Consider the following 1031700-nt stretch of genomic DNA (forward strand, 5'->3'; position numbering starts at 1 on the left):
TTCAGAAGGGCGTGGTGGTGTTGTTTTGGGGTCCCTTTTTTGTTGTGTTTTGTTTTGTTTGTAGCTCCACTGTCTGCTCTTGTCCTCGATAACTGCAGGCTTGGGCATTACTTGCTTCTTGATTACAACTGGGGCTGCTCTCTCCAGCCATGAACCCTCAGAAGCAGACACTGAACCTGCCTCGGTGTGAACTTTCCCTCTAAAGCATGTCCCTGGAACAACAAGTTCCTGCCGGCAAACTAGTAACTCTTGAACATCGAAGAATAAAATCACAATTATTTTTCATTATATGTGACCGATTAAACGAGCTCAGCCGGCGGCCGGCACACACAACTCGCTGTGAGGCGCTAGATCCGCCCGTAACAAAAATGGCGGCGAGGGCCTTGTCCGGCTTGCGAGCCCGCCCTCACACAAGATGTCCGCCCTGGCGTCTCCGGTGGTGGAGCCTCGCTCCCGCCGTTCTCTTCCCTGTGTACCGCGGCGCGCCCCTGCCTCCTCGGAAAACAGGACTCTCTGGCCCCTCTGTCTCGGTGGTGGGCGGCGGAAGGTCCGCCTCCGCCTCTCCCTCCTGTGCGTTCTCTATGGCCGCCTCCAATGGTAGGCCTGGCCCTGCCCAGCCCTGATCAGCTGATGGTGGCAATGTCTGTTGACAGGAGCCGCCTCGGCTGCGGGACTGGGCGTAAGGGCCGGCGCCGCGGGGAGGGGGCCCGAGGCCAGCAGGGCGGGCGGAGGCGGCCGCGGGGAGTTGGGGGCGCGGCACCCCCTCCCCTCCCCTCCCTTCGCCGCCCCTCTCCGCCGGGGGAGCGGGACCCGTCGAGGGCGGAGGACGGAAAGTTGGGGAGAGAAGTGAGCGGAGGAGGGGGAGGCAGGCCGCCCCATCCCGCTCCCCCTCAGGCGGGGAGAGGCTCTGTAGGGTGGGGGCGAAGGGAAGGGGGTGGGCTGGCTGCGGGGGGCCGAGTGGCCTAGGGGGAGGGCTTTCCATCTCCACACAAAAGGAAACGGGCAGGGTAGGGGCCGGGAGAGCCCCCTGGGCTGTGAGAGGCTGCGGGGCGGTGGCACGCAGGGCTTGGCCCTCGCCCTCGGGAAAGGGTAGGGGGCTGCAGTCACGGCTGTCGGCCCCGAGCGAACCCTTTCCTTCCCCGGGTGCTGTGTAATGGTGGGGTTTGGGTTCGCTTTGTTTGCTTTTGTCAGATGTGAATCCAAATGGAGCACTCGGAAGGAGGCGAGCAGAGCCAGCAGCAGCAGCCCTGGGGGAAGCTGATCCGGCTGGGTACTGATGAGGCTGAGCCGCACGTCCTGCTGCTGAAAAGAGAATGGACAATTGGTCGGAAGAAAGGTGGGACAGGGACACGCTGCGCCGGCGTAGGGCGCGGTGTTCGGGGACAGCAGCCATACCCTCTCATGGCCTTTCAAACGTCGGAAGGGGGTGGCTTAGACTAGTTGGGTTTGGTGCTTTCAACTGGCTGGATGTGCTCGGCAGGTGGTCCCTTTTTCGTAATTTACCTTCTGGCTGTTTGTGAAGAGGAAGTTTCTCGCTGACCTTTTCTTACCAGCTCGTGACATGTGCACGTTTAAAAGTGAATATACGTTTTAGGTTTTCTGTGACTGTACAAATGAGAAAAAACGATTGTTGGTTCAGAAGAGTTTCTGTGTATCAGACCTATCTATGTTTTCTTTTCGTTTCTGTGGTTGAAATAAGTTGGAACTGCAATGCAAAATATTGTACTTCACAGGAAAGAAAACACCCGCATAAAAGCCCTTAATTCTTCTGGCCACGTAAAGATTGCCAGCAATTACTGAAAGTTTCTCTGAGAGTGCACTTGAAAGCTTTATTCCCAGAGTCTAGGGCTTTTATAACTTGCCTTTATTTTGAAGGATTCCCTGCTTACTGTATTTAAAACAGTCATTACAGTGTTTTAAATTTTTTTTCTCACTTTGCCCTGGCAGCACTAATTTTCAGTTTCTTCTTCATCAGTTCAGGCTATTTGACTGACCAGTCACATTCTGTAAACAGTCTTGAACAAACACTGTAGCTAGATGCTATAGTTTTTTAAGGAATTCAGATAATGTATTGCAGGAAAAATGTTTTGCCTGTGTACATTTTAGTAATATACATTTGGATTGCTTATCACTGCCTAAGATGTAGGTAGTTGCTTCAAACTGAGATCTAGTTAAGGATTATCTTGCAGGGAAAGAGGAAAAAAAAAAGGGAATTCTTGCATATTGCATCACTTCCATAACTGTTTCCTAATGGATTAATAAAATAAGCACCCAAGCTTTGGGTATTTTCTAAGTGTTATTTAGAAAATCTAATGTTAGAAAAATTCTAAGTGGTATTTAGAAAATCTTGTGGAGCACTTGTGGATGTTTGTTTAGAGCATTTTGTCTTGCCTGTTCCCATGTAAAAGTCTGACTGTGGGATTGAATGGAAATGTTGTCATGCTCCTGAGAAAAATGTAGTCCACTTACTTTCAGTGGGCTTATTAGCGTCAGAAGTTGTGTGGGAACAGTTAACCCTGTTAGCTGTGGATTGTTCCTTGAATATTAGAAGTAGACTAGTGATAAGCTGCCAGCAGTGTGCATAGTAGCTACTACTTTCCTTCTGGATGTGTTGTTCTTGCAGTGTACCCACAGTGTGAGTAGGTGGAAGTGAATCACGTTGGTTAATTATAACTTCTGTGTAAGCAAGTACATTCAGTCACTTGGGAGGGATGAGTAGGGCACCTTGACCACTGCCATGAAAATTCACTGTTAAAGTGAAGTAAAAATACTAGATTTGCTCAGAGTCCTGGGGTTATAGGTAGGGAGGTTTCTACCATGTCAACATTGCCTTTACACTTCTAGATTTTTAATCTCCCTTCAGCTTCATTAATGTACTATTGCTGTCAACAGAGATGAGGAAAATCTTCCTATTTAAAAACAAAAGAAAAATATTTAAGCATAGAACACTGATGCTGTTAATAACTAGTTCTTCGTTCCCTCTACTTCCCTCCCATACACCAGAACCATGCAGAATTTAAACCCAGTGAGAGTGTTTCAGTGATCTGGGTAAAGAGCTGGGTGATCTGTGATGTATGCCTCTAGAATTTAGATTGGACACTTGAAATATGCGTGAATGTATCTCTGTACCACCCTAGAACAGAGTAATTGTGATGTGATTTCCATCTTTAAAGCCTAGCATTAAGAGGAAAAAAGGCAGCTAAACCATCTTGAAATGGTTGGAATAAGCTTGTATGAGCACAGGGGGCTATGTCTCCACTGCTATTATATATCACATACTAGACTTTGTTGCTGCTTATATGCCAGTAGAAGTTTTGAACTATTGCAGATGTACAAGTCAGTTTGTGGTGCATTTATAGCTATGTAGAATGCTGATCTGTCTGTGTAATGTGTATTTTTAAGCACACTGGAAAATCTGCTTTCTTTTTAAGGTTGTGACTTATCTTTCCCTGGCAACAAGTTGGTGTCTGGAGATCACTGTAAAATCATAGTGGATGAAGAATCTGGTCAAGTGTCATTGGAAGATACAAGGTTCGTTCTTCTGTGAGCTTCTACTTTTATCTTCTTTTTAGTCTGCAAAGTAAAATCTTGTGTGTTGCTCAAGGCATCAATAGTAAATGCTTCTTTCTTTTGTTTCTTCCCCCTCCCTTTACATTGAAGTTTGGGGTAGCTTTTGGCTCTTCCTAAATATTTTTTTTCCCCTACAAAGGAATTCATAGCCTACTGGTTGATGTAATAGTTCTGTAGCACGTTTCTTTAGACTTGTGAAAAAAGCAATGCCAGCATTCTTAAAAGCCACAAGCATGAGTGTGCCTCATTTAGGACACTTCTGTAGGGAAGAAAATACTTAGTGATGATCTCAAAGCATAAAAAGATGTGAAGTCAAAAATTGGTACTTGTTATACTACTTTCTGGTATTCAAAGTATCCATAGTGTATATAGGATAAGTACTGTGGTAGTCTAGCAGTTGTGATGGGCATGTCAAATGGGGATTAGAGCCTGTTCAATCTAAAATACATTTCCTAGATTTCACTTTTGTTTAACCAGAATGATTCTTGTCTGTGTGTTTCTGTTGTGTTAGGGCTGTGACAACTTAAGCCCTCAATATAGAAAGACATAAGCACATACTTCACTGGAACTACTGTTAAAAGGCTAAGCTCATTTAGTGGAACTACCTTTAGTATATAAAGTTAATTACCTACTTCTTCACATACTGATGGCCAATGAACTTGCTGTAGTGGTGGAGGCTATTTGCTGTAGAGTTCTAAGGCTACTATGGGAGTACAAATAGCACTGCAGGGGTTGTGAGTGGTTACCAGTGGGTTTTGGCTGGTTTTCTAGTTTCTTTTATAAAATCTGAGATAGGAATTTGAATGGCAGGGTATTTCATAGGAGGAGATTGTAACCCTCTTCAGATTTTCATCTGCTTCATTTTTGACAGAATGTTTTGTCTAAGATTGCCAAAAGCTGCTGGTTTATTAACATTTCAAGAACTCTGTGACATTTTAAAGTGCTTCTTTAAACCACATTCATTTTCTGCCAGGTTATTGCAGTCAGTAAAGAAACAAATAATACTTTTTTTTGCCAGCTCCCCTCACTTTTCATGTCTGCAAGGCATTTTACCCAAAGATGAAGATGACACTTCAAAGTATATTGAAATACATACATAAAGAGGAAATTTCATGTTGTTTTGAAGGGTCTCATGCTGAATCCCTGTTCCAACATACCAGCATGCAATTAATTATATTGTTCTGGTAACTCAGGGTTAGCAGCAAATACCTGCTGAGCTTTTGACAAGAATCCCTCCAAGAAGATCCTGAAAAACCTTTGAACTGTCTGACTGAATGGGATGCTCATTTTGGGGGGGCACTGGCAGCTTATATGAGCTTAAGATCACACTTTTGTTTCAGCAGAATTTTTGCACTTCTGCTCTTTTTCTGTCTCTTGATCAGTTAGTAGCTGTGATTTTTCAAATGTGTCCTTTTTAGGATGAGGAAATTCCAGATATTTACATTTCTTCTTCTTTTTCTGCATGACAAAAAAATATTTCCTCAAGTAAAACAGAACATACAGAATTATTCAGGTTGGAAGAGACCTCAGGAAGTCAGTTCAAACTCTGTCAAAGATGGGCCACCCAAAGATGGGTTGTGGACTAGGTTGTTTAGTCTTTCTCTAGTCAGGTCTTGAAAACCTCCAAGTACAAGGATCTGTAGCCTTTCAGGGCCTTCATTCCAGACCTTAATTCTCTTCATGGTGATTTAGATTTACTACTTTTCCCTTTGCATCCATTTGAATCTTCCTTGTTTTGTTTTACGACCTTTGTCACCTCAGTAAAGAACCTGCTTCTGCCTTCTCGGTAACTTCCTCATAAGTACTGGAAGGCTGCTGTTAGAACCCCTGCTCACCAGGCCTTCTCCTAAGCAAAGCAAGTTCAATTCCCTTAGCCCTTTAGCTCACAGCTCTTGTGCTCCAGTCCATTTTGGTGGCTATCTGCTGGACTTGCTCAAGTTTATCAAGACCTTCCTTTTAAGAAATTACCCAAAACCTAGATGTATTATTTTAGAAGTAGACTATTGAGTTCCAAGTAGAGGGAATAATAACCACTTCACCTGAGTTGCTGATTGCACCCCTGGTAAGAGAGGCAAGCATGCTGTAGGCCTTCACCACTGCCAGGGCATGCTGCTGACTGAAGCCTAGGCATAAGTCCAAAGTCTATGATCTTATGCTTAGTCATAAGATCCACCAAGAACCCTTTCTGGTTGATCTCTAGCTTGTACTGTTGCAGGCCCTGCAGGTCCCAAATGCAGGACTTTAGGCTTGTCCTTGCTGAACGTCAGGACATTCCTACCAGCCCATTCCTCTATCCTGCCTAAGTGCCTCTGATCTCATTCACTAGTTTGATGAGGGTTGTGGACAGAGAAAATAACCAGGATGGGTCTCTGAAGAGATCCCTGAAGGGCTTATATTCCCAGAAATTGTGGAATAGAATGCTGCATTTTAGGGAAAAATACCAGGCCTAGCTAGGATATCTAGGAATTGTCATCCTCTGATGTTATCCCAACTTTCAAGATGTTTCAAGGAACAAATTGGGCAATGTTTGCCTCTCATGGCATTCTCAGAGCATAGCTATAACAGTGAGCCTGAGAAATCATCCCTCGTTTTGGTTGCATGTGGCTGGTAGAATTAGACTAATGTCCTGATAATACAAGCTACAGAAGATGTTTTTCCTACACACACACACCCCTCCCCTGAGGCAGAATATGCAGCCAGCAGAAAACTAGCAAAGCCTAATGACAGTTAATTTTCTATATGACACATTCCTGCAAAGGTGGGGCTTGTTATAATGGTAGTGTAAGAGAAAAGCTGCACCTATGGAGTGCTACTAATTAGCTGCTTATGCATATTAGACTTCTGTGTGTCTAGTAAGAAGGAATAAGGTTCTTTGTGTGCTGCTTGCCTGTGGGCTGGTATGAAGTGTGGCTAGCATTTGCTGAATCAAGAGCCTGAACAGGTTGATATGACTACTTGCAGAAGGCTGTTGGCTCTTCTGGGTCTTCCAATATTTATGCCAAATATCAGATGAGCTCCAAAACATCGAGCTGGCTGAAAGAAGATGATTTTGGAATGTTTGAATTGGCAGTACAGATGCCCAGAGTCCCAGAAACATACTGCAATGTCAGCTTTTTCTTCTCCAAAGTGGAAAATAGTTTGGAAACATTGCTGTGGTCAAGTTCAGATTTTTCTGGTGAAGAGGAATGCATTGAGGGAGGCAGCTAGTGTAGGACAGTCAAACTGAGTGGACTTTGTTTCTGTGTGTAGTTAAACTAAAGGATATCATTAAATGTATGTAGAGAGCCCTCTCTGTGGTTTTTTTATCTTCCTGATAGCATAATGAGTTCTTGGATCTGCTTTGGAAACAATTACCATAAATTTTTCAGGTGGAAAAATGTGTAGAAAGCTGTTGAGTTAATAGAGGTTTGCACGTAAGAAAAGCCAAGAGTTAGCAAATAGTACAATAAAATATTCACAGACTCACCCTCTTTGGGGATATGTTTCTGCTTTGTTTTCCAAACCAAGCACTGGTTGCTTTAGACTGCTTGAAAGACAAGAAATTATACAAGCTGACCTAACACAGTTGGGAGCCAGTTGGCTTGCCCTAAGTGAAAGCAATTGTAAGAGTCTCCATTTTAAAAAAGGAGTTTTAAACACAGCTGAGGTAACTTTTTTTAGAGACTTCATCTCATTTTCTTCTAGGATTTTTTATTTCATAGTAAGGATTATAAGTATTAAGTGATATCTTGGACCATAAAACTCTTTACACGAGGTTGATACTTGTGACAGGCAAACAGATGCCTCTCTGTGGGTAAATAGGAGGCTGATCTTCAGGTGGTGTTGGTGTCCTTTCTGCTACTAAATTTTCCTCACCCAACCAGTCAGAAAGACTTCTGTGAATTTTAAAAGGATGAAGAATGACAAAAAGGATCCTATAGCTCACTAAAATTCAAAACTCACTTCAATTTGACGTGTTCAGGGTAATATGTATTCAAGTAACAGATAACTACTCAAGCTATTAATCCAGAACCTTTACCATGAAATACATTCTTGTCCTGAATGGGTGCTTGTAATTACTCAAAAGTAGCAGACTGGCATTTATCTCAGAAGGATACCACAGTATCTTGCAACATGTATCTTGTTCACCTTCAAAAGCAAGCCTGGTGTGAGTGAAATGTAGCTGTTCCTATCAGTTCTGCATAATGGGTGGGCTTGGGAAGTGGGGGTTAAAATGCATGGGTTTACTTCTTACTGTTTCTTTGACAATTAAAGGAGGTGCAAGTTTTGCTTCTATGTAACCTCTTTAGTATCACTAGCATCAGTGTTAAAAATGAGAACAGTTTTTAACAGACTGCCTGAAATCCCTTTTTTTTTCCCTCTTAACTGCTAAACTTTCTTTTACTGATGTCTTTTTTTCTGCTGATTCCTTGGTGCTTGTGTCTTTCAGCCTAGTCAACATCTGAAGTAAAAAGACAAGTTTAAAATAGGTTCCTTGCTGAAGATTCTTCCATAGACCTAATATCAGTGTGACCCAAAGATTTTGTTTCTTTCTTGGTGCTTTAAGTAGCATTTTAATTTTTTGGTATCCCATTATTTATATTGAATTAGTTGATTTAACCATGTAGATAGTGAAAGCAGCTGCAGAGATAAGAGCAAGAACTGATACCTTGACAAAGACTTGTATAGTCATTCACAAGGACTCACTTTTCCTTTTGACTTGTTAGTTTAATTCTTCAACTTTCTGTCCGAAAAGGCCAGCAGTATGAAGTCCTAGCTTTCTCTCTCTGTTCATGTTACTAAATGAAAAGATTGCCTTTTAAAAGAGAAATCATGGGAAGAAGGGAAGTTGCTTCTTTCTGAATAACTGCCCATGTGCCCTAGTAACTGGTTTGAGGCAGGCTGCCAGTTCCTGGGCACAAGTGGTGGTCTCCAGGAGGTGGCAGCAGAGGTTGGTTGTTATTTCAGGTAGGAGTTTGTTCAACCGAGTGGAGAAAAAAGCAGATTTTCTCTTCCTTTATGTTTGATGCTAACTGCTGCGATTTTGAATGGCAGAAGTCTGAAACTGTAGATTGCTGCAGCCCTGAAAGAGGCTTATTGCAACTGAGCTGGAATTATTCTGTACTTAAATGACTTGACTTGGTTATAAAACACTAATAGCTTGTGTATAAAACATCGCTTCCATTAATCAGCAATGCTCTGCATTTTCATCTTCCCCAGTTGAATTTCTTCCATGAGTTTTGGAGTTCTTACTAACTTCTTGCTTTTGAGTTGCAAACAATCTAAGCAACCTTGAAATTTAGGTTTTTCCCTATTTGAAGCAAGAGGGGGTTGGGGGGGAAATAATGCTGCATGGCTTCTTGGCTATACAGGAAAAGTTCTTTTGTTGTAGAATGTCTTAGGAGATTCATAGTATCAGTCAGGGTTGGAAGGGACCACAAGGATCATCTAGTTCCAACCCCCCTGCCATGGGCAGGGACACCTCACACTAGACCAGGCTGGCCAGAGCCTCATCCAGCCTGGTCTTAAACACCTCCAGGGATGCGTCCTCAACCACCTCCCTGGACAACCCATTCCAGGGCTTCACCACTCTCATAGTGAAGAACTTCCTCCTTATGTCCAGCCTGAATCTCCCCACCTCCAGCTTCATTCCATTCCCCCTAGTCCTGTCACTACCTGATATCCTAAGTAGTCCCTCCCCAGCTTTCTTGTAGGCCCCCTTCAGATACTGGAAGGCCACAATTAAGTCACCTCGGAGCCCTTCTGTTCTCCAGACTGAACAGCCCCAACTCCTTCAGTCTGTCCTCATAGGAGAGGTGCTCCAGCCCTCTGGTCATCCTCATGGCCCTTCTCTGGACACCTTCCAGCACATCCATATCCCTCTTGTAATAGGGGCTCCAGAACTGGACACAGTACTCCAGGTGGAGTCTCGCCAGAGCTGAGCAGAGGGGGAGAATCACCTCCCTTGACCTGCTGGCCACACTTCTCTTGCTGCTGCCCAGGATCTGATTGGCTTTCCGGGCTGCAAGTGCACACTGAGAGCTCATGTTGAGCTTCTCATCCACCAGCACCCCCAGGTTTCTCTCCTCAGGGCTCCTTTCCAGACAGTCACTGCCCAGCCTGTATTTGTGCCTGGGATTGCCTCAACCCAGATGCAGGACCCTGCACTTGGTCTTGTTGAACCTCATGAGGTTGTCTTGTGCCAATTCCCAGTGGTAACAGGAAAACATAAGCTGGGACTTTTTTAATAGAACTGCCATTGTTCTTTCCCGCTTTATATTCGAAGGATGAAGATTATTGTACAGAAACAATCATTTAATTATTTTGAGACATTGGCCAAATGTTAGGGGTCTTTGTCTGTCAGCTACAATCTATTTACCAGTAGCTACAAATGAGCTTTACAGTCCTAGTAACTCTGTGCATTTGTCTTTGGGAGACATTTTTGGGACCTTTCTTTTTCCTTCTAATCCTGGTTTACTTTTTTTCTGAGCCAGTGGCTTGTGTTTTCCCTTCCTCCTTGTATGTACTTATATGAAAACAATTATGCCATTTATGCCAAGTTATCTTTCCTTTCTCTTTCCAGTACAAATGGAACAGTAATTAACAAACTGAAAGTAGTTAAGAAGCAGACATACCCTTTACAGACGGGGGATGTGATCTATGTTGTTTACAGAAAAAATGAGCCAGAGAACAGTAAGTAAATCATTCTTTGTTTTGTTGAGTCATGAGAGAAAACAAGTATCAGGACAACTGAATTAGAATGATTCAATTTTAAGACAATTTACTAATGTTTAAAGACAAGTCTCTATAGAAGAGGTCATGGATGTGCCAGTTTTCAGAGACAAGTCTGAGCAACTGTCTGAAACTGAGATGTGCCTAGAAGTAGTTTTGGAAGAAATAAAGCGCAGAATGGTAGTTAATGAGGTCCTTATCACAGGCCCAATGCTTCCTTTGGAACTCAAATTGCTGGGGTAGTTAGTGTTTATATATCACCTTAAAACAATTTTGGCACCAGCAGAAAAGGCTTCAAAATCTTTTTGGTTTGCTTTAGTTTTCAGTTTTAAAAAGGGAAGAGGCAAAACAGAAGCAGAGGTGGGGAAAGCCCTACAGTAAAAGTGGAATTAGTAAACCTGGAAGAATATTTGTGTGGTCTTAAAGAAGAAGCATGCCTCACCTATAATTATTTTCAGGGTGATGTAATTGAAATAACACAATTAGTGGGGGATTTTTGTTTTTTTTGGTCAGAAAAGAAAGCTAATGGGGATCCTTCCTCAAAGGTTTTTAAGTAAGCCTAGCTGATGCTGGGCAGGAGGTAATGTTCTTTCATATGTTAACTGAGTAGAAGTCAGGGACCAAGGTGTAGGTGTAAATGCTCAGGGATTGCAATGGAATGGGATTAATAAAAGACTTGATTAATCATCTGTGCTGTATCTGTCTTAAAGATGTTAATAAGTGATTTGGGAAATGATAACTATGGAGGCAGCAAAATTTTCATGTCATACCTTTTCAGTTCATACCATTTCATTGCAGTGATACAGGATCATTAAATCCAACGCTGACTGAAAGGATTTACAGAAGGAATTTAATTGCTTGTTACTATGAAATAACAGATGGGTTTCAACTTTGATAAAGGTGGGGAGAGAGAGGGAATGGGCAAGCTCTGTTTTTACATGTGTATTATTATGCCCCAGCTGACTGCTCTGTCCTTTAGCTTGCCATTCTGCTTTTAAGTGTGGAGGGAGTAGTATTTAAATTTTAGTAGAAAGCAGTGGCTTTCTGGGAAAGGCTTTAGATGAAAGAGGCATTTTAAATGTTGATTCTCATCTGCTGTATGTTCTTAGCTCTGAGGTGGAACTTTTAAGGCAAACAGACAGACTTTGTATGGTCGTGAGCTCCCCTGTTGTTGTGAAGCTAATTGCATGTACTGGGAAATGGGAGGGTGTAGTATTAGGTACCCTTTACAGCCTGATACTTAATATAAACCACAAAACTGCGTTTAGCATTTATTTTGTATAATAACAGACATATGAACTGTTTATCAAAAGTATTCTAGATGCATACTCACTACTGCAATTCTTCATAAAGCTGCTGTTAATTTCCATGCTGACACGAGACAGGTTTGTGCTGTCTGATGTAAATGTTACAGGAAGCAGGCATAAGCTGTATCAGACATCTTTATGGCTCATTTATCTCACAAATCCTTTCTAAGGTGGCACTCTTGCAGTTTGTGCTACTTGGAAGAATTCACACAGATTTTCCAGGTACTTTGTAGTGAACCAAACTGCTGATTTTCGTTTGGGTTAACAAATACTGGAATTACCAAGCCTCCAGTTTTGCTTTTACAGCTTCTCCATCTTCAAAGGCAGAGAGAGAATTTAGATTTGATATGTGTATTTGGCTGTTCTGAATAGTTCTGAAGGAAGACAGCCCATCAACTTCTGGTCAGAAAAAGTACTGCTATAAACCAACAGTATCTTATTTTCTTCTAGGTGGCTGGAGGGAGTAAAAAAAACCCATGAAGTTAAGGGAATCTTTGGAACTGTATTAGGTTGAAGTAAGATGGAGAAGAAAGAGGATATTATCCAGATGGTCTTATTAAAAGATACTAAATTAGTTTGGGGATGAAAGTTATGGCATGTTTAATCTGTTTTTGAGAGTTCATGCATCTCAAAAAGAATGGAAATAAAATTCATTGAAGAAGTTCAGCAGTGAGCACAGAAAAAGTAACTTCTTCAAAGAGCTTTCATTTGAGTATCAGTGAAAAACAGTTTGCTCTGACACAGACCAGATTTTAGGTTTAAGAAAAGATTAAGCCTCTGGTTCCATGGCTGACACATCACATAAAAACTGCTCTGCCTGGTTTCCTGGGAAGAGCTCTTGCTGTGCTGTTCCTAATTGCCTTCTAAGTAGAAATATTAACACTGTACTGTGGAGGTGACTCCTCATTTGCCTCTTCCATTGTCAGGCACTTTGGGGAAGCAGCCACTCATGAACTGAAGTTGTTTATGTGAGGTTAAGATTAGTGAATATGTGTCTAGAGTTTCTGATTAGTATTTTTAAATCTCTTTCAGATGTTGCTTATCTTTATGAATCCTTAAACACGAAACATGAGGCAACTCAAGAACCAGTAGGTAAGGAAGGAATTCAAGATCTGTGAAGAGGAGCTGAGCTCCACTTATTGGCATAACCCTCTTGAATTTGATTCCTTGAAACTTTGAAGCCATGATGTGGTGACTGTCATGGATCTTTTTCTTCCCTCTTCCTCCTTTCCAAATGTAGAAGTTAATGTAGAAAACCAATGCCATGTGACCAAAGATACCTCAAGTACCAGAAGAAGTAATGATGAGACACAAATTACCTCATCACTGTCAGCTACTCAGTCTTGCTATGAGGAACCACAGCCATCTACTTCTACATCTAACCTCTTTAATGCTGCTTCTACCTCTCTTACTGAGTCTGCATCTGTTCAGCAGGATAATCCTTCTACATCTGGTAAGAATTGTGTCAAGTATTTAAAATTTGATATCCCGTCAACAGTTATTCCACTTTTGAATTTGTATAGATTAATCTCTTACCCCTATCTGGGTCTTTAGCATTTGCTTTATAAAGTCCTAGTGAAAACACCAGGTGGATATGTGCATTTTAACTTTATGAATAGGCAGGGTAAATCCTGGCAGATGAGTGAAGACAGTTGTGAGAGTTTCTCAGAGGGGCAGAAAATGCACATAAATCCCAAACCAATCTTTGCAGAGCACTTTTGTAGTGGAGCATTGGTGAAAACATAGCAAATCTCTGTGGTTCATGTAACAAAGCAAGATATGAGTGCTCATGCAGTCACTCCAAGAAACTGCTGCCATTCACCAGCCCCCATTCCCTTGCTCTAAGGCCAAATACCCCTCATGGATCTCTAGTCTAGTGTCTTGCATTATACTGATAAATGTAATACTCCAATGCTGTCTAACTCTTAAAATAGAACTGGGGCAAGAACAGCTCTGTATAAAGTGACATTTGTCAACAGTTCATGGGGACTTGTAAACATGCTCCTGAGAAAACAAAGCTTTGCCCTGTGCTGTGAGCCTGACCTGTTATTCATGATCAATATTGCATAAGCCCTTTGCCTGGTATCTTTGCCAGGAAGACCTGGTGTGGATAATAGTCCTATGAATAAATACCATTTAAAGTGGAATGGGGATTTGAAGTAGGTTTACACAAGTAATAGCTCATTTATCCCCCAGGTCTTCCAATTAGTCAGATTGGCTCAGAATACATTAAGTACAGTTATACAAACATTGCTTTTTTTGCTCCACCTTTTTCTGTTCAGGTGTTCGGATTCCCCTGTGTGCATCATCAGTGTCAAAGTAACTTTTGTTTTCACATGTCCCATATCTGTATGGGGACATGTGAATATGTATGTTCATATTTCTGGTTTAATTTTGCAGGATCACAACCCTCAGTTTTCACTCCTGTGCCTGCTTTCCCCGTCTCAGAATCTGTGGGTCTGAGTGCGCTGCATGGTGAACGTGAAAAGCTGGATATGGACACTGAAACTTCTGCAATCACTTCAGAAATCACTGACAAAGAAAATACAGAATCTGATTCTCAAGGGACAGGGGAGGAGGAAGGTTTGGAACCTGCCAAGAAGAAAATGAAAGGAGGCTAGTATACTACAGTGTTGTTCTCTGTATTGCTGAAAGTTAATGTAAAAAACTGAAAAATGGACAGGAGTTTAATTTTGTAATTCATAGGAGTGCAGTGGGATTAACAGAAACATAAGGATCTGCACTTATTTTTCTTTATTAATATGAAATACATGCAAAATACACACATCACACCTAGAGGGTCTTCAAAGGTTGTGTAATTAGGCAATAGGTAACACTTTTCCTCCTCACAATGTTATTTTATGGTTTACTATTGTGTGAAATTAGAAAAGCAAAACTAACCCCCCTCTCTCCCCCATTCCACCCTCCACAACTGAGTCATCAGTCCTTCAGTTTTCTTGCTTCTTATTGGCTTACTGTCCAGTGAAAATGATGCGTTCAGTAGCAGCAAGCAAGGAGCTTTAATGGAACCACTGCCAGTGAGCAGTGAATCAGTCTGTATCTTTCAGCTCTTTTTTTAAAAACACTTCAAAACCTATATCCTGTGGAATCTTCTGCCTTTGTAGATGAAGATGCTTGTCCAAATCTTTCACCAGCAGCTCCAAGTGAATGTATAATTAAAATTGGCTCTGAAGATGCAAAAACATCGAATGTGAAACCAGATAAGATGGAGGAAACATTAACTTGCATTATCTGCCAAGAACTGCTGCATGATTGTGTAAGGTATGTAGGACTGACAAAGGGCTGTGATCCTGTCAGAATGATGTAAGGAGTTCAGTGGCAACTGTTTGAGGCCAGGATATTTAGGGTTTTCATAAGCCCATCTGAGTCTCCTTCCTTTTCCCCCAGTCTACAAAGTCAAGTCAATGCTAAGCAGTGTTTTTTGAGTGTTATGAACCTGTCTGAAAAATGAAAGATGTACATTTATAACTGCATTTCTCTCATTATTTTCATGTTTGTGTTTTCCAGCCTGCAGCCTTGTATGCATACTTTTTGTGCTGCCTGCTACTCAGGATGGATGGAAAGATCTTCTCTATGTCCAACTTGTCGTTGTCCAGTAGAACGTATTTGTAAAAATCACATATTGAACAACTTGGTCGAAGCTTATCTGATTCAGCACCCAGGCAAGTTGTGCAGCCTGTAGAATAGAATCTGCTCAGTATTTCCCACGTTACAGAATTATTGAGGCTGGAATAGACCTCTCAGATCATCTGTACCAGCCTATGACCTAATGCCACCACATCAACCAGACCACATCACTAAGTGCCACATCCAACCTTTCCTTAGGCACCTTCAGAGACTGTGATTCCACCACCTCCCTGGGCAGTTCATTCCAGTGTCTGATTACCCTTTCCTTAGCTGCATAACTGATGTGTGCACAAACTCTTGTCTCTTAAATTCCTATGCATGTTTCATTACTCTGTTGATTTCTCTGACATGGCTGGAGGAAAACAAGTGCGTTTAATGTGTCGTCGTAACTTGCAGGAATACTTTAAATACTGAGTGAGAAATGAAAGCTTATTTAAAACCATAATTGGATATGCTAAAAATTCTTCATTTCATTTTGCTACTTAATCATGAGAAGGGCTCAGTTTTATCAGTTATGTCATACTGACTGATTAGGCCACCTAAACTCGGATACTTCTGAAAAATGTACTTTAATGGGGATTGGATTTAAGCTTTGCTTTCAAGAGGCCATGATCAAAGTTAAGTTGCCTGATAACGTCCCTGTTAACAAGAGAAGGTAATTTGACTGTGATCATCTAGAACTCTGTTATCCAGAAATAAGTTTTATGGAAACACAAACACAGGGCTAAGGGATGTGAGTTGTTCTTTTCTCTTGAAATTTGAATTTGCTTCTCGTGTCAGATAAATGTCGTAATGAAGATGACGTCCGCAGCATGGATGCTAGAAACAAAATTACTCAAGACATGTTGCAGCCTAAGGTGCGCAGATCTTTCTCAGATGAGGAAGGAAGTTCTGAAGACTTACTAGAGTTGTCAGATGTAGATAGTGAATCTTCAGATATCAGGTATGTCTAAGTTTTGTGCTGAATTGGATTCACTTCTGTTTGAATGCACAACCCCACAAACGGTGCTAGTTTCACAAGCTGTTACTGCTGACTGGTTTTCCATGACTGCCAGAAGAAATCTTGGGTTTTGTTTTCAGGTAAGTTCATTCTAGTGACCATCCTACTGAACCTTGAGCAGACAATAAAAGGGAAAAAAATTTAAATTAGAATTTCCTAGAACTCCAGCAAGATTCAGTTTATGAGCAACAGTCCTACCCTGAAATGTGTGACAGCTTCATGCAAGATGTGTTAAATTACCTTTTCCTGTTACAAATTGGCTGCTGCTGCTTCAGAGAAAACATTTTTCTGGTATCATCTTAGAGGAGATAAAACAGTCTGTGACCCCATGAGTGCAGCTGCAATGAGTGTATTTGGAATGCTGCTTTCACCAGATGTATGCTACTGAAAGCAGCTGATGCTTGGCCTAGGGATTCCCAGGCACCAAAACGTCTCCTCTGTTTTTCTACAGCAAACATTTTTTACTGTAGGTCTAGAGTGGAACAGAAGAACTCTTCATGTAAATAATTACTCCAGCTTTGTTCCTATCTTGTTCATCTTACTTTCAACCACTCTACCTTTTTTGGCTTTTTGATTGTGGATGGTTTTTTTTTCCCACTGCTTCGAGAATGCTACAAAATGCAGTGTTCCTGTTTGGTACAATTACAGCAGCTTCACAGCTGTGAGGTGCTAACTTCCATATGTTACTGGATAAAGAACTACCAAATTTAAACTTTGAAAGTTTAGATCAACCCTGTTTAGCATAGAGATACAAGTTTATTTGCATTTGTTGGGTTGGATTTCTTGTGACCTGATTTTTTTATCCTTTCAGCCAACCATATATAGTGTGCAGACAGTGCCCAGGGTATCGAAGACACTCTGTTCCAACTCTGCCTGGCACAGGCCAAGAGACAGAAGCAGGGGGAATGCAAGCACTGGGAGATGCACCATCTACATCTGCCAACTTCCCTGCAGGTCAGCGTGGTGAATTCTTCTCACTAGTGTGATACTAAAACACTACAACTCACACAGCTGTTGGGAACTAAGCAAACGCTCAGCACTGTGAGTGTAGCACCACTTCACATAGGTGTCTTTACAAACACTGTGAGGTTTGAAAGTTTGGAAGTGTAAATGCCATTTTTCTGCCTTTTTAGGATCTCCATAAAAATTACATTGCTTGCTTGTTACTTAGGGTTTCATGTTGCTAATATTCCTGATCCAGATTGGAAATGTGTAGATTGTTCAGTCTTATAACTTTATTCTTTCTTTCTGTTTTTAATTCATTTAGCTGTCCAGGAATATGTGTGTCCTGCTCAAGGAAGTCATGTAATATGCACCTGCTGCTTTCAGCCAATGCCTGACCGAAGAGCAGAGCGTGAACAGAATCCTCATGTTGCTCCTCAGCAATGTGTGTGCATTTTTTTTAATGTATTTATTTAATCCTAGCTACAGAACTGAATATCTCATTATTTTTAGTTAAACTGAAGTATACTTTGAAGAGCCTTCATCATTTCAGTATTCTTTATCTGGGCTCTTGTAGTGACAGCAGGAAGGAATCTTCCTTTATAAAACTTGTTATTCCTCTAGAATGTACTTTCTCTTTTAAAGTAGTACTTTTAACCAAGTTTATCAGGGCTCTCTTGTTACTGATTGATAAGAACAATAACTGTTGAGTTTTGCTGTGTTCAGGTCCTTACAGGTGCTTTCTTTATTATTTTACAGGTACAGTTTGTCTGCAACCCTTCTGTCACTTGTACTGGGGCTGCACTCGGATGGCATGCTTTGGCTGTTTGGCACCATTCTGTGGTACTGCAGAATAATCTGTTTCTTATGAGCCTGCTCAGTTTACAATAATGTCTGTCTGTCTTTAGGTAACTTAAGAAATGAAATAGATGAGTTTTCAGCACAGTCATGCTAAAGGAAACAAATGCTGTGCCTTTGCATGACGAACAAAAAAACTCAAGTGGTATGTGTCTTAACTTTGAGAAGATTTAACATCTTGTCTTCATACCACATTGGGCTTGAAAACTATACCTGTTGAGCACAAGGTTTTTCCATATAAAAAGTATTATGGTATTATGGTATATTCCAGCCTAGTAAGGGAATCTTACTGGACAAAAAATAACAGCTTCAACTGGAAAAAGCTCCATTTAGATTAGATGTTAGGAAGAAGCTCTTCCTGTGAGGGGTGGTGAGGCACTTGAACAGGTTGCCCAGAGAAGTTGTGGAAGCTCTAAGCTTGGCAGTGTTCAAGGCCAGGTTGGATCAGGCCCTGAACAACCTGATCTAGTAGGAGATGTCCCTACCAATGGCAGGGGGTTTGGAATTAGCAGATCTTCAAGGTTCCTTCTAACCCAAACCATTGTGTGATGCTATGATTAGAAAAGGTCATTGCCCTCTTAAACATGCAGCCCTCTGAAACTCAAGGGTTTAGACACTTTTTTAAAAAACCCATTAGAACAGTTGAAATGAGTTGGCTGCAGTTTGATGCTAATGAAATATGCTTTAATAGCACTGTTAATTTTGTGCAGATCACTAGGAGTGCTTGTGGGCTAAAGGTGGAATTGTAAAAGCTCAACATCTTGGTTTTGATTACTACTGGACATTATATATCACCTGGTTTAGCAGATCTAGAGAGGTTCTCTTCCCCTTCTACTCTGTCATGGTGAGACCACACCTGGAATACTGTCCCTCTGGCAGTGGGGTTAGACTCGGTGATCTCTGGAGGTCCCTTCCTACCCCTAACATTCTGTGTTTCTGTGATTCCTTTGGGTGTTCCATAAGTCAGTAGACATTATTTCTGGATACAAGAACCTTCAGAAATGTGACGGCCATCGGATTGGAGGAAGAGACACTGACTCTTTTTCTTCTTCTTCTTTTTCTTCTGATTAGAAATAAATCTTGGTGATAAGTGTTTAGATGGAGTCCTAAATAACAACCACTACGAGTCAGATATCCTGAAGGTAGGTTTAAAAATCATTGTGGATATGTGTGTATAATAATAAATGTACAAGGTTTAAGACTTACTCCTTTGTGAAACGACAGTGATGGGCTGCCTGACGGTTACGGTGGCAGCACTGACTCACTAAAAGGCAAATTTAATGAGCCCTAAACATTCAACTGGACCAAAGTTACAACTCTGTCTAGACTGGAAGCATTTTGTGGTGATAATCTGGGTCTTTCAGTCTCTCTGTAAGAGAGTATTGTATTATAGACATGTTTTCTATTTAGCATCAGCTCTTCCTGTACCACCCAAATTAACAACAAGGAAACAACCACGTTTGTGCAATCCCAGTGTTTAATTTCTCCCCTGTGTATGTCTGACAGGTCCCAAAAAGGCCAAAATTCTAGACATAACTTTGAATTTGAGGTTAAATGACTGACAGACACACTGTAGCATCAGATATGTTTGATTGTTAGATCACAAAAGAATTCTACTTGTGTGAAGCAGTTAGGAAATCTGGTGTCTAAAGTGTAACAGAGAAAATACTAATGAAGAGGAGGAAAAAATCTAAAAATGTGCTAGGAAAAGAAGGCTTATTAAATGTTTGGTTTTTCTTTTTCCCAGACAAGTTACATTTCATACTAGGTTGCATAGAAAATATTTTGCCTGTACCACAACTGAGTTATCTAAATTTAGTAAACTGGATTAAGTCTTAATTTAAGGTAAATGAGTGACTGCATTGAAACTATTTGGATTCCTTTTGACATGAGTGGGGATCTTCTTTGGGGAGAAAATGAAAGATACTGAGTGGAAGGTTTTGTTGGTGATCTGAAAGTATCATGCTAATTAAGTTACAGATACTGAGGTTTTACTTGTAATCAGCATTAATCCATTTTGAAAACCTGATCAGATCTAGATTTGGAAATATTGAGGGGGTAAATGGTTTGGTCACTCTTTAATGTTGGAGGCTTTTCTAATTTAAGCCCTTAAATTTCTCTTTACAGGATTACCTGGCATCCAGGGGTTTGACATGGAAAAATATGTTAAATGAAAGTCTCTTAGCTCTTCAAAGAGGTGTTTTTATGTTGTCAGGTATGTGTTAGACTCATTTTTTTGGTTACACTTACAACTCAGCACTATTATCAAGAGGTTTGAAGTTCTGTGTGCATAGCCAGTGCCATCACAAGAGTTTTGTTGAATTTGATTTCTCAAGCCTCACACTGACATGATGTACAAACTGGTTTCCTCCCCAGATTACAGAGTCACTGGGAACACGGTGCTTTGCTACTGTTGTGGCCTTCGCAGCTTTCGAGAACTTGCCTACCAGTACAGGCAGAATATTCCTGTTGCTGAATTGCCAGGTGAGGATTGCTTTGCACAGAGGGAGAAAAGTCATTTAAAGAGTTAAAGTCAGCTTTTTTCCTTGCATCCTTGGAATTTTAGCACCTTCCTTTAGCCCAGGGCTAATATCTTAATGCTGATTGCGTTATCTGTCAGCTGCTAAGCTTGCATATAATTACTGTCAGACTCCCTAACAGAAGCTTTTTCTTTCTGTGTGATTTCTCATCTGCAGAATAAATATCTGCATAGTGAAAAGAGGAATTCAGTAAAATCCAGAATATAGTCAACAGGAACTAGTTGCTATAATTTCATTTATTTTCCCATTGAAATATATAAAATGATGCTCCTCCTGAACAATTTCACATTTTACTAACTCTCAGCTAGGAACAAGAATGTTTTCAAAAATTAATTCTAAATCTGTTTACAGTTACAGTTTTAGTATCAAATAGCATGCAAGCAACTGTGCCTCCCTCAGCCCTAAATCTGTTGGGAACAGAAGCTCTTCCAACAGTCTTCTTTTAAATGTTACTTTTTTTTCCACTTAGTTCCTGTTGTTAGCAACAGCTTCCCTGCTTTTAACTGTTGAGAACTCTGCTTCTGCTGCTGTGCCTAGTGAGAGGCAGCCAGTCTTGCCTTCCTTCTCCTTGGTATGAGTTTGAATTTCAGTGTAGTGGCCTGCTGGACAGCTGAGTTACAATGTATGTAAAAGTGGAGGAAAACCAACAAACTACTCAAGTGTAACCCTTTAATTCTGTATGGAAATGCACCTAGACATATGCCCAGTTTTGTAAAGCCCACCTTTGTTAAACTGAATGGTAAAATGTCACTTGACAGCCCCTAGAACCAAATCCTTTCATGGTTTAAGTCTGTATGAGCCTAATGTTCAGGATGAATTTTTGTCCTTCACTGAGCGCTTGCTTTGTTTCTAGAAAGGTGCTATAGCTTGCTGTCATTTTCTTGCCAGTTATGTCTTGTTTCTCTACAAAGCCTGCTCTGAGTAACCATCAGTAGCATCTCCTTATTTAATACCTTTGGTAGTAAATGCAGCTTTTTATTTGCTCTTATTGTAGTGACTGTCACATCACGTCCTGATTGCTACTGGGGACGCAACTGCCGGACTCAGGTCAAAGCACATCATGCCATGTAAGTTAGTTTGGGAGGAGTTTTGGGGGTTGGTTTCTTCTTAAAAAAAACCCACCACCAACAAAAAAGCACGACCTTTGAAGTGTCAGAAATTGCATGAGTAACACTGCTGCAGTGTAGGCAAAGTTGGGTGAGCTTTGAGGGTTTTTGGGGTCCTTTTTCTTTATAACACAACTCTGTGCCCGTCAGAAGGACGGCACTGGCACTGGTAAGTTGATGTAACCCACTGCTGACACTTCTTAAGTCTTGTCCACCCACAGCTCCCCCTTCATTCCTGTTCTCCCACTGAAGCAGCATCTCATTTTCTCATGTCTGGGTGCTTCTTAAAAACTGTCTGTGCAGTAATTATCCCTGGGCAATTTCCATTTGAAACTATGAGAGACTCTTCTAGTGAAGTGCAGCAGACTTTGAAGGGATAAGTCGATGGGAGTAATTTACAACGAGAGAAGTTTGGAACACGTAACATTAGGAACCCGGTGTGGCTTGGCAGCTCCCGGGTTTGGGGATGTTTTGAGGTCTTATGCCTCAGACCCAAGCAATCTGGCATACAGTGAAAATGAAATACTGAGCCTGAAAAGAGATTAACCCTCTAGCTCTCAAGTGTATTTATACAGCTAGGGGACGTGGACTCCTGGTATCTGGTCATTCCTGAGAAATAGCCAGCCAAAAATAAATCAAGGTCCTTGATTAATGAAATTCAAGGCCACTTATAAGCAATACAAATTCTTATAAACAGAGGTATGTGTGGTAAGAAAAATATTGAAGACTCACATGACAAAACACAAATTATTTACATCAGAGTGAACTGGTTCCAAGGCAGGTAGAAAAATCCTTCTTGGTTTATGAATAGCACTCAGTGCAATTGCAGATAGAGGAGCTGTTACCCCCTTATTGTGAAACTGCTTTAATGAACAGTAGAGGCTGCAGTGTCTTCCTAATGCTGCCATCAACATACACTTGGCATCATTTGTTTAATATTTCAGGTAGCATAGGTTGAAAGTAACCGGTCTGTACAGCTCAGGCAAGCAGATGATAAGGAAGACTTGTAAAATATTCATTCCCAATCTCTTAGAAATTCAGAGGATTTTACCAAATCACTTTCAAAAACCATCTGGGATTTAAGTTGCAGGTGCAATTCAAAGCACCCTGACTTCACAGTGTAGGACTGACTGTGTTCCCAGAGAAATTTTCGGGTTGCTGTGTTAGAGACTTAACGCACTATCCAAGTACTCATCATTTGTCTTTGGTTGTGTCATGGTGCATAGTTCCATCTAGAACAGAAATGACTCAGGGTTTTTTCCTCTTTTTTCCTTGTTTTCTTCTTTTTCTTTTTTTTTTTTTTTTTAAAGCATGAGCTGTGCCTAGACCTTTACTGGCTGCTGCTCTTAGTTCCTAAAATCCCTAAGACCAAACAACCCTGCCATGCCATTCATAGATGTATGGTTAAGTTTGGGTTTGGTTCTCTTATGGAGCTAAACTTTTGCAAAGTATTTTGGTTATGTAAGCAAGGTTTCCTTCTAATCTTTGATCTAATTCAGCAACAGGGAGAAAATTTATGGTCTTCTTGCATCATCTCTTCCACATGTATCTATTTATTCACACTTAACACCTGAGTTTCAGTTCTGGATCAGGGACTGGACAAGCTAAGTAAGAGAAAACAAAGAATGAGTAGTTGGATGTTGTTGAGACTTGGCAAGAACTGCTTTGTACAAAATTGTGTTGTCTATTTAATTCCCAAAGGAAATAATACAGTAGCATGAGAAAAACTTCTTTTTCTTCCCAGAAGCTGATTCTAAACCAGTGCAAGAACATGTTTATGTTGAAATATATTATTAGACTGGTTAATTTTTGTTCTTAGTGGCTTGTGTAATGCTGTCTACTAAAAATTACTTATGTCTCACAGGGCAAAATTAATTGCCGATTCCTGTTTTAATTGCCTTCTGGGTTTGAAGTATGCAGAAGTACAGAGGAATGCTTTTAATAACTGGTTTTCTGTATGCATAATAAAATTAACAAGGATTAGGAGGGAGAGATGTTGAAAATCCTGTTACAGGTAACATGGTGGTAGAGTACCATCCAAGCAGGTTCTGGAAAAAAAAAGATATCTTAGCCTGTAAATGTTTTGCTTTAAACTGTTCAACACTGAAAACATCCTGTGAAAAATGCTGATTCTTTTGTTGCCTAACTTCTGAGAGCTCTCTTACATTTTAACTCTTTGTTCTTTTTTCTTTCTCAGGAAATTCAATCACATTTGTGAACAAACACGATTCAAGAACTGAATACTTGTAGTCTGTAGAGATGGGACAGATACCTGTTACACTGCTTGTACAGTTCTAAGTTTTCAGGGGAATCTTCTCAGTTCCCTCCCATAGCAGGGAATCAATAACTTTTGCATCAGGTAATCTGGTGTGAACTTTTTAATTAGTGGGATTTTACAGCTGTGCATCAATAAGGTAGATTTTTATTCTTCTTTTTTTTTTTTTTTTTGTTCCAAGAAAGTCCAGCAAACATTGCATTCCATCCTCATGACTACAGTGTTCCTGTATCACTTCAGTCAAGAACACAAAAAGAAATCAAACACACACACACACAAACCAGCCATATCTTGGGAAGACCTAAGAATAAGGAGTGTATTTGCACTACTTGTGAAGAAACTTAAGAAAAATCCTTAGACTTAAAATAGAAATGTTTTGTTTAAAAGTGTCTGATAGATGTTTCAAGAGCCATTAATATTTAAGAAGGAAGTTGTCAGTGTATATTTGTAACTTCAGGCTGGTAGTCTGATGTTTTGTTGCTATCCCATTGCATTTGGGCTAGAAATCATGTTAATATCCACTTCAGATGAAAGCTCCATCCGTTGAGCAGCTCTTTCAACTTAAAGCTTCTGCCATCTGTGCAGTGTTAAGAGTGGAAGTAGTAGAGTTTCTTTTCTTAGTTGAGTGGTATTGATGTTTTTATTCACATGAAATGACAAGAAAGAATTGCACAAGAATTTGAAAAATCACATTTAAAGTTGGGGTAATACTTGAAGCAGAACAGACTTCTGCTAATGTTACTTCTGTAGTGTTTTATATCAGAAGACCAAACAGTGCTTTGGATGTAGAGCAGCCAGTAGGACACACTGGTTTAGTTTTTTTATTCCTTTTGGGTTTGTTTTGTTGTGGGGTTGGGTGTGGGGGTTTTTTTTTGGGGGGGGGGAGGTTGGGGTTGTTTGGTTTGGTTTTGGTTTTTTTGATGCTGTGTGCTAAATAGGTACCTCTGCCATGCAGCTGTTCTCCAGCATGCATACACTGGTGAAAAATGTAGAAAAAGCTGTAATTTAAACCAGAATACAGCAGCTTTACTGGAAGGAGCAATCTTAAAAAAATGATTGTTTGGACAAGTTGTAGCAATATGGAGGCATTTCTGGATAGGGGGGTAGGGATGGGGAGGGTTAGTTTGGAGATGAGGAAAAATTTCCCCTGATGAAGGGGAACACTGGTGTCACTGATAGGGAAAAACGGGGGGGTTATTTTCATGCCTTCTGCAGAGCTCATTCAGGAAGAGTCCCAAGTATCATTTAAAAAACCCAATAAAATGAAATGCCAAGTCAAGCCACCCACCCACTCCCACCAAACTTGCACGATCATAATCTGGTAGCTGGTGCTGACAAACCTCGAGCGGGACCCCTTGTTTTGTTCTGTAAATCGAGAAGGAGAAGGTGGCATCCAAAGTTACCTCTGTAGCTTCCATGTTGTTTTTAAGTATGCCTTATTTTCTGAGCAGGATTTACACTTTGCTGTTCAAAAGTTGTAACACACAATGTCTTGTGAGCTGTTAATGGAGCACAAACGATGCAGCACGCGGCGGCTGCTGGCGTCAAGGAACGAAGCAGCCGTTTCCAGTAACGCACATCTTCCTCTGGATGCTGATCAGAATGATGCTTTTCTGTTGAGATCTTTTTACTTCTGAAAATAGCTGGTGCAAGGATGGGTCTGTTCACCGTGCCCATATGCTATTAAAACTACACTTTGGTGTGGACTCTTCTTCCTTATCTCTGGGCATTTTTCTCCTGTGAGTAGGATTGAAATTGGATCTGGAATAATACTTGAAAACTTCTTTTTAACAACAACAGTGTGTTTCTGTCTTTTAGTATTATTATTAACAATGTCCTGTTGCTTCTGTATTTGTATTTTATGTTTAGGTTTTTGTTTGGGGTTTGTGTTTGTTTTTTTTTTAATGGTTATTGTATCTTCTCAGGACAACCATTCCCAGCTGTTTTTGATCTTGTTTTCATCTCTGGCTGTGCATGTAGCAAATTGAATGCAGTTGTGGAGATCAAGCATTTGCACATTATATGCAGAAATGTGCTTTGCATTCTCATTCGCCACTTCCCACACCCCAGATGGGCTTTCAGCTTAGACTTGTCACTGTGTTAGTGTTCAAGCCTCTTGTGCTGAATCTTTTTTTTTTTTTGTTGGTCAAGAATAACATATCTGCAGTCTTATGTACAACCTCGCCTGCACTTACTCAAGTTATGTTTGTGGAGGGATGTATTATGTGGCTTTAAGAGGAGGAGGGGAAAGAAAATGGGCCAAAACCACCCCAAACAACAAAACTCATGTACTTAACATCTAAACTACCTGTGCAGTAGAGGTTCTTTGAATTCCTTTTATAAAGCACTCTTCCTTTTCCCTGTTACAGATAATTAATCTGCCTTTCTATGCATATAGGGTTGTGGTAGTGCAATGGAATGAAGGGATCTTTTTTTCTGTGTCATTTATATTGTACCAGGAAGAGATGAGAAATTAACTTGCTGATGGGGAGGGTGAATAAATCCTGATCTTTATATGCTCTTAAGTAAGTAAGAGTATCTGTCATGGGTATTACATACTCTCTACATTAGACCCTTTTAAATATATGGTTACCAGGTGATAGTTAATGTGATAAATGTATGAACTATGCTTGGTGGTGTTTAAATACTGTAAAGGTGCAGCATATTTTTAACATGTCTAAAGCACACCCCCACCTCCTTTATAAGAGATATTTGGAAGTTAAGCATGAAATGTGGTAGAATAGATGTTGTGAAAACCAAGGTGATTATGATAGGGTTTGACATAGTGGTGAACAAGGTCTGTAGTCTCTCTTTTTGAGGAAGTTTCTTTTATAAAGAAGGTGGAGAGTAGTTCTTCCAGCTCTCTTTTGTGGTTTATTTTTTTCCTGAACTAAGAAGTTATTAATTAAAAAAAGAAGAAAAAAAAATCACTGCAGCTGTCTGTTTCTGTTTCTTCTGTGGCATATTCTCTCACCATAGAAATGAAGAGGATGCTCAGGGAGGTTGTGTTCAAGGTCAGGTTGGATGAGAGCTTGAGCTGCTTGGTCTAGTGGGAGGTGTCCCTGCCCATGGCAGGGGGGTTGGAGCTGGATGATCTTTAAGTTGCCTTCCACACTTGGAGATCAATCATCAGCTTGTTCACTCTGCAAACAAACTGCATCCATTTTGTATCAGTTTCTAGTCTTCTGCAGAACTGTGTAGTGCAGATGGCTTAGCCTACAGCAAGAGCTTAGGGAAATAAAATGATTCAAGTAAAAGGAGTTAGGCATTTGAGAAGAGAATGCTCAATTCTAAATTATGCTCTGAAAATCCTGGTTTCTTGTGGTCTCTTAAAAATTTCTGCTGGAAGGGGGCCTTATTTTATACAGTCTGCCCTCTAAAAATAAACCAGCAGTCACTGTTGCTGGAAGCTAGGAAAAGGACCTCTTGATTTTCTTAAAAAAAGAATGTGTGGGGTATTTGCATTTTTTCCACCTATTTTATCTAACATTCTTTCTGCATGATGTTGGGGAGCTGAAATACCACTTACACAATTCCAGGGAATAACTTCTGAAGAAAACTAATTATACTATTTCCCACAGCAATGCTTAATATGCAAAGATTGCTTCTAAATCTGCTTTTCAGGTCATCCTTCTTTTCTTCACACTTCACCATTTTGACTTTCAATGAGGTAATTTCACCCTTAAGCTCATTAGTTTCCATAGGAAATGAATTATAAAAAATGCTAAGTCTGCCATAGGAAGTTTAACATCAAAGACATTTCTAGACAGACCATGAATATATGTTGAAGCTATATTTGGTCTCTGTTGGGTATTCTTTTCAGTGCTGCCGAGTTTCAGTTGCTTGCTTTCCTTAGGTAAGTGTTGGCTTAGGATTTATCTCCCCCCCCACCCCCACCTTGCAATTCAATTTAATCTTTAATTGTTTAGAATAAAATCTAGTAACTGAACAGACTGTTTGAGTCAAATGTGCTTTGTTATGGCTCAATGGGGAAAAAAACCCCAAACAGCTATGAGTAGGATGCTTTGTAGCCAAATGCTCTTAAAGAAAAGTTGGATTTCTGAAAGGAAACCTCAGTTCATCTTTCTGCTAAGAAGTTATAAATGGATTCTTCTTGCTGAATGCTACTCTGAATGCTCCCAAGTTTGGATGCATTAGCTGCATGTTAAATTTGATTGTTTTCCCACGGAGCCTCTATTCTCAACCCCTTTAACTACCTGGCAGTAAGAAACTTCGTGCACAGGATTCCTGTCAGCTTGCATGGCTTCAGGCTTTTATTTTGAATCTGTTTCAACAATGAGAAAGTAGGGAATGCCTACGTATCTTTGTCTTATTCAATCTGCCCAACACACTGGCTGAAGGAATTACCTAATATATTCCAGAATAATTACTTTGTTTTTTATGAACAATGTTCAAATCCAGCTTCACTGAAAAGAGTAATTCTACTTCTTAGCTCCATAATATTTTTAGACTTCTTTTTTTTTCCCCTATGCAATTGTGATTGAAATAATTTTCCTCCTCTTCAACAAGTGTTTAGCATCTTTATGTCATTTGCTGCTTAGTTACAGTATGCAAAACAGCCCAGTTTAAAGGGACTGCATTACCACAAAGGTAACGCTGAAGCCTGAGCCCATGCACAGGTTTTTCTGACATTAAAAAGTGGCAGTGTAACTCTCAGAAGTAATAGAGCTATTAGGACAAAATAAATGCCATAAGTAATGCTATTTAAAACCTAATCCTAGTCAATATTTACAGCTGAGAGTATTAGAGCATTCTATTCCTCCTGGAGCTTTCAGAATTTCTGAAGTTTTGTGCTAGGACTTTGAAGAGGATGGGTGGAAGCTGTGTCCCTGTGAGAGGTGGGGAAAAGAAAGAGGAGCATTTCAAAACAGTTCTTTTAGCTGTAAGAGGAAGAAAATATTTTCTAAGTTCTTTTGAAGGTACAAAATGGAACACAAATACCTCTTTAGCAGTTAATTTTAGTGATCTGCCTGGAAAAAAAATAAAAGGCACTTCAAAAGGCAAGTCAGGAAATTAAGATGAAGGCTCCCATATGTTGTACTTCTGGCTCTTCAGGACTGGCAGAGAACAAGGGGATGTTCACACACCAGTTAGGTGTCAGGCTTCAGTATATTAGAGATTTATAGAGTCGTTTGGGTTGGAAGGGAACTTAAAGATCATCCAGTTCTAAACCCCTGCTATGGGCAGGGACACCTTCCACTAGATCAGGTTGCTCAGAGGCCTCGTTCAATCTGTCCTATGCTTTCAGCCACGGGGCATCCACAACCTCCCTGGCTAACTTGTTCCAGTGTCTCTTCCCCTCTCACTGTGAAGAATTTCTTCCTACTCTACAGTCTGTATCTCCCCTATCTGAGGGTCTCAAGTTACCAAGGTTTTTTTGGCCACACCTCATGGGGTCTGCAGCTATCACACCTTCTCAGCGGGGAACTGAGATGGAGACTTCAGACCCCTGAAAATGTAGTGGTTCAAAGACATCACCTTCAAGTAGTGTGGTACATGAGCCCCAGCTCTTGAGAAGAAGCAGCCCTGCTCACTATCACTGTCCAAGAGGAGACCCTCTCTCAACTTGCAGATGTGTCTAGTCTGTGCTCAATGCAGGACACCTGATTCAGGGTCTGTATGATTGCCGGCTCTGGCAGCTCATGGCCAGTGGTGGAAGAGGTGCAGTGTCAAGTGAAGCAACACCTGAAAGGAGATCCATACCCCACAGAAACCAGCCTTTGGCAGCAATCTTCACAGGGTTAGACAAGTCTGTTCTGGGCTACAAAGACAGGTAGTAAAGGAAGTCAGTGCAAACAGGGTCTAATCCTCCTGATTGAGTGATGCAGCAACTTTTAATGCAATTCTCATTCCAGCAGCTGCTAGGGAGATTGCTGTACTGCTGTACACCACCCACTTTCTGGTGCTCTACGGCACTGCCCATGCAACTTCGTGCTTCAGCAAAACCAAAGAAGTGTCATTAAGTTGTAGAAAATGAATAGTTAGACACACTTTTATTGGAAAAGCCACTTTTTTTCCAGCCCTTCAAGTGTGGCTATTGGCAACCACTGAACACAAGAACTTTTCAAAAGTAGATTTTAGTATTTCAGTCTTTAGAGATGTAATAACAGAACATTGACTCTGAGTTACAATGTATATGAATTTAATGCAGTGGAAGTTGTTATGGGAGTATTGAAGACTTAAGTAATAAATTTTCTTAAATATATTAACTCTTCCCTTTGAATCATGTAGCATTAATTAAAAAAAAAACCAAACAAACTAAAAACAAAACAAAAACCTCCAAACAAACAAAAAAAAAACCACACCACCCAACAAACAAACCAAAACAGCAACAAAAAGAACCCTAACTTGGAGCCAGACCTCTCTGCTTCAGAATTGTTCAGCAGAGCCCAGTAATGACAAATGCAGAGACTTGTTTGCTGTTCATGTTTGAGTCAACTGCTAAAGGGCATAGATGGTTTTGCTTCCACTGCTACCAGACACAAGGCTTCTCTGTCTCTGCAGACACAAACACACACGCATGAAATATAAGGCAAAACCTATAATCTTGTATTACATATCTCAGGCATTAATAGGTGGGAAATGGAAGCTGTAATAGCAGTGTGAAATCATAAGTTAAATATTTCAGGAGTTGGACTTAAATGCCTTCACATAGAAGGATTAAGAGAACTCCATGTATGCTGTAGCTAGGGTAGGGGAAGGAAGACTTGTATGGGAGGTCTCTCTCTGACACCTGCTTTATGACATTCTAGTGTTTTAAAACAATGTGCTGTGTCAGCTGCAAAATACAGCTTCACAGGGAGTTTCTTTCATGCAAGAAAGTAAAAAATTATTCGAAGTTGTGGGCTGCTGAGTCTCTTGCAGACAGGGAAATACCACCAGGAGGCAATTAAAATACTGATCTGGGGTTATTAAACACAATAGGGCTAGCAGGCTTCCCTTTGGTTCAGTGCTCCGTTGAATGCCCTGGATCTGTAATCAGGGAGGCACAGCCACTTAGCAGCTCATTTCTAAAGAAAGTGAGCACTGAAGGTTTGCTCCACTTCATTTTGTCTTGTAAGCCTTGCCTGCTAAAGGAAGGGAAATGGTTCTCCAGTCAGTGTGCGTTACCAGCAATAAATAGCTGGTGGATATAGGATCAGAGCAGCTGCAAATAGCCAAGTATTGGATGCTGAAGACTATTCTTAGTATTTCAGTATTTTGTACACATGTTCCTGTTGCCATGAGGAGTCATTTAAAAATGTAGTGGACTGAGGTGTGCTAAGCCTATGTAGATCTAACAAAGACAAAGCTACATCAGACTGTCATAGAACCAGGATCCAGCATTGGTTTGCTGGGCTTGTCTGTGCACTTAAAAAACTTAGGATATGAGATAATCATGATCTTTAATGCTAGAGATGCTAATGGTTGGTAAAGTTGGTGCTAGAGTGCAGAAGTTATGAAATGCTTAAAAAGAAGCTTACAGAACTGTATGCAAACATGCACGATTGAATTCTTACCCTTGGCGTGGCAAGGCTTGGATTGTACAGGCATAGCTATAAACAGAGTTTCTCTCATAGCTCTCAACAGAAAGACTCAAGTGATACCACACTGGTAAGAGGACTGATTTACACTTCAGACATAAACCACAAGGTAACCGTCTCAGATGACCTCCAATTCTTTAGCCAGGAAAGGTTTTCTGCAGTCTGAGGGACCTTTTCAGAGTCTGTTGTCTTGTATAAACCACATCAAAATTTCATGCAGAGGAATAGAGATGACACTAGTGAGCACAAATGAAGATGGCATTTATGCTGTGCTGTGCATCTTCATAGGGTGGAAAGCAAAGACTGCTTGTAACACAGTTTTGTCCATCTGTGGCTGCCACACTCAGCTGCTTGGCACAGCTTCCACTCTGATCACATCCCTGATGCCTCTGTTGGCATCACTGCACTGAAGCTTGGCATGGTGTAGAAGCAGCTAGGGAATCACAGTTCTGTGAGGTCTCAGTAGTGTTAGCATCTACAACTGAGGAGCTCTGCTGGTCCCTGGAAGAGTTAGAGGCCTTCATATGACCCATGTATAAAGCAGGGGATTTTGCCCAGAGGGGAATATTTGACATGAAATCAGCAGAACTGTTCCCCTCAACAGTCAGAACCAATGGCTGTTTATCTGGCACAGCTGGAGCATACATAGCATTTTGCTCTGGCAGATGATCTCCACAGTGACTAAGATGTTCTGCTAGGACCAGAGGCTGCTGATCATCCCCTTCTTCAGAAATAACAAAAACTGGCTTGTTTTTATCTGCTTCTGCCATAAGCTCCTTTGTTTTTGACCCATTGACCAAGTTGATTTTCAGTGGGTTGGAGCTCTCTAGAAGGTTTTTGGGGCTTTGGCTGTTAACTGGAGATGCTGCTCCTAGATGTCTTGACGGATCCAAGGACCTCACATGTTTGTTGTCAGGGGAACAGGCTGAAAATCCAAAATAAGGATTCCCAAACCTGGATTTCTTCAAGTTGCAGGAGCTTAGCTTCCGCTGCCTTTGCGCAGACAGAGTGAGGGGGTATGAGGCATTACTGACAGATGAATCAGAGTAAACTGTCTTGGATGCTCCTTCTATCTCAGTGGCTGAGATAACTTTTCTGGTTGGGACACCCTGGGATCTTGCAGCTGTAGGAAAACCCTGCACAAAGTAGTAATAATAATAATAATAATAATAATAATAATAATAATAATAATAATAATAATAATAATAATAATAATAATAAATGCCATGAAAAGCTGCTATACTGGGAAAATTTGATCCTAGGGGAACTAAAAGTTAAAATTCCTGGGTTTGTTAGACGTAAGATGCATTATTCTTTAGCAAAAATCTATGTTACTACTTTAAAAAGGAAGGAACATCCTCAATTAGCTTTGCAACAAGCCATTGGTCTGGTGATTACCAACAGTGAGACCCAGATAACCCTCACACACCTACAGTGCAATAGTAATACATCAAGTACAAATAAATGTAAGGAATAACTGGGGGAAAAAAAGGTACATGGCAGAACATTCAGTGATAAAGGAGTCTGAAGGCATTTTCTATGGCTTTTGTGGGCTGGGAATCATTTCTAAACCAGGTGCTAACTGCTGGGAATGACAGCTTGTTAGCACTTCAGGAGAGCCTGAATAAATTATAAGGTAATTAGGCAAAAGAGTTTCCCAAACATGAAGCAAGGTGGCCTGAAGCTGTACTTCGGGTTGGGGAGGCAAAGCAGTAGGCCAAGGGGAAAGGGCATCCCATCAACGAGCAGCTGGGGCTACTGGGGCACAGGCACTAACCATGTCCTCCCCTCCTTGCAAGACTTACACTGTTGTCAACCAGCTTTGTGAAGGGACTGTTAGTGGTCCAGCTACACCATTTTTTCTGCAGCTGTGGGATTGGAGCCAGGAAGTCGTGGAATGTGCGGGCACTCCATGTGCGTTGTCTGGGGCAGTGACTTTCCAGCTGGACATTCCCCTTCTCCACAGCATCTGCTCCTGCAGCCATGTGATTAGAAGTCAGCCAGTCAGACACAGAGGCTGGGCTTGTGACACTTCTTTTGAGGTTTTTGTCCTGAAAAGAGTAAATACAGATTGTTTCCAGCATCTTTCATCAAAAGGCTTTTAAAACACTTTAAAAAGACACTTGTTGGTGCAAGTGACTCGTTTCTTTAGTGGTTCCCTTCTCAGGACACGACACAGGAAGGCAAATTCTTGTTGCTCTTTCAGCATGCTGCCTGAAGTTCACTGTGTTCCCTGGACAAAAGGTTCACCTTGCTTCCCAGTTTATGTGTTAAACCTAATTCTTCTGCTCTGCTGGGCTCTTGGAAGGCTCCAGATGTGTCTGTCTGAGGAAATAAAACTTTAAAGTGGAGGGAGCCTGCTGAAGGAGAGCCAGAAGCAGGCAACAAGAGAATCAGAAGTCTCAAAAATGCACAGTTCAGGAGGGAAGACTGAAGTAAGTTGTGCTCTTTATCCTGTGTTAGGGAAGAATCAAGCACATAAAAAGAATTAAAAACAAAGAGAAAAGGCATAATCTGTTCTGATTATCTGTGGTTAACAGAACAAGAAGCACAAGACCCAGACTGAAGCCAAGGAGATTTTAATTCCACAGAAGAAATGCATTCCAGGTGGGAATTGAGTGTTAGCAGTAGAACAAGACGTTCAGACAGGTACAAAATTGGCATCATCAGATGGTGAGACTATCTCTGTGTATAAGCAGAGTTGATCTGACAGGGGAATGAACTACAAATGGCTTCTGAAAATCCCTTATTTATGTGTTCTGATCTTGCATTTTAAAATCACACTTTTTGTCCTTAATACTGATGTGGGTTTAGAGCCAGAAAAGTTAAAGACTGTCCTGTGACTCTCCTTTCCTCCTTACTAATGCTTCACCTGCTATTTATATAAGCCTCCTATTCCACAACTCTATATGTATTTTTAATTTTCAGCTGTGTGAGTATGGTTGTCATGAAAAGAATGCAAAATCCACATTCCCAAAGCGGGACTGAAATAAATCCTGCAGTGTCCTGGATTTAAAAGTCTCGAGAAACCAGAAACTTGTCATTTGTTATTTCTGAGAAACTGAATCTCTCAACTTTCTGCAAATCAAAGAAACTATTTAGTGAAAATGTCATGCTGGAAATGTATGGGCAGAGAGGCAAGAAATTAGCTGCTACAGCAGAAAAAAAAAGAAGATCTCAGTAGGAAGCTGGGAGAGGCTCCAGGCTCTGGCTAAGTTTGTTTCAGTATTAAGCTCTTAGTCTCAGATTTGATTAAAGTAACAATCTTTATTTAGAAATATATAAGCTAGCTGCCTTGCCCTCAGAAGCCTCTTCAGGCTGCCTTAGAATTTATTACACTAATATTATTTTAAGTACCTCCAAACTGGTGTAAAAACTAACCACTGGCTTTGAGCTAGGCAGGCTGGAGGTAACTATGAGGATGAATAATGTGGGGTTCAGATTTTTTTAAAACATGTGGGAAAGAGGAAGGAAGACAAATTTCCCTCCTCTCTAGGAGCTGTATTTGTGTGTGACTGCCACCAGGTGAAGCTCTCTCCACTGGAAAGAGTGTCCACAGGGTGTTCAAAGGTGTGCCAGTTTTGCCCTTGTTCCACAGAGGGTAAAATGTTTGGGCAAAGGCAGGCACCAGGGCTGTTCTCTACCTTTCCTCTCCCTGTTGGTCAGTGTGACTGAATGCAGGAAAAGCTCAGCATGCCTGAAAATCCTGACCACTCTGGCCTCCTGGCTAATTTCCTAATCAAGTGCAGGGAGGCAGAAAGATGTTGCTTTGTGAATTGTGACAGAGCTATTACACAGGCTGTCCTGAGGCATGTGAGTTTCTTGCACTGATTGTTTCTCTTCTTGTGGGGAAAAAAAGGAGAGGGCACTGAAGAGGAGAGACCTGAGCTGGGAGAGGCTTTGGTACAGACTTCTAGAGGATATGCTCCGTCAGGCACTACACTCAGAGCTGAAGAGGTGGCAGCCAGACCTGAGACTTCTGAACTCATCACCCTTTGGGTTTAAGGCAGACTTCTGCACTTGCTTTTCTCCAAGATGGGAAGGTAGTGGCTCGAGGGACCACAGACCACATCATTTGATAGCAGCTCAACTTGAGGGTTAGGAAACTGCCTGGCTCGGTCACTCCCTTTCTTACAAAGTGGAAGGATAAGGAGACATATATGACAAGTGGTGTCCAAGAAGGACACCCCACGGCTTGCTAAGATAACACAAAGCACTTTTACCTGTATCCTGTAGGTGGTAAAGCTCAGCCCACTGGCCCCAGGTCCAGCAGAAATAATGAACACTTCATCGCTCCCGGTCTCGGTTGTCACTGCAGATATGGAGGAGGGCACATCTGGGTCAGTGTCCTGAGGAGACCGTTCTGTGCTGCCTCCACAGGAAGGGACTGACAATAAAAGAAAATCAAAGACTGCTTGCAAGAGGCCAAAACATCTGTTCCAAACTCCTTCATGACAAACCCTCCTCCCTTTCTCCCCAGACAGTCCAGAGCAGGCTTCAGCTCTCTGTTGCACCAGCCAGAACAAAATCCAAGCCAACAGTTTGCTCTTCTGAAACTGCAGACTTTTAAAAAATAAAACAAAAGAGGAGAGGAGGAACACCCTTGGGTCTTCTTTCTAACAGAGACCGAAACTGAATCCCTTATACTAAAGAAAGAAGGTTGTGCCTGCAGATCAGAAACTGGCAGACTTGCTCAACCCATTGTATATTTGTGTTGACTCATCTCTGTTAATGTTGGGAGCTGTGCTTTTTGCTTAAGCCCTAGTGATGCTGCTCCTGCAGGCAGCCTTACTCTCCAGGGACTGCCACAGGTGCATGCATGTGTTCTCCTGGCTTCATCAGCTGTATGATCCAGGCCAGGAGACCTGTGGCCACAAACTCTTTGATAACTTTTCCAAAGAAGGAAGTGGGAGACTGCCATGGGTTGGAGCACAGAATTAGCTTTTTAGCAAGATATCCCTTGTGAGAGCTGTGTGTACTGGTGGATGGTTCAGTGGGAAACAAATGGTGTAGCAACACAGCAGCTCCCTGTTGGCCTTTGCCAACCAAAAAGGGCTCTGATATTTCATGTGTTTAGCTCAGAATTGCAGCAAGTTCAGCTGCAAGTTCAGTCTCTGGTTCTCAAACACACTGTGAAGTCCATGTCATCTCAAGCAGTCTCAGCCATGAAGCTGTTCAGAAAAGTTAGCTCCAGGAGTCAGATTTGTGCAAACCTGGTGCCAGCATCATAAACCCCATCCTTTCTAGACAAGGCTAGGCACAGGGCAGGTGAAACTCGTCCACAATTTATAGCTCTTTTAAGCTGTTTGTAGCAGGGCAGGTGAAACTTGTCCACAATTTATGGATCTTTGTAAGTTGTTTGTAGCAGCCTGAACCCAAGGCATTTGCTCTGCTAACCCAGTGTCTCTGCAGAGCCATGTGCTATAACAGCTTTCCTTGGCAGCGTCCTGGAGCTGTGCTTGTGTGTCCTCCTTGCCAGGGGAGTTACCCTACCAGCATAGCGGGAGAGCAGCAAGGAACACTTCCCCCAACAAAGACTCTCTGCTGTGAAGTGGTTCTCCAGCTGTGCAGGGGTGAGACAATGAGGAGGACTGCAAGGAGGAAACGATCTGATTAACTGCCCGGGGTCGGTAGGGTGCCCTGACCTGCTGCGGCCGCTGCCCCAGGCTTACCCGCCTGCCCCCGGCTGACAGAATGGTTGTTGTTTTCATTCTCCCGGCTTGGCACCACAAGCTGCAGCTCATTGATATCGACGGCAGAGTTCTGGATCCCGTTCTACAACTCAGAACACGCCCCAGTAAACATCGTCAGATAAACAGTTCAACAGCCAATATGAAAGAGAGAAACAGAAATCTCTGAAGCCATCAGCACTAACCTCCTGGTCACTGCGTGCGTTGGATGAGCTCCTTTTGGGGCACGTTCTCTGCCTGAAAAGGAGAGACAGCAACAACAACAAGAAGCCCACGAGTGCATTAAAGACTCACAGAAGGGAAGGTGGTAGCTCTGCTTGTCCTGCAAGGGGAACCCAGCAGGTTGGAGCTCTTCTGCCTACAGGAGCATCCAAAATCCTTGGCAAAACTTAGGGTAATAAAGCCAGGGGAGAAAATCATATTCTTGGTGGAATAATGGAAAGTCAACTGGAAAAGGACCTGTCTTCTTCCCATCATCAGTACACAATCAGGAACAGAGTTCAGACCTCTACCAAGTCCCACCAGGCTCCCTTTGCCAGCTGCTGTTTTGCATTACTAACTAAAGAGTGGAACCAAACCCCTGCCTTTGGTCTGGGCAGTGACATCTTAGCCTCTTAGAATATTCCATAGCCAACTTTGTATGCTGGCTCAGATTTAGCAAGCAGAGAGCATCAGATGCTGTTCATTTGTAAGAACATTTTATGAGAAGCCAGCAGTATGGCAAATGATCCCTGGGCAAACATGCCTCTTGGCTGAAGGGAGGCAAAAGCCTGTTCTTAATCATTTTTGCACATTTTCACTAAAACTGAGATTCTGAACCAAATGGTGTTACTGAATTTTGGATGGAGAAGAAATCAGGATGCCACAAAGAAAGGCTGATGGTAATGAACATGATAGCAGAAGCAAGTGTGGTTGGACTTTGTGCACAGCACATCTCCATGGGACTGTGCAGACAACAGGTGAGCATTAAGGCACTGACCAGATGAGATGTGGCCCATGTTGATGTTTTCCCTACAACCTGTGCTCTTGGCAGATATTTTTCCTCCTCTTGTTGGAGGGGTGGTTTGCTTTGAAGCATTTAATCTCCTCTGTGCAAGTTTTTATTTGGTAGTGGTGTGTTGAAGCCAAGATTTCCATGTTTTCAGTCACCATTTCTTTACTGTTTCCTTTTAAGAATGGGGGCTCAGAGGCCAGCTGAGGAGGCTGGCTGGGAGCCAGTGTGGGCTCCATCCAGGGCATGGTGGGTTTCACTCCTTCACCATATCATTGGATCGCTTTAAAAATGCTCCTTGACTGACAAGAGAATTGAGGGAGACAAAACCCCGTGGCGTGCCCCAGTGCTATTGCTAGAGAATACACAGAAGACTACAGAAAAAGGGAGAGGGAGCTGGCACTTGAGAATTTAATCCAGAAGAGGTTCAGATGATTGTCAGGGCTAAAGCAGGGAAGGCTGGCTCTTCCTTAGACTCAGAAAGGGGGAGCAGGGAAAGGCTTCCAAGTGGGACTGGTGTTGCCTTATCAAGCAAGAACAAACAAAGCAGGAAATACACACACCAGAAGCTCTACTGGGCACCAGAAGCATTTCAGCAGGAGTGACCTGACAAAACATGCTCCAAAATAATGAATCAGTGTGGTGGTCAAGGCATTCACATGGATGCTGGGAGAGCTATACACAGTTCCCTGTGTTCTCCACATTGCATTCTGTTTTAAAAATCTCTTCCTCCCCTGCCACCTCTTTCCTGACAAAGCCCATGACAAAAATTTAACCAAATCTGATATATTCCTATGAAATATTCATTTCAAATAACTGGTATGTTACAGGCAAATTTGTTAAAATATCCCCACCCAGGGATTAAAGAGCACAAAGGAAATGTTCTCCTCTAAGAAAAAACCAACTCCTTCCACACTGAGCATCAGGCATTTGCATTCCCCACTGCTAGTCATCTATCTGGATGGTCTCACTTTTGGGGGTTGTTATTTCAACTTTTAACATGACTTAAAATGTTTGAGTTCTCAAGAACACAAATAAAAATGTGTTCTTCAGATCCTTGTATCCAGCTGTCCCATTTACAAGGCATTCATATTCTCTGGGACAAAGCTGAAAAGAGGAAATAGGCATTTTGAAAGCCTCAGCAACTGGCAGCTGTGATAAAGTATGGAAAGACAGAGCAAGTTCTGCATTAAGACATTTAAATACCTCCCATCCATTTGGCTCCTGTTCTTGCCATTCTTTGTAACTGTTCCTCTCTACAATATTCAGTAGACACCAAAACTACCCTGAACTCCATGCTGCAGTTTGGTACATGAACCAAAGGGACAGTAAGGGGCACATGACAAGGATGTTTTCTGTGCAAGTGTGGTAGTATAAAGGGGAATGAGAGAAGGAAGAAGCCTGCTCTTCCCAAAGTTTAAATAAGGATTAAAAAGTGATAACAGCATAAAATGCCCCCAGTTTTCTTTTTTTCCTTCCCTTCTCATGCTTTGGGTATTGAGTGTCTGAATTTGACTCACTGTTAAAAAGCAACAATTTTGGTGGAAACTTGAGATTCCCTCTCCCCCCCGGCCTTGTATTCTGAGCTGCTGCCACACTGCCTAGAGTGATGTGCTCGTTTGCAGGACTGGGGTATCTTACTCTTTCTTTAGCTCATTCCCAGCTGGACTACATCTGTGGCACACTGCAGCATCCTGCCACCAAGGAGACCAGTGGTTTAGATCAGAGAGCTCATGGATATAAAACAGCCAAGGTGCTGGCTCCATAATTTTGTAATTTCCATCATTCGAAAGAAGTTGCAGCTATTTTATTTTGGTTTTAAAGGTACTTCAGACTTCTCAGGTAAACCAAAAAGACTTAAATATGTTGGGAATTTTGTGAAAATTGTCCTGTACTCCCCAGCAGGCAGCTCCAGCTCAGTCTAGCTGTCTTGGGTCTTTAAACTTAGCCCAGTGTGTAGAGGACCAGAATTGGAGGATGTGGCTACAAGAGGCCTAGCATGAAGATGGTCTGGATTTAGCCCAGAAGCAATGATTTTCTAGGAGGGCATTATATGACAAAGGAGAAGTTTCACAGGTGATGGGCAGGCTGCAGGCAGTGACTGGCAGGGCAGCTTGCATGGAGAGATAGGCATGTAGGGGGGTTGTAAAATGCAGTTGCAATCCATGCGTTGCAACCATTGAGCAAAAGTCTGACTGCATTGGACAGGATTAAACTTAAATAAGGAGGACATGTCTGTTGTTCTTGGGGCTTGGGAAAGAAGATAAAAAATACCCCATTACTAGAGCCAGGCCCCATGGCCAAAAGTAATTAGAATTATTGGCCAACTAACAACTGAAGCTTTCATTCCCTCCCCAAACAGCAAACAAAAGCAGCAGTGTGGCAGAGACTTGGAGTTTCCCCAGAGAGCTTTGCCCTGGCTGAATGCAATGAGCCCAAGCAGACACTGCTGATGACTTGGTGCATTGGAGTGGCAGTAGATTCCAAGCCCATACCAGGCCATTTCTATCCCTGGCAAGGCAGAGCCTGCTACTTTTAGCTGAGCAAGAGAAGCAGATAGAAATTGAAGGAAAAAAAACAACCACAAAAACAAAACAAAACAAAACAAACAACAAAAAAACCCACAGCTAAACCTGGTACTAGTGGAATGAGTAAAGGATGAGGAGAAAAGAAAGTGGAAGGCAAGCTCACAATGCTAAGAGTTTGATGGTTACCATTAGTGTCCTTCACAATGGCAGGCTCCAGCCAGGATGAGTATTGCCATGCCTCTGACAGCTGGTACCATTTCTAAGCATGCTGTGTTGTTAGAGTATCTTCCTCTCTGCCCTCACACCACCTCTTGCCAGCCTGCTATTTTCTGCAGTGAAGACAGCCTGTGGTTTATACACACTTAACACCTGATTTCAAGCCTCTGTTTAGGTCAAGAAGTGTAAAGTAGAACTTGGTGGACTCAAACTAAAACTTTAGATTTGCTTAATGGCCTCTGCAGCCTTATTCTAAGCTGCATTCCCATGGCTGGGAAGCGTAGGCAAGTTCCAACCAGCGTCAGTGCTTCTGGGGCCAGAGACCAATATCCTTGAAGCAGTTAGCCCAGTAAACATGGAAAATAAAAGACTCTTCCAGTGTGATATAAGCAAGGTACTTGGCACAGGTCACAGCATTGCTTCCACATGTGTCAGATCTCACTTAAATGCTTGAAGTCTGAGAAGACACAAAATATTGTAATCTAAGCCTCCCTGGAATAGCATGCAGGGAACATAGGCAGCTAGGCTGGCAAATGGCCTTTCAAGAGGCTGAAGGATGAGGGGTAGGCTCTCTTTATATATCATCAATAACTGACTGAGGCATAGCTTCCTTTAAAAAAAAAAAACAAAAGAGTCATAGAACAATGAAAAAGCATAAAGGGTCATGTTAAAAGTGAGTCTAGTCCTGGTCCTGTGCTGTAAGACCCCTGGTAGAATGTGTTCACAGTCACCAGAACATTTGTGTAGGGGAGGGGGAAAATGTGTTTGGATTTTTTTTTTCCTGTATGCCAGCAAGAGCAGAATATTACTTTATTTAGTAAACATCTGACAAGCAAAAAAAGCCAAACTGTGCATGTGAGCAGCACAGCCTGACTTTCTCAACAGGCCACACAGAGTAAACTTCAGCCAGCTGGTGTACTTTTTGGGTTGAGTATTACTCACGGATAGTAACAGTGAAATTAAATAGGGGTAATGGAGCAAGAACACTCGACTCAACACGTGCACCAGCCCAGACTGCTGCCATGGTGTAGGGAGCATGTTCCTGTCTCTTTTGAAGATTGGCAAGGCTATAAAAACAAAGTATTTGGTATCTGGAAGACATTTTCCACCAGACGTTTTCCTTTAGAGCCTGCAAAAATTTGTGGTCTAAATTAGCATTCTGCAAGGGCTTTAGAAAGGAAAAAGTTTAGTTAGATGTTACACATGCAAGTTTAACTCTTGAAACTAGGAAAAGCTCAGGCCTTGAAAGCAGGAATTTCCATATGCAGCAGATTATATTTAAGTTTTGCCACCTTGCCCCCCGTTCTCTCATAACCAGTATGCTGGCCTATATTTTGTATTTATTCAGCAACAGCTAGAAATGCAGCTCCCAAAAGGAAAAGGAAAACAAAGTTCCTCTATCAAACCAACCTCACTGACTAGGAGAGGCTGGGCAGTCAAGAGGTGTTTTGGGTTTGAGGAGGCACGATAGATAAAGCAGGAGATGGAGCAGGAGTGAAGCTAGACCAGTTGCAGGCAGCCACTGGGAAGGGAATGCTGTTCCTAACAGCCAGTCAGCAGAGTGGAGCCCTGCAAAGGACAGTATGTATTTCAGTGTACCTGCTGTTTTCACTGAATTCAAACCATTTGAGAAATACTGTTTGTTTTGACAAAAACCTGGGGAGCTTGAGCTCTGTTTTGGATGTGTTGGAAAGAAAAAAATAAATATATAAATGAATCACTGTTTCTACAGAAATGTTTTCACTAGGGAGTTAGACAGAAAAGTGCCAACATATACTGGAGGTAAAGAAGCTTTGTCCTGATAGATAGAGAGGGAAAAGAAATCTATAAAATAAAAGCAATAAACTGGAGAGAGATGCTTTTGTCACTGTCTGAGTTGAGCTGTTTAAACTAGTCAGCAGCAGGACCTGGAAAACAGCAACTCAGCCTGACCATCAGTCAACTCACTTGGTCACATCATTTTGGATGACATTTCAGGACAATCACAGGTACTGCAGCATGGCTCTCAGCTCTTCCCTAGCAGTCAAAGGGATGTGCAGATGGATGCTTAATGCATGAAGTGCAGCAGAATTAAAATGTCTGCAGTCTCTTGGATAAAACATAATGCCTTTGTTAGTATTTCCTTTTCTGCAGAGCATTAGTGATGGTTAGAGTCAAACTGTGTCACTGCTGAGTAAAGATGCAGTGGCTGTCAGCTCAGTCTGCTTGGGAGACTGGGGGAAGAATGATCTTTCTGCTCTGAGTTTGTCTGCTTTGGCCACTTAGTATCCCAAAACCAGAGTTCAGAGGCACAGCTATCATTGAAACAAAATAATGCCTGAGAAAATTCTCACCCTTCAGATATTTCTCAGGCTCAGATATGCATCACCTTACCTGCAAGCTATGCAGAGGGCAGAGAGCAAAACAAAGCCAAAGAAGATGATCCCTGTTATAATTGCCAGCATCATCAGGTTTGCCTTTCTCTCCTGCCTCAGAGCATCTACAGTGCCAGGTTCAGTGATGTTCTTGTATTCAAAGAGCATTGCAAAGCCTCGGCCCCGGTCTGTGGTGGTGATCAGTTCCATGATAACTTCAACCATTTCCAGAGATGAACCAAAGACCATGGTCTTGTTTAAAGGTGAATTTGGTCCACAGAAGCGAGAGGAAAATGTGATGAGATCAGAAACATATAGTACATCATGGGGACAGATGTCCACTGCTGGCTGTGGGCTGGAGATTTCCATGGGCACTACTGTTGTCGGAAGAGTCCAGCTCTCTACTGTAACTTCACCTCTCTCACTAGCAGCTAGGTGGGCAAGCAAGACTTTCCCTTTCAAATCTTCCTTTGTTTCCAGGCCGCTGGTATTTTGCATCCGCATTGTAGCACTACCAGCCACAGGGAATGGCAGTTCCTCTGGTTGAGTCTTGGTAATTGCTTTGGGTTCCTTCACCTGTTTTGACTGATTTTCTTCAGATGCTTGTTTGGCTTCGTCTTTTTTTGAGGCAGTTCCTGGGAATTCAACCAGGTGACTAGCAAGGTCCTTTGACTGATCTCCTGTGCTGCTCACATTCTGAGCCACCTTCGACACCCAGGTCTGGAGAGAAGGTTTGGTAGCATGGAGAGTGAAGTCCAGGTTTTCCCCAGGTGAAGGCATGTCCTTATTTCCTGTCTTAGTAGGGGTTGAAAAGCCATCCCAGGGGGCTGGAGTTTCACCAGAGCTCTCAAAAATGTCAAAGTCAAAAATTTCCAAGATAAGGTGGGTTCTCATGGGAATGAAAAATTGCCAGACGCAGTGTGTCCCTGGGTAGTAGTTGTTGGGAAACCCTGGTGATAAAATCAGGCCTCTTTCTGTTGATTCCACCACTGCACCACAGGAATAATACACCTGGGAAAGAAAGCAAATAAGCTTACACCTTGCCAGAGGTGCCATACAGGATGAAGTCTGTTTGACCTGTTGAAGGTCCTACTCTCTTCTTTCCCTCAGGGACTGGTATAAAACAGCCTCAAGAAAGGGAAATTTGTTAAGCAAATTTTCTACTTTCCCATTTGGATCATTAGTCTAATATGTCTGATATGGAAAGCCACTCTTGGAGTGTATGGAAGGGTACACTGAATGGTCAAGCTCCACAGAAATACAGCCTGGATGAGTAATTAAACACAATTCTCACTCTCTAGCACAGATCACAGTAATATCCATTTCTGAGCTTGGGTACCACATAACTTTTTGACAGCCCAAATGTGTTGTGTTAAACAGCTGATGGTGTGACAAAAGTCTTAGGAAGCTAAAGAAAAACTGTGTTACCACAGCATCTTGATCTCTGTGTTATTTTCTTGACAAAACCCCCATTTTTTTTTATATAAAGTAAAAAAAAAAATAAAAATCCAACCCTTGCATTGATGATTATCCATGATTCATCCACCCAACTCATCTTATGTTTCAAAGGCATTCAGCATTCTTGACTTCAGTAGGCAGTAAAATCTAGGTGGTTTTGATTGTGTAAGTTGTCTCTTCGAATGCAAAGCCTCTCAAAATAGTGCTAGCAGATACCATCTCTCACTAGTAAACTAGCAACCAACATGCATTTTACATAACACAGCCCCATGAGGAATCTGCTATTTCTTCTTTCTCCATAAACAGCCTTCAGACTCCAAAGAGGAAGGAAGTCCATAAATGGTGGCACTAACAACCACGCTGCTGCTTCTCCGAAGGTACAGAAGGCTGCTTCCATGCATCATATTTACAACTACCTCTCCTAAAGGCACTCTCTGAGCCTTTTTCCAAGAATATTCCGTACATTTGGAGAGCTCAGAGATGTGTCTGTGCCTGGGGCAATTTGTTTTTTTAAAAGGGGGAAAAAACAATTTTGTTGTAACCTGAGAAGTACTTGGGTTACAAGCCCTGCCTAGGAGCATGGGTTTACAGGCATTAATTGGAAGAGAAAGGGAATGCTTTGAGTTTGGTGGGAGTTTTTATTGGAAATTATTAGTTGTCTTGGTCTGTTATCTATTTAAACACCAAGAAAGCTTGGCAGTAGAACAAACAAAGCTTATGAAGTCCATATAAAGCCACAGAGATCAAAATAGTCCAGATTTTAGGGTTTTTTCTTAGTCCCTTCTCTTGGCTCATATTGAAATGGAAAGGGGGGCGGGGGGAGAAGAAATGCCAAATGTTAAAAGCCCTTAAATACAAGCAAAACAAAGCCAGACCTGTTCTTCAAGGCATGAAGACTGCTTCCAGCAGGTGCTGAGTGATTTCTGGGTAGATGGCAGGATGGCAATAGAAAAGGACCGAAAGAGCAACATAGGTGGAAATTGTATTCTGAACTTGAAATCCAATCCTTGACTTTTAAGTGTCATTTAAATCAAAGCTTATCATAGAATCATAGAATCAATAAGGTTGGAAGAGACCTCAAAGCTCATCAAGTCCAACCTGTCACCCAAGACCTCATGACTACTAGACCATGGCTCCAAGTGCCACATCTAATCCCCTCTTGAACACCTCCAGGGATGGGGACTCCACCAGCTCCCTGGGCAGCACATTCCAGTGGCAAATTACTCTCTCTTATGTTAATAATAGTGGAATGAACTACAGGCTCCTCACTTAAGGCACCTGGGCTGAACAGTGGCTTGAAATCTCAAGTGGAAAAGGAACCACAATCATGTGTCAAAGATGTATCATTCTGACAAATGCCTTAGGAGTCCCACAGCATGTAATACCAAAAGAAATAAAGATTAAATTACTGATCTTTTTTCTGTGGGAGGCAAAATTTGGGGGTTTAGTCTGAATTAGCTAATTCGTGGTAAAAATGCAGAAGGGGAAAGAGCATAATGTCATGTCCGGTGAAGAAGTGACAGATCCTACCGTTTACATCTATTTGATAATCCATAGCTGAATTACAGGTATATTTATTGTCACTTGGATTTTACTGAAAGCTAGCTGGTTTGCAGTGAATATGCTTGCCTGCCCTCAGAAAGATTGCTCCTGCTGTTGGAAGAAAGAGAGAGGACTTTTCTGTGTCCTTTCTCACATTCCATTCCTCTGCTCCAGAATATCAGTATAGATTTGCCTTGGTCCCACACTGGTCTTTAGAGGTCACTTTTAAATGAGGTGTTTGCATAGGAAGACACAGCAAATGATGCCTGGCTTTTTAATTGAAATATGCACCCAGATTTGGAGCCAGAATGCGGACCAGAGCTGCTGAAGGATGGTACTCCTGGATGTGGGAGGATTACAGATTGGCCCAAACCTCCTTAAATTAGCAATGATTGAGGGCTGAGATTTTATTCTGGGGGATATGTGAACTGATCTAGTTGTCTTTTTTCAGACACTGAGAAGGCGCTTGGAGGCGTTCACAGCCCCACCTCTACTACAAGAAGCCTTTGTTAACACCCAAAAGCAGCATCCATCAGCTCACTGGATCTTGTGGGACTGATCACCGAAGTGCTGAATGGGTGAGTGCATGCCCCCATATATCCCCCACTCTCAGGAGGGGCTCCCTTTCCTGCCTTCTTTTCAACTTGAATCTGTCATCATTTCAAGAGAAATATCTTTTAGAGTCTGAACATCCAAAACGTCTGATTCAAACACAAATGCCTCTTGTTCTCCTGCAAGATGTAGTTCTGGCCAGCTGCAATACCTAGCTGAATCCCAACAGGTACCCAGTGTGTATGACCCAGCAATGAGCATTTGCAGCCCAGAAGGCCAAAAGCATCCTAAGCTGCATCAAAAGCAGCATGGACAGCAGGCTGAGAGAGGTGTTCCTGCCACTTTACTCTGCTGTGGTGAGATCTCACCTGGAGCACTGAATCCAGCTCTGGAGACCTCAACACAGGACAGACACGGAGCTGATGGAGAGGGTCCAGAGGAGGGACACAAAAATGATCAGTGTCTGGAACACCTCTGCTACAAGGACAGGCTGTGGGAGCTGGGGTTGTTCAGCCTGGAGAAGGCTCCAGGGAGGCTTACTAGCAGTCTTCCAGTACCTGAAGGGGACTACAAGAAAGCGGCAGAGGGACTATTTGCAAAGGCCTGCAGTGATAGGACAACGGGGCAATGGTTTGAAATTAAAGAAGATTTAGACTGGATGTAAGGAACAAGTTCTGCACCATGAGGGTGGTGCAGCAGTGGCATAGGTTGCCCACAGAGGTAGTTGAGGCCCCATCCCTGGAGATACTCAAGGTGAGGCTTGGCAAGGCTCTGAGCAACCTGATCTAGTGGATGTCCCTGCTGACTGCAGGAGTGTTGAACCAGTATCACAGTATCGCCAAGGTTGGAAGAGACCTCGAGGATCATCGAGTCCAACCTGTCACCACAGACCTCATGACTAGACCATGGCACTAAGTGCCACGTCCAATCTCCTCTTGAAGACCTCGAGGCATGGTGACTCCACCACCTCCCCGGGCAGCCCATTCCAATGGTGAATGACTCTCTCAGTGAAGAACTTTCTCCTCACCTCGAGCCTAAACTTCTCCTGGCACAGCTTGAGACTGTGTCCCCTTGTTCTGGTGCTGGCTGCCTGGGAGAAGAGACCAACCCCTTCCTGGCTACAACCACCTTTCAGGTAGTTGTGGAGGGCAATGAAGTCACCCCTGAGCCTCCTCTTCTCCAGGCTAAACAATCCCAGCTCCCTCAGCCTCTCCTCATAGGGCTGTGCTCAAGGCCTCTCCCCAGCCTTGTTGCCCTTCTCTGGACACGTTCAAGTGTCTCGATGTCCTTCCTAAACTGAGGGGCCCAGAACTGGACACAGTACTCAAGGTGCAGCCTAACCAATGCAGAGTACAGGGGCACAATGACCTCCCTGCTCCTGCTGACCACACTATTCTTGATGCAGGCCAGGATGCCATTGGCCTTCTTGGCCACCTGGGCACACTGCTGGCTCATGTTTAGGCAGCTGTCAATCAGCACATCCAGGTCCCTCTCCGTTTGGCAGCTCTCCAGGCACTCTGACCCCAGCCTGTAGCTCTGCATGGGGTTGCCGTGGCCAAAGTGCAGCACCTGGCACTTGGACTTGTTGAATGCCATCCCGTTGGACTCTGCCCATCTGTCCAGTCAGTCGAGGTCCCTCTGCAGAGCCTTTCTACCCTCTAACTGACCAACATCTGCTCCCAACTTGGTGTCATCTGCAAATTTGCTGATGACTGACTCAATCCCCTCATCTAGATCATCAATAAAGATGTTAAAGAGGATGGAGCCCAGATGCAATGATGACCTTTGGAGGTCCCCTCCAACCCAAACCATTTCATGATTCCATGGTCCCCAAACCTGGGCCAGTGGGGATTTGTACAACATGTGCATTATAGAAATATGGCTGAAAGGTCATTTCCCCCTGTGAAAGGGGCAACTGTTCATTTATTATGGCTTGGGAGATCAAAAAGATCCAAGAGCTGCTCTGAAACCAGGGAAAGAAAAACCACAAGGAACAGGAAATGCAAGACAGATTTGGGAGGGGGGATTTCTGATTAATTTATAATCCACAATTGAATGACTGACAAAACTGTCCAGTCCATTTGAATCATCCATTATGAAGGCTGAGCTTTATCAATTAGACACAGATGTTCCCTTCTGCAACAAGTTAGAGACTCGTGGGCTTTTGACAGAGGCACGCATAACTTTGTCACATTTCTTAACCTTTGCACGGGATAAGTTGTTGGGTTTTTAAAAACTACACTTGATCTACGCCCACACCAAATAGGTCAGTTATGAGCAGGCAGAACCAGACTAACAGTCCTGTTCATCTTCTTTTCAGTACTCTCCACACTGGCTAGGAGTCCCAAATGTTTAAAACAGCTGTATTGAACTGAACCTTCAGCCTGCTGTGGTCAGGCATGCCTGACCTGCCCCGTGAATTAGGAATGCTGCAGGGAAGTAGTAACTGAAGTCTCAGCTATTGCTTCTTGGCCACAAAACACAATAGTTGGGTATTTCAGAACATGTCAGGATGTTTCATTCCCCCTTTTCACACTACACAGCTCACTTAGAAGCTTAAATCCAGGCCCATTACTAAAACATGCCCCACTGTCACGCACTTACCTCCTGCTGACATTTGGACTCTCTAGAAGCGAGTAGTGAATATTGGCTTAATATCTGCTTTGAGCTACTTAATTAAGATACACATATGTAAGGAGTTACAAGGTCTCTGTACCAGGAAACACAGGGCTAAGTAGTACAAAGAAGACCTTGTGCTAATCCCTTGTAGTTATTTCTGGCAGTGGTGTCCTCATGGTATGATGAATGCTGATGCCCTCTGAAGTGTAGGTTTGAAGCAGTCCCATGTGTGATGCAGTTGTAAAGAGCCTGAGAAGTTTTCTTAAACACTAAGTTGTGCTGGGTTGGTACAGATGTGGCCACAATGGACTGCAAGTTATTGTTCAGAAGTCTCACCACAGACACCAGCATCTGCTTCCTGAGGAGCACCATTTCTCACTGAAAGAGCAAAGCCACTACATGATTTCTTTAAGCTGCACACTGCACACCAAAGAACTCTTGAGAAGCAAGTGGCACTGATAAAAAGACCCACACAAGAAAAGGAGGAAATAATATGTGAGTTTATTATAAGGTCCAACCAAGTGTATGCACAGGAAAGAGGAGGTGTCATCATCCAAGTAACATAACCCTCTGCTCTCCACTCACACAACACCTTCATGTGAAGCCCTGGAGCCTCTACAATATTCCAGTAGGAACATTGTCAGGGAATTTAACACATTCTAAGGGAATCCCACTCTTGAGGAGAATAATTTAATTAGCATCCTTTCTTTAATCATAATTACTGCCAAAAAAGGTACCTGACTAGAGATACGTCAGAGGCACGTAAAGAAGCAAGCTCTTTGTTTTGCAGCCACTTACATCAAAGTCAGGAGACCCTCCTGGCTGCTTCCCCAGAAGGAAGCCAAGCTCAAAACGTGCTGGAGGGACTTTCAAAAAGCCATGAATGGCAAACTGCAGCAGCCTCTAGCTGGTCCATGAGTACTCTTTAGAGATGGGTACCGTCCTTTGAACCACTAGAAGCAGATAAGGCTCGGTTTCTCAAGCTTCTCTGTCCTGCCTCCAAGATAGAAATGCTTCTGGCATGAGGTGATGCTGGGAGCCCAGAGGGAATGTGGGGAGCATGCTGTGATATGTGGCTGGTAAATGGAGGTGACATGGCCATGTGGTTTAGCTTGTAAAGACACAAGCTCTGCTGAAGAGAAGTGGGAACAAAGTGATGCAAAGTCCTGCCTCAGCTCTTTTGTGCTCATAGTTTTCGCTGAAGCTGAAAAAGGTGAAGTGATGATAAATTATCTCCATTCATGTAATGCTGGGCACAAGGAGCTGCTGTTTGCACCATCCTGGAGCATGCTGTTTTGCTTGCATCCCAAAGACTGTTTATTTTTAGAGTGTAGTTATTTCAAAGAAAAGGCAGGAAGACATCCTGTCTTGATGTTTGTCATTCCTCTGTGAGCACAATCTCAGACTTTCTGGCTTAGGACCTGTCCAATGGAACTTGTTTTCTTTTATAGTACACTCACCCAAGAAAACAGCAAATTCTCTTGATGCATTCCAAGGATTATACTGAAAACCTCAGCAAAGGAAACTGGAGACACACAGCTGAGGCACTAGTTTTTAAGACATTCTCAGGGGCCAAGCCACACACTTCATAGAGATTCTCAGTTGCAGGCATGCAAGGAAATAATGTGCAAAGGTCATAACTCACTTTGCCCTCATTAATGCTTTATGCTCATCTCCCTGTCTGTGCATTTCTCACATGTATTTCCAGTTTCAGGCAGACTTAAAAAATGTCACTTTCACTTGCTTTCAGAAATGACAGCAAAGGAATAATCCACCCTATTTCAAACTGTCTGAGCATTTAAGATGTGCTGCATTTATTAGTCTTTTCAGGAACAGGCATACATGATCTCCTTACCCATGTTAAAGGGCTCTGCTTGAAGACTGTACTAGAAAGATTTAATACTAGTGACTGAAGGTAAGGGTAGAAGCTATTTGTTCAGATCTTAGGCCCTTAAAATAAATCACTCTGAAGTCAAAATACTTGGTTATGATTCTGTGCTTTTGACCAAAAAAGATTTTTTAACGTTTGGTCTCTTCCTGTAAAACAGCTCCACTGCATAAATCATTCTGCATAGAGCTTTTGGGGTTTTTTCAGAGTTGGAAAGGGAGACCCTCTCCCCACAAGGAATTTTTGCTTCACTTAAAACCCAAATTCCACTGCAGATGCCTGGGCCCAGAACAGGACTGCAGGCAGTAAATGGCACTTCTATAGTAGCCTTATCTTGTCAGCTTGCAGCTGGTTCAACAGCAGCCACAGAGGTATGCAGTTAGTTTCTGGACAGAGATGGATGCAGTCTTAGAATCCAAGATTGTTCAGTCTAGGTGACTAAATTTAGCCATCTGAGCTCACTGTAAGTATCAGTGGGGTGAAAATCCAGCAAGCTCTATTTAGGATCACTCACCCCTCCAAAATTAAAAACATCTTATGTGCACACATGCACGCACATGTGTGTTTCTTTCAAAGAGTTGGCAACACTTTGAGACTACCTCACCAGCTCCATCACATTTTATTCTGCCCCAGGGACCTCTTTAAAACTCTGGCTTCACCAGCATCTTTGCAATTGCTCAACACATGCAGGGTGAGGTATGGTATCTTGGTTACTTCCCTCTTCTCCTCTCCAAACATGGGAGGGCCATTCAGAGTTAAAGATCTCTCAGGCTCACAAAGGCATTTGAACAGGTCCAGCCTCCTGTGATGACATATGAAGTTGCCCAAACTATCAGCCAGAGAAGAAAGAAAGTGCTAAACTTAGGGTTTTCAAAAGAAAAGAAGAAAGGAAAAAAGGGAAAGTGGTCATTCCACAATCCTAGCTGAGGGGGAAACCCAAAATATAGACAAGCCTTTACTCGCTGATGTGGCTGGAACTAGTTGAAAAGCTACCAGAAATACAACTCTTGTGGTTCCCAGCAAAAGCCTCAAGTTTTCCTCTCACTGCATTTCCAAGTTAGGGAAGTCTGAGCTTTCTGGATACTCGTGAAATGTAGGATCTGAGAAAAGACTATCCCAAGAGTAAGACATAAAACTCCAGTCTATTAGTTTAAGAAGTGACCACATTTACTTCACTATCTGGCTGATGTAGAGATCAAAGCTCATAGGAATTTTTCCTAGTGGAGGACAAAGTTAATTGGAAACTTCATAAAATAAGCATTCTCCTTAATTTTGCATTTCCAACTCATCTTTGCAAGGTTTATTTGCTTTCGTTAGCATGAACCAGATACAGCAGCAGCAGATCTAACCTATTCTTCTACCTGGCGGTACAAGAATTCCTGGAAGTGCTTCTGGAATTGCCATTCCTCTCTCTGCCAAATTGCCATTGCTGTCTAAAGCATGAGGCAACAGCAAGAGGAGACTCTCATCTTATATTAGGGCAATTCTTCAGGTACCTCTGGATGCATTAAGGTAGCAGACCTGGCAGAAGTAGATCAGGACATGAGATTGACAGTGTATAACAAAAATTGCCAACACTTTGCTTAGTTACTAGAAGACATTTTCCCTTGCCTTCTTTTTCCAGTGTTTAACTGTCTTTAGTTTTCATATCGAGCTCCAAAAGAGTTCTCATCAATTATAAAATTGGTAAGGGGTCTCCTTTGCTCTCCCAATAGCCCTGCTCCAGCACAAACTGACATACCTGCCCACACATGTCGTGTTCTTTCCCTGCTCTCTAAGAAAGTCACATAAACAAGCACTGAAGAGAGAGTTGTGTTGTGGGACTCTGAAACTGGGCTGAGCACACATTTGCTTTTAACACCTTCATGGTATCAGAGCTGCTGCACTCATGCCTTTTAAAGAAGGGTCTGATATTTCTTGGTTTAAGCAAAACCAAAACTGCATTTTTTTACCAGATGCTCTGCTATTTCAGTGGTGGGCAGCAGCAGTGCCACCACATGAAAGTGATTATGGATGTGCTATTTCCACTCTGCAAATCCCATTCTCAGGCAAGAACGCAGCTTGTCTTATATTCCTTTTTGGCACACATCAGACAGCTTCGCAGGGCTCTGTTTTCACATGTATTACAAAGTTTCCTATCTTTATGGGGTTTAATGGTTTGCAGGACACTTGAAGAGAACTAATGGATGGGTAGGAAGGGCAGGGGACTGTGGAAGCCTGTTGCTGCAAAAGGCAAAGTAAATAAAAAGGTTAGAAGAGTAGAGGGGGGAAACGAGAATGGAGTGTAGCAGTTAGAGCAAAGAATGCAAAGTCTGGATGAGACTTCAGGGCTTGGAGACCCCAAAATTCCTCAGACTGCAGGTTTGCTGTTTTCTCTTATTTGTGACTTTGCTGCAGCTGAGCCCTGAACTCAAGCATCACAAGAAGATTGCTTGGAGGGCACTCCTTTATTTCACCAGAGAACAGCCAACCTTCTCACTTCTCAGGGGGAGAAAAAAAAAATAATCAGGGAGAATGATAATGTTTGTATACACTTGGTCAAAGGCAGGCAGGGTGGAAAGAGGCTGACAGAGGCAAGGACATCCTCACCTGCCCTAGGTCTCCCGGCCAGCTCCTAGCACCGTCCTGGAGATGCAGCGTTTGCTGCGGCAGCTTGGCAAACCGTTAGGCAGCCCATTGCCACAACAAACCTCTGCGAATCAAAGCAGCTGCAGAAGAAGTGGCAGGAGAAGGTCAGCGATCTCATTAGAGCCAGGAGGCCCGGGCCCCCCAGCCACAGCGAGGTCCCAGCTTCACAGCTGCAGTGTATTTTGATACCTGGCCTCAAGCAGATTGCATAACTGCACCATGAGGTCATCATCCCTCCTCCTTGATCCTCTCTGAGAACAGGAGGTGGAGAAAAGGAAAAAAATCACAAAAACCCAAACACAGGCACTCTGACAACCACCAGGCACAGCAACACCCTCCAGTTTCTGTGGAGAACAACAGGGCTCCTCATTTAACTCCAGAGATGTAAAGCCTTTTTCTCTTTACAAAAAAATGCTTGTTTCCAGAGACACAAGCAGGGGCTATTCTCCTAACCCATGGAACAGCACAGCTTTCCATAGTGTGATCAGCAGGATGTGCATGCTGGGCATACATTGTAACTTGACATTTTGTGCTTGCCTTAAGAGCAACCAGAGGAAAGGCAGCCTGAGGCTCTACTGCTTTGGGGAGATTCAGGTGAGAAATGTAACTAATTTAGCCTCATTAGGCCACACATGCCAATCTCCACTGTAGTTATAAGCAATGGTCTGCAGTAGCTGCATGTATTTTGAGTAGGTAGGTTCCTACATGAGGCCATGAATGAAGCTCACCCAGCTCTGGGTGTGAGGTTTTGCTGGCTAATCTGTCTTGCCTCCTTCTACCTACAAAAGCCAAAATTGTAACCTGCAGAGAGAAATTCAGAGCAGGAATTAGAGGTGGTCTTTACAGCCCTTTAAAGAATATCTCCCCATCCTAGCTGAGGTGGGACTTTAGGAGGCTGACTGGCTAACTCAGCTGTCTAACAAGTCCTAGGTGAAATCTCAGGATATTGAGAAGAAGACAAAAACATTCTTGCTCCTTTTCTCCATGTCAGAAATAGGCAGAAGACTTCCTCCTCCCCTTTCAGTTCTCTAATTGAAGGCTGAGTTGAGTCACCTACAAGACATCTTGCAAGCTACAGGTATGTAAGTCTGGCTAAGCAGAGGTCTCTATCCTTATCCAGTTCTTTCTTTTATTTAGCTTTTTAAGGCTATAAATTGTTCTGATTGACAGTTTTTTCCCTGGGCTTGGCAGCAGCCTGGCAGTTTATGGGGACACTTGCTACCTGAGAGTTTCCCAGGTTGAAGTTACCACCATAGGAGTAACCCTGGCATTCACTGATTACTTAGTCATTGTTGTAGACCAAGGTGTAGACGCGCTCATGAAGAGGCTAAAATATTGCTAGCAGTGTGAAATACAGATGGAAGCACTCTGGAAGAGACCTAGGCCAAGGTAGAGGACATTTCACAACAGCATATTAGGCATAGGAACTAGACTATCTTTAAGGTCCCTTTCAATCCAAATCATTCTATCATTCCACAGCATCAGTTTTTTTCTTTCATTTTATTAGATCCAGGATCTTTTAGATCTCTGCTCCAGGAGCTTTTACTAGAAACTAAATACCAGTTCTTATTCTGAACTTTTTACCCTTTACAGCCCCACTTTTCAATATTAATTTCATTCTTCTCATCTCAGTATGAAAGAGACAAAAGGCAGATTGTTTTTCTATTAAAATATTTGGGGGGGGGGGGGGGGGGGGGGGGGGGGAAACAATTTCAAATATGCAAATCCAGTGCTTGGAAAGACCCACTTGACTAGGCAGTGTTCCTTTGGGGACTATAACTACTCATAAAACCAGAACTATTTTAAGCCAAAACCTGTCATTAGCTTCTTCTACATTTATTTTTCTATGTTCATGCAACAAATGCAAATGAGATAAGTCATTAGGAGAGAAGTCTGAAAGGTTTCCCCTTTCATCCCAACATTGGCCTTAATGGCTAAGGAAGAACACAACCTATCTGAGGTAACATCCACCAGGGAGTACTACAATTCACATCAACAACCAGCTTTTTTCTTGTAGAATCTTCAGAATAATCCTTATGGGGAAAGGATGGAAAAAATGCTAACTCTTGTGACTGGACACAAATAAGAATCCTCCAACAAAGATGCAAGATGCCATAGCAAATAAAGTCCTGCATCTATACAAAGCTGCTATCTCTGTTCTAGTTGTGGGTGGGTAAGTTTTTTGTGGTGGTGGTGGTGGGTTTTTCTTCTCCAGGAAATACCCTCATTCAAAGACAGGAAAAAAAAACGTGAAGTTCTTAGGAAGAGAAACAAAGACATCATTTAGGGTGTCTCCTCAGGCAAATAATTGTGACTGTGATGGGGCCATGGTAAAGAAAAGTAAGGCAGTGTAATGAAGAGCTCAGGATGCCATGGCCATTTGCTTCAGGGTTTTAATAGCTCAGCGTAGGGCTTTTTTTCTACTAGAGCAAGTTCTCATTAACAAAGTGTACACAACACACCATAGAAAAAATTAACAGTGAACGATAGGATCAATGGGAACTCACAGGGGTGAAGAGGGAGTTTCCAGAAGATCAACCTGGTTTTCATTTTCTGTGAATTGTACAGGGCAAAGCAGCTCAAATTAAAGAGTAGAAAGCATGGTGGGATTGTTTGAACTGCTTGGTAGCCAGATGAAATATCTAATAAAACAAAAGCCGTAGCACTGCAGTAAAAGTTTACATGTGGAGTCCAGTCTAAAAGTCCATTGAGCAAGCTATGTGTGTTCATAGGAATCTGTCAAAATGCTGTTCCCAAATTAATGTTACATACACAACCTCCCAAATACATGGGGGAGTTTTAAATAATCAAAGCCACATGCAGCTCAGGTGCTCAAAAAATTCTTTGCTTTGTTTTGAAAGCACCAGAAAGAGCAGAAAGAGGAATGCCCGTTTCCCAGAAAATAAATATGGATCTTTAAAAGCAAACAAACCACACACAGATATACATGCAAAGTGGCCTTGCAAAAATTAGTTGTTTGTGCTTGGATTCCCAGCTGCACAGTCCTATTGTTTCATCCAGTCACTTCAGATGTTGCACATATTGGAAGTCTGTTGTACAAACACATGGAGAAGGAAATATTCCACATGTGAAAGCCAAAACCTGGAAATATTTCCACTAGCAGGCTACAGACCTGTTGCTGCAACTGCTTTGGGAACCAGGGTCATTGCTTCACCAAATGTCACATAGCAAGGGAGAGGGCTTATGCAAAAACCATGGATAGTGATCCTTAAAAGGCAGGCAAACAAAACCTCGCTCCCTTACATACAATTTTTTTTAACTAGGCTTCCAAATGAGCCATAGCTACAGCTGCGGCTGGCCAGTCAGAGGTCTGTTGTGGTCTGAACACACATCCTTAGTCTTGGATGGTATACAAACAGCAGCACTTTTCCCCACCTCATTGTTCCAGGATTAGTCTCCTCTTGTGCACTCTGCAAAGGGAAATTTCCAAGACTCCGCCTTTGCCAGGATCTCAGAGGGCAGGATGCTTGTAAATTTTGCTTTACTGCCTACACATAAGGAGAGACCATGAGGGCACAGCAGGGAGAGTATGGGAGAAAGCAGAAAAAGGTATTGCAGCCAGAGGAAAAACCAAGCACTGGGTTTGTTGTTACAGTCCCAACCAGTGAGCAGTTGATTTTTCCAAGTAAATCTGCTTTGCAGACATCCTTTCTTCTTCTCCATTCAAGTTTCAAGCAGGAAACCTGGAATACGTTACTGTTGATTTTAGAGGCAAATCAAAGTGTTCAGCCTGCTAAGCTTGCATTTAAAGTTAGTCTTGATGAGCAAGTCCTTGGCCCTTGTATTCAAATAGTGAGGTCTTGGATTCACCTGAACTGCTCACCCATGCAGATCCAGAATAGAGGCAGGGAAAGAAGGGGATGTGCAGCCTGGGCTTCAAGCCTCAGTTCTAATAATAAAGATGGAAACTACAGAAAAGCCGGTGGGGGGAACCACAACAAATTCACCCAATAAAACTTTAAACAATCATTGAAAACAGTGGAATATTTACTAACCAAGACTAGGAGAGGGCTGGATTTAGGTAGAACAAGTGGGTTAGATCTTCCATTGCTAATCCCAAATTAAGTATGGTACAGAGCAGGCACACCCTTCTTGGAAGGGCTCAGCAACCAACATTCTGAGATTTAAATCAGGCTGAACTTTCAGAGACATTTCATCCCAGATCTCCTCTATTCAGGACTCTCTCCTTATTGGCATCCTTGACACCTGACCCTTGATACAGTCCTGCTACCCCTTAACAGAATAACGAAACACAAACACTATGGAAACAGCTCAGTGAAGTTCCAGAAGTCCATTCTTCAGAGCTGACAGTAGTTCTGAATAGAGGCTTGTACCAGCCTATTTTGTTTAGCTGGTTTGATGTTGCAACCTGGCTGCTAATATAAAGAAATGAGAAGAATAAAATACTGGATGAAAATGAGATAGTGCAGCAGGTTATGGCTTGCATGTAGCAAATTTGCTTTTGTTTTGCCACTTTGAACACCACCCACCCCTGCTTTATATTGAAGCCTAATGGTGCTGCCTGTACTCCCCCAGGACCAAGGATTTCACATAAGTTAATAGTTTCTGTAATTAGATATTTGTGAAACTCTGAAATCCTCTGATGAAAGGTGCTGTAAAAGTATTCCCAACTCTTCTACCATAAAAGGACTCCACCCAAACCCAAATACAGATGTTGTCCTCAATATACATCATCACTAACCCAAGCCAGGAGTACTTATGGCCTGATTTAAATCTTCCCGAAGTTCCAGATGACATCTATGGGCTCCAGCAGGGCCTCAGTAATTCTAGAAAGGAAATATAGGCAAATTAGCCTTTTTGCCTCTCAAAATTGGAACCTCTTTTTCATTGGCAGCAATGGGAGTAAGGATATTCAAAAATGAACCATAAGGCCATTTGCTGATGAAAGCTTGCAAGAGGAATGATAATGTTCTTATACTGAGAGAACTAAGGCTGCCAGGGAGGGTTTTTTCCCCTATGGCTGCACGTACTAATGCAAAATCCTATAGTGTCCTGTCCCTGCTCCACTCTCCTCTTGCCACAGATTTGCCCAAGTAGAAGAGGATTCTTTTTTCTCTTGAGTACTTCCCATACTCAAACAAGTGCCTAAACACCGAGTCGAATATTTATTATTCATAGACCTGAGATATCAATGCACAGCCTGACCTTGTAATAAGAACATTGTGTAATGGGAAGAGCTGCTCTGCCAGACCTGATCTAGTTACACTACTGCTGGGTAGCCACTCTGGTATCAAACATGCCACAAGTTCTTCTTTTAAAGAAGAAAGGAAGACAGGAAGAGTTGAACGTTTTACCACCGTACCTGGTCTGTTCTGCAAAGAAGCAGATGGGGAGAACAGTAATTATCTGCTGGTTACCACAGGAAAGTTTCTTTGCTGGATCTTTTTAAGCAAGTGCAACAGGATTGTTTGCTTCAACTTACTTAAAGAAACCAAAAATTCTTCAGTGTTTTCATCCCAAGAATGGCTGGCATCTCCAGAAGTACTGCACTCTTACAGCTCCTTCTCTTACTTTGGCTGCTGTTTCCATTTCTGGACTTGGCAAATGGAAGAATTATGGTTCAGCTCCACAAAGAGAGTCTCATGTGCTGTGCAGGAGTTGAGGCCAGCCTCGTCCATCTCCTCAGCTTTCAGCTTCTTCAGTGCTTCAGTAATTAGAATTATCAGGACTAAAACACTGTGGACATTATCGCAGCTTAGCGTGAAGCTAACAAGAGAGCGCCAGATTTACAACATTCTGGCCAGACAGAGAATTAAAAAGAAGTTACAAATCATTGCCCAGTTCCAGGGATACGTACTCGAGGATCTTATTTAGCCAGAGACTCCACATGAACTTTAGCCTCTAGAAGAAATCCGCCTGCATTCTTCTAATTGAAGTACTAGTCAGACCAGTGGTGGGATGCAAGCTAACATGCATGAAAAAATAAAGGTTCAATGACCCAAATTAATTATGTTTTAAGGGCATTGCTCTGGACTCAGTAAGAAATACTTTAAACAGGATAAAGAACCAAATAGGATCATTCATTGAACTGACCTGGAAGTGAGACAGATATTTGGTAAATAAGAACCTCAGTGCAAGTCAGTTTTATGTACCAGTTGTAGTGGACTAAAAGACAAAACAAACCAACAAAAAACAACCACCACCCCCCAAGAAACAAACCAGCAAGCAAAGCCAACAAAATAATTAAGCTGTGATATTTCTTAGACTCAAGCAATATTTCAGACTTCTGGGTACGAAAATGAACAGTGCAGCAGGATGAAGCATTCCTCATGCTTTCCTTGAGCACAGGCAGTGTAGCATAGTTTAATCCCAGGCATTAAAAAAAAAAAAAAGGGACAGATTATAGCAATCCAGAAACTGCATATTTATTAAAACAGGACAACCTGCAGGCCTTTTGTATGTATGTGAAAAAATAAATGTAACTCATTTAAAGCAAAACCAGCTTCTGCAGATCAGAACCAACTACTGCAGCATGGCTGGATTTTATTTTTTTTTTTTTTTAAAGCTCTCCTGCTTCAGAATAGATTAAAATAGATGTTCCCCAAACTGGCTGAACATCCAAACTCACTGCACAGTAAATATCTGCCAAGGTACCTTGTAAACGCGATAGGATGCAGCTATGGCAGTTAATGAAGATATAAAGAAAATAAGAAAGAGCTATCATTTCTCTACTCCTAAGGCACAAAGCACCTTCACAAACAGTGAAGAGATTAATAGATTTTAAGCTCATTGCCAACAAAACTTCCAAATTCTTTGAAGGTGCCTTATTTGCCTTGACTGGCTTTGTTTCTTGAGGCAGAAAGACTGCCTGGGGTGCATATGCAGTGCTGTACAGCAACCTGTAAAGCAAAGGCTACCTGGACCTAAAAATCCCATTAAAGTGTTAGTAAAATAATCCCCACAGCTGGCAGCAGCTGGGGCTGGAACCAGACATGCATTACATCTGGTTAAAAAGGGGCTGCTGCTAGCAGACATTGAGCCTTTTGAGGGACATACTTTTCCAATCCAGCAATTGTCTGGAAAGACTTGATAGAAGTTATGTATTTTTGCCTCCCCTTTTCTCAAGCCAGAGGCTGCCCACTAACAGACCTATTGTCTGTCAATTTCAAACATTTGAGAATTTCCATATGCTCCCCCCTCCCCAATCAGAAGTGCATATTTTGCTGCTCCAGTTGCATAATTTACTGATTCAGCTGCATGCTTGATTGATCTGGCAGGAGACTAGTACAGTAGTCGAGATTCTGGATACATTGCCAATTGTGCAGCATGCTTTGTTGATCAGGGCCGCAGAATTTAATAGCTGAAATTTCATACACTTTACTAATCAGGCCACATTCTTTGCTAATTGAGGTGCATATTTGAGTAGTGATTTTTGTGTGTGCCTTTTGTTTTTGTTTTTGGTTTTTTTGTAATCCTTCACTGATCTTGGGAAGGATCCTGCTCCCTCTGAAACCAGCAAGAATTTTGCCATAGTCCTCACTGGGAGCAGGACTAAGACTTTCACTAGCAGGTCTAGGATGGCTAACATTCTTCTCTGAAGAGGAGCACAAAAGATTTTATGTTTTTCCTTAAGACAGCATGTGAACAGAGGAATACCAGATGAAGAACGGCACTGGCATAGAGACCTCCTCCACAAGGAGTTGATTAAACAGATAACATTTTATGGACATAGAGAGACACAATTTTGACTATGCTAGTCTTTCATCAGGCTTACATTCTTCCTTCAGGATAAACAAGCCACTTATCTGCACATCTTGTTTCATCTGATACAGACACACAGGAGGAAACATCATACACCTTATCTTCAAATTTTCTTTCATTTGATCTAACTCCTATTTTTATACTGCCGTAGTATTCAGTGAAGAATTCCAGAGAGAGCTCTACTTTGCCACAAAATTTGTTTCAAACGTCCACACTACCTCGCAGCATCCCAAAGTCCTCAACTTTGAGTGGCAGAGACCACCTTCCTGGATGAAAAGAGCAATTTGGTTTCCTATACCGCATGCAGGCTTTGCCATTGCCAAGGGAGTTTCTGTTATGGTTTTGTATTGTTAACTCTAATCCAGAAGACAATTAATTTCTCATAAATCTTTGAATATCATTTTTCAGCTGCTAAATTGAACTACATTTGAACCACCAACTTAGAGTGGGATGTGTATTTTTTTTTTTTTTACTAGCAGAGCAATACTATCAGAATGTAGCCAAAAAAGATAAAAATAATGAAGCCTACGCAGCATAGTGCAGTCCTTGATGAGCAAAGAGCAAGTGCAACTTACTCAGGAAAAAAAAACCCCAACAACAACAAACCAACCAAATAAAAACAGTGTGTTTGCACACACAGAATTTCACTGTCATATTTAGGAAGAGAAGCAACAGAAAAGTCCTAAATTTCATTCTGTAAAATAAATTGTCCAATAGGTTAAGAGACTGTAGACAGTACGTGAGCCGAAGAGTAACTAACACAAGAAGTCATGCTGGGGAAAGTATGCAGGAGGCTGTTGCTTCTTCATCAAGGAGTACTGTTCTACAGCACTGTTGGTCAATGCTTAGTTCAGATGCTGCCTGATAGGAAATGAAGCAGTCCTGATTTCAGGGTTAAAGAACAACATAACCTGGCTAGGAAACGTAAGGGGGAAAAAAACAACCAACCAAACAAAAAAAAAAAACAATCAAGCAAAAAAATATGCAGCTTGCTGATGTATTTAGTATCCCACCATTGCCACTCACGCTTGCAGACACACCACACAGCTAATCTTTGGTCTATCTCATGACCATACAGGCAAAATCAGAACAAAACTAGCACAAGAAGGATAGGGCAATAAGCAAGTTATGTAGTTTAATAAGAAGTATGCAGCTGGATGAGGGAGAGTGAGCTTGCAGGTTGTGTGATGCAATTCTCAGTTAAAAGAGAAATGACAAAACCCCACAACTGTACAATCAATAGATTTAAGTGTGCAGCTTTATGAAGTTAATACCTAGTCCTTCAGTGCCAGAAATGTAGCTTAATTAGGTTCTCGCTGTAGCTATCTTTGCTAGGATACCAAAGTGAGATAAAACATCTTCGTTTCAACCACAAAGTCATTGCTGTGTTCCTGAGTGCTGTGACAGGGAGTTGGTGTATTAGGCAGAACTACAATGCTGTTTTCACCTGGGAGAAGCATCCCACCTTTTTATATATATATTAAAAAAAAAAACCAAGAGACATAAATGTGTGGAATATTATTTTCATACACTGTAGTGGTTCATGATTTATAGACCTGAAAACTTCAGAAACGTCAAATTTTGCTCCAATCATCGTCCAGAAGAATAGTCCCACTCACCTGAGAGGGACCAGGACGGCTTACCCTGCCCAAAGCTCAGACCAACTGTTTGCTCTGTAACTGCTCCTAATTGTGGGCTACTCTGTGTCTCCTCGTTGCCTTCCCACCACTGTTCTGGTTTCCCTCTTGCCCACTCAGTGGCTCCCAGCCTGTGCTGAGATCCCTGAGAGCTGTAGCTCTGATTTTCGATGTTTACTTGCTCTCCGTACTACAGACGAGGTGCACAAGAACGTGGGGAGAGTTATGCTGGTGATTTGTTTTGGATTCCCCATGCCAGCCTAGCCCTCGCTGGGGATACCTTGGTAGGGATGCAAATGCTCTGATTTCTGCTGGAAATGCTATTCTATCGGCTTCCAAGGGGCTTACATCAGATTTTTTGGTCTGGCTATACAGAAGCGGAGAGGGTGATCGAGACAAACGCCTGCAGCGCCGTGTGTCCTGGTGCCTTTCGGGCTACGAGGCGAGTCACCCGCCAGCGCTAAAGAGACGCACCCAAACCCCCTCGCCGGGGGCAGGGGCCGAGAGGACCCCCTTGTCCCAGGCAAAGAGCAGCGCAGCCCGCCCTGGCCCCGGCAGCCCCACCGCATCCTTCCTTCCTCCAGGGAGTACCACTGGTACCCCTCGTCCCGGCGCTCCCGGGAGCACCACTGCATCCGTCTTCCTGGGACTCCCGATACCTCCCGTCCCCATGCACGCCGAGCCCCGGGGCACCCCATCTCCGTCGTGTCCGCCGCTGTCCGCACCGCGTTGTGGGCCCGCCGGTGCCGGTGGGGTTACCTTGCCTCCCGCCTCGCCGAGGCAGAGCGCCGCGGCCGCCGCCAGGACGAGCCCCGCGCCGGGGAAGCTCCGGACCATGGCGCGGGGCGCTGCGCCGTGCCGAGCCGAGCCGTGCTGCGCCGAACGGAGCAGAGATTCGCGCTGCCGTGTCGTGCCGTGCCGAGCCGTGCCCCGAGCGGGCGCCGCTGACAGCGACCCCCCAAGCCCGGCCTCCCCGCCCCTCGCCCCCTCCCCCAGCCCCTCCCGGTCCCTGCCCTCCCCCGGGGGGTCACCTGCGGCGCGGCACTTGGCGGGCTGCGGAAGGGGTCGGGTGGCCGCGGAGCTAACCAGGGCTAGAGGGCAGCGGAGAAGCCTGGCCCGAGTTCCCCCGCTGCAAGCAGAGTCAGAGCAGGGTGCCCAGGGCTGTGCTCTCTGCGGGCTTGAGAACCGCCGAGGATGGAAGAAGCCTCAGCCCCGTGAGCGGACTCCTGCGCGGAGAGCTGTGAGGTGGGGAGATGGAGGGGCTGCTGCCCTGGCACTATAGCGAGGGCAGCTGCCCTGGGCAGCCCACCTGGCCAGTGCTTCGATCTCCAGCCAGATCCTGGAGCTCAGTCAGGGGAGTGCATTATCAGAGGAATGGGAAATAGAAGGACTCAGGTCTTTCCAAGAAGTAAAAGTCATCCCAGCTTCATCTAAGTGTAAAGGAGAGGGAAGGAATATTCCTGGGCATCCTGGGGAGCCCAAGCGAAGGAGCCGCACAAAAACTAGTGGTCAGGATACTGCAGCTGCTTAACCTTTCTGGAGATCATGGAAGGACAGAGGACACCCTTTGCTTCTGAGGCAGTTTTCTGGTTTTCCAAATAAGACCCTCTCCTGTACCCCACAGGCTGCACTGAGTGTTAGGCAGCCCCACAGTCCCCAACAACCACTGCAGCTGGCAGCGTACATATATTGCTGCAGTTAGTTCCTCTATTCTATAGGAAGAGTTGCAAAAATCTATTTTAAACTGAAAGTATTTGACAAAACACTGTGCTTTTACAGTTGTAGCTGCCTTTTTTTTCTTTGGCTCTGTTACACCCTCACAGTAAGCAGCACCAAGGAGCCCTCACAGATCCAGCTCTAACTGTCAGGCATGGGAGAGGAACCTGCCAAGCAGCAGGTTGTTATGGGGTTTCTTACACCTTTTCCAAAACATTCTTGTGCCAGCCACTACTGGAAAAGAGACAACACACTAGCCATGCTGTTGGACTGTGCTGGCATACCAGTTCCTGAATTCCACCTTCCCAAAGAGCAGAGATTAACCTGCTTTTCCGAGGACAACATAATCAATAGGAAAACAAACAAACAACAGGATAATACATTCAGTTGGTGCCCAAGTGGGTAAATATAATAAGCATGAAGTTGAAGGAGTGGTGTCAAAACTTTCTTTTTTCATAAATTCCTGAATGTACTTGGTATTTGACTTCCCATATTGTTGTTTCATTGCACAGATCACTAGTAATGTCTTGACTTTATACTTTGTAATGAAAGCAGGAGAGGTTGGGCACAGGCACTGTTGTGGCTTGGAGGCACCGAGGCAGCAGTCTTGCATTGAAGGCACGTTGCTGCTGAGCTCATGTGGAATCCAGGGCTATTCACCCACCCTACAGGTTTGATGTCCTGTCTGTAGAAAATAATCCTTGACTCCCACAGAAGTGAAACAGATATCCATGTAATCCCTGCAGTGCTTGTGATATGAAGCTGCCTGTTATCCTTTATTGTACAAACCCGGGACACCTAGAAAAAGTAACAATGTGATTAGCCCAAGGCTGAGAGGAAATCAGTACAGGACTTGGAGTGCTTGCTGCCCTCTTTGACCACACTGCCTCCCTGGGAAATTTGCATTTGCTAATCTAGAAATAGCCCTTTGATGAAGGGCTACACAAAGAATGTCTTGATAGTTTAATTGGGTTGTTTTCATTTCTTGTGCTGAAGTCAGAGGATGCAAACCTTTTTTTGTGTGTGTGTAACCAACTCTTACTTCACTCTTCTCTTTTCAGGGCAAATTCTGTGTAAATAGTGTTCTGAGGCTATGACCTTGTCAGTTATTTACTGTGATTGCTCATGTTCAGATTTACATTTTGCTCCTCCTGGGTAATATTTCCTTGAGTTACCTGTCAAATGAAAAAGCATCTATAACTACATTATATCTGTTGTGAATGCACATGACTTAGGACACTTGGCTTCTCTGGCAAGAGGGGGTTTTGGGAGAGAAGAGATGTTTTTCCAAGCAGAACACTTCTGCCTGAAGGGCAGTCTGGTCTCCATAGCATAGCGCTGTGGTGCATTGCTTTTCTTAACACTCACAGCTGACTCTCAAGGCGATGTCACCATAAATGTATGTTAAGCCTTGAAAAATCCCCCAAACAAGAAATTCACTTTTTTTGTTGTTTTGTTTTCTTCCACACTGAGGCTCAGTGTGACAGAAGTAAATACAGAGATTCCATCTGCTGTTTCCTTATGTTAATGCACAGTTGTTGAGGACGTAAGTCAAGGACTAGCTGGCAGAAAAGGGTATTTTATTTGAAAAGTGATTAGTTTTTTTTCTTCACTTGGACAGGGCTGGAATAATAATATAAAACTTCTCAAAATGAGGGGGAGAGGACATGCCCAAGTCTAGCAATACAGCTCTCTTTTTAAGGATCTTACATCCTTGTTATTTGGATTCCTTTCCAGAGGTCATCTGAGTACAGGCACCCATAATCCTCCCCAGGCAAAGAGGATCCTGTGTGGGCTACGTTGTTGTTCCAAGCTGTAGACCTTGAGCATGTAGCACAGAAATAAACGTATGCTGATTTCTCATGTTTGTGTTTACTTAAGTTTTGGCCCATCTAATTCTGCCAATGCCTTTGTTCCCTTATCTCAACACTGCTCTGCTAGCAGGACCTGTCCACACAACATTTCATCACTATGGCTTAGCAATGGCTTAGCATCTAGAATTAAGGATCAAAGTTATAGTAGTCTGCTCACAAGTATTTTCCAGCTCAGATTGGTAATCCTTTCAAACCATAGTTTTTGTGAAGATTATGTTTTATATTTATGAGCTCCCTCTGTGAGCAGGCAGTGGGACTTGGTACAGGCAAGGGCAACTTAGTATGGAAACAGCATGTAAGACCAGGTGCAAAAGTTGTCTAACTGCTCATCAAAGGTAACTGCCTTGCAAGTGGTGCACTGATCCTGCGAGCAGGACTTTCAATGCCCCTTCCAGGGAACATCTAGCTGGGGAGATGGCTTTCAACTGCTTGTTAGACTGCCATGCAAGGCAGCTGGAGATAGACCAGCAATAGATTTATTGGAAGGATCAAGAAAGGACAGATTAATAAAAGGGACTTTATTTCCTGCCTCCTCTTTATTCCCTATATCTCACCCTCTACAGCTCCACCTCTTGCATAGCTGCCATCTAGCCCAGATCAGAGCTGTACCCCATTCTCACAGTGCATGGGGAAAGGGAGATGCAGGTGCAACTGCGTACATCCCTGAACAGACAAGGCAAACTTCTTCAACAGTAATTTCCATCCAGTCACTCACACACACACACACACACACACACACACACTGATACATGGGAAGAGAACTTTCTGAATTAATTTCCTTAAATATGTAAAGCATCTTGGTACCAAAACTAACCCTCCTTGCCTAGGGAGACTGTAGTGGAATGTCCCACAGAAATGAATGCAGCTCTTAGCAGTTTCTGTTTTCCAAAACAGCTGTTGTAACCAAACTGAATCTAGCTTCAAACAGGAGGGGGGCATTTGTAAGATACTTTCAGCAAGACTTCTCCTCTGCATACCTTAAGGTTGCACAACCCAGCTTTTGATGCCCTCCCAGCCTTCTCTTATGTAGAGTAGAGGTTGATTAAATCCATTCTGAGCTACGCTGTTATAGCAGACACGCCACAGTTATATTTGAGTGTCTCCTCTGTTTATAGAAATGAGTCAGGAAAGTAACACTTTAAATAATTATCTATGCTAAAACAGACATGCTAGAAATTGCTTAGGTAGAATGCTGGATAAATGTTTCACATATATACATAAAATCTGTAAGTAAATAAAATTTATAAATAAAATATTAAGGCAATCTTTAACGAACCACATTTCTGAGGACCTGGATTCTAGTTCCATAGTCTGTACTTGATACAGGTTTGGGGTTTTTTTTCCTTAGTGTCTGTGAGAGAAGAGCTGGACGCCTCAGCCTGATTGCAGTCTGCCAGTCATAAGAGCTATTTATATGTGGTTAGCACAGGTTTCTTTTTTAATGAAGTTTTTGCAGACTGAGTGACACCAGATAATAGAAATATGTAAGCAGAAAAGCATGCAGTAAGCAGAGGGAGTTGGAACACGGTGTTGCCAGTGGTTAGAGAACAAGATCTTTGCTAAGGAAATATTTAGAAAAACATGTTTGTAGCTGTCATAGCTGTATCTGGAAAGCACCAGGCACGGGCTTTGTGCTGTGCAGAGAGTGCCACCCTCTGTTTCTGCAGGGTACAGAGCCTTGCTCTCCTACCTGACTCTTCCTCTTTTGCGAGTACAACTCTCATACACACAGAACGAGTTACAATACCCTGCTGGACAGGTGACTCTGCAAGTGGTCTATCATTCCCTGTGAATTTCAATCACTACCTCAGCTCTTTAATTTGCATCATATGCCTTCTTATTTTGCTCAGAGCAAGGATTAATTCATTTGCCTTCCTTTTTTTGTGCCAAGGCCATGTGGGATCCTGAAAAAGACATCTCCTGTTAAGGTCTCAGGAAGCTCACCTGGAGACAAGGCTGCATGACAGTTCCTGCAGGCAGCCTAGTTGCAGGCTAAAAGAATGTTGTGGTTAGCTGTGGCTAAAGGGCTCTTTGTGGTACCTTCTGATTTTAACATTTGAAGAAAAAAAGAATCACAGAATCATAGAATCAATAAGGTTGGAAAAGACCTCAAAGATCATCAAGTCTAACCTGTCACCCAAGACCTCATGACTACTAAACTATGGCACCAAGTGCCACGTTCAATCCCCTCTTGAACACCTCCAGGGACGGTGACTCCACCACCTCCCTGGGCAGCCCATTCCAACAGCTAACAACTCTCTCTGTGAAGAACTTTTGCTTCACCTCAAGCCTAAACTTCCCCTGGTGCGGTTTGAGACTGTGTCCTCTTGTTCTGGTGCTGATTGCAAAAGGAACTTAGGTAGTCTTTGGGATAAGCCAAAGGCTCTTTCTTTGCTGGAGGCAGAGACTGAAGTTTACACAGTCTCTTGCAAATGTACAGGAATCCCTGCACTTCAAGGCCTCATTTGTGTTAGTGTTCAACAGCTTTTCTGGCTTTTTTCACAACTGCCACAACATTCCTCTGCTGTGCTAAAACTTCTGTTACCAATGATAGATATCTTTCAGCATGAAGGATCCTCTTTCTCATTCCAGAAGCCTGTTTAAGCCTGCTGCAGCTTTGCACCGTGCTTGGGCGGCAGTCTCTAAACAAGTGGTTATTCCTGTAGTTGGAGGGCTTGGTGCCATGTGGCAGGCTAACAACTAAAAAAAGAGATACTTTGGAGCTTTACCCAAGTGAGAAACTGTCCTCGAGAGATGGGATCAAAGTCAAGAAGCAAACATAGACAAGTACTCCAATTGAACAGCTACATCAGTGACAGTTCCTAAAGTCCCAAAGCAACATTGAACAGATATTAGGCATTTAAGTCTACCACACCATACTGCCCTTGACATCTTCTGTGGAAGAGTATCCAGCAAAGGTCATTGCTGAGGGATTTGAAACACACATTCAGACACGTGAGCTCTTGTGACTTCCTCTCCACTCTCCACAGGGTCTCATTCTATTAATGTCCCTTACACTCCACTCTCCCTCACCCATACAAACCACACATATGGTTCAGAAGATCAATGCTGAACATGTGCATCCAGCCAAGAAGGTTCAGCTTCAGCTCACACTGGTACTGAACCACACAGCCTTGGACTGCCCACTTGTACGGGCATCCAGCTCCAGCAGAAGAACAGCAGGAGGCTCCTGCTCTCTGAACACAAATCCACATTCTCCAGATACTTGTGCACATCTCCTACTGTCTGCAAATTAGTGAACAGTGGAAGGTGTTTCATCAGTAGAGTCTCTAAGAATATTGTGCTGAGGCATGCACTGTGCAGTCCTTGTTCGGGCTCATTTAGTCCATGCTTGATGATCACACTTGCTAGCTTCTCTCAGATCCATGCATTTGCACTTGAAAATAGTCCTCTTCCTAAATTAGTTTGCAAAGTAATATTATTTCCCAAATCATGACTTGAGGGCTATCTCTGCACAGGAAAACACCTGGTTACTATCATTAGCAATGTGCCAGGAGCTCAGTTAACAGCTTTGCAATTTAAACATTTGGAGTTGCTAATGGTTTGGGTTTATCTTCCTGACTTGTCCAACAGCCTCATGTCTTCCCAGAGAAACAGCTCAGTGGGTTCATGTTTTTATTAAAGGTGATTTGGAGAGGTTGATAAAACAGGAATACCTGGAAAAGTGGACTGTGTACGTTTATCTGGCATTTATATTGAAGGTGACAATACGACGTCAGAAGGTGTTTTCATTATGAAAATGGAAGTGTTTGGAATTTCATGACCTGTGTGGGAAGGTAAAAATGTGACCTTCCAGAGTTTTCCATACCCATTTACTAAACAATGTCACAGTCCCTACCAAGTCTCTAGCACAGTTAGGAGAAACATCTACCTAAACAATAAATTCTTCAGCAGTCCCCAAATAATCCCAGGGTACCAAGATAAGCCACTGTACTAATGGAAAAGCAAACCCCACCAGTGCAGTGTAGGAAGAACCAGTTGTGTGAGTACCATCCCGATGCACCAGTTCCCAGTACCCTGGAGGACCTGTGGGGATGCCCAATGCCAAGGACTGATTTGTGAGTAAAGAGCCGACAGCGAATGCTGGAAACATGGCACTGACAGGACATATAATCGCTTTCATGCACAGATTTAATTTTTAACACATTTAAATTTTAGCAGGTCGGCTGTCGCCCTCGAAGTCCTGCCCGGAGCGAGCTAGTAAATCATCCTAGGCCAGTCTGGCCCCGGCGCCACTGCGGGGTCTCCTTATGGCAGACAAGACGTCGCTGTACAGAGCCCCGCTCCGGCACTGAGAGGAGCCCAGCCCGGGCTGTGGGGGGTCCCGGCGAGAAAAGCCTCCCCGCCTCCCGCCGCTCCCGGAAGAGTCCGTCTGCAAAAGCCGCCGCCTGCCCAGTGGGCCTGCTTGGCAGCAGCCGCCTCACCGCTGCGCCAGGCTGCCGCGGCTCCCCGCGGGGGTGCTCGGGCCCTGGCTGTCTAGGGCCGGTGCGGCCCCGGGGCTGAGGGGCCGCGGGTCGGGCTCGACCCGACCCGGCCGTCAGCGGCGGCGGCGCCCGGCTGACGGGGGAGGGAGAACCGCGTTGCACCGCCGCGCCCCTTCCCGGCGGAGGGAACGCCACGTCTCGGGCAGGAGCCGGGCGCCAGGCGGGCAGCCGCAGGTCTGCGGGGGTCTCGCTGGGAAGGGTGGCGGCGGGGTGAGGGGGCGGCCGAGGTGCGGCTCTGTCCGGGGGGTGGCCGGGCTCTGCTTCAGGGCGGGGGGGTGGTGCACTCGGGGCTGCCCGTCTCCTCTTCCCGCGGCCTGCCGGGGTGCGAGGAGCCGACCCGGCCCCGCTGGCTGCGGCCCCGGACCTCCGGGTGCCTCTGCTGGGCCCCTGGAGAGATGCTCCGGCCCCTGCCCGGGGAGCCCTCGGCCGTGTCTCGTCGGGCGGTGCCCCCAGCCTGGGACCGTGCTCCCTTGTCCTCTGGTTGTGGGGAGTGTTCCAAACAAAATCGCTTTCGTTTCGTATAGCTCTTTTCCCTGTGGTGTGCCTGTTGGGTTCCTGTGGCGTGCGTACATCTGTGCGGGGGTGTGTGTGTGTCTGCCTGTGCTCAGCAGAGATGCGAAAGGACTTCGAAGTCAAAATAACCTTTGATATTTGGGAGTGTGTTGTACAGGAGAGAGCCATTCTTTATGGCTGACTATTAAAAGGTGTTTAATTACAGGGATAACAGACTATCTAACGTTGGCAGGGCTTTGCCAAAGCAGTCTAAATTGTGCTGGCCTGTTGTTTGCAATACCTTTGCGATTTGCCATGTATTATTTATTTGCTATGCAACGGCTGTTCTTCCAGAAGCTTTATTGTAAACCTTATTCTACAGAAAGCTTTATAAATCACAGCAAAGGTATTAATCTTAAGTGTTGGTGGAGGTTTTTCCTTCAGAAATATGCTTCAGGTTTCTGGCTCCATCACGGCTCACCTACATAAGGGTCACATGCATATTCCTCTAGTCCTGAGTATCCTGAACTGTTAGCAGCTTCTCTAACATTCTGGGGGTGTTGCTGGGTGCCTCGGGCAGTTTAATACAGTAGCGTTTACACAAGTACTCTCTGGAGATACGGAAGGAATGTTGATAAAAGTGTTTGTGTTCATGTAAAAACCCAATTAAAATATCCCTGACTTGACGTTCTCCCCACAACTCCTCCACTTTTTTTTAATGGGGGATTTCTTATGTCTCGTTTTTAAATAAATAGGAATCATAACACTTTATAATCTGAATTCAGCTGTCAGTAACTACGTGAATAACATTTAAATGTTTGGAGTGACTATGTACAACAGCTTCTGCCAGACTGTACTAGTTGTCTGGGTCTATACCCAAAGATCTGAATGTCTGGGGAATCATTTGCAGATTCTATAAACTATGCTTGGAAATGCTCCTCTTGACTTGCCGTAGGAGAAGACAGTGTTGAACTGTAGCCCAGGCCACGTTCTGACTGCCAGTGTGTGCTGTAATTAGTAGGTCGGGTTCTGCATAGTGATGCATGCTGGTTGCTGTGCAGACAAATAAATAGTAATGATGTCATCCAGTTTTTAAATAATAAATCTGAATTCCATGCTGCATTCTAGCTGAAGTTACTGAAACTTAAATAGCAGTAGGGCCTTGAAATGAAACACAAGGTATGAAAATCCAGACTGTAATTTACAGAGCAAAATGCTACTCTGAGTACTAGCTTGCTTGTCAAAGCAGACCCTGAAGAGGCATTTCCATTAAAAGGGATACTGCTCTTTAAAAAGGACATTACTCTTGTCTTACTGAATATTCTTTTCTTTGCAATGATTATTTGTGTTTCTTGTTTTTTTGCATCATTATGCTGGTATGAATGCTACTGACAAAAAATGATAACAAAAAAAGGCTGTTAAACAAATCACTTATTCACAAAAGCTGGAGAGTGGCTTGTATTTCAGTGTGTTATTACCCCATGTCCTGGTTCCGTGCGTTGAACTTGGGCTGGTGGGTAATCTGTGAGCGCTCCTTGCGTTTTCACTCCTGTTTTCCAATCTGTTAAGAAGCATTTGTAAACTTACTACATTTTGTTTCTAGAAGATGCAACTTCTTGATGACTACAACTTTGGCTGCAAGCTGTTTTCGTGATCTTCTGGAAACACTGGCTGCTTGCTGCACACCAGCAGCTGTAAAGCTCAGAACTGCGCTGCTGTTCAACATCTCGATGCTGCTGTTGCTGATGGAGAGAAACAGGACTTGGTAGTTCGCCTGGCAGCAAATTATTCAGAAGAAAAGCCTCCAAAGGATCAGAATCATTTTTTACCATGGACTCCTTGTCTGTCCAGCAGGATGTTCACTTGCAGAACAGAAGCAGTAATGGGGCCTCTAGCAGCTCTGAAGAGCTCTTGGATTGTAAAGCCAAGTCAGATTTGCCTGTTACAATGGATGAAATTAATGGTAAGTTGCTTTATGTGTACCACATAATTTCCTAGCCTTACCCAGGCTTCTCTACAACCATTTTGTTGTTCAGGTGGTGCTGGAAGACATTCTTGTTGATTTCTTGTACATATTTCTTGTACTTATTTTAAGCAAATTTGCTCTGTGTATGGGAGAAGTATTTTGATTTAAAAGTTCTTCTTTCAAAACAAAACCAGCAGGGGAGTATATTCTGCTTAGGGTGTAACTCTCTCTTCTGATGGTGTTTCCAAGAGTGTTTACCTGAAATTCTTTAGAACTAACAGTTCTGAAACAATCATTAAGGATTAGTTCATTCTAGCAAAAGATAAAATACTTGTGCAGCTGTTTACAAGAATCTTCAGAGAGTGCTGATCTGAATAGATTATAGAAACAAACTCAAGTTGTGAGGGATCTCAGTCAGTCACTCATCTAGTCCAACCTCGTGCACAGAGCAGACCTAGCTGTGAAGTTAGATCAGGTTGCCTGTGGAATTCTGACAATCTCCAGAGAGAGGTTCAACAACCCATTCCAGTATTTAACTTCTTTCATAGTGAAAATCTTTTCCTTGTATTGAATTGCAATCTCCCCATTTCTGTGCAGTCATCTAAGGATATGGTGGTATATAAGGATATGGTAGTAGATGGGTGGAGGGGATGTTGCAGTTGCATAGATACACACAAGTGTGCAGGCTGCTTGCGTAAAAGGAGGTGATCATGTGTTGAAATTGTTAGCTTTCTACCCTCCTCATACCACAGGTTTGGCATCTTGTCTCTGGCAAGGAAGTGGAGACCTGAGACTTTATTTGCATTTCTTACACTTCTATTACCAGGCTGGCAGGGTGTAGTTCTATGATGATTCATTCATCTTTTATGGAGTCAGAGATCACACTTTGCTATCTTCCCTTGTGTTGGACATTGTCCAAACAACTGATTTGTGTCTTACAAATAGGTCCTGTATCTTTCTACTGTTTTTAATCTAATAGCATCTCCTCCCTCACTGTTCCAAAAAAACCTGCAATTGTGTTAACACTACTGCAATAAATTACTTCAGTTCAAGGAAGCATTTGGATTCTGAGTATCTCATAGCCTCAGGAAGTTGCCAGGAAACCATTCCTCCAGAATTCTGCTCCATCATCTCTTGTATATGTATACCACCCACAACTGTGAAGACAGAAATGTAAATAAAGTATAAACCTGATGTAGTCTTAGCTGCTGTTTTGAAAGATGGGCAGAAACAATATTACTGAATGTGCAAGGTGTCTTCTTATTTGTGGCTTCTTGCAGCTGTTCTTAGTATTGACTTCTATTTTAGATTTAGTTTTGACAGGCTTTCAGTTTTAAAGTGCTCTAAACGCTGTCCTTGGTTGGTTAGTTGTAAAACAAAGCAGTCTTCTGTCTACTGCATCCTTGTTGCTCCCATCCTTTCTGTCATTTCTGCAAGTGTTTTTGTGCCCACATGATGAACTAGACCAGAAAACTGACTCAGACAAAAACGGCCTGAAAATGTTCTCCCATGTGATAAATTAGATACTCAACATTTTTCATTCAGATCTTAGTGAATCAATTGGTTTTGGCAACCTAAGGCTGAACATTTTTGATTCTTTTCTTTTACCCCCATTCAGTTTCTTCTGAGCTGGTGCACTATACAAACATCCGAACTAGCTTAGGGCAGGATGCACTGCAGAGGTAGGAACAGAGATGAAAATTAATCTTTTCCCCTTCAAAGTACTCTGGAGTGAAATTGGTCTTCAGTAACAAAAGGGAAAACAATTTAAAACAGTCTTTGTGAAATTGCAGTCATCTTCCTGGCTACAGAATATTTCTGTATACGAATCTTACAGATGCTTGCTTTGGGGAGGATATGATCCTCAGTTCTGGTCTGTTTGGTTTTTTTCCTTTCCCTCCAAATCTTCTTTAAGCAGTCTTAAAAAAACCCCAAACTACTTACTCAGTTTGGTAGCACCGAGAGGAGGAAAATAGGAAATTTGCAAATACTTTGTGATCATAAATGTTAAATATTTCCAAGCACTTAAAATGAAAAATAATGAAATCTTCCATATTATCCAATGAGTTCCAGTTACTCCAGTGATCCATGGTATGGGAGTGAACAGAAAGTGTCCTCTTCAGTGCTCTGCTCTCATTTGAGATCTAGAATAACACACATACACAGTTTTCTTGCAATAACAGATTCATAAATGTAAGCAGTCCCCAACCAAGTGAAGTAGAAATGTGTAAGAAATCCTCTGAAGTGCTGAAGTTGTTTTGAAGATGCATTTTTCCTAATGGAAAAGAAAAATCCAATATTAGTAAGTAGGGATAAAATTCATATTCAAGTAGTTCTTGAATTGCCTTTTGATTGGCATAGCTATTATTTTGATACATGTGAGCTTTGCTACTGTGCTTCTGAAGAAGATGTTCCATTTCAAATAAAATTAAACTGAGTTTAAAGTCAAGAAGCTCTGCTTGGCCCAGGCTGGAAGTGGATGCCCAGCAGCATACCAAATAGCTGAATCATTCAGCACAGGCCTGCAGTTGCCGAGTCTTACGTGCAGTAGGCTGCCACTCGGTGTGGGTGTTCAATGCTTCTAAACCTCACAAGATCTGAAATCCCACGTGAGGTTTTGAAGATACCGTGTGATCACTTTTGGGGTCCTGCTTGAAGGCAGCATGGTAAAGCAAATGAAAGGTGCTTGTTCTGGTCTTTTTAAATGAGGAATAAAAAGTCCTTTATAAAGTTCCTCCTGCCAGTTGCTGCCCCTGGCATTTTCCATGTTCCTGCAGTCTGAAAGTAATTGTAGTAGCACTGTATTTGGGTGGAGGTGTGAAGAGAAATGGGGTGGCTTAAAGTGTAGCTCAGTGAAACTTTCTTTTCCAGCTACCAGTATTAACATCAATGAAGTGCCAAATGAAGAGGGAAGTCTGGAGATAACCAGCAAAATGGACACCTGCCAGAATGGGCCAGAGTCACTCTTCCCCAACTCTCCTGTATCGTTTGACCCCACCAGCAGTGCGCAGGGTCAAGAGTTGTCCCCAGGTGTGACTGGTTTCCATGACAGCCTAAGGAAGTCTCAGGGAACTAGTGCTGAGGGCATAGTTCTTAGAAAAGAAGCTTTGCAGTCTCTCAAACTAAGTCTTCCCATGCAAGAAACTGAATTGTGTAAGCATCTGTTTATGGTGGTGCCCCTGCTTTCTCTTTGCTGCATAAAGCTTTAACTCTGAGCCTGGCTCTAGAATCCTATAACATCATTTCAGCTTGGACTAAACTTCGTTTCCGCAGTAAGCTTTTACTTTCAACTACAATTCATTTTCTTTCTGTAAACCACCCTCTGCTGCAGCTGAGGCACGTGCCTTACTGTTAAAAAATTGTTCTTGTGCTGGAGGGGAATTTATGCTTTCTGGGGCTGATGCTGTTCTATTCTTCTTGGTTATTAGAAGTAACACGTGACATTAAAAAACTGCAACAAAACAGCAGAACCAGGTGATCTTTAGCTAAGTAATAAAGTGGGGGGGAAGAAAAGAGCAATAAAGGGGAGAGAAAGGAGAAGCCTTTGTATTATGGTGCAGGAGTTCTCCAAAATAATGGCTTTTAAAAACCTTACTGTGGGGAAGACAATGTGAGTTCACAAAAAGAAAGAAAATGTATCTAGGCAGGATCATTCTCTGACCTGCAGAGAATGAGTGGATGGCTTAGATCTTGCTTAGTTTTATAATTTTAGCACTCTCAGAAGTGCAGGGCAGTGCAGGTTAAATGACAGTAATAGCTTTCTTGTCATATATATATGGAGGAACTACCACATTTGCAAGCTGAGCAATGGAAATTCACAGGCTGTGTGAATGCCTGCACAAGGCTATGTTAGAAGGCAATATTCTGAGGTGCATGCCGGTGGGCTTTCTTTCCATTCCTTGCTTAAGCATGCAGCATGTTGCTGATGGTAAAAGGGGCTTTTTCTTTTTGCATTTTTTTGCCCCTGTTGGAGTTTTCTGTTTGACTGTAAAGACACCTTTCACTTACAGGCTCAGCAGACTCTTCACTTCCATTGGAGAAGGAAGAGATAGTAAGACTTCAAGCAAGGCGACGGCTGGAAGAACAGCTCAAACAATACAGAGTGAAGAGGCATCAGGAAAGAGTGAGTGCTGCATCAGGAAAGATCTTGTAGATTCAGGGTGCTGTTGAGAAGCTTGAAACCTTTATCCTTTCTGTGCTCTAAATTACTCTTTTCAGTAGTTTTCTCAACTGTCAGAAACCCTTTGTTTTTTTTTTTGTTCTGGACATGCACAATTAATTTCTCTGTCACCTCATTGATAATGTATCCTTTTGTGCTACTTAAAATAGGGGGGGGAAAAACCCAAACCTGAAACTTTAACCTTAAGGTTTGATTTTTCTTGTTTTTCAGTTAGTCTTTGGAGTCTACCTTGATAATTTTCAACAAGTATATGCTGAGCCTTGCTGGGATTAATTGCTGATGTAATGCAGCTTGTTAATGAAATGCTGCATATATTTAAATATTCATGCAAAAGTGTAGAGCTTTACATATTAATGTAAGTCTTTGTTGGTTCAGGTGTAGCATTCTGGAACTTATCATTGACTCTTTTTTGCTTCTTTAGTCAAATCAGTCTGCATCCAAGAACCGGCCCTCCAGCACCCTGGATCCTGAGCTGATGTTAAACCCAGAAATCTTGCCTAGAGCCAGCACTGTAGCAATGACAAAAGAGTACTCCTTTATGCGGACCAGTGTCCCCAGGGGGCCAAAGCTGGGTAGCCTGGGACTTCCAGCATCATCAAAAGAGAGAAGAAGTTCAAAATCTAAGCCCAGTAAGGTCCGGTCTTTGGCTGACTACAGAACTGAAGATTCAGGCACTGGAAATGCTGCTGGGAATTTCGTGGCTACAGATGCATCTGGCGGGACTCTGAAGCAAAGTAGAAGTGGCCCAACATCAGTTGTTTCTGAGATCAGTCTGCCCTCTGACACGGATGATCGGATAGAGAATTCCTCCTTGGCAGGAGATAGCGTTTCAGAGCTTGATGGGAGTGAAGCAGGAATGAGGCTGGATGGAAATGAGAGCGACAGCTCTACCTACAGCAGTGTCTCAGGAAAAGGGCTGTGTAACAGTTTGCAGAATGCAGAAGGCAAACAGGGTGTTCCATATACAATAAATGGTCAGAAGATACATCCTGATGCAATGGGGCAGTTTCCTTCTATCAGTGAGGTGCTGCAGGCTGCAGCAGTGGAGCATCAGGCCCAGGAGCCAGAAGTTAATGGGGAAGTGCAGAGTAGGAGAGACAGTATTTCTAGCAGGTAAGAAAGGTCACTGTACAGTGAGACCACTATTGAGCATTATACTTTCTTGGAATAGACAGCCTATTACTTTTACCCTCTACTTAACTTTGGATCCACTTTTAACTTGCATTCATTGTGATCAAATCTGTTCTTAAAGAAACTGCAAGGTCACTTCACTTGAGTGCCTGTTCACTAAGTATATCTTTAGAGAAAGACATTTTTACAGCTGACAGTGGTGCTTTAAACATGCTGCTAGCAGTTGCTTCTATCTGCATTTACTTGTGAAGCAGGCCTTCGTTCACTGAATCACTGATGTGGCATTAAAGTGTGGAAAGTGCAGACTCTGATATTGTGCTTTTGCTGATGTACAAATGGACCTTTCAGACCTCAAACAGTTATGAAATGGCAAGAGTCTTGTCCTAGATACTCTTATCCTCTTCAGCCCTTCAGAAATGAGGTTGTGTATATCATAGGTATTAAACTGGGAATCAGCAAGCAAGTGGATGACTGGTAAAGCTCCTAATGCAGTTGGGTTTTTATCAGTTGTCTGCAGGTGTGTGTTTTAAACATGCTAATTTTGAAATGAACTACTTTTTTTTTTACTGTTTTTAATTTTGGTTGGAATGAAGTGTCATGCCCTTAGATGTTAAGGTAAAATCAGCTGTCAACAATTATTCCATCTTAGACTTAATTCTTACACTAATATGAGAGAGAGAGAGAGAGAGAGAGAGAGAGAGAGGTCTTTTTCTCTGGACTCTGTAGCTGAGTATGAGGAATCCCTTACACCAAATGCCTGTTCTTCCTTCTTTTGCAGCAGCAAAATTTGTTGCTATTTCTCAGGCACTCTCACATTAAAAGAGTCAATTGCAGACAATAGTTGTGGAGGTTTTGTGCTCCCATTATGTCCACTTGTCTGCTTACAGTAGGATATGCAGCTAGAATGTAATGAAGTCAACTACTGCACTTCTGTAAATGTGTGGGTGCCACACTAGGTTTTAGCTGCTGCAAATATAGGAAACTAACTTAGGAAGCCTTAGCATGAAGAGATTTTTTTTTTATCTCTTTGGACAGTAACAGAGGTTGTTTCACTGTGTTCTGGATCCATCACAAAGCCAGAAAAAATGTCCTGAATTCTAGGTGACACGTGGAATCTTGAGTAGCTCTTAATTTCAACTTGACTTTCCTCCAGCTAGCTGAGTGCTGTATTCTAACCCTTTGTGTGTGTGCTGTCTCTGTCTGCAGTGTTTCTATGGAAAGCTCTATCGCAGGAACTCATGATGAAATGTTGCAGGTTCTGAAGGAGAAGATGAGACTTGAAGGGCAACTAGAAGCACTCTCACTAGAAGCTAATCAGGTAGAAAATGAAATTGAATTTCAGTGTTTAGCACATTATATTAATATCTTAATAATTTTTCAAGAGGCTCCTGCATATTGCACTGTGCAAGGATATCGTGATAAGACGATTCTGGCTGTACACCAGGTGCCCACTAAAGCTCCTTTGTCACTTCCCCTCCTCTGCTGGAAAGGGGAGAGAAAAAATACAACAAATGGCAAAGCAGACTCGACTTGGGGATGTTAGATTAATTTACTACCAATCACATTAGGATAATGAGAAATAAGCCCAAATCTTAAAACACCTTCCCCCTACCCCTTCCTTCTTCCTGGGCTCAACTTTACCCCCAAATTCTCTACCTCCTGCCCAAAAGTGGGCAGAGGTAACAGAGAATGGGAGTTGCAGTCAGTTCATCACATTGCTTCTGACACCCCTTCCTTGTCAGGGGGAAGACTCCTCATACTCTTCCATCTTAGGATCCCTCCTACAGGAGACAGTCCTCCATAAACTTCTCTGAGTCCTTCCCATAGGCTTCAGATCTTCATAAACTGCTCAAGCATTGGATCCTATCCACAGGGTATAGCTCTTCAGAAACAAAAGTGCTCCAGTGTGGGCTTCTCTCTTCATTGGGTCTGCAGGACCTGTGTCACATTAAGAGTAGTGCTAGCAATGTCAGTATAATTGTATTTTCTCTTAGTGTGGATTGCTGGTATAACACATGTAAGAGAAACATTCTTTCTCACCTGCCTTATTAATAATCCTGCCACAGTTTGTGACATGCAGTGCTATGCATCCTGCCTGTGCTTTCCTCTATATTTTTTGGACTATTTGAAATACCTGCTAGGTGACTGCCACTTAAAAAACTTTTTACAAGCAAGTGGTCTTTACCTTAGCAAAGCCATTCTGTTGGGCATTATTAGTCAGCCTTTAATGTATTTTCTCTTAAAACTTCTGTATTTTGGTTGTCCGGACACATTCAGGCTCTCAAAGAGAAGACTGAGCTACAAGCACAACTTGCAGCTTTGAACATGAGGCTTCAGGCACAGATGGAACACAGCCAAAGTAGCCAGCAAAAGCAGGAATCTCTGAGCTCGGAAGTAGCGACGTTAAAGCAGTCTTGCTGGGATCTGGAGCGAGCAATGGCTGACCTGCAAAACACCTTAGAAGCAAAGAATGCTAGTTTGGCTTCTTCAAATAATGATTTGCAGTTAGCAGAGGAGCAGTACCAAAGACTCCTACTGAAGGTTGAAGATATGCAAAAAAATGTCCTCACCAGAGACACCACAGGTGGGATGATGTAAATGTCAGTCTTTACAATTTGTTATTCCATAAATCTTTTTATTTCAACATAACCTGAAGTCCAGGAAGAAGAAGGAGTTATAATTTGTGTTTCATTAATGTCATACTAAGGAAATGGTCTGAATTTTAAGATGACTATGTTTTGTTTTGTGTCTTAGAAGTACTGCAGTTTGCAATCTGCCTCTGCCAGCTTGGAGAAGGAGGCATAAATATTTAGTGGGCTAATGGTTTATAGACAATCTTACAAATCCTGCTTTGTATGTAATGATGGCTCTACATGTCAGGAGAGCTACTTCCTGGTTTTTAATTAGTTGATATTTTTATGCCTTTAAGGAACTATGAATGCTTAGAGAAGTGGTTCACTGATTTTAATTCTATTCTGTGCATGACCCGGTACTTTGGATTCTAGCACTTCTCCTCACTTTTGCAGGACAAGCCAGTCTGTGTGGAATTAGGCATACATGGTTTTGTTCAAAAAGAAAAGAAAATAAAAAGCTGAGAACATAAGACTAACCCTTGAAAACCTCTGCATAAAAATAGAACACTGGAGTGCATGAGTCCAGATTCTTCCTTTTTCCCCTTTTTCTAGTTCATGACCTGCGGCAGCAGCTGGCTGCCTTGCAGAGCCAGCTGCAGAAGGTGCAGTTGGAGCGGACCACACTGACCAACAAGCTGAAGGCCTCAGAAACAGAAATCACGTCGCTCCAAAACGTGCGGCAGTGGTACCAGCAGCAGCTTGTGCTAGCACAGGAGGCCCGCGTCAGGCTGCAGAGTGAGATGGCCAACATACAGGTGTTTAGATTTACTTGCATATGGGAGGGCTGAGATCTGTTCTTTATGTTAGTTTTATCCAGAGCACATTGTTTATGACCTTGGATAAAGGAGGTGCTCTCACCTAAGTATTCTTCAGGTGGAAAGCAGTGGAGGATGGTGTTTTGTTTTCATCATGACTCATACGAGTTCATTTGAATGCTGAGACACAAATTTAGCCAAAGCACTTGCCTTCTGTGGATGAAGATCTGTAGTTAATAAAAGTAGTGTCTGAGATAAGGCCCAGATAAGAGTCAACATAGTTTTTTTTTCGCAAAACTTAAATTTGTTGGCCAAATTTTGACTCTTGGTATTCAACAGATGATTGATTTATTTCCTTTCTTTAGGCTGGGCAAATGACTCAAGCAGGAATGTTGGAACATTTGAAACTAGAGAATGTGACACTGTCTCAGCAGCTGACTGAAACACAGCACAGATCCATTAAAGAAAAGGAACGTATTGCAGCACAGCTGCAAAATATTGAGGTATGGTTGTGGGTGGTCTTCATGAATGATGCTCTGCCTAGGCTGGGTATTTAGGTTTTGCAAACTCAAGGCTCTTCTGGCAAAGTAATAAACAATTCTTATGACTTGATTCAAATGCTGCATTATAAAAAACAGTGAATATCTCAGAATAAATAAATTTGCATGACATTACAAACAGCAAGAGGGAGCAAAACCATGTGTTTCCCATTCCAAGGTGATATTTGCATTTTCAGCTCTGGTATTTCATTGAATTTTAGAGGTGGATGTAAATGTTCTTCCTTGCTCATTCACAACTGTTTTTCAAGAAAAAACTTAAATGGAAGAGAAACAAAGTCAGTAATACGCTTCTTAAGTGTGTGAAATTGCTCAGTAATCAGTTTGTCCTTGCCCTCCAGTAAGAAGAGATGGATAAAATCTGAAGTGCAAGTGCAGTACAGTCATTTTTAAAGCACTTAGAGCCTTAAATCCTGTTGAGTTTCACTGACATTCCTGCTTCTAAGTCTCAAAGGGCAGTAAAGCAGCAGGTTAGTGGCAGCGTCCCATCTCCAGTGTTAATAGTAGTGGTTGCATGAATGACAGGAATTGCTATTTCATGAAATAGCTGCAGCACCCAAGGAATCCTTTTTTTTTGTTCAGAAGTTTTTGAAACAGCTTAATTTTGGTAAAGATTCTTTTTCTTTATGACTTGTTTCATTACTTTAGAAAGGGTATGGTGTTATTCAAGAGGAGTTCTGATTGTCACAAGTAGACAAGACATTCACTGTTACTTTAAAGTGTCATAAGTGTAGAATAGGTGACTTGTCTAATGACAGAAGGTGTGTAAAGCAGACATCAGAATTGGGTTTGCTTGTGTCTTTTCTCTAGAAGCTTTCTTGATAATTCACCTTTTTCTTTCCCTCTTTTTCCTTCCCCCTTCCCCTCCATTAAAGCTCTAGAAGTTGATTCCTTGCTTTTTCTGTGCAGGCTGACATGTTAGATCAAGAAGCTGCCTTCATGCAGATCCAGGAGGCTAAAACCATGGTGGAAGAAGACTTGCAGAGAAAGCTTGAGGAGTTTGAGGATGAGAGAGAACAGCTTCAGAAAATGGCTGATTCTGCAGCAACACTGGAACAAGAACTGAATCAGGTAGACTGTTAAGTAATTCCCAAGAGTTTCCAGGCAAAATTTTTGGTTGAAAAGGCTATAGTAAATAGCTCTATTTTTTTTTTTCAAATGTGAAAGATTGCTGCAAAACCAAAGTCCTCATCAAAGTCAGTGTCTCAGATGAAGAGGCTCCCTGGTGTTCAACCATTTAAGTAACAGTTCTTTTTTTTCTTTTCCAAATTTCAGAACTACTGCCTGTCAGGGCTGGTTTTTTCTAGTGAGTTCAGTATGTGATTAATCTTAAGTATAGACAAGCACAGGTCCATGTTTAAGGCTGTTAGACAGTCAGGATATGGCTATACATAGGTAGAGCACAATAAATTTGCACTTGGCTTACAGAGTCCTGCTTTGCCTTTGTAACATTACAAAGGCAGCAAGTCAAGGCCTGGAATCCTACAATGGCTTAGGTTGGAAGGGACCTTGGAGGTCATCTACTCAAACTTCCCTGTAGGCATGCCTCTCATCTAGACTTGGTTGCCCAAGGCCTCATCTAGCCTGACCTTGAACACCCCCTGGGAGGAGGCATCCACAGCCTCCCTGGGCACCCTATTCCAGTGTCTCACCACCCTTGTACTGAAGAACTTCTTCCCAAGATCCAGTCTAACCCTACTCTCCCTCAGCTTCAAACCATTCCCCCTTGTCCTATTGCTAGACACCCTTATCCTTGTCAATATACAGCACTATCATTAACAACACTGAATGTAACCAGTATATCTACTGTGGACACATTTCTTCAAACAAAAATCTAGAATACTGTGAATCTTAAGAATGTTTTAGGTTTTCCATTCTGGCCATTGCTTATCTGTAAGATTACAGATGCTGCAGAAGGCAATCAATGCAATTAGTAGGGCAAATGGAAGAAGTGGCCTGGGAAAGTTGAAAAAATATTTTCACCTTCTGCTGTTTTCTCCTAGAAATGAAAACATTAGTTAAAATATTTTCTTTTGATTGGAGTGCATTTGAAAATACTGTTTTCTAAAATACTTCCTCAGGTGAAGCTGACTTTGCAACAGCGAGATCAGCAACTTGAGTCTTTACAGCAAGAACACCTAGAACTCATGAAGCAATTCACTCTGACCCAAGAGACACTGCACACCAAAGAGCAGTCCCTGGATGACCTGCAAACACAGTATGATGAGCTGAAGGCCAGATTAGAAGAGTTCCAAAGTGATGCTACTTCTAAAGATGACATGATCCAGTATTTGCAGAATGAAAAGATTATCTTGGAAGTAGCTCTGCAGGCAGCAAAAGCAAGCAAAGAGCAACTTGATGAAGGAGCAGCACGCCTTGGAGAAGATGCTGAAGTAGCATCAGAAATCTTGGAACAACTGAGGCAAGAAATGGCAGTCAAGTCAAGCCAGGTAATGAATCCCTACAGATATCTTACTTAAAGTAATTGTTGCAGGAAAGTTTTGCCGCAGGTACATGATAGAGCATTCCTGAGGGTTGAGACGGCTCACTGTGTGGTGACCTGTGAATCTTTTTCTGTATACAATCATAGAATTGTCAGGGCTGGAAGGGACCTCAAGGATCGATCACCTAGTTCCAACCCCCCTGCTGTGGGCAGGGACACCTCACACTAGATCAGGTTGCCCAGAGCCACATCCAGCCTGGCCTTAGAAACCTCCGGGGATGAGGCTTCCGCCATCACCCTGGGCAACCTGTTCCAGTGTCTCACCACCCACATGCTAAAGAACTTCTTCCCAACATCCAATCTGAATCTACCTATTTCTAGTTTTGCTCCATTACCCCTAGTCCTATCACCACCTGACATCCTTGGAAGTCCCTCACCAGCTTTCTTGTAGGGCCCCTTAAGATACTTGAAGGCCCTGATAAAGTCTCCTCAGAGCCCTCTCCTCTCCAGACTGAACACTGTGTTATCTAACAGTGCCATTGAGAAGCCTTGTCAGAAGAAGGACCCTCCTTAAATTAGGCAGCTGGTACAAGCACAGCAAAAGACACTGTCACTGTTTGGAATAATGTACAACATGACATTTGGTATGTAAAGCAACATGTTTGCTGCTTTTCCCTTCTGGCAGGTGGAAAATCTGCAACAAGAAAATGCCAGCCTTAAAAAACAGGTTCAAAAAGTGAAGGAGCAGTTCCTACAGCAGAAGGTAAGAAAAAGCAAACTTTCAAAGACACAGAGTTTACTTCTGAGGGGTTTGTTGAGGACACTTGGATCAAATGGATGTATCAAATAACTTTGTGACATAATTACACAGTTTCTGTATTTCACACAGTAGAATTTTTGTTTGCAACTAACATAAAAGCAGATCCACCAATCAATTCCTGCTTTCACTGGCCTTCAGGGAGTTTGCTGAATGATCCACCACATAAAGTTTTGCATTGCCAGAAGCACTCGCTGAAATCTTTAATTGTTGTCATTTCTCTGCAGCTTTGAAAAAGTATAGTTGCTTTTGTAATTAGATGGAAAACAACTGCTTTATTGCAGGTTTTATTCTGAATTTACACAGCTTTTAAACATTCATTTGAAATTCATATGCTGGTAGTGTTGCACTTATGTATGTGGATGGCACCGTTAATTTTTACCCATTGATTGCTTATTAATCCCAAAGGTTGTTTTAGCTTGTTAGTGGTTTAAGTTTGGGAAGACTGTTTAAACTCACAGTCAAGCCCTCTTTTCATGGCAAAAGTTACTGATGTCTGCATGGGATGGCTAACTTTTTACAGTTTGTTCAGCTTCCAAAAATGGCACACAATTGCTGCAATGCCATAAAGAATGTGCAGAAGTGTATCCCCATAGTGCTATGGACACTCTTACTCGGGTGGGATTTATCATCCCCTGATAAAGAGTGAGTTTGGGTATCTGAGCTTGCATAAAAGGCTTTGAACCAGAGTAAATATGTTACAGAAGATGGTGCTGGTTTGTATTCTTTGACACACACCTCCCATCCTCTCCCCAACCTGAAATAACATCAGTAAACACTTTATAGTAAATTACTGTTAAGTTTAGAAAGTTGTAACAAAGGTGACCTTGTCCTCTTGAAATTTTTGTGTCCAAAGGTAATGGTGGAAGCTTATCGCAGAGATGCAAGTTCTAAGGACCAGCTGATTAGTGAACTGAAAGCTACAAAGAAACGTCTGGACTCAGAAGTGAAAGACTTAAAACGAGAGCTACTGAAAATTCAGGTTGAAAAACAGTCGCTGGAATCTGAACATTCCAAACTACAGAAGGAGGTGTCTCAGGTTCACCAGCAGATGGTGGAAGTAGAAAATCAGCTTCAGTCAGTGCAGAGAGAACGAGACGATATGGAAACACGCTTACAGGTATGGGAGGTGTTAAGCTTTGGCCTTTACAAGTGTTGCATCCAGAAGACATTGCCATTTCTATTAACTCTGGAAAGAGCCAGGATGCCAGTTAAGCTTCTTGGTTACATATTTCATATTGTCTATATGTGTTGGATGATAGGTTGGACTCGATGATCTCAAAGGTCTTTTCCAACCTGGTTAATTGTATTCTGTTCTATTTGAGTGTATCCCTACCAAAATTATCAACATCTGCTTATCAACATCTCGTGTAAGTGGGAAGAAGCACACCACAGAAATGGTAGAGGTGTGATGTGAGGGCAGTTTTCCTGCTCCCAGGGTGAACTCCTTCTGAGAGCAAAGACCTAACTAGAACTCAGTTCATAGATGATGTGGTGGTGGCGGCAACAGAGGGAAGAATTAAATAAGAAATGAAAGAGAAAGAACCAAAGAATCCATTAGGTTGGAAAAGACCTTTAAGATCAAGTCCAACTGTTACCCTAGCCCAGGCCACCACTAAACCATCTTTTTGCACCACATCTACATCTTTTCTGTATACCTCCAGGGACAGTGACTCCACCACTATCCTGGTCAGCCTGTTCTAGGGCTTTAAAATCCTTTCAGTGAATAAATTTTTCTTAATATGCAGCCTAAACCTCATCTGGTGCAACTTGAGGCTGTTTGCTGAAGAGGAAAAACACGGGAGAACCTTGGAACAGTTTATATTTAGAGATGGAAGTGATTTTGAAATGTCATGCTTATTCTTTTATAACCCAACAAACAAGAAATATCCTTTGTTCCTCATCTCATGAGTGCTTTTTATCTTCCTCTTAAGTCCTTGCAGTTCGATAAGGAGCAAATGGCGTCTCTGGCTGAGGCAAATCAGGCATTAAAACAGCAAGTAGAACAGATGCAAGAAGAAGCAAAAAAGTAAGTGTTCTTTTAGCACAGACAAAAGAACTGCAGCATTTGTTTTGCGTATTCATCTTTTTCGCAATCACTCTTTTCCTGTTCCCTTGTCTCTCCTTTGAAGAACTTAGGTAAGAGTGTCACAGAATCATATCCATTGGCAAAGTGTTGGTTGCATGTTCCACAGGAGTTGCAGCTCCTCTTTTGGCTCACTTATGCTTTTAGACAGCAGTCTCTGCCATACAACATACATACTGGAGCTACTCCTAGTAACCACTCACTGAATTTCAGCCCTGACTGGCTAAGATATTGGCATGAGTGAGAAGCAGTCGGTGGTGGTTTTGTTTTCCACTGGTGATCACTGTTTTTATACCTGACACATCCACCAAGGAGCTCAGACTGGATTGGATTCTTACTCTAAAGTCTGTGTTATTTTTATATTCCTTCATGTTGGAGTTTTAATACTTCTGACAAAGACCTCTGAGTATTGTCTTAGAATATTCTCAAGAGTCTTCAAAGGGCTACACTGTGCCTTTTCAACCTGATGACTTTCTCTGAGGAGATGTGTGATGCTGGGACAAGGGAAATGGATGTTGCTTTTTGGTAGGGCATGTGAAAAAGTAATCTTTCAGTACTGTTTTCAGGCCAGTTTTGTTTTAACCTTAGGTTTTATCTTTTACTCCAGAGCCATTACTGAGCAGAAACAGAAAATGAAGCGTCTAGGGTCAGATCTGACAAGTGCTCAGAAAGAGATGAAAGCAAAGCACAAAGCCTATGAGAACGCCGTCGGCATTCTCAGTCGGCGGCTACAGGAATCCCTGGCTGCAAAGGAGTCTGCTGAAGCTGAGTTGAGCAAACTGAAAGCACAAATCACTGATGGTGGAAACAACCAGATTGCTCAAGTATGCAAATGTCTTTTAACATTGTTAGTACAAAGAGCTATCTTGTTGCAAAATACAAGTCTTGAACTGTTTTACACTGAAGAGATGAAAATATTTGGACTATAAAGCTCAATAAGGACATTGTGGCAGTGTTCTGAGCACTGAGAATTTCCTTAACTGCATTTGAGAGAGGTGATTTGGCAGGCTTTGATTTGCTTAGTGGGTGTGGGGTTTTTTTCCTTTCTTATATTCTAAGCTCAGGAGTATGAGCCTTAGTACTACATTTCCTGGTTAATTTTTATTGTTGATTTGCTTTATTCATTTGCCTGCCCTCCCCCCCACCTTTTTTTTTTTTTTAAAGGCTCAGCATCTGAAGATTTTCCACTTTCCTACTGTTTTTTTCTCATTAACAGTTAATGTTCAGGGTAGCCATCTCTTACTCATATACGTTATGCCTATGATAAGAAAATTCATTTTGTGGGGAAAGCTCCTATTTCTTGGATCAATGGAGCAAAATATCAAATACATTAGCAGCAGTAGCTGAATGCAAGGGTGGAAAGCTCTGAGTAAGAACTTTACATTAAGCACTACATCTCCTTTAATATTTGCTAGAGAAATAGACTTTTTAAGAAAACCAGAATTGCTCCTGTAGATGGGGGATGCATTAATCACACTTGTTATGCATTTGTCTTTAGGAAAGGATTCAAGCTCTGGAGACAGAATTGCAAGCTGTTAGCAGCAGTAAGTTGACACTGGAAAAAGAGCTGCAGGAAGTGATTTCACTTACCAGCCAGGAGCTTGAAGAATACAGAGAGAAAGTGCTGGAACTTGAGGATGAGGTGACTGCTTCAATTTGCATGGTAGATGGGAATGTGACAGTAAAAAGTGCCTGAGAGGCAGGGAGAAATTATAGTACCATAGCTGTAGTCCAACAGTGCAAGAAATCATAGGAAACATTGTGTTGGTGACACTTGCCAATCTTGCTGCCCTTTGGGTTTCATGAATCGTTGTGTAGGGGAAAAGAAGATGAGAGAGAAGTCATTCCTGTATTAAATGTGTCTGGTCATGAGACAGTGAGGATTCATGAATCGGTATCTTCTGGAACTATCTGAAGTCATAGATGGTCAGTGATCTTTGAGGGCAGGGTGGGGGATAGATATATATATAGATATATATCAACTACTCTTGATCTTCACCTGACCAGTACTCCTGGATTCTGCTTTCTCGCAAGCATTTTTGTCTTCCAAATAAACAAACCACAAGAAAAAAACTCTAACTGAACTTCCTTTGAAGTGTTTGTTTAAAAAAGAAAAGAAAGGGGCGGGGGGCAAAAACTCACCAAGGGAAAGCAAGCTGTTTAACAAGTTTAGGTCACAACTTTTTTGTGTTGGTTATCTGGACTTGTTTCGGTTGGTTTGATTTGGTTTTTTCCTTTGCTTACAGCTTCAGGAATCTAGAGGCTTCAGGAAGAAGATCAAACGTTTAGAAGAAATTAATAAGAAGTTGGCCCTTGAACTGGAGCACGAACGTGGGAAACTTACAGGTCTCAGTCAGTCCAATGCTGCTTTGCGGGAGCACAATAATATCCTCGAAACAGCATTAGCAAAAAGAGAGGCAGATTTGGTGCAACTGAATCTACAGGTATGTGACCTTTTGATACAATATCTTAAAGCAATTAGGTGATAGTTCTGATAGGATAATGTAGACCTCTTCACTCATGTGATACAAGGTTGGTGCATTTTCTCTAGATCTGTGTCTCCCGTGTGCTGCATAACAGCAGTAATATAGGGGGCTAAACAAGATCAGAAATGAGATTTTGCACTAAATAGTGCTGTTTCTTCTGGGGGAAAAAGAAAACCCAAATTACACTGAAGTATTTGCAGTAGTATGGCTTGCTTAGGTTAGTTGGAACATGCCAACTGTTCCATACAGATTCTTTGAGATGAACAATTTTTATGCAAAGAATAACATGTTCATGGGGTATGAGCAAATGGAAATCTGGGCAATGAATTACCATTTAACCATGGCTGCTTTGAAGGTTGAAGGGTACATGAGGGAAAGAGTTGGCACTGAACAGCAGAGAGTTTTGTAATCCCTGCATTGGCTTGTGTTTATATTTCCTCTACTGGTGCTTCTGGTCTTCCACTGAGCCTGCAAAAAATGTGCATTGTGTTTGTGATGTGATACAGGTTCAGGCAGTCCTAAAGCGGAAGGAGGAAGAAGATCAGCAAATGCAGCAATTGATTCAAGCTTTACAGGCTTCCTTAGAGAAAGAAAAGGCAAAAGTTAAAGACCTTAAGAAGCAGGTAATAGTTCATCTTTTATTTTATTTACTTATAAGGTGATTTAAATGCCAAGTATTTAAAAAGCAGGCTGAAACAAAATCCGTGCACTATGACATACTGCTGCCTGCTTGGTCTCTGTCATGGTGGCTGGTGCTGAAACATCAGTTGATCTCTTCTCTGTTGTGCCTGGTGTTAAGTTTACTGACTGACTGCCCGGAAGGTTTCATTATGACCTGTAATGCATCCTGAAGTGATGGTGTCATCCAACAAGTCATAATAAAGCAGCTGTCTGGCAAGCGTGCTTCTTCCATTATATACAGTTATTAACCACCATTAGCATTAATAAGAATAACACCACTAATAATAAGTCTTCTAGACAAAAAGAGAAGTGTTAACAGCTGCACAACTTCCTTCTTGATGTGTTTTGTACCCCTTTAGTTGAGCTTCTGTTATGATTCACCTAGAGGGATAAACTGCTTCTTTTTTGAACTGCAGGAGGCAGCAGCCAAAGCGGACGCAGCACATAACCGTCGTCATTACAGAGCTGCTATGCTTGAGCTCAGTGAAATCAAGAAAGACCTACATGCCAAAGAACTGCTTGTCCAAGCCCTTCAGAGTGAAGTGGATAAACTGCAGTAAGTAAATGTCCAAGGTCTTAGAGAATAGTAAACAAAATAAATCCTCTGAATAAGCCATGCTTTACTGAATTTGCAGTTCTGCCACTCCAGAGTGGCAAGAAATGTGCCCCAGCTGAGCCTCACTGTGAGATCCATGTTTGGACTGTAGGTGAATACTTGCATTTTTCTCTCTCCATAATTCAGCTAGTGCACTGTGTTTAGTCTTCACTATCTTCTTTTTTTCCATACCTATCCTATTATTATTCTCTCTCACATCCTCAAGCAGCTACATAGGGGAAATTCAATCCAAGTTCAGTTTGTTTTCTTGTATAGAACATACTTTCCTAAATTATAAAAAAATTATCAGACCTACAGGTTAACCCTAGTCCTCCTTAAAAAAAAAAAAAAAGGCTGACAGGTGTTGAAGGTGTTGTTTTTGTGGTGTTGTGTTGGGTTTATTTACTCCATAATTGGTCTGTTTTGTTTGTAACTGGACTATTACTAGTGCTCCAATATTATTATGGAGTTCTCTATCCATGAATTTGTCTCTGTTGGCAAAGCTATAACCAACCAGGTTCTCTGCATGTCATTTATGGTTACATAGCTAACCTGGTTAAGTACTTCCTTTAAAGAACAGATTGATGAACTGTCTGTTTATGCTTCTATGCAGTACAGAGGATGAAAAACATTCCCAGGAAGTATCACAGTTTCAACAAGAGCTGGCAGAAGCCAGGTCTCAGCTCCAACTTCTGCAGAAAAAGCTGGATGATAAGCTTAGTGAACAGCCTGTAGTAAACCAGGAGGTAAAACTTGCACATTTACTATGTTTTTCCTTATTTATGATGCATTTTATGGCTTACTTTGTCTTTAATTCATTTTTTAAATGAAGTTCTGCTAGGTTTTCTCAGAACCTAGCAAGGGTTTGTGAGACAGACAATATATTTCAGATTTCACCTATAGATAATCCAGGTATCTTTTTAATTTTGTGGTTGGTCTTCTTCTTTGTTTGGGTTTTTTTAACACCCTGGTAGGTGGAAGACCTCAAATGGGAAGTAGAACAAAAAGAAAGAGAAATTGAAAGCCTGAAGCAGCAGTTGGATATGAGTGAACAGCGCAGCCACAAGGAGTTGGAAGGGATACAAGTTGTCTTGCAGGTATTTATTCGGATGGCATTGCTGTAGGGACAATAATTAAAACATATTTTTTTGTCTAAATCATATTTTTCTCGTGCTTGTAAATAATATTTATTACTCAAAATGTATTCACTGTGTTTTGCAATGTCTTCACTTTTTTCAGTTTTTCTTTGGCTGTGTTGGTAGCTTTCTATTTCCTTGACCTTATACCATTAAAATAGGCTACTGACTGTTTAAAACCTAATTTCTGGTGTTCTGCCAGGGGAAATTTGGTTTCAAATAGCAGTGTTAAATGTGATTTCACTTTCTAGTTTCCCCTGGAAATGAAAAAAGATGATAGAAACATAAGCTGGCTGGAATTTTTATCCTGTTTCCCTGTATCATGCTGCTTCTCTTCCCATTTAGAACATCAAGGCTGAGTTGGAAATGGTGAGGGAAGACCTGTCAGTGACACAGAAGGATAAGTTTATGCTGCAGGCTAAAGTGACTGAACTGAAGAACAGCATGAAGTCGTTGCTGCAGCAGAACCAGCAGCTGAAGTTGGACCTGAAGCACGGCAAGATGAAGAAGGTATTTAAATAGGAAGCACAGACATTACAGGGTACCAGAAAATACTCTGCTGCAGGAAACCTGCTGAAAACTCTGAATTTAAATGCCTGCCTGTGATACAGACTTACTGCTGTTCTCATATTGAAATGATAAATACAGAAAGGTTTGCAGGCAAAAGTAACTGTCCTGATCTTGAGTTCCCACCTTTTACTTGAGAAATCTTTGTGTTTAAGGTATCTTATATTTACATTTTGATTTACAATAATAAAGCAAAAAAGCAGCACTTAAGTAATGAATCATGAGCAAATATGGAATTAATAACTTCTCATAGTTAATACTTTCTTAATGTTCGTGTGTCTGTCCTCTCCATACTGTCCAGTTTTTCTTCATTCCACAGCTTCAAAAGGTAACTATTAGTGGTTTCTTTGAGTATTTTTTATTTGCTGCTAGTACACAGAGAATGCAGTAATAGCAGAGCTCTTGCTCTTTTCTTCCCCGAAGCAATTCCTTCACATAGTGAGGCAGGATTTCATATGGAAGCCTCCATTTCATTCCTTTAGACATTGATCCTAATAACCTCATCCTGCAGGTTCCAGAATTTCCAGAAGGTCTTGTGTGATTCTACTTAACTGATTCTTTTCTTTCTAAACTGTTCTCTTAAGTATACTGAAAGTTACTAGAATTTGTTGTGAAGATCCAAGTAATTTGCTTTAAATCCTTCCTGGTTTGTTTCTTCACTAGAGTGAGTTCTTGAGTAGGTTCTTCTAGATGCTGTTTGTTTACTTATGAGCATGGCTAGATGACATTAAGTTAGGAACTTTTGCTTGTGACCATGAATATGTGAAGTCTCAAAGCTTCTGATTCCTGCTCCAGAATACAGATATGTACCAGCAGTTTGATGTGAGACTTTCTATGGGGTAAAAGTGACTTAATTGTGTTTCTGGCTCTTATTTTTTAACTTTAACTAGAGGAAGGAACTGAAAGGAGAGAATAACTCCTCAAATCCTGTGACTCCAGTCAAGATTCCTGATTGTCCAGTGCCTGCTGCCTTGCTGGAAGAACTGCTGAAACCAACAGCTGTGAGCAAGGAGCCTTTAAAAAATCTGAACAGCTGTCTCCGGCAATTGAAGTATGACCTGTTATTTTCAACCATATTAAATGCTCTCAAAAATGTTTCCAAGAAACCAGCTGCCAGCCTAAGGAAAAAAGGATATGGGACTTACTTGGACTATATTTAGGAGAGTAGGATGTTCTGTTGTAGGTGCTTGCATATATGGCAGTAAAATAGGGAAAGAAGCCTTTACAATGAACTAGACAAAATGTCCATCAGACAGAGCAGAACACACCAGGAACAGCTATTTCTAGTTGTCCTTGCTGGGTGAAAAGCTGGTGTTTCTCTCTCTTCACAGCATCAGAAAGGCTTCCTGTGATAGCCCCGCAGTGTGTTAAGAAATCTCTGCAGAGGAAGTTCATTCTGCCAAAAATATGTTTTCAGATCTTCCCTTACAAGGTTGCATATGAGATTCTGAGCAGGAAAGCCACAGCTTTAGGAAGACAGGAAGGTCAGATTAAGAGAGCTGAGCTGCTATTATCACCTCAGTTGTGTTTGAGGGGAGTGAACCTATGATACTGTTCTGTGATCCTGTACTACCAGACCAGTCTCTTTTCCAAGTTGGTGTCTGACTGAAGTAATGGGTTTATCTAGTTATTTTTCTCTGCTTTCGTCACCTCTACCTCCCACGTTGTCTTTTATACCTGCAAGATTACCACGTTGATCAAGTTGCAGCCTCCGAGTGCCTGTACTGAGGGAACAGTGCTGCATCACCCCTGGCATTGAGTACTTGCAGCAAAGGAGCTGCTGCATTGTTGACCCTTACTTTTGAATTAAGCATACTGCATTTGTTTTCCTCTTAAAGAAAGACAATGTAAGCTTTAGACTACCTTGTCTGGTGTACAGCTATATCTTAGATTACATAATCTTGGTATTAAGAGTAAGGAAAGTAATTTTCTGATCTTGCATGTAACAGCTTTCTGCTTGTTAATTTTTTGCCTTTTTTTTGTTCTCACTGCTTTCAAAAGGCAAGAAATGGACAGCCTTCAGCGTCAGATGGAGGAACACACCATTACAGTACATGAATCAATGTCTTCGTGGACTCAGATTGAGGGGCAGTTAATGGACCTTACCTCTACCAGTACTGCAACTGCATCAGACCAGCAGGAGATCCCTACTGTAGATGAAAAGAAACAGAATTGTAGCATTAGTGACAAGGAAGCTTTGACACTATAACCTCCTTATCAGTTGTCTTTCTTCCTATGGCTTTAAGTATGTAAACAAATCTTTATCAAATTTATTTATTTATTTCCTTTTTCAAAAGCTGATGTTCAGAGTTGTGCTTTTGTCTGTAGGAGCCCAGGGCATGGTTTTGAGAAACTGGTGTAACAGTGAGTGCAGAAAATTCTCTTCTAAGCGTTTGTTTGAAACCTTACCATAATAATTCTGTCATGTTGGGGACGTAATTGGGGTTTAGTAAGAGATTCAGATGAAGGTTTAAAATGAGGTCAAGAGGAGCACCTGGTTCCAGGTCTGTATTTATTCAGTCTGGGTGAGTTTGTTAAGGAATGACTGTTAAATATTTAACATCTGGGTTTTGGTGGAGGTTTTTTTAACGTTGGGAGGGGGTGGTGTTTTGTCGTTTTCTCCTATCTTGAGTTGTATCCAATTCACAGGGCAAAATAAGTTCTGTTCATGTTCAGTCATTAGCAGTGGTGAAGACCTGGATATTCTGAGTATCTTCTCTGCTCCATCCTGTGATCTCTTCTTCTTGAAATTCAAGTTACATGTATCTGTATGTAAGGAAATGGCTTCAAATGATTTTTGGCTTCACATGATTATTTCTTCCCCCCGCCCTAGTTACAGAGATAATCCCTGCCCTACAGTAAAAGAAGCAAGACTATAAAGCCATGCACACCAGTGTGTATCTTTGGCAGATTTGCCTGAGTTATTTTTTGAAGTATCAGTTATTCTTTTACAGTTGCAGGCCAGTAGCGAGCTTTGCTTCACTGCACAGACACTTATTGCACCTTTTTAGTTCAACTTTTGAAGTAGACACCCTTGAAAAAAAGGTATGTGTGTAATATATATATATATATAAGAAAAAAGAATAATTTTCTGACTTTGAATATCTGTTTTAAGATGCTTATAAACTGTAAGCTAAGGCTGACATGAGGGTTTTTTGTTACTGTCATTTGTTTTAATGTTACATTTAAGTTTGCTGGGTTTTGACATACTGTACAAATGGCTTAGGGGAGTTAGCCCCTAAAGCCACAGCTTTTAGAAATGTAATTATTTTTACTTTAAAAGACAAAATTATGATGCCTCTAAAATTATTATTATTTTTTTTATTAGCTTTCCATTCTCCCACACACTTCCTCTACTTTTTCACCCTCTTGTCCACCATGAATGGAAATATTGTACCGTGGCAGCCTCTCTGCAGAGCACCTTGCCTAGATTATGATTAAAGCAGCCCAGTTTAGATTCCTTCCCTTTTGGTCCTGTAGTTCTATGTGGCTCATAGCCCACCCTCTCCTCATTTGGAATTGGGAGTGTGGAGGTACTGCTTTGCCTAATGTGCTAACTGCTAAAGCACAAACCAAAAGATATGTGACAAATATTGTATGTTTTAGTCTTTAAAAGATAAAACAGGTCAGTTATATTCATTATAGTTTTGCATAAAAAAGGAAATAATTAAAAATTCTAGTAAGTACAAGTAGATTAAGTGGCTGGCAAAAAAAAAACCAAACCAAACTCCAGTTCATGGTTTTTTTGTTTTTTTTCCAAAGAGATTGTTGCTGCTTTTGGATCGGTTTGATTGTTTGAGGGGGAAACAGTTCAAGTTTGCTTAGCAGTAAGGCAAAACTGAGCAAACAACAAACCCCAACCCACCCCTCTTTATCTAGAGTCTTAATTTCTCATCATTACTAATTCAAGCTCTAGAGCAGTTGAACACTTTGCACTTCATTGTGTCTATACTGACTGATTTCATGCCCCTCAGCTACTGGATCTTAACGTTTTTTTTAATCTGGGTCAGAGTGAAGTGATGCAAAAAGTCGAGGTTTTGAAATTGGTGAAGGAAGAAATGTGTTCGTGTGGCATTAGGTGTCCATCACAGAGAATTACCAAACAATTCAAAGGCAAGTCAAAGGCTTTACAGCCTAATTTAGAGGTGTTAATGTCTGCATAATGGTGCAGTTTACTGTGCAGAGTCAATGGTACTGATTAGCTTGCTGCTGTCATGTTCTTGAAGTTGCCTGTGTATTAAGCTCAAAGAAGAAAAAAAGTGAAGTATTGTTAAAGAACAAAATTAAAACTACATAATTAGTAATATTCAGTTTAAAAAAAAAAAGAGCTCTCAGATGTTTAGGATTTTAACTAAAATACCACTCGTGCAGTGTTAGTGTTGCTGTTCATTTTGGTGAATACATGGCCTACGGTTAAGAATCCATTAGGTTTTAATCTCTTAAGTTTGGCAACAGTTGTCTGGATAAAGGTTTTATCTGATATCAAAGAAAGCTAGAATTGTTAGAATCCTTCATTGTTCTTCAGAATGTCTGCTCTCCTCTCACAGTTCATTCTGTTGCCAGTGCAGCACTGCATTTTCTCACTAGCTCCTATAAAGACGTCTGAGCCTATACAGCCAAGCAGCCATAGCCACATGATTTCCCTTTGGGAGATGAGGGGAGTTGTGAAGTGCTCAGATTAGACTTCTGCAGCAACCCACCTGTCTTTCACTGCAGGTACCTGGACAGGAGTTATTTCCTTTTTATACTCAGCATGTGTTTTTTCCATAAACAGAAGCACCATGGCATTTACCGAAATGAAAGATGGACGGTGAGACTTGAGGGTCAAAATCTGGTGAGGTACTAATCAGTTAAGTTATGGAAGTCACTGGGAAGCCTTCTAGAAGGAGCATGCAGCATGTTATAAAAACAAGGCTTTTTCTTTGAAGCTTATCAGCTCAGATTCTTAATTATCCAGAGAAATAGTTGTTGTTTTATTAAAAAGCCTCACCCTGAGGCTGAGCATGCTCACTCTACAAAGTTTCAAGTGTCTGCTGTGTAGGCAATAAAACAAACTAGACATAAGAATGAGAACTGCCTCCCCTCTGCCTGTTGTAGCACTGCCAAATAGATAAGAGGAAAATCTGAGGAATAATCTCTTGGACATTTGTTTTTTTCTCTTTTCCTTTTTCAAGCACTGCAATAGAATGTATTTTCTATGTCTGTTCTTTCAGTGGTTGCTACCTGTTAAACCAAATCTTGTTGATGAAGGAGAAATGTTACTGTAATGTGAGAATACTGCCCAAGCGATGAAAAATAGTAAATGCTGGAGAAGAATTACTTTTTCAGATGCTGTTGGGCTTTTGAGGATTCTTGAATAATTGTGCATTTTACAAAACAAAGGAAAACCACAACCCCAAACCAGCAAACCCTACAGTGGAAAAAGCCGTTAGTTCCTGAGTCTCCAGTGTTGGTGAACATTGCATAATGATCCATTCTATTGTCTTCCAGATTCCTTGGAAATATTTGTGCACTGTATTGGGATCAGCTGAGCCCCTTACCCACTCATGCAGTGGGAGGATCTGATCACTTACAGTTTATTCAGGCAATATTTGAGCTGAAATCTGTGAGCATTTCATATATGTAGAGTAATATCCAGAAGGGGAAGTTCTAGTGCTCATGTTTTCACGGATTAATTATTCCTCCTTAGAGGAGTGAACTGCAGTGGTGTGGGTGTGTCAGTGTTGCCTATGACAACATTAAAGGGACAGCATAAATTTAACTTAAAGATCACAAATTGACTGCTGATGATGCAAAAGCTTGTGATGTATGTTTTATTAACTTTGCTGGGAAAGTACCAATAGTTGCATGTAACTTGCTGTGACCAGAGCATTTAAATACTCCCATGTGAAAGCAGTTGTAATCCAAAGTAATTCCTAATGCTCATCAGCTGTCATCTGACCATCTGACTATTCTTGTCTCCTATGAATGTATAACACTTTGGGCAGGAGGGCAGCCTGATTTCCAATACAGATGCACGTATTTCTAGGGGAGGGCAAGATGTTCTGGGTATTGTAAACTAAATACTTCCTAGGCTGTATTTGTAAAGACAGAAGTTAATTGTTTCATGTTCTTGAGTGGGTAACCCAGGGGATGGAGGAGTTATGCTATGTACAATTAATGTTTATGATCATACAAAGCATGTTGATTATAAAACTTCCTTTAAAAGTTTTGTGCAATAAACTATTTTTGGTAAAGGGTTCCATGTTGTTTCTACATTTAAAGAGACATTTACCTTCTCTTTGGTTTCAGGCAGTAATTTTTATGTTTAGGACTGAGCACCCTCTTTTCAAAGACAGCATCGTTGTGTATTGATTTTTCACATCTCTGAAGTTGATGGTTCTTGCATTTCTAGTCCACTGCCTTTTTTTTGTCTGCTGAACTTGTGAGGGAGAAACACAATGCTTGTGTCTCCCTTGGCTTGAATTTGCCAACAGCTGAAGTTTGTACAAAATGGACCCGTGCCAGTTGCACTAATGAGAAATGGTTGTGCATTGGTTGTTAATGTTACAGGGTCTGAGTTAAGGGGATGTTGTCAACTTCTTCAAGGCCTGGCATTTTCTTTCCTTGTTTAAACCAGCAGCTGACTGGTTTACCTATGGTACAGATAGCTGTATTTGAAAGGTAGTGATGTTACACCCGAGGGGCTACCTAGCTGTGGTCTGCGAAGGAACTTGTTTCTTAATGTGTGTGGAGCGTCTTCCTTCATGGTTCTGCACCTCTGTCGGCTTATTCCAGAGTACTATATAGGTTGAGTTTGAGCCTTCTGCAGTACTACACGTACAGCAGCTAGCACGTTTCTGCCCGGTAAATACGAACCCTGTATGTTAGTAAACACTGGAAATATACAGCCTTAGGCTTTGGAGGGAGTGAGTTGCTCTGCCACTATCAAGCTCAGCATTTGTTAAAGCATCTCCCTGTGTAGTATCAGTCGAGACTCCTCGACGCTGCACCTACTCCGAGGCCAACTGCCACCGCTTGTTTACTGAAGACAGCCTTCCGCACAAACAGCTTCAGCCGGGCTAAGCTGAAGAGACACAAACACAGCCCCCTTTGCCGCCTGGGCGTGGGGCGGGGTTGCGGTGTTTTTCTGTCAGGCAGCGGGGCGGGCAGCCCCGGCGCCTGGCGGGGAGGGGGCCTGGCGGGGCGGACAGGAGGGGAGGAGAGACGGAAGCCGGGAGGCCGCTGAGGTACCGTCCCCGAAGGGCGTGTGGGGAGTGTCTGTGTGCGGCGGGCGGGCCGGGGCCAGGGCATGGAGCGGTGGGTCGGGGCTGCAGGGGGCTGGGGCTCCCTCTGGGGAGCCGGTTGGGGCCGCTGGCAGGGCTGGGAGCTCCTGGCCGCCTGCGCGGTTATCGGCGCCGTGGGCTGGCTGCTGCGGCTGCTAGAGAGGAGGCCGGGGGGCCGCGAGGCGCCGGAGGCGGCCATCTCTTCCCCGGCACCACTGTCTGCGGGGAGCCGGCGCTGCAGCGGGAGCCGCCCAGGTGAGAGACTCGGGGGAGCACGGCGGGGAGTGGCGCTCTCTCTTGCTCTGAGAGACCCGGCGGGGCAGCGGGCATCGGCCAGGGAGGCCTTCGGTCGCCTGGGCCTTCCTGCCTCCACGGCCCCGGGGGGTCTTCTCCCAGGGGCGAAGCTCAGAAGTGCCCGCCCGCAGGCTCCGCCGGGCCCGGCCCCGGAGCAGCGGCCCTGCTGCGCGCGCCGACCCCTTTTTGTCACGGACGGCCCCCGGCGCTGCTCTCCGCTCCCCTCGCGCGCCCCTGCGCGGCTCACGGCGGCGGGCCGGCTGCTGCCTGCTCCACCCTTCTCGCGCGTCCCCGCTCTCTGCTGCCTAAATCCTGCCCCACGCCCAGCCTGCCTTCCCTTACTGGCTTTTGAAATACGTGTCTATTTCTCCTTCTTGAGAAGTCATCGCTTTTGTTGTTCTCTTTTTAATCCTGGCTTTTCTGTAGCTTAATGCAAGTTTGTTTTGCGGTTCTTTTGCTGCCACGTAGTTCATAACTGTTGTCTAATTTGCCAGCAGGCAGCACGGACTATCACATACCCGCAGCATAGCAACAATTATTCTGCCACGTGCGAGTCCCAGCAGCCGAAATATGGCCAGAGACAGAATGTGTCTCGTTTAATTCCTGCTTCAAAAAGCAAAAGTAGTGTTCTCTTACATCCTTAAACATCAGCTGTTCATTCATGCTAGTCTTACTTTTTTTTTGGAAACAGATCCTGCTGTTTCATACTGGTGCAGTAAGATGAAGGAAATACATCTCATACTAATACTTCCAGGGTTTTGGTTAGTTTGGAAGACGCTTTGAACATTTGTTTGCTGTTGGTACAGTAGTTATTCATATTTGTAAAGCAAGACTTTGTGTGCAAAAGTAGAACAGGTACCTGCTTCAGTGCTGGCTGTGCTATGGATCATTTGAAGTTATGGAAAATGTGCTCTAAGGTTCAAGTAATCCCCTTTTACACGTGCATCTAGCAAAAGATCAAATGAAGCTGTGGATGCCCTCTCCTTGGAAGTGTTCAAGGCCAAGGTTGGATGGGGCCTTGAGCAAGCTGGGGTAGTGAAAGGTGTCCCTTCCAACCCAAACCATTCTGTGACTAACTTAAAACAGGCAGTTTCTGAGCTTTGCAAGTCACGTCTTTTGTACAGATCAAAACAGGTGACACAGTCAAAAAAACTAATAAATGCATGTCCACGCTGGCTGAAAGCTTAATTTTGGGAGGCAAACATTTTATGCAAGTTGTCTCTTTCAAGTAAATTTTGAGACTCATTAAAATCGATGACATTCTGTTTGAAAGATTTTTAGACACGCTGTGAAGCAGCGGCGCTGTGTCGAAGTGCGTGTATATTTCAACACACTTGGTCAGTAAAAATGCCTTTGCTTTGGCGTTCCAAGCAACTCTGATGCTCTGAGAAACTAACCTGCTGCTTCAGGACAGGAGAATAGTTGTCATCATGAAAGAAGTTGGGAGGTCAGTGGAGTATCGTTTCTTTGACAGCTGAGTGGCTGTTGCCATTCCAACAATGTTTTTCCTGTTTCCACAGCAAGCTTACTGTAGAAGACACTTTGTGCTAGCAGTAGACCTTAAACCAAAACCTGATTCCTTCTGTTGGTCTGCTTTGTCATTTCACTCTCCAGCTGAGCTTTGCCAGGGTTGTAATGGACATGGAAAATAATTTATTTTTATTTTTTTACATAGCTGAGGAATAAAATGTAGGTGCTAAGTTCCATCAAAACATAAGCTACCAGAGAAATCACTCCTTCAGGACATTTTTTACTTAACCATAAGCCAAGAAGAAAGACTTCTTGTGTGTACCAGCATTCTCCACATATATGAATTATACAGATGTTTGTGTCTGCTCTTCTGCAGAATGGTTGTGCTGGTTCTGACCCCCCAGAAAGAGGAGAATTCCCAGAATTATTTCCTTAAGACATTCTGTTGACTCTGAAGTGTTTTCATTGAGTTGTTTCTACAATAAACTTTCCTCCCTCTGAGTTTTTATCTTTCTTTATGTTGGTTTTCTTGGTGTGTTTTGTTTATATGTTTGTTTGTTTTTAGTTAAGCTCTCTCAGAAAGAGAAGCCTTAGGACAGCAAGTTTTGGTATTACAGTTGACCTCAGGGCCACATTTTGTCCTTTCATTGAAATGTAATGGTAGCATATTTATTTATTTTGTTTTCAGAAATAGAGGCTCACAATAAAAAAGTGAGAAGATCTTTCACATCTGTCTTTGTAGTCTTTTGGGTAAATCAGATCATTGTAACAAAGAGGTTGCTTGGAGGTTCAGGAATCATAAGGGAGCTAGAATACCTTGGGGAGGTAGCTCAGCAGCATCAACTGTGATATTGCTGCAGTGTGGATTTATATTTTTTTCCAACTGAAACACTCTGATTTCCCATCATTTAAGTGAGGTTTCAGTTGATATTCATGAACTATTCAGAGACTCAGGTATGTTCTCTAACCACAAGGTACGTAAACTTGTATGTTCAAAAAAATGCAACTCTCAAAGGAAATGGCCCTCCAAGAAAACAAGCCTCAAGCTCCTACAACTGTCCAGTTAGAATAATAACTGAAAACCCACTTCAGATTTGGTGCTGGCATCTTTTTCTGTGACATTTCTTATTATAAATGTAACAGTTTTGAAGTCAGGTTTCAGTGAAAATTTTGTTTGGCTGTATTGTCTATTGGTAAAAGTTACAAACGCTGCTGAATGTGTTTTGGTTTAATATGTGAAAAGCTTAGTTCTTTACTGGTGATTTAACACCCCAAATTCTGTCCCTTTTGTTGATTTGTTTAGTGATGCTGCTGTTGGCTGGGAAAATGAGGGAGTTTCATAGTATCATAGTATCAGTCAGGGTTGGAAGGGACCACAAGGATCATCTAGTTCCAACCCCCCTGCCATGGGCAGGGACACCTCACACTAGATCAGGCTGGCCAGAGCCTCATCCAGCCTGGGCTTAAACACCTCCAGGGACGGGGCCTCAACCACCTCCCTGGACAACCCATTCTAGGGCTTCACCACTCTCATGGTGGAGAACTTCCTCCTCACATCCAGCCTGAATCTCCCCACCTCCAGCTTCATTCCATTACCCCTAGTCCTATCACTACCTGATATCCTAAGTAGTCCCTCCCCAGCCTTCTTGTAGCCCCCTTCAGATACTGGAAGGCCACAATTAGGTCACCTCAGAGCCTTCTCCAGACTGAACAGCCCCAACTCCTTCAGTCTGTCCTTATAGGAGAGGTGCTCCAGCCCTCTGCTCATCCTTGTGGCCCTTCTCTGGACACCTTCCAGCACATCCATATCCCTCTTGTAATAGGGACTCCAGAACTGGAGGCAGTACTCCAGGTGGGGTCTCACCAGAGCTGAGGGGGAGAATCACCTCCCTTGACCTGCTGGCCACACTTCTCTTGATGCAGCCCAGGATCTGACTATATTTTGAGTCTGTGATGAAGATGCAGTTCTGGAATTACCTCTGAGTTTGTACACTGTAACAGAATGAACAACTAAGTTACTGGGATCCAGTATTTGGAGTGCTGCGTCACTGTGCTACGATAGGGTGCAGCAATTCAGTGTTCAAGCCTCACATTAGTTTCCCAAAGGTTCTTGCCCATCAGAATGGATGTTCTGACTTGTGTTAAGGACTCCTTGTGCACCTTCTTCATACAGCAGGAGAGCTCATAAGTGGTGGATGTTTCTTGTAATGATTTGTGCATCCACTTTTGAGGAGGTTTATTTTAAAATTACAGCTGATGCTGATTTCATACCTGAGAGATTGCTTGGTCCCTAATGGAGTAAGATTAGGACCTGTGTCATTACAATTATAGCCTGATTAAAAAATAAATGCAAAGCAGTTCATGTGGAAAAGTTGCAAATGTGTGTTTGGTAGTCTTAAGTTTCATATACTGAGGATGGAACCTGCAGTGGAAAATAAAGTACTAAAAGTGCTATACTGACCTGTCAAACCAGTACATCCCATAAAATGGCTAGTCAGGGAAGGAAGCCTGAGTTTAAGGAGGCAATGAAAGCAAGCTGAAGGGATGCAAAACCAATCATCCAACCTAAAGCTGTCCTTTCCAAATAGCAGGAAAAAGGCACAGCCTCTGTGGATACATGGATGCAGTATCTGATGAAATAACTTCAAGGCTTCTTGTGTTCTCGAGCTGCCCAAGGCCTGATTTTTTCAGTAGTGTTTTCCACAGCAGGAAATGTGTATTGGCATCATTGTGTTTCATATCTTCTTGCTGAGTGTCCAGAGGTGGTAAATATGTGGATTACATATAGGGTGGGTGAGCTGGTGGACTTGTAGTATCATGCAAGAGAGATGTTTCCTTTGGAAAGGGAGACGTTCTTCCAGACCCTGTTCTTTTTCAGAGAAGGGAAATCTGAACAGATGGGCTGTTCTTCCGCTGTTTGCTCTAAAAACGGGAGCTGGGAAACAGCATGTTGTGTAAATAATACCAGCCTTGCATCGTGGCCAGAGACAGACTCCTCTGGTTGCTGCATCATACTTAAACCTTACGCTTTTGTCACCTAGAAATTCTTAAGGAATTAACAGAAATAAAGCTGTGCTCTTAGCTTTGGATGCTGCCTAACCAGAGTCTCTTCCTGGGGCTAACTACTCATCCTATTCTTGAATTCCATTCAGACTGTACCTTTCTTGGCAGAAATCAAATACTTCTCAACCTGCCATAAATTTTTATGCACAGATACTCTGAGTTTAATTTTCAATCCAAAAGAAATTTGGAGAGGACAAAAGAGAATAAAATTGAAGCTCTAAATACTCTTTCAAGTAGCTGTGAGAGGAGAGGAAATAAACTCTTGCAAGAAGTCTGATAGCTTAAAAACATTCTTAGTCTGTTGAATTGAAAAATATTTTGTCCTCTCTGCAACTGTGATCATTTTTTCAGAATCAAAAAAATCATGAGACTTTTCCCCCCTGGTTTTAATATGGCATTTAAGTAGGGGGTGGGGGGAGGGGGGCAGAAAGTAGTGTTGCTCTTTACAGTTTCTCTCCTGTCTTTTCTGCCTCTAGGTGAGATAACAATGGATGCAATATTATGCCGACTGAAGCAGCTCAGCTCTGATGAGCTTAGAGAAGAAATTGTAAGAGCAGGACTGAAGTGTGGGCCCATTACCTCCACTACTAGGTTTATTTTTGAAAAAAAATTGGCTCAGGCATTGTTGGAGCAGCAAGGAGGTTCAGAGGGCAAAGGATCTCTGTCAGAGGAGGCTGCTGGAAATGCCCCATCTGATAGCAGCCGGGCAGAAGCACAGAAGGCTTTGAAAGGCACCGCGGTGAATCACAACGGTCACGGAAGTGCTTCTGAAGACACAGACTTTGGGTACTGTGTAGGTCTGAACCCTCCAGAAGAAGAAGATGTGATCCACATGAAATGTTCAGCTCCTGTCTGTGGAGCAGGATATGTTGATTCACAAATTAGTACTCAGGCACTGTCCAAAGAGCCTCCACTGTTCTATGGTGTTTGTCCAGTTTATGACGACATTTTGGCAAGAAATGGTAAATATTAATTTTCTTTCTTTCCAGTGATAAGCTTTTCACAGTCCTGTCTAAATGGACATTTTTCTGCATAGCAGGTGATATGACCACCACTGTATTCGTGTTCAAGGACTACTCAAAGCATTTTTTGTGTTTCTCTAAATAGCATTTGTTGGATCTGTGGCATAGAAACACTGTTCAGAGACATCTCAGGTGTTCTGCCATCAGGGTTGATACACTTGAGGATCCTCTGCTTGAGGTAGCTCAGATGAAGAAAGTTATTTCCTTCTGCTACTCTAATACCCATCCTGTGTCTTCAATCTCTCTCAAGAATAAAAAGTAGTCCTACAAAGAAACAATCAAAATCTATTTAGACTGTCATTAGTTGAAGCTTAAATGCTCCCTTCTAACAGAGTTTTGTATTTTCTTTCCTACTTTAATGCCAAATGGTATCTAGATGGATCAGTCATTTGTCACATGTTGCTGATGAGCACTGCAATAAGCAATTATTAAACTCCCAAGTGGTGGGATTACAGTAGTGCATACTCTTTCTCATTAGAAGGATGTTCAGATGCCTTAATTTGAACAGATAATATTGATGCAAATGGAGAGGAGAAAGAAAGATTTAATTAACATCCAAGGCTCTGTGTAGAAGTTCTTAACATTATGACTATGGATCACAGTTGATCTTTCTGGACAAGAGAATGTGGAAAGTGATGCAGGGTGATTAAACTCTCTGAGTTTGTTTGTCACAATGGATGTGAAATACTTCTTTGCTGGCTCTGGCCCATCTGTTAAGATGTTCAGATATTGATCTGAATGGCCAAAGACCATAGAGATAGCACCTGATCTTAGCTGGAGCCTGTAAAATTCTTCTACTCCATTTTCAAGAGAGACAATTTAAAAGGGCTTTTGAGTCTTACACCAGTTTGAGACCAAAGCTGTCAGCATAGTCTGAGAATTTTGTAATCTGTTTCTAGGAACAGACTTGAGATTATTGAAGTAATAATTTCACTTTGCTTGTACTTTGTTGCAGAGAGAATACATGTTTATGAAGATAAAAAGGAAGCTCTCCAAGCTGTTAAGATGATTAAGGGTTCCCGTTTTAAAGCTTTTTCAAACAGAGAGGATGCTGAAAAATTTGCTAAAGGCATCTGTGATTATTTCCCATCTCCCAGCAAGTCTTCTTTATGTTTGTCGCCAGTGAAAATGACATCATTTAACAGAGGTAAGCTCATCTCTGTAAAGGAGATGCAATATACACTCTGATATTTGTTTGTGAGAGTAGAAGCAACAACTTCATAACCAATACACCAACAGAAAAAAATTCAAGGGGTGAATCATCTTCATAAACTGAAGTTCCTTTAGAGTGGTGGTGTTTAAGATAAGCTGTAAATAAATGTTTGATCACAGCTCCAGAGCTTACTGACCAAATGAAATGACTGTATGAGTAGATATGCCAAGCAGTATTTAATTACATTTTTCTGTGAGATAAGTTTGAAACAGGCAATGAAAAGTATATTTTAATTTTGGATTCACATCTCATTTTACTTCTGTATAAAGTTGTACTGGAGAAGTCAGCCTTAAAATGTTAATTGATGGTTTTCCCAAGAAAGGAGCACCAAAGTTTATGTACAAGAAGTAGAATATGTTGGAATCCTGACGTTTCTTCTGTAAAGAACTACCACAGCAGTAGGAATCATGTGAAAATCTGGGGTCTGTCTTTTAAAGCAGAAGGTTTGGCCTGCAGTGCATGGTCTTTGTGGTCTGTGTTATGATAAGCTAAACTGGTTCCTCTTAAAAGTAATTATTGTTCTGGTTCATGTGAATTTTACACTAAAAAAATGTTGCTATTCTTCTAAAGCTGTAGTGTTGGTGATGGCTTTCATGGACCTATTGCTTAGCAGTCTGTGGTTACATTGGGCAGGGTTTGATTTTACTCACAGACTGCAGGATTTTCAGGTTTGACCAAGACACTGATAAATTTGCACAGTCTATTGAAACTGTCCTTAATTATTAAGTAAGTTCATAGGTCCAGAAATAAAGTGGTAACCACTGAGCATATTTCAGTGTTCCTACTTGCTGGATGAAAAGGATTCAGTCACAAAACTGCAAAAAAACTGTTTTAATACTCGGAAAATTCTTACCTCGTGTTGAATTCTGCATTTAAGCTTGGAGGAAGGAGAGTAGTCATTTTAAAGCTTACCTGTCCCTATTAAAGTCTGAAACAGTTTTACAGGATGATTAAGCCTTACTCCTCTCCCTCCCTATTACTAACTACTGATACTTTAAAATCTCTGGTCATTGACCTAATTTTTTTTCTCCTGTACGTGAAAGCTGCAAAGTTAATGCACGTAGATAAAAAGCTTGCTTTCATGGTCTGGATATGAAAACTGTGATCACTGAAAAGAATGTGTCTAGAAATAGATTACTTATGTTTTGACAGATGGCTTATGTTCTCCTGAGACTGAAACTGCTAATAAGGAGAGAGCCAACAGTTATAAAAGTCCACGTACTCAAGATCTTACTGCTAAGCTTCGGAAGGCTGTGGAGAAAGGAGATACTGCGACATTTTCAGAACTTATTTGGAGTAACCCTCGTTATCTGATTGGGTCAGGAGACAACCCAACAGTTGTACAGGTAAAAATAAAGAGAAAAATCCAAGTTCTGGTTAAGTGATTTAGCTTTGAGGCCTGCTAAGCAGAACTGGAAGGAATGTTGTTGCCTACTGATCCTTCAAGAGATCTTGTTTCCGCTAGCGCAGAGTTTCTTGATGTTAATTGGTACTAGGTGAGAGCTAAGAGAAACATGGCAGAAGTCTTGTGTAAGTCACCCATCATAACTGAGGGTTCACTTTGCTCTAGAAGAGCTAAAAATATATATGCAGTTCTTTGGGGGAAGAATAGTATTGATCTCCTTAGAATGATTCCAGTCTTTTAAAAATAGAATGGTTCAAAAGAAGAGGGCAGTGCTTAGGCTGTGACTGGGCTTCTAAAGCACTGCTTACCTAGGCACCAGACATGCTTTGCAGCTAAAGTCTGTGTGTAAGGTACCATTTAGCAGATGCTAGCAATCTTGCTTTAACAGATGCCTTCTGTCAGGCCAACTTTGTGAAGGGCTTGAAATTTTGTGTGTAAATATTAACAGCAAAACTAATTTTTTATATATACACATACATGTGCTTTCCTGCTCTACCAATTGCTATCACCTTTTATTATGTGATGTCTGAATATACCTTCTCTGCCATGTTTTTTGCCCTAGATGTAAGAAAAGACTCTAGCTGAGTGTAAGAATAATTTTGCTGCTTGTAAGAATGTGTGTATAAAGATGCCTGTCTTTACAATGTCCTACAATTTGCTGCAGTTTTAGAATCATAGAATGGTTTGGGTTGGAAGGGACCTTAAAGATCACCTAGTTCCAATCCACATGCTGTGGGCAGGGGCACCTTCCACTCGACCAGGTTTTTGAATGTTTATGAACTACTTTATAAACATCTTTTCCATAACCACCCCTAAATACCAAACTCAGCGTGGAAACCTTTGTATTTTTCAGAGTTAAATCAGGTAAGCGCATGGGTGTAAGAGCTGTGTCAGTTCAGTCTAATGTTTGTCCCTATTTTCCAGGAAGGGTGCAGGTACAATGTCATGCATGTTGCTGCCAAGGAGAACCAAGCTGGTATCTGCCAGCTATTACTGGACACTTTGGAAAATCCTGAGTTTATGAGGCTTATGTATCCAGATGACGATGATGTAATGCTGAAGAATCGCATCCAGTACATTGTTGACCTTTACCTTAATACACCAGATAAAATGGTAAGGTTTGAGGGTTTGCCAGTTTCTTAGTCTTATGGAAACAACTGGAAGGTGTTACGGATGTGTTAAGAGAGAAGGAAAGAGAACAGGAGACTTGTGGCAGAATGAGCTACTAGTGAGTTTTGTTGGTTTTAATAATCATTGTTCTGCAGTATAGTGGGGAAAGATCTATTAGGAGCTCTCAGGCTTAGCCATGACATTTATTTGGGATTGACCTCATCATGTTTCCAAATACATGTGAATTTTCCCTTTTTTTCCCCACTGCAGGGATTTGATACTCCTTTGCATTTTGCCTGCAAGTTTGGGAATTTGGATGTTGTTAATGTGCTTACCTCACATCCAGCTATTGTAAAAAATCCAAGAAACAAATATGATCAGACTCCAGCAGAAGTAAGTCTCTCCATGTCCACAACAAACCCAGAAATGTTGTATCTAATAATTCTTTTTCAAGTTCAGATGTTAAGTACTGTAGGTAGAAGGCTTCTAGTGAGATACTAGTATCATAATAGCATGTAAATCTTTGAAATCAGTACAAGTATTTTATATTGTTTGGGGTAAAGTTCTAGATTTTATGTTTCACTGCCCTTACCCTGTCTGTTTTACAGATATGGGTGGGGTTTAGTGGTTTGTTCTACTGTGAGTTGGAAGTACTGGGTGAGATGGGTAGAGGCCAGTAATGTATCTGATTGCAGTTGATTTGAGGGTGAAGTCTTATGCTCTACTAACAAACATCTGAAATTTTATTAACAGGTAGTTTGTGAAAGAAGCAAGAATAAATCTGCAGAATTGAAAGAAAAACTAAGAGAGTATTTGAAAGGTCTGTATTCAGTTTTATGCTCTGTCAGGCCTGCATTTTGCCTCTTTGCTGACTCCCATTCTGTTTGTTTTCTGAGAGAAACTCTAAAACTGGCAAGGAGCAGAAAACTTCCTGTCTTTTAAATTAGTCAGAACTCTTATTGTTTGCCTCACAAGATTATCCTACCTTGCTCTGTAACACAGGCATGGCCCTTACTTTACTCAGACAGCCTGAAGCAGAAGGCTCAATCTAAAAGCAAACAAAAGATCCTGACAGAGCAGGAGATTTGTCCCATTGGGGGAGTCTTGTCATTTCTTTGACAGAGAACATTTCAAAATCTCCTTGTGCTTAAACTCACAATGAAATTTGTTGAAGATCCTTAGTGAAGGGATACATGTTTCAGTGCAGGTGTTTATGTGTGAGAGAAGGGAGTCTGTGCTGAAATCCAGTCTGTAAGCAGGCTGTAAATCCTGAAACAGTGTGTTTGAATTGCAAGAAGTTTTACTAATGAAGTCAAGTCAGATACTCTAGGAAGAAGGAGCAGGCTGATGCAATAAATGTGTTAAGAAAGCTTTTTGTTTTATATTTCAGGTCGATACTATGTACCACTCTTGAGAGCAGAAGATAATTCTTCAGCTCCTGTCATTGGTGCTCCATGGTCACCTGATCAGACAGATGATAGCCCCCAAAGAACTTTATCTAAGTACACTGGCAGCCCCAAAGATCCAGTGTTGTCAATAAGAGCATTTGCAGGCCCCATGAGCCCCTCAAAGGTAAGGAGAGGACTTGCATATGACTGTAATGTTGTGACCTGGAGTGCTGTGTCCAGCTCTGGGGCCCCAACAAAAGGGAGAAGTGGACTTGCTGGAGCGGGTCCAGAGGAGGGCCACCGAGATGTTCAGAGGGCTGCTGTGTAGACAGGATGAAAGAATGGAGGCTGTTCAGCCTGAGAAGAGAAGGCTCTGAAGAGATTTAGAGCTGTCAAAATCACTATCTGAAGGAGACCTACAGGAGGGCTGGGGAGAGACTGTTTAGAAGGGCTTGCAGAGATAGAATGAGGGGCAATGGTTTGAAACTGGAGTGGGGAGGTGTAAGTTGGACATCAGGAGGAAGTTCTTCACAGTGAGAGTGGTAAAATACTGGAATAAGTTACTTCAGGATGTGATTGAGGCCCTGTTGCTGGAGGCATTCAAGATCAGACTGGATGTGGCCCTGGGCAACCTGCTTTAGTTGGAGGTGTCCCTGCTGATTGCAGGGGTGTTGGTCAAGATGACCTTTGAGGGTCTGTTCCAACCCAGTGCAGTCTGTGAGTCTGTGGTGCCTTTATTTTGTTGTTTGGGTTTTTTTCTCATCAAGAACCATTAGGAGCTCCATCCACACTTCGTTGTGTGGCGTAGCCTGCTCCTGTTAGAGATTGTGGCTCTCTCTTTCTTGATGAGAAAGAGGAGCATAGAAACTTGTAAATATTTTTTTGTTGCTGAAAACATAGAAACCTGTGGTGTAAATAAGAAGAGTGGAAGTTCAGTCACAACAAAGTTGTTTAGTTCTTTTTCCTATTCGAAGAGCAAACCTTTCATTGTCTTTCAGATAATAGCTCCAATTTCCTAATCTAAAAGAGTCTTTCAGTGCGGCTATGAATCTGGTTAAGAAACATAACAGTATTTTTATCTCCTTCCTAGAAACTGACAGTGATGTTAGAAGCAGTTTATCACCTCTGGGTGCTGAATTAACCTTACTGGTTTTTTTCTAAATGGGAAAACTGATGAGCAAGTGGTGGCTGTGGGGAGTGTGGTAGGTTGAGAGAGGGCTTAGCTCTCCCTCCTCCACAGAGTAAGAAACCACAGCTAACCCAGTCGAAGAGCAAAGCTATATATTTACAAGCATATATGGAAAGCAGGTTATATATAACACAATATATACAGGTATTTACAATATATACACGGAAATACACAGCAAAGAGAAATAACACAACAAAAATCCCTCCCTGAGGAGGGATCCCCTCCCTGTAACCCCCTCTCTCCCCCCCTACCTCCCTTTTTTCCCAAAAAGGGGTTAGAGAGAAAGAAAGGCAAGTTATTAAGGAAGAGAATCGTTATAAAGCTTTCAAAAGCCCATGCAGGATTAGTTTTTGCTTATCTGAAGGCCAACTCCAGCAGTTCGCGAAGAAGCAGGCAGGGAGAACAGGCTGAAACCCAAACTCCCCCAACTCCCAAACCAAACTGAACTGAGGAAAAAAAAAAATTCCCACTGCTCCACAATCTAAAGTTGCATTTTATCCATGCACCAATGAAATTCGTTTAGAATATCAGAATGTTTTGGTTCTAGTACCGAAAACATTTAGCCAGAGTGTCACAGCACTGTTTGTTCTTAAAGGCACAGCCTCAAACGGTCACAGGGGAGTGTTCTGGAAAAGTGTTGCTTGTACAGTAGAAAAGCCAAGTCCTTATTTTTCAGGAGGGATACTTGGACAGCAGTTCCATAGAGTATAAAATTATAGACATTTCTTTGACTCATTTGTTTAATGTTAACATGCTGGACAATGACAGCTTTAGAAATAGTGAATAAATACAACTGATGACTTTCTGTTACTTAATGCTTGAATTCTTCTAGGACAGAGTTTTAAAAAAAACCCCACAACTTAATGGTTTTTTCTTCTAGATATACACACTGCTCAGTTCTCCTGAGCAGAGGGAAAAATATTTTAGACTCTGAAATGCTTTCCCTAGAATGTAAACAGTGCATATGTTAATGCTGTATTGTAATTGCTGGCAGATACCTTTAATCTCTTAGTGTAATTCTTAGTCATTGTTGCTGATTTTTGTCATAGAAAGGCACAAAGTTTGAGACTTTACCAAAACACATTCATTTATTTCCTTTAGGAGTTCAAATTCAAACTTCTGAATATACAAGGAGAGTGTATGCTAAGAACTGTAGCAAGCCTGTGGAGTTTAATGTATACATACAAAAATACCACCTTTGCATCCTAGAACCCAGTGAACAAGAGAGCATTTGTCATCAAATAAATTTATAATAACATGGCAGAATTAAAAGGCAGAGTTTCCTGCCGCAAAACAAATTAAAAGCAGGCAGGCTTAGTATCAATACAGGCTGAGATGATTGCACATTATGATTCTTACTCTTCTAATACGCAGTTACAAGATCAAAGTAACCAGTGACACTGGGAGGAGTAATTTTAGAGCCAGTATGAGATTCTTTGCAGCTGGAGTTGAGCAATGCTTGTGGCAGAACTTGAGCCCGTTTGCTTGTAGACAGCACACAGCTAAATGTGTTACACACCTATGGACAAACAGTTAGCCAGCACTGGGTTAGCTTCATTTTGTAGAGGGGGGGTGTTTAAAAAACTGTTTCTGTGTTTTAAAGGCTGAAGAATTCCGCAGGCTTTGGAAGACTCCACCTCGAGAGAGAGCTGGCTTCTTTCGTAATGTCAGGAAATCTGACCTGGAGAGAGGTGTTGAAAGAGTTGGAAGGTATCTAAAAGACTTATCAGTATTAAAAAAATATAGCAATAGAGCAATGAAAAGCAAAAGACTTGTGCTGAGAAGTACGGGGTTTTTTTACTTACTGAACAATATCCTAGGGCAGAAATACTTTATGAAGTATCTTGTACTTGGGGTAAAGAAAACAGCTAAAAATGTGAGAGCAAGCTTTCTCAGCTTTGGAAAGAAAGAGGGTTTGTGTAAATACTCTTCTCAAACATTTAGGTGGCTGCTTTGTCAGATGTAAAGTTATAGGCAGCCTGCTTTTACTTGCAAATTGAGGGCTTGTTAGAAAGATAGCAGAACAAAAAGATCCTAACACAGGTGTTCTGCTTATAAAAGCTGTGTCCTTGTTGTTGCAGTACCTTGTGTCAGCAGTGTATGGAAGCCCTCCCCCCCATATTTTATTAAAACCTCACCAGATTTCTTTCTTTGAAATAACCCCTGGCTTCTTCCTACCTTCTGCCATTCCCAAGTAGGAAAAGCTATTGGATGGAGGAGTTATTGTTCAGGTCATGCCTCCATCAGTGGGGATTTATCTCTACCTGGTGTCTAGATACAAACAGCTTAAAAATAAGCAATATTCATGGGTCTAACCTTAAGAGTAATAGTTTAATGGAACAGGCTGCCCAGGGAGGTGATGGAGTCACCATCTCTGGAGGTGTTCAAGAGGGGATTGGACGTGGCACTTGGTGCCATGGTTTAGTAGCCACGAGGTCTTGGGTGACAGGTTGGACTTGATGATCTTTGAGGTCTTTTCCAACCTTAGTGATTCTATGAAATTTGATAAACAGTACAGTAAAAAGGAAAAGAGCTAATTCTGTGTTTGCTGAGGATGTTCATTGTTGCTTTGGCAGTCTGTTGATTGTTGTGGAATTGTGTTGCCTAGATGCACTTGTATGCTCCTGTTAATAGATGATGAAAATGTGTTCAGAAGAAAAAAAAAATGCTTGTCAAACTAATGTGTCTGTCCCCACAAATGATTCGTTTTATTTTATTTATTGCAGGGAGTTAGCTCATGAGCTGGGGTTCCCGTGGGTTGAATACTGGGAATTTCTGGGCTGTTTTGTTGATCTGTCTTCCCAGGAGGGGTTGCGAAAATTAGAAGAGTACCTGAGCCATCAGGAAATGAGCGAAAAGGCTCAGCAAGGAACAGGGGAAAATGAAACCTGCAATAGATATAAAACTCTGCATCTTCCTGGTAAGAAAAGGGCAAATGCTACAAACAACGGGGTGCACCTGGGGAGAAGCAGGAGAGAAAAAGCTTGGTGCCCAGGGGAAGCATTTACCTGTGGTGGTTGCTATTGTTAATCTGCTATCCGAACAGCCTGATTGTAGTGCTGAAAAAGGAGCTAACAATGCTGAGTGCAGGAGAATTAGACCAGACCTCCTTAGCTGTTAGTTAACTTTCATATCAAAGTAATTTGATTGTAGGCTCCAAATGAAATTCCTGTAAGAAAACCTCTTCTCTTCAGTGTGTTTTCACTTGGAGCATTTGGGAATTCAGCTTGGAGTACAGAATTTTGTAACCCACAGATAGAGAGTAAATAACTTCTTAAAAGAAAAATCATTCAGAGTTGAGGGTGAGAGATACACTGAACAAAACTTGGGAAAGCTTCTGTGCCTTCTCAAATCAGTGCTTGCCATGGTGCACACACACATTGCTTATGGAAGGTGCACACAGGTCATAAAGCTTTGTGCTGTGTCTGATGATAGATCTGAAGTGGCTCTCATAATGGAATAAGCCTGGGCTGACAAGACCATGAAGGATGGTTGTTGGACCTTTGTGCTTTGGAAGAGATGAAAACTTAAGCTGTTTGATATTAGTCATATTTTCCTGCCTTATTCTGCTTTATCCTGAGCTTGGGCTTTGTCACTGGTTAATGATTGAAGTGAGGAGTGTAGGAAATAAAGTTCTCCAGTAGGAGAGAAAAGGTTATTTGCAGAAATGATACAGATGTAATTTCGCATTTGTAGCTTTAGTTAGGTTAGTTCATGCTTTTGCATGAACAGAATTAGAGAGGGCTTCGATTAATAGGCATAAAAAGTGTGGATTTCTTGCTAGTTTGTTTTGGTGTTCTGTTGAAAGTCTTTTAATATCTGTTGCTCTTATTAAAATTGTTCACAGGCAAGAGTAAGAAATGCTGCAATTCTATTTCTGTTGGGGCATTTTTGGATGAGGATGATGATGACATGAGCTTAGAAGAAATTAAAAACAGACAGAATGCAGCACGGAACATCAGCCACCCTATAGTGTCCCAGGAGCCCAGCATCAGTGAGATTGGAGATGCCCAGTGTGATATCTTGTCAATGGAGAGGGCAGTAAACATCATAGAAGCAAGAGATCACCCCAGACACTATGAAAAGGCAGCTTCTTCCAGCAAAAATGGATTCTGCAATCCTGTGGCCACTGAAAGGATAAAGAGTGACCGAAAGCATTTGCGTGATGGAGGAGGATGCCTTGGATCGTCACCTGTTTCCAATTTAATGTCAGAATTTGAAAGTCTCTCTGTCCAAGAACAGCAGCTTGCAGGAGAATCAAATACAATTGGGGCAAAAACTGAGGAAGAGAGAGTTGTGGCTGAAGGAAAGAGTCAGGGGAGAACACCCAAGGACCATATGGATAAGGCCTGCTATGCAGTTTCACTGGCCAGCTCTTCTGAGCCAAGTGTTGCAGGTAAACCTGGAGAGACCAAGTTAAGGACAGAACACAAAATGCCATTAGAAAAGGAGAGGCTGGCCATGGAATCTGGAATTCAAACTAACGAGGCACAACAGCGTCAGGAACTGTCTTCCCAGAAATTGTTTTTGAAGGCATCGCCCACAAATGACACTTGGAGGAAGCTGTTCCTGCTTGGGTAAGAACTGGCTTTTTTGACACTTCATTGTCCTTTGGTTTATGTATGCAAAACAAGTTGGGTTTTGTTACATGACTGATAGCAAAGTTGAGATGTTGTGATACTGAGCAACTCTAGTTGCAGTCAGCTGGAGTGCTTCACTGCTTGGACAGTAGTCACATGGGGATGCAGCTAATTACCTGAACAGCTTCTCTAGAACAGAAGGAAAAAGAAGAGAATTCTTTGATTCCAAATCACTTGCAGTTAATTTGCTGTTTACCATTCATCTGGCAGGCTTGCAACTCCACAGCGAGCCTGACTTAGATGAACAAAGTGTTTACTGCACTCTTGGGATGTCCTCAGATTACATCTTCAGAACTTCTGTTTTATGAAACTACTGTGTGATATTGGTGAGACTGCTGGAGAGAATTCATAGGGAAGCTGTGTTTAGGGGGGAGCACGAGCAGTGTGTTTGCTTGTATCAAAAATACACGGTTTGGAATTGGGCTGGTTTATTGCCTGAACAAAAGCATTGTTCCCTTCTCACCTAGTCCTGTTTCTGTTCTAGGGAGCAGCCCTCAAAGCTGGACAGCGATGTCTTGGCAGCTATAGAAGCAGTGGAGGTTGACCCACAGAAGTATCCCTTTGTTTCCAGATGGAAACACCTGGTGCAGTCATACTCCTCATTGGACAGGCAAAGGTATTGCTGCAGATACAGAGTTTTTTTAGCAGGTCAGGTGCAGAACAGCTGAAATAGCTGGAATTTCAGGCCTTGTTGCTCATAAAAACCTGGTTTGAAATATTCAACTGTATTAACTACTGGTGTGTTTCTGAAATCAATCACTAAGCCTATTGGGGCTGGCACCTAGTAACAAGGAGTGTTTACTGGTGCTGCAGTCAGATTCCATCCACAACACTGCAGTTCCAGATCACTTCAGCATATCTGCACAGACAAATCAGACAAGAGGAAGATCTCCAAAGCAAGCTTTCTAGTTGGCAGATACCTGTTTGCAGATGTGTTGCTTTCTGTGTGGATCCCTCATTGGTCTCAAGGGTAGTTGTGGTGTCAGTTGGTAATTCATTGCTGTTGGGGGTGCAGTGCAGGAATGTTGTATTGCTTTGAGGTGCTTGTGATGTGCAGTGATGGTAAAATGCATTTGGTATCATCAGGCATCTCTTTAATACTATTTTTATCTTTACCAGTCCAAGGAGCTGTCAGTGTGAATGATGCCTGTATACATGTTATGCTGTTTGTGTGTTTCATCCTGAAATGTTTCATTTAAGGACCCAAAGTGACAGCTTTCAATACAAGTGACTTCCAGTAATCATATTGACATGAAGATTTGTTCCCATGGTCACAGGCATTGGTCAGAACCCTGAAGAGTCCCTTGCTTACACAGCCTAACCATGATAAAGCTCTCAGGAGAGAAACAGATCCCCAGTGCCCTACAACAGACTGAAAGGGGGCAGAAAATCCTCCAGTGCCCTGTACTGACTTGTTTTCTCATGTTGTTTTTGCTAGCTTTCATAAATGCATGAAATCCCAGGTGTTATGAGAACTCTTTTCACTAAGAAGTTGTCAGTAGAAGTATTAAACATTATTAAACATGGTGCTTTGATTCTAAGATCTAAAGCACTTCTCTCCTTATTGCAGCTTTCTCACCAAAATGACTTCTTGTTTCTTTCAGCTGGCCAAGTTCAGCACAGAAGGTGAAGCTCATGGCTCCTGGCCTTCCAAATGCTCCAGTGTATTCTAATTCAGGAAGAAATAGCCCCATAACAGGAAGCCCAGGAAAATACGGCAATGCCACCTCATTCTTTCCAGACCCTGGGAGTCCTGGGCGCTACAGTCCAGCTGGTGTCAACCATGCTCTGCTGAGACTGCGTTCTTCTTCAGAGTCTCCTGCCCACTAAAACAAGGTTCATCTTCCTGGGACTTCAGTTGCATTTTCATTGGTAGAGTGGAGGAAAAAAACTACAATGTTACTAAAGTGACATGAGGTTTGTACCTGGCTATTTATTTTTCCTCAATTGAGGACAAACATATGTTCCAAAAAAAAAGTTGACTATATGTCTTTATGCCATACATGGGATAGAATACTGGTGATATGCAAGAAGTTAGTGACAGTGCAGTTGTCCAGTAGCTATGAATTAACCCTTGTTGCCAGTAATGCAGTGAGCTGAACCTTTACTAGAAGTGGTGGGATTTTCCCCTCAGCAGTTGTCATTGTAATGAATCTCTTAGCCCTCGACTGCATTGCTTTTGCTGGGGTAGTCTGAAGGAAGCACATCATCAGTAAAGAGAAATCTTAGGAGAGGGAATTGATGGCAAGAAATAAAACCTTCCTCTACATGCAGGGGGAGTGCTCAAAGTTGAAGAGCCTAAAACAAAACCTAGGTGATGACAGCTTTGTTGTGCTGAGAATGACTCTGATAGGTTGTGCATAAACAAAGTGTTTATAGCCAGCAGTTGGGTCTAGAGGGTTGAATACACACACACACACACACACTTCCCTATTTGTGTGTATTTATGCACTTACTTACACAGAAAACCCTTAAGCCTTTGCTATTAAAACACCGTGACAACACTTGAGTGTTTTAGTCAAGGGGCACTAGAGAAATGAGTGGGGTTCCTTTCAATGGTAGTTGGAAGATTTAGGAAAAAAAAGCTAAATTAAAAAATCAGCTGGTTTCTTTTCCCCACAGAAGCTTTTTAACACATGAGCAGATGTTAACAGACCTTGCACAAAAACACATCAGCAATAATTTGACCAATTTTACCAGCTATGTAACCTTAATGGTCTGGTTTGTAATGAAGTCGAGTGGTAGCCAGTGGCCCAGGGTGTGGCTCCTTAGTTCCCAACTGAAGAGAGGGAGGAATAAGGAGGACAAATACTTGTATTGAAATCTAAGCTCTAGTCTTGATGTGTTTTTGTTAGAGCAGTCAAAAGTTCTATGCTGTAGCCTTCTGCAAGAATGACTTGTTTGGACAGTATGATGCCCAGACTGAAGAATGCTTTTCCAAACTCAAGACAGTTTTCCATTCAGCTTAATGGTTGTAACGTGAGCGAAGGGCTCCAGAAACAGAGCTCTCTAGTGCTGAGAGCACCCTCGTTAAAAAGAAAGAAACCCTCTAACAACCTACATCTGAGCAGTGCTGGTAAAAAAGGGATGGATTTAGAGTCACTGGTGCCACACAGTGAGGGAGAAAGCACAGAACCACCCTTGCCACAGGGTGTTTGTCTAAAACCCTGTGGTTGTAGGCGGGATAGGGCCATGCAGGACTGGTTGCTCCCTTAGCCAGCAGCACGGGGGCTGGCTTTGGGCAGGCTCTCAGCAGCTCTGCTGGCTGTTGCACACGGCATTGACTGTTGGTACACAAACATACACCCCCTGAACAGGTTCATGATTGGGAGCTAACCTGACACTGCACTAATGCTTTTGCAAGCTCGATAGTGCCTTTGGTAACTTTCTTTTTTTTTAAATTACATTCTTGTTCTTTTAGAAGTTTAAAACAAAAGTGGTATCCACTTACTATGGGCACATAAACTCCAGTTTTTCTTCTGGGCTTTCCAAACAGAACCTGTTTTAATGTCTCTTTCTAAGTTTGGCTATTTGGTGCACAGCTCTCTGCTGGGGGAGAGCGTTCCTGGTTTATAAATCAGTCTTTAGAAAAGGCTTATTTAGCTTTCTCTAACAGAGCCTATTTCCAGTGAACTGGACATGAGGAAGAGCTATTTTACACAGGTGTCATTCAGTGATACTCCAGACAGGCAGTTGGGCTGGGTGTAATTCTTATAAGAGAGGTTTTAGAAACTGAGACCATTAACCAGCTGTTACCAATAATGGACTTCTTCAGCTGCAGCAGTCTCTGTGGTCTCAACTTTTTTAGGTCCCTAATTCCTAGAGTTTTATTTTAAAGGGGTTTTGTTGTTGTTGTTGATTGGTTTTAAAAGGTTTTTTAATTTTAATAATTTAATGTAAATGAAGTCTTTGTCATTCTGGAGAAATTCTCTGACTGATGAGCAACTGCCTAAAACAATGTTTCAAATTCATGTGCTAAGTTGCTGTGTGTGCAGCTGCTCTTCTCCACCCTGCTCTCTCTGGAGCCATCCTATGGCAACATTGGCCTTTTGGTAAGTTTGTTCCAGAGCCAGGAGCCTGACACTAATACTCCAGGACTCTTTCCTTTTTGCCCTTTCTACCTTTGTTACACTTTCTTTTTTTACTACTATGTAACTGTGTATTACTGGTATGTACATGCAGACAAACACACACACTCCTCTATCACCCCTCCACCAAACCCCCACCTTTCACTTTGTCAGTTTTCTTTTGGTTGGGTCAAGAGAGTATTTTAAGTTGTATTATATGGTGTGCATTAGTCCAGTTGTGCTGCATCTCAAGATCTCATTTTTCTAACAGCCACTGCTGTAGCCCTTTGGTCATTCGTGATTGTGAAGACAGCTCTTCCACACTGAGCCTGTGGAGACACTTTACATGAGGTTCATATTGCTTCAATTGTCTTTTCATGGTCAAAAGTTCACTTATAAAGTTGCAAAAGTTCACTTGTGGGGTTTTTGTTTGTTGTTGGGTTTTTAATTAACCAAATGCCACATTTAAACCTGCAGTCACCCCACCTGAGTAGCTGCAAGTGTCACACTGCCTTTAGTGTGGGACACAGGGGCTAGTAGCTGGGTTGGTATCTTGACATGGCAAATCCCTGACACAAGTACTTTTGTGTGTGTGCACAGTGACATGGGGTTATGCCACTAAAGACTCGAAGTCTCCAAACCCTGAAAAGGCAAGCAGTGAAAGCACTGTAAAAATGATGTACTTAATGGTGAATTTCCTTCCCCCTCACACTTAAGTGCCACTGCAAATGGTGTCAGTTTATTTCTGTACACAGGCAAAGAGGTGTTGTGTGTCCTCTGGCTGCCCACCAGGAACCTAGTTATTGGCATGGGAGTGTAAAGGGTCTGTATGTTAAGAGGGTTTGTGTACACACACACACACAAATAAAAATGCACAGACTTCTCATCTGCCTGGCTTTCGTGCTCCTGTTCCATGCTGTGCTGACACAGCCCTGCAACTCCCAAAAGCCAAAGGGTGTACCTGGGCTTGGGCAGTCCCCTCCTCTATGCTGCTGTGCTTGCACCCACCTATGTGTAGAGGCAGTTTGCTCTGGGCCAGCTGCTCTCTCAAGCTGGAGGTAAAAGAACCAAGCCTGTTAAAGAACAGTCGCTCCAGGCACTGTCTGAGCTGGCAGAAGCACACTGCACTGCACACCAGGAGGCAGTCACACACCCTGCCACTGAAGAGACAAGAAAGACAGGCAAGTTGTTTTATTCAAAATGTTTAAAAAGTTAATAGATAAAAACTGATAAATTACTCTCATTGCATCCATGAGAGATACATTGTGATGGTTTCCTCTTGCCCCCACACCTTGCGCTACACAATGATCATGTTTTGTTCCCTCCTAGCCCCGGATTCCTTCATCCTGATGTAGCAGTCCTGTACCAAGCAAACCATTAAAGCTTGTCTCATGAGGGTGTGTGCCATGCTTGTGCTTCACACAGCTGACAGGAGTGAGTGTAGGATCTCATGGACATTCTCAGTGCTAAGACCACCTGTCAAACAAGTTGTGTTTGCTGCCCTATGGCTCGTGCTTTCTCACCCATACAGGATGGGTACAGTGACATTTCCCAACATTCCAGGTATTAAGTGAGCTCAGTTACTACCCTGATTCAGGTGCCCAGCAACCAGCCTTAAGATTAAATGCTTCTGAGCCCTCCCCTCACTACAACACCAAGTTCTTGGCCACCTGCATGTTTCCTAGAGCAAGTCCAGCAGGCCAGGGCTGTACAAGAGAGCCACATAAAGCATTCTGTCTGACCTCTGTACTACTCACTTGGTCTAGAAAAGTCTCCCCACAGACATTTTTATTCTTCAGGCACCAGCAATTTGTCCAAATACTGCAGACCCTCTGACCTGAAGTATCTCTGCCTTGAACCCTGCAGTGTTAGTTCTCCAAGAGCAAGGTATCAGCGACTGCTGATCAGTAGGAGCCAGCACGCAATGCCAGGTCAGCAACTGGAAGCACTTTCAGAAGGTGGCTGCTTTCCTTCTGTCTCACTGCTGCAGATATCCCCACATCCTGCTACAGATCAAGGTTTAGTTAAAGGCTTTATGAGACTGAAAATCATCATTCAGAATAAAGCACTTCCTGAGGATGGAGAACACTTAGTAGAAGCAGCAGTTAATTCTAGCACCACAGCTCTGGAGCAAAGAGGTGGGGGGGTTACCCTCTGCTTTATGCTTACAATCTCTAGGCACAGTTTACATGAGCTTTTTGGAGGGCAGAGGGGAACAGTGAACCAACAAACACATCCTCAGCAGCTTACAAAAACTGAAGCCTTATCCCTTTGTTCCTTGAGCAGCAGAATACCCTGTTTGTCACCTCCTCTGCAGGGGCTGAAACCAGCTGGCTTGTCTTCAGTTTTAGCTGCAGTGAGCTACAAGGCTGTTCCTTCCAGAGCCCACACCAATTGCGTTCCTGCACAAGAGAAATACCCACGAGAGCACGCTTTGGTTATAGAAATTCACACAGGGTGGGGGGAAGGTCAGTGCTCTTGCAACTGCTGAGCACACAGACATTCAATCTCTGTATTCCACAGCCCAGCTTTGCATTTTGGGGAATACTTGAGGACTGGACAGCTTTCAAGCTTACAAAGATTTCTTTTCTGGACTGAAAGGCAGGTATGAGTATGTATGAAAGGGGAAGGGGGCTAAGGGACATTGTGAAGATGGCATCACACCCCAACATAACAGATAAAAACCTAGTGGTACCATAGCTGAATGGACTAGTGCAAAGAGAGCAGAGGCAGCTGCTGGCCAGCCATCAGTTTGGCTCGTTCAGGTGCGTGTGATTTTATCTGGAGGCATGAAACCTGTGTCACCCAGCGTTCGCAGTGCCACTCGCCCGTTGGGCCGGATCACCAAGTGAGTTATGCTGCCATTGTTGAGAGACATTCGTAGCCAGCCTTCTGGGGGGAACTGCAGTGCTCTAGCAAAACCAAAAGAGAGAGTATTACTTCATAAACAGGTAGTAACATGACCTTACAGCATCATCATCTTCTGTTCCAGATGAGAAGACAAAGACATTTGTTGGTCATTCTGCAGCTTGTGTGCAAATGCTCCCCCAGTCAGTCAGCCTGAGACAAAAATCTTGTGCAACTGATATGAAAAGGCAGTGTTGATACCTGGGCCAGTGCCAGCAGCGCCCTTGCATAAGCAGAGCCCAGCAGATGGGTATGATTATTGCAGACAGGATTAATTCAGATCGACAGAAGGCAGAAGCTGTAATGCAGTCAGGCTGCTGAGAGTGAACTGAGCAGCCTCCTAACAAACATCTAAGACAGCACAGGTCAAAGTTGGTCACTGAGCCAGCTGCAGTACTACAAAACCCTGGGTAGTTCAGGAGAGGTAGAGAAGATGGCTTACCATACTCCAGACTTCCTCCACAGACCAAAGCCACAAGTGGCAAACAGCCCTTCAAGGCACTATTTTAAGCCTTATCAACACAGGTAGGTATGCAACAGCAGCAGAGAAGCAGGGAATGAAACAGACCCTTTCCAACCCTAACAATTCTATGATTCATTCTAGTTGTGCCCACTTGTGCCTACAAAAGAAATTCACCAAAACTACTTTCCAGCAGCTACATGGCTCCCCAGAAGCAGCAAGAAAAGGTACTTTGTGCTTTCTGTGGCAATACAGCACCACAGCTAGTCTCCAGCTATTCTAAAACTCCTAACTCAACAGCCTCAGGAGGTCAGCTGATGGTAGTGAACAGATAGAAAATACATCATGTCCTCTTAAAGATGTTTTGCCTCAGATACTAAGGAGTAACTTGGTTTTGGCTATTAGGGCAGTCTTTTAGAAAGGCTGAGAAATTAAATAACAGCTCCAAGTCAAGGCAGATTCCAAGGCAACATGCATTGTGTGCCACAGTGCCATCAGTTAGCCTAGGATGGAAGGCATGAAAGAGGAAGTTAAGAAAGAAACAGCAAAGAGTATAGAAGTATTTCAGAAAAAGCTGAGGTAGCAACAGGGCATCTTTTTTTGGCACAGGGAAGAGCATTCTGTCTACCTGATCAATAATTTTAAGTATAACAGTTTTGAAGAGCTCTAAAGCAGTCCCACAAGCCAGCATTAAACTAGCTCAGCTAAATAAAGCTACCTGAAATTGTTGTAGATATTGATCAGATTAAAGTTTAATCACATCTGTCTGCTCAAGACAAATTATCTTACAGACAGTGCTTTGTTGCTAGGGAAGAGGAATAAACCTTGCTCAGCTGACTGGATACAGACAAAGATCTACAACTTTTTTCTCCTTCATGAATGACCTTGATATTAGGAGAAGGATCCAATCTCCTGATCCAGTCCTGGGTGTTACTAAGAAAGCACACCAAGACAACTTGAACATCATGCAAACACTCCATTAGTAAAGCATTCCCAAAACTAAATCAATCCATCAAAACATCTAGTCAGATGCTCGTTCTTTCCCAACACTCCACACAGGCACTGTCCTCACCTTCATGGGAAATAGAAGCATATGGTATTAAAGAGGCTGCTCAGACAAACAGGAAGGTTTGGAGTCTCACCAATTTAGCCATTTCCCCTTCACAATTAGAATGGAATCACAGAATGTTAGGGGCTGGAATGGACCTCGAGAGATCGTCCAGTCCTATCCCCCTGCCAGAGCAGGATCACCTGTATCAGGTCACACAGGAACACATCCCGGCAGGTCTTGAATACCTCTAAAGAGGGAGACTCCACAACCCCCCTGGGCAGCCCATTCCAGTGTTCTGTTACCCTCACAGTGGAATAGTGCTTCCTCCTGTTTCTATGTAACTTCCTGTGCTTCAGCTTCCACCCATTGCCCCTTGTGCTGTCATTGGGCATCACTGAGCAGAGGCTGGCTCCATCCTCTTGCCACTCACCTTCCTTTCCAGTATTTATAAGCATGAATGAGGTCATGTGCTCTAATATTCAGGCTTGTCCTGTACCTGTAGAAGCAGCTGCTCACAATGCAGGCACTGAGCTGCAACCACCTCAAACAAGCCATCTCCGAGCCCAGCAATGCCACACACCACCACCACCCGAGCAGCAGGCTGAGCTCTCCCAGGGCAGAGGCGAAGAGGCCAGCCAAGGCGCACCTGCAGACGATGTAGCGGATGACGTTGGCGTGGCAGACGAAGATCTCGTAGCTGTCCTCCTCCTGCTTTGCATCAGCTCTATGGATGAAGTTTCGAAAAGCAGCCTCAATTCGAGCTCCATCTTCGTAATACTGCTAAAGGCACAGAGCTGAGAATTAGACACTGCTCAGAGCAGCACCTGCCCTGCTCTGTGCTGGCAGCTGGGCTGCGTGTCCTAGGAGTTCTTCTTTACAGCAGGGGTGCAGGCCTGAGGCTGAAATAACGCTCAAGGACTAGGAGTTATTTTAACTGTTCTGCACACTTATGGCGGGGGGAAAAAAAAGGTATGCAATGACCTAAGGTCTGTCATGAAAAGGATCAGCTCAGAGACTGTGAGTTATCACTACTCTCAATAGAAAGGGTAGTTTAAAAGCCCAAATCTAACAGGGAAAGGTAAAAACTTAAGTAAAAAGTTACCACAGCTTCTGGCTTCCAATGAGAGACTGGAGGGTCTGGTTCTATAGGTGCTCCCTCTCTCAGCAGATCAGTGCTAATTTTTTTGACTCCTGAAATATCAAATGCACATTCAGAAAGAAGTTGTTCTTTCACATGCCCCTGCAAACAGGCCCACAGCTCTGCAAGCAATACACTGTTCATGGTCTTTCTTCAAGGAAGTTTTCCTCTCCATCCCAAAGACCACTTAGCCTACGCACTACCTGTCAAGCCCCCTCTCCAACACAACTGTCAGGTCATTAGCAAGGTAAAGTTTATTTCAGCTGAGAACAGCCAGACCAGCCTGGTACAGTGAGCTGAATCTCCTCAGCCTGCTGTACTTTGAAGAAATGCACTTGCAAAGATGTTAATCTAAAGCTGTCAGTTAATGCTTACTGCTAATTGATACTAATTTATGCTAATACTACACTTTCAATAGTTAATATTTGCATCTCTTACTCTGAGGAAGGGTTTTTTGGAAGCAGCTCATTTAAGAAACCAAACACAAGAGTGACTTTCAGCTCTCTTCTATACCTGAGTATCTACTAAAACACCAGACAGAATCATCTACAGTCAAATACCTTTAGCTAAGACTCCGGTATGTCTGAGCACCAGGAGAACAAACACTACCACCCAACCCTCTAAACAACAACCCAAGCACCTCTATAAACAAAGCAGCCACACACCCACATCAGAAGCTCCCCACACTTTTGTGGGTGTGCCACATCTTCCCCTGCACACAGGAAGGGCCTCTTAACTAACCCAGTAAACACCACACAAGAACTGGAGTTTACAACCCACTCCTGTGAGAGTCTCTGCTTTACAAAATGCAAATGAACAGCAAGTGCAGTTCTCCTACACAGCAGCACCTACAGGTAGCAGCTGGTGAGAGGGGCAGATCCCTCTTGTATTTTTAAAGAGCTGGAAACAAGCAGAATCAGGGTTGCTGCATTCTTTATAAGCAGACAGAGAAGGCTGGGAATTGACTAAGTAACATCTCAACCTTAAGGACAAGCTTCAAATGCTACTGGAATCAGTTTTAAGGATCACAAGACCATACAGACTCAAGGGCAGTCACTTACCTGGGAGATGTTTGCTTATAATTTCAGTTGTTTCAGTTGCTCTGGTCATGGAGGAGTGGATAATCTGATCAAATTTTAATCCCAAGCTTGCCAGCCTGTGTCCGGTCAGTTCAGCCTGCTCTCGACCTTAAAGATGATATGATATAAATTGGTGATGTTATTCTAAGTGCCTCACACAAACTACCAAAAAAGTTGTCCAGTAGATATAAAAGGTTTCCATCAATGTCAAGGTGTTGTTTTTTTCCCCAGTAAGTAACTGTGAAACATTTTTACCAGTCACTTTTTACCCAGATCAAGCTTACTGGCTGGACAATTTCAAGTTGCATTTCCATCAGCAGGAGGAAAAAAATCAGCTGTTTGGTTCTTTTTAATTTAACCCTCCAAAACATATCAAAGCTTATTCAGAGACTTTCAACACAGTATTCAATATCCCTGCTAGCCCCATCCCAAGGGAGCCACTTCCAATAAAAGCCAGTGCTGAGCCAAGCCATCTGGCATCTCAGTGTTCAGGGAGCACAGCAGAGGAGGCTGTGTCAAACAGATCCACTCACACCTGACAACCTTTTTCTTAAGGGCAATATCAGCTTGGCTCAGTTAAGAACCACAGCATTGGGATATCCTAAGGAAGGCTGCATTCCACCTTCCAGGTGCAAAGACAACAGATAGTTGAAGTAACTTACCCTAGGCACAGGATGAGACAGGACTAAGGCTGTACTGTCAGTCCTGAAATTAGCATTTCACTTCTATTTGTACCCTGATGATTAAGACTTGGGGGGACAAAACAGGGGTTTATTATAAACATTTGGTACCAGGCTCCCAAAACCTCAAGGAAGCACTGAACAATAATAATTCTTCCCCTCTCAAAACAGTGTTGGCATACATACAGTGGAGAGAGTGTCCACTGTTCTTAAAGTGCACTACTAAAAACAACACTAATTAATATTTGAGCCCTTATCATGGGATCAGTGAATAAAGATTAACACAGAGGTTATCCTCATTTCACATAATGGATTAGCAGTATTCCCAGGAACAGTGCCTCAGCAGCAAAAGTGAAATGCTTTTAATTATAAAACATCCCAAGTGAAAGGGAAGTCAGGGGGCAACTTTTGGGTTTGAACATAAACCAGCAAATTATTTAACAGAAACACAATCCACCTTTGGAGAGAAAGCTACAAAGGCTGTCACAGAGCTAAGTTTAAAACCCTCAGGCCTGAGGAGGTAGGTCAGCTAGGACAAGAGCTTGCTCAAGCAACACTAAGACAATTGGAAGTTTCCTTTGTTAGGTTTCTTTACAACTGAGCTCTGTAAAGCTCATCTTAATGTTTGGATTTGGAGGATCAATGTGCTGGGTAAACGCCTGTTCTGAAAACAAAAAACAAAGCAGGGTGGAGGGCTTGTGGGTACTTTGCCCTCCCTGCAGGGCATTTCCCCTGGGAAGCTGAGCCTGTTCCACTCCCCTCTCCCTGCCCAGCTAGGGTATAAAAAGCAGGGCACTGCAGCTATTAGCTCTCCTTTTGGCTCCTGCCTCCCCTGGATGAGAGCTACTGCGGCTGCTTTCCTGCTCCTCCGCCATGTGGTTGGGCCTGATCCCTCTCCCTGCTGCCTCTGTACCTCTTCAGAGAGAGACTGGTTTTGTATTATTCTTTTTTTGTCCCCCTCCCATCCATCCTTGTTCCCTGCCCTTGTAAACCTTACCTGTTATTGTTATGTATATATTGTTTAAAGAAAACTCTTTACCTCTCTACTTCCAGGCCGACTCCAAATTATTGTTTGGTGGATTTGCTCCTTCCTTTTTTTCCCCCCTCTGTTGGGAGGGAGGAGGGGGGAGTGGGGGAGAGATTCTCAGCCTTGCCCCCATCTGAGCTCTTAACTCCCAGTTAAGGCTTAAACCATCACAATCAAAAAAACACACAACTTATCCATGACAACTTTCTGCCACAAAGGATCCAGAAAGTGGATTAAGGTTTGGCAGTGAGAGGCAGGACAGAGCTGACTCGCTGACCTGTACTCATCAGCAGCACCTGAAAAGGAGTTTTCTCAAGACACTACCTACCAGTGCTTCCAGCACCACCTACCAAGTGGGGTCAGAGTTCTGTCCTTGTCAGCCCGGCCATCCAAATTATACTGAGAGTGCCGGATGAGGAATATGTGCCTGGTGGCTTTCGCTTTGCAGTGGCCCAAGCGGGAGGCAAGTTCTTCTTCCCCAGTTTCTTCGTTTTTCTTCTTGAGGTTGACAAGAGCCAGCGGTTCACGTCTGAACAAACACATTTGAAATGTCAGGGTTTAGATAAAGGACACTGAAATGCAGAGGAATTTGGCTGAGGGCTAGTCTTGTCTTACTTCTAGATCTAGCTGAAGTACTGGAATGGGTTGTCCAGGGAGGTGGTTGAGGTGCCACCCCTGGAAGTGTTTAAGCCCAGGCTGGATGAGGCTCTGGCCAGCCTGATCTAGTGTGAGGTGCCCCTGCCCATGGCAGGGGGGTTGGAACTAGATCATCCTTGTGGTCCCTTCCAACCCTGACTGATTCTATGACTAAAATTGACCAGTCGGCCATTTATAGACAAAACTGACCCAAACCACTGTGCAAGAGCTGTAAAGAAAAGCCTGCATACAATCATGTAGTACATGACACGGGTCAAAAGGTGTAACTGACACAGAAAAATCTGCTGTTTAGGGACACTTCTCAATTAATTCTTGGGAGGGAGGCAGGGGGAGAAGAAAGTGACAAACACACCAAAAAAACCCAAGAGTTAAATCCTAAAGCAAACAGATGGTGTACACTAAAATACATGAAAGCTACGTACAGCCTGCCCAGAGAAGAAGATTATAAATATTAGCAGAGATTTTATATTTTAATTCCTGTTGAGTCAATAGCTGTTCCTGGGGATTTTCACTCATTTTCAGTCACAGGTATAATGGCAGGAGTTTTGACATGAAAAACTAACCTGCATGTATTAAAAAAAAATTAATCAAGATTGTAGCTGGACAGAGCTTTGCTAAAAAGCAGTGGCAATGCCCAGGACTGTCCAAACTTCACTTAAACAGAAGCACCGCTTAACCCGCGACAGTGGACTTCCAGCGTTCTCCCAGGAACCCCTGCACACCACTGGAACACACCAGTCAGCCTGGCAGATGCTTTAATTCTTCTGCCTGTCATGTTTCTGCCTATGGCACACAAAAAAAATATCAAAATTAAGACCCTAAGCAGGCATAGCAAAAGCTGTGTCACACCACCCTGGTAGGCACCAAGCAGCAGAAAACTAAACCTGATCTGTGATTATGTATTTACACAATGCACTTCCACTGTTGGCACACTGTGGTGGATGGTGATGATAGCACACTAGCTAGCCTTGACTGCTATTAGCTGTTATCTAGCTGCATTTGTTCAGGCAGTTGTGACAGCTGCATGACATAGCACAAGCTCTACTTCCTGAATTGGTTTAAAAAAATAAATATAAGTACAAGGGTCTGAAAGTACTTTGGAACTCCTAAAGAAAATCAACCATTCAGCAGAAGCAGAAAGGCCACGATCTGCAGTTAACCAAGCAGCCTTAGCACCTCCTTCCATGTAACTAGGTGTAACCTTGTTTAATTAAAAGTTTAGGGTTTGTAATTAGGGAGGACACTGCTCTTTTTATACAAGCATTTCATTCTGCAGCCTCTCAAAAATCAAAACAGGATGTCTCACACAATAAAAACCTGTTAGTGCTTAAGTTTGGATTTACTATTATTATACTGGAGCCTGACATAAGTATCCCCAGGGAGATAATTCTGCCAGACGGCAACTAAATGAGCCAAAGCTCAAGGCAGGTATTTGCAAATTCTAATTAAAGAATCACCCAAAAAAAGGGCAATTAACCCTTGGGTGACTGTATTTCGGCAACAATTATCTTCGTAAGGTTTTAAGAGCACTACCTTGCAGTTCCATGGTGAACCTAAGTAGCAGGCCTGCTACATGTCCAGCACACGTGCTCGTTCGTCACCCACAAGGGTGCCGTTATTAAACGGATGCATCTTTGTGTAGACATAACTAAAACCGAGGTACTGTTAACATCCTGCTAAAAACCCAACAGGCGTGCCTTCTAACAGTGCTCACCGCATTCACCATCTCACTGGCTGAAAGCGTTAGAACAAGAGACACCTGTGCAGCTTTGCAGCGGGGGTGTGTGTGTGGGGGGGAGTCTCTGAACTGGCATCCCTTCAGCGCTCTCAGGTGCTTCAAAATGTCAGAAATTTGTGAACACTTTACGCCCCGGTATGTCACCTGGAAACGACTCCCGCGTTCTCCTGACTCAAGGCTGAAGCGCTGGGAGCTCTGTGGCCAGGACCTATGCACTGGCCACAGCGCGACCCGGCCACGGGAGAAGGGAGACAGGCGGAGGAGGGCCGGTGCAGGGGGACTCACGGCCGCGCTAAGGCAGTGCCCGCGGGGGCGGACGGCAGTTCTCTTTTCTCCCTTTCCGTCAGAGGAGAGCTTAGCTCGCCCCGAGCTCGCCGACATCCGTTTCTCCTCGTAAGTCTCCTCGTAAGGGGTGGTTTACAGGGGGCTCCCGCCGCCCCCTCGCGGCTGGGGGTCCTTCCCGGCCCCTCACCACAGCCACCGTCCAGGCGCAGGGTCCCCACCCAGGCGGGGGAGGGAGACCTCGCCACCACAGCTCCGCTGCACCTACCTGTCCCAATTGTTGTCCCAGTAGCCGCCGGTACCCGGGGGTCTCTCTATCCAGCCAGGGGCCGGCGGGCAGGAGGCGGCGGGCGGCAGCAGCAGCAAGCCCGGCGGCGCGGCAGAGGCGGGAGGAGCGGCGGCGGCGGCGGAGCCCCCCGGCCGCTGCTCGGCATCGCCACCACGGGCCGGCTGCTTGCTCACGGCAACAGCAGAGAAGAGGACGGAGCCACCGGCCAGCCCGCAGGCGGCCAGCGCCAAAGCCCGGCGGAACGACATGGCGCAGGCGGCAGCCGCGTGCCCCTCAGCCCTGGCGCCGAGCGCACCGCCCCGCCCCGGACGGCGCGCGGAGTGGGGCAAGATTCCTCTGCGAAGGCTCCGAGAGCGGCGCGGGGCGGGGAAGGCAGAACCGGGCGCTGGGGCTGCGCCACGCCGGGCCCGGCCCCTCCTCGTGGGGAAGAGCCGAGTCCGTCTCCCTCAGCTGCCGGGTCTGAGGCGCTGGGGCAGTGCCTGGGGACTGGTCTCGGCCCTGAGCCTGTCCTCTGTGCAGTCTTAGCTCAGCCTCCCTCAGCCCGGCCGGCTCTGCAATCCAGTCGGAGGCTTGGGCAGCAAGCTGAGGAGGCTGATCCTGCCTGCCCAGTCGAAAACCGGTTTCAGTTCACAGTTGTGTCGCCGGAGCCCGGGCAGGTGAGTTTAAACTATCAGGTTTTAACCACCTAATTGCAGGTGGCAGTGTGAGCACTCGGCAGCATGAACAGCAGGTTGCAACTTTTCATGGCCAAAGCCTGCATCATACTTAATTACAAGTCCTGAACTAACTTACATAGCAATCAGCTTCTTGCAGTCACCATTGGTTCCTGGCACTAGGAACTGAGACATACAAGAGGTGGCTTACACCAGGGATGGGCGTTCTCATTCCACTTCATACAACACTCGATCTTCAGAGGTCCCTTCCAAGCCCTGACAATGGACCAGCACTGTGCCCTCTTCCCTCAACGCTGCTCCTCACTTCACAAGACGACTCCTTTCTGCAGCCAGATCTCAGTTTAGCGCCACCAGCGCTGTATTGTGCAGAAGCAGCTATGTGCTCAAACTGGTACATTGACTATCTGCAACGGTACTGGCTTCACCTCGCCTTGGGGAAGGAGAAACAGCACAGAGCAACTTTTTCCTGAGCTGACATCTGAAATCCCACACTGATTTTTCTACCTGTTAAGTTCAGCAGTTTGTAAATGGTGACAGAAATGCTACTGAGTGTGGATCATAGGATGCTGACAGATTTTGCAGAACCCATTATTCATCCTTTGCATATTTAATCAGGCATTCTTATCATTCCCATCCACCTGTTCCAGCTTCGCCTCCTTATTCACATTCCCCACACTACAGGTTGCAGTGTTTGTGCAACTCCTCTAATATGCTACCTGGGTAGACAGTTTCCAGCAGCCAGATTTCAGTCAGTGTGAGGGACTCCAGAGCAACTGAAAACAGAGTCTGTTTGCTTAGTTGTGGTTCTGCTGGACTTAAAGCAGAACTGCAAGGATGCTGTGCCTGCCCAAATGAAAATGGTCTTTCTCCTAAAGAAGTTAAATCACTTCCCAGCTTAGTGTGTTTCCCCTGTCCACCACTTTGTGTCTCTGTTTCACGCATAGATGGTGCAAGATGGAGAAACAGATCTGACTGTGGTGCAAGTCCCTTGGCTCTTGGACGTTTTACTAATCAACAGTGGCACCCAGGGGTGAGACAAATGAATCAGAGACCCTGATAAAAATCTGCACTGGACTAGGCGTTCTTTGCCACCTCCTTCAGTCTTCTTGCCTGCCTCATTCTTTAAGCAGAGGTGTATTTATACTGTCCATGTTCTCTCTTGTAAAGAGCTCAAGAGGAAAAAGTTTATTTTCAAAACTTCAGTTTTTCATACAGAGTTCTCCCCCAATTTCTTAGTCACCTAGCTTCCTGCAGATGACTTCTAACTCTTCCCCCCCAATAACGCCTTTTCTCTTTTATGCCTCGTAACCCTCATTCTCTATTAACTGTCCCACTTGTGTCCTACTTCTTCCCCTGCAGCCTGCCCTCTAACCTGAATCTCAGTTGCAGTATTTGACCTCCCAACAACTCACAAAATAAGGGAAAATCAGCACCTGATACATTCAGCTGGGGCTGAAGCTGGATGGGACAAAGAGTACAGGTCCTTATAAATCTCTCTAGTTGCTTGAACTGAACTCTGAAATCACATGGTTCAGTTTGAAACTTCAATGCTATTAGAGGTTCTTTGTACAAATATCTAAGACTTGGTCAAAATCCCACTACAGACAGAAGCAAGTTTGCTGAGTGCAGGAGAGTGGCACCAACTTACACCTCCACCAGAAAAGTCTGAGAACCTTGTTAAACAATAACAAAATTAGTTGCCTCAGCAAAAATGTGTTGCAGAACATCTGGGCAATGTCATCATGCTAGAAAAGAAAAATGGATAATATTGATTGTTGGCCTCAGAGCTGCATTTTGAATGTCACTCTTGTGTGATAACACTTCACATCAGAATTCTCCTGCTCACATTCTGCAGTCTGCTTGCTTTAGGTACTAATGCACTTAGACACCTTATGTCAAAGGTCTTTTGAGATTATCTTAGATTTTGCTCAGTGAAGTCTAGAAATGTTATTTTTGATTAGATTATCTTTACCATTTTGTGAAACTTGCAAGTCAATTGGGCTAAAAAAACCCACCCCAAACTCTAAAAGTAATTTGTTGAAGTGTTACCACTAACTTGAATATTCAGTCCTGCATGACATCGATAACTTTTTGCTCTTTGTTTTTTCACATGTATTCCTACTGCTACTATTCTAATCCAATTTTATTGTGTTGTATTTCAGCCGTGAGCAGAAAATCCATATAAAAGGATAGCAACTGACTGATGGTGCCCACTAATGGAATTATTCTGTTAGCTAAACCAGTAAATGCTTCTGCAATGATTGCAAAACTCAGGGATGATTGCCAGGGAGTTATAGTTATCCCTTTTCTGTGGCTAGATGCAGAGAGAACTTTGAGCAAGGTGCTCAAGGTGGCCTCTTAACTGTCTTGTGACCAGAACAAAGCAAAACAGAAGTCAGAAAGCCAGTCCAGTTAGCAGAAAAGTCGGTAGAGATGTGGCCTGACAAAGGTGTCACTTTCCCTCGGCAGGCAGAAACACCCTGTGGTGACAGCTGGAGCAGCAGCATCCCTTGGGGATACCTTCACTACATGAACAATATGAGGATCTTCTGTTGCCTGTATGGAACCTGGATCACTACAGGGATGAGTCAGTGTTTGGATGTTCTACCACGTCTCTAGCCTATGACTGGCAAGCAAAATTTATGACCTTCCAGGCATTCTTTTTGTTTTAACACAGAGAGTAATAAAAGGACATTTGAAACAAGAGAAATGTGGGTTTGGAGAAGCCTTTTGCATGACCCCAAGCACATTTACTCACCCTGTATCACCTTCCCAATGTAAAATAAAGGGAAAAAAAGCTGTAAATTTGTTCTTGAAAGAGACAGAGAGAAAAGTAAATGCTATGTAATTTGATCCAAACAGATTCAGACAAATACTGTGGACTTACTGCTGGCCTTCTTAAAGGAATATTGATGTAATCTTGGCCTTCCTCAGACCCAGCAAAATTGAAATGATACACCAGTGAAAACTTGTTAGTTATAAAATGATGCTGCTTAAGCTCCCTGAATACATATTTTTTTAGAGAGCAAGAGAAAATACTGCCTTTAAGTAACTTTGGCTTGCATGATTTGATCACTTGAAAAACAAGTTAAGATTTTGAAGCATATGCTGGCATCCTGAGCATATCTGACTGCCTCACTGAAGAGTAAGCACAACCACTCAAGTGCTGTGTTAGTTAAATACAGCACAAAATTTAGGGAGATTTTGGCATGAAAGGAAGTGTGTGTGTGTGTATATATATATGTATGTATGTTAGCAGTGATTCAGATCTTGAATTTCATCTAGGTGTTGTGAATCACTCCAGGATCATTCATATTTTGATCAGAGAAAAAAAAAAGGGGGAAAGAGGAGCTCATTTTAGATGAAAGACTTGTCCTCTTCCTCAGACATGCTCTCTATAAGCATACTTAAAACTAGGCTTCACCTTATCCAGAGCACAGGAAGTCTTTGTATCACAAAAGATTCACCCGTTCCTTACCTTTACACTCACAGTCACCATCTTTCTAACTGAAGCAGACTGAAAAGAATTTCTGTAGTAGCTCTGGTTATCACTAGTAAACTGCATGAGGTTCAACAAGCCCAAGTGCAAGGTCCTGCATTTTGGTTGGGCCAGTCCCAGGCACAAAACCAGGCTGGGTGCAGAGTGGTTTGAGGGTAAGCCTGAAGAAAGAGACTTTGGAGTGTTGATTGAGGAGAAGTTCACCATGAGCCAGCAGTGCTCTCGTGCAGCCCTGCAGGCAAATTGTGTGCTGGGCTGCATGGAGAGGTGTGAGGCCAGCAAGGCAAGAGAGGGGATTCTGCCCCTTTACTCCGCTCTTGTGAGACCACACCTCAAATACTGTGTCCAGTTTTGGTGTCCCCATCATAAGAGGGACACAGAGCTGTTGGAGTGAGTCCAGAGGAGGGCCACAAAGATGATCCAAGGGCTGGAGCACCTCTGCTTTGAGGAAAGGCTGAGGGAGCTGGGCTTGTTCAGCTTGGAGAAGACTCTTGAGGGGACTTCAGAGCTGCCTTCCAATACCTGAAGGGATCCTACAGGAAGGCTGGAGAGGGACTTTTCATAAGGGTGTCTAGAGACAGGACAAGGGGGAATAGTTATAAGCTGAGGGAGAGCAGATTTAGACTGGGTCTTAGGAAGAAGATCTTCATTATGAGAGTAGTAATTTCTGAACTGGTAAAATTTCATTTTACTAACACAGTCTCAGACCCTTTCATGAAATAAACACATCCAGTTCTGCCCCTTGTGAAACTAAATTTATAAGAGCAACACTAACACTAATGTAATGCTCTGATAAATGATGATGTATCACACCAGAAGGGTTTAATTTGAAACAGATGGTCTAAGGAATGGAAACATAAGCAAAGTATTTTATTGTAATCACTATCCAGAGAAACAAAAGGGGATTTGACATTATTGCCTCAGGGACTGCTCTCCCCCTTCAGCGTTTTTGTCTTGGAGAACAGTAAACTTTTATTTCTCTGTTGAAGCACAGGTGCTGCTGATAGCTCACAACAATGAAACAGAACTTGGGCATTTCTAATCCTCATTAGCCAGAATTTGCTTTGCTGCTTTTGCAAAGCTCAGCTGATCTCTCTTTACACCGCCTCTCTTTACTTTTGTTTTGTTTCAGAAAGGAAAAGAAAAACCCCGAACTTCTAGTTGTTAAAAACTTTCATTGCATTTGATAGGAAAAGTTGCTACAAGTCTATGCCTAAACCAGCACTGCTTTTAGGTGCACCGTCAAACCATTAAAACACTTGATCTGTAACATTCAGCAGGAAAGAGAGCACTGTGCTTGCAAAATCATTGGGAAGTAGTGATGTAGCTAATTAGACACTTCAGGAGATTTCTAGTTACACAGATTCCTTTCATGCTTTAGAAGAAATACAGAACCAAAATCCTAGCTGCCACCAAATGGAGCTTCCTTCCTATTTCTGTCAGGACCTGTTTCAGATATTCCTTGCCTTCAGAAAACCTGTCCTAAGGATGAGCTTGGCACAGGCTCTCCAAGCCCCACTGTTCCTTTTTTTTGGAAACAAGCATTGAAATGCAGTGTTTTCACACACAAGCTGCATTGAGGCTGTGTAGGCAAAGCCCTGGGATGAAATAGTTTTTGGGGAAGTGACGCTAACTCCAGGTCTGGGAGCGTGCAGGATAGTCAGCCACACAGGGGACATTCTCTGCTGGTGGCACAGCAGGAATAGCAGCTGCAGCTCAGATTTAGCTTGATGAGCTTTCCAAACGGAGAGACTAAAGCCCAGACCAAGGAGAACACTGGCTTAGACTGCACCTGCCCTCAAATACATGAGTAATTTTTCTCAAGTCAGTGGACCTTGTGCCAGTGTTTAACCCCCACCCCCAACCCACCCCCACTTCTCAGGAGGAATAATGAGCTTCGCACCTATTTTTCTCAGGTTTTGGCAAGGTAGCATTTCTGTATTTCAAGCTTTTCTCTCTGACACAGAAGACAAATTTATTTTTTCCCCCACCTCTGCTGAAACCCTCTCATAAGGAAGTGTTTACTTGGGACTTCAGGATCTTAGGGCCTTAAAAATCCCAAACATGGTAAGATGAGTCCAAATAGCTTAAGAAGTAAGAAAATTTAATGGGATATTCAATCGTTTAGCACAGATGTGTGCATCTTGTTACACATTAGTCACACTACCTTGTAAGCTTGGTATAAAGCCAGGACCTAAGAAATCTTTAATATTTATGGCTGTTCTCTTGAGTTACTGTGTGACAGTAATAAATGGCCTGAGAGCATTGTCCTGGGTGCTCTACAAAGACTGTGCGAGCACTGGCTTCTTTCAGACCCCATGTGGATGAATGTCATGTTGTGATTGCTGGGTTTATACCAGAATGAATGGCACTGAAATGATGAATTTGTCCCCAGTGTCAGTGTTTCTCAGGAAAAGAAAAAAAAAGAGGATGTGAGGTACATCTACATGACTGATGAGGCACAGAAATAGCCTTGCCTCTGCCGAGGGACATGATGCGCAAAGCATCAGACTAAGCAGTGCTGTCTCCCTGAGAGCCACTGCTTGCAAATAAGAGGAGTTAGTACAGTTCTTGTCTCTGTCCATGATTTTTTGTTGTTGTTGGGTTTTTGTTTTTTTTTTCCCCCCTGAACACAAAATGCAAAGCTCAGAACTGAGTCTAATCTCAGAACAATCAGCACCTGGATCCCGTGAAAGTGTTGCAAACTGTCATTCTGGGACCTGTCCTGTAGCATAACACATGCTCCCACAGCCTCAGCCTCCTCGCTGGGACCAGCACATAATGAGGTTAGTTCATCTGAGAATCTTATTTTTTTTCCCCTAATCAATAAGCAGATTCAGATTACAATACTCATTACTACATGACATTGCCTTCCTGTCTCATTCCCAACACTAATAAGCACAGGACCTAATTATCCCCATTTATAAATAACTTTCTCCATCCTGTCTCTGCCCAACAACATTTTGGCAGGCATCCTCAGCAGAAGAGTTGAAATTTTGTCCCTGCCAAAAACTCTTGCTGCTGCTGAATCACAGCACACACAACTGAAAGCTTGTGGTTGCTTTTATAAATATCTGTGCAGATAAGTGACTTGAGCTTCTCCCCTACGAAGAGAGACTGAGAGCCCTGGGGCTGTTTAATCTTGAGAAGAGAAGACACAGCGGATCTGATCAATGTCTATAAATATCTGAGGGGTGGGTGTCAAGTGGAGGGGGCCAATCTCTTTTCAGTGATGTACAGTAATAGGACAAGGAGCAATGGAAACAAACTTGAACATAGAGGGTTTCACCTCAACATGAGGAGAAACTCCTTTACAGGGAGGGTGATGGCACCTTGGAGCAGGCTGCCCAGAGAGGTTGTGGAGTCTCTTTCTCTGGAGACTTTCAAAAGGCACCTGCATGCATTCCTGTGTGCACTTGACAGACACAAGGCATTGAAGGCTTAGTTATTGCTTAAAAATAAATTACACATTTTATACTGAAAGTGTCCCTCCAAGAAAAGCACAGAGAAACACAGAACTGCCAAAACCTGATAGCTGTCCTGTGAGGGCAGAGATCCACTTGAACAATTCCCTGCCAGCCGGCTTTCAGTCCCCAGACAAACCTGTCATAAGATTCTGAAGATTTATACCTTATACCCCTGCTCTCATCAAGGCCCTGCTGACATTAAAGCCTTCTGGGTTTCTGCAAAATAATGATAGAAGATCTCTTCTTCCTGCTCCAGATGGATTTCCATGTACTTAACAGCACGCTGCCTGACCCAGCCAATCAACCCTTCATGCTGATAGAAAACGGAAGAAAGTTTTCTTTCCAACTATCAACCCAACTGCTCTTTGCTGTCTTTTACCAGTGCCTGTTCCATTTCATGTCAGCCAAAGGTGCTTCTTTTCCCTGGGTCATTACCTCTGCTTTCTCTTTGACCTCACCTAGGGACTGTAAGAATGCCTTCTGAGGTCTCACACATCTGCCAGAAGGCAGAGTGTCCATAGGTATGGTCATCATACAGCCTCTAACAAGCAGTGCCCTATTGCCAACAGATTTCAGATGTGCGAGGAGCAGAATTGCTTCAGGCAATGAAGCATATGGGCTCTTGGAATGAGGACAGTGCTGGGTATTACGCAGGGGGTTTGGATCGTAAGGAAATATGCAGGAGGTCAAGGGAAAGGTGGAGGCAGAAATATCTTTCATATATTTACAAAACCAGCTCTCCACAACCAGTGCAACAGACCAAGACTTCTGTCAGCAACACCTATCACACAAACACCCAAGAATATGACCGGTACCGATGCTTTCATTTGAGGTCAAATATGCTCCACATCTGCCCTATTCCTCCTGGATAGCTATGGGAGCCATCTGCTTGGCTCCAGCTACACAGCTGACAGCAGATTGATGTGGTTTGAGCCTCTCACAAACACATTTGTGAGGCCAGGAAGTCACATCTGATGCGGAGTGAACAGGCATGGAAAGATGTGCAAGTAAGCAGTAATCTGTAGTGGAGCTAGGAAGCGGTGCCAGAATGCCTGAAGCTCATCCCTGTGCCTCAAATGTAGACCATGCTTCCAGCTGAACATCTAGCTGGTACATCTCTTAACACTAGAAAACTGCCAACAAGATAGCAGTACAAAGCATGTGCATTTTGAGACAGAAGACTGTGGCCAACAACTGAGCAGTTTGTCTGCATTATGTCAGAGTGTGCCTAAAAAATTAGTCATAACCAAGTATCACCTATTTATAACTACTTAACTTCTCTGTTATTTCAGACATCTGTCAATGGAACAGTAAGGACTGATCTCAAGGCCACACAGATTCATAATATTTGAGCTGCAAAACCAGGATCATGCTGTTACTCACCGAATTTACTCAGACACTGCAGTTTCTACAAGGTGAGTTTTTCCTAAGAAAGATTAGCATTGGTTTGTGTTTATAAAAAAACCAACACAAACCAACACAACCTCTTTCACCATCTGTTCCAATGACTGTACAAGAGAAAAAGCTGACAGCAAAGCTGTGCTGCTCTAAACCACCTGTGCCAGGACTAGAACCAGATTATGATGCCATTTTCTGAGCTTCTACAGTCATCTTTGATCCAAAGATCCCCATCTGCTCAGCACCTACAGAACTGAAAGAGGCTTTGCAACATGTGTGCTCCATGGCTGGGAGGTGTGCTTTGTAACTGGCACACATAGGGGCTGTCCAATTCACATCCATTAAAGCAGTGACTGCAGGAGGAAAACACTGCCCAGGAGCTACTTACCTGCACACCACATGAAAGAAGAAGCCAGCAGGCAGAAGAGCACCATGTTGCTGCTTCACTAGTAAACACAAATTCCTCCTTGCTGCCTGTCACTCAAAAATGCCTACATGAAGAATATTTCTGTATGTTCTCTGTAGCAGGGACAGAAGCTCCATTAAAAATAGCTGGCCCAAAAATGGGATGTGTTTGTGAAACTCCACTTTCCCCTTTGTCCCCTGTCGTGGGAAAAACAAATGGTAAGTTTGCTCCAGGTTAGAGGCTTGAAGAAGTCCTAATGTCAATGAAGCATAGCAGTGAGCTAAATCCTGTGGCTGCAACCCCCAATGGCCTGCTGAGTATGACAGTCCATTAACATCAAAGGAAATAACTACCATTGATTTCAGGAGAGCTAAGATTTCAGTGTGAACTAGGCATGGCACACATGAGCTTAATGTACTATTGTGCCACACTGAAAACAAGAATTCCCACTTGAAGTGTTCATCTCAGATATTCAAGGCTTGTGATTTTGGTGTTGCAAGCCCCACATTGTTGACTGTGTGTAATGACATGACTCATTGAACACAAATTCATGGGCATGCTTTAGTTCCAAAACAACAGTGCTAAGCAAATGATAGTTCTTCATTTGTATGGAAGGCTGCCTTTTCCCTTAAAGCATTCCAGACGTTGCCCTTTCTCCAGCTAATGAGACACATCCTCCCCATCATTTCTTTCAATTGCTACTGAATTCAGTGGAAGGGTTTCACACACAGAGACAACGCTCAAATGCATCCTTGAAAATCCTGTTCTTATCCCACATTGAAGAAATGCATAGATAATACAAGTCCCATGTGGAAGTTAGGAGTTGAGAGGTGTGAAATAAACTTTAGGAGGTAGTATATGGCCCTCACAGTTTTCACTTGGCAGATACTTCAGAGCCTGCTGAAAGGAAGGCTTTTGAATGACTTACAATTGTAAAATTGTTTTATTCCAGAAAGGAAATATTCTTTAAATTACAAGACTTACCTGTGGTATCCCTGTCACTCTAAAACACAACTAAACTCCTAGCAAAGCTAATAACTGGTTTTACTGGAATATATGTACACAGTAATGGATGTCTTATAGACATATAGGCATTATATACACACATAGACCTGTAAGGCACTGTAGAATGTACCATCACTTCTCTAGGGCTGCTTTTAATCTGCAAAAGGAGATTACAGTTCTTCATATAATTTAAAATGTCTCACCAAGACATTTTAAAGATGTTTCAGGGGTACAGAGATAATCAGCTGTGAAATAAGTCTCACTTAAAAATTCAAGTCATTGTGACAAGAGTATCTATTTTGACAGTAATTCTAATCTATTTATTATAGAACTCTTCCTCCCTCAAAAGATATATTCACCTGTAGAAATAGTTTCCTTTGTCTCTCCTCATTGTGTTCCAAAAGATGAACTGAAACTCGTCCTGCAGAATAAAAAAACCCCAAACACAACAATGGAGAAATGAATACAAACATGGATAATTGATCCATTCCTTAGAGAGAGGAAAGGCAAGATTGCTGTAAGCCATGATATGCTTAAATAAAATGCACCAAAGCAGATCAGAAGCTTATAGAATTCTGTTTGATGTAGCCCAACATCAGTGGAGCCTGGTGATTACATTTTTGGCCGGTTTATATATAAGGTAATCTCTGTCTTGTGAAGACAAGACAGCAGACAAACACGACTGGCATCTATAATGAACATGCTTAAGGTAATTAGCCTATATATGCAAATTACAGCATCAGAAATCATGCAGCAGCTGCCTGTTAGGAGGGTTTGGCCACTGTGTTAGAAGCCAGTCTTGCAGATCAAATGGGCATATTTTCAAAGGCCAGAAACAGACAGAGAGATGAAGATGGACTGAAAATTGTGCACCTTTAGGATATGCAAATCCAGATATCCCAGATAGAACATTTCAACAAATACCAATTTAACATTTTTTTCTGCCACAGTTACTCTGTAGCAAGGATGCACAATTGTGCTGGACCCCAGCACTTAACCCCACAACTTCAATAAAAATCAGTGTAGAAACCTACATTTAACATCATTCCACTGGTCGTAACTAGGACACACTCTTAAAGACTCAGCAGATTTTCTACTCTACAATAAACACCTTGAAAATAAGACTTAACTTGCAGTCACTAAGGGTGTCTAGCAATAGGACAAGGGGGAATGATTTGAGGCTCAGGGAGAGCGGGGTTAGATTGGATCTTAGGAAGAAGTTCATCAATACAAGGGTGGTGAGACTCTGGAATAGGTGGCCCAGGGAGGTTGTGGATGCCTCCTCCCTGGGAGTGTTCAAGGCCAGGTTGAATGAGGCCTTGATCAGCCGAGTCTAGTTGAGAGGCATCCCTGCCCATGGCAGGGAGGTTGGAGTAGATGATCTTTCAGGTCTCTTCCAACCTAAGCCATTCTAGGATTCTATGAATTTTGCACTGGAATTGGCCTTTCCAGTTCTACTGCTTCAGTTCATGTTTTGCATCAGCAGAAGAGGGCAGCGCACCATGAACCATCTTGGCAAACAAACGCATCTGCAACTTATCGGGGTCGACCAAACACTTGAAAATACTGAAGTGACTCAAAGGTTTAAAAAATATATATGTATTACGAGAGCCACAAAAAAGGTTACAGACAGAGCTCCACAAAGCCTGCACAGATACATTCCAACAATTCAAGGTGGCAGAACAGGTGAAATACAGACTATAAAAACAGTTCGACATGAACTTTTCCAGACTGTCAGAGACAGCAACCTTGACCCCATCTTTCCCACATGAAAAAAAAACCCCAACCAACCCAAAAAAAAAAAGAATATATATATATCTATATATCTATATCTCTAGTCTGGACCACAGATAGAGTCCAAAGAAAACCACATTGCAATTTCCACATTAGGCTTCTAGGAGAATAGGCATCATCTGAGGAAGGTCCATTGTAACACCCGGGAGGTGATTATCTTAGGCCGAGTTGACAGAACGTTATGCATGGTTAGCAATCTGAGAACAGCAACACCACACAGTTCATTTGCTGCACATGGCTACTGACACATAGCTCTGTGCAACCCTTAGAGCTGACTTGAACCAAACCAAGTAATTACATTTCCATTGCTTGTTTGTTTGATTTGAAAAAGCAAGTGCAAACATAAGAGATTAGGGCAGTTCCCACTATCACCTTTCTTACAAATTCAAGACTTGAAGACTTCTTTAAGGTACTCTACTTACAGACACGTTTTGAGACTCTGTTAATGAGCTTCAGGAAAATATGCCACCCTCAGGGTTTTCCCCTTGTACACTTCAGGTTATATCTGCATCCAGTTTTGACATAGTGGGGCCAAATACTGGTTGTGTATCAGTGCAGTATTTGGCCCAGTTTCAAAGTCTTTGCTATTCAGATTTTCCTATGAGGTCAACAAACAAAGTAGTTAAAAAAAAGAAAGAAAGAAAGAAAATATTAAGGCTTCAAGTAAAAATATTTCCTCTCTCTCCCACCCATGTAGTAAGGTACATTTAATTTCGTAATACTCAATATATTCCACACTTAAAGATACAGAGATCCCACTTTTCAAGGCAGATTGTACTACAATGAAAACCTGGAGGCTAAATGGGACTGTAAGAACAGGGCACAAACAGCTAATAAAATGCAATCTGCAATGAGAATGAAAACTGATGCATAAGCTACAGGAAAACTATTGCTGCTTTTTTTTTTTTCCTTTTTTAAAATAAGTAATACAATCCACAGCTAAAAAATAAAAACATGTTAAAAAGATTTAAGACTTCTGAGACATGAAATAAACTTGACCAAAAAAAACCAAAGAAGCTGCTTTACCAGGTGTGTTAACTTGTGCTGGGTTTTCATGGCTAATCCCCACCTACTGTAAATTAGCATCACTTAAATGAGCTTTGATGGAGCTGCACCAATTTACACCAGCTGAAGATCTGGCCTGCAGTGCCTGCAAAAATGGAGACTACCTGGGCAGAAGAACCTTACTGCTAATCTGGAAACTCTTGAAGGATTGTATTTTCACATGAGCTGGATTCTGCTCCAAAAAAAATTAGGCTTCAAAAAGAAGTCCCCAGTCCTGCAATAGGAGCTATGGAAACAGACACTAACATCGATGAGAAAATAGCTGCAGGTTCAGTGCCTTGGATGGAAATGAGGCTGGATTTGCTGCATGCAATTTCCTGTTAACAGTTCTGCTTAGATTATTCTTTCAGAAGATTTGAATAATTTACTCCAGGCTATGTGCACTGAATTATATGCAAACCTCAAAAGGAAAACAAAATAAAAAGGAAAAAAAATACTTTGGTACCATTGTAAACCTATTAACAAGTTGAATATCTCCCATCTGTGGGCAAAACTACTCACATCTGAACCTGTAATGACACGGTGCAGTCAATTCTTTCTCCCTTACCCCTTGTGAACTATGTCAAAACAACCCTGGATATTAGTGCTTCATACACACAATACTGTGTTTAGTCTTACTGAGAAATTCTCTCATGAACTAATGTAGTTAACTTCAAAGGCTCCTTGGCCCTTCAAGTTCCTCAGTAGCTTTTATGTTTATAAATGCAGGAGAAAAGAACAATCAAAGTGGAGCACCGCTGGGATGCAAATCTCAACTATTACAATGGTGCAAATTTTCAGCCTGCTTGCATGAATTTCATGTACATATTCAAAGATACATGATAAAATGTGCCCTTGTCTAGCTCTTGAGCCCATATTCAGTGTGTTCCACATCCCCTCTTTTTCAGGGCTTACATATGGCATACATCATACTTTGAAAACAAGTAAGTCTTGTGATACTCTATGCACCAGAGTGAATTCCAGTCCTTGAGGAAGTACTGCATCTTCCTGAGGAGTTAACATCAGGGAATAGTTGCAGATTAATAACAGCTAAAGATGGAAGAAATCTGTAAGGCCATTTGGTCTAGCTCCTTGCCCTTGCAGGCTCACTTCTTACAGAATTGTTTTTAAGGACATATCCAAACACTGTCTGACTGTCCACAATAGTCTCCAATACTCTGCCTTGGAAGACTGTTCCATTGTCCCTTCCCCTCTATCTTTTCTGCTCCCTTCTAAACATAGACCACTGGTTACCGGTGACAATCCCTTGATTTACCTTTGGTTTAACATCTTTTAACTAATGTACTTGTAAAAAATTCATACTCAATTTCCACTTCATTGCTTTGCCAGTGACATATTTTTAGCCCTTTAAACCTTCTCATCAGCCAGTGCATCCAGTCTTTTAATACATATTACTCCATCTATACCTGATCCACTTTGCCTGTATCTTTGTGTTACTGTGGTGCCTCCAACTAAAGACAACATTCTACATGCCAGTGAGCAAATCTGCATAGAAAGACTATTGCTTCTCTGCTCTGCCATGTCCCTGCACTAAGCATTTAAAATATCACCAAGGCAATAAAATGCACACTGATTTCTAGTTCACTCTCATGATGCTGGCTTATTGCAGCTGCATTGCTTTCCAGGTTTCTCCCTTCAGGCCACATAGAGAGATGATTAACTTTCTTATGCTCTCTTCATCCTGCCTATCCCAAAAAAACGATCTGATATACAAGGGACATAATAAGCAGGTATTGCAGCAGACATCAAGATTTATCAAATCAAAAGATAAATTTTACCCAGGCAAAACTGAGGTCAATATTTGCCTTCTGGAATAAGTAATCTCAACATACACGAAAACAAGTAAGATGTTATCAAGACATTCTGAATTGCTACCAAATATCTGGAGAGCTCTCCATTATAGTCAAGGACTGAAAAGGATTCAACCCCTTGCAACAAATACCCTGAAAAACAATGAATAAAAATTTAGCTCTCTAGTCAAAATTCTTCACCAAGAGAACCAGGTGGGCAGTGGAGGTTTTGATGCTGATTGGCTCAGTGACAATCATTTTTAGTGACTTTGGCAATCAGGATATTCTTAATCACACACATGACCTGGCTGGCTAGCATTGGTCCAGCTCTCAGTACTTTTGATTTGTGAGGTCATAACTGAATGGGAAGGAAAAGGAGATAAAGAATGGAGAAAAGACAAAAAGTATCCGTTTGTCCCCAAATTTGAGTCCACATATTTGTGACAAAAGTAGTGCACCCATTTCTTGGGCTGTTGTGGTTTTTTTTAATAGTAAAGTTTCTTTAAATCCAACAAAGTAAATGTAGTTTTCTGGAGACAGGAAAAGGAAACCTCAGAAGGTTAAACAGATTTGATTGATATTACTTTAAAAAGTTGTTCCCCAAGGGAAAAAACCCAAATGGAAAATCCTTTGTCTAACAGTACTGAAGACCAGAGGGAATGTGCTAGTAATTAGGCAGAGAGAAAATTTATATCCATTAGATGCACTCTTGGCTCACTTACACACACTGTAAATGCAACAGATCATGATAACCTTGCTGCAGGATAACACAGGCGGCACCAGGGCAAGGCAGTAAACCATGTTATTGCCTAAATCCAACAGGTAACAAGGAGGGTGCACAGAAAGCAGCTGACAGCTGTTTAAAGTATGTTCCCATCCAAACATTTCTCCTTTCTTATCTGCTTGGTTTTGTTTTGGAGTCAGAGAAGCCTTTAAAAACCAGAGGGAGCAAGAGGTCAGAGTGGAAGATCCTTACTGGTGTTGCGGTCCTTTTCCACGAGAGACGAACATGCGTGCGCACACACACACACAAGTCACACACAGGGAGGCGAATGGCAGACAGTGAGAAGCTGTTGCTATCCTTTCTTCTGCCTCCATCTGTGATCAGGGAGACTTTTAAAAATGACATGGCATTCATGGCCCAAGTGCCCTTGCCTTGCTCCTTCCAAGGAGGAGGAACCAACCAGCCACACCTTGGGGACACAGAGCAGTTCTTTCACAGGCAGACTGCCTGTCACAGGAAGCCAGCTTTCCATGTTGGTAGGAAAACAGCAGCTGGGCCTCTGACTCCTGTTGGACACACTGCTGGCCAGAAGAACTAGGAAGGGGCATGGGAAAAACCAAATGATCCTGGACTGAGCGTACTTTTTCACAGCACAACTGGTACACAACAGGTGTGTTGGACAGACACACGCACAATGGCTTTAGCGCTCTCTTGCACGAAAGAATCCGCTCTGTGGGTGTGGTGTTAGGTTGCAGCCAGCTCTTGCCTGTTGGTTCTGGAAGAGTCTGATAGACTGTACAATTTTATTCCCTCAAGAATAAGGCTGCAGCTGCTTTTTTGGCCAAAAGAGAAAGATGAAAATAGAACAAACCCAAAACATGAAAAGGAGAGTGGCCAGCTGCTGCTGCTCCTTCTTTGTTGTTATTTTGAGTCTTCACAGTGCTCCTAGCTTCATGGCTGGCTGAGTGGATGGCTCTTTAGTTTTAATTAATTTTATTTTACACTGAAATTTCATAGGTTGTTCCACCAACTCCAGATACCTTCTTAACATTTGAGTGTCTAGCAGGGCTGACAGGTGTCCCCTGGGAACTTGATGTTGAACCCAACCTGGTTATTCCTTTTGGCTGTCCATTTATTTTACTGTGAGGTGTCTTCAACTGTATGTCATCCCTGCATCAAAAGAAATATCAGAAGATGCAATGTTAGTGACCAAAGCATGAGAGCAGAATGGCTTCATTCAGAAGAAACAATTCTTGTTACTCTGAGACCCACTGCTGCAAAATATTCAAGCATGGGAGCAGCCTGGTTGAAGCCAATAAACTTGAAGAAAAGCCACTGAAATGAAAGAATTCATTTAATTACTCGCTTAAATGCTTTGTTGAACCAAACTAATTGCATGAGTATTTGTAGGATGCAGGAGGGTTTAACTGCCACCACTGCTGACCTTAAGCCAAACTGTGTCTTACAATTAGAAAAAAAATACTCAGAAGAAACCACTTCTCAGTTAAATATTCAGTTAAAATGATGTTGGTCATCTCTAAAAGACATTAGAGAAGTGAAGCGTAAGGCTTCTTCATGACAGAAGACACAAAGAGAATGAAGTCAGGAAGCACTCTACGATGCCTGTAATTAAAGACCATATTCCAGATGGGCTCTTTAATTTCCTTTCTTATGACCTGCTCCCAGGGAGCAGAACTACAGACTTTCCTCAAAATCTAGGCCACTACACTCTAAAGCTTAATGTGTCTCTTCCCCAAAACTCACAAATTAATTAGATTATCGAGGAACTTAGGGATGTTCTGGAAGTGCCAGCACAACCTGGGTCTGCTGTACTCTCACAACTTACGGTCCATTCCAACCTAAACTACTACATGATTCTATGACCTTACTCCTGCACAGTGGATGTCTGCTTGGGTTTGCTTCAGTCAGAGGTGTAAGACGGGCTCATGCCAGCATCAGTGACTGGGGCCTGAAATACCTTCTCGAAAGGAACACTTCCTGTCTGCCTGCAAACAGAGTTGTCTGAACTATTTCAGACAACTCTGACTTCTTCTGGAGGCCAGACAGTTTGATGGATTAACTAAATTCAAAAGGCACTTTCTTTTTTTACATGTGTCTGCAAAACAAACCAAACTACCTTGGACTTTTACACAGCTTGGTAGCTCAGAATAGCTCCATAACTAAAAGCACGTTTTATGTGGCAACCTGGTCTGACAGCTGTACCCTGAAGCAGCAGGTCCATCACAGTATCACAGTATAACTAAGGTTGGAAGAGACCCCAAGGATCATCGAGTCCAACCTGTCTCCACAGACCTCATAACTAGACCATGGCACCAAGTGCCACATCGAATCTCCTCTTGAACACCTCCAGGGACACCTTCAGGTGACTCCACCACCTCCCTGGGCAGCACATTCCAATGACTAACGACTCGCTCAGTGAAGAACTTTCTCCTCACTTCGAGTCTAAACCTCCCCTGGCACAGCTTGAGACTGTGTTCCCTTGTTCTGGTGCTGGTTGCCTGGGAGAAGAGACCAACCCCTTCCTGGCTACAACCACCTTTCAGGTAGTTGTAGAGAGCAATGAAGCCACCCCTGAGCCTCCTCTTCTCCAGGCTAAACAATCCCAGCTCCCTCAGCCTCTCCTCATAGGGCTGTGCTCAAGGCCTCTCCCCAGCCTTGTTGCCCTTCTCTGGACACGTTCAAGTGTCTCGATGTCCTTCTTAAACTGAGGAGCCCAGAACTGGACACAGGACTCAAGGTGTGGCCTAACCAATGCAGAGTACAGGGGCACAATGACTTCCCTGCTCCTGCTGACCACACTATTCCTAATGCAGGCCAGGATGCCATTGGCCTTCTTGGCCACCTGGGCACACTGCTGGCTTATGTTTAGGAGGCTGTCAATCAGCACCCCCAGGTCCCTCTCTGTTTGGCAGCTCTCCAGCCACTCTGACCCCAGCCTGTAGCTCTGCATGGGGTTGCCGTGGCCTAAGTGCAGCACCTGGCACTTGGACTTGTTGAATGCCATCCCGTTGGACTCTGCCCATCTGTCCAGTCGGTTGAGGTCCCTCTGCAGAGCCTTTCTACCCTCTAACTGACCAACATCTGCTCTTAACTTGGTGTCATCTGCAAACTTGCTGATGACTGACTCAATCCCCTCATCCAGATCATCAATGAAGATGTTAAAGAGCATGGGGCCCAGCACTGATCCCTGCGGGACGCCACTGGTGCCTGGCCGCCAGCTGGATGTGGCACCATTCACCACCACTCTCTGGGCTCAGCCCTCCAGCCAGTTCCTAACCCAGCACAGAGTGTTGCTGTCCAAGCCACAAGCTGACAGCTTAGCCAGCAGTTTGCTGTGGGGGACGGTGTCAAGGCCTTGCTGAAGTCCAGGTAGACCACATCCACAGGCCTCCCCACGTCCACCAGACGGTCACCTGATCATAGAAGGAGATCAGGTTGGAGAGGCAGGACCTGCCCTTCCTAAATCCATGTTGGCTGGACCTGAGCCCTTGGCCATCCTTCAGGTGCGCAGTTATTGCTGCCAGGATAAACTGTTCCATCACTTTCCCTGGCACTGAGGTCAGGCTGACTGGCCTGGAGTTTCCAGGTTCCTCTATCTGACCCTTCTTGTGGATGGGGCCCACGTTGGCCAGTTTCCAGTCATCTGGGACCTCACCGGTGAGCCAGGACTGGAGGAAAATGATAGAGAGCGGCTTGGTCAGCTTCTGCTAAGCATTAGGAAATGGAGTCATGGTGGTCTGAACATATAGAAAAAGAAAACACTATCATGTGGTTTTGTAAAACACTGTACCCCTGAGCAGCTGAAATATGCAGGGAACAAATTCTATGTTCACCTCGTCCTAATTCAGTGCTGAAATTCCCCTGAAGAACACAGTCTGCCTCCTGAAATCAGGCAAAAAGGGAGCTGGGGAGTCTTAGGGGACAGGGAAAGTAATTTGTAGTGTTAGAGATAGAGAAAATGTGCTAGGTTTACAAAGCACAGTGTCTGTGGGAGGTTTACTTCACTTGGTGAAAGACTTCAAGTTTATTAAGCTATTTATTTATTAATCTAGGTACTTGACTTCAGGAACATCAATAAAAAGATTCTCTGCCATGGTGTCTGCAACTTTAACATCTGATGGGATCTGTAGCTATTGTAATAGCTAGACCACTTTTGCCAAACACTGTATTTTTCATTACTTCAAAGAGCTGGACTGCAGTGAATTTACAGGCTTTACATTTTTAACCATCACAACGTAAAAGCAGTGGCATCAAAAGGCTGATAACATAACCAAAAAGCTGAGATTAAGAACAGGCAAAGAGCTTTTCATATTAACATCTTTCCTACAGCAGCAGCTGACGCATCCAGGTCTCAGAGGGCACAAAGACAGACGAATGTCCACAGATTTTCTGTCACTGAAACAGACTTTTTGCTTTAATACATGGGAAAAGGCAAAAAATGGCTGTCTACCTCCTGGAAGTTAGATCTCCCACCAGTAGACAAATTGTCTTAACAACTACAATTCACTTCACAACACTGAGGAAAATCTTGCTGGCACTGAACTTCAAAAGATCTCCCACATTTCAGGATCTTTGGACGATGCTGGAGTGAGAAACCTGGGACCTTAACCAGAGGACAGCATAGTGCAGTAAATGCCAGATGCAAACAAAACTTAGATATTTCTGATGAGCCCTCCAGGCCCCAACCTGGCTGAAACACTGCATCCTCGATGGGATCATGTACCTCTTCTCAGACTTTTCAAGCTCTATAATCTCCAGAAGGAAGAGAAAAAGAAAGATAAATGCATGCAGAAACTGCACCTGAGGATCTTGCTCAGATGCCACCTACTCAGGCTCTCAGCACAGCAAATCCTCTCTACCCAAGCTTTCTCTCAGAAAGGAATGAGGCAGCAAGGCCATAAGGCAATGCCGAGATGTCTGTGCTTTTGTCCCCAGTCCTGTACTGTGGGACATTCAACACAGCTGAATACACAGCCCTTTATGCCAAGCAGTCTCCAGGACTGGCCTCAGCCCTGTTTTCATTAATGCAGGGTACACTTGCACATGCTATGATCCCAGCTTTGCTTCTGTGCCCAAGCAATGGCTGGGTCTGGCCTCCCTTTAGGCTGCAAACTAAACCAGCTCCACCATTTTGCGCATAAGGGGAGGAATAATCTGCCTCACAGCTTGCAAATAATTATCCACTTCAGCTAAGACACTACATCCCTGTGGCTTTTACAGCTCAATTGACCACCCACAGTTCAAATTTCAGCAAACATGCAAACATTTTGTCATGATGAGGCTGCTCTGAGGGTGTTGCAGAACTGAAGAGCACCCACAAACCTCCCACCCTTGCTAGCCTCCAGCAAACATGTAATGAGGGTCATGCCTCCAGCAAAGTGCTCTGCACTTGCCTGCAGACGCTGACATTGCTGAGCAGCACCGCGAGCAGTACCTACCTTTGTGCTCCCACTGACTGCACCTCTGTAATTTCCACAGTGTTTACAAACGAGACAGCCTTCGGGCCTCCGTAAGAGGGTGACCTAGGCATCCCTGTGGGGGATGATGGGACCTGGTGGCCTGGGGATTTGTAGGAACCATTGCTCACCCTGCCCTGCAGTGCCTGATGGGACTGGACATTATTATTGGCTAAATCAGCTTGCAGAGAGGTTGTGGAAGTCCTTGGTGCTCTTGTCATTGCACTTGAGAGTGAAGACACTGAGGACTGCAGTATAGGGTTCCTTGTGCTAAAAGTGGCAGCAGCCATTAGATTGTCTCTAGATCCATATCTCATTGCCATGCTGCGTGGGTCTTCAGAGAGTGTGCTGACTTGCTGAAGGCTGTAAGAGCTAGGGGTGTCATAGACACCTGAGTCTGCGAACACCGAGTCAGGGTGCGAGTGGAGGAGCTTCTCCCTCTCTTCCATCTCTTTCCTCTCCTGGATGGATGCCATAATGGTCTTGGAAAGGTTATCGTAGCGGACTGGGGAGGGGTCTCGCTGATGTGGAGCTGGCCCCCCCAGCACAGGGCTGAAGCTCTGTGGTGGTTGGCGCTGCAGCTCGCTCCCTCGCAGGTGGCACATTTTGGCTGACAAGTAGGGGGAGTGGTACCCGACGGAGCTGACCGCGGAATGGGCGATGCACTTCCTCCCCGAGGGGGACATGGGGTTTAGCAAACTGTCATATGAAAGACTCCCATTTCTGTTTGACAGGGAATTGGGAGAAAATATGCTCCTGTAAGGGGTGGAAGCTGCCCCTTCAGACTTTATTGGATGAAGGGGCACTTTTTCTGTCCCTCTCCTGCCGGCAGATTTCAGGCTCAGGGATCGTGAATTGATGGCAAAGGAATCTATCTGGAGTGGGGAAGACTGATAGGTCTTATGGAGAGAGCTCTTTCGGTAGCTGGGGATGTCCAGGCTGGGTTCAGATTGGTAATCAAGGCTCCTGCCATCCTCTTCTATCAGAGCCCCTTGACTGTGACCCTCCTGCATCGTGATCTAAAACAGAGGTGAATATGAGAAACAGAAGTCAACAATGTGTAACAACAGGTTTGCTCTCCGTGGTGAGTGCACAAGAACACAGCTGGAGGTCTTCTCTCAGACTGTCAGCCCAGCTATGACACAGGTTTGTTACAAGTAATCTCCTAACTCCGGTCCAGCATATGGGTAAGCACCTTAGAAGCAAGGAGGAGTTATTCCTAAGTGCTAAATAATATTGACAGTAATGGATATGTCAATACATGGACTGAAGACACGGAATGAGAGACCTTCTAAACTAAGACTCAAGTCTCAGTCAAGGTAAATCAGATTGTAATCTGATAATGCAGCCTTGGAAGAAGCACTTTGAATCTTCTACAAGAGTTAAGGGATGTCTGGTTTTGCATGCTGAGTCAGAAATCCTTTAGGCTTCATTTCAATACATTGGGCACCAGCACACTCTTACCCACTTTATTCAGAGTTGAGTACTCAGTAATTCTGAGTTTCTGGTCATAGGTCTTTGAAATTAACCACCTAAGCTTAATTAAAGCCAGCTGGTTCCTTCCCACCACTTAAACATCAAAATGAAGCTATTTTCTCCTTTTTAGTGTCACATCAGAGAAGGAAACACAGGGCATAATATATACATGTGCACTGAAAACAGATAGAACTTGACTTTGGTTTACTCTATGAAAGATGGCTTACAGTTCTGCTCACTTAAAATGCCATTCTGTGCTAAGCATACCATTTTTGCTGTTATTTTTAAGGAAGAGCTTGCCATGCTGCACAATAAATTAGCTACATTGGTTCTGCAGAGAAAGATTTATTATCAGTTACATGTTTAATCAGAAATGCAGTCAACACAGTTTGTTCTATATCTAATTTCTTTTAAAGGAAAATTCCCTCCCCCCCAAAACCAAAAAGCCTAGCTGGCAAAATTGTGGCTTATTTTGTATTTTCCTTCAAGGAGTTTTTGGGGGCTTGTTTCTTTTCTTTTTAATTCTTGAGCTAGAAGATAGGGAAATATGCAAAACAGCTCACTATTTTCTAGAGCAACATGCTAAATTTGGCCTTCTCTGGAAAAAGGAGACCAAGTGACAGCCTGTAAAGGAGAAGGAGAGAGCAATGACGTAGCTTGTAAGTATATTTGTGCTACTTATCTTTGTGCCACAACCCCCCTTTCCTAACAGCTTTCACTGCTTAAATGCAGAATTACATTGATAGGCTGAAGAACTGGTACAGAGGAGGCCACATGATTTGCACTTTTTACTTAGGTATGGCTTGGCAAACAAAGACATGCTACCCTGTCAGCTTGCCAAGTGAACTCATTTCTATAATATTCCCACTTGACTACTAGAAATTTGTGATTACTATAAAACTGAACAAGTCTGCATAAAAAAACCCACATTATGCACACCAGTCAGCCTATAGTAACAGCATCTCTTTTAGGTTGGGATGGAAACAGCAGCCTCAGAGTGAAGATGCTGTACCCTATTATCATTTCATAGCGCTGCACATTCTGCCGGCCTAATCAGAACCTATCCTGTATCATTATTGCACCTATGGCTATATCCTGAAGGAATAACACAAGCTTCCCTTCCACAGCTCTCTCACTGCATCATGACCCAAAATACTGCTGCTACACAGCTCAAAATTGCTAGCTGATGCCTGCAAATATAATATTTTTAATTTGATGTCGAGCCATTTTTCATGTGGTAGAGTGAAGACAACGGGGTATTACGCTCTTGAGATACACTCAACACACTGCTGTTCTTAGCTCTCTTTCATAAGCCAATCTTTTCTTCACTAAGTGGACAAAGCTAGAGAACAAGATTTACAATTATTGTATTCTATTCTAGTCAGACCAAAGCCCAAACTTGGTGGTAGCAGGAATTCCACCAAATATCACTATCTTCTAAATGAGAAGGATACTAGAAATGTTTTCTTTACTATTTAAGGAACATTCTGTCTTATCCCAGTGTTGCTGCAGTCAATTACAGAACCACAGAACAGATCTGGTTGGAAGATACCTCAAAGAGCATCCAGTCAAACCTTCAATCCAGTACTGAAGGGTCAATTATATATACCTCAACCATATTTTCCTTCCCTTACATATATCCTGTTATTGCAGAGGTGATATTGGAGGACCTGTTGAAATTTATTGTGAGAATTCACTCTGTGTGGTACCTGTGTTTTAAGGGTATCTCTACTGCTGTGGGAAGACTTGGATACTCATTGCAAATATACAAGTTAGATCAGTAATTTTCAAACTGCTGTTCTCAGGTCCCAGGGAGCCAGGGACTATTTGCAACAAATCCATGAGAAATAAATGAGAAAAATAAGCCTATTACCAGCGGGTTTAGATTTGCTCTCTGCTTCCAAATGAAGCAGTGTAAATTGCTGCAAAACTCCTGAGAAAAAGAGGAAACAGATTCCAGAACAAGTCTCTCTAATTGCCAGGACCTCAGTTTTCCAGACAGGAGGAAATAATGCTAAGTGTTGGGAAGCTGGTTTTTACACTTTGTAACCCAAGTGCACTGAAAAGGCGCTAAGGAAGGTCAAACATGAGGAATCTTTCATTCATTTTAACTAAAATATCTGTCGGGATGCTTTAAAAGTTCTTTCTGTTTACAAGCTGCCATCTTAAGGAATCACTGAGCATGTTGTCTGTTGGCTAAAGGGGCTGATCCAGGAAAGCACTAAGCATGCCCAGCTCCATCTGAAGTGAATGCAAGTTGGCATCTATGTCAGGAGAAGCCAAGGGGAGGTGACATTTCTCAGCATCTCAGGATCAGGCCAAGACACTGATAAAGTGGCAGTGCATGCCTGTCAGCAGGACAGATGTGTCAGGCTCAACGGCAGAAAGCTGCAAAAGCAGACGTGTTCTCGTAAGGAGCACAGTGCACTGTTGCACAACAAGGGCTGTCATTTACTTTTACTCTCTGACGTTCACCAGAGCCCAGTGGTGAATCTGTCCGCAGTTCCATGTTGCCCAGAGTTAGCTGGGAGCAGATTCTCCCAGGCCCACTCACCTGCTCAGCTGTAGCATGGTAGTGGACTTTGGGATTGTTGCTGAAAGCCGGTCGATACTTGTACATGGCAGGTGTAGGGGGGCTGATGAGTTTGGGTGAAAGGCCACCTTCTGTAAAAGAAAGAAAGAAAAAAAAACCAAATCAATGAAAATGTGTGCCAGAAAGTTCTCATGCCCAATTCCTTGCTATCCATAGTGCTCTGCAAACAGAGCTGTTCTGGAAAGAATAAAACTTGCAGTAGTTTTGTGCAGAATCCTGCCAAAATCAATGCGGTCCCTGTGGAAATAACAGAACATTGCTGCCAGATCAGCAATCTCAAGAGAGAAAACAAGGTGCAACAGACTCAGTGGGGTGGCATTTTGGTGAACAGTAATTTTGTCATCATTTGAAACATTAGATATTTGAGCTGAATTCAGCTACAAGTTTTGTCTGGAAAAAAAAAAAAGGTTTTATGATCACATCAAAGCTTTAATTTCACACTTCCATTAATTCTGTTTGTAATGCCTAAACATTTCTTGCTAGCATTTCTGATTCCCCAGTTCAAACTGAAAGTTTTTGGTTCATAATTGATCAAAAATTTCAGAAGGGGTTTGAAAGGGTTTAAAAGCTTGGTGAAACAGATATGAACTATCCAATCTATTCTTGAATGAACTGCTTCAAGCTGACTTTTCTCTCCCTTTCCTGCTGTTTTTACCCCTTCGCTCAGAATAATTTTCCTATAAATAGAACAATCTCTTTCACCCAGATGCCATTACTGTTTTGAAAGAATACCAGAAGCCTTTTTAAGAGGCTGGAATATGTTCTTATTAATAAAACACCAACCAGGCAACTATACCTTCACTCGTCCCCAGCTGCCCTTTCAGTTCAGAGTACTTGCTTGGATCTCCTTTGGGTGGTAGAGGTGGTTGCACATCCATACTTTTATCTTCCAGACCTTCCAGGCTAATTTTAGACTGAAAATGACCACAGAATCAATCAGCTTGGTTAAATAACAGGCATGTGTCAGAGCGCTGGCTGTACCACAGAACAAGAGCTACCTATACCTATAATGACAAACATGATTTAGCATCCACTGGGGACAAGGACTGTGTAAAATCAGCATCGTCATAACATGCCAGTATAATTCAAAACGCTCTAGCCTAGTCTAGTTGGCATGCTAAATAATATTACCATCATGCTAATTAATTTGTGGTAGAAGACAATGGTGGGTTTTAGCATTTTTTCAAGCAACCTTTCAGGCAGGTCTCAGCAAGTAACTGCCCAAAGAGTGTAACAAGTAACTACCTACAAAAATCTTCTGAGGTGGCTTCTTTTGCATCCACTTCTATTTATGTGACTAAACAAATCCTGCTCTCTATTTCATGCCAAGACAAACTGAAAAAAGAAGAGAGAACTCAGCTTCTGAGCCAATATTTATTTCACTGGACTCCAAGCTTTCCTGCAGACTTGAAGCTCAAAACCTTCTTTGAAGCAGAACAGCTGACCTGGTGGTACAAGGATCCTCACACAGTGTAAGGTTTGTTACAGTTAATTTGAACACCAAGAAGTGGCAACACTTGCAAAGACTACTGCAAGGAATAGCCACCTACTATGAAGCTGAAAAAGGGCTGTTACTGGATCAAGAGTGCTGTTACTAAACCTGGGTTACTTTCAGAGGATGATGAAGCACATGACAAGGACTCAACCTCTATCATCTCCAATAAATGCATAATCTCAAAGTGATTTTCAATTACAAAGTAATTCCCAGACTTGATAATGCTCAACCCACACTCTTCAAAAGCAGCACTTGAAAGCTACCTCACCTTGCTCCTGTTGAGGTTGGCTTGGATCCCGTTGTCACTGATCTTCACTGTGATCTGCCGCTCAGATAAATCAGGTCTGAGGAAAGGAGGCTTCACACTCACAGCTTGCTTTTTCTTGGGCTCAACTACGTACCTGATTCAACAGTTCAACAGTCATTAAAACAAATATTAAGCTGAGAACAAGGCATAGACAACATGAAAATTTTCCTGCTTCCAGGCTATGATGAAGAAAATGTCAGAGTATAGGTAAGCAAACTCCATTTATGTCAATGGATGTAATAATCAAAAAAGCAGTAAAAAGACCAATGTGGTTTTCAGTGAGTCAAAGGAGAGGATGTGTTATAAAATCCAAGCAATACTTGAAGCACCAAGGGACAAGAGCACAGATCACTTGAAGAAAGCAAGAGGTTTGCCACCAATGGAAGCCACAGCCAGTTAACATGAAACAGCTTCCCTGTGGTGGAAGATGGTGACTGGGTGAATAAGACCCAGCACATGGGAAGTTAACACGGAGAAGATGCTGTGCTGTCAGCTCAAGCTTACCACACGGTGATGTGTTCTGTAGCATGTTTAGAGTGTTCAAATAAATGGAGGCAAAAGAAACAGACAGGTCTGTAGGGAGCAACAAATCTAAAGGGAAATGGCTAACTTGAGCAACTTGGTCTAGTGGAAGGTGTCCCTACCCATCACAGGGGAGGCTGGAACTAGATGATTTTTAAGGTCCCTTCCAACCCACACCATTCTATGATCACATGATTCAATGACTTTAGATATCTAATTTCTTCCTAGTGGCCTAGAATTCAGTAAATGCAGTTGGGCAGTGGCTGTAGAATGCATAAATGTCAATACTCAGCTTTCTCTGGTTTATCTAGGGAATAGGACACTCCAGTAGTGATGCCTCAGTGCCTTTCAATATACAGGACAATCTGAACAGCTCTTCACAAAGCACAAACATTCTACCTGCTGAAACTCTGAGAATAGCCATGATGATAGTACTCACACCCCTCTCTTAACAGCAGTGTCTCCCAGCTTCTAATATCTGGCTCTCTTTTAATATCTTGATCATGTTTTGCTATGTTTGAGAAACAGCTTTTCTGGTGCCTTTACCTTTAACATGTATCTTTTAGAACTTATCTGTTGCATAGTGAAGGGAGAGGGAAAAGGCAAATAATGGTGTCAGGGTCTGGAGTTCCTCAATACCCTGAAAAGGCTCAAGTAAGTCTCCTTTCAGTACAATTATTAACATGTTTGCAGGCTGGTCAGCTCAACATCCTGGATATTTATACTCCATCTGATCAACTGCGATAAAATCCCCATTTCAAAATGTGAAACAATAAATCCTTTCCCCCCAAAATAGAAAGCCATAGATAAAACCCCAAGCTCCATGATGTAGATCTCATTGAAAAATCTGGTTTATGATAATGAAAGTGCCAGTGAAATTGAAAACCACAGCAGCCTTAAATTAGATTTAAGGACAAAGGCTGACTTTCAATTCCTTCCTTTTCTCCAGCAGACTAGAGAGTATCTGGACACTGACTGTACAGTGCAGAAAGTCGTGTGGGGAATATGGCAGCATATGGAAACCTAGCTTGTTACTGAAATCCACTGGATACACAAGTTGGCAAAGACAAAGGCATCAGCTCTTGATATAATTTGACATGCTCATCTCAAATAAACATTTCTGGGATGAGGCTCATGAATTACATGAAGGCAACAACTGCTTGGACAGGTTACAGTCATGCAATAGTGAAGCAACACAGCTATCGCAGAGCTGCCTCGACAAAAGCTTTGCTTTACTCCCTGCTGTTTCATCAATGGTGTTTCACTTGTGAGGTCAGCTAAAGCACATTTTCTTCTTTCCTAACAGCTACACTACGTCACTCATTCCCAGTTGAGAGCCTATCTCTTACCTGGGAGCCAAGGGGCTGCAGAGCACATGTTCCACATTTCCACAGCATCCTCGGGTGAAAGGATTCACTCCTCCACGGAATTTGCCTGTCACCTGCAAATGTATTGAAGACAGTGCTCAAAGTTCTGGTTATAGAAAAGTCATCATCCAACCCTAAGAAATCCAAGAACAAGCACACTTTGCTCAGTCCTTCCCAAACTGGCTGTTTTTCTTTGAATGCTGCACTTCCTCTCTCCTGCTGTAACTCACCACCTCCATCACTGCTTATGGCTAGAAGACACACCAACTAAAGATCCCTGCCAGAAGAGCAGTGAGCCCAATGTGCCTAGGTTTCAAAGTGAACAGGTTCACCTTTCCATGTTGCTTCTGCATTAGATTTGTGCCTGCTGTCAGGCAGACATCCTGTTTTGGTCCTTTCATTTCCCTGTCACTTCCACTCTGCCTTGGCAAGTCCCTTCCAAACAAACACTAATGTCAATTCCACATCCGTAATGTTGAATGAGAGCAATGTTTCCCTTCTCTCAGTATCCCATCCCTAGTGGCAATCAGTCTGAACCACTGCCTTATGTGGGAGGGTGCCAGGAACTCCCATGTGATTATGATGTTTGCTTGGAAATGAGCTAGTTTAATAAAAGCCAAGCCTCATTAGGCTGGCAGGATCCATTCAAAGCTTCATAAGCATTAAAAAGGGTTTATACTCTACAGGCAGATACTTGAAAGTAACCATATGGGGATAAATACAAAGAAAGCCAGAGAGATTAATAGTGGTTGCCATTAAAAGCATCAGTGTCACTGTATGCAAAGCAATGCAGTTTCATCAACTCCTCCTTCTGATGTAGCATTACAAAGTACCAGAAACACTTTAATTACTTGCACATAAAATAACAACCATTAAATGATTATGCAATACAGTATGTTGGCTTCTTTGACATAACATAAACCTCTTTAAAAGGCCAAGAGCGAAATGCTGGAAGTTCTGAGTGTTGGAAAACTAACCTGATGACTAAAACATGGGACTGGGACAATTGGCACATCTGCGCTCAAGACTGGGTTTAAGCTGACTTGTGCCAGATGCTGGCAAAGCACTTCACATCTCTATGCCCATTTTCTCACAGTATGAAAATAAAATTTCTCAAACTCCCAGATTACATTACTAATTACATCAGTTTTGTTTCCAAAAGAGTTTGAAATCCACTGATAGAAAGCACTCAGAAGGAAGGATATTTATTTACTCTATTCAGAAACTAAAAATACCAGGCTATGAGCAGATGTTGAGTTATTCTGATTCCATAAAAGACTTCCAGAGGCATTCAGAAAGCTCACAAACATCTAAACTCAGTCATTATGCACTCCTAAATCACAGTCTGCCTACTATGAAAACCTACAAACTCTGGAATGAGTACCAAAAATAAACAGTAGAACACCAAAAATGTCTGTACCACTGGCCTATAAAATGTACTGGGAAAAGAAGGCAAGTGTGGCTGAGCATGTTGTAGCTGGAAAGCTGACAGCAGGTAACTGACAGTGTGAGAGAAGAGAATCAATACTTAGATGGCAGGAGAAAAGTGAATGCTTTAAAACAGCATCAGAGCCAGGGGCAGATCTCATATGCATCACTCCTGGTCTAGTGCTCTAATTACTTAGATATTGCTCCTTTGAAAAGGAGCTGAAGGCTAGGAACATCCATCCTCCAGTCACAGATAGGCAGTACATACAACTAAAGAGATATTAAGACCAGGTTATATTTAATGTTCAGAAAATGCAATGGGACAATGAATTAATCTGAAGTGGTATCTCAGGAAACCAAACCAAGCCAGGATGCATTTTCCAATAGTTATTTCAATCACCTAAATGGGCACAGACACAAACATAAGACACTATATTTTATGCCCTGCCTCCCCCCCCCCTGCCCCCCTCTTTTTTTTCATTTGAATTTTCCCCTCCTCCTCAGCCTAAATTTTTCATGGACAGTTTTCATCACTTCTCAAAGGTAAGTCTAAGGCAGACCAGGATTTGGGCTATGAGACTGAAATGCCCTGGGTTTCATGCAACTATGGTTAGTACCATCAAACCTAATACTTGGCCAAAATCAGTTTTAAAATCCAGAGCTGCTGGTTTCAAGTAGGACAGCAAAAAACATTTAAAGATCTAAAGCTATGGTAAGCCTGCTTTATTCAAAGGCCATGTTAGGCAACAATTCAGGATGACTTCAGATTCTTTGCTTATGTAAACCTCCCACACTATTCTGGAGAAAAGTTTTTATTGTCTCCTGTGGCATAGGAGACAATCACATCCCAGTTGACAAAGGCCTGGCCTCACAAATGTCTTCAGCTCTAACAGTCTGCAGAGCAGCCATGCAAGCTTCATAACCACAAAGCCATCAGCCTGCAGGTCAGACACAACAGCACACTGCTCAGCATGAGCTAGAGAGTGCACAGAGATGCAAGAGCAGTGAAAACTGCGGAGGTGTGAGGGGCACTTTGGAGGTGTGAAAGGGTAAAGAACTGGAATGCACACAATTCATTAGCCTTGGGAAGAAAGGTGAAAATCCTATGTGTAGATGGCTGCCACACTGAGTGACCCAGTGTGAAGCTTTCTAAGGGTGCTGCCCCCCACAAACAGGGGCATGCTGTTGAAGCCATGACTAGATCACTAGCACCCACATCATGCCAGTGACATGCACATGCATATAGGTGTGGATTGGTCACACAAGGGCTGTGGATGGCATACATTTCAGTAACTGCAGGGGAAGGAAAGTTTTACAGGCTTTTTGGCACAAGATGTCATGCTGGCACTTGGTTTGAAGAAGCAAAACAAGTCAGGTCCAATAGGCTCTCTGTGTGCGTGTGCACATATGCATGAGCAGAAGAGAGAGACAAAGAGAGTGAGACAAAGAGCTAGCTCAGTCAGACCTTATTATGTGCAGTGTGGGCTAGCTGGGGGAGTTCAAAATACCAGAAGACAGGGCAAAAGCATGATTTAATCTTTTCCTTTCTCTCCATTTCACGGTTTGTTCAGTCTGACTCATAAAGTTCGAATTTCTGGGGTTGACAGTACTCATCACACAAAACCTATTTCAAGGCCACAAGTAGATTTTTAATGGTAAATAAACCTGGGATGATCCTTTGTGGTAAGAAGGGGGAAATATTTGCTTATAGTGCATTCAAGGAAAAAAAAAAATCTGAAAATAAAAAGCTAGGGAATCTTCCCAGCTCTGCACAAAAGCTGCACTAAGGCTGTTACTGCTAAGATTTGGATCACTTTTTGCTTTACCCAAGCTGACTTGCCAGCTTTCCTTCCCAACTCAACATCCTAGCCACAAAGCCAGAGAAGAGATTGCTCCTTACCTGTTCATTCGTTGTGCGCCCTCGGGCCACTAGAACGATATGGAAGCCAGTGAGCCCAATAACTGGAATGAAGAATAAGCCAGCTACACACATGACAGCCATTCTGGACCCAGGAGTTAAAGAAACTGGGATGAGTGAAAGGAAGCAGAGGGAAACGAAAAGGAGAAAAAAGCACCGCAATTACACATCTTTTAAGTACTTCCAGGGATGATGATTCCACCACTTCCCTGGGCAGCCTGTTCCAAGGCTTGGCAACTCTTTCTCCGAAGAAATTTTCCCACTAGTTCCAGAAGGACAAATCTTCAGATTCATCCTTTCACATTTTCCTCAAGGCCACCTTGATTCTTGGAAGGCCAAAAAGAAGGATACGTAATGGTAGTGTGAGCTGCTCCCAGCTTCTCCATATGGTTTAGCACGAAGATGAGCCCAAAGGTGAACACTCCAACCATGTGCGTGCTTAAGGACAGCAAGAAGAGGAAAAAATAGCGGTAGTTCCTCCGTCCTATGCAATTGTTGACCCATGGGCAGTGATGGTCAAAATCCTTGTAAAGAAAGGGAGAGACAGGGAAAAATATCCAAATGTTGAGAACTGTGTTTTCTGAAGAGGTAAATCTGAAACAGTGTCATGCAAAATTATATCAGGCTAGTTCTGGAGCTTTATAACATGCTAGGCTCTACAAGGCTCTTAGGATCAGCTGGTTTCCATACCTATGGATGGAGAGGTACTTCAGGCTATTTATCTGCTAGCAGCAGAAGCACTAGTTTTTATCACCATTAGCATGAAGAGTCAGTTACAACGACAGAGCTATAACCTGCAAAAATTTGAAGATGCTACACTGTCCCTGGAGGTGTTCAAGAGGGAATTGGACGTGGCGCTTGGGGCCATGGTCTGTGGTGACAGGTTGGACTTGATGATCTTTGAGGTCTTTTCCAACCTTGGTGATACTGTGATACTGCTGCAGAATTCTCTGCCCCATATTGCTGTATTTATAGGTAGCTGAATGAGCCCACTTTCAACAACCACAAAAGATATTTCTTTATCAAGCAGGTCCCCAAAGAAAAGCCACAGGTGATTAAGATGCAGGGAAAGTTCTCGACTTCATTAATAGCTATGAACCCAAACCTAACTATTTGTCTCAATCAAAAGCTCAAAGACCCTCATCAAATGAGATCCCTTTTAACAGGAGATTTAAGAATGAGGGCAAGCCACAGTCACCTTTCAAGTGCCTTTCCACAGTTTTGTTAAGCAGGCAAATCCACTGTCTTCAATGGGATTATTCTTGACATGAAAAGAAGATCAGATGCAAGAAATAAATCCTTCCAACCCCTAACATTCTGTCATTTTTGATTTCTCTATTTGTTCTGTAGAACAGATCATAGAATCCTGAATGGTGAGGGTTGCAAGGGACCTCCAAAGAGTCCACCAAATGAATTGTTTATTCTTTGTTTTGTGTTAATACTATTCTTAGATGTTCCTCAATGAAGACAAAGGGGGGGGGTTATATTTGTAAGTTTTTCACAATGTATTTACCAAAAATTTACAAAATACCAGAAAATGGCTTAGAGGTTTCTGAGAGCACACTAGAAAGTGATGGGAGCAATTTAATAAACAGCATTTCAGGCTGCATGTGAAATGATGACACAGCATATCCATTATGCAGCCCAAAAGATCTATGGATTATAAATCTATTTAAGTACCCATTGCAAACACTTCAGTGACGAAAACAAATCTGACTGCTTTTGTCACAGATTCATTTTTGGGCCCCTCTAGTCATAGTAGGCTTTAGGTTTTAACTTTGATTTCTGTTGAGTGTTGTCAGCTTTTGTCATTTGTTAACTTGCATCAAATTAGCTTAGAAGTTTTAAACTTGGTGGAAGAATTCTTATTGCACATTCTAGACTGAAAGTGAGGAGATGTGAACTATGGCCCTGAAAGGGTTTCACTTGGAACAGCCAGTAGATTTGCTCCTGTGACTGCCACCAAGCTCTTCTAAAACAGACAGATGAGTGGGAAATAAGCACCAGGATAATCAAAAAAGCATGCTGTTTAAGATCACAATGTATTGATTCAAAAGTCATTAATCAGGAGGAGACTCGATAGGGTGCTTGGTTGCATGGTTTAGTTGATTAGGTGGTGTTGGATGATAGGTTGGACACGATGATCTTGAAGGTCTCTTCCAACCTGGTCTATCTGTTCTGTTCTATTCTATTCTATTCTATTCTATTCTATTCTATTCTATTCTATTCTAATGCTTTTTGCTTATGTTCCTCCACAGCAGTCATAATTTAATTCAAAAAGCAGAGTTTCTTACTTGCCCACCAGAATAGTGAGGAACATTCAACTGTTCTGACGATCACTAAAACTTCTGGAGAGCTAAGCAGAGTCACCTTGCATTCTGCTGTTTTATTTAGGATACTTCTGGATTCTCTCCCATTTTCATTGCTGCTGCAGCACTGACTCCCTTGGAGGCCTTATGACAGCATGAAATTGCAAGTATTTGTATCAGTGAGTTTTGAGCAATCTTTTTTGAGAATACTTCATTTGTTGAAAATGAATTTTCATGTTGAGCCACTGGGGAGAGCAGGAGAAATAAATTCCATGGGACAACAGAGAATTTACCAGCATCTAAACAATCCTCACAGTCTAGGATTAGCAAAAATACTTCTGTTTTTAAATTGGGAATATGCATCTCGGGTTTGCTACCAAAAATCCAACTGTATTCAAAAATTCACAGTGGTCTAAAAACCAGTATGGATATTCCCCTCTACCCAGGCACCTCAGCAGCTCCTTACTCTACATCTTCTCAGACCTCACATCCTTCTAAGGCCTTCCACAACAGGACAGCCCTGTCCTATTTATCGATGGTTACTAGGCACAACACTGCTTCTAGATGATTGTAACTTAGATATATACTGCCCTGAAGGAGAGAATGACTGACACAAGACAAACACAAGCAACCTTTCTCTCACACATAACTGTGCTGCCTTCTTTGGGACCATTCTCTTGCTTATGGCAAAGAGGATTAGGACAAAGACAGTGTATGCAGCATTCCAGCTGACTCTGGTATTTTTCCCTTTCTGGTCAGTAATTCCTTTCATTTTAATGGCACAACTGAATATATTTTAGACATATTAAAGATTTCATCTTTCTATTGGGGAAAAAAAAATAGACCTTGCAGCAGAAATGATCCTTTAGAAGTGGAATTTTTTAGCTCAGCAATAAAAAATCCCCCCTGGCAATACACTGCTGTGGATACAGCACTCTGTACTTACAAGTCTGGGAGATGTTTACAGCCCCAAAGGACATCTTACTGTTTGGGGGTTATTTTTTAGAACTCCCACATGCCTCACCAAGACCCTAGGGCTACCAAAAGCCATGGAAGTCCCATATTTCAGAGTGACCAACATTAGAATCATGCATGGGTTCATACTTTGAGTTAGAGTGTTGAAACAAACATGGGGTCCTTCTACTGAGTGGAGAATCACTTGATGAATTCTGAGTTTGACTTTCTTAAAGCTCACACACCATTCCAGCTTCTCTGCTTGTCCACTGATGTAGACACCAGCTTGTTTCAAATTAAATGATGAGCTCTAGGCTCACACACAATAAGCTACAACAGCTCACCCTGAATTTCCAGCCTTTTGAACTCTGCCTCTGCCTCAACCTTTCCGTTCATCACTTTTTCACAACACAAGTCCTTAGCTACTTCAAGGAAGACATAGCCAGCACGATACATTTTTAGTTTAATTTTCACTGGCAACAGAGGTGACATCACAATATATCAGAGGTTGGAAGGGACCTCCAGAGATCATCAGGTCCCACCCCCCTGCTAAAGCAGGATCACTTACAGTAGTCTGCACAGGAGTGCATCCAGGTGGGTTTTGAAAATCTCCAGAGAACGAGACTTCACAACCTCTCTGGGCAGCCTGTTCCAGTGCTCCGTCACCCTCACTGTAAAGAAGTTTCTCCTCACATTGAGGTGAAATCTTCTATGTTCTAGTTTGAACCTGTTGTTTCTTGCCTTACTACTGGGCACCACCAAAAAGAGCATGGCCACTTGACACCCACCCCTCAGATATTTATACATATTGATGAGATCTGCTCTCAGTCATCTCTTCTCAAGAACAAAGAGCCCCAGGGATCTCAGACTCTTCATAGGGAAGATGCTCAAGTCCCCTAATCATCAAACATTATTGCACGTGTAACTTACATCATAAGTTGGGGTTGGACTCAATGATCTTTGGAGGTCCCTTCCAACCCCTAACATCCTGTGATAACTGAGGGCTGTCTTTCAAACAATACTAATTACTAGAAATCAATCAGTAAGGCTGCAGCTGGGAACTTGCAAGAACTGCAATATCGGGGGAAGCCCCAAACTGCACGTTGCCAGTAGCCTCTGCAACCCCACCAGTGAGGCAAAGCCAGCAGATGGTGGAGTCCGCAGCAGCGTTACCTCGACACAGTTGTCACAGACGCTGCAGTGGGAGCAGCGTGGCGGGCGGTAGAAGTGGCAGGTGGCACACCATTTCATCCGTACTTGGATGCCTTTAATCTCCACGTTCTTGTAGAGCGGAGCTCGGAAGTCATCGTCCTTATCTTCATCTTCATCTGCTGCTCAATGCAAAACTAGAAGTTAGTGGAAATAACAGAGGCTAAAGATGAAAGAGCTAACCCGGGCAGTGCCCTGGGTGCAGGGGAACTGCATGTGCTCTTGGGCTTGTCAGAGAAATAACAGAGTGGTGGAAGTGATGGACTGTCAGAACAGGTTGTCTGGACTGCAGAACACTTCAGTGATCAAGGTTCATTTTAGCACCTCCCATACTCGGATGCTGTGCAGTCTTACTCATCATCAGCCCCTGGACAAACAGAGGTGTTTGAGTCTTACCTTAGCTGGCATCTACAATGCAAATGAATGAGGTGAGATGCAGACTAGAGTCAAAGAGGGGATGGAAATCAGCCAGGCGTTTGTTGTGAGTTCTGCTGTGCGTGTTTGGGATTAATTCAATGCTAGCCTACCAGTGCATAAAGTGAAATAAATTACGTTAAGAACTATTAGAAGAAGGCTGTGCTAACTCAAACCTCAGAAACCAATTCAGATGACCCTAAGTGCTGATGATATGTTCAGCACTTTAGTGCCAGCCCAGGATCATTATGAAGCCCTGCTGCTCCAGGAAGTCTGATGCCACAGTGAGATACACCATTCTGAACCAATCTGCGTGCCCATGAGAAGTCCTCGCATCAGTGCTTACTTTCTTACAGCATATCCCACACTCACCTCTGCACAGCATACCCAGAACACTCTTTAGCAGTGACACATAACTGGGAGGATCTCACCTCTCAAAAAGAAAGCATGGTCTACTGCTCTGAGCACAGGATTGAGAGTCAGGAAGTCCTGTATTCTAATTTTCTCATTCTGTGGTCCTTAGCTACTCACTTAGCTTTTCTTTGCCATTAGTAAGATGAGGATGCAATATCACAGTCACCTGATTAGGGACAACACAGAGGGCAGATGGTTTATCATCTCAGCTAAGCACTGCCCTGCTTAAGAAAAGAGGCCATTTAAAAATAAATGCACAAAATAGAAGCCTGTCAATAACAGAGCAATATATATTGTGAAGACAAGGAACAAAAGGAGAATGGCATTCATGAAAGTTCATCTTTTATTCTAGATTCCTATGATCTTTATTTGTTTCCTTCTGTCAGAGAAAATCTAAGAAGTTTACATCTCTTTAACACCTCATTAAGCATTATAGCACAGCTGGCATTGGCTGACTGGCTCTAAATTAGGGGAAATCTGATAATATTTTCCCAACAGGGCATCAATCACTGTCATTTAGTTCTATATTAAATCTTCCCTCAATGTGTTATCATGATCCAATTTCCATTGACTTCAGAGGGATTTTTCTCCTTTCACTTAGATGAGCTTGGGATCTGGCTCAGCTGCAGTATTTATCTTGCAAGAATATTCTCTGGATTAACGTCTGTGCATGGAAGCATAGTGCTGTGCTGGCACCATTCTCTACAATTTGCCTTCATAACTAGTCAGTGGGACTCTTAGTGAGAGCTAGACTCCAAATCCCTTAGGCACTTTTATAAATACAATCTGCAGGTTCTTCAGTGCTATTATAAACTAGCCCATGCTGGGCATATGGGCATAGGAAAACAAGACAACAGAACAGTCAAACCATTTAATGCTCTTGTAAAATACTGACTGTGCAGACAAAAAGTCTGCACATTGTATGTATTTACTTATGCAGAAACATACCAGTCTGGCAGAACTGACACACATTTGAAGAGCTTGTATAAAATAGATTCCTATCAAAAATATTGGAAGGCAGTTTGTAGTTGGAGCCTATTCAAGCAACAAACGTCGTCAGTCTCAACCCAGACTCTAAATCTCATTTCTCAGGGTACCTCCAACTTCAGTGATTTAATACTTGCTTTTCTTCTCATTCATTTTGGTGTTTTAATGGCAACCCACTCACACAAAGCCAATCCTGATTCATACCAGAAACATTAATAAAGCAAACAAATTTAAAAAATCACTCAAAATTGAGTAAAGGACCTGGGTTTTTGATTCAGGCCCTATTCAACAATATAAGAATGAGCTTGGTTTGCTTCCCCCTGTAGTCCAAGTTCTATCTTACAGGGATCCTGTAAGCTCCTACATGCATTTCCAGCTTTCAGTGATCCTAGCAGAAGAACACATTGGCAGAGGAATGTATCTGACTACACAGATTCTAACACTCTGACCCACTGACACAGGGTAGCCAAGTCTTATATTTGTGTAACAGATCTTGGGGGTTTTGGTAGTTCCTCACAGGAATCATTTGATTTAATTAGAATCTCAGCTTTTGTGCTGCTTATTTGTTGTTTTGGTTTGGAAATAACTTTGTAACTGTCAAAAATCCACTAAGGTGCTTGAAAATGAAGAAGATTAGGCTTAATTTCAATAACAGAAAGCAAATAGATCTATTGTATGCTCATTTTAAATCACTCCTACCATTTTTGAACCCCTTGCACTGGCAGCTCTGCGGGTGGCGTGGGGTGGTGATAGTTTTTTTCACATGCACCCTTGTAATCTGCAATAACATCTGCTCCTCTTTCCTCCCAGCACTGGTATTTATAGTCTTTTCCATCTTTTCTCTTCCATATCAGTTTGCTTCCTTCACATATCTAAACTCCTACTCCAACACTTTCTTCCAGGATGGCTTCCCTCCTTTTTCTCATCCTTTCCTCCCTCCCCTTGCTCCCAGCTTCTTCCAGACCAAGCACATGCACAGCACAGAGATGAAAGGCCTGGGCCACAAATAAAAGGAAAGAGATAGAAGAGCTGTAGGAACTCCTCCTCTTCCTGCACTGCTCTTGATTCCCTTCTGTTAAGGGACATGAGAAGGGAAAGAAGGTGATGAGAAAGTTTCATTTGATCTCCCTGTGTATTTCTCCTTTAAAAGCAAAGTCCAAAATAAAGAACTAACTTGCAAAATTAAGAGAATCTTGAACAAATGACTGAATCTTGCCTTTGCCTTAGTTTGCCTTTGCACACAATTATTTCTCTAACTGCAGTGCAGCAACACTGAACAGGGATTCAAAAGCTTCAGCTGAAAGGAATAGCAGACAGCTGCTCATTATGAGATGCTGCTACCTGGAGGAACCTGGCACTTGCTGTTCAGGGAAGCCAGCAGGACAGGTGCCTTGCCCTTGTCAGGTAGCGATTCAAAACAGATATTGAATTCAGTGAATAGAGGTGAGGAAGCACAGCTTGCAGAGAGCACAGATCTATCAGTTTAGCAGGACTGCCTAGAGCAGTCTCTGCTGCAAACTGCATGTGATTAATTATTGGAAGATGGATAAAATGAGGTGATAATTCTCTCATTAGGATGTGTTAAAAGAGATAGCTGCACTGTGGTTCCCACTGCAAAAGCTGAGCGATTTTTATCTTATTTAATCAGCTGTGAATCAGCACTAATTTAAGCAGGCATAGCTTTCTAAATGTAGACATTTTTAGACACTCTATGGCAAGCCTTAATCATTATCTTTTTAGTATTCAATGCCTTTGTATTTGTTTTAAGGCTTTTTTGGAAGGTCTGCTTTTGATGAAGCTGTTTCAGAAAGTTTAGCCTCTCCCCTGTGGTGAAGACAGTGACTTAAATCCAATGTGCCAGCATGAGACAGGGCATGGCAATTGAAATCACATCAGTCAGGAGAGCTACTCCAGGAGAACTATTGTATGCAAGCCTGTGCCCTCGACTGCCAGTTTCAGCAAGTGCAAGGACAACTGACACCTCCTAGCTCAGAAGAGAGATGGAGGGTATCCAGCATTTCACTACCATCTCACCTCTACTGCCACCTGAGTATAGTAAATAAGTAAAGAACACCCACAAGAAAGAATACCAGAAGAAAGGGATTAGCCAGCAAACAGTGTATATGGATACCTAACACCTCCTTTGGCTTGGGTTTTCAGATACCCCTCCCCCCCCGACAGTCTCATTCTCTATTACCTCTTGGAAAAACTCCAGGGTCCATGAAAGTTGCCATGCTGAAGTTTGCCAGTACAAACAAGAACACGAGCCCATTGTACACTGGGATGGCTGGGGAGATGGCTTTTGTCAACCAGGGGCACCTGTGGAGAAGAAAAGTTACAGGTAAGGGCCCTTTCAGCTGCAACATGTAGTTTCTTCCCATTCACCATCACATAGCCACGTAGCCTGTCTCATTCCCTCCCCACCAGCCATGCAGAAAGGCTGAATTTGCACTTTAACAACAGAAATTTCCATAGAGCCAGTTTGAGTGATCTAAAGTACCCTGCAGACACCCTCTGTAAAGCTGCTTTGTTCCACAGCACAGAAAGCACCAATTGTTCACAAGGCTCATAGGGCTTTGCAGCTCTATAGCCTTATCTGCAGCATGGCATTTGGCTTCTCTCTGTAAAAGTTTCATCCCATTGTTGCACTTCTGTTTATCTGCTATATAGCCTTGTTGCACTTGGTGTCCCTTTCAGTTTTCACTGCTGTAAAACCGAACAGGGATTCTTAAGCCAGGGATCTCTGCAGCAGGTACCAAGAGAAGCACACTGACTTCTCACGACGCTTCCCCGAGTGCTTTTCAACTCCAGATAACACTCAGAACCAACACTACAAAACCACTCCAGGGGGAAAGTCAGACTTCAGCAGGAGCTCTGCAGGTATGAGCAGTATGTGAGAATGTGGTATCAAAGAGAAAAGTGGATGGCATCTGCCATGTGAACACTTTCCAGAAACACTGGAAAGGCTGCAGCCCACCCAGCAAACCAACTGAGAGGAGCTGAAAATAAAGGGTAAAGGAGAAAAAGTAGGAGACTTTGGAAAGAGGATGGAGAAATGCATGCTTGTTATAGCAAGACTGCTCTAGTTGCAAAGAAGAACACTTCTCCCAGCAGAGGAGGGCAGGACCAAGGCAGAAAAGAGCCTGCTTCACAGGCCACTTTACCCAATAAAACGCAGTGTTTATTCACTCATCTGTTTTCAGCCTCTCTAAGAGTTTCTCTCTAAACACTAGACTAAATCTGCTTCACTCTTCTGTATAAAAAGGTTTGGACTGTTACAGGGCTGCTGAGGGGAAAAAAATCAGATCAATCTCATGAACCCTGAAAACATAACTAAGGGGAAAAGTGGGACAAAGAATCTCTCTGACAAAAGTAAGACCCCTGACTGAGTAGCTCCTTAGGTTGCCACCTGCCTTGACAGGCAGGACTCCTCCAAAGCTGCCAAGCAGAATGCCATTCAGCAGCAACAGCCTTGCTGCCATTAGCACAAATCAGACATCAGCACACACATTTGGGATGGGAGCCTGAATTACATCTACAGTTGAATCTGGTTGTCTGCCAGGCTGAAGCCTGTGGGGAGAAAGGAGAAAAAAACAACAAGAAGCAACCAGCATTCTCCCAAATCTAATTTGCACTGCTTTTGCTACTGATAGGCTGTTTTGAACAGCTGAGAATGGTGTTATTGACCTTGAAGGGACACTGTTAACCACGCTCTTGTGGCCAGTGTTAGAAGGACACCATGTTTTCTCCTCCCATTTCTTTGTGAGCAGGCAGGAAGAGATTGTTTTGTGCTTCCCTCCTGTTTGCAGCCAGGCTTTTAACACTTTGCTGCTGCAAACTGCTTTTATAAGGACCTTTCCCTTCAATCAGCCTGGCCTGGAGCAAGTTTCTCCTGGGACTGTTCTTAGTAGACAAAGGCCATGAAATTAACACCTGAGAAGAGAATAGGAAAGGACTGGTAGTTCAGCAGAGAAGGGTTTCATTTCTCTGGTTTTCTCTTGAATTTGAGTCTCATGCAGGTGGTCATGGATCTTGGGTTAAAGGAGCAGGTCTTGTAGAAGAGAAAGCTGGTAGAGATGAACTAGCTCAGTCAGACCCAGGTGGAGACAGTATGAGTCCATGATGTACCCCAAGACCCTTATGTTTCCCAGCAGATGGAATTTCAACATGCAGCAAGATCATTCTGACCTGCTATTATGCTCAGTTTTCTTCAAAGCAGCTGCTGACAACTGCAAATCAAGGCAAGGCAGAAGTTTCTTACTTGCCATGAAATGGAAAGTTGCAGGCCTGTCACTAAGAACAGTGTCTGCCAGATCTTTTGAAGGAAAGCAACAGAAATCCTGAAGTAAGCAGTTTAGGATGAATTCCATCCAGGCAAGGACTCTTTCCTCTACATTATAGTAAAATTAGATTTAGTAATGGGCATGACTGACTTAATTTCTTCCCATGAAAAATTTGCCTACACAGAGAAAGATTATGAAGTTACCCATTGCTTGTCAAGTGTGGAAGAGAAACTTTCTTGGCAGCAAAGTCAAGTAAGTTGGCAAATCAAGGGACAGGAAACCCTTTCTTATGGATAATTAGTAACTGAGAAGAGATGATTAATGTCTCAGATGATTAATGTAAGCATTTGTCATGGTCCCAACAAATACATCAAAATACTAGGAAAAACTTTAGCCATAAGATAAATTGAACAACTCATTTAATGGGTAAATAGTGCACCTGAAAATACTTCATGAAAGTTGAAATTAAGGGTAGAGTGAGTCATTGGACATATCAGCCAGAAGGTCTGCTCACTACCATTCTATTTTTCCTTCCTAGAATCTTTATGCAGCATCCCAGATTACGTCAAATTAGCAGGGACAAAAGGGGCCTCATTTTGAAACTAGACTGACCAATAAAACCAGATGTGGAAATCAAGTCCTGGCTCCTAACTGTAAAAAAGTCTGAAAAAGAAAATAAAATTAGTGCTAGGATTCCCCCCCAAAATGCTGCATGCTCCCTGTCCCTCTTCCCCAAAGCACACATCATTTTAGACAAAGTAACAGCAGGTTGTTTTATCACTAAGCCATCATGCCAAAATCTTAGAATCATAGAATCAACCTGGTTGGAAGAGACCTCCAAGATCATCCAGTCCAACCTATCAGCCAGCCCTATCCAATCAACCAGACCATGGCACTAAGTGCCTCATCCAGGCTTTTCTTCAAGATCTCCAGGGATGGTGACTCCACCACCTCCCTGGGCAGCACATTCCAGGGGAAAATCACTCTCTTTGTGAAGAACTTCTTCCTAATATCCAGCCTGAACCTCTCCTGGCCCTTCCCATAGTTCAGTTTATTGCAGGGCCTCCCCTAAGCTTGTTGTTACTCCGTCCCAGACAATTTCTTGCGCATCCCCAGCTTCAGCTGCCATCATCTTTGTCTCAGCCCACCTGGACAGAACATGCCACTTGGAATGGAGCTGATGGGAGCATTTGTTCAGCACACTGCCACCCATACCCTGGCATGGGAGCAGATCCCCAGCATGTCCTTCCAGGCAGTTTTGAGGAGCTTTTCGGTCATCCCAGATAGCCCACAGGTCATTTGTATTCCATGAGCTTCTGACTTCTGACTCTCTGCCTCAAGAAGAAAGCTGCAGACATGTTTGGCCACAACATGTAGTGCGTTTCTTTTTAACTTTGTGCATATCTTCCCTCCAGGAGATCTGCCTCCAGCAGCAATAATGCCAATCTACAGGACAGATGCAGCTGAACCTTTCAGGTGCTTTTTCTAACAGAAGTTGTTATGAATCCAGGTAAACAACACATGCAGTCAAAGCTTTCTTTGGTTACTCAACCCAACATTTCAGAAGGCTACCTTCTTGTGTCTTCAACTCATTTCACAGTGGAATTACACAGCATGAAGGGTTGCACAAACTTTATAGGGCCATACAAATAAAGGCAAGAACAGGGAATAGCTCCTTAATGGAGCACCACCAGCAGCTTTTTCTGAGAGAAAAATGGAACCCTGACATCTAGGAGCAACACCTCCAGTCCTACCTAACCCAGAGCTCTTCTATTACAGTTTAGTTATTGTCAATGAAAGCTGCACCCTTTGTGTGTGCTGGAGCACTTGCAGAATCATGGTCATTGCAGAGGTCAAAGACAATACCTTTAGAGCACTGAAAAATTAAGTGAACACAGCACCAGATATGCCATGATTTGCTTTTTGCATAAGCAGGTAGACACGCCTCACCTGGCACTTGTACAACTCAGAAGATTCTCTGTTCCCCACAGCCATTATTTCTCAATGCAGAGTCATAGAGGAATGGTTTGGGTTGGAAGGGACCTCCAAAGGTCATGTTCAAGTTCAAGGTAGATGAGAAAATAAATGTATGGAGGGTGCTCTGTTCCAAGTTAGTTTGGATCCCTCATTTGAACCAGGAGACCTGAGGGATAACATTGCTACTGCTGCAGGTATGCTAAGAATGGCTCAGGAGAGAAACCTTCAATGGTTTTGTTTGGTGTAGAAATTAAGAGCCAGCAGACGCCACCCTGGCATAGTAGAGATAATTATGGAGCTCTGATTCTTCTGAATGAAGCACACAATTACATACACAGCATTTCCCTCATAATTATACTTCCCTGACATAGAGTGATTCTGTTCACAACTCAAAGGAGAGTAACTCAGGGTGACAGATTTAATCTCATTTATCCTATTTGCTCTTGAAACCCTATCCTAATAAAATGGAAAGTTAAAAAGATTAACAAATAGGATCACAAGACTTGCTAGGTGTCAGATAGACTTAGGCATCATCAGCTGCCTTCCTCTGCTAAATTAGACAACAAATAATCCTTTCTGCCTTCTCTTTTTTTTTTTCTTCTTGGTGCTTTGCAGCAAGGCATGTTTGTGCCTTATAATTAAGTTCACCTATAATTATGTAATTGAATAGGATGTTTTTGTTGGATCCTGCTCTGAATTAAGATTTTCTGTTTTTCATTAAAACCTTACACAGGCTTAGAGACAGCAGACCACAGAGGATGGACCCTGTGATTTCAAGAGCTGAGTTTTACTCTTGGCTCTGACACTGGCTTGTAGAGTGATTGAAAGCTGTTTGTTTCCCCACTTCACCCACTAAGACTTTTTGTAAATGAGACACAAACTACTGACAGACCATTTTGCCCACTGCAGGACCGAGAAGAGATTACCTTTGATTCTGCAGATCTCAAAGTGTCTGTGCTAGGGCCACACTAGTGGCCGTAGTGTTGGCTTCCCTGGAGCCCAGCTCGGGGCACCCAGCACCTTCCCGTGAATTGGGCAGGTGTGAGGCATACCACTCCAGGATGCATCTGTGATTTACCTCATGAAGAAGGCAAATGGTCCATTTTACACTCAGCTTGAAGCACAACAAGCACACACACGCAGAGGCTTCCTTGGAGTGCTGGGTGCCTAAAAGTCAGAGATGAGCAGAACATGAAGCATCGCTTCACAAGACAGAGAGTGAAATCTACTTGTGAGGAGAGAAGGTGTAGGAACATCAAGAGTAGAGACAGGCAACTAAACTATGGGTTCTTTTCCCCACCTAATAAAAAGAGTCCAAGAACTGTCTATTTGGCTGCCCAGCTGCACCTAATATTTGATCTGAGATTACCACACATCACTCCCTTTGGTCTCAGACAGGTAGCTGAGAGGCAACTAGATGATTTATTCTGCACAAATCACAAGGCATAGGTTTATAACATGGAACCACAGCATCTCTTAATTTGGGTCAATTTCTTCCACCAATAGAGTGGCAGACCAGTAACATGGGATAGCTGATTCAGTGCATACAAGTAGAAGCAGTTTGGTGAAGAAGGGCCTAATTAGATAAGAGGAGTCAACAAGCAAACGTAATTTGACTAAGCACTGGTCCTAACTTCACCTAAAACTTTCAGACTGTGTCCATCAGTCTGTAGCAGCCTGTCCTCATGTGATTCTTCTCCAAGGGTTTCCAGCTAAACCCTGACAGTTAAGAACAAGCACCAAGCTGTGTATTGTAACATCCATGTGTACAATTCTGACCAAATATTTAGCATTTCTACTATTATCTTGATACCCAGCAGCCCTGGGAGCTGGACTCAGCATCCTGGGCTGCCTGAAAGCTGCCCTACCCTGAAAGACACAACAGCCTGGATGGCTCAGATGATTTATCAGAGGAGAGGCAGGCACACAGAGGTGAAAGTCCTTCCAATCTAGTACCATATCAGCTGGACCAGAAATGAAAGGGCTATCAAGGGACTGATTCTAAAGACCTGTATTATAGCAGAATTTGGAATTATATGTAAACATTGTACTTTAAAGCCCATTCCCAGTGTGTACACAGGACAGAGAAGGTGCCAGACAGCACCCTGAAGGCTGTACATGGTCCAGCCTGCACTACAGAGCAGACAAAGGCAGATCTCTTTTATTCTCTAGCAGTGGAAATCTAACACATTCCTCACATACTCCAGTCTGGGAGAGATTTTTCCATTTATATGCACTTTCCTACTCTGACATCACAGAAAAGTACCTTTCTGGAATAGTAACAGAAGGGGGGGAAAGCTCATTTTCCATTTTCTGTGGCTACCAAAGATAGCTTAGAGATTATTGTATATCTAAAATTATTTTCCAAGGTGCTAAGACATCTGTAGGTTTAACAAGGCATCACTGGAGACAGTCAGGAGAGAATGTATCCGAGTGTCAAAACCAATGTGAAACAGAATGGCAGGTCTTCTGAAAATAGCAGGAGCTTCAGGATAGCCAGGTCCTTTGCTCAGCTCTGCCACATCAGATTTTGATAAATGAGCTAATTTCTGCACCATATCTTACTCACTGGCAAGACTGCAGATAAAGTATTGTTGCCATAGCACTACATCCTCACTATGAGTACAGCAGTTGTACTGATAGAATGTGATATCAGAACAGAGAATAACAAATCTCAATGTTACTTAAAAATGGGGGAAAGGAGAAGTAAATACTGAAGAATTTACTACTGAAAATCAGGAGCAGGTGAGAACTGAGTGCCAGATGGAACAGCTCATGCTGGTGATCAGTGGAAGATACCAAAAATCTGCCCTGGGTTTCCAGGTGCAGTTATCCATCACAAGAGGCAAAAAGTCCCCAAAACTCCACCACCAAAACCCTCATGAATTTCATGAGCCCCTTCCTAATTGAAATATAACTGAACACTAGAGACAGATGTTCAAATCCATCACCTGCTCAACTCTGTTTAATTATTCACAAGAAATGTGCTGGGCTGAAATTTACTCAGGTTTAACAAGGGCTGATGGGGTTTCAGTGAATTTTCCATTACACCCTGGACTCCATCCAAAGGCTAGTGGTTCATGTCTGGCAATGTACAGATCAGAGGCGCTAAATCAATTAAAAAGTTAACTTGAGACCCAATGGTCCTTGGCAAAAAGTCTTATCTGGGCCATATACCACCCCCAAAGTAAAATACACTCTAGCCTTTTCACAAAGCTGCTTGAGTGCTCCTGGAGCATGTTCCCATCCTCCTCTTTTAAAGCCTCCAAGTATCTGAGAAAAGAAACTACTGTCATGTGAATTGATGTGGAAAAAATATAGAGAAGGAACAGGAATACCAATAACCAATCCTGAGCGACACAACCACAGGTGTAAACATATCCATCATCATCCTCAAGTTCAGGAGCCACCCAGCCATCCCAGACCTATTGCAAAGGCACAGACTGACCCTGCAGCCAGTGGGAAGCTTTTAGGAGCTACACACACAAAGTGACTACAGACAGGACTGATTGTGCTAAACTCAATGCACATGCTGTGCAGAGATGCTCTCTGCATGGTTGGTAGCTGCTGGGAGCCCAGGAACCTGGTAGAGCACCCATAAAAGTAGCAAAAACATTGGGTACTGCGTTCACATGCTCACAGCAGCAGGACCTGGGCAGGCAGGGGCTGGGCTTGTTTGCAAATAACACAGTGCTTTTGAAATTTGTGTTCTTCAGTGAATTCAGGGCTCACAGAGCCCATCAGTGCTCACTGAAAGCCCATGTAAAGGAATAAGCCATAGCAGTGTAGCAGCACTGGAGAAGCGCAGCCTTTCATGTGCACTTGTAATTGGAGGCATTCACTGCACACCCGTGCTACAGGCAGGAGTACACAGCAACATTGTATTAGGAGAAGGATAATGCTCACAACAAAGTGAGCCAGTAGGTCTTCATGGCACTTCAAGCATCTAATGGACTGCAAACAGAGTCACCCTTGGCAGCAGTAAACCCTCTGGTGCCTCATGGAAAGGAGCTGATTGCCAGTGCATGGGCAAATGAAAGTGAGTGCACAAATCCAGAGACAAACACCTTTATGGGAAACTCCTGGGTTTGCTTTCTCAGCTCTGGATTTAGCAAAGCCTAAAATGCCAAGCAAGCTGGAAGAGCCACGGACAAATGTAATCCAGGGCTTCTCAAACATGCAGCAACCTTTTATCAGTACCACACTGAGCAGCTGGAACCAAACCCCACTGTTACCAGCAGTTAATAAGAGAGCTGAGTGTATGGCTGGTCTTCAGGTCATGACAGTAAGGAGTCACTGCAAAATAACCACACCAGGAGAGACACTAGTTGTCTTGTCACACTGGAAGCTTTAAATCCATTTGGTTAGAAAAAGATGGAACTGCTGCCCAGCAACATTCCTTTGCAGTTCTGTCTGCATATGGCTAGCCACCAGCATCTCTGTACTGCAACAGCTGAATAAGTTCCAGCCTGTTCCAAAACTCACATAAGGGAACTATCAAGCCACAGAAACCTTACTAAATGGGAAATTGGAGCATTACCTCCAAAAGATGCTGGATGAAGCAGTAATTCATAACACAGCACGTAGCTGCACTGCTCTCAGTCTGTGCTTCAGTGAGCACCACTTCCAGCAACAGTCCATCTGCCCAGCACGGTGTGCAGGGAGGTTGAAAGCTACTTCCCTCTGTCTGAAAGGGATACACATGCTGCACACAATGAGTTTTTCTGAGCATTTTCAGAGATGCCATGTGGAATGCAAAAGAGTGTTTCTAATTTGTAAACATCTCAATTATTACATTAATGCTGTGTCTACTATAACAGTGCTCAAGAGACAGGCCCCCATCTTGAGTCCACCGAAGTTGCATTTCCTTGAGTAATGAAGAGCAGTTTACTTGGGTTTTATACCACTAGTGACCCTCATGATATTCCAGACCTTTCAGCAATCTGTAACCCAAGTTTTTTGTTGAACAGACAGAACTGTGTTTGCCAGATCTTGCCTCTCTGACGGAAAAAATGCATGGGGTAGCTCCTCCCTGACTGAAGGCTGTTCTCCAGCTTTCCCATCACAGTATCACACAATCACCAAGGTTGGAAGAGACCTCAAAGATCATCGAGTCCAACCTGTCACCACAGACCTCATGACTAGACCATGGCACCAAGTGCCATGTCCAACCCCCTCTTGAACACCTCCAGGGATGGTGACTCCACCACTGCCCTGGGCTGCCCATTCCAATGATGAATGACTCGCTCAGTGAAGAACTTTCTCCTCACCTAGAGCCTAAACTTCCCGTGGTGCAGCTTGAGACTGTGTCCTCTTGTTCTGGTGCTGGTTGCTAGAGAGAAGAGACCAACCCCTTCCTGGCTACACCACCTTTCAGGTAGTTGTAGAGAGCAATGAGGTCACCCCTGAGCCTCCTCTTCTCCAGGCTAAACAACCCCAGCTCTCTCAGCCTCTCCTCCTAGGGCTTGTGCTCAAGGCCTCTCACCAGCCTTGTTGCCCATATTGTCCCCACCAGCAATGCAGAAATGTGAGTGGCTCTGGGATGCTGGACAGAGTTGTTTTAAAAAATAAATTCAAATTATCAACAGCCCAATTCAGCCACACTCGAGGTGACCTCAGCTACCGATGCGGAAGGATTTGTACGGACTGCTCACTGCATTCCCAAGCACATACCAGCAGAACACATCCAGCACATCTTCAGTCTTTGAATTAATGAGACAGTGGTGTAGTGGAAACAAGGCAGCTGATTATAAGTGTGCTGCAATGAGAGAGAGAAACAGGTAAAGAAATAGTATGAGATAAGGAGGGGGATGGTGACATCAGTGTAAAAGTACAGTCTAGTGTGGATACTAGTAGGGAATATCCTATTGGAGGACCTTATCTCTCTACCATGTGTGCCACTTGCTTCACTGCAGGGATGTTGCATGGCCTGAGTTAGAAAGCCATGAAGGACCATCCAGCTGCCACTACAATTCAGGTGTTTGGGGAAGGCACACACATTTGTCTGCCAGCTGTTCTTTGCAGCACTGGGGCACCTAGAAAGACTTGTACAAAGGAGAGGAAGGAAATGTCCTGTGATGCTGCTGAATAGTAGTTAAATGTCTTCCATGACTTGAGAGAGGTGATCAGGAAATCTATAACTAACTAAGGCCAGAGGTACTAGCAGATTTGTCTAGATCATGTACTGCCTTGAAATCTGGAAACAATACTGATCCATGGCCTGAATAACACGTTTCAGAGCTGCTACCCAAGTCCTTTTTATCTATGCAATAGCTTGCTTGTGCAGGGAAAGGAAGCCAGTCCCAATCCCAACCCTCTTGTTTGAAGATTTCTAGACACATATGCTTCAAAATTACAACAGTTATTGCAAGGCTTCCCTGTATGAACCAAAAAGATTAGAGACTTCATATTTTACAGAAGAGATGAACGAAACAAAGAGATAGAGGTACCTTTATTGCAAAAAGATACAGAAGATAGGGTAGAAAGGGTAAACATTCTCATCTACCAACTACTGAAGCAAATATGCAATAATAAAACAAAAGCTTCTCTTAGAACCCCATCTTCAATTTATCTCTGGAATATACTCCCAAAGGGGTTTTATGAACTGGGAGTGTGACATTTATCTACCTTACTCTCACTACACTGAAAAAGAGTATTTGCATAGCTGGTATAAGGGGGACTTAATACATCAGTATTTTCAATGGAGTTTAAAAAAAAAATGCTTTAAGTAAGAAAAGAAGAGCACAAGAGGCATTCATGCTTCAGCCTATAAAACAAACTTTGCATTGGGGAAGAACATGCCCTTATGGTCACCTGCTTTGAGCCATTTTACCCCTTCCCAAGCCACCAGCTGGTATCAGCCACCTCTTGAGACAGGAGATCAGAAGAGAATCACCAGTGATTCAGTCTATTTTGGCAACATTTTAATCACAAGCTGGAACAGACCTAACAACTACGGCCAAAGTAATAAAGCAGAATAGGACACATTATCCTGTTCAGTCCCCTGCTATCACAGCCCCATCGTGTATCACCTTGCCCGGCCATGCACTGCTCTGAAACCAAGCCACATTTTATACACCACGTCTTTTCTCTGCAGGATGGATGCCAGCAACAGCAGGGCAGAACGGGGGTCCTCCCGAACCAATTCACAGCTTGTCTCTGCTGGAGGATTGGGACTGTTTCCAGGGACAGGGACACAGATGGAAAATCCTTCTTAAATCCAGCAGAGGGTAGTGTAGAGGGCAAACAAACGTGGAAGATTGTACTGCAAGCAAGAGGCGCATGCAATTCAAAACAAACCAAGGGTGCAATAGCAATAATAAAGCAAAATAACACTGCTTAGCCTGGTGGAAAAGCTACAGAACTAAATGCACCCCTCCATTTGCATCAAACTGAAGCTTGTTCTCATCTCCACCCTTCCCCAGTAGCATCTTAATTTCTGTTGCTAGTTTTGGGAAATAAAAAACCCCAAGCAGCAGCAGGGTCAGAACAGCCTTTTTCCGAACATGTCTACTAGAAATGTGCTCTCCCTCTCTGGAGCTATTCTCCTTTCCTTGAGTCTCCCAGAGAAATCACTGAATAACTTGTGAGCTCCATTTCCCTCTTTCCTTCCTCCTACTGCCCTGTTGCTAAATGAATTGACTGAGCAGCAACATCCACAACCTGATACAGCAGACGAACACGGTGCTATTGCTGCTTTAATTTGTGTGCGGGGCAAATTCTCAGGTGCCTCCACAGATCCTGCAGCCCATGGGCACATCAGCAGAAAGATGATCCAGGCTCAGAGGGAAAGGTGACACATACAGGAGATTCATGGCTGTTGCCATGCTCTCTCTCAACAGACACAAAGAAGAGCCACTAAGGTAGAAGCAAAGCCACAGCATTCTTGAACGCCTGTGACCCCCTGGCTTAGATGAGGCATTTCCCATTTAATAGCACAAAGCAAGCCCCAGTCCCAAGCTTCCCTGCCTGCACATCAGCAACTGCAACATCTCTGCTTGCCATCTAACAGGATTAGGGCAGGCTTCTGTAGGCAGCTGCTTCTGCAGGTAAAATCTTATTACAGGACCTATCAGAACCAAAAATGCTTTTGGGGAGCAGTAAAAACCTAAACCAGTCCACAATGACTGTCACATTAGCAGTCATATTTTTTTATTTAAATGATGAAACATGGCATCACCATCTTAGGTCTAAATGTTTTTGTCATCTGGGACAAAATATAAAGGGAGTCTTCCAATATTTGTTTTGGTGCACAGGTATTAAATTCAGGTTGACAGAAAACAAAATTGCTTTGCTTAGAAAACATCCTCAGAGACGATAACATCTTAATTACAGAGACAGGGAAATGGGATTCAGCCTGGGAGATGTATTTATTTCTTGCCAATTCCACTCTAAAGTGCAGCAAGGCTGGGATGTCAGCAGCAGCCACCATGGCAGGGGAAGTGTCATTGCTTTATTTGTGTATTATTTCATAGTATCATAGTATCAGTCAGGGTTGGAAGGGACCACAAGGATCATCTAGTTCCAACCCCCCTGCCATGGGCAGGGACACCCCACACTAGATCAGGCTGGCCAGAGTCTCATCCAGCTTGGTCTTAAAACACCTCCAGGGACAGCACCCCAACCACCTCCCTGGACAACCCTTTACAGGGTTTCACCACTCTCACGGTGAAGAACTTCTTCCTCACATCCAGCCTGAATCTCCCCACCTCCAGCTTCATTCCATTACCCCTAGTCTGTTCACTACCTGAGATCCTGAGAAGTCCCTCCCCAGCCTTTTTGTAGGCCCCCTTCAGATACTGGAAGGCCACAATTAGGTCACCTTGGAGCCTTCTCTTCTCCAGACTGAACTTGCTCTACCCCAAACCCCATCATTTTTCAAAGACTGAGGAGCAGCTTGCTCACATACTGCCAAGGAAGCTGTTGTCCCTACTAATACCTGAGGATTCACTAAAAGCCTGTGGAGTTTGTGGTTTTGGGGTGTGGGGTTTGTTTTTTAAGTCACAAAGGTATCAGTAAAGCTACAGTTATGCTCTAGGCCTGATGAACTAAAAATCTTCCAACTCTGCTGTGATAATTCAGGAACATAAGCCAGGATTACAATTACCTGAGATCATTAACAAAGCTTAATACACTCCCAAGTCAAAATGGGACAATTAGCAGCTCCTGTACCAAAATAGAAGATTGTGGAAATGGCAATGTGTGTCACCATCTGCTAACAATATGCAGCAGGCAAACCAATTCAGGAAAAGAAAAAGAAAGGAAGAAAAAAAATCGTGATGAAACTTCTTGTCATTTCCAAGAATCAAAGTGAATATTCATCTTCAGCATTACACTTTCCAGATTCCCAGCTGGGACCAGAATGAGAAGCATCAAGCATCTTATGATTTAACCATTAAGAAATTTCCAGGCCAAACTTTCAAGCAAGAGGTTTGGATACAGATCTGAACTGTGGGAAGTCTTGTCTGTGGAGTTACGCCATGGCTTCCAATAGCAATAGTTAGCATTTGTATGCATACTTTTACAAGACCCAGTTGCTCCTGAACCTTGCTGAAGCTTTTTTCCCCCCCTCTCCCTTGATTTCATCCAAAAAGTAGGGACCATCATTCTGCTTTTCAGAACAACATGAACATTTACTTCTTGCTGAACAGCTGTCACGGTGTAATTAAAATAATTTACTGTTCAGTTTTTCTGAACCCCTTATCCCTCCTACTCTTCCTCTCCTGAACAGTTCCTGAAAGGCATGCCACAAGCAAACTAGTTTTGGATTATACTATAAAACATCTTAAACTCTGAGATACTTTCCTTTACATTCCTCTTCAACACCAGACAGACTCTAGTGGGGCTGCACACCACAGAAGAACAGCCACAGAGACACAAGCAAATCTGCCAATGTGCTTTCATCTCCTTTGATTTGAGGGGGAGGAAACTAACTAACTAACTAACTAACTAACTAACTAACTAACTAACTAACTAACTAACTAACTAAATCAGAATATTCCAATCACTACAGACCTTTCCTGAAGCTGTTTTATAAATTTGTTACATAACACAAGCAGCCCAAAACTTCCTGGTCTCATATATCACTGGCAACATTTTTCATAGGGATTTTTTTTTCCCTTTTTTTCAACATGACTCCTGGAAAATCCAAGCACAGAGCTGCAATTCATATTCCAAGGGAAGCTCCTAACCTCTCCAAATGGAGTACACTGTACCTGTACACTGCACTGCAAAGGGCACCACCATGGTAGAAATGAACCACGTTCTGGGAAGCTAAATTCCTGAAGTACTCTTTGAATATGAAAAATAGTTTCTTTTGCAGAGCCAAAAAAGTCTTTTTCATGTCTTAATTCCAGGATGCATGTTTGAATCCTACCAGAAGTATTTTTCCACCCACCCAATGGACTTCAAAAAGGCTCTTTCTTATTCACCTGAAGAAGTACACTCAAGTAGCTAGAACAAGTGACCTAGTCAAGGATTATTTTTTTCCCACCAGTTTGTCTATATATAGTTCACAATTTAGCAAGTTTTTTCACTTAAGGCACAGCTCACCTTTAGCAATAACTGCCCTCCCTCAGCAGTGCTGGGACGTTTTCCTTTTAAACAAATACAAAGATATGTCAACAAAAATTAACTGGAAATTGCTACAGCCAGTCTCAAGAGATGCAGATCAACTAAGGATAGACACAGATTTAGTGAAAGAATAGCTGCAATGATTATCAGCGACAGACACTACAGTAAGTCTTTAAATCAATATCTTGACACTGCTGCAGGAGATGCAGATGTGAAGTGGGGCCCATCCTCTTCCTCATCTATCACAGCAACCTTCCCAAGGCTTCTCCTTTACACTGTACTTAATTTTCTGACACACTTACAGGCCTGTTTTCATACACTGCCGTTAGGAAAACAGCCTTTTTACTCTGTTTGTTCCTCAGCCATGAGAGACACACTCACTTCATCTGCTCTTCAACATTTGCTGTTCAACATTAAACACAGATATCAGCAGGGGGTTAGATTTTTTACCATATCAGATCAATCAACTAATTGGCAAGTTAACAAATCTGTTTGCTTTTCATGGTGCTTTGCTTTGATTTTTTTTTTGGTAATTAATCAGAAGACTGTTTGGATCCTGGTTTTTCCCTCAAAATGGAGCACTGCACATACAGACACTTTAACTCTGTATTTACTTTCTGAAGCATCATATTCTCTATTCTCCCTCTCCATGGCAGCTCAAGGCAAACCACAGTCCCTAGGGCATCTGGAGGTTGTGGTTTGAATGAATCCCTTCCAGCCATGAACAAAAGCAATCATCTTTGCTTAATTAATAAATACTTCAGACTCGTTAGTATTTCTGAATTGCAAAATTCCATGCTTGCAAAGGCTCTACAGAAAAGAGCCCTCCTTCAAAAGGTTCTTAAAAACAAAAACAAAGGCTCTGTGTCAGTTATCTTAACTGCAGAATGAGAAAAGGCATCTGCCATGTGTCTTTAATTGACACACAGCAGCTCCTTTAGTATTTCTTGCTTCTCTTGAATTCACTTAACTGTGGCTTTATTTTCCCAGGGTCTTTTTGTGGATGTTGAGGTAAAAAATGGCTAGAGGTAATGATATGGTTAGGCAAAAGATACAGCAAACACAGCCAGCAAGAAAATGCAAGTATCTTCATTCTGAATAGCAACAGATGACAAGAGAGAAGAACCCAGCCTTGAACTGGACATGTTTTAAATTATATACCGTTTGTGCCAGCAAGATAAGGAAGGGGTTAAAGTAAATCCAGAACATCCTGTAAGAGCTAGAAAAAGCAAAGAGTTTGACCAGAGTGTGCTCCCACCGGAGCCGCTGTACCACCCCTCCCCACGGGGTGAGGACCGTACGGCATCTGTGCACTCAAACCATTCCAACAAAGCTGCGCCCTACTGAAAAGTCAGCCTGGGTGTGCACTTCTGGCAGAAAGGCTGCCTGGGCAGCAGAGGGGAGGGACAGGCAAGGAGAAACAGATCCACTTTCCACCAGGATTTTGTTTCCCACATATTCATCTCGACTTCAAACGCTCGCCTTCACAAACACACAGGCGGTGAATTGCTCCAATTACAGACAATTGAACCTTGCTCATTTACGACAACACAACCAGCGACAAAGAACTTCAATTGCTCAGATCCCTTCGAGCAGGAAAAAGGGCCGCGGTGACAGGCTAGAGAATGCATGACTTGTTTTTCCACCACCCCGTGATGCACTCATACCACACCGAACGGCAATCTCCAGAGCAGCTCTGCGCACAGGCTCTGAGCAGTTGTCTGCAGGAGAGTTAAATCTCCAGCTCCCCCTCCCCAAGTACAAATCACAAAAAAGCAGAACCTCTCTGGAACATCTCTCTTGCAAATTATTGTAATTTCCCATCCGTCTTCAGCTTGGATGACTTCCCCCAGGTCCACAGGGGACAATTTACAACATTCGTTTTGGATCAAGGGTTCCTAAACTGTGACTCAGGAGACAGAGTAAATGATCTGCAGCTGCTTCACAGGGCCACGTTAAACGGTGAAAGTGCCACTCTCGTGTGCTTGTTGGTACTGGGTCCTAAATGAGTTCAAGTCCAGCATTTACCACCTGATCTGAAATGTTAGAAATCAGTGACTGTGACAAGTTGATTTGCAGACTGAAAACAGTGTGAAAGATTTGTTGGACATCCCCTATTGAAAAGGCCTTGGGTTTGGTCAGGTTTTTGTTTGGGTTTTTCTAAGCAGTGAAGTTGTTGGCTGAACAACACAACATTTTCTTCCCTTAGTGGCACTTATTGCTTGACATTTGCTTTTGCATCAAAAGCTACTTCTAACACCACACCTTCCTTTGTGTGCAAACAATATTAAAACCCGTTGTGTTCGGCCTGACATCCAGTCTAACCGCAGTGTGCCTGCACAGACGTCGGTGAAGGCAAACAGGCAAAATAAGGACTGCATCCTCTGGATCATAAGAGGTTTCCAGAAGGGACACACTCCTTTGCTCATTACTTCTTGGGCAACTTCTGAATTCTGGAAATGTATGGATTTTTCAGTAGGCACGAAGTCCTCTTTCTAAGACTTTTCTAGGAAGAGATGCTTTATGCTTGTGTTTTCTGTGTACTTGATGAAAGGCAAGCACACAGCACCACACTAACCTGTTATTTTACCTTCCCCTCAATTTTCAGTTTTCATACTGTCACATCTTAGACAGTTAGTTGTTGCTAAGCTGTCTCCAGTGCTGTATGAACTTTGCTGTATCACAGCACCCACACGTGGAGGCTGGACTCTGTGTGTCACTTTGACATATTTTGCTCCTTAAGCATCCCCTTTCTGCATAAAGGACACAACCTTACAGGTGGATGCTGCCAGCCCATACCAGGAAATTAACTGCAGTCTGGTAGAAAACTCCATTAACATAGCTAAGCTTAAGATCGATCTCCTAGATCGGTGCAAATCTGCAATGCAGATGCTGAAGCCTGTGTCACCAGTTCACTTCAATATTTTGAAGTTCAGTAACAGAAGCAACTTTACTAGTTAGCTGCTCATCACCTTCCACATGGGGAAAGATTCTTCATAGTTTGTCATAGCTCTTGGTTACCAGGTGGTCTGTGTGTTGAAATGTTGTGGTTTGAAAGAGTAAAAGCAGTTGTGCCTGCAGTGTTTGCAGACTGCTGAGATACTCACAACACAGGAACTAAACAAGCATGAAGAAACACCACGCTGTTTCTATTCAAATCATCTCCTACCATCACAGCTGCGTGAGAAGACAATAGTTCAAATGTGCCCAGCTTCCAGCTACTCCCAGTTATATTCTGTCTTAATGTGGCTGCGAACTCCAGCCCCCCAAAGCTTTTGCAACCAAAGCTGCAGTTCCTCTGTGTCAGGCTCCAGGTCCATTCCCCATTTACATTTGAGCCAAATCACAACATTTCATATGTGGGCTTTGAAATTAATTGATAATGTGGAACAGACTAATAGACCAGCACTTCCATCTAAGCACGCAAGGAGAGAGTTTTTCCTGTGCATCAGTGCATTCCTTTCCTCTGAACAAAGATCTCACATGAACAGGACTGTAGTGCTAAGTACACAAAAAAAACCCCCAACCAACAAACAAAAAAACCCACCCAAAAACTACCTGCCAGCACAGCTGGAGCCGAGCATCAGTTGGAACCAGCCTCACCCTTGCCCAAAAGGGAAGACAGTAGCCTAAAATCTTTGCCTTCTAGAGAACATGGCCAGCAACACTGTCACCAACATCTCCTCATATCAGATGGCCTCTTCTACTAGAGAGCAGCATGCAGAAAGGGAGACAGGACATTTACAGCTCTTCCTACAACATCCAGTTGCACCAGGGACTGAACTAGTTAAATCACTGCTCCATGCCAGCTGATAAATTATGTTCAGAAACCAAGCAAGCAATTTGAAAAAGGTTTGGTTAGAGCTGCCTGGGGGCCTGGCAAGATGCAGGAAACTTATGTGACCCACTTATATTGCTGATCAGAAGCCTTTTCCCAGCAGGCAGTGAGACAGTGCATGAGAGCAGTCAGTGAAGTTTCAGGGGAAAGCTCTCCACGGAAATACTTTGTAGTTCATTGTCTCCATCACTTTACCATCACCATGCAGCACAGCAAGGCACAACCTCTTGCAGTCACTGTGTTCAGCAGGATGAGTACAAATTTTTAACTCAGTCTGCATCTACTACCACCTCCTTTTAGAAGCTCACTTGCATATGGCCAAAGGCTAGGATAAATATATCCTACTGTAGCCACAGACCATTAATGGGTTAGATCTCTACCTGGAAGACTCAAGTATATGACTTGCTATTGGACATGCAGGTGCTTGGGATGTGTAAGAAAGTATGAACATAAGCCCCAGTATAGCTCTTACACCTGGATGCATCTTGCTTCGTCTTCACTAATTCTTCTCCAGGCACATGGCCCAACCATTGACAAGTGTGTTTTCCCAGTCTGGTTTCCTGGGAGTGCACTGGCTGCTCATCAAGACAAATGTTCCTTTTGCTATCGACATAGCCAGGGGGCTCAGAGATGTTAGCCAATCCTTGTTCAACTAGTGTTACTGTTTTACAACATGTCATGCTCGGTGATACTGAAAGGAAAAGCCAAAAAAAAAAAAAGGAAAAATTAATCTTGTGATTAAACACAACACTTTGGATTGCTGGCTGCTGACACTGGCACCATGCCACCCTCTCTGAGGACAAAACAGAACCTGTCTGCTGTCTTCACCAACAAAAGGATTTTTACAAAATGAGGTCCTCATGCTATGAATGATCAAAATGAGCAGCTTGGCAAAGAGACCTGGCCAGTCAGCAATTACAGCTTTGTTCTACCCCAACTTAAAGGTGATATTGTCCAGCTCCAGACTGAGATGATCAAAGCTCTACTCTTACCATGCCACAGAATTTACAGCTAAATTCACAATGCAGAGAACTTGAAGAAAATTTCTAAGAGAGCTAAGAGTTTGAAAATTTGCTTTTAAGATATTTGCATGTGTCAGCACAAAGTATGGATTGTTGTGAAACCTGAATCCTTGGGGCTTGCTAAGCACCTGCTCCCTCAAAAGCAGGCATATGTGCCATTGAAAGATTGGTGCTGGCCCTTTGGAAAGGGATTAATTCCTATGCAACTATGAATATTTGCATAGGATACTGTGTTTGTTATGCCAACATCCTCTTTGCTGCTTGCACTCGAGCATCAACTGTAGCTTCAGTAATCACTTACACAACATTCAGTTTTATTCTGGCAAATGTTAAAGTTTCATGTAAACTCTGCTGACAAGGTCTTCCTTAGGGAAATTCAAACACTTAGTGAAAACAAGAAAGCTCCTAAGCATGGCCAAATCAGCATGCACTTCTGAATGACTTCTCTCCATCATTGTGTTGGAGGAATTTGACAGAAACTCCATACTATAAACAGTAGGGTCTGGCCTCTAAGTTATTTGCAAATGGAACCCTTGCTCTTCCAGTCCTACTCTCCCTCTTTCCACACATTCTTTAGCTGACCACAAAATCTCACTGCTTTATAGATGAAGTACTTTTTAAAGTCTGACAGTGTAAGCACTGGGCAGTCCTTCTGGTCCAAGAAAGCTACCATCCATGGCAAATCATGTGAATGACCAATATAGAGGGAGTTGGTCTCTTCTCCCAGGCAACCAGCACCAGAACAAGAGGACACAGTCTCAAGCTGCACCAGGGGAGGTTTAGACTCGAGGTGAGGAGAAAGTTCTTCATTGAGCGAGTCGTTCATCATTGGAATGTGCTGCCCAGGGAGGTGGTGGAGTCACCATCCCTGGAGGTGTTCAAGAGGGGATTGGATGTGGCACTTGGTGCCATGGTCTAGTCATGAGGTCTTGGGTGACAGGTTGGACTTGATGATCTTTGAGGTCTCTTCCAACCTTGGTGATACTGTGATACTGTAATGACTACCATCACCACCAAAAACATCAATCACACCTCCACAGGAAGGCATTTTTAACATGAAGAAATGCAAAGTCTAATGATTCTAATTTCTTATTTCAAGATGGTTGATGATGTTGCAATATATTCATTAGTTTGGGCAGCATCAAGGCCTCTCAGTGTGATGAATGATGCTTCCTATAAAATGCTCCTAAAAATCAGTTCCATCCAGCAGCTGCATACAGCTGTATCTCAACAAGTGTGATGACATAGCTGCTTCCCAGTAATTAATGGTAAAGATACCACTGCTTCCCCAAATGCTTTCTTTAGGAAATCCACTCCGTTTGTACATTTTATTACTCTCAGCCATTCCTAAACTGCATCAAAAGAGACACTGGGAAGTCTCACTAAGAGGGTGGTGAGGACACAAATATTTTGGCCAGAAGAAACTTTTGCCCAAGCTTCTGGTGATGAATAGCAATTATAGCAACAGTTTTTGGAATCAACCTCTCAAGTTACAAATGGTTGTGGCAGACATAATGGAATACAACATGTTCATGTGTGTGCCCCTCCACCACCACTGAAGTAACCATAAGAAGCTGTTCTTCAGCTTACCAGGCAGGGAAAACCATGTGTTGATAGAAAAGTTGTGTTACCTAATGCTTTGAATCTATAAAAGTGATGAACAGCCCCTAATGTGGATGCAGTTGCTGAGAAGATGTTGTCAAATCGTTAAGCATAGCCAGGTGATTTGTCAGTGTTCAAAGACGTTGGATTTCCAATCTTCCACTTCCTCCCTCAGGCTCCTTGCACATGCACATGCCCTCCAAAGCCATCTTTCCTTACAGCCTGAAGATCATGTTTGAACTCCTTCTCTTCTCCCTGTTAATCTTAAAAATCCTCCACGTTTCCAGGGGTGATTTTCAGCCCAGTCTCTCCTTTCTGAGAGAGGCTGGATTTGTGCACATTTATCAGCACTGGGCTGTGATTATTACATTCAGTGTTCTTAGGATATCCTTGCTGCTGCAGTAGCTGAATGCAGCCATCCTAAACGTGGGTGCTTTTTTTCCCCCTCCTGCAGCTAGAGACAAAAAATACTCCTTATGTATGCTTTTTACAGAGCAGCAGATTGGTGTTAGATTAATTCTAAACCCTATTTTATCAGCTTAGTCTGATTAGCTTGGATTTTAAATCTGTTCTGCAAAACACACTAGAAATCTCTCTCCAGTTTAAGTTCCGGGAGAAAAAGCAGTGAATTCTCTAATGCATCATAACAGAGAAACAAAGCCCCTAGTAAAAACAAGCCTAGAAGTGAGAGGCACCAAGGCTGTGACAAATGGAAATAGTAAAAGCACAAAGAAACACCAGGACAGCTCCTGCAGTAACACTCTATCATGACCTATGTGCCCATGACCTTGCTAAATGGTATTCCAAGATCACACTGAGCTTTTTAAACTTCTGTAAGCAATTCTGCTTGGTCCAGACTGACTGTGCATATGAGCAACCTGCCAGGGATGTTTCCACCTGAAGAGCTCATGGTCTAATCCTACAGATATAAGTAAGAAGGTAATTGGAGTATTCTTCGTGTTGTTCACAGGGTGAATGCTCTTCTGACAATCATAATGGTTAAACGGAAAGATCCCATGGGAGCCACAAAGATTACAGTGTAAGAAAAGGATCTTCATAAGCAGAATAAAGACAGTTCTTGCCACACTTGTGCAACTCAGACAATTTCTTCTGGAAAAATCCACTCTTGATGCATATTAATATTTTGCACACAGCAAGCACAAACCTGAACAAGGAGATCTCAGACACGACACACAAAGGAGCTGATGCCTTTACATTCTCAAAGCTTGGTTCTGACCTGATAGGTGAGAGGTGAAGACACAGCAACCTCATTTTTGTCTCAAGTGATGGCAATTCATCAGCAGCCCTGCACTGCATTAATCTTACTTTGCAAATGCTCCCCAACATGGATGGGCTGGGCTTCCAGACAGTTGAAAAAAGTCAAGTGGAAAGTGCCTATGTTTGCTTGACACCTCATTTTCAGGCCACTTGTCAATTGGCATTAACAATGCATTAGCAGTTCTGCTGTGAAACAAATTCCTTATAAATATGGATTTACCAAACTGAAATGCTTGGGTAATAAAGACAGCTGAGAGACACAAACCCACAAGCAGGATCATATTTCTGACTGGTTGCAAAATATGACCAGACTGACAGCATACAACTCTTAACATCTTCCTAAGTCTCAAATATGAGAAATGTGCATTTAAACAATACAACAAAAGGACAAAAGTAAGATCTGAAGACTCAAATGAATGCAAGTCACAGATACATAAATACAGTATTTTGCTATTGCACTACATTTTCAGGCTGCATAAATAATTGCACATGTATTCCGTGGCTGTACTAAGCCACTGTGACAACTATGACCTTATTGTGGCAACAAAACGCCAAGAAGTCCCCTGAGATTTAGCAATATTTTCTGACACCACAATCCTGCAGCTATCTCCACAAGCAATTAAATGAAAACGCTGCACTGCCTCCTGCTACATTCCAGAGAGCTGGATCAGGCAATCCAGCCTGCCTAAGAAAAACATTGAAGATTTATAACTTGTGACTGACAACTGCCAGCCAGCTCTAGCATACTCACTGCAACTTCTTGAAATGGTTCAGATAGGCTTGCAAAAGAAACACTACACCATCTTCTCCTAAGGATGTGAAAAGTATCATCCAAACAGCTTAATATTCCTGAAAGGGTATCCTTTATTCTTCCACTGTTGTGGAAGATGCCAGATTGCTCTGCACTTTGTATGCCAAGCCTTCCTGCCACCCTCACCACAAGCAGAGAAATAGCCACGCTGCATTGAGCATGGCAGCAGCCCCCAAGAATATCCCAAAGGGGAGATACTCAGCTGAGTCCAGTCAAGCACTCAGTTTTGTCTGGAGGAGCAGGGAGCTTTGCAGCTGGCTTAGACATACCAGTGCTGGCATACAAAAACCTAAGTACATCCTCGAGCTCAAAGCAACCAGGGACACTGCCACAGTAACCTTAGCAGCATTTCAGCGGTGAAGGTCACAAACACAGATGAGTCTCTGAATTGTCAGCATAGCCATCAGTTCTTACAGGTTAATCATTTAAAAAAACCCAACAAAAAACAAACCAGTAACAAGTAGTTGCAAATTTTGGCTTTTCTTTCTTTCCAGATGTTTCTTGCCTGGTTTTGGCTCTTTGTTCACCCTCAGTCGGGCTAGGCTTAAATAGGTGATTAGCTATGCATTGTCATTCCTGAGCTGGAAGGCACAGAGATGCAGCACCTGTATGACAGCCTACTCCTCAGGTTGTTCAAACAATACTGTGTCCACCAAAGGACATGCTATGCAGGAATCTGACACGGAGGAATTGATTTTAACTCATTGCTCAGGGTTTTGCCTGTTTTCATTATACTTTTCTATTACAAGCAAAATCGCTTTCTGAAACATAGGACCTGGAATCGAATAAAGCAGAGCCTCAAATTCCTGCCTGGAAGGGCTATGCTACAGCATTTGTAGACTCAATCAAAAGGCAAAGTTTGCTGATAGCCAGATTTTTAAACTTCATTTGCTCAGGCTGTGCCAGAAGCATCCAGCACTAATACAATTCCAGCAAATAGAGCAATCATTTGTTCTGCTTGACAAAGGTCAGCAGCCATCAGCTTGAATCTCCCACTGAAGTCTGTTTACTGAATTTTGCTTTCAGTGGCAGAACCAGAGACTTAGTTCACAATGAGCTGGGCCTGATCTTTAGCTGGAGCAGTCAGAAACATTATGCCTTTCTTATACTCTGCAATTTTAAATTTGCAGGGTATAATCCTGAAAACCAGGATTAAATGCAATATGCTTTGAAATCACATTACAGGATGAGATGGTTCCAGACAAGACTATGCACAACTAAGTGTACTCAGAGGCCCAGCATGTGACAGCTATGCACATAACTTACGAATTCTGCCTGGATAGGAGGGTTTGTATAATTTTATTCAAAGAGATAGTGTGGCCAGCAGGAGCAGGGAAGTCATTGTGCCCCTGTACTCCGCACTGGTTAGGCCACACCTTGAGTACTGTGTCCAGTTCTTGGCCACTCCGTTTGAGAAGGACATTGAGACTCTTGAACATGTCCAGAGAAGGGCAACGAGGCTGGGGAGAGGCCTTGAGCACAGCCCTGTGAGGAGAGGTTGAGGGAGCTGGGATTGTTTAGCCTGGGGAAGAGGAGGCTCAGGGGAGACCTTATTGCTGTCTACAACTGCCTGAAGGGGTTGGTCTCTTCTCCCAGGCAACCAGCACCAGAACAAGGGGACACAGTGTCAAGCTGTGCCAGGGGAAGTTTAGGCTTGAGGTGAGGAGAAAGTTCTTCATTGAGAGAGTTGTTCACCATTGGAATGGGCTCCCCAGGGAGGTGGTGGAGTCACCATCCCTGGAGGTGTTCAAGAGGGGATTGGATGTGGCACTTGGTGCCATGGTCTAGTCATGAGGTCTGTGGTGACAGGTTGGATTCGATGATCTTTGAGGTCTCTTCCAACCTTGGTGATTCTGTGTGACTTTAGTCTTAGTCAAAATCCAAGTGGCAAATTCTGAACGCTGAAGTTGCCTGCCACTTAATGGCAACTCTCCTTAATACTATCAGCTTTTATTCTGAGGTACACAAAACGCAGATAGCTTTAAAGAACGTTAAGCTGGTCTCTCTTACTACAGCTAAATTATTGACTTGCTCTTCCCTTGCAGTGGGATTTGCAAGGTAACAGCAAGTTGATACTTTGTCTAATTCCACAAGTGCAGAGGTATGCAGCTTGCGTCTCTCATTTATGTATTGGAGATTTCCAACTTTCTAAGGGGAAAACGTGAGTTGAGCACAAGACCGTCTGCCAAAGTCCTCAAACAATTACAGATGTTTCTTACATGTCTGCCCTAAGAGGGCTGACTGCTGAAACCCAGACTTATCCAAACCACTACAATTTCCTCTACAAGCCATTTGTCTAAAGCAAAAGGACAGAAGATCTAGATTTATGGACCATGACACAAACTTACACATTTTTGCTTTTAGTTTATGATTTGAAAAACATTTAAGTATGGAGTCAGTTGGTCGAGGTAGCTTTTGCTCCTTCAATCTTCTGCTCCAGTTTAACAGAGCAGAGGCAGCACTTGTTTCCCTGCTTTACTCTATGTTGACTGCTTTTGTTCACTGACAGTGTCTACAGCAAGAAAGCACATAACTAAAGTTGCAGAATATTGCAAATGCAGCTTCTAACTCCACAGCACAGAACAGCCCAGATGAGGAACCTTTTCCTCACAGCTTAAACACTTTTCTTCAAGCCTATAGGTTTCCCTGCACCCCAGGAGGCATTGCTGCTGGCACACCAACTATTGCTTCTCCCACCTCATAAAGAGATTGCCTGGCATGGCAGGAACAGACTGGGTCTTTACAACCCACCTGTCCAACACTCAGGGTCTGTCTGTATCACTGTCACTCAGAAGAGAGGATCACAGTATCACAGTATAACTAAGGTTGGAAGAGACCCCAAGGATCATCAAGTCCAACCTGTCCCAACAGACCTCACGACTAGACCATGGCACCAAGTGCCACATCCAATCTCCCCTTGAACACCTCCAGGATGGGTTTTGGTTTCTCAAACAGCCTGATAGTTGTGAAACAACCCCAGAACTGCTCTCAGTTTCTTATTCCGGACCAAGCTGTGCCCAAATTACTGTTGCTTGACATTCCAAGATAAAGAACCTGCTCTCACTTTCATACACATTTGCCAAACTTCAACCATTTTGGGTGGCTACTCTGAACACATCAATTTCAGTCTCTGTCAAATTACTTTTTACAAGCAAAAGGAAAAATGCTTCTTGCCCAATTAAATTCCAGTAACTTATACTAATGGTGATGAGGTTTTGGGCCACTGACATTTTTTCAAACCAAAAGTTTTAATCATATATTATCCCAATTTTTAAAACAGCTTTCACTGGTTCAAAACACCATTTTTTTCAGTGAATGAGCTATTCAAAAATCCTAATCAGGGACCCATTTTACTAGGAGCTATATAAACACAGCTGCTAGGAAGGGTCTAGTACAGATTGTAACATAATGGTTTGAATTCTGTTTGGAGGAGAACCTTACAGCGGCAAATTAAACATGCCAAACATGCTTCTCTGGCCCCCAAAAAAAGCAATGTGATGTGGTTTGGTTAAAAATAAAGTGAGGTTTAATACTCAAATACAAAGAGCAGAACCAGAACAGCCATGATATATGTGTATTTGCACAAAAGAGCCACACCACATGAATAAGAGAGGAAGAAAAGTAGCTGAGGAAGAAAGACAGCTCTGAGGAAAGAGGAGTGAAAACAACCTGAGGCAAAACCAGAGCCACCTGAGACCTGCTCTGCCTAGTAGAGTGCAGATAGCCCTAGCCAAGGAAGCCACAAAGGAAACACTAATCCCAAAGTAAGGCTACCAGGATTTAAGAATAACACGTGGAGGGCTCTTCAAATTGTTCTACTTCAGTCAGGTCATTTTCCTTCAAAAGTATTCACCGCTTTCAGGGTCCAGGAGAAATCTGGTGTGGAGCCAAAACCAGATGGGAAAATGTTTACCAATGAGTAGAGCGACTCAGTGCCAGGAGAAAGCCCAAACAGTTTTATTCGTAGATAAAACACATGAGGCTACAGGTGGAAAGTACTGCAAGAACTGTTTGAAGTGGTTCTCTGGATGCTGCAGGCTCCTCTGGATGCTGCAGAAAAAGATCAAATCCTGGTTATACACACTTTCCAGTGGTTTTAGCGAAGGGGTGGGGAATGGGAAAGTTGGTTGGTTTATTTGCTCAGTGCTGAAATAGCTCTCAGTTCCAGCCACAGACAGTCCTAATCCTAGCAATCATTTTATTGTGTCACGGAAACGTATATTTGAGATAGTTTGGCTTCCATTTATTCAGTGTATATATAACAGAGGGAAGGAGTTTTCAAAAAGGGTTTGTGGTTGGATTGATAGACATGTAATAATTTTGGAAGGCAAGATAAATCACTCAAACTAGTGAGGTAAAGCAAAAAAACCACCATCCACCCTGAATTCTCCTTAGCCAAGGAAACAAAAGAATAAATGATCACATTCTACACGGACTTTAAGGTATTATAGAAGAAGAAATGGACTAGAAAATTTTGCAGAATCCAATGTTTGAATTCCAGACTGAAAGGATTTCTAGGGGGCTTTAAAAATTTTTGTTTGTTTGTTTGGAATGGATGTGGGAATTGTTATCACTAACTACACAGCTTACCTGCTTGCTGGATCTTGTTTTCTCATTCCTAGGAGAGAAGAGGAACATATCAGTGTTGTATTGTTAGGCTGAAGCTGGGGGGGGGGGGTGTGCTGTTAAGAGAACGTGCAGAAATATCTACTTACCTAACTCTGTGTCTCTCAGGTGAGGAAGGTTCCTGTAATTTTGGTTCTTTTGATCATCTTCAAATAAACAAACAAACAAAAAGCAAGGAGGCTGCATCTCAGATTGCAGATGCTAGTGTCACCCGTCTTGAGCAATCAGTGTTGGCTGCTGCAGTTAACGTTGGCTATGGCAAAGCAAATGACATTGCACAGCAGATGATTTAAACCTACTTGCAGTCCCACCTATACTATCATAAAGGAAAAAAAAAAAAAAAGGAGCAACATTCATTCAATAAGCAGGTTATATTGCTTGAGTTTTAATTTGGGTGCCAGTTCTGTAGACCGGACAATTTTGTACAGAATAAACTGTTCATTTCAATAATCCCTTAACAGGCTATGGATTTTCCCCTGCCAAATCCTACTTCCACTAAAATCTGCAGTCTCCTCTTGGACTCTCCCCGCTGGCAAGGGAACACCTCATTGCCTAGTCTTTGGATTGTCCTTGCTTGCTTGTTTATAAGAAGCAGTCTGGCCTCTCTAACAGATTGCACCTGTGAGAGATTTGCCCAAGCAGCAAAATCACTCCCAGGGAAATAGTTTTTAAGTACAAGCCTTAATAATGATCTCTGGGATGTAATGCCTGGAGTGTGGATTTTAGTATGTTGCTGACTGACAAAATCTTTCCATGAAATGGAGCTTTTAGTCTCATTATGAGGATCCTTCTTGTGGGGGTTGATCTTGATATTCATTTTCTTTATGCAGAGATTGCTGAGGAGACACCAGAGGTCAAACCAAGGACAGGAGACAGGCCACTTGGTAGGGTAACTGTAGATGCCTGTATTTTGCTGCAGTATGATCTGTACATTACACATTGCATTAAGAAATAAGACACAAAAGCCACAAACTGTGTATCATGTTCAGTTCTGGCAGCCTACTTGGGCTACAAAGTCCAAGCCCATTAGGAGGAAGCCTATACCCTATGTTTGACATATGTTTGTTCTTATGCAGCCTCTCCTTGTAATTCCACCCTTACACTCCAGTGTCTGACTGTATGGCTCATTTTGAGTTCAGTTTCAGAAGACACTAACAACCCTGAGAGAGGTCTTATTTCTATCAAAACAGCCATCAGATTCTCTGACAGAACACAGGACTGGTTCATTCTGATGCCTTATCACATCTCTTCCACTGCCATGTTGTGGCTGACATGACTTTGGACCTTTAAGCAGAAGTTTCAACTGCATTATCAGGTATGAACCAAGATATTATTTTTGGTGACCTCAGAGAATTGCTTACATGTCAAGTATATGTCTGTAATTACTGATTAATTTTTATCAAGGGTTGAACTTAATTAGATTTCTGATGATTATCCAAAGCTTTGGAGACTCCTTAACTTTGTGCAACATATTTATTACAGATCTCAGTTATGTGAAGTGCCTCTGCTGCCCCTAATTCCCATGAAAAACTTATTTCCTACCCCACTTCAGAAACAGTGAAAGGAGGCACTCAGGATTCACTATTAAAATACTTATGAAATATGCTGGTAACAGGAATAAGTGTACCTTCAAATGGTTGTAGGCTACCTCCCGAGGCTGGGTTGTATGCTTTTATACCAAAAGGCCCTTGGTTCAAACCCACAAACACTTTTGGGGTCACTGTGTAAGTGCTTTAAGTTTTCAAAGTGAAAAATAAGCAAAGATTAGGTTCCACAGTCAGTTCTCCTTGATAAATAACAATAACAAAGATCTATGAATCATTCTCCCCTTCCTGAGTCAAAGCTTCCCAGAAACATTCCAAATTTCCCTCCCTCCAGCCTTAACCTAATAGAAATCTCTGGTAACGTAAAGTAAAACGAGGAAACTCAGTGCTTCTTTGCAAGAAGTATTCCCTACCACACAGCAAGTGACACTGCTTCCCTGAATGGGGCACTGCATTAAATAGATCTCCCTTGTCTGACCAGGCAGAGGCAGGAATTCCTCTTGTTTCTGGGGAAGAGGGCAGCCTCCCTGCGTGATAACAGAGCCTGCCCCAGCAGGTGGAGGACGTTGCCTATTCACAACTAATGATCACCCCAGGTATTTAGTGACACAACTGCTGAAGCTGTGCAGCACTCTGCAAAGTAATTGTGCAGGTCAATTCCCTGCTAAGTCTCTTCCACACAAGCATGCACAGTCCATCTCCTGGGAAACCTTTTTCTGCTTCAGCTATGATAACATCTGAAGCTCTTAATGGAGTATTTGACTCAGCCTTAACATAATTAGATAAATCAGGTAAAAATGTAGAGAATGGTTACCAGAAAATTACCAATTTCAGCTTTTTCTCTGACTGAAGACTAGGCAGAAACAAAAATAAGTTTCAATAAGACTGAAAATGTCAGGGAGAAACATCCCCAAAGGATGAGAGAGGAACTGGAGTCACAAAACCAAACACATGACAGAGAATCAGAAAAATCCTCCGTTGGGTTCCAACTCATAAATGAACAGGCTGGGGGAGACAGCATTGAGACAAGCTGGTTATTCCCTTTAGGAGACAGAAATAATCTCTTGCCCTTGCTAAACTATCACATGAGGAGTCAGTTGAGTCAGGACATCCACTCAGCTAGGTGGCACATGGCAGTTTTTCACCACCATAGGTCTCCCTCTTCTCTCCCCAGAAGGGTCAGTCCATACCGTTACAACTCACTGCTGAGCTCTTCTCAGGACTGCAGTGGATTTTTAAAGCACATACTGTTGTACCTCCAAAAGCCACCTGCAGGACTCTGTGACTCGTGGGAAGTGGAGGGGAGAAAGGTTATCTTTGGACAGTAGAAAAGAAATGCAAACTTTAATTGCCATATAGCTAGTGCCTAGCAGATGTGAACAGTGAAGATAAGGAAAATACCTGCAGAATTTCAAATTGGGTTTTAAAGAGAAAGGCCTTAATCCATTTCTAATTAAATCACCAGAAGTAGGGAAGTGACATTGACTAAATATATGTCTGCAAAAAGAGCTGAGAAGCAGAGTAACTTATCTCCACATAAGTTAGACTACTTCTGCAATCTATAACTTATCTTTGGGTGACACTAACAGTGCCAAAACTCCACGTGGCCACTTTGAACTGGAAAAGAAGCCAAAACCAGGGGACAGCCATCCAAAGGGGACACAAAAGAGGATTCCAGCAGCTTTGCTTACGGGCTCTATTCACAGAGCTTAACTACACACAATGCAGCCTGGCAGCGCTTGCCTGACCAAATTAACAGCGTGTCCCTAATGAGCCTGCCTGACAGTTCAGTATGTTGCCATTAACCAAGCAGTCGATGAGACTTCACAGTCCTCTCCCCACACCCTGCCTAGACGACAGGCTTGCCCCTCTCAGTCACTGCCATTTCCTTAAGGACAGATTACTCACTTGTCACAGAGGCTTGTGATTTTCTTTAAGTGGCACTTTCAGTTTTCAGGTGAACTACAGCCTTAATTAAGCCAGAGGGCAGGGAAGGGAAAAGTTCCCAAATCCCCCTAGAATGCTAAAATTACTTCTGTCCAAAGATTGGGCTTAATAAAAAAGTACAGAAGGTGAATACCCCAGCATTGATCTTGACTCAGATGCTGCTCATCCAGCAGGACTGGACTCTGTGGCAGCACAACCAACAAAATACTTGCATGACCCTCTTAGAATAGAATAGAATAGAATAGAATAGAATAGAATAGAATAGAATAGAATAGACCAGGTTGGAAGAGACCTTCAAGATCATCACGTCCAACCTATCATCCAACACCAACTAATCAACTAAACCATGCAACCTTATCAAGTCTCCTCCTGAACACCTCCAATGATGGTGACTCCACCACCTCCTCAGGCAGCCCATTCCAAAGGGCAATCACTCTCTCTGTGTAGAACTTCCTAACATCCAGCCTAAACCTCCCCCGGTGCAGCTTGAGACTGTGTCCTCTTGTTCTGGTGCTGCTTGCCTGGGAGAAGAGACCAACCCCCACCTGGCTACAATCTCCCTTCAGGTAGTTGTAGACAGCAATAAGGTCATCCCTGAGTCTCCTCTTCTCCAGGCTAAGCAACCCCAGCTCCCTCAGTCTCTCCTCATAGGGCTTGTGTTCCAAGCCCCTCACCAGCTTTGTTGCCCTTCTCTGGACATGCTCCAGCCAGTCAATATCCTTCCTAAACTGAGGGGCCCAGAACTGGACACAGGACTCGAGGTGCGGCCTAACCAGTGCAGTGTACAGGGGCAGAATGACCTCCCTGCTCTTGCTGGCCACACTGTTCCTGATGCAGGCCAGGATGCCATCAGCCCTCCTGGCCGCCTGGGCACACTGCAGACTCATGTTCAGCTTACCATCGACCAGTATCCTCAGGTCCCTTTCTGCCTGGCTGCTCTCCAGCCACTCTGACCCCAGCCTGTAGCACTGCATGGGGTTGTTGTGGCCAATGTGCAGAACCCGGCACTTGGATGTGTTCAATCTCATGCCCTTGGACTCTGCCCATCTGTCCAGCCTGTCGAGGTCCCTCTGCAAAGCCCCTGCTTCTCCACAGGTAGCACTGCAAACCAAGGAAGTCCACCATGGCAGCAGGACACATTTGTTCTGGCTCCTTTTGAAGTCTTAAAAGCTTTTCTACCAAATAAACAATAGTTTGTGTTCACACAAGCTCAGATAGCTTACAATGATGTGAATTTGAGATGGTTTTGTTTTGGTTTGCTTTTCTTTTTTAAACTTAGTTTCTCATCCCCATTGTTTGGGAAAAAAAGGCAAAAGCAACCTCCAAAACAGAGATAATATTAGCAACAAAGATACTTCTATTCAGATTGCTCTGAGATTGGTGAGGCAGTAACCTAATCTCTTGTTGCTTTAACTAAGTTGCTCAGCCCTATTCTTGGCACAAGGGGCAGATTTTTATCCTGCAGTCTGCCACTGTAGTCTTTCGAGCACATAGAAGTTCTATGGCAGAGAGACAAGACATACTCCATGTCACACAACCCAGCACTACACAAAATGAAGCCTTACTTAATTGGGAAACTCAGATAGACAGAAGACTTGTTTAGCACATCTAGTTTGTGTTCCAAGCAAAGCTTGCTTTAATTCTGGTCTATGTCACTAATTATTCCAAAGTGTCTATCTGTACTCAGTGCTGCTAATCAGAGAGTGCAACACCAATACCCTCTCTGCAGAGCCAAATTTAGAGGTCTGCTGTCCAGTTCATAAAGTTTAGTGTTTCTATGAATAAGCACAATTAAGCCCTGGAGAACATCCAGGCTTCAGGACATAATTCCCACACAGAGCCTTTGAAGCAAGACTTTCAGCATCTTTCCTCCAGGAGACAAACAGATTATAGTGAATGGCATCTTTGGGTTTTTTTTCCCCCCTCTTTAACCTGAGACAGCTTAAAATGGAACATTGTTCTTGAGCAGGAACCAGCTCTTCCTCTAGGAATTTGGTGTATAATGTCCTGGAATTTATCCAGATCCAACATAAGAAAGCATCCAGAAATAAAACTAAGCAAAGAGAATATGAGCAGACACAGGCAAAAATTAATCACCACCTCATCCTTGGTTTTCAAAATTCACCCATGTACCCTCAAACTGCTGGAAAACCTCTTTCTTTCCAATCCCTGACTTCTCCCTATCTCACAACAGGTTCCCATTCAAGGCCAGTGACTCAACACCTCAACAGGGAAAACAATCCAGGCTAAAATTTATACTGCACAGGATGGGAGAATGTTAAGCTCATTGCAAGGAGGAAGGAAGGTAAAGCCATTAGTAGGCAGAAAGGAAGCACATTTCAATAAGGCTCTTTTGTCTTTAGAAAAGGGAAAGCAAGCAGAGAAACACATTTTTCCCACTACACAGTTGTGCTTACATAGGCTTCTTGCTTGGAAAATCTTTCATTTCTACCAAAACTACACAAAAGAAGAAAAATCACTGAACTCTTTAAGAAGAGAGACGTCCTGAATAACAACAATACACTGTTCTGGAAGAGATCTAAATATTTGCACCTTTCAAATAAATAGGAGAAGTCAAGGACCGTAGGTGTCAGATAAAGAACATGCACTAATTTTTGAAGTGTAGCTCTTGAGCAATGGTTGCACAGCAGACTGGCTCTGCATGAGTGGTTAGGCAGAGACTGGGGCCACTGTTTGGCTGCTGGACCTTCTTCTATTTTCTCAAGAACAGAAGACACATCATAGTAGTACCATAGTATCAGTCAGGGTTGGAAGGGACCACAAGGATCAGCTAGTTCCAACCCTCCTGCCACAGGCAGGGACACCCCACACTAGATCAGGCTGGCCAGAGCCTCATCCAGCCTGGTCTTAAACACCTCCAGGGACGGGGCCTCAACCACCTCCCTGGACAACACATTCCAGGGCTTCACCACTCTCATGGTGAAGAACTTCCTCCTCACGTCCAGCCTCAATCTCCCCACCTCCACCTTCATTCCATTCCCACAGGACATCACTCAAGGACATCCCAGAGGTTTCTCTGGTTGCTTCTTGAGACCCCACCAAGTTACAAAACCTCTTCATCATGCAACTGTCAAGTCTGAAATGGAGAGCAATGAGGTGCTTCTGGAAAGGATGTAAGGGTAAGCTCACCAGAACAGGGCCCCCAGCATACTGCAGAAATGTGAGACTTAGGAACTAACCAGGCTTTAATGCATTTTTCTTCTTTCTACAGTGAGCCGACCGTGGGAACCAGGCAGGCATACAGCACTGGGAGCCAGGAGTGCCAGGCAGATTCCTCTCTGAAATGGCATCTCCATGAGCAGTATGGGCTACGAGACCATCCTTCCACTGGCAGTGAGCAGGAGCCCTGTGCAGAACAGCAGCACTGTGCTGCCATCCCTGCTTTGCAGCACATGCCTGCCCGATTTTCCAGAGACGTCGCAGCACCTTCTGCAGCTGTGCCCATCTGTTTCCTGCTTCTGATGGAAACTCAGCAGCTTGGCTAGACTGCATTTCAGCCTTAACAGTGAGTTTGAAGGGTTCTTCATTGGAAATCAGTTTTTAAGCACGGCTATCTCTCAAGATCACAGAAGACAAAGTATTATGGGTTATCATATTAGCTCCCTTCTGTCTGCCAATTCCCAAGAACAGGAGCATTATGTACCTATCACTGTCTGTTCCCACTGAACAAAGGCCACAGTACTTTTATGCTTTCATTCACAAGTTTAAGCTAAAAAGGGTAAGTCCAAAGCACCCCTGACTCAGACAGTCCAACACCCAGCCCAACAGTGGGTGGCACCAACTCAAGACCAGAGCACGTTTGTGTGCACTGCAGATAGGGTCTGGCCACTGTTCATGCCACTGCACTAAATGTGCTCTTCAGAGAAGGGCCAAACAATAGAAGGTTTGTGAGATAATGTAGAGGGGCAGAGCTGACTACTTAACATTTTGAAACATGCAAGGGCTGAACGAACCGAGCAGAGGCACACACTGAACAAAACCTTTTCAGAGGCAGACTGAAGCCTACCCACACATTACCAGCTACCAGCCTCCAGAACAAGCATGAACTGAGACTCAATTGTGTAATGCAGATGAGAGGCTTTCACCAGAAGTCTGGCAAACTGAAAAGCTCTCTTCAGTTTCCAATAGTAGGGCTGTTAGCAGGAGCCACAGTTCATATGACCCCTCACACCCTCCTCAGGAACAATGACCTGCAGGAAGAAAAGCAGCCTAAAAATGCAATCCAGAGTGAGGATCAGCACTCCTGTGATAGCAAAACAGCTCCCAAAAACATCTGGTATCCCTTTGCTTTTCTGGAGAAGACTTCTCTGCATATTTCAACTCTACACTTTAGCTGGAGAGACAACTGCAGAAGATGCTGTTTACTTAGTCTTATTACAAAAATTATTTACACTAGAATCTGTTCTCCAAATAGGCCCAAAACATATTACTGCTTGAGCTCAGAAAAGCAAATTTTCTTCCCAGACCTGCTATGTGTAGCCTGCTCTGCTGTGGGATGGCTGCCCAGGACCTGATGATGATGGAGGAGCCACATGCCCATCTGAGTAGACTATCCCTCCTAATCTGGTAACCAGCACAGCTTCTCCATGGAGACGTCTGGGGCTGGATCTCCTCCCTCCTCCACACAAGGAGTGAAACGCTGGCAGATCCAGCCCTGGCACCAGCCCTACTGCCAGGCCACTCTGCAACAAGTTCCATGATCCTTACTTGACACTGTGCAAAAAAACCCCCAAAAAACTACTGCTGATTTAAGAGGGCTCTGGACTACAGCTGGAGGCAGCAGGGAGAATATTTTGGCTGCACTTCTCATCTGGCTTGTTCCAACACTCCTCTTCAGGCAACTGCTCCTAGCTACACTCAAAGGCAGGATCTAGGGCTAGATGGACCCAATAAAGCTGAAGTAATAGTTGCAAGAAAAGCACTGTAAGAGGAAATACAAATCAACACAGATTAATCTTTTTTTTAGGTGTCATACTGGGAATAATTTGGCCTGCAGAACTTTGGCAACAAGGATAGAGGCTGAGTGTGCTGTGACTTTCAGATCTGCATGCCTGACAGAGCTGCTCAGTTGAAAAGTAATTCTCACCAAGGGCTTTGTGAGGCTACAGGCTTCTCACTGGTCATTCAGGATGAAATAGTCTGTCCAGAAGTGAAATTATTTTGAAGTTAAAGCAGAGGGTTTTAATTGAAAATTAGTTTTTTAAATCTTATGCTTTTTGACTTGAAGCCATAAGTAGACAAAGTTCCATTTATAATGGAACACAGGTGAGATTACCTGTGTACTATTCACACATCCATCTGTTTAAAACATGCACTTTTCATTTATACCTTCTCAGGGGGAGGGGGGAAAATATTCAACAAAACAAACCAAAAACCTTTTCATTTGTCCAAAGCCTTTCAGTGACTATAACTGGAATGAACATCACCCACTTCCATCTCACTTCATTTCATTGCTATTCGGTATATAACCTCCGTTCTGCGACCAAGTTAAATTAGGCAACAGCAAGAAATAAAGAATTAAACAGAAAGCTGAAGAAATATGACTAAACCTGGGGTGAGTTTGGGCCATCTGATTCTGAATGGATTGGAAACTGAGCTCTTGCCTGCAGCTGATACCTGCCAACATTCCGTCTGTGTGCACACTTCCCACGCTCCCACAGCTCCTCTTCTGCCCTGGGTTAACACCAGACCACAGGTTGTAAAATCCAAACTATGGAACAAGGAACAGGCCAACACAATCCTTTACAACAAGCAGACTCTTAACAAATGTTAGCTTGGATGCAGCTACATAGCTGAGTTTTGAGTTTGGATTTTTTTCAAAGCAAAAGCTTGTCATCTGGATACAACAGGTTCAAAGATAGATATGCAATATAAAAAATGCTTGGCTAGTTCTCTATTCAGGTGTCCTCACAAACAAGAAGAGTTTATCAATATCTCTTCACACAATCCTTCCCTTTGCAGTTATCTCAAGGTACTTGTTGAGTCTGGAGAAATTCAAACTTTACTGTCTGCTGCTACAGACAGTAGGGAACCTGGAATGGAAACGTTGATTTTTAAAACCATTCATGCTTTGGCCTAAGCTTTGGAAGTGGCAGTATAAATGCTGGCCCAAATTTCCCCTTGGCTGCCCCTGTTTCAGCCCTGGTACACCCAAAGAGAGCAGAATGGTGGTGTGCCAAACACACAACAGAAAGCTCTTTACTAAAGCTCCTCCTAGAGCTACTGTTGATCCCCCTTATCCAGTCAAATTAAAAAACAATAACATTTCTGTAAGGAAAAATATTTCCTTAATGCTGTCATCTTCTCAATAGTGACATGTAATAACAATGCATTGATCACCTTGGCCTTGGAAACCACACCTGCAGCTCTCAGCACACCTGCCAGCAGGCCACAGATGCTTAGTCACCTCCTCAACAGAGCAAACAAGCCAGCTGCCACCTCTGTGCCTGTAAGTGATTTCAGCTGCAAAGTTACAGATGTGCCTACTCAAAAGCACCCTATAAAGGCAGCTCCTCAGAAAATTAAGCCCCTTTACACCTTCTAAATAATTCCAGCTGTCTGTACAGCAGGGATGTTATTTGTTATCCCATCCTTAGGGATTACAGTTCAATTACTTTGCTGTATATTATCCTCCATCCAAATATTCAAAAATCACACTGACTGCTTGTCTGTGCAGGAAATAAGAATTTCAGCTGTATCAAAGGGGAGGGAAAATCTGAGCTGTGTCTACAGTGAACCTCATCTAACATCCCTCCCCCCAACATCATGCTGTGTGATTTCAATGTCAGCACTATTATAGCTCAGCCAGACTGCCAAAGCCTACTTAAAAACTGAGCAATGGAGATTAGGGATGGAGTGGCTCAAAAATGAAGTTAAGCAAAACCTTTATGCATTTATCATAAAAGGAAAGGCCTCACAGTCCAAGAGCATAGTAGTTGGAAAACAATCTACAACTGTGATGAATTTCCTTAAGCTTCTGCATGCACAGGTCTGTATAAAATGGGATTAATGCAAAACCTTATCAGCAAAAATTCATATGGCTCAATTTATGGATCCTGATTTACAGGGTTAAAATTTAAGCTATCTGCTGTACTGTGGAGGGGAAAAAAATGTTTTTATAACCACACTTATGATTCTCAGAGCACAATTCTGCCCTTGAGCAAGTTGCTGTTTCATTGTTAATAATGAAACCTTAAAGGAAAACCTCAAAGGAACTAAAAGGAACAAAAAAGAAATCTCAAGCAATTTTTTGTATTCATCTGTTGTGCTGACATTCCCATTTAGCCAAAATAAACATATAAATGAAGCAGATTTAATTCATGGTTAATTTTTGAGATAAAATTGAGCATACCAGGGATTTTAGTTCCACCCTCCTTTCTAGCAGTATAAACTGTTGTTTTGGTGCTGGTGTAGAAAATAAAAGCTTGGGCATCAACATTACAATCTCCTGTGAATATTATAGAGAAAAACAGGGATAAAAGCTAGTTTGGTATTATATGTATATTTAGATAATCTTGCAGTCAACTCTTATCACACTGAACATTGCAACATGAAGTTAAATAGCTCCATGTTTTCCAAATGTTACATGCATTTGGAAAACTTCCTGTATTATAGGCCTCTTAATTATGATTTTGCTCTATTCATTGCATGTCACAATTAGGGACTAAAACAAGTAAGAATGAAACAGGAAGGGAAGGACAAGCCCCACAGAAAAAAAAAACCAACCCAGCAGAACTACCTGCACTCATTCAAAAACCACAGCAAGGCAACTTTTATGTTTAGATTACTTGGCTTCAAATTTCCATTATCAAGTTTCAATTCATAATTCAGGAGCAAACACAAGTAGTCAGGTTTTGTTTGTGGCTGAGCTAATTCCTATTCTTTCCTTGGCTTAGTTTCAAGCTCTAGAAAGGGCAAAAGGGCTATCTACGAGAAGGCCAAAAGGACATTTATTCTACTCAGCAGCTTTCAAGATTTGTCAATATCAGAGATCATTGTGTGTTCCTTGTGCAAGGCTCATCCAATATGATCTGTTAAGGAGTAACTGAAAAGATTAAGGCTCAAGCCAACTAAACTGGAACATTTATTAAGGGGAAAAAAAAAAACAGTTCAATTGAGAGATTTTTCCACTGCCCTGGATACTCAGGAGCAAAAAAATGTTTTGTGAGTCCACCAAAGTGGACTCATCAGCCAGTTAAGAACAGATGCATTAAGATTGTTTCAATTTTCGTAGGATCAAGCTTTTTAAATTCATAGATGTTAGTCAGGAAACTTTAGAAAATCAAATTAATTAAGGAGGGAGGAGAGGCAGTGAAGCAGCGAAACAGCAAACTCCAACTATTTACTGGTGACAACATTATTACTCACAGCAACATGCTTAACTCTTTATTGGCAGTTTCAGTTATTCAAAACATTCACATTTGCAAAGTGAAATCTAGAGACCCCCTTAGAAACTTTGCTATGAGATAGATGGCAGATTTGTTTGCAGTCCTAAACTGGATACCTAACTCCTGATTCAGCATTTTTTTCACATCCAGTCATGCTTTTCAAACAAAAAAACCCCAAACAAACCAAACACCCAAACCAGAATCTCTGGCTAGGCCACAGATTGTTTTGCAAAGTCAAAGATAAGAACAGACATTGTGTTTCAAAGGTGGCACATTATGAATGCCAATCTAATTCCCTTCAATTCTCATTCAACATATGAGTGTGGTTGATTAGCCTCTCATTTCCACAGGTATTTTTTGATAAGCATAATAAAGGAAGAAAACATTTGCCAAAGCTGCTTGCCTGAACAGGTGCAAGGGTAAGTGGTGTATGGCAGACAAGAGTGGTGAGCAGCCATTAGACCCCTGGTAAAGGGAAGCTTTACTTAGAAATTGCAGTCCTCCTCCTTGGCCTGTGTAGAACACATTGCAGCAGGCCAGTCATGCAGAACTTCTCATCTTCCTCTCCTCTGCTTCAAAAAGAGAGGTTTTCAAAATTCTTAAGAAAATAACATTCATACCATACCAGAGCACAAGTTCATCAGGCTCAGCCTCCTGTCTCTGACAGTAGCCAACAGCAGACGCTTAGGGGGAAAAAAACAACAACTTAAGAACTACTCTTTCATCACATCTTATCTATTCCAGTGCTCTTGCATCACTGATGGTAAAGTTCAGGACAGACAGAGCTAGCAAGATCATAATTTAGCACCAACAATAAAATCTTCCATTCACATTCAAACAAGACATCCAAGCTATCAGAAATTTGAAGCAGTTCAAGACACAAGATGAAGGGCAGGTACATCTATCAACTGTGCTTTTGGTGGATGTGCTTTTTGCACAAGCCTGGATTCGATGACCCATGAAGTTCTTCCTTGCAATACTATCAAATCACACAGCACTTTGTTTTCTTTGACTTCAAGCAGTCAGATGAGCTCCAAAGAAAAACAACCCAAGGGTCATAGCTGTATTTCAGAGGAAACTTGTTTCAGGTTTGAGGTAGTCTCTTCTCTGTGTCATTTAGTTCCATTTGGCATATTGACGTTACACATAAGGCCCATGAAAAAAACACAAATGAAACCCAGGCTTTCTAAAATAACATCACACAGCGTGCCCAGATACTCACTTCTGCACATCTCTCTTTGTATGCAGTTATATAGTCTGCTTTATACGTTACTAATTAGGCAACTTCATAATTCTGTTGCATTTTATGTAAGGGTCATTTATATAAGGTCTAATCTCACTAAGCATCAGAACTAAAAGCTCATTATTCTCAGGCAGGAAGGCAATAAAAAGATCCTGGCAGACAAGGCAAAGCCCTCCAGTGTCAATCACTAGAGGCCACTCACCAAGTGCCTGGGCTGCTCTCCACACACCTGAAACAATGCATGGCGTCCTCCGGAAGCAGCTCTGCTCCTGAAGGAAACCCTGGAGTTCACAAGCTGATGGCAGCTGCAGGACCTTGGTTTATCCTTCCAGCAGATGCTATTTCTATTCTTTTCATTGAGATGAAAGCAACTGATGGAGGCACTGATTAAGACTAAAAATGTTTTGTACTGCACAGTTACTGCCACAGGTTGTGGTTCTAAGATTTGTGGCACAGAAGCAATAACACAGATATATTGAGAAGCTGCATCAAAGGAACAAAGCCTATTCATTCTTAGTAAAGCCCACGATGCAGCAGTGTCAATCACTTACTTAGGAATGCCAATTAAACAATGATTAATTAAATAAAAGCTGGGGGTGGGGTGGGTATGCTATGAATTGGGATATTGATAACAATATCAAGTACTTCCACCTTTTTATTTCACAAATATGCATGATCAGATCTGAAGTAACGTAGAAGATAGCAGGCACTCAGATTCCTGAGCTTACAGCTCAGGAACGTTGGTACAGGTAAGTTTGAACCTAGGTGTTTATATGTTTAGATAGCTCAGTGTAATCTCCCTTTTGGCATGCTTGAAGAATTCTCACAGCTCTCAAATACCCACAGACACTGAGCACTCAATCTTGCCTTTCATTGCCTTCCTGCCAACAGACAAGGCACACCAGATGTGGAAGTGAGAAACAGCTGCAAACAGTTCCATACTTTGACCCCCCACTATCAAAAGCGGAAGCCCACCCTTCACCCCCTTTTGAGTGTCCCTACTAACAAGCAGTGGCTTTGGAGGACAGTGTCACCCTGTAGAGTCAACTGGAAAATAAAATAACCACCATGTGATGAAACTTTGCATTAAGAATCCTCCCCACCTCCAAATCTACATCTCAAGCACCAATACCAAACATATTTCAGAACACACATCAGCTGTTGTACAGAGAATTCAGGCTCAGTCTCCTAGCAGCATCACTATTAATAGAATCCATTTAGAATTACCTTCATTTTCAACCTCACCAAACTCTGTGGACTGAACTTCAAAAGGCAGTCTTAGCCAGCTATCCAAAAAAGGTTTTTCCTCCTTAGTGTTCCACAATTGGTATAGGTACTGTCAGAATAGTCCAAAGAACATCCTCACTAAATAGTTGATCAGTCCAAAAGATGAGAATAAGAACATTTGATCTTGCTTAGAAATCCCGTGGCCAGAAGGGACATGTCAATGCGCCTGTGCTAGCGTGGAGGTACTCAGAGATTGTCTAGTTCTGTGGAGCTGTTTCTAGAACTAAAGCAACTCTCTAACGCTAGCGTGATGCCTTTGAAATTAAAAATACACGCATGCTGACATGTTTTCAAACTTGTCACTTCCCATCTGGAGCAGCATTCACTCAGCTCTGCCTGCAGCTTTAAAGTGTGCTGTTCCTGGAATCACAAACGGAGAAGCACTGTGTGCACAACCCTGGGCCACACAGCCCAAGGATGGGATCCCTTTGAAAAGTGAAGCAGAGACAGTGACTGCAGCTGTATCACACTGAGAGGGACGATCACAAGTCTGCCTTCCTTCTCCCACACAATACTCTCTTCCAACTGCTCTGATGCTTGCAACTCCCAGAAGGACACAGGCTCCAAGGTCCATGGTTTTTAGGTCTTTGGGAAGCAGAGTACAACTGAGGTGTAATTCTAATTATACAATTACAACAGACAGACAGCTGCTTCTTTCCTCCCTAGTTTTCAAAGCACTCAAGCCACTACAAAATTTTGCTCCTTACAGCCTAAGTCTTTCCCACAGTCTTTGCCATCTACATATAGTTCAAAATCACCTGTAACATCCCTTCATTTCAGCTCCTTCACTTTCAATTCTACCACACTTGAAGGCCATTTATGGCAGCTGAAAATATACAAAGATCTTACTGTTCTCTGAGTTGTCTTTTACCTGCAGTCAAGCATGAAGTCAAGCATGTTTTGGCAGCTGTTCTGCTTATTAAGCTACTTTTACTTTTCCTGCAAAGAAGAGGCTTCTTTTTTCCATTCCTCTTGTATCCTGAACCTTGAAATATTGTTAGTCTCTGAGTCAGTGTCACCACTACTCTGGAGCCTCTAAACCAGTGTTTTCAGGGAAGTGTAGATTCTGACCACAAATATCTTGCAGTGCAAACTGCTTTCATTGCATTGCTTCTTAGGCAGATGGACATCTTCAAATCAGTAGTGTCATTTTCATGGCTCTCTGCTGCTTTATACTCACTGAGCATTGGGTAATTCTTCAGGGCAAGGATTATTGAATAGCATATTATACCTCCTGTAAAGCACAGGATAAATAATACTTATATTTAAAAAGGAACATGGTCAAATTCAGGCCCCAAAGAATGTAGTCCATGTTTAAATCTTCATAGGCTACTGACATTTCTTCTCCATTCTCTCTCTGTTTTACCCTTTCAATATCCAACTGCATCAAGCAGACACCCATACATGAAAGATTCTCTCATGCAAACCAAGCACTGTGATCTCTAGCTCCTGTGATGCTGCAAGTCAAGCTGTAACCTGATGCTAAAATAAGGGTGTTTCTGATCACGCTCCAGCTAAAAGGCTTGACACCGAGTATTTCGGTTGAAGTGAGGACACAAATGGTTGGTGGGTTTAAGCACTATTTACTTGGCTGCCCTATGCCTCATGGAATATTGGAAGTTACATGTCATGAACCACTCACATGCCTGCACATAAAGGAAAGATCAGAGAGCAGAAAAACCTCCCCATTACAATCAATTCACCATGCACTCCCTAGCCATTTAGATTTGCAGGGCACCACTTTGCTCTAAAAAGGGAGTGAAATATATCACCAGGCACCAATACAGAGTCCTTCTGCTTCTGAGGTCAGTGTGAAGTCCAGGAAATCCAGAGCAGAGGAACAGCAGTATTCAAGCTGAAGAGTGAATCTCACCCCAGATAACACTAATCCACCCTGGCAGGTGTGACTTTTATCCCTAGTTGAGAAGATACTTTGAGAAGAATGTTTTGTATTTTAAATGCATCTGTTTTGTATTTCAAATGCATCTCAATTCTTATGAAAGACCACACAAGGCAGGATGTCTCTCAAACCTCTCCACAAGAGACTGCTTTTCTTTACAAATCAAAATGAGGACTGAACTGAACTCTGGGATCTAAAGACAGTTTGTTTGTTTTTTTTAACTCACGAGTAAACTCACCTCCCAGAAAACCAGGGTAATAGTGCTTCTCATTTGCTATACTTCAGCTAATAAGGGATTGGGGGTTTTTGTACAGTAGAGGAAGAAAGGGAAGCAAACCCTCAAAAACCAGGTGGCAAGTAATAAGCTCCATTCTTACTACTTCTCAGTGGTTAATAGGCCAATTTGCTAGCACCTACTGGACACATAAATCATCTAAAGAACTTTCAGATGTTTGCTTCTCACATTTCCTTCAATTTACAGTATCTATGCATAAACTGTGTCCACCCGACTGAACACTGCCTCCTTTTCTGGGCCTATCAGTCTGGTGCTTTAAGTGGGGTAAAAGAAGGAGAATGTTTCAGAACAACAACAGTGAATTAGCAGATTTCCTTCAAAAGTGGCATGCTTGAGAACAGCTAATTTTATGTTGAACATAACTCACTTTATTAATAGCACTGCAAACTAGCTTTCAGTTAGTAAGCAAAGCAATTATTATTTTAAGGCTCTGGTTTTCTAAAGACTCACTAAATTGACAAATTTTACCTTTATATATCCTATTATGTCAAGAAACTTGCTGCAGGTCACTTAAGGCTGGAAGTTTTGTGCTTTAGAAGCATGTTTCTCGGGAATTAGGGCTACCATTGTCCTCTGCATGCTGTCACTGAAAGGAAACAGCTGGGGTAGAGGAGAAGCTAGGCAGACTGCACCTGATCACAGCTGAAAGTGTCCTTAAAAATTCAAAGCACTGCATTATTTTGTGATTAGGGCAATAAGGCCTGTAGTTTCAAAATGTAGGCCAAGTTTTCAATACTTGAATGCTAAATTAAGATGCTCTGTTCTATATTGGTTCAGGCATAAGCTCCAAAAGCAGAACATTCAATTATGCCTATGATCAATACTTAGCACCAAAGAAAGCCCCTCCGGTATGTTGTGGGTTTTAAAAACAGACTTACAGTCTTTAAGGAATTAAGTGCAGAGATGCAGAGATACAGATCCTCTCTGGAGAAACTGAGTACTCTGCAAGACTGAAACACAGCATTAGGGACTAAGATTCAGAGCATCTGAGATGTTAAAGAGGATTTATCTAGCCCGTTTCCAGATTTCAAGTCCAGCAAGTAGGGAGGGAGGAGGAAAAAGTAAGAAACCAGAAGACTTTCTTTTGTCATCTTTGCCCAGATGCACAGAAAACATTCTGTAGAACCTTGGCATTCAGGTAACTATCACTAGTTAAAAAAAAAAAGGCCTAAAAAGTCTCTCTGATCAAAGTATTTTAGTGCATGCACACAGCTAACTAGACAAGAGAATGTATCACTCATTCAGCTCTGCGACACCTGGGATCTCTTACCCTATGGTCTGTGTCTCTGCAGGCAAATTTGGTCTGAACACACTGGCTGCTGCTGATAGCAATTTACTGTCTGATCAGCTTTTGCCAGATCTAAACCAATAATTTCCATTCAAGAAATAGGTTTAAATCAGTACTGTTGGAGACAATTTACAAAAACAAAACAAAACGATAAAATAATAGCTGAGCTTTCAGGGAAGCAGAAATTACTACAGAGCTCAGAAGGCTATGCAAGATCTTATTTTGTTCAACTACATTGTAAATCCACCCACCATCCCACAAAAATAACAGATTGCACTGTTCTGTTTCTTGGATGAGATTTTCCAATGCTTTCTAGTTGGCCAAAACATGCTCCCAGACTTTTACTAGCAACTTTAAAAGCAAAAAAAAAAACCCCACCCAGTAAGTGACACACCTCTGGAAGCATGGAGAGCAGTCCCAGTACGAGATGTATAATAAAGCACTCAGCTCTTCAACCCATCCAGGCAGTTAAAATTAAACCCTGCCAAATAAACATCTTGAATGTGTTAGCTAAAAGGCCCCTGGCCAGCAAGCAGTCCACATAGTAAAACTGGATGTTAGCATGAAGTTTGCAGAGTTTTAAAGGATCTACAGGTATGTTTCAAAGTACCAAGTTTCACTGAAAGCCCTTATTTTAATTATAGCACTCTCTGTAGGTGAAACCCCATTCCTCTACTGCATGCTGTATTATGAAATGAATATACAGCTTCTATTGTGCTAAACCATAAAGCCTGAACACTCAGGTTATGGAAAGCCGGGCAGCAGTCTTCAACCAAGCCTCTCTCACTAACACACCACCCTGTGCTCTTCTGCAGAATTTTGTCACCAGAATGAAGACACCCTTCAAAACAGCTCCTTTTTAAACCTGTCATCTGAGCTGTCTGAAAACACAGGAGTCCTTCAGTACTATGCAGTGTAAACTGCCAACTCCTACAGAAATCTACTGATGGAATAACATTACCTGGTACCTAATCACAAATCACAGCATGCATGTCCTGCTATTGAGTCAATTAAGTCTTGTGTTTCTCCTGATCAGAAGGCAGTAGTTGGTTATGATGATCTATTAACTGAGATCTGTTTCAAGCTTTGCACACTGCAGCCTCCACAGCCTAACACCTTCCTCTGTTTCATTCCAGTCAGAAGATTAATATAGCATGCAGGGTCTCTGCTAGGTTAGGAAGCCAGAGTAATTACCATTTACTGCAAATGCCTATACAAATTCTCTGGGTACTTTGCACACTGTCAGAAAAGGTATTAAATCCTGTTTTTTCGCTAACCAAAGGCCAGCAAGCGTGCCCTGTTACAGTGAAGATCTTGCTTAAACCCCACTAAAATTAATGGGTCTAACACATGCCAAAGAGTTAAGCAAACTGAAGCAGGAGTTTCCAAGAACCACAAGCATTGCAGAGGCTTTCCTTCAATGCAGTTTTTTCTCAGGATGTCATCAGCCTTCCAAGACAATCTAAAAAGCTGACTGCAGAGCAGGACTTAAAGAACTTCCATCTCCAGAAATCAAGATTTCATCTCAAAGCCCTTACTACATCAGGGATATACAGGACAGAGCACATGGTGGGTTTGGGCTATTTCCCCCTCTATCTGCCTTTTTTCCCAGCAGATCCTGGGAAGCTCAAATTCACTCAATACTATTTCAGATATAGCTTGAATAAAAAAACTTTTGAGACAGAGAAAAGGATAACTCAATCTCACAGAGCTCTAGCTGTAACCTTGCCTAGTATAACCATTTGCATTGCAGTCCCACCTAAAATTACCACTTGTGAAGCAATATCCTTTTGAGAAAGGCACTGTACAAGCACATACAGTCTTGGAAGTGTTTCAGGGCTCTGCAGACAATCTGAGTCACGGCCAAGAGTTATTCTTTTAGAAATTCCATGGCTTGCTTGTCCTGTAGCATCTTGCATGCATGGACCCTCCTTACAACCATCAAGGGAATTTATTGATTGTAAGCACAAAGCTAACTGCAGCCTGTGACAGAGCCTGAAAGCAACAGCAAACTATCCACTGGAAAGTGTTAAGGCTGGTTAGCCAGAGAAGGGGAAGAAGAAACTGAAGGGTTTTTGTGCTGCATACAAAATGCAGTTCATCTGGGTCTACTTTGCTGCCAAGATTTTATCATGGCTGAGCCTGGGTTTTGTTTTTCTCTTCAAAAGATTAGTGTCCAAGCATATGAATACTTGGTATTTGTTTTGCTGTCAAAACATAAATACCATGTGTTTCATCCAGAAACACAGTAGACTTCAAAGATTCATCAGAAATGGAAGGCACACCATAGGCTAAACCATTTGATAAGCAGGCAGCAGAGTCTGGGGCAAAATTTCTGACTCCTAGCACAGTCTCTAAAGACTAGATGTTTTACACGCCAAGAAAGTACCGATACATTCTTTGCTCTTCTGTTGTTTGAGATCCACTCAAAGCCTCCCAAAGCATGTGTTTTCTTTAAAAATCTCATCCCCATCCCTAACTACTTTCTCAAAGGGAAATGTCAATGTGAAGAGGCCCTTATATTTGCTCGATTTATAGCCTTTTATTAGCTCCCTGTGCATGTGATGCCAAAGGCTGTTGTTTTTTTTGCCAAGTCTCTTCAGTCCCTGCTTCAAGCAGAAGCAGATGCTGTACACTGTCAGCAGAGAAATACATGTTCTGGTTTAAGCCATTCTGTCTCATTATTTATAAGTAATTTCAACCCTTGCACAAGCTCTAGTATCACTTTCTCACGGATAGGGCAAGGATTGCTTATGAGTGTAAATCGTCCTATTCCCAGACCCCCATCTCACTAGGAAACATTCCCTCCACACCTACCAGCTGCCCTAAACCAAGCCCTCCTACTTCAGAGTAGAGCTGTGCAAATTCCTCATTGCAGCAGGAGAGGATTTTCCCTAAGCAGCACAGCCCAGACCATTGCCTCTTCCCATACCTCTGCTGAGAGTTTGGCCAAAGCCTTGTCTTTTCACCAAATACTGCACAATTAAATGACAAAACCACTGCAGGTGCTGATAGAGAGTATGAAGAGTTACCTGACAAAGAATACCACAAAGGTGTGTTCCAGGCACATGCTTTCCTCTGCTCTTTCTTTTACATATATAAAGAGTTCCATCACTTCCACTACACGTTCATGTCTGCTTCAGAAATGATTTCTCATTCTTTGTACAGCACAGCCATGATAAACAGCATGTGTCACTCTTCAAGGACACAAGAAGAGCAAGTCCCATTCTTTTCCAAGTGCTTCAAAATCCTGTTGCCAAGTAAAAGTCTGCAGCTTCAGAGCCAGCAGCCTGCAGCTCTTGGATTAGCAGTTAACCAGCTCCCAGCCACTGGTAAACAGCTTTGTGCTGTTTTGTGTGTACATCCCTTGATCCCTTTCTCAGCCAGACAGCAATTCCACAGCACATGCCAACTTGTGCATTGTTAATTATTCCTCCTTTCTCCCTGTATCCTTCTTATTCTATGATCAAATCAGTCCAGCTCTTCTTTAATAAAAATATTAAAACCAATTACTGGCTATGTCCAGTATCATCATGACCCTCATAGAGCTTCCTTAGCTGAGCTTCCTATGCTGCATGTTGCTCAGACATCCACATCTTCTTGTACTCCTCTGGACCAAAGTCAAATGGTACAGTACAAAGCATGAGCCCCTGATCACACTTCTAACTCTCTAGCATAGCCCCACTTCAGGATTTTCCATGGGATCAATCACAGTAGTTCCAGTTGCCTTAGCATACATCTCAGGTAAACATATTTGATGCTTAGATTCAGAAAAACAGACCTCAGCCATCCAAATTCACCCTATAGATTTTATTACCAAGAGAAAAAAAATCCAGTTTCCTCTTCCAAATCAAACAAAGTTCTGGAGTAGTTTCAATACTTTATTCAAACACCTGGAAAGTTCAAAACGCTCTCTCCTGTTTGGACGTGGCTTTCACTCACACATCTCTCATACACAAATTATTTAAAAGACCATTTAGATGCAGCAGGAGGAGGGAACAATGAGCTGTGCCAGGTCAACTGCAGTAATGGAGAGGCAGAAAGGAAGTCAAGAGAAATGCTGCTCGATGGGTTTGTAACTGCACATGAGAGAAGGAAAGAACTAAACTGTTGACTATTCTGAAATAAGTAGAATTGTCCTGCCTCTGTTATGGGTTTCCTCTCTGTGTGTATATATATATACACATATATATATATATGTACATACATAAGTATGTTGTGGTATATGTCTCTATACATGTGTGTTAGTGCTGCACAAACCATTGAATACACCACAGAGAGATGCTGACTCTTCTGCTTCTGTACCCAGCCACCTTAAGGCCTTACTGAAGTGTCTCACAAGGCCCAGGAAACTGAAAGGCACCTGAAATGACATTTTCTTAAGTGTTCTGATTCCAGAAATGTTAACACAAGAAACTGGGTCCTACTCATGTCCCATTTACACCTCAACCAAAGGATTTAGCAATCTGTTTTGAGCGATGAGTGCTACAAGAAGACACAGGGTCACTCTTCATTTCTTAGTAACATTGAGACTGCCTGGAATTCCACTCTGCAGTAACGCATCCCAATGGATGTTTTATCACCACAGCAAGCTATTTAAAGGTTTTGCCAGTTAGGAATTTTGCAGTAACTTTTCCCTGTGGTATTTTTTTCTGAATTCCTTCCCATTTTCTTCCCACCTGCCTCCTCCAAACACCCCAGCAGCTGAACAGCAAGTGTATCACAAAGCCAGATTCATCTTCACCTACCTAACAGATTCTTGAGCAAGTTACTAAGAACAACAAGTGGCTCAAAAGCAATAACCCTCATCAGTGCACTTTACTGGTGTTTATGCAACAGTTAGCCCCTCTAAGACCATTATATAAAAAGTGTTCACAAGCCCCCTGCATTCAGTGCCTGTCAGAAGAGTAAGGCACCAGCAGCTATTTACTCTCCAATCCAACACATCTATAAGCTAATTTTACACCCAAGACTGTTTAAATCAAGAGCTACGTGTGTCTACAATACTGTGTCAACACACACTAGTATTCCAGCACTGCCTCTGATAGAAAATCCTAATTTTCAGGTGCACTTTGAAGACATGCAGTAGCTCAGCACCAAATCTAGCTGCCTGCAAAGAAACTACTAGGAGTGTGAAACTAGCCTTACACAGGTAAGAAAACATTCTTGTAAAGCATGTCCTAAAAACACACTCCTGTTTACAACACACTCACAAAACAATCTTGGTCTCTTCTCCCAGGCAACCAGCACCAGAACAAGAGGACACAGTCTCAAGCTGCGCCAGGGGACGTTTAGACTTGAAGTGAGGAGAGCGAGTTGTTCGTCATTGGAATGGGCTGCCCGGGGAGGTGGTGGAGTCACCGTCCCTGGAGGTGTTTAAGAGGAGATTGGACGTGGCACTTGGTGCCATGGTCTAGTCATGTGGTCTGTGGAGACAGGTTGGACTCGATGATCCTTGGGGTCTCTTCCAACCTTAGTTATACTGTGATAACTGTGATGTGATAGACAGGATAAATCATTCTCTTAACATCCTAACTGGGCAGACTGTTTCATAGCTGCCTTTTGTTTTGGTTTGGTTTGTTTAATTCCATCAAGGGAGTAAATCTCAGTTTTGTAGCTACATCTGTGGTGTTCTTTGTTAGCCATCTTCCTCCAGTATCTCAGAAAAACAGCAAATAAGTGAGAGACACAGGAGGCAGATGTTGGCAAAAACAAATCTAAGAAAAACACAAAGAGAGATCCAAAACATGCAAAGTCTGACAGATCTTATGTTTTATACACCGGTACGTTGTCATGCTTGCTTAATGATGCTTGTTCAAGAAGAGGAGAAGCAGAGAAAACAATAGTATAAAAGAAAAACAATCTAAAAGAGAGAAACAAGTTACAAGAGAATCCAGATGTGATCTTGCTAGAAAGAACTGACAGATGCTTAACTACCATCCTTCATCATTTATTTGCTAAGAATGTGGGCCAGATCCAGACCTCTCTTTAAATGACTGGAATCACTCCAATTAAATTCAATAGGCTTTGGATCAGTTCTTTAATTGAGCCAAAAAGCAAACTCACCATTTGTTGATCAAAACCAAAGCCCAAGAAGAGCTTTCAAAACATATACTTCTCCTGGTAGGGACAGAGAATTTCTAAATCTCTTTGGGGTTCCTACTGAAAAAAAAACCAAAACAAAAACCCCGACACCCAGGCAAACAAAAAATCAACCAAACAAAACCAAACCATCTTGAGAATACACAAAATGAATCTTTGTGCATCTTTTATCAAGGGATATTTATGGTACTGCTATCATTCTAAGGAACCAATAAATAGGAACTTATTCATACAAATAAAATTTCTGAAAACCTAGAATTGTAAAAATCCTTTTTCATTAGTAACATACTTGGATTATCCCAGTGAATCACTTCTCCAAGTAGTGACTTGGACTAAAGGCTCTGCTTATATCTCCTGGTTTTATTTTTATTTGTTTACAAAGTTTTCCAGCTGTGGTCTGTTAGAAATCTTGAAAAAACAGCCTCCCCATAATGCACCTATTCACTCACTTTACAGCCCTGCTCCAGCAGGGCCTTCTTCTACAAGCACATCCTTTGTGCTCCCAAACTCTTACATTTCCAATACAGAGTGCCAAAGACTAGACAAAATATCCTTCCAGAAGAGAAAATCCTGTTTAGGTTCTCCAAGAACACAGAGCAGACTTTGCACAGTGGAATGGCTGGCACGGAGGTGTATGGTCTCATTGCTACTAACACACCACCTTTAGTATGAAAGGGAAGCTCTCTCTTCCACTAGATATTAAATACCAAAGTATTGCACCACCTCCAGTCCTTCCCCTAGAGGAAAATAAATAAATGGTGAAATTTCCCTCCAGAAAATGTTTCTTTGAAAGTACATTTTAAAAAAACCTAATGTTAAGCTGTCTTATTTCTGCAGCTCTGCAAGAGAAACAGTTCTGACTACACACCTCCTGTTTCCATAGGCAAAATATTCATACAGCCTCAAAACCAGGGAGGGCTTCATACCTACACAATTTGTGCAGCTGTTAAACTCAGTTCAAAGCTCTCCCACAGGCAGATGCAAGGTGAAACAGACTGGCAACCTGATTTGTCATCCACATGAAGCGTGGTCAGTGGAAGAAACAAATGATCCCTAAGCCAAACGGGAGATTGTGCCAGATTACTTTTGCCAGGTTTTTAGGGGGATCAGTTCACTAAAACCAGAACCAAACCGTTTCCACACTCACCACTGTTGTGTAGCAAGGCAAAATAAGACAGATTGCTCCCTGGCCTTTGATCAGGCCCTTTATGGGGGATACACTGGAAAGAAGTAAAGAAAACAGCATGATATTCCTTTGGGGTTTTGTGACTAAGGAATTCTTCTGTTGTTTCTCTAGACAAAAGGGATACAAAGAAGGGCCCAAAGTGAATGACACACTTGCACAAAATTGTCTGATTGTCTCCTAATAAGGCAAATCCCAAGTGCAGTGAAGAGATGAGCTCTCTTTGGTCCACAATGCTTTCAGCAACTTAAGGGGGGGGAAAAATTGTGTCGGTTCACTTACAGAGCAGAATCAAACTAGAGAAGGGGCAGCAGACTGTAGGGTCTGTGAAGCAGAAGCCTGCCAAGTTTAGATTTTTCTTGGTGCCAAAACATTCCAGGACTCCAGGGTTTTCACTAGAAGAACTAATTTCAAATGAAGAATAGCATTCTAGCAGTTTTATGGTCACACCTGCACACACATTTAGGAGGTCCATTTCCTGCCTTACTGTACACAAGCACAGTGAGGCTCCTGATTTCTTTATGGCTCTCCAGACAGTATTTTTCACACTGATGAAGAAATAATGTACAAAATTATTTAAAAAAAAAATATTAATGAATGAAAGAAAATAAAAGAGAGAACTGAAAGCTATAAATTATCCCAAAGGCTGGTAGTTCAGGAAATGTCTGTGATTTACAGTTAGGTAGCACAAACACTTAACATGAAAAGAACCACCTTTGCCAAGAGTTAATTTTACAACCAAATTGCCTGAAGCTTAGGCATTACAAGACCTCCAGCATTAAAAAAAACCTGGCAGTCACCCAGAATACCACACAGGACCCAACAGATCTTGTCTTCCAGATGTATACAAGCATCTTTTCCTTAGTTCCTCCAGCCACTCAAGAGTCCTGAAAAGAAAACTAGGCAGTGGAACCCCAGTTGGGATCCTCTGATGTGTTCTGCTGCAGGCTCTACCTGGCAGACACAAGTTGAGAATGAGACTTCCTTCTTTTGATAGAAGATGTGTAGCAGAGGAGCTGGACATGGCCTTATGGCTGGAAGAAACAAGGAGAGATCTTGGTTTCTTTTATGTTTTCTTCATAGGAAAAGGAATTTGCCATGGATAGGGACACATGAAACAGCTTGGTAGCTCAGAACAACTGACTGCAAGGAAAGGGGAGACTTTAGATTGGTGGAGATTGCTCCCTCGATCATGATGCAGATACACTTCAAATGAAAAGAAATCAACATCATATAAATGCTACTCCTTAGCCTCAAAGCAGTCCCACTGTTGCTGCTTCCCTGTATTTTCAGCCATGACTTCTTACTGCTTCTCAACTCATGACAAAACCCAGACTTTAAAACCCTCCAAATGTTCATGACAAACACATTTGGCTTCTATGTTTTATTTTATAAGTGAAACTGAGGAAATGGGACTGAACAGTGACACACAGCAAGGGAGTCCATGCTCTCCCTCCTGGGAAAAATTTTCCAGGAAAGGACACCATAGGTGTAAGGACTTGGAAAAAGCTATTCAGCATAGTGTCAACAGAGGCAGGTTTCTTGCAACAGCAATAAACAAAATGAAAGACCTTCCCAACAGCAATGCTGTCAGCCCCTTCTGAATAAATAATGTGTACAAAACATTTCACAGACAGACCAACATCACAGCTCAGCTGTGGGAAACAGTATTATTCACTTCTCTTTCCTTTTCTACAAACACAAGACTGTCAGGTTGATTGAATTCTTCTAAATGTGCCTCTGTCTTCAGCTACCATACTACCACACTTTAAACTCAGATAAGGTGGAGTTCCAGTAATTTTCTTTATGGAGATTCAGCCTCTCTTGCCCCTCTATGCTGTACTCTTCTGGAATCTCAGCACTGGCTGGTCAGCAAGATGGGGTGAAGCTCAGAGTAAAAGATAAAGGAAAATATCCTTTGTGGGTGGCCACATGATTGACACAAGCATCTCTTCACTTCCTGAAAGTCTATGATTTGTCTCATCTTGTTTTCCTCAAGTTCCCAAGCCAGCTTTAAACTGAATTTTATGTCCTTTCCTTCTTCTACAGGAAATTCACACCCCCAGCTGCTCAGTAGGAACCAATTTCCCTAGTTATAATCAAGGGAAATAATTGCAGTAGTGTAACTGCATTCATAAGAAACTAGCAAGTCCTAATATGCTTCATCCCCAATACCATTCTGAAAAGGTCTTTCCTCCTAAGTTAATTACCTGGAACTGACTCCAGCTCATTACAGCAAGACTGAATTTAAAAATACCTTGGCCTGATCACTCACCAGCTGCATTTCTGGTGCTCTGCAAGGCACAACAGCTTTTTTTCATCATTTCATATAGAGGCTTCTTATAACAGTGGGCAAAAAAGGTTTGTAAATTGAACTGATGTTCAATCAATTAACACTGATACTCAGCAGGAACATAGATGAACTCTATTTACTCTTACCCTCCAGTGTTCCTTTGTGCCACAAACAACCTCCCAGCCTAAAAGTAAAATATTTCCACTTCCAAAGTTCAGCAGTTTCCCTTCTGGATTACCCACAATGAAATTCACACAATAAAAGGAGCATTTCTGTATGCCAGAGGAAGAAGGGAAATGTGAGCCCTGCCTTCAGCCATTCTACTCAAGATCTGATGAAAATTCAGAACCATACAAACCAAGATAATGAGTTTAAAATACTGAGGTACACTGTTACTCAATGGAAAAAAAACCAACCAACCACATGCAATTCTTTGTGTATTTGGTACAAGCTCAATGATTGTTCCAGGCTGTGAATTTTTTACATTACACATTCCTGGAATGAGTTCTTTAGAAGAAGAAAGTTCCCTTTTTTTTTTTTCTCTCTCTCTTCCCTCTAGAAAAGTGATGTTTCCTTTAGCTGAACCACTTTATGATTGCAATAAAACACTCCAGGGTGTGGTGACAAACTGTCTAATAATCACCACACCTACCAGTGAATGAAGTCAGTATGTCCCAGAACAGATGAGGTGTGGCCAGATTGAACATCATCATCATATCCTGTTGTGAATTATTACCTAATAAATAAAAAAAAAAGGCATAAAAGGGGGAGAGGAAGGTTAGGCAGCACTGAACTTTCAAACAACTCTGCATGTACAGCACACAATGTGAAAAGACAAAAAGAAGCAGAGAGAAGGATCCATCTGCATGCTTATATTTGCTTGATAATGTAAAAGGCTCCTCAAGAAATCCTTTCCTAAGTGTAGAATATGCAGACTTTTCCTTCCCTTTTCCACCTCTTCCCCTGTCAAAAGAAGTTGGAATAACTTTCCTTTGATGAGATCATTCAACACTTACTGGGCTTTTACATTTCAACAAATAAATTACATTAGAGGGGGGAAAGCAAGTAATAAACACCAGAAACTATTACAAACTCTCCTCAAGGCAAGGCATTGCTTAGTTTAGTTCAGTTTGGCACTGGAGATTATCTTCTTTTTTTTTAATACTGATGCAAAACCAGGCTTTAAATTTGTATGAAATTTATATTAAGACCAAGCTCCAGACATGCAGGAGTCTAGCTGAAAGATCCCACGGCTGTCGGAAGCGTGGCTTGGCATCTCACGGAATATTCTGCTTCACTCTGAAACTTTTATTTCCACGACAACACAAGCAAATTTTGAAACTTCCAAAGCATGTCCCACAGCAGAACTATCCTTCCCTCACTGTTCATCTAGCTACAGCTCAGACAATCGCAATTCAAACTCTTCACCCATATTTATACAGAGAAAAGAAACAGGGCTCCTGTAAGAGCAAGCATGATATAAAACTTGTGACTGCTTCACAACAGACATTCTTAGTCTGAAAGGTCTTTCATTCAGTATCATATAATTTTTCCTATGTTTACACTCAAATTAATTTAACAGCATCAGCTCTAATCATCAGCTTTGAGGGGCTGCTTAAAGCAACAATTATCTTTCGAGATAAATGGTCCAAATAGTTCCCTCTGTTCTTTAGGGAATTAACAAGTTTTAAGCATATGGTTTGTTGCTCACGCAACCAGGAGACACAGAGGCGACACTGGCAATATAGACAGAAACCCACAATTCTCACAATGCAAACCAACAAATGTGAGGATGTACAGAAGTCTGAATAGCAAATAATGAAAATTCTTCTGTCTTCCCAACCTTTTTCTTGCAGTAAGAAATTTGGATTGTACTGCTCCAGGTTGGAACAGTGACCACTTTCCCAGCAGCATGTAACAGAATCACAGAGAATCACAGAATGGTCTGGGTTGGAAGTGACCTCCAAAGGTCATCTAGCCCAACTCCCTCTGCAGTAAGCAGAGGTATCCTCAACTAGATCAGACTGCCCAGAGCCCTGATGAGCTTCACCTTGAATATCTCCAGGGTTGTGGCCCCAACCACCTTCCTGGGCAACCTGTTGCAGTGTTCCACCACGCTCATGGTAAAGAGCTTCTTCCTGAGAGCCATTCTAAATCTACTCTTCTCTAGTTTGATGTCCTCCAACCCTACTCCTGTCCACCCTTCCCACTGCATCTACCAATGCTCATTTGATTCCTGACAGGAAGGAAGTACATCAAGACACTTGAAGGGAAGGGAAGGACATTGAGACACTTGAACGTGTCCAGAGAAGGGCAACAAGGCTGGGAACAGGCCTTGAGCACAAGCCCTATGAGGAGAGGCTGAGGGAGCTGGGATTGTTTAGCCTGGAGAAGAGGAGGCTCAGGGGAGACCTCATTGCTCTCTACAACTACCTGAAAGGTGGTTGTAGCCAGGAAGGGGTTGGTCTCTTCTCCCAGGCAACCAGCACCAGAACAAGGGGACACAGTCTCAAGCTGTGCCAGGGGACATTTAAGCTTGAGGTGAGGAGAAAGTTCTTCACTGAGCGAGTCATTCGTCATTGGAATGTGCTGCCCAGGGAGGTGGTGGAGTCACCATCCCTGGAGGTGTTCAGGAGGGGATTGGACGTGGCACTTGGTGCCATGGTCTAGTCATGAGGTCTGTGGTGACAGGTTGGACTCGATGATCTTTGAGGTCTCTTCCAACCTTGGTGATACTTCATACTGTGAAGTACTGTCCTTAGTAATTTCTAAAATCAGAAATTGATTATACCCCAAATTTTACAACATTAAATCTTTGTGAAATTCTTTATAAAAGGCAAGAAATGACTTATCCTCCTCTTACTGTCTGAGAAATATACAGCGTGGCCTCTGCCCCACATGAATCCTTAGTGAAAAATACTAGAGAAGAGGGGGAATCTGCAGTAGGACTTTCAGGACACAATATTCTCCTTGTTCTGTTGTGCCACAAAAGCGTGGTGATTATTCCTTCCCCCTTTTCCAACAAGGACTGATTTATTTAATTGATGAATAGCTCTGCATGCAAGAATTTGAAATCCCAGTGATTTGTGTCTCAAATAGTTGCTATGCTTGCAATTATTTCAAAGAATAATAATTACTTTCAATCTATGTGAGGTTATAAAAAAAACATTATTTTTTTTCCCAAACTTGAATCCATAAACCCACAACCTACAAGGTCAAAAAGGACTGAGAAAAAGAGTCAAACTTGTGAAATGTTAAACATCCCAACCCAAACTATTTTGTGATTCTATGACTAATGGAGAAGGCAAGGAGGCCTAAGCTTTGGTTCTTAAAATATAAGACTTAAATTTATGATACTGCTTAATGCATCATATGATCCCCTTTTTTAGAAGTGAGAGATGGAACCATCCAAGTTAATCTTGCAGAAATATGTCCACAACAAACTGAAACCCATAATTCTATTTGTAAAAATAGTCTGTGTGCTAAGATTAATAGACTTAACTGTAAGTCCTGGGGAAGGCAGCATTTTCCCTATTATTTCTGCATGCAGTAACCTCTCTTGCTTGCTCTGTGATCTCCTGTGAGGATCTCAGCTAGAAAGAGGAAAATGCACCAAAACAATCCAGATCAACCCAAGTCAAGCCAAGTTGCTTGGTAGCCTTTAAGTCTTCCCAGGTCATAGATACTGTATTGGATTTTTCACCTTCCTCAAATTAGAACAGAACAGAACAGAACAGAACAGAACAGAACAGGATAGAATAGGATAGGATAGGATAGGATAGGATAGGATAGGATAGGATAGGATAGGATAGGATAGGATAGGATAGGATAGGATAGGATAGGATAGGATAGAATAGAATAGAATAGACCAGACCAGACCAGACCAGACCAGACCAGACCAGACCAGGCTGGAAGAGACCTTCAAGATCATCGTGTCCAACCCATCACCCAACACCACCTAGTCAACTAAACCATGCAACCAAGCACCCTATCAAGTCTCCTCCTGAACACCTCCAGTGATGGTGACCCAAAAAAAGCCCTAAGCCCAACTCTAGTTTTTGCAACTGGACACTTGAAGTTCATATTCATCATTGTATTTAAAAAACATATTACAGTGACAAGCCTGGCACAAAGGCAAGTGCTCAGAAAATTGGACTGCTGGAATAAAACTGTCCATGAATCCTTAAAGTCACTTGCACGTAACAAGAGACCCAAATTTAATCTCTTTACTGCCTGTATTCCCTCAAGGGCTGCTACTACTTGAAGCATGCTTGCTGAGCAGGTAGCTGTTAAGTATTTCTTTTCATTGTACCCAGGCAACGTATGGACTCAGGCCATATTTGCTGCATGCTATGCACATTCTGTACTCAATATAGAATTTTTCTCCTTCTGGGATGTTCTGTTATAATTAACTTCATATGAACGTTTTGCTAACATTAGCATTCATCATTGTAACACCCTAGGAGTGGTTAAAATCTCTCCCATCTTGGTCTGATTTTGCAGATGGGAACCCAAAATGTTGTGTCTTCCCCAGAACCTGAATTTTCAGAGATCTTGGCATTTTGCTGTCAGGGGAAGCTGTGATGCAAACATAACACAAAGCTGACAGCATTCAGAGCTAGAAGCCCAAGTATATTACATTGCTCTTCAAAAAACCAAGACTGCAGTCAAGATTACAAGCTGATAGGAAAACAACCTACCCTACCCTATTCTCAGGCTCTTCACATTTACTTCCTTGCCCCTCACCTTGTTCCTTGATTGCCCACCACAGAAGCCTTGAGAAAACACGAGTGGAAATGCTCCTGCTCTCATTTCCAGTAGAAGCAAGACACAAAGCCTGGGTGAAAAGTTGTGAATGCAAAGTGCCCTCTCTGCCCTATGTCTCCTCCATAGTGTTGCAAAGCAGCCTCCTTGGGACAGGACAGATCCGTTGTGGGTAGCAGAGTTCCCTGGGCAGCAGACCATGCTCTGTGAGGGTGAAGCATTAAGAGATTGCAGCAATCACCTACAAAAAACCCCACTGCTCTTTGTGGACACTTAAAAACTTGGCTAAGCTTAGGAAGATCTTCACAAGGGCAGAAGAATGCCAAGCACAAAAGCCAATCTGGTGTCCTATTTCAGGTCCCTGTCGTTTACTCTCTTGAATTTGAAAGTTCTGATAGGCAAAACATTTTTTTAAACATCATTCTGGTTTCACCTCATGTGGTGGGTTGAAAGCAGACACAGAATCCCCCCCAGCATGAATCATATTCTTGGCCCAAATGGCTAGCTTTACAGAATTAAAAACTAAGGTCTTACAACGTTAGTGTTGGGGATAATTATGATTAAGGTAGCTTGTGACTGCAACCTGTAATTCCAATCACAAAACAGTGATTTGCTGCACAAGGGAGTCTCAGGGCACAGTTTCACAAAACCTTAATGCCAACAATCAGTGGCAACTGTGGCAAGAGCAGCCCAGCCCTCTCTATTCCTGGTTGGAGACCAAACTGAATCAAGGAAACACATCTGGAAGAAAAGCAGCCCCACTTTGTCACAGAAAGACTACTGCTGGCACACAGAAGGTGTGAAGGGCCATGCCAGGGAAGAAGGTATGGCACCTTTGTCAGAAGCAGCCCAGGGTAAGTCAGCTTCTGACAATCATTAAACAACATCCAACAACTGCTACAGTTTTGAGTGATTTCAGTCCTTGCTTCTGTCTTCAACATGCTCAAGCTGGTATCTGTTTGACTGCCTGAAGTTCTGCTTTGCCATGGTTTTCCTCCTATTCAGATAGCATCCAAAGCTGGCCAGGAAAAATTAGGAGAACAGTCTGTATTTTATTTGTTCAATAACCTTACTTTTGGAAATTTTCCACACAGAAGTGAGGAAAGCAAGTGTAAGAGACAGGAAAGACTGGCTGAGGGCTGGAGAAGCATCTCAGCATTACTTGCTTTTAACAGGACTACAACAATTTTTCATTCCAGCTGGGCAACCTTGTGCTTCTAATACAAGCCTTCCTGTCAACATAGAAAGCTCCACTTTGGGCAGGTGATCTGGTCTATGATGACAGAGTAAATCAAACAGAGAAGATAAAAACAGTTAAAAAGAAATGTCCCCTGTCTCACAGGGCTTCTGATGAGTTATGAAAGTCAGAGGGAAGGGTTCCCCCTTGAAAGCATCTATTTAAAAAGCAGAACATAGAACAAATAGTGGTTTCCTACTGCTTTAATCATCTGATTTCCAGACAAGCTTGCTGCTCAAATGGAGGAACAAATAGTAGAAAATTAAAGTGTTTCTTCATGCCATTGTTCATCACTGAGCCCCAGCTGGAGCTCTGTATTCTGCTGCCTCGTGCCTGTGTGCCAGTCCCAGCCGTCAGAGTTTAGGGGCCTGCCAAGAGAAGCTGAGCACAATTGGTGAACTCCTACCCAAACCAGTGAGCATGAAGCCAAGGTTTAAAAAGAAATTGCAAGCTCTTTATTTTAATTAAAAACATGTAGATCAATAGCCACTCTTCTAGATATACATGACATTGGCTTCATTAAATCAGTTAATTCTTTTATTTCCAGAGCAATTAATGAAAGCCATTTTCATTGATTAATCCAAGAGCATCCTGGCTCTGGAGATTTTAGTTTAACACTGAAGCACCGAGCAAACAAGGCAGCGTACATGGGAGAAGGAAAAGCACATGTTTGCTATACATGGAGAACAATTATTTAATCTTAAGTCCTTATGTGCCTTCCAAACAAGGCCCTGCTGATAATAACTATGGCCCATAATACTATTTGTTTCTTTCTCAAAAGAACTCTTGGCACAGGAGCTTATCACGGCCAGGTACCTTCTGCCTTCCACCACAAAGCAATAAAGAGCAGACACCCCTCCAGCCAATTAAGTTCCATTTTTCATTAAGAACACAACTTTTAGAGAATTTACATGTTCAGATTTTGTAGCTAGACTATAAAATTAATTCAGTACACACTAGTGACTGAAGAAGATGCAAACTACAACACACTCCTGGTCTCCATCCATACTAGCACCTGCTTAAGATTACTTTTTCACAGCTAGAGGATTGAGACTGGTAATCACTCTAGTGCAGTTTATCACTTAATATTTCTTTGTGGTACTACAGGTGCATGAAAATGAGCCACCTATTGCATTTGTTCTGTGCACATTTGCTGTTCAGTGAGGTACCAGGTATGCAAAACCCCCCATGTTGTGACCAGATCTCTTCTTCCTATTAAATACCACCACAACTTCAGTCTTTTGCATTTTAGGCTTACTCAAGGCTTCATACTTCTTTCAGGATGACACAAAGAAACACATCAGTTCCACTAAAATCCCAAATATTCCTTTGCACTACCTTAAATCAATAAAATCACTCTTATAGAAGTCAGCAACAGATGCATGAGAGTCACTTAATTTTTCTAATGTGTTTCAATAGCTAATACAGGACAGGCTCTTTATATAGCTTGGCACATGTGTTAAAAACATGTAAGCCTTAGGATCTGAATGTTTATTAGCCGCCTCTTTTGGACCTCTGAGACAGTCCACCTGTCTCTGGTCACTCTGGGTCATATTTCTCCCCAAAAACAAAACAGGATGCAACAGGATAGGCTCACTCTCTCTCTCTTGATGCCCAAGGACTTACAAAGACCTCTTAGGCATCATTCCTGGGGAGCAAAATCTCCCTGCCAGCCCCTTGAGCACTCTTCTGCAATTGCCAATATTAAATGAAGACCTAGAACTGTGACCAAAGCCATCAGAGTCACCTTACCTCTCATTCCTCCTCCCTCCTATGCACATTTGTCCTACAAGTCAGCAGAAACAACTGGTGTGAGGAATCACACTGTTTGTTAGAGCATTAGAAGAACACAGATTAAACACCCAATGACTACCAGTCACTTTAGCAAAACAAACAACCAACCAACCCACATTCATTTGGGGTTCAACTGATTAAGTAACAATCACTAAAGCAAAGAGCAGGGATAGTCCAGTGCACCCCAGAATGAGACAACAGCCTTGTGCACTGGCAGGTGCTCACAAAGGGCCAGAAGCCTCAAGTGGAACTTGGTACAAAAAGGTCATGTTTGGCTGCTTCAGGAAGTGGCAGTTTCTGCTTCTCATAGAATGAGCATAAGGTGCCTACAAGTCATCTCTATGCAATCCTACCCTTCCTTTCAGCAGGTGGACACAGTCTCAAGCTGCACCAGGGGAAGTTTAGGCTCAAGGTGAGGAGAAAGTTCTTCACTGAGAGAGTTGCTAGGCATTGGAATGTGCTGCCCAGGGAGGTGGTGGAGTCGCCATCCCTGGAGGTGTTCAAGGCGGGACTGGACGTGGCACTTGGCACCATGGTCTAGTAGGCATGAGGTCTTGGGTGACAGGTTGGACTTGATGATCTTTGAGGTCTTTTCCAACCTTGTTGATTCTATGCTTCTAGGTGATTCAGGTGCTCAGCCATCTGGCTGGGCCTCAGAGAAGCTGATGTTAAGCAACTTCAGCATGTAAAAGGGGAAGTAGGACAGCAAAAAAACCCAAGCCCTTTGCAACATACAGCGAATCAGTGTAAAGCCCCAACCAGACAGTGGTCTACTGAAGGCAGCTAACACAGTCACAGAATTGTCAGTGCTGGAAGGGACCTCAAGGATCATCTAGTTGCAACCCCCCTGCCATGGGCAGGGACACTTTCCACTAGATCAGGTTGCCCCACATCCAGGCTGGCCTTAAAAAACCATGCATACACAAGAACATTCTGTCCCCCAAAGCCCATAACTGCTTAAATAATTTTCATCCTGTTCACAAAGAACAGGAATGTTCTTCGAAAGCAAAGGATGAGTTTGGTCCAGCAGGATTTTTATGCTTTGCTAGTAAGTTACTGAATGAGCCAACTAGACTCACTATATCCAATTTGGGCTTCAAATATTCAATATATTCCTGGCAACAACTCCCCTACTTGCCAAAAGAGCTACTATTCCAGCAGATATTAGTTCCAGTTGTAATTCCAAAAGAGTAGTTCATTAAAATGCTGTCATGCTATGATAACAATGTTTTCAAAAACCTATAAATCATTTTGAATGCCTACATTCTCTTGAAATTCAGAAGTATTTAACTACTACTCATTTTAAGCAGGGCTGGCCAAAACACTGACAGAAAAGTTATTCTATACCTTAAATCAATCCTCTTCCCCAGCCAGTTCATTACTAATGCTGGCTTTTAGACTGCACGAGATCTGAAAGTGAATGTAAGACAGGCACTTTTCAGAGGCAAGCTGGAAAAATGTGGCAGTTTGGTTCCTTCCAACACACATGGCTGCAAAATTCTCCATAGTCTACCTACACTAGCTGCACCACCAGCAAACTAACAATTGCAGTCAGTTTTTGGGAGACCAAGGGCAGAGTATCATCCGATTTCAGGGAAAAATACCTGAGGAGTCCAATTGTCTGAGTCAGGACAGAAAAGGGAGAGCAAGCACCAATCCCCTGCAAACCATGGATCACTGGGGCAATGGCAACAGGCAGGGAGAGCAATATGGCAAACTGGCTTCTTAAACCAGCAGCAAGTTTGACCCAAGTCACTCCAATCTTGCACTATTCCAGAGTATCTATTCAATGATTAAAGCATAATCTTTGTGCTTTAAAACAAACTTCTATTTTATTTTTGGCTCCAACATCTTTCTCCCGGCTGTGAAAGCTATTTCTACCAAAAACTACAGTTTCCAAACCTATCTTGCAGTTAAGTCATTGTGCATCAGACAAAATGCACTTCCTTTTTGAAAAATGAGAAGTATGAAGACTACGAGATTAAAATCGCTGCATTGAAGTGGGCAGAAAGCCTGTCAGCGTGCTCAAGAACAGCTTATACCTCACTTAAATTTGCTCCAGGCACTCTCAGCACTTGTAACTCCAGCCCAATGTAAATAACACTATTTTACAATAGAATACATAGAATAAACCAGGTTGGAAGAGACCTTCAAGATCATCGCGTCCAACCCATCAACCAATCCAACACCACCCAAACAACTAACCCACGGCACCAAGCACCCCATCAAGTCTTCTCCTGAAAACCTCCAATGATGGCGACTCCACCACCTCCCCAGGCAGCCCATTCCAATGGGCAATCACTCTCTCTGTAGAGAACTTTTTCCTAACATCCAACCTAAACCTCCCCTGGTGCAGCCTGAGACTGTGTCCTCTTGTTCTGGTACTGGCTGCCTGGGAGAAGAGACCAACATCCGTCCGTCTACAACCTCCCTTCAGGTAGTTGTAGAGAGTAATAAGGTCACCCCTGAGTCTCCTCTTCTCCAGGCTAAGCAACCCCAGCTCCCTCAGCCTCTCCTCATAGGGCTTGTGTTCCAAACCCCTCACCAACTTTGTTGCCCTTCTCTGGACTCGTTCCAGCAAGTCAACATCCTTCCTAAACTGAGGGGCCCAGAACTGGACACAGTACTCGAGGTGCGGCCTAACCAGTGCAGTGTACAGGGGCACAATGACCTCCCTGCTCCTGCTGGCCACACTGTTCCTGATGCAGCCCAGGATGCCATTTTCATATATCTGGGTTTCTTGTATCCAAAAAGGTAACCAGGTTTCAAAATTGACCTGGAATTAGTGTTCCACACGTGGACAGTAAATTGATTTCCTATGAATTCGTCAAATTTAAACACAAATGACCTAATACAATTGGTGATGTTCACAGCACAGACCAGGTGTTGATAAATCTGACTACTGCAGAAGTGAATGAGTAACTAAGATCATTCTGTATCATATGCTGCTCAAGCTTAGCCCAGGTGTCCTTAAACAGGCACTTTCTCATGGCATTAACTGTTAGTGCAAGCCAGAGTCTGACATAAATATGCATTTGCAGAGCATCAGGCTTTTCTATCCAGTCAAGAGGCACTGGAATCTTAGAGAGGAGCCTCAGCTCATTAGGCTAGGCTATAAATGTATTTCCAGCAGTCTGGATACAGTACCAAAATAAACAGATGCATTAAAAGCAGTTCTCCTGTATTTTTAAAGGGGCCCAGGAAGGCCAGTCAATTGGCTTTACACCTAATGTGTTTGTGGTTTGGGGTTTTTTTAATTATACAAGGAGCTGATGTGAGAACTCCTCTATATTAAGATGAAGCAATAGATTTCATGAACAGATGAACAAATGCCTCCCATGGACATGCATCCTGGAGCAGCATCAACCCCACCTTAGCAATCGCTGCTCACGCTCATTACAACATTTTCCTTTGTATATTGCCTCTGTATACCTATCTACCAAAATCTCCACATCCTCTTTCAGAATACTGTCTTATAAACTCTTTTTCCAGTGTCCCTCCATGTTTCCCTAACAGATGAACAAGAGAAATCACACCTGAGACCTGGCTGAACAGCTTTCCAGTGAGGCTGGCAAACTTGGGAGATCTGTCAGAATGTACCTGTTGAGCTCATGCCAAAGGTTCCTCCCTAATAAGGTTCTTGCTCAATATGGTTTCCTCCCCATGCTCAGGTATTAAACTTCTTTCATCATCTTAAAGGTTTCAGTGCCCTTATTGAACTTGATAGGAATGAGTTAATGGATTTAAAAGTTCAGAATAGAAGGAATGGATGGATGAATGAACATAATAATCTAATTTTTTTTATGAAACAAGGCTAAAAATAGTACAAGTGTTGAAAAAAAATTAAAATCCCAAATGCCATAGCAGAGTGCCTTTAATTTCTTGAATGATACAGTGTTTGTGAAGAACTAGCTTTTTCAGCAAGTATTTATGCACACAAGGTGAATCTGGATATAGACACTAGTCAGGTTTAAAGACATATTAGTGAGTGGAGGCAAACCCTGCAGGGCTTAGGAGCAATAGACAACATCTACTTACTTCTGCATACCTTTGGCAGTGAAAAATGGCTGAGTAATTATCACCAAACAGTTGTTCTGAACAAGTCTGGCAACTCCTTTCTCCATCCAATACTTTCTTGATACCACGGTAAGCTTCCTAGAAGCAAGGATCAGCTGTTCACAGTGATCATTCAGTCTATGCTGACATGTACCCCAGGTTTTACAGCCAAGTTTCCCTACTGATACCTAAACCTGCCCAGGGCATTCAGACTAGGTGGCTCCAGGCAGTCCCACCAGATCTTCAGGCACTGAGCAAAACCAGTGCCAAGACATGGTTCTACAACTGTACAAGGAACAGAGAAATCTTTTACAACTACATTAGCAGGAAGATTAGCCAAAGGGGAAACAGTTAAAATACTATTGTTTGGTATTATCTCTATATTAAGGGGGGGAAAATACTAGCAGACCAGGGCAAGTACTAGAAGATGGATGCATGCCACCTCCATTCTGGCAGGGCAAAACACACAGCTGTCACACCTCTTGAGTTTAGTGCCTAACAGTGTCATATTTTGACAGGTGTAGTATGAGGAAAAGGCAATTATGATGGAGTGCTTCAGGGTAGGAAAAGGAAAAACTGTGAACCAGGCTAAAGCTTTAGTATGTCTGCTCTGGAAACTCCATTTTTCACAGAGCTTTTGACCCAGTCACTTCTACTGACACTGACAGAAGATTATTATTTCTGCTTGTCCCTTCCTGTGTACTCTCTTCTCCAATAAAAGGGTACAGCTGCCAAAGTTACCCAAACAAATTCCTGGAAAACCAGTGGCAAATGTTTCATATTTTGTTCTTCTACATGAGTGATAGTACAGTCTCCACATCTGTAAACCTTTTCCTGCTGCCAGAGATACACTCAGAAAAGGCTTTTGAAAAAAAGTCTCAGGCCTGTAACCAAAACCCAGCATTCAATATGAATTAAACCCCAAATAAAACACTAGGTTTTCTCTGACATCAGCAAGAGTAACAAGGCTTTAAATGCAGCCAGAATTAACACAGTTGACTTTTGAGGTTAAGTATTATTGCCTGCAGCTAGCCCTTATGGGAGGACACTTCACAGCTGGTGCAGCCTGCCTTTCCATCAGCAAGCTCATCTTCAACAACACAGAATCATAGAATAGCTTAAGTTGGAAGGGACCTTGGAGATCAGCTACTCCAACTACCCACCATGGGCAGGGACAACTCTCAAATAGAATTATAGAATGGTCCAGGCTGGAAGGGACCTCCAAAGGTCATCCAGTCTGACCTCCTCACAGTCAGCAGGGACATCCCCAGCTAGATCAGGTCGCCCAGGGCCTCGACGAGCCTCACCTTGAATATCTCCAGGGAAAGGGCCTCAACCACCTCCCTGGGCAACCTGTTACGGTGTTCCACCACCCTCATAGTGAAGAACAACTTCTTGACACCCAATTTAAATCTGTCCATCTCTAATTTGAAGCCATTGCTCCTCACCCTGTCACTGCAGGTCTTTGTAAACAGCCTCTCTCCATCCTTCTTGTAGGCCCCCAGCAGGTACTGGAAGGCAGCTTTGGCTTGAATGAAACTCCCAGCTCGGACTCCAACAACCTCCAGACTGTGACAGAGAGGCTATTAAGGAAGCCATGCAAATGGAAGCTACTTGAATCACATCTAAGAAGCCACATTAACATGATTCACAGAATCACGCTGGAAATTCTGAGGAATTCATAAATCAGAGTGAGCCATCGCTGCACTCCCACATTAGATCATTTTCTTGAAGAGTCTTTCTTAAGAGCTGCTAAAACCCTAGTAGTTCATAGGCAGAAAAAAAAAAACAAACCACCAAAATCCACTTGTTTAACTGACCTCAGTGGAGCAGCTGGGATGATGAATGTCAAGAGGGCCTTTCTTCTTGTTGTCACTGTCATTGCTTTGCTTCCTCCTAGATGCAACGATTCACATCGATACGGAAATGATCATGGGGCTGGAACACCTCTGCTATGAGAGCATACTGAGGGAGCTGGGATTGTTCAGCCTGGAGAAGAAAGCTCTAGGGAGACCTAGTAGAGGCCTTCCAGTATCTGAAAGGGGCTACAAGAAGGCTGAACAGGACCTGTTTACAAAGGCCTGTAAGGATAGGCCTAAGGGCAATGGTGTTCTTTAGAAATATACATAACTAAGGTGATGGAAATAGTTAATTACTGCTTATGTTTCATCACTGCTTTAGTAATTGTCTACTTCTGTGTAAAATCTTCTGACTACTCAGCCCACTGCAGGAAAAGTGGAAGGGACTGTTTCAAGTCTTGTTTAGCTACATGCACAGCAGTGAAACTGCACAGAAGGATCCTGGTCCCACTACTCCACAGTAAAGGCGGTTCCTTCTCTGTGAACAGTGGACCAACAAGCACCTCTGGAACTGAGACTGAAGAAGCTGTAAGCATGTTCCATAATAGGTCCATTCTGGTAGCCAAGAGCCAAATAAATTGCTGTTGACTACAAAATGAACAAAAGTAAGAGGAAAAAAAAACCCCACTGCCATATTTAAGTGTCATGTTCTCATGACAATATGGAACAGCGTCATATGCTGCAATACAATGTTTTAGCTGATCATTTCTTGTCTTCTTTGGCACTCTGCTGACACACTTTCTAAAGTGTTAATTAAAAAAAAAAGGGAAAGAAAGAATCAAATCAACACTAGAAATTGGATAGACTTGTGCCCTACAGTCTCTTCTGACCACTAATTTGTGGAGCTGGGGCTCAGCCAACTTCTAATGAATCTGTGGAGAGCTTCCAGCAAACTGTCATCACAGCGGGATGCAGTTTTTGATAGGGTGATCATCCATGGCAAGTGAAGTGATGCTGAACTGTCACTGAACAAGTCTGGTTTATTGTGCCTGAATCTTCCTTTAAGGCTCATCCAAAAATGGAGATTGGCAGCTTCTTTCCAGATAGACATTTATACTAGAATGCACCTAAAACCTCACAGTGTCAGCACGGGATCAGGCTTTTGGGATTGTCAGAATCTGAGAGAATGACAAAGAACACTGGACAAACTGTAGCTCTACAACACAAATAGACTTCACATTTTTTGTATTTATAAATAAAATAGGCCATGACAAGAGACCTGAACATGCAGTACTTTCCCTTGAGGGATTTCTGGTTGTCTTTTCTCTCTGTTTCTTTAGTTTGAAATAAAGAATTATAGATTTTAAATACATGACTGCATTTTAAGTGTGCTCAGTGCAGCAGCCATCCTGTGTTCTTTTATTGATTACATTTTCAGGAGGCTACACCCAAGATACACTTAAAAGAAAGGTAATCTACATGTAGAATAGCAATTTGAAAATTCTGTGTAGAGCTGACTTCTGACACATTTCTGCTTTCTGAACATGGACCCAGACAAGGCTACTACAGCACAGAGTACAAATCAGCATTAGTCCAGGCCTCCCTTGATGTACCTCTCCTACAGCAGCCTTCAAAGTATCACAGGTAAAGTCAAGGAAGTGATAGTCAAGTATTCTTATATTCTTGGAGAAAATAAAATCCCTTCTGTGGGGAAGGGAAATTAGAACATCCCTTACCACTCTGCAACTTTTTCCTTGGATAAATTTCCTTTCTCTAAACACTAAGATAGGGGAAAACGAAAGAAATCCTTGCCTGTAGCAAGATTAATTCACAACAGCAGTATCTTACCCTCTCCTGTGTTTCCATCCTGTTTCCTACCAATTAAAGGGAGGCAGATTGGTCACTTTGTCTGAATTGTCTTCTAAAAGAGGTAATTTAATTTGAATCACTGTTTTCTGAACTAAAAAAAAAAACAAAATAGGAAAGAAGATCTTTAAAAGACTGTCACCCTGTGGAAAAAGCAGATTTCAAAGGGCTGACTTTCAGAGGGTAAGCTCAGTACTTCTTGAAAGTTTGAAAATGCATCTTGAAAACTGGGGAGTGGAACAAAGCATCTAAAGACTAGCAGCCACTGGAAAAGCTGATGTGAGTGTGTTCAGGTATCTGTTGATGGTACTGACAGGTGTAGAGCAGCATTGCATGGCATTTTCCATCCTAAATCACTTTGCCAAATTAACTGTTGGACTGCAGTCTTTTTGCTAGCTCTTCCCTTCAAGCAAAATATTTGTCCCACTTTAGAATAGAACAGAACAGGTTGGAAAAGACCTTCAAGGTCATCGAGTCCAACCTATCACCCAACACCATCTCATCAACTAAACCATGGCACCAAGCGCCCCATCCAGTCTCTTCTTAAATACTTCCAGTGATGGTGACTCCACCACTTCCCTGGGCAGCACATTCCAATGGCAAATCACTCTTTCTGTGAAGAATTTCTTCCTAACTTCCAGCCTAAACCTCCCCTGGCACAGCTTGAGACTGTGTCCTCTTGTTCTGGTGCTGGTTGCCTGGGAGAAGAGACCAACCCCCACCTGGCTACAACCTCCCTTCAGGTAGTTGTAGACAGCAATAAGGTCTCCCCATGAGCCTCCTTTTCTCCAGGCTAAGCAACCCCAGCACTCTCAGCCTCTCCTCATAGGGCTTGTGCTCCAAATCCCTCCCCAGCTTTGTTGCCCTTCTCTGGACACCTCCCAGCAACTCAACATCTTTCCTAAACTGAGGGGCCCAGAACTGGACACAGTACTCAAGGTGTGGCCTAACCAGGGCTGAGAACAGGGTCACAATGACTTCCCTGCTCCTGTTGGCCACACTGTTCCTGATACAGGCCAGGATGCCATTGGCCTTCTTGGCCACCTGGGCACAGTGCTGGCTCATGTTCAGCCTACTATTAACCAGCACCCCCAGGTCCCTCTCTGCCTGGCTGCTCTCCAGCCACTCTGACCCCAGCCTGTAGCACTGCATGGGGTTGTTGTGGCCAATGTGCAGAACCTGGCACTTAGATGTGTTAAATCACATGCCCTTGGACTCTGCCCATCTGTCCAGCCTGTCAAGGTCCCTCTGCACAGCCCTCCTACCCTCTAACAGATCTACACCTGCCCCCAGGCAGGATGGGGCCCAACACTGATCCCTGGGGGACACCACCCCAAAATGATTCAGTCATTTCCAAAATGAAGCTGAAGAATGTTATTCTTTATGCTTGGAAAAGCTCATCCCTTCTAAGTTATAGAACAGGATCTTGTCCTTAGGCAGCAGATAGTCCTCTTTCAGAAGGCTATGGACCAGGATGAGCAGGGTGATAGAGGCAGCTGAAGTAATGCAATTAGCCAGGAGAACCAACAGCCCTCCAAGGGCTTTAAACCAAGCATGCAGTCACTTGAATACCTATGATAATCACTCTGTGGTGAGATTTTAACTGACATGCCAAGTGAACAGAATCAGGTTCTTATACAGCTTCAAGTGATTTAAGCAGACATAGTAAGAAAGAGTAAGAAGGGAACTAAGGGCAGAAGTCTGAATTAGATCCAGATCTCAATGTAAGTGTAAACTTGCTTTTATTAAAAATAAATAAATAGAATAACACAGTACATCATTCTTTGCTCCAAAGAAACATCTTCCAAAAGAGGCAGCCAAAGTGGGACTAAGAGACTGAATGTGTATCAAAACCTTAAGTTTTGTAACTGAAGAGTTGGCAGGACTTGCATGCCCAGGGAAATCAATCCCTCATCAGACATGCAGGCATCCACCCATCATACATGCATAGTATGCTGTTTTGGAGACACATCACAACATACACAATGGCAGAAACAGGCCAACAGTAAAAGTATTTCTGGGGGACCCAACTAGAAAACTGGCAAGAAGAGACACTTTTTTAATGCCAAGTGGCAATCCCAAAATAGCTTTTCCTCATTTTGAAAGCAGTTCAAGCCACAAAAAGAAATAATGCTACTATGAAAGATGCAAACAAAAGCATAAAGCACATTCCTCACAAAAAAATCAGGATCCAGTGCCCCACACCACTACACAGCGCTCTTGTGTTCAGAAGAGGACTAGGTAACTGTTCGATTACTAGGCATCTCCTTCCTTGTTGACCAGACACAACTCTCCTTACTTTTCTGCATCAAGTAAATTCAACAGACTAAGCACACAGAACTCAGTAGTGAGGGAGAAGGCGGAAATATGATTTCATGGGCTGAGTTGATTCTGATGCTGATATTTAATACCATGCTGTTGACATGCTAGCTTCAAAATGAAAGTGCGGGCTGAAGCAAATTATCATGGGGCTTGAAGTTCAGACTGGAACACAAGAGGCTTCCTGTTCCAGTTGCTACTTCCAGTTTCCAGTATTTGGGGTGCTGGCTTTCCCTGCTAGGCTGGCTGTGGGTCAGGGGGCAGAGGTTGCTGGCTTCTGGTGCACTGGATCAGTTCCAGTAAAACTCTTGATCTCAACTCAGAAATTTTTTGGTGTTACTTTCACTCCCATCTGTGTGAGGGGAAAGGGACTTGTGAGAGCAGGCTGTGTTAACTCAGGACAGTTGGTCAGCCTCTTCTCAGAGGATACCAAATGTGTGTGTGCCACAACAAAGACGGTGACCCACTGAGAACACTTAATGTTTCCATACAGAAGAATTGTTGCATCAACACATAAAAGCCACCCCAGCTCCACAGACAGGAAGATTTTGAACTGCATCTCATAACCCTGATTCCTCTATCTCTACTCTGGCACTTCAGAAGAAGTTAAACTAACAGTGGTACATCCAGTGTGTCTGTACTGGGCAAAAAGCCTTATCCACCTGAACAGACTGATCTGAAGGTCACCTCTCAAGAGGGAGACTAAGAACAGTGTAAGAGCCAGGCAGCCTACGGACACCCAGAGTGACTGCAGAGACCACTCAGAAGTTACACCAGACATGAGGGATGTATTGTGTAAGAGTTACTGCTTAGTCCAGACCTGCATCTCTTTGAGATGGAGAGTGGTTGTAAGTAGTGAGAAACTTTTAAAACCCCTGTACTTCTCTTTCCTTCTGCTGGCAAGTGCCTCTGAAAAGGTAAACCACAAACTCAGGTTATGCTAAAAGTCAAGGGTCATGGCAGTGGTCTGCTACAGCAGCAATGCAGTTTGTGGTCAACACAAGTCCTGGGGCCAGATACCACAAATGATGAGGAGTCTGAAGGAAATGACAGGTGAAGAAAACATGAGTCTGGCAACCACCTTCTTCAGGAGCACTCTAGGGCCTAAAATTCACAAATCCCCAACATCCAGCAAGGGAAGATATGGAAAAACCCCACCTAGACAGTAAATGGAGAGGTGATAGCTGGTTCAGAGGTGCTTTTCTATTTTATCAGATATGAATTATACATCAAACACAGCAGGATAAAGAAGGTGCCATTAATTTTTCAGATTTTGAACCACAGATACCATGGAGCTCTATCCCACCAGCCTTTGTAATACAATGCAAGAAAACCTACTTGGCAAAAGCAATTAGCCATCGTGGAATGACATGCAAATGAAACTTTAAATACTACAATGTTATCATTAAACTTTTAAAGACACACAATGAAGCATTAGTACATGTATCTCCACAGTCATACACTCATGCAGATTTAAGTGTCAAAGAAAGAAAACAGTCTTGCTGCATGACATTCCCTGGCATTTGAGAATGGCCTAAACTGACATTAGATGGAAAAGAAGTTCTAGAATAAACCATACCTTCAGCAGCCCCCTCTGAATGAATCACCCCCAGGGAGTCTTGGGCTCACAGGACACTAGCCTGGAGTTGGTACATATATGTGAAACTTCTTCAACACCAGTGCTCCAGGTGTACAGTGTCTCTCTGCCCCAGCTTCCCTCTTTCAGGCACAGGAATGACAGCACTGGCAACTTACTTCACAAGTTTACTCAGTAGATTCAGTATCACTAAGGTTGGAAGAGACCTCAAAGATCATCGAGTCCAACCTGTCACCACAGACCTCACGACTAGAGTAGGGAGGACACTACTGCCCACTGCAGGCTTGAACCCATTACCTTCCCATGAAGGGTCTTACAAGTTATGCTGTTGGGGACCAGATGGGACAGAGACATCAACACAGGGAGTGGCACAGTTCTGCCCCAGCTAACTATCAGTGTAAGAAACAACCACAGATAAAATCTTGCACTTAATGCAGAAGAAGGATTAAGTGACTTGCCAGAGAGAGTACAGAAAGCTTTTTACAGGATTAAGACCTGAGCCCAGGCACTGGCTGCCCCAATAATAGTCCTAACCACAAAACGGTTTTTAAATCCATCCACACAGACAAGACACAACTGAGCATTTTCCCACTCTGTGCTTTTGCACTCTTGCCCTCCAACTGAGTCCTGCCAGGCCAAACCCCAGCTCCATCCTGGAGACCTTTGTGAGCTACAGACATAAAGCACAGGGCCTACCCCTAGAAGTGAACCTAGCCTGGCCAGCTTGAACCACTAACCTCAATCTATATTCAAGGAGTGAGCCATTAGAAAAGCAATGTGCTTCCATGTAGCCAGGTGATAAGGACAGGGTTGCAGCAAGACTGTCAAAGAGAAAAGACAGATGTGAGACTTAGGCATCATAGAAGGGAGCAATGAGAAGATAATGAAAAAAAGGAAATGAAAATAGTAATCCTAGAGTCCTAGAGAGACAGGTTTGACCACATAGATATCCAAAAGCACTGTGCCTTGGGATGTTGGAGAAGAAGCCAAGTTAACAGTGTGGTTCTAGGGGAAAGTCTGTGGGCAGTGTCTCCTGAGCTCAGTGCTGGACAAACCCCACGGAGGGAGGGCGTGCTCACCTACACAGCTAACAGCTCCTGCCACCTGAAGCCAAGATACTACCAGCATCAATTGCTGGGAGGTGGCTCAGCAAGCTGCTGATGGCAGAGAAGAGTTAACCACTGGTGCTTGGTGTTATTAGATCATCACACATCTGGAGAGCCTTATTGCTAAGGCAAACATTACTCTTCAGAGAAAGCGAAGCGTGCAAAACGAACACTCACTCATGAGAAGAAGAAAAACTGAAAGGGAGATTACACACAATGAAAATAATCCCAAATAACTTTGGAAACTGGCTGAAAAGGAGGAGAGGAAGTGTTTCTCTGTAAGAAAATACTTGCCTCCCCCAGCTGACTGGGATCAGTGTAGGCAGAAAAGTCTTAAGATGGACTTTTCCATTTTGCAGCATTTCTGTGATCAACCCAAGTTTAAATTAAAATTATGCTTGCTTATAGGAACGTCCAAGCCTTCCTTATTCCCAGCACTGTACTTAAACTCTGCTGAAATAGGTATTACACTGGACTATTTTCCTGAAGGCATGGAAAAGAGCTAATGTAAATGCCAATCTAGTTTTAAGAATCCTGTGAGAGTAAGGTTGTGTCTGATTTATTTATGAAAGCCCTTATATATTTAAGCAGCTTCAAGTTCGCTTTGTTAAGCTCCAACTTGAAAAGCAATTTGTTCATTTAAGAGCATGCTGTGATGAGTTTTGTCTAAGTATCTACAGGTTTTCTACAGAGTGTTGATTTCAAAGTGGGACACACAAACCTTATTGCCATGGGAATTACCAAGCAGTCAGCCCCTACAAACACCTCCCTTCATCAAAAAATAATGACATCACTTTACATGTGGCTTGACAACAATCTCTGTTTCACATATTCCCGTCTTCACATTGCCTGCCTTGCTCCACAGAGCTTGTTGTCCTCTTGCACAAAGGGCAGCATTTCCTAATTAGGCGACTTCACACAGTATTAAAGAGCATAACAAAATGGTGCATGTGAATGCTGGAAGCAGCTGCTTTGGTGTTTAGATCTAATATTCAATAGCTCTCTTTCTGCACCTGGCTCCACTGTCCTTTGTTGCTGGATGATCTCAACGGACAGCAGCAGAGCACAGGTACTTCATAAGGATTTTGCATTTTAAGTCCACAAATTCTCAGTTTACACTTTCATGAACAGAAAACCATGGTAACCACTGCAATATCCAAGTGTGGGTTACTGTACAGTTTATTCCATAATATCCATCCTGAGAAAAACAAAGAATCAAGGACCCAACTAATGTCTGTGTAACAGGTTTGGAGCTCAGAATTTTAGGCACTTCGGACAGCTTTGAAGCAAGCCCAGCTAAATCGCATTAGTAATTGCAGAAGAACAATCACACACTAATTGAATCCTCTTTCTGGATGCAGATTACTGGCTGAAGATTTATGTAGCATCTCCTATGCTCTGGTGTACTTGTTTGAATTAATTACTGCAACCACCCAGTAAGGATCCCCAAAACCGCCTGTCCTGCAGCGAAACAAGAACTTGGCTGACTATGGTTTTCCAGTCTCTGATATTCCTTGCAAAAGAATACTGCAGAATTTCCACTGAAATCTGCAGCATTAATGTTTCAGCCCCCATGCCTCTTCCTTTCCATTTCATTAGCAGCTCCCACAGACAAGTGATTAACTAATAGTAGCTCTGTAACAATGCAGCCAAATTGAACATTACTCTTGGATTAGGGAGCAAAAAAAGTCTTGTATCTACTGGCTCAAACCAAAGGACAATAAATCAGTGTTGAACTTTTGCACAAGTGAGGCATTCATTCAGCTTTTAAGATACTTCTCCCCATTCCAGTATGCATCTATTTCATGTCCTTCATTGTCTTATATCACCTTATTACTGTATTTCAGACATCTTCTAATGCAAGCTAAACAAAACTCACAGCTTTCTTTTGTAGGCCTCGGAAAGTTTTCTTGTAGCTTATACAGCAAGTAAGGTAAGAACAGAAAAACGGTCTCACCTTTCACAGGTCCCACATAGATTCCCCATGCCACAGGGTCCTACAGCTAATTGTAGCAAAGAAGCACCTGGTAAGAGATTAAGTTGCTTACACAAAAATGCTCAGTGTATAATTAGCAACTGCCCCAGATAATGAACCTCAAAAATCAGAGCCACGAGGTCACCACCTCTACCCGTCTCTATCAGAGCCACAAGGTCACCACCTCTACCCGTCTCTCCATGTTAAGTTTTATTTGTGTTTTGAACAGTAGCATTCCTTAGCCCATTGACAAACCAGTGTGGTTTGAGCAGTTTTGTAGACTGCTTCTATTTATAAAAAGATACAGGTGTGGCATGCTTGGGCAAACATGGGCAGTATTTGATTTAGCATCTTGAAAAGGAGTATAAGCAAAAACAGAAAAATTGCTTGTATATTCATGGCTAAAGGTGGAGAGGCCTACCCTGACCTGATTGAGACACTTTCATTCCTATTTTCCACACAGGCTTAATCTCTGCTCATGAGGAAATAGAAAGGAGGTTGCCAGTGGCATAAATCATGCACTGCCTACAGCTGTGGATGGCCCATGTACAGCAACAACTTTCATTGCATTAACGCTTAGGCCTTTAAACTAGACCTACAGTGAGCACTGAAATGCCACTGTGATGGCTGCACACCAGGGGAGGTTTAGGCTGGATATTAGGAAATATTTCTTCACTGAAAGGGTTCTCAAACATTGGAATGGTCTGCCCAGAGCACTGATGGAGTCACCATCCCTGGAGATGGTGACTCCAGCAAGTGCACCTGGGGCTCAGAGCCATGGTTCAGTGTTGACCCTCCAGCACTGGGTTGAAGGTCGGACTGGCTGAGTTTGAAAGCCTCTTCCAACCACCAGCTCTATTCTGTGATTCAGCAGATAACTGTGCATTCCACAGCTGAAGATGTCTACCTACTTACTACCATCACAAAGATGATTCTCCTTTCCCCTCTCCCAAACTACAGAAAGAGGGGAAAAATAACAATCCTGTTGATAATAAACACTGGGCTTTTTTCCTCAAAGACTGAATTTTAATAGCTTTCAGCAGCTATATGGCCAACTTTGTTGGTCCCCTTGGAAGAAAAGATGACATAATCAACTAATTTAAAGCAGTAAAACTCTCTTACATCATTAAAAAAAAAAATTAAAGAAGGGGACATTTCACACTTCAGTTACATGGATTTTCCTGCTGAGACTGCCTGTCTCTTTATCTTGTGTGACAAGTTTGTCTAGATTCTCTTTACAAAAATTGGTGAAATTGCCACAGCTTCAAAGGAGATTTCTTTGTCACAACAAGAATAAATATTTTTTCTGGAGCTGACAGACATGACAACTGAGCTGACTGGGGTCAACCTGGCAAGCTTTGCCTTTTCCGGATCGCAAGTTGAGCAGACAGGGAAAATCTGCCAGTAAGGCTGTGATCGAGATAGAAGATGTTATGGTATCTCAGTGCTGTGTTTGTGAAGTCAGCTTTGAAATTCGCTTGATTAAACTCATACTTTTTGCACATCCTTGCATGGCTGACAGTGAATTTATACTTGGTGACCTATCAGTTCCAGCAGTTTCTTAATTAGCATGTGGGAAGGGGGAAAAACCAACCAACCAACCAACCAAATATATTAATGCTCCAGGTACTGAAATAACAGTTTGGAAAGAGTTTGAGGGGAGGGAATTTGTTCTTGTTCACAGTTAGCATTAACAGCACCAAATTAACCCCTAGGATAGCCAGAAACAAGCAAGGAAGATGAACTTTGTGTTGCAAAGGTTTCAGAATTACAAGGATGTCTGTGTGACTGTTCAGTTAGTATGAGGGAGAAGTGGCTAAGCAGAATGGCAATGTTCCTGCGCACATTCATACACACCACAGTAAGCCTTGATCTTCTAGCATCATGTCACAAGAAACTGCCACCACAGCTACACCCAAATCCACAAGCATCCTTCAGCCAGTCATTAGGCAGAGGTTAAGCCATAAGAGGGATGCAAGGTCACACTCCATGGCAGAACTCATGCTGTCCACCAGTATACCTAACTTAAACAATCTAAGCTATGATTTTGTCTTTAGTTCCTTATTTGTGTATCTACTAATCAGCATCCAGTTCTCTTTTTCTCTAGGCTGCTATAAAATGCACCTGTGCTACAGATGAAGCTCCATAACATCAGTAATATCTATTGTAAATCACATTGTATCATTTGGTTTAATTGAAATCAGAACACTGAACTGGCAGAAGTGAACATCTGAGCATCTGGAACTGGAGTTCACTAAAGTCCTTAAAATACTTTAGGCAGGAGAAACTTCTTTGGATACAAACCAAATTCACTAAAGCAAAGATGATCTCCTATTAGCTTGACCTTTGATAGCGACTAAACAAACCCAAGTCAAAAAGCAAATGATACCTTCCCCTTTCTTGATCTATGAACACATATAAATCACGGGAGGATGAGTTCTAATAGAGGGTTCAAGTACACATATAATTATATTTCCATTAACTACCATCCAGAATGGTTACTATAGTGTTGAACTTTAAGATGCCATTACATACTTATTTCAGGGCTGTTTCAGCGCAGGATCAGATAATTGTGGGGTGGAGGGTGGTAGTGCTTACGGATTTAAGAAGTGAATTTACCATAATTTATCTGAATTCACATACAGCTAACCTGTATGGTTAAGCCATTGCAGAAATGCTGACGTGTCCTGGTTCATGAACTACAGCAACATGCTATACAAATGTGGGAGGAATACCAAGAGTTTTTTTAAACAGTAATGCAGCCAAGCTTCCATTTTGCTAAGATAAATCCACCTATGGCCCAGCTATGCAGTACAGTTTCCTAGCCACTCTTCCCCCTTCTACCATTGGAACAGCAAAGTTGGAGGCTATTTCTCTATTTTCTTATGGCCCAGCTATGCAGTACAGTTTCCTAGCCACTCTTCCTCCTTCTACCATTTGAACAGCAAAGTTGGAGGCTATTTCTCTATTTTCTTTTCATCCCTACTGTGACTTCAACTTCAGTTGCTCCTCTACACCAATTTATTACTCCTTAGTTGTTTTCCAAAGGGCGCTGGTACTGAATTCCCATGCCACAGACTGCATTAGAGAGCTAAGTACATATCTGTGGTGTATACCTACAATTACCTCCCGTTATGACTTCTAAGAACAAAGCTGAAGTCTCATTTACAGTATCGACTGAATGAATCTTACTTGTGCTTTCATTTCACACAGAAAATTACCTGGTTTATTATCCCATTTAAGGGAATAATATACAGCAGTGTTACTACCATTGTATCAAAAAGGTAGTGGCACCTGGACTTTTGTTATGAATTGGGTGTTTCTGCCACAGGAAATATGCTCAAGTGACTGAACGCTACAGAAAGCGGTCTGAAAATGGGTATTTTATCAGAAATTTCTAGCCTACAATATTCAGTGAGAGCAGGAAGAGCTTTTGTTCTCCTTACTAAAATAAGAACATTTTTTCCTCAAAGCCTTATGCTTTTTTAGCTTGCTGTGTAATCTGCAGATAGAGGCACTACAGCTGTTAAAGTAACTCTGAGGTTCTTAGCACTAAAACCTACAGGAAAGGCAGCACAATTTAAACAGGTGAAGAGAACCATTAGCTGCAGAATAATCATAGAATGATTTAGGTTGGAAAAAAGACCTTTAAATTCATGGAGTCCAGCCATAATAGTTCATCGGGCAACATTATGCTTTAGAGCATTATGCTTACTGACAATTTGGCTGCACTCCCTACTAATACAGAAGTGAGACAACCTGAAAGAAGGTGGGAAGTTCTCAAAACTCAGGTTCTGTGAATAAACACACTGAGGTTCGCACCACGGCAGTCACAAGCCCAAGACATAAAAGGCCAGACTTCATTGAAATAGGTTAAATTGTTATCTCTAACAAAAAGCCTTATGAAAAATATGAGGGAAAAAATGCTTTGGTAGAAAGAAGTTCAGCTCTGCTAGAACTGAATCAGTCTGGGCTCTTGCACTGTTAAGAAAAATTAGTTTATCCTTCATTATGTCACCTGATTAGTTCATGTAAGTAAATGAACCTGATCATTACATATAGCATTATTGATACATTCCTGTGTAATGCTTAGAGTTAATGCTTGTTTACTCTCCTACTGTGACAGTTAGATCACCTACTCACACACTTGTATTTATTATTAAGGGAACACACAGAGAGAGCTAAAAGCCTGCCACAATAGGACTGTGATATTTACTTGCCTTTCCAGGCAATAATCTTGATAGCTAAATAACTTAATTCCTTCTCATAAAATCAGGAAGAATATAACAGTGATACAGTGAATCCTAAATAGTTAGCTAAGGAGTAAAAGAATAAAAGGAGAATCCTGAATGGAATTTTCCCAAATGAAAGCAGAAGAGTACCACTGACCAACACCACCATGAACCAATGGCAGGGACTACGCATTCCAAACACTCATGTGCTGCTGTTTAGTAAAGGTGTTTGGACAAAAGCTAAAAATAAAGACATGCTGCTAAAACACTGGCCCTGGCGTTCATCTTCAAAGAGCTTTTCATCTAGCGGAAGACACTCGTAACATGTGGCCTCAGCCCACAAGCACATCTAGGGAGAAAGCCGACTCAGAGCCTCTGGGTTTTGTACACGTTACTCAGAAATGTTTGCAGTGATTATTTTTTGTATTCAGTAAATGTTGGTTTGTTTGTTATTTGGTGGGGTTTTTTTGCTGTTTGGGGTTTTCTTAATAAAAAGGGTTTTCATTTTCCCCATCTATTAACCTCCATTACCCAGTTCCCCTGCACTGAAGTTGCTCATGTCCCTGACATCCCACCGAGTTATCTGCACCACAAAACTTGGTATCTGAGTCCCAGCCCTCATTAGTTTCATGGGTTTATGCACAGGTTAGTTCATTAGCAAACACTGCTGCCTTAAAGCTTAATGATGCAAACAAGGAATTAACAAGCATGCATGTAAATCTTCATCTTTCTTGCGCTATGACAAGCAGGCACAGATCATACCAATAACACTGCTTAAAACAATTATTAGGCCAGTGCCTCAACTGCTGCATATCAGAGATCTACCTAAAAATCAAAAGAGTTGTGCAAATCAACACCCCTGGAAATTCAGGTCTATCTCAGCTTTTAATAACCTATCACAACAAAAAGATCTTCAGGACACAAAACAGTACATGTGGAAGAAAAAATTAACACAGATGCTCAGGCAAGGAAGAAAAAAACCCAGCAGCACACTAATCCAATGCACACTATTTGCTTTGATTCCAAGATAAAGATAGATGTTACTAAAAATGCCCAGGATAAAATATAGCAGCAATTCCATACAAACCTAGCTGAGTATTCTTGAATGGACAGGACTTCGGATACTGCCTGACAACAGTTGCTCAATTATGTGTTACTTTTATTACACACAAGACTTGGCAGCAGCAGAGAACGTATGTCTGGGACAGCCCTCAAAAGATTTACTAACACTCTGAGATGCATAGGCCAAGTTACAATATGGAGAGATCCTAAAAATACTTCATTTTGCATGTAATTATTCACTGATAGCAGAGGGAGCAGAGTTAAGATTGAGAATCCGTAACAGACTGAAGCCAATCGCTTCTTCCGTACAGTAACAAATTCTAAACCAAACCTCTCAGTTGATGTCCTGCTGCCAAAAGGATGTTTCAACAACAACTGTGTTACCAGGAAAGTCTTACATCACCAAGCCATTTGTAGCTCTACATTGAAAGTATGATGTGAAAACAAACATACAGCTTCCACAGAAACCTTAGCACACATTATCCATTTCTCAAAACGTAGGCAAGGTAAATGCCAGCATGAAGAACCCTTTTTTTCCCTCCTTCTTTTCTTTTCTTCACTATGAAACCGTTCAAAAACCATTCACACCCGTGTCGCACACCAGTGACACCCAGGTTCATCGCAAGAAGCCAAGTTCTGCCTTGTGTTTGCCCGCGAGCCCCAAACTCTAATTAGATGCCCAAACGATGAATGATGGGCTTACATTTGTACCAGTTCTTGGGGTCTGCACCAGTTCTAAACACTGCAATAACCTGGTAGGATTTACCAGTGCTTCACGTCAAATGCATTAAAAACAAGAGACAAGAAATCAAGTCACATTAAGTCAAGAGCGTAACTCGGGTGTCAAAAGAGGCTCTGATTTAAGAAACTGTTAGGCAAAACAACATTCTGCATTTTATTCTGAAGTCCTCCAGTCAGATTATCATATCAATAATAATGAGAGTTTTGAAACAGGGACCGAATCCTCTCATAGTCAAACCAAGATGGATAAAGACACTGACACATACTCCCACTGTCATGCAGTCTTCTGTTTTGGAACAGCTTCACTGAGCTCAGCTTAAAATTTGCAACGGCAAAACAAGGAAGACAGTTTCAAAATAAGTGAAATAAGGAATCTTAATACCCAACAGCAATCTTTCACCTTCCCAAAACGCAGCTTAGTCAAAGCTGATTTCAGAGCACGGTTTTGTAGCACCTCTCCCGAAATACCACCAACGCCTCTGCAGGGAAGCTGCCGTTACCCCAGTACAGGAAGGGTTAGCGAGCTACATAGCTCAAGTTTATATAAAGGCAGAGGAAACAAAAAGCTAAAGCACTACATCACTCACATATTAATACAACCACAGGAGATCTGCAAGCTGACCGCCAGAGCTCAATTCTGCATTTCAGGGAGATGGGAATGAGAGAAGAGGAAACCGAGAAGGGAGGGGGGTAAAGTTTCCCCCTCCCTTCTTCAAGCAAATCTAAATTTGTTCATTAGATCCTCAGGCTTTTAAGTACAGTTATATAAAAACAGGTAGAATCCATAATGCTCAGAACAGGATTCCTTCCACTTCCAAAGGCTCTGGCGGATGATTCACGAAACACCGGAGAGATCCCTGGAAAAGGCCAGCTCTCCCTCCTAAAGCAGGAGTCTCCGGCCAGCCACAGCGCAGGCTGGATTCGCGGCTGCCGGCACCAGGGCGGCTGTGGCGCTGGGTGCATTCGCCTGCCGTGCACCAGCCCCACTCCACACACCGGGGAGACGGGGCTGCGGTTAACCGGCACCTTTGATGTGCACAGCCGGCAGCTGCAGGGGGCTGATCGGATTTATGTGCCATGAAATGGTGGATCCGACTGTCAGACACATTCCGTGAAACGGAGAGAAAACAAGCCTCTGCAAAACCAAGCCGGGAAGGGATAGCGGGAGACAGGCAGAGAACGGGACCAGCAGCCGCAGGGCCTGGAGCAGCTGTCAAGCACGGCCGCCTCCCCCCCGCCAGGCCGGGCGGCCCCAACCCGGGCCCCCCTCCGCCACAGCCGTACTTACGTGAAAACAAAAAATAAAGTAGTCGAACCCACTAATAAGGCAGCTGCTGTGGAGACAGGGATGTATTTAGTAGGTTTAAACCTCTTTCCAGTGCTGCTGGGCATCCTGTAGCTTACACATCACTAGGTAAATCCGACCCGAGAGGAGGGAGCCGGGAGGATGAGGGGACCCTCCGGCGCGGGGAGAGCGGGACCCGGGCTGCAGGGAGGGACGGGAGAGGGACGGGGAGCAGCTGACCTCCAGCACAGGAAATCCCACCCACACCGCCCAGCCCACTCGGCTGATGTCAACCAGCCCCTTAAGGTAGCGCTGCGGGGAGATAGGGGCGCGCAGCCGGCGCGGCCCCGCGGGCGGCACTGCCGGACTGGACCGCACCGGGCCGGACTGGAGCGGGCCGGGCGCGCCGCGAGGCAGCCGCAGCCTGGCACCGCTGCCCAAGGATCGCCCCTCCTGCAGCAGGCACCCACCCGCCGCGAGAACCCTCGCTGGTAGCGCGGATCTCCTTCTCTCCCTCTTACAAGGAAAAAAGAAAAGGAGAGAAAAAAAAAAAGAAACACACCAACCACCAAACAGGGAATGTGTCGAGCTCCCCAAAGCTCTTTGTGGGACATGAAAGCTGTGCGAACAGTTGGCTCTACAACAGAGCTCTGGAGCCCTGCGAGCTGCCGCCCTGCAGCAGCGCCCCGCCGAAGGAGCAGGGCTGTGCCAAGAGGGTCCTTTCAGGAGGAGCCTTGCAGGATCAGGGCCTGCAGTAAATCCGAAGTAGTCAGGATGGACATAAATTGTGCATTGCTCAGTGGGTAAACTCCTCCATTTCACCCAGCTAACTCCAGATTTACAGTATCAAGGACTGCTGCACTCTACCAAATTTAACTGAGTGCAAACACAACAGAAATTACGATAAATTAGGTTCTTTCAAATTCTATCCATTAGCATCAGGGGGCAGAAAAAAGAGGCAATTTAAGGTAACATCAGAAAGTTCACCAAGTCAGCTTTCTAAAGAGCTTTGTGTGAATAGCACTTCTGTTCACTTTCAGAGGGTACCACCCAGAAGCTCTCCTTCGCCACAAGCAAACCTTCAGACAGAAGGAAGGGTTTAAGATCACTTGGAAGTTTAGAAATCAAGACCAGGAGCAGGAGCTTGCTCTCCCCCTCCCGATTCCTTCGTCCTCAGCTAATCCCCACTTTGCAGCTGCCAACAGACAGATAAGAGTAACCAAATTTGAAGCTTGAGTGTTCTTAAAAGTAAGTTTGCCCTTGAAGGTATATACTCCAGTTCTGTTCTGAAAAGGCATTATTTCCCATTTTAAAAGACTAGATGAACACCACAGTCCTAGAGTTAAGAACAAGTAAAATCCAACCAACAAAAGCAACTAATGGTCCTCAGCTTTGCAGCTGGGGGTGGTGTGTGTGTGTAAAAAAATAATTGTGAGCATCAGCTTTAATATAAGCAAATCCAGCAAGTTTCAGCCTGAGGGCATATGGTTGGCCAAGATCTCAGCTTTTACTAACATCTGCCCCCTTCAAAATAAAAAAGTATTCTGCAGCTCTCTGAGAACAACTTTTTAAACTGTCAAGTTTTATCCAAAAGGGATTAAAGCCAAATGGCAACCTAAAATGAACTCCAGACTTAGGTTTTTGAGGAAAACGAGGGACAGCATCTACTTATTTTTGAATGCGTGGGGGCACTAAATGTTTCCTATGCTTCACTACTCCTTGTCATGCCAGCTTATTGAAATAAATGATTCTTAAAATCCTTGTGACTAATCAGAAGGTCAGCAACTTGACAAAGAACCAGACTTGCATACTAATGGAAAAGGCCTTCAGGCACATCTACACTAGCATATTAAGATGGATCAAAAGTCTGCTTTGGATACAGTGTGACCATGCGGCATCAGGGGGCACAAATAACTGCAACTTTCATAGCAACAATAAAGGTACATCGCCAAACCTTAACTCATCTTAAAAGTCACTGTGCAAGCCTGGTCACATCCTGTGGATCTAGACACTTCGGCTGCTCAACAGTGTACTCGGGCAGAACCGGCACTGCCAAAAGACAGCTGAGACATTCCATGTGACAAGGCTACAGTGTCAGGCTGAATTGTGTTGTGAGGTTATTACTTTTTTTTCTGCTGCAGATCACCTAGCAGAAAACAATAAATTTCTTTAACTTGGTTCACCTCACTTCCTTCCCACTAACATTCCAGTACTTGAGAATAGTCTGGTTTAACTCAAGACATCATAAAGCACTGTTCTATCTCACTATTAAAATGCAAGTACATTTAAAGCCATGAGATGACTTCACTACCCAAACAGTAAGGATGTCTGTGGACACAAGTTGCTCTCCTGGAACACCTTTATTTCAAGGACTGTAGTTTCTGGATTTGCACTGCCTTATTAGCATGCCAGAAGATTTTGGCAGCACTAAGGCAAACAGCAATGGCAGAATGAGTTAGGAAAAGATTTAATGACTACCCAAAGAACTAATACAATTGCAAACAACCTAAAAATAATCTGGCAGAATACAACTGGTAATTGCATGTCTTTCGCAAGATTTTACTCTGAGGTTTTACCCCAAAAGGAAGGGCTAACCACAAAAACTGTGTTGCAGCCACAGGCCAGAGTGCCATTCTCAAAGCTGGTAAGATCAAAGGAAACTCAAGACAGAAAAGCACCAAGAAATTTTGATTGCCATGCAATTTTCATATCAAGTCATGGCACTACTGTTAGCTACATAGTTATGATTTTTTTAATATTTGGCATACTCAGTAGTAGTGAAAAATCCACAGAATCTTTTACTGGTCATTGTGCATTTCAGCTTGTAGCTGGTATTAGCTGCTGTCATTAAATAATGGCCAGAATAAACAATCCTGCTTTTCTCACTGGATTTGCTTACTACAATAAATGCATTTACCATCCCATGTAGTAGCAGCAACCTGCAAGCTGTTCAGGGTCACTGACAGGACCCTGAAGGATCAGCAAAGCTATTTTTCTCCTCCAACTTGCAGCGTTCACTACAGAGGACATCTGGATCAGCATGTGCAGCACAGTGCTGGTAAAAAGTCCAAGCAAGGATCCACAGCTCTGGGTACAAGCCAGGCCTTCTAAGCTACCCACTGGAACTTTTAATAGGACAGTTTTCATGTAGTTGTTCAAGCTTTTTTTCACTAGCTAGATTACAAAGTTATTGCCCAATAATGACTTTTCAGCAGACTACACAGATAACCCACATAATTTTCCAGATGCTTCCAACAGGTACTTTCCATGGAATAACTCTGGCTTAGAGCAGAACTCATGTAACATGTATTTCCTTACTGCGCAGATGAGACACTTCAAGTTGCATTTATAAGAGTGATTACTTTAGTCAGACTGAGTCCTAAACCATTCTTCCAAGCAGCTATTTACACTAGAATAATGTAGGCCTCTGAACAGGTTTGAAGATTCACCCACCATCCTGTTTAAAACCACAAATAAAGTGCAGTTGTTCTCCACTGATGTAATAGCACTCTAAATGATGCTGCAGAAACTCAGAAAGCCAGCAGCAGTTCATGTACCAGCAAACAAATTAAGGTATTAGAACTGGTAAACTATTTATATGAAGCAATGTAACTTTAATTATACCTAGAAGAATACTCTTGAGAGATATCCATCAAAGAACGCAAACAGTCACTCGTTTTAATGTCCAGTCCATCTTTGCTGATGTTTACATAGCTATAATTCTTTTGTGGAAAAACAATGCTAGAAAACTCCTTTTAGCTACTTGAAATGAGGACAGTCAGCACAACATGAATAGGCAAGAACTTGTGACACCATTAGCTTCTCTGTTAACTCATAAGTAAATAGTATATCTTGATACAACATTAATATCTACAATACAGTAAAGCAGCTGATGGATGTGTAGTCAGTAAACAACAACAAACAATTGTTGTGATAAACAACAATCACAAAAAAAGCTGGACTTCTTCAGCTTGAGAGTTGAAAATAAGTTTGAGACTAGAATGTTCATAATGGTAGCAGTCAGACACCTTCCACAAAATAAAGAGTTTGCTATACATTAACATCTCATCTAGAATTGTGCAAGCACCTGTTTGTACCAAACCCATTTGTCATTATACTGGTTCGAAGCATAAGAGACAAACTGTACCCCATAACCCCCCCATTTCAGCATTAATACTTAAATTCTACAAATATAATTTATTTTTGCATCTAACAGATTGCATTTTCAGTGGGAGACTATAGCAAACTAGTTAGACAAACAAGCCTTCCAAATAGGAGTAGGTCTTTGGTCAGTGGTTAATGCCTGCTGTGATAAAAGAGGACAAAGCTATTCCAGCCCTACATTTGCATATTGGGGAAAAAAATACCACTGGTCATAAATCCACTGCATAGCTGTAGGTGCTAATAACTATGGAACTCTCAAGTGGAAGGAGGTTTTTCTTCTGTTTTCACAACTTCAAAAATTTCCTTATTATGTAATTACCCAAGCACCTGGTTTGTTTTCATGGGAACTGAAGTGTGAGAGATCACTTCCATGCACAAACCACTCTACAGCTGATTACCTCAAACTTTTCTTCATCAAGCAAAATAACTGATCTGTTGGTTAGCTTTATCTCCTGACTTTGAAAAGGATACATTGTCAAAGAGGTTAGTGAAAGACTGGCAGCTCCTTTTATTTCTCTTTTCAAGAGTAACTTCAGCTAAATCTAGTTAGGAAGACCTTTAAAGTAAATACTAAATAAATCACCATAAAAGCACAAATTAATAGAAAATAAATCCTTTATACACACCTCATTTCACTAAACTAATGAAAGTCACAGACAACTGGAGAATACTTTGAAATTAGTTTGGCTAATCAAATGAAGTAACTAGCTTGCCTGTGGTGTGGCTCAGTTGGTAGCACATAAGACCCTTAATGGGAAGCTTGTGAGTTCAAGCCTGCAGTGGGCACTATTGTCCTCCCTACTCTAGTCATGGGGTCTGTGGTGACAGGTTGGACTCGATGATCTTTGAGGTCTCTTCCAACCTTGGTGATACTGAAACACCTTAGAAAATACAGCTTTCTAGAAACAAGCAGGACCAGTCAGAACAGATAGGAGTACTGGGAACAGATGGGCAGAAATGAAGAGAGCTACAGAAACTAATTGGAGAGAGATGTGAGTTTATTTGAAATAACCTCACCACTGTCAAGTACTCAGCTTTGAAAGGCTGATGGCAATCTGTATAGATGAAAAACTAGTAAGGCAGTTTATAATGTTACCTCCACTACAACCTCCATTTCTACTCAGAGTTGCAATTCAGTATTAGTAAAGTATCAAGCTGAGTAACTCTGAAACAGTTTTGTCTTAAAGTGTCTATTGACTTCACACTTCATTAAGTTATCCAAAGGAATGCATTGAGATGAAGCAGCATAAGGCATAGCATTTCTGTTGTGTGGAATCAAGAGCTCAGCATGACTTGTCATTAGCCACGAAGTACAGTATCCACCTTCTGCATCTGGCAGATTCTCAAACTGGGAAACCCATACCCCTAACTGGCACCATTGGTCTGGACTGCAGGTGCCCCTTCATAGGCAGGGAAGGACTGCTCAAGCTGTGGATGCTTTTTGAACCAAAACCCTCCCAACACATCTACAGAGGATACCAAGAGAGAGTGAGAGGAAAAAAAAAGAAAAAGATGGCATACTTCCACATCTCACCCCTCCTCTGCCTCTTCTGCAGAGTCCTATCACAGTTCTTTCCATGAAAAAGTCATGTGTACAAATTAGTCTCTCTTTCAGTTAAATCCTTCACATTTTTCAATTAAACAAGTTCCCAGACATTTATGTAACAAAACTGAAAGAACTATTTAGCCTTGTGTTTTTTGCCCTTTAAACAGAAGGTATTTCTTGAGCATATAGCATCGAAGAAAGATTCACAACATTCTCATGCCTGCATAGTGTTGAGAAGACTTTTAATTTTCTGAGTTTTTGGTATCACAGAAAAGTTGTTTGATACAAGCTACCTTATCACACAGGGGAAAAAAAAAAATCCATCATTTACAGTGTTGTAACACAGCAAATTGGGTGGTTTGCAATTTGTGCAATGAGACATTTAGTATCACTCATACAAGCTTATTCCTGGAAAGAAACCCACATCTATTCAAAATGATTAACATGGGATTTAGAGAACTATTTTGAAGTATTTTTTGTAATATAAAACCTAGTTTGTTTTTCCCCCCCCCCCAAGACTAACTACTTGTTAAGATTTTATTTTGATGCTCTTCAAAATGTAGCTATTTCTCAGTTAAATTCACTATTCAGGTGTCCTCAGACACTCCTCCATCCAGTTTTATGCACACAAAACCATTAGTACCAACAAAGGCTGCGTTAAGCCTGACTGTATGGCATCTTTCTGAGCTTGAAGCAAGCAGGATTTGTACAAATTACAGACTTCAGCAACTAGCAATTCCATTTTTACTGAAAATGGATTAAAACCTCTTAAAAATCTTCACTCATACCTTCTCCAAGGTTCAGCTATATTAACACTGAGTGCTTAAAAAGATTTTATTCTTTAGCCAGCTGCACCAACAAAACTACATTCCCCATTATTTTAGGAGTTACCTTGCCTCACCTGGAATAAAAGGGGAAGTAGCCACTACTCCACAGCACATATTAAAATAGCCTAGGACCCAATTTGTCTTGAGGACCCTAGAGACAAATTAAGTCTCAACACACCCCTATAAAGTGCAGAAATTAAAGATTAAGTGAATTCTGTACAGTGGCTGAACAATGAATTAGAAAAGCTTCTCCATGATCATTTTTACTGATACAATACCCTCAACCTGGTTCAGACATTTAGATCACACTGAAGTTACTGCTATTTCAGAAACAAGTATAAGGCAACTGATACATTTTAGTAGTTACCCACAAATTCAGGAAGGAGCTTTTGCACTAGGAGCCCATCTTTTCTGAAAAGGGTTATTACAATTTCTGAGCCAAGCTATTATTTAAGACGCTATATTGTTTGACAAGACAGGCCAGGTTTTATCATCTCAATAAGCCTCAGCAGTGAAGATGGTTGAAAGCATGAGTAACTGGTGACCTGGGCTGGGGGAGACAAGACACAACATCAGCTACAACTCTAAAACACTTGCTATACAATAAGCTACAAAAACATCTCAAGGACATCTCTCGGTAGACTATGTTACATATAGGAAAGTTAATAATTACAGTGACTTACATAAAAGCTTTATTTCACTGAGATCAATTTTAAAAATACTTACTGCTTTTTACTTTGTAGAGCAGCACACCTATGGCTTCTAAAGTGACCAGAACACTGACTAACCATCCTTTAGTTTAGAAGGCTAAGACATTCTTCATTCAAACGTTATCCAGAGAAATTATTTTACTTAAGTCGTCCCTCCTAACTTGTCTCTGAGATTGCAGACTTGTCTCAAGGATGGTTGTAATCCATGAAGTGTAAACATGGATCAGTTAACCTAAACAGGAATGGAAACATCTTGAAATCATTTAAGCATGCATGAATAAGTAAAGAGGGGAAGAAGAGAGTGTAACAAAATGAAGCAGTTGCCAATTTTAGGATTAAGATAAATTAAGCGATTCAAGTGTTTCCTCCCCTCTTCTGTACAATGTTTGACAGTGAAATCAAACTCACCCATTTTGCTGCCTTCATCACTATGCCCCTGCAGGCTAAAAATACATTCCCAGTAAGAGTTCTTTAAATAAAAGGCAAATCCTTTAAATGAAAATTTAAATTTATTTTGAAATTCTTAAAATGTAATTCCTGTCAATTTAGACACACTGTTTGACATTATCAGATCAGGGAATTTACAGTGACTCATGGATAAAGATTTGGCTTTTACATTCAAATGTTAAGTATTTCATAATAGCTTTGTCTTGTTATTTCCAAACCAGAAACACTAAAGAGCATTTTACTTGGCCTCTCAACCATCTTTGTTAATTAAGTTGGTATCTGCTGTACTTGAAGGGGAACATGCACAACACCAAAAGAATTATTTTGTTTGAATTCAGTAAGTACCTTAATTACAGTTCCCAATTTAAGAATGATTCATTGCAGCATCAAAAGGCAGTGCTAAGTAGGTACTTTTTTTTAATACCTGTTATTTCTCTCAGGTGGACTGCAAAGCCTAACCTACTTGGAAAGCTTCCTAAGATAAAAAGGTCTTGCCATTCAATTTTCACACCACATGGTCTTAAAGTTTAGCAAATTTTGTCCAGTTTTTGTAATTACTTTGGAAGAAGTATCACAGAATACCATCATTAACCTAATACTGTCCTTGTATTTACTGGTTAACAGTAAAATTCAATCAAAACTAAAAATACTTTGATTTTATTGCTTACTATTTTCCTACTCTGTAGCACTAACTTGAGATGGGATAACAGAAAACATTTGCAGAGAAGAGATTTGGTCAGTTTGGCCCATTCTAGTCAGGAGAGTGTCCCTCATTCACATAAAACATAATTAGCTGTTCCCAAGTGAATGTCAGACCAACAATCTCCATGAGGCACAGCCTCACACCACGCATCTTAAGAGTTCAGGATCCCTTCAGTTACTGAAAAACAAAGCAAGCTCCAAAGCCCTGAAAAATAAAACAACTTCAAAATTAAAAGTTGTACCCAAATATATGCCGACAGGCAATCTCATAGTAAGGTACTTGAACAATTTAAGATACCTTTGTATACAGTATAACAGGCTGCTGCTACTGCCTTTGGTCAGCAAGCAGCACACCCTGGAAGATCTGGGACCACAGCAACAACTTTGTGCTTGTCAAGCATTTGTAATACTAGCAAATTTGGGGAGGAAGCAGAGATGTTGTTTTGTAAGAGGAAAATACTTCCAGTCTTACAAAATACATTTCCTCTCCCACCTTTAATTTTAGTGCCTGATGGAGGAGTGTGCCAGGTATGATCTAGAATCTGATTCCAGAAGTATGCTGCATTTCAAGAATCACAGGCACACTCTCTGCTCAGGAAGGGTGGAAGGTCTGTTATGCTACAGTTTTAGAAGCCATGTAAGAAACATCTATGTTGCCTTAATCTTCCCTGGTGGCAAAGCCTGTTAACCTACATAATCACAAGTTATGATGATATGCATCTCAACACCCAATGAAACAAGCCTTTAAAGTACATAGAAAACTCGGTTCTGTCCTCTGATGCTGTGTTCAAGTTTGCTTTATTCACTCTTTCAGATGACTATAAATAAGTGTTTCCACTATGGAAAAGAAAGTTAGCACAGTACATTTTCATGACTGGGGAATGGATTTTCTGAAGACATCTTCAAAAGGGCAAAAGCTTAGAAAAAACAACCTGAACGGTGAGAATTCAGTTCCTTAAAGTCCCTTGTAAAAATTAAAAAAAAAAAAAAGAACATAAAAAAAGAGAAAGGAAAAACTGCAAGGCCCAGGATGATTTATTGCTTCTCTTCATTTTTCTCCTTGGTCTCTTTCTTCTCCGATTCTTTGCTCTCTTCCTTTACAGAAAGCTCTTCTAGTTTTTCAGCGACTTTATCAGCACTATCATTTTTGTCTGTGCCTGCTAAGAGATTGATTAGGGGAAAAAAAAAAAAGTTACATACAAGCAGTAATGGCTATTCCTGTTACATGAGAAATAGTAGAGAGTGGAGAGTGAGTGGGATGGTGAAAGACTGCTGGCATTTAGAATAAAAACAAACGTAAAGAAACTCTCCACTGAGCACTGATTATTTTTTCCCCCCTTTGGAAATTACCCAAGGTATCAGTATTAAAGAAATAACATTTGCATATTTTAATCACTCAATGAGAAGCCTAATCATAGTGACTAAGAAACAATGTACCATTTGGTTAGCTTTGCTGCCATCAGTTAACAGACTCCATACAGTATCATAAAGTAAATGTTTCCAGTCCTTAATTTCTTACCTATCTTGACTTTTGGGGTGTGTTTTTAAGTTCACCGGTTTTAAGACTATGGAATGGGAAGTTCTTAACACTAAAAAAAACATCATCTATACCTCTTGAAAAGCATGGACTGCAGACCACTAGTGAGCTGCACTTTAGAAAGGCCTAAGTGTTTATTTCACTTGACGAGCTATCTTGTCACATAGTTATACAGTTCTACAGGGTGGGGTGTTCAAGAAACCTGTGAAGAAATGCCACAGCTTCATGCACATTAACAACTATAAAAGTTAAGTATTTTGCTTGCATGATTTTATATTTGTGTAATTTGGGAAAGGGAACTGGAAGGAGGAAATACCACTGTCATTGCAGTGTTCAGAGCTCATTTGTGTACTATATACTCGAAATACTCCTTACGTAGCCCTTCCAAAAAAGCAATGTCCCAACAGCTGTTACAACAGCCTCCTACAAGAAAGAAGGCAGTTGTCACTCCTGTGAGCCACTACTCTTGCAGACAGGAAAAGCACCTGAACTGAAGACTGCAGTTCAGTACAGAGTGAGTCTGCTAAAGAACAATGATGCTCCAGGGGGCTATAAACACAAACAACTAGAAAAAGTAGCATCATATGACACTTTTAACCTTACCTTTCTTTGCTCTCTTTTCTGCTTCATTCTTGCATTCTTCAAATTTTGCCTTGAATTTCTGTGCATCTATTTCAGTAAAGATAGAATGTTTTTTCATTAGTTTTACCTCCTTGCAACATTGAATACTTCCAATCTCGAGGAAAGATGCTGATAAATTCTATACACAAAACTTGAGTACTACACAATATTCTTGAAGTAGGTCTTTGTGCAGAAGCAGTTTGTTTTCTTTAGAAAGTCTATTAAAGCAGCCTATTTTGTAAATTATTTCAAACACAATGCCAAAGGGAGCTGTTTTATAGTTATTACAACCCCAGTTGTCCCTACCCTACAGGAATATTATGTCAGAGGCTGCTAATACAACTGTCTGCGTGCAAAAGACTGAAGATTAGCTTTGAACTGCCATCCTTGCCAGCTACATTATGCCCTAAAAGACCTCCACATTCTTACTGGAACTTCTTAGCACTAAGAAAGCAATAGTCTGCTTCATTAGTACAGCTCGCAGATTCAGTGCCCAAGGGCCCAGACTCAAGCTATTTCCGACTACAATAGCTAAGGAAGCATAACCTGCATTATGTTCTGGTCTAAGTCACAGCCATTCCAAGCAGATGATCAAGTTCCAATCACTTTCCTACAACAAGAATACGAACAACAAGACACAAAGGCACCAGTAATTTGGTATGCCAACTTGGTCTGACTGACCACATGAGGTCACTGTTTCCCCACAGGGATTCACAAGCTACTCCAGCTAGAAGAATATGCATCAAACATTTCCCAAAAAGAAAGATACTTGAAGGGCACACTTTATGCCTGTTCACCTGTCATCTACTTAGTCAAAGCTGCAAAGGGTAAAAAGGCAAAGGCACCACTCCCTCAAGACAAAACAGTCAAGCTTAACAACTTCTAGGACAAAGAGGAAAAGACTTTTCAAAGATGAGCAAATAGCAACCAAGCCTTCTGATTTCTTATTTGAACAAGAGAAAAAGCACGCACTAAGCAGGTGGATCAAGAAGATTTGACTAAACAATACAATAGTGAAGACTTGAGAAGAAGGAAGCAAGCAAAATACACCAAGTTCTTCCGAGATGTAGGCAAATTCATCTCGTTTTAAAATACACAGCCACTTTACTAGCCATCAGGTACACTGGGAGAAAAGGTAGCTAAACCACTAAACTTGAGGCAAACAAATGCTAAAGTGGGAAATGCAAAATTTTTCCTCCTCCACATTGATTCTTGTTTCAAGGAGAACACTCCACTGATTCAATCTTGTCCTAAGGACCTGGAAAAGCTACCCTGTCATTCAGCCCTACTAGTTGATCCATATGTAAGTGCAGATCTACTTCCTTTTCTGATAGTCAAAAGTCACTCCAGGAAAACCCACCAAGTAGCCAGCTAGTTGGGTTTGACTAGTACTTCTCACTGAGTGCTCCATTTAAGCAAAATAAAGACAGCACTATATACCTCACATGAAAAGAACAGGCATCAGTTGTACAGAAATCTCAGGTCAGTATTTCCCTGCTCCTAATGAAGAAAATGTAATCTTAACTACTACTGAGCACCTCAGATAAACCAAAGCAAGCTGCATGTATTAGTCTCTACTCCATAGTGTTAATGCTTTTATTTTCATTCTAACTGGCACTATGCTTGCATGAATTGGCTGAAGCTAAAAAAAAAAGTGCCTAGGGCAGAAAGCTCTATAAATATTACTGGAGACCTAATTAGTAGACTGTTTGTCAACACATACAGTTAAGTGATTAACTGACTTCTCTCAGAGCAGTAATTAGCTAACACTATCATGCAGTAAGACACAGCATATCTAAACAAGTGTCTACAGCAGCGTTTAGACAAGTAGTATAACAGAACAACATAGAATCAATGGAAGTTCAATGCCCGTCCACTCACTCTCTGCGTTTAAAAATCGGATTGCCAGAAGTTCAGCCTTGGGGCTTTCATCTGCAAAGTCAGCATGTGTGTTCCAGACCCATGCCCTGTCGCTCCCAGCAATAGGCTTCAGCTCCATTAAGGGTGTGACTGAAAAAGAAAGCATTAAAAGATGTACACAGCACAACAGCAAACGTTTTACATCAGCCTAAATCTTACTGACAACTGACTGTAATTTATACAAAAGCACTTTAAGCAGGTTTACTTTTTGGATAAACAGATGACAATGGTGTCCATATAACTGAGGATGTATGGAAAACTATGACATGATGCAAGCCTATTATTGTATGAAAGAATGCCAGACTCCCTATTGTTAAAAAACTGAGTTTGATTCAATTCTTGTTTAAAACAGATGATACTGATACTAGGAGAGATGCAGACAGTAAGCACAACTCTGAGCAATCAAATGGCTTTGGAGGAAAAAGCATTCAGACAAGTAGCACACATTATTCTTCTGGACACCAAAAATACAAACTTTTATTAAAGTAATTTTTATGCAGTAAGAGAAAAAAGTACTTGATGGGATGGTAAGTATAAAGCTCTACTACAAGACAGAATCTTGCAGTGCTGCACAGTGTATGGTCAATCTACTAGTTCCTCCTCAGTAAATGAAGCCCTTTCTCTCTGAGACAGTTTAATTATTTCACCTGACTGATTGGGGAAGTTGGAACACTACTTCTCTCACTACTCTAAGGCTTTTTACACTACACAAAGTTGAAACAGGGCTCTTTTTTCCTTCCTAACCCCTGCATCCTTCATTTAGTTCAGAAGAAATCTGAAGAATCTACTCACTTTCTTGCATTTTTTAAGTTGAAAGATCTTTCTTTCCACACTTTGAAAAACAAACAAACAAATACATCCTTTTGTCCGCCTGTGAGTCAACACAAATTCCATAAAGAAATCTATGCTGAAAGCAGATTTTCCATGAAAAACAGTTGACAAACACCAAGCACTGATCAGGTCTGTTTTGTATATGTGCAACAATAATTTTCCTAAACAAAAGGGCTGTTTTTACTGATTGGTGACTGCCCTGCTCTTTCATGTTTGCCAATGTATTCACCGAAGAGGAACACCTGTGTCCTCTGAGTCTGACTTTCTGAAGAGATCATAGAATCAGTAAGGTTGGAAGAGACCTCAAAGATCATCAAGTCCAACCTGTCACCCAAGTCCTCATGACTACTAAACCATGGCACCAAGTGCCACATCCAATCGCCTCTTGAACACCTCCAGGGATGATGACTCCACCACCTCCCTGGGCAGCCCAAAGAAAACCAGCATTATTGCTTCTGACATCACATGTCTATTAATCTACTTCAAGCAAGTTATTTCAAGTTATCTAAATGCAGTTTAACTACACCAAATACTATATACTTTTCATATAAACCCCCAAGTACTACCAAAGCATTGCCAGATTAGTCTATTTGTTTGTTATACTGACTTTCAAGTCTGCCTTGCCCTTTCATGTCTACTTTTTATTCAGAGGATCAGAGGAACAAACCTCTCCTGCTCCATCAGCTCTCAATACACATTTTTTTTGAATGAGTTGGCTGAATATACCATGTTCATTTCAGTTTATTTCACAAGCAGGGAAAGGCAGCCACAGATTATTTTAGGACCTCTGATTATTAGGCAACTGCTTCTACCAACTCAAACATTTAGCTCAAAGTAGTAAATTACACGACTGCTTGTCTCATTCTTTTATCAAAATGAGCTGGTATACATTGATTTCTTATCCTGAACAATACTTTCTACACTACTAATCATTTAAAAACTACACACAGGGAACAATCACATATCTGTGTATCCCAGATAAATTTTGAAGTGTGTTTAGAACATTATCAGAGTCTGAAAAACAAAACCCCAACCAAACAACAACTTTTAGACTTGGCCTTGCAGGAAATACCCAAACATAACTACAGCTTCATTTTCATTAATAAAAATATACACTTGATGCTTGCAGAGCAAGACACAACTACACTTACAGTCTAATATAAACCTGCTGCCTCTTTAAAGACATACAGCAAATTTCTAGCTACCACCAAAAAGCCACTGAGCTCTTAATCTACAATGTACAATTCTACAAGGTTATTCCTCAAAACATAAAAAGGAAGTATAGCAATATATAACATACTATAATGGTTTGCACAGATTTTTAAGGTTTTATCCCTCCTCATGAGGAGGCGAATTGTTCCCTTTTCCTTGTGTTTCAGGAGTTTCACATCACCAGTTCCTCGCTCTTTCCATTCTGGATGGTCATTCGCAGATGCAAATCGGAATAGCTTTGCACGCCTTAAAGAGAGAATTGAAGGAGTTAGCCCGCATGCAGAAACGCTTATCAAAACAGCACACTCAACAGCACAGTTGTGTTGTAAAAAGAACAATTCCTTCTGTAAGACTCCATGTACTACTTCAGCATACAACTTCAGTAACCGAAATACATTCAGAATTAGGAACAAAATTATTAGGAATTATCTAGCAGCTGTACTAAAATTCAACCGGTCCTGGACACATCTTTAGGAGACAATAAACATACGTGGTGTTTGCAACTTTAAAAGTTGCTAATTAACAGTTTGCTGTAGCTAGAGCTCTTACACATTATGAATACAACCAACAATATTAATTGACTCAAGAAAGTGGGCAGCTTGAGGCTAGACTCCTGTACAATTCCAAGCCCAATGTCTGATCAACTGTTCGAATGCCTCACTATCTACTCACTCATTTTGCTTATACCTCCAAAAACCTAGTTGTTGCTATTCTTAAATCAGGAATACAAGAAGCTTAGTGCTGCACTGCAGTGCAACATACCTGTTTCAGAACATCACTGTTTCATCTTCCAAGATGCCAGTGTGCCGAAAGAGAAACAGGAGTTTGGGACATTAGTCAAAGCTGACCCAAGAGACAGTCTGAGCTCTGCTAGCAAGGAGTTTATGACACTGCTGTAGGAAAGGAAGCACCTGCTCACACTACAGACATATGAAAATATACTTTTACAGAAAAGAGAAAGGATAGGGACTTGTAATAAGCCAGGTCTTTCTAAAGAAGATGGCAGATGTTGGAGCAAGCTACCCTAACAGATGCTCTGATGGAGATGAATTTTTGTTCCAAGTTGGCATTCAGTAGGTAATTCCCCTAAGTTCAGCTATCAGAACAACCAGCATTCAAAAAAACCCCAAAACCAAACAAAACCACCACACCCAAAAACCCCACAACCACCAGTTTCCTTCTTTACCACCCTGCAGACATAAAAATGAACCTATACAGAGCACTGGAACTTACCCTACTATTGCCCTCCCCATTTTTAAGTTAAAAAAAATTCTTTCAATCTGATACTGCACATTGCATGTGCAGAAGTCTAATGGTCAGAGATCTCACCATCACTTGTTTTTTACCAGAATCTGTACAAGAACTCAAACCTCTCTTCCAGATGAGCAATACCAATACTCTTCTGTGATTAAGAAAAAGCAATACTTTTACCTACATAAAGCAAAATCATGATCAAATTCAAAACATTGAAGCCTTTAGCCTACATGTATCATTTATCTGAAGAAACACCTTCAGCAAGCTATCCTGACAGTAAGCCAAATCTAAAGATAAAATTAGATTTACGACAACAGAAAGATATTGCTACAAATGCCCCAATACTGTACTGCATGTACTGCTTTTATTGTCTCAGTATATCATACGTCACTCTTTACAGCTGGTGATGCATGGCAGCAACACTGTGCAGATATCATTTCTCCCCCTCAAGACACTTATTTAGATTGTGATCACACAATTGCAAACCTCTAATTACCAGCCAAGCTAATGTATTCTTTTAGACTAAAAAAAACCCAAACAACCTACAGCCAGATCTGTACAGCCAACCCTCTTCTATTGTTCCAGACTTCAGTTTCTTGGGGCATTATCATCACCCATCTCCCTACTCAAGTCTCTGCCACTCCAGTAAATACTAACCAACTTAGATTACCCACTTGTGTGAGTCTGTGAAGCTACCTAGCTTTTTATAAACACATTCAAGATAAAGTCTAATAAACATTTTGATAACATAAAGAATTGTTCCACTTACATCTTAAAGAGTTCTTCCTCATCCTCTTCCAGAGTTTTTATTTCTTGCTCAGGAAGAGAGACTATAGGCTCAAATTGAGGATCATGGTTAGAATCATCTGCATTTTCAGTAGAAGTATCATGCTCTTCATGCGTTTCCTGGAGAGAGGGAAACACCAAAACACAGAATAAGGATAAAACTTGCTATGTGCTTAAAATCTGAAGCACTCGTATCTGTGTTTAAACATTTAGGACTATTGAACAGCTAGCTATCAGGAGCTGAAATACCCTGTAACCATAAATGGAAATAAAGCCTATTGTTTTTAGCTGCAATGAAAGTCAACATACAGTTATACTAAAAAAAAAATAAAAATCAGTGCTTTTGCAGTGCTACTTTTCTTAATGCAACCTCTCTTATTAATTGTGCAGAGGCTTGGCCTTGGAGCAAGGCCTCTTGGTTATGGGAAAATAATTTCAACTATTTTTCCTAAATAATGTATTTCATGCTACTAAAGCACCACTGTTTCTTAGTGCCCAATGACCTATCATTAATATTAAAAAGAAAAAAACCAACACCCTAAAGCAACCAACTAACCCAGCACAGGGAAACCATTACATCCAGAAGTTCATTATTTTAGTCTTATGTATCGGAATCACTGACAATCAAACTTAATTTCAAAGCACAGTTGCAACATTCATGAAATAATTTAAGTTTTTTGGCTTTCAGTCTCATTGGGGAACTTCAGGTTATGGGCAAATGGCCAAAATACTGCTTCCTCTTTATTTACTTGGGAATCTGTCCGAGCACTCGTTAAGCTTAAGAACTGCTTTTGGTATGTGACTAGGGAGTAAATGATAAACATCTCTAATACTTAATACATATGCACTGCTAAGAAGCATTTAGTAGAGGAGCCTAGAAGGAAGATTAATCTGCAAGTCTGATGAGGCCACAAACAGCTATCTCAGGTTAAAGGCACGAAAAGAGAAAGGAAAACCAGTACATACTTCAAAGACGTTTAAATTTTATTTGCACTTTAGAGATGACAGAGTCACTTTACACGGTCTATTTAGAATATCCTTTATAGAGCAGGCACACACCACACATGGATAAAGCAGCTGAAATAACACAATTTATTTTTACTAAATTGAAGAAAAAGGAAAGCAGGGGCAGAGAGGAGAAGGAATTGTAAGAAATGTTGGGGGGAAAAAAAAAAAAAAGTTCAACTCTCATTACTTTTATCTTCCCAGTATTCCACTATGCAAGACAAAAAAAAAAACCCCACGAGAAAGATGTTAACACATCTGCTTTAAAAGAAGGCAGAAAATAAACACTGGCCAAATTTTTATATATTGCCTCCCCAAATACTACGTAGTACATCATCCGTCCTGTGGCTGCCCAATTAATTAGAGGCCGTGAGAAACAGCCACAAGTGAGAGAAAACAGACCCCGTTATCGTGTTAAGATCCCTCCCTGCCGTGATATAAAGCACGTGGGGCTACTCCTCTCACCGTGCCGCTGCACGAAGGGTTCGGGCAGACGGGCTAGGGGAGAGGCGGAGAGGGAAGAGAAGAAAGGAGGGAAACGTGGAGAGAGATCAGTGAAAGGCGCCCGAATCGCAGACGAAGCCGTGCTGCCTGCGAGAGGCTTCGCTTTTCTCACGCCGGGGAAGGGCCGGCGCAGGCCGGGCGGAGCGCGCGCGGACCGCCTCGCCTCCCACGGTCGGCTGCAAGAGACAGGCCCCACGAGACACACGTGCCCGAGCCGCCTGGCGCGGCCGCGCATCCCCAGCCCCGCCGCGCTAAGCCAGGCGGACACAAGACAGCGTTGCCGTTGACTGCTCTCGGAGAAGGCCCCGAGCCCATCCTTCCCGATCCCAGGCCTTGCCTGACCTCAGGTCGGCAGCTCCGCCTAAGCCCTCCTGCTCCCAAAGGCCACCCCACGCCGCCCACCCCGGCAGGCCTTTAGGCCCTCTTTACCCCTTGGCCGGGCCCCACCTGTTTCCGTTACTCTTCCCGCTTTCACTGCCTTCTCTTTTCCCCTTCTCCTGCTTCCCCCTCAGCTCCAGGCCTTCCCACCCTAGCAGCCGGCTCCCCGGCCCAGAGAAGCGCGCCCGCTGCCCTCACCTTGTTGTCCGCCATGGGGCCAAGCTCACTCCGCTCTGCTCGCCGTTACTGCTTGTCCAACGAGCTTCCTGCCGCGCGCCCCCGCCCCTCCCGCCTTTACCTCATTCCCGCAGCCCGCGCCGCTGCCGCCGCAAGGCCCGATGGGAAACACCCACTTTCCCTCACGCCGCGTTGCCGCGCCGCTCCCGGCGTGCCGCGGCGGGTGGAGAGCCGGCAAGGGCGCAGTGCAGAGACGGTTCCCGTCAACCTCAGCCGTGCCGGCACTGGCGTGAGGCGCAGACCCCCTTCCCTGGATGGGCCTGGCCCCGGCGAAGATTCTTTTTGTTGTTGTTGTCCCGTTACTGAGGCGCTTCCCATCAGCCCTCACGGCATGGCGGCGGCCACCCCGCGTCCCGACCCAAGATGGCGCCCACGTGCGTGACCGGGGAGGGGGTGGGCAATCTTTTAGTGGCTTTTATTACGAGCTTTTCGAGACGCAGCAGAACCCGCACAAGAGAAGCGGTAGCAATGAGGGACAGACGTTAAAGGAAAACAAGCAGATACGCCACGTCTCCCTGCGCGCCGTGCCTCTTGCCGCAGCGTGTGTGTGACGACACAGCCCCGCCTCCGGGAGCCCGGCAGGAGGAAGCGCCGGGCTGCGTGGGGCACGCGTGGTGGGAGTTGAGCTGGTGACCGGGCTGAGGGGATTCTGGCCCCGGGCTGTGCGGCCGCGGAGCTGGTGGGAGCATGGCGGAGGAGAGTGATCGGTGCGAGCCCGGCCGCGTCGTGCTTCCTGTGCCGGAGGCTAAAGATGAGGCTGAAGTGGAGAGCAAGGCCGATGGAGGTGGAGGTGGGGGTGACCCCGCGGAGAGCCCCGCAGCCTGCCCCGACGTGTACAGATACATTAAAGGAGACTTATTTACATCTGAGATATATAAAGTAGAAATACAAAACCTTCCCAAGTACATCGGATTTAACGATGTGAAAAAGTTCCTTGCCAAATACGGGCTTAGTCCTCACAAGATAAAACTTTTTGGGAAGCAGACATTCGCGTTCGTGACTTTTAAGAGTGAGGAGGAGAGGGACAAGGCCATGAAGGTCCTCCATGGGGTTTTGTGGAAAAGCCGGCACCTGAGCGTTAGGCTCGCCAAGCCGAAGGCTGACCCCATCGCAAAAAAAAGGAAGAAAGAAGAGGAGATGGAGCAGGGAGAGGTGAAGCGACCGGCTCCTTCCCAAGCCAGTGAAGAGGAGCCTCTGAGCAAGCAGATAGCGGATGTGGTGACCCCGCTGTGGAACATGCCCTATGAAGAGCAGCTGGCCAAAAAGAAGCAGGAATGTGAACAAGTGCTGCAGAAGCTGACAAAGTAATTCCTGTTTCTAAAGCTACTGTAATGTTTACAAGACTTGACTTATTTTGGGATATAGCTAAGTTGTCCTTTCTAAAATGAAGTAAGTTAGAGGTAGGTCAAAACCCAGATCCCCTGAGAAAGTAAATAAGAAATTATCTGTGATAATAGGATTTAAAAACTGCTCCAGCTGACAAAATCAAACCTAAACTTGCTATTGCTGTTCTTGCATCAGCCTTGAAATACTGGTAGCTGAAGGGGCGATGTTTTAAGAGCTGTTGTTCCATAGACCTAAGAGGGAGGATGTTTGTGCCCTTAAAAAAAAAAAATTTAAATAGACACTGTCAAATGCAGTAAAATAATCTGTAACGATGGTAACTTACTGTGAGGATTTTTCTCTTTAAAAATCCCCCGAATTTTTTGTGCCTAGTGTTTGTGGATGAAAGTACCAACCACTTCTGTCTCTTGCTCTGCTCCCTTACATAGGTGAAATTGGCATTCTTTGCATGCTCGGGTTCATTGATAAATCTAGTACCTACCTTTATAACTAACTATTTTTTTTCTCCCCCCAGGTCACAATTCTTAGAAAGTTGGGGGGGTGGTAAGCCTGTTAAAAATTCTACTGGAAGAAACAGACTTAATCTGATAGTTTTATGCCATATGCAAACCCCCAGTCCTGTGCAGCTGTTGACCTCACTTCTTATAAATGTGTACTTTACAATTTTCGTTTCTGATTTGGGCAGGGAAATAGGAAATAACAATCGAGCTTTATTGCCTTGGCTGTTTCTGCAGAAGCAGAAGTACAATAAATTGTGCTGCCCGATAGAGGGAGTGAAAGCATCACCTCTGCAGGTAATGTCATCCTAGGTAAAGTATGGAATGGGGTTAATAAGCTTAAAGTAATCATTTGGTTTTAGGAGACAGGGGACAAACTTCCACTTGTAATGAAGGAGACCTATAATGTAGAGACTTCATAATATAATAAGTGATGAATTTTAGACATTGGTGCTTTTTGTTTAAATACTGTGGAAATGCAGAAAGCAGAATGTGATGAATCTTAGACATTGGTGCTTTTTGTCTAAATACTGTGGAAATACAGAAAGCAGAATGTGATGAAATCTTAGACATTGGTGCTTTTTGTCTAAATACTGTGGAAATACAGAAAGCAGAATGTGATGAATCTTAGACATTGGTGCTTTTTGTCTAAATACTGTGGAAATACAGAAAGCAGAATGTGATGAAATCTTAGACATTGGTGCTTTTCATTTAAATATTGTGCAGAACAGTTACTGTTGACTGGATAATCTGAACTTTGAAATTAAGATGCCATCCCTGCAACATAGGCCTAAGAGGGAGGATGTTTGTGACCTTGTGTTGTAGGCCAGTACAAACATTCTTCAACAGAGGCAATGTATTGCTCTTTAAACAAGACTTACTAATACTTCTTCAGTATTGCTGTTAGTTCTCATGCGTCAAAACCCATGGGTATGTTCCCTGTGAACTGTGTCCATTTGCAAATACATATGACCAAATGAGAGCTGAGAAGTTCAAGGTAGTGCTCTGTAGATATCTTACATAACTGTCTTTTAAATCTAGACAGAATATCGCAACAAATGTGAGTTCTTGATTGGGACTGGTGTAAATCAAGAAGACAAAACTGTGGGCTGTCGTCTTGGCAAATACAAGGGTGGTACATGTGCTGTCGTGGAACCATTTCACACTATTCACATTCCTGCTGTTGCCAAAAAAGTAGTCAAAGCTTTCCAAGACTACATAAGGTGAGCAGAAGTAAAATGAGTTCTCAAAAAGTTTTGATGTCTTGCTTAAAAATAGTGATAAATGTTCTGAAAAGCTTAGTGGTTTGGGTTGGGGTTGGTGGGGGTTTTTTTTTGAATTTTAAGACCTGAGCTATGCCAGTCTCAATTTTCAGCAACTGCTTGATGTTTTCATTTTGTGCCTTCATCAGTATTCTCCTCTTGCTCAGCTGTTCTGAAGTGGAGGGACAGGTACCAGCTGAACACAGCATTATTACAAGCAATAAGATGTTTAATTGTGGCCTTCCAGTATCTGAAGGGGGCCTACAAGAAGGCTGGGGAGGGACTTCTCAGGATATCAGGCAGTGATAGGACTAGGGGGAATGGAATGAAGCTGGAGATTCAGGCTGGATGTGAGGAGAAAGTTCTTCACTGTGAGAGTGGTGAAGCCCTGGAATGGGTTGTCCAGGGAGGTGGTTGAGGCCTCGTCCCTGGAGGTGTTTTAAGACTAGGCTGGATGAGGCTCTGGCCAGTGTGGGGTGCCCCTGCCCATGGCAGGGGGGTTGGAACTAGATGATCCTTGTGGTCCCTTCCAACCCTGACTGATAGTACTGTGATACTGTAAGTGTACAATAAAAAGCCTCTGTTCTTTGAAAGCTTATTCCACTAACTGAAAAGAAATACTTGGGAAAAGGTTTTTGAAAAGAGGAATTTGAATAACAGAAGTCAGTTGCTTCTTTGGATGAAGAGAAGAGTCATCCTACAACAAAGAATAACCCCAAAGTTGTACATTTAGGCAAGAGTATTTGTTAGACAAAAGGAGTGCTTTCCTTAGGAAGGTATTCACTCCTCAAAAATGGAAACCTCCGAAGAATCATAAAGATGGAAAGTTTGAACTTGGAATGAAGTACAGCAGCCAGCAAAGGCATTATAGAATGTGCCATCCTCAGTCCAATGAGAGGCTGCCCAGGTTCTATCTGTAGTTTTGGATGGGTTAAAATGGGTAAGGGGACTGTGAGAGATGGGGAGAGATTATTTTGCATTAGGAGATCTCTATCAGTACAATTTTTTCTTTGTTAAACTCAGATGTTGAAGTCATTCTTTTCTTGACAAATCAGTGTAGCCTCTCTGCTTAACATTTTTTATCACTTTGCATGAGGAGCTTATTTTATTTTTTCAATAAAATGTGGAGTGTTAGTGCAGAAAAGTAGTTCTCTGTTAAGTAATTCAGCTTCTGAAAATTGCAGGTCAACTCCTTACTCAGTGTACAGCCCAGAAACCTATGAGGGTCACTGGAAGCAGCTCACAGTCCGTACCAGCAGGAATGGCCACATCATGGCAATTGTTTATTTCAATCCTCAGGTATTTAAGTGGATATACAATATGCAGCCCAGGCACACAGCTTTAAAAGAATTTAAATTTGGTTTTATGAATAGTGCATGCAAAAGAGAAAGTGAATAATTATTTGGTAGCTTACCTTGCATTGCTACTCTATTTACACCAATCTGATACATAGAAATGAACGAGTAGTAATATGCTTAGAGAAGGCATACAGCAAATCAAGCTTTTAAGTGACCAAGATGATTCTTCTCCCTTCTTTCAAATGAAACCATTAGAAATTAAGTAAAGAAGAGCTAGCTGACCTGAAAAGCTCTCTGGCAAGATACTTCACAGAAGGGACGGGAAGGAGTAGTGGCGTTACTTCTTTGTACTTCGTGGAGGAAGGACAAAGGTGAGGGAATTGACTTTGCTTTGGAGGATTTTGGTGCAACAGAACAGTAGGGAGCACTTCCACACCATTATTTTGTATATTGCATACAAGTAGCAGCAATGTAACTAATTTGTCGAGCAGTTACTTAACATTTTCCACAAAAGACTCGTGAAATTTCCTCTTCTCCTGTAGTATTCCCTGTCTAAAGGCTGGTAGAGTGTCAGTGGGTGAACCCACTGCTAGTTGCTGACTGTGAAGCTGTACAAGTGTGTACTGCAGCAAATGGATATTTACTATCAACAAGTAACTTCTGCCTCCTTTCTTCCCTATTTCATGTTCCCTTTTTTCCCCACAACCTCCCCATTCTCTTCCACAGAGCCCAAGGCTCACACTGTCTTTACCTTGAGGCAGTGTAGGTCCTGCTGTTGACGTCACTGGAACAGTTGTCCATATTAAGAAAATAGTCCTAAAAGGATGTGAATAAATGTTGGGCCCCTCTGAATTACTGCTTAATACGGAGATTTTAAGATGACTACAGACAGCTGTGGTAAAAATTGTAACAAACATGTTTGTCTCTTGTTCTCTTTGTTTTCCTGTGCCTTTCCTCCTGCCCCAGGAAATCTCCCAATCTTGAGGACTTGCCTTTGGAGCACGTGGCTGGTGATAAGTACATATATGAAGAGCTGCTTGGCCTGAAATTCCGAATTTCTCCTCATGCATTTTTTCAAGTAAGAATGATAGGAAGTTGCTAATTTAACTGGACTTGCATTATTGCCCTTAAGATTGGCTAATGCTGCGTGACAAGATACTGTATACCTAGAGCTTTAATCTTTTGTATATTTGCTGTGATTAAATACTTTTGAGTGTTAATGCTTGCCTGTAAAACCAGCCAGTGAATGAGTGCGAACTTGCTGGGGGCATGCTGAAGACAACTCTTTTTCTTTTTTGAGGCTGACTCTCATTTGCCTGCTGCATATACATATATACATATATAGAACATGCAAGATGTAGTTCAGGAATCTTTGTAGTACTAGTTTTTTTTTTTGCTTTTTCCAAAACTTATTTCTGCCCTTCCAACGCTTTCAAGCCTCAACAGGTAGCTTAATTCTGTCATCGAAATAGAAAGTACTGGAGTAGGGAAGAAGTGTATTATCACTTGGTGTCCTAAATACCTTGAAGCTAAACTGTATTTTCTATTATTTGCCATAGATTATAGGTGATCATGTTGTCACTGGACATAGATAACAAAAATGCACTGCTTAGAGTGGAGCAGGATTCCATGGAAGCGTGATCTTCTAGCATATGCCAGTCTAGGTCAGGTGTGTGTGATTTGAACCGAGGTGTGAAGCTCACTTATCTCTTAGACTCATTCAAACATCTTCACTGCTTATGGAGAAGCAGACCCATCTGAAATACAATTTCACAGGTGAACACACAAGCTGCAGAAGTTTTGTATACTGCCATTAGGGAGTGGGCGCAGCTGAGCCACGAGAGCACTGTACTGGACATTTGCTGTGGTACAGGAACTATTGGGATTTCTTTGGCAAAGGTGAGTGATTTCCAGAATATAAACCACTTTTAGCCCATGTAGCTCTTTAGTCATGCTTACAATGAAAGAGAGAACTTGGTGCACTTAAAGTGGAATACATATATTTAGTTAATTTCTAATTAAACTGTCTGCAACTAAATGACTATGAAAGCTCATCCTTGTGTTGAGCAGCCCAAATTATATTGAAACTAATTCAGTCAAAAGAGGCAGTAGCTCTCAAGGAGAGCTAGAATTTATGACAATCTATCAACTAGTTTGGGCTTTCTCAGAAAGCTTTGCACATGAATAACCAATGTTTCTTACAGAATCTGTAGAGTGGAGCTTGCCAGACCATAGTAGTCTGGCCCTGACAGACTTCAGTTGTACCAGTGTCTTTTAACATCAAAGCTGGGATAAATCAACCTAAAAAGTCCTTCTTTATTTGCACAGGTCCCTTCTCAGCCTTTATTCTGGCTGTAAGGCAATAATTCTCTGACCAGGTAGTAGTCAACATTCATGTGTAGGAAGGTGCTGATGCTGTGAAGGGTGGTTGCATTTACATACTGTAGTGTCTTTCTCTCTTGATTCCATAGCAAGTAAAGAAAGTGATCGGAATTGAACTCTGCCAAGAAGCTGTGCAGGACGCCAAAGTGAACGCCCAGATTAATGGTTAGTTAAACTGAAATGCTAAGATCAGTTGGTTAAGGAGCACGGTTTCTCTTTACCTTATCTAAGCAGCTTGGAATTACATGTTGTTGATAGTAAGCTTCTCCATTTTAAACATGTAATCTCCTTTGAAAACAAACACCATGTTAGTCTGCGAGATCAGTTTGCCTTTTGACTAACAGCTCAGGGTTTTCCCCCCCCAAAATGAAACATTCCAGTGTAAAAGTGAGATGAAGCCACAGTTACTTGTGTTTGGTGGGGTTTTGCTTTCATCCAGGTACTGGAAGATGCTCACGTTACTGTTAAGTGCTCTGAAGTAGCAGAGATTGTGTAAATGACACTGATTTCAGGGTAGTCTGTGTAACAGTTTGTAGTTTATAAGGCATCCAAACTTAATATCCAGTTGGAGCTTACTGAAAGATGCTTTGACTTGGTAAAAACTCTGGTAACATCTTTTCTTTTTTCAACAGAACTAGATAATATTGAATTTCACTGTGGGAAGGCTGAAGATATTGTTCCATCCCTAATAAACCTATTAGCTCCTCAGAACCTGATTACCATTGTAGATCCACCACGGGCAGGGCTGCGTAAGTTCTCTTTTAAGTCTCTTCTAGTTGGGTGTTTGGTGGTGAACTAAGGAAATGCCAATGGAATAAATTAACAGGAGGCTTCAGGTACAGCTTCAACAGCTGGGTAGTGCAACAGGTTTTGTTCATGCTGGAGTATAACCTGGAGTTCTTGTGCGAGTCTGTTGCTGCAACCAGAACTGGTAAGCAGCTTGTTTTCCTCATCTAGATTCCAAGGTAATTCTTGCCATTAGAAGAGCTGAACATCTGAAGAAGCTGATCTATGTATCCTGCAATCCCAGAGCTGCAATGAATAACTTTGTGGAGTGAGTATGTCTTGCATTAAGTTGACTTAGGGAATATGCTAAGAGGAGGATGTGCTCCTTGGTGAGGCTTACCTCTCACCAGAAATGGCTCATAGCTGCTGCAGAGCAAGCATGGAAGTGCCCTAAGTAATAACAGAAGTATCTGGGGTAGTAAATTTAACTCAGGGAATAAGACCCATCCTTAGAAGAGCAGCAGTGCTGAACAGAGTACTAGAATTATTAACATTCTTTTCTTTCCTTTCTATCAAGCCTTGGCCGGGCCCCTTCCAACAGGGTCAAAGGAGCTGCTTTCCGTCCTGTTAAAGCGATGGCTGTGGACCTCTTCCCTCAGACCAGGCACTGCGAGTTACTGATATTCTTTGAAAGGGTTGAATATGCAAATGGAAGCTCTGCTGGAGCAACTCCTGATGCTACTCAAGTCACAACAGCAGGAGATGACTCAGAGTGCCTGGATGGCACTGACCCATCTAACACTGCCATGAGCCAGGCAACTTCTGTACCTGTAGATACTGCACTTGAAGAGAGGGAATCAACCTGACTCCTGAGAGACACTTTCCAGAACCCACTTTTGCTTGTTAACTGCTTCAGGAACATTATTTCTGTAACATCTGGGTAATAAATCTCCATACAACAGAGCAGTTACAAGGCTTTCAGTCTGAGCTAATTTTCATATTATGCCATATCCTGCTTTTCTTCTGTCTTTAAGGGGAAATTCAGTTGAGGGAGACTTGTCTCATTCTTTAAACAGTTGAGTTTTAGACAAAGTATTCTACAACTACATTCATGCATGGCACTCTTGACACCTAGGCTGGTTTTAGTGCAACACCATCCCAGTGTGATATGAAACAACACACCTCAAGAAATGGCTGCAATTTATCACAGTATTACAGTGTAACTAAGGTTGGAAGAGACCTTGAGGATCATCGAGTCCAACCTGTCTCCACAGACCTCATGACTAGACCATGGCACCAAGTGCCAAGGAGCTAAGCCCTGTTGACAGCCTCGGCCACAAGGATGAAGAGTTGTAGCTGCTGGAGACTTGCTTCTACAGGGAACAGAGGGCCCAAGATGCCAGATTGACCCTCATCATAGGGAAGGCTGTAGGCTTCCTGGAGCCTGAATCTGCGATAGCACCAGGAAACTCTCCAACCTGGTAGGGGCATCAGACTATTCCCGATCCAGGGGAAGAAAGCTGCATCCTATACATACTCTGAGGGGAATTAAGAGTATCCCTACCCTCATCCAGGAAGAAGAGCTCTTTTTTCCTAAATGTGCTTAAGCTATCATGGTACTGATCACACCAGAGCATTTTATAATATCAAACTTTATTGCTCAAAACTAATTATCTGAAAAATACACATGTAGTACTCAAAGACCAAACACATAGGATTATATGATTGTGCAGAAATAAAAAAAGCAAGCAGAGGCTCAGTGAAAATGAGGCTTTATAGTTGTACCAATTGAGCACTGGCATCAAGCAACTGCACCCAGCACAACTCAAACAGCAACCACTGTTACCTACTTGGGCAATAAGAATGAATTTTGCTGTGTTGGGTTTTTCTCCCACTTTCTCAGATACACATCAGAATACTGCAGCTGATCATTTTATTTGGTTAACAACAGCATGGCTTCTTGCACTTCACATTTCTCCCCGTGGAATGGTAGGAGGCTGTCACTTCCTGAATTTTACTCCAGAACCAAAGTACAGTCTAGAGATAATAATGATGCTCGCAAATACTTGGATGTTACAAATATATTCAGATAAAGCCTAACAGCATCACAGGAAAGTGGAAGTTTACATACAACAGTTACATTTATGCATAATAGTCTTTCCAAACTTCCAAGTACCCAACTACTTCATGGGTTTGGTTGAATAAATAGGTAAGAAAAAGCCATCTGGCTGGTGTTTAAATAGGTAGCATCTGACTATTTCATTGGAAGTCACAGTTAAGTTTTCCATCAGTACCATGAAGATTTGAATGCATACTAATGTAATCCTTAAAGTCAATATACCACACTTCTGGTGAGAAGCACATAATATGCAAAGCAAAAACTGTCTAATTCCCACAGGATGGAACAGTTCTTAAAAATACACTCCATCCTTATAAAAATACCCATCCTCCTCTGGCTATAGAAGGGATAAATAACAAATACCAGTGACAAAAGCAGCAGTTGGTTTATGCATTCATACAATCAAGATCTAAACCTTTACAGCCGATTACCTAGAGAACACACAAGAGTTACAAGACAAGTTTAGGATACATCCTGAATCACACCGTTAAGTGTTCATGCAGAAGCTGAAGTTAATGCAATGAACTATCCTCTATCACAGCAGCTCGTGCTTATGTGCAAATGCAAGACTGTTACACTCCAAACAATAGTAAACATTAAAACACAAGAATACTTCACAATGACATAAACAGTAGTTAAGTTGTTTGTTCCAGCAGTTATTGCGCTATTTCCTGGACATCTCTCCAGTTAAAGGCTGCAGCAAGGTCTAATACCATCTTTTTTATTTGTTTTTGTTTAGAATGCATAATATACGTTCTAGGCTTTGGTTCACAATGAAATCTCTGGATGTTTGAGTTAAGGGCAATGGTCACCTTGTGATTCTGATCGTGGCAGACTGAGGTAATACAGCAATCCTCTCAAAAAGAAAGAAAACAAATTTGTAAGCGAGGCATCTATGGATCTTCTGCAGGTGACCTGCAAATGCATTGACATTCTGATTTCAGAAAAATAGAAAGATCTGCAAGGGTGATTTGTCTTTTATAGTGCCATCCAAGTACAGATTCTTCTCCTGAAAACACGTAAGCTGAAGTAAAAACCTACCTAAGAGAGTAATACATGTAGGCATAGAAGAGATAAGCCCTGTCTTTATCAAAAGAAAATAAAACTGAACAAAAAAGAAACAACAAAAAGAGAGACAAACAGTGATCACTGCTTGTCACTACTGCACCAATATTACATAACCTGCAAGAGATGGAGATTTATTAAAGCCATACCAAAAAAAAAACAAACCAGCAGAGGCAGTGTTTCTGTTTTCTTAGATAGGCCACTTCTTTAAGCAATAGATTATGTCTACTTTTCCAACTACCCGTATCCTGGTATAGCAGAATTACAACTCAGGGAACTGAAAAGCTAAATACAATAACATTTAAAAACCATAAACGGGTGAATTCCTGCTTGCAGAGACCTCTCCACATATCACTCAAACACGGAATCAGGCAAGACTCCTCCTGTTTCACCTCAAATATTGTATGTGTGGTAGAGAGCATTAGTTTGAGATAGAACTGAAATGTACCTATTTCCAAAGGAATGGGTGAGCTTAAAAAGAGCTCTTACAATACTGATGCCAATATTGTTAAAATCCAGTAGGCACTAAATTCATTATACTGCAGCACTCTGTGTAAAACATGGTAAAAACAAAACATAATAACCACCAAAACCCCAAACCAAAAATCCCTCAAAGCCCCGAAGTACCAGAAGCTGCAGCAATGACATGAACTGGCTGTGTCAACAACAGCAGAACAACTCCAGGACAATCATCGAAGCACTACCACCAAGCTTGGTGATCAGTCTCTTTAAGAGCAAAGCAAAGAACCCCCAGAATGGTTCTAAGTGAAGACTTACTGCAGTTGCCCAGCAAAGCACTCCATATGAGGAACAAAACCACTACGCAGTGCTTTTGCTACAGCAAAAAACTATCTCTTCTGTGCTTAAGTTTCATAAAGCCTCAATGACATAGTGAGTGCTGTCTGTTTGCTAGGATTGCATTTCAAAGTAGTTGCATATTTGTGATTTCTCAGTATAACCTGTTATGGTCTCACTCTACTCATTACTCTATGTCATAATATTCCAAATCTACATTCTAATTCTCATTGCAGAAGTTACACTTCATAAAACTCTAAAAATGTAATTAAAAAAGTAAAAAAAACCCCAAACACAACAAAACAGCTTCATTAAAAAAACCCTAATTTGCTGCAGTTATTTCATATTTCTTAGGGTTGTTATGTTTAGTCTGTTCTTTTATGGAGCAAATTAAGACTTAACTGATCAGATGTATTCTGACTTCAAAGAAAAAATAAGAAAGAAGAAAATTGTTTTATTGCTGGGAAAAGGGAATGGAAGGTCTTCAAAAACACATCATTGGCAAAATATTTTCAGTCTGTCAACCATCATCAGCTGCATTTTGGCTCCGAGCTTTGAAAACAGCCTTTCCAATTACAGTTTTTTACTGTCATCAAATATATAGGGTCCTATTTGCCTCTCTCAACCCACCTGTAAAGTGACCTAGGCTCTTTTCAGTTAAAATAAACCCCAGTAATTTTAGCTATCCAGCCTGTTGCTCTTAACACTACCAGGTATACTTGTTCTTTTCAAGTAAGAAAAAAAATCCACATACTGTGATTTTGAGTAACTAAGCCTGGCAGGAGACAAAACAAACAAACCAAAAAGAAACGGCATTACTGGCCTAATCCTATGACATGAAAAAAACATTGCTCATCACTTTCATGTGTTTGTCAAAGTGTCCTATCAGTGCATATTATTATGTGCTGAAATGCGACAAAACTGTTCACAAAAATAGTTGCAGGCATGTTCATACAAGAGGACGTCCATAGATTTCTTAGATATATACATAGATTTGAGTGTGTGTATAGAGAGAATATCAGCTGCAACCTGTACATAGGTATTTTGAATTTCATCCTTAGAACATACCCATTTCAAACTAAAATGGATAGCTTTCCAGACAAAAAAAGAAAGTGCTTGATTTTATCCTGTGTGAACATGCCTGTCCTCTGTGCATTTTGCCCCAGGAGAGATCTTTATGATCGATCCTTTCAATGTACATATCTTAGAGGTATTAAAAAAAAAAAAAAAGTAATATTGCCCTGATGATGCAAAAAGAACAATGCATAAACTGAAGCAGCTTGGATTTGAAAAGTTATCTTGCATTCTGCAGCAAACAATGTTTAAGTATTGTTGAAGATCTAGTTCCTCCGTTTGTGTTATTGCTCCCCACTCGCAGACTTTCTGCTTACACATCAACAGTGCAGAGAGGCTCACTGCCAGGTTGAGCTGATTCCACGATCGTCATCTTGGGTTTCTTTCGTGTTTCCTCCTACAAGGGTAGGAAACAAACCACAGTCATAAGAATATGTTAATAAAACATGGTTATTACCATTTGTAGCTGGTTTAGCCAAACTTGTGCCAATCCATGTGAAAGGCTCTTTTGTTCTCATGCTAAAAATAACTTCAAGGAGGTAGGCAAAATGAAGTTACACAGCAGAGAATGGAAACCCTGAAAAGTAGCCCCACTCTGAAAATCAAGTTCTGAACAGCTCTTTTTACACAAGGCACCATATAAAACAGGCAAAAATTTGGATGCTTTTAAGTGGGACCCATGGCCTTCTTCCCGTTTGTAAACCCAAGAGACCATCTACTCACTCTTTCCTGTGCCAGCTTCTTCATTTCTTCCTGTAACTTGTTGAGGATGTGCAGATTTGGCTTGTTCTTTTTGGCATACTGCTGAAGTTCTATCACACTTTTATCAGAGGTTTCCTATTCAACAGAGCAATGAACAACAACAGGTAAGATTGTTTGATGGAAGTAAGACATTAAGATATGTAGATCAGAAGTTTAACCTGTGATCACTGTACTGCCTTAACTAGTAACACCTATTTCCACGAGTTAAATATTAAATAGGTTACAGGATTTTGCCCTGGAAGGTATAACATGAACACAGTTATTAGGGTCAGTGGAAGCACTCATCTCATGTTCTGGCAACAGTGAGGTCTGAGAATCAACTCAGAAGAGCTGAGAGCTGCTCAAACACACACAGCCTTTTCTGTGATAGGGAGCACCACCACTATGCCAATAGATACCATTAAAGCTTTGCTGTACTAAATTTAAAGCCCCAGAAAAACACAAACCCCCAAAATACAAATCACAAAGTAGGTAACAACCAAACAAAGTCATGTTCACCTGTTTAACCATCTTGCTACTCTCTCTACCATACATACGCAAAAGAGAGCCCCAGTTTTTCACATGTGGATGCAGCAGCTGGAGGATTTTCTGAGAAGCTAATTGTTTCCCCACTCTTTTATTTTTGCCTGTAAAAACAAACATGAAAATGTGTCAGTGCTGGCACACTGCCTAATTCAGTGAACACCAAGATTTACTTGTATTATGCAAGAGTGAGATACAGAAGAGCAGAATAAGCAGGTAACAAACTAGGGCTTAAAAAGCACCAACAGAGTGGATAAAAAAAGGGTAAGAGGGAGAAGATACTACTAGAGGTCACAGTAAGTAGTGTACTTACACCAGCCTCGCACCGTGTGCTTGCCACAAGTCATGACATACTCGCTCTTCTGATTTTTACCAGGAATCACTTCAAACTTGATGGATGTATCACCCATTCCATGGTTTCTTAAGCACAAACAAAATCAATACCACACACTAAGTAAGATTACAAACAACTGAAGTGGTTGCAGCTATCTCTGACAGTCATTGCAATGGAAATCAGACACAGCAATAATAGATTTGAGAGACACAAATGAATACAAAACTCTTTTGTAGATCAGTAACTTGAAAGGCACGCCGGTGCAAACAAAACCCAGCAGGCAAGAGGCATAGACAGCAAACATGAATTAAAGGAAGATACAGCATTAACCAGCCCAGTCCACACCATGTCTCTTAAAGCAACAGTGACCTCACTAAGCTCAGCCAGCCCACAAACACCCAAGTAGCAGACAAACACCGAGGCTACTGGCAACCACGCAAACATCCTGCCCTGAACATCTGTGCCCAACAGAATTTGCTCCTTATCTGCAGCCTTACCTTTTAAGGCACTCATGGAGAATTTGATATGGAGACAAGAGTCCAGCTTTACTGGTGAGTTCATATACCCGTGAGTCCTCAATACTGATATGGTTAAAATACTACAAAGGAAGTGGAAAGGGTTATCAAGGTTGGACCTTAAATGTTACCTGTAACCCTCATCTCTCCTCTGCAACCCTAAATAAATTCTGTCACCCTATGCTTGATACTTAAAATAGTATTTTGAAAGCCACAGTGCAAATATTTACCAACATCATAAAACCTGCCACAGCACATCACAGATTTGTGGACAGAAATTTAATTATTTTAATTCCAGTTTTACACTTCACAAGTTAGAAAAAAAACAAACAGTCTTTACCATTCACTCTCCCTGAGAGCAAGGCTATTTAACTAATCACAAAACTCTACTGGGCAAAATGCTGTTGTTTAATAGAAGAAAACACAACAGCTATCAAATGTTTTGTATTTTATTTTAAAACAGTGTGTGTGGGGGGAATTGTCTGCATTTTCTTAATGACCGTTTCATACGATGCAAGGGCAGAAGATATGGTGTTCAGTGCAAGTCAACTACAAAGAACTCATTCTGTACATTAGACTTTTTGAAATGAAAACTTAATTTTCAGGCTTTTATGATCAATTTTTGATACTCCTTCCTGATGGTCTGTTACACGCAGAATTGAAAGTGAAAGTAAAACGGAAGCAGCAGCCATCTGAACATTTCCCGTGTCTGTAAATACAGCACTTGCTCTCCACTTAAACTTTTCCTTTGATATTCTCAATTTTCACTGTTTCAAGTCTGAAATTTGATCTGCCTGATCTGCCACTAAGTAGCTTTCATAACTAAGTAAAAAACGTTTCAGAACCCTGGACACTTTTAGTTCTTAATTGGATCAGAGAGTCAGACAGCATCTAGCTCTGAGCTTTCCAAGGCATCAGGCCAGAGCACTCTGGAAGCCAGGACAGCACAGGCAGCCTAGTATCATGGAACATTTCAGATCTGCAGTATGTGACCTGGCATTTCAATAAGTTCTCTGCAGCACAGTAAGTTTTCTGACCAATTCCAATAGAAGAAGGGGGTGACAGGGGAAAGGATCTTCCTGTAAATGAAGAATTTCACATTTCCATCTGACTGAGAAAAGAGCATTACAAATTGTAGTAATTACTTCTGACACTGAACATGTGAAGTTTTTAAAATGGACTCCAATAATGACAGACAGATAGCAAGAGTTCAGTACCTCAAGTTCCTCACTGTCTTTGGGCTTCTCCTCAGAGGTCTGTTTAACAAAGTCGGGAATAAGGATTTCCAGTGTAGCTCGAGCTGCAGAAAACATTTAAACACCTTGGTTACATTTATTTTAGGCAGTGATTGTAAAGGAGGACAATGAAGCACTCTTTAAGCAAGCCTCAGTCTCACCTAGAAACATCCACTCACATTAGAAAACAGCCTCACAGATGTCAGAAAAGTTTCTCCAGCAGCAGATTCCTAGTTACTACTGCAAACAAGTCATCTTCAGAGCAGAAATTAAATCAGATAAACAATTCAGCAGTTGGTATTAAGAAAGAACAAAAATATTACCAGCTTTATTCTTGGCAAGCTTTTTGCTGCTGGCAGTTCCTGCCCCATAAGTTACTCCATCAATAATCACTGAGGCTCCAAAAGGTTCACTTGGGTTCTCTGGAAATGGAAGAGGAATGTAAAAGCAAGCTGTTAATGCAGCTTTAGAGAGGGTCCATGTGTGTCTGCACAGAACTTTTGATTCTCAACAGCCTCCTAATTGATGGCCTTCACACTTCTCATCAGAAACTATTTTGGTTTAGTATTTAACTTTGGTTTTTTTAAAACCAGGATCCCGATTGTTCACTAAAGCAATGTGCCTCTTACAATAACATTTTCTGGAAAATCAAATAAATATTAATTGTGCCCAGTCAACAAAGCTGTAATTGCCCATGCTTCACCAAGACATACTTTTAGATGGAAGTTGCTCAAATCCATTGTCATTTACCCACAGCTTTCCAAGTAAAATCCCACCCCTTTTAAACACAGATTTAAATACAACACTGCTCTCCACCCTCAAAAGCCATTTTTAAGATGCAGAAAACACTTCCTAGCTAGAATTGGACTCACAATAGACTTCCAAGATATTTCCTAGGAAAACAAGTCCATTGTTTGTGGGGTTTTTAGATATCCAAGCATGAGATGAGCCCCTCAAAGCAATATCTGATGGATTAAAAAACTTCACAGACTTACCACATTCAAAGAAATTGTAAACAGGGCGAACCTTTAGGACTCGTTGCATATATTCATGCAGTATGCAAACTTCAGATTTCCCATTGGGATTAATGACAAATTCTGCAAAAGACGACAAGAGGCGAAGACAGCTAAGTAGTTCTGGGCTTTAAAAGGCAATTTGTACCACAAATAAATACATAAATAAATTACAAGCTCTGCAGGATCAGTGCCTGCTCAAGTGGCATGCAATGCTATTAGATCAGATGTGTGTAATTATGACCTCAAAATTCATTTTCTAGGGAAAAAACTATTGAGGAGCAAATGTGAGAAATTTCCATCATCAACTGGAAGTGCACCACTTGTGAGCTAAGTCCAATATTCTGTGTTCAATGTTTGCAGTTTCATGGCCTCTGCACCTCTTCACAGCATTTTTGGCAGCTAACATCCATTAGAAATCCTTTAATTTGCTTCCCTTCTAACAACAGGCATGTAGACTTGAAACACACAAACCAGATTCATTGGGGTTTTTTAACCCCCTGTATGAAATCCTATTTAGCAAGGCACAGAGCATGTCACTACCCCCTCCGTGAATGTCCTCTTTAGATCTGAAAGGTTCTTTTTTTCCCCTGCTCCTACAGTAGTATTGTCAGTCAAGAGCACAAATCCTGCCTCAGGGAGCACTACAGGGAAAAAAAGTTCTAATTTAGATAAAGTGCAATTAAGCTTTTAATTTGGATAATTTCAATGTGGCTTTACACCCAGAATTTAAGATAAAGTGTATTAACTAAAAATTCAACTGCTCCTCCCTGTGATAGGGAATAGCCAACACAACTCAAAAGCTTCAATTCTGCTTAAGAGAAAAATCCCAGAAACATGACAAAGTACAAAACATAACAAGAGGCACATCTAAGGTCTATGGCCATTTCAAATATGAGACTGCAGTTACACAGACTGTTATAGCTACAGAGCCAACACAGGTAAGAGCTAATCCCCCCCCCAGTTTTCCATCAGATGTGATGACCACTGAGGACACCACAGCACACACTGTTATTTCATAACTGTATCCATCAAAATGCTTTAATTTGCATTTTTATTTGTAGGGTTTAGTCTGGATCACTCCTGGCATTTTGTAAGCAGTCCCTAATTTGTGAGTGATTAGAACCGATACAGAACTGAGAAGGCAGCAACTTTCGGTGACCGGGCCGGAGGAGTTTCAGTGCAACCACAGCAACAAGTAGCTGAAGGTAGCAGCAACCAGTTACCACAACTGCAACCTTGAACAAAAGTCTTTTCATTGAGGAATTACCATTTTGAAATATTATGATGGGTGCAAGAGCAGAATTCCAGAACAAGAGAACAGTGGACTTCTACCGGAACTTCGATTCAGTCAAGCTTCGAGCTGTAATCAGTCTTGGGACAGAGTACTTGAACTACAGGTAGAAAAACTAACCTTTCTTTGTAGGTGCATCTTGCACAGACAATGTAATGAGTTTCTGGTTGGCAGGCAGGATGGGCCGCTCGGACTCTGCCTGCTTGCGCTTCATTTCACGATTGAATTGCCGCCTCTCAGCCCAGGTGCGGAATTTCTTGACAGTAACTTGCTCAAAGTCAAAACGCTTCTCAAGGTAGCGCCTAAAATCTTCCAGATCTAAGAAATGTAAGCAAGTTAATCTCTCCACCACTGAGCAAGCATTAACTTCATTTCCACTGTTTTAAACATCAGTGTATTTTTTTTGTATCTACACCAGCAGCAGAAGTAACACACTCAGAGCAAAGATGCTGTTTCACACTAACTGAACTAAAGACAAGTTTGCCTTTTACTGGGTCAAACATAAAACATTTGTGCTAAGTGGAAAACAAAACCAACCAACCAAAAAAGAACATTTTACTCCATCACTTGGCAGGACTCATTGACAGGGCTTTAACTAGATCTGAAGAGGGAAGAAGCTGAAACCAGTCTGCCCAGACAGGAGTCTGAGGGTTGTAAGCTGGAGTCAGGGGTGAAACCAGCAGCCCAGCTGAAGTGCCTGTACACTAATGCACACAGTTTGGGTAACAAACAAGAGGAGCTGGAAGCCTTGTTACAGCAGGAAAGTTATGATGTAGTTGCCATCACAGAAACGTGGTGGGATGACTCACAGGACTGGAGCACTGCAATTGATGGCTACAGGCTCTTCAGGAGAGACAGGTGAGGGAGAAGGAGTGTAGAGGTAGCGCTGTACATCAGGGAGGCTCTAGACGCCACAGAACTAGAGATTAAGGATGATCAAGTTGAGTGCCTGTGGGTGAGAACTAGAGGGAAGGCCAACAAGGCTGACATCCTGGTTGGAGTCCATTATAGACCACCCAACCAGGATGAAGAGGTTGATGAATTATTTTGTAGGCAGCTAGAGGCTATCTCAAGATCACCAGACCTTGTTCTTATGGGCAATTATAACCTGCCTGATATATGCTGGGAACTTAACACAGCAGACAGGAGGCAGTCTAGAAGGTTCTTAAGAGTGTATGGAGGATAGCTTCTTATCCCAGCTGCTGTGTGAGCTTACCAGGGGTAAGGCTTTGCTCGATGATCTTTCTACAAACAGAGAAGGGCTGGTGGGAGATGTGGTGGTTGGAGGCTGGCTGGGGTCCAGTGACCATGAAATAATTGAGTTTTCAATTTGCAGTCAAGCTAAGAGGGGCAGCAACAAAACCTCCACTCTGGACTTCCGGAGGGCGGACTTCAGATTACTTAAGGAACTAACTCAGAAGGTACCTTGGGAAACAGCCCTTAAAAACAAAGGGGTCCAGGAGGGCTGGACCCACTTCAAGAAAGAATTCTTGAAGGTGCAGGACCAGACTGTGCCAATGTGCCAGAAGATGAGCCCCAGGGTAGACAGACAGCCTGGATGGGCAAGAAGCTTCTGAACGAATTAAGGGGAAAAGAAGAGGGTGTACCATCTTTGAAAGAAAGGAGAGGTAACCCATGAAATGTTTAAGGATGTTGCTAGGTCATGTAGGAAAAACATTAGGGAGGCAGAAGCCAATTTAGAGCTTAGACTGGCCACTGCTGTGAAGGACAACAAAAAATCCTTTTACAAATATATTAATGGCAAAAGGAAGGGCAAGGACAGCCTCCACTCCTTAGTGGACATGGAGGGGAATATTTTAACTAAAGATGAGGAAAAGGCAGAGGTACTTAACACCTTCTTTGCCTCAATTTTTAATAGCAAGATAGGTTGTCTTCCAGACAGCTGGCCGCCTGAGCTGGCAGATGGAGTCAGGGAGCAGTATAGCTCCCCTGTAACCCAGGAGGAAGCAGTTAAGAGACATACTCAGCCACTTGGATCCCCACAAGTCCATGGGACTGGATGGGATCCATCCCAGGGTGCTGAGAGAGCTGGCAGATGAGCTGGCCAAGCTGCCCCCCATCATTTTTCAACAGTCCTGGCTCACTGGAAAGGTCCCAGATGACTGGAAGCTGGCCAACATGATACCCATCCACAAGAAGGTCAAGAACAAGGAGCCAGGGAATTACAGGCCTGTCAGCCTGACCTCAGTGCCAGGAAAGGTTATGGAACAGGTCAACTTGAGTGCAATCACACAGCACTTACAGGATGGCCAAGGGATGAGGCCGAGCCAGGATGGACTTAGGAAGGCCAGGCTCTGCCTCACCAACCTGATCTCCTATGATCAGGAGACCTGCCTGGTGGATGTGGGGCAGGCTGTGGCTGTAGTCTACCTGGACTTCAGCAAGGCCTTTGACACCGTCCCCCACAGCAAACTCCTGGCCAAACAGTCAGCCCATGGCTTGGACAGCAGCACTCTGTGCTGGGTTAGGAACTGGCTGGAGGGCTGAGCCCAGAGCGGTGGTGAATGGTGCCACATCCAGCTGGCAGCCAGTCACTAGAGGTGTCCCCCAGAGATCAGTGTTGGGCCCCATCCAGTTTAGTATCTTTACTCATGATGTGGACAAGGGGATTGAGTCCATCATCAGTGAATTTGCAGATGACACCAAGCTGGGGGCAGGTATTGATCTGTTAGAGGGTAGGAGAGCTCTGCAGAGGGACTTTGACAGGCTGGACAGATGGGCAGAGTCCAAGGGCATGAGATTGAACACATCTAAGTGCCAGGTTCCACACATTGGCCACAACAACCCCATGCAGTGCTACAGACTGGGGTCAGAATGTCTGGAAAGCAGCCAGGCAGAAAGGGACCTGGGGGTACTGGTTGATAGTAGGCTGAACATGAGCCAGAAGCATGCCCAGGTGGCCAAAAAGGCCAATGGCATCCTGGCCTGTATCAGGAACAGTGTGGCCAGCAGGAGCAGAGAAGACATTTTGCCCCTGTACTCAGCCCTGGTTAGGCCACACCTTGAGTCCTGTGTCCAGTTGTGGGCTCCTCAATTTAGGAAAGATGTTAAGTGGCTAGAACATGTCCAGAGAAGGGCAACAAAGCTGGTGAGGGGTTTGGAGCACAAGCCCTATGAGGAGAGGCTGAGGGAGCTGGGGTTGCTTAGCCTGGAGGAGGCTCAGGGGGGACGTTATTGCTGTCTACAACTACCTGAAGGGAGGTTGTAGCCAGGTGGGGGATTGGTCTCTTCTCCTAGGCAACCTGTGACAGAACAAGGGGACAGAGTCTCAAGCTGCACCAGGGGAGGGTTAAGCTGGATGTTAGGAAGAAATTTTTCACAGAAAGAGAGACTGGCCATTGGAATGGGCTGCCCAGGGAGGTGGAGGAGTCACCTTTGCTGGAAGTTTTTAAAGAGACTGGATGAGGCACTTAGTGCCATGATTTAGTTGATGAGATGGTGTTAGGTGATAGGTTGGACTCAATGATCTCAAAAGTCTTTTCCAACCTGGTTAATTCTGTAAGATTTTACTAAGCCCTAACCACCTTTGGACAAGTTGCAAGAGTTTGGGCTCTTCAGCCTGGACAAGAGAAGGCTCCAGGAGAACAAACAGAATCCTTCCAGTATCTGAAGGGGGTCTACAAGAAAGTCTGGAAAAGACATTTTACAAGGTCTTTTAATGATAGGACAAGGGGCAATGGATTCAAGCTTGAGGAGGACAGATTTAGACTGAATATTAGGAAAAAATTCTTTACGGTGAGGGTGGTGAGGTACTAGAGCAGGTTGCCCAGGAAGACTATGGATTCTCCCTCCCTGGAGGTGTTCAAGGTCAGGTTGGATGAGGCCTTGAGCAACCTGGTCTAGAGGGAAGTCTCCCTGCCCATGGCAGGGAGTTTGAAACTGGATGATCTTCAAGGTCCCTTCTAACCTAACCCATTCCAAGAATCTATTAATCTGTGAAATTAGATGCTATTTGTGGATCCATGAGCAACCTGGTTTTAGTCTGCAGCATAAGGAGGCTGCATAAAAAAGCCTGAAGAAATCATGCAAACACTTGACAACAGCAACTCATCCGTACACACTAACATCACTGATTCTTAAATTGAGATCAAGGCTATAGGACAAACTTCAAACACATTCATGTTTTGTCTGAAACCTTTGCACAAGGACTCTCTTCCTGTTAAAATCAAAACTGATGTTTAATACAGGATCTGTTTCTCCTCAAAGACTGTGCAGAAAGCCAATGGACCACTTGATTTCAGGCAAGATAACATTCAGTTGCCCAGTCTGGAATAAAGCATGTGTATCCCAAATGCCACTACCCCAACTCCAGCCAAGAAAAGACTCCATTTTCCATACATACCTACGGATTCATCTTTACATACTTCAACTTTGGCCTTAACTTGTCCTAAGGCTCCTTGTGCTGCATCTCCCCCTGATGGGTCTTTGTCATCTAAAGGCCCAGAATCAGCAGCAGTAGAATCTGGTTCTTCTGCCTGGCAGTCCAGTTCTGAAGATTTATCTAAGTGCTTTACAGGTGATACTTCCCCATTTGGGGTGATGTCATTATTTTGTTCCCTTTCATCATTTTCCTTCATTTTTTTGTAATGCAAGCAGGGAATGCTACTAAGGGGAGGATCATGTTTCTGCAAATATAACAAAATACAAAAGGTGTCAGTACCTTCAGGTCACCAAAAGCCAAGCATAAAAACAAATGCATCAGCAAGATGGAAGTTACTTTTACTCAGTCTCAGCTCAAGCTTCTATGAGGTCAAGGGCCAAGTACACCCACTCCTGTGGTATCCTGGCACTGTGTAACACTGACACTGAACTTCAAAGTGTTTGCTGGTTCAGATCCAAACTATTTTCTGTTCAGTTACATGCAAACCCTACATGCTTTCATTAAAAAATCCATTCAGGTCTCTTGGGGTTTAAACCCACAACATTAAGCCAAATTTCTGCAGATTCCTTGGGTTCCTGAACATCACATGCTTACCTCTGTAAATAGGAACCATAAGCCACAGCTTGGGCTAGTTTATAGCTACAAATAAATGATCAAAATATACTTTTCCAGTGGAACAAACCCAGCATTTTTTAGCCATATTCTAGAACAAGAGAAACACCAAACGAGACCACCTCACTCACTTCCAGCTGCCCACAATCATTGCAAAAATGAGAAAACAAAATACTGTAAGAAAACTGGTATCATATTTTCAGAATCAGAGGAGTTTCTTTGTCAAGGATCTTAACTGTAACACTGGAAAGAAGCCTGCCAAAACAGAAAACCAGTCAACTGTTTACAGAAATGTATCCAATTTTTAATTCTCGGTAAGTATTGAAATAACTGACAGCTCTCACCCTTATGCTTCCTGTTCCCAAGAAATAAGGTCTAGACCAGGTAACAACTCTAGATTCTCTATGCAGATACACAGGAATGCCTGAGTTATGGAATGTCATGATCCATCCATCTGGCAAAGGTTCTGTAGGAGGGCGGCCACGACCTTTAAAGCAAAGAATGACTTTAAACTTGGATCAACTGCTTAGCATAGAAAAGGAATAAAGTTTTTATGGCTTTTTCTGTCTCAAAAGATAAAATGACACAAAAAAAAGTTTTGCAGGAAGATTGTTTTGCTTTAATAAAAATGTGTATGCTACTAATCCACAATAAAACCTGCTAAATTACAGATTCCATTATGTTTTCAACTGAGCAGCAACAGTAACACTAATTTTTATATAGACCTATTTGTTCACCAGTGAAATTTTCTCTTCTCTTTAGTCTTCTTCATGTATTGATATAATCACAAGCACCATTATATTATATGGAGGAGTCATACTGCCTTCTGAATCAAATGAGTTTTCCATTAAAAATGTTTGCACTTGACACTGAGGGACAAATTTACACTGAGACACCAGCAGACCCACACAGCCAGCAATGAGTTAGGTTGTAAAGCCAAGGCTTCCCTGACATATTTGTCAGCAAATGCACAATAAACCCCAGGATCAAGTGTACAAGGCTTTATATTTAAAATACTACTACTTCCAGAAAATAAGATCAAAATTAGATTACAATAAACCAATATGAAGAATCACACAGAAAAAGAAACGATATTGCAGTAAAATGCTTACACTCAACACAAGTTAATAATGCATGGTCTCACTCCTTTCTATTCCAGAAATCAAAAAATGGTCTCACTTTTTCCTACAGAGACCAGACTCAACTGGGAGCTTCCTGACATTCCTGTGTTAGTGGAAGATTTTCCAGAGAAAATTTTGCTTGGTTTCTTGTTTCAGAATAAGTTGAAAAATGCTCCCCTAGAACAGGATCCAAATTCTAATTCAGACTGTTTCCAGTTACGTTCTCCTAGATTGGTTCACATTCTCAGCTCTTCTTTAGTTGTAACATTTAGCCAATGAAATGGCTGTACAAGTCACTGACTTTTCTAATGATTATTTTTCAGCCTAGTACTACACAAATAAAGACTTCACACAGAGCAATTTCAACAACAGAAGCTGTAACTACAGTAGGAAGAAGCCCACAATGACCACAGTCTTCAGCTCTTTCACAGTACTGGAGACAAAACCCCACACTCACCTCCTCACCACTGAGGTAATACTTCATACAAATCCACACGCTAAAATGCATTTCTCATGACATACAAAAAGTGAAGATCAAAAGCACTCCCAAAAATCAGCTTCACCATTCAGGAACACAGAAATGTTATCTCCTATAGCAGGAAGCCTTCACACAACCGTTTCACAGGAACTGCTATCCTAAGCTCTGCTTGCTGACAGACACTTGTTCTACAGACATAAGACACACCCCCAAACATTGGAGATATTTAATAAATATTAACTTACTTTTAAGTACAGTTTTAATTTTGGTCATCATTGGCTGCACACTCGTTTCTCCATCAGACTGGTGATCACTTTCACCAGCATATTTCTCATTTTCTATTCTCCTTGTTTTGGGTGCTCGAAGACCCTCTTCCAGCAGAGCATCCACATCATTATCAAAGTCATCCTGAAAGAGACTTTATCAGACACTATCCTCCTGGGTCTACTAGCCTCCCTTTCCCCTTGCAAAGAAAAAGTGCACAATCTTGCTAGGTACTTCCATACAGAGAGAAACTAGAAATTTCCAACGATTGCAGTAAAAAGACTGAAAAATAAGAAAATAAGTTTTTGTAAGCAAGAACTGGTATTTTTTCCACAATGAAACGAGTTACAAGTGTCTAAGAAGCTATTTAAACATTGGGTTTAGACAAGATTATGGAAGCTGCCACACAACTCAGACATTTGACCAAATTAACTGACACAAGTTTTCAGCCAAATTTCAGTCTCTGGAGATTCTGCCTGACTCAAGTATTGCTCATTTCTAGAAGAGACTGTTTCACTGATTATCTTTGCAGCTTTTTTTTTCCTCCAGTCACTTGGAAACCCCTTGCCCACCAAAAACCTGTGGAGTTACTTACCTCATACGAGTAATTCAAAGTTTCTTCATCCACTTTATCTCTTTGAACGATTGCTTTAGATGTGAACCCTCCTCCTTCTTCATCTATTTCCATCAAATTGTCGGTAAAATCTTCTAGCTCATCCAGAACTGCATATTCCACTCGTTTTTCCTGATCAATATCGTTTTCATCATCCTTCTTATCATCATTTTCACCCCCTATCCCTACAGCTTTACCATTACTACCACCAAAAGGACAAACATGCAAATCCCCATTGACATTATTCATACCAAAATCTGTATCTGCCTTATAATCCTGCTCAACTCCAGTGTACAGAACTTTCCTATCTTTGCTTTTGCAGCTTTCCGTAAAGCTAACGCTAATCTTTACATCTTTAAGTAACTTAAGATCTGGGGTGAACTTTCGAACTGAAGGTGCATGACGAGCAGTTCTTGGGCTTTGGTCACTATTGTTAGGGTCTATTATAAGACGGCTTTTGTAGCAGGCAGATCCCTTTGTGAGAAGCTGTGTTCTGCAGATACTGTGCGTGTCCCCAGCAGGGGTATCTGACTGTCCATCACCACCAGAGCCAACGTCCATTACCTCTGCGTCACTGGACGTTTGCAGGGGAGGTGGTGGAGGCTGTTCGTTAGGCGGCAGAGGTGGGGGACAAGTATGATTCTCCACATTCATTTCTCTTGCAGGTTCTTTAGGGAGGGGTGGTACATTTTCATAGCTCTCCATTTTTTAAACTACTGTTTTAAGAAAAACAATCTTTAATAAATGCTTATAGCTATATTCCTAACATGCATAAGTCCATCAAGATTGGTTTATCATGCTCTATTCAATATGCAACACTGATGATTCAGTTAAGCTGACTACATTGTTCTTTTCATTAATGTAGACAGCTTTCAGAATCACTGTCTCAATTATTGGAAATCACAATGCATTCAGCTTAAATAGCTGAAGACTAAGACTGCATCTTCACTGGACAAGCAGGTCTCCCTTTCTTCTTTCAACCTACAAGGAGAAAAAGAAAAAAAAAAAAAAAAGATCTTTGTCACAGAAAATAAATGGAAATAGTTTCCCAGGCAAAAAGGAAGAGATGTCACTCCTTCCAGCATACATGTCAAGTAGAAGAGTGACATTTTTACAGTGAAAAATGAAGGGTATCTTCCTACTATTTTGAATGGGGCAACTTTTTTTTACTCTTGATCTGTACACCAGCAGGAAAACTTGCTGTCATATATTCACCTATATAAATTGTGGACTATCTCTTCCTGGTGAGCAGGCTGGGAATGAAGTATGGCATGTGCAGGAACCAGACTCATAAATGTGCATTTTGGGGGGATTATCCCATGATTTAAAATAACCTGGTGTTCAAGCCATACTTACCCACACAGCAGAAAGGACAATTATCTTACAGTTTAAGACAATCTGCAAAATCAGTAAGATTTCAACACCTATGGTCTTATGGGGGTTGCTTTGTTTTTCACATAGTGGGCTCTTTCTACTGTATCAATGATGGCTTCCTCAATTATATTTTTGTTATCTGTGGAGGACTATAAGCACTTAGGGAAAGAAAGTAGAATTTCTTACCTGCTCTTTTGGTTTCTCCAAGTCCCTCTATGTCATCCCAAACTGGGTTTAAATCTTCCTACCAGCTAAAAACAAAGCAGTATAACTCTGCCCAAGACAATTGGCTGAATCTGCTCTGTTCAAAGCATTTCCATGAAGTAGAAAGTATTCTAGGAAGACAAGCTTTGAGTCCTCAGTGTTGCTGCGTAACATTTGAAGGCAATAGAGCAGAAAGTCTGGGTTGTCATGAGGGACTTCAGAGAAGCCAAACAGTTCTCTAATGTATCTCTACACCAGTCCAGACAGAACAAACCAACAGCAATATCCACACACCAACTGGGGCAAGGCAGGAAGCTGGGACTTGGGAGTTATAATGAGGTCAGTTAAAATTCAACAGCAGACAGAAGCTACCTACCTGGAAGCTGAAAGAAAAGCAAAATATACAAACAACAAAGCAAACTCCTATTTTAGTGATCTGGCAATAAAGTTTTGCTGAAGCACTAATTCATATTTTTGGTTGGCTTTTATTTTGTTTGGGTCTGTGTTTTGGTTGGGTTTTTTTTTTTTCTTTTGTTTGCTTGTTTTGAATATACTCAAAATTGTGACACATTAAATATCCTGAGCTCATCATACACTGTAGAATTACTAAGGAAAATCCATTTTGATAAAACCTCTAAAATAATTCCATCTTCTCCGATACAAACGCATGACTTTACAGGATGAAAACCATCTCATCGACCAGTAAGATAAGCAGTTCTATACATTTCAACCTATCTGTCCACATTGAATTTTAAAGTTGTGATCAATTCCTCCTTCTTTCAAAAGTTTCTAAAATAGCTAATAAATTTCTAGAACTGTTCTGTATACATTTGTTCCTCATCTTCAGATTTAAAAGAAAAAAGTGAATGATAAACTCTCCACAATAAATCATTACTGTCTTCATTGTTAACTCTGAACAAAAGAATCAAAAGTCACAGTACAAGTTCAGTAACTTCTGAAAACTAAATGCCTAAGTCATCTAATTTTTCTACCTTCAAGTCTTCAGAATACTCTTTCAAAGACCAAAAAGAAGTAATTTACACAGAAATTAAATAGGGAAATTGACTGAATTCAGGAATACCAAGGAGCTACCTGGTCCAACTAGAAAGACTGACAAATTGTAATATGTGATTGTGGATGCACTCCCAATACACATGCTGCTCCTACATTAAGGAGTGTTTTAACACCACCAATGTCAAAACCAACTTCACCTGCCTTAGTTTGGTAGTTCCTTGGCACTACACCTCTGCTCTTTGCAGCAAAGATATCTTCTTGTTCTATTCATGCACGATTAACAAGGAAAATTTTGTTGTCTTTCCCATCTTGCTGGCCTTGAGACAATGAACAGCATACCAAATCACTATCATGGATTGTCTATTGCTCAGTACACGTACTGCGGCCAGAGAAAGTACCAGACCAAGATGAGTTTAAACTAGCATTTGCATTTCCAGCCATAAACCTGCCACTTCCCCAGGGTAAGGTAACAGCCTGGCCCCGCTGAAGTTACACAGTGGGCTACAATACCTTCCTATAAACTACAAAAAGCCAGGGAGCAACCGAGTAACAAGGTCCACCTCCCAACTACTTCCTTGCCAACTGATGTTACAATGTGCCCTTTATATCAGGGGTTGGAAAAAACGAACAAACCCAGGAAGGATTTTAACTTAGATATTTGAAACCAAAGACAAGGGATGAAGCCTATGAGGAAGAGTTAGATAAGCTTATGGACAGACCTTAGATCTAAGGCACTGAACCGCCACATATAAAAAACAGACTTAGCATACTAGGTTATTAGAATACAACATAGCCTGCTTATTGTCATCCTTAATTAATTTACCCTGAAAGAATAAATTTTATTCTCCAAAGCTCCACCAAATTCCATCAACGGTTTCTAGAAGGACTCCTTAAAAAGGCATACAACCCCACCAACAGCTGCAAAAGACAGCACAAAAGACTGCAGGAATTCTGGATGCACTGCAAAAAATAGGAACACACAGCTCAAGTTCTGCCTTTTCAAGACAGGAAAAAAAATAGATCAGAATCTTTAACTGTGTAACCAGTACTGCCCAACTCAGAGGAGCTCCTTCAGTGCTTTGTGCATCATCAGTCTTACAAGCAGGTCCAGTAAAGAACGTATTTTCTTTATGAATACCTGTGGCTGCAATCAGAAACAAGGAACAGCATACTACAGATGCTCTCTCCTAAAAATCACTTATAGAATGAAATTGGATTCCTTGTCAGGAACTGCTTACTTGACATTCAGGAGACCCCCAAGAGAACAGTGGCTCAGAGTAAACTTTCCTCGTTTGCTACCCAAAGTCCTCATGCTCCAGCTTCAAATAGCAACTCTACAGAGTAGAGTCTGAGTCACTGGTTATGCTGAAAGATCCTAAAGTTAAGATAATACTATTTATTACCAACTGCTAAAAAGCCCCCAAACCCAACAAGCCAGTCCATTTTCTTTAAACCAAAACAGGAGGTCTCACAAGAAAAACATTATGTAAGTTAACTAATACATACAGGAACCCTTTTGTCTCCCCATCACCAGCTTTGGAATAGAAAGATTCTGAAGGAAACAACCAATTTCTGTAAGTCATCAAGGTAGTTTAAGAAAACGCAGTCAAGGCCCAACCACGACATTATCAGTGACAAATACAGACAAGGCTACAGAACTTCTCTAGTGCATAACACTTCATCCCATTTCAGAACGGAGTACATAATTTGGCAAAGGCACCATCTTAAATGGCAAAGTAATTGCTGCTTTTATAGCTTGACCAGTTTTCTAGCAGGGTTTAGACGGTTTCAATTAATTGTGTAAAACAGGAAAACTTTTTTGTTGTTTTGGTTTTATCTGGGGTTTTGTTGTTGTGTTGTTTGGTTTTGGTTGTTTTGGGGTTTTCTTTTGCTTCGGGGTTGGTTTGGGTTTTTTATCTGCAAATCAGAGCCTACGAAGGAGGAAATATTCTTACTTTCATATTACAAATAGCTCCTCACTTCTAAAGAAAAACAACAGGCATAAGGAACCAACTCCCCTTCTTGGTCTCTAAAAAACTAAAACTGCCCAAAAGAACTAGCGACCTAACTCCTCATCCAGAGACTGGAAACAGGAACCCTTACGTTAAATCACCCAAACAAAAAGGAAAAAGAATACACTTACAAAAGAAGATCTAAAGACCTAATTCTAACATCTTGCAACTCGCAACCAAAGGGAATAAAGAAATTGACTAGGCTCATGCAGCAAAACCTCCATTCCCGTTTATGAGGCAGTGACGCCTGAATGTGAGGGAGCCCATCCTCTCAGCAGGTAAAGAGACTTTATAGATAAACCTGAATCCTAAAGAAATGAGGCACAAAAAAGAATTCCGTTTTGTAGATTAAGGGGGGAGGGAAGTGAACAATATGTTAGAGGAATAAACCTTGCACAAAACTTGAAGAGATAATTTAAAAGAAGACTATTGCAATTCACTATCAATAAGCACATGAAGAATCCCGAGAGCTACGGCATGACATACGGGCTTTATCTTCATCGTCCCAACGTACCAGAACTTAAGAAAGTGAGTGAGAGTCTGCACACACTCGGGGAATGGCTGCCTTCCCAGCTTCGCGCTTTCTTCGCCCCTCTATAAATGGATGTGTCCAGCGGAAACCCTCCCTCCCGCCATCCCTTCACCCTACATGCGTACTGTGAGGCATGATGCTGTGTAGAAACTTAATGCCAGAGTTGACACACTCCATCACCCCACTAACAGAGAGGTGTGAAGGATATAAAGACATGGCGTTTCTTTGCCTTCTTCTAGCCTGAATACAATTACACCACGGAAGCGAATAGGGTGAAGGTGGGGGGGCTAGGAGGGGGTGGTGTGCAGAAAAGGAAAAAACAACCCTCTAAAACAATCCCTGAACAAAACCAAACAGCAGCTCCAAGGGAAGGCCGCTGCAGACGGGGGCGGTTGGCGGGGAGAGGGAGGGAAGAGCCGCACGGCGACACCCGCCAGGGAAGGCAGCTCGAGCGACATTCGCCTCAGCCTCTCAAGGAAAGACTCCTCACAGCTCCCTACTCGCGGCGCCAGCCCGGGGGTAGGAGGCCGCACCACAGAGGCGGCGAGAAGCGCGGCGGACCCCGCGGCCTGCGGGGACGGAGGGGTTACAGCCTGCGCCGCGGCGATTGGGCCGCGCAGGTCCACTCGTGCATGCCCTGCCCGTCGCCCCACGAGGCCGACACCCACCTGAGCCATGCCCAGTGTCCTGCCGCTCCTCCGCGAGTGGAGGTCGAGAAGGAGGAGGGCAAGCTCGGCCGCTTCACGAAAACCATCCCCCACTCCGCGCCGCTGCCGCCATCTTTAAACGCCTGCTCCGAGCCACTCCAGTCCCCGCAGGCAGAACTCCGCGCTCAGCAAGCCAATTGCCTTCCCAGCCTCCTCTGTCACAGATTTGAAATCTCGGTGACTATTGGCAGACTCCCTGTCATGTTAACTTGCTTTGCCAATAGAAACGCGAAAGGCATACACCCGCACAGTAAGAGACCAATGAGAAGGAGGCGAGGGTGGGCCCGGGGCCCGGGCGGGCGCGGCCGAGCATGACGGGCGGAGGGCCGACTTCTTTGTGTGGTGCCCGCGGGAGCCGTCGCCGCGGGCGCCCAGCCCCGGGGCAGTCTCGAGCCGGTGTCAGCGCCGCTGCCATCATGTCGTCTCCAGGGAGGCTTCATCGGCGGCAAGGAGCAGTGCTAAAGGAGGTTGCTGAAGTGAGGCGGACCGGCAAGGCAGCCGCGGTGTGGCTGAGGGAGCGGCAACGCTACTTCCCCGGCGTACAGGGGCCCAGGTGCTGCCGAGCCCCTGGGGCGCGGCCTTTGGTTCCACCGCATCCGAAATACAGCCACCAAAGCTCCTTAGCTAGCTGCGGAGGTCTGCGTGCAGTATAGCACGTAGCGGTAAGGACTCCTTACCCCTACAGGGCAATGAAGACAATCGATAGCAGGTTCTTGCCTCACTCGTCTGTTGTAACGACGTGAGATTTGATAATCTCTAAGGCTGCCTGATTCTGAGCAGATGTCCTTTAGATGCCGTTTAAATTAGAAGTGGTGCAGCAGAAGCAAGGGTGGGTAGGAAGTTAATTACCTTTTATCACAGCTGATAGGACTGCTCAAGGCTTCTCCCCTGCACTAGCTAGCTAGAAAGCAAGTCTGGTGACTCGTTTGCATCCAGTTTATGTGACTCTGACTGAAGTATTGCACGCTTCAGAAAATAGCTTGCTTCCTTCCTTCCCCCACGCCTCGAATGTACATAAACAGCAACAATTCCTCTGGGGGCAGAAAAGACACAAACAGATTTTTGCCTAGACTCAGAAGAATTAAAAAGCTTTCAGTGCTTTGAAAGTGGAAAAATAACCAGTATGTTAGTTTTTCTATTGTACACCTGTTTTCAGAGAATCAGAATACTCTGACTTAAAGCAGCAATGCAACAGCTGATTTTTTGAGATGCCGACACTGCAATTCTAACATTTTAGAAACAGAACAATCCTGCAGCAAAACACCAAAATAATGTTAAAATTAAGGTTAAATTTTTATCACAGATAATTAAATCTGATCTGCTATGTCTGACAAGTTGCAAATTCAGCTGAAAATTTTGATCACCTGGACTGCTTAAGCATGCACAAAAATCTTGTCTTCCATCTAGACCATAGAATTAGACCTGTGCAGGTCTACCTGCATAGAGCGATCATGATTTACAATAGTATCATGAAGTATTATCATCATCATCTAAGAAAATCAGTTCCTAATGACAAGAAGATTTTCCTGTACAATATATAAGAGGGCTGGACAGAAGCAATTGCTGAAAACACAAAATACATAAACAAGCCTATAAGGAAAAGAAACTAACAAAGTTAACAGGCTGCATTCATCAGAATGACGATTAGGTGGAGCCAGTGTCTTTTTCATAGTCTTATGATGTCAGGAATTGCACACTGCACTGCTCCAACAGTGGAAGGTACTGAAAGACAGGTTTTGCTCAGCCCACATTTCAGTAAAATAAGTTGGTTTGCAACTTTTTTCTTTTTGGTACTGGTAAGCTGCTATTTGCTTGCAGTATACAATTCTCTGTCTCACTTCCGGCTGAAATCTCTCCTGAACCTAACCTCTTGTCAATCATAACCTGACAGTGACAGGAAGATGTCAAAAGGACCCCATAAGCAAGCTCAGATCAATTCTTTAATGCTAAAAGAATTGTTTGATTGCTATGGATGATAATCAAAGTATCACAGTATCACCAATGTTGGAAGAGACCTCAAAGATCATCAAGTCCAACCTGTCACCATAGACCTCATGACTAGACCATGGCACCGAGTGCCATGTCCAGTCCCCTCTTGAACACCTCCAGGGATGGTGACTCCACCACCTCCCTGGGCAGCACATTCCAATGGCGAATGACTCTCTTGGTGAAGAACTTTCTCCTCACCTCGAGCCTAAACTTCCCCTGGCTCAGCTTGAGACTGTGTCCTCTTTTTCTGGTGCTGGTTGCTAGAGAGAAGAGACCAATCCCTTCCTGGCTACAACCACCTTTCAGGTAGTTGTAGAGGGCAATGAGGTCACCCCGAGCCTCCTTTTCTCCAGGCTAAGCAACCCCAGCTCCCTCAGCCTCTCCTCACAGGGCTGTGCTCAAGGCCTCTCACCAGCCTTGTTGCCCTTCTCTGGACACGTTCACATGTCTCGATGTCCTTCCTAAACTGAGGGGCCCAGAACTGGACACAGTACTCAAGGTGTGGCCTAACCAATGCAGAGTACAGGGGCACAATGACTTCCCTGCTCCTGCTGCCCACAGTATTCCTAATGCAGGCCAGGATGCCACTGGCCTTCTTGGCCACCTGGACACACTGCTGGTTCATGTTTAGGCATCTGTCAATCAGCACCCCCAGGTCCCTCTGTGTTTGGGAGCTCTCCAGCCACTCTGACCCCAGCCTGTAGCTCTGCATAGGGTAAAAGCTCATGTTCAGCCTACCATTGACCAGCACCCCCAGGTCCCTCTCTGCCTGGCTGTTCTCCAGCCACTCTGACCCCAGCCTGTAGCACTGCATGGGGTTGCTGTGGCCATTGTGCAGAACCCGGCACTTGGATGTGTTAAATCTCATGCCGTTGGATTCTGCCCATCTGTCCAGTCTGTCAAGGTCCCACTGCAGAGCCTCTCTACCCTCCAGCAGATCAACACCTGCCCCCAGCTTGGTGTCATCTGCAAATTTGCTGATGATGGACTCGATGCCCTCATCCAGATCATCAATAAAGATGCTAAAGAGCATGGGGCCCAGCACTGATCCTTGGGGCACACCACTGGTGACTGGCCACCAGCTGGATGTGGCACCATTCACCACTACATAGTAGACACATCCTTTGGCTCACTGGTATCATAGAATTACTAATCTTGCACTTGCCATCCCTGCAAATTTAAGACAAACTAAACTGTGTGGCCTACAGAAGCAAATCTAACTTCCAGTTTTTCTGTTGGAAAAAAACTCAGCCAGTTGGTTCTATCTCTAAAGTTTCAGATTGCTGTTAGCATTTTGTCCAATAAAGCAGGTATTTTTCTGAAGACACTGTTGAAGTGGGATGTGATGACTAAGAGGTCAAATAATAAATAATAAAGTAGAATCCAAAGATGCCAATTTCTAAGTAACTAGGTGACCTTCACATTAGAAGCTGGACTGCACAAGTCATAAGGAAGATTCGCTGCAGCTTACTATTGGGTCTGGGTTGGTGCCTCTGTACAGTGACTGAGGTTGCTGTTACTTTTTCTTGATACACTAAATAAACTCATTCCTAGGGCTGAAAATCCTACAATCTTAAATACACTCAATATATCCATGAAAATATTAGATAAAAATAAGTACCTTCATATTTTGCTTTCTATAGGACCTTTCCTCAAAATAGAGTATTTTTCTAGAATAGGTAATATTTATCTGCTGTTAGACTTAAGCACAAAAGAAACCAAACTCCTCTGAGCTAGCCTTGTGGCTGCTTTTACCTCACACATCTCTACCATATACTACTGCTCAGCTACTAACCCTGCAAAGTCAACCTTAGTGATTTCTCAAGAGCTACAGTAGTACACCATTGAAAACTACTGCTTTAGACATTCTGGCTTCTCCCAAACTTCTGTAGTTGGTGACTTCTGTTGAGTAGCAGTTTTTCTTGTGAGTAAAACTCACATCATGGTGCATTCAATTCAAACTGTGATAGCAAAGTGTACTTTGTTGTTCTATAGGACTGCTCTAAACTACAGCTGAAAAACCCCCATTGCTCTAATTCCTTAGCTTGGTCTGCTATATATACTGCTGGTGGCATGCAGACATGAATCAAGAGCATAATCTTGGGCTGCCAAAAATCCAGGTGTAATTGCACTTGTATGAGCAAACCCATAAATGTCAGTACCTTTGTTTTCCCCCACAGAGACAAAATAAGTTATGCTTCTGAAAGCACAATTGTGCTGGTATGGTTTTTATATAACTGCCATTCAGGGATTGCTTTGCCAGTCTAAACACACACACATTCTACCCAGAGAGTACTCAGATTTGATTGGCACAATATATTGCTGAAGAAAATAGAAAAATTTGAAACTGCCACATCACAATGATACAGATGCAGCTAGTGTTAGATGGGAGTTTGTAAGTAAAGCAGACCAACAAAAGGAGATTTATAAAGCAAAACAATTGATACCAGGTAATTAATCTCCTTGCTATATGCATTTCAGACAGTTTTCCTTCAGGCTAAACCTATTAGCTGTTGGAGTATTCTCAGTGCACTCCTGAAGCACATCTACCGGTTCCATTCCATCTAAAACCAGCCCAATTCCTATGATCTGAGGTTGCCCTGAAATGGGAGCCAAGTCACAGTAAACATGGACTATCAGGAAAATCCTCTAAGAGAACTGCTGATCAAACTGGGGTACAGTTAATTCCTGTCTAAATGCCAGTCATTCAAGTAAGATATGACAAACATGAGAAGGATGAAAGCATTTTACTATGACCTTGGCTCTATGGTTACTTCCAGTACCTACTGACAGCAGAGCTGGTACAGGGAGGGAAAGCCCCCAACTTCCTCATTCACCTTTTTGAGAGGGCACATTCTTTTTAATATGAGGCAAAAGCCTCAACTATTGGATACTGATTATAATGCTGTGCCACAAGAAGAAACACTACTGGCTCCACATATTCTCCCGTTTATTGTTTAATCTATCTTAATTAATGTTTTAAAAGTGATGTGGCTTCCTCCACTGAACAGAAGCAGTCAATGTGTTTACCCAATCTGGTAAGTTACTGACCAAGGCTGGCTCTGTGCCTGCAAGGGCTGGCATGTCAGGGGAGATATCCACTGACAACACTCCCCTGTCACCACAGGCAAAGCTTGTAATGCACCTTACTGCCTTAGTAGGCACTGTTGTTCTGAGGCTACAAAAAGAACAAGCTCATAAAATGAAGTTTCATAAAACCAGCTTAGTTCCACAAAAACTTACTGCAAATATTTAAGCAAAAGGATTATGAAGAATGTGCTGAAGATCCTGTAATTCAGAGGAAGAGAAATGAGGACTGAATATGCTTCTAAGTGCTCACATAAAGACCATCCTATACGTTTGTTTAAACTCTCAGTTATTATCACACAATCATAACTGCAGAGACTGACCATGCAGTAGCATAATTACATTTCATAGTAATTTTCTTAGATAATAATATATTCTGCATAAACTATTTTCATAATCAGTTCTATGACATCCAAAATAACTTAAAGAAGTTTAAATCTCATACCTATCTAACAAACATAGCTTTAATGAAGGCTTCATAGTCTGCACAGGGCTGTTCTGCATTGGGTTTTGGTTTTGAGTTGTGTGTTTGGTTTTGTTTGGTCTTTTTTTTTGTCTCTGTGTGTGGTTTTTCTTTATTGTAGAGTTGGTTTTGTTTGTTTGGGGGGTTTGTTTGCTTGTTTGTTTGTAGAATCTGATCAGGGCCAGTAACAGGAAGACATTTTCTTCTGGGAGGAAGGATGGTGAGCACTTACGGGTCACCAAAAATTGGAGAGTATGTCAGAGAACTGATTACTGTGACACTTGGTCTGTAACTATTCCAGTCAATATATCCTGTTTACTAACCTGGGGAAAAAAAGCAAAATGCCCCAAATCTGGATTGTTAGCTTCAAAGAAATATTTTCCAATTTCTTACCTGGAAAGGTAACAGCACAGAGTTAAAAAAGAAAACGAAACAACAACAGAAACCAAAATTCCCAGAAAAATACAGCACTCCACAAAGGGAATAAGCTACCAGAAAAGGACTTAAAGCTCTTTCATTGCTAATATTTCGTGTAAGATTTTATTTTATCTCATCACAAAACATTACAGACAAGTTAGCATAAAATGGGCAAAAATGCACAACCTATTGTTGACAAAGAGTGGTCACCAGATAAGACTTTATTTGGATTCTAGTTTTGAACAAACGTGTACAGAACAATAATGAAACAATTTCAAGCAAAAAAATGATAACTGAGTTTTTAGAGATATTTTAAGATTTTCTTCCACTACACCATTTTGATAGGAAAAAAGGACAGGAAACAAAAGTCTCTTGCAAATAATATGGCTTAGAGAATCATCTTATATATAAGCAAATTTAGCAAAATGCCATGTAATGGTTTTCTATAGAAACTTTTCTGTTTCCTTTATATCCCTTAAAATTGCTATTTTAAATCCCTTTCAATTCTTTACAAAAATAAAAGGCTTTCTTTAACTACAGTTTACTTTTCCCACCTGATTCATTGCAGCTATGATTTGTACATGGTAAATGATGCACTTCATGGATACCTGATAATTTCTACAGACAAGCACCATTTGCTGCTACCTGCACTGCAGTCCTGATCTTTTTTCCCACCGAAGCCAATGACAGAACTCAGAAGCTTCAAAAGAAGTTTAAAAAGGTCACTTTGTTAACTATTCTGACATAATGAAATATAAAAAGCATCAGAGGGTTTGTTCATTACTGTTTTAATTGTCAGAAAAAGCAAATCCCAGATTTAGAATTTTGGCTCAAGCAAAGCAAAAGACATTATCAATCATCTGCTTTCACATCCAAGCTCTGACTTGCTTTCCTTTTGCCTGTATGTAATAAATAAGTTCATTATTACAGAACTACTATAAAAATGAAGGTTTATAAATGGTTTTAGCATGAAATGGCATGCATGCACTTTGTTTGCCATTTAGACAATGTCTTCCAAGAGAACACCTTCTTCTTAAGATACAAGTCTGCTATGCAAACTCTCTGTAAAAGCAAGCCACTGGAGCAGAGTTTTGGTTTTAAATATGCATTTGTGAAATCCAAATTTAAGACAGCTATGGCTATTTCTCTGCATCTAAAAATAAGAGAAACATTTTACTCATACAAATATATGGTTTAAACAGTCATCAAAAAAATAGAATAGGGCTAACCATTTCCTACAGCTCAGAAAGACAGCCTGGAACCTCCAGGTTTGAAACCACGTACAGCCCAACAAGACTGTATTGATCCCCTTGCATTCAAGGTGGTCAAAAAGTCATTTATATAAAACTAAATTAACCTGTGACTAGACCTGCAAGCAGTCCTGGTCTCTAGAACCTATTTAAATATGCAAACACAAAAGGAATAATTGAATAAATGCTGCTTTAGCATCTCCTGGCAATTAGAAATCTGGGAATGGCCTTTCACAGTAATTCAGCTCGATGGCAAGTCTAATTTACTGCTGCCTCTATTACAGACAGACCGACCTGAGAATTCTTGAACACACAAGCTTGAGTACAGAAGAATAACTGCATGACTTGTGAAGTGTATCAGAAATCCTGCTACTTTGTAAATATAACAGGCTTGTAAAAAGAATACATTCAACCTATGTCGAGAAAAAACCAGCAGTGATCCATTACTAACTTCATATTCAACAAAATAAGTCAAAACAGAACAGCAATGAAAGCAAAATAACTTTGGGGTTTGAAATACCTTGGCATTAGCTAGAATCTTCTCTCACCTACACTAGCACTGAATAATTGAAAAAAGCATGCATTTAAATGGCTTTTTAATTCACAGGTGTTAGAACATACAAAGTGCATCTTAATACCCAACATTTTCAGCCATATAAGACTGCAATAATGTCACCTTACTACTAATAACTATTTTTACTAAAAATCTATGAGCAGTCACTCCAGGCTTTAACATATTATACCAATAAAGAAATGAAGCCAAAACTGCACAGGAATAAACCAACTGATTTATATGAACTTCATCTTCAGCCTCTACTGGCAAACCAATACCTATTCCTTACCTGCCTGCTGGGGAAGAAAATGAACACTAATTAGATGGTGAGGAAACAAGATGCCACAATACAAATATTTTTATTCCAGTCAAAGATAAGCAAGTCTGCTCCCATGAAGAGAGGCTGAACTAAATTTCCTCTATACTCTCAAATCAGGTTTTAGACACAAGATATATCTTATTGCTATTTCCAGGAAACCAAAGGTAAAGAATCCCTGTGTTCTGTCCTCCCCAGGCAGAACGTTGCACCACAGCAATGCTGAAAAGTTTAAATGTTAACTAAATCACTTCATGCTTCCAAGATCACCTACATTCTTTTAATAAACATTGGCATCAGCTGCACAATCTTAAAAGCATATGTTGAAGGGAAAGCAAAGTTTGGTAAAACCTTCTGCTAGAACAACAAAAGTTTCCCTGAACTAAAAATATGTTGAATAGTCTACTCAGAACATCTTTAAAATATAGAGCCAAAAAAACCCCACTCACAAGAAAAACACACCCCAAAAACCAAAACACCACAACACAAACCAGAGCAATGACTTTGTCCTGGGCACTTTGTTCTGAGTGCAGGGTGTTATTAAAAGCTTTATTTCTGATTGTTACTTGCTGTAAACCCAGGGGTTTTTCTTTTGATTTTATCTCCAGGATTTGTGAGCCTGACAGAGAATGCTACCAGTTTATTTAAACTTTTGCTTTCCTTGCTATTTTTAGCTGGTGGAGGCTAGCACAAAACATTTACTAGATCATAATGGCTTGTTGTATCCTTGCTGTTATTACAAACCACTCAGGTGGAAAGTTAAGTGTGCAGTTTGAATTCATAGGTGCTTGTTTTCCACTGGTTGACATCTTCATTGATCATGTTGCGCTCTGTGAAAGTAACTTGGCCTTCTGAATCTATGAGAACCACTGTGTTAGTCCTGAAACAACATAAGGTTAACATACCGTAAGGTGAAGCCCTGTGTCCATTATATACATTTCACAGTATCACAGTATCGCCAAGGTTGGAAGAGACCTCAAAGATCATCGAGTCCAACCTGTCACCACAGACCTCATGACTAGACCATGGCACCAAGTGCCACGTCCAATCCCTTCTTGAACACCTCCAGGGATGGTAACTCCACCACCTCCCTGGGCAGCACATTCCAATGATGAATGACTTGCTCAGTGAAGAACGTTTTCCTCACCTCCAGCCTAAACTTCCCCTGGCACAGCTTGAGACTGTGTCCCCTTGTTCTGGTGCTGGTTGCCTGGGAGAAGAGACCAACCCCTTCCTGGCTACACCCACCTTTCAGGTAGTTGTAGAGAGCAATGAGGTCACCCCTGAGCCTCCTCTTCTCCAGGCTAAACAATCCCAGCTCCCTCAGCCTCTCCTCATAGGGCTTGCGCTCAAGGCCTCTCACCAGCCTTGTTGCCCTTCTCTGGACACGTTCAAGTTTCTTGATGTCCTTCTTAAACTGAGGGGCTCAGAACTTGCAGGGTCCCAGGCCTCATCCCCAAAGGTATTAGCTCTTTCCCCCACCCTTTTTTCCCTTGACCGCATCATCACCACACTAGCAGGACAGAAATCATCCTGCCAATTTCAGATGGGCATTTTCAATCCCTTCTTCATTGCTCCACTGCTCTGACTCCCTGTTGCACTTGTAGTAGCTTACACACAGAGCTGCTCATCTCCAGAGAGTATGACAAAAGGTTAAAGACTTTTTAGTGCCAAGTGTTTCATTCAGAAGTAGCATAAAACCAAGGGTTTTTTCCACATCCTACACATATCCTTATGCCATCAGGATTCCTATCAGTAGTCTTTCAATTATCCATTAATCATAGGACACTGATACATGATCACAGAAAAAACCCCTCCTTTCTCTAGGAACCTCCCAAAGAGAAAATTTGTTTTCATGTGAAGCAGATTCCACTCATGCATCTATGTCACTCTGCCATGTGTAAGTTTTCATTTCTCTATGGATACTGCAGTACCCCACCAGAGAGCAATGACTGACAGAAGTAGGAATTTTCCACTTTTACATGCAAATTATCCATTTTTCAAGTGATGGCCTTCTGCAGCTGTTCACTCATATAAAAATGTAGTTTATTTCCTCAGAAGAACATCATGAGGCCTCATTAACAATCTCTATTCACTGAGCCAGGTTGCTAAGGTAAATCTAAGTGTGAGAATACAATTATAGTAGCACTGTTGTCAGAAGAAAAGGGTTAAGTCACAAAAACTCCAGGTTTTGCAACTAGGTAATTGATGGCAAGGGAGGGACAGGACATTGGACCACAAACAAATGACTTACAGCAGCATAATTTTGATTTGAGATATGCCTTGATCCAGCACACATCTATTTTTGACTATGATTTTTTTACCTTGTTCCATAACCTGGGCAACGAACACACACAGCTGCATACTGGTTCAATATGGGACGTATATAATCCTTCCCTTGGTCTTCAATTGCAGGGTCTGGTAATTGGCTGAAAAAAGTAGCAAAGCAATAAAAAATATAAATTAACTCTCCAATGGTCACATCATCCCTCTTGAATCAAGCTGTGTTGGTATCAAGAGTGGTTGATAAATAACAATCACTTTTCAAAAGGTACAAAAGTGTAAACTGTGTTCAGACCTAAAGTATGAGGAAAACCAAAGATCAAGCAGCTCATCAACTCTTTCCCAAAGAGATTTGTTTAAGCTCTTCAACTTCTGTGTTGCTTCAGGAAGTATTTTTTTGATCTTGACAAGTTTTATACTTTCCTTGTTATTGCTTGCCTGTCTCTATGTATTTTACTTTCAACTACCACACTAATCACAGCATGCTAGGGCTTGGAAGTAATGATCAAGAAACTTGAGGCACACCACATAAACCAGCATTTTTCCATTCAGAGTCCAGAAGCTCTTTTTGTGTCAACAAAGAGTAGCAACATGGAATAGCCATCAGCTACTACCACAACTCATGTAAACAAGTGCTTACTCTGTGTGTAGTACCAAACTGAACCTCACCCTTAGAGTGAGCCTTCACAAAACTCACAGCAAGAAACTTGTCCTACACTCATTCCCCTCACTGAGAAGTGCAATCTTTAAAAGGGCACAGAGAAACCAGTGTACAGCAATACACAGTATAGCACAGTAATAATGCTTACTGTGCTGCTTAAAAATCAATATTGCTGAAGAACACTACTTTTGCCCTTCATTACCCAGCTTTAGTCAGTTAACTCAAGGCTCAAGTTTCTTTTAGTGTCAAAATAGTTTCTATATGCCATTTCTGAACTGGCCATATCACATTTTGAGTAAGCTCTGGCTATCTTACGGCTCTTGATTATTCATCACTGTAAGAAGCTCCTGCACCAAGTCTTCTTTTGTAAGATCTTGACTTCTCTTGACCACTTCTGTGAAAAGCTGCTTTCCATACTGAAGTTTCTTCCATGGAGTATCCAACAGAGAATTACTCAATCCATATATTCCTATGCACATAAAAACAAACAAACCCTTTCTGAAGGTCTGGAATGAAGAAAATTAACTTATGTACTATGCAAAAAATAACTTCTAGTTTATCTTATCCCACAGAGTCTGAGGGACAAAAACCAAATGCTATCATTAATTCCTTATGATTTGCATATTCATCCTATTTCCAGCTTTCATTTTGCTTCAAAAATGAGTGAGAGGTCATTGAACTATGTATCAAAAATGTAAGTATTTTATCAGATGATATGTAACACCCCTTCAGCTAGTAAAAATTTCCTAGGTGTGGAACTCAGCAACCAAACTATTTCTCAACCACTGTTCTGGACCACTACTTCTGCTTTATTAGGGGGGAAAAAAACCCACCCACTTCAGAGCATTATTGCTGTAAGTGCACTAAAAGCTTAAATTCAGCTCATTTTCAACACTGTCATTACAACAATGTACACTGTGGTATGAAATCAAGTAAACCAGCAAACTCCTTTTTTTTTTACCTTTAGAACACAACACAAAGAGAAACATCAGGATATTATCTAACCTAAGCACAAAAGAACTCAGAATCAGAATGTTGTCGAGTGTATTTCTGCAAAGCAACTTTAACCCTTCAAACTTTACATGTCATGAAATCTGTACTAAGGAAGAAAAATGCTCACAATGAGAACTAGCAGCTACTGGAGTAATCTCCCCAGAGAAGTGGTGGAGTCCCTGACATTGGACACTTAGGATTCATTCTGGGCCATCTTGTCTAGACCGTGCTTTTGCCAAGAAAGGTTGGACTAGGTGATCCTTGAGCTCCCTCCAACCTGGAATTCTATCAACAATCAACTGTTTAGAGACCAGTTCCATGTGGACCCCTAACTATCATTCAGAAGGGATTCTGTTTTCATTCTTGGAAAACAGTGCAAAGCAACATTTGATGACAAGGAGATTTCTTTTTAAAAGGTACCCTGCATTTCTCACCACATTCCAAACAAACACCAAGATTAACAAACCTCATCTCTCCCTAAAGGCAGCCACCTACACAGAAAAGTCATTTGTTTTTGAAGCAAGGAGACAAGAGCTACCTTTGCTACAGCATGCAGATAACCAAAATTTATGATTGTTTGTCATTACAGCAAGCTGCAAGATTGGTAATTTATTCATTTTTTAATATTTGTATTAAAAGCTGGCTTTTGGCTTGTAGCTGTACAAAATCTAACAGCTGTTTCCAAGAATTGATGCTGTAATTGCTACAGTAACTGTTTGCCTATTGGCAGAAACATTTTACCCATTAGTCTGAACAGGCAAAATAAGCCACTGCCATTAACTGCTATCAACCAACTGCCCTGCTCAGAGCTTTCTACGTGTCCTTTTAAATTGGCTTTTTGGTGATGAATTCTGGAGTATAGCTCTGTGGGCTAGCAAATTATTACAGAGTTTGAATATTTTAAAACAATTCACCTGGTAAGACAGATTTTCTTATTATTTTGTTTGGTTGTGCTTTTATAGCAAATTCTGTCCCTAGGGGAGCGCAGTCACACTTAGCCCTTAACACTGCTGGGTGAATAGAATAGAATAGAATAGAATAGAATAGAATAGAATAGAATAGAATAGAATAGAATAGAATAGAATAGAATAGAATAGAATAGACCTTCAAGATCATCGCATCCAATGCCACCTAATCAACTAAACCATGCAACCAAGCACCTTATCAAGTCTCCTTCTGAACACCTCCAATGATGGTGACTCCACAACCTCCCTGGGCAGCCCATTCCAATGGGCAATCACTCTCTCTGTGTAAAACTTCCTCCTGACCTTCAGCCTAAACCTCCCCTGGCACAGCTTGAGACTGTGTCTTCTTGTTCCGGTGCTGGTTGCCTGGGAGAAGAGACCAACCCCTGCCTATCTACAACCTCCCCTAAGGTAGTTGTAGAGAGCAGTAAGTATTTAATCATTTATGCTTTGTATAAAAACAATACTATTTCTCATATAATCAAAAGATGCAATGTAGTAATACGAGCTGACAGCTCCCCCTGTAAAAAGACTTTTTCCTTTCAAGAAAGATGCCTTAGATCTTAGACCTAGAATAACTTTTTCCTCCCCTTTCCCCTGTTGTGGGTAAAGCTGAGGTTTTTTTCTCCAGCCTTTATGTAAGCAACTAATTTCTGTAAATGCTGTTCCCAAATGGACTAAAGAAAGGGAGAGTTAGAGTCAAGTCTACAAACCTTTGAAAATTCCATTCCTGAAGACAAACTTCTGCCCTTCTGTCATAGCTACCTAAGGAACACCCCCTAATTGCAGTGCAGGTGGGTACACTGAGATAGATTGCAGCTTTTACTACACTACTGATTCTTTACCAAAATTAGTAAATACTTAAACAAATGTAAGAACACTTTCCCCCCCTTTTTGAAAGGATGCAAAGGAAAAAAAGATGAGGACAATATTTAAATAGCTAAATGACTAGAGCGATAAAACTACGTTCTGTCCAGTACATGAAGAGAGCCTACAGGAAGGCTGCAGAGGGACTGTTTCCAAAGGCTTGTAGTGATAGGATAAGGGGCAATGGTTTGAAATTACAGAAAATCAGATTGAGATGGGATGTTAGGAACAAATTCTTTACCATGAGGGTGGTGCAACACTGGAACACGTTGCCCTGGGCATAGTTGAGGCCTCAAGGCTGGAGATATTTAAGGTCAGGCTCTGAGCAACCTGACCTAGTGGAGGATGTCCCTGCTGACTGCAGGGGGGTTGAACTAGATGACCTTTGGAGATCCTTTCCAACCCAATCCATTCCATGATTCTAGGATTCTCTAAAATAACAAAAAGTAACATTCAGACCTTACTGATGAAAGCCTACCAGGATTGAGGAAAACAGGTTCTGGTTCTCCTTTGTTTCCATAGTAGCAAATTACATCTCCTTTGGTGGTGCTGGAAAATATAAATAAGAATTTCTCCTTGAAAAACCATCAGCTTCTATATTTGATTATGCTTTAATTTCATGCAGTCTTCAAACACAGCAAGATGTTTCTTCCACTGCTGCTTCTATGATACCACTGCCCAGAGATTAATTGATGAATTACATTTATCTCCTGTCAAGATACCCTATTAGCTATACCACTGTCAAATAGTATCATTGTAATTTATAAACATCATGGCAATAAAATTCAATAAACCTCCAGAACTGCTGCATAGAAAGTAGCCAGGCTTAACGAGAAAAATCTCTATGGTTTTTGAATAACTGGAGATTTAGCTACTTGGGGAAAGGGGGCACATTGAAACAAAGGAAATTTTTAGGCCCACTTATGGCAATGTTGCAGGGCATATTTGGTCCTTTAAGTGACAGGCATTTTCAGGCTGATTTCAGGTAATTCTAGTTACTGCTTGTAAGCTTTCCCCACCCCCTTTCTCTAATTTATGTAATGGCTTCAGCAGTTGCTCCCTCTTGTGCAGAGTTTAGCAGGGAGGATCCCACATGTTCAGACAGCTGCAAATACCTCTCACTGGCATACCCAAATAATGCAATTTAAGTAGTTGTACAGATATTGACAACACAAATACCAAATCAACTGATAAGAAGGGGGGGAGGGAGAAAAGTTGAATCATCAATAAGCCTTGTGGGGAAATTGAATGGATTGCTATTAGATGGCTCACTCTTGACATCCTTCAAACCCATGAGCTGACATGAGAAAGTGATTCCTACCAGTTTGCTGCTGGTTGCTGGAGGAATTTTTCATTGTTTGGTTGGAGGGGTTTGTTTTGTTTTTAATTTGCCAGGACACAGCCATGAGAACACATAATTCTGTATTCCGCTCCAGTGATTTGCTTGCTCACTGTGGAAAAGGGTATTATTCCAGTTCCACAAATGCATTCTGACTGCAGTTCAGCTTTCAATTTGTCCCTCAAGCTCTAGCTCCTTAGACAGCAGATGAACTTCTTGGATAAAAAAAAAACCCAAACACAAAACTCGCAGCTAAAATTGAATTTGGACTGAGTAGCATAAAACATAATACAGTAGAGATGTAATTTCTAGCTCCCCTTTGTTTCCTAAGGTAAAAAGATACAGCCGTGCCTTGATGCAAATAAGAGTGTACAGAATTCAATCTTATTAATGATGTACTGGAAGTTAAATTGCTCTGCCTAACATCCGCTACTCAAACCTTAATAACAAGCACAACAGTCTCGATTTAGCTGCTTATATTCTTGCAAAGACATTCTGAAAGACATTCTACAGCATCCTCTGCAAGACAGCCAAATGAAGAGGGAAACATTACCTTACCAATTATCCAAGTCAGAAAAGGCAAGAGAAGGAATTAAAGCACCTGACCACACAAAGCAAAAATAAAACTGCCTTTCCTTCTCCTCTTCCTCCCAAATCCATGGGACCCTTCTGGTGCCTTACAGAAAGATGTCCAAGTTTTTTGTCACAGTTCGAGACAGTAGTTACAGCAGGTGGCACTTGTGTCTTGTTGCTTTTATTGTTACATCTCACATAAGAAGCTCTCAGTTCTTCAATTTAGAATTTATCTACTATTTACAGAAATGTGCCATTTGCTGAACTCCTTTCTAGTGGCTTAAAAGACATTTATTTTCCTGAAACTAGTTTTATAGTCATACCATATACAACAAGAAGTATTTGAGCCTTTTGCCTTTTATTAGCTCCTTTGGTTAAATGACCAAGATATTTTGCTTTTAGGCTAGATGGACACTATTAAAACATTTTCTAATGTTTCCAGTATCAGCTTTCCATACTTTCTTCCCTGGATTCTGCCTGGTCCTCAAGGAAACAGGAAAAACTTTAGATAATCAGAGCAGTTGAGCCATATTGTATTTGGCTGCAGATACTAAGCTACGAATCTGTGATCTGGGACCTTGCAGGAGTAAAACTGAATGGAGTTCAAAGGATCAACAGTAGAAGTATGAGGAGATCTGGGTGCATCAGTTCAGTTATTCAAAGACTGAAGCCTCTGGAAAGAGGTCAGTGTTAATCATCTTGCTCAAGCATGTTACTGCCTTTGCAGAGCCTTACATAAACAAAGGCTAGACCCAGGTTGAGAACTGAATGTTCCTTATACTTCATCTCCTCCAGGCCTTGTTTCTGAGCGTTTAGTTAGGACCAGCTGGCCCTTTTAGCAATGTCAGGACTTTCCCCTCCTCAGCACTCTTTATATCATCTTCATGGCTAGTTACTGGCTAGCATAAAGTGAAATTAAGGCGTATGATGCATGTCTATCCCAGCTGGGCTTAGACACCTTCCTACAAACTTGGTTGTGCTGGGTACATTTACTAATACTAGAAAGAATTCCCCAGCAACCAAAAGAGGAGAGCATTGACCTGAGCTGTCATTAACATACCACTCTGACTTCTTGGACCCAGCCATGTACTAGGATACAAGTTACATAGTCTTCAGGGTATACTGGTACACCACACATGAACACGAGCACAGAAGCAGCAATGTGTGAGGAGAGGATTTTAGGTCATCTGAAGTTGCTGAATCAGTGCATTTCATGGAGCCAACCATTTATGTTGTGATTCTTCCCCTTTACTCTGCTCTTGTGAGACCCCTACATTGAATACTGCATTCAGTTCTGGTGTCCCTGATGTAAGAGGGACCTAAAACTGTTGGAGTGAGTCCAGAGGAGGGCTAGTAATGTATTTATGCAAATAAAGCAAAATCAGTAAGGCCATGACATGTTTTTTGTTTTTAGCTAGGGCACCACCAACTACACAAACTATTTTACTGCTGCCTTTTCAAATTGGTTAACCTGTATCTCCTGTAGAAGGGCTATGAACAGATCAGAGCAATTGTTATCACCTGAGGTCTCGAAAGATAGATTTTGGATGGAAAGATAGACAAATGGGCTGAGCAAGCCCTGGAACACAGCTGTAAGACAAGCCTTGTCATAAATGAGACCACATGCTGAATAAGTAGGCACTACTGACTTCCTTTAGCAGTGGCTTTTTATGTGAAAGAACATTATCATCTAGCATCTGTTCTGAGATTCTTGTGACTAACAAATTCAGTAACATGTTCCCCTGGAGTTTAACAAAAAGAAGGGGAATAGGTACAAACTGCAGGATCACTAATTCAGGACATCTGTATCTTATTGTTTCTATACTCCACATTCCCCCAGGTGTGTGTTTTCTATTACCTCCACTGCAGCACTGCTGCTGTCTTCTGTCAAAGGAAGACTGAAGCCTTTCAAGAGACTTCTGAGATGAAGATACATTCAAAATTTAGATCACTGTGCCAATTAGCTACTCTTTCTTTTATCATTTGGCTGTACTTTCCCTACTGTTTACAGACACTCAGTACTGCATGTTGAGGCAGAAGCCAGGACAAAAAAAGAGTAATTACCAAAACCAAAACCATAAAAATCACTCTAAGCTTGATCATAGCAATAGCCTCAAAATCTTGGCCCAGACTTACATTCTCTTCCCTCCCAGCTTTACAAGTATAGATACCAATTTCACTGGAGAGGTGATAAAGGCATAATTAAAGTGATGACAATAGGACCCAGCAGATAGATTAATTTATTTTTCAAATCCCAGCCATAGCTGATAGGAGAAAGAGAAGAAACTAAAACCACATGAAAAACTCATGGTCTTAGATACATCATCCTGTCAAAAAACCTGTAAGCAATAGTAAGTGTTATAGGAAATACTCTAGGCAGCACAAATCTCAGCAGTAAAGATCATAGAATGTCTTAGGTTGAAAGGGACCTTAGAGATTATCTATTCAAACCTCCTTACCATGGGCAGAAATGCCTTTCAACTAGACTCATCCAACCTGGCATCCACAACTTCCCTGGGCAACCTATTCCAGAGTTTCATCACCCTCATAGAATAGAATAGAATAGGTTGGAAGAGACCTTCAAGATCATCATGTCCAGCCTATCATCCAACACCACCTAATCAACTAAACCATGGCACCAAGCACCCTATCAAGTCTCCTCCTGAACACCTCCAGTGATGGTGACTCCACTACCTCCTCGGGCAGCCCATTCCAATGGGCAATCACTCTCTCTGTGTAGAACTTCTTCCTAACCTCCAGCCTAAACCTCCCCTGGTCTAAGCTGAACAAGCCCAGCTCCCTCAGCCTATCCTCATAGCAGAGGTGTTCCAGCCCTTGGATCATCTTTGTGATGTTTCACAGTAACATGAAAGCCATGCAGAGCTTGCCACAATTACTTCTTAGTTCTGATGAAGTAAGCAATGTCCTTCTGCAACCCTGACCTGCTTCAATTTCAAGGTGGCTCCAAGTCATGTTCAACAAAAGCACTGACAGAAAGGAAAAGAAAAAAAGTAATGAGGCAGTAAAGCTCCACAGGGTGTGGTTATCACCAAGCTATCACTCCCCTGGGCACTGAGCTCTAATCTTCTAACAGGGTGGATATTTTTCAAACAAGGACATGGGATTGTTTTATGTATAATGTGCACATGTATTTTTTGTGCAAGGAGAAATGAAACTGACAGCTTGAAATGCTGAGCAGCAGTTTTGACTGAGTAGTACGTTTCACAGATTAATTTTCTTTTCTTCAGTGTTCATGAGCTCATCAGAAAACTTTTTGCTCTGAAGCTAAAAACAAACAAGCAAACACCAAACCATTTTTGTACATATACAGCCTACCATCAGATAAAATGGTGGAAAGAATACTGCTGGATATCGCAGCCCACAGAGCCTGCTTTGAAGCACTGCTCTGACTTTGTTGGTGATGCCTAAACATTTCTTTGTTATTGTCCTCATTTTTTTAACCAGAAAAAAAATGATACCACAGGTAAGAAATAAAATAAAAATGTTTTACAAGCTTTTTTCCTTCTTTTGATATTGGACCATCCATCTCATTAGGCCTGCAAATGACTGAAGATCTACACAGAAATATCACAGGATCACAGTATCACCAAGGTTGAAGACCTCAAAGATCATCAAGTCCAACCTGTCACCACAGACCTGACGACTAGACCATGGCACCGAGTGCCATGTCCAATCTCCTCTTGAACACATCCAGGCATGGTGACTCCACCACCTCCCTGGGCAGCACATTCCAATGGCAAAAGACTCTCTCCGTGAAGAACTTTCTCCTCACCTTGAGCCTAAACTTCCCCTGGCACAGCTTGAGACTGTGTCCCCTTGTTCTGGTGCTGGTTGCCTAGGAGAAGAGACCAGTTCCCTCCTGGCTACAACCACCCTTCAGGTAGTTGCAGAGAGCAATGAGGTCTCCCCTGAGCCTATTCTTCTCCAGGCTAAACAACCCCAGCTCCCTCAGCCTCTCCTCATAGGGCTTGTGCTCAAGGCCTCTCACCAGCCTCATTGCCGTTCTCTGGACACATTCAAGTGGTAGTACAGAAGATGTTAGAGAAGTACCTGGACACCTCATTTGGATGAAGTTACAAGGAGCAAGACAAATGTGCTCTGCAAAAGGTGGTATTAGGACAGACGACGCATGAGAAGAAATGTGAGCTTACAGAGCAATCACGATGACTTGCCCATCTACATTCTTTCCACACTCCAAGTCTGACCCTATCTCACTTTTCCCTGGAAAGGCTCCTAAATGTAATCTCTGGAGAGCTCCCATGTTGCCTTGTCTTGATAACCATACTGAACAAGACAGGCCATGTTTCTAAAACCTGGTCACACCATTCAGCTGCTTTAATCTCATAAGGCACTGCACTATCAACAGTTAACTCTTCTCCCAGACACTTTCTCTTCAGTATGCTTTTTTTACCTCATCAATCATATTACTACAAAACTAACCAGATGCAGATTTCTATATTAAAAAATAAAAACAGTCTCTTGGTATTTTTACAGAATTCATATAAACACATATTTTATTATTATATATTTAAGTATCTATTCCCCTTCTCCCCACACACACATTCCAATCCCATTGTTCTGGGAGTCTGCAGTTTCTACTGGAACTCAGAGCTATCCATCATCACATCAAGGCTTTCACACTCCAGATCAGAACATGAAGAATTCTAGTACATAATGTCTATTTCCAATGTGTTACCAAATTAGTCAATAGAAGTGATGGCACAAATCCCTACATTTCCCCTGAAAACTGCCTGTCATGAGGGAAAGCAGAAAAGCTTACATGAAAGGCCTTTTCCTGCAGCATCCTCCAGCTTGTTTTGTATGGGACAATTCATCTATTCCTTAGGGAGAAAGTGATTCATTCCTACCACACAGGGATCTTATTGCACATAAACAATGTGGACTCTAACTGATAACCTGTCAGAGATTCTACACTTGCTGGAAGACTGACAAAAAGCTGCCACTTCAGGTTGTCCTTCAGGGCAGTCTGTATTACACACTTGTCAGCACGGAACACAAGTAAGATGCTGCCACAACAGCCCTAACATAAATTTGAGATACCTAGGAAAGTCTGAGCAACTGTTGCAACTAGATTTGTTGGGCAAACACAGGTTTCCCCAAGATAGAAATGCTATCTCGATCATCAGTAAAAGCAGCTCACTATTACTTCACACATGACAAAGGGAGACAGAACAGAAATTGCTCTGCATCTTAAGCAAACATTTTCTTAGTCCAACCTTGCTCCTCTCTAATCAGACCAACTGATAGTTAAAATTGGAGGAATAGCAACACTGCTTTCTTAGAAGCTAACTTTGCAGCCACCCAAGCCTCCAAACACTGTTTGCCATATGCCATACATTCAACATTAAAGTACATTTAGCCTGTGATAGGTATTCATGACTCTCCTGCTCAGCAGCCACAGCAGGATGATAAACTGAAGAGGTTAGAAAACTGAAAGCACTAAGTATTTTTTCCAATACATTATTCTTTTTAATAAGATAAATTAATAGAATTTTAAATGACATCACGAGATGCCACAGAGCAAACAGATTACACTTAAAACATCAAACCCCATCCCTGTTTCCAGAGTCACACAAAGCTGGGGAAATAAACAAGCACATCTTACAACCCCTATGGTTGTTTCCAGCTCTCTCTTCCTCACACCACTGCACCTGTATCATCTAGCATATTGCCAGCATTATAATAGAGGAGATAAAAATGTCTTTTCCTGAAATGCATACCTGAAACCTCAAACACTGTAAATCTCTCTTTAAACTGCATGCACCACATGCTCAGTTATACCCCTCTCAACAGTGCTTCATTTACACTTTCAGTTTGAGGTTCCTCTCCATTTCACACCACTCTAACAGAGCCAACAGAGCCCCTGTAGCAAACAGGGGTTTGTTACACAACAGGAGAACATGCTAAGTACAGTCTTCAATCTGAACAGTAGCATGGACCAACAAAACAGCATTAACTACAATAGAGCCCCTGTAGCAAACAGGGGTTTGTTACACAACAGGAGAACATCCTAAGTACAGTCTTCAATCTGAACAGTAGCATGGACCAACAAAACAGCATTAACTACAATAATATTTTCTATTTACAGAGAAAACTGGCTTCCATTTGTACACTACATTTCTCTCTGGAGTACTTCTCATTTCCTAAAATGACAAGTTTGCATATCTTAACAGAAATTGCTCTGCATCATTAGCTTGCCAAGAATTTAATTTCAAGAGAGTATCTAAGGCTAAGGACATATCAAAATGGAGAAGTTAATCAACACATACAGCTTTTAGAGTGATATTCAAGAAAGAATGACATCACCACAGCAAGACTGTTCAGTTGAGCATACAATTCCCTGTCAGCTTAGCATGGAGGAATAAACAAACAAAACTGACATATGAAAGACTGCCTTTACAAATACATCCACTTCAATATTGTTATATTAGCAGCCACTATGACTATTCAACTTAACTAAATTAGACCAAACTCTCTGCTTGCTAGGTCACACCCTGAATATCATGTTTGCTTGGAACTACTATTCCCTCTGTTATCTTTTCAGTTACTGAGAGCCTTCCAAATTATGAAAGCCAGCCAGGCAGCAACATGCAAGAAGGGAGGACAAAAAGTCCCATCATATCATAGCAAGTTAAAAAAATTGAAAACTAATAACCTGGCACAATAGGAAACAAAGGTCTTTCTTAACAAAAACCTGAAACCACAAAAAAAATCCAAACAAACAAACAAACAAAACCCCCACACCTGATAAAACACTTGCAGGGAAGTGGGAGAGCAGCGTAGGCAAGAAATGACTGATAAGCCTGAGCCACCAGCTGAATGTGGTCTAATACAGAAAGTGAATAATGTAAACACAAGGCCAGCTGCTGTAGGGTGCTAGACTTTATTTTCACTGAAAACAGCAAATGTTATGACCTCCTGCTTTAGGTGTATGTGGCTCCTCAGAAGCACACTGAAAAGCTGTGTGGGAGAAGGCCCTGCACCATCCATCTGTCTAGTAAGATTAATGCTTCTGCAGAAAGTGTGCCAAAGCAGCAGTGTGCTCCTGGCATTTTATACCTCCGTATGGTCAGGAAGTATCAGGAACAATGTGGCCAGCAGGAGCAGGGAGGTCATTGTGCCCCTGTACACTGCACTGGTTAGGCCACACCTCGAGTACTGTGTCCAGTTCTGGGCCCCTCAGTTTAGGAAGGATGTTGACTTGCTGGAACAAGTCCAGAGAAGAGCAACAAAGTTGGTGAGGGGTTTGGAACATAAGCCCTACAAGGAGAGGCTGAGGGAGCTGGGGTTGCTTAGCCTGGAGAGGAGGAGACTCAGGGGTGACCTTATTGCTCTCTACAACTACCTGAAGGGAGGTTGTAGACGGACGGATGTTGGTCTCTTCTCCCAGGCGGCCAGTACCAGAACAAGAGGACACAGTCTCAGGCTGCACCAGGGGAGGTTCAGGCTAGATGTTAGGAAAAAGTTCTATACAGAAAGAGTGATTGCCCATTGGAATGGGCTGCCTGGGGAGGTGGTGGAGTCGCCATCACTGGAGGTTTTCAGAAGAAGACTTGATGGGGTGCTTGGTGCCGTGGGTTAGTTGTTTGGGTGGTGTTGGATTGCTTGATGGGTTGGACGCGATGATGTTGAAGGTCTCTTCCAACCTGGTTTATTCTATGTATTCTATGCACCTGAGAACACACAGCCTGGAGATGACTTACCCCTGGATTTCTATCCTTCTGAATCAGGCATAATGCAAATTAAACCCATCGTATATACCTGTGGACAGACACATGCACATGCAGTGGAAAGAACCTTGCCAACCACATGTACTATAATCCAGTACTTAAGGTTGTTTCTTCAGCTACAGAAACTTGAAGAGGTTAATGTATTTATTATGTACCAATTCTTTTTTCACATTTCAGCAGATCAGTGATAGAGCCACTCTGACATGAACAAGAGCTTGAAAGCTTTCAGCTGTTATAATCCTACCACAGCACATCACCTCTCAGGACCAAAAAAACAAACAAACAAAACTGACTATGGCCTATCAGGGAAGAAGTCACAGATGTTTTGTGGGATGCAATGAATAGAATACAAGACAGCCCTCCAGTGTTTGAAAGATGACAAAATAACAAAGGAAAAGATGGCTAGAGAAACACTAGGATCTTGCCTGCCAATTAGCAAAATATGATCTCTAGCTTTGGTTTCTGAGAGCCTTCTGTATTGTCACACTTCTGTGGTAAGTAAACCTATGTCACTGCTATTAATTTCCTCCCTTTGACATTTGAACTGTGATGTTTTGTAGACTTACTTCAAGTCAGCTGCTAATAAATTAAATCCATTGTAAAGATGTCCTTCTGCTGAAACTTTCTTCAAGTAAGAGTAGCTGTCCAGATCTGCAGTCAAGAAGTTTGTTACAAGAGCACCTACAAAAGAGAAGTACACAGAGCAACTTGTGTGTGTGAACTCACTGTTCTGACAGGTTCCAAACTAAGATACAAAATTCCTGCCACCAACAGCATATTGCAGTGAAAAACCCAACACAACCACAAAACCAACCAGCCAGCCAGACTTTAGAAGCCCTACTGCACTGTATCCTATTCACATTAAGAGCTTGACTTCTCTGAAGAACTCAGTCAAAAGCTCTTGCTCAGATTTTCTACAGAATGAATAGAATCATAGAATTGTTAGGGCTGTAAGGGACCTGAAGGATCCTTCAGTTCCAACTCCCCTGCCATGGGCAGGGACACTTCATACTAAATCTGGTTGCTTAGAGCCCCATCCACTCTGGCCTTAAAAACCTCCAGGGATGAGGCTTCCACCACTTCCCTGGGCAACCTGTTCAAAAGGAGAAGGCTACGAGTGGATCTTATCAACATCTGAGATGAAGGTGCCAGTCTCTATTTGGTGGTACCCAGTGACAGGACAAGGAGCAATGGGTACAATCTGAAACACAGGAGGTTCAACCTTAACATGAAGAGACACTTCTTTATGGTGAGGATGACAGAGCCCTGCAACAGGCTGCCAGGTTGTGGAGTCTCCTTCTCCAGAGACTTTCAAAACCCACCTGGTTGTGCTCCTGTGTGGCCTGCCCTGGGTGATCCTGCTTTGACAGGGGGGTTGGGCTCAATCTCTGGAGGTCCCTTCCAACCCCCAATGTACTGTGATTCTGTGAACCACTTTCAAGAGAACACAGTGCTGCATGTCCTGTCTGAACTTAACTTCAGGCTCCAGGCACTGTATCTTCTTTTACTTTTGCCTGCTTGATTAGAAGAGTATCATTATTTAAAGTTCTACCCACAGGTACTCAAACTCAGCAGTCCACAAATTGCACTTACAGCACATAACCATTTCATGGTGTAAAAAATATCAATACTGTAATCACCACTATTGTACTGGGACACCAGAGCTTGTTTGTCCCTTTCTTCTTTATTTCTACTCCCTCATACCTCTTCCTTTTGCATTTTTATCAGTCTTTGGCTGCATATAGTTTGTCAGTGCTGCCATCTTGCCTTTCTTACTGATTCCCAGCCACGTTCCACCTTCTTTTCCTTCTTCCATATCCAGACCTAATGGATAAGTAAGTAAGAGTTAGACTATTACATTCACTTAAAAAAATATCTCAAGTTCAAATCAGGATTTCTTAATATAAATCTTGAGTCAGGATCAGGTGGCATAAAATACCAAGGTAGGTAGGTAGGTACAAGACTGCCTTTCTGGATAAGTGAGGTAAATCATAGAATCAGAATCAACCAGGTTGGAAAAGACCTCAGAGATCATTAAGTCCAACCTATTACCTAACACCTCATGACTAACTAAACCATGGCTTCAAGTGCCTCATTCACTCCTTTTTTTAACACCTCCAGGGACAGTGACTCCACCACCTCCCTGGGCAGCACATTCCAATGGCCAATTACTATTTCTGTGAAGAACTTTCTCCTCACCTCCAGCCTAAACTTCCCCTGGCACAGCTTGAGACTGTGTCCCCTTGTTCTGGTGCTGGTTGCCTGGGAGAAGAGCCTAATCCCCACCTGTCTACAACCTCCTTTCAGGTAGTTGTAGAGAGCAATGAGGTCTCCCCTGAGCCTCCTCTTCTCCAGGCTAAACAACCCTAGCTCCCTCACCCTCTCCTTGTAGGGGCATGTGCTTGTGACCTCCCACCAGCCTCATTGCCCTTCTCTGGACACGTTCAAGTATCTCAATGTCCTTCTTAAACTGAGGACCCAGAACTGGACGCAGTCCTCAAGGTGTGGCCTAACCATTGCCAAGTATGGGGGCAGAATGACTTCCCTGCTCCTGCTGGCCACATTATTTCTGATGCAGGCCAAGATGCCATTTGCCTTCTTGGCCACCTGGGCACACTGCTGGCTCATGTTCAGCCAGCTAAAATTACCTGCCCTCCAATCCTGCACTATCAAATATTCTCCAGGCTACTGCAATAACGGATGAGAGAGAGGGGGGGGGGAGGGGAGGAAGGAAAGGTAAAATTATAAGCTTTGTGTATATGCTAAAATACATACAAAACTTCAGCAGGCTCAGAATGCTCAAAAGCAAATCTCAGAAGATTGTTATTTTCAAGTTTCAATATTATCAGTAACCAAGAAAATTTAGACTAAGATAGGTAACTGATAAAAACATTAGACCCTGGTATTACACAGAATCATAGAATTGTCAGGGTTGGAAGGGACCTCAAAGGGGCCTCCAACTCCCCTGCCATGGGCAGGACCACCTCATGCTAGACCAGGCTGCTCAGAGCCCCATCCAGCCTGGCCTTAAAAACTTCCAGGGATGGGGCTTTCTACCACCTCCATGGGCAACCTGTTTCAGTGTCTCACCACCCTCATAGTGAAGAAATTTTCCCTAACATCCAATCTGAATCTACCCCCTAGTCCTATCACTACCCAACATCTTAAAATGGTAATTTACATTGAGGAGGGAGACTAACAAAAGTGAAGCCCCCATCAAAATCTTTTAAAAGGCAGTACAAGTGGAAAAAAAAGAAAAAAAATCACCCAAATGACTGCCTCTTTGTAACCAACCTCTTGGTAACCAACAAGCATTTAATGGAAAAGCAAGAACCAGTTCAATGCACCATGCATACTGTTAGAAACCTTTCCATTCTGGATCATCAGGTCACAAGATAACTCTCATTAGAAGGTCAGGATAACAGGTTTTTGATCCTTATTCAGAAACTCCTTTCTCTCTTCAGGACCCAAAACTTCAGCCTCAAGTTTAGCCACATCATATCTTGACAATACTTTTGCTGCTCTTCCTTAACTGGAAGGCACACAAAAGAAAACCACAGCTTTGCTGAACAATGCCCAGTGATTACCATACAGCAATTGCTGTCCTCCAAAACTGCTATAAATGCAAACTATTTTGTCATTTTTAAGTCACACAAAGAATAAAGTTGGTTTATTTTGGTTCCACTTGTTGCTTTTGTTTGAAATAATATTATTAACTTGGAGACATATATTCATGGGATCTCCACAAATACAGCAGCCAGATGGAGAACAAACCACTTTCTTATGCCAAATATGGACCGAGCTGATGAGGGTATAAAAGACAAAGATTCAGGGCCCTTCAGTTTTCAGGATAGCTTTTTGTTTGCTTGCTGCCACATAGCTGGGGAAGCAGCATCCAGAATGTCTGGCACATGACAGAAATGTCAGCCAGAACTTCAGAAGCAATGGAGCTCTAGTGCAGCAGGAGTAATTTATCCTCACAGGCCTCCTTGCCAATGACAATAACACATCGCATCAACGAAGAGCATTTGCAAAGTCAAAATCTTGCATGTAAACAATGGTTTGTCTTCCAGAGCATCATTTCTGCTTCTGAGAAAAGGCAGAAGTATTGATTATGCTTAAAAATGACTACAGCTGAATTCCCTTAGAAGCAGCAGCAGACAGCTGGGTGACTGTACTATCAGTTTAGCAAAATGTAGACACAAAAACTAATAAACTGATGGATCAGTACCTTGAATTATTCTGTAGCCTATAAATTATTAACCATCAACAAATTTGGGGTTTTTTCCCTTTCTTGAGGCTTGGTTTAATGATTTCAAATCACTATTACAGACAGTAAGTCTGTGGAATAATTCCACCCATTTTAAGAGGTATTTCAGTGTATCTGACAATGCTAAAGTAATCGTTTCTGATGGACAAATTAATCTGATCTCTTTCCACTGCACTGCTCAGACTGAAATCAGTTAAAGAACATTAAACTCAAAAACTCCACAAGGCATTAAAACACAAATAAGATAGTAATAGCACAACTCATCTTTCAAACTGCTGACATGTTTTCCACAGAAGTATAGGGAAGAAACGTCTTTCCTAACAGAAATGCACCACCACCACCACAATAACAAAAACTCCAGGCCATAATTCCCTTATAAATGGTAAGAAACCCACTGGAAACAGCAAGACATACATACATACCACTAAGGATCTCATTGCTGCTGTCCCAAAAATCGGCCGATTTGGATGGTCTGTGGTAAAATTCATCTCTATTAGCTGCTAGAATAAGCCTGGAGAACAGAAGAGGAAAAAGATACCATTACTCACAAACTGGAACTTCACAGTACAGGCAGGAACAGAATCCAATTCTTGCTGCAGCATTAGCTCATTTTAAGTATGAAACCATCCTTTATCCTCCCATCTCACCTTTATCACTCAAAGTTCAAATGACATCTGACAGCAGGCTGCTCTCTCGTCATCTTGAGACATCAGCAAGTCTATCTTGTGGCAATGGGGCAGCTATTATTTTTTAAAGAACAATACTTACAATGCAAAAGATTGAACTAAGCAGTCTTAGGATTCCTCCTCATGTGAAGTTAAAGCATAAAGAAAATGTAAAGCTAACCCACACATTTACAGGTAACATCAACAACAACGAAAAAAGCAGCAGCATGAGAGTAGGTTTTTGCTGGATCATTACTTAGGATCATGTACTCACTGTATTTTTTAACCTTTGACACCTAAAGCTCTGTTTATATGGTTCGAAGATACAAGACAGATGCTTTTGTCTGTAAGTACTCACAATGGGGCAGATTTGAGCTAGTCTCAAAAGTCCAGCCCCGTTGAAATTCATTTGAAGAAACCACAGCATGCTCAGGGAGGCAGAGAAGTGAAGGGGAAATGTATGGGTTTCTGCAACAGTGAAGAGGTATTTAACTGGGGCTTTTGCTCTCTGGGTTTTTTTTGGTGGTGGTGGTGGTTTAGGGTTGTTTTCTTTGCACATGTAGTTGCCTGCATAATCCGAGTCCTACCAGAACAGTAAGATGAAGTAGTTGAATTGTTAATGAGAGTCAGCCCTTGCAGCAGATAAACTATCAGCAGCCCTGGAGGCTACACATTCAGGAGGCAGGGAGAAGTTATGAAAAATAGTATGTAATTGAAAAATGATGCTGGATGAAATCCATTATTTATATTTAGAAATAAACACATCACTCTCCAAGACCAAGTGCTGTCCTGATAAAAAGCATGCTGTAACTCTTCAAAAGCCATGTATATTTTGATAAGTTTAGAAAACTTGTACTTCAATAATTATCTCTGTATATTAGTTATGATCATAAATGGCATCTGCAGACTTGAAAAAAAACAGATTCAATATACAACAGATTGAATATACAAGAGTATTAGTTCTTGGCCTTTGAAAATCAAGAAGTATTTATCTGTCCATTTCATCCAGCAGAAGTTATTCAAACAAAGTAATTTGTTTGGTGTACTCCTCTAGAGATCATACAAATGCCTCAACTGAATGGATGTTAGTCATTGCAGTAGCAGTTAGTGCTCCAACACTAAAGTCCAGGCTACTCTGACTGTGCAGATCTTCCATCTTTTCAAGTGAGAATATCAACATTTTCTGTTCTTCAGAAGCAGTGGAAGACAGTATCAGAAACTAAATGTAATGGCTCACTGCAGCATCAAATAAATACACAGTGCATAAATAAATAGCGGATTTCTATGCTGAGAATCAGCATTCAGACACTCCATTTTTAAACCTGTCATTTTGGAACTTACTTTTTCAAGTGTTTTTCGTCAGTAGAACAACCTCACCTGAGGAGCAGATAATGGATTTGACTGATCCAAGTAAAGGACAAAAGACCACTGTAACCCTAAGCATATGCTAGAGACTCAAGGCAACAGGTGACTGCAGACACACTTGTGCACTCCACCACACCACACCATGATCCAGCAGCTAGAGCTTCCAAAGTCCTGCTCATTATTACCCAGAAAATGACTTGCCTTTATTTCAATTGCAGATTGTGAGCATTCCCCATTCTCTCCAGCTAATAGTTAATTTTAATGAAATACCATCGTTCAGAAACCTGCAGATTTTCTTAACTAGTTTCCTATAACCTCAGTATCTTCTTGTCAGTTTTTCTCACTAGCTGCAGGCAAATTAAAATTAACACAGCAGAAGCCAAGTTTGCTACTGTAAACTGAAGTCAGGCCACACGATTTTCATTCTCATTTTTAAGCCACAGCACTTGGGAATCAATTCCAACAGAATCTCATTACTTAACTCAGTATTCAAATGTACTGCCATTTTCTGCAGGTTTCTGGACTTGCCTGCAAATTCATCTCTTCAAGAACAGTGTTTTTAAACATGATCAGAAGGTGCTCAGTTGCACATTAGAAATCCTATAGATAAGGCATTATAATCAGCTATAAAGAAAGTAAAGAAGGCAAACACTTCACGGCAGCCTTTCTGTAAGGAAGTGGCTTAGAATTTTGCCCAGAGATACCATCTATTAGCACAGCATATGTACATTTTAATCTTTCCAGTGCCTTTCAGACTTGCATTATTTCTGCTTTTCTAGTATTTGATCTGGCTTTCAGCTGGTTTACCCAATTTCTGTCATCTTGCTTGAATACCCTGTGTTTACCACATGCATCCTCCTGCTACAGATTTTTATTTAAACAGACGTCTCTACTGTTAAAAAATAGTTTGGTAGAAGTGCATTTCTCATTTCCTGAAGCCCCAATTATATTTTGCCTTCAATAACTCTTGACATGCAACCATGGGTTTTTTATAGTATATCAAGACTAAAAATAAGCAAAGTCTTTCTGGTGTGATTAAATATTCCCCATCTCAAGTTTAATATACAGCATTCAAATTTAGCACAAGGCTAGTATATAGGATTGCTATAATCAAAACATCTTCATTTTGTCTTATATGAAACATAATCATACTGAAAAGGAGCAGCATTAAGCGACCCTCATCTTCTAATAAACTGCAAAAAGCCTATTCAGCTATTTTTATAGCTGAAATAATTCAACTGTATTAGGACCTACATATTAAGATTTATTTTACTGTTGAGGCAGAGGGATGAAAACAGGAGAAATCATTCCATTAAAGCAATTTCCTACAATGTAATTCAGTTCCATAAAAAAAGATTGTGTGATTATAGCTCTGAAGCTTGAAACATGTATTTATTTGTAAGATGCACACAGTAGAGTTCAGAAAGATGTAAAGGCACTGTGTTACCTTTGACAGTAATAATGGACTACAATAAAGTAGTTTGTTACACCACACTAAACTTTACTACAAATGGGCCCGGAGAAAGAACACAGAGGAAAAAAGGTAGAACAGCAAGCTGCAAAGGGTACAGGAAGGTAGGTTCATTAGTGTATCACAAAGCTGAACTGTAAGCTTTTTGCTTAATTAGGTGCTCAGGAACATTGGCCAACATACTGCTCTAGGAACCAAAGTCTACCTGGATGGAAAACTCTCCTAAGTGTTATGGAGAACATCAGGTTGAGAAAGTTTATTAGCTACAAGACAGAGATGAGCACAGAGAGGTTTAACTTGATATAAGGGCTGTGGTACTGTTCAGAGAATTAGGAGGGCTGGGTGCCATTCCCAACTGATATTCAGACACACATCCTTCAGAAAGCTGAGCCAAAGGTGAAAAAAAAAACCTTAAAGGAGAGGAAAAAAATATATAGTTATTATGTGTTAAGGGAAAAAAAGGAGACTAAAGTAATGTATCTGATGTCTCCCCTTTCGGATGCAGCATGGCTAGATCAAAGCTAGACCGAGCTACTCAGGAGATTTTTCCGGCAAGGGGCTGGCAGGGTTTGAGCGACAGCCCCGGGCAGGACCGGTCAGCAAGGCGCGGCAGAGCCGAGGCGGCAGCGAGGGGGCGCTGCTCTCACCCAGCGCAGGCCATTGAAACGGCCCCGGGAGCGCCGGGACGGGCAGCGCCGGGAGCGGGGCGGGCAAAATTGCTGTGGCGAGGAGGGAAGAGCCTGGCGCTCCTGACCTAGTGCGGGATGTCGCTGCTCACCGCAGCGGGGCTGGACTACGTGACGGAGGTCCCTGCCAACCCAAACCATTCCACGATTCTATGAAAATCTGCCACCAAGAACACTATGGCCTGGCACTTAGCACTGAAACAAAGCAATTGCTCAAAGCAATTTATCTCAGAGGCATAAAAAAAAGCACTTAACAAAAGGTACAGAGAAAGTTAAATACAATTAAATATTCCTGAATTTGGGCCAAAACATCTCAACAATGCTTCCCGATTTTAACACTGAAAGCAACCTGCTTTCTGCTATAAATCAATAATTTCAATCTTGATGCAATTGTTTTTATAGCAAGTGAGCTACTGTAGGCTTTACTTTTAAATATTGATTGTGGCAGAAAGTTCTCTTGCCAAGAAAGTACAGTTTACATCCAAAGGTTTTTCCCAAGAGGCATCAAATTGATGAACCTGTCTTTTGCTAACGGGTAACACAAAGAAAGTCAGACCAAATAAATGGATATATTAATTCATCACCAGCCACATCATAAACAAACCCTCCTTTAAGGCCAATTCCAGATGCAGAAGGGAATGCACTCTATGGACAATTTAAGTTTTGGTTCTCATTTCTTTTCTTTCTATAGAATGGCATTTGCTACTCAATACAAAAGGGCAGAAAAACAAGACAGTGAAAGGCATGGTGATTTACTGAGCATCCTGACTGTTTCTGGATGAATACAAATACCTGTACCCCACAAAGTAATATGGAACCCATACAGTATGTATAAATACAGTGGGCAATAGAATTCTACAGCTTCCTTACTGCCCTGAAGTGCTATCTCTCTATTACATACTGAAGGTACTCAAAGATACTGATGTTCAATATGAACTTTTAGAATTAAGGGCTGTAATGAGCAAGAGAATTATTATCCTGGGCTGCATCAAAAGCAGCGTGGCCAGCTGATTGAGAGAGATGATTCTGCCACTCTGCTCTGATGAAACTGTATCTGGAGTATTGCATTAATGTATTTACCTTACTGAAAGAAGGGTACAGCTATAGCTGCTCCAACAAACATAATTCCTCTTGGTTTAAATGATAAAATAGAAGGCAGGATTTTCAAACTCTGGATTACAGTATTTAAAAGATTTGCTGTACACCACATGACAGACCACCAGCAAAAGATCAACAATTACAAAGCCCAGGTCCTCTGATTTAGTCTGAAAACTGAGGGTTCTCAAAAGGTTGAAGTCTTCCAGTGGAGAAAGTCAGGAAGTTAAACGTTACAAAAACATAACGGAACACATAATAGGGGCTTGAGTTTATAACTCAAACATTGGATACAAGAAGAACTTGTATATATATATATACATATATATATAAAAGAAACAAATGTGTGGAGGTTTTTTGTTGTTTGTTTGTTTTTCCCCCAATTCAAACCATCTTTACCTGTATGCATTTTTTGAAACTGGCCGGGGGTCAAATTTGAATAGAAGGATGCACATTGAAGAATTGATGCTTAAATCTTGCTTCTTCCACAAGGACTCAGTGCAAGGTCATTCTGTAATAGCCTAGAAAGTAAATGAAGATTATGTTATGCTGAAAATAATAAAAAGAAAACCTTGCTTCTAAACTGCTGCTTAAAGATTGAAACATTCTAACAGCTCACACTAAAAACAAATAAATAAAACAGGGCTTGCAAAATATACTTTTTTTTTCCCCCAGTGAATGGTTTACTAACAAAATTCTTATGGCTCTTATTAGCTGGGCTAATTCAGCTTTTTAGGAATGAAACAAGTATCAAGAAAATACTGACAAAGTGCTAACAATACATGAAGGAAAGACTATTATGTAGTTTTCTGTTAATCATCAATATTTGCCCCCCTTTTAAGTAAGGAAATATGCTTCTGTTTGAATAAAGAAGAAAATAAGACTCAAGCTGTTGTGGAAGAAAATAAAGCCTGATCTAAGACACTCCCAAGCCTATAAATAAAATATGCTTATCATTAAAGTCAAGGATAAAGTATGATTGTTTACCACCAGGAAAAATATCAGGTACCAACAAAAACCACACTAGACCATAGTGTACATTTTGATGACTAGCTTCCAGCACTTGTGGTATGTTTAAAATCCTGTCTGTGCTCAGATGGCATAACAAACGTGCTTTGGATTTCAAACCCACATTAACAGCTTTCAAATGTTTTGTGTTGCCCCAATGAAAAGTTTTCTGGTAATAAAACTGCAGCTCAATTCTTACTTTATGTTGCTGCTAAAATAATTATCAGAATGCTATCAACCAACCACACATAACCAAGTTTTACTGCTACTGAGAGCTTTTTCCATGCAAGAGTGTTCAAGGTAGGTGGACAGGGGAGTGGGACAAGCAGAGCTCAGTGCCACAAGGCTGGCTGAGCAATCTAGTGACTGAAGCAACAGCTGTACAAAAAAGTAGGACTTTTAATAATACTTCAGATATGTAGAAAGTGGCTCTCTTGCACTTAAATTTCCACATCATTTACCTGAAGAGATATCCAGAAATTTTGACTACATTTCATATTACCAGAAGCAGAGCTACAAGTGCAGCATTTATGCAGATTTTTTTAATTAACAGCTTGCCAGTAGCTGCTGGCTCCTGTTAAGTCACAGTTCAGCACTACAACTAGCCTGCTGTTGCTGTCATGGCACAAGTTCAATCCTGCAATCTAATATTCTGCAGAGACTCTTCTGTTGCAGGAAATGGAATAACTTAAACCAAGGTGCAACACTTCTGACATGCCTGCCAAGGCACAAGAAGATTTGTCAAAGGAGAGTGTGTGTGTATCCTTCCAATTTACAAAGTATTTGAAGCTCTGTGACAAAAGGGATGCTCCTCCCAAGGTGACTTCATAGTTCACCAGCTAAAAGCAACAATAGCCAACTTATCCCAACTATTTTCTGTTTAAGAGGTTACACAAAAAGGCATTAGAGAAAACAGAAGTAAATCACACTGCAGGATTTCTTCACCCCTAGGAAGTCATTCTCCAAGGAACTGCATTAGAAATTAATCCTAAACTGAAGATGCATATTTGAATTTTGGATAACTGATTTACTAGCCACATGTTTAAAGAGATCCACAGCCAGCTTCATTCAGCAAATCCAATCAGTTTTGAGAAGGTGTTATCACCACCCTCAGACTCCTGAGTTTTCAATAGGCTGCAATCATACTAGACTTGCACAACTGAACTGAAAGACTTGGATCTTCTACATAGAGATCTTGTTAGTTCTTCACAACATCCAGGATCTTGTACCCCAGCTGCTTGATATCACTAAATGTAAACAACACTGACCTGTTCACACCTTCCACTCCAACTCTTCAGAAATTGAAGCTAAAACAAAATTAGTCACAGTTCAGATCACAGAGCACAAATTTCCTAGAGCAACAGACAGTTTATGAACAGGAGCAGAGTGCCATTTCCTGATAATATAATTAAAACATAACACAACTCTTTTATACTTACTTTTTTTACTTGACATTTCTGATGCTGTTCAGATATCCAGGCAGTATCTATATGCCATACCTTACCTCAGTTTCTTTATTCAGGATATCATTTATTCTAGCAGAAGGGCTTTAAATTACAGTTCTTCCCATTAATTTCTCCTCTGCAACATTATATTGTTCTTTATTCTGCACCAGCTACCTTTCTTTCAACCTTGTCTGGTCTCTGTCCAGAACCATTTTGGTTCAGGTCCTTCTCCACCTCCAAACCTGCTCTGCCTTTAAATATTTGCTTTGTCATTGGACTTTTGGTTTTTTCCCTGTTTGGTAATTTTTCTGTGCACAGAGAACATGGAAGATGGGTTTCTTCATGGCTCAGGTTCTTCAGCATGATTACTGTGCAGCCAAATGTAGTCAAGAAGACTTACTTCTATTCACTGTACAGCATCTTCCAAACAGGTCCCTACTACACACTTGTCAGTCCAACCAGCCTAGTGGATGAACTAAACACTGGCTAACTGCAGGACCCCAGAATATCATCAAGTCTGTCAGGTTCTTCTCCCCATTAGAAGGCTGGGCTCCTAAAGAATCTTCCCAGGGATGCACAATCCTGTGTCACGCAAGCCTCTAGTGAAGCTGGGGCAAGTAACAGGTTCTACTCATTCCCAAATGAGGCAAAGCTCAGTGGCTATTGTTTATATAACAGTGCATAGGCTACACAGAAATCCAACAGCAGATTTTTTTTTCCTACCTAAAGGGAATCTTTTTGCTGAAGTCATCCTTGAAGAGAGGCTCAAATTAGGACAGATGAGACCTTTCAACCCTCACCCCCAACATTACAAGCAGAACAGTGCAATAAATGTCAAACTAAGAAGAGAGGTTTATTTTAGCTGACTGATTGCTACTGTTCTGTTCCTCAAGCAATCTTCTCACAGACAGCTCCACAAGTAAATGGAAGTGGCACTCCATCATTGGCAACAACTTGACTGAACAAATAATTGGGAGCAGAAGGAATGTCAGTGAACAACTATGCTGCACTAGGCTCAAGGCTGGGCAAGACTTCCTCCTTCCTACTGTAAGTTTGGTAGATGACAGCTTCTCCTCTCTCCCCAAGCCCCAATATCTGAACAAGAGTTGCAGGTCATATTTCTAAATATACTGTAAGTTACTGCACCCCCAAAAAAAAGCACCTCTACCAAAAGAATGCTAGAGTCCAGTTATGCAAATTTCAGTTTTACAGTTCAACTCTTAGGTTTATCTTTTCCTTTTCTCCCCAGTCTGAGATCCTACGGGGGATGTACACTTTTTGTCTGTGAACCAGAAAGCCACCAGAGCCAAGCATTAGCCAGTGACTCATATGACACATTGATGATGCCAAAAGGATCAGAATTAATGCTAGAAAAATACTTGCAAAAGAAGCAGCAACACAAGACTGATCCTAACTATGGCTCTGAGAATTTGTGCTGCAAATATCTTCCTTGGAGGCCCACCAAAAAAATGGACAGATTATTTGCCTTCTATTTTAGCAAGCATAATCTCAAAGAGGTTTAGTTTGTTTTTAAGTCATGTGCCAACAAGCTATATATATATATATATAAAATAATCTAGATTGAGTGATTTCTTGCCTGTTTGTTGAGCAACTTGTTATAAAAGTAGGAGAGTGACTTACAATTCAGTTGAATAAGCAGTTCCATTATAACTACAACTTTGCACATCCTTTGGAAGGCAAAGGGATACAGCTTCTATGATCAAGGCTGTATTACTGTCTGCCTATCAGAAATTAACTACTGTCCATAAACCACATTGAATACAATGCATTAATAGTGGTCATGAAGCAAGCAGTACACTAGAACAACACTGTACACTACTGGTCACTGCTCCCTGCTTTACAAACTGTGATAGCTTTGTTCTCTTCACCTTTTCCTCGGTGTGAGCATCAAGATTGACATTTGTGCATATTGAGCCATGCCAGACTATTTCAGAAATAACACTCATTGAAGAGATCCCTTTCAGCTCCCCAGTTGAGAGGTGCCCATTTGCAACATCAGCATGAATATGGTAAGTAATCCTTAAAACTTTTCTTTTTTTTCTCTTGATAAAGTGCAAAGAAGCCCAGTTGGTGAAAGCAGGGAGATAAAATACAACTTTAATGGGCAGCTTTCCCTGACTACTCTTGCTGACCATGGAGAGATGGCTCCCAGTATTCATTATGTGGCCTGCCAGATAATTAAATTGATTACTCAAAAAAACCCAACAACCAAAACCAATCAAACCAACCAAACCACCCACACACACACCCAAAACCAAACCAAAAAACCCAACAAACCACAACCAACCAAATCTGTTCCTAATTTATCACTTATAGGACTACTGTTTTAATAAACAGGTTTCAGGCTCCATTAGCTGATTTATTGAATTCCCTCCAAATAATCAATTCAGTCCAACTGTTAGTGCAAAGTTACTGAGCAACAGAGCTTACACAGAAACTGCCAGTCAGGAAACAGCAGCAGAGTGAGTTTGTAACGCTCACCACAACCATCTAGAGGGACAAGTATTTTCAACACTTTGATGCCTTTCTACAATCCACATTCATTGTTATTGGGTAGCACTGCTTTGACAGAAGTATCTTTATGTTCCCCATCAACCCTCTTTGGTGTTTGAACAGTTCTTTAAGCGAAATTTCTGCTTTTAGTGACTCTGAATATCAAAACAGGATTACTTCTCTTGGGGTCCACCTGCTGGCCTTGAAACAAGCATAGATGTTTGAGGTCTTACATAAAGAGTCTGACCTTGTATTTATGTATTAGTTTATTTATTTACTTTCTTTTAATTTTCAGACAGAAGTGTTTAAGCCAGGTAAAATAGCACTACCCTTTAAAACAGCAGCGATACTTAATTACCAAAGGAGGCCACCAATGTATTTTGGTACCTTCTTCAATGGAAGATGAGATTGCATAGTATCATAGTATCAGTCAGGGTTGGAAGGGACCACAAGGATCATCTAGTTCCAACCCCCCTGCCATGGGCAGGGACACCCCACACTAGATCAGGCTGGCCAGAGCCTCATCCAGCCTGGGTTTAAACACCTCCAGGGACGGCGCCCCAACCACCTCCCTGGACAACCCATTCCAGGGCTTCACCACTCTCATGGTGGAGAACTTCCTCCTCACATCCAGCCTGAATCTCCCCACCTCCAGCTTCATTCCATTCCCCCTAGTCCTATCACTACCTGAGATCCTGAGAAGTCCCTCCCCAGCCTTCTTGTAGGCCCCCTTCAGATACTGGAAGGCCACAATTAGGTCACCTCAGAGCCTTCTCTTCTCCAGACTGAACAGCTCCAACTCCTTCAGTCTATCCTCACAGGAGAGGTGCTCCAGCCCTCTGCTCATCCTGGTGGCCCTTCTCTGGACACCTTCCAGCACCTCCATATCCCTCATGTAATAGGGGCTCCAGAACTGGACGCAGTACTCCAGGTGGGATCTCACCAGAGCTGAGTAGAGGGGGAGAATCACCTCCCTTGACCTGCTGGCCACACTTCTCTTGCTGCAGCCCAGGATCTGCTTGGCTTTCCGGGCTGCAAGTGCACACCGAGAGCTCATGTTGAGCTTCTTGTCCACCAGCACCCCCAAGTCTCTCTCCTCAGGGCTGCTTTCCAGCCAGTCACTGTCCAACACCTGTTGGGTTTTTATACCCAGGGCTGGATGTCAGCCTTAAAATCCTTAAATAAAAGCATATTGTAAGCCTGACTCAAATTTGGATATTCTGAAATGTAAAACAATTAATAAACATCTAAAGAAAAAAGATTATGTCATAAACCATATGTATAATACATCTATAATGTGCTTATGTCGCAGACATAAGTGCATAATATTGCATTTAAAAAAATCTTTATACAACTGTCATTTTTTGAAGTTCATATTCACATAAAAGAGGCTGCTGCAACTATGAGGATGAGACAAGCACATTGTGCAGAGCTGCCATTACAAACCAGACGTGCTAAGCTCAGTCTTCTCATCATTCACCTGTACTTTGCCACAGATCAAGGAGAGAGAAAGATGAAAAAGATAAGGTCAGCACTGGCGTCCACACTTGCAACTTGATCCTACAGCAAGTCCAAAGCTTGATCAAAAGCTGACTCTCTAGCTCCATTTCCATAGAAAATGTGTCTTCAGAACTATCCTCAGAAACGCAAGAAGCAGCTTAGTTAAATACCAAAGGCTAAGTGGTGGCGTAACACATGCCTTGTGGTTTTCTTTTGTGAAGACAATACAAGCCAGAACATGCATACTGCACAACAGATATGGTCCACAGAATGAGGGGAAAAAACACTCTACGGTGCAGACAGTGAAGATTTGATGCTTTCTGGATAATGAGCTTTTACAAAATCCAGTCTGATTATTCCTAGTCAGTAAAACAACAGCTATCAAGGATTAAATAATAGCAACAATCTCCTCTTTCTGTAATATGTTTCTAGTTTGCTAACTTATGCCTAATACACACAAAGCAGCTTGACAAAAATTACAAACATCCTGTAATTAGGCATTCTGCTCCAACTGGCACTACTGATTTGGAAATGACATTCAAGTAGCTAACATTCTTATTGTGTGCTACTGTACTCTGTCAGACAGTACAGTGTGTTGTTTTGCTCATTTTAATGATCTGTTAAAAGCCTGAGTGGATACATGCCAGCACAAGGTAGCGTTTAGAGGGACTATCAGGAGACCAAACCATGATAGATTGTGTATGTTCTTTTCATAGGGTTCTACCATCATTTGGTTGATTAGAAGCAATCAGTTCACAATTTGGCATAAGCCCATTTTACCCTTAAGAACTCCCAGTAGCAGCCTTTGAAAAATGAAGCCATTTGTTATGTATTTTGTTTTCATAAATGAAGCATCATAAATAACATCTGTCAGCTACCACAGTGATCTCAATTGCTTCTCCACTGATTCAAAACTGTTGTTTAGGTGCAGTCTAAGAGAAAGCTAAAGAGCATAACTCACTGGGTTCTAATAGTTAATGTACTACAATAGTATCTTGTGATCAGCAGAGTCTAAAACTATTTTACTACTTCTAATGTTGTCCAAAGGAAACTGAGCACTACACTCTTCAAATGCCTATAAAATTGGATGCATTTTCTTTCAGTAGTGGAATCAGAATGTTTTTTTTTTTAATACCAAACTTTAAAATCATGGAAAATAAGAGATGCTTGAGAGTTTTTAAAAGTTATCTACCTTTTTTCCCCCCATAGAAAAGTGTCTCACGACTGCCTTCTTTAAAGCATTTTACTGGTTTGCTTTTGCATTTCCCAGCTGTAGTACATGCTCCTGCATACTAATATTGATAATTAATGATAAAGATGTGGTAGGATAGCTTCACGATCTGATGCCTTTCAGGTTGCTCTATATAAAGAAAAATTTTAACTAACCTAAGGTTTGTAACCATACCAAGGTGAAGAGACAGTCTTCACTGCAAGAGACAGCAATGTGAAGTGGAGCAATTATGGAATCACAGAACATAATGTGTAGAGTGCATGCCATTCCCAGGTTTAATGAGCTAATTTTATTTTCAGCTGCTCAATTTCTCTCTCTCTGGCATCTTATTGGATAAAGTCCACTGTACAGCTCCCAAGAGAAACAAAGACCAGTAAACATCACCTTTCCCCAAAACCAAGATTTAAAAACATTTTCAAGAGATGAAGTAAAACAACCCTTTCCTCCAGTTTCTCAAGAGGGCAAGCTTTTCCTGTGCCACAGGTCTGCAGACTGTCTTTTGTTAGAATTCTTACTCTTTTTAGGCCAAGACTGCTGATTTTAGCTTTTGTAACACTTGACTTTTCTTCAGGGAGGAACCATTCAGCTAGGAATCATTCTTTTGGGCAAGGAAATATCTTTTCCATTTCTTATTTACAGAAAGTCTATGTTACAAGCAGTTGGAGGAAATACTTAGTGGAATAATCATATATACTTGCTCTGTTCTTATACTCCTCCCTAGAAGTGTTTCTCTAGGCCCTCCCAGAGAAAGATACCAATCTGTTTAGACCTTTGACCTGGCCCTGTATTGCTGGTTTTAGATTCTTAAGCTTAATTTCCTGCGAAGGAAGGGCTGCAATCATCACTTATATATCACTTATATGTCCTCACACCTTACACACACAAGCCCACAGCAGTTAAGGAGATGAAAGAAGTACTGCAAGTATCTATCCTTGCTTAAAAAACATATTCATTCCTTTCAAGACAGCAGATAGAAAATGAGCACTGCAATACAAAAAGAGCTTCAAAGCTTATTGCTTTGAGTTAAAAATAATCCTTCTAGGAGACATGAGGCAAGAATAAAAGAATTGTATTAGTTTTACTGTTAACAAAGTTATTTAATGGTAATTTTAATGTGCTCTTTAAAAAAAAAAAACATGGCCATGAAAATAATGTGGCTGACCACCATCAGCATTCAGCAGGTTCACTTGGAATTGCTCTCACAACAGCAATACCAATGTCTAGGCCTACTCACTCCACTGCAGGTATGGTACATGGCTGGCTGTTTCTACACTCAAGAGTATCATTGCTATGATGGTAGACATCCTATTACTGAGTCCAGAGCAAGTGGAAGTAAATAACAAGAGAAGTACACAACTGCATGGAAGCATTGCTGAACATACCAGAACAGTTATAGAGGAAAACACTAGCCCAGCCTTTAGCCACCTCACTTAAGGTATTAACTGAATATTTTTAATGAAAGTAAATGGCAAATTGGCTTCAGTTAAAGCCCAGATACGTGAATCTCTGTATAGTCAGGATCAATTCAGTCAAGCTGCTGCTAAGAACTATGAGAAGCCCAAATGCAACTCAACTACAATAAATAAATAATGAATTTAAGTGAAGGAAGTCAAGTTTGTGTTACATATTTTAACTTTTAAAGCCAGCACAATGCACAGAGTGAGCTAGTGGTCAGTATGCCTCAAGCCTGTGTCCTGTTGGCATCTGTGGCCGTTTGACGCTGTGCCTTTAAGAAAGGGGCACACTGGCTAAATGTTTGTAAAATATTTTGGTATTCTAAACGAATTTCATTGGCCAAGGATTGTGGGAGGTCAGATTGGACCCGGGGGAGCTGGGAACTTTCTCTCAGTCTTCCTTCCTTCGCTGTCCTTCTCGGCTGGATCTGCTTCTGGGATTCTGGCCAACTAAGATAAGATACTAACTCCCTGTGCAAGGCCTTTCTTCCTTTCCTGCCCTGTTAACCGTCCACATCTCTTTTCTACCTCTTTTGGGGGAGAAGGGAGGTAGGAGGGTGAAGGGGGTACAGGGGGAAGCCCCCTCTGTGGGGGGTCTGGTTTCTGGTTGAGTTCATTTGCTGTATATTCCTGTATATATTGTAAAATACCTGTATTTGTTGTGTTACATAGAATCTGTTTCCTTGTAAAATACAATCTCATTTCTCCGACTGGGTTTAGCCGTGGTCTCTTTCTCAGTGGGGGAGGGAAAGCAGAGCCTTTCCTTTCAAACCACCACAGCATCATACAATCGCAAAAGCAATCTCTCAAAAAAACTCACCCCCATGTTTTCAGCACATACGAACTGAAGTACCTGTGACTGCTTCTTGACAATCTGCCCCCAGAGGATCACCACATGGTAAAATTACTTTATTAGACTCTCATATGTGACACAAGTACCAACTAGCCACCTCCAGCGCAAGAATGAGATGCCGTCATATAACCACAGAAAAAAACAAATGCGGTGGGTGACACTTTAAAATATGCCAGTAATTGCTCTTGGGTAAATTTCGGACAAAGTTTCTCGGGTGAAAAGTGCTGTGCAGTAGTGCTCTCCTCTGCGCCACTCGCCGTGAGGGGAGGCCATCACCACTGCTACGGAGCGCCGGGGTGGGAGGGACCCACAGGCCCCCCGCTACCCGTGGCACGCATAGCCCCCACCCCGTTCGCAAACCAGGAACCCCTTAGCGCCCAGCCACGTTGCGCCCTGGGCTCCCCACCTGTGACAGACAGAGGATCGAAGCTATTTCTGAGCCTGACCCCCTCGCCTCCCACCGAAGCGCGAAACAGGCGAGGAACCAGCCCGAAGTGACTCTGCCAAGACGTTACGGGAGAATGGGTCCGGGCCGCACGACCTCACCAATCCCCGCAGAGAAATGGCTCCACCAACCCCTTCACACTCACCCAGCGCCCGCTGCGGACACCAGCACATCCCCACCACTCCGCTTCCGGGAGCGCAGGCTGTTCAAAACAACGCCCACTCCAATTGGCTCCGGGTGCCCCGTCCCCCGCATACTATTGGGGGACGGATGCCCCGCCTCCTCTCCTCAAGCTGTCATTGGCTGGTTCGCATAGAGGTGCCCGGTGGGCACTGCCCTCTCCCTTTCTCCTGTAAGAAGGGTTGCAGGCTCCTGCTACCCTCCCGGCTCCGCGGCCTGCAGCCACTGCCTGAGGAGGATCTGGCCAGGGTGCTAGAGGCACTCCACCTCCACCACTGTCATGTGCCATCTCCACCATGGCAGATTGGAGTAGTCACCTCCACTACTGGGCAGTACGTGGGCTGGTGCTCGGCTGCCTCAGCCTGTTTCTAGTACAATTTCCTTCCAGAAGCTTGCTCTGAGTGTCAGAGGCCTCATGTCTCTGAGGACCTCTACACCCAGGACTGGGCTGTTGATAATGATTTTGGATGTAGATACCTACCCACTTCTTGAATAAAGTCACTGGATGGGCTGCATGTTAACATGACTCCGTGTAGGAGAGACTCCATTTCCAAAGGCCCCAAAGTCATTAAGCCCAGAGCTTGCAACGGTGTGAATTCAGGCCATCGTCTTGTCCTTTCACACTGAAATATCAACATACATGATTTGGGAGGAGCGTTGTGTGCATAGTCATGTATGTTCAGTATGTACTCATTTTTGCTCATCAGCATATTGAGCATTATCAACTTTAACATTTAAAATTGTAGTTAATTTTGCAAAGGTCTTTGCTTGGGCACCCTGGTACTCAAAATCTGTTTTGAAGTTGTGTGTTTATGTTATTTTAGCCTTGCTTCATCAGTTTTAGCCAAAACAGGGCAATCTTATCTTCATAAGACTCCCTCCTTCAGCTCTTTGGCAGGCCAGCTTCACTGATCTGCATTTAACACAAACACCTGCTTATTGTAAATTACCTTTGTCCCAAAGTTTGTTAAATCAACTTGCCTTCCTCTCTCATGGTAAGCTAGGCAGTTATCCCACACTCTCTGTGGGGTTAAAACTGAGTGGCGTTGGCTTTTACTGTTTTTTTTCATTTTTTAAATATGTATGGGAATTTGGAATCACTTCAGAGTGATTCCATAAAAACATTAAAAAATGTTTTTTTATAAGGCTTCACAGAAACAGCCTGCTGCAAGGATTTGTGAATACTGGATTTTGTGGACATTCAGACTCTTCCCTCTATTTTTTTGTGTCCACTTTTCGTTCTGCATACAACAGCTTGGTTATTGTTGTCCCTTTTAGACCCTGTCCCAGGGGATCTGTGTATAGCTCCCATTGTTTGTCAGACTTGAATGGTCTGATCCCAAGTAGCTGGTGACTCTGTATCCACTTTAAGGATCTTTAATGAAGAGAGTGATACTGGCTGTTGGCACAGAACCTCTATTGGTGAAAGACAACAAAACAAGCAGAAGCTTAGTGAAAAGCTTATGGAATTGTTTTGAGTTAGTCTCAAAAACTAAGGGTCCTGACATTTGTTTAAAAACTTTGATCTTCCTTTTTTAAGAGCTGGAATGCATTTTTTTTTGGCTGCATAAATCATAACTTAAAAGGATTAAGTATCTTTTCCCTCAGAGCTCTCAAAAAGTATTTTCTAAAGACGACAGGGCAGTTTTTTTGAGATCAGTTCTTGCACTGATCCTATTCGATATCTTTATCAATTGTCTAGATGATGCAAGATCTTTTCCAGTAAAATCTGTAGTTTAGTACATAGCTGGATAATTCACATGACTGATTGGTTACAGAATAATCAGATGTGCTCAATTATATCATTCCTACAACAATAAGATGCATTTTAATGGTCACAAAATTCAAGCAAAGGCACCTGGAAACAAAGAATAGGGATGGGGGCTAGCTTGACAAAAAGTACTTCAGAGAAGAATTTAACCATTACAAGTATTTCAACATGACCTTTTAGGGTAATACTGTGGTAAACTTGACTAATGTAATCCTTTAATGTAGAAAATAAAGAATGTATAAAGAGGAGACAGGGGTGTGATACTGCCTTTGTCCACAGCACTGCTAACATGCAACGCTGCACCATTTCTGACACCCATGATTAGGGAGGAGGGATTAAAAACGCTAGAAATAATCCAGACGAACATAAAAAACAATGAAGGGGATGGATAACGAGATATAAAATTAGGGTGTAGGAAGCTCAAGCCATTCAGCTTATCCAGGAGAAGCTGTGAGGTGACATCACAGCACAGAGACCACTGCAATGGTGAAAAGGTCAAGTTAGACAAATCCGTGGGGATCACGGGCCAGCATTACCTGGCTGCACTGCACCTGACGAGCCCTCTGTCACAGCACGCACTTCGGACATTGGTTGGGCCCGGAATATCTCAGTTTATAGATGTGAGAAGTACTCTCTAGTATCCCGAGACCAGGACGGTATTGCATATCGGTAGGCTCAGTGATGCAGGCCGTTTAGTGCCGTTTCTCCTGCCCATCCACTGAAGTGACACAATGGTCCCTGGTGCTCCAGCCGAAAGCGCACCGTCAGCGCACCCCTGTACCAGGCGCGCAGCCCATTCCCGCTGCCGCACCGCACGGCGCTGCTCCCGCCGCCCGCGGCCGCCTGGCGCGCTGCTGCCCCGCGCGCCTACCGAGGGGCCGGGTCGCAAGCGGACGGACAGTCCTGCTGGCCAATGCCGCGGGAGCGCCCAGACACTGACCGGAGAGGGGTGGAAATGCACCAATGAGACTTTGGTTGCTAGGCGCGATCGCAAAGGAACCTCCCAATAGGAAAATTCGCGGCGCGGGAGCAGCACGCCGGTTTGTGTGTCGGCCGCAGATAGGCAGCGCGAGGCAGGGGTCGGAGACCGTTGCCTTGGCCATGGGGCGGCGGCAGATGAGGACCCCTCTTCTCTTCCGCTAGTACTTTCCCTCGAGGTGTGAATGTGGAGGGATGATAACGCCCTGCTTTAAAAAGAGTTGGGCAGGCGGTACCGAGGCGGGCTGAGGGGGGAAATGCGTTCCCCGCTGCCTCTGGGTCTCTCCTGAGGGACGCTTTGCGGGCGGTTGTTTTCCGGAAAGTAGTTTGGGAAGGGCACGCATTTTTAAGCCTTGCCCTTGGACCTTTTTTCCGGAGTGGCTTTGGGGGCGTCGGGAGGACTGTGCTCCCCCAGAGGTGGCGAGCAGCCAAGCCGGGGCGCGGAAGCGGGCACCCGCAGGCCTGATGGCAGCGAGTTAATGCGCTTTGTAGAGAGGCGACGTCCCCCGTGCGCGCTAAAAACGCAGCCAAAAATCATAGTAGAAAAGGTAAATGCAAGAAAAGGGTTAACGATTGCTTCCACCTCCCCCTCCTGCCCCCGGCTGGATAAAGACGGTCTTGGATACCCTTTGTAAATAGGAATGTGGAGGTGGGAGGGGAAATTCAGCCTGACTCCGTCTACTATGTTGTCCTGGTGGGTAAGAAGGCGATACAGAGGCTGCTGCAGCCGGGTGCTCTCCTGGGAGAATGCGCGGGGGCACGGACGCGCCTTCCGCGGGAGCCGGGCACCCGCGGGGCTGCTCCGGGGCGGGGAGGGCGTGAGCGGCGGGCGGGGAGCACCGCGGCGGGGGCTCCCGCTCCCGGGAACGGGGAGCGACAGAGGAAGCGAGGGGTTTTCGTTGATACGCTGCCCAGCGGTTGCTGAGTGTTTTATTGAAGAGTTGTTCTTTTTTTTCCTTTTTCTTTTTCTTTTTTTCCCCCCTGTGTGGTACAACTGCCTTCTTGAAGCCAGCAGGAGCGAGGAAAAGAAGCTGAGGACAGAGAAATAGAAGACGGAGGAGATGGTGAGCAGATCGTTGGGTTGCGGGGGGGGGGGGGAAATGAATGAGGTTGCCAGGCTGATTTTCTGTGAGCGGTTCTTGCTGGGTGCAGTACGTTTGGGATGATTTTTGCATCATGATTGCCGACTAGCCTTCTTTGTTTGCTAAACATTGTTGTTTAAGGTTTAACAGCGTTCATCAGTTTATTGTGAGATGCGCAACGAGGAGATGATGTATATGAATAGCTAAAATTACATACGCAAGCCACACACACCAGCAGCCCCTAAACAAACCAGCGTTATATTAATCATGCAATACGATGGGCAGTTCTTGTCATGGAGGGAAGTCATTGCTCAGGTTATTTGTGGCATCCATAGGAGATGAGTCTCTTTGTAGCAAAGACCAAACAAAATTAGCCTGTTTATTCACAAACATGAAATCCATTATAGACTTAAAAGCCAAAGTTAGTTGTTGATTTTTTTTTCTTTCCATTTCCCTGCACTACTGTTATATGAGATTAAAATCTAATGTTTGCAAAACTTGATCGATTAACTCTTTAAAATGTTGACTTCTAGTATGCAAATAATAAAGACTTTTCTACCGTTTTTTCTCTCTCTCTTTATTTTTAAATGTAGGCACTTGTTTGCATATGTGGAAGGGGGAATTCTTAGACTTTGCTTTTTACAGTGTAGTGTTGTGTCTTAGGCAGGTCACAAAACAAAATGTGGTTCTTTGCATATTAAAAACCCCAACCTCTAAGCAGATTATTTTATATCAGGGGAAGACCTGTTTTTATACTAATAACATGTTAAACACCAGAATCAAATTTGGGGGGAGGGGGGGAATTCCTCCCCCCCACTATTTTGTAATAGTGGAATACTTAATGGTAAAATCTGTGATTCTAAAGGACAGAATAATGACATTGGCTGATTGTTTCTTATGGATGAAGTGCTGCAGTCTGTATTAAGTACATTAGCCCTTTAAGGTTCCCTAAATTTAAACACGGTTTGTTTACAGAATTGTGCAGGACAGCATAGTGCAGTAGTAAAACCTGACATTTTTGTGTCTTTAGCAATGTTGCAAGGCACTGCAAAAAAGAAAAAAAAATGCAGCTTCATACTAAATCTGCTTTGGGGGAAAAAAAAAGATTTGTTAAAGTAAGGGAAGATGTACATGGCAACTAAAGTAACTGGAAGGGCTGGAGACTTCGGAGTTTCTGTAGCAAAAAATAAGTTGTAAACTATGCTGTGATCTTCTTCATGCAAAATATTTGGTTGGATGGCTGTTAAATTTATTTGAAGCAACATCCCTGAATGCTTGTCTGAAATATTTAAATTACATGCTCCATTAGGCAACTGGATTTATCTTCCCATTGCTTGGCTGAAAGAATGTATGGGGAGGGCAAGGTTTAGAGGGACAATGCATTTTGACTGCATAGTTGCACTGCATAGTTTATCTTTGTGTGTTGTTCAGAAATGCATAGAATGTGTTTTAGTTGACACTGGTGATCTTTATAAAGTTGACTGCTGATTTTATGCCATAGTTGCTGTCAACACAAATAACTGAATTTTAATACAGCCATAGATTTAAGCTACTATTTAGCTAGAATGGATACAAAAATAGTTCCCTTCTTTGATTTTCATCTCTTCAATCAAAATCTCTGCAATGGAATTTAGGCTTAGCAATTCTTTAATGTTGGACAAACTGGTAAGAGTTACAAATAGAGAGACTTTGCCATTGTAAGTTAGGGTGCTGCACTAGAAATGGCAAAATTCCTGCCTTTTGCTTGTACTTCACATTTTTCACAAACTGCAGTTTAGAGAAGATGGTCTTCTTATCATGAAGACCATCTGCTTGCATATTACAGTTATATAAAACTAAGCTTCTGTATTTGATTTTTATGTAATGCAACAGATAATTTCTGCAAAATTCTGGATCTTGGTTAGTGTCAGAATTGATACACTGTGAGGAAACCCTGTTAGATTTTTCTGTGCTACCGGGTTTATAATTTGTTGCTTTTAATATTTTATTGTGTGAGTATAAATCATTGACAGAAACATTGTAAACAAATGCTGTAGCAGCTGAGTGTGAGGTTATGTTTATATCTTTGCCGGTTAACCTGACTATGACAGGGTCTTGTCTAGTCTGAGTGCATTCTGTTCCTAATAGCCATCGCAGTAATCTTCAAAGCAGAAAGAATAGATCAAATTTTTGACATTCTTACCCATCTCTACAGAAGGAGTAAAAAGGCCACATGGATACGGATAAGGAAAGAGTTTATCAGTTGTGTTGCATGCCTTGTTCAGCCTTCATATGAGTCACCTGAAAATTAGCACTGAGATTTCTGTTAAGATTAAAATCTCTGTGTTTTTAGAAAAGGTGTTCTTTCCATAATGCAAAACATGCAGAGTATGCATGTAACTTGGTAAACATCATCTTCAGGAGAAGGCAATAGCAACATAATGGGATTAAGCAACAAAATAAGATCAAGGACATCTTGGAAGCACTCTTAAATTTCAGGTAGGATGTGGTCTACTTGTGTGCTGAAGCAAGAAAGACAAAACCCTATCTCAACATCTGAATTAAGTAGCAACCATCTTACTTAGTGGTTTGTCTTTCCCTCAACTATTTTGTCTAGAAGCCAAACCCAAAAGCTGTGGTGCAGGTTTTTAGTTTCTTGTTTCTTCTTTTTGCTCTTACTCTTGCATTTCACAGGCAATCCAAGCCAAGCTATAAAGCCATTTCTGTTTCTGTATGCTGAGGTTCTAAAGGTCTAATGCATTGGGTTAGATTGTGTTCATTTTAAATAGCGTGTAAGAGAAATAACTAATTCTAGTAATTATGTTTGCTTTTCTGCAGCATTGTAAGAACAGGCAGCTCAATTTAGGAATGCCCAGCCTTTTGAAAGGCTGGCAGTCAACACTTCAGCAGGCACATTTTCAAGAAGCATCGTTTTTGGTGTGTGTTACATAAATGGCTAATCATTTAATGGCAAGTGGACAGCATCATTAATTTGTACACACTACATCAAGCAAAGTATCATACTAGAATCCTTATGAGAACTCATTGATTGCTTCTGCATCTCAGAATAGTCTGACATAATTGGCCCACCAAAAACCATGCCTTTCTTGGAACATCATTTCATCCCGGGGGTGAAAAAAAATAAATAAATGTCCAAGAGACCCAGTAGGGATGTCTGTTTGGCTGTCTTTATAAAATATTGTACTCATGCTTCCATTTAGTTAATGAAGCTCACATCTAGTCACTAGTCATTCCTACAAAGAACATGACTGACTGTATTTTCTGATCATAGTTGTCACTATTGAAACAAATGGCCTCTTTCTGAAAATAATGAACCTTAGCTAAGTAAGGGACCATTATACCCTCAACATGACTAGCTTTATTGAGTTATTATTTTTTTTATGTTAATGATTGTTTTATCAGATTCTGTAAAAGTTGATACTGTATTACACCCTCATCTTTTGCTATGCAGTTATGTTTTTGTTGTCCGGTCTGGACAGAATTGATGGAAATAGAACCAACTTTAGGTGTCTCTTATTTGGAACCAGTTACGAGTGGCTGGCTGCAATGAAGTCAAGGAATCTGCTAAATAATGGTGTTCAAAATCAGGCCCTCCAAACAGTTAACCTAGAAAACCAAAATTGGTGGGTACTTCTAGAGATACCTAAACATGTCTCAGGTATAGGCTTTTTGCCTAGATAGAAAATACTTACTAGCAGTAGCACACTGAGGAGAGAACCTGTGAACCTGAGTATCCGCAGTTCTGCCATCTCTCCAAATACCTCTTTGTGAGGGATCTCTTGGACTGATTTTGCAGGTCTTAATCCTCTGTAATCAGCTGATATTGGTAACCAGGAGACAAACTGAATTTTTTTTTTTTTTTTTTAATATAGAGTATAACCAGAAAGAGCAAAATTGTATTGTTTACGTCCCAGATTCCAGGCTGAGTAGCCCAAGAAAATAATGTTCATCCATCACTTATCTTAACTGTGATAATGCGGCATTGCAGGCTGCTGAGATCCATTAAGAGCACATGGGCAGAATGGGCTACTCTGCTTCACTCTCCAGTCTGTACTGCACTGGGAAGGCAGTTCTCTTTCTGAACTATAAGCAGTATGCCTTACATCTACAGGTACGATGGCTTTCTTAGATAGTTAGGATCTTTGTTTCATAAGATCCTTGACTGCAGTGTCAGAATCTTCTATGCATGCTTCAGTTGATGTTACTTACAATTATGGGCTTTCTGCATCTCAGAGCATGTGCATTTTGTTTCAGAAGCTGCACCAGGGTGTCTGTGAGCTACTGTGTGGATATATGCCTGTGCACCACTAATCTGTTAGCTTATGATTTGTAGGTCAGGGAGAAACTGAGATTTTGCTATCTAAGCAGTATCATCTCTTTGCTGCTTCAGTGCTTACATGACATCCCGAGTTGGCTAAAGATTAAAAGGACGCTGTCAAGGTATCTTTCACAATTGCATTTTTATTATTTATTTTGTTTGTCTTATTATTGCTATCATAAGCTGTGGGAAGCTTGAAGTCTAGTGCCTTGCCAAAAGGCCTTTGTCCTCCAGAGCAGTTACTGTTTAGCTGCTCATGGTTTATTTAAGAGTTGTGAAGCATTTACTGTCCTCTGAAATAGATTGCTGAAGAGTTACAGCTTAAACATTGCAAGCGGTGAGAGGGAAGGAGTAAATCAGTTTGGGGGCAGTTATGACATTGTGTGGTTATGGCAAACTCAAAATATTTCTTGTCCCTTTTTGCTTCAGAGATAAACAATTTGGGAGTATAGAATTAGGCTTCCCTTGGACAGTCATCCTTGAGAGTGGACTTATCAGGGGATCGATATCCTGATACCTGACTTTTTAGTTGGATATATTTTGAATTACCTAATGAAGTAATCCCTGTAAGAATTCTTACAGGTGCAGTGGTACTGACTGACTTTGTGCTGAGCAGTAGCTTAATTCAGAATACTGGCCAGAAAAAAAACAAACCTTTACAGCATCTGGCTTTTGTATCACGTTACCCTTTTTTCTAAGCTTAGTTTTTTTGATCCTCATTTCTGCTGTCATAGAAGAAATGATCATGTGTTGGGGGTTTTTTTTGTACAGAACAATGCTACCTTCCCTTGTTGCTATAAGAAAGTATTTTCTTAATTGATCTACATTTGCTGCAATGTGAAGTTAGTGAAACCAGAGCTACTGTTTCAAGTAATTTAATTGCCTGTTCTTCAGCTTCACCAGTGGTGTAATTTCTACCTGTGAGCTGGAAGCATATTGCCACAATTCCTTCATGGGACCTTCTCATTACAGTCAAATTTCTCTATTTAATTTGGATTCTGTAGTGATGAAATATTAAATAACTGCTACTCAGAACAGTGCAAAATGATCACACAGACTTTGACTGGATTATTCCTATGGCTAAGAAACCATATTGCAGTGTTTAACTAATCATCACTACCCAGGTTTACTGGATTCACAGTCTGATGAGAGCTGAATGTACGTAGTGATGTTGGGTAGACTTAGTTTTGCAGGTTTTAAATGAAAAATTAAGAATCTTTTTGACAGTATGCAGACTAGCAAAGGTTGCAAAGATACCCCACAGGCAAGTGAACTGCAGAATGACTTCCAATACGGTTTGTAAAGCATGAACTGTCTTGAGAAAGGAGGCTCTGAGATGTAACACTTAAGTTGGGATGGTTAAAACACTTTCAAACATGACTGCAAGTAACAACAGTGGAGAGAGACTTCTCTAGAGGTTGATTCAGTCTGAGTTTGTATCAAGCCTTTTAACTGTCACTTTGATTACTCTTCCTTTGTTGAGTAGCAAATACAGATAGTATAGGGAGGCTAGTTTCCTAAATTGAGCATGTATGGCAGGTGCTGGAAGTCAGAAAACATGAAACCTGGTCTAGTTGAGGATGTCCCTGCAGACTGTGGGGAGGTTGGACTAGATGACCTTTGGAGATCCCTTCCAGCCTGGACCATTCTATGATTCTAATATTGTTCTTGTTGTGTGTACATCAACATGTGGAAGAACATTAAGGTGGTGGGTATTTTAATTGCTCATTGATAGGCTGAGTTTTTGTTTAGACAACTATTCATGCATCTGACCTGTGAGGTTAATTGTATGAGGGGAAAAATGGTAATTTTGGTCACTTTGTGCCATTGTCAGAACTTTCTGTAATGATTGGTTGAGTTTCTTGTAATGTGATTGACATAGCATCACTTGTAGCAGTCTATTAGAATCCATAGGCTTGCTACTTTCTGTTTTGCTGTTCCTGGGAAGAGCAGGAGGCCTTAGACAAGGGCATATGGAGAGAAATGTGGGCATAAGCACAAGTCAGTATTATACCATGGCTTGTCAAGCAGAATCCCTCTAAAATCAACAGGAGATACATAGGAAATGCAATTGAAGTGTCTCTCGAAACCAGTGTTCAGTGTTCCTTTAAAATGGTCTGGTTTGGTGTTGTTTTTAAAGCGGTGCCTCTCTAGAGTGTGTACAGAACACTGATTATTGTTTTTAAACAATATTCTGTTCTTTCCTTTGATTCAGAACCCTAACATTCTGTTCATCTTCTGCAGTTGGTTAAAATGCTGTAAAGATCAGCTTGTTGAAAGTAGGAGGTAGTTTGCCTCTTGTGTTTGGATCTATTTCTCCATTTTGATAGGTTTGTGACAATGAGTGTTGTTCTTTTGAGAGATGTTTATTCTGAAGTATGTAAAAGAAAAGGATTCTGTATGTGAACATGAAAGTGTTCCACTGAATTGTGATAATAACATTGTCTATATTTTCAATGCTTCACAAAGCTTTGCCTCGTGGTTAGTGTTCTGCTGTTGTCAATTTTTGATTTGCAAATCAACTCTATTTTAAAAAATGAAATAATGTAACATCCCTTCTGCAAATCTCAGTCTGATGCAAGGGAGCTTCAGTCATGTTGATCAGTGAAATGACAATAAACCATCCGTAAGGCTTTGATTCAGTTTGGCGTAGCAGTAAGTGTATCCTAATAATGGTCCCAAGGTATTGAAAGTGTTGGTTTATTGGATGCAGTAGCTATAAATGTAAGAGTTTTCCAGTATGTTTAAGTTGTAATTGCTTCTGCCTGAATAAATATCACATCTGACTTTATTTTGTCAATGTCGCGTCGAGTGAAGTCTCAGACATGAATTCTAACTTAAACAGGCAGGGTTCTGCGTCTTTGCACCACAGCCCGAGCCATGCCATGCTGGTGTAACTTCTCCATGTATTTCAGACTGGTTCTTCTTTAATTCAGTGTGATGATACAAGTGGTGAGTTATTGACAGCAGGTAAAGTGAGACCATTATGACTGTAATCAATAACACACCTGCATAGAATAACAACTACTAGCAGCGACATATTTTGTATTGATTCAGGAATTTATACTGTCTCCACTGCACCCAGTCTGCTACTTCCATAATTTATGTAATAAAATCTCTACTTTAGAGAAGCTGTTACTAAGTTAAATACCAAGAAATGATGACATATCAAGATGTAAATTACATATTGAAGATTTTACTACAAGCAGAAATAGCACTTGCTAAATTCCTGTGGGTTCTGATTCAGGACCAAGGCACTTCCTTACTCCAAGCTGAAAGATAATGGAAGTAAAAAACTCTGTTCCCTCTCCTGAGGCAGTATTTTAAAGGTGAAGGCTAAGATGCTGTTTTTCATCTGATGTGGTGGTGGAAGCTTATTGAATTGTGTAATCCATAAGTTTGAAACCTTGTTAGAATCACAGAATCATTCAGGTTGGAAAACACCGTTAAGATCGAGTCCAACCATAATGTAACTACCATGACCACTAAGCTATATCCTGAAGTGGCACATCTACAGCTTCTTGAACACCTCCATGGATTGCAACTCTACTACCTCCCTGGGCAGCCTGTTCCAACCCCTCACCACTCTCTCAGTAAAGAAGTTTTTCCTAGTGTCCAATCTAAACCTCCCCTGGTACAACTTAAACCTATTTCCTCTCATCCTATCAATGGTTACCTGGGAGAAGAGACCAACAGCAGCCTCACTCCTTACATGCAGTTGTAGAGAGCAATGAGATCTCCCCTTAGCCTTCTCTTTTCCAGACTAAACAACTCCATCTCCCTCATCTGCTCCTCATATGATACTCTCCAAACCCCTCACCAACCTTGTTGCTCTTCTCTCAGGACCTCAGTGTCTTTCCTGTGGTGCCCAGAACTGAACCCAGTACTCAAGCTGTGGCCTCGCCAGGGCTGAGTATGGTGGCATCATCACTTCCCTACACCTGCTGGACACTGGTTTTGATCCGGGCCAGGATGCTGTTGACCTTGATCATCTGGGCACCCTGCTTGCTTATCTTCAGCTGTCCACAAGCACCCTCAAATCCTTTTTCCTCAGGCTGCTTTCCAGCCACTCTGCCCCAGGCCTGTAGTGCTGCTTGGGGTTGTGACCAAAGTAGAGGACCTGGCCCTTGGGCTTGTTAAATCTCATTGCATTGAGCTCAGCCCATGGATTGAGTCTGTCCTAATCTCTCTGCAGTGCCTTCCTCCCCTGAGCAGATCAACACTCCTGCTCAATTTAGTGTCTGCAAACTTGCTGATGGTGCCCTCGATCCCCTTATTCAGATCATTAACAGAGATACTAAACAAAGCTGGCCCCAATAGTGAGCCCTGGGGGATGCTGCTTGTGACTGTCCTCCAGCTGGATTTAACTCACAAGTCTTTGGGCCCAGCTGTGAGCCAGTTTATAATCCAGCAAAGAGTCCATGGCAAGGTTCTTGAGGAGAATGCTGTGGGAGATCATGTTCAAAACCATTACTAAAGTCCAGGTAGACAACACCCACGAGTCCAATGGGAAATTATTGTGTTTTCATACTGAAAAGAGTAAAATATCTTGATGGATTTTAAGCACGATAAGAAAATCTAAACAAATTACAAATAATTTGGTCATGTGAAGTCTTGATAAAATCTCAAACAGTTGTTCATGCAGGCTCATGTACACTTTATTAATTCTTAAACTCAAATTTGCAAGGACTGCATGCTCTGGCTTCCTAGATATACAGCATTGTATTTCTGATGGTGTTACCATCTTTATGTCCAAACATACCTACAGCTTGTCAACAGGAGTAATCTCAAGTTTGATTTTGTCTGGACAGTTATCATTGTTCTTTTTTGAAGCCTTACTGAGGGGATGGAAAATTCATGAAAGAATTTCTTGAGCTCTTGGACTTTCTGCTAACAAGTAGCAGAGGTCTGATGAGGTGAGCAGCCTGACTTGCTCAGATTTCCTTTGAAAGGCGGCCAGTGGTGTTTTGAATTCTGAGTAAAAGGAATATATGAGAAACTCCGTGTTTTATAAATAAGTTGATACCTTGCCTGAGCCTTCTAGTGGTCCTTTAGGATTTTAGACCCACATTCTAGAAGGGATTTAAGCTCCCAGTGCCTGTTAAATTCTGTTATATTTCTTTACAATATTGTCACTGAAATCAAAGGAGTTTAGGAATCCTTCTGGAGATTTGGACTGCAAGTATAAACTTCCCTTGACTTGTGTCTTTTAAGTATGTGTGGTTGTTTCAACTTTGATTGTGAGAAAAGCTGGATTAATTTGGTGCAATGTATTGTCAGATGTGTTAAAATAATTAAATAATTGCAGTTAGTTTAAAACTGCACTTACAGAGCAATGGGAGAAAAAAATGTCAGCTTCCTCAGGCTACCAAACTAAGAGGAAGTTTTGACATAAAACTGGGGTTTTGATGTTGAGATATAAATGTATATTTATATGCATCTGGATTTGGAAGACTTGAGGTCACAGAATAAACACATGAATCCTGTGGCCTTTTTCACCATGCTTGTTTAAAACTGCACACAGCTTTGAAGGCATTTCCTACTGGAGCATGAGTAAAAAGAAGTTCAAAGGCACTTGCACCTCTGAGGATTCTCAAAATACAAAGTTTTCATTTATACTATTGTAAACCATGTAATTAAGTCCAATCTCCAGTTGAGATCATGTAATTCAGAGAATACTGAATATCCACAATTGCTTCAGGCTGTCTAGTGGGCTATATTGCCCACAATTAAACAGATGAATGCACAACTAAGGATAGGCATCTTTCCAAACACTTCTAGCTATATTTAGCAAATTCTTTTCATTTCTCTCTCTGTAGGAGGGTCGTGATGTTGGTAACCTTAACATTGGCCAATAGAACTGTGAGTGTCTTAAACCCTCTCCTACAAGATGGTTTACTTGCCTGTATTATTTTGACTTCATTTTGGATTAAATCTTTTTATGTTCTAAATAAGAACTTTGCTTCACATATGCTGTCTGAATGTAGAAGTAAATAGAAGCTAGTTCTCTGTACCACAAAGGGATAGGAAGAAAGTTTCACAAATTAAATGTTCTGAAATTTATGAAAGATATAACTAAGTGTCATGGTAGAGCCAAATGTCCCCAGCACAAACCCAGACAGACATCACAGTGTCTAGACATGGTGCCCCTCTCTCCCCTCCTTCCTGCAGAAAGCCAGGGTAATGTGGGAAAAGGAACAAAGGGGACAGGACCATGAATGTCTGGTAGACAACCCTGTATCTATGGTAAGGGCATGTGTTCTGGCCACAGCCTGGCAGAACCCCTTCCATTGGGTGACTATGTGCTGGTTTTAGTGCCCTATTGGCCCAATTGATCTTAGGCAAGATTTATATACAGGCTGATTTCTAGTCACCTGTGCCTTGCTCAAACTTTGCGTGCTTGAACCTGCTTGGACCTTGTCTGGCTTGCGGTTGCCTTGAGTTGCCCAGTCCAGTGCCTGGGACAAAGCCACGAGCGTACACACCGCAAGCTACGAGAGAAGCGACAAGATTAGGAGTCGGAGCCAAGCCTTCTCCCCCTTGCAACCAGGTTTTTGCTGTGCCTCAGTTTCCCCAGGACAAAGCAAGCACCAGTCACAGGAAAGCATCATTAACAGCCTGCTGTCTGCTGAAGCCAGACCATCGACAACTGCATGGCATTCCTGCCGGCAACCTGCCGTGCCTGGCGCAGGAGCGCCCCAAAGCCTCTAATACACAGCAGCAGCACTCCCTATGTGGGTACAACAGGTTGTGAGTAATTAATTCACTACGTCTTTGGCATAATGGTTCTTGTCAAGTCTCCCCGCACTGTGGTCGAGCGCCGTTTCGCTCCCAGGGTGTTCTCTTTCTGTTCTGTTCCTCACGGTTTGCGTAAAATAGTTGAATTGTTATGGCTGCCCAAATCCTGTACATTCCCATTGCAAATATACCCTAACCATACAGCAAACCTTTTGATAAGTTTTGGCAAGTTTCATATTAATAAAAGTTTATTAATATTTTGATTAATGTTGCCATATGGTTTATAAATAAAGGAAATACTGTATTCTTCAACACCAAGACGGGGGGGACAGTACAAAGAAACCACCTTTTAATGGACACCAAAGCCATAGATTCAGTATTGTTTTATGATTAGTAAGAGTTACAGAGTAAGCAGAACTATTTCATCTGAAAAAAGGCTGAAGTGTAGGGGAAAGCAGCAGGTTTTGCAAAGAAAGGAGTGATACTTTTTGTCTATTTCTTTTAAGCAGCAAAGCAGCATATTTTGGTATTGTAAAACTCCAAAAGCAGTACTGTAAGTGTCTGTGTTAAAGAACAGAGGTATTGTTTCAGGAGTAGGTAAACTTTGGAGCTGCAATGTATAGGAAAAGTTCTGATGATCTGAGAGTTTCTGACTTTGGTTAAATCCAAAGGGTAAGTGATGCAGAGATCTTGGAAGCTCTATTGTCTGCATAGTAGCTCAATCAAGAAAACTAGAATTTCATGTGGTGTCTGTTTGAAGGGAGCTTTCTACTGTCTGCACATTTCTTAAGTACATCTGCATATACCCATGAGGCTGCTATACAGAGGATATAATTATTTTGTTTACTGTTTTGAGATTGATGTGGATAGAATCAATACCAGTTTGCTTTTCATTACTGGAGGCATCTGAAATGTTGACCAACCTTATCTTACTTGTGTCAAACGGATCACAATGCCCTTATCCACACCATTTGACCTTTAGGATGTTCTTCAAAGAACTAGCAGGCTTAGCATGTCACTTTTTTTTCTCACCTGAAGAAATGAAATCTAATTAGGAGGATCCTACTAATACAATGTAGATACAGATTACAGGTGCACACAGTGTGTGGACAGTCCAGAATGAAAATAGCTGTAATGAGGAAGGGGGGTGGAGGGAAACCCTGAAATAGGCTGGCTTAATTTAGAGCACAAGATTGATAATTCAGTGACTTTAGTAGCTGCACAGATATAAAATATTTACAGCAAGTTGGAGGATTCTGATGTGAGAAGTATCTCAAGAAGTTTTCTTCTGGAGAATATAAAATGAGGAAGGAGCTGTGCACAAACACAATTCCACTGGGTTAGTATTAGTGATTAGCCAGCTGATAGTTATCTCTCTCTTCCTCCCAGAGGTGCAGTTTAACTGAATACACATGAATTGCATGTTTTAAGAGGAGAATCATGAACAGAATTGACTTCTTGGGAAACCTTTGACATTTCCCTGCCTGCTGACATTGTCCTTCTTATGGCAAATGTCACTTGAGACTTCTGTAATAAAGAACAAAAAAATATGTGTGCATTCTTGTCATTTCACATGAAATTAAGTGACTGGTTTCTGATGGAGATCTCAAGAGCAGTGACTTTATACAGGTTTCTCCTAGTTCCACCTCAGAATAACTGCTTGCCTGTATTTTGAGGCAAGGAATGTGAGCAGCAGATTCTTTGTGAGAAACCCAATAATTTAAAGTACCTTTGAAGCTATGACATGGAAATAAACTTACTGGGTATGTACAGTAATAAGACAAAACCCAACTGGTTTAAACTAGGTGTAATATCCAGGAGTAAAAAAATTCCTGCCTGTTTTGTGTGTCCTTGTGTGACTAGGGAATTTAGAGCAGTCATTGGAAGATGAAGGAATCCAGCTCTCTGCATTATTGGACCCAGAGGCCATACTATGTCATTACTAATGCATGCAGGCATGTTCAATAAATTTCATGGTTATACATCTCATTGTCATTTTCAGAGCTCATTGATTTAAGCAGCTCATACTGATCAAGAATACTACAACAGGCAGCACAGCCTAGTATGCTGATAGGTACAAAGTGGAGAAGTCATATTTCAATCTGTCTTCTAGAAGAAGCAGCAAAGTTGCAAGGATCCTGATGGTGCCAAGGGCAGAAGGTTTCAGGGATGAAAGACAAATCTTCCTGGGGAAAATAACCCACAAGTGAATCTCCCAGCATGGGCAAGGGGTGTGAATGGAGAGCTGGATGGACAGAGCTGTGGGCCAGGCTGGGATGTGGCTGCAGTTATTGAGTACCATTAGCAGGCATACTTATAAAACTGCAGTTTGTTTTGGGTTTGTTTGTTTGTCTTTAATATGTTTCTTTGTTTTTAACAACTTAGTTGTGCCCATTTCAATTAACATTTAAGGTTAAAGTTCTCCCTTTAACGAAGTAAAGAATTTAAAAAGGCTTCAATTTAAAGGTTTCCACTCCTGCTTTGTACAGCTGACTTTAAAGCATGTTGAATATAATCTTCTGAGTTTTGGCTTTGCCAGTGCATACATGTTTGTTCCATTATCTTGTTTGTTTTTCTTTGGTGTTTTGTCCTTTGTGAGTAATATTTGCAATTACTTTTTTACAGTTCCATGTTAGTAACAGCAGCAGGAAGCCATACTTGGCTCAGCTGGAACATTTTGGCCTCTAGAGCTCTCGTTATTGCAGTCAGAGTAAGAAATAGCTGCCTGCTTATCTTTGTGGTATTCTGATTCCCTTGCTCTCATCCTCTTTTCTTGTTCAGTATTACTTTATTGGTTAGACTTAAGACAGATGGTAGGAATAGTAAATCCACGTTGATTGTAACAGATATTGTCTGTCATTGGCGCGTCTGTAGCTAGGAAGATGAAAACAATGGGCAGTAAATATTTTGGACCAAGCTGAAAGAATTTGCTGAAATAATTCATAATTGTTTTGCCTGTTAGACTGGATAAACAAAGCAAAACTAATTTCCTTTTATTTCTGCACATTCTTGAAGAGCCTCAGATTTGCCATGATGGTTTATTGAGCTCTACTTCTCTGCTCAGTGGTCGCTGCTCTTTGTTGACATAGTTAGTGTTACCCAGAGCTTTCATCAGTGCAGTCTGCCTGTTGGGAATGTGGCACAGCGGCATGGTCATGGGACCGGAGGTTTTCATCTCTACAACTGGTCTATGTTGGACTATCTTGAAGACATATTTGTAGTATTGTAATAAAGGTGCTTAAGACTTTGTTTAAAATCCTCTGTCTGTGGAGCTGGGTTACCTAATGAGCATGTTTTGCTCATCTTGCGGGGACAGAGCCTGAGCTGTTCTGTCTGTGGCAGCAAAACGAAAGAGTTTTTGAACCAAGTCATCATTTTCAGCATCAATAGAAGGTCATGCCCTTGTCAGCTGGGATTGGTTCAACATAAGGCTCCAGTCAGAATTGGCTGCGTTATGCTTAGAGGTGTTCTTTAAGAGACCTTCACCCTTTACTATGTTTGGAACTGCAAATACAGTGGGTTTTCTGAATATTTAGAAGAGACTTCTCAAGGTAGTGCTTAACATTCAGAGTTCTCAGTAACTGGTCTGGCAGAAAGAAGCTTGTTCAAGCTCATGATACAGTACTTCCTTAAGTGCTCTTTTCTCATCATTTCTTCTCTCTAGTGCTGTGTGCTAAGCTGTGATACTTATTTCACAAGTTCAAAGTACAGCTCCACTTCTGCTGCTTCTGTAGTTTCTTATTGGCTTGGCTTCTGAGAGATTCAGAGCTTCTGGGACTAAACTTTTTAAACAAGGTTCTAAGGTGAAGACTGGAAGTCTCATTCTCTTGCTTTGCTGCTTGATTTACCTAGCATTTTGCTCAGCTGTACTGTACAAGGATATCCAAAATCACATTATGTCTTCCCCATTGCCATTTTAAGAGTGTATTATTGCAAAAAGTTAGGGCTATGATTTAACAGCAGGTGCTTTTTCTCATCAAGAGTTGCTCTAGTCTGATCTTTTCATGGTGCATGTATCATACGCTTGAATTTCTCTTCCCATGAGTCAGTTGCTGAACAGTGGTTAGCTTTTTAATCAAGAGGAGATTACCAGAATATGAAACATACTCTCTATGTTGCTAAAAAAAACCAAAACAAAGATAATAAATTGTAAAGTAGAGAGATGTAAGTTAGAGAGAACTATAATTTCCTCCTGAAACCTTTCTAGCTGCTACAGGCATGTATAGGTATCAGTACACGGAGAGTTGTAGCTCAAGTGTTATCTTGGTGTATGTTGAAAGTATAAGTTAAACCAGCTAGCCATTCAGCTTTTGATTTTCATTGAGGTTCTTAGTGATGATTTAATAGGCCCTATTTTTCCACTTTTTTTAAAAGACTAGAAGCTTTTAAAATGGACTATAAGGAATTGCCATACTTAAAAAAATCTAGAAGGGTCAGCTTAGGATTTGCTGCAATGTTTTAAAGTTTGATCAAGATATTAATGGCTTTTAAAAAATCTGTAATATTTCCCCACTAACAGCTGTTTAATATTATTTCTGATTTTTATCACTGTTTGCATTTCTTTTTGGCTAGGGGAAATGGTGTGTTTATTTTTCTGGAAGACAGTTTTAACAGGGCAGACAATGGCAAGATTTTGTTTCTGACCTCTGGATTGAGTTTCTCAGCAAGCAAAGTCTATTGCAAATAAAAATGAAAATTTGAGTAAAATTCTTGCCTAAGGTTGGATTTGTACTGATTCAACACATTTCTTATTATTCTACCATCTCCCTCACTGCTGCTTCTGTCACAACATAACCCCTTTAATGAAATTTCACTTGGTGACAAACTGAATTTCCATGGATGTACTCTACTTGATAGTAGGCTTCATGACTGTGATGAGGTTTCTCCTTTATTCTACAGTACTAAAAAGTATTTACTTATTAGAGTTGAAGATAGATAAAGCATCCTATTTACTAACTAGATAAACTTTCATCAAATGTCATCTTAAAGTCACTGGAATTACTGTATCGAGACTTAGTGCTTTGTGACTTGTAAATTATTAAATGAAACACAAAAATTACCCTGGGAGGTGAAGGCACGAGTGGAGAATATAGAAGTTTTTATAAGGCACCCAAATGCTGACTGGCTTACAAGAACCAGGGGGAAAAGCCCAAAGTCTTCCTTCATAAAAACAGTCTGCAGATAGCAGTGTATTTTGGCACGAGTTTGGGCTGTGAAGCTGTCTGTAGAGTTGTCCCATCACTCAGGCCAGCAAGCCATTAGTCACATTAGTTACAGAGTTTCAGGGTTCGATCTGTCTCTTATGTCTTTCAGGGATATCCATAACTTTGAGTTGTGCTTTATGAACAAGGAAAGGGTCCTAACAACTTGCCTGAGAGGGTGGTAAGAGTTGTCAAATGTATTTATTTTATTAACTCCACATGTTCATGCCTGTGAATTCTAGAAGGCAAAATTGTTACTAATTTAATCCTTTTTGCTATTTGTTGTTCCAGACAGTCTCATAATTGTCATTCTTTAGCCAACAATAAAGTGATGACAGACTAAATTAATTTTGTAGTCATAGTCTTTAGTGGCCTTTTTCTCAAACAGTAGGACTATTGAGTTAAGTATGGTTAAAATATGCAAGAGTTTGAAGTAGTCTGCTTGGAGTAGCAAACCACCATGTAAACCAAAATGTCTGTATTATCAAAATGTAGAATAATTGGCTGCATATAAAGCTTCCAAAACTTTATAAATGGACTTTCAAAATGTTTTGTTCTCCTGCTGTCTTGCTTTTAGATAGGGGGTGAACTGACTTCCCAGGCAGAAGTGCCTGCTCTCAGCCACACTGTTCATTTGTCCCATCAGGCTTCATTTGAGGTTGTTATCTGAGCTCTCTGTGCAGGAGTCTGTGACACATGAATGTTCAGTTATAAATTCTGGAATTCTCTGCTTGGGTCATGGGGTGTTTGGCTTTCTGCAGCGTTTGACCCTTCTGCTAAGTTACTGGTTTTAAGTGAGGGCTCCTGGTCAGAACAGTGCAGTCAGTATAATCGAAGGTTAGGTGATTTATTAACCTGTATGACTTCCAGTGACTTGGGAAGTTATTCATGAGACAACTATCCAGACAAAAGCTTTTTTTCTTCACATGAGGAAAAGCCATCTACCTTAGGATAAAGAAGCATAAGTTTTAAAAGTTGGTCTTTCAAATGACTAAACCCAGAAGAGAGCTGTACTTGCTAAATGAATACAATTGACTGAATAATACAAATTTTTGAGAGCCTTAACTTTCTGATTCGATTTCTTAAAATAGTCTCTTTCTAACTTTATTTTGGGGAAAGCAGAATTTTGGGTGAAATCTGGGAATACAGTTTTCACTGCACAAGCAAGACTGCCAAGTTACTGCTGCTTAATATTCCAAAGAATATAGAAGAGGTGGGAGATTTTTTTAGGAGATTTTTCACTGGAACAGTCAGCCTGAGGTGAAGTCTGTGTTTAGAGCTAAGGAGAATAATTGTAGGGGTGAAAGGGAAGAAAATGATAGTAACTCTAGAAGGAGTTATTTCCTACCAAATAGCCTCACTACTCATTCAAAATCGGGTAGAAAGTACCAGGCTATCAAATACTGCATTCAATTCTGGTGCCCCTAGCCTAAGAGGGACATGGAACTGCTGGAGTGGGTCCAGAGGAGGGCCACAACGATTATCAGAGGCCTGGAGAACCTCCCCTGTGGGCACAGGCTTAGACAGTTGGGGCTGTTCAGCCTGAAGCAGAGAGGGCTCCGGTAGAGACCTAATAGCAGCCTTCCGGTACCTGAAGGGGGGCTACAAGAAAGATGGGAAGAGAATTTTTCCAAGGGCATGTAGTGAGAGGATGAGAGGGAATGGCTTTGAACTGGAAAATGGGAGATTTAGACTGGATATTGGAAAGAAATTCTTTACAGTGTGGGTGGTGAGACACTGGTACAGGTTTCCCAGGGAAGTCGTGGATATCCTCTCCCTGGAGGTGTTCAAGGCCAGGTTGGATAAGGCCTTGAGCAACCTGATCTAGTGGAAGGTGTCCCAACCCCCATGGCAGGGGTTTGGGAACTGGATGATTTTTAAGGCCCCTTCCAACATAAACCATTCTATGAATCTATGAAATGAGATGCTGATTGTGGATCCATGGTCAACCTGTTTTCAGTCTGCAGCATGTTTGTGAACGAAAGGAATGTACACCTTTGAACATGTTCCTGTTTCCAGTTGTAATTGTGCTATCATTACCAAAGATGTTTTTCACAGAGTTCATGACTGAGACTGATTTGCTTGTTTCAGAAGTGAGGTGTGCTCTGTACTCATTTGAAGGAGGATGTCACCCTTAATCAGGAGTGCCATACGTTTCCAGAATGATGCTGCTTTCAATTTATTGCTTGTCAGCCCTGAACACTGGTTAGTTCCTTTACAAATGCAACTCATTGGCTGCTACTACTCACTTACGAAACAATTTGTTTTGATCAGTTATTGGTTTGCAGCTTTTTGGGATAAAATAGAACTGCAGTGTTTTTTTTTGGTAGTAGATGTCTTGGTGAAAAGTCTGAAAAACTGGAGCTGTTTGGAATTGCTTTCACTCCCACTGAGGTCAGCAGTAGCATTTCTGTGGCTTTCAGTGGGAGTAACGTTGCACTGTCTGAACTGAATGTGAAGACTTTCCATCTTCTTTCAAAACACTCCTAGTCTCCTATAGCTAGGGTTACATGAAACTAAGTAATTCTTACACTACTTGATTATGGAAAAAAGTTATTTCTCAAGTGGGAGAAAGAAGTTTTAACCATTTTTGTGTTACGCAATCATAGTGGTTTGTTTGGTTGGTTTTTGTTGTTGAATATCTACAACTCTGAAAATCATTGCACCATAAAAATTGGTCATCTGTAATTATTTTGCTTGTGCATTATGATATTGTAGGCAGGAGTAGGTCTGAAGGCAAGAAAGAGAGTTGCAGGATGAATACTGGAGTAATAGTAGGCATGGCCTAAACTACAAAATAATGACTTTTTCAGAAGTTAATACTATAAATAGAACTGTAGTTGTGTGATTTAAATGATGGGTTTTGATTGTAATGTGAAAAATGGAGTTGACATGGTTTGAAGTGCCTTCCAGGCTGCTAGATTTCAGACCTGAGTCATCCAGAACCCTTTTTTTTTAAAATCTGTTATAACCATTTTTCCTCTAGTAATTACCTTTTCCCCCTAATTCATTGCTCCTAGATGAAAGTCTGCTGATTTTGAGTTTCTATCGTCTTTCCTGAAACAATCAAGAACAGTAAATTAATCTTACTTAATTGATGTATTGCTCTAGCTTAATCCAACTACTTAATATGCTTGATAGTTCTTTTGAGCAAGCTATTTTGTGGAAGAAGAAAAAGAAATCTAATTAAATTTATTATTAAACTAAGCCTTGGGCATGTCAGATTCTTTGTCACACTCAGGAAGTGGAAGATATGACCCACAGAGCATTTTGGTTTATAAACATTTGCAGCATAAACAAGTCAGAGCTAAGTAATTTTAGAAAGGAACTTCCCTTCCGTGCAGTGTACATTATACATAGACATTGCTCAGTGATTTTTGTCATATGTAGCTCTTGGAGATGAGTTTTATCTGGCTTATCTGGCAGCAAGTTTGTTTTTGCAGAATTTGTACTTTTACTATTGTCCCTGCATCTCATGGACAGGCATACAATCTACATCTGATGACTTACTTTGTGTGGTATGCCTGAGAATTTACCTTAATGATCATACGAGCCTTCCAGAATTGATAATGAGGCTTTATTTTGCCTTGATTGTTATCCGCACAATTTTAATCCTCATGGTGGTGTTGAATGGATAAGGTTTGCCTTAAAAGTAGCCTTTCACATAGCTGAAGTCTGCATGATACTTTATTATGTGCCTTTTTGTGTTCTACTTTATGGCTCTACTTCATTCCTCTAAAATGCGTTAGTATTCAAAATTAATATGCTTTTGTGGACCCAAAATTCTGCTCATTTGTGGGCAATAGATCTTTGCACATCTTTGCACACACTAGTCAAAACAAACATGCGACTTCTGATACCCAGGATGTAACTCTTAGTGTTTCCATCAGGTCAAACATACAAGTAACTCCTCTGTGATGTCTTTGCTGGCTTATTCTCTGAAGCCCTACTGAATTTCCCCATGGGGACACAATTGGCAGATTAGAAATGTAGGATTGGATCAGTACTTCCATAGCAAGAGTCATCAGTAGACCTTCTTAGTATTCATTCAGTGTTCTTGGGGACATCTGGCAATTCTGGAGTAATACTGGCATGGTCTATTAAAACTACAGTGAATAAAACTTTAAGACCCAACCTCTTGATTTACACTTCTTAACAGCAATGTATAAGAGAATTGGCAAGGCATAAATGTTAGGAAAAAATTATCTTTTTATTTAGATCCAGTAAAGCCCTTTCCAAGCAGATAAAGGAAACATAGATAATGAAGAGAATTAAGCAGTAAATACAAAGGATTATCTTAGAAATACCTTACAACACCTGCTCCTTAGTGTGGCCTCCATCAGAAACTCATCCTCTTCAGTTAAGGCCTTGAGCAGCTGAGTCTAGTTGAGAGGAGGTGTCCCTGGCCATGGTGGGGAGGTTGGAGTAGATGATCTCTTAAGATCTCTTCCAACCTAAGCCATTGATTCTATGGTTAATTAACTGAATTGCAAAATGGATACAGATGCAGTTGAAATGGGCAGCTGCTGCACTGTGCTGAGTGTGTTTAGTTGTTTCTTTCTTCAGGTGTTAAAAAATACACTCTGTAAAAGAGGACAGCCATTTTTATTTGGTTTTTGTTCCTTTCTTGATTTCTTGTAATCCCAGTGTTATTCTTTCATTGTAAACTTCCAAATTATAGTTAGAAAAGTTTGATGGTAAGCATTGATTAAAGATTGACTTTTTTCCCCCTTAAAGCTATATACGTGTACAAATTGGTGCCATTGGCTTCAAAAGAACAAGTCTTCCAAAGCTGACTTGCCAGCTTTGCACTAGAAACTTGTTGAAAATTGCAAGAAAGAATTTTGTTAGACATTTTCCTTCTGTAGCTTAAAGGGCTTGCCTCTTAAAAACCTGATGACTTTGTTACATTTTGAAATAGCCTTGTAAAATACCTACGCAGTAATATCAGGAGCATTAAACGCGAATAAACAATCGCCTTTGCCTTGTAGATTTAAAGCTGAGTTTTCTCTCCATCTGGAGGGTTATGCTTGAACAACTGTGGAGATGCATTGTCTCGTGAGAGTTCTGGCAGGGCTTGTTTGTCTGAAGCAGTGCATTCAGAAACAGAAGGGAAATACACCCTGAAACGTCTCAGAAGCTAAAAGCATCACTTGTTCCTCCTCTCCTTCTGGACTGGAATTCCAGTAATTGTTGCAGCTTTAGCATTGCCCACATCAGTAGAAAGGGAGACTTTGTCTCTTGCAACTTCTGCCTACTGTTGTCAAGATGGATCTCGGGCGTTTTTGATTGGGGATGCAAGGGCATATTTTATCTGATTAAAATGATCATTAGCATATACTTCCATTGACATTATCTTCTCCTGATTAAATGGTAGTCAATTGTGTAGTAGTTCTTTTGCTTTCCTGAGGTGTTAGTATTGTAGAATGGTTTGGGTTGGAAGGGACTTCTAAAGGTTATCTGATCAGACACCCCTGCAGTGAGCAGTGCAGGTTGGCCTTGAAGATATCTGGTGATGGGGCCTCAACTCATAGCAGTGTTCCACCAACATTTGGAGGTACACAGCCTCATCAAAAGCAGACTTTCTGTAATGATCTGTGTGTGCCAGTGATATTGTAGGATAAAAGCTGCTTCATGTTAGTTTTTTAACTGAGAAAAATTCCCCTCATTTACTGGCCTTCTTCCTGACTTCAACCACAGTAAAAGCATCCTGCTGCTGTGTAAACACTTTCTGCCAGCAGGTGGAAATATCTATATACAGCTCATCCATTGACTGACTTCTGTCTTTGGCTGGCTGATGTCTCTCTCCCAGTCACAGCAGCCAAAGGTTTGTGAAAACCCTATATAAGATTTGCAACATAATGGAACTTGCTATGCCAAAAGTGTAAGTTCAACTCTTTTGTGGATGCCTAACTGCTCTGGGACCTGTCAAGTGTTCCATCTCTGTGCTGTAGCATCATCGCATTCTTACATAGTCACATATTAAACAGAAAGGAACACTTGTTTCAAGTGAACATGAGCAGTAACTTCTCTAGAAATAAAAGTGAATAGGAAAGAGGTAATTATTTTTTAAGTATTAGAGGCTGATATTTTCCTGTTCAAAATACTTACCAGCAGTGATGTTTTTCAGCTGAATCAAAGGAATAAAATGGAAAAGGAAATTGTGCTGTCTTGAACCAGAGGAGCAGATGATCATGGGAGGATGATTTTTCATCTGACTGATGTTAGTGAATTTAAACTATGTATGGAGACAGATTAGGAAAGGAGCTTACTTTGCAAATGTGAGACTCATTTGCATGTATTCCTTTTTGTTTTCCCTCCAATGCAGTTACACCTATGAGTGGGAGGTAATGCCAAAGCCTGAAACTAATACAATTGTCTCTAGGTAGTTCTGTGGTTGTACATAATTCTATTCCAAGGGGCATGAAGACAAAGCGTCATCTGCTGAGTAAAGACAACAATGATGAAGGGAAAGAAATAAGAATAGCTCTGGCTGTGTGGGAAAGTGACTTTATATATGAGGGAAGTCCTGTGAAAGAAGCTAGGATGTGAATTTGCATTCTTTCACTTTTGACTGGACTTTCCATTCTTAATAAAATAATGCTAAATATTACAGCCATTTTTATTTCTTTTTTCTTTTTCTTTTTTTTCCTTGAAAGAGACATAGATCAAATTCTCTGTATGTTTCTGATCAAGAGATACAAAGGGCTTTTCCCCCCTGTTATTAGGAAATTAATAGGAAAAGGTTACCTAGCCTTTCTGAGGAAACTGATTTATAAAAAAAGGAATAAGAATAGAATAGAATTGACCAGGTTGGAAGAGACCTTCAAGATCATTGTGTCCAACCTATCATCCAACACCACCTAATCAACTAAACCATGGCACCAAGCACCCTATCAAGTCTCCTGAACACCTCCAATGATGGTGACTCCACCACCTCCTCAGGCAGTCCATTCCAATGGGCAATCACTCTCTCTGTGTAAAACTTCCTCCTAACCTCCAGCCTAAACCTCCCCTGGCGCAGCTTGAGACTGTGTCCTCTTGTTCTGGTGCTGCTTGCCTGGGAGAAGAGACCAACCTCTGCCTGTCTACAACCTCCCTTAAGGTAGCTGTAGAGAGCCATAAGGTCACCCCTGAGTCTCCTCTTCTCCAGGCTAAGCAACCCCAGCTCCCTCAGTGTTTCCTCATAGGGCTTGTGTGCCAAACTCCTCACCAACTTTGTTGCCCTTCTCTGGACACAGTCCAGCAAGTCAACATCCTTCCTAAACTGAGGGGCCCAAAAGTGGACACAGTACTTGAGGTGTGGCCTAACCAGTGCAGCGTACAGGGGCAGAATGACCTCCCTGCTCCTGCTGGCCACACTGTTCCTGATGCAGGCCAGGATGCCATTGGCCCTCTTGGCTGCCTGGGCACACTGCAGGTACATTCTCTTATGTTTTTCTGAGCAGTAATGTGCCTGGATTACCCTTTGCATCTTGGTCCAGAGTGCAGTCAATGCTTTTTATTTCTGCATATACTGTAATCCTTTGTGTTTTGGGGCGGGCAGCACTGGAAACCATAGTGTGTGGGTTGCTGATTTTTTTTTCCTTATTTATAAAGCAAGTTACTGTGGTGTAGTGAATGAGAAGCCCATCCTCAGTCAGAAACATTTGATCCAATGTGAAAGAAATAACCAGACTGTATTAAAGTCTGTGACTGAAGTGATAAATTGAAATATGATTCATCCAAAATAGTGTGCATAAAATATAGTAGGAAAAAAATATCATTGTCCACTAGAGTCAATTTAATTGGAAGAGGGGCAGTGCAGGAGACAGTGGCATTGTGTTTTGTCACATTGTAACCACAGAGTATTTCAGAACAGTTTGAGTTTGTTAAAAGGCAATTTTTGCTAGGAGGGATAAGTGCAGGATTGTATTTGTCAATTTATAATAGGAGTGGAATTTCATTAGCACTACTATTCATTTGTGTTGTGGGAGGAAGAGTAAAATAGATTCTCATTGACTTAAAATGTCACTGTCAATCCTAGCTGCTGGAATTCTCTGCAGTGTGTTGGCTGAATATATGAAAGGAAATAGGACCATGGGTCAGCCCTGTTCTCTCTAATTAGGATCCTTGGGGGTTTGTGTGGGCTTATGCATTTGGGGGTTTTTGTTGCAGTTGTATAACATTGTGCTTTTGTCTTCTGACACCCAGGCACTCTGCTTTCTGATAGTGCTTCGTTTTAATTTCTGTAATGAAAACTGTCCTCTCAGTTGCCAAAGCATAATCTGCTGTGCCTGTATTTCATACCTCTCCCTGATCTCTTGTGAAGTCCTTGACATTTCTTTGCTTGGTTTATCCAACATAATTTTCTTATCCAGCTGACTGTCCTTTCTTCAGTAGTTCTCTCAAATTTCTGTTTATTCTGTCCTTCAAAGAGCTATGCAACAAATCCATGTATCTGTTTCTTCACATTCATTTCGTCTTCTGCTTCATCTTTCTAAGCTTTGCTGCTTGTCACAAATTTCAGTATACTCATTTGAAATCAGAAGTCTTCATAGTGATGAAAGATCATAGAATTGTTAGGGTTGGAAGGGACCTCAAGGATCATCTAGTTCCAATCCCCCAGCCATGGGCAGGGACACCTCACACTGGATCAGGTTGCCCAGAGCCACATCCAACCTGGCCTTAAAAACCTCCAGAGATGGGGCTTCCGCCACTTCCCTGAGCAACTTGTTCCGGTGTCTCACCACCCTCATGGTGAGGAACTTCTTCCTAACATCCAATCTGAATCTACCCATTTCTATTTTTTTCCCATTCCCCCTAGTCCTATCACTCCCTGACACCCTAAAAAGTCCCTCCCCAGCTTTCTTGTAGGCCCCCTTAAGATACTGGAAGGCCACAATAAGGTCTCCTTGGAGCCTTCTCTTCACCAGACTGAACAGCCCCAACTTTTTCAGTCTGTCCTCACAGGAGAGGTGCTCCAGCCCCCTAATCATCCTTGTGGCCCTTCTCTGGACACCTTCCAGCACCTCCAGATCCTACCTGTAATAGGGGCACCAGAACTGGATGCAGTACTCCAGGTGGGGTCTCACCAGAGATGAGTAGAGGGGGAGAATCACCTCCCTTGAGCTGCTGGCTATGCTTCTCTTGATGCAGCCCAGGATGGGATTGGCTTTCTCTGCTGCAAGTGCACACTGGTGGCTCATGTTGAACTTCTCATCCACCAGCCCCCCCCCAAGTCCTTTTCTTCAGGGCTGCTCTCAAGCCCAGTTTATATCGGTGCTTGGGATTGCGCTGAACCAGATGCAGGACCTTGCATTTGGTCTTGTTGAACCTCCTGAGGTTGTCATAGGCCCACCTCTCCAGCCTGTCAAGGTCCCTCTGGAGGGTCTCCTTTCCCTCCAGCGTGTCTGCTGCACCACACAGCTTGGTGTCGTCAGCAAACCTGGTGAGGGTGCACTCAGTGCCGCTGTCCATGTTGCCAACAAAGGCGACTGTTAACGTGCAGTGAAGGGGTTTTTAAAACTAAGCAAATTAAATCAGAAAACCATGTTGTTAATCTCCCAATCAGAAATACCATATTAGCTGAAAATCACTTTGTCCTCTTGTGACTTTCAGCCCCTGTGGCTCGTGAAGAGTAGCATTCTCCTGCTGCCATTTTCTAAGGAAGGATTTCCAGTTACAGATTCACAGAATCCATTGATTCATGGAATGGTTTAGGTTGGAAGGAACCTTGAAGATCACTTAGTTCCAGCCCCCCTGCCATGGACAGGGATACGTTCCATTAGATCAGGTTACTCAAGGCCTTAACCAGCCTGGCCTTGAACACCTCCAGGGAGGTGGCATCTGCAACCTGGACAGCCTGCTCCAGTGTCTCAGTACTCTCACCATAAAGAATTTCCTTCTAATACCCAGTTTAAATCTCCCCTCCTACAGCTCAGAGCCATTCCGTCTCATCCTATCACTACAAGCCTTTGCAAAAAGTCCCCTCCCAGCTTTCTTGTAGATCCCTTCAGGTACTGGAAGGGTACTTTTAGGTCTCTCTGGTGCCTTCTCTTCTCCAGGTTGAACAGTCCAAACTGTATGAGCCTGTCCCCACAGGGGAGGATCTCCAGCCCTCTGATCATGTTTGTGGCCTTCTCATGGACCCACTCCAGCAATTCCCTCGTAGGCTGGGAGCAGTATAAGTGGCCACGGTACTCCAGGTGGAGACTCAGATGTTCAGTCTTCTCATCATTCCTATCAAACTTTGTAATAATTGCCCTTTTTTCCCCTTTTTTCCTGCATGTTTATATAATTGTGGAATAAACATTGAAATTCCTTTTTGGAGGAACATCAGAGGAAGTGATATTACCTGGGAAAGGATTCATTGCTTGTTCTGTTATTTTTCAGGTCAGTCTTAATCATTGATAGTCACCACAAGTATTGAAGACCTCAGCTTTACAAGTCTTTGGTGAGAAATGTAGTGTCCTTTAAAACACTTGGGTACTAGTTCCTCCTTGATTCAGAGAGGAGAATTTAATGTCTTCAAAGTAGCAGTAATTAGTGGTAGTGTGTAAGACAGGAGGTTTTATTACTTTAATTCCAAAACAACATCCATTAGACACAAACAATTAAAAATACAAGCACTGGGAATCCCTTCTGACTGTTTTATAGTAGGTAGTCTACCACTGCCTGTTTTAAATATGGCTTTAGTTGAACTACTGCTTCTCAAAATATTTCCACTTATCTCTGAAGTCATAATTATGGCATTCATTGTATTTGAATGTAATTGCTGCACTTTGCATTCTGTTCAAGTCATGGGACTCAAGTAAGGAATTAATCTAAGATATTGCTTCTTTTGCCTATTAGAATCTGCATTTTAGACCCCATCTCCTTTGGTTTTTATCAGTTATATTTCTAAAGAGGTTTCCTGGTGTAGAATAGAATAGAATAGACCAGGTTGGAAGAGACCTTCAAGATCATCGTGTCCAACCTATCACCCAACACCACCTAATCAACTGAACCATGCAACCAAGCACCCCATCCAGTCTCCTCCTAAACACCTCCAACGATGGTGACTCCACCACCTCCCTGGGCAGCCCGTTCCAATGTAGAATACACTTGAAGCAATGTAGGACTATATAATAATATTACTCTGTGCCTTTTTTTATAGGTGTCACCTCTTGATGGGAAAGAGTTGCACATCTACATTCTGAAGTAGCCTCAATTTGGGATGGATTATAAAAGAGTTGCCAAGCCCATTCCTTTTTCATCACAACCATAGTGTTTTATATATTTGAATGCATCAAACTTACTTCTAAGAGCAAATTAATGGTTGTGTTTTGTCCCTCACTATTTGATTGCTCAGGGAGGTAGTTGAGGCACCATTGCTGAGCAATGTGATCTAGTTGAGGATGCCCCTGCTCACTCAGGGGTTGGACTAGATAACTTTCGGAGGTCCCTTCCAACTCAGACCATTCTGTGATTGGGAGATGCTTTCAGAATGTTGTTGTTCTAATGGGTAGAACTGTCCTGAGTCCTACCAAAGCACAAATAGTTCCTCTTTTCAAAGTGGTAAGACTAATGGTTCTGAAATAAGAACATTACTGAGAACTTGACTGAAACCTGATGATGCTTGACCTTGTTGTCCCTGCCACCTTTCTCTTTTTCTCATCTCTGTTGAAGAAGATACTGAGTTCTGGGAGAACTTGCTCCCAAATAGCCTTCTCTCTTGCTACTTCCCCATACAGAGTTGAGGACACTCCTTTGATGCTGGTGAGCCAGTTCTGGTGCTGTCTGCTTGCTCTGCAGTGACATTCTTGCTGCATACACTGAGGAGAAGAATGTTCATATCAAAGATGGTGCAACAAAGGATGGCATTTGTGGAGCATTACCAGTTCTCACTAGCCAGATCAGTGCAAGCCACTTGGAGGCTTACTTCACATTTTTCTCCTCTTTATCAATCTTTTACTCTGAAGTTTTGTAGTCTTTGGGAATCATTTCCATGTACACCCTTGCTACTGAGCAATTGTTGTAATACCAGTGTCCAATTCAGCAGTATTTCTTCAAGAGCTTGGGTCCTTGACTGATTTATAGAGGACAAATGAAAAGGGCAATTGCAAATGGGTTTCTGTGCTATTAGAGCTCTAAACAGCCTTCCCTCTTGGCTCTGTGTCAGATGATACCTCAAGGGGGGACGAGTGGGCTGAGAACCTTAAAATGATTTAAATACGTTAAGTGCAGGGTCGAGTATTTGTATCAGTGGGTGTCTTAGCAGGCTGGGCTAGGAGCGGCCCAGTAATAACAATTTTGTTTAGCATTTTTTAGGCAGCATAGGAAGTGGTAATTGAGTAGCAAGTGTTTGGAGTTCTTACATTTCTTCATGAGCTTTCCCTGCAATTTCCTTATAATTTCAGTAGAGAACCTCAGTTTTGGATTAATTTTATAAAGCATAGTGACAGGTGGTTGTGCTGTGGGAAGAAACGGTATCTAGTGTGGCAATACCTGCACAAAAAACTGGTAAGCCAGGAGAGGAAGAGGTTTGTTATTGTTAAGGACTGTAATAAAGGATCTCCCCAAGGAGAGATGTTAGCATACAGCTTCTTTTCCCTTGTGGACTCTGTTTCCAGCACTATTCTGCTATTTTAGGGTATTCCATCAATGTAACACTAATTAAGAGACAGGCAATTCCTAGCTTGTGGACACTACGCTGTAGCTCCTGGTGGCTCCACCCCCTCTCTTCCCATGCAAATGTGTAGGCTTCACCTCTTCTGGAGCCACCAGTTCAGCACACTGCAGTACTCCCCATTCTCAGTGACAGCCTCATAACTCTTCAAGCACTTTCCTCTCAGGTGTGCAGAAAGCAGTGGGCTCAGATTGGCTTTGGCAAGAAGCCGTAATAGATGGATGCAAGAAGGCTGTCGTCGACTGGTACGGAGTAGTGGTTTCTAGATGTGAAATCCATACCCTGCTCCTTTGCTATTTCAGTGGCCCTGCTTCAGTTCAGTCTACCACTGGAGCAGATTCGCTTTGTTGTTTACAGTAGGTTCTCCTATCTCCAGAGTATATATCTGAGCAAAGTGATCCTGTAACAAAGAATCCATATGTTGCCATGGGAATCTGTGCCTTGAACTCTCATAGTAGAACTGTGGCTGATTTTACGACTTGGTGTGGGAATGACTGCCTGGTCTCTTCATTTCTCTTAATATTTCAGGAGATACTGCCCACTGTTAAAGAAGCAGGCTCATCAAAGAGAAAATGTAATTGCCAATCAACATTAACATTCTCCACTGAGGACAGCTGGTTGCAAGAAATTGTGAGGAACAGCAGAATGGAAAAGTTTAAGAATTGAGTGCTAGTGTCTCTGACCTCCTGCTTGAGCATCAAGCCTGCCTTGTATAATAAAAGCTATTTATAAATTGCTGCTGTGTTAAACGTGGGCAGAATTTTACAATGCATAAATTGGGAAACAGAGCCAGCAAAGGGACTTAGCAGAGTGATGAATGGATGACAGGGTGCAAAACTCAAACTGTGTTTTATTCATGGTTTGTGAGGTCAAGAAGAACTGCTGGGAAGGGCTGGCAGTTGAAGGAGAAAGATACAGAACCCAAGAGATCAAGAAACCACTAATCTGAGAATTCTCAAGCCACCCTGTCACATGTCTTATTGCAGTTATACCTCCAGGTAGCAGCTTTTTGTTTTTACTTTGCAAGATTTTCAGTAATATCTTCAGTCTTTCTCCCAGCTCCAGCTGCACCACTGTCACCACTGTCACAGTCCTAATCCACCTATATCTCAGTAATTTATTCCAAGAGATTTTAAGCAACAGCTAAAAAGAGGGCTTTCCCCTGTGCCCTTTTTTTGTTTCAACACCATTCCACTCCCCAACCTCTACCCTCCAATTATACTGTGGAGAGTATGTGATAAAGCAGCCCAAAATCATTATCTTGATCTGGGGCCTAGCTAGGAGTTGATTAATTTGTTCAGTTGGTTGTCACTGCTCAAAAGATTGTTAGAGCCTGATAACTCATTAAACTACCTTTTAATTGCATTGGTCATGCAGGTACTTCTCAGCAGAATGCAGTTAATGTAGCTTAATTCCAGACAGATGAGTCAAGTTAAGGTCCTGGAATTATTCTTTGTAGTGTTGTCACAGGATATGTTCAACATGCAGGTGCATTTTAAAGCCTCAAATATCAGAGAGTAAACCAAATTGAAACAAGGCTAAAACAGACCAGTGAAGGAAATCTAATTTCCAGTTGTTTTGTATTGCTTTCAAAAATTCGTTGTTAAAGTCTTCATGTATTTAATTTAAAATTGGCAAAGAGATTCTGTAAAGATCTGTGATTGCACTTCAAAATGTCTGCTTTTCCATCCTTATTGTGTCTTCTGTGTCTTGCATCTGTAAGGATTTCTGCCAAAAAAACATCAAAAAGAAAATGAAAGGGGCACACAAGGTAATCATTACACAGAGGATTCCTTTACCTGGTAGCAAATGAGAAAATAGATCCTGATTAGTTTTACAATGGCAGTGGCCTTTAGTTTTCTTCTGCTACCTTGTGGAGAATGTTCTTAAACAGCATAAAGGACTTTTATGTTTGGGGAAACTGCAGCACTTCTTTTCCATGCAGAAATCACAAGAGATTCACTTTTACAAGTCCCTGTCTCTACACATACCCTTAATATTGTCACCTCGTAGTACTGTAATTTTATTAAAGACAAAAAAGAAAGCCAAGCAGTATTAAATAAAAAATGAAAAAGTAGAAAATATTTGGCTGTGATTCTTTGTAAATGAAATATATATGCCTGTGGTATTGCTTTTGGTCTAAGCAATAAGTATTTATTGGCCAGATTTCAGCCTGCTTTTGTCCACCAGTATTGCTGAAGGCCTTCTTCAGAGCATGAAGGGAGTGAGTTGAAAGTGGATTCATTCTTTTCAGCAACATCTTTTACAGCAACATGATATTTTCCAGGGAACAACCTATTGCTGTCCAAGCTTGCAGCACACATCTGTGAGCCCCTAAGTCAGTAATGGGTAAATGGGAGTGCCTTAGACCCATGGCAGTTATTCAGTAGCCTGCACACTGCTAGCAGGTCACTTAGACACATTCTGTTCTCTGAATTGCTTTCCATGCTGACTGTGGTATTGGGAAAACTAGGTGTGCTGGATCAGATGCTTTTCTCAGCCCTGCCTTTGTCCTTGCAGCTACCCAGCAATATTGGGTATAGCTTGGTTTGCTAATTTTACGTACGTGCTAAGCTAAGATGTTACCAACTCATTTGGTGCATCTATCCTCTCTGAACTAAGGTCCTTCATCATGCAGCAAGTATGCTGAAGGTGCCATTTGAGGAGTAGAGTGTCATTTGACTTTGCACACAGTCTGAATTTTAAATGGGAGGAGATATGCAAAGGGGCATTGAAAACATAATTTGTGAACCTCTTTGGAATTCTTTTGGATATAAATACAGAAAATTTGTCAGAGCATTTTAAAGCCTACCCAAAAAAAGTGGTTTTAATAGAAACTATTCATGTTAATTTTCAGTGTTACTCATAGGTAAATATTTTTCCCTTTCCAGATACTTGTTATATAACAAATTGAGTGCAATTAGCATCTCTTAAGAAGTGAAGGTCCAGATTGCTCTTGATTTACTGCATAGAAACCAAATCAAGGAAATGAGCATTGTTTATTTAGAAGAACTACAAACTGTGTTAAAATGCTTATCATCTAGAAATTCTTAGGCAGCAGGGTTTGGCTTTTCCTCATAGGAGATGATTTCTCCAATCTCTGTTACTGATATGCTGTAGAAAGTTTAATAACAGTGGAGTTTTATTGCTGTATAAATCTCTGTTATGGCAACATAAATCTCACATGACAAACTTGAGACAAAATCGCATTAATTGTGTCCTTCTCTTGACTTCGGCTGAGTCAGGTCCAGATTCTTTGACAAAATTAAATATGAAGAAATGCAGAGAGGCTGTTTGTCAGCTATGCCTACAGAGACAAAGCTAAAATAACTTAAAATGGGGGGGTAACTGTGCTACCACTTCCTGGAGAGATGGTGGGGGTATGGATATTGATGAGTTTGACTCTTCTGTGATTGCAAAGTCTTCAAACCACATTTCTTCTTATCTAGGTAGCTTTAATGGAGAAAAAAAGGAATCTAGCATGTTGACCACAGAAATTGAGATTAATGTGTTGTAACAGGGAATCCTGGCAAGATGACAGGGGAAAAACATTTGCTCTGGTAGCGTAAACTCATCAAGACAAATATGGATCTCTTTTCAGTATAGATTACTGTCTGTAGGGAATGCCATCACACTTCCCTCGTGATGCAGGTGGCAGTCACTAATATGAACCTTTGGATCAATTGATTCATTTCTGACTGCAGTTGCTTACCTATGCTGCACTATAATGAGCTTATTTTCCATAGTGATTGTGGGTAGGTGGGGGCAATGTGGATGGGGAAAAAATCCCAACCAAACAACAAACAGGAGGGAAGAAAGCAAAGAAGGTGATTTGAAATCCGTCATGTAGTAAGACAGACTAAGAGATGGTTCTTTTCCCTCACCTTTTGCATGGTTGCTTTTCTTCATTTTGCTACCATCTCTAATTAACTAGCTCTGTTTTAATGGCCTTCAGTGTATATGCAGGGATTTGTGTGAAAGGGAGAAATGTTACAAAGATGAAAATTTGGCTTTGCTTCTGCTCAGTCTGATTATTTGGTTTTTATTGTAATGATTTAGATTCTGAGGATAGTTACCACAGTATCTGATACAGACTAAAAGGTCACAGGAGAGCTATTTTTAACCATGGTGCTAGAAGTTACAGTGAATTATTAATACATTCAATATCTAATGTGGCAAAACCTGACAGTACTTGGCTTAACTGTTCATAAGCACCATAGCAGGCTGTTGAAGGAATTCTTTCAAAATAAAGCAGAAGTAGCAACGTATGGAGAAATGCTGTTGGGATGTAGATAATCAACTTGAGCATCATAATCACAGAATGTTAGGGGTTGGAAGGGACCTCAGAAGAGCATCCAGTCCAACCCCCTGACTGAGCAGGATCACCTAGGGCAGGTCACACAGGAACACATCCAAGTAGGTTTTGAATGTCTTCAGAGAAGGAGACTCCCCATCTCTCTGGGCAGCCTGTTCCAGGGCTTTGGCACCCTCACAGTGAAAAAGTTTTTGCTTATGTTCTTCCTTCTTATGGAACACCTCCTCTGCTCCAGCTTGCACCCATTGCCCCTGGTCCTGTCATTGGACATCCCTGAGCAGAGCTTGGCTCCGTCCTCCTGATGCTGCCCTGCGCATCTTTACCAGTAGGCATCCCCCTCAGGCTCCTCTGCTCCAAGCTCAAGACCCTCAGCTCTCTAAGCATTTCCTCACAAGGGAGATGTTCCACTCCCTTCAGCATCTTTGTGGCTCTGTGCTAGACTCTTTCAAGCGGTTCCCTGAGGTCCGTCTTGAACTGAGGTGACCAGAACTGGACACAGTATTCCAGATGTGCAGTTTTGAGTTTAGTGATAGTTGTTGTTGCTCATCAGAAGTAGCTCATTTGCTTCCATATGCTGTGCTAGAGAAAAGGATCTATGTTAACTGCACATTCTTCATAATTCTTAATTGTGCTTAATGGACATGTGATGTACTGCAGATACTAGATCTCAGGACAGGCAGGCAGATTTTGAATGAAGTGTGGCAGGGCTGACATGTGGGACAGCTGACATCTTAAAAGAAGACTGTTTAAAATGCTTTTGACTCCTAGAGCCAGAGACCATCAGCAAGCTACCATCTGTATCTTGTCTTTTGGTGATGCTGCAGCTCCTAGTTCTGAGCTACTGCTGGCATCTTTCAACTTTAGCTGTGACATGTTTAAATTTAAGGTATAATCTGGTGTCAAGAGACAGATCATAACCTTGGATGAATCAGTTCTATGAGGAGCAGAGGTATGATTTGAGTAATAAAGTTACTATCTCAGAAAGTTAGGAGCACAGGTGATCCTGTTTTTAATTTAACAAATCCATTCAGGAGTAGGAGGTGTGAGGATTTGAATATTTTTAGGGAGTCCAGTGGCTATTCCACTCATGAGGTATTCAGCAATCCTTTCATGAAATGTACTTTCTTTCTCTTCCTTTTAATGTTTTTATTCATTTAATGATAGAAACAAATTCAAGAGAATTTTAAAGCCCCATGATCATGTTTTTAAATAAGAACTCTCAATGTATTCATCTTGGTGTTTGTCAGCTGCCCTGGCAGCTCTGAGGGCTGCTGCCTGGCTTAGTGTCTTAGCAGAAGCAGGAAGTTTTCAATTATCCTCTGCTGATTCCAGTTTTATCCTGATGCCTTGTTCCTCCTCCATATGAGGGCTGACTTCTCCTGCTGTTTCATTTCTTGCTGGAAGTGCAGCATGTCTTGAAAACACAACATTTCCATTTGTAGCACTCAGCCCTATAGACGCAGGCCTTTCATCCACACGTGAATTATGCTCAATATGCAGGGCGTTAGAATTGTTACAGCAATCCAGGTTTTGGCAAATAGGAAGATTCTTTAACAATGACATGTCATAGCTTCTGAAATTGTTGGAAAATGTTGCATAGGAAAATACTGAGAAAATCAGACATCCTTTCCCTTTTATCCCACAGTGTACTTATTAGAGTACTGCCCAGGATGTGGGAAACCTGATTCAGCAGAGACTGTAAAAAATACCTCTTCCATCTTGGACAAATGCTTACTGCAGGCCTCCCTGACCCAGGCACTCTCAGTTTCTTCTGTTGCTATTACTCCAAGATAATTAAAATGTTCCAACTTGCTTCAGATTTTCTGTTTGAATTAACTGAAGACTGACTAGATTTTAGTGACAGGACAGTAGATCTGAGTTCAGGAAGATGTCTTAACTGCCTGGTTCTAAGATAAGTCTCATTTGGTCTCTTCACTGAGGAAGATTCACTTTGAATTCAGCTCTTGATCATGAAGAGATCAGTTTTGAGGTAGGTCTAAGCTAACCTAATAGGTAGTGCTGCCAAAAATGTCTCCCCCTTCACTGTCTTCACTGTTACTTGTGTTTCAAAGAGGCAGCACAGAAGGGGAGGTTGTAGGATGGCTCCTTTCACCACTTGGTAGCTGTTGCATTGGCTTAGCCTTCTTGTGGGCTCACAGGGATGAGGGAAGGTGGAGGCACGTGGAGCTTTTCTGTAAAAGGGAACTCCTCTTTCTCCTCTCTGATTTGTGAATCTGGCCTTCATTTCACAGCTTTTGTTACAAGCCTGAAATAGAGCATGTCATGTCAAAAGGAAATTTGGAGAGGGTCTGAGCGAGGGAAGGAACTGTTTCGAGTTTGGTTCCATCTGCTGAACCGAGAAATAAATTATTCACACAGCCTGGGTCAGGACATAAAATGAAATGGTGTATTACCTGCAGTTAACTCTGCTCTCTGTACTTTGAAGTGGGACATTTGAACTTAGGCATGGTGGGGGAGTGAGGAGGAGGTGGGTTTTGGCTTTGGTTGAGTGGTTTGTTGCATGGTGGTTTTTTGGGTGGTGGGGCTTGATTGTTGTTTGTGCAGTGGGATCTTTTTCAGCTGGAATGTATAGAGACTTAAATCTCCTTTCCTGACAGCATGGACTGGAGATTAGGAAGACGTTCTTTACAGTGGGGGTGGTGAGACACCGGAACAGGTTGCCCAGGGAGGGCATGGATGCCCCCTCCCTGGAGGTGTTCGACGACGGGTTGGAGTTGGCCTTGAGCAACCTGAGCTAGTAGAAGGTGTCCCTGCCACATGGCAGGGGGGTTAGAACTAGATGATCTTGACGATCTGTTCCAACCATTCTGTTCCATTCTATGAATCTAGGAATGGATAGCTTTTATTGACTGTCTGGGGAGACTGATGCTTGAGTTTCCCAGGGAACTTCATGTCAGTCCAAGGATGGTGTGAAGCTGAAACCCCTTAGACCTGAGTTCTGATGAGGTCGCGATCCACAGTGTAGTAGTGGCTGCAAAGCTTACACAAATGAGGAGAACAGAAGTAGAAATGTGCTTTTAGTTGTTGATAATCTGTTTTGCTATAAGAAAATAGGTCATTGAATAGCAAGAAATGTACAAATGTTATATCAATTTCAATAAATGAGTCTTTTTTTGTAGATCTAATTTTAGGCTTTTGATGCAGTGCTATGAATTTTAAATTTCTTTTTCTTAACTTGTATCCTTATATACTGTTTCTGAAAATATGCATCATGTTGGTTAATATTAAGACAGTATATTCTGCATGCTTTGACTTGCATCAGGCAACCCATACCATAATGGAATATTATGCTTAAGGGAAACAGTACAGCAGTTAATTGGAGGCAATATACAACTCAAATGGTCCCTTTTAGGATGTTAGTGGATGCAGACATATCTTAGCCAATCTTTGTAGTCAGCCAGAGGGTGACAAGTGACTGTCCTTCTGAAGACCCATCTGTGTAGGGATGGAATTGTCTTTATTGCATTCATTTAGTTACCACAGGGCAGCATGTGTCTCAAGCTCTTGCTAGGATTTAGTTGCATGGCTTCAAGCTATTTATATTAGGATAGGAGGGAGTAAGCTATTCATAGCTGGGCACGCTTGCAGAGAGCTATCAGGAGGCAGAAATGGCATCTGGATTAGGATCCTTTTGGTAGGCAGTGACTTCATAACTTTACAGCTTGAAACTCTCTTGTTGGTAATGAACCTTCATTTCCTTGGTGTCATTTCTTCATCTTGTCTAGGATTTCTTAGTCCATCATCAGTTCTTTTACTCCCTGAACTTTTGTGTTCCATTTTAATTTTTGTCTAAGTGTCTTTTCCCTTCCTGTTTCACCCCAGCTCCCTCAGTTTCTAGTTGATGCCTGTCCCTGTGTTCAGTTTCATTACCTCATTCTGTGTTTTCTGATCTAGGGTTTTACTTTTTGACAACACTTTGCATGCTTCATGCATTATATTGCTAGTCAGAGGACATGGGGGTACTTTGCTCTAGTGAGTTATTTTAGTTTTCAGAGAAGGGAGGCTTTAGGTGACAGGCAGACATTGTTTTTTAGGTTTCCCAGGGTCTAAATACTCCCTGGATGATGCTGCATTTGTTGTGCCATCTATCAGCCATTTCTAAGTTGTGAAGACAGAAGTTTTTCACTTTTCCATGAAGTTCCTATACTATGCTGAATGAGGGAAGGGACTTATTTAGGCAATAATTCAGGATTGTGAAAGCTTCTTTTTAAAGCTCTGACTTAACATTCCTGTATATTAAACCACATTTACAGATGCAGTTGGGAGGTGCAGCCAAATAAAGCTTTCTGTTCTGTTTATTTTATTTTTAGGGCCGACTTAAAAATTCTTATTCACTTATTCATTACACTGAGTAGGTGTTCTGAAACAATTTCAAACCTATTTACAGAGATTCTAGCTGGGTAAAAAAGTTCACAGGCTTAATAGAAAAAGTCCCCAAATGTGGGCTTATTCTTTCTTAAATTCTAAATAGTTCTTGTGTGACAGTTGTGTTGTTTTCTTTCTCTTTGTTTTTCTCTTTATTTTACTAGCCATTGGAATGTGGTAACCTTCCTAGCATTGAAGAGATCTAAAAAAATGGATCTAAAGCACTGGAAATGGTCTTCTGTCTTCCTTGTGCTTAATCTATTTACATGAAAAAAGACTGGGTTATTGACACTGTATCATATTTATTGTAGGTTCCTGGATCTTGTTGCCATAGTTACATCTGGTAGTCAGAAAGACTTTTGCTGGGTTCAAAGTTATGCTAATTGACAGTTTCTTAGGGAGAATAATCCTCGAATTTCAGGGAATAATCATTCTTTCTTGCTCTAAAACTTGAGGAAACCAACCCAATACGACACCAAGGCTCTTGTGTACTTCATTTTGTTGCAGAAAATGCTTTGTTTTTGGATGCTTTTTGCTGTTTGAGCAATCCTCCTCTTGCTTTTCTCATCTTTCCCCATCCTTGGAAACAATAGCCCCTTTCTGATGCTAGTATAGATTTTTCTGGAAAAGTGACAGTAATACAATGTCTATCTTGAGTTTCAAGGTCCTGTTTTTGTGGGTAGTGCAACCCATTGTCCAAAGACACATAGCCTGGGTTAAGCCCAATGGTAAAATGTTATTACTGATGCACTGTTAATCTGTCACATATTCTCAAGTAAATTGATTTACTCTTACAAAAGAAACAAGCACATAAACCCAAATGCCCCAACAACCCACAAAAAACCCAACAACAAAACTGCACCAAAAAAACTCACCAGAACGCTAATGTTTGGTCCTGGGCTTTCTCTCATGTTCTTACCAAGAAAAGAGAAGCCTGAGCAGTGTAAGTGAGCAGAGACTTTGTACTGAAGAGTCACTCTAAATGGCCCTTGGTATTTGTAAATGGTTCCTAACAGGACTGCTGGATCTACAAGATTATCACAAATGCACAAGGTGGGAAAAGCTACAAAACTTGTTAATTTAGGTTGCTTGGAGGTAACAATCAGGCTACCTCTACCTTGAGATTCCAGCTTATATTAGTGTAAACTGATTTGTGGCTTGGAAGGGAGAGTTTTATTTTACTTTCAAGCAAGGACAAGCTATGCCTTCTTCAATTTTTGCCACCTTATGTAACTAGAATCCTCTTACAGAAAAGATTTTATTGAAGCAGACTTCGATTTTATAATGCTAGTGTGTACTCAGTACTCAGGCCTTGTACTTCCATCCTGTGGTAGTTTAGGGAGAAGAGGAACAGTTGCTAGTCCAGCTTGCTTGTAATGTTCACTTAGTGCTGTAAGGTCTTTTAAACTGAGCCTTCTGAATGATTAAATTTATTTATTAAGTTAAACATTAACTTTACCAAATTAAAATACAGAATCTCAGGTACTTTTAAGTCACCAAACTTACCAGAAGAGCTTCTAGAATTGGTTAAACTCAGTAAGAAGTGATTCCGGGGGAATTACTGCAACAATTGGCAGTAAACACCTTTAATGGAACTCTGATTTATGAACATTTAAAGGCTTTCTGGTCCAGTAATAACTAAAGACTTTTGCAAAGGTGGAGCTTTTATTGAGGAGCAAGTCAGAGTCTTTTGAACATGCTTTCTTAAGCACTGCTTAGCTTTGTGAAGAGTTGGGAGCTTGTGGCTAGAGCCTAGTGAGTGGTTTAGCACTGACTGCACAATGCAGTCTCTGGCTAAGAATCTTGTGCCTCAGAAACTGCTGAGCCTGTTGGTGTGGGGAGCTCCTAGGAACAGAGAGAGGTGGGTGGGAAGGATTGAGATTGTGTGTTTAGGAAATGGTGACTGGGCTGGCTAAGTTTGATCTCTGTGTAAATGTTAGCCTGAGCCTCTGGGGTGGGGGGTGATGTCTGTCTGCATTGTACCCACTTGCCAGGACTGAACTGCTAGCCAGGCAGCTTGTTTAGGCCACCTTTTAACTCCTGCAGTGTGTGCTCACCCGGTTCATCTTCTGTTCCCAGAGTGCACTTGTCAGGCTGCTCCTGGCTGCCTTGGAGTATGCCATGGAGGAACCTGGCTGCCCAAGGTGTTTAACAGATGTTTGGGATTTTCAGTGAAAGCATGGTGACTAGCTAGGAGTATAAAATGTAACTTGCTGATATCAGGGGCATGGTCTAGTAAGGGAGAGAAATTATTTAGTGCCAGGAGGTCTGCATTTTATGCCTGGCTCTTCTGTTGATTTGCTGCAGCATTACACATTTCATTTATGCTGTGTGAGCCTTTAATGACGCTGTTTATAAACAGGAGAAAAATGTGAAGAGAGTTAGCAGTGATGGTTAAATGGCTTCTTGAATAATGTTTGAAAGATGTTCTGTATTTAAGTTTGTAGAATACTGGCAATTCTTGCCTGTGGAAGTGAAATACATTTTTATTATAGTTCTCTTGGAACTTGATGCAACAGCAGTGGTGTTCAGTTTGTTGAAGTTGATCAGATTCAAGCTGTAGCTTACATGTTCTGAGTGTGAATTCAGAATAGAGTTTCTGTATTCTATCCTCAAGCTCTAGTTCCTTTTTACTATTGTTTAGCAGCAATTGTATGCCTGTCTCCCCTTATCACTAGCTGTGAAAGGCTGCTTTTCAAAAGTGATGGAATATTCTGAAATTTAGCACTTTTAGTTACTGATTTATATTTGTGTTTTTTTTTTTTTCTTTATATATTATACAAGCACACACATTTTTGCCTTGTGTAGTATAAATTGCATTCTGTTAGCCTTTGTTGGAAGGCCACTTTTTTTCTGCTTTTTCAGTGTTCTGTACTGTCCATTTGCTTCAAAGAGCTTGTGATTTAGACTCATGGATAAGACAAGTTCAGCTACAGGATGGTGTTAAAATTACCTTGGAGTGTTCCAATCTTCATCTCACTTAACTTGGCTCGTAGTGCTACCTTTAGAGAGAATAGGACAAGGATCAGGTCTGTTTGTCTACTACAACCAGGTGCTCAGAAGGATTCTGCTAGTTCTACAACTGCAATGCCAGCAATGGGAACTTTATTGGAACCTTCAGTCCAGATAAATTAATTTTGTAGTTAAAAATCAGTGATGACTTTAAAAGGACTTTTGTCCAATTTCTGGTTAGTAATAGCCACCAGTTTTACTGTGGCAATACTGCCAGTCTGTGCTACTGAATGTTTCTTTTAACAGCCAGGTGACTCAACTGGAATGGGGGGTGGTGTAGATAGTGGTAGTTGCAAATAATAGGACATAGTTTCATCCTTGCTGACAAAGAGATTTGTGCCCCTCTCCTGGTGTTTATGCCTAGCATTACAAAATGAGCTGTCCAAATGAACAGTAAACCTTCATGGGATTCTTTGAATTGCATGAACCAAATGAAAGCATTTCATCAAACCCAAGGTGGGATGGGAACTCATGGACTAGTTACAGAGTATGTATGTGGATTATACTGCAGCAGTGACTGAAGTGTCCCTTCTTTTCTAGCTATCAGGGGTGACCCTTCAATATTCTAAGGCCTCACAGTGAAGCATAGTGATATATGCTCCTTTAGAAAAAGAAAACTACACCCTGCAATTCCAGCCTGCTTGGTAATCAAGCCCAAACTCCTATCAGTGGAGTGAAATCCGGTCTTTGCTTTACTGTTCTCTGCTCTTTGTTTCCAAAGGGATGAAGCAGTCTTCACTACCTTATCTTGTATTCCCATATTTCCTTGGGAAGGGGCAGGATAGCTTTTGTCCTGTAAAGGAATTTGTTTTATACAGCTTTGTTCTATAAAGTAAATAGAGAACCACTGCACTCCGGAGGTGGTTCCTGGTGATGTACTGGTGGCTGTTCTTCTCCCCGTGTATTGCACTTAATAATTCTGAAGCAGTGGTTCTTCATGCTGTAAAAACAGCAGTTGATTTAAGCCAGGCTGTTTGCAGCAAGGAGGCTCAGTTGTGCAGTTTAGGCCAGTTGTCACCCACCTGATGATTTAGGATGCGGTCACTCTTAGTAGCCTTCCTCCAGAGCTTCATCTACTGCTCTGAAAACACTTTGGAGGAGGGCAGAGAGAAGCTACCTTCTTTTCTCTTGCAGAGGGGGGATGCCTGAGCAAGACAGCTGCTTCTGAACTCTAGGATATGGAATGGATCAGTAGCCTGTAAGGGCTCTGGGAAATGCTGGGATTTGTTTCTCTTGGTGTGTAATGCTTTGTGAGGAATACATGGGATAATGCTTCCAACACAGAAAATATTTTTAGAAGTACTAACTTAAGCATGCAGTTTCTGCAACGTGATCATAGTTAATGGTTACAAACCAAGTTAAGTCTAAATATTTGAGGAAATTAGCCTGCAAAACTGGATAGGAAGGAATGAACACATACCAAATGGTTCTGATGAACAGAAATTACCTTCCAAAGCAATATGAACTTGTGATGACTTTTAACTCTGTGTAATGAGGGGGAAATGGTTCATTTTTGCTCCTTAACAGATGCTGCCTTTGAGTTGTAACAAGAAGGAGGGAAAACAGATAATGATTTCCAGTGAAGCCTAATTTGTTAAAAGGCACAATTAAGCTTTGAGATAAATGATTTAGTTTTTAGAACACTGAGAGTTAAGAAATGAAGCTCAATTCTCACCCACTGCCTCTAGGGTAGCTTTTTACTTATGTGAAAGGGAGCATTGTACATTTGAAAAAAATAATCTCATTTTTATGGTGTGTTCTGTCCCTGAAACTACACATGTGCAGTGACAGCTATTTTGCATCTATTTTAGGGCAGGTTATCTTACTTGATTCTTCTGAGAAGCTGAGCACGTTGCTATAGCTACTGAGCTTGTGGCTCTGGTGAGGTTTTTTTCATCAACTTCTAAATGTAATTGTTAAGTAAGGCTGGTACCAAGCCTGTGACATTCTGCTGTCAATTCCACTTGTAGTTTTTATTTTTTTAATTCACTTTGTTTATTTAATTCTAGCAGGCCCATGGGAACATGTATATACCATTTCAATGTAAGTATCTAGAGATGACAAATGAAACAATGAATGTGCAGGTTTTCTAAATCAGTTTTTGCTTCACCAAGCTCCTGCATTCCAGGCATTCAGCTTGTGACTGGGTGTGGACTTCTGGTCTCCAGTGCTTGGTACTACAGCAAACCATATGCTAAAACTCCATTCTTGAGTGTCACCTTTTCTTTCTGTTGTTCTGTGCCTCAACCAGACACATTAGTAAAAGATCAACTGCTAGCAATATGTTGTAGATACTGGGTGCAGGTTTGCAATATGTGAAGAGCCATTTTGAACAAGATACTGCTTGTAAAAGCTGCTGCCCCTCCTTGACCGTGCCTACACCACTTGGTGAAGTCTTTGTTGCCTACAGTTGTGGTCCCATTGTTACACTGCCACATTACTGAAAAGGTAGTATTGGATTTGTCATCTGAGTTTGGTTTGTTGTTCTTTTTTTCTTTTTTTTTGCTTTCTTCTTCCCCCCTCCCCCCCAGCTAGAGGTCACAGTCCTGTGTGATCCTTCCAACAGAGCTGATGCCTTATAGTTGCAGTTTTTCAGCCATCTGGAGCATGGACATTGGTGAAGTTCATCTTCAGGAGTGAAAGCCTTTTGCATAAACCTGTATAAACATTGAGGCCAGGGTACAGACATTAGATGTTCATAGCTCTTTCGTTAGGCATCAGTGACATGGGGTGGAGGAAAAATACTTTGTAAAGGAGCACCATCTGTGGAAAGCCAAGATATAAAAGGATGAGCTGGATCTGCAAGGCTGTTCAGTGATCAAAAGGTGCAAGTAGGTATCTACCAGAGTTTTTTCAAGTTCTTAATCAATTAGGAGTATGATGCTCACTGACTTAGAGAATGGGGGGCAGCTCTGTATTGGGTCTTTTATTCAGTTCCAGAACCTGCCTATTTGTATCCTTGGGTGCTTTATTGGTGTTGTAGATGGTGAACAACTGACATTCTTCAGTAGCAGTGGTGCATTTAGAATAGAATAGACCAGGATGGAAGAGACTTTCAAGATCATCGCGTCCAACCTATCACCCAACACCACCTAATCAACTAAACCATGCAACCAAGCCTATCAAGTCTCCTCCTGAACACCTCCAGTGATGGGGACTCCACTACTCCCCCCGGCAGCCCATTCCAATGGGCAATCACTCCTTCAATGAAGACCTTCTTCCTAACCTCCAGCCTAAACCTCCCCTGGTGCAGCTTGAGACTGTGTCCTCTTGTTCTGGTGCTGGTTGCCTGGGAGAAGAGACCAACCTCTGCCTGTCTACAACTACCCTAAAGGTAATTGTAGAGAGCAATAAGGTCACCCCTGGGTCTCCTCCTCTCCAGGCTAAGCAACCCCAGCTCCCTCAGCCTCTCCTCATAGGGCTTTTGTTCCAACCCCCTCACCAACTTTGTTGCCCTTCTCTGGACATGCTCCAGCAAGTCAACATCCTTCCTAAACTGAGGGGCCCAGAACTGGACACAGTACTTGAGGTGTGGCCTAACCAGTGCAGTGTACAGGGGCAGAATGACCTCCCTGCTCCTGCTGGCCACACTGTTCCTGATGCAGGCCAGGACCATTGGCCCTCCTGGCTGCCTGGGCACACTGCAGGCTCATGTTCAGTGTTTAGTTAGCCATGTTTAGTGGCTACTTCCCAAACCTAAGTGTCTGGGACACAGTGCTGCTGAGCCAGCTGGGACAACGTAAATTTATCCTTTACACAGGTTTTACTCGATTAAGATTAGTGTCCTATTTAGACTGCAACAGCTAATTCTGTCACAGAATAGTTATTCTCGAGCTCATCACTTTCAGAGAATGATCTAGATACAAACACTGTGATCCTGTTTGATCCTAGGAACTCCAAGAACAGGAGAAAACTACTGAAGTGGTTATGAGAATAAAAGTACTGGAGGTTTCACTGCAAATTTCTTTACAGCTTGTTTAAAAGACATGTTCATAATAACCCAGCTGGTGTAATACTTTTAGCATAATCAGTGCACTCACAATTGTATTGACATGAAAGACAGACAAGAGTTCTGCAAATCCTCACAGTGCATCTTTGCCAGCAACCCTGATTCTTTCACAGGGGTGGGGATCTCTTACTCAGTTGTGTTCCTTCAGTGACAGTTTTGCACAGAGTGAAGCTGGTATCAGTAGTAGAAACCATTAGCTTGACAGCGCAGGTACTGCTGCCTGCATGATCGCTTTAACAGGACAGTGTCTACATTCTTGCTTCTTGTAGATCACAAATGATTTATATTTAGGTCCTCTGCAAGGAAAATGTAAGAACTTTATCATTCAGTGTCTTTCATTACTTTTAACTTTCAATTTTTTCTCCATACCATTTTGCTCATAATATTTGAGAGAGATTCTCTCTGTCTTGTCACCTAATTTCCCTCTGAGACCCCTGAAACATCCAAATTCAGAACCTCTTTGAAGGGTGAAGCCTCTGTTTTGTTCTGCCTGTCAGAAGGGTTTGTGATTTTGCTGCATTTTCAGTAGAGCTTGAAATTAGTTGTGTACTGATGTTCTACTGAAACAAGCATGGGACTCAGAATTAACATGGCTTTTATTTGTAGCTTGTTTTGTGCATGGTTGTAATGTATAACATGAGTAGAATACTGCTTGCTGCACAGGCTTCTTAAGTCTATTTGCTGCTTTTATGGCACAGCCAGCTGGGTGGCACCAGTTCCTATCTGGAATCTTTGTGCACGTGTTCAGCGTGGCACTGAGCCTTGCTCATACAACTTCCTGAGTACAGCTGAACCCAGGCTTTGGTGTGGATTCTCAGTTTTGGCTGTGTGGCTTCCAAGTGGCTTGAGCATGGGCAGAGACTGCCCTCCAGAAAACAGCACTGCTGGGAGTGCAGAGGGAGTGCAGGGGCTTCATGTAGATCTCTGTGTTCTTTACAACTGGTTTTTATGAATGTCTCAGTGGTAAATGTGGACATGGGTATTATGAGAAGAAAAGATGTGTAGGAAGGTAAACTTAGAGCTTTTGGTAAGAATTTCCTGCAAATGTCTTTTTAAAAAATGAAATGAAATAAAAGTCCCCCTTTTTTATTGCTGAAATCTATCTCTAGTCAAATCCTTCCTTCGCTTGTCCTGGTACCACACATACAACAGTTGTCAGTCTTTACCATCAGAAGTGCTGAATCCTTCTTGTGGGTCATTGAAAGCATTGGCATAACCATTGTCCCTGAACATACCCTGGAGATGTAATTGAAATTCTTCATGTTGTCCTGGTGCCTCAGTGTCTGATGGATGAGAGAGGTTAATGGAGATGGCAATTGCATGTTTTAGAGCTTGCATGAATAGCATGGTTGCTTTTAATGACTGGGCAATAAATGTATCATTCTTTGAAGGGATCATCTGCTGCAGAGTTGTAGTGGGTTCACAGTGATAGTTTTTTGGATTGAAGATCTAGAACTTACGGGAGATCCAAGTGGATCTGCTGAAAACCGTGGGGAGTTCAGCAAGAATAAATTAATCCCTACAGATCTGTAGTCTTTATTTGCTGCTTGTGTCATAACTTTCTCTCTTCAAGTACCAAACGAGTCACTGCTGCTGATTGCAGAGTCCTACCTGTGTGCACAACCACCTTCACTGTGTCTCAGGTAAAACATATTCTGAAGTCATGCATGAAAATGAGTGATTTCAGAGAATGAAGTGTGAGCAGAACAATGACCATTGTGTGACCTGCAGACTGGGTTTAATAGGTAGTCGTTTTATTGTTTAATGATAGGAGACCTGCTGCTATTGAAACCTGGTACTTCATCTGGCCATAGCAGAGGTTCAGTGACCCTTATTGATTTTTTTTTTCCTTTCTTTCTTCTTTTTTCTTCCTCCCTTATCCTGACACAAGGTCTTATTACAGTAAAAGCTGATGTGTGACAAAGAAAATTATAGCACTAGATGCTTTTGGGACTCGCATACCAAGCATATCATTGTTTCTATGCCTCTTTGAAATAGTTGCCTATCTGCAGCTATAATGATACACCAGAGGAACAAATCAAAACCTGGTCAGGTCAGTACCAGAGTTTTTCTCTTAATCAAAAGAATGTATTTTTGCTGCAGAGCCAGTTGCTAGCTCCAAGGAAAGCTGGAAAGTGCTGCCTTGTCCCTCAGAAGCATTTTCCTGCAGGCATGGTTTTGATGGATGTGTGAAGGGAGTACCATCTGCCTTAGGGATGGTAGAGGGAGCTATGTAACACAGGGCTCCCAAGGGGTTACAAAGCTGTAGGACATTTAGAAGTGTTGAGGAGAGAGAAAGAAAGGGCAAAGGAAGATTTTTTTCCGCTGAGAAGCTGGCTATTGAAACAAGATGTGGATGCAGTTTGTCTTGTATTTTTCATATCATCTAAACACATCCTGGCTTTTGCCTCTCAGGTTGTTTTTTTTTACCAGGCTGCCTTTTTCCTATCTCCATAAGTCACTCGTCACTTACACGGCATCCTTTGTAGCCTCTGCAGACTTAGCTGTCATTTAGATCACTGTAGCAATGCACGGATGGGCTTCTTCCTCCTGTTTTCATTTATAGGCTCTATAGGTGTCCTCACCTTTCCTCTTTCATGAGTTTCATGATTCTGCAATCTTAAAGGCAAATGGTTGAAAGGACTCTAACATGAATGCCGTGGCATAGAAATCCCACATATTTTCTGGGTGAATTGATTCACCTCAACATGAGGAGAAACTTCCTTACAGTGAGGGTGAGGGAGCTCTGGAACAGGCTGTCCAGGGAGGTTGTGGAGTCTCCTCTGGAGACTTCCAAAACCCACCTGGATGTATTCCTGTGCAGACTACCCTGGGTGGTCCTGCTTTGGCAGGGCGGTTGGACTCGATGATCTCTTGAGGTCCCTTCCAACCTCTAATGTACTGTGATACTGAGATCTCTCACAGAGGTTGTAGAGCTGGTGTTTTGAACTGGGTCTGCTGACCATTCAGATCTCATGGGATCTCTGTTGGGATTCATCCATTTCTTCTGGGGTAGTTTAAAAGGAATATCAGCTCCATTTTATGTCCTAGAGCAGCTTTTGAAGGTTGAGCCAAACTAGCTGAGAAAATAACTTTATTCACATCTGAAAGAAAATCCAATTTTAGTAAAACTGGAAAACAATAAATCAGACAAAAAGATTCTGTAGCTAATGGACGTTGGCACTGGTAATTTTATCTGTACTGTGGTATACCACATGCCCTAATCAGAGACCCTGTGGCATTGTCTGCTGGTCAGGAGGTCACAAGCTCTAATTCTCCCTGTTTGTGCAGGTCTGAAACAGACAAGTGGAAACGGAAGGGATTGTGCTTGGGAGGATTAAAGAATTGCTTATGTGAAAGCATGAAGTTGCCACAGGAATGATTGAAGAGTGTGAATGAGTGAAGCATTCAGGGGGACATTCTGCAGTGAGGTAGTCAGAACAGTTTCCTCCATCACTTCAGTGTCATCTGTCCCTATGAAAGTGGTGTGACTTGATCTGGGAGCTTAACAAACATGTATTGTCCACGTTGGTGGGTGTATCTATGCCACCGGGACTTAGTCAAATACAAACAAGGGCAATATATGGTCAGCCTTCACCTTTCATGCAGTAGTAGGTGAAATCAACAGCAAGAATAAACATTTTTATTTTACACCAGGGTTAAGGGTAATGTTTAATTCATGTTCAGATCCTTCAGCTTTTAAACCTTCTTGTTTCATTACTGTAATTCTTAAACAGACTTAATAAAACCCTCAATTCCCATGATGACCCTTTCGGAGATGTCAGTGTATCTCAGCTGCAGAGGAAGTTCTGCATAGCATTAATTATGCCCTGAAAGTACAAATAAAGCACTTGACATTTTCCCCAGATCCATATTGTGTTGCTTTACTGGTTTGGGGTTTCTTTTTCCATGTGGTGTTTTTTTTTGTTGTTTTTTTTGTGTGTTGTCTTTATTGATTCAAAAACTGAGGTTTGAAAACCTCAGAACTTGCTTTGGGTTTATGGGATTTTCCCCCATTCATAGATGATAACAAAACAACAACAACAACACCCCACAAACAAACAAAAAAGATTATTTGCTGTCCCTGATGAATGTTTGGGGTTATAGCTGAAGGATGATAACCAAATTGGAGTCACGGTGGAGTCACCGTCCCTGGAGGGATTCAAGAGGGGATTGGACGTGGCACTTGGTGCCATGGTCTAGTCATGAGGTCTGTGGTGACAGGTTGGACTTGATGATCTTTAAGGTCTCTTCCAACCTTGGTGATACTGTGATACTGTGAAATGTAACTTAAGAGACCACTGGCAATTACTCCCCGCACTTGCTTTCCAGGCAACAACAGAGGGAGTAACATTTTGATTGTCTATTGATTGCATTATTATTAAGTAAATAAATCAAACATGATGTTTAGAGTATTACTGGTCAGAAGACTTTTTGATTTTGTAGTGCACTCAGGAGCAAGGAGTGTTGGGGGTCTGGTGCATACAGAGTTGAGCTTTACTACCATTCTCGGCCTGTTAGCTTCTTCACTCTTAATTCTCGCAGGAAAGTAGAAAGCATCACCTTTGAAAAAAATAACTAGCTGCAATAGAAATCAAAGCAAATTTGGGTTCTAGCTACTTATACACAGTTGAAATGGTCCTCTCTGGGTGGTGTTCTCATTTTATAAAGAGAACTCAGGTACAGAAAAAAAAAAAGAAGCCATAAACCCAATCAGTAACAGTGATAAAACTCCTATCATCTGATGCAAAGCCCATCCTTCTTCTGTGATTCAGAGAAGCTTAGCTGCAAGAAGCCACACAATTTTTTCTGTCTAGTCTGGAATACTTACAGAAACATCAGCAGAATGGAACTTTTCCATTTATTTTCTAATTTTATCTTGTGTGTCACAAAGATGGAACAATTCATAGAATCATAGAATGGTTTGGGTTGGAAGGGATCGTCAAGATCCTAGTGAGTCCAGGGAGAGACAATCCTTCGTTGCCTCTATTAATGCTGTTTTGAGTAGGAATTTCCCCCCTCTCTGCTGGTCTTCATCTCAGTCCCTTGCAGCTGCAGGCAGTAGTGATCATGCAGGTGGTGTGCTGTGGCCAGCATGAAACGGTATCCACTCAATGGAATGTTCATACAGAAATCTGCTAAAAGAACAGCAGTGGAAATTGAAGGAGAATGTGTTATTTGTGCACTGTAATTGCAAAAATGCTTTGGAAATACATACTGTGCTTTGAGACTTGCAAACCAGATCTAGTTTATTACATGCTGTCACATGAGTTGAAAGGTATTTGGAGGGACTCCTGCTTGATGTGTTGTATGGACTATTATGTGCTGTTGCTGCAGTAAGGGAAGTTAATTTGGAGTGATCAGCTGGAACTTCATGCAGGGTAGGCATGGAATTAAAAATGTTGAAACTGTTTGTTGTCTCATTTTGCCTTTGTTTGTCTGGTCTTAATAAAGCTTCACAACAGCAAATGTATCTTGAAAAGCAGGAGGAGATCTTTCTGCCATTTACATGTGAAGAGATCAACATTTGTGCTAGTTCTGAGTAAAAATGTTCCCAGTCTCCTGATGAAACTGTAATAGGGTGTACTAGCTGTTTTCTGTGAAATTATCCCATGACTAGCAACTTTTGACTTTGTAGGCTGATAGGAACATGGAGTGATGATCGAGGTAAGCCAGTTAGCCTTTAAGTGCCTGTCATGTCCCTGTGCTCTGATTCTGCTATTTAGTAGTAAAAGGAAGTGTTATTAGTAAGGCAGATCAATAGAATGAGAAAGCATGTCTGGTTATGTGATGGAGACTGTGTGTGTAAACCATGCTAGGATGGGAGGGATAGAGTAAAAGAAGCTACACTGGAGTTTTTACACCAAAGGCTGTCTTCATGTTAGTAACCACGCTAAAATCTCTAAGCCAAAAGCCACTGGAGGGATGAGGAGCTGTAATTTCCAGTGACTTCAAAGGAATTGCTAATGCCTGATTTCTGTCAGCATTTGACCTCCTGAAAATTCAGAGGAATAAAGCCTGAAGGTGTGGGTTCTTTCTAGAGGCTTTGGAAACCAAGAGTGTGTTTTGTCTTAGAACCACTGAATAATTTATGTTGGAAGGGACTTTTGGAGGTCATCTGGTCCAACCCCTGCTCAAAGCAGTGTCTTTAAACCTTTTATCACATCCTTGTAAGATTGGGCATATAAGAGTAGCTTGAATCTTTGTTGGGTTCAATCCAGTCATAAACCATAAACTTTTAGCTTGAGCTGAGCTGTGAGAAAAAACTCACCTTCAAATAGTGAGTGTCACACTTCCCACAGCAAGCAAACAGCACTAAAATACCTTTAATGTTGAAACACACCGGCAGTAGTTGGTATGATAATTACTGCGGAGGTAAGTTGTGACTGTTGTCATTGCAGACTGACCTGCCAGGGGGTTGTGGCTTTTGGGAACAGAATTTCTAGTGCAGATACACAAAAAGATAAATAACAAGGAAAATAATTGCAAACTGATATGCTACAGCACTTCCAAGTTTTTCATGGCATAATAGCTGAAGAGTATATAAATGTTGAGTAGTCAATTTTTGTTTTAATTTAAAGATCTTTATCTTAAGGTCATTAGAAACAACATGCAAAAGGGTGAGGAGCAGAATCACTTTCAAAATAGAGTTAACACTAGCTTGAATAATGATGGATGGAGTTGCTAGTTAAAAGAATTGAGAGCAGATGCTGTCAAAGCTGATACATGCAGGATGCATGGAGCAAGATGAAGTTTGCAGTTTGGAAGGTTACTGAAGATCTGCTTAAAGCAGAACACCTGTCAGCATTTGCATTTGTAGCTGCTGCAAAAATTGAAGTGGTCTCTTTATTTCTAATCACATCATTAATGTATTTAATGGAAGAGATGGACAGTAACATTTTCTGGTGTATAAGATAAAGATAGTTGAATTTTACTAGCTGGACATAAGTTTTCTGAAAGCTGTGCACTCGAAGTGTATAGAACATTATAAGGTAACCCTGGTCTTCTGATGCTGAAGATAGAGGATGTCCATGGTGACCTTACTTATATGAAATCAAGAATGGCAGAGGTTGGACATCTGTGTTGATGTTTGCTCAATATCAATACTATAAATAGTTTGAAACATATGAAAGGTGGGGTCCAGATTTTTTTGGTACCACTTCAGGCAGCTGGATGAACAAGGGAAGGGAACATACTCTTTTTAATGCCCTTGCAGCGTAACTTTCAGACATTTGCTAGCTAATGCGGTACACCCAGCCAAGGTGATCAGGAGCAAAAAGCTCCTGATTTGAGCTCCTCATGGGTTAAACACACCTCCACTGAGTGTAATTCCTGTCTTGGCTAACTGAGGAAGTCCCAGGTGACTGCAATATAGCAAATGTGACGCCCGTCTACAAGAAGGGCTGGAAGCAGGATCCAGGGAACTATAAGCCTATCAATCTGAAGCTGGTTAAGAGTCTAGAGCACATTCTTATGAGGAGCAACTGAGGAAACTGGAGTTGGAGTTGTTTAGCCTGGAGAAAAGAAGGCTCAGGGGAGACCACCTCACTCTCTACAGCTACCTGAAAGGAGGCTGTAATAGGTCAAGGAATGGCCTCAGGTTGCATCAGGGGAGCTTTAGTTTGCATATTAGGAAAGGATTCTTCACCAGAAGGGTCGTGAAGCCCTGAAACAAGCTTCCCAGGGAAGTGTTTGAGTCTCCATCCCTGGAGGTATTTAAAAGACAGGTAGATGTGGCACCTGGGGACATCGTTTAGTGATGGACTTGGCAGAGTTGGGTTAGTGTTGGACTGGATGACCTAAGGGTCTTTGCCAACCTAAATGATTTTATCATTCTGTGATTCTAATGTGTTGTCACATGCTGGACTTTTTTTGACTGTGTGGCCAAGTGAAAGCATGTAAGCTGCTGCATGCAAGTTGCTATGCTAAATCTGGCATTCGTTTAAATGTGTAGAACATTTGGGACTGCATCTCATGTAGCTGAACCATTTTGTAGTGCAGAAAAGAATGTAAATAGAACGCCTAATACCGACTTCCACGTCTGGATTATTGCAGAAGGGATCTGACTTGTGAGAGAGAATTTCCTCTGTCAGCTGCACACCCACTGCATTCATTTATTGAGTCAGCAAAAGCACAGGTGACCTTTGTCTTCTGCCATAGTAGAGAGACTAGATTGGGAGTAGTGTTTGGTTGGAAAAAGTAGTGATCACAAAACTGCAAAGCGAGAGCTGTTCCTTCTTAGAGTCTAGGGCCAACCCGATACCTTAAACACACCAGTTTTCGTTTTCAGATGTTCCACTCTGCATTCATAGTGCATTTGATTGCCCTTGACCTCTTATATGCAGATAGTCATCTCTTTCAGAGTGCTCATAACTTCTGCAAACAGAGAAAGAGGAAAGTAATGGCACGTTTAGATTATTATCTGGGCTTAGCTTTACTGTCGCTTTGTTGTTTATAGGCACAGGCCAGATAGATAGTCCTGTACACGCTCATTCAGACGGTGTAACTGATGGGTAGTGTATCTGTTTCCTCTAAATTGGCAAGCCAAGATGAGAATGTGAGCAGCTAAATAACTGGAGTCAAGAACAAGCGCTTAGCCCTTGCTTGGGTGATCAATCTCACAGACTCAATAGGCAGCAGGCTACGGAAATAGCAGGAGAGAGAATCTGAAAAGATGTGGGATGATTTCTTTAGTGTAAATGTGGTTTCGTGTCACTTTATTTCCATGACTCACTATATCTAATATAAACAATGAAAGACAGAAGAGGACTGGCTTTCTGAGGGTGGAATCAAATATGAATAAATTTAACAGGGATTAAAGCTGCAGAGAAATCAGGAGGAACTTTTTTGGGTTATGTCTGACAGTTACTCTGCCATTACTGGCTGAAAAATAAATGTTTCAGCTTTTTTATTCAGCAATGCTAGCAAAAAGAAAATAAAAGACAGAAGGGTTATTTAAACCCTCTGGCCCACTGTATATGGTTCTTATTTTATGCTGTTCCTGGAGTAAGCTAAGCAGCTTTTGAAATGAATCATATCTGTAAACTATATGCCCAGGTAGAGGCAGTAACACAAACAGGAGAGAAAATGGAGGAGTAAGGAGCAAAAAGCAGGAGTAAGCAGCTTTATTTAAAAAGTACAATCAAGTCATGTTTACACTGTTGCAGTGCTTTATCCTCATGTCTTTCAAGCCGCCTGCAAAAATAGAGGGATTTTGCATCGAGCGCATCAACTTGCTTGTCTGGTGACTATGTTGTGACAGTGCCTGGAGGCCTCAAGTGGAACTAAGACCATACTGTGCTTGGCACAGTACAAATGAGGAAAATTAAGTCAGTCCTTTCCCAAGAAACTCAGTAGAGAAAAATCTAGCTATGATGACAGTTGGGGCTATGTCTCTGTGGATGCATATTAAGCTGAAAAAGAGCAAGCTCCTGTTACAAAGAATATAAAGTACAAAATATTCCTGTTCCTGTTTGGCAATTGTCTTTAGCTGTATCAGTGTGTGATAGAAGGCAACAGAGGAATCTACAACAGAACATCCATATCCAGAGCATGTTTGTTTTATTTGCTTTGCATATTGATAGTAGATATGCTTGGATGTGGTTTTAGTTCTCTGGCACATACTATAGGCTCTTCTCTGAGCAGTATTTCATAGCTTTAGCTGACCAGGGTGGAAGGGCAAGCCTGATACATTTTTCCTTTTTCCCCTCATATCCTCAGCATTTGGTGGGAGAGGGGTATGCAGCTGGAGCATTTTCTGACTGCAGGACTCCATCATTGCAGGCTTTTTTTCCCCAAGTAATTCCACTTTACATTCAGCTCTGAAATCCCACTGGGTGCCTGCTCAGCAGTGCTTAGACTTCTGAATATTGAAACCAGCAGGTATGGTGAGAATAGAATATTTTAAAGAGCAGAAGAGACACTTGGTGTAGTGTATAATATCTAGCTCTCTATAGGTTGCACTGGAGAGAAAAGCCCTTTGAGAGTCGCTTAGGGTACAGCTGTTTACAGAGAAGTGACTGAGACTTGCAGGGTATGAGAGAGCTCTAAAACAAGAGTGGTGCTAGGTGCCCAGAAAATGAGGAAACAGAGATCTCTGAATTGGTGACTACTTTCAGACAAGACGGATGGAATTCTAAATTAAAAACTTTGTTTGGCAAGGGTGTGAGATGAGAGACATTTATCCAAAAGTAGACATTTACGGGTGAAGCGTCTTACTTTAGTGCCTGTCTGCTGGAAAATGTGAAGATCATTATGGTAAATGCTTATCCCTTTAAATGAAGTTGTTGGCTGTGATATGCTGGGACTTTTGTTATGTTCAAAGGTTTTTGTAACCAAGTGTGACTTCCAGCAGAAAACCAGAAATGCAGTAGAAACTGCACGAGCATATCAAGTAGGTTTGTGTGGGTCAGGGAAGCAGAAAGAAGGGTGATTCCGGGCCCAAGTACGATAGCTTCTTGTCGGGCCCCTGCATGAATGCTTTACTGGCAGGCAGGCATGCCTGTGGAGGGGTGTGTGGTGAGGGAGGGAAATAGGTTACAGGCCAGAAATCAGATTCTTGGGCAAGGTGTTTTTCTTTTTCTTGGATAGGAGAAATAGCTGAGCAGTAACTTTTCTGTGAAGTCAAAAGCGGCCACCTTTGACATAAGGTCTCTATGGGGAACTGTACAGAATGTGAGAGAGAAAATAACAGGGGAATGCCTTTTAAGGGGTCTGTTTCTTTTTCTAAGAAGGGCTATTGAAATAGAAAACCTCCCTGAGCATAGCAAAAAGTAAATTCAACCTAGTTATGTTAGTGATACTCTTCTTCTGAAGTGCCTTTCTCAGTTGTCTGACAAACAGGAAAAGAAATGCTAGTTGTGCCAGCAAGATTGTTTCCTTGCTATGCTGGATTTCTTTGCACATTTAATTCACTCTGAACTTTAAAATAGCTTTCTGGTGTTTGTCCTGGTGGCCTCTTGTTGTTTTACTTGCTTTTGAATTGATTTGCAAGCTTTCATTTGCTTCCTTTCTGCATCAAGGTCTGTGGGGATAAGAGGATTGTGTCTATTCCTCTGTCCTCTGCTGCCTTGCTTCCTCGCCTTCCCCTCCAAAGTGTGTTTCATGCAACATTGAGCTCATCAGCTGGGTTTCTTAGTACTCAAATGGAAGAGTTCTGTAATGGGAGTTGGGAAGCAGTACTGTAATACGGTTGGCCTGTATGACTAATCAGTTAGATAAAGAATTCAGGCTGCAGAATAAGAGAGCCTTCATGCTTGATTGATGATAGCAGCCAACTGACTTACTGCCCTTACTGCTAGCATCTCCCACACCATTAGAGAGGATTTCCAGTGTAGCACAATAGATTTGTCCTAGTAAGCATAATGCTGGGGTTTGTGGCACATGACATCACAAACAAAAGCAGGTCAAAATAGTTGTTTCCCTGCATGTATTTAGAAAAGCAGGAGTGGAAGAGTCTGAAGCTAATGCTTGCTCATCCCCTACCTCCATACTTCCTACCAGCGCAGTGTAAAGAGTATCTCTTATTCCTAATGACCTTTACCGTGGTGCTTGTTTTGTTTTGGCAAATCTCCCAAAGCACAGGCAGGGTTGATTTCTTTGGCTAGTAGAAGTCACTTGCTTTGAGTCAGGGCATATGGAATTGGCATTATACAGAAGCATAGAATATGTGGAGTTCCCAAAAAAAATATTTTATGGGACTCCTAAGAAATAAGGACAAGGTACACTTGTTTAATATAAATGTATCTCAATTTCTTTTGTCTTACAAGCTGTAAATAGCTCTCAGAAAATCTGACTTGCTGTGGGTTTGGGTTTTTTTTCCTGTGATGTAAACTTACTGCACCATCCACAAAGCCATGAATCATACTGTTACATTGAAGCTGCAAAGAACAGGTTGAGGTGGGAGAACTTTCTGTTGGAAAGAGAAGATGGAGGTTTTCCTGCATGAAATCAAAATCTGTTTATAAATCTCAGGAGAGCAATTCCATTCTCCTGGTTTATAGAGAGTAAGGAGGTGAAAATATGGATGTTTCTAACACATAAGAATGCATTTTATAGACACACCAAACTTGCCATATGTAAGGTGTTAGCAGATTGATTGCATTCTGTGTCATTGCAGACCCCTACCTGTATATATATATTTTTTTTTTTCTTTTAAAATATCATTGTGACCACTGTTCTTATTACACCTACTGAAACAGAAGCAAAAGGCACCTAAAATAGCATCTATAAGCTTTGTACTTGATTTGTATTACTGGTGGATGCTGTTTGGAGCAGAGCTCCTCTGAGTGAATATTTCCGTTATCAGGCTTCAGCTGCTGGATTGAGATACATGCTTTGATTTATTATCTGTACAAAGAAATTGTCTAAACTGTAAATAGCTGGTGATGCTTTCTGCCCAGAGCTTGAACTTTGTGTTTGACTTAGTACCTGATAGGATGTAGCCACAGTACAGAAAATTCATTGTGAAGTTCTTGACTGCAGGGAACTTCTTTTGTGAAGAACTAAATTAGAAGCTTTTCAAATCTTTTAGCACCCACAGACTAAATGACCTCAGCAAATGATTAAGTTTTTCTTCCATCCCTGATTCATCAATGGTTGTCCTTCCTTTCTAGTTTTGTTATTCATAGCAAAAAGATTTCAGTATAAAAGGGATTGTTACCTTTCATGATTAGCCTTCTCATCCTGCTTGCTTAATTCCCTGTTGCCAAAATCTAAGCCCCAGAAACACAATTACAATACTGAATGACTGGAATTTATGAGGCAATTTAGTTTTGGGAAGTGAATTGTTGTTTTTGATGTAGGGACCTATCTGACTGGCTGAAAGCTAGATACCTGTGGCATGAACCATAGACAACCCTTCCCAAGTGACTTTGCTAATGGGAAGATTGCCAGTAGTGCTGCACACTGTTTTTGTCTGACAATAGTTACTCATTTTAGCAGCTTACCTTTTGATCTAGATGCCACATAAGCTTAACATCCACCATATCACAGACATGAAAATTGGGCACTGTTAACCTGCAGCTGAATCTAATGAACATTGTGATGCTGTTCTAAACTTGCAAGTTCATGTGCAGCTTAAAATCTACCAGTCTGTTACACTAAGGTTCTGTACTTCTTGATGTGCATTACCTAAAGGAAGCAAAGTTCTCAAATGGAAAAGAAAGAGTCTTACAATATCTGCTCTGAAATGTATCTGCAGCAGCTATTTATAAACTGATGAACTTGCCTTATGCTGTGCCTCCCAAACAGATGCCAGAGGTAGTTGGTCCAGTTACAGAGATAATGAATCTAGTACAACATGAGATGCTGTATATTCAGTGTTCATCTAAGTCAGCAGTACTCTGGCATGGTGTGGGGGGAAGAAAATCCTAAATGTAATACCTGAATGGAGCAAGGGATGTTCTGGATATATGACCACTATGAAGATGGAGTTTTAAGCCATTTTGTCCAAAGGAAGCAATTACACAATCTACTTACTAATATTTTTTTATGTTTTTCAGGGTAGGCATGTCTCACAGGCAGCTTTGAATGGCAAATTAATTTTACTTTAGTCTTTTGTGATTGACTTGGTCTCCTGGGTCTATGAATCAAAACAATTGATGTTTAGCTTGCTTGCGGTTCAATCATACCCAAGCTTTTGGCTCTGATGGCATCTTAGCTGTAGAGCTCTGCACCAAGGGGGAACAGATGAGGCAAGAAACATTTTGTCATTTTGTATTTTCATGTTTCCTTGGGGTGAATAAGCTGGGGAAAGGACTGTAAACCACCAGTGATTTGGTGAAATGGATGGGTGGTACAGAACATGAACACCGCCTGGAACAAGCAATCTCCTCTAACCAAAATGTTACTGAGTTGGTTCTGATGCTCTGTGGAAGGTAAAGGGAGTATAAAGGAGACACAAAAGAAGAATTATGCCAGCTTGAAAAAAACAATAACACTTCCAGACTTCATAATGAAGCATTATTTTGTCTTAACCAGTGGTACTTGCTCTGTGGTGAGTGAACAGTGTTTCAGCATCCACCAGGAGCCTGTTGTCCTTCTGAACTCAGAGCAATGTGCCCCTCTGCAGGAGTGGATTCATTTCCTATTTTTGTTTACTTACTGTAATTCCATATGGGCAAATGTGCAAGCATGGGCAGTGTCCTTGGGAAAATGCAGGAAAGATACAGAAGAGGGGAAATAAAAGGGACTGTAGTAGGCTTGAGATTGTGTCTGATCTTTTAAGGATCTTGCTGGGTAGAAGTTATGCCTGCACCAAAAGGAAGAAGATAGAGAACAACGGAGTGGTTCAAGCAATAGACAAATAGCTTATTTTTTTTCTGTTGTACTTGTGGTGTGTTTCCTATTTTGCCCATTTCCCTTGTACTTCACCTTTTAGGGATATTTAAAAATCTTTGTTAAAGTCTCTGCTTTAATCTGCAGAGAAATCTTAGAAACCTCAAAGCCACTCCCTCCTCCTTAGTCCAGACACAGGTTGTTCTCTTGATGTCTTACTTCCCGACTCAAGCAAATATATCAGTTCCAGGTGTTAAGGCTTTGTTATCAGATTAATATTACCAGATTAATACGGATGAATTATCAGATTAATACAGGCTTGCATGATTTTTGGCACTGAAATGCCAATCAGGAGACACAAACCCATCTGTCCTTTCTCTAGGGACTTTCATTCCTTTATGTCTTCTAGGAAGAGCCTTCATATTATTGTCTGAAAGCCCACTATTTCACAAACCAGTTTGATCTCTTTGCCTTAGATGTTTCTTAGCAGTGATGAGACATTAAATATCAGGTACTGCTTATTTACTTGGATCAGCTTCGCTTCTCTTAGCATCTAATTCAGTTCCTTAATCACAACCTATTTTTAATATTCAGAATTCAAGCTAGTCTGGTTTTGATGAAGTGTGTGAGCCATAAGATGCATACATCACATGGCATTTGCTGAGTGATTTAAAACCTGCTTATCAAATACATTTTTAATTTTTACTCAATGTTTGTATTTCTGTAAATGGTCTCTTGGAAAAATTGTTCACCTGAATACTTAAGGAAGTGGAAATAGCATGAAACTACTGAGAACTATCAAATTGCATAAATAATGAGTCTCATAAAACATTTTGAGGTAATTGCTCTAAACCTGCTATAACTAAATGGTTAAAAAGCACGATACAAATTCTGTTGACAGTCTGGAAGTCCATTTCTCAAGGGAGGGTAGTTTCAAAGCAGCTCTGCTCAGATTTACTGGACTGCTCAATGGAACCTTCCTCAAGGCACTGGTCAATTAAACCTGTGCTGTTAACCAACATCTCTTCTGTCCTAACCTGCTTTTGCTTTTCTGTTTGCTCATGAGTGGCAGAATTTTATAGGGAAAAAGAGCAGCATGGATTTTATGGAGACAGTACTTCAGCTGAGCTAAGCAGATACTGAGCTAAATAACAGAATGGAGTAGTGTCCATTGTTAACTAGAAATATCAAAACCAAGACAAGGGTTTTTTTCTTCCCTCTGTCTTGGTCCTCTCATGGGTATTTTGATGACTAAGACCAACACCTCCTAGCTGTCCTGTGATTTTTCCATGTGTACTCTGAAGTTCAGACCTGTTTGAAAGATGCCAGATAATTTGGAGTAGATGTTACTCAGTGTATTCTCTGCAGTGTTAAGAACAGTTCTTCATACATGAATGTTTACTAGAAAAGTAATAATACAAATCCTCTAGTACTGTGCTTTGATATTATTAGCAGAGGGAGTAATTTTCTTTTCCATCCAGCCATCCTAGAATATTGCTTGGATCTGCCAGGAGAGGGCACGTGTTATCCAGAGCAAGTATCTCCCACTGCTGTCCTGCCTGTTGCCATACTCTGGGGGACTCCAGAGCTGGAGCAATGTCAGGCATTAGCCCAAAGAAAGGCTTGGCATTTTTCCAGTTTCTGAGACAGGCTGCTCGGTCTTACAGACAGAGATTCCTCTTGGCATTTTGCTCCCAAAATGTTGTGACTGCCCTAGAAAAGAGGCCTTAAGAGTAGCTGCAAGATTTTCAATCGTGATCCTACTCTGTCTTGCCAAGACTCCTGGCAGATCTAATTTCATTTGTGTTGTGTGGTGTTAATGGCTTGACAGGTACAGGGATATTAATAAATAATTCTTAATTATGAGGTGTATTGAATTACTGAAAGGGGAGATCATATCTCTTTATGACAATATTGTGCATAACACAGCTAGCCTACCGAATGAAAGGGGATAAAATAATAATTTGCACAGTCAGATGTTTGCAGCCACAGAGACAGGTAATAAGATTTGAATATCATTGATTCATCTGTGAGCTGAGCCAGAGTGCAGGCAGCGAGACAGCAAAATAACCTGCTGCTGTGTCAATTAGATCTCTCTAGTAAACAATCCAAACAAGTGGAATTCTGCCGCAGGCGTTTGCTGCCCGTTTCTACAGCAGTAGCTTGTTCACTACTGGACAATTCTGGTGCTTAAATACTAGTTGGGGCTTTTTTGTATTGCCAAACAAGATTTTGCAAGGATTGTTGCAGTAACTTTCTGAATTATCTCACTTTAAGGAGGAAAAATAAACAACCAGCAAGCAAAGTTGTAAACAACACACCAAATGGGAAGAGAATGTCATAAATTTTCACCGTTTAGCTGCTTGGACACTGCCTAAGGGGGACATATCTTAGATGTATTTTAAAAAATGGGTCACACAAAATTTACAGTGTGATTGCTGCCTCTTTTTTTTTTTTTTTTTAATCTCCCTTCTGTCATTTTGTTTATAGAAAGTTCTTCACGGAGAGAGTCGTTCGTCATTGGAATGTGCTGCCCAGGGAGGTGGTGGAGTCACCGTCCCTGGAGGTGTTCAAGAGGGGATTGGACATGGCACTTGGTGCCATGGTCTAGTCATGAAGTCTGTGGTGACAGGTTGGACTTGATGATCTTTGAGTTCTCTTCCAACCTTGGTGATACTGTGATACTGTGAAAATGGATATGAAGATTTTGTAGAATCATCATAGAATCATAAAATTATTATAGAAAGATTTGGAGTAATTATTGGATGCCCCCAAAAGTACTAGATTAATTTTATGAGCTTTTCTTGTTCTATTTGATTTGGTAGCATCTCTGCTGCCTAGTTGTGGACCAGTACTGCATTTAGGTCTCAGAGACAGGGATTTATAACTGACCATTTAATATTTTGAAGTTACCACGAAAGCTACAAGCTGAGACTCAAATTTAATCTCTTTCTGTCATTTTAATGAAACTTACTGCAAAAAGTTCAGCAAGCACTTGCTTTGCAGTTCTGTAGTATTTGGGCTGTACTGTAGAGGCTTCTGCTGTAGTAGAACATCTCAATTCATCATGCAGGCTGGCAGCCTACATTCCTTCTGTGTCTAATGTTACCCTGAGAAAGTCCTACTGTAAGTTTGTCTCTCTTTTCCTTGGCCACTGTTTGAGAGTAGGAGTCTGGAGTACTGGAATAGCTGAAATGTTTTGGGCCAGTCTTATACTTCAGTAGACTTGCAGTGATGAATTTGTTCCAGCTTCTCCATATTTTTAGATACTGTAGCATGAAATTTCATACTCCCCCCAACCCATGGCTCCAGGGCAGTAGCACTCGTGAGGCCAGTTTGCCAGCTCCAGTGGGACTAATGGTGTGAGTACAGGGTGCAATTCTGCATCCATTCTTTTCTCATTATTTAATACGATATGTTGACTGTCACAGCTTTCTTCTTCAGAGCACATTTTGTCACAGGCTCTACATTTGTTTAGAAATTTCAAGAAGAGAGGTGAGTGGTTGGCTGTGTAATGAGGATGTTGCCTAGTACCTGTTGTCCTGGGCAGTACGTGTTTCGATAACGAGGGGAGAAATTTAAGTCCAGGGGCTGCTCATGGTGAGCAATTCTGAGTAAATGGATATAATAAACTGAAAGGAAAACATGGCACTTAGAATGCCATTTTTAGCTTTGTTCATGTGTCTCTGGATAAAGAGGATTTTTGTAATGATTTGATTTCTTTCTCAATTGGACTCGAAAGAGCAATTTCACATAGAAAAGGAATAATGTGAGGGTTACACAATTTTACAGGAGATGTAAACACTTAGTAGAGCTATGGCAGGGGAATGAATTTTCAGGGTTATGACTGGGCAACTTGTATTACTAGATGTGATTCAAGACGAACACTGTGCCCAGTTTACCTCATTTGATTTTACTGCATCCTCTTTAGTAAAAGAGAAACAAAATGATCACATACTCACTTGGCAATAATGTTCCCTAAATCATGAAAAAGTATTCCTCTACCCTTTAAAATTCATTTAGTTATTTCCATTTAACTGTGATGCTAAAAAGCCCCTGTTCCATATACAACTTGAACAGTTTTGGTTGCTTTTATTTTACTCCAGCTTTTCACTTCCATAACTAAGAGAGTGACTGCATCTGATCCTACCTTCAGTAACAACTCTCTGGATTATATATGTGGGTAGATGCTGTTTCCATCAGACCCTTATGTGTAGACTGGACATGCACACATAAAATAGGGTAATTTTTATGGAGACTTATTTCAAAATAGTTTTCTAACATTGAAGTACTGGTGGTACATCAACAGAGGGGAAATGTTGTAGCCAACTTCATTGGGAATAGCAACACACCAGGCTATTCTTTGTTCCTTGCTCCAGTACTGCTTGCAGTGGGGTTCCAAGGTAGGAATGAAACTGCTGTCACTTTTGTCAAAGAAGAGTCAAACTTCAGACCAAACAAACCCTGAATGAACACTGCCCCTTCCCTTCCCAAAACCAATCCCAACTAGCCGACCCCAGCCACCCAACCCACACCAGTTTCTGTGCTGGATAAAATATTTGATCTATAGTTCTGCTAAAATCTTCATCCTTTTCTTCTGTTTCCAGTTGTCCAGTTTTAGACTGGATTCATAGAATGGTTTGGGTTGGAAGGGACCTTAAAGATCATCCTGCCATGAGCAGGAACACCTTCCACTAGCCCAGGTTGCTAAAGGTTAAGTCCAACCTGGTGTTGAACACCTCCAGGGAGGGGGCATCCACAACCTCCCCAGGCAACCTTTTCCAGTAGCTCCCCAGCCTCACTGGAAAGAATTTCTTCCTAATCTCCAGTCTAAATCTCCCTTCCTCAAGCTTCAATCCATTCCCTCTCATCCTATCACTACAAGCCCTTGTGAAAAGTCCCTTTCCATCTTTCTTGTAGCCCCTTCAGGTACTGGAAGGACATGCTAAGGTCTCCCCAGAACCTTCTCCAGTTTATGATGTCTAATTATTTATAGCAAATGAAGATGGTCTAATTTTATAGCAAAGGAGGTGATGTCTATCATATGAAAAATCATTGGTGTTTGTGTATAAATTGAAGAGAATATTGCATACATTGAAGCCAAACAGCTGAGTTTAAAAATAAGTAGAAACTGAATGAAAATCTGCTCCTCCCCTAAGGTTACATAAGATTTCAGCAGTATCATTCTCATTTGAAGCATGCTCATTACCACGTGGAAGCCTTTGTGTTTATCTGTCATAGGCTAAAAATGAAGAAGGTAAAATCTTCAGCTTCAGTGTCATTGTTCAGCCAATGTGTGCAGCAGGCCTGGTTACTGCACCCATCTCTTGGCACTGAAACTACAGTTAATGAGGACTACAGTTACTAAATTCTCACAGAGGCTCTGAAAATTACTTTGAAGATGTTTGAACACACCAGTATGTGTGTGTAGGAAATTTTAAATGCATGTGGAAATGTATCCCTGTTATCTACAGGTTTGAATTTTAATGGAATTTTTTGGGTTCCCTTTTGAGCAGCCCCATTCTCAGGAGTCAGCATGGTGATAAAAGGATAGGAATATGGATATGAAAGTGAAGAATTCTTTCTAATCCCAGGTTTTGCTGCGCATTTTGCCTTGGATACATTATGGTTTGTCTCACTGATGATAACATTACTCCCTCGGGAAAATACATTGAAGTCTCAAGGTAAAAAAGCTCTATAAATGTTAAATATTTGCATTATGATGTTAATGGTGCTATTTCATTAAGCTCTTGCTGATGAATGGAATTGTTACAATTTCTTCTGCTTTTTGTGTACTCAGCATGCTTGCTTCTTTGACATCAGACAGGATTTCAAGTTTTCTTAGGGATTTGAAACTTCAGAGCTGACAGCAGCCTGTGCAGGTTATAAAGAGGTCTGCGGCAAAGAACTCAGTGAATTAATTATCTTTCCAAATTGTTGGTTTGGAATGTGGCAAGATGTTAGATGACTTTATTTAGCCTTTTTGCTCCTGGAGTAACTGACTGATACGTTCCAGCATTGCAGTGCCTCAGAAGCAATGCACATCCTGGTGCGTGGATAGCTGTGATTACTGATCACGAGGCAGAGTTTTGAGGAATGGTAGCCAAGTGGATGGCTTTCTTGATTTGGAAAAGCATATCTAACCTGACTATCATGAGTGCTTTGAAAATGGCCTGTCAAAAATACAGGAGTATCACATTAACTGTTAGTATAACTTACATGTCAGAGCAGCAGTATATTAACTATGGTATGTCTTGCTTGTACCTTAAATTTTCATTTGACCCAGTTCACCTGATTAGTCATGTTTGAGAGTGGACAAAAATATGGGAGTCTTACAGAATTGAAGTTTACCCTGTAACATCCTGCTGGCTTAAGTACAATCAGAATAATGCATGTTTTCTCCAAAGAATTTAAGTATCAAATCCATTAAGGTCTTGGCAGAGCACCGGGTCCAGCAGCATGGCCATTACTGTGATTCCCTTCAGCTTAATATGCAAAGCAGACAGTTTCAGTAAATTGCAGCAATAAAACTTTTGTTCCAGCAGCCAAGTTAATAATTTGGCTCTTCATTGGAATGGCTGTGTGTTTCCATGACAATTGGATGGGTTTATGATTGACAGACATACAATTAAAATCTGCCCTTCAAAAGTGTAAATTGCAGAGACCCAGTGGAAGCTCAGTCACCTTCTGTGATGACTTTTTGTGGAAGCAATGTTAGACTGTGACTTTCATCAGGAGAGGTATTACAATTTGTAGGTCTCAACAACAGGAAACACAGCAGAGTAATATTAAGATTTATTGTAGCCTTAGTCTTCAGTTTTGATCCCACCTAAATATGGACTTTAATTCTGTTATTGATTTAAACATCCATGGGCTTAGTGATTTCTTTTAATTAACATCTAGAGTGCAATTCTCTAGTTCTTGGACAATCTAGTTTCCTATTGCCTTCACATAGAGCTGTGCATGGCTAACAGTTGGAGAGACTATTAGGTTCTTAATAATAAGGTTATGCATATACCAATTATGAAGAAAATATATGCTCTAGCTTTACCAAAATGTACACAAATTAGGGAGATTTTATGACAGATCAGGTTTTATTCAACCACATAAAATTTGCTCTATGTTTTTAAAACTCAGATACTGTTAATCTAAGTTAATAGCAGTGTTCCAGTGGCGAGCATAGTTGCGTCTGTGCTTTCTTTCAGTATCATGGTCGCCTCTGGACACACAGGAAAAAACATTTCAGAATAGAATAGAATAGAATAGACCAGGTTGGAAGAGACCTTCAAGATCATTGAGTCCAACCCATCAACCAGTGCAACCCACCTAAACAACTAAACCATGGCACCAAGCACCCCATCAAATGTCCTCCTGAACACCCCCAATGATGGTGACTCCACCTCCCCAGGCAGCCCATTCCAATGGGCAATCACTCTGTATAGAACTTCTTCCTAACCTCCAGCCTAAACCTCCCCTGGCACAGCCTGAGACTGTGTCCTCTTGTTCTGGTACTGGTTGCCTGGGAGAAGAGACCAACCTCTGCCTGTCTACAGCCTCCCTTCAGGTAGTTGTAGAGAGCAATAAGGTCACCCCTGAGTCTCCTCTTCTCCAGGCTAAGCAACCCCAGCTCCCTCAGTGTTTCCTCATAGGGCTTGTGTTCCAAACCCCTCACAAACTTTGTTGCCCTTCTCTGGACACGCTCCAGACAGTCAAAAGCAAGGCTTAGATGAGGCCTGGAGGGAGTAGCAGCTTGTTTTACTGTATTACTATTCTATGAGCAGTTTAATATATAGAAACTTTGCAAATTCTTTCTTCAACATACTTTTATTTTTTATTTTTTTGATATCAAGTGAAATATTCTTTGTTTGGTCATTATTATTGTTCTGGCAAGTTGCAAACAAGGATATTTTAGTGCAATTTTGCAAAACTGATTCAGTGTCCTTACATCTGATGTTGTGTTCAGAGTATCCATTTAATTTCCCTGTGCTTTGTGATCTCAGAAGCACCTACAACGTGTGACACTCTTGCGACTGGAAATCAAAGCATCTTGCTGGTTTCCAAGGTACTTGTATGAAATATCTTTTCTTTCTCTAATGTATAACTAGTCAAGCTGAGGTTTTTTGAGACCAGTATTTTTGGCCTCATCAATCCTTTGCTGCATTTTCAATGCCACAGGAATCAGAGACATCGCTGAATCATTCAGGAGGGGGGAAAACTAGCATCTGAACACTGATGGTCTGCCACAACCTTATAATGATGGAGTCAGACTGGAAGCTGGCTTGCAATGTCCTGCAGAAGTGTAGTATTTGCAGTTGCTTAGCTGCTTACATTAAAAGGCATGTGTTCAGATTAAAAGAGCAGATGTGCAGCCATATTCTGTCTCTTAAATCTGAAGATTATAAATATTTAAGATGCAAGTAAGACTTGTGTGATAGTTATTGCTCCTGTATTCTTGACAGTTAGGCCTGTTCATCAGCTTTGACACATGTGGTGCTTGTGATGAGGACACTGTCCAGGCTGGCAGAACTAAAATTAGATCTGCCAGCTCTTTTACTGCTTTGTGGTTTCCTGTGTTGTCTTACTCCCTGTTCTGCCTGCTTCATTCCTGTGAGTCTGAACTATAATGAGCAGTGTGCTTCCACAGAAAGGTTCTTTAAGGCACAGTATCTCAATTACACCCAAGACCAGAGAGATCAAGAATGCAGCACAGTGTATCTGCACTTTCAAATTCTATGCCACTGTTAGTTTCTCTGACCTCTTTTGTTCTGATTGCTCTTTGTTTTGGGAGCAAGAGGAGAAAGGTTATGTGGTGCTGAAAAACTGATTCAACAGCTCTAACAAATGTATACTGGCCATGGTAAAAGCTATGCAGTTCCACATTTAATAACCTTACCAGGAATGTACACTACTGCTGCTATTGTCATGGATAGCAGGAACCTGTAGCATGGCACAAACGTATGTGAATTGTTTACCCCTTTATTCTCTTCTCCTGATTACCTGTTCCCTTTCCTGACCAAGTGGGAGCTCTGCAGGACAGACTCAGTGTGTGCTTTCTTCGCTCTTCTCCTTATTTTCCTTGTTTCCCTGCTGGGGTGTGTTCTTTTTCTTCCGTTTGTTTTTCCTCTGCCAAGCCACCAAAAAAGTTCTCTGCAGACACTAAATCAGGTATCAAAAATGTTAATTAATACTAATTAGTCCATTGCTACTTCATACCCTCTAATATTTATCTAGGCAAGTTATCACAGCAGCCAGATGAAAGGCATCCACTGAGAGCTAAACACAGTGATTCAGGCACTACCGACAGGCGCACTGACAGTTCCCTGGTGTTAGCTCCAATCACACCTTGGCACACGCTCCTGGTGCCAGTTCACACTTGGCATTACTGCCTTTGTTTACAGTGGAAATGTGGGTCTCCTTAGTGCCCTGCCTTGCCAGTGTTTCTATGTTCTTCCCACTCACAAATTTATTTGGTGTTAGCATATTTTGTGGCTAGGCTTTCTAGCATGTGCTGTACTCTTCAGTACCACCTCTGCTGGATTGGGATGGTTAATATGGCCTTCCAAAGACACCTCTTGTTTGTGTCTCTATAAGTAACAAAAAACTTCTTTGGACTCTGAGGTCAGGATGCCACTGAACTAGATTAATCCACTTACTCTAATTGTTAAATTTCTAGTGATCCAAGTCTGCAGGTATTTGTTTATTTAAAATACTGACTTACTGTACTGTCCTAAATCTTTGCCATCTAGGTTTCCTGTGACATACCACCCTCCAATGTTTCTTAGAAAAAACAATAAGAAGTTGATTGAAATGAGCAAGATGTCACAGCTTTAGTAATATGATTTCATTTAATCTCCCTTCATGGCCTTAAAGATAAATAGACAACCATGTGGGTCTAAAAAAATCATTGCTACTTCTTTACAGTAAGGTTGGAGTAAATTTTCTGTATGAAGAGAACTACACTAATACATGAAAAAGAGGTGAGAGCAGGCTCCATAAAAAAGGAAATAGTATGACAAAGCAAATAATACTGCTTCAGAAGTGTCTGGATAACCAAAGGCCTACTACTACCACATTTGAAATCTTTAAAAAGGAGAGGCTGAACTCTTCAGCATTTAAAGACCAGATTAAACCCCACTAATTGTTAACAGTCCTTAAACTTAACGAACTGAAAGCACTAGGAAACAAGCTGTGTTAATAAATATGTTCTTACTATACTTCAATTACCATGAGATTATAGGTACTTGGATAACCTTGTTCTGAATGTGGAAACATGGACTTCTGGAAGCCAGTGCTGCACATTTTAGCTGCTCTCGTTTGTCTTGGGAATTGCAAAAGCTGTAGCCAAGTAATTTAATAAGTTGGTGTTTCTTTAAATACACCTGAGTTGCTGTATCTTTAAATAGCCTAAGTAATATGACTGTCTGGTAGCCTGTGTGTATTAAAAGGAAGTCTACAGCTTCTAAAGGGTCTGGGACTTGGAATACAAATATTCTTCCTATTTCCTTCTTCAGTCAAGTGTCAGCTTTGTGTGTAAATTCCCAGTTTGTCAGGAAAGGTTACTAAGCTCTGATCTGTAACAACTACAAATGATGTATTTCTTCTGTACTTAGATATTCTTCCTCTTACTTCCTCTTTAATTTACACAGAGCAGTGAGTTTGGATGCCGTTTCTGTCTTTCCCTGACAACTGTTTTTCATTTTAGATTGCTCCAGTCCTTCACTTTTAATTTTCACTTTGCTTTGGGAAGCAATTTATATCAGTGATTGTAATCTGTGCCACTGTAGCACTGTTTTATGTGCAGGACTGAATAGAAATCCTCCTTTTCCCTCTTCATATAAGCTTCTCCCTTCAGGTCATCATTAATAAATAGAACTTATGAAATTATTTTCTGGCAAAGACAAACTGAATCATTGCTGTGCAATTAAATGGAATATACATAATTTTTGTGCAAGTCAAACAGACATGCTGCTACCTGTCACTCAGGTACAGATTTCACATCCTTGCAATTTCTACTAGCCAAAGCCTCTCTAGTGAAACCAATGCTTCTCTGCCAATGCCAGCACATCTGAACTAGTGTGACTGCTTGTACCTTTTGATTTCCTAACCATCTGCATGCAGTTGGTTAGTTGGGGGATGTTCATCAGCTTTAGCTGCGCACGCTTGCATCCCTTTGATCTGTTTTCTGAAGACGTGTGCATCTTCTCCCATCCATGAGAGTGCTGTGAATTCTGCAAGTTTGCATGGTACCTGAGTGGTTTAAAGCCAGTTTTGTGTGTTCTTGTTTAAAAATAAAAACAAATCCTGCTTTCAGGTGAATGACTCTAAGAGCTGGAGATGTGACTGAGGTCTCATTCAACTGTCCATCTTTCTTACGGATGAGAGGAAGGCATCACTTATGTGTGAAGGATTAGTTTTGAGATTCAGAAGATTGGCTTCTTACTAATGGCTCTGACCTTCAGCAGTCTGTCATTCCCTATGTGATTTTTCCAATCTTACCTGTATTTTACATTCTTGTCTTTTAACTTTGTTGGCATAGAGTGGTAATCAGTCTACCTATGGCAAAAGGTCTTATGTCAGTTGCAGGAGTTAGGAATAAATGTGAGTGACTGCCTGAAGTGTTGTCAGATTAGACTAGGAAGACTTTCCAGTATGGATGCAGGTTTATGGAGACAGTATAGTTGGTAAGCTGTCTTTCAGGCTGGTTTTCTTCTTCGTTTAGGCCACAGAGAGTGCTTAGAAAGAACTGGACATTTTTCAAGTACATATGTTTGGTAAGAAATGCATCATCAGGAACAGTATGGCCAGCAGGAATAGGGAGGTCATTCTGTGCCTGTACACTGCACTGGTTACGCCACATCTCGAGTACTGTGTCCAGTTCTGGGCCCCTCAGTTTAGGAAGGATGTTGACTTGCTGGAGCGTGTCCAGAGAAGGGCAACGAAGTTGGTGAGGGGTTTGGAACACAAGCCATATGAGGAGAGACTGAGGGAGCTGGGGTTGCTTAGCCTGGAGAAGAAGAGACTCAGGGGTGACCTTATGGCTCTCTACAACTACCTTAAGGGAGGCTGTAGACAGGCAGAGGTTGGTCTCTTCTCCCAGGCAACCAGCACCAGAACAAGAGGACACAGTCTCAAGCTGCACCAGGGGAGGTTTAGGCTGGAGGTTAGGAGGAAGTTCTACACAGAGAGAGTGATTGCCCATTGGAATGGGCTGCCTGGGGAGGTGGTGGAGTCACCATCACTGGAGGTGTTCAGGAGGAGACTTGATAGGGTGCTTGGTGTCATGGTTTAGTTGATTAGGTGGTGTTGGATGATAGGTTGGATGCGATGATCTTGAAGGTCTCTTCCAACCTTTTCTATTCTATTCTATTCTATTCTATTCTATTCTATTCTATTCTATTCTATTCTATTCTATAATATCTGATATTTGCCTTTTGTTTAGAGTTGAGACCCTGAGAGCTTAATTGCCAAACCAGTCAATGTTAGCCACTGGCAGTCAGCACAGGTAATTGACATGCTAGAATGATGTCAGATCAACACAGAAACATCTGACAGTGTCGACTGCGGAATGCTTCTGCTTGTTGTAACCATAATGAAGCTGTTACAGCATTGTGCTGTTTCATAGCAGATAATCTGTGTTGTATGAGTACAGCAAGATATTAATTGTAAACTGCCGGTTGGTTTTTTTTTAATTAAAATTGCCAACCAAGGTTTTCTTTTTTATAGTTTACTACTGAAAATTATTTTTATAGTTTATTTCTGAAAATTGCAGCTTGCTTTGGGAAGTCTGTGCTGAAAGAGTTATTTAAAGGCACCCTTAACTTTGTAGTTTGACTGCACAGTAAATGAATTTAAAACCCAGGGAAACCATGGCATACATGTATTAAACTTCCCCTTTTTTAGGCAAGACCTTTCTCTACTTCATCAAAACATTTTCAAATAGAGGCCAAATGAGAGAGCTGAATTTCTCAGTTCTTTTCATCTACTATTACAATGAGCAGTTGAGACAGCATCTCAGAAGCGGCATTGCTAAGGGTTGTGTGTTGGTTTGGGAGTTGTTACCAACTGACATCTGTATATGGTGGGTGACTCAGGTGTATAATTCAAACTAGAGTAATAAAACAGTCTGGAATTTTATTTACAGTCATGAAGCTAAAGCTTTCTCTTCAGCATAACTCTCTCACCAGCACTTGCTGTTCTTCTTGTTTTGTCCATTATGAGTTGGGTTTGCATGATGCTCTGGAAGGCATTGCACTTACAAGCATATTGCACTCTAATCATGTTGTGGACCAGTGTCTCCCATTCTTGTTGAGCTGAGGCATATGAATTAGCAGTAATTCAGCTCAACCTGCTGAAGTGGCCCCTCTGAAATGATGATAAAGGTCTGATTTTGGGGTAGTCTTATGCACACACAGCTTCTAGGAAGAAGAAGCAAAAGCATATTAAGCAGCTCTTGGCGTTCAATCAGTAACTTCAGTGCTGTTGTCTTGAGGGTTTTAAGCAGCAGGTACAAGCCCAACTGTGCAATCTCCGTCCAGCTTAAACAGTCATGAAAGTGATTACAGAAGTGGGTCTGGCTTGTTTGACGAGAGGAATTTCTCCCCTGGAGAATATAACCAGCTGCAATCAGAGTTCCCCACAGTTGTGTACATCCCAGCCACTATTGTTGTGTTATCACTAAACCCAGGATTCTTCTTCAGTATTTTTTGTTGCAGGTTAAATTCAATTCTAACTTTTTGGAAGATCACTTTTGCCTTCCTTTTAAAATTACTAAATTTGTCCTGTTTCTGTAATACACCTAAGGTGACTTTGATTACTCCAGGAAAAGCTATCATGTTCAGTTGGGATATCCTGAGTCTACTGGTAAACAAAATTAGGCCATTCATCAGCTAAATTAAATGAAACTCCATATTAGCACAATATAACAAAATTCCTTTTCAAGATTTGCATAAAAGGTGATCAAGTGCTGTGTTTTAATTTAATTGGGTGTGATGAATTCTTAGGAATATTAGGCTGTAAAATTTTAAATTGCATTTTTAATAAAAGGTGTTCAGCTACAATTTTATTGCTACATAAATTCTTAAAACAATGTTGTTGGCAAAGTCTCACTTGTTACATGTGATAGAGAGGGTGCAGAGGAGGGCCATGAAAATCACCTGGGGGTTGGAGCACCTCTGCTACAAGGACAGGCTGAGGGAGCTGGGGTTGTTCAGCCTGGAGAAGAGGAGGCTCTGTGGAGACCTGCTAGCAGCCTTACAGTACCTGAAGAGGGCTACAAGAAGGATGGAGAGAGACTGTTTGCAAAGGCCTGCAGTGACAGCATGAGGGGCAGTGGCTTCAAACTAGACAGTTTGGATATCAGGAAGAAGTTCTTTACTATGAGGGTGGTGGAACACTGTAACAGGTTGCCCAGGGAGGTGGTTGTGGCTCCTTCTCTGGAGGTATGCAAGGTAAGGCTCAATGAGGCCCTGGGCAGCCTGATCTAGTTGGGGATGTCCCTGCTGACTGCAAGGAGGTTAGACTGGATGGCCTTTGGAGGTCCCTTCCAGCCTGGACCATTCTATGAACTGATGATTCTATGTGCAATACAGATGTGCACCTGTGTGGTGCTAGACTCTGTGTATACCTGCTTGTTTCTCCATTCCTAGATGTCTGTGTTTGTAATGTGGAATATTAGGAAAATAGTACTAGCAGCTGTCAGCAGTCTCTTGATAGGAAGATTATAATGCATTAATTTTAAAGAGCTAGGAATGTATAATTCATGGCTACTTGGCAGATTTTGCAAATCCCCCAGTTGTGTACAGTTGCTAATCTATATGACATGATGGAAAACAAATCTTGAAAATACTGTCATTTAGGTTTGTGGCAATCAAGGAACTGCAGTTTTAATGCAACTTGCCTGTTTGATGTTCAGGAGAAAATCCTGGTCCTATATTAAACCCACTAAACCGTCTTATAAATATTAATTTACCAAACACATAAAGACTGTGACATTTCTTTCAGTAGGAAAGATTAGCTTTAATTTACTTGCTTGTATCATAACACATTGATGTACTATACATTGACTTTTGTAGGTAGACATTTCATAAATTTTATTCTAATATGCCATGTCTTCAGCAACAGACTGACACAGTCTGTACCAACTGATAGAAAGCAACCCTGTGAAAAAGTACATGGAAGTTCTGGTGGATGAGAAGCTGGACATGAACCCACAGTGAGCACTTGCAGCCCAGAAGGCCAATGGCATCTTGGGCTGCATCAGAAGAAGCGCAGCCAGCAGATGAAGAGTGGTGATTCTGCTGCTCTGCTCTGGTGAGACCTCACCTGAAGTACTCTGTCCAGCTCTGGAGCCCTTAACACAGGAAAGACATGGACCTGATGGATAGGGTCCAGAAGGCTGCAAAAATGAGCAGGGGACTAGAACACCTCTGGTACAAGGACAGGCTGAAGGAGCTGGGGTTATTCAGCCTGGAGAAGAGAAGGCCCTGTGGAGACCTAAAAGTAGCCTTCCAGTACCTGAAGGGGGCTACAAGAAGGCTTGCAGAGAGAGTTTACAAAGGCTTGCAGTGATAGGACAAGGGACAGTGGTTTGAAATGAGAGAAGAGCAGATTTGGATGATGTTAGGAACAAGTTCTGCACCATGAGGGTGGTGGAACACTGCAGCAGGTGGCTCAGGGAAGTGGTTGAGGCCCCATCCCTGGAGGTACTCAAGGTCAGGCTGGACAAGGCCCTGAGCAACCAGTTCTAGTGGAGGATGTCCCTGCTGACTGCAAGGGAGTTGGACTAGGTAAAACCTTTTGAGGTCCCTTCCAACCCAAACCATTCTATGATTCTGTGACTCAGTCGAGGAAACCGGTGCATGGAGTTTGCCCAAGTTAGCAGAGCCACTCTTTCCTTAACCAATGCTTTACATCACTGTTAGCATGCAGTGACTCCAGCAGTGTTTTGTAGACTGTTGTACATTTTTCAGCCCTGACATTTTAAGCAGTCTCAGTTCTTACCCATTCCATGTCTGTGTACTGATGCACAGGCTCTGGTCTGCTTTTGTAATATTTGTACAAAATTATTGGCAGTAACTGCTATTACCCAGAGCATCTCTCTTGAAAGGTCTGTGTATCTCTCTGTGTTGACTGAGCTAGCTGTTCAGAGGGGGTTTGTAACTTTCTGGGCGTTTTGCCACCGCTCCTGTCCAAACTTTGTTCACGTTTGTATCAGCTGCTTTAGTTAATGGTTGCTTGCTTGATGTTAACATGCTGATTTACATTATAATGAAGAATGAGTAGGAGTTTATAAGGGAACACAAAGCTCATAAGTAACACAAAAATAATGCTGTTTTAAATACATTTCTAAAGATAATTGAGTGTAAATATTGGAATATCAAACAGCTTGTAAGCTGCCTCTTTTGATGGAAAGCCTTGTAATGAGTGTACAGTGTTGCTGAGTGGTAGCTGTGTTTGTATCACACCTTTAAGTGAAGAGACCTCACTTCCCATGACTGTTTCATATGTTTTGATGCAAGTTGTGACAGAGTATATACCCACATACTGAGCTGTATAATTTAGGTACCTCCTGTCTGCCATCTGATAGCTTATAGAAAAGCAGAACTCTGTTGTCAGTCAGGGTATCCTACATTTCTCTGTGAAATAAAATAGCAGTTTGGAAAATAAGGCTATAAGGTAAAGGAAGATGGAGCTTGTGGGGGGAAAAATTCCTTCTCCTCACCTCCTTGTCTCTTAGTTAAGAAAAGTAAATCACAGCAGATGCAAAATACAGCTCAAAGAATGCCCTTCAACTCTGCCTGTTCTTCTGGTGATTTATCTGTGACAAAGCCCCTTGCCAAGGAAAACATACAATTGAAGGGTATGAGCTTCTTACAATCAGTATGGACAAAACAATGGAAAGACAACATTAACTTGGGACCAAGTGAGCTCTTTTCTATTGGTCTCCTTTTCACTGGTACAGGCTGCCTGCAATACACTGTAAGCAAGAGAAACTAGTTCCTGAAGGCTGCTTTTGGCTTTTAAGGGTGCAGTGAGGGTACAGGTGCATGTAGTTTTCTATTACCAAATAAATTACATCATCCAGAGTCTTTATTTGTTACTTTAGTGTCAGAAATGCCAAAGAGGAGCTCATTTGAGTGACAGGAAGGAGCCAAAGCTACAAGCTTTCCATTCATGCCCTTGGCAAGATTTTGCAATACATGCTCATAGTAGTATTGCAGCTGAAATGAAAAATAGTCTGCTTGTCTGTCCACACCATTTTATTGTCTCTCTCATTTATTTTGGACTTTACTACATGCCTCACACTTGGCAGCTTTAATTGCACCTCTTTCTGTGCAGGGGCAAGGGACCTGCTCAGTGCCACAGAATGTGTTTCATTAGTGGGTCTGTGTAATGCTGTCTAATCAGCAGGCTGGCACCCTGTGAACCAAAGGCTAAGCAAGTACACTGAATTCAGTGGATTTACCCATGCAGTACCTATCTGGAGTATGCTTCTCATACAACTGACTGCTGTAATCATTCTGAAGAACTGCATTCAGAAGCTTTTGGGGTAAGGGACCAAGAACTGAATGATTATAGATTACTGGCACAGTGTGGGCTTGGTGGATAATGGCAAAGCAAGCCATTAGGAAAAAAAGAATGGTAGGAGAGATTGCTACAGTGCTTTGCATCATGCTGTTTGTGTAAAAATACTGGCCCATCACTGCTGCATGTACTTGCAATGGTGCAGCATCAGAATGTGTCCCTGAGCTTTCCCACAGTCCAATAAACTACTCCCATTCTCATCACGTTAGATGGAAGTTTTAATAACTAATTAAGTTCACTGGAGTAGGACAAGAATGAGGTGGTGGTTGAGATACAATTGTGGAACTCACTGAGTGGCAAGAAATGGTGTACTCATAGAAGCTTTACTTTCCCAGGCATTTTGCAGTGTCAGCATCTTGATGTTCTGTTCAGTTCTTTATTCTGGAAATATTTATCTTAATTAGTTATTATAGCTAGAGACTAATTGTCTTCATTTCAGTTTTTTTTCTCCAGTCTTTTGTTGGTGAGCAAACATAAAACTGCTCGGAATCTCAAACAGTGTAACCGGGGTAATTAGTTACAAGTGAGAAATAACAAGCCATTTGAAATGGTTTTTCTCCACCTTTCTCATCTGAGAGCTGTAAGGTACTTGATTAAAATCAGCAATAAAAGTGTATCACTGGAATGAAATAGCATTTTTGTAATGAAGTACAGGTGGTTTATTAAATGTCATGTGGTCCAAGCTGGTAGGTTTTTTCCCTTCTCCCTCTCCCCTGCACTAGAGTTCACATTACCAAATGGACAGCAACCAAGAGCTGAAAAAGGGACTTTGCAATATAACCATGAGCCTCAGCAAGCTCCAGGCCTTCCAGGGGTTTGGGTTCAAGCTCTCAGCTGGCATCAGCCAATATAAACCAACACTTATTTTCCCAATGTCAGTTAGACTGCACTCACATGGTGATAGTCAGCATTAGCTGATCCATTTGTTTGCCATAACCCAGACAGCACACTGGGGACTGCCACAGACAGGACTGGGTAGAACAGTGCCTGTCTTGCAAGAAGAGGCAGCCCACAGGGTTCTGAATTGCTGTCACAACTCCTGCTGACCTATCTCTTGGTTTTATCCACTGCGTGGATGTGTTTTGTTGGCAATGAAGCCTCCCCCAGCCTCTCCTCCAGCTTTCTGGCTGCACAAAGTATTGAATGTTTTAACAAAGAATTCTGCTTAAGGAATTAAACAAAACAATTATTTTGAAAAGACAAGTAGCCTTTCCTGATATCAACACTAAATTGCAGACATGACCTTTATTATGGTTATGATTGTCACTAGATAATGATATTATTATGATATCTTGATTATCACTAGAAGACCACCAGTAAGAGTGTGGGTGTTTCTTTTCTGAAGCACCTGATACCTCATGATTTTTATAATTATTTACTTACTTATTTAATGACATCTTATGAAATAGGAAAATGCAGTTTCTTCCCAGATTATATGATTAGAAAAGGTTAAATAGCCCACAGCCATATATGAAGGCTACAGTGGCTCTGGGTCTTACCCAGGATGTCACATGTCAAGACAAATGCCTCAGGCTGCTTGTCTTCTTGACTCTGAATCAACCAGAAGAGAAAATACAGGTGGAAAGGAGCAAGGAAAAATCAAGCAAAGTATTTTTTCAGTAGTTTTGGTCTGCTCCAGGTAACCCTGAACATAAACAATGAAATGTTTCTGGCTTTTGAAATTGAGACTATTTGAATAAAATACATAGGATTATCTTTGAGAAGATTCTTGTTATGAGACAAAAGTTAAAGGAAATTAGGCTTCAGAGAAGTCCTCATCCTACATCAGAGATGTTTCATTTTGGATCAGCACCTGTTTGGTTACAATGAGCCTTCAGGGTTGAAGGGCTTTTCCTTACTGACCACTGATGCTTTTGGCCTTACTGCACCTTTCAACCAAAGGAGGAATGGAAGGGAAGGATCTAATTCTGAAGCCATCTTGCAGGCTAGAAGTGGAAGGGTTGTGGCATATCTGCTTTATGGGTAAACTTTAGCCTGAGTGGAACTAAGCAGGTATCATCTCCTTGAAATGTTTTTGGTTTGAGAGAATGAGACTGAGAATCGGAGACAAAGGAACCTGATGTTATCTGTCTGAGACATTTCTAGGATCAGACATGCTGTAGTGGAAATAGTGCCTGAAACTCAAACCAAAAAAAAAAACCACAACCCCAACCCCAAAGAAACCCAAACAAAAGAGATGTTGAAAAATGTGGAGTTCCTTCAGGTGGATTTTAAAGGTGAATCTTTTCCTGCACTAATTTCTCATATTTCTTACTGCTAGAAGGAAAAATGTCAGATGGGATGAGATGTATTTATGTAGCCACAGTTGACATTTTTAGAGTCACTAGATGGTATTTAGACCTGGATGACTCAAAATGCTATGGTGTATACTTGTGAAGGAAACATTCTTGGCTTTTAAATCTATGAATCAGTTAAGGAATTAAATATATATGGAATTTAAAGTTTGGAAATGTTTGATATATGCACATATGGGGGGCACTGGGACAGAACTCGAAGATGACTGGAATAAAACTGGGTAGCCAAGTGAGCTCTATCCATGGAGTTCAATGTCTGTACTCCAGTTCTGTGGGATTTTGGGGGGTTTCAGGTGATAGTGGCATAAATGGCAGAGGTAACACTATTTTGATCCCCTCTTCCAACTTCCTCTAGATGGAATAAAAATGTCTCTTTTTTGTTGTTGTTCTGTTTCTGACAGAGTTATCATCAAACCAAGGGAGAGTTTCTATCTTAAGGCCACTACAGGAAGGGCACACTCTAAAAGGTATTGTGTTTCTGCAGTTGCTCACCACAGCTGAAGTATTTTGCTGCTTTGTTCTTAAGTGATTATCTTTACAACTCTTACATATTCATTAGTTTCCATGCTACCAAAAGCCTACTAACATTTGTTTTAGAAGAATGGTAGAATGGTTGAAGGGCAGAAAGAAGGAAGTAAACTTGATAAAACTGTGGAAGTAGGACAAGAACCTTTGTACTTCTATATTGTGTTGAGAACTAAGGCACTGGTGAGGGTAAAATACTAGAGCTAGCTGAGCAAAGCAGAGTGGCAGTTTTCTTTTGTGTGACTTCACACCATCTCTGATCCATGTCTCCCTTCTCCCTCTACCATGGAAATCCTCATTTAGTTTCATTTTACCCCTGACAGACCAGGGGATGTCTCTCACTGTGTGGCTTCTTCCTATGGCTGCATTTACAGCATGTGGACTCTTAAAACATTTGCTTCCCATGCTGTTTCTCAGCTTGTGCTGGTGCTTTCCTATGGCTTTCCTGTACCTGAACGAGCTAGATTAAAGGCTGTGGTCATGTCTTGTATCCCAGCTCTGCAGTAAGGGGTAAGGGTCATATTCTTCAGATGTGTCTTCCTCTCTCCATTCCCTCCCTGCCAGATACGTTTCACCCATTCTTGAGATCAAAACCCCAGTTCTCTGGTTGCTTAGAGTATGGCCACAAGCATTTTCAGCTGCTGTGAATTCACCTCAATACTTCAGTTATGTCTGTTTTAAATCTGGGAGCTTGGTGGTGAATGATGGGTTTAAATATTAAAGTACTCTGATGTTTGTTTTCCTGAAATATGACTCCCTTCTGTGTACTACTTTATTTTTCTCTGTGTGGGTGGATCATAGTTTTAGCCAAACATTCTTCAAAAATAATCTTCTGAATAACAAGTATCACATTACTGATTTTAATGAAGTTCTTTCCCTTTTCATTTGATTATTTTTAGATTCAACTTTTTCCCTTCTATATATGTTAAAACTGAGAGGGTCTGTAGCCCATTTAAAGGCTCCATGTTGCTTGTAGGAAGGATTCTCAGAATATATCACAGAATGTATTTGGCTGGAAGAGACCTTCAAGATCATCCAGTCCAGCCTCAACAGTCTACATGGTATTTACTGTGGGAATTGTTTGCTACTTACTTCTGTTGCTCATCTAGTCTTAAGTACCTGAGTGAAAAGTGTTTGTTATAGCTGGAATACATTCCTGTTTATACAGTGCAGGATTCTCATTTTGATATAATAGAGGGAATTTGGTTTAAAATTTTAAGTGGCTAGACATTTAAAGCAAAATTATTGTTTTTCTGCACGCTAGTACTTCCCATAATCCCTCTGGATTTCAGATCAAGGTCAATCTCAGCACAGAAGCCAATTGTGGTAGTTGTCGAGTTGAAGTGGAGGCTATGATGAGGTCAGATTCAGAACAGCTTGCATAAGCAGAAAAAGAGGGGGGTGGAACAGAGGGAATCACAGAATCATGGAATAGTTTAGGTTGGTCATCTAGTCCAACCCCCTCTGCAGTAAGCAGGGGCATCCTCCGCTAGATCAGGTTGCCCAGAGCTCTGTCAAGCTGGACCTTGAATATCTCCAGAGATGGGGCCTCAGCTATCTCTCTGGGCAACCTGTTCCACCACCCTCATGCTAAAGAAATTGTTCCTAACATCCAATACAATTCCAAGGTTGTGGGGACCTCTGCCACTTTGAGCTGCAAACCGGAGCTGAGGGGCAGACACTGTGTCCCCATGCAGTGCTGAGAGCCTTAGGGTTGCTGACTGATAGCCAGCTGCTGACTGTCTTCAGAGCCACTGATGGAAGACACTCACACAACATTTTCCCTAACTGATACAAGAAATGGTCAAATTATTCTAGCTGAAGTTCTTCTAAAAGAGAAATTTAGCCCGAAGGAAAGATCTACCGGGGAAAACTTCAACCCAAATGTTTCAATTTTGATAGAGCTACAAGCCAATGAATAAAAAGCTCTCATAATAAAGATATGAATCTTAGTAGTGAAAATTGCTTCTTGCAGTGTACTAAAAATAGTTTTTGATAAATGTATGAATGTAACACTTTGCAGACTAAGCAAGGCACGGCATTTCTGTTTCATGCAAGGAAAATCTAAAGGAGTAGAGAACACTTGAGTCTGGACTAATCAATGGGGTTACTATGGCATCTTGATTTACTCAGTGGTATGAATGAGGCACGTCCCGATTGTCACTCTCTGAAGGCTATTTTGACTGACAGTTTAACCCCGAAGAAGCCAGTATGCTTGGCTAATATAACAGAAAATGCTTCTGATAAAGATTTCTGCTCTGAAGATTCAGCAGTGTCTTGCACATGGCAACAGAAGTTAAATTGCCATTCTTCTGCCATTCTTTCTGCCCCTCAAACAGCCAGCAGAGTTCTGCAGCAGGATGGCTTTGCAGTGGGTAACAAAGACTGTTCTGTTGAGAGATGTTATGTGCCAAAATCCATCATATGGAATGATGAGTCTCTCTGAGACTGTCATTGAAATGTATCTGCTTTGCCTGCTTTTCAATGTTTATGCATGAACTGGATGATTGTTTAAGGCATCAGATGAGCTAAATACTTTTATTTTGCTCAGATGATATTTATTAGTTCTCAAATGCCTGTTTGCCTTGTAACACTATAAAGCTTTGCTGTTAATCAGCAGAAATCTGGATTGCATCCTAAACTTACAAGGATAAAATGAACTTGGATTGCATTTTAAATGTACAGATGCTGGAACAGTGAAGGATCCATCACTGCCATCTTTCAAGCTGCACATACATTGCAGAAAGCAGATCCATAGTTTTGGTCTAATGGAGTGGGTTTACTTAGCGCCTCAGGCTTCCAAATTTAGCCTGGTGGAAAAGAGACTTGATTTAGAATGAGACAGATGTTACTGGAGAGAATTAGAGCTAGTGCACTCGTTCTGTTTCTTCCCTCCTTTTGTATTGTTTTAATCTCCTCTTCATTGATACTCTGCCTGTTTTAAAGCAATGTCAGGTCAAAATCTGGTTATTTTAGCAAGAGAGGTTGAAGTATGGGAGAGTAATGCAGTAGGATTGGTTGGTAAAAACCTAATAGAATTACTTTGATTTAATAGCTTCAAGAATTAAACATGGATATTGCCATTTTTTCCTCTCTTGTTTTTACTAGTGTTTTCAGGTCCCTGGTAGAGCACTAGAGCCACAAAACCAACTGGATACAAGTGTGAAAGTTAAATGTGACACACCTTTAGAAAAAGAGAGGGCTTTTTGGTTTGCTTTTTTTCTTCTGAAAGCAGTAAGAAGACCACAGGGAGGATGTTTGCTCCCAACACTTCAGAACTGAGTTCTAATATTTTTCTTCTTCCTAGCAATGCCAGATTGTTTCCTGGTTAAAATGCTATGGGAGATACTACATATTTGATTCAGATAGGTTAAAAGACCTGTTTCCTTTTGATGCATTTATTCACATGAATCTTAAAAGCAGTAATTGGAAATACTCTCATAAACCCTGAGACTGGAGCCCTAGAATTAAAAAACATTTGTTATTACCTAGGAATATAGCTATGCAGTTTTATTAGCCTTTCTTCTACTGTAATCTATGGATCTCATTTAGCTGCATGCAGCCCTGTACTTCTGAAACATAAAAGGAAGGAAATCTCTCAATAGCCTGAAATCAAATTATCTCTCTGTGCTAATCTACATGTTAAACACCCAAGCCCCCTTCTTTAAAGGAAAATAGTTTTACTGATAAGCAAAGCTAGGCTGTGTGCTTTGGAGACACGAATTAAGGGGATTTTTTTATTATGTTTTTTGTCATCTGCAGAGTGCTATTTATAGCAGCAATTAACTCCTCATGGTTGGGATAAGTCATTTGACACATCTGTTGCTGAGCTTAAACACTCACTGTTGTGTGGGTCGCCGTTGGATTTCTTTCCTCTCAAACCATAGCAAAATGAGGATTTTCTCATGGCAGTTGGTTTGAATGCACTGTCTGCTGACACTGGCGCTGTGGCACAGATGAAGCAGTCTGTTGATTTCCCTAACTGCAGAGCTGACCTGATCTTTGTTGCTTGCCTTTTTCTTTATTCTGTCTGTACAATAGTATCTTTTATGAAAGCATCATTCTGACCATCTGCAGGATTTTCCAGCCTTGCTGTAAGACTTGGGTTATTCCATTTTGCCAATGAGAAACTGGTGTAGCTATAGAAATTGCTGCCTACCCACTGACTCTCTTCTTCAAGTGATTTGTGAAATGGAGATTTAATGCTCATGAAGACATGGCTGCTCTCAGCTGTAGTTCCTAGCTGTATTCCTTCAGTAGCTTTTCTCTTAAAATGGAAGCTCTTTTACCAAAGCTCAAAACATTTAGAAGGCAAGAAAAAATAGGATGCTTGTACTATTGTTTAGTGAAATCTGTTAAGTATTCTGTGGAGTAATTGCACAAGGTTGTAACAGTTTGTTCATGTGATTGGCTTCTTTGTGGCCAAATTAGGTTGTATATTAATGAAGGCAAGCTTTTAAATATATGGGGAAGGACTAGGGAGTGAAGTTAGAAACTTGCTGAGTTTGATTTTTATCTTTTTCTCATTGAAATAGCCCTGTTCTGAGAATAGATGTATTGATTTTTGGTGGCACTTCTTGCAAGGTAGCCTCTACAGTAAGGAGGTACTGCTGCTGAAAGTGAGATCAGACCCTGTCCATCCACACAACCCTGTGCAGACAACAATGCCTTGATAGTTAATTTAATGCCTGATAATATCTAGCAGTCACATAAGCAGCCTGAAGTTGGTTTTTCCTGACTGCTGGAAGACAATATTCTAGTAAAAGGATTACAGTGGAATTTTCTACTCAATAAAAGCTTGCACAGATTGTTCCTGCTCACAGCAGAAGCACAGCAGCTAAGTGTCAGTGAGAATCAGACTGGGGTCAGAGGAAGTGGTGAAGCTTGGTCCACACATGTTCTGATAAAAGCAGCTGTGAGAGTACTTGGAGAACTGAATATGTATGAGTCAGAAAGGGCCCACAAAGTGCAATCCATTTCTGACTAGAACTCCTTATTGATTTCAGCAGGGGAGACCTTTGAAAAATCAATGACATGCAGCAGCTTTAAGATTCAGTGACATGTGTTGTAGGATGTTAAAAGTGATCAGCCTATGGACTAATCAAGCTCGTAGCAATCATGTTAGGAAACTTCCAGGGCAGAGGAAAAGGGGTCAGAGGTTTCATATTCCAGAAGAGATACTAAAGTTATGATCTTCTTCATTTTAGCTTTAACTTCCAAATGTCATTTTATTTCTGGAGAAAAACAAAAAATGGAAAAGCAAATGTAAAAATTTCAGAGGATATCTAAACATTAGGCCTGTTCATCATAAGGTACAGTGTTAAGCAACTGGAATTGCTAAAATAATCATAATACTCTGATTTTTTCCATGAGATTTGTGCACATCATTCAGCTCAGTTGGTTACTTGGCTTCTCAATATGGGAGGGAGGGGGAAGCGCTGTCTTCCAAATGCTACCCAACTAAAGCAGATAAACAGAAATTAAGTTGTTCAAAACAGTGATTCTCTTTGTGTAGGGAATGAAGTCTTAATGATGCTGAAAGTTTCAGGGTTGTGGTTGAATTGACAGAATTTACACTTACTGAGACAGAATTTTTTCACCATTTGAACTTATTAAACATTGGCATAAACTCACAAGGAAAGTGGTGGATTCCCCTACATTAGGCAGTTTTAAGGCCCAGCTTGACAGAGTGCTGGGCTATCTCATTTGAACTGTATTCTTACCCTGAAATGTTGGACTAGATGATCCTTGAAGTCTCTTCCAACATGGTGTGCTGGGTTACACCCATCCTGGGGGAGGGCTGCGAGAGCCCTGCTTCCCCAGGAGACAAAAGAAACCAGATCCAAGTGAACAGAGAGGGACTTGGCTTCCCCCTCCCAGGAGGAAGGGGTCCCCCAGGTCAGGGTCAAAGGTGGTCTATTCTACTCCCCCTTCTTGTCCAGCAAGCCTGTAAAAAGGATGGCGCTGCGGCCATTTGTTTTTGTTTTGCTCCTGCCTCACCTGTTCCAAAGGACCAACAGCTGCTGGGAGCCTCCTGGTCTGCCACGTGGTCAGGCCTGATCGCATCCATGCTTCTCTAAAGGACTGAAATCCACGTACATTGAGGGAGATACAAGGCCATACAAGATTGGTTTTGTATATTTTCCTATTCATCCTTATTCCTTACCCTTGTCAATCCTCTCTGTTACTGCTATATATATATATGTATTTTGTTACAAAATCTACTTTTTCCAAACTGACTCCAGATTTTTTTTTGGTAAAGTTTACTTCCTTCTCTTTTCCCCTACCTCTTTCCCCCCCCCCTTTCTCTCCTTTTTCCTTATCAGGGAAAAGGAGGAATGCTCGGCCTTTCGCTGCCATCTGAGCTCCTAAACTCCAGTTAAGGCTCAAACCACTACACCTGGTATTCTGTGAATGACTTCTGTGGTAGCAAGGGCTTCTGACTGGCACAGTCAAATTGAGCAGACACATCCAGAATTCAGCCATCTCTACCTTGTTCTGTCTTCTGATTCTTACAGGATTGTTTAAAAAAACTATTCCACCTAGACCTGCATTTGAAAATAAATGAGGAGGGTTTGCTTGCCCAGGGAATTTCCTGTGCACAGTGTGAATTTATAGCCTATCACATACCCCATTAAACCTTAGCATGGACATCTGGTAGGTGTGAGGTAGCACGATGCCACTTTGCTGTGCTGGTTTATGCTTAATTAACACAAACACTGATCTTTGAAGAAAGTGTGGCACAATGAGTGCTCTGTGATGGAAGTTCAACTTCCTCAGTGTGGACAGGTCCGGGAGAGCAGGAGCTCTGCTTCACAAAGGTGCTGTTACACCGTGCTGGTCTAGAAATGACAAGTTTCAGGGGGATCTGGAAATCTTTTTATGTTGGTTGAAAGTAATCATAAACTAAGACATTTACTTTAAAAATTGCCCTTGTAAAAAGATTTCAATTTGAAGTTTAATGCATTGCTGAATGATTTATGCTATTATATGCATGCAGTTGTTAGCAAGGTGTTCTGCGTTGCTCTAATTTATTTGCCTTTCCGTTTGGGAGTACAGTGGAGCAACTGAAATGTATCTATTAGGAAAATAGAGCTACAGTATAATTAAAGCTGCGTAGGCACACTGTATCACCAAGCCCTGAAAATACTACATCCAAATTTGGAAGGAAAACCCAAAAAACTTGTAGTAGCAAAATGCTGAAGTGAGGAATTGCTGCTGAAGGGAATGTGTAGGAAGATGACGGGTGTCACTTAAACATGCAATGATTAATCCACAAGAGAGGTTCAAATAGATATAAGACAATTCTGTTATGCTGAGGGCTGTAGCTTACATAATTTGATACAGTATGATTTCAGTGCTTTTAACTAAAAGGTTGATTAAAGTATTGATTTTTAAATGGACTGGCAACCATTATGGCAAGATTGGAGATGCTGTGGTGCTGTTGACCTGAGCCAGTTCTGTGACAAGTGAAGTGTTGGAGCTGTATTGTCTGTACTGAGATGTGCCTGGATTCTTTAGTTGGTGTTGCCAAAGCCAGGGCAGGGTAAGATATTCTGCAGATTTATTTGCAGAATTTATTTAGTTCTACAAAAGGATTCCTGCTAGATGATTGGATACACTCTCCTACTGATGTAAGACCCCGGATGCTACACACTGACCTGTTTACTGCAGTAACAGAACTGGTGAGCTGCAGTGTTCATTGCTATGGCCTTAGGATCCAAAGTTCCTTCTCAAGTTTTCCTGTTAGCATTTCCTCTGCCCTTGTTCCTTCCCTAGTTTAAGTCTTGTTTCACAGACTGCTTCTGTCCAAAGGAACAAAAAAGCCCCAACCAGCTTTTTTGGGGTTTTGTTTCTTTTGACACCACCCCAGTATGTCTGTCTGTGTCTAGGAGAGAGCTCCACTGCAATAGCTTGCTTTGTGAATTCCTCATTGCTATTCACTGGTGGAGATTGTCACGTAAGGGTCAAATTAGAACTCAGTCAACCAGAGCAGCAACCAGAGGAGCCAGGCTCAAGACAGATTTCTCCATAAGGTCTGAGAAGCAGTTTATTTGGAATTTGTTACATGTAATAGATGTGTTTTTAGTTTTATTTTCCAAAGTGTTGCTGTTCTGTCTGTAAAAACTGAATTATGCTTAATTTATTCCCTCTGGTCATTTACTTGAGAATTAGTCTTTCCTCTGCCTCTTGACTTTCACCTTTGGCTGTTGTCTTTGCACAGTTTTGTTATATCTGGTAAGTTTTGAGCACAGAATTTACTTCTGTTGGTTTAAGAAAAATGAGTTTTCTGGCTTGATTGTTCCATGGCCTTTGAGATTGGATCCATGCAAAGAAAGGATGGTGTTTCTGGTAATTTGTTGTTTGTACTGGCTTCAGGAAGGCAGACAGTACCTGGTCAAGCATAAAATCTACTGGGGCAAGATTACTCTCTGAAAATGTTCTAAAACATTTTAACCAGCAAAGTGAGTTTGTACTGGCTCTGCATTTCATAACTGCAACATTTTTGATGTGGTAGGAGCTCAAAACTGGGCATACTGCTTTACAGAACCATGCCATTGCAAAATGGGTCCTGCTCTCTACAGTCTCCAGCAAAAGCAGGTAGTAAGTATGCAGTTGCTGACCCAGAGGAGTTTTGGTGCTAAATGTTGTGAGACAGAACAGAGATTTACAGAGCTAAAAGGATGACCCCATATCCTAAAAACTTTGGTACAGGATTTTGTAGGGGATTAGCTTACAGACAGCTACACCAAACACAGTAGCTGTAAGCTATTGTGCACTATGCATCTTGCAGAAACGAATGTTTGCTCTCTAAGTGGTATCTGTGGAAGGATCTTGAGCCATTTGGGGGCTCATACATCAGGCACGGGGCCTGAAGTTACATACCTAAATAATTATTCTCATTTCTGAGTGTCATGCTGGATGTCTGTATTTTAAAGTGTTTGGCTGCAATATCCAGTTTTGTAGCATTCCAAATCCTCATTCCAGTCTGCAGTTTTCCCTGGGTTAGGCCATTAACAGAAAGTCTCACAGGAACACGCAAGTATTGATCACTGACAACAAATCAGATTAACCAGGGTTGCTTGGGGTTTTTTTACATAGGAATCTTAGCATTGGCATCACTGAATATGGTTTCTTTTTCCTCTAAGTTAGGTTGAAAACAGTGTAATAAATAATTTATATAACATAGTGAGGAGAGCTGGTGAGATGAGTGTGTACAGATGAGGCTGCAATACCTTAATAACTAACTCTGTCTTCTCTTTCCTCTCTCTTGTAGCTGGTTCTGCTTGAGGCTGCTCTCCTGCTTTTTCTGTACTTTTCTATTGGTAGTGGGTGATGTCACAGCAGCTCTAACACTCAGACCCTGGTACTCTACTCGGTGTGTATTGCTTGGTTTGCTCTGCATGCTTCTCTGTACTGCATGGGGTAGAGGGGAGCTCTCATTTTATGCTGCTCGTCTCTTGTGGCACATTAGGGTGAAAATACAATTAGCATGTGTTATGCTTCAGTTCCATAGATTATTTAAACCCCATATTTGCTTTCTGATGGCTTTCTTGTAGAAGCACATAGCTTCCATTCCTGATTGTGCTTACAGGCCTTTGTGTTTGCTCCTACAGCTGCTGATTTGCTGTTTACAAGCTTCTTGTTGCTCATCATAGCACCATTTGGTCAGCAGGACCTAATGGACTTGAAATTGGGCTGGGAGACAGCAATAGTGGGACGGCTATGCTCAGTACTCAGGCTACTGGATCCCAGAAATCTCCTCCCTTCTCACTGAGAGAAGCCCATTGTGACGTACTGCAGCTAGCTGGTGGACACAGTTCTCTTCAAACGCAGCTCATTCAAGTACCTGATTGCCTTAGGCAGGCAGCATACTTCGAAAAGTGCAGTGCATTTGAGGTTCTTCAGGACTTGTTAGGATTCCAGTGCCTGAAATGTCACAGAACTTGACCCCTCCTTAATCTCAAGGGCTCTTCAAAAAACTCTTGACTATCAGCTACATCCTGTAGTAGCAAAATTAGTGTGAAGGTTTAATGAGCATTTCTGCAGAGTAACAACTGACCCTAGACAAGTCTGTTTCCAAGGGCCTTCAAACGTGGGCACGAGCTGGGGTATTAGTGCATAGAACCCCATTTTTGGCTCTTTGCACAGGGGTGATTGAGGACTCAAGCTATATTGATTTATAGAAGCCCTTTTGATGCCTTAATTCTTCATATGATCAGTCAGAAACACCAGATCCTCTTACTTTGCTCTAACTCTAATGCAACACTAATATATTTGGAGTCACGTAGGCAGGAGAGAGATTTGCTGCTGTCAGCGTAGCCTTTGACACTCTCTAGGCAAGTGTTTGCTGTCTTTAGAAGTGCAGCCTAAGGAATAATCTTTACCTGGCTGCTGTGGGTCTAATATTTTCATTTATTTATACCCTTTTCAGTGCACTTTATTTATTTACAAATGGTAGCAAATTGCAAGTGGCAGCCTGTGTAAGTAACTCATGAGTCAGTACTTTTATTTTTCTTCTCTAGTCTAGACTGCTGATAATGTAAATTGTTGAAACCCAGGGTAAATAATTGGGAGTGCAATCAACAGCAAGCAAGTATTTATCTGCTAATAAAGCATTTGAAATGCAGAAGTCTGTCTTTGTCCAAGAGTTCTTAAAAGGCAGTTATTGGTCCTGCTGCTGTTTCTGCCTAGCAATTAGGATTTTTATGGTCACTAATTGTACATCTGAAAATTTATGCAGTTTATTTTCTGCCTGTGTTTTTCTTTGCACAGAGAGAAGCAGCAGAGTATTTGTGGTTGTAAGGAGGTTAACATATTTTCTGCATGGAGATCTCTGTAGCTCCTTAGAGATTAGTACAATTTATAGAACCCAAATTTTCTAGGTTCTCTGGTGTGGCATCAAGGGCTTACAGCTCATTAAGAATTTTCTGAATGAGATCTTTGTCATATTCTTAGAATGTGACTTGAAAGTTTTATACCAGCTCAGTCATCAGCTGTGACTTTTATCACTGAAGCTGATACTGCTTCAGAATCTGTATGAGAAGAGGTGCTTCTTGGGTTTTCCTGCTGCTATTGGTGATGCTTCTCCTTAGAACAGAAACTCACATTTTATATTCTAAACGGAACTTATTTTAGAATTTAGTTACAGTAGCTTACATCTTGCCATTTTCTTCCTCCTACACCCCTGCTTGATTCACTTTTTACAATTGGTCCATAGAAGTCTCCAGCCTCTTGGGCCCCTAAGAGCTAATGCCAATGTCATAGCACAGTCACATGTGAGAAGGAGCTGGTTTAGCTGCAGAGAATGAATTGCCTGAAAGGTGGTCCCCCGTGGGGAGTGATTGAGGAAACTTGAGTTCCTGCTCTGCAGCACCTCTAAGGAGCCTTCTCCATTCATTAATCCCTCTCACAATTGGACTATTTTTATATTTTTTTTTGAATGTGGAGCATCCTCTCCCCTGAGGTGTATTTGGAACTGTATCAGGCTGTTCTGCTCTAGCATAGGAGCAGTGATAATTAGCAGCTAGGTAGCTGTCTTTAAGAACATATAGCTAGAAATGCTCCTTGCTTCAACCCCCATGTATGCTTTCCCTAAAATGTGACTAATGCCTGGCTCTGAAGTCCCACTTCTTTCACCCTCCCTCCTAGGAGCCTGTGAGCACTCCAGGGAGGAACGACGACAAACAGAGCTGTTTCCATCTGTGCAAAGCAGGGAAGCACAAAAGCAGAAACGTGCAACTTGGCTGCACATGAGCAGTTTAGGTCCAGAAAGTCTGGCTATGTTTATGTGTGGCTGTGCCAGGGCTAAATCATGCTGAGATGTAGCAGGTGAGTCATGCAGTCCTGTCCTGTCTTACACAGGCTTCCTGTGGATCATGCTACCCTTTTAGATGGTGGTGACTCTCCTCTGCAGAAACCAATGTACTCTCTGAAGGTTTTATAGACTTTTAACAATCTAGCAAAACAAGGCCCAGAGCACAAGATCTCTGAGGTTGACAGTTTGGTCTATATTTGACTCATTTGTGACATCTGGAAAACCCTTTGGTGGTTTTTGGTTTTCTTGTGGAATCTCAGCAGAAGTTAAATCAATGCATAGATGAGAAAAGTGACTTCTGCTTACAGGTCTGAAAACATGAAAGGCTCAAATTGTGGCTCTATGCAAACATTAGGAGATTCATACATGGTAACACACTATTTCCAGCATCATTTCTTATCACCCTGATTCCTTCCAGCATCAACTCCCTAGGAGTTAACAGTGAACCACAGAGCTATGGTTATTTCCCATGATTTCAACCATGTATGACCAAAGGAGGGAGACCTTGGGCCTCATTAAGAGTTTCCAACAACCTTTGTGAAAACATGCAGCTTAGTATCTATTAATAACCCTCTTTGGGGAACTTAACAGTATATGACCACATTAACTACCAAGGAATCAGCACAGGATAGAGATCTGATAAATGTAAGCTGTGGAAAACACATCAGTCAAAAGCAGGCATCCTCTAAAGCCACTGAAGGACAAAATGCAAAACATCAAGAAAGCAGGGTTTGGTACTTCTAGTGCTTATGGAAATCCTTGTTGATAAATGGAAAGCAAAGAAACTCTGGCAGCAGGAAGAATCACTCCTGATTTGCACATCAAGGGACAATTTCTAGGGACTGAACTCTTACCTGTTCTTGAATTACAGGGGAGAAAACTGCACCTCTGTGCTCATCTCAGAGGTGCTCTAAGTAGTTTAGTAGTAAATGGTACCAAACTAGTTACTTAGCTTTAGTGAAAGGAAGTTGAAGCCATCATTAAAGCTTATGTTGCTAATTTTATACTCTTATGAGTATAAAATGATGTTCACATTACAGATCTGTGGAAGCAGGGGGGTGGTTTGCTGCATGCACCATAGAGATGGAGATAGGGTTTTTAATGGAATGCTTCATAACCCTGCTAGAGAAGACAAGAGGGTAGAAGGCATACCCCATCTAGCTGGTTTCTGAGGGGTTCTTTTCCCTGCACTGAGAGATGAGCAATGCTGTGTGCTTTCCACGGGTGATGTCTGATTTTGGCTTTTCCGTTTGCATTATTAGTGAACAGCTGCATGAAAGACTGTTTCACTGGCTACCACGCTGCAATCCTCAAGCCCATTTCAACTGCAATGGCACTGACTGCTTTTAAAAGTATTTTCCATACTGCAGTGTACTCCTATAATTTAAAAGTGAAAACTGTTTACATCTGCTGTCTGCTAAATTGAGGGGAGGAGGATGTGTGTTCCATTGGCTTTTAAAAAAAAAATGTGGACACAGCTATTTTCTTACACCAATTTATAAAAACAAAGAAAACTTTCTCATTTGGCCTGTTCAAGACACAAATTCCAGGTGTCTATGGGGAGAAAGACTGTGTTCTTCGTTCCCTCCAAAACCATATCTTTTTTTAATAGATGTTTCTTTTTAAGTAGATTATTATTTGCACAGCGAAATTAGCTTTGCAAGAGGGATGAAAACCGTTGTCAGAGCGTATTTAAGCAAAAAGATCAAAGGAATAAAACATAAATTCTCTCCAAGGTGAGCATCTGGGCTTTTTTTTTTTTTTCCCTCCCCTTTTGAGTAAGGTAGCCTTGGATTAATTAAAATAAAATCAGTGGATGGAAAGGAATTCTTTTTGAAGAGCACTGCAGTTTGCTTCTTGGAGTGAAGGGTGTTTTAGCAGGTGACTAACAATGTGCATTTTTATTTTTAACCTCTGACCTGTGCCCTCCCGACCCCTTTACCTAACCCTTTCCATTTGCCCTGGTCAGTTAACAGGCAGGAGCATTTGAAAACAATCATGGATGACTATGATATCAGGTCTGCTGCCAGCATTTTAGCATCTGTTAAAGAGCAAGAAGCTCGTTTCGAGCGGCTTACCCGTGCACTCGAGGAAGAGCGGCGCAATGTCTCCTTGCAACTTGAGCGTGCCAATCAGCCAGCAGACCGAATGAGCATTTGCAACATTGGCAATGGGCAGCCCCTGGCAACCGCCTGGCAGCAGCTCGTACTGCAGGTAACAGCCTGCTCATTTTACCTGTTGCTAGAGTTCACCTCTTCTGGATAGTCAGGTGCATCTTGTTTGTCGTCACCATTTCATTCTGTCTTCTGATATTCCAGGCTTGGTGTGCTTCATCGATCAATTTGGTAGCTCAGACTTCAGAGCCTTGGCTTAGAGGTTGCTTTTACTTCTTGTTAGCTCATGGGATACTTTTAAAACTGTATGCATCCTTGAAAATTAAATCTTGAAGAGAGATCTCCACTCTCCCTTCTAAATCTATGCACTTGCTGTAATTATGGTGATGTGCTGGTGATTGAAAAACAAGGCTGAATCATAATCTCCATAGCAAACAAAATTTCCATTAGAAATAGCTGGACTTTGAATAGAGGGAACAGCATGAAAAGAAGGGATTTCCCTCCTGCATAGTCTTTGTGTAGGGAGGACATCATAATTCTCTTCTCTTGTTTATTGTATTGATAGACTTTATTTTATTGATGCTTTGTGGTAGCCTTAGATTTTCCAATACTGTTTTGCTTGCTCCGTGTTCTTTAACTGTTTAAATGTGCAACGATAAACTATTTACATCTCTAAATTACTTAAGCTTGCAAATCACTCTGACATGCAAGGTAAGTCATGCAGAAGCAATAGTACCATTTGTGAAGGTCTGTTTCCTCAGAAAACGTTGCTCAATTCAGAGAGAAACTCTGGGCTGTGGGCATTCTGAAAGTTGTTGCCCAATTATACCAGACTGTTTTACAATTATACTTGCATTGAGCTGTGTTCAGGCAGACTTTGCATTAGGTTAGGTTAGCACAGTTTTCCTATTAAGATCTGCCATGTTTCTGGACATGTGGATGCTTGAATATGGGACTTCATGTGAAAAGAGCAGCTTCCACTGGCTAGGCTCAAAGTCTGGTAGGAGCTGTAGGTTGTTATCCTCAGTTCAGCTGGAGAGAAAGATATGTGCTTATGGTGCTTCTGTATTTTTTTATAGAAGAAGGACAAGTTCACCTTCACTTTTTCTGAATGACTTTGTCCAAAGTGTCTGATTAATAGCTCCAGAATGAAATTCCTTATCCACAAAACTGATGAAGCATGAGTTTTTGGTGGTGTTATGGCTTAAGGTCTAACCACTTCCGAGAAAACTTAATAAAAGAGTTTAAGTTACTAGGCTCTATGTGATTCTTATGGAGAAACAGGCCCTGTAAGTGACCTCAGACTGAATCTGTGTACACTCAGCTCATTGCCACTGTGTGAGGGGAGCTTTAGTTCATAAATAATTAGTGTTGAGGTTTTTAGAGCAGCTTGTATATGAAATAAAATGATTGAATAGCTAAATATGCACAGTTAAGAATTAATGTAAGGTTATTTGTGTGAATTTTCATCAAGTGTACTGAGAGCCAAATTCCTCTCTGACTTACTAGAATTAATTAAATGTGTTTAAATGGAGATGAAAGCTGTACATTCGGTCTTATGCAGAATATCTAATGATTTCATCTTCACTATTTCACATTGCATTTCATTGTTAAGAACACACAAGCAAAAGGCACTCTGTACGCTGCTGCCTGTATGGATGCTCACACACTGTAGTGAAATGCAGCTCACTGAAGCTGTTTCAGTGAGGACTGACCGATTTCTGCTTAGCACCCCATTCAACCTTCTGTTGTAAGTAATAGCACAAAATAACTCAAGTAGTAGATTTTTCCATTTGAAATTTATAGAATATTTAAATGTATTATGAATAATCTATTTAATATGAGTACAGTTGGGCAAACTGCGGAGTCTCGGCAGTCTTCCAACTGCTTCCACAGAGAGGCTCTGGCACTCCCTGCAGCCAGAGCCCTGGCCAGCTGCGTGTATTGGGGGAAGCTCAGTCTGCGCCGTTGCATCCCTTGTAGCAAGTGCAGAAGAGGATGTGCCTTTTCTGCGAGTGAACACCATGGTTAAGCGTCCTCACTCCTGCTGAACTTGCTGGTTTGCCTTTGATCTGAGAGGGAGATTTCGCCCCGCTGGCGCAAACTGCCCTGCCATGCCCCTTTTGCCCACCCCGGTCCCAGCGCTCCCCGGGGCCTTTTCAGTGGCCCTCGCTGGGTGAGAGCAGTGCCCCCTCGCGGCCGCCTTGACTCTGGCTCTCTTCGCTGACGGTGCCTTGTCCAGGGCTGTGGCTCAAACCCTGCCTGCCCGCTGCCAGAAAAGTCTCCTGAGTATCTCAGAAAGTCTCCCGAGTATCTCGGTCTAGTTTTGCTCTAGCACGCAGCGCTTACTGATGCTGATTCTGAGATACCGCCTCGACCGCTGCAGAAAGGGTGACTGACTTGGTTTAAATTGGCATGGCGCCACGGTGTGCAGAGAAACTCTGCCAAGGTTGATCAGCTGGGGAGCTGAACAAGGTTTGCATTCAAAATTTGTTTCCTCGTTGGTACACACTGACAATTTCCATTCCTGTTAATGTTTTATAACCAAAATAAAGAACAGCATTCAGTAAACCTCTTCTGCCCACAAAAGGTGTGATGATGCCTTCAGCAGCTGAGTCTAGTTGAGAGGCATCCCAACCCATGGCAGGAAGGTTGGAGTAGATGATCTCTGAAGTCCCTTCCAACCTCTGAACCACTCTGTGATTCTAAGGAAATACACACAATAATAAATTGCTTAAATACAAATCAGGGGCAAAAAAATAAAGTGAGGAAGTTTCTGAGTCAGTCTTTGTTGCTGTTGTGATTATTCATTTGTTAAGAGGTATGGTAAACACTGGCTCAAAATTCTCTATCGTGTTTAGTTACTGTCATACCTCTATAACTAGTAGAAGCTTTTTTTTTATATGTTTCTCCAGGTCTGACATATTTGAGCAAGGTTTTTCATAAAGTGCCATCTAGTTTTGGTGCAAATGTTCCCTAACTTTGTGTTTAACCAAGGTGTTAACAAAATAGAACTAAAAGGAAGAAACTTAAATCACATACTGGTTTGTTGGGCTGTTTTCTATTAATGCTCTAACCAAAAAAAGACCTGCAAACCACTTCCCAACAAATAATGCCCCAGAAGGCCATCCCAAAAGATCAGTAATTGACCAGGGTAATAAAATCCATGCTTTCTTCACTTTACAAATGTGATTATACCTGCTCAGGGAAAATCAGATTATGGGGAAAAGCTCCAGAATATTTTCCTAGTTACAATTCGGATCATTTATATTTCAACTTCTGTGCCAGAGAAATAACACCTGTTGAAAAACTAACAAAAACATTTTCCTTTTCAAAAAAACCCCAAACTTTTGGCAGGTATTTTGTAGCTATAATTAAGCACCAATATTCTTCAGTCTTTATGTTAATCTGAGGTACCTGTGACTGCTGCCAAAAATGACATTCTGTGCCTTGAGGATTGGTTTCAAGTAAAAGGTGAACTCTAATGCACACCAGAACACATGGCAAGAATTTAAAAAAATACAAGAAGATTACCTCAAATTGCTTTTCTGAGAAAATCCCATCAAGGTAACCTTTCTGAATTACACTCTGAGCAACAATAACTCCTCTCTTTTCTGTCTGTATTTCATTTAAGATTCTCTGCTCCACGCTGACACAGTGCAGACTGTTAAGACTATAGAGACTGGTTCCAGTGCTTTGATAGAACACAGGTGCAGTACTATTGTGTATATTTTGAATAAAAATGGGTTCTAAGCTGCCCTGAGTTGTTGACTGTTAGACTATTGAGACTGTATCCAGTGCTCTGATAGAAAATGGGTGCAGTAACATTGTGTATACTTTGAATAAGCTGCCCTGAGCCGCTGACTTACCTTCTCTCCTCTCTCATTTCCTACAGAATGCAGTTCCATCTTTCCATGTAAAATTTTATGCAATTAGTTCTAGTTTGTACTGCCTCTTGGCTTCTATTCTTATATAACGTATTTGTGCTCATATTATGGGACTGACAGCATGGAAAATTACTACTTTTTTTTCCCCCTTGCCTTACAGGTAAGGTCAGGTACAGACAACAATGCTGTTGGTTCATGACAGCTCCCTGGTGTTACAGTACTGTTTCCTGCTACAGTGCCAAATTCCCAGAAAAAAAGCCCCATCTGTAGTTAACTCATGAATGTTCTACTTCTGCTGGTCCTGAGCAGACTGCAAAATGTTGGAAGTATTTTAGGGATAGTCCTAATTCCTTTACAAAACCAGCTGAAGACATAGAAATGTAAGTTCTGATTCAGGGGTGCAGTGCAGTACATTTCTGTGTCAGTCTTACCAGGCCTGTTTTCCAGCCAGCTGCTGCTGCCCTTGCTCTCAGCTCCTCTCCCTCTGTAACTCAGCTCTTGAGCTCTTTTGGCCCACAGCTCAATGTGCAGTTGCACATGCACCAGCTATGCCATCAGCCTGATCCTGTGAATTCAGTATGTATGAGTGGTCTTACTGAATTTCTAGGAATGACCTGGGTCAGGTTTCAGCTTCTGCATATCTGCAACTATTCAAAGGTTCCGGGGCGGGGGGGGGGGGGGGGGGGGAGACACGTTTGGGAATAGGACTCCCATGGGAGAATGAGTTCTTAGATCAGAATTCAGTATGAGATGACAGATATTTTCAGTACCCGTGAATCCAAGCACTGTTAAGAACTGGACCAGAAGCCATTACTCAGCTACTTTTCAGGGCGATGTCCCCCACATGCATGAGGTATGATCCTTTCCCTGGCTTTTGCTGAAGGTAATAGTGGAGTTTAACTTGGAGGTTGGAGTTTTTGCTACCTTTTTAATAGACATGTTCCCATCTCTGTAAAAGCATCAGCTCCTCTGTTACAATAAGAGTCAGGATCTTTTGTTGATAGCTCAGCAAGGAACTGATGTTTCTCAGGGCTGAGTACAGCACATGACAGAAGGCAGAGTTGCTGAGCCAGCCTGCACTTCACAGGAATTGAGCCAGAGTAGGAATTACTGCAGGTGTTTCAAATAGAGACTTTCCAAAGTGACAGAGTGGCATCTTGCACTTCTGTGAGCTCAAGGAGCTCCTCCCATTTGCCTTTCTGCTGGGATTACCCAAATTCCAAAAGAAATCCTAGAATCTGCTCTGCTTCCTTTGTTGCAGGAGGAATGTGGTAGCACAAGGCTAACAAAGAGTTTGTGCAACAGGCATCATGGTATATCTCATATGAGAGCCTCTGAAAGATGGACTCCACTAATTTCTGTGAGAATTTGTATTTCCTGGTTCTTACATTTCTTGCTATACCTTTGCCCTGTGATTATTCTTCAGTCTTCATTTAAGGCCTTAGGTGGTTAAAACATGGATACAAAAGTGACCGGGAATATTAGCATCAGTTTTAGCAACAACTAAGAAGATTTGACCAGCTGCAATAGAGGCTGTGAAGTGCTTTCCAGAAGAGATTTATTTGATAAGGAAACCAGCTAAACCCCACTTATTAGAATTATTTGGGGCTCAGATCTGCTGGCGTGCAGCAGAATCCACTCCAAATCTGACGAAGTGTTTGCATAAAGCTCTGTCAGCAAATCTAGTTTAAAATGTAGATCCCACAGGATTCATTAAAAATTTTACAAGAAGGGAGAGCCCTGCAGCTGGGAAACTGCCCCTCTGTCGGGTAAGGAAAGAAGGATTTTAATCTTTCAAACACAGTGACTGTCGTTTGTTGTTTTTTTTCCCCCAAAAAATTTAGTTATGTACTATTTTACATTTTTACATGTGCAGATTGAAGAGAAAGCTTCGAGCTCCAAGATGCATGCATTTGCAGAAATCTCACTTGCTTTCATCAACAGTACCTCACTTATATGTCTCACACTTCATCTCTTCAGTGTGTGCTCTGCAACTTCAGATGGTAGCTGCTGAATTCCAAAGTGCCATCTAATGTTTGTCAGCAGGACAGCAACTGGCTTATGCTAATGGTTATAACAGTGCAAAGCAATGACCAAGTTTACCCTAAGCATCTCAGAAATATTTGTGCAGTTTCATTGGCCTTGAAATCTCAACTTCTTTTCTTTTGTGGGAGTTTTTTTATTAACTGAGGTTTTGGAGGCAACTGAAAGGCAAGGATTGCATTACTTTGTTTGCCAAGGTTTGTGAAAGAATAATCTTTCACAACTTTTAAGCCTTCCTGGCCTGGAGCTGTACCAAGTTTAAAATTACTTAATTTGAATAACAAACACAGTTTCATAATAATTTTCTATTATTTTACGTTGGTTAACTAACAGAACTGTGTTTTATTCTGTAAGTGCTCTGTGAGACCCCACCTTGAATACTGTGTCCAGTTCTGATGTCCCCATCAAAAGAAGGGCACAGAGCAGTTGGAGCGAGTCCAGAAGAGGGCCACAAAGATGATCCAAGGGCTGGAGTACCTCTGCTGTGAGGATAGACTCAGGGAGCTGGGCTTGTTCAGCCTAGAGAAGAGAAAACTCCAGGGGCACCTTAGAGCTGCCTTCCAATACCTGAAGGCGTCCTACAGGAAGACTGGAGAGGGACTTCTCTTAAAGATGTCAAGCAATAGGACAAGAGGGAGTGCTTTTATGCTGAGGGAGAGTAGGTCTAGACAGGATCTTCGGAAGATCCGTCTGTACAAGGGTGGTGAGACTCTGGAATAGGCTGCCCAGGGAGGTTGTGGATGCCTCCTCCCTGCGGCTGCTCCAGGCCAGGCTGGATGAGGCCTTGAGCAGCCAAGTCCAGTTGAGAGGCTTCCCTGGCCCTGGTGGGGAGGTTGGAGTAGATGATCTCTGAGGTCCCTTCCAACCTAGGCCATTCCATGATAAGTAAGCATGAAAGAAACACATTACAAAAATTCTGCTTGCTGTGTGTACCTTTATTAGGTAAACAAGTTGTTCTTTGCCTGATGTCTCAGAGTGTTGCAAGATCAGTAACTATAACTGCAAGTAATTATTAAAAATGGCTGAAACCATGAACATTCAAATGAAAACATGAAAACATTAAAGTGTAATATCAGGTTTAACAGGAATTTTTAAAAACTACTTTCAAGTCGCATTTACCACATTAGCTCCTTGATAATTAACATGAAAACCTCTTACATTTTAAAGTTGTCATTTATTTTTCATGTTCTGCTTGTTTATTTCTCAGCTCAGCAGAACACGATTAATTGTACTGGCTTTTAAAAGACATTTGATTCTCTTGCTTTTCAGTTCCCAAGCACACTACTATGCTAGTTCACATGAGATGTGCAGGGGAAAAAAAAAGATTTTAAAGCCTCACAACCCCTTTTTGCACTATATCTCTCAATTTTATGAAAAGATTTTGTTCTTAATACAGGCCTTGATCCATACACGTACAAGCAAGGCAGGCTTTTATCCCTACAAGGCATTGCACAGGAGCTAGTTGGTCTTTGTAAGCCTCTGCCCTTGCAGATCCACATGGAACTGCAAGAATGTTGTGCAGAAAGTTTAAAACCAACAAGCAGCAAAGAGGCAATTTCCCCTTCCCCTGAGCCCTTTGAGCTTTGGACCTGAAGGGTTGAACCTGTCTTTTAAAACAGAAAATTCGCTACAGTTCCATTTCAGCTGTCTCCAGTTTCTCTAAACTCTTTTGAACTAATGCTGAAAGGGCCCAAAATGAATGTTGGGTTATGATGACATTGATAAATTACTGAGGCTTTTGCTAGTTTAGGCCATCTTATTAATGGCTCAAATTAGACTCTCGCTCTCTTTGTCACAAATGTGGAGCAATTCACTGAAGTCATCACTGTGACTGAGAACAGTGGCCAAAGATGGCCATGGGCAGCCTGAGGTTCTGTGCCAAATATAATTAAAGCCTTTGATTTAAATAAATGTCACGGTTTACTACCTTCTTTTTTTTTTTTTTTACTTGGGTATAAAACAAACCCTGAAAACTGAAGCAGCTTCCCTTTTTAAGCTACCAAATTGCTAGTTGAAGAGAATGTTTTTGTTTGGTTGTTTTTTTTATCTATAGTTGTGGTGACTGGGGAATGCTGTAGAATACTGCTAAGAGTTCATTTGAGGGACTTCGTCTGAAATGTATCTTTAACTGCTGGCAGAGTGACATTTTTTGACTATTGTAGTTAAAAATGGAAAAGAACTATAGCCTCCATGTATCTAACCCATCTCAATTAGCTCTTATTCCTCTTTGCAGTCTTTTTTTTCATATGTAAATATTTCAAGTACAAGAAACTCAGTGTGGAATAAAATTTCATACACGGAGTCCTTAATTCCTTCTTCAGAAGAAAGTCCAAGAACAGCTTCAGGTTTTGTTTTGAGGAGACTAGTAGTTAGCATAAAAATCAGATGATTGTACAGACAGCTATCAATCCACTGCATAATGGCAAACCACGTTTTTGCCCTCTGAATGAAAGAATGACATGTTAAGCTGGTATCTTGTAAGCAAGCAATTGTAATATGTGTCTTAAAATCATCTGGAAAATCCCAAAACCAAAACAAAATCTAAGGAATGAAAACTGGTTAATACCAGGTCTTTCTTTCCTGCAATTGAGTGTCTTTGCATTCCTTTCCAATAACTGCTGCATGAAATTATGGTCACAGTACCAACCTTCAATTGAATTTGTTTTCCTTGCTGTTGTCATTCTATTAGAAATTTAATGCCTTTTTTTTTTTCCCGTCCCTTAAACTGGAAGATATTTTTCTATTTGTACCCCTGTAAAATGTAGTTGATTCTTATCTAAATTAAGCCACTGGGAAGAAACATAGGTCATTGATTCAACTGCAACTTATATGCAGTGACATGTAGCTTCTTCTGTCCTTTATTTCTAATGTAAGCAGTGTTGTCACCAGTCTGTCCTTGTTCTCATCCTGTCATATGACAACGTGGATGAAATGGAATTGACTGATAATAGATGGAGCAAGATGGAAGCTGTGTTTGTACACAAATGAAAATCCCCTGAATTTACTGAAATGCCTAATGGTGACCCTCTACAGAGTGTCTGCTTCATCTTTGCCATATTGTTCTTCAGCCTCCTTTAGACCTCTTCTTTAATACAGGATTCTTAAATAAGGATGGCACAAAATCATCCTTCATTTAGAATAGAATACATAGAATAGAATACATAGAATACATAGAATTTATAGACAACTACTCCCTGATTGAGGCAATCTAGCTTCATAGAATCATAGATTGGTTTGGGTTGGAAGGGACTTCCAAGGGTCATCTAGTCCAACCCTGCTGCAGTCAGCAGGGACATCCTGCTCAGAGCCTTGTTGAGCCTGACCTTGAAAATCTCCAGGGATGGTCCTTAACTCCATCACTGGGCAACCTGTTGCAGTGTTCCACCACCCTCATGGTGCAGAACTTGTTCCTAACATATCCAATCTAAATCTGCTCTTCTCTGATTTCATACACTGCCCCTCGTCCCGTCCCTGCAGGCCTTTGGAAACAGGCCCTCTCCAGCCTTCTCCTAGGCCCCTCTCAGGCCTCTATCAGGTCTCCCCAGAATTCATCTGCATTTCTAGCCGTGAAATATGAAGGCAGAAAGATTGTGAAAAACATGTTGATGGAAAGGTAAGAAAAGTCCTGGTGGATGTCTTCTATCAGAGTCATGCAACCATTCTGAAGCAAGTAGAGCTGCTTTGGAAGGGCTTCTGTAACTTTCCCAGTGCGTGGAAATGCTTAATAGGAAAAGACACCCTACAGTGTTCTGTGTTCATTTGTCTGTGTTAAAATCATGACACTAGGGCACACTGACACATCCTGGTGCACTTTAGTTCTTTTACTTGCTTATTTGCTGCATGAAAGTCAGAGAACAACAATGAAATACCCTTGGCTTGGAAGCACCTATACGGGTATCTAATTCTGAGAGTTGCCATGGGTGATCATGGTGCTTTTGCCTATATGGTTAGCTGGGATTCTTGATTCATCTTGTGCCTTCTTGCTCTGTTGGGTTTATGGAAGCTACATATCACCCAAGCCATATGTTATGTTTCCAGGCAGAGCTGTAATAAACCATTTCATTTTTACTGCCTCTGAGAGCAGATCAATCTATAGTGCAGCACTCGTGATGCAGAATTTTTTAAGGATAATGGGAGAAAATGAAAAAGAAAAAAAGAGAGAGCTTGGCCCAGATACTATACGACTCCATCTTCCAGAGAATTAAATCTCTTCCTATTTATAAATTTTTAATTTCTCAAAAGAAAGGTTTTCTCCCTACTGCAGCTGGGAAAAAAAAATGTGACAGATTAAGAAATAAAGGTTTGTTATAAAAAAATGGGTTGGGGAGGGAGGTTGTGATGTAGTCAGCAGTCTGATACTAATGGATAGAGGTTTTGTTGCCAGAATTTGGAAGTTAAGTGTAACCTTAGAGATCTAATCCATAACTCTTATTTAGGTAATTAGTTCTTTTACTTCAGCATTGCCAAACCCAAGCATGTATAATTCTATGAGCTGGTAAAATATTGCAGGTGGCTAAGAAATAAGGGGACATGGGATGTATTTTGCCTTTTTTTCTCTCCTTTTTTTCCCCCTCCCCAGATCTTGGGCTTTGATTCAAAACGTTTTGAAAATGTACTTTATAACCAGAAGGCCTACACATTATATTTTTAAAAGAAAATTTATGGTTTTAAATAACAACCTGACTCCAGAAGGTGAGACTTCAAAATCAGCAACACTAATCTTGTGTGGCTTGCACAAATACCTGTGGGTTTACAACATGAGGGACTTCTTGTGTGAGATAAGAATTGGCAAGTCCATCCAGGAAGGTTTTCCATGTGGTCGTTTTGCATGCAAGAGTAGCTACTTCAGTGCCCTATGGATACAGACTTCATAATGTGTTTTTTCTTTGACAGCGTATAAAGGTCTGGCACATAGACACATGCATGCCTAAGTTGAATGGTACTTTCCCGTGCCAGCATAACCTCAACAATAGTTGAGCTATTTTAGGTTGTTAACTGAAGAAAAGTTGAACAAGGAGAAGGCAGGGAGAGCGCTGGGCAGGGACTTTTTACAACAGCTTGTAGTGACAGGACAAGAGGAAACGGCTTTAAGCTTGAGGAGGGGAGATTTAGACTGGAAATTAGGAAGAAGTTCTTTGCAGTGAGGGTGGGGAGACACTGTAACAGGTTGCCCAAGGAGGTAATGGATATCCCATCCCTGGAGATGTTCAAGGCCAGGCTGGATGAGGCCTTGGCCAGCCCTATCTAGTAGGAGCTGTCCCTGCCCATGACAGGGGGATGGAACAAGATGATACTTAAGGCCCTTTCCAAGCCAAACCATTCTATGAATCTCCAAGGCTGTTAGTGTTTTACAAAAAGTATTCCTTTTGCTTTGGCCTGTGGGTATTTTATTAACGGCCACTATGAGTTTGCTCTAAATTATTCCACTGTTGTAAATAGACTAAGAGCACACTTTTTTACCTCCAATGAAGCAAATACTTTGCTTCAGGTAAATGTTATGGAACATGTAGCATTGCCCTTGTCAACATTTGTGGTATTTATCTTTAAACAAATCAGGATCAGAGCCTGGTAACGTAGCTCTGCTCTTTTCTTTGCCTGTAAAATACAAGGCCTTAGTGCTAATATTCAGCTGGAATGCTGACACTGGCAGTAACAGGAAGGCTGAAATTAGGATTAAATGGCTCTGAAGCATTCCTTCCTGTTTTACATGTCAGCATAGGAGATGCCACCTTTTCACGTTCATCTGGTAGGATATTAATGAACATGTTAATTATGTTGACACTGGAAGCCTGTTTTAGAATTTTTAGGGAACCTGAAGCTGGGATGAAAAGATGCTTTTGTCCAAGGGTGCCTATTCTGATAATTAAGGACATTAAGTTTAATGGGCTTTCCTTTTTCCTGGTCTTGCTGTCTCCGACTATCCTTGTTTTCCAGGGATAGCCTCTAATTTGATTCCAGTAGCTTTTGGTCCCTAATTACCATTGTTCAGCTACCAGCTGTTCCAATGGTAGATTTATTTATTGCTTTGATTTGCTGCAGGAACCCAGTACAAAGAGGAAAACCAACCATTGCTCCTTGGCTGATGACTGCAAATAGTGCTGGTTATTGAGCACTGGGGAAGGACTTAGCTGGCTGCTTCTCAGACCTCCTAGTTAACTGCTTGCATCTGAAGGGTGAGGTTTTAATTCCAGTGCTGCATAAGCATGGCCCTCCTGCCTCTGTGGGTGAGTCCAGGGGGGAAAAATATGTTCAGGTTTAGTTAAGATGGGCTTATACCTACATTGGTGTCTTACTTCTAAGATTTCATGTCTTAGTATATTTATTAATATGTTCCTTTTTTGCATTTTCTTGGAAAAGGAATAAAGAAGTATCAGATCCTAGAATAAGAAGTGTGGGAGGCTTTCCTTTCCAGGGATTTCATGGAGGTTTGCAGCCTGGCTGCCTGGTCAGAGACATGAAAAGCTGGGTACTTCCAATTTACTGGCAGTAAATGGATGTGAAAACCATGCTGTATCATGCCGTGAAGTCCTAGGTTTTGTGCCAGGATGCCGTGCAAGGTGTAGCACATCTGGCAGTAATTTTTGGTAATGAGTAATTTAGCAAGACAGTCTTTTAATGAATGAAGGACAGGTTTGTGGGAAGGTGAATGGTTTTAGAAAATGAGGCCAGTTGTGGTTTGAGCTCTAAACCTCACTGTATCTGTGTGAGATGGAAAAGGGAGGAGGCTGATGGAAGATCCTCTGTCTCCGGTGTTCGTGCATTGGGAATGGCATTCATCTGGAAGTGAAGTACAAAAAGTAAGCAAACAAGAGAATCTCCTTCCATGTGCTTTTTTGTGAGACCTCCCTGGAATTCTGGAGGCAGCTGCGCTTCCAGCGCGGGCGGCATCTGACGGGCTCTGCCGCCGCCGCAGCAGCCAGCGCTGCGAGCGACGCTGCGAACGGGCGCCCTGTTAGTGCCACTCTCGCTCTTTGTCTCTGCAATCCTGCGGGAGAGCTCCGAGCTGAGGGGGCGGGCCGGGGAGCGGGGGAACCCCGGGGGGCTCCGGGCGCGCCGCCGGTCGGTGCCCGCGGGCCGCCGCCCTCCCGCGCCCGGCCGGAGGAGAGAGGCGGCCGCGCCCCGCCCGCTCATCCCCCGCGCCGGAGAGAAGCCGAGGCCGGCGGGCGCTCCCCGCTCCCCGGGCGTGGCCCCGCTCCGGCTGCGGCTGCCCGTCAGTTCCGCCCCCCGGGACGGAGGCTCCCGGGTGCCGGGGCAGTGGAGGGGGAGAGTCGTGTGAAGGGGGCGCGTCCCTGGCGGGAGCCGCCGACAAGCGCCTTCTGCCGTCGAAGCGGTGGTGGCTGGTGGTGGTTTTGCCCTGGATGGGCTCTGTCTGTGGGGAGGCAGCCGAGGGACTCCCGAGCGGCGAGGTTGCCGGTCAGGTTGCAAAAGGAGCGAGCTGCACGGAGGAAAGAGGCTCGGGAGGCTGTCAGAGCAGAAGGCTGGGTCCAGAGAGTGTCCACAGGAAGCTGGAGGTGTTCTCTGCTAGGGATCGTGCAGCTGGCACCTCGCATAAATGCCTGCAGAACTCAAACAGGTTAGTGCTAAACTTCTGTCCTTCCCTTCGGGCTCCGGCAGTTCTGTGCGTCCGCATGTGCAATGGTCCCGTGGTGTGGAGAGGAGAAGGCTCTTAGTAGCTGGAAGCGTTTGTTTACTTGTGTTTTCATTTTGTAGCTGAGAACTAAGAGCAAAAGCTGAACTGCTCTTTCTGACAGAGCATTCGAGAGATTTTTGCTTTTGTCTCTGTTGTGTTAACTGGTGGAACACCCAAAAAAGCAAGCCATTGTTTTCCTTGACCTCCTTGTCCTGCTCAATCAATCTAGGGAACTCTTTGACATGAACTGCTAGAAATAGTGCTTTTTAAAGAGAAAGCTTTGCTATTGTGCTTTTGTTAAATGTTTGCTTTTCCCATACAGTGTTGCACTGCTTTCTCTTTGGTTTTGTTGCTTAACATACCAGGGAAATAACTTCAGATTTTCACTCTAAGCATTACCTTAAAGAAAAAAAAAAACACAGTCTCTTGGCTGTCATCTTAATAATTACAATGGACTTGCAGCTCTGTGCAAAACCAGATTTCAGATAGTATTCTTTACCTTGGAGTGTCATTGGTCATTGCAGAGTAAAGCTGTTGAAGGCTAGATTTAAATAAATAGAGATCCTGTAGACTCCTGTAATTTGTAGATGCTTACCTTGTTAACCTTCTTCATCTACCTTGTAAGCCTCAGGAAACCGTATAAATTCAGGTGTCGTCAGGGTAGAGCTGCTCCTCAAATGAGTGTGAGATGTTGTCTTTTTCTTAACCCTCTTCTTTCTTCTTTGCCTTTTTAATTTAAAACAGATTATTTTAGGGTATGGAAATGCAGTGATAATACATCACTGGCAATACACCTATGAATTTATTCAGGTTCAGGCACTGGAATTATTGGAGCTTATTTTTGTGTTAGTTTGGTTTGATCATGCTGTGTCCAACTTGTCTGTCTCACTAACAGAAGGCTGAATCATTTCTCAATGCAAATAGGATGTTGGTTCCTTTCAGGGGCAGTAGCCCTTTCAGCTGGGCCCTCTTTGTCTGATGGCAATTTCTGTAATCATTGCGCTGCCTGCTAGAGGTGACCGAGTCCTGGTTGCTTTTGGATGCTTGTGTGTTGTGCTACCTGTGGACTTCTTAAGGAGAAAGAGATTTTGGTTGTATATGCAGTCCTGTTCGTGCTGCCTGACATGAAGTAACTGTAACTGTCAAATGGCTAGCAATGGGTTGTTGATTTTTAGATAGATAGATAGATATAGTTACCAGCTTTTTGGGGTTTTGGTTGTGTTTTTTCCAGTACATGAAGAAAAACCTGGAGGTAAGGAGCAGAATGCTAACTGTAAAAAAAAAAGGTGTGTTTAATGTCTTGTGACTTGGCAATAGAGCCGTGTTTTTGTCTTCTGGGTTTCTGCTTTGATAGGAGGAAAAGCTTGAGTGAGAGTGGAAGATCATAGTTAATCACTTAAGGTCATGTATTTCAGTGCACTTGTAAATTCTTCTTCCATATCAAAACAAAATCTCATGGTTTTAATTTTTCTGCTGCCTGTCACAGTTGAGGATCAGACAGAAATGTTATTTTATCTTTGGTGGTGAAACAAGGGATATTGATGTATTCTGAGGTCTTTTTGCAGTATAGTTGATCAGTCTGTTTCCACAGCAGTGTATTAGAGAATGCTTGGCTTAATGAAAGGCAGCAGTTTTAAACTGTGAGTTGTCAGAGAAATGTATTGGGCAGTTACATGGCCTCCAGAAAGTAATCCTTTAGCTTTAATGATCACAATTAAGTAAAACTAAGCCAAATGGATACATTACTTTGAGGTGAATGGCAAATCTACACCATCCATACAGACAGAAATGGGAGAGATACTAGAAAGGACTTCTGCCATACACCTAATGTGTTCAGAGACTCCTCATGTTAAAATCTAAGTAAAGACAGTCATGAAACTGTAATTAAAAAGAACCAAGAGTAGCATCTAGCTGTCCTTTTGGTTTCTGCTGGGAATAGTCATGCTTCCTGAGGGCCTGGGCCAGAAAAGCAGCATTATACCTGAGAGCACTGGTAGAGAAAAATGCTGAAAAATGGTTCTTGTTGCCATGAGTGTGCAGGGCAAGTGTCACCTTCTTGGCATTCTCACTTGGCTGTTCCCCTTCCTGCTGATGAGGGATGAAGGCTACTGAAGTTTGTGCTGAGTATTTGCAGTCTGACTTCTTTCAGTGGCCTGAACGTGAGTCTAAAGTTTATGAAATTCAAGAAGCATCTTGAAGTCTGAAACTGTTAGACTAAGTTTGGTCACTGTATGACATACAGCTTTGGTCTGGATCTGAAACCTTAAGAGCTAGCTTGCCTCAGGGCCAAGAAGTTAGGAAGGGGAAAGGAGTCACTTAAAGTGACTTTTATCAAAAACTCTTCAGTTCTGTGTTACTGCTGCTTCAGAAAATACTTTGCTAACTTTCCTAATTCAGGCACTGAACTCAGTAAGGCTGCCTGAATTCAGCACTTTGTCCCTGAAGTGTCTCACTAGAGCATGGCACCAACAAAAGAGAGTATGAAATCTTAGATCTGGCAGGATGGATGTGTGGTTAATGCGTTAGTGCCATACCTGATAGGAGGCTGTGGCAGTGATAGAAGTCATGTGGACGAAACGTTCATGGAGGTGCAACATGAAAAAACAGCATCATTTTCTAAACAGTTGGGCAGGTCATATTAGCAAAAAGAAAGCAGAAGGAAGCTTAATATTTAACATGGGTCTTTATATGGATTCTCACATATGATGAGCTGTGCAGTGTGGGTATAGGCCTAAACAGCTCTAAAGCCTTCTGCTACCTTGGAGTAAAGAGATGCAGCAGTCTACAGTGCAGATTCCTCCACATCACCAAAGCAAATCTTTTGCCAGCAGTTGTGACCTCTGTAGTAGAGCTGGGCAAAGGGAATGTTTTTTGGGACTCAGTTACTGAGCTGTTGAGCTACAAACTGCTGCAGAGGCAGTAACTGCCTGCGGGAGGGTGGATATTGTAGTAACTCTTTATGCAGTTACTGCCCAACTCCGATGTGGAACTCATGCCTGGTGATGTGCCTTTACAACCTGATACAGGGGCTTGCACAGTGGGGCCCTTCACCATGACTAAGATGGTCTGGAGCGTCAGTGGGACCCTGTAGGTTGTGAGAATGGAAGTGCTCTGTTTCTGAAATGCTCTTGCAAGAGCCATGTTCTTTTAAAAGTGCCATTGTGTGCTCTTAGAGCTGTTGGCATACATCCACTTGTGTCTCTGTGTGTACACATGTTTATAACTCAAGCAGAGTACCCCAGCAATTGTACTTCCTGAGGCTGTGTTGCTTAACCACCTGTCCCAGAAGTCGTGAGTGAGCATCAGGCTGGCTGCATTTTTTGCCAACTGCAGGTTTTTAAAAAGCTATGTACACTCAACATCTTCCATAATGTGCAAGCACTCGTTATAGAAGGGCAGAATGGGGAAGAAAAACATGTTAAACAGTCACGTTTGCAACTCCACTGGCTGGTCATTTCTAACAAGACAGTTCTATGTGCCAGCTCAAATACTCTTTTCTGATGAGTTCTCTTCTGCCACTGAACTTAGGTTTTGATACTGACTTCAGTAGAAATAGAGTCAGGATCTCTGATTGAAAATAGTTGTGGCATATAAAATGTCTCTATCTTTGGGTGTTAGCAAGGCATTTCTCTGAGTATGAAGACTTCAGTATGTACTATTTATCTGTTCGGCTGCTGGTTTCCCAAGTGATGCAACATGTTTCCTCTCAGTTATGCAAACATTTTCAGGACCGTTCTGTGGACAAGACCAGTGTTGATCTGGCTTAGAAACTCAAGCAAACCCTACATGCTTTAAGAAAAGAGGAATGGCATCTGCCACCGGACCGTTTTAGGCCCTTGGAAGAGCTGCACCTTGCTCCTGGGATAGAACAGGGAAGAGAAGAGGCTCAGTATTGAATAGTATAGCAGGAGAAAGAAAAGCACGAGGAATAAACAAAGGCATGTGTGGGGGATGTCTTGCTGGTGAAGCAAGATGACAATGTATCACAGTATCACCAAGGTTGGAAGAGACCTCAAAGATCATAGAGTCCAACCTGTCACCACAGACCTCATGACTAGACCATGGCACCAAGTGCCACGTCCAGTCCCCTCTTGAACACCTCCAGGGACGGTGACTCTACCTCCTCCCTGGGCAGCCCATTCCAATGTTGAATGACTCTCAGTGAAGAACTTTCTCCTCACCTCGAGCCTAAACTTTCCATGGCACAGCTTGAGACTGTGTCCCCTTGTTCTGGTGCTGGTTGCCTGGGAGAAGAGACCAACCCCTTCCTGGCTACAGTGTAGGGCTTTCCTATCTCAAATGACTTGGCCTGGGAGCTCTGCATACATTTGGCTTGGTCACATCTTCCAAAGGACCCAGCAGAACATTCAGAAGGCCCTCTTCTTTGTGTTTTTCAAAATGATTGTTGTTCCAGCAGCATCTTCTGTGAGACTGATGTTGTCTAGCAAAGCTCAGCTGTGCCCAACAATGACTTTGTGGAAGAAGTTAAGGATGCGTGTGTGGGAGCTCCTGGTGGATGGGAACTTTATGCTGCTTAACTCTGCCTTCCAAGTTTGGTGGGCTTTTTTGGCTTGCTTGGGTGGTTTGTTTTGGGTTGGGGTTTTTTTTTGTTAATAGGAGTCTTGCTCATAATTTTGTATTAGCCTCTGTATTTGTCATAGCATTGCACAGGCTTGTTTATGCTACAGGAGGTAAGAGAATGAGATAAATATTGCGGTAGCTTTAATGGTGATAAGGTCAGGGTAGCAGAGGTGAAGCTTGGTTTATATTCACAGGTTTTGTTTCTAGTGAGCAATGGAAGGTAGGATTCTGCTACTAAGTTTCCTTTGGTTTTGCTTTTCCTTATAAGGATGAGGCTGACCTGATGATTCCTATCTGTGTCCCAGCCATGGAATAAATAGCAAGAGGAGTGGTTTATGAGTGAATGGAGTCCCTGAAATAAATCCTGAGGCTAGAGAGAGTGTATTTCAAATTCCTGGATAAAAGGAAAACTGAGACTCCAAAGCTGATAGTTTTGAATTTCACATTGTCTTTTGTGTTTCACGTATCTTGTTAGGTTGCAGCCGGGCTGTGGGATTTGATTTTATTCATTTGCCTGCGTGCCTAGGCAGTGAACAACTCTAACTGTACCTGAAAGGAGCTTAATGGCACACAGAGGCTAAAATCTCACTTTCCCTAGGGAATCATAATCTTTTTTATCTACAAATGGGTGGGCAGGATCTCTTCTGCCTTGCTAAGGGGTGGTTATTCCACAAAGTCAGTGCTCCCTGTATACCACAGTAATGTGAAAATTCATTACTTACAGTATGCTCTCTGCCTCTTTGATGAGTCAAGCCCACACCTGCTTACAGCAGGAAATTGAAATGCCTGAGTTTTCCCTTTTGGCTAATCCCACACATCTATCCTTAGCATCACAACACTTCTCTTTGGCATTCAAAAATAAAGTGGAAACTGTTCTTAAGTAAACCTGGAGAATTTTTGAGCTTGGGAATTTCTGCCTCTGCAAGCTAAATCACTTGGCACAGCTCTGAACTTTTATTTTTAGTAGAACTTTCACAGCCAGACTACTGTAATGTTCAGAGAAAGAGATGTTCCTGAAAGCCTGAAATGAGAACAGTATGTGAGGGCTTTTTTATACTGTAGAGAGTGTGTGTGTATATGCATATATATATGTATGTATAAAAACCTGTAGATGGAGGAGATGAAAACATGGTTTAAGCAGCATTACTCTGCATGTGTGTAGCCTAACACTGCTCAGAATGATCTGAAACATTGAGAAGACTTTTCAACTTACAAACTTGTAATTCATTAAGGAGCCGATAGAAGATAGGCAGCACAATTTGTTTGTGGATGGGAGAGCCCCAAGATGTAAACAGTTCCTCTGTGTGCTCAGGATTATTCTGCTGTTTGAATTGTAAAATCTTTCAAATTATTTTAGCAGGTTTTGCATCTGAAGCTATTTGCATCCCTCTCTTTTGATGAGAGGATTCTCAGGTGAATTCAGTGTTAAGGGAATAAAGGCCTTTTGGGCTTCCAGGCATGGCAGCATGTGAGCCTGAGCTGGTTGGGTTTGTGATGCATTTAACAAAAGACATAAACCAGTGCTGATACCAGAATGTTATGTGGCAATGGGAGCTTTCCATATCTGAATGAGATGGAATTTAATGCAGGCTACTGAAAGGATGTTCAATTGCAAGTAGCTGTGGAAAAGTGTTTGCTAAGGAGGGCAGTCTGTAGGTCTGCATATAGTACTTCACACAGGACTGGCTTACAAGAATGCAACTCAAGTTGGTTTGTTTTGAGTGGACAAAATGCCTATTTGTAAAACAAATTATGCAGGTGGCTGGATTTCTCTGTCAAAGTATTCCTGAGTCCATGTTTATTACTGGTAAACCAGACCCTAATTCTTTAAACTGAAATGGTGGCTAGAAGCTCTTCCATGGCACCACTCTCTCATATTGACATAAATCCTGTGGAACAACTGCTCAGCTTCTGCATCAGGTCATGCTTGTGTTCTCCCAAATACATCATTTACTCCCAGTCACCTTGCTGGCTTTGTTAGTACTTTGTCCTTCTTCAACCTTCCTCCTAATGGTAGCAGTGGTACCTAGAATCATTCTCCTATTGTTCACATACATTAAATTAGGAGGAATGTATTACCATTTAAATTTAATCCAGCAGATGCTTTGTGTTACTGGCCTCAATTATATTGGTTATCAGATCATCTGTAAAACCAGCAATTATGTTGTGGGAGACCAGTGTTGCTCAGCTGGGCTGTCTTGGTGATATCTCTGCCATTTTAAGTCTCTGATGAACCCTAGATATAGTTTTCACTAGCTTAAGAATGCAACTCTACAGATCCTCTTTTATGATGCTCTAATGAGGGAGCAGTTATAAATACTCTTCTCTTGGGTTGTAAAAGATTTCAACTTAAATGCCAGACGCTGTGAAAGTAAGGAGTGACTTTGTAAATTATGGATGTTATTTATAAAGTACATATTGATGCTGTTGATGTCCCCTTGAACTCCTGGCTTTTCTTTTTTTAAGAGTAACTGATGATACTAAGAGTTGCCTTCAATGAAAAGGGAATGTTTATTTCTGTGCTGGTAACTTCAAGAGCTGTATGTTTTCATTACCTCCCTTAAAAGCTGCCTGGCTTGTGCATTATCATACTTTAGCTGTTTTCTCTTGAGTTGGTGATTTTTTGAAATTAGCTGTTGTGCTGCAAAGGAATTCTTTGCTGTCTGGTTGCCTTTCCCTTTTTTTGCTGCTACATCTTACAAATGCAGTGATACCTCAGTAGGTGAGGAGAATTGGTCTTCATATCATAAGAGAATTATGTGATTCGTGAATGCTCATGAGAGAAGTGATTTGACTTCATGGGGGAGAGATTTCCCTCTGGGTTCTCACTCATTGCTCATTTGGGTAAAGCAAGTGAGCAGGTGGAAGCTCTTCCTGAGAGCAGTGCCCTGCTCATGACTGGTGCAAGATTGTAACTGCCTCACCTCGCTGGGGCATCAGCATGGCAATGCTTAAAACATTGCCAGCACTTAAGAATTCAAGATACGCACAATGCTGTGTTTTACATGTGTGTTGAAGCCTACATTGCCACGGTAAGGGCTGCAGAAGAGCTTTGTGTAGTTCATGGGCTGTTACAGATGAACCCTGCAGCTGGTTTGCAAGTACGAGAGGAAACAAAGTTCTGCCTTCCTCCCTAGGAAGGGAGGCTGCAAGCCTGGAGAGTGGGAGTGGATATCAGCTACCATTGGTGGTTTGGGTGAAGTTAAGCACATAGTTTTCTAGGTGAAATTTCAGTGAATTAGGTGTGTGGAAAGCATGTCCTTGTCTTCTGGCACTGGCAGGCAAGTTAGGAGATATTAAATAAAACATGTAAAAAGTTCCTTCAGTTTGCTGGTGAGGACGTTAATTCAGTTCTGCAGGATGGTTGTGTTCTAGCCCTCTGCTAGTGAGAGCATTAATTCACTTCTGTGGGATGGTTGTGATCTAGCAATAACTCTGGAAGTTTGCAATCCCATGCTCCCCCCCTTCCCCCCATGCATTTTAATCAGCTTATTGTACTTTCTGGTTCTTCATTCTTCCCTTCACCCAAAAGGAATGGACTATGGTGCGTTTACAAGTGCTCCAAAAAGATTCAGTTTCTCATGTTAGCATATTTAAATGGGAGTAAATGTATGGAAATGTATGCCAGATAAGGAACATTCCACATTTGTCCTTAGCAATTTCACCTCATCTGGGTCATTCCTTCTCTGTCTGCCATGACACGTTGTTTTATTACCTGAGGTTAGAATGCATCTTGGTCACGGTGACACATTTATCTTGTATTTTATGATGTGATCTTATCACATCCCATTTCTTTTCTCTTTCCTATTCAGCTTTTCATCTGTCAGTGACAGTCATGACACCAGCTAGTGGCACAGTAATACCAGGGCTATGTGTTAGTCCATACCGTTGGCAGTTTTTAAGGGTAATGCTTTGCTCCTAAGGTACAATATTCTTTTTAGCAGGTTATTTCTGGAGGGAAGAGCCATTTGTAATTACATCAAATGTAGCAGCCATCAATCATTTTAGATGTAGGAGATAGCAAAAAAAGGCTTCCTTGGATAACATTCAGTAAATGTGAAGCAAACAGAAGGTGACACTACACCCTTCTCTCTTGGCTGCAACAGTGCAAGGAGATGCAAGGTGTTAATTTGTTATTTGTGTAATGGTGACAGACAGACCTTTGTATTTGCACTCACAGCCTTTGTATTATTTTCCATCAGCTTGGAGAATGTGCAGGTTGTTCAGTTCCATTGTTGAAAACGTTGTGGCCATTTTTAACATGTTGCATTTTAAAATGTGTTTTAAATCTTCGAAGGCCAAATTTTCCAAGAGAAAACTGCTGCTATAAAGACAAACCCAAAAGGAGGGACAGGCTTTCAAACTTTTCCCGTTTACACCAACTCCAGATATAGCTAGAGATCAGTCAGAGTGCTGCATCAATCCACTACCAATTGTGAAAATCTGGCAGCTGGTTTTGGTGTCTAAGTAAGGACTAAAACATCTGCCTGTGAGTTACTTTAGATCTCGTGTGACACGCTGTTAATCCGGTATCTTTTTCTGCTTCTTGGCTTTTGAGACTCCAGTCAAAATCATCTTTGTGTTTCAATTACATGGGATCAGTTTTTCTTTCTTTTACAAAGCTGACGCTTCAAAATTTCAGTTTTAACAGTGCCATTGCCAGCTTTTCAATACTCAGAATGTAATTTCCTTCCTTTTCTGCCTCTACCCAAAGGCATAGCAAATATTTTGTAACAGCCATCCCAAGCTTGGCTGACTTCCAGAGACTTCCCAGAATCATAGAATGGGTTGGAAGGGACCTCAGAGCTCTACTCCAACCCTCCCCACCATGTCCAGTGAAGCTTCTCAGCTAGACTTGGCTGCTCAGGGCTTCATCCAACCTGGCCTTCAACACCTCCAGGGAGGAGACATCCACAGCCTCCCTGAGCAGCATGTTCCAGAGTCTCACCACCCTTGTACTGAAGAACTTCTTCCTAAGATCCAGTCTAACCCCACTCTCCCTTAAAACTATTCCCCCTTGTCCTGTCTCTAGACACCCTTATGAAAAGTCTCTCTCCAGCCTTCCTATAGGATCCCTTCAGGTATTGGAAGGCAGCTCTAACATGCCCCCAGAGTCTTCTTTTCTTCAGGCTGAGCAAGCCGAGCTCCCTCAGCCTATGCTCGTAGCAGAGGTGTTCCAGCCCTTGGATCATCTTTGTGGCCCTCCTCTGGACTTGCTGTCACAGCTCTGCATCCTTCTTATGATGGACAGAACTGGATGCAGAAAAAGAGCTCCTGGTAAAACCAACAACCGCCATACATCAAGATAACAAGGGAGTCACGTCTGCAGCAGCCAAAGTGCTGGGTATGCCTATGTAAATACACTGCAACTCTGTGGGTGTGTTTCAGCAATTGTTGCTCTTTGAATGTTCCTGTGTTCAGAGTTGGCCTGGGTGCGTTATGTGGATACTGTTTTGGCAACTGGAGTCGCAAAAATATTTATAAGCACTGCTGGGTTCTTTCCCCATGCTCTTATCCCTCCTTCCTCTGTTTAGGATTCCTTCAAGTGTTTTGTTTTAGTCTTCTAAAAATTCCACATTTTTCTTTTAAAGAGACAGGGAGAATTATAGATATATCTTTTTTTAGAGACACCTTTCAAATGTAAGGTGACAAAGGCAATGCACTGCTTGGACTATATTGATTTCTGATATTTCCGGTGGAGTACAGAGATTATTTTTTGGGGTGGCTAGCAAATGGGGAAAAGGTATTTCTCCTCCCTCTTAAAATTCAACTCCATGTTCTCCTGAGGAAAACTGTTGAGCTTTGATGCTTCATGTAGTGTAGCTCAAGCAGAAATACTGTTCTGTGGTTCTGCTGGCTTGTGTTTCCCACAGTGGTGGTGAGAATCCAGTATGAATGCCCATAGGATCCTGTGGGCTTCTGGTTCCATCCACGGTGGACACAGGTTGTGAACATTGCTGGGATCAGACTGGTTAGTGTGTGGAAATAATGTGGAATGATGAAGGTTGACTTCTCCATTGGACAATATAAACTAAATACTGATCCTGGCAACTGTTAGGGACAAGTTTCTCAGAACTGTTGCACAGTTGGACTAGTTGAGCAGAACACTTCAGGGGTTGTTGCAGTGCTGCTTAATTTTTTCACTGCTCCCTCAAGTTCTAGATTTGGTTCTGCCTGTGCTTGTAGCAATTTAGAGATGGCTTTCTGGCAGAACTCCTGTCTCATTAACTCTGGTAGGAGCACTGTCCCAGTTTGGACTTTGGGCCAAGGTGCAGGTCTCTAGAAAATATCTGTGGATTTAGCTGAGAATGGAAGGACAGTGAAGACCGTCATGAGCTGATCAGTTGCATTGGAAATGAAAGAGTTAAGAATGGAAATCTGATTGCACAGCTGAAATCTCTATTTGAACTTGTAGTCTCTTGAGAGAAAATGCCATTCAGCACCGTTGCACAGAGTTATTCCATTCTTAATTTTAATTGACATGTCCCAGAATGCAACCTTCTCTTCTGAATCCTTCCAGCAGAGATGTTTGTGAGGCAGTTTCTGTGTGGGCGGTTTCTGTGGTTTAAATTCAGGTCATCATTAATTTCCCTTTTGGTACCAGCATCCTTTCTACTCTCCTTATTCACTCAATAAGTTTATGAAATTTGAATGAATTTTTCCCTAATTTAAGATGTTGCCCACCTCCTGGGATTTCAGTTTAGTGATCTGATCCTTTTCCTCCGTAGCCTCTCTCTCTTTCCTCTACTCCCCTCATGCCTGTCAAAACAGGTAGAAGTGATGCTTTCATGGCAGTGTTAGCCCCTTGCCTTGGTGTCCTATACAATTTCAGTAACAGAAGAGTAATCATTTTAGTGGTGTAAATAATGGTGTGGTTATTTCAACTCTATTGGAGGCAGGGGGAAACTTCAAGTGAAAACTCAGCTCTGGTTTAACATGAGTTTTTCGTTCCTCAACTGGGTTTGAATTAATTTTTATCTTTGCAGCTGATAGGTCAGGCTGGTACAGTTCCACACAGTGTTCCAAGAGTGCGGTTCTTGGCCACTTTTTTTGCTTCCTACTTATGAAATGCCTGTCCCTAGGCTGACATTAATTTCATAATGACTGTAGAGCCTACAGTCTCCATCACTTTTCTATTGATCTGTCACATACCTATACCTGGAGTATTTCCTGTGTGCAAACTCTCCACTGCTTTCTGTTAAGCAACCAGTGTCCTGGATGAACTCCTGTAGAACCTGCTTTTGCCTGATTTCAGTCTGTTTAGCATAATAGCAAGGTGTGCAAATAGTCAGCATCTCTGACCTGGTGTTCCTTAGTAGGAAGTGTCACTACTGGCTTCTTTTTTTTTCTGGTCTGGGGTTTGGAGCAGGAAGGTGACTTTGTCTGTGGGTCATTCCTTGAAAACCAGTTGTGGTTGGATGAAATATGTCCCTGCTTACTGCAGGGGGAGTTAGACAAGAGGATGTTTGGGGGTCCCTTCCAACCCAAGCAATCTGTGAATCTGTGTGATCCAGAAGAAAAGCTAAATTTACTTCTGTTACCTGGTCACTGTATTTGGGTGTTCTGCTTCCTTTTGAAAAGCCATTCTTTCTTTGAATTTCAAGCAGCTGAATTAAAAATACTGTAAGTTAATGTGTTTGTACCCTTGCCCAGCTGACTGACTGCCTTAGCTGGGGTGGTGGCTTTATCAATTATTAAAGCACGAATTGGTTTTATCCAGCTCCAGTGCAGAACACAGCCTGCTGAAGATGCTGACTGAAGGTAAGTAGGAGAGCTTTGTTCTCAGCAGAATCATTCCTCTTTTATGTGTTTCCTCCACAAACTCTAAAGGCTTCAGAACCTGTTAGTGTGTACATGTGTCTGTGTCTAAACTACAGTGTGCATGAGAATCCAAATGTACACTGTAGTATCTGTAATGTATCCCTGTATGTATACTGTTTTCTTCCTTTCTTTAACTTACTTTCTTCCCTCCATACCTATATGCTAATGGTCTTGGGAAAGAAAGTTGTTTGTGCAGCCTATTGTTTGGCCCAAGTGCTTATTGTTGGCCATGTGCTTTGCCTAAATATTTCTTAAGATCAGTGTATAGTGTGGTAACTAACCCTGCCTTTTCTCTTGTCTGATTGTGCATTTCCACTTGTACCTCATTAGTAATCTGCACAGCCTTAAAGTGTGCAGGCTTTTAGCTGATATTTTATTTCAGACATGCTTTGTTGGAATGTTTGTTTTGTTGTGCTCAAATGACATAGCTTTGAGTAGTAAGAGACTTTGTTATCTTCATTTTCTAACTGTATGATGCTGGAGTCACCTTGTATCTGTAAGGGGTGCCTTCTGTCTCCTCATGCCGCCAGCATGCCAACAGGATAAAATGCAAAGGCAGGTTTTGAACACTGCTTCAACCTGAGTCCTGACGCAGCTGGACGAGGAGTACATCCTGTGAAAGTCTCTGCACAGCAGTCAGTGTATCCTGTGGTCATATGTCTGAAGCATTACTAGAACTGGACTCCAACGCTCAACAGTAACAAAACAATCTGAAAGAATCATAAGAAACTAGAGAGGGGAACTGAGCTTTGATTGCATTTGCAGTTTGAATAGGGCAGACTGCAGCAGTGAGCTGGTGGCACTGCTGTAATGCCACAGGGAGCTCTGTTCCTTTTTTCCTGCACTGAGATGGAGAAGTGACTCGGGTGCTTTTCACCTCCCTGGAAAGAGAGTGATTTCTGTTCCACAAACGGCTTCTAATACAGCTGCTGTTCTTGGAGAAGGGATTTTTACATGTACTGAATTTGGACAACTCTTGCTATGTTCCTTGGAGTTTGGAGCACAGTGCCTTCTAGGATCAGGGCACAGAGTAGGAGAATAAATGCCAAGAAAAGATACAGATCTGTTTGAAAGAATCTCTTCCTGGCTCTGGGTGGAGAAGAGCTTACATGCTGCCTTCTTCCTGCTCCTGAGTGCAGCAGTGTACTGTTGCAGCTGATGTTTTGGTACTTCTGGGCTGGTATAGAGAAGGATGCCTCTGCAGAGGGTCTGCTTTCCACTTTTCTCCAGACGTTTCCAGTCAGATGTTGGAGAAATTTACAGGAGATTTTCCAGTGAATGTGACAGAAGTAGATCTGCAGCCTCTGCAGGCTCAGGTCCACAGTGGCTGAAATTGTGAGCAATAGTAATTTATTATTATTTACTTTCTTTTTGAGTGGTTTTGTGATTGTGCTTTTGGTTTATGTTTATTTGGTTGGTTGGTTTGGGTTTTTTTGTTTGAGTTTCTTTCCTATTTGGGTCAGTGAGGACCTGCTTCTTGTTGTTACATTAGGGTCACTTCCCTGAGGAGAAATGAAAGCAGCTTATTGTGTGGGTTCAAGCTCTGGAGTTTCACTGTCCAGAGACATTGGGTTTTGCCTTTTACCCAGGCAGGTGCATTCAATGGACTGGATTTTTGATGCTCTGCTTAGTCCAAGTTCTTCTAGGAACCTCATTATCTCTGAAGGCAATTAATTGATGGGAAATGCATGCAGCTTCTTATGGTGTGTACATCAAGAAAATTCAAGTAGATAATTAATCCGAGGAACTGGAAATTAATTGAGAGGGAAATTGTTCCTTTAAAGAGGTGCTAAATAATCACCATTTACTATATTTATCTGTCTATTGAAGTAATATAAGATTTAGAGATGATAGCCTGATACTCTGTGTTTTGGAAGGACAATGAAATGCAAGCAGCTAAATATTTCTGCCTTAAACTTGATGGAAGTGCAGAAGGCTGTCTGTCAGCTATCAAGAAAGTTGGGAGTTACTGGATGCCTGCCTTACTGGGACATACTTTTGCAAATTTCAGCCTTCTTCATGATTTCCCAGAACTGAAAGTCATCTACAAGAGTACCTAAGTACGTCATAGCACTGGGGCCTGGAGACTCTGCTGTCTCTCAGATTCAGTCATGATGGCTGAGGAATGACTCAGGGAGTAGTGTGACCCTTCTGGAGAGCCAGCTGTACCTCCTGCTGAGTTGGTTTTGAAATGCAAATAAAGCAGTAGGAGTGGCAAGATATCGCTTAATATTCTAGTGTTTGAAGAAGCCCTTCCTCAGTTTGCTTCTGGACTTTGCTGTAGATACCTTTGGTAACCACCACCACTTGATAGACTTTGAGGTCACTGCTGAGTGGAAAATGATGTCAGAAGCACCCTAGGGATGTGATAAAGCTGTTTAGAGTGTTTTTGGGAATGGGATGTTATGAGGAATAGCTTTACACTCCAAAAGGCCTTGTAGGAGGCTTAACTGCTACCAACTCTCAGACTAGATCCAGGTTCTGTGTTATCTTTGGAAGTTTTTGCATTGTGGGCCAGTGAGTTGCTACCAAAAGAAGAGCTGGAGGCTATTAAAAGCAGGGTGTTGATGGCACAGCAAGTTATTTTTCGCTGGTGCCGAGTTGAACTTTCAGCCATCTGGTGCTAATGGTGCCAGTCTTGGATTCAGCCTTTCCTTGGTAGAAGTTTAATTGAAATGTGATGAATGGAGGTTGTGTGCAGTGTATCAGTTGCATTTTTGAGTCTGACGATAGCAAGGATCAATCTAGCGAGAGGTGCATTAGAGCATGCGGTGGCTGCTGAGTTAGAATCTAATCAAAGACCTTTTTGCTCCTGAAGTGGCTGTGAATGTCAATGTATAATGTTATGGGGTGATGTGTCAATACTATGGAGACAGCCTGTTGGAAATGATATAAAATTAATTGTAGGTAACAATGATGTAAAGGTTAAGCAAGCACAGAAATGTGACAGCATGTATTTGTGCTACTGTTAAGAATACATTGCAAATGCAAAGAACATACAGGAGGACATGACTCAGCCCTCAACTGGGACCATCTGATTTGAAGTGCCTGATCTGAAGGGGTTATTTGCAAGATGGGAACTTCAGAAACCTATTCTCTAAGTCAGGCAGAGAGTGGAAGGGGTTTATAATGATGATTGCAGAGCTGGATTTTAAGGAGCTCTTTAAAAGAGATTATGGGGTGTATGTTTGCATGCTTTGACTTCTTAAAGCAATCATGTTAGCAGGATGACAGTGACTGAAGGTGTGCAGACGTAGCTTTGCTGGGCGATCTGATACAGCTGGGAAGAGTGGAGATGAAAACAGGCAGTCATGATGCATCTCTGCATTAAAGACATCTCCACTTTCTTGGTCAACTGCTAAAGATAATTTTGAAAGATCCTTTTGGTGTTTCACCCAAAGTAATGACTTCTGGAGGGATTGTCAACACTTTGAGACAAAGATAAAGGTGTTACAGCTCCTGGATGCACTGAGACACATGGACCTGCAGGAGAGAGTCCAGAGGAGGGCACCTCTCCTAGGAGGACCTTCTGAAAGAGTTGGGACTGTTCAGCCTGGAGAGGAGAAAGCTGAACAGGGGAGACCTTAGAGCTAAACTTCAATATCTGAAAGAGACCTACAGAAAGGCTGGAGGACTGTTTAGAAGGGGCCTGTGGTGATAGGATGAGGGTTTGAAACTGGAGCAAGGTAGATTTAGGTTTGACATAAGGAAGAAGCTCTCTGCAAGAGAGAGGTAAAATACTGGAACAGGTTTCTCATGGAGAAACCTGGAGACACTGAAGACCAGACTCCATGTGACCCTGGGCAGCTTGATCTGCTTGGAGGTGTCCCTGCTGACTGCTGGGGCCTGGACAAGCTGACCTGTGAGGATCCCTTCCAGCCCCATGCAATGTATGAGAGAAGGGAATGCAACTTTGGGCTTATCTGAGGAAAAACCTCAGTGCTTCTGGCATTTGAGAAGTTTGACTTTCAGACTGTACCTGAAAGGATACCTAAAGAGCAGAGATCTGGGGTAAACTGTGCTGAACAGGTATTTAGGTGAATTCCTTGTTTTAATGTCTTATCAGTTCAAATTATCACATACTAACATAATGATTTGGACAGACATGTTGTGGATTGAGTAGATATCTGGAAGTCAAACTGTTCTGAAGTGTTCCATTTTTATATCCATTTGCCTGTCTGATGAGCAAAAGGAAACTCATGATCTTTTGGGTCACAGTAAGTAAGCAGTGCTGACTGAAGTCTGTTTATTTAGCCCCAAGTAAAGAAGATAATTACTATGCATGCATTTAGAGCTGCTGCAGATCTGAATGTGGGGGAGGTGATTCCAAAAGGCTTTGAGGTTTTCTTTCCTGTTGGCTTGTTTTAGGTGGGGAGTGTCTAGGGAGAAACTGGAATGCAGATTTAGAATTTCAGAACCAGCAGGATATATTTTTGTGGCTAAAATGGAACAATAGAAACACCCAGTGGTTGAAATTGGCAAGAGACCTCTGGATGTTCTGTTTGGACCCACCTGCTCAAGCAAGGCCACCTAGAGCTGGTTGCCCAGAACCTTGTCCAAAGATGAAGACTCCACAACCTCCCAGGGCAGTTTGTGCCACTACTTAGTCACCCTCCTAGTGGGGAAAAAAAAAATCTTTGCTGATGTTCAGCCAGAACTTCCTGTGTTTGTTTGTGCCCATTGCTTCTTGTCCTGTCACTGGCTCTGTTGTCATCCCTGCACCCTCCCCTACACTGATAAGATCTCTTGAATTCACCTCCTCCTTTCCTGGTCCACATTCCACTTGCTGTCTGCCAGCCTCCCACCCCCCCACCCCCCCCGCCCAGCATTCTGCCAAGCTGCTTTCCTGCTGGCTGGCCCCAGAATATATTGGTGCCTGGGGCTGTTCCTCTCCCCTCGTGGGGCTTTGCACTTCACCTTGTTGAACTGAAAGTGAAATTTGAGGTGAAAGTCATTGAAGTGAGAACACTTTTGGCATATCTTTACATGCTGGTTTTAAACAATAACTTTGGGTCTGAAACACTGGAAAACGATGCTGTGGGCATGCCAAACAAAATGCTGAACAAGTCCAGGCATTGCCTATTAAGAAAACCAACAAAAACAAACCAAAAGAACTCTGGTGCACAGACCCTGAGCTCAGATGATGCTTTTAAAACCAATCTGCTGATTTGGAAGGGTCTGTGTTTAATTCACCCAGCTTGGAGCAAACAGAATATTGACTTTGATGGCATTCTGTTTGTTTCCAGAACCCCTCTGTTGAAGTGACCAGCTCTAAGGAGAAAAGTTACAAGACATATATCCATGATAGCTGTTAGGAGATGTTAGAGCTGACTATAAGCTGATTGCTTATGGTTTCCATGTCAATGTTGTTTGTTCAGGGAAATCTAGATTGATTGTGCAGTGGGGGTAGGTTTTTGTTCTGTGGTTCATGCAGTTACAAGGATCTTCTAGAGAAACTGCAAGCAACCTCAGTTTTAGCACATCCATTTTGAAATTCATCAAAAGGTCTTTGTTTCTGCACTTCAGAACTTAGAGAGAAGGACCAACATTTTAAACTCCATGTTTATGAAGAAACCTGGGTAAGTGGAGCTTGAATCACTGAACTGGGAACCTCTGAATGATGGGTAGGTGTTTCATGTCTTTTGAGAAGCCTCGAGCGGCTTCTTGGCTAGCAGAAAGGAATAAGCACCTCCAGGAGCTAATTAATCTCTCTCTTCTGAGGCTCTGTGCACCCCAAAGCCTTACTGTTGCTGGAAGGGGCATGCTTGTGCTTTCCAACTGCTCATCTCCTGCACCTGCACGAGGCAAAATAACCCTGGTGTTCTTTTTCTCTTCTCTGCATGGTACAACTAGGGAGAGAATGATGAATGTAGGGGCTTGTGAAACCTCGGTGACTATTTGTAGGTGTGTGGAAGAGCAGCAAGGTTCCTAAATTGGAAGAACACCGCAGGAGAGAGATTTTAATTATAATTTCTTCTAGGACTTCAAAATTTCTTTCTAGTGCAGCAGAGAAAGAAAGAGATGCTTTGAACACTTTGGACTTCCAGGGCAAAGATGTGAAATGGAGACATCCTTCTCATACTGCACTACCTTTCATCTAGATGACAAGTAAAATGAAACTGGGTACTTCCTAAGGTTTATGCTTCACTCTTGATCAGTATGTGTAATCAGTGAGTGACTTCTCATCAGTACCTTAAAGTCTTAATTTGGAATATTACTAATTTTTTGTCCTTCCTGTATGGATAACCAGCATGTGGCCATACCAGGACTGCCTCCCTCCCAATTAAAGCTGAATGTTTTACATCCTGTTAGAAAATGATAAAAAGAATTTTGAACGTAGATTCACTTCTTCCAAAACAGACTGGAAAACAGAGTTGTGAGGTGGATTTGGAAGCAAAGACAGACAATTCAAGCTAAGTGCTACTTTTATTTTTAGTGACAGTGAAAATTAAGAGATTAGTCTTGAGTTTCTGGCTCTGAACTACCATTACTGACCTCAGGAGTTTGGTTCAAATCCCTGAGAGCCATGATTTACAGCCAAATGCTGGGGAGTTTTGTTCTCACACAATGACAGTGTGCCCTCAGCATGGGATAAAACCTTGTGTTGTACCTGTCTGGTAGGATATGTTACACTTTTTGAGTGAGAAAAGGATGGCAGCTGTTTTAACCAAAAAAGTGCCCAGGTCACGTTTTTCATTGCATCTTTAACGGTTTTGGATTTCTTATTGAGTCTGCTTTGTCCTCAGCAGGCTTTTTCATGGCCCACCTCAGCAGGATTTAATGGGTCCTCATTGAAGTGCAGGACCTGTCAGGCCAGTGTGGGTGCTTTAGCCATGGGCTCAGTATGGAAAGTTCAGGCTGGAAACTCTGTGAATGATTGATCTTTCTTTCTGTTCAGAAATGTTTCAAATGAAGTAGAGCTGAAATTGAAGCAGAATTGCGGTAAGCTTAGAGAGGCAGGATTCTGTTCTCTTGTCATTAGTATATTTTACTTTTTTATTTAAAGATTTCTGTGGAAAGGAATAACAGCAGGTTCTTTTGAAATCTCTGGAATGGTGGTAAGGGTAAGACAGAAGAGTTTGGGGACAGCAGGAATATATAAGGCAGAAGACTATTCTGCTGTGGTGGTGCACTGTCAGTGCTTGCTGCATAGCTGAAGATCTACAAGTAGCTGACTTTTTTCCTTTGCATGCCTCTTCCAAAGTCCCATTCTGCTCTTTCCAGAGGAGGCATTTTGTATGAAGCTCATGAACCATGAGCTGGAGCAGTAGAGCACATTTTTGTGTAGCATTATTTTGCCATATTTGATCCATGTTGGATACAAATTCTATGTGTGGTGGTGCAAGCCCTTCCACCCCATCTTCTGAGTTACTCATTTCTGCATTTTTATGCTGTGGGTTGGATTGAAAATGAGGCCTCAGCTAATGATAATGTCTGCTCTAGCAGGTTGAGTGTGGGAGATGAAGACAGGATACAGTTGCATCAGAAGGACATAAATTAAGTCCCTAAGATCTACTTTTATCCAATAAAAGCTAGCTGCAATGACAGGAGAGCCTTGAAGTCAGGTTTAAAAAGCTTTTATGAGTAAGAGCTAAATGGATGGCACTGTGTCCAGAAAAACTTTCCCTGGGAAGTGGTACATTTAACTACAGCTATTGCAAACTTCCCAAACTGGCTCTTGCCAGTGCCCACTGCAGTGTTGGAGGGGCATTTTTGCAGAGGGAGTTGTTGTACAGTAATTGCAGCACAAACATTTGGTAGTTCAGCAGTGTGGTTGAGTACAGGCCAGCTTTTAATTGTGGTATGTGGATCCTGCTGATGTTTCCAGAGGCAGCTGGAATGGCAGCAATCTGGTTAGCCAAGTCGCAGAGGATCATTGCTGGGGAAATGCTCCCTGTGAAATTTCCAGACTTGAAGGGACTGAAGGGGTTTGGGTTGGTTGTTGTCTTTGTCTTCCTTTAAATATGACAGATGCCAATCCAGTAGAGAAATAGTAAGACCTTTTTTTTTTTTAATTTATTTTTATTTGTACTGTTTTCCTGCAATTGTTGTGAGAGGTCCATTCCACTGATTTTGAATAATTCTAACTCCACATTTCTCATCTGCAGTGAAGATAGAGCATGATGGTGATGGAGCAGTGAGGTGCCTTAACTGCACTAGGGCTTTTGGAATGTGGTCATTGGCCTTTCTGCTGCCTGGATTAATGTCTTTGTTTTCCTTTCTTGCACTTGAAAGGTCTACCTGAAACATTTAGAACCTCCTATGCCATAAGACTTCCTGGCTTAATTTATTTTTGTAAAGAAAGAATCTGAGAAAAAGATCCTGAATTGTTCTTCCTCTTTCCATCTTCCATGGTTTATGCCTTGTTTAATTACATGAAAAAAAATAATAATAATTGAAGTCCACATGTACTTAAGGGTAGAGCTTCTCTTGCCCAGAGTCAGTACAAGCTCTGAGAGCCCATCATCAGGCTGAGGAAGGGTTTGGTGCTGGATCTTCTCTTGGGGAGCCCTGCTCTAGTGTGTTACTTCTAGAAAAGTGATTTAGCACAACTGTGGGGAACTAATTTTTCATGGAATTCTATGCATTGGACATCCTCTGTGTTTATCAACTAGCTCTGTGAAAAGAAAATATTAGGAAAAGTTAACCCAATGACAAGATTTTCAAAATTTGGATATGCAAAGTCTGAGATGATAAAAGTACTAAGTCTGCTGGTTTGAATCCTGTATAAGGTTCTAGAACTCAGATAAGCAGGTGACAATATGAAGATCTATTTGACCATGCTGTCATGTCTTGCCCTCTTCAGGGATCTAGATCGGGAGAGCCCCCTCTTCATTTTATTTTACCTCTAAAGGCTCAGGGAATTTTTTTCTGCTGTACTCTGTTCAGCTAGGCACAGCCCTCAGAGCAGAAAGAAAAAGGAGCTCTAGGAGTATTTCTTCATAATGATGAATTTCTGTCTCCTTCCCTGTAGGAAGGCAAGTGGACAGGCCTTGGGCAGGTTAAATGTCTCTGAACATTTTGAGAAAGTAAATAATGTGTGCCCTGTGTGAGCTTAGATGAAAGCAGGAGGTGTGCCAGGAAGGATGCATGTCTCTGGGGCTCAAGATTGGACTTGTAGCTGTATCTGTGTTGCCATCAACAGTGATGCTTCCAGATGCTTATCCCTGTGTATTCACTAGGTGGTAAAAGACAGGGCAAGTGAAACATGAGTAGTGAACACTGCCCACAGAGTACAGATGTAAGGGGGGTTTACACTTACTTGGACATCTGACTTGTTTCTGCTGGATAGTAAAATAATAGATGAGATCAATTTGTGGATAGATGTGTGATGCTTCTGTGCAGCAAGAAGCAAGGTCTCCTGCCTGCTTCCTCCAAATTGATCTTTCCCTCTCAGATGAAAAAGCAACCCAGAACCACAAATCTACTCATCCTTTTGTTTGCTTATTTAAAAAGGCAAAAATAACCCCAAAAGCAAGAGGCTAAAGTGAGTATTTTTCACCCAGTGCTTGTATTCAGGATTACTTCAAAGATGTGTCCTCAATATTGAATTTTGGGTCTGTATAATAAACTTCACTGATTGTTTGGAATGAATTGGTTAGGGTGCTGTTCTCTGGGTAATGGTATGTCAGCTTAATACAGATTCTAATGCTCTTGGCTGAGACTGAATGGAAGCTACTCAAGTGAGAATTTCCCAGTGACACTAGAGCCTGAAAATTGCTATTGTGCCATATGCATGGTTACAATGAAGCAGCTTTACTGGAATCAACAAAAAGACTAAGTTCTTAGTTAAAACAATCAAATCTGCCTTTTTTTTAAGGTGGGTGATTCAGAAGTGCAAACTTTTTTTTTTCTTTTTCTCTCTCTTTTTTTTTTTTTTTTACATAGAGGCTATTAAAGTATCCTTTTGAAAGCATTGTAATGAGTAATTCTTACACTGCATTCATAGTCATCCCAGTGAGCATGCACAGACTAAACCCACATTTTTGAAGTTCCTTCATCAATGCTATTTCTGCAGTAATGAGAAAGCAGGGATTTGATGGAATTAATCAACTTCATCTGTACAAAAGATAAATGAGTACCAAGGAAAAACTTGTAATAAGATCAGGACACAGGAAGAAAAGATTAAAAGATTTCTAGAAAAGGATGTTGCCTGTCTTTTAAATAGAAATATGTAGGATCTACCAGGAAGAAGCAGATCAGATTCCCAAGACAAACCCCAAATGCAGCAGGTGGGGTATGGAGTGCTCTGGTTCAAGACAGAAATGGAAAGCAATGGGAATTCTTCATGGAAGGTAAATCCAGTGAGTGTCAGCTCTTCCTCCTCTAACCTGAGGGAAGAGAAAGGTAATTCAATAACCAGCTTCTGGTCCTTGGTAGGGTCCAGATCTGGGCCTCTGTTCCTTGTCTCTGACTAAATTTTGCTGACTTTGACCATTTTTCACATGATCTTCATAAATACCTGCTTCCTTCATTGACTTTTGGAAGTCTTTGCCTGGCATTGTAATTGTTTGCAGACTTCAAGTAACTCACATTGAAGACAAACTGTGCATGGTTTTGGCTTCAGTGAGTTGCTGCCAGGCCCTTCGCATTACTGATTGTATTAATTTATTTATATATGTCTTAATTTCATTTTGGTTTGACATGCTGATTGATTCCTGGTGTTTTCTGCAACCAGCTCTGATTGATTACTGACTAGGCACCAATGATAGCAGGATTCTCTGCTGTCAGCAGGCTTTCTTCTAGCAAGCTCCTTTTTTTTTCTAGAGCAAATGCCTCTGCAAAACTTCCTGACCTAGCAGAGAAGGACCTATTCTACCACTTCATGACCAGTCACTTCTGCTACTTCTGAAATCTGGAAACTAGCCACTGATTACTGAAAACACTGTGTGTGATGCTCATGTGATTAAATGCCACTGTGAGCCACTATGAAGTTGAGTGCTGGAACTGGTGACCCATCAGAAGTTGTGTGTTCAGGGGAATGTAATTAGCCTAGTAGTTTGGTATTTGTCTCACTTAGACACTGGCTTCACCTTTATTCTTCCTGTCCAGTTAGGGTCACTCTGGTTTGAGTTGGCAACAAAAAGTGCTGCATTTTCTAAGCTTCAAAGGGGTGTCTGGCAACAGCTTTTCATTCTGCTGGGCTGCAGGAGAAATTCTTCTGACAGTTCTTCTAGGCATGGGAAACTTCCCAGGGGGAAAAGCCTGTCTTTATTTCCAAACACATGGAGACACATGGCTGGTGTCCCTAAGGTTGAAGTCATGTATCCTCTTTTGTTGGAGCTGCAGTAGAGTTATCACCCTTGTGCTAGAGGCAAGGCTGTCTACCTTTTGGTAGCTTTACAGCTGAGCTGCACACTTCCAGTTCATGGCAGTGCCTATGTAGTACAACTTGCCTTAGTAGAAGGCTAAGAGATATATTCCCTCCCTGCTTCTGAGACTTCTCATAAATTGATAGGACCCACTTCAGTTAAAGAATTTAACTTTTAAACATGTTTTTTATTCCCCTTTGCCTTCTGTCTTCCTTCCCTAGAGGTGGCCCAAGTCTTTTAGAAACAACATAGTCAACTGGAGCTCATTGAATAATTCAACTGTTGCCTGAAGTGATAGTAAAAAGAGGACGACCCATTTAATAAATCAACCAGAGCTAAAAGCTCTGTGGTTTGTAAAAATGTTCATCTGCCCTCCCTTTGAACTACTGGAATTTCTCTTCTGAAACACGTTTGTTTTTCTTCTCTCAGTTGGATTTTCTCTGCTCTGAAAGGGTGCCTGGTCTACCTGCAGGTTATTCTTGCTAGTTGTTTCTGTTAAGTGGATTTTTTTCAGTTGCTTTGGCAACATGGGATGTTGTGAACCCCTCTCTCCATGTGGTGTTCTTGGCTAGTTGTCCTCTCTCATGATGGCTGCTTCTTATTCCTTGCTTCTGAGATACTCTTATAAAAGCCACTGCTGCAGCAGTGACTTCCTCAGAGCTACCAAGTGTCCCCTCTGACATTCCTTGACCATTTTTAACCCAAAAAATGAAGATACTTGGGGGGCTGATGAAGTTTGCCTTGTGAAGCAATGAGAATTGACCAGAACAAGAGGACACAGTCTCAAGCTGCACCAGGGGAAGTTTAGGCTTGAGGTGAGGAGAAAGTTCTTCACCAAGAGAGTCATTCGCCATTGGAATGTGCTGCCCAGGGAGGTGGTGGAGTCACCATCCCTGGAGGTGTTCAAGAGGGGATTGGACGTGGCACTTGGTGCCATGGTCTAGTCATGGGTCTGTGGTGACAGGTTGGACTCGATGATCTTCGAGGTCTCTTCCAACCTTGGCGATACTGTGTGATACTGTGATACCCTCTCCATAGATGCTTCTACTTAAATAAGAATTCTATAAGTGTTTTTTCTTTCTTGTTTGTGCATTGTGCCTCTTCTCTAAAATGGATCTAAATGCAAAACACTGCCTTCAAGGGACATGGCACAGAAATATGGCTGTCTAGGGAAGTTCATAAACCTTTTGCTGAAGACATTTTTCTGTCTGTGGTCTGTGTCAGACTTTTATTTAATCCCTTTGGAGGGGCGCTTGCCAGTCCATCAGTGTGTTACTCCATAAATTGCTTTTTTCATTGTTGCTGTAATTGTAAAATAATCCCTTTATTGTACCCACACAACAAGCACTGCCTTTGCTTTCTGCTGAGCCACCACATTTCTTGGTGCCTGGTGGTGTCCTGCTTGTTGAAATGAGAGGTGTTTATTAAATTGGCTTTTTGCTTGTGGCTCAGTTGAAAAACTGGTGTAGTGATCACTAGGAGAAACTTGCTACATGCCTTCAAGCATCAGGATCATCATCTTCATTGTAGTTTATTGGGGTTTATTTTATTTTTTCAGATGGGCCCTACTTCAGTATGTGCATCTAGGCTCATGGTAACTGTATCAGGTTACTGAGCTTTGTGTTTCAGAGGCTGCTGGGGATGAATCTGTGAACATTGCTGTGCATAAATAAATGATTGTAGGTTTAAAATCATGGTCTGGGAAGAAATGATCTATTTGCTTCTCTTGCTTGTTTTGACTGGAGAGTTGAATTAGCAGCTAAAATGAGTGCTGTGGCTTGTTAAACAGCATTGAATAGGAGGCTACAGAGATAATCCTCTGGGTACAGGCTGTTGAGGTTGGTGCCTTTCAGCACTGAACCCAGAGCAGGCTTTGCTGTTCTGTTGTCTGTGATGAGGTGGTGGCTTTTTCAATCAAATTCTGTACCCTTTGAAGCATCCCAAACCTCTTCCTTAATCGAGAGGTAGAGTGCAAAGTAACACTATGCTCAATCAGTTTCAAGAGCTTTTGGCTGCTTTTCTTTTCTGCTGTGGTTATGTTTTTGTAAATGGCTGGTTGCTTTCTCTCTAGCTAGAAGGCAAAAGGCTTCCCATTGCAACATGAAGCTTCTTCCCCAGCCTCTTCTCACAGCAGTATTCCAAACTAAAGTTTTTTAAAAGCCAGAGTGTTCTAGTTTGTTTCTCTTGAAACACAATGAAATTCAGATAATTTGCTCCAGACATGGGCTAGAGGGACTGAAGAGTATGTCTGGGTTTTCTTCTCTCCAGTTGTGTGTTGGTTGGTGTGCTGTTGACAACTTGCGGGTTCAGAAACGGCCCAGGTCCGGAAGAGAAGTTAACATGTTTGAAGAGTGAAAAACAAGCAAACAAACAAAAACACAAGGAAAAGGAAGCATCTTACATCTCTTAGTATGCTTTCTGCACTTCAGCCTTGAGAGAACATAAGTGCTTGGATTTTAACCTCTTTTGTAGAACCACCAGATTTCCAAGTAATTCAAGTGAGTATTGATGGATGGTGGATGTGGGGAGGCCTGTGGATGTAGTCTACCTGGACCTCAGCAAGGCCTTTGACACCGTCCCCCACAGCAAACTCCTGGCCAAGCTGTCAGCCCATGGCTTGGATGGGAGCACACTGCCATGGGTTAGGAACTGGCTGGAGGGCCGAGCCCAGAGAGTGGTGGTGAATGGTGCCACATCCAGCTGGCAGCCAGTCAGCAGTGGTGTGCCCCAAGGATCAGTGCTGGGCCCCATGCTCTTTAACATGTTTATTGATGATCTGGATGAGGGCACTGAGTCCATCATCAGTAAATTTGCAGATGACACCAAGCTGGGGGCAGGAGCTGATCTGCTGGAGGGTAGAGAGGCTCTGCAGTGGGACCTTGACAGGCTGGACAGATGGGCAGAGTCCAAGGGCATGAGATTTAACACATCCAAGTGCCGGGTTCTGCACATTGGCCACAGCAACCCCATGCAGAGCTACAGGCTGGGGTCAGAGTGGCTGGAGAGCGGCCAGGCAGAGAGTGACCTGGGGGTGCTGGTTGATGGTAGGCTGAACATGAGCCTGCAGTGCACCCAGGCAGCCAAGAGGGCCAATGGCATCCTGGTCTGCATCAGGAACAGTGTGGCCAGCAGGAGCAGGGAGGTCATTCTGCCCCTGTACACTGCACTGGTTAGGCCGCACCTTGAGTCCTGTGTCCAGTTCTGGGCCCCTCAGTTTAGGAAGGATGTTGGCTTGCTGGAGCGTGTCCAGAGAAGGGCAACGAAGTTGGTGAGGGGTTTGGAACACAAGCCCTGTGAGGAGAGACTGAGGGAGCTGGGGTTGCTTAGCCTGGAGAAGAAGAGACTCAGGGGAGACCTTATTGCTCTCTACAACTACCTGAAGTGAGGTTGTAGACTGGCAGAGGTTGGTCTCTTCTCCCAGGCAGCCAGCACCAGAACAAGAGGACACAGTCTCAGGCTGTGCCAGGGGAGGTTTAGGCTGGAGGTTAGGAAGAAGTTCTACACAGAGAGAGTGATTGCCCATTGGAATGGGCTGCCTGGGGAGGTGGTGGAGTCACCATCATTGGAGGTGTTCAGGAGAAGACTTGATAGGGTGCTTGGGTTGCACGGTTTAGTTTATTAGGTGGGTTGGAAGCAATGATCTTGAAGGTCTCTTCCAACCTGGTTTATTCTGTTCTTTTCTGTGCTTCCCCAGGAAGTGCAGAGAGCTTTTCAGTGGCGGCACGCAGCACGGTCTCTTGCTATGCAAAGTCATGGTGAGAATGTTGCCAGCATCCTGGCTGTGTGATGAAGAAGGATTTGGGAAAGGATGAATTGTTGCATTTCTTGTGACCATTTCTTGTTTAAGACACTTCTTCAGAGAAAGTACAGTGATTTTGGAGTGTTTTAAGAGTGTTTTCCAAAGAGAAGTAAGAGGGTGGTTTTGGTTTGGGTTAGGTTTAAGTGCCATTTTAAAGTAAGCCTGCCAGGTTCCACAGATCAGCTCCAATTTTGTTTTCCCCCCTTGCCATACCAGCAGCAAGGTATGTTATCAAATGTATGACCAGGCCAAGTCAATAAATTCTAAGTGCATCCTAAATTGTTTTCTGTCTGCCTTAAACATTTTTATGAGGTTATTGAAAGACTCACTTGATGCCTGTTAGATGAGCGAGGGAAATTAAACTATTTCCCCCTTTCCTTCCTCTTCTCTCCCCATGATAGACTGGGTAGACTTTGTCTTGAAATTACAAAATGTCCTTGGTCCATGAAGTAGAGACAGCAGAATTGCTCTCAATTGTCCTGTTCTGAAGGGCTGTCATGTAATCACAGAATGGTTTGGCTTGGAAGGGACCTCCAAAGGTCATCCAGTCCAACTCCCCTGCAGTGAGCAGGGACATCTTCCACTAGATCAGGTTGCTCAGAGCATTGTCCAGCCTGACCCTGAATCCAGAGATGGGGCTTCAGCTCCCTTCTTGGGCAACCTGTTCCAGTGTTCCACCACTCTCACGGTGCAGAATTTGTTCTTAACATCCACCTTAAATCTACTCCTCTAATTTCAAACCATTGCCCCTCATCCTGTCACCAAAGGCCTTTGGAAACAGTCACTCTGCAGGCTTCTTGTAGGCCCTCTTCAGGTAGTGGAAGACTGCTCTTAGGTCGCTCTGGAGCCTTCTCTCCTCTAGGCCGAATAACCCTAGCTCCCTCAGCCTGTCCTTGTAGCAGAAGTGTTCCAGCCCCGTGATCGGTTTCATGGCCCTCCTCTGGACCTGCTCCATCAGGTCCATGTCCTTCCTGTGTTGAGGGCTCCAGAGCTGGACACAGTACTTCAGATGAGGTCTCAGTAGAGCAGAGTAAAGTGGCAGAATATCAGTAAACGCTTTGGGTTTTTTTCTATTTCTATTAAGAAACTGGAAAAGATTGGTTTGGGTGGGTTTTTATCTGCTTCCCCATCCCCCCAAATCTTACTCTACTACTGAAAGACTGTCCTTATTCTGATGGAAAATACTTTGTGTTACTACAGGATGAAACATCCAGGGGCTGTGGGTTTCGTACTCTATCACCTTGACACAACCATGTTAAGGGAGTTGTCCTCTGTTACAGCATTACCATGGTGAGGAATCTGGCCCCTTTGGGCTTAAGAGCAGCAAAAGCTAATTGTGTTTCAGTAAGTGGTTGGATATGTTCATACAGAAGCTGGCTGAAGCATAAGCCTTTCTTACACTGCTGGGTGCCAGCCACACATTTGTTTGTGCATACATAGGCGGCTGTTGTGGAAGCTGGTTCCAAAATACTTTGCTCCATCTTTTGTCACCTCCTTAGACCGTGGTTGCCCTGTTTATGCTTTCCTGTGCATAGGAGATGAAAACTTTCATTACTGTAAGGTTTTATTTCTTTGCTTATTACAAGCAAATTAATGCTTTGCTATTGTACAGAATTGTAATGCTTCCAGATACGCTTTGGCTTACACTGATGGGAGTAATTCTGGGTGTTAACAGAATCTGTGTACTTCTGAAAAATGTGCAAAATAAACTAGAAACAAACAAAAGCTTGAAAAAAACCAAGCCAGTAAAACTGGGGCTATTTAGTGACTTATTTTGTCTGCATCAAATTAGCATCAAATCCAAGTTTTATGGCTGTCATTCAACCACTGTATAAATAACTTATTGTCAAACCACCCTCTTGACCAACCAAATGGCTCTTTGCTGTAGACAACTGGTCCCGGCCTGTTGTCTGTCAGACTGACTGCTGTTCTGTGCTTGGTTTCCCAATAGCACAGGGAGATACTTGGATAGGTTTCTGTATGTAACCCCTGCCATCCTTCAGATGCAAACCCATTCTGTTTCAAAGCTCGGGATATATCTTCACACAAAGGCAGCAGAGTGATTTGCATGACTCGATTGGAGAAGAGTTGCTCTGTTTTCGTGGGAGAAGGATGTGGTATTTTTAACAGAGAAGGATGATGATGTTGTTAGGCCAGCAGCTATTTGGCTGCCTGCCTTACAGCCTGCCAGCAGATCCTGTTATACAAGCCAGCCTCACCAGTGCAGCAGATGGCGGGACCAGTGCCGTGGTGAGCCGTGTAGTAACAAGGAATGATTGCTTAGAGTGAACCACATCTATTGATTCATTGACACAGAGAGCAACAGCAAGAATGCAAAGAACAAAAAGAACCCTTTTTTTTTCCAGAAGGAGCCCTAAGAAGTAGAACAAGGAGTGATCTGGTGAGCTCCAAAAAGAACTTGAGAGAAGCCTGTAAGTGTGCATCCTGAGCTGCATCAAAAGAAGTGGGGCCAGCAGGTCAGGAGATGATTCTGCCACAGGTCATAAAGCTTCTTGTAAAGGAGATACACCTATCTGTCTATTTGCCTCTATAGCTGGATGCCATTGGGTTAGATGCTATACATCCCTCTTCTCCAGGCTCTCCAGTATGCCACTGTTGGAGTCAGGTGACCCACTTGAGTATCCTGTTCCCTGCACCTCTCTTAAAATGAGCAATCTCTGGAACACAGTGCAAAGCAGAACCAGGCATGCTAGGAATGGCTATGATGAACAGTAGGTTGCAGGACTAATAAGTAAAATGGTTTATTTTGGCCCAGTGCCTTTGATTGAAAAGGGCTGGTAATAAAAACTCTGAGACAGAGCTCCTGCGACTTGTATTTGATGGTTGTAAAAGGTGGTTGTGAAAAGGGAGGAAGAAATAGCTCATGCTGATGTATTGGTCGAAGAGCTGGCTGGCTTTTCAGAGTTACTAAATGGGAGGCTGAGGGCTTCAGGCATGTACTGAAGGAGATGGATGTTGGGCATCAGATGCTAAGGTAAGGTGGGCAGTGAAGAAGCAGAGGGGGACAAGACTGCTAGAATATAGTGAAGGAGATTAGAAGGGTAGCTGATGTTGAGAAAGTAAGAATATTGACTAGGTGATTTGATAGGGGCTGAATTAATGAGGTGGAAATGATAAAAATATAGTTATCTTTATTTCTCCCAACAACCCCACCCCAAAATTAGGTATAAAACTTAGTTGATTATTTACAGGTTCTGTTTGGTCACAAATTCTACCAGGATGCTTATGGGCAACTTTAGCACAATTTAGAGAATTCAGAAAATGGAAAAGGCTAAGCCACAAAATAGTTTCACCCCACTTACAATCAGAGGCAAGCCAGGAACCTTGGGAATGCCGATGAGAAGGGCAGGTTGTACTCATGAGGATGGAGCAGGAATTTGGCGATGGTCCCTAGGTCTCTCGTTGGCGTCAGGCTCCAGGAAATGCAGGCTTTATAATCCAATTTGTGGATAATGCAGCACAATCCAAAGGAAAGGACCCACCAGAATCAAAGTGTCCATAGACATGGCTGCTACAAGGGGAAACTCGTGAGTATCAGCACTGCAAGAAAGCCTCAGGTTTCACAGCAGGCAGGGTCCGGGGAGAAGCCAGGTCCGAGAGGAGCGAGCAAGATGATGGTGAGAGCCCAGATCACTTTCTGGTCACTGTTTAAGGCATTTCTAGACAATGTGTCCAAGGCCAATGTGTATGGGTGCAAAGCACCCCACTTAATCATAGCTCCCAAACCCAGCAGACTTCCCCCATGTTGAAGGCAGGAAGAATGGACACTATTTACCTGTCCCCAGGCAATTTAGCACCTTGGAAGGCAACTTCGTGCCTTTGTCTTTCCCTATTCAGACCTCCGCTCATGGAGATGGGGCAAGGGGGTTTGGAGCGCACCATAACACTAGGTACTGAGGACAGCAAGTGCTTTGGGCATGCAGAATGCTTAGGAAGAGTTCAGCACAAATAACTCGAATTGTATTAAAGGAAAGGAAATAAAACTGTGAGGGGAAGATGAGGAAAGGCTTCAGGGCCCAAGTCAGGTGCATCGTTTTTCACTTCTGTGGTTCCACTGTGTACTGATGGTATATTCTCATTGCCATGAGAAGGACTTAGTGTTCATGGGAGTTCTGCAGTGGAGTTAATCCTTCTAGCAACACTTTGCATTTTAGCAGGAGCCTAAAGTGATACGTAACATCTGTGTAGAGCATTGCTGAAATTCCTGGTAAATGAGTTCCAGAGGCAACCTTCCGTTTGTGGGACATGTCACAAAATATGATGCACAAACAGAAGCAAACCCCAGATCTGTCTAACTCTAGGGTAGCCTGGAAAGTTAAAGAATTGGAGTCTTCTCTTTGACTGAGGGCAGAGACAGAAGTGTGTTTGTCAGACACTTGAGACTTGCTGTGACTGACAACTGCTGTGTCACAAACTTAGCAGAAGTGGGGGCATTGAAACACGGGAGAATAATCTCTTGATGCTCTGCCCCAGTTTGCTTCTCTCTGAAATAAGTAACCTTGGAAATGAATGCTGGTTTTGAACTTCTCAGGATGAGGGGATGGTGCTGATTGTGAACTGTAAAATATTATTTGAAGGTGGTTAAATTATTTCAGGTTATACAATACAAATGAAAACAGGGCCTTTATTTGCTTGGGACACCTCCTGCAGCACTGGAGAGTTGTTCCTGTCCCTACTTTGTAGCAAGGTCACTTCTGTCAATACCATCCAGATGTGTATCCTCGGGGTTTGTCTAAATATGGTTTGCACTGCGTGGTGTTAATAGCTCTTACGCTGGCTCCCAGCAAGGTTCCACCCTTGTGCTTTCACCTCAGTGTTTATCCATGTCTGCTACCCTCCCACTGCTTCCTATTTTTTTTTGTTTAGCTGTCTTGATTTAACAATTTGGGGGGAGTAAATCTTGTCTTTATATAGGAGAGAAAAATAAATTCAAAGTAAAAATAACAAAAAGGAGAGACTGGAATAGAATGCCCATAACAGAGAAATTATGGACAGGAACAGATCTGAAAACTTCTACCCCTGGGACTCATTCTAGCAGCAGAGAAGCAGTGTAAATTTTGGAATAGGGAAAACAGTGCAGAGTTAACCATTCTGGAAGTTATCTCATAGTAAGATACTTGTGGTATTCAAAATTGATTTAAATGGTGAGAATCAGGATGTTCAGGGCTCCATTAATATTCACTGCATGGTGTAACAGGAATGACAATACTTGCAGAGGGTGTCACAAGAGAGGAGGTTCAAGTGCCAGCTCTAAGGTGGCATTTGTCTGCTCTGCTCTTGCTTCTGTTGACAAGTACCAGGTGATTTTTAGTTAAGCTCAGGAAAAGGTTATGAGAGGTTTTTGCTTTTTGCTGGTGGGTGTAGAAGGGATGCTGTGGCTCTGCAAACATAAAGAAATGAAACCAAGCACATCCTCTTCAAAATGTGGAATGTGATAGTGTCATTGCTCAAGGCACTTAGTACTGAAGTCAGTGTAGGAGATAACTGCTTCAAGCCAGCATGGCCATAATCCAATCAAAACTTCATTTTTTGCCTGATTGTGTTGGCCTGAGCAAGTCAAATGTTACCCAATTTTCTAACCCAGTTCTGTTTTGTGCCTCCAGGACAAACTCTGTTATATGCTTCTGTCTCTTCAAATACGTGTTTTTGAATGTGTTTGTGTGAGTTCCTGAACCATTTCAGAGGTGGAAGAGAGCAGGATAACACTCAAGAAAGTATTATAAAAGCTTTCAGTTGGATTTTTTTTTTCCTCCCCTCTGGCTTTTGTTTTCTTCCAATGGCTTTATTCTAGCAGAACCAATGTGTTCCTTCATTTGTACTGCTGAGATGGATTTAGCAGAGCTATGCCTGAGATCATAGAATTGTAGAGTAATTTGGGTTGGAAGGGGCCTCCAAAGGTCAACTGGTCCAACCCCCTGGCAGTAAGCAGGGCCATCCTCCACTAGATCAGGCTGCTCAGAGCCTTGTCCAGCCTAACCTTGAATATATCCAGGGATAGGGTCTCAACTACCTCCCTGAGCAACTTGTTCCAGTGTTGCAGCACCCTCATGGTGCAGAACTTGTTCCTCACATCCCATCTAAACTTGCTCTTCCCTAATTTCAAACCATTACTCTTGTCCTATCACTACAGGCCTTTGGAAACAGCCCCTCTGCAACCTTCTTGTAGGCCTCCTTCAGGTACTGCAATGCCAGTGTAGGTGGTAGCTAAATGAGACTTGCTGATGAAAGGTGTCCTGCATCACTAAGCTTTCTGCTCAGGCTGGGCTTTTTTTTGTAGGGTAGCTGCTGTGGTATTGGCTTGAGTTAGGCAGACTGAGATTGCTAAAAGGTTTTTTAAAGGAAAAGTTGAGAAGTAGACTAAAACTAAATCAAACAAGTTTGTAAAAAAATTTCATTCTTGGAAAGGTAAAAATGACTCCTGGGACACAGGAGGGGATCAAAAGGAAGGAGCTGAACTCCAATCTCTAACTGCACGTGCTGGTGTAGCATTTGGTGGGCAGCAGCCCACCTGCAAAACAGGCAGCGATTGCAGTTTTGCTCAGTTTTATGAAGTGTCTGAGAATCTGTGGCTTAACTCTGATGTAGTTGCAGTTCAAAGATGCTACTGTGTTCTGTTTTTCCCAGTTTATAACATCCAACTGAGAAATCTCCTTCCGACATTTTCCTCCTCTGATACTTAATTGTGCATTGGCTGCATTAGCCAGACTTGGCTCTTGACTTACATCTAGCCACATTCACTTAACAGAATGATGCTAGAGACAATTTTTTCTTGTGGTGCTAACTCTGGGACAGTAGTCAGGTAGGTTCTGCTGGCCTATTAGTCCATCATCGGAAGGTCAAAGTTCTGGAGAAAACTCTATGTGTGTACAGAAGAGCTTTTACTTCTTTTTTTCCCAGCTGCTCTAAATAATGTGCCTACACAGTGCTTGGGAGGCAAACATTTACAGGCCAAGATGGTTTGCTTTTACCAATTCTAATTGGCATTTGCTGTGCTGAGTAAACTCGTCCTACCAATATTTGGCCGGATTTAAGTCTTTTCACTCTGTCACATCCAAATGATGGTAATTTTTCAGGAGAGCATACTGGTTTATATAAAGATGTACACTTGCATTTTCTGGCTAGATTGTCATCTAGTGGGTTTTTGCCTCCTGTGCAAATGTTCAGGTACCCATCCCTGATGCTTGCTGGATGTAAAATGCTCTGCATTGTTTCAGGCACTCAGTCAACAGTCAGGAGTAAACCTTTTGGCAGCTTCTATACCGTTGCTAAATGGAAAATCAGTTTCACTGCTTTTAAATGCTTTAGTTCATTATTTGCTTAAGAGCTTTTATTTAATTACGAGATTGGTGTTAGTAATTGTGCTGTAATTACAGTGACAAAGGTCTGTGTTCACCTCTTCTCATCACAAGTGAGCCCATGGCTAAAAACTGCTGTGAGGAAGGGCAATTAAAAGGGGTTATTTAAATAAACAGTTTGTACTGAAGGCTTTGACTCCCTGCACCCACCCACACTGACTGCTGTTTGGAAATAGCTGAGGAAAACACCACTCCCTTAGTAGGAACTCAGACATGGCTGGGGCTTTGTTTTGATTTGTTCCAGTTGTGATTTGTCACTTGAAGTGGTCCTGGGCTTGTCCACCAAGTCACTTCCTTGTTTTTTTTTTTTTCTCCAAGGCTTCAGCTATTGCTCTGTACCTGAAGATTAGATCACTCCTCAAGAATGGGGGAGAACAGTGTTTGAACTGCTAATACAACCTCTCAGGCCAGTACCTGACTTCAATTACCATCTCTTAATGAGGTGAAAGTACCCCAATTTGAGGCAAACTTAATTGTATGTTAAAATTGCCAGAAAAGGTGTCATTATCTTCTATACAAATGCCAAACTGAAATGAAGAACAGAAAGGTGAAATGCACTTTGCCTTTCTCTTAAGGAAATCACAAGTGCCCTGCCTTTTTGAATGGGAGTGGATGGAGGACATAATGCAGGGCAGCTGCAATCCCATGTGCCTTTTCAGAGGTGTGCTGCTCTTGTTTCCTAAGTGAACTCTGCTCTGTGTCTATACAGATTCTGATTTTCAGAGGAACAGTTGCTGTTGCAGCTGTATGCAAAATAAGGCTTTAAAAAGCAACAGGTGAGGAAAAGGAAGAGTGGATTAATAATATAGCAATTCACATGTTCTCTCTTTTGGGGAATGTTGTCCTTTCTGGAAGGCAACCTTTTTTCCTGAAATAAAATTGGAGCTAGCCATCCCAAAAGTTTACCCAAAGGCTACAGAGGAACTGATGTTGGAAGGGACAGCAGAAGCCTTCATAAAGCTGTGCTGTATTGAGCTGTGGAATGGGGTTGAAACACTGTAAAGCTGCTGGGTGAGGCTGCAGAGGACAGACCCAGAATAAGCAGAAGGTTAGCTAGTTAAGTAGTCTAAACAGGTATTTTCAGTGTCTCTGATCTCAGCTTATGCTGAATGAGCTTATTATTTAGATGTTCATAATGAATTAGATAAACAGTGAAATAACTAACAAACTAGGCACTAAAATGGTTATTGCAGATTTTAGAGCTGGCTTTATTTAGATGAATGGGGTAGTGCTTTCTGTCATGAGCTGTGCCCAGGCAGAAAGGAGTTTGGATTTTTAAAATATTTTCTTTTTAATGTATAAACACCACAATCAGAAAAATATAGTGTGGCTTTCATTGGAAGGACAGCACCATCAACTGCTTCCTTCAGAGGGGGAACATCAGAGGCTGTTGGTGGCTCACATGCAGAATCAGAAAGTACCTTCTTGGTTTGGTTAGATGTCCAAAAGTTCTCACATTCTTTGCTTCAGTAGTGAAGATAATCAGCTCATCACATATTGATATATAGCACTCATTAGATTGTCTGTTACACAGTTTTCCAGGTACTGCTAGAGTACATGTGGAAGTCGGTCTACGTTTTTGCTGTTCTCTAGGCTGCTGTTTCTTTTCCCTCAGCCAATTTTTAGGGCTGAGCCATCAGTCAGCAGAGCTGCTTACACTAGAATGCTCAAAGAGTCTTCTTGCAACCCTTGGTCAGCAAGAGCACTTCAGATACTTTGCACCTGGTGACTGGATCCTAAACTGGAAATCTGGCAGTATTCTAATGTCTTTTCCTGATCAGTGTATGTCAGCGTAACTGAACCTAACAGTTTCTTTTATGTTGCATAGCTTTTATGATTCTTACTCAGTACAACTGGTGTAAGAAGACTTAACAACCTGTTTGATTCAGTAGTGATTCACATTGCTGCAAAAGCTGACCAAGGTTCTGATACTTCAAGGTATGTCACAGATGAGATCTTCTCCCCTCTTTTTTTGTTTAAAGAACAATGGGGAAAAGTCTGAGGAAGTTGTCTGCACAGAGCAGTACTGGGAGTGGATGCTGCTATAGGTGCTCTAGCTGTGTGTAGGAGAAGGGCTGTTTTCAGATAGCTTTGGAACAGCTCTGTTTTGCCCTTGAGTTAGGAATGCACACCTTATCAGTAACTGAGAGAAAGAAAGAGGGAAATGTAAGGGAAGATTTGCCCTTGCTTGAGTTAGAGAAGGTTATGTTTAATCTTTGACTTAGAAAAGAATGTAAACCTCTTGTAACTGAAGAGAAAGACTTGGCAGAATTTGGTTGGATGTGTTGAACTATTGTTTTGTTATTTTAACCTATTGTATGCCTCAATTACACACATGCCAATAGAAAATAATCAATTAAGATGTGACACACATGCTTTCTAAAAGAGTATATAACCTTGCTGTATAACATAATAAACATCTTCACCTGGTAACATCTTGGCCTAGAAGCTGTGCTTGTAGTGACTCTAGGGTGATCGAACACCATCACCATATTACTACAGCTGTGGTTTGGTTTTCTTTGTGAAAATGTTAGCAGAGGTTCACATTGGAGCTGTCATGTGAAAGCTTGCTTGGGAGGATGTTACTCAGAAATCCCGAGCTGTGAGTTGGTTTTCAACAATGTTAAATCGGCTCAATCCGGGCAATTTTATTTCTCTCTCTTCTTTTGCATGGTGTGTGCATGTTCACCTGGCCTTTTCTTATTAAAGCAATCCAGCCATTTAGTACTTTGCATTCCCTAGTCATCCAGCTGAGACTGTTACTTCCCATTGGTCCCACAACATCTCACGGACCTGGAAGGGAATTGTCATTTGTCATTGTGAATTGCTCCATCAGGAAGCAAAATTCAGGCAGGGAGGTGGGGTGGGGAGGAGGGGAAGGAAAGTTGTGTCCTGGTTTTATTTTTCTTTGTATTTTGATGTTTTGTGTGTTGTACATAGCCAATTGTCACCTATGTATTCTCCTGAGTTCCTATTGCAAGCCTTCATACTAAGGAAAAATCCTGTGAATTTGGACAAAGCTGAGTCAGGATAGATGCTCTGTGTAGTCTATTGCAGTGTAACTTTTATACAGTGCAGTTGTCCTTGCTTGGATTTTATTATTGTTATTATTAAAAGTGGCTTTTCTCCAGAGTAATTGCTCTGCTTAACCTTATTTTAAAAGAGCATTGGTTTTGCTTCAGGACAGAGTATTTGCATCAGGAGTTACTCTGAGAAGTTGTAGCTGTATCTTTCCTACAGTCAGCCTCCAGGTAATGTGCAACTACAAAAGACATCAAGAGCTCTTCCGACAACCTGTACTGTGAAAGCAAAAGTTGGAGACAGAAACTTTTGGATAGATTTTGGTATATTTATATCTTGCAAGAAGTCGTTGGCACTTTTTGTCTGGGGAGATCTTCGCAGGAGGTTCCTTTCATCTCTGTCTTGAAAAACCTGAACAGTATTTTCCTTTTCAAGAGCAGAGGCACTGACAGGTGAGGTAAATCTAAATCAAATGGCTCTGTTCCACAGCCTGCACAAACTATGGGTTTGTAGGTAATTAACATGGAGCTGTGGCTTTTTCCCTTTTCACCACTCCCTAATTGGTATTTTTCCCCTCCCTTTGTCAGATGCTTTCAGGTTCTGGCAGAGGAGGTGCATTAGCTTCCCATGGTCTGCTCGAGTTAGCTGCTCAGAAATACCTTTAGAGGAAGAGCTGTCTGTAAGGGTCTGAACTGGTGCTTAATGAAGTGAGTGTGTGTTCCTTCCTCCTTGTCAGCTGCCTTTTGGGCTATGTTTAGCCATTCCCCAGAGCTGCATTGCAGACATGAAAGAACAAATATGACATCTTTCAAAAGACTGGGCAGGGAGTCATGGTGGATTTAATCTTTCACCACCAATTGAGTTGTGGCTGCGTGCAGAGCCACCTCCATCATGGACCTCCTGGAAGTTGTCACTTGCTCCTTGGTGGCTGTGTTCCTAGGATTGAAGCTGGCAGTACAAAGCACATCTTCACATTCTTCCACCTAGTCTGTTTTAGCTGGATTTTATATAAACCAATGTTTGCAAATTAGCCCATTGTATAATGGTTACCTCATGTGGCAGAAGACAAGATTTCATCTGGCACACACTTTGTGTACTTAAAATTATTTATCCTAATCCATATGTTTTTATTAAAACCTTTGATTCCCCAGCTATTGTGCTTAGACTTACAAATACTGCAATTTTAGAAATGTCTATAGCTGGATTTTATGTAATGTTTCTGTTATTATTTTTTTTCCAAGCAAGCAGTGAAGGAACAGAGGAAGGCTCAAGAGCTGTCTGTATTTGATTTACTTGCTAATTAATCATTAATGTCTTCCAGGTGGACAAAAAATGTGTTATGATACCATATCTTTCATACTTGCATGCAGGCCAGTGAGCCAAAACAAAATGAAGTGCATAGAAAAGATCCCCTCAAGCCTTGAATAGGTGCTTCTAGGAACGGCTCAGTATGCAGAGAGGTTACTGTGGTTGTATTGACACAGTGATGTGGGTACTGTGGTTATTGCTCCTTCAAATCCTTTATGTAGCCCTTTACTGTATCAGAGGGGCTGGAAACTGAGCATTTGTCATTTTTGTTGTCTAGCATCTGGAAGAGAAATGCCTCCTCCTAAATGAAATGTCAAAGGATTTAATCATTGGATGGGACAGATCCTCTGAATTAAAGAGGAGCAGTTCGTAGCTTTAAGAGAGATTTGCCAGCTCTCAGAAAGATGAAGTACTGTACCTGCTTCCATATGGCATGTTGCAAATCTTTCACAACAACTCTCCCAGACAGGAGGAATCTTCCCACCTTTTTCATTTGCTGCATTACTAACCACTGCATTGTGCACTAATGTTTTATATGGATCACTTCAAAAGTCTTGCCTGTCATGTGCCCCATATAAAATGAAAATGTGTCTGCCAGACAGCGCCGGTCCTGCTGCCTCTCATTTGCTGTCTGCTTCACAGCAAATGTTATTCTCTGAAGGCAGCTTTCCCTTTTGTTCTAGTTATTATGTACTTGTTAAAAAATGATTGCTAGCAAGGCTTGTGATTTAGGAATGTGATTTTAAGCCTTTCTACAGCCCTTTCTGTTTTTTACTAGCATGACCTGGCAGCATCTACCTCTGTAGGAAGCCACTTTTGAACGTGCTGCAGTCACACCTCTGTGCATCAATAGGTGTTGCCTTTGTGGCCTGCTTTAACCATTTTCTGCAGCAGAGCTATCCTGCTGAAATTCTACAAGTAGGCTACTTTCACCTTCATTTTCTTGAGATCTCCAGCATAGTATCAGAGCTGCACCCAAGACATTTCTGATGTTGCGAGAGCAGTTTGTCTAAGCAGCAGTCAAATAACTGGTCCCTGTGCCTGTTGAGCTTGCAGCAGGCAGTGTGTGTTGTACTGGTGGTACAGGAGGAAGACCTGGGAGTGCAGGACTATAATTTAGCTGGGACAGTGCTTTTCTACAATAGATGTCAACTTGAGGATATTTCTGACAGGGAGCTGGGGCAGCTAGCTTTGTCTGCATCATGGATGCTGGTGCTGCAGTCTGAATTCTACTGGGTGTGGTAATTGTAGTTGGTGTTCAGGTTTCTGAATTGGACTAAGTGGGTATTGCGTATGTGAGGGCATGCTGAAATTGGAGACTTGAACTAAATAAACATCAAAAGCCTTTGAATCTGCTAGAGAGCCTCATCTGACAAAGAGGTTTGCTGGCCTATGCAGGTGTATCCAGGGGATTTGGGAGAGGAGGCAATGCAGGAGTGGAGAAACATCTTGGTGAGTAATGGGTGAGAATGGACAACCTGTGCTAGGTTTTCACGAGGGGACGGTTGTGGAATTCTCCCTCTTCTGCTACTACAGCCTGAGCTTATGCAGACTGGTGAGAGATGACTACTATACCAGCAGTAAGTAGAGTTGTGGCCCCTGACAGCTGACATTGATGTGTGATAAAGTCTCTCCATGAGACTAATAATGTTGGAAAAAACCATATCATGTACAGAGTTGTGCCAGGTGTAGTCAGAATCCAAAAATACCTCTCCTGCAGTGATGGAAGGGAGTAGGAGGAGTGGATATGATGGATGTACAGATTCATTTGGTGGTAAGGACACCAGCTAATAGGAGCAGGTTGATGTAAGGAATGTAACAGAAAGCATATGAAAGGAGCACCAGGGTTACTGCAGGTAATGGGCCAGAAGATAAGCTGATGGCCTCACATCAGCTTCTATTTTTCTGCTAGATGCCACACTTGTGTCTGCAGTGAGAGCATGTATTGGCTAAGTGGCTATGGTTTGGAGATTTGAAAGGTTTTTTCATTACTTCTACGTATGTGGGCCTATAATGGACACTTTGAATTTGGTTGCACAAAAAAAACACATACTTTTTTTTGTGGGTGGTTTTTGTTTTGTTTTTATTGAAGTATCCTGATGAACTTTTTGGGTAGTCACCACACCTGACACCTTTCCGTGATGTTGATAGGGCTGCAGTCTTAAAAGCACAGCAAAGCATATGGGGAACCAATTAATTCAGTAGGTATTAATTAATAAACACTTTTCCTCTGGGGAAAAATCTTTTAGCACATTGCTGTTCGGCCCAGGGTTGCATGCATGCATGCATGAATGGATAGCAAACATGCTTTCCTGAATTGTCACTTGTTATTTCTCTTGATAGGCTGGGGACTGCCTCCTCTAGAATACTGCTGCCAGGCTTTTATAAGAGCAGACTGCAGCTCATGCTGAAGCTGTCTCTCAGCCACCAGCCTTCTCACATCTAGCTGATGTCAACACATGTCGGTTTTCACCATTGCCCTGTGGACTGCTTAGCTGAGTCTGGCCAGCTCCAGGCAGTCTATGGTCTCTTTGTTTTGAGAAACACACTTCAGTGGTGTGCATGTGGAATGATCAGCTCTGAATATAGCTATTTTATGTGCTGAAGCATATCCATACACTTGTGGAAAAGAGCTATTGCATGAATGGAGAGTGCATTGTCTGTGCCTTCCTCTTAATATGAAACAGCTTTGTTTGCATGTGGTATTGTGCTGACAGGAGCAGAGCAGGCTGCATAGTTAATAGACACTGCAGGGCAAGCCAGCTGAATTCCAGGCTTCCCTTTAATGTCTCTTCTTTTAGAAAAAAGTCCATTGGTCTGTCATCAAGATCATATAGCTCCAAGAGAGAACAGTAATCTAATGCTTGTGTTGTAGTGTGGTGACTGATGGTGAAGATGTTAAAACCTCTCCATCTGGTCCTGATAAGAAATTAGTTCTCTCGTGAAACATTTTAGTGGTAATAAGATATAAATGGTTTACAAAAGCTATTTGCTCCTGACCACCTGAACTTGCTTAACTGCCCAAACTGTGAAATGCTGCTGAATGCTATAAACAGTGGATTTCACTGATGATCCCTTCTGCTGGGGTGTTGCTGCAGGTGTGAAGGCAATGTTCTTGGAGCAATTCGATCGGCAATTTGTTCTGAAGGGGTTTTAATCTGTGTACAATTCCATTTGACTAACTGTGTGGATTTGTATTGCTATTTGCTTTGCGTCCTGCCGCAGAGACGGATGGAAACCTATTACTGGAATGCAAACACCCTAGGATGGAAAATCCACCTTATTGCACGATACAGCACTGCTTCAGAATTGACAGTGTGCTGAGATGTGACCTTGCTGCTAGAAGATTGAACCAGAAATGCTGGCGTTAGTCTCCCTTTATGGTTTCTCTGGTTCTTCTCGTTAGAATACTCTCCACTGAAAAATGGCCTTGTGGTATGTGTGCAGCTATGTGCAAAAGAGACATTTCTTCATGAAGGTCTGCAGAGAATACAGAGGCTTATCTGATGATCTTGCTTCCCCTCAGAGAGGTGTGGGTATAAAATGCATTTATGATGACAAAGCTATTTTTATCAATGGCATCTTCTGAAAAGCAGTCCAATGTCCAAAATACTTGGAATTTAAATATGTTATTTGGACTTCATGGAAGAAATAGTGAAGTGCTTCTTCAGTACTTCTTTGTTGTATGTATTTATATGGCTTTTACTGTCAGGTTTTCATAGAATTACAGAATGGCTTATGGTTGGAAAGGACCTTAGAGATCATCTGCTCCAGCTCTTTGGGGGGTTTCAAAATATCATTAGCAAGAGACAACTTCACCTTCTCTTGCAGATAAAATTCATTGTGAGTTGGACTGTTTTCCTGTATTCAGATTACTGTCAGAATGAATGGAGGCAGTAGGGCAGGACACAAACACTGGAAGAGGTCTGTTTCCCAGTAGTAGCTGTGTTGTGTCTTCCCCAGGGTACTATTCTGAAGTTGTGCCATTTCTAGTATAATCACAACTGCTCACCACGGGTCAAAGGAAATAGAATCAAAATGTCTCATCTTCTAAAGAGCAGTAGTATCTGGGTTAGAGAAGGACTTAATTCAGCAGCTTGTCAAAAAAGTTTGAGACTTTTAAAATAGTTGAAAATGGAGCATCTTTTATTAATGTTTGAATATTTATGATCATGTATAAATTAGTCTGATAGAACAGCTGCCACAAGCTGTTTCCCACTCTCAAGGAAAAACTCTCTGAATACACCTATAAATAGGGAATAGTAAATAAGAAATCAGTTGGTTATTTCAGAGCATGATTCAGTGCTCTAAGCACTGCTGTGCAGTATTCGGTCACCTCTGGGTTGTTTATGTGCTTTTCACTTTTTAATGAAGGACCATGGCTTTCATTAGTACAATTTATATTTAATGTCTTTATTGGTACAGTCAAATCTTACCTATCAAAATGTCACCAGTCTTTTTCAGACATGCATAACCTTTTCTACTTAGTACTTGCAGCTATATCCTTAGCAGGGAAAATTATTAATCCCTGATGAGTGCAACTGAAATGACACATGAAGTCAGCAGAAAGCTTTCTAGCCAGTGAGCTGGCAGGGTACATTTATAAGCCAGTGAACTGCAGTGCTTTGCAAAATAGTAGGGATCCAAAAGCACAGTGAATTATGTCTACAAGGTTTACAAAGCTAGGATTAAGAATAGCTGTAATGCCTGCTGCTAAGGGTATACAGAGCACGTTATCTGGTATATTTTCTGGGTTTCCAGACACAGTTTAGATGTATACTAAGAGCCTGTTATAATACTTTGGGTGGGTTTTTAAAGTGAGTGGTACAGTTATCCTTAGGTTCCCTTTCGCTTTCGAAATGCAGCTGTACTTAGTTTAAACTTCTTGGCAAGAATGGTTTTCCAGGTTTTCCTGTCTTTTTTCTTCTTCTTCTTGTTTTCATTGTGTTCAGAGTTGCTGATGCTTCCTTACTCAGAAGCTGATTTAATTTCTGCAAATGAGAACTGATAAATGATGGAAGGTGTAAATACCCATGTGTTTGGTCACTGTTGACATGGATAATTGGATTAAGTGTAGAATCAGGTTGGGTTTCTGCCTGTGGTGTGTGAAGTGTTCATTTGCCATCCTGGATGGATACCTTTGTCTTCCACCCAAATAGCTAGAGTGTTACATTTGCTCTTCTTGACTTGCTGTCATCCCTTGTAAGCAGGATTTATTAATTTGGCTCTTTGTGTTGTGTTCTTGCTCTTCTCTGGTGTGTGTGGCTCGCGGCAGTGCTGCTGCCCCATCCAGAGCACATGTGGCAGACGCAGGGAGCCAGCCTGCAGGGAGGCTGGAAATGGGGTGGCTACATGAGCTTGTGGTGTGGGAGATGGGTCCTGTTGAATCTTCAGTTATGCTCTGCCAGAGGGCCTTGAAAAGACCCTTTCTGTCATTTCCTTAATGAAGTGCTGTTGTGCTGGTCTGGAACAGTTCAGGCACAACCAGCTCATCCTGAATCCCCAAGCCACAAGCAAGGCCCTGTGCTGTTGCTTGTGTCAAATCGAATGCTGGGGTTGTGTTTGGGTTTCCTGTATTTTTCTGCTTTCTTCCTTGTCAGAAAGTACCAGTACAAGATACACATCTAATGGGAGCATAGCAACAAAAACACAGGCTAGGCAAACCACATAAAAAGCCCAGGAATGGTACTGTCTTGTTTGGGAAGCCTTAAAAAAGAACCTTGATATAGCGCTGTGTGTGGAGAGAGCTACTACTTGTCACGAGCTTTATATAGTGAACTAAAGCAGTGTTAGCATGATGACATTTAGGACTGAAATATTTATCTCCTTTTCCTACCACTTTTTTTTTCTTCTTTCCTTTGTGAAAGCCACTGATTTGGCTCTCGCATGACACTTCCCATTGTGTAGATTCTGTCCTTAGTAGTCATTTTTTTCTGCTTTCTCCTTTCCCTGCCATGCCTTGTTTTGGTGTTTGTTTTTTTTCCCCTCCTTGAACAGACTTGTGCATTTTTGAAGTTTTCTGCTTTGTCCATCTTTTCCTGGTGTGCTTCTGGCTCCCAGTGTCACTCTTGCAACTTTCTGCCAAGCTTACTCTCTTCCACGCTTATGCTTTCTCTGTTGATAACTGTTGTGCTCCCTGATTTCACAAGCTGAGCTGTGGAACATTACATATAGTTAGACTCTTCTTGAGGACATCTTCATTTAAGAATATTAGACCAGATCAGCAAACCTGACTCAGGGATTCAGCAGTACCTTCTGGAAACAATTCTGTGCTGCTGGGGACTGAGAAGCCTTCTAGTACCTGAAGGGATCCTATAGGAAGGCTGGAGATGGACTTTTCATAAGGGGGTCTAGCATAGAGCAAGGGGGAATGGTTTTAAGCTGAGAGAGCGTAGGGTTGGACTGGATCATGGGAAGAAGTTCTTCAATACAAGGGTGGTGAGACTCTGGAATAGGCTACCTGGGGAGGTTGTCGATGCCTCCCCTCTGGAGGTGTTCAAGGCCGGGTTGGATGATACCTTGAGCAGCAAGTCTAGTTGAGAGGCTTCCCTGGCCATGGCAGGGAGGTTGGAGTAGATGATCTCTGAGGTCCCTTCCAACCTAAGGCATTCTAGGATTAGAAGGCACCATTTTCCTCTTAGAAACAAGGTAACACAAAAGCTGAAAAACAGAGGAGAATGAACCCTGTCTGCTACTGTGTTTTTATGAGCAGATTTCCAGTGCTGTGCTAAGGGTGAGTTCTGGAGGCAGGAACCCTGTTCATTGCAGGGTGTCCATCGCTGATGGTGGGCTTGCTGCTGCTCAACTTCTACTGGTTGAATCTGTCCAGCTGTTTAAAATAAAGGTGGGTGGGATGACTGGCTGTTTATTCTTGGAATCTTTGCAAAGAGCTGGAAGAAAAATAAAACATTTTCATTTGAACTCTGGGAAAGACAGCTGTGTGCATAGATGATACAAGGACTTGTAATGCTTTATGCTTTTTTTTCCCCCCACCAAAAATTTTTCTAGTGGAGGTGAGTCTTATGGAACCAGTTCCTTTTATATAAAAAGGACAGAAGGCAAGACTGGGTACCTTGATGCTGCTGTATTCTACCAGAACAGATGAAAATGGCACATCCTGCACAGTCCTGAATGAAAAAAAGGAGTTTAACACAGGAGGGTGGGCTGCCTGAAAGGGAAGTAGTCACTGCTGCCAGTGTGTGTGTAGGGAATTGGGCATTTTGATGAGTTCTGGCCAGGGTGTGAGTAAGCTGGCTAAAAACTGCACACCATATCCTATTTGCAGCCTCAGCTTGGCAGGGCTTCTATGGAAAAATTAAAGATTCCCTTTCCTGGCATAAAACCACAACAAGGAGTGGGAGTGAAACACAACTGTCCTAGGTTGAAATAGCATTCTTGCAGCTTTTCAGCTGCAGGGAGGTACAGCATTTGGAGCATGAATTGAGTTTTCTGACTGATGCTCCTTAATAGCAAGTCCTTAATTTCATCCGGTGTGATCCCTTGTTGTTATCTCTGTGTGCTTAATTGAGAAATGGCTCTCTGAAAAGCCCTCCGAGAACCTGTTTGAAAGAGACTTTGATTACTGGCTCTAGGGCTGTGTCTTGTCTTAATCTTTATCATATTTGAATTCCATTGTCAAGTGCCAAACAAAAGCACATCAGAAATAATAATGAAAAAGATACCACGTAAATAATTTGGTTGTTGGCAAATGTGATTGGATTTAAAATTCAAATACTTTAATCCAGAAGTGCTGACTGTGTGCACAGTGCCAGCAGGAGTGGTCACAGAATGATGCTTATTTCCAGCAACTATGTTCAGTGCTTTAGCCACCACTGATGGGAAATGAAGAAAAGCCAAACTCATTTAACTAAGAAATTGAAATCTGTTTTCCTTTGCTAGTGAAGATCTTTACCTCTGGGCAAGTAACCATCACCTTAGCTTAAATGACTTTGCCCAGGCAGGTGGTGAAGTCACCGTCCCTGGAGGTGTTCAAGAGGGGATTGGACATGGCACTTGGTGCCATGGTTTAGTCATGAGGTCTGTGGTGACAGGTTGGACTCGATGATCTTTGAGGTCTCTTCCAACCTTGGTGATGCTGTGACTTTTCCTTTCTGAGCTCATGCTCATCATGAGGTAATAGCAGTCCTTGCTCAGTGGCCTGGGTTAGCATTCTTAGTATACACAGAATGGACTCCCATGGGTTTCCATGAATTTTCTGGGTGACAGTGCCTGTCTAAATTGTCATCATCTCTTCTTTTTCACCCTTGCCCTCAGTCACTGATTTTTACTATTACACAGCCATCTCAGTTATGCTGGCAAAACATGTTTGGGGAGCTATGCTGTAGATAGAAGAGGTTGAAGCATGGGACAGGCAGTCATTGCTTGGTGATGGTGGCTTCTCAGTTGATCTGACACAGTGTGCTGATTTACAGCTTGGATTTACTTGGAAGTACTGCTGGCCTGCCTAGCAAGGGGATTCACCAGCACTCACTAGTGGAAGGAACTCCTTCAGCCAAAACTGTTGCTGATCAGTGTACCTTCCTTAGCCTCTTCCCTAGCTGACAAAAAACTATTGCATTTAAGTATAATTTGCTGAGGGCCATCCTTCACAAGCTTCAAATAATTTGTTCTTGGAGGGAAAAGTCTTCACATCAGTGTTGCAATCAAGTAATAGCTGTGTGCATGCACATAAGCACTTCTCCATTGTTGGGTTTCTGATCAAATAGAAACAGGTTTCCTGAGAAGAAAAGGGTCTGCCCTGTTAAGTGGTTAGGAAAATGTTACCATCTAAGTTTCTTCTTAATTGCATCACTCACATTTGCTATCCAAAAAGTTAAAATGTGTGTGTGTCTTGTCAGCCCTCGGCCTCCTCACATTGGGACTAGTTAAACCTTTACCTGTGAGGCTGAAGGGTTCTCTATCAACTTTCCATTACACCTTTAGGCATTTAAACTGCACTCTTGGACCTTCTCTTTGAGGTGAATAGCTTGGACCCTAAGGCTGGATGAGAGTTCTTTGATCCTTCTCAGCTGTTCAGTGTGGCTGTGCTGTGAGCCCTCTGCAGTGTATCTGCATCCTTCCACAGCTGAGGATGCAAGAGCTAAACAGGTTGTGCCAGCAGTTACTGTGTGAAAGCCAAACAGAGATGATGAAATGTTCTTAGTCAGCATTTTCCACAGTATCTTTTTTTTCCCTTCTCTTTCTACTGTTTATTGCTATTTTAATACTGACTTAGCAAGTCTACCTGCTGTCTTCCCAGTCTGTGTGAGGACTGTTCATGTGCAAGTGGGGATTGTAAGCTCAGTCTTACAGAATAAACAGAGAATGTGTGAAGTAAACAGACTACTGGAGAAAAAAAGCCATTGGTGAGCTTCCTTGGATAGCTGAAATAGCACAGTAACTGCCTCTCTCTTGGGGAAATTGTCTTTCTGCTGGAATCTCTTCCTTTTGGAAGATTTACAGCAGATGGAGTGGCCTCTGGCTTTGTTGGCTTGTCTGTGTCTTTTGGTGTTCAAATGGACTTGTAGTCATCCAGAGACCTCCCGCACAGTTTCTTTCCTGCTGCTCTCTGCAGTTACGTAATGCTGAAAGCCTGGCCTCTGCTGGAAGCCCTTTGCACTTTTCCTGCTAGGTTTTGTTCATCAGATGGTGGCTCTTGGTGTGGAGCTGGGAAGGAGGAGGTAGTCTCTTGGGGAGCTGTTTGGATTGAAATAGTCCTGCTGTCTTGGTGCCAAGCAAACCTGCTTTGGTGCTTGATAGTGGGAGATGTTGTCAATCCCTTTTGTATTCCCTAGAATGAGAAATAATTTATTTAAGAAACATCTTTCTTGGAATGCAGACTTAAAAATTAATTAGTGATCCATTTGTTCTGTCTCCCTCAAGATTATACAAGCTTGGGTTTGCTTGGGTTTCGTGTTGTGGTAGTTTGTTTTGCCACAAAAAGCATTTTTGTTGCATAGTTCAGATCTACAGGCAAGATTGTGGGTGGGTGAGAAGATTAGTTACATTTAACACTGATCTGATCCAGTTGCTGGAACACCCAAATAATATTCCGGTCTTGGTCATAATTCAGAGAATGCAGAGATGGTTTACATCTGCCTTGAAGTTCAAAAGCAATTCTCTAAGGTAGTTTTTTAGCCATGTAAGTAGCCCTGGCTGTGTTAGCCTAGAACTGATGGGCTGGGTCTGGCAGATCTTGGTTTAATGCAGTAGTGATATGTTCAAGTGGCTGAGCTAGAGTCTGGGACACACAGACAGTGTAAAGAAACTTGTTGCTGTAATTTGCCAAACTGACAGCTCTCTCTTTTGTTTGTTTGTTTTAGATGAGGGCCCTAGCTTGTGCTTTCTGACTCCTATGTGCATGTGAAGTTTGTGGACTTGGTATCTAGCAGTATTTGCATCCGTTTAGTTTATGACCCAAACTCGGTGGGGCCAAGAAGAAATGAAAGCTGAACCCTCTCTTGCAGAAAGGAATGTACAAATGAGTCATCCCACACCACTCTTCATGCCAGCATTGTAGAGGCAGCAGGTGGAGATAAAAGAAAAAGCTTACTGGAAAATTGTAATCCATGGTGTAACTTCATCTCACCAAAACTCTCCTTAATTTAGCCTTAGTTTGTTCATCTGAAAGACTCCAGAGAGGAAGCAAGTCAGATGCTTTCTGGTTTTGGTCAAAGATTAGTTATGCAGATTTTCATTGTGTTTGTCTTTGGGAGGTAGCTTGGCAACTCAGAGTGAACTGTCTGTAATCTTGGTGAGAAACAGTAATTTCCTGCTCATTTAGTATGGTTTCCTAGTGGGCAGACTTTCCAGATAAGAAGTAGCCATGCTGCCGACAGCTAATAGAAGTTGGGCTAGCCCTAACACTGTGTGCCAGCTGTTTGTTCTTTTTTCTTTTCTCACATTCATATTGGAAAATAATGGCTAATATTTTATCTTGCTGAACCACTGAGGGAGAAAAAGGGCTTGTGGCTAAAGGACAGAATGATGAATTGTGATACCCTTCTCCAGTTCTGGGTTCTACCACAGACTTCTGACATCTTGAGGCTCTGAGGCCTGGATTCATCCCCCACCTCTAATGCTTTCTTGAAGTGCTTGATGTCATTTACCTGCAGAACCAGTGGCAAGAGCTGGGTGTGCCCAAAGAGGTGATTAGACTGTGCAAGATCTGAACTGTTGTGAAGCTCTTAGTCTTCATTTTGAGTAAATGGAATAAATAAGATACTGTGCATTTAGGTACCTCACTGAGATGCATGAAGGTAGTTGCTGTGAATTTGAATTTCTGTTATGCATCCATTTTCCTGCCTGGAAGATGTGTCCACACTTGTCTCTCCTAGGAGCTGTTTAGGTCAGCAGACTGCTCTGTCACACTGCAGCAGTATTGTCCTTTTGCAGTACAAAAGCTGCTGGTGATTGCTTTGTTCTGAAAAATCAATGGGCATGCTTGATTCGCTGAGCATTAGCTTTAGTGGGACTGATTAACACCTAAGTTTTAAGTATATATTATCACATCTGTTGAAGCTGCCCGAGATGTAATGTCTTGACACCTCTGGTTAACACCCAGTCAATCTGGAAAGCAGGGCAAGGCAATAGAGATCCCTGAGAGACATCTTACTTGTCAAAGTGACAAATTGCCCTTTCTGATTCAAAGGACCAGCTTGCATGGCAGAGCTAAGTAGCTGCTGGAGAAAGGGGAGGGGAGCATGGGAAAAATACCCTATTTGTTTAGGCCTTCCCCTGTATTTCTTGTTGTTTGTTGCTCTGAGTTGAAGCCCTTTGTTTTCCTTAGTCTGAAACAACAGCAGGTTGAGAGGAGCAAAGCCTCCGGGATTCTGCCGCTCCCACTTCTTGTTCTTATAAACTGTTTACAATCTCCTTCAGTTTTCTAGCTTTGTATGGAAAAGTTCAGTGGGTCAGCTTTCCCTTTAGCTTCATCCATCATTCCAGTCAATTAGAAATAGTTGAGGGCCAATTGCCCAGTCTTCCATTAACTGAGACACTTCAGATCTGTTTAAAATAGCATAAAAGCCCTCTTTGTTGACCGTTGGGCAAGCACTGTGGATTTCCCTGTGATGGGCAGTTACCGCGTGGCTGAACAGAACCCCAGTGTGTCTTGCAGTACTTGAGGGATGAATATTGCTACCGCAGGCCTTGTCTGGGTTTTGATTCCTTCTCCTTCACCTCTGCCTCTTGCTTTCCCTGAAAGGTGTGATGCTATGAGATGGTCAATTACCATGCCTGCTTGCAGGAAAAAAGCTGCTCTTTGTGGCTTTTCAAAACTTCTGTAGCTGAGGTTTTTCTTTCCCGGTTGCTGAAATGTTCCTTTTTAACCTTGGTGCTTTAAAAGCTCTTGGCATTATTTGTTAGTCGCTTGTCGTGTGTGTTTCTAAAGGACAAAGGAAGTGTGTAAGTGTTCAGGAAACAGTTGGGGCATTGTGGTGTGTGGCTGAGTTCATTCTGGTGCCCCATGCCAGGACTGCCTGCTTTCATTTGGGGCTAACATTTTCCTTATGTTCTGAACGGACCGGCCTTAGGGCAGAGCTTGTGTGAGAGCTCTAACAGAGAGCTTGAAGCTTGTCATAGGTTCATGTGTTTGGGTTTGCACTGAAGTGAGCTGAATCCACTGTATATGTAGCCATAGTTATGTATTTATATAGATATATAAAACATGTTTTGTTTTGCATGACATTTAACCAGAGAAGTAGACTTACTAAATGGAGAACAGTTTATATGCAGCAAAGTAGATATTTATCTATTCCTAGCTTGAAGTCATTGTGTATCTTGCAACCTCTCCATCTAGTGTTGTGTACTGCCTGGGTTTCAGCGTGGGCTGCTCCCTGTGCTTCACATTGTTCCAGAGCCATTTTGCCTCAGTGGGTCATCATTTGATGCTAGCTATGCAGCAGTATTTCCCCTAATGGTGAAGAGCTTGGTTAGGTGTGACCTGTGCTTTTGGTGCTGAAGACTTGGACCTCGCTGTGGTTTGTTTGTATTGGAGTGCAGTATGTGGCAAATCTTGAAGATAAGGCTCTGTTTTTTCAGATGGTGTCCTCTCTCAGTAGTGCAACCAGTGCTTTGTCAGGGCTTCCCTATTTCTCTGTTCCTGAAGCACCATCTAAAAGGAATCCTGTATGGTGTCCTGTGTGGCTTTCTGTCAGATGGTAGAGGCTCAGTGATGTGCACAGGCTCTGGTTAGCCTGGGTTCCAACTGAGATGCGTGGAAAGCAACCTGGACAAATGCAGGGCAGAGAGCACAGCAGGCTGGGATCTTCAGGGTGTGGTGAGAGAAAGGCAGCCCTGCCAAGGCAGGAGATGTGATGGTAATCAGATTTGAGAGTCTTTAACTGCTGGGGAGATGGATCTTTTAGTGGAGAAAGATCTGCTAAAACTGCACCAAGTTAAACAAATCCCACCAGTGATTTTTCTTCCTCATTGATGCCCCATTGGGATACCAAGCTAATGCAGATCTCAGGATATACTTTTCAGTTGGTGTGTTCCTGCAAACTTGCCTTTTTTGTCTCCTTTGTCCTCCACATGCCTTCAGCATATTACAGCTTGAGGACATGACTGAACTGGAAGTGCAGACCTAAGCTGGAAGGAGATCAGTGGGGCAGAACATCAGCCTCAGACTTGACCCTTGACAAAACCAATGTTTGCCTGCTTTGCACTTATAAATAATCTCATGCTTTGCAGAGACTGAAGCTTTAATAAGTAATTTAAACAAAGAGTAGTAGGAGGAGAAACAATCCTCATTTAATTCAATTAGTATTGTTGTCCAATGTCATTAATTATGCCCAGGCTTGTAATGAGTTTCACAGGAGTTGATACACTTGAGCCTTGTCTGTGCAGAGGTTGGCTGAGGACAAGTATGTCCACTGTTGTAGAATCCAGCCTTTGTGCTTTGCAAAACCCTTCAAATTTGCTGTCTGACAGTAGCCTGGAGTAAGCAGTAGCCTGAATAGCCTGCATTGCAATCTACTGAACAAAGAGTATCTCTGGGAGAATGATGATTCCATGTACATGTTTTCAGTGGGTTTGAGGAGGGACTGTTGTAGTGGAAGTAATAATCTCCTGCAATTTTATATTATTTCCAGTCTGGTTTAAATTGTTTCATAGGCAGAGAATAAAGAACTTTGTTTACCGTCTTAAAGTAGGATGTCTAATCCTCCTGAGGGAGGTTATTCTTTTATTAAAAAAGATATAAAATAGCTACTTTGATGGAAATACAACTCCTAGGAATTGGAATGGTGATGATTATAGGAACTGTAGTATTCTAATGCAAAATAAGCCCTAGGAGATATGTGCCCTAAATGGTAAATCATTCTGGTTTGTAACAGAACAAGAATTACTGTTATTTTATGATTCCTGCCTATTTTACAAGGTCTTTAGCTGTTTCATCTGCACTTAACTTTTACAGGCTAGGGATAAATTGATTGTTATTTTGCTTTTTAAATAGCTTGGGTTTTTAAAAGAACACTGGAGGTGCAAGCACAGATCAACAGGATAGGATTCATTTGGTACTCAGAAAAGCAGGGGAGATAAGCCATGGCTACTGACACCAGATCCAATAACTGAATGGGAATCTCTCTTCATCATTGGGTATTGTTCTGGAATCTTCTTGGAAGGAAATAAAGGTCATTGAGAGGAACCTCATGGGTAATGCTTAAAAATTTTGGGGAGGCTATCACCTTGAAATGTGTGTTTATTGCAAGAGAAGTCCTGCCCTTTTAGAGGGGTTAGGGGGGGATCCCTCAAGGCTCTGAGGGTACTGAGGGACCTCAGTGGCCGTGGCCACCTTCATGTGGAGCTTCCACCCAGAGATCTCAGAACTCTACTTATTTAAACTCTGCCCTGAGCCCTCAATTCATGCTTGGGCTATGCTGGTCTGGTCACCAGATGAGCTACAGCTATGCCTGTGTCTGGCCATGGTCCCCAGTCATCCAGATCCAGACCTGCAGACTGACTGCCCAGCCTGACCTCAGGCCTGCCTTGTCACTGTGGACCTATCTGGCTATCACTGACCTGTGGATTTGCTTCCTAGGCTGTCCTTGAGCCTCCCTCATCACTTTGTTACTGCTTCTTGGTTGAACTTGACTGCTATACCAGGTCAGTCCCGCTCACCCTCCTCACCCGCTGTGGAAATAGGCCCCTGCTTAGCCATCCAAGCGATTCCTCTCCTTTCAGGTAGCTGCTGGCCATTGAAGCTCCCTGTGTCAGGATTTCTGTAATTTGGCTGTTGTGCCTCGAGTTCTCCCTGAAGGAGAAGAGAGCCAACCCGCAGGATTATCAAGGATCCTGACCATCTTCCATGGAAGAGGGCTGGAAGGAAGCTCCCTTTAGATTTGGTCTTCCCAGATGCTCAGTTGCTGACAGGGATTCCTGTGGCATGGCAGATCCCTTTTGTGCTGGGGAACACCCCCTTTGTGACAGCAGAGGAAGGACCACATGGTCTTGGCCAGTTACAGGAAAAGAGGAATTGTGTGGTTGCTTTTGCTTTGAAAGGCCCCAACAAGGTCAATGAATGTGTGTTGTTCCAAACTGGAGTTGCCTACCTCTAGTAGGCAGGGATTTACTGGTAGGATTATTCATTAGGGGTGTCAGCTTCCAACTGTCTGGCAACTTGTGTTTCACTTTGAATAATTAGACTTACCTGCCAAATGTTTGAAATCTGAGCTGCTGAGATGTGTTTAGCAAAAGAGCGTCCTAAATACTGACTCAGAAGCTGAGCACAGAGGAAGACAGTTGAAAGGGGTAATGTGTCCCAGTTTCTACAATTTCTGATGACCTAAAATCCTTAATGATGGGAACTAAAAACAGATAACAAAATCTTTGCATCTTTTCTCCATTAATGTTAGCTCATGAAAACTCCAGGTTAGCCTTGTGGAGAAAGTACCAGAGCCTAAACTGGATGATATGCTCTCCTCTCTGCTCACTACATCCCTTAGTAGCTCACAAAGTAAGAAGGAAGAAACAAGATGAATCTGGCTAGTTGTCTGTGTGGAGATATCTACCTTGAACTTTGCAAGCTTTTATTCTTTCTGATGCTTAGGACAGTCTCTTGCTAACAATAGTTTTCTCTTGTAGGAATTCAGATCTGTACCATATCTCCCCGAATCTTCATTTTAGAAGCAGCCAAAGGATAAAAACCAGCACAGTGCTCATTTAAAGTCAATATGCTCTAGTTTGCAATTTGCTTATGTTTAAGTGCCCAGATTTAAAGGTTTCCTTTGCCTACAGGCGGTCTGACTACAAAGGGAGACTTTATTTTTTTCCATAAAGAAAAAGTTCTACAAAAGCCCAAAGAGCAAAATATTCCTTTCCACCTTCCATCTCCTCAGGTTTATTATCACAAAGTGGAGTTTGCCTCTGAATAATCCAGAAGGGAAAGAAGAGATGTAAATTCATGCAATGACCTCAAGATGCAGCTAGATATTAGAATGATGGGTGTATGTTTGCACATGTGCCTGTGAAGGGAGTGATAAGGTCCTACTTTGAAGCACTTCTGGCATTTTCATGCCTTGGAGGTGATGATGCGGTTTACAGGGACAGGTTGGAAAAAAATCTCTGTGTAATGAGTTTCTTTGCTGTTGGTAAGGCTGGGGTTGTGTGAAGATGAATAGAAGTTCTGAGTCTTTACTGTATTGCAGTACAGCATAAATTCTTCTGTTTAGTTGGAGGTTTTACTGTGACTGAGGTGTCGTGGTTCAGAGTGGGACAGGAATTGGGGTGAGAATATAGTATCTTCAAGAAGAATGTGAAGGGATTCATATATTTGTCCCAGGTGCTAGTTTCCTTCTGAAGATGCGGGCAGAAGACATAATGTGACATCTGAGCTCTCCCATACAGTATTCAGTGTGTATCTTGAGATCGTGGCCATAACAATGAAGTACTGCAGACTGGAAGGAGTGATTTTTCTCCAGAATTTCAGAAGCCTTACTCCCATTGATTGATTTTTGCAGTCTGAGTTACTCTGTGGTTTCAATAGTAGTGAAAGCAGTGCCTGCTTGTATCACCTCTGGTGTGGTCCAGCGTGTGTTATCTCTGAAGGCTGTCCTTGTTGCAGTTTGACTGAGATGATTGCCTGAGGCTTATTGTTGTCATCTTGGTTATTATTAGCACTTAGCTGAAAAGGGAAGTGGCTTTCTTACTGTATTTCCAAGTTCCAGGATGTCAGAATACAACTGTAAGAAAAGGAAACAGAACAGGGGCATCTCAGCTTGTTTCAAATGAAATTCTGGCTCATGCAAGGATTAAATGACACTTTTCTCTGTGGAGCTTAATGACACCTCAGTACTCTGCTCCTGCTCAGCACTGTAAGGTCATTTAGGAAGATACTGTCCTTCAGGGCTTGCATAAAACATGACTCAGCTAAAGGAGCCATCCAGAGTTCATCTTTGGAATGAAGTGCAATTTTTTTCTATATAAAATAGTGCAGAATGTAAGATTGTAGTTCTGTGGTGGTGAAGCTGATCACAGAGAATATTTAAACCTTTATGCAACTAAAGTCATCATTTTGTTCTCCTGTGATGTGGGCAGGTATACTGAATGTGCCCAAGGTGTTTTCTTTAGGGAAAATGTGTTCACCCTGCAATTTGGGTCAGAAAATAAGTGGTGTGCTGATATTTGTGTGTGTGTGTGTGTGTGTGTGTGTGTATTCATTAATAAAGGATATTCCTTGTGCTCCTGTTTGACTAGATGTGCAAACAAAAGCCCTGCTTTGGCTTTGAGGCCTCTCTAGCCTGATACCTTCAGGGTTTATAATGAAATGAACAGTCTGCCATTTCATTTTATGGAACTGAGGATTCATAATGCTGGGGAAGAGTCTTCCTTCTCGGTATGCAAGCCAGTTCTTGCTGTGAAACTTCTGAAATGCATTCATCTACCAAAGGGGAGCTTCTCTGATTTCTGTGCTGAGATACAATTGGGTAAGAAAAAGGAAAGGACAGGCATTAGTGCTGGGGAGAAGCAGAAATATGTCCTTTGGGCAGAACCAGCCTTTGATCTGCTTTCTGTTTAGTGTTTCTTTATGTTGTCTATCTGTTATAAATTTTAAATAAACTTATACCCAGTTAGCTGTTCCAGACTTAGTGAAGGGAGGGTGGCAGAAGGATAACATTTCCCATGATTCAGCTATTAATCTTTAGCTATCTATTTCTTCAAATTATCATTGCTTTGGAGAGTTTGAGGAAGGTGTCAGTTTAATGGTAGGGCTTGATGTTTTATAGCCTTGTGTAGTCTGCAACTGACTGTATTTTACCAAATGGAAATAAACTTGTAATGGTGTGTAAGATTAACTACTCTGAAAGGCAATGGTCCTGTTCACTGTGGAACAGAATGAATGTTTCTGCAGACAAAAATTCCACTCCTCCTACGCTGGGCACTGAAGAGAAAGCTTAAAGCAGGTTTAAATATAAGGTTAGAATGTTTGTTAATCTGTAGTAAGTTACCTATAAATTTGAAGTATTGATAGATACTTCACATGATTTCCACTGACTGAGCTGAGCCCAGCTTTTTTGAGAGAGTAAATACTTCTTTCTCTGAATGTCTACTTGCAAGTTGTTGGGCAAAAGGTGTTTTTTTCAATTGAGAATGTTCAAATGAGCAGAATAGTTAATGTTATGATGGTGGAAGCAAAAAGTTAATTTACCTTTTTTGCCTGCTGCTTTAGGAACAAAGCCCCAGTAACCAGACATCAATAGCAATGATGCAAGAGCCTCAAGAAATGGTGGAAGAGACAGTCACTGTGGAGGAAGACCCAGGCACTCCCACTTCCCATGTGTCTATTGTCACTTCTGAAGATGGAACCACAAGAAGAACTGAAACCAAGGTGAGAGGTGAATAACCAATGAGGAAAATGGCAAAACACTATCTAATCAAAAAAATGGAAGTAGCACAAAGCAGCAGGAGCAATGACGATGATGCTGTTGTGATCTGCAGTGATTTTGAATGTTCCATTTGCAGGCAAAGTTGAGTTCAGGGCTTTTTCAGTTTCACCTCTATGTCTACTTTTGGTCCTTATCAGCTATGCTGTTTAATTTGTGACTTCTTTGGAAGAAATGCTGGTTTCTCTCTAGTGGCAGCACCAGCTACTGTTACTTGCAGGAGGGAAGTGATAAAATTACAGAGGGGATGGACACCTCTTTGTATGTACTAACAGTAGTGCATAGTTTTAGGAGACTGTAAGTGTAGATATGCAAGTGGATAAAACAAAAGCTATGACTGTAAAAATAGAGGAGAGGTCCTAGATAACGGGGCCGCAGGGAATGAAATCGTTTGTCTGAAATAGTCATGCCGCCGATAACGCTGGCCTGTGTGTTTGTCATAGCCTGAAAGGTGAGATTTGCTTCTATGTGTGGTGTACCTGCTGTTTTTCCATCTTCCCATGAAAAAAGACAGTGGCACGTCCAAAACAGGCATTGTGTCTGCATATGGGAGAAGAAAAGTGAAAAAGCAGCAACCCCAGAGCTGCTGGTCCGTTTCAAAGAGCAAGGCATGCTGCTGTTTCTGGAGCTCATTCCAGACACGCAAGTGTGTCCAGAATGGGGGGGAGTGTGCATAGCTGTCTTGCTCTGCATTCTTCTTGTTTCAAATAATGCCATTGTCTTTAACTTAACATGCTATCTGGAGATGTGTCCTCATACTTCATTGCTAAAAAGACCAACTCTTAAAGTAATTTCAAATTATGGTAGTAATAATAAAATAGTAATTTGTTGAGTGAAGTGATCCTGAAATGTCATTGTTGGCTTGGCCCTAACTCTGCCAGAAGGGGTGCTGTGACATTGCTAAGGTGGTGGTTGTCTCAGGAATGGCTTTGTTTTGTTTTGGGTTTTGTGCTGTGCTAACATGGCATGGGTTTAACAGCTCTTAGACATGAATCTGGGATCAGACTTTATTGTTTGGTTTAATCATGTTGGTCTTTGGTTTGCTTTTCATTTTGGTAGGGAATGTGAAATGCGTCACTGGGGTTTAGTAGCATCACTGTATGTACTCAAGTGTCCTGGAGTTAATTGGAATTGACTTAATATCACTTCTAATAGGTACCATCATAGTGCTGTTATAAATCATACTGTTGTGTTGAGAGCCTTACAGAGAAAGGGATCTCTCTGCAGTGGCAGATTTCTGACCTTGATGCTCAGATGAGGACAGCAAAGGAAGGCATTTCTCTAGGGTGAGAGGTGCACATGCACTGAGCATGCTCTGTGCAGTAGAATTTTTGTTGAGCCCAGGAACTGTTGTTCTTTGTCTTTGCCTGTTCCCTCCCTGACAGAAAAAAAATTCACACCCAAAAAACCTTAACCCAAACGAACAAACGGAAAGCCCACACTGAAACACTAACAAAGAAACTCCGAACCACACACACAAAACACCACACATACCAAAAAAACCCCACCCCAAAACCCCAAAACACAAGCACACACCAAAACCCAACAACCAACCACACACAAAAAAACCCTTCACCACAAAACCACCAAACAGAAAAAACCCACAAACCTTCCAACCCCCCCAAACCCCACATGACTAATACAGCCTTGCTTTTAGTGTTCACATACTTAACGCTTGTAAAAGAGAAACATTTCCTTTGGTGGGAATCCTCATACGTGTTTTCAGTAATAACTAATATGTTACTTAATACAGGTAATGTGTATTTGTCTTGCAAAGAAGCTGGCAGCACAGGATGCTTCCTGTGACTGAGTAAATAACATAGGTCATAGTTTTTTGAGAGCCAAAGAGAACAGAGATGTTTTCCAATTGTGAGCTTTCTTTGCTGGATAGTTGATGTGGGGCTAGTCAGCCTAATGCCCTTTAGTGTGCATTTTTTTGATTCTTCAAAAGAAAATTTTCCTTTATTTTTGCTAAATTGTATGAATCTGTAGCTTGCTGGAGAGTGATGCCTCTGAAATGCTTCCTGAAATGAAGCATAGCAAAAGCCATATCTGTGAACGCTCCTGTGTGCTGCTGTTCCTTTATTCCCCCTTCCCCCATTGTTTCAAAAGTGAAATTTACAGAGATTATTCTCTTCAGCAGCGTATTAAGTAAACAACCTTAATCTAGAAGCATTGACAGCTTCCATGCTATGCTTTTCCCCACATCTTTGAAGCTGCCTGTAGCAGTGAAGCAGGAAGAAGGCATAATAGAATTTACTGTTTGACATGTTTTAAATAGAGAACATCTGCCTTTTCAAAATGAGATATCTCAGAATCATTTTCCTCAAACTGTTATTCTCTTAGTACTGTACTAAGTCCCTACATAACATTCACTGCACAAAAGATGTAGCAGATAATACTTCATTTCAACTTTATAATCTGTCTGGAAGCCAAATACCTATCGTGCTAAAACAGTGAAAGTCACCTTGGGGAGAGACTGCTGCTTCTTGCCTGTCAGCTGGATCTCTGCCATGTGTTACAGGGAGCCTGTTTGGAAGTGGCTCAAGAGAGCTCAGTAAAGCAAATTAGATGTGTGTGTGTTTGTGGTGGTGTTTACTCTTTTCTTCCTTCAGGCACCTTTCATCTTTGAAATGCTAAAAGATTGAAGCAATTTAGGTCACTTTTATTTATTGAAAATGATGGTTTATGATAATGAACTGTGAAATCAATCTGTGTACAAAGTTGTTTAATTTGTAGTCCATCCCTTTGCTTGGTGCTTTCTAACACCCAGCAAGGCCAGATCTTCCCCAAGAGCCATTAACTGCTGATGCCACTTCCTAGCGGCAGCAACGGCAAAGTGCTTGTGACTGAAATTTTTCAGTTGTGGCAGTGCCAGGTACCCTGAGGTGCAGTTCTCTGAAACTTTTCAGAAAATTCAAAGGCATCAGGTAATAGAGCAGGAATGGGTGAAATTGACAGCCCTTTCAAAATGCGAAACCTCGAGCTTAAAATCGAAGGGGAGAAATTTGAGCTGATGTTTTGAAAACCAACAGGGTGAGTTCTTACACAGCATTTAATAGAAAGGTAATAGCTTCAACCTGCTTGGGTTGATTAACTTCTGCAGTCTGCAGCTGAAAAACAAGCTCTCAGAAATGTCAGAATGCTTTTATCCTCATGCATTCTCTTCCATTCTTTGTTCCTTTTTTTTTTTGTTTTGGTTTATGACATAGTTTCAACAAAACTTTTAGCCCTGTCAGCTTTTATAATGCACTTAATTCATCAAGAGAGGGGAAAAAAAAAAAAGACAGAAAAGCAAACCAAAACCAACTTCAATAACAAAATGATAGAATGATTTGAGTTGGAAGGGACCTTAAAGACCATCAGATCTCCAAACTCCTGCCATGGGCATCAACACTTCCTACTATACCAGCTTGCTCAAGGTCCCATCCAGTCTGGCTTTGAGCACTGCCAGTCTTGGAGCAAAGACAAAATTATAGGTACCTGCTCACTTTAACAGCCATCACAGCACTGTCTTGCCTTCTCTTCTGTCTGTGCACTTGGAAGGATACACTTGTGCCACCTGCACATGCACCCAGTAATTCCAGTTGTTGGATTTTTTCATGTTTGCTCTCCCACCCTTCAAGAAGAACAGAAAAATACAGAAGCTGCTTCAAATCCATAAATACTCCTTTTGTGTTCTGTTGACAAATAGGTTTCCAGAAATACAATTAGAGAAAACATTATCCTGGGGCCTGCAGCAATTATGTTGTTAAATAATTCCACTATCTTCAGGGGAGAGCAAGGATAAGGTCAGTAAACCTGGAGTGTACTTCTGTGCTGGAGTGAAGGGAGCAGCAATGACAGCACTAACTTGCAGGCTTTGTTTGCAGAGGGCCTGAATAAGTTGGTACATGGAAACTTTTTTTGCTGTGGTTGAAGCTTTAATATATTTTACAGGGAATAAAGAGTCGCATTTGAAGTGTTCCCCTGGTATTCTGTGATTGTAGCATTGAAACAATGGAGCACCTTTGACTTGTAATTGAGCTTAAAAACCCCTTTAAATAGGTTTTCTTAAGAGATGGAAAGTAAATGGGAAGTCAGATGACACTTTCTAAGTAACTTGTATCTCTCAGTCTTTCATTATAACGTATCTGTAGTGAGGAGTTCATGCTAATGCATCTTCCTCGAGGTAGGGTGCATCTGGAGGATCAGGTGTCCCTCAGATAAGAGAGTCTGTGGGACTCCCAGTTGGAATAGATTCATTCTCTCTGGCTAATGCATCAGTATTAAGGAAACCACAAAAAATGCTGGAGAGAAGATTGCTGTGCTGTCAGCTGTTCTTTTAAGAAATATAAATGCAATATTCCCTTGAGCTGGATTTCCAGAAATGAAGATGGGTGGGTGGAGTGATTTTTGGTTGTGGGGGGTTTGTTGGTTTGGTTTGGTTTGGTTTTTCTCCCCGCCTCCCCACCAACCTAATAAATAGACCTTCCTCTCTGTCCTAATTACTTCCAAAAGGCTTCTTTTTATTGTCCTGCAGGCAACAACGTCTGTTTATCACATGATAAATCATATATCTCCATGCCTATACCTTGACAAATGAGGCATGAGTGAAATACTCTCTTGAAATAGAGACTCGGTTTGATTGCCCCACCGTAACACCTGTAGCATTATTGACTGCTTTTATGCTATGAGAAATGTCTTCTTTACTGCTTGAGTGAAATGTTCCTTTTTATGTGTCTGACAAGGGGGGGTTGATTCTTTCCACTCGTTAACAGGGGCGGCATTCAGAAAGTAATAGAGGTGAAACTGTGTTAACATTGTCAACTTGTTCTTACATGTGCTGGCTGGCACTGATTCTTTTTTGACTAGTCACAGCCATTGAAAACTTGTCAGTGCTGCACTCAGATACAGGAAAAGAAGGCAAATTGTGAAGAAACTGCAAATGAATCCCCTGCATTCTGTCTTGGTCATATTAAACCCCCCAGATCTTTGTAAATATTCTGTGAGAGCGTGGTGACAAATTCATTACATGACTGGTAGGGCACAAATTGTCTAGGAATTGATTTTCACAGCATTCTGAAATTCTTGTGCCTTTTTCGCGTACATGTCCTGAATATTGGTGGACAATTGTCCTTGCCATAACATTCCTGTGTTGTGTTACCTCATCCTGTTTTACAATAACGATTCTTACCAAAAATTCAACTGAAAAATGAGTGAGAGTCCAGAATCAACAGTTGGAATGCCAACTGAAAACACAGCAGCAAAGCCTTTGTCCAAGGATCCTGCAGGTCAGAACTTGTTGCTGCAGCCAGATGTGGTATATTAGGTTGTTGTATTGTCTGACCTTGACAGCTGTATGGAAAATTACATATGACAGACTGTGCATGCATGGCAACGTGGGTCTTGAAAATCAAAACTTGGAGTTAGATTGAAAATATTTGTCTCCTGTTAAGTGGTGCTGAAAGAATGGCCTTTATGAGGTTATGTGAGTGCTGCTCTTGGCGCCTAGAAGCTGTCTCTTTGTTCCTTCCTGGGCAAAAGTGTCCATTTCTGATTCATCAAGCTGTTGAAACACCACCTTGCATCCTGTTATTCCCATTACTGGTTCCCAAATTCAAGAATGCACAAGCAGCACTTTGCAAAGCTGGCATATTCCAGGCCTGAGAAATGCTGCTTTTTCTACTCCTATCAACATACTCCATTGAATAAAACTGTTGTTTCAGCCCTCAGTAGGAAAATACTGAGCTGTGTTGGCTTGTGCCTGTCCTCCTTACAATGAGCTACTGTCAGATACGCAAGCTCTTTTGCTGCCCACTTTTGTAAATGCCATGGCAGTTCTCATGCTGGGAGCTGCGTGCGAAGTAGAAGTGATGTGTACAGGTAATGAGCCAAAACTCTTGTTGGGTTCTGTGTCATGAAAAAAATGTTTAGTGTCCAGTTTCTTTTAATTATTACAGTGTTCACTTCAATTTGGAGATCCAGAAGCTAGTCTCTTCCTTGATGGTTCTTTGCTAAGGAAAATGCCTTTGGGTTGAAGAAGAAAATTCTTTCCTCTGTGGCCCAGATTAGATACTACAGTCATGTGGGTACCTGGCTATGCTTTATTCAGCATTGTGGTGCTGTTTAATGATGCCAGTGGTGGAGAGCCATTTGTGCTGCTTTCAGTATTGCAGGATTTCATTACTTCATTAGGCTGAAGTATCATTTGCTCACAGATGTCTCTAGGAAAAGAAACGCTGTTTGGGTGATTTTTTTTCTGTTTAGGATTTCTGTGTGAAAACATCTGGCTAGAGGACATGTCTGGAGCTGCTTCAAGAGATGTATTCTAATTATTTTGTTTTAGCAGCAACTTGGGTAATCTGGTGCCAATCTGAATGTTTAAATCAAAGGTCATAATATCTATTTGGACTTCAGAGACACTGGGTGATCCAGGAATACATGTTACAGTTAGTGCTTCCTCTGATGCATGCATTTCATTCTCTGATTTACATGAAGAAAACTGTAATTTATTGATGCTTCCTTTAGCTCTATAATACTTTTAAATCCCAAATATCCCTGAACAATTTTGGTTTGTGTTCGTCCTGCCCCTGTGTGTAATTCTCCCTCTCATCTTCATGGGTGCCTTGTGTTGTTGCTTGGGGGTTTTTTTCTTACAAAATCAGCAGGTATTCCTGTTAGGGTAACTTTAACCTATCAAAAGTAATGTATTAGGGTTAAGGTAAGCATGATTAGTTTGGCTGCGAGGCAACTACATCAGCACCGGCTAGCTCCGTGCTGTGCCGAGATCTTTAGAAGAGGAAAGAGAGCTCCCGGAGGCAGGGAGACCGAGAGCTACAGAGAGAGAGGGGAGAGCCGACCCGACCCGACTCGGAGGCTCTCGCGAGGTTGCCTGAGAGGGCGACATGGCTGGGGGCGTTCCGGGGGAAGCCGTGGGAAATTTAGACCCCAGCAGAGGCTCTCCAGGTGCGAGGCAGCAGCCTTCTCGCTAGCTGCTGGGAGCGCCAGGCCGTTGGTGCAGGCAGGCTAAAAGGCACAGGGAGTGCAAATAGTGACTCAGTCTACCCCAGGGGCTCCTTTTGAGTTAGCTGAGCTGGAACCCAGTGAGTGGGTTGTGAAGTATCCCAGGGGCTCCTTTTGAATTGGCACAAGCAGGGTGTGTGGGCAGGACACAAGGTGCTTCAGTCTTACTGAAGGCAGAACAGTGGCTACTTGGAGGAGGAGGACTGTGCTCTCTACACCTACCAAAATGGATATTGGCAGCCAGGCCACAGGTTGTGAGGAATGCTGCAGCCTTTTATGGGCAACAGGGGGCAACACCAACTATGGGTGTGTGAGGTGTGAGCAAGTTTTTGACTTGCTTAGCTGGTTGCCACAGCTCCAGGATGAAGTGAAGGAGTTCAGGAAAGAGGTGAGTAGGTTAAGAAGCGCCAGGGAGAGTGAGAAGGAAATGGGTAACTTTCACAACTGATCTTTACAAATACAGAATAGAAGTCAACTCTTAGTGGAGCAGATGATTTGATATCCTCTCATCAGGTATCCCCCCAGACTTCCTGCAGTAACTCACACAGACAGGCTCAGTGGGAACAGGTAGCTACCCAACAAGACAAACAATACAAAAGGAGGAAATGTGCTCCTTTAAGAAGCACACCACCCACAGTACCCTTGCAGAACAGGTATGAGGCTCTGAAGGAGGAACTGGTTGCAGGCAAGGATGGGGACTCATGAAGGCCAAAAGTGCCACAAAGGCCAGAGGTACCACCACGGGCGGCATGCCCCAGGCCAGCCATAAAAACTGACCCTGGAAAGAAAAATTGAAGGGTCATTGTTGTAGGTGACTCCCTGCTGAGGGGAGCAGAGGGCCCAATATGCAGACCAGACCCACTTCTTAGGGAGGTATGCTGTCTCCCTAGTGCCCAGGTAAAGGATGTCATAGGTAAACTTCCCACCCTTGTGAGTCCTTCGGACTATTACTCTCTGCTGTTTTTTCAGTGATGATGCAGCAGTGGGAAGCTCCCAATCAATTAAAAGGGACTTCAGGACCTTGGGACAACTGCTAAAGGGATCAGGAGCTCAAGTTGTGTTCTCCTCCATCCCTCTGACATTGATGATGGACGAGGGAACATTTAGGAAGAGCCAACAGGTCAATTCATGGCCCCAGGACTAGTGTCATCATCAAGGGTTTGGATTTTATGATCACAGCTCAGTTTACAGGGAACCAGAGCTGCAAGCAACCAATGGGATGCACCTGTCCCAGAGGGGCAAAAGGATTCTAGGGCAGAAATTGGTGGGGCTCATTGATAGGGCTTTAAACTAGATTTGAAGGGGGAAGGGGTCATTAATTTCATGCTTGCCTGTAACAAACATTGGGGCAGCTCATCAGAGGCAGAGGGATGGATGCTAGCAAGGGCTGTCCACTTGTTGTCCTGAGGCAAGCCAAGGACGAAGCACTGGGACACCCCAAGGGAATCAAGGGGGATTCACCTAAGAGGGTGGCACGGCCAGCACAGCTGAAGTGCCTCTGTGCAAATGCATGCGGCTTGGGCAACAAAGAGGATGAATTAAGGCCACTGCGCTGCTGGGATGCTATGACATAGTGGCTATCACTGGAACTTGGTGGAATGATTTCTATAACTGGAATGTAGGGATAAATGGGTATAAGCTCTTTAGAAAGAACAGGCAGGTTAGGAGGGGAGGAGGTGTTGCGCTCTGTATCAGTGACCAGCTGGAATCAGTGGAGCTCCACCTGGGTAAGGATGATGAGCTGGTTGAGACCATATAGGTGAAGATTAAGGGAAAGACAGGGGAAGGTGATGTTACTGTAGGGGTCTGCTACAGTCCACCTGACCAGCAAAACCATGCAGATGAGGCACTCCACAGGCAAATAGAGGTGGCTTCATGTTCACAGGCCCTGGTCCTCATGGGGGATTTCAACCACCCTGACTTCTGCTGGAGGGACAACACAGCTAGGCACCAGCATTCCAGTATGTTCCTGGAATGCATAGATGACAATTTCATCCTCCAAATGGTAGAGGAACCAATGAGAAAAGGTGCTATGCTGGACCTTGTTCTCACCAATAGGGAAGGGCTGGTCACCAATGTGAGAGTCAGGGATAACCTTGGCTGCAGTGACCATGAAACAATAGAATTTAAGATCCTCAGGGCAACTGGGAGGATGTATCACAAGCTTGCAACCCTGAATTTTAGGCATGCAGACTTTGATCACTTCAGGGATTTTCTGGCCAAAGTATTGTGGGGCAAAGCCCTAGAGGGAAGAGGGGCCCAGGACAGCTGGTCAGTATTCAGGGATCACCTTCTCTGTGACCAGGAACAAAATATACCCACAGGGAGGAAAGCAGGAAAGAATGCTAGGAGACCTGCCTGGATGAGCAAGGAGCTCCTGGACATGCTGGCACACAAGAAGAAACTCTACAAGGAGTGGAAGCTTGAAGGAGACAGCTGGAATGGGGGGCATGTAAGGAAGATGCATGAGCAACAAGAGACCTGGTTAGAAAAGCTAAAGCTCAGTTTGAATTAAGTCTAGCCAGGGAGGTCAAGGGAAACAGTAAAAATGTCTATGGGTATATTAATGGTCAAAAGAAGACTAGGGAAGGTGTGGGCCCCCTCAGAAAGGAAACAAGTGAGCGGTGGTGAGTGACATGGAGAAGGCTGAGGTTCTCGATTACTTCTTTACCTCAGTCTTCACTGGCAAGGGCTCCAGCCACACTCCCAAAATAATGGAAGATAATGGCAGGGACTGGAAGAAAGAACTGCCTGGTAAGATCATGGAGCAGATCCTCCTGGAGGCGCTGCTGAGGCAAAAGAATAACTGTAAAAGTATGATCCTTGAGGTCCCTTCCAACCCTAACAATCCCATGATTCTGTGACTTCTGCTTGTCTTTGTATTCTCCCCAAAGGAGCTTTTGCTGGTCACTCTGGAAGACAGCACAGAAGTTAGCAGACCTCAGATACCAACCAAAATAGAAGGTCTTTTGCTGGTTTGTAAATAGTAGTGGCTTTTGTCTGGCACTGTCTTACACAGATTACCAGAACTTTCCCATGAGGCAGAACATTCTTGGAAGCCCTTGGGGCCTTTTTGTTCTTGCCCTTTAGCAAGGAACCCTGAACGCAAGTGCCCTCTGGACACTTAACAGTTTCCAGTTTTTGTCAGTTACTGGAAATAGTCTGATTCTATCTGTTGAAAAGTGATTTCTGGAAACAAGATAAAGTTGTATTTGTGTGCATATTTTCCTTCCATGTTTTACACAAGCTTGTCTATGCCGGTGTGTTCATGGGAGCTGCAAAAACTGTGGCATTAGTGTTCATTACTGCAAATTTGTTAGTCACCGAAATGATGCAATGACAACAGCTACCTGTTTGGCTTCTATGATGATGGTCAGACATAAGCAGGTCTTAAAGGAGAAAGCATTCACCCTGTCTAAAAGCCTGAAGCCCAAAATGTTTGTGTTTGAGATTTTGGTTTCCTAAATATTGCTGCCAAATGGGAGCTCCATCAAATTACACAATGGGGCAAACTTGATGCAGAGCAGGTGGGAGCCTACTATACAGGAGTCTGTATTTCTGTCAAACCAGAAAATGTGATGTGGTATTGTAATTGTGGGAGGACAGGCTGTGGCTCCTCAACATCATAAAGTCTACTCTAGGCAAGATGCTTCCTGGAAACATTTGGGGTAAAACTGAACTGGTGTGACAACTTTGCTTGCATGCACTGTCATGTGGTTTAGACCAAGGGTTATGAGACTCTGGAATAGCATGCTTAGGGAACTTGTGGATGCCTCCTCCCTGGCAGTGTTCAAGGCCATATTGGATGAGGCCTTGAGCAGCCAAGTCTACTTGAGAGGCATCCCCATGGTGGGGAGGTTGGAGCAGATGATCTCTGTGGTCCCTTTGATACTATGGTTTTGATTTGGTACTAAGGGCTCCGTAATGCACTTGACTCTGCCTCTATGACCTGTAGTTTTAGCTTTTAATAGACCTATTTTGCTGTTATTAAATCCCAAACCTAGTAGGCAAGCTCATGAGTTCACCAGTGCTTCCATTCAAAAGGTATGTTATGTAGAATGCTTTGTGGTGCTCTCTCCCCCTTTCACTCTTCTACCTCCTCATGTGTCTCACCACACTGTGCAGCAAGGAGAAAATGAAAATAATGATTTGCCATTTCTTCCCAGGTTACCAAAATGGTCAAAACAGTCACGACAAGAACGGTGCGTCAGGTGCCGCTTGGCCCCGACGGCCTGCCCTCAATGGATGGCTCGTCTCCCATGGGCAGCTACACAGATTCAATAGACAGGAGGTACATGAAGAACGGGGAGCGGTACATCACGCCGCAAGCATCATCCACCTTAACCAGATCTTACAACAACTACAGCGATCCTTACCCCGAGAGCCACGAAGGCCAGTACCGCCCTTACGTCAGCCACGATGGCTATGGAGAGCTATCTGATAACTACGGCAGCTTGTCTCGGGGTGTCAACTACCGGCCTCGCTACGCCTACATGCCAGGAAACACTTACAGGCCTGATGATGGTAGCTTCACTTTGCCAAGCAGAAGGGATAACTATGGTCCTGTTGCCCAGCCTCAGGTGGCAGTGGGTAGCAATGTTGACTTGAACCGCTCCCAGCCAGAACGCTTCCAGCCAGAGCCCTATGGACTGGAAGATGATAACCGCAGCCTTGGAGTAGATGACGAAGGGTATGAACTGGATCCCGATTACTCCACTGTGAACCGGAGGACATCTGCAGGTGTGCCAGAGAGAGGAAGACCTCACAAAGGAAGGTAAAACCCATTTGTTTTTCATCATTCTAATCTGTGGCTGCTTTGCTTATTTGAGCTGTTAATGGTCTGGTAAGTTCTGGAATTGTTTGACTGACAGATGGGTGGAACCCCCCCATTTCATTAGCTTCTAAATGACTGCAAAATGCACATGAAAAACACAAGAGTGAGGGTGCTGCTCAAGAGCCCTTTTCACTGTGTTTTGAAGCTGCATAATTTAGGTTGAATTCAGAAAGAAAGCAGTAATCTTGTGTGTGAGGATTAAATTACTTTTTCTTCTCTTCCTAAATCAAAGAGTTGTGACTACATTGTGTTGTCCTAGAGCCATCTCACACCAGCAAGGTGAAAAGAGGGATTTGTAATCTGTGAGACTTCTGGCAGGTCTCATTATGTGCACATCTGCCAAACAAATATTTTGAACAGCTGGCTGGGGTTGCAGATGAGCTGCTACCTGGTAGTGAAGGGATGCTTTGTTACATAAAAGCTGTCTTGTGAGGTGTTTGACAACCTCAGCTCCTGATCCTGCGCTAATTGCACACTCTAGGCTGCATGACCAAGTTGTGCTGAACCTCACTGTGAAGTACTTCAGCATTTTGTAAGACCAGATCATTATTTTGTTCTGTGCCTAGAGAAAGAGGAGATAAGAGCATCTGTGGTGCGGTTAATGTAACTGAAGTGACCAGTCTCTCAAATTACTCGTGATTCGGTCCCCTTTCCAAGGCATGTTCTATTTTATGCCTGTTGTTTGCTGGGCTTGCAGCTATCAGTTCTTGCATTTGAAGGAAAAAAATAAATAAGCCAATCTTGGGAATATAGAATCTTCTTATGTGGCTGAATGCCATCCTCTGAGTATGAACCTGAAAAACTTGTGTATTTTGTTTTGTGTACAAACTTTCCCATGTGCCTACATGAAGTCATACCCTCATGGTTCATGTTTAGATGGGGGTTTGGTTCTTGTTCTTACCCTTTTTAATTTAAAGTCATAAAGAGAGTCTGGAACCCACCTGCCCCTGTGTCTGCAGAAGCTCTTTAGACTGAGTATTTCTGACCAAGGGCTTCACTTCAGCAGCAGTAGTTGTTGGGATTTGGGTAGGCCTTTTGGCTCTTGAAATGTAGGCATTCTTCAAAGGTGATCCAGGGGTTGGAACACCTCTGCTATGAGGATAGGCTGAGGTAGCTGGGCTTGTTCAGCCTAGAGAAGACTGTGGGGGACCAGTACCTGAAGGGAGCCTACAGGAAGGCTTGAAAGGGACTTTCCATAAAGGGTCTAGAGGCAGGACAAGGGGGAATGGTTTGAATGGTTTGAAGCTGGAGTAGGTTTAGACTAGGTCTTAGGAAGTTCTTCAGTACGAGGGTAATGAGTCACTGGAATTATGTTACCTGGGAGGTTGTGGATGCCTCCTCTCTGGGAGAGTGTTCAAGGTCAGGCTGTATGAGGCCTTGAGCAACTGAGTCTAGTTGAGAGGCTTCCCTGCCCATGGTGGGGAGGTTGGTGTAGGTGAAACCTGGGGTCCCTTCCAACCTATTCTGTGATTCTTCTTGGAGATGTTATGTCATCTATCATTTCATTTATACATTCATGGCTCTATCTTCCTTCATGTTTCTGGAAGTTCATTTTAAAGCTAAAGGGAGTCAAGCACCTGTGAACTCACACCTGTATTGGAGAAAAAAATAAGGGGGCGGGGAATAATCTTTAAGGCATATCTCTCAGAACTCCTGTAAGTCCCTCATGACATCTTTGATCTTGCAAGCTTACTAACCAGTAGAACCACATCAGCATTTTATGGGGCTGTAGGGAATACCTGCAGCCAGTGGGTGCCAAAATACCCATGGGTCCATCAGCTTTGATTGTTGCTCCCCTGTATCTAAGCAAGTTTACAGTTCTCATTAATAACAGTCAGGCAGCAGTGCTTTTAAATTTTTATTAAAATGTTTCCAACTGTATGCCTGATGAATAATTAAATGTATTCTTAGAACATACTATTTGCATTTTTAAAGTTTGTTGGATTTTTAAGCATCCCTTTGATTTATTGTTCCTTGCAGACTGGGTAGGACCAATTCACAATTTTTGTTTTACACTTCTTTTGTTGTGAGTTTCTTTTCTATATTTAGTATGATCAAGAGGTTTTGACAAGTAATTAGCCTGACTGTGACAGCAAACATTAGCTGGTGAGAACATCAGAAGATTGCATGGGGGCCTCTTCCCAAGTAGTTACTTTTTGACATTTCAAACAAATACTTAACAGTTCAATAAACCTGCGTTTCAGATCTGCCACTGATCTGCAGGAAACTAAAGACTACAAATGGTGCTTTGTACTAGATGAAGGTAATTACTACTTGATTATTCCTCTCTAGGATTTTTAAAATCACTTGGTCTTAGTGAAAATGATTACATAAATGTGATACATGGATAGCACTTTTGATTTTTAAAGTTGTATGTCTGGAGCAGGGATAATAACACTGCTGGAAGCTTTTCTGCACATTCAGATTGGGTGTCTTCCATCACGTTGGAAATGGATTCTTCTGGTGGCTAAATCACTGTATGAATTTAAGTTGTTCTCTCATTTTCTCCCCAGTAAGTGCTGCCCTCATTTGTTAGTAGCTTACAGGTAAATTAAGGATCCTTACTGTCAGTTCTTAGTTTTGATGCTGTTCTGGGAGGACTGAATGGAGGTTTCTCATCTGAATCTGTAGTAGTGAACCTACATGATAAGGAGGCAACTCGACTGCATTTAGAGGGGAGGATGCTCAAGGGGGTTGCAAGTACAGATTGTTCTTTCTATCCATTGCCTGTTCCAACAGAGATAGATACCTGTTGTGCCTTCCTTGTGTCATCACCAGCCTCAGCAGAGGATTTGGTCCAGTTTTGAATCCTCTTGTGTGTCCTCCTGCGGGGGAGCAGAGCCTGGCAAAAGCAAGACCTCATTCTACAAAGTCTTTAGAGTTCCTCTTCAATTGGCACAAAGTTCCTTACTGAAATCCCAAGCCTTTCTGCTCTTTTATCCTAAGCAGACACCAGCTGCAAACTGTGAAATGAATGTAACACTTGTATGAGTTTTTGAGGATTAAATGTGCAAATCCTTCACCTGTTTACTCAGATCTGCTTATGTTGAAGCCACAAGGAAGATGATAAATCCACGATCTCTCTCCCAGTTTTTATCTATGCTAGAATGTGTTTTGATCAATTCTCTGAGACAGGTGATTAGTGAGACCCAAGGCATCCTAAAAACTCAGCTGCCTTGCTGCAAACAGATGGAAGGCAAGCTGCTTGCAGTCAGCTACTCTGGCATGCTACCAGATCTCTCCAGTCCTGAGAGTACAGAGCTCTTGGCCTCCTAAGCATGGGTGATTTTATCTCCTGAAACTCTCAGTAGTCTTTCTTCTGTGTCAAGTGCCTTTCCTTTCCAATGTAGCTGCTCAGCTGACATGAAGGTGAAAAATCACATTTGGCCTCCACCAGCCTGACTCTGAAAGATGATTTCTTTACTGTGTTGCTAATTTTACTCATTTGTCTTTAGAAACTGGGTGTGTTTCACTGTCAGAGATACTTGCTTTTGTCGTCTCTACTCTTTGCCTAGTCTGCTCCCTGGCACCCAAGCCCCATGTCAAAGGAGGGGAGGTGGGTGGGTTCTAAATTCTGCTGCCCTCCCCACCACCACCTCCATGACTCATCCTAAAGCACCTGAAGCTCTTCATATCCACTGGCACTTTGGAATGCAGCCTTTTCCCTGCAGCACAAACCAGCGTCTTCCCATGTCCTGTTCTGCCCAGCTCTGTGTCCTGGGGATTTCAGCAGAGGGAGGATCATCAAAGCCCACTGCTTGTCTTCAGTGCATCAGTAGCTTTGTTTCAGAACAATGGAAGAAGGAAACCTTTTTTCAAAAAAACATTGTTGGAATAAGTAGCAGCTTGGGATGTGAGCTGCTTGTTCTTTTAATGACTGATTCTTTAGGTCTTCAGATTGATATTTGATACCTACTGATTTGCAATTAGGAGTTGGCATTGTTGGCACAAGAGTTCTGTGGTGCTCTCTCATCAAGGCAGCGTTGCACTTTCAAGTCCGAACTCTGAAGTTTTATTTTGGGCATCCGCAGTGAAAACAAGGAGCTTTGTGTGGCGTGGGGGAGAGGATACAGCGTAAGGAAGATGGGCCTATCTGTGTGGTTCTCTTTGGAAGGCTTTGTGGAAGGAATGCAAACAAACTGCATCCCGAGACAATAATGATCTTTGTGTATTTGCATGGATGAGGAGAGAGAAGCCTAGCTGGGCAGGTGTAATTGAGGTGCTGTGCACTTATCTCATGGGCAGATCACGGGACTCACTGAGTTGCAAGTTACCAAGTCAAGCAGGCAACAGCTGTGCGGAGGGCAATTACTAAAATTAATCTTCTGCTACTTTTGTTTTATGCAAGCAATGAGAATTTAGCATGAGGATAAGTTTAAGAAATGAGGTTTTGGTGTCGTTTTGATGCTGGTTGTCCCAAATTTGCATATGTAAGACCAGTAATTGTGTTGGAGGAGTACTTAGAGGGGTTTTTCTATTACTTCTGCTCTGTGTGTATGAACAAAAGGAAATCTTTTCACTGTTGCTACTTTCTTCTTGGAATGATGGAAACAGCTTTGTTCTGAAGCAGAAAACACAAGGGCTGTCCAGACATTATAAATTACTGTGTAGAGCAAGGACTGAATTCTACACACACAAATAACTGCGTCGATAAAAGGATTTCCTCAGATTCAGTCTGGGCTTTGGATATTGGCCTGGTTTTATCCTTTCATTCAGTTTATGGTTTAGAACAGCAATTAAAGCAAGTTAAAGTCAGTAGAGGTGCTTTTAACATTAAAAGCATTAATTGGGCAAGACTTAAGTTCAGTCTCCACCTCCGGCTGCTCTGCTCCTCAGAGTCTAGTTTAATTAGCAGTTGCTTTAGGATAACAGCATGCTCCATTTTCTTTCTGAGTTCTAATGGTCTATACTTCCTTCAGCATGGCAGCAGAAATTGTTCAGTAACATCAGTCAGTGCTTAAAATGAGAATTTTTAAGAATCATTTTGCAGCTTGCTTTCTGGCCAGGAAAAAACAGGAAGGTGAAGAGCTGCAACTGTTTTAAAAAATAGATTATATAAGAAGTCAGTTTATTTTAACATCTGTTGAAAGTAATATTAGAGTGAATAGAGGATGAAGAAGGAAAATCTTCTGTAGACTTGAGGTTTAAAATAATGGGATTGGTTGGAATTTTGATTCAGCTCCTCGATGGGCTAGCTCAGTTCATCATCTTCTCATCCAGGTTTGTGAGTTGGGGAGAGCCTTTGGGGCAAAGCCTGTCAATTTTATGTGTTAATACTTTACTCACATATAAAATTGACATGTCTGTGACCAGTGGGGTCATTGTGCACAAGCTTCTGATTTCCCTTTGTATTTTTCTTAAGGACTTAAGTATTATCTCACCGATGCACCGCATGTGCTCTGAAGCTCCCCTACAAAGACTGCATGTTCTGGAGGGTGCAAGGTGTCCCTGTGAATAAGGGGTGAAGTATTATCAGTGCACCTCACTAGCACGTGCTGAAGCTGTAAATGCCTTTCCTTACAAATCTCTTACAGAAATAGTCTCTCTTACCAGCTAGTAGTGGGAGAAGTGATCAGAGGGGGAGATTTTCTTCTAAAGGTTAGAGAATTATAGTTGCAGCAGAGGCTGTTAAAGGAAAAACGCTTCACAAATACTGATGTTGCTGTTGCGTGGTGGTGGTGTTAGAATGTGGGCATTTGTAGTGTGACAATATGATGTGTTAGAATATCACAGTATCACCAAGGTTGGGAGAGACCTCGAGGATCATCGAGTCCAACCTGTCACCACAGACCTTGTGACTAGACCATGGCGCCAAGTGCCACGTCCAGTCCCCTCTTGAACACCTCCAGGGACGGTGACTCCACCACCTCCCTGGGCAGCACATTCCAATGACGAATGACTCGCTCAGTGAAGAACTTTCTCCTCACCTCGAGTCTAAACCTCCTGTGGCACAGCTTGAGACTGTGGCCCCTTGTTCTGGTGCTGGTTGCTAGAGAGAAGAGACCTTTCAGGTAGTTGTAGAAGGCAATGAGGTCACCCCTGAGCCTCCTCTTCTCCAGGCTAAACAATCCCAGCTCCCTCAGCCTCTCCTCATAGGGCTGTGCTCAAGGCCTCTCACCAGCCTCATTGCCCTTCTCTGGACACGTTCAAGTGTCTCGATGTCCTTCTTAAACTGAGGGGCCCAGAACTGGACACAGGACTCAAGGTGTGGCCTGACCAATGCAGAGTACAGGGCAGAATGACTTCCCTGCTCCTGCTGGCCACACTATTCCTAATGCAGGCCCTCTTGGCCACCTGGGCACACTGCTGGCTCATGTTTAGGCAGCTGTCAATCAGCACATCCAGGTCCCTCTCTGTTTGGCAGCTTTCCAGCCACTCTGACCCCAGCCTGTAGCTCTGCATGGGGTTGCCGTGGCCAAAGTGCAGCACCCAGCACTTGGACTTGTTGAATGCCATCCCGTTGGACTCTGCCCATCTGTCCAGTCGGTCGAGGTCCCTCTGCAGAGCCTTTCTACTCTCTAACTGACCAACATCTGCTCCTAACTTGGTGTCATCTGCAAACTTGCTGATGACTGACTCAATCCCCTCATCCAGATCATCAATGAAGATGTTAAAGAGGACGGGGCCCAGTACTGATCCCTGGGGGACTCCACTGGTGCCTGGCCGCCAGCCGGATGTGGCACCATTCACCACCACTCTCTGGGCTCAGCCCTTCAGCCAGTTCCTAACCCAGCACAGAGTGTTGCTGTCCCAGCCACGAGCTGACAGCTTAGCCAGCAGTTTACTGTGGGGGACGGTGTCAAAGGCCTTGCTGAAGTCCAGGTAGATCACATCCACAGGCCTCCCCACGTCCACCAGATGGGTCACCTGATCATAGAAGGAGATCAGGTTGGAGAGGCAGGACCTGCCCTTCCTAAATCCATGTTGGCTGGACCTGAGCCCTTGGCCATCCTTCAGGGGTTTCAAGTGTGTTGCTTCTAACTTTGAACAAAGACAGTAACACCTTAATAGCTATGTTAACTGGACATGACCAACCTTGCTTCAGTCACACCAAGTGAATTATGGCTCAAGGAGTTGGATGCCATTCTTTATAATTCTTTTAAATGATCTTAAGAGTGTCTAACATCCAGGTTAGTCACTGCTCAGGAAAGCTCAGGGTATTGGACTTGTTTTGAATGTCTAGCAGATTACTCTGGTGCTAAAAGTTTGAGCCAGCTCTCAAAGGTTTTTACCTGTGTTCTGAATGATTCAGTACAAGCTGCACTTCCGGACTTAGACTTTCCACCACCTTTGATATTGTTACACACACTGATGAGGTCAGCATGCTTGTGTGAGCATTAACATGGAAATAGAGTGGAACTTCGCAGACTTGTTGAAAAGTGTATTCTCTGCCCAGGCCTTGAATGCTTTTAATTAGAGATTGGGTTTGTTGCAGAAGTAGCAGCATTAATGAAGCTCAATGTTTCCTACTAAATGTAATCCAGCTCTATCATAATTGTTTTGCTAAGTGACCAAAATGAAAGCAATCTGTTTGATGACTTGCCGTGGCTGTCATCCTTTCATTGCTAGCCAAACAAACACTGTGCTGTAGTCCCATCATTGAGTACCCAGCTATGGTTAATTTTCAAGTTACTGCAAATAAATTATTTGAAAGCATAAATATGCTGTCCCTAATGATGTTTGTGATGTGGAAGGTTTGCTCATAGCTGAAATCTCTGGCTCGGGGACACACAGTGTTTAAATGTGCTGTCTTGTTTTTTATTCTTCCCCCCCCACCCATTCTCTTGGGACTGTTGCTTCTTACAGGGGCTACGATGACCCCGTCGAGACAGAGATGGTTGAAGAGAGGATACCTTACCTTCATGGTGGCTACGCAGCACCCCTGGCACAGCCAGAGAGAGGAAGCATGGCCAGCATTGACCGGCTGGGGAAGCGCTCTCCCTCTATTGACAGCATTCGTAAAGACCCCCGCTGGAGGGACCCCGACCTCCCTGAAGTCATTGCCATGCTCAGCCACCCCATTGACCCCGTCAAGTCCAATGCTGCAGCCTACTTGCAGCACTTGTGCTATGAGAATGATAAAATCAAAAAGGACGTGAGGCACCTTAAAGGGATTCCTATTTTGGTGGGCCTGCTTGATCATCCAAAGCCAGAGGTGCATCGTAAAGCCTGTGGGGCTCTCAGAAACATCTCCTATGGGAAAGACAATGAAAACAAGGTGGCTATAAAGAACTGTGATGGGATCCCTGCATTGATCAGATTATTGCGAAAAACAAATGACATGGAAGTCAGAGAGCTAATTACAGGTCAGTGTCTGTAGTTTCTTTAATTAATTATTCTTTAGACTCCTATGATCCTGCTCTGGCAGAGAGGTTGGACTTGACGTCCCTTCCAACCCCTAACATCCTGTGATCCTTTCAGCCTCAGGAATGAAGAATTCCTGGAGATTAGAGTATTGAAGGAGAATTGAGATCACTGGCTGCAGCTGTTTCTGGCTGCACCAGGTTTGTGGAGTGAGAAAACCAAAGGCAAACGTGCCTATCAGGGGGAAATGGAGATCATCTGTGTATGTAGCGCACTCAGGTTTCAGTGGCTGCTGAGAGATGGATGATGCTTCTTGGATGTAGTGTGTAACTGCCTGTGTTTGAGGTACTGAAGATTAAATGAGTTTTAGCAACTTCATTGACAGGTAATTTGTTGTGCATTTGCCCTCAGCATGTTGTAATCATGAGGTAAAATATGCTAATCTATAGCTTGTCTTGTTAATCTCTTAGAGAACAATCCTGCTGCCACATCCACACCACTTCACATTGGTAGAACAGTCAGTCTCCTCAGGAACGCTTTCAGCCCCCAGTTTCAGGTTTCTGGGGCTGTATATAAAGTTGCAGTGCTTCCAGGCTGATTTTAAGGAGTATGGAGTTTGCTGTTGAGATGCTGTAGGTATGGGGTTCGCTTGTTGCAATAATCAGAAGAAGGACAATTACATTTTAAAGTTACAGAGTTAGCACACACTTTGCAGGGGTTTTTCAATCACTTAGAACTGGTTTTTATTTGAGTATAGTCTTGGATATCTTCCAAAAAGAACAATAAAGTATATGCCAACTTTCAGAGTTCAGCCATTAAGTGAAGAGGGTGGAAAAGGATGTCAGCTCTTAAACTAAGGAGACATAGATTGTTCTTCAGTCTCCTACAACTCGTGAGGAGTGAAATGGATTTCCCTTTCTCTTCTCAGAATCAGCTGGAGATGTTTGGAGGGAGACCAGGTCATTTGCAATGAATTTCAGTGCCAGAACAGATTTTTGCAGGAGGTTTTGTGAGTGTGGAAATGGGTCCAGGACTAACCATTTAGCTGCCTTATCAGTGCTGGACTCTCCAGCAAGACCCTCTTGCAAACATGGATTAAGCCATTAAAAGTAAACATCGTAATTCTGTAATCCTCTCCAAAAAAAATTACAGCAGCTCTCCAAGTTTTTACTGGTAATCATAATTTTCTGAGATGACCAGTGGCCTTGGGTATTCCAACTGTTCTTCTCCAGGCATTATAGGATGTTCAGCAAACTCAGTCTAAATATACAATGTAGAAACTAGCAGGATATTTTCCAGTGAGCTGTCTGTTTTGTCAGAGAATCTCTAAGGAGTATGTGTTGGCTTTGCTTTGTCTCTTCATGGAAGCTCTGTAGGTAGTATTTATATTCCATTTGTTCCACTCATTTAGTGTGATGGGTGGTTTACACTTATTTCTTTATTTTTAAATAGTATCTATTTATCTACAGTTCTGGTTTACTCAAAACTCATCTCTGGAGTGCTGAAAAGGAATGAAGTTGTTTATTTAGATGCAGGATCAGAGAAGCCAGTCTATAATTTACTCTGAAGGAATGTCATTATAATGCTAAGTTGTAATCAGTCACTTTGGAGATAGCAAAACCAAACTGGATGTTTTCACTTCTCACTCTAAATGGTGATTTCTTTGATTTCCCATTGATAATTATTTTTACAGTTCCAGTGCATTTTATTTGACAGTAGCTGCTGCTAATTAAATGTAGTCTTTTTATTGCACTTTAGGTGTTGCTCTTTAAAGGTCTTTATTTCCCCTTACTGAGAAACACCAGGAATACTGAGGGCATTAACCTAAACAGATGTCCAGTAACAGGTGATGTGCATTTAATCTCCACCTAACCAGGAATAAGTTCATTCCACTTCTAAAATGATACCACTAGATCCGGTGTGAGACATTCAAGCATCAGCATAGAAGAGAAGAGTATTTCAGCAATGCCTCTGTGACTGATGCTGGTGGGCTTGCAGTCAGTGTTCAAAGCCTCAGCTGATAATGTGGAATTGTCCATTAGAAAAAAGAGCTTCAAAAGTCATCAGAGAAACAAGAGCCAGCTTGAAGTGCAAAGGGAGCATTCAGCCAGGGCAGCTACAAAAGGACTTTTTTTTTTGCAGCCTCAAAAATTTAGATCACATTTCTGATGGTTCTTGGCTTCCTATCTGGGTACTTTTCCCAAGTGATAAACCAAAGTCTGCCTTTGCCATGAAAGTTTCTTAGTCTCTCTGGGGACTTCTGCAACAATGCAAGAAAAGAAAAAGGGAGGGAGGAAGAAATAAAAGGAGAGGAGGAAGGAAAAAGGAAGAAAAGATAATGAGATACAGAGTTTGCTTTTTTATTTCACACGGTATCGGCTGCTTTTTGAAAATTGACTAGTAATCATCATCTGGTCATCCCAGGTGTGGACCAATGACAAAATAACTCAACCTTCCCAAGAGACTGAAGTAATTTGTAGAAATTCAAATTCAAGAGCACTTCTGAAGCTTTTTTCCTCTGGGTGTGGGACATTGCTTGCAGGATAGAATTAGAATAGAATAGAATAGACCAGGTTGGAAGAGACCTTCAAGATCATCACGTCCAACCCACCTAATCAACTAAACCATGGCACCAAGCACCCTATCAAATCTCCTCCTGAACACCTCCAATGATGGTGACTCCACCACCTCCCCAGGCAGCCCATTCCAATGGGCAATCACTCTCTCTGTATAGAACTTCTTCCTAACATCCAGCCTAAACCTCCCCTGGCGCAGCCTGAGACTGTGTCCTCTTGTTCTGGTACTGGCTGCCTGGGAGAAGAGACCAACCTCCACCTGTCTACAACCTCCCTTAAGGTAGTTGTAGAGAGCAATAAGGTCACCCCTGAGTCTCCTCCTCTCCACACTAAGCAACCCCAGCTCCCTCAGCCTCTCCTCATAGGAGGTACATGAAAGGATACCTATAAGACCTGTCATTTGCAGCTGGAGGGGGAAGCTTTCTGGCAAAAGAGAGGATCATTCTCATCTAATTTGAGAGTCAGCCCTTGGTTTTAACACAGCCTCATGGCTTCTGATTGACTTGATCTGAGGCAGCAGCCACAGCTGTCCGGAACTGTATGAATCAGGCCACAGTCAGCTGGGTCTGGTCTGTGGGTTAATGGGGTGGGAAAAGAGCCACACCAATGTTTTAAAAATACATCAGGGAGAGATGCAGTGGCCAGGGAGTGTGATGGAGGAATGAGGTGTGTGATGCTCCATGCTGGATGAGCAAGACTTGATGTATCAGAAGTGTGTTCACTTGGCTGCTTCCCAGAATACATGTTTTGGAGAAGGAAAAAGTATTGATAAGCACTTTTGGAAGTGGGCTGAGTGTACTGATACAACAATGCTGCCAGACAAAGCAAGGCTGTTGCTTTTTTACTTGCAGGTAGCACTAATTTTAGCAGAATTTGAAAATCACCTCTGGGTTAATGCCACCTCTGTTTTACCAATCTGCAAATGGCACTAAAGCATGCTGTCTTTCAAGGTAAGGCATGTGAGGCATGGAAAAGTAGCTTCAAAACTCAAGGTACATTCATAAAATGCCACAGATCTCATTTTTCTTGCTTTTTGAAGTGTGGGATTACAAAATGTTTCCCATCTACTGCACTGAAAAAACCCACCCCAGCTATTTAACCATTAGGTGCCATAAGCAAATCATGAGCAGAGCTGTGATGAGAAATATTCCTTGCATCCCTTTCTGGCCTTGGAACTGTACTACTGAACTTTCAGTGGATCATTTTCTTGAGCAATGGAGATAAATGAGGATTAAGCTGATAAGGAATTAAATCTGTTCTGATTGGGAAAGCTGCAAATGTTTTATCTTGAGTCACAAGGGGAGTGGGGTTGTTTTTTTGAAGGAAATGTTCCCATCAGATATGCAGGACAAAAATTCTATCTCATTCTTTGAAAAGCAATCAGAAGTTGGTAGCTTTAATGAATAATTTTGTTCTTTGTGAGAAGATTGAAAGTAATTTTGTTGTTTAATGACATTGCAGTGATTTTAAGTGGTGCAGAACGTGATTTTCCTGATGCTCTGTGTTGCCAAACTGCTTTTAATTGAAAAATTATTGACCTTCAAAATGCTCTGCAGAGGAAATATTTTGATCTAATACTATAATAGAAACTCACAGATTGATCAGCTTGCTCAGAATTCACACCTTCTGGGCATTTATCTATGCTAAGATGCTGTCAGCTGATCAGACACTAACTTCTCTTTGAAGCACCCTGCTGTTCTAAAATTTCTGATTACAGATGAGCATTCTTCTTGCATTTTCTATTAGAAGGCTTTTCAGAAAGTCTCCCTTCATGGTGGTCATAGAATACTATGACACAGCCACCTTCCAGTACCTGAAGGGGGAGCCTACAAGAAGACTGGAGAGGGACTGTTTACAAAGGCCTGTAGTGATAGTATGAGGGACAATGTTTTGAAATTAGAGTAGATATAGATCAGATGTTAGGAAAAAGTTCTTTAGCACCAGGACTGGATGCAGTATTCAAGGTAGGGTCTCACCAAAGCAGATCATCATTGTGATCATCTTCTGAAAAGCAGTAGGTCATCTTCTTTCTCTAGTCCTAAAACTCATCCTATCTGTGGTCCAAAAGGCCAATATTTGTAGTGAAAGTGCATGGAAAATACAGATAACTCATTTCCCATGGAGGTGGTGGTTATATTTTACACACTGGTGTTGAATTTACTGAAATCTAGACACAGGTCTTTAAGTCTTAAAACAACGATTTGCGCACTGGAGAACTTTAGTACAATCCTGTCATAACAGAGTTCTCAGAATATTTTTGCTAGGTATTTTTAGCTTTTTAATTATATGTCTGCCTGATTCTTCTTAAGGAGTAAAATTTGCCTTTGTAGTTTTACTGTCCAGATACAGACATTATGCCACTCCTCCAGGAAAAAATGGTTATTAGTATCAGTTGTTTGTGTTTGTTTCTTGCATAATGTGTATTTTTTGCAGCCAGTTTGTTAGGAAAACTAAAGGCTTTCTTCCACAACAAAATGGGAGCAATTAGCACTTTCTGCTCAGTTTTGAGATTATTTCCACCCCCCCCCCAGTATCCATTCTTTTGTGTTTTGCTGTGAGAAAGGGTGATTTATTGTAAAAGATACAAAGTTAAAATTAATTCATATTTCACCTATACAGTCTTGTTTGAAAGCTAAAAAAAAAAGTGGATTACAAAAATACCATCCAGTGTGTTGTCTGTGAATAGGAAGGACACTAGGCCAAAAAACCCACAATATTTTTGTATGGGTTTAGGAAAAGACTGATGGAAACATTGATGTTCGTTCTGTTGTCTGCCTCAGAGTTTCTTTATTAGTTAATATGGTCTCCAAAGTCTGAACAGATGCCTGGATTTTGTAAAGATCACTTTGAATAGGTGACACCCCAGCATTTGACTTCTGAGGCCCTGCTAATCATCAGCCTTGGAGGTGGTTGTGTAAGTGGCAGTCACTACTCAAATGGAGATAAAATTCCCGTCCCTGGTACCCGTCATGACCCTATATGGATAATACTCTGATATTAAAATAGGACTTTTGGCATTTCACACTTGGAACTTCTAGCAGTGAGAGCCTGAGTGTGAAGGAGAGTTCCCACGAGATAGCAGCCTTGGCTCACATGAGGTAGGGGTGGTGGCTCTGGCTGCCCTCCGCACACTGCAGGCCTCCCTCTCTATTGCATGCAGCCTTTGCCTTGATGGAACCCAGAGAGTCTGTGTCTTAGGCCATGCAAAAGTAACAGATCCAAAATCTTTCTCCAGTGATTTTTAAGTGTTTCAACTTCATATGTTTTAATGCCCCTCGACAGGACAAGGGGCAGTGGTTTGAAACTGGGGCAGGGTAGATACAGATTGGACATCAGGAGGAAGTTCTTCACAGTGAGAGTGGTGAAATACTGACCCTGTTCTTGGAGACATTCAAGATCAGACTCATGGCCTTGGTCAGCCTGATCTAGTTGGAGGTGCCCCTCCTCACTGTAGTGGGTTTGGGCAAGATGACCTTTGAGTATCTCTTCCATTCTAATACAATCTGTGAATCTTGGAGTGATTGAAAGGGACTGAAATGTAGAAGATGCACCTGTCCTGTTGTTCTGTGTTTTGATTTACACATATATGGTAAGGGATGAGTATCTGTAATTTGCACAAACTCAGAGTTGTAGTAATACAGAGAATTTCTCAGGTTTATATTATGTCCACTTAGGAAAGATTTCCTATATGCTCTGGGGAATCCAGCTTTTCCAATTGGTCTCTGAATTTTTGCTTCCTTCGCATTTTAACTTGGAGATCAAAAGTGATTATCTGGCTCCCTCCAAGTGTTGTTACTGATAGTTGTCAAATGCCACCAGGCTGGGCCTATGCAGAAATTATCTCTGAAGTGAATGTCCTGGTTTAGTCCTAACCTGATGAGCAGTAACTGTCAGGACACTGGTAGGGCTCTGTGGGAATTGTTATCACTTATGCAAGACTGGGTATTTTTACTGTTGAGCAAAAGTAAGTAGGACTCTTTAGTTGTTCTGATGTTTGAATTCTGTCTGCTTTGGCTCATAAATATGAGAAGACAGGGAAGTTTTGGGTTCCTTGTGGCACCAGGTGATTTGAATACAGATAATTTCTGTGACAGGAAAATGTGAAGGTAAGTAATAGAGAGGAGTCTTGAATGAAATACTGTCTTGTCCAGAGGATCAGCATAAAATCAATGGTCCTCCATAAATTCACCGCTGGTATTAAGACTTGCTCAATATACTTGTCTACTGCGCTGGATGAATTTTTACTTTATGAGGTATAGCTAGACTTAAAATTTGAATATAGCAGAAAAAGTCTATTGATCTCCACCAGCACATCACCTGGCAGCTTCAGAAATATCCATGTCATGATGGAAGTCCTTCCATGCTTTTAGAAGTGCTTCCTTTGCAGTGACAGTGGAACTTTCCTGAAGCAATGTGCTAGTCCAGCATTTCCTCAAGTGGTTTTGCCTTTTCATTCAGTTTTGTGATTTAACCTTCCAGTGATTCTCTTCAAATCAAGGAATTCTATTTAATCTAAAGATTTTAAATAGTGGTTATTCTCTTGTTTAACAATCACTCTTTGTCTTGCAGGCACCCTGTGGAACTTATCCTCCTATGAGCCCTTGAAGATGGTCATCATCAACCATGGACTGCAGACCCTTACCAATGAGGTGATTATACCCCATTCAGGTTGGGAGAGTGAGCCCAATGAGGACTCTAAGCCTCGTGATGCTGAGTGGACAACTGTCTTCAAGAACACTTCTGGTTGCTTGCGGTAAGGCAGAGCTGTGGAGTGTTTATCTGTTCACCACCTCCTCCATTTAGGATTTTGGTTGGAAATAAAGTGTCATTTCTCTTTCAGCAGCCACAATAGCAGGAGGTACTGGCCTGCCATGAATTCTCTTGTAGGACTTGTCAGTTTAGGTCTGTCCAGTGGGGGTTCAGTGCAAAGAGATGGGGGAAGTGGCTCTGTATAGGGTGGTGGATAATATGATGGAGAGTGATGCAGGTAAGGTTAACTGCCAGACTAAGGACAGAAAAAGCCCCAAGTACTGAGAATCATGCTTGTATTTGTCTGCTATACTGTGATCACTGGGCTGATTCTACAAACACTGCTTCCCTTGATGATGCTGGCTTTATTTGAAATGTGTGTTTTCAAATTACTCCCTTCTTGGGGCTGGGCCTTGTTCTATCAAAAGGCAGCTTCTTGCAGATTGTGGGGAACTGGTGTCATGGAATTACACTGAGCCTGAAATGTGGATCCAGTTTGAGGCACACTTTAGTGAGCACACTTGTAGTTTAAGCTAATGGTTTCTTGAGCTTGTGGTCTCTAAATTGCAGTAGCTATTCCCCTGAGTAAGTAGACAAATGAAGAACGTAGTGAAAAGTGTTCTGAAAGGGCCCATTACTGAAATTATTTGCTGCCCCAATGGAACCTGAGGTCCTTTAAGGAGGCTCCAGACATCATAGGTTTTTACTTACTGTTGTCTGCTATTCTAATAATGTTCTGCAAGTGTAAATTAGGGAGGGGAGGAGGGAAATAAAAGAATTATCTGAGTAAGTATGAGATTCTCTAGTAAGTGTAGACAATAAATTGATCATTAGTAGACTAACCTAATCTCTATTAGTATATGTGGATCCACCTGAACTTCTGCATTCCATGGTAGCTTTGAGTGGGGGGGGTGGTTGTTGTCTGGTAGGGTTTTTCATTTTAAAGTGAGATACTGGTTCAGAAGCTTGTGCCACTTTGGACATTGTATTTTTAAAGCTAATGGAGGGTTGTGAAGTAAAGTAGTACTGAGATACGTTAGGGAATTAGAATTTGAGGTAATTAAAAGTGCATCAGGACAGCAGCCAGTGAATGGTGACTGCTTTTGTTCTTGGAGAGGGGAAATGCATTTCACTCCTTTCATCTGCGGTTGGCTGTCATAGTCATGGAGGACTATCTGCTTCCTTGTGGAAAATTTGAAGCTTCAGCTTCAGATGTGGGGCAAGGTGATTCCATGCTTGAAAGCAGTTGCTAAAGGTAAACAGTGAGAGGTATAGCAGGGAAAGGTAATCTGAAAAAGGTCATTGGTCCATGTCTTTTTATTTTGCCCTGGAGAGAGCATCCTCTTGCATAGGAATGATGGAGGATTGTCTTGGTGTCTTCTTACAGTGAGTTAAAGTGAGTCCAGGCCAACAGGCAAAGATGCAGGAGTCGGTGAGATATGAACTTAGAACTGATTTACTTCTTGTTACAGCATTGCTGATACTACATACCTTTTGTATGTAATATCAAGATAAAAAAGGACTTGCCAAAAGTAATTTTGTTACCACTGTTGGAAATCATTGTGCATTGTTTGTTGAAGTCCTTTGCACCAGGAAGATAAGATAGTTAACACCAGCAGAGAACAAATTGCTGCAGCCATCTGTCTTGACAGACATCAGTGTTTTAAAAACCCATTTTCCTACTCTTCTCTTGTTGACAGGGTAGCTGGTCCTAGAAATTCAATTTTCCATGAATGGAGCTTATTGCAGACTACACACTGCTTACCAATTTGATAGTTAATTGGGAGGTTGGTCCTCCTGATGGTGTGCCAGTCTTCTTTGTCCCCTTCAGAAGTGAGCCTCAGGTGTGTGCTGTGTTGTCTTCCAGAGCATCTGAGAGAATCTTTGAAACTCTGAACTTTCAGCTGTCCTTGCAGTTTAGATACCTAAGCAGGAGACATGCACAGTGCATGCAGGATGTAATTCATTTTGCTATCATACTTTCACTTAATGAAGTTTATCAACAGATGTGGATGAGTTTGTTTCAAATTCAGTGATTCACAGCATGAACAGCCAGTTAATTATTTTGCCTTTTCCCTCCTCCCTGCCCCCCTGCCCCGCTTTCTCATCTTTACTTTGTTCTTAATCTAGGTCTCTTCTTTGATAATGTGGAGCCTTAGAAACATTTACTTTGAAATAATTGAAAACAAGTAATTAAAAAACAAAACAAAACCACAAACAAAGAAAAATAATACACAAAATCACCCCAACATCCAAACCAACCAACCACAAAAACCCCAACCACCCAACACTTACTTGCTTCTACCTCCTCTTTAAGTCCTGATCCATCTCATATTCCTTTCCAGTCCCATCCTGTCAATGGTACCTTTTTTTTCCCCTGTGTTATTTATAAGTTTCCCTTTAGGATTTCAGGTGCTGGTGTATGTCCAGGTCTGAGTAGGGCAGGGTGAATTGTATCCTACGTAATCAAGGTAGCCTGCCTGTGCCCATGGGTGGATTAATGTCTGGTATTAGCAGATAGTGCAGTGCTGCAGGTGTATGTGGGATGGAAGGATGCTTTATCAGAGGGGTCAGTGTCTTAGCAGACATCTGTACCTGCACCAGAGTTACTTCTGCTGGGAATTAACTTTTCAAGGTAAGAACTGATTCATGCACTCACCTTGCCCCTTCCTGAGGTAGCTGAGGTACTTAGCTGACTTTGTATAGCCCTGCTTCCTACCCACCTTTGGAAATAACAAAAATCCATCTGTGATGCTTGATCTGGAATTCAATTTGTATGGCCAAAGGACTGCTGCTTAGGAATGGATGTACCTGAGATACTGTTTGAGAAAGTCCTGTGCATGATACTGAGTAACACTGGATCTGGAAATCAGAGAAACTGTGCAGAGTTTATCCTCGAGAAAACCATTCAAACACTCCCTCTTATACCATGAGTTGAATAACTCTGGGGTTGCATTTGATACTTAATTACATTCATATCAAACTACCACAGCTAGCTGACAATCTACACATAGCCACTAAGAATCAAAACCAGGCCCCGGGCAGCCTGGTCTAGTTGAGGATGTCTCTGCTGACTGTGGGGAGGTCAGACTAGACCTTTGGAGGTCCCTTTTAGCCCAGACAGTTCTATGGTTCTAAAACAAGAAAAGGCAACTGGTTAAGGTTTGAGACTGGCTTTGCAGACCAGTGTTTACCTTAAGGACTCCTCCCATGACTGTGGCTGCTATAAGGATCTTTTGAATCCTGGTATCACCTGGAACATGAAAAATGGGCTCTGTGTGCCATCCTGCTCTGTACTTGGCTTGTCAAAATCTCTCTTTGAACAAATGCTTTTTGGAATCCTGTATTCCCTTTAGCAAAATAAAGATTTAACAGCACAGGCAATTTGCAAACTATGATCTGATAATGAAATTCATGAGGTGCATTTTCTGTAATCTTTAGCAAGAAACACTGAAGTGTTCAGGAATAGTGCAGGTGGTGATAATTTTGTCTCCATTCTTATCCTGACATCAGGAAAAAGGTGTTTTCTCTTACACTGCTGTGTTCCATTTCTAGAGGCAGAGCCAATATGATGGCTCTGCTGTATCTGTAACAAATTTACTACTTAAAATGGATAGATGCTGCCTTGGGTGTAATTTTATGAAATAAAGATATTCTTATATTAAGGTGAACCTGTTGAGAGAAATAAATATAATGGAAATCTGAAAAGGAACAGTAAAAAGACAAAGCAAAGACTGATTTATTGAATTTAAGTGGGGGGTTTGAGTATGAAAAAGTAGGACTGGAGAAGAAGTAAGAAAGAGATTTGCTAGGAGAATCATTAACCATGTGCAGATGTTCCTTTATTTCATTTGGAGTACAAGTTTCATGTCTTTGCATTGCATTTTACTCTTTTAGGTATGTGGAGAATGTCTCTTCTAGTAACTGTCTTTTTATTTCTCTAAACCCCTCAATCCCTGCTGGGATTTGCATTCCAGAAGCATTCATTTTCAAATTGCACTCTCTTCCAGTTTAAATAATGTCATCATTTGGTGCTTCTTAGCAAGGCCATTTCATGATCCTTCCCTGCAGCTTTGACCCAGACATATGAAGGTGCTTTCTGAGAAGAGTAAAAGCTGAATGCCTTGCAGGACTGATGGAGCTAAGGCTGCCTCACTTGCACCCTGGCAGGGCCAGGGGCTTCATTTCTCCCCAGGTTTCTTCTCCAGTGTTTCTCTGTTTTAGAGGGGAAGGGCCTTGTCTGTGAGTCAGCTGCAGTCACTTCGTATTTTGTTTGTGTAGGTATCCACCATCATTTCTGCTTCTCTGGAAGCAGCAAGAATTTTAATGATTTAAAACCAAAATTCATTCGGGGCTTAATTGCTGCTTTCTGCCTAATTACTTTTAGTTCTCCCTTGGATTTTTTCACTTCTAAGAGGACAGAGTAGAACTTAGTTCCTAAATTGCCAACTTTCTAGCCTGATTCCTGTGCTAAACTGACCTGCTGTCAACAAATGTTAAATGAATTAATTTGCATAGCAAACAGATGCAAAGTGCTCCTTTTTCCAGGGTACCATCTGTAGCTGCAGCATTTCTTGTCAGTTCTCCAAGTACACAGCAATTCACATTCGCAAATAGCCCCAGGGTTCAGAGACCTGGCCATGGGTGTACGAACACAAACAAACTGCACCCACTTGACTTCCACTAAAAACATGCATTCTTCAGATCAGAGCTGCACATAACAGCTTGTCCAACATCAGCTCCTGAGAAGAGAAGGGACAGCCTGGTGGTTAAAGCTGCAACAAGGGACTTGAGAAGTAGGGATTTAATTGCTGTTCTGCTGCTATTCTGGCAATTAGAGACAAGATTAATGATACAAACCCTTTTGCGGTCTAATTTTTTAATAGCCCTATTTCCTCCTGGTTTGGTGAGATTCAAGCTCCTAAGTGCCTGAGTGGATCTGAATTTCAGTCACTGATCGTCACTCTCCTGTCTTTAGTGTGGGATTTGCACCTCTGTCCTTACTTTCCCCTGAAGTTGGTAAATACTGGTAGTTCAAGGAGGTTGAAGTGGTTGATCCTAGAGACAACAACCCAAGCTAAGCACCTCCTCTAGGTATGAATGAAGAGTTTGGTCTCATGGAATCAAAACCTAAGGGTTATGATAAGTGTGAGATACGATGATTGAAGATGAGATAAGAACTCTGTAGTTTCAGAGCTGAAAACATACTCCACCAGGATAAGAAATGATGGATAAGTGTCTGAAGGCTCCTGGTATGTACTTCAAAGGAAAGAGGACTGCAGGCACTTGATGGTAAATCATTAACACTTGGGGTGTACCAAATAAAAGTTTCATATGAGAATGTTTTCAGCCTTCTTTTGAGGAGGACAGAGAGCGTTAGGATCCATGCATGTACACCTCGTGCTGCAGGTGTAACTGGCAGTGCTTCAGTCATACCTAACGCTGCATAAGGGAAATGTCTTTATACATTATGAATGTGTGTGTGCATGCAAACACCTACAGCACACCTGGTTTGGAGCTGGAGTGTGTGCAGCTGAGGCACAGGGAGGTAAAGATGATCACAAAATCTGTGGTGTTTTGGCAGAAGAGTTCTCTGTCTTTGCACCTCAGAAATTACTCTGAATGACAGAATGATACTGGTGTGTCCTTTTTTTCTGTACATCTCTGCGTGCTGAGTTTGAGGATGGGGAAAAGGGCTGTCAAAGGCAGGTGGTTGTGCCCTCCTTTCTTATTAATGATTAATGTGTGGCTTTTCTCTGAAGACAAGTGCTTGGGAATTAGAGCGTTCAAAGTGAATTACCTTCAAGCTCTATCCATCTTTAAATCCTGTAGGCATGATAATGGTATGTGGTGACAGTCAAATAATATTTGTCCTGCCTGCACTCTCATATACTTGAGGCTGCCTTCATCTCCAAGTGACTGAAGAAAGCAAGCACTTAAGTGGGAATCTTTGACCTGGAAGCACTGTCTAGTGAAGAGCGGAGTGCAGGAGGTGAAGCTCAGGTGATACTGCTACAGGGCTGCCAGCCAAGCTACCTTTGGTGTTCAAGGGAACTTTGCTTATTGAAGCATGGCAGGATAGAGAAGAGACCTTAATGTGAGTTTTCAGGTGCCAGCTTTTTATTTTGTCCTTTTTTGAGGCAGCAAATTAGTAATTGAGCTTCATCAGCCTGGCATTAGTATGGAGCCCTCAATGCAGCAGCTGCATTTCTTCCCTACTGCAAACAGGATTCTTTGACTAAGTCAGTCCTGTATTTGACTTCTCCTCTTAGCTGTTCTCCCTTATCACAGTTCAAGAGGTTCTTTTGTAGGGCAGTTGTTTAACCAGAAGGCTGGAGAGAACTTCTAGCAAAGCTTAGTGCTTTCCTGTCTCACCAGAGGAGGTGGGGGAAGATGCTGTCTCTGTCCATCCACACACCATGCTTGGAGGCTGGTGCACTGCACTCGGGTTGTTTTCATACTGGGTGCAGCTTTTGGGAGTCTACTGCTCCAGAAACTGGAACTATTGATACTGTCAGTACTTTCTTTGTGCAACAGGTACTTCTGAGCTGGCCTTTCAGGGAAATAGCTTTAGAAAAAGATAAAAACCAAACAAATTTGCTGGTAAACCTTCACTTTGGAGGCAGCAAGCAGGATGGAAAAGGGAGAAGCTTATCTGCCCCAACCCAGACTGGAAAAAAACCAACTCAAATTAAAAACCCACACAATAGAAAGGAGTGAGCAAAGGCAGTTTCTTAATTAGCTTACTGATACTGTGCAGGATCACAGCATATGGCTGTCCTGGGGCTTATATGATGAGCAGAGCGTTTAATTCGTGCTAGTAAGGAGCTGTTAGGGTTTCTCCTGACAGTTCCTGATGTTTAGCTTGTAACATAAATAAATTATGCATAGATTTTAGCAGCAGAGACATAACCTACTTACATGCAACCTTAATGCTTTACAATCAAATCTGGAGTATAAATTTAAAGTTGTGCACTTGCTTATTGCCTTCTGTCATTACTTAGGAATGAATCTAGGTCCCTTTTCCCTTGGCTGTCAGGGAGGGAGTCTACAAGAATGTGTCATTGTGGTGGGATGAAGAGCAAGACTGAAAGCAAGCTCACTGCAGTCACTGTAATGAGCATAATTTGCTTGGAAGGCAGGTAGACCATGAACCTTTGTTAGATAAATACCACCTCCTTTTTGTGATTTCATGATTCTTTTTGCATTGCAACAAGAATGTGTGACAAAGGAAGCAGAAGCCTTTCCTCCAAGCAGAGACTGGAATCATTTGGAAGCTAAGTAGTTGCTGGGCATCATGGTTGTGTAGTGTTTCTGCATCATTTTGCACTACAGGAGAGCAAGCTCAGGCCCTGGAAGTAGCCAGTCAGCATTTTACTGAAAAGGTATTGCACAATATTTTGGATGTAGAAAGCCACAAATAGCAAAGGATGTACTTGAAATCTGTACCTTGTTTGTTAAGCTCTACTGCTGACTCTTGAGCCCCTGCTTACTGCAGGTAGCTCTTATAGGCAGTGCCAATGTGAACATGAGACGTGTAACTCTCCTTTGTGAGTCTCTTGCTCCGTGCCAGTGTTACTGGAGCACAGACTAAGCTTGTGAAGCCTTTTTCCAGGGGTAGTCACCCTGGTATGTCCTCTTTTGAGCATCTGACCAAGTAAACAAAACCAATCTTTATTCCAGTAGCTGGAAGAGGTTACATGCAAGGCAACTGGCAATGCTTCACTGCTTGTCTCTTTGGTCTATCTGGATGCTTAAGTGGAGCAGAAATCTCCAGTGGGATTTGCTCAGACCTGATACACTTTTTCTCAGCTGAACAGCTGCTCCCTACCTAAGGTCACCAGCAGCAGAGCTCCCCTGTCTTTCTGTTCATGTTATATGGATTCTTTACCACATTTCCTGCTTGATTTCTGATTCAACTGTCTGCTGCCAAACCCCATTATGTTGCATGGTGTCTGACCAGTGCTGCCTTGATCAGGCTGTCTTTGTGTCAAAGGCAGCTGCTTTCTTTTTCTCTTATTTTTAGAACAATGAACTTAATACCAATTAAACTTTCTGTTATTTCATGTGAGTTGAGGTATGGAATTCATTCTATTTCTTCATGAAACAATGGAATAATTATTTTAATGCTGTGCATTCTTGCTTTGGGACATTCAGTGCTGAGAATCTGCTCAGAAATAGAGTACACTTATTGCCATATTATTTACCAATCTCCTTTTGTTGACATCCAAACTTCTTAATAGTGAAACAAAGGATGGGTGTGGAAGGGTGTCTTTAGAGCCAAGGTTCACAATAGGTGGGTAGAACCAACTGATATATTTGAATTAGACTTGTGAGAACCTTGTAACTATATAGGAGCCAGTTGCTTTTGACCCTGGCAATACAAAATAGTCATTGGAAGGTTGTTTATAATGATAAGAAGCAAGATGCGTTTGGCCAGTCTGAGACACTGCAGTGTGCACAAAGATGCTGTTGGAAAGAGCTTGTTGCTATCACAGTATCACCAAGGTTGGAAGAGAACTCAAAGATCATCGAGTCCAACCTGTCACCACAGACCTCATGACTAGACCATGGCACCAAGTGCCACGTCCAGTCCCCTCTTGAACACCTCCAGGGACGGTGACTCCACCACCTCCCTGGGCAGCACATTCCAACGACAAACGACTTGCTCGGTGAAGAACTTTCTCCTCACCTCGAGCCTAAACTTCCCCTGGCGCAGCTTGAGACTGTGTCCCCTTGTTCTGGTGCTGGTTGCTAGAGAGAAGAGACCAACCCCTTCCTGGCTACAACCACCTTTCAGGTAGTTGTAGAGAGCAATGAGGTCTCCCCTGAGCCTCCTCTTCTCCAGGCTAAACAATCCCAGCTCCCTCAGCCTCTCCTCATAGGGCTTGTGCTCAAGGCTGTCACACTGCAGCTCTCCTCCATGCTTCTTCCAGAGAAAGATGGAAATGTTTCTAGGAGGATATATTTTAAAATTTCCAGTTCAGCCTTCTATTTATATAAAAAATCCCCCAACCTATTGTCTTCATCCCCAGCTGGATCTCTAAGTAAAGTGTTTCTTACACCCCCTGAGCTGATGCAGGATGGTTAAGTGTTCCATAGTACTATAACTTCTGCTTCATCTGCAGCACTGTGATCTGACAGCTGATGGCCCTTTCCAGCCAGGTGGCAAACAGGAATAGCTTTGGAAATACTAGTTCAGATGAAAAAAATGTGTCTTTTTGATGCTTGTATTTTCAAGTGTCTTTATTGTTGTTGGGGGGGGGAAGTATCAAACCCCCCAAACTCTCCACATCTCCATTTTGTCTTTCAGATTGTTTGGGGGAGCACACTGTGGGCATTGCTACATGACTGGCTTTGAAATACTGAAAATTAAGTGCCATGCATTTAATTACTTTAAAATATTTTCTCTTGAGGATAATTTTGGTGTGTGGCACAGGCACACAGCTCTCCTGTCCTGGAGGTAATGAATACCAACTCTGTTATGCAGATGTAAATGTTACATTCAGACTTGCATCTTATTAAGAAGACTATTTGGTGCTAATAACCTGATGTACAGTATGAACAGATTTCTCAGCACGTTCCCCACCATTTTGTGAAGCCTGTAATGCCACCAGACTGGATTCCTAGCCTGATACGTTTCTGTGCTGCTAGGTATTTACCTTCATTTAAGGTTTACTCAGTGCCCTTGTGTTTTGTTTTCCCAGGAAAAGCATATATTTGAACAGCCTTACAAATCCTCTTCCACTAGTCCTATCTACAGTCTGAACTCCAAGAATTTGAGGAAGAATCCAGGTTGCTTTTTCCAGCTAAAGAGTGGGGATTTAGTCTCTAGAGTGCGATTTGTGCTTTACTCTCCTACATACAATCAGTCATGCAGTTGATTTCCTTCCTGTGTACCTTGAGTAACAGGGATGGGTATTCCATGTCTTGTTTCTAGAATTGTTCTTTTGAGCACACTGGGAAGCTTTTTGTTGCCCTTTGCAGTGTGATGTGAGGAAGATACTGCTGCTGTTCTTAAAATACATTTTTTTTATTTAATGGACTCTTGGACAAGTATTGAATAGCAGAGAAAGCTGCAGAGGCCTGCAGGAGGTGAAGAAACAAGGCACCAGAGATGAATGGCAGGTATCATGCATCCCTGGTTTGTGTAATCAGGCAGTTCCTCCTCCCCATTCCCACCCATTTGAACAGGCAGTCAACTTTATTTTCATTTGTAACAGCATTTTGCCCATCATCACTGCCTCCAAAACCCTGTGGAGTTCCTGTTTCAAGTTGCTCAAACATATCTTCATCTGTAGAGGGGTTTGATATTAAACTGCCCCAGCAGGCAAGTCACGGAGATAAAGTGTTTAATTCCAAGATCTTGGTGCTGTTCCAGTTGTTGCGTGGCAACAGAGTTAACAGAGTTCAGAAGTACTCAGCCAGGGTTTTGGCTTCTTATTCTGTTTGGTGTCTGGTATCAAACACTCCATCCACCAAAGAATGAATTTCTTCTGATATAAAAGGATGCTTGTCTGATGCACAGAGAAGTTCAGTGGAAAGCAAACCCCGGCTTGATCCAAGTCTGGACGCCTTATGTTGCTCTCTGTGTGTTGCATGAGCTTCAGGAAGTTTCTGCCCTGGGTGAGGCTTTGCATTCCTCCTGTGGAGTGTTGCCCTGTATGATCTCTGCAGTTGCCCTGCAGATCCTCTGTTAATGGCTGCTACAATCTCTTGCCTTTTACTTTGAAAGTTTCCTTTGGAACATGATTTTGTAACATCCTCAATTCGGTGACATTCATCCAGACCAATTCCAGTGCTGATGGGAAATCAGAAGATTCTATTCCTGGCTCCAGCCAGTGGAGGACAATACCAGTTTGGCTGTTCCATTGGCATTTCTATCCTTTTCAGTGACCAATACTAGCACTCTCTCTCTTGTACATGTGGTCACTTCTGTCTCCATGCTACAGCCCCTTCTGAAGATCCAAGATGTGAATTTGACCAATGGCTGCCAGGTGATGTTTTTCAAGGATGTAGATAGTATAGAGTCTCAGCATTCTAAGATAAAGGCAACCTGGCATTTTCCTGGGTTGCAGGAGCTTTTGAAAATGGCTCTGGATTGTGGAAACCAACCCTGGGAGCACTTCTCCTGGGATTGCCAGATGAGAACTTGCTCAAAGCATGGTGTCTTCATCTTCACCCTGCTCGCCTTTGCTTTAGTGATTAGTTTGGCATACTTATGATGTATCTGAAAGGCAAATATTCCTGTGGGACTGGGGACATCTTTGCTGCAGTTTGCAGTGTTGGAGCAGCAAGAAGAGCAGACTCTCTGAAGGAGGTGCTAATCTATCTGGGCTTTGGTCGTCTTGAGATCTGTTAGCTAGCCTTGTGTGGAGAAGGTGAGCTGAGCTCTCCAGTAGGGCTGGGTTGTAGTTACAGACATGGAATTGGTTTTGTTCTTCCACGATAAATAAATCCCATGGGCTGCAGGAACTGCATTACCCAAAGAGGGAGGACTAGCAGAGTCCCAAGAGTGCTGGGTATTTATAGAGCAGATGTTTCTGCATGAAATGCTCATAAGGATACATTTTCTGAATTGTTAGTTACATGAACACTGCAAAGTTCCATGTCTGGATAACTTATTCATCGCATTAATTAGCTATTAATTTGATGCTGCGGAGTTTTCATGCTTATTTACATCTGATATATGTGGGAATTTTGTCTTCAGGCATTCATTTTCAGTAAGTTGAAGATGCAGCAAGTGATACCAGTTAGCCACACTTACTGATGCACTTCGATGCTCTCTTTTTCAGTTATGACCTTGTCAGTGTCTACTTGAATCCTAAAACAGATCAAGAAATAGTATCATAGTATCAGTCAGGGTTGGAAGGGACCACAAGGATCAGCTAGTTCCAACCCCCCTGCCATGGGTAGGGACACTCCACACTAGATCAGGCTGGCCAGAGCCTCGTCCAGCCCGGTCCTAAACACCTCCAGGGATGGTGCCCCAACCACCTCCCTGGACAACCCATTCCAGGGCTTCACCACTCTCATGGTGGAGAACTTCCTCCTCACATCCAGCCTGAATCTCCCCACCTCCAGCTTCATTCCATTCCCCCTAGTCCTATCACTACCTGAGATCCTGAGAAGTCCCTCCCCAGCCTTCTTGTAGGCCCCCTTCAGATACTGGAAGGCCACAATTAGGTCACCTCGGAGCCTTCTCTTCTCCAGACTGAACAGCCCCAACTCCTTCAGTCTGTCCTCACAGGAGAGGTGCTCCAGCCCTCTGCTCATCCTGGTGGCCCTTCTCTGGACACCTTCCAGCACGTCCATATCCCTCTTGTAATAGGGGCTCCAGAACTGGACACAGTACTCCAGGTGGGGTCTCACCAGAGCTGAGTAGAGGGGGAGAATCACCTCCCTTGACCTGCTGGCCACACTTCTCTTGCTGCAGCCCAGGATCTGCTTGGCTTTCCGGGCTGCAAGTGCACTGAGAGCTCATGTTGAGCCTTTTGTCCACCAGCACCCCCAAGTCTCTCTCCTCAGGGCTCCTTTCCAGCCAGTCACTGCCCAGCCTGTATTTGTGCCTGGGATTGCCTCGACCCAGATGCAGGACCCTGCCCTTGGTCTTGTTGAACCTCATGAGGTTGGCTTGTGCCCACCTCTCCAGCCTGTCAAGGCCCCTCTGGATAACATCCCTTCCCTCCAGGGTGTCGTCTGCACCACACAGCTTGGTGTCATCAGCAAACTTGCTGAGGGTGCACTCAATACCTCAGCAAATAAGAAAGCAAGGTTCAAAATGCTGTGCTACAAGTGTTCTAGCACAAATGGACCCTAAAAAAATTCCCTTTAGGATTGGGACAAGAAAGGTGTGAAGGTTGGGAGCTTTTGGCAAAACCTGATATTTATTTCTTTTTAAGGCTGCATTTCTTATCTATTTTAGCTCATTGTTTCTAAGACTTAATGTGGTGAGGAGAAGCATGATGCAGAGCTCCAGATAAGCCCATTTTTAGTGAATTTCTGTCCCACTCAAGCTCAGTAAATAATGTCCCACTTTAGTAGGTGTGCTTGGAGGTGGAGCTGCTATCGTCTGTTAGAACTCCTGAAAGGTATCACGGAGGATTTGAATTCTAATTTCAGTTTCATAAAGACTTTACATTAAAATTCATATTTGGGCTTTTGATATGAAAGGATTAGTACAACAGAGGTGGAAAAAGAGAGTGTAGAAGTCTGTCTTCCATATATCCTTTGGACTCATGTTTTGATAGCCACATTACCAACCTTGTATCAGCTATTGCTAGAGGTGAGGCTCTGTGTTAGGATTTAGGGAAAGCATTCATTTATCTGTGCATTTCATTTGTGTTCTTAATTGAAAGTTAATGTGCTGTTACAGCAACCAGCTCACAATTAAGTGTCTCCAGATTTTGAGAGGTCTCTGAGAAAATGTGGGGATTTTTTTCCTGGCCATCCAATTAACATAGCAGCCTGGCAAGGTGATGGGGAGACATGGGAAGGGACCATGGTTGATTGATTAATTATTGGGAGATTGGCAGTCTCTCTAGTTAGTTTAAAACTGGCTGCATGACAGTGAAAGCAGAAGGTGATAATTGTATCCTGAGCTTTTGAGAGCTAACTGTACATGGGTTTGTGGAATTTAGAGGCCCTGAAAGCCTAAAGGTTGGCTGGGTTGTTGTCTAAATTAGTGCAGTTCAGTTTTGAGAAAGCTTTCTGTATAGGTTTTGCCAGTGAAGAATAATTTTGTCACTCCATTCCCACCCCAAAGATAAGAATTACCAAAAAAAAGAGAGAAGAAAATATCAAGGCAACAGTTGGAAAATTGACTTCATTATTTATTTGACAATATGTTGATGCTTATGCAAGGCTGGGGCTTCAACCCACAGTGTGTGTGCACCCTGGACAAGTGAGGCTCCCTTCCAACCATTTCTGCAGTCATTGGGATGTACAGCTTTAACAACTCCAAGTAGCTTTTCAGTGCTCTGTCTCCCATCTTCTGCCTAGGTCATTCTTTTGTGCAGTTTTGAGACAGTTAAAGCCATCTAAACATACTGACTGTTGTCTTTTGCTTTCTAAATGTGGCTGATCCAGGCTTTGTGCTGACTCTGCCATACACAGTGTGATAGGTGAGCTTTAAATGTCAAAATGTTGGATTTAAACTGGCTGTCAATAACTTCCAGTCAGAAAGCTAGAGACTATAGAAAAGGTTTGGAGAACCTTTGAACTACGAAGTTGACAGTAGTTCTGCCTGGTGACTTCCATCTGACTTCTTTGGAGCAGAAGGAGGCCAAAGAAAGTGAAGAAGAATTTTCTCTACGGGTCGATCAAATAAAATGCAGCTTATTGTACACCTGGGTTTCATCTTCATTTTTCAGTTTCTGTGGCCATGGATACTGCTGAGCAGTCTTGTGATTTTGCATGTATTTCTTCAGGTGGTGAAAGTACTTCTCATGTTAAATATTCTGGCTTTGAGATTTAAGTTTTCTGTTTATGTCGTCAATATTTTGTTTGTTTGCTCTGAAAACTCCTGGACAGACCACCGGACTCACCAACAAGATAGAAAAGTGGGGGTTTAGGTACTTTTCTGACTCTGTTCCCCTTTTTGTTCAGGTTCAGGGAGCTGCAGATAGGCATTGCCTATATTTGGTGAGATTTAATAGGCTTGTTGGACTACTCTGCTTCCAAATTATTTGTCCAAGATAATGAGTTCTTCGATAATTGCAGTATAAATGGATGCAACTTCAACTTCCATGGTGAAGGTTAGAGAGTTAAATTCTTTCAAATCTCTCCTTTTAGGAATGTAAGTTCAGATGGAGCAGAAGCACGCAGAAGACTAAGAGAATGTGATGGCTTGGTGGATGCTCTCCTTCATGCTCTACAGTCTGCAGTTGGCAAGAAGGATACAGACAATAAGGTGAGCTTGGCTATTAAAACCTAATGCATGCTTCCGTTCGTTTAGGCAGAGCTGCTGCACAGGGATCTGTCTTCTGTTTGCTATTGTCAGAAGGGGATTGTGCTTGCTTCAGAAAATACAGTGATTACCTTTCTCTCATCTCTGTCAGGATATCCATGGTACTACTGATTGGGGTATCAGTATGATGCTGCTATGTTACTTTGTGTATGTCTGATGGGGTGAGCAAAGGCAAGTGGCTGTGATTAGGTGAGGAGAGGAGCCCTTTATTATTGTCAGTGACATTATTGCTGCTGTTCTGTATTATTTAATTGACATTTGTAAGCTTCATCTCCAAATCAGAACTGCACAATACCAGCCAAGGAGTCAATTCCCACTTTAAAGACTTGATTCAGCACCACCTCTAAAGACTGTAGTGTTTAGACATTAAGATCTTTTCAGACTTGCAGCACTTTCATTGTGATTGTTTATTTTTTTTAATGCAGATTTTTGATTCCTCTGATTTTATGAACATCCCTTTCTGTGGTGCTTCAAGACATATTTCTGTGCATGAGGAATATCATAAATCTAACCTGTTTAAAAATGAGAAAGCCTACTGTTGCTTTACAACACCAAGAAGGGCTTGTAAAGCATTGTTATTTTATTCCTTTTGAGTCTCACTATGTGATGGACTGTACGAGGGAATTCTAAAGCCCTGTCACTTAATCAGATAATTTTGCAAGTGGATTTTGTAACCACCTGGTGGTTTCCATTGCAACCTAGAGAGCACTGCTCTTGTCAAAACCTGATGTGCTGCGGATTAGCTATTACTACAGGACAACGTGTGTTCCCATTGAAATCCTCACTAGGCCTAGGTTTTGACCTAGACAAAATTTAATCAAATGGGCCCCTTGGGGATTGTAAAGGTTGAAAGAATGAGAGAGAGGCTTATATTAGAATAAGATCCTTATATGATCATTTTCCACCGTGTGTTTGATCTTTTGGTGAATTGTGCTCTTGATGTAAGACCAGGTAGTAGTTTTTATTAGAGTTTTCATTTTGAATGGATACTATTTATGAAGTGCCTCACTTTGGCAAGGATAAAATTGGCTTTAGAACAAGAATGAACCTTAATTTAAAGGGTCTTCCTTAAAAGCTGCATTCTTTTCCTGGGGCAAGTGGGCTTTTTTTATAAACTTCTCCAAATCCTCCACTATATAATGTGCAAATACAAGAGTGCAAGAGTTGCTGTAACATAAACTTTTCCGTGACAGTCTGTGGAGAACTGTGTGTGCATCATGAGGAACCTTTCCTATCATGTCCACAAAGAGGTCCCGGGAGCTGATAAGTACCAAGAACTAGATGCCAATCAGACTGCAAGCACAGGAGGCTCTCAGAAGAAGAAGAAAGATGATGCTGGTTGTTTTGGGGGGAAAAAAGCTAAAGGTACGTGTTGCAGAGAGCTCAGATCTGGAAATGGATTTGGGGGGAGATTGTGCTGTACAGGCTGCTCTTGCAAGCACATTCATCATGCTGGTACAGAATGATGCAGTCTGTGTTTGTAGTGTTGTGGCATGTGTTTGTCTCTCTCCTTGCATTGCTGCTAGATATTTGGGAGTGTTTTCTGCAATTGCTACAGTTTTGTTTGGCTTTAAATTCGAGTGGAGCATGCTGACAGATGACACTGCTGTTGTACAGAGGCAGATGACTCCCCTCCACGCTGCAGTCTTCCTGCATCTGTCAATTCTATGCTGAGTCCACTTGTTAGGCTGTATAGCATGTGCCTCCTGGAAGCCAGGCTGGCATGTGTTCATGCCCATGCATGGTAGCCCTGTCTGTGTGTCTTTCATGCCTCCAGTCTCTCACATTTGAAAACAAACTAATGCCTACCCTCCCACTCCCAACCAAAACATACAACCTCCCAGTTCTGTCACTCTTTCAGTAATTTAAATTGCAAACGTGATTTTACAGCTTTTAATTGTCAGTCACTTTTAGACCTGTTCTCTCCTCTGGGGCATGAGTGTTGCAAATGAATTTCATTACAAGAGAGGATTAATAGTCTCAGTAACTCCCCTTCCATCTTCCCTTTAGAAAGAGACGCTCAAATTATATCTGTTTTCTTTGTTGTTTTGAAGAAATTACTATTATAGACTGAATTTAGGGATAATTAACTCCATTTGCTGTGTAGGCTCCATTCCCTTCACTCATGTGTACTCACATCCAGGTTAATATTTATAGCCAGGTTTAAGGAGGTTTTGGTCCTGGAGAGCCTATATGGAATTGTTTGAACTTGACAGTCTGTGTACAGCACACAACTCTTACTATGATCTGACCTGTACATGTTACTAAAATGTGTTGTGTTCCCTTGTGTTAGGGAAGTCATCACAAGGTGAACTTGCTTTTGCAGACTTGAGAGTCATCCACTTGATTCAAACCATGTTTCAAATAAAAAAAGTTAGGGAATCTTTTAATGAGTGCAGGGGAAACTGAAGAAAGAATTTTACCTGCCTGGCCGGCCTTTTCTCAGTGAATGACTAAACCTTCAGTGTCATATCCTTTGGAAACCTTGAACGAGTGCCGACTCAAGCCTGTTCCCTGCCACTTGCAGTCCCTGTTGTTTTGCTGCTCGAGAGCAACACAGTCAATGGAAACATTTTTAGACATAAAAGCTCTAAGTGTGCACTGTGGGAGGAGGGGAGTGTGCTGATTGAGAACTGTCATCGTCCTCTCGGTGACAGTGAAAGGAGAGCGCTCTCAGGTGGCTGGCTTTTGTCAAGTGTCTGCTGCTTTCCTCTGGGGCCGACCTAGATGTACCTTCTGTGTCTGTATGCCCTGATAGCTCCTGTTTATCATCCAGAGCATCTGATCTTGTCTTTTTGGACAAATTGGTCTCAAAATTATCTGACACTGAGGATGAACCCACGGATTTCAGTGAGCAATGCCGGCACTCGGTGACAGCTTGGGTTTGGCTCTGCCTGTTCAGCAGGAAATGACAATTTCCAAAGTATATTTCAACATTTATTTTTTTTTCCTACCTTTTTACGGTGCTCTTTTCAAAGTGTGCTCTAGAGGGAAATCAACTGGTAATAATGCTGAGCTCACAGCTGGTAGTATGTAGATCAGAAGGATAGAGGAGGACAGGCAACTGCTGTGTATTAAAAAATAAAAACTAGAATCCATTTTAAAAGGTGCTTTTAAAATTACAAAGAAAAGCTTTCTATTCTCACTATTAAATTTATGTGAATACCTGGTCTGAACCTGTCTTGATTTTTCTCAGTCTAGGAGCTTAAAACAGATCTATACTCTCCCCTTTTTGTTCACTTAATCTTGCAGTGTTTTCGTGTTTATTTTCTTTCCTGGTCGTTGCTCATAGCATTTCAGACACCTCTGCAAAAAGCTAGGCATCATTCTGTCCCCTCAGCTCTGTGGGCACCTTTTCTTTTCATGAAAAGATGAAGAAAAGAAAGGCTATGCAGGAAAAGGAAGGGGGTGGGAGGTGTTTCAGTAGAAACAAAAGAGAGAAGGTGGAATACCTTGGTTTGGCTTTTTAATTGGTGTAAGTTCTGTAGTATTCTCGTAGTACTCAGGTTTTGAACCTGTGCTGTGAAATTCTGCCTCTTTGTGACTGTTCCTTTGTCTTTTCTTCCTTCCTGTAAATTTTTGTTTTTCTTTTGCTGCTTTTCTGGTAATTAGAGGAGTGGTTCAATCAAGGTGAGTCTTTGCAATACTTTCTTTTCGTCATCACCATAATATGCTTTGTTCAGCTTTTATGTGCGAGGCTAAGAGCTGAGATCAAGGTCTTGTTCGTTCACCTTCTCCTCTGCTTCCCCAGTGCATCCTCCCATCCGTTTCAGTAGGCATGGAAATCCTCAAATTGAATGAGCAGTTGCAGTTTGCTCTTCTCACACTGAGAGTAGAAAACACAAGGTTTAATTCATTCCTTGTAAGTGCAGGAAGGGAATTGATTTGCAACTGGCCTGATAACCCCATGAGAGAGGGAACACCTAAGTATGCAAGTCGCCTCACCAAACAGAGCTTTGCTAGCTGGTGTGGGTAGCAGTAGCTGTGAAAATTCAGCAGCTTGGATGCGTATGTCAGATTTTGTCTGCATGAGCATGCGTGCCTGGGCTGCTGAGTCTTTATTACTGGCACTCAGACTGGCTAGATGGAGCTACCCCCAGTAAGTGCCTTGGGGGATGTGCCCTTTAGTTTCTCATCCCAGCACTGTAAGTAAAATTGCCATTGGAATATACGAGGCTGAGGCTAAAGTTTGCCTCCCTCACTTCTCAGCTGGGAAGTTGTTAGGCTGGGAGTGCCCTGGGGATTTCCACTGTGTTACTGAGACTGACTCGTGCTGGTAAAGGTGAAGTCATTTTCAGTTTGTGACACTTGCTTCAGATCAGTGGGTTCTGGAGGGTTGAGCCTAAGAAACAGTGTGGGGTTAAAAACAACACCAACACCCCAGTTGCTCCACCCAGCAAATGATGCCTGTGAGATTCTGCTTTCAGGCTGTGAGTGGTGAGCCTGTGGCATGTCGGCAAGGCAGAGCTCAGCCCTTGCTTTCCTGGCTGTGCTGCAGTCTGGTTCAGTAGCTATACTAACAAGCGCGGTATTGGCAGGGGGGGTTGTTATGAAGAATCTTTCCCTTCAACTTTCTTATTTTTGAACCAGAAAGAAAGCATTTGGGAATTAATCCTTCAGGAAAAAAAAAGGTCTAGCTGAGGAGCTGTTTTGATTATCCAGTAAAGCAAAACGACATTTGAGGAAGATCAATAGCAACATTAGTGGTTAATAATTCTGGGTCACACTTCAAAGTCCACACTGAGTTTCTGACAGATTGAAAATGCCGAAGGTCATGTTTTGGTTGTTTCTTACATAATGAAAAGTGAGGGGGGGAAGGGGAGAGGGAAAGAATTTTAATCCCACTGTTGCAGGGACTGTAAATTGCATCTCACACACACAAGTCTCATGTCAGGCAGTTTTCCCAAACCAGAGTTCTGTGCCAATTCCTGCAGCCAGGTCTCATAAAACAGACCTGTCAGCAGGCATGTTCTGGGCTGTCTGTCTCTTGGCAAAGTTTGGAGCTATGCTTCTCATCCAATGGCATCATCTTCCCTCTGGCATACCTTGAGTTGGAAAAGATGGAGAGCAGGGAAATGCATAGAATGGCAGAAAATGGAATGTACGAAACCAGGGTCTTAAACTCTGCTGCTGGTGTCATTTCAGCATTCATGTGCATTAAAGTTACTGACAGGTCTGAGTGGCAGTTCAGAGCTGTAGAAGCTAGCAGTGAAGTTGATTTTTCTATGGTATCAGTCAGGCCAGGTTTGTAATTGGTGGGGTTTTGAGCCTGCTAAATTTGGTGACCTTTTTAGACGCTCCAGACCAATATGTGTGGGTCCTGTGAAAATCAAATGGGAAAAATACCAGCTGGGCTGCAGATTGAGACGCTTGCCTTCTAGATGGATTTCTCTCAAGTCTTCTTATACCTTGGTCCCCTTCTCTCAATAGGAAAGCCCTAGAGGGTGTAGATGCTTTGGGTATTTCTGAACCTGGCCTTTGCTGAATTTGTTTAAGCAAGTAGTTTTTAGAGCTGAAATCCCCTTTGTCCTCTGAATTGCTTCCATTTGTAAACAGCTGGCAGCTCTGGATTTGAACAGAAGTGGGTTTGCCTGCAAGATGGGTTTGTTTCTCAGAGGCCTGAGAGACAAACTAGCAAAGGTTTCACAGAAGATGGCCAGTATTTGCAGTCTGGCCCAGAAACTGTGAAGCAGTGACTGCAGCTCACAGAGCACAGGTGTTATATGCTGTCCTAATGAAAGATGGCAGCTGTTTCTGCATTGCTAGCTCAAAAGATGTAGCAGCCAACACTGCCCTCCTGGACAATCTCTTCCGTAAAAAAGCAGTGCACAAATACATGCTGCTTACTAAACACTGCTCTGCAAAGGAAGGAGCTCCTGCTGTGCCATCTCAGTTCTGCAGGGTAATAGAAGTACCAAACCTCAACTTTTAAAGTATAGGGAGAACATCTGAAATGAGTAGTTGTGTTGAGTGAGGTCTGGCTTTCCAAGTACATGTCCTGAGGTTTGAACTAACTAATGCCAGAGTCATGAAATTCGGGGTCATGTGAAAAACAGTTTGTCCTGCTTATAGATAAGATGGAGTCATATTTATTGGTCTACCTCGAGTCTGTAATCTTTCCTAAATGCTGACTTCCTTCAATGCTGTGTTTTGGAGGGGTTTTTCCCCGCTCCTGTTGCCATGCTTTTTTCCTGTCAATGCTCTAAGGGTCAACAAGGGTTTGCAGCCAGTAACTGGGTTCAGCTGCCATTACGAAATGCAGTGTCCTTTGGTGATGCACCGCAGTTCTGTTTCTGGCATTTGTTTCCCTGTGCAACAAGTTCTTTCCTGGAGTAACAACTTGATAGAGAGCTGCAGAGTGCAGCTAATTCCTGTCCCTTCCTTTAGGAAAGATGTGTTCCAGAACACTGACATGCTACCTGGCTGCAGGACCTCTTGGCAGCTTAGATGGGCTTTTTCATACTTTAATTCAGTTACTTGAGATGAACAGAATTTCTAGCTGCCTGTTTTGTTCTGCACAGCAATTTAAGTTGGTTGGGATTTCAAAACAAGTGTGTAGAGAGATTCCCAAAGAAAGGGAGGGGATGGAATGCTACCTTGAGTTGTGTTTTTTCCCTCTTGATGTTATTTCTAAATATTCCTATTGGTATTTAAAAGCTCTTTCTTCTCTGTGTGGTACTGCATGTGTTTATCCTTTTGTCAAGAGGAGATGCAGAGTGGCCCATTGAATTCACTGTGCAGAAGCTGTTCCAGCTCCTTGCTGTAGGAGGGCAGGGATTGGTCTTTCCCATTTTGTGAGCTGTTCCCAGTCAAGAGTCAGAGTAATCATGTTCTGTTTTTCAAGGACCATTTTCCCTTTTGTTTTTAAGCATCCTCACTGGAGGAGCTTTCAGCCCTTCCCTTAAACCTCCCTGTTCAGAAGCCACCTCTGTCAGCTTAAATTGTGTTGTTCTGAATTCATCCCATCACACCTGCCTCCCCAGCTCTTGAGGGAGAGGGAATAAACAACTTGATTTTCCCCTCACAAAGTAATTGGGGAAAGCTAAACCGTATGCTGCTGTCCTCAAAAGCTGTGCAGATTCCTGCACTTCCTCCCAAATCTCTCTCTCTGCTGTCAGTACTTCTGTGATGGTAAGGTGCCTGCTTATCCCAGGCTTACCCAAGGCAGTGTCTCCTTGAGGGGAGAAGAAGGGATGAAAATGAGCCCTCCCTCTCCAGATGTTTGCATAACCTTGAATTCCCAGCCTAACTAAAACTGAAGTCCAAGTTTTTGTTCTGCTTTCTGTGAAGGGTTGTATAAATTAAAGCTGATGTAATGGTTTGAAAGTGTCTCCTAGCAAAGTTAGTTTCTAATAAATAGTCCAATAGGCACTTTATTGATTGAAGGGCAATTCAAGGTTAAGTTCTTGGCTGCTGTCTGTACAAGATGTTATTAAACCTAGGCTTTCCTGTCTGATAATCATAGTAGAGTAGAGGCTGCAAAGCAAGTCTGGTTTTTGCTCGGCTGCTCAGTTTCTGCTTCAGATCCAGTTGTGAAAATATCAATGCTGGGCTTCTGAAGGAGGGGCTTTGCCAAGAAAGGAAATGGCCCAAGTGTCCAAAATATTTAAGCACCCTTAAGACCTGCTGAAATGCTACTGCTAAGCATGTTTGTGGATCAACCTGAAAGCAGCACAGATTTTTGTCCCTAAGTTGCTTGTGCTAAAACTACAGCTGTGCAGCTGAGTTGCAAGTCAGATGTACAAGTACAGGTAACGGTCTGTGATTTATATTCTGAGTCTGTATCTTCTCTCATCTTGACAGTAACTCACCTGTCAGTATGCTGACAGTCTTTTCCCTCTGCCTTCTTTTTTTTTGCACAGGAAAGAAGAATGGAGATTTGGACAGGAATTTTGATACACTTGATTTGCCTAAGCGGTCTGAAGCAGCAAAAGGTAATGCTTATGTTTGTGCTTTTGGAAATAACAAGTAGCCTGGGAGCTGAAGGCTCTTAAAGGGACATGAGATGTGAGCATGTCTGGCTGATCTTCCTTTTGTGTTCAGTTAATTGAAATAATGGATATGTCAGTGCTTGTTGTTGTTATCTAGCATTAATACTGGGTATAATCAGCTTTTATAGAGAGCTGCTGAATTGATGGGATCAATTGATGGGAAGCCCATCTGATTTGGTGTTAGGTGATTGTAACTCCACAGAGGGGTGAATGCCTGCTCTCTTCCTTCACAGCTCCATTGCAGATCACCTGCACTAGATGTGAGATGCTTTATGCGTACTTAGCACCAGCCTCTTCCCTGGCAGTTCTTTGGTGTGTTAATGACCTGGAGAGTGAGGGTGGGGAAGGAATCCCATTTTCTGGTCTTTTCTGACAGCCACCCTTCTCCTGAATGCAGTATTCCTCCCTCTGCAGTGAGAAGTTTTCCAAAATCAGGAGTTCTTCTGGAAAGTTCTTCTGTACTGCACTTTTATATTTCAGCTCTGGCAGAAGTGAAATCTTTCACACACAATCTGCATTCCCTTCCTGCATGGGTGGGACTCTTTTTAATTGGAGATTAGGAGAGGGTTTGGGAGCTCAGCAGACTTCTGGATGGTGTTTAGAGGCTTGCAGAGGTTTTCATTTGACTTGTGTGCAGTGTCATTGCAAAGATCCAGTCATCGTCATGGCAACTGCTGTGGTGCTGCCCTGTCAGCCTAGCCTTGCAGGAGAAGCTCTCCCATAGCACCTTCGTCCTAATGATCTGTGAACTACCTGAGTAACCTTCAGCAGGAAAATCTTACACTCTTCCTGCATCACCTGTTTTGGAGAGTATGAAGAGCCAGTGTGATTCAAGGGAGAGATCCTGGGGCTTGGAATACCTGAATTATGCTCCTTCTGTGACCTCAATTGAATCAACCTTGTGCTTCTGTTTCCTTACTCTGTTAGCTGAGGGCAACAACAAAGCCTAGTTTAACATCCTTAGAGATATACTGATAGTAATGGTATAATAATTGTGCATGTAAAGTGCTTCACTCCCCCTTGAATTCATGGCCCTGTGATTGATGATATGCAAAGTAATCCAAATATATAGATGGATCTAATCTATTTACAAGCACCATTTACAATGGGTGCCGTTTCCAGGCTAATGTCTAAACATTAATTTCCATTTGATGCATTATTACACAAGATACTAATGCACCTCTTAGAAGGTGCATTGCCCTCCTATTCTGAGAGCTGCAGGAACCTTCTCCTAGCCAGCCTTCACTTTGCCATCAGTCTAGGCTGTGCAGTGATTACATTGCAAGGTAAGGAAATATCTTAAGGATGCAGAAAAAGAACAGAAAGGGTTCGACACTTTTGTTCCTTTCTAATTGTAGGTGCCACTGAAGGGAAGAGATGGAAATGAAGGGTTTCTGCAAATAAGTGTGTCTTGTGGCTCTGTTAATGGTAGAACTGTTGTGGCAGATTGGATGGGAGACTTCTCTATGAGCTTACACAGCTCATTATTCAGCTGCTAGAGATCATATCCTCTTGAAAAGGTTTGGTTTGATAGTTTTGAGATACCCCCATTTAATACAGGCCAAACAGATTTTACTCTGACTGCATATCTCATGCTAGATTACATCAGGAGATTAATCCCACAGCAAAAGAAACCCTTTGACAAGGAAAACAGCATAAGAAACTATTCATGTGTGCCACGACTGAAAAATAAATCCAGTGATTGCACGTTTGTTCTCTTCTTTACTACTAGTATGCTGCTAGGCATCTGGTTTACTCAGAGTTCCTGTGGATACCAAAGGTTCTAACAGGATTGGTAGGACTTTCAATTGTTCAGTAAGATAAGAAAAATAAAATTGCCTTTTTTAAACCCCTTAAAAGCTCTGGTCAGATCTGTGCCAGAGAGGATAATTGGCTCTGATGAGATCAGCTCTCAGCTGAAGCAGAGCCTCGTTACTAAGACTTAAAAAATCACACAAGTTTTAATGATCAAAAGCACTCAGTTTGAGTGACACAATGAAGTGCTATTTCAAAAATCAACAATTATAGATTAATCTCTTTCATGTATTATTAAAGCCATATGAAAGTTAGTTTTCAGTTGGAATCTTTGTGGGCAAATGAAGCTGGAGTAATGAGATTTGTTCATGCAATGCAGCAAATGAACATTGTAGTAGTTAACAAATATTGGGATGCAGTCTTGTTAAGTTCCCTGTAATCTTACAGTCAGCATCTGTGGGGCTTATCTGGTGGATCTAAGGAGGTTTCAAGAACTTGACATCAGGATTTGCCTATGAAATATTGTTAGGTGTGATCACTGATCTTAACCGATTGTGTGCTTGTGATCACCTGGAGAATCATGAAGTGGAAGCAGTGAACTGCTGCAGACTGATTTTCTAACATCTCTGGACATTTCACCTGGTCTCCAAGGGTCTGGCTGCCTATCCTGCAGCTAGAACCCCAAAACCTTTGTAGTTTCTAGTGGGAGGTGGTAGTAGTTATTGTCTGTGTGGAAGGCAGAGATTTTCTTAGTCTTTGTTCAAGCCAGCTTAGGAACGCTTGCATATCCTGAACAGTCCAAAGGGTCTTCTGAGTTACTACCTGATTTGAGGTGTTTTCTTGAGATTTGTTTTTATGGAAATGAAGGAAGGAATGAATGAAGGGCAATTCTGGTGTTTACCATTTGGGTTTTTCAAACTGATAGTCTCTTTTTCTTATAATTGCTCTTGGTTTTTAATGGAAATCAGATTTCACTGCAGCACGGCGTTTGAGCAACCTTGAAACCATTTCTAAGCCTTAAGAATTTTATGTGCTAGAAATTCTGGCAGTGGAAGGCTTTCAGTTCAGGGTTGTTATCTGTGGTAAACTGGATAATGTCAGTGGGGAGAACTTGCAGTGCTTTCAGAAGCTGTCTCATCTGATGTTAAAAAATAAATATATATGCTCTGGCAGTGTCCAGAGCACTGCTGTCCTCATGAGGAAAGACTGCAGAAGAGAAGCTTCTTGTTTCCCCTTTGTTGAAAGGAACATACTTCTTTCTGACAGTCAAAGAGAGAGGGGAGAAATGTTGGGGGAAGCTATGAGAGCTTGCATAGAGCCATATGAGAAGGGGGACAGCACTGACAAGAAATTTTGAATGCTGTCCTTGGGACCTTGCTAAATTTAGTGCCTCCAAAAATGGCGTCTGTGAGGGTTGAGGGGGAAAGTCTGGCTGAAATCCTTTCCCTAGTATAAAGTAGGTCACTGATAGTGGTATTGGCTGTCTCTGCAGTGTGTTCTCTTCTGCACCGCCACAGTGTGAATGGTGATTTCTCCTGTGTACACATTAAACATGTAGCATAGTAAATTTCTTTGCTTTGTTCACAGAGTCCTTATTTCTGAGCAGGAACAGTGACAGGAGGCTGATGCACTGGGGGGCAGATCAGGATTAATCATACCTATGCAGTGGAAAGCAGTGTCTCAGATGGCAGACTGAGATAAGGTTCTCTGAAAAGAATCAGCATTGATTTGTGTCAGCCCTCTGAAGATGTTATAAAGGTTGTAACATCTAATCCTCCTGATGTGAAGGTGTTAGATTGTCCACCTCTGTTCATCAGTGCTGAAACACAGGAAGAGAAAGTCCAGAAGAACAGACCAGCTTTTTCTGTGGAATCAGCAGGTTATTCCTAATTAAATCCAGAGCTCTGTGCTGTTTGGTTTAAGCGAGTCTCGGGGTTTGGTTTCTGCACGCGTACATCTAACGTATAAAAGCTCTAATGTGCTTTGGGTGTTGAAGTTCAGCTGTCTCATTAGGGAGTGGAATGTTTTCAGCCATAAAATGACAGGTACAGGTACATTTCAGGCCTGGTGATGAGCTAACTCACCCTCCTGTAAATCAATTATTGAAGTGGTTATTAATTTATCTTTTCTATTTCGATTCTTTAAGCTTACTTCCTTGGTAATGGGAACAGAAGTTGAGGAGAGAGCCAAGCAAAAATACTGAACTAGTGCTAACGCTGCCTCTAGCTGAACAAATCTGTTTTGTTGCAGCGGGGACCTCACAGAAAAGCAAAATTTATTTGAAAACTCAGCTTTGTGTGCACACTTACCCTGGTCAGCAGCCTGTATAGGTAGGGAATGAGATTTGGGGTGAACTTGTCAGCAGGTGAATTTGTTCCTTCTCCATTCTCTGAAATTCTCAGCCGCTTTCCATGTAGCCTGATGCCCATGATAGATTTTCTCTTCCAGAAGGTAAGTGTTTAAATTCACTTATAAATCTTTGTGTTACTGCTCCAGGAAATTAGACTTCCCAGCACTGTCAGGGTAATGACTTTAACTTAGTAGATTACAAAAATGCCAGCAATTTATCTTCAGCTAAAGGCAACATGTGGGGGGAGAGAGAAACTTCACTGAAGCTTTCCTCTGACTTTAGGTTTATAATTAAGATTAGCTGCTGTACTCTGCACTGTTGTTTTAATTCCCTTTCTTTAAATCTTTACAAGTTGACTCAAGCACTCACCTGCCCTTTCCAGTTCCCTTCAATCATTAATTTTGATTGTCCTATTGTGAATAAGTGAGTAGAACTGATTGATTAATGGAACCATCCCCACCCCTCCTGTGCCTGCTAGTGGAAATTGAGGGACTGGGAAGATCTCCTCTGTGAGAGCAAGTAGCATATTCTGGTATTAACATGAAGCTTTTCATGCACGTTGAGGATTTCTGTCAGAGTTATTAAGTATCTCTCACATCTGTTGCTGTACTAAGCAGGGTGTTCATTTTGGTCCTGTGTGTTTTTAATAGTTTACAAAGCAGTGAAAGATTTCTCATCTGTCTTAAAATGCTCTGAGTCAAGGAACATTTATTACCTTGAACAGGGAGATTCCCATATGGAGCCTGCCCTTGCCAAACTTTTTTTAGGCTGGTACCTTATCCTTTTTCCCAGCATCTGAGAAGAATCCAGAGCAGGCAGCTGTGAATCCTTCCTTTCTTGCATAGATGTACTTGCTTTGGAGACTACAAGGAAGTAAACATTTTTTGATGAGAAACACTAATGGTGTGACTGAAACCCTGCACGGTGTGCAGCAGTGCTGCTGAGACTCTCACATCTCTGCTGTGTGGCGTTTAGTTATTCCACTGAATCATGTGAGAGGAATATGAGACCATTACAGGACCAGCTCTTACTCTGCCTGCTCAGGAATGTGAAAAACAGTTTTGGCTTTGCATTCTGGTAACTGCTACCATGTTTGTCAAATTACTGCTCACTTCTGAGAAGGCCTCAGCATTGCAGCTCTGAGCCCTGCTTTCTGGTCCCTTGTTTTGTCCATAGGGACATCCAGGCAAAAATGGTATTTACAGATGAGACAGACTAGGTTCCTGGTAGAGGTAAAATGACATCAGTGTAACTGATGAATTCTTGCAGCTGTAGTAGGGGGAAGCTCAGTGTTTATGTGACTCTTCTATAAATGGCCCAGTTAAGAGAGGTTTACTTTTCTGTTGGAAAGGTTTGATTTGGGAGCTTGAATAGTGCTGCTACATGGAAGATATGTAACCAATGGAAACTGGAGAAGAAATTTAGCCGTGATAGCTAAAGGCCACTAATGCCTGTCCACCCCCAATATGGACACTTCATGGTGTGAATGTCTTTTTCAGCTTTGAAATTTAAGCTGAGAGGACAGTGGTGAATAACTGGTGGGGTGGTGAGACAACAGGACTGATTGTAGTGATACAAGAAATACATTCATCTCTGTATTCAGAGTTAAGAACATGAAGCTCTTGACAAAGTCATAAGGTGGTGGCTCTTGTCCATCACTTCTTGGCTCTGCTGTAATTTGTTTGCCTGTGGAGCTGCTCTTTTCCACTTTGCCTTCTACCTTTCTTTCAACGGCTAGAGGTCACATGCATGATGAGTTAGGAGAACAGCTTTCTTTCTGGATTGTTTCAGACTGTGCCTTCTGACTCACCTCCTAAGGTGCATACACCAAAAAGTGAAAGAACACTCACGTTCCTCCTCTATATCCTTCTCTTGAATTCTTGAATGTTCAGCCTTCCTTAGTGTATGGAGGGGGAAAGCTGGTGGTTGGAGACATGATTCTCCTCCCTCTCCACCTTTAGGTCCTTTCACCTGCCTTTCTCATGGGCCTGTAAAATAACTCCATTAATCAGCTTGCAGCTCCTCCTTGCCTGAGGCTGACACCTAAGAATTACAATCCATTGCAATAACCAGCAGTGTCTTCAGGAGACAAGAATCCCAGCTGGTGAATTCCCTTTCCAGCTTCATGTGAATTTGTGGCCAAATTACAAATGCTCAGAAAATGAGACTTCTGCATGTGGTTATAACATCTTAAACTAAACCAGCCTCTATATACCTGCATAATAAAGTAGGCTATGAAAAGCTAAACAGCAGGAACTCCAGTCAAGCACCTGATAATTACAGCAGCTATTAAAGAGATGGAATGGCAAAGGACAGAACTGAAAGTAAGAAAGTCTCATTTTCACATTCTAGCACGGCTACTGATTTGCTGCATGGCCTCAGGCAAATTAATAGCATTCAGATGCCAGAGCTGTAGTGATCTCGTTCATGAAGTGTCTGCTTCCAGTGCCTTCACCAGCATAATTCCTGGTGTTTTCACTGCTGCTGTGATAACCAGTGCAGATGGAGTACATGATATGTTTGTGAAAAAAGCGGAATTATGCCTGAGTATTGTGTGTCCCAACTGCTGTGAGCACCACAGGATAAAACAATCGAATAAAAACTTAACTTCTATTGAAGGTGGATGGTGCTGGCTGGCCCCAGAGGGATGTTGTGTGAAATTACCAGGGAGTTCATGCTGTAAAGAGTATTTTCAAAGTCTGTAGTGCTATGAATGCTTTGTGTTCTTGCTATGCATATTGTTACACTTTGGTTTTTTGTGGAGAATTTCAGCTGTCTTATTTATGATGTTGTGTATAAACAGGTACACAGAGAAACCTAAACATAACTCAAGGCCTTGGCAAGTTTTACGACCCAGCTAAGATGTTTACTTCAAGGCACAGCAATATGTGCTCTCTGGCAATGCACTGACTGGATTTTCATGTCCTTTATACTTGGCTAATATTTCTGATGATAAAACAGTTAATGTTGGAATGTGATAGTTGTCTGTCATTTTCTTCTTTTCACAACCTTCCTTTAGCTGGTTGCCCCAGCTAAGAATAGTTAATATTCTTTTTTCCCCACCCTTTGGTTTGTGTATATGTTTTTGCGTGACTCATTTAGCATTTCTGTTCTACAAGCAATTCTAACTGTTGCTCTCATAAATAGAATGCCTGTTACTACAGAGCATAGCTCATCATACAGATGCTGCTCAAGGACCGTTTATAAAATGAGAATGTGCCAAGCAAGTGTGCCAGGAGAAAAGCAGGAGTTGGCAGGAAGGTGTTTATCCCATATAAGTAACTGCCTCAGTCCTGAGACTTAGTCACGGCAGTAACAACTCCATCCATCCATCTATCCATCCCTGCCTGTTGCATTATGTCAGATTTCTGCCATGCCATTTACTCAGTTAAGAAACAACCATGAAAGCTCAGATGCTTTCCCCCACCTTTAGCGTGGTTGTAAAAAAATGAGGTGATGCTTTGAAGAGGTGTGCAAATCACAAAGTTGTCCTGTTGCCTAGCTAGCATTATCATGACGTGCCAGGAAGAGGAGCTTGGCTTCTGTCAGAATGTAGAGATGAAATCTCACATCCAAGTCAATTACAGGAACCTTGCTGCACCAAGTTAGGGTTGTCTCTAGTGTCCGTCAAAAGTACCGCAGCGAAGTTCTGCTGACAAAGCTGCTTGACGAGTTAAGAGAACAGCGAAAGTTTCAAAACAGCTGAGGCAGAAAAATGGTCTAATGTTGTTTTAAATCCCTTGCCAGATTTCCAGAAATAGTGTGTGCATGAGGAAAGGAAGTAGCTGCAGCTCCAGGTGACCGTTCTTCAGGCTGTGCCTCCAGGAGTAATAGGACTGTGCATAGCTTTCACAGAGGCCTACATGACTCATGCCTTGCTAGACAGACATCTCTCTAGTCTTACTTGAAGCATCTGTCTGGAATACTCTGGCTATCCTGTCTGGTGTTCTGCCCACAAAAAGGCAGGCTAATGCCCCGTAATTAACCATTAGAACAGGTTCCTCAGAGAGGTTTGAAAGGTTCTCTATCACTGAAGCATTTCAAGACCTGAGTGGACAAAGGCATAAATAACTTGGTTTAAATTCAGCACTGAGCCTGCTTGAAGCAAGAAGCTGGCCTGGGTGACCTCCTGTGCTTCAACCTAGTTGCCCTGTGTGACTCTTAACTGAATACAAAGCCAGCCAAAAAGACAAAAAACTAAAAATCTGCCTGTTAAAAAAAAGGCACTTTTGTTGTTGTTTAGGAGAGAATGTTTTTCCAAAACATCTTACTCCTGTGACAGCTGGCTAGGTGACTGAGAGGGGAGGAAGAAGGAGAGAGCCCATTTGCCCATGGAACCTGGGAAAGGAGCACCTTAACCAGTGGATCTCAGGTTAATTGTTTTTTTCATGGCTATTTTTTCACACACACCCCCAGGGTATGGCTGTTTTAAAAGACAAATATCTTTCTATCTCTAATACATTCTTTCTCTGACGCCAGCACAGCAAACCATGGAGTCCTCGCAACACTTCCCTAATCATTCTATAAGGGTCTGCTTGTAACAGCTAATGATGGGGGAGACAAAGTGCAATAAAAATGAAATAGCTGTGTGATTCTGAACTAATTACAAATTAAGGTACTGGAGATCAGGCAAGGAGGCCTTCCTTATAATGCAGCCAGGGCAGGGGAGGTACGTGCAGTAAGGTGGCTAGCTTGAACACTATTCATTATAGTTAATGGAGAGCTTTAATCATGGAGTTAATCTGAAAATTAGAATAAGCTGGAATGTCAGAGAACCAGCTCATTCTAAATTGTAGAAGCCACTGATGCTCATTAGTCAGACTGAACTGCATTTCTGTTTTGCAGAAAGGCAAATAAAGAGAGCCCCAAAATAAAGACTTCTGTTTTCTCAGCATTAATTTCTAGCATGTTTAACTACACAGCTGCTGCAGTCCTATTATCTGACTCATTACTCTGTGAACCACTTTCAGATACCTTGAATGTGAAAGCTGCTATATAAAGGCATATTTCTTCCTATAACCCTGAGTGCTGTGCACAGCCTTAAAATCCCCCCCCTTCTCCAACATGACAGGGAATGATACAGCTTAATGTGCCATGTACCTCTGAGTGTGAATTGAAGAAAAATAACCTTGAATAGAGAGAGGAACTTTACTTTGTAATGCAGACCCTTACTTGTCAACTGGAGGTGGGGGGAATCTTACCTCTGCATGGTTTAGAAAGCCATGTCAATCCAACTGTTCATTGCTCTGAGCCCACTGAGCGCTTGATTGCTTACCCAGTCATTTTCTGGTGATCAGTGTGAATGTTGAGCAGTATGTGGTAGAAAGGAGAGCATTTTTATTTCAGCCATTCAGACCATTAGTTTCAGTTCTGGATTTTCAGTATCTGGGCCACAGGGAAGGATGAATGCCTGTAACAGTGTGAAGTGTTGCTTGTCTGTGTAGGAATAGACCATGGTTCAGGCTTACCTGGAAGGAGGATGTGTGAAGTGCAATCCTTCCACCTCGCATCCAGTTCAGTCACATTTTGCACACCTTGCAGTCTCCTTTCACTGAATATATTGCTGCTTTTGTAGAGCAACTTATTTCCTTTAACCACTAGCCTCAGTAGTGTGTAAGTAGCTGACATACTGTGACAGTCTGCTTGCACAGGCCAAGTCTAGATAGGTCAGACAGAACTAGTGTGGGAAGGGGAAAGGAGACAATGACTGCTGAGGTGAGTTGTGCAGTTACACAGCACTTCAGTAGCAGACCTGAAAACAGAGGTGAGGTTTCCTGGTTCCTAAAGCACTTGGTTTCTTACTCGCTGGCTCATGCTAACAAGCCCACTCCATTTGGAAATGTCAGTTCTTCTTCCTCTCCTATCAATCCAGGAAGACTATTTCATCTAATGAGTTTTGTTTTGAGCCTTCTAAAATTGCAACCAGCAAATCTGTAATCACAAGTGAGCATGTCATGGTATCTTGTCCTGCTAAGAGCTTAGAAGTGATGAGTAGAAAAAGCATCTCCAAAGACTCATTTGAAGTGTGAGAGGACAAGAGTAAGATCTTGACAAAAGACCTAACCAGAGCATCCCCTATGACCTTTAAAACACTTGGGAAATCGGCAGGTTGTATTCCTTGCAGAAGTAGGTTTCCCATTCCCCTTCCGGGGATACTTTGCACATCAAGTCGTAAAGTGTGATCACTGCAGAGCACAAAAGGTGAATGTAAGAGGAGAGAGATGAGCAACGCCAAGGGTGAGTGAGCTGTTAGCTGCATTGCAGTGTTTGGGATTTCTTAAGGAATGAGAAAGTGAGGATGTGAGGAGCATGAGACCTAATCCCATTTATTCAATTACCTGAGTGCTGCTTCCCAGAAAGTATTTCCCTTCAGGTAAGTGCTGCTCTTTGAAACTTCAGCCTTGGTAAAGGTATGCATGACTTGGATTTGGGCACTTCTGTCAGGTTTTGCTCAAGAGTTAAATCCTAACAAGCAGGTCCCTTCCAAATCCTACATGCTGAAAACAATGCTGAGATTAAATTCATTGAAAATAAATTGCATTGGCAGTTTTCTGTGGCGAGATCCCAGCTTCCCTGAAGCACTTAGATGCCACTCCTCTCACTGCAGTCTGTAGGCCTGTATCTAAATCCAGCCACAGACTCAGATGGCCCTTGAGAAGCCATCAGGGCATTCATAACACTGCATGGATATAGGTAGTAACACGATGGAAATTCTGATACTCTTGAGGAAGAATCTCCCTTTATTTACACTGACATTGACCTTTTCAGAGTTTTCTATAGGCATGAACAACCTTCACAGTAAATGTCAGCTTCTGATTAGAATCTTTTCCATGGGTAGTTTTAAGCTCAGTTTTTAATTGCATAATATTACCAGAAGAAAGCTTCACTGAAATTGAAAATTGTCTTAAACAAAGCAGCTGTTGGGTTAGGGGTTTTTGTACCATTTTAATGGTGATGAAGTTGTGTCAAGGAAGCCATCAGGGCTGCTTTGAGGTAGTGTCTGCTGGGGCTTGTTGTAAAATTTCTCATAGGACTTTCTGGTGGTTTGTGATGCAGCCATTCCTGTAGGATCATAGAATCAGAATCACTGAATAGCTTAGGTTGGAAGAGACCTCAGAAATTGTCTACTCCAACCTTCCTGCAATGGAGCAGGGACACCTCTTAGCTAGACTCAGCTGCTCAAGACCTCATCCAGCCTGGCCTTGAACACCCCTTGGGAGGAGGCATCCACAAGTTCCCTGGACAACCTGTTTCAGAGTCTCACTGCCCTCGTACTGAAGATCATCTTCCTAAGATCCAGTCTAAATCTACTCTCCCTCAGCTTCAAACCATTCCCCCTTGTCACTAAACACTCTTATGGAGAGTCCCTCTCCACTTTCCTGTAGAGCTGGGGCCAGGCTGCAGCTGGACGCTGTGTGGTGTTCCCCTGTGGCCTCTTGCAGAATGTATTTCATTTGTGTATTCTGTTCATTGCTGCACTCTGGGGCCCCAATTCTTTTTTTCTTTTCCCTTTTTTCTTTCTTTTTTTAAACTTGCAAATAGATTTATTTGTGGCTATACAATACTTGTGTGGTTGGCCAGCTGAGTTCAGAGAACTACTGCTCTCCGAATCATGTTGTCTCATCTCATATTTTTGGTCCAAATTTAAGTTTTATAGCAAGATGTCCGTTTCCAGGAAAGCTGTAATTCTATGGACAAGGCTGATTTGGTGTCAGGTTCTGCTTATCACATAGTGCATCGAGCAGCAGACTTGTTCATATGTAAGAGAAACTTCCCTTGTTCTCTAAAAGCTGCAAAGAATGGTTGGCAGAAAGGAGGAGGGTACCCCCTCACTCCATGCCTTCAGTGTGCTATGTCCCAGTGCATCCCAATTCAAATGATGCCTTATCTGTAGTCCCTGCCTGGATACAGTGCTTTGAGGATGGGTGAAAAATCTCTGTTCTTGAAGGCATTAAGATTTCTAGCTTATGCTGAAATCCACGAGAATTAAGTACTCAAATACTATACTTTGAAAGCCTGGGCTGCAAGGTTCATTTTTTTTGGTTACAGAAGTTGAAGGAAACCTTTTCTTCCTGCTGCTTCCACTGACATTTATTTGACATTGAAAACATCACGTTCTTTTTTTGGATGCTTGGGATATACTTGAATTGCCTGACAGCAGCATGGTGACTGTAATTGAGACAGATTAGAGGCGCTGGGCTGCCTTTGGGTGCGTGTGGAAGCTTTCATGAAATGGAGAGAGACTTTGGAAGCTGTAGCAGGAATTAATTAGCAATTTCAGGAGACAAACAGGATTGGAGGAAGTGTTGGGGTTGGAGTATAATAAATTATTTAATAACACGAGGGAATCTTTCCATATGGCACTTGCTTATAAAATGCTTATAAAGGCAAGATTGCAGGACTCTGCGTGTAATGAACCAAACAGGCTGCCTTTAGCAGGCCAGGTGACTGGCTGTCACTCGCCTTTCATTTCTGTAGCCAGAGACTGGACCTGCTACCTGCTTCTCCGCTTGCATTGTGGTAACATTTACCCCAAAAGAGGTTAGTTGTTTATATCCAAATATTTTCTTCCTACTGGGAAGTATTTTGAAGTGTTTTATGTTTTTGTGAGGGTAGATCCACTGGAGAATAGAGAGATTTATTCTTCCTACTTATTCAAGGGATTCAGGCTGTAGAGTTGTTCTGCCCTTCACTGCCTTAAGCTGACTAGCCTCTAACAAGCAGCTGAAGTGATCTGAATAACCAAACACCTGTGTAATGGCTTATGACCAGTTATGAGACTTTATATAGAAATCATGATGAGAAGCAGGAGTATGGGGAGGCTCGGTGAAGCATGAGTAACCCAGAAAGAAGGTTTGAAATTGGCTTCCAAGAGTAGTTCAGTGTGTGTGAGCTCTGAAAGATTAGGGGTTATTCTTGAAGTTGTTTCTCCCTTGGCACTGAAGGTAAAACTCAAGACAGGATGCAGAGAACCTGACAGGTGCCAGCCCAAGTGTGTTGATTCTTGTCCATTGCAGCTCTGAGCAGCGCCCACTGCTGATACATCCAAACTCTTGTCAGAAGCATGCAGGCTTTCAAAGCAGAGCAGAAGGTCCCTCAGCAGCAGGCCGGTGTTTTGAAGTGCAGCCAGTGGAAACCCCTGTAGTCCCTCACCTGACAAAGCAGTCCTGTTCCTGTGAATTCCCGAGTGATGGAGGACTGGGTTTTGCCTCACTGCTGACGATTCAGTGCCAGCACTCCAGTGCGTGAAGGCAGAGAAGGGCTAATCCCACAGAGTGCTCTGGATCCCCCCACACCCTGCCTCACCACAGGCCTGGTGGGGAGGAAGAGTATCCATGGAGGCCCGGAGGAGTGTGGCTGCTGTATCCAGGCAAAGCAGTGGCTGCTTGCTGCAGTCACTCTCCCTGACACAAGCCAGGCTGCCAGGACTGCTGGCTGCTGCTTCTCTTAGCTGCCAGCTCTGCAGTACCACTTCAGGGGTGGGGAGTCCAAGAGCTCTCCAGTCTGACAGCTGGTTCCCACCTGATGCTGAACCTTACAGCTTTGCAGTATGTAGCACTGTGGCTTCTCTTGCACTCCACAACCCTTTATGAGCTCTCCTGGCCTGCTATGTCAAATACAGTGGTATAGTGATATAGTGTCCAATGTAGTCCAATAGTGAGATTATACCCAGTCTCATGATCCAGTACATTTCATAGGGCCTTCTCTTGGAGACAGGAAAGAAGATCCTCACAAGGTCTGCAGAGGTGAGAAAGGGTTTGGTGCTTTTCCCACCTTTCTTGCATAACTTGGTATTTAATGTCTGAGGAAGTGTGGATGTTTTAGCAAAGTATGTTTTGCCTTGCAACTGTCTTCTGTAGTGTTATCTCCACTTCTCAGTGCTTCCCTACTTGCTGGGGTTTTCTGAGAGTAAGTTTATGAAGCTTTTCAATATCTAAATAGTTCTGAATAATGTCAGAATCTTTTTAATAAAACAAATGTACTGAAGTGGCATCTGGAGCTAAGGACCAATACATGATTCCTTTGGCAGTAAGCTTTCTCTGCAGACAGGTTTCTACTACTGAGCTGGGAGGAAGCTAAAAGCTCGTTAGCTTCGTGGAGTCAAAGCAGCTGATTGGCATCTGGAACTGCAGAGCTGATTTTTACAGGGGCTTGAGGCCAAAAAAGAGTGATTTGGAACACGTGATCCTCAGCTAAACACACACAAAAGACCAGAGGAAAGAAAATGGTAGGTCCAGGCAGCCACGAGTTGAAGGAAAGAGTCCCTTAACAGTGTTGTTGCTTTTCAGTGATGAGTCTAATTATGAGATGTTTTTTTTCTGTTAGGAACCACTTGGACTTGTTGATAAGATACTAACAGACTACATCTCATTACTGGACATAGCTGATAGGGTTTTTTTTTTAATGGGCTTTCCTTCAGGGGATCAGTCAGTATCTCTCCCTTTAATAAACACATTTTACACAGTAAGCTCAAACCTTCTGACAGTTGGGCATCTGCACTAGGAACAGCAGTAAGCAGAGTCTGTCTCAAATCTGAGGTCTGTTCAGCTGCAGCACATGGCAGCTATGATCAGGAAAGCAGTGTCATGCGTTACTGAGCTGGGGGAGAGGGGGATGTAAAGAAAATGTTTTTACCTGGGTTTAGGGTTTTTAGTTTAAAGAAAGCCCCTGAAAACACACACATCCTGGCATGCATACATGAATGTACAGTTGTAAAAACACTTCTGTTTATATAATGTGAAAAGTAATAATTTTCCTCAAGTTCCCAATCCTCATTAGTTTTGCCAGACATATCTCTGTTTCTTTTGTGCCTTTGGGAAAGCTTAGCTAAATGGAAAAGGCTTGCAGTGTGCTCCATAAAGGAGTCCAACGGGATGGCATTCAACAAGTCCAAGTGCTGGGTGCTGCACTTTGGCCATGGCAACCCCATGCAGAGCTACAGGCTGGGGTCAGAGTGGCTGGAGAGCTGCCAAATGGAGAGGGACCTGGGGGTGCTGATTGACAGCCGCCTAAACATGAGCCAGCAGTGTGCCCAGGTGGCCAAGAAGGCCAATGGCATCCTGGCCTGCATTAGGAATAGTGTGGCCAGCAGGAGCAGGGAAGTCATTGTGCCCCTGGACTCTGCATTGGTTAGGCTGCACCTTGAGTACTGTGTCCAGTTCTGGGCCCCTCAGTTTAAGAAGGACATCGAGACACTTGAACGTGTCCAGAGAAGGGCAACAAGGCTGGGGAGAGGCCTTGAGCACAGCCCTGTGAGGAGAGGCTGAGGGAGCTGGGAATGTTTATCCTGGAGAAGAGGAAGCTCGGGGGTGCCCTCATTGCTCTCTACAACTACCTGAAAGGTGGTTGTAGCCAGGAAGGGGTTGGTCTCTTCTCCCAGGCAACCAGCACCAGAACAAGGGGACACAGTCTCAAGCTGTGCCAGGGGAAGTTTAGGCTCGAGGTGAGGAGAAAGTTCTTCACTGAGCGAGTCATTCATCATTGGAATGTGCTGCCCAGGGAGGTGGTGGAGTCACCATCCCTGGAGGTGTTCAAGAGGGGATTGGACGTGGCACTTGGTGCCATGGTCTAGTTGTGAGGTCTGTGGAGACAGGTTGGACTTGATGATCTTTGAGGTGTCTTCCAACCTTTGTGCTACTGTGAATTCACGCCCTACCAAGGCAGAGAGTAAGCAAGTCTAGCCTAGAATTCCTCCACTGAAAAGCTTTTCCCGCTAAGAGGAGAGGTCCATTTCCACACCTGCTTGTACCAAAATCTGGCTTTCTTTAGTGCACCTCCTTACTGGCACATTTCCAGAGCTGTACATAGCAGAGCCAATGATGGGTTTGGGTTATTGCAGCATGCCTGCACGTTCTTGACTCATGCTTGTAACTCTGAGGACATTAAGTTGACACCTTTTTGAGCTTCCACATTTTCTACTGGTGTAACTGGCCCAAACGCCTGGAGCCAGACAAGGCAGGCAGGCTGGGCAGTGCATAGATTGTGCACTCCTTGCAATTGCTGTCTGTGGCTGAAAAGGAGGGGTGAAAAAATAGAGCTGTTTGGTGCCAGGCACAAGGAGACACCCCTCAGGGCATGTGAACAGTCACCAAGCACTACCATCTGGGGCCCTTCCGAGAGGAGGAAGAAAACAAGTCAGTCATGCATTTCTGGGCCCTCTCAGAGACAGGAACAGATGTGTCACAAGCACCCCTAGTCAATAGTAGCAGCAGCAGCACTGATCTCTAAAAGAGTAAGTATGGACATTTGACCTTGTCCACTGTTGCTCTAATACGCCTGTTATGTAGCAGACAGCATCTGGAAATTCAGCTTTTCCCTCCCAGGGAAACAACATGATCGATGACACGCTTGGTATTGATCCTGTAGGCATGGGCCAAGCTGCTGCCTGTTTAAGAAATCCCCAGTGCAATGCACATCATCACTGTGCCCAGTGGCCTTTTGTTATCAACCTAACCTGAACAGTTCAGGAACAAGTTTCTCTGGAGGCAGCAGGCAGGATTGCCCACATCTGGGAGCATCTGCATTGCTGCTCTCCTGACATATTGATCCACTGTCACAGAGAGATCACCAGCCTGATAAGCTTCATCTGGTTTTTGTCCTAAAATACTATAGTGGTTGAGAGTAAGGGACAACCCTTACTCTCTAAGAGTATTGCAGACATGGAATTTTTCTCCAGGCAAGAAAGTGTTCACCTGTAGCTTACAGTCAGGTGTGCCTGAGCCAGCAGGAGTGCAGTACCCTTGCACAGCTAGCAATGTCACACTGGGAAGCCCTGCAGAGCTGGCAGACCTTTGGTGCAAATTAGTTTGCTGTTCCCTTGTGTATGTGAGCCGGGAGTTTGAACCAAGTCCCATTTTGAGATTTTGCAGTGGTGATGCAGGGCTTGGAGTGCATTCTGGGAGCTGGTAGGGTGACAAGGGAACCTGCACTTGAGCATACCATGTTTGGTGTGTAGCTCACAAAGCAGACAGGCCAGTGTGTGTTCTGTGTGTGAGAGAGGGTGTGAATGTTATTTAAGGCTTGATTTTTAGATACTAATTGCATTTCAAAACACTTGCTTTTGGAATAACAGAATCCTAGAATGTCATTGTCCTGTTCCCTTTATCACTGTGAAGTAAATAAAAATAACTTTGGATCAGAGAAACTGGCAAGAGAACCAGTGTTAACATTTAATGTGCTGTACTTACAGCCTCCAAGGTCAGACATAAGTCTTCTGGGACTAGAGTAAAGGCAGCTATTTACATGAGCCATCCATTCTGATCTTTCAGCCAGAGGGCTAAATGTTGACTCTGGGTCCGAAGAATTGTTGCCTGTAACAAGGGTGTTTCTCAGAAACTAAAACAAAACAAACAAAAGGTGAGTTACAAATGCTTGGATGTTCTGCTGCTCACCCTCATGCCTCCTCACCTTTCAGTGGAGACCTTTGGCAGCTCTACGTCTCAGCATCAGCCTGGCTGCCAGGCATTTCCTGCCCTTCAGTAACAGGTCCACGGGGACAGCACATTCCCCTTTTGAACTAGGAGCTTGGGTAGTGCTCTAGTTATCTGCTGCAACTTTCAGATACTTATTAAGTATTGGTCCTCCAGAGCTTTCACTGCTGATTAGCGAACTGAGGAGAGAAGGTTGTTAACGGAACATCTCCAGTTGCCAAGAGACCTAGCTGCATACACTTGAAAAAGCTTTTGTTATTGGGCAGCCTGTCAAACGCTGCTGGGAGGAATGCTGCTTGCAAGTCCTCTGGAAAGGGAAAGCTGTATTAGCTTTAAAATGTCTGCTCACAGAAAACAGAAGTGCTGGAACTCACACAGGGTCAGAATGGGTTGTGTTTAATCGAGCCACCTCTTTGTTCAATTGCATATTCTTTGGATATGAAGTGGAATATGACCAACCTCTTACAAAGCACTCTCTGTAAGAGAAGTTCCTTTGATGACAGCTTGTGGAGCTTGGGAAATGTAAAGAGTAATAGAAATAGCGAAAGACAGTTTGCTTTCCCAGGCATCCTTATTTCTCCTGCACTGCCTTGCCCTCCCATTTCCTTTCCTTGCTGCCTTTCTGTCTTCCCTACAGTCAGCCAAGCTCCTTGTGTTGTCTTTTTGCATACCTCCATGCCTGGTAGTGCTGGAGACATTCCTGTTCCATCCTTTGGGGTGGGGGGATTGTCTGCTTTCCTTTTTAACTGGTGTGCCATGGCTTCTTTCATTGTGGGAGTACATGGTAAGCTGAGGAGAGTTTATGTAATTTTAGAATTTGTGTGACTCAGTAGATTAATTGGAAAGGTCACACACTCTGGTGCTCATTCTTTAAATAGGTAAACTCCTCTTAAACATTCCTTCAAGCCTGATTGGAGTCTCGTGTGTCCCATATCATTCTGCTGGTTCTTTTCAATACAATTCAAAGGCTGTTCTGTCTTCAGAGCCTCCTGCTCAGTGGTGGGTGCTGCATTCATGATTGGATCCCCGCAGTAAGCATAATACCTGTGCTGACTCGTACTGTACCTTGAAGTGAAAGCTGTAGGGACTATCCAGAACTTTTCCACCTATTATTTCTCCTTCATTCGTTGCAGGAGTTGGCAGCCTCTCCTGTATGACACTTAGTATTCTACATGTATCTGCATCGAGCTGCATTCTCCATCGATTGTGCCAAGCATTTGGCTCTGTTGGAGCTGGCTATGTTTCCTCTACTGTTAAGCCTTTCAATTAGAAGAACCTTGCAAGTTTATGTTGGCATTCGAGCTGTTTTGTGCACTGGGTGCTGGAGCACAGCATACAGATGGAATGGAGCTGATGGGTCTTTTTTCCAAGGATGTGATTACTGTTTTTCTGAAGTAACCAGCTGGCTCCCCCCAGCCTCCTAGGGGGCTGCTACAAAACCATACTTCAGGGTGAGGCACCCCTGGAAAGGGAGTGTTGAGCTGCTGGCCGGAATTGCTGCATGCATGTTCTGAAAACGGTTTTGCAGCAAATAATTCTGACCTCTATTTTACAGCTGTTCAGCTTGCAAACAATTAACTCCAGGGGCTGAGGGGCTGTAATGAAGTTACCAGCCTGTTGTCAGCAGAGGGCAGGAGTCCAGAATCTGTGGAGCTTCTCTTCTGGCAGAAGCAAATTGTTCGTTCCTTTTACTGATGTTTTTGGTTAATTCATTTCTTTCTTTCCTTTTCTTTCCTCTCTCCCCCCAGTGTCTTTATTTTTGCTCATGCCTTCCCAGTTGCTTAGGGAGCTGCTTTCTTAACCTACACTTCTCTTAGTCTATGACCTTGCAGAGAAGTTGCGGTTTGGGCTCCTCTCGCTCCATCTGCCGGTAGCTGTCACATCTTGCGCTTGAAATTGACCACCACAGCGCCAGATCAGCCCTTGAACTTCCATTCCTGGTTGGCACACCCTCGCTGTGCTCCTGGAAGGCACCTCTTGGTTCAGTGTCATCCCAGAATTCCAGGTGGTGCTGTGACTTCTCTGTATTGGGAACTAAAGTGCAGGAAGTGGGAAATTGCTTCCAAAGAGGCCTGAATCCAAAAACTGATGCCTCTGGGCCTGCAGGAATGAGTAGCTATCAGAGTTCATTTTGGTGATCATTATTTTTTCCTAGGGCTGAGGGTTTGGGGTGTTTTTTCATTTTTCCTCAAATTCTGCCAGACTCCTTCAAGCTTATTAGGAAACTTGTCTCTCTTTTCAAACAGCAACTCAGAGTCTTTGTTTGAAATGAGACAGCACAGTTCTGCTACAGCAGTAGGAGCGCTCTCTGACCGGTATCCACATGTGTGTGTAGTTTCCCATGCCTGTAGGGAGAGAATAGATCCTAAATGGAATGGGTGAAGTGGAACAGACTTGGCAGCCTTGCTGCAAAGACAGTTGTCAGAATTTGAGACGAAGCTGGTGTATCAGAGATAGGCACCTGGTGCAGTAATCTGTGTTATTGCCAGAATGCAGCTAAGTATAGGTACAGGATCTGCATTGCCAAGATGAGAGCAAAGACGTTTGTGGAGCAGATAATACAGAAATTGCTGCATCATTCTCAGCCCAGGGACTGAGGGTGGAGTGGATGGAGATGGTTAATCAGCCCTAGTTAATTCCTCAGGTGTTTCCTGTTCAGGATTGAAATTGCTGTCTGTGCTGTCACTGTCTGTGGGCAAATAAAGGATAATCCACCTGGCATCTCCTGCCAGTGTGAACAAATCCATTTGCCAATTTTGAGCAACTCTGCTGCAAAGAAGCTCACCCTCCTCTTCTTTTTTTTTTCTGGAAAGATAAGACTACAGCCTGTTGGTGAGGATGAGTCTGATGTGGAAGATCTTCCTTGATCTGCACATTGGTGCCAGTAGCTGGCAGGAATGCTTAGATGCTGTAAAATGTCTGACACTCACAATGACATCAGCGTCCAAGGCATTTTCTGTTCCTCTAAAAGGCAAAAGCTAATACAGTGAACTTGTTTGCTTTGCTTTCTGCAATGAAAAAAGGCAATAAGTGACTTATCCCCATGCTTTTCCAGGAGGAAACACTGTAGATTGCAACTCAGCACAAATCTCTTAACTGATGGAAAAGTCTCATTTGTTCCAGGAGAAATTGTCTTTTTAAGGGCAGTGCTGAAACTGGGCTATAATCAAACCAGCTTTTTAGAGGGGGAAAACCAGCAGTTGTTTTGCTTCTTTGATGTGCTGCCTGTCGCTGGTGACCCTCTTCTCTCATTTCCATTTTAAAAAATGGCTGTGAGCAACTAGCCATGTAGTGCACAAAAGTAGCATTACCTGGGAAAAAATAATTAAGATGATCTTGGAATTAAGGAAATCAGTTTTGAAGAGAAGCAGGTGCTTAATGGAGGTGAGACCAGCTGTGCTTCCCAGCAAGGTGCTCGAAGTGCTTCATGGAAAAGCGTGCAAGGCCTCCACGCAACACTGGGAGGAAATTTTTAATAATTCAGACAAATTGCATCCTATAAATAGCAGAGCTGGATTCATTAGGACAGGAGGCAGATGGAGAAAATATAAAACTTGTTTGTTTCTTTTTAAGGGACTCTAATGCTTATGAAAAGTGTCAGCTTGCTGTCAATGAGGGAAAAACCCTCCGGTGCAGCAGGAACTTTCTTGCTATTAGGTTCTCATCTCTGCTAATGAGCAGCCATCCATGAGGGACACTCATAATACTTTGTTTTAGCTACTCTTGCCTGCCTTTTGCTAGCATAGGCAAGCTGACACAGAAGTACTGCAGTGCTGGAAGGATGTAGCAGTTAAGGAGAGTGGGGAGAAAAAGTGAAAGAGGACAGAATTTCATGTATGGTGCATGGCATTTGCTAACTCGGTTTGAAACGAATAGGGCAGAAGCACAAATGTAGTTGGGAAGTGGGAATGCGTGGAGCAAGGTGGGAATCATCCACCAGACTGGCTCAGGGGTTATGCCCCAAAGCAGGAATGTGCTGGTAATTGGTAGAGGAGATGCTGTGCATTATTGAAGAGAGAAGGTGAAAACATTTTTGAGCTGCTCTCACATTAGTAAGTAGGAAGAAGGGGAGAGGCTCTCATGCATGAAGAGAAGTCATGACAGAAAGCAGGTGGGAGGTGCATGACTGGAATGCAGCTCTGTCCACAGGAGGTAAGTAGAGGTGAGAGGGTTGTTGCATCTTAGTATTCATACGTGGGGAGATGCAGAGAAGGAAGAGTGTCCAGCCAAAAAGGAATGTGCAGACTGGCAGAAAGGGCACTTTGTAGACTGCACTTCAGGAACAGGAGAGGATGAACCTGTTGGGCTGTTCCCAAGTATGCCAACATTGTAGCTAGACACTTGAAAACAAAGCCATCGCAGGGCAATTGCTTACTATTCAACCACAGACCAGGCTGAGCTGAAGTGCAGAAGTGATAAATGTTCTGCATGGATATTATCTGCTAATGACCCCACCTCTATCTTTTGCTGTTCTGATTTACATTTCAGTAAGGCTTCCTTAACAGATAACAGTGTCCAAACTCAGCAGGCTATCCTAAGAGATGTTTCAAGTATCAGTGTTCAGGAAAGGAATACTGCACACTTAGCAGGCAGCAGGGGTCTTTCTTCAGGAGTTCTTAGATTGCCAATTCACCTTGTGAAGTGGCAGAGTAAGAAGGTGATATGAAGGTCATGCTGGAGTCACATAATAACAAACTTATTTGAGGAATGGAGAAAAGCTATACAACTGTTCATGCTTCATGTATTAGGTAACTATAGTTTTTCTCAGCATTCAATATAGAGGGCAGTGATCCCAACTCAAGGAGGGGACATTGGAGAAGAGAAAAGTAAGTGGTATGGATTGGCAGGATGCCTTTGGGGATTGCCATCTGTTGCAGCTTGCACATATCAGTAGGGTGTCATATAGCAAGCAAGTGGTGGCATTAAAACTAGTCCCAGACTCATGCAGCAGGTTAACTATCCGGTGGGTTGGGAAGAATGCAGGCGTGATGGGGTGCATGTGAGGAGGTGAGCAAGGAAAGTGTGAGCCAGCACATGGCAGCTTAGGGATCCTCATGTATAGATCAGCTTTTTGGTATGGAGCAAAGAAACCTGTGGCTGATGGAAGTGTTTTCTTGCTTTCAATGGGCTAAATAAGCCCTGTGTATCCAGGGGAGTAATGAGGCCTGTGTTTAGGGTAGCATTATTCACGGTATAAAGTATGGAGATCAAAGACCTTAGCCTAGCTCCACAGCAATATCTAGTATGAAACATACAGAGAGAGTGTTAGATTTTTAAACATAAGACTTGCATTTCAGAAAGCCTTCAGCAGCAGAGAGTTTTTAAAAGCAAATATTGGTGGCATATGCACAGGATAGGAGAGCATTGTTCAGTTTGTGTGCTTCCAGATTTGAGCTGAGGTGTCTGAAACAGTAATCCATGATATGGGAATGTGTGTATGAGAGATGGGTAATTTTGAAGAGAAAGGACTGAAGATGGAAAGTGATTTGCTGGTTTCCTCTCTTGTTAGTGGAAAACTTGCTTTGAATTATGCTAGTCTTCTAGGACAGCATCTTGTCCTGTGAAAAACATTCTTTTCCTGTGCATATATAATACTTTACAATTATTCTGCTCAAAACAAGCTTCAAATTTCCTCTTAGCTCATTCACACCTTTATGCTTGTTCCCATGCCATGTTTTTTCCAGAAATCCTTTCCTTAAGTCATGCCTACTGAACTTACGCAGACACCACAGAAGCCACAAAGCCAGAAACAACCTTCTAGCTACGGCAACTACAGATGAGTCTGTGTTGACCATAGGTTGCTTGTGGCTTCCTGTGCTCACCAAAACACTTTGGGGAATTTAGGTTTGTGTTCCCATAATGTGATCAGCACCGTGATCTTGAAGGTCATGTTTGTCTGGCAAGTGCTGTAACTGGGTGCTTGCATAGTCTTCCCTCATCATGCAGCTTGTGAGGAAAGGTGGATCAAAATTGCTTCCAAATGCGCAGCAACTCAGAATGAAGAAGTTCTTGCCTGGGACCTCTTTTTAATATGGGTAGACAGATAAATCCTAATCCAGTGGATGAGGAAGTGAAGGCAGGGATGCTGCTGTCAGTTACTCAACATGACAAAAGGAAATCCGTGGCAGAGCTGAGAATAGTTCTCGTTCTTGCAGTGCTTCAGCTGCAAAGCTGATACAATGACCCTGGAGATATTTAGTTACCATATGCGTCTGTCCCAGGCTCTCAGCTTGCTACTATGCTGGTGTATTTCTTTGTCCAGGATTTGAACTGCAGTCAGCATTTCTCCCTGACATACCAGTTGGAGATTCTAGTCACTCTGACACTTGACTCTGGCTGTTGTCACCTAGGTGTGAGGAGTGGGTGGCAGATATGATTGTGTAGCTTGCTATTTTTGGCCCTGCTTTTGTCTGGAATGGTATTGAGGTAGTTTTGAATGAACACAGGAGTGGAGGGTGAATCTAGAGGTGCAAACTAAGAAGTCAAAAATTGTTTCCAACAGCCTTGTATTGCACTCATATACTCAGCCTGCTAGGCAGTGTACAGCACAGGACAGATTTCAGAAGGAATTGTCAACTTGAAGACAAGCAAAGGGACCTTCAGCCCAGGTTGAGTGTTCTGTGCATGAGTTCCTGTGGGCACCATTTTCAACAGTGAATAAAATGTTCTGGACATGGCAGAAGCCCTTCTGCCTGTGGTGTAGCTTTCTCTTGGCTGTGTGTGTGATTAAATAAAGGTATGTTATGTGTTTATTTATGCATTGCCTTCTCTGCTTCTTTTTGCTGTTATTTTTCTCCTTCCTCACCTTCAGGCTTTGAATTACTCTACCAGCCAGATGTGGTCCGACTGTACCTCTCCATCCTTACTGAAAGTCAGAACTTCAACACTCTGGAGGCTGCAGCAGGGGCTTTGCAGAATCTCAGTGCTGGCAACTGGACAGTGAGTACAGTCTTCTCTTCAGTCTCTTTTGTTTCCTCTGTGTAAATAAAGAACAAAGCTATGTCCCATTACAGATACGTGCTGTTCCTTTGTGCATTTAAATCTCCTTGAAGAGGGAGGTGAGAACTCCAAAGAAATTATTTCCATTTTATTTGCCCACTTAAGACACTTTGGATCTTCTGGACAGATGCTGGAAGTGTCACCGAGCTTATGACAATTTAATCATGAGCAGGTTTTTCTACTTAAACCACTTAACCACTGCTTTGTCCATTCAGAAAAGCCTGTTGTTAGATGATTGTGTCCTGAATACTTAATTCATTGGATTGTCAGATTGCTCAGGAAACTGCACCCCAGAGTGTCCTCTGATATCCTCTCTGAAGCATCCCCAGCACTAATCAGGCAGTTCTCTCAAAGGTATGCCTGACTGCTTCTAGAGCCAAGTGGCAAAGTGGGACTGATCAGCAGCCTGAGGATCAGCAGGGTGGTGTTCCACAGCTGTCTTGGATACAGTTTACTTAAAAAACCCAATCCTGAAACAGAATAAAAGCATGAAATTGGAGTTGGGGGGAGATAACAGATGCTTTGGATACATTCCTGTTCCATTCAAATGACCTCCTTTTTCCTAACCCAGAGGGATGTATTTCACTCTGAGGTGTGTACAGAACAGATGCTGGCAGATGATGCTCCTTCCTTCTGTTTTTGTCCACTTTCCCCAGCGGCTTGCTGAGCTTTGCTATGAACTTCTACATCCCTTCTGCCTTGGTGCTTGGTGACCTTGAATGATGGGTTAAGTTATAGATGCATCAGCACACAACCTAAGTAGCCTTTGCAGGGAAAAAGAACGTAGCACAGCACTGAAAGAAATGCCGTGGGCAAGGAGAGGGCAGGGTATGAACTCACAGTCCTTTGTCTTGTTTCTTCTCTCCCTTGTGTCTTCCAATCAGTGGTCCACCTACATCCGTGCGACGGTGCGGAAGGAGAGAGGCTTACCAGTGCTTGTGGAGCTGCTCCAGTCTGACTCTGACAAGGTGGTGAGGGCTGTGTCAATTGCCCTGAGAAACCTTTCCATGGATCATCGCAATAAAGATCTTATAGGTATCTTCTCTGCTTTTACATTGGCCGGGATGGTGGATGCCCTTGAAACCTCATTTTCTGTCATCTGTGGTGAAGATTCCTTTAGTATCCTGTTTCCATCCATGCTATCTAAGATTACTCTGTAGGCACAAGTGGAGAGCTGTCATCTCAAAATGTATTTCCAGCCTAGTCATACAAGCTGTGGTTTGAGGAGAATCTCTGAGAGTAAAAACAGATGGAGATTTTTGCAGGAGAGGGGAGCATGTGTCGATGTGCACAGGATTGGGTGGGTTAAGAGGTTTCTTGACTTTTCTTTAGCTCTGACTGGCGTGGCATTTGTGCCCCTGCATTAGCATGGGTGGTGGAGTAGATGACCTCCAACCCCTAGCATTCTGTAATTCCTAGTCACACGTGGTGATTACACAGACATTGCTCCTTAGGCCTGCTACTTAGAGTAGCACTTTTGCCTGAGGAAGCACATCAGGCTCTAAAGTTGCCTCGTTTTTGCACTTCCTCCTTCCCTTCTCATTATTTTGTGTGGTAGGTACTTGCAGAAGCTGGACACCAAACTGTTTACTCTTCCTGGAGTTAGTTCTTAAACCATGCTCACTGGCTTCTTTTCAAGGAGCTAAATAAGCATTTGCCCACACAGAAATATTGATAGATTCCACTGTGAGTTGGGTTTTCCTCTGGATGCTTCTGTACTTAATTGATGTATTTGTTTAAACTGTAACCTTGTCAGGCCGGGAAATATTGGTGTCACATTAAAGGCTATCATCAAAGTTGATACTAGCAAGTAGCAAGGTGGGATTCTGTCTTAATATATCAAGTTTCTTTTTTAATAGTTCAGAGGTGTAGCTAGGCAAATGGTACAGACAGGCACCTGGGAGTAATAAACTCTGGACTCTGTGTTTTTTCTCCAGTACTGTACACTGAGAAGGCTAACTGCACCCAGGAGGAAATCATCTTACTTTTGTTGGGGGAAGGTTAATAAATGCATGGCTGCACACCTTGCCCCAGAAGGCCTATTACAAGGCTAAGTTGAGTAAGCCATGTGCGTGTATTAGCATGAATATGTGGCATTAGCAGCAGCTACTGGATGCTTTTTGCCTCAGGCATTGCAAAGTATGATAGATGTTGGCTGTAAAATTCTCACTAAAGATTTATTTTTTTTCCCCCCTCAATACCTTTTACCATTCATCATGAAGGACTTTTTCTTGGGTATCAACTCTCAATCCCCTTGATGTGAATGATAAATTGCAAAGTTACAGTCTCGAGCTTCAAAACACATGTATCATAAAGTTTTTCAACATGGCAAACACCTTGGAGGTTGATCATTTAGGATGGGAAGCTGAAATGTTTATTAGGACTGACTAATGGTATCTCTTCCTCTTATCTAGGTAGTTATGCTATGGGTGAGCTGGTAAGAAATTTGCCCAGCAGGCAGCAGAGATCTGCAAAGAACCTGGAAGAGGATACAGTGGTTGCAGTATTGAATACTATCCATGAAATCATTACTGACAGCTCAGAAAATGCAAGGTCTCTGATCCAGACACAGGGCATTCAGAAGCTGGTAGCTATCAGCAAGTCAAGGTAAGTGACAGTTGAGAGCAAAATGCATAAGAACTCGCTGCAAACATGAAGATGTCACTGTTAACAGCAGCTTTTGCTTGGTGAAGCTAGGCAAGAATCCTAACCCTTCAGAGCAATTAAAATATACACAGTAAAAACAGCCAGCACCCTTAATAGGGTGACTTAATTAAAGAATCTAATTGAGTAGTCACTTCAGTCACGTTAGGACATGCTCTCTTGTCAGATACATCTTAGCACCATCTATGCATCTAGCAGGCATCATTTTCAGTGAAACTATCATCTTTAGTTATTAGAGTGGGAGGCCTTTTTCCTGTGGCAACATTCCATTCCCAAAATGCCACTGATGAAATCTGTTTCTTTTAAGTAAAATGGTTAATGAGATATAGTAATTCATGTTGATAAAGATGTGCAGGGCAGTATCAGGAGGACAGAGCCAGGCTCTGCTCAGTGATGCCCAGTGGTAGGACAAAGGGGCAGTGGATGCAAGCTGGAGCAGAGGAGGTTCCACATGAACATAAAGAAAAACTTTTTCACTGTGAGGGTGCCAGAGCCCTGGAGCAGGCTGCCCAGAGAGGTTGTGGAGTCTCCTTCTCTGGAGATATTCAAAACCTGCTTGGATGTGTTCCTGTGTGACCTGCCCTAGGTGATCCTGCTCTGGCAGGGGGGTTGGACTGGATGATCTTTCGAGGTCCCTTTCAACCCCTAGCATTCTGTGATTCTGTGATCTGAATGATCTTACACTGCTTGGTACTTAAGCTCTAATTTCACCTTGCAAATCAGCCAGTCTCCCAGAGAAACAAAAGCAGCATCTCACGTTCTTCAGATGATCTGGAGCTATAAAGAGCTACGAAATGCCCTGCAGAAGGATGGGTGGAACAAATCACACTTCCAGGTAATGATGCTGGATCTTAGGCATTGCCATAACTACTCAGTCTGAGTGGAAGTTGTTCTAAATTAGTCTTATACTGCAGTGTGCTAGATTGTGGACCTTGGTTCTGTTCTTGTAGGTGATAGAACAATGTATTGCAATTTGTTCAGTCACATACTGCTGGGTGTGTTTTCCAGCAGTCTGTGAAATGCAGCTCTTCAGGGTTTGGAGGTTTGTCACCTCATACAGGCCTAATGCCCATGCTTTTCTGGAGAAAGAACTAGCAGGGCCTTTCTCAGTTATCTTTTGGTTGAAGCATTCCTAGCAGTGCAGGGGAGCCACCTGTTCCTGACATGCAGCCTCCTCATCTTTCCTGGTGAAAAGATTGAGCTCCTTTTAGAGACCAACAATGCTGCCATTTAGAGAAGAGGAAAAATGAGAATAAAAAATGCCCCAGTGCCACATCATCGACAGACAGGGGGCTAGCAGTGGTCTGTAATCTCTCTATAGACTGTTGGGGGGTTTGTTATTAATTTTTCTTGAGTGGCAATTTCATAGTTATGTAATTTTTGTCTTCTAGTCTGTTTCTGCAGCTCCAAAGGGTTCCAAAGGTACTGCTGGCAAGTCTGGCTATGACGACAGCACTTTGCCTCTAGTGGACAAAAGTCAAGGTCATTTCTTCTCTTTATCTGTTTCTGCTTGTGCTCTCTTTGCTTGCTTTCTGGATTTGCCACATCTGTGTCATGGGAGTGATAGGGCCAGGAATGAGGGGGTAAAAATGTATTATTTATGTGATGCTTTCTACCCCACAGTTCCAAAATGATCAGTCCTATTAGCTGGATACAGATAGTATTCCTTCCCTTGTGAAATGCACATTACCGATGTTGTCCTCTCAACTTGATGCAGCATAATCAGTTCAATCTACCTGGGAGAGTTTGGGGTAGACTGAGTTAGAATTTTGGAAGATGAGAAGAGCCTTGTTTGACAGTGATATATAAATGTTATATATATATACACACACACTAATAAGTGCAGCCTTCAGCTGGGCAGTAGGCTTGGCCTTACCCCTCCTTAGGAGTGAGGTCTTGTCTTTTTTCACATCAAGTGTCTGCTTTGGCAGTGCTTCTTGCTCCACTCTGCAGGTTTTTCACTGGAGATGGTTTATCCAAATTATAGCTGAACCTCTCTGTGCTTCTTTATCAGGCCTGATGCAACCACACCACCACTGGTGTAGCTCCAGTTCCATTGTGATTGCTTTGTCTCTGGTTCTAGTTTCTAACACTCAGGGAGAAAAAAAATATTTTCAGAAATCTTTTGTCTCCTAAGTCAGGAGTTTGCCATGTGGTACTTTATCTGCTCTAACTGTAGAAAAGACAACCCCACGCTGCTTTGCCTGTTTCCACCTTCCCTGTCTTTGATCAGGCCCTGCACATAATGCAGTCAGAGGGTGGTTTGAATCCGTTTGCTGATCTGGCAGTGAACTTCTTCCTGTTTGCTTTGTGGGTTAGCTTTCTCTTGGCACAGCAGGCTGCACACCATGGATTGTGTGCCATGTGGAGCTGCACCCTTACTTAATTTCTTTCTCTTCTGTTCTGGGGAGACCAAAGAGAAGCTGCTTAATAGCAGTAAGTAGTCCAGAACAGGGCTGTGGTTTGTGTTATCACAGGGAGAGAAGGAATTGTGTATTCCAGTGTCAAAGCAGAAAATACAAGGATTACATGTGCTCCCTGGAGAGCTTAGATTTCCCTTTCTGAATGGCTAGCAACTGAATGGTTTGGGGGTTGTTTTACAATAGTCTCTATGTTCAGTACTTTATAGACCTCTCTGGTCCTGTGACTAATTTGAGGAGGAGGTGCTGAGAAAGGCAAATGTAGCTCAGGTGGTTCCTGTGTTTGTGTTTTCCAGATAACAAGAAGGCTGGGAGTCGGGACATGATACCTATGGATGAACTTGGCCCAGGTAAATTCAGTCACAGAGCAGCCCCTCTGTCTCTTTCAATAGAGCACACTGCCACTCACAAGAAAGTTCAACTATTTCTCTAGGTGCTATTCTTTCAGATGGATAAAGCTGACATTTAAAACCAGAACATTACCTTACAAAAAAAATTGGTCTTCAGCTTCCCTCCCCACCCCACCCCACCCCCCAATTCTGTAAGCATATAATGGAGATCTACTGACCTAGCTTTCATACCAGTCTCTGCCCCTTGAGGCAGCTGTGTTCCGTAGTAGAGATATGGAAGTCTGGGGATTCAGAAGGAAAAAGAGTTGAAAATTGACTTCAATGTAACACTTGTGTTTGAATCCACCCTGCCTTTTTTTTTTCCTGTTGGTAACACTAAAAATCAGTTAGTGTAGATAATCCTGGCTCCACCGTTCATTCATCTGCATGTAGCTGCATCTGGCATTTCTCATAGACTGGAGAGCAGCCATCAAATGTCAGTGAAGAGCTTTGGGATTGATAATAGCTGTAATTTAAGACTTGTAGAGGGTTTGGGGTTTATTTCAACAAGATAGATAAAGGTACAATGTGGTCTTCTGGGAATTACTTTTCCTTCTTCCAGGTGCCATTATTTTTATTTAAATACCTCTATTAATGCCTCCAAGTCAAACAGTTTGATATACTGCTGTTTGTGACTGTAGCTGGGAAAAAGAACAAGTTAGAACCAAGCTGAAAGCCAAGCCTGCTCAGAAGTTAAGAGGAGAGGTATATATTACCTTTTGTGTTCTTAGAAAAATGAGATGCCACCTGCCATGAATCAACTGTCCATATGTACATTGCCTGAGGGAACACTGAAACATTTGTTCTCACAATGGAGGAAAATAACTTCAGAGAAGACTGCCTGGCAGGATAGCTGTGTGCTAGCAGGTGCTGCAGTATGGGCAGTGCTGACTGTTTATAGTCACAATATTAATTGTTGTCTTATGCTTTCAGGAGTTAGTGGTACAGCTCTGAGTACAAAATGAAGTGCAAATTAACAGCATGTGTACAACATCAGGCAGATTCTCTGGGCCATTCTGTTCTTCAGTCTCTTTATCACTATTAGAAGATTAAATCTGTCAAGCTTTCCTGACCCCAGCTGTTGAGTGCTTTTTAACTCCAGTATGACAGTAACTTTGTTCTGTCTCAGAGGTCAGTTGAGAAGCAACTAAATTAATTAGCCAATTTACTATCCTTAATGTCAAGGAACTGGAATAACAACTTGGTACTTAATCTCTTTCCTTCAGGCTCTTCCAAATGCCACATGGTTTTTGTCCTATGGGCATCTTTACATGAGTTGCTGCTCGAGACTATTTCTGATTTTTAACTTCGTTGTGGACTCTTGTATTCAGGAGTTTTCGGTGGGGGTTTTTCCACTCATACCTGGCAGATATGAGGAGTGGAACATCAGTGTGCTGTCTCTGGGTTTGTACCTCCAGTAAGCAGTGAAATTGTATCCCCACACATCCACACCAGTCTGTCAAGCCTCCAGGAGACTCTGACCTCCGTTATGTTGGCCAAGAAAATGCATGACAGAGCACAAGAGAAAGCTGCTTGGCATCCCAGCTTATCTTTTATTGCAGAAGGTCCTGCGTCATGCTTTTAGTTATGTCTTTTTCCCTTGCCTTTCTCTCTTTCTGTCTTTGCTTGCCCTAAGACCTTTCTACTTTATATTCACTGTCTGTTAAGGAATTGTCATCTGTCTCCAGCTTTCTATGGTCCTTTTCATTTAATTAAGATACTTCCAGGCTGCATAGTTATCTTTCTGCTGCACTGCTCTGGTACTGAACTGTGATAACCCCAAACACATTAGGGTGTGGAGAACAAAGTGAATTTCCATGCCACACGTGTTGGAGGTACCCATCCTATTCAGCCAGGTCCTTCCAGCTCAGTCTTCCTTCTGCTCCCCTGCAGCGCACAAGACTGCTTGTTCTGGAGCATCGCCGCCTGGCTGCGGATCATCTGTCACTTCTTCTCGTCAGGGTTCAGCTGTCTCAGTGCTTTGGCCTCTCCTGTCAACCCATATTGACTCTTGTTCAAGATTGCCAAAAGAAAATTGCTGTTGGTATCTCAGCTTGTTTGGTAATCCTGTGGTGGTCACACCTCTCTGTAAAGGAGATAGTGTAACTTGGGAGGCAGAAAGATACATTCCCCATCAGCAGACTGTACTGGATGAGATTCCTGTTGCTGGAGCAATAGGAGGGCCTGGGTAGAGAGTGTGGATGTCCTGGGAGATGGAAGAAAACACATCTCATGAGTTACTGTGGGATGCATTAGACAGCCCAATACAGAAATAGCTCAGGTCTGTCAGACCTCATCAGCTCCAGGCAAGTGGCTCTGCACAAGTAATCTGAAGATCATCAATACTTATTGTCATGGTCCTGCCTGAGGGTGACTGTGACCCTGAGCTGTCTGCAGGAACAGCAGAACTGTGATCTCAAGGCTGTGTGACACATTTGTGAGGTCTCTAAGACTCTGTGCCTCAGTCAGACAAGAGCATCTGTGAGCTGAGAGGTGTTCAGAGCAGAGACACATAGTTCAAATGCCCCTGTCCTACATGCCCATCTTCAGGCATAACTTTTCCTTTCTCCTCCTCTTTTTTGAGGTGTTTGGAAGTTTGATCTTTAAAAGTTGAGAGCTGTGTGAGGGCACAGATGGACTGACATTCATTTGGTCCTTTAATGTGTGATGGCATGAAAACTTTGCTGCAGAGTGAATGGGAGATACTCAGTGCAGCAATACACAAGACAATCCCTCTCCCTTTGCTCTAGCCTGGTGAGGCTGCTCCTGGAGTATTGTGTCCAGTTTGGGGCTCCTCAGTTCCAGAGGGACTGGAGAGAGTCCAGTGGGGGACCACAAAGGTGATGAGGGGACTTGGAGCCTCTCTCTTACAAGGAGAGACTGAGACACCTGGGGGTCTTTAGCCTGGAAAATAGCAGATTGAGAGGGGATCTTATACATGCATACAAATATCTAAGGAGTAGGGGTGATGAGGATGGGGCTGGGCTCTTTTCAGTGGTGGCCAGTGACAGGACAAGGGGTAATGAGTACAAACTAGAGCACAGGAGGTTTTGCTAGAACTTAAGGGAAAACTTTGTTACTTTGAGGGTGCTGGAGCACTGGAGCTGGCTGCCCAAAGAGGCTGTGGAGTCTCCTCCTCTGAGACTCTCAAAACCTGTTTGGGCATGTTCCTGTGCAATTTGTTCTAGGCAAACCTGCTTTAGCAGTGGAGTTGGAGTAGATGATCTTCACAGGTCCCTTCCAGCTCCTACCATCCTGTGAGTCTGTGAAAGTTAAGAGAGAGGAATAAGCCAAGGAGGGAGCGTGCCTCTGTTGACCAATACAACTTTAGTCACAGTATCACAGTATAGCTAAGGCTGGAAGAGACCCCAAGGATCATCAAGTCCAACCTGTCTCCACAGACCTCACAACTAGACCATGGCACCAAGTGCCACGTCCAATCTCCTCTTGAACACTTCCAGAGACGGTGACTCCACCACCTCCCTGGGCAGCCCATTCCAATGATGAACGACTCACTCAGTGAAGAACTTTCTCCTCACCTTGAGTCTAAACCTCCCCTGGTGCAGCTTGAGACTGTGTCCCCTTGTTCTGGTGCTGGTTGCCTGGGAGAAGAGACCAACCCCTTCCTGGCTACAACCTCCTTTCAGGTAGTTGTAGAGAGCAATGAGGGCACCCCTGAGCCTTCTCTTCTCCAGGCTAAACAATCCCAGCTCCCTCAGCCTCTCCTCACAGGGCTTGTGCTCAAGGCCTCTCCCCAGCCTTGTTGCCCTTCTCTGGACACGTTCAAGTGTCTCGATGTCCTTCTTAAACTGAGGGGCCCAGAACTGGACACAGGACTCAAGGTGTGGCCTAACCAATGCAGAGTCCAGGGGCACAATGACTTCCCTGCTCCTGCTGGCCACACTATTCCTAATACAGGCCAGGATGCCATTGGCCTTCTTGGCCACCTGGGCACACTGCTGGCTCATGTTTAGGCAGCTGTCAATCAGCACCCCCAGGTCCCTCTCTGTTTGGCAGCTCTCCAGCCACTCTGACCCCAGCCTGTAGCTCTGCATGGGGTTGCCGTGGCCAAAGTGCAGCACCCGGCACTTGGACTTGTTGAATGCCATCCCGTTGGACTCTGCCCATCTGTCCAGTCGGTCGAGGTCCCTCTGCAGAGCCTTTCTACCCTCTACCTGACCAACATCTGTTCCTAACTTGGTGTCATCTGCAAACTTGCTGATTTCTGACTCAATCCCCTCATCCAGATCATCAATGAAGATGTTAAAGAGGATGGGGCCCAGCACTGATCCCTGGGGGACGCCACAGGTGACTGGCCGCCAGCTGGATGTGGCACCATTCACCACCACTCTCTGGGCTCGGCCTCCAGCCAGTTCCTAACCCAGCACAGAGTGTTGCTGTCCAAGCCACGAGCTGACAGCTTAGCCAGCAGTTTGCTGTGGGGGACGGTGTCAAGGCCTTGCTGAAGTCCAGGTAGACCACATCCACAGGCCTCCCCACGTCCACCAGACGGGTCACCTGATCATAGAAGGAGATCAGGTTGGAGAGGCAGGACCTGCCCTTCCTAAATCCATGTTGGCTGCACCTGAGCCCTTGGCCATCCTTCAGGTGCGCAGTTATTGCTGCCAGGATAATCTGTTCCATCACTTTCCCTGGCACTGAGGTCAGGCTGACTGGCCTGGAGTTTCCAGGTTCCTGCATCCGACCCTTCTTGTGGATGGGGACCCCCTTGGCCAGTCTCCAGTCATCTGGGACCTCACCGGTGAGCCAGGACTGGAGGAAAATGATGGAGAGCGGCCTGGCCAGCTCATCTGCCAGCTCTCTCAGCACCCTAGGATGGATCCCATGCGGTCTTTACACTGGGTTGTATTAACTCAGAAGAATGCATTTATACCTTGGAGCAGTAAGGTCTGTAAAGGTCTCCTTTATGCCACAGAAGCAGAGTTAATTCTGATCACTTTTTAGAATTCATCTGAAACATGGAGAAGCAGTGCTTTCTCATTTCTGTAGAGTTTTGGTCCTTGGAGCAGAGGTAGCAGAAGTATTACTTCTCTGGTGCAACCTCCTTCAAGATACTTCTCATTTTGTTAGGTCCAATCATGAACTTCCTACCTCCGCTGCTGCTCATCTCAACGGAGTCCTATCACAGCGTGTGGTTTCTAGAAACACCTCGTCCGTAGGTGCTGATGTGACTGCACCATTAGCATGCAGACCACACAAGAGAAGGCTGACAGGATGAATTGTAAAATATGTTGGAACCTGCATATGAAGAGCAAAGTTCTTGACTGTTGTTAGTTTGCTGGCACTGTGCAACAGCTTGATCCTGCTGCTGTTGCTGTCCTGGCTAAACACAGAGTTTAAAAGAATCTTCTTAGGTTTAGACTGGATCTTCGGAAGAAGTTCATCAGTGTGAGGGTGGTGAGACTCTGGAACAGGCTGCCCAGGGAGGCTGTGGATGCCTCCTCCCTGGAGGCATTCAAGGCCAGGTGGAGTGAGGCCTTGAGCAGCTGAGTCTAGTTGAGAGGTGTCCCAGCCCTTGGTGGGGAGGTTGGAGTAGATGATCTCTGAGGTCTCTTCCAGCCTAAGCCATTCTGTGGTATTTAGGAAGCATAGTTAAATAATGTTAGTATCCCTGGTGTCATAAATACAAGCTGCTTGAGGTGCTTGGGGCAGGTCTGCATGTATTTTGAGGTGTATAGGTGACCTGTATTTCATCTAAAACTAACCTGGCTGTGGCCAGCACAAGCAGTGTTCATGGCCCTGCTCTGTGACTGCATTTGGACCAAGTCAGTGTAGACGTGTGAGCTTCGGTCATGTGGGCAAACAGTGCCTCTTCATGTCACAGGAACTCCACAAAACACAACTGACCCCTTCTTAACCCCCTGTCTCAGGCAAGCAATAAACCAGGAGAAGAGCATTTTGATAGTTTATACAAAACCTTTGTGTGGTGTTCTAAGAGCCCAGTTTGTCAGGACATGAAAACATTAATGATCCCTCAATTACACAGGGGAAAACAAAAGCCTACAGGGAGCTATAAATTTGAGTGTCATTTACTTCAGATGTACAATGCTGCTGTCAAAGCAGAGCAGGAGAGGATCTATTTGTCACTGATAATGAGGGAAATTTGGTGCATCAGGAAAATAAATGAAGATATGCATTGGCTGACAATGATTCAAAGCAAAGGTTCTGAAATAATTAGAGCCATGTCTTTATAAAACCCTCTCACACTTTTCTGCCTTGTGTTCATCACACTTTTATATTGTTCCTTAGCTGGCAGGAAAAAAAGTACCAACAGGTGCTGCTTTGTCATGAAAGACAGGCCAAGCACAGCAAGGGCCGCATCAAGAGTTCCTCCCAACTCGACAGGTCCTTTTTCTCTGCACTCTGGAGGGGTCTCTTCCAAATTGTTGTCGTGTCCTGCTAGTAGCCAGGCTCAGAAAGAGTGGGCACATGCTGCAGAGCGTTCAGAGAATGAACACAGCCAATTAATCAGGCTACTAAGCAAGGAACACAAGATACAGGCTGAATTTGGAGCTCATTAGCCACAGGGTGTGAGATGACAACTTGCTGCTTTCCTTGGGCACTCTGAAACCTGCAGCAGGCTGGGATGAAAACAGTGCTGCTTGCTAATGAGTGCCAGCATCTGGCAATGATATGAAAAGAGAGTTTTGCTGGGTTTGTTTGAAGCTGGCAAAAATGACATTTCAGAGCTGAAGCACATATGAAAAGGAGGCTGCCAGCATCTTTGGTTTGGGACTGTTTATTTTCCTGTTCCTTTGCTAAAGAATTCTGCCTGTTTCAGCTCTGTTTCTGCTTTTATTTGTGCTTCATACCTGACTGTTGTGTTATTTCTCCTCAGATGGGTACTCCACCATCGATCACCGGGACAAGGAGCGCAAATACAAGACCAGTGATAGCACAGGGGATGCCTCTGAGAAAGAACCTTTAAAAGTGAGCTTCTCCTTACTGCTGAATGCTAGTTGGTGCCTTTAAAAGAAAGGAAGCCTGGTGTCCTTAGCAACAAATACAGGGTTATGAGGCAGTCACTAGCCAGGGGGCTGAAAACAGCTGCTTGGGGGGTTTTGTTGTTTTGGGGTTTTTTAGATAAAGGCATTCTTTTGTAAGTCAGCATTGACTAGAAGCAAAACCAAAGTGCTGCTTTTCAGTGCAAAGCACGGAGCAAAGGCAAGCAATTGCTGTATTCTTGCCAGTGGATGAGGTTGTAAAAATGGGAAGTGTTTGTTCTGTCACCTCTTTCCAGGCAGCATTCCCTAGCCCCAAAGTGTATAGCTGTGCTCAGACTTTGTTCTAAAAATAGCCGCTTCAGACTGTCAGACTGCTTTATTGTTTTCACCATGAGAGGTAGGTGGGCGCTTGTGCGTCTGTACAGCAGTGTGCTAAGCAGCGTGTTCATTTCTACAATGCTCATTCACAGTCCTGATCCTGGACTACGGGCCTGGGCCAAGGAGATGGAGAGGGTGGGGAGAGACATGCACTGTTAGTTGTGTGCCACACAAATTTAGACAACTTTCTGATTAAAAATAATGATAATCTTGCTTCCCAGAGCTCTCTGTACCGGGGGTTGTGTGCAAATGTGGCTTGCTGTACCTTTTCAGTAGCCCTTTTAAAAGTTTGATTAATGCTATGACCATCAGTTCTCCCTGGCCTCAAAACAAGCTTGTGTTTTCACTTGAGGAAGTAATTTTGAGGAGGAAGGGGAGAATTCATTGAGCCAAGAGTCAGTGGTAGGAAGCACCATTGTTAGTCTGCAGAGGACTGTCCTTAATAACCTTCAGCACATCACTGATAATACCAGAAAATCCAGGTGATTCATTTTGAGTGGCAACAATTGAGCTTCAGTCAGTTGAAAGGAAAACCTGCTACTATTGAACAACAGAAATGAAAAACATGATGTGAAGAAACACATTTTCATAGATCATGAATTAGGAGGTTGTCCTGCTGCATCAGCCTGCCTGCGTTAACCTGCCTGCTCGTCCATTTCCTGCTGTGTCCATCCTTTCTGTGCAGGTACACCCTGGAGAATGGCTTCAACCCAGCTGGACATGTTTTTAAGCAGAGATTACTCTCTTCAGTTTGCCAGGTCTAGCTGCAGCCTGTTGGAAGTTGCCCAGTTAGACATTTTGGCAGAGGTGGTTGTGCTCCTTCATTTGGTTTTGGAAATGATAAAACTGAGTTGATGATTTAAGTCATGCAGTGTTCCCCCCTGCTCCAGTGTGGCAAGAGGCGGCCCTGCTTGAAGCAGTCAACAACATGAGCTTTCTAGGTCTCTCCTTGCAGGTCTGATGTTCTGCAAGGTTGCAGTGGGAACAGAGGCACTGAGTGACAGAAGAATATTGATCAGTAGGAGCTCAACAGAAAATGTCTTTAAGGAACATAGGCTACAGCAGGAAAATTTAACAAATGCTTTGTTATTTTTGCTACTCAGAACTCATTAAGTGGTCTGATACAACTCTTAAAGTCACATCAAGCAGCCCAAATTCCAATGTGTCTGAAGTGAAGCACAACCCAGAGTAAACTGAGTAGCTGATTTGCTTTCACAAGGAAAAGAGAAAAAACATTTCACCTCGACAATGTCTCCCCCATACTCTGTGCTGCCTCTTGGTTTCAGGACAGAGGGTAACCTGAATTCAGCCTGTTGTTCACATCAAAGGTATGCCATGCCAGCACTTGGGCAGAGCCTAGTAGCTACTATTCCCCCTTCTCACTGTGTTGTGAAACACAAATGTATCTGTGGGGTCTTCCATGGGGTCTTCTGGCTTGTGAACTGTTTGAGAACTGTGGCTCTGAGGCTCAGGAATGGACCAAACCGGTGAATAACGACGGCAGGGAAGCGTGCAGCCTTTTGGCTTTTGTCAGTATTGTGCCTTTGCTGATCTTGTTTCTTTCTCTACCACTAATTTTCCCTTGTGCTCCAGTAAGCTGACTTGTTTGGTGGTTTTGTTTGATTAATCCGCTCTGTTTTGCCTTTAACTCCTCACCCTGTGCTGCAGAATGACACAAATAGGAAAAACATTAACAGGAGTAACAGGGCTTCGGTGAATCTGGTGGATGCCCGTGACATTAAACCCCAGCCTGTTGACTCCTGGGTCTAATTTGCATGCATGGTAGGTCCTTTTCATGGTAATTGCTGCTAGTGATTAACTTGTCTCATGCATGATCTGTATCTCCGTGGAATCTCTTCAAGGCTAACTGCTAACTGGGTCCTTTCAGACAAATGAAAATGCATTTGGGAGGGGGGAAAAAAAAAAAAGAGAGAGAGTGCTGTTTGTATTATTCGGTGTAGGTTTAATGAAATGCAATCAAACACCACCGTTTGATTAAAAAATAACCTGTCAAATAACTAGACAGCAAATTAATATCCTGAGTGATTGGTTGTCAGCTGAAATGTGAAAGATTTCTGCTGTTAGGCCATAGGAATGAATTGGAATAGTGTGTTCCTGTTCCAAACCATTTTTTTTCTCCCCTCTATGCTCATTATAAGGATTAGCCTGAGACTTAAGGAAAAGCATATCCTTGACTATTTATGGATGTCCCCCGAGGTTCCCCTGCATTGCACAGCCCTGCCCATCTGCAGGAAAGCTGCTGGTTGTACACAAGCTACTTTGCAAGGAGAGATGGTTTTGGTTACACAATAAACAGAGCCACATCTCCAGCTCCTTCATCCATCCCTTTGTTCTGCTTTCCTGTTGCTGAAGCAAGGTGCCCTTGTGGTGCCTTTTTGGTGCTTCTTTGTCGCCTCTGTCGCTTTCTAGTTCTCTGCCTTTGCCACGTGCCAAGTTTCTTGGTGATGTCACTGAGCCTTTCTTCACTCCTGCCACTGCTAATCTGTCTCCTGCTGTCTTGCTAGACAGCCCTCTACCCTGGGTTTACCCTCTGGCACTTCATCAGATGTGACACTCCATTTGGAACAGCAGGTTTTGTGCCCCTGGCTATGACTAAAGGAAAATCTCAGTGACTTGTGGAGGCACTGGGCAACTTTCCCATCAGAGCAGACGATAGGCCTTTAAGGCCCAAATTCCAAAACCACACTGGCTCCCAAAATTCTACGTGGAAAACAATTGCATTAGTAGGAGAGGCAGCTCCTATATGGTTTTGGGTGATGTTGCTGGATTTTTCCCACCCCCCCACACCTTTATCATTTAAGGGTCCAGTAATAAGTGCTAAGCATTTGCAGACTGTTTCTGTTCCTGGGTTGGAAGCACCTGTCCAGAGCAGTCCTTCAGCACTCTGGCACCACGAGTTTCCCACAGCTGGTCAGTCTTGGCCCAAAGAGCAGAGATAAACGTGTGTGGTGTGGCTGTGTGCTTCCCTCCTGCGCTCTGAGCAGTGAAGGAATGCAAAGCGGGGTGCAGACTTTGAACAGTGAATTCCGCGCTCACTTTCCCCCGGCCGTACCTTCAAGGAACCCACAGATTTGGGATAGGTTGGTGTTCCCAACCACTGTCCAATATGGGTGATGGAGATCACCAGGGTCATGTCATTGCCGGTATTAATTAGTTTTGACTTTATTTTACAGGGCTAGAGTCCAACCACTTTTTTTTCAATTGAGGGGGAGAAACAAACATCGAATCGACACAGAGGATCTCATCAGTCACCACTGCCATTCAGATTTGGAGGGCGCTGCCTCACTGGCCAAGCTGCAGATTCCAGGAGGATGAGGGGAGACAGAAACCACAAGTGACTGCAATTGCCACCCCCGGAGCACCATGCCTTACAGCCAGACAATTTGTTTTTTAACTCGGTTACATTCCCGCCAGAAACAGCCACCACCTCCCCCTCCCTCCCACTCCTGCAAGAAGAAAGCAAGCAAGAAAAGAGAATCCAAGCTTCCATCTAGCTGGCTGCATTCTTAGGGTGACTCTTAGGTATGGATGGTGCCAAGTGTGAGAGGAAAAGGTCGTGCAGCAGCGAAGAAGACAGCTTTCACAAATGAAACTGCAGAATATTTGCAGCAATAGGTGTAGCCATGAAGATGAGAATAGCACTTTCCTGGTTTGGGGCTCATGTGTTTTGTTTTTCTGGTTTGGGAGATTTCCTTTGAACTGTGAATCTAACATTTTTAAAGGCTTTGGGAAAAAAAAAACCCCAACGTTTAGGTCTTCTTTATTATTTCCACAGAAAGTGCAGGAATGTTGAGTGGGTTTATTGGATTTCAAGGAAGGGAGAAAATGCAGAACAAAAACTGTTAAACGCTAGTCCAGTGGACTGGAGGGTAGATGACAGAATTGATGCAAGCTGTATAATCTGCTTTTAGAGTAAGCTATATCAATCACAGTGCTGTATTATCATTATAATCTGGTGTACAATACTTCTGCCTTTGGAATTCTGTAATGGCTCTGGTTTTATTTCCACATATGGAGGAGCAGCTCACTGAAGTGCTCCTGGTTCAGCAGCAGTCTATGCTGTGAAATTGCTGGCTTTTGATTTTCTCATTCTCCGAGGCTGCAACAAGGAGCTTTCACATTTCAAATGTGCCGGTGTGGCACTGGTGATGATCAACAATTTCTTTTGCCATAGCTGTTAACAAATTGGAAGAATGTCTTTTGGTTGTTTTGGGGTTGGTTTTTTTTTTTTGTAGGATATCTTATTTTGATCATGCTCTAAGTTTTAGATGGGTCTGTCACTTACATTTGATGGTAAATTTATCGCTCTCAGATCCATGTTTGCTTTGGGCTTACAGATCCGAAGGAAGAATGCCGCAAAGGGAACTGCTTTGGCGTTTTTTAAGTCGTCATCATCATGATTTCTTTGTTCCTTTGGTTTTGTTTTGAGGTTTACAGATTTCATTTGGTGTGAAAATCACCCACGTGCAGCAGTTCTCCTCTTAAGATGCCAAGGCCTGCTTTGTGTGAGGGGGAATTTTTACCTCAGAAGAACATACTCTGCAAATGGTATTTGGCAATGCCATGAACTAAAAGACTTCCGATCACTGATTTTTCTCCAGGCCTTGGTCCAGGGCAGGCAGCAGGTGAGACCAGGAAGCAAAGTGTCTCCCAGGTAGCATCAGAGGACTTTTGCTGATTTTCTTTGGTTTAAAGCAAGCTCCTAAAAACGGTGTGACTGGAAAGCACATTTCTGAGTCCAGCAAGACATCATTTGAGGTTTTCAGTGCCTGCCGTTTCCTTTGTAATTAAGAAGGGGAAATATTCAGTGAACTCACCTCCCCCAGAATATTACTGTAAGAGTAAACAGCTAAAATTTTTTTTTTATATATTAAAAAAAAAAATAAAATAAATTTAAAAACTTTAAAAAAAAAAAAGGCAAGTACCAAGAGCTTTGTATCTTCTGGAGTATATTAAAAATTTGACATGAATACATATATATAAATAAATAAATAAAATCTCTATATCTATATCTATATATATATATATTGCTGTGCAGAGGATAGGTTAACCAAACCATGTAAAATAGTTTGCAGGAGAGGGAAAGCATTTGTTGATTCAGGGAAAAAGACTGGTGCCAGAAGCTGTCGGTGATTTGGATGACACATGCTCCTTCACACCCTCCCTTTTTGCCCCTCATCTTCCACACACGTCGCAGTGGTCGCTTCTGGGTCCTGGGGAAGGTGAAGCTGCTTGGAGCAAATTAATAAATCAAAAGTTTAGGTTCTTTTGGTTTTGTTTTTGTTTTTACCTGCATGAAGAGTCCTCTTGGGCCAAAGATGCTCAGTGGATCAAGGGAAGCAAAGAGATACATCTGTGATTATCTGTGTCAGGGCAGCGTCTCTCTCTGTGTGTAGACATAAAGTGTGGCAACGAACCCAGATACATCGTCTGACTGTATTATATCAATGGTGCTCTTTTCATACTTGTTCTGCCAATACGCGGAGACCCTTTTGTCCGAGCTCCACAGAAGAGTTTTCTATCACTTGGGGTTGTGTACTTGGTGTATTCTTTTTGTACATGAAAGGAGTTTTTTAAAAACGTTCAGCGATTAGCAGTGGAACCTGCTTTGTAGTGGATTAGAACAGCGGAAGAGAAGGGCTGTGCTGTCAGTCTGTCCCTGATCTACTTCAAACCATATATCTACCAAAGGAGTCTGAGCAAAAGTTCACTGAAAATAAAAACCTGACTGTTGAAAGGAGTCTCTGCTAAGACTTTGTGCTTTAGTTACTGTACAGGTGTTTCAAAGCCAGCAAGAGGCTAACGGAGAACTGCAGGTAGGGGGAAGGAAGGTGACTAGGGGTCAATTAGGTCCGTGACCTCTTACTCCAGATACCCCATGGCTCTCAGTGGGACACTACGGGGACCCTGAAAATCCAGACTGGAATCTACTTTGGTCTCTGTCATTAGTGGGCTAACAACAGCCAGGGGTATTTGCAAAGCAAATTCAGACCCTACCCCACTTTCCCCCAGAAGTCCTGTTTGTAGTTATGCTGCATCCTGTGATGAGCAAACCCCCTGTCAGGTCAGATGGCGTCGGCTGCCCGGGGTCACTGTAGCAAACTGTAGTGTTTTCCTGGGGGGTAAGTATGCGTGGCAGCCAGGGTAGCAGTGAGCTGCCAACATGGGTTTACTGCTGCAGAAAAGCCAAGGATGGTATTTTCAGAAATCCAATCTCCATGGGCCAAGGCTTCCCCTGGGAATCCTATGTCTTACCCCTGCCCTTCCCATGCCTTACAGAAGTGACTCGTTCCCAAGTATGTGGCAATAACCCATCCTTCACTCTGGGTTTTGCCTTCTCAACAAACTGTTTGGGTGTTGAGGAAGGAAAATGGACTGGGGGGTGACTTGCATGTGAGACTGACCGCCTTGTGTTATCAGCCCATCAGCTGACATCCAAAGTGAGATACTTTGAGGTGGGTCTGGTGATCTAATGTCCTTGCTGGTGGGATGTGTGCCCACACCTGCCCTTACCTCTCCCCTTGTTGGCACAAGTGTGGCTGTTTGAGCTGTTCTGGGATGTGGGTGGATGAACCTGTAACTGTCGTATTTTGGCAGCAGGACTGTATGTAAAGAAGGGAAAGCGGCAGTGTGTGTGACTAAAGCTGCAGTAGGGTCTAGAGTCTCCTGCTGAAGGGCAGGCAGTGCTTTTTAGGGCTCAGGTATGTCAGCCCTATTGTTTCTGCTGTAAAAACTGGAGGGAATCTGCCTGCAAAGGGCTGGGGTAGAAGAGATTCCTACCTGCAGAAATTCTAGTGGGAGGGATGGTTGTGGAAGGAAGTGATGGCGTTGCAAGACTCCTGCTGAAGAAGAGGAGGAAATTAGATGGCCCGGTGAGGGCTGAGTTGAGAGAGGGAGGCTTCTGATGGCATGTGATTACTGCAGAACTTTCTTCCCAAGGAGGTGTGTTGCCCATCTCCCAAGCATCTTCACTAAGTTGTGGAGATTTAAAAAAACATAGTGTTGTCAAGACTCCCTTGGAGAAGCATTGTTTGGTTGTTGAGTGTGTGAGCAATTGTACTTGTGCTTGCAGCTTCCCAGGTTGGGTCTGTCTGCAGAACCTGAGGAGGAGAGTGGAAAGACAGGGCTTTAGGACATTCTGTTTCTGTAGCAATTTAGCCATAAGTGTGACTTTGACAGATTGAAATGCTCCCCAGCGAACAGCTTGGGCAGCCATGAGTCCTGGTCTTCAGTGTCTTCTGGGCAAAACACCTGCCTGTCCTAGTCCTGCTCTTGTGCCACTCAGACGTGCTGATTCTGGATGTGGCTGTAGCAGGAAAGTAAATCATTTCTGTGCTGCCAAGACGTGACAAAGGGACTGGGAGTTGACTTGCTGTAAATGACACATCAGAAAGCAGGGGGTGGCACGTTTGGTACAGCAGATTGGGAAGTTCTTGCCAGCTCTGAGGAGCAGTTTTCAGTAACGCTTTCTAGCATGCAAGGCTTATGCAGGGCGAAGCAGTTTTCACTCTTAGAGCAGTTCCAGGAGATGGAGGGTGGTGAGTTACCTTCTGTTACTTGCCTTAAAGCTGAGCATATGGGCTCAGCTACTCATGAGAGAGGTGCACATCTTAAACCCTTTGAGTAAGCCAAGCTTCAGAAGCCAAAGGGGCACGTGAGCGTGGTGATGGCCTCTTCGGCTGCCCACTCAGTGAAAGCTACAGTGTGCCAATAACTTCAGCCAGCATTTTCGTGCTGCTGGGGTGGAGTTGTGCTCTCACAGGTTTTGAAGTTGTTTATATAGGCATAGTTTTCTTGCAAAATTTCCTTGTTTTGGTGCCCCTAAAATCTGGTGTTTCCTTATCTTTGACAGAGAAGTTCTCTGCTCTATTGGTACAGTAACTAACTTAGTGCATTTGAGGGGAAGGTATTACAAACCTCTTTTTTTCTCTTTTTTTTCCTGTCTCTCAGTTTTACATCAGGGTAGGATGTTGTGAAAGTCCCAAGGTGAGGAGGAAGGTAGTGCAGATACTACAAGGCCTGCCAATCTGGTTCTTGCTGTTCAAAAACAAACAAACAAACAAAAAAAAACCCCACACAAAATAACTAGACTAAGAAGCTTACTGGTAATTAGTAGCTAATGTGTTTGTAACTATCATGTGCCTTAAAATTTTCATGGTAGGAGAAATAAAAAGAAAAAAAATCAACAATGTGTTTTCTGTAATACTGCTCAACATTCTCTGTAGTTTAGACTGGTGGGATTTTGCATTGTATTTACACTGTACTATAAACTGAAACACTTAGAATGGTTTGATTTTACAAGGGGGGAGGGGGGGAGGGAGGGGGAAGAAGGAAAAAAAAAGGTGGATTATGCTTTTCATAGAACAACTGTTACCGTGACAGAATGTATTACTATTCTAATAGGATCTTTCCATAATGCAGACAAGTAGAATGCTTGTTAGAAACCAGGTATGTAGGATAACAATTTGGTGTGTTTTCAATAAACCATGCCTGGAAAGAATACATGTGCCCCTGGTTATCTTTTTGTTACATCAGGTATCTCAAATATGCTTTGGCTTTTGCAAGAGCAGTTTTCTGTGCTGGGAGCCTGCTGAACCCAAGTTCAGGTCAGCACTCGTCGTTAGCAAAAGGTCACTGGTCATGAGGGCAATTGGAATATCATTTCTGATTCATTGCCATATGCTGGAGTTGCAGCATGAGGTCCTGTAAGGACCCTGGGCTGTAGATCATGGGGTTTTTTTTCCCCTTTTAATATACAAGCCTGTTTCTGTGGGAAAGACATCTGTGTCACTGTTCGAAGGCCTGCACGTTTGGGACCGTAAGTCTAAATGGCTGATGGCTTTTCCATGTGGGAAGTCATTAACCTTTCCCAGTTCAGTCCCAAAGGCTGTGTACCTTTACAAAGATTTCCCATTTCTGAAACGTGTGCAAGCATTCTCCTAGGTGTGTAAGAGTAACAGAAAGTTGTTCAGCTTATTGGACGAGGTTTGGTTGACGTGAGCTGCTGTTCTGGGGATGTGCCAAACAATTTACATTTGTTGCTGAGGGGGTAGAAAAAATCCTGATACTTGAAAAGCCAGCCATGTATTTCAAATAACAGCCAGTTACAGATGTGAACTCTCTTGAGAACTTCCTCTCCCTGGCACATTCATCTGTGTTGGCAAGATCAGCAGGGAGGATGATGCACCTAAATACAACACGCTTACTGCCGTGCCATCACGAAGCAGGCCAGAGCCCAGTAAATCTCAAAGTGTTCTGCCCGGTGTTACAGAGAGAGTGGAGGTCAGGTTTTCGGTGGATGAAAGGCTGATGAAGCATTGCCGGTAAGTTTGCTGTGTGCCGATTCCTGATTGCGCCACTCACAGCGCTGTGAAGTTCCATTTACAGTAAACAGCACTTGGAAGGTCATCTTCAGCCTGCCTTTCCTCCTTATTTCAGATGTCCTGAACTGCATCCCCAGGAGTTTTGTAAAATCACTTCCAGATTGTGTTTTTGCAGCTGGAGGATCTAGTTTGACAACTGCTGTGGTAAGACATGGGCTCCTGGGCTTAGCATCTTGCTCCTAGGTAATAGGGGTGCTCTGCTACAATGAAGAGCCTGATTGTTTTCCTGTGTGGATGCACTAACATGGCAGTGAAGAGCAGGTTCTGTAGGTAAGGCACTGAAATAAAACAAATATGTTTTTTCCACAACTGACCTTTTACAGCTGTCAAAGTGATTTCATTTCCAGCTTATCACAGGTTGGGCAAATGGAAGCAGTGAGTCCTGCAAGTGAAAGGTTAACCTGGTAACAACAGGCAAGAAATATCACAGCCCTTCTCTGTTTCAGGTTCCAGCAGTGTCTTGGGAGAATATTCTGTCCTCGTGGATCTCTTCTCCAGTGAGGTCTGTGTGCAACTAAAGCACAGCAATGGCAGAATCTCATTCTGGTAGGAGCTGGCAGAGGGGAGGTTTTACAATGCACAGTTGTTTTATAATGAGACCACTACCTGAGCTGTAGAGACAGGGGCAAGGACTAAACCTCTTCTTCTATGGTTAACTTGCATGCACAGCAGACATGGCTGGGGGTCATTCATACTGATTCCTAATGACTGACTCAACCAAATAAGCACACATGACTCCCCTGGTGGTGGTACCTTTGGTGGGAGAGTTGGAATCTCGGTGGTCTCTCTCTTGCTCCTCTTGTAGGGGTTTCTTTATGTTCTCTGCATCTAATGGTTGACTACTTGCTCAACATTCTTCAGATGGGGTGCTTTTCACCAGCTCCTGTACTAAGTCCGCTGACTGCTGTTTGCTCTGATGAGTAATTCCTGCTTTAAGGATTATTCCATGGATGCTGCTCATGCCAGAGTCAAAAAACTACTCAGCCAAGAAGCGGCATTTCCATTTAGCACTAAGTAAGCACCCTCAGGGGGATCATTCCCAAAGTCACAGGGGACCCTGAGCTGAGGTTTTCAGTTATTTATACAGGAGCTTTCACAAAGTCACCCATACCAAATACAATGATTCCTCCTACCCATTAAATTCATGGAGTATGACTCATAGAAGTATTTGAACACCTGTGCCTGCACAGATAGTCTGGGACCACCCCCTCCAAAGCCATTCTCACACTTCAGACCGTAACTCCCTTTCTTGTCTATGTTTAACTTATACACTAACCAAAGAAAAACTCAAAACCAGCATGTGCAATCATCCTGCTCTACAGCTTGTGAGCATCTTTCTAGATAGTCCAAAACAGGGACTGAGCTCATGGGAGGGAAACACAACCTGGGTTTTGAAATGCAAGGCTGAAGTCTTGAAATGTGAGGTTGAGGGACAGGTTTAAGGCCTGATTTTTAAGGTGACACTGCTAAGCTCAATTCATTTTTAAATTAGGAAGCAAAAGGGACTAATGCTGGGTTTGACTTCCTCATAAATCCTCCTCTTCTCTCGTACACTGATTTAAAGTATCCATTTCAGTATTTTGAAAGACAACATCGTGTCCCTTTGAGGTAACAGCGAGGAGCAGGCAGAAACCAGAATTCCCTTGATGTGTTGCCCCTGAATTGCTAAGAGAGTAGCTGTCATTTGGAGAACAAGCCTCAATTTCCAGGATGTGGTGGGATCACCAAACCACACATTTGTGACATGAGTTGTGAGAATTTGCTGAAAGCTGTGTGTTGTCCTGGGGCCCTCTCCCACTGGGAGCTTTCTCTCAGTGGTGCACTCCTCAGCAGGCATCTCTCAGCTGCACAGTTCCATACCTTGTTTTGGACCAGAATAGGTTGTGTCTTGTAACTACAACAAACTGATGTTGCAGTAACACTCAGCAGGCTTTCAGACTGTGTTTGATTTAGCAGAGCCTTGTCTGCCTTTTGCTTCTCCCAGAATTCAAAGCATGACTTGACTTTGAGAAGGAGCTCTTCTCCCTGGGAGATTTCACAGTTGTGTGTCAGTAGTTCCAGATCATATATGCTCAACTGACCAAAAGCCTTTTTACTAATTGTCAGTCATGCAAATTGAGTCAGGCTTTTCCCTTTTCATTCCTTGCCACCAATAATTAAGACAATTTCAGAAGTGTGGTAGAATGGAAAGATTTTGCTTGCATATGGAATTCTGTAAATAACCTGATGATACACACATTGTTCATTTTCAGTTTGCCATGTGGGAGATCCTTTCTATTGAAGTCATCTTTTTATATATAGACTAAAAGGTGGCTGTTAGATTTGCACATGTATTACACATGCATTCTTCACTCACATCTCTTTTGAACTATCCAGGTCCTCTCCTTCTCTCAGTTTCTTGATGGTCTCTGAGAGGGTCATTCTGGCTGTTACCTAGCAGTGGGGATCCTCTCTTAAGAAGAGCAGAATAGTTCTACCTGTTTACTCCTACACATCCTTCAGCAAGTATCAGAGACTTTTTTTTTTGTACTAGTATGTGCTAAGTGCCCTGCTGTGGCAGGAGTGGCTGTTTAGGTACAAAGGTGTTTAGAGCTAGAAACAAAAGAGGATTCTTTGGAGTCATGACTTCAGGGGTACAGAAAAGAAAATAATCCTAGCTGACTGTATGTATCCCTCTTCTCTGGTGTGCTTCAGAAGCTTGTGTATGGCAGGAAATGGGCTTGAAGAGTGTTTTACTGCAAAGATTGCTTGGAATCACCCAAAGGACATTGGCCTAGTGACTTTGAACTGAGCCTGAATACTAAGGGAACGTGCTGCTAAGCAAGCCTACAGAATAAACCATTGGCTTACAGGGTGAGATGAGTGTGTTAGGTCTCAGTGTCTGCTCCTACACAGGTCAGCACAAAAGAGTCACAAGGGGCTACTTCTGCACAGTCTAATGCAGCACAGTAAATCTTGTGTCTCAGTGTGACAGGTTAAACTGTTACAGAAATTCTACTAATGTTGCTTTTCATGTCCTTGTGAAATGCACATGTTACAAGCTGGTTGGATCACCATGGTTTGCTTGGTCCATTTCTAAACTGCCTCTCTCACCACAGCCTGTTTTTTTCTGTACTGTGGCATAATTCTCTGCTTTGCTCATAGTTGGTGTCCTGGAGGTAAACCTTCTATAGCACACAGGCCAGGGTAGATATCACTTCAGTAAGGAGGGCTATAAAAGGAAGAAGTAGTTGAGACCAGGGCTGAAAGGTTCCATAATGGGAAAGATGAGAATGGTTATCCCCGATTTGCAGCCTGATTTTCAGCAGCTGGACCCTTCTGTGGCTGTCCCAAGGCTGGAAACCTCAGGTACACTGCAGAATTCATGGGAGGAGGGGAAAAAGGAAGTCAAGTGCCTGTTCCATTGATTTTTCACTTTTATTTATAAATGCCACCATCATTTCCTATAATCACAGCAGGACAGGTCAGGAAGTGCCAGTGGATTGTTGCAGTGTTCAGGTAAGTTAGAGACTTCAGATTTGGTTTTGTGTCTTCTCAGTGATAAGCCTCACTATTCATACAGTGTTTAGAACACTGAAGTTAACTGGGATGTGCAGGATCCACCTGGTCAGACCCATTCTCTATGGTCTTTATTGTTATACAGCATCTTAAACATACACAGCACTTCAGAGTAAGCAATTGCCCTGCCCCTAAAAGCATAAGCTATGTATATATACTATGAGGGATAAGTAAATGTGAGGGGATAAACAGCATCTTCCCAAGGTCTCTGATATTAGGTAGTTTCGATGTTCCTTTGTAAAGAGCCTACTCCTTCTGTTTTCTGTCACTATGTTTATTTTAACCTATTTACTACTTCAGTTTCCCCACCTCTACCAGGGCAAAATTTTACATGTTTGTCTTTCACAAAATTCTGGTTTATTTTCTTGTCACTTCATGGGTCAGCCTCCTTTCAGTGCATGCCCTTTTCTTTAGTTTGAGATAACTTGGTGGTCATTGTGCAAAAATGTGTCTGATACCATGCTGTAAGCCTTCACTCTATTAAGGAGTCATGCTAGTAAGGTAGCAAAATCAAGGCTCAAAATAGTCTTTTCTTGGTAACAATCAGTTTAGCTTGGGGACTCTCATCTTCAGAAGCTGCAGCAACTTTCTGCACCCTACCCTAAGCCAAACTGTGTTGTTCGGTGATGTGCTGGTGAAGGCAAGGCAATGTGCATCACCTTGGACTTGCTGAATTATGTGAAACAATGGCACAGCCCTACAAGCAGTTACCCTACTTACTCCTGACCTTGGTTTTCACCTGGTCTAAAATGACTCTCACTAGCACTTGCTTTAACTACAGGCTCCAAAATACAAAACCCCCCCAAATGTAAAGCGTGGACAAATTAACCTGTGCAGTTACATTGATGTCAATTAAAACAAAGGTTGAGTATTAATGGCTCCCTTTATCCCAAGAACACAGCCTTTTCCATAGCATCATCCACTTTCATATATTCCAGATGAGATGGGTAGTTAGTGCATTGGAAACGGGGGTTGCTGCGGATATATTTAAGGAACTCCGGAGCTCCTGGGACGATGACATTGTCAGCCAGCAGAACAGAGCCCTTCCTCAGCAAGTTGCATTCCTAGAAAGAAGAGAAATGGCTTCATGGTGGCTGTTCAGCAGACATTGGCTTCATTGTAATGTGCTTTCATGTTAACTATGTCATACTCAAGTGTCTGCTTCCAAAAACCCCTTTGTACTCTGGGTTTGGAGAGAAGAAAAGACCTGGGAGAAGCCGAGTAACTCTCTGATTCTTTGTGGTCATGTTTAATACACTGCCTTTGCCTTAGAGATGCTGATAATGCTTTGGGTTGGTCAGGTTCTGAAACAGCAACTCAAGTGCAGTTTGTTGCTCAGATTGTTCCCAACTATGTCTACACTGTGAGCAGCTTTCATGCCTGATGTTTGAAATAGTTTTAATGCCACATTAAAATGCTGTCGTAGCACCTAAGGTTCACCTGAGAGACTGGCACATACCAGTCTGCTGTGGCCAGTCTCAAGCTCCACACCTGCTAGATGAATAAGAGAGATCTTCTGCACTTGTTTATGCTTTCATCTTGTACAACTTTCTGCTGCATCCCTGAGGTGTTGGGCATGAAGCAGAGTTTGTGCACAATGAAGATCAGCTGGACAAATTTCCAATAAGGCATAATTAACTTGCAGTGTTCACTTCAAGTGCAATATTTATCCTCAGTTAACCCACAAACCTAATTTTTACTGGTACTTTTGAGTAGTAGAAGTTGCTTATCTGAGCTTGCCAGCTGTTTTCAAACAGTATGAAGTTAATGAGGCTGGTTGTTATCCTGTGTTTGTTTACAGGCAGCAGTAGGAGCCAAAATACAGGGTGGGTTTTGTTGCTCCCAGTATATTAGAGAAGTCCTCCATTGATGAGCACGCTGCAGAGACTGTTTAGCGTACTGCTCTTGCCTCTGGTGACTGAACACCAGTCAGCACAGTAGAAGCAATTTTAAAGACATTGCAACTATCCTCTAGTCTGCTGTGCAGCTTATGGAAACCTGGAAGGGACAACATCCTGCATATGCCACTGGTCATCAGGATTTCAGCTGCTCTTCAAGTCAGCATTCTCTAGAAGCGCATTGTAAGGAATGCTGTCTGGACCACTTTCAATGTATACTTAATATTCATCTTTCAGATACACTGCTCACATTGCAGGACAGGCCAACACTGGATGTTAGGAGGTTTGTAATGCCTGAGAAAACGTGGGGATCTTTTCTTCGTGGTTCCACTCTTTCAGGTTCTTTTTAAGCAAAGCAACTTGGTCACAGTTGCATCAGACTGACCACTGCGATGAAACTAAACTACCTGTTTGCTTTGGCTGTGTTGTGAAGGTCAACCTCCGATAAGGATGTGCTAGCTCTTCCCTGTGGAAAGAGCTCAGTCATCCTCACAATGCCACTTTAGAAGAAAGCATTCACTGGGTACAGAATGAGCATAGGGAGAGGGACCATTTTCTTCAGCTGTGGCTGGGTAAATTCAGTACTGGCTGTTCATAACTCCAAACAAATTTCCTTTTCAAACAGGTATCTGGAGGACAGGGCTGAAATTAGAAAGCAGGGGAGCCTGGATAAGAAAATTTTATCATAGTCCTCAAGCCAGCGTCTGGAAGTAGTTGGCTGTTTCTCAGTGTAAGAGGCAGCCTCAAAAAAACTGTTTGTGAAAAGAATAACTGGAAAATGACATTTCTGTACAAATAGTTAGGCAACTGTAGAAGATGTAATCAGCCTGCAGCTCCAAGCTGTGCTGACAGATAGAGATGTTGTGAATCTCTGTTATTTAACACTTGAAAATACATTCCTATCCAGAAGTCCTGCTGTAGTTACTTCACCTGTCACTGCTTACTGCTGTTACAGCCAGCTTGTTTTGCAGTGCTGCCACTAATGGGTAAGGAGGGTTGGGAAGAAACAGGTAGGATTTTTACACATCCAGGGCTGGAGATAATAGCTGGACAGCACTTCCCTAGCAAGTGCCTGGTTGGGGCAGTCTGCACTCCTCTGAAGGTTGCATTGCAGCCAGTTAATTAGATGGCATAAAGAGTCCCAGAAAGATGATACCCAGCTGTGATACCAAAAGAGCATTTCATCAATAGCACCTGCTGGCACCACAGAGCCTCACACACAGACACATCAAAAAGGATACTGAGGAAATTACAGAGAGGTGTAACTGGCATATGCAGGTCCTAAGTCTCACCTGCTCCTATGGTGAGGATGTTTTGGGGTCAAATGTTCTGGTTAGTGACCCAGACCATGCACTCCTCCAGCTGGGATTTTTACTGCAGATACATGTGTACAGGAAACAAAATGATTCAACATCATTTGCCAAGTCCTGAGCTATGTAGTGTCAGCAGTTGTCCCTAGCAAAAGTTTGGGATCCTGTCCCCCAAATCCTTTTTTTTCTTGGAAGGATTCTACTTGGGCTGCCATTCTTCATTTTACAGAGGATGGGGTCATCACAAAGAATATAGGTCTCAGAAATCAAGGCATTTCCTGCTTTACTTTTAAGACTGGAATTGTGCAAACTGACCTGAATCTGAATGGTGTCTGGTGTGTATCTGTCTTTCCAGTGGTCCAGGAAGACAAAATCCAGAGTATCCACTTCGTACTTTTTCTTCAGCTGGGGGATAATTTTGTCTGAAGGGCCTTCGAGGATTTTTACCTGAAATGCAAATCCATCTGATGAACTGTGAACCACTAAGAAAAAAACACATGCCCCTAGCTCATTTTAAATCCTGGCCAGACATCAGTGATCCTGTTTAGAGCTCAATATTGCCTCAGTTGAATTATTTCAACTGAGTTATGTTCCTGAATGTGGGTTTGGGTAGGGGTTTGGTTGTGTTCTTTTTAATAACAGCAGACAAAAGTGACCTGTTGTTTGTGTTGCATGGTGTGATTATTTGCTGGAAACATGTGAATCTCCTCTGGAAAACAATACTTTTAATTATTTTTTCAGTTACATCTCAAGTTGAATTTTGTAGTCCAAGGAAAGAAAAAAAACAAACAACCCAGGGAAAAGGTGGCTATAGTATGTAAAATTGATATGGCCAGCAGAGGGAGGAAGGCAGGACAAGAGGCTTCTCCATCTTCCTTAGAGGTTTATTGGCATAGGTACTGTCCAACTGAAAGAAGCAGGTGCACACTGATTTGTTAAGCAAACACCATATACTGTGAGCAAAGGACAGAAGTGGAAAGGAACTTCATCTGGTTTATGACTCAGGGCTGATCAGATTAAATCAGATGGGGAAAATGCAGTTTTAGATGTCACCAGGACTTCAGGTTCTGTTCAAGGAGTTAAGAAATGCATGAAAAGATCTCATGGTGGGATTTACTTCCTCCAGTTTTATTATCTGTGTTGAAATGAGTTGTGGAGTCACAGGGACAGGCACTTCTCAGACAGGAATCCCCTCACCTGCTGTAGATTCCTGCCTTGGGCTGAGATGGATTATAGACTGGAAATACCTGCATCTCAACCAACTGCACAGAGAAGACACCTCAGATTGCACAAAATTTAGGTGTGCCCATCTAGATTAGGGTAAGTACATCTCATCTGCAGTCCATTGCACATAATGCAACTGTTTCTTGTGAGCTTTTCTTAACAAATTAGATAATGGTTCATTTTTTCTATTGTACTCAGACTTGACACTGGTTTATGTACAGAAAACCAGTATTCTGGTCTAGCTTTTGAGAGGTAACATAGTACAGTCCTCAGCTGTGTACTGCTGTGAGAGGTCAGGGACTGTAGCTAGGCATAGATCTCATTAAATTAATGACTGTGGGTGAAAAAAAATACAACCACCACCACCAAAATATCAATGAAAAAACGCCTGATGGAATCCTAGAGAGGCTTCTGATTATCAGGAGAAGGAATCTGGGGGGCAGTCCTGCAGATGAATAATGGCAGTAAATCTAACCAACTTTGCAGCAGTGATTACTAATTTTATGAAAAGCACTGTGTGTGCTGGTGTCCTGCAACTATAACAAGTGAAATAACTGACTCTGGAACCTCCTTCCAGGCCTGTGTTATCCTTACAGTCACTGTGGGGTTTGAAAACAGCTCTCAGCAAATGGCAAAATGGCCTGTCTACCATACTAACCAGTGAACAGGGAGGAGACTGCACTGGAAGATGAAGCCTTTCAAAATGTTAAGGACATATGGATACATGTGATTGTTTCTGGTCTTGCCCCTCTGAATCTTCATCCTGACTCACATAGCAAAGAACTTCAGAGAACAGCCCTGACTGATTTGGTCACACACATCCTGACAAGCCTCAAACTCTACCCTGACTCTCAGCTGGGTCTGCATGATATTTGGACCCCTGACTGATGCAACAGAACTAACTTACACTGTATGTAGAACAGACAGTTAGCTTTTCCCTGCTGTAAAACCAGGCTGTCATACTTGCTTGACTAGTGAAAACCAAATACAGACTTATTGTTGTTTCTACAGATGAAGTCCTGCTCTCCATGTATTGCCCCCTCTTACCAACCAGACACCAATGGTATTTACCTTATCTTGTACTCCAGCAAACTCAATCATCTGTTTAGCTATGGCAGCAAATTCTGGGTTGAACTCCACAGTGAGGAGACGAGCTCCTGCCTTCAGCAGCCGAGCTATCCTAACTGCTGAGTAGCCACAGTAGGTTCCCAGCTCCAGTACAACTGATGGATTGACCTCTTCCACTGTCTTGTCCAGAATTAAACCTGAATAAAGTAGAAATAGGTTAATTTTTGACAAAATCAAACTGATTCCCATATAGAAGAGCAAGTTAGCAAGTCTGCATACTCAGGTGCTCAGGACATTCAAAAATTAAGGGTTGTTTCAAACTATATTCCTTATCCTCTGCAAAATGGCTTATCTGTGATCAAGCCAATCATGGGCATTCTAAGTCTGAAAATGCAAACTTTCAACTTAAAAAAATCCTCTTACTTATTTTCACAATATAAACATTTCTAAGTAAGGAAGTGCCTGAATTAACTAAGCTATTTATAGTGTTAACAAGGGGGAAATGCAATGCTTCTTTCTAAGAACTTACTGCAGAAACAAACCATATCTGTGAAATATTTAATTCCTGAATTTTCACAGAATCACCAAGGTTGGAAGAGACCTCAAAGATCATCGAGTCCAACCTGTCACCACAGACCTCATGACTAAACCATGGCACCAAGTGCCACGTCCAGTCCCCTCTTGAACACCTCCAGGGATGGTGACTCCACCACCTCCCTGGGCAGCACATTCCAATGGTGAATGACTCTCTCGGTGAAGAACTTTCTCCTCACCTCAAGCCTAAACCTCCCCTGATGCAGCTTGAGACTGTGTCCTCTTGTTCTGGTGCTGATTGCCTGGGAGAAGAGACCAACCCCCTCTTGGCTACAACCACCCTTCAGGTAATTGTAGACAGCAATAAGGTCTCCCCTGAGCCTCCTCTTCTCCAGGCTAAACAATCCCAGCTCCCTCAGCCTCTCCTCACAGGGCTGTGCTCAAGGTCTCTCCCCAGCCTTGTTGCCCTTCTCTGGACATGTTCAAGTGTCTCAATGTCCTTCTTAAATTAAGGGCCCCAGAACTGGACACAGTACTTAAGGTGTGGCCTAACCAATGCAGAGTACAGGGGCACAATGACTTCCCTGCTCCTGCTGCCCACACTATTCTTGATGCAGGCCAGGATGCCATTGGCCTTCTTGGCCACCTGGGCACACTGTGTTCATATTTAGTGGAAATGTTACATGCAGTAGTCTGACACAAAAAATTCTCATACCTAGGCACTTGTTTTTAAAGGGAAATATAAAAGACTAGTTATAAAACTGCTAAATATTTGGATTCACCAGATGAATTTAGGGGATGGAAAACCTGAGTCAAGTATTAACACCCAAAAGAATGTTCCCAAACAGAAGTGGCAGTTTACTATATTCAGTCCTTCTGAAGGATTTATTTGTGAGAAAATTGTCTCCTCTCACTTGTATGGCTAGAAACTAGTTAACTAACCTTAAAATGAATCTGAAGGGATTTTACTCAGCTCCACAGACTTTTCTCTGTGTAGATATATATTTCATTATGTCATATTTTCCTGGCTAGAATTTGTTTATGAATAGTTTTCTGATGATGCTTGCCTCTTGAGATCATGTGGTCACACTCAGAATCTTAGGAATTGAAGACACATTAATTTTGATGGCTCTTACCTGAGGGAAAGCCATCTTGTCCAAGCAAAACCAGAGTGACATTTTTCAGAATACAATCCCAAATGACTGATGTTTAGAGCTTTAAGAATTACTCCCCAGCCAGCACCTACTGTTCTGTTGCCTTAAGCAGCCCAGCTTAGGGGTATGCAGAGGAGCTAGTTTCACAAAATGTCCCCCTGACAGAGAAGCATTTTTATGGCAGTGCTTACAGTTGCATTTCATTAGCTGTATTAATCCCAGGCTAGGCAAATTTCCCCCTGCAATCTCCCAGCAAGAGGTACTTCATTGTCTGATTCACAAGGGAACATGCTAAGGTTTTGCCATTACAGTTTTTGGAAAAGATTGTCACTTTCCTGCAGCTAAGAAAAAAAATATATTTTGTCCAGGTATTTTCCTTTAGGAGGCAAGAATAGGACAATTACTGCTTTTGTGTACTGTGGATGGGATTTCTCCCTTCAACAGTAACTTAAAACTTATACAGAATGAGTATAGTTTTCAATGCTTCTTTTTCTGTTTACTATTTTTCACTTTGGGATCTGGAAGTACTTAAAGTATTATGGCTTAAGGCCACCCTGGATAGGAGCTGCAGTATAACACAACCCTAGATTTTTCCCATGAGTGGTCACAGCCCCAGTGCTGATCCTCTGATTTCCTGGATTACTGTCTGGATACCACTCCTCAAAGACATCTGCACAAGCATGCATTACTTTTACACAACTACTCTACTGTCCACAAGGCTGTTGTGCATATTTTTTTCTTCAGCAGACAGAAGTTACCATATGAATACAGTAAGATGTCCTGCACTACGGATCTTTCAAGTGCTGACCCTTGCTGCAATTACCTTTCTCACTGCCGACATTCATGGCCCACTCCTTCTCGGAGCAGTACTTATCTATAGTGTCCACCACACTACAGGGGTCTCCTCGGACTGCATTCTGCAGCACAAAATCCAAAATTCTCTGCTCTTTGCTCTGATTCATGATGAAATTGGTTATTTTCTCCCGGATTACTTCATTCCAGATAAGGGCAGCAGCTACGTTTTTCCTGATGAGCACCACAAAAAGCAGCAAAACGAAAAGCAGGAGGAAGACAATGAACAAAAGGACTGAAGAGCTCTCCAGCATCTGGAAGGAAAGAAAAAAACAGCCCAGGGTTAAGGTGGCACGGAAGAGAGCTCTCCTTTTGATAAATAGTAAGCTGAATAACTCACAACCCACCATACCGAGCAGGAATGCGCAGAGGTTTATTGTGGTATTGTCCAGAGTAGCTGAAAAAGATTCTCTGTCACTTGGTAATGGATGGTGCTTTGTGGCACTGCCTTTAGAAGGCAGTTTTACAGGCCCTCAACAAGCAGCTTAATGCTCTGGTCCCTTCCCCCACACAGCTGCTGCTCTTGGCTCTGAGCATGCCACTTGCACAAGGAGTCTCTCAGCATCACAACCCTTCTCACCGTTTTCCAAAAGACTTTAAATCTTAAATTAGAGCCAGTATGTGATCCTGCTCTCCTAATTTTTGAGCACTGGGAAACTTCTAAGATGGCCTGCTAGGAAAATATGGGATATCTTTGCCTTTTAATTTTGAGCACAGTATCAGCAGAGGCTGGGTGCCGATAGGCAACGCTCTGTTTCAAATCAGTCTGCAGGTCCTAAGCTACTACCTTGCATGCAGGCCTCTGCTAACACCTGCTCTCCCTGCACAATCGGCAGAGAAGCTGGGCTTGATGTCCCAGCAGGATTTGATCTGTCCAGTGCTGTAATAAAAGCATAACACGTGAAACTTCCTGAGGTTCTCGTCCTTCTCTCTATCAGAATGGTTTACAGGAGATAGTAGCCTACAGTAGCTCATAAAACCTTTGACGTGAGTCATCAATGTGCTCCTGTTCAGAACAAAAGAGACATTTCATTTGATGAAGTAGGGCTGTTTTCTCACTGCTTAGACAAACATAAAAACCAAATCCCTGAATCAGAGAAGAGCCCAGGCTCTTGACAGTGAGATGTAACAAAAAGGCTCACTGTGCTCCTTCGATGGGCCAGTTCAAATTATCTGATGGGATTATGCTTATTCTGCCTCTGAAATTCAGTGTCATAGCTGCAGGTGTGCAGAGTGGGTGGTGAAGTGCAGTGTCTGCAGGTGTGCAGAGTGGGTGGTGAAATGCAGTGTCTGCAGGTGTGCAGAGTGGGTGGTGTGTGTTTCTGTTTGAGAGTTTAGGGCATCTGAACCTAAAGCTCAGCAGATGGGATGCATGTCACTGTAGAGGTCAAGCAATAAATCCTGTCAAAGCCATTTACTCTGATGGATTTCAGACAAGCCAGGATACAGGAAGGTACATCTTCTTCCATGCAGGAGTCACAGCACAAAAGATCTGATAAAGAAAAGGTTCTTACAAGTAATTAATTGATTTGGCCTCTGTGAGGATGCCAAACTAAGAGCTGGGTTTTCCTGAGGAGTCTCTGCATGTGAAGCTCCTCTTGCACAGCTCAAAGCACACCTCATTTCTGATGGTGTAGCTTACAACACCTCCACTTTTTTACCTCTACTTCCCATAAACAGGGGCTGACAGTTGCACACCAGGAGGACAGCATGGTTGCAATATGCTGCAGTTAATATTGGGATGAATGAATGCCAAGTTCATTTGGTTTTTAGGTCTAATTAGACACTTGAATACAGGTCTAAAGGATTCTGAGCCAATTTCTAAACCTCAGCAGGGTGGCTTGAGTTGCAACGGGTTTTAAACTGTTCTTTTTAAAGAACAAGACACTCAACTCTTTCTAGTCTCCAAATCTTTTATTAAGTCTCTCTCTCTCTTCCAGATTGCTCAAAATGGTGAACAGCTTCCACTTGCACTTGTCTTAATGTTCTAGGAGGTCAGCAAAAGCGTTGCTTCAACAGGAGATACATCTTCACAATTTGGCCTAAATTGCCCAAGAGCAGAGGTAAAGGGGCTATATGATTAGGCAAATACTCCCCCACATCTCTTCCATCCCTTTTTGTTTGTTTTCCCCAAAACTGTCCCAAGAAAATACTCAATTTTATGGGTGGTCAGACCTTCCTTCTGCAGTGGGACTTGGCATGCATACATTACACACGGGAAAAATCTATCCCACTGCTTTAAATTGAATCATCATGCAGAAGACATTGAGAGTTCAGAAGATGACTGAGTTTCCATGGAGATATGTTCAACCTACAGTACAGCCTCTCTGTGTTCACCCATCCACTTAGCTCAGTTGCACAGCAAGTATGATTAGTTTGGAGCAGATAAAAGTCTGCTTCTCGTGCCATTAAGTAGTCACCAATGTTAATAGTTACCTTTAATGCTTTCCTTGCAAAGTCTGACCTGAGACATTTCCACTACCATTAGCACATGGAAAAGTGACTTCTTGGCTTTCTGAATTTTGTTTCTTAGCTAGTAAGAACCTGCTTCTTTACTTCAACAGGATCATGTAGGCCTGGATGTCAATTTTTCTCCTTTCCTTTTATGCACTGGTAGTTGTCCTGATCAGGCCCAATTGTCCTGACAGGCCAGATGGGGCTTCTGCTCTTTCTAGTTCTGCATTAGGATGTTCCACATTATCTGTCCATTAAGAACTTGAACTGGTCTATGAAAATATCATTAGTTTAACTGAAAAATTTTTCTCTGGCTTCAGTGGGTCTGTCTTCACTTGGCTTTCACAGCTTATTGATTGCATGGCCTTTGTTGATAGATTTGCATTACTGACGTAGTTGAGAAATAATTATTCTGCACTGCAATGAATGGATAGAGCCCAGAAACCATTTACTGACACCAGCAGGTATCTAACTAACCCTTCTGCCTCTGGACAAGGAAAACCATGTGAGCCCTGCATTCCCGTGACTCGCTTGGTGGCACTCCAGCTGTATTCAGGTCCCTCCAGAACTGAAGTTTGCATTCAGCATTATTTCAGACTACTGATAGACATAATCCTCTGGTTACAATGGATGCTTTGGCATCCTCTGAGTACAACTTACCACAGGCTGCTGCTTTGGCACTATGAGATTCTGCCAATATGTTTGGGGCTGCCCTTCAAAGACCTGGTGGGCAGCCAAAATGGATGCAGCTGCAGGATGAACTAGGTGGCATATTTTCCAAAGAACAGCTTTCCTCCTTTATTGCTTAGTGTAGATATGAGACCTGTTGGTCTGAGAAACAGGGAGAGAGAGCACGTGTAGGCAAACAGCCCCACCCCCTGTCCTGCAGGAATGGTGAGACTTCTTTTTCAGACAGGGAACAGACTGTGACGACTTCTTCATATGCCTTAACCAAAAGGACCTGCTGTACAAAGGCATGTAATGACAGGACAAGGAGTAGTGGCTTCAAACTGGAAGAAGCCACATTTAGATTAGGCATTAGAAAGAAATTCTTCACCATGAGAGTGGTGAGGCACTGGAACAGATTGCCCAGAGAAGCTGTGGAGGCTCCAACTCTGGAATTGTTCAAAGCCAGGTTGGAGGAGGCCTTGACCAACCTGGTCTAGTAGGAGGTGGCCCTGCCCATGGCAGGAGGGCTGGAAATAGATGATCTTTAAGCTCCTTTCCAACCCAAAGCATTCTATGATCCTATGACAGTAAAGCCCTGCTCCTTCATTTTCACATTGCTTCCCAGGCATAAAAGGGTGTGTCAGCAAAACAGATTTCCATTGTCTTATTTTCCCATGCTGCTATGGCTTCAGACACCAAAATTACAAGCCATCATGTGCTCAAATGCCCATGTATTGAAGAAGAACAGCATCTACATTGTCTGCAGCCTGTGAAATGCTATTTCTTAACGTGAATTCTACCATAGGAGCAGAGCCTCCACAGATCCTTAGAGGTTGCTCATAGGCAGCAAAAAGCTGTTTGGTTTTTTTTGTTTGGTTGGGGTTTTTTTATTCCCAGACAAGTTAACTTATTTTTGCTTTATCAAGGAATGTCTTTCAACTATTGGGAGTATTATTATTAATCCTGCAGAGCAACCCAGCACCTTCTTAAAGTGACAGCATGGACTGCTCTTAAAAAAGCTCCTTTAGGAGGCAATTATCCTGAAAACCACTTTCCAGAGAAGGTAACTTTTAAAAGGAGCAAATCAGACATATCCTGGGTTTCTTCTTTTCTTCTTTTATATTGTTTTTTAAACACAGTTGGTCTTTCAAAGTTTGTCCCTCTTATTTTCTGTCTTTTTAGATGTGAAAATAAATCTAGTGATAGCAGTGGGCTGTAAAAGCATACTGCCAAGAGCAAGATGCATCGGTGATGGTCATGCACCCAGAGGGGGGAAAAAGTCTGTACCAAAACCAGGTAATTTCTTTCATATTCTTAGCTGAAAAATATTTGTTATGAAAATTAAGTGCATAATTCCACCAATTTAAAACTACCACTACCTAAGAGACAGTCATGTTATGACAGCTTTAGAAAATGCAACTGCAATTTTAGCTTTAATGTGGATTCATGAGACTCATTAAATATGAAATAAAACTGAACTTGCACATAGCCAGCTTTCTCATAACCACTTATTACCATGCAGTCACTCTTGTTATTTAATGCTTGTACTGAGGTTCCAAATACACAGGTTAGCACTGCAACCTCCTCTGCGTGCTAGGAGCATCATGATAAAGTGAGGCTTCTCTTTGAAAGGTAAAATTTGAAGTGGAAAACAGTAGGCAAAATGAAAAATTCAGCAATGGAATAAAGAGAAAACTGGAGGGATAACACTATGGAAGGGAATGAATAACACCTATCACTAAGTCTGGGTTTGAGAAGACAGGGTTTAAAAGAAAACATATTAAAATTTCATGCCCAAACCTGTCAAAGTACTGATGAGAGCCTTTCCAAAGCACTGGGTTATTTTCTTACACATCTAATCTTACTCATTTTGGCAGGTTTCATAAGACCAGATCATAACTTGATAATGCAGTTCAGCAGTTTTCCCCTGATGCAAACCATAATCAAACAATCAGCACTGGAATGGGAGTATACTTGTTTCAGCTACAGAGATTTTTAAGAGACACTTTCAAACCAAGAAGCAAACACAAATGGTGAGAATCTGCTGCCCCAACTCATATGCCCTTGAAGATAAAATACCTAAGGCATTCCAGTGGCTATAAAAGAATCCTCAAGAGACTGGCTCAGACTTGGGGATTTATTATTGTGCCAATAGTTGTCATATTTGAGGATTCAACACCCCCTTACTATTATATGATCTCCAGCCTTTCTAAAAACAAAAATGCCCATGGGATGGAGCACAAAACAATAGACCCTGTTCTTTATTCTTTCACAGGTGACTCCAGACTTTTGACCAAAGGTTACAGTAAGAATCCTTCAGTAAGTAAAATTTTCCAAATACTGTTAAAAACCAATTTGTCCTAGAATCCCCCTGAGTGAAAAAAAATGAAAACAATTGGTAACATCAATTTTTAAGGTAACTCTGAGTAACTAGAGTAATTCAAACTGAGATTTTTCATAGAGTTTTTATGAAACACTGAGAAAGTTGTCATAACATTGTTAGAGGAAGGTGTATGGAGATTTGAGCTGAACTACTGATTGCTACTGTTTCTCTCCCAGATTCCAAAACAACCTCCCTCTGCTAACAACTGGTATTTACTAAGAAGAAAAAAAAGGCATGATGAAGGTAAGCACCTTTAAATGGTCCTGAGTTTTAATAACCATTATTTTTTAGTGAATTAAAAAGTATCAAATGTTATTTAACTATTCTGAAACTGATTTCATTATGATATGAGTAGTTAAGAAACCCTCATTTCCTTACAGATGCAAAAATAAGAGGTGACAGACATTAAAATACTTGGGAGATTCAAAACTGTTGGACAGAAAATTTTTCTGAGCAAGGCAAATCCTTATCAGCCTAATTACAGAACCTCTCATTAAAATTTTAGCTTGGATAAACTGATATTGCTTTGCTTTGTAATGAAAATGAGGTCCCAAACATGGTCACACACAAAAACATCTCTTCTATAAAAAACAGCAGGTACATTGGACTGCTGTTCTCTAGGACTGGAGTAAAAGTGAAACCTTGTGATCCTGAGCCAGTAGATTTACATTTGAGGCTCATTTTGGCAGTATTTTTCTGATCTGATCTTGGCTGACCTGTCTTACCCACACCTTTGTTGCCACAAGATTAAGTTAAAGTTACTGCTACTTTCCAGGTGTTGTGAAGCAGAGTTCATCTTTGCCAGGCAAGTCCCTGCTACGTGTAGATGAATAACACCTGAGAAAAGGCAAAGTGATTCTATCTGCATTAATTGAAGAGAACAATCTTGAGATACCAAGACAGGAAACACCTGTGTGATGTTATTGTTCTTCAGCTGATGAGCAACAGGGGAAATGTGGAGACAAGTAGTGCTTCAGACACTTTCCTTACGTGATTTTAGTCTGAAGACACACCAGGCCTTTGAGGAAAGACCATGTCGCTTCCAATCTTGCTACACTTTTTCATTCACTTAATCTAACTTCCAAGTACTGGTTGCTTAAGAGTTTATTTTGAGTCTCCAACCATTCAAACACTACTTTAGCATGATGATGTTAAAGGGTTTAGAATCTAATTTAGACTTCACTAGCTCACACAACTTGGTGAATGGGAGGTGCTTGGTAAATTTATACCGTTCAACCTTTCGTCACAGGAGAATCTCTCCACGGTCTGATGGTAGAAATGGTCTACAACAGTAGAGTGCCTGGGGACAACAAGGCCTAACTCATTGAAGGGACACTCCCTGCTGCTCAGTCTGCAGAGAGAAGAATGCAATAAAACAGTTTTCTAGAGGTTTTTACAAAGCCCATACAAGTGAACAGACTAAACCCTCCTGTTTGAAGGAGGTAGTTGTACCCTCTTTTTAGAAAAGGGTTAAAAAGTCCAAACTCTTTAAAAGCTTGTGCTGAAATTATGCCTTTAAGTATTTCATGCACTAAAAGTATGCAGATGATTTGCTTATTAGTAAGGACAAATGAGCTGTGTAAGGAGCACTGCAAAAACAATGCAGAAGAGTCAGCACATTTTTACACATATTTTAACAATGCCTCTTGCTCTGCATTGAGCCAGAGAAGATCTGCATTGTGCTATGACTGTGACTGGTTCCTGGCTCTTTGTCCTGTGCTGTCTTGGATGAGGCCATCTCTGGTTTGTGGTATTTTGTTTTTCTTGATCTTTTCCCAGACCAAGAAAGGCAGAGTATTTTGATCAGAAAGTCTGAACTAAATTCTGCCAAGCATACTTTACCCCATTGCTCTAGGCAACACAATCCAACAGCTTCAGATTTTAGTACTTTTAAAGATTGAAAAAAAAAACCCACAACTATTTTTACCTCCTATTCTGTTGTTATTGATCAGGCATTTTCAAACATGTGCAAGACTCAAGAATAATCAGCATACTGCCAAATGTGAAGAACTTGTATTTCAGTGGAAACACAGCCCAGGAATTTGACATTCAGATTTTCCACTGACATCATAAAAACAAGCTGAACAGACTTTATATAATTTTTCACTAAGTATTTCTTGCATGCAATCTCAGTTTCCCTCTTCCTAGTTTGTTTTTTTCAAACTACAACAATTTCACTTCATTACCATGACTATAAAAATTCAGACTTCTATAAAAGCAGAGTTCTGATGATTTCCCACCCATCCCTTAGGCCTTTTGTCTTTTCTTCTTCCCTTTTCTCAAGTTGAAAGGAAACAAATACAGGTTGTTTCTTCCTGAATAAAAGGAAAAGAACAGAAAAGTGCCTATTGCCTACTAGGGAGCCTCATCAACTAAGCTTCATACAGATGTTTTAATCCATTTTCCCCAGAAAGATTTCAATTAGGATAATTAATACTCACTTGAAACTTGCTTCACGGTAGCCATTGTCTAAGTGGTATTGCATGCTATCAGCCAAAGGTTTATATAATGGTTATTTCCCCCCTAAAGAAGAAGGTTTACAATAAAATGGCCACACAGGCTGTGGATCTTGTAGTGTTCTCATCCAGACTGGCCTAGTGAGCACACTGAATGATTAAAGAGAAAGTCTGAGGCAAGAGAATTCTTCAAGGATAAGAGATGCACTTTTACCAGGCCTCAAGCAGACAGCTTTTCAGGAATAAAATCCTTTCAGGTACCCCCAGGAAGTATTCTTTTCTCATAGTCCTTATTCCCACTCCAGAACTCTAGATGGTTTTGTAGTATTTGTACTAGTGTTTGAGGCCAGTGGTTGGCATAGCTCAGCTGAATTGTACAAATCCCACCTGGGATGCTAAAAGGAGAAAGTGCTCTGCCCTGTCAGCACACTAGGAGCTGTGAAAAGTTTTTTCAGCTGAGATTTTAATGTTCCCCAGGAAGGTAAAACAAGCTTCCGTTGAATGGTTTTGTCCCAGTTTGAGGTAGGGAGAAAGGGTGGGAAATAGATAGTCCAAAATGGCTAGTTGTCCTCAGCATAATCACCTGTGAGAGACCCTATTTCACATTGTGTCTTTATATGACAAAGATCAAGGGCTGAATCCTCGGTGTCCCAAATCCCCACTGTGTGGTCCTGCCCTGCTTCCCAGGCTACCAGATAATCTAGTATCAATCTCTCTGTCTCCCAGCAGAGCTTTCTGTTCTCCACAAGCTGCTCTTCAGGCTGGGGGAGCACACACCAAAACTTGGCTGTAAGGACACCCACTGAGGGACCTGAAAGAGTGGCAAGGAAATTACTGCTGAAATGTTGGCTTATTTCTATGGAAATGAACAGCTCTAACAGGCCAGGCAAAGTGGGATCCACCACAGCACACCAGGCAACCAAAGCATTGTGTGGGAAGAAGAAGCCTAACTGAGACAGAACAGGACATGAGAGCTTGGTCTCAGATCCCGAGCGAATGCCTTCCCCAGAGAAGGAGCTGGAGTGGGCACAGAGGGTCTCTTACTTAAGCTAGAAACTGCTTTCTGTGAAAACCCTCCTGAGAGAGTTTTAGGAAAACTAGTACAGATGGCCTCACACATTAATATCTGGTTTCAACAAGTGCTGCCAAAATTATGTTTTTTCAGAAAATTCCCAGTCAGTTCTAATTCCAGTGATCCTGAAAGAATGCTAAAAGACAACACTGTGGGACTGGCAGAGACAAACCCGATACCAGCTGCGGGCTGCTAAGAAATATTGCTAAACTTGAGCGACAAGTAAATAGTTAGCAGTGTTAATGTGGTTAAATTCTTTTTCCACTGATGCAAACTAAAGTTGTGCATCAGGAAAATTTTCCTTTTTTTTAAAATGTTTAAACAGTGCTGTGCAAATGCATGAAAGGCTCAACCTGAGAGCTTTGTTAGAGCAGTCCGTGGCTGAGCAAGCAGAAAAAAAGTGAGCTTAACCACAGAGACCAAGTAAAGGCTGCTTATGGAGGTCACTGATACGGCAGGCAGTTGGTAGTATTGGTAAATAGCAGGTTGTTTTTAAAGGACAGAAGGTAAGGAATGTCCATAAAGGGCTTCCAAAAGGTGCTTTCTAAGTAGCAACAGGGCTAGCAAGCTGAAGTACTAGCTTTTTCTATGTTCTTCACAGACATTTTGCTGTAGCAGAACTCCCTCTTGAGAATGAAAACCTCCATAAAATACAGCTGCAGGCAACACATTTATAAAAGCAGCAATTCAGTCAAATATGACTGAACTGAAGCTTGACTTGCACTCAGCCTTTTCTTGAATACAAATGAGTCCCAAATTCCAGCATACTTACAACTATAAATTACATTTTCAATTCAGTCAGGGTTATCTCATCTCACTTCTCTCAACTGTCAAGGTTTACAATACAGTGCAAATGCATTACACACAAACATGTCCTACTCTTTCTCTGTGAAAGCTGCTGCTGCCCACGGACTGGCTTCGTGACAATGAGTACCAGTCAGGCTGTGGAAAACACCACTTTCATATTCACCACTGTTTAGAATAGTGACATTATCTAAGCTAACAAAGCATGTCAAGTCTGAGAAATAAGAAAATATAAATGTGTACCTTTCCCAGTACAGCAGAAGCTGTTCTCTCCAATCTTTTCCTGTGCTGCTCTGATGTGGATTTTACAGAATAAGAGTCCAAGAGCCTGCAGTATTCAGTCACATTCGATCACATCACAGGAATAGCTTATCAGTTCTGTCACACAGACTCTAAAAGGAGCGGTGTCCTTTTCCCCAACTCCTCCTTTCACAGATTTCTGCACTCCTTAAAGGTGCTCAGTGCTCTAATAACCTTAGAGAAAGCTATTCATCTGTCCCCTAATGACAGTGTTCTTGTTACTTAGTTACAGCACAGTGAATGCTGACAAAGTCAGGTATGAGCCAAATCTGTGCTCAGTGTAAATGCACTCTGTTCAATCAAGCAACTCCAGGAATGAATTTGGCCCAAGGGATTTACTTCTTTCTTCAGCTCAGACGTGGCATGCTACAGCCAGTGCAGAAGTTGTAGAAACAAGACCTAGGCATGTGGACTAAATATAGCTTGCTGCTGGAAGGAGGGGAGGTACATCTAGCAAATTGCTTAACACCAACTACAGAAGGAGGTGCAATCAATACATTATATATAGTACACTTGAATTTTTATGGCTTCTAGTTGGAAAAATATTCTGCTACAAATAGCTCTAAGATAAAAGGAGAGGCTTATTATAATAAACCTTGTTGTCGGCTTGACTGTCTATCTTGTTTCCTTCAAGGTGGAAACAATATAATCAAGCTGCAATTAAATTATACTGTAAAAGATAAGAAAAACCAAAATCCACACCATGTGGTAGTAGTTCTTTGCTGTAGTCTCATTATTTAGTCTGCAAATGTTTGAAGCTCTAGCCTAGAAACTTTGTAGAGATTCAAAGAAAGGGTTTGTATCGAAAGTGGCAGAAAGAACTGAAAGCAGGCTTTGTCACATGAGCAGGGAGGCCCTTGAAAAAATTAGGGACTACATGAGAGCATGACAAGAGAAGAATAAAAACGTTTAAGTGGATGAATTGAATAAAGAATTGGGGAGGGAGGGGGGTGGAGAAAGGTAGGTGGGTGCAGATCAAAGTGGTTTTAGTAACTCCAAACAAAACATAACTAAGACCCTGCAATATAGCACAGTACCTAATGTCAATACAGGGTACCTCTGAAGTATCTCTTCCATGTATAACAGAGCTTAAGCTCAACAAATATTTTCTTATAATCCAGACATCAAGCAGAACAAAGAATGAAATAAGCAATACTGCACTCCAGCTTCACTGACAGTAATTTCCTGTCTGGTCAAAAGCTGGTTGTGACAGGTTGTGTCTGTATGATCCCTGACACCACTCTGTTAAAATTAGCTGAGAATTTCTTTTATTGGTGGGCTGTAGAGGAAAAAGCTTAAAACAGTAAAACATTCTATGCACTAACCTGGTTCTGTAAGCATACAGCTATCCTTTGGAGAGGTCCTTGGAGTTAACTACAGCTAGTTGTGAAATGGTGGGTGGAATCGGCCCAGCTTCTGCTTAGCAACATAAATTAGCGCCAAGATTTACCAGCTTGAGCAGCATCCCATGACAACATTTCTAAAGGACTTCCAGCTTTGAGCTGAATCATATTCTTCAGGCTAGAAGCATGGGAGGAGCAAACTTGCTTCTGCCTGCCCACAACTGTTTACTTGTACAATAAAAGCTATGCCTGCAAAGTAACCCTTTCTGTTGTCTAGATACTTCACTACACATGTAAAAATGGTGCATGGCAATAACTGCAAATTAGATAAAGTCAGAGGTTCACTTAGTTAAACCACCCAGACTGTGTGATAGTGTCTAGTCTCTGTAAATTGCTTCCAGATTAATAGAAAGCTAAGATCTTATAATACGTTATTACAGGATATTCTTCCTCCAAAGCAAAAGTAGGTTTGGCAGGCTGTTAGACATTGGCTTACCCTTCCTTAAATGCACCCTTTTGCTCAAGACAGGGCCAGTTTAGGTGTGGATTTTACTACCATAGTAAGAATGCTGCAAATTTGAGAGTGTACACCTGTATACACTATTCACATCACTTACCCTTCTCTGGATAGTAAAATTTTACCCCAATATCAACACATGCAGGTTAGAGAACTGTGGTAAGTAAACACAATTTGTATGTAGAGACAAGATCTTAACAGATGGTTCTGGTATTGCAGAACATCAGGATAGTGCTTTCACAGGGCACATCTGTGGGAAGATGTAGACCCAGGATGCCTTAGCTTGGGAGCAACATCACATGAATGGCAATGGGTCAAGGTAACTGGCGAGTTCACTGACTCACTTTGACAGATACAGAATTAAGCTCAGATTTGTCTGCACAAAGTTGAGCAGCCTTGCTCATGTACAGAGCTCCCAGTCTCGAATGGAGACTCCACAGCTGCAATCACATAATGCATTGTGGCAGTGCTATCCCCACTTGCTGTGCCTAGCACGAAGCTAAAGCTTTCTCAGTAAATCCATGCCTGGCATAACAACAAATGGCATTCCCTTCTTCTAATAATCCTGGCCAAAGTCTGGTTTTTAAAAGCCTAAACAAAGGGAGACAGGAGAGCTAGCACATTACCATAAACCCTACAGATCATGTGAAACACTGAGTGGAAGAAAATTCTTTTGAGCTTGCATTTTCAGAACAGCAGGAGGGATTTTCTTTTATGTGAATTTGCTGGTTTCAACAGTCAAATTAGTTTCTCTTGCTGTAAAACATGCAAAAGAGGAATTTTAAGAAAGGAAGCAGAAATGAATCAGGAAACTGCCTGGAGGTATCTAAAATAGAAAACAGCTAAAAGGGAAGAAAGATGGCCAGCAGAGTTGTGCTCTAACATTTAACAAATTATTCAAGCTGTTAGACTATTTTGTGTTTACTGTGCATCTTAAAGGTTATCACATAGACTAACAAAACTTCCTGGTTTCAAAGACTTTTAACTCCTCATGAAAACTCTGCAGCTCTCTTAAGTCTAGCACATTTCTGTCTTCCCCCCCCCCAACACACACTTTTTGGGGAATATATGTTGAAGCATTTTAATGAAATTAAAAATTGGTTTTACTTGAAGCTTCACCTGTTTCTGCTGGGTTTTCCCTCACTTGCAATCAATTCGCTGCTTGAGACAAATTATGAACAGAAGATTGTGTGTTCAGGAAGGAATAAAATAGCATAGATCAAATCCTAAACAACAGCAAGTCTTCCTCTCAGACAAATGTCTGAAAATGCAAAAAAGCAAAGGTAGAAATAGCAACAAAGCTGAAATATGAACCCATTTCTGGTTGTTTATGAACTTAGGCACAAATGTCTAGCAGAGGAAGCGGTTATCTGAAGGATGTATTCTTTGTAACAAGATGTCCTTTGGGGGCACTTGGCAAACGTTAGAATGGTTGTTTTTCTTTTAGAATCACATTTTAGAATTAAATTTAAATTATGACCTAATTTAAAGTTATTCTATGAGATGTGTACTTTTCTTACCTTTCTTTTAGATACATTTACAGACCTTGCATAAGAAACTATGCTAATGGGATACATTTGTCCCAACCTAACAAAACATTGTAAACTTTTTAGACTTCACATAGAAATCTGATCACAACCTTGATCTCACAAACCAAAATTAGTCATTTCTTCTCTTATCAGTTTGACTTAACACTCCTCAAGACTGATTGGTCAAAGCTCTTAAAGGCAGATATCAAAAATGCAGAGAAATACAACAGAATTTGATTGTAAACAGGCAGCCACAGATTCCTTCATGCCTATGCCCAACAAAAAGTAATATAAGCAAATTCTCGCTAGACAAGTCAGTTAAGAAGCCTCAAATGGAAGTGGTAAAAATACTTCTCTACTTTACCTAGGATCTCTCTCTTCAAACAAGGGTCCTTGTCAGCAGAACTCCCAAGTTAGAACACTATCCATATATCTAGCAATTTGAATCATAAGAGTGTTTTACCTTGCTTTGAAAAAAAAGCTGGTAACCACCCCTCCTCTCCTGCTACCCTTTATTCTGTCCTCTCTGTAGCGCTGGGATACAGTTCTCTCAATTGCCAGGGTCTGTATCACTACTTCCACTTTAGTGTTCACTGCCTGGCATGCCTTTCTTCCACATGCTCTGTATTTCCCTCCTCCTTCATACTTAGAACATTATACTACACACTAGCAGAGGAACAAGGAAAACGACAACAAAAAAAATGCAATCAACAAGAAGAGAGCTGGTAAGAAACCGAAATATCCTACCTAATGCAGAGACCTCTTAGTTGGAACAGCCACTGATCCAGTACAGTTCAGTGACACTTAATAAATTATTCATTAGGTCATGCCACAAAATACAACCTATGACATATTCCATTTCCCACCCCACCCACTGAACCAGAAATACTGTGATGACTTCCAAGATGGTATCTACCTGACACGTCTCTTCTTTCCCCTCTAATCTGAGAATGTAAGACACAAAGCAAACCATGCCTGACAAACAGGAAAGACAAGAAGATGTGCTTGAAAAGTCAAAATTTCTAAACTGTTAGGTAGAAGAGGTATTTGGTCCTGCTTGTCCTCAAGAGGAAGAATTCAACTAAGCCATTGACAAACAGTAACAGTAACAAACAGTATTTCAGATGATCAGGGAAAAGTACAGAATTCCAAACTGTCCTTTCAATAAATTCAAAAGATGAAAATCTGCCCATTGACAGAACTAATGAATGCCTTACATACCCCCTATTTCTGTTGAATGGATTTACATACATTTCTGAATCATACTACGGTGGTGTTTCCTTTGTCTTTTTCATACCACACTGTTTACAGTGCATCGAATAACCATCTCCCCCTGGAAGTAAACCAAACCACATCGAAGGCACTAAGTCAATTTATGACTTTAAATACAACTAGCTAAACCTGACAAAATTCTGTGGAGATGTGCTGTTCACTCTGATAACTATCTTGTAAGCAGGGTGGTTTTTAATCCCAAGATTTGAAAAAACAAGCTTTCACTGCAGAAACACGATGTTTCATGTAAATGATTCCTGATACTAGACTGTATTTGCCACTGAAGGACTTAATGCTTGCATTCTTAAAAGAAATTAAGATATCTTATATGTTAAAATAAGATTTATCACTCATTATTCAGATAACACTAACCACAAAAGAATTAAAATAAAGAGTACAAAGCTATAGGAGATGAGCCAAAGACACATTAGAAACCACACCTGATAACCAGAATATGTCTCAGGTCCCCAGGAAAGACTTTTGAAGTGCAGCAAGACACACCTGCTCAGTGCTGATTGCACCAACTAGGAGTGGCTAATGTGATAGCCACTTACTGATATTGTCATCACGGGTAGAACCTACTCGTCACTGCTAATTATTTGCCTCTACCAGACTCAATAATCAGGCTTGTGAGAATGTACAAGAGCAAGTGGATCAGCATTACACACACTGCCTTTGTACTTTCTTCTGAAGACAGCAGTGCTGATGGGAAAGCCCCAGCCTGTGGGAATGTACAGTGCTTCATCACTAGCTGTGAGATACAGCCAGAGGGCTGGTGACATCCCAGCTTCACATGGTTTGCCAGTGGCACTGCAGCAGCTAGGGATAGTTATGGTTCCTTGATGATTTAAGTAGGATGCTAAGGGAAACCAACTGAATCGCTTTTGAGATAGAAAAGAGAGGGTGTGTGCTGATGTACAAATACTTAAACTGAAATCTCACTACTGCTGTGTAGGCTGTGGCTCACTTAGGCTCTGAGCTTTAAAATAATAAAAGCAATCAATGGCTACTTGGCCAAGATCCTACCCTTACAAGAGCTGAGAAGCATCACTCCAAATTTATCAATTCTTAAATTGCTACGGTAGGTGCTGTTTAAAGGTAATATTTTCTAACAGCATTGTTATATTTAAGACTTTTCCTTATTACAAAATACCATAATGCTGCAGGGACATAAACTTGTTTTGTGTTTGGGGAGATTCAATTCTGTCTTTGATCCCGCATGTCTGAACTAAATGTTGTGTGAACAGCAGATGCCTAATGCTGCTTGAGTCAGCCTGGGATAGTGGCTAAAATGAACAGCTAAAATAACTTTGCATGCATACACCTGAAAATCATAAATGATTGGCATCTGAATGTGTTTGAAGTTTCTTTAATTAAAGGTCTCTCACTACACTCTAGTGATTTACTGATTAGTGCTGCAGGAGGCTACAAGAGAGACATCAATCCATTTACTGAAGTGATAGTAAGGAACCGTTGATTCATGTGTTTTCAAACATTAATAGTCTTTTTAAATAAAATTAATCAGACCTAGAATGGAGGTTACGTTAGTTCCACAAAACTTTTCTTTGGAGCATTTTAATTTCCTGCCATTTCTCTCCTCGACTCTGGCCCAGATAATTGATGGTTTCTGACACAAAATGGTGGGATGCTGCCCCCTGGTGATGCTGCTTTCTTGCTGCGGGGTCAGCTGAACCGTGACTGCCTGGAGCTAGTTTCTGTCCCCCAAGAAAAAGCAGCTGATTTTGTCCCAGACTCTGATTTGGCTATGGTTGTATTCATTACATGATGACTCGCTACATACAGCTGCAGGCAGGGTCACTGCCATGCCTGAGTAAAGGCCAAGAGCACTTAGTTTTGATCGACGCCTGCTCTGAGGCCTTTTACCCTAAGCTGCCAGAACACATTACAAGCATTAACTCTCACAACTCTCATCCCAAGTAAGTCAGCAACATCACTCTTGTTTAATGAATGGAAGCACAGGGATAGGAAACACAACTGATGGCTGCAAAGCATCAGAGGTGCTCCAACGGATCATCCTGTGCAGGTATCTGTACCACAGCAGTTAAACCAGGTGTTACAGCTGTTTCTGTTGGTCTTGCTCACTGACCTGTGCAGCACCGCCCAGCTCCACCATTTCAGCTGAGGCAGCCCTCCTCTTCTCTCTGATACCCTAACACCAGCTCCCAAGGCTGAATCCATCTTGGCCACGGGAATCCAAAGCAACATCATGTACTGCTTCTAATACCTCACAGAAGGGAGAGGCTTTATTCAAACCACCTTCTCAGAGGCTTTCAACTTTCAGTCTGTGACAGCCCATCCCTCACCCTCTCTGACAAGGGGATGTGGGGTTTCACAGGGGATAAACAGGGCTCTGAGTATCGATAACGGTTCTGAGGAGTCATCACGTTCCTCTTCTTTCCCAAAAGGTTTTTCCCGAACCCCTTTAGCAGCAGCATCTCGGGAGGAAGCCAGTCAAACAAAGCGTGGGGTTTTTTTTCCCCTCCCAAACGTCTGATTTTAACGCAAACGCGCGTCTCGAACGCCAGGCCTGTGCCAGGCCTCTCGCAGCGGCTGCCGCCCTCAATAGCGCGCACCGGGCGGGCATCGCGCCCGCACCTGCCGCGCGACAATCTTCGCGCCTCGCCCCCCCGGGGCCCTCACGGGGCTTCAGCCCTCACCGACCCGGTGTCGTCACCCTCCAGTCAGGCGCTGCTCGGCCACCTCGCAGGGGTCCTGGCTCGGCGCGGAGGTCCTGTGCCGTACAGCATGGCGGCGCTGTGGCGGAGGCGGGAGCCTCTCCAGGGAGTGTCGCGGCTGTACCGTGCGGTGCGAGCCCTTTCAGGTATAGGATGCCCGCTGGGCTCGGGCCTGGCGGGGGCCGTGCCTCTGCCCTTCCTGGCGGGAAGCGGACTGTCCTCTCCAGCCCCCACAAAAAGCATCAGGGGAGGATCCCGAGCTCTTCCCACCACCTGCACAGTGGGAAAAGGCCCGCGCGCGCCTTACTTGAGCGCCCGCTGTGGGGATCAGAGATCGCAGCCCTCCATGGGGGCGTCATTCTCCCCAGAGCGGTTAGGCGTAGGGAGGGTGGTGGGCTGCCGCCATCCGGAACGGGTTTCGGAGCGCCCTTCGCCTCAGTACCTTTCTAGGAGCCCGTCCTTCCGCCCTACGTTTCTGGGGGGTCCCGGGTGGCAGCTAGCTATGAAGCGGACAAGGCCGCCTGTGTCCCTGCGGTGGGGCCCTCCGGAGAAGTACCGGGACAGCCCGGGAGGCAGCCAAACCTTTCCTCTAGGCTTGACTCAAGCGGCTGGGGGCTATCAGTCATCCTAGTCCGCCTAGCCACTCCGAACTGCTAAGAAAAGTCTCCCCACTGTACAGTGGCACAGCTGGCGTCAGCTCCTGACTGCCCTCCCTGAACCGCTGACAACTCTCCCTACAGGGATTGTCCCGATGCCTTTGCTAAGAAACGAGTTATTACTCACCTGTGCACTTCTGCTACTTCAAAACTGCACTAGGAGACGGCTGATCTGTGGGGAGGCTGACGTAGCAAAAAGGGGCCAACTTCCTTCTGACTGCTCCACCACGACCCTGCAAAGCCTGTATTTCAGTTGTAGCTTTACAAGGTGTCTCCACTGAAAAGCTTTCATATAGAGCTTTCTGCTTGTAATGCAGAGATAGAAGATCTATACTGGATTCCAGTTGTAACTAACCATGCAAAAGAGCTTGGGACACTGAGTGACAAACAAACCAACCAAACAAACAAAAAACCCTAATCTATGTCCTCACTATTTGTTATTATTTTCCGTGTTTCATTCACAAAACCAGACTAGGTAGTTTAACAATTTTGAGAATAGTTAAGAAAACTGGAAAAACTGTGCTCTAGTAAGGAAAACCCAGTAATCAATTCTTGCCAAAACCAGCAATAGTGAATTGTGAAATTCACTATACACATTGATATTTCCTTTCTTACTTACTTCCATCTTTTCCTTTTTTCCTGTTTCTTTTCCCTTTTTCACATTCTCTTCACAGGAAAGAATGAGTATGATCTTCTGGTAATTGGTGGAGGTTCTGGAGGCCTTGCTTGTGCAAAAGAAGGTTTGTGTATCTAACTGACTGAAAAAAAAAAGTTTTGTTTAAGTGGTGTTTATGGAAACTAAGTGTACTATTAGTGAGAAAGCTTTTAAAGAAACACAGTGTGCTTCAGTCCCTGTACATTAATCTTTAACTCAGCCAGCTCCATACAGTTAATCTACAGATTAGTTAACACCCTCAGGCAGGGTGATTTTGTTTGACTTCCCATTAACCTTTTAAAAAAGTACTTTTGTTATGGGAAAAATCTAATAAGCCTCTATTTTGCTGTTACTGTGAAGTACTCCGAGTGCCTCCATAGGTACTGTACTTTTTTAATGTTTCACATTAATGTGTCTTATTTGTGTGATAAAACAACAGTCCTTTCAGACTGTTTCTAAAAACTGGTTGATGGCTATAGAGAACCTTGCCCCTTTCAACTCAGTGTAACATGCTCAAAAACCCACAAGGTTCTTAAACATCTCATTTGGGGTCACATTGCGTTTTTAGGGTCAGTGGAAGCTAGAGGCTCTAGTATGGGTTATTAAGTGCCTTCTGGAGAATCTGACTCCAGAGACAGCCTGAGTCTGGCATCTTGAGTTGGACACTAAAAACCACCAGCCACCGTCTCCTGTGGTCTTTGTCTGTACTTGTGCTACTAAAAATGTTTGCTTTTGTGGTTTTTTTTCCTCCTCTAAATATCTCCTCTTGCTCTTTTTTAAAGCTGCTCAGTTTGGAAGGAAAGTGGCTGTTTTGGATTACGTGGAACCTTCTCCACAAGGTATGGAAGAGAAATGCTAGAATAATATCTGGACACGTATAGGTGATAGTAAGCTGTTGTTTCAGAGCTTTCAAACTAATTGCATGAGCAACCTGGTTCTCTGAGGAACCTAACTGCATGAAGTTACACTAACCTGAAGCACTGACTTTCTTTTTTTTTTTCTCTTTTTCTCCCAAGGAACCAAATGGGGACTTGGTGGAACTTGTGTGAATGTTGGCTGCATTCCTAAAAAGCTTATGCATCAAGCAGCCCTTTTAGGGAGTGCCCTTAAAGATGCCCAACACTATGGCTGGAATATAGCCCAACCTGTTCATCATACCTGGTAAAGTTTATTGCCCTAAGCCGCTCCTGTGTACTGCATGACAACTTTTCCCAGTTGGTGTTTGTTTAAGCACAGTTAGGGAAGTGAATTTTGCATGAAGCTTCTTAGACTGCTTGATTTATGCTTGATAATTTATGGCAAAAAGTACTGTAGAACATTCCTAATTTCTGTCTTTGAGCAGCATAATCTGAATTTATAATGTGACGACTTCATGCTTGGTTTCTTTTATTGTGATAGGTCTGTGATGGCACAAGCTGTTCAGAATTATGTGAAATCCTTGAACTGGGGACACAGAGTGCAACTACAAGACAAGTAAATAAGACTTTGAAATTCATCTTTCTTCCTGTAGTCAAGGAATTCTTCTGCTCCTTGTAGAATTGCTGAGCTGCCTTTGGAGTCTCTCATTAGAGATAGTATTTTGAGTCGTAAATCCTTTCTGCTCAGAACTGTAAGTGGCTTTGCCAGTGTCAGTGATTTTAAATGTGGGGGGTTTTTTCCCCTGGGAAATAGTGATTGAAAGGAAGCATACATGAAAGCCTTTTAACAGCATAGCAATCAGGGGTTACCCTCTTTAATCTGGAGAGGTTTTGCCTTAATATGAAGTAGTCAGTATAATTTCAATCTTCTTCACCAAAATTTGGATGTCATACAACCTCATAGATAACACTGTACTAGACCAGCTGATGGTTTGTTTTTTTAGTTAGTCTACTGTATAGAGGAGTTAAGTGGGACACAAGAATTAAGTGACTTAGGTTATGTGACAATGCTGGAAATGTTTCTGTGACTTTTTTTTTTCTTCCTTTTCTGTGCCCTCTTGCTATCCTTTCTAGCACTTCAGATATGGAAAAAAGCAGGTGATTGTATTGCAGTCCTGTTTTTTAAGTGTACATTTATGTTGCTGTTTCCTTCTAAACAGGAAGGTGAAATATTTCAACATGAAAGGGAGTTTTTCTGATCCGCACACAGTCCGTGGTTTAACAAAAGCAGGTAAAGAGGTGAGCTGCTGTGCTGACTTCTGCAATATCACTGACGTCAGACATTTCAGGTCTTCATTTGTTGGTTTTCAGGTCAGCTGGGAGCTAGACTGCACTTTTGTAGATTGCTTTAGGTATTTTGCATTGTTTGGTGAGGGAGAATTGTATTTTACACCTAGAGAAGATATTTTTGTACTTGACCATTGCCTACTGAATCCCTAACCTCTATGTGCCATGAGGATGATCAGAGGGCTGGAGCATCTCTCCTACGAGGACAGACTCAAAGAGTTGGGCCTGTTCAGTCTGGAGAAAAGAAGGCTCCGAGGTGACCTTATTGTGGCCTTCCAGTATTTGAAGGGGGCCTACAAGAATGCTGGGGAGGGACTTTTTAGGGTGTCAGGGAGTGATAGGACTAGGGGGAATGGAATGGAGCTGGAGGTGGGGAGAAAGTTCTTCACCGTGACAGTGATGAAGCCCTGGAATGGGTCGTCCAGGGAGATGGTTGAGGCCCCATCCGTGGAGGTGTTTAAGCCCAGGCTGGATGGGGCTCTGGCCAGCCTGATCTAGTGTGAGGTGTCCCTGCCCATGGCAGGGGGGTTGGAACTAGATGATCCTTGTGGTCCCTTCCAACCCTGACTGATTCTATGATTCTATGTGCAGTATGTGGTCATACTGCTTTGATAGATGCTTACAGAAATGTAAAAAGGACCAACATCTTATTATTCTGAGCATGGGATCAGTCTGAGATGTGTTCCTCCTTCAGAAGAAATGTAAGCATGATTATCTTTCCAACACAAAACTCTCTGTGGGAGACAATTACCCTGAATGCACAGCTTCAAACATGTAATAGAATGGTGAGCATTTCTGCATATTTAACAAGAGACTGAGCATGTGTTTTTAATGCCTTTTTTGAGGGTTATTAATTATGTTACTGTTAATGCCAGCTTGATAGAGCCAAAGTTTATTGGAATACATGCCTAGTGTTTGCTAAAAACCTGCTACATTTGAGGTAGCTTAACTTCAGGCCTTAGAGACAAAATTGACTTGGTGTGATCTGTGTGTTTTGTCCTAAGCAAAAATTGATTTTAGAAATCTGCCATTTGTACACAACTGTTTCTTCCAAGCAGTCATCAGAATCTTGTCCACAATAGGAACAATTACAAGCTTAATATTTAAACCAAAAACTGATAGAGAATGTGTAGGAGAAACTCTTGCATGCGTTAGTTTATATCTCTATCCCATTTTTTAATGCATTGCTCATTATTCTATCATATGAGTAGCAGATGGTAGTGGCAGCATTCCTATTTATCACTCATTTGCACAGAAAAGTCAGATAAAGAATTTCAAATCCTTGATTTCATTTTTTTGTTTGTAGACTACTGTAACTGCAGAAAATATTGTCATTGCTACTGGGGGAAGACCTAAGTATCCTACACACGTAAGTTATGCTTGCCATCTATCAGCTCCAATGGCTTTACTGGTTTGACTGGATTATAGGGAGTTTCTGGAGGATAAAGAATGTAAATATAACAGACAGATTCTTGTACTTGTGTCATGTGAAAAAAAAAATTGTTTATATAAAGCACAGGGATTTTTAAAAGAAAACACACCTAGCCACAGAAAACAATTTGCATCAGTTGACTGTGTTATTGTTGCTTAGAGCTTTGGGGTAATTCAGGTTGGAAGGGATCTCTCGCAGTCATCCGGTTCACCTCCTGCTCAAGGGAGTTGGGGTCAGCTATTGAGTACTGAGTCAGCTGTGAGGTCAGATCATGTTGCTCTCAGAATTTTGTAGCCCAGATTTTTAAAACCTCCAAAAGTGAAGTCTGGATAACACATCTGGGCAACCCCAAATATATCCCTCTTGGCCTGCTGGTTAATACTGCCTAAGAGCTGTTAGCTACTTTTGCTGCCAGGTCTTTCATCATAGATTGAAGATCTTACTTGTGTGATCATAGATTGCTGGTGCACTGGAGTATGGAATCACAAGTGATGATTTGTTCTGGTTAAAAGAATCTCCTGGGAAAACGTAAGTTACCTTTTCATGGCTTTAGCAGATTTTGGTATTCCGACTTTATGGCAAGATAAAAAGTGCTCAGAATTGCCTCTTACACAGCAGTTTTTTCTATTCTTCTGTTTTCCAACAGGTTTTGTTTTGCTATGCATCACCATCACACTACCAACCTTCATTAGTAATTAATGGGTTTTCTTCCCTCCTCCATCAATGAAATTCCTTTCTAAAATTAAATACGCGTTTTCACCATCCCGGGTAGCGTTTGCTGGAGCAGTTATAGATGGAAGTCACAAGAGGGCAGCAGAAACTTAAACGAGAGCTATACTCCCCCTACTCTTTGCTGTGGGTGGTGTGGAATTTCTCAGCAATTAGGAAAGAAACCCCAACAGAATTATATATTTTCTCAAGTGGTTGCAGTTGTGTTTACAAAAGAAAATACAATGAGACAATTGGGTTACCTTTGTTTTTTCATATGCTTTGAGAGCTATTGTTTAACTGAAGTACTAAAAAATTGGTTGTAATAGAAATACTGAAATGCCATAGTCTTTGTTTTTTTACAGCACATTGCACAGTAAGATTCTGAGTCAACACTGTACTGCAGAGCAATTTCCTGATGCAGATAATTGTGATAGGAAATGTACATTTTTTTTTAGCATGAAGGTCAGATATAACTTTTTTTCCCCTAAGCAGTTTCAGAAAGGCAATATATATATATATAAGCAAGATACTGGAAACTATAGTGCTGGTGTTTTGAAAGAAAACAGAGATGCCATTCATTGCTGTGACTTTCTAATATAAAAATGCATTATGTTAAACATGAAATAGATAAACAGAGCTTCTTGGTACAGTTTAAAAAGGCAAGTAAATTTGCAAAGTTGTTTGTAGCATATCAGTCACCTCTTGAATTTTGAGAGCATGATTTATGTAAAGAAATTGTGGTGTGGTGGGTTTTTTTTTTTAAAACAAACCAACCCCACCAACTCCACCCCACCACCCTAAACATAAGATTTATCCCTCTAAGATGTTTCTGTGAAAATGTGGCTTTTGTCCAGTTGCTGCTAATGCAAGTTGTAACAGTGTAATGTGGGAGTCTAGTGTTTATATGTTGCATTCCAGAGATTTAGTCAAAATAAGCCTGCAGGGCCTACAGTAGCATTTCTGTGCTTTATCAGGCTGTGTCCTAGCAAATGAAGGAGGGAGTTGTTAAAGGTTGGTTTCTCTTGGATTTGTTGCTGTTATAAATATTCCCAAGGTTCAGTTTAACACCTTTTGTTTTCAGTCTGAGCTGTGTTGTGCTTATTCTTTCTTTTCTCCCTCTCCAAATGTACGTATCTCAGCTACAAATGACATGCCTGGGGGTTGTAGAACTGTCAGTCCTGCAGTTATTCATAATTATATATTTTAAAAAAGGTAAACCATTAGCCAACTTAAAAGTCCCTTAGATATACAAACACTGTGAAGAAACTCTCACTGCTGAGATGAAGGGTTTTGGCAGAGTGAATTAGAAAAGATGCCTTGCAATATGTTCAGAATGAGTGAGAGATTGAGCAGGTGTGAACGAGGTTGGGTTCAGCTTTCTTAATGTTTCTATTAGACATTGACAATGCCCAGGAACCCTCTACTTTGTAGAAGAAACTGTGAATAATGTGGTGCTGATGCTACGAATGAATGCCAGCTGGCATCGAATTTTTTCATCTAATGAAACAGAACCTATGCCCAAATTACAGCTATTCTCATTTTATTCCCTGTGAATCTTCAGTAGATATTTCTATATGGGGAGCTTGTGGGTTTTTGCAGCACTTCTCAGGAGCTAAAAGAGGAGGTAATTGTCCATTCACAGATGAATCAGATGCCCTAATGCTGGAAAAATTTATTTCCCACTATGTTTGGCATTGTTTGGCAAGCATATACCCCAGGCTAGTAGATTTTAATCTCTTTAGCTCAACCTGTTTTCTGTACACCTTCAGAACTTGTATGTTTTTACTATAGGATAGATAGTTGTTATCTAGGATCTTTGTGAGAAGACGTGTTGTACTGACTCTGCAATCCCTGGGGCTTACGGAGCTGCAGCCCCCATGTCTGCACTTTCCAGAAGTTTAAAAGCATCTCTGTTAGAACTGGGAGATGATGCAGACTGGTTTAGGGCAAGTTATAAGCCACAGGCCAGTATTTCATCTACTATTTTTCCTTTGCTTTCTTAGCAGAGAAAAGACTGTATGAAGACTTATTTCTCCCTTGCAGTATTGCTTTCTTTCCTGATTCAAAAACTTTACAAAAAAACTCTGTAGCAAGTCGAAATATTATGTGGAATGCATCTCCAAGGGTTAAGATCTTGACAAATCTGCAGAACACATGAGCAGCAAAGGGATGTGCAGTCTGCCCACCAGCTGAGTGTCAGTGACTGGCCACTTGGACCCAGTTTAACCTCTGGGACAGTGACAGAACATTCTGCCTTTTGTGTACCCAGCAGGTGTAGGGAACTGAGCGTGTGGTCAAAACACAGGGGACTGCTGCAGGTATAGGGCATCTGGGGACAGGCATGGAAACTGCTGTGCTGGAGAGCATATAGACCTCCTAAATTAAGTGCTGATGGACAATTTTAGTGATATTCTTGGTTGAAAAGGAGTGAAATATGGGGAGAGATGGCAACTGTAGTTTTATTTAGGATCTAAAATGGATATATTTGCTAAATAAGTAAGTAATTCTATTAAATGGATTTTTTATAACTGTGTACACAAACTTTTGAGAACAGGAAGGGCAAATATTTAGCATTTTGAAAAATACAATGCTTAAAAAGCAGAATGAAATTTAGCACTGAATAAAATCTTATATTGGGAACTGCAATCTACTTGATGGGAAGATGATGAATTTCAAATGTGCTTAACTCTGATTGTGTTAAAGTTTTCTTAAGAAAAACTAAAAATACATTTTACTAATTCAGATATCTCCAGAAATTTTGGGATATGGTTCAGTTCTTACAAGACTGGTGAATGTTTGTGTGTCAAACATGGCACCTACTGTCTCAGAGGCAATGGTGCCAAGATGCCCTGTAAAGATGAGACATCAGCAGCAATAAGCGCTGGGGCCAAAACCTGTCAGTGTCTACTCCATGTCTTTTCAGCAAAGCATATCATAGAACACAACTGAAATTATGTGATGCTTGTGCATTTCTCTGAGGTTTTCATGGCTTTCTTCACTTGGTCTGTCAGAGTATGTGTTTAAATGTCACTTTACAGTATAAACCAAATTGCTTATGTTTTATAAGACTGTTGTTTTATTTTGTTAATAAAATAAATCCAAGTTACAGTGTTGCCTTTGTTGGAGTTGACAAGCCATGCTCTTCCTTCCCACCAAACAACATCAGATCCACTCCTGAAATCTAGAATTTTGTAGCTCCACATACTTCAGGAAAGATTTTTTTTTCCTGCAGAAAAAAAGCACACACTCATTCCACTGCTTTTATTCTTTTTCTGTTTCCATCTAACAGGTTGGTTGTTGGAGCTAGCTGTATCCTTTGCAAAAACTGTGATGATTTATGATTACAAGCAGCATAGCTGTCTTAGGAAAGTTGAGTTTTCAGAATTCCATACCCTGTAGTTGAGTGGGTACCAGAATGGTAACAGTTTTCTTGGTAGCAGCATCAAGGGAGTTAAGTCAGTTGGGGATAAATTCTAAAAATCTTAAAAACTATGAGGAAAATATTCTAAGGCTTTATAGTTTTATTCAACGCAACAAAAGCAAATGAAAGATGTTGTCTGTGTGAGGAAAAACCTGACAGCTCTAGGTAAAAAGCCCACTTGTTATGGTACCCTTTTAGATTGCATTGATACAAAGTTATTGTTGGTATTTCCTTAACTGATTTTACACCAGATGTTTCACTTGAGTGTGCTGGTTTTCTAACGGGTATTGGCTTGGACACTACAGTCATGATGAGAAGTATCCCACTTCGTGGGTTTGATCAGGTGAGAGTGGACTATACAGAATAAAAAAAAATAAAAGCAATTAGAAAAAACAATGAGAAAAGGCTGCAATGACAAAGGGTTTATATAGGGTTTGTGTAAAAGTATAACTGATTAAAGAAGCCCAATAATCCTTTTGATCTCCAGATCTGCATGAAGAGTATGTTAAAGGTGATTGCGAATCCTCTGTCCCTGTGAGATTTGATGCTAATATTACTTTGAAGGAATAGTTCCTACAATTCTCTTAAAACAGTGGAAGAGTTCCTGGGGTTTCACTTTTTCTTTGAAGTTTTCAACAGGTTTTTTTTCCTCAGGAAAATAACTTTGAAAAATGACTCAAGATTGAAGACTCTGTCATCTTAATCACCTGAAAATAGTGTTTTCAGAATGGGAAAGCGTGCATGTCAATTTAATATTGCTGATATCATGAATTAGGATTATTGGGTTTTTTTAATGTTTAATTGCAATAGTGCAAAACATTTACATGCCAAAGCTGATGAAAGAAGGCTAGAACTATGAGCTGGGTTTTAAGTTCTTTTTACATACATTGTGTAGGAAAATTATTTTCATGTGTAGCAGCATTTTTGAGCTGTTAGAAGCAGCAGTGACAAGTACCACTGCAGGTAGTGTCAGCTTCTGGTTACATGCCAGCTGCTTCCACTTTGAAGTGGCTTCCTTAAAAGTAGTGGTGTGTGTACCAGAGCTTGCAAAATACTGTATAAAAGTGTGTCTTCAGATTTGCAGTGACTGAAGAAATCTACACCTGTAGCAGCATGAGATCTGAGCAAGCTGGGAATAGTATTAAGAGTGTGTATGTGTGGCACTTCACAGAACACTCACAGTAGGGCTTTCTCTGAGAACTTGATCCTTTGTAGGCAGGAAAAGCACAATGGACATTTCAAAGTTAAGAAAATATTAATGGAGATAATTATGTTCAGTCTGTAGCCACATTGGATCTGATGGAAACTAGCTAGTGAGCTGTCACGTTTCTGAAGAGATAAAACCCATGTATTAGTTAATACCAACTTTGAAACCAAAGTTTTGTAAGCTGAGAGTTTGCACATAGTTGTTCTGTGTGAGTGGTTTTGTGATAGTGTCTTTTGTGTTGTTCTTTGACAAAGTGCAACCTGAATCACTGCAGTCAAGAACAATGACACCTTTGGATAAACCTATCAGTGTGACATTTCACAGCATGTCTGTGGTGTGCATTGTTTGAAACGAGCTCTTTGGACAAAAGCATTATTTCCTTTTTGTATTAGAACTTCCCAGGAAAGCTTAGTGATTCATAGGCCTTGCAGAGAAATGACAGGTGTCATGGCAAAAGGAAATTATTTTTCTTCCTTAGCTTTATGTAAGTATTTAATTCTCAACAAGCTGCCAGAAAATGGTAATTATGGGAATGTTAAATTGCTTTAAGATGCTATTTCTGTATAAGCAACAAATTATTTAACAGCATGTGTTTTGTTCTTCTACTGTTACACTTTTTTTTTCCAACAACTTGGATATTTATATGTTGCAGGTCGTAGTGGCTCAGTAAATTACCATGTTGATAATGCATAGTCACCAAGTGCTCAAGAACGTTTGCAATGCACAGTGTAATTACTGGATTTTCATTAAGACACCTGAAAGAGGATTTCATATTTCAAAAGTCATATATCTAAGAATGAACAATTATTTTATATCCCCTACTCAACAGCAAATGGCATCTTTAGTAACTGAGCACATGGAATCTTACGGCACAAAATTTTTGAAGAGATGTTCCCCAACCAAAGTTGAAAAATTGGAGAGCAACAGATTGCAAGTCACCTGGAAAAATACTGACCTGGGCACAGAAGAAACTGATTCCTTTGACACAGTGATATGGGCAGTAGGTAAACTTGATTAATGTTTATTTTCAATGCTTGCCGTTCTGCAAATCCTCTCATGTTATGTAGGGACAAACAGACCCCCTCTTTTTTGTTAAATATTTAGTGACCTGAATGTTGGTAGTTTTAAAATTGTTTTCTTTCACACATGACTTACTCTAAAAAAACATATGAAATCTACAGTGAATAGAGAAAAAGTCTGTGGTAACTACTTTTACATGAGCTGCAATAAATGGGAGACAGTTTAGTGTTCCTCACACCTACTAGAGAGTGAAAGCATGGATTCTAGCGACCTCTCTGGTGCAGGTAGTGTTCTCTAAATCCATACACTTGACCTTCAAGAAGGTGGTTTCCTCTAGGAATGTTTCTAAGCTGTGCTGCTTCAGTTTGTTGTTTCACCCATCATCAAATTTGAAGAAAGAAGTAACTGCTCCTGAAAATCTGAGCTTATTGCAGGGGACCCTGAGCTTTTGGAAATCTGCTTAGGAACTATCATATATCTCAGGCTCCTTGAAACAGACATTTGATGCCTAAGTCAGAGTAAATCAGTTTCAAAGAATTTTGTGATAAATGGGTATGGGCATAATCACCAGAGATGGGAATTAAATCTGTTTGTTCCCTCCTTTGAGTCAAACACTACTTCTTGTGAGGATTAACACACAAAATGCTCTAATGTACAAGGCTCCAGCCCACAGAAACAAAAGTACGCTCTGCATTGCCTCGCTAAAGCTGCTTGCTTCTTGTTGTTAGCCCTTAGTTCTTATATTGGTTCAGATGGATAGCAAGCCTGCCAGAATAGGAGAATTCTTGTCTTCTGTGCTTATAAAGCTTTGTGAATATCTGGAATTCTAGATAAATAGTGGATGGCTGCAGCTAGTAGTGATACTTTGCAAGATCATATCTGGCGAACAAAGGCTTGAATTTAGTGCCCATGAAATCTGTTTTGATGCAGAAAAGCTATCAGTTTTACTAGCAGATTTAGCAATTCTTTTGCTTCATTTTTATGCTATTCTTTTCATCTGACACAACTGGTTTAGAGTAGGGGGGAAGTATTACTCTCTGATTTGTTGATAAAGTTAAATTCTTGTGGTCATAGAATAGATTCATTGCAGGAAATGGGAACAAATCATTTACAGCATTTTGGATTTTGCCCATTGGACTAACTCTGTTGTCTTGTCCTGTTGTTCTTTTCCCCTAGCTAAGTCAGCTTTGTATCTTCCCAATACCCCAAGCAGAATGCAGATTTTTGTTGTTACAAACATTTTCTTTTGTTTGCCATGATCACTGTTCTCTAAGAAGTGCAGTGGGCTTCTATAAGTTATGGCAACAGTCTGTAATGATGGGGTGTGCTCAGAAGAACCAATCAAAGGCACTAGTGCTTGCCAAGAGAAAAAAAAGGTCATGCTCTGCAGAGACGTGACAATCCTGAACACTGTAGCATAATATTCATGAAGTGAGATGAAAATGTTTCCAAGAAGTGGGTTTCTCTCAATTCCATATTTGATTGTTCTCAAGCTTCCTAGTAAAAGTGCAGTGAGGTGGAGTCACACCTGTGAGATGTCAAGTCAATTTGTTTTCTTTTGTCAAAGATGGGAAAAAAAGAGCTATTAAATTGAAATAAGAAGAAAAAAATACCTTGGATTAGTGGTAGTTATAATGGAATAAGATTGCATGATATACTATTGCAACTCACTTGTAATGTGACTCTGCTCACTATTTTTGATAGAGAGGAACTGCATGTAATTATTTTTGTCATGGATTTGAGTTACAATCCATACTTAAAAACTGCAAAATGAATAGTTTGAGGGGGTGGGGGTTTGACCTTTTTTTTTCCCCTTTTTTAGTGTTCAGATTGGCACTCCACCCTTAAGGATTAAACACATTAACAGTTAAAGCTAGTTAATTGATGTGCAGTCCACATGATTCATTGTTTTGCTCTGTATCAACACACCCACACCAGGTGTCTCAGATAATAGGCTGGGAAACTTAGTAGTGGTGAGGATTTCCTGTCTGCAGATGTGCCAGTTACAATACTGATTGAAGAAAGTCAGCTTGTAGAGTTAAAAAGCAGCAGCTATTGTTAACTAATTGTAGCCTGAATTACAGCAGATATTTCCTTCACTTTTGTAAGTAGAGTGAGGAATTTTTGTAGGATTTTGAGTAATGTTAGACATACCTATTGGCAGTAGGGCATAATTTGAGTTTTGCAAGCTGCAGTATTATCTCTTAATGAAGAAGCTTTTGGGGGAGGAAAAAAAACACCAAGCAACAAACCTGCTATACTATTTCTATGAACAGTTTTGGTTATCTCTTGGAATATCTTCTGATGGTATGGGCAAGGCTATAAAAGCAGGCACAATGCTCTCTTTGCTCTTCTAGCAGCTTTTTTTAACCAGTCAAAATATTTGGGGTTAAAAAAACTGTTTGATAACTTTTAATGGAATTTAAAGGTTTCAATCCAAAGCTTTTGTAGGTAGCCATTGTGGACCTGTGTTGTTTGCTGAGTGACTATATGGCTATCAGTGAAACAGCTCTTTCTAAACCTTTATTCAGTTCTGCCTGTCTAGTCCAGTAATGTCTTCCTGTCTTTCACTAGTGCTCTGTCATCTACTTTTGTGAAGATTCTTCTGAAACAATAAGCTTTTGAGATTATTTTTTTTCTTCAATATGAAACCAATGGACTTTTAATACTAGACATAAAAATCTATTTCAGCACTAAGGTGCTGTTTTGAGTTGATCACTGATGGTTAGTCTTTACCTGAATGGTGGCTTAAATAAATTTTTAAATGGTGGAAAATACTCCAAAGTAATTTCATTAAATCAGTAGAATTACTGTGACATTTTCTACAGAATGCAGGTTCTGTTCACCCATAAATGTCTGAGATTCAAGTTCACTTAGAAGACTTCAATTCTCACATGAGGATTAAAGACCTCACTTAGAACTGGCTGTGTACTAATTTTTGAGACTGCAGAGCTGTCCTTTAAGGGTGCACAAAATCTTTGGTTAAAGCAATCTTAGTGTGGGAGAATGAATGTGAAGGTGAACTGTAGCTTTCTTCTCAGAAGACGTTTCCAGCCTGCTGTATGTCATACAGGACTGAAAACAACAAAAAAAGAACTGCTAAAAAGTTTGCCCCATACTGTAAAGTTTTCATTTGGTTTCATGACAATTGGAGTTGCTTCTTTGTGCTGTTATTTGGGTAGGACCAAAGCAAAACATTCCCAGATGTAGAGTGGTTGGTGATGGCCAGGTGTTTACTGATTGCACTGTCTGCTAGTAGCTTTCTGCTGAGATGGCTTCTCTGTGTATTAAGTATTACTAGTCAATGCTACAGGACACAGTAGAGCTTAGCAAACTTGGCAAAGAACCAGTTGCAACCCTAGCACTGACTGTTTTTCAGATTGTTGCAAGCATGCTGAAAGTTTTCAGTAATGACTGAAATGTTCAAAAATGTCCTTGTAAAATAAGTGTACACAGCCATCAATGTGGCAAGGGTCCTGAACTTTTTAACCTTGGTTAATCTTAGTTTGGTCAATATGTTCTTGTAATCTGAATGTTACTTACATTGAACTGATCTTTATTAGTCATCATCAGCTGGCTGTATTTTAGTGAACACCCTGTGGGTTTTGAGGAGGGATGTGAATGAGAAAAGATCTTGAAGCTAATTTGAGGAGTGTCAGGGGCCCAAAACAAGATGAGAGAGAGTTCCAAGACTGGGAACACAAATGAGGTTTTGATTAAGGTCAAATTGAGATCAGAATGGATAAAGTTATGAAGTACTGTGTCAAAATACCAGTGTATAGGTAGGAAGTGTAGAAGACTATCTGGCTCATGTTTTGTGCTAGAAGAACCATCCTGTCCACTTGCAGTGTCCTCACAGCAGCCATCTGCAGCGTCATGCCTGATCATAAAATGCCTGGTTGGCTCTAGTTTGGATGTTTCAAATGATGGAGAGTAAACAGACATTCCAGCTTTGTGGTTATGAAACTGCAGAAGACCCATTATAAAATTCTGCTGTCAGCTGCACCTTTATCACCTTGGGAAATCTTATGTTATGCAAGAGAGTGCTGTCACTCATTTGCTGTTCCTACTTACTTGACTATGCCTTTTCCTGTGGTTTCTTCTTAGTTCAGCTGTTTCAGTCTCCCATATTGAAGGTCCTGCACCTGAAGGTCACAGCAGCCTGATTTCCTTCACCTTTGTCAGGTGTGATTTGCAAGGCCCCTTAGCAGACAGAGGGACAGAAATGCAAAATCACAGCATAAGCAACCTAGCAGCCTCTTGCTTCTCTCTGTAGCTAAGGTTAGGAAACCACATAAAATATTATTTGTACAGATCAGAAAACTGTTTGTCCTTGTAAAGTTAAAAGCCAATGGGTGCAGGCCCTGTAAGCAGAGATCTGAGGGGTTTTCACATCTAAACTGTTACTGTGTTAAAGATGAGCTTATGATGTGATATTAAAAGTGCAAGAGGCAAGCAAGCATTTTAAAGGTCAGATTTGAATTACTGCTTTTCCTCTAGATGTCTGGCATGATATCTTGCTGTTCTGAATAACAACTAAATCTAGTCTTGTATCTTACTCAATCATACACTCCTTGTTCTGTGGCAGTTTCAGGGCACTGGACATTTTAAAGCTAAAAGCATGTGTACTGGCTTTAGGGGAAGCAGGGAAGAGAGGCAGCCATCTCTGTGTTGTGTCCCTGGTAGGATTTGATACAGTTTTGTATTGCCCTCTGAATCTTAGAAATAAGATGTAAACTCATACTGGCTTGAAGCTGTAAATGGCAAAGGCTTAGGAGTTAGAGGTGCGAAACAAGTGTCTTTTTGATTTCGTGTTTCTCAGAAATGGTGAGAACTGATTCTGTAATACAAGTAAAAGAATGTTGGGAAATAGCAGAATTTCCTGAATTTGACATTAAAGCTTACCAAGACACCTTGGATAATCATGAACCTAAATTACTGAATTTGAGGTAAAGCAAGATCAGTAACTGTAATTCTGGTTTATGGAGGGAAGCCAGCATGGGGCTGAAGGCCAATAAAACTTCAGGTTTTTAAAGTTTTGGGTTTGCTTTCAGAAATAACATTTAGGCAAGAAAAGTTGAGAGAGAAACTTCACTGTGAGTAGCAACACATTTTCTGTAAGTCAGCTATTAATACCAAGCAGTGCACATGTTAAAATAGACTGGAATGGAAAGGTTAAGTGTTATCCTGCAGATTTGATAAACTCAGCTGTTGTTGTCACAGGTCTTTAAATTACTCTATTGACAATTTTTCTTTTTTTCCTCTTTCAGTGCCTGCCATTGCGTGCTAAGCCTTCTCTTGGCTCTGCCTGGCAGGAAAAAGGGGAAACTAGAAAACCCCATTAGTTGTCCATTTGCAGAATATCCAGGCTTTACTCTCAATACACAAAGAAATACAACGGTAGGAAGTTGTTTCACATCCGAGCCTAGATAAGGTCCTGGAGGTTTATTATTTTTGTTGCCTGATAGCATCAGGACTGGGGAGCAGGGGGCAGAGAAGGAACAGCAGATCAACATCCCATGGGGACAACAGAAGGGAAGACAGACAGATAGCCAAGTGCCGACAGCTTCAGTCAGTACTCCCAGAGGAAGTGTTGGTTTCACCAGATGAAATTAATACACAGAAGTCTTTACAGAGGCATTCAGATGTGACATTGTTTGGGGGGCCTGGCTATATGGCAGATGTATAAAGCACTGAATCATATGTTTACATATAATTAGGTCTGTATTGACAAGCCAGGTTTTCCTTTTGTTTAATAATTTCCTACATTAACATCAAAGAGCTTGTTTTTGTAATGAAAACACATTTCCCTTTTTGCTTTGCTTTGCTATAGCTGTTTATTAACATCAAACAAAATCATGACTCACTCAAGGGAGGCGTATAGATGTACACATTCATTTAGAGCCTTTAAGAATGGATACAATGTTATAAAACTTCCTCAATTTGGATAGATTCAGGTAGTAATTTCCATGTGATCTTACGTGAACCTACGAATCTGGGGAGTACCTTATCATTTCACTATGCTTATTACCCTTCAAATATATCCTATCCAATTTTGCAAATGTAAGATTCCCAATTCTGGGTCAGGAATTTGTTTGATACTCTATAGAAAGTACAGTGTAATGTTATCAAGACTTTGGTGGTCTAAGTGGTAACTCTGTACAGAAAACACCACAAAAATATTTTTAACAAGATGAGATGGATTTTAAATCATTAGAAGGAGAAGCTGTCATAAAATCTAGCCTTGGTAGATATTTCCTCATTGGTTTTTAAATCCATTTAACATAGTGTTTCTAAACTCTACAGAAACAGCTCAAATTCGGAATCTGAGCTAAATAACAGCATTAAGGACTTGAGAACTAACGGGTAAACTTTTTCATTCAAGCAAGGGTACCAAAGAAAACTTTAAGTGCATCAGATAACAAGAAGAGAGGACTTCAGGAATGGTTAGTGTTGAACACAATAATTTTTTATCCACAAGTATTCACAGGCTGTTTGTTAGTAGTGAGTGCCATTCAGTTAATAGTTACTGGAAATTTTCAGTGTAGTTGATTAGTTCTGTTAGACCTAGATTCATGCCACATCAGGAAACTGAACTTACAGTGTGCAATAAATATTAAACCAAGTGGGGTTTGCATTTCATTTTTTTCAGTGGGTGTTGTTCTGCACATTTTTTAAAGGATAACTTCCTCTGAGAGAGTCTGATCAAAGGCAATAGTAGTAGAGCTCATTTCACAACAAAATTCATATCCATATCTTCTACCCTCACAGCTTTTTTGGTGTAAGGTTTGTCATGTTTCTACTTGGACTGTCAAATAGCACAAAGTTCTTAGAAACCCACAGTGGAGGATGCCAGCTTTTTAGATGAGCATTGCTGAAGTTTCTCAATAGTTCTTTCTTTAATTTCCATTTTTTTTACCTTAAGGCCGAGCTCCTGACACTAAAACTCTCAATTTGGATGCAGTTGGAGTGAAAACTAATGGTGAAACTGGAAAGATCATTGTTGATGCCAATGAAGCTACTTCTGTTCCTCACATTTATGCAATTGGAGACATAACAGAGGTACTGAGTCTACATAAACTATTTTACAATAACAGGAAGCCAACTTTGTTCCTGACTAATAACTAGTCCCCAGATGTCGTCACGCTTTAGCATATAGCTTGGTGTTTTGCTCTTTTTCATTTTGCAGAGCTGTGGTGTTTATGCCAGCCACCTGGGTCAGTAATTTCCTTCACATGAATCTTGTGAAGTATCTCAGCATTAGAGATTATTACTGATATTTATCAGGGGATGCTTCATTGGTCAGAGACTAATAATAATATTTTTATCACTTCAGTTATCTTTCTAATAATGTTTTTATCACTTATACTGTCTGTGAGTGCTGAGTGAAAGCAGATCTTAATCTTCTGCAGTTGCAAACACTTACTAGGAATGACCACATCAAGTTTTGTAATTCTGTTTTTTTGTGGTTTGGGGTTTAATTGAAACTAGCCACAAGACAGCATTTCAGCTCCCTGACACAAAATGCTTCTGACAAAAGTGTCTTCCTTTGAAATAAGAAAATGTAATTGCTGCAAGTACTAAATGCAGTTGACTTTTGTTCATGAGATGTGAATAATTATGCCAGGTGAACATGAGGTGGGTGTTTCATTGTTTTGCCACTTTGTTTGTTTGTTTGTTTTGTTACAACTTGAACAAAATAATCTACTTATTGTAGGTGCAAAGCCAGAATTCTGTGGCCTTAGTCTAGTCCTGTTGATAATCTGCAGTTCTCTATGACGAGAATGTCTCATCTTGATCAAAGTGCACTCAAATACTTTCAATCCCTCAATTTTCAGTTTACAGAACAACTCGGAGTCTATGTACTGTAAATTGGGTATCTTCAAGTCTTTTGTCTTCTTAAAACAAAAAAGTTTGTCTGCATTCTCAGCTGTGCAGTTACAAAGGGATTTTTTTATCAGCTATCTGCTGTTCCTGAAGAATTTGGGCAATGTGTAGAATACAGAGACTGAGCATTGCAAGGTACAGAATTCTTTCACCTGTTACTGAGTTTAATGTAACTGAGCACATGCCTTGCTATCAAGATCGGTTTTGATAGAGTGAAGGCATCCATTTAAAAAGTCTGGTAAATATGAATAGCAATAGCCAAACACTATAGATAGGATAATTTGAGAGACCTTTAAAAGGTTTCTTATTCTCCCATGTTTAAAGCCTCTTAAAGGCCTTTCAGGTTTGTAAACTGTACAGGTGCTCTATGTTTTTGAAAGGATCCAACAGGTCTTGGGAATAGCCTTGCAGATTTCTGACTGGACTCTGTCACTGCCAGAGATACTGAAATCTCATAAATCTACTGACCATTCCTGACCTCTTCCCCTCTGTGAGATGTGTTTCTTCCTGTCTATCTCTATCTTCACGCAAATGACTTGCCACTTCCTTTGAAAGTGTGTTAAAACTCTTTCCTCCTCAACTATTTTTCTTTTTTTTTTTTTTCCCCTAACTCTCACATCTTCTCTGTCCTGTCCAGTCACTCTGAGCTTTGGGATTACACACAGTTCCTCTCCTTCCTTCTCACTTCACGTACAGGTTCACTCTGTATTTGTTGCTTCTTGCTCTGGAATATTTCCTGAAGTCCTCTTTTTGCTCACAATGACCTCCTACTCCTGCTCGTCCCCAATACTTGCCTTGGTTGGGCCTCCTCTTTCCCAAACTTTAACATTCATCCAAGAAGGTTGCTAGAGGCAAAGCTGGTAGGCCCTTAGATTCTGTTGCTCATTTTGCTGCCAGTCTGCAGCATCATTTTAGGCAAGACATTTCCTTTTAGGTGCTTTTTGTCTTCTGCCCTTTGAGGATTTAGTTAAGTAAGAAAGTTGGAGGCAGGATGCTCTCCTCTTTCCTACTCTGGATCTAAAAAATCAGGTCTTCATTTACCTGCCATTTTCATTTTGTTGTTAAAATTTTGATTTCCTCTTCCTGCTTTTTTCCTTATTAATGCAGATTTTTGACTCAAGTTGCTCAATAGACACTTGTAAATGGAAGTGTTAAAAACAGCAACACAGTTTTATACTGTGTCCATGTGCAACTGGAGGAAAAACTGATTAAATCAGTGCTGTGTAGAAATATTTTCTCAAGATTTATCTGCATATGGGCTCAATATAGTTAAATCACGATATAGTACTCATGCCCTTAGAGAGTTTAAAGAAAGAAGGAATCATTGACACTATCTTGTCTGACTCCAATACAAGATGAGCCATGTAATTCCACTTGCTAAGCAATGAAGTTTGCTTTATTTGAATGCTTAAATTAATTTTCTCTTTTTTAAAAGCAGAATTAATTGAGATGATAAATTTCATTGACATGGGAACTGGCAGCAAAAGAAAATTCTGTGTTGGTGCTCATCTCAAAGGATAAACACAGAAGAATCAAGTGCATCCAGCTAAGAAACACAAAGCTGTAGAGCTTAGGGTGCGATACTTTCTGGGTGAGACCTACCAAAAGAGCACAGGGAGGAGACTCTTGTTTGCTGAGGTTGGACTCGATGATCCTCGAGGTCTCTTCCAACCTTGGTGATACTGTAAATGTGCATCAGTGATTCTTCATAAGAATAAGATTCTATTTTATTTTTCTCCAGTGTTCCTGCTCAGGATTTTTCTTTGCTCTGTTCTATCTTTGTCAGAGTCTCTTTGCTACCACAAAATGCTTCTTCTCATACCTCCTTCGTTTACCAGGCTGCACTGAGTGGATACTAAATTGCAACCAAATAGCTCGAACTACTTTTTTATTGTTGTTGGTTTAAAATTCAGTGTCCTGGCTGGAAGGGGAGTGAGAGAGGGCCAGGGAGGGTTTCCTGATACGTTCAAAATGACTGTTTTCATTTGGGAGTCATACTCAGCTGGCAGAAATGGGAAACTATGTGCATGGGTGTCTTGTTGCACCCTTGTATGGCAAATGGAATCTTAATGTTATCTAAGTTGTTCATTTGGAAAAAAGTGAGGGGAAAAGCCCTCCCAGTCAGTCTGTTTGTCTGTCCTCAAGGGAGGTTTTTCAAGCTTTGGCAAAATACTTTCAACTGACAAGTGAAATTAAATTTATGTGTTTTCATCTTCTGAATTAAGGACAAGGAAGATCAAGCAGGAATTTTACTTCAAATTTTTATGCAGTGCTGATGTAAACTCTCTGTGTTAAAATTCTTCCTCCAATAGCATTCTTGTTGAAAAGCATGGCATACACTTATAACGAACTTCTCTCAGGAGGAGGTTTATTATATGGTTGTGCTGCTATACAGCTGTCATATTTCAAAGGGTGTTCTAACAAAGATATGTAGAGAAGGTGGAATGTGCAGTATGTTGCTTTGAATAGAAATAAGACCAAAAAGAATTGTGTTAGAACAAATACGCATTACATCAAAGCTTTTTAAACTCTCTTAGGAGCCATCTCCTTCAAATATCTAATACATTGGAGGATTCTTAGGAACAATTCATACCCATAATAATCAGCAGAGTAGTTCTACACATGACTGAAAAGTGAATGTTCATTTCAAATATTCACCAGGGCAGGTCTTTATGTCATTATTTATGAGAAATTTGGCTTTATCTGCATGGATGCTTTAGTAATTAGTTGGGTTTTATGGAATGTATGGCAGTGCTTTCGCAATTTTTATCTCTCGTTCCAATCTTCTATTCATTTCTGGAATGCCAAAACAACATCTGTATTTCCTGCTACAGAAATGATTGACAGCCATGTTTCAGGCAAGTGTGTGTAAGAAAAAGCAAATGGCAAATTTCATCTGGTAAATGGCATTTACAGACTTGAAAGTCAAAATGTTAGATTTGGAAAACCATGACTTGATGAATCTTAGGGGGTAAAAAAGAGATAAACTTGCAGCTTTGTGATTTGTCATGAGCTGTAGGGGGAAAGGTTGGTTTTCATTAACAGTAAGAACTGTAGTTTCTGTTACTGAGTTAGACCTAATGTTTGAGGGTTTTTTTGCAATGGAAGTTTTAACTTAAGGGGTTATTAGCTCAGGTAAAAGCATAAATGGATGTTAATATGCAGCTAATTGATACAGGACGTGTACTGAAGTACATGATAAATAATACCACCTTCAGAATCTCTCCAGCAACACAGAGGAAAAGTAAGCTGGGAAAGAAGAATGAATTCCAGTAAATGCTAAAAACTTCAGGGTCATGGAAAAAAAAAAGGTTTGAAAAACCTGAACATGGGTGGTAGGGAATCCTTATTGTATTTTCTACTGAAAACTAGTTTTGAGAATTCAGTGCAAGTACCTCCAACTGGGACTTTGAAGGACTGTGACAAGTGTATCTCGATAGGAGCTGTGTGAATCAAAACTTCACACATTTTATAAAGTGTTCTGTGTTGTCTCACAGAAGCGTGTTTCAGTTACAGCTCTATGACTTCATTCCTTCTAGATTGGTGACCTTTTTCCTCAACTTGGACAAGCATCTTGATAATATGCCTTGGACAAACTCTTAAGTAACTTTTTTTACTAGATTTATGAAGTTTGTTAGCTCTTATTAACTTCCATGGACTGTTCTTCCTCAGACTTCAAGAAAATTCCTTTGAAAATGCCTTCCTTTAATTTGCAGAAACTTCCAGTTTCCTTAAAACTAGCACTGGAGTTCTGATGCTGCATTGGTATTGTGCCAGCACTTAAAATTAGGGTTCTGGCACTCTGCATGGTCCTGTTTGGATATAAAAAGTACCTAGGACTCATGGCTTTAACTGGAGCATGTCCTGGTCATATCCTGCTATCATCCCATTTCTCACTTGCAGGAAGTTAGCATTTGCCAAAAGCAATCTTTTTCAGGGCCCTCTTTAATACCAGAGTCTGAGACAAGGACCAACTCAACCGATAGCCTTCAGTGCTAGCAAAATAGTGTTCCACATCTCCAGTCTTAAGACCAACGTAGGAAGTCAGTACAGTGCCTACAGATAGCTAAGTTTGTGTCTGGTCTGTAAAATTGTGATGGACAACTTTTTTTAAAAGGTCTGATATTATAAAAGCACTGCTGCTTTATTAGGCTTTTCCTGCTTTAAAAAGACCTTCTGAAAACTGTCTTGATGACTTGATATGAAAAGAAAGGGAGAAGTAAATTAATTCCATGTGAATATCATCTGCTTTTCAAGAGGTGACACAATAAGACACATGATTTTGACACATTCCTGGTGTTTGTTCCTTGCTTTTAAGACAGATACTAAACTCAAAGACTTAAAAGCATGTTTGGACAGAAATTATTACTGCCTTGTCTCCTTGGAGCCCTGGCTACTAGGCTGGAATTCCAAAGATTTGGCTTTCCTCTGACCATTGTCCCGGGGGAAATCCTTGGAAGCCACATCTCTCTTAAAGCAAAACTTTGTGCTTTCTTCTTAGGGCCGTCCTGAGTTAACACCCACAGCAATCGCTGCAGGAAAACTGCTGGCTCAGCGGCTTTTTGGCAAGTCATCAGAACTGATGGACTATGACAATGTGAGTTATGTCTTTTTTCAGTAATAAACCCCAAATCATATGGGTTTGGGGTTTTGTTTGTTTGTTTTCTGGGTGTTTTTTTGTGTTTGATGTTTGTTGGGGGGGTTGTGTTTTTGGTTTGGTTTTCCTTTTTTCGTTCTTTTTCTGAAGGGAATGGCATTTTGTCATCTGGAATCCAGCTTTGACAGTGACCAAAGTAGATGTGTGAGATAGTTACACTTCTCAGACATGCAAAAATCTCCTGTATCTGCTGTGCAGCTGTTTCGTATGGTTCAATGGTAACACCTTCTATTTCCTTGCAAGCAGGTACCTACTACAGTTTTCACGCCTTTGGAATATGGTTGTGTTGGACTGTCAGAAGAAGCAGCTGTGCAATGTTATGGATCAGATAATATTGAGGTATGAAAGCATTTTGAATTTTATATGGTGTCAGAGTTGCACTATGAAAAGACAGAAGTTTCGCTGTTGTGTCAAGTAAAATTTTTGGTCCACAAAATACTGTGTTTGCAGTATGGGAGTTGGCGTCTTCAGAGTAAGCAGCAGCTCAATGGAAACTGTTACCTAGTGGACTTGAAATTATCCTTAGGGTGTGACAGCTTTGAAATAGCTGCTGTTCTAGGAAGTTACATTGTGCAGCATCATTTAATTAACATTCATGTTCCTTTGAATTCTGAGAATTGATGGTCAAGTTCTGCAGTCTACATGTTTGGGATGTCCCCAGAATTATTCACAGAAACTGGCAAGTGTGAACTTACAGAACTGGCATCTGTAAGTCTAAAATGTCATGATATAATATACCTGGGCATTGCATATTGAGGAAAAAATCTTTTATATGTTCACACCCAGTCCTCTCATATGATGAATGAATTCATAATCACTAGATCATAAGAAAAAATTCAGACAAGTCACCCTTGCAGAGATCTGTTGTGCTACCTTGATTCACTCATCAAAAAGCCTGTCAGCATATGACTCAGTAATCTGTGGAAATGCCAAACACACTACCTCATGTCCAGTCAGTTAATTTTATTGGTCTTTTGTGCTTTTGAAATACAGTTTATACTCCTGATAGTACTGCTAGTATCATCTAGAATTATATAAATTACTGTAAGAAAATGTTTCTCAGCTGATTAACGTAGACAATTATATGTGTGGTTAAAAAATGCTGTTATTGTGTATATATTGGAACCCAAGTTCAGCTTGGTGTCTTAGGCAAAATCATGAATGAAAAAATAAGCATTTACTATTCAGAATGCAAAAACTACATTTTGGATTGTCTTGTGTGTGTGTATATATATATAGTGTATATACATTATTATAGGGATGGATTTCATTATTTTCACTAAATAAGGTATTAAACTTTTGAGAGAGGCTCAGAGAGGCAAAACATTTTTATTTTGGTGCACTGGTGTGAATAACATGATTATTTGTGATGGGTTTTTTCCAGTTTTGCTTTTAATGATTCTCTAAGACAGCTTTGTGCTAAATTCTTGCTGTCATTTCCCTGTTTTCTTTCTAAAATAATGAACATATTATAAATAAATCAATTTTTGCAAAGTCCTTATAAATGTGTAGTAATAGTAGTCACCATAATACAAAAGAGCAGTTTTGGACATAATGCTACTTGGTGTAACACAAAATGTTGTTGTTTTCCCTACCAGGTCTACCACGCATATTATAAACCTTTGGAGTTTACAGTGGCTGAAAGAGATGCAACTCAATGCTATATGAAAGTGAGTGTTGTGAGTTTCTATCTTGGTTCTAACTTAAAACAAAAAATATGATGCAGCCAGTTTTAAGGAGGGCTGTTTGGCAAAAAAAATAAAAATCACAAGATTAATGAGCTGGTTTCTTGGTGACAGGGTTCTTTCTGTAGTGTAACTCCAAATATTTAATACTCATTATGTATCCCATTGCATCCTGAAATTGCTTTACAGATATTAGCATTTTTCAGAGCTGACATTCTGCTGATTGATACCATCTTTGTACTGCTCTTAAGGTCCTAGGAAATATTCCAAATGCTATAGAAATTAATCTCTGCTTCCCCTAGCAAAGTTCTTAACTAGTTATACGTAATATTTGAGTTGCCATCTCTTGGGGACAGTGTGCTGCCTTCAGAAAAATCAACCATAAGCCTTAGAAAACTAAAGCACTCATGAAAATAAAAACCTCCTTGTTTAGACCCAAATGTTGGACTTGTAGTATGTTCTTTCCTAGAGCAGTCCAAATCCTTCAGTGTGGAAAAGGATTTTTGATGCACTTATTTATTTCAGATGAGGTGAAGGTTATTGTTGGTAGAAGATATCATAGTTTTCTTTCTTTTTCTCCCTCAGTATCAGGGAGCAACTTGGGGTTTTTTTCCACTAAATGTAGTAACTTCTGTAGGTTCATCACAAATTATGTTGTTATTGTTGTTTTATGTAAATAATATCCATTGTCAAGAGTTGCAGCCAGTTTTTTCTAACTATGCTTTGTTGCAACTCATTTGTGTAGGTGACTTGGTAGCTTGCCTTAACTCTCCCAACTATGAGTACAACTAAGCTTATGCTGCTTCGTTTTAGTTGCTTCCTTTAAATGATGTTAATGGGAGTAAATATTTGAGGGTGAAGTAGTAATCACATGATAGTTGTTGGATGATACTGAATATAGTCCTTCCTAAACTCCCAAAAACATTAAACTTGAGTTTCAAATTCAGTTGCTTCAGTACTTAAAGTTCTGTGTGAGGATTGCTGCCGCTCCTGAGACTCGTAATGAAAGAATGCAAACCTTTACTGCATAGCAGAACCTCTTACATCTGTGATGATTTAATGGGAGGACACAAGGAGAGATTGACGTGCTTTTCATAATTATAAAGACGGTGATCTTGAAGGAACTAAAAGTTTTAAGTTCTCTAATAAAAGTTAAACGTGCAGTGACTCAGGTCCTCCCAAATACTTATTAACTTGCCCTCATTTTTGGCTGCTTCCAGGGCTTGACTCCTTTTTAGGTTGTGTGACTGATGTGGTAAATGTATCTCACCAAACATGCTGCTGTGTTTACTGCCTGTATCACAGAGGCACAAGTTATCCCATAATTGGTAGTGATCATCCTTGGAAATACAGCTGATAGCTGAGGAGGGTAGCTGCACAACCTTGGAGAATTGCAAAGGTGGCCATTCAGTGTCAAAATAACGCTGATCTGGTTACTGGACTACAAGAAGGTATTTTGAGGATTTCAGACAAATGACAAAACCCAAAGAATTCAATTTGCCACAGGTGGTTGTTGTCAGTGGCTCCCTGAAGTCTGAAAGAAATGCACTAATAAAGCTTCAACACAGGGAAGTGCTTAAGGACAAGCATAAGACCCATTGAAGCCAGTAAGAGTTAAACAAGTGCGTAAGTTCTTGGCACACTGGGAATAAACAGCCGAACTAGGATCTCGGGGCAATTTAGTTTCATTTAATTCAACTTCATGCTTTATCTTTAAATGTTCTAAGAAAAGATCTCTATGTAATGTATTGTTTTCAGATGGTGTGCTTACGAGAGAGAGAGCAACGAATACTTGGCCTTCATTTCATTGGACCAAATGCAGGCGAAGTTATTCAAGGATTTGCTCTTGGAATCAAGTAAGTGCAAAAGAATGTCTCTAGCTTCTAAAGCCTGCTTTTTAAGTTATTGTAAGATTATAAAAGATAGCTGCCTAGTTTTGGCAGCACTATAAAGAATTCAGGCTTTTTGTTACTTTTATGTAGCATTGCACATTTTTCACTAAAAATGCTGCAGTTCTTCATTAAGAGGCACTGGGTTTAGTTACTGCAACACTGGATATAGGTAATGAAGAACTGAGGAAAATACAATGTTGGCTTGATACAGTTAAAGCAAAAAATAAAATGGTACACTGACTTACTGATGTTAGTTTCCTCAGAGTGTAGATTCTTTTGCATTCTGTGCACATCTTAGGAAAGCACTGTCATTTTGCAAGCCACTTCCTTAAAAGGATGTTTGTGCTTTTCATAAAAACCTTTCTTTGCCTAGGCCAAGCATTTCCTTTCCTAATCTCATCTTGAAATGTGCACAGCTATTGCACCTCAAGAGGTCAGCAAGGACTTGCATGGTGTTTTATATTTCTGAGGTATAAACTAACCATAATACGATAAAGCAAGAAAGAAACCTCTGTAGGATGATAGGAGAGATGAGATATTTTTGTCTGGAGCAATCTGATAATAGCAAATTTACCCAAGCAAGTAAACCTTTAATCTGATCATGTCGGAGATTTTGCTCCAATACTAATAGAAGTCCTGTAGAAGTCCTACCTTTGAAGAAGTAAGGAATGATTCTGGTTTAAGTGGAGAATTCCTACCGTGCCTCTTGTGTGCCACAAGTATTTCTTATTTCTTTTGCATTTCCTTACTGCTAATTCACATCTTAAGAAATGTTGATTTATGTATTTACATTACTAAATTATAGTTTTTAACTCCTCTCTGAAGAAAATGGGCTGAGACAGAAGAAATCCCCCCCCATTTGTGGTGTTAGTTCATTTTCCTAAATATCATCACTATTTTACTGCAGTCTTAAGATTGTGAGTGACTAGCATAAATGAGAAGCAGAAAGGATTAAGAAGGCAGGACCACAAGTATCATGTGAGGAATATCTTGGAAATCACTGATTGCAGTGTACCCTTGGTACACATTTTCAACATATGTTTGTAGTCCATTAATTGCCAGTGGTATAGATTCTAGGACTGCATTTTTAGGATGTCATTGTTTTGAAGTTTTATCCAAAATAACCAGAGAAAAGGAAGCACGTGGACCTGGAGTGCTTTTCTGCCTTGCCTGAGGGAAATTAAAACGTTAGCCACAGCAAGAGGTTTTCAGCAGGTCAGATTCTTGTATTGGTTTCTATTGCATTTCAGAAATTCAGAGCTTTCAATGTTGGACACCCCCCTATAAGAGTTGCTGTTATTTTTTGTCAAAGATTAGGTCTTACTTCAGCCTCTCCAAAGGATGATTTTTCCATCTTCCCTCCCCACTTAGCACTCCAGTAACATCTGCGCTCAGCACTGTGCCTTTTTTTTTTTGACTTGTCAGTGGTTTTTTGGATATAGGTGGGGACACTGGAAAACATTTATGGCTCTCTTCCTTTGTTTTGTGGAGGGAGAGAACATTTATTCCATAGAAAGCTCGAAACAATTCTTAAATTTAGGGCCATTTCAAGTACTCTTACAGCAGCTCAAAGGAAAGTAATCAAGTATAAGAATGTTATGACAAGTAAAAGAATTAAGCAAGTGGGATTTTAGTGCAAGGGGGTTTTGGTGGTGGTTTGTTTTCAAATGAGAGGATTTTTCCTCCTGCTTATAATATTGATAATTTCAGTGTAAGCTCTACACTTTGTCTAAGATCATGGAAGAATATTCTGGTATTATTTCCTTCAGCAGATTCTTTCCAACAATCCTAATTAAGATTTTCTTCCTCTGTGTGTATGTGTCTGTTTTTCCATCTGGAGTCATAGTTAGCAAAGCACACATGTATGTACAAGAAAAGCTGAAGGCTGCAGTTTTGTCATATGTTTTTACCATAGACTCATCTGGGACTTAGGGTGAATTGCTTCATTCTCTGTCCCAACTGTTATGACAATTCTTCCCTCCCGAACAGTGTTGTGAAGCTGGGCATTTAAATGTTGCATCAGTGCCTGAGAAATAATAGACAGCATTGTCCTTGATAAAATGAACGAGAATAGAGTTTCTTTTATTTAGGACATTATGGCTACTTGAGGTGAATAGAATTTGACTTGGTGGGTCTTTTATTATTTTTTTCTGTAGATGTGGTGCTACATATCCTCAGCTAATGAAGACAGTTGGCATTCACCCTACCTGTGCTGAAGAAATTACCAAGCTGCACATCACGAAGCGTTCTGGTTTGGATGCTACAGTCACAGGCTGCTGAGGTTAAATACCATCCCTGGGAAGAAAGAAATTAAAAAAAAAAAAAGCACAAGATATATTTGTAAAGGAAAGGGACACTTAGGGTTCAAACAACTTTAATGGCTTGAGTTTCATGAATCTTTCTCCTTCCCCTGCAGGTAGCTTTTTTTCTCACAGACAAAGAACTTGTCCTCACACCATCACAGTTCTAAAACCAATGCAGTCCTGCTGTAACAAATCTCTCAAAGGGCCTGTATCTCTTCTTTTGCTGGGAACTAGGCAATAATCACAGTTTTATATAAGTGAAGCCAGGGACATCTGAGGTCATCTACAAATTGAACAGTTGTCATCCGAGTTTCTCAGTTGGCATGACTCACCGCCAACAGAAGTATCCTACATAATAACCATACAGATGCTAGGAACTGGACAGGGCCTCCCTTCAAATTTTGGTGATGATCCTCTCTCCTCAATACTTGGATAACTCATTGCTGATCCTAGTCTTTAACACTGAGACTGTGTACTCACTAGTAGAAACAAATTCCCAGTGTCTAACAGTGTTTAATCTGTCATCTTTGGTTGTTGGGTTATTTGTTTTGGGGGTTTTGTGTGTGTGTGTGCTTTGTGGGGGGGGGGTTTCTTTAAAATGTACAGGAATTTAATAGAAAATCACATATCACTGGGGCTGTGCTTCTACTGGATGAATCCCAATGGATTAATCAGTTGGCAGCCTGGTCATAACATTATGGTGATGGCTGAGAAAGAATGAGCTCAGAGGTGCTAAAGAAAGAGTTGAGTTTTACGATGACTTCTTTGCCTGCTTTTGAAATGTCTAATTCAGTTCAGTGCAAATTAAATTGACACATCTCATAAATTACTACTTGAACACCATCTATTAAGCAATGCTGACAAGTAGAATCAAAACCACTTAATAATCCAACTCAGGCAGCATTTTCTGGTTTAGAGAATGCGGAAATCTGGCTGACACACTGATGAATTTTGTTGGTTTGCTTTTAAGATTTTCTCACTGATGAGCTGGATACTACGTCGGAGTGGCTTTAATTAAATATTTTCCTAAAGGGAGCTGTATTAAACAGTCATCTAGAAAAGAAATAGACCTGCTCAGAACTAAGATAGAAAAGAACCACTTCGTGGGGTTTTTTCCCCAGTATTGGCCAGAGTAGGAAAACATTCACGTGTTGCAAATTTCTGCTCCTTTTCCTGCTAACCAGAAGGGGGAGATGCTGTCTAATTTGTAGCAGTAAAGAAACGGTAATCTGATCGTGAAGCTTCTTTTGCCGAGCGCTGTTAAACAGGTAGCCTGACAAAGGCAAACATAAACCAAACAGGACTGAATTTCAATCCGAGCTGCAGTTGCCAACGTTTTGCTATGTAGAGTCACACAGTTTATTGCACCTTTTACAGCAGAGTAGGAAAAGAGATCAGTTTGAGGTGAAACAAAGTGTATCTTTTTTGCAGCTAATTTATATCAGTGTTTTTCTGTGTGGAGCTTCGTATTTTCATAGCTGTCTCCTCTGCTTGTTGCCTGAAAATAGCCTGATGATCATGTATGTCTTTGCTAGTTTTGTTTGATTGCTATTTCTGCTGCAGCATGCAACACAGACAAGAGGTTGGTTTATTTCAAGTGTGCAATCTTTTTTGCCATCTATCAAAGAAAATCTTAAACAGTGATCAGAACTTCCTTCTAAAATATGATGTAATAGCATTTGCCATGCTCTCGTTGATACTGGAATACTCAGTTTTCAACTATTTGTTCTGAGTTAACGACAAAGCAAATCTTAAATGCTTTCTTTACAAAATTTTTTTGATTTTTGGACTGTATTTGTGGTTCATGAAAGAGGAAGCAGTGATACAGTTTGACTGTGAGCAGCATTCCCTGTCAGATCTGTTAATGCCATTTTTCATCTGTGAAGTCATCCATAAGTTTGTAGTTGAAAAGAAATACTTTGAGTGCAAGTGTAGTTGAAACACTGCCTGAATATTGTAACTGCCTTTAGAAGAAATGATGAAAAGTTTTTTATCTGTATATAAATACGTGCATACCTGCACATTCAGAGGTTCCTGTTTCCTTTAATACAGGTCTTATGAGTATGATCCAGCCAAAACCTCAAATTTTCCCAGCTAGTTTTTAAAAAGTCATGGTAAAATGGAGGGGTTTAAAAAGGTTTTACTTCCAAACACGGAGATCCTGAGCACCTCAGGTTTTGCTGTGAGAAACATCCCACCTCTGACTTAACTGTAATGTGTATGCGTGCAAGATTTTTTTTCCTTAATTATTACCTATGATAGTTCCTTCTGTTCCCATAAATGAAAACATTGACATTTAGCCATGTGAAAGCTGCTTCTCTTTTCTGTCCTACCTATGCATCCAGCACTGACTTGTCTGCCCCTAGAGACAAATCAAAGATGAGTTGATTTCATTCATCATAAAGTTCAAAATGATGATTTGGGAGAAGTAAAGCAATCTCAAGGAAACATGTCCTCAGAGTATATGAGCTGTTAAACTGTGGTGTTCTCAGAAGTAATAGAGCTCTCTTGGTTTCAGAATTGCTGAGTGGACTGCATGAAAACTCACCCTGTGTCTTGATCAGCAGCCTAGTTCTGTTCCTCAGTTAGTGGGAAATGTTGTTGCCCCGCCTGAAGTAGAACTAAACATACATTCATACCCACCTAGCCCTGATCAGAATCGACAGCAAGACAGAATAATGACAACTACTGTGATTGTGCTTTTTTTTTTTTCTTGAAGGATTCACCAGGGATGGTCTTTAAGAATTGTTTTTAGAAGCCTGACTGACAGCAACTGAAATGACTGATGTGCTCTGCAGGTTACTGATTGCATGTGAAAATGCAGAAAAAAAATCCATGTAGTCAGGCTTCTCCTCAGGATGCCAGCTGATGAGGGCTTGTTTGTCAAACCACACCATGGTGCAAACAAGTCTGAGAATTGCTGGGTCCATCATATGGATGATCCCAATGTTTATTGTGTTGTGACTTAATTAATAAAGTTTTTTTTCTAGAAAATGTTGGATTGTATTTGTTTAATTTTGTACATATGACTTCTGCTTACAGAAGATTTCTTTTTTGATCTTAATGCTGGTTTTCTTCGTTGAGGTTACGTGTTCAGAAAATGAAGAAGTAGATGGACTCTGATGTCCCCATCATAAGAAGGACACAGAGCCATTGGAGCAAGTCCAGAGGAGGGCCACAAAGATGATCCAAGGGCTGGAGCACCTCTGCTGTGAGGGTAGGCTGAGGGAGCTGGGCTTGTTCAGCCTAGAGAAGACTCCGGGGGGACCTTAGAGCTGCCTTCCAATACCTGAAGGGAGCCTATAAAAAGGCTGTAAAGAGACTTTTCATAAGGGTGTCTAGAGACAGGACAAGGGGGAATGGTTTCCAGCTGAGGGTGAGTAGATTTAGATTGGAAGAAGTTCTTCAGGACAAGGGTGGTGAGACTCTGGAATAGGTTGCATAGGGAGACTGTGGATTACTTCTGCATTTTTAATGTTTTTACTTCTTGGAATGTTTCATTACAGCTTCTAAGTTATTAGGGTAGCCAGGAACAGTGGCTGTAAAAAGGGAATAACGTAAGCATAATTCTTCATGCTTTTTTCTCATTTTCACCTATCACTTAGTCTTGAAACAAAACAAGAATAACAGAGAGGCATATAGACAATCTTTATAAATTAGGAATTGAATGACCTGCATTAGTTATGATATAAAGATCGCTTGTTCTCCCCGCTAAAATATTCTGTCCAATTAAGTTTTGCCTTTCCCATTGCACTGCATGTCACTTTTCCCATTCCCATGCACTGTATGTCGTTTATACCTACTGGAAAATGTTTCTACAGTTTACATTATTCCAGGCTGGGGACTGGAAAAGACATTTCAGTACAGCACGTGCACTTTTTGTGCTAGCGTAGTTATTCAGCTAAAAGCGGAGATGCCGCAGTGCGAAGGATTTCAAACCAAAACAGTTGCACATTGTACAGACTTGAGTTTGAAGGCTTCCCTTCAGAGGCTTGTGCCTATCCAACAAAGTAGGCAATTTTGTGCCTGTATAAGTTGGCATCTGTCTAAATCCCAGTGAAATCAATGTACTCAAAATGAAGGTTAGCCATTAATTTCAGTGGGATGCAAGTATGTGTCTTAAGTGCTTTGTTAAAGGGGAATCAATATAAGCTACATGCCAAAATGTCTTTCATTATTACAGTCGGGGAGCAGACTGCAATTATGATTCAAAACATAAAAGGTACAATAGACAACTATGATTAGGCAATGAAATATGCCTTTAATAAGCATAGTGCAGACAGTTTCTTTTGCAATAAGTAAACTTGTATAAAATTCATGGACTTTTTTCATTCTTTCAGATCTCTGTGCTCCCTTTTTTAAAAGAGGTTTTTGAGTTTTATGCACAGTTTTCCTGATGTCCTTCCAGCAGAAAGGCTGTGTTTGCATGCATTTATTCTAGTGCCAAACCTGAGTTTTACTGGGAAGAGAGGAACCAGCAGAGCAGAGGTTTTTTTTCCCCCCAGGGTAGCATGCATCAGATGCACTGTCATTACTTCAATTGATTTTTTTTTTACTTTCTTTTTTTTTTTTTAATGGAGTATTTCTGTCCACTACATGTCAAAGAGCTAATTATGCTTCTGTTGTGGCACTCAAAGTCAATATTGTCAGCTGCTCTTAGTTCTAATCCTCTACACTGAGTTTTGATGGGCCAGGTGAAATATCCCCTTCAGCACCTTACTGCAGTTCTTGTCAATCATCTTGCCATGAAAAACATGCGTATTACAAATACTGTGGCAACACTGCATCTTATTTCAGTCATTAATCTTACCTGCACCTTAAGAAAACACCTTTTCAAGTACTGATGTCTATTTGGGATGTGAACAGGATCCTATTTGCTGTGGGAAACGAAAATGACCTAATCTTGAATGGATGTAATGGAACACTTTAGCCATGGCAGTATTTAGTCTTACTACTAAACCACCAGCCTAGCAAAAAAGCTAGGTGAACTGGTGCAGAAATTAAGCAGAATATCTCATGACAGAGAAGGACAGATTTAGGCTGGATGTTAGGAGCAAGTTCTTTACCATGAAGGTGATGGAACACTGGAACAGATTGCCCAGGGAGGTAGCTGAGGCTGTTCAAGGCCAGGCTGGACAAGGCTCTGAGCAACCTGATCTAGTGGAGGATGTCCCTGCTGGCTGCAGGGGAGTTGGACTGGATGACCTTTGTAGGTTCCTTCTTAACCCAAACCATTCTATGATTCTATGGTTATAAGTAAGAAAATTCATATTTGTGTAATTGTAAAGTTACTAATTTCAAGCACTGTTGGAGTTAGGAGAGCATCCTTTCTGTAACCCCTAGACTTTATTTGCAAAGAGCACTGTTCTCTGAAGTCCATGTCTAAGCCTGGTACTGTGCATGCTATTTTTTTTTCTGTTGTTGTTTCTTGCAGACAAGATCTAGCACATCTAAAATCTTCTGGTCCTACAATGGAAAATTAACATCATCCCTAAGAGGCTGGAATATAAACTAATAAGGCAGGTTTCCAGAATCTGATTGCATCAGTCAGAAAGATACAGTATGAAGAGAAAAGTGAATATCCCCTGGGGGGTTAATGTGGAATGGATACCAGTCTTGTTTGAACAAGGTGCTTTGCATTTTTAGGTAGGTAGAGGTATTGGGAATTGCAGCCTGTCAGAACCAGCATCTCTAAGGGGGGTGGAATGGAGTGCAGAACTTTTCCAGGTACAAATATCAGCAGTTTATGGTAGAATATGTAATATATTAATACAATAATTTAAAGAAACCCTTTATACTCCATGAAAGATGAACTGTGAAGATACTCACCTGTTCTTTGTCTTCATATCGTATGAAGACCAGAGAGACTGTTGGGATTCTCTTTACTTTAAAGAAACATGGGAATCAGGCTTGTTCTCCCTTGTTTCAGCATAAATCACAGAATCACAGACTATTAGGGGTTGGAAGGGACCTCAAACGATCATCCAGTCCAACCCCCATGCCATGCCAGAGCAGGATCACCTTGGGCAGGTCACACAGAGATGCATCCAGGCAGGTTTTGAAATTCTCCACAACCTTTCTGGGCAGCCTGCACCAGGACTCTGGCGCTCTCACGGTGAAAAAGCTTTTCCTTATGTTTGTTTGGAACATCCTCTGCTCCAGCTTGCACCCATTGCCTCTTGTCCTATCATTGGACATCATTGAGCAGAGCCTGGCTCCATCCTCCCAATACTGCCCTTTACATCTTTATAAACATGAATGAGAACACCTCTTAGGCTCCTCCAAGCTGAGGAGACCCAGCTCCCTCAGCCTTCCTATAAGGGAGATGGTTTACTCCCTTCAGCATCTCTGGGGCTCTGTGCTAGACTCTTTCAAGCAGTCCCCTGAGGTCCTTCTTGAACTGAGTGGCCTTTACCTCCCTTGTACTTTCCAAATCTGGAATTGCCATAGCTCCAGAGGTGGCAGTTCTATATAAATCCAGTCCTTAGCTGTGGTGTAGTCCCCAGTGAAAAATAAGAGACCAATCATTTGTGAGTGTTTACAGTTGGATCTTCTGAAGATCGTCATCTTTTCTTAATGACAAAATGTATCAGATTCATGTGCTCAACAGCATCACCTCAGAGTTTCTGTGGTAGTGGCAATGTGGAACATCTGATGGAATCTCTTGTGAAATGCAAGGCCACCTTCTCTTTGACTGTGCTTACTGAGATCTCTAGGGACTTGCATATTTTAAATTGAGTATCAAATTCCTGAAGTGCAGAAAGCTACCCTGGAGTGATGAGATGGTCCATGTTTGAGGCTTAAACATCCTTGTGAGGCCACCTCATTGTTTTACACTCTCATTATGGAAGCCCTAATATTTCCAGAGTTCACAAGCTGGGTGAACAGTTGCTTTAAGCTATTGAGCTGATGCCTAAGAACAGCCCAGGGGGGTGCTCACTTGGATCTACATTATTGATTGAAGCATTCTCCCTCACTGCACTTCACTGAAGTGGAGCCAAGAACAATAAGATAAGAATTAATGTAAGTTGCAAGGGAGTTTCTCAGACTATGCTGCTGCACATTAGCCTGGCTGAAGAGAAAAAGAAGCTGATACTCGAGTCTTTGGAGATGCAAAGGGTCTGGTCAGTCCTTGAAGGGGAAGCACATGAATGGTCCAGTTGTCATCGCATTTTATTTTTCCTCCAACTTTGACTAATGGTGCATTTCCTCTGGCCTCCCACGGGCCCTTCGTGGCTGACTTGCTTTGTCACTCTTCACATCTAGTCACTGCCTTTACTGTCCATGCTGTTCCCATGGCAGAAACCTGGTGTCCTCTGAAAAAACGCACAGGCACAAACCATCTGTCGTTCTTCCCACTCCTCTTTCAAGTGACCACTTCCCATATTGTGTGGCCTTGCAGACTTAAAGCAGTCTGCCTCCCCCCTGCCTGCCTGGAGTACATGCCAACTCTTTCCCTGCTTGATAAGGAACCTCCTGACATTCTGCCTGTAAAAATACTAATGGGCATCTCCCTGTTGATAACCAGCTATGCCTTTTCATTATGTTCATGTGATGATAAGTTGTCTGGATCAACAAGGAGTTGTCCCTTTTGCCACTTCACAGGCAAAGGGTCAAATTAGGTGTGAGTTGTGAAATTAATCACTGCAACAGCAGTTTGTAGTATGCTATGGAGAAAAGGAAAAAAGAAGCTGGAGAATAGAAGTGGAAATCATTGTAGGGCACAAAGAACCAAAGTGGTCATTGGAATGGGCTGCCCAGGGTGGTGGTTGAGTCACCATCCCTGGAGGGGTTCAAGAGGGGATTGGATGTAGCACTTGGTGCCATGGTCTAGTCATGAAGTCTGTGGTGACAGGTTGGACTTGATGATCTTTGAGGTCTCTTCCAACCTTGGTGATACTGTGATCAAGAAGAAAGGAGAAAAGAATGGCTGGCAGTGCTGTACAGGATGTTGAGCTTGGCCTGCATGCTGTGCTGGATTCAGTCTCCTGCACCTGTGGACTGTCAAATCATAGACCAAGGTAGTTCTTGAATATGGTATGAGAGTTCTAAGTAATCCACACCCAAGGTATCTTAGGGAGAGGACACCCAGCTGCACCAGAAACAGTGCTGTTGTGCAGACATTAGTTGATGATGTTCCTTGCACCTCTCTAGATGTGGCCCCACCAGAAGTATGCTCATAAGGCTGGTAACAGGTGCTCTAGGAAACTCTGCAGCTGTGGCCATTAATGCAGGCCAAGCTGTGGCTCAGCTGCATCTGTCAAGTGGACAACACTGATAGTGAAGCTATGCAGACTTTTATCTATAAAAATTAGGAAAAAAAATCAAACACTTCTTTGGTACATTGTGTGAAAAAAAAAATGGGAGCAATTTAGATGCCAAAGATGTCAAAATCTGAACTGTTAATCTGAATTACATGGATCTAGTCTCTGCTGAAAATGAAGTTGAATTGATCTAAATTATAGGTGGAACTTCTAAGCTAAGATTACAGTCCATCCTTCTAAGGCAGTGCTTGACAATATCCCTATGATGTAGGAATAATGTTCTCTGAATCATGCATAGTTTAGACTCATTGCTTGGGGACACAGTTTCTTGGGTCTGTTGATGCCAGGGCTGCACTCACAGCAGTATTTAAGAGAGTTAGAAGAATAGAATAATAATAGAAGAAAGCATGTAGATAAACCTGAAGTTTATGTGTAACCAGAATGACCATGTTTTTCCAGGGCCATTAAGCAAGTTTAGGAGGAGCAGAATGCAACTCAGAGGTCAAACTTGTCAAACACACCAAGAGCTCTGTGTGAATTTGGTTCTAACTTCAGAAACTGGGGAGCTGTGAGGGTAGGATGGAAAGTGAAACTCCACTGAAAAGCTTCCAGTTTGTTTTCTGAGGTGAGAAGCCTGAATGTTGTGCTTAGAATATAAAGCTGAAGGTGTGCTGGGTTGGTTTGAAAATAACAGCTATTCTCATTTCCTTTAATTATTGCAATTTTGGTCTTTTTCCACGGCTAAACCCCAGTTCTTAGCTAGTCAGAATGAACTGGCAGAAGAAATTCACTCTCTTTCATCTTACAGTGTATCTAGCAAAGCAAAAACCAAGACTTTGAACATTAATTCCTATGTCTGTGGCTTGGTTTGCTGTAGTAGGAATTGTGGTTTAAGGGTTTTGTCTTCTCTTACCAAAGTTAATTGTTAATTGCATCATCTTTTCTCTAGCCACTTTCACAAGGAATGACTGCCTTCTGTGCTGATGACAGATCTACCCCTCTGTTATCAGACATTGCTCTTTTGCCATCTCAGTTTCATAACAGTTGCCTGTGCCTGGGAGCCAGTGGAGCAGCCACGCTGGGCAAAGCAGTTCTCTCAGAACAATGGATGACAGAGCGATTCCCTTCCACACAGCTGGGGCACTGTGGTTGTCTTAGTTATCTTCCCCACGGTCCCCCTTCCCCTGCTCTGAATTCTTAGAACGAATCATAAAGTTGCTCTATGAACACACAGGGACAGTGCTATAGCAACTTGAGAGAAAAAAAAACAAACCAATTTTATGGCACTGCTATGCATCACCTTTGTCAAAATTGTCAGGAAAGAGATGATTGTTGCAGGTGGAAGAGACTGCTGGATGACCATCAGAGCATGCACAGGGAATAAATTTGCCAAATTTCTAGTGTTTATGCCAGCAATACTGCTTCCTTTTCTCTCACTACTGTCATTTAAGTCATTTTGCTACAGCTTGCATACTGGCCTCCCTCCTGTGCTCAAGGAAGAAGTGGGTCTGGCACTTACACTGTGCTGAAGTTCTGCAGGGCCCTAGGGGTTCAGTTTGCAGTGATGCAGTTGTACTGGCACAAAATTCTGGAGATGTACCAGCACAAAGCAAAGTTTGTATGGAAGCAGCTTGCTCTGAAAACAGTCTGCAAGTAGCACAGATGTCCTCATGGAGATGGGTTCCCAGGACTAGATCTCAGCTGTGTTAAGAATCAGCTTTGTATTCACGTACCGCCTTGAAATATTGTCTAATAGTTGATTTGAACAATATTTAGCAGAGATCATATTTCTAGTTTGGGATTCCCTTTATCCATCTTTCATTAATACAGGGATTCTCCACAATCAGACCAGCACCGCAGAACAGCTGGATCTATTTTGGCTTGACAAGGGGCATGGGCATTTCTTTATATATATTTATGGCTCTCGTGAACACTCAGAATGCTTTTTATAAATATTAAAAATAATCAAGGGTTCTGGAAAGAATTCTTATTGGATTGCCATCATCTGCAGGAGTTCTTCCATCTTCCTCTAGATTATGTATTACTAGCTGACACTGTGAACTAACTGGTCCAGTCTGGGAATTTCTAGCTATAGCTAGAGGAAAAGGGAGGCAGCGAAGGGAATTGGTATCTCCTGAACATCAGAAAGAGCAAATACAATACAGGCGGCAGCCTGGCTGCCCCTGGAGCAAGTCAGAAGCAAGAAGCTTGCAAGAAGGCACCTCAGAAAGCTCCCCAGAGTTTTACTCTGCCTGCTGCACCCGCTGTGGTTACCCTTGCTAGGTTACTTGCCCTGCTTGTCTTGAGGTAGCTAGAGCTGGAGCATGTGTTTTCCATTTAGAGCTTGGAGGATGCCCAGGTCCGACTTGGCATGCTGTCTGCACTGGGCATCAGCAGTACAGATGTGGAAACCACAAACCCGATTAATATGAGCCTAGAGTAAAAACTCAAATAAGCTTATAAATAAAACCAGACTTGGAGATTATTTGTTTCCATATTAGTCTATAATAGACCCTACTCAATATGTTTGTTTTATTTGGTTTGGTGACCGACATAGGTATTTATATTTCCAATAAAAATTGAAATCAAAATACAACAGAAGAAGTAAGCTTAAATTATTTGTGCAGAAGATGATTGCAACTGTCTGAAGCGTGTAATTCCTTACATGAAATGTTAGCCTGCTTTGAACAGAGATGTCACAAACTCCATATTTAATTTACCATTCTATCATAGCTCCAAATCCTACATTTATAGATTAAAATGGACTCCTAAATGCACTCTAATCCTCAGTGAACAATCCAGAGGTGTTGGATAGCTTGATGAGTCTAATTCTTGGTGTAAGCACCATCTGTGTGATCTTGGGTGAGTCACTAAATGATCCTCATGTCTTAGCTTAAAGTATGACTGTCTTCTTTTCCCCTGCCAGTCTCCTGCTGAGCTCCAGGCATGGTTAAGGACCTTCAGTGTTCATTTCCACAGCTACTCCCGTGCAGATAATTAAATGGTCCAGAGAAGAGTTCCAGAGAACTATCTGAGACAGCAGTACTGACAGATGTTTTACTCGGTGGAAAAGATCTTCTCCTGGGAACTGCTGGCTCTTTACCCAAGGTGAGATTGCCTTGATTCAGCTCCATTTAAGCACATAAGAAAAATCGACGGTTCGGCAGCTAGTTTATTTTGGCTGTACTATGACACTTAGGATGGGACACCTGCATAAAGCCTGACAAGTCTTTGAAGTGAGACTTGTATCAAGGCTTTGTACACATCTGTGGTACATAGTATCTACAAGTGATCAGTTAGGCTTACCAAGCTCTCAGACCATACCAAGGTGACCTCACTGGAATTGTGCTCTTTTCCCCTAAACCTACGAAGTAGAAAATGAAGGGAAATAAGCATTTCCACATGCTAGTTTGGATCTCACATAGGCTATCAAAGGAGCATGCAGCTCTTGCATCCCAGTGGGATGAACCTTGGGTAAGTATTGGAAGTGACTTTTTTGGGCTAGTGGGGCTCTAAGACAAATGAATCAACAAACAGTACTCTCTTCCCATTTTTGCCTTGCAAAAACACAAAGGATAAACTCCCACAGCCTTTCTTAGGATGTCAATGGCAGAGGAAAGACACCAGCAGTTACTCCATTCAGATGTCCAGTTTTTCATTCCAATTGCTTCTCTGGGTTCCTTTTTTATTCTTTTTCCCTCCTCAGCTGGTTGAGCGATGACCTGCTCTTATGAAATGAGTTTTCAGCTTCACAATGGTCCTGACTTCTCATTGTTTGAAAGGCAAAAGGGTCACTCAAAGTAAACTCTCTCATGCTAGACAGTGTTTTTGCACATGGAAATGTTGGAGGGCCACTCTGTGCTGTCAGCCCAGAAAGGCTAGAAGATGCCTTCAGATTCCCCAGGTGCCGCTGTGTTTGTTTTCTAATGTTATTGCACATACGATATCATTAATATTAATGTCCAAAGCTTGTCTGGTCAAACAGAGTCAACACATCTAACCTATTAGTCAGCCACAGGAGGAAAAAAAAAGAAAGGATTAAGTCAACACTGTAAGGAATTAACCCTTTCTATTGCCCAGAGAAGAAATCAAAGATTATGTGACCTCCTTGAATTGCAAAAGGGACTTGATTTGTCTTTCACAAAGTAGTGGAAATGCAACAGCCTGTGTCCTGCAGGAATCAGAAGAGACTGGTAACTTAGAAGACTTCATTCTCTTTCCCATGATATGTGCCATTGAAGGGCAGGAAGTTTCCCTTCCACCCAACTTTCTCTTCTTTCCAATCTCCATTTCCCTGTGGGCTGCCTCAGGTACTGGGCTAGGCTTGGCACGTAGACACAATTAGAAATGTAGGCGCGACTGCATGGAGCAAAGCGTCCAAGTGCTGAGTGAGTTACCAATGGGGCGTAACAAAATGCACAACCAAGTCAAAGAAAAATGGAAAATATTTCATAAAATTCATCTTTGCATCCCTTTTTCCTCTCTTGATATATGGCCCCTTTTTCACAGCTGCCCGGGCCCTGGCCTGCGTGTAAATATGTCAGTGCAGCAATGAGACGGAACACGGTCACAGGAGCGCCGGCGGCTGTTCCCAGATAAAACACTGAGCTGGAGCCCAGGCCTTTATTGTAAATAAAGATCAAGGCAAAGCAGCAACATTTCTGCTCGACTCAAGCCTGCCAAGGTTGCTAGCCCAGCTCCTTTCATGACTACCATATGTCCACATGGATTTCCCCTTCTAGAAAGTGACATGTTACTCTTCTGACAGCTCTGCAGCCATTGCAAGTTCCTCGATACTTTCCATGTGTTGCTTCACAATAACCTGGAAACACTGGTGGTGGATGGGGCAATGGGTGCATGTGTGGGCATGGCAAGGAGAGACAAACTTCCAACTGTTCATCTCTAACACTGCTGTACCTTAACAATGACTTTGCGGGGCCCAGGACACATTAAAGGGTTTTTTGTCTCTGCTCAGTAGAGGGCACTGGATCCTATAAATAGGAATTGATACAGTAAAGCACAAAGGGCCTGATCGCTTTAGCAGATGGGCTAATCTTTTTAATTCTGGATACTGGTGGTATGGGGGGAAAGTCTGTGACTGTCTGTTGTGTGCTGAGGGACAACCATGGCATGTGTTAGCAGGTGATAAAGTCACCTTTTACTTTTTTTTTCTTTTAATTAGTAGCTACGAAGAGCAGTCATCTGGAAATCAGGTTAGCTTAAGCACTAGTCAGCTGACACAACTGAGGGGAAATGCAAGCACTTACAAACTAGAGGTTGAAGAGCCAGGGTGAGGTGGAAAGTGGTTGAATTGTGCAGGCTTGTTCCACAGGTGAACTACATGAGTGGTCTGAGGGGAGCTGGCTGAATCAGGGAGTTTACCCTTCTTCGTAGCCTTTGATCCAAAGGCCCCACAATTTCTCTACAAAGTGATCAGTTTTTCCAGTGAATTTGTCTTGTTCTCAGCAATACCCACAAATAACACTCTGTCAATCTGCCCTGCTCTGCTCCCCTGCTTTTGACACTGAGTTCCCTTTGCTGTGTGCTGGGGTTTGCATTTTCCTCGTTTATGGCTCACATGAGCTATAAGCCAATGAGACTAACAAAAAAATACTAGGAATGTAGGGGATTTTCAGATGACTTTTAAGTTTAGATGGATCTTCTGCATCTATGTTGTAACATAACTCTTTTAATAACAAAAAGTTTTAATGCTAATAAAGAACATATATTAAAAAAACTTCCTAAGCCTTCATCTGCCACTAGTCTAATATGTTGAAGATTTGGCACACTCATATAATTCAATAAGAGCTGAAGTTATTCATTCTCCACACTGACAGATACTGAGTTCTTGAGCTGACCTAAGATGCTTCACTTTAGATGACAGCTCCAAACACAAGTTAATTGAATGCTACCTCAGTATATGCTCTAGATCTGTTGGAGAAAACTGCAGGGTGATGTTGTTTCACAAAAAGCAGAGAGTTATTGAGGCTTTTACACTTCTACAGCCACACATCTCGCTACACCCCAGCAACTGCCAGACACAAACAAGGTTAAATGTGTTGGAAAATGTGGCAGTGGCTTCCAGCATTTGCTGATTCCTGAGCTTAGTGGGGCTCAGGCATGCCTGCCTTGCATAGCAGCAAGATAAGTCTCAGAGCTGGGACAGAGGGGCAGCTTTGCCTTCACACACCCTCTCTCTCACAAGTCTGAGCTCCTGCCTTTGCCTTGGCAATACAGGATGTGGTTCAGGAGCTGCCCATGTGCCACAGGTGGCTGGCCCTTGCCCTGTAGTGCTGTGCTGCTGTTGCCATTTCAATCAGATAGAAGCTAGGATTGCTAAGGGCTGTGGGTTTGGGGTTTTTATTAAATAGGTCAGCAGGCCCTAGCAGTTGGCAGCCATCTCCAGTCTGGAAGCTGTGTGATGAAAGGCTATATTATGGCAGGCTCCAGTGTATCTTTTTATCTGTCCTACTTGGTACGGCATGTTCCAGGTGGAGACTGGCTGGATGCTAGCGCTAAACCCTGCCCTACTGCTTTTCCCTGGTGACAACAGCAGTATCCTGGCCCCTTGTCCTGTGTTTAGATCCCAGCTCCCTTTGCCCTGGAAACTACTGCTCCCATCACAGTTACTTGATATATGGAGACTTCCCGACTTGAGCACGTTATTCTGGGAAGGGATGAACCTGAACTCCTTTTCAGATAAATGTGCTCTCAAAGAGGTTGCTGTAGTCTGTATTAGGTTAAACCTGGTCTGTATTTTGTGACCAGCTTCACCTTCCACTGGTCTGCATTTTGCAACCAGCTTCACCTTCCACTGAAGAAACCTGATATTGTACCTTAATTTCTGGTAGTAGACAAGTAGGTAGGTGATAAACTTGGCCATAAATTGGTTCAGTAGCAATTTCCCTTAGCAGCTTTAAAATGTGGGGCTCCTTGCCAGGTTAATGGGGTACAGGGACAGGACACTTCTGCTGTATCCCCTAGAGTCCTGACATTCTGAGGTGTTGCCTGGCTCAGCTCCTAGATGTGAGAAGAAGAAATACCTTTTACTTCTCCCCCATGATTTCCTGATGTTTGCTGGAGTGGAGAACAGACATGACTCACTGCAGAAGGTACTGCGCAGTGCTCCTGGGCATCTGATCTGCCAAGCAAGGTTGGTAGCATCAGCTCCCATGAGATTTCCCTCTCCCAAGGAAAGGCTGTTGTCAGCCCCAGCTAACTTTCAGAGGCCTGACATCAAACTGTATAGAATTTTGTTAGAAGCTGACTGAAAACTTGGTGCTGTTATTATCTGACACTAGCTGAAACAAAAGCCAAATGTTGATGAATGTCTGATCCGAAAAGTAAACAGTTTGATTTTCTGTTTTTTCTTTTTTTTTTCTTTTCCTTTGCAAGTCAGGGGCCCTCTAGGGTTTTATCTGATTTTGGCAATCTCCTGCACATTTTGGGGCCTGGAGCATGTTTTTAATTGTTACATCATAAAAGTTGCCAAATAAAGTTGAATGCTCCTTAAAAACTCTCTCAATTTTGTGGAACTTCTCAACGGCTTGACTAATACAATAATTACTGGAACTAGGCTATGTTGCCTAGTGGCAAATGGAATTTCTTCATAATGATCCTGTCTGTCATTAATAGCAGGATTTCTTCTTTCTCTCAGCGGGAGAGAGGCCAGAAAGCCATGGTATCTCTCTTTTTTAATGACAGCCAACAGCAAACAGATAAAATAATCAATTATATCTACAGATAGGCAGATAAAGTATAATTTATCATGTCAGAAACAAAAATGTTTTTAATTGGGCTGTTAATCATTTTGTAATTTTAACTATATAGATGAGGGCTCTTTGTGCTCAGACATCACTAATATTTCATACATTAGCTGGTCTTATTATAGCTTTAATAATAGTGTTTACAACTAACTGCCAAAGTATAAAATGTGATTTCTGCTCTCATTAGCTGAAACCCTCCCAGTTATAAAGGGATGCCCTTCTCTTTTATATTTGTCCTTCTAGAAGGATCTGGGGGGGGGAAAAAAAGGGGGTGAGGTGTGTTTCATCGAAGTACTTAACTTTAACAGTTCCCAGAATATGTTGATCTTTCTGTTTGATCAGGAGTGCCCATATTAGTTACCAACAAACACATTACTGACATGATGATTTTGTGGTTTTCTTACAGCAAAGCAGATTAGTATAACACAGCAGGGACTGGAAGTTGAGAGTTTTGATTTCTAGTCATACCTGCATTGTCTTGTGGGAAGCTGGGCAGATCATTTAATCCCTCCTAACTTGTTCTCCCTGTCTGTAACAAAGGTATTAGCTGCCTCATCAGGCAGCTATAGAGTATGTGAATGTTGTAAGAGTCCTGAATGTTTGTAATAAAGATGACAAACATCTGGATGGATGGCTGCAATAGCATCCTCTCAGACAGCTACCTCTTTGAGGATGGAAATGGGAAGTTTATAGCTGGAGCTAAATTTTCCTTATCTTATAACTGGAAATGTCTTCATGATGCTGCCTAACTTCAGGATCAGTGAGGAATCATCCAGCAGAAATTTCTTACAGCACTGGGGTACTTTGGCTGTCTGCTCTGGTTATTGGTGTCACAGACAGATGCCCTGTGTGGGACCAGATTTCTATTTTACTTATGAATTCTACATTTAAAAAAAAAAGCCAGTTGTGCTAGAAAAAGAAATGTTGTGACTCTTGAACATCCCATTGCCTCAAACACATTGGATCACTTCCCTGCTTCAGAAGTGTTTTGCAGAGACAAATTAATCCCCATTTCTCTTACCATGGTTTCCCTCTGAAAAGCTCTGTCTGCCTTAAATCAAGAGCCAGCCCTACAGTACCAGTTTGGGAGAAGAATATGCACTTACTGTTGTTTGGCAAGAGCAGTTTTCACTCTTGGTGTTACGATGGGTGGGTTTGGCTATGGGTTTAATTTTGCATCCATAGCATCTCCCCAGTACTGCATGTTACGGAACAGGCAGGACTGGATCTCCCCTGGGAAGGGGGGAAATGTAGTGGACTGAGTGAGTTTTTCACATGTTTGATGGCAAGATTGAGGCTGTATTCACACTGGGAAACAGGGAGGAGAGGCTCTGGGGCTGACTTGCCCAAGTACAAATAAATTGGAGTTGCACAAACATGCAAAAAATTCCCAGAGAGTCACGTTGCACAACTTAATGGGCCTGGTGCCTTCACCTGTGCCCATTTTATGTGACTCTTAACTCTGACATTAAATAAAAATGAGACTTGCTCTAATGACATCAACAGCCTGTGGTGAAGAAAATATGCTGCTACTTTGATACAGATCCCTTTTTAAGGAGGACACAGTAGACAGCTAAGGTTCTTTTTTCCCATCTGTTAGGTGAATGTTACAATTCCCTACTCAGAAGCTTGCTCTCAATAATGTTCAATTTCAGTATTACACCATGATTTTTGATAAGAATATGGTGAGCTGCTGCTCCTGGTTTTGATACCTTGATTTTACACTCTTTCTCAATTACATGAAAGCATAGAAAAGGGGGCATGAGTCGGCTGGGGGAGGGGAGCAAATAGTATGGAGAGGGTGTTAAATGAACCAGCTGTTATGTGTGAAGTATCTGCTTTCTAATTGCTTCTGTTGGAATTCAGGGGGAAAAGGCACTGGCTACACTTAATTAATAAGGCAGGACTCACACAAACTCCAGCTGTGAGCACAGGACTGGTCTTTAATGGATAAGCTCAAGAGGTGGGGCAGAGAGTTTGATTTCCTTGAGCTAAATCCCATCACAGGCTGCTGGTACTGTGTGTGTCCACTTAAGCCTTTTGGTTGGTCTGTCTGAACCAGACATGAGGTATCTGTTGCTGTCCACGTGCCCCACACCAGGAAAAATGATCTGTCCTCACAAATCAAAGGTGTGAGGCTGTGTTTCAAGCTGAGTGAAACTGCTGTGTTTTCACTCGAGCTTGGAATCCCCAACATGTGGGGATGGTTTGATCAAAGGTCTTAATGCAGACTTAACAAAAGCATGGGCTTTTGCAGCTGCACCCAGATATAGGTTTGCCCCTTGGTCCTCTTTTCTACCTAGTTCCAGAGGGTTTGGATTTTGCATCCTCTCAGCATCTCACTCCCATCTGGACTCTGCCTCAGGAGCTTTGCTGCAAGAGTAGCATTGGTGGGGTGGCTGTGCAGATGATGTCTCCAGATCAGGTCCAAAGGCCATTTTCCAATGATTGCTTTGAGGAGTTCTGTTCATTTGGGTTTTTTGAGACGGGCTTAAAAGAATCTCCCCAAGTTACAGACAATGCCCCTAAAAGTCACACAAAAATGTGTATGTCACAGTATTCCCCCATTTAGTCCTGCTCCAGATGTCACTGCTGTAGGACAACCCCTGCACCAGTGCTGCTTGTTTAAGGGTATTACACCAGGAAAGTGTGGAATCAGGAAAATGGTGGAGGGGATCTTCCCGTGTAGTTAAAAACCTGGTTTCCCTTACTGGCTGTGGAGGGAAGTGAGCTTCCTGCTTAAGGTGAGGTGTCATTTACTGGATGGAAGCCTTTGTGTCCCAGCAGGCCTACTCCTTCTGGAGCCGTTGCTCAGAGCAGGTCTCTCCCAGTGTGATTGCTCTCCCTCCCAGGCCCTCTCTTTTCCTGGCACCATGCCTCCGCCTTGCATCAGTCCTGACGCTCCCCAGATGAGTACTAGGGTCAGCACGAGGGAGGGGAGGTGTCCATGTGGCTGCAGATGGGTTGGGAGAGGAGGAGTGCTGGTTTTGGCACAGAGAGCCCAGCTGTTTGTTCTCACCGCACCCTTCCTCCCCAGGCTGGAGCTGAGCAATTCTCCATTTGACGTTGGCAAGCCCCTTTTCCCCCCTCTCTCTGCTTGGGGTCACCCACACCTTCAATGAGCTCCAACAGTGCAGGAACCCTGCAGATTTCTGGTCAGAGCCCCTTGTTGTTTTGAAAGGTAAAATAATCCAAGGCTCAAACCTGCAGGAGGATTTGGGTGTTTCACTGATCCTGATTCCAGTGACAGCTAAGCCTGACGTGGGACTAAACACACAGATGCATCAATAGCTCCAGTCCTTTGAGGTAGCTATGTGGAGCTGGACTTCCCACCCAGACAGAAAAACAATTCTCGGGTGTTACAGCATGTTTCCAGGCAAGCAAGGTGGGGCCTCGCTTTGCAAAGCTCTATAAACAGCAGCTCTTTGTCTCCTCCATTTCTCTTCACCCCGAACGTGTTGCTGTTTTCAAAGGTCGGTTTCAAAGTGCTGATTCACAGCCACCAGCCGTATTGTTTTATCTGAGGAGATTAGGGCTGAGAATGTTGTGGTTTTGTAGTGAAAAGACTCCATTGGAAATAGCAGCGTATTTGACATGAGACTGTTATTTATGCTCAAGTAATCGTCTCATTTAAGGATAAGGAGTCTTTCTGGATCTTTTTTTTCAAGTTTAGATCAATCATGTATGAAGACAAACTCCCACTCAGCCTCCCTTGGCCCCTTATACTTTCATTTCACTCTTCTTCTGCTCATTATTTTATGATTTTGTCCTTGACTGGAACATTTCTCTCTTGTTCTTCTTTACATGCACCATTAAAGAGGGAAAGAACTTACATTTCAAGTTCAAGCCTCATGTAGCTCTTAAGCTATAAATAATGTTTTATACAGATTTGAAGATTATTAAATCCTTCTAGTTAGCCTCCCTCTTACAGCTCATCTGATTAGAGGGGACATATTCTTCTGAAACTTGTAACTATTTCTGTTTTGCTTTTGCAAGCAGACATGAGAAGACAGGATCTGGTTGTGTGTGTGCACTGCTGATCGGAAGACTTGCTGCAGGAATGCAAAAAAGCTTGCCTGAAAGAGAGGTGATTGTTGGCATGGAAAAGTCCTGCAATGCTGAGGTGTAGTAGACCTAAATACAGGCAAGTCTACAACTGAAATGGAAATCAGAGGAGATAAAGGCATGCAAAATACATTGGAGAGGTTTGACAGATACACAATCAGTGAAGGGAATGCTTTGGTATGAGGAGATAGTTATGCTCAGGTAGTAACTGATTTTGGACAGCTGTGGGAACTAACCCCTGGGCTCTGCGCATTGCCTCCCCATAACTATGTACCAGGGCCAAGCATCTGAAGCTCTGCTTCTCCCTTCAAATGCAGCCAAACCAGCTGCCACAGTTTGCAGAAATCCTGGGTCTATAGCACTGTGCTGCTCTTCAGTCTGCTTCATGAAATCTACTCAGCTCATACACACCTTAGGGGTATGGCCAATTAGTTGGGCCCTGCCAGTATTATAAATGAGAGGTGAGCACATAGAGGAAAAATAGCCCTACTAGAGAAAAAAACTAGTGAAAAGTGCTGAGGAGTCTTACAGTAGACAGCCCACACAGTGAAACTGTCTCCTCCCATTAGAACATGGGCAACAACGAGGCAAATGTCTCTGCCTCCTGGGCCAGACAGGGTGGTGTTTTAATAATAGGCATAAATCTATTGTGCTTTTCTCCTCATGACCTGTGCTCTCTCAGGGCAATGCATACCCCAGAGAAGAAGCAGAATTTATGTGTACAATAAAATAATGAAGCTTCAGCAATATCAGCTGTTTGACGAATTTTAATATATATTTGCTATAAACCAGGCAGCAATTACCAGAATGTGATACCCAAATAAAAATCCATGATCCATTTGCATGACAGATCTTCAGTTTACTCACATCCATGTGAAGGAGACACATAAAAATAATACCCATGCTTAAAATCACTTAGCAGTCTGAAAGACCCCACAGTTGCAAGTGATACTGCAGTACTTAGCTGATACTCATGTTTCGATGGCTTTGCCTTCCTGATTCTTCCAGTGGTTCCTTTATGTCTTCTGGTATTTTGCCAAACACCTGTGAATCAGTGCACAACAAATATTCCTGCCATTTAATTTAGCCTTGCACAGAAAGGCTATATTAGGCCTGATGCAGACCTAATCCCAAACCTCTAAAGAGGTTTAAGGCACTCTGGTTTCACCTAATCCCGAAACCTAAACCAGAATCATTGAAAACCTCTGTAACACCAAAGGAATGGGCAAATAAAGGTTTTCCACTATGAAATTATTAAAAGGACACAGTGTATCTTTTGGATTTGAGACCTAAAGCTTTACCTAAGGAGCTTGGCCTGTCCACAATAAAAGTGTTTATTTTGAAGATAGGAGTTTGAAAGGTTTATTTGACTAGAGGACTGGTTTCACTCCTCCCATGTAAAAAAAACCAAACCAAACCAAAAAATGGGGTGACCCCTACAACAGTGAAAAATGGGAAAAGGGATGAACAAGTAACAAGGCAGGGAAGGGCAGCCCAGCAAAGTAGCCACAGAAAATGAAGCCCAGGTTTCTCTTTGAGCCTCAGTCATGGCCCCAAGAGAAAGAGCAAGAGCACAGACAGCTGGGCTGTTGGTTCATAGAATCAAAGAACAGTTTAGGTTGGAAGGGACCTTAAAGATCATAGTCCCAACTCCCTTGCCATGGGCAGGGACACTTCCTACTACATCAGGTTGCTCAAGGCCCCATCCAGGCCTGGTTTTGAACAGTTTCAGTGTTGGAGTCTTCCACTTCTCTGAGCAACCCATTCTAGTGCCTCACCACTGTAATAGTGAAGAATTTCTTCCTAATATCTAATCAAAATCTAGCTTCAAGTTCCTCACAGCAAACACGTGAGGGAAGAGTGATTTGTGGTACAATAAATACATTGCTACATCCAAATGGAGAATCTGTGCTTCTGAGATATTTTACACGATGGGAGATAACATGCAAGAACGTGCTCTGTAATGGAACTTTAATTACAAACTGCATCCAACCGTACTAAAGTTGATCTTGCATTAATTTGTGTTAAATTAATTGGATTCTCTTGTTCCTGAATTCTGGTAACCACCTTATTTTGCTGCATAACTCATTCTTTGAGCAAGGGGTATTTAATTTTCAAGGTGACTGCAGGGAGTTATTAACTGTACCATATTCTAACAAATATTTAGCTCTTAAAAATTAAAGACCTGAAAGTATACTGGACACGTGGCTTCACTATGCAGAGCACTTTATAGCAATGATCTGCTGCCATGAATATCTTAATTGATTTCAGCAAAACATGTAGGGAAATACAGAGGAATCGATTTCCTACTGATGAGAGGTTTGATCCAACTAGAAAAGCATGTCCCATATTTACCCTTACAAACTCACAATAAGTTTCCATGCCTTTGTTTTCATCAAGAAGTGGAACACAGCACTTATCTAACAGCATTGTGGTACTCCTGTTGTAATTTCATTTTGAGACGCTTTGCCTCTGTAGGCAAAAATAGCAGGAAAACTGAAAAGCCTTAGTTTTATCATGCACCCATCTTTCTAGCTGGAATTTACAGCAGTATAACCTTCTGAAGCTACATAAATGGCTAAGCTTTTATCCCCTAGTGACATGAGGGTGCTTTATTTGCTTTCTTTGAGCAAATCTTGGTGTACCTGGAGAGTAATGGGGCTGTTAAAGGGGAAGACTATGCCTTTCTGCAGTGCTGTCATGTGTACATGCACTAAGCTTGCCATCACCTAACGAGGGTGGATGGGCATGTAAGCAGGGTACAATTCCAATCCCACAGCAGTACTTTTGTTCTAGCAGCAACAACACATACTAGGTTACTGTTGCCTGATTTAGTGCAATTATGACACCTAACCACTAACTTCCATTTGGAACCAGTTAAGGTGACAACTTTCTTCTTTAAAGAAGTTCTCCTGCAGGAAAGCATCTGGAGATCTAAGTTTGGCTATGCTGCACCGAAAGACTTGGTTCTCTTTATCCCAGAAGAAACCCAGACTGCCAGTGGTTGCCAGAAGAGACAAGTGAATTCAGAACATGCATAAACAGTGCTCAGATCTCCTGGCAAACAAATACTGTGCCCTCTTCAGAGTGGAAGAGAGACTAAAACACTGCCTGGCACACACGCCCCCCCTTCACGACCAACTACGGCGTCAAGTTTTAAGTCACAAACTGACTCCATGCCTGCTGGAGGGCAGCAGAGCCCTACCCCGGGGCTCCAGCTGCTTCAAGCACTCCTCGTTGATGCTGAAACTCTCTACCAGATCTTGCCCTTCCTGTGTCCTGCTGTTCGTGTCTGGCTCTCCAAAGCAATGACACGTTTTAAGTCCGGCCTGGCCCTGCCTCCCGGTGAAGACAAGGTCCTCCCGGGTAACGGGATGGGTGAAGCCGAGAGCAGACGAGCACGGTGAGCCGCCGTATGGGCCGCACTGCTTTTCGGCGGCTACGAGAGCCTCCCTTATCGACCGGATGCCCCCGTGGCTACTCGGGAAGCAGCGAGGCTGCATAGCTGAACGGACGGCGCCGTGCGGAGCCCAGGGCCCGCCAGGCGCGGACAGCGCGAGCGCGCCTTCCTGCTTCCCCGTGACGTCATGCACAGTGGTGCGGGCGTTACGCCGGCGCTCGGCGCTCCTCTGCGTGTGCCTGGCTCCCGGCAGGCAGCCTTAGGTACAGCGGGAGATCGCCGAGTGATCGCTGTCACGCTTCCTAACCCGCCTTGCGAGCCGCGGTGCTCGGCTTGTCCCGCCTGCCCCTGGCCGTGACCAGCACCGGAAAGGTACGCGGAGATTGTCCCTTCCAGGGGAGCGAGTGGGCCGGGAAGACGGCCAAGCTAGGACGAATGCTTGAGGGAGGCGTAGCCTGTGGCTGATGTGAGGCCTCTACGAGAGGAAAGTAATATTTTTGATTATAGTCTGCACCTGTGTAATTGCAGTTAAGCTGCTCTGGAGCAGTTTGTCTGGAGAGTCTCCGTTCAGGGTCTTTTCTGATAGCTCCAACACTAATGCTTGTGCTTTCGAGTGCAAGAATACATGCCATAAAATAACTTACTGCCAGCCGTAAGCAGCAAACCCCGTAGTAAAAGTTTGCATTCTGGTGCACTGAGTTTTACAACCCCTCCATAATAATCCCAGTGCTTTGCTTTTGTGACCAACGGATATTAGTGTTTTTAAGGTATTCAAACTAAGCAGTAGTGCACAAATTTATGTAAACACTTCCTGGGGAGATCATGGTGAGGCAGGGAGCTGCCTCCAGATCTGGACTTGGGAAGCAGAACCTCAGGTGGGTCGGTGCTTGCTCTCTGCTTGTCCCCCACTATCAGCAATATTACAGTGGCAGTCCTCACGAAGGCTTACAAGTGCTTCAATACCTTCCAACTGAAAGCATTTACAAAAGTAAACCATCGTACTGGTAATAATACATATAATGTAGTAATTTGGAAAAACAAAACAAACAAAAAAGTACTGTTACCAGATGGAAAAAGCTCAGATCAGCCTGGTCCAAGCTCATAGCTGATCTAGCTTTGAGCTGGAGATCAGACTGCAGACCTCTTGAGGTCCCTTTCATCCAGCGTGACCCTGTGATGCTGCAATTCACACACTGTAATTTCATAACGCAAACTTCTATTCAGAAACAGCCTATGCAAATCTACAAAACTAGCCGCATTTCAACAGTTTTATTCAAGTTCCTAGGTGTTTGATTGCTATCAGAAAACGAAGGAAACCTTGGCTTAACGGATTTTCAACAGAGCGGTTGGTGGAAGGGGAAAGAGGAGGCCCAGGTGCGCTCATTTGTACCTGGAAGCCAAGCGGGGCGGGCGGCTCCTGGCTCGCGGAGCGGCAGCGCGGGCTGCGGAGCGCGCGGCGCGTCGCTGCTCTTGCTCCCTCTGCTGGCCGCCATGTTAGGCTGGGTCGTTGCGCGCCTGGCGAGGCTGTGGGGCGCCGGCCGTGTTTGCTAGGTGACGTTTTATGCATCTAGGTGGCATTCCGTGGATCCCGCTGGCATTCCGAACGTTCTCGTGCAGCGTTTGGATGACAGCTGGGTACTGTTACCTGAGGTTCTGATTCCTTTGTTGTATATTTTTCTTCAGAGTAGTGCTGGTGGTTTCACATGGAGGAAATGCCACTTTGTAGGCCGCTTGAGAGTAGAAAATAACCTAATGTCCAGATCCAGTAGCTTCACTTCGAAATAAATGCGGTGAAAAACGGGCACGGTGTTTACTCTGGCAGAGCTGGGGGGCATGGGAAGTGGCAATCTGTGTGTGACTTGGGGAATCATTTTGAAAAGCACTGCTCCACGCTGGTCTCTCTGTGACCTGTCATTCTTCCAGAGCTCCTTCCACCAACCTCCAGGTTTAGTAGCATTTCTGTGAGGCTTTTAGAGAGGGACTTTTTGACTGGGAAGTCTTTTTGTTAATAATTTGTCCTGTTCCTGTAAGTTACGTGGAGTGTAAAGGACATTTTATTATTTATTTATTTTTTAAACTAAATTACTGCATTTTAAAGAAACCGCTGGGGTTACCTCTTGTTTGATGGTGGGGTTTTTTGTTTGTTCTGGTGTTTTGTGGTTTGTTTTTTTTAACGATTCCTATCAATATTTTTATTGATTTGCAGGTAAACTAGTTTTTTTTTCTTGTAAAAATATCCCGTGATCAGGAAATCTTAACACTGTTTGTTCTGGCTTGGATGTGTTATTACCAATTACAAAGAATTCTGCAGATGGCAATTGTGTTGGTGCATGCACTGGAATAGGCACCAGTTTCTAATATCATATGGTCTGGGTTTGGTTAATTGGTGTAGAGACTTACTTTAAGCTTTAGAATGGCATTATTAGAGTCGTGTCCTATTAGGGAGTACATCTGTTGCCTAAGCACGTTACTTCTTTCCTGACCTTGTTGACCATTTTAGAACACTGTGAATTTCTTTTTGCAAAGTAAGGTAAAACTACTGACCTGTCTGTGTTCTGCTGTCTAAAGAGACACCTTTTTTTGGCTTTCTAGCGTGTAGTGCATCAGGTTTTATTATGTTTTCTTTTTAGTCTGGCTACTGTTTGTCTGCGAGCTCAACCATAAAAACATTAGAGCAGTAAGAACTGTAAGCCAGTTGTGGCTGCTTACCTTATGCAGGAGAGCTAACACTGAAGATTCTGGTTTTCCAAAATTATATTCTATGAAGCACTGTCTTCATTGGTGAAAACAGCTTCCAGCCTTAGTGATTCTATGACTACTCTTCTGTAGTAAATGATTTTGTTGTAGCTATGCTGGATTATAGGTGTACGTCAGTGAGATTTCTGGGATTGTGGAGACAAATTCAGTAATGATTGAAATTAACAAGTGAAGGCAAATTTAGTAGTGATTGGGGGGGAGAAAAAGACAAGATTGACTTTGGGCTTGGGCATCTCTTCTGAGTTTTGATATTGATGACAATACTTTTGTGCAAATTTGAAACCTCAGCACAGTATTATGTGGTTTTGTGTGTGTCTTTATACAGGGGAAAAAAAAGGTATGTTTAGTAGCAGTAATAGTGGTGTGATCCCCAAAATATCTGTGTGGGTAGATTTATGCTTTCTTTGTAAGAATGCAGCTTTTCTGCACTGGAATATACTTGGTAGTACAAATAAAAGGTTTTGAATTAGTAATAGCTTGAAAACTGCTTTAGCTACTGAGGGTTGGTTGGTGGTAGGGTTAGGTGTTTTTTCAAATTATTGTTCTCTCTGGAGCAGTAAAAGTGATCACAAAGCAATGAGAAAGAAATAAATCTACAAAAAAGCCCAAACAATTTTTTCCCCTTCAAGCCAGCTTCCTTTTGAGCTCTGTGCTGGTGCAGTTGTATGATAAAAAGTAGACTTTTTTTTTTTTTTCCCCCCTGTTCATAAGCAATAAAATAATTTCACAACTGTAGTGAATGCACTTCCTATGGTACATTTTAATTATATGCAGCTAATGATGACACAGCTTGTCATTTGAAAATTTGTTTCAGTGGCTTTTATGACTTGGTGTAAACACTCATAGGATTATTTGAGAGAACTGGGACTTTGAGAGATGTCAGGTTTGCTGTGTTGAGGAAAGTGACTCATAAAACAATAGGTGCTAATTAGCAAGAGCAGATTGTAGAGTATGCTTGAGCTACAAATATTTAGAGTCAATATATATTAGACTCAACAGATTGATTTTAAAAAATTGGTATTATGGGATGTCCTTTAAAAAGGCATTTATTAGCCTTGAAAGTTTTCAGACCTTTAAACTGGAGAATTCAAGCTAGATCATGATTCAGAAGCATTTAAAAGATGAATCAATCTTTTCTGCATCTCTAAAGTTACAGGGGAAACGACCTTTTCTATAAATGGATTTGCCACCACAGGTCTTTAGAATTGTAACATCATACTGTAAACAAATTAAGAGTCTTAGGAGCAAAAAAAAAAAACCCTTTAGTCAGCAAGTTTTCTCTTTCATGATTTATTTTTAAAGGTCAGAAGATGGATGTTACAGTCAAAGAAATAGTAATTTGTACAGGAAAACCTTCCCAGATGAGATGCAACCCTGTCCTAAACCTCTGAGTGTACAGACTAGTTTCCCAGAGCTGCTGGGTGACTGTTGGTTGCAAGGTAAGGCTGAACAAAAGCTATTTGAAAAGAAACACAAACTTAGGTTTAGCTTTTTGTAGTTATTTCATAGATTTTTCAGTAGAAGCTAAATTGCTTTGATTTAGGGGAGGGCAGGATTTGCTTTAAAACATACCAGATAGGAATCTTAGGGCAGACTTTTTGCACTCAGACAGCTGGAGCAGCTGTAGATTCCCCAATGAAATGAAAATGCTACAATTCAAGATTTAGAAAGGTAAAAAGTGTGACCAGAGCATTAAATAGAAGGGCCATATGATACCAAAATTAAGCTCTGTGTTTATTATAAAGAAAACCCTAGTTGTAGAAGGGGAAAAAAATGAACTTGTTCCACCACTTTCTTTTTTCCTCAGGAGAAAAGATAGAATATATCCTAGGTAATAAATCTGTTTTATGGCTCGCATGAGAAAGGGTGGAGAAACTCCCATTATTTTCTTCCCAGAAATTGAAATACACATGAGCTAACATGGGAGACACTGGGATTTTCATCCAACAAATGCACAGCTGGCTTCTGCTTTTAATATTTTTCTAAGCCTAATAATTTTTCATTTGATTAGCTGGTGGCTGACAAAACTATCACTTGCTCAGTGTTTTGTATATTTAGTAAAATAGGTGTGATGCGAAGAAGATATTGTAATACCTACCCAGAAGCATAGCTCAGCTTGTTCAGTTGATGAGAAAATTCTGCTTGCCTCTCCTTAAAATGCAAGTTTCTGTCATCAGGATTTGAGTTGGAGTACTAATAAAGCAACTTCCTGAGAACTGTGTAAGCATTTGAGGATTTATTTTGTTTAATTCACACTGTAGAGCTGCATGATGCTCTACACATATAAACAAATTGTCAGGAATCAGTTGGCAGTCTGCAGTGCCACTTTTCCTGTGGTGAAACTGCTTGAGGGGAGCGAGACCCTACTTAGAGTTAGGAGGTGGGAGACATAGAGCTGCAAACGAGTATATCAAGGATTTGAGGTGTACCAGGGTGAGCTGTGGAGAAACCCATGGACACAACACAAAAAACAAAGCAACCCACAAATCCACCCATAACAATGAGATAAAGTGGTAAAGTGAGCGCAGACATGAATGTAAGATAACAGGAGCCATCTAGGAGTGAGATTGCTCAGAGCCATGTCTGCACAGACCTCTCTAAAGCTGTAGGTTCTCAAGTTGAGATCAGGTGGCAGAATGGCTAAGCTATGCCAAAGCTTGCTATCCTTGTCCTGGGCAAAGCAATGCTTGCATCTTTGCTATGTAAGCAACATAGGAAGAAGATTTTTTTTCTCCCAGATTGGTAGGTCTCTGTTGTCCAAACAGTTAGTATGTTTCTAATTATTATTTTCAGAAATTCCAAAACATCCTGACATGCTCTGGGGGCAGGAGAGAATGAGGGCTATCTGCTTCTACTTGAATATTGTGTGGTATCTTCTCTGATTTTAATCTGCAGTCATTTATACATGGTGGATGTTTAAGACCACGTAAGAAATTAAGTGAAATGACCTTGAAGCTACAGGTTCATTACAAAGCCAAACATGTATCTTGTTTGAGGTTGGGTTGATGTCCTTTTATACAGTGGGTGGCTGGAAAAGGAATGATTTAGTAAAGATTAGTAGAACCTCTGTACTATCTATGTATTTCCTGACCTAGCTCCATTGCACTCACTAAGTAATTGTTGACTAGTTCAAGCTCTGTAATTAGAAGATTGTGATTTTGCTAAATACGATGAGTTTGTTTATTTTCAGGGATAGGGAAACTCATCTTAACAGAAGAATATGAGGCCTGCCAGTATTTAGCTATCTGCTCTAATAAATTTTATCTTCTGTGATGGGCCTACTCAATTGCAAGCTGTACTTTGAATTCTTGCACCTGCATTCTTAAACCCTTTGAACTCCTCTGACATAGGAGATGATGCCACATTGATTCCTAGCTGGCCAAACATGTTTGTGTGTTACTGGAAAGGATGTGTTCCTGACATGCAGCTTTTGCACTCTGTCCCTTGATCTAGGTGCAGAGGACTCCCCACCTGATGTGCCTGAAGTTGCAGAGAGGGAGAGAATCTGTAGTGTGGTGCCACATAAACAGGTCATACAGAGTCTTCACTGCTGAAGGGTCTCTGTCTGATACTGATATACAGCATTCATGCTCTTTGCATGAGATTTGCCAGGCCTGCTGTTGGTAAGTTTGACCTTATCAAAAAGGGCTCTCAAATTTGAGAATAATTTGGAACATGTGAAACATTCAGGACTTCTAAATTTTTTTTTTTCCTTTTCTTTTCCTAGTTGTGTGCTTAGGTCCTCCACCTTTCACTTCAACAATTGAGGGTGTTGGTTACTTCCTCCTGTGTTTGTGTAAGAAAAGTTTTTTATAGTCCATTTTTCCACTTGGTGTATGTACTTCCTCCATTACAGCTTAGCACGGTGTTCTTCCCACTCCATCCCAACCATGAAAGCTAATGGGAGACCTTTGAGTTTTGTTTTTTTTTTAACATATAAAACCCATGGAGCTGTGGGGTTGGGGATGGTGGTTGTTCCTGCTTCAAAATGTGTCCTTTGACTAGTTGTGTTTTGTTCTTGGTAAAGGAGAAGTGTGTAAGGAAGCAAATAGTCAGCTGTAGTTTAAAGGACATTTAGTTTCACCTGGACATTTCCAGCTCAGTTTTTGTTTAGCTGAAGATATACCTGGAGAAACAAAAGTTTGTCAGAAACACGAACAGGAGTGGGCTGCATTCTTATTTTTTACCAAAAAAATCTTAATATAATGCCAAATGTCAAAATGTGAAGCAGTTTTCAGTATTATGCATCCCAGCTTCTGAAAGCCTTACAACTGAGGTGAAGGCAGTCTAGGAGCTCCACATCCATTCATTATTTTATCCTGTATGGGTAAGTCTGACAGTGCTTGAGCTTTGGAAATCTGGAGCTGTGCTGGAGCTCTTTCCTTTGAGCAACATCAGTTACAGCAAGAATGAAGAAAGGTGTCCTGTCCAATTGGCCTTCATTTCCTGACCAGGAGGCATCCCTGCTCAGGACAGCATGCATTGCATCCTGATTGAGGATAGTACAATGTTTGGTTTACCATGGCTTGACTTCTTGCTGGATGGTTTTATTGCCATTTGTCCAGGACTGGTTTTTAGCCCCGAAAAAGGCAAAAAAGTGAACCTGAGAGCTTAATTGTGACACTAGGCCTGAGAAACCTCCCACCTTAAATCTCATGTCTCATGCAAGGTCCTGACAGGGCATTCTTTTTTGTTCCTTTTATATTCTGTGATTACTCTGCAAAAATAATGTTTTAAAGACACTCGCTTATTTTACTGCTCCACTGCTAAATAATTGAAATCAGCACTTAACATTTAATTATAGTGATTTTATGCCATAAATGTTGTATAATGCCTGACAATGTAATTGGTCATTTTTATAATAACCCCTTTTTTAAAAAATAAAGGGAAAATCTCTGAAATGCATACCTCCATGCTTGTGCCCATTAAATGTGGTTATCATTATCTAGTGATGACATATGTTCTTCCTAACTAGGATTCTCTTCTCTTTGATGCTGATACCATTCCATGCTAGATTATTCCTGTCCCTAGTAGCACCTCGGGGCAGGAGTGGGAAGTACGTGTCCCATATGGCCAGTTTAGAGAGCAGTTCTGAGTGGGGGGAGATGGGAAGGCAAGGACAGTGGTGTGGAGAGACAATGAAATCTTCATGCCTGATCCTTTCTTCCCTGTCATACAAATATAGGGAGAGCAGGCACATGGCTTTTGTACTATCAAGTTAGCTAGGAGTAATGTGGGAGTACATTGCATTCAGGAAGGGGTGAAATTATTTGTTCTCCCATGTGAGAGGAAGGGAGCCAGGGAGGAACTGTGACTCTGAGTCACTCGTTCTTCCTGGAGCACCTCCTGGGGTGGTGCCGCTGCATGCAGCTCAATGCAAGACTGAGCCTGAAGGCTTGAACTAGCTGATTGCAAATATTTTACAGAAGTCTTATTTTCTGGTAATTACTTTAATATGATTCAGTGTTTTGTCTTTTGTCTGATCTTGTTGATGAGCCTTCATGCCTGATCCTTCCCTCACTGTCATGGGAGCTGGGCAAGCGTTCCCATACCATCTGTACCATTCCTGCTGTCTCACCTCTTGGTTTCAGTGGCTGTCAGTAGGTGAATTTCGAAATGTTGCTGCTCTGTAGTACAAGAATATATACTTGCAGAAAAATTCCTGTTCTAGTGAAGCCTTTGAAACTGCTAAGCTGCTTCAGATAGTAGGGGTAGAGCAATTTGCAGAACTGGACTCTGGGTACTGTTCACCACTTTGCATTCCTAGTAATTCCTGAAATTAGAGTTCCTGTGGAAGCCTGGAACTTTGCTTCTGAGGCAAGTGCTGTGTATGAACTGAGTCCAAAGCACCCAGTGTTTAACAGATCTATGGAGAATGGCTAAGGTTTAGGTTCCAGTGGGTCACCAACACTGTTTGCTAGAGACTCATAGTAACAGTGACCAGACTCATTCCATTCCCAGGTCTCTGGGGTTTTAAAAATCTGGCAGAACCAACAAAATACCTACAGCCCAGCCACTGAAATCATGCCAAGTTTTGTAAAGATTACAGTGATAGCTTCAATTAAATATAAATTGTGCACTTTAAATGTACAATTTATATTAAAAAGGGAGTTATTTTGCCAAACCATAAATGTACCAATAACTAAACCAAGAAATACAGATTAAGAAATCTCAGTTTATGAGGTTTAGAAAAAACCTTTCAGATACTTCTAATGCTTTTGTTTGACCAAGTGATTCATATGTAATACTGGATAGACCTAATTGATGCATGCATACAGCAGGCTTATGAGCAATTGGCTGGTCTCTGTTGTCACATTTGTTCAGCACAGGTTGGGGAGAGAGGTGCACAGTACAACTCACTTGCATAATCTTTTGCATGTAGTAGAAGATAATACCTACAAGAAATACATGGATGCTCATAACTCATATTATCTCATAAAATTTAGAAGAGCATTCAGAGACTGCAAATGAAGGTAATTTATGTATAAAACCTCATCCGCAAAGAATTTATTGCCATAGATATAATATACTTTGGCACAGGCTTCTTCCCTGAAACTAGTACTTGCAGACTTGAACACACCAAAGACTTGCAGGTTAAACTGTAGTCTGGTTTATACAACATACATCATTATGAGGACTTTTGTGTCTGAGAGACTTAAAGCTAGTTGCTATGTTCCATGGATGTTGCAGATGTATGCAGACATCTTTGCTGTGTGAGCAAGCTCCTTAAATTCAGTGTTGGTTTAGTGGTGCAGTCTTTGCATATCTAAGTATTTTGGACCTTAGTGGGAACTGAGGAAACTGCAGAAGTACATTTATATAAAACTTCTAATGTGCACTGTATAAAACAAGTTACCTGCTTTGCAGAGGTATTTTGCTAGCAATGTCATGAAATCCAGATCTCATTTCCTCCTGCAAGGATTGCACTGGGAACATGTGTCCCCATCTTCCTCTCGGCAGTTGGGCAAAACTGCCAGAAAAAGGCCATGGGATCCATTCATCTCATTGCCATTTTGAAAGAAAGGCTTTTCTGGGTGACCACAGAGAGATGCGACTCTTATGTCCTGGTAGATTCTTGCTGGTAGACTTGTGGTGGCAGAAATGAGGCCAAGGCAGGGCTATGGTTGCAGTGCAGTAACATTGTGTGCAGTCTTGGGGAGATTTCAGCTCTCAGTGCTTGGGTGGCTCCTACACCTGGAATAAAGATATATTTCCCTTTTGTTCCTTTTTCTGGGGTCTGACTTATTTTTTCTTCTGAGATTACATTCTGCACATGTGCTTTTATAATTGTCACATCTTTTTGTGCCAAACGCTTTTACTTCCATGGAAGTTAATTATAACAAATGACAAGAAAGGGGAAAAGGCAACTTGTTGCCATTCTGACAGTTCTGCTTAGTACAAAGCAATCTTAAAACAGGGAAGGTTCTGGTGTACTGTGAAATATGCCACTTAAATGCATATAGCTGGGAATGGAAAGAAGCAGCTGCTAGAATGAGCCTGAGTCAGCAAGAGAAGATAGAGGACTTACTGCTGTAAAAATGAACCAAAGCTCTCAAGCACTGATGTAGAGTGGATAGGACTTTTAAAATTCTCCCCAAAAGATACACATTGGTGTAGGGAAGCAGTCTGCCTGACTTGGATGGACAAAGAACATTATCATTTCCCCTGGGATTCTAAGTAGTAATTCCAGGAAGTCTAGGTGTTTCAGGAAGTGCTATTAAGATATTATGCTTTTGCTTCCGGAAGCAGATACTTGGACAGTGCACTTACATTTAGCCTTTTCTCTCTTGGCTTGCCCTGCAGCAGAAATCCTAACCTATTGAAAGCAAAGATGACTTCCTTTGCCAGGTGTATTAGTTGGAATTGTAACTGTTGCAGAAAGAAGTAACTTCTCTCTTGAAAGTGAAATTATTTTTGAGGTCAGTGGAGATTTTTCTCCTCAAGGGTGTCATTTTGCTACTAAGGAAAAACCTCACTGCACTCACATGTGTGCTACTACATTCCATTTCTCTGCTTTTCCAGATGGATTTGGTGGACTTAGAGATGGTGCAGAAAAATGGCAACTGAAATGATGGGGGGAAATGGAACAACTATCATACTGAACAGGCTGGTGCTCTAGAGAATGACAGGAAATCATGAAAGTGATGAAAAAGACAGATATGAAATTGCTGCCCTCTAAATCCTGCAGTGCAAGAGCTAGAGGGCTCTCAATGATGCTACTGGGAGATCAAGTTTAAAACAAATAAAATACTCCTTCATGTTCTGAAATTTCAGATAGTGAATTTGTTTGCCACAGGATGTAGTGAAGGCAATGGTATCAGCAGGTTCAAAAGGGATTAGACAATTTTGTAGACAGCAGGAGCCACAAATGGGCAGTGATCTGCCCCGTAACATCATTAAGATAGAAGTTCTGCGTGGAGGCGTGTGGGGGGAATGGACTGCAAAAGCAGTCAGGCTTCTGTATTTTCTAAACGCCACTGCTGGAAACAGGGTATCAGGCTAGAAGGACCAGTTGCCTGACGCTGCAGGGCATTTTTTTTTCTGCAGTACTAGACTCATACAATGTTTTCCTTTGAAAGGTTCTTGTTGTTAGTGCACTGAATTCTCATAAGGATAATCAAGAAAAAAATGGTAGCGAGTATGTCAGTACTGCATTGTTGCTACCTGAAATGTTAATGTATGTTAAAGCCTGATCCACTGATAGTCAGATACGGCAGTTCTTTGGAAAATGTACAACTTGGAAAATGAACTTTAAGTTTGTGTGTTTATTTTTCTTGGCAATGAGTTCTAGTTATCTCTGAATTGAAAAGCTGTCCAGGTGCAGTGAAGCTGTATGGTGCCATGAGTGCTCTAGCAGGAAGGTATGCAGGACAAGTATGCAGGAAGCTGAATTGGAGTTTTCTTCGTGCTTCCATACTGTGCTACTGAGATAGTTTTGTCCTAGTTCCAAGTAGGCCAAGTGAGAGAAGGAGACAGAAGAGGGACTTTGGGCCAACCACATCCACAGATCACAGGGGCCCAGAACTTGGGATGTGGCCCCTGTTCCAGGCACTGGGCTTTAGTGACACCACAGAGCAGCGGCTGATACGCCTGCAGGTTAGGGCATCCTGCCCACGCAGCCTGTTCAGTGCCTGCTCAACTCCTGATCCCTCAGTTTAACCCTAAATATTAGGGTTACTGCTCCTTATACATACATATATATATATATATATATATATATATACAGCTCTTCTGTTATTTGTATCCTTTTATTTATTCAGATATTGTTTGTTATCATTATGTACAGCATTTAGAGGAGACCTGTAAAGAGGATTTAAATATCACTAATTCATTTCAATCTAGGACACTGAAAAGTGTGAGGGTTTGGGGGTTGTTTGAGTTTTGTTCTGTTTTGGTTTTAATTGCCTTGTGATGCTTTATTTTTTGAAACATTGAGCATATCAACAAAAACATTCTCTGTTTTAATTAGAGGAGGTGAGCTTTGGTCACATAGAGACTTTTGAGTATTTATGTACCTCCTCTGGTCTGGGCACAGCTTTTAGAGGTACTTACCCAAGCCTTAAACTGTACCAGTGCAGCTCAGGTCGGCTCAGTGTGTGTGAGGAAACTGGTAGTGCTCTGCTGTTGATGAGAAATCCAGTGTAAACAAATCCTCAGCAGTGGTCTCAGATGTGCTATTGGGAAACACACTTGGCTTTTAACCAAAAGAAATGGAGTGTTTGGTTCTTAAGAGAATCTTTCTTTTTCTCGTTTCAGTTAAATAAATGTTAACACAAATGAAGAGCTTTAAGCTGTCTGACTAAAGCCTCAGCTAATTGAGCTTTGGTTCCGTGAGAGTTCTGATGTCATCGTCCTTTGTGTTCGCCAGTTTTCTGCAGATGTGCTTCAACTGGAGGACAGAAATAAACAAAAGGAACCTTTTAAAATCTTCTTCACACTTAAATACACTTATGCATATTTTTAGTTACTATTTACTTCTCACAAATTTATCTTGACCTGAAAAAAAAAAAATCTTCCAGCTGTATTGTTTTCTTAACAAAGCTCTGACCTTCATCTTTACAGACATAGTTTCACTAATTTTTCCTCTCAGCATTTAGTTCAAAGGAGCACTTCTGAGCACGCTGGCAAAACCCAGTTGTATTGTATATAACAGAGATGTGTGTTTTATATCACGGGAGTTTAGAGAACAATGCAAAGGTCAATTGTGTTGCTTGCTCTCCTGTCACATGATGTGGGTGTGTATATGAATGCATCCCTGGAATTCCACTGTGGGATCTGCATCTTTGAAGCTGATGCTAAAATTACTGCCGAGGCTCTTCCAAAGGCGGATACTGATAGAAGATTCAATGAAATCGAAGGTCGCCAGGCTGGTAGGCGTTGAAAGATACCTGGCTATGATACTATTTCTGATTTAATAATGCGAATGGGAGGCTAGCCCTTTGTAATAATTAGGACTAATTACTGAAGAGGTGTTGACAGATGGGCTAAGAGGAAACAAACTGCCTTTATCCAGTGGCTTAGAGTCAGATTACTAGTCTTGTGTTATCTGTTTCTCAGAAAGTAGAAGCTTCAATCATTCACTAAGTCTTCAAAGGGGAAAGGGATCCTAACAATATAGAGGATTTGGGATGGAGCTATGAAATAGGTCTTTGACTCAAAATGGCTAAATTAATCTCCTTTCCGTAAACTATCATACTTTTAAAGTTTGAGTTACAGATGGAGAATCTGATTCTAGTACTGAAAAATATGTGAAATCAATATTGATCACTGTCCTCTTCTTGTTGTCGCTGCTTCTGCTCATGGATTTGTCTAAACTCTGGTCCTTGCTGTTAATTATATTAATATAAATTCTTTGGTTCCCTCCTATGCCGTGCTTGCTCTCCACCTGCAGTGGAGAAGAGATCATCTTTGGTACTCTCACATTCAGTGTTCATTTTATGCAGATCTCATATCTGCCCCAAAAGCAGGAAAAACATCTGCCAAAATTAATTACCGTTATTTACCTTGTTAGGAGTCAAGATCATGCCTATATCAGGAAGAAATAAATTACCATACAATTGCATTTCCTGAGAAATTGCTAACTGCTGTAGCATTTCCTTAGAAAGTGTTTCTTCTCTCCTCTTGGATGCAGCATCCAGCCAGCCAGCTGCATAAGGTAAGTAGATATGATTACCCAGGATGAATGGGGTTAGCAAAGACCTTCAGGGGTTAATGCTTTCTCACTAGAGTGAGTACTCAGTGTAAGTTACTTTACACAAATGATTTAAAAGTCTACTAACCCTCCATCTTCTCAAATGACTGCTTTTAAGTGCATTTCTTCCCATTCCCCACCATATATAGGTCCTGTCTTTCTGAGAAGCATGAGATAAATACAGTTGCATTCAATAGCATTTATAAGAAGAGGTAGCTTTCAATTATTTATTTACTTTTAACAAAAGAACCCTTTTAATTAGTGTTTAAATATTTATAACAGTTTTATTGTGCTGTAAAATAGGTTATACTTTGATCTAGATTTTCTGGTTTGAGATAATAGGGCTGGTAAAAGTTTTCCTAATGAATTTGGTCAGAACATGACATAATCTGATTATCTGATGAAAGAGTGACACTTCAGTTCCTGCCAGCATAAAATTGTGGTACAATAGGGGGCTGTTCAGCACACATTCAAAGGCTGGGAGTTCAAGTTCAGGTACTGCAGGATTGTTCAACTTCCAAATTAAGGTGGTGAAACAGTTTTGCATTTTTCACTACTTGTTTTGGTCAGAAGTAGTCTGTGGTGGGTGAGCATGAAGCTTGAAGTTATGTGTGTAAACTCTGTAATTCTGTAACTTTGGGTTTATTTCTATTTGCTAAGTGGTAGCTAGTGTCACTCCTTAAAACAGAAACAGCTGCTCAGAGCATGGCAGACAGAGGAAACAGTCAGGAATGGAAAGTAGGAATTAAGCATCATCATTATTAAACGTTGTTAGATGTAGGACCAGCTTTTATTAATATCCCTCCCATTGTCGCAGCGTAGCAGTGTAACACGGCATTACTCTTCTCTCAGAGCCTTGCAAGATGAGCATACTGAATTAATACATCCTACTTGCTTATGCAAAATGAGCATAGTCTTATGTGATCAAACTGGCATGAAAGAACAGTTGTGGTTTTGTGTCTAAAGCATAAGCTTAGCCTAAACTGTTAAAATAAACCATTTTTAAAATTTGATATTCAGGTAATATTTGCTTTGTAAATGTCATTCCTGTTTGCACTGGAATTATAGTGATCCTTATTAGATTTCTTGGACTAAATTGCTTTCCAATAACTTGGCTTATCCAAATACCTAAGCTGTATTGGATGGGAGTCCTCACAAACAAATGATGGATACTATTAATAATTAAGCTTCAATTTGGGGAGATATTTTATGGCATAAAAATGCTTCACAATCTGTGACTTTGACCCTTATATCTAAAAGAGATAAACACAAAACTGTCTTGTCTTTTTTATTTTTTTTATTTCGTTAAACACTGAAGGAGTTCTTGGAGAAAGTAAAACGTTTGCACCAAGTGCTAGGGTCTTTACTGAAAGGCCTTGAGAGTTCACCTGAATACAAATTTAAAGTTTTAGCCTAATGAATTGATGCAGATAAAAACACTGTCCACGGTACTTTGTTCCTTAAAATACTACCTGGCATCTGAATCTCAGCGTGGGAAGGGACTGTCTGTGCCTGGAGTCCTAACCTCACTTCTAGGGTTTATGTCATCTTGGGAGGTCATTTATTATCCCTGCCTCAGTTTATCCATCTGCAAAGAATGACCTAAAGTAGTTCTGGTCTCAGAGACGTGCTGTAGTTTGCAAGAAAGTAGAAACCTTCCAAAGAGAAAATGGTTTATGAAATACTGGAGTGATGACTGAATCCTGCAAACCCTTCCTTGTTTGAGCAGTCTCACCAATATCATCTAGCAGTTTGGACAGGTGTAGTTCAGATCCAAAATTTGGAATTTGAAACATGAGCTGGACACAGATAGGATTTTTTTTCAGTTATTTAATATTCCTTCTTATGTTTGCATCAGTTTATCCCATTTCAAACATTTTAAAAACTGTTATTAAACTAATTTTGAGAACATAAACATGGGGCTAGGAGATGGGTACAGCACTCTGATATAAATGTATCTCCCACTATGGTAATGCTGCTGAAGTCCCAGCCTGTTCAGTAGTGGGCAGCATCTTTTTTTTCCCCCCTTTAAGGAATATGTACTTTGTGAATGTTTTCTGTACTGCCTTTTAAATTCTCTTAAACTGTGTGATTGAAGAAAATGGAAGGATTTTGAAAAGCTCTGTCAGAGCTCCAGTTGCAGTGCATTTTAATTTAACTGCCTCCCTCTGCAAGACATCTCATACTTGGTAAGGTGTTTGCAGCAGGGGGGTATTTCATAAGCAGAGGGAAAGCAGACAGACAAGAATGCGAGCAGTAGTAAAAGTGCGTGAAAAGTGGATTGCTTCATTGTGTCTTCATGAGAGTCACCACTCAGTATCTCCTCCCACCAGACCTGCAAGAACTGTGAATTTCAGGGACCTTCATAGCCAAAGAAACTTGGAGTTCAGACTGTAAACAAGTCATTTTTACTGCAAGTCTGGTGAAAGCAAAATTAAATACAACAGTGCTGATTCCATGGGCGGTAACATATTTGTGTATACTGCTTTGATTGGCATTTAATCCAAATGTGTAGTGCAAGAAAGGAATTTATATACTTCTGGTGTAGTTAAATCTAAGGTAAGTTGATGCAAAATTAACATGCAGTGTCTTGTAAAATGCCCTGCAATACTTTTTAAAAGTGAGTGGGAAAGTGTTTGAGTTTTTTTTTTTCTTATTATTGACCATATCAGGCCAGATCCTGAGCAGAGCTCAGTGTCAGTGGCAACAACTCTGTTTCTAGCTGTTCTGGACATGGTCCTGTATATCAGGAATCAACTGGTAAATCATTGCGTGGTGTATTTCAGAAGGATAAGCTAATTTCCTACAGGTTATATTTTACTAGGTAATATCGTGTTACATAGACGTTTCCTTAACACTGAAAACTCTTCAGTTATGCTTCACACTTTAAAGGAAAAAAAGGTGGAAGACAAAATGTCATCCGATTTGTGCTGTGTTTCGTGTTCCTATGCCCCGTGGGAGGAAAAGCAAAGTCATAGAACAGACAAATAAATAAACGTGGTGTTGAAACTGGCATGACAGTTTCTGCTCTTGCACAACGGAACTGCAATCAATTTATTGTCTTCATTGGTCAAATGCCAGAATAACAGTATAATATTATACAAGAGCAGATTAATTAAAGTGTAATTAAAATGAAATAAATTAAATGATCATAAAAGTTTGTCATGGGAAAAATATGTGTTTAGAATTAATTAGTTTTCAAATAAAGTGATATTTTAATTGCTCAGAGTTACAGAATCCTTAATTGCAGACATATAATTCTGGACCCAAACACTACAGTTGCTGTAACAACTTGATATATTTCTTCTCTGTCAATTCTTTTTAATAGTTTGTTACTAAACAAGATTATTGCAGGAAATGTCTGCTAAAATATCTGGAAGATGTTTAATTAAGCCCACGCTATCTGAGGACATTATTAGCTCTTGGAACCGAAAGATTTGTAGCTGATGCTGCACTGTGCAGCACCCCTAATTAAGGAGGATGGGCAGGCAGAGCCCTGTGGCTGACAGATTGCTATGCATGGCTGAACGAGAGGCTACTCACAACAATCTTTTGATGGCCCTTGGCTTATCAATTTTCTGCTAGATTACAACAATTTATCAAGTGTACATACTTGTGTTCATTTTAGGTCTGGTGGTATAAATACTTTTTGCTGATACTCTGCGTTTTCATACTCTTCAGTTTTTCAAAGTCAAACATTCATTGTTGTCATCCTTCCCCCCTCCCCCCATTCATTTTGTGGAGGGTGTGTTGCAGATCTGAACTACTGTTGGCTATTATGCTTGCTTCCTTTCTCCAAACAAGGCTGTCTGCAGTTATATCATCACACTTTACCAAGGAATTAATGGTTTCAGAAAGTAAACCAGATGGGTGTCTTTCCCCTCATCTGCAAAATGAACCTGTTTATGACAGACCAGAATTTCATCTCTTTCGGCTGCGTTTCAATGCTGCATTTTAGATTCCCGTTATTAAAAGCTAGCACAATGACATGTGAGGCAGGGACTCATGTTTTCGGACCCCATATTTTTTGGCATAAACTTATCCATGTTATTTGGCTGTCTCCAAAATGTTTACTTCAGTAAGATTTGCAATGCCCAAACTGTTTAACTGTGTTTAAAAAGGTCAACCAGCTGATAGCTGAAGGCGAATGTGTCAGAATGAAAGAGGGGGGAAAAAATTATCAGCCCGACACAGTGGGAGTATTAGAATGATTAATGTTTATGTTAATTTATGGCTTTTACGTATTGATTAATAGCTTTTTTGTTTCAGTGACCAAAATGTGTAAGTGGCAATGAGATCCATATGCTAACCCAGTGTCTTTCAAATAATTACAATCATTCTTAGTTTTGTTCCCATGCTGAATCCATGTTTTCATATAGGAAATAATTACTGTACAGTGACTGTACAGGATTGCAGATGGAAGTATTTGAAAGTCAACCTCAAGACACAGGCCTGGGTCTGAGTATTCCTGGAGGTTACACACTGACATTTATATACATTTTTCTCGCACTTCTTTACTTAAAATGGTAATATAATGTGGTTCAGCTTCATTCATTTAGGGGATGCTTGGAGAAGAAATGGTGCTAACACAGTGAGGAGCCAGTAACTGAGAGGAAATCACTAAAAATGTGTTGCATTGCATAATGGTTATTAGTAATTTTCTTTTCTGCTCCCATAAGATTTCTTGGCGGATCACCAAACTGCTGATAGGCAATTTTGCTTGCTATCAGTCCCATGACTATTACAATTAAAATGTGGAAATTTCCATCATTCATGGTCTAAATGTCAGGAGAGAAGGTAATCTTGAGGAGCTCCTGGGAGAGGATGAGCTCCTAACTTCCCTTGAAGTCAATGGGAAATGGAGGTTCTCAGCACTTCTCAAAGTGAAACTTTTGAAGTGTTTTTCTGTGCAGGCAGTCACAGTTAGTCGTTAGAAATGATGTGGTGAGCATTTAGAATGAAGGCTGTGACAGCATTTAGTGTTCCAAACTTACAGAAGGAAGGACTCTTGTCAGTTATAATGCTGGCTGTATGGCAACAGGTCTGTGATATCAGGTGACTTTATAGCTCTTACAAATCATAGCATTCTCTGTTATTGGTGTGGCTCTAGCTAACCAGTTTTGCAAGCGAGTGAATTCTCCCTAGAAATCCATCTGCAGAATCTAGACACTCTACTTTCCAGTGCAAACACAAGCACACAAATGAATGCTTCCAACCCATTGTTCTGAGTTTGGTGTGGTGTTTTTTGGTGGTGTTGGTTTTGTGGGGTTTTTTTGTTTGTTAGGGGGGTTTTGCAGTCACATTTGAAGTAAAGTCTTCTTTGGTAGCTGTAGGTACGTAATAATATGAAAAACAACCTAGTTAAGAGAAAGCATTTGGTTATCCTTACTACTGAAAATTTGAGGGTGCCCTAGTAGTACATTTTACTGGTTAAATTAGAACTTTGGACTAATTCTAATTTCTGCTTGAAATCAATTTCTTGGTTTTAAAATTTTCTATGGATTTCTAATTTCCACTCCAAAACAAATTGAGGGGTTGGGGGCTTTTTGGTGTTCAATTTGTTCGTTGGGGGATTGTTTGTTTGTTTGTTGTGTTTGGGACTGTTGTTGGGTTTTGGTTTTGTTGGGTTGGGTTTTGGTTTTTTAATTAGCATCAAAGAAGCCATAGAAGTGTAATACAAGTTAGCTCCAGAGATAGCAAGGGAGTTTTAAACCAAGAGCTGTGGTGTTAGTTGACTGATGACTGAATTTTCATATATTCTGGGGCTCTGACCTTTGCAACTATTTGTGTAGCACTCCCACATCTCTTGATCTGTGCAGGCAATCGCTGTACAATCTTCTTTTGGTTTTACTTTCACTCATGCATGTTTCTGTCTGCACACAACAGACATACCATATATTTCAGGGGACTAAGAACATGAAAAGCAGGCTGCCTGGCTTGAAATTTTGGATCTTAACCTGTGTGGCTTCTCTCTGTTAGCTTGTTACAGGACACAAAAAGGTATTTCTTTGTACAGTCTGTTATTTTTCACCTTAGGTGCAAAGAGATTTTTCTGAGGACTGTCTCACAAGGTCCCTTTTCCATTGGCAGCTTTTCTGTTTCAGTGTGTTCTGCCTTTTTTTGATTTGTACATGCAAAATCTTAAAAGTTTGCTTAGACATTTGCCACAACATGTCTGAAGAATTGTTTACCAAACCATATACCTGCTTTCAGACCTTTTGTTGTCAATAACCTAGAAAAACTCTCTTTTGAACTCAGATGAGGTGAACTTTAACTGATCCAACTTGTACAGATCTGTCTGGCATCTTTTTTCATTATATAGAGAAATGTTTATCATTAAATGGGTTCCTGCAGCCCTAAACTCTTGCTCTCCATGTCCTAGAAGTGCCTTATGGCCAGGCAGGATTTTGCACCAACCAGGGATGTCTAAGATGTTCTCAAACCCCTCTGTGTTCTGGCACCATTCAGTGAGGTGAACTGGGTGCTGCTGAGAGCCTGGTGATCTCCCACTATGAAACACAGTTGTCTGCAGTGGTTTGCAGGCTGGAAATACAGGAATACTGTGTTTGAAAGGCTCATACTGCAGGGGCTGCCCAATGAATATTAATGCTGGAGATTGTAAGTGTATTGGAATACACAAAATTGTGTTGCATTGTTGATTTGAGGGAGTCCTTTACTTCCACTGACTCCTATTACAGCTGGTGACCCACTAGGGAAACACAACCGTGCACAGAGCGATGCTCTCAAACATGGCAGAGTATCACAGAGCTTTTGAATGAGCGCAGGTAGGCACAGAAGTACAGGCTGGGAAACGGCTTTTGCATGAATGACAAAGAAACAGCCTGGAAAGGGGGAAGAACCATTTATTCACATCTTTCTCAACTCATTCTTTGCTCTGAGTTTTCTGTTGGGAGGGTGGCACCTGGCAGACCAGGAGTTTTCAAAAAATAGCATGGATTTTATGTATCTGTTTGTGAGCACACCTGGATGCGTTGAATATTTTGCATTAGTAATTGTCTGCACACCTGCTGGTTTCAGTCCCAAATCAGTTTGCCAGACATGCCTAGAGAGATTTATTTCTCTTATACCTGAAAAAACTCTTTTACCACTGAGTTTTACTACTCCAAATAAGCCTAAAGAAAAACAAAGAGGAGGATTTTTTTCCTTGTCTTTGCTTCAGCCGTTGGTATCTCAAACTGAACTGCGGAGTCTGTAGCGGGAGGAGGGCAGTTGGATGATATTTTAATAGCAATTTGTTTTTGCTTCAATGTGTGATAGAAATACAAGTGACAGGAGTGGGAACAGGAGAGTTTCTGAATTCTGCTGGAATTTTTCCTGTGGGAATCTGTTAATGTTTTTAATTCTCTGAGAGGTTTTTCTAAGGTAATCCTTTTGACATCTACATATTTTAAATTACTCTCATTAAATAAAAGCTTAACTTTTTTATATCAAATGCTGAAGTGATGATACCAAAATACCACTGCACACACATTCAAATGGTTTGAAGATTATTCTAATTGCAACCTGAACAAAGTAAGTTTTGTGAGGGATGTTAATAGTGAACTGTTCTTTAAAGTAACGTCACTTTGAAGGAAATTCAATTGTTCTGGCATTTAGTAGAAGCAATTTTTTAGGCAAAGCCCTTTCTAGTGCCTAATATGTGGTGTTTAGCTGTTTGCTAATTGCAACACTAATTTGCACAACTAGGTTTCCCACTCCTTGCTCCATGCAGGAGCCCAAGGGTTTGCAGTGCACCTTGTGAGAAGCACTTCCAGTTGTCTGTGTCATATGGGAGTGTAGCTCAGCCTCTGAAGGAGGATGCTGTTACCAGCAGAGGGAAGGCTGGAAGAAATAAACAGTGGAACATCTTTTTGAAAACCAAGATGGTGAAGTATTGCATCTCTTACTGGTAATGCCCCCTTGCAAGCAAGCAATGCCATCAGCAAAAGGACTTATATCTTTTCAGGAGGCAGAAGTCCTAGTATGAGGATATCTGAGGGACAAACATATTGTCTAGCCCCAAGATGCTTTAAATGAACTTCTGCAGGTTGCACTTTGCTTGTTCAAGCCCTTAAGCCAGATTTTGCTCTCAGACCAGCCTAAATACTAAGGAAATTAATTTAATTAAGTATGGTGTAGATGTCCCTAGTTAACAAGAACAGATTGGTCTCCCTGAGGCTAGATGGAGTTAACAAGAAAATAAATGTTGTGTTAATTAGAGAACTCACTTTCAGACACATGGGGTGAAACTATAAAAAGTCCTAGAGATTTAGGATTGAAAGTTCAGACAAACATGAGTCTTAGGCTTCTAAATCACTTGGGCATTTGTGTAGTGTTTACTCAGGAGCTTCAGCCACCGCACAGTCACTGTGCTTAGATGTTTGTAGCTGCCTGTTTAGCAAAGTAGGATACAGCCAGTGTCTGTCAGCAACAGTATGCTTTACTCACAGTGTGTGAGTAAAGCAGAGATACCGAGCTACCTGGTGAGTGGAATGTTATGTGTCTTTTTTTCTGAGGAAGCAGGAACAGGTGAATGCTTGCTTAGAATCTGTGCACTAAATTCTCAACCTTTTGTGACCTCATAGGACTTTCTGTTGATTTAGATACCTAGGAACTTTTAATTACGTTTTGGTCTTAAGTGACTTGTCCAAGTCCATGGATGGAGAAGACAGCACAGATGCAATTTTGTAGTTCAGCACTTGTTGGAAGAAAAATGAGATGCTTATACTTCCACACTGCCATTCATCTGCTGAGTCGTGATAGGAAGTAATAAGGAGTCTTCTCATACACCAAATCAAAACCAACAGATTCATGTATTAGATCAGCAAACAAGCAAGCAAAGGACCAGGCTCCAAGGAGCAAAAAGTCACTTCATTTGCTTACAGCCTGAGAGTGTGTTTTCAGTTGTCGTCTTTTTTCTTCTTCTTTGCTGTAGCCAGTCTGAGGATTTTTCTGAAATACTGTCCTTGTAAAGACATGCACCAGAGCATCTGTTTCGTGCCAGGTAAAACCCTTCCCACAGCCACGCACACACTTGCTGTCTGTCAGCAAAAACTTCTGTCTCAGTAATTAGAAAAATGCTATTAAAAACCTGCCTTGTAATCCCAGATAGCCTCTGGCTTGACTCAGTTCTATTTTGTCTTCCTTACTCAGTGCAGTAACCCAGCATTGTTCCACTGTGAAGAGGGACCCTGCTCCCCTGACAAGCCACACAGCTACTATTTTATTTATATGATTCTACAAAGTGTCATTTTGAGGACAACAGCATACAGCTGTGGTGTCCCAATGAGGTGACCTCTAGAGACAAACCCCTTAGTCTAACAGGTTTGTAACACAGGTGAAGCATGTTACAGGCAGGCAGGATCTCGGGGAGCTGGATCTCAGCATGGGGGCGAACCTGTACATCGTGTAATCACCTGAAAATTTACTCCAGCCTGTCATAAGTCTGGATAGTCAGACAACATCATAAAACAAATGAGTCAGGGCACTAAAACGTGGAGGTTAGCCACTGAGCTCATTATTTTCATACCTAATTACACAGTGCTATTGAGGGAGAACTGCACATTATGCTGAAGAATCCTATTTCATCACTAGTCCTAAAAGATAATTGTGTTTAATTGGGACCCATAGATTCCATAGCGATTACTGATCTATAAAGAAGGCAGAGCTGCAAATGAGGTGCAACAGCAAGTGCATCCATGAGACACCACTCAAAAGCTGACACTGAGGTGAGATGGCAATTGCAGGTGTAGCTGGTTTAATTTGCTGTGTAACTCTAGTGCTCTGTTCCCATTCTCTGTAATTCCTCTGCTGTGAACCAAAGGGCAAAAAACCACCTGCTGAGCTTGCTGCACTGAATTTACAACACTGTCTGCTCTGAGGTAATACATGCTTGGAGAGCTGACCTCTGCAGAGGCAAGACCTGTCCTTTTCTGTGGGAGGCCAGGTCAGAAAGGAAGAATCAGAAATACAAGTGTGGTTGGTAATGTCACAGATAAAGCAGTAAAATATTTATTGCAGTGCATGTTAGAATCTATTTGCCAATGATCTGCACCTACAGTTGAAGTCTGGGGGGAGTCAGTCACAGCAGGTCAGAACACAGAAGAGTCAACTTTGTCCTTTGGTGCTTGTGCAGAGCTGCCTGCAGAGGTGTTAATGTGGAGGGAAATACTTGGTGAAGGAGCAGCTCAGCAAGAGAGTGCCTGAGCAGGTCACACACTGTCACACTTCCCATGTTCAACAGCACCTGGTTTGCCAAACACTTGTCCTGCTCTTTGCTGACTCAGACCACATGTGAACCAATAGCATCAAGCATCTGTCCCTCTCTATTGATCCTTTGGGAAGTACAGCTTGTAGCACAGCAGTCACTGAGTTAGTGTGAAATCCTGCAGTTCTGTTTTGTAAAGTAACTGTGCTTGGAACCAAAAACTCAAGCACTTGGGAGTAATAAGATTGTTGTGTAAAAATTGTCTTCACTCACCTGAAATTCTTTTTGGTTGGCATGTTCCCAGCAATGATTTGACTGTGAGTGGAAAGCACAGAAGTAGTATTTTATGGGGAGGAAGGGGAAAGACTTGCCAAGGGGCTAAGTGGAATGATAAATTGCTTGCCCACTGAAATTATGGGTATCCAGTTTCTTGTGTTTTACAGCTTTTTGATTTTGCAGCAGGGAAAAGAGCTGAACAATTTGGTATTTACAAGTGCACAAGAGGTGTGTACACATGGCCAGCTCCACACGTACCTTGCTTAAAAGGAGTGCAGCAAATAGCAGATTCGATGGCTGCTTGATCAGCCAGTGCTAGGAGGAAATACGCCACACTGGCCAAGAGAAATAACATCCAGTAATCAGAATTCAAAGGAGAAAGTGACTAGGAAAAGTAAATGTATTTAAAGCTGTAATTTCACCTTAGGCTGCCTTACCATCTGTGATGCCTGTGCCTTCTCACTCCCTAGTTCATTGCTGGTATGGCTCTGCCACCTCCAGACCCACAGTTTGTGCTCAGAGGCACCAGTGCTGCAGTCCACGCGCTGCACTTTTCCTGTGGAGACCAAGAACCTGATGTTCCCATTCTTTTCTCTGGGTAAGTAAACCAGGATTTCTGGCTGAGCTGGGCATCGTGGGGGCATGTAAAACAAAGCATATTATTTAGCTAAATGATCAGTCAATGAAGTGCATGGTTGGTGAAGGGGGGCTGGGGAGGGGAATGTGCATACAGCTTCAGTTTGCAAAAAAAAAAAGGCAAGTACCAGGCTGTCCTATCAGATTTTCTGCAGTGGCCACACTAAAAGCATCTGTTCTTACTGCCAGGTCTGAGAGTGGTCTTATCCATGTCTGGAACCTGAAAACACGCAGAGTGGACACAGCACTAGATGGCCACGGAAGAAACTCTGTCTACTGTGTGGAGACGATGGGTAGTAAAGACAAACTGCTCAGGTTAGCAAAGCAGGCAAATACTGGGAGATGACTCTTGTTTCTGTGATTTCTGGAGTTAAAAATCCCAAACAAACAAACAAAAAGGAATCACTTATTTCTGGAGTCACTGAAAGTCTATTCAAAATTATGGAAATGTACAGAAATACAGAAAAAGTGTAGAACAAAAAGTGGGAAGAATGATGCAATTAATGTCTTTATGATACATAGTTGAGGACATCACAAAAGCTTGAGGTCCACAGTGTCTTAGTACTGCACTGAAATCAGGTGAGGTCTTCAGACACAGGAATTAAATCAGATTGAAAGCTGACAAATGTTTCATAACTGGTTTTCAGGGAAGATCAAAACTGATACAAAAGTTTATAAATAGGAGGAGAAAAGGCAAGGAAGGAAGTGAAGAATCGGAAGTGGAGAACGGAAGACCAAAAATGAGCAAGAATGGGAGTTGCAGCCTTTGCTGTGTTACAGAATATCTTCTGGTCTTGCTTTGCAAGGGAAGGAATATTTGTGTACTTTGGATTAGACAGGTGATCTAGTGTGGATGCCAAAGTGTCTGTATGACTAGGAGCTGTTCTGACATGTTTATCTGGAGAAGACATCTCTTCTAATATACAGTGGAACTCATTAGCATTTATATTTGTTATCTGCTTAAGTACAATTATCAACGCTTTCCCCCATAAAATACTGAGTGAGCATGTTTTTTCCATACCTCTATTTTTGCTGTGCATTTATAAGTTCACACAGCTGTGCCATTTTAGGACAGCAGTTACCTGTATTTTTTGTTTCTCTGCTCAAAAGTTAAATCCCAGCAGTTTCTTGCAGTACCGCATTGTATGCCTGGCACTAGAAATGTTTTGACAGTTTGTCACTCAGCTGAGCAGCAGGTGGGAGTTTCTGTATTGGTGCTGAAGAAGTCCCAACAGTTTGTAGATATGTATCTACCTCTGGTGTGGTTTCATACTTCCATCAGGTGATACTGCTAATTAAAATAAGAATTGGATGAGAGATTGTGATGACTCCTTGCCCCATGTGATAACATGAGGACACATAACCCTGTAGTTTGTGGACTGGTGGAGTTTTGTTGTAGAGGCAGTGGGATCACAGGATTACGCAGCAGTTAATGCTGTGCTCTTTTTCTGCCCCCCTTGGTCTTGCTGTTTGACTTCTGTGGGACAGAGACACGTGCAGAGGGTTCTCTGCCTGAGCTGCACCGGTACATGTGTGCTGCAGCCATTGATTCTCTGGGTGTGGGTGTTTTAACCACAGCTTTTCATGGTTTAATTCCTGCTACATGCTGCACTGCCAATGCCTCTCCTGTTGTGTGTCCCCACATACACGGCTGTAATGGTCTCCTGTGCCCTCTGTGAGGCAGTGGACCACTGGAGAACTTTGTATTTATCTTTGATGCAGTCTTTGTTGTCTTGCTATTTGTCTTTCAGCTGACAAACTGCCTGACATTTCTATTTCATTACTAAGGTGAAAGAGTGTTAAATGTGTTACTCTCGGCATACTCTTGTTTCTTTTTAAATTAGATCTAATCAATGGCAAAATGCAAGTATTCTTATTGCAAATATGCTCAGATACTCCTGAGACCTCATAACTGTGCACGCACAGGCACACAGTTTGTTTGATAAGGCTCTTCACAAAGAACCGTGATGAACTGTGACTGCAGTGTACCTGACTCTCAGGTCCTCCCTCCTCCTAGTAACTTTTGAACCTATTGGCCAGTTCTGTAGTTAGTAGAAGGGTGGTGGTCTCAGTGATGCTATCTCCTGACACATTTCCTGAAAGACCCAATTGATGCCCCAACAGAAGCTGGCACTAAGCTCCCTTGGTTCTTCACTGCATGTTAAGGACCCAGCTTTGAAAGCCTAAGCTGCAGGAAGCCTGGCTTGCTCAGCTGGACTTGCTTAGCCTGACTTGCTCATGGACAACTTGTTTTTCTGTGACAGTCAGGGTCGTGACCAGAGGATCTGCTTGTGGGATTTAGCAGAGGGGCGGACGTCGGTGCTGGATTCTGTCTTCACAGAGAATGTGGGATTCTGCAGGTGCTCTCTGTTAAAGATGGCACAGGGACGCTGGCTAATGGCCATGGCCTCCAAAGCCCTGGCGGAGGTAGGAAGTTTCTTGTTCTGGTGCTTGGGAGATTGTTTTGGTTTTGAAAGGAGATCAGAAGGGTAAACATCATTGCACTCAAAATGCTCAAGAGGTGGCAGCACAACTAATAACAAGGATAGCACCCCAAATTTGTCTGACATTTAAGTACTTGCAGCTGATGATTGTCTGTTATGTGCAGGGGTTTTGAAATCTCTTCTGGTGCTGCTGAATACTGTTAAGGGGCACAAGAGTCCTTCTGGGGTCAGAAAGTCTGTCATCAGCTGGAGGTACTCATCCTCCATCTCAAGCGGAAAGTCATGTTTGGTGAGAGAAGGGGAGGTGCAGGTGATTTGTAATGCAGTACATGGTCTTCCACCTCAGGCTAATTCTTTAGCTGGTACTTTGGCTGGAAATAGTTGAATGACTATTGGTAGCTAGAGGTTTGCTCAGTGTAAGGTAATTGTAGGGTCTGTTTCAGTTGCTACTGGGTAAGTCCACACCTAATACCCATTATCACAGCAATCACTGACTGACAGCTTTGTTGTCTGCTTTGCTGAAATCCTACTTTTCTTCCCTTTGAAGGACTATATGAGGACATCACACAAAAAATAATTTAGAATACTTGACATAAAAATACCAGAAACATGGGGGGAAAAAAGAAGTGACAGAAATATGGAAAGAAATATTGTAGCTAATTGCAAGCTGTTCCTGGCCATAAAAGGTCGTAGGCTCTCTGGACTGCAGGATGTGTATCTTGAAATGGAAAGTTGCGTGTTTGATATACAAAGCACCAAGTGAGCACGGTACCTGCATTGCACAGCAATGTGAATGTTTTCCTATTTACAAGTCAAGTACATGTTTAAGTACTTTGTTGGCTCACAGCCAGAACATTCAGCCTTTTGCAGAACTGAACACACCTGTAGACACAACCACTGCACCAGCAAATACAACCACTCTAAGCGCCGTACCTTGTTGCGGTCAGTGAACTCTCTCCATTCTACAGCAGTGCTCAAGAACACTGAAGTTAAACAGAACTGACAAGTGCATTCTTGTGTCAGCTGGAGAAGAGTTTTTGTGTCAGGCAGGGAACACACACACGCTGTAGTAAAGAAGAATTAAATAATCATCTGGTCCAAAGAACAGACATTTACTCCAGTGTCTCTTACAACTCTGTTGTATTTTCATTTGTCGCCCGGGCCCTGCAAAGCGATAACAGTTTGCTGTCTCCTGAGGTAAGAATTCCATGCTGTGTAAGAACCTCTACATTACAGCTGGGTCAGGTTTCGATACATTCCCATAAGCTCCCATAATATATGGTGCTTCCAGATAGGCAGCACTGTGTGAGACACAGTACATTTGCAGCTTATGATTAAAATTAAGACTTAATAAGTGTTTATGCTTGGCTAGTGCCCAAAAAAAGAGTAATTCTGTCTTAAAACAGGTTCAGTCCATAAATAATGAGATCTGAACAGGCATTTATTTGTTCATGATTGCATTTAAATCACCAATTATGAGTTACATGCACTCTTCTTGCCAATTTGCCAGAAACATGTTAAAAGCTTTATTAATGTGAAAAAGAAAAAGGGTGTGTTTCCTTGTGGCCAGTTTTAGCCACCCAGGAACACTATTAACCTCAGGCAAAGGCAAATCTTTCTCCTATTAAGCAAAACCAATATAAACACAGAACTTCAAGTTTTAGGTTACAGTTGTCAAAGTACATGAAATAGTATTTATTGCTGAGGCTCAGCTGCCTCTAATGCAGGCAGTCTCTGCAATTGTCAATCTAGCAAAAGCAGCTCATGCCTCCTTGCCTTCTGCAAAAAGCTTTAATCATCTCTGTGGTTTTCTTTGTCCTTTGCAAGCTCAGCTGTAGCCCTTGTACCAGTTTGTTGGGTTTTCATCAAGGTAAAGCAAGGGAGATTTGGGTTTTTCCCTTTCAACCTACAGAAGAGTCTTTACCGCAGTGCGCTTACCCCTCCTCATTCTGTAAAAGGTGCAGTTTTGGAGAGCTCGTGATGAAAGACAGAAGATGAGAGCAGGTCACCTTCACAGTTTTAGCACATTTCCTGCAACAGTTAAGTTGGTCATTATGTCAATAGCAAGGAAGTTGCCAAGAGAAAAGCATCATTTGTTGAGATTGTAGCTCCAAGGAACCAGAATTCCCAGAAGCTCAAACTCTGATCTGTTCCTAGGTTTGGTTATGTACTGGCTGGCTCTGTGCTATAGTCTCCATTCCTCCAATCTGGAGAGTAGTTTCCTGCTCCATTGCTAAGTGGCTTTGGAAAGTGTTCTGTATATTGTGTTCAGCACAGCGTCAGCTCGCAGTCCTGGAGCGCAGCTGTCTGTTGGCAGGCTAGCTGACAACCTCTAGAAATAGGAAGATGTTCTGGCAAGCTTTGAACTAAAGGTATGGGATTGGAAAGCCATCGCAGCTGCTGTGGTCTTGATTGATAGCTCCCAGAGGAGCCATATTTGTGTAATAGCTCACCTCAGATGCTTAAGGAAATTCGCATGACTGGGGCTGTCCAACAGCGCTGCTAGGCTCTCACACATTCTGAAATAGCCTGGGATGACTGGTGGTGCTGGAGTTATCAAATGGCTGAAGCCCTTTACTTTTACAGGATGGTGCAGACCATTCTTTAATCAAAATAAAAGATCACCTGTGCTGGTTTGGGCTGGGGTGGAGTTAACTTTCTTCACAGTAGCCAGTATGGAACTGTGGTTTGGGTTTGTGCTGGAAACGGTGTCAGTGACACAGGGATGTTCCCGTTGCAGCTGAGCGGTGCTTACACAGAGGCAAGGCCTTTTCTGCTCCACACCCCACCAGTGAGTAGGCAGGGGATGTCCAAATAGTTGGGAGGGGACACAGCTGGCACAGCTGACCCCAGCTGATCCCAGACAGTATAGAATCACAGAATCATTTAGGCTGGAAAAGACCTTTAAGATTGTCTTACAAATCTGAGGTAAGAAGGAAAGGGAGATGTTCAGAGTGGTGGTGTTTGTCTTCCCAAGTTTTGCATGATGCAGCCTGGCTTTACTGGAGATGGCTGAACACCTGCTGGCCAATGGGAAGTGGTGAATGAATCCCTTGCTTGCTGCAGTCCACAGCTTTTGCCTTGCCCATTGAACTGTCTTTGTCTCAACCCATGAGTTTCCTTACTTTACCCTTCTCATTATCTCCCCCATCCCACTGCAGGGAAGCAACTGGGTGGTGCTTAGCTGCTGGCTGGGGTCAAACCATGGCATCACCTTAATGTTTAAGAATGCATCTGAGAAACAACAATGTTCCTGGCATCAAGTTTTTCATACCTAAGAACTTGTTTCTCCATAGTTCCAGGCTCGAGAATCAGCCCAGAGTGAGGCATTTCTGTGTCACTTGAAGGGACTCAAAACCTTCCAGCACCAAACCACAAAGACAGACTCCCCTGATCTTGCCTGCCATCACCCTAAGGTGGAAAATGAGCTACTTCCTTAGCAGAGGAAGGACTTGCCCAATGCTAAATAATAATAATCAGGTCCATAATTTACTGCAGTGCAAGCAAGGTAGTACTCTGCTGCATAGACAGAGAGCAGGTGTTTAACACAGTATTGACTGACCTGCTTTGAAGATGGTCAGACGAGTGTGTTAGAATTAACCTGTGTGCCGTCACTGCTCCAGCCTGCACTAGCAAATCGTTCTGGGTTTACGCTTTGTTAGCACAGTCAGCCAGTAAATAAATCCACTGCAGTTACATATATTGCCTGTGTTACTGTGACAGAACAGAGGAGATGGTGCAGGTGTCCACAGGTGAGCGTAACAAAAAAATTAGCAACAGAGATTGAAAAAGGGGAGAGAGAAGAGGCAGGGAAGTGTTTTCAGGGTCAGCAGTCTGCAATATTACCCAGTCTGTGAAGAGAGTCATCTGCTGCATGCAATGCAGATGAAATACAAGAGTGGAAGAAGTGGATGAGTTCATTCTAGCAGTTCTTTGCCTACTCTCTCCTAAAGCAATGCATTTCTTCAGAAAGCTGTGCATTCCCCTACAGCTCCAACCTAACATGCGTTCCTCGGTTTCCTTCAGACAGTTTTTACTGGAAAAGCTTATATTAGCCTTAGCCACCTGAAAAGACTTGTGTTTTTAACGGCAGAATTTGGACCTGGAGCCTGACCAAATACTCTTGTTTTCCTGATGTCAGGTTCAGGTTTTGGAGCTGCCATCCAAGACATCAGTCTGTACCTTGAAGCCAGAGGTGGGTGCCAAGCTGGGCATGCCCATGTGTCTGAAGTTATGGCAGGTAAGGCAAGAGCGCCTGCTAATTGTGAAATGTTTTCCCTGTGATTCATTTTATATGAAGCACATGAATCTTTCCTCACTTGGATTTTGATTTATTATCAAACCAATCAAGTAATTATACTATTAAAGGGGGGAAAGATTTGTGAACATCCTTAATGTAACTTTCAGAGCTTTCCAAGCTTTAATGGAAGATTTGCTCAGGGAAAGCTTTGTATCCTAAGGACAGATATAGGGTTTGCATCAGTCAGGAGGAAAATGAGTGACTTACCAAAGCCAGTTGTTTGATAGGATTTCTTGCTGCATTACGAGTGATGGGAAATGATTGGGTTACTTCAAAACAGTGATTTTAATGGCAGATTACGTTCACCTCAATGCCTTCAGGACAAGGAAGCACTCTATGAACATTTCTATTCCAGACACACAATAGCAACAAAATACTTATGATGGTGTTGACTTTGGACAAAAAGGTAAATAAAAGCAGTTAATGACAAACCCCATATTTACAGAGTATCTAGCAAATCATGTTTATAGGATGCCAACATGAAAGACAAGTAATACAAAAAGGTGGCAGTGGAGGGAGGAAGGAGTTCAGGTGGCTGGCTTTCAGTCTCCAAAGAACTGGTGGCAAGACTGATTCCCAGTTTAACCCTCTGACCCACATACTGTTCTAGGTCTGCAGTACCACCCGAGCTGACTTCAAGTATGTTATTCCTGCAGAGTCATCTGAACATTTGTATTGAGTTCAGCTGGAAAAGTAACCAGTCAGTTGTGAATTTGAGGTCTTAGTGTCTTCACTCGAGGTCCTGAACAATGTGAGGTCTAAAGGAATTCAGTTGCTGACTTCAGACAAATGTAGGAGAGGCCACAGTTCAAGTCTCATGCTGTAATTAAAAACCAGGGGGGGAGAAATCAGAAGGAAAATTAAATAGACTGATTAGACTGTTATTAAACAGAAAGTTTGTCCTAAAAATGCAATCAGTATTCAGTGCTCCAGGAAATGAATGGGGCTTTCTGTCTCCTGGACATTTTTAATAAGATGAAGATAACTGAGGAAATGTTCAGTGTTGAAATTTCTGTTGCCAGTATAAGAAGTCCTCTGTCCTGCCATATTGTCTACGTCCATTAATATTGCTATTCCTCTAGGAAGCAGAGCAGGTGCAGTCTTAATTTTATGTAGTTTTTAATTTTATTGCAAGTGGGGATAAAGCAGAGTATGGGGAATTGGGAGAAGTAAATTATTCCATGCAAATTCTGGCTTTGGGAAGTCACCACAACTTCCTAGACTGCAGCAGGCAAGGATAGATAATCCCTTAGTCTCACAGCTGTATTTGCTCTTTTACAAATGTGTGCAACTTGGTTTAAAAGCATGGGGAGGAGGATTCTCTTAAGGGCAAATAATTACATGTGGTGTACCAAATCGATGCTCTGCATTCTGTTTTGTGGTTTCACTGGAAGTAGCTCAATGAGCATAAAAGCAGAACATGAGCTAAGCCAGGCGCAGCCCTTCCTGAGCAGGGGCCGTCCAGGATTCCCCTGCACACTGCTGCATTGGGCAATACCCAGCCAGGAGATGAGCACTCCCCAGCACAGCGCTCATGGACAGCATGTTGCCTAAGAGACTAGTCGAGGTTGCTTATTGCACAGTAAATGTTAACAAGTTGAAACAGAAGCTGACATGGAGAGAACTACATAATGGTCTGAAGGAAGTATGCTCAGGGTTGTTGTCCAAGCACAGTCTGAGGGCTGCAGCCATGTGTCATCGTATTTTTCTGTATGCCAGTAAAAAAATGACCCAGGGAAACAGTGCACCTCACCTGCAGCGGAAGGAACTGGGAACTTCACTGGAGAGCAGAAGGAAATGGAGGCTTATAGATTTAAGCCTTGGTGGCTTCTCCTAGGCATTAAAAAGTTTGCAGCACTTTGTCTTTCTGAAGCATTTTCCCCCCTCATTTTACTAGATCTGACCTTATATGTATTAGTTAATTCAATGAGTTTTTTCCTTAAATGTATTAGTTAATTCAGTGAGGTTTTTTTCCTTTTGAAAGTTCATATTCTTAAATGCATGGTCTCTTCAGCTTCACACCTTCCTGCTATTACTAATTGGGTGGAGTAGGATTTGCTGGAGTAAGGACAGTCTTCCCTTAGATTTTTTTGCACTCCTCGGGGAAGGCATCGTGTTGCGTAATGGTGCAAGCGAAATAATTCAACAGGAATAATACATGTAGAAACTGGAAATGCAGAGTTATTACTTTATATAAACTATAGCAATTATTCCTGTTGAGTTGACAGCAGATCACCTTTTCTTCCTTCCTTGACAGTTATCCAAATGCAACAACAAAACATTCAGCTTAGGAAGAACAATGATTTATAATTTCATTTTTCCTCTGAAACAGAAGATGAATGGTGAAGACTTTTCACCAGCAGTGTCCTTTATTAGGAACTGAAATAAACAGGCCGCTGTGAAGCACGGCTTGGTGGGGTAGGTGTCAGGCTGAGAGCTCCCCTGATCTGTTAAGAAGCTTTTATTTAAATTCAATTGCATGTACCCATTGAAATACTACACTTCACGTGGTTAGGGAAAGTCAGGAAGAAGTATGGCAGCCTTCATTTCATAGAAAACAACAGAGCAATCTTAGATCTCACTTGCAAATTCCTGCTTTTCAAATCTGAGATGCCCAGAGCACACAAAAATAAAAGGTTGTGCTTGGCATTTCCCATGTTGCTGAGCATTTGAAGATGGTCAGACAAGTGTGTTAGAATTACCTCACTGCTCCAGCCTGCCTGTCTCTCTTTTCTTAATGAGGACTATGAGCACCTATGAAAATCTAGCCATCCAGCTCTGAGCCAGGCAGAGCAGCCCACCCTGCCCTGCTTCTCTGATGACAGCTGTATCTCCTTCAGAGCCCCAGGGCTCTGGAGGAGTTGTGCTCAGAGAAAAGCAGTACAAATAACTGGGGGTGGAGGTTATGCACAAACAGAGGCTTTGCAAAACTTCGTGGAAGTACCTATGAAATGCTGCATTTTGCTTTAAAGGTCTTACCCTTTATTCAATATAAATAAAACCAGAAATATTCATTTCAGGAATTTTTTTTTTTTAACTTCTCCCAGGGCCTCTCCACCCAGAAGAGCAGATGGGCTGACATTAATTCACATGTATTTGGCTCTAATGTTAGATTATTTTAACAAATCCCAAATTTGACAGGAAGATTGTGCACAGTTCTGAGCATTATCAGAGCGCCTTTGTGGGCCTTTCTAGCTAGAGTGTGTTCCCTACCCTGCCAAAAGAAAGGGGAACTTAAAGCAAGGAGTGAGGCTCCTGCAGGATTCCAGGTGTGGACAGCCCTGTTCAGAAAGATGATGTTGGGGATTTCCCCTGGTTTCCTTCTTTTAATGGGCAATTTTCTTCCCTGCTCATGCAGTCCATGCCTTATTTAAACACTTCTTTAGACTGAGTAACTCTGGGAAAGAACATGAAGCTGTTACTCAGCAGTCTTATTACCAAGACCACCCATCTCTTGTTAGTTTAACTCCCCCTAGAACAAATAATAACCAGTGGGATAATAGTCTGGACCATTCACAGAGGCAGTGAGGCTTTGGCCACTGCAAGTTTGTATCATGACATTGGCAGCCTGCAAGTCTGAAAAACGTCATTTAATAATGCAATACCAGTAAACATTGATTCTTTATACGTGTCCTTTACCTTTATTCTTAACTGAATACCAAAGGAACAAATCCTGTAGGCTCAGACAGGATTTGGAAAGGGCTGAATAACCCAGTGGCTACATTTCTTAGATGTGCCTGCATGAGATTGCCATAATCCCAATGCCTACTTTGGTGTTTCTTCTCCTACTAAAGCACTAACTGGCACTAACAGATGCCTGGCTTTTAGTTGCTTTTGGTTAGGGATTTGCATCTTCACTCAGCCAGTCACTGCTTACAGCCAGGGTCATTAGTCTTTTTGCTGGAGCAATGATGAATATTTTCCTTAAGTGTGACATGTAATCCAGTAATGTTCCCTTCTTTGAGTTATTTCAGAGGCTTAAATAAATTAGGTGTCTGCCCAGGGTGCCATGCCCTTTGACCTGTGACATCATTAATCAAAATAGCTTTCAATTGGTTACAGTGGGACTTGGGCACCCATTAACCCGTTGGTGACTCACCCAGAGATTCCTGAGCAGAGGTTCTGTGTTTACCTTTAAGCACTGTGGTGCACTTCGGTAAATGACCCCCGCGTGTAACCCCACGCTTGGCAGTGTGACACCAGGATCTTTAAAAATGGCACCTCCTCCAGTGTCCATCCAGGTTTCTGTAGCTTCACAGTAACTCAACTGCTCTAAGTGATTCCTTTTAAGGAACACAAACAAAACTGAGGCAGTGAAGCTTCTGAAAGCATCAGGCAGCGTTTTTTTCAGATGTCATAGGGTCTGTTTTTTCAGCGAGAACGTTGCTATATGTGTATGTAAAAACCATAAGTGCACATCAGCAGTTACCTAGGAGCTCTCTCTGTCAGTGGATGGACTATCCAGACGTGACATGCAGACTTCCAAACTTTTCACTTCTACACCACTCAACCTTTTAATTTGTTTTCTTGGTGCTTGGACTGAAACGTGCCTGGGAGTGATAATTTTCCTAACAGACTATTTACTTCTCAAACAATTTTACTTTTCCCTTGATCAGGTCAGCTGTGGTTCACAACCTTTGCTTCTGGCTGGCTATGAAGATGGATCAGTGGTCCTTTGGAATCTGTCAATGGGAAAAGCATTGAGCCAACTTGCTTGCCACCAGGAGCCAGTGATGAGCCTTGACTTTGACTCGGAGAGGACCAAGGGGATCTCGGGCTCATCTGAAAAGGTGCTTAGCATCTGGAGCCTCAATGAGCAACAGAACCTCCAGGTCAGGATCATTGGCCCTCTAGTGTCATTTATCCCACTTTGCACTAACAGTTTGATAGAGTGAAAAAATACTTAGTCATGAAGAGGAGTTGTTGCAGATCTCTAGCTAATTAATCACAGACTGGTTAGAATGTCTGTGCTATGTGACTAGACTTAGCAAAAGATGGTGAGGATGTAAAAAAAAGAAAACAAAACCTTCTCTCACATGTTTCTGGTTTTACCAAAGTTGCAACAGGCACACAAGCCTAGCATTACTCAAGCCATTGCCTCCGTATCTTCATTTATCATGTTAGTAGTATCCAGCTCTCGGAATGTCCTAAACATTATAAATGAGTTATAAAAATGAGAAACAAAGGATTGCTTTTCCAAAGGTTCTGCTTGAATGGAGAGAGCTTTCTTTCCACTGTGGGAAAGGCAGAAATGCTCCACTAAATACTTCACAAAGAAAAAGAGCAGGAGCAGCCCAGCTTAGCACCAAACGCACAGGAGGTTTAGGCAACCGATGTCCTTTGGCACCTTTAGAGCCCTAGCTGGAGACAGGGAAAATAACTGGAGATAGCAGTTGGCGTCTGAGCTACGCGTACCTGGAACGGCTGGTTTAGAAGGAGGTCTCATAATCACCACTTCAGGCTCTGCTACTGAATGGCAATAAATACTGTTTAATCTGGACAACTTTAGCAAGTGTTCCAACAGTGTCAAGGGGTTAAGTAGGTTTTAACTAAGTGTGGAAATGAAGTGCATAAATAAAAAGCTTATGAAAATTCAAATGGACCAGGTACAGCCTCTGCTTCAACCTTTTTAAAGTGGCAGTTGTCCCCTGAACACACAATAAATAGGGCCTGAGCCAGTCCCAGTGTGTCCCCTGTATCATCCTTGAGAAGAGCTGCTGGATACACCAATTCACCCTTCAGCCTGCAGCTTTTGTGGAGATCTTCTGGTAGTGTGGTAAGTTAATACTGTTTTCTGAACAGTGTTGCAGGAAGAAAACCAAGTGCTTGGCCATCCAGTGGTGACTCATCACCTGGGGGACACTGTGAAGGTGCATACTGTGTTAGGCATCCCCACAGAACTAGTGGTAGGGTCCTAGGACACCAGTGCATATACTGTAAATGCATCCAGCTGAGGTGAAGTTTGGAGGACACAGCACTCACTGAGGACATCTGAACTTTAATAAGCAATATGGCATGAAGTAAGAGAGGCACTCTAGACTGAGTAAGTAGCAAAGACATTTTAAGCTAATGTGATAAAGAAAAAATGAACCAAAGCTGATACACAGTTGTCATGATTCAGAAGGGTTTTGGTTGCTTTCCCTCTCCCTGCCCCACCTTTCCTGTCACTGGTGACACACAGGTGGTGTCGTTAGCTCACAGAAGTAGAAGGAAAGTGAGCGAGTGAAGAAACTTGGTATTAAAACTAGTTCTCCAAGGCCAAGGTGTCAGGAATTTGACGACATGATAAGCTTCTTAAAGCTTGCAAATACTCCAGAGCTGGGGAGGAAGCTATTCCTTCATATTAATTGCTGCAAAGCTTGTTCCTAAGTTCAAAGAAAATACTGTTCCCTACAGCACATTTCAGTCCTGAGTTTAACTGTAATGGAGGGTTACAGGTAGGACTCATGGGAAAAAAACAGCAGTTGTTCACATAAAATATTCCAGGTATGGTTTGCATGGGGCATTCACATTCCCAGGCGTGTAGGATTAGTTACATCTTCAGCACATCACACTAAGAGGCAGAAGCTGCTCTCAGAAGAAATTTAAATACAAAACATTATGAACTATAAGTAATGTTTCTGTGTTTCATGTGCAGTGTGAATGCCCTAATCTTTCATAGGAGCACTACAGATTGTCAGGACATAGATTTAAGGGCTTTTTCCACTATTGCATTAATAATATAAAACAGATGGGGATTTCTTTTATTTTTTTACCCTGACATTCCAGGTACTTGAGGTAATGGTAGATGTTGGAAAACCACTCAGTGGCACATTATTTTTATTCTAAAAGGTTTTAATAAGTAAATGTGGCACACAGCTATCTGCTGTTGGAGAAGTAATGACGCAATGATGGTACTTCAGCTCTGTTTTGAGTGGCAGTGTTCCAGTGTGTCAATGAATAGATGATGAAGGCAACTTCATAGTTTATTGCTATGGGGAAAGTTTGGTGTATTGTCTTCTACAAGAAAGTTGCTTAAATCATCACTGTCAGCAACTGACTGGATTGGTTATGAGCCCTCTGATTTGGACAAGATAGTGCAATTATGTGATGATATTTGTGATAGAAGGTAGGCGGTAAACAGCTTCTGCAAGTGAATAAACAAAGCAGAACTAAGAAATCTGATAATCACAGAAGCTTCTTTATATATGACAAGAAAAAAACCCTCTGTAATGCAAGCAAGCACACGTTTTGTTGGTTGGATTGCTGAGGTTTTTCGCTCAAATGCTTAGGGCTGCTGCTACCTTGACTATTTTTCTAATAGGAACAGGACCTGACAACATGATTTGAGTGTGGGAGAGGGAGATTTAAAAAGAGAGAGAAAAATCATAGCTAGCACATGTTAGCGAGCGAAGGGGAATATCTGTTAGCCTCAGCACCTCAAAATTTCCCAATGCATCTGTTAATAGACACATCTGTTAATAGACACAAGTGTCCCTGGTCGTGACTGTTTTCCCCTGTTTTCTTAGTTACAAGCAGGTTTGCTGGTTAGGAAATGATGCTGGTTTGCATTTGACTGCAGTAGTTGCCCATGAATGACTGGATGGCACAAATCCTGGTGCTAGGATTTCACCTAGCTGCATGTACATTGAGCAAGATGTTCTACTTTGCTTTTCTCTCTCACCTCTTGTATTTGCAGATCACGCACAAGTGCCCACTGTTCCCTCATGTTCCATAGCCAGAAGGCATCACCATTATAGGCTTCGTTTTCAAGTTGTAACTTGCTGATGACATATGGTTTCTCCCAGTTGCCCTGATTTTGCTGTATGGATCTTGCCCATGTAATTGACAGTAATGATGGGAAGCACCACGCCCAGGACTGGTTATAGCCATTAGCTAACAATATCAGTTACAGAGTGAGGCCCATCTGACATTTGCTAGGCTGGTGATGTAAGTAATGAATCTTTTCCTCACCAGTGTGCGTATGCCAACAAAAATCCCACTGAAGCCTTGTCGCATTAGCTTGACTGGAGACTCTGGAAGAAGATGGGGACTAGCAAAAAGCACTGATCTAACAGTAGCAGCCACACAGAGAGGCCCATGTGCAGCCTCCCACTGTTCAGGCAAAATTTGCTGTCCATGTGCTCAGTTGTAGACATGGTTGTCAGGTCTTTTTATAAAGGGTAATGTGTGGAGCATACAAGTTTCATTTGGCCTTTTGTCTCATCAGATTGCACATCTCCTGCTGTCTGAGTAAGTAGCTGTTACAGTACACAGCTGAAAGATAATTGCTTATAGCTTTGTGCCTGTAAGACTCCAAGATGCCTTCAACTGCCTTTGAAACCAACTTTGACCAGCATTTCTGGAGCTGCAGCTTTACACATCCAGCATTATCATTAAATTATCTGCAATTAATATATTATTTTCACTCCTGTACTACCTGTGTGTCATGGAACGTGCTTCAAGGAGGAAAGCTCCTCAGATGTCGTACGCTTGTCACTCCCACCTCAGAAAAGCAGCAACCACAGCATATTAAAACATGCTTTGGTACAAGACAGCTACAGATTTCAGCATTAAGTAGATGGTGGCATTAATGTGTAATTTCCAGTTGTGTTTTTAGATAACAGCACCCCAAGTTCAGCAAACACTCAAAAGATGTTTTCCACAAAACCCAGGCAGTTTCAACATGCTGCACGCACAGAGTGCCTGTGCTGTGAGCTCAGAGGCAGGCTGTTGACTAATGCAAGTTACCTGAGGTGAGAATAGAGCAAGTGTTTTACACTGAGCTCTCTTTCTGTGCTCCATGGCAAGCTCCCGTTGGTGGAGTGAAAACTTCCTTCCAAGGGCTATGTTCTGGGCAGCCCCAGTGCCTCCTGAAGAAGCTAAATGTTTTTCATTGTCATTGTACCCGTTAGAAATTTGTGCCCCAGTAGTCTCCAAACAGTAACAAAAGGCTTCCAAGATTGAAATCAATAACTTGGTCATAATCCCCTTCTTGGAATTTGGTGTAAATAAAAGTCTCTTGGGATGAAGTACTAGAAATACAGATTTCCTGACACTGAAACCTAATTCCTGGAAGCATTCCTTTCTCAAGACTCCGGTAAATGCTACCACAGCTTATTGGGGTTTTTGTGAGGGGCCACATGAGTAAAAATAAGTAGCAGGTAGTTTAAACATCAGCACAGACTCTCAGCAAGGGAATACTTCAGGAGCAGGGGGAAAAATTTTTTTATATATATACCCATAGCTCTGAATGTTGCTGCTCAGGCTTTGCTGGAAGAGCAAAGCTGTGTTGTGGCCTGGTTCTCAAAACCCTGACTTAGAGCTTTGCACGTGACAGAATATGCTTTAAATGCAAATATAAACTAAACCCATACAAGGGATGACTTTCTTTTTGGAGAATGGTGCTGGAGAGAGGCTCAAGTTAAGCTCTTTTCCATCTTACTCTGTCACATTGTTCTCACTAAGGCACCAATCACCATGTTGTGAAAAGCTCCATAGTACCTGTGTGACACCAATGTGTATGGGTGGGCCCTATACCTTCTGAATTCTCCAAAGATTCCTTTTTCTTCTGTTTTAAACAATTAGAGATCATCTATTACTTTCTCCCACAGGTTTACAAAACACACAGACTTGTCAATGCTGGCATATCTGATGTCACCATCCGTCCAGACAGGAAGATTTTAGCAACAGCAGGGTGGGATCATCGCATCAGGATCTTTGGCTGGAAAAAAATGAAGCCCCTAGCAGTCTTGGACTACCACACAGCAACCATCCATTGTGTGTCCTTCTCAGATCACAGCCAGCCCAGTGAGAGACTGCTGGCAGCCGGCTCAAAAGATCACCGCATCAGTATCTGGTCAATATATACTCAGACGTGATGTGTTCTGCACTGCTGGACTAAGAAAACAGGACTGGTGAAGCAATTCTTTACACTGGAATTAACACCTGGATGTGGGAATGCAGTAGAATGTATTTCCAGAGTGAAGTAAGAGTCCTCAGTTACTTTTTACACTTCCTTGTTCAAACTGCTTGTTTTCTAGAGAGGAAAATGGATTCTGACAATTCCCAACAAGGACCCAGAACAAGCTGCTGTGACTTCTGCTACAGGCTTTGTAACAGCTTTTCTGTGGCAGGTTGCTTTAAAAGCCTGCACCAGTATCTTCTTTTGTGAAAAAGGACTGGAATCCTTCAGACTGTGGTGGGGGGCAGAATCCATCTGTTTGTAAGTCATTTATGTATCAAAGAATCTGAACCAGTGTAAAATATCTCTCTTTGTTGAAAATTTATACACATTACACTACCTCCAGTGGTTTCTCATTGTCAGTTACTTTTTCTTCCCCATAACTGAAAGGCTATCAGAACAACCTTGATTTGTTCACACTTCTGTCAGTTTCTAACTTAAACCAACAGTCAGGAATGTGACTAGGGACGGCCTTTGGCATTTATGAATTTCATTACATCTCCTGTCACCTCCAGCCTCTCAATTAATCACAAGAAAGAAAGAGGAAAAAAAAGAAAGAAATCTTCCCCTGCACTGCAAAGCTAAGTAAAGCCTTTTATAGTGCCAGTGCTAAATCCTTTCCATAGACTGACTAGCTGAAGGATTTAAACTCAGCAATCCAATTAGCACCCTTCTCCTTAGAGAGTTAAGGGTAAGTTTCAGCAGGGCCAAGTCTGGGATTCAGCTACACAGCTTCCATTAACATTTAGGCAACTGCATGGACAACTGTGCAAATGGCTCCATTAACTTGGCATCTCTACGGCCAGGGAAGCTGAAATTCATTCGCGAAGGGTTTTTTGTTTGAATGCTGAAGCAGCATTTGCGTTCCTTGGAAGCCCCTTAGCCATACAGCAGCCTGCTCACAAGGCCCAGTTTGTTCAAAAGGAGCTTTACAAGCTGAAGTGTTCTGTGTCCAGGCTGTGCACTGCTGATACTTTACTGGAAGTACTTGTTTCTGCCTCTGTACAGAGCTGGACATCAAAGAAAAAGTCGCCAGAATCAAAAGCCCTTAGAAATTATTTCAGGGAAAACACACAAGCAAGTGAAGGCCTGGGTCTGCTCTCCAGCTGTGCTGTACAGGCAGAGAATACGCTGGACTAGAAGCCTCAAGCACCAAGCCTGATGTTCTTTCCATTAAAACACAGACACAGGTTGCTTGTGGCCTCACACATATTGGAGTGTGCTGACACTTTAAATAATGCATTTCTTTGATTATTTCTTTACTGTTCAGTAGCTGCATGCAGGATCACATTGCAATTGGAAGCCAAAGCCTAATTTTGAGCAATCCTGAGTTAAGGGGAGGTGCTGGTGTTCATTACATCTACCAGACAGAGCTGCTAAGTGCTCCATCTCCACCTACCATTCACACAGAGGAGGAGCTATCTGCACCATAAAAGAGGCTCCAGCCTTATGGAATGAGGTAGGGCCCTTCTCCCAAGCCTGCTGTTTTTCTTTTATCCCCTTTCTTAAAGCAGCTCTGAATTGACATAAATAAAAAAATGAACAATAAATACAGAAACCATTGTCATCTGTGGTCTAGGGAATTGCCATAGGGTGTTTGCAAAGAGATTTCCTTTTGACTGTCCTATCTTATACTATACCATATATGAAGCCCATTGGCAGCCTAGGAATTGGTGCCTGCCATTTGAGTAGTGCTCTTGAAACAGAACTTAGTGACCTGTTGTAGGGGGATAATTTCACATTTAGTTTTAAAAGACAAAATCCAGTGGATAGAAACTTGGGCATTTCTCCTCTCCAGAGGGGGCCCTACCCTGAGCTTTAAGCTGTGTAATCAGTGCACCTTTCAATCAACAACCTTGAAGTGAGAGCTGATGAAGGCCCATGCCATCAAAGGCACTGTCAAGCTGGCAGTTGGGCACTGTCCTGGCAGGTGAGAAAAAAACATCTCTGCATCTCCTCCAGAAGGGACCTACGCATCCTGTGTCAAAAACCAGCACATTATCCTCCCTTCAACTCTGCAGTACAGGGTTAGAGGTACAGCTGCTACCATCATTTGCATGGATCAAAGCCAGGAACACTTTTGGGACTCCTGGTACCACAGGCATGGGATTGCTTGGTGATGGAGGCCAACATGCTTTTGAGTTTATCAAACTCAAAAAAAAAATAAATCCCAAACCAAAACCACCCCAGCTGTCAAGCCATATGGTCACTCCCTGCACTGTGAACCCACACCTAGTGTCCTTTCTCAACTCTGCACCGCTTCTATGAAAAGTTCATTTTCCCCCCATTCTTCCCAAAGGACTAGAGAGCTGTTCTGCAGTAGCCCTGGGGTGGAGGAGTGGCCTGGAGGGTGCAAGCATTCCTCTTCTCCATGGCAGCAAATAACAGCGTACACTGTTGGGCAGTTTCCCCAGAATTGAGCTGTAGGTTTAATGTTCATCCAGCAGAAAAGAAAAGGAAATCCAGGGCCCATTCATCTTGGGCAAATGGTGGTAGGAAATGAGGAGGGCCAAGAAGTAATTGCTTTCTCCTCTCATCCTTTTGACGGGAAAAGGCAGCTGTGCCACCAGAGAGTACTGAGAATATCACAGTATCACTAAGGTTGGAAGAGACCCCAAGGATAACAGTCCAACCTGTCTCCACAGACCCCATGTGCCACATCCAATCTCCTCTTGAACACCTCCAGGGACGGTGACTTCACCACCTCCCTGGGCAGCCCATTCCAATGACGAACTACTTGCTCAGTGAAGAACTTTCTCCTTACTTCAAGTCTAAACCTCCCCTGGCACAGCTTGAGACTGTATCCCCTTGTAGTGAGAAGCCAGTTTCAGGACTGGAGTGAGGACTTGGAAATCTCTCCAGCATTTCAGAGCAGCTCTAGTCTCAGCACCTCCCTTATTCTGAATGCCAGTTAGGAGCACCTGGTGCTCCAGGGCCACTGTAAGGTTCCAAGGCTTTGGTGCAGTGTGGCACTGCTGCTGGCAGGCTGGATGATGGGCTGGCTCACAGCCACCCTACACAGTTCTAGACCTCAGCTCCCAAAGCAGGGCACAAACCACATCTTTACTGAAGGCCTGTGCACCTTACATCCATTGTAGGCAACAAGTTCTGATGCAAATACTCTAGTATTGGCACAGTGGCAGTCCCCTAGAAGAAGAGATTAACACCTCTCTTACTGCTATCAATCTGTCACCAGTGCTGTTAGATCAGAGCCCGGAAGTTAGGAACTCGGGTATATTCTCTCTGAAAAATGCCATTTACTGTCAACATTGGTGTCTGAAGTAATTACAGAGATTCAAGGGATGTTTAGGTCTGCTAAGAGGTCTCTCAGAAGATACTCTAAAGATTACTATGTGCTCTCAGAGCTAACCTGGCACCCTTTTCTGGGGGTTAAATATTTATGTTTGTCTGATTAGGTAGATTTAAAAATAAACTCAGCCGTGTAAGCACAAATTGAAAATGAGGGCATGAACTGCAGCTGGAATCCTACTAGTAGGCAGAGTTTCATCAGCTTCCAGAGGAAGGACACGTGTTGCGGAGCTGCTTGCAAGAACAGACCTATCCCATCCTTATTTACTTCCTATTACCAAAGCACGATCCATGTGCTTTCATACAATTAATTAACACTTTACATCACTGCTGGTTTTATTTAAACACTGAGTAAAGGGATTTTATTTTTTCTTCCCAAATTTCTGATTTTATTGACATGAGCAACCAGAGTACATTAGTTTGATCCAAAGTTGAGCCTCAATGCCATAGTCTCAATGTGCGCTGCAGTATTCAGAAAGTTTATTTACTTAGATGACCAACCTGGACTTCCCCAAAGTAGAAAGGAAGAGCAGTCTATATTGCTAGAGACTGTAAAATACACTTGCCTGATTGCATCTAGGAAATCAACAGCTCTTTTTTTCTGAGAGAAGGAAAAAAAAAAAAAGTCAAGGTCTTCACAATTCTAGCAAGCATGGTTATCACCTACAGTTTCAGCTGACTCAGTAGCAGAAATGTGAGTTAAGAACCACCTTAAATTTTAGAGCTAGCTCTGGAATCTCACCTGCCAGAAAGAAACAGGGCTAGCCTGTACCTGGCCTAGAGGATTCAGGAGTAAGGGTGATAACAGCTAAATTACTACAAAAGGCTTCCTCCCACGAGTCACTGTCTTTGGCACTGTGAGAGGGAAGAAGGCAACCAGCATCCATAAACTTAACAGAAATAAATCCCAAACACTAGTGTTTGTGCAGCAATTACATGGAATATTTATCACCACTGGAATGAATGGTGACCTCTGACCCTCAAATGTTTTTTTGCAAATTCATCCATTAGTTCCAAGTCCTTCCTCACATCAGTAGATGAGCCATAAGGCATTGCAGTCATATGTAGAGATGAGCAAGGAAAAGGAGATTAACTGTATTTGTAGTAATGAGTGAAAAAGGAAGCAGGCTGAGGGCCTGCAATGAGACAGTTGTTAAATTCAGCCCTTTACAAAGCAGTGCTGTAGCAAGCCAATAAATTACTCTCTGCAGCTTGACTTGGATTGTTGCAAAGATTTGAGCTTTAAATAGCAGATTTTTATAGTTAAGACAATACTGGCTTCTGAACTGCTTTGGATTTTAGCACGTTTAAGATGCATCTACAAAGCCAACATACAAATTAATAAATCTTTCCTTTAATTCAGTCTGCCAAGAACAAAGATAGAACACTGACTACTGCAGGAGCCATGTTAGTGATGTAAACCAAAGGACTGAGGATTAAACAAGGATTACTGAGCGCTAAATCAATGTGTTTCCTTTTCTGGCTGTGTGTCGGGTGTGAAAGTATGGATCATTGCAGAGAACATGGCACATGACTGCCTGGATTAATATTAGACAATGTTACAGCAATGCTGAGACACAGTTTGATGTCAAAGCATAACCCGTGTACTACCAAGGAACTGATGGTGATGCCCTACAGGAGAAGCCATGAGGCTTTTGTTGTTTGCAGTATTCTGAAATGCCAACCTAGGTCCCCTTTCCTACAGTAAGTTTTTCAAGTAAGCCTGCCTGTGTCTAATCCATGCCCTACTCTTCTGGATCATGCCGGAGGTTTATTTTCTACTGTGATTGTCCAGAATTAAGATTGTACTGGAGTTTTTGGCCATTTGTTTAAGGATCTCACAATATGAAACTAAGCACGAAAACACCCCATGTCTGCACTAAATGTAATTTTGTTAATAAACTGAAGCACACTGATCGTGAATCTGCCCAACGATATCAAAATAGGCAGAGAGCAAGTAGCCACATTCTGGATACCAAATTCTGTGTCCCCTGACTTTTGCAGATCCTTTTTGGTCAAGACAAGACCAGCAGTGGAAGCTTGAGCTAGTTAGTCCCTTCCTGGGTGTGATTTTATGTTCCACTGCCCCTTATCAAACACTACAAAGCAACAGGTCTGTTTGGATGGAGCCATCAGCTCCCCTATACATTTCTAAAGCCTACTAAGAATTTTGTTCCTGAGCAGTGACACACCCAGAATATATTTAGCAGTGATACACACCTCCAGATATATTTAATGCTCATATCTGAGGAGACAAATTTTGGTTTAGTTATTAGTGTCTTATTCCCCTTCAATAGAATCCCTGACCAACACTTTGACACTATAATGTATTACTGCTCCACACAGCTGGGACCACAGCAGTGTATTTTTAAAGCTGTACACCAGCTCATTTCCAAAAGCACTTGCTTTTATCTCCACAGCATCCTCTTTTAAAGGTGTTGGAAGACTAGGAAATCCTGCAAACCATAACCTACACCTCTCCATGAGCCTGTGCTCACCCAGAGGGGTGTCTAATTATTTCTCTGCTATGAACAGTTGCATTGCCAAATGTTACAGTGTCACTGGAGACAGCAGCATGAGGGACTGAGGTCTCGAAGCAGCCACATGTGCTGCAGAACCATCCCAGAGCAGTGCTGGCTATGTCCTTCCAGGAGACCCACGTGGCCATGAAAAAAAAAAAAAAAAAAAAAAAAAAAAAAAAAAAAAAAAAAATTTAAAGAAGAAAATAATTCTCCCAACCATCTATTACAATTTTAAGTTTTAACTGGGAAGGGGGGGGGAAAAAAAAAAAAAAAAGAAAAAAGAAAACCATTACTTTGACATTACAGTGGGATGCTGTTTCCTCCTCATTTATATTCACTGATTAAGTAAGCTGGTGCAGCAAAAGCTACAGAAACTCTTTGGCACTTTCTGGACACCAATGATCTCTCTTTCCTACCAGCTGCAGGGTTGATTCTGATCCTGATTATGTCCAGATCAGAGAATCTGGGGAGGATGTTAAAATGCTGAGGCATTACTCTGCTCTGGTATCTCATGCATGCAAATGGTACATTTTCCAGGCACCCACGGCACTGCTTGCTATAAACATGTTCTGACATAGGTAGGAGGAAGGTTGGTGTGTTAGGTGTACACAATAACTTTAAACATGGCAGAGAATGTGGACATGGCATTTGTCTTGATGCTAATTAAAAAAATTGCTGATATGAAATCTCAGTGATTCATGGATACATTGTCTGTATTCACAGAAAAGCATCTAGGCTGTTTTTAACATAATACTGATGGTGAGTATTATCCTTGCAGGGCTTTTTGCCTCAGATATTTTGATGGCATGCAGACTTGGCATCATGCTAAATAGAGACATTGGGTCTTTATAGTTTTATCTCTTGAGCCCATCTGGTTTGAAGTTGTTGACAACAAGCAGGAAAGAAAGACTCACTTCATGTTTGCTGAAATAAAAGAAACATGTAAGGCAGTGCTCAAATAAAATCAGCCTGAGAGGAGGGCTGCTGCACCCCCATCTCACCACCCCTCTTTTGCTCTTTTAAGATGACTGGAATGGGACAGATTTGTGTGCAGCCTCTCCACTCTGAGAGCCAGTGCTGACTGCCTGCTATTGGAGCTCACAGCCCAACCAAAGGGCAGATAAAGCCGGTAGGAGAGAGCACTGAGGGAGCAGGGGAACCTCTACCCCCCCAGAAACAGGGACAATGGGAGCACTGGGCAAGCAGAGTGAAAAAACAAACAAGCCCAGAGCCCTTGTCCATGAGCCAAACTAAAAGCACTGGAAAACCTAATCATGCAGACATCTCTAAGTTTTAAGTGTTGTTTATTTCTTTTAAACTTCCTTTTGCAATTTATAGCTGCAGCCCGGGGACCTGGGTCTCAGCACCTGGGCATCTGTGCAATCAACCTGTCACAGGCAGGTACAGCATCCTGCCTGCCCACTGCACCAACCAGTGGGTTAGTCACCAGGACTAGCTTCACCAAGAGCACATTTGGTTTCAGGAAAGCAAATGACCACTAAGAGTTGGTCACACAGGAACTACAAGGTAGAACTCGGGCTAGACCAGACACTGAAGAGCACTTGCTCTTTCCATGAGACACACTGCATGAACCAGTTGTCCTCCCATGGAGGTGGTGAGAGGCCTTTATCAGCACAGAATGGCTCTGGCAGCACAAAATGGAAGCTGCTGTACAAGTCTGCGTGATTTTACACCCTGCAGCAGCTAGCCTTAACATGCATATGTTCTCTTTCCCTTCTTGCAGCTCCATCTCCTCATACAATTAGCTCCTACATACAACTTTTCTAACTTTTGTTCTTCATCTCTTTGTCACTAATTCAACTCTACAATTTTAACCTAAATAGAAGCAAGTGATTTATTATAATTATTCTGTATAGGCTGCTCTTCATAAACTTTTTTTTTTTTTTTAATCTGGAAAAACATTTAATTTCCCATATGGAAAGAACACATTTATCATACTTTACTCAGATATACTTGGCTGACTATTGCACATATATGCAAAACATATGTGACATATTCAAGGCTGAGTTTCATAAAAGAGAAATGCTATGAAATGTGATATAATAAATATATTACACAGACATATGTGGCCAATTTATAAAACTATGGTATCTTTGGTAAATTTATAATAGGTCATTTCTGTTAATGGGGGGAATGAGTGCATTTTTCTGGCATGTGCAACACATACAGTACTTCACACAGACTTTGTGAAGGGCAGTGGGCCTTTGAAAAGCAGGCTGGTAGGTGTACATATACAGTGTATGTGAGGTATGTCCATATCTTAAAATTTAATGTCTATCTTCAAAATCAGCTCTTGCTTTGTGTTTACAACATACCTGGGAACAAAAGGTACGAAATACTATCCTTGGAAATCTGCGGCCCTCTGGTATGCTAACTAGATTCCGACAGGCAATGAGTGTCTCACTTCAAGAGAGCTCATTTTATAAGCACATATTGTGCTCATGGTAATGGCCAGCATCAGAAATCTTTGGGTACCAGGGCTTTTATCTTGTTGTGTAAATTAAACATCTTACTGATCCAATTAATTGGAATAATTAGATGGGGAAAAAAAAAAACACCAACCAACCAACACAAAACCTGCATACGCTTAGAAAAAACTTCCATACATACACTCACTCACACAAGCTTCTACAGCAGCAAACTAGACTCCTGATAATCTTGTAGCCACGGCTGAATTATTGCTGATTATCCTCCAGTTCTAACTCACAGATTACTGCCCTTCCGTATTTGTGCCTGTGTGCTTCAAACATCACATCTTTGCTTTGCGGAGCAAAGCTGTACTTTTCCCTCGGACTGCGCATTTGCGAGCTCCGCTTGATTTTCGGCCCGTGCATGCCAGCGCCGGTGCGATGCCCGCTCCTCCCTCCGGAGGGAGCCTGCTCTCCAGGCTGCGATCTGCAGCATCCTGGCCGCAGGCAGCAGCGGTACCCGCAGCCCAGCGCCTCCGGGCAGCACAGCCCCTCCTGCCTGCGCGGGCAGCGGCACCCCAATGGCGACTCGGACGATTGCATCAAACCTCCACTCAGCCAGCAAAAACGCGTCGGTTTTCAACCCATCATGAAACTAAACAACAGAAGGAAAAGCTACAAGCATCAGAACACGTCTGTGCACAGACACATTCTTCCCCGGCCATGTTTATGAGGCTCACCGCAACTTTTTTACCTCCTCGGAGGAAGGTGCTAAACCTTGCCTTGTAAGTACTGCTGCCTTGACTCTTGCAGGACACCTCTGGGCAGCAAGGCTCTGCTTCTACCTCCACTCTACCCTTTAGGTAGGCAGAATGTTCACAGCACACCTGAAGCTGCTTTTGTTAATCTTTTCAGATTAGATCAAGTTGGGACTGCCCCTTGAGCAGGAACCCAGGCATCACAAGATTAATTCCACGTGCTGGAGAGAATGAGGTTCGTTTGGCAGAGGGCACAAAGCACCCTGATGTAGCCCCACTGTCTGTGGCTCATTGTAGGGGTGCACTAGGAAGCCCCTAACTCATGGGAGACCCACACTGTACTCCAGTGGCCTGATGCCTGCAAAATGCCTTTTTATGCTTACTGCAGTCTCTGGGTCCATTCTCCGCACTGCAAGTGACTGTTACACAGACTACAGCATGAAGCCAGCCAAAGTATTTGCTCCCCTGCCAATGGCTGTGCACACACATGCTTGAGATTGACTGAAGAGATGCCAACACCCCAGGACACTGAAAGGCATCTGCTGGAGACCACCTTCAGTTTTAGGGTCTCCCTGAACAGGAGGAAAGCTTACTATGAACATCCATGAAGTACTCAAGCATTCAGAAGTCTCATCCCCTTGCTCCTATCCTACACTGAATTTAGATCAGATCCATTAGCAAGGAAAAAATAAAAACAAAACAAAAATCCTGAAAACTGAGCTATTCCCAGTGCTTGGGGTAAGTGACCAAGCAAAGACTTCCCTTGTTTCACCTGTGTGTGCTGTATTAATCTACTGAGGTAGGTGACAGTTTTCAGACCTTTGGAGCAATCAGTAATCTCAACCTGTACCTCTGGAAAATGGAGCCACAGGGGTAATTTATTCTCGAGCCTTGTTTGGAACAGACAAAGGGTGCTTGTAACCTCTGTGCTTGGGCCTGTTTTACCAGCAGCTTTTAAATACACAGCATTACGTGTGACTTGAGGTGACCACAAGTGGAAGTACAGTCTGGAAATGCCTCAGCCTTCTTTCTGATTATGTGCCATGGACATTGGTGACAGCATGTTTAAACACACATGTAATCAAATCATACAGAGCCATTTTTCAGATGAAACTGCAATAAGACATGGCCTATACATGACACATCTTGACTAACTGGCTGACAGGTAACATGGAATTAAAGTGTTACAGAATGGGATTTTCCAAAGGCAGTCAATGTGCAGTGTTACAGGTTTGTTGGTTTGTTTGTTTAAAGTGGATTTTTTTTTTGTGATAGAAAGATAACTCTGTTTGCTTTCCATTATTGGAACACTCCCATCCAGTGAGACAGACATAGCTATGCAAGGAGGAAACACTAGTTAAAGCCCTAAGGAAGCTTGGTTTAAGGACAAACACGTGATATGAAAGGGACTGCTAACATATTTAAGGCTAGCATGTGTAAGCATCTTGCATGTTGATGGTCTAAAGGAAGCTTAGAAATCCCAATTTTATCATTTAAGTTGTAGTCTTGATACCACTGCATGGTGTGTCCTCCCCATTCAGACAGTATTTCTGTAGTGGTTTGTCTAGCACAGAGAACAGACTAGTTACCTGAGGGTGCACTGCCCCCAGGCAGAGGCTGAAGTTCTGGGATTTTTCTACTAATGGAGATAAATTAAAATTCCTACAGTCAAGGCAAGAACCTTGAGCCACTTTCTGTAAGAGCACAGTTTAGTCCTGGAATCTTGGGTCATGTAGTCCTCTCACCTCTTGTGCAGTAAAGTTTGAAAAGGTGTGTCACCAGCCTGCACTGAGAGCCAGTGCAGCACCCTATATGTTTAAAGAAAAGAGATGCTTACCAGTACAAAGGGAAGTGTACTGTATTCATTTCAACCTTGGACCACAACCCTGCAAGTGGTTGTATAACGACAGAGCACTACAACCATGGGCAGTTTCAGCAGCCAGGGAGAGAAAAGGAAGAGAGCAATCACCCACGGAGATTCAGTTTGCTCAGAACAAACACCTCCAGTTTAGTGTCCCTCCTTATTTAAATGACCTCATTTTGTCGGGGAGGCTTTGATTTCAGAGGAGACAAACTCACAAATAATCAAACAAGAAATGAAAGAAAGAAAGAAGAGGAAAAACATTTATAAATGTCACTGTCCAATGTCTTTTAGATTTCAATGAAATAAGATTATCTACATATATCTACAAATATCTACATGTATCTACACTGCTTGCAGATATGATTCTTTGGTTGTCTTCACTTTTTTACTACACTGCAACTATCAAAGAAAAAAAAAGTATGTATAATCTTTGAAAGAAATAATAAATATAACAACTTCATTAAACGTTTGAGACCAAAGCTTTGGCACTAATTAGTTTACAGATAACAAATCATACTGAAAACTCTGAAATGACAGCGGCAAAGCAACAGCACACATCCAAGAGCCATTTCCCACTGACTAATAATAAGCACAAGGCTATTTTACATCAACCTTTCAGAGAACATTAATTATGGTTCAGTCAGACACTAAGAATCTCACAATTCACTGCAAGTGTCAAATAAAATACATATTGCTTGCACAAGTCTTTCATGGATCCAGATATATTTTTTTTATAACAGAAAAAAAAATACATAAAATATTCATGTTAGCCTGTATCCCTTCTTAAAATCCTTCCAAAAGTTTTGGAAGCCCAAAGCCCACTGCCAGAGACAAGAATAAACATTGCTATTCACACTGCCACCTGCACAAGGTTTGTAGTGAAAATGCACAAACATGGATGAATAAAGGACTTTAAAAAACAAAACAAAACTTCTTGAGTCACATGGAAGAATCAGACAAGTGTTCATAATACTGTATACCAGCACAGCTGAGGAGCTGTTCAATACCTTCTCTGAACACAAAAGGACTGCAATTCAGTGAGCATCTGACAGAAAACACAAGCCAACTATTCAAAACATGTCACTGGAGAAACTGTGATGAACAGGCCCATCTTTTCAACACTAAGGAAAGACCACTGAAGAAAGATATTAAGGGGGAAAATAAAAGAAAAAAGAAACTTAAAGTACTTACCAGATTTAAAGGGAAGATGCAGCAAGCAGGTAGGTGCAGAATAGGTGCTTTGGGACAGTTTGGGTCAGCCAAATATAAGGGGTGAGGCATTATGGGGGAAAAAACCCTGAAATTGCTCTAAAAGGCACCTCTCAACAGGACAGCATCAAGAGCTCAGGAAAGGGCATAGAAGGCAGTACTGTGAGGCTGCCTGGGAAGCAGCCAGTTTACAAACTATTGCTGAGAAAACAGCCTGAACTCTGCAGGTATTCCCACCCACACCCCAGGCTGGTTTATAACCCTTAGCATCTATTGTTGTGAAAACAAGGAGCTGTACGCGGCTGTGCTCTTGGCCGTGGGCTTTTCTCACAGCTCCACAAAATGCTGTCGTGATTAAGCCGCCTCAATGAACCCCAAAACTCAGAAGCGGGCCAGGCTCGGAGGAGTGGCCAATTCGTTCTGACATTAAGGATTCGAAGTATTTCTTTAAGCTAAACTCTACTTCCTCTCATAGTCTCACCTGAAGCCAAGCGTCCCCGAGGTAGACGAGCGATTTACACCAACATGTGGAGCCACACGCCGTCTCTGGGGCCCGCCGCTGCTGGGGGCTGGTGCCAGCCGCTACCTAGGGCCAGCCCCGCAGCTTCCCTGACTCGGTATTAGTTTTACACGTCCCACTCAGCAGGGAAAAGCCCGTGGCACCGCCAAAATTGGTGGCAACACCAAATCTCCCTCATAAGACCCGGCGGGCGACCAAGAAGGGTACAAATCACCTCACCGCCACCGCTTCCCTGCGGCCCTACCGTCCTCGGTACCCGCGCACTAGTGGGGCATCGGCAAGAAGGGAGACACAGGGCAAGAAGAAGGGAGATAACGACATATGGCTTCGTTTATCAAAGTGCAGCTGCGGGTCACACCGCAATGGGCAGAGGGAACACCCCCTTCCCTCGCCGCAGGCCGCCATCGCCCGCCTTCACGGCTTGCCGATGGGTGGGGAGTGCGACGGGAGGCTGCTGGTTCCTGCGACTGGGCTCTCCGATTGTCGATCAGGTCAAACTGGCCTATCAGCTCACTCGTAAGGCGGGAAGAGAGGGAAAGGCGGGAAGGGGAAGAATGGCAGCGCTGGCGGCACGCGCGGCCGCTGCCCAGTCTCTCGCGCCGTCAGGGCCCGGCGGGGCCGTGGCGCCGTTACCGTGGCCCATAGTCATAGTTGCCGGGGGCGCCGGACGACGAGTACATGTTGGCAGCTGCCGCCGCCGCTGCGGCTGCTGCGTTCATGTGGTGGTGGTGGTGGTGGTGATGGTAGCCGTGTCCGCGGATGCTGGGGAGGGGGTAAGGGGCGGGCCGGCTCTTCGCCCCCAGGTAGTGGTCGTAGGCGGCGGCCGCCGCGGGCGGGTACTTGTAGGGATGGTGGTGGAGGGGCTCCGAGGCGGCGGGCTCCAGGCGCAGTTCGTGGTGGGGCGGACTGGGCCGGCCGCCGCCTGCGCCGCCCAACGGCACCAGGCCGCTGCCAGCGCCCGGCAGCGCGGGGCTGAGCACTCGGGACATGAGCTGCTGGTGCGCCGCTTCGGCGTGCAGCGGCGTCCCGCCGGCTGCCTCCCGCTCGTACTCCCGCCGGCTCTCGGCAGCATCTGCGGAGGCACAGAGCGTCATCACCGCCGCCGCGGCGGCCCAAGTTGAAACAATACATTCACGTTCAGCAGAAAGCGGGGCGCGGGGGTTGCAAGTGGAGCGTGCGGCAGCAGGACCCGGGGCTGGTGGGACAAGACCTTCTGACTGCGATAAATGGCACTGACTTGACTGACAAGCTGGTACACGCCTGACATTTTTGCAATTGTGTAACACTAAACAAATACAGACTTCCCTTTATTTTGCAGGCCCGCAGTGTGCTGGAAGAAAGGCCCTGGGTTGTCTTTACAATTGTTTGTTCTGCGTAATGGAAAAGGAGTCAATGGGCAACAGTGCTGTTGCAGCTGGACGAGGCTCTTGAACAAGAATGGGTCGGCCCTGACTGTGCTGCTGGGGTGGGTTAAAGCGGCAACACGAGCAGGAGCCAGTGGCCCTTGCTGCATCCCTACCTGGAAGGCTAAACTTTCCACCGCAAAATCGAAAATGAGACACTACAGGAAAAGGGAGGTGTTTTTAAAGCAGCAACAACAGTGAGCAGTTTAGACCTAGGAAGAATTAGGTTCTGAAAGCAGATATTTTTGTTTAGGTGGTAGAGTAAAGCTCATTAGCAATGGAGCTGTGCCCACTGCAGGCAGCTGTGCACCAGTGTGGTGAGCAAGGCTGGCCCCCAGCATGCATGCACTGAGGCCAGCTGTGCAGGCCAGCAGGTCTAGGGTCACAGGCTCGCCTAGCTGTTTGAGGGTCTCACCTTTCTCTGTCCCATTCTGGTGGGCTGGGGAAGAGACGGGATTCCGGGATCTGGCAAAAGCACTCATGAGGGGAAGAGCCCCTGGCCTGTGATTCCTAGGCCTAGAACAAGAAGAGAACTGATACAGACCTGAAAGTCCCACAGAATGAGCATTTGCAGCATTTCAGCTGGGAAATGGAGCCCAACCCAGTGTTCCCCAAACTCCATGCAATCTTTGTGCAAATGTAGGCTGCACAGGTGTATGTGAAGCTGGGGGTGAAAGTAAGTAAAGACACAGCCTTACCAGTCTTCGGGGTCACAGTCTCGGAATCCCTTGGCAAAAGGGTTGCTGGCTATCTTCAGCTGTGTGATCTGTAAAAAGAAGCAGGGAAATGTGTCAAAGTGGCATTCATAGGGCTCTCAGATCAGACAGCAAGTGCTCCCTGAGTGGGCTTTGGGAGTCAGTGGTGACTGGTGTAATGCAGAGAGCCTGCGCGGCCAGTGGAGCTGGGGTACACTCTGCCACAGAGCACAAACATATGCTTTCCCTCCATTAGAAAATGCAGGCTGGTATGCTAATATGAGTTCAAGGTGAAGGGAGAGGCAGCCTGAGTTGGCTGCAAAAGCTGTGTAAATGCACTTGTAAGAAAATGCCACATTATATGGGTCACTACCAGAGCAGCTAAGACAAATCACTGGATAAATCATACTTATGTATTTATTTAATTCGCCGGGGAAAAGGCAGGACATTTTCTATATTTAAGCAAATCCATGGATAAAGTATGTGATTGTGAGTTTCCGGAATGGGTTGAAAAACAAACTTTAAGCCCCTCAGTGACAGTTCCAGCCTTAGAGGTCAAACTGATAGAAAGCAGGAGAGAAAGAGCAGCTGTCCGGAGCCATCAGGCAAATGCCAGCCAGGGAGAGACTCCGGAGCCCCTTAAAGGCACAGCCTTGTTCCAGCCCCACTGCCTCTCTGGAGCGGGGTGTGGACAGACCACAGCATCCCCGTGGGACCCCGGATCAATGTGCTTGGAGCCACTGCAGAGGGTGGCACTGCCAGCAGCTGCTTGGGCACAGCCCCACCATCCAGCCCCAGCAAGGACTGCAGCAGCAGCACGGAGCAAGGCATTTTGGAGCAGTGCTGAAAAGCCCCTGCTATGAAATCATATTTGTGCGTGGAATTCCTGGTCTTTACATTACACTGATGAGATTTAAAGAAGCAATTGGGATTATCTGCTGCTCAGAAATCCCCAGCAGCCTTGGGGGAGGGGGAGTCCTTCTTTTGTTGTTTTTTGTTTGGTTGGGGTTGGGTTTTTTTTTTAATGTGTAATTGTATTCTGGGTAGGAACAGACCACTACGAGCATAGAGAAGTAAAACTGCAGATTTATCCAAACAAATTGTGAGTGACGTTTCACAGCAGGGCGCCTGTAGTTTCCCAACCAGCCCCAGTCTCGGGTTTACATAGGTAATGAGGTCCCCCTGAGTGAGGGGAAGCTGCTGATGGGGCTGGAGCTCACACCACTTCCTCGGCATGCAGTGGTGCAGCTCTGTGTAGCTCCCCAGCTATCGGGTTCCTTATGCTGCCCCAGAATGGGTTTAGCAGATGGGCAGGAGGAGGCAGGAGTATCCCCAAACATCCCCTCCAGCAGCACCACTACCACCAGACACCCGCAGCCTAGCCTTCATTCAGCCCAGGAGGCAGGCATGCCTCCACCCCCGGTACCCCCAGAGCGACTTCAAACCCCACTTTTTCATTGCCCGGGCCCTGCTGCTGCCTCACCCGGTGGTTCTGGTAGGCAGTCACGGCTGTGAAGCGGGTCTCCTCAAAAACAAATGTTTTAAAGTTCTCCTCTGCATATTTCTCACTGTCTTTCCGGGGATCCACGTAGACCACGTGAAAACGCGGTTGGTATCTGTGCATGGAGTTCAAAATGATCTGAATGATAAAATGAGCAAGGAGACAATAACTGATCCAGATGGAGCATTGAGAGAGGCAAATGCAGCTGCCAGCCCCATCAGCTCCCCTGCTTAGGGCTGGGGCAGGACAGGGGTGCAGAGTCCTTGGAAAAGAGGCATGGGCACCCCACAGGTATCACAGCACAAAAAGTACTCCCCAGTACAGCCCGATGTTTGACATCTTTTCCCCAGGAACACTTACATGTCCATTGTCATCCAGCAAATTGTTGGTCAGTTTGAGCTTATCAAAGGAAACAATCTGCTTCATCCACTGTGCCCCTTTTGCCGGGGAGTCCGGGTGGTAGTGCACCCTCCCGGGGGTGGCAGGGTCAGCTTTTCCGGCTACCAGCCAGGAGGAGCTGTGGAAGGCGTACCTGCAGGAGGGAAAGCACCCTCAGCCATAGCCCGGGGGGATCCTTCACTGTCCCAAGCTGCAGCACCCCATGGCCCTGCAGGATGTGGCCTGGGAGGGTCCCCCTGCCACGGCAAGGATAAGCACTGCCGCCCCCATTGCTGTCACCCCCATCACTCCTGCTTCCTAAAGTAATGAGAAGAACAAGCTCTTCTCCACAGCCAGACTCGTTGTAGTGCGAAACCAGTATTTTATCAGGTCGCCAATGGAGCTGGTGGGCAAGAAATCTCCAGGACAGAGGAAATGTATAGCTACCTGCACAGATCTGGGAGAGAAGCCACAAAAGCTCCCTCTTCCTCTAAAGAAATGAGTGAAAGTGAGCCCTCTATACAGTAATGGTCTGGCTTTAAGTGAAGAGTGGAAAGTTATGTGTAGATTAATAGTACATCCAGAGTTTAGCAGCCTTCTTTCATTCTATCAAAGTACATATTCAACAGTAACATTTAAAACAGAGAAACCAATCTTCTATACACATGTTTACTTTAAAAGCCAGTGTTTGCACAGGGGGAATTAGACACCATTGGACTTGAGCAGAAACATTACTTTTTAAAGATATACTCAATTGGATGTTATATATCCCACTTCCCTTGACAAGCAAACATTTCTAGGACGCCCTGAGAATTTGGATATCTGTCTAAATATTTATATATGGGACCCTGCAATTCCTATGTGGGCTGCCTGCTCAGCATCCTGATCTGAAGCTAAATATATAATGCACCTTTCACTGTCTTTAAATTAAAGGCGTTCCAAGCCAGACTACATTGCTGCCTTGCAAGTTGCTGGTTTGCAAAGCCTTCCTACACTGTCACTGGAAACAAGGGCAGGGGTTTGTGGCTTGGCTGGTCAGTGCATTTCCAGAGCACAAAACTAGTTCTCTCTGCCCAAGCACCCAGCAGGCTCTCTGGTGGGCACAGCACAGCACCAGAATACCTGCAAAGCCAGCACCACCAGCTCACCTACCCTAGCTGAGAGTCTACAGCACTCGAGGGGTATGGGAAGGATTTTTGTTATAGAGGAATAGGCATTTGACAGGTGGAGATGTGGAGCAGTAGCATGAGGATGGCTTTCCTGGGCAGAACCAGCCAGTTCCTGCCCTGCTGCCCCATGCAGGTCTTGCCCCAGTGGCCCCAACTGCTGATGACATGGTGTGAAATCCGAGGGGTTCCTGTAGGTCCACATCCTGCCCCCAGCCCCAAACTCATGGCAAGGGTGAATAACAGAGGCAGGGCAGCCACAGCACACATCTCCTCATCTCCCACCGACATGTATCAGGCTCAAGAGCACATCCCTGAATCCTGGGAAGGGAGGGGGCAGGCAGCACCCCACCAGCCGAGCACCGTGACGTGGGCAGTGTGGTACTTGCCGGTATCGCTTGTCATCCACAGGGACAAAATCCATGAGGAGCATATAGTCAGCCATAGGGTCCATCCCAAAGATCTTCACCTGGAAGGTGGGGAACATGCGCCTGGTACAAAGAGGAGAAAGGACAACTGAGTTGAGAGGAAGTGGGGAGTTCCGAGGGGGCAGGAGATGCTTGGGGCCAGGTATGGTAGCCCCTCAGCCCCTTCAGCTCTTCCCTTCCATCTCCCTGATGTACACAGGAACCTTCGGACAGAGTAGAAAGAAAAGGCAGATGCAGCCGGGCAGCTGAGGGTGAGGAGATGCTATGCCCCACAGCAGCATGTGAAAGAATGAGCTGGGGCAGCGCTGGGCAGCGCTGGGCAGCGCTGGGCAGCTCCGTCTCTACCGACAGCAGCAGGGCCACTTGTGTTAGACACCCAAAAAAACCTGCTGCGGCAGGACACAAGGGCTAAGAGGAAACAAGTGCTACCACCACCACCTTTGCATAGGCACACAAGTGAAAAGGATTTTCTCCCTACGGGTTCCCCATAATCCGAGATGACCTGATTTGAGGCAGATGCAAGGCATTATACGGTCTTCAGAACCACACCTGAGGCGAGGGTAGAGCCCCGGCACATTCGGCCAGTCCGAGGGGACGCGTCTAGAACTTCGAGCGAGTAATGCGAGGGATCCGAGCTCCCACTTTCACAGCTTCTGGCACTTCAAATCTGCGCAGCCGTTACCGCAGCAGTGTGGTCCCTGGGGCCAGTGAGAGACCTCCCGCTGCTCGGAGAGGCAAACGCACCCCCCGCGGCGGGCAGGGACTAGAGGGCAAACGGGATCTCCCAGCGAGCCTGCTCCTGGCTCTGTTTCGTTGCCAGAGCCCAGTCGGGACCCCGATACCCACACATTTGTGGGGCGAAAGGCAGGTCGGCCAGAGACTGTCCTCACTGCTCTGCTTCCAGCTCCCCGCAGGTCACGGGGACCCCAGGCTAAGCCGGAGGTGCGGGTCCCACGCTCGGAGAAGGCACAATTCCTTCGAAGGGCTGTAGGGCAAATGCGATTGGAGGGGGCTAACGAAAGAGGACGAGGAGGCCCCATGTCTCCTTTCTCCTTCCCGCTGCCCACACCGGGGACATGGCTAGGTCCGCGGCTCTCCCACAAAGATACGCTCTTGGGCCGGGGTTCACTGTGACTTCGGTTTCGTTTTATTTTTCTCCAAATAGAAAACGAAGCGAGCCATAGCGGCCGACATTTCGGGAAGGGGGTTTGCAGCCATTGAAAAACCAAACTCCCCATGAAAAAACAACCCGATAAAACCCGGACATGGAAAGCCCAGCCCGGCTCATTCTCGAGGGGCAGGGATGGAACTGCTATGCCTTTTCCCGAGGCTTGTTTGGTTGTGTGCCTCTGTTTCCCGCCGAGAGAAGGCTGTGGCCAGGGCAATAGGGCAGTGGGGCTCTGGCCCCGCAGCTCTTTCCAGTCCGGGCCTAACGCTGCTGGGCAATGTCAGGATCGGGCAGCTGCGCCTCTCTCTTTGTAACGCTTTAGCAAACTCTGGAGGACGTTTCCAATCACTCCGCCTGTTGTTATTATTTTTAAAAGTGTAAAAGCCCCCATTAGCTCCAGTTCCGGTGTTTCTTGTTTTAAAACTTAATTTTAAAACAAACAACCTGAGATGATAAGACCCACCTAGACAAACAGCAGGGCCAGCTCGGAGGCGCTGGGAGAGAACAGACTTCGCAGCGCCTTCCTTGAGCCTTTTCCTGCTGGTTTTACCCTGGGTTTTCCTGGGTTTTACCCGCCTATTTGAAGATTTGTCGGTGTCATAAAATAAAGGAAAAAGGCGGGGGGGGGGGAAAGCTCTGATTCAGATAGAGTTGGTTCGTTCTCGAGACCTTTTGGAGTAGGCTATTCCCAATCCTTTCTCTCCCGGGAGAGCAAAAAAGCCAGATCGAAGAGCTCTTGTTTGCAGAGAGCCTCCGCCTGGAGCCTGAACGACCTTTTCCGCTAAGGAAAGCAGTGCCGAGCCCGGCGCCGGGCTGAGCGGCCACGGGCGGAGACAGCAGGACAGAACAACCCGGCACCGGCAGGCAGTGGCTGCAAAAAAATTACGTCCGGGGTCCCGCAGCGCCGGTCCCGCTGCCCGCTGCTTTTACGCCGGGCACGGCGGGGATTAAAAACAAAACAAAACAAAACACACACACACAAAAAGACACCCCTCAAAAAAACCCCAAACAAACAAACAAACCAAAACCCCCCAAAACCACCCCCTAAAAAACCCCTTTATTAATCTTCGAATTTAAAAAAAAATCAAATGCGCAAATGAAAATGTATTTAATTTGTTGCATCTTTGGAACCCTCAAAGCCGCTGGAGGGGAGAGCGGGACCGTCCTGCCGCGGTCACATCTTGTGCTGGGCCTTTTCGGAAGGGAGCTCAGTCAGTGCGGCAGTGCCCTGCGCTCCAGCTGCTGCCGCTGCAACCTACTCCGAGACTAACTGAGAACAAGCACCACGCGATTCGTCGGGGTTTTTTTTCCTTCTTTACCTCGCGGAACCGATGAAAGTCAAGAGACGAGACCAGAGCCCGAACAATGCGCTCGCTCACTCCCCGAAGGCAGCGTTTGCCCCAGAGCTTGCGCGGATCTGACGAAGCCGCCGCGGCCACGGCGCTTCCAAGAGATCGCAATTAAATGTAGTTATTAACAGCCGTAACTGGGGCTTCTCTTTCCCCCAACATGTTTTTCTCATTTCTAACAGGCTCGCATCAGCCGCTTCCTTTGTCCCCTGGCCAAAGCGGGTTCCCGGTCCCGGCTCCGGCCCGCCAGCAGAACCGCGTAGCAGCGGTCGGAGGAGAGCAGGGCTCAGCAGGGCTCGTTACTCGACAGTAAGGAAATGCAGCAGTCATGGGGAACATTTCAAGGTGCAGAATTATTGTCTGCGTCCCCAAAGATCTGACCGCGCTAAAAAATGTATTTAGTTACAGGTATTGCACGGGTGGGTTTGTTAGCCGCTTCTTCCCGGCCTGCACCATTGCTGCCTGCCCCGGGAGCACAACGTCCTCCGCCAACACGAACCCAGGTCCCGTGAGGAGAAACCAAAAGCCGAAGGCACCCGGCGGAGCTCAGCGCCCTTTCCACCGGGAGGGAAACCCGGCGGCTGAGAGCACGGCGCGGCTTCCCTGGGCCAGGCCGAGCCGGGCCATCCTGCCCGCCGTCCTCCGCACGCCTTCGCCACCAGCCCGCAGGAGCCGCGCGTTCCTCCCCGCGACACCCGAAGCCTTCGAGCCGCAAGAACTCGCGGCTTTCGCCCCGGGAAAAGTGTTAGGACCAAATGACGGCAACCATCGGGCCGGGCCGGGCCATTCCGCACTCGCCTTTGGCCAGCCTTGATTTCCCCCCTGACCGCGAATTCAACAGCCTCCAGCTGGGTTCTCTGGCCCCGGTTAGCCTTGGTGCCCGCGCCCGCGGAGAGCGGCTGGAGAGCCGGGGCCGCTCGGGAGCCCGCACTGACCTGCCGGCCTTGGTAACGATCATCTCGGTGCCCAGCTGGTTGAACTCGTCCCACAGCGCCTTCATCTCCAGCTGGACGCTCACGTTAGCCACCTTCGGGTTCTTCTTCACGGGCGCCTTGGCCGCTGAGGCCGCCCCCGCCGAGCAGCCCGAGACGGCGGCCGGCCCCGCGGCGGTTCCCCCGGCGCCCTCGGGCGGCTCGGGACCTGGGGGCGGTGGGTTGGCCCCAGCCACCGCCGCCCCGCCAAAGGGGTAGCCGGGCTGGGGCTGGGGCGGCGGGTGCTGCTGAGCCGTGCAGGGCTCGTAGTGCGGAGGCTCATGCTGTCCGTACGCGTCCCCCGGGGAAGGGGAGAGGTGGTACCCCCCGGAGGCGTTCAGGCTGCTCAGGCTGTTGGCCGTGAAAGCTGCAACATCGCAAAAATGGGACAGCTGGGTGAGCCAGGGGCTGGAGATAGCTGAAATCATTCCAAAAACAGGCGGTCAGGGTTCCACTCCGGCTCCCGCTTTCCCCCCAGCTCCGCGCCGCTCCGCGCGGCCCCCGCCTCCGCGCCGGTTCCGCGGTGCCCTCCGCCTCCTCTGCTGCCCCGCGCCCAGCCCAGCGGGGCGCCTCCCCCTTTCCGCTTTGCTTGGCCCCAGCCCCGCTCTCCCCGGGGCAGGCGGGGAGCTCGCTGCTCCTGCTGCCTGCCTGGGCTCTTTTTTTTTTTTTTTTCTTTTCTTCTTCTTCTTTTTTTTTTTTTCCCTTTTTTTTTTTTTCTCCCTCTTTGCAAACACGAAAGATCTGCCAAGAGCCGCGGCGGTGCAGAGCCCGTGCTGTCTCTGCAGAAGTCCTCCCTCTCTGTACGCTATATGGGACAAAGCAAACTTCCCTCCTATCCTCCTCTCACTCCCCTCCCCGAAAGAAAAAACAAACAAAAAAAGTAAAAAAGAAAAAAGAGGAGCTGGGGGGGACTCAAAGAGGGAAACTAATTCTTATTTCCGTGTAGCTGCACTGCTCCAGGTAACGTCCCTCGCTCTGTGGCAGCGGGGCAGCGGCTGACAGGGGAAGGTGGACCTGGTTTGGCAATCCCCACTTTCCATCTCCGGCCGAAAGAGGGGGAACAGACGGCGACCAGAGCAAAGCTCAGAGTCCGTACTGAGGAGCACTGGGACAGACAGGGCCGAGCGGCCCTCGGCCACCGGCCCAAGCGGGCCCTGCGGCACATGACAGGCCGCCCCGGAGAACGGATGGCTCCTTCGGATCCTCTACAATGCTGAAAGGCTCCTCGAAGTCCTGAGGATCTCTTGAGTTATCGCCGCAGCGGCTCCCAGGCCGGACAGGGGCTGCAGAGCCGGCGGAAGCCGAGCTCCGGCCAGCTGCTGCCCTGGACAAGGCCGGCTCTGTCGGAGGATGCTCCAGCACCTCTGAAGAGGTGTGGGTCCAAGCGGCATAGCCGTCGGAAGCCGCTACCGGGGCACGGGCTGAGCCTTATTTTCCAAGGGAGGGCTGTGGGGGGCACCGCAAAGGCCCCTGCGGCCGGCCCCGCGGGCAGGCCGCATTTCGTGCATTGCCCCCGGCTCTGCCGCCGGGCCGGGACGTGTGAGAGCCTTCCGAGAGGCGGTGGCCGGGGACTCCCGTCCCCTCAGCTCAGCGGGGCCGAGCACGGCGCTCACCTTCCATGTCCCTGGTGACGGTGCTGAAGTGCATCTTCTGCGGGCGACAGCCGGGGCGGGCGGGCGCGCTGCGGCCGCCGCTGCGCTCCTCCAGAGCTCCTTTCCCTGCGTGCTCGGCGGCGGCGGCGACTGAAATCAGAGAGGCGATACTGAAAGCATTTGCTTTGGGAGACAGAGGGCTGTTTTCGTCCATAGGGGAGACACCAATGCAGGAGCAGCAGCCGCGGCAGCCTCCCACCACGAGCCCCCCCTCCCACCCCTTCACTCCCCTCCTACCCCTTCACTCCCCTCCTTTCTACCACACCATCCAGGGAGGTGCGAGCAGGACCCCCCTCCTTCCAGACGGGGGAGGAAGGGGGGAGGGAAACTTAAAAAAAACCCAAACCCACAACAAATCCCCACAGAAAACAACTCAAACCCTCTGTACCCCACCCGGGAAGGGCGTTGGGGAGCAAGAAATTTCCCCTGGACCCTTCGCTGCTAGCGCCGAACACCTCAACGGCCGGATCGAGCCCTGTCAGCGAGAGGGGACCGAGGGGAGTAATAAATAAATAACTCCACTAATTTCTTTCCCAGGGTCTCTGTTTCTTTCCCCTTGACTTCGTTCCCTACGATTTATTCATTTGTTTTCTCTCTTCCCTTCCCCCGCAGCCACCACCTCCTGCTTCTGCCCCCCCCGTCCCCTCCTTTTCTTCTGCACGTAGGGAAAGTGTCTCCCTTATAGGCGCTTTCCCCTATTCAGTGGCTGGGAGGCGTCACATGGAAGCCGGGGGTGTTTGCCTGCAGGAGCGGCGGCGGCGGCGAAAGCGAAGTGAAACTCCTGCGGAGACGGTGTCAAAGGGCTGGGGAGGCCCTTCCCCGCCTCCCGGGCACGGCAAGCGGCCGGCGAGGAGGAATGGGATGTGCTTCGGGGCGGGCGGAGGGGATGGCGGTGTCAATCACGGCTCCAGAAGCCGGCCGACGGGAAGGGAAGGGAAGGGAAGAGCCGAGGGCAGCCGAGCTGAGCCCGGCGTCACGCTGCGGATGTCCGGCACGGAGAGGGAGGATTTCTCCAGCCCGCATCCACCGCGGGGCGCGGGCTGCCACGGCCCAGTCACGGGGACTCTTAACACGAGTCGCCGCAGCAGGCAGGGACCGGGGGACTGATGCCTTCGGGCTGCGCTGAGGGCGCAGGTACCGGTGGCCACCTCGCAGGAGCGGGATGGGACCCATCCAGCTCCGGGAAGAAAAAACCCCAAAGCACCCGCCAGAGTTCGAGCTTTTCCTTAGCCAAAACCAACCAAACAAAAAACCAAACCAAACCAAACCAAAACAAAACAAAAAGAAAAAGAAAAAGAAAAGGCTGAAAAACGTAAGGCAACCAGCGGGGCGGCAGGCGAGCTCTTGCCTGGCCCGTCGTGACAGCCCGCTCCATCAGCAGCACCTGCTTTCCTTTGATCGCCGGGGACGGACGGCCCGGTTCCCCTACCTGTCTCGGCGAGGCCGAGACGCTACTCACCGCCCGTCACTGGCCCCTCGAAGCGCCGCGGCGTCCCCTGGGCCCTTCCTCCGCATCGGCGCGGGGCGAGGCAGCGCGCCCGTCCCGCAGGGCCCGACCGAGCCCTGGTCCCGGCGCTGGTTCCACTGGGCGGGTCGCTGCACCGAGATCCCGGGGAAATGCCCCGATGGGGCGGGCGGAGCCGTGGGGCGCGCCGGTGGCTACCGCCGCGATCGGGGTTGCATAACCCAAGCGATGCGCGGAGAGCCGGAGTGAGCAAGAGGGTTATATATAGCTGCCCTGTCTGTAGCCTGCGGGGCTTGATTCTTCTGTTGAAATATTATCTTTGGATGTGGTAAAAATATTTGCAGAGAAAAATCTAGACTACTCTTACATATTTGAGCATATGTTGCTGCAGCTAGCAGCATAAGGGCAGTGCGTGACACGGTCGGTGTTTTGTTTCTTCGCTGCTGATGGCAGCGCGGTTCCCAGCCAGGACAGTGTCTACCTCGACCTCAGGGACACACTACGAAGAGTGTCCCGGTGCTAACCCGCGCTGCTCACCCGGCAGTAATGCAAGAGGGAGAAGAAGGGTTTGTATTTAGAGCACCACGGAACAACATTGCCGCTCTGCCAGGGGAAAGCGAGGAGACGCGGGTGAGAGTTAACCAGGGGCTGATGAGAAAAGGATTCAGGACACCAGCTTCTTCTTCCAGGTGTGCCCGGCTCTGAGCAGCTTCTGCCTCAGAAGAAAAGAGAATATTCCCCCCTTGAAATTAAGAAAAGCCTCGAATCCAGCGCCCCAGGAGATTTGGGGAGCTAGGGTTTGCTGCCTGAGTCTTGCTTGCCTTTATGGCTTCTTCCTTATCATTCCCTGCTCTTTAGGTCAAGTCTCAGCTGAAAGCCGGGAACAGCCCTGATGCGAACCAACCCCTCGGCCTGTTCACCGGCCCCTCGGTATCCGGACTAAGCGATGTCTGCCGGGGATACAGGACCCGCCGGGAGTCGTTGCTCCCGAACAGCAGCGGGCGCGTGCCCGCCAAGCCGCGAGACTGCGGCCCTGAACCCCCAAATTCCAGAAAGGAGACCTCGCCGCCCCGGCCCCGCATCCCGCCTGTCGGTCCCACACAGGAGCGGCGCCAGGCGGAGCTGAGGAGACGGGCAGGGGGCAAACGCAGGTGCGGCAGAGCGATCAAGGGGGTGCGGGTGACACGAACGTGTGCTGCAAACGGAGTCGTCTCTTTTCATGCAGCCCCAAAAGGGCCTAAACCGAAAGGTCGCATTTGCCAGGCACCTCGCCCAGCCTCGTGAGCGCTTGAGGAAAGCGCGTCCAGCCTCGTCGAGGGGTTGCTAACCCCGACGTTAGCCTTGCTGCTCTGCCCCCGTCTCTGCAATCGGCTCTGGGCTGTCGCGGGGTGTGTAGGAATGGATCGAGCCCGAAGGCTATCGGAGGAGGGTGAGGGCGAGAGGAGGGTGTCTGCTCCCCCCCAGCTCACACCTCGCTCGAGCAGGTGGGAGGGGAGGTCGGGCATGTCTCGCCGCCTCTCCACCAGGAAAGGCTATGCGCTGAGAAAAATCTGAGAGTTCCACGGGGAAGAAGGGCAGAACATCCCCCATCCATCGCTCTTCTCCGATGACATCCCCCTGCTTCGCCCTGAGATGCTTGGGCTCTGGTGGTGCAAAACCCCGTGGCGACACCGAGGAAAAGCAACGCCTTCCAATGACACCCGCGTCCCCGCGATGTCAGACCCCAGTTCCCGTGCGGCCCTCGGGGCCCGAGCATCGCAGCCCGCCCTCTGCCCCACTACCTTCCCTAGTCTCGGCGAGGCTTCTCCCCGCAGCTGGTATCCACTGCCGCCCCCTTCCCCGTTTGGTCCTCGCAACACCCCAGACCTTCCAGACGGGGCGGACACCGCGAGTTGTTTCCTTCGTCATCCCTCGCAGGGGTCTCCCCGCCGGTACTGCTCCCCGTGGGCCGGGTCAGGTGTCCCCGGGCGCTATCAGTCACGCTTCGCTGCAGTGCCGGGGCCATGCTCATACCGAACCACAGCCCTTTTGCTGCGGAGGTGACCAGATACTCCGGGCCAGGTTTCTCCGCGCACGCTAAACCCAGGGCTGAGCTGCAGGTGCGCTCCGGTACTGACGGGCTCTCCCCGCGACGCCGGGACCCCGCCGGGACACGTCCCCGCCGCCTTCCCTCCGTCCATACTTAACATCTCTCTTCTCGTCCCTCTCACGATCCCTTCTTTCTGGCCGCTGCTCTGGCCTTTGCCCGGTCCCGCCGTCCCTCCCGCCCCACACATCTGCTCCCCGATGGGCTCCCGGCGAGCCCGGGCTGCAGGGGGGCTCTCAGACTCTTCAGAGGAGCTAGAGGCGGCCCCGCATGGCCCGGCTTGGGCTTGGCACGGCAGTCCCGGCTCCCCTCTGAGCCGTGGGGTAGAAAATAACTAACGGAGGAACAGCGGCAGCAAGCCGATACTGGGCCGCTCAGTGCACTGCACTCGGTGCACACGTCCGCCAATGCTTATTTCTCCGCACACCTCCCACTCGGCGAGGGTGAACCCCGCGGCCGCACCGCTTCCCCGCCCGCCGCGGCCCCATCGCCCGGAGCGATGGAACACGGCACTGGAAAGGCTAACGCGGGCAGTAGCGATGCTGCCATCGAGACAATAATAAATGGTAGAGGTCCAGCTAACGGGAGTCCAGGGTATTTACGAATTCGTTGTAAAAAGTGTAAAAGAACCCTGCAGATACAGCGGATTCCAGGAAAACCAGAGATTTCCCGGCATTTAATTTGAGACCGTTATCGATGAGAGCTGTTATTATAACTACAGATACCCTCCTCATTACTCCGACTATGGCTATTATTTAGCAACTGACGTTTGAACTAAAGGAAGCGAAATTAACGAATTCGTCTAACAAATCCCAAAATGTGTTAACCAGGTCTTACTGAGAAAGAGAGACAGAAAGACAGAAAGTAGGACAAGACAGGCAAAAAGAAATAAGAATGAAACTAGGAAAAAAAAAAACAGAGAGAAAAAGAAAGGAAGAAGGAAAAAAGAAGAAAGATCATGAAAAATAGAAAATAAAGAAAAGCGTAGAAAGCGAAAGAAAGAAAAAAGGGGAAGACAGAAAGAGAAAGAAAACTAGAAAGCAGTAAAACATCGGAGAGATCGTCAGAGCGGTGCGGGCAGCCGAGAGAAAAACTGGGCAAGACGAGCACACGACGGGGCCGCTTTGTCCACCCGCTTTCCCGCATGGGGAGCACGGTGCCGGTACCACGGCTCCATTCCTGTGCAGGGTTCCGCGGGGGTCCCCCGGCATTCATCGGGGCTGATGCTGCCGCTGCATCTCGCTGGTTTTCCCGGAGCTCACCGACTCCGCTCGTCCCCGTTGAACCTCTTCAAGCAGCCGCAGCGGGCGGATCTGTTCCGGCCCGGCAGCCTCCTCTCGCACGGCCCCGCCGCTGGTGTTGTGAGGGGATCTGAACTACACCGTTCCGTCCGGCGGCATCACGGCAGGTGCGCGGCTCCGCGGAGATCGAGGCTCGTCTCTCTGCAGCGGGGGCGGGATTGCCGGCAGCGGGCACCTGAGGCCGCGCCAGGAGCGGCTTCTGCCCTTGACGGCGACGACCACGGTTCCCCGCGGCGGCCGTGTTGTGCTCCGCACCTTGGTGCGTTTTCGAAGTCGGGCCGGGGAAGGAGAAATAAGGAAAGGAAAGCGAAAGGAAAGCGAAAGGAAAGCGAAAGGAAAAGGAAGGGGGAGATGGGGAGGGAGAGGGAGATGGGGAGGGAGAGGGAGAGGGAGAGGGAGAGGGAGAGGGAGAGGGAGAGGGAGAGGGAGAGGGAGAGGGAGAGGGAGAGGGAGAGGGAGAGGGAGAGGGAGAGGGAGAGGGAGAGAGAGAGGGAGGGGAGGGGAGGGGAGGGGAGGGGAGGGGAGAGGAGAGGAGAAGAGAGGAGAGGAGAGGAGAGGAGAGGAGAGGAGAGGAGAGGAGAGGAGAGGAGAGGAGAGGAGAGGAGAGGAGAGGAGAGGAGAGGAGAGGAGAGGAGAGGAGAGGAGAGGAGAGGAGAGGAGAGGAGAGGAGAGGAGAGGAGGGGAGAGGAGAGGAGAGGAGAGGAGGGGAGAGGAGAGGAGAGGGGAGGGGAGGGGAGGGGAGGGGAGAGGTGGGGAGGGGGAGAGAAGAGAGGAGAGGGGAGGAGAGGGGAAGGGAAGGGAAGGGAAAGGGAAAAGGAAAGAAAAAAAGGAAAGGGAAAGAAAGAAAAGGAAAGGAAGAAAAAAGAAGAGAAAGAAAAAATAAAAAAAGGAAAGAAAGAAAAGGGAGAGAGAAACACCTCACGGAAGAAAGCTTCCAATACCAACTAATGACTGCTGTAACCAGCACAACCCTCACGAACAACAGTTGTTTCCTGGATAAGGACAGTGACGTGCCTGGGAAAGAGAGGGCTTGTGGGGTTCGTGGGGCCCTGCAGAGGAGCAGGGCGGGGAGCCCGCGGCTGGACGCGGGGATGAGCAGGGCCCAGGGGAGCTGGGCTGGGATCTCGCGCTCCCACTGCCTCCCGCTTGGCAGCCTTGGCTCCGCATTATTTACCCTGGGATTTTGGTCTGGTTTTATGGGGGCACTGCCCTGCAGATCCCAATGTAGAGATCACGTACGGGGAAATCCTCAGGAATAAAACTGTCAGCCGCTCTTCTCCAGCACACAGCCGGCGTTCCCCCTCTTTTTTCCTTTTCCTTACCACCCCTACCCCACCTCTCCCCCACCCCCGCCAACTGCTCGTGCTTCTCCAGCGAGATATTCATACTTTCCTGCAGTGCAGCTGCCCTCCGTGGCCCACGGTTTGGTGCTGCATATTTTGGGACTCCTGCCCAGCCCTGGAGGGCACAGCTCCCTTGGGAGCTCTGGAATGGCCTGAATAAGGGGACCTGGCAGTTGAGGTCATTGCCTGGGGCTCCCCCAGAAGTCCACTTCATCTTGTCTGGTTTTGAGAGCACCAGAAGCTGCTTTTAAAAGCAGCCACTCTCTGTCTCTCCAGTCCTCATTAATGTTCATTAACGCTCCGGGGAGCAGGGGCAACCTCTTGCACTGGGCGCACCGGGAACCGGGATTGTAGCTACGGGAGAAGGAGGCACTTTTAGTTTGAAAGAAGGATCCCCCCCGCCAGTACTGAGGTGCAAAAGCTGGCTCAGCTGAAGCGCGTTTCCTTATCGCAGCACAAGTCTGGGTAAGATCGCGAGGAGCCCGGCGGAGAGCAGGAGGACACCGCCCGCTGTGCTGCATCCAGAGGGAAAGCAGCCTCCCTGCTGCTTCTGGAGAGAGTCTGCAGAGCAAGAGCCGATTTCAAGCCACCCACTTGCAGCCAAGTCACTAGAGGGAAGGGGAGGCATTTCCCCGCTGCCGTTGCTGTTGACTGTCCTGTAAGGTTTTTTCCCTTGTGAGGATTTTTTCCCGTTTTCTCTTAGGCCAATAAATCGCCCCTGACATTCCTTGTTGTTCCACCTTGTCCCCTGTCACAGCAATGAACAGATCAACATCACTTGCTCTGGAGCTTGCAAGTTTGCATGGGGTACATTGTAGCAGATGATGTTACATATTAATCACTAACACCACACATGAAAAAATTAACAGAAACAATAAACCACAGGGCTTGGCATGTTAATGTGAGGCTTCCACTGGGATAAATCTTCCTGCCTTGTGAGCATTTCATCAGACACTCTGCAAACTTAAGCACCATAAGGAATGGATACTTCAGCTGACATCAGCTGCTTCTTCAAACCCAATGCAATATAAAACCTGACAAAATCCATCATGGATATTTATCTTTGGTCAGTGTTGGAGCTATACCCTCTGGAAAATGTTCACAGCAGAGGCAGCAGGTTCTGCACAGTCACCAAGGACAGTTCGTGCACATTAAAGTCATATGGGACAGTGCAGTCTCTGAGAGCAGGCACCAGACCTGAAGAGGAGAAAAAGACACTTCCTGACTCCTTGTCAGGAAGGAGTGTTGCTTCTGTAAACCTGTTCCACTCCATTCTCTTCTCCTTCCTTATTTAATTCTGTCTCTCCCTCTCTCTTTCTCTCCTTCTCCTCCTCCTCCTTCTCCATTCTCTTCACTTTACCAACTTGTGGATGTGGCTGTTGGTAGGGGATTTTTCAGAGCATTGTGGTGGGACAGAAGAGGAGGACTGGTGGTCCCTTCTGAATGCCTACAGACCTGCATCTGTATTACTGACAGCCCACCTCTCTCTCTGGGCACAAGATACGTGAGAACAGCAGGCCACTGTACTGGCTCCTGCTTCCATTACCCATAAACCCAGTCACATACCTTGCTGCAGGTGCTGGGGACAGGCAGATTGTCTCTGCTGGAGCTCAAGGCTGCTAGGGCCTTCCAGGCACAGAAACCAGCCAGCTGGGTGGGCAGCCCTGCCTCTATGCACAACAGACTCTGCACCTTGCATGCTCCTGCCTGCAGGGTCCTGACTGGAGATCTGGCACCCTGACTGGAGACAATGGGCATCTCACCGAAAGGAAGTGGTATAGGCTTCACATCCCTGCACAAGCCCTGCTAAGGACAATGGCATGTTACTAATCAAACAAAGCATAATGGAGCAGAGCAGAGCAGAGCAAAGCTCAGTGCTCCCACTCCTGCCTTTCTGATGCTTCAGGCAAATTCAACATGCAGTGCCCAGGGTTGCTCGACACATTTAAATCCCTTTGCTAGTTGCATCTCAGTGTCCTTCTGTGAAAGCAACAGTGATGATGTTTAGTCACCTTGGAAAAGCTGTTTGGCATTGAAAGGGGTCCAGGATAATCTTGGCTTAGCTTTTTGTGTAATTTATTTATGGTATTTTTAAGTTTCGTTGTATAAAGTAACATTGCACCATTTCTAGCCCTTCTCAGACAATATCATAGTTAATTCTTGTTCTCCCTACTCATTAATTCCATTTCCTCTTCTGTGCTTGAAATGCCAGCCTGGAACTGGTCAGGAATCCACATTCCCATGGATTTTTTACATCTCTTGTGATTCTCTCAAAGAATATTTTTAATGTCAAAGGGTGTTTGAATCTAACCTCTTCTCACACATGTGGCATATGCATGAGGAACATCCTCCTTCTTGTCCTGCTGGGCTGAGAGACAGGGCTTGGGAAAGAGATTTGAAGGTGCTCAGGTAGACTTCCCAGTGATGAGAAGCAGCACAGCTGCCCTCTTCCTCACAGTTTTAACTGGAGAAAATCTGGCCTTGGTGAAGCCATTAGTGGGACCCCCCATCATCTGAGGAAGACACATGTGTAAGGTGACCCATAACACATCCAGGGGCCAAGCTGTGTTGGCCACTGGCTCTACGGGAGCCGTGGCTGCCACTGGCCCTAGAGGCAGGGCTCTCTGCCTCTGCCATGCATGGCTCGCTGAGGGCACATCCCATGGGCCATGGCCTGGGAAATGCCACCATCCCTGCAAATAGCACGAGCCGACTGGCACCGAGGGGTGGTTCAGTTTCGGGAACTGCCAATGCTCACGCCTTCCTCTGCGGAATTAGCACAAGGACAGATTAAAGAAAGCCAATTTCCTTTCTCATCAAATCAATTCCTTCTGGGGCAAACAAAGCCACAAGCGCCGCGCGCTTGTCCTCCCGTGATCTTGTGGTTTGCTCTGGCTGGAAGAGGCAGCTTTGGAAAACCCGAGCCCATTTCCTGCTCTGCATGCTGCAGTGTATATCCTCGCCTCAGCCCTGGAAATGCTTTGATGGATATTATTAGGCCCGGAAAGCATTTGGAACTCCTTTCTTCCGTACGAGCTGACCAAACTGCTATGGGATGAAAGAGGGGCAAATTAGAAGGGGCTGTGGATGCTGTGTGCTTTGCTTAGGGAGCCCAAGTTGCACTGCTGCCTGTGATAGGGACCAGAGCAAAGCAGCTGTGGGGCCAAGGGCCACAGCCAGCCCATAGGTAGGGGATGTCTCTTTCATAACCGCCTGCCAAGTGGCAGAGCTGATGCCAGAGAAGCCTAACCCCTCCTGGATGTGTCCAGCCCCATGAAAGGCACCTCGACCTTTTCTTAAATCCACATGCCAGGTCCATCAGTTCCCATTCACTTCCCCAACCTGCTCTCATCCAATCTTACAAGCAAGCAGAGCCAACCTTTTGGTCCTTTCATGGCAGCCCTTGCCTAACCTGAGTCTTCTCAAACCTGTCTTTGCTCAGCCCTACATCCATCATGAGCAGGAGTCTCTTACTGCTTTTTACAGAGAAGTGGCTGAAAAACACAGCCAAGCAAAACCTTTGCTTTGTGAGGGACTGGATCTCTGATCAGTGTTCTGTTGCTAAAGCAGTCAAGAAATGACAGTGCAGAAATCTTGGGGAGCGAACAGCACTTGTGGTTATTGGTGAAATCCCATATTAGCAAAAAGGTCTGGTAAATGGAAGCAGGAGTCGCTCTGACTATAGCATCTGTTGGATGTGGAGAGTGGTTATGACTCTCTCCAAATACAATGCACATGTACTGGGGAAAATGACTGCTACAATAACAGGAATAAATCTTAATAGAGACTTGGGTGATAACAGACACCACAGGGGAGTTGAAAATGAAAAACATATGGCAATGTTTCTGCCAGACCTGCATGGAAACCCCTTGGAAGGACTAGCAGATCTTGTACCTGAAAATGAAAAAGGAGTGAGGGAGACAGTGACAGGGAAATGGGGCTGAGGGAACAAGATAAATCCTGTCATCATGCCCTGCTGAGAAGCTGGAGAAAAAGGGGCATGTCAGCATCCCTTCTGCATGTCTGGGTGTAAAAGCTGCCAGGTTTAACAGACTCTTCCCCATTTCTCTCAGCTTTGGCAAGGCAGAAGGCTGCAAGTCAGGCTGGACAGGGGCCATTTTTGACTGTGTTCAAACAAGACCTCAAACTGGATTGCTTATTATCATGCAATCCCATTTTCTCTAAATGTTGGCAGCAAGCAGGGGCAAAGTTGGTGGAGAATGAATACTGGAGGAGCAAACTCAGAGACCAGGGAAGTTCAGGCACAGCCCTGGGCTGCAAGGGTAGGATGGATTTGTTTTTCTGCAATTATAGGTGCTACAAACTGAGCCCAGACTTCATGATATGGCAAAGAACAAGAAAACGGGAAGCTTGGCTGGAACCGACAGTTTCTTGACAGGAAGCAGTGAGAGACAGGACAGAGCTGTATTAAATGAAACCTCACCTTCTCCCAAGCACTTAAAAGTCTTCAGCAGAGGAGAAGCCACAGATGAGCCAGAGTGCAGAACCCAGTTTCACTTTGCTTTCCTCAAGAGTAGCCTGGCAGGTGATGGATAAACACAGTGCAATGTACACTGAGAAGTTCAGCATGAGATGAGATGTTTGTCCCGTGGAATTGCAGAAAGGGAGTAGAAGGCACGAAGAGCATACTCAAGATCCCAGGGGGAAGGAAAGGTGTCCAGTCCTGCGGATCAGACCTCAGACTTTGGGGTCAGGAGTGGGATATGCTGATTTGTTACCTGTGAGGTTCCCCACCACCGTCAAGACCAGCCACTGCCCCTTGATTCTCTTGAAACTCTGATCCCCCACCAAAATCTGACTGCACTGACTCTCACAGCCAATACATTACTGGGGCAGAGCCAGAGTCTTGAGCAGGGACTGTTACCTCCTCCTTCACTCTCAGAGGTGACTCTTCAGGCTACCATCATTCAGCCCAGGGCCAACTTGACAACTGGGGATTAAATAGTGGAAAATCCAAAAGACAGCTGAGGAAGGGGCTTATATTAGTCAAGATACTCCTCACACCAGCATTAAATGACCAGGCACACCAGCAGTAGAGAGAGATGTTGTTATGGTAATGGAAACAAGGCTGCAGGGAGGGAGGATGACAGAGCAGACCCTAAGTGCTTAATGCCTCTAAGTTGTCAGAGACTTTGCCCCTGGCTGTCATTATTTTAATTGCATACTAAATCTGCAGCCTCTGCTCAGAGCAGGTGTCTGAGGACATGGGATGGATCAACTCTGGTGCCTGTCTCAGCCAAGTCAGCACTAAAGAGGGAGTCAAATGTGATTTTGGCTACACCAATCATCCACGTTGGTATAATCCAGAATTAATAACCCCAGCTGACTTGTTTGCTTCCAGCCCCAAATCATCCCTGTCCAGGGGAACTGCAAGGAGCAGCATGAAGCTTTGAGCTGGTCAGTTCCAGCAACAGAGTTGCAGATCCTGCTCTTGCTTCCCCAGGCTTGGACTCAGGACGATTGCAATGATTGTCACTAGGACAAAACTCTGCCCCAGGGACAGGCAGGGACTCTCTGACCCTAGATAGGCTGCGGATACCTGGCTTTAGCTCAAGCTAATGTAACCAGGCAAAAGAATTCAGAGATCAAACAGTGTCTTTATGCCAGCCCCAGCCAGAAGGTTTGATTTATTGTGTGCTTAGTCACAATAAACTAGTCAATAAAGCAGTAATAAATGGTCAACAAGAATAATTTCAGAGTCAATAAAACAAAAATGGAATTTAATGGGGAGAAATGAGTTGTTAACACTCCTTCTCTTCCCTGTCCTATAAAACATGTCAGGTTTTAAAGGTGACGGGCAAACGCAAAGCTCCTCTGGTCTTGTAAGACAGGCAGCATGACCAGCTGTGAGCAAGGTGACCACCCCAAAACCCCATCGTCAGCATAGCCCCGATTCCCACTCCTGCTGCTGGCTGGGAACCTCTCCACGAGGCCATGGGCTCCCCATGGCTGTGGGATGCATCCCACACTCCATGTTCTCCCTCCGCTGGTGCCGGGGAGCGCTGCGGTGCCGCAGCCGTTCCCTGCAGCAGTCGCAGCCGTCGGGAGCCAGCCAGTAAAACGGCGGGGCGCTGAGCTGAGCTCTCGCCCTGAGCAAACAAGGCTTTCTAAAGGTTTAGAGGACCACCTTCATGAGCAGAATGACCCCCCATGATTAAACCAAACAATCTTGACCTCTCTATGAGTTCTAACCACATAAAAGCTCACCTCTTGGACTCTCCATTAGGTTTTATGATGTGCTTCCATATTTAAATGGACATGACTCACACCAGGGTTTCTGCCGTGCCTATGAAGGAAAGAAAAGATGAATGCCAGATGTTACGTATGAGTTACTTCAAGGCAAAAAAGAAAAAGGGGAGAGAAAAGGAAATTAAATATAGGGCTGGGCTTTCACAGCTCTCTCTGCTCAGGTGAGCATCAGTCTGGTGTTTGAATTTGTTTTAACAATGCAGTTTCCTCAGCCCAGCTGCACTCCTGGCTGCCCTGCAAGCATGCTGCCCCCCCTGCTCACCCTCCTCACAGTGGAGGCTTCAATTTTCTGTCAAAAATCTTCTGGCCAAACCTGGCAGCTGTCAGCACCTCGCTGTTTATTTGTGGAGGAGAAAGGGAAGCAGAGAGGGGGTGGAGGGCAGCCCTGCTTTGGGGTGACATGTTCCCTCACCCAGAAACCCCTGGGTATGGAATCGGGATGGCCATGCCAATGCAGAGAAGCTGCACAGGCAGGGCAGCATGTGTCTGAGGGTGCAGGCTCCAACCATTGCAACTGGAGAAGCACCTGACAAAGTGCCAGCCACCCCCACCAGCTTAAAGCTGCTTTCCTCTGGGCTCCAGTGGTGAAGGGAGGTAGGAAGGTCTCAGCAGCAGACCACCTTACAGCCTTGTTCCCGTCTATCCTGTTACTATTCAGAAGAATCTTTTGTGCCCACACGGACCCTCTGAATGTCATTGCCTGGACCATTCTGCTCTCCATGAGCTCATCTGGCACATAACTCACATTCTCGCCTCAAGGGGATGATGGCACAGCCTATAGCCAGGTTCATGCCATGGGTTAGTCCTTCCCTGCACTCAGTGCTGTACACACACAGCCATGCCTATGCTGAAGTCATGGGCACCAGGTCCTGCTCTCAGAGTCAACATGAGAACACAGGGGCTGCAAAAACCCTCAGCACCACTCAGGTGAAAGAAGGATCACTCCACCTATTGTATCTTTTCCAGCACAAGTGCACACAACCTTAAAAACCTAACCAACTATTTGTGTTCAGCCCTTCTCAGGGGTCTCCTCCTGGGAGGGCCTGACACTCCATGTGGCCTCTTCTCCCTGCAGCTGGCTGAGGGGACCCACAGGTCGACATGAAAGGGGTTCTGCTGCTCCCAACTGGGGCAGGCTGTCCTGCTGCAGATGGATGAGTCTGAAACTCCACACTAAGCATGTGTAAGGACATTAAGCTGTTGGAACTAAAGGATAATTTGAAAAGTATTTTTCTTAATACTGGCATTAGGTTTCCCCAGCTTTGCAGTTGGTAAAGAGAAAAAGAATGTCCTTACTAAGGGAAAGCAAGTGAAAGCTGAACCGGGGAGGAATTAGGGGTGTTAGATGCTCAGAGCTGGGTCCCCTTGCTTGACTCAGGACTCTGATAATGCTTAGGGCAAGAAGAAGGCCTGTTCCCAGCCCAGACCTGCTGAAACACTGTAGGGGTTATTGGCTTTCCCTCACTGTTAAACTGCAACATGGCAAAAGGAAAACAACGTGGCGCCACACACTGCTGTAAGCAAGAGCATCCATGCTGCATCCTGCCTGCACTGAGGATAGGGCTGCACTCTCACTGGGGCCCTGGAAACATTTGTGTTAGGCAAAAGCTCTGTTTTTTCCAGAAGTGATGAACTGGAAGATTTCTCATCCTCATATCACACTGAAATCCCCCTTGGGTACCTGCTGAGTTTTGCAACTTCTTTATATGGCTTGCTGAATGACCTGGTCATCAACAGAGCACGCAAAACTCTGCAGTTTTTATTTCCCTTCACATTTTAGACCACTTTCCTTAGCTGGGTAAATCAGTGCTGTCAGTGACATAGCAGATCTGCAGCTACAGAAGCTGCAAGTGGGGTGTGGTGAATTGTGTTAGTTCTCAGCACTGTTCTGTTTCCCAGCTTCACAGGGAGAGCAGCCCCATGGTGAGTCACAGTCCTACAGTGCAGCTTCTGCTTCCTCCCTTAATTCCCACTTCTGTTCCTGCAAATGTCCCAGGCCATGGACTCTGCACTTGCCTCTGCTTCCACTCCCTGCCTTTGGCACCACAGGCCAGGGCAGTAGGTGGGATGAGGAGGCCAGAGTTGCACCCCAAGCTCCTCAGTGCAGGAAACTGATAAGCTGGCAACTTGGGGTGCATGGTGGGGCACAGTGCCAGTTGCAGGGCCATCAGAGGAGCCCATGTTCTTAGTAGAGGAATTCCTGTGCCCTTGCAAAAGGCCCATGAGAACGGAGGCAGGAAAATTAGCAGCAATATGGCTTTTTGTGATCGCAGAGAAAGAGCCAAAGGAAGGAAAACAAAAAAAAGTTCCGTTTTCCTCTCACTCCCCTTCCCCACGATGCTGGAAAGGCTCAGGAAGTGCCCAGCCATCAGGAACAATATGAAAGAAAAAAGGGTACCATTTTCCCTGGTGAACCTGGCAGGATCCCAAGCAAGGATGGTAACACCAGGCAGGAGTGGGGCTCCCTTGTGCCTCTCACTGGGAGACAAAGCTGGGCTTCCTCCTTTCATTTTCTTCTTCCTTTGCTAGGCCCTGCTGCCATGTCATGGCCCTGCTTGGGCATGCTGGTGGCATGGGCAGCCACAATGGCTGACAGGAGGTCCCCAGTGAGCTCCCCATCTCTAGCCCAAGTAGAAGCAGTGGCTTGTGGAAGAACACATGCCAGGTCATGCCATCAGCCTCTTTAACTTCCCATCTCATGCCCAAAATGCCTTTTAATTGAGCAGCAAGGCTGCCTGATGTTGTGGCTTTGCAGACATTGTGGCTGTGACCAATGTGCAGGTCATGTCCCTGGGAGCATTCATTAAGTTTTGTAAGTGCTGCAACCACAAGAGTGTCAGAGAAGAACCAAAGTTACTAGTAGTCATGTTCCTTCCCTGCCTGCCCTGCCCACCTGGCACAGGTTGGGGAAGAGGAAAGGCAGGACTTGATTCCCAAGATCACAGCCCTGGTACAGAGAGGCCAGGCCTGGCTCCATCCCCATGTTGGGTGAGGAGGGCCCAGGATGGTGAGGAGCATCTGTGCTGCTAGGCAGCACGTCACCAGGAGCAGGCATTACAGCCCAGCCTCTTCCAGGGCCTTGTGCATCCCCTGGGCTTGTCTGTAAATGCTATGCTTCCCCAAATAGATGCTTTTCTGGGAATGTCCCATGGCCCTGCAGAGGCCTGGTGGGTTGGCATCGGATGACCAAAGCTGTTGCGTGCTCCCATTGTTCCCCAAGGTGGTTATTAATAGAGCGCTATAATAATAGGGGATATTTATAAAACACCTCTGTGCCTGGGAATCTAGAGCAATCTGCAGCCCTATGCAGGTCTGGTGAAAGGGAAAATGAACCCTATACCCCACTGTACGATATGAGAAATGTGCAGGCTGGAGGGGCTGCAGCAAAGGTCTGGTGCAAGATGTGAGCACCAGTATTGTGATCCTGCACGGGGGCAAGGACACCCCAGCATTGGCCACCTCTCTGCCAGCAGAGTGAAACAGAGGAAGAGTGAGGATCATAAATGCTTTTCTGCTGGTTCCAACTACAGCCTGGTGCCTGGGGGAAATAGAGTTGCCACTAAGGACTTCGAAGCTGGCATTAGCTGTGGCAGCTTGAACATGTTTATGATTCTCGTGACTACCCATGGGGCCAGGGTTCAGCTGGCAAGGCAGGCTGCACTGGTGCCATTGCCTTTCATTCAGTGTTTGGTAAGAAGGACCCATTTGTTGTCCTCACATTACATCTGGGCCACAGGGAGCAGGCCCAAGCCTTGAACACAGGCTGAGGATGTGTCAATTAAAGAGTGAAGTTTCACACTTGCAGAAAGCTCTGCAAATCCCCCAGACCCTGTACAGAAGATGCACACTCTTGTTTAGCTTTGGAGATGGAAAAAGTAAAACAAGGCACAGGATTCAGTCAGAGCAAAGCCAGCCCCTCTGTGTGGTATGGGCTGGGGCCGGGCACAGTGCCTGGGAGCTGCCATGTAGGTGTCCAGACACAGCTGGGACAGGGACCGGACAGAGAGGCATGCAGATAGCCTTGCTGCTGGGCTGTTCCACCAGGACCATGAAACCCAAACAAATCCAGTCTTACCCCCAGCCTTGCCTGAGGAATTAGAGAAATGAGGCCATTTATGTCTTCACATGGGCGACTGAGCCTGGCAATGACCTTTGGTCACTTCAGAGCCAGGATGGATTTGAAATGTGAACCAGAGACCAGGAGGTGAAAACTTCCATATCCCATTACAAATCCCCAGGGATGCCCAAGACTTGTCAAGTCACAGTGCTTTGCTGCTTATTTATTACTATTTTTCTATGATTGTAGCCATCACCAGGGCTCGTGTTACTGCTCAGGCAGTGGTCAGCGGCTGAGCGGCCTCCGGGCCAGCTCTTTTAGCAAGGCAAGGCTGAGAAAACACATTGGTCCCTCCTTGGCAATGAGCAGGAGCATCATGGTAGGTGACATGGTCCCCATGGTCCCTCTCATGAGGAGATGAATTTGCCCTTTAAGATAATGAAGTATACAGCTCTCATAGTAAGGGATCCAGATAAAGTATCCCTGAGCAATACTAGAGTGTTCCCCATTGACTATACAATATTGTATACTGGCTTATTCACAGCCCCACAACACTTGCTGTTGGATTATTAATGCTCTAAGAGAGAAAAATCCTCTGTCTGGCTTGAGTCTGTCCTCTGAAATAACTGCAGAAGATCTGCATGTATTCAGCAAGCATTTTGACCGACTTTTATCCCAAGAACTCTCTAACCCATCAGATAACCACAGCCTCAGGAGAAAACCAAGCAGGAGACAGCGTGCATTTCTTTTTCAAAAATGCTGTATCTCTCTATAAACAGAAAATTCCCTTTCAGCCCTTTTAAGGCTGCTTCACTCCCCTCCTTAGCACTAATCATCTTATTTCTACTTTTGTGGTCTAAGACGTATCAGATCATTTTGCAGAGTGGGGGCTAAGGCAAGCCCCTGGGTGGTCGGGGCAGTCTCCCCGGAGTGGCTTTGCTGGATCAGCCCTGCAGACAGAGGGGCAGGTTCCCATGGCCGAACAATGGGGTTTGCAATAAGATGTTTTATAGAAGAAGTTTTAGCACCCCTGTGTGGCATCACTATGCTATGTGAGAGCTGAGCGGCACACGGAAAATCTGCCTAAAGCCTTGGGGAGCCCGCAGCAGCCTGCGTCTAATGAATGGAAACGTGAGTCTGCCGGGAGGCCAAGCCCAAGAGATTGCCCTGCTAGCGGCTCAGCCTCCGGAGAAAGCCTCAAACCCACCTCATGGCAGCGACTGACACCGTAGAGCTCTCCGAAGTGGAGCTTCTCAGAGGTACAGCAAGGTCTCCTGAAACAGGAAAGAGTGTGCAGAGAGCATGCAGTGACAAACTCACGCAGATCCATGTGCCTGGCTGACATTCAATGTTTTACAGCAGAAATGCTGATAATTTACTTGTTTATGATGTGGGACAGATGATGAAGATTGGTGAAGCTGCCAAGGGCCAGGGAGGCTCCACTGATTTCCATGCAGGCGCAGGGACTCTGCTTGCTACACGTGATAGGTTACTTCCCAGCAGGACCCTGGTGATTTAGGATGTGAAACACCCTTTTCAAAGGTGAGAAAGTACTTAAGTGCACGTTTGCTGAGTGTTCACAGGTTTGCCATCTGAAGGTATCCAGACAGAGAACAAAGACCAGTAAAGATTAATAAATCAGAGCATTAGTAGTCCTGCCCTCTTGACTGGTTTATTAGTTTCACTAGGCACTATCTGCAGTAAATAGGAATCCTTATACAGTTCTGCAGATGTGATGCAGGCTGCCAAAACGCTTGTGCTCCCTTGAAAATACCATCCTGAGTCCCACTGACTCTCAGTAGGATCTACGCTGTTAAATCAGGTCTGGAAACACCAGCCAAGAACCCTGCATTTCTCCAGGGTCCATCTCAACTGCATTGTTTCCAGGTGCAGATTAAAGAGTGAAAAGCAGCTCCAGCAGCTCAGCTGATGTGAGGTAATTTGTGCATTGATTGTACCAGACCCCATGCTTATTCTCAGCCTCTTGCTACTGGGAAGCTCCTTTCCCCACCAAGCTGTCCTGCTTGGTGCTGAACCTCTGAGCAGCCCCCCAAGTCCATGCTGCCAGCAGAAAGAGCCTACGTGGGGTGAAACAGTGCTGAGTGCCTGCTGCTCAACAGACCAAATACATTCTGAGGGTTGTTCATGAAGAATAAAACTATAGAAAGAGAAATATGGGATTCTAAGAAAGTGCAGCCAGATCTAGTGCTGAATAATGGGAATTCCCAAGAATGGAGCTGACTGGTGGCTCTTCATGCACGAAGCTAATCCAATAAAGTGAATTGTCCAGTGCAACCTTTCCAGTATGTATGGAACAGGATTAGCTTCAGGCTCAGAGTGAGCAAACACAACCTTTGTAACCAATGCTGAATTATTCTGCCTCTTATTTTCCATTTGCTTTCTTTAGCAGAAGCATATTGTGGCCAACCTGAAATGGCAGCCTTAGTGAGGACACAGCAGAAACTTCTAGGTTTCATAGAAACACTCAACTATACATAATGATTATGCTGTTTATGGTCCTAAAACTTAGGCTGGCTTCTAGTTAACATTACATATCTGTTCCAAGAGTTTGTTTTTGTTGCTTGTGTCAAGAGTGGAGTCCAAAATACCCAGGACTACACATCAGCTTTGGGAATATCACGTTTTTTAGCCCAGTGGCTGTGCTGTGCTGCAGTGATTACAGACTTCTTGAAAGCACAGACAAAGAATAAATTTGCTATATAGAAAATAAATTAAATGTGAAATGCCTTTGAATCAATCAAAGCATGCACCCTTTGCAAAATAATCCACAGAAACTGTGCTTTTCTTGGTGTTGCTGTGCTGAGAGCACTTCCATTTCAATGCCAGGTTTTAATGATTTTCACCTTATTTCATGCTCTGACAAACCTACAGGAGTTTGGTCTGGTCTGGGGAAGCACTGTGCTGTGCCAGAAAGGCAAGCAGCTTTGGAGGAGAGAGGAGGCAGGAAAACACACTCAGCTTTCAGTGCACATGGCAGAGATCTTGGCTTAAGGGCTTTTCTGCACACTTACTTGAAGCCCAGCCACCCCCCTCCCCCCATCCTGAAACTAAGGCTCTTCACTGAAATTCTGTTGCTTTGCAAAATCTTCTATCCAAGGCACATGGTTGCCACAAAGTCCCTCCTGGTCCCCATGGCAGCCAGGGCATCAGCCTGCCTTGCCCAGTTTGTGGAGTGAGGGGGCTTTAGTAGGTGGCTGAACTGATGCTATCCAGTCAGTGTCAGATTCCTAGGGGACTGATCCAGACAAATTTGACCTCTATCGTGTAGAGAGGGAAGAGCCTGCTTTTATTGCCCTATCTAGCAGGAAAAGCTTAGTAGTTTTTGGGGGCAGACCCTGCCTTGCCCCTGGAGAGGTGCCCCTGAATGCAAGGGTCTGGCAGAGAGGGCATGGCAAAGAGCTGCTCGGCTGATCCCAGCCTTATCTGGAGACCCTTTTAATCAAGAGAAATCTGGGGGATGAGAGCCCAAGCAAAAGCTGGCTGTGACTGAAGAGAGCAAGACTTTGTGGGAGTAATATGGGGCCCAAATTCAGGGGCCTCATGCTGGTTTCACAGAGGGCAGCACTGCCCCAGGACAGGGCCCACTGTAGTCCCTATAGTGCTTCCCCCACAAGTCTTTTTCTGCAGATGATAGGAGAATAGGTACAACCTGGGGCAATGACAGATTTTTCAGCATATTTCTGAAAGTCTTGGCTTAGCTACTGCTGCCTTAAATTATCAGGGCATCTCTGGACATGAGACTATCATCCCAAGTCCTTGCACTGTCCCCATCAGTCAAGCAAGGTGTCCTGGCAATGGAGGGCTGACATGGAGCATGACAGTGCTCACCACAAACAGAGACATCAGATGTCATGTCAAGGCCAAATTTAAGTGTGGGTAATTACATTTCCCCATTTAAACTGCTGGCCAGTCTCAGATGGATAAAATGTTCCCTTCCTAGCTGGAAGAGTTGCTGTGCCCTGGGAAACAGCTGCTGTGACAAAGTCAGGGGGCAGCTGCTGCACATAGAGGACTGACATATTTGTGGCACCCAGCCGCCTGAGCCCAGGTACTCAGTGGCAGGAGGCAGTGCTGCCAAGGGCTTGCCCACCTTCTGGGAGCCCCAGGAGCCTCTTTGGGCTTTGGTATAGCCTGACCCAATGCCTGGCTGGGAAGGAACTGGTGGGATAGAAAGGTTCAAGCGGGATGGGCAAGGCTGGCTAAAGGGCCACTGCCTGTAGTGGAGCTCTTGGTTTTGAACAGGGAGAGGCTTCTGCCCATCTGGGTGCCTGTGCTCCTTGCAGAGCACACTGCCCCAGATGCAGGATTTTGACAGAGCAAATGAGACCAAACCCAAAGACATCTGAGTCAAAGAAGCTGAGTCAATGGCCCAACTTAGTGAAAGCTGGTGAAATGCAGACTCTGCCCTTTTCCTTCCCTGCAGCCCTGGTGAAGTGCAGGGTCTCTCAAGTAGGTCTTTATAAATGATCAAAGCATCTGCGTGCCTTTTCAGGGAGCTGAGCTTCCACTCACAACCCAAAGTCCAGTTTAATAATGTAGCTCGTTAAATAAACAAGTGGCTACGCGGAGCCCCAGCACTGTGACGATGGAGAAGATCCGGTGTTCTCTTCCCACTCCAGCGCCAGCTGCTGATGGACATCTGTCTGTAAAACATTGGGCCTTTCATTGTTTTTAATGGAAGAAATGCCTTTTCCTGGAGACCACCACTGAATACTGCTTTGCTAGAAAGGCTCCTTCACAATCCAAACAGAGAGCAAGTGAGCATAGAGGATCCATTACCCAAAAACTCAACAAAATCTTCCTCACCCATGAAAAGTGTATGCACAGCAGAGGACGATCTTGGGGATGGGGCTTGGAGGAGGGGGGCAGCTGTTCCTGGAGGGTGGTGTTCTGGGACCCACCAGAGGAAAATACTTCCATTTTTCTACCCGATAACTACTGCCTGGCTAACAAAAATAACCCCTTATTAACGATAACAAGAACCTGGCTTGTGTAATGTATGCACAGAGATTGACATGCTTCCAGTTTTCAGACTTTCTAAACCTTCAGAGAGACTAAAAGCCACAATATCTGCATGACGGAGGGGACAAGCTCTCCTGCAGACAGTCTGGCTTCACATTTTTGCATGTGAATTTGAAATACGGGCTTAAATTTGATCTTAGCCACTAATACAGAGTTGTCGAGGTCTTAACCTTCCTGAAGAGGTGGCCCACTCAGCCTCGCATATGCCGAGCAGTTGAGGGGTGCATGTGTCTAACAACCTCTTTTTACCAAAGGCACAGAGCTACACTATCTTAACTCTTATCCTTTTATTAGACCAGAGATTTGTTTTACTAAGAAAATATGGAAAATACAAATGCCAGTAATATGTTCCTTTTAGTGAGCCAAATTCCACATTCTCTTATGCTCTCAGATACCTCCACCAGCTCTTAAAGCAAGAAAGCTCAGCAGAGCCACTGCTACTGACCCCATGAGGGACTGCCCCTGAATCCCTCGTTGTGGGACAGAGGCGGCCAGAGAGTTACTTGTAGTGCCACAGGTCACCTGGAATCACCCCAGTGCTGACACAGTCCCCTGCATCAGTTTTGTGTAGGAAGGGGTGATTTTAACCTGACAGGGAAAATTGGGACTTCTTATGGATAGGTCCTGGAGGAGATATCACACCTGGTGGTGTGATAGATGCTAACTGCTAATGAGAAATGGTCCATCAGAACTGGCAGTGGCCCCAGCTCTGAGGTGGTAAATAACCCTAGTGCTCTTCTGGCAGGAAAGCAAAAATCTGGTTTTGTGCAATGGTCAGCAGAGGAGAACTCGACCGGAGCAACCTGGGATATGCAGGGGGGTTCCCAGGGAGAAGGTTAATCCAGGGGTTGTTTTACTGCCTCACAGGATTTGTGATCCATTTTTGTGTCTGGAAAAGGTTTACTTCAGTATAGAAAAGTTCCACCCATCTCAGAATAGCTTTGGTTATCCAAAGCCAATTTGATATCATCAGAGATGATTTCACCCTTTTCCTCTTTTTGGGTGAAACTGCAGCTGAGCAACATTCTCACACTATGCAGGGACAAGCGCAGCAGAAATTCCTCCTGTTGAGGAGTGCTAAATTGCAGGGTCACCTTGCCAGTGTGAAGGTGGCAGGAGTGAGAAGATCCTCATGTGGGTCCCACCAAAGTTAGGGTTGAGAAGGCCCTCAACCCATGCGGCTCCTTCCCAGGACTTGGCTCTCCCACACTGGGCTCCCTGAGCAAGACCATGAAAGCCCAGAGCCCGGATGTCCATCTCCTGGCTCCTTTCATTCCTGTTTTTCATAGATGAAAAGCATGGCTTCCTCCTGGGAACACCCAGGAGCTGGAAAGTTTCATCCTGGAGTAATTTCTTATTTAATTTTTTTTTTCCCCCTCTAAAGAACTGTGATAAAAATAGCCCCCAAGGAAAAAAAAAAACCCCATAAAAATCAAACTCTTGGAGGCCTGACGCAACCTTCACTCACAGGAGCACCAGGACCGGCAATACCATAATAAAGATCTGAGGTATCACCAAGAAAAATAGGAAGCAGCCAGAGAAAAAAAGGTCACCGCAAGCTGGCTGTAAACAGCTTTGCTCTGCAGAGCTCTGGGCTGCCCCGCTTTGATTGCTAGCAGGCGAGAGTGTGACGCTGCATTTTCGGCGCTGCAGGTATTTATTTTACACTCTGGCTCCGAGTCTGAGCCTCCGAATGTAAAAACAATCAGAAGGCTGAAGTGTAAATTCTCCCTGCTGATTTATTTACTGTTGTGTTTTTATAGCACCACATGGCTCTAAGTTTGCACTGGGCCCATTCAACCAAAACCCATGTCATACACTTCCAGAGAAATGAATGACTTTATAAATTCTCTACAATAATAATCCCACGTACAGGAATGCATGCAGAGAACACCCAGACGGGGCTGGAATGTTTTAAGAATATAATATTGTGCTTTTTTGGTCAGGGAAACACATTTCTCTCAGGGATATGTGGTGTGGCCCAGGCTCCAGCCCTGTCTGCCTACCACCTGTAATGAGCCCTTTGGGAGATTTTAGTTCAGGCCACCCAAACTGTGAGCTGGGCAAAGAGACATCAGCACTATGAAGTTAACAGCCTTAATGAAGCCCGGCCCAGAGGAGACTCAAAACATCCACAGTGGGGAAAAAAAAAAAAGGAAGAAAAAAAAAGAAAGAAAGGAAAGAAAAGGCTTTGATAGGAAAAACATCTGATCTGTGTTCTCTAATCTTTGCTTTGTTAGTTAAAGCATCTTTAAAGGGCTTAATAGCCCTGGAACAGGGATCTCTTTCTCTTCCTTCAGAAACACCAATTAGAAAAGCAGGAAACTGCTTCCAGAGAAGGGGACTCTTTAAAAGAAAACTTGACTTTAGCTCAAGGGATCTGATTGCCTCTTTTTATTTTTTTTTTTTCCACAAGCTATTTTTCCCCCCCTTGTGTGGCTGAGCAGCTCTTTTCTCTAGGTGAGGAAGCAGCTCCTCATGCCAGTACTGCTGATGGAAAGTGAATGCAGTGGGGCAAGGAGAAGGGACATTTATGGAATAAAGGGATGAGAAGACAAGAGGGTTTCTCTTTCATATACAGCAGGAATGACACCCCTACGGTGTGGCAGCCTGAGGAGCAAGTGTGCTGCATGCTGGGAGGAGGGAGGCAGTGAGCTGGGTCCCAGCACCCACACTAATCTTGTGCAGCAAAGGCTCAGCTGGGCAGGCTATGTGATGGTAGTGGCAGATGACTTTGTCTATCCTCCACAGGGAAAGAAAACCTCATTTCCCTTCACAGAGGTCTTGGTGTTTGGAGCATGTGGGCAGCACTCTTGCCCTGGACAGGGCTAGCACAGGCACAGTCCATGCCTGCATAGCAGAGTTGCTAGCCAAGGGGCAGCAGCTTGGTGCAGCTCAGCATGACCAGCCAGGTTTTGCTGCCAGGAGAGATGGTCACAGAATTCCTGGTGCCACACTCACCCCTGCCCCAGCAACTGATGGTGGGAGAAGAGATGCCACTGCATCCCATAGGGTCTTGGCTAAGTTGTGGTCACCAGGACAGTGGTGGCTACTGTTGCCATGGGAGTCCCTGCAGCCGGACTGGGCTGCTGATGGCTGCTCTCCCTCATGGCCATCATCCCTCAAGGCTGTCCTCTACTCCAAGCTGTATCCCAGCGCCACTCCAGTCACAGTTGTTACAAACGATAACCCCTCTCATCTCCACGGACCCTGTTAACCCAGAGCCTAGAAGGGAAACATCTGAACAAGCTCCTGGCTCTGTTCATGAAATTCCTGGACATAGTCCATGCTAAGATCTTTTTCTCTCTAGCAGAGTATTTTCCTTTGGATCTCAGGGATGTTACAACAGCTGTTTGTAAACAGTTTGCATCCAAAGTTAGCAGAGGGGTGAGCAGGGGAATCACATATCAACTTTGCCCTCTTGAACATCTGAAAAATGTTGCAGCTACCTTGGCACTGCCATTCAGATGGAAGAAGTCAGCTGAAAAGGCCAGTAGCCATCAGGCAGCTGCCCATGCCTGCCTCTGCCTGCAAACACAGCCAGGTAGGATTGGGCTGTGGGATGCAGCCCTGTCAGATGCCTGCCTGCTGGAGACTCAAATTCATCTCAGAGCCTGAGAACAGGTAGAGACCAGCAGAAGGAGATTTCTGGGGAATGAAGGAGGCAGAGGCTGATAGGAGCAGTCAGAGATGAGAAGCTGCAGCATGGGTTAAGCACAGAGGAAGATGAGAGTGATGAGCACTGGAAAATCTGATGTTCCTCTGTGAAAGGCCTGGGTAGCCGTAGGGTGGCATAAAGCTGGGCTTGAATCCAAGCCCTGAAACCTCTCCCCATGTTCCTAAGCCTCCTGTGGTAGTCTCCAGCCTTGAAAACAAGATACAGACCCCTAGCCCTCCCTGTCCTCCTTTCCACCACGAGTCCCTGCTCAGGTCAGCCGAGTTTTGTATCAGAAAGAGAAAACTGGCACAAAAAAAGTGTCTGTAAATGTCCTGCACCATAATGGAGAGAAAAAGGAAGTCTTGTCATTACATACAGGATTTCTGGATCTTAGAAAGGTTTTAGCTTTCCTATACAGCCTGAAATGATCTGGCCCCTGTGAGAACTCAGTCCCATCGTGTGAAGCTGTCACAACAGTGATCTCTGGAGACACCTGAGCTGGTGTAAAAGTGGAGCTTTGTGAAACTACGTGGCCCTGGCATAAGACCTCAAATCTAGGACAGCCAGAGCTTGTCACCCTCAGGAAGAGCCACAGCACCGGGTGCAATAGGGCTGGGGGGCATCTGCAGACCATCTGTGTTGGCAGAGCTTTTTCTGTCTCTTTTTCTTCTCAGGGTGCCCCTGAGATTGTGTTACCTGTCATCATTTCTGGGAACAAGTGTATTTTAAGAGACATCTTTAAAACTGTGTCCAGTGACAGGCTCCCATTCGTACAACACCCAGAGTAATTTGAGTAAATGGAGCTGCAGCTTTTTCCAGGGGCAGTGTTTGCTCCCCCAGGCTTTTCCCTCTAGAGATGCCTCTGCTGCCTGCCTTCTCCCACTGTCACAGGTGGCACAATGCCTCCACACTCTCCCCTGCTGGCCCTGATTGACCTTCACTGTGTGCTGGCGCAGCCCAGCCATTCTGACAGGTCCTTGAGTGTTTTTCTGGACATGATGGATTGGCACAGGCCATCAGCAGAACCCAGAATTTTTCTTTCCATGCTTTGCTGGCAGTCTTTCAGTTGATGCTGGGAGGACCTTATTTGCTTTCTTCTTCAGCTCAGACTTGGTGTTAAAAATATTGGCAATGGTGCTGACACTGTACAGAGTATTTTTTCCAGCTCCAGTGAAAAGGTGAGTTATAATTCATTGTACTCAGCCTGACATCAAATACTTCTTAGTGTAGATCTGTGTAGGTTGTGGAAGTGTTTTGCTGCTCATTTTCTGATGCTGCTCAAACTGAAACACAGAAAGATGAAGTACAGGACCTCTGCAGACTTCTGGCATACAATCAGCAGCAGGAACTACCTGAGATGGGGCAAGGGGCTCTGGTGCCAGGTTAGTGGCAGGTATTTGCTGTGGAGTGCCACTGCAGTTTTCTCCAGGGTGTCAGCCGTGGTACAGCTCTTGGCACTGAGGCTAGAACAGGATGAAAGTGTGTGCAGTGATGATTATGGATGTCACATCCTGAGGCAAACTGACCAAAATGTATGCTACAAATATTTGCTCAATGAGAGAAGGTGGAACTAGCCCTCAAACTTCCCTATACAATGAGGCAAAGCCAGAGAATTCTTTTGACTTGTTGCCACCCATGCCCACCTTGTCCTTTCTCCTCTCCTGCTCACACTCCACTTGGTACCAGATGCACTCTCTCTTCTGCTTGCTGCCACTCAGATGTGGCCTTGCTGTTGCTGCCTGGCTTGTCAGGCTGAAACAATACAGGACATGTTTTACAAGGTACTCCTGCAGTGGGGAGGGAGAATTTGTAATTTTATGGAGCTTGTAAACTGAACTTGTAAAGTCCTTTAAAGCCCATAGTTTGGACATTTCATCCTACTGATGCTTAGGGATAAAGGCCAGCAAGAGCAGAGGTGAAAGGGTCCAGATTCATTGCTGAGATGACTGCAGGCACTGGAGCTTCCACAAGGAATGAATCTGGTTTTGTTTAACCATTAGCTTTACAAAATTAGCCTAGTTTCTCTCCCTAGCATCTCTTGAGAGACTTCCAGAGCTAGTTGTATCTTCATGTGGATATGTGAGCACAAAAGACTTCAGGTCATCGCAGCCTGAACCACTCAAAGGACCTGAATGAAGTTCTTTTGCTTTGCACTTCACCAAATGCAGCAGGGAGACAACTTCCATCTCTGGCAAGTTTGGTTCATATGCCTCAGAGGTTGGGGTGAGCATCCCTGGGCTGTGACACCAGAGGAATGCAAGGTACCTGCTAAAGCAGCCCCCAACAAGGAATAAATAGCCATCTATTGCAAAGCACCAACCATGAACGTAATTGAAGGCAAACAATAATAATGGTGAGTGTTACAGCAAGGCTTCTAATAAAGCCTGCTCTGTGTCCTCAGCCAAGTGCTTTACCTGCCACTGTGGGCTCTGCAAGGTAATTATGCCATGGGCAGCCAGGATGATTGATGGAGATATTCATTAAACACAAACCTGACACTTTGCTCTCTAAGCCCAAATAATCCAACCAGTCTGTCTCTGAATAGGGCACCCTCCCCTCAGCATGTTTTTAATGGGGGGTTTCAAAATAAAACCAGCAGTTAAGTACCAGAGCCCAGACCTAACAGGGGGATACCGGCTTGCTTCTGAGGGCTGAGGGCAGGTGCTCGGGCCAGAGCCAGCTGTGCACACACCGACCCTAAGCAGAGAGTATTAGGCTGTGACAGCTGCAGCTGGCTCTGAAATAAGCACCACACATGAAGAGATTATGATAGATTTTGCTTGTATTATGAAACTGATTTTACATCATATACAAGGCAAAAAACGTCTGTCTCACAAAGGGATGGAAATTGTTTCGCAGGGCCAGGGCTGCCATAGGAGCCAGGCTCAGGGCTGCTGGTGGAGGTCAGGTTAATAAAGCATCTTCTCTGCACAGTGGCTGGCTGGCAGCATAAGACACAGAACAAAATATGTGTCTGATGCTCTGGCTTTACTTTGAAAGAGAAATAAACTGTCTTTTTCTCTCCCTCTCCCTCTCCCTCTCCCTCTCCCTCTCCCTCTCCCTCTCCCTCTCCCTCTCCCTCTCCCTCTCCCTCTCCCTCTCCCTCTCCCTCTCCCTCTCCCTCTCCCTCTCCCTCTCCCTCTCCCTCTCCCCCTCCCCCTTCCCCTCCCCCTCCCCCCTCCCCCTCCCCCTCCCCCCTCCCTCTCCCCCTCCCTCTCCTCTCCACAGATTACTGAGCAATAGGTTAATTTCTGGTGCAACCTTGTCCCCAGGCATGGAGGTAAGAGATGGGCTTTGGTGGATCTGTGGTTGGAGTCAGTGTTTTGCCCTTGCACCTTGCTAGGACTGACCAGCAAGGGTAGTGCGTAGGAACCAGGGTTTCCAGGCAACTCTGCACAGCAAATACTCCCAAAGCTGGATGTTTTCTCTTGACTCTCTTTCAAAGTTGGTGAAAGGCTTGTGGTTCCCAAGGTGCATCCGACACCTCTGGGATGGTTCCTCACTTCCTGCACAAACCAGGTGTTGTCTGCGGTGCCTGGGGAAATCTGCATGGGGAAGCAGGATGCATCACAGCTTCAGGCTCCTCTCATGGCACTATTTGGTCACTGGGGTTATGGGAAATAGCCTGAGCTATCCAGGAACTGACTGTGGGACCCCATCCTGTTATCATGCTCTATGATAGCCCATCAGGAAATGACATAAATACCCTCGTTACTCTCTATTTTATTTTTCACCATTGTGAAGCATCTTTTTTGTTTTGTTCCTGCTGGTGGCAGGTGACCAGTTGCAGTGCCCTGGCTCCCCACATCCTGCTGGGCAAGGTCTGCCTCTGTCCCTCTGAGAATCAGGCAAAGGATGTGCCTGTTTGCCAGTGTTTTTTCTTGCCACCCCAGTGATGTTGCTTGGTCAGGAAACAAACCTGTTTGGAGAGTGCAGGAAGGCAGACTTTTATTATGCTGCCTGTGTGGAATATCTACAGCGAGATGGGCACAGTGCGTCAGCCAAGCGCTGTGGGAATGTGAGTTCACACAAGTCTGGCTGTTGTGATCCAGAGTGACTCCAGGTCACTGACTCCTAGCAGCTGACCCCTTCCCTCTTGGAAACCTGCATCTTCCTGGACTGACCTTTGCCACAACATTTTCAATCTGACTTTTACACTTTGCATCCTGCCTATCCTGAAGGGGGAAGCTTCTTCTCTTTATGTTGTTGGAAAGATTAGAAAGTAAAATATTATGGCAAATTAATTACCCTCTGATATTTCCACACCAAACTGCCAGCTAGGGGAAAACCAGCCTGCCTCATCAATACAGGAAAGAAGTTCACCAGCTTGGTGCCATTGTCTCTTTATGCTGGGGTCACAAGCTCTCTAAAGACAGCTCTTTGGATATCTTGCTCTGATCAGACACCAGCCTGAGATCTAACAGAGAGGAATCCTATTGCTCTCATCCTGCTCCAACCAGCCCAGCACATGTAAAGCCAAGGAGACCCATCATAGAGCAATTTGCTGATTTATAATGGAACTGTGGTAGAGTATTTCTAGCTCAGCTAACAGCTGTTTTGTTAATTTCTAATTTCTCCCATAATCTGTATATTTTTGTCCCATCTAGGGTAAGGTCTGTGATACACAACAGAGAGTATTGCCATTAATCATGTACAAGTGAAAGTATAAACTGGTTTTATTAGTTTTTAGAGTGCCAGGTCACATAAATTAACTGGAGCCTGCATTTAATGTGTCCTGAGCAGTGCCTCCTGCCTTTTCTGGTAGGACAATGTCATACAGGAACTTGTTTGATCTGCATTGGCAGCAGGACCATAGCCTCTCTCATGTTACCCTTGGGGTGACTTTTGCCCACACTGTCACACTGAGGTTTGTCTGGGCAGTCAGACAGTAAGCCAGGGGCCCATCAGTGCTGGGATCCCAGAGCAAATGTGTTCGAGGCCCATGGCAAGGGGCAGATGCCACAGAAAGGTTTCAGAATCCTGGTGTATTTTGTGCCACTTTAGCAGGTGGCTTGCATGTCACTATTGGTAGCCAGGCCCTGTTTACTTCAGGGCTCCCCTTTCTCACCAGCTGCTGGGGGGATGAGGCAGTCCTCACCAGAGAGCTAGCTGGGACATGAGCTCACTCACCCAGGGCTGCAGGAACAAGAGGGTGATGGCAAAGCTCAACAGAAATAGCATCCATGACCTTAGCAGTAAGTTTTGCTAATGGGAACAATCTTACAAGCCCCAGTCCTAAGGGGAAGCCAGGAAACTGCTGAGGTTCAGCACCCTCTTCTTCTCAGTTGGGGACTGTCGTAGTGACCCATGTGATGAGGTCTGCATGGGTAATACATCTTGATACCATCCCAAGGGCCATGTGTCATGTTTAACACAAGTGAGAGGAGAGGGAGATGGAGATGGTGACTTGCTATTATGTTTCTTAAGCACTTCATTTCCTAGAACTTCAGGAAACAAAAATTTCCTCCATTTTAATTGCAACAGCATTGCTGGGACTCTGCTGACACTGGATGCTATATTTGCATTGAAGGTGGCCTGCCTATCCCTGGGAAAAGGGCTTTTTACTCTTACTAGAGATTCTAGAGAGAAACTAAAGCAAAGCAAGATGATACAGTGGGTGTGCTGCCAGCATGTGCAAAACCAGGAGCCCAGCCCTTATCCTTTGAGTTAAACTTGAGGGACATAACTGTGAGACCAAGGAAAACTTCCTGAAATGATTTCACTGCAACCCAGCATATTCTTGCATCTGAAACTCAGCTGTTTAGGACAAAGCTGTGCCAGGGGAAAAAAACAAACCCCACGAGTGACTCAGCTTTTTATGGGTTCCACTGCATTTGTGTTTCCTATGGCATGCAATGATTTTTGGTTTTGGAAGGCAGGGGTGTAATCAATTCATTGGCTGACCCCAGCAGCCCTGGTTTGCATAGGATGCTCTGCTCTGTAACCCTAGAGTACCAGCAGTGGTTATAAACATGGGATGGAGAGGGGTGAGGGTGGTGAAAAACCATTGCACTCACACATGGGTCAGTGTGCTGATGGATGGGTTGTGCTTGCAGGGTCCCAGGCTCTGGGCAGGCTGCTGAGCTCCCACATGCTGTGGGACTCCCCCAGAGTTGCTCAGCAGCTTTCCCGCAGGAATTCAGCTGCCCCCACGAGGGTCCTCCCCACACGGAGCTGTTGCTATTAGACGACAGAGAAAATATAATATTGCCTCTATGAAATGTCATCCAGCTCCCAGATCAGAGCCTCTGATCCTGCACGTGCAGTCTAGACAGCCTGTGTCTTGGTCCTGCAGCTCAGAGCCTCTGGCTTGGCAAATCTGGGGCAGCTGGAGCACAAAGTGGCTGGATCAGTTTTGTGTGTCCCAGCCCTCAAAGGATGCAGAAGCTGCTCAGATTCTGACACAGACTGGAGCAGCCTTTGGGCTGATCTAATCCATGCTGGCTGCCAAGCCCCTGAGCTTGATCTAGTATCACAGGAGGGCCCATGCCCTCTCCTGACTTAAAATACCCTCTCTTGATCTTACTCAGATATCCAAGTTTTGCTCAAAACACCTCCAATTCTTCATGGTGCCATTAGAAGAACCCCAGCACGAGCACCAGATGTGGTACCTGCTCTCCTGTCACCCGTTCGCTCATACGCAGACTATTAATCTGCGCAGGGGCGTGTTATAAATGGTTTGACACGGATGTAAATCCCAGACCTAGAGTGTTGTTCTTGGCAGCCTCTTCCACAAGCTGATGTGCAAAACTCTTTGCTGTGAAGTCTGCAAACAATTTGCTGGATCTCAGTGCTTTCCATAGGAATTTGTAGGGAGATGGGCAATGCCAGACTAACCTGCCCTCTGTTTTGGGGAGCTGTCAGGTCACTCAAATTCCCTGCAAAGACCAGACAAGGAGCACTGATGTATCTAATGACTTCATGTCAGAGCTGTCCCTAAACCTGGGAATCCACTGAAGGCAATGGCTCCCTCTAGGTAGGATGTTCATACATGGCAGTGTGACGCACAGTAACAGATTACTGGACAAAGCTCTGTTAACTTCTTGCCTTTCAGTGGTTATGGATTATGTGTTTAGCAGATTTCTACTCTATTGTTCTGTAACTCCCCTCAGTAGGGAAGCTCATTTGAAGCAAACAGACCACGTTTTCATTTGTTTTTCTCAGAATAAACCATCTGTGCACCTGGGAAATTTTTATGGGCTATGAAGGAGCACTTTGAGGTGCAAAGTATCAACATTCCTGCAAAATTAAATTAATTACCTGTTGGAAACAAGGATTCCTTTTCCCCTCATTTGACTAAAATTCCCAGGTCTGCCCTCCAGTTACCTTCAAAACTGGGAACCTGATCAGATTAATCAAGGCTAAAGGCATTTCCGTTTGCTATCAAAACACTGCAGCTCCCCTTTGTCCTTATCATGGTGCTGCTCAATCACTCACTGCCATAGAGGAATGGGCTTGACTGGGGGACGGGGACAATACCTGTGCTTCCTTTGACTCAGACCTACCTTCCTTCTCTTTAGACTCACTCTAGTACCTTCCATTGCTTGGACCCCAGAAGTGAAGTCTCCTTCACAGGGGTGCAACAAGATGTTCAGAGCTGGCAAAGGTACTTGAAGGTGAAGGAATCTGCATTGTAATTTCACTGGCACATCTTTCCTCTCTTAACTGGTCTGTGCCTCACCTTTGCTCTTCTTCTTTGAGAAAGATGCATGACTTCCCTATTCTTCCTATTTCAGGTAGTATCATCTATATCACATGGGCTGCCGTCACATCCTTTGCTTTTGTTTGAAAAGTGTCCATAGCCTACCCCATATGCTCAAAATTCAGTGATGAAGCACAAAGTGTACTGGATATCATGATGTGGAAGGAAAGAAGGGGTGCAAAAGAGATTTGGATCTCTGCAGTAAATTGCATGAGCCCAAGAAGCCATGTTAGAGCTGGGGACACTTCCTTTACAGAAATCAATTAGTTCCTCAGAAAATATGCCCTGATAGGAACACAGACTCAACAGCTGACTGCCCAGTTGTCATTTGTACATCTGAAAGCCATTTTAAAGTCAGAAGAATTTCAGAAGAAGCTCATGAGTCAATTAATTTAATCACTTAATCATAAATATGGAGAAATCACAAACAAAGTAGTAAAATCCCTGGTAAAAGCCTTCCTGGTTGCTCACAGCAATTTCAAGTCATAGCCATGGTCTAGTCATGAGGTCTGTGGTGACGGGTTGGACTTGATGACCTTTGAGGTCTCTTCCAACCTTGGTGATACTGTGATACAGTGATAGCCATCAAAACAAAAAGTGTTTAGAACTAGAGGAGTTTTTACATTCCTACAGTTGGCTCTGGGGTCTTTATGTAGTTGATTCAGTTCAGTTCAGTTGATCACTCCTCTTGTGTCCCCACAAGTCCCCCAGTACAGAACTCTTCCTTACAGTCCTCTGTGCAATTGGCATAAGCAATGTTTTTAAATGTCTTGGTCAAGGGGTTTCTTCCACTTGCCTTGGAAGATATGTAGAACCCATTAGTTGAATGTCCTTTAGTTTTAATTTATTATTTATCTTGAGCATACTCAAGGTGTTAGCACCAGTCCACAGCCAGGCATATAGATGGATGTGGGCTGGCCCAGCAGGAGTTTCCTGCTGAGATGGTCTGACTGGGAAGTGAACAGTGTGTGTTGGCATGTGGCTCGCAGGAACTCGGCACCTTTAAGACAACTCTGTGTTGTTCACGCAAGAGGAGGAGTTTCCCCCTTTCTTTTTGCCCATGTGACACACACTGAAGGATCCCTGAAATATTAAAATAAACAGAAAGCTTGACTTGCAGAACCTGTCTGCTAAGCTGGGAATCACATTTCTTGCTGCAGTTTCAAACCGTCATCCAGATACTTGTAAAACATTGACAAAAACCTCTTTGCCCCCAGAGCTTTCAACAAAAACAACAGCCCAGCACCCATTCTTCACAGAGCAAATAGATCAGCCTGTTCCCATTTCTCCCTCCTTGCTTTTCCCCCTGCAAAAGCTGAGCATGTTCTCTTTGTGATTTTGATTTTTTCCCCCATTCTTTCGGTTATAGCTGATTTAAGGATTAGAAGGCCCCAACATGCCAGATGTGGGGGAAGCAAATGTAATGGATGTAGTAAAAGAAATATAAAGACCCCCCCTGATCTAAAGGCCCATTTCCTGCTAACTCTTATCACTGCCTGCTTTCAATGAGGAATGCATAATCTCTTGTTGGACACAGCACTGCTTGTAAAGTGGGACTGCTCTGAGGCTAGCTCACTACTATGAGGTGTAGTAAAGCACAGGGTGCCCATGAGACAGAGACCTCTAACCAGATGATAGGTGGATCTGGGCAGATATTACTCATGCTGGCTGCCTAAGCTGCCTTCCCCAATGACCTGCTGGACTCAATAGCCACCACAGACACACACAAGCACAGGGCCAGGTTAGTTTGTGACTCACCCAGGAGGTCTGTGGCAAAGCCAGGAGTTGAACTCAAGGCCTGCACAGCAGACATGCCTGATTCTTCACCTTCATTCTAATAAAATGCCTGGTGCCGTTTCTTGTGAAAAGAAAGGGTCTTTCCTAAATTACTTGGTTTGAAAGAATTCTGAGAGAACAGAAGTCATGAAGAGTATTCATGACTGGGGTGTGAGCTTTGTAATTACTGGAGAGCTATTTTACCCCTTAACATTTGGTACTAAATACTCATAAGAATGCTAGAAATGTCTTATTTACCAAGACTCTAGTGAGTTTATGTAGGGTTTTTAGGTGATGATATTTTATGGAATATATCCCAGAGCTTTTTGTCCTCACTTCTGGAGAGAAGGTTTGGCTTATACACACCACTCACAAGAGCCATCAACCTTTAGGCTGAAAAAAAAAAAAGGATTGAGTCATTTGCAAAGGAGCTTGGGGTTCTTTTCTACACTTTGCCTCTCAGCAGTCACAAAGAGTTGTATCTGAAAAGATGTTTGATGTGAAAAAGTAATTTACTCCTACATCCAACTAACACTATCCCACACTTAGGACCGTCAGGTTTCTTAGTAGCTTCTGGCAGAGTATCCCAGGTTAGGTGTCCAGTGCTTCTAGCAATCCACAGTCAGCAGCCAGGGATTGGTTTGGCGAAGAAATACCAATCCTGTACAGGCACATGGGCTCCTTCCTCCTCTGGTTTTCCTAGGGATTACTCTTTCAGCTGTTTGAACACAGAGATCTTGCTCATCTTGGAGGAAAATCAGCAGAGATAGGAAGCATCCTTCTCTTACCTATACACCCAGAAGGATCCAGATGGGGCTGATGGATCCTTGCTCATCAGAAGGAGCATTCTAGGGTCCCTCCATGTTGTCAGTCTAGAGAAATTCTGAGAGCCAAATTGGGAAGCTGGATACACCCAGATGAAATCTCCAGTCCTCTTGGTGAGAGGAAAGACAGAAAGGTTCCAGACGAGAAAAAGCCTTTCTAAAGCAGCAAAGAGGAAGGGGGCACTTGAGTTGCTGTGCTCTGGATGATGGGAGACAAACCTATCTGAAAAAGCATCCCATGGAGATAGGTGGTTCAGACCCTGGCAATCCTCTGCTGGGTGAACACCTCAGCACCTGGAAGTGTTTCAGTTTTCTCTAGTGTCCCTTGTTTTCCTCCTTCTTTTTCCTTTCCTTTTTTTTTTTTCCCCCTCATCCTCCTTCTTTTTGCTTTTCCTTTTCAAGAATGTGTTACTAGCTAGGTTTTCCTATACCTTGGCTGGCTCTGCTTCAAATTCTGTTTTGCTCATTGAACAAAAAGTCTCTCACTGCTTGGCAAAGAAACATTGAGAGGCTGTGGATACCTCTGATCTGGTTGAAAGACTTTCACTCTGCTGAAAGCTCAGGATTTTACTAACAACCCCTGGCTGTTAATTGCTTCCTTTATGCTCAGTTCTGAAAAGCAGAGTCCAGGGCCACAACTATCAACAGTTCATATCCCACATTTCAGTAAGATCAGACCTCTGCTATAGGTCTTCTGCTGTACAGAGATCCACTGTCTACAAAGAAGGCTGAGTGACTGAAAACTTCTTGCAGACTTGTTCTCTGGGATTTCTGCCCACATCTGCACAATACTGTGTCATGCACAGAAAATGTTGAGATCAAACATAAGACCTTTAATATCAATGAGTCCAGTGCATGACATGAGGAACTAACCTGGTTTTGGCAATAGGTGTAAACCAAACCTGGTCAAGAAATCATTTACAGTCAAGAGGCAAGACTAAGAGCAACTGGTTTTACCACATAGAGGAGAAATATTTACATTGGTCAAAGCAGGCCAAATAATCTCTACCTCAGTGGTAGGAGCAGAGAAAGATGAGAACTGGGCTGGATTTCAGGATCAGAGCTGTGGTAATCTTCTGAAGGGGAACCTTGTGCCTTGGGGATGTTTGCACTCAATGAAAGAGAGAGGACTACTCATATAAGCTCCAGGGACTGAAGAGGCCAAAAAGCACAGACTTAATATCTCACCAGCTCACAGAGGAGGTGACAGAGAGATGGTGGGAGAAAAGAGGGCATAAAATTGTGAGCATTTATTAGGTGTGGATGATAGCAAGCGTGTTAGGCAATTGCTGCACATTTGGCATCCCAGGAAAACTGACTCCAGAGCTGGTACCTAGGGAAATGAGCTCCCAAACTATAAAGCTCAAGAGCTTTGCTGAGAATCTAAGTCAGTTCTTTCTTTATTGAATGATGCAGCAGATGAAGCGAGAGAAATTGCTTCACCTGAATCAGCAAATCATTGCTAACTCACTGCCTGGGCTCATCTACACACAAAGCAAGAGTATCTGCCTGGCCTGCTGGCCTCCATAAGTGCTGGCTGAGAGGTTTGCAGCTCTTCAGACACAAGTGTTGGGAGCAAGGTGTGAGATGCTGTACTGAAATTGCCAGCTGACAACTTCCAGGGGAGCTTGGGAAGCTCCCTGCAGCCTGTTCCCTCTCACAGTCTCTGACTCCCCTGACCTCTCCACAGATGTGTAAATGGCACCGGAGAGGCCTGTGTGCAGAGCTGGTAATTTGTCCTCACCCAGTCTATCCCCCACCGGTATGCAGAAACATGCTTGGTGTGAGAAATGTGTCCCTGGCATGAAGCCAGGGCCCAAACAGACAAAGAAATAATGTTTACCCCCAGGGCCTTTCTGACAAACAATAAAAAAGCAATAGAGTCAAGATAGATTACGCGTCAGCTAAAATATTACCTCTTCCTGCCAATTCTTATAAAAGGAGGCAAAGCTGCTCTTCACACTGAACTGAAACTTCTGTTAAAATACTCAAGGAAAACAATCATTTAGACAACATCTTTCTTTCTAGCCAATAAAAATAATATTCTGGTTAAACCTTTACTGTGACAGTCTGCTTTTTGGGGCGCAGCAGGCAGTTTGCTTTGAACACAGAGCCCCAAAAAGGACTGGAGGACTTGGAGCCAGAAATGAGTGGTCTGGTGATAGCACCTCTGCAAGCAGAGGAATGGACTAACTTCACCTCTGGCAAGCACAGAAAGCAGCTTTATATTAGTTGCTGACTTTTCTTTGCCCTGTGCATAATCCACTCTCAAAGGCATTGCCACTTGGGCACCAGAGGGTACAGTAAGTGGGAACCCCAGGCTGCCTTCACCTGAGCCAGCAAACAGCATGCCAGCTACTGACTGGATGCCTGTGCTCACCCAAATGGGTCCTAACCACAAGGAGATGAATAGGCACCGTGTGAATATTTGATTCAATAAACTTGTCTCTGCTGTTGTGTGGAGGGTGAGGCATATGATTTATCACTTACAAGAATTTGGACAGCCCCTGGCTTAATGTGAAAACACTGGCAAGTGTCAGGAAATTAATGAACTTTATACACATGATTATCAATGCCTTTTATTAACAAACAGTTCTGATATCCTCCCTTTGAAAACAATGCCACTGGCCAAGCTGAGCAAAACACCCCTGTGGGCCCAAGGTGGCATATCACACACTAGCATTTGCAAATAGCCCAGAGTCAAAGATTTGTCTGGGTAACATCAGCGGGAGGCTAAAGTTCTGCTTCAGAATAGCTGAAGAAGAGGGCGAAAAGCCTGGGTGAGTTTCCAGCAGGAATCACCTATAGCAGTGTTGAACCCAGATACAAAACTGCATTGAGCCCTAATGCTCTCCCTTCACTTTGGCGAGCATCGCTCAGAGCCTCTGTGGGTGTCTCTGCCCTAGCATGAGCTGACAAAGGAGAATCACACCTTTTTCAGTGAAAAATACAACCAGACAGATGAGATAAGCTTGACATAGCTCCCTTGGCTTGGCAGACCTGTAACTTCCTGTTACAGAAAACTACTCTGCACTCAGCAGAACCCTGGTTTGAATACTGGGCTTCCATGTTGGTTATCAGACTAAAATATTTCTGTGAGTCAGCCAGATCTTGCTTACAACCCTTCATACTTGTCTAAACCCACAGATCTGGCAGTGGGACAAAATGTTTACTCACAAGCATCTGTACCTGAAATGAAGAGCTTGGAGTGGCATATATAAACAAAGTATTTGCTATATAAATTAAGCTCTGTGTCAGTCAAGACAGCTGGAGCATAGAGGCCTCCTGGCTCTCCCAAAGCCCATGGATGGGGTTTGCACAACAGTGATTGGATAATATAATGTCACACTGTGCACAGACACTGGATATTAAGCTCTGCAGGAAGAACCAAGTGGTTCTGCAGGAGAGTTTCACACTTGCTGGTGTCCTGTCTAGGAGTTAAGAGATCATTCAGACCTTAAGCACATGCTTAGGGACAAACTGCAATGGAAATTAACTCACCCCAGTTTAATGGTGCTTAAGAGTGCAGTTAATGGGGGTTATTAACATAACCACTCTTAACTTGGGTGAGAGGGAAACTAAAACATGCCTTTCAAAGTAAGAATAGTGATGACAAACTAAGAAACATATCCAGAAGTAATGAACCCCATTATAGGCAAGTATGAGTGCTCATAAATATTTATTTCTGTTGTGAATTTGAAAAGAAAGAAAAGTAGCATATTTCTGTCTTTCAGTGATAATGACAACCTCTCTGGGCCATCAGAAACCAGGGAGAACTTCCACATGTTTAAGATCAGCAAAAGTGGGAGCTGTATGACCTGCTCCTGTCAGCTTTAAGGAAATTTTGGAATATAAGGGAAATTCCACAAGACTGAAAAGAACTGCAAATTGTGCCAACATTTGAAGAAGGGTAAGTGGGTAACCCCCGGGTGGTATTAAATCAGTTAATCTGCTATTGATTCTGGGCTCAGTTGTGGAAAGACTGATACTGGATACAAGCACTGAAGAATTTAAAGGTAACATATTTCATGCCAGTCAGCATAGGGTCGTGGAAAACAGCTTTTTGCCAAAGTAATGTTCTGCTGCTTTTTGATGGAATGACAAGCTTCATTAATGAAAATACTGGTGTTGATGTCATACAGAGAGTTTCCTATAAGGCATAAGGTTTGCCTGCAAGACATTCTGATGACAATAGCAAGCATTGGAACATTATGTAAATTGATGACAACTAGGGAACCGATAGAACACAAAATAGATGTAAATGAGGAACTGCGATGAAATGGGGTTGTTTCTCCTGGTGTCCTAGCAGGCTCTGCTCTTGACAAGTTACTAGCCAGATTCTTTCTTAAGGATATTAGACTAAATGTAAATGTGAGTAGGGATAACACCTAGAATTGGCTCAGCAACTGAATGTGGTAGTTGGTACCAAGGACGAAGAGCAGCTCCATGGACTGCTATGGAGCTCTGGCTCTTTTGATCAATATGCACTTAAAATGACCAAAGAAAGAAATCCAAACAACCAGTGGGAAACTGATGATCCCATTTTCAAGGTGTGAAGCCCTAAAACCATTAGAAGGGACCTGGGGAGCACAAAACATCATCACAAAACTATGGCTAAGAGCATTTGAACTCAAAAAGGTAGATAATATCTTTGCCTGAGGAATTAGAGAGACTGCTGCAAGAATATTCTGCCCTGCTCTTGGACCCACCCTTCATAAGGATGTGTAAAATATTGGGGTGCACTCAGAAATATGTATCTAAATGCAGCATGGTTTGGACACTATGCCAGATAATGAAAGGAATGTAACCTATGTAGTTCATTGAGCAGAAGCTGAGAACAGACTTTCAGGAAAGCTGGAACATTTTCTATGTTCATTTTCACTTGGAGTGAAACCAAATTTTAAAACCTGACTCTCATGAAATGGATCTCCTGCTCTCTGAGCTGTTGTCAGCACAGTGATCCTCAACTCTAACAAATACTATGCCAAGGGTAACATGAAGCTGAATTTTAACTGGAGATTGATTAAGTTTCTTTCTAGGCAAATCACTTGCTGGTGCGTGCAGCTACAGAATGACACACCCTGATGTCACAAACAATTTCTCCATGCATCCAAAGAGGCTGAGAAATAGTTAGAGAAGATGAGGACTAAGCTGTGAGCATTCTGGGCTCTAATCCCACCTAAGCCCCTGCCCAACATTTTGAACCTGAACAAGTCATTTAACCCTCTCAGCTTCCTTGCCCAGCCATAGAACTGTGCAAAACGCAAGATCTTGTTGAAAACCAGATGGTGCAGTCTGGCTGAGGTTTACATTTCTGAAAAGTAACTCAGGGAAAGGATCTGCTGGAGACTGCAGGCAAGTGGATGGATGGAGGCTGTTGCAAATAGTGTAAATTCACACTATACACACGGATTCTTAGGGGTAAAGGGGAAGAGGCTTTCCCCTGGTGATCACTTTACCCCAGTAGCATCCCCAGAATTAAATGCATAATGCTGCCAGCAACCAGATTTGAATTTTGTGTATTGACAGTCTGGGCAGAACCACTGACCCAAGCAGGGGTGGCCAGTGGTAGGTGCTTTCTAGCTACCATCTGTTTTGGAGCAGACCAGTGAGCTCTGCCATTGGAAAGCCTTGTGTTTCAGTTCATATTTATTCATGTGCTCGTTTTTCTTGTTTGGTGAATGTTGCATGTCAATATTTAGTCATTACTGTGGAAACAGCAGCACACGTGCAAACGGAAAGGAAAGAATAAAGAGGAGGGAAAGAACAGAAAGCAGTATTTTAAGGAACAAGCAATTTGGCTGTGTTTGCCCATTCGACTCAGGAACATGAGTTTGTTTTGCCCATGTGCTTGCAAAGAGAAACAGGAATCTAAAAGGAAAGTGGTACCGAACTGGTTACTTGAAACTGTGGGCAAGAGTGGGAGCCAGAACACCTGAGAACCCTATCAGGCATCCCCTGTGCCTGCACAGCTCCCTGGAAGAGCTGCATGGGCCTCATGCTTGCAACAGAGCTGTGGTGCTTTCAACCATCTCCTTCTCCACCTCAGGGCTCATGGGACAGCCTGACCTCCTCTTGGAAGGGTTCACTTCCCTTCCTGACACTAGAACCTGAAGCAGAGCTGAGCGTGAACAGCAAGGACCAGAGACATGCAGGAATATAAGGCTCTCTGGGTTGGACATGGAAGAATATAATTCACTCACAGACACAGTTCCTCTCCATAGCTCCTCTGCTTTCAGGTGGGTGATATCTAGAGGGTCAAACTGGTGAATGCAAAGGCTTCTTAGATTAGATACTGGAGGCCAACACAGAGGATCTGTGAAAACCAACATTAGCTCAGATGTCTGCCCTGCCTTGCTGCAACACATGGTGCTTTTGGACTGTGTGTTTTCTGAGAGTGTTTCCAAAGTTATATGACTCTGAGTGGTGCTGGAGGGATCTCTCCACCCATCAGCAGCAAAGAGGCAATGGAGATCTGAAGCTCCTGACCTTCTCTTTCTTTTGCAACTTACCCTGAGAAGCAGCAACAACAAGAAGACAATACTCAAAGGACTTTCATTGATAAGACCTATAAATGGTTACAAATGAAGTTTCAGTGAGTAATATAAAAAAATGTCTAGTATAATAAAACTTAAATGCCACTGGGAAAAGACTGGATTGTAATTACATGAAAGGACACGGGAAAACTCTGTTTTATATTTGAGTTATATCCAATTGAGGGAAAAAAAGACAATGAAAACATGGTGACTGTGATCTCCAGGGAATATTGTTTGCTTCATAAATAGCAAGAAATTAGGGGAAGCCTCTTGTTTCTGTTGTTGAAAGTGGAAGAGGGATATGTAGCTGTGATTTGGAGGAAGAGCCATCAACACAGTGAAGGGTAGTTATTATCTGTTGCACTTGGCAATGGGTACATCCTGAATGAAGATACAGGGATGTGCATGCAGAGACCTGAGGAAAAGTCTAACCTGAAAGAAAGGTCAGCTTGTGCTGCCAGTTAGGGCTGCAGGCTTTGTTCTGCTCTGGCTCTACTCTTTCAGTATGACATTAACCTTTGTCAAAAAATGCCAAGTCTCAGTGAAACCCTGCAGAAAGGGGAGAATGCAACACCCCCAGGCTTTGGCAGCAGTTACAGAAAATATGTGTGTGTATATGTGTGTGTTTAGACTCTTGATTGCAAAAGAAAAATGGCATTAAGTTGGCACAAGAAAGGAATTTTATACCTGTCAGTTTTTGCACAGGTCTGTAAATGGCAGAAACTTTCAACTTCTGCCAAAAAAGCATCAGGGTTGCAGATACAAAGCCAGAGAAATGATGTATCTAGACCAAATACAAGAATGTAATTTTGATTTCAATACAGTCACTCTGGGTGTAAGAGCTGACTACCTTTACAGAGACTGGGTATAATCTAAAACTGAAATAATTTTTGGTATGGAGAGTCATCTGAGATCACCCTGCACCATATAAGCACCAACAGAAGCCTCTTTAGGAGATGTATCTAAAGGCTGCACAGACCTATTATCACTGATGTTTGGGAGAAGGCTAATGTGACTCTCAGGATCTAGAATGTTTGAACTGGAGAACAAGCATCTTTACGCACATGGCAAATGAGACCTGTGATTTGTCCTCCCTATGCAACTGCTCTCCAGATTCTTATCACAGTATCACAGTATCACCAAGGTTGGAAGAGACCTCAAGGATCATCGAGTCCAATCTGTCACCACAGACCTCACGACTAGACCATGGCACCAAGTGCCATGTCCAATCTCCTCTTGAACACCTCCAGGGATGGTGACTCCACCACCTCCCTGGGCAGCACATTCCAATGACGAATGACTCTCTCAGTGAAGAACTTTCTCCTCACCTCGAGTCTAAACCTCCCCTGGTGCAGCTTGAGACTGTGTCCCCTTGTTCTGGTGCTCGTTACCTGGGAGAAGAGACCAACCCCTTCCTGGCTACACCCACCTTTCAGGTAGTTGTAGAGAGCAATGAGGGCACCCCTGAGCCTCCTCTTCTCCAGGCTAAACAATCCCAGCTCCCTCAGCCTCTCCTCCTAGGGCTTGTGCTCAAGGCCTCTCCCCAGCCTTGTTGCCCTTCTCTGGACAAGTTCAAGCATCTTGATGTCCTTCTTAAACTGAGGGGCCCAGAACTGGACACAGTATTCAAGGTGTGGCCTAACCAATGCAGAGTACAGGGGCACAATGACTTCCCCGCTCCTGCTGGCCACACTATTCCTAATGCAGGCCAGGATGCCATTGGCCCTCTTGGCCACCTGGGCACACTGCTGGCTCATGTTTAGGAGGCTGTCAATCAGCACCCCCAGGTCCCTCTCCATTTGGCAGCTCTCCAGCCACTCTGACCCCAGCCTGTAGCTCTGCATGGGGTTGCCGTGGCCAAAGTGCAGCACCCGGCACTTGGACTTGTTAAATGCCATCCCGTTGGACTCTGCCCCTCTGTCCAGTCGGTCGAGGTCCCTCTGCAGAGCCTTTCTACCCTCTAACTGACCAACATCTGCTCCTAACTTGGTGTCATCTGCAAATTTGCTGATGACTGACTCAATTCCCTCATCCAGATCATCAATGAAGATGTTAAAGAGGATGGGGCCCAGTACTGATCCCTGGGGGACGCCACTGGTGACTGGCCGCCAGCTGGATGTGGCACCATTCACCACCACTCTCTGCGCTCGGCCCTCCAGCCAGTTATGATGGTATCTGTGCATTTTCTACCTTCTCACGTGGTTAGGGAGCAACCTTCCTGTTCAGGTTAAGTGAGAGATGCCAAACTCAGTCATCATCAAAGCCGGCTTGTTGGCTCCAGCCTAGCGGTGCATGGGGTCTTTGATACAAGATCCTGGAGTGGCCTAGCACTAAGGAGGAAGACACAAAACTGTCCTGCAGCGGATGTGTGGTGGGCCTCATTGTGAATCTCATTCTCATAACTCAGGATGGACCTATATTTTCAAGTTCTTCCAGAATTCAATAATCAAAGATAATTAAAGGCAAGTGCCAAGGTGATTACAAGTCTTCCTAGGACTCAGACTAATCCTACTAGGTCCCAGCTCTAAGGAGATGTGTGGGTGAGGCTCCAGGCAGGTATCTGGGCTTGCTGGTGACCTTATCTGTTCTTCTCTGTCTCTCTCCAATTTCCATTAAGAAACTGTAGAAAGCAGCTTTTTGGTTAGTGTGCCATGTTCCCATCCAGACCAACAACATCCTTTCTTGGAGAGGGTGTGTAACTTGCAGTGGGCCTGCACTGTGAACGTTGAGTACATGCAGTCCCTTTTGAATCACAGGAAGTATGGAGGCTTTGGAGATTATCAGCCCATTATTAACATTTCAGAAAAATATAAAGTAGTTTCCGCTTTATCTGTTTACTCTGTGGCTGATAAAATATTAACGTTTTTCAGCCTCCACTGAATAATCCCTGGTCCTCTTATTCCCAGACATTATGGTGTGTGGCTTAAATGGATCACCCCAAATGAAGCTGTTTCTCTTGGCTACTGTCATACAGGAAGCTGATGGGAAAAAAAAAGCTTGTTTGCACAGGATTTAAGCATTAAAAAAATAAATTATGAAAACGTGATGCTGAGCAAAACATCAGGCAAGCAGTAAAAGTGCTTTGCATGTGTGCAGCTGTTTCCTGGACATTTCTTTCTGTTGCAGGAGTGCCTGGTTTACAGGAAATTCCAGTTCACATACAATGCCAGTCTCCCCAGAAAATGGGCTCTGGCTTCAGTGTATTGATCTTTTTTGTGCAACTGTGGTGCTGGTGATTTCACCACCTGCACACCCACAGGCAGCAGGGGTTGTTTTGATTTGTTCCTGCATGATTTGTAGGAAATAGTAATAGATTCCCCTCACCTGTTTTATAGCAGGGCTGCTGTTCCTAATGCTAAGTTTTAGACCTATGCAGATTAGATATTGGTCCAGATATAACTCAGCACCCAAGCTCCCCATGCAAGTGGCTGCCTCTGGGCTTGCACTGTCGACAACGTGGCATTTGGTGGGAGCCCCGATGGAAAGAAGCAGAACTGCAAATCCACAAACATGTACTGGCACAGGCTGAGGGTCTCACACCAGCCTCCTCTGTACATCCAGAACTTGTACTAAGTTTAGCATTCTTGAGAAATTCATGGTTTCCATCAGCTAAAATTTCTGGGCTGTTTTTTCAGGTTTAGAATAGTGCCAATAGGAGATGGGTACGGACTCCAGCAAGCCCAGATAAATGTTACATGTTTAGCATTTTCTGTTGGATAGAAACCTTAACTTGCTCCAAACACTGGTATGGCTCATCACATGGCAGACCCAGCCACGTTCAGTTCTCTTCCGGAGGTGCTGGGAGCAAGACAAGTGTGAGCAGGGTTAGCTGGAGTTCCCATTCTGCTGAGCTGGCAGAAAGCCTTGTAGAAGCAGATGCAGGGGGACTGAGATGATAAATGGACTTTGGAAAGGAACCCAAACATGTACATACAAATTAGTATTTAACATACAGTTGCCATTTGCAAATTATTCCCTTGTGCTGTAGCTCGTGAGTGAAAGCAACTGTGTTAGCTGAACAAACAGTAGCAGAGGGAGCTCCAGAAATGCACCTACACTCCCACCCACCGCTGGACCCTGTACACTCTGTACACCAACTGCACTCACATGAGGCACCCAAACCGCTTCTCAGGCATGCTCTGAGAGCCACCCAGCCATGGTGTCTTCTCTCAGTCTATCAGGCACTGTAAGGCACATGAGCCACCCTTGCAAGCCACTAGTCCAAGCCAGGGCGCTGGGCATGGGGCTGTGAGGGCCCCGTGAGGAAGGGGCTGATGGCAAGTTGTACTGTCAGCATGCAGGTCACTGGGGAGACAAATGGCCTGGCACTTTGCCAGGTGCTTTGGTGAAAGACGAGCTGGGTCACTAGTCCAGCTTTTTAATGAAAAGTGATGTCATGGCAACACATGAATCACAAATAACACAGAAGGAGCCAGCCCTGGTGGCCCAACACCTGAGTAACCGCCTCAACATCTGGAGTGACACAGTGGGCTTGATGTGGCAGGCCAAATTCTGACGTATGTTGTGAATCTTCCAAATCCCCAGAACTTCTCCAAACCTCAACAATCAAACCAAGTCCCTCCCAATCTGGCCTGAGAGTCCCTGTGCTGAGAGCCTGCATTGCTCCTGGGGCTCTGGGAGGGACCAGGGCAGAAGTGAGGAAATCGAGGCTGGGTAGCATAGTGAGCACCCTTCGCGCATGCTTGTAATGCAGCCAACTAGTTAGCCTGCAAGGTGCTGGGACAGCATGTCCCAGCTAAGGAGCTTGCTTGTATTCAGTAAATATGAAGAGCTGGTGAATAGCTGCCTCCTGCCATTGCTCCTGGCACCATGTGCTCAGGGCTGTGGAGGGCAGGCAGCCCATGTGGCTGAGCGCCCAGATGAGCACAACCTCGGCTGTACTTCACAGGGACCTACCAGGAGTGGCAAAACTTACCATCCTCCCCCTCATCCCATGACAGGGCTGGAGTTTTGAGGTACCAGAAAGATGGTGTTACTCAGTGGCCCACATTTTGCAGGTCAGGTCTTTCCCAGCCAAAAAAAGAGGAAAAGGATTACATTTCAAAATAGTTTCCCTTCCCTTTGGAGGGAGAATTCAGAGGTAGAGCCAAGCAGCTGCTACTATGCATGATTTAAGGAGATAAGAAGCAGCAGCAAGAGGGAGAGACTGGGATTTATAGTATCAACCCTAAAAATAGCTGTTTAGAGAAAGCCTAAGCCTGGCAGAGCCTCCCTGGGTGTTATCCCATACACCACAGCTCAGCTCAGCGGATGGCATCCAGGTGGGGAAGATTTGACATGGAAGTGTTTGTCACCAACATTGCCACTTTAGCCTAAGGCACGCTTGAGGTCAAAATGGCTCAGCCCCTTACGTAGATTTTGCTGGGAAACAGGTTACACTGAAATACGTTGAAAACAGAGCTGTCAACACGGCAGCTCACACTAGTTTATAAAAAGAAAGTTCAACCAAAGCCAATGTAACTTCCTCTTCGAGCATCTCCTAGCAGCAAAGTGACTTGCCCAAGCAGGTTGGTGGTAGACACTAGTGTGGAGAGGGGCTCTCCAGGCTGCATGTACAGCCAAACCCAGATGACATGCCCAGGTTGGCAGCCAGGCCTGGAAAGATCACCTGCATGTTCGGTCTAGCCCTCTGCAATCGCAGACAACCATGTCATACAAAACCATTTAACTTTACTAACTGTGCTGCTCATCTCTTCCAATCTACCAGGAGTGGTTTTAGACCCTCTCCTGTCTGCTGGCGTCATCTTTGCTTTCCTTGCCAAAACAAAAGTCCCTGGGGCAGTGGGACCAACAAATACACATTACACACCCAATCAGGAAAACCCGTCTGCTCAAGAAGAGAAGTCTAAAGACAAGCCCCAGTGAAAGTGAGATCAATAGGTATCAGTAAGCTGTCAGATGAGCTTTCTGCTTGCATTTGCACTGTCACCCAGACACACAAAAAGATACTGCTGCTGTTGCACAAGTGTGCTTTATGGGCTCTGCCCTGTGAGGAAAAACATGACACTATCAAGTATTTGGGTTAGAATTTGTTAGGAACTTGATTTGCTACCCAAGAAAAAAAAAACAACTTTTCTATTTTCTTTAAAATCTTTCTTTGACTTAAAAAAGTAATTTAATTTCTCTTTGGTGATGGGAGAGAGGCAGATACTTCTTAAGGGAAATTTTGATGATTAAAAAAATAGGATGTTGCCCCTGGGAATTTCCAGGTAGAGAGAAAGCATACTGTTTTCCACTAAAGGAACGTGAAGGTAAAATGTTTGATCTGTTCCGTGTTTGGTTGTCTCTCCCTCTCCACTCACTTACAGTGCTGAGCATCATGTAATCCCAGTCTGTGCCCTGAACTGGCCCGGCTCTGACACTGTGCGCTGCCCAGCATGCCAGCCATTGCTGCACACCTCATCCTCCCTGCCAGCAGCAGCAGAGGCTTGCTTGTAATGCTGGTTTTGCTCAGACTGTCCACATGCTGTTTCTCATAAAACCTGATCTTGTTCCTTTTGATGCAGACGACAGGAACTGCTCCTGGTTTAAGTCACGCTGCTGGAGAGCGCACACCACAACCAGCCTATGTTAACACTATGGAACAGGAGAGAGGGACTCAGGAAGCAATAAATCAACTGTGTTGAGTTATGACATTGGTGACAAAGGAATGGTTTCTCCTCCATCAAGCCCTGCTGAAGGTACTTGGTCTTTGAAGGCACTGCAGAGGCTGGGCTGGCAGGCCCCACGGCAGAGCAAAGCGTGTTTATTTGTCCTAAATGCAGTCCAGAAACAACCAGTGCTGCTGTGGATGGTTTACATACAAGTCTAACAAATAGCATCAGTAACACTGAAAAGTCATTGCTTTGGTAACACTGAGGCCCTACTGAAAGTCTCTATATCACTACACTGGCATTATTCAGCCTTCTGATAGGAACTAGTTCACCCCTAAAGAGGGAAGATGGATAATGAGTAAGGGAGGCAGTCAGAGTACAGAGCAGTGGCAAGAGGTTCAAGGTCACAGAGCAACTTGTCTGTTCAGCAGTCCTGGTTCAGCACGTTACTCACTGCTCCTCACTAATCCCTCTATCATTATTCACACTATGAAAGTATCTGGTTTTGAAACCTCTTAAATGTTATTTGACCATTAAATCCCATGACGGAACAGAGACAGGAAGAGTGAGACCCAAGGAATCTAGGACCAGTGTCCTGAAAAGCTACAACTGGTAGAAACAGCCTCTCTTGCTGATGCGTTCCCAGAGGAGCTGCAGGGCTGGTGCTTGGCTGGGCTGTAGGCTATTATCTGAGCTCCAAGTACACTTTGAGCAACCACAGCTAACAAGCAGAGTTTGCCACTACTGCCCCACTAAAGGAAGTGTTGTGAGGAAAGTAACATGTCACCCATTGAATGGCCAGGGAAAGAAACTGTGAGGCCAGGATGCCAAGCATTACCTTCCCACCCCAATGAAGTAATGAGATTCCCACATAGCACCTTACATGGTATCAGAGATTCATCCACACAAGGAGTCTGCAACCAGAATAAGGAATCTGTCTGGGTGGGAAAGCTGTATCACAGCGGGAAGGCAGATGGGCTGATCTGACTGCACACAGACACAGAGCTGTGTGGCTCCTACAAAAGAGGCATGGCGAGCTCAAGGTGATTTCATCTGTGCTGCTACTGGAAAGCTGAAGGTTCTGGGCCAACATAATGTCAGTGCTGAAACTGCATGCCCCAGGCCAGGCCATATAGAGCATGGCTTCCTCCAGGGGCACAGGGTGGGGTAATGCACTGTTTGTCTAACTTGCCTAGTTTATCTATGAACTCCAAAGCAAATAACTAAGCATGCATCTTGAACTCAGCTTGTAAAAACGTCATGTCTCCCTGTTTACAAGAGATTTCTCTGTGATATTTGCTCAGACAGAAGGTAAAGTCACACCAGTGAAGCAAACAAGAAAGGAGAAAGAAGTCACACAAAACAGTTATGATTAAGGTCCCAATCAGCACAGGAGAATGGAGGCTGTCGGATATGGTCACGCCACCTCCCTCCCTCTCTCCCATGCATGAAGTTATTTGTAGCTGAAGAAAGCAACCATTTTAACAAAGAGAGCTTCTCAGAGAAGCTTGCTCTTAGCCCACAGTGTGAGACTTGATCTCTTGGTCATACAGGCTCCTCATGTGGAGACAGGAGGACAGGATGTGTCTTGTTCACCCTTGAAGAGGACTGCAAACCTATGCACAGCATGCCAGAGCCTGGAGCCCTTCCAGTGCCTGCACAGCCTTGGTGGGAGATGGATGGTGCTGATCTCATCGGAAAGGTGGCAGCTTCTGTGCCTGCAAGGGGAAGCTGCCTGAAGGCTGGGGAAGCTCTGCAGAGTGCTATGGCAGGATCAGGAATGCTTTTCATTCCTGCTGCTCCTGTGACGGAAACTCTCTTGCCACTGGGAAGTGAGTTGTGGATTCCCCTATTTGCTCCTGTTGGCTCCACAGACAGTAGATGATAAATTGAACACATTTGACACCATGGAGAAACTTCAGAGGTGATGTAAACCCCAGTGTGGGTTACACATTGGGTGTGTGTTGGTCAGAAAACAGGTGTGAGTGACCAAGCGCTGCGGTCTGGCATGTGGCAGAAATGCAGTGTGTAACTGACCCCAGCCAGGAGCCTGCAGGAGCTCTGGGAGGCCACAAAGATGGCTTCAGGTGGAGGTGGAGGGCTGTAGGGTGATGCCACACTTTATACAGTCTTGTTTAGTGCTCTTCCTGTAGCACACGGCATCTCCACGGGTGTGGGAGAGCTTTGCACACCCACTGAATGCCAAACCCCAGCAAGATACCCTCTCAACAGCTATTTCCTGACTAACTTATACCAGGGTGTAAATGATGCCATGGGTTTGCCTTCTGCACAAAGGAACAAGGGTCACAATGTGGCCAGATTGAGTGAGGGAATCAGGCCTGTAACGTCGTCATGTTTGTTTCCCAGGTAGGTTTGCTCTGAGATCTGTAGGTGAAGAGCTGGACCCTTGGCTATCCAACTAACTTGTTTCACAGACTCCAGTGTGCAGCAGGTACTGAGAAATCTTAAAGAGCCTGTTCTCCTTTCAGGGCAGGAGGAAAGCCATGGAGCTGAATTCAGTGAGGTGACACAGATGTATGTGCAAGCTGGGCAGGGGACTTTTCGTATTTACAGTACTTTGTGCAGCAGTGCCCATGTCACTGGAAGGAAGAAAAACTAAATGTGGGTCTCCAATGCACTTGGATCAGATAAGGTCATCACCAGACACATGCCACTGCTTACAGACACAGTGTGGGCCCTGCTGGAGAACAGCAAGGCTGCTGTGCCTTTAATCATCCCCCTTTGCCAGAGCATCAATCCTAAAACTGTCACAGCTTCATTTGTCCTGGCTGGGTGCAGAAGGTCTGAACTGCTCAAGCCTACACAAACAGCTCCTTTTGGAAAGAACCTCACCTTCCATCTCCACCTGCACAGGAGACTGAACCTGTTAGGGTTTCAGCAGCTCTCCATAGCGCTCTGCACTACACATACACATTCCATTAATTCAGGAACTTGTTTATAAATACTTTTTAAAGCAAGCACATGGGAAGGCAGGGAAGTAGAAGAGGCATCTCTATCCCTCAGGAACTGCTGGCTCCTATCCATGGCATTTTCACAAAGCACTTTTATCTCATTAAAATTCTGTTTTTTCATGAGCCATGAAATGATTTTCTGTGCGTGGAAAGGGTTCATAGTGCTCTCAGCTCTGAGCAAAGGAACACACTGAGGATGGCTGGGAGAAGCTGATACTAAATCTGGTCCCAGACATAAAAAAAGGAGCAAGAACAAAGCTACCAACATTTTGGTATCCTCAAGGGAGATGCTAGAAACACCAACCTCAACAGCAGGATTTGGAGGCACCAGGCAGGCGTCATTTATGGCTCCCAGCTCTGGCTAACATGGAGTCTAAGGAGCAGCAGCAGCTTGTTTCTCACAGGAGGAGCCCCACACTTGCCTCACTGTTCACCATCACTTTTTGGTGATCCTCTTGAGGAGGGAGCACATTCAGACACACTGCTCAGCAGGGTGAGAGCCTGTCTCCTCCTTGGTGTACACCTAGCAACTAGCTTCAAGCCCCATGCATGTCCCATTGGGCTGCGGGTCGGCAGTGCTGGACACAACCTGGGATTAGAGGGAGCTGTCCCAGACTAAGAGATTCTCTCCATCCCTTCCAGATGTCTCCTTTACAGAGCCGAAGGTCCATTTGCAGTACCCTGGAGCTGCAAAGCTCTTGGGGCAGAGCCAGAGTCTGCTCTTCAGCTACTGGGGCTCTAAGAGTCTTCATCTCTCTGGAAAAAGGAGTTTAAATACTACCCATTTGGAGAAGGCACAGGCTGAAGGAGCACCGCTTCCTTAACTCCTACGCAAAAGGAGGATGCTGATGCTAGCTCCCCTGTGCTGTCTGCCAGTCCTGTGCAGGCTGCAGACTACAGGGCCTGCCAGTCCTCCTCCAGTCCCTTGTCAGCAGGCTGGTCCATCACTCAACCTTCAGCACCCTGCCACATTCCTCAAGCTGCGTGTTTTCACACCCGCAAAACTGCTCCCAGCAAAATATTTGAACAGCCCCTTCTCAAAACACCAGGAGATTAATATAAGGCACATGTAGCACTGTGGAGACCTCTCCTAGCACACGGAGATGAGGAAGGTGAAATGAGTCCCACATTACTTGTAGGTGCCTCTCTATTTTTCCAAGCAGTTACAGACAGAATGTACTCTTCCAGCTAACACTTGAGAGATCTCAGTGTGGCACAAACCTATCAGCTGGACTGGACCTGTCCCCCAGCCTGTGAGCCTGACACTCCGTGTTAACACGTTTCAGCTGGCTCAGTCCCAGCAGGTGAGAAGGGCACTTTCCACTCAGCTGCTCCATGCAATCCCCACCACAGCCCATGCAGTACACTGTGTGCTCCGCTTACGCCTGCCCCTTCCAGCTCTTTGCTCCCTGTGTCTTTTCCTTGCTGAGGGTGTTGATACTGGATCAAGAAACACAGCTTGTAATAAATGAAGCACAGCGGTTTAGCTTCGAGAAACTTTGGAGAGACTCATGCAAAGCTAGAATTTGCTTTCATTCCGAAAGCCAGGCTGAAGAGAACACCTCTTTGAGATCACTTTGCTTTTACCTGGGTTACTTCTTCCTAGCCTTTGGCGGGAGGCTACAGCACCAGAAAGTGTCAATTTTCGCTCATGACTGGGCCAAGAACATCCCTGGTACAAATTTATTGCTCTTAATAGGGCTGGGCCTTTAATTCCTAGTGCATACTTGTGAAGAATTTTGGCTTGTCACTGAGGAGTAGGAATTATTTTCCTCTCTGCAGGTAGAGGCAGGTCCTCCTTTGGCTGAGGGCTCTGCACATCCCAAGAAGAGCATTGCTGCAGTGCTCCCATAAAGGGGATTTGGAAACCCCATAAGCACCTGCCTGTGCTTGAAGCCAGAAGAGGAATGGCTGTTGTTCAGCACATGGGATTTTTTTCTTACTTTCCCCCCCCTTTTTATTGCTCTGCTACTTGTTGAAGTGTTACTATGGGATCAGTATGCTCCCGGTATCCCGGGGAATTAGACAATGGAGTAAAGGATTCCCATAATGAAGACTGGACACTTCTGCCATTAAAGTCACTAACAGCTGAAGTCAGGACTAAGGTTTCACAGTGAATTTTACAACTTAATCTCATTTGTAGAGAGATCTGGTTTAAATGTTCACCAGGCTCAGTTGGCTGGGGTTTCTGCTGTGTTTCTCTGCACACAGGGCTGATGTTCTCACTGCTGCAAAAGCTGCTGCTGGTGGCTCCAGTCACTGATCAGGGAAGTAGCCACCAACAATGGCAGCCCACTAAATGTTCATCCCTGAGAGAAGCTTCCTGGCAACTGGAAGAAATCTGCCTTCTGCATTCCAGTTAACTCAGTGTTGGCAGGAAAAATCTGGGCTGAATAGAGCAGAGTGCAGCCAGGCTGTCCAGGCCAGGAGCTCTGCTCATGGCTTTAAGGTAAAACCCCAAAGACTGAGCTCCAGTCTCCCTTAGAGCACAAACAGTGTCTACCAAGAAATGCTCTTTGCCCAGCTATATCTGCCTACAGCTCCTCCTTTACAAGCATGACCAGCTGTGGAGACTAAATGGCTTCAAACAGCCACAAAGTGCTCTGTTACTGCAGTCCCTTTCTGCAAGGATGTCTCTGCACCCATCTTGTCAGCAGAAGCAGTGGTACCTCACCACTCAACTTGATTATAGTTTGCAGTAGATTCCCCTTTTGACATTTTTCCCAAAGACACCAGTAACTTCCTCCTTCCTTGGGGGCTGTTACCCTGTGAAACCACCACCAGTAGCACACGGTGGTTTGCAAAGTCAGGGGAAAGACTTTGTTCCAGTTGTTTACATTACTGAAATGTGAACGAGAGATGCAGATAATCAGCCATTGCTTTTCTTCTGCAAGGAAATAAAAACAGTCTTTGTGATCCTCTTTAAATTTCAGCTAATGAGTGCCCCAGCTTCATCAGATCTGCAAAGGAGGATTTATGATGGTTGGAAAAGCCCAAGTAAGGACACATGGGAGAATGAAAGGCAATGAAAATTCAGATGACTGCCTTTACCTCCCTACCAAACTCCTCTGGACTCAGTCATTATGGAACATTTGTGGGTAGGTGTTATTAAAAGGGTATTTAGTTTTACAAAGGGAAATGATGCTTACAAGAGGGGGACAGGGGCTTGGAAGATCTGTCCCTTTCCCTACACATCCATTTCTGCTTTCTGTGCTTTTTGTGTCTCATGATGGTTTGTTTCCATCTGAGAGTCTGCACATGCACTCAGCAAACCATTTGCCTGAGGCCTTCATTTCATGGATACTATATGAACTGGTCTCCAGATAGATGAGGCTGCAGCAGTTAAATAGCTAGTTACAGTAATTAAAGTTTATATCCACTCTGCCTAGAAGAAGCTTTCCCCTTGATTTTAAGTCTCTCTTTTTTTCTCTTTATGAAGAAGAGAAAGATGGCTGCAGTCACATCCCAGCTTTACAATACAATCCTACTTTAGTGGTAGTATCACCCCAAATCCTTCCCACTTTACAAACACATGCCATTCACTTTGTAGCAGGGAGAGATGCTGCTCAGCATGCAAGGGCGACTCAAGTCTCAAGAGTCTGTTATGACTGACAGAATCTGTCCCAAGAAATTGAGTTCTGCATGTTATTTCCTTCCTTTATTCAAAGGTAGCAAGAATGTCACTTCCTTCTGTGACCTGGTTCTCTGACAGATTTCACAGGAAAGGCCTTTGGAAGCTTACACACTTGATGGTTGATTACTCATTTCATTTCCTAAAGCTGAGATACTTCATGAAGTAAAGAAAATGCCATTACCATGTACTCTGGAGCCCCGATGGAGCTACACAGCTTCAGGCAGTTAGTGTCATCATTTCTTCCTCCACCATGCCAGGAAATGCTTTCTCTCTCGTGCCAGCTGGGTATGTCCCAGAAGGAATGATCCCTCCAGGGGCTCACTAGTTTGGTGACTTGTTCCTACCAGCCATCTTGTCCTTGTTTGCTCTAGTGCAGAAAATGAGGAATTTTTAAATGACTCATGAGATAACCAAATGCACTCTGAGGAGCAGCCTTAAATTAATCTGGACTGTTCTACTGCCCATTTTCAGCCACATCCTCCATGAAAAGTGTTTTTCTTGACAATGATCCCTCTGTGCTCTGCAACAGGCATGTCTCGGAGCACTGGCTATGCAGTGGACCACAGCAGGCTCTTGTCTGTAAGTAGATGTGAGGAAGCCAAGAACTGCAAGGCAGGAAATGGCCACTTGGCCCAATGAGCCTGGCCCTTTAAGTTTATCTCAAACGCACCTCCTTGCTTTGTCTTTGCATCTGCAAATCTCCTTTCTCCTCATAAAAATGCCTAACTGTCTCTTAAACCCGTTCAAAGTATTTGCTTAAGTGACCTAACTTGGCAGCAGCTCTACAGGGTTTGGGCTGGCCTGAGTGACATAATTCTGCTAGAATCCGCTATTTATTTTTCGTGTTGCCTGCAATGCTGCCATGCTGGGCTGGCCTGGAGCAGATAAACAAGTCCTGTTCAGCCCACAGGAACCATCCATAGAAAACCTAGGGCTACCAGAAGTGGCAGTGCCGACTCAGCATTCAAAACACTTCCCATGAGGTAACTGGAGCCATCCTCTCTGGAGCTTGAGAAATGGTGCTTATGGAAGAGCCATCTCTGGGTGGACTTCTGAATTGGCTTTGGCTTGTTTTCAAGGACAAGTGGGAAGAGCTTCTGCTGCCCTCTCACCCTAACCCCTCTCTTTTCCAAGCATGTTGAGGAATCTCTAGTTTTTATTTGGCTGATAGATAACTTCAAACTGAGTTACAGTTAAATAGTAAAGATTTTGTGACAATTCTCTGCCCTTTGTGCTCCTTATAACTTTTCTTAGGATAAACATCCACCTGCTTGTTCTAAACTTGCACTGGCACTGCCATTTGCACTGTTTGCTATGGTTCCTCTCCCTGGTGAAACACCAGCTCACCTATATGCTCAGATCTGGTGCAACTCTGCCTCCCACTGCAGTTTACAGAAGATCATTTGTTTCCCTATATGTATTGTTGAATTGCTCTTATTGCTGCTGTTGAACACACACTGCTCCAAAAGCATCAAATTTGATGATGGATCTGATGCAGTGTATTTATACCTATTAATCCCACTCAGTGCTCTTCACCCCTTTTTGGTTGGCAGCCCTCCCCACATCTCTCTGGGGAACTGTACACCACATAACACAATGAACTGAAGCCAGTGAGCCACCTTTCCTGCATCCCGGAGAAGACCCCCGACTGAAAAATCATAATTAGGAGAAAACTTTATCCGAGGACACAGAACCTCATCCATCTGCACCATTATGTACCAATGGTTGGACGTAATTTCTAAAACCTTAAAGTCACCAAAATAAATACTGCAACATCCAGCCTTTTGTGTTTTGATACAGATTATACTCTTCAACACACTGTGAACAACCAGCACTCTTCTCCTCTGTTAGCTGCCTCAGTGTTTGTCAGCTGAGCTGCAGCAGGGAGGGGGAGGCAGCAATTAAAACCTCCAACCATAACCTTTCCATATACACTATATTCTTAGGTTACAGGACAATCCTACATGCTCTTATAAATGTGGCCTTGCTAAGGCAAAGTAATCACTGATATGAAAACTTATCTGGAATATTAGGATCTCTTCAGTTCTGGTTATTTTCAAGGTCCTCTAAAATGGTTGCAAGATCCTGTAAATGGAAAAATCCTTTTGCTCTTGATACAAATCCCCTTTCTCATAAAGATTTTTAAATGCTATTATTCCAGTTTTTCAAATAAGAGCAGACCTCTAAAGCATGTGGAAACAGAATCAGATTTTTAATGAGCCCTTTTGCCCCCCTCTAATTACTTTTTGGAGCATATTAAATGACAGGGTTCCCGATGCAGCCTTTCTGGAATCACTAAGACTCTTGCTACTTGACTTTTTTGGTTCATGTATTGTAAGCATTGCAGAGGTGTTTCATGTCTAATGTTTCTGTCCTTCTACATACATGTTCCAAATTGGATTTTTTAGTCTTGTTCTTGGTTGCACCCATGCCTTGTAAGAGATAAGACTAGATCCTGCTCTCCATGGAAAGATTTGTTCTAGATCATTCATTCTCTAATAAAATTTACTTTCCCTTTTCCTGCCTGACTCCTGCTGGGTAAGCTGCCTGTGTGTACTGAGTTGTGCTGACTAAAGCTGCTGCTTCATCATCGGTCAGTGTACAGAATATCCTGCATTCAGAGAACTCTGCAATAGTGCAAACCAAAATTTCCCTGTTGAAGAGTAAATCCCAGTTTGTGAAAGTCTGGATGAGCACTTGTCATAGCCTCAAGCCATTTCCCAGAAATTTTGCTTTCACCCTGCACTTGGATTCCACATTCACTTCACCCAGTTTCTTCTGCAATCTGGCGAACAGCTACAATTCACTCAACAGCTTGGTATCGACTAATGCTATATCCAAGAAAGCCTAACCCACTTTTCACTCTGCATAGGGGATACAAAGGCTCTCAAGAACACTAACAGTACATAGCTAGTAGTGTTAAGAGTCCCCCTCTGCAGTGCCACAAGTCTGGGCAGCCTCACACTCCCTACACCTCTTTCCCACAGTCAAAGAGCTGCCACCCTTTATACACAGCCCAGCCAACCCAGGATGTGATGAAGCTCCTCTGTGTGCAGCTGTAACTATAGAGCCAACGGGCACCCAAGTGAGGCTCATACACTCATTTAGCTCATTAGACTCAGACAGCTGTAGATTACCCAGGGAACAACAAGAGAGACAAACCTATTAGAGAAAACTAAAGGGAAGGCCCTGAGGATGGCTGTGCTGTGGTATAGAATTTAGAATAGAATAGAATTAACCAGGTTAGAAAAGACCTTTGAGATCATCAAGTCCAGCCTATCACCCAACACCATCTGATCAACTGAACCATGGCACCAACTGCCTCATTCAATCTCTTCTTAAACACCTCCAGTGACAGTGACTCCACCACCTCCCTGGGCAGCCCATTCCAATGGCCAATCTCTCTTTTTGTGAAGAACTTCTTCCTAACACCCAGCCTAAACCTCCCATGGTGCAGCTTGAGACTCTGTCCTTTTCTTCTGGTGCTGGTTGCCTGGGAGAAGAGACCACCCCCCACCTGGCTACAACCTCCCTTCAGGTAATTGTAGACAGCGATAAGGTCTCCTCTGAGCCTTAAGTAATCTGAAGTCCGCCCACTGGAAGTCCAGAGTGGAGGTTTTGTTGCTGCCCCTCTTAGCTTGACTGCAAATTGAAAACTCAATTATTTCATGGTCACTGGACCCCAGACAGCCTCCAACCACCACATCTCCCACCAGCCCTTCTCTGTTTGTAGAAAGAAGATCAAGCAAAGCCTTACCCCTGATAGCCTCACACAGCAGCTGGGATAAGAAGCTATGTTCCACACACTCTAAGAACCTTCTAGACTGCCTCCTGTCTGCTGTGTTAAGTTCCCAGCAGATATCAGGCAGGTTAAAATCACCCATAAGAACAAGGTCTGGTGATCTTGAGACAGCCTCCAACTGCCTATAAAATAATTCATCAACCTCTTCATCCATGGTATTGCATCTCCTGTTTCCACAGCACCATGTTTGGCTTGTTCCTCTGCATCTAGATATTTCTAAGCAGAAATCTGATCTGCACATTTGGGTTCAAAACAGGCCAAATTCCTGCTATAGCACTGCATGTGTTTGGTATCCAGATCTGCATGGGAAGGAAGCTGCCTTCCACAGCAGGGGATCTGAATACCTCTATTGGAATTAAACATCTTGGCCTTTGTCATGGAGACCTGAGTATGGATTCACAGGCTGCACAACCCAACTGCAATGGGCTAAAAGCAAGAGGGAGATGGGGAGATGGGAATAGCCTTCACAGAGGATCTGGAAAATAAGGGAGGAAGGCTGTGCCTGATTGGTACATGCTTTTTTCTACCGATGATAGCAGATAAATCACTGCCCCCCCTCTTCCTGTCCCTGTGGCAGGTGTGTACAGAGCAGCTGCTCTTTTGGCACTGTTACCCTCTAATAACATGTGTATGTTCTACCTACACCTCTGTCACAGCTGCTAAGAAATAAATCTCTGAACACATTGGAAGGTGGATTCCCCACCATGCCACAGGGAGAGGGATTTTTGTGGAGAGAGAAATGAATGGATGGGAGGAAAAAGAGCTTTGCAGCAAGAAATGTGCAGAACAATACTCAAAGTCGTATTCCTGCCTTGCCATCCAGACATTTCTAGAGACACCAAACCAGCTGTGGTGGTTTTAGGCTATGCCTTTAAAATTTAGTTACAGATTTTGAGCAGAAAAGTAGAAAAATGCAAATAAAGCACTATTGGGTGTAAAAAGGAAAACTCAAGATTATTCTAAACAAATTCATTGCAGGAAAATCTGCTGTAAGATTGGCTGTACCAAAACAATTCTTTCTCTTTTCTGATCTCTTCTCTGCTTGCTGTGCTCAGGAGAGATTAACCTGCTTTTTGGCTGACCTTGGCTAGGCTGCGTTGTTTCGTTAAGTCTAACCCATTGCTTTCTCTCTGCACCTTTTCTCTGCTGGGATGGGGTGTGGGGGAGAGGGGCAGTGGAATGGCTTCCCTGTTCTCTTTGACCAAGGTGGGGTTTGTGTTGTTTGCTAATTGTAAGTATCTGTACAAGATTGTAAACACTGTGTATTTTGTACATATTCATTGCATTCCATTGTAGAGTGTAGTTTTCCTTGTAAATGCAGCTTCCATTTGCTTTTAACTGAGTTGATCTGGCAAAGTTAACACTGGGGGGGAGGAATCTCAACCCAACAGACCAGTGCATACCAAACTCAGGGCTTCTCATTTCCACCAGACAGGCACTGCATGAGGAAAGGATACATTCACTGTTTAACCTCATTTATTCCTTAGCAACCAAAAGCTCCCTGTATTTTCCCATCTTGGGGGCTTATGTGTGGATCCCCATTCAGTGACATTCTCCCACCATGAATGATTAAGGAATCTGCATCTTTAAAAATTGCCAGATCCCATTTCTACTACTAAATACAGCTCTATATAGAGAGATAAGCCTGGGAGGCCATGGGATTTTAGTTAATGATCCCTCTTTATGGGCCAAGAAACAGTGCTATGAAAAGGAGGGCTGGGGCCATTTCTCCCCTTTGTGCCTGTGCTTTGCAGAGATTTATGAAACCATTTTTCCTGTTCTACCTAGCAGCGCTGTGTGGCAGAGAGAGTTAGGCTCCTGCCCTGGGATATATTGCACAGCCATCTGTCAGGTCTTGGAAGATATCTTCAGCACTGGGCAGTGCTAATGGGAAGAGAGGATGAACATCTCAATCCCTGGGTGGACAAGGACAAGGCAGTGGGCAACTGCCTCAAGGTGGAATCGCGTACAAGACTGTCTCGAGCAGGCTCCTCCCAAAAGAGATGCCTGCTGCCTTGCCTTCCCGTTTTGGGAATGAATGGGATTTTTACCTTTCATTGATTAGTAATATAATTTTATCTTAATGAGGGCAAAGTGTGGAGAGTTAACTGTTTAGCAAGCTCAGTGTTGTGCAGAACTTTCCTTACCTAATGGCACTCTTGAGAACAGGTTTATCAGAGTGGTTTACTTCATGTACCTGCACAGGGCTGAGTGTACCTATTTAAATTCATGCTTAGGACCAACTCCATGACCAGTCCACTACAAACGAGGTAGATGAGATTCACTGTCTCATCATCTGTATTATTCTGTGGGAGGTGGTGGGATTACAAACTGTGGGGCAGGAGAAATGGGGTCATGAAATATGGAATGTTCTTAGCAGTGCTGCTTGACCTTAGAACCTGCAGGCTTAGGGAAAGGGGAGCGTAACCAGCAGAGCCAGCAGCTGGATTCAACTGCCCCAGCAGGAACTGGAAACAAATGAACAGACTAAACGAAATATACCTTCCCCTTCATCTCTCTGAATCAACACCATGCTATTTACAGTAGTGTATAATAATATTGAATCAAGATTTGCATGGGACAATTTCTATTCCACAGCACAAGATAACTTCCCAATAACTTTTTCTCCAGAGATGCGAAAACATTTACTTTAATGATAATGAAAATAAAGTCAGTAAAATCCCTTTGTCCTGTCGTTTTGATCAGATAAACCATATCTACCAACTGTTAGAAGGAGGATTAACTTGGGCTGACATTCTGTTTTAATGTACTATGAGAAAGCCCTGAGGCCAAAACATTTACAGGCCAGGTTTTAGTGTATGTTGATCTAATAGTTTCTCTGAAGAAAATGTCTTTAGACCCGGCAGGTGTGTATTGGTTTTCTTTATTTCAAGTGTCTCCTAGCAAAATCTCAATTAATGGGGTTATATACAAAATATTTCTAGTGTTGTAGGAGTGAGGAACTCAGAAGCAGGACTCTTGGGTTCTCTTTCCAGTTGCTGAACAGGTTGAGATAGATAAGACTGTAGCAGTCTTGCCTTGAGGGCTATCTCATAGTCCTCAAGTTGGTGGGACAAGGTCTCCTCTGATATCCAAGTATTCCTCTGATGTATTATTTGCAAAACCCCAGTCCTGCTCTGCCAGGTACTGCAGAAACTGTGTCTGCTACAGACTAAAGGGAAATACAGGTGCAAGGGGATGGACAGAATTGGTTGAAGTCATCCAGTAAGTCTGGGACAGAACCAGGTAAAGGTCCTCAGGTGTCCCAAGACCTACTCACATGACCTGACCATCTTGGCCTGGCCATCCACCTCTCCCCAGTCTTTTTGGGGAGATGTCCACTTTGAGGTCTGTGGAAGAACAGGGAACAAGGTTAGCAAGGTGCTTGCCTTCTGCAAACATAAGAGGAGAAAACAGGACATTTGCTTTGCCTCTTATCAGAGATGTTAGAGCCCAAGAGATAAGGTTAATTAGCAAAAACATAACGGAACGGTGGTGCTCTAATCAGATAGTGGAGGAGATAGACCACTGATCATATCAGCTCTTTTATGGAGGCTCCCTCACTGCTACTATAATTTTCTGTTAATATTATATACAGAATTGATAGCATTTTATTTTTCACAGACAGGTTCTTTTCACTTGCCCTTTTCTTAACAGGTTGGCTTTTTTCTTCTTCTAGTTGGTGGATTTTCCCTCTAAAGTCCTCAGTTTGGTTGCTTAATTTTTCTATTTTAGATCCACTTCATCCCAGTTGTTTTGACTGCATTTTTTTTAACAGACTTTTGCCTTCTGCTGTCTCTCTTTCAACAGAAATCCTGGTCAAGGAAATAGGTTTTCAACAGTGGCAGCATCAAATGGGACAGTTTGCACTCCATCCAAAACCCCAGTGTTTATCTGATGAGCATTGATCGTATAGTCCTTCTGTGTATTTGGGAAAGAAAAACATCATGACTTAGCTTCTGTGCATTTCTGGGGATGATTTCCCAGGAGAGGAAGGTGTGCTCCTGCTATGCAGGTACACAGTTAGACAGAGCTCTCCTTTCCTTGTCATTTCCGTGTGCAATGGGACGTGAGCTGGCAGAGAACTGGGCCTAGAGACCAGAACTTTGCAAATCCAGCTGCTAGGCAGCCTGCCGATCATCTCCTCTGTGTCCAGATACTCACATGCCTTGTGCATGTGGAATAGTCTGGTAAATTCCTTCTTTCTCATTAGTATCCCTCTTCTTGAATCCCTCATGTTTCCCTCTGTGAACAGCTCAGAGCTGTGCTGCTTGCTCCCTGTGGCACTGGAATACGATTCCTCCATTGAAGGTGACCTGTTTAAGCCATACCCCCATCAAACTGTACTTTGTCCCTCTGCAGTACACTGAAGGTTAATTAAACCCCACCACAATTACATAAAATTAAAAGCACCAGCAAGCATCAAAGAACTCCCTGGTGACCTGCTTGCAAAGGCACGTTCCTTGAACAGTCCCTGCTGTAGGCTTTTTGTTTTTTTTGACATTAGGGTTCATGACTCTTAGAATGTAAAAGCACCTCCATGCAAACAAAAATTAGGCCCTAAATTATGAAGTGCTAATCCTGTACCACTAAAATTAGTGAGAGATTAGTCACTAGTTGCAAAGGGCATAGGGTCAGGCTCTAGCAGAAAAATACAGTCATCCTTAATTTATTGTGCACATTTTCATCGGGCAGCCTTTTAGATGCAGAAAAGATCCCAACGTGGCCAAGTTAAAAGGTATGCAGAGACCCCCCCAGACACTTTAGAACCATCTGCATTCTCCTTATCATGCCACGCACATCAAGATGAAAATTTGGGTCGTTACCATGCAGATTATAGCTAATTTCATACATATGATTTTGAAAGAGATCACTTTACAAGGCCTTTGCACAGGGATTACTTGCAATCCTCCTTGAGGGGTGATCTCAAAAGTGTTTTGTTTTTTTCTCAGTATGATAGATTGATTTTTCTTTTGGCCATTTGGGATGATTAAAGCAGAGATCTTGACAGGTCCTCCTAGAAAGGGTCAAGTTCTGCTCCTGGAAAGATGGGAGTTGGCATCTGGTAGCCTGAAAATGGGACAGGGATTTTAAAATCCAAACACTGGGCCGTGGCATTATTTGTCTGGACATGAATGTATTTGTCTAGCCCTGTGGTTGTCATATGAACCATTTCCAGGAGCTCTCCTTCTCAGAATAGCAAAGATCTCTGAGTGATGCTGTTTGGCTGCACTCAGAGTACCTCAGCCCAAGCAGGACATATCTTAAATAATTTTTAATTCCTTCCCTTCTGTGGTATATAATGCCTTGTGTATGCCACATTGGTACATTGGCCTCTGGGCTTAGAGCCCAGTGAGAGGTTGCATTATTGTGCTTATTTGGGAACCAATGGCTTCAGACATTGTTGGACTTTCCTGAATTTTCACCAGTATATGCTTAAATGATTCTTTTTGTGGTGATATCTGGGTACAGCGCAGAGCATGTGTGAGTTCCATACTTGTGGCAAACTGAACAGAACAAGATTTATTTTTCTCCTGATCAGATGAGTTTCTCCTTTGTGTATCAAGAAAGAGGTGGGCCTTCCCCAGGGGCAGAGCCAGGCTGGTCTGTGGAAGAGGCTGGCAGTGCCTGGGCACTGTGCTCTGCAATCCATCTGCTTCCTTCTTCATTCCAGAAAACCCATGCAGCCCTCAAAATCTGAACTTTGTCAGTGGATGTGGTTTCCTCATAAGTACTAGCCTGGTTTGTGATGCTGTAATACTGATTCACTTTGGCTATGCTTCATGTGAAAGTCCAATTTATAAATGACTTCTAAAGAGAGTCTTCCTGCTTAACCCCATGCATTTTCTGCATATAAATAGGGTTATTATGAATGGTTATGGCCAGATCAGAGGAAGATGTCATAGAATGTTTTGGAGGACCTCTTGGGATGCTATAGCAGTCACTCACAATCAGCTGCCCTAGTTGTCATTCAGTAACAAGTTTACATTGTATGTGCAAGTTGAAAATACAAAATCCAGCCAGATTTTCTATTTGATGAAAACACTGAAGTCCAAGAAATCCTCTGCTCTAACTTCCTAGATCCCCTCAAAGACCCTAAGACACACAATTAGAAACAATAGCTCTGGTATGTTTCCTTTTCACAGCCACAAATCAGATGAACTCTGACACACCAAGCAGTTTGGGGGCTTTTTTCAGCCACTGCCAAAAGTCCAGATAACCTGGAACATAAAGTCCAAAATCTGCATTCATACATTTCCAGGTTTGAGAGTCTAAGAAGAATGTGAAGGGGAAATCTGAAGTGAAAGGCATGTGCTGTAGCTGCTAAACAAGGTCAGATGTATTTATCTACCTGATAGTGATGCAACTCTACAAGTTCTTAATACAACGTGAACTCCAAATCCCTTTTCACTGAACAAAACAGGAGAGACAAGCAGAGTGGCACCACTTGGTGAAAGAAGAACCTAGCAGTAATGAGTGCTTGGGCACTGGTCAAGCCAGCTGCCAGCTCTACAGGGCAAAGAAGCTGCAAGTCTTGGTGTGAAAATGCACCCACATAAATCCTGTGGGTCTGTGGTATTTTGGGCTCCAGTGAAAGCAGAATAACCTTGTCTCAGCTGCAGAAGCACTTAGGAGTTGTGTGGGAGTCCCCAGAACACATAACAAATCATGGAGTAACAAAGGGAATTAAAAGGTGGTAATATGATACATGATTTAAGAACATGCATTCACTATTGAATTAAGCCCTTCTCCCCACTCACTCTGCAGCCAGTCCCTTTGTTATAAAATGGCAGCAGGGGCCAAATTCAGCTCCTGCATTAATAGGAATGAGCAGGAATTGCAACGGAGTTATGTCAGAACAAGTCTGGGATGGTGAGAGGAGCCTGAAGCCAGGGCAGCAATGTGGTCAGGGCATGTCCAGGAGGGGCTGGGGTGAACGGGTCTCCTGACACAGTTGTCAGTGTAGGCAGACAGGCCCTAATTGGTCTGATCTGATTGCTTTTTCCAAGAGCTTTGAACTTTGCACAGGATGCCTTGGGCCTGCCGGAGCTGAGGCTTTGGTGGGGAATTAGCACAATGGCTGGGCTGACCTCCTCCCTCCGCCCCCAGTTGAATTTTATTATCTAAGGGGCAATGATTTGGTGATGAATGACTGACAGGTGTGATCAGCTGATGGGAATGGCTGGGGATGGTACACACACACTGCAATTTTGCCAGACCATAATGTATTCTGCAGTGGGCAAAGGATAAAGCTGGTAAAACATTTGTTTTAAGTCTTAAAATATCAAATTCCTCATAACTATGGGCTTCCTAAAACTGGCTCTGGTAATTACAAGTGTTGAGCCATGAATAATTTCATGCTAGGAGGTGCATGAATTTTAAACTCCTCCTGCCTCCTCCAGACATTGTGAAAGCACATTACCAGTGAGGACAAGTTTATGATCTTATCCAGGACAACTGGTGCAATAATATGAAATGAAAACCAAGACAAAAATGTCATTGTCTGCTCACTCTGTACAAAGGGATCCTGCATAAAGCTCCCTTTGCAGCCTGAGACCAGGAGTGCTCCAAAGGTGCGAGAAAGATTTATGGAGCCTTTCCAAGCACATGGTTCAGACCCTGCCAGAGCTGCCCGTTTGCAGCCTGGTGTCTAGGGACTGTTTCAAGGAATAGGGAGGAGTTTTGACATCATTGCCCCTGTGACGGTTTGCATTTAATAGCTTCAACCAGAGTTTCAAAAAAATCCACTGAGACCAGGCTCATGCAGTTGTGGCATGCTTGGTCCCAAAAGAATTACCCTGCACTCTGGGGTACTCAGGTTTGTAGTCTCACTGTCATTAAGTTCACAGCAGTGGCATAAGGATCTATTTGGCAAGCTCTCCCTGCTTAACATCTGCATGTTTCTGTCTGTTCACATTTAGGGCAGCAACCCCATCGTTTCACAGCTCACTCAGAAGTTACACCTCAGTCGGAGAGGAAACAGGCAAGTCTGGCTTGAGGAAAGATCAGAGATTTCTATCTTGGGCAGGGCACCCACAGTGTATCTACCATTCAGGCTGTGTCAGAGGCAGCACTGTCAACACCACGCTCAAGAAGGATGTATAATACAGATGTTAAACACCAATTATCCCGTTAAAGATCAGGTAAAGTTAAATAATGGCAGGGGTGTGATGCTAAGCATTGAACAAATTAGGGTTGATATGCTCTCCCTAACGTTCCCAGGTGCCCCTGTTGTTGCTCTCCCTCACCTTGTACTACATCAGACCACGTGTGCTATTACAGCAATGCACGGTTGCGAAGTGAACAATTATCTTGATGTAGCTTTTGGAAGCCTTGGGGTTTGCTTCACAACCTGGGTGCTAACATGCTGAAAATGTCATTCTCAGCTGCTTCTCAGTCCCTTTGGACTGAACTAAACACCTTGAGCTAAACATATAGGCAGTCCTGGTTTATATCAAGACATGACAATACAGAAGTCATTCAAGTTGTTGGGCTGTAATTTAGCTTCCATGTCTCATCTATGACCTTGCAAACTAACATTTGGGTGCACTATTTGTCCTTTCCAGCAGCATCATAGCACTGAAACCAGCTGTAAGTTATTTTCTTGGGATTTTTCATGCCTTCTTCTTACCCTTTGAGAAAAATGCATCACTGTGCCACTATTGCTAGGATGACATTTTCCCCTGGAAATCAAGGCACGACAAAAACTCTTTATCAGTTTCCCCATTCTCTTCAGAAAGCTGTGGTAGCAGATGCTTTAAACTCTCTCATGGGTGAAGGGGAAAGGTTGGATTACTGAAAAAACAATGCAGGCTTCAGAGTGTGGAGGAGGCATTAGGAACTGCTTAGGATCTCAAACCTGCAACACCTTGAACCCATCACCAGCCAGAACCATGATGGATGGGAGAGGATAAAGGGCAGTCTAGCTGACCCATGATGCCTTCCAGTGCCCTCCAAGAAACAAGAAGAAAAGAGATTCTTATCACTCTGTGAAAGAACAGAGGGGAAAATTATCATTAAAATGCCTTCCTAATAAAACCAACAAACAGGGCCTTTTTTTTTTCTTTCAAACTCCATTCTCTTATCCCTTCCCTACAAGCTTCAAGATGGCCATGACTTGAAGAATCTTAGTCTTTGGGTGAACCTTTCCTAAGTAGAGGTCACATCATTCTGTCTAGACTTTAGTTTGCTAGAGAGTCTTCTTTGAAAGCCTCATGAAAATAAATAATTTGGGGTATCTCTCCATAGTCATTGGTGTATAGAATCATTACGTTAAATTATGCTAACACACAAAATTAATATATGCAATGAAATTTCTGTGTTTGTGAATTCACATCCCACATCACCTGCTGGAGGATCACTGATGAAACATAAATGAGTCACTTTATTTTCTGTTTGCTTTAGGTCTGGGAATTTTGCTATCTCCTTGGTAAAGTGCTCTAGGATGACATCAAGTAGTGGAGAAGGTAGGTGTGCTATGGAAAGCAAGGCAATTACAGAGCTTGCAGCACAGAATCTACAGAATAAAGCTGGCCACTGGAATTTAATTTCCTATGGTTGTTTTCCCATCTAGATATTTGCAGCCTGGCACTCTCAGCCCACTGAAACCCATCCATTTTCCCCTCCAACTCTTCCATGCCCAGCTTTCCCTTTGCTTCTGCCCAGCATTATCCTGCATTGCAGGAGCCCGACTGCCTCCTGGCACTCCAAATATCTCCCAGACTTGCTCCTGCTCATAGCTCTCACAGAAGAAGACAGTCTCTGTCTCTCTCCTCTGTGTTCCTAGAGCCTGTCCTTCTCAACCTATCTCTCCCTTTCTGCTCCCAGGATGCTGTGCTTCTGACTTTCCATAGGCAGTCTCTGAACTGAGTACAACATAAGTTCAAAAGCCAAGGGGCTGGAATTTCTATGAGTGCATTATAAGCTGGTATCTGTGGTTCCCATTCCCTAGCATCTGGTGCCCTGTAATTCAAAGTCCTATGAAGCCTCCTGGCTCAAATTCCACCTGTGCCACAGGTTGCCTATTAGGCAGACATCACAACTCCATGAAAAATAGGCTCTGAGAACCGAACCCCAAAGCCAAGGAATTTACCAGCCAGCTGTCCTAGTACTTGGCCATATATTAAATGCTCCAAAACATTTGGGGGTTTGGTTCTTTGAAACCAACCCTTCACCTCAGTATTTGGTTTAGGTTGCCAGCATCATGTTAAATCCCACAGATCTTTGAAATTCGTTCTGCAAGTCAATGACTACATTCAAAGTGTCTGGTGGGAGAAGCCAGGACAGATATATTAATTAATAATAAAGGAAATCCCCATTGTTCCACAGCTGAGCTACCATTTGTGTTGATATCCTCAAACTTATAATACAAACCACCTTAGCCACCTTCACCATCACACTGACCAGATTCTCTCTCAATATCCTCAGGAATATTGCCTAGAACAGATCTTACCTGGTGAGAAATCAGGCTCAACCTCCTAGAAAAATCAGCTAATTCTAGAGGAAAAAAGGAACAAAGCAATCTTTGCTAAACACAGTCATATCTAGTAATCAGGTGGGACCTTTTCTCTTCTTGTGTCTCAGAACTGACATGCATCTCTGATGCAGTAAACTCCTGCTCCTACTAACTGAAAAGCTCTTCCCCTTCATCCTAGGAATCCTTCTCTTTTCTTTTTCCACTCTTCAAACCAAGGTTCAAGGTGTACCAGTTTTGAAATACAATTGTTCCATGAAAGCTTTCGACTGTGGAGCTGGAAGTGTTTCCCAAAAGCTGCTGTGACTTTGCCTGCCCTGGGACATTGTGCTAGCATCAAGGAACTGGTTTGGGATGCGAAGAAAACAAGTCACATAGACATGCTGGCAAAAAACTTAGTTTAACTATAGATAAACAATCAGAAAAGGGCTCTTTTGGCTCTGTGCTGTCCATCATCCAGCACTGCAAAGTAGGCATGACAGCCCCACTATCTGGGAGAGGTACTCCTGTAAGCCTCAGCAGAGGGGCTAACATCTCAGGGGTGACCTCATTGCCCTCTACAACTACCTGAAAGGTGGTTGTAGCCAGGAAGGGGTTGGTCTCTTCTCCCAGGCAACCAGCACCAGAACAAGGGGACACAGTCTCAAGCTGCGCCAGGGGAGGTTTAGACTCGAGGTGAGGAGAAAGTTCTTCACTGAGCGAGTCGTTCGTCATTGGAATGGGCTGCCCAGGGAGGTGGTGGAGTCACTGCCCCTGGAGGTGTTCAAGAAGGGATTGGATGTGGCACTTGGTGCCATGGTCTAGTCATGAGGTCTGTGGAGACAGGTTGGACTCAATGATCCTTGAGGTCTCTTCCAACCTTAGTTATACTGTGATCTGTGATACTGTGATTAGATTTTTCTGAGTGCTATCATGCAGCTCAGGCCTTTTAAAGCAGACTTGCTGCTGTGTGCCCAACTTACCAAACTGCCCACTTGTAAATCTTGGCTCTTCTCCGCCAGAGCCTGCCAAGTTCCCATGATCACCCAGTGGGGGGTAGCTTGTAACCTTTCTCCATTAAGGGTTTATTCCTAATCCCGTTGGTTCCTATCTCACAATGACATAGCTTGGATCCCCCAAACATTCCAGTAATTCCTCCCTTTTGAGCCAGCAGATGTGGTGCTTCCTTGGCAAGCAGGCATCCCACATTCCTGGACTCACTTCCCAAGCTGTCTTGCCCACTCCTCAGGAATGGCTCCCCGCAGGGACTTATTTCCTTAAGGATGAAATGTTTTCATACCCTGGCAAGTTTCCCACTTCCTATCATCACATGTATCCCATTGAAAGGGGGAGCAGAGAAGTGCAGGTTTCTTCTTAATTGTTTGAGTGCCCAGACACCTCAGGATGACGAGCAGGTGCTTACACAGTATGCAGTCCCTTGTTCTGACCTGGGACACTGCTGGAGAATCCCTGGGAGCCTTGGGGCAAACTCTGCCTGAGGCACAACAAAATACAGGGATGAGCCTTTCAGAAGTGACATTAAACTCAAGAGATTCCAGAGAGGTGCTCCGAGGTTTATGCAAGAGACCAGATTCCTAGCAGTTAGCAGCACTGAGAAAGCCAATACCAGTCTAAGGCAGCTTCACACATGTGAGCTTTGCTCCTGCACAAGGATATCAGAGTTTCTAAGCCTCTTTCTAGATCAAGCACAGGTGTGTTTGAACATTAAGCTTGCCTCCAGGAGCAGTTGTCAAAATGCATCTGGGCTGAATTCACCACCTTCTGTGTCATGCTGCTTTTATCTTGCTGTGTGCATGCACATCCAGAACAGCAGCACTTTGCATCTCATTATCTCCCCTGGCCCTGCTGGGACCCCAGTGAGAGCTGGTATGGGGCCACCAACACAGCCTGACCAGCTCTGCCTGAGTGCCCGGATCATGCCCAGCCTTCTCACCCACGCAGCCCCTCTGCTCTTCCCAGATTGCTGAGACCTGTGAAATTCTCTCCCATTGTCACTCTATCCAACTCTGTCTTTATGAAACCAGAGACAACCTGCAAAGGAGTTTCTTCAGGCATTTTTACCATCTCAAGATGCAGAAATGTTGGAACAAGATGAACACAAACTGCTGGGGTGTTTATTACCAGTAACATGCTGGGCAGTTTAATATCTTTCTCCAAATGCTCATAGCTACTTGTTTGCTCATTTGCTTTCCACTGCTGCTCCTAGGGGTGCTGCCAGCGATTAAATACATTGCTGTGTGGATTCCAGTTTATTTTGGAGAGAAATAAACTCACATCCCATTGCTCAGAGGCCTGATGCTGGCTCTGTTTACCTCCTACCGGTCTAACTCTGCAGGAAGCGCCCGCAGCCCCTGCCTTGCCCGCCCGCCGTTACCGCGTGTCAGAGCGGCGGACGCTGCCCCTCCGTTACCGCTCCCGCTCCGTCCCTGCCGCCGTCCCGCGGCACACGGAGCCCTCTGGCGGGCAGAGCCGGCAGCACCCGGTTCCCCCGTGCCCACGGCAACAACGCCCAGACCGGGAGCGGAGCGGCCCGGGAACGATCCGGGAACTGCCCGAGAACGGCACACAAGGGCTGGCCGCTGCCTTCGTGCAGCGCCGTGCCAGCAGGCCTGGGGGCCCTTTGCAGAGCCGTTGCCAATGAGCTGCCGGAGCTGCAGCTCCGGTTCCAGTCTCTTGCCATACTGCACTAGTTCAATCACAACCTTCAACGACTTCAAGGCAGTTCTACAGGAAGATAATGTAAAACATGACAACTTTCATAGCATCACTGCTGAGGTGGAGTTTGGCAGCTGAGACTGCCTGATGTGCCAGGTTCCGTCTCCACCCGCACTGGCCCAGAGAGTCACTGGTCCAAGTTGTGCTGTATCCAGCATCTTAAAATTGAAAAGGCTGAGGCTGTTAATCTGTGCACTGCAGCAGCGAAGTGCATTACCCATGGGAGCACACAAACCCCAGCAGCAGCATAACAAGCTGGGCAGAAGGCCAAGGGCAGGAAGATGTTCAAGTCAAAAGCAGAGGCTGTAGAGCTACTATTGAAGAAGCTGTCATTGCTGCAGGAGCCCAAAACACAGATGACCCGGGATAGCCTTATGTTCTAAACACCCAGGGTGTAAAATTTGTTCTCCTTCTTAAAGCTGAGTAAAGAGATGATGCAGGATGTTGCAAGAGAGCTGAGGAGTTCTCCTGTGAAGAGGCCACGCAGGTTTGCACTGTATCTCTATATCAGGCCACAAACCACAGGACCTGTGATTCTTTTGCCAAAAGGGGCAAGGTGATCACCAAGTGTGCAGTCAGGCAGAGAGCCAGCTGCTGCCACTGACCTTACGTATAGCTCTGTAGTGGAGCAGCCAGGGTCCCCACAAACATGAGATACTGGGAGCTAAAACTTGTGATGCTGAGGAGCTGTCGGGAATTGCTGTACCCAGGTGCTTTGGCTTCCGTGACTTGAAAACAAGGTTGTAATATATGACCTGCAAGGGTGTCATTAGCATCGAGAGATCTTTGAGGTCCCTGGAAGAGAAGTGCTGGAGAAATGTAATCTATTAAAAGTACAGTTTTCTCCTTGCCAATTCTATTCTGCTTCAAGGAAAGGGGCTTTTGCAATGACAGCTGGGACGAGCTGGTTTTGACAAGTCAGAGTATGCAGATTTTGATGGAAGATTTGAGTGAAACATGACTAAAAGACTAAGGCAGAACATAGTGCTTTTCTCCTTCCATGTCTTAAGTGCCTCACCTCCTCTTGAAACAACCAAGGCAGGGTGCACTGAAGCATCAAGAAACCCATGCTGGATTTCAGCAAGACACCGACAAGTCCAGGAGAGCACGTGGAGTATGTTTGCTCAGATGAATTCTTCAGCATATTCTCCCACTGGGCATTTTGCTGGACCAGCCTGGAACTGAGCCAGCCCTGGCTGACAATCTCAGGTCTGGTAACTCACTGTCATTTTCAGGTAGAGGATTTATTTACACAAGGCAGATTCTCACACCTGCTTGACCCTTTTTAGAATTAATGCCTTTGCTGCTCAAAGTCCTACTGCTTTTATTTTAATGTTATACCAAGAGTGGGATTTTCCTCTAAGTCTGAGTTCCCCATGCACACCTCTGAGAGAGCCACACAAAACCACTTAGCACCATCTGAAAGACCAATCTTCCCTGATCCAGTGCAGGTCTTTGTCACTGCCAAAGCCTGGATTATAATATGCCATTCAAAATAAAACATTGTACTCGATATTATGGGGCTTGAAGCAAAGCCAGGATCCTGGGTGCATCCAGGTAAGTAGCAACAATCTGGGTTTGAAGGGGACAAAGCTTTTGGTTTCAAAATCTTCTTCTTGGAAACTTTTCTTCCTGGCCAGTCCAAGAAGCAGAATCTGCCCCTGAAGACAAGGCTCAGCTGGGAATGTGCACTCACTGGCTGCCCAGGTGGGCTCTGGGCAAACCTTCATCTGTAGATTTCTCCACACAATGCCCTGGGGGATGCTACCTGCAGTGCAGCCTCGTGTGGGTTCTGCCTCACAGGGCAGAGGGGAGGCTGAGTGCACTGCATGCGTCCTGTTGCGTTGTGAAAGCTCATCTGTGGTGACCAGGATCTGCTGACAAGCGCTGGCAAGCACTGCAACCTGCTCACGCACATGGGGCAAAACATCAGAAAGTTTCTCCTGATTTTATAGCATCAGCTGACATCTGGGGCCACAACTGCCCTGGTGAAGTTAGAGCAGAAGAGAAAGGAGATTTTTCCAATGTGTTAACTTTTAGGTAAATCTTAATGCCTTAATTAAAGCAAGGAGGGCATAATTAAGGACTTAGCTAAAATTCAATACTTTAATGGGACTAAAGACTTTAATTTATCACTAAGTTGAAAATGGAAAAAAAAAATATAAAAATCACAAGGGCTCTTTTGAGACAAAATACACCCAGCAGTCAATTATGAAGGAATCCTGGAGTGTCAGGTTCATCAGTCAGAGCACGCTCTGCACAAGGGGTACTTGTGGTTGTTCACATTTCCATGTTACCTGCCTAAAGCATAAGCATAGGTTAAGATCATTCCATTAAAAGAAATGTGGTGCCTTTGCCTTCTTCCAAAGAGCTTTTCTGAGCTGATGAAGCCCTGTTTCTGGGCTAACCAGCTCACACTGTGATATAAGCCCAGGGATGAGTCTGGAGGTGTCCTGGTGCACCTGCAAATGCCCAGGCTTTGAGCCTGCGAGCTGCCGTTTCGGGGCGGTGTGTGACTGAAGATGCCCCATCAGTGGCATATGGCCCACAGATCCCAGAGGCCAGGCCAGCCCTGCTCAGTGTTATTGCAGTTACAAGAATGCTGCAAGGCATTTGGATGGCTTTTAAAGGCCAAGTCTTCATGAGGCTTAGAGCTCAGCACCTCCCATCTTCCTCAGACGGGATGTTTATCAACTTCTTGGTATTTCTTGGGGCTGGGAAATATGAACCCAAGCAACTGAATCTCACTTACAGCTTTTCAAGTGTGCCAGCATTACATAGTGACATTTGTGCCACAAATAAGTGAGCTTTAAGGAGCCTCTGACTACAACTTCTGAAAGAGTCCCACATGCACCAATCCTCCAGAGGAATCATTTCCAATAATTTGACTTTTCCAAGCTGTATTCCACTGCATCAATTAATGTGGTTACCTCAAAAGGAATCAGAACTATTGGCAAGCACCCTTTTACATTTCCTTACACTGTATTTTCACCCTGTAGTATTTTCTGTAATTGATCTTGAAAATCCACTGAAAGGTCAAGAGGTGTTACTGCAATTTTACCATCAGAGAAGTTGAGGTATGGATGGGGCAGTAAATGACTAATCCAAGATCAGACAGTGACCTCACAGATATTTTGAAGACCCTTCCCCACCAGGCAATGTGCAGCTGCACTCCTTTGAAGGGGACTGGAGCTTAAAAAGAGCCTTAGGTTCAGCAAAGGCGGCCCCTCTCCTGGGTGTAATGTGATACTGAATGGGGCTTGGCATTTTGGTCAGACTGTCATTTCTTCAAACAGAAATCTGCCCAGCCTACGGAGAAAGGACACATATGTTTCCTATAAGGAGACTGTACGTTATTTTTTATATACATAGGAAGACTGTAATATCTGAGAAGACTCATTACTTGCTATCCATTCATATCTGCAATCCTCTGTGGAGCTGCAAAGGCCTAATATGTTAACTACATCAGACACACGGAGGGCCAAAGCTTCATCTCTGTCCAAGGAGCACAGAGCGCAGCTCAGTGCTGCAGGACCAGCGGCAGGATGCCAGGACTGGTCTCTGTTTCTCTGCTTGCCTTCATCAGGAGCAGAACAGTCCCCCAGCATCCTCAGCAACATTTTCAGCTGCTTTTCACTGCCAGAGGTATGAACACAGCCAGGAGCAGTGAGGCAGGGCATGAGGGTGCAGTAGCCCAGACATATCTCCTCTGCTGGTTTACCTTGGCAGAGGTGGTGTTTGGAGGGTGCAAACCTCAAATAGTCTCCAAAATCATGTTAGTAAAATTTCTCTCATAAAGCAAGAAGTTGTGTTGGGCTCTGCCTGCCAGCACCCTGCACCAGGATGCAAAGAGAACTGCTCTCCTTGCATGCTGCCTTGGTGGCTGGGTCTGTGTGCTCAGCCCGTGGAGGTAGCTTGGGAGTGAGGGGCTGGGGACTTGCCCCATGCACTAGCAGTAATTATTCCACTTTGATTCTTCCTCATCTCTGGCCCATAAAATCAAGGCCAAACTCTGGAGCATGTGCAGAGGGTGAGGAGATGGAAGCTAGGCCCAAACTGCCTTAACTGGTTCCACAGAGCTGCTGGTTTCTGCAGTGAGCAAGCCAGAACAATATCATCTCAATACCCTGTGCTAATCTGGGGGAAACTGAGCGTGACCGACTTCACGCATGACAGCCTGGTAGCCAAGCATGGGAGGTCAGCACCAGTCTCACTCTGAGCTCCCTCGCAGCTGGCTTGGAGAGACAAGGCACAGGGATACCCATCACTCTTAGCATCCACTGCCACTGGCTTTGTTCATTGCACTGACACCCTGGTGCCCATGCTTGACAGGCTGACTGGACTTCAGGGTCCCAACTACCCACCAACAAGGGAGGCTGGTGCGCTTTTCAGGCATGTTGTCATTAACAAATGAGGCACAGCGCTTGATTAATTCCACAGGTTTCTTCCATTAGGAGCCACTACATCATTGCTACACGAGAGCCTTCCTCCCCTCAGCGCTGACCTTCCTCCCACAACTCGCCCATTTCCCTTGGCTGTGGAAGTTATTACAGACTGGTTATTTGAAAGACCTGGAAACCGGGGCAGCCTCTGCTTCCTTTCATCTCCAGCTCTGCTGCTCCTCACTCCTTGGCAGTTTGGAAGGATGGTGGAAGTAATTAATGGCTAGGGAGGGGAGGAGGAGGTGCTCCTAAGAGAGGAGTCAAAAATTCCTCTTGACAATGACCACATGTCTGAGGCCCGGCTACTAGTTCACCTGACAGCAATAAGAGTCTAATAGTCATTAGTCACCACTGCAGACACGCTCCATGCACTTCGCCATGCTCTTTTCTTTCCCTAATGAAGGCTGAAAATAAAACAGCATCAACCACCCTGGTGCTTTCAACCACCTTTTGTCATCTTGCAGGGAAAAGACTAGGGACCTGATGGCTCAGAGAGCTTTGTCAGCATCCCTGACCAAAGGCCAGGAAGGATCTTCTAGCAGAGAGGTAGGGCAGATTTAAAAAAAAAAAAAAAGAGGCTTTTCAAACTCCAACTAAAATTCTCTAGGAAGTGAGACAGCTGGGAATGGACAGAGAATACCCATAGGGTATCAACATAAAACCACTGTGGGACCTGATCACATGTGGCTCCCTGCAGCCTCTCCTGTACCTTCCTGCTTTTAATTTCTCTCTGCACTTGGTACAGGGCTATCTAAGGCCTTGCTTTCAAAGAACTTTCTTCCTGGAGTGCAAGCTACAGGCATGAAAACACAGTGATCACACAAGTTCCCCAAACCAAGAGGGATGCTTGGCTCTGCAGCCTCATGTTCAGGCAGAAGGAAGCAGAGATTAGAGCCCAGCCCCTGACTCCCAGCCATGTGCCTGCCCTGGGTGAGACACTGAGGCCAGGAAGCCTGTGTGCTGTTGTCCCAGCTCTTTCCCACCCGCTCACACATGATAATATCTGAGGCTTTGGCTCAGAGTCACCTGTAATTAGAACAAAACTGGCAACTTTCTGAGGTTAAACTCCAGATAAAATTGGTTGTGAATGAAAAATAAAAGAGAATGAATGGTATAAAGTGGAAATGATATATCTGAGTGCTGATCAAGAGCTAGAAGAGCAGCGGGGGAATGCTAATGCACCTCCATGGAGGATTTGGATATTAGGTTTTGGACCGAGTGCAAAACCAAAACATTTTGAAACTCAAGCAGAAAGGGAGTGCAGCTCTGGGTCTTGGCAGCCACTCTGTTTGCCAGACTGTCCTGTAGCCACAAGCCATGAAGAAACCCTAGGGTACTGTGCCTGTCCTAGACCTACTGACTCTGCAAGGCGAGTGGCTAAGGTACCAACCTGGCACCTGAGCTGTGCCTACCTGATAGTTTGGTATCATTACCCAAGTGCAAGGAGCAAGCAGGCTTGCTGACAGAGAGGCCTACCTGGGACCTTCCAGCCCTGCCTTGTTATCTGGCTACTTCCCTGTATCAGCTGGGTTTTGGACTCAAAAGCCTCTGGAGCAGAGGCTGCAGCTTTCTTGTTCTGAAAGCTCTTCAGTTTTAATATTTTAAGACCCAGCACCCTGGATCACCTATCCCATATCTCTGTCAGACAAATTAATCATGCATCCCCATTTTTCAACAGGAAAACAAGGGCATAACAAATCACAGCAGCCAGTCCGGGGCCAAACAGAAGATCTGACCTGTTGAATTCAGGTCACATAGTTCCTCAACCAGGGTCTTAATTGCTGGATCATCCATTCCTCCATCCACAGCTGTCCAGGACAGGAGTTTTCTCCCAGAAAAGAGGGTAAATGACTCACTAAGCCCAGCTGCATTTCATATGCATCTTTGCCAAGCTTTTCTGCCCCATTTAAGAGGGCGCAGGCATGCTTTATAAAATATCCGATGGAGATCTCTGAGATAAAACCATTTCACAGTACGTGATTTGGCTGCAGAGGACAAGCATTGCTTATTTGCAAAAGAGCTCTCCTATCTGTCTGTCCTAGACATCAGTCATTATAAGTAATAGTCCTATCACTGAGAGGAGAGCAGATCCTTTCACTGGTGGGGCAGCCATACTGTTTTTGAAGAAAACTGCACTCTCCAAGGAAAGCCACACCAGGCTTGATTGGCGCCTGGCTACCATGCTGAAGTTGAACCAGATGAGCTGTGTCAAGACCAGTGGAAGGCATGGTAGCTGCTCTGAAAGCCCCTCTTCCCTTAGATTTGTCACTGACTGCATTGTTATCTGCAAGGGGGCAGAATGTAATCAGAAACACATTTTTGAGTGAAGGACTGACCTCTGCAAAATCACCAGGAATTTCTGAGGCTGTACAGCTGTGCAAGTGCCTTCTCATCTCTGCGAGGCAGAGTGCTCTGAGCCCTACACGGTGCTGAGCAGCATTTCTTTCCACCTTAAATCCATGCACTGCTTGAAATACAGCTGTGGAGCACTGAGATCTTTCAGAAGATGGCAATTTTATACAGTCAGAGAGAATCAGTTCAATCAGAGGCTTCCCTACCACATCATTTCATCTAGATATTTCTACACAGTGTTCAACACCACATGCTCAGTCACTCCCTGTTTGTCTTCCAGAAAAAGCACTTCCTTTTGAACTGAAGAAGCAAGAAACAGAAAGATGTACAACCAACCTTGTTCTGATCACTATTCTCACTGTTGAAAAAAAAAAAAAAAGAAGAAAAAGAAGAAATGTCTAATTTTATATTTATCTGGCTTCAGCTTTCAGCCATTAACTCTTGTTCTGCCTTTCCACTCCAGATTAAACTGCCTTTAGCACCTGGTCTTTTCTTTCTGAAGAGCTGCTCATCTGCTGTAACCAAGTCACCTCTCAGGCTTTGCTTTGGTGAAGCAGATGGACTGACCTGTTTCACAGTGTTCAGCTTGGAAACACTTTTGTATCTTCCTTGAACCCTGTCATTTTCCTCACCTCCATATTTAAAAGTATGGAGCTAACCCCGACTATGGGCCACCCAGCAGGTCCTAGCATCAGTCCCAACAGTGTAACACCATGCCAAAAGCCTCTCCTGAAGTTCCATGCTGATCCCTTTTCAGAGTCCAAGGAGAACCCTAAAGCCATCACAGGACACACTTCCCACTCCAAACTATTCTTGTGAAGACAAAAACTTGCATTGGAGTCAGGTGTACAAGAGCCGGGCAGACTCTGGCCTTGGATCTCCAATGGGAGCAATAGAGGAAATTCTACAGAAGCTACTAACAGCCTCAAAATGTAATTCATTTCCTGCAGAGTATTTTATTAATATCCCTTGAACAGCCACATTCACAGAAAGTACCTCCAGGTGGTCAGCACTGGAACCTCTGAAACCTTGGCCCCCCCAGAGCTCAGTCTGGAGCTCATCTGAACACCTTCATACCTCATTGAGGCACTGGGCACCGAGGTGCTCAGCACCTCAGTCTGTGGCCATCAGCTGTCAGTCAGAGCAAAATGACCTCCTGAAGCTAAGCATGCAAGGGGCTGTGCCTGGAGGTGGCATCTGGGCACAGAGGTGACTATGTTCAGTGCGCCTGCTGCTGGCAGCAAGCTGATTGCACTTCTGGGCAATGTGCTGTCCCTCATGCTCCTATTGGCTCCCTGGGAGGGAAACAAGTCTTACAGCCTCCCTAAGTGCTCCAGATTCAGGCTTTGAGATGGAAATCCTGGGAAGCATTTGCTGGCATTTGGATGACAGAAATTGCTGATAAAACTTCACAGGATGAACTATTCTATCTTTGCACTCTTTCAGCTTTGTTTTCAGGACAACATATAGAAACCAAATGCCAAAATTGTTTCTACTGAAACTAAGGATAATAACAACCAGAAATAGAATAACCCCACAGAGTCATTGCTTTGTTTCCTTATTTTCCTCTAACTTGATTTTTCCACAGACCCTCTCACAAACTGATTTTACCTTAGGAAAAAGGATGGGTTGGTAGTTCTAATGAACATGTTCATTTTCCAGTAATTTGAGGTCACTGTGGTATCAAGAAGGAGGTGAGCTCAGCATATGGTTTTTCTTCTCCTTTTGCAAGCAAGGGCAGGCCTCGTGATTCTCTTGCATACATAAATCCCATAACTGCTTGTGCATCTCCTACACGGGATTAAAACCTTTTCAAGGTGAGAAGTTGTAGCCACAATGCTGTTGTTGGAAAGCTGAGTCTTTACCTGGCATTGGGACAACTTATTAATGAGTTCTTGCTCTTGACAGCAGGCACTGCACGCTGCTAAAATGCAACTGGAATATTTTCAAAAGCACTCCCATAATTTGAACCTTCTATTTTAGTAGCCCAAATAAGAAACAGTCCTTCTAAAAAACTTGGCACCTAGCAGTGCCCCTTTGAAAATCTTCTTTGTCACTTCAGTTACAACTTTCTGTCATGCCCAACTGCTGGTTGATAACCCTGGTGACTTTTTGTAGCTGTCACATTATTTGTTCTTTTCTATCCCAGAGCTCAGATGCTGGATTGAAGGCTCTGAACAGCAGAGCACCTCGCTGCTGGGAAACACCTACAAATGCAAAGCAAACATATCCTAAAGGCTCAGATGCCAAAAGGAAGATAATATTTTTAAAGTCTTGATTTTTTGGCCTGCTGCATACATTTTGATCACTGGAGGTTTTGCAATTATGCAAATGGCTGAAGGTGTGACTGAGCTGGAGTACAGACTGATATCTGTAATAAAATCCCATGATGACTTAGGAGTGCCACTTCAGGCAAATACCCCATTCCAAGATAAAGAGCAATATACTATTGCAGTAAGTTGGGTTCTTCTCATTCTTTTGCCTTCCTGATGTTTGGCACAAGTCCAAATCCTCTCTGTTCCCCACCCACCCATCAGACATATTCTGCTAAATATCCTGTCCTCTTGTCGTTCTGGCAAAAAATAAGCTATGCAGGAGAAAGAATTATGCCTGTGAGGCTCTCATAAAAAAATTCCTGTGAACGATAAATCAAAACAAAATAATAATTATCACCAGCCACAGGACCACATTTATGCTTCTCATATTTTCCTCTTACTTTTCATAGATTATCAAGTCTACACAAGAGTGAGAGCCAGATTTTCCTAAAGATATTGATACAGCAGTAATCTCCAGCTCTGAAACTGAAGTTTGCCTTGTCTCCAAGAGACTTCTCAAGCTACTTACAGAGAGTGTTAAAAATTTCTCTAAGAATTAAAAATGGTACATTTACTGTCCTGGAAAAAATATCCCTTGTTTTTTTCTGTGGCTGTATAAATCTTCCACAGTCCCTGTGCTACCTTTGACTTGCATTTAATAAATAATGAACATTTATAAAGTGATTTTTCCTCTTAGACTTAGACATTGACATATACATACATAGTTGGTAGATGAAGAAGCTGAGGCTTAAGGGATTTGCCCAAATTCACAGTATGTCTGGGTGGAGGCATCAGCTTTCCAGATGCCTGGTCTCACCCAGTTGGTGTATGACCCTCCACTGAGTAGCCCTGGCAGAGCAAATCCAGATCAGGCTCAGGGACATGGGCTTCAGTGCAATGTGGACCAACTGGACAGAGTGGAGAATTTTTTTCCCAGCCTTGCAAAGTCTCACAGCATCTGAAACCATTCAGAGCTGTGGCAATCAGCACCCAGAGCTAAGGTGTAACCTCACCTTTCTCTCCCAAGCAGCCTTGGAGCTTGAATAGAGTCAAATCCTCTGGAAAGCCCAAAAGCAGATAGAATTAATGTATGAAACCCCACCAAATAACTGTCTATGGGACTTTTCCTAACACCTCACAGGAGTTCAGACAATCATCCAGCCTTTGTGTCAGCACCTATCCGTTTATTCCCACCCCAACAGGCAACAAGAGTTGTGCCTAGGTGTGCTCTTACAACAGCAATCAGACTCATTAGAGAGCAATGAATATTTTCACCCACTAGCCAAGTTCAGAAGATTTAAAAAAATGAGTTTAAAAATACATTCTCCCATAGGAAAAAATACCATGATCCAACACTTTTTGCCTTGTTAGGAAAAAAAAAGGGGAAGGGAAGGGAAGGGAAGGGAAGGGAAGGGAAGGGAAGGGAAGGGAAGGGAAGGGAAGGGAAGGGAAGGGAAGGGAAGGGAAGGGAAGGGAAGGGAAGGGAAGGGAAGGGAAGGGAAGGGAAGGGAAGGGAAGGGAAGGGAAGGGAAGGGAAGGGAAGGGAAGGGAAGGGAAGGGAAGGGAAGGGAAGGGAAGGGAAGGGAAGGGAAGGGAAGGGAAGGGCTTGTAATTGCTCACCAAATCCCCTGGAAGTAATTGTTTTCTGATGAGCTGTTACTGTCAGGATTAAGTAGGAAATGATGGTAATGCTTTTATGTTAATACTTCAATTTTTGTGTCAATACTTTAGCTGTGCTAGTGTCAGACAAAATCCTGATCACAAACTGGTGTAACACCAAGGAGGTGCAAGCCCAGCCAGCTGCAGCATAGTGGGAGCAGCTACCGCAGGTGCTGTGCATGGATGAACCTCACTCCCCACACCAGCCGGAGCAGCTGAAGTGTAGCAGCACAGCTAAGGACAGAGAAGTCCAGGCAGTGAAGGCTAACAGGGAGAACAATCACATACCTAAGCTGTGGATGGCACATTTGCCCTGTGAAATAGACTGTGATACAGACACTGAAGACCACAGAGACACAAACTGTAGGTTCAGGGCAAACCAGCACCTCCAATGCCATGGTACACAGTTTGGGTGAGCTAAGCACTGCATACAAGCTAGCAAACCCTCAGATTCATCAGGCTAATGCAACCATATCACATCTAACCACTTTAGGCATCCCTGCAGTATGCTCTCCTACTCACCTGCTCTGCAGCTATCATGCTTTGGGCCCTCTAGCAGACCTTAAAATCTTATTTATGATGACTGTCTATTGAAGGGAAGTGCCGCCTGAGAGTATCCATGGAGAACTGCTAATGACATAACAGGGTGAACAACTACAAGTGAAGGAGCTGAAGAAGCTAATGTGTTGCTCAGCTCTGTGAGGGCCTGAAGGTTTCACTGTCTACTAAATTTTTGACAACATGATGTTTGGGAGGAAGGGAGCAAAGGGGTGGCATGTTATTAATGGGCTTTTATCCATAATATAATAATAGCTTCCTTTTACAGAAGTCTCTTCTGAGCAAGCTCTTGCTGATAACACATTCAGCTTTGCAAAGGTCTCTGCAGAGCTTGTTCTTTGCCTTCCTGCTCTTCCTGCTTTATTCATCCCCAGTTAGGTGATGTGCAAGAAACTTCATAAATGAAATTTCAATATGCATAGTTTTCTGCACAATTCCATAGTTTTCTGCACAAGTTAGGGATAAATACTCTATGAGTTGACCAAAATACTTCAAAGACAGGAAAAACAAACACTGAGATAAAAGAAACTTTCCTGGCTGCTCATAGACTTAGAAACAAATGAGCTGCAGAACTGGAAGGCTCTTTTCTATTAATAGCTTTGTAGACCAGGATGGCTGAGAAAAAGGGTGCCTGTACAAATGCACATCACTAGTATGGGGCCTGCAGACAGTATCTACAGCTGTTGTCAAAATATCCTGAACCTCTTCTTCCTCATTAAGGTTTTTGTATTTAAAAAGAGAAGATGCTGTTGCTATAACAAGCAAGGCAGTGGTTATAAAAACCCCCAAAAATCAAACCAAGCCATAAAGCTTTTCCCTCTAAGACTGGAAATGCAATGCAATGCAATATAAGACAAACCCAAGAATAATAAATAGTGTTGTCTGTAAAGATGAACACCCTGAGAGTTGTGGAAAACTCTACTGCAGAAAAGGCAGTGGGACACTGGGTTGGGATCCAAACATTATCACTGGAGATAATTAGAATAGAATTAACCAGGTTGGAAAAGTCCTTCAAGATCATCAAGTCCAACCTATCACCCAACACCATCTAATCAACTAAACCATGGCACCAAGCACCCCATCCAGTCTCTTCCTAAACACCTCCAGGGATGGTGACTCCACCACCTCCCTGGGCAGCTCATTCCAATGGCCAATCTCTCTTTCTGTGAAGAACTTCTTCCTAACATCCAGCCTAAACCCCCTCTGGCACAGCTTGAGACTGTGTCCTCTTGTTGTGGTGCTGGTTGCCTGGGAGAAGAGACCAACCCCCACCTGGCTACAACCTCCCTTCAGGTAGTTGCAGACAGCAATTAGATACCATTTGGCAGTGAAGGGTGTTTCTGCAGGACAGTGAGTGGGGTGTGCTGGGTCAAAAAAAGTTTGGAGGGTCAAAGGAATCTTTTGTCACTTGGACCAAAATGCTCATTCTGTGAGTTTTCAACCCAGTCGTGCCTGGCAGGGCAGGGGGAAGATTGTGAGGCATTTGTACACAGCAAGTCTTTTATTTTCATAACTACACGCTCCCCAAAATAAAAGCCAAACAAGCACATCACAGGCAACATGAGCCACAATCTTGGAATGTGACTGCATGGCAATGTCAAGGGCAAGTTTCTAAACACTCCCCACCCTTCCCTGAGAAATACAAAGACACAGGCTATTAAATAATCTCTTCATTTCAGTAATTTAGTTGCTGTTTGTACAGCACTTTGAACGTGCACAGTGCCACAGCACAGAATTGCTAAGTACTGTGTTATTTAGTTGCAAAGCCTGGTGATAATCCCTCATTATGAAATAATAATTAATCATCATCATTTTATTCAAGAGCTCCTTGCCCCCACCCCCATCCAAGCCCTACAGGCACTGACCAAACTCTCTCCTGGAGCACGTCTGGACAGGACAGGTTGGCTATGGATGCAAAGTTCAGGTATGAACTTTCCCAAAGTTCAGGGCTGTGCCTACCTGCGTGTCTCACCCAGCCCAGTGGAGGGACAACGCTTCCTAATCTCCAGCGGAGGATCAAAGCTGCAGATCCACCCAGCCCAACCACTCCTGTCATCCTCACTAGACCAGCAAGGGAAATTGAGACATTCAAAGGGGAACTGAGGACTTTCAAGCGGTTGCAACTAGAGGAGCTCTCTCTTTCCTTCAGGGACAGAGTTCCTGACTCAGCCATCTCTGTTGTATGGTTAAAAGATGGGGCAGGTCTTCTGGGCCTCCCTCCCTGAGGGCAAAGGCTGTCACCCTGGAAAATTCCCTCTCAGCCTTTTCCCAAAACTTTACAAAAGAGCTGTCTCATCTGATCATATCTACTTTAAAGCTTTAGTGAAACTGAAGTGAAAAATACTGTGAGATGCTTCAAACTCTATCATACTTTCTGGAGTGAATAGAGAATTAATCTCCTAGGTACCAGAAGAAGGACAAGTTTGGGCTGAGCAAAGCTACTTCTGAACCCCAAACATGAATAGTTTGCTGCACCTCCTCACAAATAAGCAGCATGCACCAAAGCTACTAGTTTGTCAATTTGTCATTAAATTGACCAGCAGAAAGGAATGACTGTGGGTGGGGATGGCTGCTATGAAGGGTCATTTAGACAAAACACTACTGGCAATCCTTTGGTATGAGAAAAGCATGGGTGATCCTGAGAACTTGCTCTGCTCTAGGGTGCAGTACCCTGGAGGTGGAAGTCCACTGATTTTGGCTTTTCACCTGTGGTAAATACACAAAGTCTGACTGTACCACTGCTATGGTTCTGGTGTTTTAAGAATTTATTTTCTTAGTTAAGATTTTCTTTTACAGCTATGCTTCTGACTTTACAACCAAGCAGTTTAACTTGTTTTGATGCAAATAAAATATATTCTAATTTCAGGCTAGCTCAACATTTAATGTGGAACCACTCCCCTTTCCTGGTGGTAGCAAGCCTAAATAAATCAGAATTGCTGACATACCCTTCTAAGCTTCTGCAGCTGAACTAGGAGTGGTGTGAGCACTGGTAACAGGCAGCACCAGGTAAAGGGAGATTCACCCCTTAGTAGATGCCACTCAACTCTTTATGGCATGCAGCAAACAACAGCAGGGCAACACACTGCTATAGCAGTGAACACATTGTTGGCATCTCTATGGCTATTAAGCATTACAGTGAATCCTTCCTCATCTTGTGAGCACAAATAACACTATCAAATATCTGTGCAGGATGAATTAAATAGCCTGAATTCACTTCAAAGACAGAATGCAAAGAGAATTTTTAAGAGGAAGGAATTGGGGGAGTTTTTGGAAGTATCCTGGGCAGATACATGCTTGTTTTTTTTGTTCAACAAGGTTCCTATTATTCTTTTTCAATAGCCTGGAAGAAAATGTAATACCAGCACTGGATAAAACTCCAGAAATCTGGAAGCAAGTTGGATTAGCTTTACACTCTTGCAGGAGAAAGCAACCTGAAACTCAGGATATTTAAGCTCTCAATTAATATGAGAAATAAGGCATTCCATTCTGATTGTGAATAGTATTCACAACTGGAACAGAGATGGCTTCTCCATCATTCACACTGATTAAATGTAGGAGTGGAGATCCTTCTGCACCAGAGCAGAGGAGCTGTTATATGTCCGTAGATATTGTTGGATTTCTTGCCAGAGCTGAAAACCTTTGGTCTGCAATTGCAAAGCAGGTCTCTTCTGCCCTTAAAATCTCTCTAATTAAATTAGACAAGGGCAAAAGCTTATTCAGAGTTACAGTGGATTTAATTCAGAGCAAATCCATGAACGTGTTCAATATTCTCTAGGTTTACAGCAGCATCAGGAAGAATGTACTTCTGAGCCTACATACTTAGTTTTGACTTTCTCACAGGAAAAAGGACAATACCAACAACAGTCAGACTTTCTTTTCAATAAACTGATCACTATTTATAAAGATAGTTTCCAGGTTCTCTTTGCTATGCATCCAGGTCACAAACTGGGACTCTTGCTATGTCTTTTTCTTTGTTCTTGAGCAGGTTTCAATTTAAATCAGGTTGTTTGCCTCCTGGCCATAGGTATTTCTTCAAAGAGCAACTTTCAAATGGGCTGATATTTCCAAGGTACATGAAGAGATGAGTCTGACCATGCTGCTCTGTAGCTGTGCCACAGTAATAGATACTGACCTGGAGGGAAGTTTTTTTCTGCAGAAAAAGGAGTTAGAAATAGATCCTTTTACTTATGTCACAACTTCTTGACAATAAAAGGTGAAAAAGTGGGATATAGAGGGACACTGGGGAAGAATGGCTTGACTGTAGAGCTTTCCTCCAGCCAAGACTGGCAGTGGGTTCACTAAGGAAAAGCAAACAGCAGGTCCAAAACACAGAGCTCTGTTTTTGCCCAACAGTGGCAGCAAAACTCCAGCTAGGAAGGCAGGAGGACAATGAGGCCCTGGACTGTACCCCTGACTAAGAAGTTGTGTGATTCCAGACAGGTCATGACAAACATCTCAGCCTCAGTTTCCCCGTCTCTGGAAATGGTATGGTGATAGCTTGGCATGTCTGTTAAGATAGATTTGCAATGGACAGATTTGCAACAATATTCAAACTATGATCAGAGAGAGCTGAGATGCTTCCTCTTTTCCCCTCCCATCAGCCAGGTTTGACAAACTAGTGGGCAAGAGACAGGATGGCACAAACCAACTGCAGAAGCAGAGCCAACACTTACTCACTGGTACCTGACTTTGCTCTTGCTTATATGGGTCTAAAACCCACATGGCAATGTAATTACATAGTTTCAAGGAAGAAGCAGAGCACAACTTTTATTTTTTGAGATGTTACTGATACTAGAAGTGTTTTAGAGATTTCCCCTTGCTACAAGATTTTAAGTTGAAAGATTATGGTCACATTATGCCAAGAGCAGTAATGAACTTCAGTGCTTCATATAGCATAATGAAATACCAGCCATAGCATTTTGCCCTTGCTTACCCATTGAGTGAACAGCTGCTCTCCAAAGCTCTCTGGTGATTACACTATTTCTTTGGCATCTACCCTTCTAAAAAACACTTGAGAAAATAAAATAAAAATTGTGCTGTAAGCTTCTTCCCATCAGAAACCATGGGGACCTTAAGCTGCAGAAAGAAGCAAAGCCTTCCCTAGCGCCTGACAGCAAATTGCATTCTTTGCCGAATGGGAGGTCAAGAGGTGACCTTGCCCCTGCCTGACTTCCTGATCCTCCCTGGCTGCCAGCGCTGTGCCTGGGAGCCCTGGGCTGCTTGGTGCTTCCTCACAGTGCAACTGCTCTGCTCAGCCGACACCAAAATGGCCTGACAAGGCTGGAGGGAAAAGGAAGCTGCTCCTATTCCCACAGCCTGTTGTTTGTTTTTAATGGTGAACGATAACTCCATTACTGCATCCCACAGGTCCCAGGGAAGAGAGCCATGGGCTGCACAGGGCCCATGTACTGTCGAGCTGCACAGGTGCCATCACAGCTGCATCTCTGCAGGGGCTCAGACAACACTGCAATGGGCAGAGGGTGCCTGGGAGGGCTGTGACATCATCCTTCTTGTCAAGAATGATTGTCTTGGTGGCTGAGTTTTTAATTTGTTTTTCTTTGCTTCCTAGGCTCTTACAAAAGAGATGATACATGGTATCAGGTACATTAAGGCAAATTTTTGGCTTATTAAACAACTAAGTGCAATTTACTAGAGATTCTTGGATAAAAGGTTTACAGCATTACAAACAGGGGGGGGGGAAATGGAACAAAAGAGTAAGTTGTAAAAGACAGAATGTACCAGTGGATCTTCATGAAGGGTTTGGAAACTGGAGGACTCATCAAAGCAGATGGCTTTACAGAAATAATCTGAACAGGAAAATCATTGAACAGGTGACCAAAAAGTCCAGTTTAATGCTCAGTTCAGGATAGCACCCCTGCCCAAAAAGAAGCCCTGCACACTTGTATAAAAAAGCTGAGCACATACTGAAATCACCTGACTCGTAAATTGCATTTCATTCACCGGAAAAGAAACATTTTTAGTTACATTTCACTGCAGGGCTAGAGACAGAGAGCACCTTTGCTCATGGAGTTGTATTACTGTGGCCCTCATGGACATCTCGGTCCTTTGGAAAGAGCAGCACAGGAAAAATCAAACTCCATCATAAATGTTTTTCTCTGAGCAACCAGGAGCACAGACAGTTCCTTTTGCTTCCAAGGAAACGTCTGTGAGGACATGCAAGAGAGATATGCAGGAAGCTCAGCACCAGATCCAACTTGTCTTTCTCACGTTAATCACTTGTCTGTCATAACACAACAGGTAATTCTCATTGTACAAGCAGGCACTTGGAAGACAAAGGCAGTCAGCCGTATGTGAGGCTTAAAATGACTGGCAAGTGCAGAAAATCATTCTACCTGAGACAATTACAAGCTAGTCTATGAGCTAGTGTGGGGTTCCCCTTTTGAGAACCTAGTTTTCAGAAGCCTTGTAGCCATGCAGTGTTTCTTTTGCCAAAATAAAGATATTCTGCTAAATAAACTTGTGCTGGCCTGGCTGTATCATTAATTCTTTGAGGCTGAAATTCTTTAATACTCTTTGGCTTTACAGTAGCTAATGGGTTTTGCATAGGGCAGTAGTGATACTGCTATCACCTGACACACAGCTTCCTGTGAGAACAAATATCTTCGTTGCAAGTGACTTTTCACACCAGAGCTTTCCAGCATATGAGGCTGGATGGAGGGTTGCAGCCCCCCCAGTTTCTTCAAATCATCTCTTCCTTCCAGAAGGGGTGAAATGTGAATACCTGTACTCCTAGCTTCTTGCAAAGCAGTCTGCAAAGCTTCATATGCCCTAGGTCTGCCAAAGCTTTAGCTGATGGCACACAATAACAAGACATGCCCAGGTGCACTGGCCAGAGAAGTTTGTTTTATGGCTGCATCCACTGTGGCACTGACTGGTGTTAGAGAGGTTAGACCCATGGCCCAGGGTGAAAGTTATTGTACACTCAGGCACAGCTCCTGCTGTGTGTTTGATTCTGCTCCATATCACTATTGTACCCTTAGGATTTAAACTGTCAAACAAAGAGCTTGCTCTCTATTTTCTTTGGTCTTGTTCTGTGTCTGCTTTACATACTGATGGAGGATTACCCTGGTCTTACCTGCTTGTCAGGCAGCTATTCCACTAAGTACTTAAGTGTATTGTTCTAAATCTCTCACATTTCTTGACTAAAATTCAATTTACTTTTTTGTCACAAGAACCACATGTCTGATTGTCCTGTGCTCATTCTCTTTCTCTGGTTTTCCTTGTCTTTTCAAAATGAAAAGCTTGCAGAAAAGCTTTCACTGAGCTAATGGAAGGGGAGATTGTTGTTTTTAAGACAGATGTGTGTCTAAGAGCACTTTGGCACAGTAGAAGGGAAAAAAATAGCCAAAACAAAGGCTTCAAACAAAAATCAGTCTGCTGTCTTTATTCCACAAGCTATACAACATTTGGTGTGTCACAACAGCATATCACAATGACCACACAGAATCTCCTCTTTTTCTGTGCATCTATTACATATACACCCCTCACATTTTGTAGCTCTTTAGGTTCCCTCTACCAATGTACCCCTCTTCTGTCACAGGATAGTCCCTGGGTGCCTCAGGTTTTGGTGAATATGAATGGGAAGTGACCCAAAGAGCAGTCAAGACATTTCTGGATCATGTGCCATGCAAAAGGAATGGTTTCTTAATGGGGAATGATGGCAAGGAGAGGGGAAATCTGAGGCCAGCTTTTCGGCCAGGGTTGCAGTGACACTAGGTGGGCTGCTAAGCAGCGTGGGGACACAGCGAGGAAAGGTGTCCAGGCAGGGCTCAGTGACGCTAAAGGGCTGGAGAGAGGCCCTCATTCAGCCCAGTCCCACTCTTCGCAGCTGCCACTGCTGGCTTAGAGTTTCTGCACTAAAGCACTGGGTGCAGGGGGAAGGGGAAAGGGTGGCGTGGAGGCAACAGCCAGGGCAAAGGGGAGACGAATATTTCATTTGTTCCGGGGCCTGAAATAGCTCTCAGCAGCCCTGAGTGCAAGAGTCACGTTGCGAGGAGGGGGGAGGTGGGTGCCAGTTTGTCAGCAAAACCGCTTCAGAATTACGCTGAAGATTTATGAGTGTCTGGATGGTCCTTCCAGCAACTAAATACTGCCCTGGGTAGGTGAACCTCACGCTCTGGAAGGATAACAGAGCTCAGATGTGTTCACTCAGTCTGGCTGGGCTGGAGAACGATATTGTCCGCATACTTTGAGGGTGGCAGCTGAGGCCCTGAGATGAAAGCTGCCTGAGGGAGTGACTCCTCCCTGGTTTAGTTGCAGTTGGCCATTGAGTGCTTTTTAAAATGTCAGCCAGAGGGCTTAGGGACAGACCACAGTCTGATTACAGGTCCAGGGCAGAGTGAAGACAAGAAGCTGACCTGTAGGCTTTTATGGGCACAACACATGGGGCTCACACCAAGACACAGTTGTGAGAGGCTACGGTCCACATTTCTGATTCTGGTGTAATCATATAAAACATCATGTCTGTTTAATCAGTTTTGAGGTGTGTCCTAACAGGAGGAACAAGACATCAACACACAGAAGTCCTAGATTTTGGCCTTGAACCCCTATTATTTTCAAATCAGAAAGACAAAAATGAAATTAACAAAGTAGCACAGTGTTATTTGACCTCCTCATAAAACCTGACAGCTCCCAGTGCCCCAGGCCAGGTACTCATTTGTCTTTTCTGTCCCACCCAGCATACCCAGCTCCTGGCTGTCTCAGGGCTGGAGCATTGGGTAGCAGCACAAGAGTTTGGTTGTGTTCAGTACAGGGTGGAACCAGCTTAGATTATACAAACAGCTCTGAAGTCTGCTTGCAGGGGGACACTGTGCAGGCTCACTTCAACTCTGCAGAGCCCATAACGGCTCTGCTGTGCCGCAAATGGAGTTCACTGAGTGCATTTAATAAGATTAGCTAAACCCAGATTGGTTTAAAGACATTTTAAACTGATTAAACCGGGCCACTTCAACCCACCACACCATGTGACATGGGTTATGCCTTCAGGTGGAGGTAAGGCCTTAAATGATTATTCTGCCTCTCAACTTGGAGATCCCTAGAGACCCACAGGGGGGAAATGCTAAGTTCCCAAGCTGTGGTGTCTGAGCTCTTTGGAGAACCTAGAAAGCACTGATGTGAAAATCCTTTATACACTGCTTGGGACTGGAGGACTGTGCTGAATACTTGGGTTCAGCCTGTACCCCATCTGGGGCACCTCTGCAGATGACAGGCAAGAGAGTGTTCCCCCAGAGAAGTGCTTTACTCCCCCCAGCCAGGTCAACAGCCACCACAGAGTCTGGGTGAGGCCTTGCAATCATGGGAACACAAAGATCTGGTGGCTGAGGGATCATTCTTCTACATCACTGAAAGAGCTTTTGGGAGGTGTAGTGTTAGGGCTGTTCTGCTCTTCTGTCTCTACAGTGCCAGCAGCCTTACAGCAAACACATCTAACCCTCCTCATTTTGTATTTTCTCTTGTACTCAGAGAACAGAGGAGAGCTGATAAAGATTTTGAAAAATCATGCTTTGTGGGAAAAAGTGCACAAGAAAAATTAAACCTCATCTTTGAGCCAGGTCCCTGAGTTCTTTTGTCTTTAGCAATGCATCTTTAGTGCATTAGTGCATCTTTAGAGCACTAAGCATGAAACTGCGTAACCTGTAAGCTAAAACTTTACAGCAGTTTAGTTGTAATGAAATCTTTACTGTATATCAACGTAAGACAAATTGATTGTTTAAAAACACATTTCCAGGTTTATTGGCTAGGCCAGAGCCAACAGGTGCAGATGTATGAGAGGTACAAATAATTCCCATAATCATCCAAATCTTTTAATCCAAACACTTTTAAAATAGGCTAATGGAATGTATCTAACTTTCTTGTTATTAAACACAAATCAGAGGTGTGTCTGTGAATCCTCATATTGATGGTTCCCTAAAGCTCAGGTTGGAGCTGGGGCTCCTCTGTATGGGAAAGGATGCAGATGACTTGCTTTGCATGGGAGAAGACCATGCCAGGCAGCTGAAGAGGGATAAACCAACCGGGCAGCCAAGCCATGAGTGGAAAAAAATCTTGCATTAATAGCATTAAATGGTTCATGGAAGGAGTAAGCCTCTGAGATTACTTGCTCAAATACAACAGCAAGTGCAGCCAGCTCCAGTGACCATTGCAAGGTGGCATGAAGACTTCAGGCTGGATTTCCCAGTCACAGCTTGAGTTTTGTGAGATTAAATGAGGTGAAGCCAGCTGGAGGAAGGGCAGGGAACACTGCTTGTGTGCAGGCCATCCCTACACTTTAGGGAAAGGGGCAAATGGACAGCCCCTTTCACAAATATTTCAGGAATTAGAAGCAGACACAAATAATTTTATGACATAGTTTTGGAAGAGTTTTTAAACCTCCTGCTCCCTCCTGTAACACAACAGACTTGAAACACTGAAACTGTTCCCCTTCCCCATTTTGGATACCAGCCTAGGAGAATCTGTCTTTCCCCTGACAGCACCTTTCTCTTCAGCACCACCTGATGCTGAAGCAGAAGGGTCAAAGCGTGCTCATTCAGCAAAATAAAGCAATGCAAACATCATCCCACCCTCTGAAACCCCAAAATCATTATTTTTTAAGAACAGCTGTCCCTCAGGCTGCAAAAAGGAGCGGGTGAGGGACTCTCAACCCTGCACAGCTCCCACTGCAAATTTACTGGCCTCCTGTCTCATTTTAACAGAGTGAGGTTGGGGGAGAGAAATACCACACATAAATTCGCACCATCAGTCATACAGGGGGAGAGAAAAAACCCCACAGTCGTCTCCAAGATTTACGAGTCCCCCTGAGCTACAGCACAGAAAAAACAAAGACACACACACATACACACAAGGAGCGAAGGGAAACGTGATCCCACTTGCAGATTTATTCCTTTATCATGTTCCCTGACAGCAACCTGGACCCAGGCTGTACAAAGAGGAAGCATACAGAACATGTGGCTGCAAACAGTGGAGCAACAGCCCCTGATTAGTAACGTCCCTGTGCCATGCTCAACACTTTTCTTTCTGGATGATCTCAAAGTACCAGAGAAATCCTCCAGTCCTCCTCTGGCCTCACTTAAACCAGAATAAGCTGAGTCCTGCCATGCCAGTTAACAGAGTTTCTGTAAACTCACCTGGCACAAGCTGGGACCAAGGTGTGTCCCATATTGCTTAGACTTCCCTATTCTCTGGGATGTGCCCACATGGACACATGCTATCTGCACTTCTTATTCCGCTTGCTGTTCTTCCACAAGTTTCAGAAAAACTGTGCTTTAACACAAAAGAGATCTGTAGACTCAGATCCTCAAATGTCTCCCTGTTTTGGACAACTTGGTACAGGTAGAAAATGTTTTCAGTTTGGGTATTCAAAAATGGAGGCACAAAACAACATCCTTTTTTACAAAGAACCTCAGTCATGGAACCTCCTGTCTGTCTCTCACAGAGACAGTAAATGGTACATCGGTAAATGATACACTTAAAACAGTCTAAATCAAGTGAACATGACAAGAGCTTATCATCAATGATCAATCACACTGCTTGTTGCTACATTCCACCCATCTCCTTGCAATATTATATCATCCACATAGGCTGCACAGTGACAGGAACATTCCCCTCTTACATGTGTGTACAACACCTAATGCACACCTCCAGACCCAGTCCTGGAGTGTGACCACTGGGGAATGCTGCCTTTGCTCAGCTGCTTGTAGAAGTTAAGGATAGGAACCACTGCATGAAAATTATCAAAACCAGTTAGGATTTCCTTGGCTTGGTCATTGTCCCTGAAGTTCTCAGAACCATAGCAAATGGCAGTTCCCTGAAGTACAGGATACTTTGTCTTTAGCTAAAGACAAGGGAAAGAAGAATGGGCAAACACTCCACAAGGTCTCCAGCAGAACTTGGAAACCACAGAATCTGGATGTCCTGAGTGTCAGTTGAGGGCTGTGTTAAATGTTCATTTACAGTGTTAATATACTGAATTTCAATTGAAATGTTAACTGAAGTCCTTCCACCACTTTTGCACCTTTCTCCTGCTGCTTTCTGAACAGGTGCAAAACCAGAGACTTTAACCTTCTAAACACAAGGGATACTCAAAAGAAACTGAGATCACATTTCAGTTACCTTTTTTAATAGCTTTCTCTACAAACTCCAGTTGAGGAACTGTTAGATAAAGTCCACCTAAGCCTGTAAGCAGAGGTATGGTGCAGAGAAGCCCAAAAGCACTGTAAGTTTTCCCACCACTGGTCCTGACTCCAGCACTGGGAAATGGGTTTACACCTGTTTCCCTACTAGCTGACATAAGCATTTGAATCTAAATCTGTGCTACAAAGACCTAACAGACAGAGATTTCTTTTCTTTTTGGGTATGCTCCAGTTCAGATGCTTCCTCTGAAGACACCCTGTGATTTTCACTTCAGTAGTTCTTTTATACCCTGAGAAAATCTGCTGACACTGATGCTCAATCCTTTAGAACACCTGTAGGAGAGGAATAGCAGGCACAGGTGAGAGCAGCATTTAGGCCAGCAGAAGACCTGGGACCCATGTCCCAGGGATGTCACTGGCTGACAGCCACTCAGGGCAAAGGTTTTAAAAATCACAGGAGCTGTTATGTGAAAGTCACTGATGAATTTTGGACTCTAAGACCCAGTGACGCTGCCTGAAGCCTTGGCTCCTAAAAGCTGTATTAGGACTGATGGGTCCGGACTGGTCCCAGGAGCACGAAGTCCACAAACAACCCAATTGCTCTTGGAATGAGGAGCTGGAATTTCAGCAGAAATGGAATTAGTCCTTAATGACCAGTGCTAAAGCCCACCAGTTAAAATGATCCCACTTCTATACTGCCAAATATATGTTACATTTATGTTCCATCTTTATGATAAAAAGCCTGTGGTGCATGAGGCATTTGGGATTCATTGCTGCATGGGTGAGGCTAAGGGGCAGAAGGCCATGTTTTGACACAGCCAGAGACATGTAGCTCAGCTTCCTTTGAGAAATTAATCTGTGTATGAGTGTGCAGGAGCTGTGCACTGGCCCAGGGGATGGTTTTGCTTGGCTGTAACAGATACTGCCTCAAACAGGATTTCTTCAAGGGGACAGGGCAGGCTGGAGGAGGACTAACACAGTGCTCCAGTGGCTGGGGGATGATGTATTTGTGCCTTACCATCACACCTGTTGTTATGGAGCTCAAATGCACTCAGGAGAAAAAAAAAAGTCCAAACCTCACTCCAACTAGATCTCATGCAATTCAAATCCTCCATTCTCCTACCTCCCAGAGCTTTTGTGCTGCACTTTCAGTGCAATTACATGCTAAATATCTGTCTGTCAATATGCTGGATCCCCTCAATTTGTATGACACGCTTTAACGCAGGCCTAGCCAAGCCTAATGGAATGACAGCTATGCCCTCCAACCATAGACTGAGTGCTGCTGGGAGAGCTGGCTGGGCTCTGCAAGGAGCACGGGATGGGGAGGACAGGGGAAAGGCAAATGTCACCAATAAGCTGGCACAGTCAGACCCCCAGCTCAAGGAAAATATGTTGCCTTCTTCCTAACTGCTGGCTCATGATGAAAAACCAGAGAGGGAATGCCATGTTGTGCGTCACCTCATCCCAAACAGACACAGAGCCTCTGTCTCGGGTGGTTTGCCAGCAGGTGTAAACCTGGGGAGCTTGTACTGAATGTTACTGGGCAATGCTGGTTTACAGCAGCTGAGGATTAGATGCCTCAGTCTTTGCACTGATTCCCTATCAGGGGTGTTTTAGTCATGCACACCAGGGGAGAATCAAACTGGAAAAAAGATTTTTCTTTTTGAAAGAAATCCTTAAACCCCCAGGCTAATCTTCCATAATATCGATGAATCTCTCCAAGCTTCTTTTTGTCTCCATGTCCAAAACAGCTGGGAAGGTCCTTAGAAATTACCAAATCCATCACTGGTAGGAAACAAGGAAAAAGGGCCAGAGAAAACTGCTTAACAACCAGAGAGAATTCTATTTGTTCAAAACCTGGTACAAGGGGAGGGAGAAGACAAAATGTATCCCAACTGCATGTTGTCAGAAGGAGACTGAAAACCAGCTAGAGGGACACGGCACTAAAAATAATGATTTTTCAGCCAGCAGCAGACAGCCGCCTAATCCCGCATGAATAGAGACATCACTTGAATAGCAGCCGTCAGCGCCACTGCTGATGCCGATTCCAGCTGGACAGGTCTCACACAGCCCAATAAACACACCTCAATCTCATGCTCCAGTTAAAACTACTTCTTTCTTTTTTTTTTTTTTTTTTTTTTCTTTTTTAACTGCTTGCTTTCTTCCACCCATGTCTCTGCTCTATCCAGGGTTTTTGGAAAGTGATAGCAAAAAGGTTCTATGAAGTCCCCATGTCATTAGCCCTGACATTCACTGCACTGGCATTTGGTTGCAAAGGTGATTGTGGGACTGTTCCTTTACGTAACATGTCACATTTTCCGTGGTGCAACCTTTCTTTCTTACAGACAGAGGTTGCTGATTATTTCCTTCTCGCTATCAGAAATGTTTAATAAACACCCCTGTGCATCAAATACCAGTTCCTTTGCCTGGAATAATAGCTCTGGACAGAAATTCAACTAGTCTGAATTTCCTACTCAGCAGGGAAAGTTTGGTTTAAATCAATGCAAGAATTTTCTAACTTCAATTTATGAAAGAGAAGACAATCGATCGAATGAATACAAGCCAATTCCTGCCTCCTGGTAGGAGTGGTCAGCTGGAGCTCCCAGCCTTCCTCCTAGTCCTCCCTTTCCTTGAAGGATCCACTGGGCCTTTATGGACCAAAGGCTATTGAATGGCTGCAGCCCAGATATGTTATAGATAGAATAGCTCTGGGGCTCCTGCTCTGTACTGGCTCTACATGCAAGACATACACTGTATGACATGTTGGTGGTGTTAGAGCAAGACTGCGTGGGCAGCAACTAGAAATGTACAGCTGGACTTGCAATGTATATATTCAGCTGTGTGTGCCAGTTCTGCCCATTCTTGTAAGGAGAGCTCCTTATCCAGGCCTGACACCCTCACAGGTAGCTGATATGCCTTGTTGCACATTTCAGCAACCACTGCAGTACAAGTTTGCAATTCAGCATCCCCAGACAAGTATGGCAGAGCTGAATCCATGAAACACTGCTTCAGTCTTCCTGCTCTCATAATTATTTTTATAGCCTTGACACAGGGTGGTCCTGCTAGCTAATGACCAGAGGGCATCAGGGATGCTTTATGTTCTGATCAAAATGATCCTTTTCTTGCCTTGCAGTGCTGTTTAACTGTGTCTGTAAAGAAGTATGAGCCCAAACTATCTGCTTTAATTTATGATGACAAGAACTGCAGAAAAGCACTCTTAGGAAAAAGAAGCAATTGAGAAGTACCATTTCTGTGCCTTTTGTGCCATCTTCATTGCCTCCCTAGAGCTGATTGCCAAGTCTTTTTGTAATTCATTATTCTTCCCACATGTGGATTTTTGTTGCCATGTAAATTCTGAAAGTACAAATCACCTGAGAGAAAGAACAAAGCTCCTGGGCAAGGATTTAAATCTCATGTTTAATGTATTTTGACACTTGGGCAACCTAGTCTCAAAGGGTAGGAAATTAAGACAATCCAGGCAAAAATGCCCCAAAATTAAAGTATTAAAAACCCCCAACTTAAACATGGTTAAAAATTACCAATGAGCCTGCTTTTTATAGAGGGATGAAATGAAATTCTAGTCCCTGATTTTCCCCGGAGCATCCCAAATCAGGACCCATGGCACTGTTCTGCATTTTAAGGATGTCTACTGAAATATAGAAAACACCTTTGCTCTTGATAAATTCAAGCTACACTAAATGACTCAAAATTAATACCTGAAGGAATGTCAGCAGAGCCAGATGTTTAGCATTTGTAAAAGTACAAACAGCTCAGTCCAGACTTTCCCAATGCTCAAAAGCAAAATATCCCAAAATATTTTCAAACACATCAAAGTCAGCAGTCCTTGGTGAGGTCTTTGTGGAGAGATTTTTGTTTTAAAGTTGCCTTTTTTTCCCCCTCCTAGGCCTGAATAATGATGCAAATCTGATGAGAATTAAGACAGTAAAGGAGTCTACAAAATCCTTTGGCTACACAGCAACAGAGAGTGGTCTCCAGAGAAGGAAATTTCATCTGGCTGCGTTGCTGACAGGAGAAGGCTCAGCGTGATAAAAGAGATCCTGCCACTTGCTCTGAGAAACCCCAGAAAACTCTGCGCTGATACATCTCTGCTGACACCTGCTCCAGCTGGTCCTTCACAATTTGACAGGGCTGAAGGGCTGATGGCTAAAGAGGAGGTGGACCAGCTCCTGAGAACACGTATAACATTTCATTTGTCTGATATGGCTCTTTGCTGTTGCAAAGGCTGAAAATGAAAAACACCATAAATATTTGGGTGACCATTCCCTCATGCTGCCAAGGCAGAATATGCCTCTGATACATTTCCTAGTATATCGTTCAAGCTAGTTTTTGCTTTCCCCATTTCCAGTCTCCTGTACTTTGCTTTATTGAGCGTGTCCTGATATGCAGGCTAAAATTTCCTCCTTGAGAATTATCTCCATGTATCCTGCTGTGATATTCTATGCAACTTGTTATTCCTTTCTGTTTCCCCCCCCCACTGTAAGTTCATTTCCCAGTGCAGTACTGCTAGACACTTTTTTCTTTTGCTTTTGTAACATTTTATTTACAAATCAATCCTTTCAATTCCCTATTCCTCATACACCTTGAACTGCATTCTTTACTCCTCCTTAGTCCTATGGGGACTTTGCTGAAATCTTCACCTTGACAACATGACAATATTGTCACTGGCCCTAGTGCACAGCCAAAAAGCCTTGGAGGGTGCAGGAGATCTGATGCAGAGTTCTGGATGTCTCAATTTGCACAAAATATTCACTTGCAAATATTGACAACCCACAAACTGCTGATAATCTACATGCCACACATGCAGGAAAAAACACACATGTGCCACAGGATGATAACATCAGCTACCTGTCTATGAGCACGGCTTACAGAAAGGTTTTCTGCCACAGGGCTGGCTTGGTAGCAATCTGTCTCTAGGGCTTTTCCATTAATATTTTTGCTTGAGGCTGTGAAGTATCTCAGTTGTTGACTGGGAAGAGAATGTTACAATGGTCTGAACCTCACTGGAGGGCTAATTTCGCAATCACACGTACTGGCGTGCTTTTTCTTCTGGGCTGAAGGAGTGTTTAGTCTATTTAGCCCTTGTAATTCATAAAATAATAAATAAACAGGCACTGTGTTGTTCTTTCCTCCCCTTATAAATACATCACTCCGATAGGTGTTATCTGCTACAAACAGCGGCCAATTTGCTCTTTCCCTTAGGAGATAAGCTGAAGCATCTCTTTTCAGTGAAGATGAATAACTTAATCAGACCACATTACCTGGAGTCAGGTTGCAAGGGATCCAGCTTCCACTGGAAGGTGGACAGCCCTGCTTCCACAGAAGTTAATCTCCATGCTCCCCCTGAATCCACTAGGCCACGGTTTCACCAGGTTTCTCCTTCTTGGCAGCTACAGCCTTCCCTGCCCTGTGGTGTCACACTCCTACTTGCCCATACAGGTCTGTAAGAGAGGCGTATGTTTTTTGATGACTTTGGCAGAGTCCTGAGTCCTGGCCCAGTGCACAGCATGATAAATAGGCTGTAGAATTTGAGGGTCTGTGGAGCCTGAGGAAGGAGAAATGAATCCTCTACCCTCAGACAACGCAACAGCTGCTGGGCTTATGCTTTGGTTACCACTGCTGAGGGTCCAGACCCCCACTCACCTCCACCATGCTGTCCTGCCCATCCCTGCAGGGAGGTGTTTCACTGCCCCACAGGAGCAGATAGCTGTAACCAAAACCAAAAGTCCCATTACTCCTTCACCCCCAGACACCTTTCCATTCTGCAGTGATGTGTATAAAGTATCTTGGTGCATCCTTCCCATCAGGGCTACCCCTGCTTGCACCTCTGCCAAGGCAGAGACCCTGGTTAACATATGAAGCTTTCTTGCTGTCTCCAGCACTACCAGCTCACACTCCTAGGTCCTGGGGCAGGCAGCATGAGCAGATATGGAACAGCCCCTGGGATTCAGAGGGCACTTAGGGAAACTGGACATCCCAACAGTATACAAGGCACAGCCCATCCATCTTTAGGTGGGATAGAGCACTCCTATACTGAAGTTTTTTTTCCTAGAGCAGGGAGGGAGCTGGTGTCAGGCAAGGATTTCAGGGTCTGGCTCATCAAATTCCAGCAAAATGACCACCCTCATAACCCAAAACAGCCACTGTGTTTATAGTAAACATAAATGATATCTGGGTGGCCTTTGAAGCCACCATGTCCATTGCTGGTAATTATGGACAAGTGGATATAGCAGGGATGATCCAAAGCATTCATTTAATGTTCAGACATAATTATGGCAATTATCAAATTTCTGCCCCTTCAGCAAAAAGGGGGTCAGGGGTCGGTTGTCTGATACCACAGGCAGAAACTGCAAAGGAGGGGGTTCTTCCCTGAGTAACTCACACTGGATAAAATTCCTGGGCACCACCAGGTGCAGTGGATGCTGGCACTCTGATGGAGACAAGTGATGATGGAAGGCCCCTTGGGCACACCAGCCAAATGGATTCAACACCAAGGCCTCCCACAGAGCTGTCCCAGCCTCTGTCCCTTAGGTCTGGGAGACAGGGTAGTTCAAACAGCAAATACACCTCTTTGAATGTCACCTCTTGAGTGAGAGGAGAGGGCAGCGGCAGCATTACTAATTGCAAGGAGGTATCACTTGTGTGTCAGGAAGCCTTACCCCCCTCAGTGCCACCCTCATGTCGACCCATGATGACTAGTTTGTGAAGGATGCCCTCCTCTCTTCTCTCAAACACTCCAGCTTTATGGCAGAGGGAAGTACCTCGTTTGCAAAGGGTTATTCTAAACACCGGAGATGATGAAAAGGTAGCTACACAAGGCCTTATGGTGGGAATCTGAAATGACCCATAGTGAGAATTATCAAACAAAATCCAACCAAGTATGTCTGTGAGAAATGCTAGAGGGATGGGGGATGAAGTTTACCTTTTCAAAGTTGGTGACCTAGTGCTAGGATCCCTTTAGCACATTTACTCCCTAAATAAAACCATATTATTATACAGCATCTAAAAATTCTATGGAAGCTGGCAGGAGCTTCCAAATCACACCACAGCTACATGGTTGTCTTATTCTATATGTTGACATGAAAACATTGTCCACTCTGCACTTCAATGAGGTGAAAAGCACCATCCACAGACACCTGGGCATCCCAAAGGATTTTTCTACAGTCTACTTAAAGGGTTAGCATTTTTCCCTCCTAGGAGGGAGAGGACTGAAGACTGGAAAGAAAAGTGAAGCAAGACCTCAAAGCGTGTTGTCTGGCCCAGAGGACTTGGAGCAATAGTTCTGTGTGGCTGCCTTGGCAGACACGGCTTGCTGCTGAGTGGTCTCACCAGATCACAACAGGATCATAATGCAGAGGTGTGGGGCAGATCATCATCCATTCCTCACTTGCAGGAGTCCCTGGCACAATCTCACACTCCAAACAGCACTCCTTGGTCCATCCAAGGGGATGCAGCTCTGATGGGTTGGAGGGGATGGACGGATGGGGCAGCTGCTCTTTCAGGAGCTGGTCCCTGAGGTCAGGGCTGGGGCACAGTGCTGGAGCACCGGGAATGTGCTTACAGCACTTTGTTCAGAGGATAAACAGAGGGCTGAAATCTCTGGGGCTGTTAATCTGTCACCTTTCCTCAGCACTGAATTAATTTTTTTTAACATGTTTTTAAAAGAAAAATAAATAAAAAGAGAAAATAGAAGAGATGATAAATGGATCCCCTTCTACTCCCCATCACTGGGCAATACCACCCAAGTATCTGGGGCAGGGACAAAATACAAAAGTATTTCCCTGCCTTACCAGCCAAACTCCACTGGGATTGACAGGAGCCCCTGAAATTCTCTGTGTGTCCCAGATTTACTCACCTCTTCCTGCAGCTACAAGGGTTGCAATGCAGTGGCCCCCCTGGGCTCTCATGAAATTCTAGACTGCATGAACAGTGCTGCTCAAGTAGAAAGCTGATTTAACACCATGCTAAGCTGTTGCAAAAAGATCCAGAGTTTCCATTATGCTAGTTTGATTTTCTTACTAAGAAGCTGGAAGAAAGCATCACGAAACCTGAATCTATCCCGCACAAAGTTTGCAGCTGTTAAAACAACAAACTATTTCCCAGAGGGTGCCTGTGTTTGATGCAAAACAGTGTGTAAGGCTGCCTGCTGCACCAGACAGTGCATGAGCCTGGGACCCAGCAGACCCAGAGGCTGGCCCAGCTCTGACCGGCTCTGTGACCTTGACCACATTGCTTCACTTTTTTGTGCCTTTACTCCCTTTCTGATATTTTATTTGGTCTCCCTAATAATCACTGCCTCCACCTCAGGGAAGGCCTCCTCCTGGAGTCCAGCACCTCTGCAGTTAGCTGCTGTTGGAGCCTTACACAAGAGGTGTTTTAGGAAGTGTATTGACACAGGGGAAACTTCCAGTTTCCCTCATTCTATTTTTCTTCCTAGAAATTGTACCTGAAGTAAAGCAAGCAATTGGCAGCACATGGCAGGAAAGGAATATGCTCAAGAGACTGCTGGAGTGCACAGAGCGCTGGTGACAGCAGTGGTTTGGAGCACAGGCCACATCAGCTGGATGTCTGCTCTCTTCCTGACACAGCTGCCTTTAACCAGGCTGGAGCAAAGGACAAACACCACTCAGTACATACAAAGTGTACCTCTGCATGTTCACCATGTCTCCAACTAGCAGAGTGAAATGTTTGTTTGAGACTTAAGTCAATTACTGCTGAAGATGCACCAACAAGAGCTAGTTCAGTGGGAGAAATGCAAATGCGTGCTGGAGCACGGGGTTTTATGACAGCGTGAAGGCTGCTGCCCGTGTGGTGCTCCTCTGAACACAGATCTAATCATCTCTAGCCCAATATTTACCTTCCTGAAGAGAGCAGTGACCAGCCACCCAACAACACCTGGCTGCTCTACAAAGCCTCGGTGGAGCTGTTTCCTCTCTGTTTTGTTGTGAAAGAGGAAGGGGGGCAACTAATAATGTTCTCTCTCAATCGAACAATTGTTGAAAGTTGGGAAGGGAGGTGTTAAGGTAGAAGGGGGGGAAAGGACCGTGTGTTAACCTAAGTGATAAGCTCTGCTCAGCCGCAGCTCAGCCTGCCTCGCAGGCGGGGGGATGGGCATGCAGAGTTTGTTCTTAGCAGTTCACCTGCTGCTGGCTTTCAGCACTTTTTATTCAGTTATTTTGTTTATCTTGGAGGCCTATTGTCATCACCTTGGTGCCGCCAGGGCAGGCTTCAGGTGCGGAGCGGTCCTCGGAGCGCTCAAGGCGCAGCCACGGCAGCGATCAGCAGCCATGCCGGGAGGGGCTCCCCGCTGGTTATGAAAATCGCTTCCTTTGCTGATAGTGACAAAGCCGGGCAAACAAACAGCGCTTCGGCTAGGGAGTTTGTCTTTCTCCTCGGGACCTGAATTGCGTGGAGCATTCAAAGCAGTATAAATAGACCTAATTTCCAGTAATGAAGCCGGAGTAGACACGAGCAGGTCTGAGTACCACTTGATGACAGGTCCTGTTGTGGGGTTATTGGATGAATGGAGGTGCTAAGCACGGCCATTGTTTACAAGGCTGAGTTTCAATAAGACTGTTTCCCGTCTTTTAAGTTCCCGTTTTCAGAGGTAAAAATCATGCACAATTGAGCCAAATACATTTTCACAGGATTTTTGGACCACTGAGTCAATTACACAACCAATTGTCAATGGCAATTCTATCACAGCCAGCCTAACATCAGTTAATTTGTATTGATTATGAATGATCCCAGGTCTTCTGATACAGTCTAGTGATACTGCAGTGCAGGATTTTTTTTAGTGCTCTTTGAACTAAAAAATAATATTTTCATTAGAAATGTTCTAAGTTTCCTTTATAAATGGTAATTAACAAGGCTGGAGCAAGGCAGGCTGAGGAAAGACTGCTTGGGTATGTGCAATGCAGCCCTCAGTCTCCAGTGTGGCCATCAGAGCCTCCTCAGGGAGCACAGCTGCATGGCAGGGTAGTGTCCTACAAGAATAATAGATAAACACACATGCTTCACAAGCCACTGGGCACTATATTTCTTCTGATGAGAACCATCCATTATTTTTCCATGCTCCTCTCTGTGTCACATTAGTGAGAGGTTTTACAAAGCAAGCTAGGGGATAGGTTTATTTACCCCCAGCTGCACTGCATGGCACCCAGGTTCATTGATATTGGTTACAAATGACCTCGGGTCCTCCATTATGGGCTAATGTCTGCAGCCCTCTGACCTCCGGAAGTGCTTAAGGAAGAGCTGCAGTAAATCAGAGCAGCACTTAGTTGTGGAAGAAGTCCCTCCTTATCAATCTGCCAGTGGGAGAGAAAGGACTCTAGCTGGGCTGCTGAAGGGTGGTGTGTTCTTGGCTGTTTGGAAAACTGCAGACACAAGTGGCCTTTGTACCTCCACTCTGCCTCTAAAGGCTGTGAGAGTGGAGCTGGAGGGGAGTGAGCCTAGCTGCATCTCTTCCAGCCCAAGACAGCAGGAGAAGTCACAAGTACTTGCCTCATGAGGCAGGTCCTGTGTGCACAGGTTGACTTCTGTAGTCGACCAGTGCAGACATGGGCTACATCAGATGCAGCTGAACTGGTACCAGCATGTGTTCCTCTCCTTTTTATTTAAATTTCAATAGTGCCAGACCCATTGCACCAGCCCAAAGAGAGCTGCAGAAGCTGCTGGACTCGCAGCATGGATGACAAGGTCTGAGGGCTGGTTCAGGCTGCTGTTACAGCCAGTTTTCAGGATGCCCTCTGAGGAGCAGTCTTTGTGATGGTGAGAATGGCCAGTGTGATGATTATCCTTGACAGACAGTCTCTTTGGAGAATCAAGAAGCACAGAACTGACAATCTGCACATCTCATAAACCAGCCTGGGTCAGCCACTAGCTCTTCACAGACCAACTCTTTCACTGCTTTCCTCTGAAGGACGTCTGTTCTCACACACTAACCCTATTGTAAACTGGAGACTGTTTCAGGAGCCTGCACTAAGGTCTAGGACTGATCCTTAGCACTGAGCTTCTTACCAGAGGATATGAACAGTCTGTGCGGTCTGAGCAAATTAGTCATCATGGAGTCAACCTGAGGATGCTGTTAAACACCCTGTGTGCCAGAGCATGTGGGATTACAGGAGGAAGCAATAACATAACCACAAAACACCACACTTGCAAATCTTTTTAACCACAAGTAGTTCTCCACATGAGGGTGGAAACAAGAAAATTTGCCACATCCTCTGTGCTGGCAAGTGGAGCCCCAGAAGAGGGCACAGAAGCAGGGACAGCATGTTACTGAGCAGAGCTCCTGTCTCTGCAGGGTCTGCAATCAGCAGAGGGTTTCAAAATTAGTAACAAGCAGCTTGGATGGAACCAGGTATTTACCTGCTTTGCACAGGTGAAAAAGGGGAGACGATGAAGATCTCTATTGACAACTGATATGCATAACTTGCCTCTTATGATCAGGGCAAGATGACCTTGAAGAACAAAAAGCATTTATCTCCTATACAGTTCTAGCCTTCATCTCTTTCTTAGAGAACCTTGTTCAGTCAGGCCCCAAGAGCTCCCTGCCCCAAAGGTAATCCTATAAATCAAACAGGAAAAACAAACAAACAAGAATGCTGCTGTGCTAGAAGCAAGTGAAAAAGCAGCTCATCAGGCTGTTCAGTTCTGCAGAAAGCTTGGAGATCTAGCACCCCAACTACATCCTTCATCCCAGGAACAAGAACACTACCCAACATAAAAAGCAAGGCAAGAAAAGGAAACATGAGGATTTTTAACGTAATCAGACATGTCATGTGCCTAAAAAGTATTCTGCTTTATCATACACACGTGTAGATTACTTTCATGTGTTTTTCACTTCTGCCCATCTCCAGAACAAACACTGCAGTTCTACTCTCCCATAACTGTTTCTTGGCTTCTTCTACACATTCCAGCACAGCATCATCACAGATTCACTACAGAGAGGACTTACTCCACCAGCTGACGTAGTTCACTGCTGAACTGGGTTGTTCTCTATCGTATGGGGAGTAACTCTTTGTGGAAAGCTGGGGTGTGTCATCCAGCAAAAGGAGAGGCTCTGTCCTTCAGGATATACAGGATATGCTACCAGAAAGAATTTTTTTTTTCCTGGCAGAACTTAAATCCCAGCCATACAAGAACCAGGGCCAAGGGTGCAGAATCACCTCCTGATGACAATTTGCTGGGTCACACAGAAATTTGTGTGGCTTATGTGCTTCAGGGTTCTGTATTCTATTGTAAAAGGAAGTTTACAGTGGGGATACAGTTAAGAGACAGGCCCAGACCAAAACATTAGAATTATAGAATCTCAAGTCTTGGAAATGCTCTCAGAAGTATTCACACTTCACAGTTCAGACTTAGCTTTCCACTATGTAAGGATCAGTAATTGCTTTTTTAACATGCCAACATTAAGCTCAGTGAACAACACAAACACAGACTACAGAAAGAGAAGCCTGTTTCTCTATGTGAAATGCAGAAGATATTTTTTTCAAAGAATCAGCAGCATCCATTGTGAGCCTGGAAGCCTGGATTCCCAGTTCAGCCTGCACACAGCAGATGTGACATCTCCATTTCTCCCCATCTTTGTTTAACAGCTTGTTTGTTTTTAACTTGGTGTTTCAGAAATACCAAGCCACAAGATCCTGTCCTGCCAATTCTGTCACTTTTCACATGACAACTGTCTGTCTTCCACATGGTGATAACGACTTTGAAATTCACCTGGCATTTCATTTTCCTTCCTGCTTCTCTCAACAGCTACACAACTGATGTCAACAGGTACAGAACAATAGTGTATCGGGAGCTGACAATCACTAAATGCACAGGAGCCTGTGTTCACAGGGTGGTTCCCAAAAAGAGATTTTCTTACATTAAAAAATGTATAGAATCAATAATTTGTTCTTTTGTGCTATAGGTTGCAGACATTGCTAGGATGAATGGCTAGAAATCATGAAACTGGCTGTTGCAAATCAGAAAGCTAAACTAGGTAGACTCGAGTTTTCTAAAAGAGAAAACTGAGCTGCCCCTCAGCTCTGTCTCACAGCAGGGGTTTTAGCGTCTGCTATGCCTGAAGGAAGCAGGACCGCAGCCCAGCTCCCTACACTGAATCCACATACAGATGATGTGACTCCAAGGAGTGTATGCACATACACTGCCCAATCAATGATAGCTTATCCCAGTCCCCTAACACTTTCTCTGCAAGTCTGTCATGGGGTAAATCACAGCAAAATAACACATTCCTGAGAGGTTTCTTATTTTTCAGTTCCCTTATCTTCCTCAATGCAAAAGTGCATTCACAGGGTCACAGGATGTCAGGGGTTGGAAGGGACCCAAAGAGATCATCAAGTTCAACCCCCCTGCCAGAGCAGGACCATACAGTCCAGCTCAGGTCACAGAGGAATGCATCCAGATGGGCCTTGAAAGCCTACAGAGGAGACTCCACAACCTCTCTGGGGAGCCTGTTGCAGTGGTCTGTGATCCTTAAAGAAGTTCCCCCTTGTGTTGAGGTGGAACCTCTTGTGCTGCAGCTCACATCCATTGCTGCTTGTTCTATCACAGGGAGCAAGTGAGAAGAGCCTGTCCCCTCCCTCCTGACACCCAGCCCTCAGATATTTATAAACATTTATTAAATCCCCTCTAAGTCTTCTCCAGACTAAAAGGCCCCAGGCCACTCAGCCTCTCCTCATAAGGCATGTGCTCCAGTCCCCTAATCATCCTCATTGCCCTCTGTTGGGCCCTCTCCAGCAGATCCCTGTCCCCCTTAAACTGGGGAGCCCAAAACTGAACACAGTACTCAAGATGAGGTCTCACCAGGGCAGAGTAGAGGGGGAGAAGAAGCTCTCCTGATCTACTGGACACACTCTTCTTAACACACCCCAGGATCCCATTGGCCTTCTTGGCCACCAGGGCACATTGCTTCTCCATGGATAACTTGTTATCCACAAGGACTCCCAGGTCTCTCTCCACAGGGCTGCTCTCCAGCAGATCACCTCCCAGCCTGTACTGGTGCAGTTTATTATCCCTCCCTAGATGCAGGACTCTGCACTTGTCCGTGCTGAAGCTCATTTGGTTCCTCTCTGCCCAGCTCTCCAGTCTGTCCAAGTCTCGTTGGATGGCCGCACAGCCTTCAGCTGTTATCAGCCAAGCCTCCCACTCTGGTGTCATCAGCAAACCTGCTGAGCAGACACTGTTCCCTCATCAATGTCATTGATGAAGATGTTGCACAGCACTGGTCCCAGCACTGATCCCTGGGGGCCTCCACTAGTTGCAGCTCTCCAGCTGGACTTGGCACCACTAATCACCACTCTTTGAACTCTATCTTGTAACCAGTTCCTAATCCACCTCACTGTCTGCTCTTCCATCCCACACTTCCTGAGCTTGCTTACTGGGATGTCATGGGAGATGGTGTCAAAGGCCTTATTAAGGTCAAGGTAGACCACATCCACTGGTCTCCCTGAATCTACTAATTCAGTTATGGCATCACAGAATGCTATCAGGTTAGTCAAGCAGGATTTCCCCTTGGTGAATCCATGCTGACTACTCCTGATAACCCTCTTCTCTTCCAAGTGCCTTGAGATGCCCTCCAGAAGGAGCCACTCCATCATTTTTCCAGGGATGGAGGTGAGGCTGACTGGTCAATAGTTCCCAGGAACCCCTTTCTTACCCTTTTTGAAGACTGGAGTGACACTGGCTCTCCTCCAGTCCTCAGGCACCTCTCCTTTCTGCCAGGATTTAGCAAAAATGATGGAGAGTGGCAGAATGATAACATCAGCCAGCTCTTTCAGCACTCTTGGGTGCATCTCATCAGGGCACATGGACTTGTGAATATTCAATTTGTGTAATTGATCCTTACCCTAGTCTTCACTGACCAGAGGGGAGCATTCCCTCCTCCAGGCTTCCTCTCTTTCATCCAGGGTCTGGAGTCCATAGGGCAGTTCAGTCTTAGGTGTAAAGACTGAAGCAAAGAAGGCATTCAGCAACTCTGCCTTCTCTGCATCCTCAGCTATAAGGGCTGCCTTATTATTCACCAGTGGCCCCTCACCTTCCCAATTCTTCCTTGTCCTGATATATTTGAAGAAGTACTTCTTGTTCTCTTTTACTTCCTTTGCCAGTTTCAGTTCCAAGAGGGCTTTGGCCTTTCTTGTTGCCTTCCTACATGCCCTGACAACTTCTCTATAGCTCTCCCAAATGACATTCAAGCATTTCTCTGACAAAAACAAACAAACAAACAAAATCCAAACCAACCAACCAACCAACCAAAAAAGAATAGCACAAATAAAGCACAAATACAGCCCCAATGTTCTTTTTGTAGTGGAGACATTTAATCCAGTCTCTACCTTATGGCAGCTCAAAGTCCTGTGACTCCCCTTAAGACACTATCCGAAATAAAAATTGCAGCTGAACCCAAAGAAAAGTATCCCTGAGGTAATAAACTCATGGCACGCTGTCCTTGGAAGAGATATCCTTGCCTTTCACTGCTCTATCCCATTCCCATAGTGCTATTACAGGAGTGTTGTTTTAAAATTAGATCATTCAGTGGCCAGGTTTATAGCTCAAGCAGTTTGGGAGAGGGGAGAAGGGGGAGATTAGTGCACTGCATAACACTGAGCTACCACACTAATGCCCAGGCATGGGAACCCAGCCAATACATCCCTGGGGAAACACTGCTGGACACAGCATGTCGAGAAACCATGCCAGGGGACTCTTCAGTCCTCTTCCATAAGTACTGCTTAACACCTCCTTCCTTTTTTTCAATCTTTTTTTTAAGAAGCAGTTTTCTTTCCTGTGCATACCCATCAATCAGCTGTTTAACAGCAAAATGTGGACAGTTGAGGTGGGCACTTCAAACACCAGAGACATGCCAGCTTGTGCTAGATATTTGGAAGCCTCTAAGATAGAAGCAAATAAAATTCAAGTGTGCAATGTAGCTTTTCAATAAATATGAATAGGTTGAATTTGAGAGCTCTGAAAAGTCTATAATGCCAGTGAAATCCTGCTACTAGGAAGATCATGAAGCTTTGCTCCCTCCCATATTAAATCATTCTAAAACCTGTTTGGTGACTATTCTTACAGTTACTGTAGAGAAAAATTCCAAATTCACACTTGGCCTAGTTATCTTTTTGCCACAGCCTTTTTTACCTCAATTACTCTGGTTTGTATTGGAAATCAGGTGAAAGGACAAATTAAATCAAAACTTTGTCACATATCTCAGGTGTTTTCATGCCATGCATCCCAAGAAGCTTTCCCCAAACCAACAACATTAAATTAAAATCTCAGCCATTTCTCTGAGGCCCAACAAATGCAGATTAAGCTTACATTTAAATGGGAAGTAAAAAGATGTTTCCTTCTCCTCACCTGCCAAGTCTTCAAAGTTCAGGGCTCTGTGTTTCTCTTTCAACATGTAACAGCAGAAACACCTAAGGTTGAGTGGAGAGATTTCCTCCTCACACCGTCATTATTCATGATTTCTAAAGTGTCGACAAATGTCTTCAACGCGATGCAACACACACAAACAGAGAGTCCCTGCCCCAGTGGATGTACAGTCTGAGGCTGTTATCTTTGTTCTGCTTTGGTATATCATCACAAATTTCAGCAGAGCATCAGATGAGCCCAATCCAGTTTCCACCAGCAGTTTTCCACAGCTTTTAATAGGAGTTGGCCTAGCACTAGTCAAACTAAGTTATAGAATCAGCTATTGCAGGAGAAAGCACAGTTCTTGGCACATCTGCAAACAGCAAATCCCCCTGATTCTCACCACTTTTGTTTTAAATTAAGTGTGTATTTGAATGTTTTCACACAGAATGCATTTTGAGAACTTGAAGAGCTCCCTCTCACTGTATCTTTCAACCATAGCAGTGCTACAGATCAACCAGCAGCAGGCAGTTTCTGGACCAAGGCAGACTGGCAGCTACAGTAACAGCTCCAGCTGGTGGATGTTGGTGAAAATTTTGTTCTCTAGAATTTTGTGCTAATCTTTCTGCCAGGACATTTCAGCTTAGAAGTGCTTCTTGAGGTTATCTCTGGTTACAAGTAGTATTTTCCCAATTTGTTCAGAGATGCTCTTCTCCCTCCAAGATAAGAAGTCCAAGGAGCTTCCATCCTCTTCCTCAGTCACTTGGTTTCGTCACTCAGCCACTCTGAAAAGCAAACATCAAGATCATAACACATCTGTGCAACAGAAAAGCCAACCAGTTTACCATATAATGCGAAAATACACAGCTAAGGTTTGCTGTGGCATTTTTTATGTTTAAACCAAGCAAATTGCTCTCTGAGTCTTTTTAATGGCAATTCCATCCCCCACCCCGCTCCTTCTATTTCAGTGATGTTTTCAAAAGCTCCCAAACAAACTTAGGCATGAACAGCTTTCACTAGAAAGTATCCAATCTGCTTGCCTGGAAACAGTACTTGAGTATTTATAATAGGGTAATGTCTTGTCTACAGCGTATCAAAATACTTCATTTTCTGAATAAAGGTTTTTAGTACTTAGCAAAGTTTCAGCTTGTATTTAACTTGTTTTGAAAAGCAGAACCTCTGCTTTTTCTGATTTCTCTGCTGTAGCATCATCCCACTGATTCCATACGCCATGCAGAGCTGACACAGACACAATGCTCAGCTTAATTCATTGTACAATGCAAGATAGTCTCTTTCTATGCTGAAACTATTGTTGAACCACTCATGGATATAAACTCATACGTAGATTGGTTATTTGGATAGGAAAACTTGGAGGAATGAAGTCTTCCAAGATGCATTAGATTTAGGTCATTGTGAAAGTGGGATCCACTGTAATGGTTATAGGCAAGTGCAGTTTCTGAATATTTAGAAAACGTGGGGTACTCAGGCTTAGAGCATGAGTCCAAGTTCTATATAGAACTATATTTCTATATAGAAATATAGAAATATTTCCTTCAGCCTGAAGGAAATAAGGACTCCTGGGGAGCCAAAGACTGGCTGATTTCTTTTGTAACCCCGCCCCGAAAAAGCCTTTGTGGAAAAGAGACTTATATGGTCTACACTTTCACCATAGAGAAGTAAACTCCTCTCACTCTGTGCCTCCCTTTCACTTTCTCCTTCTGCCTCCCACTTGCCCATTTCCCATAAAGTTGTTTCCAGACACAATTGATTCGAAAACTCAGATTATCCTGTTAGAATTGCTGACTTTGGACTTGAGACCCCAAGCCAGATTGGGACAATCCCCTCAGGTCCTTTCTCCAGCTAATTTATAGCGATTTTTGTTGAGACAAGGAGTTATGGTCTGTAAAAGGCTTGCTGTCAGCCTCTCATAAAACCCCAGCACCTTGTCAGAGCAAAGGAAGCCTGGGAAGAAAGTTTCAGCAGTGATCAGCTGGTTTCCAGATGGGTGGCCTTATACACACTGTCCAATCCCATGAGTCCAATAAACCAGCCCTTATTCTGCACTTTGAAAAAACAAAGATACAAACCCTCTTCTGCTCTCAGTTAGGGTTTTATAAACATGCTCCCAGCCACTGTGTCAAATTTATTGAGAAGAAATTAATTCTGCCATCTCCCTTTCTCTCTCTTTGTATGCATGTATCAGCCCCTTTCCTTCCAGTTTCTCACTTTTACATGGGGTAGAGGAACTTGCATCCTGATTTACATCCTTCTGGGTTGTTTTCCTATCAGAAATAAGGAAAGGAGCAAACAAGTCAGAAAGCTGAGGGATTGGCCTCCAAGGTATAAAACCACCCACATGAAGCTATGTTTGTTCTCAGTCTGGCATAAATTCTCCTCTTGTTCTGTCCTCTCCATCTTAACAAACCAAAACAACACATGATTAAAGACACAAAAGGTTGGTCAGCAATGCTGGTAGTCAGAAAACATCACAACTGAGAACACTGCCTCTGGAACAGCACTGCCACAGAACCACAGTGCTACTGCTCGAAGGACCTGGGTTTGCCTCAGCACAGAAAGCGCACTTAGATTACAGCTACCGGCCCTGATTTCAGTTCCATCTGAAGTAGGGAAATCTCCATCAGCCTCTAGACAGCTATTTATTCAGCTAAATATGTCTGTCTATATGAATTGTGACATGCATAATTTTCGCTGTGTTTAGCCCAAATTCCCCTTTTACTTTCAGTTCATTACTCTTACTGACATCAGTGATTCAGTAGTGCAAGGATTTCATGCCTGGCATTATCCTGAAGGGAACCAGAGATGGCTGTTGTAGCTCCTGTGCCTGGCAGATGTCTCAGAGATTTGAACTTTTCTTATGAAGTTAAAACTGTGAAGCCAGTTTTATTCTTCTCTAACTTCAGTCTATAAACATGATTATTACTTCACAGAAACCATTAGGACTCTCTTCTCAACTGTCCATCCCATCAAGATGATGACTCTGATTATAACATGTTCTGAGACTTTCAAACAGTGAAAAAATAGAAAGTGTAATTGTAGGGGGACACTGATTGTCTTCACAAAGAGTGAGTAACTGTCATATTTAATCAAGACATAGAACTAAATTTTTGGGCATCATAAATGTCTGCTCACTAAAACACATAATTATGGGTGATCCTGGAATTTGAGTACTCAGACTTCGTCTGTGCACTGAGGAAATTAGTGGAAACTATGCTAAGGAAGAGAGTTAATCACAATATGTGATAATGGTGGCACTGCTCCCTTGGAGTGCTCTGAAGAACTTGATGTATGTATGGGTAAGGATGATCTAGCTGATATTGCTGGGGTGGGGGGTGTGTGTGGGGGGGGTGTTAAAAATAAACACTTTCAAGAGGATCCCTTACCAAAGATTCCAGTGTTGCCATGGTGTCAGAAGGAACAAACTCTTACAAATTACTAACTGGTTAAAAGAAAGGAAACTCATTTTTTTCAGCAGTACAGCATTGCCAAGACACAGTTGCAAAGGTCTGTCCTAGCACCAGTCCTGTGCAACTCATCCATAACAATGCAGGAAAGGGGTGCTTAGGAAAATGACATTTGCAATTGATTCCCAAATCATTCTAGATCATCAAATTTGAAACTGAGGCTGAGGAGGGTTAGTTAGATCTTGACAAACTGACTGCCAGGCTGTGGGAGCACCAGATTGAATTACATTTCATTAACTACAAGTGTGCATGTGGAGAAATCCAAAGTCCATAAACCCTTTAACATGTCTGGGTTAGGTATTACTGAGGACAAAAAGAGATTTAGAAATCCCTGGGGATAGTGCACAGAAGACATCAGCTCAGTACTTGTCCTTGGCCAAAAAGAACCCTCTAGTATTAGAAATTGTTAGGAAATGAACAGAAAACAGAATAGAAAACTTGACCACTGCCCACTGTGCTGTTCATTTCCTCTAAAAAGACAGAAGAGACTCAGGGGACCCAGCAAATGGCAACAAGGATGAACAGAAAAGAGTGTCCATGTAAGGTGAGACTGAAGAGATAGGACTTTTCAGCTGGAAAGGAGATCAGTATGAGGAGATATAGAGAGGTCTGTAATGAACTGGCAAATGTGATTTACTAGTTCACCAGGCAAGTTAGGGGACCATTCTTAAGGTGAAATTAAATGCATGCTTAAGCCTGTGGCTCAAGTTCTGCCTGTTGTTCTCTCAATCTCCTTTTCCTACTTTCATCTTCAGGGTTTTACTCAGCTCAGAAGATGATAATGCAGGAGTCCCCTTTCATGCACTGGTTCTTAGCTGTGAACACTGCTAGGCATGTAAAGACTTTGCATTGAAAAATGAGATAAGCAAAAGCTGGGATACCGATGCACTGTTAGATCCTTTGTGACACTAAATGATTGTTGGCCTGAAATATTTGAAGAGCTTCTTCCAAATTCCAGATCTGTATGCACAAAGGAAAATAAAAAAGATACTTCCCCTCTATATACCACTCTATGGCTTACAAACCAGAGCCACATTTTTGTGAACAATCCCAGGTGTAACATTTTCTGCAAATTTTGATACATTTTCCTAGTGGTCATTGTTTGTAGCATTCAGAAATCAGTGAGGCCTCTGCCCATGTGAAGACAGAGCAATGTCTTTAGGAGGAGCCCTGAAACACAGCCACTCCTGGGAAACAGACTGCAACCACCTGGCAATGAGGATTTCTAGACCAAACCCCAGTTATCACCCAAGTTATTAGCTTTGTCTCCATAAAGTAAGGCTACTCTGCAGCATGTCACATCTTCAGCAGAAAACAGTTCATAGCTCCCCATCATTTCTCTGATATATCCATTACAAAAAAAATCCAGATTTGCTTGCCATGGTTTGCAGCCCCCCTTAAGGCTATGACCAATTTCCCACTGACATCAACACAGCCAGGATTTCACCCTCAGATATGACCAAATCTTTGAATAAAAACAACTTGTTCCACAAACAATTACAGCATTTTCTATCAACACAAAAAATCATCAATCTCAGCAGCACTGACAATCTTTGTCAGAACAATGAGTTTTCAACAGAAGCCTACAGGAACCTCAGGGTATCAGAACAGGGTTATTATCACCTTTTTAGAGATATAAAATTCCCTCATGGAATGCACTAAGAACTAGAGCTGATTCACAAAGGATTAATGCTTCACATCCACTATTGATAAGCTTTCACTGCTGAAGTTCAAGAGAGCCACAAAATCTGTGATCAATCTTTCCCATGCAGCTCTGCCCATCTGCAGTATTTGGCACAGATTTTAAAGTACAGTAGACTCTAGTTTTCCAGGGATCACTCCTGTGTTCCCTCTGGAGTGACTACTGGAAGCCAAAAGCATTTAAGCAAAGCTAGATAAAATCAGCAGTGCCCAATGTGGGTTCTTTCTGGTTTCCTGCAAGTAAACAGACATGTTTACAAGGGGCTGTACATTCACATCAATCATAAGGTGACTTTGTTTACAGTAGAGGAATTTCCTGCAGGCTTTTGCTGTCCTGGTTTCTTTCTCTTTGTATTTACTTTTGTTCAAATGCAATTTAAAAAAAAGCCAAAAGTACTCCAGCTCGATTCAGAACATGACACACTGAAATCTGAAGCAGGCTATAATTCATGCCCAGATTTAGTTGTTCTTTTTCTTGTTTGTTTGTTTAAGCTAACACACGCCTCTCCATTAAAAAGCCACTTTTCTCTACCCACTCAATTCATCTACACCTGGCAAGAAAGCAACTTCTACTTGTCTCCCCACAAAGAACTGCTTTTCTTATCAAGCCCACAAAACAGCAGAAGCCCACCTGACACAGAGATTGGGCTTTTACTTCAGGCATCTAAGAGACAGATCCCTCAGAGGAATTAAAGTCAAAATGTTATTGAATGCTACTGAAAGACTGGCATTAATATCAGCTGAACAGCCAGGATTAGGAACTGCGGCTGCCACAAACTAGAGTGAACCATTTCTCTATGACTTGATTGAATAAAAAAAATTACTTCATTGGGGATTTAATTTGAAGAACTACTGCAGAATTTGGCTGCAAAATTCAGAGTTTAGACAAGAAACTGTGTCTCAATAGCCAGTTCCTAATTATCTATGAATGAAGTCCAAGAACCTCTAAAAATGGAACAGAAGATGGGGACTGGAGCTTTTTATCTGTACTCACCCAGAAATGTACTTGCCCAAAACATGAATAGAAGGAGCTGCATGGTCACTTCTGCATGACACAGATAGCAGGTTGCAGTGAGCCACAGGGCAGGAGGGAAGATGCAATCCCCTTGTCTCTACTTTTCCTCTCTGATCTCTCCTAAAACCCCAGCTGTGCCCAGAGAAGCAGGCCTGCTTCTCTTGATGCATGGAGCTGAGTGAGGCCCAGAGCAACAGAAAGCTACATGATTCTTGTCTGCAATGAGCTTAAGCCAAAGCACAACACAGTGGGTTTTGGCAGGCTGGCCGCCATCTCAATGGCTATGCTGTCTCTCTGGCCTAATAACTTGGTGTTCTGAGGTACAAACACATTTTGATAAAAAGTCCCAAAACCTCAGCCATATTTAAGCTACTGGGTACAGATGAGAAAATTATGCAGCCCTCACGCATACATCAGCTCCTGAAGTTATGTGCACACTCCATCCTTCACTGCCTGAGGTGTTTGCTCTCTGTTCTGCTGCATGATGTGACACACATTAGGCCACTCTGGTTTATTATCCCTGCGAGGAAATGAACATTAACAGGTCAAACAAAGGAAGTGCCAGGAAACAGCCCTTCTTTAAGACACAAGCTTTAGGAGGCAAGGCACCTATAACCCACAAAGGCTACAAAAGACACAAGAGCAAGAATGGGAAGTGCAGACAGAGATCTGCTGAGGAGAAAGTAGATCACTATTTTTGAGTGGCAAAGAGGGAAGTTCCACTCCCATTTGCCCTTCCAGGTAAGAGGGGCTCAGCTGCAGCAAGGGAGCAGGACCACATGAAGATAAGGAATTTCTTTCCAGTAGTCTCCAATGCACAAGCTGTGATTCAGTATAAAAAAAATCAGCCCAGTACAGACTGTCTTTGTTAGCAAGAATGTCAGCTAATCAATACATTTTTTATTGCCAGATACCTACAGGGCTGGAAGAGACACTATTTCTGACATTCTTTTCAGTGTTCTTCTTACAACTCATATTCTTGGAAGCAGTTTTCCTTCACCTTGTGTGGCATCGTTATTCATCTTCACTGATGCTTATCTACCTCCACAGCTCTGCAAATGCCTGTCCAGAGAGCTGTGTCCCTTCACGCTCATGCTACTAACCTTCTCCTCCCCATGTCTTCATCCTGACAGACTGTCACCTGCAGCTGGGTCAGGATTCTGCACTTCGTGGTGATGAGCACCCCCATAGTTGACTTGCACTGTCCCCACAGAGCAGTTTCCTTGCTATAGGCAATCAGAGGTAACAGCTGGGACCTGGCAAAACGTGATAAACAAATCTTCCCAATCCTGTAATCCAATTTACAAAGTAGCACCTCGTACCACATTTGTGCATCACAGGTGAATAGAGCCACAAGCCACGTCTTTTAGCAGCTCTTGCTGCAACCACAGACATCTATAGAGCTATTTGGCACACTTGAGAATATGTTAGCAAGCCTGGAACTGCCTCCTGGAAACTTCCCAGCCTCTCTTCTTGTGTCTCCAGACAAACAGCTCTTCTCCCCAAATATCTGTGTGTTTTTCTCTCCCATACAGTGGCAGAGCCCTGGGTTCCTCAGTGCTTTGTGCTTTTGAGGAATCCAGCTGCATATACACAGGGCAGAGATTAACCAGCAAGAGATGCTAAGCCCCAGGTGCTTTTCTGTACCACAGATGCTCTTTCCCAGGTGGCAGTGTAGCATGGGGAACTGGGCTAAACTGGGGAGCCCTTTAATCTCTTCCTGCCCCTCCTTCTTTGGGTTAGCCAAGAATATCTCAGGATCTTCTGCACCTTAGTTATTGGACTAGTCTGAAGCAGGATGGTTAAAGCACAGGCTCCAACCTTGTGTCTCATCTCTGCTTTATAGATTTCCTTTGAGATTATGGACAAGTTACAGACTTTGTGAACCCATGTCCCAATGTGGACATGGCAATTTCACCCTTGTCATGGAAAAGCATGTGGTCCTGTGACAGCACAGTGAGAGCAGAAGGAAGCAGCCATAAATTTTTTTTCAAAGATGCCCATCTTCATCATACAATCCACTGACAGCAAAGTCTGTCTCTTCCCACACACTGATAAAACCAAGGACCCACTGTGCCATCCCCCATTGCAGTAATGCACTTAGTGAATAATCATGTATGGGTACATGGGCCAGGGTGAATTTAAGTTTGTAAAATATACTCAGCAGAATAAATACCAAGTGTATAGGATATGCTATCTCTGGGTTACTGTCTGAAGGGAATAAAATTAAGGTAAAATGAATCTACTCTCATTTCCAATCAGCTGAATAAGGCAACATCAATTAAAGGAGGGCACAGCCAACAGTACTATGCACGCTTTGGGAAACACATCAATATCCATGGTATCTTGGAATAACATTTTAAAGAGAATTAATTTAATTTTGAATACTGTCTTGCCTCAGGACCTGTTCCTATTTGTCCCAAGACATGTTGAAACAATAAAGAACATTTTCTCACCAAGCCCCTGCAAAAAAATTTCTCTTAAGGGTTTAAAAATTTGGCAAAAAGCCTTCTGCAACAAAAATGGAAATCCTCCTTGTCGCATAAACATCACACTGCCTGAAAGAGTTCACAGGGAGACTGGCAACTCAGAAGAACTTACATCTTTAAAATGGGATCCTGTTCTGGGAAAGACAAACAACTACTCTCCCTTTAGCTTTAGAAAGGGCCAACACTGAGCAAAATTTCCCAGTATAATGAGCAAACAGATGATTTCTGTATGTACTTAGGAACTGTACACTGGTGAAGCCTGCACTGTACTTGACAGGTAGGTTGTGATAAGTTTTTTTGCTGCAGGACAACATGATTCTGAGGCTTCTGGGTGCCAATATAACCCAAATGATCATCAAGTATCTTGAAGGTTTAGAAATTACCCAGACACTACGATAAACACAAAAGTGCTTGGCATTTGTGGTTGTGGATGCCCGCTCCCTGGAGGTGTTTAAGGCCAGATTGGATGAGGCCTTGGGCAATCAAGTCTAGTAGAGAAAAGTCCCTGCCATGGCAGTGGGGTTGGAGTAGATGATCTCTGAGGTTCCTTCAAACCTAAACCATTCTATAATCCTGCGATTAACCAATCTAACAGGTGACGTGGACATACCTGAATGTACATAAAACTCAGGCGAGCTGATCAAAACTGGGAAGCTGGCCAAAATGAGGAGCTACTTTGAATCATGCCTGGCTGCAGCTTTAAATTTTTTGAAGGAAAGTGGCTGAAGTATAAGAAAAGAAGCTTACTTCTTCTGATAATCTCTAATGTCTGCCACACAGAAGATACCGAGGAAGAAGAAACCTGTCCCTAGCATCCCATGTGCTCTGGTATTCTGGATGGAAACACTAGGTGGTAGCCTCACATTCATCAGACTACTGAAGGGAAAACTTGAGTTCTAGCAAATTCTTTTTTAAATGACTGTTTTGCTGAGGAGAAGCCATAGTGGCTGTTTAGCAATATACAGAGGCATTATGGAATAGCATGGGATAAAAGGACTTGCAATGATCTCTTTGATAGGATCTACCCCATCTAGCTCAGAGCCAACTGGCCATGGGGAGAGGAAAGTGAATTTCAGCGTATCAGAAAAAGACCTAAAGTTGCTATCATCCTGAGGCATCACAGATGCAGAGTAGGCTCACTACAGGGGAAAAAGCAGCAGCAAAGGGAAATGGTTCTTCTTGCATCATCTATTCAAGACCTACACATAAAACATAGAAAAAGCACCTGCACAGTTTGCAGCCTCCTGGAGGCACCCTGCATGCAAAGAGGAGGTAGTTAATCAATCCTGTAGACATGTACAACATGCATTAGGGATGGGGGTAACAGGGAAGAAAAATGATTGAGCCCAGAGCAATGCAGTCGCTGGGGAATGGCTTCCTTGTCTTTGCACCCCATGTGAGGATAAACAAAGTCTCCTCCTCCCTTTACTCACAAGTAACCCAGTGAGCTTTGGTTACTTATTTCAAATTTTGCAGACTTTTCATCCCTCTCCATCTAGTAAAACCATTTATCTAATGCACTGGGGTGTGTGGTACAATCTTTTCTGGTGCCCTTTAGTACCAATTCAGAAAAGTGTTTTAGCATATTATTAAAGCCCTCTGAGGACAATGCCAAAGGTAAGCACATGCCCAAGCACACTGCTGAGCTGGCTCTACCAGCAAATCAAGATTTTTAGCTGTCAGACTTTGAATGAGGTTCTTGACCCCCTGCACCAATGGGCAAAATCATCTGCCTCAGAATTTGCAGCTTTAATCTGTTGCTAACTTGTAGGGCCGGTGCATCCCTGCCTCCAGGCATGGGTGGCAAAAAGAAGGTAGGTGCTAGGGCAGAGTAGTGCTGATGAGCATAAAAGAGTAGCAAAGGACAAAACTCAAGAAGATTCAAGTCATAGGATGAATGTAGGTAGCAAGAGACATCACAACTAACAGGAAATGTTTTAAAGGCTCCTGAATTTCAAGAAACTGAGGAAAGAAAGTGCTGTTGGCCTGCTCACCTGGCAGCAGGGCTGTGATCCCTGAGCTCAGAAGCAAGACTGGAGGCAGAGCAGAGAACAACTGGTCCAGTATTCTTCTAACCCTCATGTCCAGGTTGTCTTGGTGCAACATAGGCAAGCTGATGTGGCACAAAGGTGCAATAGAGTGCAGTTCTGAGGCAGTGTTTGACTCCTGTGTGGGAGTGGTTACCCCAGCACAGAAGAGGGTCATTCGTGCACTGTGCTGCCAAATGTTCTTGGGATCCTCCCCAGAGCCCTGCTTGCCCTATGGGACAAAGTCTAAGCAAAAATCCCTCTGCTGTCAAGCTGTGAATGAAGAGAGATTCTCTTCATGTGAAGCCATTCAAAACCAATTCAGCTGTGCTTCATTTTGATCTTTACTAGGAATTGTGAGCTCCTCTCCAGAGTAAAATCCACCTCCTTCATTCTGTTTCCAGCTGGCTCCAATTCACTCATGTTCTGAATGTCCCACTGGACTCTTCTAACGTTTTATAATGTGTCAGCTTAAATTCCTGTAATCTGTGGCCCTAACTACAGCTATTAGAACACAGTATGAAAAACAATATTTGGAGACAGAAGAGCCAAATTTTGAAAAAGCAGCCTCCAAATATGAGTGTAGCTTCAGAAACGAGAGTTTGCAAATGTCCAGAGATAAGGCTGCTCTTGCAGAAACCAGGTCACTTAGACACTGAATCTCCTGGTTTGATCACACCTGTTCAAGCTTGAAAGGGGTAGAGAGAAGGGGAATATATAGAGATATGCAAAGCCTCCATTTGCGGCATGGCCAGTGCACATTTATCTTTAATGTCTCAGTCAGGAGAAAATCCAATGGAATGTTCTCCTGTGTTTGCTCTGCCCAGGAGATGGCAAAAAGTGACACAATTTCTCTCTAGAAATCCAGACTAACAAAGCTTTTGACCCGGAAAAGTGAAGGATCCCTTCCTCTGTAAATGCATGTTTCTAATAGTAAGTACTCAGCTGGGATTGTCCAGCCTGGAGAAAAGAAGGCTCCAGGGAGATCTAATAGTGGCCTTCCAGTACCTGAAGGGGGCTACAAGAAGACTCTAGAGGGACTGTTTATGAAGGCCTGCAGTGATAGGGCAAGGGGCAATGGTTTGAAATTAGAGAAGAGCAGATTTAGATTGGATGTTAGGAACGAGATCTTTACCATGAGGATGGTGGAACACTGCAACAGGTTGCCCAGGCAAGTAATTGAGGTCCCATCCCTGGAGATACTCAAGGTCAGCCTTGATAAGGCTCTGAGCAAGGTGATCTAGTGGAGGGTGTCCCTGATGACCTCGGGGGAGTTAGACTAGATGGCCTTTGAAGGTCCCTTCCAACCCAAACCTTTCTATGATTCCATGTCTATGATTTTTTCACTTACCATCATTTTCAAACACAGTTATCCCAAAGAAAACCACAGTTTCAAAGTGCAAGCCATGAGTACCCTGATGGATATAATGATTCTCAGCAGCATTGGCATTGCAGCCAAGGCCATTTTTCACTAGCTAGTAAGGGATCCTCAGTGACCTGTAAGTGCAAACCTATTACAAACCTGTAGGTCTTAAAAGAGCTAACAGCACATTCTGTCTCCAACCTTTCAGGGTAAGCGTAAAGATGCCTATTAGATCAGATCCTCAAGATAGCCTGGGGATACTGATGCTTTCAGGTTTGAAATTCATGCCAAAACAGCCCCAAATAAAAATGCTGTGAAAAAAATCCAGTCTCAGGGTGTCTAGCTGGGAAATTAGACTGCCAAAATCATGTGAGTTATTTTGCTGGGAACACAGCTTCTAGACATCACAGGCTCATTTAAGGGGTGCATGTGGGACTCTTGAGAGAAACATTCTTTATTATCAGACAGTAAAGAACTGGCAAATGCTTCATGTAAGATGAATCCAAATGTGTATCTCCAATTATTTTTCTGTTGGGGGTAACATGATACCTTGGTCTTAAGGGACACATTTCCCATGAGTACCCTGGATTGCCTCTTCATATTCTAGTGCATGGTTATTGCATGAGCAGTATTGTATGTGCAGCTCTGCCCATCTGGGTGCAAAATCTGCACTTGCTATATTTGGAGGCAGAGTAGAAAGCCAGTTGGCATCTTCCCTCCTTATCCCCACAAGATGCCCCTTTATAGCCCAGCAATCCCCCAGTACTAGACCATACCTTTAACCAGTCACTCATCTTGACTCAGGTGTTTGTAAGGGTTCCCATTGGTTCCTTTTCCTGTGTTTCAAAGCTCCAGCATTTGAGCTCCCATTAAACTGAACCAAGGGGACATTCAAACATTACAGATCATCTCAGGATACTTTATATTTAGAAATCAGCCTCAGGCTAAAACAGTTCTTGAGATTCCTACCTCTTTTTAGACCCAAGTATATAATGTATCTCCCACAAATCACTTCAACTACAAATGCAGATGGCATAGTACCCAGAAGCCACAGGGAAAATGAGGCTTCCATCAAGTAAAAAAACAACCAACCAAACAAAAAAAGGTGTCAGGAAATCAAAGGCACAGTCCTAGCCACACGTAAAATCCCATCAAAGAGTTGCTCTGGTCATTGGAAAGATACTTTTACAATTAGATCACCCTCCTATACATTTTATAATTAGTTGCTTGCCTTTATTTCACAATATACTTTTCTCATATATTGGCTTAAAGGTTCCCCTACTACGGTCTAACATGAACTGGCAAAAGACAAATATGAGCCGCCTACAAGATAAATGTAGAGAGCAACACAGTCCATAGTAAAATCCTCCACTGCATCTGTTCTCTTCATATGAACAACTGCTGCAGCCTGGTATTTCTGTTCCAACATATTTATGAGTTTCATACATCAGTGGTAAGCGATTAGGCAAAGCAGTCCCAACACTGCAAAGAGCTCACCAGCTGAACCGTGCGTGTGTGGGACGATCAGCTGCCGGTCTGAATCCACATGGATTTTGTTACCTGTTGCCCCTGTGCAACACAGTAATCAATATTAAGGGATTACACTCTAAGAACATGAGTGGGGTTCAGTTTTCTCTAAGTGACCCAAGCACATGCTCAACGTGTTTGTATGAGGAGATCAAGTGAAAGATCCATTAGACAATAAAGCAGCACAAGCCCACGTTCCTGTGGGCTGAAATCAAGGGCACATTTTCAAGCTCTGAGTAGGCTAAAGAAACCTGATGCCATCTGGAACAGCCCTCAGTCAGTGTCGGCTGGGTAGCAAATTCTCATTATCTTCTTCCCTGCTTTGTACCTTGATGGATTTTTGCAGTGTCTCAGTAATCAAACAGCTAAGTACCACCCCAGAAAGAGAAACTGAAATGACACAATGTTTTCTTTATGAAGTGCTTCATGTATTTGCCTCCAACAGATTTTTCATAGAAGCTAAGGATATTCATGGGGAAAGGCACAGTGAAATCAATCTGTGTCTGGAAAAGTTGATATGCTCCTTACTTGTTGTAACCTGAAGCCATTGCCTTCTTTTCTCTCTCCCTCTCTCTCTCTCTCTCTCTTTTTTTTTTTTTTTAATTACTGGTACATACATCTTTGAGACCTGAGCCAAAATGATAGTAGAAGGAATTCTGCTGTGGTTTTGTTGATTCTTTGAACAGGTCCTTTGACAGCAGTAAACACTCATGCTGATAGCAGAGTATAAGGCAATTTCAAATCAGGTCATAAAACAGCAAAACCAGATGAGTGCTGGAAAAGAAATACCTAATGTAAGTGCATGTGGTGATCTACTACTGCAGTGTAACACCAGGTGCTGTGATGACTCCTGCTCAAGGAGGTTGGAGTTCTTTGAAAAACACTCATGACTTAAACACTGTGGCATTCCCTGGAAGCAGGGAGGGAACCTTTACTCCATTCTGCAGTCTGTTAGAGAGTTGATGCCTGCTCCTACCCCTATGGGGCTGGGGACTCTGATCCCAGCAGGACCACAGGATGCTCATCCAGGAAGCCATTGACAGCACTGGGACTGAGCCCAGCCTTTTCCCTAACCAAAGTGAAGGAAGAAAATAGACAAAGATATGTTGACAGGCTAATCTGAGGACAAATGCTGTGTTAAATGTCCACATTAGACAGTGATGACAAAACCTCAATTTCTATATTGAGTGCACAAGAAGATTAATAATGTATTTTCTTTTAATAAATATTTAAAACAGTGTCACAGTATCAAACCCAAGTACTCAATGTTATGATCTACTCCCCAAACCCATGAGATTATTATTAAGATAGCATAACTTGGTGGGTAGTTGTCTTCTTTTAAATTTACCTCCTAATATCTGACTCTTGAGTCCTGTGTTCCAGATATTGTGGCTTTTTTTTCCTGTGAGAAGGAGGGTTAGAAACTGCCTTGGTTTTTGAAAGCTGAGATTCTCCCTTAATTACATGCATGGCTCTAGGAAATACACTAAATATCACATAACTTGGCATTCTTACTGTGTTTCATGTTGAAAGCACTTTGCAAACCTCAGTTAATGAATCCTGTAAGCAGGAGTGCATTTGGAGGCAGTCAAACATTATTGATCTGAGCAGAACTTGGGACCATGACAAGGCTCATTGGAGGATCAGGCCCTGAGCAAGCTGTCTCAGGGTCACTGGAGGACTCATAACTGGGATTACAGCTTTGGATTCCTCCTGGCCTAAAAGCTCACTTCTCTTATTAAAGATATTAGCACTCAAACAGAGCTTTATCCACTCTAGAGCATCTGTTTATAGCTATGGTAATTTTTACTTAAGTTACTGATTTATTTTACTGATTTTATTTTTACTTATTTATGTTACTGACTTACCCTTCTAGCCAACCCTGCAATATAAACCAGCAAACAACAGCATTCACATACAATGCACAAACTTCTGTAAGGCCTGGGAAGCAGCAAAGCACAAAATGGCAGCTTATGTTTCCACACTTTCCTTTCTTTCTTATGGATCCACCCAAAATTTTAACAAGAATGTTTATTTGGAGAAAGAAAAATTAAAAGCTAATGGATAAGAGATGCACATTAGGGATTCAGAAGGTACTGATCTAGAGACAGGGAAGGTCTCATTACACCTGGAGAGCCCTTTTTCCTTTCACTGCTAAATCCCACTCCTGGCCATCCCTTTTGGAAGGCTTTCTGAGGTTGGCAGTGTTTGTACTGCTTTGAAATGCAAGTCTCCTCGCTTTGTTTGTTTTTGAAATGGTTTGAAAGGGAGGAGCAGACGTCCTTGGCTACTAAAGCTGAGCTTTCCCAAAACACAAGCTGCTGCTCTTTGTTTGCTTCTCGTTAATTAGCTGTGTGTCTAATTAGTGACAGGTTCCCTTTGGCTTTCCTGAAACCAAAGCTGCTCCCTATCAGTAGAGGTCCATCAGGGGACTTGTCAGTGCCCGAATGGCTTCCAGCTGCTCCACTGCCCTCCACACAGGCACACGTGCATGCACACCGACGGACACTCACCCATCCCAGCTGACAGACTAGCAATTGCCCTGCCAATAGAGATACCAGGCATGTTATCTGCACTGAATCTTCAATTTCAGCCAGGTGCAGTCTTGTAACACACTAACTCACACCACATCATAATCCACCGTAGACAGATTCACAACAGTATAGGAAACAGGCTCTCAGCTTCTAACTCTCTGCTTTAGTGCACTTCTCTTCCCAGCGTTTCACTTTGACACTTTAGTCCAGACTCTCCTCTCAGTTACTGTAGTCCAGTAACACTAATTTCACCCAAAGGTGTCAACTACTCTTTTCAGCTGTGCAGAGCATCACTTAGCTTCCCAGGCACTCACTCTAGTGTCCTGTTATAGCAGTTTGTTTACGTAAACCAAGGTGAGCCTGGTTACCAGCTTTAAGTTCACCTCTTGTGGGGACTCACTGAAAAATCCCTTCATCTGTACATGCTGGTGTGAGAAAGAGGAAGGACACAGACTTGCACCATCCCAGGGGATCACTGAGACTGTTCCTCCCCCACACACACACTTCCTGCTCTCCTCTGCTCACTTCCCCCCTACGGGTTTCCATCAGCAGGTCCCTAAAGAGAGAGGAGTTTATTTAATTCCCTACTGATGTCAGATCCTGTTGGTGCCAGAATGATTGATGGGCAAGCTCCATGACTGACGGGAAGATGCGCTTTCAATTACCTGTGTGGGCTCTTTCCCTGTCTCTGCCCTCACTCCCCATAGTCCCTTCGGGGCAGTGCCCTCATTGCAGGGTTTCTCTTTGTACCAGCACCCTTCATTCCCTAATCTCTCTTGGCAGCATCATTATAAACAAATGTGGATTATTTTAAATTGGACAAAGCAGAAGAGGGAAATCTCTGTCTTGGACATAAACCAACCCCAAACCCCTCAACCCTGAGCCACCAGAGAAGACGTTTCTTCCAAGAAAGCCACAGGGTTCAGAGTATCTGATTCAAAACCTCTCTGAAACCCAGGGTCTATGGTACCTGGCAGATCACAGCTCCACAGAACCAGGAGAAAAAGCATCATCCTTACCTGGTTTTGACTCCTGTTTTGAAATAACCACTCCAAGACTGGAATACATACGAACCAAGATTATCCCTAAGACACACTACCACATGTGAAGGAGACAAGGATTCATCCTTTTTGGTTTCTCATTTCTGCAGAACATGCAGTATCTTAGCTCTTCCTGTGTAACAAATCCAATCTCTAGCAAAGCCACTTGTGCAAACAGCATGGCAAGAGAACATCACTACTCCCTCCTTGGCATTAACTTGAGTCTGCCAAATTAAACCATCTAACCCAACAAGCTTTTCCAACTGTAATAAAATCATACAACCTTTGGTATTTAAAATTATGATGGTTAAACAAAAGCACCCTTTGACTTTTCTACATGGTCTTGTGTTAAACTGTGATTAAAAAAACCCACAATCTAAAAATCTCACAAGATCCTGATGCAGGTGTCCAAAGGACAATCTCCTTTGACAGCATCATGTCCTGGGAAGTATTTACCTTGTAAAAGGCACTTTCTATAGCAGAATCTGACTCACTTAGGAATGAACCACTGTTTTCACAAAGGTAATATAGCAGTGTTTTTTACCAGGTTGCACTAGAAGTAATACAGTTTCCTGTTACTATTTTCTTGCACCAAGATTTTTCATGAAGAAGAAGCAGGACAATGTAAACATTTACTCCAGCCCAAAAGACCAAAACCACTTTCCTATGTCAGAGTTTTAGCAATAGCCAGATGTGGATGAACAGCAGGTGCCAACAGAAAACATCAGCTCTGAGCTCACATTCTCTTCACTGGCCAAATCCGAAGCATGAAGATAGGTTATTGTTTAACTTTCCACAGTACAGGCGATCTAGTCGGTGACAGCTGTGTGGAGATGAAAGAAATCAGAGCAGTAATGAAGAACTATATAATTCTGGGACAACTGACTTCAGAAACAAACCCAGCAAGCTAATGGGGAAAAGCAGAAAAGCTGCACCAGAATCACAGAATTACAGAAGGTTAAGGGTTGGGAGGGACCTCTAATGATCATCCAGACCAACACCCGTGCCAGAGCAGGATCACCTAGAGTACATTACATCCAGTTGGGTGTTTCCTGTAAAGCAATTCCAGACCACCTTAAACATTAAGTAAAGGGAAAAACAGAAGAATCTGATCTGGCCACTGACCCTGTCAACAAAATTTGCTCCAGCCACTGGCAGCAGAGATGAGCAGGGCCGAGTCGTGTCTGTAAGTGCAAGCTCCGCGGGCAGGCGACGACATCTAGAGAATCCTCTTGTGGGCACAGCCACTGGGGCCATTCCCCCAGGCTGTCTGGGTGGAGTGAACAACTGGAGGGAAGATCCAAGTGACAGAGAAAGCTGCCCCAAAACAGGAGGTCCCTTTCCTCCCGGCCTGCTCGCACGGCGCCGCCGAGCAAGTGCATCCCCGGTCTCTCTCGAGCCACCGGTGCCCTCTGCCGACCGGCGGCAGCAGGACCCTCGATGGGAGCGGCTAGCGGGAGACCTCGGGCCTCTGCCAGCGTGAGAAGGCGTCAAACACGATGTGGAGACCTCCCTTTGGCATAGGAGCTTTATTCTTCTCGCCGGCCTGACCGGTACCCCCATGCAGCCACACATCTGCAAAGGGACAGCGTGGCTCCCACAAAATCATGCACATGGGACGACTGTGCGTGTCATTCTGATCATCAGCATCCCAGTCACTCCCAGCCCCAATCCAGCCATCAAAAATCACCAACTTCTCTGGGTTTGTCTACAAGGAGCAGCCCCCTCAGTACATACCGTTGCATATCAGCCACTCTGCACTACAGTGGGACAGGGGCAGAGCAGCACAGCCCAGGAGTGTTCTGTTTGCCCACTGATTATCTGATTTGGGCTACACAGGCACCCTGAAAGTTCAAGTGATGGCAGAGTCAGAAGAAAAGAGGCTGCACTGCAGCCACTCTGATGGCATAAAATAAAGGGGCTGATGGCTTAAAAGGGCTCATTGCACAGACGAAATGAAGGGTAAATTGCCCTTTTATTTCCTGCTCATGTCAGAAGCTGATGAATTAGGAACGTGGATCTCTGCCGAAGAGCTCCCAAGAGCCAAGCAGCAGGCTTGAGAATTTAGGAGGTTCAGCTCCACAGGAACAGCAGCATCCTGCTGCAGCTGTCTGTGGGCTTGGGATATGACTGGAGGCCCAGTGAAGCAGAAGCTGTCTGGGAACTGATTCTGTGACTGGCAGGGCATCTGATGAAGGGGATGAAGACAGAGGAAGAGGGGCTCTTTGCTAAAGGTGTCTTTGAACTCCAAACCTTTCCTCTGGAGTAGGGAAAGGGCCTGTGCAGCAACGTGCCAAGATCAATATGCTCTCCTCACTCTGGCCTGGCTGATTTCAACATTTCTTTTCATCATTCAGACAAAATCTAAGTTATTAAATTGGTTCTCATTTCCAGCAAGGCCTCTTTCTAAAGAGTCTCCTCCAAAAGGTAGCACAAAGGAGTTTCAAACATACAAACAAGCAAGGGACAACTTTACCACAGGGCTGTACTGCAAATAGAATAGAGTAGAGTAGAGTAGAGTAGAGTAGAGTAGAGTAGAGTAGAATAGAATAGAATAGAATAGAATAGAATAGAATAGAAGGTCCTACATCTGGTTCAGAGCAATCCCAAGCACCGATATAGGCTGGGCAGTGAATGGCTTGGGAGCAGCCCTGAAGAAAAGGACATGGGGGTGCTGGTAGATGAGAAGCTCAACATGAGCCAGCAGTGTGCACTTGCTGCCCAGAAAGCCAGCAACATCTTGGGCTGCATCAAAAGAAGCATAGCCAGCAGGTGGAGGGAAGTGATTCTCCCCCTCTACTCTGGTGGGACCCTACCTGGAGTACTGTGTCCAGTTCTGGAGCCTTTATTACAGGAAGGATCTGGAGGTGCTGAAACATGTCCAGAGAAGGGCCAAGAGCACCTCTCCTATGAGGACAGACTGAGGGAATTGGGGCTATTCAGTCTGGGGAAGAGAAGGCTCTGAGGAGACCTAATTGTGGCCTTCCAGTACCTTAAGGGGGCCTACAAGAAAGCTGGGGAGGGACTTTTTACGGTGCCAGGGAGTGATAGGACTAGGGGGAACAGAACAAATATAGAAATGGGTAGATTCAGATTGGATGTTAGGAAAGAAGTTTTTCACCATGAGGGTGATGAGACATTGGAACAGGTTGCCAGGGAGGTGGTAGAAGCCCCATCCCTCAAGGTTTTTAAGGCCAGGCTGGATGTGGCTCCGAGCAACCTGACCTAGTGTGAGGAGTCCCTGCCCATGGCAGGGGGGTTGGAACTAGATGATCCTTGAGGTCCCTTCCAACCCTAACAATCCTATGATTCTAAGACACGGTACCTGCTCCACACAAGCCTGGGAAGGAAGCCTTGCAGTTCAATTGACAGCATCTTTACTCCCTTTCCCCTCCTTGGCATAAACCAGGTAAAAAGGCTTTCTCAGAGCAAGAAAGGGTCTTCCTGTGAAGCACACAGCAGCTGCACAGTACCATCTATGATATACACATGCTGTAAATAACTGAAAGGAAAGAGAGTGGCAGATCCAAGCTAGCAAGAGAAGTCTTTGTAACTTTGTCCCAGGGATTTTTACAGGGTAGAAACACTGCTCTCTTACAGCTTCAGTGGGGACAGCACACAGATTTCATGCCACACTAGCTCAGAAGAATAAGCAAGATGCTGTCATCCCTTCAGCTCCAGCCTGTCCCCACAGCTACCAGCTTAGAAGCATCCACTGCAGGCTCAGAGCACTAAGCAAAATCTCACAGTCCCAACACTGTTACCCACACAGAAAAGAATGAACTGACTCTTCAAGATGGATCTGCCACCCTCCAGCCTCCTCTTTGTTAGGATGGTACTGTCTTGCAGAATCACTTTGCCAGACCTATCTTGGAGCCAGCTGACCTGGGTAAGAGCTCTGCTTCCTTACCTGTCTCATCTGAATGTGCATCATTCATTGCATCCCACACTTCAGGTGCCAAAGAGCAGAGCTGGCTTTGGCACCTGCTCTGAAGACCCAGGAGGTGTGCACTGAAAGGCAACTGCTTTCAGGCCATGGGAACAACCCTACCAGGTCTCCATTAGAGAAGGCGATGACAGTCGCACTTATACAGGTGACTAAGTTTCACCCATAAGAGACAGGAGGATGCTTTAATGAAGGGCACACCAAGAAAAGGCACCTTCTCTTGGTTAACCTCTGCCCCCCCGGTCCTTGCCACCCACAGTGAGCTAAGGACGTTCCCTAAGCCAGAAGAACCAGTTCTGGTGGCAAGAGCATGGCTTGCTGTCACAGAGCAAAAGCCTGCATTTGCTTTATAAAAAGCACTTTCCTGCATGTTTTGCCTTTAGTGGCACTGCAGCACCTCCCCTTCCCAGGTGCCCTCTCCTGGACTAGACCTCAATTAACTCACAGCCTCAGGCTATAAATCAAGTCAATAAAAGAGGCTGCAAAATAAACATGAACAGGTCTTCCCCTTTCCATTCAAACGTACTGAAGTGGCAAAGCCTTTTTCCAAGAGTAGCTTAGACACCCTGTGCTTCACTGGCCTCACAAGAGAGATTCCAATGTGCTCAGATATTAATACAGGTGACCTGGTCACTGGGATGCAAGTAGCACTAAGAAGTGCCCCATGGCTTGGAGGTCAGCATCAGGTCACTTCTCCAGAGTTCCTGTGGGGTAGACAGGTCTAATTTACAGCTCACAAGAGCTGGAAAAGAAGATTTTAGAGATGGAGGTTAAATAAGCAATGTCTTTTTTTTTCTTTTCTTCTTTTATTATAAGGCCTGGCCTACCAGAACACAAAGGCATACATTTCATCCAGCAGACCTACCTGACACCTCTAATAAGGAAGAAAAGTAGATCTTCAGCCTCTGAGCCAAAATCTGCTCTAAGGGATGCCCATGGGGTCAGCAAAGTTGGCTGCATGACACTAACAACACAGAGGACTAAATTCTGCTGTCAAAGCAGCAGCAGTGAGAACTGCAAGCTTTTCTATAAGTTTGCAGAGGAAGAGAACAGAGGGACTATAAACCATTGTTATTTGTGGTACTCCAGTGCCTAAAGCTTCCAGCTGAAAACAGGACTATGGCATGTCAGGTGCTGTAAGGCAAAGTGAGAGAAACATCCTGCTCTGAAGTAGTAAAAGCCTGTAGACAAAAGAGGGAAAGAAGATAAAGGAAAAAGAGCAGAGCTTTAGTCCAGTTCTCCTGATCCACCCATGGCCCCGTATTCTCTCACTGGGTGATGAAGCAGGATATCCCCTTCCAAAGGCTGTCATGAGAAAGTTCTGCCTCCATCTCTTGCAGAGTTCAACCAACTCTCCATGCTACTCAGAAACAGAGCAGCCCCACTCATCTGGTCCACAGGAAAGAAATCAGCTTTACTACCCCAAATGACTTCCAGTTCCCTCCATGTTCCAGAACCCATGCCAAACGTTATTATATCCTTCAGAGCCATATGGAGCCTTAAAACATATTATCTAGCATCCCGGGTCAGTAACTCCCCACATCTGGGCACTACCACACCCTTTGGAAATCTTTCATCTCCCTTGTAGCTCCTAATCCAGCCCTAGGGAGTGTCCAGCTCCTGGTGAAGTGACTGCTGGGAGCTAAATCCTCAGCATATCATGAAGGAATGGATAAGGCAACTGTAGCTCACTTTTATTAGCAGACGGTCCAGTACTCGTTCAGAACTGAGCTGCTCCTTGCTCTAGAGAGTGAGCACGTGCACACATCCATAGTAGAGCATGAAGGGTTAAAATCTTTGGATCTGTCCTTTTGTGGCCACTGCTTCTGTGTTGATTGTAGGTTTCCAAATAAGTGCTCATTCAGAGAAGCAGGTGAGACATCTTTAGTCATTCGATGGATGAGAAGATATGAAGAAAAAGAGTTCAAGAGAGGAGAAAAAAGCTGAAGGGAACTGAAATCTTCCTTCAAGTCTTTGTCCCTCTTCTGTAAATGGGGAGCTACGACAATGCTCCTGTAGTTTGTCCAGTTAATTATAGAACAATAGGAGGAGGAGGGCCGTGATGGATCTGCGATTTACAAGATAGGGGTGTGAGAGCCAGAGAATGGTAATTACAGCAGACTTCCACACTGCCTATACAACTGACTGTTTGACTAACTAAAAGAATCCCTCCTATCTGCCTTCCCCTTGTCGATAACAGCCAAATGCCACACAGGCACAGGTAAACAGCACAGCTGGGCTTCACTCAGTCTCGAGGGGATGCCCGTTGTCCTTCCCCCCACCCTGGTCCTGGAAAGGCACCTAGGGAGAAGGTGCAGCACAGGCAACTGTTCACCTTCACTGCAGGGAGTGGATACCCAAGGCAGAGATAAGAATCACTGAAGTAAGGCCACAGTCCAGGGGACAATGGAGAGGCTTGGGCCACAAAGCCATCCATCACACGGCAAACAAAGCTGTTGTCAGCAGGGACGGCTGCATCCTCCAGGCATGTCAGTTGTCGAGAGAGTTGGATGACAGGCCCCTCAAGGACTGACAAGGCCTCCAGGGAGATGCCAAGAGGAGAAGAAAGAACATACAGCAACCATCGAGATCCTACACCGGTGCCAGGAAAGGCCATGTTGTTTCACAGATTCCTCCCAGGTAAAGAAAATGTAAATCTGGTTAGCAGGGTGAATCTTTTCTAATTGGAATACTTCTCATGTAACTGAGGATGCAGGACTTTTCCTTGGCACAAGGGAGTATTGCAGCTGCACAAATTAGAGTCCTTTACATATTTTGACCAAAAACCTCAGGTTCAAAATATTCAGGGATTTTCCCCCCCCTCTTTACTCAAAGGTGTGAGCCTTTCCCTAGTTAGAGTGTTCTACACAGAGCACATACACAAGAAACTCCACCAGCTTGTATGCTCCAGCTCTGTAACCAGCAACTAAGTGATGCAAGCTTTGCTCTAGCTATTCCATTGCAAAATGGAGGAGCATAGAGGTGGTACACATCAGTCTTCACCCTCCTTCACACTTTATGTGCATCCCACACCTCAAATTAAGGCCTGTCTCAAGAATAGCTTCTTTGATGAGCCTCTTCAGTGGATACTCCTATTTCAGACTAACAGAGTAGCTCAGTTTGACTTCCCGACCCACTTGAGCCTAATTGGCCCGTGTAGACAAGCCCTCTCATGAATAGCTTCTTGTGTGTGTAGCGCTACCAAATCATCCACCATGAGGGAAGCAGAAAATTCCAGCAGGTCTGCCTTCCACTTGAAAGTAATACAAGTACAGCTAGTCCTAGCTCAGTACTGGCCTGAAAACAGGAATGAAACACATGGTTCTGATCATTTCAGAAGCTCCAAAAGAAGTCAGATGCAGAGAATGGGCCAGAGTTGGAAGGGGAAGAGGGGAAACACATATCCTGTTTTAAGCCATCTTAGCCACTCCAAACACATGCACATGAAGTGTCAGCCCAGGGCAATGTGCAGAGTAGTTCACAATGCAGGTACTAGAAGTTAAGACATCTCAGAGCTTGGGAAGTGCTGAATCCAGCAATGGGATCTGAGCTCACTATAAAGAAAGGTTAAAGTGGAAACGAGGTCTGAACTCAAATTCACAAATATCAAGGCTTACAGTGGGATACATCTTGAGTTATAAGCTGCTCTTTCTCCTTTCTTTCTTCTCATTGCAGCTCCTGGGACTTTCCTTCTCTGTGTCATGTTTGGTGACTTTTTGCTTATTTTTCTGCAGTCGGGAGAGATGCCACAAACCTGGAGCTGGGCCCTTCCACCCATTAATCAAAAGCTACAAGTGCTCTGCAGGGAGACAAAATCTCTGTGTGTTTTCTCTGATATTTCTGGAGCACAGCATGGAGGGCAGGGGGGCTGGGCCAAGAACCCCTAGTTAGATTAACATTTTATTCAGAGACCTATTAATCAAAGTCAGAAATGGCGTGAAGCAGCACCAAGGGAGAAAAATAGCTGGACAATCAAGGCCCTTAAAAAAAAACCCAAACCAAAAAAAAACCCCAACCCACCTCTATTCCCCTCCTCCCCCCAGCTTGTTTGATTTACTGCAACTTACAACTCAGTCACAGTACTAGATGGGGGGGAGGAGGGGAGGGGATTTGCAGCCTCTGTCCAAACAGAACTGGACCATACAGGTAAATTCTGGGTTTTTTCACATTAAGCAAACAACATTCTGTATCCTTCCCCTAGCACCAGTCAAAAAGGTCCCTATCTTTCTTTCTGCAGAGCATAACACACTTTCATGCAAGCTTCTACTTTTTAATTATTATTTTTGGAAGACAGCATGGTTAGACTTCTTTTTCTTACAAGGAAAGACAGGCTCAGTTAACGGGAAGAGGTCTGGCCAGCGTTCTGCTTGATTAGGGCCTTTTGGAAGGGAGCATTTTGCCCCACAGAGAAGGAGATAAATGGCCTTATACAGCACGTTACCGATGGGAGTCAGGCATGTATGTGTCAGGAGACTGAACAACTCAGCAATTGTTCCCTTCAGCACCAGCAGTAACCTATCACGAGGTGAAGCACAGCGACACAGGTGGTATGAGTCTGAAAACACACAGATACACTGGGCACAGTGCAAAAGGTGTATTTTGCTTTAAGATAAAGATCAGCCAGGGAAGACTTCAACACTCATCTCTACAGTTTGCCCCAAGAACTCAGCTACAGGAGCCCAGCACGTTTCAGAGAAAGTCCAGTCCATCCTTGACCTCTGTCTCCACAGGTTGTTTGGAGAATGGTATCTCAAGGACCTCTGAAAATTCAAGGGCAATTGGGCCCCATGGCCCTAAAGGGTAATGACATTAAGAATATTATTCTGCAGGGTCTGACCAGTAGTAACATGTAAGTTAAACAGACTTCAGATGAAAACCTTGTGCTTTCCTCTGAAAGTGCTGGAAAAAAGAGGACAAGAGCTAAGCTGGAGAGCAACATTATGCCAATCACACCAAACAGTTCCTAGAAAACTTTGGCAGATGCCTTATGCTAAGACAGCTCTGCTGCAAGGAAGAAGAGACTTGGCTCTTTCTCAGAGGAGCTGTGTGCAACCTCCACCCAGGAAGAGCCACGGCATCTCCAGCAGCTTTGGATTGGTTTCTCCCATGGTGAGTTCCTGGCAGTTGCTGACAGCAGGGAGACATGGGGAACTCAATCCCTTCCCCCTTCCCCAGGCTTCTGCCACCTCCAATCCCTAAACACAAGTATATGGAGGAAGAAATGGATTTTTCCTGTATGGATAAACAAGGCGCCAGGCAGAGAGGCTTGTGGAATGCATAACCCAATGGATCTAGTTTCCCAGAAAGACTGGCCTGGCCATAGCAGGAGGTTAATTAACTCTGGCAGCTCAAGGCTGGAAAATGTCCACTTCATGCACTGGAGTGCCTGTCCATGGGTGAAGAGAGGGCCACAAAAACCAGAGGGGCAAAGGTCCATCTGCAGGCGTGTATGAAAAGCTTGGCTGAGCTTGTGCCTGGGTCCTGTGGGAGGAACACAAGAAATATTTAGCCAGTTGCCACAGCCAGAGCAGGGTCTTGCAAGTGCAAGGAGAGAACAACAAAACCACAAAAGAGCTAGAAAAACACAGCCATGCCAGGCGTAGGTGGAGAGACATTATCTGAAGGGGCAGGCATGCACCCTGCTCTCTCTTCTCTAAGCATCATAGGTGCCTTTGTATCAACATCCAGGAAAAATGGCTGAGGACTTGGAGGACCTTGAAGACACAGCTCTCAGTGGATGTGATGGTTCACAAGCAGGGGAGCAGAATGCATCATGGTAGCATAGTAGAGAGAAATTAAATTACTCTGAGGCTAAACAGCCCCAATGAAAGCAGTGCTTGGCTTTCCTTGCACAACGAAAGGAGGCACTGACCCATATGTCTGTGCACACTTCAGTTAAGTGTGTTTGGGACTGGAGACCTCTGTTCTCACTGCCAGTTCTGCAGCTTGCCAGACTGCAGAATACATTTCCTGCTCAACAAGACCAAAGTTAGGAGAGACCTCATCCCAGTGCAGCAGCTCCCAACTGTGACCATGCATCAAAAAATGACCCTGTTCTCTGCCATCCCTATAACACCCAGAGGATGAATATTCAGAGAAGATTCACGGTAGCATTTTACAAGACATCTGCGAGATGGCAGCATTTCCCATCTAAGCAGAGGGCCTGGAGACAGGCTGCCCCCAAGACTCAGGTGTCAGCTTGTAACACAAACCTTTTCAGCCTCAGACTTACTGAACTCTAGAGGAGTTTGGCAATTAAATTAACCATGAAGAGCAGAGGAAGAAGTCCCTCTGCAGCAGTGTGCAAATTATTGAGAAGAAAGTCAGGAATGGCTACATGCAGGACAGCCATGTTGGGCTGATCATCCTTCCTTCTCACCTCCCAGGAAGCTGGTGCAAGATGCAAGGGTGTTCAATCTTGGCTTTGCTGCTGCTGTGCTCTGTGAAAGCAGGAACATCAAAAAGTTTTCCCTGCTTTAGTTTCTCTATGTTTGCAATTAATACAGCAACTAGTATCCAGCTTGGCAAAGCCCTCTGAGATCTGTTGATGAGAAGCATCTATGAGATATATTTTAATTTTACTAAGTATGTTCTCCACACTTCCAAAAAAAGCAGGTTCATCACAAGGTAGGTGAAAGGATGAACAGTGGCTGGAACCATATTAAAGTGTCCCACCATCCAAAAGGTAACAGATCAATTCCACTGTGCTGCATTAGTATGGAATAAACAGCAGCTGAGGAGCTTACAACTCTGCTTGGGGAAGTCTCTCTGTAGCAAGAGGAGGGCGAGATTAACACAGAATTTCTGTGATTCCTTGGCTTGCTACTCAAGATAAGCATCATAGCCTTAAATATTTGAGAGACATACAAAACCTAAACAAAGCAAAGTAAGGTTCAAACAGAATTGTTTGCAAAGAATATGGTAGGAAAAGAGAAGGAATAGAGGCCAGGAGGCATTAGACAAGCCAAGGAAAACATTCTGAGAACGCCATGCAACTTAATGCAGTCAAATTTATTTCAAAAGCAAAGAAATAGTTTTTCAGAAGTTGTTGCATAGCCAAGCTGTAGCAGGAGGTGTATCCTTGCATCTGCTTTGAAGCACAGATACACCTTCTCCTTCTGCCCAGCATTTTTCACTGGCAAATCTCGAAGCACTTACAGATGTTCAAACTTCACATACTTCTAATTTTAACTTTCTAGATTAAGTTTCTTGATAACTCTACTCAACAAAATACACTTCAGTATTTTCAAACTGCTCACAATGTCCCTGCAAAAGCTGTGTTACTCTGAAGCTACAGGGTGCTTCATGGTAGCCCACAAGTTCTACTGCTTTTCTCTCCATTGCAAGCTTATGTGCAGCAGCTCCAATGTATTTCATGTTTTATTTTATGTACAGTTTGACAGATTTGGGTGCAGTGACTTCAACAGAAGAGCTTCTCTTTCCTGCCATGCTAGATTCTCAACCAGGGCAGTCAAGGGAACAGACCTCTGAGCATGGATTAGAGCTGGCCAACCTGGGCAGCTAGTGAGGATGCTCCAGCCCCAATGTCCTCCAGCAGGCCTGGTGAACTCCCTGTGGCATCAGTGCTGCAACTGCCAGGTAGAGAACAGCCAGTCTCATTCAATATGGGGAGTACTGATGTATCTGCTCATGGCTCAAGGATGCTGGAGAAGTTCTTCAGAGAAGGCTACAAAATAGTGCCCCACACATTAGTAAATTATCTCTTTGAAGGGATGGTCATTAAAAGTGAATTACACATGGCTCCTGCTGGCTGTCACAGCAGGAAGGAGAGCAGTTCCACACAGCTTTACATGCTTTTTGTCCTGAGCAGATGTCCACCTCCATACCTGGCTGGGTGCAACTCTTAGCTATGCAGCACCCAAGCTCAGCATTACATCCTACCCACTTCTCTCACATTCCACCCACTTCTCTCACCGGCTGCCAAAGCACAGCCCAAGGAGTCATCACCCCAACATCTCTGGGGCTGCATCCTGTTCACCATGGGCAGGAAGCCCAAGGCCCTTGACTGCATTAATGCCAAGCCACCCCTGTACAGATGAGCCATCACAATCCTCATCTGTTCCTTTCCCACTGGAGGCTGCCTCCTGCCCTGCCCTCCTACTCCAGCAAAAGCTTCTGTTTGATATGCACTCCAGCTGCTTCCCAACAGGAGATATTCCCTTTCTGACTGACATTTCCTTTGAAATAAGAGAAACACAGCAGGCACTGGACTCCCAGTGTGTCAACACACACAGCTCAGCACCTCCAGGGGTCCTGGGAGTCCTTCCAAGACCTGCTGGATTGCTGTGGTTAATAAACATTCAGTCTCTGAGCAACAGAACTCTTCTGCTTTCCAGGGGAGAAAAACCCCAAATGCTGTCAGTCCTGCTTGGCTTCTGTCAGGTGGATCCACTTGCACAGCAAATCAAAAATAAAGCTGTAACTTAAGCAGGATCCAGCCTCTTGCAGGAAGATCTATGCCACAGAGGCTTGGTTCCAAATAAGCCACCTCCCCTCCACAGCAGCAGGCCACTAGGCCATGAAGTGACTGGTAGTCCTACCAACAAAGATCATTTACCCCATCCTCCTCTTTCTGTTCCTCTGCTATCTCAGCACATGCAATGAAAGACACTTCAGCAGACAGATCCTCTTTGCCATGCCAGATATGAAGCTGGTGGAAACCATTCAGTGAATTGTTATTTTAGAATGAAACCTCCAATTCCTACAGACCAAAGAACAGTTGGTATAAGCATCTGGTTTTGGAAAACAGATCTGAAAAATATATAAAATGTATACTTAGATGCCTGCTTTCCAGTTAACAAATACTAAACTTCAGGTTTTGGATTAGGGTAATTTTTCAATTAGAAATTCAAGGGGGTTGTTAGTAGGCAAGTGGGTGACCATGGAAATGTATTCACCAGTTGTATGTCCTGGGCTTCATCTGAGGTGTTTCCAAGACACTCTTTCCCCCACTATCTAAGATGGGAAACATCTGAGATAATTTCCCATCCCACATGGATTTCACAATTACCCATCCCTGGGAATGCAGAGTGCCTAGTACGTGGGGCCCCACAGACATCTACAGATAAAGGCAAGGCGAGGTAGGAATCCTGGAGACTCACAGACAAATGGGGATTGAAATTACATGCTAATTTTCCCACAGCTAATTAACTACTGGAACAAGTTTAGGGGTTATAGTGCCCAATTGTAATCCAAATTTCCTCTCATTTTGACAGGACTCAGATGCTTTCAGTGAGTTTAGAAATACTTGCCTTACTGTACATAACTAAGGTTACACTACCAAGACATGCACAACCAAGTGCCCTTGCCCCACAGCTGTGTGTTGGATCTCATTAAATAAGAAATTCATCTTGGCAGTTTGTGTGCACAGCCCAGCACATGCTCCAAAGGCTCCTTCAGTGAACCCTGGCTTTACTGAAGTCAATGGCAGAATGGAGCAGGGCCAGGATTTCACTCCACTGCCTGCAAGTTAGACATGTTTTCAGCAGTTACATCTCCACATTGTTTTTTTTTCTCTGCATGTCTAGAACAGAAACTAGGGCACTGGCTTATTGCAACACACAGCAACTTACCCAAAGTGTGACTTGTCCCAGAATGTGAACACCACCACACAGATCAACCCACTTCAAGCGGAGCCTTCTCCCAGATCCACGCATGAGAACGCATCTCATGATATATTTTCAGATTACAGACAATGCAATTCTCTCTCTCTCCACCTTCATCTTATATAAGCATATTTCTTTCCCTCCTCTCTGTGTGCCTCATTCACTCAGCATGGAAACAGAAAATTCAACTGACTCTTTTTCTTTTGCTCAGACCAAGACTCACCAATGGACAAATGCAAACCACTCTACTTGAAGCACTGTAGGATACCTCAGGGGAATTTGCACAGTGAAATTCAGGGCACTTGGAGGGAGTTTTGCTTTGTTTAGGGCAGACAGAACAGAAATAACACATTGCTTCTTGCACTTTTGTAAATCTCAGGCAAAGAGGAAAAGCAGCAAAGGGATCATCAAAATGCCATTTTTGACAGAGAGTGGCAATGGGGACAAGAGGAGAGAAAGTGATCAAGAACATCAATGTCTTGCCTTCAAAGCCTTCTGCACTGGATCATCAAATTAATCAGTTTAATGTTTTTGGTGCAGCTGAGCCAGCAAAGGACCAAACATGGGAAAGTGGCAAGCTGTATTTTATGCACAACTTGAGAAATGCTGACAGCACTGGGAAGGGTGGGGAAGAATAGCAGGTACCAACAGAAAAGGCAACAGCTCACAGCAGAGCTGAGGATGAGGCAAGAAGGATGATGCCAGCTTTGGTTTGACGTGTGCAGCCAGGCCAGGGTGGAGGCTTTAGACTGGACCTGGAGAGAATCATTACAAGGTAGAAAAACATGTGCAGCTGTGTGGGGAAGCTGGCCTCTGCTTCATAGGTTTTAATGTGGGCAACCTTACCGCAGCACATGGGGATTTATGGAGACTGAATATGAAACCCAAGTCTCACTGACAGTCATTTTGTCTCATGTCCGCACAGAACAAAGATTTCATGCTTAACCTCTCTTCTCTCTCCCCACAGGAATCCAGGCAGTTGATCTAATATGAAGATTCACCTGAGAAAGGTACAAAACAGCCTGGGGAAAAGCCTTGATTTCACCAACAGGTTCATTCATAAAGATCACAACACAGCACATAAGGGGACCATTGTTCCTGGAATAAAATCTCCATTTGAGCTCTCTTCTTTAGCCATGATCAATGGGAGGGAATTAAAGTCTCATCCTGGGAAAAAAAAATCCACACCAAAAAACATTAGCTTGCTAGCACTGTGTTGAAAGATCAGGTAATGGAGATGTAAAGCAAGTGTGGGTACCCGCACCATCTCTTGGTGAGCTTGAGAATGCTGGAGGTAAAAGCCCTGGTGAGAAAGGCTCCCCAAACACAGGCACAGCCCTTATTGTATGCCCTGAGAGATAGCCCAGTGCTATGATTTGTAAGAGGTGTTGTCAGTTTCACAGTACTTCCCACAGCTCCTCCCAGTGCAGGGGCATTTACTCCATGTTTGACTGTTCAGCCCCTGCATTTTCTCTTCCGTGGACTCAGAACCAACATAAATAACTCTGAGCTGTTCTGCACTTGCATCCTACCAAGCCCTGAGGTATTCTCTAAGCATGTATCCCCCACCCATCTTCCAGGCACCTTCCCATCTCCAACAGGCATGTCAGCAGAAACCCACAGCTCTCACCACCACTTGCCAAGGGCTCGATTTCAGCCCTCCAAAGCTCAGACTAAACACTCCACAGAGAACCAACACTTATTTCCATCATGGCCATAGCAACACAATGCCCCCCTTTCCTCCTCTCAGTTTCAGTCTGATGTTTTGGAATGCCAATAAGAACAGGACTGTTTAAACTAGGAGTCATAGGTTCCAAAAGCGATGCCTGATGCATCATTGTCAGTCTGTTTGGGCAGACACACTTGCCACAGGCCCACATCTCACGTTGATTTCACTAGTGCAAGCAAACAGGAGATGAGAAGCTATTTGCTGCCCTCTTCCGAGCACACCCAAATTACGTGTCACTGCGGGTAAGGGCTCCAGAATGAGCACAGCCGTCTCCGTGCAAAATGGTATTGCTGTGTCATCAAACACTGTGACAGGGCAGCTTAGAAGGGACCATCAGCTACCGGACATGAGGATGGTAGATCAGAGCTACACAACGCAAAGCGTTGGCACCCCCATAAAGGACATTCCTGGTGTTTTGATTTCAGAACTCTCTGGTGGAACTACAAAGAAATACCTCCTAGCATATTCTCTTTTCAATAGTCACAAACATTTCAGAGCAGCAGCAGGCCATGAGACATATATAGAAATAGGAAGAAAATTACTTGTGGATTTAAGAGGGTGATTTTTTTGGTTGTTTTTGTTTGGTTTGGGGTTTTTTGGACTAAACCCACTTAAATCTTATGCTCTCCAGCAGTGGTCTATCCTTCCAGGGAATTTATAGATCTATGTAGACATACAGTACATATGCACATCCTGTCTTCAGAGCAAACTTTAACACTGCAGCCTGCTACTCTCAAGGCACTTATCCAAGATGACAATACCATGCAGATACCTAAAACCCAGGGCATTTGAAAGAACAAAGAACCAATGTGCCTTCTTCCCCCCTCATAATCTACTGGTCATTTGGGACTTCACCAAGGAAGCGCTGACCTGCTTTTTAGACACCCCAGGTTTGGAGCTCTGCAGGTTGGAGGTTGCAAACATGCTTTGGTGTGGTTTCCCAAGGTTTTTTAATCTGGTGTCTTTCAGAGAAAGGACCTGCTTGGAAGCACCTTGAGCCTTTGGTAATTCAGCAGCCTGTCCAGCTGGCCTAGAAGCCCAATCCTGTTGGACTGGGCATGATACTAGGAAGTTATTATCAAAGCAGCCTAATAGCTTGCATTTATCTTTGCCATATTTCCGTCACTGCTTTCTCTTTGAAAACACTGCACAGCCTTGCACAGTCACTCCCTTCAGTGGGGAAGTCAATTTTCTCTTCAGCAGCAGCACAGCAGATCCTCTGCAGGTCAGTGGAGCAAGTAAGCATCTGTGACGTGCAGCTTTCTGAGCCAGGAGAAGCCAAGACATGCAGGCTCTAGATTTATGGGTTAAACATGCTGCCATGGCGTACAAATCACTCTGCGCTTGGTGTAATTCATTATCACATTGCTATGGCTGGTCACATTCTTCACAGGTGCAAATGATGCCAAAAAGGCTTTTTACCTTTCAAGTGCCAAGACTTAACCACGCAGAGTCATGACCCCTCCTGCCTCCCCAGGGAAGTGAAACCCAAGTCAGCAGTTGTTCTTTGTGGGCACACTGAGTCCTGAAGGGCTTCCAGCACTCCATGGCAGTGCTGACAGGCAGGCAGCTCAGCAGTCACAGGACTGGGGTTGTGCCTGCTCCCAGTCCAGCCTCTCCCAGCAACTGAGCCTGTGTCTGTAGCAGTGTTTGTCAGTGCATTAGCAGCATCCTCTTAACTTAGCTAAAAATCTGTAGGCAAAACCAGGGATTCATTCTGCCACACTAACATGCTTTGCAATAGCACTGGGAAAGCAGAGGGCCTTTTACATTCCTTGCACGTACCAGTAAAGGAAAAAAACTTCAATAACAGGCACAAAATAGCTAAAATAACAGAATAGTTGACCTAAAGACATGAGAGGGAAAGGGTGAAGGGAAGATAGTGGGTTGTGCTTCATTACACATCTGCATCTTGATTGTGAGAAAAGAACACTGGGGGACAAGAAGCCACAAAACAGGCATGCTATTCCTGTGGCAAGGTTATTCCTCAGAGAAAAATAAATAAATACTTACCAATACTTTAAAATTATAGATTTAATAGTAACAGGAGCTTCAAGAAGCATCAGTTTGGGCATCCTGGCAGAGTAGGCTCCCCGGAGAAGCTGTGCCTCCCCTAGAGGACTCCTGGTGACATTGCAGTGGAATAGCAGCATTGGCTACGAAGTCCAGCAAGGTGCAGTCCTCAGAGTTAAAAACAAATCTGGGCTGGAACTCCATTCCCTCAGGTACTACACTGCAACATCCAGGCAGGCTACCTCCACAGGTAGTGTTGGATAAATAGAGACCAGAGACAGAAAAGGGAAGAAAGAGGCCTCCTGGAACAGAGCTGTGAACAATACCTTTGCTCCTGAGGCAGAGTTGTGTCACTTCGCACCAAGCTGGTCCAGGCACATCAGCAAGGTGAACATCTTTTGAGGCCCCACCCTCACGCCCCCCATGCCCTCTCTCGGCACAGTGAGGGGATTCATGTCACACAGAGGGCCTCACCTTCCCACCTCAGCCTCTGCCCCGGTGCCAGGGGAAGTTTCACTGCAGTACTTCACACTTCTGGGGCTGGCACAGATCTTTGGGATGAGCTGAAGCGAAGGGAAGCAACCCGTGGCAGAGGCGCCAGGACCTTCCGTTTCCCTCAGCAGCCCCCGAGCCCGGCCTGCCCAGCGCCTTCCTCCGCCTCCTCCTTTCCTCCCCCTCACAGGCTCCCCGCAGCTTCGCGCCTGAGGGAGCGCGCGGGCTCCAGGTGAGGGCCGCTAGCTCCAGGCGCGAGCGCTGGGGGGGGTGCGGCGCGAGGCAGCGCCGCTTCCCGCCGGTCCGGTCCCTTGCTCCCTGCCCCAGCCCCCGCCCTCCGCCGCCAGCTGAGCGGCCAGGCTCGTGGCCAAGCCCCAGTCGTGTGTAAGCCTGAGGACGACTGGACCCCTCGCACAGTGCTTGCGGACCGAGAGCACCGGGGCCGTTCACCAGCAGCTGTCAGGGCAATCACCCTCCAGGTGTTCCTGTAGCAGGAGCTACCCTTCCCCTCCAGCCCCCATCACACTAAAATAAGCAGCAGCTTCATAGAGCTAGAAGGGAATAGCCCACTGTGGAGCGCGGCAGCTCAACGCTGTAGTGCACCTCTGTTAACAGCCTTCATTATTTGCTCTGCTTGGCACAAAGTTGATTGTGAGGGGGCACAGGAACATGCATGATACCAAATGGAGAGCAGGAAACCAAGTCACTTACATCATCATGCATCATTATTTTATTTCAATTTTGCTTCATTCCAAAAATAATTAAGGGACGTCATAACCTGCTGTGGGCACATCAGTGGGTGTTGCATGGTGAAGCTCCAAAGAGAACCAGCTCTCTTGTGCCAGGTGCTGCACAAGCAGTCAGAAAGAGCCTCTGGTCTACACAACTCTTGGCTTCAGGTTGAACTTCTCATAATGGTTTAGGGTCCCACTATGACTGAGTATGTGTCGAAGTCAGTATTAAACTACAAGCAGATTTAAAGGAAGAAAAATAGGGTGAAGTGGGTAAGGTTTTGAACATCCATTTCCTTCCCCCCAAACACTGGGAAAGACACACTGGGCAAGGAGAAGCACTCAAAGTTACTAAGGCAATCTGTGGCGGCACTAAGGAAACTATTTCTCCACTGTTCTAGGCTAGTACCTTAAGTGTTCACTGTCTGCCTCTATCCTCACCTGACCCAACACAAGCAGAAGCATCATAGAAAGTATGACAGGAATACTCTTCACATAGAAGGGCCTAAGGACTGCAGGCCCCTAATGAGCTTATGAGCAGTTTGAGTCATTTCTGGTTGGTGCAGTTCATGATTTCCTTATTCTACCAAACTAGAACCTCTCCCAGCTCTGCAAAGCAATCAAGATCACGCTACAGAATTCAAAGCACTAAAAAAACCACAAGATCAAGTCTTTGGAAAGACAGCAAATGTTTGATTAGCTCAAGTCCTGTTTCAGACTGCAGTCAGATTTGATGCGGCACTGAACTGGCCCCTCTGAATATCACAAGCCACATGACCTCAGCACAGAATGACCCAAGAGGAAGAAGGGCCTTCAGTCTTGTGATGTTAATCACTGTTGTAGGGACTTCTTGAAGAAGATACCCAGGTATCTACATGCTGGTGTAGATCCTAGGTGGTGCTCCGGGCTTCAGCTGTCATTCTCCGAAATTTCTGCAGATAGACAATGATGAAGATCACCAAGATACCTTGGAGGAAAAGGAGAATGAAGAGGCAGAGCTGAGAGAGGAGAGCCAGGCTGCAGTACCAGTACTGGCATGTGGAGATGATCTCATCTTCTGTCAGATAGGCAATGACCCGATCCTGAAGGTGAGCTGGGGACGTACATCTCACATCCCTGTATAAGGTCCGGTTCTGCTGCCACTGGAGCCAGGAATGCAAGTAGAGGATGTCACAGTTGCACTCCCAAGGGTTGCCCTGCAAATAGACTATTTGGAGACTCCTTAGGTTGTCAAAGAGCCCATTGGGAATAGAGGTGAGCTTGTTGTAACCAAGGTGGATAACTTCAGCTGAAGGACGGAAAGCAACTGGTAGTTTTGCTACAGTGAGGTCTTTTGATGTGCAGTCAATAATGTTGGTGGCACACTTACATGGCACAGGGCATGTGGGTATCACAAGTGGGAGGAAGCCAAGGAGGGACAAGAAGAGAATTTCACCATTCATCTTCACTTGTAAATGCTCCCCTGGTGAGGCTGGGTAAGTAGACACCACACGCACTCTAGGACAGACACCACAGCCCAGGTCTTTCGTTGCTTTGTTCTGAAGATGAGTTTCTAAAGCTGGGTAACTTGGCTGTCCTTCACAGGAGATGGGAGAACTCTGGAAAGAACAGAGTTAAAAGAGGTGTGTACAAACAGGGACTCATTACAGGAGAGAGAATGTTCCAGGTCTTCCAACCATGTATTTGAGGTGGGATATGAACAGATGGCTACTGGGAGGCTTAGCTGCAGCCATCAAATCCATTTTCACCAGTCCTCAGAAGTGTACAGGAGCTGCCTGTATTTTCAATATTACTGAGGGCACTTTACTAGGCTAGCCAAGAAAATTTGTGTCAAGGAATCAAAAATTAGAACATGAAACTGCTCATGCCTTATCATAGCTCTGAATTGCATTCATGAGCAAAGCTTTGTTCATGCAAACTACACGAGGAGATTCAGAAATAAAGGTACTGTTACCACAAATGAAAAGCAGCATTTTCAGTTTTGAAAAGAAGTGACAAACAGTGCTTGGCCAGTGAAGAGGGTGCTGACCACTGAGGTTAGACATCAGAAGAGTTTTTCATGCTGGATATTGCTCCAGCAGGTGAATAATCTCCTTCTGGAGCTGTGACCATGCCAGGAGACATGGGTCAACGGACTCTCTTTGTCCTGCAGTCTCATGCCACCACTGAGCACGAGCTGCTGTAACTTCTCTAGGAGAACAACTACATACACCTGCCACAGTGCTTTCCTGTGCAATGTTAACCAAATGAAAAGAAAAAAACAAAGAGCAGAAGGCAGCTTTATTAACTTACCAGAGTAGTCCAGTCCTTGCTTTCTTGCTGGCTTTACAACACAAGAGGAAGGTCTCAAGGCAGTTCAGCCACTGCAAGAGTGTTTGCAGCTGCATAGCTGAGCTCCTGGATAATCCTCTTGCAGCTGGCTGGCAAGATAAGGGTCAGCCTCATCCCAGGGACACCTCCCACATGAGGCCTTCTGCAAGTTTGCTGCATGTCACCGGAAGCTGAGGCTTCACTGAGCAAGTCTTCCAAGAAATGGGAGCTGGCACTGCTCACAGAACATGTTTGCTGGGAGAGATGCTGACAGCACTGATAACTGTGATTCTGGGCCCACATGCTCAGCCCAATAGAAACATTTCAAAGCCTCAACTGCAAAGTAGTAACTCAAAATGCATTTCAACCTGGAAGGTGATGTGACTGGTTTGTACCACACTCCCTGAGCACTGTGGCCTTTGGTTTCCCATCTCATCAGGAAGACTGTATTTGGCAGAGTGGTGAAACTTAGCCCTTTGCAGTGTGCTGACCCTGAGGTTTCCCTCATAGCAGTAACACAAATCTACTCTTAATTATCAGCGGAAGATCTGCTGAAAGAAATGGACTTCCAGTGACCACACTGGTGTCAATAATCAAGCCGAGAGGAAAAACCCTCCTGGCACTTGCATCCTCTCATTATTGTTAAAATGGAACTCTTGGTGTTTCGTGGTCTACATCAAAGTAATACCTTCACAGGAAGGACAACAGATTGGGAAGAAGATTGCTCCAAAGGACTGCTCTTTTGATAGCCAAGCGAGCTGGCAGCTCTCGACAAGTGCAGCTTGCAGTTACTGAAAAAGATTGACCACATCTTTTATTTGGAAGTTACATTAAACAAATACTTGAACAGGTTAAGTCCAAGGGTCACAACTACATTTAGGCAGAATCTTGTCTTCTCAAGGCCACTGTACCTCCACAGACATTTTTTTGCCATCAGCCTGACCCTAGGCATTGGTAGCGCTCCTTAGAGTAAGGCCACCACAACTGCAACTATTGACCCATGGGGCCAAACTCTCCATTACCTTGTACAGAGCAAAACCAATGAATGTCCTGAATGTGCTTATGTCAAGATAATCTAGGGTATAAACAACAGCAGAATTTGGCCTTAACCAAAGGAAAAAAATCTCTCATGCTCTAAATAAGGCAATTAAGATTTACTTTACTAGAAAGCTGGAACAGATCATTCCATTTGTTTCACTGGAGCAGGCAGGCAGCTTGACTACCACATGGTAAATTTGCTCAGCAAACTTACTCATCTCATGCACTTGGTGCCACCTTTATCCACAAGCAGGTGGTCAGGCCAGGTGTGGCATGGAGCTGAATCTAGAGTCAGACCCCTTGTAGCTCTGCATGCAGCACAGACTCAGCAGTGCTCCTTTGGCTATGTACAAAATGGATTTCCTGGGACTGGATCCTGCTCAGCTGCCCATACCTGACTTAGACACTGCTCCTAAGGGAAGCTTAAAGACAGAAGAATTTCAAGATCATCTTGTCTAGATTCTGATGTAAACAGGCCAGAAATCCCATGCAGGAGGCCCTGCCTGGAGCCTGGACCCATGGAATCAGATAAAAGGAGAAACAGGGTCAGTTTCACTCTCTTCTGCTCAATGTATCATCAATGCTGCCTGAGGGGACTGGAAATTAAACAGAAAGAGGTTGGGGTTTTGCATGTATTTATTTCACTGATCAATTCAGGTAGTAAACATTAATAATAATAACAATAATCATTTAATAAAATGGATATGTTTTAAAAGGTTTCATTTTTCTCTGTTCACAATGACAAAATGTTCAAACAGAAATTTACCCCCCAAAAATATATATATTATAATGACCCAACAGATGGACAGGAAACAGCCTAGGAAAGGAACAGGGGGTGAGGAAGTTGCATGGCAGGAGCAAGCCAGCGTTAAAGCACAGTGGAGTTGGTGAGGAGGAGCAGGGAACACCATTGCAGAGCATGAAGAGTGGGACCCTTCCTTCTTTGGGGGGGGAGGCATGCAGGAGGCAGCAGGACTGCACAGGCAGGACCAGCACAGCAGCAGCACAGGAGTTCATGCCATGGCTCCCTCCCCAGACAGGCACAGGGTCCAAGATGTACTGACAGCCCCAGCTGCAGCCTGGGATAGCTCTGTGGAGTAGGACACCATCCCTGCAGCGATGCATTCAGCAGGGCAAAGCTTGGCAGATGCATGGGAATGTGCCTGGGAGTGTAGGGGTCGCATATAAGGCTGAGGAGGGTTGCATGAGGGGTGGTGTTAAATTACTTTCCCATCCATACTTCTCACTGCCAGAGCCACATGGCCAAGCTACATTTGTTCTGGAGTCTCTTCTCTGCTCACTGTGCAGCTCCAGGCAGCAGTACCACACCCCTCCTTCCACAAACAGATGCCATCTCCCAGACCAGAGTTTGAATCCCTGGTGCTCCCCAAAGTCAGTCTCTAATCTCGGTCCAGGCAGCCCCCAAACTCTGGACAGGGAAACTCCTACATGGATTTCAGCAGTACCACTCCCCATCTGCAGAAGCCATCTCTGGTACTCACTGCTGTGCATTTTTTACTAAGTGCAACTGGAATCATCTTTGCCAGCTGGCTCAGCTTTCTGCAGAGGACAGACTTGTGACTATGGATGTAGAAGCCATGTGCACTAAGCTGATGGATATTTCCTCACCCAGAGGTACAGGGGAAGTTCACCCTCAGCAATCCTGCCTGCTCTCACCAGCACATGGCACTTCCACAACCAGCCCAAGATAAAAGCTGTCAGCTCTTCCATATCCATGCTAAAAGGTAAAAGTCTCCTTTACTTCTAGGAATGAATTGGTTTGAAAGAGGAATAGCTCCAGCTGGACAGGGCTCATGTGCAACAGAACATCCTCCTCACAGACAGGACCGGGGTGAGAAAAAAGTAGACAGGTACTGTAGAGTGTTTCCCCTTGCACTAGCAGAGATAAAGCTGAGAACTCATCAGTCCTCCTGCTACAAACAGCAGCAAGCCAGCTCCAGCAAACCTGCAGGAAGCTCCTGTGTCAGGCTAGCCCACTGCTCAGGTAAGCACATCACACTGAGAAAGGCTGCATGTCCTCCTTAAGCACCTTGGTCCTGCACATTAGTGAAGACAAGCAGAATCCTTCCCCTTTCCTAGGCTGGCAATGCCACTGTCACTGATGAGCCTAATATAGGGAAGAATGGAAGAAAAAAAATCCACCATTGTTGGCCACTGCTCTTGCCCACCTTGCACCTTTCTGCCAAGGGGCTTCCACTCTCACTTTATCCTACCACACTGCACCAGGGTCTCTTCTATGCCTCTACAGCCCATGTTATGGCTAAGCAGAAGATCCATACAGTGAATAACTGGAACCAGCCAACCTACTCACCACTTGGACAAGCCCTGATCAGGACTCTCAAGCCCCATGGGGGAATCAGACCTAGTAACAGAATTTAGGGCCTGGTTATTCCTGGCCAACAATGTGCTTCCTACCCAGGGAGATCTAGTGGGGAAAGCCAGAGATGGAGGAGCAGATACAAAAGGAGAAAGGGAACAGAGGAACTGGGCCAGGAAACACAGGAGCAGAACTCCCTGGAGCTGGAGGGAAGAGCCAGGTGTCCTTCCTTCCAAAAGCCCCAACTTCCTGTGAGCATGGCAGTGTTGCTGGTGAGGCCTGCCCTGCCAGGCACATCACACTGCAGGGCTCTGCTCTGGCTGAAGTTAAAAATACTACAGGAAGTAAGAACAGGACAGAAACTGCTGCCCAAAGAGCGCTCTTATCTCTGCTCAGCAGACCTACCAGTCTTCCCAGCACAGAGACAGGAAAAGCATCAGACTGGGGGGGGGAGAAAGGCTGAATCCCAGGGAAAGGGGCAGGGGAACAAGTGCCAAGTGTGCTGGGCTGAGCTCGGTCCTGCCACACTCACCCAACACCTGCCTGGAAAGGTGCCTTGCAGATCTCCTGTACTAGCCTACAAAAACTGTCCCTTTCCCCAGGAGAAGCTCAGCACAAGCAATGCACTTATGGGACCACAAAGCCTGGGGGTAGGGCACAGCTCTGCATTTGGGGTTGTATTTCAGCCCTGGGCTTTATTCTTCACTCTGGCTATGATGGTGCCTTTCAGAGCAGACACTGGTGACACACTGCAGCTGGATGACCAGAGCTAAAACACAAGATATCTTCACCCAGATATTGCAGGGCCCTGGGGTTCCTCTACCAACACCTCCAGCATGCCATGGGAGGAAACCACAGCTGGGAAGGTGGTCACTCCTGTCATCGCCTCCTTGCAGGCAACAGTCAACAACTCATCCTCTCTGCCAGAAAGACATAACTGAGAGCAGTAGAAGATGTTTTCTTCTAACCAGCCTCAAGAGACTCAGTCCCTTGATGCTCAGTGCAAAGATCCTGGAGTTTCTTGATAGGAAAACCAAAACCAACCAATTAAACAAAATAAAACCCAGAATAACCTGGGCAGGAAACCAGGCAACCATCAGGACCCCTGAGCAGGTCAGTGCACAGAGGAACCCCCAGCCCCAAGTGTCTGGGCCAGAACTGGCCCCAGGCTGAGAAGCCCAAGTTGGTCAAACTCACAGGAGGGTACAGCTGCCTTTACAGTGCTCATGCTGGCCCCAGACAGGGGGAACAGGGAGGGAGGCACAGCACCTCCTCTGGGAGTAAACATTGACGTGCATTGACACAGATAGTCTTCAAGTTTGTACACCAGAGAAACCAGGACTTTAAATACCAGAGCATTCCCAAACAACAGATTAGTACATGGGAAAGAGAGCTTTTTCTTTTCTTTTTCCTTTAGGATGCCTTAGAGACTTCCCAAGCTATCTTCTTTAAAAAAAAAAACAAAAACAAAAAAAAAGAGATAAAAGAAAGGAGAGAATAATTATTAAAAAAGAAATACACATCAGTAAACTGTTAAGTGAACAGCCTCCTCCACAATCCAGCTGACCACAAAGCCAGCGCTGCTAATAAATTAGAGGGTGCGGGTGCAGCTCTTGCCCACGAGTCTCTATACAACCAGAAACCTTTTCTAAACGTCCACAACTCTTGCCAGGCCTCAGATGGTCACTGGGGAATTCCCTCTGTCCTCTGAGGACCTGCCTCTCACTGATCCTGCATCTGCTGCTGCATCTTCTGCAGCATCTCTTGCATCCGCCGTAACTACGTGAGACAAAGAGAGAGAAGCAGTAGTCAAAAAGGGATCTGCTGTGGCTTGGAGCTGGCGATCTGCACTGGAGACAGTCCCTTGGAGCTAACAAAGGGATCTCCTAGGAGTATTGACTCCTGCCTGAGCACAGAGACATCTGTATCTAGGGTGGAATGGAGCTGTGTTTCCCTGACAGAAGCAGCCCCAAGCTTTCACACCCAGTCCTCCACATCACGAGCCCATAATGGTGGGAGGCAAGAGTGGGAAGCCTCAGGACTGCCTCTACAGGGCAATCCTGAAGAAACTCCAGCCCCAACAACAAGGAGACCCAGGCAGAAATGTGTCTCACCTCTTCATCCTTCATTTTGATCAGCTTCTCTGTCTCAGTGTCTGGTGTTGGGAGAGGCAGGATAGGGATAGGGCTTTCTATCCTGTTGTCCTGAGTCAGCTTGCTAGAAAGAAGGAGCACAGAAGCGCAGTCAGTCATGGTTCGGGCTGGCTGGCATTGGTGGCACTCAGACTAGAATGAGGTCAGGTCACAGAAGTTTTCAAAACAGAAGCTTTCAGGTAGCTAACAGAAAATCCAAAGCAAGCTTACACTGAAGGGGTGGCAGTGGCCAAAGATGCCTGGGCTGAAACTGGGAATTCAAGATGTCACTTGCAGGCATTCACCACTTGGAGTCACCGTTGACTTCTTATTGAGTCAATTCTAGTCCTGGATCTTGGGATCTCTTCCCAAAACCTCTCTCTAGAGGACCCTTATCCTGCTGCTAGGAATGGCCACACTCTGGTTTTATGAGACTTGTTCACTGGCAAGGAACTAGCCATGGCATGAGAAACAGTACCAAACACAAGCTTTTCTTAAACTGAGCAGTTGCTTTTTCATTGTGCTCCTCTTTAAATAGCTGCACAGCCTACCTAGCTAGCAGCTGTGACACTTCTCACAGATCTCTAGCATTTAACATAGTTATTTTGGGAGTCGCTGTTCTCACAGTTGAAAGAGGCAGGCTTGTCTGCCATGCAAAAATACTGAGATGCACTCTGTGTATGAACAGCATGCGCTAACCTGCACGTCTGCATGCGTGCAAGGCTGCTCCTTGCTGCAGCACAGCCATTTCTGCTCTGCAACGTGGCAGTACAGAGCTATCCTGCCAGTTCAGGCAGGAAGTGAAGGGGATGGTTTAAAACAGATGAACCAAGACCCAGTTAAAACTAAAATTTGTGACCAGTATTTCAGTCATGGAAAGCAGACAGGAAAAAAGAATTTTTGAATGAGAAGTCTGTGTGTACACTGTCTTCTGTTTTCTGATCACTGTGACTAAAACCACAGAGAATCAAATGCAACAGCAAGACAATGCAGAGAAATCTTTGGAGACGCGTTAAGAGTCTGGCTGATTGCCTGGGCTCTGTTGTCTGAGAAACAGCCCAAGGGTCATGCTGACATCTGGACAGAACTTCAGAATGCACACAGCTATTACCCATCCAAGAGATAGTTTATCCCTTGTTTTATTAGGCTGGATGTATTTCACCAAGTCCTAGGAACACCTCTTCAAAAGAATATCCTGGCCTATTTCCCAAGATCTGCACGGAGAATCCCCAGCCAGGCAGCATCTCCACCACAGGTTCAGGCCACATGCTTTGGATTTGCTATACTTCCTGGTGCCATTCCCTAAGCTGCAGCCCAGCACGTCCCCAGCAGACCCACAGCCTGATGAGCTGCTCCAGAGACTGACATCCCTGCCCTGGTTGAGGACTCACCTGGTCATTTGCTGGATGCACTGAGCTCGGTAGTTCTCGTAGTGGACATCACAAGTGACGTCCTTCAGGTCGTGCATGTGTGTCCGGATCAGCATGTTCCGCAGCTTCACGAAGTCGCAGTGTGCCTGGTTCTCCACTGCAGAGCCACAGCAGAGTGCTTGCATGTCACACCTCACCAGCCCTCCCACCACGCACACTGGACTAAAACTCTCCCACCCAGGACTCCTTTCCTTATCCTCCCTCCACTCTTCCCCATTACTGCTCAGGCCTCTCCCCCTGGCCCTGGCACAGGTGCAGGAGGGTTTATGATTCAGTGTGGCTGAGGGCAATGGTTTCTTCCTAGGAAATAGACTGGCAATGCCCAGCCTCCCCTCTTAAGAAGCCCCAATCCAAGTGCATTCTTCCATTCACACTAGAGCCTCTCTTCAGCCTGCCATGGCTTCAGAGGCTGGCTGACTGTTATGCCCCCAGTACAGACCTCCTGAGCCACTCCCAGTGCCTCTGTCTCTATCCTACCTTGTACCCTGCCATGTGCCAGAGGTGGTAGAGTCAGTCACAGCTGTGCAGAGGTAAGCTCTCTCCTCTCAACCCTCCCTACTCGTCCTTTCCCCATGGCTGCCTGCCTCTTGCTCCCAGTGCCAGCTCCCAGCACCACACTTACCCTCTACAATGCCCCAGGGGTAGAGCCGTCCCCGGACCCGCTGGCCCTTCGCCTCCACCACAGTGTTACTGCCAATGACTGCAAAGGGAGCACTCTCCTGCAATGAGAAGCATTGCTAGGCCCAGCTCAGCCTGGGGCTGCACACAGAACCCTCCTCCAAAGGCCAAGCTCAGGCAGAGTAGAACAGGAAGGTGCTGGTAGGATAGGCACAGGGACATCCACACATGCCACAGCACAGGACACCACAATGCAGTTGCAGAGAAAAGCCTAAGGCACTGGGATCTGCTGGCAGCCTGATTCCCAGCCTGACCTTCTCAGCCATCCTGAGGGAAACTATCTCTGTAGGTGCCTGCATCCCTTCTCTGAGGGAAAACTCTACAAAGAAGCTAGAGCAGAGAGGCTGGAACACTAAGTTTATTCTATGTTTTATTCTATGTTTATTCTATGGTTTATTCTATGTATTCTAAGCAAGTGGGACAATGTTCACCAAGATCTTGCCCAGGCAGGGATGTACAGGCTGTGCTCCCTGCTGCTCAGAAGGAATAAAAGCCCAATGCAGCTCTCTGACAGAAGAAAGAAGGCCATACTGCATGCACACACAGGGCTGGCTCAGCCTGGGAGAGGGTGAGGCCTGGGTTGCTGGAGCCTCTGGACAGGCCTATGTGACCACGTTGTCTTCCCCTGTGCAACTCATGCCACAGTGGTGCCTCATAACTCATGAATGTCTTGTCCTTGCTGATGGCATTGCTCAGAAATAAGTGCTGAAAAATGCTGCACAACCCAGCCCTCATCTTAAACATACAGGCTGAGGTACACCAAGGGAAAACTGACAGTGCCTAGAGGGAGAGTGTAAGCGTCATGTCCTCATGCTACACTTGACTTCATGGCACCAACAAGGACATCAGCTCTTTCTCCTGGCCATCTACCACATGAGCCAATTCAGGCAGGCCTTTGGCACACAGAGGGCAGCTCTGGCTTCTTCTGCAGCAGCTTGCTGAGCAGGTTGCTTACCTTCAGCTCTCTGTCTTGCTGCTTGAACTCCTCATCTTCATCAGAATCGCACTCGGGAAACTGGTACACTTTAATGCCAAATTTGTCAATCTCTTCCCGGATCTGAGTCCATGCAAGACAAAACCAAAAGGACACAACACTGAAAAACACAGAAGCTGGGTTTATTCCCTGTGTGTGTCACCCTAGGATCACAGAATTGCTGTAGCCTACACATGGTAAAAGGATTTGCAGTTTCTTCTAGAGCTGGCCTCTCTGAAGGTACCACTTCCCTCCTCACAGCACAGAACTGCTGCAATTAGATTTGCAGGTACTGCCTATGTGTATACATAGAAATACATACACATTCTATCTATCTCTACCCTCCCTCTCCCTCCCCTCCCTCCTCAGCTCATCCCTGCCACCACTGCAGAGAATTTGTATCTCACCCTCTCTTTTAGCTTCCGGATCTCTGAGGGAATCAGGCAGTCAGCTTTGGCAATCAGGGGCACAATGTTGACCTTTTCATGCAGAGCCTTCATGAACTCCACATCCACAGGCCTCAGCCTGCAGCAAGAATGAGGAAGGACACCATTAGCAAGGATTCACTGGGCAGTTCTCCCTCCAACCCCTTCCCAGCACAACGGGAAAAGGACAGCAATGTCACAAGAGCCTGGGGCAGCAGTGGGACAGTCCTCAGCTAGAGCAGTATCTTCAGAAAAGCTATCTTGGATTTTAGATGCTGAATGGCTCAGACAAAGGCTGGGTATTTGTTCCCTTACAGGTCAAATACTGCCCAAGCCACAGCTCAGGGTCTCCCTCCAGCTGTCCTCTGCTGCAAGGCAGCCAACATGGCCCCTCCAGCTGCTCAGGCTGGCACACAAGTCAGCAAGGGCCAGGCACTGAGGGCAGCTTCAAATTCCCTTTCCTACCCATCACTCAGATTTAGCTAGGTAGGAAGACACAAATCTGTGTGGCATTATTTCCCTGGTTCCCCAGTAGGCTGTAAGACCTGAGGGATATCACTCTGTACAACCACAGCAAGGGGCAGGGAGGTGGGGTGACACCCAGCTGAGGAACAACATCTAGACAGCTCTTCTCCCGTGTTAGCAGTCCTGCCAATGTGGAAGCCCCTGTGGGGCAATCCTAGGGACTAAGTCCCACCCTGGCCATGGAGTGGGGGCTCTCACCCATGCCCAAAGGGGGAGATGAAGTAGAGGCAGCAATGCACTCGGTTGTCCTGGATGTTCTTCCGGTTCAGGCCGCTCTCATCACGGAAATACTGCTCAAACTGCTGGTCAATGTAGTCAGTGATGGGCTTCCAGCTGGGAAAACAAAATCAGGTGTTTAACAGGACAGTGTCTCCAAGGGGCTATGAGAAGGCATCATCCTCTTCCTACTACCAGACCCCCTTCTGGTGAAGCACCCACAGAAAACAAGACATGACCATGGATTAGGAGGAAGGCAGCGGTGGCTTGCTCACCACTCAGTGTTGTTAACAGCATCTCCAAAGCCTGGTGTGTCCACAATGGTCAGCTTCAGCTTGACTCCCTTCTCCTCGATGTCCACTGTGTGCTTGACGATCTCCACGGTCTGGTTGATTCTCTCTTTGACAGGAATATGTGAGTTAAAGCAGGCAGTACCACTGGAGATGCCCTCTCACACCCATGACAAGCCAGCTCCCTCCTTATCACTGAGCACAGGGAGTAACATGGCTTTCAAAAACCTCTGCTCATCCTCCAAGGGAGTGGTACTATGGGAGGCCAGCAGCAGGCAGACTCAGAATACAGACCTCTGAAGTACTTGGAGCCCAGCTGTTCTGAGCATTTTGCCCACCTGGGACAAAATCACTTGGGAAAGGAAATCCCTGTCAGACTCCAGCACCCAAAAACAAAAGTCAAAGCTCAACACCTCAACCAAAGGGCTAGCACTGCTCTGTAGCCTCATCTTCCCTCCACAGCACAGAGAAGTCCTACAGCCAAACCCTTTTTGCACAAATACTAACTAGTGCCTCTGCAGAGGGCAGAGCACCAAACAACAGTGCTGGGATCTAGCAAGCCTGTAGCTGCCACTGAAGCAAGGAACCAAAGCACTAGAGCTTAGCACAGTCTAGACCTGCAGACACAAGAACCGTTCACCCTGCTTCGTCCCCAACTTACCCTCTGCATTGAGGAGCTTTCTGTCCTTGTAGAGGTCTGTCAGGAACAGGCTATTCACCAGCGTGGATTTGCCCAGACCCGACTCTCCTAATTGGCAGAGTGCAAAGGGGAGGAGGGAAAAGCACATAACAAGACCCACTAATTGACTTACAAATGAAACTGAACAAGGCTTTGAATCCTGAGCCAGAGGAAGCGAGAGAGACGAGCTGTCAGAAGCTGTTTATTGGTACTGCATTTTTCCAGCAGTGGGAGGACTTCTGCTGCAAGATGTCTCAGTCCTTGTAGAAATGTGATCTCTCGGCTCCTCTGTGCTCTCTCTCCTTCCTTTCCCTCGGCCCCTGCCAGGCCCTGCCTTCACCACCCAGACCAGCCACTCTGTTGGAGAAGCATGCTGGACTGGGTTAGGAGTGCTCAGGAGGGGTCCACTCCTCCTGGGGGAACTCTCAGATGACAACATAGGCTGGGGAGCAAAGCAAGGTCTGAGACAAGGACCAGAAGAGAGAGAGGGAAGGATCCAGCCACTAAGGGAAAACCATGTGCCCCCCATATGGCCCAACACCCTCCATCCATGGGCAGTCTCACCTGCAACCATCAGGGTGAAGTCGAAACCCTTCTTCACTGATTTCCGGTGGACCTGGTTGGGCAGAGTGGCAAAGCCCACGTACTGCTTCTCATGGTCCTGCAGGGCAGAGGTGAATGGGAGCAGGTCAAGGTGTGGCACCCCTGTTCCTCAAGCCTCACACAGCATCAGGCAACTGGACTCAAAAAGCCCAAGGCAGAACCAGGGGCTGGAGGAGAGGCTGGTCCCTATCCTGGCAATGGTGTGGGGCAGGGCACACATCTCCTCTAGGCTCAAGAACTTCTGCCCTTCCTGCAGGTGGACACCAAGGGCTACCTCCTGCCAGGCACAGCCCTGCTCAGCTGCTCTCAGCAGCCAACAAGGCCCAGCAGAGAGAGCAGAAAAGCAGAGGTACATCCTGCTGTTCCCACCAGAAAGTACATCTGGCCTGCTACTGACACACAACCTCCCTAACTCTGTTTCTCCTGCATGGTTGCAGGCTCCCTTCACAAGCAGGGTCACCAAATGCCACTTCTCCCCAGGTCTTTCAGAGTAATTTCTGAATCCCTCCCTCCAGAGCTGTGTGTGACAGACAGAAAGCTCTCTGTCACTAGCACTCCAGGGTTTGTGCGGTCCTGAGCCATGACTAGAGGAAGGTGCAGTGGCTTGGCTCCTGCTTGACCTAAGTGGGGATTATTTCTTGCTGTGTCACAGCCACTCCTGGCTGAGTAAGAGGAAATCCTGAGTAATCTCTCAGTGTTATTTCTGAAGAGCCAGAAGTTCAAGGAGCATGGCTAGTGGGAAGATGCTGAAGTATTGATAACAGGCGAGATTCTTTGGGTGATGGCATTACCCTACTGGAGTGTTAGCTACTGCCTAACCACCCCCTAGACACAGCCTCCTGTCACTCAGTGCTCTCTTGCAGCACCAAAGCCACAGCCACCCCACAAGTGTGGCACATGCTCTGTACAAGTACACACAGTGCACTCAAAGAGCAACATGACCAGCGGTGGGTTTCAGGAGCACGTGGTGTGCATGCCACAGCCAACCATGCACCAGCACTGTCTCCCAGGGGCACACACCCTGGGCATCCTGAAAGGTGCCCATGGCTCACCTGTAGGCTTCACTGACCTGCTCCAGCTGCTGCCCTCAGGATGGGCTCAACACAGGCCAGTGCTCACAGCTCAGGCACCATCCAGCCTGGCCACTCCATCCACCTTCCACTGAGCACCTCTGGTCTTTCACAGCCTACAGCTCTGCAGCAGTACATTCCCCTTCCCAGGGCCACTGCAGAGACTTTGGCAAACACTTCCTTTCTCACACACTTTCCAAGCTAGACCCGAGGGGAAGCAGTCATTCACAAATGCCTGAGCCAGAGACATCCACTCCACTTTTCAGCATCAGTGAAAATAAGCATCCCCTGGGATTCACACCACAGGCAAAGCCATGGAGATAGGAGCTCCTCAAAACCAACCCTATCTCCCACCTGGCCTTGGAAGCCTTCAAGCATACAACTGTCCTCACCCTGCAGCTCTCTGGTGCTGGTTCTCCAGACACAGCAGGGAAGACCTCTGTTTCTAAATTGAACTGTCTCCATTCCTGGAACATGCACACAAAAGAAACACAAATCACAATCTAATATGTTTAGCTTAGGGCAGTGCTGACTCACACCTATTTCCACACTGCAAGTGGGCAACACAGCTCCTGAGCAGCCCTCTGCGGCCTCTGGCTGCCTGTTCACATGTGAACACTCTCAGGCATGTACAGCCATGCAAACTGCAAAGTCCTGGTGGGCACATACAGCAGGGAAAGCACAGAGTTTCCTCCTTCCCATTTACAGTTGATCTGAAGCTGCCCACTCAGATGGGGCTGACACAGCTGATGGCCATTGTGGGCCAATAACTCTGCTACCTTCCAGAAATCCAAGTTTGGTTTGGGTCTCAAACTCAGTCACTTTAGCCCTAACAGAGTCATCATGAGGTTTGGTCTCCCTCACCTCACCCCATTGCTGTTTCACCCACCCCACAGTCCAGAAGGGCAGGAAGGAACAGAACAAATTGAGAGAAGGAAGGAGTATTAGAGAGCACTCGAATTACTCCGCCGGGAGCTCTAATGGCTGAGGTGAAAGGCAGAGGCAGCCCAAAGCAGCAGTGCAGCAGGCAGTGAAGAGACATCACGGTGAAAAGTGATGGCAGCTCTGTCATACAGCAAAGCAGCACCTGCCTAGGGGACGCTGCCAACTGCCACCCAAAATGCTCAGTAAAGGGTAAACACGAGGTGTGCAAAGCAGGGTGAGATCAAGAAAAGAAGTAAAAAGGCCCCACCCAGGCAGTGTCTTTCAGTACCAGGGCTACCTCCTAGCTGCTTATGAACACAAAGCCAGCACCTCCCAGGCCAAGCACCAGTGCTCAGCAAGTGCCACAAACATACACCTGCCCTTCCCCTTCTGCTTCTCCTACAGCCAAGCTTTGGGTTGGAGCAGGAAGAGACCTGCCCCAATCTTTACCAGCCTTTGGAAAGAAAACAATCACCTGCTCTCTCCAGTGACTTGGCGTGTGAAATAGCCCTGGTAACGTGCTAGTAAAGCCCCAGCTGAGGCTTGGGGTGTGTTTCTCCTATCTCCTTTGGGTTGTAACCTGGATGACTAAGGGCTGACAACAGAGACACTGAGCTGAGCTCTGGTGCAATTCCACTTACTTCAGCCAAGCATAACTGGCTGAACCTGATCTCTTGTTTCTGTTCAGCCCAACCAAGGAAGCCTAGATTTACTGTGCCTCTGGTTACCTCCCCACAGCTCAGGGGAATCACCACATTTGGAATGAGTAAATCCTGGCTGGTGCAGGATGCTGCTCTTCACCCATGGCTTGTGGTTAATTTCCCTTGCAGTGAGGAAGGTCAGAGCTGAGCATAATACCAAGAGAAGAGCTTCCCTTGCAGTGGCAGGCAGCCAGAGTCATAAGGGGAAATGCCCTGGTCCCAGTCATGCCCCGCTCTGACCAGCCATGATGTACTACAGAGCCCTGCCAGGAGCAGCATGTCACTCAAAGGTGAAGGCTAGAGATGTAGGGGAAATTGTGGGGAGGATTCTCTTTCTTCTAACAGCCTTCTCTCAGGAACAATGGTGTGGTCCCTGCACCACAGCCAACCTAGACCCACAGTTCCACATCTTGGCTTTGAGACATCCAATATACACTTCCATCCCACCCACATTTGGGCACTGCAACAGCCATGTGCCACTATCTCTGCTAGTGTGACAACAGCAACATGGGACCTAAGGAGCCCAAGTAGGCTCCCAAGCACAGTGTCTGCCTTGCTCATTTCCACTAGGACCCAACAGAGATGCTATCTGCAGACCAAATATATATGGGATACGAAACGCTGAAGAGAGAACACAGGGCTGAGAGGGCTACTGAAGGAGACAGCTAAAATCCATGAATTAGATGAGAGACATGGATCAAACCCCGCTCTGCCCACTCCTGACCCTCACAAGCCAGCTCCCATCAAGCTGACACACGCTGGGACAGCTGCTCGGTCGCTGCACTCTGCTTACCTCGCCAGCCCCAGCTGTCGGGAAAGGGCCTCGGCCAGCTGAGCCAGTGGCACCCTGCTCTGCCAGTGGCGCTTTGGCACAGCGAGCCCTTCTCCCAACCACCTCCTCCATGTGGTGCCTTTGTTCCCACTGGCATCCCACTCTCACATGCCTGGGAACGTGCCCCACGCACTGCAGTGGTGATTAAAGAGATGTTGTTGACCTCTGAGGCCCTGTTACAAACTAGAGCACACCAGGCCAACCCAAACCTGTGTGTGCTCCCCCTCGGCACATGCCTGCTGGTTCACTGGACATCACAGCAATGTGTCCTGTCTTCACATCCTCCATTACCTGGCCAAGGAGGCCAGGGCTCCCTGACAGGCTGTGTTCTCCATGGGAGTTCAAGCCAAGGAACAAAGCACTGAGGGATTCAAGTCCCGTTCCTGTCAAGGGTAGAAACACTTGAGATCTGTGCACAGAGAAGCCATCCCCAGTAGCAAGTGTCCGCAGAGCTGTCTGTATCTCCAAGGCAGGGCGCACAGCACAGCCTCCAGTGATCCCATCCTTCCCAATTCCCTCCTTGCCTCTCTGGTGGATTTGCTGCTTAAACCAATCCAGATCTCGTGTGACTTCACCACTCAGCCTGGGGATAAACGGGGCCTCGCTGGGTATATTCAGAAGGGCTAAAATTAAACATCATGGCACCACAGAAAATCTGAAGAATAGCCCCTGCCACAGGCCTGGAGCAAACCCCAGAAATGATGAAGCTTGTGCTGGGATCCAGGTGCCCTTGCTTCCACTTTACAGGAGGAGCGTCTCGGTGCTACATGCTCCAGCACAGGCTATCCAGCTCCCTCCCGGGCGGCCCTTCCTCCAGCCGTTTCCCCCTGGCTAGGCACAGCAGCCACATCCGCGCCTGCACAGCCCAGTCCCAGAGGAGAGCAGACCCGACCCTTCGCTTCCTTTCACTGCTAGAAAGCTGCATACATTCAGAACGCCAGCAGTCCCCGGGGCATCTCCCGCTGACATCTGCTGCCTTGGGCCTGGGGCTGGCCACGGGAGTATCAGCAAGCCACTCGCCCCCTACGGCTCGCTGCAACAGAAGGAAAAACGGCTAGCAAAAGCCAGCGTTAACTAACACAAACCAGGCTCTGTTCGGGCGCACAGGCTCCAGCTCCTGCCCTGGCCCCCCCGCCCGCACGCCATTCAGACAGAATCTCTGCATCAAATAACCTCACAAAACCGTCGTGCATCTCCCAGCTGTCCAACGCGCCCCTCGGCCCTGCGCCCGCAGGGGCTGCCGCCCTGCTTTCTGTCCCCGCCAGCTCTCCCTTACCGGTGGATTTCCGCTCCTCTGCTCCTCAGAGGTCTCATCTTGTGCCGCACACGTCTTCTCAGGCACCATCCTCCCCCCTCCTGTCCCCGCTGCTCCTGGCTTGCACAGTGCTATAAATACATCCCCGTACCTTCAGCTTGGCCGGGTGGCTTCGCTGTGTCTGCGTCCGCGGGGAAAGCAGCCGCTCCACCAAGCGCTCCTGAATAATGATCGAATCCATGAGCGCGGCCGGCAGGACGGACAGCCACGGCGGGCCAAGGAAAAAACACCCACCCCATGTGTTCCCTCCCAGCCTTCACTAAATCCATGCGGCAGCCCCCCCCGCCCACACGCATGCACACACAGGCAGGGCTGGCTCAGCTCGCAGCGGCCCGGCAAGGCGAGCGGAGGTGAACGCGCTCCCGGCAGCTGCCCGGGATTTCCTGCCGCCGCCTGTGCCGCGGGAGGAGCCTGCCAGCGAGGACAAGGACAAAAGCCACCGCGGCCGCAGGCCAGAGGCAATGTCTCTCGCTCTGCCAGTGTCCCGCGGAGAGGCTGTGCACGTACCGGATGCCGTCGCAGCCACGAGTCTGACTCCCTTTGTCAGATGGGCTTATTCAGCTGGAGGACACGGTCAAGACAAAGGTTTGCAGCCAGAAAGCCTGATCTTGGTGACAATGTACTGCACTTCTATTTGTGTGTGCAAAAGTCTAATGGGTCTGGAAAGCTCCACCATGAGCAGGGTCCAAACCTAGCCCCAGACCCCAGTCCTTATTGACACGGATCTGCCTCCACATGGTGCAGGTCCATCTGTTGTCTAGTTCATGCTCTATTGCAGCCTCATCTCTTAACCCAACTAGAATAGCAGCTAATGTATTCCAGACCTTCCAGCAACCACCCAAGCTTTGAAGGCACTTCAAAATGAAGTGCCACCTGTGCATTTGCTAAGCATAAGAACCCAGCCTAGCATGCACAGAGAAGGCATTCAAACCTCATGCTTGGGTTCTGAAGCCAGGTCTAAGACCTGCTTCCCATCTCTTCTAGGCAGCCACAGAAACTGAACAGGAATTTGTCTGAAACAGGCAGAAGCTGATCATCTCATGTAATCACATGATTCCAGAAACTGTGGGGTTAATATCACAGCAGGTATAATAAAATCACACAGGATAGCAGCACTGGTGGTGCTTGAGGAACCTGCCACCTGCCACACAGGTTCCTGAGCAACTTGCTGCAGCCACAGTCCTGCCTCACCCTCAGCCACAGCTCCTGCTGCTGCTCTGGGAACCACAGGTCTCCAGCAGTGGCTCTACAGAACTGCAACCCAGGGCCTCCATCATGCATCCCAAGTGTGGTTGACACCAGGCTCTGTTACAAGGTACCAAGTTACTGCAAGGTCTCCAGTAGCCTGAAGCCTGGTGGCAGATGTAAGAGTGGAAAAATCTTGGAAACACCACATGCTGAGAAAAAAAGGAAAGAAGGATGAAAAGAAGTTTTACCTGTGCTACCATCCTGCACACTGAGGGAAGGCAACCTCAGATGTTGCAGGTACAAGGTCCTAAAGGCTGCGAATAATAAATGAAGGAAAACTGGGAAACATTCCCGGAGCAGGCTGGTGTGGCTCAGTTGGTAGCACATAAGACCTTTAATGGGGAAGGTCGTGAGTTCAAGCCTGCAGTGGGCACTAGTGGCCTCCCTACTCTAGTCATGAGGTCTGTGGTGACAGGTTGGACTCGATGATCTTTGAGGTCTCTTCCAACCTTAGTGATACTGATACTGAAACGAAAACCGCTGCCGTATAGCCGCTGCCACGTTGCGTGCACAAAGCCCTTTTCCAAACCACCCTGGTCTGCCGTAGCATCCTTAAATTGGGTTTTGTTCCCAATTGTTTCTGTATGTAGCAGTCAAGCTGGAGGCTTGGACTGAGATCCAAGCGTGGCAAGATCTGCCACCTCTCAGATGATGTCCCCTTTGAACAGCTCAGTCCATGTTTTGCAGCTCTGCTCCATTCCTCAGGGAGCCAATAACCCTACAACATCCTCCCAGCCCAGTCAGGCCATCCTCATGACAATATTAGGGGGATTTTTTCCCTTCTAGATTCACAATACTTAATCATCACTTTGCTGACTGGAAGGCTCCACCACCAGGGTGTTCAGCTTGTGCATGACTGAGGAACAATGAGGGTACCACACTATCTGCACTGAGCAGCAAAAGGAACATTATCCAAACCTACTTGAAATAACACAGAGGTTTCACCAGTCCTTCCACATCATAAACCATGATAGCTGTGAGCAAACCCTTTCCCAGTCCCCATGAATTCTCATGCCTTAGTAGACCCCTGTCTGAGGGTTACAGGCCACATGGCCACCAACCACAAGTATGTTCCAAGGGCACATGGAGACATGTTGTGTCCCCACAAGCCCACTGCACCAAATCACAGCACTCGTCTGAGCTGGGATCACAGATGAAGTCAACAACGATTTGGTTGCAACAAAACCAGAGTGTTGCTGATGGTCCCAGGGGCTGTGCTGACAGTGTGGGAAGGAACAAGGAGATACTGCCTCCTGAGTGCCTTGAGCTCTCACACATCACACCTGCTCTAAGGACTGGCAGGCAGGGAGGAATCTCAGCCAGCAGACCATGCCTGGGAACACAGAGACCAGATTTGGAGAACAAACTGAGAAGGGTTGGCCTTGGTTACAGAGCACCTGAAGGCTGAGTTGTCGATGTTTTGGCTTTCAAAATGTTGAAGAAGGGTGGACTGGTACCAGACTGAGGATCCTCTGCCTCTCCTAGAGATGTTCATCTTGGCTCCTCTCCTATCAAGAGGAACTATACCAGAAATGACAAGCCAACATTTGTGTGCCTCTGGTGTGCCCAGACACACCCAGAGCTGTTGGCTTAGAGTGGCCTGTGTGCAAATTTGCCAGAGACAGACACAAAAAAACCAACCAACCAAAACCACCACCACCAAAACCCACTACCAAAAAAAACCAACCCCAACCTCTTATTTTGCCCCTGTCCTTTCTAAGTGCCTCCCTCTCTTTCCATGCAGCCCCTGGAAATGCCCAGTGTAAACTCTGGCCTGCTCCTCTCCAACAAGAAATCTTATGTGTGACATCCTTTAGAGAAGAAAAATAGTGCACAGCAAGTCTCACATGGTGTGCAGCAAGGAAATGCACATCTTCACTCATTCAAGACCTAGAGCAAAATCCAAATGTTTTCATCCACTGGCTTGTGGCCCACCTGTACCTCTAAGCTCCTCTCCAGGCAGATGCCAGCAGCAGTAGCAGCTCAGGAGGGGAGCTGGCAGCAGAATTCAGGTTTGTGATTGTCAGAGCAGAGTTCTGCCCAGTCCCAACCTGCTGACCACCCAGCAAGGGAAATGCAGGCTTGGGGTGTACCAAGCCCATCACAGCTCATGGACCAGCTCTTCTTTGTCAAACTGTGACAGCAAAAAAGAAAGGCAAAAAGCATCAGTGAACACTGTCTAGCACAGCCTGGCTCTTTCATGTTGCTGCTGTGTCGAGCACTTGCTCACTAACAACGGGGCCACGGCAGAGCCAAACCCACCCTTCTGCAACATCTCTGTCCTCTGGCTCATCAAAGTCAGCTTGGGGAAAACCCTGACCAGAGCTGCTCTAGGCAGGGATGACAGCATATGCGGGCAGAGCTGTGACTATACATTAACAGCAACAGAGCAATGTCCTACTTTTCCCTCTGTCAGAAGGGAATTCTGGCCTGCTGTGCTGGACGTGGGCTCTAAGAAGAGAAGAGAAAATGCATGATTTCATGGCTTTAGATAAAAACTCACCAGAAGGCAAAATGTACCACTGGGCAGCTGCCTGGAGCACAGAAATGTTTCCCCAGAGCAGTGCATCTGCCTTGGATGGCTGTGGCAGACTCCCCACTGTGCTCCAGACCAGCCCCAGGAACAAAGAACAAGGAGATCTGCTTCGCCAGCAGCACTCACCCTGGGCAGGCACAGAGACACCCAGGGCTGGGCTGCATCACCATCACAGGAGCTGGAAGCAACACAAGTGAGGAAAGCAGCCAGTGCTCAGGACCTGGCAGTGGCAAGGGGCAAAGAACTGCCACACAGCTCCCTGCAGTGGGCAGAGGCAGATGCAGAGGTGACAAGCAACAAGCAGCAAGGACGCAAGGATGAGTGCAGAGAAACCAGTGCAGATCAGAGATGGGGAGAGGAAATTCTGTCCTTGGTTACACATACACCCTTCAGCCACAAAAATCAGAGCTACACACACGTTCCTCCTGACAGGCCCCCACTACCATCAAAGCGGGTCTTCTCCTCTGCAGCCTCCACGCTGGGCTTTTGCATCAGCTCAGCAATGAGCAACAGAGATACTACAAACAGGAGCTACATCCAGAGGTCCAGGTGTGAAGAGCTCTCCCCTCATCAAAGAGAGTGTTTAGGGGAAGAAGCACAGTGCAGGGACACAGGCCCCAGCCAGCTCACAGGAGAGATCCTCCACCCGCAGGGCAGATAGTTGCTGGCAGAGGTGCTAGGGCCTAAAGACTGCACAGTATCACACAGTATCACAGTATAACTAAGGTTGGAAGAGACCCCAAGGATCATCGAGTCCAACCTGTCTCGACAGACCTCATGACTAGACCATGGCACCAAGTGCCACGTCCAATCTCCTCTTGAACACCTCCAGGGATGGTGACTCCACCACCTCCCTGGGCAGCACATTCCAATGACGAACGACTCGCTTGGTGAAGAACTTTCTCCTCACTTCGAGTCTAAACCTCCCCTGGTGCAGCTTGAGACTGTGTCCCCTTGTTCTGGTGCTGGTTGCCTGGGAGAAGAGACCAACCCCCTCCTGTCTACAACCACCTTTCAGGTAGTTGTAGAGGGCAATGAGGTCACCCCTGATCCTTCTCTTCTCCAGGCTGAACAATCCCAGCTCCCTCAGCCTCTCCTCACAGGGCTGTGCTCAAGGCCTCTCCCCAGCCTTGTTACCCTTCTCTGGACACATTCAAGTGTCTCGATGTCCTTCTTAAACTGAGGGGCCCAGAACTGGACAGTGCTCAACCTCCAGACCTGGTAAACAATCACGGAAAGAAAACTTTCAGCCTGGTGCAGGCAGACATTCTTGAGCAGCACCAAGTCAATGAATAGGGTCCCAACAGTGATGCTTCTGGCCAGGTTGATGAAGCTCTGTATATCCATGGCTCAGCAGGGTCAGCACAATCACATCACAACAGTGTTTATGTTTTTACTCTGAAGCAGACAAAGCTATTTTCAGAATTTGTCACAGAAGGGAACTTTGGTTCCAGGCTGTTTTCTGCTGGGACAGGAAGGGCAGTTCCAGATGAACCATTTTCTCAAGTTGAATAAGAGCAGCAGCAGGCAGTAAATCCATTCCCAGCTTGGGCCAGGGCAATGGAGGCCGAGGAGCTGTGGGTATCTTCCCTGCAGGTGCACAGCTGGGAACACCCACAGCTCAGTTCTCACATTCTCCTCCTGCTGCCTTCTCTGCCACTACATAGAAATTCAGTGCTGACTCCAGACAGATGAATTGCACAAGGTTTGGATACTGCATCAGCAGCAGAGCTGTACAGTCACCTTGAGGATCCTACTGACCTGACCTAAGAGAAAATGCCTTGCTAATCTAAACGCTGAAGATTAATTTAGCCTTGAATTGGCAAGCAAGTATCTATGGAAATGGTTACTGGCAGCATCAGAGCCCTGACACTTGAGCCAGGCTCCATCCTTTGACACACAAGTCAAGCTTTCTTTTCCACTCAAGGAGCACAGCTGCTTTGTCACATAATCCCTCCAGAAATCTACCAGATTCCATTTTAATGGTATTTGTGTTCCCTGCTTCCACTTGAAGTACCTCAGCCTTGCAAAGAGGCACTGTGTGACTCATGAGATGCCTCCACTTCCAGCTCTGAAAAAGGATCAAGGACCATAAATTGCCTCCTGCCTGTTTAAACTCATGACTCCCTCTGGAGCAAACTGACAGCTCTCATCACACCCAGCTCCTCTGCTCACCATTACTGCAAAACGTAACATATGGGGCAGCTGTGGAGCTGGCTGGAGCTCTTCCACAAAGCGCCTGCTCGCTCTCCTCTCTGCAGAAGCACTTCCAGCCAGCCTGCCCTGGTGCCGTACCGACACGTTCCACCTGAGGGAGAAGGTGGCCTGCAGAAGAACAGGTCCTGCAAGCAACTGAGCTGAGCTCAGGGGGCATCCCTTGACCAAGGCCAGGCAGAATCAATCGGCAGATGAAGTTTGCAACCCTCGCTGCTTCCCCCCTCACACAGGGAGGCAGGCACTGGCACCTGCAGTTGTGAACACATTCAAAACCTTAGCAAAGGAAGATTTCCAAATTCCAATAGCTGGTTCAAACAGAAGGAGAAATCAGGTGGTGCAGGAAAGTCTGCAGCAGTCTCTCAGCAGTTCTACTGATCACATTCCCTCTGCTTCATCCTCCAGCTCTGCAGCGCAAATCAGGCTTAAACAGATTCCCTGCCTCTCACTACAAACCAGAGCAGAGCCCTGCCAGCCCCAGGAAGCTGGGAATAGGAATGCTTGGGAGACAAACAGGTACACATGACTCCATGGCACGGATGCTGGCTGGGCTGGGAGCTGTTTGGTGGAAGAAGGTGAAAGATGATGGTGATTTATCCTCTGAAATGGAAGGACACTGCTTCTCCAGCTCTCAAGGTCTTCATCCAAATGACAAGAACAGCAGCAGTTTTGGAAGCTCTTGGTGCACACCAACACACATGAACAGAAAAAGGGTGGGGATGGGATGCTACAGAAGATCCACTTTAAAGTTACAGGTAGTGGTCCCACTCCTGCGATCCTTACTCACCGAGTAGTCCCTTTGAAATGGAGACGACTGCTCATGTGAGTAAGGGATGCAGGATCAGGCCTGTCTACCAAAGATGAATCCTGAACTGGAGAGGACATCATGGCCTCTGAGCATTGCAAGACACTCATGCCTGGTCCAGCAGGGGCTAGCCCAAGAGCATTGCCAGGGAAAACAGCCCACACCTGAAAAAGCACACCAAGCACCAAACCTGGAGAGCAAGGCAGCAGACAAGTAAAGGTGGAAAAGGGATGCTCCACTCAAGCAGGAGTGCTCCTGGTCCATCCCCAGTATGCCCATCTCAGACACTCCCAGCTCTGCAAGGTCTTTCCTAATCCTGCTGTCCTCCCAGCAGGCTCCTGAAAACAGCATTAGGAGAACAAAAGCCAACTGTACTGGGACAGCTCCCAGTCTCTGTCTGGGTCTCCCAGCTACAATTAACTTAAGTTTAGGAGAAGCTGATGCCCACGAGGGAGGAGAATAAGCCCAGTCTTAGCTCACCAGGTTATTTTTAATTCCATTAGTTAAGGGGAAAAAGGCAGCTCTGAAAAGCAGCCTTCAGTCCTGGGAGACATCCAAGGAGAGGAAAGCCAGCCTTAGTCTGTGTGAGGTGTAACTCCAAACAGCTCTGCAGACTGCACCTTCCAAGGCCAGACTGGTGCTTTCCATGACAAGGAGACAGAGCCACCTCCTCCATCCCAGGGAGTCTCCTGTAGGTCTCCCTCAAGTATTCAGACCCTCAGCTCCCACTTTCCATCCCTGCTATCAGCTGTCCCTGTGCAGTCACACTGCACTAACACAAAGCAGTCCTTGTGTGTGCTCACAGAGATTGTAGAGGCACATAGGTTCCTTCCCCTTCCTTCCTTCTCCTTGGGCTTGCACCACCAGCCCATTTGACCAAGATGAGCCTGCTGAGAGGCTGCCAGCCAGACATTTACCCTCCTCCCTTTGTAACTGCTCCACCAAGACATGACACAGATGTAAAGTGCTGCCCCTTGAAGCCTAGCACAGGCCAGCCTCCCCAGCAAATGTATCTGCGTGGCTTCCATTTCAGCTCCCTGTGACGTGCATTGGACCATCTGCCACCCCAGAGGAGACCCCTGGGAGCCCATTTCCCAGCCCTGCCATATGACCAATCTGTACAAACCTCACTGCCCACATCAGCTTGTCCAGGGCTGGGCCCTGTGTGGAGACTAGAGTCTGCCTTTGCAGATGGATAATTAGATTCCCTTTCCATTTCCTTCTTCCTCCTGATGGTTTTTCTGGCTGGCAGTTCCCCCGCAGCCCTGCACAATCCAGCAGCATTAGTCAGAGGGAAATTCTGCTCCTTTCCTCTCCTGGATGTTGCTCTTGGTTCAGTATAAACAGCAGAGTAAAGTGTGCAGTACTTCCAGTGTTTAGTTGCAGAAGCTTTTGTCCTTTTCAGGCTGGCAAAGGTCACTTTCCCTCCCACACCTGCACCGTGCTGCTCCTCCCCAGGTGGCACAGAACATGCACATGATTAAAGTGAGTGTGAGGTTGTTGGCAACGGGGAGCAATTAGCTAATTATCAGCAGGAATAAGCCCTCAGCTGCACTGAGGTTTTAGCACACTTCAGTTTATGATCAGTGCTGTAAAACAACCCTTTTGGGTAGGACCTGAAAAAAACCAAATCACACCTGACTGGCAGCAATGGTGTGAGATGCTCTCAGAAACAGACCACAACACTCTCCTGCAGGAAACTTGAGAAACAGATGGGAGGAATGCTGAAACCAGGGTAAATCAACACAGAGAAGTCTGTGCCCAGATGAAACATCTGCAGTGATCCTCACTGAGCATACAAGCTGCCTGTCCTCCCCCACTGCCACTATACAGTGGCTTCCTGGGAAGTTCTGATGGGCGCAAAAGCATTCCCAGGACCTACAGAGAGACACGCTTCAGCTCCACGTGGGAGGACAGGTGAGGAGGAGTTATCCTGCTGATCCTTCTTCACAAGAGATGCAGAAACTGAAGTTTTCAGAGATGATCTGTTGGTTCTGACCTCTTGTACACCATAACACAGCATATCTCCATGGACAATGTCCTGAGCCCATGCAGAGCGCCGTGGGTCTCACGGACCTCTAATGCAAACCACTGAGGCCTCCAGCAGCTCCACACTGCTGCCTGGGCTGGGTAGTTTCTCCTCTCCACCTCGCTGCAAAACCCAGCCAGCTGCCTGCCCCATGAAGGGAGCTTCTAAAGACTTTTGGAAGATTTCAGGAGCTTGCTGCTGACTCCCTCTCCTCTGATCCATGCCAACCCATTGCTGGCTACCCACCAAGTGCTGGAGTGTTACCCAGCTGTGCTGCTGGCAGGCCATGAGGCCCAAGACACTGCAGCCATTGAGCAGTCGGTGCCTTTTCCACCACTTGTGGCCTGGCACACCATGCACAGCAGTGACCACACCGGATCAGTGCAGCAGCAGCGTGGCACAAAGGGTGTCACAGCCCTGGTTGTCCCCAAGAGCTCTGTGGCACAGCTGTGTTGTGGGCAACAGACATAGCTATGGGACCAGCCAGGCAGACACAAAGCCTGGCAGTTTACTGCATGAAAGGAGTAGAAAAGGTAAGGGCTACAAGGCAGCAGACAGCTGTGCTCATCCTACATTTCAAAGACTGTCAACATTTTTTACAGCCCAAGGCTTATGCAGCTCAGGCCAGCGGAGAGAGGCTGGGGACCAGGATTCACACCTGCTCCTTGTACCCTGCCCATGCTGACAGTGGGGCTGTGGCTGGGGAGCATGCTGTCAGAATAATCAGAAAGGGAATAAAGAGATGCTCTCCAACACCTTCCCCTTCTCCCCCATCTACTTGCTCCAGCAAGCATCAAGCCTGGTTACACCTTGGCTATGCAAGTCACCACTTTTCTGTGCCCTGCAGTGTGACTGGAGTTTCACTTTGCTAAATGCTGCGATGATGGGAGATAGCACCACGTCACTCCAGATCTACAGCAAATTCTGCTGGCAAAGGGAATTGAAATAAACTTTCTCCCAAGCTTAAGAATAATTGTAACTGCTGTGTTGCTTCTCCCATCAAAGATGTTGAACAGTATGGGGAAAATGAGAACAGTTAGCCTGAGTCTGCAATGAGAGCAAAAGACCATCTTGGATGGAGAAATAGCTGGCTGAGTCTTAGCAGAGACCGTGCTGGATAGCAGAGCTACTCATGCTCTTCCATAATGCAGGTGTGATGATGCAAGGACTGGAACTCACAGAGAGGATGACCACATGGATTATTTAACTAAGACTGATAGACACTAACAGGTCCTGATGTCTCTGTGGTACCCAGAGGAACATCCTGTCTGAGTCTGCTACAGGAAACTGGGCACTGGGCTGGGAGCTCAGCTCAATAGTTGCAGTGATTTTCTGCAACAGAGAGGTGATAAAAGACACCACAGCACCGAGCCGTAAGCCAGTGTGCCCTGTCAGTGCAGCAGCCTCCCTTTGCTTTGGCCCAGCCCCTAAAGCAATCTGCCACTGATGAGCCAGGACCCCAGAATTAACAGCTACCCAGCCCTCTTTCTTTCTGTACTGTACAGAGAAATCTTTACCTACACAGCTTTTTCTTATCTACATGCTGCTTGGGGAAACCATGTACCCCCTGCCCTAGAAAGGAGGAAGATGTGCTGGTGCTGCCTGCAGAGCCCTGGTCAGCACAAAAGCACAGAGCAGACAGGGGAGATAGAAACAGCAGTGTGTGGCATGGCAGTGTCTAGGTGGCTTCTGAAAATGGTAGCAAAAGGAGGAAAGGGAAAAGGGCTAAGGAAGTACTGGCTTTGTCTAGCAGCTGAACAGCAGGACTTTGCTGCCTCATTTCACTGGCCACACCTGGCTCGGGAGGGACACCAGTCCTCTCCCTCCACAGGAGGCTTCATGCTTTGAAACAGATTGCTTAATTCTTGGCAATTTGAGTTCGGCAACTACCCTCTTCCTGTGGTTGCAGCTTCCTTCTTGGGTACACACAGTGCTTTTCAGAGCCATAAGAGCTGTTATGAGCCAGGCCCTGTCACTCCCCTCAGTGATTCCTCCCTTTTGAAGAGCTGGTGCCTGTGGTGGATTCACAACCACGACAGAGAATGGCAGAATGTGCACAAAGTTCTCCTTTCCTTCCCAACAAAATCTTCATCATCTTGCTTGGAGAGAGATGAACCTGGTTTCCCTGGAGAATAGTGCTCCTAGGTGAGAAAGGATGAAATGTTTGGACATACCATAGACAAAACGCAGCAGCAGCACCACCACACTCGACAGCAGCAGCCAGCTGGACTAAACTGCCACAAAATCAAAAGCCTGGAGCATCCTACACAGCTTCATGGAAGGAATTCTTCCCAACATGATCTTCTACTACTGCCCCAATCCCATCACCAGCTTCACAGTCCAGCTGTGGTTTTGCACACCCCAGCACCACCCACATTGCTCAGGAGAGGGCAGCTCTGAACCACTCGGCAGGCACCTCCCTCTCAGCCACGCTCAGCTCTGCACCAGTGCAGTACCAATGCTGCAACCAAACCTCAAGCCCATTCTGGCAAAGACAGCTTTCTCCAAAGCCTCTCCTGGAACCAGCATATATAGGGTACAATTCACACATGGAGGCCTCCCTCACTTCTCCAGCCTGACTCTTCTGTCACACATTGCCAAGCGGTCCCTCCCAGCCCTGCTTTGCTGAACTCTTTCCAAGACATAGTTCTCTCCTCAAAGCCCCAGACAGAGTGACACTGCCATCCTGGCCCATTACAGCCCTGCTCCAGTCACCCCGAGGCCACTGCTGGGCACTTCATTGCAGGGCACACACTCAGCCTGGGCACACAGCTTCAGACCACACACAGGGCATGGGGCAGCCATGCTGACGAGCGCTGGGATGTGAGAGGCCAGGAGACTCCAGCCTCCTGCAGCTACTCAGCCCACCAGGAAAAGCTGTATTTGAGCAAGCAAGACCTGATCCAAAGACCTCCCACAGTGAAGGAAGAAACAGCGACTCTGCCACTGGGCTCCCAGATAGCCCCGAGCCAGAGGAGGCTCTGAGCAGTGCAGGGGGCTGGGCACAGAGCCCCCATTCCAGCTCCAGAGCTGACAAACATCCTGCTGTCAGCAGTGCCTGCTACAAAGGCTCATTTGTTCTGACACACGAGCCCCTTCCAGGCTGCTGCCCCAACACATCTTCTTTATTGTGCCCTCCTGACCCCAGCAACAGGCAGGGCTCGGGGCTGAATGGCTCCTTTCTGGGATGCTGCTGGGGCTCACACACAGGAGACTGCAGATGGGAGGACACTGCCAAGGTCCTGAGCCCTGCCAAGCAGCAAGCACTGGCATCATGTGTCCTTCACCACTGACAACAGCACAAGCCTCCTTTGGGGCTCTGCTGGCCCAGACCCTTTCACAGACATGGCAGAGCTCCTCTGTCACCCAGCCAGCCACAGTCACCTGCCACTGCATACCAGTGCCGCAGGCACTGCTGCAGGATGCTGAGCAGAAGGGACAAAAGCAAAGTCCCTGCTTGTCTGTGCACTTTCAGATTGTTCCATCATGTACAGACCTGGAGACAACTCTGAGGCAGGAAGGAGGAAAATGGGACTGTAAACTCTTGTCCTTACCATGACAGTTATCATGGGGGATGCGTTTCCAGTCCCTGCTCCCAGTGCAACAGGGAAGAGGGGCAGGAGGGATGAGAGAAGGCTCTTGGCTAAATCTCACAAATGGTTAAACTCTCCCCATTTAGCAGCAGGGAGAGAGGATTTATCTCCAAGCAAGAGCCAAGAGAAAAGCAAATTCCTCCAGTGAACTTACTCCCCCCTATACTGTCTATCCAGCTACAAGGAGTTTCCTCTACAGCCACAGGGACAGGAGAAAAGACTGCTTTTATTTTCCCACCCATAGCCCAACACAGCTCAGCATGTCTTCAGCTTGAGCGTGAGCCAGAAGACAACTGGGCTGAAGGGGAAGTGGCTGGACTCCCCCACACAGCTTCTGAGATGGTGCTTAGAGGTTCTCCTTCCTGGAGCACACAGGCATTTACTCAAGTCCAGAGCAGTGCCTGGCTGAGCAGCTCCAGGGTGGATCTGAGCTTGCTGGATGCTGGCCGAGTCCAAGGACTCCAGGCTCCAACTCTGCAAGACAAAATCTTGGCCATTTCAAAGCAGCAGACATCAAGGCAGGAGAAAGAAGGGCCCTTTGCCATGTCAGAAAGGAGAATTCTCTGGTAATTTCTGCAAGCAGTGTGGCTGCTTCTGGTTTTCCAAGGTCCCTGTCACTGCCTGGGACCTGAAGCTGACAGCCCAGCTGCCTTCCATCCTATGCTCCAGATCCTCGGCACTCACACTGATATCTTCACTCCTGGAAAGCAAAGCCTCTGAGAGGGCTCTGATCACCTTTTCAGCTGATCCACAGGGGCCTCAGATACAAAGATCCCAGCAGGGACACTTCCATCCATACCTTCAGCACCTTCCAGCACCAACACAGGATCACAGTGAGCACATCTTCAAAGGCCTCTTCTCCAGCTGTGATTTTTGGTCTTTGCCGTTTTCTCCTTCCTACTTCCCCCTCACTCCAGCATGCAGAAAGAGGAGAACATAAAGCCCCTACATCCACCTTGCACAGCCATATTGCCCCTCAGCTGTGGGGCTGGGGAGAACCATACTGCAGCCCAGCACCCAAGTATGCCCCTTCCTCACACAGACACACAGAGTTGGTTTCCAGCACTATCGCTGTTCTTCCATGGGGACATTGGCCCACCAGCACAAAAGGGGCCACATCACACTCCCTGCCCTCTCTCTGCAGAGTTCACAACTGTTGGAGAGAGCAGCACAACAGCTTAGACATTGCCAAGCAGCCCTCAGTCCTGGTAATTGAGGTGAGATACCAGGACTCCCCAGGGCTGGAGCTGTCTTTCCACTACCCACACTCAGGGGACTGGCAGACTGCAGGAGGCCTTGGAGTGAGATCCTACCCTGTAGGTGCCAAGAGCACTCCACTGAGTGGGAAGCAAGGCCTCCCTGGAGCCTCAGCCCCTTGCCTGCGTCATTCAAAGTGTGGCATAAGCTGTGGCCACGGCTCCAGATGCTGCTCCACCTCAGAGCTGGAGATGGATGAGGTCATCCCCAGTCTGCAATCACTTCCATTCTCAAATTGCTCTCAAGACTGTGCCACAGATTAAAAAGTGTGGGATGGGTAGGGAGGGAAACCTGAATCTGTGGAGCATGTTCCCCATTAAGAGCTCAACACTTCATTAATCTCTGCCTCACAGTTGCCTGCCATCCAAACCCTCCACTTCCCCTCCTGCCCTTGCAAGAAGCAACCTGGCAGGAGCTGCCTGTAGCTAATAGCAGGGTATGGCCCAAGCTGAACTAGCCTCAATTCCCAGCTCCTCAAATCCATCCAAGCAGAGCCATGAGGAGAAATCACAGTTTGGTGCTGTCAGAGTACCTCAGCCACACCACTTCGCCTTGTGCCCAGCTCCAGACACTGGCCTTCAGATGCCTGCACTGCAGGAGCCCAATTCTTTCTGTCCACACACATAGTGCTGGAAATGGTTTGCAATGGTAACTGGTTCTACTCATGCAGCACTGAGCACCAGCACCATGATGCTGTGGCCTCTTCAGTACAGCCTCATTCTCCACTGCTCAGATGGCCACACTGGCCCAGGTGAGTTCTCCCACCCGGATCAGGCAGTACTTAACCCACTGCCTGAGGGACCAGGCTGAGCAAGGAGGATGGAAATTCAAACCAGCAGCACAGAGGAATCTTAAGGAAAAGAGCCTTGCAATGGTCACATTTGGCCAGAAGAAACCAGACTGACAGTTCAGTGGCATCATTTTAAAAACACATTGACCACAGATGAATCAGTGCTTCTTTCTTGGAAGCTGTAAACTGACCACAGTATCCAACACTGCCTCAAGCAGTAACAGCCAAGACACATCACTCTCCCACAGTTCCCTCCTTCATGGTCATGTTTCTTTCCTCTCACCCCTGAGTCTGCTCTGCACAGGAAGGCACTGAGGTTTTGTGGGTCTCTTCCAGAACTCCCAGTCTCACTGCAATGACAGCCATTGGATGGGGTCACTTCAGCAGCAAATACAGCTGCTGACCCACGTGCTGTCTGGACTCAGCTCAACTGCAGCCCACGTACAGGGCCTTGGCCTCATGTGTGCCGCAGAAGCAAGTGGCCAAAAGAACACAGGGCACTACACCTTCTCCATACTATAAGTAATGGGAGCTACAGCAAATGCAACAGAGAAAGAAGCAAGGGGCAGAATGTGCTTGAGTGAGCAGCTATGGATCACATGCTGCATATTTCTAGGGCCTTCCTTGAAGCAGATGGAGAACTGGCATTCAGGACCCTGTGCTAGTTCCTTTCAATCACACAGCATCTCTGGGGCTGAACAGTGGGAGCAGTGTAGTGTGACTCCTTCCAGAGAGCCCTTTACTCCTCAGCCTCTTTCCAGAGGCCAGCCCTGCATATCAACCAGCTAAAAACACAATGAAAGCAAGACTGGGGCCCTGTCCCTGGAGGTGTTTAAGACCAGGCTGGATGAAGCTCTGGCCAGCCTGATCTAGTGTGGCATGTCCCTGCCCATGGCAGGGGGATCCTTGTGGTCCCTTTCAACCCTGACTGATACTATGATAAGATCTTTCATCCATGTGAGTTTCAGACCTTCTAGAAGCAGTGACCACCAGAGAAAGGAACCTCTCTTAAGTCCTGACACACATCTGAGCTGTACAGGTGGCTCCTCTTCAGCACAGCCTAGGAATAATTACGCTGCATCACAGAGATGTTTCAGTACAGGAACCAGCAGGCTGTTACTACCTGGCTGCTTTCCCACCAGTTTCTTTCTGCTAATTCTGTCTTCACATCTAAGTTGGTAATATGCCACCAGAAGTCATCAGCACAGTGAGGTCCTGGTGGGGAAGCAAATGTCCAGCAGACAGGTTGCCTTGGCAGGGAGATAAGCCACAAACCCCCCAGCACACAGTGTCTGTGAGCTCCCAACAGTGCTGAGCTGAGCAGGGTGTGGTTCAACTGCCCCCCAGAGAAACACCAACCACTGCATGGAAACAACAGGTCTGAAGCTGGGCTACGGGGATTCCTGAGGCTCAAACACCTCTGGAAAGCTTCAGTTGTGGCATGAGTGACTCACAGAGGAGTGGAGCCACTCCTTCATCAAGGTAGCTGTTGTCTATCCTTCCTAAATAGCAAAGCCTCCAGACAGAAATGCCTCCAAACAGAGCTTCAGCTCTGCCACCTCAACAGCAGCAGTGGGGAGAACTTCATTACCAGCCCCCCTGCCAGCCCTGGCTGGGCCAGTGATGCCTGCCAAGCCCGCCAGGATCACGGGAGAGAAGGCATTCAGGAAGGGTTGTGCTCTGCACCCAGACACCCTGGAGAGCTCCAAGCCACATTCTCTATCTCGAACCCTCCCCCCAGCACCGTTTGTAGGAGACTACTGCTCGCTCTACACTTGCCCAGCACTCAGCTTCTCCTTGTGTGCAGGAGTGGGCAATCATTCTGTGTGCTAACAGCCCTACAGGAACAGTGCTGCAAGTGAGCTCAGGCACGCACTAACGCTCCCACAGAGTTTTCAGAGATGTTGGTTTTCTGTTTTGTTGGTTTGTGGTTTTGAATTGCTCAATATCCACATAAAAGCCATCCAGACTGAAAGCAAAGGCTTCACCCAGGGCAGCTTAATAAAAACCAGGCTGCACTGTATTTGAGGAACTCACAGATAAGATACAGGTAAACAGCGAAACCCACACCCTGTATTTCCAAAACAACAGGCTGGAAAGATCCACTGAGTGACTGGTGAATATTCTGGATAGCAAGATGTGAGGACAGGGCAGAGATGCTGTGAAATCATTTAGTATATTAAAAGCAACCGAAAATAACCTAATTAAAGAAAAACCTCTCTTCCCAGGCAAACCAGGCTTCCTCTCTGCAAAAGGAATGTCACAGGCATAAGGACATCAGTGCCCTGGCAGAGCTAGAGATGATGAGGATTCCCTTTTCCTTTCACTATTTCACTGCCCATGAAAGAGCCTAAAGAGTTAGATTTTAAAGGTGAAAGCACCCACCCTCAAACTGCAGGAAGCCCAGTCAATACAGATGTTCTTTCTATAGCAAACAGAAGCTTTGCTGAACTTCTCTCTAATTCTTTCCCTGCTACTCTTGCTGTCCTTGGCACACCCAGAAAGAGCAGGGCACAGGAGGAGTTCAGCCAAGTAAGAATGGCCTCAGTTAACACTAGTACAAAAGTTAAGAGATCTGCAATAGCAAAGTCTGTGTGAGTTTTTCATGCTGTGAAGAGTCTAGGTGAAGCAGAGACAGGCACATGGAATGCAGAAGCATCCAGCCTCTGGGCAAAGCACTGCCTAGCTTGTCAGATATGCCATCTGGGGAGCAGAGTGCAGATACATGCTCCCAGAGAGCACATCCCCATGTGCAGGGTGCTGAACTGGAGCACAAAGGCCACCCTAGCCCCGAAGGGCTTGCAGTCAGAAGCCTACAAGGAGGGTCCATCACTCCTGAGCACAGCTGTGATATTTTCAAAGCCACTTTCACAGAGGTACAGCTCTTACTCATTTTTTGAGATAGAGGTGAAAGAGCCATTCAGAGCAGCCTGACACCTACCTCCTGCAGTATTTTTCTTCACCAACCCTTTTCCTGGACCTAGTCTGTGGACCACAGCACATGAAAGACAACTCTAAGCCTGGCACTAGGTGTGTAAACTCCTCTGCAGCAGCCTGCTCATAGGAGGTGGCAAGGGCTCTTGCTACACAGCAATTCCAATCAGACAGAGAGATGGTGGGGAGACAAGTGGCAAGGCTGCTCACCTTTTGCAGGAGACAGGGACCAAAGCCCTAAACTCTGCAGGGGGCCATTAAAGAACACATCCTAAATAATATTGCCCCACTCCTCCTAAAATCCTTTCCACCTTAAAATAACTTCTCCCCTGAAAAACTGAGTGAGAAAGCAATCATGAAAGGTTAGTGCCCCACAGAAGGTTAGGGATACAGCCAAATCACACTGAAGAGTTCTCAACAGTACCTCTTCTTTGGAGACAACACAGCTGTGACACTGGTCTTGCTGCTATTTCAGTCTTGATTTCCACTATGAAGTTTACCCAGAGTCACCAATTCATCTCTTCTTGCCCTGTAGCAAATTGCTAATGATGACTCATTAATACATGCTAATGATGACTCATTAATACAGTGCTGACCTAAAGCAACAGATAATGGTAAACTCCTTGCTCTTGCAGATTTTTTAGTGCTATTGCTGATTTCATCCTTTTCTGGGCTCCACCTGAAAATAACAAACACTGAAGTGCATGAGATGTAAGATCAGAGACATTAACATCGACAGCACTGGAAGGGCAGAGTTCCTGAAAATGTCACCTTTGAAATGACTGCAATGGATTTCTGGAAGTCAGAGCAACAAAACTGGAGTAAAGAGGATATTAGACAAGACAGAAAGTCATTTGACTGTAAACTCTGTAGCTGTTGGATACACAAGGCATAGCAATGTTCAACATTAGAAAGACCTTGGAAGCAATGGAGGGGAAAGATTGCATTTGCAAGACAGTGGGTTTCTACAAGGCAACCCAAAGGAAACAGCCACATAGGTTAAGACAGAAGAGCGAGGCAGGACAGGGAACACTCAGCTCAGTCAAAGGGTTAGCAGAGAGCCAGCACTGCCAAGCAATGTCAGCTCAAGTGACAGCCACAGCAGGCCAGGAGTAACTTGTCATTCACAGCCCTTTAAGGAGAACAGGGTGCAAAATCAGATTAGATATCCATGAATAGCTCTTGGGACCTGTAGCACAGCATGAGGTTGGCTTTATCATTTTTAAAAATCCAAGGCTACCCAGCAAATCTCCAAGCAACTCCCACAGCCAGTGTCACATACAGAATGGAGAGGGATTTTTTTGGTGGGCTCCCATCTGGGCTGCAAGGCCTAACAGCAACCTCTTGGGATTTATTCTCTAGTGTTTTGCTGGGGGATCTAATGCCACTGTTTCTTGCAGGCCTGGCACAACCTGCCATCCCCTCACATACATGCTAAATGTCACACAGTACTGGCCAGACTCAGCAGACTGAGTCCACACCCCACAAAACTCACCTTAACCCACAGATGTAGTCCTGTCCCCAGTGCAGCTGCCCTGCTGCCCAGAGTACCTTCATGTGCCCTCAGACTACAGGAAGTCAAGTTCTTTCCCTTCTTGTCTCCAGTCTCAAGGGGGTAAGAAGGGTGGAGGGTGGGGAGAAATCTGTAATGTGAGCATTTCTAATCTCCAGTGCTGAAGGACAGGGAAGGATAGAAGAGGTCTGGTTTTATGGTCAGAGGAAACTCCCACCTCCCACCTCACAGCCCAGCTTTAAGACATGTTGATGGGACTCCTTCCTGATGTAATTCTGCCATAAGGCTCATTTATAAGCCACTGCCTTACAAATACAAAGCAGGATCTGCTTTTCTCTGTGGGAGCACACACACGCTGGCCTCTTACTGCAGCATGCCAGCCAAGAGGTGGGTGGATGCCCTAATTTTAATTTTTGAAAAATAAGAATGAAAAATAGTTATTTGCCATGAGGGAAAAGCCCTAAGGGAGAAGCTCTAGGTGCCTAATACACAGATTCACTGGGGTCACAAATTAACTCCATCCTTGGCCATACACAGGGCATCTGAGGGAGCAAGAGCAGGGGTCTCACGCAGGCATTTCCTGGACATCCACTGTCATTGGTATCCTGATAGAGGGGATCTGAATCCTCCAAAAGCACATCTCTCTGCTGTGGGCTGTACTTGCAGGGCCACACTTCAGTACCAAACACGCAAGTGCAGGATGCACACTCTGCACAGAAACACAAGATGGTTCGTTAGGCTTTCAGACTAATGAGCCCCAAGATGTCCTTGTTAGCAATCCCATGCACACTGCACTGCTGCTGCATGCCAGGCAGCTCAAATCACACCATCCCTTGTTTACCAAGAGAACAATTCTGCTATTGCCTGACACCTGCCCATGACAGTGGCACCACGAGAGGAGCACAGTGATGGTCAGATGACACTGGCCTTTCAAACAAGGCAGTAAAAGGCCTGGCACTGGCTGGAACCTCTGAGCAGCTGCTAAGGACCAGCCCAACCACCTCAGACAGAAAGGCTTTCACTGGTATTAATGAGAGCTGCTGGAAATAAAGCCATCACACAGCTATGAGATTACATGCAGCCTCTGGTCCAGCATCAGCAGGCTGAACAGAATGGGCACTGAGGAAGAGAAGTGCTGGGCTGCATCCAGTCCCTTCTGGTTTTTTAAACTGCTGTGAAGATAAATGCCATGAAGCTGGGGAGCGAAGTGTGGAAGGGCAGGGCAGACGAGGCCTATCCAAGAGACAAGAGGACTCACACCTGCTGCATGGTGATGGTTAGGAGGATCCCAAGTAGATGGGTGTGACGATACTGGAGAGTACACAGAAAACATGCCTCTAACCTGCTCAGCAATGTGGGCCTGCTCTGAGCTTCTCAAGTGCCAGCCCCAGGGCTGCCTGCAGCCTAGAGCATATCCAGAGTGCTGCGCTGCTCAGTGGACCTGGAGTCCTTCCCAAGCATGTGCCTGGATTAACAGCCAAGTAAAAGCACCCAGTTCTGCTAAGTAACTGTCCTCTGATAGCCACTTTCCCTGTAAATACAGACTTTGGCAAGGGCTCCTTTCACTGGAGAAGAGCTCTTTGAAGTAAGCAGATGAAGAACAAAGGTGTCAGTCTTGGGAGTGAGACACCAGCAGCTGCCCTGCTGTGAGCTCCAGGCTCCAGAGCACTGCTTCAACTGTGTTGCAGAAACCATCTGCAGCGTCGGGACTGTAAGCACAAGCAGGGGGAGATGAGAGATCATCTCAGACAGCATCTCTCGTGCTGTCCTGATGACACACTCCTGCTCATCTCAGCACTGTGCAGTCACAGCAGCAAGGCTTTGCTGCAGGCCAGCCACATCACTTGAAGTTTAACCCCTGCTGCTTTGATTCATCCCACTGCCTACAAAATAGGGCAAACATCAGCTCCTGAAGGCTGTGATGCTTCTTCCATTACTGTCTGATCCCAGCTGGCACCAGCTCCTCTGAGCAGCAGGAACCTCTGAGAATTTATAGGATCCTAAAAGCCATAAACCTGACTGACATTTTTTATGGCAGGCCTTGAGCAGAGGAAAATTACTACTGGTCTGGATAGGCATTTCCAATACTGCTTATCTACAGTTCCAGGACTTCATATCACTTAATAGTCAATGCAGACACCCAGGAGAGCTTTAAAATCAGCAGACCCACAGCCAAGGGGACCATGTATGCAGAGCAAGCAGACAGCACATGCCTTTGTGATTCATATTTCACCTAAATATATAATTAACATAGTATGTAATTTATTTGAAAATAAAAGTGGATGTAAGACTGCAGGATCTAAGGAGACTTCACAGGTGGATGTATCACAACAAGAATGAGCTCAGTGCAGCAGGCAGGATTAGAAGGGTTCCTACACTAAGGAAATAGCCAGGAGACATTGTAAAAGGCTGAAAATGAAGTGACTTGCTTGAAGTGTGATCTTAAAAATAACTGCAATACAAAGTAAAGCAGCAGAAAGTCTGGCCTGTGCTCTCCTGTACATCCACAGCTCCAAACACCAGGGTGAAAAAATGAAACAGTCACAGGAGCCCAAAACATATCTGCACCACCAGGGGCTTTGCCTCACAGAAGGCACAAAGAATTTGCTAAGCCCTTGGAGCCTCTTTTCCCACAAGGTCTGTGGATCTTTTTTCCCCTCCCTTGCTTCTGCACTGAGCATACCCATAGGTCAGTGGGATGGGCTTGCTCCCCATGGCCAGTCTCCAGGAGCTAGCACTCATAATTCTGCAGTTTACTTGCTCAGCCTGCACTCCCAGGTCCCTGTTCCCCTGCCAGGAGTCATTCTGGGAGAACAGCACCAGCTGCCCCAGGCGGGGTCAGGCAGAGACAGGCCATCCCAGCTCCATACACACACCCTGGACACACTTGATAACAAGCTTCAAAATAAACAGGGCACTCCCAACATTCCCAGGAAGAGCAAAGCGCTGAGCTGAACCAAGCTGGCAAGAGAAGGACCTCAGCTCTCCTGCTCCTTGGCTCTGAGCAGTCCCACAGCAGAGTCACCGTTGTGGCACACAGGGACAGGAACAGGTCAGCCACTGTGCTGCCCCTCTCTCCCCATCAGCTGACTGCAGGCTGAGCACTTCTGTCCTGGCACCAGCACTTACTGCTGTCAGCTGTGCAGAAAAAAGGCCCAAATGTCTGGTGTGAAAAGCTGGAGTGCAGTTAACAGCTTCCCATTGGAACCAATTTAGACCTGCACTGGCTGAGATCCCCCAGAGCCCTAAGCTAGCCCAAGATCCTCCAGCATGCTGCACTGCTGAACGTTTGCCCTGAGCCTACCCTAGCCCTCACCGCATGGCTGATGCAATCTGAAGGCTGCACAGCTTTATCCAGGAGGTTTGTGACATCTTGAGCAGCCTTGCCCTGTGCTGCCCTGCACAGCAGGGCTACATCCCTCCTCTAGAGCTGAACTTCAGGCTCAGCTTCTGTTTTTTAATGTTGACTTCAGGAGTGGACAGTCATACTAAAGCCAGAAACTAAACAATTCTCCTCCCTTTCTTGGCACTGCACCCTTGCAGATGCTTGTGCAGGGTTTCACTTCCTCTTCAGCTCCTCCAACACTCAGCCAAGCTTTGCTCATCACCAAGCCAGTCCCTGTAGTCCTCCAGTGTGCTCCTTTCCTCACCACCTCCAGCACGTGGCTGCTGTGACACTGCTGGGTTAACAGCCACATGGCCAGGGGCTGGGAGTTACAGAGTGATTGAAGGCACAGCAGTCTAGAGCTGAATATTAGCAGGGTGTCACAGACTGTAATTAAGGTACTGGAAATACAGGTGTGAGAAGAAATGAAGAGTATTAACCCACTCAGCCCTCAAAACAGAAAGGACTCTGGAGTCAGGAGTGACAGAAGATCTCAGTCCTTGAAGCCCAGCCTCTGGGAGAGTACTGCATATACAAACCTTCCTCTCAACACACTCAGTGCCACCTTCCACTGTTCATGGCAATCCATATTTCTGAGATACTGAGTGGTGAACAGCAGCACACATGCTGATGAGGAACACATGTTCTGGGGTCTGATCCCAGCTTTTCTGGTGCACCACACACAAATTCAGCTCCTGAATGTTCTTGTGGGAAGAAGATGACTGCAAAACTCTTCACAGCTCCAGGGATAATTCTCTGGGAGAAAAGGAATGTCTAACAGCAGGCATTTTTTCCTGTGCTTGGAGGCTAACCACACTGTAGACACACACAGACAAAATCCAGCCCATATAGGAATTATTCCAGTATGCCATGAAACAACTTGCATACACTTCACAAAAATCTGAGTCACCCAATGTTTTAGACATGCCACATGTTTCTTTCATGAGTATTAGAGGATTATTCTGTGTGGTTTGGCTGTCTCTGGGAAATCTCTGCCTTTGGCAAGAAGGGGACAAAGTCTTAAGTGTTGGGCAGGCAAGACAGCTCTACAGGTAAGCAAAGAAGGTGCCCTCCAGTCAAGCTACTTGAACTAGAAGAGAAACAACAGGAGAGGAGCTCTCTTGGCTTGTGTAAGAGACATCTCAACAAGAAGTGCTTGAAGCATTAAAGATGAAGCAGAGCTCTCCAGGCTTGGTTTCAGCACATAGGAGCAGCAGCTGCAGCATGGTTATAGGAGCCATCGCTGTGGGCCACGGGTGCTAGGGAAACCTCTTGGATTGAGCATTTAAAACAAATTTAGCAAAGATCTAAAGATAAGCAACAGGGACCCAACCTACCCTGGCACAGCAAGCAGCCAGCAAGCTGAAGGTAGAATCTCTGCTAGATTGTCCATTTTGTTGAGTATTTAAAGAATAGCAACGAGGACTGAAACTGAGGGTGGGAAGTGTGGGCTCTAGAAGATACTGAACTCCACCAGCTGTGGAGGACTTGCCTTTCCTAAACTTTAGCAGTGAACTGTCATATTGTAATTATTGCCATAAAAATCAAATGAAGAATGGTATCAGTGTGAGGTCAGTACCATTTTTGATGGTGTTAAGCAGCTGTAAGAGGCTCCTTGACTTTGGTGACTAAAAGTGTCAAGGGACTGGATTTCTCCTTCATTCAGATAGCAGCAATGTTTTCATCTCTGCACTTGTGAGCTTTTGTAATGCCCCAGCAAGCTGTGACCCAGCAGCTGAGCAAGTGTCACAAGCACCTCCTGGAGTTAAATGAGTGCTGCTCCTACATAAGCATCAGCAAGGATGAAGCTGCAACATCTGTTAGCCACGCTTACGCATCTGGCTAACGTGCCCAAGCCAGTCCTGTGCAGTTCACACGAGAGCAGCAGTTTTGGACTCACACAAATGTGTGGAAATTCAAGAGAGAAAAATCCCTGTGCAGGAAACAGTTCCCCTTTCATAAACTGCAGTTTGCTACTTGCACTGAGAGGGCTGAACCTCTCCCCTGCCCTGCCCTAACAATCATTTCACCCATCTGGAGCATAAATAATTGAAGAGAGACACCAGCAGCAGCAGGAGACAGGGTCTGTGCCCAGATCTCCAGTAGCTCTGTTTCACCATGCAGTCCATGTGCTGACCTCTTTTTAGAGCCCTTCTTCAAGAAGCCAATCAGAAAAAGAAGGGGAAAAAACTACATGAAAGAAGTGTCCAAGATGGACTTCCCTCCCCAGACCAAAATAGCCCATCTGTGCAACACAGAGGCCTCCTGCAGTAGGACTGTTTAGACAGATGCACAGTGGAAGGACAGGCAGGGCTGAACCCCCTGACCTGCTGCAGTCCCACCCTGCTCCAGACACGCTGTTCTGAGCACTGACTCTTTGCTCAGTTTGGAGGGCAAAGGACCAATGTTGTCTTTTGAAATGGGCCAAAAAAAATTCCTGAACTACATAAGGCTTTTTACAGAGAAGTGAAAGCTTCCACTCCTGTGCTACGTCTGGCCAAGATACACTGGGACACCAGAAAAACAAGCAGAGATGTGCTGCTTTGAAAGTGTTTCCAGTATGTACCTCCAGATTCTGTGACTAATTTGCTACTTCTTTCTGGCAGGCATCTTGCTAGCCAGGATTCAAAACTGGGATTGGAAAACAGAGAGGTTGGAAGAGACATTAAGATGGGGAGTCAAACAGAAACAGCCTCACCCAGGGCGATATATGACACAGTAAGAGACTATCCAGCTGTGGTGAAATAGCCACTCGCCAGCTGCAAACATCGTTTGCTTTCTCCGAGAACAAGAACCCTCACCACAACCACCCAGTCTGCACTGATACAGAGCATGACAGACAGCCCAGGAACACAGAACCATACTGCCACTCCCAATGACTCAAAGAATCAAAACTAGAAAACAACTGGTTTAAATCTGAGAAAAGGCAAAAAGTTGGTCTCCCAGCTCTCCTGCTTTTCTGCACAAGCAAGCAGAACTCCTGCAGCCACAAGACTGCAAGAGCCATTTTCATACAGAAAGCCACTTAGGTGAAAGATGACAGTGCCACAAACATGGTGCAGATAGGAACCCTCCAGATTCTGAAGGGGCTGTCAAATGACCAAGATCTGCTTCTGGTCATTGTAGTACAATTGCTGCACAAGGGAACTCACCAGGGGTGATACTTCTCATTACATGTTTCACAGAACTCAGCTGATCGATTTTCACTACATAAGTACCCACACAGAAACTGAAGGTCGCTTTAAGGTCATCATCAACCAGCTCAAGACACAGGAATCACCACTCCTCCCTCCTCTTAATCTGCTCTTTGTCATCAATGGCTGACTCCACTAGAGTTGTCCTCAATGTGTCAAGGGCATTATCTACAAGTATCTTGGGTATCTCTGTGCTACACACAGTGTCTCTTTTTCAGGGGGTACACTTTCTTTTAAGCTCACCTGGGCTTATCTCTCCATAAGCACAGTAGAGAAAAGGCAGTTCAGCACTCGGTCACAAGGAACTGGGAGACTTCCATCAGCCAGTGCCCCCTGGTAGATGAAGCTAAGGTCAAAGGCTGACCTCAAAATGATGCTCTTTGTTGGCACAGATGCCATTTTAGATAGAAGACATCGCTGCTGTTGTAACATCTGCTGTTCCAAGAATGATGGAACTCTCTCCATACTTTTTCTCTTTTTTTTTTTTAAAGAAAAAAGCAAAGGAGTTTGAACATAAGATCTTAAGAGATAAACCTGAGATTGTCAACAACTGAAACACAAAGGCAATGAATCAGGAGTTCTCAGTGCCTTGCAATGACTTGCACTGAAACCATTCCTCCAGTCAAACTACCTGTTGCACACTGCCTTCTCTCTACACAGTACCCCTATATATATTTTCACTTATATGCAGACCACTTCAAAATATGCTGAAGTAGAAAAAAAGGACCAAGCTGAATGCAGAAGGCACAGCCCTGTAATTTCAAACCCACTGAAAGAACTGGATCCACCAGATAGTCTCTGCTCCCACACCCAAACAACCTTGCAAGTAGATGGGGTGGGGAGAAATCAGCTTGGGAAGGACAGGTTCCCATCCTCCTGATTTAAAAAGAAACAATGACTTCAAAGAACATTAGAAACATGGACCTGAATGAGCAGGAGCCAGCTTCAGAGACAGGGCAAAATAACACCTCAGACAAACACAAGCCAACAACACAAGCTAGCAGGCATGTTCTGCTGGAGTGCACCAGGACACTCCAGTTTAACTAGGTATTTGGGAGGTTTCACCTGTACTCCTCCCACAGCAACACCTCAGGCTTTGGCAGAGTGTCCATCCACTGCACTTGCACTGTTTGCTTCTCAAGTCAACACTCTTGACAAATTGCTAGGTTTCCCTTACAGGAGGCCTGGTCTACTACACGTGGGACAGCAGTCATTGCTTCACCACCAGAATCCCTCTCAGCACTTCAGTGGTATATAAATTCCTGGAGAAAACATCCTTGGAGAGGTTCTGAACTGAGCTCCAGAGAGACTGAGGAGTGTGGTGTCACCAGGCTGCTGTAGAGCTTCAGAACAGAAACTGATTCCCCCACAGTCCTGGGTCCTAAATCACAACCTTCCTCTTGGAAAACTGGATGCACAAGAGACCAGTATCAAACCTCCACAGACTTCAGTGGCACCCATGCTCCGTGCCTAATAGACCAAACAAGAGGTTATTCCTTGCAAATCGGTGAGGTAGAGAATTTACCACCATTTTTTTCTTCATAAGTGGTAGCAATTAGGGATCCAAGCTAAAATTCAGAGTCAGTTGGAACCAGACAATGTACCAGCCCTGATGACACTACAAGGGAAGATGAAGGCACATCGTGTGACACCACATTATTCTGCCTGTTTGTTGGGAGGTTTTTTTTCACTGAGTAAGTCACCATAATTAAGATTTTACTGAGGCTACCCTACTTATGTGCAACCTATTGTACTGCCCTCTCAGTACAGCTCATTTAATTTCCCAACTATTTATGTTTTTTAAAATTTCTTTTTGTAATAGGTTTTGAAAAATTAGTTCAGGCAAGGATCACAGCTTTAGTAAACATTTAAATTGGTACCTGCTGCCAGATGTGAGTGGATGGGAACAAAGCAGCAGAGGGAGAAAATTCCTCATCATAAAGGATGCTTTTGTACATTGACTTGCATTTTAACAGATTGCTTTGTATTCATGGCTTGGTTTCCCCCCACCATCCACAAGTAACAGGGCTGGCACAAATTCATACTGAACCATGCTCTGTCATGCAAGACCTTCTCCACACTCAGCACAAGACACACGGTTCCATGCACACACCTGGGCACTTGAGGAAAGCCTTCCTTTGTCCCGGCAGAGCACTGCGCCCTCCTGCAAACAAAACTCACTGGGGTACAGACTCCAGCCCACTCTTGCTTATGCAGCATGACAAGGGCCTTCAGGAATTATGATCATATCTACAACTCTGAGCTCTACCTTGATTTATAACCTCCTTCCCTCTTTATTGAAAAGCAAGTGAACTAAACAACAGCATGCTTCTCGAGGGTCACAAAGGTCCTCTCCAGTTCACAGCTTACACTGGAGCTTCTACAATTTCAGAACATCTTCTGGACTGGTTTCCTCCAGAAATAAAACAAGAATTAACAGCAATACTCAAGAATAGCTACAAAATTCTAGCAAAACTCTACATAGCTGTTATTTCTAGATTTACTTTGTTCACTGTAATCAACAACTCACAATAAAAAGCACAGGTGTCTTTTCACAGTGTCCAAGTCAGCACTATATAGGCAAACACCATCTCCTGCAGTGCCACTGCCTCAGCAGTTACAGCATTTGCTGCATGTGGAATTAGAGCCTCAGTGCAACACTGGAAAAGCAAGGCAAGTGCAAGCCAGGCTGGGAATGGGTGGACTTCTTCCCACTGCAGAGACCCACTGCACTGCTCTGTTGTGTTAACCATTGTCTCCATCCTCGCCTTTGTGAGACAGAAAACCTCTTCCATACACAGCAGATAATGCCTACATGATGAGACTGCTACAGAACGCATGGGACTCTGCTGATAACCCCCCACCTAGGCATTAAAGCTCAGCAGAGAAGGATTCCTCCTCCTGTCAAACACCTGAAATCCCTATAAATACCAAACAGTGAACAAAAAAGCTTCATCCATGTCATCCGATTGCACCACACCCCCCGATCGCCTCTCTCCAGGACTCAAAGGCATGTCTCCAAATAGCTATTTGCTTTGCAAAGCAGAACAGATGTTCCCTGACGCCCAAGTCCTGGCCGCCTGCGAGGTAGTGATCTGCCACACCAGCAAGGAGTGGCGACTGGCAGGACTGGGGCTGTGCCTGCGCATCTGTGCTGCGGAGGGCAGGGCGCGATGGGCAGACGTGCTCCCAATACTGAAAAGCCTTTGCCAGCCCTTGCTCTGCCTGTCTCCATCCAGCCCTACCCGACACACCCAAAGGCACCACACAAAAAAAGCGGAACCCAACCCAAAGTCCAGGGAGGTAAGGCAGGCAAACCGCCGATTTCGCGGCTAAATCCAGCCAGAGAAGGGCCAGCACGGCTGAAACACCGCTGTGCCCAGGTAGCGGCACGCCAGCCGCAGCCGCATCACCGCGGGAGAGCTCAGGGTGAGCAGGGCCGGGCCGGGCCGCGCCGCAGGCGGCTACAGAGAGCCGGGTGCGGCGGGGGAGCGGCAGCCCACCTACCTGCTTCTCCTCTGCAGAGCGGGTCGGCGAGGGCGGGATGCCCGCGGAGGGAACCGGCAGCGGGGAGAGAAAAGAAGAGAGAGTGAGGCGTGACGGACGCGGCAGGCCGGGGCGGGGCGGCCGCACGTCCCCGCCGCCTCACCTGGGTTGCCCAGCTTGCTCTTGTACCGCATGCCGGTGCTCATGGTGCCGGCGGCAGCCCTGCCTTCCCGCAGCACCGCCGGGTGTGAGGGGCCGAGTGCGCGAGCGGCGACGGCCGCCCCGCGCCGCCGCCGAGGGGCCGGGAGCCGCCCCAGGCGGCCAATCCCGGCAGCCCGCCCCGCCCCGCGCCCGCCCCGGCCCCGCCGAGCGACGGGCGGACCCAAGGAGCGAGGAGCCACCCGCGCTGCCCCATGGCTCACCGCCCAGATACAACGACCGGCGGTTCCCGCCCGCCGCTGTCAAGCGCAGCCCGGTACTTGACACCAGGCCGTACTAAGCCCCGGAGCCGGGTCCCGTACCGCTCGCTGCAGGCTCAAGCGCTGCAGGAAGAAGCCCTCCCTACTCCCCGCCAGAAACCAAGCACCCAGCAGAAGGAATACACCAGTAAAAAAACCCAAACACAAATGGAATAAATAGGAAATGTGCTTCCAGATTTAGCATCTCAAAGTACAGTGGGAAGCCCAGAACCGTGCTGCAACTACACTGAGGGAAGCAGGCACGTGTGCTCTGCTTCCATTAAACCATTGTAAAGAGATGATAGAAGTTATTTTAGGCAAAAGCTGTCAGTATAACTTTTTAAGGGAAGCAAGGAGAGAACGCCGTTGTGAACATTCCAAAGGCAGTAGAGTAGCACTTAAGGACAGCTCACAGAAACCTCAACAGTAAAGGAGTAGGAAGAGGGGATGTTAAGCTTCAAGACACCCCAATTTCCAGAACTGCAGGGAGAAGTCATATCTTCCACATTTCAAGAAGAGGTAAATAATCAGACCTGACACTCTTCTGAAAACAGGATGGGATAAGCTTGTTATGGTGATGGCTGTACAAGTGCAAGGACATGCTCCTTTCTCATATCAAAACTGACACTGATGCCACAGTGAAAACTTCTCAAACTCTTGTAGTCAGCACAGCATTTATCTTGCCATTTCTTCCACCTTCTCATTCAAAACATCTCTCACATCACAAACCAAGACAAGGGCTAGCAATCCCAGACAAATGTATTTTAAAACCCATTAGCTCATCCTGAATTCAGTTTTTAGCCATTGATTCAAAGCATCAGGAAAAAAAAAATCAGGTAATTATCAGCATATTTGCTTGTTTTTAAAGGCTATGGAGCCACAGACCATTAACAGCCTCTATACCACAATTAAAGGTACCAACAAGCCAATAAGCCTTTCATGAGTTGTTTTAATGTCTGCCACAGTGTTTTAAATCTAAGGAAGACTGAAAGGACTGCAGACAACCACTCCTTGATCCTGCTGAACAGCCCTTAAAATAGATATGTGTAGGCACTTTGTCCCATTGCTGGACAGTGTCAGCCCAGAGAAGGCTGGGGTGGAATTCAGAGAAAGGGTTGTCTTCTACAGCCCTGGCACTGCCAGCATTCACAGGAGTGAAAACACAAGGTCAGAAACCAGGCTCTAGCCAGGATCCTCTCTCCAGAGATCTTCACAGCAGCAAAGACTTGGCCGTGAAGTAGCCAATACTTACACTGTGAAGTATTCTAACAAAACCAAGTAAATGTAACTGAAGACTAACATCAGACAACATCAAAGAAGTAGTACAAGACAAAAATTAAACCTGCATTGAAAGAACTCAGGTATAGTATCTGCAGTGCTGCAAACCCTTCTTGAACAATTATTAAACAGATCTCAGATTTTCAGCCAGTCCTCCAGCTGGAATCCACAAACCTGAAAAAGGCAGATATTATCAATCAATAACCACTACCCACTAGCAAAAAGCTGTTCACTGAGGCTTCCCACACAAGGACTAGACTAGATGGTTTTGAAAGGCTGTTTCCCTATTGTCCTAGTTTGCTTACAGAGATGCTCCTTTCATGTTACCTTTGTTCGGAGGGCTAATCCAGTATGAAACTAACGTATGTAACCAAAGTCTTGGTTTCTCAGGAGGGGTGTGGCTGTTTTGACTTTCACAAGCACAAATGGACAGCACATCATTTGAAGATGCATATTAGGATGCAAAATTCTGGAAGAAAAAGAACAAGACAGGGGCTCATAATGGCACACAACTACTGAGAAAAGGTCTGCTGTTAAATCTCTCACCTTGGCCCTCTTGACAGCCATGCTTACAATTCAAATCTTCACCAAACCTGATGAGACTTTATATGAAGACAAATCTGCCACTTTCAACTTCATTACATAACGATGTCACGCCCATTTTATGCAGTTCACCTCCACAGACATCCCTGTGGTACAAATAATTTGTTGATGCTACTCTGATTAAACCCTCATTGCTAGACAGCAAAATTAGGGCTAATCGTTACATGAAAGACACCTCAGTTTAGTCCAGAAGACAAAGCGTCTCAATTCCATATTTGCAAAATAATGTAAGCATATGCATGTATCATACAGACAAGACTACAGAAGCATGCAGAAGAGACATTATGTCAGTAATGACATAAAGGAGTCAGCAACATCTATGAATTTAGAAACTAAGCAATCTGATTTTCCAAGGTATTTACCCACCTAAAGTACGGCAGTAGGTACCTAATGAGCTGTGGAACAAAGTGGATGCAAAGCCTTGCTGCCCAGCTCCCAGTTAAAACACCTTAAAAGTTGCTTTGAACTGAAATCAAAGCAGTTTGTATGTAGACATCCTAGAAGATGCCTCTGTTTCCCCAGGGTCAAGATCCCAATTCCTGTGAATATGCACCCCACACGACGCCACTACAACATCCCACAGATTAGATTAAAAAAGCCAAAGTCCAAACAGAACTACAAAAACCAGCCTGAAATTCAGTGTTTTCCACATCCGTACGATTTATTACAAAACGTCGATGAAAAGTAGTGTTCTGGTGTATAAAAAGGTCAGTACATGCCACCACTCAGCTGACAGATCAAAATGCCTGCGACAGGGATTCTTGCAATCAATGCTGGAGACCCGAAGACAAGCCTTCAGAGGTGCCCCCAGGAGCTGTTGGCATGTGCAGTGTTTATGGCATGTTAAGGCACGATGATTTAGGAAAGTCAGCTTCTTTTCATCACTGGTGAATCAGCCGTGGTTTGTACGTTTTCTCATAGCTGACACAAATAGAAACCACCAGAGATGAAGCTTCAAAACTAACCAAAGCGTAGAGAAAGTTAGGATGAACTGATGATGATACACAATGACTGCAAAGGGCAGGTGACTTCTGCAAACACACACACGTTTACTGTAAACAGCCCACCCAGTCTTTCAGTATTTATCACAAACTGCTCACAGTAACCTAGCAGATCCACGACTAACTCCTCAAACCCAGCACGACGACTAGCCCAAAGAGTGTACTCTATCAGTTTTGGTATAAAAGGGTAGAGGAAGGATAATAAGCCCACATTGATAAGTATGAAGATAGTGTTACCAAAAGAATAGAGATACAATATACTTGATTAACATGGAATATATAAGCCAAGCCGTTTTACAACACGATCTTCAGACTTTGTGTGTTTCACGCAGGTCTTGAGCTGTGGCATCCGGCTTTTGCATTTCAACGTTACCATTCGGTCGAAGAAAACACTGCACCCATCCACTTAGAGACCTGTATGCTGCTGTGAACAGAAGTGGAAAACAAAGAGCATTAGAAAGGACAAACTCTCAGCACTGTCAGAGCCTTTGAGGCAGCTGGAGCCCCTCTGAGCAAAGCAGCATAAGCCAAGCAACAGCGTATTTCAGTCACTGCATCACGGGCTTCTGCACTGGAACTACAGCAGCTGAGTCAGATGCAGTTTGGCCCCAAATATTTATCACAGAGGTCTAACAAGAGCACATAAATGAGAATCTATTTTTAGTTACATACTTTAAGCACACTCTCCCCCCTCTGTCTGCAAGAGCCCAAGAACTGCATTACAGCTCATCTCAACAGCAATGCACACAAGAAACCAACAGCAGTCAGCCTGTTGTACCAAGTCCTGCTTCTGGTGAGGAAAATAAAACCCACTTATCTAAGCAGGGCTAAAAGAAAGCAGCAGATCTGATGCCATGCACAAACTGTTACGACACTGCTTAGGTAAACCAGGAAATCTAACAGATTTTTTCAGATATTGACACAGCAGGATATATAAGGCTGAATGAAGGGATACTGCTCTGCAACTTCAAACGTAACTCCCAGGTTTTGATGGCTCTACAGCTACTTGCCAATCAAAAATGCTGCTACAAAGAAAGCAAATTCCACTTTTCCCTGAAAATTTAGCCTTATGAAGCTGTGTCAGATTTGGAACACAGGAGATATCTCAAATTCTCCAGTCCCAAAACCACTCACTTCCAACAGGAGAAAAATAGTGTCATCAAACATTAATCTGGGTGGAAAAAAGAAACATCCTAGAAAACAGTGGTACAGAACACTTGTGCTAACTACACTGGGGATAAGGAACAAGGAAAGCTGACAAAAGGGTCCTTTGCTCTTTGCCATTCTGTTCAACACACAATTACTTCACATTTGAAGGAGGCCACCACTTCCCATACCAACCAAAACAGGCCAGCATGAAGGCTTTAAAGCCAGATTCCTACATTGCTAACAAAATCAAATAAGCATATTCACAATGCTGTGCTACATTGCTACTTCAAGTATAAAAACCAAACTCAATTTCTGCCATTGCCTGCCTAACTCTGTTAGAGAAAATACCTCAAGAGGAAATTGAAACTGAGGTTTCAGCCTCACAAAAAAGGCTGGAATTTCCAATAAACGTGAAGGCTCGGGTTGTAAGCACAGCTATGCACTGATGCTACCAGCACTGGCAACAAGATTATTTACATGCTTGTAGAACATATGTGGTTTCACTGCTCCTTCCTCCTAATCTCCTGAGACAATATTGTAGGATACATTATGTTGACATCATTCTTTGCAAATCTGATCTCCAGTTTTGTCACATTAACCTTGGAGCCCCCTTGCACCTTCCCCCCACCCCGTGCTCATCCAGACACAGCTTTAATAATCACCTCCACCTGCAGTGTGAATTCACACTGTCATTTCAGACAGACAACGTATTTCTCCAGCACATCATTAAAGTAAAACTAACTCAGTAAGCAGCACTATGTATGCCTGCATCCTGATGCACATGGTCAGGTATCTCACACAGTCCTGTGTTTGTAAAGGTTTTGAAAGCTTTGGGAAGGAATGGGTTTGCCTCCCCTCAGCTGTCTCTAAGAATACCACTACAATGCAGTGCAGAGCTTGACATCTCTTTAGGTACACTTCTGAATTCCCAAAGAGAGAAACTCCTTATAAGCAGTTACATTTTCTCACTGATCAATTCTTTTTCTTCAGGTAACACCAGTTTTATGCTGTAGCTACAGTCCTTTGAGTATCAAATCATTAGCAAGAACTTTGAGAAATGGCATCTTTCCCAAAAGAGAGTATTTGCTGCTGTCTCGTTGTTAGCTAGTTCTGATATGTGAACATATCACAAAGACTTGCTAGCAGGTGTTCCAATCTTTTCCATTTTATGCTTTGCAAGCATTGTGTCATTCCTTGGAATGCTTTTAAGCTTGCAAAGTAGAGACTGTTTTGGGAGGTGTTGGGGACTATTTCTCTCTTGCCTCTCTAAGAACAGCAGTTCTGGAAACTGGTCTCAATGGGAACATGCTTTATTAGATGCCTCAGTCCTACAGTGTTAGAAATGATGAACCACTACTGCTAGGAGACCATTTTCCTTACAGCAATAGGTCCTAACAAACCCAGATAATTTTCATACAGAAGGTGCAGACAGATAAAAATCACAGAATGTTAGGGGTTGGAAAGGACCTCAAAAGATCATCCAGTCCAACACCCTACCAGAGCAGGATCACCTAGGACAGGTCACACAGGAACACATCCAGACAGGTTTTGAATGTCTCCAGAGAAGGAAGCTCCACAACCTCCCTGCGCAGCCTGTTGCAGGGCTCTGGCACCCGCACAGAGAAAATGTTTTTCCTTACATTCATGAGGAACCTCATCTGCTCCAGCTTGCACCCATTGCTCCTTGTCTTATTATTGGACATCCCTGAGTAGAGCCTGGCTCCATCTTCCCAACACTGCCCTGCACATCTTTATCAACATGAATGAGGTCACCCCTCAGGCTCCTCTGCTCCAAGCTGAAGAGCTCCAGCTCCCTCAGCCTGTCCTCACATGGGAGATGATTTACTCCCTTCAGCATCTTTGGGGCTCTGCACTGGACTCTTTCAAGCTGTCCCTGAGGTCCTTCTTGAACTGAGGGGCTCAAGCAAGCTTCTTTAAAAGCCAAAAGCCAGCCAATATCAAGGAACAGGAGGTTTACAGATCTGACTAATACTGCTACCTTTTTTCCATTTGGGAAGAGTTGCACAACTTATTTTCCATCCAAGGCCACAGGCAGAGATGCCATGGAACAGAGAAGGTCACAGTCCAAGTAAAACACTGTCTTTTATTACATTCCCTTGACAATCCAGGAACACAACTGAAAGCAGTATGTTTTAATAGGGAGATGTAAGGTACTATTTATAGATGAGCAAAGTCATATGAAAGTGTTACTGTCCTACACATCAAGGATTAGAAGCCATAATATGACTCACCTGAAGCCTGCCTAGCTCTCCACACAATGTGGCTCTTGAGGACCCTGCTATGACCTTTCTATGAAAGTCTAAGGTCCTATGGAGCCACACAAGTCCAGTACTTACAGCTGTACAGTAGCAGGGGAAAAATTTCTAACAGAAGTCTAATCTAAGGGAAACAAAACCTTGTGATAGCCCTTCAATGCAGGGTTTGCTCAACCACTCCACAGCTAGGAGAGCTGAAAAGAGCTGGAGAACAAGAGTGCTCTTCTAAGCCAGAGAAACAGCCACTAGCAGTGCCAGGCACTTGTTCCAAATACTACAAATTTGCCCAAGCTTCACATTCTCTAGGCTCTCAATTTCAGCTGCCAAAAACTACAACAGGATCTTCACTTCCTCTGATGACATTTCTCATCAGATCAATTCAGCATTCAGCAGCATCCTTTTAGCAGGCTGGTTGCTATGACAATGCTTTCCGTTGTTCTGTTAAATGATGTAAATTCACTGGTAGGAAGAACCAGCTCTTTGGTGCTTTTAGTACTGGTCTTACCAAGAATCAGAACAGTGTTAGTGTGCTCAGGAGGCTTTCAAATACCTATGGAAACCATGAGCTCTATTAAAAGAATTTTCAACATCCTGTAGATATTTTAAGTGTAAGATGCTTAGTTTTTCTGAGCAGACTTCCCTAACCATAGCTACATTTCCAGCTGGCTCTGTTTGTTTTCCATAGGCTGGCTTCTGTTACTGGTTTGTCCCAGTATGATCTTGAAGCTGAGTGGGAGACAGACAAACCAGATTTGTAAGAATAACAAGAGGAAAACAGATTGCAGAGATATACTTTTAGAAACAAAGGGAAGAAACACCCATTAATAACCACTTCATTTGAAAAAATACTTGCAGCTTGTTGTAATAATTGTTCATCTGAGATGGGCAAGTTCAGGAATTGGTAAACATGCTGTTGGGATTACTGCAGGCATATTTCACAAGCATTCTGGAGTATCCAAATAAAGCTAAATCTAAACCTGGTTTAGTTTTTGTTAGCTTACTCCACCCCTCCCTCTTCTTCCTTTCCAATCCTTCATTTGAACTGTCAAGGAGGAGCAGCATTAAGCTCCTACACTTTACAGCAGCGTCTTGCATTGTAGAAGAAAAAAGATCTGAACAAAACCGAGCTTGTCTTCAAGTCTTTATCATGCTTCACGTGGACTTGTAAGATTAGTATATCAAAATCTAGGGTGAAAAAAGGATGCAATTACTCCTGCTTATTCCTAGAGTATTCCCAGAGTCTGTGCTCTCACTGCCTGTTGCAAACACCTCCACATCCACTGTTTGTACACAGAGGCTATGAAATGATTGGAGGAAAGGACAAAAAAGTGTAAGTCAACATCTTTGCTAGGGCTGCTCTCAAAAGCTCTTCATCACCACCATCTCCTAGAACAGGTTTACGCACAGCCTTTCGTCAAAAGCTGCAGTTGGCACACTGGTCACTACTCTTCCCAAAGTCATCTTCCTTTCCTATCTCTAGCCCATTCTCCCAACTGGTGGATGTGGGGAAGCCTGTGGATATGGTGTACCTGGACCTCAGCAAGGCCTTTGACACTGTCCCCCACAGCAAACTCCTGGCCAAGCTGTCAGCCCATGGCTTGGATGGGAGCACACTGCGTTGGTTATAAACTGGCTGGAGGGCCGAGCCCAGAGAGTGGTGGTGAATGGTGCCACATCCAGCTGGCGGCCAGGCACTAGTGGTGTGCCCCAAGGATCAGTACTGGGCCCCATGCTCTTTAACATCTTTATTGATGATCTGGATGAGGGCATCGAGTCCATCATCAGTAAATTTGCAGATGACACCAAGCTGGGGGCAGGAGTTGATCTGCTGCATGGTAGAGAGGCTCTGCAGTGGGACCTTGACAGACTGGACAGATGGGCAGAATCCAAGGGCATGAGATTGAACACATCCAAGTGCCGGGTTCTGCACATTGGCCACAACAACCCCATGCAGAGCTACAGGCTGGGGTCAGAGTGGCTGGAGAGCAGCCAGGCAGGGAGGGACACTTGGGGGTGCTGGTTGATGGTAGGCTGAACATGAACCTGCAGTGTGCCCAGGCAGCCGGGAGGGCCAGTGGCATCCTGGCCTGCATCAGGAACAGTGTGGCCAGCAGGAGCAGGGAGGTCATTGTGCCCCTGTACACTGCACTGGTTAGGCCGCACCTCGAGTCCTGTGTCCAGTTCTGGGCCCCTCAGTTTAGGAAGGATGTTGACTTGCTGGAACGAGTCCAGAGAAGGGCAACGAAGTTGGTGAGGGGCTCGGAACACAAACCCTATGAGGAGATACTGAGGGAGCTGGGGTTGCTTAGCCTGGAGAAGAGGAGACTCAGGGGTGACCTTATTGCACTCTACAACTACCTGAAGGGGGGTTGTAGTCAGGCAGAGGTTGGTCTCTTCTCCCAGGCAGCCAGTACCAGAACAAGAGGACACAGTCTCAGGCTGCACCAGGGGAGGTTTAGGCTGGAGATTAGGAGGAAGTTTTACACAGAGAGAGTGATTGCCCATTGGAATGGGCTGCCTGGGGAGGTGGTGGGGTTGCCATCGCTGGGGGTGTTCAGGAGGAAACTTGACAGGATGCTTGGTTGCATGATTTAGTTGATTAGGTGGTGTTGGATGATAAGTTGGACACGATGATCTTGAAGGTCTCTTCCAACCTGGTCTATTCCATTCCATTCCATTAGTGCTCCTCTTCATTCCCTTTATGGTTTCTGCTTCTCCACAGTATCACAGTATCACCAAGGGTGGAAGAGACCTCAAAGATCATCGAGTCCAACCTGTCACCACAGACCTCATGACTAGACCATGGCACCAAGTGCCACGTCCAATCCCCTCTTGAACACCTCCAGGGATGGTGACTCCACCACCTCCCTGGGCAGCCCATTCCAATGACGAATGACTCCCGGTGAAGAACTTTCTCCTCACCTCAAGCCTAAACGTCCCCTGGCACAGCTTGAGACTGTGTCCCCTTGTTTTGGTGCTGGTTGCTAGAGAGAAGAGACCAACCCCCTCCTGGCCACAACCACCTTTCAGGTAGTTGTAGAGAGCAATGAGGTCTCGCCTGAGCCTCCTAAACAATCTGTCCATCCTCTTTGGAAACTCTGAACATATTCCCTTTGTATAAGCTTTGCCTTTGACACTCCCTTTATGCTTCTCTCACTCCAGCCTTGAAAGTCAAAAGAAACTGCCTGAAGTAAATTCTCCTTTGCTATTTCCATAAAACCTTTCAAGATGCCCCTATTCAAAAGAGCTCAGGCAAACCAGACCTTCCAGTCATCCCATAATGGTAATACAGACTTGTCAGCCTTTTTGGCAAGGATTTGACTTTAGCACTTCTTAATCACTATGCAAAGCCAGACTCTTTCCAGAAATGCCAAAAGCATTCAACAACCTTCTCCCCACCTTGAAACACATCTGAAATCAGAAGTATTTCTCATTTTTGGGGGCATTACCACATTTCATTATCCTCCTGTTTAATCTCAAGTTCTCACCTATGAAGGTATTTGCACCCTACTTCTCTTTTCCCAATCTATCTGAAAACATCTTTATATCCATGTTTTATGAAGGGGGGAAATATTTTAAAGGGACTTTTTAATAAAAGAGGGGGGGAAAGGGGGAAAAAAGCAACCCTCCATTAATCCAAAGAGTGAAAGTTAGTCTTTTGCATAAATCATCTATAAAGTTTTGTACTTTTCTCAGCCAAAAGGGTCAAAAGAGCAAACAGAGGAGACTGCTTTTACTTGCAGAACTGATCCTTGTAAAACTAGACTCTGACAGCTGTTTGAGATAAGCTTCAATAGAACAAAAAGGATTGCTATCAAGTACATTGACATTCCTTGCCAGTTTGGTTCTGTTACCTACTGTGTTAATTACAAGTTTCCTGGTTTCTCTGGAAACAGTGCCTTCAAAAAAAATACTGCAAACAAATCTGACAGGAATCCTGAAGGTTGAAACCATCATTCCTCCAAACTGTAAAGTCACTTAACAAGCAGAAGAGAAACTTCCCTAAGGCCAAGTTCTAAGTGAGGATTCACTTCAACAGGCTGCCAGGATCACACAGCAATGCTGGGGTTTAAGCAGGACTGCAGCTGCAATTCTGCCTGTGCACATCAGCCAAAAAAATTACACTAAAAGTCTATCAATCAATAACTCAAGGCTAGCACAAAAGAAGTTCAAATTTCTTTCCTGTCAAACAACATGATTTCCATAGCAGCTGCAGAAAGGTAGTTTAGCAGAGCCCAAAGAGACAGCAGAACCTCCATATAGGAAGATCTTGTTCGAATCCTTCTCAAATACGCTCAACATTCAATATTTCAGACAGATTCACAGAATGCATTGGGTTGAAAGGGACAAAGGTTATCTTATCTGACCTTCCCCTGCAGTCAGCAGGGACACTTCCAACTAGAGCAGGCTGCCCAGGGCCACATTGAGTCTGATCTTGAATGTCTCCAGGGACAGGACCTCTACCACATCCCTGGGCAACCTGTTTCAGTATTTCACCACTCTCATTGTGCAGAACTTCCTCCTGATGTCCAGCCTAAATCTCCCCTGCTCTAGTTTCAAACCATTGCCCCATATCCTGTCACGTCAAGCCCTTATAAACAGTCCCTCTCCAGCCTTCAGACACTGAAATGCTGCTCTAAGGTCTCCCTGGAGTCTTCTCTCCTCCAGGCTGAACAGCCTCAGTTCTTTAACCCTATCTTCATAGCAGGGATGCTCCAGCCCTCTGATCATTTTTGTGTCCCTCCTGTGGACCTGCTCTGGCAGGGCCATCTCTCTTATGTTGGGGGCCACAGAGCTGGACGCAGTACTCCAGGTGAGGTCTCACCAGAGCCGAGTGGCAGAATCACCTCTCTCAACCTGCAGACCAAGTAACTTCCTTAAGATTTAGTTCAAACTAAATGACAATGAGATCATGCAGACAGTTAAATCTGCAAAGCTTTCCTGCTTTCCACATTCAGTGGTCCAAGATGTATTCCAGATTAGAAATGTAAAGTATCTACAGAATAGCACTTCACTGAGATGCACATGAGCAGGCTCACAACTGTTTGCTGATGTATCCATGGCTGCAAATTCAGCCTGGCACAAACTCTGCCCCAATTTGTTTTTACAAATGCCATACCCAGTATTCCCAGAAGCTGTGCAACACAGTGAATTCTAGTGCCATAACTGGCTACCCATCAGTGGGAATACTGCATCCTATGAGCCCTCACATATTGATCTCACAGCAAATCCAGTATCTAGGAAGTGAAGAGCTCAGACTAGATGTATATCATTTGCCATCCTGTGCTCTGCAAGCAACAATTATGGACAATTCTGTTAGATTTAGGGTGGGGGATTTTTCTTACTATCCCTTTAAAGGATGTCAAATGTGATTTCTAAGTCTCAGAAAGGACTGAGCTCCTTTGCAAAACCCAGTAACAGTCATTTACACTATGTCAGGTTGCCTGCATCAAACAGCCATTTTCACAAGCAGTCAGTTTGGCCACATGATAACCAAGTCATCAAGAAAATTTGGGACCTCCAGTTCAGATTCAAATATTTAACAGGGTGCATAATTACCAGCTCCTGTCTGGGGAAGTGAGAGCCTTGTGTCAGACACTGCTATTGCACACACTGCATGGTCAGCCACAAAATTATCCTCAGTGTTTAGACTTCCAGCTCTGGGAAAATGTATCTTAGTACAGAAATTGGAAGACATGATGTGAAGACTTCTCTATCTGCAAGACTTGGAACTGTGACAAGAAACCTGAGTTTGAATTACTATTTTCTCCTTAACTCAAAGATCACCATGCACATACCAGTAAAACCATCAACATCTGCTTAAAGACAAATAAGTTTATTCCTTAGGAGACTTTTTTGGGTTTTTAAATATAAACAGGAAGGCTGAAGGTTCAAATAAAGGCAACAACAGAAAAAAGAAATCTCCTTATTTTAGGCTTGGAATGTTGGCAATTGACACAAGGTCATAAGGGATAATATAATCCATTTTATTCAAGCTTTACATTCCAACTAGAGTATTAAGCTGAAGCATTGAGCAACAAGACTCCTCACAGTCTTCCATTTTTTATTCTTGCATTTAAAAGAAAAACTATGCCAGAAGAGCTGCATTCTGAAGAAAGCATGAATACCTGCTCCAAGAATTTTGCTCTTCACTCACTCTATCCCACCTAATACATCACACACGGCATCAAAGCAGTCTGTGCTCTCTACGCATAACAATTTGTCTCAGGTTTTGTTTGGTTCCTTGAAAAACCTGCTCGAAGTTCAGCAGCCTACATGCCCTCAAACACTCCAACTTCAGTCTGTATATACTCCAAACAATTTTCTGAGTAGCTTTTGTTAACAAATCTGGATGATTCAAAAATAAGGCACTGAAGAGATCACAGTATCACCAAGGGTGGAAGAGACCTCAAAGATCATCAAGTCCAACCTGTCACCACAGACCTCATGGCACCAAGTGCCACGTCCAATCTCCTCTTGAAGACCTCGAGGCATGGCGACTCCACCACCTCCCCGGGCAGCCCATTCCAATGGTGAATGACTCTCTCAGTGAAGAACTTTCTCCTCACTTCAAGTCTAAACCTCCCCTGGCGCAGCTTGAGACTGTGTCCCCTTGTTCTGGTGCTGGTTGCCTGGGAGAAGAGACCAACCCCTTCCTGTCTACAACCACCTTTCAGGTAGTTGTAGAGGGCAATGAGGTCACCCCTGAGCCTCCTCTTCTCCAGGCTAAACAATCCCAGCTCCCTCAGCCTCTCCTCACAGGGCTGTGCTCAAGGCCTCTCCCCAGCCTTGTTGCCCTTCTCTGGACACGTTCAAGTGTCTCAATGTCCTTCTTAAACTGAGGGGCCCAGAACTGGACACAGGACTCAAGGTGTGGCCTAACCAATGCAGAGTACAGGGGCACAATGACTTCCCTGCTCCTGCTGGCCACACTATTCCTAATTCAGGCCAGGATGCTGTTGGCTTTCTTGGCCACCTGGGCACACTGCTGGCTCATGTTTAGGTGGCTGTCAACCAGTACCCCCAGGTCCCTCTCTGTTTGGCAGCTCTCCAGCCACTCTGACCCCAGCCTGTAGCTCTGCATGGGGTTGCCGTGGCCAAAGTGCAGCACCCGGCACTTGGACTTGTTGAATGCCATCCCATTGGACTCTGCCCATCTGTCCAGTGATAAGCATTTACAGGTCTTAAAAAAGCTGCAAGGATAACATCTGCAGAATTTATCATTTTTTTTGTAAGCTACCCAGAACATCACTCCTTTTTTCTCTGTAAGTACTGTAAAAGCAAGTCCCAAGTGCAAAATTCACAGAAGGGCTTAGGTTGGAAGGGATTTCAGAGATCATCTACTTCAACCTCCCTGTCATGGGCAGGGACACCTCTCAACCAGACTTGGCTGCTCAATGTCTCATCCAACTTGGCCTTGAAAACCCCCCAGGGAGGAAGCATCCACAGCCTCCCTGGGCAGCCTGTTACAGAGTCTCACTACCTTGTACTGAAGAACTTTTCTTTAAGATCCAGTCTAAACCTGCTCTCCCTCAACTTCAAACCATTCCCCCTTTTCCTATTGCTAGACATCCTCATGAGAAGACCCTCTGCAGCCTTCCTTTAGGATCCCATCAGGTGTTGCAAGGCAGCTATAAGCAAGGCAGAGTCTTCCTCAGGCTGAACAAGCCCAGCTCCCTCAGCCTATCCTCCTAGCAGAGGTGCTCCAGCCCTCAGATCATCATTGTGGCCCTCCTCTGGCCTCACTCCCAACAGCTCTGTGTCCTTCTTATGCCGAGGACACCACAACTGCACCCAGTATTCGAGGAGGGGGTCTCAGTAAGAATTTTAGAAATCTTAAATAAGAGAAGTAAACAGAAAAGTCATACCTGATGCATCCAGATGTTAAACACCTTAATCATCACCAGGCTTCATTCTCATTTGGGCTTGCATCTGTGCGATCATCTCCTGCATGCGGCGCAGCTGTAAGAGAAAAACACCCACATGTTTCAAACAATTTCCTGAGGAATCCAAAACTTAATCTTTTCCTTGCATGGTTGGACACAGATCTGATTTGCCCCTTCATAAACTGGAAACGTCAGAATAATTCACGTGATTGAATACTTTGTTCTTCCCATCTCTCAGATTATTTAATGCAACACATCTGACTTTCCCAAAAGACTTGGAAGAACACTTAGAATGAAAATCAAGCAATAAAATCCAAATCTGCTGAAGCTTGCAGACCTGTGTCTTAATATTTCAGCTACAACAAAGAAAATATGGAGAGAGATAACACTGCTTGAGTGAGCTGACGCAGCTTTGCTCTGGCACGAGCGCTTGAAGCACGCTATCCTGTACGGATCCTCATCTTCTTAGCAGCAGTGTCTGGTTAACCACAGTTTGCAGAGTTAACAGCCAAGCACCATGCAGGCAGAATTTAAGGAAAAAAATACATCAAACACAAAAATGTTTATAAAAATTTGGAAAGACAGACTAAACATATTAAGCACCAATATTTTCCTATCCAAACAATGACCTTTCTGAAAATAACAGGGGGCTTTTAAAGGCTCTTTCTTATAAGCTAAATTTCCTCCTCAGAAAAGGCCAAGTGAATACAACATCCTTCTCCTTCTCCAAAAAAAAAAACCAGAAAAAAAAACCCAAAACAAACCAACCAAACAAACAATAACCCCACCCAAACCACAAAACCCAATGGTTCTAAGAAAGAATAAGAAGCACTAAAAGAGATTTTCAAAATGTACATGCAAATACCTCTAGTTTGGTTTACAAATAACTAGGTGTTTCCTTCCAGATGCTAGTGGTGAAGCTCCACATACACAACTTTTACACAACATGATTTAGACTGGAGATTAGGAAGAAAATCTTTACAGTGGGGGTGGTGAGACATTGGAACAGGTTGCCCAGGGAGGTCATGAATGCAGTCAGCAGGGACATCCTCCACTAGATCAGGTTGCTCAGAGCCTTTTCAAGGCTGACCTGGAATATCCCCAGGCATGGGGCCTCAACTCCCTCCCTGGGCAACCTATTCCAGTGTTCCACCATCCTCATGGTGCAGAACTTGTTCCTAACATCCAATCTAAATCTCCTCCTCTCTAATTTCAAACCATTAGCCCTTGTCCTATCCCTACAGGCCTTTGAAAACAGTCCCTCTGCGGTCTTCTTGTAGGCTCCCTTAAGGTATTTGTCTTCTTGCTGCAGCCTCACAGGGTTCAGCAGAGGCTAATTCCAGCTCCTGTGACTGCAGCACTGACACACTCCAACAAAAAGAGATTCACACAGGAGCAGTGTGAGATGCAGCTAAGTCTGTAATGTTGATTACATACCCACCTACGCTGCTCTGCTAAACACTTCAGATAAAAAGCTGCTGATCAAAAAGACAGCATAATGCTGCAGGAAGGAGGAGGGGAAAAAAGCAGAACATCTTGGAAATGAGAGTTGCATTTATTCCACGGCCCAAGAAAAGATCAACTTGTAAAAATATAAAACACCTGGTCTTTTGAAATGCCTCTGCAGAATTACCATCAGAATAGAAAAGTAGCTTTTTTGGAAGCTCGCCTACTTGAGCTTTCCCAAGAGCACTCAAAGCTGAGCCATGAAACATTCCCAAAATAGAAACCATTCAGTAATCACAGGGGGAGATACTGCTGCACATATATTATGGTGACTGCTCAAATTCAGCACTCTGCTAATAGCCAATGGCACATTTTAAGACTTATTATAGCTTTGAGTCTCACATTTTCTTAACCTTAATTGATAAAAATATGCCCACAACATAAAAGAAATCAGATGCTGCATGACTCAAATGTAAGGTAGAGTAAAAGCACTGGGAGAGCTACTCTGCTCTAACATTGAGACTGTAAGATTTTCTTTCTCCATTTCCATGTGGTGTTTTGGAAATCTACTAGAGTAGAGTAGAGGTAGAGTGCTAATCTCATTCATTATAGAATCACAGAATGGTTGGGGCTGGAAGTGACCTTAACGATCTAGTTCCAAGCCCCTGCCGTGGGCAGAGACACCTTCCACTAGACCAGGCTGTTCAAACTCCATCCAGCCTGGCTTTAAACACTTCCAGGGACGGGGCATCCACAACTTCTCTGGGTAAACTGTTGCAATGCCTACCAACTTCATGGTTAAGAACAACTTCCTTACACCTAATCTAAACCTACTCTCAGTTTAAAGCCATTATCCCTTATCCCTGTGCCCCTGTAAAAAGGTTCTTTCCATCTTTCTAGTAAGCTACATTTAGGTACTGGATGGCTCCTATTAAGGTCTCCCTGGAACCTTCTCTTCTCCAGGTTGAAGAACCCCCTCAGCCTGTCTTCACAGAAGAGGTGCTCTAGGCCCTTAATGATCTTTGTGGCCCTCCTGTGAACTTACTCCAACAAGTTTATGTCCTTCTTATGCTGGGGACCCCAGAGCTGGACACAATACTCCAGGTGGGGCCTCACTAGAAGGGAGATGGGAAGAATCACCTCCCTTAACCTGCTGGTCCTGCTTATCCTGATGCAGCCCAGGATATGGTTGACCCTCTGGGCTGCAAGCACACATTGCCTGGTCATGCTGACCTTCTCTGCAATCAACACCCCTATGTCTATCATGAGTGGTGATAGATACCACAGACTGCGCCCTGGCTGCATAACTACAGGGCTAAAGTTAGAGGCAATAACTGAACTTAGAGAGAGTACACACAATTATCTTGGAGAGAAGCTGATTTGCACAGTAAGAGTGCTGTCAGCTCAAGTGTAAAATTAAAACTAAAAGAAGAATCAGGCTGTACCATACTCAAAGTGTCAATCTCTTCCACAATTCCTCTTCAAGTATAGGACAGGATGCAAGAACCACTCCTACACATTACAATACAAGCCAAAATCATCTTGTATGGCTTCACCTTACTTCACCTTCTACTACACAGAAAGAAACCATCTTTCCCCTTAATACAGCTGAATGTAAAAGAGCACACAAAGGACTGAAATTGATGTCATATCAACATCTGTGGTCCCTTTGCTGCTGAGGATTATAAGCATCAAGGACATATTATGACTTTGATCTTGCTCAGCAGTAAACCATCTCACTTGTAAGAGCAGCACTAATGTATTCTGCACTCATCCCCTAAAGAAAGGAGACTACATGACAGCGCAGGGTCAGTGCACACAGTGAAAAGGAAGCTAGGAAACAATGTTTGCAAATCTGTTAAACAGTTCCTGTGAATTTCCAGATACCAAAAATTCAAAAGAGTAAACTTAACCTTGGTGTAAACTCCCCTGAGTTTACTTATGTCAGGTCTTATGTCCTGGGTAGTGACCACACAACTACTGCAGAAATACAGAAAAGAAACAAACATTTCAAATGAGAGTTAAGGGTAAAGAGTTAAAAGTGACTCATTCAGCCTCCTAATAGCTCCCACATCACTACCAAAGCAAGACACACAGCTTTGTTCTACCTTCAAGGCTACACCTGCAGTACATTTTGCCCAGAACACCAACAAGCACTGCTCCTGTCTGAACAAGGCGAGTGGCTTTTCAGTGACAGTCCTACAGCCATCACAGGGTAAGAAACATCAAAACCCAAACCATATCTACACCTCACTGACATGCTTCCCCTCCCCACACCAAGTATGATTATTTCTGCCCCTGCCTTTACCCACAAAGTTTGTATGGGAAGAGGCTGCAAGAACAGGGCAGGATGGAAAAGTGCAGACAGTTGATTTTCTAGCACACCAGGCTGTTCCCATGACAGTTTCTGCTGGTTAAAAATACTTCCAATACCAAGGAGTACAATTAATCTTGTTAACTGAAGATAGGAAAAAACCTCCTGACAAAGTCACTCTATTAGAAAAGGGGCTACCACCAAGGTATTTATCTTGGCATTTGTCTTTCATGGGACACGTTTTAAATAGCAGTAGTCACTCTGGCCACAGCCATCGGTCTACATAGGCAGCAAAAGTTCCTTCAAAGAACAACTCAAAAGGACAAAGAAAAGCAATTAAAAAAAAAGAGTTGTTCATCATTTCAGCTCCCAAGGGATTCCCATTGTTAATTGCTTACTAAGGGTTTCATCTAATGATGTTCTCCCAGGACTGAGACTGCACCTCTATGATTGTCTTCACAGGTGAAGGCTGAAGCATTCTGCACAAAGCTCACCTGCTTCCCCTGGCACTAGGCAACATTATCCTGCCACACAAGTTAAACCTCAGAGCTGTTTTTATTCCCTCAGGTCTGCAGGCCTCCATCAGCAGTCACACTGTCTCTCCACGTGGAAGTTCTCACCTTATCTTTCAAGAAAGCACTTACACAAACACCTGCCATACCAGGCAGTTACATCAAACCCTCACCTACCCATAGGGCTGCTGCTAGACCCCTGACTAGCAGCCCCACACGGCAGCAGGCTGTCCCCCACACCGACCCCCACGCTGAAGCAGGATTCTTCATCTCATCTGATAAAGGGTCAAAGGGTTAAACACATTCAGAAAGCTGAAGGACAGAAATTAATTTCAACATCATGATTTATTCTCCTATATTCAGCCTGCTGCTGCCCAACCCCACTGAAGACAGCAGAGCAAAGGGAATTGTCCAAAGCCTCAGGGCAGCTCACTGGAAAAAACATCAGGAAGTTGGTTCCTTGCTGTATCACGTAAGCATGGCTTAACATTTTTCTGCAAGTATTGCCTCTCAAAAATTTGAAAGGTTTTTATTATGAGATATTTTCAGAGGATAAAGAGAGTAGCACAATACTACAAACTTTCATAAGCTTGTGCTTACAACATCAAAATCAGCTGGACTGCAGCAGATGTAGAGTGAGGAACATGGGTCCCTTTATTCTTACTTCCACTTCCCAGCTCAGAAAAAACAGCTCACCACTTGCAAATGAGCAAAAAGCATGACCAGACTGAGCAAGAAATTCAAAATGACAGATTAGCAATTCCAAATTGCTGAACTTTGGCATAATACAAAATCATTTAGCAAAAGTGATGCCTTGCTAAAGATGATCCTGGCACCAGCCCAATCATTCATTCCTTCCAAGGTTATATAAACCTCACCAGACTGTAAATAGAACTTCAAGCACCATCACTGATGGGAATGCGAAATAGGAGGGGAAATGGATATTTGTTTTCTCTGCAAAGGCCATGGAATGCAAGCCCATTTCCTCTGTGCCTCTTTCCTCCCCATACTTTTCCCAGTCTGAACCTTAGGGATGATATGGAGATGAAGGGATTTCATACTGGCTTATCTACAGAAGATTCAGTAAAGCCTCTTGATCTCTTTGGGACAATAGAATGCAGAAGTTAAAAATCTATTTGTTTTTTCAAGTTCTGACCTAAGCCTTTGCAACTTCAGCAGCAGTTATTCAGAGATGATTACTCCCAGAGGAAACTTTCAGAGACTGCCCTCAAGAAATTCAAGACTTCATGCCTTTAGCTATATTATATAAAGAAAAAGAAATACCATAAATATATAAATAAAAGTACTATATATACATTCACAGGAGGGGGGTCAGAATAGAGCAGGCTATAGTAATGTGCCTGCCATAGCAACATTTTCCAGGGGAACTAGTTATAGGGTAATTTTTTCAGACACAAATTTTAAGACAAAGAATTCTTCAAGGACCCAAATTTCTGCTTAGCTACAAAAGATGGTATTCATGCAGTGCAAATAACAGGAGAAACAGTAATGACTTAAATTCTCTAAGTCTCTGCATGAATCTTACAGATTCAAAGATTGCATCAGGTTGGAAGGGACCCTCAAAGGGCATCTTGCCCAACCCTTCTGTACTCAGTAGGGATACCTCCAACTACTTCAGGCTGCACAGGGCCACACTGAGTCTGATCTTGAATGTCTCCAGGGACAGGGCCTCAGCCACATCCCCGAGCAACCTGTTCCAGTATTTTACCACTCTCATTGTGCAGAACTTCTTCCTGATGTCCAACCTAAATCTCTCCCGCTCCAGTTTCAAACCATTGCACCTCACCCTGTCACCCCAAACCCTTCTAACAGTCCCTCCCCAGCCTTCCTGTATGTCCCCTTTAGATATTGAAATGTAGCTCTAGCATCTCCCCCAAGCCTTATTCTCTTCTCCAGGCTGAACAGCCCCCATTCTTCCAGCCTGGAAACCCTTACTTTTGGAAGCTTTAAGGAGGTAAAAAAAAAAAAGGAACAAAACCAAACACCACCACCATAACAGAAAAAATACCCCCAGAAAAACCCCAAATCCCCATGAAACATTTCCAAAGAATGCTCTTGACATTCTTGACATTTACAAAGCAAGTAGTACTCCTGGCAATCAGCTGATGGTGACTGTTGTTTCACATGCAGAAGCAAATTGGAGGCAGTTAATCTGTGTACAGAATACTTGCAGGAGTTCCACTGTCATGTTTGGCCATCAAGCTCGGTTACATCGCTGAAACCAAGTTATGCGGTGTTAAAGATGCAGCTGATTTAATCTCCAGTAGTTCCTATTATTAACTACTAGTGATAGTGATAACCTGCTGCTGCTGCATTTCCTTTAGGAAAATCTTCTGCTATTTCTGTCAACATGCCAGTGTGAGCCAACAGCTAACCAGGGCTAGCTATTTTTAAGGATGGATTCTCTACAGGAAAAAGGAAATGCACAGATCTAAGTAACTATTCTGCAAACATTTTCAACTATGGGAGTCTGAATCTTTCACCTCAGAACAACACAGAAGTGCTTGTAGGTTTTTTATTGCTTACTCCCAGTCACTGCATATATGCATTGATCTTTTAAATCATGCCTTCCTCCCTTTGTGGACTTGGAGCCAAGCTGAACTGGTTAAAAGGATAAACATCAAAACCAGCATCTTCCAGCTAGCAGCAAGTCTTAGCTTTCACAACACAGCACTGGCAGTGTACTGCTTGAATTTAAACACTAGGCTAAAAACCTCTGAATCTTTTGAACATTAGCAAAAAAATGTGAAGTGGAAAAAGCTTAGTAATAACCTGAAACCAGAGTCAGAAATCAGAGATTGAAAATACCAAATCACTATGTTGAGGTACAACAGAAATACTATCAATTTGGCTGCAAGTCAAGATTAAGATGCAAAAAAAATGCACATTCATTATATAATTGGATTTTTAGCACACAACAACATTTTTCTGCTCCACAGTCACAAGACATAAGAAGAAACTGACTGCTAACATGCTTGCAGTAAGCAATGCACATCCAAGATGACATCAGACCATCAGCCTATCCAAAAGTTTAAATCAGGGTAACATAGAATGGCTCAGGTTGGAAGGGACCTCAGAGATCATCTACTCCAACCTCCCTGCCATGCATGGGGAGACTTGGTTGCTCAAGGCTTCATCCAACCTGGCCTTGAACACCGCCAGGGAGGAAGCATCCACAGCCTCCCTGGGCAGCCTGTTACAGAGTCGCAGCTGACTGAGCTGAGAGCTTCTGAAGACTGAAACTGAAGAGCTTCTTCCCAAATGCAATATAAACCTGCTCTCCCTCAGCTTAAAACCATTCCCCCTTGTCCTGTCTCTAGACATCCTCATGAAAAGTCCCTCTGCAGCCTTCCTGTAGGATCCCTTCAGGTGCTGGAAGGTCCCCCTGAGTCTTCTCTAGGCTGAACAACCCCAGCTTCCCCAGCCTATCCTCATAGCAGAAGTGCTCCAGCCCTTGGATCATATTTGTGTCCCTCCTCTGGACTTGCTCCAACAGCTTTGTGTCCTTCTTATGATGGGGACACCAGAAATGGATGCAGTGTTCAAGGTGGGGGTCTCACAGGAGCAGAGTAAAAAAGGAAGAATCCCCTCTCTTGCCCTGCTGGCATAAACTGATTTCAATACTTAAAAATAGCAGCTATCCTTTTGGACAATTAGCATACAAAATGATAAATATCCTGCCTACAACCAAGAGACTACCCATAGCATGCAAGTGACTACAAAGAGCACACTTTATGTGAGCAATTTGTGTGTTCAGATGAGACCTGTCATTTTTCACAACTCCAGTCTTACACTCCATAGGCAGCAGCTGACAGAATACTGAAACTGGAACACAGCATGTTACAGCTTTAGGAGAGCTCTCTTACCTCAGCCTCTTTCTGCTGGAGGATTCTATCCTTATCTACCACTTCTTCTTCAACAGGCCTATTAAACAAAAGAATGCATTGATGGTGTAAGATACAGAAGTAAAAATCTTCAAGAACATATTCAAGCAGCTCGTGTTTAAGTAACGTAACAAGAAGAAAATCTGCATTCTTTGAAGGAGGGGAAATTAGGACACTCTTAAACCCATGCTTTCCTTTTGTAAAATGCTTCTTTACCTCACAGACTCCTTATTCATACTCTGTTTCTTAAAATTAAATTCCTTTATGGCTATGGGGATTTTTTTTTTCCATTTACTCTAATCAAGAGACTCCCTCCACTGTCTACATATGGTACCAAAAAAATCAACCATTTCTTTCTTCTTCAAGGTCAGAATGCTTGGCTGAATACTTAAAGAACAAGCAAAATCAGGACAAGAGTAAGTTACTATCAAAAAAGATGCAGCACAAGGAGATGTAGATTTTTTTTGCCTTACGTTGCCAAGGACAGGCCAAAAAAACCTGAACCAACCCACCACAAAAACCCTCACATACATTACCAAAAAAAGATTATTTGGTCTAAACTTCTCTACCTCTACACAAAGGAGCAAGAAAATAGACACCATGGCAGCCCTGCAATAACTAGAGAAGCAACACCCTACCTAATCAGACAGGCTGGGGTCTATTTAAATGTGCCCAGAGTTTATTTCTTCCAAGTAGACATCATTAAATGAAAAACTATCTTGCTTCCAGCTCAGTACTTCTTTATGCACACACAAATTAAGAGAAAAGGGAATGGATAAAACCCCCAAGAACAGCTTTTTGTAAACACAGCACATCACTGGATCTCTTCAACAGGGAGGCTCATACTGGTTTCAGTAACTCCACAGATTGAAATCTCATGAGAAATACCTAGTTACAGGTGGAATTAGTCAGGAGGAAGAGCAAGCCCAGGGTCCCAGTGGAAAAGAGACTCACAAGTAGCAGAGCCCAAAGGTGTACACACCCACCCACACCCACTCTCACCCACCCACACCCACTCTCACCCACCCACACTTACTTGCCAGTTCGTTTCAGCCTCTCCGAACGGAAGTTCTCATAGTGCAAGTCCTGGGTGACCTCCTGCAGGTCCTGCATGTGTGTTCTGGAAGATGCAAAGAGATAATGAACACTTTGTCCTTCTTTTCAAAGGGAAGAAAAACACTCTTTTGTCTTCTACTTTTATAAAGGCTGTGTTTACTGCAAAAATAATCATTACAGACTAAGCTTGCCATAAAGCTAATGTCAGAGCGTTGCTTTCAAGTTTATTAGTCTTGAATTCATACTTAAGTGTTCCCTCATCTATGTTCTTCAAAGACCCAAAGTAACCTTGTGAAGACAGTTACTCAGAATGATACTTTCATTCCTAAAGTATTTTTTGACTCTTAAGTGCTATCAGTTATGGTTTGTAACTGAGAACTAGGTGGAGCTCCTTGGCTCAGGGAACAGCTGACACTGAGAATGGAACGGGGGAGGGGGGCGTTGCGGGAAGTTAAAAAATGCTTGCTACCGAAGACCAGCAGAGGGCAATCCCTGCCCAGAGGAGACACTGAAATCAGAAATGGCCAGCAGCATTTCATTTCTAACAGTAGCAAGACGTCATTGAACAACAGCAATAGAAAAAAATCCAAACAAACAAAAAAATGACCATGCCACCAACATGAAAACGAAACCCACACAAACAACAAAAACACCACACAAAACCAAACGAAATGAACAAAAAAGCCCAAACACCAAGCAAGCAAGGTGGGCAGGCAGCAAAAAAATTACTCCAATGTGTCTACATGGGCAGATCATCTGCATCTGCTAAAATCATATAGGAAATCCTGTTAAATACGGTACCCAGCAGTTTATATCTGCAAAAACTGAGCTTTGCCTTCAGAATTTTCTCCACAGTTTAATCAATCACTTGGAGCAGTACTTTAAAAGCACCTCTGCCCTACCCACTGCCCTATAAGAACACCTCAGTTTATATCTAAAGCCATCAATTCAGTTCACATAAGGCACAAAAGTTGGCACGTATCTGGCGACGTGGAATAAAGAAAACATCATCTCAGGTCAGAAATTGCGGGATTACAGCAGCAAAACCAGCTAGAGGGGGCTAAAGGTCACTCTCCACTGTCATCAGAGCTGCTTTTGGATTCAGGACTTGATGCTGTTGGAAGGCTCTCATGGCTGCAGGGTGATGCCAGCACAGGAGATGGGATAGCTTGACCATTACTCACACCAGCATTGTGCGCAGTTTAAGGAAATCGTTGTGCTCTGGGTTTTCAACTTCAACAACTCCCCAGGGATACAGACGGCCTCTGATTTTTTTCCCTTTCACCTCAATAAGTTGATTGGATCCAATAACAGCAAAGGGGATGCTAGCCTAGTTGAGATAGAGCAAAACAAGTTATGGTTTGATTTTTGACTGGTTCCTTTTGTGGTTTATTTTGTCTTTCTTATAGAGAAGGCACAAAGACTTCTGAGTAACAGCAAGGTGGAAAAGAAATGCTGAGAAATGCACTCTACTAAAACCCTTTCACAGGGTTGCCAGGGACCCTCAAAGATCATCTTGTCCAACCCCCAGCAGGGACACTTCCAACTAGATCAGGCTGCCCAGGGCCACATCCAGTCTGAGCTTGACCATCTCAGGCAACAGGGCATCAGCCACATTGCTGGGCAACTTGTTCCAGTATTTCACCACTAAATCTCCCCTGCTCCAGTTTCAAACCATTGCCCCTCATTCTACCACTGTAGGCCCTTCTAAACAGTCCCTCCCCTTCCTGTAGGTCCCCTTTAGATATTGAAATGTAGCTCTGTGGTCTCCAAAGACCCTTGTGTTCTCCAGGCTGAACAGCCCCAGTTCTTTCAGCCTGTGTTCACAGGAGAGGTGGTCGAGCCCCGCAACAGAAAAGCACCAGATGCTGTTCCAGGCAATGCAGTATCTCACGTACAACACCTGCAGCTTTGTTAGGATCAGTTTGTCTCAACCGAGGCAGAAAAGGAAATGACGCCTTGCTTTAGGAACACTTGACTGCTGTTGAAGTACAGTTTGGGCATAATGTCTCATCTGACATCACATCATGCATGGAAAACAGCCAACAGAAACATTCTTTAGATACAGATTAAAGCAGCTAGGGAGAATTTCAGATGCAGTCTTCAAGCACCTTTGAAATTGTCACAGCACAAAGAGGAAATGACTTCAGTAAAACCTTTACTATCTGCTCTAACGAGAGGAAAACTGTTAATTAGTATAGTAACCATAATAAACACATTCCCTCTCTTTGCTCACACATTGAAAGCCTTGAGTCAGAAAACAAGAGTGTAAATCCCAGCTCTCAGTGAAGAGCTGCTTACATTTAAAAGAGAAAAGCAGAGAAAGTTATAACACTGCATTTGGAACTCAGATGAAACAGAGACTGGAAAAGAAAGGATCATAATTATCGGGAGTAGACATCCAAAGAAAACTTCAGTTTTCAACACATCATAAAGGAATAAAGTATCTTTAAGCATACGGTAGGCTTGAAGAACTGCTGCAGCAAAATAATAAATGAGCCTTGAAACTTGCCTTCAGAACTCTGGTTTGTTCTTTAAACTCCTCATCTTCATCAGAATCTGCATCGGGGAGCTGATAAATCCTAATTCCATGCTCAGAAATCTCATCCAGAACCTGACGTTTACAAAAAAAGGAAAAACAAACTCTTATCACAGAGAAGTAGACAAAAGCAAAGTGAAGTTAGCATGAAAAAAAAAAAATTAAGTAAAAGCAATGAATTTGGAGAAGTGATTTCTTAGTTACAGCATCAAAGCCATGCAGCTCATGTCAGAGTATATAGTCCTCTATTTGATATGCACCATCCCTGGAGGTGTTCAAGAGGAGATTGGACGTGGCACTTGGTGCCATGGTCTAGTCATGAGGTCTGTGGAGACAGGTTGGACTCGATGATCCTCGAGGTCTCTTCCAACCTTAGTTATACTGTGATCCTGTAATTTGAAAGGACTGTGTCTATTGTCTCTTGAATCAAAAAGACAAAAGCTTATTATCTACTTCAACTGGAGAAAGTAATTCAAAATCCACTAAGAGAAAAACCATCCATGAGGAGAAAAACCATCCATAAACAGTTTTTTGTCATTAGTGTCTGAGATTAACAACAACCAAAAAAAACTTCATTCTTCTACACATTCTTTTCCTAATAAAATCACTGCAGGGGTAAGCAGCTAGCATAATTCCAGGCTTTTGGCAGTTTCAAAAGGTGGTACAAGTCAATCCTTTCTTCAAAGCTGAAAGGAATGCTCCTAGTGCCATGATATTAAAAATAAGTCAGAAACCTTACCAACTGCACTTCTCACTGAAGAAAGTGTGGTGGTATGAGGAGAGCTATGAAGAATGCTGAAATTTTGCAGTAACTCTCTTCAAAGGGATCTTGGAGATCTCAACTGAGCAAGGTTAACTGTGCAACCCTCCTAGACTAGCATTTCCTAGCTAGTCGCAACTGCAACCTCACAACCAACACATAAAGTACACACTAGCACTGTTGCAGTGACAAACTCATGGTAGACAAAGTCTGGCCAAAATCAAGGGGTGGGAAGGGTTGAGGAATCACCAAAGCATTCAGAAAAGCCAATAGATGGATTTGTGCTGCCATTGCTAGATATGTAACTGGACTTAACTTGATAATGCAGATACAACCAGACTTCAAACAGATGAGAAGTCTCAATTAGTTCAGAGAAGGGCCACAAAAAATATCAGGATGCTGGAAGACCTCTGCTACAAGGACAGGCTGAGGGAGCTAGGGTTCCTCAGCCTGGAGAAAGGAAGGTTCCAAGAAGACCTAATAGCAGCCTTCCAGTACCTGCAAGAAGGCTGCAGAGGGACTGTTTGCAAAGGCCTTCAGGGATAGGACAAGGGGCAATGGTTTGAAATTAGAGAAGAGGAGATTTAGGTTGGATGTTAGCAACAAGTTCTTTATCATGAGGGTGGTGAAACACTGACACAGGTTGCTCAGGTAGGTAGTTCAGGTCCTATCCCTGGAGATATTCAAGGTCAGGCTCCGCAAGGCTCTGAGCAACCTGATCTAGTGGAGGATATCCCTGCTGAATGCAGGGAGGTTGGACTAGATGACCTTTGGAGGTCCTTATGGACCCAAACCATTCTATGATAATACTGTTCGGTTCCTTGATCCTCTGTCATGATTATGACCAATAGCTACAGTATAAATAAAAACTGTCCAAGCAGGGGTGATTATTAAACAGCTGTTTAAAAATAAAACAGTCCTTCAGCCCATTAGAAGAGGAATGACCATGCATGAAGCACAGCTATTCCCATTACAGCCTTTCCTGCCAGGTGCATTAACACCCCCCGCACTCACACACGCGTGCACAAGGAATGAGATGGTTTGAACCCTCCACCTCCACAGCCGGCAACATTTTGAAAATTAAAAAGAAATTTGGGAATAAATGTGGCCAATAAGCAACCAACAGCCACCTTCACACAACCTAAATCCATGCCCATCGTTGCTGTTTTGGCAAAACAGAAGATAACTGAATTGTCCCCAGGTGACAACAGAAGCTGCACAGCTGGAATAGGTGGGGCCGCGCTGCAGTGCGACGCCTTTAAGTAGCTTCATGAAACAAGAAGCCACATTGAACCTGGCTGAGATCTTCCAGATAAAATGCAAGTGAAACAATAACGGGAAAGCCAACAACAAGGGGTGCTAGAATAATATATTACAGCTGTTAAACCTAGTGCTTTCCTGAAAGGAAAAAGAATTGCAATAAAAACAAACTGTATTTTACGGTCCTAACAATGAAACAGCATTTTGCTTCTTCAAATCTGAATCTTATTGGCCTCAGAGGGTTCTGTGTTCCTAAAGATTAGCCTTCCCATGGGAAATTAAAAAAAAAAAATTAAAAAAATCAAAATATTAGTTTCTCCTCTCATGAAGTCATTCTTTTGAGCAGGTTTCCTTAGCAGCCTTGCATGGCACAGCTTGTGAAACTGCCTTGCACTTCTTCCCACTCAAGAGCTTCAAAAACATAACTTTGAATTCCAGAATGACCAAACAGGAATTGCTCCAAGCTGGGTTTCCTTTGCAAGCTCCACAAACTTGCTGCTTAGGTCCAAAGCAGCAAAACAAAAACATTTTACTTTAGATTGATGGCCAAATGGCAGAAACATCTAAAAAAACCAACAACTTCAAGCTGCATCAGCAAAGCAGGATTTTGATTCTTCCTCTAGATTAGAGACTCTGTCAGCCAAGATGCTTTGAGTTAGAACAATATACAGTAGGTAGACTTTCAAAGCTTTGGAACCACATGATACATTTGACTTAGTATAAACTCAGATTGTATAGTGACCTTTGCCAGCAGTACAAAAATAATCACTTGTTTACCTGCTTCCTAACCACTCCCTTAGACTGCAGCAGAAGTGCATTCATCTTGTTATATTTAGCCAAGGCATAAATGTGCTGTCCATATATTTAAGTGATGTCCAGTCTTAAAGATTAGTTAATTAAAGGTAACTCTGCTCAAACTAGAAAGAGCCAGATATGAATCAGCACTAGATATGGTCAAGAGAGGATGCCTATAATCTCTTCATCACAGGGTATGTAAACTGGGATTATTCTTCTTCCACAGTAAGCATGCATCATAAACACTCAAATCTAGCATCACTGCACTGCAAAACAAGCAACTCACAATTCACACTGGAACATGAGCTTGCTTGCACTACTGCAACGTTTCAGCTAAAATCTGGTGTTAACACACAAAAGTGAACATAGAATCACAGAAGAGACAAGGCTGGAAGGGACCTCCAAAGGTGCAGCAGTTTAGGCTGGGTGCCCTCTGCTGTGTTCATACAAGGGGTACTTCTTGTGTCCAAAAGCCCAGCCCAGTGGGTGGACACAGGAAACTAGGTATTTCAAACCATAATTCCCTGTGCCACTATAGGATCCAGCGCGGGGTCTGGCACTTCCTCTTTCTTCCCTCTGCGCCACCTGGTAACTTGGGGGAGATATCTCCCAGCTTTGGGCCTTTCCAGGCCCAAGGCCAGGGGGATGGGCAGTCTCAGATCTGGCCAGCTGAGACTAGCCTAGCAGTGGAGTCGGGGGTGGGGAGGGGGCAGGAAGAAGGAGCCTTGGGGGTCTTGGGTGTACCCTCAGGTGGGGATGGGATGTTTCTGGGTCTGCTTTGGGATTTCTCTTGTCACTGCACTTCTGGCTCTCTGTAAACATTCACCGCTTTTCATTTAAACTTTCCATCACTTTTGCAATCCGTTTGTCTGAGTCGTTATTTTTGCCCACGGTGGGGAGAGAGTCTGCCTCAACCCATCACAAAAGGTCTTCTAGTTCAAACTCCTTGCAGTCAGCAGGTACATCTCCACTAGATCAGAGATGTACCTGCTCAGAGCCTTGCAGAGCCTCACCTTGAAGATCTCCAGGGATGGGGCCTCGACTATCTCCCTGGGCAACCTGTGCCAGTGTTCCACCACCCTTGTGGGAAGGAATTTGTTCCTAACATCCAATCTAAATCTCCGCTTCTCTAATTTCAAAACATTGCCCCTTGTCCTAACCCTGAAAGCCTTTGCAAACAGTCCCTCTGCAGCCTTCTTGTAGCCCCCTTCAGGTACTTGGAGGTCGTTATTAGGTCTTCCCAGAGCCTTCTTTTCTCCAGGCTGAACAACCCCAGCTCCCTCAGCCTGTCCTTATAGCAGAGACGTTCCAGCCTCCTGGGGTGAAACCAAACCTAAAGATACACTCTCAGAACACATCTAATGCACTCTCCACTGCTGATGGGCATTCGGAACAGTGGACTATATGAGAGCTAGTTTGATTTACAGCTGCACTACTTGCCTTCCAGGCTGATTTGAGCCCTCCTGGCAAACCCATCTGCTCAACACCTGCTCTCTTGTGCTGCACTGCTTGCTAAGATAGAGAAGTCAAGAATGGCCAGATTCTCAGCATCATAACTGGTAAAGCACATTAGACTTCTCTGAAGATTTCCCACTTCACAATTCCCAAAGATTAGGTCCTTGGCCAATATCAATTATCCTTCTTCAGTTAGAATTTACTTTGTATTTGGCTTTAACGTTGTATGGATTGCACTGTTCCCATGATCAAGTGTTAGACCTACTCTTCTCTTCAGCCTTTCTCTCTCCTTCAGTGTCAGTGTGTCAGCCTTGGCAATCACAGGGACAATGTTGACTTTTCCGTGCAGAGCCTTCATGAATTCTACATCTAAAGGTTTCAGCCTGCCAACAAGTGGAAAAAAAGAAGGAAGGAGGGGCAAGGAGGAAGAAAAGAAAACAAAAAGAAAACAAAATGTATTTTTTTACCAGACCAAACACATTACAAATTATTTATTGCAGGTATCTACATAAACAATATTTCCAGAATAAAATAAGTCAGAGCACTTGCTCATCAGTTTGATTGTATAAAGGTTGAATTGCAATTAAAACTGTCACTCTAGATAAAATGAGTATTATGGGTATTATAAAGCTGTTATGTTTCTGAGTGATAAACAATATGATACAGACTGCTTCAAAACAGTATTAGATGCCAAAAAGGAGACAAATTAGGGAGCATTAATTCCCAAAGTCCAGTTTAATTGCATTGGCTGACAGTATGAGAAGGAACTCAATTAGCATTAAAGTTAAGTTTCCAGTTCAAGTAATGAATACACTTAAGAACAGGATACAACACCCTAAAACACAAGAGCTCAAGAGATTGTCTTACCCATGCCCAAAGGGAGAGATGAAGTAAAAGCAGCAATGGACTCTGTTGTCTATAATGTGACGTCTGTTCAGACCACTCTCATCATGAAGGTACCTTTCAAACTGGTTGTCAATGTACTGGATAATTGTTTTGAAGCTGTGATGTGGGGCAGGGAAGAAAGAGAGGCATCTTAGATTAGCTTTAAAATCATTTTAAAAGAATTATGAAAACATAAGATCAGCAGGAGGAGAATCACACTTAAGAACACTTCTGTTACAAAAAGTTTCACTTCCTAGCATTGTATCAACTACTGAGGAAAAGCATTTTGATAATGCAAAAAGATATTTTCATAGCAACCACTAAGTCACTATTTATGCTTAGAGCTACTTCCAAGTGCTACTCTGTCCACTGAATAAAAAGTTCAAGTGCAAGCTTGGAAAAAAGAGCATCCAGCACCAAGACAACACAGACAGGAACAGAAAACTGAGAATTTTTCTGCTATTTTTTTTTCCTTTTTCTGGGGGTGGAGGGTGAGGATTTGTTTCTAAGCTAACTGACAAGTGACATATCCTGCATATCTTCTTGATTTACAGCCCTGACCCTGGGGCTAGGTTTCTATAGTTACCTATGGAAATTCTGGTATTCCAGTCTGTTTGAATTAAATGCAAATACATTTGCAAGTCATGCACTAAAGCATCACATGATTTATTAAGCTATTTTTGTTACCTTACAGAATCCTTTTCTGCTGGCAAAGAAAAATAATTCCTACTTAGTTCAAGGTAATTTTAAAAATGCCTTCCAGAGAAGAGACACAAAATTTGATCACATAATCAGATCCAAAGAGCAGTGACGACAGAGAAGGAGAAAACACAATGCATTACTAAGAAGATTGTTTTAAGATATTCCAGAGCATGTACACACCTGCAAACAACATTAATATAAAAGGACACTTTACATAAAGTACTGCAGGGGAAGGGAAATAAACACACTGATGAAGATAAGATTAGGCAGATGATTGTGTCTCATGAACAGATCTTAAACTACTTGAAGGAAAAACTAAGCAGGAAGATTAATATGAAAAAAATAATATTTCTGTTGCTGAGAAAGTACAAATTTGATTCATTTCCAGGTAAACTGGAAAATGAACACATAGAATGGTGGCACATGCAGTGATATGCAGTGAAGTTCAAACCTGGGCTGGGTGGCAGCCAGCCATGAAGACAATGAAATCCAGTAACAAAAATGATGGAAGAGATCCTGGAATTAACTTGATTTTCAAAAGCTGACTAAGCTTTTGTATCTATGAGGAAAAAAATCCATAGCAGAATATATATATACACACATTGATATCTTTGCAAGACTTGCACCATTCCAAGCCATACTGCAGAATATGAAACAGTGAAACATGGCATTTATCGAGGTTTGGCCTTAGTTTGGCTCAAGCACTTTAATACCTGGTGGAAAAGGACATCGTGGTTTACCTTCCTGTTGATCTCAAATACTCTCAGCTGGTGAAAGGTAATGAGACTGAAGACATACAAGTATTAGAACACAAACAAAGCACAAACAATGGGAAAGCAACTATCACACATTTCCCTGGAAATTCAATTAGTTTACATGCAGTTTCCTAGTTCTAGCAGCTATAATCTTCCCTATAAATATGGCATTAGTGTCCTGTACCTCCTAGCTTCCGGGAAACACCTGGCTTATGCCACTGTGCTATCATTACTTAAGAGATATCCTGTATTGTAACAGCAAACAACACAACCATTGCATTTAAGCAGCTGGGGGGAAAAGAACAGCATTACCAGGCTGCCAAAATCCACAAAATGCAACTTAACATAAACCAGTAAATAAAAGAAAGTTAGCAGCAGATAGAAAGTAGTCATCAAAGAATGACCTGAGACACTGCAGACAAGGTGAAATGAGGCTCATGATCAGCAATATCAAGTTTATCTGTACTGGTTTTGTCAACCACCCCTTTGATGCCACATTGGATCCCAAATCTGTGTGTGAAGCAAACCTCTTTCTCGTTTCTCCTTAGATCCTTTCTTTTGCCTGGTGAAAGGTTACCTAAGAACACGCTTCCATCATGACCCCAATGGCACAGATTCCATTAGGTTGGAAGGGACCTTCAAAGGTCATCTTGTCCAACCCTCCCTGAAGTCAGAAGGGACATCTCCAACTAGATCAGGCTGCCTAGGGCCACACTGATTTCAATTTTGAATGTCTCCAGGGATGGGGCCTCAACCTTATCTCTGGGCAGCCTGTTCCATTATTTTACCACAGCATTTTACCACGTCCTTAAGAAGCCATTCTACGCTTCAAACATCCCACCAGAACGGATTTTGCTTCTCCAAAAAAGAAAGCCAAGGATGCCAAGAAGGATGCCAACAGCATTCCTAGGTGCAGTTTGATTCTAGAACACAGAACTCCAGCTAGCTGAAGCTTCTCATAGAATCTAAAAGATTATCACTGTAGTTAACTGGACAAAGCCCTGACAACAGACAATCCTTGCTAGCACTTTATGACAGAAAATACATAAAACTGACTCCAGTACCACTTTGATTTAGATCTGTTCAAAAATAACCACAATAAAATCCCTAACTCTGAAAGCCAGGTAGACTGCACAAATCACAGCTTCCCCCCAGAATAAAAACTTGGATCAAGACCAACCCCATCTAATGGTTAACCACTCTTGCAGCAGATGCTCCTGAACAAACAGAAGTTTAAGAACACAAACTTACTGCTTCCTCTGCCCTAAGAAGGAAGGAAGGTAACTGCACTGCCTTCATCTTGCCTGCAGTTTGGAACAAAGAGTCTATCCATCCAAGTCCCTACCACATCCTGTAAAAGCTGACAGCCTTAGTCAGAATTACACTCATCGTGGCTCAAAGTCTTTTTACGTGACACAAGAAAATGGGACTGGAGTGAGGCAAAACTAAGCACACCTTTTCATTGTGTAGTATGTAAGTACTATCTGTTCCGGTAATGCATTTGGATGATTGAGATTTGCCACAGAAAATGAAGTATAAACCAGTAAATTGTTCTGCTGGGTCTGAGTCACCATGGAATCACACTGAATCACACTGTTCGGCAAGCCTTCAAAAAGAAAGGGGAAAAATCTGGACACAGAAGTCTCTAAGAAACATCTTAAGAGAATAAACAAAGGGCATTAGAACACAATCAACAGGAAGAGCTCTACATAAGACAATAGACAGGCTGCAGAGCTCTTAGCTCCAACGGAAGGAAGCTCTGGTCAGCAGTGAACAAAATAAGCAGGACCATGCTGCAGTCCAGAAAGATGCCTTAGTGCTAAGTCTAAAAGTTTGACTATTTTTAACTTCACAAAATAGGAAAAGTGGGAGGAAAATAAAAATCCCTCCACACATTCACTTTCAAACTTTCAATTAGAATAGCACAGAACTTCACTGCCTGTCTTTCTACTGAACACCATAGGAACAAGAGAAAAAACATGTCTGATAACAATGTTCTTCAGAACACTCCAGAGTCTGTCAAGAAAAGATGACAAAAAGATTCTATCAGCATTACAGGGGGTTACTTTAACAGCTATTCACCTCCTCAGAAGGGTGTCTAGCAATAAGACAAGGGGGAACAGTTTGAAGCTGAGGGAGAGCAGGGTTAGACTGGAGCTGAGGAAGAAGTTCTTCAGTATGAGGATGCTGAGACTGCAATAGGTTGCCCAGGGAGGTTGTGGGTGCTTCCTCCCTGGGGTTAAGGCCAGGCTGGATGAGGTCTTGAGCAGCCAAGTCTAGTTAAGAGGTGTCCCTGCCCATGCCAGGGAGGTCAAAATAGATGATCTCCGAGGTCCCTTCCAACCTAAGCTATTCTATGATATGATTCTATCAGAGTAGCTATGGAGATAAACTGTTTGCAGTTGTCACAGACAAGCTTACTGGAGAACAGGCCATTGATCTGGGGGGAGAATGACAGACAGCCTGGAGGCTACTAACCAAACCTTCTAAAAACTTTATAAAGCAAATAGAAAACTGATGCAGGAAGTTACACAAAGCAGCACAGTTTTACTAGACATGTACAGTTTAGGCAACAACAATTACAAGAGAAACCCTGCTTTGAAAGCTCACCTAAACTAAATGTCACTGATGTTATGAAGATGAGCACCCAGAATGTGTGTTTAGAAAAATTGTGTCTAACTGCAAGGACTCAGAAAAATTCCTCTACCATGAATTGAAGAAAATGCTGCATTAACGTTAAGAATAATCAACATGTTGCTTCCTTTTAATGCATCAAAGTTATCCACAGATCACCAGCTGAATCACTTCAGTTAGAGACAGACACCAGAGCAGTTTTTAAGACAGAAACACTATCAAGCAAAGCATTTCCATACATACCAGTCCTGGCTGTTAATGGCATCTCCATATCCTGGTGTGTCAACTACTGTAAGGCGCAGTTTCACCCCTCGCTCCTCGATCTCTACTGTAGAAGCTTCAATCTGAACTGTTCTCTCTATTTTCTCTAAAATAAAATAACATTTGCATTGTTATTATGCCTATCAGAAACCCCTGCAGGACAGAACAACAGAACAGGAAATGCAATCTAAAACAGACTGTAACCAACATGACATAAAATATTTTAAAGATCAAAACCAAGATAAGTAGCGAAAACTGAACACCACATTACTGCACATAAACAAGAAGCAATGTTGTGAGTATTGATTGTTTGGTGTATTGATTGAGAAGGAACAGGAGCCAGCAGTGCACCCATGTAGTCCAGAAGGCAAGTCTATTCTACCCTGCATCGAGAATGTGGCCAGCAGGGCAAGGGAGATTATTCTGCCCCTTCACTCTGCTCTTGTGAGACCCCACCTCAAATACTGCATCCAGTTCTGGTGTCCCCAGCATAAGAAGGACAGAGATCTGCTGGAGCAAGTCCAGAGGAGGGCTACAATGATGGTCCAAGGACTGGAGCACCTCTGCTATGAGGACAGGCTGAGGGAGCTGGGCTTCCTCAGCCTAGGGAAGAGAAGACTCTGTGGGGACATTAGAGCTGCCTTTTAACACCTGAAGGGATCCTACAGGAAGGCTGAGTTTTCATGATGTAGTCTAGAGACAGGACAAGGGGGAATGGTTTGAAGCTGAGGGAGAGTAGGGCCAGACTGGATCTTAGGGAGAAGTTCTTCTGTACAAGGGTGGTGAGACCCTGCAGCAGGTTGCCAAGGAGGCTCTGGATGGCTCCTTCCCGGGGGTGTTCAGGGCCAGGTTGGATGAGGCCTTGAGCAGCCAAATCTAGGTGAGAGGTGTCCCTGCCCATGGTGGGGAGGTTGAAGTAGATGATCTCTGAGGGCCCTTCCAACCTGAGCCATTCTATGATTCTATAGGAAAAAGATATCAGAGGAAATGGGGACTGGGGACTGAGGTCCAAACTAAGCTAAACTAAATCAAATCAAAGTAAAAGGTTTGGGGGGTTGGTTTTTAATGAGAGTTTAGGAACAAGCAACGAAAGCTGACCCTTTGAAAGGGAAGATAAATAAAAAATCATTTGCAAAATCAAAATGCACCTAGGCAGCACAAAGAAAGGGTCTCATGAGTGAAGTTATCAGAACTAAGCAACATTAACTGAAAGAACATTAAATGTCACAGCAAAACTGCAGAAGCACATTTACCTGCAGCTCCAGGAATATAACGTTCTGGATAAAGATCAGTCAAGAACAGACTGTTAATCAGTGTGGATTTTCCCAAGCCAGACTCCCCTACAAAAGAAACAAAATTCATGTTATTAAGCATATATACCTTTTTATTCCAGGCTTTTTAAAGCATAGCCTCTTTCCCCAAGCCCACATTTTTTTTTGAGGAAAAATAATTTGTTCATCAGGATCCACCCTAGGTTTTGAGATTAAAAAACATCAAAGGTTCAGCTAAGCAATTTAAAATCCACAGGAAAAACAAGCCTCTAGTGTTTTTACAAATGTTACATGAAAATGCTAAGTTTACTCTAACTGACTTCACAATAAAAGCTGAAAGGTCACACAGCACTTTGACTACAGATCTAGAGATAGTTAGGTTACTTCAGGGAAATAGAAGCTGTTGTTTGCTCATTTAAATTTGCAAAATCAGGAGCTTTAACTCTCCTGTTGGAAATTTCTGGGAGCTTATGGTTTTCCTAAGGCAGAGATTGAACCTGTTAGGAGGGAGAATGATCCCAAACTAGTATGTGAACTTTGCACCCTTCTAGTTAGGACACATCTCATGAAACACGGAACAGAAAATCATGTCCAGAGAAGAGCAAGGAGGCTGGTGAGGGATTTGGAGAGTGTCAAGTGAGGAGTGGCTGAGGGAGCTGGGGGTTGTTTAGTCTGGAGAAGGCTGAGGGGAGATCTCATTGCTCTCTACAACTGCCTGAAAGGAGGTTTCAGTGATGCTGCAGTTGGTCTCGTCTCCCATGTAACCAGTGACAGGATGAGAGGAAATAGGTTTAAGTTGTGCTAGGGGAGGTTTAGGTTGGATATTAGGAAAAACTTATTTACTGAGAGAGTGGTAATGGGTTGGAACAGGCTGCCCAGGGAGGTGGTGGAGTTGCAATCCCTGGAGGTGTCCAAGAAGCTGTAGAAGTGGTGCTTCAGGATCTAGTTTAGTGACCATGGTAGGTGGGTTTTTGTTGGACTCAATGATCTTAAAGGTCTTTTCCAACCTGAATGATTCTATGACTCTAACAATGTTACAAATGTAATTACTAAATCTGAATTTCAAAAAGTCACTTTTTTCCTAAGGCAAGGAATCAGAGTTGAGAACAACTCTCATGCTGGATGCTGCTAACCCAGTCTCAGAGATGATGAAGTGATCTGTATTTATCGTTAAAAACTAAGAGATACTAACCTTATCATAAATTACCTATTTATTGTACAGACTCTGCTGAATGCTCTGTCACCAGATAATCTCAACTGGTACTACAAAGCACAGAGATAAGGCAGCAGGGTCATGCATCTCTTCTCATTTTTCAATAGCACATCATTCCAAGGTAACTACTCAAAAAGGTGAAACTACTGTGGATTCCTTTTGCACTCGTATGGCATTAAATTGATTCAATGCAAGCATAATTCAACATGTCACTGAAAACAACTTTGTGCCTAAAGGACTTTCCATCAAAGGTGCTCGTTCACAGAACAGGCAAATTGAAAGTTTAGTGATAAAATACCAGTGAGTCAGTACAGAACAGCAGAAAACACAAGAATAGCAGCACTATTTCAACAGCAAGATATTCACCACGTGCACTCGACTTCAGTGGGGAAATGGGAGTCAAGGAAAGATTAAGCAACTATCCCTTCCATCTGATGATGAGTCAGGAATGCAAGAATGTCCTGCTGGCTCAAAGTCATCATCTTTAATCACTACAAATACTCCCTCCTACCAAACATGAAAAAATAGTAAGAGATTTAATGAGAGTATGTTTAAATTAAAGATCTTCCTTTTTTCTAACAATCCCTTGCAAAATAGGAAGACATGCATGCCTAGGTGAAAAAAATGTATTTAGCTGTTGTTTAACACTCAAAAACACTTAAACAAGTCACTTACCAACCACCATCAATGTGAATTCAAAGCCCTTCTTCACAGATTTCCTGTGAACCTGGTTGGGCAGATTAGCAAACCCCACATAGCCTGCTGAGTCGGAGAACTGCCAAGAAAACAAAAGTCGAGTATAAATGAGATCCCCTTCCCCCTAAAAAGTTGAAGCAGAGTTCATTTGATTCTATACAATGAAGTGCAGAGATATACAAAGCACATGGAAAAATAATGAAACCATGTTTTGCTGTTCTAGCAAGGCAGACCTTGAAATGGGCAATTCACCAAGCAGGCTGATCTCTGAATAGAAATCTGTTAAGTACCTTGAGTCTGGACTTGAATTAAAAATATCTGCAAGAACACAGTATTGTTAAACTGTAAACTGTTCAAATTTGGTATCTTCTGCTGCTATCTTCAATTAAAATAATGCATCAACTCATCTGTAGAGAAAGAGGAATGTTGTATAGTAACACACAGATTACCAAGAAACAATCACACAGAGATCTGTCTTCTTACTGAGTTCTTCACTTATCTTCACAATGTTTGACTTCTAACACAAAAGCAGGAAAAAGAAGTGTGCCTGAAAAACTTATCAAAGAGATTTGGGCTATCAAAAGGGCAGTCTGCTTCACCATCTCTTATCAACTGACTGAAAACCTAGTAGGGGCCTAAACAAGAATATCAGACATTTGATTTAGGGACCTATGAGCTAGCTGGAACCAAATCTATTCTACATAGATGAGTTTACGATGAGAACAGTTTTTATTCAATGCCATACTTCCAGTGGGGCAGGTTGGAAGGGATACAGGGGAAATCACTTAAAAGGCAATTAGTTATTTGCTAACAATCCTTTTAACACTCAGCCAGATGTGCAAAACCTTTAGAAAAGAAGGTTTATCAAATGCCACTTCACTAGGTGAAGGCATCATTCTAAACACTGAATGCTTGGCAAACATCCAGAAGTCCGATACTAAAAGCACAGGGAAGCTCTGTTACCACTTAACTTCACAAAACACAACTGAAGCACCAAGGTATCATTGCTTCACTATTTCACCACTTCAGCAAAGCCAAGAGGTTTTTTTTTCAGAAGTCAGACAGGTTCTAAACAAAATTTTGGCTATGCAGCCATCTCTTTACCTTCACTTTTTCGCCTGACTGAGACATGTTTCGTCACTTCCAAGTTTCAGACACTGGAAAATAAAATCCACAGTGCATATTAGTTGACTTAGAGACTACATTTATATTAAACTTGAACTTCTATGTTGCACAAAATAATAATATTTTATTCTAGTAGAATGAAACGTCACATAGGGAGCTGGGGTTGTTCAGCCTGGAGAAGGCTCCCAGGAGACCTAATAGCAGCCTTCCAGTACCTGAAGGGGACTACTGGAAGGCTGCAGAGGGACTGCTTCTAACAACCTGTAGGGATAGGATGAGGGACAATGGTTTGAAATGAGAGGAGATTTAGATTGGATATTAGCAACAAGTTCTTCACCATGAGAGGGGTGGAACACTGCAACAGGTTGCCTAGGGAGGTAGTTGGGGCCCCATCCCTGGAGATATTCGAGGTGAGGCTCCACAAGGCTCTGAGAGACTTGATATAATTATTATTATTATTATTATTATTATTATAGTAATAATAATAATAAACAACCAGGTTGGAAGAGACCTTCAAGATCATCACGTCCAACCCCTCAACCAATCCAACCCACCTAAACAACTAACCCATGGCACCAAGCACCCCGTCAAGTCTCCTCCTGAACACCTCCAATGACGATGACTCCACCACCTCCCCAGGCAGCCCATTCCAATGGGCAATCACTCTCTCTGTATAGAACTTCTTCCTAACATCCAACTTAAACCTCCCTTGGCGCAGCCTGAGATTGGGTCCTCTTGTTCTGGTACTGGTTGCCTGGGAGAAGAGACCAACCTCTGCCTGTCTACAACTTCCCTTCAGGTAGTTGTAGAGAGCAATAAGGTCACCCCTGAGTCTCTTTCTCTCCAGGCTAAGCAACCCCAGCTCCCTCAGTCTTTCCTCATAGGGCTTGTGTTCCGAACCCCTCACCAACTTTGTTGCCCTTCTCTGGACAAGTTCCAGCAAGTCAACATCCTTCCTAAACTGAGGGGCCCAGAACTGGACACAGTACTTGAGGTGTGGCCTAACCAGTGCAGCGTATAGGGGCAGAATGACCTCCCTGCTCCTGCTGGCCACACTGTTCCTGATGCAGGCCAGGATGCCATTGGCCCTCTTGGCTGCCTGGGCACACTGCAGTAGTGGAGGATGTCCCTGCTGACTGCAGTGGGGTTGGACTAGATGACCTTTGGAGGTCCCTATGATTCTATGATTGTTTTCAGTTACTTCAAAGTACTATCATTGAATGTGAACACCACACCAAACATAGCAGAACTCGGCATCTGGCTAACCCAGGCTGGAGATGAAAATTCACCCTGCTCTAAAGGATTTGTTCTTCAGTTTCAGACACCCAGAACAGCTGAGTTTTGGCAAGCCCTTATCTTTTTCCTCAAGGATGTTAGTTGTGCTATAGATTAGTTATCACAGCAATAGTGAGGCCTTTCATTTAGTGTGGCCAGAGAGCACTGACAGGAAACACTGAAGTGGCAGGAGCACTTCACAGCTTGGTTTGTTGACAAGGCAGCTCTTGGCCTGGGAAAGCAGGGAAGTGACCTATGCAGGCACCTGTGTTTCCAGACAGAAATGCTTTCCTGCTGGGTAGCAGGACTTGTTTTAGCAGGATACAGGCCAGCTTCTGACACCAGCAGTTTGACAGTCAAATCCTAGCACAGACATGCTAAAGCTTTGGACCAAAAGAAAAATCGAAGTCAGCATAATTGCAACCTGGGACTTTTAAAGAAAGTATGTCCTCAGCTCACATGGCATTTCACTTGCCCTGAAGCAGGCATTTCAAATCCTGGCAGCTGTGCAGACATAAGCCACCCTGAGAGCCAGGAAAGGTTTGGATTTTTTCCTCCAACTATTTCTGTCTCCATACCCAGTTCATTTGCTTGCTAATGAAAGCCTAATACATCCACTGCCTGGAAAATAGGGAGGCCCTGGTCCTAGCCATTTTCTGACAGCCTCTAATTGGGTATTCCTCCAAACAGCCTGGGAAACATCCCTTAAGAATGGGTTTGGAAAAAAACCCACAAAGCTTATTTTTCTTTGACCAATATGCAAGGGCTCATTCTAGTGTTCATCCAACCAGTGTCACAGATCCTTAAAGACAGTCACAGCCCCACTGACAGATGTAACTCATTGCTCTGTCCACATCTTGTTTCTGTGTTTGGAAACCTCTGTGGTCACCTTGCCTATAAAAATCAGCATCATCATTCAAGGGTTTAAAGAAGTTCACAATTCATCAGTTTGGGTACTAACACAGGTTAAGAGTTTCTGACCCATTCCTCACAGTAACACTAGATGAGAAGCCACCCAGAGCAGCTGCCTATAGTTAGAGGTGAGAAGGGAGAACAATTCCAATTTCAACATGTACAGTAAATTCTCTAATTACTTCTGCTTTAAAATGACTGCATAGTCACATCCATCATAGCCAAGCTACTTGATTAAAAAGCAGAAGAATCAAAGTTGTCAACTCTTATGACACATCTGGCTTCAAAATTAGCCTGCCAGCTGATAAAATGCCAAACCTGTAATAAACCATTCAACAAATTAGGTAAAAGTTAGGAAAAAGTTCTATACAGAGAGAGTGATTGCCCATTGGGATGGGCTGCCTGGGGAGGCGGTGGAGTCGCCGTCATTGGAGGTTTTCAGGAGAAGACTTGATGGGGTGCTTGGTGCCATGGGTTAGTTGTTTGGGTGGTGTTGGATTGGTTGATGGGTTGGACGCGATGATTTGAAGGTCTCTTCCAACCTGGTTTATTCTATGTATTCTATGTAAATAATCTACAAAGCCTGTTTCTTACTGGACAAACATGCACCTTATGCCTTTGACTGAAAAGTTGCTGCAGGCCAGCTGCGCTGACCACATCATAACTGCCTGTCCAGTTCTGAGCCCCTCAGTTCAGGAAGGACCTCAGGGAACTGCTTGAAAGAGTCCAGTGCAGAGCCACAAAGATGCTGAAGGGAGTAAAATATCTCCCTTGTGAGAAAAGGCTGAGGGAGCTGGGACTCCTTAGCTTGGAGAAGCAGAGCCTGAGCAGTGACCTCATTCCTGTTGATCAAGATGTGCAGGGCAGTGTCAGCAGGATGGAGCCAGGCTCTGCTCAGTGATGTCCAATGACAGGACAAGGGGCAATGGGTGCAAACTGGAGCAGAGGAAGTTCCACAGGAACAGAAGGAAAAACATTTTCACTGTGAGGGTGTCAGAGCCCTGGAGCAGGCTGCCCAGAGAGGCTGTAGAGCCTCCTTCTCTGGAGACATTCAAAACCTGCCTGGATGTGTTCCTGTGTGACCTGCCCTAGGTGATCCTGCTCTGGGAGCTTGGACTCAACCCCCTTCTCCATGTGATTCTGTGTGCAGTGCATGCTTAAACCTCCATGTATAAGGATCCAGTTAGCTATTTCCCACTGTATTTGTTAAACAGAAATATCCTAACAAACAAAAAAAGCCCCCATAAAACTGCTGTTCCATAACACCCAAATAAGGCACTGAGGTACAAACAAATCCTCAGGTGCTCAGCCTCAACACATTTTGCTGTTCATAATACTGCCCTCATGAGGTTCCCTAGAAAATTATTCAGTTCACCAACTTCCCCAGATGACCATAAGCCATCTTACTGAAGGCTTTATCATTACAGATCAGAACTTTAAAATTAGCAAAATATTCTGCTGCATCTTCTTGCAGCTCCAAATTACTGCAGCACTTACAGCACTGCTGTAGGTGATACACCATGCATCAGTGACTGCTGAAATCAGTCTGTGTACAACTGACTCAAACATAAAAACTAAATGAAGCTGATTATCTGACAACACTCTGGATAGTCTCACATCTGGAAATTGTAATTAACAGAGCAAGCCACAGCTGTTCAGTATTCTTTAAATTTTTAAAGGCTAATTTCAGTCATTATGAGGTAATTAAAGCAGCACATACAAAATGTGTCAAAGAGAAAGGAACAGGTAAGATCCAATTGCATTAAGCTGAAAAAAAAAAAGCAGTCAAACTTTCTTTGTAAATAACTGTGAGCCCCATTTAGCAGGTCTAGCAGAAAAAAAGGGACACTGTGCTGCAGTATAGAAATGTCCAAATCAGGTATTGAACAATGGATAACCAAGTTCCATTTCGGATCCCAGCAAATCTCTATCCTGGACACTGTGCTGTTTGGCAATTGAAGGGAGCACTAAATTCAGCTACAGCTGCCTCTCGACAAATGCAGAGGCCTGGAACGTGGCATCCTACCATCTTCTGATAAGAACAGTATTCCAGTGAGAGAGAAAGAGAGGGGAAGGAAAATGGGTCATTTCCTTTGTTCCTGTCAGGATGTGAGAAGTAAACTGCTAGGAACAAGCGGACTGGGAGCTTCTTAATAGGAACTAGCACAAAGAAAAAGAGTGCTTCCATATAAGGATACTAAAAACATTTTTAAACAATCCCTTCATACTGACCCTAACAACCATCTCTGAAGCAGAATAGCTGTCTTATTTATCAAATGAGGCCTCTTTCTTTCCATCTGTGGTTCCAGAATTCTGATACTTCTTTTAAAGTACTTAATAGACAAATAGGGAACTGCAGACAGCACTAAAGTGCTGGAAATGGTCTCAACAACTTGAAGTCACATTTTTGGACTTAAAGCAGACAGAGAAACACCAAGAATATGGGAGTAAAATACCAATATTTGCGGTTCCTCACAAGAAGAGCTACAAAAACTCAAATACAATTATCAAAGTACTGAGGCACATAACATTTGTAATGATTACAACTTCTCCAGGTGTCTTGCATACAGACAAACAGGGAAGTTATGTGAAAATTAAAAGTTTACTGCATTGCAAACTGGATATGGGGGTATTCAAACACTAAGCAGTTAACATTTCTTCTGGTAGGTTATGCTATCAAAATTGTATAAGTCACCCAATTTCACCAAACAACAAACGGTTCAGCAGAGCCTGTTCCCTGTATCATCCTTTGTTTGTAGCCAGTCCTCACCTCTGGGGTTGGAAATCCCCTCCCAGAAGCTTCCAGGGAGCAATGTCACTTCCTCTACACCAACAATCCCAGATGATTTTCCTCAGTAGAAACAGATGTTACCAGCTGAAGGAATCCTTTTTACAGACTAATACTTCTGTGTTACTCTTACTCAGGCGAACAACTGCATCACTTAAAACAGATACAGTATTTCGGAGCAAATGCAACAACCCAACTATGGCACTTGCAGACAGGCCAAGCTAAGTCTATACCACTGCTTTGTCTTTTAATTAGTATTCAGCATTCATATGTTTCCCAGACTTCATTTTGGAAATTTATAATGAACCAGTGACACATCACACAGATTACTACTGGAAAGGCATTGCTGTGCATCAAAATGTTCAACTTTTCTGTGACTTAGCAGCACACATGCACAACAAAAGGAGGCAACAAGTCATTAAGTAAGAAAGAAGAATATATGAGCACTGTTCTTAAAAGGCCTAGGAAATGCAATGCATAAATCTAGAGGGCTAATCCTACATATTTTATTTGTTTAATTTCAGTGTTAACATATTAGACAACTTCCTTTCTCACTGTTATTTCAGTGAATAATGTCATTACAGGAGGCAATGCTACCATTCACATTAATGATCAGTTTTAGTGGCATGCTACCTACACAAGCAGCTTTTGACAATATTTTCCCAGAGTTATTGTAGCAAAGAAAAATACTTTAAACCAAACCTGCAATGATGAAAAGCATGGGTACTTTTTCTACTTATTTATTAAAAAGCTAAACATATTAGCCATGATCACTCATCAGGCACTCATAGGCAGCTCTACCTCACATCCATGAAGCTTAACTATAACTGTGGACATACTGGCAATGCACAGCAAACATTGACAGATTAGCATTTAATCTTCCGACTCATGCTTAAATCCCACGATACCACGGAATCACTAAGCTGCACGTGAACAATAATTTAAGACTTAAAATAAAAAAGGTGTATCACTTGATCTGTCTACTGCCAGATCCCTGCATTTCTCCTGCAGCATCCCCTGCTCCCCAGCACTTGGCGAGGCTTGGTGTTGCAATTTAAAAAACATCCGAGGAATGCCCCATGGAGACACAACTTCCTGTTCCATTCTCGCCCCGCATCTCCGGCTACAGCATGCCGGCCAGAGCCCAGCAGCTGGGCGGCCCTGTCCGCATCTCAAGTGTAACGCATGCCTTGCTTTACCAACAAATACAGGTGTGCCTACAACGGACCACGGCCTGAGCACGGGGTTTGAGGGCTTCTGCCCCGATATGCTTCCCCCGTCCTCATACAACAGGTTCAAAATCCTGTCTCCGGGCAGAGGAGGGAGGCCAGCTGCAGGCTGCTGGGCCCGTGCACGGAGCACACGCCGCCGCTGGTGAGCTCCAGAGCCCGGGCCGGGGCCGAACCGGTACCACCGCCCTGCTGGGGGCGCGCAGGCTGGGCAGGGTTGGGCAGGGCGGGGCAGGGCAGGGCAGAGCAGGCGCGGACAGTGACCAGACGCAGTGGTGTGCGGGGTGGAGGAGCCCACCCACCGGCCAGAGGAGGCGGCCCAACCCCCGGCGCTTACCTGAGCCGACAGCCGCTTCCGCCGGTGCCTGGCTGACAGGCCGCAATCTGCCACCTCCTACCGAGGAGCCCTCCCGCATCCCACACGCCACTGCGGCGAGCGCCTACCTACCTTCTGCTCGACTCTATGGTCTAGGCCGCTTCCCAGGCCAGCAGCGGGGCGCGGCTCCAGGACGAGCGAGAGGAGGGACGGAGCGGCTCTCCCACCCCGCCTGCGTGCCTGAGTGCCAGTGGCGGGAGTGCCGGCGGGGCGTTGCCATGGCGACTCCGGCAGGGGACGTGGCGGGATGCGGTGTGGGAGCCATGAGCTCGCGCGTGGGTCCGGCACTGGGCTATGGTGAATGGGAGCGGCTCAGCAGCGGATGCTTTTCTCCCGAGGCACCGCGTACATGGTATTGGCAGCGATCGTGGTTCCATTGGGACAGGCCTGACAAGGGACGGGACGGGCGAGCACCTCCCTGGATCCAAGCAGCCACTCCGCTTCACACTCCCTGTCTCCTCATTGCCTCAGGAGGGAGCGGTGCTACCACCCTGCAGCCTGCCGGTGGTCCCGAGGATTCTGCATACAGCCCCCGAAGCTGGTCCCCGGCTTTGGCCCTGAGTGCCCTTGCCCAAAAACATGGGGCGTCTCTTGAGTCTGCTGACCTCCCACGATAACACACGTGGAGGAAGGCTTATCTGACAGAGCCACCGCTCCCGGGGGTCACTGCACTCCCACTATGCGACACGGTAGCCAGTGCTGCAGCAGTTAACGATTTTGAAATGATACCGGTTTGTGTTACTGCCCTACCTCCACATCCAGCCAGCAGCACACTGGGCATCCGTCTGTACAAACGGGCTCGCTGTGGAGCAACATACACGAGTGGCCTTCCAGAATGAAACATAGTTAGGGTGCATTCTGTTTAATATATCCCTTTCTCAAATTGATTACTACTTCCTAGCCAAACACCAGTGAGCTTGGAGATTGCCTCCACCTGAAGTAGGGTTTAGCGATCCTCCTCAAAGAGGAAAATCTTTAGGTATGGCAGGTGTGATAGCCAGGGGGAAATCTAGCTTAAAACTTCACGCTGTTCGATTGTAATGCATGTATGTAACAGAAACCTGTTTGGGTTACAGCTGCTCATCCACACATGAAGCAAATTACCCCAATGTATTTATTTCACCTACTCTATAGATATCTTCGCTTTCATCATAGCACACCAGCTAAGTGAGAGCAGTTCTGCCTTGGTCAGTATCACCAGTGAAAGGGTGTGTGGGATTTTCACTGGCAAGTTCTCTGAGGTACCAGGGACTTTAGCAGACTTTTTACAGGCATAGACTGTAAATGATACCTGTAGTCAGATTACAAGGCCAGATCACTTTCTCATGGCGAAATAGTGTTACGTAGCTCAAACACTCAATACAACACTGATGAGATTAAACCAGAATACCAGCAGAAGTTCAAGGAAGACTTTTTCCAGCCTCCAAGTTGCAAGGAGCAGGTTTGAGAACATTCCAGGTAATCCATCTGAACATTTTGCAGAGGGCAGTTCATGTGTGGGACCTAGCAGCAAATGTTTTGACTTAAAATTTTGAATACCAAGAAGAACATTTCTGTTTTGTCTGTATTTCCATCCGTTAAGCAAACAGCGTTGCAGCTCACAACAGGAAAATGTGGAAGTGAAACAAATGCTGCTGAAGGCAGACTGGCATTATTTGCTAATTCACATTGTGCTCATATTATCAACTGAGCATTGATGTGATCTGAGTAAGAACAACATAACAGCCAACGAAAGCGCAACCAAGTTCCGTTTCCTAGGACACAGTGTAATGTTATAACACAAAGAACTGTTACACACAACCTTCCTGGAGGAGTTAAAAGATGGCATTTTGGTCTTCTTTTGAAATTCAGGTCTCATTTTAAACTCTTCCATTAATATCCATACAGATGTTTTGTATTATTGCCAAAGGAACAACAGTACCTTTGGCAGTATAGGTTGAGGACTGACCTGTTTGACAGTGACAAAGGGGAAAGGGACAAGGGATTCTGGTGGACAGAAGGATAATGATGAGCCAGCAGTGTGCCCTTGTAGCCAAGGCCAATGGTATACTGGGGTGGATTAGAAGGGGTGTGGTTAGTAGATCAAGAGAGGTTCTTCTGCCTCTCTACTCTGCCCTGGTGAAGCTACCCCAGTTCTGAGCTGCTCAGTTCAAGAAGGACCTCAAGGAACTGCTTGAAAGAGTCCAGTGCAGAGCCACAAAGATGCTGAAGGAAGTGGAACATCTCCCTTGTGAGAAAAGGCTGAGGGAGCTGGGGCTCTTTAGCTTGGAGAAGCAGAGCCTGAGCAGTGACCTCATTCCTGTTGATCAAGATGTGCAGGGCAGTGTCAGCAGGATGGAGCCAGGCTCTGCTCAGTGATGTCCAATGACAGGACAAGGGGCAATGGGTGCAAACTGGAGCAGAGGAAGTTCCACAGGAACAGGAGGAAAAAACATTTTCACTGTGAGATTGTCAGAGCCCTGGAGCAGGCTGCCCAGAGAGGTTGTAGAACCTCCTTCTCTGGAGACATTCAAAACCTGCCTGGATGTGTTCCTGTGTGACCTGCCCTAGGTGATCCTGCTCTTGCAGGGGGCTTGGACTGGATGATCTTCTGAGGTCCCTTCCAACCCCTAACATTCTGTGATTCTTTCACTAAATTACAACCCCGTGATGTACACAATATTTTACACACTTGTACTGCTCTTACAAATAACTACTCAGCACTTGAAGAAAGTACAAGAAATTAAATACAGACTGGGATGAACACCGAGTCTCATGGAAGTTAGTGCTTTCCCATGACTGTCACTCTTCTCCTTTGGCAGGGTTTAGTGCAACAGATGAAACATTCTCCAGAAATTTCCAATACCCATTTTTGAGGAACACTAACAATTTTTCCAGGTCATGGCTGACCAACTGTCGCACAGAAAGTTCAGGGAACTCACAAGCCTCCCAGAACAGCACCATTTTGCCAGAAAGTAACATAAGGAAGGGCACTTCGGGTAAGAATAAAGGTCAGCTCTAGCCAGTGCCCTGCCTCTGCAGTGCCCAGCAGCAGATGCTTAGGAAAAGATAAAAGTAGCACTGTGTCTGTGTATCCTCCCAGCTTCCGGCAAGCTGGAGCTCAGCAGCTTCCTGAGCCAGAAGTTTTAGCTTGATAGTTTTCCATTAATTTTTCTTGCTGCTTTTTGAACCCCTCTCAACTTTTGGTATTAGAGAGCATCCTGTGACAATGAACTTTACGGTGTGTTACGCGCTTGCTGAAAACGTACTTTTGTTATTTTTGAAGCCTCTTATGCGACTCCCTGTGAAACAGCAGCATGCAGGATCACCAAGCAGCAGAACTGGAACTGTCTGGGGCATGTGGTTGAGGAATGCTGCATCACAGAAACCAACAGAGAATGCATGCCCACAAAAGACATGCTGCATATTTCTTGTTTTTCACAGAGGTGCAAAGAGAAGAAATCGTTGTATTGAAGAACACTCTTCCTCCTGAGTGCTTAAATAGTCTGGAAGTGTTAATGCAGTCAACACTCTGACTATGAAGCATTCATTCCCATAATTATTATTTCTAAAGGAATTTTGTTTTATTCTTCCCTTGCAAGCTCAAATGCCTTTTATAAAAGCTCCTGATACATCTAGGTTTACAGTATCCAAAGTACAATTAGAGTCCTTCCTTGAATTCAAATCTTAACTCTGTAGGGAGTCACGTCTTAGCAAGTTAGAAATACCTCATCCATTCAGCAAAAGACATTCTGTCACTTTTGTTCTGCTCCTTAGCAGAGAAAGTGGTGTGATGCTGCTTATAATAAAATACTACTGCATAACTGAAAACTAAACCGAGTTTTGGTAGATAAATCAACTCCATATTCCTTGGCATTATTTCTATTAAATCTTTTAAAAGAGAAGTTAAGCTGCTTAAACAAAACAAAACTGTGTCTTCTCAGTTATGAGATCACTTTTAACCTGATTTCCTTTCAGTTGCGTCTGTTCCTCACATTGCTCTATATATTTGGAACTTGAGTCTAAAATGATGTGACTGCTGTAACAGCTGCACTTTAAGAGAGTGTGTGTATATAATGGAGATACTGCTGTAAGATACTCAGCATCTTCATCTCTCCCCATCTTCTGCAGAGATAAAATTACTCAAGTCTTGATTAAACAGTTTTGCATTTCCATACGATTTAAGTTCGTGTTTGACTCAGAATATTTCTGTTTGTGCTAAATTCCAGTGCATGGCTTCAGGACCAACCCTTTTAGAAGCAAATATGTACAAGCTGCATACTGAGGGTGACATCCTTCTAAAAGATTAGCAGAGAAAAAAAAGTACTTTGAACAGAGCTGGGCTGAATTCAGATATTCCCTGGGCTAATTTTTATTATTTGGGCGTGGTGATAGAGAAATTAAAGGGCAAACTTGCCATTCTCTCTTAGTATTTGGTAACCTGGTGAGCTGATCAAGATACTCTTCTGTGTAGTGCTTTATCTGTGGAATCACCAATGGAGTGGAGTCATTCTAACATCTCAAAATCTCTGTGTTTTTGCAGACATGCTGCATCAGGAATTGGAAACGTCACATCTGCTGACAGCTGAGCCCTTTTGAAGTGTGCAGCTCAGAGCTGGAGCTCTGGCAGTGTAAGAACAGGAAGGCAGTATCTGTGGATGCAGCAGGATTTATTGACACAAGCTACTTTACAAGTTATGTAGTAAGCCCTAAGAAAATCTGCAGCTGATAAGTATTCTCCCTTGCTGGGGTGGGGGGAAAGGCATTTTTAGTGACACACTACAGAAAATGCTCGAATGATAGCAGTCTCAGAGGAATAAAAGTATTTCTTTTGCATTTATAAGCCCCACTGTGGCAACAAAAAATCTCAACATTTTCCTCTGGAATAAGAGACATTTTGCATCTCTTCCCCAATAACAGCCATAATTTCTTCTAACTGGAAACCAGCTTCACTTTTTAGAAGGGAATCAGGATTGACAAAACAGATCCACGTTATTCCCAAAGACGGAGTTGTCTCAGACTTACTAAGAACAGGGTCAGCACTGCTGGGAATTATTCACTCATAGCCAGAAGAGGTGTCCCAGGCCTCTCACATTCTCAGGAACAAATTTCCTGGGACAGTAGATAAATGTAGTACATTTCCCATCACTAGCCCTGAACAACCTTCAGTTACTTCACGGTCATGTCCCTACTAATTGCTTTCAACCTTTGCAATGTATGTTTAAAACAATGGCATTTGTCCCTGCTGACGCTGTTCTTTACAAAATGGCATCTGATGTGATTTCCCAACAATTACATGGGAACGAGAACTATCAGGATCCTGGGACACCACAATCTGTGGAAGGAGACTGACTTTGGAAGAGGACAAAATTAAACTACACTTCTGGTAGGAAACATGATGTAGAATGGCCCCTGAGGCATGAAACAATGTATATTTCCTATAGCTTCCCCTCTTCCCCCCACCGGCCTGTTCAAGCTTTAGTATATTCTCAAGACCTGCCCATTGCACTGAATCATTTGAAGCAACATGGCCTAAGCATATATTCAGTGTGACCTCTTGGTGAGTGGGATGATCAGCCTCTTTAGATACTCATCTACAGATGGGGCATTCTAAGCTTCGGAAAAGAGCCACCATTTACCCTGTTAATCACCCTGACATGTTGTTAACACAGGGTAGGGCTGTCCACTGACACTGTGTATCCTCTTGAAAAGTCAAATTCAAAATCAGGGTGCTGAAGTGTTAGGTGTGCAGCAGCCCACCAGTGCAAACCAGCTGACCCTGACAGCGAAGACTGGAAATATTCCTGTTACAAGGGGTGCTTTAGTAAGACATAGAGACATGAAGATCAGTTCCAACCAAATGCTGATCCAGAGGTTTCTGCATAGAGGAATTTGAGCAGGGAGGTGTGAAACTTGGCTCTAATGATAGTTTATCATAATTTAATTTCCTCATTATATGAGGAGAGCGCTCATAACACTGTCCCAGTCTCGCCACCGTGTGTAGGACAGCCAGAACCCCACTACTCCCTGTTAGTGTCAGTGGGCAGTCCACACAAGAAAAAAGAGTGCAAGCAGAGGGGGTGCCTGTAAAGTGCAGAGTGTGATACAGGGCTAGGGCTTATTTGGAAAGGGACATTTGGAAAGCAGCAAATATATGAAGGCTGGAAGCAGATTTGTAACCTTTTTCACTGGTTTTCCAACTACACGTATCTGCTTCCTTCCTTCCTTTTTCACAAGGCCTGTCACACCACTGCTGAGGGGGAAGAGTAGCGTGGGCAGTCATTTCTCAATCCTGAAGGGCACCAGCACCACTTGTACTAAAAAAAGGTGTTGGATCCTACATCATGGAGCATTATTGGTGCCCCTTGCATAATTCTGGTATGGCCTTTTAGTCATTGCTTCTCTTTGTTCAGAAGATGAACTAAGAGAAGAAGTGACAATTTCATGTTAACCACTTCAGCTTGTTTCCAAAAGACATGATTCTGAGTTAAATCCTATGGTGAAATCATGCACTTTCATTTTGCAATAACCTGCTTGAGGTAATTGACTCATTGCTACATGCCAGTCTTCTGATGTGTCACACTGGTGTGAAGACGTGTTGGAACTGCTGACATGCAGCAACTTCATGGAGGTCTCTCTTACTGCAGAAAACAGTACCTGCACTCCAGCTAAGCCTCTTCTCTTGGGAGAAACAGTGGCATTTTAAAGGATAACTCAGAAGTAGTCTTCACTGAGAAAATTCAGGCTCTCTAAAAAAAGAACAGATCCTCTTGTACCTGTAAATTTCCTTGCCTTTATTTCAGCACTAATTAAAAGATAAAACGTGATACAAAATCTATCTCTAATAGGATTCCTGGTTCTTAACCTTTGATATGTCTGATCCTATAGCTATGGTAGCTGTCTTGAGATTACTGGGCTTTTAATTAGTCTTTTGACTCATCCTTTGGCTTTTTCACACAAGCTTTGTGCATAAGTTTGCTACCAAGTGTAATTTTCTTCTCTGTCTTCCAGATGCCTAACATTTTAGGGACAAGAAGCAGCAGAAGCACATAGATAAGGGACGCTCCACAAGTTATAAACCAAGCATGCTGTGGAGACTACATTTAAGGTTCCAAAAGGCAAATCTAAACATTGCTGGTGGGATGCTTCAAGGCTGAGCAAAGCCCTAGCAAGACTCAAGGGCTGGGAACAGCCATGTTCATGCACCAGGACAAGCAAAGCTGGTGAGAGCCTAGACCCCCCTTTGCAGCCGGCCCAGAACCTCTGTGCCTGGTATTTGTCCTGATTATGTCAGGAAAAGAGGGAAAACACAATCACCTCTAATCCCAAAGCCCCTCTTGCTATAGTATGGTTTCTGTGCAATTGTTCTCGGCTTGAATGCCACTTCCACCCATTTTCACAGGCTGCAAAGCCCCCCTCTGCATCCCCCCGGAATAATTTAAGAAACACATAGCTGGAGCAGCAATAGATGTAATGACATTCATGGGCATTTGTTAATGGGTTACTTTGCTGCAAGAACACCTTTGAATTTAAAGGCATCCAGACTTTATCAGCAAAGATTTAATTTGCAAGCAGTGATTTCATCACTTAACATCCCAAGTAAAACATCACGATGGGCTGTGTTTCCTTTTCAGACATCAGAACCTTTTTATTGTGTGGGATTGAATTAATTCTTGGTGTTGTGACAGCAACAGCAGCAGAAGCCACAACATACTGAAGCTGATGGGGTCCTCAGGCTGCCCCCAGCAGTTGCATCAGTCAAGTTAGCAGTAAGTCAAGTAAGCAGTCCTGTGAGCACCTTGCACCTATGGGCTCATTAGGGGTAGTCTGTGCAACAGACTCACTTTCAGGATTACTTTTTAATAGAGTAGTTGAAAATGGAGGTTGTTACCAGCAAACCGGGTAAAAGCAAATATCTGGGGTAAGGGAAAGAAACAAAGAGACAAAGGTGAAGTACGAGGAATGGAAATGCCTCTAAGCAGAAAGGTTCATTTGCCCTGTTGTTATCAAGCATGACTTTCCCAGAGAAATCATTGCATTGGATTAAGAGATTTGTAGGAGTAAGTTGCTCTGTAACAGGTAGCAAGGGAAGGTGGGGTGAGGGCTGCAGAGGTAAAACAAGCTATGCACTGGGTTCCCTTCTCAGCCCAAAGCCCTGGGCAGCTGCACAGGCCCCAGGAGTGCCTCCCGGCAGGCACAGAAGCACACAGACCATTTATCAGAGGAAATTCAGAGTTCCGTGCTCCTGGGCAAGTGGCAAGGGTGGGGCTTTCCTGTGCTTATGGGCTAAGATAACTGGCATTTCTTCTCCCCTTTTTAATTGTTCTTCTGTGCTGTTTTCTGTATAATCATTATTATCATCATAAATACAGCTGTTACTCACTTTCAGCTTGTGTTCTGGGTTTCTTCCTGTTCACCTCTGAGATATCTCTGTCTCTGTGGCTGATTCTTTTGCACATTCTCCTTTCCCTGACACCAGGGACTTTTCTGAGTGATTGTAAGCAGCCTCAGTTTGACAGACTGCACAGCCCCAGTCACACATTCCTCCAGGACTTGCACACTGGAATTTACAGTTTTAAATAATTGAGGTAAACTGTATGTATTTCATATACAGCCTGAAAAGGAGATAACTCCTCTTTACCAGGCAGCCTCTGCTAGGAAGACATTTTCCATGCTAGAAATGTTTACAGCTCCTCAGGCAGAGATTATCAATGGGAGGCTGCAGTTGTTATGTGTCAGCATGTCCATCCCATGATGGTCCACAAGCTGCTGATCTTCTGCTTTTTTTAATTTTTTTTTTTAAATTTTTTTTTTTTGGGGGGGGTCTTGTGGGTAAAGTTTGTCTTCTGGTTGGAAAAACAAAAGAAGTGAAAGGGCACATCCAGAGGGTTGTGACCTCATTGCCATCCTCTTATTACCAGCACTTGGGTCCTCTGCAGATGGCTCATCAAAGCAACTGTCAGGATGTAAGCAGGGCATTACTCAGTGTTAAGCCATCAGTCACGTCCTCAGTTGTCAATGCATGTGATTCCTTTAGCTTTTGCTTGTTGTTTCTTCTGCTGCTTTTGCTTCACACATGGACTTTTCCACTCATGCTGCATTCATATCAGTCATAATATTTCTGTCACAAATCTCTGCAGGCTGTAATACATGTTGTAAATTACTGTACAACAGAGAAAACACACAGGGGCAGGAAATGTGCTCTTTTCAGCTCTGGAAGGACACTTTGGGCTAACTGAACCCAATTTTAGATAATCAGTTCAAATCGGTCTGAACTTAATTTTCAAGTTTGTCTAAACCATTTAAACTTCTTTATGATAAACCAAACCAGTCTGGTATAAATCAAAACAAGTCTTTATCAGGGCAACCAGTGGAAAGCCACTGAAGCATGGCTCCCCATGAGCGCTGTGAGGCAGCTGGTGAGGTCTGTTCCCTTTCTCTTACAGCTATAACAGCAGCATTGCCACCACAAAGGTTCACTGCATCTGCCAGCCTCGGAGCTGTGAGCTGCTGGTGCTCTGCATGAGCTGAACCAAGGTTTGTTTGCAAGAACAGCACAAGACATCAGTGGTCCATGAGGAGACCAAAGCAGATGCAGTATCTAGATAAGCTGCTGCTGAAACCTCTTGTGGATATGCTTTTTTTGATACAGGCACTTAACTCCTTGAAATATATTTACCAAGTTAAAACAGTAAAGTGAAGTTTGAAATCTTTATGGCAAGATGTTTAAATATACTGCCTTGCTCTTGCCTCCAAACAGAGTTTCATGTCTGGTGTAAGATAAAAGCAATTATTCTTCCTGGACCAAATTAAGAATCTGTCTACTGCTATTGAGAGATGATGTGCAGATCCCATATTCAAAGCTCTTCCATCTTCTGTGTGGTTCCTAAGGTGTTTGATGGTACTTTTGCCTGTCACAATGTGCAAGAAGTGATGTGCAGGTCAGTCAGCGTGCTCAGCCTTTGGGAAATGATCAATTAGGCTCTGATAATGGGAACATCTGAACTGCCAGGTGCCGGCACTGGCAAGACCTCTCCAAAGGTCTGGCTGCAGACTTTGTCCGGCGATAGGAAATACATACAAAATGGCATTAAACCAAAAACAAACCAACCAAACAAGCAAACAAACAAACAAACAAAAGGCAAAAAAAGGCAAAATCCTGAGCAGCCAAAATCCTCGAGGGATTCCTCAAGCCCCACACTTTCCCTCGAGGAAGCAGCATCCCTGCGGACTCCTCCCGAAGCAGGGTGCCGGGGCGAGCAGAGGGACGTTTTCCCAACTCCGAAGGGAGCCGTGAGCAGCGTGGCAGCGCTGTGCCCCCAGCCCCGCGGCGCTCCCCCGGCGGCGGGCAGTGCTGCCGCCCACCCCTGACCGTGCGAGCCCCCTTACGCGGGAAAGGGCCGGGCCGGGCCGGGCCGGGCCGGGCGGGAGGGCGGGCGGTGGGAGGGCTCCCCGCGGCTCCTCATATAGCCCTGCCCGGCGGCGGCGGCTCAGAGCCGGCTCTGCAGCCGTCTGGGAGCCGTGGTGCAGACCTGTCGTGCCGTCCTTTATACGGAGGCTTCGGTGAGGCAGCGGCGGCAGCATGACTTCGGCGGCGGTGGAGATTCTGGGGCTGGGGCTCGGCATCCTGGGCTGGGTGGGAGTAATCCTGGCCTGCGGGCTGCCCATGTGGCAGGTGTCGGCCTTCATCGACGTGAACATCGTGGTGGCGCAGACCATCTGGGAAGGGCTGTGGATGAACTGCGTGGTGCAGAGCACGGGGCAGATGCAGTGCAAGGTGTACGACTCCATCCTGGCGCTGCCGCCCGAGGTGCAGGCGGGCCGGGCGCTCACTGTCATCGTGGCGCTGCTGGGGCTGGTGGCCCTGATGGTCACCGTGGTAGGCGCCCAGTGCACCAATTGCATCCGGCCCGGCAAGATGAAGTCCCGCATCGTGATTGCCGGCGGGGCCATCTACATCCTCTGCGGGGTCCTGGTTCTCATCCCGCTCTGCTGGTTCGCCAATATTGTCATCAGCGACTTCTACGACCCCACCGTGCCGCCGTCCAAGAAGCGGGAGATGGGGGCCGCGCTCTACATCGGCTGGGCGGCCACGGCCCTGCTGCTCTTCGGGGGCTGCCTCATCTGCTGCTGCTCCTGCTCCCAGCGCGACGAGACTTCCTTCCCCGTCAAGTACTCGGCGCCGCGGCGGCCCACCTCCAACGGCGAGTACGACAAGAAGAACTACGTCTGAGCGGGGTTGCCCCGCGGCCCCGGCCCTACGGGGACACGGACATGGACTTTCCCCGGCCGTCCCGTGGGCTGGAACGGGGCACCGCGCCCGGAGAGCCTGAGCTGAGCTCTAGCGCTCCCCTGCCTCGAGGCTCTTCTTAACGGGACTCCGTAAAACTGCAGCCGTAGGCAGGGCAGCGCCCGGCGCACCGGCGGCTCTAGTCGCTTCGTTGCGGGCAGCGCCGCACTCGGCGCCGCCGCGGACCCGGTACTGACCGCCCGCCTTGCCGAGACGAGCAAAGCCCTTCCCGGCCGCACAGTGCAGCCGGACCGACATCTTCGCGGCCCGAGGCGGCTGGAGGCACCGACGAGCCCGGGAGAGCCGCGGCAGCATGAGCCGGAACGCCCCGTCCGGGCTCCGTCTCTTGCTCGCCCGGCTCCCGGCGCTTCCCCGGCGCTACCGTGAGAGACTTGTGAGTACTTCACCGGCCGCTCCTGCTGCTGGCGCCTCTTGGGGCACCGCCGGCTGGTGGGAGCAGGACCTCGGGTGTGCGCTGTCACCAAGGAGATGCTTCCTTTCTTCATATGCTCTCCTGGAAACCTGCATCAGGCTGTTGCCGGTGGGACTTCCACTGCTTCGGGGGTTTTGTTCTTCTTCTGTTTGGGCAACTAAACTAGGGATAACGTCCAAAGCATGCAACTAACCTTGGTCCTTAGTCCTGCAGGCAAGTAAACTGTTTGGAGAAAGGTGTTTTATTTTCTTCGTTTGTTTCAGTCCCTCAGAGAAGTGCATTGGTCTGTGTATCTGTGAGACCTTTGAAAGAGATTCAGGCAGTTGCTGTCATTTAATGGAGACCAAGATTACAGTAGGTTGCCTGTTGAGATCCTTTATCCCTTCTCCTTCATCAGCTTTTGTTCTGTTTTTACTTGAATATGAACTCATTGCCAGAATTATTGGAGGACTAGACTCTGAGATCTAGGAGATCTTTGTATGCCCTGGCTCCAGTGGTGCATCCCTCTCCATCCTCATCTGCACTACGGGAGGCTGGAAACTTAAAAACTGCCCCAGATTTTGATGGCTGGGGTATTCTATATGGATGGCTTTCATGGCCTTCTTGCCAAGCTCCACTTGCTGCCAATTTTGAGTTGTGTGTTCATTTGGTTGACTCCCCACCATAATTTTGTTAACACTTTCTTTCCTTCATTTACCAAATTGGACAAAGAAATTGCTAGAAGAATTTTGCCAAGTATCTTGAATGAGATTTTATGCTGGCTGATTAGGAAATGTGAAGTCACATCTCTCACGGCTCTCAGCTCCTCCATATTGCCCAGGTAACACTGTGCAGGCTGGAAGGAGGATGCTCTGGGCAACATAACTCTCATTTTCTGAGCTCAACACCTGCTCAACTTCACCATAGCCTGGAACATTAGCACACACCTTCCATTTTACACTGCAGAGATGACCTTTTTTAGGGGAGGGGTTAAGGAGCAGTGTGATACTCTTCCATTAGTATTCTCTCTTCCATGCATTACTTCTGCTTTTAAATGAATGCAGAATTCTGCTACAGATGGTGGCAGGATCTCTATTGCCATAAGGTGATTTCTGCCAAGAGTTAGTGGGGAAATGTGCTTACACTTTCCTCAGAGCACAATGCTACAACCTCATGGGTGCCTCACAACCACAAAGCCCTACAGTGCACACACCTAACCTGAGCATTAACTCTTACACCTCTGTCCTAACACAGAGACCAGGGACTAACCATGCCTGTGTGTTTGCAACAGGCTTACATCAGCTGTGCTCTTGCCTTGCTTAGTAAAGCAAACCCCAGACCATATCAATGTATACACAGACCTGAATAAAAGACTGAAGCCTGAAAGGTTTGGTGTTGGATATTGAACACACAATTTACCCTTCTAAAGATAATTGCTTTCTTGTTTAAACAGATAAATGGCAGGGTCTGAGCCCATGAGAGAACACAAAAGCAGAGCAGTATGTCTAGAACTAGTTTTGCTCTATAATGAGGTGCAGCTCTTATACCACCTGCATTTAAATAAAAGCTATCCTGTTGTTATGATGTGATATGTAGTTTTGGTACAAGAATGAAATATTCCTTATTTCATCATTGCAACTTTTTTTTTTTTTTTTTTTAATTTTAAACACTGTAACCTTGTAAACTGTAAATGTATTTAAGTGCATGTATTTTGCAAGAAATCAACCAAAGTTGGCTTGTTATTGTGGTTTGGTGCCTTTATTTGTTTCGTGATTACTTTGGTATTATGCTAAATGATAATGGCCGGCTGTAGTTGTCACCCAGCCCACCAACACACTACACCCTCACTCATCTCTCTTGTGTCTTCAAAAGAGTCAGCAGATATGAGCCCAGATACTGGACCTCACTCTCTTTTAAAGAACTAACCCCCAACCCCTGCCAACAGGCACCCTTGCACATATCTGTGCTGTTGAGCCCTTCTGAAGGGCTGCAGGATCTGGCCTTTGATTAAAAAAAAAAAGATAAAACCTTTCTGGGCAGTGCTGCACTAACATTTAAAATCAGATCAAAACTGGTGTCTTGGGGAGAGGGAGGGAAACTCACACCTTAGAACTGATTTTTTGTTAACAAGCCAAACTTCTTAACAAGTCACTTTGTGTCGGGGCAGAGCTGGATCCTCTTATAACCAAAATCTGAAAGAATTGCACAACAAAGCCTCTTGGAAGAAGCCAGCACTGTGTCTGTACTAGCAAACACAGCATCATCTTCCCAAACCCATGTCACTGCTGATGCAAGATGGTTTCACTGAGGTCAATAGGGCAGCTCCCAACAATACCAGCAGGAAGTGGGGCCCATTTTAAAAAATAGGTTTATATTTAATCTCATCCTTCAGTATACTTATTTGTTGCTATGCTTTAAAAAAATAACCTGAGAGAACACTGTTACTGATGTCACTGGCTTCAGGGTAAGAGTCTAAGGTGGGGTTTGCTGTGTTTTGGTTTCCACAAGCAAAGACCAAGTCCTGAACTTTTAAGACTTGGAAGTGCTCAGGAGCAGGTCTGAACCTCATTCCAATGGGAACAAAAAAATAATCTATAGCACTTGTTTACTATTTTTATTTTGTATTTATGATTTCTCATAAAAATAAAAATATCTAAGCCAATCCCTGAAGAAGGGTAGTGGTTTTTTGTGAAAGGCATTACACTGTTTGGGCTCAGGAAGATGGGGTGCAACGTCGGTGTCCAAAGGGCAACCTTTACCTGGGCTACCTTTGAGGGGAGAGCTGGGTCCACTTATGGGGAGGAAGGACTCCTCCCATGCAGAGCACTCAGCATCTCAGCTCTCTACTGAAGCCTCAGACAAAAGAGCAAGTAGCAGCTGTTGGTCTTGTGATGCGAGCACATTAGGAAGTGGAGTGTGAGTCCCAACTATTTTGAGAACAGCTCTAAGTATGAAGCTTTTAAAGCTTTCAATTCCTACACGTCTAAACTAAAAAAGAACAAAATCCCACTGCAGCTTGGATCAGCCCCAACCTGACCTGATACCCTAATCCTTTCTGCCACTTGGTTTGTGTTTTTTTTCAGTTTAGAAGTGCATTCAAGCTAGGGAAAAACATTTTCACAGATGCAGCAGAACAGAACCTGTGAAAAACACGTCTCTCATAAGGAAACTGTAGAGGCTAATTGCTAGTGGGGAAATTTGCCTGTGTTAGATGACTGCCAGGGAGGTCTTTTAATATTTTGTACTATCTTCCCCCCCCCCAAGATTTTCAAGCTTTCCTAACAAACTGTTGCTTTAAAAAATGAAGAAAAAACATCTTCAAAGACTTCATTTTGCAGCATTCTTGCCAGCTGGGTTGAGATTAACAAAAGCTCCTTGCCACCCTCCCATTGCTATGCACATGCTGAGCTGGAAAAAGGGTGTCTGCGGTCTTGGCCTTTGTCCTGCTAAATGAACCATTTCATAGTTATGAATTTGAAAGTAACCTGCAGTTCATACCCTGCAAATCTGGTTAGATCCTGTCTGTGCAAAGAGGGGAAATACACCAGGCAGAGGGAAAAGGAAGCTCAATCAGTCACGTCTGCTGCAGGATGTTTAAGGAAATGTTTCCTTTTCCTGCAAAAAGATGTTTGTGGGGCATCTGCTCTTTGGAATATACTCAAACATTTTACTGTTGGGGTGGGAAACCAGTGAAATTCCAGATTTTTGTTTATAAATCTATCCCCTAATCAAATATTATGCAAGGATTTATTTTTTTCCCCTCCTTTCCTTGCCCATCCTTCAAACTACAAATGCAGGTAAACAGCCTCTTAAACCTACTTTCTTCAACTGAGACTGATCCTTGCATCTGTAATGCTCAGTGAGAATCCTGCCTGTCAGAGCTACACACCATATCTCAGTATCCCATAGATGCACACATTCAGCAATATGTTAATGCAGTATTCAGCATCCTTTTTTTTTTGTGCATACCAAAGAAAAACATCAAGAAGTACATGTTTGAGGGTTTGTTTTGATAAGTCTGCTTGGGAAGACACATCACATATGTCTGCTGTTATTAGATTAATCAAGAGATAAAAATGAATTATTTTCTCAGGTCAGGCATTGCATTTTGTATTACCTGTAGCCTGATTGTGATGGGATAAATCATTCCAAAAGCAGAGCCTCGAGGGAGCCTCATACTTCTGTTTTAGAGCTGAGTTTTGTCATTCTTATTTTGGTCAGACCTTTGTTCATGCCTCTGGGTATGACTGATTCAGATTGTTCCTTGCTGCTTCTTTGCAGGAACAGGCTCTCTGTCCAGAAAATCCCTTCTTCTCTTCCTACCCCAGCCTTCAGTTACAAGAAAAGGACAATTTCAACCACTGCGTCATTGATAAAACCTCCCATGGCAACAGCGAAGACTTCATGGTTGCTTGGATACAGAAACCTTGCTTCACCTTTTCCTTTTCTTAAACACAGATTGAGACATTATGCCATGAATCAATTTAACAGTGTCCTTTGTCTGTTGCATTTTGGGAATTTATTTACAACACTGAGCCTCCCCCTCCTTCCACAGCTCACCATGTAGCTTCAACCTAGAATCTGGCAAGGAAAAGTAGCAACTAGTAGAGCTTTGTGTGGAAGCACATGTGTTATGACGAAGGCAGCTAGCCAGGGCTCATGCCAATCTTCTCATCATGCTTGATTCCAGCTGCACCCAAGCCCCTCTTCTGTTGGCCTGAGGTACAGCTTTGCTTCACTCAAACTAGCACCTACTGTTTGTGTTGCTGATTACCTCGAGATGCTCAAGACCTATACGATGTGCCAAACCTATCCCACAGAAACTGCAAACGAATTGTGACAAATGATCAGCTGAGGTGGTGTTCACAAAAGCTACTATTTCTTTCAGAAAAAATATGCTCAGTTTAAGCAGGCTGAAGTGCCTCAGTGCTAATATGGACAGCAGTAGTGGTGGATCCATTCCTTCCCACACATCAGTTCCAAGATCAGGTGAGACCTCACCTGGAGTACTGCATCCAGGTCTGGAGCCTTCAATATAGGAAGGACATGGACCTGATGGAGAGGGCCCAGAGCAGGGCCATGAAAATGATCAGGGGGTTGGAGCACCTCTGCTACAAGGATAGGCTGAAGGAGCTCAGAAGGGGAGGCTCTGGGGAGACATAATAGCAGCCTTCCAGTACTTGAAGGGGACCTACAGGAAGGATGGAGAGAGACTGTTTGCAAAGGCCTGAGGTGACAGGACGAGGGGCAATGGCTTCAAACTAGAGACAGGCAGATTTAGATTTGATTTAGATTGGAAGTTCTTTACTATGAGGATGGTGGAACACTGGAACTGGTTGCCCAGGGAGGTGGTTGAGGCTCCTTCCCTGGAGATATTCAAGGTAAGACTCGATGAAGCCCTGGGCAACCTGATCTAGTTGGGGATGTCCCTGCTGTGACTGCAGGGAGGTTGGACTGGATGACCTTTGGAGGTCCCTTCTGGCCCAGATCATTCTGTGATTCTATGATCTTCTTATGGATCCTCCAGGCTGCCCCAACCAGGCAGAGCATTTGCATGGCACAGAGAGGTGCTCTGGTGTACACAAATATAACAGATGTGATGCAGCCAGTTCATGTTTGTTTACAGTGGAAAACAAGAGAAAATATTTAGAGTAGCTGATTTTTACAGGCAAACAACAAATAACCCTCTCAAAAGTGACTTTGATCCAGTGAGCAAACTGTGAAGTCCATGCCAGTTGTAACATCACTATGTAAGGTCTCTCTTTACTGACTAAGTCCTGCAATGGGGTAAGTTTCATGGATGCAAATTTCAGGTGTTAGCACCCTACAGCAGCAGCTGTGCTGGCATGGATTATTTTTTTCTTTTTTTAGATTAGAAGATTTTCAAATGCATCAAAAGCTGGGGCTGCACAAACCCAGAGCCTGCAATGGCATTTTCCATCTGCTAGGAAAAATAGTTTACAATGTTAAATGCATTTTGGCTTTCAGCTGCCTATGTTCCTAAAGTCTCAACCAACCTGGTTAGCTGACAGAAGTCTGAGAGACATTCATCTTGATCTCATGCCAGGTACTATGGCAAACAACCTAACTATGTGTGGGTACCTGTGGGTCAACCATTCTGAGCTGTCTCAATTCCCCTCTCTTACACTCAAACCTATCTCATTAGTGTTAATGGCATTTGCAATCAAAAGACTTCCAGAGAAGGTTAAACCTGAAGAGATTTCAGGCTTGGGCAACAAAAGAGATCTCTCAGGAAAGAAAAATAGGTACTGTTTGACAAGAGCATATGTGAAACCTCAAGATGTTACAATTCAGTTTCAATATAGCTTCACATATTTGAAGGCTTGGGGGGAGAAAACCCAACAATCACAACTCTTATCAGCTCTAGCAAGTGCCTAGCACGGCAGAATTCTTCTGCTATGTATATTTTTAGACGACTCTCTCAGTTATAACGTTCTGTCCTTACTGTATATCTTTTGTTAGAATTAGGATATCTGCTGCAGCAGCCTGGATAACCTTTAGCCTGAGCTACAAAACCTTTAACAGTTTCCAATTATAACAGCAATCTTTCATTCTCTAATACAAATAAACCCAAGTGTTATCTCGACACAGAAGACTCACATGAATACCCAATGACTGCAGAATGATTTCATCATATTTTTTTCTCTATAATTTCCTGCTATTATTTCATTGGAGGTTACTGCCAAGATAAAAGCAACATAATACATGCCACTGTTTACATCTACTTTATTTTTGTTATACTGTTGACATTTTAAAATGTTGACCTGCAAGACAGAAGGCTTAAAAATGTAAAATCGACTCTGAATTCTATTCAGAGGGTTTGGGTCTATTCAGAGGCACTGATTAGGCCACACCTTGATACTGTGTCCAGTTCTGGGCCGCTCAATTTAAGAAGGACATTGAGACACTCAAATGTGTCCAGAGAAGGGCAATGAGGCTGGGGAGAGGTCTGGAGCGCCAGCCCTGTGAGGAGAGGCTGAGGGAGCTGGGGTTGCTTAGCCTGGAGAAGAGGAGGCTCAGGGGAGACCTTCTTGCTCTCTACAACTCCCTGAAGTGAGGTTGTAGCCAGGTGAGAGTTGGTCTCTTCTCCCAGGCACCCAGCACCAGAACAAGAGAACACAGTCTCAAGCTGTGCCAGGGGAGGTTTAGGCTGGAGGTGAGGAGAAAGTTCTTCCCAGAAAGAGAGATTAGCCATTGGAATGTGCTGCCCAGGGAGGTGGTGGAGTCCCCATCCCTGGAGGTGTTCAAAAAGGAATTGGATGTGGTACCTGGAGCCATGGTTTACTTAGTCAAGAGGTGTTAGGTGATAGGTTGGACTTGATGATTTCTGAGGTCTTTTCCAACCTGGTTGATTCTATGATTCTATTATGTTCTTGGGCCCCCAAGTTATTTTTCAACTCTCCCATTTTCTCCTGATTTCATTATCTGATCCACTTGACAACGTCTACATGCCCTGTTACCTGCCAGTTTTCACAGAGTCACAGAATGGTAGGGGTTGGAAGTGACCTCTGGAGATCATCGAGTCCAACCCTCCTGCCAAGGCAGGGTCACCTAGAGAAAGTCACACAGGAATGTGTCCAAGTGGATTTGGAATGTCTCCAGAAATGGAGACCCCACCATCTTTCTAGACAACCTGTTTCAGTGCTCTAGCACCCTTAAATTACAGAACTTCCTCCTCATGTTTAGATGGAACTTGTGTCCAAGTTTGTGCCTGCAGACGTGAGTAGTTCACAAAGAGAATGGTGTTCCACAAAGGATGTTATTTCTGTTGATTTCTATTTGAAGATTATTTACAATAAAAACCTAAGTTTTTAAATCTCCTCTTCCATTCTACAAATAAACATGAGCATGTCAGATAAAGGCAAGATTGGTTTCCAAAAAGTGTATCTGTAATACACTTCTCAACTCAATGTTGGAACATTAACTCCCACAGCTTACCAAATGGAAAAGGTGGTTCTATAAGACCCAACAATGAGAGCAACTTTTCAGATATATGGAAATAGTTTCCCCATGAATATAATCTTATATATCTTAATATATACTTCAGTCTTCATATAATGTAACAATGTGGAACAAACACCATTTTAGAGGAAGATTCAGTTCCACTGGGTGGTATAGCAAGAAATTAAACTGTTGGTTCTGCAACACTTGATACTAGATTTTCCCAGAAGCCAACAGTGTAGGGGAAAAATGCTGCTGTCTGGGTAAGATGGAAAAGAGACTGCTTGTCTGGTCAGGGTCATTAATGAGCAGAGCTATTTAAGATATCCATATCATCATTATAGTGTCCCTCCTAAAAAGAAAGCTATTATCTGTGGCATCCTGCCCAGATTCTTCTAGAGCTGATTACATTCTTTCTAACCTGCACTTTCAATTCAGCACAGCAACCTTGTCTTCCTACCTGGATGGCTGCATAGGCTCATTTCATGCTCTGAAGCAGTTACTGCCATCTGTCCCAGAGGCTGATCATCACTGGTGGGAAGAATACTTTGTCTTTTGCCACTCACAAGATTGTGGATTTTGCTTGATTGCTGTCTGCAAAATGGATCCCTAGCCTTACAGAAATGGTTTCTTCTTAGATTACAGTGCTAGTACTGAGATTTACTGGTGTATAGAAAACAAGTTCACATGAAAGGAAAGGTGGTAAGGGGCAATAAATTGTAAGACAATGCTTTAATTCCTTAACAGAATTACCGAAGTCTGAGCCATGCCACAATATGGAACTGAGAATTTCAGGTTTGTTATCTGTTGCTACACAAGGATTTGTATTATGAAGAGAAACGCAAACTGCAATCCTCCTTCTGAACCAAAATGTCTTAGATCTATTCTGACCTGATATTGCATTTTGTCCCTTCTATAAGGAAAGTGTAGAGATGGACATCTCAGATACATGTGCTGACAGGCACCTCAACATCCCTGGAAAAATCTGGAACCACAAGAATGGTTCCAGACAGAACTAAAGCACAATCAGCTCAGAGAAGACCAAACAGCAAGCAAAGCACACAAAGGATGAAACCCAATGGAACAGGTATTTTAGGGATTAGTCATGGATCAGCTACATGGTTCAGTCCCCTCCCTTGCACTGGCACACATGATGTGAGGAGTGGAGTTAAGGAGAACAAGCTAGCTGAGAACAAACCCAGCAGAAAAATACACAATGGCTTCCTTTGTCTAGCCACCTTCTCACTACTCCTCCACAGAGTAACATGGGCAGGAGTATTTAAACTGCTGTAAAACTTCACTTTTTGACCTTGCAAGTGAGTTTGAATCAAACAGAAGGATCTTAACTCAGATGAATAAATGAAAAAGGAAAGCCATAATGAAAGTTCTCAGTGCTTTATAATGAGCAAAGGTGGGGCAAGGTAATACCTTGCTCAGAGACCAAACTGAGTGAAACCTTTCTCTGAAGTGTCAGTGAAAATACAGATGTTGCATACTGACAAACGGTTAAGGAAATGAGAGTTTGGAAATGGAAATTAATGTATCCAGGGCAGAAGCAAAAGCTAAAGAGCTCAGTCAACTTAGGATGTAAGTGTAGGACTAAAATTAACCTGTTTCAGAAAGCCTAGAATTTCCCAAGTGGAAGGTAAAATAGGAAGGTGGGTTTTCTTTTAACAGACTAGAAAATAGCCTACAGAACACCTTTATAGGTAAAAGTGGGGAGGGTTTTTCTAAAAACAAAAGGATAGAACTAATATGATTGATTGGACACTGAACAAAAACCAGCACAAGTTACTAAATATAGATTGCATCTGATGAGACTCAATACACCTTACTTAATAATTAATTGAGCTGTCTCAGGAATGTCCTTTGGGGTCTCCCTGTCCATCTGAAACAGAGGCACTCTCTTAACATCCACCCTGAAGGGAGAATGTGAGGCAAGGAGGAAATAAAAACAGTTTGAGGTTTAATGAAATAAAAGGCCACAAAAATGTGCTGAATAACAAAAAACTGAGGGCTCATCACATTTTTTTCCTGAAGTCTCTAATCAGGGAGGAGGAGGAGGAGTGACTTCAGCAGTTTCTGCCAAGTCAATGCAGTACTCTTGGAACCATGTGCAGTACTGCTATATCTCAAGGGTTGAGACAAGACACCCTTTCTAGAAAGGAAACTTTTATTGGTTATGTGGAGATAGTGGAACAGATGAATAAGCAGATAACTACATACGTGGAGACTAGTCAGAATGGGACACTGGCCAAGAACACAAATATCTACTTCTACTGGCAAAAAAATCTCCATGAAGAAGCGTAGAGGTGAGAGTTTCTTAGGTAGTGCAGAAGTTATGCAGACAAACAATACTGGCATCAGCTTGTAACCAGTCCAAAAAGAAACATCTCTTCTTCAAATATCTTGTAGGCTCCTATCATCCATTTGTGCCAAGAGATGAGGATTTTCAGGCTGGGCAGATGACCCCCGTGCAGCTGTGCTGCATTTCATTCCCTTTATTGTTGCAGACACAGTTTAGTGGGACACACTCCCGTATCCTATTCCCTTCCTTCTTCATTCACAGCAGAACCTTTCACTTAGCATTTCTAATAGCTCCATGTAGTGCTGTCGGTTCAGGAAATGCCTGGCTGTATTCACTGCTAAATCAAGCAGGAGTTGTGCTGGCAATTCAAGGAACACCTCATCAGAGGAAAAAAAGCAATTGCTGCTGAGCTATTGTTTTCCATTTCATTTCACACACTCAAAAGAGCTCTGGTGACCACCCAGTGGGTGCCCTGAAATACAGATTCCAAGACACCTTCCTGAGTTAGAAAGGCAAATGGGATTTACTGCTCCCCCTCTATTGTTCCTCAGTCTCTCTTTTCCTGTTAGTGCTTTATTTTCTATTTTTGTACTTCACCCTGTCATTTTCAGTCCTTTTCAGGTTCCCTTCTCAGTTTTCTATGCAACAGCAGGAAAGCCTCCCTTCAACAGCACGTGCTCTGCTCGGTTTGCTGAGGGGATACTCTACAATGGGAGCTAGCAAGACTGAGCCAGATTTCCGTGGCTTTAGCAAGGAAAAGTCGCTACAAAAGCTATGTCATCCACGTTATTGTTCTAACTGCTCTGTCCTTAGCGCTGATATTGGCCAAGCTACTTACACAGCTACGCTGCAAGCGGAACCAGCTGAAACAACAATACTCTTCCCCTTCTTCATGTTCATGAAGTAGCACACACTGGATTTGCAAAG

At 43.5% G+C, this 1031700-nt stretch overlaps 19 protein-coding genes and 1 non-coding gene across 44 annotated transcripts; 8 read left to right on the forward strand and 12 right to left on the reverse strand.

Annotated features, from left to right (window-relative positions):
* The first annotated feature begins 627 nt into the window (after positions 1 to 627).
* On the forward strand, positions 628 to 24808 carry CHFR (checkpoint with forkhead and ring finger domains). Of its 2 annotated transcripts, none has more exons than XM_054172944.1 (18): positions 628 to 679; positions 1192 to 1336; positions 3432 to 3531; positions 10133 to 10242; positions 12621 to 12680; positions 12829 to 13041; positions 13989 to 14204; positions 14714 to 14870; positions 15117 to 15271; positions 16017 to 16179; positions 17048 to 17190; positions 17504 to 17623; positions 17938 to 18021; positions 19108 to 19178; positions 20164 to 20251; positions 20413 to 20520; positions 21571 to 21643; positions 23880 to 24808. In XM_054172944.1, exons 2-18 carry the CDS (start codon positions 1204 to 1206, stop codon positions 23920 to 23922), a joined length of 2037 nt encoding a protein of 678 aa, XP_054028919.1. In that variant the 5' UTR covers positions 628 to 679; positions 1192 to 1203; the 3' UTR covers positions 23923 to 24808. The 2 variants fall into 2 exon arrangements, with proteins under 2 accessions (XP_054028919.1, XP_054028918.1); XM_054172943.1 differs by lacking the exon at positions 628 to 679 and adding an exon at positions 713 to 846.
* A 5453-nt stretch (positions 24809 to 30261) lies between these two features.
* On the reverse strand, positions 30262 to 71067 carry LOC104309706 (uncharacterized). The gene is made up of 8 exons (XM_054172846.1): positions 70949 to 71067; positions 64107 to 64476; positions 43300 to 44291; positions 37377 to 37428; positions 37174 to 37276; positions 35725 to 35888; positions 33307 to 33552; positions 30262 to 32637 (listed from the first exon to the last, which is right to left on the reverse strand). The coding sequence occupies exons 1-8, from the start codon at positions 71065 to 71067 to the stop codon at positions 31900 to 31902; spliced, it is 2784 nt and encodes a 927-aa protein (XP_054028821.1). The 3' UTR covers positions 30262 to 31899.
* A 455-nt stretch (positions 71068 to 71522) lies between these two features.
* GOLGA3 (golgin A3) lies at positions 71523 to 97679 on the forward strand. Its single transcript, XM_054172952.1, has 24 exons — positions 71523 to 71616; positions 73538 to 73897; positions 76772 to 77053; positions 77911 to 78023; positions 78502 to 79193; positions 80418 to 80529; positions 81489 to 81795; positions 82397 to 82599; positions 82965 to 83102; positions 84066 to 84227; positions 85238 to 85606; positions 86285 to 86362; positions 87273 to 87536; positions 88351 to 88445; positions 89110 to 89326; positions 90001 to 90144; positions 90749 to 90946; positions 91495 to 91611; positions 92086 to 92225; positions 92878 to 93010; positions 93239 to 93361; positions 93746 to 93910; positions 94858 to 95018; positions 95969 to 97679. Exons 2-24 carry the CDS (start codon positions 73765 to 73767, stop codon positions 96174 to 96176), a joined length of 4554 nt encoding a protein of 1517 aa, XP_054028927.1. The 5' UTR covers positions 71523 to 71616; positions 73538 to 73764; the 3' UTR covers positions 96177 to 97679.
* A 3475-nt stretch (positions 97680 to 101154) lies between these two features.
* On the forward strand, positions 101155 to 120980 carry ANKLE2 (ankyrin repeat and LEM domain containing 2). 2 transcript variants are annotated; one of them, XM_054172939.1, is made up of 13 exons: positions 101155 to 101196; positions 106536 to 107021; positions 108037 to 108228; positions 109447 to 109640; positions 110624 to 110812; positions 111080 to 111202; positions 111563 to 111629; positions 112200 to 112381; positions 114990 to 115096; positions 116113 to 116306; positions 117234 to 117963; positions 118511 to 118642; positions 119631 to 120980. In XM_054172939.1, exons 2-13 carry the CDS (start codon positions 106547 to 106549, stop codon positions 119854 to 119856), a joined length of 2811 nt encoding a protein of 936 aa, XP_054028914.1. In that variant the 5' UTR covers positions 101155 to 101196; positions 106536 to 106546; the 3' UTR covers positions 119857 to 120980. The 2 variants fall into 2 exon arrangements, with proteins under 2 accessions (XP_054028914.1, XP_054028915.1); XM_054172940.1 differs by lacking the exon at positions 101155 to 101196 and adding an exon at positions 101235 to 101487.
* A 2239-nt stretch (positions 120981 to 123219) lies between these two features.
* PGAM5 (PGAM family member 5, mitochondrial serine/threonine protein phosphatase) lies at positions 123220 to 133697 on the reverse strand. Of its 2 annotated transcripts, none has more exons than XM_054172945.1 (6): positions 133381 to 133697; positions 130786 to 130964; positions 128711 to 128836; positions 127614 to 127702; positions 127158 to 127288; positions 123220 to 125005 (listed from the first exon to the last, which is right to left on the reverse strand). In XM_054172945.1, exons 1-6 carry the CDS (start codon positions 133647 to 133649, stop codon positions 124855 to 124857), a joined length of 945 nt encoding a protein of 314 aa, XP_054028920.1. In that variant the 5' UTR covers positions 133650 to 133697; the 3' UTR covers positions 123220 to 124854. The 2 variants fall into 2 exon arrangements, with proteins under 2 accessions (XP_054028920.1, XP_009909360.2); XM_009911058.2 differs by having other exon boundaries at positions 127158 to 127291.
* A 12964-nt stretch (positions 133698 to 146661) lies between these two features.
* ZDHHC8 (zinc finger DHHC-type palmitoyltransferase 8) lies at positions 146662 to 259649 on the reverse strand. The gene is made up of 11 exons (XM_009911008.2): positions 259429 to 259649; positions 174291 to 174412; positions 170243 to 170400; positions 166158 to 166330; positions 165789 to 165891; positions 162443 to 162534; positions 160533 to 160665; positions 159566 to 159683; positions 158731 to 158840; positions 154683 to 155719; positions 146662 to 150393 (listed from the first exon to the last, which is right to left on the reverse strand). The coding sequence occupies exons 1-11, from the start codon at positions 259530 to 259532 to the stop codon at positions 150222 to 150224; spliced, it is 2322 nt and encodes a 773-aa protein (XP_009909310.2). The 5' UTR covers positions 259533 to 259649; the 3' UTR covers positions 146662 to 150221.
* Positions 259650 to 265636: 5987 nt separating this feature from the next.
* RANBP1 (RAN binding protein 1) lies at positions 265637 to 278227 on the reverse strand. 2 transcript variants are annotated; one of them, XM_054172951.1, is made up of 6 exons: positions 278068 to 278227; positions 275966 to 276102; positions 274031 to 274188; positions 271861 to 271989; positions 269962 to 270027; positions 265637 to 268978 (listed from the first exon to the last, which is right to left on the reverse strand). In XM_054172951.1, exons 1-6 carry the CDS (start codon positions 278080 to 278082, stop codon positions 268857 to 268859), a joined length of 627 nt encoding a protein of 208 aa, XP_054028926.1. In that variant the 5' UTR covers positions 278083 to 278227; the 3' UTR covers positions 265637 to 268856. The 2 variants fall into 2 exon arrangements, with proteins under 2 accessions (XP_054028926.1, XP_054028925.1); XM_054172950.1 differs by having other exon boundaries at positions 265637 to 268981; positions 278068 to 278224.
* On the reverse strand, positions 269750 to 269882 carry LOC128898554 (small nucleolar RNA SNORA77). Its single transcript, XR_008462888.1, has one exon. It is a non-coding gene; the product is annotated as a small nucleolar RNA SNORA77 (small nucleolar RNA).
* Positions 278228 to 278622: 395 nt separating the features above from the next.
* TRMT2A (tRNA methyltransferase 2 homolog A) lies at positions 278623 to 286573 on the forward strand. Its single transcript, XM_009911057.2, has 11 exons — positions 278623 to 279410; positions 280136 to 280244; positions 280989 to 281170; positions 282394 to 282508; positions 282763 to 282878; positions 283474 to 283585; positions 284284 to 284406; positions 284979 to 285054; positions 285522 to 285638; positions 285847 to 285943; positions 286193 to 286573. The coding sequence occupies exons 1-11, from the start codon at positions 278794 to 278796 to the stop codon at positions 286479 to 286481; spliced, it is 1953 nt and encodes a 650-aa protein (XP_009909359.2). The 5' UTR covers positions 278623 to 278793; the 3' UTR covers positions 286482 to 286573.
* Positions 286574 to 290023: 3450 nt separating this feature from the next.
* DGCR8 (DGCR8 microprocessor complex subunit) lies at positions 290024 to 309772 on the reverse strand. 2 transcript variants are annotated; one of them, XM_054172941.1, is made up of 14 exons: positions 309638 to 309772; positions 303816 to 304814; positions 303202 to 303364; positions 301702 to 301844; positions 300707 to 300989; positions 296464 to 296661; positions 295032 to 295133; positions 294360 to 294458; positions 294019 to 294101; positions 292784 to 292884; positions 292266 to 292372; positions 291929 to 292056; positions 291392 to 291505; positions 290024 to 291065 (listed from the first exon to the last, which is right to left on the reverse strand). In XM_054172941.1, exons 2-14 carry the CDS (start codon positions 304536 to 304538, stop codon positions 290982 to 290984), a joined length of 2328 nt encoding a protein of 775 aa, XP_054028916.1. In that variant the 5' UTR covers positions 304539 to 304814; positions 309638 to 309772; the 3' UTR covers positions 290024 to 290981. The 2 variants fall into 2 exon arrangements, with proteins under 2 accessions (XP_054028916.1, XP_054028917.1); XM_054172942.1 differs by lacking the exon at positions 290024 to 291065 and having other exon boundaries at positions 291967 to 292056.
* Positions 309773 to 317899: 8127 nt separating this feature from the next.
* On the reverse strand, positions 317900 to 353457 carry TANGO2 (transport and golgi organization 2 homolog). Of its 4 annotated transcripts, none has more exons than XM_054172947.1 (9): positions 353352 to 353457; positions 343156 to 343277; positions 337897 to 337985; positions 334909 to 335028; positions 333771 to 333885; positions 323999 to 324069; positions 321011 to 321164; positions 320076 to 320180; positions 317900 to 318631 (listed from the first exon to the last, which is right to left on the reverse strand). In XM_054172947.1, exons 2-9 carry the CDS (start codon positions 343209 to 343211, stop codon positions 318511 to 318513), a joined length of 831 nt encoding a protein of 276 aa, XP_054028922.1. In that variant the 5' UTR covers positions 343212 to 343277; positions 353352 to 353457; the 3' UTR covers positions 317900 to 318510. The 4 variants fall into 4 exon arrangements, with proteins under 4 accessions (XP_054028922.1, XP_009909307.1, XP_054028923.1 ...); XM_009911005.2 differs by lacking the exon at positions 353352 to 353457 and adding an exon at positions 353168 to 353330; XM_054172948.1 differs by lacking the exons at positions 334909 to 335028; positions 353352 to 353457 and adding an exon at positions 353168 to 353332.
* Positions 353458 to 356242: 2785 nt separating this feature from the next.
* ARVCF (ARVCF delta catenin family member) lies at positions 356243 to 614329 on the forward strand. Of its 9 annotated transcripts, none has more exons than XM_054172817.1 (22): positions 356243 to 356683; positions 357144 to 357199; positions 373587 to 373655; positions 445823 to 445924; positions 450340 to 450577; positions 521923 to 522081; positions 533308 to 533915; positions 541782 to 542281; positions 549425 to 549608; positions 564398 to 564515; positions 565766 to 565937; positions 568185 to 568202; positions 572435 to 572506; positions 596910 to 597037; positions 597982 to 598132; positions 599512 to 599704; positions 600485 to 600596; positions 601153 to 601243; positions 602478 to 602531; positions 609430 to 609521; positions 611582 to 611695; positions 613108 to 614329. In XM_054172817.1, exons 3-21 carry the CDS (start codon positions 373615 to 373617, stop codon positions 611681 to 611683), a joined length of 3135 nt encoding a protein of 1044 aa, XP_054028792.1. In that variant the 5' UTR covers positions 356243 to 356683; positions 357144 to 357199; positions 373587 to 373614; the 3' UTR covers positions 611684 to 611695; positions 613108 to 614329. The 9 variants fall into 9 exon arrangements, with proteins under 9 accessions (XP_054028792.1, XP_054028793.1, XP_054028795.1 ...); XM_054172818.1 differs by lacking the exon at positions 373587 to 373655 and adding an exon at positions 436422 to 436487 and having other exon boundaries at positions 356251 to 356683; positions 450333 to 450577; XM_054172819.1 differs by lacking the exons at positions 356243 to 356683; positions 373587 to 373655 and adding exons at positions 356792 to 356829; positions 436422 to 436487 and having other exon boundaries at positions 450333 to 450577.
* Positions 614330 to 622699: 8370 nt separating this feature from the next.
* Positions 622700 to 648507, reverse strand: COMT (catechol-O-methyltransferase). Of its 4 annotated transcripts, none has more exons than XM_054172840.1 (5): positions 648397 to 648507; positions 630887 to 631169; positions 628379 to 628572; positions 626399 to 626530; positions 622700 to 623939 (listed from the first exon to the last, which is right to left on the reverse strand). In XM_054172840.1, the coding sequence occupies exons 2-5, from the start codon at positions 631167 to 631169 to the stop codon at positions 623760 to 623762; spliced, it is 789 nt and encodes a 262-aa protein (XP_054028815.1). In that variant the 5' UTR covers positions 648397 to 648507; the 3' UTR covers positions 622700 to 623759. The 4 variants fall into 4 exon arrangements, with proteins under 4 accessions (XP_054028815.1, XP_054028812.1, XP_054028814.1 ...); XM_054172837.1 differs by lacking the exon at positions 648397 to 648507 and adding an exon at positions 645190 to 645246; XM_054172839.1 differs by lacking the exon at positions 648397 to 648507 and adding an exon at positions 642379 to 642536.
* Positions 648455 to 678151, forward strand: TXNRD2 (thioredoxin reductase 2). Its single transcript, XM_054172841.1, has 17 exons — positions 648455 to 648556; positions 649741 to 649806; positions 650504 to 650560; positions 650738 to 650882; positions 651120 to 651194; positions 651799 to 651877; positions 653232 to 653294; positions 653815 to 653885; positions 657358 to 657377; positions 657741 to 657832; positions 659526 to 659700; positions 666642 to 666778; positions 672105 to 672200; positions 672507 to 672599; positions 673859 to 673930; positions 675704 to 675801; positions 677994 to 678151. Exons 1-17 carry the CDS (start codon positions 648481 to 648483, stop codon positions 678115 to 678117), a joined length of 1539 nt encoding a protein of 512 aa, XP_054028816.1. The 5' UTR covers positions 648455 to 648480; the 3' UTR covers positions 678118 to 678151.
* Positions 678152 to 701914: 23763 nt separating this feature from the next.
* On the forward strand, positions 701915 to 744760 carry GNB1L (G protein subunit beta 1 like). Its single transcript, XM_009911000.2, has 7 exons — positions 701915 to 702007; positions 726537 to 726664; positions 726892 to 727017; positions 728967 to 729129; positions 733288 to 733386; positions 738063 to 738278; positions 743040 to 744760. Exons 2-7 carry the CDS (start codon positions 726549 to 726551, stop codon positions 743304 to 743306), a joined length of 987 nt encoding a protein of 328 aa, XP_009909302.1. The 5' UTR covers positions 701915 to 702007; positions 726537 to 726548; the 3' UTR covers positions 743307 to 744760.
* An 11270-nt stretch (positions 744761 to 756030) lies between these two features.
* Positions 756031 to 766921, reverse strand: TBX1 (T-box transcription factor 1). Of its 2 annotated transcripts, none has more exons than XM_054173162.1 (8): positions 766673 to 766921; positions 765024 to 765426; positions 761533 to 761634; positions 759960 to 760131; positions 759582 to 759737; positions 758102 to 758169; positions 757819 to 757919; positions 756031 to 757072 (listed from the first exon to the last, which is right to left on the reverse strand). In XM_054173162.1, the coding sequence occupies exons 1-8, from the start codon at positions 766863 to 766865 to the stop codon at positions 756630 to 756632; spliced, it is 1638 nt and encodes a 545-aa protein (XP_054029137.1). In that variant the 5' UTR covers positions 766866 to 766921; the 3' UTR covers positions 756031 to 756629. The 2 variants fall into 2 exon arrangements, with proteins under 2 accessions (XP_054029137.1, XP_054029136.1); XM_054173161.1 differs by having other exon boundaries at positions 765024 to 765477.
* A 147603-nt stretch (positions 766922 to 914524) lies between these two features.
* GP1BB (glycoprotein Ib platelet subunit beta) lies at positions 914525 to 918333 on the reverse strand. Its single transcript, XM_054172979.1, has one exon. It carries the CDS (start codon positions 915984 to 915986, stop codon positions 915435 to 915437), a length of 552 nt encoding a protein of 183 aa, XP_054028954.1. The 5' UTR covers positions 915987 to 918333; the 3' UTR covers positions 914525 to 915434.
* A 3377-nt stretch (positions 918334 to 921710) lies between these two features.
* Positions 921711 to 962270, reverse strand: SEPTIN5 (septin 5). 4 transcript variants are annotated; one of them, XM_054172976.1, is made up of 12 exons: positions 962171 to 962270; positions 962029 to 962039; positions 928143 to 928239; positions 927561 to 927647; positions 926885 to 927008; positions 926592 to 926726; positions 925851 to 925968; positions 925426 to 925527; positions 924415 to 924511; positions 923754 to 923889; positions 922345 to 922447; positions 921712 to 922009 (listed from the first exon to the last, which is right to left on the reverse strand). In XM_054172976.1, exons 1-12 carry the CDS (start codon positions 962211 to 962213, stop codon positions 921953 to 921955), a joined length of 1110 nt encoding a protein of 369 aa, XP_054028951.1. In that variant the 5' UTR covers positions 962214 to 962270; the 3' UTR covers positions 921712 to 921952. The 4 variants fall into 4 exon arrangements, with proteins under 4 accessions (XP_054028949.1, XP_054028951.1, XP_009909300.1 ...); XM_054172974.1 differs by lacking the exons at positions 962029 to 962039; positions 962171 to 962270 and adding an exon at positions 929644 to 929742 and having other exon boundaries at positions 921711 to 922009; XM_009910998.2 differs by lacking the exons at positions 962029 to 962039; positions 962171 to 962270 and adding an exon at positions 933115 to 933284.
* Positions 962271 to 964998: 2728 nt separating this feature from the next.
* Positions 964999 to 1009007, reverse strand: LOC104309652 (septin-2). Of its 2 annotated transcripts, none has more exons than XM_054172978.1 (13): positions 1008895 to 1009007; positions 1002222 to 1002274; positions 1001097 to 1001196; positions 999191 to 999277; positions 997920 to 998043; positions 993568 to 993702; positions 992966 to 993083; positions 988404 to 988505; positions 987076 to 987221; positions 985872 to 985955; positions 984818 to 984875; positions 976641 to 976734; positions 964999 to 965768 (listed from the first exon to the last, which is right to left on the reverse strand). In XM_054172978.1, the coding sequence occupies exons 2-12, from the start codon at positions 1002246 to 1002248 to the stop codon at positions 976666 to 976668; spliced, it is 1050 nt and encodes a 349-aa protein (XP_054028953.1). In that variant the 5' UTR covers positions 1002249 to 1002274; positions 1008895 to 1009007; the 3' UTR covers positions 964999 to 965768; positions 976641 to 976665. The 2 variants fall into 2 exon arrangements, with proteins under 2 accessions (XP_054028953.1, XP_054028952.1); XM_054172977.1 differs by having other exon boundaries at positions 964999 to 965771.
* Positions 1009008 to 1019304: 10297 nt separating this feature from the next.
* On the forward strand, positions 1019305 to 1020038 carry CLDN5 (claudin 5). Its single transcript, XM_054173153.1, has one exon. It carries the CDS (start codon positions 1019384 to 1019386, stop codon positions 1020032 to 1020034), a length of 651 nt encoding a protein of 216 aa, XP_054029128.1. The 5' UTR covers positions 1019305 to 1019383; the 3' UTR covers positions 1020035 to 1020038.
* Positions 1020039 to 1031700: the final 11662 nt, after the last annotated feature.

Source organism: Dryobates pubescens, chromosome 25, assembly GCF_014839835.1.
Source record: "Dryobates pubescens isolate bDryPub1 chromosome 25, bDryPub1.pri, whole genome shotgun sequence".
In the NCBI taxonomy this organism is placed as follows: domain Eukaryota; kingdom Metazoa; phylum Chordata; class Aves; order Piciformes; family Picidae; genus Dryobates; species Dryobates pubescens.

Excerpts from the sequence above, each read along its gene's own strand:
- CHFR (XM_054172944.1), top strand. The coding sequence starts at position 1,204 with ATGGAGCACTCGGAAGGAGGCGAGCAGAGCCAGCAGCAGCAGCCCTGG. Across the intron at positions 19,179-20,163 it reads ACGAGTCAGATATCCTGAAG|GATTACCTGGCATCCAGGGG; the intron begins GTAGGTTTAAAA and ends TTCTCTTTACAG. Across the intron at positions 21,644-23,879 it reads GTCAAAGCACATCATGCCAT|GAAATTCAATCACATTTGTG; the intron begins GTAAGTTAGTTT and ends TTTCTTTCTCAG.
- LOC104309706 (XM_054172846.1), bottom strand. The coding sequence starts at position 71,067 with ATGTCCTGTCAGTGCCATGTTTCCAGCATTCGCTGTCGGCTCTTTACT. Across the intron at positions 64,477-70,948 it reads GGAACTGGTGCATCGGGATG|CGGGGGAACTCGGGCCAGGC; the intron begins GTACTCACACAA and ends CTCTGCTTGCAG. Across the intron at positions 37,429-43,299 it reads GCCCTCTGCATAGCTTGCAG|GCAGAGAACGTGCCCCAAAA; the intron begins GTAAGGTGATGC and ends TCTCCTTTTCAG.
- GOLGA3 (XM_054172952.1), top strand. The coding sequence starts at position 73,765 with ATGGACTCCTTGTCTGTCCAGCAGGATGTTCACTTGCAGAACAGAAGC. Across the intron at positions 79,194-80,417 it reads AGAGACAGTATTTCTAGCAG|TGTTTCTATGGAAAGCTCTA; the intron begins GTAAGAAAGGTC and ends CTCTGTCTGCAG. Across the intron at positions 82,600-82,964 it reads GTGAGATGGCCAACATACAG|GCTGGGCAAATGACTCAAGC; the intron begins GTGTTTAGATTT and ends TCCTTTCTTTAG.
- ANKLE2 (XM_054172940.1), top strand. The coding sequence starts at position 101,259 with ATGGAGCGGTGGGTCGGGGCTGCAGGGGGCTGGGGCTCCCTCTGGGGA. Across the intron at positions 111,630-112,199 it reads ACTAAGAGAGTATTTGAAAG|GTCGATACTATGTACCACTC; the intron begins GTCTGTATTCAG and ends TTTATATTTCAG. Across the intron at positions 116,307-117,233 it reads TAAAACTCTGCATCTTCCTG|GCAAGAGTAAGAAATGCTGC; the intron begins GTAAGAAAAGGG and ends AATTGTTCACAG.
- PGAM5 (XM_009911058.2), bottom strand. The coding sequence starts at position 133,649 with ATGTCGTTCCGCCGGGCTTTGGCGCTGGCCGCCTGCGGGCTGGCCGGT. Across the intron at positions 127,292-127,613 it reads ATTGGAAGCCAGAAGCTGTG|CAGTATTACGAAGATGGAGC; the intron begins GTAACTTTTTAC and ends CTGTGCCTTTAG. Across the intron at positions 125,006-127,157 it reads ATCCGCTACATCGTCTGCAG|AGCACTGCAGTTCCCCCCAG; the intron begins GTGCGCCTTGGC and ends TGGTTTTGCTAG.
- ZDHHC8 (XM_009911008.2), bottom strand. The coding sequence starts at position 259,532 with ATGCCCAGCAGCACTGGAAAGAGGTTTAAACCTACTAAATACATCCCT. Across the intron at positions 165,892-166,157 it reads GCAGCTCACACTACCATTAC|AATGGCTGTCATGTGTGTAG; the intron begins GTATCCTTCTTT and ends TCCTGGGTCCAG. Across the intron at positions 158,841-159,565 it reads GCAGCTGGGGACGAGTGAAG|AAGGTGGCCTTTCACCCAAA; the intron begins GTATAGTTGCCT and ends TTTCTTTTACAG.
- RANBP1 (XM_054172950.1), bottom strand. Across the intron at positions 271,990-274,030 it reads AATCTGTGCAAACCATTATA|TCACACCCTTAATGGAGCTG; the intron begins GTATGTTATATA and ends TTTCTTTTTCAG. Across the intron at positions 268,982-269,961 it reads AGAAAAGAGAGCAAAGAAAG|CAGGCACAGACAAAAATGAT; the intron begins GTAAGGTTAAAA and ends TCAATCTCTTAG.
- TRMT2A (XM_009911057.2), top strand. The coding sequence starts at position 278,794 with ATGGCGGAGGAGAGTGATCGGTGCGAGCCCGGCCGCGTCGTGCTTCCT. Across the intron at positions 279,411-280,135 it reads GTGCTGCAGAAGCTGACAAA|GGAAATAGGAAATAACAATC; the intron begins GTAATTCCTGTT and ends TGATTTGGGCAG. Across the intron at positions 285,639-285,846 it reads TCCACCACGGGCAGGGCTGC|ATTCCAAGGTAATTCTTGCC; the intron begins GTAAGTTCTCTT and ends TTCCTCATCTAG.
- DGCR8 (XM_054172941.1), bottom strand. The coding sequence starts at position 304,538 with ATGGAGAGCTATGAAAATGTACCACCCCTCCCTAAAGAACCTGCAAGA. Across the intron at positions 303,365-303,815 it reads CTTTGAATTACTCGTATGAG|GATGACTTTGATAATGATGT; the intron begins GTAAGTAACTCC and ends AGTCTCTTTCAG. Across the intron at positions 294,102-294,359 it reads GCTTGCCAAGAATAAAGCTG|CTCGAGCTACACTGGAAATC; the intron begins GTAATATTTTTG and ends TGTTTTCTGCAG.
- TANGO2 (XM_054172947.1), bottom strand. The coding sequence starts at position 343,211 with ATGTGCATCCTTCTATTCAAATTTGACCCCCGGCCAGTTTCAAAAAAT. Across the intron at positions 335,029-337,896 it reads CAGCAATGAGATCCTTAGTG|GTCTGGATATGGAAGAAGGA; the intron begins GTATGTATGTAT and ends CTTATCCATTAG. Across the intron at positions 333,886-334,908 it reads TAAAAATGCAAAAGGAAGAG|GTGCTCTTGTAACAAACTTC; the intron begins GTATGAGGGAGT and ends TCTCTTTTGTAG.
- ARVCF (XM_054172817.1), top strand. The coding sequence starts at position 373,615 with ATGAACAAGGAAAGGGTCCTAACAACTTGCCTGAGAGGGTG. Across the intron at positions 450,578-521,922 it reads GGCAGCAGCTCGTACTGCAG|GAACAAAGCCCCAGTAACCA; the intron begins GTAACAGCCTGC and ends CTGCTGCTTTAG. Across the intron at positions 599,705-600,484 it reads GTAGCTATCAGCAAGTCAAG|CCAGTCTCCCAGAGAAACAA; the intron begins GTAAGTGACAGT and ends CTTGCAAATCAG.
- COMT (XM_054172840.1), bottom strand. The coding sequence starts at position 631,169 with ATGCTGGAGAGCTCTTCAGTCCTTTTGTTCATTGTCTTCCTCCTGCTT. Across the intron at positions 628,573-630,886 it reads GAATGTCGGCAGTGAGAAAG|GTTTAATTCTGGACAAGACA; the intron begins GTAATTGCAGCA and ends TACTTTATTCAG. Across the intron at positions 623,940-626,398 it reads CAGACACCATTCAGATTCAG|GAATGCAACTTGCTGAGGAA; the intron begins GTCAGTTTGCAC and ends TCTTCTTTCTAG.
- TXNRD2 (XM_054172841.1), top strand. The coding sequence starts at position 648,481 with ATGGCGGCGCTGTGGCGGAGGCGGGAGCCTCTCCAGGGAGTGTCGCGG. Across the intron at positions 648,557-649,740 it reads TGCGGTGCGAGCCCTTTCAG|GAAAGAATGAGTATGATCTT; the intron begins GTATAGGATGCC and ends TTCTCTTCACAG. Across the intron at positions 653,886-657,357 it reads AAAGAATCTCCTGGGAAAAC|GTTGGTTGTTGGAGCTAGCT; the intron begins GTAAGTTACCTT and ends TCCATCTAACAG.
- GNB1L (XM_009911000.2), top strand. The coding sequence starts at position 726,549 with ATGGCTCTGCCACCTCCAGACCCACAGTTTGTGCTCAGAGGCACCAGT. Across the intron at positions 726,665-726,891 it reads GTTCCCATTCTTTTCTCTGG|GTCTGAGAGTGGTCTTATCC; the intron begins GTAAGTAAACCA and ends TCTTACTGCCAG. Across the intron at positions 738,279-743,039 it reads ATGAGCAACAGAACCTCCAG|GTTTACAAAACACACAGACT; the intron begins GTCAGGATCATT and ends TTTCTCCCACAG.
- TBX1 (XM_054173161.1), bottom strand. The coding sequence starts at position 766,865 with ATGGACGAAAACAGCCCTCTGTCTCCCAAAGCAAATGCTTTCAGTATC. Across the intron at positions 765,478-766,672 it reads CGTCACCAGGGACATGGAAG|CTATCTCCAGCCCCTGGCTC; the intron begins GTGAGCGCCGTG and ends GAATGATTTCAG. Across the intron at positions 760,132-761,532 it reads GTGGATGACAAGCGATACCG|GTACGCCTTCCACAGCTCCT; the intron begins GCAAGTACCACA and ends TCCCTCCTGCAG.
- GP1BB (XM_054172979.1), bottom strand. The coding sequence starts at position 915,986 with ATGAATGGTGAAATTCTCTTCTTGTCCCTCCTTGGCTTCCTCCCACTT.
- SEPTIN5 (XM_009910998.2), bottom strand. The coding sequence starts at position 933,204 with ATGGATTCGATCATTATTCAGGAGCGCTTGGTGGAGCGGCTGCTTTCC. Across the intron at positions 925,969-926,591 it reads ATCTCCCCCTTTGGGCATGG|GCTGAGGCCTGTGGATGTGG; the intron begins GTGAGAGCCCCC and ends TTCTTGCTGCAG. Across the intron at positions 924,512-925,425 it reads AGCAAGACAGAGAGCTGAAG|GAGAGTGCTCCCTTTGCAGT; the intron begins GTAAGCAACCTG and ends TTCTCATTGCAG.
- LOC104309652 (XM_054172978.1), bottom strand. The coding sequence starts at position 1,002,248 with ATGTCTCAGTCAGGCGAAAAAGTGAAG. Across the intron at positions 1,001,197-1,002,221 it reads AGTCAGGCGAAAAAGTGAAG|TTCTCCGACTCAGCAGGCTA; the intron begins GTAAAGAGATGG and ends TTTTCTTGGCAG. Across the intron at positions 993,084-993,567 it reads ATCTCTCCCTTTGGGCATGG|GCTGAAACCTTTAGATGTAG; the intron begins GTAAGACAATCT and ends ACTTGTTGGCAG.
- CLDN5 (XM_054173153.1), top strand. The coding sequence starts at position 1,019,384 with ATGACTTCGGCGGCGGTGGAGATTCTGGGGCTGGGGCTCGGCATCCTG.